Genomic DNA, 921378 nt, shown 5'->3' with positions numbered 1-921378 from the left:
TTTTAATTTTAGATGCTGCTCAGCTGGTTATTTGCTCAGCACCGGGGAAGTGCCAGTCACCCTCCAAGAGCTGGCAGAGCTGCTGCTCACACCTCTGTCCAGACCAGGGCTGTCTCACACCAGTACTTTTTGTACATGCTTCACCTTGTGCTCCTCCAATGCTCACAAGCCTCCCTCTTACTGTACTGTGAGTTTATCCCCTAGCAACAGCCACAGCTCTGGCTTCTCCAGTTCAGTCAATTATTTCTGCGTGCCTGGAATACTTTGAACAAAAGGATGATGTGTCCAGCAGCAAGGCAAAAGTGCCTCAGAGACTCTAACCCCCACCTGACCACTAGGTAGTCAGGTGGCTTTAATTCATGCTGAAGTCCTCTCAGGCATTTTTAATAAACTCCCTAAATGCATCATTTGCTTGTCCCAGGGTGGGTTACAAAGGAGATTACCTCAGGCTCATGCTGTCGCTCCTTAGATGACTTGATCAGCCTTGTCTGTAGAAAAGCCACCTGGATCTGCCATTACCTCTAAGCAGCAGCAGCTGAGTCCTTCACCTCCACCAAGAAACGAACACAACAAACAGCTTCTCACTTTAGGGAGCAATGCTAATCCCCTTCAGTGAACTGCTTTACAGTGTAACTTACATCCTCCTCAGGCAAAATTCAGGGCTTGGTCAAACAGTACACTGTGCTGTGAGGCTGGCGATTGTCCTTCCCACCAGGCCCTCCACCGCCTTCCCTCAGACGGGCACTGCTGCCTTCCCGCCTCTCTCGCCCTACTCACCTCCTCCTCAAGCAGGGAGCCTGGATCGCTGCTTGGAAAGGCTTTGTGTCTCCTCTTTTTACCTCAGAAAAAGGTACTTTAGCAAGTAAAAAATGATACACAGGTAAAATTACTCAAGTGATAGCCACAGTGCTAGTGCCTAAGCTGTTAACCCCTAGCCGAGCCATCAGGCACTGGGCGTTTTGCTGCCCATTGACTTCCACCCGGTTGTCTCTAGCCTTAAACATCTAATACTCAATTTCAGGCCTCTTTGTATTTAATACTCCCTTGTTCTGGAAAAATTCCTAAGAACGTCAAAGGAAACATTCTAGAGAAAGCAATTACAAGCTCTCAAAGATGGTTGACTGTGGCTAGTGGCGGTAGCAGAAGTCTCCAGGGCTGCTGCCAGCCTGCACAGACATGCCCTGCAGCTGTGGCCTTCACGCTGGGATTGTGTTCCCACACAGACTTTCCAAAGCCAAGACGCTGCAGGCAGAGGACAGGAGCAGAGTCCCTTGCGCCACCAAATCCTGCCCACTTCCGCAAATACCCGAAGGCCTTGTGTCCTTGTGGCCAAGAAAGCCAATGGCATCCTGGGATGCATCAAGAAGAGTGTGGCCAGCAAATCAGCAGAGGTTCTCCTCCCCCTGTACTCTGACCTAGTGAGGCCTCATCTGGAGTACTGTGTCCAGTTTCAGGTCCTTCAGTTCAAGAAGACAGGAAACTGTTTGAGAGGGTACAGCAACAGGCTACAAAGGTGATTAGAGGACTAGAATATCTGTCTTGGGAAGAAAGGCTGAAGGACTTGGGGCTTTTTAGCTTGGAGAAAACTGAAGGGGGATCTTATTAGGGCTTATATAAATACTTAAAGGATGGGTGTCAGGAGGATGAGGCCAGTCTTTTTGCAATGGTGTCCAGTGACTGAAGAGGTAATGGGCACAAACTTGAACACAGAAAGTCAGCCCCATCTAAACAAGGGGAGGTGATTGAGCACTAGAACAGGTTGCCCAGAGAAATGGTGGAGTCTCCATCTCTGGAGTCATTCAAAATCCACCTGGATGCCATCCTGTTCAACCTGCTCTAGGTGAACCTGCTTTAGCAGAAGGGTTGGACTAGATGATCTTTAGAGGTCCCTTCCAATCTCTACCATCCTATGATTCACATCCTATGATACTACATATTTCGCAAATTATTATTACACTTGTGTGTATCCTTATCCTCAGCTAAAGTTTATGAATGGGAATCTGAGGCACAGATTAAATACATTTCTGAACATCATGAGAAACATACCCTGAACAGAGAGTGGTGCATGAGTTTCAGGTGTAAAATAGTATTTCTGCTCCTTACACCAGAGATTTCCAACCAGGTGGGCAAACAGTACAGAGTGATGTGAGGCTGGAGGGTAGGAAAGGAGAGGCAGGTGTTGAAAAAGCTGAGAGTCAATTTGTCTGGACCATTCTTTGCTTGATAACCTCAGCTGAATACACAAGATAAATGGTAGATTTGGTAGAATGAATGGTGGAAAACACACTGCAAAGTAAATCCTTCATGAACCCCTCTCCAAGCCTTGTTATTCCCAGAGATCCAATTCAGAGCTGGAAATGTGATTCTTCAAAAGAAAAAATAAATTGTAGTAAGGCAGTAAAATGTCGATAGGGAAATCAAGGAATCAGCAGGTTGTTAATTAGTATGTCTCTGTATCAAAGTTTGCAGCATGTTTAATTGCATTTATATATACATCATGATATAATTGGAGGGGGAGAGGAATGTAGGACAATGGATGTAAGTGTTACGAGCTGTATTAAAGGAAGTTATGAAGAGGAGAGAAGGAAGCTGGCACATCCCAGACAGCACAGGAAGCCTCCCTGGCACTCTAGTTGACACACAGAACGAGATTTCTTCTGGGTTATCTCTTTGCCTCTTGTGGCCCATGCCTTATAGTTTAACCCCAGCGGGCAAGTAAGCCCCACCCAGCCACTTGCTCATTCCCCCTGCAGCAGGATAGAGGAAAGAATTGGAAGAGCAAAACTGAGAAACTCGTGTGTTGAGATAAAGACAGTTTAATAGATAAAACAAAAGTCATGCATGCAAGCAAAGCAAAACAAGGCATTCAATTACCACATCTCACTGGCAGGCAGGTAGTCAGCCGTCTCCAGGAAAGCAAGGCTCCAACATATATAACAGTTATCTGGCAAGACAAACACAACATCTTGCCTCCTTTCGTTGTTCCCCCAGCTTTTATTGCTGACCATAACATCATATGGTATGGATGGGGTGAGAAGCAGGAAAGGCCTTGGCTCTGTGTAAGTGATACTCATCAATAACTGAAACATCCCTGTGTTATCAACATTATTTCCGGCACAAATCCAAATCATAACCCATACTAGATACTATAGAGAAAATTAACTCTACCCCAGCCAAAACCACAGGGGAAAATGGGTCAAAGGGAATACAAAACATCCATTAATAGTGGATCATTTTAACCACAGGGTTGCATGAAACCTGTGGCAGGTTCAGTAGTGTGATGATTTGTAGCTCAGTAAGTTGGAGTTACCCAGGTTTCCAGCAGAAATTTTAGCAACAAAACCACCCTTGAAATGTAGCCTCAAAGACTGACAAGCAAAAAAACCCCACCTTGGGCATAAAGATACTGATCATGAAGGGCCTCAAATTACTCACTGCCATTACCTATGGGAAAGTACAGAGGCAGCTTATTCTGGTTGCAGGCAAATGTAGACAGTCTTCAGTAAATGGCTACAAATGTCTCTGAGAAAGAAAGGTGTTATGTCCCTGTTTGAGCTTTTTTATAGTAGACTCAGAGAATGAGTATAGACAGGTGGTATTTCTGTATATTGCTGTGTATAAAATTTCTCTGTATTACTAGACATCTAAGGATGTCAGTTAAAGGTAGGAAGGCATACAAAATTAAGGTTATTTGAAAGGAAGGTAGGAGAAAGTATTTTTCTCTAAAGATTTTGATATAATAAACTCCAAAACAACACAGAATATGCCCTCTAATTTATTTTATGTTGATTTCCATCATGCCTAATAAAAGACTGCAGTAGTTAAACAGCATTCAGATATGTAACTGCTTCACTTACACCTGTGCTTAGTTTAAGTTTCTGCACTTTACATCTGAGAACACTGTATAACAAGTTAATTGCCATCTCAAAGAGATATAGAAGTGCATTATAGGAAATCATAATTTCCTAATTTGCCATTCAGGAAGTAAAAATATTCTCCAAGTAGCTAGGACTCACATGAGCTAAGTTCAGCCAGGAGTTCAGTCAGTACAGTTTCTACTCTCATCAAAGACAGATAAAACTATTTTCATCAGGAGAAAGTTAAATCCCTTCACTTGAAACCACATAGCCAATGCTCAAGAATAATCTCTAGGATAGGTATGACAAACGGACTGTGAACCTGGATGCCCTGCTTTCTTACAGCCTTCTCCAGCATAAGTGGAATATCCTGATTTTTCTGAGGGTACCTTGGGTTTAGAAAGAGCAATTTCAGAGCTAATTGCTCTCGGGGATATCAGGGTGTAGCATTCATGTTACCCAATACATCCCACACATATGGTCATCATGCTCTGGAAGCCAAAAAGCCAAAGGAGGTGATGGCTGCCAGAGATATACTTCGTTATTTGAGGACTTTGTATTATTTTCTGTAAGTTTCTGCTAAGTGGAGACAGTTGTCAACTGGTTGGGTATTTGATGTGTTCTATTCTTATACCTGGCTGCAGAAAGACTTTTGCACAGAAGGCACAAAGTTCTTGCCCTAAGAAGGATGATCCAAGTAATTCCTTTGCTCTGTGATTTGGAGAAGCATCTCATTGCAGAATTACCTCCTCTCAAACTCCTTTCCAGAATTTTCTCTTCATATGTTTTGGGTGTTTTTTTATATTGGTATGATTCACTGTTTACATTCATCCAGTATGAGAGACTAAGATCTTCCCTCCTGCACTGGAAATTGTTTTCCACCTCTGCATGTTCATCCTGAGCCTGGTAATCCTGAATGTCAGAGATGGAAACTCGGACCATGCCACACATTCCTGCCCAGTGTGTACACACAACTCTCTTTCCCAGAGAACAGAGATGTGGGAACAGATGCTATGCACTTAGTTTCATTCAGACATGGACACATAGAGGTGCTGGGTGTTGTCTTAGGTCCAGAAGTGCTGTCCTAGCCGTACTCTGTAATCTTCATCAACCTCCCAAGAGAACAGCTGTCTCAGGATAGACCATAAATGAAACTTTAATGATCTCTTTGGAAGCTAATCTAGCAAGTACAGGCAATTGTTCCTACTTGCCATGTCCTAGATGATTTCAAATATAGAGGTAATTAACACATCAAGCATCACAGTTTTCTTGGCCCCTAAATAAAACATCGCTTCAAGGAATAGCTTTGAAAATTGACCTGCTTGCAATGAAGAATTAACATCTTGTACACATGAAGCCAGTTTGAGTAGAGCTCTCAGCAAGCCATACACCATGCCATTATTAACTGCAACAATACCACCATTAATACGGAGCTTTTTTCATGTATAGAAATCCATCTACATTGTGCACAAATAATCTGTTTTTCAAACGTGGCAAACTCATGTGCGACCAGATGGCCTCACTTGCTTATGATTTCAGGAGCAAAGCAGCAGCAAATTTAGAATCAACTTCCAGCACTTCAGCAGCAGCATTCCAGTCCCAATACTATCTTCTCCACTGTTTTCTGGCCTTGCTGCTAGGCAGATAATGGCCACACTACATTTTTATTCACTTCGTAATTCCAGTCAGTATCATTAGAGCCTCTGGAAACTCACATGGAGATTTCCTCCCCATTATAGACCTTAGGGTTTTTTATGGCACAGCAGTTATATCTAGACTCAGGCAGCATTCCCCCATGGAGAGGAATGTATATAGATAGTGACACATCAGTATTTCCATATACTGTCCACTCATACTGGATTATCTGTTTATTTAATATCCCATCTGTCAAGCATGACCAATTATTTATTTATACAGAAAGCCAGGGAAAGAAAGGGTGGTTATGAAAAAGCATACACCCTAAACCAGGCCTTTTGAAGTGCAGTAAGAAACTAAGAGAATCAAGGTTTGGGTATGAAGCCTTTTGCCTGAAGCACAGCCATACATATACGTATGCACAGAAATTGAAGTTACAACACTGTGAGGTGTTTTTTTGTGGGTGGTTTTTTTTTGCTGTTGTTGTTGGCTGGTTGGTTTTGGGGTTTTTTGTGGTTGTTTGGTTTGGGGTTTTGTAGTTGTTGTTTGCCTTTTTTTTTTTTTTTTTTTTTACAGTAGCAGCCTGATGCCTTGGACTTGGAAGTGACTTGAAGCAGTTGGTTCATTTCTGCCAGTGGAAAACTACACTGACTCTGGAACTTCATGCAGACAGAGATTTTCCCTACAGAGAAGGCTGAGGCCAATGCCTAGATGCTTCTTTCCCAGCCAAGCACAGTACTTGCCATGCAAGTTTCCCGCAGAGAAATTGGCTGACGTTCGAGCGCTCATGATATTCCAGCAGCATTCCAGCACCTTCTCTTGAGGTAGCTTGTCATTCTTCCTAAAATACACTGGCAATGTAATTTTTCAGACTGGGATGAGACTGAGCACTTTTTCAGACACTTTAAAAGATTTCAATACATGCAAAGGCTAAAGCAGAAGGGTGCTGCACCACATTCCTGAAAATTACACACAGCTTCTGTCAAAAAGCACCCCCCAAAAATAATCTAGCCAAACACTTCACAGGTTCACAGATCCTGGCTATGAGAGCCCAGGAAACACTCTAGTGACATGTCTTACCTTTCATGGTATCTGCCCTTATCACAATTCAGTAGGAGATTAAAAGCAGCAGGAGAAGCAGAGCCATATGCAGGCTCTAAATAAATTTTCCATGGGGAAGTGAATTCTGCTCAGTAGATAGAAACTTTATGGCTGAACTTGAAATGCACACTTGCTGCCATGCTTCCAGCAGTGAGGTGATGTCACTATTTCAATGGGGTCCTGCTTAACTTCCAACTTAGCCCTGGGTTCTCAGGATAGTTGTACTATGGAAAGAGGTTAGACACACTGTCATTCAAACTCAATTACAGATGGCTTTACTGACTGAGATGCTACCCAGCAAATACAAAGCTTCTGTGAGCACAAAAAGCTTATACTGAATGAAGTGAGCATAGACAGCTTGCAAAGCTGGAAGTGGGGAAAGTGTGGTACTGACCTTGCCCTTGCATGCAGGTTAGTGGGAGGTGAAGGCAATTTCCCCAGAAAGACATCCAGAAAATTTGGTCTAGTCCAAAGGAAAGATTTACTTTTCATAAGTGTGTAAGCTTCATGGATATGTTAGCTGGGCAGAGGTGATGATGAGCACCAAAGGAGGACCAAAAAAAATAATATAAAAATTAAACCATGCTTCCCTTCATTTTGGTGGCAATAATTTGTCACAGGGATCTCTGAACCTGTAGGCTGGGGCTGTTTACATTTAATCAATGACTGCTCTTAGACATCCCAACTCCAATGATGCGCAAGGATGCATGCATTCATTTTAACTTATAGTAGTATCAGAGCACACATGAACTTGAGCTGTCTCTGAGTTAAGAAGGAAGAAGGCAATGGCTAATACGTTAGCTGTGCTTCAGTGGCTTGTTAGGACAGGTCAGAACAAAAAAGTGAAATAACGCTGCTGAGAACATCAATTGGAACAGCTATGGCAGTAAAAACACAGCTCCAGAGGCACTATGTCATGGAGTATCCAAAATGAAATTTCCTCAGTGTTTCAATTTCAGGGGAAATCAGAAATATATTTCCTTCACTCACCATTGCTCACCTATTAGGTTTTCACTCAACTTTTAGTTAGTTCACTGATGCATTCATATGTCTGGACCTGGTATACACCTTGACTAGGCAAAGGATTTTCTTTACGTTTCAGTAATTATCTCAGACAAAATTGATCAAAAATATTCTTTTATCTTGTCATGTAATCTATCTCATATCATGTACCAACCTCATACTTATTTTTGGCATTCCAGGAATCAATTTGTCTCAATAAAATAAGGTTTAATGACTTGGCACCTGACAGCATTATGAAAAAATGTCTTTAGCTTGGTGCAAGCATTGTGAAGCCAGACTTCTTTCTCAAGTCAGGAATCTTGTGCTACTTTTTGCATCCTCTTCACTCTTGAGGTGTAGGTGCATTAATTTATGCAGCAGGCACTGAACTCAGAAAGCAGCAAGAGAGATTATATACTTATACATTTTAATGAGCCATAACAACTTGTTCTAGTTCAGAAAAACAAATTCCAAGACTTGCATAAAAAGTCATTCAGGATAGGGAAGCACAAGTCATACTGCCTCCCTCACCTCCTTTTACCTTCACCAATTATTATTTTTTGAGGTACAAGAGGGACTGCAACTTTTAGCAAAGAGTTAAGGCCTTTCCCAGTTAAAGAACAATTAAAATAAATTAATCTCATCTACAATTTTGAAGCTATCGTTCTTCAGTTAAACGCACACAAAACCTTTGTAAAACTAATGTTGTAACTGACCAAAAGACTGAAGCAAGAAAGACTGTTAACTGTGATCCAAACAGAACTGTCACAATTGTTAGGCTTTTGTTGTTTTCTTCTCGGGAGAACATGCCCAGACTATTATGACAATCTTATAATAGTTCCAAGGGGAAAATTTGAAAAGATTTCCTTGAGGTTAAAAAGTTATTTGAACTCTTATGGAAATATTTCATAGATTTGAAAGCTGCAGTGTCTGGTTTTCTGAACAGGATTATACCCTTTGCAGCTACATTTTTGCAGATGTAAGTTTATACACACACCCAAATGTGGCTGTTAACAGCCTTACTCTGATAATGGCTAAATGGTAACTCTATAACAGATGGAAAGCTGTCAATGGCTTTTAAACAGAACTAGCATCTGAAGTAGTATATCATAGCTGCCCTGTGAATAAGAGCCTTGAGGCACTGTTATGATACAGAGCAATACAATTCAATACAGCCTAAAATAACTTGATTATATAGTCTGTGAATTTGTCAACACCTGTAAAAATTGATTTTCCTTTAGATTTCCAAGGCTTCTGAAAGTTCCACTAATAAAAATGATAGCTGTATTATTATCTTGTTTAAAATTAATCAGCAACCCCAACAGAGTAGACATGACATCCTGGAATCAGCAGATTTACCATATGTGTAATCAAACCAAACAGTCTTTAAATTAACCTCAGGTGAAACCTGTTCATTTGTGCAAATCCACAAACCTTTATAAATATTCAGCATTTAGATTAATTCTAAAATAAATATAAATCAATCATTAGTGTAATTACTATCATTCAAATTTGCTTTACCTATGATCCTTTTGAAGTGCACTTCTCAACTACAGTGCTTTAGGAAAATAGATCAGGGGAAGAAGTCCTGGCTCAGCTAACAATGACCAAGTATCTATTGTCTCGAATGAATGTAAGGGTTTGTTCCTGATGCTGAAGCAATAAGAGAAGTAGTCTGCTGGTTTCTAATTACTGCAATTCATTTTTCTGCACAAATGGTGCAAAAGGCTTGGCAGCCTTTGTCCATGAACCCCACAAATAGGTGCCCTTTTCTCCTCTGACTCCAGTGAATAGTAAAGCCTTGTTTAGTTGTAAATTCTTTTGTTTGTTTACTTGCTTGCTTTTGTAATGGTCTTTGATTTTTGTACTCTACTTTTTGAAATTTTATTTTTGAGCCAATATATTCTGATCACTAAATGTCAGAATTCTTTTAATACAGTAAAATGTAAGTGTCAAAACGGATGGTATTTTCTCTAGCTGCCAGATGAAAAGAACTGGTGTAAGGTCTGGCATACTCACCTTCTTGCAGCAAGCTAGTGACAGAACCTATGTCACAGTCCTCTATCTACCAGTTCTAAGCAGCTATTAAGAAAAATAACAATTTGGTTACTAGACAGAGATGACTGTGAACCAGCATCCGTTTCCAAACTGCCCACCAATGTGCTATGCCAGCTGCGTCATGGACTGAGGATAATTCCCCCCTACTTTTCTTTGTACTGCTTTATTCTACATGTGCACTTTCAGGCACTGCAGCACATGTAGGTACTTGGTGAGATTCTGAATGTAGATGGTAACTGTTTACTTCCTTGAGTATCTCCATGATCTTTTAGTTTTCCAGCTATTACAGCTAAAACCCACTCAGAGGAAGGAGTGGGATGCTTATCTAGTTTTCCCTGAGGATGCTCAGCGGCAGTACTCTGAATTGCTAAGCACCATGATCCTTAACAGTACCACTTACGTGGGCTCAAGCTCAAAAACTGCTAGGTGAACTCCTTCCATGAGTAGCTGTTAGCTGCTCTGAAAGTTGATTATGAAATGCTAAACAGGAAAAGCAATGGGTGATACATTTTTGTTTTCATCTTCTTTTTTTTTCCCATTTCTATTTTTAAAATCAATTAAAGCTGTTGAGATTCATCAAAGAGGCAATAAAATGACAGACACTGTAGCAGCAGGAGAAGACTGATAGAATACCTACCTCTCCAGCAGCTGTGCAATCAGCTTGAAGACAGACTAAAAGAAGAGGAGCTAGGGTAGAACTTTACTGATGCTATGTGAAAAGAGCTCTGGAGGTTTTGGGTGCTGTAAAAAGGACAGCCTGAGCAGAGGGAGGTTATTTTTCTCCATTTTTGTTCTAAAATGAACAGGCAAGCCTCAGCAGACCAAGTTCTTCTACTGCCCTCTGACATCCATACCATTCATTATTTTACTATTTTTATGGATTATTAATAAGTTGTTCTCCCATGGTTTTCCTTGTCATTTACAAATCTCCTTTGTGCCTCTTCATGCTTTAAAAGTCTGCTGTGAACATCAGAGGTAAGCACACTGCTGCTTAGCAAAATGATACATTTTCCCAGTTTGGCTATGAATTTTCCAGACAATGAAGAGTGTTTAAGTGTTTTGGGGTTGTTTTTTTTTCAGTTTCTCATGTCTTCTAAAACTGTGTACACATCTAGTCCTTAGCCACTATGACAATGTTGTCATTGCTACAAAATAGTGTGAATGCATTCCCAGACCACCAGAGAGACAAAAATAACTGCAACATGGTTTTGATTACCCAGTGTTCTTACACCTAACAGGATTAAGGGAAGGCTGATGGCTTGTGGAGCTATCAGAGCAATCAAAGAAAAAGCAATAGTGCTTTTAAAAATTCAACACCAATGGGTAATGTTTGTGAATCACTTGGTTTCAAAATTCAAAGCCAAACGAAAAAGGCACACAAAAATCATCGCACCACTCAGAAGATATGCTTTGTTCTTCCTTACAAGACAAACCCATCATCATAACACTTTCATGAGTGACTGTACAATGACATATCAAAAGATTTGCCATGGTCTTGGTAACTCTTAGTATCTAAGCCTGAGGCACTGTACTGTCAGGAAAGCACCTGAACAATGCAATGGGCTTACTGTAAATTATATAGCAACTTCACTCTGATCTGTGTCAAGCTATGTTTTTGTTAAAAGATGTAGGGAATACATTAAAATGTCAATATTTCCACCTCAAATTCCCAAATTAGTTGGGATCGATAGGAATCTGTGGCCATGATCTTCTTATTCAATAGCCAAGCTTTCAGACCAGTTGAGCTAAGTAGGTGGGGTGAAATCTGAGAGCTGCTGCCAAGCATAAAAATATTGAGGAGGACTAAACAGCAAACATACTTAACTGGCAAAGACATCCTTGCAATGACAAAGCAATTAGAACAAAAGCAATTGCTGGAAGATTTCTGACTGCAAGAAGTCTGAGCTTCACTGACAAAATTTGCTCTACATTTACTTCTCTAAAAGCACTTTCCCCTTAGAGAAAGGGGCATTATTGACAACGCAGAAACAGTTTTTAAATAGTTTTCATTAGCTGTATTTAATTTTGATGTTAAATATAATTTTAAACCAGAGAATCTGGTATTTTCATTATAAACTAAACAAGACATTTAGATATTAACTTTTATGTTAGAAATGTTTTCTGAAATGAAATTAATGGCTTTTAAATTGCCCCTAAGGTGTACTTCTAGCAAATAAATGGGCCTTTTAAATTGTCTATTTCCTGGTTAATTTTTATGGAAGAAAACTGTCAGTGAGATTAATATGAGGTTTGACTAACAGTGTCAAACTTGAACTCTTGCCCTGTACTGTTTGACTATCCCCAAACTGATTCTAAAGTACTCTCAGATCAGGCTAGTGACAATGTCACAGTAACAGTAGCTTAAACAGTGCAATGTCAACAATAGTACAAACCCAAGTTTTCTGCATGAACTGGGGACAAAGGACATGGAAAATTGTCACTGATTTTAGAATCTTGCTATTAAGTTTCTCAAACAAGGGAAGGCAAGACTGACTAACCAGTCCCTACAAGGTGGACCCATGGCATCTCTGGGTCTCTGACCCTCTTTTCAAAGTCCTGGCAGAATGTTTGCCAGATCTAGCAGTAAATTAGAAGTTCACACTTGCACACCTGCTATTCTTTCAGTTAGCTTCATTCACATAGCTAACTAGATACTCACCAGGATATTAATTTTCGTATTAAAAGTGGAAGCCTCCAGTTATATTAAGAGATACCAAACTGAATATTGATTTTTAATCAGAAGTTGTAGACTTTTGTAGGCCTTTCAGCATAATGGATCAGAAATACACAGTCACTCAGGTCTGCTAGCTATAGCCTTTACAATTCAGTCACACCACTTGAAGTGCAACACAGTATTTGGTGCCTGATGCTTCACCTGTTTCTAGGAACACATGAGTAGGTGTTGTAGTTTGAGCCTGTGGTGGGGAGGGGGTCTGCCCCAACCCATTACAGTAGGTGTAGTCCCAAGATGCATGCTTGAGCTCTGAAATCTTTGAAAGTTTAACAGCTGAAGACAAAGCATCAGACCTGTGTGGAAAAGAAAATAATAAAATATTAGTCTGGTTTGTATTGCCCCTCTTGATCATATTTGAGAGGTTAGAATACAATTGCTGGCACCCTGCCTGTGGGTCATACCATAGCAATAGCCACTGGGCCACCAGCACTGTGGCACTTAGGCACAGGCATATGGCAGCAGTCCTTCAGCGTCACTTCCTCCTCCTTTGCAGATGTGGTAGCTGGCTGCAGCACAGTTCAGATGCCAGGACATGGCACACGTTGCCCAAGGAACAGAAGGTGAGAATCCTGTGGGGAGACACTATGCTGATTATATCTAGCAAACTAATTGGTTGTTGAGGGAAAAGCTGATGACTCTATAAAAATATCATTCTGAACAGACAAAAGAGATAGGTAAGTATAAAAGCAGAGAAACTCATCCCTGTTTGTGGTCCTGACATATTTCAGAGTAATGCAGCTAGTCATGATACACTGCTTTAATCTGACACATGATATGAAATGACCTCTCTTCCAGAAAGGAATGATTCTAAGCTGGCTTGATACAAGATATGGTACAAATACTTGTAAGATAGGATTATAAGTCTGTTATGTGCTCTTGAAAAACTCCTGAGGTTTTTTTCCATGCTGGATGCTCCCCCTCCTGTAAATTCATAAAGAGGCTCTGTGTGTCTGTGCCTAATCAGCCACTAAGTGCTTTATATACTCTATCCTTTTCTAAGTCTTTCTCGAGAGCAGTTTAAACCCAGACTGTTGTATTCTAATTTGCTTAGATACGTGTTTGTGCAGTGTAAAACATCCTTTGGTTTGCCAATGGCTTTGCAGCTAGCCATGTTCACCAAATAGAGGCAGTCTCCAGCAGCCTGCTGCCAGATATTAGTTTTTATTCAGTAGTTATTTCACCTTTTGCACCAAACCTAGTGTTAAGTACTCTGAAAGTCAGGGAATTAATTTTAATTTCAAAATCAAATAATAATTGTTTGCCAATAGCACTTATGAGCACCATCCCCTATTTTGACAAAGGAAATCCTGGCAGCTCCTTCCTCCCCACATGGTGGGCCAAGAGCTACGACTGATTGCAGCTGCTCTGACTTGCAATTGGAAAACTGGTGAAGTGAGAAAGAGTAAAATTGTTTCCAATGGAAACAAAAAGCAAATTTCCAGTTAGCTTTAAGTGTTTAAGTACTTCACTGCAGCTTTACTACTTCAGTATTACAGTGCAATTACAGCGGCCTAATCTGCCCAAGTTAAAACTTTGTTTCCTAGGGTAACTCTCCTAGCACGGGGAAAGAAATATTTTTACTACTAAGTGCAAGATCATTCCCACTGTCACCATTTCTCCTAAACACAAATGTGACTCTACAAGATAAACTAGTTGTATTCATCACTTTCTAGATGTTTTGTAAAACATGTCTCAGACATCTTCAGAAGGAAAGGTATCTTTCTCCAGGTCCTGATTTACTTAGGTCCTTTCTACTTAGTTACAGTTTTGACATGTTACATGTAGCAGGCACATTGGTTTGTAAAGCCCTTACACACTATCCACCTGGATGAAGCTCGCACACCTCTTTGTGCTTTCATATGGTGATGAAGGACTGCTCAATGAATTCCATTGCTTCTGTCCTCCCCATCAACATCAGATGTTTACATCAAATGGAAAGGTCAGAGAAAGGAAAAAAATTATATACATTGCCAGACAAAACTGCTATGTTTTTAAATTAAAAGAGGGTAGACTTATATTAGATACAAGGAAGAAATTCACCATGAGGGTTGTGAGGCACTAGAACAGCTTGCCCAAAGAGGTGGTTGATGCCCCATCCCTGAACTGCTCAAGGCCAGGAAGGACAGGACTCTGAACAACCACATCTAGAGGAGGGTATCCCTGTCCATGGTAGGGGTGTTGGAATTAGATGATCTTGAGGGTCCCTTCCAACCCAAACCATCCAGTGATTCCAGATATTTTCTACATAAAGATATAACTATCCATCGTGACTGTTTCAAGCTTCAGACTATCACTCACTTTATCAGCTATGCTTATAGGGATTTGTCAAGGCTGTCCAAACTCTGCTAGTTTTGTTGAACCTATGTATGAAGTTCTATCTGTCATTGCTTTCAGAACGTCACACAGAAGACAATCACAAAAGAGTGTAGGGAAAAGAAAACCACTACAAAGGTTTGTTAGTAGTTCTCTAAAGATTTATGAAATGATAATTAGTTCCTTTGTTCTGTTTCCCACTTGGCTCTTAGAGAGGCTCAATCATATGACAGATCTGAGGGGGAGGATGTTTCAGGATGGAAAGTACACTGATTTTCAAGAATCCACTGCTCATTCTGGGAGCACCATGGTATTGTACTCAAAAGCTTTAAGCACCACTAAAGAACTACTATGATAAATCCCAGAGGGTTTGTCTAGAAGGAATTGATCTGCAGGCAAAGGAGCAGTTTTGAAGGGATATGTCATTTCATTGTAAGTGTCACCTTGATCTATATAGTCTCCAAAAAAAGTGAAGTTAAATCTAGCAGTTGTGATAACAGCTGGTCTTTGCATCCTCTGCTGCACACTGCCAAATCCCTCTAAAAATAACAGGTACTGAGGAATTCCCATATCTAGCTCCTATTATCCAATTTCCTAATATTATTCAGTTGGGAAAACACAATTACATTAAAGAAATTAAGACAATAGTAACAATTGTAGTTAGTAGAAAAGGGGGAAACCCAAAGACCCTCTGTTGGGTTTCAGAAGCAAGTGTAAAGGCTATAGGACTAGACACGGCCAGAGCAACTGAAGCCAAAAGATTTTACGCTGGTACCATGTGTCACAACCCAGTGTCCTGAGCCAACCCTGAGCAGCAGGGTGCAGTCTTACTAAGATTGACAAATTCCCTTGAAATGCATTTGTTAAGCCATCTGCTGAGCCAGCATCTCTCCTCCAGAACTATTAAGGCCATCACACTGTTTATTCAAGATCAGGTATGCCAAACTTTGCTTGAGACAACTGAGTCCCTAAGGGCTATCAGCCCTGCCCTGTCACATGCATTGTTTTGAGACAATAGAGGATTGAGCTATCACAGCATGACAGCCCTACAAGTGGGTTCTTCTGACTTTTTGAAAGTTGTATTCATTTCATCAAGATATAGTATGGATGGACAACATGGAAGACCAGACTAGGTTTGCTTTTTTCCCCAGAATGTAGCATTTTGGTTTGAAAAAAAGAACAGCAGATTTTGGAACGTGAAAACCCAAAAGCACTGCAGCAAGATGATAGTATTTATGCTTTTCACGCAATTCTGTTTGCAACTACTGACAGGGTGATTAAAAGCAAGGAAGGTGTCTAGTACTTTGGCTGATACCTGTGGGAAGGAATTACACAGCTCCATATGATGGTGTAGCAGAAACAGCAGGAGTAAGACTCAATGTGGGAAAACACACCTACCTTAGGCAAAGGCACACAACGTGCTTGATGTACTTACAAGTTGGAGTGCAATTTCTGGGAAATTGCATGGGCCCCCCCAAGAGGAAAACACACTGCACGGCATCACTCACCCTCAAGAGAGAAAGAGCAACATCTCAAAGCAAATTGCCAGCTGCAGAGAGCGTGTGGGACAAGCACAGGGACAATATCTGCTTCTGTTAGAGACCTGCAGTGTACAGGGAATTAAACATTCCATAACAGTAAATCACACTGCATCAGGAAACTGGTTCTGCTGCCAACTTCTCTTCCTAACTAGCAGAACTGTTTTCGCTGATAGCTTGGATCAGCCTTGTAACTGGGAGCTGCAGGGAAGCTCCCTCCCTAACTTTGTAGGAATACAAGACTAGCAATAGCTTTCCCAAGTGCCAGATGGATAATTTGTGCTGTAAATAAATGAGGGCCTGACCCCACCACTCAAACAAAACACGCAGTATGATCTGATTTATCTGCTCAAGATTTACCCATTAGTCAGAAATACACAGCTACCGAAGAACCAGTTACCCACAAACACCCCCGAGAGAACACATATTCACATGTGTGGCTGTAAGAGACATCACTGCAGGGCAAGCTGCTTCTTAGATCATAGGACAGTTAGTACCTCTTTAAGCACAGAGCTAATTTATGACTGAAATAAGCAAGCTTTGAGCCACTATCACAATATTGTACATTACTGCCATGAGATCTGTGAGATCTTTAAGAATTTGAAGGGAATTAAGAACAGACGTTGCAGATTTCAAAGAAAATCTCCTCTCATTCTGGACTGCTCAGGATGTTCACCGTCTTCTGTATTAGCAAGACAGCCTCTGAGCTCGTTCAGGAAAAACAACCAATTCATCAACAAACAAGTTCACATAATTTATGTAAGTTCAAACTAATGCTTTAAGCACTGGCAACTAAAGCACCATACCATCACATCTCCCAAGAGAGTTCTGAGGCAGAAATCAGTGGGACTGCATTGAGTCCCACTGAAGAGGTTGGTCTCTTCTCCCAGGCAACCAGCTCCAGGACAAGAGGACACAGTCACAAGCTGCACCAGGGGAAGTTTAGGCTCGAGGTGAGGAGAAAGTTCTTCACAGAGAGAGTTGTTATCCATTGGAATGGGCTGCCCAGGGGTGAAGTCACCATCCCTGGAGGTGTTCGAGAGGGGATTGGACATGGCACTTGGTGCCATGTTTTAGTAGTCATGAGGTCTTGGGTGACAGGTTGGACTTGATGATCTTTGAGGTCTTTTCTTTGATTCTATGATTCTAAGAAAGGATTTAAGTTAATTTAAGTTAAAAATATAAAAATCGTGTCTTTGCAAGATGAGCACTAAGATCTCCTAGTGCCTATTTGAAGCATTTAACCTTATTCTCCAGGCTAAGCTGGGCACCTCACTACTCTTGAGATTCCCTAAAGAGAACGGCACATTTCCAGGGGGCAAATAAATCCAGATACCTTCAGATGACTGCATTTTAGACAGGGATTATTAAATAAAGAAACAAATAGGAAATACCTCTCTCCCCCCATTTGCTAGATGCCACCTTGATGATTAGGACAAGTGAGCTAAAGCCAGTCCATCTTGATTCATTATTGAATAGGATTATTTCAACCTTAATTTACATAGTGGAAACCTTATAGTTTACTATATGTGATGTACACACCCCAGGCCAATATCGCCAAAGCATATTCATGTAAAAGTTTCATTAATGTGTTGTTCAGTGTTTTTCAGCAAGTGCTTACCCTGCACAGATGAACAACACTGCTATTAACAAGCTCTCTTACAACAGAGCAGTCTTCCTTTGGCTGAGCTCTCACTGACTAGAGAAGCAACTGCAGATATTAATTGCCTGTAGTCTATCTTTCTTGACAAGAGGCTGGGCATCAGTCGATTGCTACCATCTCCAGATTCTTAACTCACAGGCTTCTCTCTAAACAGACCATTTGGAAAGATTTCTTCTGAAGATCTCCACCTTTTCCTATTTTCTTTTCTATTTTTTTCCTCCCCCCCCTTCACCATGTCATTCCCTTGGCTTTCCCTTTTCCTTCATAATTCTTTCCTTTTGTGTTTGGAATAGTGCCTTCCTTGAGTACAATACTATTTCTTTTCTCATTTTAGGTGTCTCTCCTTATTTGGAACCTTTCATAATCGCAACAAGAAGAACTGTTTAACAAATGGGTTTTGAATTGTGATCTGAAATGTTCACTCAGTTTCTCTCATCCTACATTTCCTTCTTTACTTAGCAGCCCTGAAATGAGAACATATTACCTGTGACTCAGGTAAGGAGAACCCATATACTGGTGAACGCTGTAATGCTGGCAAGCATTACCACTACACACCCCAAAGTGTTGTGAGTCAGAATTCACAATGTTGAGGACAAAAGAATTTTGTTTACCTTGTTTTAAACATAAAGAATTTAGATTATTAAGGAACAAATGTGTACAAGCTCAGTCCAATACTGAATTAAGTGTTCTCAGTTTTTTCCTATTGATTTTTGGAAGAACAGGAGAAAGTCATACCCTGGCAGTGATTGATTCTGTAATCAGCATTTTCAGGTTCCAAATAACTGAAACTAAGCTGAATATATAGCGATAAGAATTGCTTGGAACAAATAAGCCAGAAATGGCACAAATAGCAGTTGTGATACCCTAAATGTTTAACTTCTACAAGATGGTAATGGTAAAGACAAAGAAAGAATGAATATAATTTGACCGCTTGAATTCCTGTTCAGAGTGAATACTGGCAGCCATTTAATAAAATTCATTACAAGATAAATCATTCCCTGTTATATCTTCCAGCACCAGCACCAAAGCTGTTAATGGAAGAATAGAAGGGCCAAGTAAAATTCTGGATGCAAGTGGTGATATGTAGTTTATTCGTGTCCACTCAAGGGAATTGAGTATTCTAATCCAGGAAAGCTCACTTAAACTTTTAACAGCTTGTTATAATGTAGAGTCTTAAATCTAGGAGTGATACAAAGACAGTCACTTTCGTAAAAACACCCAAAAGACTGCAGTGTATGACTCCAGCCCCTGAGACTGCCAAGCAACTCTGAAGCTTCTACTTCCACTAAACTTTCAAAATAAATTCTTCTCTCTCCTTTCTTGGAAGTGTAGACTACTAATTTTCATTAGCTAAAACATGCCTGCCAAGCCTAGCCTGTTACTGTCTTGCTGGGATTATAATTAGGAGTGAGTTTGACAAGAGAAGGCTCATTACTTCTTACACAAACTCATTTGATTTCAGTATTTCACTTGCAAATTCCCAATGCATTATTTTATCTTAGTGACAACATGCTGTTGTAACAGACGTAGTATCTTACGCCTGAATAATACGTTCACACCACTGTGTGCTTACTCCTATATCAATCACCTAAAATTGGATACAGAAATCTTGAATCTTCTCAGAACCTCTGGCTTTTAAAAGAAGAAAAATTAGAAGCTTCCATGGAAAGCTGATACTTTGACATTGGCTTCTTGAGCCATAAACCTCATTTAGAATAGAATAGAATAGAATTAACCAGGTTGGAAGAGACCTTCGAGATCATCATGTCCAACCTATCATCCAACACTATCCAATCAACTAAACCATACAACCAAGCATCCTGTCAAGCCTCGCCCTGAACACCCCCAGCGACGGCGACCCCACCACCTCCTCAGGCAGCCCATTCCAGTGGGCAATCACTCTCTCTGTGTAAAACTTCCTCCTAACCTCCAGCCTAAACCTCCCCTGACGCAGCCTGAGACTGTGTCCTCTTGTTCTGGTACTGGTTGCCTGGGAGAAGAGACCAACCTCCGCCTCACTACAACCCCCCTTCAGGTAGTTGTAGAGAGCAATAAGGTCACCCCTGAGTCTCCTCTTCTCCAGGCTAAGCAACCCCAGCTCCCTCAATCTCTCCTCATAGGGCTTGTGCTCCAAGCCCCTCACCAACCTTGTTGCCCTTCTCTGGACACGCTCCAGCAAGTCAACATCCTTCCTAAACTGAGGGGCCCAGAACTGGACACAGTACTCAAGGTGCGGCCTAACCAGTGCAGTGTACAGGGGCAGAATGACCTCCCTGCTCCTGCTGGAGCAGCGCCTCCTCCTTCACAGATGCATTTCTACCGGTTTACAGACAGATAGCTGCAGTAATAAATCAGGAACCTAGGCAGCAACATTTCAGTGTTGTTTGAGCTGATTAGTACAGTACATAGTACAACTCCACAGAGATTATTTCCTCTACTGCAGGAAGGCAAATACCTATATAAAGTCAAACCGTGAGGCACTCGGTGTGCTTCCCATCACTTGCACAGGTAACAGACGCTGTAGCTACTTCTACTGTCATAAGACAATCAGTTATCTGGAGGACCAGAATAAGTCAAAAATTAGGGAGGAAGTCATGCAAAGTCACCCCCCTCCACAGCTTTGAATAGCTTCAGATAATACTAATAAGAGCTACCATAACGAATTATGAAAACAGTGAGCAATGACTTAGCATCCTCAGTGTTTAAAGCTTGTGGTGTTTTCAGTTGTTCTAAACACAGAACAAACACTCTCCTGTTCTATACATTAAGCACTTTGTACTTGCGTGTTCAACATGGATCAGACATACTGATACAGATTTTCAGTCTGAAGTACACAAGACCATGATTCAGTGCTACTGTCAAGACTTTAGTCCAGCAAATAGAAGCCAATGTAAAATATCCAAGTACCTTAAGTGTGGGTTCGTGTTCTTTTATTTGAGTTCTTTCAGTTCTCATCTCTACCTCACAGTTCAGACATTGGTGTGGTGTTTGGTTTTTTGGGGTTTGCTTGTTGGTTTTGTCTTTTGACTTACTTCTTGTTTTGGTTTTTTTTGGTGGTTTGTTTGTTTTTGTGTTTTGGGTGTTTTTTTAAGGAAAATCTAAGCACTCTGAACACTAGAGATTTAGAGAAGAAAAAATTATATTGTAAGGTTCATAAAAAAAAAATTATATTGTAAGGTTCATAAAATTGCAAACAACCTTACCATACAGTTTTCACCACTTCAGGATACAAACTGTACACTGGAAGAGTTTAACCATGATGTACAGTGTTAAGAAGGGAGAATGGGAAATAGACTTCCTGGATAGGATTTATGAAAGCTTCCAAGTTCAGAGCACAAATCCTGCTGATTTGCACTTGAAATCACAGTGGGTCCCTTCTACATGCAAAAAATTGAACTCTTGGTACAACATGATCAGCCATAATTCAGGGAACTCAAAAGTTAATTAGTCACAGAATACATCTGCAACAAATACATATTTATACATTAGTGTTCCCAAACAATGAGTAGTAATGAAGTGTTCTGTACATGTCCTTCATGCTGATTATCAGCCAGAGCCACCGAGGCATCACCAAGTCACTTTCAGTGAGGAAACTCCACAGCATCTGGGGAACTGAAGAAACCAGCAGGATCAATTCTGGAAACTCAGTTCTTCCACAATGAGGGCACACTGACAGAATCATTTCACAAATGGCTTATGGGAGGCAAGATATTTGTTTGATTTCTGCTTAATGTCCTTCCCTTACCACCAGATTATCCAGTTTACCGCTATAGTAAGTCTAAAACATTTTTGAAAACCTATAGCAGGCTTGCATGGCAGGTGCTCGGGCTCCCAAAGTTACTATCCTTCTCAGCTAATGGGAGAATTGAGCAGTGATCAACTCCCAGGAGTCTGACTTCCAGTGCAATCCATGGTCTCTTATCAGATCTGTGCACCTCAACTCACTGCTAAAGTTATAACCACCCAGTTCTGTCCAACTTCAGCAATCATAGGGGCTCATAAATATTCAAAAGAGAGCCTCAACTTCTAGGCATCTGTATGAAACCAGTGCCTTCCACCACTGACCTCTTCAGAACAGAATTTCTCACTTCATCTACCCAGCTTTGAAATGTTGGAACCAAATCACTCTCTACACTTTCCATGTAGATCAAGATGTAGATCAAGAATCCCATTTATCTCACAAGAGATATGTTGAGTACATACAGACATTTCATGAGGAAGTCTGATCTCATTTCAAAGTTTGTTTGTTTGGGTTTTTTTTTAATAAAAAGAAAAAAGTGTGGCTTCCACTGGCATGGAAGTAGTGCCCAGAACTCAAATATGCCCTCATCACCTGGGGAATTATATTCCACAGCAGATAGTAACCTAGCTTATTTGGCTATACTTGCAAGGAAACTTAACCTTTACACAGAACAAGTGGATGATGAACAACATTATTATGCTTGTTGCAGAAGTGACCATGTGTTATGCTAACAAGAAAAATGTTCAGCTGCATGAAAATAACCTTCCCCCTGAGATTATCCATTACAGTTTAATGTTTGCTCTATACTTCCCTTTGAATACAGATCATCTGTTCACAACACCACGGTCCCATAGAATCATTTGTTTTTTCCCTTTGATGTCAAGGCCTTGCTAACACTCCACTCCATCCTCATTATCAGACTTAGTGCATTAAACTGCTGTTCATAAGGTTTCAGCAGTGGGAAATCTAATTCAATTTCTTACCATATTCTCCTCTTCAGAATTGTTCTTTTGTGAAGGGTGAAGATAAATTTAGATGAATGATGTGTCACTTGTAGCTCCGTTTAAACACAGCTCATCAGAAGCCACCTACAAGCAGGTTCAAAACACTTCTGAAGTGGGCCTCTCCTACTGCATTCAGACTAACAAAGGCTGCTGGTTCCAAGTCATCTGACCTGACGGTGAATTCATGTCCCTTAAAAGCTAACTCTCATTCACAGATAACAGAGGGTAAAAACAGAACAAGACTTAAATGAGAGAAGAGAATGGCTCTCTCTCAAGCCAAAGACAACCATGGCTGTACAGCTGTGTCTAAATCATCTTTACATTCTCCCACTCTACGTGGTGCTCTCCTTCACACAACTCAAAGCAGCCACACTTACCTGTGCTGTCACAAGAGAGGTGCTGTAGTGACAAATGGATGCACACATGAAAGATACTTACTAAAGAGAAGTAATAGCAAGCTGGCTTTCTGGATAAACATGCATTGGTTGCCACCACAGTGCAAGAAATATCTGGCTTAATAACTAACAACTCTGTACCATAAAATTGTTAAGGTTTCTGCCAAGTGATGACTAATTCTGGAAGACAATTAATGTATTGGGCTAGAACCCAGACTACATAGATTAATGCTGCTGCTGTGTTATGTGCTTTCTGTGTGACCTTGGTGATACTCCATGCCATACAAGTTCTCATGCCATGCTCATTCTCTATCAGCTAAGCACCTTCCAGCCCATCCACACCTGCATATTTGTGTTAGTAAAAGGGAAAAGCTGAAGTAACAGATCTCACAGACACACAGGAAGATGTTGTCTGTGATGACAGTCATTCCTAGAAAATTAAATTGATCTGGAGAAGTTTTCATTCCCTCATTTGTGAGGTATAAATGATCCTCCTTTCTCTTTTGAATTTCCCTAGCCACACATGTGCCAAGGTCTACAAAAGGACAATGCAGTGAGGGTGTAGTTTCACAACACTTTGCAGCAGGCAGCTGTGAGGAATGCAAATTTACAGCATCGCAGCCAGCACAGCTTCTAATAATACTTAAGTACTTCAGAAAGGTGTAACACATCTATAAGCAGACAGAAATAACTAAAGATTTGTTAGTGGGCTTCGTGGATCTTAGGATCCTGAGAAGTTTTTATAACTCCTGAAGTATCTTTCCATAAAATCTCACCCCATCTGGGGCAAAAACTGTACCTTTAGGAAGGAGCTACTACTGTAAGGCCCAAATCTCAGTGAAGCAAAGCAGCACTCTCAGAGATGTTTAAAGTATCATTGTGGTCTATGTGAAAATGGACACTGTTTTCTTTCCTGCCACACTTTAGACATGGGTCCTTTTTACGTGCAGAGCCTGAAGGGGAAAGTAAGTGTAGCAAAAAACATCAGTTATGTAAATACCTCCATTCCCCATGCAAGATACCTATTATCTGAGCTCTGACCAGTAACTTATTCAGCAAATTAACTTTCTCTGCTAAAAGACTCAAAGGATGTAACTTACTGCTTTTCACCAAAACCAAACACACACACCCCAACAAACCAAACCAAAAAACCAACAAAACCCAAAAAATGAAAACAAGCAAACCTTAGAAGTCATTAAATGGCCAAATGGTACACAGTACAACCCTTACTTTCAACAATTTGCTTTGGAAAATGCTGATATGCCTGATTGGGAGAGGAAAGTTGGAATCTTTCTGTCAAAGATCAGTGTTTAGACCTGCTTTAAATTCATGAATAGTTCTGGTATAATAAACACTGGGAAATGGAAACACTGTGGCTCCAGACATGAATATAACTAACTCTGCCTCAGAAACCACTGTGCTTAAGACATGATTTGAATTCTTTCTCAGCCTTACTCACAGTTTTAGCCTGCTTACTATTGCTTCATAAATAAAACCATTTACACCTTAAAACACACAGTAGCCGTGATAAAACTGCTACCTTAGGGTAGAATACAGAATTTACAGCTATTAGCAGCTTCCTTTCCAGAAAAAAATAGCGTGTATTCTCTTATTGCAAGCAACAGTCACCTAAAGCCTGCCTATATATAAAAAACCCAACCAAACAAAGAAATACTCCCCCCCCCCAAAAAAAACAACCCACCCACAAACCAACAAACAAACAAAAAAAACAACCCAACCAACCAAAACAAAACCAACAAACTAAAAACCACCACAAAATTATTTTGTATCTCTTCCAGAAAATGCTGCAGTGAAAGAAATACCTATAATTCTATGATCAACCTTTTCCCCCTTCCCACTTCTTTTTATATACTCCCCACCTGGGACTGGTTCCTAACATTTGAGAAGTCTTGGGTGAATTTTCCTTATTTTCTTCGCCCTTTCAAACTATAAATGCCCAAAGCCACAGGGAAAGTGGATTGTGCCCAGCCTCCACCTCAGTGCTTTTCCTAGCCTGCTTCTCCCAATAGCTTCTTACTGCAATCTTTTACCCTATGAATTTGGCAGAAGAGAACTGCTGGAACTGAAGTGTTTTTAAATTCTGCACTGTATTTTGTTATGAGCAAGGCAAGTATACTCTAGCTGCAGCCAAACTGCCCTCCACCTGCATTTGCATGAGGCCCTCTGTCTCCTGTCAATGACCCATAAGCAAAAAACTCAGACCAACATCTAGCATTTGAAGTGTTTCAGAAGAACTGAAAAAAGAGCACACCCAACTGAGGATCTGAACCCACAATGACTCCAGTCATTTCATCTTTCATACTGCTTATGATTCTGCAGACATTTGCCTCAGCAGTGCTTTCTTTTCCTATCACTACAAGCAGCAACTTTGTACACTCCTGTAATTTTATGTTACCCCTAAGAAGATGGGGTATAAAGGTTCTCACATTTTCTCAGAAAAGAATTTTGTTTGTCATTAAGGCACATTTCCAACAAATTACATTTTTCTGAAACTCACACAGCTTTCTGCTTTGGACATAGCTTTAGAATGGAACACCTTATCCCACAGTAGAGCATATGGGCAGACCAGATCAACCTGTCATGCCCCTTTTTTGCACTAGTCAGAGCCTAGGCCTTGTATAAGGACCACTGAGAATCTTCAGGATGAGTAAATGACTCATGACTCATATGACCCCATAACAGATCTGCCCCTGAGCTTACCACTCAGTTCCACACCTCATAATGCAGTTTCACCTCCTCGTGTGAGCTACTGCTGAGGACTTCTCCCTCAGTAACCCTACTAACACTGAGTGGACAAGGTGTCCTTTTTGCTTTCATCACCTCAAGCACTATCCTCAGCACACATCCACTTTCCCCACCAACACCTTCACATTGCTTCTGACACACATGCCAGCTCTTTCTCATACAAGTTTAAATGATGCTAGCCCCAGCCCTGACATCCAGCCCAGGGTAACAGAGCTTGATTAGCTTCACACTCACAGAAGCAACCCATTGCTTTTATTTGTTTAAAATTAATTTCTGCACTTACGAAGATTATCTCCGTAAATCTCAAGATTTAAGAAACTGAAGCCTGAAGCCATGAATACCCAGAGAGAACTGACTTTTTTTATTGATACATGTTCTGCTGAATAAAAAAATGTGATAACAGCTGCAGTAAGGCAGATGTACTGCCACAGCTCTGAGCAGTGCTGAGCACAAAGCAGAACCCAAGTTCCCACTCTACAAACAGCTCTTCTTGTTCACCTGGCCACCTGCCAACATGTGTAGTCAAAGCATGCTCTGGAACTACCCTGTCCATTAGGTTGTCCACATTATTCAGAAGCAGTCTGCAACTGGCAGCTGTTTATTTGACTGAGCAGCACAAGCACTTAGCTTATCAAGTTGTTTGCATGGGTTATGTGCCAGGGAAGATGTTACTTTAGAAATGGTATCTGATGAAAGGACAAGTAAATTGAAGATTTGTATACAGATCCATTTCCAGGAGCCTTAACACACTAATCTCTTTACAGAACTTCAATAATGATTCTGTCTTGGCTGGATTAAGACAAAAAACGCTTCAATTTACTGATAACCTCTGGAGGGCTGCATTCGTAAGACAGAACACATTAAAGCACAAAGGGAAGTCTGCTGCTGCAGAAGTAGAGAAAGATGAAAAGAGAGTTTCTGTGTATTGCCTAGAATGAGAGAAAATGGCTCCAGATTATACTTACAGGACATTTGTTTGGGCACAGGGGAATAAAGGAGATGTCTCACTAGGCTCCTGAGAAGTTTTAGGAAGGAGGTTAAATTTAATCTTTTCAGTGGAAATATCAGTGACTTGCTGATATCAGTAACTTGCTCCTGACCTATAAACAATCAAACTAGTAGGCAAGAACAAGCCCAGGTAAAGGAGTTCTTGGTTCTACCAGGTCAGAGTAGGTATGTTGATGACACCCAGTCTCACTTTCACCGGTCTTAAGACCAGCAGCAGCAATCACAACAGTATGATAAAAATTCCAAGTTCCTTAGGAAGTTCATCTGTTAATTGAGGGACTAAAAATAAAAATAGATTTGCTGCAGCTGATGTACATAAACTGACATGGACAGGCCTTAATGGAACTGCACACATTCAGGCAGCCTGGATTTACCAGATTGGACACTACATAAGAAATTCAGGAGGACTGGTCTTGCAGATGTTCACAGTAGGCCTGTCTATACCCTACAGAACGGAAGTACAGCCTGCCTTTTTTATGGCCACATCAGCCAGGAAAGTGAAAACTGCTAAGCAGAGTAACTGTTAAAGTTGCAGAGCTGTGACACAGGGGACATGGAATCCCTTCCCCCATCAGGAGTTAATAGCTTATGCTTGACTGGCAGCTATGGTAGCTATACAGTTTCTTAACTGGAGTCACACCACAAGTGTGCAGCTTGTGTGTACCCAGCTGCATAGGTGCATACTTGAACTCTGTCAGCTTTCTCTGCTATTTATACATTTTACACAGCGAGGATCCACATTCATACAACTTCTTACTTACATCTCTTCAAATCTCCAGGAGAACTAGTCCAGCTCCCCAGCTCCATTAAGTCACAGTCAAGCCTGGGAAAAAGAAAGCATTCAGCAGTCCCCTACACACATCAGAACAGCATGAATTCACCCTCCAGAAACTACCAACATCAGCAAGTCATTTATTCTCAAGACAAATCCTAAAGTAGCAGGGCAACCTAAATAAGAGCACTGAGCAAACCACATCTTCAGGTAACTGTAATTAGAGCAGTCATCATCCCCACTTACATACTATAACAAGCCTCTTCCTTGAAAGCAAAGGGTTTACTGGAACAGAAATACTACCTCATCTGAGGAGATGCCTCTCTAACCCACCGAAGTCTTCAGTGACAAACAGCTAATCAGCTTCCTCAGCTGAGCTTAAATAGAGTCCTAGCCCACAGGCAGGGGGTGGTGAGAGCCCCTCACAGGCTTTTAGGGCCTATTATTCTTTCATACTGGCCTACAAGAGAGACTTTTGCTGGCAGAGCAGCTGCTTGCAGTCTCCTGGTACCTGCTTACTACTTCTGTTTCCAGACATGCTTTATCATGAGAAAAATTAATTTGTGAGTGACATAATGGCTTGGAAAATCTATTAGCTTACAAATACTGTTTGAGATCAGCAGAAGATTGCAAACATCTTCTCAAATATGAGGCTTCCCTACCTTCTGTTTAACTTTTGAGCTACACAGTCCAGATGCAATAGCATAGGATGACAACAGGGGACAGGCAAATATATATATGCCATATCCACAAAGAAGGTCCTTGGATGAAGAGCTGATACCACTGAAGGCAAACTAGCTTCTCATGTAGAGAATCACAGCTATTTTGGTTGGAAAAGGCATCAAAGAGCATTGAGTTCAGCCATCAGCCTAACACCAGAATGGCCATTAAATCATAGTGCTGTGTTCACAAGTTTCTTGTACACTTCCAGGAACAGTGAGCCCACTGCATCCTTGGGCAGCCTGTTCCAATTTCTTTCAGGAAATAATTTTTTCCTGACATCTAACCTAAACCTTCCCTGGCAGAATTTCAGGCTGTTTCCTTTCACCCTATCACCTGGTACTAGAGAGAAGGGACTGACCTTCACCTCATTCAAACAATCCCAGTTCCTACAGCCATTCCTCATAAGGCTTGCACTGCAGGCCCTTCACCAGCACCTCAGTGTCCTTCTTGTAGTTAGGCAGCTGAAAACTGAACTCAGTGTTTGAAATGAGACCTCAGAAGTGCCAAGTGCACAATCACTCTGCTACTCCTGCTGGCCACATTGTTCCTGACACAGGCTAGGATGTCTTTGGCCTTTGTGGCCACCTGAGCACACTTCTGGGTCATGTTCAGATGACTGTCAACCAGCACTCCCAGGTCCTTTTCCACCAAGCAACTCTCCAGCCACTCTGCCCCAAGCCTGTAGCATTGATTTGGGCTGTTGCGCAGGACCCAGCACTTGGCATCATTAAACCTCATACAATTGACCTTGGCCTATCAATCCAGCCTGTCCAGATCTTTTTGCAGAGCCTTCCTGCCTTCAAGTATATCAACGCTTCCATCCAATTTAGTGTCATTGACAACTGACCTGAACTTGTGAAAGCCAAACCACATAGGCTGGAAATAACATCTAAATGTGAGACTTCTGTAATCCCCAAACCTTCATCACAACCCACTGCGGTGAGCAGAAGTGCCCAGCAAAGATAGTATATGGACACGAGGAAAGAAACCCATTCACAGAATCTAAGATTAGTTACGAACTGTGCCTTTCTACAGCAAAAAAACTCCATATAAAAGACAAATGAAAACCAGCAGTTCTATTTCTTTGCAGACTTGGGATCATATATCAAGTTCACACAAACATCCAGGAGCTTACTATAGAATCTTCTTTACTGAACCTGAATAACCTAGAAGTGTTATCAGATGAGAAACAAGTGGGAGTTTTATAGAATAGTTAAAAATAGACAATTGTAGGAAAATTTCAACACTTACTCTACTAAGCAGCAGACAGTTCAGCACTTCAGTGTCTGCCTTCAGCTTTCTCTCTGTGTCACAGCCTGTTATTTATAAGACACAATAAAACTACCTAAAATTAATGTCTAAATTCTGTAACATATTAAACTATACAGAGGATAATAGGATAAGAGTCAAATAATAAGAAGCATATAACAGGCTGCTCACCTTTCTCTGGAAAATAGGATATTCATTTTGAGAGTTTGAACACTAAACAAAATGCCTGCCCTGTCAGCCAGAACAAGCATTGCAGCTGAAAGGAACAGCCCAGACTTGCCCACCGACCCAGCACTACAATTTTATTCTTGCCATTCTACATCGCCTACTTTGTGGACGTATAATCCCATGCACAGTCATACAGCAAAGCCACAGCAGGAAAAAGCTACAGTTTGTAACTAACCATTTCATCATTATTTTTGTCAGATTAGCTGGGACAGCCAGACCCCTTATGCTGGCACAAGCAGGAGCACCACAGAGAGCGTAGAAGTTGGGAAAGGACCTTGTCTTGCAGTGGCAGCACCAGTTAATGCTGCCATGAGTTGTGTGACACTCAGCAGTCACAAGACTTCCTTCTGAGGTTTTGAGTTTTACAGCGTGGTAACAAGTGAAGGAAGCCCTAATCACATCCCTGCACTGCTCTGGGCAATGGGCACTCCTGTCCTTGGGGACAGAATATGTTGTATCACTCGCCACAAGCAACAGTGAGATCCTACTTTGACACTGCTTTAATCTACATCTTGGATGAGAGACCTAACTGTTCAGGACTGCCCCAACTAAATAATTACTTTAGATCTGTGCAGATACTCTTTCATAATGAGCCAGAGGATCTAAAAGAATGGTGTCTAGGCCCACTCATAGTACAATACATGTGCAGGTTAAGATACATAGAAAATGCTTATGACAAAAACACCTTACTCAGTATGAGCATACTTTATTCTGAACATAAGGTGTTGCTGAAAATTGGAAAAGCTTGTGGTGATCAAGCATCCATCTCCTTGGAAACTCTGAGACAGATAAATATAAATATTTAAAACAAAACTAACACTAAAATTAAAACTAAACTTGAGACTATGTTGGTTAGCAGCAGCTTCTTTTTTTTTTTTTATCCTAGACATCTGTGCCTCCAGACCGTGCTGGTCTAGATGCATCTAAACTGCTGGTTCAGAAGCCCTCAGGAAATCTGTAGAGGAGGAAATGTTCTGGCATCCATGGGATGGTATCTTCTCTGTCTGCAAGAAAAAAATCTGTGCTGCAAAAATGAGCATGCTGAGCATTTCTTCTGAGTCTAGCTTCTTGCTCTGCCTGCTGGGAACACAGCAGGAATAAAGGAAAGTGCTGACAGCATCACTGGGTTACAAGTGTAACTAAGAAGCTCAAATATAATTATTTTCATCAACATGGTCTCTCTCACAAGTATGTTTTCTGATCTGGCGTGAAATTTACTCTCAACAACAGTCAAGATTTGCAAAAAAAGTTCCTCATGAAGGTGTGAAATGAACATGTGTCAGCGCCTAAGCTGTTGAAACCCTTTTCTTTTTCTCAGCATTGCAAACCCACTAGTGGTCCTCATATGGATCAGTATGATGTTAAAATATTCAGAGAATTAGAAATGTACAAGGATCAAAATCCAGTTCTGAGTTTGTGTGTGGGCAGGCTGCTCTACAACTGCAACATCCACTCCAGATTTGGTCTTTGAATTTAACAGCAATACTTTTCTTCTTTATTGAGTTACCAAGCCTGAGTGAAATGACCAAAACTTGATGTTGCTCAGCAGCAAAGACCTGAGCTGAAGGCATTGTGAATTTTGCCAGTCCTACAGAGTTAGCTTGGTTTAGGTGAAGAAAACAACTGCTTGTCTAAGCAAAAAGAGGTCATTTGCAATCTGAGTGTCAGCCAACAAGCTGTTCATTGGTGTCAGCAGCAAAATGGGCTCAGTTAAAACAATCATCACCTAATGTATCTGTCAGAATAGTTGGATAAAATATTATCATTCAGTCTTCTTTACTGAAATAGAAGATTTGATTATTGCCCTTTTTTATAACTAAATGTACCAAAAAAAAAGGCAAATGGAAAGCCAACCAACAGAACATGAACAGGAATACCTCAATACCTCAGGCTTCAGCACCATCTATGGATAAAGAGATAACAGCTCTCACAAACCCACATTTCCAGTCCTAAAGGTGAACACATCAGCCCAAACTCATAATGGATCACACAAATCTCGTCTTACATTTGCACTTTCAAAGCCAGACTCTCAGCAAGAAAACCACCACAAACCAGGAAAACAAACAAAGCAAACAAAAAATCCCCAACAACAAAATCAGCTATGTCTTGCCTGTATTTTACACAATTGAAGTGAAAGCTTCTCCATCTTGCAGTTTTTACCTTCAAAAGTACTCTTTGTGACAGAGTAATGCAGTAGGTTCCCAGGGCCTGCAGCCAGCCCTGGAGTTGTATGTCCTCAGTCTCAGTGCAGGCCACTGCTCAGTCAGCAGCCTGTTAACAAGCTGTGTGTGACTCGAGATACACTGCATAATTATAGAGCCATACAGTCATTAACAGCTGCTGCTTCAGAGTAAAGAAGTTAAATAGCCTGAAACACACTCCTTCAGCTCTGTATAAGAAGCAGTGCTACCCACTCACAAACATTGACTCGAAGGGCTTTAAAACATCAGCTAGAGAAACCACACACAAACCAATCTGGTAAATCCAGTAGTCGGCAAAACTATCATCCTCTAGGGCACACTTTATCAACACTCCTGAACCCAGCCTTTTTTTCCATCCTTCTGAGTAGCTGCAGAGGTGGATGTTTTTCTTCTGCCTCAAGTCTGATGGCCACTGTTTTGTACCTCCATCTGCACACTGCTGATCATGTCACAGCAGTTCCTGCCCTGTTTCAGCTCTTTAGAAGCAAACGAGGGTATACAGGGTCCAAGACCACAGACAGGAACCATACATAGTTGGTTTCTTCCTTAGACAAAAGATTCCCTTTTGTCCTTTTTGATCCCTTTTCCAGATTTTATCACTTTGTTCACCCCTTTTGACTACAGCACTGATAAAAATAATTTGAGCCTGATACCTGTAGTCTCATAGTCAGACCTCAACAGCAGGCTTTGACTCACCATAACAGTGACATTTAGCTTTGTTTTCAATTTTGTTTTTAAGAAACTCCCAAATATTCAAAGCAATTACCACTGGATGAGGTCTGGCTGTATAGCTGGCAGGTTCCCACAGCCCAGTTCTGCAGTGGTGCAGAGGAGCCAGGAGTGGCAGGGACCAGCTGGAAGCTAGAGCAGACGCTCTGCCAGGGCATGATGGGAGAGGGCCTTAGCGGGAACCAAAGCCCTGCCAAGCTAAGCTCTTGGTGACAGCCCCATGGCAGCAGGCTTGTCTTGAGCTGGTGGGAGGAAACTGCTCTTTCAGAGCACAAATGGGAAGGATCTGAGCAATTACCCACATTAAATGGTATGTTTCTAACTTTTATCATCTTCACCTGAAATAACTTTCATATTCAACTACAACCTCTGTGTGTTTGCTGGTGAATTTCTGTACCTGGAATGAACATCACCAAACTCTTTTCCAGTTATCCTTTTGGCCCACTTAGTCTCCTTCCCACTCACAGCACAGCTGGGATTGTTTGGCAGTTTATGCACAGAGCTGTTGAACTGCACCAAACTCTTAAGTACTGGGCAGAAGAGTTCTTCAACCTGCAACCCCTACTTTTCAAACTTGCAGCTGCTTTTCTTAGCAGAGCTTTCACTGGTGAAGAGAACAATGGATTGCATGGGAACAACTCACACAAAGTCACCAAGTTTGTGTCCTTTTTCCTTCCTTTGTTTCCAACATCTCTTTCTAGAGTAAGGAAAACTTTTTTCAGTCTCTTTCCTCAGTAGGTATCTTGTCTAGAGTCTTCTAGGTGTTCTCTGCATTTGTCTGCAGCATTTTTGGACAGACTAGATACTGTAAGCTACTTATGACCCTAACAAAGTGCAACAAAATATGTTGCTGAAGAACAGTACTCCTGCTAGAATATCTCTAACCACTTATCTGGCTTTTACAGAAGCTTAACAGAGAGCTGATAGTCTCTGTTTTCTGCATAGAGCTCAGCTGCACTCTAGTGGCTGTTTTCTAAGACATCAGGAGTTTTGAAACATCCTATACTCCCTATTTCCACCTACTTAAAGCAACACAAATCACTAGCAATGGAAAATACAATTCAAGTATGGTCATTTGTTTTCTATCCACGAAAATCATTGCTGAGGGTTGAGTTGAGAAATCACTCTTAGGTAAAGAGATGGATTTGAAGCCAGCATCTCAGACATGGGTTTATTCAGATGCAGCTAGGTTGGTTGGCAGCTACCCAGACGGCTGGGCCCATTGAAGCATCACATGTTTAACCCAAGTATCAAACCTGTAGCGTCTGCAGCTCAGTGTCCATCGCTGCTCCAGACAGAAGTCACCGTTTGCTGTCTCTCTCTCACTTGGCCACTAGATGGTGAGGAAGAGTCACAGTTCCCTTCCAAAAGCTTTTTAAAGCTTACAAGGACTCAGGTTTGGTTACCTGCTAATACACAGGCATTGCAAAGTCACAGTTAATGCTTGACTACAAGAAGTCATAGACAAGGACATCTGAGGAGCAGAAAGGTGTAGCTGAGTGATTGTTAAAGACAGAAAGGAATAGATAATGATACTGTGGAGATTTTTAAGGGGTATAAAAATGAAAGCATTTATCCATGTGTTATAGGTAGGTACATAGGTAGAGAGGCAGTAAGGCATGCACTGCTAAAAGAGGAAATACAGGCCAGCAATGGGAAATATTCCTAGGATAAAAGCAAGTAAGTTTCAGAATCTCACAAAACCAAAACTGAGCAGGACAAAGCAAAAACATGAGGTAAAGATCCTATCTACCTGGGACTTACAGGAACACAAAAATTAAATTCTTATACATTTGAACTTTTTTTTTTTTTGCTTGGCTTTAGCAAAACTGACATGTAAACTGAGTTAGTCTAGAAAAAGAAGTTGTTCTGAAAGCTGTTCACAGGGAGTCCTTTTCTTCACCTAAAACAGTGTGCTGCAGGACAGACCACCAGAAAGAGGTGAGAGAAAACAGATGCTCTTTGAAGGAAGCAGCACACAGGCAGTGTGAGTTGCCCTCCTGCACTGCCTAACACAGTTAGACTCCCACATTTTTAAGTATCAGTCACCATCACTACATCTGAAAGAACTGTACCATTGACAGCTGTTACTTGAAGAGTGACATTTTTTTCTGTGAAGATTGTGTCACTGCAGGCTTCAACTATGAAAGACTTCATTTTTCAAAGAGAGGAAAAAAGGTCACATGGAAAAGGTACACACCAGGCAGCAGGTGCAACATCAATGTTTCTCAGCATCTGAAAATCTAAGAGCTCATAATCCATTTTCAGGAAGATGGAAAAACGAAGCATATGATACATTGTATTATGGAACAGAGCTACCTTGTTCTGCCTACTTAGTGTGCCTTCATTTCTTGCAATATTAAGGTTGAACAGCTAAGGTGCAGAGCATGTGATCATTCCCAGCACACAGTTAGGAATATCACCTCTGAAATGTGTTTAGTTATCAACCAATTTTCTGGATGTAGCCTGTCAAACTTTTCATTCTTCCCCAGGAACTCTGTGGCTCTGTCCATTGGCTACAGTTCATTTAACTACTCCAGTGCTATCCCTGCAGTCATTCCATCTTCCTCCAGAAAAATCAGATGTGTTTGCTGCCCAGACATCCCCTTTACACTCCCACCCAACTCTGACTAGTTCTTCTGGTAATGTGGGCTTACAAGAGAGTGGACATTCAACTTTTGTGCTCTAGATTTCATTTCTTGGTGACCATTAGTGTTGAAATTACCTCTGTGAGCCCCTGGAGCCTTTAGAGGCATATAGGAGAAAGTACTAATTCTGGAAGCAACCACAGTGACTCTGAAGAGAATAACAGAAATAATAAATGAGTGCAAAAAAATGGGAAGAGTGTAAAGAAGAACAATTAAGATAATTTCCTTTTGTGGAATGTGGAATTTGTCACATTGCATTTCTGGGCCACAAAGACATTTAAAAGCATCTCTCTGCAAAACACCTCTCTGCAGCCTGGTTGGGATTTGGAGCCATGACTTACTCATGGTTATTTGTAAGCTGAATAATATTTTCTACTGACATGTTCAAATACACACAGAAGTTGGAAATGCAATTTAAAGTTGTTTTGCTAACCTAGAAGTGTATCTGAAAATTCAAATGCAGAAAATACAAAGGGCAAGGAGCAAGCCTCACATGGCCACCACATCCTATCTCACAGCACAAAAGAAACTGTAGACAAAGCCAAAGCTCAAGTAGGAGTAAAGCTGGGGTTTGCAAAATGCCTGAAGAGCATGCACATAGCTGTAATATACTCATGGTGACACAGATGTGATCCAAGTAAATACTAATGATTAGATAAGTGGGTTAGAACTGCTGTATGAGTTGCCTCTAGACTAGGAGGCTGACTTTAAGGGTGACTGCTTTTCTCCTACTTCAGTAGTAGAAGTAACAATGCCACGATTCTTCTATAACACCATCGGAATATATGTTGACCAGTTTTACATTAGTACAAATAAGGAATAACACTATTGAAATTACAGCTGCTGAACTGGATTTGGGATAGAAATTAGATTAGAAGGTAATGAAATACTGTAATAGAATGAATAATTAGATATTGTAGCACAGGCTTCTTCCTGTCTCTGTATGGAAGGAAATCCACTAGAAGACATGGTGTGTGATAGGGTGTCTGATATGTGTGCTGTGTCATCTCCCCTTCACCACTGCTGATAATGCACCATGAAAACAACTTGCCCCTTGGGCATTCTTTGTCCCAAGTTAATTTACTCCTATTTTGAACCTATTTAAAACCAGATTTACGATGACAAGGTGATGACATTTCCATGGTACTCCCAGCACAAGCCTCAGATGATCCATATAGGTTTTTTCTAATATGAACCCATAAAACAGAGGTGCATCACGTATTTGATAAATGCTGCGCTGCTTAGAACAGCTGTAAAAGCAGTTTAGAGTTTTAAACAACCTGCTGCCATCATTTACCAAAATACCTCCAGAAAATGCTCCTTCAAACCAGACTGTGAATTTCAAAATGACAATTCTTATAGGTGGTACTCTAGAGACCTGCAAGTGTAACCTCAAATACATGAATTCATACGCAATGCACTTGCAAATTACAGACTCAAGGTTAGAAGCTCTGCAAAGTCCAGAAATAGTGAGAGTGATGCATTTCAGTAGAAAGAGAAACTTTCCAGTGCTTCAGAACTACGCATCTATTCCTATTAACAGGAAGGTCACAAAATCTCCCCTTTTGTGCAGTCTGCTGGAGACAATGTGACCAGTGAGTCCAAGCACTCATATCAATTCAGCCTGAGGAGAAAGCTCCAGATCAAGGGGGGATGGACATGATGGCCTTTGTTAAAAACAGACACATAGCCTCACCAAAGGGACTTACTGACAAGACAAGTGTCTGAACTGGCTATAGATGGCAGGTGTGGTCAGTCATGTCCCATGTAACATTACAGGTCTATGCACACAGGAGTTCTCATTCTAGGTAACTGAATAAGAGAGCATTGAAACTAGGAAAATGTAATTGTTTCTATCTAAGCATGTCTGCTGCTTACGTCCACTGAGCAATTCCTCATTTGAAGGAATACTGACTGCAATTCCATCCCTCATTCCTGAGTACCTCCCCAGGTACATCTCCACCAATAACCTTTTCTTACTGTACAGATCAAAGAAAGATGATGTCATGCTCCAGATAGTGAGGTAAGTTGAAGTTTCTCTTAACTGACTATTTTTGTTCTTTGGAGGGGGGATTACCTGGGCTCCAGCTACAGATGCAGAAACCAGTGTCTACACAGATAGCACGTCAGCATTTTTATACTGCACATATGTCAATATTTCTGTATGTAATTACAAGCAAATAGGGTCTGCAGGAGCTTACTGATGTGTAGCAGACAGAATATTTTCAACACTTTGCTGTGCTTCCTTGTTTACTTATTTATATTCAGACAAAGGAAGTGGTAAGGCTGAATAGCTGACGACTTTTCTCAGAAGAGACCATTTTGTGTCAGAGGAAGCAGTATCTCTCTTGGAAGCCCTAACAGAGTAGTTCTAAAGTGAAAAAAGCCTCAGGTTCTAAACAGAAGCAGCTGGGTATCAGGCAAGAAATTACTGGACAGACTGGAGGTGGTGACAGGCAGGGAATATATGGCTATTCCACCCATGTGCTGTTGTGGACTTTCTCTAACTGCCTAGAGGAGAAAACTCAATGGATTCGCGAAACCTTCCCTACCGTTCCGATGTGGTTACCTGGAACCCAGAGGACTTGGCAGCGTATTTTAGGACGGTAAGTTTGTGTTTCATCTCGGTATGATGGAAGAACAAACCACTGCAACGCTGCAAAATTTTGTATTTGCATGGGCAAAGCTTGCTGCAAAATTAAAGGCAAAACTGCTGACAGTTAGGAAGCTGATCTAAACTGGTCAGTGAAATCTAGAAGTGAACCTTTCAAGTGTGTTTTTAATTGGGTATAAGAGAAACCATGCACTGTACTACAAGAACTGTTGACATACCACATATTGACAGTAGAAGGCATTAATGTGTGAAGATTATGAGTTTTCTAGGTCTTCTTCAGTGACTCTTAGAAAAGAGTTTGTTGGGTTTTTTTATTTTTGTTTCACATTCTGGTTCACAAATGAGCCTCTGGCTGTCTTTTCTTATCCCACCTATGGAAACTCAGTGAGGACTTCAACAGCTCATGGACACACAGAATTCTACTGTTTTTAAGCTCAGTTAGAAAACCTTTTTGCCTTTTAGTCTGACTTCCCTATTCTAAAACTTCTGGGGCAAAGCTCATGGCCCAGGATTGCCAGCTAACTCTTCCTTCTGTCACTGGTATGTTTTCTGATATCACCTTGTGTGGCTACGTAGGAATTCTGGTTCTTTTGACATCTTTTCATTTGTGAACATCTACAAATCTCATTCTACAATACAGAGGAGTTTCTACACTGAAGAAATATTTTGAAAGACAATACAAGAATTCATTGCCAATCTATATCTCTACACATCAATACTGACACATTTGTAATTGCCCAGGCATGTGTAACTGAGCCAGTTTTACTGAAATTTCATTTCTGTGCCTGTGTGTTCTCTGTAAATTACTCATTTTCCAATCCATATCAGAAATAGTGCTTGCACCATTTCACTTGCAAGTGAATACATTCCTCCTAGAGCCCAGAACTGTCAGACTGAAATTTAACATTCAGATCAATCAAAAGATTTGGGAATCTTTTCAAGTAATGCCGCCACACCTGGTTGATTTTCAAGTGAGCTCTCTGACTAAACTTGTAAAACCTGGGGCTTCATTTTGAAATCATACAAAATTTTGTGTAGCAGTGGCTCCTATAATTCCATGAGCTTTTTCTCTCAGTTCTTTCTGGAGAGTTGAAGCAAGTTTGATACTAGAGTGCAAAACTAGCTAACAAAGACAAGCAGATTGAATGCAAGATCTGTGTCTGCTGTATCTCCAGAGAAGTGAAACTGCCAGCTACTTGCAAACCTCTGATCTTATGGTATTTGGGTTAGTGGCACAGGAAAGAGAAACACAGAATTTGAGATGGCACAGATGAGATCATTATCAGCAGGCAACTTCAGACAAATGTCAAAAACATTACATGGTGCATGGTGGTTTGGATCACCACTGCCAAGAGACTAAGAAGGAAATGCCTTCCTGAAAGTTTTGCTAATGATATTCTTAACAGTGATAAAAGGATTAGCTGTAAATTCTGTCACAATTTTGGAGCACCTCCCCTCTACCAATCCAGATACCCACACACACCTCCAGCACAGAGATAATCTTGACATCCCACTTGTGGGGAGGAGAATCAGGGAAAAAGCTTCTTAAAGAAATATGTGTGAGACAATAATGTCATCATAAGCCAGCCAGCCCTGAGCAGCAGACATAAGTGACTAGACCTTATCCCCATCTAACTCATACAATTTCCCTCATACATATCACTTAAGGGCCAATTGTTTTAGCTTAGGAATTCTTTATTTGCTGCTGGCTAATACATTTTGCCTGCAGCCATATGTTCAAAGTCTAGGATTCAAGTCCAAGAGGGAAAACCAAACTTTTGCCCCTCCTAAACGGAGGTAATTGTGTGATGATTTTCAAAGGAGAATCACATTCAAATCTCTCACCTGAAGTAATTGGCTATTACTGCTCTAATGAAAAATCAAACCAAAGCCTTAAGATACTCACTAAAACATTTCAGAGTCATGTTTTGCTAAAGGTGGCCAGTTGTTTTTCTAAGTCTCCCAAATTACTGTTAAATTTTTGCCTGGAAGGACCAGGAGCTTTCTCTCCTTATGTACATGACCAACCTATAAAATGCCTGTCCTTGTCCTAGATGCTACTGTATTACATAATATTGTGGGAGAGCTTTCCAAATTTTAAAGATAATTTCCAGACATTATTTCCATTCATAAGAGGAAGATTTTTGAACACAACATTGAATTCAGCTGCAGTTTTTGCTCTGCTTCCTGTTTTCCACCTTTTTTTACCGCAGTGAGTACCGCAACTACCCATTTGCCAAATATTTCTTTGGGCCAGACAACCATGAGGTGATTTATAAATGTGAGGAATTACATATTCCTATATGGATGAAAATCCTCAAGTCCATAGAAGACACTTTGTATTAAACCATGTTTACAGAACAAAATGAGCCATGTAGGCAGGCTCCAGCATATAAAAGTTGAAGCATCTACCCCAAGGTACTTGTATATCTAAACGTCTTCATCTATTCTTACAATTCAGGGTGCAAAAATCATCTCCTTTTCATTGACAGCTAAAGTATAAGGACTGTGAGAAAGTCGTGAGGAAGCACAGCATAAATGGACAAAGGTTCTTGGTAAGTAGAGATGTAAAATTCCTTCCTGTAAAATCCCAGTCAAGTGGTTATTTTGACTCCTTCTTGCTTTGCATTGGCAGATGCAAAGCACTTTGCTCACAGGTGGTTACTGAGGTCTGAGAAGTAAAAGCCTTTACTAAAATCAGCCCAACATATTGCTTGAAATATGGAGTGCTGGGAACCCAAGCATATTGTTTGATATCCATGTATTTTAGCATTTTTTAAACTGACAGGGAAGTTTTAAACCACAACTTTGTCTTATATTCATCTCTTCTTTTATAGCAATTGCTTGTTTTCAAATACTAACTGCAGAAAACTCCCACTTACTAATTGTTCTCTCCTACTGAAGAAATCAACTTGATCAGAATGACTGGCCTGCTACAGTAGTCAACTATGTCATACCTATATAGTTAAAATTAGATTTTTTTTCTGCAGTAATAAACAAAATCAGTGAGCTTTATGAGCACCAAAACTAGTAAGCAAAGTCCCAGTGGTTTCTATCAACATGTCTCTAGGCTTTACCAATAGCTTTGGCTTCACTTCAGAAAAGCTGACAACTTCCATCAACATAGCTGCTGTTTTCAGGTCTTAAATACACAACCCAGGAGATGTGTAAGGACTTTTAGTATGACTTCATTTCACTTCTACTTTGTTTCCAAATATGAGCTATTCTGTCTTCCTCCAAAGTCATTTTGATTATTTGCATAATAAGTCATAGTGGGGAAACCTATGCATACCTCTTCTAAATGCTTCTTAATTTTCATTCACTTGTTCTAATATATCAAAATTTTGACATTTCATTGAAATGCAACACAAAAACATTCTAGCACCTTTTGTGCACAGCACCTCCTTCCTCCTGGTTGAAATCACAATTACTCAGGTTGGTGAGAATTTACCCTACTAATCCCTAGAAGAGTATCATTAGCTCAGGAACTAAGGATCTGGAGCTGGAGCAGGAGTTCTTCCTCTGGAACTGTTATGAAATTCTGGAATTTTGTGAGATATAAACAACAAGATCAAGAACTGTGTGATCCCTAAGGATTTTTGTACTTTTCATTATTTCCAGAGTGTTTCCTTAAATACTTCTCTCAGAGTGCAGCATGCCTTCAGAAGCAAACTAGGAGGTTCAATTAGTACTTCCCTATTAAGTAAACAAGCAGCTACTTGGATCTGCTGTGACTTTTCTAAGCTTTTGACCTACTTCTCAACTGTATCATGCACAACAGGTTCAGTTGTTAAACAGAACACCACCTCAGCTCAGGATTAATCTTCAGTCAGAGCCAAAGGTGCTCTTCAGCCCAAGTTTTCCAGCTACATTACCATCAGAATATGTGATTTTACATATAGTGTGATGTTACAAACAAGGTTCCTAGCATGTAACACCAGCAAATAGGCTGTACTTTAAAATTTACAGTTTTACCTTGAAACTTTGCATCCAGACATAATTTTGCCTGAATGCACTACAGAAGCACTATAGCTTCTCAAATCACTTAAATACCAGATTTTTTTTTCAGTTGTACTAAAAAGATGTGAGACAAAGCAGTGTAAAATTAGAATCTATGGTAGAAGTTTTCCATTCTTACCAGGAACATTGCATATTGCCTTAAAACAACAAGTGTTTAAAAAGGCATTTGAAATGTTCCATCTTTTTTTGTTTACTGCAAGAAGCCTAATTCCAAAATTGCCAGGAAGAACACCACTGATGATTTGAAGAGACTGTGTGTGTTTTACCAAGATGTAGCTTTCTGTTTATTTTTTCATACTGTCTACTGAGATGAATTATTGTATCTCCAGACTTCTTTAATAATAAATCCAGACAGAATATGTTTTCCTATATGTGAGGTGATGGCACAGTCAATGAACAGCAATACCCAGAAAACTACAGAAGGAAAAGGTGGGGGGCATGGGGAAGACTTAAAAAATAATCCTGGACATTTTTTTACTGTCAGCTCATCTGCTTTACCTTATGTATGTCTGACAGCCTCTGCGGAGAAAGCTGTTGCAGAAGAGGGTTTTAGTTCCAGCTCTTCTGGGAAGCAGAGCAGGGATGGATTTTAACCTTGCCTGAAAGGCAATGTGACAATGTAACACCAATAAAGAACTGGGTTAAAACCCAAATCAGAAAAGCAAATGACTGTAACTTTGCACAGAATCTCATTAATTGGAAATTAATCCTGGAAAAAGTGGCTCATGTGCTGGTAAACAAATAAATGTACCCAACTCTCACCTGGTGAGAGATGGTTTTACATTGTATTTCTCCTAAAAACCTTTGAACAAGATATCATTAAAACATTCCAGCTACAAAACTGCTCCTCTGTGAAGTTAGATGTGATTATTTTGTTGAATTCAAAAAAGTACACATGATGTTTATTAGCTTCCTAGCTAGTTCAATAGAGCTGGTAGCAATAGAAAGTAAAAACTGACAGGCACTAAAGCAGAAAAAAAATATAGAGAGGATTTTTAATGGAAAAGGGTTCACTTCTCTGATGAGCCTTGGGATGGGCAGGGTGTGATCTTGTATTGCTTTTCTATGCACATTATATTACCACCAGTTGAAACTTCATGCCATGCTCTTAAATGTCAGTCACAGTGTGTTTCATGGACAATTTTGTGATATATGCCATGTGTTTCCTTTTCAGAACATGTCTGAAAATGATATTCAGAAATTTCCCAAACTCAGAGTGCCGTAAGTAAAGTCAAACCAATTTAATGTTAAAAACATTTCAACTGGTCTGCAGAGAAATCTCATAGGAAATATCAGACAGCTGATTTGCAAGTGATTAGTTAGCGACCTGTTTACTGCAGTCTACTGAGAGAAAAAGAAAAATGATCCAAATTCAAAGGTGTGTTGTCATGACTGCTCAAGTACGACAATACAATATAAAAAAATATTCATCTGGGAGATATTCAAGAGAATTGATCCATAAATTCTTTGACTGACAGCATCTACATAAAGGCTAAAGTCTTTTACGCAAGTATTACCTTCCAAGGATGATTTAACTATTCATTGCTTAAGTGTTGACTTCATCTCAGAGGGAAAAAAAAAAAAAATATCTGTCATCTACGTACACAACAGCTGAGGAGTTCAAGCAATTTTCTCACAAGCTTTTACTTTTGGTAGGCATTATAGATCAATCAGTCTGGAACATATGATTCAGTATTAAAGTGCTTTCCCTAGCCCCTGTGGATTAGTCCCTGAAAAAGTTTTAAATTTATCTGAATAACTTTTATAGTTTCATAGAAGTTACTAAATGAAGAGCAATAATCTCGTTAAGTCAATAAAAATCAGAACAAAACCCAACAGGATAAAAGAAGAACCTGTACATTTGTTTTTAACAGCAGTTTTACTACTTCAGAATCTCCACAGTGACAGAAAGCGCTTGCTATTGACTTCTAGTGGGGTACATTCACACCTTACTTTTCTATCATAATGCACCTACTAAGAACAATTTTTCTGCAAGGTGAAAGACACATTAACACATTATAGTTATAGTAGCTGATACTTCCCAAGAGTGCTAAACCCTGAGCATATTCTGTGAAAATACTTAATGTAAATAGCCAGCATCGCACTTACAGCATTGGCCAGTGGATCTAAGAAAAAAGCACTGATACAAGAGATTGTTCTCCAGTAACTTTAGTGGGGTTACACTTATCAGCATCTGCAGTCATACAAGGTTTGCAAACCACAACTTACATACATAGAGACCTCAGGAGATGGGGGTGTGGTTTTACTAAATATATACATTTGCGCAAATCAACTGATCAAGTTTAGAATAGAACTGTGTCGTTACGTAGGCCAACAGTGTGCACTTGCAGCCCAGAAGGCCAGTCACATTCAGAAGTGCAGCCAGCAGATGGAGAGAGGTGGTTCCACTACTTTGCTCTGGTCAGACCTCACTTGTAGTACTGTATCCAGCTCTGGAACTCTCAACAGAGGAAGAAAAATGACCTGATGGATTGGGTCCCAAGGAGGGCCATGAAAATAATCAGGGGACTGGAACATCTCTGCAATGATGACAGGCTGAGGGAGCTGGGGTTGTTCAGCCCAGAGAAGAGTAAGCTCCTGACAGATCTAATAGCAGCCTTCCAGTACCAGAAGGGGGGCTACAAGAAGGCTGCAGAGGGACTGTTTACAAAGGCCTGCAGTGATAGGATGAGGGGCATTGGTCTGATACTAGAAAAGAGTACATTTAGTTTGGATGTTAGGAACAAGTTCTTTCCCATGAGAGTGCTGGAACACTGGAACAGGCTGCCCAGGGAGGTAGTTGAGGTCCCATCCCTGGAGATATTCAAGGTCAGGTTCGACCAGGATCTGAGTTACCCAATCTAGTGGAAGATGTCCCTGCTGACTGCAGGGGAGTTGGACTAGATGACTTTTGGAGGTGGCTTCCAACCCAGACCATTCTATGATTCTACGATTACATGGGGGTGAGTCTGGGGCTTTTACCAAAATCTTCAAGTAGGTAGCAGTTTTCATTACAAAGTGTGATAGGCCATTTTCTGTGATACACATAAAAACATCACAATCTGTTATTAGTTTGAAAGTTAACCTCCACAGGTGCACTGTTTTGAAAATTAAAATGCTTCATAAAATCTTTACAACTACTCTCCATTAAAAGAGAATAACTTTCTCATCCTAGAGAACTTTTCTTTTATCTCTCTCACACATCTGAAGTCCTTTATCCCAACAGTGGTAGAATGAATTGAACACCAACTGCAGTGAAGTGAACAAAATCCTGTTTGCAGTACTTCTTTGGAGGTTGCTTGGGTTGAGTTTTCAACTTCCTGCCAGTTTTAAGCTAAGTGTCTGGTGGAGAAGGTAGAAAGAGAACTCTGAGTAATATTTTCTGCAAGTGTTGTTGCCTTATCCTCTCCTATCACCCACTCCCACAGCTCAGGAAGCAGTGTGGTTTTGGTACTTCCTTCCTCACATGGCTACAGACTCACTGCTCAGCATCGACCTTCTGTCACAAGTTGCTTGCAAATTGTTACCATTCTAAACTACATTTTCTTCTAATAATCTCCCTGAGGCGTTGGTTTGAAGCATTTTAACTAAACTTGAAGTAAAGATCACACACTGGATTTTAAGCAGCAAATTATTAATTTTTTTGGCAGCAAGATAAGGTGAATGTCTTCCTTACAGTTTTTCCTCAAAACCCAGATGGTATAAATTCTCACAGCAGCCAGCCCAGGTTTAGTCCATAAAGCCTCCAAATACTCAGGTCTCATTCATACACATAGGTGTCTGAACTAAAAGAATTATTAACTCTAAAACCAGTGATCTGCATTTTACTTTTTTAGAATAAAGAAAATAAACACAATACTATGAAAGATCATTCCTCTGTCTCTTCTACAATAGAGAATAAGTTTCACACACAAGTTCTATAATCCACTGCTCAACCAAAGCACTGCTTATACAGTGCTCACTGCAGAGTGGTTCCTGATATTTCACATGAAAATTATTCACACAACCACTTCCTTATCATCTACAGCAGAAGGAAGTTACTTTGTAGAAGAGGCACAGGCAAGAAAAGCAAGAGAAGTCCTACGGCTGTAATTTGGCATTGCACTTGCTTTCTATGCTGTGCCTGGGTAACAAGGTCAGAATTAGACAGCTGTGATCCTCCTGAAATTATGAACATTTGTGCATGTGCCTATTTAAAAAGGGGCAAGGATAACAATATTTGCTTCAAATCAGAAAATTGCAAAGTAGTATCTTAATAAAAAGCAAAATATAAAAGAAGTATTCTTCCTATGCCTTTCTGTTTTCATACTTGGATCCTTGAGTGCACGTTCTTGACTTCAAAGTGCCCATCTTCATCCTTTTCTGACAGCACACCCACACTGATCTGAAATTGCTTGTTATCTGATACTTACTGGCAGCCTGATCTAACCCCATAGCACTTGCCATAATCTAACAGAGCAACCCTGTGCCTGGAATTTATCTCTTAATCTGAATTACAGTTAAGGCTAACATTAGGAAAGTAACAAGGGCAAAAGAGGGGATACTGAAAATAAGATAAAGATTTTTAGCGTGGTTCAGGAAGAAAAGTAAATAGCATGGTTCTGTTGGATTTTTTTTTTCTAGGTATGAGATTGCTTGAAAACCTGCTTTCCTCAGGTTCCAGAATAGGGAAGAAAGTAATCACCATTACTTAAAGAAATGTTCTAGTACATGATTACTGCTCCTCCCTGGGAGTGTTAAAAGCCAGGTTGGATGAGGCCTTGGGCAGCCAATCTAGCTGAGAAGCGTCCCTGCCCTGAGGTTGGAGCAGATGATTTCTAAGGTCCCTTCCAATCTAAGCCATTCTATGATTCTATGTCTACCACCTCCAAAGTTTCCAAGGCTTAGTGTTTATTTTTAAATTTGATCCAACAACACAGGATTCTATCTATGTTAAAAAAAAGAAAGAAAAAAAAAAAAGAAAAGAAAGGTTTAGTTTACAGCTATAATGCAGCCTTGCACATGGTAAATACTGATTCTGGATCACCAGCTTTAATTTAGTAAATATTGAGGGAAAGCAACTAAGGAAATAACCAAGAAGTTTTGAGGAGTTTTTTAAAACTTTGTATTTCTTTTAAATAGAATTGTAAGTAAACTATGTCAAGAAATAAACCGAAATGAAGGGAGGCTCTCTTTCTTGCCAAAATGGTAAGTATAGCACTTCAGTTTTCCTTCTCAAAGCATTCAGGTGTGTCTTTTCTAGACGGTTTCCAGATTGATCAATAATACTTGGGTCAGAGGGACAGCCTGGAAATTGTATAATGTCATTCTTTAAGTACAGCAAAGCCTGAGCCCATGAACACCATAGATGCTTCTGCCGTGTCTGAAACCAAGTAATGCAGACATTTCATACCATTTTTTTCACCTGAGTAAATTAATCTTGAGGAACTCTATAAAGCCTAGACACATCTCATTGCATTAATAAGTCATCATTAATGCATTTCACAGACCTATACATCATTACACTTTTCAATACTTCATGACTTATCATTGTATTTAATATTCTTGTTATAGAAAAAGAGAAAAAAATGCAAGAATATTGCATGAGAAAAGAAGAGTTTATATTCATATGCAATGAAAATCCATCTGTGCCACTTAACATGATTTTACATCATCTCATAGCATAATTTTACACCTTTCCATTAGCTAGGATTCAAAACTAGAAGAGAAAACCACAAAAATATTTATCAACCCTACAAATATTTCTGAACATAACTTTCAGCAGCATTAATAGAATTAGTAAAGAAAGTTTCTGTTTTCAGGATTTGGGCCCCTGGTAGATTTATTTCATGAGTCCCTTTGTTTCTAATCACTCAGTCTCACTGTCTGGGATTTTTTTTTCAAGTCAGTTTAGCTTACATTAGGATCCTGTACATGAAATATAAAGAGTGTGGTTTAGGCACTTTGTGCAGTGTTAAACTCTTCTATATATCCTTCATTCTACTGTTAAAGCCAACTATTACCTTTATTTGCAACAGATGTTGTTATTTTTTAAACATTTAAAGATTGCAAATGCAAGAAACTTATTTTATATTTTGGTTTTGTTGTAGGGCCCAAACACAAAAATCTCTTGAAAATCCAGGTAAGTGTGCACTGGCACATAGTCTCTAATCACAAAAGTGTTGTTTAAAAATATTGAAACATTAGGTTAATCTTTGCAGGGCAGAGAAATAGGGGAGTGAGGGGGGTAAACCCAAAAATTAAAAAGGAAAAGACAAGAGCACACAGAAGTTGCAGAAAGAATGAAGAGTAGTTACAGGAGAATAAGTAATCAACTCTAATTTTAAGACAGAATAGCTGGTGAAGAAAGGCAAGAGCAGAGACTTTTACAAGAGCATCCTAAAACTGCCATTCTCTAACCCTTGACATGAGTCTGTGCTTATTCTGAAAACATTTTACTTTATACTTAAAGCTGGAAGTGCAGGACAAGCTTGATGTGACAACACATACTGTCTCACAGAAAGACAGATGGACTCTTTGTTTTGAATCAGAACATTATTTGTAACACCTTTCATGCCTGCCTGCCTTTGACAGGCTTACTTTGTTCCTGTGACACAGTATTGTATTTCAAAACTGATCTGGGATTTGCTGTGTCATTTTTGTCAAGTTATATCTTGCTGGTTTAAAGCTTTACATGCTAAGAGGCCTGTGGTTATGCTTCTTTACACAGGATACAGTCAAGACGATGATGACTGGTCTTCATTTGTGAGTATCAGGATTAACAAAACCTACTGGCTGAGCACATCACCTCTCCTGTAAGGTCCCTTATTTCTACTCTAGGCATCACAGATGAAGTAAGCAGTGACAAGGGGTGTTAGAATGAGGAGAAAGGGGAGCAGGAGTGTGAACAGTTGGAGTAGCAGCACGCAAAAGTCTTCACTGAGAAAAAGGGTCTCCCCCAGTAATGCAAGGCAGAGCTTCAGAATGGCAGCCCTATGACCCTAGCTTAAGTAGATGCTCAAGTAGATGCCTAGGACCAGGTCTCCACAGAACCTATGATGAATTTTATGTATCTGTTTCAAGCACTTGAAAGAGGTGGCTGGTAAAGGGAAGGCTCTTGTGTATTCAATGGTGAAACCATGCCATTTTATCCTCTACAATTGCTCTGTCAAAGAATCTAACTATTTGAAATCAACCGGACTGTAAAAGTTCCTTTTGCCTTTTGGCACAGAAAACACGTTGGTAAACATCATTGGAATAAGCATACACAACTCAGCTAGCTAAAGGAGCAAGCTGACTGATGTACAGTCTGGGTTTATGAAGTTCTCTCACACTGACCAGCGCCAATGGTTTTTGCAAAAAATGGAGAAGGATTTTTACAAATCACTTGTAGCTTAGTTTGCAGGGGATTCCTGGCTATCTTAGGGGAACAAAAAGTGAAAGTAACCACCTACAGAGAACCTGGGCTCTATGGCAGTACAGAGCTAGTCTAGACCTCTCAGTCAAGATCTCAATGACAACTTGAGTGTTCTTTTTCTGGAAAGCCCAGAAGATATGTGCAGTGATAACTGCCATATTTTTATTTCCTCTTACAATGTCTCACAGCTTGCAGGAAGCTGGTTTTGCTCTCATCAGCAGAAGGCACCAAGACACATATCAAATACTTCATTATTTTGGAAACATTTGTAAAAAGTTGAGTTGCAGTGTGTAAAGTACCTGCTAGTGAGTAAGAACAAATACCAGCAAGCATCAACTGCTGCTCCAACGTGTTTCTAGGAAGCACTGAATTGGTTGGTGGTGCCTTTTCTATTACTAAAACAGGACACTCTACAATAAGTTAACACCTTATCTTGACCTTCTACTGCAGTTACTGTTTTAAAATGTTAGTCATTTCCTTTTGTGAGCTGTTGAGTGCTGTATGCATTAATAAAATGCTGCCTTCTTTCCTCATCTTATTTTAACTGAGGTTTTTTTCACTCAATCTAGTTGTAAAAACCTAATATCCTCCGGAGTGGCAAGTACTACAGGGAAAGGCCACAAGAAAATTACATTGAGGTGTTTAGTGTCCTGTGACAGCACCCATATTTTATGTATATTTGTAGGATGAAGATGATGACTATGAAAGCCCTGATGATAGCCAGGAACAGGAAGATGAGGCTGACTATGAATCACCTACAGAAGAACCTGAGGAAGCAGAACATGACAGTGATGGCTATGAGCCACCACCATCCAATAATGATGAAGCACACCACAATGTCATATTTCCCGCTAAGTCTCTTTCAAACAACACAGATTATATAGGTAATTACTGAAAATTAATACTCATTAATAATGTCTTAATTAGATTTTCACACCTTATCAGCCACATTTTAGCTGTATGGTAATGAACTACAGAAGATCTTTCTCCTTGATGTCAACAGTGTAGCTCATGAACAAGATTTAATGACAGAGATTTACAGCTTGCTGGTGGCTTTGTCACTTTTAAAGCTAAATTTTCTGCTTCAGACAAGCTCTGTTGGAGTAAGAATTTTTCATGTGATGTGTGCATTTTTTGGCCTTTGATTTGAATCTGCATGGAGTTAAACATGTGCATACTGTTTTAGCTTGAGTGGCAAAACTGAAACACAGTAGTCACAACAGTAGCAAAATAAAACAAAACAAACCAAACAAAAAACACCCCACAAAACCAAAACCTCTCTCTGCCTGTCACTTTTTGTGTCTGCTTTCTCAGCAGCCTGCAGCTGTGGAGTCAGATACAGGAGTATAATCTTGCTATTTGGACTGGCTGATGTTTCATACAAGCACTGCACTATAGTGTATGAAAATACAAAGTGTGGGCCAGCAGGCTGGCAGGTGGAGGCACCTCACTGCCAAAGAGGAGCCTGCAACTCCCAGTACAACACTGATCATAAAGCAGCTGTCGATTATACTCTCTATATATAAACTTCAGTATGGAGATTATTGTGACAGCTCTTTTTTCATAAGATCTGATGAGAATAACAGAACAGAGCTCCGTGTAGTTGTTTAGTTTGTGATTTTTGTTTTCTTTAGACAGACCTCCAACAACTAGATCATCACATCAGCCTCCAGTACCACCCCAGCGACCTGGCGCATCCCCAGTACCATCCTCATTTGGGGGAAGAGCTGCTTCAGTATGTTTCTTTCTCAATATTTTCACAGAATATATCTTCTTGAAGAGACCTCAAAGATCATCCAGTCCAACCTTCAATATTGCAATGAAGGGTCAACACTAAAACAGGTCCCTAAGCACCTGGTCCATAGGTACCAGGGATGGCGACTCCACCACTGCCCTGGACAGACCATTCCAATATTTGAGATCCCTTTCAGTGAAGAAATATTTCCTAATATCCAGTCTAAACCTCCCCTGTTGCTTGCCATCAAGGAGAAGAGGCTGCCCCCTCCTCACCCCAACCTCCCTTCAGGTAGTTGTAGAGAGCAATAAGGTCTCCCCTCAGCCTCCTCTTCTCCAGACTCAACAACCCCAGCTCCCTCAGATGCTCCCTGTAGGCTGTGTGCTCCAAGCCCTTCACCAGTCTCCTTTCTGGACATGCTGCAGCACCTCAATATCTTTCCTACAGTGAGAGGCCCAGAACTGAACACAATACTCAAGGCGTGGCCTTAACCAGTACTGAGTACAAGGGGATGATCACAGGATGACAGGATTTTTTTAACATGTGTTATAGCCACATTTTCCTGAATGTAGAAGTTGGGTTTATCAATTTCCTTTGCAGCACCTTCTTAGAAGCTCAGGTGTAATGCCATTTTTATTCAGATTATATAAAGGGAGAATTTTAGCCATCAAAATAGATTTGAGCACTGTTGCAGGATGGCCATTTTTTTCCTAGAATACTTAAATTTCACGGGACAAACACATTCAATTATTTCACATTACTTGGTTGTTTCTTCCACTGGAAATCTGCACTCGAACATAAATGCCTCTTCTGTATAAATTATAGATCTGTAGTAGATGTCTCTTTGTTTCTTTAGTGATATTTGCAAAAAGAAGCTAAGACTAAGTCATTCCAAGCTGTACTCTTTCAGTTGTCCAACTGAATTAAGAAAACATCAAAGTTTAAGGGAGTGTAGAACAAGAACCCTGATGACACAGATGCTTTCCCATTTTCTGTACTATGAATACTGTGTCTTGTGCTGTTTACAACTGGCACTATATGTCCAATATATGCCAGAGGAGATCTACCTCTGTATGGAGGAAAGTTAATTTAAAAATGTGATAGAGGGACCTTTAGTCTGTTCCAGTGCTCTAGCTTACATATAAACCACAGAGGATCGTAGATCATGAGCTCTCGAGGCTGCTGTGCTAAATTGTTGCCCTCCTTCCTCCCTTTTTTCCCCCCCTTTTTTTAATAAGCACGAACAGTGGAAGGCATTTGTCTGGAAAAATCTAGGTTTAGACGCAAATATCTTTTGCAGCTGCTCACAACACAATGTTGCCCAATCCCAACTCTCCCAATAACATGGAACTGTCCATTCCCTTCCTGCCTCAGCCAGTAACATGCACTTAATATGTACTTCCCAACTTCAAATTTACTTGCCCTAACATCAACATCACTTGTCAAAACTCACACTTGCTGGTGTTAGGGACAAAGATACATCAGCATTGTTGAAGCTCCTGTTTCTTTCCTTTGATAATACCCTTGCCATCCCCAAAGAGGGCATGCCACCAGAGTATTCATTGTGAACTGAAGTATGTGGAGGCAATTGTGTATCTAACAAAACCCCATGAAGGTTGCTCTTCAGGAGTATTAATGGCTTCTCTCCTTCCTGTGTTGAGCAGAAACCTACTCCTTGTGCTGTACCAGAGACAGAGATTGGCAGATGTGGTATGGCGGAGTTAATATACTAAAATGAAAACATAAAGGTCACTTTAACCACATGTAAAATGTTTGCCTTTTTTTTTTTTTTTTTTTAGCTGCCTACTTTTCCTCCTCCACCAAGCAACAATGATTTAAGTAGAGACAGAAATATCAAGCCCTTCAAACGTAAGTGCAGCTGGATTTCCTTTGTAAAGCTTTCCCACGGGCTATGCAGAGCTTCACTTCTCTCTGCTCTTTACACAGAAGCAACACCCGTTTGTGGCTATGCAAATTAAAGATATATTGATCTGTACCAATAAATTATCTTTCACAACTTTTGTGTTTAGCCCCACCTCCTTCCATAGACAGAAGTACAAAACCCCCACTGGATCGCCCTGCTCCACCTTTTGACAGAGAAAGTCCCATATCAGGTCAGTATTTACATATGCTAATATCAGTGGGGGTGTTAAGTATTAAAAACTATCAGCTTGAACATCACTCATGCAAAAGACCAAAGGTACTGTAATCCAATCACATACAAGATGATCTGTTTATGAACAAATAATGTGAGTACAGTTCTTAAACTATAAGAGACATCACATCTGGAAAGTAGTAGCCCTGTCTCAGGACTAGTTGAACAGGAAGAACTTACGAGATTCCTGTGCCATAAAAGTTTGATGTAATCTTCAGTGAAGGAGCAAGGATATCTGTAGCAGGCTCAAAGAGGAAATAACGTTTGCATACGAAGCTAATGAAACTCTGCATGCACTACTGTGTGTAATGTGACACCCAGACTTGGAAGAACGCTGAGAACTGAAAAGACAAAGAAAAATAAAATACATTTGGGTTAGACTTGAAAGCCATATCTTACAGCAATCTGAAGAGACTATTCTATGATTTTCATTCATTATATAAAGACTTCCCTCTACTGTACAGTGGCAAAAACATATCCAGTAATTCAAAGCTGAACCATAGAAAATATGATTGTAAGACTGACACACTGAAATTGCAGTAAGAGATATTGCAACTCTGACATCTCTTCCAAAGCCAAAATATTTTTCAGGCATATATCTAAGGAGGCTGAGTGCTACAATCTTCAAAAAATGCTATTCAAAACATGTTTGTATCTTATGAAGATTAAATAATAACCTTACCTTTCATTTTGATTAAAAGTGAGCTTTTCCTGCTTTCAGGGCGGAAGCCAAGCCTTCCTGAAAAGGTAAGGTCTCTTTGGTTTGGTGCTTATTTATGTTTTTCACCTGTTTTGATACACTTACACAGTCTTCTGTTGTTTTACAGCCTCTAACTTTGCAGCTAAGGTAAGAATTTTGCCTCTCAGATGAGAGTGTTGATGCCAGTATTGTCTGGTCATTTCTGAGTAAGCAGCTTTTGGCCTTTATTTCATCATCTTGCTCCTGCTTTAGATCCCTGGGGGAGCAACTAGCAATGATGCCAAAGCCTCCTGTCCCAACAAGTGAAAGGTATGAACGAGGCAATCCACCTCCTCTGAGGAAGCCAACACCTGTAAAGTAAGTGTTCAATTAATTGAAATTTAATAAAGCATAAATTAAATATTAAAAAAATACAGAGAAGCCACACAGGATGGTATAACTTATTGCTACTGCATGACAGCAGGGCCTGGGGATATCAAAGTTTTGCTTCACAAATATGCCCGGGGTTATGCTGTAAGGTATGGAGATCTGTGAATGCAGAAAAAGCCTGCCCAGTCATATCTATAACAGCCATTACACTGGGCATCACTCACTTCCAAGGTGCATGCTTTTACCATCAGATCAAGTTTTTGCTCTAGGGAACTTTCTTTAATGAGTTCTAGTGCCTCTTTATTTTTTTTTAGGATGTTAGATGAAAAGAGCTTTACTTTCCTACTGTGGATTTTACCAGCCTGCAGAACTCCTTAATAGCAAACCGCATTGTCTAGCAGAACTGGATCACTATCCAGCATTTTTTAGCTGACTGGTATCTGAGCAGTGTAACTGATCTTAAAACAAACCAAGAAAGTAATCGAGATATCCAGTTTATCCAGGATGATTTATCACAGAAACAACAACTGGGAGGCTTATCATGTGCTCCAGCAAGTTCAAGACTTGAGGCCTAGTGTTCCATCATTGATAAAACTTGTTGTAAGCTTTAATCCTATCATCAACTCATCGTACATTTTCCTTGTTGACAGAATGAAAATAGGCCAAGGACTAGCACAATATCTTAGAGAATGGCTGAAAATTAGAATCTTAGATATTTTTATGACAAAAAGAAAAGAAAAGAAAGGAAAAAAAAAGCCTGCATTCATTGGGTCTGTAAAACCTGCTATAAATTCATGTCTTAGTTGAAAACATGGCCTAATGCCCACAAAGTGACTGAGTAACATTCTACCTATGATTCATGTTTTGTTTCCTCTGTTTCATTACAGACAGGGTTGGCCACCGCACAAAAGAAATGGAGTAAGTATAGTCTTAAAGCAAATATTTAAAGGTATAGGCACTACAGTAAAATGTACGGCCCACATAAACTAATAATTCTGGAAGAGGTGAACTTGTTTCTTTTATCAGTTACAATAGGTACTCATGAATCTTCCATAGCATGTGGTTGCTTTCTAGAGTTCTCTGTCAAGCTCAGTGTATTCTCTGAGTACTTTATCTTACATGACAAAAAGGGTAAGTCCAGAACTTGTTTGTGACATGGAAGAAGTGATTTTGCTTACACTAGGGTTTGGGGTTTTGTGGGCTTTTTCAGCTTCAGCTGATGCAGGGATTTTGCTTTCAGATAACTGTGAGAACTTTACACTTAGTGCTGACTACTTTGGGTCAAGACATACATCTCACAGATTATTTGTAAATAACAACTGCATGTTAGCTCAAGAGCTTTAAAAATTACTTGTTGTTGCACAAAGAGGGAAACCCCAGCATTTTAGATGAAAGAAACAGTATAGATTTTAGTAACTTCCAAGTTACTGTTTTGCAAAATATTCCTAAGAACACTGCAATAATGTGGTGCTAATGTGTGTTTTCTCTTGGCTCCCCAGGAAGAAGATGACAGTAAGTATTTATACAGTGATTTTTAAAACTTCAAAGTCTTTCTCTGTCTTAGTTCTTAAAAGAAAAAAAAAAATCCAAATGATTACAGAGCTGTTTGTCTAGAGCCATTTAATAAAGTCAGATAGTATCTTGACAGGTTGTAGAATGCTTATGAAGTACCTCCTGAAGTTTTATATATTAAACCTCAAAACTCAAGAACACAGGAAATCTATAGGTAGTAGCTTTCCTCAGTCAGCCAGTTACAAGACAGCAGGATTTCTTATTTATAAACACATTCCATTTCAAAGATGTGTGATCTGCACACAGCATCAAACAGCTGGGCATGTAAACCTGGAATTCTCTCCCTTTTTAACGGAAGCCACAGTCAAACCCTGCTGATGTTAGTCCTCAGTGCAATGTTATTTACTCAAAGAAAAGAAGCAGAGATTGTTTCATGAAGTAATAGCATTTATAAATTACTTCAGAGTCTTGGTTCCTAAAATTAAGTTGGTAAAGTGACCCTATAACAGAAGCAGAACATTGGACCAAGCTCTACAAGCTATCATTACCTCCGAGACTCCATAAAGAATATTAATGCCATGCAGAACACAGTTAATCCGTTCCATTCTTACCAGTAGTTGAGGTCTGAGGACACTGCAAAAAAGCAAGTAAATTAGTTTATGTTGTTTATGATGATATGTGAAAAATCTCACAAAGGAGTGAAGTTCAAGAAGGTAACCTCAAATCCATTATTTAGAAGCAATATAGCAGACAACACATGTTTATGTACCACCTTCAGCTCTACTGCTATCAAAGTACCTAAATTGTGGCTTAGCCAAAACAGTAGTTAGAAAATGTAAATGCTGCTAGAGCCTATTCCAGTTTATTTTTCAGTTCTCAGCTAATTATATGAATCTGCAATCTGTAATGAGCATCTCTTCATTCTACCTCATTTAAGAATGTCTCACACAAGTGTTAAATATCCTTCTCTTCCTCTCCACAGCACCCCAAAGACCAGTGCCACAGCTGTCTTTGCCCCCTTACAGCTCCAATACATTCCCATCCAGATCTATCAAGCCTCCACCTAAGCCAGGATCCAACAATTTGGCTGGTGCAGAAAGGTTTGTTTCACCTATTATTGTGGTCAGTCTTGAATCTTAATCTCTCTGAAATTTAGCAAATAATAGTATGTATGTGGATAAAGAGTTCTCAGATGAGCAGTCCATTATTTTTCAGCCTATACCCTTGTTAATCTGTGGCGGCTTTGCCATTAGAGAGAATCCTTCATAGAATTAAAGGATTAACTGAAGCAGAAAGTGTATGCTAGGCAGCCAAAAATAAAATAAAATAAAATTTTAAAAAGCAATAAATCAGCAAATCTCTCTTTTGCATGTCAAGCAAGTATTTCAGGACCTACAAAGTACAATGCTGCCATTCCAGAGGTATTTGTCCCAGGCCTGCAGGATCCATAAGCATGACAAGCCCTTTTGGGGAGGGATCAAATTCTCCTGCAGAACTACACAGGATGCAGGTGTCAAAGAGATTCATCTTTCAAAGCATTCATCACAATCTAAGTGCCTAAGTGCTAGAACTGTGACTATTAATTGCTTAGAAAATAGAAAACTCCACAACCTCATTGTCTGGAATTGAATTTGAAAGAATTTCAGAATCACAGAATCAGCTAGGTTGGAAAAGACCTTTGAGATCATCAGTTCCAATCTATCACCCAATACCATCTAATCAACTAAACGATGGCACTGAGTGCCTCATCCAGTCTTAAACACTTCCAGGGATGGTGACTCCACCACCTCCCCAGGCAGCCCATTCCAGTGACTGAAGAGCCTTTTACTAAACTTTACTGCAATGGTTAATAATTCCTATTTAAAATTCGGACCTTTCCTTCAACTATGATTTTTTCTAACTTCCAAATATTAGGTCATTACATCTTCTTTTACTAGATGGAAGAACCCTTAATTAAATTTTTATTTGTGATGTAGACTTAGCCTTTGATAAGTTAGAGTAGGCTCTTTGAGTCTAAGCCTCAAATGCATTTTCTAATCTCTGTATGTTTTTGATGGCTCTTTGATGAATTCCTCCCATTTACCACTATCCTCTGGAACTGCTGATGCCCCAGTAGAACAAACATTACAGTAGCAATATCAAGGTCATATGCAAATACAAACTATTCCTGTGATATACACTTCTGCTTATATTCAAACAGCACTGCCAAATTTTGCTATACTAGAGGCCTCCATTTGGCTGATTGTCTACCATGAATCACATCACGATGGGGTGTTTTTGCTCTGCAACCATAATTCACATATTCATTCCAGGGCTTTTTGTACAGCTCATTTAAGCAGAAGAGAAATATGAACTGCAAAGGAAAAGCATGCAGGGAGTTTGTTCCCAGCTAGGTGAAGAAATTAAAAAATAACCATATATTTAAAATGAATGATCAGACCTTTCATTTTGAGAAGTTTTGGGTGTAGACTCTGGGATCAGACCATTAAGGGAAAGGGAGGGAAAGGGTAAGCACAGGGAACTGTTACAGTGCTGTATTAGCTCCATGCTACTGCCAGATCATAGCTCACAGAATCACAAAAAGGTTGCACTGGGAAGGGCCCTCTGGACATCATTCAGTCCAACCCCTCCACTAACGCAGAGGCACCTAGATCAGGCAGCCCAGGTCCATCTTCAGACAGCTTTTGAATATCTCCAAGATGGGAGAGTGCACAACCTTTCACAGGAAACTGTGTCTATGCTCAGTTGTCCTCACAGTGAAAAAGTTTCATGGTGTTCAAAGGGAACCTCCTGTGTTCATTTTTCCAGGCAAAATTGTCCCAGCTCCCTCAGCCTTTCCTCATATGTGAGATCCTCCAAACACTTACTATGTTAGCGGCCCTTCACTGGGCTACTTTCGAGTAGCTTCACTTACATAGCTGCAACACTAATGATGAGAAACTGCATTTTCACCATCAGTGTTAAAGAGGCCACGTGAAAAATGACTCTACAAGTAGAACTCCACAGACAGAAACATCTAGCAAGCTGTTGCCTGCTGTAGGGGATTCAAGTAGTCATTCTATATGGAAATAAGCTTTCTGCATTGATCCTGACACAAAAATCTTGGGGGCCCATTCGCAATTATCCCTCTACTTATTGACAGATACTGAGCTTCAACTAACAGTGGGTATACTTACATGAAGAGGAGGAAAGACAGAGTAAAACAAGAAAGAGAAGGCTCTCCTCATCCTTCATGGGTGTTGAGAGGATCTCACATTCTGTAAAACAAGCACAAAATTCCAGATCAGTTCTTCAGAGCACAGCCACGTTCAAGAGCAACTTTGCATTTGTCCTGACTACTTAATCTTTTTTTTATTTATTTTTTTTTTTTTTTTTTACAGTGGTAGAAACCTGTCTTCAAGTGGCTCACTCCCACCACGCTTACATCTAGGTTTGTATCCTGCATTGCTCTAATTTTTGTACAAAATATTTGTACAAGTAGGTTTTTGGTTTTTTGCATATGGGAACAGCTGCTAGTGGCAGTGACACATTTTAGTTTCCACATACTAAGAAAGTGAGGTACACAAAGAGACAAGGCACTTCTAACTGTCTCTATAGAAACTGGAGGTGCCCTCAACTGAGTAATTGTGGTACAGAAACTGAAAAGGTGTAACCTTTAAGTTCATCTGATTGCAAGGAAACCTGAACAACAAGAATTCAGTTAAAGCTTCTGTGCACCAAGGATACATTTGTTTAAAGTGGCTGTTTTTCAAACTAGCCTAAAACTGATTTCAATCCAATTCAGAGTGTCTTGTGAACAGACTGGTATAAATTCTTTATGCCTCACAAAATCAAGACAGCACACCCTGTATGCACTCCACAGGTGAAGTTGTTTTCCTGGGTTTAATTTATTTTTTTTCTACTTTATCTTTGAAGGTAACAGCAGCAGATCACCTTCAAGAGGCACAGCTGACATAAGACCTCTATTGCCAATTCCTAGCAGACAGACTCTTCACCAGTCAAACACAGAGGAAGATGAGGTACAAAGCATTGCAAGTATTAACCATAACTTCTAAACACAGAAAAATTTCCAATTTTGAGAAAGAACATTTCTCAAAGCTGTTTTTCTGGTTTTCAGTCACTGTCAGGACGTTAGTAGGTGCTTTCAGTTTCCTTTTCTGTATCAAACTTTAATGCCTTATTTTGTCTCCACTAAGAAAATCAACATAAGCAAAACTCCAGTAGAACAAAATAATTGTTTACTTTGTTTGCGGAATTGCCTTCCACTAACACCACATTTTCAGTTCTCTTTCTATAAAGCTTTGGTGAGTAAAGAATTAATGCCCTTTAAGTGCAGTTTTGTCTCACATTTCTTTAAAAACAACAAGTTTAGAGCAAACCACTCCCAGTGATAACAATGCTGGGCAACCATACATGGTATGTTCACAGGAAGTCCGCATTATAATCTCAGATGATAGTTTAAGAAGAATAAGCAATACAATTATGGAAAACCCACAGAGAAATGAAAGCAAAGGATGCTAATGTCTGAGGGCAGACAAAAATGGCAGTTAAAATTCATCTTTTACTGGGAATGTTCATGAGTAACTGGTTTCCTACGTTGCCTGCAGACATATTATAACTAGGTCTGTAAGATTTTAAAATCTATCAACGTGACAAATAATTTCAGACTTATTTAGTGTCACCATACAGCAACAGGTACTAGTATGATCCCTGAGAACCTACCTTCAGAGGTTCTGTACATAAACCCAAATATCCCTCACACTCAAATGTCTCTTGACTTCTCTAAATGTTGTTACAATCACAAACTGACTCACTGACAGCTGACTTTCTCTTTCTCCCCTCTCACCAACACACAGGCCTCACTTAGTGATGAATGGTACGTTGCTGACGTTAGCCGGCCAGAAGCAGAAGCGGCTCTTCGAAGAATAAACAAGGTACTCTTTAAATCTTTGGTGATTCTCACCATCTCCTAGCCAGGTGTCCTTGAAGTCACAGGGGAAGTGAGCAGGTACATAATGTGGTAAGATTGTAGCTCCAATATAGATATTTAGAGAAAGGGATTCACCTTGGATATCTTTACTTGCATAAAAGTTACATCTAGTCTAAACCTGCCATGAAGGCTATAGTTTTCCATAGCCCAAGAGGACAAAGCAGTTTCACCTTGCCTCTCCTAGGAGTGACTTTTTTCTGGAAATAGTTCTCTGGCACCACTGAAGAATTTGTTTCAAATTCCAAGTTTTGGATAGCTTGAATTAGAGGAAATGAAAAATACACTTTCCAAGTTGTATGTACCAGCACAATGGATTACAGAATCAAACAGATGAAACCCAGACCTGATTGCACATGTGGAGACAAACCAGACCATACCCCGTCAGTGTGGGGAGTCTGTCTACTCCATGTTGCTTCTGAACACATGCAATTAGATAAAGATGATGTGTACATAGAATCATAGAATTGTTAGGGTTGGAAGGGATCTCAAGGATCATCTAGTTCCAACCTCTCTGCCATGGGCAGGGACACCTCACACTACATCAGGTTGCTCACAGCCACATCCCGCATGGCCTTCAAAACCTCCACAGATGAGGCTTCCACTACCTCCCTTGCCAACCCGTTCCAGTGTCTCACAGAGTCCTAACATCCAATCTGAATCTACACATTCCTATCTTTATTCCATTCCCCCTAGTCCTACCTGACAGCCAAAAAAGCCCCTCACCAGCTTTCTTGTAGGCCCCCTTAAGATACTGGAAGGCCATAATTAGGTCTTCTTGGAGCCTTCTCTTCTCCAGACTGAACAGTCCCAACTCCCTCAGTCTGTCCTCATAGGAGAGGAGCTCCAGCCCTCCAATCATCCTCATGGCCCTCCTCTGGACACATTCCAGCATCTCCAGATCCTTCCAAAACTGGATGCAGTACTCCAGGGTTCTCACCAGAGCAGAGGGGGAGAATTACCTCCCTCAACCTGCTGGCTCTGCTTCTCTTGATGCAGCATTTCTATGCCTTGTACTAAGGTACAGCTTATGAAATCACATTCAATGGCTTTAAGAATGGATGTTTCAAAGGAGGACTTGTTAAAACTGCCTTTACCAAAATTGCAAAGACATTATATCATCATTTTGGGTTTCCTGACAATAGATCTCAAAGAAACCTTGATTGGCGGTTTGGCCACTGGTGTTTTGCTTCCTTCTTTAATGGAGTCTCCTAATTTATCACCTCTCCTACTTTCCCTAAAAATCTGTGTTTGTATCAGACAGGAAAGTTTTAAGTCACAAATTAAAAGATAAAACCTTTGAAAAATGACCTAAACTCTTTATTAGTGCAATTTCTCTCACCAGGTGGAAAAAGATTTCAGAAAGAAAAACAAACACACACACACTCAACACTCCAAGCGCTCCACTTAAGGTTGTTATGCCAACCAAACCCAGAAGTGACCTTTAAGTTGTCATCTTTCATCTCTTCATCTTTCAGGATGGAACATTCTTGGTAAGAGACAGCTCAAGGAAAACAGCTACTCACCCATATGTACTGATGGTGCTATATAGAGATAAAGTGTACAACATCCAGATTCGCTACCAGGAGGAAAATCACATATATTTATTAGGAACTGGCTTAAAAGGAAAAGAGGTACTATGCATTTTCCATATTACTTCCCTTCACATGAAAGTGTCTCCCGTCTCATTCCTCAGCTTCAGGCTACTTAACCTAGCACCTGGTTTGCTCCGGTGGAATTCTGTTTATTGTCTTAGAGTTGTTCCTGATATATTATATTACTGTAGGAAGTAAAATCTCCTGTTTGCCTTAGAATACATCTCTTAGAAATCCATACGCCTGGTTATGGTATGCTTGTTTAGAATTAACATATCTGAAAAACGAAATACACAGCTGAGTGCAAATCTGTATCTGCCAGCTTTACTGCTTTGCACACAGACTGCTGCTCTACTTATGTGCAGTTGGATTTACTGGCACCAGACAGAGCAGTCAGCACACGTACTGCAGTTCTGACTGAGTCAGAACTTACCAGTCAACTCATTGAGGTGGGATCATTGTGTCAAGCAGAATGACAGCAGCACGTATCAAACAGGCCACGACTGCATAAATTAACCGCACTGCAGTTGGTTGTACACATACTAGATTAACAGTTATTGAGCTACAAGATTAGGGCAAGAATGAAAACAGCTGATCTGAGAGCATTTACTGACCTTGACAGATAGCTAAATGTTTAGAGGGTTTGTTTTTTGTGTTGGTTTCTTCTTTTTTTTTTTTTTTAAGGTTAAGTTTGTTTGTTAAAACAGAACAAAACAAAACCTTTTTCCAAGGTTTCTGACATAACCTTATTTTATTTTACATTTCACAGGATTTTTCTTCTGTAGCAGATATGATTGATTACTTCCGAAGAACACCTCTCCTTTTAATTGACGGGAAAGACAGAGGTTCCAGAAACCAGTGTATGTTAAAATATGCTGCAGGACATATTTAATGAGACCTCAATGAAGATACCATATAGAATCAAAGACTACTGAAACTTATAAACTTAAAGATATTTCCATTTTCTGCAAACTAAAATGATTAAGTCAGTACAAAAACTCTTAAGGGGAAAAAAAGAATATGCTTGGGGGGCAGGTGGGGTAGGTATTGTTAAATTATGCCTTAAATGTAATAAAACACCTCTATAAATATGATTGTCCTACATCTGTTTTTTTTCACTGTCCACTAATCATATGGTACATGAGGAATATTTTTTCCAGCATATATTTTCTTGAAATTATTTCCACACTGAATTAGAGGAACCATAAATAAATACTAATAACAGATCAGATCTGAGCTGCAGCAGTACTTATGTTATTTAAAGCAATAGACTCAAACCTTGCCAAAACTGAGGAGTAGGCAAAAGAGAACAAAATCCTGTTTTTTCCCCCCAAAGTCCACTTCCCAATAGATCTAACTACAGTCATCATCTTATCATCATGTGGTTGTTAGTTGGCAGCACACTCTCAAACCTCTTCGAAAGCAAACACGGTCAGGCTGAGCTTTGTTCCTCTTACTCAACTGTTTTCTGGGTTTCTGTATTTTTTTCAAGAGAAAGAGTAGCAGTCGCAATTCTAAAACATAAGCTGAGCTGAGTACCACTGAATACTACTACATCAAGAGTCTTCTCCTCTCCTTTGTGAAGTGGAATATATCCAACTCTGTCTCAGTTTCGTAGTATCCTTGGTTTTCTGGAAAGATCTTGGTTTGATAGCTGCGTAGAAGTATCACTTGGCCATTTGTGTGTTTCAAACGATACACACAAACCAAAACTCAGGGCAGAAAAATATCTTCTGTGTATACCCTGAATAGCTTCTCAGATAAGACAATCAGATTTCATAAAGACTTTAAATATGTTTTTGTAAATGTTATCTTCCTTTCTAATATATTTAGCTATGAGCTGGAATTCAGAATTAACAAATTTTATTTCCATGACTGAAGAAAAAGATGAAAAATCAAACGTTTAAACCTCCTGAGCTGGCAAAACCTGTCATTTACAGTCAATGTTTTTTTAAAACACTTACTAGTAATCTTGGGAGGAGAAAAAAAAATAAAAATCACTTATAATGTATGTTTTCCAAACAATGCTAAAATTAAGGACGTCATCCCCTGTATTGCCTGTGATCTTGTGAGCTGGAGCTTTTAATTCTGTTTCATGGCACCACTTGAAAAGGTTGACCCAGACATACCTACTGTGGAGTTGTGGTTTATTTCTTTGAAATCATTTCACTTGTGAAAGAGGAATAAATGGTAAACTAGGCATAACAAATTATAGCACTGTGGTTTTTTGTTTTGTTTTGTTTTTCAGCAGGGTACATCTGTATTGGATTCTTCAAATAAATGTATTTTGTATATGAATAAAGGCACACACCTCAACATTCAATTATGTCCACAAAGTATGTTTGAATATTAATAGTAATGAACGACATAAAAATACTGACTTACTCAAAGTCTGGACCAAGAAAATTTCATGACAGAGTATTCAGAACATTAACTCTAGAAAGTCACTACAGAAACCAGAATGAAAGTACTTTTGGTTTCCCAGAAGCACTTTGCTCTTTGTCCTCCTTCCTCAATAATACTTTTAGAATGAGGAAGGCAGACCAAATGGCAGGTTGCAGATCCTACTTCACTGTCTGTTTCTTATCCCATCTCCCAGAGCACAGATGAGATGAGGCCAATGACTTGAGCTGAAATTATTTAAAATCTTTTGTTGCTGTTCCATTGTTTTAGTTTAATAGGAGATCTCCACATGGAAAATGTCAGTTTTCTGACCTTTCTCCATTAATGATATCAATCTTTCCAGCCCTAGTGGGCTTAGTTTGGGCCAAAAAAAGCCCTCTCAAAAGCAATAACCTACTTATAGAATTTTCCACTACACATTTTTAGTTTAAAATAGTGTAGCTGCAGGAAGAACTACTATCATTTAGAGTTCAAGCTTAAGTAGTATTAATGGAAAATGATGCATGAAAACAGATGTCATTACTTAATCTGTCAAACTCCAAGATTTTTCTTCAGCTTCTCTTAAATCTTTGGCCTTCACAGGATGGTTGAAGTTCAAAATCAGGTCACAAAGCAGTAGTTGGCTCTCCACTGAAAGACAAAGAGCAGTGTAACATCATGGTATTTATTGACTAGTAGATGTTAATTGAATGGCAACTGATCTACAGCACTTGTTGAAGTGTCCATCTCTGAGCTGTTTAGAAAACGTGAAGAGTTGTCTTGCTTTGTTGACTTCAAGACAACTACAATAAACTTTGGAATCAACATACTGGCAATATTTCTATTAGGAGACAGTATTTCCACAATGCAATGACTTTCACCAGAATTTTACCAGGATCCCCTTTCTGCATTACTACTGTTTCATTAATTTCTCACAACAAAAGCACAACTGTATTGTTTCCTTAGATTAAAACCCAGAAAACCAAGCCATTATCAGCTGCATGCTTTATAAAACAATACCTTAAGCAACATCTTGTTTAGCTGAATGATGAAATCAGAATTACCATTTAGTTTCTTTAGCTCACTGGACATTTTCTCAACATTTTTAATTGCAGCTTCAAGGTTAAACTGCCGATCAGTAGCAGCATTTTTGAACACCTGTATGAAACGGAAAGAAAACATAACTGGCAGTGTACATATGACTCAAACCCAGTGATCCAGCTGGTCGTCATCTTTCTGATTTTTTTTTCTTTGATTTTCTAAAATCATATATTGAATTAAACCTTCCTATGTGCTCACACAAATTGCAGCTACTGAAGGCAACTACCAAACCATCAGACTTTATTTTTGTTTACCTTTTTTTAATAAACAACTACAATGAAGTCAATCATATCTAAAATTTCCTCTCCTCACCAGAATTTTTTTCTTGTTTTTGTTTTCCATCTCACTTTTTCTAGAGAATTGAACAGAAAATTATGCTCAAGTAATATTCAGTCAACCACGAGATGGAGCTGTTGCGACATCAACGCGTAAAACACATCAGCGTCATTAGCACTGTTAACGAATCTAGTAATAATACCCAGCGAAACTTATGTCTGTATAGGTAATTATTTAACAATCTCAGTATTTTTGCTTCTTTTGGTGATTATATTATCTCCATTTAACATTTAATTTTAAACAAACAAACAAAACCACAGAAAAACCCAACCCCAAAGAACAAGAAAAACTGGGAGACAGTTAAAACTAGAAACCATTTGAAATCAAATGTAATTTTAAACTTTCAATTTATACTACCTATTAGGATTTTCTTTCCCTTAGGAAAAATACTAAAGAAAATTTCACAAATTATGTTTTCTGGCCTAATTTTAAGTTCTTTATTTAATAATCACATAGACCTTCGTAAACAATGCTTGCTATTGTAGAACATCTCAGCACACTGAGAAATACAACTGAAAAAAGCCACCCAAAGCCCCCCACAAACAACAAAAAAACCCCCCCACCAAACCACAAAAAAACCCAAATCAACATACATTTAACAAAGATTCTTTGTCCAAGTCTCTCTTCCCTTCAGACAGTGACTTTGCATGAAGCTCATCAGCCAGGGAAAAAGATCCTAAAAGGACAAACCTTAAATGATTATGGCGGTTTTTTATATAGATGTACATGCACATACAAAACACAGATTAATGTTTCATAAATATAATTATATGGCCTTGCTTTCATTGATGGTATTTAAAAGAAGAGTCTAAGGGATCACAGAGTTTCAATTCTCCTCAAGGAAGAATTAAATCTTGCTTTTCACTTATTTTACTTTCTTTTAGAGACAATGTTTCTGAAAATGTTTAGGAGTTAAACAAAGAATTACCACTAGTGAATAAACATATTGGTAACGATGACGAAAAAGTCCTCAACCAAAATTCTATTCTTTGAAATTAAAAATTTTGTACAAGATCAAAAAAGGCACTGCAATTGGTGCCTGTCAATAAACTATGGAGGGAGAATCTAAGGCACAAACACAAAAGATACCAAGTTTTGAACATCTGTCCTTAACAGAGCTGTGATTAAATACCAGAACCCTGGGCTCCTTCTTCCCCCATTCTCTTCTTTCTTTGCACTTCAGTACACCCTCAAGGAAGTCTAAGTGTATGACTGGAAAGCTGTTTCAGCACTAAAAATGGAGAGAAGAAAAAAGAGAGTTGTTGTTTCACCCTGATTGTGTGCGTTCAGAAAGGGTGCAATGAATTTCAAAAGACCCTGCTCTTAGCTAAAAGGGCAGACCCAGAACCAGCCTGCAGTTGGAGCTAAGCCTGCTGTGGGGCTGGTGGTGGGACCAGTGTGCTGTTCAAGGTGAAGCAGCTCCCCAGGAGTGCACCAGCTCTCATAGAATGAGCAATGAGAGGCCCCACAAGGCTTGAGGATCCCCCTGTTACCTGAAGCTCTCCTGAACCAGCCGCAATCAGAAGAGATGCCTCACAGGAAGGCCTACAGACTGTAGTGGGGCAATGGCAGCTAACCCACAGATTCATCAGGCCATGGTGACAGCACACTCCTGTCCTTGGGTGTGCTTCATGGGCAGGTACACTTGCTAACAGTCAGAACCATAGGCACCAGCCTTTTCTTGGTGTTTAGGCATAAAAAGGCTCACATCTCCTCTGGAGCTGGTGCCCAAGACCCTCCTTCCAGGTGTGGCCTGCAGGGATGGCCCATCTGCTCTGGATGGCTTCCTAGGGTGGTAGCACAGCCTGGCCTTCACTCCTGGCTGCCCCATCCCCAGTATGCACAGTGGATACTCACAGCTAAACCTAGGGGCTGACCATGGTACCTCACAGGCACTAGTGGGGGTTTACAGAAGGCAGCAGCACAGCCAGTACCACAGGAGATGAGGAACCTGCCATTACCTCAGCCTGCCTGCACCATGGTTATTCCACAACAGCAGCAGGTCAGTTTCACTCCAGTTCAGCCCTAGAAGGCACTAATCCCGGGACACTTCCACTGAATCCCCCTAGCTGACAGCAGACAGCAGCCCAGGCAGACAGAAAAAAGCACGTGGCCCAGTGCAGGGGATGCCTTGCGCTTCTCTCAGCAAGGAAAGCCCCATGATGTGTCCGTTTTCCTGCACTGGAACGTCAATAGTTTGTGAGTCCTCAAGAAGTTGTGCTTTTAGGAGTGGAAGATAAAAAGTAACCACAAGCATAGTAAGAGCTGAAGAAGAAATTGAAAAGTCTGAGGTGGCAACAGTGGAGTGGTGAATGATGATTTCCTCTCGTCCTTTGAGGCCCTGCCTGTGGAGCCCTTATTGCATGTTGAAGCAACTAATTTATAAGCAGAAAATTCCTTTTTATCATCAATTTAAATTCACATGGAGTAAGACTAATTTCTGACAAGTAAACCTCAAATAATGAGCATAAAATCCTGCAAGACAAGAGAGACATTTTGCTGCATGGATTTATCGACTTAAGCTGCAACCATGAGTGCTGCCCTTAGATGCACATATCTGAGAGGAGTTGAAATCAAGAAAACCTGCTAAGTAATGACCTGGAGCTGGGAACTGTTCATTTCTTTCCCAGTGTGTGTTCTGTAGTACTTAAAGCCAGGGATACCAAGCAAGGGAATGGCTGTCAGCACTTTTATTTAATTTACTGCAACCACTTTTCCTGCTGCTAAGAGTTCATCTGTATTGTGAACCTGCTGCTTGGCACCAGTGAGGAATTCTTTTGAGTGCCTCACAAAGAGTGGAATTACTTGGATGAACAGTGAATAGATGGACAGAGGAGTCAGCTACCATTTATTTACTCCTCTATACTCAAGGCTTTTACAAACCAACTTAAAGAGTTTTGACTGTGTTGCTGTGTGACGGCTTAATTGCAATCCAGAAGAGCATTTTTTGTAAAGGCAGAATTAAATTGTGATTCAAAGAGAAAATGTGATACACTGCATAGATTGTGGGGCTTTTCTCAAGATGAGAAAGGAAACATTTTACATGTGCATTAATTCCTGTACCACAGTCTTTCAGTTTATAAGGTCTTGCAAAGGCCTCAGTGCAAACAAGTTAGCTGTGCCCCTTCTGCACACCTCTAAGCAAAAAGTTCTCTGTGATTTCCGGAGGCTGGTGATTTGCTGGCAGAATACCAGAGCATAGTTGTATGCAAAGAAAATATACAACCAATTGCTTTTATACATCTCCTATACAGAAAAGAACCTGTAAACTCTATATCACATGTATGTACAAAAAAAGTGAAACAGTACCCTAGCAAGTTCCTGAAAACATTTGCGTCAGCAGAAGCAGAAGTTATTTTCTTCAAAAAGCTGTAAAAGAGAATGCTTAAATGTCTGCCAAGAAAGAGTTTAGCAGAGGAAGCTAGAAGAAAATAAGGCACCTGCTTTGCTGCAGAGACTGCTTGGAAAAACAGCTGCAATGTGCTTGTGTGGTTCTAGGCGAGGGGAATGATACAGCTTACCTCAAGAGCAGTAAATTACTGAGTAATGGGGAATTTCTCGAGACATGGGAGGCAGTTCCACATTGACTTCTGTTCAAATATTTTATTTCAGTGTACTTTCTGAATCTGGGGGGGTTTCCATATCCTAAAAAATAATATCTTGCATAGTATTTAAATTCTTCCATGAACCAACTGTAGAGGCAAAACCAGAATATTATAATGACTTGAAAAATGAAATTTGAAATATGTCCAATAAACAGAGTTGCCAAAACTAACAGGAGAAATCAAGCAGGGTGGTTCTTAAAGGGAAGGCCTCTCTAAAAATAAACTTCAATAATTTGAGATATTCACAAGCAAGATGACCAACAGTGTAGGAGCTTGATTGCACAAGGCATTTTCTTCAAGAAGTTAAAAAGAGAGCAAGAGATATTTAATTTCTACAACCACATTTACTTGGAACTGAAATACTTTCTGGATTTCATTATTAGGTAATATTCCAAATTGAAAAACTGAAGATAGTTATTTAAATTATTAAGTTACATCTCTGTCTGAGGGATGTTCTCATAAGCATTGCTAGCAATTTCATATCAGCATGCCAGTTTATGAACTGCAGTTTCATGTTCACGTGAAATAAATCTAGAGGTTTGTGTTCAAAGATCCCACAGTTGGAGCTGATGGCCGCTCTCTTTAATCAGTGACTGCTCTGGCTCTGTGTGCTACTGTGCTACATGAAGCACAGTAGTCTTTCTGAGAACACTTTCAGTTATGGAAGGAGAAGCTGTTCAGCCACCTTTATGAATCTCAGATAAAGACAGAATTACTACCAATGCAGTTCTCTAAGGAGGGTAAAAGACCAAGAGGGCTAAAAATGTATTTTAGGTCATGAATTTAGGATTATAATGTAAATCAGCAAGAACTGCAGGCAACTAAAACTGCACAGATTGCTTTACACAACTGCCATCCTCACCTTTGCAGTAAAATGACTTTGACTATAATTTCAGGCCAACCCAGAACAACTAAATACACAACCACTGAACAAGAGGATTTCAGATTAAAGGCAATTCAAATTTGTTTTCTGGTATAATCAGAGATGAAGTGAAAGAGAAAGACCACAATCTCATCTTGTATCTTACTGATGCAAAAATATTTTAAATTAATTGGTCTAATAGGAAAGAGCAAATAATCTACTCAAAGACAGTATTTTAGTGAGTGAGCTAATAAACATTAAGTTTTGACTTTTAAGGAAATTGTATTTACAAATTGTATTTGCAAAGATGGAAAATGAGATAAGAAGTAAACTTCTCCTGCAAATATAACCATTTGCTGTTATTTTGAAAGCTTTAGCTTCTATAATTTCCAAGTGGATCTAATAGGAGAATTATTAAGCTTGCACATGAAAAGCTCTAGCAATAGAGGAACTGCTTTTTTACCATTGCCTCCCACTTCAGATGATAATTTTCATGTAAGGAGACACTGAACAGCAGCAGACTCTAGAAGGCAATACATGAGGCAGTCTGCCTAAGCAGCTGCTTCAACACTTTCCCTGCAGTAGGCAAAGAGCTAAGAAAACACACAGTGGCCCCTGAGTGGAAGATGGACCTCATTGTACAGAGCCCTATTCCCTTCATGGAACTTTGAGAGATGCACAAATAGTTTTGCTTTCTTTATGGTCTATATACCATGGAAAATTAGAACTACTCCTGAAAGCAGAAATCCTGCTTGCCATGCAGTTAATGTGATTTATAACCACAACTAGTCCTGCAGAGCTTCATAAAATTAAGCTCAGATGTATCCAGGAGCAGAGCAAAATATTTTTAAGAAGTATTAAGGAATTCCTTATGCTTTGTATTAAGGAATTCCTCATGCTTTTTTGGGTTTCACAATAGAAGTGACTTCAGATATTCTCACATAGTTCTCCCATTCATAATAAAACCATTGAAATGACTCAGGAGTTTGATGCGAACCTTTACTCATTAGCACATAGCTAGTTAGAGCTATAAACCTATAGCTACTTCTAGTCCTTGCAGATACTCACTTATACTTCTCTATATCCTTTCACATACCAAATGCTATTCAGTAAGATTTTTCTCATCTGCACTGGAAAAAATAAGTTTATAACACAAGGAACTGTGAAATTGTCTGCAGATCCTACAAAACTAGTGATTGCAGACTGCCTTTTGGAAAATGACTGAAATTACATTGTTTTATAGCTCAGTTTTTATGGATGTCTTAACATACTGCTCTCTTATCTTCCTATATCTCCTTAGCACTAACAGCAGATGGGCTGAAATGCTGCAGACAGAAGTAAGGGAGTATGCCAGTATCAGTTAATCAGGTTTATCATTTGCTACACTGCAGATTATCCCTTCTTCACTTAAGTTAATTTAATGCTACAGACTGTAATGGTTAGAGACACAATGTATGTATTACAACTTCTACTAGCTGTTTCTATTGTAATTATCTACATTACTTTTCATGTGTCAAGTTGAAAATCAAAATAGAAATTAGAGCGGGGAAAAAAGAACAATCTGCTCATGGAAATGCTGTTATCATTTTGAAATTACAGGCTTAATTGCTTTCATTGCTTTATCAGAAGACTTTGTTTGATTAACTCATGAAACAGCCAGCAAGAGTCAAAATGAAAGCTGTCTCAGTTGTTCAGCTGGGGCATTTCCCTGTAACTGAGGCATTTTATAAATTTAGCTGTCGGGAATAAAAAGAAACAATAAAGACTTGACTTTTGCAATGACGTTTGTGCTGTCAAAGTCAACAAATGCCACATAAAGCACTCTCAGTAAGTACTACAATCTCTGGAAAGCAGAATGGTAGAACTCCAGAGCGACACTACAGACCTCCTTCCCAACTTAAAATGCACTAGCTGAGAGCACCAATGTGCTTGGCCAAAAAGGCTGGTTATTTGGGCCAGTGTGAAAATGGCAAGTATGTAGTAGCTGTCAGATAATCGATGCCTTAAGAGCATGTTATGTTAGCTTCCTACTCAGTGATACTGCAGTTCCAGGGGGAAGGACTCTAGCAAGAGGAAGGCTGACAAAAGAGCTTTTCAACTAGGTTCTCTCTCTATGCTGTCAGAGTGATTATCGGTCAGAGTACCATCTATCCGTTGGTGGTAATTCAGGGTGTTCAAATAAGTCAAAAAGAAGCTTTTTCCCTTCTGTTGACTACAGTGACAGTTGAGAGAACTGGACCTCCCCTTAATGAAGTCAGCTTTTGATGAATAAGTAACTCTTTCAGGTCTTATTTCACACGTGAATTTTATCAGAGAATGCATGAAATACGATATTTCAGGTGGAGTTTAACAGCCTTTCAAATATGAGAGAGATTGCTCTGAAATAACTATGACATCAGGTAGCAAGTTACTAGCTGTAATCATTTTGTGGCAGCTATTTAGCATCACAGATGATGACCTCATCATGCATTTGCATGTCCTGGCTCAGATTTCTCACAGCATGACAATAGTGACATTGTGCTCAATGAGTTAGGACAGGCACGAACATTAGCTTGAGCATAAACAGAACAGAGCATAAAAATAAAACTTATCAGAAATAAAAGTCAATATTTATGTTAGAAGTGCTTGCAGTGAAAGAGAGGAAGTGGATACGTGACAATTGAAGAAGGAAGTGTAACACACCTGTACAAAAGCAATGGACACAACTCAGCACTTTTCTGCACCACTGTTCGGGTTTGCAGTTAGGCTAAGTGTTAAGGTTAGAACACTAGGGTTTGGCTTGCAGTTGGAGCTTACAGCTGCTGCAGAAGAAATTTAAACTTCCACCTGCCAATGTACTTCAGCCTAAGTGAAAGATGATTTTAAGAGCCTAAGTCTCTCATGGATTTGCACATCTTTCCACAGAGCTTTCCAGCCTAGCAATGCTGCCACAGAGAGTACAGGATACCGAAGCTGGACGAGGGGTTCTTTATATAAAGCTCTGTACACCAGTCAGATGGAAACCATTCTGGACACTGCAGAACAGTTGATGATGTGAACAGTTACCTGCTTAATATGCCTATCCACAATGCACTGATTGGTTTTCAGAAAGAATCAATCTGAGTTACTGCAGCAGTAGTGGTAACCTGCCAGTAAATGGGATTCTGCCTTTGAGGTCAAAGAAAGGCTGAGCCGCACTAGAAATAACTGAATAGTACAAAGTATCTGAGGAAAAAATGTCCATATTTAACTATGATATGGATATAATATGAACAGCAGAACAAGACAGTTTGAAGACCATATTTCAAATTATCTTGCTGAGCTTTCATTTTGTATGGAAGTATACATAAAATGTGATGCATGTTACTGAGGAATACATGTGTCAGGACACATGATGCTTTAATAATTAGCAATTCCATCGTTCCTCTTAATTTGTGTGACCCTTAATGGTGTGACCAGTAAATGGAAGCACTTTGGACTCAGCTGTTTGTGTCTGGAACTATTCATTATAATACTGTGATGTGCTAGCTTCACAAGCAGTAAGACTTTGGGCTAGAAACAGTGAATATGGTACTCTGCCTCAGTGACTCTCACGCAGGAAGGAAAAGGGGTCTCTTTTTTTGATTTATATTTTTTCAGGGATTTCAGGGGAAATTTTTTTTTTTTCAGGATTATGTTCCTATGCAAGAAAGGCCACCCATTTATTCCAGCAGTCTGCATTCTTCAAAGCATGCTCACAATGATGATTATCAAGAAAGAATGAGAAGCAAGTATCGTCCTTTGCAACAGCTTTAGTTAATTAATGATACTTTATAAACCTCTTTAAAGCAGTGTATCCAAGCTATTTAAACCGAAGTGAAACCTCCTTTAAAGCAAGGGTACCATCTGAAAGGAGCTATATAAAGAGCATACTTCCTCAACCAATAAGTTACTCCTTGTTTAAACATGGAATCACCTCAACTCTTCGCCCACTAGCATAGATTTTTTTTCTATTTTCTGTTCCCTGCAAAACCAGCATGTAAAGGGGATTCTGTATCACCCATACAATAATAACTTCAAGAAAACATTTGTGCTGTAGTGTCGTTATTGTTCGTTATTTGCAAGCTGAGAAGAACTCAATGTAGCTCTTAAATCTCATGTTGGCAGGCATAAAATGGTCTTGTTTGGGTGCTGATGAGACAAGCAGTCTGGATTCCTGTGTCACAGTGTGGGCAGAAGCCTATACTGCCATCTGGGACCCAGTTTTGCAGGTGTATGTTTTGACAGATCTAACATGTGTGCTTGTGTATGGAGAACATCAAAATGTAATTGAAAATACTATTTCCTTCCATTCCCAATCTTCTCTACCTCTTTCTACAGCAGGTAGTAAAACAACCCAGTGACATAAGCAAGGTAGTGCTTACGGTCTGCAACAATCTGCTCATAATGTTCCCTCCACGGATGAAGTCATTACACAAGAAATTGATCTCCGCATGGAGTTTCAAACCCGAGGTAATCAGTGCCATTAAAAAAAGCTCCCAGCAAGGGGCACTCTTTTCCTAAATGTCCCTCAACATCCAATTACCATGGAAAACAGTGTACAACTCATCTATTTCACATGAAATGCAGAACCACACACATCCCACAAAAATGTTGAAACTCTGATCACTTTCAGATGAAGGTAATCACTTCCATTAAAACATTTCAGCTTATTTTACTCCCCAGTCATTACCTTGTCAGGTAGAAGGCTTGCAGTTTGTCTAAACTAAGAGACGCCTTGGAGATGGAGTGTGCTTAATCACAAATGATTGGTTTCTTCACAGAGAGAGATAGAGATTTTTACATAAATTGTGAACTACCAAGAAATTTGTGGAGGACATTGAAAGGCATTTTGAGACAGGATTCCACATAAAGCAATAAATGCAAGGAAGTAACAAACCCTTTCTATATTAAACAATAACAAAATCAGGAAATATTAAGAAAATCCTGCTTTGGAGCATCTGAACCAGTGTGCTATCATGAAAAGAATTCCCTTGGGAATTTTGGTCCTTCCCAAGACTAAGAGTGGGATTAAAAAAACAAAACTTCAGTCATTAAAATGATAGCTTTTTCAGGGAGGCACTTATAAAATGTAAAAGTAAGGCATATTTCATAACAATCCATTTGCAAACAAAATGTCAGTAGTAGATTTGGCATGGTTGTTGTGCCTGACCGCTGAAACCTTGCCAGTATGTACACAGTGTTTCTAAACTAGACCTGGCGCTGCAAGGAGGGCAACGCAATTGAAGTTACAAAGTTTTAGGTACAACAAGGTTGTTAGAGGAGCACACCGTTGCAGTGCAGTGATGTTTCATCTCACATTTTTCTTACCTTGTGTTATCTCTGGCTAGTGCACTCAGGTCTAGCTCACTCTCCTTTAAAGCAGCATTATATTTCCAGATAAATGTCGTCCTGAAAACTTCAGAAGTTTCTGAAAATATGGTTGTCTGATTTTTATGCTACATGTTTTTCCTTTCTTTATGGTGTTTCTTTGCTGGTTTTCATATATTGTTTTGCAAACGTATTTGCAAGAAAACACTAGACAAGGAGTCACCTCTCCTTGTGTCCTATTTAACAAACTTGAAAATGTGAGGGTTACTCTGAAGAACAAATCAGAATATTAAACTAATCAAAGTGCCTCTTTAATAGTTAAACACAAATTTCAGAGGTTCTTGCCCAGACATCAGCTGGGAAATGAATCAGGACCTTATTTCTTCAAGCATTTAAAATATTTTAATCTAAGTGTTTTGCTTTCAAAACAAGGAAGATGCAGTAAATAAAATGACTGCCCTTCTCTACCTCTGTTATTCTGAGCAGCTATCCAGTGGTCTGCACATTATTTTTTCCTGGACAATGAGGGAATTATGCAGTTGTGTCATCCTTTGCAAAGACATAATGCAGAAGAAATGTTAGTCAGTTTCTTTGCCAGCAATTTTCATCTCCTTCATATCTGGCTGTAAGTACCCCCATTCTCTGCTCTGCTTTTCATAGTATCATAGTATCAGTCAGGGTTGGAAGGGACCACAAGGATCATCTAGTTCCAACCCCCCTTTTGCTGTGACATAGGGCTATACTCCAGTAGTTATCCAGCTACCTGTAAGACTTCTTTGCCACCTTCCCTAAACGTCTTCTCACAAGCTTTGACAAGTCAGGTTAAGAAAGGAGAACATGTCTTAGGCAGATATAATTTCTTCTTCAAAGAAGCATTACGATTTATTTACTTCTGTAAAACTGTGGTGTGGCCACAGGTGAAGTGACAGCTAAGCACTCTGAAAGGGCTCCAGAAGAAAGTGGCTTTAAAAACTTCTTAAATGGTCAGAATTTAATCAGGTGTGGGCCTGAAAGGCAGATTGGGTGAGGAAGCAAAAGACTAACTGCTTTATACAAAAGAAAGTTACATTTTTATGAGCTCTTATATTTATTTTTCCTCCCTTTTCTCTCCATTTTTGCATTATGAGATGCTTAGTCTGGATGTTTGACATCTTCACAATTTAGGATGTTTGTCCTTACTCTACAAGAAGCTTCCATACTACATGCAGTCAGGAAGTATCTTCATGACTGCAAGCATTTAGCAACCCTTGCCACTTTCTGAGGTGTGTTCTGATTTTGGGTGTGCTGCAGAGGTACTGCCACAAACCAATGTGAGGGCATGCTGTTAATGTGAATAAAGCACACTAAGCCAGTGACTGTTAGGTTGCTTTTCCTTCAGCTGTTCCTATTTAAAAGAACACACCAAAATGAATGCTATTTTTTTGTTTGTTTGTTTAGTTTTACAGGTCTTTTTACTACATAAATTCAAATAACTGAAACTGTGCTATATACTTTTCTCATAGTCAATTCTAACACTTAAAAGAAGACTACAAAAACTGTGGGAAGAAATCCGTTGTTTCTCAACTACCTCCTCATCCAATATGCTGAGACATAGTATGATGTGAATTTGTGATGCACTACTTCAGCAACTGTTCCTCACCAGGATTTATCATTGTAGCTCACCTTCTGCATGCTTGCACGTACCTCTTCAGCAAGACTGTAATTTGTTTTTTATTGCAAATGGATTGCCTGAAATAAATACATGACTCTTATTTTGTAGGCAGAGAAGGTCAGTAACAGTCTCTGCAGAATCTCTCCATAAATTGTGACAATATATAACAGTTTAACCTCTAGTCTCTATTAACAGACTGCCTTTATTTATTGTTTGACTTGTGTAAAGACAGAGACAGGCAATCCAAAAGAAGCAGCCACAATAGACTCTAATGACCTTCTTTTACAGGAATGTAGATACCCGTGGCAAAAGCCATTCCAGCCTCAGCATCATGCAAAGGGCTATTTTGCAAAGAAACACTGTGTGTTAGTTGTTGAAACTTTTTGGTGCATTCCCCGAAACAAATTGCACTATTCTGAATATTTTTATTTCTGTGCAGTAAATAAAGTCTTTCATGTTGACAATGCTAATATTATATTTTAAAATACATTTGCATTTTTGCCCCCCCTCTTTTTTTTTTGGTCATTTTTTTATTGCATTGTATAAATCCCAGAGCAGAGATCCACTAAGCTCACTTTGAGAAAGACCCGTTTCTTGGGATAGCAGCATGCAGTGACACAGGTGATCAAATGGCATTTCAGTATGGCTTACTGGCTGAATCTATGGGAAAGTAATTTCAACAAGAATTGTGGATGTGAGTTTACAACAATTGTGGATGTGAGTTTACAAGAAGAATTGCGGATGTGAGTTTACGGTACCAGCCAGGAAGGTTATTTTTAAGTGATTTTGGTTGAATTATTTCATAATATTCTGAATGCAAAGTACTCTTGAGGTATTTTAATTTATGCTTTAAATCTACTATATAATCATGGGAAGGATGGGAAGTTGGGGGGGGGAGGCAAGAAAATACTTTCTTACTACTTGCAATCCTGACATATAGCAAAGCCGCTGGGAGGACAGAAATTTCTAGTAAACACTTAATTTTAAGGAAGAGCTATGAACATTTTGTGTCTAGATAATAAATGTTTTCTAATGCATGAAGATGTGTGCGTAATTAAGTTGGTTTTACTTACTTCTACGTCTTAGTGATGCATAAAACAGGTAGCTGAAAATTCTCTTCAATCTTCATGTACCTAGAAATAAGAAGTTGATTTTTGTTTATAGAAATACGGATCCCCATCTGCTGGCTGTTCATTCATTTCATTTTTTAGTCTCATTTTTCACTAAAAGAATGAATCCATTGCTAGATAACTGAAAAATATCTTTTCTTCCTACATATTGAAGCTTATTTTTAACATCAAATGACAAAAATCTCTCTCTGTATTAATCTCTCATTGTATTAATGTGGGAGGCATTCCTGAAGGTATTGAACATACGTTCTAGGACAGTTTGTCTTAGTGTACGAAGTAGGAAAAGAAAGGCACAACCTGAGAATGGAAGATTGTAAGTTTCTTCTCAGTTAGTCAAGGAACTTGATGCTGGTTCTGTAAATGTGCAGAATGTGTTTTTCAGACTTTCTCTGATTAGTAACAAATTATGTCAGATCTTCTCGGCACTGTGGGAAACATCAATAACCCTTTTCAAAAATGAGGCCTTGGAAACATACTGGCCTCCCAAAATGGAGTCACCTAGAAGTGCTAGTCCTTTTATCCTCCACTGTTGGCTTGGCAGTTTAGCTTTCTCTTTCTCTTATTTTCCTTTGGTGCAGTGTATCCATTCTAATAAACCCTATTGCTTGGAACAATAAGTTTGACCATAAGTCAAATCCTGAATTAAATGCATATCTATCAACAGAAGAAATGGATTAAGTAGTATGATAGGATTTCACACATAAATATTGTGTTTTCTGAAACATAAATTTTCTGAACATGAAGTTTAATGAAAGGAAATGAATACTTGTAAGGACTGACAAACCCAAGCTAGGACTTGCACGTGTAAGTAAAAGACTAATAGAAAATTTGCACCATGAGAGCACCATGAGAGCAACATGGAGACTGAACACCGGTGCCTTTGGAAGTAACATACAGCTGCCTTTGTAAACATTTTTCATTCTTTTTTTGAGCAAGTAGTCAACCAGAGGAACCTCAGGAGAAGAAGAATGTCCTCTTTGCAGGGCCAGCAATGCCTTTTTTTCTTTAATATAACAATGCACAAGTATGTGCAGTTGTGACCGAAGTAGTAAAGCCTTTCTAGCCAATGGATTTACTGACCAACTATTGTATTATTTCTGTGTGTTCTGAAACAGAAGAAGAAAATATTTCCAATCATATCAGGAGCCAGATAAGTGCTACTTTAATTGTCACATATGCAGTATCAGTATGTAACAACATTGAAGATTTGTGGCTGTGTAGTCCCTTATGATAACATGTGGCTCAGAGCAATACACAGACAAGTTTGGCTATGAACTCAGGACAAGATGCCTAGATTTCTGCTTAAGAAATATTCTTATTTGCAGGGGGGAAAAAATGGTAAGGTTTCCCCATCTTTCTGTGCAGGAGCAGCTGAGAGAACTGGGGTTGTTCAGCCCAGAGAAAAGGAGTCTGAGGGGAGAGCCCATTGCTCTCTACAACTCTCTGAAAGGAGGTTGGAGTGAGACAGAGGCCAGTATCTTCTCCCAAGGAACAAGCGATAGAACAAGAGGAAATGACCTCAAGTTGTACCAGGGGAGGTTTAGGTTGGATATTAGGAACAATTTTTTTTTTACTGCAAGATTGGTGTTCTCCCTAGCTTTTGGGAACTTCCACAACATGATGTAGTCTCTGAGAAGATAATGAGCAGCAGACAGCAAAACCTGAACAAATTTCTATGTTATTTCAGAGTACTGTCTAGTGTGCTTTAAAAATTCCAAAATCTAAGATACATCCTGTAGCATGATAAAAGAACCTATTTAATAATCAAAAGCCTTTTTTGCTGAATTCAAAAATATAAACATTATGCTGTTTGAAAAGACAGAAAGGTGTAAGTCTTGCACTTCTCCATGTAATAAGATTTCCTTAAAAAACATATTAACTTCAGTTGTCTTTATGATTAGCATACTGGTATTTTCCATTATTTGTATTTTCTAGCAACCATTTTGTCCTTCCAGGAGAAAATGCTTGTGCTTATTTACACAAAATAAAGATGTCTTCACTTTATAAGTTCAATATTTTGGGCAAGTGATAATATACCAGTCTGCTAGCCAGTCTTAGCAGGAAACCATCCTAGTACTGATCACAGGGAGATGACTTGTGGTATCAGCTCATTCTGAGAAGTTTAGCAAACATGTTATCTCTAGCAACAAGTCTGATGTAATGTTTATAAGTTCAACCTGTCCTATTTTGTCATTGTCGGTAATACACTTGTTACCAAAACAACCTAAAAGTCTTTTCTCCATCATGACCTTCAGGAGGGCACGTACAGATGATATCTCCTTATGATCTAATACTGAAAGCATGTTTTCCTGAATTTAAAACATTAAATCTTACTTATAATGAAACTTGAACAGCTTTCTAGTGCAGAAAGATTTTAATGGATGATCTCCTCTTAATTTAAGTGGGTTCCATTTTGTCCACATCCCCAATATGCCAAGTTGTGTGGTGGATTATCTATATGGCTGCAAATGCTTACTTAAAGTTATGGTTAGATTGCCATCTCTATTTGTTTAGTTAAGGACCACTACATGTCCACCAGGAGACTTGAGCCAAGGCTGACTCATAATCACAGAGGGAGAACTGTATGGAGAGTCAAATAGAAGGAAAGATAAAAATATTCAGCATTTCTTTAAGATTCTGAAAAGGCATCAGGTTTGTTAGCACTTAAACCATTAGTGCTTAAACTGTTATGGTCACATCTCAGACTTATTTCCCTTTAATTTCCAGTCTTTTGGTCTGTCTGTTCAAAGGAAATCTTTCTAATCCTCACACTGCCAACACCAGCAGCAATTTGCAGGCTGCAATGATCCCATCACCTCTGTGCTGACAAGGGGGGGGGGGGGGGGGGGGGGGGGGGGGGGGGGGGGGATCTCTTCTTGTGTGTCGCAATCTAGAATCTCAAATTCTGCTGCTGTCATGGAAAATTAATCCAGCTGCCTAATTTTTACCTAAGTTGGACCAGGAGCCCTATTTTTAAAAGCAATATTTCTGTAATCCTTTTTCTTCATCTGAAGTAAGAAGCTGTAAGTGAATATGCACATCATGAAGATATGGTTAATAAGGAAGCAAAATAGATAGTCATTTTCCAAGTAAAGCAGCACTTAAAATGTCTCAGTTTTTATACAGGATATTTACTGTATGGAAACTCACAACTACTCCTCTCATGCCTCAGCGCAGCAGGAATGAATAAAAAGCCAGAGGGCAAATTCTCTATTCAAAATCTCAGTAACTTCTCTCTGACAGAGACCTTTTAGGACTGTGCAATTGTCTTTTGGTTCTTCCTAACTTCTGCATGTGGTCAAGGTACTTCCTTAACTACTTCACTAGGAAGACGATCATAGCAGCTTGAGGGGAACATACAATACTTTCTATTTGCTATGTATATCATTTTTCATAACTATTTTTTTTCAGCTGTCTGAAAAGTGGAGGCTCCAGGTCTACATATAAACCAAGAGAACTTAAATCTGTCTGGAAAGGTTAAAGTTGTGCCACTTCAGAAGCAACGAGTAACAGAAACATCTTGTTACTCCTTAATAATGTAATAACCCTTTACATACCATATTAGAATTTTTTTTTCTAGTTTGGCTATAGAAATGAAAGGCTAGACAGAAAGATCTTATTTATAATGTTGAATAAAAGCGATTATGTAATCACGGGTGTTGATGAAATTGCACTTTGCCCAGCATTGCAAATAACATTTTGCCTCCCACCTTGTTCAGCACCAACTCAGGAAAGAATTGTGTCCTTGCTGAATGGTCACATGTCCTCTCTGAACCAGCTGTAAGCATTGTTACTGAAGGTCGTTTCCTGTTTCTTCCCAGTTAAGTACTGATCCAGACCTACCTTGTTTAGCCTGAAATCAGACAGTGTTGATGTTCAGGGTCATATGGCTTCAGGCAAAATGAACTGGGCCTAGTCATCAAGATGAATGTTACCTATAATGTTACCAGTTTTAAAAGAGTAATACAAAAACCAGAACAGGTTACAGATGCTGAGGTCACAGCTGCTGCTTTTGTTTACTGATGCATATTTCTACTGCATACAAAAACTTGAGCTTTCCTGTCTTAAGGCTATAACACACTAATTCAGGGAAACAAGGTGTGTAGATGGAAGTTAGCAATGAAAAAGTGATGAAAAATTTCTTCCCCAAAAGGGTTGTAAAGCCCTGGAACAGGTTGTCCAGGGAAGCAGTGGGATGCACATCCCTGGTGAGGTTTAAAAGCTATGTGGTGCTGAGGGACATGGTTTAGTGATGACCTGGCAGTACTAGGTCAATGGCTGAACTCAATAATCACAGAATGTTAGGGGTTGGAAAGCACCTTGAAAGATGATCGAGTCCAATCCTCCTGGCAGAGCAGCCTTACCTTTTCCAACCTAATCTTATCTATTAGTCCCCTTTCCAGAAACAGACCTTTAAAAAAAGGTGATACAGGAGAGCAACATCACAAGAGATTTAAGAGGCAGAAGAACATAAATCTTCCCTCAGTCCAATATTTATCCTGATATAACTATGCATCAGTATCCTAGGGCATGAGGACATATGTCAGTATTCTCAGTGTGCAGGGCTCTAGGAAGTTATGAGCAATGCAAGAGAAAAGACATGCTCTGTCAGGCAGGAAAGCTGCTGAAGAGACACACTGCCTTGAGGAACAAGGTGTCCCTATTTTGCATCAGGGAAAGGAAAAACTGTACTTGGTTAAGCTCTCCCCATATAAAAATAAGGTTTGAGAAAAAAACAATAGTGTCAGGAAATAGGATAAATTGTCAAGAAGAAATTGATGTGGTTTGTGTCAGCAGTTCTGCTTTGCAAATTATTCCTAAATACCTTATTCCATATTTAGAATAAAACCCTGTAAAGCTCTCAGGCTCCTCTGGGTAACATTGGTTTGTTGCCTTATTTGCATGGTTGCTGACCTTATCAAGTATATCCTGATCTGAAAATAAGCATTTGATCATTTAAAAGTGAATGTAAATATTTGGCTTTCAACCAGGCAAACTGTGAAAAAGGAAGTTCTTTTTCGTAGTCAGTTATAAACACTGCTAGTTCATTTTAAACTTATTTATTCATTATATGTGCAAATCACTACAAAGACAAGAATAGTTGAAAATATATATGAGGAAGTACAGTACTGAAGGCCTGGGAATTTTGCATACAAAAAGACTTGCTAAGAAGCATTGATGCCTGCTCTTGAAACAATAAACACACAGACCATAGCTTATTTTTCAGGATTTTTAGAATATACCAGAAAAGGGCATTGGTTTTCCTTTTATATGATATTAAGAACACATACTTCTCCTATCTTTAGTAACACTACTCCCTGTAATAGGGATGGTTTTGAGGTTCGCTGGCATTAGTCATTCCATGGATATTTGCTCAGTGAAGAGCAATCACTAGTTCTAGTCAAGACAGGCAGGCTGGGATGCACTACAGGAAGCCACAACCCTTGTTTGAGCAGCTGGAGTGGAAATTTCTAGTGCAAAGGCTAGTGCTCATTTTGACAGTGCTCTTACAACTGCCATTCAGCCTCACCCTCATAGCCCACAAAGTGCTCTCTGCCAAGCATGGAACAACTTCACCAAAAACTGCATTGTCTCCTAGTTCAGCACAGCTGAGCTGTGGAAAGAACCCTTAGGGACTGGCAGCAAATAGTTTACAACTAGATGGACAAATGGAAACCCTTGCCTCTCGCTCAAAGCGGTAGAAGCTCTGTCATGCTTTCTGCCACTAGAAATCACTCTTGGCACATCTCTACTTCATCTTCCCTGGGAATCCCATGAAATGGCACAGGCACTGTGGAGCAGAAGGGGAGAAGACAGATGGCTAAAATGTCTTCTCATATCCTGTCAAATCCAAGCCTTACAGTGGCACAGAAACACATGGGACCTAACCAGCTCTGACCTCCTTTGTTCCAGTCTGTTTGTCTCTGATGAACACACTGTACCATAAACTGATTCCCAGAGTAATGAATAACAACAAAAAAGAGCAATTAGGCAACCTACTTCACCTAACTCTATTCCCACCATTGTCCATCTGGTCTCATGCTAAACAATTCATTTAGGAGAGACTATTACACAGAGTCACTCCAGTAACTTTCCTCTTTTTTTAAGTGTTAAGAATATCCAAACTATGAGAGTCAATTTCTGTCACACGATCGTCCTCCTCTGTGCTTAAACTTTGCATGTGCTTTACAAATGCTTGTTCTAAGCACTTGCATTCCTCATTTTGCCACTATAGACACATTCAGTTCTCCCAAGCGATCATTCCAAAGGAGACACCAGAGCTGGAGGAAACTATCAGACAGGCATATCTCTGCAGCATAAGGTGTATCAGCGACTGTAGTGGGGGGATCAAACTCATGCAAGACAATTGGACAATGCCAGAGTATTAGAATTCCCCCTGTTGCTGCAAATTATCTCGGTGTTCAAATCTAAATAGAATGTTTGCAACCAAGCAATCTTGCCAGGAACTGGCACTTTTGCACATGAGCCTCTAGAACTTTTGAGAAGTTAATGTAGAGAAATTATAACAAAGACATTTTCAATGACTTGCATGCACAGTTCCTTTTATAACATCCAGACCATGGAGATGGCTTTGGAATGCTCATGCCTAATCTGCTTAGTTCCATACAAAAAAAAAAAAGAAAGAGTTTTAACTAAAATATCATTTTCTTTCCAGTGCCTGAAAAAAAAAAAAACACAACCCCAAACCATACATTATGCAAACTCCAGAGGGCAGCATGGTATTTCAAGAATCACTAACAGCAGATTCTAACAGTAGAGAATTAAGGTTGTTGTAAGCAACCAAAAAATAAAAGTCAAGTCCCTGGCAATATCATTAGCTCACCTGGTTTGCTGCTTTCCATGTAGGACCACATGACTTGCAGCAGCAGATGAAAGACTGTAGTTGACAGATACACATGCCTTATGCTGGAGCAGTTACTTCAGCATAGCCCTCTGCACCAGTTCTTGCTTAAACAATACCTCTTATGAGCCACCTCTTCAAAACTGTGACAGCACTGTGTCTAGGGCAAGGAACAGCCTCATTCAGTGAGAACAAAATTCTTTCCTTTGAGCAGTGGTAATTCTGTTCATGGTTTCATACAGTACATAGAAATTTAGGATTCTAAGAACACTTACTGCAAGGTGGTCTCATGAGCAACAGAGTACATTTGCCTTTTATGAAAGGATGGAACAATGGAGTGCCATAAAAGTATCATGCTCCCTGTTAAAAGCAGATTATTTCTCCCTCTCAGTACTTTAGGAAGACCATTTCAGAATTTCTTCTAACTGTTCTTACATAAAAATTCCACTCCAGGTTTATTCTTGGACAAGTGTCTCTTGGTTGTTGTGTCAGCATTATCTGTTAGCCTCTATACTGCCTCTGCTTTGCTTAATTAAACATGTTTCTGTCTTTTATGCTGTGAAACCCCCCCTCCAATTCCTTACTCAATTCAGTAACAATTCTCTCTGCCTGTTCCCACTTTCATCTCCTTCCTTGAATGCAGATGATAGATAATAACTATATTCCAGGTGAATAATCCTCAAGTCACTGGCCTTAATACTTCTCTAAGTCCTTTGGAAATTGATCATGTCTCCACACATGCATCTTATAGCAGTGATGGGTTTGGGATGGCAGCATTAGCATGTGTCTGGGGAACTGGAGGAGGAATAAACTTAAGCATGATCTACAGTAACAACCTCCAACTCTAGCATTTCTGTGCAACAGTTCAAGATAAATAACACCGTGTCTCAGGCTCCTCATTTTAGAATGGGGATAATATCTACCCTGATACTAGATAACTGATACCACAACTACAAGATCATACCGTAATGTAATACTCCTACATCTTAATAGTTTACTTCTCAGCTCGCTGAAGTAGTTTATCTGCAGTAGTTCTCACAGTGATCTGTCCAAGGTCAGCTAAGGGCTTTCACACGGCTACATCACTCATAGTATTCACGGTACTTCACATATGATAATTTCTTTTCTCAGTTGAATTTTCTAAAACAACATCTCTCTCATTCCAAGAGAATGCCCTCTGGAGTTCTTCTTCACATTGGTGCCATTAGTTTCATCATAAAACCTGTGTATTAAGGAGAAAATTTGTAACAGCACTTTTATGACTGCTGCCTCTCAACATCTTTCTCTCTCCCAGTGGTAATACGTTGCAAAATAAAACTTACTTCTTCCTGTTTTCTTTGCAGGTTGTTTGTTTTGGCTTGCCTGTTGTTTTGTTTTGGTTGAGGTTTTTTTTTTGTTTGTTTGTTTCAGTTTTGGGTTTGTTTCTGAGAAAACATTTGACCGGAAGTACAAAGGACTGCTTCTTGTAATGTATGGCCTAAACAAAAGCAACCTACAGCTTCGCTGACATTTAGCTGACTTCTCGCTGAATCCTGATTCAGAGATCTGTTTTTGTGCAGAGAGGGATGAGTACACTCACAACTATGAATTAGTCCTGGCAGCTTTTTTTTCCAGTTGAGAAAGCACAACAGAAAAAGTAACAGACTGTGACTCTTCAGAGTAAATTACTAGCTCACACCTCCAAGGCTGGAACAGCTCTTCTGGTACGGGTCCATGAAGCTGGGGAAACTTCAGCTGTCAAATTTTCTAGTATGTTTTTCTCTAGCTGATCTCTGTATTTTATTGTTCCAGGTACCTCACAATATTCAATTGCACACAGAAAGGAGACACACAGGATGCCATTTGCACACACGCAGTTACACTGGGATGGGATTACCCAGTACTGGGTGACATCACATACCTTGTTGAGAAGTCATCATAGCCTAAGTTTAGGCCTGCACTTCTTTCCCTCCCTGAACTCTTCCTGAACACAAGCATTTTCTGTGGATGATGACAGGCATAGCAATGCTGTTAAGAGGCAAGCTATGGCTCCCTGCATTTCTTCCCCAAGACCCAAACCCAGAGAAGGTCAAAGCAGATGGAAATCTGCTTTCACATTTGCCAGATAGTAAAGTTTAAAATTATATTCTCTGAAAAGATCCAGCAGAAAGACATCTCCAGTCACATTTTTCCCCATCCCAATACACGTTATACTGAAACTAGTGTTTCCTGGAGTCTGAGCACACACATTCAGCTGGAGAACCCCTAGTACTTTCTGGTCAGTATGCACTGTTTTAAACCTGCACTTGAAGCAGAAGGCAGCCAGATCAGCCCTTGTATTCATACCTCATACCAAGTGCCTAGACTACACATTGATCTGTGCTCTACAGTTTCCTCCCCTGAACCCTTTACATAACTCACTTTGCTAGCAGTTAGGAGGTTTTATACTGCATTCTTTATTACACTGAGAAAAAGCAAAGCATTGTCACTGGGTCTGAAATTAACTGAAGATACATTTTGTGAGCCAAACATAAAAGGCTTTTCACACTCAATGCAGATATTCAATGACTTCCTTAATACATACAAAAATGGTTTTGATCTAAGAGTTCAACTAAATCACTTAGTTGTATCTACTGTCTTCTGGGGGCTTCACTTAGTTTTTTGTTGGTTTTTTTGGTGGTTTTTTGTGTGTGGTATTATTAGGTAAAATTAACTCATAAACAGAAGGCTTACATATGATGAACAAGATATTTGTCTGGAAGGTGAAATAAATAGTAAAACCTTTTAGCACCCCATTCTCCAAAGACTAAAAGCAATATATGAGCCCAAAACACCTCAGTTGTGAGAGCACATTGGAAAAGAGATGGAGAAAGGCAGTCTCCACAATAAAGATCATGAAATAATAGAGATTAACAAAAATTCTGTAAGAGTCCTGTTTCTTAACATGTTTTAAGATTTCTATCATTGCTCATGTTAATAATTGACACGAAGTGCAGTGAGAGTTAGATAACAGCAGGAACGTTCAGGCTAGGAACTAATTTCATTACCCAGTGCCCCACACTACTGGAAAACAGGCAAACACATAACCTCATTTCAGAGATGATCTTGCTTCCCTGCATTACATCTTGAGGAATTTTATTCTGTCTAGAAAGAGATTTCTACTTGTGGCATGTAATAGGAGGTGTCCTCCAGAGAGCAAAGAAAGAACAGGATGTGAATTTTGTCTTCTTGAAAGTGAGGAATTAATAGTAAAGCCCTGAGCCAGATACAAGCTGTGTGGGTATTGTGCAAGCCTCATCACACAGCACTGCCATCTCACCTTAATTTATGACCTGGAACACAACAACTTTTACAGCTCTAAGATGGAACTGCAAGTTGCACCAAAGCATACAATGATTTTATAAATACAAGGGAAAGAGGTAAAAGCACCAATTTTCTTTTGCTCTTCAGCCTAGCTCAAGTATAAACTGGACAAATTCTGCTGACTCACTACACCTCCTGAGCCTGCAGATCACATTGCTGGCATTTGAGTTTAGGATTTAAGTATGGTCACTGTATTTCCTGAACTGTGATTGCACATGTGAGCCAAGATCTGTTCACCAGCACAAGCAAGCACAAGTAAATGAGTAGGATCAGCTTCAGCATGGGTATGATCTCATGCTCATGTAGGCAGGCCATACTATAATTTTCACCATTATATCTACTACGGGTAACATTTTTAACGGGCTCAGAATGCTAGAAAATCAGTGGCCTCTGCATACATCTTGACAGCCCATAGAATTCACCAGAGAGGGAATTCAGGCTTTTTCTTCTCTGGGACTGCCAGAGTCCCTGCTCTCTGGTTTATACCACCAAAAGCCAGCTTAAACCAGAGATGAACCTCCTACATGATATAACAAACGGCTATTGCTCTCATTTGTCCTGTATGTTCTTATCTTACAGTTGCAATTAATCACCACCCTGGAAATCAAACACTAAGGTATTTGTACATTCTCTTTGAAAATACATTTCAATTTCCTTTAACTTGAACTGCCCTGTCCTTTGCCACACCTGCTCAATGCATCATTCTGCAGAGCATACACTGTACACACCTGAAGAGTCTGATGACTCATAATAGAGAAGAGCATAATCACCACAGAAAGAATATACGATTGAAAAGTGTGATGCAATTAAATACAGCGAGAAGTCTGCTCATTAGCAAATAATCATGCTTGCATGCTGATAATAGCTACATGACTAAGGACTAGATTTTGTTTTCAGTAACATGAAATTTTCTTCCATGTAGAAGCTACATGAGTATCAAGTTTGGACTAAGCACCGAAGTACAGGAAACCTGTAAATCCAATTCCATCTCTTTGGTGTGTACACATTTTGTGATGCACGTTAGCATAGCTTTTGTGGTTGTTGAAATCTAGCTTATTCTATCTGGAAATATTTTGCTCCTCACAAAGAAGATAATTGGGAGAGGCTGATTTTATGGGAACAGCAGTGCAGATGAATTGATCTCCAGTCTAGCATTTATAGGGAAAAGGTTTCCTTGGTTTCAGCATAGCTCACAGAGGTACAGTTGAAGGTGCAGCTAGTTTCTCTGTACTGCCATTAAACTTAGAGTACTCATCAGGGTTTGGAACAAATACCCTAAGCTGTCCTTGTCCTGCATCAAACTCTGCAGGGATTTCTCCATTATCTCCCTCAGGTCATGATGGATTTGTACCTTTTGGTTTTAGTGATGAAATGGTTTTGCCATTCTGGAATGCATTTCCATTATGAATAAATAATTTCTATTTTACCAATACACACGCAGATGGCTCTGGAAATTGCTAGGCTTCCATGACTCTAAAGGAGAGCCACATTTTTACTGGAAATAGTATCTGCTTATTTGTTTAAAAGAACATTCTTTATATTTAAAAAACAAAAAAATCCTGAAAGATCTGTAAACTGTAAAAACAATAGTCCAGTCAGTACCCATCCTGGGAATGATTCAATTAACTTCTTGTCAAAGTCATGTCCAGTTTGAGAGTTTCACTCTCAAAAATCCAAGAAGGAAATCAGCACTAGCAGTACCAGAGCTGAGAAAGATCAGCTTCCTAAGATTTCGTGGAGTCACTTCTGTGAGGATGGCATACTCACAGGGGTTCTCTGAGGTGTGGATTTTGAGATGTCTATAGATAGGCACTGTGACCTTCTCCTGTGCTGAGACACAGTTGTATGTAAACCCTTCTTCCCCTTATCTCCTGGTCAAAGAGGGTGGAACTGGCCAATATGCTTCAGAAATTACAACAACAAAATGTGTAAGAGGAAGGCATCATGGTCAAATAAACCTTGATTCCACAGAAAATAAGGCCCAAACTAAAGCTATTTATTGGATTTCAGTCTACTTTTTTGAGAGGCAGCTTAAAAAGTAGCTTAAAAAGCACCTATGTATAGTCTTACATTTTTCATGCATTACTCATACTAATGTGGTGTAAAATACCACATCTCCTAAATTGATACAAGGACTGATCTCTGAGTCTGCTGAATTTATATTACGAAAGAAGGAAAATGAACTAACTAAGACTTTATTCAAAGTTTTACTGCCAGCTTGTCTGTTCAGCTGATTTAACTGTTATTTACACTGAAACCAACATGCAAGAAAATTGCAGCCTATGACTCCCAAGGGAGTAGCTATGGAATTTTTGCATTCTGCAGAATGTTATGGGTTGGCAACTGCTCCTGTGTGCTACACAGATCACTTCAATCCCATGTGTTTATCCTATAAACAAGAAAGTGCTCCACACTGTTGTGCTAAAGAAAATAGCTGAAGTCTAAAGCAGCTCAGTCCTGTTTAAGCTGTCCCCAGATACACTGCCTAGCACGAGGGTTTGTTTTTCATTTATTTGTTAATGAAAGCTGGCAGCAGATGCTACACTTTTATTGAGCACATTAATCATTGAAAGAAAACAATATTTCTGCTGCTCTGGCAATTCCTGTGCTACACATAAATAAGGCTTGCTGTGTTCCTGTTAACCCCGTACGTAACGGAGAATCCCCTGAAGCACTGGGTTTCCTTGCAATAGGGTATATTTCTGCTGTAAGACTGGGTGTCTGGTAAGATCTGAAGTCATGCATCTGGCTTCTGATTTAAAATTCTACCTGTGGCAATAAGTATAAGCAATGTATGACAAATGCTTGGGTAAATAAGCACACAGTCTCGATCCTGTTGCTAGCTTTCACAGAATGGCAGTAAGAACAACAGCTCAGCACTGCTGATTCCTGTCCTTCAGAGCTCTGTTATAGCACTCATAACAGAATATGCTCAATGCCTGTAAAGCCTTAGGGAACTCCCTCTGCATGCGCCACATGCTTCCTGAATGCAGAGCCACTAGCACACTGGATCATCTTGCTCTAGGGTAACATGAGGAGCACCAGAGATGTCCTTTAAGCAGGCCTTTTCTTCTCCTAGTTGATCTCCTACTTTATGTTACTAATGGCTATCTTGGGACAACCTCTCTTAGGATCAAGCTGCCCTGCACACACTGGACAGAAACTCTTTACAGCTCAGTACTTTACCTAAGAGCTCCAAGCACGTCTGCTAATATATGTGCCTTGCAGCAGAATCACAGCACACTACCTGTGGGGACCTCTCCAAAAGGTAGAATGGCATTGTTTAGGTGGGATAATGGGTCTTAAATGAATCATGAACAAATATCTTGAACAAAGCTGCACTACTGCAGATGATAATCACAGCCTTTCTGTCCTCAGAGCCCAGCATGTAAAGCTTTGACCATATTTCTGAGAAGGAAGAAGAATTCAGAAGGAAGAGGAATTCATGCAGCTGTGGAAGCAATAATCAAGGACTGGAAGTGCCATCAAGTACAGACTCCTTTAAAAACACTTTACGGATCAAAATAACCCTTTACTCACATACAGTTTCTTTATCTCCTGCAATGGAAGAAATATCTGAGGTCAATATATTAAACTCAATGGGGACGCCATTATAAAAGGAATCCTCCTCGTGTCTCTTATTTTACACTTTAGGCTACACAGGAGGATGTAACCACCTCATGACCAACTCATTTGTGCTTCAGAATTATGAAAAAATATTCTAAGATTTGAGTATAACAAAGATGACAAGCAGCCTGTATGTGCCAGTCTACAAAGTTACCACACAGGTCTCTATACACAGAATACTTTTTCATGCCGACGTAGACATTTATTTTCTACCCTTCTTTATGCCTAGCTTCCAAACTGCTTTATTAAGTCATTCCTAGGAGAAATCATATGAAGGCACCTCATCATTAGTCTGTGTAATGAATTCAGGGCAAATTACAAATATACCAGGTAAATTAGTTTTACTCTGGCTTACTTGGGATCCAGTCTTTTAGCTATACCCCCATTCTATTCACAAGTCTTTCATCTTTGGCCCCATGAGTAGAGCAGCAGAGAATAGTCTGGGCTTTAGAAAAAATGGTGAGATGTCACAGAAAGAGCAGTGTTAGCAGGAACTCTTCAGTTCTCATGACAGAGTAAGCAGAATTTTCAGTTTCTCAGTTTCAACACTTTGGCAATTGATTTCCTGACAGATAGCAAATGCAGGACTTGTTAATTGTGCCTGCTCTGTAATTAAGTTCCTATCTCCAGGAGATACTGTGTTCCCCAGCCTGAAACAGGTATTTTCTGATAAGAACTAGACTAGTCCAGCTTGGTGTTTACATGAATTTGTGTGCAATCTCCAAGTTCGTTATTCTTCAAGTTATCTTTGAGTTTTCTTCTGTCCTGGAGGTTCTCCCTAAAGGTACAAGTTGATTATGAACAGTATTTATCAAATGAAAGATAGGGACAACTGCAGCTCCTAGAATAATAAATAATACTTGATTTTGTTATTTCTTTTTACTTGAATGTTTTAAGGTCTGTATGACTGCACACAAAATATCCCAGATGAATACAAACGCTAGAATACCAGTTAGTTCCCTTTCTCTCCTCTCATTTCTGGAACAGGAGACAGGAGCCACTGGAAAGCTAATTTTAAACTACATTTAAACTATGTTAAACTGATTTTGCCACATTTCCCTCTAAAACCAAACTGTTCCTGGTTTACTGATGTCAGTGCTAAAGAAAATCCTTCATATTTGGTCACAAAAAATTTGTTATTATTTGCCTAAACTGTTACCTCAAAAGCTTAAATGTACTGCTAGAAAAGGGTCAATAAATTAGATTCTAGGCTAACAAAAACATTACAAAGACCTTAACACAATTAAGTCACTGTGCCTGCTGCAGTTTCTCTTTGCTTGTCTAAAGCAGGTACATAATTTTTTGCTGATACCAGCTAATATTGTACCTCAGGTAGTAACACTTTAATAATATGTGATTGTTCTGCATGATTGAGAAGTGGCTGAACAGTTTAACATGTTTTATGGGAGTCTGACCACTGCAAATATCAATCACCATCTAAGTATCTTTTGAATACTAAAAGTGTTTTGCTGCTCCTCACAGTGTTAGCTCTGCTACTGCTCCAGCCTCTTGGGAGATTTGAGGTTTCAATTTTTATTTATGACTTCCAGAGGTCTGCAAAGATTAAGAAATTCAGACTGGAGCTAAAAACTCTGTGATAAATAGGTAAACACTATGTCCAGCTCACCTCCACACACTGTTCCTTTGAATAACACTTTTGAAGTAATAAGTTGTTTTCTCACCTAAATAGATATGAACTGTTGACAGTGAAACAGAAGTATGAAATAAGGAGGTTCTGCTTTACAGAGTTATCTTTTCTAGTGAAACTTCTGCATTAATTTCTGGGGTTACATCTACATTTCTGGGTACATCCCTAACTGGAAAAACACATACTCCTGTACCCATGACTGTAGGTGACATGAGGCTCTTCATAAACTTTCTAATCTACATGAAAGAAAAATACTTATTGTAAAGAGGATGTCATTACTTAATGACACAGAGCACTTTAACACAGTGCCATGTATTTCCAATTCTACTTTTCTGTTTTCAATCACTTTTAATATTAGTATCTGTTTATATGGAAGCAATAGCATAGTAATACTTTGCACTTTAAATGGTCCAGTTCTGATGACTGTGCAAGACATTAAAGATATGGTCTAGCAAGAAATGACAGTAAATTACAGGGAAGGAAGATGGAAAGAAAAAAAACCACAGTAAGATGATCAGTGATATATTTTGCAGTCTACCATGATACATGTTCATCTGCCTGTAAATAGAAAGGATACATTATGCATACAGAGTGCATTTAAGGCCATTCTATACCAATAGAATTTATTCTTGGTATAAGCCAGGGCATGTTTGGGCTAAAAGAAGTGGGGTATCAGTTTCTGTTCATGCTGAACTACAACTGGGAGATCATTCAAGCTTGACTTCTCCATTAAATTCCATGTAACTAGATGTATTTTCTTATAAAACATACTGATAACAAAAATATACTGTTACCCAAATCACAAAATAAAAAGCAAGTCTATTATTTTACAGGTTTGGAGTCCTTGGCTATAATTTCAGTCCTCTAACATGTTTGGGGAAGGGGAAGAATGATGAGAGGTCAGGCAAAAAGAGTGAAATTGGGACATTGACAGTTCTGCCAAACCAGTTTAGAATATTAGCTTTCTCTTCCAGTTAGTAAACCAAAGATATTTTTTTTAATGCTCTTTTGTACTATGTCTTTAAATATTGTTTCTAACTATTGCAGTGAGAACTTAAAAAGTACTTCCTCACCGAATTGCCTGATCTTTATAGGGTAGATCTGTTTAATTACTTCCCACCCCCACCCCCCACTTTCTTATTTAGCATTTGCTTTGATGCAGACAGAAACAGCTGGGAAAATCCACTGTTGGTGGAACTCATTTATAGTCAAAATGAAGGGCTGATGAATCAGTAAATAGGTGAGAATATGATTCTGTGCTTTATAAGTTACAACTGCAGCACTGCTGGGTTATCATGATCTGGAACTACTGAAGACTTTTGAAGGTAAGGTAATCTAGAGAACTTGTACACATTAAAGCAGCAAATCAGCAAACTGATATCAGCAACAAATTAATAAATAAGAGTAAATAAATGGCCAGAACAAAATTTACTGAGCAAGTCATCACAAGCATTTGCTTTTGCAGCAGTCCTTGACAAAAGCTGTCAACACATTGCTCTGCAGCATTTCAACCACACATTCTTCGATGTTGCTTCAGCAGTGATGCTCAACTTCTGAATCACAATTTACAGCAATACTGCCTTGAATCTTTTATACTATAACCTCGAGACAAAGCCTAGAAACACCACTCTATTGGTAAATGTATATATATTTGAATATATATCAGAAAATTTTGTTCTGGGCAGCATGACACTAAAGGCCTGAGTTTGCTGCCATTTACACTCAGAGAAACATGCAGTGCCATTCTTTCTGAACCTTTCCCTAAATAGGGCATGCACATCAGAGGCTGTCTGTGTACACATGGATTCAGAATGAGTCAGCCTCTTAATAAAAAAAAAAAAAAAAAGAAACAAACTTGTAAAAACACTCAAGTGATTTTTAGTAAATCAGACAAGGTTATACAAATAAAACATGATAGCCATGTGATTTCACTGAAGCCTCTTACAGCCAAGTAACTACAATACAGAGGTGTGAACTGTTCTTTGCCAGTTACTCATTAACCAATTTTCATTAATCATAAAAACTGTTATTCATGATTATGGATTCTAGAACTGCAACCTCCCAAGCAGTGCTTTGCTCACATGGCCTTGGTCCAGTTACTAACCCTTCTTACCTTGCTAAGGTATTTTGCAATAGCAACTGATGACTGGAGTTACCAAAAGAGGTTCTAATTTTACACTACAAATGACAACTCTTCATAATTAATCTCAATGTTTCTGGGGTTTTTTAAATCTGAAATTTTACAATAAAGGTTGAGAAAAGTTCTCAATTATGAATGAATAAAGAAATCAAAATATATTTTTTATACTTTTCATCACATTTACAGCAGCTCGTTAGAAGAGGAGGCTTAGGGGACATCCCATTACTCTTTACAACCACCTGAATGGAGCTCAAAGTGAGGAGGGGGCCAGCCTCTTCTCTTTGGTGTCAAGCAACAGAACTAGAGGAAATGGTTGCAAGCTGCACTAAGGGAAGTTTAGGCTGGATATTGGATATAGGAAATACTTATTCACTGAAAGGGTTCTCAAACATTGGAATGGTCTGCCCAGGACAGTCACCATTCCTGGAGGTGTTTAAAGCTGTGTGTGGACCTGATGCTTAGGAACATGATTTAGTGTTGACCCTTCAGTGCTCAGCTGAAGGTTAGACTGGATGATCTTGAAGGTCTCTTCCAACCAGATATATTCTGTGTTTATCTGTGGGAATGTGTTTGATAATACTTCCCATGGTAAGTACAAAATTAAAACAAACGGAAAAGCAATTCAAAATCTTTCATTTGTTGCAAGGACTGGCAAACAAACCCGAGTAAATGAAAAAATTCAAACTCTATATTAAGCTTTTCCCCACTTTTCAGAACTAATTCAGAGTTCTGTACATCATATCCCAGAATAAATGGGGGAAAAAAGTATTAACATTGAAAACGCAGCAATCAAACCCCTCTTAATTCTGTAACTTCAATACCATTGTGTCTATAGCAGATAGATTATAACTGTGTGCTAGGATAGTCTTTTCAGTACCATGATACTGTTCAAACCTCATTATATGCAATGGATCAATACTCCTGAGAAACACACACACACACAAAGTGTACTATTAATCAAAACCATACCAAGAGTAAAGGCTGTGCATGCTAAGTCTGCATGCAAATTACAAATGCATTCAGTGTTCATGGCCCAGATGCCACTTTTACCTTTGGCTACATCCTGCTCCTTGCAACGCTTTTGCAGTTGCATCTATGAAAATAATGGTTAATGACTATGGAAGATAAATCCTAGCAGGTGACATAAATGTCTCTCTTATTTGTGATTCATTCTAGACATAAATGCACTAAATTGAGACAGGTTTAATGCTGCAACCTGGCCAGGTTATAGTTTCTTCATTCTTTCTAGAATGAAAAAATCAAATGGAAAGAATAATTCTGGAGTATGTCAGATATTCCTTCCTTGCCCTCACTCTCCCCTGCTCAGACAACAAAAGAGGCTTCAGCCCCAAGATAACCTAGATCTCAGAGGTATTGAAGACAATCAGCACCAGAAAAGCCACACACTTGAATTAATTTCTTGCAGCTTTTGGAAAAGTCTTTCAAGTGATTAATGCCCTCCCCAAAATGTGGGAAGGTTTAAACTTCACAGAGGGTAAAATTGTCCAACTTTGACAACCATGATGATGAGACAAACTTGGAGCTGGGCTAAGACACTGCACATAAAACACCATAAAGTCAGGCTGGTCAGTGTTCTGCTGCCAGCAGTTATACAAACATGTATGTTGTATCATTCCCACTGATTTTTGCTTGTCCATGGTGTTATACTGTGTAGATGAGTACATAATCTGGTACAGGAAAAGCAGACATTTATTCCAAAAACCCTGCCTTGTTGCTTAGAAAGTCTGTAGATAAAAGATTCAAAATCTAATGAGAAATATTCAGAGTGACAGTGGAAATAGCCCTACAATGTTAGTATTAATGCAGTGGTGAACTGATTAGTGTTTATGTCAGAGTCTGTTCATATCGGAGCTGCATGATCATTTCTGTAATAACTAGAGATCACATAGTGGAGACTTTGGCCTGTTACATAAGTGAAAAGCCAGACTATGTCAATGACATAATTAATTAAGATTACCTACATGGTTCAGAGTAGAACTTGACTCAACCTAATCAACTTGTATCAATCACTAATCACTTTGCACTAACATTTCTAATGAAGTTTGATTCAAGTCACAACTTTCCTTAGAGCTGTTAAGGCAACTATAATAGGCCACCAAAATGTGTTCCTCAAATCCAGCACCTGAAGCTTGAAAAAAATCTAAAGGTGATCTCCCCCGCACAAACATACTCTTCCTTGTCAAAAGCAGGAATGCCAGAAGCTCACCCTCAAAGGTTACTTAAACTATCCTACCCTTCTCCTCTGTATCCACAGCTTTTTGCTTTCTGCTCTTAACCTTGCAGCTAGGCACAGATAATGTGATGCTAATCATACGGGCAGGAGGCTTGGCAATGCACTTTTCAGAGTCCAAAGCAGAGAGTCTTCTGTGGATTGGTCAGCAGGACACTGGAACATAAAACTTGCTTGGTCCCTTCCTGTGTCCCAGTATATCAAGGTTTAAGCCTCTTTGACTCCAGTATAGCAAACTTAAGATGTTTCATGCCTCAGAGAACAGTACAACTGCTAAACTTTCTCTGAGAAGTGTTTCATAGCTGGGGAAGCTCAACAGGAATTAGCTGAAAGAGATGACTTACTTCAGGCCTTATTAAGCAGCAATTTGTTCTAGCTCAAGTTGTAACATTGTTTTGCTCTAACATGAAAGAGGAATGCTGGTTTAAGTGATTTAGCTAAGTCATTGCTTCTGGTCCAGTCATCCCCTGCATTTTTTTCTTGCAGTATGGGTTTCCTTCAAATTCAGGAAGCCAAATGCACTGTGGTATTTCTGAGCACAAAGTCCTACATTTCTAATTTCCCATGAAGTAAAGCAGACACAATCATCTTCCCTTACTAGCAATATGGTGTTTATAAGGGTCACCTTGATCTTTTAGGAGAAAGCATCCCTTGAAATACGCACAGGTGAAATATGCCATGCCAGTCAGAAGAAACTCAACACCAAGGCCTCTATTTCTTTTAGGTGTTATAATTCCTCATGCCAGTCTTCCTACTTAAAGCCTCAAAGTTAAAAATCTTACAAAATCTGTCTATAATGAAAATTTATAATTCTTTCTCTTGCAAACTGCTCATTAAGACTATTTTCACTGTTAGCAGGATCTATTGTTGGTGAATACTAGGTCAAGAAGCTAATTCCTTTACAGTTCTTTTACTGTAATGATTACTAAGAGTCTGCTGGAAATGAGAGCAAAAGAATTTTATTCTTTATTCAACATGACATCACCTTGATTTATATTCCTGGAAAATTAATAAAGTGCCTCTGAGACAGACTATCTCTGCTGCCAGGCTTGCATAATGTATCTGCTTTATCTGCTGACCTGTGCAGAAATGTATCAGAGACTAATATTTCTACTTTCAGTGCTGCATTTACTGTAAATTTGCATTCTTCCAGGAAAATTTTGACAGACATATTTAGCACCTCAGATCTGACTTCAACGGGGACACTTAGCTACTATCTTTATTGAAAACTTAGCAGCTGAATTTGATCCCAGGGCTGAAGACATAGACAGGACTTATGCAAGATGCTGTAAAAGCAGGGGAAAGATTTCCTGCCCCTAAGCTGCAGATCCCTACAAGCCAGACCTGCTTCCAAGTTCATAACAGAGGCAGTGCCTAAGATGCTTCTTCCATCCCAGGGTTCCTCTTTCCATAACTCACAGCACCACCACACACAGGTAGAAGCACTTACTCTCCCGTGCAAAGTTTAACTGGCCATTGTCCGATGGGCAGAACTGCATACAACAAGCAGCATCCTAATTATCCTGCATTTTATTACATGCCAAAAATATGCTGTAAAAGCCAGCCCAATTCTGGGTTACTCTTGGTGATGGCAGAGCCTTCAATTTCAATCACAGATTACATGACATGGTTGATAGGGCCCTTCATGAGGGTGCCAACAAGAGTAAATGTAGACTGTGCTACTTTCAGGCATCAAAACCTTAGGCAGATGTTCTTTTTCATTCATTTATTGCTCTGCTTTGTCATATTTCCTTATGATCCTTCTTATCTCTCCTGTGAAAGCTTATTGTGTCCTACCAAAGAGGAAGCACTGCCAACAACATCTACACGCATACAGTTGAGAAAGGAGGCTTACATCCAAGGTGTCATTAGCACAAATGTGAAAAGTCACCATGTTTCTAAGGTGGAATGGTTGGCAACTTCAAGACATTAGGGATGATCAAATGCAAGCTGTGGGAGACTGGAACTGCTGTTTGAATGGAGAAATTGTCTCCCATCACCATCCTATCCACTCCTATGTTACCGATGACTTTGTTTATACTCAGAGGAAATCTTTGTTTGCAGGCTTTCACATAACCACTGAGTAAGTTAATCAGCAGCCAGTAAGAACATAGAGATTCTAGAATGAGGCACTGACAGTGAGAAAAGAAGTCAAACAATTGCTGCACCATCTCTTGTACCCTTACCTTTATAAAGTCTAAATCCTTAAAGGTGGAAATGTTACTTGCTGCTCTGTCATTTAATAGCTGTATTGGTGAGTCAGAAACAGTTTTGCTAGTATCTCATTCATTTCCATGTACTGAAAGAACAAAACAGAGCCAAAATAAAAGGATGATTGAAAACCAGTTAATGAGAAATAAACTTAACGTACTTTACAACAAAATTCTTGCAAATTGTTCTTTGAGTGTCTCTCAAATCTAGATAAAAATCACAGATCACTTTGGGTTGGAAGGGACCCTCAAAGGTGTCATCAAGGACACCAACTAGATCAGGCTGCCCAGCAACACATCAAGTCTCACCCTGAATGTCTACAGGGAAGGGGCCTCAACCACATCCCTGGGCAGCCTCTTCCAGTATTTCACCATTCTCCTTGTGAAGAACTTTTTCCTCTGTCCAACATAAATGTGCTCTGCTCCAATTTCAAACCATTGCCCCTCATCCTATCACTACAGGCCCTTCAAAACAGTCCCTCTGCAGTCTTCCTGTAGGTCCCCTTCAAATATTGAAATGTAGCTCTATGGTCTCCCCAGATTCTTTTCTTCCCCAGGCTGAACAGCCCTAGTTCATTCAGCCTGTCTTTGTAGGAGAGGTGCTCCAGCCCTCATACTCATGCACAATGACAAACACAAGTTCCATCTGTGTTTGCATGTTTGCAGATCAGTTCAATGCGACCTGATTTTTATCAGTCATATTATGAAATGTCTTTGCAGACTTGCCTGTGACACACTTCAGAGGATGCTGAAATAGGTTTCTGGTTGCCAGAGGATTATCTTTTACCTCTGAATAACAGAGCAGAGAATCTATTATCTGTATTTTTCACAGTTTGATTCTTTTTCTTTAAGTACCATTTTGGATGGCAACGATATAAAGCAAATTCTTCTGTCTTTTTTATTTCTCTAAAATAACTGCACTCTCTCCTTGGAGTTCATCTGAAAACTTGAAATTGAAATAATGCATATCTCAGGGGAAAATACAAACTGAACAATAAAACACATTTTTAAAAAGGGTCTGAGTATCCTCAATGCAATGCACCATTCAAAGAAATGGAAATGGGAATCTTTTTAACTCTTCCTCACCTACCTGCACAAATAAATGTTACACATGCATCAATATCAGCACATCAGGTGCTCTATCAGATGAGTGTTACTCTTCCCAAGTGAACTGATTTCAGAGAAGAAAAGAAATCCAGCTCTTGCCACTTGTAAGCTAGGGGCACAGAAGCAGGGTCTAACAGAGTTCCACACAGGCACAGATTAATAGGAATGAAATAAATTCTAGAGATTTTGTCCTTTAAGTGATAGGTTACCATTTTAGTTTTCTAAGATGCTTCATAGAGAAAGGAAATAAGAGTTGCCAAAGGTTCTTAATTCTGAAATACCCCATAGGGAGGATAAAAACACTACACTTCCAAGATCTTGGCATTTCTTGTCATAACTCCTGTCAAGAAAGGAACAAGCTATTAAGCTGTATTACATAAGTTTCTACTATATAATGCATTAAAAATCAATTTATGGAATAAATCTCTTGTACTTAATTAGAAAGCATTTGCCAACTAATTTCCAGATTGGTGATCTTGTTTTGTAGATAATTACATTCTTAAATTATGCTTTTTCTCAATATTGCTTCTGAATGCCTCTTTTTATAATAAATCAGTACACAAACCAGGCTTCTTAATTGTATTGATAAAAATGTTTATCCTCATTTATTTCAATTTCTCTCAACTACAAGTGACCATATTGTAAAGTTTCATACCAACTTCCATTGTGGCTGTCACTCAGACTACTCTGAGCCTTTTCTTAACATTTACAGCAAATCAGATTATCAGGTTTTTCTTTTAGTCAGGCAGAAAGGCAGGGTACTTTCTTTTCCTTGTTGCCAAAGGCATGCCTAAAAGCTGTGATACTCACTGACTGGGGAGGTTCCGACCTGAAACTCATACAAGACCCTTGTCTATGTTCACACTGCCATCCAAGAAACACCACACAGAGGAATAAAGTTGTGACAGGCCACTGTTGAACACTTCCATGGTTTTTAGAACAGGTAATCTTCCATGTGCTAAACTGCTCATAAAAAATAAGATGCTAAGCATCATCTCCTCATTTGTTGCCAGAAACATCGGACAGAAAATACAAACACACTACTGTATGCAGAAATATCCTGCCAGTGCCTAAGGATAATAAAATACCAGACTTCAGAAGTGTCTGTACAGCCAAACAGCCTTGGCATTCATGTATGACTATGGAGGGGCTCCTGGCCACTCTGGCACTGAGATGACCCCTCTTGTGAATGCTCATCTCCATTGGAGATCACCACTCCTAACCTCTATGTCAAACATTTAAAGAAACAAATAATGGGTTTGTGAACTTTAAAGTTGATTACTGAATAAATATGTAACTAGAGAGAACAGAGGTGGATTTGTCTTATTTGACTAAAAATTCAAACGGCTATCATGACCTCTAATCATGAGTGTAGATAACTGGAATTTCTGGACACATAGTAAAGTATGTAGCATACAAGACGAGACTTGAAATCTTATCTCACTTCCACTGACATGCAGGGATGCCCGCTGGCTTTAACAAGAGTAGGCTAGGCTCCTAAAAGTCTCTCTTTTAAAACATGAATGACTACATGTCACAGGCTGAATACAGCCTCATTACAATACTATTCCAATAGTCTGTGGAGCTTCAGTGACAACACCAGGCAAGAAAGGGAGCACTTACCAAGGAAAAAAACAAAGAAATAATCATGCAGCCCACTCCCTTTAAATTCCAGGTAAGAAAGAAGTGGCCAAATACAGTCGGCATGACATATGCTGATGATGGGTGCCATTTGGGACATGTCAGACCAGCTGATGGTCTGATCAAGCAGTAAGGAGAAGACAAATGTATCTCTTCTCTCCTCTAGCATAAGACGAGTCATCTGTCAAGATGGATAGGAATGGGTAGATTAGTTCAAAACAAGTCAGAGAAATCTAGAAATACTTTATTCCAGCAAAGTCACAAATTATCTTGCCACAATCCCAGCTGTCAGGAAATGTAAACAAAAATGCTACTGAAGGCAGTTTCAGATGGTTTGTTCCTTCCAGAACTCAGTGCAGCCCTACAGAGATAGGAGTCTACCTACAGAATGGATGGATCTTAGCCATAATTAACCTACTGCAGCAAATAAAAAGAAGTTGCCATTTCAAATGTGCTTTTTCATGAAAGATTTGAACATTTCATAGTAGTAAGCATTACAGCAAGATCCAGTTTCCTTTTTTTTTCCAGCTCTCCAGTGCCATATGTGAGTTACATCAACCTCATAATTATCCCTTATTATTTGGTTTTGACCTTTTTCATTATCTCTTCTCTGCCTTTTCAGAAGTTTCATTTTTACATTACTGTTCTCAATGAAAGCCTTAATCTTGCACTGACTTCTCCTACCCAAATCTTCCATTTATTGCACCACCTTTCTTTCTAACGAAGATTTCAATCATGTTACTGTTTGCTTTACTGTCAAACACTTACACTATCTGTAAGCATAATGAATTCTCTGAACCTCAGAGGAAGGAACTGTAAACCTGTCAGGGTTAATGGTCTTACAAGCTGGTGATTTCACTCCATGCTCTCTGAAAGGCATTAGGATAGTCCTGCAGCCTGACCTCCACAGCCAGACTGCCTGCCAGGGAGTGGGAGGGAGGGGAGGCTGAGGGAGCCAGGCACGCTCCTATGTTTTCAGTAAACACTGTCTGGAAAATGGGCCTGCTTTATAGCACAGATTAGAGACTAAGATAGATAGGAGCTGGCTGGGATGGAGTAGCTTTCTGAAGGGAAATGTAGGTTTGCCTGGGAGAAGTGTGCCAGAAAAATCACACAGCACTTGATGCAGAGAGATGTAAAGCAACGTTGGCCCTGACGTGGTAGCTGAAAGGTTGAAGTATGGGTAGAGAACTAAATTAATGACATCCTCTGCTACCATCACAGCTGTGCAGCTACTCAGTTACTTCACAAAGCTTCCTTGCTGCCTTCCTGCAGCAAGCATGCATCTGAGCCCCAGCTGTATTTTAAGCTCCCTCCCTAATAATTATTTATGAGGGCATACATGGATAGCTGGAAAAGTCTGCACAAACTGCAGGACTAAATACCTCCTGTCCCCACTATGAAAACAGCGTGACTCAAATCAAAATCACTGTCCCTAGAGGTGTTGAAAAAACATGGCACTACAGGACATGGTTTAATGGTCATGGTGGTGTTAACTCAACAGTTGGACTTATTTTCTATGTATATAATATTGCACTGCAGACACAATGCACTGTCTTCTTTAAGGTCAGTACCCTCAAACTTCCTACCTCCAGAAATTTTGTTTCTGAAAGAAACAGAATCAGCCTGAGATCAAATTCCTTTAAAGCATGACCCCCAAACATGGCCTGGCTCTCAATATATCTGAGATGAAGGCATTTTAACTTCTTTCGTTTGTTTTTGCCATTCCCATAACAAGAAACTAATTTCATATACAGGGTCAGATACAACACACTAGCCAATCATGACATCCAGAAATGAGCCTTAGATCAGGAATCTCTTAGCTGAGATACAGATAATTAGATTTCACTTTTCAATAGCATACCATTCTTTATAGCCACTGAATTCTGCACCCCTAGGTGCCAAGGCAGTACCTACCTACCGTGATTCTGAGTAATAATACACTAGCAATTTCCAACTTTTAATATGCAGAGTATCTTATGTGAGGGTAATACATGAAAGACAGCTGTTTGCCCAGGTTAAACTTTAAATACACTAAAAAAAAAACAAAACAAACCACCACCAACAACAAAAAAGGCAAACCCAAAAACCACAAACCAACAAACAAAAAGCAACAAGCAAACAAAACCAACACACACATAAACAATCTGTGGGTAATGAATGATGTTTTCTGTGAGTAACAAAAACACAACCACAGTGTGGTTCCACTCTGTGGAACTATTCACTGCATACACAACTGCTTTTTTGGGGGGGACATTATACTTACAGTCCTCTAGGGCATTATTACCTATCCTAGAATCACTGAATCTTTTGGATCAGAAAAGACTTTTAAAAGCATCAAGTCCAACTCTTAACCTAGGACTGCCAAATCCGCCACTAACCATCTCCCTCAGCACCACATCTACATGTCACTCAAGTCATTTATATAACTACAGAATAAATCTGTGTTTTTCACTGAGGGGATAAAGATTTGTGGGTGAAGTATCTGTCAGCTTATATATCACAGACAAATATTCATTATGTCTTGTGGAGGAAACAAACGTGAACATAAAGAGTCTGTTGCTCAGTTTGAGAACAAAGTTTTGGAAAGTATGCAAAGCTAGTTGAGCAAATATCCAAGGAACAGAAAAAACACCACAGTAAGTAGAGTCACACAGGATTATGACTTTTTTTCTTTTTGAATTCATAGAGACTTGACATTTCGCTGCAAAGAATGGTCTGTTCATAGATTGATTTTAAAGGAAATAGCCTTGAGGTTGCCATAATCCTGCCAGGGAAATTCAGTACAATTAAGTATCAAATCCACACCACTTGATAAGATAGCAGCTAAGACAACTGGTTCAGAAAATAGAATCAGTGCAAGATGTGGCCTCCAGTGGACTCATGGGCCAGGTTCTCAGCTACTCTAACTAGAGGGGCTTGAGTGCTTTACCTGCAAATATGATCCTTCTTCCCTTGGTTAAGACCCTGTATGAGAGATGTAGCTGAAAGGGCCCATTTCCCCCAACATTACATTTCTTCATACTATTGTTTTTCCCAGGGACCTTTTTATCATTTCTATATAAAATGTTGGATTGAATCTATATCTCATAGATGGCTTTTTTCTTTAACGCCCATAGCTAACTGAAATAGTAAAGTGCAAGTCCCTTAAAGGCTAAATTAACATAATTACCATAATTAAGACAACTGGGAATTTTTTTCAGTCTGTTATATCTTAGCTTTTCCTGAAGGCAGACTCATTATCTGCAGGCCAGCTTTTATCTATCAGTGAAAGATTTATTGAAATTGCTACCATTAATGTTCACCAAGATATGCACATAATCACTTAATACTACTGATTTCTCTACTGACTGCCTAGTGACCAGATTTGTGGCTCATTAGAAAGAACAAGTATTAATTAAAACAACTTATCTTAAATAGAGGTGAAATAGAAAAGGTTGTGTTGGCAGCATTGAAAGAACATTACAGAAGTCTTTAACATGGATTGAAAATGCCAATGTTCAACACCATAAAATCAAAGCTCAAATCTCACTGTGTTTCCATTTTGAAATTGACTTATTCTACAGAAAAGAGGAACAAAAGAGCAGAAGGAGACATTTTAAAGCTAGCCAAGTAGGATACTATTAAGAGATTTGCAGCACAATTTTCCTCACTGACTGTATTTAAGCCCACCTCAACAACCACCATGGCCTTGCCTTTACAGCAATAGGCGTGGGGATACCTTGACTATGTCTCTTGCTTGGCTGCTGAGAGAAACACAGGTAATTCAAAGCACGAAGTTCTTCTCTAAAGCTGCAGCACAATGCCTCTTCACCCACAGCCACTCCTTCATCTTACTCTCAAGTAATCAGCTACCCGGAATACCCTTGCAGTTAATAGCACACAATCCGACAGCTTTTATCCTTCAGAAGAAATAAAATCCAGTTAAACTCTTCATTTTTGTTGATAACTCGTATCACAGCATGCACTCATAAAAGCAGAGCGATTTCATTTAAATATGATGTCTCAGTTACGGTAGCAGCAGTATAAACTTTACTGAATGTTTTATTGTTACATACCATTCCCTGCAATAAAGGCATTTCAGTCACTCTTTACTCTCCTGCAAAGGACTACTCTCTTGCAAGATCAGTCTGGCAGCAAGCATACCTGAGTATGCCATTTTCCTTAAGATAAGAAAGTCCTTGTTTTATGTTGCACTGCATGTTTTCTTCCTTATAAGAATATTGAGTAACTGTTCAGAGGCCAAGGCAGTGAAAAAAAAAAAGGGGGGGAGTGGGGGTGGGCAAGGAGGGGAGGTAGGGGGGTGAAACAAAGAAAAATAAATAGAATTGATTTATTGCAGGTAGCAAATTATTTTTTCAGGCAAATAAGTACAGTATAGACACCAGCATCTCTCTGCCATCACACCTCAGCTCTCCCTTCCATGAAGCCCATAAGAAAGCCACTAATTTCCTAAGACTCTTCTGCACTTTGTGGTGAGAACAGCAGTACAAAGGAACATAGTAAAGGATTCACTGCATTACCACTGTCCCAATGCACCTCCAAGACTTTAAGGTTTGCTGACCACAAGTGTACACTTCTTGCAAACAACTCATCATGCCTGCAAACCTGTCTCCTGGTCATCAGATACCTAGAGAGGATCAATTCAGATACCAAACCCATATTCCACTCTCACTGGCTGACCACTCTCACGCTGACTGCCCACTGCCTTCTCTGAGAGATCAGAAAAAGTTTTCTTTAACAAAGCTCACTATGCATGCAAAACTGCAGTTATACAGGTTTGTATATATACAGAGTCCTCAAGCAGAAAATTATTTGATCAATCCTTTCTCTTTGTAAGCAACCCAAACACCAGCTCTCATTATTCCACCATTTAGACCAAGAGGGTCTAATTAGCAGCAGCTGTTGAAACATTTGTTAAATCACTTCTCAGCAAATACTGTGGTGCAGTGTGCCTGTTCCTCATTGCACCTTTATAGCAATATTTAACATGCACTAAAACAACACACACCACACACACACATATTCAGAAAAAAATACTTCATCTCAATCAGCAACATCTTGCAAATCTCAGAGACTCCTGGAAACTTCCATTGTTAAGGAGGTGCTAAAAGGCTGTGAAAGGTGAATAGATTCATTCATCCTGAAACCTAAGAATATGCACAGAGAAGTCCAAACAATCTGACTTTACACATCAGTGCCCAAAGGCTTGGCCTGATTCTGTATTTATTAATTGCAACATAACCCTCTATATTCTAAAAATACCAAGGTCCTGTTGTGGTGGACAGATAACAGTGACAAGAATGTCCAGCTCTAACACATTAAAGTGAGAAAACAGAGATATGAAGTTACCTGGTGAAAGAAAATCATCTGTGAAACCAGGGAGAAAAGTCCAAATTTCCTGACTTTTCTGTTAATGTCCAAGCCCCTGGCCCCCTCTGGCTTCCCAGTGTGACCTAATCTCAGAGAATTTCTTGGTACTGCACCCTTGAAGTTTAGACAGGCAAGTTAGAAAATGTCTTAATTATTGATCTCTGAGTAACGAAAACTTTATTTTCATGCACCTCTCCCTTTCCTACAGGAAGCTTAGCAGGAAATTTATCAAACAGGAACAAAGATCATAGTCTTAATTTTCTGCTGCAGCCTATTTCAATGCTCCTGCTCCAAGACCCTAGAACCATACCATTCCATCTGGTATTTGCTAGCCCATTGGGGATTTTTGTTTGTTTGTTTTGGTTGGTTGGTTTTTGGTTTTGGTGAGTTTTTTTTGGCAAAGCCATGTCCAGACTCACTGATAATGAGTAATGCAACCTGCTTCAATTATAAGGAAAAAGTACAGATACCTTCACCTAGCAGCATGGGACTACAGATCCTTACTCAGGACTGTTTTGACTATTCACTTGGTGTCTTTGGAGAGTCTGTCCCCACTGGTTTCCCCTTTTGGAGAATTCTGTTTTCTCTTTATACCCTTACTACCAAATGACAGAACTTCCACAGAATATCCCACTGGAAAACTGGGCCTCACTGGACTGCAAGATTAGCCAGGAATTGCTGACAAAAAATACAGAGAACACTTACTTCAGTTTGAAAGGCTGAACCTTCAACTCTAAGCAGCTTCATCAGGAACCTCTAGGTCTTATGCTACTTTGACACTAGGCAAGCACTCTAAAGTGGCTGGAGGAATACTCTCTTTGGCCAGAATGAAGATTTAGGATTAAGTTTTGACTTACTAAATTTCAGAGAAATTATACATGTTGTATAGTGACTAGTCCTGCAACTAGTGAGGCTCTGTGAAAACCTCTCCAGTGATGCAATTATCAAGCTGTTCAGGTATCAACAGTGTAAAGGGAAAAAATAGAAAAAGAAAAAGAAAAGAAAAAGAAAATCTTCAAGTAGCAGATTGTGTTGAATCCTAACACAGTATTAATGCACCAGTCCAAAAGCAAGAAATTGCATGTGAGAGTGTGCAGTGGCTTAGTCATGATTCTGAATCCCAGTGGAGGAAAAAAAATAATATAAGTGCTGATGGACAATAGTAAATCACAAGTTGTTTCCCCAACATTTAATAGGTCTTTAATCTTGCTGATTGGTAACTCTTTTCTCAGAACCTACAAGAAAGGTAGACAATCAGAAAAGCACCCAGTACAGATGACTCAGGGAAGATGAGGAAGCCTAGAAAAGCAGCCTAGCTGCTATGTAAACTACTTCAGTGTGACTTCCACAGCTTTAAATAGAATCTATAAAGTAGCAAACCCCTTAAAATCCAAAGGAGCTCAAGACTATACATTTTATATCAGGATTTACTTATTGTTTGCTTTCTCTCTGGCTGCTTCACCACACCCATTGTATGTCAAATTGCTGATGTCATGGAATCATGGAGTTTTTTTTCTGTCTTTTCATAAAAAGATGAGCTGAAAATAATCTCTGAGGTTGAATCACACTTAAAAGTAAATGGCAAAAGTGTAAAGGAAAGCACCAACCTTTCTAATCTCTGTGTTATTCTCATAAATATCTACTATGTTTGCAGACATGATGCTGGAAAGTTCTTCAAGGTCCTCACAGGCACTTCCTGAAGAAAAGAAGTTGCAACTTTTCTGCATCTACAACTATATTTCATGAGCCACATGCCACAGGATCTCCTTTCTGGTTTTGTACTTAGTGTCATTGGTTATACCTATCCTCATCTTAGCATTCTGTCCTTGAGCAGAAGAATTCAGCACTTTGTTTAACATTCCCTGGAGAATATTGCTACTGTCTCAACCTGTAAAAAAACATTGGTGCCTTTGTAGAAGTTTTCTGATGGAAATACAGTATCACTGACATGTAGGCTCCTGAAAATAGATCACACAACGAGAATATAGAAGTCCAGAAACCATATAAAAGACACTGCAAATGGGGTTAAGAGTCTTTGAAACACACCAGTTCCCTGAGAGATGGACACAAGCAAGCAAAATTACAGGGTTAATTAGAGACTCTGAGGAAGTAGATCTGCTAAACTGGAGGGAAAGGGGGAAAAGGACATCTTATCAGTGTCTATAAATATCTGACTAGTGGGTTTCAAGATGAAGGTGTCAGTCTCTTTGCAGAGGTGCCCAGTGATAGGACAAGGAACAACAGGTGCAAGCTAGAGCACAGGAGCTTGCACCCCAACAACAGGAGACACTTCTTCACGGTGAGGATGAAGCACTGGAAGAGGCTGCCCAGAGAGGTTGTGGAGTCTCCTTCTCTGGAGACTATCAAAATCTGCCTGGATGTGCTCCTGCGTGGCCTGCCCTAGATGATCCTACTTTGACAGCAAGGTTGGACTTGATTTCTAGAGTTCCCTTCCAACCCCTACCATTCAGTGATTCTGTGATGTTAAAGGTATTCTGTTTTCACCATTTGCTATGGGTTTAAAATGCTTCATACATCTAAAAGCCCAATCTGGCAAATCAGCTCGGAAAATTAAGAAGGCAGCCATAGCACAGGACTGCCTTGATTTAGGCATATAAAAGAGCATTATTTATTTGGCTATAAAGATCAAGGAATAATCTTTTTATTGAAGTAATTTGGTTTGTAGCTGTAGTTACTATTCCCACACAGATGCTAATTAACTCATTGAGTTTTAAGAATTTTGTCATTTCAGTGCTTTTGTAATTGCAAATATTTAAGGAAATAGAGCAGATGAGGTTGGCAGTAGGAGGGCAAATTGCTTATTAGATCTAAATGTGTAGGTAGGGAGACATAAACAAGCCAAACAAGGCTTTGGAGACGTAGTTTCAACTTCTTGCTGTATTTTCCCCTTTTATTTACTTTTTAATTTACTTTTTTTTTGTTCAGGCTGCTTTCCCCAGCACAAATTCACAAGCATTTTTCAAGTATCAAAATTCATTTTAAAATTTTGTTTCCAAGATTGGGCTCTAATATGAACACACCGTGGAGGCTGCCGGTGAAGCTGTTACAGACAGCACTGGAGGGAATGAAAAAAGATTAACTGTATGAAATGGGTAAATTTTAGCATTTACAACATTAGCTCTCTCTGAAATTCACTGTGACTCAATTCTTTCAGACTGGCTTGAAGTTTACCTATTAAAATTTAAAAAAAAAAAAAAGAAAATAAATAAGAGAGAATGGACATGAGCCCTTTTAAGACCACAGTGCCATCTATGACCACTTACAGTTTGTCACAGAGCTATTTATTCAGTTTACAGTGTGTATTTGGAGTGTATACACGGAATAAGAACTAGATCTCATGACTGATATAGCTTTGTTTCTGAGGACTAAGGGAATGTGACACTGGAAGTTTTCTAAGAACTGTTTGAGAAGGTTTTCTGAAGGGATTATGAAATCCTGGGAGGAAAACTGAACAGAGGAATGCGTAAATGCAGTTTGGGTGTCGTCAAAGACCAAGTCTCTACCACCTTTTACACTCCAAGATCTCTATCTATTTACAAATTTATTTCTCAACCTCTAATTTGCATGTCTTTGACAATCTTCATTCAAACCATATGCAAATACTAAATGTGTTACTGTTAGGGGTAACCTGAGATGATTTCTTACTCATTCAATCAGATTCCTCTGTTGATTCCAGAAGAATTAGATTGATATTTGCATTACCAGGAACTGGGAGTCAGCTAAGCATGTAGCTTTTCAGCTTTATTGGGGGCTATTAAAGGGGGTTTGGTATTTTGCATATTGAATGTAGACTCCTTTTTAAAGAGGCTATTGACTTTGTACTCTTGCTTTGGTCACTTATGGCCACTGCTAGAGGCAGAACACTGAATTAGGACTGAGTCAGTATAGGTTATTATCATGTTTACACTCTGTAGTAACAGGTCTTTGCTTCACACCAAATATGTCCCATTCTCCAAAGGAAGGCTGGAGTCATGCAAACATTGTTAAGTAGCTAAGTTACTTGAAAATATGAGGTGAATCACTGTTGTCTCTTCAAGTGCTGCACTTTTAAACTGGCTTAGAAGTATCTTCTACCTATTTGTTTGATAAACTCACAAAAGCATGAAGTAGCCCTAGCCAAGATAATCCTATAAAAATTGCTCTCAGATCAGCTGAGTAGCGTGTACAAGGAGCTGCAGAGTTGTAACACAGCTGAAAGCAATGCTGCACAACCTGAGAAGGTGGGCTGCACCCCTGAATGCGCCACTGCATTTCCATAAACATTCATTGTGTTCTCTCAATTAACAATATATTTTGAAGTTGAAAACCATGAACATGTACTCTTGCAACATTCAATTTGGGAAATTGGGAAAGTGTGTTCATCTCCTATGGCTCTTTTTTCTCTATGTTCTTCTTTAATAAGGCCTCAGTTTCACGGCCACTGAAGAATTCCAAGAATGCCATTAACCAAGATACCACCCTGCTAACTAAAACGTACTTGTTCTGAAAGAATTCCATAGCAAATCTCAAGTCTTACATACAGAAAAGCCTTTTAAAGCCATAACATTAAAGCTTTCTGTTTTTCAGGTGATGCCTTGGCCTGTATTTTGTCTTTGCATAATAATCACTCAGTCATGAGACTGGAGGTTCCTCTATTGTTTATTATTCTAAAATTAATCCCCTAGTTTTCAGGTTTGGTCTCAAGAGTTTGTTCTGTGTGTGCTGGGTTCCTATTAGAGTGTGGTTATACCTGTCTTTATCATGGGAAAGAAGGGAGAAAGGAAGAAATGATTAAAGCATTCAGGGCAACAATTAAGTTGCTAGAACTTACATTCATTTGGGGTAAGGAAAGACATGTTAATGGCTGAAGAAGAGGAAACAAATATCCAGAGTAGAACCAAATGCTTCACCTTCTTAAAATTTACATACTTTCTATAATTTCCTGCTCTTCTGGACAGACAAAAAGTGCAGGTCAGATTTGATTTCTGTGAGCTGTCCTACATAAAGACTGAACCAGAAGGCTGCCTAGCACCCTGGGACTGCCAGAAACCTAAAAAGTCTTTTGGCTACCAAAACATTTATGCATTCACCCTCAGAAATACCATATATGAGTAAATATTTCAGGAATCCTGTCTCTTCACTTCAAAAAATCTGTCAAGCTTCAGCATTAATGTTAGGAGAAAAGAACTTCCTATATGTGCCGTAAAACCCCATTTCTTTGAATATAGAACCACCAAATATCTCAGGTGCCATGCACAGCCTTCTCAGAAGCAGCTTCTTTTCTCAGTCTACTGTCTATTTCATCACAGAGAGATGTAGCCTTAAGCAGCAAAATTTAAGGCAATCCCTCAATACCAATGTCTTGCACTGTTTTGCCATGTACCTCTGTCTCTTTGGATAGCAGTGTCTTGTTATATCCATAATAATTCTTCAAAATGTTATTTAATGACTGTTGCTTTTACACCTAAGAGAAAGGAGCTCACCACCCTGAGCAGCTGTAACTCAGTTTGCAATTGAACAAACCTACTCACAGCAGGTGTGAACAGGCAAAGTCTGCTCTGCCTGTATTCAGCATTATAGCAGCTGCATTACATCCCTCATCTCTGAGCACAGAGGTTGGTGGAAGAGGTAGGTATGGTTTGACATACATAAAGCATTTTCCTGTCACTTGTAATATGCATGCACATTCCACTTTCCCCCATATCCCCACTCAGATTAGATTACATCACTGTTAGAGTTGTTGATCTCTATTTACATAAAACAAATCTATCTTGCAGTACTGTTTTGATACACGTATCACTGCTCTTTTGGCATAATACAAGCATTTTTATGCCTACCTGAATACAAAGGATGACAGTACAGAAAAATAAATTGATAAATAGTCATATTTGAATTCTTCAGTTGTTTGGATTGCCACAAAAGTTCCTGTTCTCAAGATTTCTCCAGGCTTGTTTAGCTTTAAGACTTCAGAGAAGACTTTGTAAGATAACTAAGCCTGGAGCTCAGAAACTTCATCTCATTCCAAAAAAATGTTTAAAATGTTCTCATTTAACAGCTTCTGAAATGAAATATAACAGGCTTCCAGGTCTCCAACTGCTTGTCCTAATTTGCAATGCAAAGTTTTAGAAAAGCTTAATGGAATTTAAGGCTAAAAAAAACCAACAAAAAACAAACCACAACACACCAAAACCAAACAACAAAAACATCCAGAGAATCATCCTTTCAGAGTCTCAGAGCCTGGCCCTGGCAACAAATATAGAGGCTGATGTATTTCATTAACATTAGACACCATATCTCAGGACAATTTAAGATACAGAAGAACACATTGGTACTTGCTGGTCATCATCACAGTAGAAAATGTTTTGCATCACTCTCCTAACAGAGACATTGATGTGATCCTTCCTATACGATAGCTTGCTTTGCACTGTGGAGGCATGGCATTTAGAATAGAATAGAATAGCATAAACCAGGTTGGAAGAGACCTCCAAGATCATCATGTCCAACCTATCATCCAACACCACCTAATCAACTAAACCATGCAACCAAGCATCCTGTCAAGCCTCGCCCTGAACACCCCCAGCTATGGCAACCCCACCACCTCCTCAGGCAGCCCATTCCAATGGGCAATCACTCTCCCTGTGTAAAACTTCCTCCTAACCTCCAGTCTCAACCTCCCCTGGCACAGCCTGAGACTGTGTCCTCTTGTTCTGGTACTGGTTGCCTGGGAGAAGAGACTAACCTCTGCCTGACTACAACCCCCCTTCAGGTAGTTGTAGAGAGCAATAAGGTCACCCCTGAGTCTCCTCCTCTCCAGGCTAAGCAACCCCAGCTCCCTCAGTCTCTCCTCATAGGGCTTGTGCTCCAAGCCCCTCACCAACCTTGTCGCCCTTCTCTGGACACAAATTTCAAATGTGTCACATGGGTTTTTGGCATCAAAATCAAAAATGTCTAGTGTACTGTACTAAATGTTATGCCTTTCTAGCATGTATATTAGCAGCTAATCACATAGCTGAGACAATCTTATTTGCATCCTAGCAATTAATGGTGACAGAAAAGGAAAATAGAGTTTAAGATTCCTTTTCCCATATTGTGAAATATGAGACTAGATCTTACAAACTTACCATTAGCACAGTGCTGCAGGTGACACTGCTGTAATAGCAAATAGAATCCCCCAGTTCCTTGTATTTTTTCATTGTCTTGGGGGTGTTCACACTTATTATTCAGGACAGCATATATTCCTTACTAATATCTACAGTGTTTCAGAGTCCTTGGCTGCAGTCAGATGGCCAACACCGAGTTTTCAAAGTCTGACTTGTGCAAACTGAGCTCATTGAGATTCTTATTCTATTAAGTCTTCAGTTATTTCTGGTTTCTCATTTTGAGAGCTCTCCCTGCAGCCTGTGAAACTGGTTGGTACCACCACAAGATTTTCAATCTAAATTCAAATCAGGAGCTCTGCAAACCAGAGATACATTGTTGCTGCACTATTGTTTAAGAATTTAATGGCAGTAGGTGCACCTGAAAAACACTTCTCAGCTCCACCTAACTCCATTACAGCAAAGCCAAGGTTTTACTCACAACAAAACTGAACAGTGAATAATTCAAATGTTTCATTAATTTTGGAGGAACAATGTAATATTAAAACAGCACAAATTTAAAGCTTAAAGTGCATTGAGATGGGTACAGTGCTTGATGGTCTGGCTGAGGTTGAACTTCACCTTTTGAGAGGGTGGGAGCTTTCAGTCCCAGTGGAGAGGCTTTCTGAAAGGAGAAAGAACAGTGCCTGGAAGAAGTTTCCCCCACCTGTGAGGAAATGACTGCAACAAGGGTGCAGCGGCAGAAGGAAGATGCAGCTTAAGGATACTCAGAACAATTTGCCCAGTGTTGTGTCACTCATCACCCAGCCAGCAGCACAAACATCTTTTTCTTTTCCCCTCTCCAACTTGCTCTTTTTCCCCTCCAGCCAGGAACTGCCACTTTAAATAACCAGGCTATTGTTTGAGGTGTTCTATGCAAAAGGTGCATTCTTGGAAGCAGAAGATTCAGGGCCTCTGTGAGACTCCTGTAAGACCCTGGTGAAAGGCAGGGCCATCTCCATAGGATGAGAGGCAATGGTTTTAAACTAGGGCAGAGTAGGTTTAGATTAGACACTAGGAGAAAGTTCTTCACAAAGTAGTGAAATACAGGAACAGGTTGTCCAGGGATGCGGTTGAAGGCCCATCCCTGGAGACATTCAAGGTCAGACTGGATGGGGCCCTGAGTAATCTGGTCTGGTTGGTGTCCCTGCTGACTGCAGGAGGATTGGACAAAGGTGACCTTTGAGTGTTCCTTCCAACCTGTTGTGTTCTATGATTCTATATGCAGCTAGGGTGGGAGAGGTAGAGCTGGCTTCATTTCTGCTCCAAAACTGGAGCAGCACCTCAGGACTCGCTGACCGCAGCTAGCCCCAGGCAAAGCAGGAAGCAGAAGCACACAAGCTCTTGGCACGAAGGAGAGGGCTGAGGGTGGCCTCAGGCTGGCACAAGCTGGGGGGTGCTGAAGCCAGTGGAAACTCTGAGGGAGGGCACAGCTGGGCACAGCCTGACACTGCTGTGCTGAGGAATTTTCTCCTCAGCAGCCTTATGCCTCCTGTGCTGTACAAGTCACTGGTGCCTGGAATGAGGGGAAGCAGATTCCACCATCAGGGACACCAGAGCACCTCCACAGGCCAGAATAACAGTGTCCATGTCAGCTTTTGGTCTAACTTGTATTTGAAACTACAGTGACATTGACACCAGAACCTTCCTGGAAATTTATCTGAAGGGTTTGCTACTCTTGTGAGTTATATGTATACATATGTATATGAAGAGTGATGCGTCAGGTGAGATCTTACCTTTCTGCCCTCATTGCCATCAGGCCAAGTTTGAAGTCTGCCTTCCATACTACTTGTATAGTCCCCAAAGCCTCATTGCCATCCAGTTATGGGAGAGGTACTGCCCTTCCTGTTACAATGGCACTAGTGCCCTGTCAGGAAGAAGGCAGTTAGACTGGTTTGGCATGCCTTTTTTTCCTGCCAAATTCAGACTAGCTGTAACTTTCACTTCGAAGTTTCTTGGCATTTGAAAAATAGGTACTTGCTAACATGGTTAAAGGTTTTCTCTTGGAATTCAGTTTAGCTGTTTGACTTATGAAAGATTTCGCCTTTCCTTTTCTTTCTTAAAAAGGAAAAACATGTTTTATACATACAAAAATAAATATAAATTTATATTAAAATGTGTGTGTGTGTGTGTGTGTTAAAGCCTTTGCTGTGCTTCAGGAATTTTCTGGCATAACCAGGAAAGAATTGTGTCAAGTTTTATTAAATTAATGATTCATCATAGTACAACCTAAGTTGCTCTTTCTTCAGTTTAGCCAAAGTTTCTCAATAACCAAAGACCAGATCATCAGGCTTTAAACAAGACCACCTCTTCCAAGGAGGCAATTTTATCCTGGGCATGGTGAAAAGTTTCTCACAGGTACAAGCTGTGGTAAACTACAAAGATTCCCACAGACTTCCAGCCTTAATCTTACACTGTCATACTGTCCATTACATAAACAAAATTCCACTAGTTTTGTTACACCAGTGTTCTTTAGCACAACCTCAGCGTTTTGTCTTTTGGCCTTGATTCTAGCTTACAGTTCCTGTTTTGTGGTGCAGAGTTGTCTTCTGGGAATCTGTCTGGGCTCTGTGTGGAAGTGCAGCAATATACTTTTAAATCTTTAGAGTGAAAAGTGGGAAACCTCCTTGGTTCAGGAGACAACCATGTTTTGTTTAAGGACTGATAATATTGGTAGTAGAACTTCAAACACAGAATATAACTATATTTTGAAGGCAGGAGAACGTTAAAACAAAACCAGCAAGACACTTGGGTTTAAAGCATAAACAGTCTGAAGGATCTAGAGGAAGTCCCCAGCTAGTATTTTGTCATGTTATGCCTGATTTGCAGCAGCCTCACCATCTGCTGTTTAGGACTAAACAGTTCAAGGTCAGATTGGTTTTCCTGAAATGCTAATTTATTTATATTTTATATAAAATGTCTTCCCTTAGCATTCCCATACACAGCTCAAACATCTGCAAAGAGACAGACATGTTTCTACCCTACCTAAACTGAATGATCTATTAGGAAAAAGCAACCACACATACAAGTCATTTCTATGTTGCAGTAAAAATCATCTTGACTTTAGCTTTAGGTTTGTCCCTCTATGCCTTGCTATATCTGCTGGTGGAGGAAAAGAAGTTCCAAAGACTGTCTGGGCTAAAATAAAAAATAATGGAATACTTTGGAAACTTGGATGTATAATAGGTCAGTTTTGACCTGCCTTGAAGAAGTCAGTGCTGCAGGTGACAGTAAATCTACTGCAACATCATGCATGCTGAGCAAGAGGCAGAAAAAACAACCCTACAAAAAAACCCACAGTTGGAAAACAAATAAATGACTTGTCAGCACCATAGCACAAAATTAATTCTTAAATGAAAAGACATCATAACCTCATTGTGAGTATATTCATGACTTGTATAGCCACTAAAGTCCTGGTTTGGGGTAAGGGTGTCTTCTGGTACTATTGGTAGGTCAGTCATGCTGCCCTAGCCTAGGAGAAAGCTTGTAGAGCTAATGGTTGTATGTCCTTTATGTTCCTATATGTATGATGTCAACCATAGAAGTTAAAACAAAACAAAATAAACAATGACAACAAAAGAGTGAAACAAAACCCAATAAAACAAAAAAGCCCAACCCCAAATTCAACAACAAAAAAGACCCCAAACTAACAAAAAAACCACAAACCCTTAAGTGTTCCCAAAGAATAAAGTTTCTTGCTTTGTAGCAGAGTAATGCACCTTGTTGCTTGGGCACCACATGTGAGATACATAATGACTTGATTCCTTTTTTTATAGCAGCAAAGACCAGCTCGAGTTGTCTCATGAAGCAAATAATTATTTTGATCAAGGCCTAGATTACCTTGGCCTGTCTGAAAATTTCTACCAAAGAGCTAATTTGCACACACACACAGGGGCTTTTAATCAAATTTTTACATCCCCCACAAAAACTTCTCATAGAAGGTTTACAAGGCTTACAAGGGCTCCTGTGCAGAGGAAGCAAATACACTCTGCAGAAAGGATGCAATTCCATAGCTCTCTATTGTCATCCTGTCCCCTAGTGACAGTCATTCGCTTACAGCAACACCCTCTCAAGTCAAGACATACTTGGTCTGCTGAAAGCCTGTCAGGCTTTCACAAACTGGCTTTCCAGGAATGGTAACATTCATCTGACTCAGTTTCCTCTGTACCAGATGAGCCATAGCAAGAAAATGTGCTTGACTGCCAGTAAATCTTTAATGTAAATTTCATTATCAAGCTTACTAGCTGTGACTGCAGAAGGTAATAGAAAGCATTATCTGTTATGGTTAAAACTGCAGTATGAGGATTCTATGTGCAGTGTAAATTATCTTCCCCATTTTTAATGAACAACCTGAAACAACTTTTCAGAAAAGTATGAGAAGCACAGAACCTTCTATGACCTTCAGCTCTCTGTATCATTTGGGAGATCCCAGAGAGAGTATCTTCTAGGCTAGGGCAGGATGCCTGACCTCTTCTCAGTGCTGGAAAGTGGTACAAAGCAGCCATAGACAGTAGTGAGACCTCGGAGGAATGTGTATGGAGCAGAGGTTGCTCTGCCTTGACATACTCGCAGCAGGCTGCGCAAGCATTGTGCAGCTTGTTAGCCGTTGGAATAGGCTGCCCAGGGAGGTGGTTGAGTAACCGTCCCTGGAGGTGTTCAAGAGGGGATTGGATGTGCACTTGGTGCCATGGTTTAGTAGTCATGAGGTCTTGGATGACAGGCTGGACTTGAGGATCCTTGAGGTCTTTTCCAACTTATTGATTCTATGATTCTCCTGAAGCACAGCTCCCACATAGATCGTTTGGACAAGCTCAGGTTTCTGCTTTACTAGTTCACTTGGCTCGCTCTGTGCCTACTCAACAATCTGCTCATATACCTGAACTCTAGCTTTGACTGGAACTTCACCTTATGTTGCCTCTAGGTGGTTTAGACAAATTAACTTTCTCCTGCACCAGCTGGTTTCTCCAAAGCCCTGCTATCTCACTGGAGCTCTGTGTGCTGTAACACCGCACTGCCCTCAGGCAGGGTTAGGCCATTTGTTTATATGTAAACATGTGGCACACTCCACCCGTACAAGTGTTTGGTTTTGCATAGCTAGCAGATAACAGGGCTGTAAATTTTATTGCTAAATAATATAAACATAGATCTATGATTTTTTTACCCCAAGAATTGTGTTTTGGGCCTGATCTTGCTTTTAGCTGGATACAGCAGGAATCTGTGACTTATGCATGAAATCAGGGTAAAACTCTTCAGTTTCCTTTTCAACAGCACCAAGAACTTCTGGGTCTTGTTTAACATAATGTAAACCATTAACAAAATAATTAGGCTATTTTTCCACAAGATGCAAACATAAATTATTAAAACAAAATACTCATTTCCATAATTTTCTATTCAATGCCTTATTATATATCCACAGTGAATAACAAACTTCACATTTTTCTGACAGGATTATAGGAGTAACTATTTCTGGTTTTCTCTATTCTGTACTTTACTGGGTTGTGTCTTTTCCCTGAAAATGTCTCCAAGTAGCTATTAACACAAATATTTCTCTGCATTGTTTTTTCCTTCTACAAATTCAGAGTACATCACCACAGAGAGCTGGTACTGCTGCATGGATCCTTCTCCATGTTATCTTAAACTGCCCAGGATATTACAGGGTAATTTCAGTGCTGTCACACCACACTTGAAACAATATCTAAAATATATGATTGTGTTTTCTTACTCAAAGCATTAACATTTTGTACCAGTTATACAAGTGCCCATAACATCAAATAAATCCTACACTAGAATCTCATGTTTTGGAAGAGTACTCAAAAGTCGTGGGGGAAAACTTCTAACTACTTATTCATAGGAAAAACATTTCTGTTTTAACAGAATGTTTTTGGCTATAGTTACTCCAAAAATATCTGTGAAAAGTTAAGGTTGAATACCTTTGTGAGCTTCCTACAGGAACATGGGAAAGGAAAGTTTGAGATCTATTTAATTTCAACCCTGAATAGCACAAGATCAGAACTGTTGCTGCACTGTTTTCTTGCTTTCTCTTTTTCCTAGCTAGTTTTCAAATTTTGTTTCCAGTTTTGTAGTTGCATTACTATCAAAGGGCTCCTATCTGTGGACACTAGGAAACACCTTCTCACACATGTTTACTTCTCATGAATAGCACACATGGGATGTACATTTAGCCCTTCCCCTAGTATTATGAGTGAAAAATAAGGAAAGCCTTCTAAAAAAGCATTTCCTTTTCTAGAAGGAAAGCCTTCCACAGAGCCTACAATGAGACCTACTTTAATTGTAATTCAAATACACCTTCTGAAGAATCCATTTGAAGAAAGAAAACAAAAAGTAAAATTGAACACCACAACAAATAAACTTCTTAAGGGTTTTTGGTTGTCCAGTCAATATTAAACTGACAAAACTAATCTAAACAGAGTAAATTACTTCAGCACATAACCCTACAGATTTATATTCTCATCATAAAATTAATGCATCACTAAGGGTGTTGATTTTTACATGCTTCACCATAATTTCCTACATTCTGAGATCATTAATATGCACAATTGTATCTTTCTGTACTGCTTCTGACTGTAGTAGTATAAAAGGTGATTTTGTTTGAATATCAAGTGTCTTCTTAAGTGAGCTTCTATTACAAAAGTGCTACAAAGTGTATGGTAATAGAATTAATGCAGTGACAAACTCACCAGCTCAGCCTGTGGAAAACCTCCATATAAATGCACGTTGTCAACACAGGACAAATCCTTGAGCCAAGCTAAGCTGTTCCTTAGCTCTTCTGCTTTTATCTCACAACTATTATGTGAAACACCTGAAGTTAAGGCCTAACTGTCTTGCATAGTGCACCTGTTACACCACAATGAGTGCAGAGTGCACCTGGGTACCAGCACTAACCAGGAGGGACTGCAGAATGAGCACTGCTGTTTAAATTATAAAATGGCTTTCTAACTAGTGACAATGGAGGCAGCTAAAGAGAAAGCAGCTTCTGCTGAGTGTAAAAATCTGTCTGTTTAAATGGGTATATGTTCTTTGTAATTAAAAGTCTGATGCTGTAGTTCTTTGAAGAGCCACCACAATTCAGTTTAAGCAGCTATGTTCACTGGAAACATGTGTTCGCTGCTTTTGGCAAAAAGGTAAGGAGGGATTATTAGTTCTTTAGGGGCTGCACCAAGGAGATAATTACATACTGTAAGATATCATTACATGGAGAGAATAGGGAGTCTAGGGCAAAGCAGGATGATGATGCTACTCCTAGTACTTTTGAGTGCAGTATAGGGAGCTGCATTGTGTTATAATTCTTACCCATGCCCATAATAACCCAGGTATGCTGTGTCCTTCTTGTCCTCTCTGTGACTGTCAGCTTTCATGGTGACAACACTGCTGTACAAACTAAAGGAGACGGGGTGGCAAAGTCTCTTAAATGGGAAAAATAAAGAAGCAGGCATTGAGGGCTATGTTTGGGGATAACTGGATCCCAGCATCAAAAGTTGGTATGACAATTTTGAAATATCTTCAAATTTTATAGCACAGCCTTGGTAACTGGAAAGTTATTGGGAAATGTTCTTCCTTTTAGATGGTTTGTTTACAAATGCTGAAGTTGAAAGGCTCAAATGAATGACTGAATTCTGAGCTTTCAGAATGATAGCATTGTGTAAGTGAACATATACCCACTATTAAGCAGAATCCACAACATTGATGAATTGTATTATTGACTAAGAAGGTGACTCCAACTAGGTGTCATATTTGCTACAATGGACTCCATCTGGAGACACACCAAAGTGCCATTTGAACTGGAATTCATTATTTTTGCAACAGGAGCACTGAAGTCTAGTATCAAACATCTTTATACATTTTCCAAATACAACCTGCAAATCCAAACTAGTTAGCAGATGAATAGTCTCACTAAATGTATAGTAAAAATGTAGTAATACAGCAGACAGCTTTACTGTTGGATCCCATAAGGAAGAATGATGACATCCCAACCTACCCAAGGAGGCCTAGAAATCAAGCAGAAACCACTGTAACACGAACTTGCACAAATTACAGGAGGTAGCTAATACTTCTACTGTGTCTTAAACAAGAACTTGGAAAACTCTCAAGTTGCAGACCTTTTGTTTGTACAGTGGTGCTCTGAAAACACACTCCAGGGTTCAGGTCAGCCCTTTCTCTGTCATGTCTGTTGTTATTCTCCTTCTAAGTAAGCAATTACTTGGGATAACAGACCACTCCAGCCATTACCTGTCCTACATGGCAACCAAGAAATAACTGCTGCATTAAAGGATTGATCAATCCACCAACGATGGCTTCTGTTTCTCTCATGTTCCAGCATTTTCATGTTTCTATCACTGTATTTCTTTGCTTCTGTTTAAGCAGACCTGACCTGTGCTACCCACAGCCTGCCTGACTGCTTCATTTTCATATTATCAGTTATCATCAACAAGTTTCTCCACAGCTATGACCTTATTTTTCCCCTTCTGTGCAGGGTAAGGAATGTTAAATGTACTTCAATAGAGAGGGGGAAAAAAGTCCTGACTGACAGTAGTCTGATGGTCCCTTTTTAAGGGCTACCTTGCTTACTTGCCAGGGGATAAAAGACCATGCCTCTTTGCATATTTATTTGCATAAACACTAACCTATAAATTTGCACAAACTTACAATATTAGCTCTAAATAACATTCTATATGAAAACAAGAAATAACCTATTACAGGCAAACTTGCAGGAGACATAAAATAAGTCCACCCAATTTAACTCGAAGTAAGATCTGTGATAAGGCCTGTCTGTGAATATTAATTTTAACTCATCCTGTAGAATTTTATAGTTAAAGTATTTTCTATTAAAATTCTGTAATAATAATAATTTTAAAAACCCACAAAACTGTAATAATAATTTTTAAAAAAGCCCTTAAACACCTCACCTTTCTGGAAAAGTTACCTGTTTCCCTGCAGAAGGGAAATAATCATGCAAGTTCAGGGATTAATGAAGTTTGAGCATCCCAGAGATGCTGCCAAGGAACACTTGCTTCCAGTGCCAAAACTAAAGAGCGGATCCAGGAGAATTCCTCAGACCTGAAGTAAATTGGTCTGTTCAGTGTTATGGCGGGTCTAGGGTAGGGAAGAATGTCAGAATACTCTCATTGCAGCTGCAGCCACACTGTCCCCTACAAAGAAGGATACAGGGAGGCTGAATAAATATTAAAACCCTCACCCTTTCTTCTGCTGTGCAAGATCTATGATTCAAGATCCACCCACCTGCAATACAGTTGAGTTAGATGATGGCATTATCAACATTAAATAAACAGATTCCCAGTTGATGAGGCAAAAAAAAAGAGATACCCCTCCACCTTCTCTGAACTTGTTGCATTCTTGGCATTCTTTCCATAAATCACTTAATAGCTGCCCCATTCATAGGAAAATGTGTTGCTGAAGCTAAGTGGTGAGGATTGCTTTCCCTCCACTCTCATTGGAGAGATGCATAATAAATTAAGCCTGATTTGCATGCAAGTTTGCATACACAAAACTCTTGTCATGAACTAGCAAACAATAGTTCATGTCAGAACACATTGTTCAAACCATAGCATAGAATAGGTACTGAGCTGTAAGGCGCACCGGTGCTGCCCTACAGCTCTGTGCCACCAATTATTTGCCCCAACAAATCTTCACTGCTCCAAAGACCACAAAAAGAAATAAATGTAGGAGCTTTTCATTTGTCACTGTGCTGCAGTCCAAACAGCCTCCATTGCTTTGTGTCACAGCCTGACAAGAGGGAAATTTTGTTTGATGGCACAAATGTTACCCCTCTCTTTCAAACTGCTGCCTGGAAGCCCACATCAGCTCTTTACCGGGCAACGTACAATTAGCCACTATTAGTGTAATGTTGCCATGAAGTGTTACAATGTTCAGCAGACTGCTTCTGCAACTGGTGGCTTTGCTGCAGTAAAAAGCATGTTATCGGTCCAGCTCAACATCCTGGTATCACAGGTCACCTAAACTCATTTTCAAACAAAGAGAAAAACTCTCCTGACATGACATAAAGTTACATCAGAGCTTCTGACAGCTCTTCATGGAAAGTACCAGCATGCCAAGGTTTACCTCTGCTTACCTTCTGTAGATCTGCACATGCATAGATCAACACTAACACCTATTTGGTGTCTGCCTACTTTATCTCAGCACTTAAAGGAGGGAATGCTTGAGGTTAGGAGATTTGCTCTTGGTTGATGCTTCACAGATCCTGAGGTGTGGGTACTTAGACAAAAAAACCTACATAGGTCTGGGTCAGCTGATTCCAAGATCCGTTGGATACAGTTGTAAGGATTGCTGTCAAGTGCCATGAACTGGCAGTGTAATGAATTGGCAAACCTACTGGGAAGAAGTTCATTATTCCCCTCACCTGGGAATGTTTTCACATCAAGCAACAAAGACACTATTGACACTACTAAACAGTAAAGAATTTCATAATACATCCCATCAGGAGAGAAAAGCCACTGCATTGTAGTTCACAATGGATCTGGCAAAGTCCCCATTGCTGTTTACTGAAGAAGCAAATACTGGTAGGACTGGAATGGGATTTTCCTTCACAGATACCGGGACCATGCTCCCTAATGTCATCTTTGAACAGGGAGTAGCATTTAAGTCCTCATCAGTTCATCATCTGGAAGGTCAGGCATTCCAGAGTCTTGCAGTTAAATACAAACCTTTAAGCCTCATGGTCTAGCTTTATTATTCTTCTGTTTTGTCTTAGATGTTTGCTTAATAAGAATGGTATGAGTGTAACCCAAGGTATTTGCAAAGCCTTTTAATGGTATTTTGCATGATATTCTGTCATTTATTTTCCCAATATTTTTTAATGCTTGATCAAAGAACTAAGATGGCCATACTGTATGTGGAAAACTAGATAAATAATAATCAGATTTTCATATCATCATTGTTCACTGAGCATTGTAAGAGTGCTGCATGCTGGCTGTCACTTGACACAGATGAATTGGGGAAGGTTCTGTCCTGCAGCCCTGAGTCTGTCACAAAGTATGATGCATCCGCACACTGAAGTGTCTCATCATAATCACTCAAAAACTGATTCAGCACAAATTATTTGGGTTAATGTTAGCTTCATTTAGTAGGATTTTTCTTGATCCTGATTCACTCTGACTGAATCAAAGAAAGAAATTATTACTTCAGCATTTTTCTGGTACAGTTATCAAGACACAAAAGGTGCTAATCACCTGCAGGAGTGGGGAAAGTTCACAGGCGGCAAGAACAGTGAGGCAGCAGTTTCAAAGTGAATATTAAACCTGCATTCATAATCTTGACAAAACCATTGCCATTAATAAAGCAAACACTGGCGTAGAAAAATCTTTGACAATTTTGCCTAATCCAGTAAAAAGCTCTACAAGAAGTTTGGCTCTTAAAATACATAAAAAGCATAGAGTAAATTGCCATGCACATTAATTACATTTCCTGCATCTTGACTGTAAAGATATTTAGCAGATCTTACTACTAACAGCTCTCCGTTGTATCCTCATCATTAGTGCAAATTTTTGTGTACATACATGGATTTCCTTTAATTATTTAGGAGTCAAAACTAGGAGGTCAAGGAAAATACTGAGTCATAAAGGAGTTGCTTTTTGCTTCTTAGTATAATTTGCACCTTGTTTTTCCTCACATTTCTGCTCTGTGAGTCCATACTGGAACATTTTCCATTTCAGCACTAAAGACATCACTTTTCTTTCAGTTTTCTGAACCATATACCCCACAGAAACTATATTCCAGGTAATTTGTTGTATGTCTGCGGAATACAAGACGTAACAGCACTGTCTGAATGTATTCCTCTGTTGCCAACGAGCAAGTCTCACTGTAACAAATGCTCCTAGCTGTTGAGTTGCAGGGCATAATATAGCACAACTACTGAGGGTGGTGACACACTGGAACAAGTTGCCCAGGGTTGTGGCAGAAGCCTCATCCCTAGAGGTTTTTAAGGCCAGGATGGAGGTGGCTCTGAGCAACCTGATCTAGCGTGAGGTGTCCCTGCCCATGGCAGGGGTGTTGGAGCTAGATGATCCTTGAGGTCCCTTCCAACCCTAACAATTCTATGATTCTAAGACATTGGGCTGAGGTTCTTGGAAGGACAGTAAAATTCTGAAGGCAGGAGTTCTAGTTCAGGCTTCAGCATCTGTCTGACAGAAACCAATAGTCATGGCAGAAGGACACCACCAGAAGTTCTTTTTTTTTTTTTTTTCTCTCTTTTTTTTTTTTCTTTTTCCCTTTAGCAACAATGTTGATAATGCAGGTACACAATTTCCAAGGGAGAATTTATCACAGGGGGTACAAAACTATATATGGACACGGCAGCCTCAACAGTGAAATAGCTGAAAGATAAAAATACTACATAATAAATAAGAATGCAGAGCCTGTGAAAATATTGTCTGCTCTCTGAAATTTTATGTGACTGGCTCCAGCAGGGACACTCTAAGGGTGGTTTTTATTTAGTGATAGTATTTTGCATAATAGCACACAATTATATTCCTCAGGCATGCAAATTGTGATTACCTAGACTTACTCTATCTTAGTTTCTGACCTCTTGTGACTATAGCACTGCTCTTTCTTCAGGCAAATTGCTCAAGTCAAACTCCTATTAAGGAGACATCTAAAGACAGAAGTAGTACAGTAAACACACACAGATACACACTCTTCTATACAAATGCTTTATTAAAAATGCTTCTGAGATGGCCCATGACAAAACCATAGTCATGTAGAGTTAGAAAAAACCAACAAACAATCCAGACAAAATGACATCTGTTACAATACATTAATGTGTCTTCTGTCTTTCTTGAAATCTGGTCAGTGCCCAGATGTGAACAGTTAAACTTGCTGCAGCCTATCCAGTTTGGAATGTTACTGTACATAAAAGTGGAACTTGAGTCAAGTCTTGGCTTGAAAAAACTTCATATTTTGAAATGTTATTGCTTCAGTAGATTGTAGGGGAAATAAGCATTGTTTCTAATATGTACACAAAGACAAACAACCAGGTCTTTTTAAAAATGGGGGGGAAAATACAGCACACTGACTATTTATAGTATCTACAATTGGTGCTCTGAAAGATCCAGCCTTTGAATTGAAACTTAGAGGCAGTGAAACTTTCTGCCTTCTCTTTCTTCTTCCTTCTTCCCACCTCTTGAATTCTTTATTCAGTAAAAGTCATTCATGTAGAATGGTAAAGATAGAAAAAAAAGGTTTTTCTTCCCATAAAACACAGGACAGATCCTGTTTTCCCTATGTGAACAGATTTGCATGTAAGAAGCAAAAAAGCTAAATTGACCCTGTAATTAGAATTGAAAACATTAATATCGTACTGCACCAGAAGGAGACAATTCCATTATACCTTGCTAAGCTGCCCTTCAGTTTGAAAGTGACTGTTGTGCCCATGATGATGCCATCTGACTTCACAGCCATATTCCCCTTGGGCTCAAAAGGGGATGAAAATTGAGACAAAGTATGCACTAGTATGAGAGATGCCCAAAGACAGCACTCACCATTCAGGTGTCGGGTGCTACTCACTATGCAGCAGTTTCTGTCATAGATCCTTCAGTGTCTCAGAATAGCTTTGGCCAACTAAGAACTTGCTAAGCATGTCTGGTACTGGCAGCCTCTCTCAGAAAGAGAGGATGTTTGGAGATATAATCACATTTCTGTTAGCACTTTAAATACATAGCAATATTAGTACTGTGCCAGAAAAAGCTTCATGCCTAAGGCAAACAGTGACTTCTCAAGGATGTCTGTAGACGACCATGGTTGGCAGCAATACAAGCACGGTGTCTCAGGAGAACTCTTCACTACTCTTGCTGTTATGATTCCTGATTTTTAATGAGGAGCTGCCAGCTGTGGAGTGTTTGTGATTTCAATAAGTATAATGGGTAGCAAGTTGGTGGCTGTCAGAAGGTAGGATGCAGTGTGGGTCTCAGGGACAACAGGCTAATGTTAATCATCTGCTCACAGAAATTTTTCTCTTACAAACACCTAGACTTTGGTGTCTTTGAGTCCTTCACTTAAACCTCTGTCCCTTCTCTGGAATACAGGGTGTTGTTTGTACTGATACTGCTGTAAAAGTGAGTATTAAACTGGTTGAGCACAGAGTTGCTGTAGCCCAGATGGCTAGAAGGCATAGAATTGGACCACTCTCCCACACCATGATTTGGGATATTAGAGAGTGGAGAGTAGGAATTGAAGCCTACCATGTTCTGTCCCATTTTGTCTATGGGTTCAGAGTTGAGTCCTAAAGGCACTGAACGGCTCCCCGAGTTAGAGCCATTAACGTAGGCAGTCATACTGGAGAGGAAGTTACTGAGGCACGGGCTACTGGAAGAGGGAGGGGGAGATCCTTTCTCGGGTGAATTGTCAGTCCCAGGTGATGAATTTTCCAAGGCATCCTGGTGCTCTACATCTTTGGGGCTGCCAGTGAGGGCACTATCCTCTGATTTCTCAGATACAAGAGTGGCAGCACCAGCCCCAATGTCAGATTTCCTTTTCCTTTTCCTGCGGAAGTTTCCATTGTCAAACATCTTTTCACAGTTTGGGTCCAGAGTCCAGTAATTCCCTTTTCCTGTCAAAGGGGACAGAAGCACATTTTGAGTTTAAAAGTATGCACACAGGCAGCAAAAAGCAGTCATAGGCGGCTTTACAACATGTCTCTCATTTCACAGACCAGTTACATGAACAAAGGGCTTAATTTTTAATCACACAAACGCAGAAGTCTGTGGAATTCAGAAAGAAGTGTAGAATGTTGGGATATGTCCTTTAGTCCTGACCCTTCACACAGGCTAATCTACAAGTGGAGTCACTGGGAGGGCCTCTAGGTTTTGTTTTCTTGGTGAGGGAAGGAGGTGTTCAGCACAGAACTGGTCCTCTGAGTTTACAGCAGGGAGTAATCAAATCCCATATAGAATACATAGAATACACAGAATAAACCAGGTTGGAAGAGACCTTCAAGATCATTGCATCCAACCCGTCAACCAATTCAACCTACCTAAACAACTAATATAGGCCTGCTCTTTCAGATTCACTGGGGCAGGAGAGGTTTCTAACAAGATAGAACCAGGTTTTTTGCCCTCTGGGGCAGCATAATTCAATGGTTTTTAAATGTTCCCAGTGGTTCTTAGCAGCTATTGATAGAAAACAATAAATAAAGGAACAATCTCACAGCACAGCAGCCAAAGGGTTGGAAATAGCAGAGGTGTGATTCCAAGCAGAACACTGTTTGAAACAAACAAAATAAATGCAGCCTGCTTTCCTCTTGAGAATTATCGATGACTCCCTACAACTGGGTTGCTTTCACAAATCTGAATTTGCCTTACCCTTACCATTAATTCCCAGTTAAGGTGTCATAGGTCACATGCATTACACCAAGTCGGTTTTGAATGTGACTGCTTGACTGCTCCCATGCTTGTTGAGCCTCATGCTCAGCACTCTGATCAGCTCTCAAAGACCTAGAGCAGTAAAGAATCCCCTTCCCTGCAGAGATCTAACAGAAACACTGATCCAGACCTGAACTATGCATAGCTGCCTTCTGTGAAAATAGAAGAGCCCTGTATCTAGGCCAGTATGGCTCCTCACAATGTATTAGGCATTTTAAAACTAATCAAGTTTAATTAGAGGAGGGGAAATAGAGGGGAAGAAAGCTATACCTGGATCATCTTCATCTCGGGGCACCTTCTTGAAGCAGTCATTGAGAGACAAGTTGTGCCGTATGGAGTTCTGCCAACCAGCTTTGCTTTTGTTATAAAACGGGAAGTTGTCAGCCACATACTGGTAGATCTGACTGAGAGTCAGCCTCTTTTCAGGTGCTCCATGGATAGCCATGGCAATAAGTGCAGAGTAGGAGTAAGGTGGTCTAACCAACTTCATGAGCTCTTCTTGTGATGGGAGAGGAAGCCAGCCAAGGTCAGATCCTCCCAAGCCATGCATGTTAGGTAAGAGCTGCCTCTGCATCCCATAAGACTGAGGGATGAAGGGACTGGCATTGGATCCTGGGAGATAGGGTGGTTGGGTAATGGAAGGTCCATTTAGCCAGAGGTAAGGATTGGGAGTAGCATTGTAATCCGTCGTCTCAAAAGTGCTTGGTCGCTGTGGACTAGGGATGTTCTGTGGATGGAAAAAGTTCTCATAGTAGATATTCATCTCTGGAGGTTCTTGTCCAATATTTGGAAACTGTGGGCTGCAGCGTGGTGGAGAGTGCACTGGTGGGTCAAAGGAGCTCATGCTCTAACACAGGCAGCTAGTGAGTTGTGACACGCCTGTGCTGGTGCTCCTTTCCCGAGACAGGTGCATCACCTGTGCCCTTCCCTACGTACTTATGCACCTGTAAATGTCTCAGCTTGTGCTGCAGGCTCCACCCCACAGCCCTGAGTGGCTGCAGATGAGAATGATATCCTTTTTGGAATGCTGGCAGTCCCAGCCAGTCATTGATGTCACATCAACCAAACATGAAAGTTACAACTCTTTATCTTCCCAAATGAATGAAGGAATTTTCCACTAAAGTGATGCACATACAGAAAGCCTAAGGTGCCTTGAAGTTAAAACCCCTAATCAGAGATCCTCCTCTTTCTACCTTGCACAATAAAGCTTTAGCATTTGAGGTTATTTCTTTGTTTAAAAAAAAAAAACAAAAAGCCATTTTGTGCTGCTGCTAGTAGCAACTCAGAATGCAAAAGCCACTTCCACTCATCAATTACAGAGCAGGCATATACACATCTACTTAAAAACAAAGAGAGAGAAAAAGAAAGAAAAGAGAAACGGTCAGACCTCCTTTTTCTTTCTGTAGTTTTAATTGCAGAGTTGCTTGTACTTTCCCCTAGGCAATCACAGTACTGGAGGCAGATTCTGTCGCTGGTTACTCACGTGAGTAATCTTACTGATATAAATGGAATTGCTCCCTAGAGTAAGGATTAATCTTGTGAGAGAAAAAAAAAAAAATATGCAAGTTTAATCAACAAACTTTTCTTTAGAGCTTAATTTGGTGAACTGAAATGGGAAATCATTATTTGCTGCTTCCTCTTTGCTGCAGGACTGGTGCAGAGAGCTCATAAAACCCCACAGCAGAATTTCCAAACAGGAAAGAAACAGCTTTGTTCAGCACAGCTCTTTTCAGCTGACTTCCAGTAACTTCTTATATCTATATAGACAGAAAATGGAAAAAACCTCTAGCTCTTCTTACTTTACTTGGAAAAGTATTTACGGTCTTGCATGTCACCCTGCATTTTTGAGGGAGCCAAAAACAGAGCTGCCAGCTCACCAGCACCTGCCGCAGAACAAGGGCAGCCCTAATACCAGTGCCACTGCAGGAAAGCCTGCGCTGTCGTGAAAGCAGAGTTGCACTTCCCTTCAGAAGTGATATTTGCCTTTTTCTTTTTTTTTTATGTTTAAGGCACATACATTCATTTTGAACTTTACTCAGCTGTAATAAGCCACACAATTAAAAAAAAGCCTTGTTATGGCAAGGCCTTTTAAGATGACTCTTAAAACATGAATTTTGACCTCTACATCTGAATTCTGGATGCACTGAAGAGTTTTGCTTTGTCACACATTCATTAACTCAGTCTTTTACACTGCAGCATCACCAAGATTTCTCCCTTTCCTCAGTGTTAGTGATTCACCAATCTCATGTTCATATCTTGATTTCTTTGAAAGGTATGGACAAAAAAAGTCACTGAAGATACAACTGAAATTTTGAATATAGAATGTCAGAGCTTGCCAATTGGCCGGGTCAGAGAGGCGTCTCTGCAGCTGTTAGTTAAAAAAATACATGCTTTCACTGCACATAACAACATTTGTACTATAACTGGAGGCAAGAACATTCCTATTTTAATCTGAATGACAGAGTTCAGAGTTTCTAAATGCTAACTAGCCTGTGCAGAGATAACATGAAACAGAGGAAAGTTAAGTGGAACATACTAGCACTGGCTTATTTTCTAAGCGAAGACTACTGTGCAACAGGTGTCTTGAACTCAGTAATACTGTGAGCATATCCCCCTCATGAAAGCTATCTAAAATACTGATTTACTCTGTAAGAATTTGAATTACAAACATGCAAAAAGTTGTTTGAGCAACACTGCCTATAGCTTGCTAATTAACCTACTAACATATAGAGAGAGGTGCATACACTAATAAAATCTATGTGTAGTCCTGCAAATATTACTGTTAAAAATATTGCTAATAACATCCCCCCCACCCCTCACCATTATTTACAGCAAAAGTAATGGCACATTTAAGAAATGCTCAAATGAGTAAAAAGAGGATCCACTTTCACAATTAAGACCCAGAATAACACAGGCAAGCCTCAACAAATCATGTTTTTGGGGAAAAAAAAATAAAGGCCTGAAAACAAACAAACAAAAAAACCACCTGCAAACGTTTTACTGCTCAGGGTTTGTTTAATCCAAGTGAAAACTGATCAAAATGCATCATGCACTTGGCTGAGAGGTATCTAAATACTTTTTCCCTGAGGTGCTCTGCATGCACAGCTACAGCTAGCATAGACTGAAGTGGGAGTCAAGTGCTTTGAAAATATTCTAGGCTTTATAACAAAAGAAAAAAATATTATTTCTGCAACTGGAGACTGCAGGCTGTAAAACTTCCTCCACAAATTAATCTGTGTGAAGTTTTGGAGCAGTGCATTTTAGTAGTCAAGCCCCAGTTGTGCTCTGCAACAGCCTGAAAACACCTGTTACCACCAGACCTACCTTGACATGACATGTGAGCAAAGTATGACACAGAATTAAGTAAAGCAAGGACTGAGGTGAAGCACACCAAGTACTGCTTTTAGAGCAATGAAGTACAAAGACAACTGTAAGAATCTGCCTGTGGAGCTCTGAGTGAGAGTGCAAAGGTCTGATTCCCTCCCTGGCATTTGTACTGGCACAGGTTCTAGCAGAGACATGGTCTGATCAGCATCATTTTCCTTTCAACTGACTGCCTGATTTGCTCAGATCAGAGTATAAACAATGCCAGCAAAAAATGGTACTTTGTCAGTGCTATGGGCACACCTTGCTGCAGGAGAGCCATTGCAATACATGCTCCTGTATGGAACTTCTGGTGCAGATGCTCACATGCAAGAAAAAGGCATCAAGAAGAAGCTTTGCTAAAGCTGTGGCTGCTGAGTAAGGCTGGTCAGAACTGGAGTTGAGTCTAGCCAGGAATACTACCCTGAGATCCTCAAAAGACTACTGTTCTTGGCAGGGCTGGTACGAGAAGGTAGCAACCCTAGAAGTGGAGAAAGAGGGAAAAATGGTGAGGTTTCCATACAAAAGCAGATGGGGAAAAGCAGTATGCTGACCAAGCTATGCTAAAAGATTATGTTTTGAAACAAAACAGAGGCTGATGCTGGGGTCATAGTCAGTAATCAGTCCTTCCAAATGCTGAACCCAGGAACAGTTCTGTATCCATGGGTAAAACACTTTCACACAGGGACAAATTGCCTATCCTCTTGGCTGTCTAGTAGATTACTTGCAGAAATCTTCATTCCAATAATATTATTCTAATAACCATGTGCCCAGTGTATGCACAAAATAAGCCACACCATCTGCAGAAACAAGGTGTAGCAGGCAAAACAATGTCATCTCAAGGTCATTACAAAAGCATAGGAAATTTAAAAGACAGTATTGCAAAACAAGAGAACTGAGCTTTATTTCTAGAAATGCAGACTGAACATTAAATTAATGGAAAAGGCAATATCATTTGGATCTGTGCATTAAAGGCTGCAATGCTAGAATGCTCTTGTAAGTCTTTCAGAACAAAACCACTGTGGAGTTTCAGAGCAACTTTATAACTGGACATTTTGACGACTGTAAAACCTTTTAAGGGCTAGTAGCTGCTTTCTGACCATGAGAACCATGATAATAAAAGTGGCTGTAACTCCTGCTTCAACAAAGGCCTTCCACCACCTTGCCAACATATAATGTGGTAGAGTGGATTAGCTGTTCCTTGACTTAATGTATAAATCATGAGAGACCTTAGGCAGGCAAGAAATCTATAGCTTCTATTTGGCTGTCTATGGCTCCTGTGGGATCCTCATGGAGGGATACCTGTAATCTAAACCAGACATGGAGATACTCTTCAACAAATTCCTCTCATGTTAGAATCTGAGGCATGTCTCAATTATGGTTAATTAGTACAATGATAGATACTTCAATCACATACTTTGACAACCTCACTGCTGCAACCAGCTCGTGAACAGCTGAAATGCTTGCTTTGATTATCTGCCTGTTCTATTCTGGCCACTAAATGTTTATTTATACCAGTGCTAACATCAAATGAGGTGTTGTATGAACATCAGTTGTGCTTGCCACGGAAAGTAGTCTGGTTACCTTTCCAAAGCCCTTCGAAGTTTAAATTCTGGTGCATTTCAATGGGATGCACAACTGGATATCTACAGAGGAAAAATAATAACATGCTGATGCTTCTGTTTCAGTTAGATTTCAGCATCAAGGAATTCAACCAGCTCCTTCCTACTCCACAATTTAAATGGGGATATTGAAAGGATACTTTAAGGATTTTTCAGAAACTGTAAGTTCCCTTTTAATTTTTTTTTAACATTAAAAAAAAAAAATAAAGGTTTTGTTCAGCCTTCTACTCCCTCTTGTGCTTCCATAACACAAACACTTGGGGAAAATTAATTAGCAGCTCAAACTGATAAGCAAATTGGTATGGATGCAGTGAACTACTCTATGGACACACCCAATACTAGATAAAACTCAGGTTGTTTAAATGTAACCACGGTTTAAATGCAGTAAGCTAAGATCCTCTAATTTGTGAATAGGATGATTTACAGTGTTAATACTGCTTGCACTTCCAGTTGCTCCACTTTGGTTTTCTTGGCATCTGGGCAGACAGGTCAGTAGTTTGAGTTCCACTGCATGGGCAACGCTTTGCAACTGCTTACCTCCCTCTAGTGCCAACATCCGAAAGTGTAACGAATCAGGCCGGATCTGCCCTAGAGGCAACTTCGGTCAGCAACAACATTTTATACTGGCACGATCATTGTCCCCTTAGCAATATTACATACATCTGTATTTGTAGTTCTGGGATCTGTAAAAATAACTAATGGAATTTGTAAACATTTTTAACTTTTTCATATCAGAATCCTCTAGCTGCTTTGAAATTCTGTGCAGAATGTCTGGCCAATTTAGAGACTTTATGTCTACCTCTTAGGTTTGTTTCCTTTACTCTTACATTTTCAAGTACTGATCTCCACAAATGCTGTTGTAAAGAAAGATTCTAAAATTCCAGGCATTGCACGTTAGTGCTACTGAGTGTTTCAAAGCACTATTGAAGCATTGCTGTGCATCTCAAAGCAACTGCAGTCCTGTAGTAAAGACTGCACGTTCCTCAGTATTTGTAGAATCCAGGTATCCAGCCATAACATGCTTTATTGTATGATAAAAAAGCTAAAAGAGCTGCATCTAAAGCAACTCTACCCAGGGCTGTTTTCTCATGAATGACAAAGTACAAGCAAATGTGGAGAGTTTTTGGTTACAACACAATTCCTACTACTACACCCAGATAACTGGGGGGTTTGGATGGTTTTATGTTTATATGTGTGTGGAGGGGGTTTTGTTTGGTTGGTTGGTTTTGGCAGCTGGTCTGACAAATCAGGGCACAGATACTTCAAATTTGGGGGTTTTCTGACCCACATCACCTTTCCTGTGTCTTTTGAATCAACTACCACCTACCACAGGCTGAACTAACTCAAGTCTGTGAAGTGTTAACTGTGAGCAAGAGACTGTTCATGCCTCTCACTTCAACCTGTTAGTAAATGCAGGCTGAACACCCACATGCATAATGGAGCACATGGAGCTTCAGCACACACTAATATTTATGAAAAAGCCATTAACATAGAAAAAAGATTTGCAGCAGCTCAGACACTCACAGTGGCTGTCTAAGCCTAGGGTCAGCCATAAGAAAAAATGACTCATGGCACAGTAGAGCTTTCTGTTATTCTGGAATATATAAAACCAAAACAAAACAAAGGGTTAATTCTATCCAAAACCCAACCAGATCAAAATGTCCTCAGTTCAAAACCATGATTAAATTTATCTAACATTTTAAAGTTTATTAAATCCGTGGCCTACTTGAGGTTTGTTTGCAGAGCAATTATTCCTTTACAGTGTTAATGTTTAGCACATGCTGCAAATGATAGCAAATCAGAACAGAAAATTACAAACTAAGTCAATAAAGATCAACTACTCTCCTCACCTCACAGCAGTAAATATTGCCCATGCTGAAGTCCTTACAACCGAGGGCAGCCCCTGAAACATTGCTCAATGTTCCCTCTCAAAAGGACCTTGAATGCCCAAGAGCAACTAGGAACCCAGTTCTGGGAGTAAAATCTAATACTATAATACTAGTGACTACTCCAAGACATCCAGGATAGGGGATGGCTGCAAGCTTTTTTTCATGAAGGCTTCCATGTTCCTCAGTATAAAAGATGGAAACATTCACCTCCAAAAAATTAATCAGTGAAAGAATACAAAAAAGAATTTTTTTTCTCCCTCTTCAGAATTGTTTGGGTTTTTGGGGGTTTTTGGATTTTTTTAAAGGATGGCACAAAACCCAATGTGGCTTTAAATTGCCTGAATTCTCCTGATTTCTACATAAGAAAGATCCTGCGTTTGACTACTTTATTCCTTTTAGTTTCTTAATTCTGGACAACTGCCCTGTGCTGTTCTTTTAAACAGGATGTCCTAGGTCTAGAGGATTCCCCTTGATGTTGACATACAGAGAATCTGTCTCTGGGATAAATATTTCATCTGCTAAACAGCACTGCACTGAGGCTGGAACTAACAAACCAAAACAAAAATGTAAAAACTTCTTTCCATGATAGTTCAGCTAAAATCATTTAAAACAGAAGAGCAAATTAACATAAAGAATTTTGTGACTAGATGGCGTTAAACAACTCCTGGACCTCAGCTGACTTAAACAGAAATGAAACTTCATAGCAAACAATACCACCTTCTTCTGACCTACCTTGCTGTTTTAAAAACATGTTGAATAGCTTTTCTTATTTAGAAGGGCCTTCAGCCCATAATCAGGGTTGAACAGACATACTTGGGAGTGACATACTTGCTCCTGGTTGGGCTGAAATAAAAGATCTCTTGATAATCAGCCAGGCATGATACAGCAGCTTCAATACTGTGACATTAGTGAACAGCTTTGATTCAGCATCTGTATAGTCATAAGTACCATAAAACACTTCCAAGTTTATCCTAGTCCAAAGCAGAATTTTATGTTCATTAGCACAATCGATCCAAATCTCGTTACAACTCTGAGTATAGATTGCACTATATGATTTACCAGCCATCAGTTGTTGAATTACTAAGAGACTTCATATTCAAAATGATCAAGACAAATCATCTATGTACACTTCACTTCCTCAGCAGTTTCCCATCATCGTGCCAATTTTTTTTCTTACAGGGCTCTTGCTCATACCTTAACTCATTTTGAATGAGAGCCTGCACAGTCACTGCCACCAGCAGTGAAGCAAGCAGCGAAAGAGCCCAACAGCAAAAGCTCGTGAATGTCTAACAGGTTAAAGAGAGCAACTCAGCCTCTGAATTCATTTGTTGTTGAAATTTCAGTAACTTTAGTAATACAACATAAAAGTGGTAATCTATTCTCTGCTTTTCAAAGTGCAGTGAATATCTGCTTGGCATAGATTTATTATTTTTTGCCAGTTCAGTTTAGGAGGTGCTCTTCAGACAGTACCTGCCTCAAATACAGAGGTCTATCACATACTCATTCTCCATTCAAGAACACAAAGTGTTCCTAAGGTCTGTAAAACCTTTAATAAAATTCTCCTTCCTGCTCAGAAATATGATCCTTATTGTCCTATACGCTGAACACTTTCCTTTAGGTCTCTCCAGATAATTTTTACTGACGTTAAAGAACATTAAATTTTCCCCCAAAATAATAAGTATTAATTTCATAATAAGGGCTTGAGCACTATCACTACGTGGCACAAACAAAGGCAGGCCAGATATCCAAGTTAGTTAAAGATTGCTCCAGAATAAATTGATGTAGCAGAACACTAATGTTTTCTGTCTAAGACCAGAGCTTGTGCTGCATTGACAGCAGCTCTTCTGGGGCTAGACCATTTTTACTGACATCATGTTGCAGTCCATGAGAGATACAGCCCTGGTGCCTGTGTCAAAATTCAGACATCTAGCTAACTAACATACATGGCATGCAGCAAAAATGCATTGTACATTGTTGCAGTGTAACAGCTTTCTGCAGGTCAGCAAATAAAGTCTTAGCTGCGTGTTCAGTCTTTCCTGTCCCACAGTAAACGATTTTTTCCAGACTTGCACTGCCCAAACATCTCTAAAATTGCAGTTCTGTGGACATCCTGTTCTTGGTAGTTATTTTTTCTTAATTTTGATTTTCTCCTCTGAGTTGATTTATCTGATTTCAGGCTTGAAGCAGATCCAAAACTAGGCTGTCAAGAAGACGCCAAGCTGTGATGTGGAGCAGCTACTAAGAGTTTTGCTGGTATTTGGTAAATTCAGTGTGAATCTAAATTCTTAATCAAAAACTACACTAAAATCTGAGGAAAACACACGCATGAACCTTGAAACACCAGATAAAGACTCAGCATCAAACTTCTTTTGGACATTGTGCTACTGCTTTCCCAGTATTTGCTTCTGGGCTCTTTCTTCCATTCTGTGTGCTTTTCTATTTTGAATCACAGCACTTGAACTACAGTTTATAATAACAGCTTGAGCTAAACCTTTTCCATTCCATGCTCACATGAAAACACAGCTGCAAGATACAATAAGCAAAGATAACCTTGAACAGGTACCTTTACAAAGAATAAACAGTTGCTAAATCATCCTATTCTTACTTGTTCCCACTAGAACCAAACATTCTCTTTTAAAACACTTTTTCTTTTCTGATATCAATATTTCTTCAATCTATCTTCAAATAATACTGGAGCACAACTCTAGTGCCCTCTTTCTTCCCCCAGGTTAGCAAGATGTTGAACATGCAGCCCTCAGCATTTTACTTTCTCTCACTCACAGACAATTTAATCTATTAAACTGTGGGTTTGGTTTGTGTTGTTTGTTTGTTTGTTTTCTAGAAAAGGCTTGCTCTTCCTCTGTGCTTTAGGTGTGAAGTTGCTGTGAAAAGCAAATGAAACAAAAAGTCTGGCAGTATCCATGCCAACAAACGCTGCAGATAGTGTCAAAACTCGACCCATGTTGTTTCTGTCTATTCTAGTGAGTGTTTCTTGGTGCAGTATTAGTTCCAATGGGAAATATTTCAAACTTCTCACAGAAAACAATCAGTAATTAATTCCAGAGAAAACAGCTTCACATTGACAGCTTGCAAAGAGAGCCTACATTCATTAAATAAATTATTCATGCTGAACAGAACAGTGTTTATAGAAAGAGTTGGGCTTAGAACAAATTGAAGATGTCTTTCTATTGATTGAGCCATTCAGCAAGGAAGAATTTTAACCTCTTATCCTTTCCTGTGTCCACATAAACTTCAGTAAGTCCAGTCTCTCCCATCAACAGCACTATATGCAGTCATATTCTAGGTCGTGGATATAAACTGATGTAGGTGGCTGAAACACAAAGGAAATAAACTATTTGTCTTTTAGAAACCTTTATATTTGTATAGCATACCTGCCTCTAGGAAGAACTGACAGGTTATGACCCACCACAAAGTGCTGACTTGCAGTGCTGTGCCAATTAAGCCATTATCTTCCAGCTCTGCCTCACAGGCGCAGAAAATCAATTTGGAAAGCAGAAGACCTGAACTTGTAGAATTCCATGTGCTGTCAGTAAGAAACTATTACCTTATGCACAATGATACCTAGAGATTTCAGTGAGAAAGGGTCAAGGAAAGAAACTACTTTTTTACCATTTTATTAATGAACAGTAGAAAATGCAGCTGTTGTTTATCCCACCCAGTATAATATCAGTTTGTACATGTGTAAATAAACTTTTGCATGTTTTCAACCTAACAGCCACTCTTCTGAAAAGAAATCAGACAAATGTTCTCACAGGGATGGACACCACCCTGACAAAGACCGAGGACATAGAGCAGTGTGGTGGGAGCAGCAGAGGGATCTGAGGATTGAAAATCCAAATACGACCACAGATTAAATTGTCAGTGGCTATTTTGTGCTGAGCCATCTGTTGCCATGACTACACTGCAGCCAATAGTGTAAAGATAGCTGGAGCATGTCTATACAAGCTGCACAAACCACTAACTTCTGTGCTCTCTGAAAAGAACAGGATCTGACTTATATTACATAGTATGCATTGCAGGTGGCCTCTTCATACAACTTTCTTTCTAGGAATAAGTTTTGTTAACAGGGAACACACAATGTCCTTTGACCTGTACAATCAGAGGCCAAATAAACTTCTGTTCCATACCCTGCTGGGCACATCCTGTAGTATTTTCCTCAAATGCTACTCCTGCATCTATATCACAAGTAACTCATCACAGCCCATGAATACATTGCTAATAGTCTCTATTAGCCATCTGTTATCAGTGCCTTTCTTCAGAGGAGACAGTGGTCTAAAACAGAATAGGTATGTATATATAATTAATCTCGGTTGTGAGGTGGTCTTATCACAGAATGAATTACAGATCTGTAGTTGAAGATTTGAAATGGTGCTCCACAGACTGCCTTCCATCTTCTAGAACCTTGGAAATGCGCTGAAAAAAAGAAAGAAAAGAAAAATAAGAGAGTGCCATATGTTAACCTGAGTGCTGTATTGGATGCAGTTAGAGGCATATTGATTTTACCAGCTTGGAGCCTTAAGCTGTGGCTAGAGAAAAAAAAAAGACATTCACCAAATCCTGGATATTTTGAAATAATTTCTCCACAAACCTGTATTGAAACCTGTCCACATGATTCCAACCATGCTGTGGAAGCATTTATACAAATGGATTTTCAGCTTTATTCAGTCCTTTTTCAGACTTGCAAAACCAGACATTTTATCCTCCTTATTTTATATGCTGTTAAGGTTTAAATGTGAGGGGAGGAGATCACACTGAAAACTTGTTACTGAAAAGAGCATGCGGTAAGTTGAATATAAGTGAATTTGAAAGGATTAATTAATATGATTATGAACAACCCTAAATGCAAATTTTCCTATATGTTGATCTATAGTCCCTGAAGGCATTATATATATTTTTTAAAAGACTGAAGAAACCAATGGATGAAAATGAAACCTATTCATAGGGGGAAAATAAAACCAAATAACCAAACAATAACCCCAAAAATCAACCTTTGCTTTGAAAGCTCAGCAGAGAGGTGACAAGTGAAATATGACAAGCGTCACAGAATGCTTATACAGCTGTACACATCAGTAGCTACCAGCCTCTGCATTAAACATCACCTTCCCACTACCTGAAGGAAGAGGGAAACTTTAAAACTTTTGGATGTTTGTGTCTGCACTGAAGATACCTTTTTTGCTTTCAAACACTACATTAAACTCAATAGTGTTAATGTTGAGAGATTTCCACAGAAGCTGGTGAATGGTTTCCTACCATAAAGGGTGATACCTGTTTGAAGCAATATTATCAACTCCGGTATAAGCTGATTTTACCTTTCAAATAACCATCTCTGATATCAGAAATTGACTCACACTGAGCATGTTTTGCCACAGATGCCTTGCTTACTTTGATGCTAGTACTACCTGCCCAATGTAAGTAATCAAACGAGAAATAATTCTTTCCTCTTTTTCTAATAAATGTTATATAAAGCAAATCAGAGAATCAGTTGGCCAAATGAGACCTCCTGTGGTACAGATGCAGAACTGCACAGCTGAGCCTGCCCGCTCAACAAACATACATCTGGACCCCAGGAAGCGTAGCCAGACACAAATCTTTGCTTCCTCACACAGATTCCTCTCCTCTCTCTGATGAGAGAAGAAAACAGAATTAAAATGTGACTTGTGATTTTATGGCACTTTCCTTGTTTCCTTGTAAGCACACAGAACTTACCATGGTTTTGAATAACTGGTTCACTTTCTTTTTTTTGAAGGGCTTTTTGTCACCATCTGAGGTGGAAGGGAACACTGGCTGACTCAGCCTATGTGACGCAATTGTCTCATCGGGTGCCACAGAGCTGACAGACAGAGTTACTCCTTAGAACAGAAAACATGGTGGTACAAAAAAGGAGAGTCAGTGTGCAAAGTAAAACACAATTCAAAAGAATGAACTACTGACATTATTAGAAAGAATGAAGACATTTAAAATCTAACTATATCTTTACAATATTAACCTAAGTAGAAGTTTCCCCATTCATAAATGGGGACACACCAAACTTCTCTGTATTGACACTGAATGGTGAAAGGAATGAATCAAACTAGTCAAAGAAACAGATATACAGTAAAAATACACAAAAAAGAAGTAGACCATGACAGTGTATTGTATTGTGCTAAGCAGCTGGAAAAACAGGGACAATGAGAGGGATAGTTGAAGTGCAGGGTAAGAAATGGGATGTGCTGTGGAAGAAGTGGAAGGTAGGGAGGACTGACAGAGGCCTAAAAGGAGCTCCACTTTGGGCATTGTGTTCTCCTTCTCTGGCTACAGTGGGTAGTTGTGTTCTCTTGTTTCCCCTTTCTCTTGTTGCAAAGGATGCTTTTGAGAGTCCTTTCTAGCATCAAAAGCAGAAGTGTAAACCATACTATGGGGCAACCTTTGGGGATAATCATCTGCCAAAGCAAAATACAGAGCATTCCTTCCTGTTTCAAACACTGCCCTTAGCTGTGAGGGCAGACTGCAGAAGCCTTTGCTTCTGCAAGTGAGACCCTGCAGAGCAAGGAAGATGACTAAATCTTGCCTCTTTCAAGGCAGGGGGAATGCCCACACTGGGAAGCAGAACTGTGAACTCCAGAAGCAAGACTCTGAGAATTGGCACGCTAGCATTAGGAAGCAGTGTTATCAGGTAGTAGTAGCAGTCCGGTCTCACACTTAAACAGTGATCTCTGTCTCAGAGGCACAGAGCTACCTGCTCCACTGTGAGCAAACCCTTTATTACAGTTTTCTTAACAGAAGCAAAGAACTGCCAATTTACTGTAAGCTGCTTACCTGGGATAGTTGGCATGGAACGACTGACAGAGCTCATCTGCTTGAGGACAGATGTTTTCTGAGGTGCCACTACATGTTCTGAGAGGTTGGTGTCACTCATGAACTCATATTTCCTTGACAGCTGTTTAATGAAAAAACCCCACAATGCCATTGATGAACAGAGATATGAGCAACAAAAACCTAAGCAAAATAATATGTGGTGAAAAGCATTAAAGAAAATAATAAAAAAATATCATCCATATCCCTACTTCTATATGGGATTGTTTGCTGAGCAAACAATAGAAGTAACTAGAAGCAGAAGAATTTGGTCCACATATCATATACACGAGCTAAAAACGTGTAATGATTTTGTAGATGATTTATACTTAAATATTTCTTATTCCACAGAAAAAAAAAATCATTACTTTAAAAAAAACTATTTGGAAGAGCTTCTGCCACTGGAAACTGTGGGATGGTATTTCTATCATATCTTTGGAATAATACCAAAGCTACCTCTGACTATGATCAGCAAAGTCACGGGAAGTTTTGAAAACGTTTGTCCCCGCTGCATTACCATAACCAGCCTGGCTGCTGTGAGGCTTGTCACTACTCTTCTGAAGCAAAACAAAATCCTCTAACTCAGTGTGTAATGAGAGTCCCACAGTTCGGAGCATGCATTCCCTAATTTAATCAGAAGACAAAGGTGTTGCCTGGCTTTGTATATTAATGCTTCTCAGAGCATGACTGTGCTTTATATTTCTCCTTTGTATGAGGACCTGTAGTGTAAGACAATCATAATCCTCCTTCCCAAAAGAATCTTAGCTTTCTACTCTGTGATGATTACTCAAATTTTTTTTGGTCCAATTGCTTATTCTCTCTCCAGTTCCAACAATTTGTTATTGTGTGGCATTTTAATTTAGATTAGGCTTGTGTATCAAGAGGACATCTTCCACCCTTTAAAAATTATTATTATTTCTTTTTATTCTAAAAGAAGAAAAACCTCTTGAGAATTAAACTACAAAGAAAAAAGAAAAAAAGAAGAGGCCATAATGTAAGTTATGTAAGTCATTGTAATGATCTAGCAGTGCAATAAAAGCACTTGGATGATCTGTGGAACAAGAGATGCCAGTACTTCCAAACTACAGCCTGGCACCATTTAAGGAACACTGTTTGCAATCTTGCAATTTCCTAGCAGCTGCATGTTCCATAACAAGGTACAAAACATACAGGGCTCATCACTTCTGAAATAGCCCTGCCTGCAAGGAGTTGCCATGAAATGTCAGCACAGTCAATTGCCTCTCCACAGGAAAGCTAACTTAACCCTCCCAATATAGTACTCCCATTTTAAGCTAACCAAGCTTCAGAAATTGCATCTTCAGGGCTACATTATCTGTCATCATAAGCAAGTAGAGATGTTCTGATGTTTCCACTGAGTTGTTTCCTTCTCAGCATCTTGCAGATTTCTTTCAGGTCAGGGCAGATCATCTCTGCAAAGGAATAATGTCCTCTTTTTAAAGGATTCTAAAATACTATTTGGAATCAGTAACATACACATTTCATATCTGAGATAGAAATATCAGGTGCTGTCTTCTCATCAGCAAACACCACACTGCTTCTTTTTGTTCTTTTTTTGGACCTTCTCATCTTTACTTCAGGGTGCGGATTAATTTGCAGAGTAGTCTCCTCTGGTTCTGCTTTTACTGGCTTCGGTAGCACTACTTCCAGATCAAAGCTGCAGGAGCAAAGAAAAAAGTACAAGTTGCTGAGTGATATTTTAAGAGCCACTGGTATTCTGATGTCATTTCCCCATGAAATATAAATGCAGGTCATCCTTTCCTTGGACTTTCTATGCAGCGTTGCAAAGGGCTGTTGCCCTGTGTTTCAGCTGGCAACTGTAGATAAAATAAGATGCCTTCAGGTGGAATGACGTCATCTTAAAAGATTGCAAAGAATGTAAAATATTAACAAGAGCACAAATCCCTCTTTAAAGATTTGTACATTAGCTTAAGAACTCCTAAACTAAACAGTCAGAGGTTATAGTACAAGTTTATGCAGGAGGATGGTGGTGCCAAAGAAAAAACACATTGTTGCCGGTGCTGAGAACAGCGGAACAGGGTATTAAAATATGTATCGTCCCTCTTTAAAAGCTTCCCTGTATTTCACCATACTGCACAACAAAACACATAACCAGTGATTTTTTCAAAAAGTAAAATGTCCCTCCTCTCTTCCTCTAATTTTTAGAGTTTAAAAATAGGCTATTTTTCATTTAAATATTTTTTTTTAAAGAGATTAAATTGGTGCTGGCTTTATTCCCTGCTCTGCTGACGTAATCAGCCAACTGAACATGGGGTTGAACTTATTTTACAGCATAAAAAGTGATAACTCAGGCTGTATGGTGAATTTGTTGACCTGTGCTTCCTTAAATCAAATTAGCATCATGAGAATTAAAAATAGGTGCATGATTCAGCTGCTTAAGTGTAGTTGTCTGGTTCCCTAGGAGGTGTCCTGCTTTGTTAGAGACATGGGGCTGGCAGGTATGACACAAATGATGTTTGTGTGGTACATCCTTCTTGAGTGGAAACTGAAGGGCAGGAAGAACAGCCCAGGGCATCTCATGATGTTTGGTACTACACATCTTTGTCAGACAACTGAAAAAAAGTTAAACAAGGAACTGGCATTCCACAATAGGCAAGAATAGGGGGGCAGCTTAAGGAGAGACATTTACAAGTTAGGGTCATGAGCCTTTAACATTTTGCTTTTCAAATGTGAACTACTCAAAGAAGGGAGAGCAGATGATTAAAAAAGAAAATAAATCTCAATCAAACACTGCTCAGCAAGATCAATTTTACATGTACCTTGTTTGGGAAGAAGTTCTGCATGCCCAAAGGAAAATTTATAAAGTGATCAAAATGATTTGTTGGAGGAAAAAGCTGATCAATACACCTATAACTGTTCTCCCAAAGTTCAAAATCTTTATGTTTCCCAGGGCTATGGTTACAAAATCACATTAGGTGAAGCATTTTGCTTTACTGCAAGCTTTACTAAAACCTTCTGCCTCCTTCCTTGTGAGTCTGTAAAGGTTGTGCTCTTCCTCTCTAATTTTTACAAGCAAGAAGATTCTAGTGAAGTTAAAAGCTGTATAAAGAGAAACTTTTCCTGAAAATGAAATTTCATTTATTCCAATGAGAGTTGAGTATATTTTATCTCTGAAGGTTAAAATACTCTAGATTTAAGCCTGGAGGAAGTGATTACTGCAGTTAAAACTAACTTTGACATAGTCTGAAGAGACTGCTAGTGATCGTCATCCTTGAATTACTTTATTAATCTTTTAGTTTCATCCCATACAACTGGTTAAAAATAGGAGTGAAGAAAATTAAGTATTGTATTCATAACCAACCTTTCTGAAGCAATTTTATTTGGAGTACTGCAGTCTGAATTCATGGAAGACAGTGAAATAACTGATAACTGACGATAGGATCTCAGCATTGATCTTGGCCGTCCTACTCTCTTGTCATCAAAATCTGGCTGCAGGATGGAAAAGAGAAACATATTCTATAAAACATCTTGGTGTGAACTTCATTTCATCCCTTTTCCCTAGGTCTTGAAGATAATACAGATGTTTTAACATCTGGTATGGAAGAACTTATTTGCTACCATTAATCACTGTGATTCTTTTTGATGTGTGGACACATCCTTACTCTGAAACCTCTCAAGTTCAATGATGCAGTGAATGGACAAATAAACTACACCTGACATAATTCACTGTAAGTCTGAAAAAGAAATGAAGAGAAATGGTGTCTGCTGATCTTATTTTGTACAGACGTGAGGCAAACCAATGAAGTATTTGCCTGAGCAAATTTGCCTTAGTTGTAACTAAATTAGAGACTAATCATGTTCTGTCTTCAATACAACAGGTTCTGCCATCTCTGTGTGTTACCATAGCCTTTTAAAATGATATGTTTGCAAATGATGGACAAAATTAACATGTCCCTAAGGGCCAGACAGGAAGAACGGGAAGATTCTCCAGGTCATCATAAGTCCATAGTGCACAAAGCCATATATGCTGCACCATTTTTCTCTGTAAAAGCTTGGAATTGTTATGTTCTGCAGAAAAAGGAGACTTCACTCCAAATCTTCTTGAAGAAGATTTAGCTATCATAAAGGAAATATTCAGCTTAATGTTGACAGTTATGTAAGCTTTTCAACCTGACACAAAGTCAAATGAAAGGATCTAACTTCTTTCCACATGCTTCCCTGTTACTCTTGATAATAAGGTAGGGACAATGACCAAATTGCTGGGCTAATTCTCTCGTCAGGAGTGACTTCTGGACTTTAAACCAGCCAGAATCTGCTGCCTCACTTTTGTTGTTGTTGTTTACTTTTAATAATAATAAAACTTAGCTCAGGCTAGCCCCAGAGACAGACAGTCCTGGAAAAATGTAGGGCCATGCATAATGTGCATTCTCTGCTCTTGCAGAATTTTAAATGGGTTGCTTTTTTTAAAGTGCTGACCTCTTAGAGTGCTGAAGGGTTCAGGCACTAGGTGAGATTGCTAATTGTGGATTTCACCCTCTTTATTATTGTGTAAGGATGGTGGCATGAGACTGAAACCAAGAAAAAGATACTGAGAAAACCATATAGAATTTTCATCATACAAGTATGTAGCACAGTACAACATCCAAAAATTTAGGCTAGAAATTTGCTGTGTTTTCTCCTGCAACAGAAGAAATAAATCCTCTCATATAAGCATCAATGCTGAAAGCAATGCTATTAAATAATTTCCAAAGCCACTGGTGTTTAATCACCAAAAGCAGCCAGCATTATTCTTGCTAGCCTGCACAAGCTCAGATAGGCCACTTTATTGAAGAATTGTCTGGAGAGTTTTTGCTTAGAAGTTATCCTTCAATTCCCAGATATTTCAGTTTGGTGTCAACCAATATTTATAGTATTATACACATGATAGGTTTTACTTCACAACACAGCTGGAAGCAGCTAGCACAGGGAGACATCAATTGCAGATCAAAGCTCTAAACCACTAAGAAAAATTATGAAGAGGAGAAACATGAGAATTTGCTTTTATTTCTATAATAGAGCAGAAAAGAATTGCAATTTTAATAGATATAATAAAATACTCCAAATCTTCCATAATGAGGAATATTTGATAGGTGAGAGAACTGAATGAACCTTTTTTACTATAAAACTCAGTTCTTACTACCTGCAGATCACAAGAAAACCCACAAGCCATAGAACTTTAGTATGTGGACTTGATGATCCTTGGGGTCTCTTCCAACCTTAGTTACTGTGATACTGTGATACTGTGATACTGTGTTTTTGTTTAAAAGGGCAAGGTGTGTATTAAGTAAAGAGAAAAGGCAGAAGAAGTTTAAAGGAGAGCAATACCAGTTCTCTGGCTCCATACTGTTTTTCCACTTTAACTTTTAAATGCTTGAAACACTCCTCCATGCGGTCATGGAAAGGACGAAGATTATCAGAAACTCTTCTTTCATGTATTTTAATTCCAGCTCCAAGGAAAGGTATCTTGAAGGGGGAAGGGGGGGCGGGGATAAGAAGAAAAGAACATTAGTACTAAACTGGGTGTGCAACCCTTCTAACTGCATTTAAAGTATCTGCTAATGCCAAAATTCTTCCTGTGAATAACAGACAAACTTGTCAGCTGATCTCAGCTTTTAGCAATACATACAAGACGGAAAGCGCTCCTGAAAATGAGATTGCTCAATAACTTCTGAAGAATTTGGGTGCCTCACAGTAACCATTTCCTATCTCCTATGATTTTTAGTGTTATGAGATCAAACACACCATGCTAGAGTTAAAAAAAATAAATCACAGATTACTGGTCCACCCTGTTAAGAAGGTGCTTGCCATAGTTTACAAGAAGGAAGGTAGGGATGAAAAAACATCCAGGTGGATTCCATGCTGGTGATTTCAAACTCTTCTCTTTCAGACAGAGGATTAAGTGACTGCTGGGGCTTAATCATGTGCCCTCTTTGACAATTACTATAGCAACTGTGTATGTGTTTTGTATGCCTGGTTACTGAAGGTGACTTCTTCTTTTCTCCTTGAATTTACTCTGCAGAGTTCCTCTGCACTTACCACATATCAAGAAAAATTCAGTAAGATAATGCTTCAATACAAAAACGAGCAACCCAACAGAGGCAGCTTGCACTAACCAGCCTGACTGCTCCACTGTACCCTTGTTCTCTTTTTCACTGCTCAGCTGATGGGCTGAGGTCATTGACAAGTATCCAGAGGGTTAAGATACCTGATTCTTCCTGCTTGAGTTGACAGGAAGTACATAAAAGTAGACTTGAAAACCTGGGAAAAGGGGAAGATTAGAAACCTACTCCCTTAAAGGCCTGTTAAAAAAGTTAAGGCAAAGGTCTGTCAGTTCATTAAATACCTCCCTTCACCTCTATAAATTATCATTTTTCTTTGTCAGAAGGAACAGCTTGCTTACCAAATAAAAGAAGCACATGGGATACTAATACTATACTTCTAACCCCTTTCCCCACCATGCTTTCCTTTGCTGTTATATTGTTACTATCATCTTTGCTGTTATATTGTTACTATCATCTTTGCTGTTATATTGTTACTATCATCTTTGCTGTTATATTGTTACTATCATCTTTGCTGTTATATTAATTTAATGATACCTAGTTTAAAGAAAACAAAACCCATCTTATCTGCAATGATAATGGACAGCACACTTTGACAAGCTGTTTAACTAAGAACATGTTGTCCACAAAGAAGAACTTTGTAGTGCTTCTCTTTAAAACATAAAGACATCTCATTACTCTTCAGTCTTCAATGATGATGATTTATGAGATCTGTGTGACATGCTTTTAGCTACCCTTCTGCCAGTAACCTTCTCTAAATGTTTTACTATTGACTCTTAGATATTTTGTCTTCATGTTTGGGGATTTTTTTGGTAAAATCCACTTAGATTCCATGCTTCCTTTTTGCTTTCTGACCCTATAAATATTGTTAATATTGTATACATCTGTCCCCTCTTTGACCTGATCATATTTTATGGAAGTTCAATTTCAAAATAATTTTTAAAAACAAGGTATTATAGCCCATCTATTACAGACAGCTCTGTCTATCCTCTTTAGAGGGATTTGCAGGGATAGATATAAATTGCCACTTTACTTCCTAATACCAGATGGTATTACAGTCAGTTTATACCACAACACCCACTGAGTACTTCTGATGGTGAGAAACAAACCATATACAGAGCCTGAGGTGGGCAACAACACAGGAGAAAGCTGTAAAAGTTGGTGACAAACTAATAAGCAAACAGATGAATCAAAATGAAACAAGAAGAAACTTCAAAAACATGAAGAAAATAGTACAAAAAAACCCCATTAAAATTATTTGGAAATTTAATTTCAAGACTGAGAGAAGAATAAATGCTTCATTCTTGCTGGTTTTCATCTAACAGAGAATGAATCATAGAATCATCAAACAGTTTGGGCTGGGAGGAACTTTTAAAGGTCATCTAGTCCAATCCCACCCTGCAGTGAACAGGTTGTTCAGAGTCCTCTCCAATCTGACCTGGAATGCTTCCAGTGATGAGGCCATCTACCATCTCTCTGGGAAGTGTGGTCCAGTGTTTCATCACCCTTAGCATAAAAAATGTCTTCTTTATAGCTAGGCTGAATCTCCCCTTTTATTTTAAAACTATCACCTCCTGTCTTGCTGCAACAGGCCCTGCTAAAAAATGTGTCCTCTGTTCTCACAAGCCCCCATTTAAGTACTGAAAGGCCCAAAGTCACTCCAGAATTCATCACAGAACTAGGCAGAAAGTTTGCAAGAGGGATCATCTCATTCTTCCACCACTCCATGCTTTGGGGAAATATTTAAACATAAACACCAAAAAACCTCTCCATGAAAATGACACAGTCATCCAAAGGTTTCCTCCTGCAAGAAAGGAATGGGAAAAAAGGAATAGCTGATGAAGCCATCAGTAAGAAGTTACCTGCCAAGCAATTAGATCTTTGAGTCTATTCAGCTTTTCCTGATCCTCTGGATGGTCTCTGATATATTCTTCTGTGAAGAAAGCCTTAAGGGGGGGAAAAAAAAAATCAGCCTGCCATTTCAACAGGTAAAGACATCTGTCATCACTCCTTTGACTCCCACTGGTGACCATAATACCTGTCATCAAATAACAGATACATACAAACGCTCCTTACCCAGATCCTGCCAGTGATAGTTCCTTAATACAGTAGTTGAGAACTGAGGAGCTCTCTTTCTTCTTCAAAAATATTCAGTCTTTATCCAACACTTTTGGGTTTGAGACCCATACTGTGAAATCCAATTATCATTTGTTTTATTAAGATGTGCTTATTTGGAGGCAAAATTTGGAGTACCAGGGTTTACACTGAGAAATGATCTCATCATTCAAGTACCCTACTTATTGTCACCAGCCAGTGTTACACAATACAGTCACTGAAGTCATCACACATAAGCAGAGTCAGATAGCACACACATAGACCTGCCTTTTGGTGCCCAAAGATTCTCTCTCTCAGGTACAAAAGAAGAATGCAGTTATCCATCCATAACTGCCAAATATCTAAAAAATTGATACTCTAGGACTACCACAGTATAAAGCATACTGCTCCACAATATGCCCCTCCTATCACATATTTTGTTCATATGTATACATATGTGATGCCTTTTCAGCAGTATCCAAGCCTGTCTTACATTCTGAGCCTACTGAGCATGATGCATGCTTTTCAACATGAACTGGCAGGCCGAAATAAGAGTCCTACAGCTGTGGAGTAACCCCACATGCATTTTCATCCAAAATCTTAATAATCAATAACAGAATTTAGATGAACTTTTAACATTCCTCCCTGCCTTCACAAGATGGTCCTAGGGAAAAAATTTCTGCAGTTCAGTTCCTCAAGACATTTCATTTTCCCTGTATTCCCAGAAGAGTTTTTATTTGTATTCCCATTTTTTAACAACAAAGCCTGATATGCAGAATGCCTGCAGTCACTGAGAAAACCTGATGACAGTTTAATTGATCAGCCACATCTAAATAGTCCAGTCCTCCTGTAGGATAAACTTAATTCATTTACTGCAGACGAAATCTCTTGCTGTGTGAGAGCCTATTTCATTACAAAAGGATTATCTCCTCCCACAAGTATACAAAACCCCTCATAATTGCAATTAATATTGAGCTTCAGTTACCGTAGCTTGCTAGTTTCTGCTTTCAAAGACAGATGTGACCAGGATACGATGATCTCTTAACTGGTGAAGTCACAACTTTCATATTCCCAACCCCACATTCCACTGTCACGTCAGAAGACACAAGATGATCATGAGTATGCACTTTGCATTGACTCGGAAGCTCTTACCGTCTCATATTTGGCAAAGCCACCCATAACAGCTGGATCAACAATTCCATTCAGAAGCATAGAAAGTGGATTAATAGGAAGGTTCTCATCACTCTGGTATTGGTTAATCATCATCAAGATTTTTTCATTCGTTGTGGACATAGTCTCAATAGCATTCTCTAAAGGACTAATTGTAGTCTGTAGGGAAAAAAATAAGACTTCCAAGGTTGATAAAGAGATAAAAAGGTATTTTGAGTTTAATAGAACTTCACATATATGAATAACATTCTTACAGCTCAGCAAAACCAACACAGGTTTGTTCAGTTCTCTTAGCACTTGGTCCTGAAACTATAAATCAGATGCAAGATATATTTATACCGGCACTAGAAAGAAAAAGCATAAGTAATAACAGTTTTGTATCTATAAAAGTAAATAATAGCCTTGTGTCACAAATCTGTATATCATTTTGTACCTGAAGATTCATATAGATACATGTTTTATGGGTTCTTAGCCTGTTAATACACACCTGTGACATGGAGACAACCTCAAACCATCGTAAAATTCCAGGAAGCTTGTATGCTGTTATAAATGATGTCCTCTCAATCCACATAGACTAGTGAAAAAAAAACAGCAGAAAGAAAATGATACTTCAGGATTGAAACCTTGATCTTTTCTCTCTTCTGAAATGTCAGTGTCAGAAGACTGTAAATGGAAAATATATGTATTTTTTTTGCACAAAAGATACGGCAAAATAAACCCAGCACAGCAATTTGCACACATCAGTTTTCTGATTTCAGATTAGGCCATCTTCAGGAACTAAGCCTGCACAAAGCAGAGGAAAAAGAAAATTACCCTTTAATCTTTTAGCATCTATTCCTACTTTTGCCATTACAGATTGAATGACTGTGTCCAGTTCTGGGCCCCTCTGTTCAAAAAGGACCTGAGAGAACTGCTTGAAAGAGTCCAGTGCAAAGCCACAAAGATGATGAAGCCAGTGGAACATCTCCTTTCTGAGGAAAAGCTGAAGGAGCTGGGTCTCTAGCCTGGAGAAGAGGAGACTCAAGGGTGACCTCATTCATGTTTATGAAGATGTGAAGGGCAGTGACAGGAGGACAGAATGAGGCTCTGCTCAGTGATGTCCAATGATTGGACAAGGGGCAAGGGGTACAAGCTGGAGCAGAGGAGGTTCAGCTTGAGCATAAGGAAAAACTTTTTCACTGTTATGGTGCCAGAGCCCTGGAACAGGCTGCCAAGAGAAGTTGTGGAGTCTCCTTCTCTGGAGACACTCAAACCCCATCTGGATGTGTTCCTATGTGACCAGCTGTTGTGATTTTAAAATGCCACTGGTTCATTTACCCTATGCTCCTTATTTTACCACTGTCAGCATCTAAACTGCTAGTACTGAGAAGCATAACAAATGAGTGCAAAGAACAACTACCCCAATTTTTATTTGAAGAATGCACACTATCTCTTGTCAGCAGCAATGAAAATACAGCAACTTAATTTTTGTAAAACCATTTCAAGACATATTCGTAAATGGTTCTGGAACCCTCCAGTCTGCGAAGGAATTCAACATGAATCATGAGTCTTGATAATACAGAGCAAAGCTGGAATGTCAGGGTTGAGTTTACATTCAAAGCTTTTAATGTAACAGCAGACAAGTGCCCTACATGGAACTGTTGGCATTGCTGATCAGCACACACACAACTGAAACTGTACATCTTGGAAATAACAGGCTTTTCCCAGCAGCAGCCCAAGAGCAGAGCTTTAGCCATAAGGGTTGGATGGGGTGGTTTCATGGAAGACTATAAAATACCAGCTCCCACTAAAACTAAAATATAGATATTTAACACATTTTTATGCATGGCTCTGAAAAATAATGTATAGTGTTTCAGATTTCCTACAATATTTGAACAATGAAGACTGTTCTTCAGCACTGCAACATTATGCATGGGAATGAAAATGGCAGAGGAAGTACTTTAGTCTGTCAAGATTTCACACACCTCTCTCTGCCAAGCAGGCAGCTCACCAAACTGTTGTAAACTACAAGAGGCAAACCAGTTGGCATTTATTTACATGACATCTTGTTTCATAATGAAAAACTATACCAGAAAATGTTGCTGTTTAAAACAAATGTGTTGGACATATTTAACTACATAATGTTTGCCTGCAGTTGAAACAGTGATGTATCACTGAGTAAGTACATAGGAGTGGGGCTGAAACAGAAACCTTGTGCTCAGCTTTTTGTTCTGTAATGAGTAATCTGAGATTAAGAAAGGAGCTAGATCAAAAGTCAGTCACATCTACCAGAACTCCATCCATCACCTTGTCTATCATTTACTTACAGCAAATTCATTCTCAGGGTCAACGGAGCCTTTTCTGACTGGTCTTGAATAGTGGAACCGCTGCACATTGTTGGACTTATAAAAACTGCAATGTTAAAAAATTGCAGAATTCAGAAAATTATGGATCTTGTTATCATAGTGGAATATTTCATTTTGAGCCAAGCTGAGATTTAATTAAAAGCAAATTTACTGATCAGGAAAAAAAAAAAAAATCACTTTGCTGAAAACTCAGGAGAGAACTACTTTTCAATAAATGAGGGGCAACATACTTTTACAGGTATTAAACTTTGGCTTGTGACTGAGTGGTATTTCCAGGTATAAAAATTCCAGAATGTTAAAACCTACAGAAGAAAGTCTAGAAAATTTTTTTACAGTGTTGTATTCTTGCTGTGGCATGCACACTGCCTGTGTGCTTTAGAGTGGCATATAAAGGAGCACATTTTGTTAAAAAATAACTGAGCAGAGCAGACACAATCCCCTGGACCTCAATACCTGCATTTTTGAAACCACAGCGTGTGTCAAGTTGGTTTAATCGTGTCCAACAATTCTACTCACAATACTGATCAGCAGTTATGTAATACATTGGAAGCCACTAATCATTATTGTGTGGTAAGAAAATGTATATGAACACTTGTACAGGGGGACACTAAGGTAAAGAAATCCACTGCAAATTCATGTTATGTTCTATTCTGTTTAGCCAGAATCATTCTCCACCCACCTGAGCACAGGTTTCCCCTAAGTTCATAACCCCTCTGCTTTCACCACTGGCTAATTGATAACAACAGGGATTGCATGGTTGCAGCTAATTATTTTGCTATCCACAGGAAAAAAAAGTATCTCTTTTTTGCTTTTAGGTTTTGTTTTCAAGATTAATTATATTTAAAGACATGTTAAGTAAAAGCTAATTTTACAGGGAAAAATAATATCTCAGAAATATAGTCACAAGCCATGTTTTGGTAGACTAGAGAGACAAATGCTGTGATTCCAAACAGCTGAGCTAAGCAAACTCCTGCTGTGTTAATTCATAGGAACCTATAATTTCCAATACAAATTATTAAGATTACCTAGAAAGAAAAGAAAGTGGAAAAGACTGCTACAAGGAGTCATATCACTTTATGCAGGCAAAATCTTGACCATAATACCAATGGAAACAATTTTGCCACCATGTGTTTTGCGCTTGGCAAGATAAGTTATAACAAGATTATGTTGTACAAGAGCCTTAAACTGCACCATTCTTGTACTGCCTGTCACCTGTAAGACCACTATACTCAGCACTTGTTTAAGAAGTTGTGTTGACAATTCAGGAAATTTGGCCCAAAGCATGGATTTCACCTCCCCACCACTTCTGAAGACGTAAATAGGTAGCAGATGCTCTTTCACGACATTCCAGGGAATACCTAAGTTAATGAACTAAGACAACTAAAGCTCTAAGACTCATTGGTAAATGGATGAATTCACAGAATAATGGCTGTCAGTTTAGGAAAGTGGACTGACTTACACTGCATTATCTATTACAGCAATTGACTTACTTGATAATTTGATCAGGTACTGCTTTATTTTTGAATCTTGGTTGCTCCTCCAGGACTGGTTGCACTGTAAAACACTGAATATCTGAAATTGTGCAAGTTAAGGGCACAGTACTAACTATTGGCACAGAATACAGTAGGCTCAGGGTGGAGGGAGAGGGAGAGCAATAAAGCAAATGAAAAGCAAAGCCAACTTACATAAATAATGTCAACAACATCTGATGTTAAGGGTTTCACTCTTCAGCTTTAGGCATGCTGTTTAGCATTTCATCTTTTAAATCTATAACTGGGCAGCCCTTTTTCTATGGAAATGGTACTGAATACTCTCTACTTGTAAGCAAATATATCATGTTCTTATGTATTTCAGTATATTTGAAACTCACACCCACTGGTTAGCTTTTACTTAAGTGCCTAAGTAGTGCATTTCTCATAGTTGCAAACAGACTTGAGCAAATTCGACTTTAAGAAAGTACATGATCTCAAACAAACAAACAAACAAAAAACCCCAACACCACACCCATAGAATTGACAAGGTTGGAAAAGGCTTTCAACAAGGTTTCCTTAACCTGCCTCCATTCTGTAATCTTTCACATATTCAAGGATACATTGACCAGGAGAGTTTTTCACATCCTCCCCAGGTGCTGAGGTGGTGTTCATCTTTTCTGCACTGGGAAACTGACTCATCAGCTGGGCCTGGAAGTCCTCTCTCCTCTCATATTCCTTCCCACGATAGATGAATACTTTGTTCTGCAAGGAATAAACAGCTGATTTTTTGGGCTGTGCAAAACTGAGGCAGAAGTTATAGATGCATGTTTATTAGTACAAAGGCACACTTGAGTCTCCAGATTTTGGAATGAGTGTTATTGCTTTCTAAATATCAATTAATTATAAACCAAGACACCCCTCTGACCAAGTTCTGGATTCTCTAGAGGTGGTGCTTTATGCTATTAGACAGAATGAAGATAAACTGGCATCACAGAATGCCAGCGTGGTGGGGGTCAGAAGGGATCTCTCTGGAGATCATCTGATCCAAACCCTTTGCTAAAGCAGGAGCACCCAGAGCAGGTTGCCCAGGATCATGCCCAGACAGGTTTTGAAAGTCTTCAGAGAAGGAGAACCCACAACCTCTCTGGGCAGCCTCTTCCAGAAACTTGTGCTAAGTAAAGTATGCTCGTATTTTTAGAACCATATAAAAATAGATTTTAAAAGTAATAATTTAAACAGATTTACCCTTAAAAATGGGGGGAATCCTTGGCCATAATACCCAACAGCAAAATAGTCTGGTTTAGGTCTCAGAATCTTCATAATGTTTTCATAAAACTTTGCTTGTTGAATCTGAAAGCAAAACCAACAGCAATCCATTTTGATTTAGGCAGTTTTTTAACCTCTCCTCTACGGTAGTATTACACTACCTACTACAGCTATCAATGGGCATGCAAGATCTATCACTTATCAGTTGGTAAGCTAGAGCAATAATCAGCATGCACCTGACACTCTTGTGGTACATTAAATACCATTCGTATTTCTGGGAAAATAGAATACATAGTTAATTTTGTATGGCTTCAATTAGTTGAACCTCAGAATCAGGCGTACTCCTAGTTTACTAGAGTGAAAAGAAAAAGGTCATAGTTGGCACTTTCAACACTTAATTGATAACATTTCTGAAACAATACATTTGAAAAAACTTCCTGCCTCAAATGTTTCCTGAGGCATGGATCAGCTCCAGCTTTTGCCCTAGCACTACACTAAGGACACGCAACCACATAAAGGGCTTGGAACAATGTCTTCCATAAAACACTAAGAGTCATTTAGGTTTACTGTTTTTTCCTGTGTTGAATTGGCAAAAATACTGTCTTTATCATTTTGTTTATGGTAAGTGCAGAACTGATTGGGAGGAAAAGCAGCTTTAGCTATCCAGCACCATGGTTTGATTCCCATAGTTTCTCATTTTTTGGATCCCCATGTGGGAGATTCAGAAATATCTATTGAATGAGTCCTAAACATTTGTTAAAGATCATACACAAGTGAAATTTTGGCAGCTGGGGGGAAATGAAGTTATATGTGGGAGTGAGTTCTTTTTAGATTAATTCAATTGCAATAAGAACAATTGAATATTTAAACTTCCTTTAATATCCTACTTCTAGCCTTTGGACCTAGTTCTAACTCTTTGTGATGCATTACTTCCCCCATCCCTGATTAGGACAGAATTCTTTAGGCTTGTCAAGATTCAAGTTCCTAAGTTTTAAAGAAAGCAAAAAGAAAAAAAAAAATAGCAAGGGGAAAACATGCATCCAGGTTATTTTTCTACCTTAAAGCAGCACAACAGCCACAAAAATATGTAATATTTCTTTTATATACAGCCTCTCATGTTTATCTCATCCACAGAAGTTTCCAAATAAACAAATGTGCATGCAACATTAACACACAGTTCTGTATGAATTTCTGCTTTACCCCTGGAATGTTACAATACAAAATAGTGACCAATGAATTACAAATCAGTTGTATTGAACAAGCTTATCAGAAGCTCAATCACCTGATAGCTCAGAAGTAGTCATTTCTGTGACTGAAATAATTTGAAGATCTGTATATAATCTTACCAGGTTTTGACTTAGGAGTTCATAGTCAAAAACTTCTTTTTCATATTGCTCTGCAAGCTCTTTGCATAAAGCTATGGCTTCTTCCCACATCTGCAATGCAAGCACATCTTTAAAAAGTAAATCCAGTACCAACAAGTATTTAAGGCATCGCTGTTTAACTACAGCTTTATTGATTATGCTATCTTTAAACTGCACTCATTTATTAACTACACATTTAGAAAGGAAAACTCAAGGCAATCATAAACTGTAGGAAAGCAGATTCATGTGAAAAAATAAAAGTGGTTTATGGTTCATTATAGGAAGGAATATGTAAACTTATTTTATTCTTACAATAAGATAATAAAAAAAAAATCACCTAAGTTTTCAGATACATTAAAATAGAACAGCAAATCCCTAAGGTGCATAGCATCCAGAATGTACTCCATCACAGGAGCAGAGTATAAGGGGACTCACACCTGGCTCTCTAAAACAAACACATTTATTTTTACAAGAAATTCTGAAGCTTGTATAATCCTAGAGATTATACAAGTCCTAGTCAACCTAAAAATTATATTGCTTTGACTTAAATTGCCACTTGCCCAGAGTAGCAGCTTGTTTCAGTCCACACAGTTTGGTAGCTACCACTAAAAATTACCGTGAGGAATTACAGAGCTGCATTGGGAAGACTAGGACAATTTTTCTCATTTGCTCTAGGCATTTAATGTGTTCAGCACAAAACTGGTCTTAAAGCAGGCAGAAATGCCTTTTCATATTCTGCCTGATTTCTTATCTATTCAGAATAAACAGACAAAAGGGGTTATCTGAGCATGAGTCTCTGATGTAAAGACACTGCTGGTCACATGCATTATGGCCACTTTTTACACAGTACTGTGTACTCCTAGGCTAGGTAGTTCTGAACCTGAGAGCTGTATTTAACTGCCTGCAAACCTCCTCTGATACATCTGAGGAGAAGCTGAATGCTAAGGATATCAGAAATCATGAGGATTTGATAATTCTGATACAGTGGGTAGGGGGACTGCTACATTGCAGTTATCGTAGACGCCAACAAAACATCTTGAGAGGTTCCAAATTTGCCTGCGCTGCACTGCATTTGCCTGCACTGCACTGGAGCACCAAAAGCTTTCTCACTTCTGAATTACAAGAAGGACTTCAATGCAGGAGTTAAACCTTTATTTTGCAACAAGCAGTAATGAATTGCCCTCTTGTTTCATACCTTTGGCTATAGCTGGACATGACATAATGACTGAAGGGCCTTATTGTGTCATAAGATCCATTATCTAGCACCGCAGAAGTTTTCCCTACTTTCGAGTTTTTGCTTTATTTCCAAAAATCTCAGCTCAGCTGTCAGTGTATTGTCAGGCAATTTCATTACCAGATATTTTCCTAAAAGCTGAGCTAAACCCAGGCATGGAAGATTATCCTAGTACTTTTTAAGTTTGATGTTAAATTCTCAAGCTTCTGAAGCAAGTATGTCCATTTAGAAAATGGCAACAGTCTGAATTCTTTTCCCAGGAAAGCAAGTACATACAACGTATTTTATTATTTTAATACTGCTTGAGACTCTTGTGACCAGTATAAACATCAACCCTCTTTCTTTGTGAATGTGGTTATTGAAAGATTATCTTCCTATAGAACAGATATACTCTGTGAATAAGCCTTTCAGGACACAATTTTTACTTGACCCACATTTTCAAAGAGGATTCCCTACACAAACCTTTTGCATAAAGAGTATTCATTAAATACCACTATACAAAGTAATGCAGTAAAAAAGATTGGAGAGGAGAACTCTACAAACCTACCTTGCCTTTGTCAAAGTATTCTATGATCTTCTCATACAAATTCTCTTTCAAGTGACGATAGGTCTGTGAACACTGGAACTCTGTTGACATGACTTGGGGTGTACACTGCTCATCTGACCACTGAGAATAAAAACATATTAAAAACCATATGATTCTGGAGTTCAACATTTCATATATCCTTCTCATTCAAGGCCTAGCCCTCCAGGCTCTTCTGAGTTGGATGTTAGGAAAAAGTTCTATACAGAGAGAGTGATTGCCCATTGGAATGGGCTGCCAGGGGAGGTGGTGGAGTCGCCGTCATTGGAGGTTTTCAGGAGGAGACTTGATGGGGTGCTTGGTGCCATGGGTTAGTTGTTTAGGTGGGTTGGATTGGTTGATGGGTTGGACGCGATGATCTTGAAGGTCTCTTCCAACCTGGTTTATTCTATGTATTTTATGTAAGTGGTTTGTGGGGGTAGGAGGCTGGGGTTTTTTTGTTTGTTTGGGTGGGTGGGTTTTTCTGTTGCTTGCTTGTTCCTTCCAACCACCCTCAGTCTTTGTTTCACCCTTCCACAAAGAAACTGGAAAAGGCAGTATTTACTACCTCTTCAAACAAGTGCTGCACTTCATGTGATAACCAGGACTCAGTACAACACTTTAAAATGCTGTGTAACTTCCTGCCCAAAAAATGTGGCTGAAAAGCTATGTGAGAAAACTATTTATTTTTATCTCAGTGAGGTCATCTTGACTGATTTGTGTGATTTTTGCATTAAAATATTTCTTTGTAATATTAGCTTTGTCTGTACCAATCCATACAACATATCTCAAAGCAAAGCAGCATGGCAAAAAAAGAGAATTTAAAAATTACATAGTTCTGCACTAAAACATATTCCATTTAAAAAAATCTTACATTTTTGTTGAGGGACATTTAAATTTTGACTTTCCCCCTGAAATGGAGGTGCGTCTTACTGACTATTTGTATTGATGACATCAGTTACAATGAGAATATTAGTTGCAGCAAAAATTGATCACTAGCTACAAAAGGAAGCAAGCATAATTTATCAGATTGATCCATATGAAGTGAAAAGTCAGATGTGCCTCTGTGACAGTTGGAAAAAAATAGGATTCAATTCATCATTTTTATATTTGGGATAGTAGGAAATTTGCAAAATAAAAACCATACTAAAGTTAAATGGCTTCAGAATTTGCACACAATGTTCTCACTGTAAAGTACTACTATTTTTGCTACAATAATAAGTTTTGCCAAGATGTGGCTTTCAATCACCTATTGAAAATACAATTTCAACAATTAATGTTATTTCTGCACGGCCTACTGCAATGTTTTTAACCAGAAACCTGAATGCCCCCATGGGAAATAATTAATAAACAGTAAATCAGAGATTAAGGAAATCATGTTTAATTTAGGAATTTTTAAAAATGCAGAAGTTTATTTATAGATGGAGTTCAGAAAATCTAACCTTCAAGAGCCATGTGTGGAGCAGGAGGGTATATGCTGCCTCTGTGTAATTCTCACAATCTAAATGAAGATCTCGCAATTTATACAAATACCTGTTAGAGGAGAGATCAAGAATTAGAGTAGATATTGACAGGACTGCAATATTAAGTGACAAAAAAAAGACCTAGTAACACTCTGTAATGGGAACTTCATAGACATCACACAGATACTGCCCAAAGTGTCTTTAAAGACACGCTGAGGGATTAAAGCTCTCTGAAATACTGTGCACAAAAGGAGAAGCAAGAGCTCACCTCCTCCTGTGAACTGCTGTCAGATACACAACTGAGAGGAAGAGGAAGGAGTAGTAGACTCAAGAGCTAAGTCAGACCCTAGAGTCCATTATTTCTGGACTGTTACTAAAGATAGCTGCCTTTCTCTGTAGCACTTTTTGGTTGCATGTAAACACTTTCCATGTAAATGGATGCAAGCACAACAGTGAGGTACAAGTAACATAAGCTTAACACAAACTAAAGGAGAATATGGAAAATACCAGCCCAGAAAGACAAAGGAAGTGACTGTAAACTTGGAAGGTGGTGCAAGCAGAAGTTGTTCTAAGTCATATGTTGCTAGTGCTCTCCTCAATCCCTAGGGCAGCACTCCTGCTACCAGCACAACCACTGCTCATCACATAACTCAACCACATCTGCAGCAGCCAGGAAAAGAACTGCATCCTGTCCTCTTACAGACAATGAAAGTTTGACACAGAAACTCTGATACCTTGCTGTAGCACCTCAACTCACTAGCATTTCCCTTGTCAGCACAGCTGAGAATGTTGTCACTACCCCCCTCCCCAGCAATGCCCACAAATAAAGTTTTGTTTCTCCCTGGCCATTCCAGCTGATAGCTCCATGTTTAGCTCTGAATCACCTTCAGTGCTCATTTCAGCTGAGATTCTGGGCTTTGCACTGCAGTGGCTGAGGTGCAGGTGGTTCTGTAGATTTGGCAGATGAGAGGAGGCAGCAAAGAGTGAGCTTTAGAACAGCAAGATTTGCTGCAGCTCATATGCAAAACTCCTGGAGACAGTAAGAGGCCATATCACATCTGAAAGAATTTGCCAGTACAGCTATAGCTCTTACAGAAAAATGCTTTACTAGTAATTCCACATTGCTTGCAGTGCTGCATATTTAATGAGACTTGGCAGACTGCTCAATTCTACAACACTTGAATGTTGCTTCTGCCATTCTAAATATATGATACACCCTCCACCAAACCTCATTTCCTTTATTTTAAATAATAGTCAAGGAATGTTGAGTGATTGGGTCAACTAAAAGTTGATTCTTAGGGGGGAAAGTGCAGCTGCTGAATCCATATAATAGATTCCAAATGGCTGAAGGCCAAGCAAAGGCTGGAGTAAGAATGTAAATCAGGCAAGGGCTACAGCAGAGTCATTGTGGTAAACTAACAGTAGGTAACAAAAAGCCAAGTACAATGATACAGAGAGAATCCAGAAGGGAACACTACTGCCCTCTCCAAAAGAGATCCAACAGGACTGCCATACCTGATATACATCTCTTCACGGTTAATATCCTTGTAGAAATTCTAGGGACACAAACATATAGAAGTTATCTACCAATGCCTATTATTCAAACACAAAATACAAATACACATGCAGAGGTCTTGCTCTTCCTGCTAGTTGGACAGCATAAGAAATACAGGAGTTACAGACGGTCTGAAGTTCAAGACTGGTGATACAACTTCAATGAATATATTAATCAGTAATTAGTGCATTGCAATTATTATACATATGTATGCATACTTCTAGTTCATTAATGAAATAACTGGTGAAAATTTTTCTGTTGGAGAAGAGAAAAATACAGTTATCCAAATGAATTAGAATAATAAGCCACATGCTCTGCCTATACTTGATGGCCAGAAAAGAAGCTGAGATTTACTGAAGTTGTTATTGAATGCTGTTGATGTTAACACTATTGTGCAGTACCTTTAAAGGGGTTAACTGCATAAATAAAGCCCATTTTTGTCACTGTAACACTTTTGCATGTATAGGAGTTGCTCAGGGTGTGTAGAATGCATGACACAAATTGTCTCCTGGAAGACCTGCAGAAATTGATACCACACTGCGCAGCAACTTCTGAGGAACAAAAATAAGTTAGTGAACTACTTGTGAACCACATTCTCTTTCCAGTCTTTAAAGCTGATGAAGGCTCCTCTTCAATTTAGAGGAATTTTCTGCTGGAGGAACCTCTGTATGAAATATCCTCATTGCTAAACACGAATAGAAGCAAAGACCGGGTGGCACAGAACCAGATCAGAGACTGAAATCTTGGCACCTTATTGCAGTGTATCTTGGAGGCTCCTACTGCAGTTTTTAACACCCATAATTGTTGACTTGCTAGAGCAGCAAGTGGGTTAGTTCCTCATGCAAAACTTGTCTCTGCTAAAACCCACTGTTATGTTAAGCCTGTCAAAAGGTAAAGGTATATGAGCAGCAGACTTCTTTATGTACCCACAGAACTGAAGTGGATAAAACTCACAAGCAAAACCAATGGACCATGTGGGTTCTGCTTTCATGTTTATCCAATATATTCATGCAAACAGATATAAAAATCTCTTGCCTCAGAGTTTAAATAACTCCTGAGCATTGTTGACCTGAGCTTCATCTTTAGTAAATGGATTCTAAATCCCTTCCCTGTTCTCATAAAGCATTACAAGGGAAAACGTACCAGTAAGTTCACGGTGCAGCTCATGCGATTGTCCTTGCTCTCATCATTCATCACAGTTCGGTAATCCAGCAGTTTCTCCAAGAGGCCTTTAACTAGGCTGACAAAACTTTCAACCATGTTAAAAATGCCAGGATATTGACATGCACACTCTGTAAGTCTGCAAACACAAGAACCATTTTTACAATACTGTGACAATCAGCAACCCATCAGCTGAAAAACGGGGCCTGAAGGTAAATACTGAACTAGGGCTAAAGTGACTGCAGAAAACACTAGAAATTTCTTTTGTGTATTGGTGATTCAGATATCCAGAAGAGAGATGGGATATAAATCAAAAGGAGAAAAATTAAATGTTTACTTTTCCTGTCTGAAAATTACTTCAAATTCAAGGGTTTACCCTCAACGTCAGAACAAACCAACCTGCATTCATGATTTAACAAACTCAGGTCTCTGGAATGCCACACTGCAGCAATAAACACTACCCCTTCTTTTTCTCTGCTTGCACACAACATAAAATGCAACAATTATTTCTTTCCCTTTCTACAGTTACATGTGAGTAGAAAACTGAAATGAACATAAACTACAATTTTATGTTAAAAAAAAAGGAAAAAGGACATTCATTAACATGACCTCAGTATATCAATTTGCCCTTGAGGAATAAGCAAAACCAACCAATAAACTTTCTCTAGATCAAAAAAAGCAGTTAGCTGTCCTTTGATAAAAATCTAGCAAAGTGAGTTTTATGCATCATCATCAGATTGCAACTCATATTAAAAAAATACTAGCATGTGCTGCTTCAATAGAGTGCTGAAGTGATTCAGGAGTATATAATTCACATTGCCATCTGAGCTTGTTTTCAAAGCTTAACTGCTTAAACATTACAAAATTATTACCAGCATCTCAGTGAGGATTATTTTCTTTCTTTGCTTAAGAGCTTGTTTGCTCTACTTAGCATCCCATTTTTCCACTGGGATTCTCTCTGACAAACTGCATTTTAGATATAAATATATATCCATAAATTCACATACATATAGAGATGCATGCACTGGATCTAGCTGAGAGGGAGTTAATTTTCCCTGTAGTGCTGTGTGGTAGCTAGAAAGGTGTTAATAACACACCAGTGTTTTGGCTACTGCTGAGCAGTGCTCCACAGCATCAAGGGTGTCTCTTCAACATCATCCTCAAACTCAAGGGCCAGTAGGCCAAGGATGGGCAAGATCTTAGGAGTGGACACAGCCAGGACAGTTTAACTGGCCTCAGGGATATTCCATACTGCAAGACATCTGCTTAGCAACAAAAGGTAAGAGAAAGGACAAGAAGGAGCATTTGTTATTGCAGTGTTGGTTTTCCAGAGCATCCAACACATGTACTAGAGCCCTGCTTCGTGGTAAGTGGCTGGACATCATCTGCTGGGGGGAAGTTTCCTTTTGCTTGTTGTGTGCTTCTATGTGTGGTTTTTGCTTTATTAAACTGCCTTTACCTTGGCCTATGAATCCTTTCCCATCTTGTTTTCTCCCACCACTACAGTCCTCACAAAGAGGGGAGTGATAAGCTAGCTTGGTGGACACCTAGCATCCAGCCAAGGTTGGCCCACCACAAAGACCATGAATTCCATGTATATTTGGCATACTTTATTGACAGCATATTAAAATCAGCATGTATTCTCACAGGGAAATAATCAAAAAACCCTAGCAACTGCAAAATTATCCCTGAAACTGGGCTGTGTGCTTAGGCTGAGCAGTTTCAGTGGCATATTTTTCTTCATTTCTGACCTCTTTTATTAAACTTTCTTCCAAAAGTCCATATTTATATAAAAATATATATGCCTAGCTATTTCAATGGCAAGAAAATCTTGGAATCTTGATCCCAGCAAAGTGCCCAGTCTCAAAGTTTTCACTTGAAACGAGAAGAGCACTTAATGTTCCTTTGATTGCACAGCTCCAGCATAAAGCAATTTTCCTAAGAGTGAGTGTGTACATGTGTGTCTGAAAGAACATCTATCTTGTACGAGGTGTGACAGACAGTGGCAAACAGATGAAACCAGAATGCTTTAATTGCTGTTGCCTGACTAGTCTGAAGAATAAGAACTGAAGTATTTAAATAAATTACTGAAGCATGGCTTCTGACATTAAACATATTGCAGATTGAAAGTTAAATACCAAAGAGCCTGAAGAGTTGGCAGCTGACAGAAAAGGCTGGAGCATATCAAATCATATTTGTGGAAAGGAAGGTAGGGGAAGGAGGGAAGATTTTTAAAAGTTGTCTTGTTCAGATTGATACAATAATCCCACTAATAAGGACCCATACAACTTAAGAAGATTTTTTTTCTTTTGCCCAGGAGGGAGCAAGAAACCTTTGAATTTTTAAACAGAGCTTTTTAAAAATAGAAGTTTTAAAATAATAATTAAAAAAAGATATTTTCAATAAAGCTCAAGAAAATAACATGGGCTGCTGCAATGATGGGGAACTGGAATGCCTCCAAATACTATTTTCTGTTGTGCCTGTATTAGTAAATAAAACATGCCAGAAATTGTTTTCTGAGCCTGAGGACAAGTGGCATAGCACCACTTGTATTCATCCATCCAGTCTCTCCTCCATTTCCCAAAGCAGAGTTGCCTTGTTTATTCTGCCTGCTGAGAACAGCCTCTCCCCTGTTTATTATCCCAGCTCTTCCTTGGTGCTGTCTAGGACCACATTCATTAGCACAGCTCACAACCCTGCCATGGCACATGCTGACATTTAGAACAATGGACAAATGCAAGGCAGTGCTTAAGCTGTGCGGAATCTCTTTAGGTTATTTGGCACGGGCCAGTTTCCAGCTGCCAGCCACTGTGGGTTGCAGAGGTGAGCATCAACACACAAGATCTGCTAAATATCCATCACATAGCAACTAGAACTGTGCAGGAATGAAATGAAAATATGACCAAATGAATGGATCTGGAGCCCATTTTAACTATGTCCCTCTCCAGTTGGAACAGAGAGTTAGAGGCAGAGACTTGAAATCCTTGATTTGAAAGGTGCAGATGTAGAAAACAAACAAACAAAACCAACAAAACAAAAGGACCAAACAAATGAGAGAACACGTCACCAGAGACAGGTGACCAGCCTCTGCATCAACTGCCCCTCTGTAGGCATCACTAAACAACTCCTGAGATGGAACAAAAAAATATTATCTGAAGATAATATGAGATGATCTCTTTAGAAATGTGAAAATTTTGAAGTCTTATAGAACATGGGACAGTATCAAGGGGAAAGAAAGAGACATGCCCAAGGAAGCAGGGTTTGATGAGACTTTTCAACTGCACTACTGAGAAATGGGGTTTAACTGGATAGGTACCAGATCTCTAGAAAAATATTTGAATGCAAGAGTAAACTGCAAACAGGACAAGGAAGTGATGGCACACAGCTCAGAAAAAAAGAGTAAACTCCAAAGAGTCCCACATGATCTGAAGGAAGATTTTCTCTGCATTGATGAAGTCTGGGTTTGAATACTGAGTAATGTAGCATTTCAAAATAGATGTAGACATTATAGGAATGCCCACAAAACATTTAATATGATAAACTGAAATGTTGGGGTTGTTTACCCTACAGAGAGGGCCAAATGAAACTTGACAGTAACTTTCAAATTTGTTAAAAGCTGCTGAGAAGAGAAACAGAAGAAATGATTCTTTATGTCCCCTGTGGGTAAAACAAGAAATAATTGGCTTAAGCTCAGGAAAGGAAGATTTAGTATAGATATTTGGGAAAAAAAGTGACTAGCAGCAAGGAAAGTTTAGCACGGCAATAAATGTCCACTGTGTCAGCTGAATCCCCAGTATTAGAGACGATGAATTGTAGTGACAGTTCAGGCAGGAACCGTGGCAGAGGCTTTGCTGCAGTGTGATTTAGAAAACTGCATTTTTGGGGCTCTGTCGGCCATACCAAGAGCCAGTCTGGACATCTCTGTGTCACTGCTTAGCTAGCCTAAGACTTGAAGACAAGACTTGAAAAAAACAGTTTATTGCTCTCAGTTTGCAGAGTCAGGAAAATAGTTTCAACAAGCAAACATACAATTCAAACCTGGTTTAATGAAACAGTGTGTTTTTTCCAGCACCTGCATTAAAAAAAAACCAAATAATAAAAATGCTAAAGCTCTATTTTTGAAGTGAGGTCACCAACTGGAGAAGTAGGAACAGTAAGGCAAAAACACATCTTGAAGGCATTTATTCTTATGCACTACTCACATGGACTCAAACAACTGCATGTAGTGTTCATCCCCTCGTCCTCCTTCCACCTCATGGTCCAACTTCAAAATGATTTCATTTTCAAACTAATAAAAAGAAACCCAAACACTGAGCAGACATCCAGAGATTAAACACATTTCAGTATGGAATCAAAATAATATCTTTGTATACTCACATCACATATTCCCAAGGGTTAAATGCTTGAATATATCCCAGTTGAATAATGCACATCTGACTATCTCCAGATACCTGTTCCTTAGTACTGATGAAATAACTTGAGGAAACAGCCTTACAGTACTTGTATTACAGGTTTTCATAGAACAGCTCTAATTTGAAATACAGCTTCTCACAGTAAGTAGACTCACTTTCACCCATACAAAATACAAACAATCCCACAGTATGCAACACCTTGTTTAATTCCTATTTGTTATGACTTCCTAGACTCTAAGGAAGAGTGGCAATTATGGTACTGCTTCACTTGGAGCCATCAGCAACCCTATTTCTCTGTTCATAAGGTAAAAATGTACCTTTTCCCCATCTCTGAATTGAAAAAGAATCTGTTCAGTCTGTGTGCATGCGAAGAGAGAAAACCTGTCAATATTTCTAATATTTCTCCACTGTTCTCCTCTTGTGATCACTCTATCTCTCTATCACTAAGCAGATTCTGTGCTTCCTTTTATCCCAAACATAGAGATGCAGTGATTTTCTGTAAGCTATCTGCAGAGTCACCCTTGAAACTTCAACTCAGCTACTAGGGTCTGTCATTCCTGTAACAAATCTCTTGAAGCAGGGTATCTGACAGTGTTACTTACGTTTACCTGCTGTTCCTATTGCATCCTTTGACAATCTCTCACATACACTTCAGGTAGTTTTACATAGTTAAGCTTGTGTGGGAGCTACATCCCCAAAGAAGTTTGTTCTGCATGAACTGTTTCTCTGCTATCACAGAAGTTTGTCTCACATAGATGCTTCTGTGCTCCCCATTCTTTGTATTCAAGCATCTGTGACAGGCTGCTCCTGGAACAGTGTGCTGAAGTTCAGCATTGCTTGGGTGTCTGCACCTCACCTTTCCCAGCTCAGGCCATTGCTTCACAGCTGAGCTTGTGCAAACAAAGGTGAAGCAGCAGTCATCTAGAAGATAAGGGGTGCCTGCTGCTTTGAGACCACCACAGAGCCCTGTGTACCTTCAGCATCACACAAGTGGCCATGATCCAGCCCATTTTGGGAATACCTCTGCCAACCATCCCTGGGTGGGGAATGATGAAGAATTCAGGACTAAAAGGCAGCACGATGCACTGTCAGGGTGAACCACTGCCAAGAGACATAAACCATGTGGGATGTTGCTGGAAGCTGGAGTGGTGATAATGTTCTCCTCTTACCTCTGATTTCATCTTGCTTTTCCCTTCACTCTTCTCTCTCACCCTCTCTCTCTCTGTCTCTGGCACACACTAGGTAATCACCTTGCTTGCCTTAAGAACTACTGCAAGATCTGCACTAACTTGTAATCAATAAATTGCCAATCTTTCAGTCATTTAGGGGTCATTTTGTCTCACTCACTCCTTAGGTATCCCTAAAGAACCTCCTGTGAACCCTTGCTCTGAGGAAGTGACAGTGAGGGAAAAACATCTCACAAGATTCAGAAAAAGAAAAAGCCTATTTTCCAAGTCTGTCACACAGGTAAAGAAAAGGTTATCTGGGATACTAATGCTAACCTGCAAAACTCTTGTTACAAATATGCATGCAAATTGTCAGTGACAGTAGCCTGGCATCTTTAAAGTATAATAAACTCAGGCAACATCTCAGGAGAATTTCTAAGCAATATGCCATAGTAATATACCATTACCTCTTAAAGAAATGGAAGTAGAGGTTGCATTACATTTTAAGGTAACACTTTGTGGAACCATAACTTCATTATGTTACCTTTCCAATGTTACTACATTATTGCAATATAACCATACAATTGTATTTTGTTGTTTCAAAGCCATTGCAATACATTATACACAGAATTTGTAATTACTGTGCAATGCCTTTAACAAGGTATTGTGCTAACTGCCTTCAAGTCAAGGAAATTAAAACCATGGAAACTATAATACGTGCTTACAGTTTCTTTGGGTTCCTCCCAAGCACCTCAAAGAATTATAAACTGCACGTTCAAAATCTGTACTTGAACAGTTTCTATTTGTGTATCATCCTCCTAACAGAAACAAGAAAGATGAGTTTGCTGTTTTGTGGATTTTTTTTTCCTCAATATAAAATGAAAAAATACCAGTGGAAAATTAAAACAAAGCTTCCAGCAACTTAGGTTAGTTGGAAATTTACTGGGAGAAGGTTACAAGGAAAACGTATCTCAATCAATACTGGATGGTGGAGACCCAGGCATTTTGAACCAAATCACTGGGTGTGGTAGCCTGCTGCTGTCCTTCAGACATGATCTGAAATAAAAGTGTTCAAAAAATAAAGTGTTTGAAAATAGCCTGCTAGATGAGCCTTGGGAAACAGAAGATAATGAAACTTACTGTCATATAAAAATATTGATGGCAGAAAGTATTTCATCTTTATAATCTCAGTAAAAATAAATATTAATATTAAAATACTGCAGGTTTTAACATGTTTATTTTCAAAAATATTCACAAGCAGCCAGTCCATTAGCATAACTTTTCCCAAGCTTCAAGCATTATGCTATGAAGAAGCAGGTATGGTTTTACATCTGCAGCACAACCAGCACAAATATAAAGCACAGCAGTAGTGGAAACCCCCTGCAAGGCAGAGTAGCTCTTCTATTAACCAGTCTCCAGCTCTAACTACAATGGGAATACTCTTCATGGGCTGGTTACCTAAGGCTGTTTGACCTTGTTCTGTGCTCAGCCTTTCCTCACTACCTTCTTTGCTTCTAAGCCTCTTGCCTTACAATGTTCTTTGATTCCTCATTCTTTGACATCTCTTTTTGGCTTGTTAGGTGAAACCCCTGGAATTTATAAAAGCATTCCAATATTCTTCAGCTTGATTCATAGTCTTTTAGCACTGCTGAAAGCCTGGGCAAACCCTTGATTTGGGTATGCTCTCTGAAGTTGGCCACACATTGTGCACACACTACAGTGGCACAGACGGGTGACTTCAACAGCTCAGCACCAGGTATAGTGTGTTTTAAGATGACTGAGTAGGAAAGCAATGTTCATTTAAAACTGAAGAGCACTGTTTTGCATGGACATAAACCACTTAAAATATTCTGCTGCCTGGATCGCTGAGAAAATACATTGCTAGATATGATCAGTGAGATGCCTGTGTATAAAAAGTCAGTACTGAATGTGAATCTGCAAGCCCATGTAGTATGCATATAAGAAACATTAGTAGCAGGATAGGATTAACTCCAGCAGAACTGAGCAGCATGTAGTCATATCATATTTCAACAGAAATTGGCAGTAAGTGTTTTATCTCTGTGGTGTACTGACTAGGCTCTCAGTGCTCCTCAAAATGCTTAATGACTACAGATCTCAGAGTCTCTGTTTAAGAACTACTTCCCATAAAGTTCTCAGAGAAACTATAAATTGTTCAGTAGAAAATGTAGTCCCATTTTCTGATTTGAGCAGAGGGAAATGACTATTACATTAATACTACTTCTTTATTATATTTGGGGGGGGGGGGGGGGGGGGGAGGGGAAGGGGGTTGTTTGGTTTTTTCCATAGGGGTGTCAAATAGAGGGAGTCTTCATTTTTCTTTACAGGCCACAAAGAATTTTGGTTTGTAAGGATCCAGAACAATTTTTTTCCTGTTACTTGCAAGTTTTGCTGCTCTAGTATTAGCTCCTTCTTGGTAACTGGAACACAAATTAAAATTTGCCAGCGGAACAGTATATACTCTACCAACAGTTGAGGGAAAAGAGATATCATTGATACACAGAGAAACAGGAAAATAAAACTTATTCTGGTTGGTGCAGAAGTTTAAAGGGTTCCAGATTAATTTATCTGTGTAAGTAGTGTGTGTATTACTGTCTGTATGTGCGTTACTAAGTGGGTAATATAGGTACACAGCAGTTTCAGGACAAGGGCAATGTTAAGCAAAAACATCCAAACCAGTCATTTTCTAGAGTTGATCTGTGGACTTGCTGCAGTAAGACAGAAACCTGTGAATATAGTGCAAATCAAGCACCAGCTAAATTCATCCACCTCCTAAATCCTTCCTAGGACTTATTCAGCAGGTAAAGAATTGATTACTTCTCTAAGAGGTAATAATTTCACAGATACTGAATCTCAACAACAACAAAAATCTTCCTAAGCATATTTCCTTAAACCAAAATAAATAAAAAAGCTGGCAGAAATACAAAATAAAGTTTTAATGTTGTGGAAAGGGTATTTCTCCTCCAACTTAAATATTGTTCCTAATTGTCATCAGCACCAATTTGGCTTTAAAACCTCCTGCCACTCTGTGTAATAGATGCAAGAAACTTCCACATCCCTCAACACAATTCAATACAAAACAACAAAACGTCTCCATTACTTCTATATGGGTGTGCCTGAAGTACCAAGACACACGAACTTGGTTTCTGCTAGTGGGATGATCTCACATCTTTCTGAAATCCTTACACATAATGAAGTTGCAAGAACTGAGTGTAAGATACAAGTGTATTTACAGCAATTCTAAATCCCACCTGCCAGAGGAGCTTGCTGTGCACACCAATGGTTACTCATTTAGTAACCTTCTAAAGCTGTCAGCTCAGGAAGACACAGGACTATTCTAAACATCCATCCTCTATCCCTGCAAATAACCTCAAGAACACACTGTCAATCAGCACTATATTCTGATACAGCCTAACAGCAGACAGGAAGCAAAGCAAATATAGACTTCCGCAGATGGCCCTCAGCAGTTGGCGAAACCACTGAGAGACGCTAAATTGGAAACACCAAACACAAACAGAACGAATTATTTGAACACAACTAAACACAGTTGAATTAATCTTTCCTAAGCCAAGTTAAATCCTTAACATAACTCCAATCCATGTTTATTTCAACGATATTTTCATTTACTCTGCAAAGAGCTAATCTCTGGGGGTTTTAAGTTTGGGTTGTTTCCTGGTGATTTTTTCTTTTCTTTTCAGTAAGCCTTTTCTAGCTTTTGGCCGGAAATTATCAGTCAGAACAAACAGCAATAGGTTGCTTGATGATGTATCTTTCTTGGGAAGTCTTGATGAAATACACAACCTGATTTTTCAAGGAAAAATGTGTGGGAAACATCATGTGTCCAACACACAGGTAACTAGCCTCCTTTCATATCTGAAGCAGAAGGGGATGGGGATAATTTGCAGGACTAATTCCATCCACAGACACTGCATATAAATTGGATAAATTGCCTCTCCAAATTCTTGTCTCTCTGAGCTAATGGCAGACAGAGCCTTCATGTCTAAAATTAGTAGATATTAATGGTCCCCTCCCTGCATCTTCAATTATAGTTAAAATTACAAAGTCATATAACATTCCTTCTGGGTGAACGGGAGTTACATGTGCAAAGTAAAAGGATCTTGAGGAAAACGCCTTACTGTGCTGTACACCTGCATATATACTCCACTCCAGTAAACCAATTCTTGAGATAACTACAGGTGGAATTTTGTTTGTTTCCTCTGGGATTTGTTGATTTCCTAGAAATAGCTAAATAAAATTTCTGCTTGATAAATTAAAATAACTTTAACCCTTACTGCACGTGTATTGTATGTATAAAGCAGGGCAGAGCCTCCTGAGCTAGCAGCAACGTAATATGCATGTCCACAGAGAATGGGCCACTGCAATGCTGATGTCTCAGCACAGTTCCACAGCAAGTTAACGGAATCAGTCTTTTTGGCAAAGTTTATTAAATCATGAGGCAGGTACCAGACATTCTCTAGTTCCAGTGCCGTAACAGACTCAACTAGTAAATATACCTCTGTGCCTCAATTCTCTCTCACATAACATAATTTAGATTATGAATAAATTCTTTATGGTTAAAGCTCAGCAAAACTGGGTATTAACTGAATGCCAGCCTAGGCTCCTGAGTGCCTAAAGCAGTCTTGAAAGAATATGTTGTTATTCACAAGTTTTTTACACTATGGTTCAATAGCAAAAACTAGAGTTTAAATGGTTGTGTATCAAATACTTTTTCATTCATATTAATTCCTTGACCATTTCTAATTAAGATGGTAATGATTTTAAGTAATAAAAATATAAACCAAGCACATTTAGTTTTAAAAACTCACCCTAATTGCCAACCTTACAGATGCATGTTTGAGAAATTTGTCTTAATTATATGATCCACAGGAGAGAAAAAAAAACCCACAATTCTTGGCCAGTAAATAATCTCAATTTCTAAAGCAGAACTTTAGGACTCAAGGAGACTCCGCTGCTCAGTTATGAAACAGCTTTAGTGCCACCTCATAAAAGTTACCTCCTACTTTGAAGGTGCAATAAAACAAATGTTCTTGCTCCTCAGCACCAAAAAAAATATAAACGGAAACTTTTTTATATTAGCATAAGAAGTGATTTAAGGGTCTGGCATCTTCCAGGCTCCTAAGCTGTTGTTTCTGTTAATCGGTCAGTATGACTGATGAGTTTTCAGGATTTTTGGTCGGCACAGATCTGTGCATCTGTCCCAGGAGATGAGGTATAAGCCAAGAAAAGGAAAATATTTTTTAAGAAGGCAAATACAGGACTATTAGGACACAGAGAGAACAGATGCACAGTAGCAAAGTGGGTTTTAATCTTGGCCTTGAACCAAAAGCTTTGCACTGTGGAATACAGACCAAAATGGAAATTCCATCTGCTTGTTTGTTCCACACTTACTTGACACAGAAATGTCCCACATGATTTCATGTACTACACTTAGCTGGGTACACGAGTGAGATACTGATACTGACTTTCCTGTGAAAGCCTAAAGTTCTGACTTTTGTCTTGCCACTTAGCATTATCCAAACTGTTCTGAATTAATTATTTGTGGAACTACAAAGCCCGAATCTCCAATTTAAAATTTCCTATGACAGGCAGCATGAAAACACAGAGTAAGGCCAGTCCCTGTCCAAGGAGCCTGCAGAGAATGGAACAGACAGAAATAGATGCAAACTCACTGCCCAGGTAGACACAACATGCAGTGGCAGGAGATTCAGGTTACATTCCCAGAAGTCCTGTCCCACCATTCCTACTTCTATCCCATCAATCAAAAATATTTAAAACTTCCTTTCCTAGTGAAAATTAGTGTAAAAAACATTTTAGGGAAGTCAATGATTCACTGTGTTTATTTTTGTCACAATAATATTTAGAAAACTTTGCATATCCTGAGAAATCTGATGATACATAATTAACCATTTGCTGCTACTTCTGGCAGACTTTCTATATTTAAAATGGGAATGTTTGGCTTATCAATAATTACTGGCAGGAGGAAGGGGTATCATGAAAAATTTAGACAAGAAAAGGCCCCTAGAGCTCATTCAATTTTGCCAGCTAATTAACTAAGGATTGACTTCTCTATCTTTTTTTTGTTGCTTGGAAACTTTTTCAGTGACATTTTGAAGAATTTTATAAAGATTCTGCAACTTCCCTGAGCCAGTTCCTGATTGCTGTCATTGCAGCTAAAGTTTTATTTGAGTCCAACTAAATGACCCTGGAAAGCCTGCGCTCACTTGCACAAGAGCTCTTCATTTTCTTCTTAGTATTTTGCATTTTACATTCCATGAGCACATAAAAGCCTACACAAAGAGGTAAAGAGGTTTCTCCTCATGTTGAGCTGAAATGATTCTATGATTCTGTGAAATCTTCTGTGTTCCAGCTTGTACCTGTTCCTTGGCTTACTAACTGTGCACCACCCAAAAGAGCTTGGCCTCCTCCACTTACCCACCCCTCAGATAGTTATAATCTAATACTAGTATGTGGCTGAGTTGACCATGCTTCCCACCACAGAGCCTTGATTACAATATGGTAAGAATGAAGAGATACTACATACGCAGGAATTCTTTTTAGCATGTGCTTAAGGGAGGCAGTTCTGCTGGAAGCACTTTGCTGTTTGAAGCCTGGTGTAATAATACCCAAGTCTGTGACAAGACTCTGTTTTGAATCCCTGAAATCCATGCATATTTTAGCCTCATAACAGAGAAGGAAACCTTTTGCATTTGAGAATCTCATAATGCTAACCTCTGCTCCTTCTCTGGGTCAAAATTAGTTAGATAAGCAGGATTGCGGGCAACCAGCACCAGAACAAGAGGACACAGTCTCAAGCTGTGCCAGGGGAAGTTTAGGCTCAAGGTGAGAAGAAAGTTCTTTCCAGAAAGAGTAATTGGCCACTGGGATGTGCTGCCCAGGGAGGTGGTGGAGTCACCATCCCTGAAGGTGTTCAAAAAGACTTGGATGTGGCACTTGGAGCCATGGCTTAGTTAATCATGAGGTGTTGGGTGATAGGTTGAACTTGATGATCTCTGAGGTCTTTTCTAACCTAATCGATTCTCTGATTGTTTTATCAAGCATAATACAATAAATATTCACAAGAAATAAACCGACCACAAGACACCCTAATGAATTTTCACCCAAAGTAGTTTCAATTACCTTTTTGAATTCTCCTGTCCTTTGATATTCACACAGCATCATGTCAAAGAAAATTGGGATTGTGGCTTTCCGTAGTTCAACTTCGGGAATAAGAGTCATTTCCAAGATGGGTCCAACCATGCCCGGAATAAAGCAAATTTTATTCTGGCCTGAAATGAAAATGCAAATTGGCTATTTGAGGGGACAAAAAAATACTTTTTTTTTTTTTTTTGAGGAAAACATTTAAAAATACATTGCCATTTTGAGATAGCGTTTCTTTGCCACAAATATGGTACATCAGGGTGACAGGGATGTGGGCTGGACTGCCTTCTATTTATGAATAAACCAGCAGATTCTATGGAAGAGGAAAGCATACAATGCACTCACTGTCCAGATTAATTCTGTATGTCTGTTTCTGTATGAAATAAACTGTATGGTTATTCCATGCTCAAAGCTGAAGAGCTGTCCTTCAGTGATAACATTGCACAGTCCATTCTAGTATAAATTTCTGAATAACTTTTTACTCTTTACCCTTCTAGGGCCTTCAAAAGACAAAGTATTTTAACAACGTCTTTCTGGAATTTGTGGAAAAGTAACAGAACCCCCACTGGAATTAAAAAAGGAATGTGGATCTCTTCTCCCATGCCTCAGAGAAACTAAGGCTCAAGTTCTTAAAAATCTAAATTTTAATCTAAACAGATTCCCAAGTTGCGCCTAACTAGTTTCTGGAACTGTAAACGCAGACTAGAGCAATAACCTTCTCAGGCAAAATGTATCTGGTTCTCAATTTCAGCAAATAAAGGTTCTGAAAACTTCTGATTTCTGAATTCTCTAAGAAACACAAAATAGGCTGTAATCAAGCATTATCACATGTCAATTCCAAGCCTAACAGAATCACAGAATTGTTAAGGTAGAGAAAGGTCAGCAAGTTCAATTATAAACCAAACATTGCCACGTCCATTAAACCATGTCCTGAAGTGCTACATCCACCTATTTTTTCCATGCCTCCAGGGATGGTCACTCCACCACCCCCTTAGGCAGCCTGTTCCAATGCTTGACCACTCTTTCAGTAGAGAAATGGCTGGCTGCAATGCCCAAAATTGAACCCAGTACTCAAGTTGCAGACTCACCAGTGCTGAGTACAAGGGTAGAATCACTTCCCTAGTCTTGCTGGACACACAGGAGTGAAAACATATTTCAAGCTTAAACAGCAGAAATATTGACAAAAGCACTTCGTGTCAGATGTTTTTTCAATGAAACAAGCAATCCCCTATGGATTCAGTTGCAATTAAGTTCATTTGCGTACTCACCAAGTTTGTACCACATGTCACGGATTGCAAAGCCAATTAATTGTCTCATATCTCCATATCTAGAAAATAAAAAAGGTGATGATTAATGAGAAACATTTTTATCATTATCTTTATCATGATGTCACTACAAAATTGAAGACATAATCCAAAGTATACATTCTTGCTTACTTGCTCTGGATTTTGTTGTATTTTGCATGGGAAAAGTTTTCGAGCTGCAGCGAGTCCTGGGTAATGAAAGCCACAGCCAAATGAAAATAGTTGTTCCACAGCTGTAAATTGAATAGAAGGAAATTACAATAGTTTTGAGAAGAGCAGGAATAATATTAAGCTATGCATAATGCTGAATAATTTATGAAACCAAACAATGCAAGCAATATGAGATTTTGATATTATGCAAAGATGTACATCATTAGTATTATGCAATTAGCAAATGGCAAGAAAGATGAATTTTAATAACCACTAATACACATTTTCTCTTAATAACACAGCAGCTAAATAAATATTGCTAAAAAAAGGATTCAGACGAGATTCATTAGCTAACAACATTAAACCATGAAGCATGGCAGGGCCAGTGAAATACATTCCATGCCAGCAAATCTTAACAACTTGGAGCTAAAGGCAGCCAACATAATTGCACTGCATTTGAGAAATACTTCAAAAGGCAGCCACTGTCTTCTCTTTGGAGTCTAATTCAACAATAATTTGTGTGAAATTCCAGTATATTTTGTTAAGAGATCTGTACATGAAGCGGGGACAGAATGCATCCTTAAATAACTACTAATAGTATTTGAACTAGAAGAAAAACACTTGCATTTCCAGTACAAAACCCTTCATCTCTGAAAGCAAATTACTTGTTCTCCAGACAATCAAAATGAGGCACTTCTCTCACATGGTAGAGGTGGAAAGGGAGAAAGGGAAGTTTCACCAGGCAACACAAATGCAAAGAGGTAAATACTCTTTTCAGAAGCTTCTAAATAGTCAGCAATGGCTTGAGATTCTTATTTAAAAACATAGCTGCATCTAAAAATACATGTGGTAGGTATCAGCAAGACAGCAGAGAGGCAATGGGAAATGTACTCAGTGGTAATTTAAAGGATGCAAATAAAAGAGATATCACTATCAGTGCGCTCTTAATTTCATATAGTGAAATACAACCCCAGACTGAGATTCCACACTAAATGACCTTGAAAAACAGTGTTTCATCAAAATCTTCAGTGACTTCTGCCATTCATAATTTGGAAAATTCTCCTGTGCATAAATACCCAAGAAAAATAGATAGCAACACACAAAAACTCTCACAAAAATACAGACATTTCCTATAATAAATAAGGGTCTCAAACGTCCTCTATAATGTGAAGAAGATCCTGCATTTAATTTATTCCTCCCTTCAAGGCCCAGCTATAAAGCTCTCCTTAGCAGACTTGCTTATTCAAAAGCCCTTAGGAGGGCTCTTTCTGTCTTTGAGTATTTACAGTGCAGAGAGCACAGTTATCCCTGGTGCAGGCGCACAGGCTCAAGCAGCATTTGGCTGGAGACAGTTATTAATCTGCTCCGTATTACACCATTCAAAGTTTCTCTAATTCACCCAAACCAATCACAGCCTTATTAAAAATATTTGAGTATCAGCATTTGTAAGGCAGCAGCTTTTTTCCCCTTAATAGAAACACTTAAATTATGCCCACATCTAATTTTTGGCAGTATACTAATAGTACTCACTAATTCAGAGTCTTTTTCCTCAGGATAGATGTGATTTATAAACTAGAAGTCCTATTTTCCCCACCTTATCAAATATTGTAAAAGATTCATTTGATCAATTTAGAGTTTTCAATCCCTTGAGAAGCTGTATTTATTGATATATAGGGAATACACTTTGTATACGTCAATTAGACCCATAAAATGGAAAATGTCTCAAATCATTCTAGGTTATATGGAGAAAAATGAAGCCTTATTACTACAGTTAATGGTCTATTTATTCACTTAATAGCTCCAAGTTCAGCGCCATCTTTGTCAGACATATCCTAAAGACTGAATATCCTTATTTATAAAATATGCCCTCAGAATACTCTGTGGTGGCTGAAAAAAAAATATCTGATTCTTTGCATTTCAACAGCAAGCTAAAGTTAAGGAGTTGCAAGCTTCTAAGTACTAAAACTGACTGTAAACCCCTGTGAGGCAGGGCAATCTCTCACAAATAAATAATGGCTAAAGTCAATAGAAACAGAATTTCAAATGCAAAAAGATTATATGCTTAAGAGACCTTTTCTCCTAAGCCCACAGTAACATTCCAAGCTCTTTTGCACTTGAACCTAGCATGCTACCGCATGGGCTGAAGTGAAACAATGCAGTGACAGAAGAGCACCAGCTCTCTCGTGCTCTGATCCATGTGCTACTCGTGCTCTGCTGCTTGTTGACAGGAACTCCAGTGCTGAGCTGTCAGCTGGGGACAGAGTTCAAGGAGACAAGGCTGGAGCTGAGAAGCGACCCTTCCATGTCATTAGTCCTCCACTATTCTTTGCACACCCCTGCTGAGTGCAGCCCCTGACAGTAACAGCACAGGCTGCCTTAGCGTGCTGCAACGCTTCCAGCCATGGCAGCTGCATTGGCTAAACACGGTGTTAGCCACACAAGCTGAGAAGGCTGCCGGACTGTCAGAGCCCCTCTAGATAAGGGATAAGGGAACTTCAAAGAAGAGGATCTCTCATTCCATTTGAATTCAGGAAGCACGAGGTGCATTCTCCCTAGAAAATGCATCAGCTGCCAAATGGGAAGATGTGGAAGTGATTTATCATGAATTTTCTAGCCATCTCACAAAGAAGAGGAGATCTGGGTGATTTTACAGCGCAGCTACCAGAAGGAAACACTGCTGCTTTCTCCCTCATGCACACATGGAAAATAAGCATCTTCTTTTAAATCAGACCAATGCTGTAATGGAAAGTGGGCTGCCTCTCACAATAAAATTCTGTGGCAGGAATATGGATGATTAATATGAAATTATAATTGCTATAACAGTACAGATTTAGAAACCTAATCCTTCCTAATGCCTTGTAAAAATACCGCTATGAGAGGGGAAGGGTGGGAAGGAATGGGAATCAATAGTACTGTATTTTCCAAAATAGATACTCTATGATGGCTCTGCCTGACCACAACAAAATGGTTTCTGTTTGCTCACTCTTCCTTGTCCCTAATATGTCAGAAGCTGTCATCTCCAATCAGAAATATAAAAGGAATATTGTATTAAAAAATAATTTCAATGAATTGAGCCATTAAGGGTGGCAATGAATGCTGACTTCATTACTGAGCTGCTTGCTCAGTCCTGAGTGGAAATATTACACAAAGGACTTCCCAAACCAAAGCTGAGGGAGCCAGGAATTGACAGGGACAAGAGAGAGAAAATACTTTGTTATCCTAGACAAAGGTAACAGCTAGCTAATGGCACCAGCTACTAACAGAAAGAGGAAAATGTCATATGAGGTCTAAATAGGTCCTCTAAAGATAACTGTGTACACTGGAAAACTTGACTGCAATTTAGAAGTGAAGCATTAAACATTGTTATATTCATTTCCCTGATAATGGAAGATTGTCATACAGTTCATTCAAACTAAATGAAATTTAGAGGAAAACACCCATGACTTGCAAGTTGAAGAGAAATAAACCCTTCTTTCCTGACTGCATTCATAGAAATATGGAAACTGCTGACAGTTATGCGTCTGCTAAATAGAAATGTCATTTAATTATTGTATTTCTATACAACAATAAAGAAAATGTTAATCCACAGTTGAACTCACTTCTTTATTTCATACCTACATATCTACACCAGTATGGACAGAAAATATTCAGCTTCAAAATTCAACTACTGCCCAGTCAGTATTTGCTTCCTTAAAAATCCGAGAAGGCTCAGGGGAGACCTCATTGCTGTCTACAACTACTTGAAGGGGGATTGTATCCAGGAGGGAGTTGGTCTCTTCTCTCAGGCAACCAGCACTAAAGCAAGACGACACAGTCTCAAGCTGTGCCAGGGGAGGTTTAGGCTGGATGTTAGGAAGAAGTTCTTCACAGAGAGAGTGATTGCCCATTGGAATGTCCTGCCCAGGGACATGGTAGAGTCACCATCCCTGGAGGTGTTCAAGAGGGGACTGGACGTGGCACTTGGTGCCATGGTCTAGTCATGAGGTCTGTGCCAACAGGGTGGACTTGATGATCTTTGAGGTCTCTTCCAACCTTGGTGATACTGTGATACTGTAAATTGCAAATCATCTAACAATGTTCTTTGGTGTAAAGTAGAAACAAGTATACAAAGAACTTTTTCTCTGGGGTAAAGGTTTTTAGACTGCTCATGGAAAGCCACCCTATTCCTGTGATTATTCACCCTCAACAAACACCCTAGGGCTACCCTTGAGGTATGTATACATCATTTTGTCTTGAAACACAGATGTTTTCAGTCAAACAAAATTAGCATTTGTTGACTGAATAAGGTGCTACAATTGCCACAAAAGGTAAGGGAACTGTGCTGAGAAGACCCAGAACTGTCCTCTTTACTACAAATGAAATGCACTTCTCTCAGATTTGCTGAGGAGACCATGAATGCATACATTGCGTAAGTACAAAACTACACCAAGTTTTTTGGTCTAGTCAAGCCCAAGTAAACTGGGTGACTTTCAGGGAACATTTTTCCCAGACTCTATACTACAATTGTTAAGTTTTGCTTGTTTAATAATTTTGTTTGTTTAAGTCTCTTCTGAAGAGCCCATCTCAGTTCACCCATCCTAAATCCAGAATTGACACTGTATTATGGTTCTCTTGCCCTGCAAAAGCCCAGCAGAGCAGCAATCTGGACAGGTTGGTGGACCCCTACAGCTGAACCTGGCAAGTCCTTAAAAACTGATACAAACCAGCAACACTGCAATCTCCTTAAAATCATATGTTGGACACAACTGAAATCTATCCTCTGCTATGAGGATAAGATGAAGGAGCTGGGGTTGTTCAGCCTAAAGACAAGACTCCAGGGGACCTTAGGCATGCCTTACAGACAGGCCTTGAGCAGCTGAGTCTAGCTGAGAGGCATCCCTGCCCATAGCATGGAGGTTGGCATAGATGGTCCCTAAGGTCCCTTCCAAGCTAAGCCATTCCATGTTTCTATGAAATCATCTGCCACAGCTCTACTTTAAAGGCAAAATTGGTTTTGCTGATAGAAGTAAAGGAAACAAGGACACGAGAAAACCAGCCAGTCCTACCCTACAATATCGCACACCAGATACCTACACCACCCACCATGAAAAAACCAAACACCAAAGCCCACCCACAATACAAACTCACAAACAAATAAATAATGTGATCCTGACTAGTGAGCACCAATATATGGCTGCCTGATAGATCAAGGAATCTTTATGAATATTAACAAAAAGAAGTGTAATATTGAGAGGAAACAAAAAATAAGGGCAAAAAATAAAATACAAGCAGTTAACTATCACACAGATTTTTACTGACACAGAATACAACAAAGAGGTCAAAATACTAAACAGTATTAGGACATATTGTCATGGACTTCAGAAGAGTCTAATCTCAGATACACTTTCTTAGATGCTAATTTGTGTTTTTCTTGCATAACATCAATATAAATGCAAAAATACTGCTTTGGACAGGTTTCTGTTGAATCCCTTCCTGAGAATCTTTACCTGAGAAATATTTCCTAGCCTTTCTAGACGATGTTTTAGCAAATAACTGAGTTTTTTCCTAACATAAATACAAGCCAATAACCTATTTCAAATGCAGAGGCAAGAACAGAATACAAACACCTAAATGTTGATGTTTTTTACATATTTCCCTAATTCCTACTGAAACTGCACATTTCTGTGTACTCAATCTTCAAGTTCCAGTTTAGCTTCAGTACCACATAATGCACATTAATGTATTATGCAAGACCCATTCCCTGTTCATACTATATCTATTCATTACCTCAAGATACTGTGAACATGGTGACTCTTTGTTCATTCTTGCTTCCTGGTTTTGGTCAATCACTTAATGAGAATTCACTCCCTTTCACTCACTTTTAATTTTATCTTATTGGCACAATAGTAAATATTCTGTAACAAATGCCTCTCAGCTAGTCTTTTCTTTATTGCTGTAGGCTTTGCTGTATTATGGCACTGCAGAACCCCTGCTGTATGCCATCTCTAATTACAGCTTGTTTTCTGAGGACATCTGACGTACATCTGAATATACCCAGCATGAAAACTCTGCATGCAAAACTCAAAAAACCCCCCCACCAACCCAAAGAGAACCACCCCCTCACCTAGCAGTCATATAATCTCAGGCATCAGCTGACTGTTTTAATACTTTAAGAATAATGATTCTCAACCCAAGCAGTAGTTCTGGCACTTCCCACCTGCCCACTGCATGCAATGACCATCTCTCTGTAAAAGCACTGGAATTTAAAGAGGGGCTCTCTACATAAACAGACTCTGAGCCAAACTCACTACATGCTAAGGCAGGGAATTTGACAGCACTGCTGTGCTGTGCATAGTTTTGGTATTTGTCTCTGAGGTCTATAACAGCTTCATTACTGACTGTATGGCTTTAAGTTTTTGCAGAGTTTTAAACTTAAAAGATTGTAACGACTCTTCATCAGACATACCACATCATTTCACAGGTCCTAAGCAGTACAACTTCTTTCCTTTCTGCCTGAGCCACATAATGAGCAAAAAAAGCGATTTTGCTTCAGAAACAAGGAAAAGGTCAGGAACTTTTTCTTCCTCCATTTAACAATCTTCAACAGAGTAGCAAAAATTTCTTCATTGCTTTTCTCTAGATTTAGAATACTCTCTGTTGCTCAATTACTTCACAGTCTACTTGTTTTGTTTGGTTAGGTTGTCTGCTATATAGTGTCATGTAATCACTCAGCCAAGTGAAAAACCTCAGGTCTACTTCACTGTGCTTTTTTAAATTGAGAATTTTCTCCAACTACTTGTTAATAATCAGATTTGAAAACACCATCCTAGAATCACTAAAAATCATTCACTCAGTTACTTTGTTTTTTCCTGTAGGTTTTCACTGATATGCATCTTTATTTTCTCCTTCCCAAGATATTCTTTTCCTATCATTTAAAGGACTCTTAATAAGGAATATTAATATATTAACATTGCCTTTGGTTTAGGTTCTGGATTCTTGAGACATTGTTCTCACTCCCTCTGCTCAGTAATGATCTGAACTTTACCCATTCATTCTCCTTTGAAATCAGAAATGAACAGTGCATACATCCCTAACAGGTGATGAGATTGCCTGAAGGCTGCTGCATCCTAAATCGCTGACCCTTGAACGAACAGTTCTTGTTGGGGGCGGGTCTTATTTAAATGAAAATCCATTTGTTTCACAGAAACTCTATATACAATATTTTACTGTAGGTTTTAGACCTCTAGTAGTCACTTAAGTAGCACAGGCATGCAGCATCTTTCAAAAGTTAGATTAAATTTAGATACACAACTCCATTACTTATTCATACCAAGAAACAGCTGGACATGATTTGTAAAACACATCAAACAAGTTCACTAAAATCTCTGCCATGTTCAGCAATAGCTGAAGCACATTTCCAGATTGTATTTTTTTCTACAATTTGAAGCAAGAGCCCATTGTAAAGAGCTGAGGTGAAGCTGAACTCTGATGTGATTGCCTTAGTTTTGGTTTTAGGAAGCATTTACTGTAACCAGTATCTGGCCCACTGATTCCAGTGATCAGGAAACATACTGGCGGTACTGGGGTTCTTCCTCCTGCACACTCAGCTCTTCTAGCAGGAGCCTTAGGCACCTGACCAAAATGCACCTGAGGTGAGGAACACAAGCTGCCCTTGTTCCAGAGGACTGACATAGAAGCAAAGAGCCCATGCAGTCATCAGGCTGCATCTCTCTACAAAATTGAATGTTATGTTACTTGCACATGTACTCCCAAATCAGCAGTAAGCAGCTTTTATACAGTATGGTTAGAAGGTTTTCAGAGCTTTTGTTCATGGAATAAAAGTAAGGTATCTCCCTGAGCTGGACTTTTAAGTCTCTTGCAATAACTGCAAGGGCTCTACAATTCTTCAGATGGCATTGCTTATTTATTATAATGTTGTTTAGCTTAGTCCAAGCCTCCAGATATTTGACAACTCATGAATTAAAGAGCAAACATTAATACATTCCCTTGAACTGCAACACTCAGGGATGAACTACAACATCCCTGGTTGTTTGATAACATTCTGGAATGCACAGAATGCCACAGGAAACTTGTCTGAAATTGAAGTCACAGGTTTAGCCTCCTGCTTCATTGTGTGAAAGAAGCATTGCACAGCACCATATAATTTTGACAGATACACCGTCTCAATAGCAGTCTGCATCTTTTTGGTAGCCTACACATACTGATGTTCACCAGACTAGTTTTATTTTCTTTTAGAAATTATTGACACACTGTTCAGTAAAAATGATCAAATGATACAAAACCAAGAGGTTACAAATTGGCCATTAACAAATTGATACACTCTAAGAGAGATTATATCAGAAGTATGTCAAGATTGGAGAGTGCCCAGGAGTGAATTTTAAGTTGTCAGAAGAAACATCTTGCCCTGTGATTCAAAACTCTTGACATTATACGTATACAGATTTGTGGAGTCATGCCTTTTGAAGGTACAAAATTTTTGATGAAACACGAGAGAACAAAAGCCCTACATTTCATCTTTGGAGGCTGTTGTAACTCAATGTAAACTGAATGCTTCTCCTTTCTTTTTATTGTTGTCTTTTAAATTCCTCCTGTGAAACCGCTTACATACAAAAATAAACAGCTCTGTAGCTATTTGTGGCCAAGGTGGTTTATGTTAAGAATGAAGACCAACACCCAAACAGGTTTTAGCATAATAAATATTCACATGCAGTAGAACAGAATCACTTAAAACAGATTACAAATTGCAAGGTTAACCACAAAATAAAAACCTCAATAAATAAAAACTTCACGGTTATGATCCATAAGTTATTATCTAACAAACAGATTAGAGTTTTGTAGTCAGGAACTTGAAACATTCCTTTTTAACCACAGTTCATTTAATGACTGCAATGGAATAACTTTTCATACTATACTTTGAAAGTGCATTTTCTATCTATAGCACACATGATAACCAGGCAGCATCTAGTGACAAATCCTGACTCTAAAACTTTATTTGCATTTTTAATAACAATTTAATGAAGGTGAAAACCACCAATATTTTCACTTCTCTCTGAAGCAAGCCAAGCATACACTAAAATGCATGATCAAATAGTTAGAAAAAAAAGGAAAAGGGACAGCTAAAAAAACCCACCCTAATTTAAAATTATTTCAGAACTACTACTGAAGAAAGGCAAATAAATACACAAAGATAGACAAATCAGGGAAGACCATGAGCTAAAAATAAAAATAAATTCTAAGTGCTAAATACTTCAGGAACCCAAGTTAAGCTCTCACTGCCCTAGATACATAGGAGTGACATGGTAAAGGCTACATGCATTACGTCAAAGATTGCCTTCCTGAATACACTAGGATGGCTAATAAAAAAAAAAAGAGTTTTCTGATTGCCAGTTTTGAGAGAATCACAGTACCAAATACACTGTTAGGATGCCTGGTGATAAATAAAGAAGCATTTTCATGTTATATCAATGATGGCCTAATCCTGCCACACTCCAATCAACAAGCATTTTGATACCTGTATCAGAAGGGTGCCACAAGGGGCTCTGATAGACCAGGGTGATCTGCACATGCTACCTTGACTTGGCTAAAAAGCCTAAATATACTTACTTGAACTTCAAAATTCATATTCTCCAGAAATTTTTGGTTCATTGTCTCTGCAAATTTGTTGATGGCTCTCAGGAAAACCCTAAAATAGAAAAGCAAGGATACAGATAACTGAATGTTACCTCTGGAAATCTCTTCCAACCACATCTAATGTTGATGGAAATGCAGTTAAACACCAAAAGCTCTACAAGAGGCAAAATTCACCCATACATGAGTAGAGTAGATGACATTCTGTGCCATGGCATGTTATTTATAGTCTGTTGTACATAAAAACATTGAACCACAAAATTGTCACAAATTTTTGTGATCTCTGCTCAATAGTTCTAACAATAAAATTCCTTTGCCTCTGCTGCGCACTGTGTTGCATTCTTTCAACCACAATTTTACTTCCTGTGTGACAAAACCAAATCATTTACAAGTGCGACTGCCTCCTCCTCGTGGGTTTGACAGCTGACAGAGTTCCTGTACTTACAGTATTAGTTAGGAGCTGCCACTGCATTTTCCCAATTAAAAGCTATTACGTGCAGCTTCTCAGTTTGCTCACAGCCAGTGAGGGGAGGATGACACCTCTAAGAGGAAGCAGCACCTATTTAGGCTCACTATTAATGCAGCAAGATTAGATCATGTTTCTAAAGCTAAATTCTTTTTCTAACTTTCTAGCACATTACAAAACAAAAGACAATTGTATTTCTAAATATTTATAAAGTTTATTGAAATAATTCAGTTTCATTCAATACACAATTCTAAAAGGGAGTGATCCATTTCCCTCTGCTTCATTGGAAACATTTCACAAAGCTTTCAGCTGAAATATTTCTATGGTAAACACTGGAAGACCAAACCTACTGCAACCTGAAAGAGGTGAACATAAGTAAAAACAAATCCTAGCTCTTCAAATCCAACAAGTGACTATTAACTACTTCTTACCAATCAGGTGGAAGAGCTCAGTGTTACAACAGACAGAACCAAAAAAGCCCCAACAGCTTAGCATTTAGTAGCATCAGAAAAAGCCATAATTCAATAATTGGAATTATTAGCAAAAATTAAAGAGACCACAGGATATCCATCAGTTATTGTCAATGGTATGTTGTATCCTTGTGTTGGATTGTGTGTGATGTTCTGTTCTCCATCTCAAAAGGGTAAATACAAAAAGAAAGAAAAAGACAAGCAAATAAACATGAGAAAGAAATAAGCAAACACATTTAACTGCCTGTGCCTAGGAGCTGGTTTCTTAAATCAGGGGGCACTGCGTGAGAGGAGGAATATGGAAGAACCTATAAAACTGGAAGCACCATTGAGACAGGAGACACTGCTCACTGTTTCTCAGAGAAGCACTAGAAAGCAATGAACAAAATCAGAGTGTGCATTCAAAATCAGCAAAAAGAGGGAGTTTTCATACTAGTCTTGCTCAGCTATGCAACTCATTTCATAGAATCATAGAATCAGTAAGGTTGGAAAAGACCTCAGAGACCATCAAGTCCAACCTGTCGCCCACCACCTCATGACTAACTAAGCCATGGCTTCAAGTGCCACATACAGTCCCCTCTTGAACACCTCCAGGGATGGTGACCCTACCAAGTCCCTGGGCAGGACATTCCAAAGGGCAATCACTCTATCTATGAAGAACTTCTTCCTAACATCCAGCTTAAACCTCCCCTGGCACAGCCTGAGACTGTGTCCTCTTGTTCTGGTGCTGGCTGCCTGGGAGAAGAGACCAACCCCTTCCTGGCTACAACCTCCTTTCAGGTAGTTGTAGAAAGCAATAAGGTCTCCCCTGAGCCTCCTCTTCTCCAGGCTAAACAATCCCAGCTCCCTCAGCCTCTCCTCATAGGGCTTGTGCTCAAGACTTCTCACCAGTCTAGCTGCTCTTCTCTGGACATGTTCAAGCATCTCAATATCCTTCTTAAATTGAGGGGCCCAGAAGTAGACACAGGACTCCAGGTGTGGCCTAACCAGTGCTGAGTACAGGGGCACAATGACTTCCCTGCTCCTGCTGGCCACACTATTCCTGATTTCTACAGAATGCCATGAATGCTGGAATTTTATACTGGCTTAAGAGTGATTAGACACATCAAAGACAAAAATGAAGGAGGACTACTAAACATCATTGGTCACTGGAGGCTGGGAGAACACAGCACGCAGTATTACTTCTTCCCAGCTCTGTTGTTATACTGTTCCCTTGGCAGCCACTTATGAGCCACTACCAGAAACAGAACAGTCAGTGTATTGAATTTTAGTCAGCACCAAAAAAAAAACTAAAAAAAAAAAATTGCAAGAGCTAAATTTAGTTTCTTAATGAGGGAGGAAAAAGCAAAAGCTTTTAGTAGCCTTATGACAAGGAATCCTATTTAACCACTACATGATAGCCCAAAGCAGCACACTGGTTCAATTAGGGCAGCAACTTGGTTGGCTAGACTTAAACCCTTTGTTATGATTACAGTTCCCCAGGAGAAAAAAAATTCCTTGTGAAAACCTCAAGAAGAATATTTTCTTTCCGTCCACCTAACAGTCCTCTGTAAGGCTGACATCATCAAGGCGATGAAGTAATTTATACAGTGTTACATCTTGCAAAGTCCTAATTTTTCAGGACACTACAGTTTTAACTGCTAGGGTAACTGTACTGGTAGAAGGGAAGGGACATGTAAGAGTGCTGTGCTGCTCTACTGCATCATCCCACACTTTCAGATGAGCTTCTTCCCACTGGTCTAGGGCATAGTCTGATCTAATCTTCTAACACCAGCTCAGCTAAGCTTGCTAAGCTAAGCTGATGTAGGGGTCTGATCTGTGAAATGCTGAGCATCATCAAATCATCTCCAGTTCAAGAAACCTGACTTTGCTCAATGTGGTTGTTGCAGGCTATCACCATTCTCCTAGGTAAGCTCTGTGCAATCACAGAAGTGCAGTTTTAGCCTATGTTGGTCTGAGCAGGCTATGGCACTTCCTTTTCAGCCTTTTATGTGACCAAGTCTTACTCTGGAAAACATGATTTTCTCTGCCAGCTGCTTCACACCACCTACTAGAAAATAAACACATTCTTCCTTAATGCTCCACTCATCTGGGTACATTTATTTCTGCAAAACTGGCTGATGCTTGACACAGTTCAAGATTTTGCAAGAAAAGGGGATTCTAAAAAGAATGGTCTGATTTAGCACACAAAAAACTGCACAGCGAGGCAGACACCCCGTGTTACTCTGTCAGTGTCCCCATGACTCTTCTGAGTAGGAGTTCTGGGTCAAGGCCTTTTCAGCCTCATGCCTTTCCTGTAGAACTTTATTGCTCTGTATTCTCCTTTGATTTACAAACTGTATTTCTTGCCAACTCATGTAATCAAGTTCTTCAGCTCCAGCTGCTCAAAGTGGCATTTCCTTTCACCCAGGAAGTCTTTTGCTGTGGTAGGAGGAGGCAGAGGGCAGGTTCCTACATTTCTGAGATATTTTTCTTTTGTCCCTTATTTACAAGCAACCCCAGTACCTATGGTGAAACATGTTACCTAAATATCCTGTTCTAGCAGAATCTGGTTCAGTGATGATAATTTGTCTTGCATTCAAACATCCTATACCTTTAGGAATTTTGTCTTTTAGCAGACAAATATCACGCAAGAAACAGTAGAAATAGTGGTAACGTAGATACATGTGGAATTTATTAGTGCAAATCTATTTCAGAATATGGAACTATTTCTTGTGTGTCATATTTAACCGTGGCTTCACGTTACCCATACATAAAAAGCCTCAAGAAAACCCAAGAAACACCAAGGTATTTACTGACCAGCAAAAATTACTGATAATATAAAAAATATTTACAGGATTCTATACAATACCATTATATGGAAGCTATCTTCTGTGACTGTCCCTTTCATTCTCGAGGATATTTTTATCTGACATACTGGAATGACACATTTGCAGAAACCATGCAAAACTTCCAGGCTGCCAAGTTCCAAATATTTTCATGCATTTATATTTTGCCTAAAGGGTGTATCTATTTCTGTCATTGGAAGTCACTTAGGCAGTGAGTTTGAATTCTATTCCTGGCTCCTGACAATGTGCCTCAGTCTCCCCTTTCACCCAAATGGGGGATTAATTTACCAGCCACAGGTATGAAAATAAACAGAGCTCTTGATGAAAACAAGAGAAAATACAGTTTTAATTACTACTGACAGCATATTCCTAATGAAAGAACTAAACATTGATCCAAGAGGAGAGAGTTAAAGTCAAATGATAGGAGAAGGCATCATTCCTTACATGGTTATTCATACCAAGCTTGTGAAGCCTGGAAGGCAAATGGTATCCTCAGCTGCATCAAGAGGGCTGCATCCTAGGCCCCATCATAAAAAGGACAGAGAGTTGTTGGAATGGATCCAGAGAAGAGCCACAAGATGATCCAAGGGCTGGAACACCTCTGCTATGAGGTTGTTCAGCCTGGAGAAGACTCTGGGGAGATCTTAGACCTGCCTTCCAATATCTGAAGGGATCCTACAGGATGGCTAGAAAAGGACTTTTCATAAGGGTGTCTAGAAACAGGACAAGGTGGGGATTGGTTTTAAACTGTGGGAGAGTAGGTTTGGAAAGAACTGAGAAAGAAGTTTTTCAGTGTAAGGGTGGTGAGACTCTGGAACATGTTGCTCAGGGAGGTTACGTATGTCTTCTACCTGAGGGGTGTTCAGGGTCAGGTTGGGTGAGGCCTTGAGCAAATGAGTCTAGTTGAGAGGCATCCCTGCCCATGGCAGGGAGTTTGGCGGAGATGATCTCTAAGGTCCCTTCCAACCAAAGCCATTTTAGGATTCTCTGACTTGAAACTGACATAATGGAGATGATAAAGCTAGAAAGGAGCTGGTAAAACGTGTGCCCCAGAACAGCTCAGAAAGACACAATAGGCACTGCCTGACTTCAGAAGACATTATTGTGAAAAATTACTGAAAGGGATTATCTTGTCACAATGTAATGTACGTTTGTTGGGAAACATCTGTGCTAGTTCGACCTTGAAGGGCTTTCTGTTGTTTGTGTAGCAATGGGGTAGGAGTTGTGGGTGCTTGGTATGCTGAAGTCAAGCTGCCCCTGAGAAGGAAGGCAAACAAGATAAGGAGTAGCGAAGATCTGGGAAAGAGAGCAATTAAGAAATTCCATAGAGTAGTGAAAACAATGATGTAACCTTTTAGGAAGTAACCAACAGTGTGTGTTAAATTAGAATAGAATTAACTATGTATAAGATAAGGCTATAAATAAGGACGTGTGGAACAATAAAGTTGGATTTTCGTGGATCATATTGATCGTTGTCGACCCCTTCTTGCAACATACGTTAATTTCCTTTGCTTCAGTAACAGATCACTGGAGCTTAACTTTTCTCTGAAGCAGGGATTGCAGCTCAGCTTTATTTTGAACATTTAGGCTGGTTTAGACTGACCAAAGAACAGATCTCGATTTCTCATATAGATAATGTCATTAGATGTTTTTTTCTGTTTAACCTTCTCCTCTTGCCACATTGCCCCTTAATTAAAAAAATTATGCAGGATAACAAATATGGTCTTGAAAGTGTTTAATCATGATAAATTGTCTACAGTTCCTTAATATGGAATTAATTTCTCATCCATTTAAACAATTGAGATCTAAACATGTTGGAATTCTTTTACCCACAATAATTTCCACAATATTTCCTGAGTTTATGGGAATTGATCCTTCTAATTTAGCATTCACACCAGTCTCTTAGGCCTTAAGATTTATGAATGATTCTGAAAAGCCTGACTCTAGGCATAATAAGAGCATGAAAAGGCAAAGTTTTGTCTTAGGACAGCTACAGAATCACCATGGTTCAATTGCTGCTACCTCCTGTAGCTGTCTAAAGCTTGCTGCTTCTGCCAGAGAAAATGCTTTCAAATTTTGGCTTGAAAGAAAGCCCCATGAATAAGTGTACTTAGAATATACATCTACATCTATGAAAACAAATGGGGATAGTGCAGCACTGTAATAACAGATGTAAATAATTTAAGACATAGCTGAAAATGTACAGATCATCCTAAGATTAAAAAAAAAAAAGATAAAAATTGATACATTGATAAAAAATGCTCAAAAAAGCATGAAAGAGAAGGGCTGAGAAGGAGCAAAGAAACAATTTTTTTTCTTTATAAACAACATGGGTTTCAAGGCTATTCCTTACTAGATGATGACTCTAGTTAACAGTAAAATAGGTCTGCACATTGTCCTTGCTTTTGAAGTGCAAATCGGTGATAAAGCTAAAATACAGATCTGAAACTCCAAGTTATTTTTAGCATAAGCCAGAGAGAATTACAGTTAAAAAAAAAAAAAAAAAGAATTAAAAATCGAACACCAAACAAACAAAAACCCCACAACAACATCAAACAAATAGCAAATAAACCCCTTCAATTGTCATGGCCTGCTCTTAGGTGGTTTTCCAAAAGCTGGCTTTTTTCTGCACTTAGTTTCATACATAAAACACTTCAGGGTTTACACAATTATTTCAGGAAAGGTGCCTAAATCAGGCACAGAATTACAAACCTCCCCAAAATCATTAATTAGACTTTCCTCAGACTCTTAAGCATGAATTATTTTAAAGCAGACGTCCAACCACAGTGAGATGCCCTAAAAAGTCTTTGCAAGTTCCCAAGACTATTTGAGGGTTCACAGCATCAATGAGGTGAAGGCTGAGTTAGGTCACTTAGGGATTTATTAGCATTAACTCAAATTCATGTTTGCTATTTTTTCTAAAACTGTGATCACACTGATGTAATGGCAGGTGGAAATAAAAATCAAGGACAAACTTCTACTGGATAAGCAGATAGAAAAACAGATCAAGCTTCACAAGAATATTGTTTCTTGTGTTGTTGTGAAAGCTCTTCCTGAAGAAAACCATTAGAATGCATTTAATGAATTAAAATCATCAAGAAAAAAAAAAAAGGGTCTTTTTTCAATCATATCTGGAAATCAACACACATGGAGAGATTTTAGAACTCAGACCTTCTTCCCCACAAACCCTAAGTGATTTTTCCCTCAGAAGATTTGGTCTACAGATTTGGTCCACAAAAGGAAGTCAGAAGGCGTTACACTAACTTCAGTCTGGCAAGCATTCATTTGTTATCCCCTTGGGTTGATCAATCTTCAGTATAGCCTGTACTTGGGCAGATTAGTGATATGAGGGGAGTTCTTGCAAAGCCTAGGAAATGCATAGACTATTATCTTGAAGATCTTTTCTGAATTCTGATAGACACAGTTTTGCCACTGTGCCAATTACAGCAAAACTGAAGTAGGGAATAGCAGAGGTGAAATAATACTCCCAAATAGTTTGTTGACCATATAGTAGCAACCTGATATAAATACTTCTCAGAGGACACATTGTAGGTATTTAAACATGAAACAAGCACAAAGCAAAAATAGCCAAAGTCAGCTGATTCCCTTGTAGGCTTCTGTCTTCTTTCCTTTTCCTTCTTGTGTGCAAAGCTATAAGACAACATGTTAAATAAGACTAGGAAATTGGTTCAGACCCAGTCCCAAATGTTGATCATTGTCAATGAAACAGTACTCTGCAACTCTAGACTAAATGTGGAAGATGTAAAATACACAAAAGAGAGATCATGCAAGAGATAAGTGTGACAGAAGGAATTAAAAACACACATTTCATTATTTCAGTGACCAAAATGGAGCAGCAAGAGAAAGCCTGAGAAATCAGGTGAAAAGATAACAGAATTCTTTTTGAAGCAACAGCAGAAATTATCCCCTGATAATGTGGCAAGCTATCACTGACTGAGAAATGAAGGGCAATGCAAGATGCAAACACTGTTCAAAAGCCTTGTAGCTATGTGAAAGCTACTTATTGAGAGCACAATAATGGCAACACTTCAGAATTGATCCATTTCCTCTGTAACTGGAAAAATAGGGCCAGTGGTGCAAAGAAAGTGACATGCTTTAATAATACTACTCCCTTGTGTCAACTCAGTATCACTAGAGACTGAAAAATAACTTTTTGTACCATTCACGTTGAATTCTGATAATAAAACAACTATCATTTTCCAAAATTATTCTTCAATGGACAGCCAGAGAATCTATCCAAACAGAATGGTAAGAGAACAACTGCTTAAAAATAACTGTTATCCAGCTTCTCTTGCCTCAATTATGCACTGGTTGTTATCTACCATTCCTTTTGCTTATTATTAACAATGGAAAATTTACCTTGAACAAGTATGCCAAACATACAGAGCAATCATACATGCTGTGAAGTGTCAGAGTTAAATCTGACAGCAGCGCAAAAGCAACAGCTAGAGAGAGCCAAGAAGGAGCAATGACTTTGTGCTATGAAAGGGAAGTTTCTGTTCAAGATCTCCTGATTTTGTCAGGTCTCTTTGTATGTATCTTTTCCTTCAGCACTTAAGCATGTTTCAGGATTGCTCATCTCTGATTTAAGAATAAAAATACATTCTCAAAAATACATATCAGGGACCACATTTATGCCAAACTCTTTTGCAAATATGATGTTTAAGATTCCTAGATTCAAAGAATGGTTTTGGTTCAAGGGACCACGTATTTCCAACGTCTCCATCATGGTCAGGGACAGTGTACTAGACCAGGTCACCCCGAGCCTCATCCAACCTGGCCTTGAACATCTTAGAGGAGGGGGCATGCACAACCTCCCTGGGCAACATGTCCCAGTATCTCAATACACTCACTGTAAAGAATTTCTTCCTAAAATCCAGTCTAAATCTCTCTCAAGCCAGAAGCCATTGCCCCTTGTCCTATCACTACAAGCCCCTGTGAAAAAACAAACCTTCCCAGCTTTCTTGTAGGCCCCCTTCACGTACTGGAAGGCTGCTATAAGCTCTCCCACTTTAAGAAACTTCTCAACTTGAAAACTAAGTGTACAAATGAGCTCTGATATGCATAACTTCACTTTAAAGATATTTTCAGTAATTACTCTTATATTGCATTATCTGTCTTTGATCTACTCACATTTTTTTTTCTTTTTTTTCTCTTTTTATTTTGTGTGCATTCCAGCTAGTTGTTTGCAAAGCAGAAATATTTTGGATTAATAAACAATTTTAAAATGTCATGATGTCTTTCGTGCTAGATGAAGTCTGGGAATCAGATTAAAAGCTGAAACTCAGTTACCCTCCATGAAAGTAATGACTTACTGCAGCTATATCAAGATGCCATACACTAATGAACCCCCTGTGGCCCCCACTTTTGAAGGAAGTCTGAAATGATATTGTGGCATTACTTTCTCTATACTTCCTGTGATTTTTATTTCTCATCTGTTGACATTAGCTTTACTGTAATATTTGTACAGATCACTGAGTCTTTATTTCTATCTACCTAAGAATGGTGCAGAGGTGATACTTTGGTGAACACATTTTCATGCTTTTTCTAGGGCCTATTTCTAGATATATGTTTATTATTTCACGTATCAGAGGATTAAAATTGGAGAAATACATGAAACTAATGGATAACATAGTGGATAATGCTATCTCAGAGGGTTTGTTTGGTTTCTTTTCTAAGTCTCTCTGTATTTTATTAACAATCTCACCATAAAACCTTAAAGACAAATGTATTTTTACTTCTGCTTTACTTTTTCTTTGCATTCATTATAGAGCTTCTCTGGTTTTGAAATCCATTCTCTATACCTGCATTATATTTCAACAGAGAATCACAGAATCCCAGAATGTTAGGGGTTGCAAGGGACCTCCAGAGATTGAGTCCAAACCCCTGACAAAGCAGGATCACATATTGCAGGCCACATAGAAATGCATCCAGGCAGGTTTTGAAAGTCTCCAGAGAAGGAGACTCCATAACCTCTCTGGGCAGCCTGTTCCACTGCTGTGTCACCCTCACTGTAAAGAAATGTCTCCTCGTGTTGAAGGTGGAGTCTAGCTTGTTCTAGCTTATACCTGTTGCTCCTTGTCCTGTCACTGGGTGCCATCAAAGAGACACACCTTCATCTTTACAGCCACTTCTCAGACATTTGCAAACATTCATAAGATACCTTCTCAGCCTTCTCTTCTCAAGACCAAACAGCCCTAGGTCTCTCAGTCTTTCTTTGTAGGAGAGATGTTCAAGACCCACAATCATCCTTGTAGCTCTCCATTGGACTTTTTTGAGTAGATCCCTGTCTCTTTCAAACTGGGGAGCCCAAAACTGGACATAGTATTTCAGGTGTGGTCTCACCATACCATGTAGTTTGGATTTTTTCAGGTATTCTTGTTGAAAATATTTTGCAAGTGAATACCTTTCGCCTAGAATACAGGATTTCTCTACTTTAGGAAAGCTGAGCTTTTTCTGAAGCTAAGAATATGACATGCAATTATAGGTACAGCCAGCTATGCTTCTGCCTCTCATGTAATTGCTGCTGACTTGAGTTTACCACTTCACAGCTCAAACTATCAATACAGAAGAAGTTGCATTGAATCAGCGCATAATGGCTTATTAGAAAGATCGTTATGCAGCAAATGCATAATACTTCTGTAGGGTTGTTTTGTGATGTTGCTCTTTAAAGACACCAAAATAGCTGTTCAAAATAATGTTAAATATATAGATTTCATTTCTTGAAAATCTCTGGAGATATGAAATGCTGGCCAAAGTTACTCATCAGAAAGTGGAATACAGAAAGACACTCAAGAGCAATTATAACACCTGCTGAAAATTGTGAATAGTAAATTTGTATTCTCAGTCTTTTCTGTAGTGACATATTTTGTGTGGGTAGTCTCATTTTTTGGTAAATTACTATTCATTTGTACATATGTTCTATAGTGTAGAAAATACTGCTCATTGTCTTAATTCCCAGATGTTTTTAAATACCTGAAAATATACAAAAACTATTTTGTAACAGGCCACATAGCAAAGACCCTTAGAGATTTCTATATGCAAGTTAAAATTGTAACTAGAAAAATAACAGTTTATCTTAGTGCCTTTTGGAAACCATCATACTAACAATACCTTTTTTTCTGTGTTGAGTTGTTCTCTCCACTGAAGACTTGGGTTTTAGTTCAGGTGACCTTATACTTTAAGAAACAGGAACTTCCTAGCAGTAAATACTAAGAAAGATGAGATACTCTGCAGTAGGAAAGGGATATCTCACCACATGTTATATCTCTGCATTTTAGATAAAAGACCAAATTACAGCATTCAAAACATGAGACATCTATTGTGTACAATGACTGTGATCTGCAATAGCCTCTCTTGCTGAGCAGCTGATCTGCTGCAGTAACCACACAATTTAGTGTTGAGACTCTTGATAAGTAGGTAACTCCGCCACATGGCAAGAGATAGTGCAGGGTAAGCATCTTGTACTATTTGGTGCTAGAAAGATGCAAGTGATTGAGAAGCAAGGTTACATCAGGCACAACCAGTCTCAAACACCTACAGATGAAGAGATGGTCTCTGCCAGGCTTACAACTAACAGCAAAGAATTGAATGACTCAGTTAGACATGACAGCCACAGCTGGAAGTGTGACTCTCCATGGAAGCAAATTTGCAACCCACAGTGAAACAACTGCCTCTTCATCTGCCCTATTCCACATTCCCAGAACTAAGCTTTCGTCATTTTCCATATTACAAGTACTGATTTTTATAGGGACTACAAAAGACAACTAGAAAACAGAGCTCCCTGGATTTCATGTAAAGGACATACAAATCTGAGAATACAGAGACACTGGATGCCAAATATTCCAGAAACAAAACCAACGAATGATAGTTAAAAATATATCCTTTGCCTCTGAAAGGGGTTTTATATTAATAGGGAAACTGCATTTCAGAAAGGACATTCTTAATCTCACAGCAAAATCAAACCATACAAGGACATATCTTGTTATTGCACATGATTGAAGCCATGACTAAACAGTACAAAGTGTCTGAACTTGTTAGAACACTTCATCTACCTTTTTGTGAACATAAAGGAATACTTTTATTAGACGTTTACACTTGCTGCTTAATATACTTTTCATTTACTAAAATGACAAAGTTCTACAATACGCCATAAGCTGATGCATAAATGCATTCTGACCCCCTGAAAATCCAAGCCCCGAGGAAAAACAATTGCATTTCTATCAAGTATGCTTAGGCCAGTCAAAAGCTGCCAGAGGAGAATGAGATCAAAGACAGGAGTTACTTGTATACAACAGATCAGCTTTGTGAATTCTGCCTTATTTGTGAAAAATAAACTGCAACAGTCATCCAACCTTAGTTACATAAATCAATCTTAAATTCCAATACATCTTTTAAAGACAAGAGTAAAACTAAGCTGAGCTGCTTGTGGGTTTTTTTTTTCCCTTGTTAGGAACAAATAAATTAATGTCCCTTTTTATTCTCTGCAAGATAACTAATGAGGCAATGTTTAAAGCAAACTCTTAAAGCATAACTGGGAATCTGAATTTTCTTCTACATTTCCCATGACAGCAGAACCACTTCATAGTACTAATCAAATCATTCAAGATGAGATTTTTTTGTTTTCCTATTTTGATAATTACTGTGGTACTCTTGATTTTAAAATCTCATTGTAATTGCTCTAAACTGAATCCCATCTTGCAGCACCAGCTGGAGTAAACAATAACACACACTTGTATCAAGTGAATGTGTGTACCTTGTGTATAATCAGATCCAGCAGTGCCTGCAGTCACCGTACACACTGACAACAAACACATCGCAGTATCAAATATCCCTAAAGCATGAAAATATTATAATCTTTCATTTCCACCAAGAGAAAGATGGATGGTTGAGAAGCAGCTCTAATGTTTTCATCAATTTGGGGCTTTTCCTCCTTCCACCTTGAGACATTTCGGGTTTCTATGAAATCTAGTGAGTTGGTAGTAGCTATACAATTTGCAGTATCTCCCATAAATTCTTAATCTTCTTGCTTGAAAAAGGCATGTTTCCTTGCTTTCTGCCTCCTGTGTTCAGTCACTCTTTTCTCCCAAACTCTATTATAAATATCATTGTTCGGTAGACTTACATTGTGACTGCCAGCTGTTCAGGTTTTCTCTTCAGAAATATTTAAGAGAAAGCAGTCCAAGAGCCACTGAATTTGTTACATGTGCTTGTTACTTTAAGACTGAGACTACAGCTTGAAAAATGTCATCTTCTCGTAAGGCACACAGCAACATATTTTTGAGCTTTACAGGACAATACTAGAAGCAGCTGTTTCTTCTGAAAAGACTTCTATGGTTCAAAGGTAGAGTTGTTCAGAGACATCCTTATGTATAGCATGGAAAACATGGTTTCCAGAAGCCATGTTTAAGAGAGACACTGACAGATAATCAATGAAAAAACACTCAGGTCTGGAATTCCTAAGTGGCCTTTTCATAACAAGAAACCCCTGCAGTCCCTTGCTAGGTAACTGATAGGAACTCGCTCTGCCTCACTATGCTGCCTGGCCAGGACCTAATGATACCAACAGGATCTATTGTTCCTGGCAGTCTGAAGAATGGTGAGGTCCTTGGGGATGCAGGCAGCACTAATATGAAGCCATAATGAGATTTTATTGAATTAATAATGCAGCTCTAACATGTGAGCTACATGGGAACCACGTCTTCAGGGTGTTACAAAGCAGTTCATCAGCGAATAAGCAGTTATTTTTAGTATCTATAATGAAAGAAAATTGGCAACATTTTCAGCTCTTTTGCCAAATACCTGCAGCACTAAATCTTCCAAGCTAGACTTAAAAAGGGCTGGGGAACACTCAATTCTGACAGATGTCTGAAAACACTCAGATATACAGGTAATGAAAACATATTTTAGAAAAGGCCTAAATACTGGTGTTAGAAAATACCCTGCAGTGCTATCTCTCAGGAGTTATTCAACAATCTGATCTGACCTTGAAATGTACTGGTGAAAACTCATTCCCTTTTGTTTGTAAATACTCAAATACAATGTTAACAAGGTTCAAAATCTCAGATGGACTCCAAAAGAATTAAAGTGATTAATATGCCATTTCAGACTGGACACCAACCAAACCTAATTCTAGGTACTAATTATGATAAGATCAAGTAGTTTCTAACTACTGAAGCAATTACCATTTCAAAGCCCAGAGGAACAGAAGGAAGGATGTGAATGTTTTTCCCTTTAGTTGATAACTCCACCAACCATTTCTTTTATTCAGTGAATCTGACTCCCTGTGCACTTCATGTTGACAGTAAACTATAGGAATTCCCTGGGAGGAATTATATGCCTCTAAATTAAAATTATGAACAGCTGAAAGAGAGCAGAGCAGACTAAATGATACTACCTAAACCAGCAAAGCATTTCCCCACAAATGCCCTGTTCCTAGGAATTACTGCTTTTAATAAGCTAATAGGCAATTATCTAAGTACCAGAAGTGGAATAAAGTGCACATACAAGCAGTAGCAACTGGTAAGAAGTGTGCAGTAAGCAACCTTCATTAGAACAAAAGTTAATTAAGTCTGCCATGGAGGTTCACAAAAATAACTTGGATATTACATCCTCATGACCTCAGTGAGCATTTTACTGTTTCCCAAAGTGTTCTGCCCCACTTGCATGCCACAAAAACATGTTCTTCCCATCTTGCTGGTAATGGAAGAAAGAAAGAAACAAAAGATAGCTGATTCCCCAGTTTGATTCTCAGCAGCTGAGGGAATATTCCCAGTCCAGCAGGACCAGGACACACAAGAGTGCTTCTCCCAAATGAGCTTAGGGAACCAGAACATGTTTTGAAAGCAAACAGCATGTTATTTATAATGGTGTTTTACTTCATTGAGTTAAATCAATCCATCCTGATGAAGACAAAGCTCGACTAAGTATGTTTAGTCAAGTAAGCTTCTACTCCTGTTCTTTCAACTTGCCTAGCACAGTGTCTCTGGGACATGAATGTGTCCATTTTCCCCTCCTTTGGACCTTGCAGGAAGTCATTCACTCATTCTTTTCCTCTCTCTGTGCCAGGCACCTAACATTTAGTAGAAATATCCATGATACCACACATGTACAGTCTCTGTTTATGCATAAGAGTAATTAGTGCTCTGCTCATTGGGTTCACCTTTTACCCACAGACAGGCTCAAGTTTGCAGTACTTGTTATGCTCTTGCCTTTCCTCTGCCTCCAAGTAACTGCACTCTGATTTTACATTTCTGTACTGCAATATAACCTACAGCAAAATTCCTTCAGTGCCCACTTTTCTTGCTAGGAACAAAACACAAGATCATCTGGGGGAGACTGTCAGGTTTTGTGGAATGCCCGTAGGGAAGAAGTGCCAGCTACACTCTGCCACTGGCTGGGTTACACTGCAGACATGCTTTACAGAATGTACTAATATTTTTGTGAATTCAGAAAGAGAAAAGGTAACAAACCTCATTCAGGAGGCATGTAGCCTCCTGCTCAGAACAGGGGAATTAAGATGCAAAACTTCAGCTCCGCTAACACTTTTTGTCGTGTGGTGTTTGGGTTTTTTAATTTACTTTATTCTCTCGCTGTTATTTTAACACATCTTGATCTCTTGTGACTTTTTCTCTGCTACTTCTCTGGTCTAGAGCAAATCATGGTAGCAAAACAAATGGAGAAACCTAAAATAGTCTCCTATTTATTTCACAGAATATCTGCCCCCTCAAAAAAAGAACCAAACAAAAGAAACAAAATTACATTTCCATAAAAAAGGATAACAAAAATCCTGCCCCTCCTCCCCTCCCTGTTGCTGATATAACATAAAATTAATGCATGAAAGCAAGATCAATAACTTGTTTCCTTATGTAATCCTTGGAATAGCAACATAATCAAAGAGAATAAACAGTGTTAAGCCAATTTAGGTAAGCAGTGTGGTTACAGATGCACTGCTAAATAGCTTCTAAACCTCTTCTTTAAATGCTTACCTTTTTCTTTAAATATTTTCAATTGACTTGTTCAGTTCAGGATAAGCAGCAAAGCCTGCCTGGACCAAATTATCCCACCAAGTTCAGAGCCATTAGGAGGTTTTAGCAACAAGCATACTGTACCACAAATGAGGCTATACAGATACTACTAGGTGAAGTCCTGAGCCCCAAAGGCATAGGCTCTGAACAAGGACTGATGCTTCCCCTGCCCTCACAGAACAAAAGAAATTCCTGTATTGGTAAATATTGTGAATACTAAAAGCACCCTCCAGTTAAGTCAAAGTTTTACACGTTAAAGGTTTGATATGCTTACATGTAATAGATGACTGTTAGGTTATTTAAATATTAAGCTGATACTTTTTAAGAGTAAACCCTGCTACACCAAAAATAATTGCAAATTGCAGCAGCAGCATAAAAACCTGCACTGAATTAGATTTTACCTCTATATGCTGGCTCACAAAAACAAATGAGATGCAACTGCCATCAGTTCACAAAATCTTGTCTGGAATGAACATCTCCACCAGCATATGTGTATCTACCCACCTCAGAAGAGAGATTGGTGATCACTCTGATGGAACATTAGTGCACATGAGTGACAGAAAGAAAGGTTTAGGACCCTGTGGCCTCACTGCCATCCCCATTACCCACTAGAAGCTCGCTTTAAATCACAAAATAATGAAAACCTTATCATTAAACATTATTCCATTCAAATCCCAGACAAATACATTTCCAATATCAAAATTTGATATTATAATGACATTAAATTTCTTAGCAAATCTTTTCCTCAGAACCAAACACTTCCAGGACATTAGCAGTTTTGAAGTATCCTCTGTTCTCTCCTCTTCACTATTATAAAACTGGAAGAGTAAAATTATATAACTGTGACATTCCAAACAAACAGCATCTGTTAGGTTAATTCTAGGAATCTGAGCACCTTTGAGATTTACTTCTCAGACTAGTCTCTCTGTGACTTCTTGTAAACTTGATATCACTGCCATTTCTACAAAATGAAAATAGTGATAGTGCAGGTGACCAAAATCCACCTCACCAACAGAAGTCTTGCTCAAAAAAATAAGGCATGCTCACTTCATAAACTGATCCAGTATATAAACTCAAAGTGTTTCCTTGAGAACAAGAAGCAAGAATAAATTCACCCCTGAAGACAACATCCAACTAAAAAAAACTATGTAAATAAAGTGATTTCCCCCCAAATCCAGATGTTTTTCAGTGAGATTTTTAGCCATTACATCCACTAATTATAAAGACAAAATAAGGTATATAAAAAACAAATGAATCCACAAGGTAAGGTGGACACATGGTCATGGTTACTCTTTTGTTCAATTTCTTTTACATTTGCAGATGCTTGTAAAACTTTAACGTGTTCAAATTTTGAGGGAAATCTTCCTCACCTGCATGTTCTACAAATAAAGAAATTGAACCAACCAATTTTGTTTAGCTGAGCCATGTGGTTTAGTTTGTATTCTCAGTCCAACTGTCCCTTGCTTTCCTCTGTTATTGACAAAAAGAACACAGTCAGTTCCTCAGAATGGCTAGGAACAATTATTAGGACATATATCCTCACAAAACCTATCATGCACACTAAATAGTAGCCTTTTCTTGTTGCTAAAAACATTCATTTCTACCTGATACTTACAATAAACCAGAAAACTCACACCTCAAGGTAAGAACAATTCCTTCCTCTTCAAACAAGCATTATTTCAGAGATACTCTAAAGGAATCCCTCTATGATATGTTGGGCCAAGCCAGCTGTCTCAAACCATTATCACTGGTGGAGGTCCACAAAGATCTCATTTCTTTACAGTTCAGTATCACAAGATATGGAAATGATAAATTGAAAAGCGCTCATGTGCCAGTAAAATTTATATGATATGAAATTTCTCTTACACTACTTGCAATCCTAATATCAAGGCAACAGAGGACCTGTCGCTAAACAGAAATCAAGCAATATTCTGTTTATGCCACCATCATTCATGGTGATACCAAACCAGACATTATAGCTGTGGGTAAAGGTGTACAATCTGCACAGTTTATGTCCACAAGATACTTCCTTCAGTCAACTTTATAAGACTTCGAAGACTTATTAACATCAAGCTCTCATAGAGCAAACAATAGGGAGCATGGAAAATTTGATGACACAAATGTTTCCTTAGATGCCATCTTGATCTACAGAGGATGAGTCTGAAGTAATCACTCATGACAAAATCCCAAATTATCTATAGCATAGAAATACATATCTTCAGTGATGTGGGCTGCTGTAAGCACCCTGGATTCAACCTCCTCCTACAAAGGTTTGGTCTTTATCATCAAACCTTTCAGCAACCCCAGCAACCACATTGGTTTGGAAAGAAAACTGTGTTTGACAACTCTGGCATTACAATGACTTGCTGATTTATTAGTGATCTCTTTCTCAGTGGGGGAGGGAAAGCAGAGCCTTTCCTTTCAAACCACCACAACATTCTAACCCTGTGCAGAAATTGTACATTTAAGATTCAAAAGGCCTTTTACAGTTTGGCTTCTGTTGACTATCAACACGGAGACACACTACATACTTCCATTTCACTGTTCAACACATTTTTGTTCCTTTCCATAGTATGTGAACTAAGAACACACAGCTAGCTACTTAATGTACTGTCAGTAAAGTATCTCAGATGATCTTTGGCATTCACCAGATGGCAATTATACAATCATCTTAAATTGCACATACAAACTTTTTGTAGGATATGGAACCAGTTTCTTTTTCATAAGCAAATGGAACATAAGCACTGATGATCCAGCCCCATTTTACCTGTTCTGCACCATGCTCATTGCAATCCAGTCTGAAGGATAAACGTTCTTTCCAATGAGATCTTTGAACATGATGAATGTTTCCATCAAGAAGTCCTAGAAAATCAAAATACAGTGTCTGATTTTGTAACACAAAGTTCCTGCTCTGATTAAAGGACCAAGATGGAGGGCTTCTCTTTCCTTCCAGGGACATCAGTGGAAGAATTCCTGCTCATATCAGTATCAGATGTCCAAGACTGAAAGTAAAGTTCTGTAACACAGCAGTCTCAGATTCCAAATGAAAACTAAAAGAACATAAGCCATAAATTAATAGCAACAAAAACTTATAGTACTTTAGAGTAAAGCTGTTGATTTTTTCATTAATTAGCAAAACAGTCTCATTCTGCACAAAGAATTCCTAGATTTGAAAAACAGAGGGGTTTTTGTTTAGGTCATTTAGTCCATATTTAGTATTCTAAATGACAAACTGAAGGCATGGACAGAAAGCTTTCAAACAAAGCAAGTACTTCTTTTCCTGGAAGTATTTAGAGATCACTGTATAATGAACTTCTCTAAAATGAACATAATCATTTCATGTGTAACATTTGCATGCAATTTTACCCTTGAACTTCTAAGCAAATCACCTTAGAACATAGAATGCTGTCTCATCATCTTAATATGATTTCTAAATCTCCTCCATGGTTCTTCCTGCCTGCTTTCCACACTAACCTCCTAAAATTAAGATTCAGTTCTTCCACAGCTCTGTCTCCAGTACACCCAGCCACAAGCCCAGTCTTTCAAATAACCCCTCCAAAAGTGAGCTTTTAGTGGTTTTGCCATAAGGCATACATTTTCTATCAATTTTCCCCAGTTTCTTGTAACTGTGAGACTAGCAAACTGTCATCATCTATTACTGAGACCTCACAAGGAGCTCTCTGTGAAGGTTGTACTCTTTCTTGCATTATTACTTACAGAGAGCCAAGTAAATGATAGCTCTCAACAGCATTACTTGAAAACCATTTTTTGCCATATTCACTGACATATATTTATGGTATAAAAGAAAAAAAAAATTTAAAAAAAAAGAAAAAAAAAAAAAAAGGAGAAAACAACAGACCAATCCTTTAAAACCAACAAAACCCACTGAATTTATTAATGCCTTTTTTAACGTTTTCCTCAGCAGAACTGCTGAAGTAGTATAAAGATTAATAAAACTTCTAGGACCAAGTACCCAATCTGCTTGAAAGCTGAAATTGTGTTAGGTTTTTCAAGTAAACTGAAACATATGAGGAATTGCAAAAGCTACCCAAGATTTGATCTGTTAGCATTTCAGTAATGGCACCACACTGACTTTAAGAAAGAGTAGGAAAAGGGGTAAATCTTGCTAACTCCATGGACAAACTGTGGATGGTGTAATCAAAACCCTTGCCAATACCCAAATTTATTTCAGAGTTCTGCCAGAAGTGTAGCAGGACAGACATAGGACTGCTTAACCTTCTAGAACAGTGACCAATGGTACAAGCTAGAATATACCCCAAGTATTGTTAAATTATGTCAGAAATAGGTAGTATAAAATAATGTGTTGTAAGAACGTGACATTTACTACATTTAGTGTACATTATCTGAACCAGAAGTAGACTCAATAGCAACAATGAAAAGTGGAAATGGATCACCATGTGGAAAGTAGGGAGGGAGGGTGCAGTTAGTTGAGACTTGATTTTCTTCATGTGTTTTTTTCACCTCAGAGCAGTATAATACAAATATGCCATTGGCCGCCAGGTGAGGAGAGGTGTTTCTGTCCCTTTACTCTGATCTGGTAAGACCTCACCTGGAGTTCTGTGTCCAGCTCTGGAGCCCTCAATGCAGGAAGGACATGGACCTGATGGAGTGGGTCCATAAGAGGGCTATGAATATTATCAGGGGGCTAAGAACACCTCTCCTATAAGGACGGACTAAGAATATTGGAGCTGTTGAGCCTGGAGAAGAGAAGGCTCCAGGGAGCCCTAATAGCTGTCCTCCACCACCTGAAGCGGACCTACGTGAGGGCCAGAGAGGGACTATTTCCAAAGGCCTGGAGTGATAGGACAAGCAGCAATGTTTTGAAGTTAGAGAAAAGAAGATTTAGATTGGATGTCAGGAACAAGTTCTTTATCATGAGAGTGGTGGAACACTGGAACAGGCTGCCCAGGAAAGTAGTTGAGGCCCCATCCCTGGACATATTCAAGGTCAGGCTCAACAAGGCTCTAAGCAATCTGATCTAGTGGAGAATGTCCCTGCTCACTGTGAGGGGGTTGGACTAGATGACCTTTGGAAGGCCCTTCCAACTCAAACCATAGAACCACAGGATTCTATGATTATTGTATTACTGCCTTGGTGCTAGGAACAAGAAGTGACAATGACGGTTTTCCAAATTTTTGACAATACTGTAGTCCAAGATCACTATGAGAAGAGGGAGGCAACACAGGGGCACAGAGGCAGAAAACATACAGAAACAGACTTAGTTCTAGGAAAAATCAGACAAGGTACTTCAAAACAGTACTACTGATTTTCCAGAGGAAATAAAATCCTTCAAATTATCTTTCGTCTCCATGACTATTTTGTACTCACCACTAGTTCTGAACTTGTCTGGAAAGTTTCAATGTAAACTGAATAATGCTGGTTGTTCATCTGGTCTAAGATTGCTGTCATACATGCCACAAAATGACTCTGAAAGAAAACCAGAGAGAAATCAACACATGCAGATTACTTAAGATATTAGATTGCATTCTTTCTGAAGTTGAACTACTCTTAATGCTCAACAAATCCTTTTAGGTATATATAAAAAAATAATATTCAAGCTTTGACAAGATGAAAAAGACACATTAAGGAGTTGAAAATAAATCAAAAGCTACCCTCAACAGGGACAGGCTGTGGTGAGAGCTGCATCATTTATGAAACACCCCATGGAAACACACATTCTGACAAGAAAAGTTTATCTATAAAGTATCAATATCACCTTAAGATTCCTGGAATGCATTAGTCGTTGCCTAGAATCCTTCCATTAGGAATTCACAAGAAGAACATATATTAGCATCAAAAATTTCTGATTATCCAGTAAAAAATGCTATTCCCAGGAAGAAATGTGGCAGGAAAGATTTGTTGTTGTTGTTGTTGTTTGGGGTTGGGTTTTTTTGTTGGTTTGGTTTGGTTTTTTTCATTCTGCAAGTGTTGAAGGAGCTATTACAGAACTGTGCTGTTACTTCCATCTCTCAAAACTTCTTTCGAACTTAAACAAGATATTTTCATTTTCTCAACTCCTAAATTTGAAAACTGCTGAAAGATGTAAACTGATTTAAAATCCTAGGATCTGTAATCCCCTGTAATTTACTGGAAGTCACAAAGACATCTATATCTCCAGCAATAAGAGTGAGCTTAATTATTTGCAGTTTTCCTTTCAGAGAGTGAAGAATCTACCTTATTGATGTCTTTTAATTTGCTGAAGTTGCAATTCTTCTTTTAAAAGTGATGCTGCTGTAAATGCTTTGATTTTATTAAGAGACCATGAAGTAGGTGAGCATGCAGAACAATTTTCAGATTTACTCAGAACTTTTTATCACAGCAGTTTAGAACTGATACAAAAGACCCACCAGCTCCTCTGACCAGAATTTAACTTCCACCTGGTGCTGCTCAGATTACCTGTTTAATTCCGATTCCCTTAATGCTCTTGTCCCATCAGAAAGGCGATAAAGGCACGCATAAAAAGATCAGCTGCAGTGTGCCGTACCCAACCATTTTGTCTAGCACTTAGAAGGAAGCCTTCCTTAAGTTCAGGTGGTGGCCACTAGAGGTCTTTCCCTTTCACATGTTCGCGGCTCTTCAGTTTGTGCTGCCTTATTTATTTATTTATTTATTCCTACGTGAGCAGACTCAGCAGACTTCATGCATACAAATAGTGAAAATTACAACATAAAGGACCTATTACACCTTCTTTTGGAGTAACAATAGTGCTAGTGAGAGGCTTGCCTACTTTTTAAGGCTAAGAAGACACATATTCTGCAGGTAAACCAAAAGCTTTCAGGTAAGGAATCGTGTGTTCTCGGGTACTGATGCTCTTCCGAAAAGCAATGCTGCTTTTCCTGCTGTAGTAGTTCACTTTTACGGTTCTGGATCAAACAAATCCTTTCTGTGATGTTAAATGTGTAGCTTGGAAGTAATAATTAATTCCAAAGGATTCAGTGATGAAACTGGGGGTGTGGGGGTGTTCTGATGTCTTAATTTGGCGTGGGGGGTGGGGGGAGTGGGGGAAGGAAAGAAAGAAAAAGATTACTGACAGAAGTTAGAGAATTGTACCTGCAAACCAGCTTGTATTTTTATTAAAGATTCACCACAGAATGTCTTTACATAGTCGTGTTAAATAATCACTTCTTGAACTAAGCAGCATTTCTTCACGAGCATTGAATAGATGTATTACGTTGTTTAAAGGCATAAAGATTTTAAGAAGCTTATTTCTTTTGTTGAAAGCAACTTCTGAAATGCATCTAGCTCTGTGTGTGATTATGGTACAGCATGAATGCCTATTCTTAGTAACTGTGTATGGGGATTTTAAAATTAACAGATGATATGCCTTGATTACTGAAAAGAGCCATAAGCAGAGATCACATATTGCTGGCCACTATCCCGCACCAAACCTGTCAAATTCACATCAGTGGGACTGAATGAGACATTAAAGAAAAGAGGGGGAAAAAAAGGTGACAATGAAGCTGGCTTGCTGCAAAAACTTCATCATTTCCATGTAACTGTAAAGCGGGAAAATACACTAATATTGTTTGATCTTTAATAATTGTCTTGCCAGTGATCTCAACTATTAGAAATTAATTGGTAGCTTCTTTATAGGTTACAAGCTTGCCCCTCCCTCTCAGTCCCCAAACACAAGCAATAACGATTTGCTTCCCAAATGCAGCCTGGGATCCCCAAAAGTACTCAGGCACACTCCGCAATATCACTCTCTCTGGGGGCACTTAGGAGTAATGTAGGAATGTAAAGAGCTGTGATCACATCTGCAAATATCTCTCTGTGTTCACTGAAGTTCTTCTATGCTGTTTAAGTACTTCTCACTAGAATGTGCAAAGAGCAGGAGCTGCCTGAGCCGACAGTTAAGTTCTGCAGAAGAAGGATCACTTGCACTTCGGAGGCAGACTGCATGCTCACTAGATGGACAGCAGAAACTCAAACACCGCCTACAAACACAGCAGTCTAACACCTGTGCTTCAAGAATTTGATTCATTAATTCAAGCACTGTATGTAGAGACAATAGTATCAAAAAAAAATGTGCAGAGAAGGTGAAGTTCTTCAGGCAAATTCTAACAAGTCATTTCAGCTGTGCCCAGCTCTGTCAGGATTTATCCAGTAAATTGCAGCAGAAAGTGTTGATTAGAACTAGGTCAAATGTATAAAAATAAATATATTAAATACTTGCCTGATAAGATACTAACAGAAAAAAAAAATAGCAGAAATAACTCTGAACACATACCACTATCCAGTAAAATCTATGTTTTCCAGTTTAAAAATATTTGCATTCAAAAGTACGAGAACCCATAATAGAAATAGCCCTGAATTCCATTTTTTAAACTCACAAACTCACTCAGCCATTCAACAAAAACAGGAAAAAATAAATTTATAGTTTGAACATTACACTCTTCTCAGGAGCAAGAACACAAGTAAATAGGCAGTCAAATGAAAATGGCACAGAGAAGAAAACGTCTCAGGAAACATTTAAACTCCCTGTTAACTTAGAGAAAACATAATTAATATCAAATTTAAATGAACTATGATGCTGGCTAGCATTAGTAGTAACACTGCAAAAGAGTGGCTAAAGTAAAAGAAATGCTGTTTTGGTTGGGTATATACAAAGTACATGAAAAGAGATCACAGAGGTATTCTGCAAAACAAATAGGGTTTTATAAGCCTTAATACAAGTCAAGTGAAAGGAATGGGGAACCTTTTGCACTGTTGTCGAAGTGCATATGAGCTATGGATGCAACATGTACAGGGAAAGAAACATCAAAAAACATTAGGGCCATATGAGTAAGATGGCAAACTTCAACACCTAGCAACTAAATCCCAGCATACTTTATAATAGCAGATGGTGACAGGTTGCCGTAGAAACTTCAAATAATAGTAGCACCATAGGAATAAATAAAGCAAATGCACTGGAAAAGCAAATAGTCCTGGTTTGAGACCAGGCAGATCCTCTCTTGCCCTTGAGAGGGGCAAAAGAATGACACTCACACAAATGGATTGCGAAGTGATGGAAAGTTTAAATGGAAAAGCAGCAAGTGTTTTATAGAAGCTACAAGCAGCGACAAAAGAAAACCCAAAGCGTACAGAGTCCCCTACAGCACACCCAAAAGCCTCCCAACACTTCCGTTCTCCCCACCTGAGGGTATACTCAAAACACCCAGGGATCTTTCTTTGCCCTCACCTCTAGGCTAGTCCCAGGCTGGCCAGGTCTGAGACTGCCCTTCCCGCTTCTCCTTCTGGCATTAGGCCTAGACAGGTCTAAGAGGCCTTGAGATACTCCCGCACCATTACCCGATAGGGAGCATCTCCCACAAGAGCAGAGAGGGAAGAAAGAGGAAGTGAATGGCTTCACAGATGGACTTATAGGGCGCAGGATATTGTGCATATGAAATACACTATTTCCTGTGTCCACCTACTGGGCTGGACACTCAGGACACCGGAGGTGTAGCTTGTGTGGCAGGAACAGGAGCCACACAGCCTAAACTGCCACAGCACCACGAGAATAAAGCAAGAAAATGCACTGGAAAAACAGCAATAGAAATAACATAAAATTAAGATGCACCTTGATTCTGATTTAGTGGAAGTATTTAAGTGGCTGTAATCTTCATGCAGGTGTACTTCTGGAAGGACTCAGAAGGATTTTTATTTCGTGTAGGGACTAAAGCAACATTTATCCTCATTATCAGAGCTCTTTACCAACACAGAGTTCAAGTGCAAATATATAACCACAGGTTCATCTTTAAAAAGCAGACAATTAATAAGAATTCTAAGATTTCTGAAGGCCAAATATCTTGTAGTTACTTTATATCCCCCCTTTTGCAGTTATGGGATGTTTAAAGTGTTCATTTTACTTACCCTCACAACTGACGTAAGGTAAGGAGTCTGCTTTACATACTGTCAACCTCACAATCTGTAACTAACAAATAGTTTACATTTGATCAATTTGTAGTTTGTGTTGGGCCAAGAACCTTATCCAGAAGACCCAATATCTTTGCGATGGATGAAGTCATCATACTACATAGACTGGATTTAATGCTGAACTCTCTTTCAAGTTAATTGAGAAGTTTCAAAATTCATCATATGTTAGTGACAATAGTTATACAAATGGTGCACATGAAACGGGTGACAGGCCAAACAGTTCTCTCTTTTTTTTCATCTTGGTTCAGAAACAAGTGCAAAAACCTATCTGGAGGAGAAGTGAATGTAATGAAAGAAAAGCTAACCAATCAACTTTGTCAATCCAATGTTAAAAAAAAAGCATCAATATTTATGCTGTAGTACAAGAACATAATTGAGAAGACCTCTTATATTCTGACTTCACAGAGTTAGGGAGTCATATCACCTATTTAGTGTTGTGAGCTAAGGAGTAACTTAATTACCAGGAAAGTAAAGTATGGAGAAGCTCAACAGTGCTATGAAGTAGCACCGTGGTTTGAAGTCACAGTTCCCCAGAAAGCCACACTAAACCTTGAGGACTGTGGCATACAGAGAAATTAGCACAAAGACCTTTCTCCACATTGTGTAAACACTAAACAATAGCACTCCGAAATAAAAGCAAACAAGCAGAACTGTCAATGTAGTTCTGTTTCTCCTCCAGAAACGGATGTCAGTGCCAATGCATGTGCTGTCCTCGAGTGTGCTTTCTAGATGTAAAAGCTCAACAATGTCAGCATCACGACAGGCTGCTATGCAACAGCCTGGAGTACATCTGAAATGGGAAAGAGCTCCTCATCCACACAGACTTGTTGTAGCGTGCCAATGAGCACACCTTACTAGGATTAATTTACAGTGTCAGATTCATCTACTCTTAGTAGGTCTGAGGTTTTAACTTTCCATGCAGTTCATTGGTTCTGTCTTCTTGTCTATCATAGCTGACTGAACAGCAGCTTGCGCATCCTGTTTCTACATCTTACTGACAGCTTTGAATTTCTGACTGAAAGCATGCTGGCCTGTTGTAGCTTGTTTTCTTTACAGTCATATAGTCTACCCAAAAGGGTATACAACTATAAACTAGCAAACCATCAGATGGAAAAATACAGGACAACTTTGTAACAGAATCACAAAATGACAGGGGTTGGAACCCCTCTGGAAATCATACAGTCCAACCCCCTGCCAGCACAGGTTAATGTACAGCAGACTGCACAGGATGGTATCCAGATAGGTTTTAACACAATGAAATACTAATAGCAACTGCTCTGTAAGATTTAAAGATGTTACAAGTTTGACAATCAAGACAATTTCAAAATTATTTCATTTAAGACTTTTACAGACAGATAAAAGCAGTGAGACAATGCTTCATGACATGACAAAAGTAGCATGAATTTCTAGAACATATTCTTGGGCATCTAATTTTATTTATTTATTTTAAGTTTTGTGTTGATTACCCAGAAATCTTACGAAAAGAAGATTTGCATTGGTTTTGCTGCTGCTGGGTTTTGGTTTGGGCAGGTTTCGTGCCATAAATCACTCTGGAACTCCTACTAGAGTCTCTGCCTAGGCTGAACACTTTACTGCTTAAGTTAGTGATCAAACACTGTTGGATAATTTACTGGTACTCCCAGAACATTAACACTGACTTCATCTTCATGGTGTAGATACAAATAAATTATGGATAACATTATTGAGCATGAAGTGAGAAGGCAATAATTTGTGAAGAGCAACTACTGCTTGAAAACTGAATTCACTTGTCCTGAGCAGTTACCAGAAAAATCAGCTGTTTCACCTCTCACTCAACCACTACTGTCCACACTCCCAGTCTCAGTTCTGCTATATCAGATGAAATCTTCCACCCTTGCCTTCAGGGATCTCTGCAGCCTCATGCTGCATCTTCTCCCTCCTCCTCTGCAATCCCCTAATTGCTGCACCAGTTACTGGAGCTGGTTTCCAGACTGATATCACAGGCCAGAAGATCTTCCTGCCCTAGTACATAAGCTATCCACTGAGAATCCCAAGTATCCCAGTGCCATCAGGCTGCTTATTTTCCTAATTTCTTATTCAAAGTACTACTCCACTTCCCTGTTGCCACTAAACCAGAGGGTCACTAAACCAGTTGGTCCTGCCAAATGTCTCAATGCACTCATTGTCTCATTGAAGATGATGCAGTCAGTACTTCACAGGAACAACAAAAGCACACACAAAACATACAAGCAAAGATTAAGATTAAAAATATTATTCCCAGTTTACTTACTGTAGTAAAGCTCAGCCAGTCCCTTTCATTTGAAAGGACTGGAAACCAAACTGGGTACTTGAAGGAAGTGATACAGTGGTTGGGGTGAGCTAGAGCTAGTACCCTGCCAGGGGTGTAACAGCAAACAGTAGAAGATCTCAAGATGCAATTGTCTGCTCTATAGGACTACAAAGCAAAACACACCTGCTGTAAGGGACATCAACAACTAGGTCAAAGAGAAAAGGGTAGAGCTGATCAATTTCAGTTCATTAAAGTGCAGTAGCAGCTTTTATTTGTAAGCCATATATTTTAAATTTACTGTGAAGATGAATGTCTTGGATGGTGATTCACTTCCTCGTAACTGAACAGAGCCACCTCCTCTATTCCCAGAACTAAGCCAGAATTTAATTGATTTTGTTCTTTTTTAGCTGCACACAATGAAGACAGAAAAATTAAATTCAAGTACATGATCAGAGATTAAACTAATACAATAGATTTGTGAACAGTTAAAACAAAGCCTTATGATAATGTGCAGCCCTCTCTTAGGCTGATCAATAACACTTTGGCTGGGTTGGAGCCCACCCTTTGAGTTCAGCACAGCCAAGAAATCCCTAAGATTCAAATTGCTGAGAAATTAATATTATTTTACTATTTATTTTTGAACAGCTGTAACAACCAGATAAACTTTTATGTGAGCAGCCTGGTACTTTTCCTGATATCTTAAATGTACTAATGCCAAAGTGCTTTCAGTTTGGAACTTCCAATTATCATTTGCCCTCTTCCACATGACAAGCATTGTATCAGTACTTTGGCAATTTGTTTGACTTCAGGAAAAGAACAATAAAAGCAATCTGGGAATGACACGAGTTGATAAGCTTCTGTTGATTTAGTCCTTATTTTAAAGAACTATAATTTCTTTTCACCTCTATATTTTAAAATTGTTGTGACTGCTGTTCTTGTGGGTTGAAAGCTGTCTCTGTTCTGTGGAGTTGGTGAAGGGTAAACAAGAGGCATACTCTACATCTTGCAAATAAACATTGACTAAAGCCAGCAGAACTTTCAACAATTTCTTTTAAAGCAATCACATTCAGTCTTAAAAAGGAAGTTAACTTGTCACTCTGTTTATCAGGAAATCACACAAATGTTTGTAAAGAGTTTTATCCAGGACCTAGATGATGAATATATGAGCAGGCACCAAAAAAATCCCAAAATATCATGAACCTTTCACAGGGATCCTCAGATTCTCCTGACAAAATGAAACAAATGGAGATGTAGAGCCAATTGCCCTGAGGCTGCCCTGTTGTCTCTGGTTTTCCAACACCACCCTGGCAAAGGGACTCTCACTAGAATAATGCTGTGCTCTGCTTTTTCACAACTATACTGGAAAACGGGGGAAACCAGATACACAATTAAGTATGTGTACACATACCTTCTATACTGGAGTATAAACAGAGTTCATACTACATCAACAGACAGTGAAGTCAGATGCATCCAGTCTGCATAAATGGGTGTTTTACATGAAGGAAGGAAGAGGTACTTACACAGGATAAAATACTACACAGCTTTTAAAGCCAGCTAGGCTGTGGGCAGGTATTACATGAACTTCTTCATGATGTTCTATCCAGTTGCTGCTCTCTGACACAGATGAAAGCAGGGACAAAGTGCACAGAAATCATATTTTCATTTCAAAGTAAACCCAAAGGAATAATTAGCAACTGTTGGGCCAGTTTTATTCTGTGGCTGAAATATGAAAAATATTTACATTACATCCAATTGGAGTTTATAGGAGGTTTTTAATTTTGATGCAATAGTGGACTCCATTTTTAAACATTAAAATAATAATCTTGGAGTGTGGTTAACAGAGGAACTGCCTAAAATAAACAAAAGTTCATAGTAAAAAAAATAGATCTTTCTAAGACAAAGAGCTTTTCTTACTGAATTTTGGGTAAGCTGATTAATAAAAAGCATATGAAATACTCAATGGAAGAAGAAAACACCATGGGAACACAGGTATAAAACTGCCCAAAGCACAGAAGGACCTGCTAGTGAGTGCAGGTCACAAACTGCTGACAAATAAGCATCCTTCTTATATGTGCTTCTTTTAAAGGAGTGTCACTTCTAAGTTGCCCCAGTTGATTTAGTTTCAGTTACCACAGAAACAGAATCCTGAAACTGTGACCATATAGAGTGAAATTTGCCAAAATAGCCTTGTCTGCATCAATAATTTGTGCACATGCTAACCTCTTCTTGAAGGGATTGTGCCATACTAACACATTTTAGCTGGACTCTGGCAGAATAGGGAACACTACTTTAATTACTCTTTGCACCTGCCCAATGAGAGCTTAATTTATTATGTACTTATTAGAAAACTAGGATGAAGATAGGAGTAGAAATTTCTTTGAATACTAAATCAGAGAATACTTTAGCTCTTGGGTTTTCTTCAGTTTTTTAAATGAGAAGAGAAACCAGTCAAAAGCACAGAAAAGGCAAGATCATCGGTACAGGAGATGAAAAATCATATAAGTACAGATAAGAATAAAGACATTTCTTTGCATATATATAAAACACTCTTGGAGAAACACAGGAGAGAACATATGCAATATTCACTGGGTTTCACAGCTACAACTTAATTAGGAAAACTGCTGAGAATTGGAACAAGACATCATTTTTCTTAGTAGAGATTCTTAATATCAATGGGTGGAATTTATTTTGAAGTTTATGACTTGTTTTGACTGCAGTGTTTGGGAACTAGCTTCATTTATATGTGCTCTGAACAGTTTTAACACTATCTAGTTGGGAAGCTCCTAAATCTGGCTGCTAAAGCTGCTCTCTGAACCTGGATAAACAACACTATCAATGAAGAGCACACGGAATGTGCTCCATAATCAGTGGACTGTCGCTTCATTGCTTAGTGGCTACACTCTACAAGCTGCTGAATCCTCAAACTATAGACACCTCTTCCTGGCTTTTTGGTTTGGTTTGGTTTGGTTTCTGGTGGGTTTTTTTGGCTTTGTTTTTGGTTGGCTGGTTTAGATTTGGTTTGGATTTTGTTGTTTGGGGGTTTTTTGTAACACACATAAGGATGCTCAAAGGCAACACTTTTGCTACCTTGGCATTAAGTCCTCCTAACAGAAAAATCATAGGATCCTAGAACAATTTGGGTTGGAAGGGCCCTCCAAAGGTCATCAGATTGCTCAGAGCATTGTCGAGCCTCACCTTGGATATCTCCAGGGATGGGCCCTCAACTACCTCCCTGGGCAACCTCTTCCCACCCAAAAGATAGGATCTTTATTGTGAAATTTACTGCACAAAAAAACAACCCCGAGCCTAAATCCTCCTCAGAATAAATGATGAGTAAAGCTATAACATCATTTTGTTACAACAGGTCTTCCCAAACACAAACTGATTTGCAAACTTTGCCCAGCATTTCAGTAAACATATATATCAAAATTCTTTGATATTTTGTCATCAGAGTATGACAACTTTACTCCAAAAAGACACTGCTTTCCTTGTACTGTTTTACTGGCAAAATATTCAGGGCTCCCTGCAGTGATTTAGTTTTCTTAATCACTAAACTGGAATTTCATCTAAATAGAGTGTCTTGCTAACAAAGCAGGGTGCTGACACCTTCTCCTGAACCTAACAAACAGAGAAATAATGAATGTAGATACATGTTAGGGAATTGCATTCCTAGCAGAAAACAAACCAAATCAGAATCACAGTCTTACATAAGCAGACTTGATCAATGAGTTACTGCCAGAGAAATGGTGGCTACAAAAAAGTGTAATTTGTTATGCCTCAGACATTTAGTGTACAGTCTTCTCATGCTTATGAGTAGTCACTGCAATATAGAATTTGTGGGAGCATCAGTACATATCTAATGACACATACAGAAAATGAGAGTATGATCAGAACTACTGCAACCTACACCTTCACTAGTTATATTTCTATATTAATGCTATGAGATTTAATAGCAGTTTCATAACTGTATTACTGAAAATTCATAGAGGCTTATTAGGTCATGGTATGTAGAATCATCCTTCTTATACCACTCCACTGAAATGATACAAAAGGACTCATTTATGAAGCAAATAATTTTTTTGTCATTTAATTTAGTAATGAATACATATACAATCACCTCTGTAGAACTGAAGGGCAGAGCAAGCATTTGGTAGCTGTTACACAATCACACATTCAAAAGAACTCTCAAGATCTTTTAGGAGGCCTAACCTCTAGACAACTTCATTATGGTAAGTTTTATAAACAAATTATTTCTCTTAAATAAATTCAGCATAAAACCCATTGAGCTGAGTCTTATGTGACAGTATCCTAAGCCTGCATCTTGTGATCTATTGTGCAGTTGTTATTCCAAAAAGGCCCTCTCAGAATTATTACAATATTAATAAAAGTTTAAAAAGCTAGAAGTGATTTAACTTCAAAGGGAACTAGAATGAAATTTCCCATTTGGATCATTATCAGTTTTCAAGGCATGTTTTATTAAAAAAAGAAAAAAAAAAGTAACTTGTTCTGCTTCTGCTCAGTTTTTCTTTTAAAGGCTATTGCTAATATTTTATTGCTTAAACTAGAACTTACTGACTGGAGAGCTTACTGCCAGGAAGTCAGTAACATAGAATATTTTTTTGTTTAAAAGAAGGAAGACAGAACAAGATGCTCTACTGCCTTTTCCACAGAGTTTCTTATAAGACATGTTGAAAAAAATCATTTACTCCTGCACCGAGGCCACTGATCTTTTTATATGGTGACTGTACTCAAGTAAGATAAAATGACTTCCCGGATCTCTCCTTGCTTCAATGTCCTGACCTCCAAGATTGCTAAAAACAACATTTGCATGTTTCAATAATTTTAACAACCAGTTAGGAATAATTTATAAAAAGTGAAAGTACAAAAAAAAAAAAGTTTACAACCAAGAGGAGAAAGAATATAATATAAATGTTGATGCCAAATGAAAAGGCAATAGAGAAGGAGCACATTTGAAATACAAGAATACTGGAGCTCCCTTACCCCTTTCAGATCGTCATAAAATCTAAATGACAGTGCTGCAAATAGAGAGTTCCAGGACATTAAGTCAGACTTAGCAGGTTGTACAGCTCAAGTCACAGATGCTCTGGAAGAGCAGAGTAATCAAGCACGAAAACAGGAAACCAATAATATAGCCACCAGGATTTGGAGGAGAGAGAAAAAGAACTTGCACTCTCTTGAATTCTGGAACGTATTATAAGGATTTCACAGCAGCACTGAGTAGGAAAGAAGTTCTTTGGCAGAAAATAAATGTGTTGTATATGGACAGTGGGCTGGCAGAGTAGTTGAAGCTGGCCACTCTTAACAGCTGAAAGAAACCCCCAGACTTAGTCCATGTTCAAACGCTTTTCCCTGTTGCTGGCTCTTCCTTCTTTATCACTGGGGCTTCCTGCTAAGCTGGGGGCACACCAGCATTCCAACAAAATCTAAAAGCAGGCCCTGATGAACAAGCCCATGGAGTATCATGGGGATGTGCAAAGTGTACGAAAATGAAGTCTTCACAGTCTGCTGACAGAAATCTTAATTATTGCACCAGACATCACTATGTGAATCCTATGGTTTTCTGGGAACTATTTGTGAAACTAGTAATAGCAGGACTATAAAACATGTCTATCGACATAGGGAATTTGAAAAGAAAAAAAAGTTATTCCCACTGAACTAGGTCACTCATGTTATACAAAGACATAAATGCCTTTAGGCTGCCAGATAAACAGCCTAATATTCCTGCCTTAATATGGCTTTTTCTGGGCTTGTACTTAGGACAAAAGCCCAGCAGTACTGACAGACTGCACACAGGACCATTTTTGTGCACTGATTTGGTGTGTTACAGTGTTGTGGCTGGTTTGTTGGTTGCTTTGGGAGGTTTCCTCTCTTTCTTAATTTTACAAGACAAAACGCTAAAGAAATTGAAATACATAGTTAATTATTTCTGCTATATCTTATCTTACAATGTAAGATAAGCCAAGCTTCTCTAACAGATTCTAGGTTGCTTGCCTTTCTCAACTTTGCGGCAAAGTAGTCATCTGGGGTTTTGTTCAACTTTATCTGGTACATGTAGGAAAAGGTGCATGCCCAATCATATCTGAAATGAGACAATCCATGTCTACATGCTTTGTGTTTTACCTGTCTTGCATTAGCAGGAAGATATTGAATATGTTTCAAAATGTTCATTGTATCAGACTATTACTTACCCAGGTTAAACCTAGAGTTACTCCCAGAGAGACCTTTTACGATGAAATTACTGTTTAAAATAAAAACCAGTACAATTTTGTGACAATAACCTGACTGCAGAGCCACTAAGGCAACATACTGCGTGCATGGCGTAATGAAGAAAAGAAATAACTTTTGTAAAATTACTGACATCACAATTACAAGCCCCAGGGGAACATCCCAGGAGTCCAGAGAAGAAAGCTTGTCTCTATTATGGAGACAATGAAGCCACGCAAGCCATATTACATGTTATGGAGGCGCTGAAAAACAGAGAATGCTGTTTTCCTCTCCAAATCACTAGAGGTGCTACAGTCATGCAACATACCCAAATAAATGGGCCATTCTGCATTTGTATGTTAGAAGAGCACCAGAAAGCATGGGGTAAGTGAGTTTAAGGCAATATTTGTTTATTTACGTGTTTAACTTACATGATACTTGTTAAGAATTTCACATATTTCACAACATATGAGGAACAGGACATTTTTTAATTTGCAGAGCCTGTTACATGTATGCTACCTTCCCATCTCCTTTGAAGGAGATGATGCCTTCACTGTGGAAAACTAATTTCAGAACACAAGATTTCTTTGTTGATACTTATTGCCATGCAGTTTGAGTTACACTAATTTCAATTCCCATATATAAATACTGGACCTCTTCAAAATGCCAGCCTCAGTAAAGACTGACTAATAAAACACTTAACGCAATGACAACCACATGCCACACAGCTTGGGACAGTACTCATTTTGTACACATGTCTATCAATGATTAACTTCTCTGGCTACCTCATAATAGCTTTGCTAGCTAAAAATAAATTTTGAATGTATACAAGCTATAAAGACAGTTACGAGATATAAGTATTAAGAAATATCTGACATGAGACAAAACCAAGCAAACAGGCTTTTGTTTTCCCCTTGACATCACTGCAGCATTTGCTTATGTTGCCCAAAGACAACATGCTGTTCTAATTTCTTCAGCAAGGTTCAGGGCTCTCGGCATGCTCAGAGATCTTGATCTTTCCACAGAGACCACAGCAGCAGATCATGAAAGGATGGCCTACTGTCCTTTGTGTTCTGTCACTTCAGAAACTCAATGAGGCTAACCATATCACCTTTCCCAAGAGGGCAGGGAATTGCTTATCTACACTTTTGTCATCCTTTTCTTTACCAGATTATTGAAGCTCTGCTTTTTGGAGGCATTCCAAGACAAACTAGGCGCAAGACCCAGTTCATTCTCTGTACCCCTAGTAGAACACCTATCTCTCTCTCTCCCTGATACTTTGGTATGTTTTAAAACCTGTCTCGCTCTCATCTCAAGACATATAAAAGTATCACCTCACAGGTTTTCTGCCATTGTACTGGCTTTCTTTTAAATACTATGTTGCTTTTATTATCTCACTACATGCATTAAAGTCATGTCATGACTTTACTGTATTTTACCCTCCTAACATTACACAACTGTGCAGAATTTGCTTCGTCCTCTGTTATGCAGTGTGCCAAAACACTCAGAGCTACAGAATCTCAGTGCTTTAAGTTTAGAACATTGCAACATCCCAGTAATAACCTTTAACTGCAGAGTCTCATTTTCTTTGTGTAGGTGTTTTATAACTAATACTAAGAGACAGGGGATATTATCAAGACTAGGAGCTGAATACACCGAAGCAATTAGTTCACAAAGTTGCAAGGTTGTTAGAACAACTGTAAATGCATTTGTCTGATTTACTGTGCCATCCTTAGCCATCAATGGCAGCTCACTGTCCAGGCCCTAAACACTTCAGACCTACTTCAGCTTACTACCTTGACAAATAAACAAGTTATGGACATAAAAAGATAAGCATATTTGCTTTCTAAATAGCAAGGGACAAATTTGTTTGGGTTTTGTGGGTCTTTTTTATGGAAAATTCCATATGCCTACAGTCTTCAGAACCTGAAACAATTTTAGATTCTCATAACCTGTACTAAGTCAATAATAATAATAATTATTATAACAAAAAAACCCCACCCCAAAACAAAAACAAATAGCAGTATTTTAATAAAGAGAAAAGCACAAGTCATCCATTTGTTTTAATCTTACCCCAGTGTGACCAGATTTGACTGATTTCTTTTGTTTTGAAGAAAGAAAAATATTTAGGCATAAATATCTTTAACTAATGCTACCCATGGCAATAATGATGTAACTTAGAACTGGTAGCTCTCTCAAAAGACTGAGCTGCAGAGAGGCTTACAGTCACTGCTTGGGATTTCTAACACTGGGAGTGGTGCTTCTGGGTTTCCTTTGTGTTATTTGGTGTAGCTGAAAATACAGAGTCTAGAAAGGAGAAAAGTATCCTTGTAAGAAAACGACTGGGGAAAGCCCCATCCTGAGCAAACAGCAAGGCTTTTGAGAAGCAGCTTCTCTCTACCTTTAGAAATAGTAATCAGGCAATAAAGATGCTACAATTCAATTTTAAAGACATATGCCCTAAGAAATAATCTGTACACCGCACAAGCAACACTGAACCACAAACTATTAAAATAAACAGAATGGAAGTGGTCTACAAAATCACAGAATAAAGTCATGGAGAATTATTAATAATTTGGTTTACCAAACTGAAAACATGACTGAAAAAAAAATTGCCTTCAGAATGGTCATGAAAGAAACTAAAGCTACAGCCTCTCTCATAGATTGAGAGAGAAGTAGTCCACAACAGAGCAGATGCAAGCAAAGCAAAATCGTACTTGTGTTGTCACTTCTCATAATTTACTAGCAAGATCAACCTGTTGAGTTGTTACATAGCTGGTCAGGATGCTAACTGTTCTGTTTCTGACTCATTCTTGTAAGTCTTATAGAATTTTGAATTTCCCTAATGCTTGCACTACATATAAGATGATACAGACCTAAAACTTGCAAATACAAAGCCAAAAGAAGAGAATAAGAACATCCAAAGAGTTTTCTATCACATAATTCTCATGTATTTAATTGCAATCCCCCCAAATACAAGTCATTGAACTCTCCGACATCATCAGGTTGGAGCATTTTCTAAGTAAAATGATTCATAGCAGGAACTTGCAGAATCACAGAATGGTAAGGGTTGGAAGGGACCTCTGGAGGTTGTCTGGTCCAAGACTTCTGTTAAAAGAGGATCACCAAACAGAGGTTTCTCTCTTCCTCTACTGTGGTACAACTGCACTTCTCACAAATCCCTCTCAAGAATGGACAATTCTGGGTCATGGCAGGTTGAGAACAGAATGAAACAGAATTCATGCAAGAATGCAAATGATCAACCTTATTGACAGTTATATCACTAGCTCATTTTGCAAACATTCAAAGGCAAGATGTGCCAATTGACTAGAGTGCCTTGGCACAATACACTGCAGAGTGATAAAACCTGAGAAAAGATTCCTCTGATGTTGAAAAGTAGCCGAGATCACCACTGATACTGCATTTTCTCAGAGGAGTTCCCAGCTCATTATATCTCACCCTACGTTCTTTCTCCACTTGCACTTTCATACCAGAAGTAGGGAGCTTATGGGAAATGTCATTCTCTGCATATATTCTGCCAAAGCCAATAAGCATAATTTCAGTCCCTCCAGTGGTTACTGTCAGCCAGCTTCTTGTAATCTGGTCTCTAAACTGGCACAATTCAATTCCCTCACACTGAAAATATTTTTCAAAACCAGCAGCTGGAAAGAGACCCAGCAAGGTATACTCAGCTAAGCACACAAAATACATCTCATGAGGATTAAATACACTGCCACTTGCATTTCTGATGTCATTCACCAGCCTGAAGGAATGCAGGTAAAATAGCCTCAAGATGCAGATTTAAAATTCCAGCCCTGTTAGGATGATGAGATCTGGCACAATCTTTTCACACAGGTTTCAATATTTCTGTGGGAAACCCAGAAGCTGTGGGAGAATGTACTGCAGCAAGAACCTGGCATGGTTTATTCTCTCACCACCTCCCAATGTTTGTGATATAATGAGAGTAACAGAGACTCCTTACTGTACTTGAATACTCCCAGGTACTGAAGTGGAGGTGGGGAATTTATAGAGATCCTGAAGAACCACAACCAAAACCACAATGCTTACAAAGCATTCCATACACCTGCAGCACAGCAGACTGCTAAATATTTTGGACTCAGATTTTCCTCATCATTTTTCTTACTCTGAAGTGATAAATTAATTGATAAAAACAGAATACAGAAACCAGATGAAAGCAAAGGGACTGCAGTAAGAATACTCAAAAGTTGTTTTCCAAAATGAAATAAATATTGTACTGAGAAAAACAACTCAAGTGTAGAAGTCAGTCTTCAGCAAGTGCTTTATCATTCTTTCAACTCAGAATGCACTGGGCTGGAAGGGACCCCTAAAAGTCATCTAGTCCAACCCCTCCCTGCAGTCAATAGGGTCATCCTCTACTAGAACAGGTTGCTCAGAGACCCATCAAGCCTGACCTTGTATGTCTCCAGGAATGGGGCCTTCACCACTTCCCTGGGCAACCTGTTCTAGTCTAACCCCACCCTCACAGTAAAGAACTTTCTAACATCCAGTCTAAATCTATTCTTCTATCACAGTCTATCCAATCTATCCCAGTTTAAAACCATTGCCCTTTGTCCTCTTGCTACATGCCTTTGTAAACAGCCCCTCCACAGCTTCCTTGTAGGATCCCTTCAGGCACTGGAAAGCTGCTATTATCTGTCCTTGGAGCCTTTTCTTCTCCAGGCTCAAAAACCAAGGCTCTTCAGAAGGTCCTCCTAGGAGAGGTACTCCAGCCCTCTGATCATCTTTGTGGCACTCCTCTGGACTCTCTCCATCAGTTCCATACCCTTCTTGTGTTGAGAAGGTTTCATTCTGGTTTTAAATGGTTTAGGGTAGTAAGTCTTTTTCCTTCCTGGAATTCCAATCCCTTAGATACATCTTACAGATCTCATTCAAAAGGGAAACAGCTCTTGGTGTACAAAAGCAACATTACCCTCAGTCTTGCTTTCATATTCACCCGACAACTCCAATATGAAGAACATATCATGGCCCCTCCAAGTGGACAAAAGAGGAATGAACACTCTCTGAAATACTAAGGCATGCAGAGGAAAAAAGCTAATACAGCTGTAGTTTTAAAAACATCTAATACAGAAACTGCCTTCTTCAGGAACTCAGAACAAACCTGCCCAGAAACTCCAAGTATATAAGCCTATACACAGAAGACACAATACTCTTTCTTGAATAACAATATCCATCTTAGTTACAGTTTGCACATCCATTCTAACTGGGAAGACTAATAGCAGAGTCATGGAACAAAGGCATTTATTTTTCCCCTAATTGTCCATATAGTGCTAATGCTGGGCTCCTCTCTGCCCTGGGCCTTCTCTGCAAACAAGAAGACAAATCACAGTCATTCTTGTCATATCCTCTACAGGTTCATTCAGAGACAATCCTGGCCTATAAATCATACTTTGAGGTCAGCTGGGAGCTTTGCAGGAAGAAATAAAAGTCTATCTCTCAGCCTTAAACTGCACTGTTAATGCAGTGGCCCACACATTTCAAACGGAAACAGTGTCATAGTATTATGACTTTATCTGAGGTTCCTCTGTTCCTACCTGGAGCATACTACTCTACTAAACAGCAAAACTGCCTTCAGTAATAAAGTGATATGTCATAGTGACCGACAATTATTCATAAATACACAATGAAAAATGACACAGTTTTGGGCTGGTGATGTCACATCACTAGGCGCTCCCAACGTATACCACTAAAGACAAAGTTCAAAAGCTACATTTCATGAATATATCTGCAATCAGTGTTATTTGCAGATGACACTAAGTTAGGTGGGAGTGTTGATCTGCTTGACGGTAAGGAGGCTCTACAGAGAGACTTAGACATATTGGATCAATAGGCTGAGGTCAATGGATGTGCTTCAACAAGGCCAAAGGCCGGGTCCTGCACTTGGGCCACAACAACCCCATGAACACTACAGGCTTCAGGAAGTGCAGCTGGAAAGTTGTCTGTCAGAAAGGGACCTGGGGGTTCTAATCAACAAGCAGCTGAAGATGAGCCAGCAGAGTGCCCAGGTGGCAAAGAAAGCCAATGGCATTCCGGCCTGGATCAACAATGGTGTGAGCAGCAGGAGTGAGGGAGTGATCATCCCCCTGTTCATGAGGCCACACCTCAAATGCTGTGTTCAGTTTTGGGCTCTTCAATACATTAAAGACACTGAGGGGCTGCAGAAGGTACAAAGAAGAGTAATTAAGCTGGAGAAGGGCCTAGAGAATGAGTCTGATGAAGAACTGCTGAGGGAACTGAGCCTGTTCAATTTGAGAAAGAGGAGGCTGAGGGGAGACCTTATTGACCTCTACAGCTGCCTGAAAGGACATTATAGAGAGATAGGTGCTGGGGTCTTCTCACAGGTAATTAGAACAAGAGGGAACAGCCTCAAGCTGCACCAGGGTAGGTTTAGGCTAGACATTAGGAAAAAAATTTCACTGAAGGAGTGGTCAAGCATTGGAACAGGGTGTTCAGAGGTGGTGGAATCACCTTCTCTAGAGGTGTTTAAGCGTTTTTCAGATGTAGCACTTAGCAATACGCTTTAGTGGTGAACTTCAACAAGTATGGTTAATGGTTGGACCTGATGATCTCAAAAGTCAATTCAAACCTGAATGATTCTGTGCTGAGGTCTGCAAAGCAGCATGCTCTCTCATACACACAGAGATATGCGTATCTGCCTACATTTAGATATAGATATGCTAATATATAAAGCCTGGATATAAATTTACAGCAGTCTCAGGAGTAACACGTATGCACACTTCTACACGGACTCCCACTACTTCCCAGTAGTTTTTCAAGTACCAAGAAAACAGTACAATAACAAATTTATATGAGAAATAACACTGAAATGTTGTTATGAACCAGGCACTTGGACACTTTCCAGCTTACCAACCTGTCACATTAGATAACTCTCTGTAGGCACTCAAGCATTTCTTCAAGAGGAATTTCTCAGTTTTAAGTACACTTGCCTTTGTAAACTAAGACTGTGGAAAAAAAATATACACAATTCAAATACATGCAACTGAATTTATTCACTTAAGAGGAAAGTATGTGTTGTATCTTATCTCCTGACAGTAAGCCTTGTATTAACAATTTCCAATATGTACACCAGAAGATATCTTGAGGTAGGAATGTTCTCTAATCCATGAAGGCTCTTGTTCTGAAACAGCCAATGGAATGTATCACATCCTCAAAAGAGATGGATGAACTTTTCTTTTTATTAGAGCAGAATAAAGGAATTTCAAATACCATGATTCTGAAAACTATACTCAGCAATAGGATCACCAGTATTTCATCTTTCAGGGCATCTTCAGCCCTTCATGCGGAATAGTACAGCATCATGTCAATCAAAACGCAGCCAAACCACACTCAATTTTTGTTCCTAAAACTTCCTTAACAAAATACATTTTCCTGCTGCAGTGAGTATTGCAGCTTCTTCTCCAACCAGTTTTACTATCTTGAAGTAATTTTCAAATCTTGCTGTAATATTACTCAGAGATTAAGCCTTATCATCTCTTCCATTACTATCATCTCTTTCTAAACTCAGAGGTTCCTACCCTGGGTTAGTTATCTGTGTTAGATCCTCCTCTCCATTTGCTTTGACCCTACCTTGAGGTGGTTCACAAAATCTGCTAGCAGGGTTTGTAAAAACGTTGATGCTTCTTAGCTCCTAATTTTTTAGGTGCTCAAGCAAGGTTCATTCAGCATTAGAAAAGCTTCTGCAGTTAGGAACATTTGAGCACAATAGGAATATACACAGACATGTTCTATGGCAGTGCACACATTTGAAACAGGGTATTCTCTGTACTGGCCAGAGGACATGTAATGAAAGAACACTACAAAAGGCACCAGAGAAAACTCCAGATACCAAACTATGCTACATAAATAATTCCACACATTTACTTTCATAAATAGCTTTTTGCTTTGTTCCGTGGGACCCAAAGCAGTAAGGCTGCTAGTTGTGATCAATGAGTGGATCTTGTACACAAAGGCCATTTAAAAATCTCTCTCAGAAGCTTTATCTTTCCTTTTCTCTGCCAGATTTTTCCTGTGTATCACAATGAGCTGAAATTTGCACTTCTGGAAGACAGTTTTTACTTTGTAGGCTCCACACCTATCATCCATTTTCATCTGAAATATTTCCTTCAGAAGTGTCCTTCAATTCTGTCCATCCATTTCCTTCTGCATGAAACACTGTCTAAAATCTGCTCTCAGAAACTTTAAGACTAGAAGGGAGAAGTTCTAGCTTTTGGGGTTTTGTTTTTTGTTTCCAAAAGAGAAAAACTTTTTGTTTCATTGCCAATGAGATTCTGGAATAAAATGTAGAGAAATCCAAGATGTGCATGTCAAGCCAGTCAGTGCATGACACACCGTCCCTGCTCTATTTTTGGCTAGCAACAAATACCTGTGATCACCATGTGCTGCCTGGGAATGATAGCTTCATGAAAGGAAGAACTTGAGTTTCATTTCTGTCTCTGCCATCCTACAGAGGTTTTGGACACATACAAGTTGAAGAGAAGTCATGATTGGAAGATAATTAGACTGTGGTGTTTCATGTTAACATCGATACATAAAGCTAGTGACTAGCGCTGTTCAGTACATACTGCTTATACTGCATGTACATAAGGGAAGGAAAAAGTGATATAGTTCAGTGTCTAACTAAGCTGCCAGAAATATACTGTATAATTCTTTTGAACATTAAAGCCTTACCATTTCAAAATTCTGCCATTTTGAAATGAAGCCTAAAGCGCTAACTGAATAAAAATATCCACCTTTTTACAGATTAAATTAGTCTTGGCATTGTGAATAAAATCTCTACAGAAACATAAGTCTTCACACTACATTTCAAGAGGGCACATAGAGGAAAATAAAGCTATATTTGGCTGGATTTTGCCATTTCATATTTCCTTTATGGTTTTTAAAAGCTCCAAGAAACTCACCCCGTTTCTGCTTATGTTAGAAAGATACAGTCTGAGAAAATATAAATTTGAATCAGGAGAAATTCGTGGCTGCACCTACAGTGCTTGACTGGACCTTCAGTGATCCAGTGGGAGCTACTCTGTTGCCCAGGGGCTGGACATGAAACCAAGGTATACAAATACAAACAGAGGACTAAAACTGTGCCAACAAGAGGGTCAATAATGTAGAGGGTATTTGGCAGCAAAGATCCAAATAGTGAAAAAAAACAAGTGCAGAGGTAAAACTTACTCAAAAGCATTTTGATATTTTCCTCATGAAACTTGTATTTTTTTCCCCAAGCATTAACCTAGCAGTATGTACTGGTGAGGTTACAAACTGCACTGAAAAAAAAATAATAAAAACCTATCACTGATTAATTCAAGAGTGAAAATTAATAATGTTTCAATACCCCAGACAATTTTAGGATGAGAAACACACAGGAATGCTTTCCTGATGCTAATGTCTAGGAATTGTTCAATGAAGTATCAGTCTAATTTATTCTCTCTTTAAAGCTATTCACATCAAGAGAATGCTACAATTTGCTTATACAATGATAGTCTATTGTTTTACTACCATTCTTCTCCAGCTTCTCAAAAAAACTAAACCAACAACCCAGTAAGCTGATGCTGCTATGGAAGAGTCTGCAATAAACATAAAGGCTGCTTTAAAGTGAAGGTGAAACTAATAAAAACCATTCTGCAGTCCAGCAGATTGTGATGAATTCTTTTGTGGCCTCGATGAATGTAGACGTTTGCAGAAAATAGGACTGCAAACTCCATTGAGGTTTCTTAGGTTATAAGAATGTAAGATATTCATTATAATCCGTCCTGGAATGACTTGCTGTGATTGTTGCATTAGAGGTTTCCTTTGAGAGAATACTGAACACAGAACATGTTGGAAAATAACATTAAGAATTTTGACAGTTAGAGAAGCACTAAATTATTAAATTGCTTTATACTTTTAGATTTTAAAGATTGCTTCCACACTGAATAGAGTTTTTTTCATCCCAGCAGTAAGTTTTTCATCTCAAAAAAAAATAAATATGTAGAATCTGTCTCATCTTGTTTTAAAACCTGTGCTGCACTGAAAAAAAGAACTAAGGCAAAGCATCTAAACATGACTCAGATCTGTGAATGGAAGGAGAACAAAGATAGTCAACTTCAAACTGTGGTTTACAGTTAGGCTTGGGAATAAGCAGAACCAAATGCAGTTCAGCTGAGGATGTATTACTGTACCAAAAGGGCATAAAAAGGGAAAAGTATATAATTTTTAGCATCATCCAATTCCAGTGGTTTTACATCCATCTCTATCTCTTTATATCTGGTGATATCATGAAGATACTACTTCAGTCTGCAGAGATTTCAGAAGCATATTTAAGGTTTTCCTCAACACATCTCATTATTTGAAGGAAAAAAAGCCAGCAAAAGTTTTCTAAAAGTGGTTTCTGTTGTCAAAATTCCCAGCAAAGATAGGAAACAAACACAAAGAAAACTGACATCCAAACCAATGCACTTTAAGCATGAATTCGTAGTTATTAATCCAGAAACTTTCATTTCAGACACTGATTTTTCATTTTGAAAGACCAGAGAGATCATGCATATGGAAAGAGCCCCCTGCAGTGTTAGGTTGTCATCCAGCCATCAACAAGTACAGTTCAGAACAGACACAGCATATGCAGCCTCCTATCCCACCAACAGTTTAGGAAAGGGGAAAGGCCAACAGCATGACAGGAAAGTGACAGTTTCTTAGAAACTTAGCATCATGATTCTTCCACCTAGGAAACAACTTATTATCAAACACAAACCATAATTAAATAGATCATGATGAATCTTTGCAGTAAAAATACCTGTCTAGCTGCATATCATAGAAAATCAATACTATACAGGGGGATACTCAAATCAGACATGACATAAAACTACTCAGTCTGAATATATTATGTTACAGTTACTACAGCTCTGTCAGCTATCATTATGTCTCTGATGCTTGAATTAATCTGCTGTTGAACCTTCGGTATGTAGATCACCTTCAAGTGGCAAAAACTTACACTGAATCCAGAAGTTAAAAATGCTGATGTTCAGAAATACAACAAAGTAAACTACGCTGAACATCTTCCTGTTGAAAGCCTTCAGAAAAGCTGCTAGTCTAGGGACTTTGACTTTTCTTGAAGATGGGCTGTTCAAACTGGGGTTTGAATACTGGCTTTAACATACGCATAAAAGAAAAGCAAAATGCTATACTATGGCTACAAGGAAAACCATTATTTTTCTTGGGCAAAGTAGTAAAGTAAAATTAAGGTGCAGCTCAATGAGTTTGGAAACCCTGTCAAATATTTAATTTTTTCCACAAAATTCAGACAACCCCCAGAACCACCACACTCACACATCTGCACCCTTCCAAAATCCCCACTGCCCTTTGCTTCATGCTTTTTCACTTCATGTAGTTTCCCATAATCTCCACTTATCCTCACCAGCTGCACTCCTCCACCCACAGCTCCACTCAATAAAGTCCAATATGAAAGAGAAAAAAAAAAAATCTGTTTAACTCTCTTCAAGAAATCAGGAAGGCAGAGGCAGGAAAGATGGAAGAATAACTATTTTAAAGAAAAATAACTGGTCTCTTGTGGTCCAATTTCCTTTGGCTGGCTGAGTAGCTATACTTTGTGTGCATTCCTAAGAACCCCAAACCACAATCTTGAGGCTGGAAAACCAGCTCCATTGAGGTGGTATGCTTTGCACCTTAGTCTTTTCCAGCAAAATCAGTTATTACACCCTGGGCTACAATTAAACTGGAGCTAGAATAAATTTACACTGCAGAGTAGGTACCATCGTTAAGAAGTGTGTGCTCAAATTATGTAGGGACTTCAAAAATTGAGATTTGCTTTAACAGTATAAGCCAAGCATTGACCAAAAAAAAGAGAGGGATAGAAAAAGAAAAAGCAAGCAACAATATCTATCTATCCATCACATTCACATACTCAAAACACTGAAAAGAGAAGCATGAAATATGCATAACTTAAAAATAATGTTAACGATCCAGCACCTAATAGCAACTTGCTTTAACAAGCAGTGAATGAAGAGACTGGAACAAATGCACAGTGCTAATGAAGCAAAAGAAGCAGTGCATAAGGAATTTCCTCAGGGCTGAGGAGCAGTTGCCCAGCAAAGAGATGGGGACATAAAGGCTGGATAGCTGGATGCGAGGTCATGGAACCCTGACGGACATTTTATTCCAGTTAATTTCTCCCACCAAAGCTGTTGGTATAATTATAAGATAGACATTTAAAACTGACATATGCTTTTTGCCAGGAGTGACATATTATATTTTAAAACTTGTGCTTTTAGTCATATTAATACATTGAAAGCATTTCCACAAAAAAAAAAGAAAGATCCTTAGAATTTCTTATACTTCAGTCAATGGGAAATAATGAGCAAAACAACAACCTGTAAATGGATGTGCCAGGGAAGATTGAGGAATTGCATCCTGTGCAAGGGAAAATGTTATTTAAACTTAGTAATTGGCAATGTTACACTGAGTCATTAATCTAAATACAAACACCAAAACATCAGTGAAATTCACTGAATTGGGGTTGCAATCCAAAGATTTGAGCATTAATATCTGTAGATTTTTTTATTCATTATGTAATACAAATAATGGCATCAAAACTTTCATTGCAACAATTCGTGTGAATCCCAGACTAGGGGATGCCAAATTAGCTAAAACTCACGCAGAATTAAAACACCAATTTGCAAATAGTGAATGCAAGAATCTGGCTCATAGGCCTCCATAGCCAAAGTAGAAAGCTCTCCTAAATCCCTTAAGGGCTTTTTACTTGTATTTAGAACACAACGGATTAGATTTCTAAAGCTTCTTTCTGAATTTAATTGGGCAAGTATAACTTTTAAAGTAGTCCATCTGCCTGGAGCACAGCAGCTGTGATGGGAAGTGGAGAATGCTACTGCAATATTTGGAGACTTTCTCAAATAAAACTGTAAAAAGCCTCCAGTAATTAGTGGATGATTTGAGATTTCAGAACTTGGCACTGGAACTTTATTTACAGAAACTATTTGACTTGTTTATTGTGTACACTTGTTTCCATTGAATAAGCAGCGCAGTGAGTTAAGTGACTTAATGTTGGCTTATCATGAAAGTGGAACTCAGTATTAATGACTACGTATGTTTCCTCCATATCTTATGCAACATTCTCTCTGCAGTGAAATCATCCAATACTCATTTTCTTTTAAAACTTAATAATAGAATAATATCACATCATTCCTTTGCTTAAATTATATTACATTGCTTAAATGTTACATGAGGCTACATAACAGTTTGCTATATTCTGTAACAAGATCTTTCCCACCGCACTCATCTCATCAGTTCTTGTAAATTAAATATGGGATAGAGTGTGCAATTTTTAAATGAAGGGTACACCAAGATACTGGATGTAGCAAGGCTACTGAGACCACCAGTGAACTACAGGGAACCAGAATAATAGCAAATTAACACTATGCTGGGAATGTAGCCCTAGAATAAAATTTACTGTAACCCTAAAAGCAAACTATGTAGGATTATTAATAATCCCATAGAATATTTCCCATCATTTGAATATATTTCTCCTCTTTAATCTATTCTAGTAACTGGTTTCAGATATAGCATAACTTACTGAAAACACAGGAAGGATGTTTAAAAAAATAAAATACCTGAATTTTGTTTGAACCTCAACTTGCCTTCAAATTAAGATTCGTATTGTTTTGTTGCATTATTATTTTTTTTTTTGGTTGGTTGGTTGATTGGTTTTGTGGGTTTGGGTTTTTTTTGTTGTTGTTGGCTTTGTTTTGTCTTATGATATTTCATCCATAATAAGGTTTAACAGCCATTCCAAAAGTGAAGATTTAAGATATGTATTTGGGACCAGATTCAGGCCTGCATGCAAGTACTAACCACAAAGAGAAAATTACTATGCTGTATATTTTATATCTAAGTTGGGTGTTCTGTCTGGTGTTCTGTGTTTCATATGAATAAAACTTTAAGCACTTCCCCCTCAGTTTAAGAAGGATGTTGACTTGCTGGAGCATGTCCAGAGAAGGGCAACAAAGTTGGTGAGGGGCTTGGAACACAAGCCCTATGAGGACAGACTGAGGGATCTGGGAATGCTTAGCCTGGAGAAGAGGAGACTCAGGGGTGACCTTATTGCTCTCTACAGCTACCTTAAGGGAGGTTGTAGACAGGCAGAGGTTGGTCTCTTCTCACAGGCAAACAGCACCAGAACAAGAGGACACAGTCTCAGGCTGCACCAGGGGAGGTTTAGGCTGGAGGTTAGGAGGAAGTTCTACACAGAGAGAGTGATTGCCCATTGGAATGGGCTGCCTGGGGAGGTGGTGGAGTCACCATCACTGGAAGTGTTCAGGAGACTTGATAGGGTGCTTGGTTGCATGGTTTAGTTGATTAGGTGGTGTTGGATGGTAGGTTGGACACAATGATCTTGAAGGTCTCTTCCAACCTGGTTTGTTCTATTCTAAAATAAAATCTGGTTTTATTTCTATGCAAGTATCTCCCAAAACCATGGGAGATGAAGCGTTGTTAGGAGACAGCAGAGGAAAACTGCAGTGTTTGGTGTTTTGTTCATCTATTGTCTTTTTCCTTTCAGGGAACACTTCCTGCTATTCTGCACTTGCTGGTTGTTTGGTCTGATTCACTCTTCTGATGCCAAAGCATTTAGAGAACTCCCCCAATGCAACACTCTCTTGGATATGACTTGCCTCACATTTTCATGAACTGAAGTAACAACTACACATAACTATCTTCTCTCACTGAAACCCACTGGATGCTCTATTTTTGCCTGCTCAGAAGGGGTTACATTTTACTTAACTGTCTGGGGAGATTAGTTACATTTAATACATTTAAAGATGGCTGAAGAAAAATTCTGTCTAAAGAAAGCAATCCAGTTCGGTATTAAGAGATATATTCCATCAGTAAAACTATGCATCAGAAATGAAAATGCCCCCCAAAGTTATTACACTTGTTTAAACAACATGCAAATAAAACATATGTGACTAGTCTGTCATAAAAAACCTGGATCACTAATGGCAAGCTGACTGTCAAAAAAAAAGAGCCATCAGAAAAGCCATAGACTCAACCTTACCTTTAAATCAGCTAACTGTAAAAGCGTAACAGCCTGTTGCCATTTTCTAATACAAAGGCCATGTCAGGTTCAGAGCACAAGGATTTCTGTTTGCCCCAGCTACAAGAAACCTTTCCTTAAATTCGATAATCTTTCCTTAAATTCCTTATCTTAGTGTTTAGTAATTGGATTTGAAAATGCCTCCCTAAAGAAAGTACGCCCATTCAAAGTATGAATAACAGCAAGAAGAAGGATGAAAATCTTAGCTTCTTCGGGGGCAAGGTATTCATTTGCACCTTAGGAACCACCTTAACATACAGTTCAAATGACCAATGAAATGGGTCGTAAAGAAACGCGCTACTTACATACTGTAAACGGTGATTCAATGGCCCAGCAACATCTGAAAATGCGCCCCGTGCTACTGAAAAGAAACAGTCTGGATTCAGCTGACTTCATGAGACAGCCGCAGCACCGCAGGACCAAATCTCAGCAAGTTCGATTCAAGGATGATGGTGTGAACACAAAGGCAGAACTGGACACTAATCCTGCCCAAGATACAGCGTTCACAACTGGAGCAACAGAAATATTTAGGGATCACGATTTTTTGTTACATCAATCTCCACCCTTTCCAAGGGCTCAGAAGGGGCTTCGGAATATTGCCATACAAACATCTCCTAGCCTCAGGAAACACTTCCCAGTTTTCAAAAAGAAAAAGCTGACACTAAGCAAGTCATTAACAGAAATGCCGACTGAGCCTGCAAATTCTATCCAAGTAAATGGCAATCTTTCGGAGGAAGATATGTCTTCAGATCTCTGCTACTTAAGAATAACTAATCATTTGGAAGATGGACTTAGGAATAGTGAGGTAGATCATCAGTTAAGTCAAACGCCATCAAAAGCACAGAGCAATGGACCTATCCACTCAGATGATTTCTCAGTATCAGAGAAGACAACTGCTTCTACACAGGTGCCTGAATACATACATGTGAGCTTTCCACAAGACAGTAATGTTTCCATGGATGCACCAGATGCAGCCATGAACTTAAGTAATTCACTGCATTTCTCTACTGTCATAAACAGCAATGAAAGCAATGAAACCAGCACACTGTCATCCAGTTCTGAAAGAGCATATCCCTGCCTAAGCAAGTCTAACTGCAGTGAAAGGAATCTTCATTCTGACTCTGCTGAAGCAGATAAAAGTGATTCTGAGTCACTTTTAGCTAGCAAAGATTCAAGCAGTAAGGAAACTACTCCATTATCACCTCCACCAAACCACAGTTCATCTCCTTGTTTCCTCAGAGACTATCAAGAGGCAGGAGAGCACAAAGCAGATTCCTCCTGTGTGACATTAACAAACGATGATCACACAACGATGTCATTGACCAGCATTAATGCATCAAAACCTATTCTGTCATGTAATACCGAAATCAAGAAAACCTGTACCCAGTCAGATGTTTCCCAGTGTAACAGCTGTTTAGAAGGATTTCACATAAAGTCTGATCTGCCAAGGAATGAAATAAAACCACAAACTGACAAAGAGATTAGTGAAATAAATCAAATTCATTTGGCAGATGGCGAACTCTGTGCCCTACAAGGCAGGCTGCAGTCTGTAGAAGAATCCTTGCAGTCAAACCAGGAGAAGATTAAAGTCCTTTTGAATGTAATCCAAGACCTGGAAAAATCCAGAGCCCTCAGTGAAGGGTATGGTGCAATTTAATATTAGTAATTAATCAGAAGTGTAAAGTAGATGTTAGCATTTTTTTAACCTTTGCTACTGGGGAAAAAAAAAGTTAAAAATATGTCTTTCCTGTAATACTGAAAGATGAGTTTGCAAAAATAGCATCTTATACCCTTTCTCTGGTATCAGGGCCTCAACACAGAGGCAAGTCTCTTTACAGTTTGACTTTAGCTGACACTGCCTTGACTAATCCCAGTGTGAGATACAGTTTATTAACTCCCTTGTTAACTCAGGTTTATGGTGTCAGACACAGAACCACTGACACCTGAGAGCTGGCAAGCTCTGTACAGCTAAAATGCAGTATAACAGCAACCTCCAACAGCCTCATGCACTGATGTGGTGTAATAGAAACCTATGGCAAGCTAGCTATCTTATACTGGCAAGGTCAGATCTGCACTTAGTCCTATTGCTGAAACAGTTTATATCAGCAAAACCATGCTTCTGTTTGTGAAATTATTACTGCCTTCATAAGCAAGCAAAAGGATTAGTGACTAAAGCATAGCATCTGCAGACATCTGGGAACCAGACTGCCAGTTATATTTCAGGACACCACAATCAACACTGCTTCTTAAAGGGAATGCCTTAAGAGTAGAAGGCATGATGCCAGGTAAACTTCAAGAGCTTCAATAGGAAGATTTCACAGGAGATGGAGGTAGGTGCTTAAAAGGGATTAAAACTATGAACAGACAGCATGTGAGGACTGTTAGCAAGAACTCAGCTGGGCATGAGGGATTTCAGAATGACTGCTTTCTGCACCACTGTAAGAATGGATGATCTGTAGATATTTTTAGTAGTATCTCATAGTGACGGTTAGCCAAGGCTGCCAGCACTGCGTAATTTCTTTATTCATTCTAGATAATAATACTACCATTAACACAACTAATGTCTAAAGACATTGGGCACCTTTGAAGGACAAGGCTAAAAAAGAATTTTCAATATTTCTGTGCTCAAGACAGGGTTTAGAATAATGCTTTCCAAACATTAAGAGCAGTTCCTGCTTACAGTAAATGCATCTAGGATACATTTTACAGTTCTGTTTTATCATAATGCAGTGTATCCAAAAAAAATAATTTTTGTCTTTGAAAAAAATCCATGAATAAACCTAAATATCATGAGAATAAAGGTTTCCTTCTATTTTACTTTTAAAAGATAAAATAAGATTAAGTCTATGTTATCATAGTCTATACACATTTTCACCTAGCAGAAGTACCTTTGGCACCTCGAATGGTCAGTTATGTGCAACTGCTCTGTGCATAAAACTGCATCCTTAATTTTAGAATCAGTCCATTTGCATCAATCTTACTTACTGACTGCGAACAAGGAATCAATATGATCATCTTCCACACTTCCACAAACTGCAGACATTACAAAAAGAAGGCTGCACTGAGATTTTTGTGTAGGTTTAACTGCACAGAAATAGCACAGAACATGACACTGACATGACCCTGCACCAGATTTTTGTACTTGTTCCCACGTGGAAGCTGCAATTTTACATGTCTCAGTTTTCTTACCTCTGAAGGAAAAAATTAATCTACTTTGAAGAATTACTTGGTTTGCAAAGTATTTTATCTGGGAGTTGAAATTACCTTCTTGTATTTCTGGTGAATGATTCTCCAACTTGCATTCCAAATACAAATTTACACTTGTTAAAAAATTAAACACCAGCCAAGTTACTCTGCAGTTTTACTCTGTGCAGATGACCTTTTTTATCTTTAATCGTTAACAGTAATGTCCATCTGGCCATTAGTTTCCACTGTGCCTGCATAAAGTTTTATTCCATGCAACATTTTTCCATGTAATCCAGCTCCAACTCTCCCCTCTCAGAGGCTTATTCTCAGTCACTTGTCTCTACCCAAAAAGCCCATGTAATTTCTTAGCACTAACTTTGTAATAGTTCAAACACACCAGACAAATTACCCTGAATCCATACTGATAACAAAAGTGCAGACCCATTTATAAAACACCCAAGCACAGAAGTTTGGTTTAGAAGCAAGATCTGAAGTGAGGGGTAAGGAGAAATGTGTGTGTCAAGCTTAAGCAATCCCTTGTCTACAGCATATTGCATACAACTGCCACACAAGTATGGTTCCTTAGGGCATTATGGAAAAAAAAAAACACCCACTTCTCCTCCCTTGCAGATAGGTATGACAGGGGCTAAGTTTCAATTACATTTGCAAATCTTACCATTATAAAAAGTAAACTACTGTGAAGAACAGTCACGTTATTCTGAAATATTTTATAGTCCCTTTATGTACAGTTAACACATGACTAAAAGCAAAAACTGCCCAATATCTGGAAGTTTTACACTGAGATTCAATGACCAGCCTCAATCATCTTGCTAGAATCACCCAGCAGTAAAACCAAACATTCCAAGTACTTGTGGAAGTAACAACAATCCATGTGAAGAACCTTCACTTCAATTCCAAAAGCAATCAGAAAATTATGTTGGTACCAACTGAACTTCCCTAGTTCAGATAACACTCATTAATTATAAGTATTGGTTACCATTCAGACATATGAACCATCAACTTCAAACTGTTTCTAATGCAGATCTCTCTGTGATAAGAATAATTCAGCTCTGATTGGTGTTAAGCATGAAAGTCAGTTTTCTTGTTTTCTCAACACTCCAGATTTGTATTACAGTCAGCAGTAAAAAACTACTTTGTTTATATTTAAGTGAGAAAGCATGAAAAGGGTAAAGAATGGAGAACGTAAGGGTAGGCAGGCATCAGATTAACTAACCTACAGCATGAATATTCAAATACTCTGAAGTGTGTCTATATGAAGCAGTCCCATGTCTGTTTTCATAGCAAGTACTCCTGAAAGTACCAACAATCAGAGTCTTGACAGAACGAGGTGGGAAAGATGCAAGAGAAAAACGTAAACCAAGACCAGGTTTGGGTTTGTTGAAGTAACATTCTATCTTGAATTTGACAGTAGAACTTTTAAGTAAGAATAATAAAAGAAGTGAACAAAATTACTTATGAAAGATTGAGAGATCTGTTAACCTATCTATAAATATATATAACATGACCTACTCTTTGTTGCAGGCGTAACTTCTATCATACTGGTCAAGACATCAACAACTGCAGCACCTGCCAGAACACCGCATGTATCATTTACAGGTACTTAATTTCTTTGTACACCTTTGTCTTGCCTGTATGTTTCTCACAACTGTGCATTACGATGGTTTGCTCTCAGCTATAAAAAGGTCTCAATTACCATTTATCCACTTTTCAACAAATGTGTGAGGTGGTTTGTTTCCCAGATAGAAAGAATTAATGTTGCTGCTATCTGAAAGAGGTACTGTGAAATTTCCCAGCTATATTTCACAGAATTATCATTACTAGCATGCTCTAAAAACCTTTGATCAAATTCTTATCTGTCTTACATTTTCACAGCTAGGATGCCTGTAATTAATTTAGGTCTTGGAACGAATGTCCAAAGATCACAGAGATCAGTCTTCAAAAAGGGCAAGAAGGATGACCTGGGTAATGATAGACCAGTCAGCCCCATCTCCATCCCCAAAAAGGTGATGGACCCACATATCGTGCTGTCTCTAGGTGTAACAAGGATAAGAAGGTCATTATGAGCAGTCAGCATGGTTTTACCAAGGGGAAGTCACATTTAACCAACAGTCAGTCTTTGATGAGTACATAACCAGGTGGATAGATGATGGTAGTGCAGTAAATGTGGCTTTTCTTGATATCATGAAAGCATTTGACACTGTCTCCCACAGCATCCTCGCAGCTAGACTGAGGAAATGTGGTCTGAATGATCAAGTAGTGAGGTGGATATATATCAGTTGAAGGACAGAAGTCAGAGAGTTGTGGTTAATGGGACAGAGTCTAGTTGGAGGCATGTATCAGGTGGGGTCCTTCAGGGATTGGTACTGGGACCAGTACTACTCAATATATTCATCAACAACCTGGATGAGGGGATAGAGAGCACTGTCAGCAAGTTTGCTGATGACACCAAGTTGGGAGGGGTGGCTGACACACCTGAAGGCTGTGCTGCCATTCAGCAAGAGATAGACAGGCTGCAGAGTTGAGCAGGGAGAAATTGAATGAAATAGAAGAACAAGTGTAGAGTACTGCATCTGGGAAAGAACCCCATGGACCAGTACAGGTTGGGGACTGACCTGTTGGAAAGCAGCACAAGGGAAACATCTGGGGGTCCTGGTGGGCAGAAGAATAACCCATGAGCCATCAATGTACCCTTGAGGACAAGAAGGCCAATAGCATCCTGGGGTGTATTAGAAAAGCTGCAGTTAGTAGGTCAAGAGAGGCTCTTCTCCCCTTCCACTCTGCCCTGGTGAGGTCGCATCTGCAATATTGTGTCCAGGTCTGGGCCCCTCAGTTCAAGGTTCTCAGGGAACTGCTTGAAAGAGTCCAGCACAGAGCCTCAAAGAGAACAGAATGGAACATCTTCCTTAAGAGGAAAGGCTGAGGGAGCTGGGTCTCTAGCTTGGAGAAGACTGAGGGATGACCTCATTCATGTTTATAAAGATGTGAAGGGCAGTTTCAGGAGGACAGAGCTCTACTCAGTGATGTCCAATGAGTCCAATGAGAGTAATAAGTGCAAGCTGGAGCTAACCACATTAACATACAGAAAAACTTTTCACTGTGAGGGTGCCAGAGCCCTGGAAGAAATTGTAGAGTCTCCTTGTCTGGACACAATCAAAACCCACCTGGATGAGCTCCTGTGTGACCTACTCTAGGTGATCCTGCTCTGGTAGGGATGCTGGAGTCGATCTTTCAAGGTCCCTTCAAATCCCTGTGATTCTGTGAAAATTCTCCAAATGACAGTTGGCCAGCTACAGTTCATGTTTATGTGCAAAATGAAAACAAAACTCCCACACTGCTCACTGCAGTAAATGTTTATTTGTTATTATTTTGAGAGAATGCAATCTGAGCATGAGTTTTCACTCAATGTTAACTGCAGTTCACATTAAAATCATAGGGCCACAAAACATTTTAGTACTGTGTCCAGAAGCTGTACCTGTTTCAAATGCTGTGTCTACACAAACACAGTGTGAGAGTCTGCACCTTGCCAGCCATTAACCAAAAGCCTACAAGGTACAAAGCCTTGGTTATGCTATACACGTAGCTTGTCCACCGAGCAAGGAATTTTATAGGGCTTCCACCAATTTAACAACATAATATCTAATCTCCATGACCTCAGCTATGAGGCAGTTATTTGATTCCAAAAGATTCATTGGGCTCTTCACAGAACATTAAGTAACATATCACACAAATGCAGCATAATCAGGGCTGGAGCTCACACTTCGCCATTGCAGATCCTTTACAGTACTGCCACAGAGTGCAGATGAGTGCATGGCCAAAATTACATGGGAGATTTTCAACCTCCTTTGGAGAGGTGGTAGAGAAATTGTCATACTGCTGTTTAAATCCTGTCTTTTTGCATTCCATTTTTGTGAAGGACACTTTACTGAACTGATGAGCTAATGACTGAAGTCAGACCCTTGTTTCCCTTGCTACACCTGTACACTTTTCTGATGTGCTGCAGGTTTTATTTTCCAAAAGCTTAGGAGAAAGTGAAATTGCCAGTCATGTGTTATGAATATCAGGTATCTGAGTTAGATGTTATGCTGCAAAATTAAGAAGTTGATTTGAAACATCTCACTAAAATTTTTCATCTCTTCAAAGACCTTCATCTGTATTAGTATTCCAGAGCTTTCAGATATTTAAACAGGTTTAGATTTATAAAACTAAAGAGTAAGGGAATTTCTTTTAGGTTGAAAACTCTTCCTTTATTTGCAAGAATATGGCAGAACATTCTCTTTCCCAGTTTGTAAGCACTAGAACATTAAATTTTTTAGTGATATAAATAGGCCATGGTCACATGGAAGTGTTTTTCACACTGTCAAATTTATTCAAAAGCTTAATAAGCTTGTTCATTAAAGTTAGGTATGGACACAGCACTGGAACCAACTCTTCCGCATATAAATTCAGTCAAATACTCATGCCCTAAACCTCTGCTACTGAAACCTCAAAGTAATTGACATGTCACAAATTGAATACCACAGCTCCTCTGAGACAAAGCTGTTAGTCATCTCCACAGTCCACTGGATACTCCAGGAGTGACATGACTTATCATGACATATTCACATAGACTAAATCTGGATAAAAACAAAGATGTGGGACAAAGCACATTCCCTTGACTTGGTCACTGTCTCTAAACAAACACTCTAGAACTAAAACTCAAACTACAGTTTGTCACAGGATGCTTTCTCTCTTAAGAATAAAATGTGATGCTTAGCCTGTGTTTCTAGTTTACAATATGGGAAAGATGCTGAGGAACAAGCAAAAGTATCTGAAGGAAAGAATGGAGGAAATAACCAAACAGAGATATGCCTTTTATATTTACTAGATAGTTTATAACGGTAATTGTGTCTGGGGGCTTGCAGCACAATGATACGTAGAATACATACAAGAGAATACAGTTCCTCTGAAGAGTTTCTAGTTTTAAGAGACAAAACACAAGACAGCAATGAAATGCAATAGTTTCCACTTTACAGAGACGCTCCTTCCACAAGACAAGGTTATGAAGAAAGCATTATGAGTAACTAATATTTGTAGTTCATAACATATTCATTAGACAACATTCTGAATGAAGAAATTACCAGGTTTTACAACAGACAAATCCAGGCAATTTATGTGTTTTATGTAGACCAAAAGATCTGTGTATTTTATTCACTAATGTAAAATTAATGTTGTCACTAATTACAGAATGAGGAGATTCATCTTGCTCCCTGTTTTACTGCTCTTAAAGAGCCCAACTCACCAGTGATTTAAACACTCTACAAGCAGAATGTTGCGTTACTACCACCGCATCATCCTTATTATGCACACTTTAGGCAGTCCCCAGGTCAAGCAATATACTAATGTCCTATCATTCCAAGCGTGGATTATACTGATTGCTAAAGTAATAAAGAATTTTTCAGTCTAAGAGTGACCAGGTAACTGGCAGTTGTAAGCTTAGCTTTATTAACTGCTAGCAGGGTTAGGCAAGAATACTTTGGACTCGCAGTCTAAATCCTGCAAAACAAATGTTGGTATTATAGTAAATGAAAGCAAGCAGCAACTGAAAACAAGCAGTTATCCGAGCATATAAGGGATAGTGTTAAATGCAGACTGAACTGACCTCTTGCCTCTAGGGATGATCTCTCCAACATTAAATTAGAAACTTCAAAGAAAGGAAGAAAAAAGGAACATGAACAGATGTTATCTTTATGTATGCTATAAACTGAACGTTTCATCCTCCTGTCCTTACAATCTGTGACTACTGGAAAGTATTAAGTTGTAGATTCAGAAATAAGATGATAAAACTTAAAAGACACTGATCAAATTTGTAATTTATAACATTTTCTTCCACTTTCTATGTTTACTATATATTGCCCCATGTCAAGAGAGCTTTCTCCAGTTCTTAGTTAGAATAATGTTGCTTTCTTTTTGCTAGTTGAGTTACTGTATTTCATTACAAAGGAAACAAGCTTCTAGTTAATTTTAATATATTATTTAACAATGCTTATGGATTTCTCTGTGCATACAAGTAGAATTAGTAGTGTTCAAAGATAAGCATACTTACTAATTTTACAAATTTCTTCTACTCAGAACCCAAATCAGGTTCAGGACATTAATGTGACATCCCATCATCCCTCTGATGCTGCCCTTTTCTTCCCAAAGAGTTTGCATTATGGTAAACACAACCAGCTCCTTCCTATTCTTCCCTCTGCCTGCTAAAACCTCCACAGCAGACACACTCTCCTGCCCATGAGACAGTTGAAATAAAGAAAAAGCATACAACAGTGCACCTTTTTCATTTGTTTTCCTATTTACTTGTTTGTTTAACTGTTCTGGTTTGGAACCATAGGATTATTTCTGTGAGTGTACCTGCTCTGATCTAATTAACTTCTTGGCTTTCATTTGACATCGATAATAATTAAGGGTTTCAAATAGAGAAGATGAGCGATATTTTACTTTTCTATTCACTAATACCACTTATCTCAAAGACCTAGCAGGAGACATTCACATTTAACCAAGTTAAGCATACAAGAGCTTTGAATTCATGCCAAACATCTGATTGAGTTAGATTACAGCATCAAAATCCGGATATTGAGCAAAACACATTGAAAGGTTATCCTGGTACCTTTTCAAATCTTCTCCCTTTAATTTTTGTCCTATTGTTTTGAGCACAACTCTGGAGTTCTTAATAAAGAAAAGGTTTTCCTTCCAAAATAAAGAGATGGATTTGCTTTCCAATCAACAACCTGTACACCCCAGGTTTAAGCAGGCCCTAATCCTGAATAGTAGCAAATTATTCCAATGAAGTAAGCTTATTTTCCATGTGGTGGTGTTTTGTTTGGGGTTTTTTTAGGAGGGAATTTCTCACTTACTAGCTTAAATCTCTTAATTTCTCCATAGCGTAGAATATGACTTCAGGCAACAAGAAGGAAGGTTTCATCAGATTCTGAAAATGCTGGATCATGCAGAGCAAAATCCAGCCCCAGCTTCACCTCAGAAGCTACCATCTGATCATCCAGCACCCGAGAAAAAGGAGTTAAGAAGAAAGACAAAAAAGGTGAAAAGAAAATGCTTCTGGTGGATTTGACTTCCTTCTGGATCCTTTTACATGTCAAAAGCCTCTGCAACAGGGAGAGGTTTGAGAGCACACACCTGACAATGTGCTAGTACAAAAATCACAGAGCACAAGAGTGTTCAATGAGTATCAGAAAAATCAGAAGAATTGCATTAACTTAAATCATCCCATTTCCTTTCAAAAGGAAGTTTTCTCCTTTTTTCCAAGGACACTTTCATAAGCTTTGTAAAGACCTTTTTTTCAGCTTTTCAAAAACAATATGGTTTAAATCTCTACTTTAAAAAACAACTGTAGACCAAACTAAGAGTGTCACACGGTCTTCATTTCCTGCTTATAAGCAACATGGATTGCAAGGAAAGAATTTCATTTATCTTTAAATAAACCACATAATTAAGTGAAAATTCAGGGGAATCTGCATTGTTCAAACAAATCTGTCCTCAAAGGAGACAATTACAATTATTTCAAACAATATTTTCACAGAAATATTTTTGCTACCATCAAAACCTGAAAAACTAGTTTCAGCAGAAGTTTTACTCCATCCTTATTGGTTCAATTTCAAAAGCAACCATTTAGAAGTTTCAGCCACTTAATAGACTTCTCACAAGAGAATAATGGAATCATAAACCAAGAAAATATATTGCTATTTTAGTCTTAATTCCCTACTCATGCAAGGTCTGATTCGGTGAACTGAGTTTTGAGTATCCAAAGACAGGAATCCATAACCCCTTGGGGCAAGCTGTTTCAATTTTTTTCCTATCATCTAATCTGAGTTTCCTGTGTTCTAACTTGTGTCCATTACATCTTGCTCTACCCAAACACACTCTCATTAAGAATTACACAATAAGACCTTTCTTCTAAGCCTTCACCTCTTAGAGACTGAAGACAGCCCCCTCTTCACACATGCTGCAGCCCACAGCCATCTTGATGATCTCCCTCCAGTAAGCTGATGTCTTTCATCTACCCGGAAACCTCTAACTGGACACAATGCCTCAGATGTCATCACACAGCTCTGAATTTGGCTGCCATCTTGCGAAACCATTTACCCAATTTGTCCATCTAAGATCTGTATCACTATACCAAAATATCCCAAGATGTGGGGTTTTGGCCTTAAGATACAATATCAATCATTAAAAAAAAAAATTAATTAATATCTGCATTATATTAAAAATTATACGTGCTGAAAGGTTTTCATCAGATGCCAATGCAGCCATTTCTTTCCTTCAAGATTAGTCATGCTAGCACAAGGAATGCCAATGTAACCTAATTTAGGGTTAATGATACTACTATTTTGCTCATGAAAACATGGTCACCTCTCATATGGGGGGGCAGAAGGAAAATGTTTTCCAAAGCAAGTGTAACGGGCATGCTGTAAAGCCCAAATAATGTACTTTATGTTTAGTGGAATGTACTACAGACCTTTCCTTAGAAGTAACTCTGGGTAATTTGTCCAGATGGTGCCAGGGTATTCAATAGGTTAAGCTCTGGATCCTATTTTTCTAAATGATGCTGTATTAATTGTGCAATGTTAGTTAAAAATGTCTGTAGACCTTTTGTACACTTCTGTGTTCCCTGAATTCTTAGGGTTAATTGCACATTTGAAAATACATTAAAACCAATTTTGCACAGAACAATTTTGTCTGAAGAACTAAGTCTTTTTGGTTAAAATAGTCTCTGTTTAGAATAGAGCATGCTATGTAACACAGTTTAATAGATCAAAATTGTGAAGGACTGACAGTTTTAACAAACATTTCCATGTTACATTCAGTCATTATGGAAATGACAGGCACAAAAAAAATCATTATTTTAAAGGCTTTTCAGAAGAACAGCCCTTATAAGGAATTTTTACTGGAAAAAAAAATTATGCCTTCAGTGAAGCAGAAAAGCTCTTCAATATTATTTTGTGGGTATAACAAAAATAAGAATGAAATGATTACATCAGAATATGTAATTCTCTTACACTCGTGTACTGCTTATGCCAGTGTGCCAACAGCATTCCTGTTTTGCATTACTCTCTATAATCAATATAATGAAGGATTTATTAGTGTGTGACTGTTTCTTGTGCGTTAAAGTAACATTTTAAGATTGCTGTACTCTGTGGTGTAATAATGAGCAACACCAGCAGGCAGAACACAAACAAAGCCAAGTTTTTCTGTGGTGAATTGAATTTGTTATTCTCTGAAAGTAAAATTTTTTACTTTCTTTTTCTAAACGAGCACCAAAAAAACCTCATTTAAAAATGTCTGATTTTGATTTTGCATTAATAATTATTGTGATGCTTTCAATATATTTTCCAATGATACAGACTATCCAATTTAAACAAACTAGAGCATTTTGGTTTACCACAGAGCACCAATAAATCCTGGGCCTCAATAAAACTATGCAAAACCAGAAATACTCTGCTTAGTTTAAGAAAGTCCAACCAAAGAACAAAGCTTTAAGTCATTCCTGTGACCCAAACAACCACTGATGCTTCCTAAAATCTGAAATATACTGATTTAAATGATTAGAGGTTTTATATTTTAACATCTGATCTCGATGAATTCAGAACTGTAGACTATTTTTGTTCCTTAATCTACCAGTCAAAATTAGCCTTCGTTTTACATATTCCTCAGTTGTCTTTCAGTTCTCAGACAGTGAAGTATGGATTATCCAAATATGGATATGAAATCCTCTTTTTAACATGGGCACACACAGCAGTAGGTAAACATTCAAGCTAACAAGGCCAGCAGACCCTCAGCTCCCAGTGCTGCTTTGTAAGAACATTCACTTGTCTTTCAGCCTGCCCTCCATTCAGTCTTTCCAAATTCATCCCCTTCAATACATCTGTTTTCCTTGAAAGAAAATATGAATCACAGTGCTGCTAAGGCAATGACCTTCAGAAAAGTTGCTCCTAGGGTTCTCAAATTCACTACTTCAGTATAAAAAGCAGAGTTTTTTGAGTCAGCAGTAGTAGCAACAAACAGCCAACTTCTAAAATAGATATTTAAGATCCAAACAGAAGGCTTAGCTGAAACAGACAGAACTCCCTGTCTTCTTGGAGAGCCTCTAACTACCATGAACAAAAAAAGCATGCAGTAATTTAACAGAAAATAAAGAAAAAGTATGGCAAAAGTAAATTATTCCTACAAAAGAATAAGCATCATAGTTTCACAACAAAACCACTAAATGCAAAATGTTACTGTCCCTGGTCTCCTCCACAGCAGTCACACATAACACTCTTTCTACATAAATCTTTAAAGACAACACTAGAGCAAAAGGCAGTTTGTCACATTAAAAGGTAACAGTGGGAAAGTGACAGTCACGATATGCATGAGCCTCAGCAGGAAGGAAAGGCTGTGAGATGCTGTATGCTTTGTTTATATTTAACATAGAAATCTGTGAGCCAGAAATGTGCCCTTGTGGCCAAGAAGGCTAGCGGTATGCTGGGGTGTATTAGAAGGGCTGTGGTTACTAGGTCAAGACAGGTTCTCCTCCCCCTCTACTCTACCCTTTTGAAGTCTGGTGAGGTCACATCTGGAATACTGTGTCCAGCTCTGAGCCCCTCAGTTTGAGAAGGACCTCAGGGGATTGCTTGAAAGAGTCCAGTGCAGAGCCTCAAAGACGATGAAGGGAGTGGAACATACCCCTTACGAGGAAAGGCTGAGGAAGCCCACCTCTTTAGCCTGGAGAAGCGGGGACAGAGATGTGAAATGGCAAGAGTCAGGAGGGCTGAGCCAGGCTCTTCTCAATGATGTCCAATGATAGGACAAGGGGCAATGGGTGCAATCTGAAGTACAGAAGGTTCCACATGAACATAAGAAAAAACTTTTTCACTGTGACATCTCCTTCCCTGGAGACATTCAAAACCTGCCTGGATGTGCCCCTGTGTGATCTACTCTAGGTGATCCTGCAGGTGGCTTGGACTCTAGCTTTCAAAGTCTCTTCCAACCTCTATCATCTTGTGGTTCTGTGATTCTGTATATTCCAGCAACACAAAATTACCTAAAATATAATAGCTTTGTAAAACATAATTGGAGAATGTAAGCTATGTGAAAATGTGACAAATAAGCACTGCTTTTTGTTTTGTTGTTTAGCATATTTTAAATATTTCAGGAATTATTAATTTATATAGGAAATTTCAAAGTTACCAGATGCACACTATGCAATTTATGACATCAGGACTGGAAAAGGAAGAGCAACAGAAATTGGTAGATTGTTATAAGATAATAGTATTTGCTATAAAGATGTCTCCAATTTAGAAAATTACAGTGTAATGCCTAAAACCATCTCGCAGAGTATGAAATAAAAGTTAGAAATACATACAAGCATGCACTTAAACAAAATTTTTTAAAACCTCATAAAAATCATAAACCAATGACAAGAAGAGAAAAAGAAAATACAAAAACCAATCCAACAAACCCAGACCCACAGCTACTTGACAGCACTCGCATATGAAATATTGTAGGCTTCTTTGAAAGACTTATTTAAATGACAACTACAGTCTACTATTTATAAAGCATTGCGTGGAACATGGCATATTCCAAAATGACTGCATTTGAAATTGCTGTTCTAAAGAATCAGTCTAACTTTCTCTGAAAATTCAAAATATGTGAATAAAATACTGATTCTCTCTCTCGGTTCCTGTAGGGCTTTTTATGGTTTTGTGCGCTGTAGCTATCTCCAAAAAGCCGCAATACTTTGCAATTCCGGTAGCTTAGCCATGAAACACCTTCCTAATGAAATGCATTATTCAATGGATGTTTTGTAAATTTCTAGGTTTTTTTAAATGTGATGCTATCTTTGGCAATAAAATGAGATCTTTTCCTTAGGTTCCAGCAGTCACTTAATAACAAACAGCATTTAGATTACAAAGGAAGTAAACAATTGTTCTTTGGAAAAGGAAAATGAATGGGAAATTAATAAATCGGTCTTTCATGGAATCATTCTGCAGCTTTTCTAGGCAGAGAAAGCATTTCAATTTGCATATTGAATAAAAAAGCTAAATCTTTTAGCTAGATCATGGTTGAATATATCTTATTCTCCAACCACAGCAGCTCTACAAGATGCCTTCTGTGATTATCATTTCCCCAGAGAGTATTGGGTTTTGCTCTAGTATGCTATCTAGAGTAGCTTTGGTTAACAGAGCACACGCCTTTCAAAGTCTGCATCTGTGTATCTTACATAAATATTATCTAAAACTTTTCTGTAGCATTACTATACTCTTTTCATCATACTAAACTGACACTGTGAACAAAATGAAGTTTGGAGCACCAAAGGAAAGTTTTTAAATGTATACAGTAGATTTGTAATATTTACCCAACCAAGCCAATACTGAAAACAAGTATTGCTGTATTCCAAGTGCTTCTATATATGTTATTCTATAATGACTGCAGCAGGAATTCTCTGCATCACAAAGTCCTCTATAAGTCTGTGGTCCATAAACTGTTTAAGGTAAAGCCTGAATGGCCAGTTTCTGACAATAAACAAGTCCTTCGATTACATGTTTAGAAGCACTCCCACAACTACAGAGTCAAGGCTCTTTTTTTTCCTTCTTTTTTTTTTCCCTTTTTTTTAATAGTGAAAACAGCCAAGCAGCTGTTGAAGCCCTCAACTGCCAGAACATCACAATGAAAGCAAGAGTGGCATTTAAGTAAGTCATCTCTGCACTACTTGCAGAGAGCCAAATTACATTTCCATCACTGACACCTTCTCCTGAAGGGATTATGCCCTTCTTAGCCTGACTCTTTCCAGTAATTACAGAAACAAAGCTCACAGCATGCTGTTACCAGCCAAGCACAACCTTTCCTTAGATTCAACTGGCACTGAAGCAAGAGAAGATAAAGGCAACTGCAACACAAAATCCTTTTAACTCCTTCTCTGCCAACAAACTAGAAGATGGTGAAAAGGAGACCAGATTATCCTTGCCAGAACACAAAACCACTCAGGTAAATGAAATCCAATGCTCAGTCAGGTACGAGACATTTAAACTTGCAAGGAGTGACAGGGTTTGTACATTGTGTTTATTGCTTTCATTAGTATAGCATGGCACTAGCATTGGCAGCAAAACCCTTTCACTACTCAGAAACACAGATTTAAGAACATCTAGTAACCTATTCTCCAGGAAGTCAGTAACAGATGTAGTCCAATTTGAAATGTCACTCAAATCCATGTAACATCAGCTATGCAGTTTGACTGCACCTATTCTCTGTGCCCCACCTGTACTCGCAGACATCCTCATACCTCCAGTATCTGTGGCCCATTTTAAGCATTCTGCAGAAGGCTCCATTTGCTGACTGCTTAATTTTTAAAGATGAAGCATTTAGACTTTTAAGCAAGCCTGGCCCTCTCAAGAAGTTTTAAAGTGAACCTGAAAATTAACTGAGAGAACTCAAGGTAGTACAAGGACCGTGCAATGACCTTGATTTGCTAGTTCTTTCAGAATGTAAAATAATTATTTGACCATCATAAAGAATTTCTTCACATCACATGTAAAAGACCAACCTGTTAAGAGATCTAACCTCAGCTCTAGAAAACTAGTTTATTGGAATTCTGCTTTGAAAAAACCTTTTTAATGCTCAATGGCCAGATAAGCAGAGGTGCTTATGCACATCATTAGCATTCAGACAATCACATTTCAAAATTCACACTGAATTTGATCATTTTCAGTAGAAACAGCTGAACAAGTAGATGAGAGGGGGGAAAAAACAACCAAACAACAAAACAAACAGATTTTCCAAGCCATTGAATGTAACGAGCTTGTTTCCTAATGATAAGGATCTTCTTTGCAGGATTACTAGTTTCATTTTGCCGATTCATTTATTGGTTATGTTACTCAGAAATACTCCTTACCACGTCCATCATGCTCATACAATGCTTTCTTTGCAAGTACAGACAATGTTTGCAAAGGCTGCAGAGGACTGAAAAGTTCACTGGGTCCCCATTCCAAAACTCTTGCTGTTCTGACTATGCACACACAGCATAAGGTTACATGCACAATAACAACAGACTGGGGTTCTGGTGAACAGTTAATGCTATGATTTCTGAACCTTGCAGATCTACCACCAGAGAATCTAAAGAATCCACTTGCAAGTATCTCCTCTGAAGACCTCAATCATTAGGAGACTAATCGTTAGGAAACACACATTCCAACTGGCAGTGATCTGAAATTGTTATTTTGGTTTTCCAACAGAAAGGAACAAGGAAGCAAAGTACATTTTAAAAGACACGTAGCGTACCTCTTGGGGCCAAGACAATCAAGTAAATGATGCTCAGGATTTTGCAGAATCTTGTAAATCCCTAAAGACTAACAATTAACATACATCTTATCTTGAGCACAGATTCTGAAGGGCAAGTTCCACAACTCCTACAGAAACAACTGGCTTGCTTTCTCACAAATAGCCTTAATTAAGAGGAAGGTCCTTAAACCTGAATACACTACAGGATCTGTCCTTGAACATAACTCTTCAAACAAGAAATCAACACAAAAATCAGGTGAGTGCTCTATCCCCAGATATTTTCCCTCTGCACATAGGGCACCTCCAGAAACAGAAGCAAGAATGGCAGCTTTTCCACAGCAACTTTAACCCACCAAACATCAAAGCATGGGGGGAAAAAGGGGGAAAGAGTATCCAGCAATTGCTTACATTAGCTTTTTTTTTTTTTTTTACCTTTAAATTTGACACAGACATTTTCACTTCAGACTAGTAGAAACATTATTTTGAATGTGTTAAAGTGTGCCCTTTTTGTGGGTTTGTGAGACATTCTTCATTTAGCAAACAGCAATTAAGTTTAAATTTAGTGTTGCATCTTTTAAAGGATGCACGAATCTCACAGTATTCAACCACACTTCAAAAACATTCCGGCAGTACAGATGAACTCAGGGTGGGGGGAGGGGGGAAAGTAAAGCTGTAGACCTATTACTTCAAATCTAAAACAAGGCCATGAACAAGGACCCCACAAGTACTCTATTTGCATTTTTTGTCAGGATAACTATAAAATTACTTTCAAAGCATTAAAAATACATTAAAATCTTACTCACGATTAAGGCATCATCTCTTCCCATTGTAATAACAGTTCTGTTCACTGTGCGTAGTAACTGCACCATTATCTCTTGAATATGGTGGTAAGTTGATGCCTGTAAACAAACAAAAAACCTCTAACAAATAGTTTTGGTATTAAATCTCTATCTCTCGTAAAAGAAAGAAAAAAACCCAATTATTTCCATTTTGGCAATTCAAGTTGTATAATATAACCCTCCTATTGAAAGAGCAGCACTAATTCTTCCTCACTATCCTCCCTACTTCCAGCAGTTTCAGTGGATTACACATTTCAAGTGGCACCATCCAGCCCTACCAAACAACTGTTTCTTACTTCAATTACTCACTTCACATGCCTCACTCAAGGGACTCATGTTTTCCCAGTAACTAAACAACCTAAAGACTAATAGCAACACCCTCACTAAATTCCTTAGAAATTATCTTGCTGAAGCCTTAAGAGCTGCCATAATTTAGGCAGATGCTTTACAAATTTCTTTACAATTCTAAAATGCTTCCGGACCTGTTTGCTAATACACACAAGAGCTTAAAATGCAGCTGCTGCCAAGTAGGCTTCATGCACAGAACAGGAAGCTTATACACCTCACTTCCACTTGTAGCCTCAACTAAGACTTTATTTCTAAGAGAAAGTTTACCACTATATTTCATTGTGTAAGCACTACAAATAAAAACTTGTTCTGACACAGTAAATATTAGACGACAAAGTATATGTCAGATTGAAGTCAGCTTATGAAGGGCTGTCAGACTGCACACATCAAATCTGTAAAGGGGGAATAGGGAAGTGTTTTTAATTAAAACAGAAACAAAAAGATTTCACCATGACCTTCCTCAATGCCTTACTTGCAGTTCTGAGATATGACAGGTGCTGAAAGCACACAGACTCAAGCTATGAAGCTAATTTTAGACATGATTCAGTCAAAACAGTGTCATCTGTGGTCAAAAAGTTGTTCGCTGTAGAGACAATTTAACATCTCACCCAGATGCCTAACAAAGTCTGTCTATTCATAAAAATGGTAGTCCTTAAAGTCCTTAAGATAAGCCAGTGTTCTTTATGTACTTGCTGCCTGCAGAACCCAGCAGCTAGACAGCAGTTGAAGAGTGTTTGAACACAGGATCTGGTGATTCACATGTTCCCACTCACCAAACAATGTAGAGCAGAGCTTGCAATATTGCAGTACCTTTTTCTTTAACAAACACATTCTTCAAAAATTCTGTAACAACTTCAAAGATCACCTCACAATATAGATTTGGAACATGCAAAACAATGAACAACTACTGCTGGTTTTCTCTGTTCCTTATGTGTATTCTAATTCTGGTGATTTTTGCAGCATAAATCTGATGCAAAAATATCAAAGTTAAGTTCACAAATATTTTTAAACACTAATCCAAACCCAGATTTCTCTATTGAGATGGAAAAACAGAAGAAATATGGACAAGGTACTGGTGCTTTAAAGATGGAATTAAGCTTGCAATTAATATTGAAAGTGAGTCTGCCACTGAAACCTGAATGGTTTTTTTTGTCCTCCAGCAGGTGAATTCATCCGTTTTCTTAGAAAGATGTTGAGATAGAGGAAGTGAATTGTTCAATAGCAAATTACATTAATCATAAGGTTCAAGTGCAACTCCATAAAAAATAAATTGGTTAATTACCAAAACATTTCTATCTGGATAAAGACCAGCAAAACATTATTATGATAGTAGTCTGGCCAGATAGTGAGCCTTTTCTGTTTGCCTCTACAAGCATGGAATGCAATGCATTCCCCACTGCAAGTCAAAATCGTATGTCCTTGAAACAAGACACTTTAGCTGAAAAGTAAACACCCAAGCTGCACTCAAGAGAAATCTGCACTGCCTCTAAAAGACAAACTACTGTCTGATGCTTTAGATAGTGATGTATTGAAGGTGTTTCACTCCTTCAGGTAAGTCTTCTCAAAGGCAGATTGTTAGCTCTAAAGCAGAATCAGTGTTTAGCACAGTTTAAAAAATGAAACCATGACCCACAGATTCTCTGTCAAGAAAAAAAGTACTACCAGCAATAATCACACATTTGTTCCTGCAATTAAAAAAAAATAATCTTATATTTAATTATATGTATCTTAATACATCCTACATTTATCTTAATATATTTTAATATCCATCTTACACCTATCAGCTATTGTCAGAAGGCATGCCAGGGTATGTGTTTTCCTCAACAGAAGCATATAGTTATTTTGTTGATGTTTCAACTGTTCTACAATGTTTCTTATTCCTCCAAAATAGTCACTGCATGCTGACACCGCTACTGGATTTAAACCTTTTCCAAGGGACTTCTCTCCTTATGCTAGAGATTCACCAGTGTCTATTGCAAATACAATCTAGATAACTACTACCCGAGCATCTCACGGAGTGTCTTCAGTTTAGAGGTTATCTTCCTTCAGTGAAGCTACTGATGAAGTGTCACTTGTTTTAAACAAATACAAATGGGTTTGCTTTTCTTTAAATGCATGTGTTCTAAATTCTCAGCAAATTTCTGGACATGACGGCTTACATGATGCCCAAAATGCCATTGTTTGTCATAACACAAAAAGGGTTGCCTGGCTACCTCCTTCAGTGAGAATAAATGCACAGAAAGCTTTACATGCTTTCAAACAACATCCTTCAATAAAATTTACATCATTTTATTTGGATCATTAAAAGATTAAAGTCCAAACCTCTGAAGAGTGCTATCACCCATTAAAACCCTGGTCTCCAGCTGTGTTTAAACATACACATCACATTGACTAGAGGCAAAAAAAAAAAGCCAAGCCAAACAACAACAAAAACAATGACAAAGCACCAACAAACCAGAACAATAAAAAAAGCCCTGTTTTTAAACATATCATTCTCCTCAATGATAAAACACGTTTTAAGTACAGCTAAGCATTTGCCTGCTATCAAGGGAGAACATTTAAATGGGGGGGAGGGAAAAAAGAGCTTTTCAAAAGCTCTCAGCAGCATCACACTAACCAAGTAGTTTTCAACTAAAATGTTCCCAAATGAAATCTAAAGTATTTGATTTTCTTTTCTTAAGTCCTTGAGGCATATGTAAATCAATGCATTCACAGAACGTTCCAAACCCAGCAGTTACAAATCAGTCAAACATGGGATTTATTGAAACAAGCGTTGGCTTTTCTTCAATCATCTTTGCATTTCATGAGCCCTTATTTCTAGAGACATTTCTATAGGAGATGTAGCAGTTCAGATATAGGTCATCATTGATTCCTCAAGTGTTATGGTTATAATAATATTGAGGAATTAAAAATAAATAAATAGACTCTACCTACACATCAATTATTCCCCACCCCCACCCCAAGATGTAAAGCCAAAAGTAATTCCAAAAATGAACAACAGTATTTATTAGCAGGAATTCTACTTAGTCATTTTGCTTCAACAGTTACATTTATAATAGGAATAAGACACAGGTTGAAAGGGGTGCTTTTCTTTAGAAAGAGTAAGAAATAAATAAAATGGGATGCCTTTTCAGAAAAAAAAAAAAAACACACTATTTCCAAATGTTTCTTCTGATTAGTACAGCTCATTGAGTTTCTGCAGCATTGTGAATATATCAGTCCCTGTTCCTGAAAACTGGGCAAGCTGGAATCCACAAGATAGCCTTCAGACTGCATGGGGCTACACATCTGCACACCCAGAAACGAGGATTCAGGTTCTGCATACAGGAATATTCTCACTCATGCAAACATGAGCTACAAACTCATATTTCCAGTGGATGTTAACAAGTGTTGGACATGTCAGCTGCTGTTACTATGTACAGCAACTGCCAAGTTTGAAAATAATTGATGTGGTGCTTGGGCATAAAGTATTAATCCATCTTACTTTATGACTGTGTTTCACATTTTAAGGTATACAGTGAAGAAACTGACTTACTTTACACTACAGCCCTATAAATATAATGTCACTTTTTGCCATCGTCGTTCTCAAAACAATGCATGTGACAGACATATGAGGACTCTAGAGCTGCAGCCAGCACTGCAAGTGAGGTCTTAGCAGAGCAGAGGGACAGAATCCACTCTCTCCACCTGCTGTCCATGTGGCTGGGGATGCAGCTCAGGACATGGTTGGTCTGGGCTGCGAGTGCATGTTGCTGGTGCATGTCCATCTTTTCACCTGCCAGCACCCCGAAGTCCTTCAAGTCCAAAGGGCTGCTCTCCAGTCTTTCATCCACCAGCCTATGTTGATACCAGGGACTGCCCAGACCCAGCACAGGACCTTGTAGTGGCCTTGATGCATGTCATAAGGTTCACACAGGCTCACTTAAGCTCCTCCAGATCCCCCTCTGGCATGTCAACTGCACCACTCAGCTTGGTGTCATAATAATCTAATTTCATTATGTATTCCATTGAACTTCACCAGACAAAATTAAAAGTGCCTAAACCTCTGTCAGGAAAAAATCCACAGTAGCCTCACTGCTTTTAATAATACCATGGTGATTTACTGCAGCTATTTAAAGAATATAAAATGGAGAAATAAAAAAAAGATAGCATAGATTTCAGTATTTTTCCTTTCATACCTCAGCTGCCTTTTAACTTAAGTTTATGAAAAATAGGAGAAAAGTTCAGTTTGGTACTGAATTGTATTAAATATTTATATGAGATTCATCAACATCAATATTTTACTGCCTAATAAGCTCAGGCATACTACAGACTTCAGCCATCTACATAATCATCAGTACTTACAGGGTCTTGACAGCTCAGAACCTCCAGGATGCTATTGAGTAATTCAACACAGTACTTCTTCTCTTGGATCTGGAGCTGCTGATCATCTTTCTGTTCTAGTAATTCCTTCAGCTCCTTTGTTATCACAGGAAGCAGAATGTCCCTGCATTCTGAAACAAAACAAATTATCTTAAGAACAAACATAAATCAAATATTACTTACCAATAAACCCCTTACCAAAGAATAAAACACAATATGCTTTAACAACCTCAGTCCCTTCCAATGTGGAATTGTTCATTTGCCAACAGGCCTCAGGGATGTTCTTAAACCTCTGTCATATTTTCTTAACTTAGCAGTATTTCTCATGCAAAAAAAACACAACTTCCTGATGAAAACTGTTTGCTTCTGTTAAATTCTGAACATTGTTTAGATTTGTCCCAAACACTTACTGACACATTACTCACTCTACATACAAAGCACTTGGAAATAAGCTATGTTTAAGTAGTGACAGGATTTTAATGTAAGAAAAATGCTATGCTTAAATTACTCTTTCTGAAAGTAAAGGCACAAACAGCAACAGAGTTGTCATAAGAACATAATTTTGAAACATACCTTCTATGAGCACAGAAAAGAATGCAGACAAGGAAAAGACTCAACTGAAATGCCTGTTGAGCCTATGAGATCAAGAGCGATGCATACATTCATCCTTCTTTAAACTGAATAGCAAGTTACATTTCAATCCTACACGTACATTGACTTTTTAAGTCAGAGGTGCTTGTAGAAAAAGGCTGAAGGAACAAAATAGAATTTTGAAGTCACTTCAGGGAAGTTGCTATCGAGGAATAAAAAATACAGAAGATTTTTTTCCCCTCATTTAATTGATACAGGCCACTGAGTGACTTAAGTCATAACCTTACAGTGCTATGTAATTGAAGAGGGTACAACACAGCATTGTGAATAATACTGAGCAGATGCTTCAATGATTTGTTATATCTATGAAAATAAACTGGGAAGAATACTCACTGATCACCAAGCACAGAGTGAGATGTGGTGAAACTGTATTAAGTGTGATTTAAAATAAGCCAGGGGCTCAGAACACCTCCAAAATAAGAGTGCTTATACCAGAAGACAGGAGGGTAAGAAAGAAAGAGAGGAAAAAAGTGGGAAATAGATTATAAATTCCTGCATTTTGCATATGAAGCTGCAGAAGCTACCCATGCAGATTAATCTTGTTTCAAGTAGTATCTCCAAGCCATATAAATCTAAAGGGCAACATAATTTCATGCCTCAGAAAGTGCCTCTACTCTTGGTAATAATAAAAATAAATAAAGAAATAGAAATTTAAAAAGCTATTTATCTGATTTGCTATAACTCCTGGTCCAAGCTGCAAGAGAAATTATACTCAATGACTAAATTACAAATTCACTGGTAAAAGAGCAATTGAAGAACACATATTGACACAAGACCTGTTCAAAGAGTGGCATAAAAAGGAATTTCACACAGCTTGCTGTTCATTTTGTGTCCAATTCTGCACACAGACAAGCTTCCTGCACTTAATGCAGACCAGAAACTATCCCTTTCAATCAGAAACCAAATTGCTGCACTTACAAAGCACCCAACCGAGCATAGGCACCCTAACACTCCTGAAGCACTTCAAACGTCAGCAGTCCTGATAGATTCACAGTCACCAGCTGTATTTGTGAAGCATTACAGAGTTTTCTGAAATTGAGGTATAATCTGGTAAGTGGAAAATTCTTTTTTCATTTACTAATAAGTTCTAGTAACTAATTATGCAAACATGATAGCATCTTACAAGCCATTGAAAACTTTTCCTAGTAGAATGCAAAAAGCTCACTGTTGTCTATAACTCATTTAAAAAGCACACACTGTATCTTGGTGCAAGAAATAAGTTTTGACATAATTCTTCTGCACACAGCCATTCCATACTTCTTCAGCACAAGGAAAGCAGGGCTTCCTGCATAAACACAATTTTCCTATTGTATTGAGAGAGCAACTGAGACAGAAATTACAACTGCTTTCCTCCAATTTTAAGAGCTAATTACTCTGCAAGCTTCATTACTCCCAGCTGTACTTTGCATTATAAATTAAAATTGGATCCATATTTGATACATACTGAATCATTAAAAGATCTTAACACAAGCAGCTGATCAATTTTGTGCAGGGCATTTTCAGATGTCAACGATGTTGAAGTGGCAAGATACACAGAAATTCAGAGGTCGTTGAACTAGCCTAAGCTACATTAGCTCCTTTTAAAAACAAAACTCCCAGAAAAAACCAAACCTGCTACTGTCATTAACAGAAACATGGTTCAATATATTTTTACAAGCAAATTGTATACTTTCATGTTAATTATTTTGCTTTAGATTAAGGTTATACACCTGTATTTTTGACTGGCTGCCAGACAAGCTTGGTAGCTAAGGACTTGGGAGTGCTGGGTGACAACCATATGAACAGAAGCCAGGAGTGTGCCCAGGTGCCCAAGGCAGCCAAGAGCATCCTGGCCTGTATCAGCAATAGTGTGGCCAGCAGGGGTCATGCCCCTCTACTGAATACTAGGGTTTGGGCCACTCATTACAAGAAAGACATTGTGGTGCTGGAGCATGTCTAGTGAAAGGCAAAGAAGCTAGCAAAGGATGTAGAGCACAAGTTCTCTTGAAGAGTGGCTGAATGAATTGGAGTTGTTTAGCCTGGATAAAAGGAGGCCCATAGGAGACCTTCTTGCTCTCTGAAGTTCCCTGAAAAGAGGTTGGAGTAAGGTAGAAGTCCTTCTCTTCTCCCAAGTAATAAGAGACAGGACTAGAACAAAGAGCTTTAAGAGCTACCAATTCCTGAAATAGTCTTCCCAAGGGAACTGTGGAGTCACCATTACTGGAGGTGCTTAAAAGAATCAGTTATGTGCCACTTCGGGACAGGTTTTAGTGGTGGACCTGGCAGTGTTAGGTTTGTGGTGGGCTCTTTTCCAACCTAAATGATTCTGTAATTCTATGGTGAAGCAATCCACACACATCTCCCCACCCTGAGAAAGCTCAAGATGCAGAGGGGGGAGTGCAGATGCTTATACAAACACTATCTGCTTTTTTGCTTGATGAATGATATGATAACACTGACAAAGAGAGATACATTCTTTCTTTATGTCCAAACCCATGAAAAACCAATTGTCCTGTTTGGTTTTTTTCCTGGAAGCCAGACAAAAAACCCAAACAAATAAAATATGCGCTGCCCCAACTGTATTTGAACACATAAAACATCAACAGTTTGAGCATCTTGCATTTATTTCTTCAAGGTCTGTTCTAACATATTTATCAATCCCAAATGCCAAAACACTTCTCAGGGAGAAGTTCGCTGCTTACAGATTCCTGAATAAGGACCAGAAGATTCATTCTTGTAAAAGATTAAGGAGTTACATGGTTTTGGTTTGGAGGTTGGATGGGGTTTTTTTAATCCCTCTACTCACCTTATTCATTTTCAAAAGATACCTAATAATTTCTTCTACATCAGGTAAGGAAAAATCAAACTCTAAGTTATTAATGCAATAATGTCATTAAAGAAGACATTTGGGTCTCCTTCAGCAAAAATCACAGACGGGCTTCATTCCTGACTGCCTCATATATGCAGCCAAAATGGTAATAAAGCTTTAACACCACTATTGTCTCCCTTAGGAAACACTACTCTTGATTCCCTAGCATGCCTGTAGTCATATCCATCTGTTAGCATGGCTACATGCCCGCTTAAAAACTGGCATGCCAATTAAATAAGGACATAGGTATCATCTGAATACAGATTTAGAACAAAGCCTTAAAAGTAAAAGCACTGAATAACATTCTTTCAGTGAGGACAGACTTCCAGTGGCAGTTAGTGCTCAATAAAGCACCATGCTCCTTCACACAGGACATCTGCTCACAACTGCAGGCGTCTTTCTATTAAAGTTCTTCCTTCTTCATTATTTGCCATTTAGCTCTTTGTCAGGAGCCTGAAGGTCAGGAATTTTATATTGTATGCATTTTATATTGCTAAACCTAAATTCAAATTTCACAGTTTAGCTAAGAGTCTCAAAAAAGGAAAGGTACAAGAAGTCACCTTCAGATTCTGATAGCACTGTGAGACGCACACACTGTTACTTTCCTGGACTCTAGTAACACAGGAAGGAGAAACACAATGGTTGATCCTGTGAAGCCAGCACACAACGCTGTTGCTGACCGTTCAAAGCAAGTGTCAGCAGATAAGTTTAGAGAGAGAACAGATGCAGCATTAACGGTCACACCACACCACTGCAACCAAGCATTACATTGCAGGATGCATCCACTTCCAAAATTCAAGGAGTATCTAAGTTTCTCCATGCCTCATGGAAGCTGAGTGATGCTATGTATTCAAAGGCAGCCAGGGCAGTATCAACCCCTGTAAAAGCTGTAGCCAAAACATCAATTCAGTGCCTTTTTCAGCTTGCAGTCATTGCAATCTGCCAGCCTGCCACAAATGCTTGTCAGCACATCCTCTCTGGCAGGCTTAATATTTTGCATAGTGTTTCAACAGTGGAATATTGATGAATTCCAACTTGCATGTTTCCACATTTAATTTAAATGGCACAAAATGTTGATTAAATAACACCTTCCTATCAACTCCTGTAACCTCTCTTTGTGCTCTCTTTTCTACTTGAAGTACTTGTAAACAGTAGTGTTCACACATACACCTATTAGTTCATTGTTAAAACCAGTTCACTTCATTTAGATTTTCCTTCACATATCAAGATTTTTTAAAAAATACAACTAAAAACATCTGCCATAATGGGTCAAGTCTGATAAGAATTTACCAGTAGCAGTTTTGAGCATGTCATCTCCATAAAGAGGAGTAATGGCTTTAATCTACACATGATCATCACAAATATATGCAGATCAATACTTAAAATATGGATGTGCCAACCTTATCCATATATCAAAGTACTGAAGGAACAGAACTGGCAAAACATGCATACAGGATTTGAGGTGATGCTTAGAGGTAATGTACTCCTGAAGACACTACTGCATATTACAAAAGGAGGAAGGAAAAAGAACACCCTACTCTTATTGAAAAGATACCATAGTATAACCTATATATAACACACAAAATATTCGCAGCACAGGACCAATCTACTGACAGTTCTCCCCAGCTGCATCTCAAAAATTTAATATACATTTCTTTCTGTAATACTTACTAAGGAATAAATCTCAGATTTGACTTACATCTCTGCCCTTCTACATCACCAATACATGAACTATCAGTACTTTTCAAGCAGTCAAGGGAAGGAATCAGAGTATTTCACAGGTAAAACTGAGCAACATACACATGTGTTTAAGTACCTATCCCAGTTCAACAGCAGTACAACAGAAAGTTCTTCAGTTAGGAAAAAAAAAAATTGCTATAATCTCAGTATTTCTTCCAGCATCTGGCAAATTAACCCCTACTGCTAACATATGTCTCCTGCTGTTGTTCTTCCAAAACCAGTATGTGGTCTGCATATGCTGAACATGCAGTAGCTATGTCTAAAGACACAGTGAGCAGAGGACCTGGATTTCAAGCCAAGATATTGAAACTCTATTCCCACCCCTGCCAGTAGCCATCTGTGTGACCTACTTAGATTTTAGATTCTTTGCAGTAGATCTCACAGTGTTCTGCTATAGTCCAAACTCCTAATCGGATGTGGACTTTTGAGAATACCATGTCAAAAGCAGCAGTGTCAATAGATTTTACTATATGTTCAAGTATTTTACATTCATTCCATGTCAGTAATTAAGAAAACCCAACAAAACACCAAACAAACAAACAATTCTCTCAAACCTAATTGTTTCACAAATTTCAGCATGTCACTAAATACTCCTTGCTCACCCCAGAACAAAAATATAGTTCCAATACTATAAGCTCAGAAACACTCCAATAACAATTGCATGCAATTTGTAAACAACTATGTCTCAATTTGGTGATCTCAAAAATAGAGACATGGTCAAGGAATTTTGGAAATAGGTTTCCTACAAAGCAGCAATGCATCAGAAGTAGTTTTACACAACAATGAAGCAATTCTAAGAAAACTTTTCTTTTATATGTCCAGTAGAGAATTTCACAAGAGAGAGAGCATAATCCATTATATTTCACTGTACAAAGGGAAAGCTATATGACAGGAGACAGTTTCTTACATCTTGAATGAGATCTGAAATCCCATTAGGGGTGCTTATACAGGACAAGATGATTATTTCCCTCTGATATTTTAAAATATTGAGTGATCTTAAAGGCAAGTGTCAAAAATAAAGATTTTTTATCTTCTGAACAAAAGGGACATGCATCATATTGTCTGAAGACGAAACAGGATAAAAGTCTGTGCATGTGCTCATGCATCCTGTTAGAATGTTCCTAAGCTTGATGGTGAAAGTGTGCAGACAGTTGAAAGCCTACAGTCAGTAACCCAAAGACCTGAACCACCATTAACCCCTTTAAGTTGTATTATAGCTAGTGAGTAAGAACAAGTAATTGATGCCGCAACAACAAAATCTATCAATGCACTTTAAAGGCTTGTGAAAGTGCTGCAGCACTGTGGGGCTTCTGAAGATCAATTCCAGCAGCAGACAGTGGGCCTGTGCATCCTGTCTGACAAAAGCACTTTAGTCCCTGACAGTCTACAGTGAAAACTTTGGAATGCCTGGGAATGCATACCAATAAATTCAGCTTAACCTGAAAGTTAACTTTCAGCTTCAGGTTCATGCATAACTTATTTAATAAAAACGAATTTCAATGGATTTCAATGGGAGGAGTTTGGGGTTTTTTGTTTGTTTGTTTTTTAAAATACATTTCCAAGTTTTCACAAATGTCCTTCCTTAGAAAATGCTTTGGACATCAACAGGGATAGGAAAAGAAATGCCAATGTATGAAATCGAATTAAATAATAAAGACAACACCACTGGGAATGGAAGTAAATTAATTGAACTGGAACTGTAATGAACTACATGGAAAGAGACTAAATACTAAAGCCCGAGGGAAAAATGGGTAAACTGAAACACAGACAAATTAATAGCCTTTAGGTTTCATTGTAATTAGCAATGTAGTTAAATACATTCCATATTCGTGGCAGAAAATCCCACTACCTGTTGTAGATAAATGTGAACTTTAAGTAATGATCCTGTTGGCAATCTTACCTTCATTATCACGCTACATCCTTCTTTGTGATACCGTACAGATGCTTGAGTTCTTGTAAATTACCTTCCACCTCATTGCTTGGAGTAATGAATCAGGAATTGTCTACACCCTACATACAGAGTTGGTTCTCCACCCAATTAATTTTAGAATCAATTGTATTTAATGTAGAACAAAAAAGCATTTTGGAATTTGCTATTTTAAACCACAGTAATGAACAAGAAAAAGGACCTGCTTGCTATTTACAGTAGCTCAGTACAGATTTATTTATTTTACTACTACAATATCATTCTTTTCAGGTTCATCATTGTATGCACTTCAATATGTTGTGGACTTTCCTCTGTGGTAATTACAACTTGAAGGTCAAAGCCGAGTAATACAAAAACAAAAAAAATGAAAATAATCTTTAAATATCAGATGGTTATAAAATGCTCTGTGATTATCCCAGGGTTGATTTTCTGCCTTTAGCAGCATAGGGGCAGATTGGGTGAAAGGAAAGTCCTAATATCACCCAAAAGAGAAACTCTGTTAATAAATGCCCTAACAGATACTGGGGTAGCACCACTGAGGCAACAGTAACACTGTCTGTTGGCCATACTTGAAAGAGTCTATTTGAGATTGGCGGGATTTCACTGAGGATGGTTAAAAGGTATGCCTGCTCCCCTCCCTGACCTCTCCAGAGGAATAAAAATAAGGGAAATTGTCAGGTACATGTAAATTTTCCTATCTAGAAAGAAACAGGTTTATTCTGTCACTTCATCAAAACACTGAAGTACAAAATCTTTAAATGAATATTGCCTAGTCAGCAAGAATATTCTCTAGTTAGCAACATCATAAGTTATGATATTGATTAAACAGTATGTAAAATGGGCATGCTTATAATTTTCAAACTATATTGACTTGATTTCTCTATTTTGGACAATTATTAGTTCAGAGGACTGTCTCTTGTTTAAAACTAATTAAGCAAACAAAGAACACCCCCTGCCTGCCAATTTTCCCAACATCAAAAAAGCAACAGCACCTAAGCATTATTATATAATTATATAACAAGTACTGCATTTAAAACTTTCTAAAGCAGACTTTGCATGTGTAATCACAGTATCACAGTATAACTAAGGTTGGAAGAGACCTCGAGGATCATCAAGTCCAACCTGTCACCACAGACCTCATGACTAGACCATGGCAACAAGTGCCACGTCCAGTCTCCTCTTGAACACCTCCCTGGACAGCCCATTCCAATGGCTAACAACTCTCTCCATGAAGAACTTTCTCCTCACCTCAAGCCTAAACTTCCCCCGGAGCAGCTTGAGACTGTGTCCCCTTGTTCTGGTGCTGGTTGCCTGGGAGAAGAGACCAACCCCTTAATGGCTACAACCACCTTTCAGGTAGTTGTAGAGGGCTATGAGGTCACCCCTGAGCCTCCTCTTCTCCAGGCTAAACAATCCCAGCTCCCTCAGCCTCTCCTCATAGGGCTTGTGCTCATCATAAGCATTTACACAAGCTATTTATTTCTACATATTATCAAATGCATACACTTTAACTGTCAATTACTAGGGCAAGTGTGGATCACAATGACCTATTCAGATAAACCATTTGTACTTCATCCTGTATAAGTATTACATGCTTCCTCTCAGCTACTTTGTTTTGCTGTCCTGCGTTTCATGTTAGCACAAAATAGCACAAAGAGTTCTTGGACATAATTTATCTTTTTGATTTAGAAATCTAAGGCTAAATAAATCCACTATCTGCCTGGGAAAAAAATGTAAATGTAGTGATTATCTAGTCACCAGTATACTAAAAAGGCCATTTGTTGTTTTCATAAAATAGCCTCAGTGTTATAAATCCTCTTAGGAATGTTTCTTATTGTCACCTTAAAAATACAGAAATAGGAAACACATACCCTTTTTATAATTCACAACACATTCTGAGGTAGACATTTCCCATGATATACCAGCTATATATTCCAGCACATCAGCTAAGCCACATTTACAAGCAAGAAGCAATCTATTATCATCATTTATCTGCAGGCAGTAAAAGCTTTACAGAGTATTTTGCATTAACAGATCATAGCCAAAGCAAAGGCCTGTTAAACATGTGAAAGAAGCACCACACTAAGCAGACTATAATGGTATCTTCCTTGGAATCTAAAAATCCACCCTTTTTCTCCTCCGGGTCATACATAGATATGGAAGAAATGAGCTGTGGGATGTACACTAAAAGGAGTAAGATGTAAGTCAATAGAACTGTGATGCACAGAGGTTATTTTACTTGTGCTATGTACTTCATGCTCAACTATTTTCCTTCTGGACCTTTATTAGAGCTTTATTCCACATTATACAAGCATGGAATCTGCCGTCTGACAAACACACCTGATACTGACCCAATAACAATCAAGAAAAACTTATCAAGCCATTGTTATTCCACAACCATGCTTGCCCTTATCCTGTCTTCAAGAATTCTGAGACAGAACATTAAAAATTTGAAATTTTCTTCCAGAAAACCAGCATTTGACTGGCAACTAACACACCACATGAAAAGCATAAAAATTAGCAAAGAGCTCATTAAAACAAGTAATATCCTTACTACTATTAGAACGTAGAATGTCCCAGCTACTTTGAGTCTAACTGTTCTTGAAGACAGCAAAGCAGTGGGCTTACCAGAGATGAATCAACAGTTTCATAATAAAGACATTTCAATGCTACTTTGCACTCCTGAGTGGAGAAATACATCAGATTCTGATGAAGGTCAAGGCATGTCACAATTTGTAAAAATGGAGATGCTGCATTACAGCTGAGCTACACTACAGCACAATTGGAACTTTTTGCTTTTGCCCAGGCAAAAGCCTTACGTACTATATGTTGTGTTCACAAGGTAATTTCCCTGTTTCACCACAGAGCTTACAAATGGGTTTAAAGGATATGTATATAGCTCTATCCATCTAACCGTTGTGTTATAGGAAAACTATACAAAACTGTTCCTCTGAGGCCCACCTGTTCTTTGCTCTAGGCTCGCAATCCTACTTAGGAAAATAGCTGTCTTGAAAGAGGACAATCTTCTCCAGAAGTCAGACTTCTGGCATTCACAGTCCCTCCGTATTAGTTTTACTCAATTTCAAAAATGAATTGTACAAAACATAAGTCAGTCAGCATTTTCACACCTATTTATTTTAAGCCTTCAAGGTATTCCATATTTACCTTGCTTTTTAAAGAGGTTGCTGCGTACGATTTCCTTCATGGACTGCACTTTCTGCTTCTGTAGTTTCACTGGTGGAATGCAAGTGTAAAATTCATACAGTAGTTGGCTGCATGTAAGAGAAAATTCTGTACAGATTAATTCATTTTGCATTGAGAAAGAAAGAGCAAAATATCATAAATTTCTAATCATTTAAGACTTTATTTACCATATCACAGAAACTGACAAAAGATCATGAGCAGGTTAGAGAGAAAACTTTCAAGAGAAACAAGATGAGGCCAAGCTAGAATTTGACTATGTTTACAAATCTTTATTGCTTTGCTTTGTTTTCAGTGGAATAAAGATATATTTGTGTGTGGTGGGGGCAATTCATCTTTGTCTGATGAGTGAAGACAGGTACTTATTTCAAACTGCTACAATCAGACGTGGTTTTCTGAAACAGGGCTTGTTCAAGTTGAGGGCGGGGGATGGGGAAGGGGGGTAGAAAAAAAATAAACAGATTGTTCCCTCTGCTCAATTTATTTACCAAGTTACTGCTTAAGTATTCTGTCATTATGCAAGTGGAATGAGAACTCTCTGTTAAAAATGTATGCCCAGAGCTTCACCACTGTCTTCATCAGTACCAACTGGCATAGCTTTGTTGACTTAAATTGATCAAGAAGAAATAACTGTTAATGGCAGTGATACACTATGTGATACAAGCAATAAGTGGTCAAAAGCAGCTCACCTCAGTAACTTGGCATCAAAGACCATTTCAACATCATGAAGAACTGATGGGATGTACTTCAAAGCAGCAACCTGAATGATACATAAACTGCATTACTTTTCTGTGTTTCTCTGCATACACACCACATAAACAATACAGAGCACAACACTGAAACACATGCACACAAAAATAATGTGTGGACATTTCAGACTGAAATTTTAAATCACATTTGCCTACTAATTTCACCACAGAGCACTAATCACAAAAAGGGCTCTTATACTGAGGACATGACAAGGAACTTAAGTACCATAGTACCAAATGCATCGTATTTTCTCTGTAGACCACTGCAAGGGCTGAGATCATGTTTGCAGATCATATTCTCTTTGTAGGCAACTCAGACTGTCATTATGCTAATATGTAAACCAAGCACTGATCAAAGTGGGGGTCTTTGATCACACTTTATGTCAATTCTATTCCAGAATGTGCCATGCAGGTGACTGAAATCAGGACAACAATCATCTGTCTACTCCGAAGCTACGCTTTCTGGAATAGCCTAAATGAAGTGTCTTCTCCCTAATCAACCATTTATAGCTAAGCTATCTGATAGTTTATCTTAACAGATTTCTGAGGTATATTTTGACAGTGTAGTGGAATAAACAACATTTAAAGATGAAAAGGGTACAAAAAAAGGCACATGACTATTGTTTCATGGACAACAAAGGCTCAAAACCATCACTAACTTATGGCTAACATTTTTAAAGGCTTAGGCTTTAGATATTTAAAGCTGCCTACAATGAGTTTTACATTCAAAAAATTACCTGTGACAGCTATAATAAATACCAAGCAAAACCAGACTACATGGTTTTAAAAGTATTTTGGTAAAGTGATGCATAATTCATCAAAAAGGAAAACCTGGCCACAATGATAAAGGTTTGAAACAGAACATCAGTCTTCTCCTTCTCTTCCATCCTCTTATTTCAGTAGGCTGCCTACCCAGTTACTGTGAAAGACATCTGATAAAGGATGGAACCTTCAAGCAGTGCACCACTGACACTTGCTCTGTTGCCCTCTCTGCCTTCCTACATATTCCCCATTCTGCACTTGTATAGGGAGGATAATGGGAAGGCCATAGCTACCATTCCTCTGCAGACCTGTGGTACCAACTGAAGTACAATAACAAGTATCTCCCCTGCATTCTTTTGAACTCACAAGTTTCATTTGCAATTATAGCTACCAATGATGCACAATGGACACAGATGAGCACTGCCCTTAATGAAGTCATAAAAATCTCCTAGTAAGCAGTACATGTGCTGCATTCTTCAGACCTTAGAGAATTTTTTTTAAACAGGATACAGACAAACCCACAGCACTGCAGAAAATTATTTCTTACCTATACAATGTACTGCCAGATTTATTTTAACCTTTACTCTTGACCAAGCTTATTTTCTCGTGGCCCTCTTCTGCAACATTACATTATACATATTCACGGAATTCAGGTACCCATGAGATTTAAAGAACATTCAAAGTAATCATAGGAGCTCTGTTTCTTACTGCAGTTTTATTTGCTGTCAAGGCAACTTTAATACATTACTCTGCAATCCCCTGTTGGACATCATAATCAAAGCATCACTGTCAGGACCTTTCTAGTCTTACATTTTCATAAGTAATCTGCACATATCTGCACAGTTTTACGTTCTTAGAATTTACTGCAACAGCACGGATGGGACACGAATGTGGGAAACAGAGGAGAAAGGCATCATCTTCACATTCCATTACTTCCATACTTTTTAATGACATAGACCATTATTTATCCCTGTTTTCATGACCTTGAGAACATTTCATATAAGGTTTCTGAAAGTATGCATAGCATTATGAGTACTACTTTCTAAAATCAATGCCTAGGAGCAAGCTGGGTATAGCTGACATTTGCAACAGACAAGACCATCTGTAGGTCGAATGTGATGTGTCAGTTGGGGGACAGAACAGATTTTGGAAAAGAAGCTGGGGCTTGATTTGCAATCTAAGGTTGAGAAGACAAGCTGTCAATGAAAGGGCACACTCACAGACTACAAATCAGACATCAACAGTATGACCTTATGAAAACACATCATCTGAAATTCAAAAATAATTCATCAAATTTTATTCCCCAGGAATATAGATTAGATTTACCCAGAGACAAAACACAGCTGCAGAAAATGATGGGTTACTCCTAAGAGCTCAGAGGAAAGAAAGAAGGCACTAACACCTCTCTAACTCCCCCTCATCTCCAGATTCTCCCTTGACCAAACTATTTGCATCTACAATGCCAGATTACAGGAAGTCTATCCTCAGAAATACAAAAGTGTAGGACACACTATCACTAAAAGCAACAAAAAATCACGAACAATGGCTACAGAGAAGCAACTGATAAATGACACAGAACTTGGACATCATCACTAAGAAAATAAATTTTCAAAGATTTAAGTCTAGTATCTAGGAAGACCAGTGCCACCACCAGTACACCAGTATAAATTCTAAATGACTGTTTAAAATAATTGCAAGAAAAATCTGTGAAAGGTGTCTTACAACAAGAAATCCTCACCCTCCACATGCACACTGATATTTCTACTACTAAATTTATACCATTCTCAATCTTCTCTACAAGGAGCAATCTCTTTACAAAGCAATAGATCACTTGCTAGTTCACATGTTTGCCAGTCAGGACACTAAATTATAATCCTCATTGTAGTAACTTGACTTCATGCAATGCTGAAGTTGAGAGGCATTCTGTCTCTATCTTTACACAAAAGAGGCATCTTCATCTTCACTAATAGCATGAGTAAATAAATAAATAAATGGCTAATTTGGATTCACATGTGAATTTCCATTTTACCAACAAGAAATTAACAACTCTGCCTTCATTTATTCAGAACTTATATAAGCTATCGCAAAACAGAAGCCGATATCTACCCTTCCCAAAGCTCAGGCAGTAAAGCCAAAACATCTATCAGCTTCAGCCAGCTTCAGAACAAGAGATTGAAAAGGCAGATATTTAACTTTGTGTAATTTACACAGCATGTAACAGTATTAGGAAGCAAGATATGGCTCAGAAGATAAAGTTAAATTGAAACAAAAAAGTGCTTCTGGCTGTTTCATATGACATGTAATTTTACAAAAAAACCCTTTCCTGGCTGAATTAATATTCAATAGAGGTCTGAGTCTGTTTTTCAGTAAGAATGACTGAGAAATTACTACTGAATAAAACACTGAGCTCTAAGTTTGAAAAAAACAACAAAGCATTAGCAGACATTTTGGGTTTCAAAATAAGTTAAGTTTTCTGGAGATAAACCTCATAAGTATTTGGACAACCAAGACGGAAATGATTTAATAATTCACTTTCCAAGGCTCTGCAAAACCGTTCAGTTTCAGTATCCTGAGAAACCAAATTATTTTAACTTTCTTCAGGGCTCCTAAAACTTTCTTCTCTGATATCTTCAGAGAGTAATCCCCTTGAACTCATTCAACTGATCCTACCAATCTACATTCCATCTCTATTCATATCAATGGTAATTTCAAGTCTTACAGTTGTAAGGCTGTTTTGATATTCTGATTATTTTTCTATTTTTCCAATAGACTGAACTTTCCTGTTTGGGCATGCAAAGTATAACACCTATGGAGTCCTGTGTGTTTGCAATAGCTCCGAATAACCACCTACCTCTTAGCTTGCAAAGTTAACTTTGTACTACTACATCAATCACTGTCATCCCAGATTGTATTTCAAGCTAAAACAGTATAAGCTCTGCTCAGAATTATTCTGAAGAAATGACAGAATTAAAAACTCTCACTGGAGTTTTCACTTCATTAGGTCCCTTGAAAGACTCCAGCATCTGTGTTTTGGTTCTGTCATTCACTATATTCATAAAATGTATCTTCTCCCAAATGTTTCAGCCGAGGCTTCAACCTTGATTAGATAACTTTGGTCTCCCAATAAAGCAGAATTACAAAAGACACAAGAATACACTTGCCAAAAGTGTCTCTTCTTCAATTTAAAAATAAATATTTAATTTTTTTTTAATCACAAACCAAAGCCATATTAAAAACCCAAACAAACAAACAGAAAAAATATCAAACCCAACTTCTTTCCATGCACACACCAACCTGCAGCAAAATGGCAGTTTTATGTTGGCTTTTCATCAGGTTGTTGATGGATTCAAAGAGTCTCCTCATAGATTCTTCAAATTCTGTTTGCTCTTTGCCTTCATATAATCTGTTAACAGATACATTAGGTTATTCTTTCAGGATCACAAAGTTTCATAGTCCTAAAAGATGCATATTTAACACTAATTTAAAGTATATTGTATAAGTTGATCCAATATGTACACAGATATTTGAACAATGGGTTATATTTGCTGTTCACTCCATTGTGTTGAAATTCTTCAGCTTGACCACCACAAAAGCATTTTAACTTTTTTAAAAAAAAGCCTCTAAAGAATACTTCTTCCCAGATTTGAGCTCATTAAAAAGTCATTTCAAAGTGACTTCTTTACACACAAAAATTTGCTTAGTTTTTGTCTTTGCTTTTTGTGGGGTTTGGGTTTTTTTCCTGCTACAACTGACCTACTCTACAATATTTTTCACATATTACTACTGTTTCTGTCTTCTGCTAGTATTGCTGCTTTTTCAAATAGCTTTACTGTCTCCATTAACCACTCTGCTTTTGAAAACAATCTGCACTTAATGCTTAAAAGTTTAAAAGTGCATTTAAATTAGTCTTATGCCATTATTTCTTCATTCCCTGTACTGCAGGTTCACTCTTCCAGATCATCTCTCCTGCATCATTCACACCAGCCATTAAGACTGCTTACATACAGTTAACTGATGCTGGTGACATGTCAAATTAGTTACCTGAAAGAGATGTCAGAAGTTGTGGAGCTTTTTGTTGGTTTGCTTTTTAAAACAAAAACAAACAAAAAAAATGCTAAGAAAAAAAACCAAGGGGACAAGAGAAGCCTAGAACGTGTGTAGTGTTCTGTGAACTAAATGCTGCATCTCCGATGTTCAACCTTCTCTTTCAGAAGAGAAAAATCCCTCTTTTTCAAGTTGTGTATTTTATTGTCATGTGCTTTTCTTGTCAACTTGAAATTTAAGTCCTCATGAGAACTAAGAGCAAATTAAGAACTTCTGTGCACAGCAAGGAAAAATCAAAACTGTTATTTATAAAGTGACAGGCAAGAAGCTTTGAGGACAGGAAAACACCAAGAGGTACACTACTCAGGCCCACGGTCTCTGTGTTTTTTAGGGTCAATGCTTGTCAGAGAGATTTAAGTCAGTTTTTGGAAAGGAACCCCAAGATCCAAAACATTATTTAGAGAAGTAAACATCCATGATGCACATCTCTTGAGGTATGTGTATAAAATGCATACCAGAAAAACTTTTATGTGAAAGGCATCTTGGAATGAGCAGGTTTTGGTATAAGCAGGTTTGGTATAACGAGTCCAGAGAAGAGCAACAAAGTTGGTGAGGGGTTTGGAACGTAAGCCCTACGAGGAGAGGCTGAGGGAGCTGGGGTTGCTTAGCCTGGAGAAGAGGAGACTCAGGGGTGACCTTATTACTCTCTACAACTACCTGAAGGGAGGTTGTAGACAGACAGATGTTGGTCTCTTCTCCCAGGCGGCCAGTACCAGAACAAGAGGACACAGTCTCAGGCTGTGCCAGGGGAGGTTCAGGCTAGATGCTAGGAAAAAGTTCTATACAGAAAGAGTGATTGCACATTGGAATGGGCTGCCTGGGGAGGTGGTGGAGTCGCCATCACTGGAGGTGTCCAGGAGAAGACTTGATGGGGTGCTTGGTGCTGTGGGTTAGTTGTTTGGGTGGTGTTGGATTGGTTGATGGGTTGGACGCAATGATCTTGAAGGTCTCTTCCAACCTGGTTTATTCTATGTATTCTAAGCATACGTAAATAGAAAAGTCATCTTACTTATTATCAGGTGGCATTTTGGAAATTTAGGGGTTGCTTCAGAAAATTTAGGGGTTGCTTCAGTGAGTTACTATCTTAGCATGCTGGAGATTGTGGCATGTAGGGGGTACTTAGGTTGTTTGGGATTTTTCAGGGCTTTTTTCCATGGGAATGAAGTACATGGAAGCCGTAAGCACGCAGTGTCTCAGTCTAAGCGTTTATTACGGTTACTTGGCTAATGCACTGGGGCAGATTTTCCTGATTATACAACATGGCTTCTTCAACTTCTTTTTTTTTTGGTGCAGGTGGAAATTTTAATCTTTCTCCGCTAAACATGGGGCAAGGAGGAAGGCAGAAGCGTCAAACAACATGTATTAAGCATGCTTTTAGAAAATTTACAGCAGGACTAATTTAAGCCAGGTAGAATGATAATTGTTTCCTGATTCATCATTTAGCTTCCATTTAGACAATTTTCTGTGTTAAACTTAAATTAAAAACACTTGTTCCAAGAGCAAATTTTACAAGAGGACTAATTATCTGCTTGGAAACAACTTCATCACACAGTATACAGAAATTTCACCACCAAAAGCAACCTTAGGCTAATGAAAGGAGGAGAGCAAACATATCATGTTTTCAGTCTGAGCTATGTAAACCTTTGGCTAATACATATGACCTTTCTGCAAAACAGTCACTGAACAAACAGCTGCAGGACATAACCTTAGTTCAGCCAACTGGAGTAAAAAACATTTTTGCTTTCATTAAATCTCTGGAGCTTCAGCGGGATTGAATGAACACAAATTAAAGTAGAACTTGGTTATCTTCAATGTATCTGCCTGACAACCAGATAAAAAAAGTCTCCCATTTTATGTCTAATATTAGAAGCCATTATTCATCTCTTTCCTACACAGTTTTCACTTTGTAACGTCTCCTACCTTTCAACAAGGCATCTTAGTTTCTTAAGCAGCCCATCAAATTAACAAGAATGATCTAAAGAGCTGTCTTAGCTCTATTAATTCAAAATATTTGTCTCCAAGAAGGCTAATCTCTACCCTTGAAAGTACTTAAACTGTAAATCCTAGCTTTTCCCATAGGAAGAAAATACATCAATCCACTTTTCCCCCCCATATTTTTCTTTTGTTCATGACCTGTCTGACAACAGGAAATTGACTGCAAAAGTTCAATCACAACAGCTATAGCTGGATATGCCAGTACCAGATCATACTGTCCGTGGGTTGATTATTTTTGCCTAGAGGCTCCCCCATTTGCAAGAGCTATTTATTACTGCCAATTATAATCATGGTCCAGCTGACCTTAGACATTCAGGCCTTCAGTTAATGTATTTATTGGGAAAACTAAATGGAGTGGATATGCAAGGCTAATCACTTGAATATGCAACATATTGCAATAACCTAGTTTATCACAAAGTGTCTGCTCTATACTTTTTGCTGCCAGATAATACTAGGGATTACCCAAAGTTCTCCCTGAAACAAACCTCCACCTTCTGACTTTCATCCATACAAGAAATTTTCACAATCCCCTGCACACTTTCTTCCCTAAAACTCTAAATGTCCCCTTTGGCCATGACACATAAATTTAAAACACAACTTTTGAGCTACTAGCTGTATTCTATTCTCCCGAGCACCATCTCCTTCCTTATACTTCTTTTCACCATGTTTATCTGTTTCCATCTATAAATAGTAAGTTCCTAGAGGAGAATATTTTTGAAGGACTACATCTACCAGGATCAGATAACTTCTGAACTTTGACCAAAATTTCAGAATTCATCAAATATACTTCACTTTGCCCAATTATACACTTACAAGGATTTGTGGGGAGAGAGGTATGGGGTGGGAAAAGGCAGTGGAATAACATTGTATGAGAGATCCCACTGAACAGAAGATAAAACAGAACATCTTTCTGTTCTGTGGACTGCTGACCACAAACATAGCATCCAAACACTCAGTCTAACTATAGCCCCGAGTTTGCCACTACATATCTGCTGCCACCAGATTCCTTCAGCCATGCAGCAGAGTGACAAGAGAACAAGTATCAGGGGGAAAACTACTAAGGCTAGATGGGAAAAGATGAAGCAGAAGAGAGGAAACAGAGGATGTGGAAGGAATCTGTGGGATATGGTGAGAGTCATTAAGGGCTGGGGAGGAATTGGGGAACACAGATACTGTAGTGTAGTCTTTCTCCTTCCAGCTTTTATCTCCATTCTCACCATCTCCTTTTACCCAAAATCTGAATATCACTTGTAAACATTACACCTCATCTGTTTGGCTGAGCTATCTGAATCTAGTCCAACTGAGTCTTCCCTATACATCATTTAACTGGATATCTGAAACTCAAATTCAGTTGGACAATGATGATTGAAAACTATATTCTTCTATGCACAGTGTGATCTGCTGAACACCATGATCTCAAGGACAAATATCCAGCTTCAAGCCATCTGTCACAACGTTTGGCCATCCATTGGTCTTAAGCCAATGCACCTGACACAAAGATTAATCATCCTTTGAAACTGGCTGCCATGACTAAATACATCTCTGGAACTTAACACTCTCCAAAAAAATCTCTTAGCAATGTCTGTATTTTAGGCCAGTTGTCAACTTTTATTCACAAACCCAAAAAATGCAGTTCTGTTCTGGAATTGTGTTTTTCTGTTTCTTGGCACTACTTCTGTTTCTGGTATTGGACTGCTAGATAAATGGCAATAGCCTGGGCACTGTGATAGCCCAATCCTCCATTGCCTCAAAACAATACATGTGGCAGAGCAGGGCTGATAGTGCCTAGTAACTCTATTGTCTCAAACAAGGTGTGACTTACCTGGGCTGAATAGAGAGGGTGACAGCCTTAATAGCTCTGGAGGAGAGCTGCTGCCTTAACACTGATAAAAGATCCTTTCTGTGGATGGTGGAATTCCCTCTTTAATAACACCATGTGTAACAGCGCCATGTGACAGACATTGCACTGCAAGGGCCTGGTGCACACCTCTCCCCCTGCCAAAAGAGTATAAAAGGACCCCAACTTCTGGGGTCCGTGTGTTGCATTTACCACAGAAGACCCTGCTGGGATGTACACCTACGACCAAGAACTTGGGCTATTCCTGTGATATTATCACTGGATCCAAGGAGTGGTGATATCTTCTGTCCCTCACTCTCTTTTCCTCCCCTCTCCTTTTTCTTCTCATTTTCCCTCCATTACAAGAGTTTTCATTGGTTCTAGTAAATCAGATTCCTCAGCTGGTTGGTGTTGAGTCATTTTAATTTACTCAAAGGAAAGTTTTGAATCTCAGCACGACCTCCCCTGCTGCCCAGGGGTGGCTCAGGATACCAGCTCATGATAGGTACTTACTGTGAAAATAATGTCCTTGATCTAACAATGAACTTGAAAACATATTCCAGTGCTTTCAGAGTTCTTAGAATAGGTTCACATTGCTCCCCTCGGCTGGAGGTATCCAAGTAAGTCTTCAGAACAGTCATTAATTTCCTGAAGTTAAAAAAAAAAAAAAACCATTTAAAAATATTTTTAATTAATTTCTTTAACCTCTTTGGCTCCTCTAAATAAATGTTTATGCTTAGTCAAGCACATACAACAAATGTACTGCTTGTACTTTTGCATTTATGCTGCACAAATTCTATCAATATAAATAAATGAGGAACAAATTCTTCTCTGTGAAAGCAGGAAAAGGAATGTGAAATTTCAGACTTCAGCAGCATAACTTCCTGGAAGCACTTTTACAACAGTTTATAATATATATGCACAAGGCAACACAAAATGCTACTTCTGCCTACCTGCATTAATCAGTGATTAAACACCACTACATACCCAAATTAACTGTGTGTAAATAGTGCACTAGCCTGGTACAGAGCAATATCTGCTTCAAGTATGTATTTTGTCTCAACACTTCCTTGCTTTGTAGCCAAACAAAGGTTTTTTTGCTAAACCTACTAGAAAAAACACAGAAGCTTATATTAAAATTTCATAGTAATGGTTTCATTTTAAAAGATTATATTAGTATTAATGATGTAATCTTGATCTTAATGTAGCCATAAGAATTAAAATAAGGATGGTTGGTTGGGATTTTTCCCCTTGAGTCACTAAATATAGAAATCTACTATCTCCTACTCTAAACAAACAAAAGTAACATCCAAATTCTATCCCAAATAACTGCTTGCTAGTGCACAGAACAAGAAAAAATATGTATATATACACACACAAATATATATATACACATATATGCATATATGTATCTCTATGCAACTAACAGCCCTACTGCACCAGCCTAACTCATACTTCAACAATACCCTGCTTTAGGCTTTTCATGCCCATTGAATGTTTCCATTTAATCCCTTGTATGGCTGCTCCGAATTCATGGCTTTCTGCTTGTACCCAAGGGCAGTCCACTCAGGATCCTTCAACTGCCAGTGTTAAGTCCTCTCAGAACTCCATAAGAGCTAGATACAAATGGATGACTAAATAGGAACTGAATAAATATGGTCATAATGTGGTTGTAATATATTTGGGGCACAGTATATCCACCTTTCCTAACTATGAGTCAGGCCATACACAGCTATTTGTTTATTTCATACATGATTCTTGAAACAGAGTTTATCTTCCATCACGTGCACAGAACCAACAATGCCAAGAAAGCTCAAGATTTGGGGAACAGTCATAAACATTTCTTTGCCTCTGCCACTTTGATTATATCATCAGAAACGCCCAAATAAATCAATCTTAGCAATAGTTTAAGCAAATATGGCTGTCCCAAGAGATTCCATACTCAACCTTCTCCTCTTTTACAATATAAAACATTAAATTACTTAAGCTTTTTGTGTATGAAGTGAAGAAGGATTAAAGAAGAGCATATAGCTTGTGCTTGAGCTTTCCAAGACAAATAATACTAACTCTAACTTTGCTACAATGTGAGAAAGGATTTATTGTGTACTACTGCCTTCCAGTTGCAACAGCCTCATTTTCTCATGCATGATCTGCGTGACACTTCCTGTTGAGTTGGAACTGATGCAAATTCAGCACAAGATATTCTCACCCACTCCAAATCTTCAGCTAAGGTCTTCCATCTATTATTTATATTCTAAATTAAAGTTCTGCTTTAATCTGCCACCCCATTAAGCTGCCAGAACTTAGATTTCAGGTAGATAAAAAATAAAATTAAAAAAAAATCTATGCTGTTATAGCACTTCCCCAAGATGTGTATTACCAGAAGAGGTTCTCTTTCTTCATAATTCAAAGGAATTTCATCCTACCATATCTGCAAAATCTTTTTAAAATAAATTAGGAATCCAGTATCTAATTTACTGTAGAACACATCCCCACAGTTTTAGTTCTCTGCTACGAATCCATGTCTTCCCAGCTAACCATTCTTCAGACATGCCAAAAACAAAATTTAAAAATAAAAAAGAAGAAAAAATAAATTAAAAAGAAAAAGAAACACTAGAACTGTCCACTAACATCACCACCTAAGACTTTAGCTCACAGCAGATCATGTATCAAATATCAACATTCCAGTTCACTGCACTGAAACCCTCCTAGTGCAACGTCAGACTGAACTACATATGAAGATTTAACAGGAATGTAGCAGCAGAGGCTTTACAGTAAAGTATCTTTGGACAGATTGGACAGGATACCAATCAAGCGCTCAGACATAGTAAAGCCCAGAAAATTAATCTTTTTTAACCTCAAATTAATTGTCAATTAACTCTACTTATATTATGTGTCTCTCACAGATAGGTTTCTTTGCAGATAAGCAACAGTATCAAGACAGGCATCATGAATTACATCACAAAAGTCACAAGCAGTTTTTATTTTCTTGCATGTTATGGTGGAAGTTCTGAAAGAAAAAGACAGCAAACTTACTTGTATGCCAATGTTGCACTGAAATGCTGTTGGATATACGCTTCCAAAACGGTGTTAAAATGCTGAAACTTACGGTCTGCAATGAGTCCAATGATATAGATCTAAACAGACATGGTCATCATTAGTGGTTTTTTTAATAAAGTTCCATTTTTAATTAAAACATTTGTTTTCTGAAACTTTTTTGATACTTCACTGTTTGAGAGTAAGTAATTTGCATTTCAGTCAAATACTAATATTCCATCTGTTCTGTAGAGATTCCAAGACTAATTCCCTGAAATAAACGACTTGCTAGCTCATTCAAAATTATATGGTTCTTCATGCCGACAAATACAATCCTTTGGTGCTGATTCTTACCAGTGCATCAAAGACAAGGATGTCATATTCATTGCTGTGGGAATGTTCCATCATGATGTTAAACAGGGCATCCAGCGTATCTTGGAGAAACTGCAGAACAACAGGCATTGACAAACTGGCAACCAATTCAACTTGAAAATCTTACCAGTCACTTTTTAAGTGAGTAGATCAGTAGTCAGAATTTTTAAGGCCTTTACTGAGACATAAATTAATTTCTGATTTTGTAGGTTCTCAGCTTTTTACTTTTAAGAATCTACATCCTCAGAAATTACTATCTGTAACTGCACTCATAGTTCCTCAGTGAAATAGATTAATAGATGCTATTCTCATGTATACATGATGACTGAAAAGGCACTTCATATTTCTATGCTCCAGTTCAAAGCCACTTTATGTCATAGCAAAGCAGCTCAGTGACTTGGGATGCAAATATTTTAGTTATAAAAAAATCCACCTTTTTCTCCTTCCCATTCTCTCCAGAGAAGCATTTAATGCTTATGTTTTGAGTAACACATGTGTAACAGTGGCTAACACACCAAAACATTAACAAGTTTTTATTTATGTTATATTCACAAAATTAACAAAGAACTCATTGGGTGCATGACACACAATTATTATTTTTTTCCTCACATCCTCACGTAAATTAAGCACTGTAAAGAAATCAGTAGAAAATGTGATGGTTCAGATGGACAAAAGCAAAAAGTTGGACAGAGGCTGTGAAAGATATTTAACATTACTGCCTTCCTATCAAGTGTTCAAATAAAATTTTCTGTGCACACTCAAAATTAAACTTTACCTGTGACATACATAAGCACATGACCAATAACATTCTTGGTATTCAATTTCCCAGTCATGCACAAAAATTCCAGCAAAATAAAAGAACAGAGAGCAGAAAAACAGCCTGGTAAATTAGTTACCAGTGAAAGTAGGCAGATTTAACTAGTAATCTTGCAAATCTCCACAGCCTAATAGTAGCCAATATGTAACAACAGGTAGAAAAACAATTGCTAATGAGAAGCTTTGCTTGTCTTTACAAATTATCTCTAAGAAAGGCGTTACACTGAATGACACAAAAGAGAGTGTAATGGACAGACCTCTAAGTTCCTATGTTTATCATGCAGGCTTCTTCAAGTTCCTGTGTTTACTGCCCCTTCAGTTTCATTTTCTTTCTGAAACTGTGTAGCATTTTTTGTGTCACAGTATAAAAGGACATGTGAAATAACTGTGTGGGAATAACTTGAGAAGATATACCTTCACAACTTCCTCTCCATCTACAATCTTCAGTTTTTCTAGGTTTTCCTGCAGCAGCTCTGGCTTCATGCGCCACTTCAAGAGCCCCAGTAAGCCCACTAATAGAAAATAAATGGCCAGACATTAAAATTTAAAGTCTAATTTATCTTTTGTGCAAATGTCTTCTTTCTAAAGCTTCTCCTGGTTTAGGAGATACATACCATTCTGAGTTAACTTGGTAGAACAAACAAGGGTTGAAATAAAAAATGCATCTCGTGAGCTTACTGAAAGCCCCCCTACAATGTTTGAATTCCTGAGCAGGGTTGCTGCTTTATTTTCTATGTGCTGACGTGTAGAAGGTAATGTCAAATAAGTACCAACATCCTCCATTTTTTTACTGTCGCCCTGAAAAACAACACACCATTTATTACATGTTTCACATCACTGGATTTATTTTATACTGTCTACAAAATTAAACCAAAAAAAGAGCCACGTTTCTGTGGACCGAAATGTTTGCACTGAAGGATAAAGAATACCCAAGTCCCTGCACAGCCTGTGCAGGTAAGCCAAGTGTCAATATTTTGCAGCAAGAAATTGTTGCAAAGAACACTCAAGGAAAATACAACATGGAAATTATAAACAAACTATGAGACGCAACATCACTGGCAGAGTTTAAAAGCAAGAGCAGATTTCTCATTCAAATGTCATCAGCTATGGAAGACAACAGACTACTGAGCATCACCTTGAAGACTGTAGGCAGGATACAGACAAAACAGTTACATGACATAAGAACACAAAATGAACTGAACAAAGGAAGAGCAGCAGCAATAATTTGGTATGCCCATTATAACTTAATATCTGGACATTTACCATGAAAGATCAAGGCATGGTAAAGATTATATTTTAAACTAGACAATAAGCTGCAGTAACTAAGCGAGACAAATATCATGGAATTTATGCTTTTCAGTAGAACAAACAATACCAAAACAGAGCCAAGAGGGAATTTTTCCCTCCTCTGTAATCAAGCCTCATGTCATAACCTTCACAGGTTTTCTGTGTCTCAGCTTTCAATTCATACCCCAGACAAGAAAGCAATTATTAGAAAAGGAATAAAAATCATACTCCTCACTGTTTAGAAAATATATTTTTTCTTGTACAGAAGTACTCAAGAAAATTTCCTAGTTAAGTTTACAAGTTCTGTCACTTATATCTGCAACACTGTGATAGATCTGACTCAATTGCAGACCCTTAATCTACAACTAGGAATTACTAAAACCATACCTGGAATGATTTTTCTAAAGTTTTGGGGTTGTATCTGATTCAGTGACTGTAAGGGTGCAGTCTCAACTTCTATCAAACAAGAAGTATGGTTAAAAATTTACTATAGACACCTAGACAGATAAAAGGCAGAATCCTTATGTAGCAGAACAGACAGCATTACTAATGTTTATGATTGTACCAAGCTTGCTAAATAATTCTTAGAATTTCTGGAACCAGAGTCTTGAACTTGTGTCAAAAAGAGAAAGTCAAGAGACAATGGAGGAAAGAATCAAAATTTTGATCCACAAGTATATCAACAATATTCAGTGCCTGAAGGCAGTGAAAGTAAAAGCCCACTGATTAAAGTTTTCCCTTTTCAAGTTACTTCTTTTTAGAGGCCAGATGTATACTGTTTAAAACACAGCTTACAATGACTTCTTTTAATACTAGATGAGGCAAACATATGTCAGAGAATCTGTCTATTTCTCACAAACATAAACTAGGTCAAGTCTGTTTAGCATTTCTCATCCATGCTTAAGTTAAAAATACTGTATTGATGCAGGAATGAATTAGATGACATTTCATAATCAACATTAACCACACAGTCACTGTGATCATTATTTTCCTTCTGGTCTAATTTATCAGTATTGTCATCAATGAAGATAAATAGCTATACACTACTGTTAATCTTCATTGGGGTAGCTAAACCCCAATGAGGGGTTTAGAGCACAAGCTCTATGAGGAGAGGCTGAGGGAGCTGGGGTAGCTTAGCCTGGAGAGGAGGAGGCTCAGGGGAGACCTTATTGCTCTCTACAACTACCTGAAGGGAGGGTGTAGCCAGGAAGGGGTTGGTTTCTTCTCCCAGGCAACCAGCACCAGAACAAGAGGACACAGTCTCAAGCTGCACCAGGGGAGGTTTAGACTGGATGTTAGGAAGAAATTTTTCATAGAGAGAGTGATTGCCCATTGGAATGTGCTGCCCAGGGAGGTGGTGGAATCACCGTCACTGGAGGTGTTTTTAGAGGAGACTTGATGGGGTGCTTGGTGCCATGGTTTAGTTGATTAGATCGTGTTGGATGATGGGTTGGATGCAATGATCCTGAAGGTCTCTTCCAACCTGGTTTATTTTATTCTATTCTAAACAATTTGTTTTAGCTGCATTCATCTCACTTGCCATTAATAACAGCAGACTAGTTTACTAAAAAGAGGACTAAGAAATACCTATATCATTGGTATTCTGTATTGGAAGTTATTTTTAGTTCTTAGTTTCTGGTAGACTCTATTCTACAGAAGGGGGTGGGGGGTGGAGGGGGAAATTAGAAACCCAAAAACCTAAACCACCCAAATCTTGCAACATCTCTTTCCTGTTTCAGTTTGAAGTCAAAACCGTGTCAAATCAGGACTAGTTAAAACTCTTCTTCATATCCAAAATCAAATACCCAAAACTTTCACTTTTGTACATGAGTAACTACCCAAAGCAGTGTCAAATCAATTTCTTAAGATTACATTCCCTAATAGTTCCTGTGACCAAGACCCTAAATGAATTACAACAAGCAGTTTTCTCCCACTTCAGCAAGAATAATGGTACCGATACAGGTACTAGGCTTCCTCTGTACTAGAGATCAAAAGCACAGGCATCAGTAAAAACAATAGGAAGAGCAAGTGTTTCATTGTGCTTTGATAACATCTTTAAAATTTAGAGCCATGTTTACTGACCATAGAACATATTACATTGAGGTTTCTTTGTTCAGATGCAAAACATAATATTTATCTTTGGTAGAATAATAAAATTAATCTGTGGATAAGGAAACAAACAATGCAGTCAAAGACAACAGTGTGAAAAAAAGGTGTCTTTTTTTTGGGGGGGAAAGACAGGAAAAAATTGATCCAATACCTTTAGGACTAGCAAATCATGGATGCCATCTTGAAGGGTTGTTCCATCCTCCTTCATTAGTCTTATGTAGGCCATTGCAAAATTCTTTTCTCCCTTATCTTTAGCTGCAAAGCAAAATATTTTCAGCTGACTATCCATCAATGAATTAAAATTCCCTAAAACAAATTTTTTCTACTTACATTCTTGAGATGATCTGTGCCTGAACATGAAGCGCAGATGTATCCTCTGCATGTCTTCAATAGGGACTGCTACCTTTTGTAAAATCAGGAAACAATCAGCCAGGTGGCTAGAAGTTGATTTCACCTGTGATGAGCTCCTATTCTAGAATAAAGAAGTACCACTTCTGCTGGTTCCACAATGCCTTTTCACAGACCATTTCAAACTATTGAGCCTGATCACAGTAGCAGAAGTAGCTGATAATCAATTACCCATTAGCCTTTCCTCAAGCACCATCAAAGAAATGAAGCACTGAACCCAGTTAGTTTCAACACACAGGTGCTTGTGTGATGGAAAATAAATATACTGCAGTCTTACTACTTACCCCATTAACCACACAATTATGCAACACCTCTGAACTATGAAATTTGCGTATTTCATATACAAAAAAATTAAAACTGATTTAATAGGTGAAAAGGATAAAAAAAATTCTAGCGAAATAAATCACTTCTATTTTTGTGATTAAATTCTGTTTCAAAGTCTTGAGTAGAATCCTGGGAACTTGTGACTGCTTTATTCTTAAGGTAGCACACCTATTTATAATAAACATGAACAGGAAAGGCTAACTGCAACAGAAGAAGTGCATTTTTATATATTATCAAGTTTGCAGTTCTAAAACTTGAAAGACTTGTACTCGGTTTGTGTTCCTTCACATCTTACCTCTACAAATCTTACTGCATAACGTGACTTCCCATGAACTACTAAGGATCCTTTTCAAAAGGATCTACTGCTAATGATTCTGTACAAAAGCCTGAATTACAGAATATTTTTAAAAATAAGCTATTATATTAAGCAAAAACCAAAATGGGGCAATATTTTAAAAACAATAACCTTGTTCCAAATCACACTTCCATCCCCTCCTTTTCCTGCCCAGTATCAGCAACATGCCTTGGTCCTACAATTACAGGCTTGTCATACATGGCAATATAACTTTCAATAAAAATCACTCTTGCTAGCAAGCCTGAAATATCCTTTGTAAGAACTACTCCTGGAAGCTTCTGGGCACTTTCCAGTCAAAGGCATAAAAGCTAGATTAGATAATTATTATTGTGTCTCTAAAGCAATATAAGACAGTTTTTCCTCTTTGATAATGATAATATTTGGGGGGTGGTTTTTGTAGATTTTGTTGCTTTGGGTTTTTCTAATCATGCCATTGAAGCTCCTCATCTTCATCATTTCACTGCAAATGAATAAATGCACTAATTCATTTTTGATGAGCCATGTCAGGATATGAAGTTATCTAAGATGACCTCATTTGTTTTGCTAAACAAATTCTTAACATCATTTTCTAGGCCAAATTTTCAGCTTCACTAATCATGTATCTTTAATAACTGATGCATGATTAAGTCTCCAGCCTTCAAGCTGCATTCAGGACCAAGTCATCTTTTAAGAAAAGCTGATGCTGTGCAACTTTTCTGTGTGAGGAGCCACAAAGTGAAAAGAAAAAAGCAAGTGAAAATTATTGACACCATACCTTTAATGTTTCCATCCAACGTGGCTGTTTGACCTGATAGTAAAGAACTGATCTATATTCACTCACAGGTTTGTCCCCTGCTCCCAAGCAAACAGCATTCTTACAAAAAGAAGGGAAGAAACAGTGTTTAGTGGCTCATGTCAGTGATTGTTTTGGACTTGAACAAAACTAACCCAAGCATCAAGGTACCAGAGATTACCCTTCCCCATTGCTCCCAGCACAGGCTGTGGGGGTAGCTTTACCTTAGCACGGGACAGTTACCACTATGGGATGGCACTACCTGAAACACGAAGTCACGGCAGCTGCAGCCCTCTCTGAGGCACAAAGCTGTGACTGCCATGGCCCTCCCACAGGCATGAAGCCATGGCGGCCGCGGCCCTTCCTGAGGCACAAAGCTATGGCGGCTACAACCTTCCCTGAAACATCAAGCCCTGGCAGTTGCATCGCCCCTGGGCTCCACTTCCTGCCTTCAGCTGCATGTTCATGGCACCTCAGACACCTTCACAGCATCCATCAGGAGGAGGACAGTGCCAGTGCACTGAGCTGTGCCTCTGTAGCTTGGTAAACCTGACACAGATATGGCATCATTTAAAACCAAATGATAATGAAAGCACCAACAGAAGAAGCGCTAATATGAAGGCCTCACATTTTTCAAGCCTCTGAACACAGTGAAAAGAAACATTTTCCATAATCATACTGGACCTACCCCATAGATTGCACTTTACAGGGAGTACACAGAGGCTTGGAAGAAGACCTGTGAGATGAACTTTTATAGACTTGATTTCTCAAGCTGACAAATCCAAGGCATTATCTCAGGTGAAACACACAAAGTAAAAATAATCTAGCTTAATTATGCCATTTATTTTTCCATTTACTTTAAAATGCTGCATTCCAGCAGACTCTCCAAAGTGTTTGGCCACCTACCAGAGCTGACTTCCAAACGAAACATGCTGACAGTATGCCTGCCTGCATTTTTTCAGCATTTTGAATTTCCCATTTTCTAACGACTATTAGAACTAATGCAGATTACAAGTTTTGATCAAGTTCAAAATTTATTGTAATCTAGGAACCGAGTTTGGTCAGTGAGTCTTTGAAGAGTCTTAGCCCACATCTGTATTTCCCAGCTGTGACTGTGGTTGAGGATTGTACATGCTGAGTAACTGATAATTGAAAAAGCGAGACTACAGTAACTACTGCAAAGGTGCTGAAAATCCGGGGAATCTTTGAAGTCTGCTTCAAACATCAGAATGCCTTGTGGCAAGAAGGGTGTCATGTTGATACCTGATGATGATTTGTAAGGTCTGGTCAGAGTGATTTAACTGCAGAAAGGTATGTCTCATCTTCCTGAATGGACATTTTTCCAGGTTTAAGCACCAACATTTTTGAATGTAGTCTGCAGCATTCACTTAGAAAAAAAGGGCCTTTTACTTGCAAGAGTAAATCTAGTGACAATTCTTCAACTAGTCTAATATCTACACAGAGACAGCTTACATAGTTAGAAACACTGAAATTAATATAAATTCATGGGTCTGAAAGGTTATTGGTATTCATTTACCTTTTTTTGAAGTTAAAGGGAAAACCTGTCACTTTTGTTATTGCTTGCATTCAAATGCATTTCAAATAACTCCTCAAAATTGTTGCTTAAACATGTCTAAGACATATTACTCACAGAAAGCAAACACAAACTGAACTTATATTTCAGATCATAGGCAAAGTGACAAAGCTTTCTCCTAGTATTTGCATAAAGGGTGCGCCTGCAGGACTGAACATAAATAGCATCGGAATGCAAGATTTAGCGCATTGTCATAGGTTTATTGCTGTAAGAATGCTTTGGTATATGTATTTTAAGCCTATTATTTGGGAATAGAACAGAGGCTGATGAAGTTTATTTCACAGAGTTAACTACATGCAAGTCATGTCATGTATTTTCCTATGTATAGGTAGAGTTTTATAATCAGGGTTACAGGCCCTTGTGTGGACCCTAAGCATTACATGGGTTTAGGATTTTCTTCACTCAAGCTCTGAAGTTAAATTTCAGGTCAAGCATTTAATGGTAGTTCATAAACATACTTCAGCAGAGCATGAGCCACAATGAGTTACTTCATCTTTATTTCATCTTATAACATGTCATTGTGATTTCACCCTCATGATAACAGTGCTGATTTACTGAACAGCTCAGAAAAGGAAAGGCCAAAAATCCCCTTGAATACTTAACTGGTGTTAAAAAGCCTGAAGGAAAAGACAAAAATTACTCAAAACAGAAACAGACAAGCTAAAAGACACTGTAAATATTTATGTGGCATATGCACAATGTCCACACTCCTCTGTTGTCTCTAATTTAGTTATTTGCTGTGTATTTTATTCAAGGGACAATGACACAGTCTTCCCAGCAAATATCAAGGGTTTGTTGTGTACCAGAAATGGTACTTCTGACATTTTAATGCACAAATTACATTCCTCTGGGAATTTCCACAAGAAAGCCCCTAGAATAAGAATGCAGTAATTGTCAGAAACAGTACTTGTGCCTAGCACAGCTAAAAATAGGTCATTCAGCCTTATTTGTCATTACAGCTTTATGCAAGACATTTATAGGATTTCAATAGATATGATAATTCAACCATCATAAAGTATATCAGGCACAAGATTTCACAAGATGGCACAAGTGGGGGAAGTGCAAGTTATTACACAATGGTATTTTATGAAAAATTTTAAGTTAAAGGCTTACTTCTCTAATAAAACCATAATATTAGACATTTTGCTATGTCCACAACATAGGGAAAAAAAGGAAACTTACTGGTATCACTTTTCCTTCTTCATCACAGACACACATTATCACTTCCACATTTCTCTGAGTTGTTTTATTGTATTTATCAAAATCCCCATACAGCAGTGTAATATAAATGTCATTTCTTATATCTCCTGAAACAGAAATTGAAAGGGTGGGGGGACTCAATAAAAGTAGCCGTGAGAGCATAGGGTCAACTGAAATTCACAAGGGAATCTCTTTTGTTTGCAGGGAAACAGATAAAAATGTCTCCTTTTCCATCTGAACTTAAATGCTCTTCCCTGTTATGCTTAGCTAAAAAGATTGTACTATGTGAAACGAACCAATGGGGAGTCCTCGAAGTGACTTGAAGTAATTCTCATCCTGCACTGACATCTGCTGGTGTCAGATGATGCCATTACTGAATTTCCCCCCAAATCCACAGCTCTTTTTCTAGAGGCAGATACATACAATAATTTCTGTTGATTTTTTTTTTTTGAGAGAGTTGTTGTTTGTTTTTAAAAAAGAAACTCTGCTGACTGAGTGATTTTAATTGGAAAATGTCTTACCATAAACTAAGGGGGGGTGGAGGGGTGCAGAATGTAAAATCAAGAGACCGAAAAAACGAATGTCATATGTTTATTGATATTAAATTACCAAAAAGATAAGGCATAATCTACTTAGAAGACAAGAAATCTGTGTCCAAATAGCTAGGATTATCCCTCACTGTCTTGACTTTTTTTTTTTTTTTCTGTTTAAATGCTAGAAAATACTTTCCAAGGATTTCACTGTTTTATATAAGCCTCTAATATTGGAACAAAACTTACCATGAAAAATAAATTCCAGATAGCCTCTGAGTTACCCATTAGTTAGTTGCAGAACTTAATAAATAAGGCAGTAGCTGATGCTCATTAACCTAAGTAAAAGAAAAAGCTATTCCTACCTGGCATGATTATTTCAGGAAATCCCAGCTTTCTAGCAACAACTGTGGTTCTGTCTACAAGATGTGGATAGTCCTTCCTAGTTTGAATCACATCTCCAACAAGCATTTTCACAGTTACCCAGAGACCTGTTAAGATAACAAAAATAAGGGAAAAGGGGAGGAGAGGGGGTAAATCTCTTCAAATGACTTCATCTACCCACCAAAACAGTGATAAGAATTCATTTCCTCCACTCCCTTTAGCTGAAAGCAAAAGTTCTAGAATCCAAAACTTTTAGCTATTTATCTCCAAGGTTTTGCAACAAACTGAAGATTCTTCACTTCCAGCTTCAGAGTTGGCCTACCTCTATGATGTCCTACAGCTCTAACACAAAAGCTTATCTCCAAATTATAAACAACATAAACTGATGTTCCACAAAAAGACCCTGATACTTCATTTAAAAACACAGAAATACATACAAGCTACCTTACCTTGTCCACCACTGTCTCCCTTTGATGCAGTGACTTTGCTCAGGAGACTATGTAAAAAGTCATTCTCTGCTACTACCCTGCAGGAGAAATAACAATGTCTACTACAAATCAAGTGCTAGATGTATCAAACGCTATTGGGATCACAAGTGACAAACAGTCTCAATCCTCTTTGCTGTACTTGACCTTGTTATGAGATGTTCTATAATTTCATTATCTCTCACTACCACTCACATTAAGCTTAAGTGTCCACTGCAGTGAGAAAGATTACACAGACATTTTGTGACAGACTGATAATATGAAAGCTTATCGATTTGTAGCAGTGTACACCATGAATGCATTCCTCACAATGTCAGTGCATTCCACTGTCCCTGAAAAACAGCCTGACAAATGAACTTGTAATTCTTTTCAGCTACTTTTGAAATTAGAAACATTTCTAGAATGTTAGAAGAATTTCTTTCAAAGATAGTTAATGAATGACAATTCAGCTGCTTTTAAGGGAAACCAGATTTTTACTCATTTGTCTCAAATGTAAACCAGAATCAAGCACAAATTATTAGTAATCCATGCTTGTAAAACTTACTGCTGAGTACATATAACTATTTAACTTGGGTTTTGTTGACCAGGACTGGCACCAGCTGTGTGAAGGACTACATTCATAGAAATATAGAATCACAGAATGGCTTAGGTCGGATGGGACCTTAGAGATCATCTGCTCCAACATCCCCACTATGGGCAGGGACACCTCTCGACTAGACACAGCTGCTCACAGCCTCATCCATCCTGGCCTTGAATTACCCCAGGGAGGAGGCATCCACAGCCTCCTCAGGCAGGCTATTCCAGAGCCTCACCACCCTTGTACTGAAGAACAACTTCCTAAAATCTGGTCTAAAACTACTCTCCCTCAGCTTGAAACCACTGCCCCTTGTCTTGTCACTACATAAATGCCTTTCAAAGTGATATTTGAATAATTAACACTGTTATAAAATTATTCCAAGATTTTTTTTCTTGAGATATTTCGCAGGTGGTTACAAAAAAAAAAGAGAGAAATATTTTTGTATGTAGAAAAAAGATATCTAGGATTGCCTTACGGGTGAAAGGGGATGAAATGCTGCTTTTCTTCATCACTTTCAGCTTTTCCTTTTATGATATCTGTAATATCCATAACTAGAAGAGTAAAACAAAAATAAATCATCAAAACATAATAGCACTACAAAATACTTCCTCTTCTCTATGAGTAATGTGCATTAATGTTCTTGTGCCTCAAGGTAAATACAGATTTTTCACTAGCAAGCAGTGTAGCCCAGAAGGGGTAGATTTGTGGAGCAGAACATTTAGTGCAAAGTCAACACTACAAACATGTGAAGAGATAATTACTTCGGATGAGTTTTGGTCTGATCCTGCAAATACAGGTGTGAGAGTGCATTGGTGGTGCTCTGGAGACATAATCATTAGTTCCATGTCATCTGTAAGGAATTCTGTTACCATATTCTGGTACTGTGCTTTGGTTCACACTGCATAGCAGGGTCAATTATTAGGAAATTAAATTCCAAAGCACATTTCTAACCTGAAATAAAATGCTAGTGTAGGTGCAGACTTTAAGATATTAACAACTTAAATATAGAAGATAGGTGATACAACTGTTTTTCCTTCTAACATGTTGTGGTTTGATCCAGGGTTGGCAAGTATCACTGGGATCCTGCTTCAGAAACAGTACAGGAGACATCAGTTACCTGCCACTCCAAAAGGCCTCCTTAGTCCCTGTGTGTATTTCTTTGAGTTACTGTCTTTGAGATCCATCCTTCCAACTCTGACTATTTGGCAAACTAAATAAATTTTGTCTCTGCTAAGGTCTTTATTTCCAAGATCCTAAGATACAAACAAAAAAGAATTGCAATTTTACTTTGGGAAGAACCAAGTTGCAAAACACAAAGAGGACCTCCAATGATTAATTGAGCCTCAGTAATCAACGGCGGGGCGGGGGGGGGAGGAGGGGCAGGATACCAAACAAACCAGAAGCAAACTGAGCCCCCAGAAAAGATGAAACACATGACAGTTTGAAGTTTGGGAAAAAAAAAAAAAAAAAAAAAAAGTAAAATAAATGGAGATGATAGTAGCAATCAAAAGGTACAATAGATCTAAAAATAAACAAATCAAGTCATCAATAAATTTACGAGGCAGCAAATTGATCTGAAATTGATTTGAATTGAAAGAAAGGACAATGAAGCATTGTCTCGGCCCCAAAGCACTTAGTGGTTTGGCATCTTGCTCTGTGTTTAAGATTCCTTCTGCTTCCTTCTTCATCCTGTTCAATCTTCAGAAGTTCTGACAATGACCAGACAGAAAAGGCAATCCAATTTGCAAACACAAAGAAAACTGGAAAACACTTACTGTGAACACTACTTTAAGGTTGTTGAGCATATCAATTTCCTTTGGAAAGCCTCTACTCCCCCATCTCACCAAGTAGTTCTCACTGTTTTGAAGATAAATATCTTATTGTCATGTGATTTAAAAATTCTTCTCTTTCACAGTACATAAAAAACCACAGCACATAAAGGTCACGTCACAGATAATAATCTGGGGTAACTGTTTAAACCTAGTATCAGACTAAAAAGACAAGAAGAATGCTATACAAAATACCATCAGTATCATTTAAAAACTAACTTTAATATGACACAGTCTGGAGGAAACTGTATTTGATGGGAATACTCCACAGAATTTTAATCTGTCTTTGAATTTATGGTTTATCCAGTTTGTCCCCTTCCCATTTACAGCATTTTACTACAGACACTGCAACATTCTCCATCAAGAATAATCTTTTAACCTTGAAGTGGTCTCAGGCTTCTCCAGAATTCTGAAATATTCAGTCTAGGAAATACCTATCTAAATATTTGGGATCCCTTACCCTGAAATTCTACAGTGGTGGCCAGAAACTACCTCTGTCTACACTTCCCTTTTCTTTGTTTTCTTCCTTTCCTATATCTATGTTCTCTACATTACTCACCTGTTAGCAACTATTTTACTTCATAGTATCATAGTATCAGTCATGGTTGGAAGGGACCACAAGGACCATCTAGTTCCAGCCCCGCTGCCATGGGCAGGGACACCTCACACTAGATCAGGCTGGCCAGAGCCTCATCCAGCCTGCTCTTAAACACCTCCAGGGATGGGGCCTCAATCACCTCCCTGGACAACCCATTCCAGGGCTTCACCACTCTCATGGTGAAGAACTTCCTCCTCACATGCAGCCATAATCTCCCCACCTCCAGCTTCATTCCATTCCTCCTAGTCCTATCACTACCTGATATCCTTCCCCAGCCTTCTTGTAGGCCCCCTTCAGATACTTCATTTTGGCTCTATCTTTTTGCTGCTCTTTTCCAACAAAACCAAGCTTACCTTATAATTGTTGATTTCTGTGGATCATACAATGACATAAAGAGCTCTGCATCCTCTCCAATCCGGCAAACAAAATTCCGCACAAAGACATAGAGGCTGTGGGTGGGGGATGAAGACATCCGGGAGTAGGATGCATAATCTGGTTGATCCTTTGACTGCTCAGAAAGAGGAAAATAATTAGCCAGATCCATGAAATAAAATGGGGCAGGGGCAGACACTACAAGCAGTTTAGTGGCACTGATGAGAACTACTCATAAGTTGTTTTGCAGTGATTTGTCATGAGCATTATTGGCATGTCTTGACTGCCTAACATCTCTTTTTGTCAAGTGTCAACTTACTGTTTATTTTCTCATGAATGAATAAAAGAAAAAGTATCTCACAGGTCCCTGAACAGATTTCATATAGGAAAATGTCAAGGAAGTACATCCACCTGCTTTGCATTTTAAAAGATTACATTTGTGCACTCATCAGCTTTGCTTAGGCATGCTAAATTCTGGTGTCCACAGGATTATGCTGAGTTCTCCTCAGTTCCTCTTTAGTGAGCTTAACATCTTCAACTCCATACAACTAACTAGTAGCAACACACAGAGAACAACTAGTGTTGGCACAATGTCTTCTAAATAAGAGCCTTGTTTAGTCATAGTTCACAGCCTGAACTACAAGAAATTATTCACTAGGTAAATCAGCCTGCTGAGTAGCCCACAGATGGAATGAGGAGACATATTTATATCTAGGAAGCCAGGAATGGTTTTTAAACCAGCTGCAGACACAGACTTCCAGGCTAGCCCACAGCCTGGACTCAGCACACAAATGCAACCAAGTCTCTTTGAGACTTAGCAATATTTAAACCACAAAAATGAGAATCTTTTAGTTCAGTAGGAGGTAAAATTTTCCACCAGCTTTTGTCATAGAAAGTTACATCCTCCAATCATTGTATTGCATCTTCATTTTGATTTTAGCAAAGGAAGCGTTATGTTTGGCCAGTCATTCCTACCATCTCTTCCTTAATTCGCTCAGTGATTTTGTTAGTTGCTTCTTCATGTGCATGAAATAGGCTGATGACACTAGTTTTATCTGGATCCAAGATATTTCCATCTTCATCTCTAACTATTAGATCTAGCTCAAGTATCCTGCAAAAATACAAAGAGCATAATGGCAGGGTTATTTCCTTCTATAAAAATAAAGGTGAGAACAGTGAGGCACAAATAGCTCCTTTAAGTTTTAAAGCAATAAAGTTTAAATGCATGCAACAATAGTTGATTGAAGAAAAATAACTAAACTCCATGAGGCTTTTTGTGGTGTTGTGCAGTGTTTAACCATTTTAGGAACTTTCAGTGATGTCACCAAAACTTTTACATGTCTAACACATAAAATAGATTCACCATGTTCAATGACTTTAAGGAGTCTTCCTCATTTTTGCTACTTAATGTATAACTTTTGTAATCAAGATGAATAGGTTTTTCCTGTTACCCTCTGCATTTATTGGTCTCTTACTCTCACAGTCCCAGGACTTAACTGCTGAGCTCTGTTCTCCTTTGCTCTCATACAAATCATTCCTTTTTTCCTTCTGCTCTTTTATTTCCCTTCAACGTTCAAAACTCAAGTCTCACCTGACAGTGACTTGCTATGAGAAACCTCACCCTGGTATCTACTCTTAGCAGAGGAATAACAGGGAGAAGTTTGCAAAGGAAAGTTCAGCATATCTACTCCTCATATTCATGTGTTACAAAACTGCAAACAGGAGAACTTCATTATTATCTTTTCCTACCTGGGTGCTTTAAAATAAATCATGTTTTCCAGCACCAATGCTGACCACTTACTTGTTACCATAGTCAATTTTGGAAGTGACTTTCTGTTTGAGTTCTTTGAGTTCATCTTTTGGCAAAGTCCCGGACAGAAGCTGTGACCGCCACTCCATTAAGTCATACATCATAGACTGCACCTGCTGGAACCGATCTTTCTTATTTGTCTAAGACAGAAAAGAAAATGATAGGTTTTCAAGCTTCAACTTGAAGGGAAAAGTTGGTCTTGGCAGTTAAAGGATGTGTCATATTTAATGCTATATAATTGCAGGAGCAAGAATTAGGCTAAGTACTAAGCTTGGGCTCCTTCCTTCTCTCATCTCATGAGCTGTTAAGGACAGAATCTCCTACACGGTCATAAAGAAATTACATGAAATTTAAGCAGCTTGTACAGGAGCAGGGAATTACTTTTCATTTATTTATTTAATTGTTCTGGTTTAAAAATCATTAGTTCTCATGAAGTGAAAACATTATACTTTGCTTCTGTATGAGATACCTGATAAGAGCTTACTTGAAACAATAATATTTGACTGTGGCATGAATACATTTAAGAGAAAAGTAAGAGAACATATAGAAGACACTAAAGCAGTTCCAGTGTCATTCATTGAAACATGCCAGAGTTTTAAGTGAGATTAACACAGGAGGAAGACTAAGAAGTTACATGTTTAAGAAAATGTGCTAGTGGCAGAAAACTGCACTATATACAAGATTTCTTTGCCCAAACAGAAATAAAACAAACTCCAATGGCTGTGATTCTGGAGCAGTCAGTGCAAGTTATTGAAACAAGTTATCCATTAGAAGGGACTACTGAGGTACTAGAAAATTCACCGTCTATTTAACAGGTCACACAGGGCATGCAGAGGTGTCATACCACATATAGCTGTTTCCAGATGCTTCCCCATTCCCAAAGCGTAGTTGTAACTTCTTGAACTAAAGGAATTTCAGTAGGTAGGATATTTTCTGTGTGTCTGGGAAAGAAGACAATTTAACAAAATGAAAATGAAAGAAAGTACCAGACTTCCATGGTTTCCTTATAGTTACTGTATTTGAGGCACAGAAATGCCTTAAAACTCTTTCTTCAGCAAACAAGGCTCTTAATATAATAAAGCCATTAAATTAAATACCTTTTCTTTTCAACAGTAATGTCCTTAATGTGGATGAAAGATTTAGGAAATATGCCCTGTTGAAGGAGAAAAACAAAACAAACCACTCTTATTCTGCAAGAATAAGTACCAAATGAGAGTCTTGCAAAACCCACTTCTACATTTTCTTCATAAAACCATGACTATGAACAAAAACTGTAATCCCCAGACAAAATGTTGCCTATCTAGTTTTCTGCCCAGCTTAGATGCATGTTTGACAGACAATAAAGATTTGTTGTTTTCTGCAAAAACAGCATGCATAGAATTCTGTTTCTTCATAAGAAACACCATCTTCCACCCCATCCTCCCAGAAAATACTACATACAGTGAAAATTATAGTAAAGGAACATTCTGTCTGTGCATCAGCCCATACATTTCTCAATCTAAGAGAAAAAATGCAGTCCAATTCAGTCTACATTGATAATCAGCTTGATCATCAAACCAAAGGAGCAATGACAATATAGAATCATTGTATGTAATGAAAGAAATATCAATAGGCAGAGAAAAATCACTTTGATTGAAATGGCAACAAAGTTTACTTTGAAGCACAAGAGGCAAGAATACTGTGCCTAAGACTCAGCTTCCTTAAAGAAAAAAGAATCATCTTTCATTTGCAGTGCACATAGGAGGAAGACACTCAGTAAAGTCATGCATTCTTATCCCTCCAAGATATATATAACACAACTGCAGCTGAGATGATCTTTGTACTACCTAGGGCCATGCAGGAAAGTGCTCACCAAGAAGTGGCAAACAAAGCATCAGAATGTATGCCCCAGGGGATTTGTTTATATTGAATGTAACCTAAAGAATACTTAGGAAAAAAAAGTGCAGAAACAAACACATCTGCTTCTCCCAGTCCTTACTTCTAATATTTACCAATATTGTCCAGGACAAATGCTGATCATTGCAATCATTTTCAAAAGGATCAGAATAAGACTATCTGATGAGAGATAGTATAAAAACCCCAAAACACTTCATGAGCTGATTCCTGAAAAACAGTCCCATAGGAATGAACATTGCAATCTTACCTCTGATCCTTTATGTCTTACTAGATAACCCTTGTACCAATCTAAAAGGAAGAAAGAGTACACTTAGTATGACAAAACATGTGCATAAAAAAGCATATAATAATGTCAGGGGTGTTGTTTCATATACAAACTATCTACTATAGCATGTCTGCAAATTAATAGCTACGTCAAAAATATACAGATACAAGTAAAGTGGATATCAGGAATTATATCAGCATGACTTGTACATTAGGCCATGTGGTCTACCTCAAAACTTACAAAACAAGTACAGATAATCTTACACAGAATTTAACAGCTCCACACTCAAAAAACATAACACACATCTCTTCCTAACCAATAGAATTCAGTTAGATTGGAAGGGTATAGATCAAATCAGTATGGAGGAAGACACTATCAATATGGTATCGAAAATGATGCCAGCTTCACCATTGCACAAAGTGTTCTGTTTACCCGTTCTTCTGCTGCTAGTACATGGTTCTTTTCACTTATGCCAGTTGGTCTGGTACCACCACACCTACTACATTATTTTAGATAACTATCTGTGATCCATGACTTGAACTTCTGCTGTTTAGCATGCTCAATAAGTTGGGTGGTTTTCAGAAATGTTTCCATCACTCAAATGACGTTAGCATTGTAGGTTTCTACCTTATGCAATAGAATGACAAGGATATACTCCTTGTCATTACAGTCTGGAATGAACTTTATAAACTCTACATTCACCTTGATGACTTCCTCATTACCAAATGAGGCCTCCCAGAAAAACCATACTGTGTACTGTAACATTTCTGATTTTGGCTCTCCAAGAATGAATAGGTTCTTCGTCAAAATAGAACGTCACCACCAATAAAAATAAGAGTATTAGGCAACCACTTAAGTAACACAGGAAACTACCATGAAGTAAAAGGATACCTGTAGCCTGAAGGGAACTGTCTTACCTTCACAGGACTCCAAGATATGAACCACATCACCAATCTGTAGAGGTATTTGTGGTAGTCCTGTGCCTTTGAAGTTGTATATTGCTGAGAAATTAAAAGACCAAAGATTTGTTTCAATAAACACACATGGATTCTGATACAAGGATAAATACATTCAAATAAACAAAGAAAAACATTTCTATGAAAAACCTCCAGCTGTTGCCATTACATAAACTCCGTTGAAAATGGCCAGTGCTGAAAAAAACTCCCAAACCCCCTAGTATATGCATTGAAACAACATATTCATAGCAATTGGTCTGCACAGGATTTAAGAGCATCTATTTAAATGCAGCTCTTCCATATATAAATGGTCATTGTGCTGTAGAATTGTTAAACTGCTTGTCTAAGAATTTAAATGCCTAGTTTGCAGAAATTTCTCGCAACAGTGGTGAGCGGGGGTGCAGAGATGCATATTAAAACTGGATTTACTGAATCCTTCCCTAGGTTTAGATGCCTCATCTTAACATGAAACTCTGTTTTATATGGGACCAGTAGAAAATGTTGTCACTTTCTGTATTTAACCACTCTGAAAAGAACATAGGAGCAGCAGATTTTAAAAGCATTCTAATCAGAAACTTACCTATATGTGGTTAAGAAACAGCTAAGTTTCAGAGAGAACTCAATAAAATAAGCTTCTTGACTAGTTTTTTGCCTTCAAGGGCTACAGGATGTGGGCTGCCATGGCAAGTACTTATTTCTGTGTATTTTTTTCTTCATGAGCTTAGCTATCCATTTTACAGTAGCATTACAGAGTAGATATGGCTGTTGAAGCTATTATCACACAGGGAAACTGAACGAAATATCTAAGCCTGGAACCACAATTAAACAATACAAGTAGGAACAGCACATGAGTTACTAGCATGACCCCTGCTTGCAGGCAAGATATCAGTCAGCAGGATTTTCTTCCTTTTCTCATGACAGTGTCCCAATCCATCCACATATCCACAGCATCCAAACTCACAGCATTTTTGACTAGGGAAAAAATGATCTAGAAAGGTGAGTCTACCTTCAATATATTCCTGAGTTCCTTTTGCTCTCCCCTTCAGGTTCTAAAGCATGATAGTCATCATTGTTGGGCCAAAAGGTATACTAATGACACATTTTACCTAAACATTTTACTTAAAATTATGTTTAAAGTCTCAAATTAAATTGCTTTTCATGCAAATGCCTGAAGTCAGCATGAAGCTAAATACATTCATCATCTTCATTTTCCAGGAGTTCCATAAAGTTTGTTCGTTTTTTCTTTCATTATAGCTCTAGAACAGAAATTAGAAATCATTTCAGGTTTAATTAAGAGGGTTATTGGACCAAAAATTGGGGGAGGATTGGTTGACATAAAGAGGCTTTCCTGCCAGTTCTTCCCCCTGAGTGGGTAGAGCAGAGCTTGGATCATTAAACATAAGGAGCAGGGGAAAAATGAATTTTTAATAAATAAATAAATAAATAAGACTTCAAAGGGAAGGTCTGCTGTTCAGATCCAGACATCTATTCAAGAGAAACTTGAAGACACTTTGTCACAAAATCAAACGTAAGTAGTAGATGTGTTATATCCTGATTGGCTTCCTTTAATTAGCCTTGACACAGATTTCAAGAAATGGAAGACAGCAAACAACCCTTCTAAGTTACTGTGATGCTTAAAGAGATATTGCCATCAGAGTATTTGGGGGAGAAGGGTGTCTGTGCTCTTACTGTTCACTTAAAATGTCCACACAGATTACAATTGCTGTTGACCAGCATATACTTTGTATTTCAAACTATGAACTGCTCTCCTTACAGTTGTATTTGTCTCAAAATAACAGATGCAAGTTAGCAAGTCATATATTCACAGTGCAGATTGGGTTTGCTCTCTTAAACACTTCATTTAATGGCAATTAATGGACTGATAAGTGCAGTAACAAACTGGCAAAGGAAGTGGCTGTATCAGCTAAGACTTTTCTGAATGACTAAGTGGAAACTTCATGAGAGGTTTTACTACACAACACAACAAGTTGTTTGGTATGTTGTGCTTTCCAAAGCAGAGCAGTGAAAATGTGTAGAGGACATTTCTCTTGCCGTTCCACACACAAGGCAAGTGAAACAGTCACTCTTTGTTCAGCGTAGGATTCCTGTTAAAATTAATTCAAACGGTTGTAAATTGAGACAGAGGCACAATTAACATCTGATGAATTTGTGTCAATTTAAATGACAAGCAGAAAAAAATTCTTTTTAAAAAGTCGTCCTTTGCAGCTCATTTGGGAACGTTCATACACAGAACACTCTAGATCACTCAGAGTAGTCCGGGTAGCAGAATCCCTCCCTCAATACTGGTGTACATTAAAAGCCCTGATTCTTGCTCTTCACGTGATTAGACTGTAAGATAATGCAAGATGGGAGTGGTGAGCAGGAAAACCCCACAGAGCTGCAGCACTAAAACCATTTAACAGCCTCATCCTCCTACCTGTCTTCCCTGTCTGTTTTCTGTCATGTGAAGTCCCTGTCCTGTTCTTTGTAACAAACACAGGCATTATGTGGTTTTGCTTTGAGACTTGCCTTTTCGTAACAAGCGTGCTTCAAGATGGTTTTCTTGGCTATTTTCCATCTTTCCACTTAGAAAGAAATGGATTTCCCACCCCCCGCCAAGCTATAGCTTTGCTGAACCAGCTCTTCATTTCACTTTACCGTAACAGGAAGACTATCTGGAGTGATTTCTACACAGTAACTCATTAAGTGTTTTGCATATTTCTAATGAACAGTCTCAGTTAGAATCCTTTTAATTTTTGGAATATTGCAGCCCTACTTTTATGAGTAGCAGTGTAAAAGTAGCACCTTCTTCCCTTACAGATCACTTCTTTGTGCTCTGCTACCATTTTCTCTTCATGAAAGCAGGGGGGAATTATTCAGCAAAGGATACTGACAAACCTCCTATGAAAATATTGTGCAGTCCCAACAAGAGTTCTTGATTTCTGGGAATAAACCTATAATGTTTGTTTCTCCACTATTGTGAGTTGAGGATCTACCCTTAAATCTCACAGAGCAGGTATGCCTCAATGAACATGACATGGACACAGTTCTCATGAATATTTCACAGGTCAGACATGCACCAAGGCTCAAGGTGGGTTAGAGGCTAATTTTATTTATTGCAAATCATGCTCAGCAAAGCATAACTCTTGAGTTCTCAGATAACAAGCTGCTATCTCAGATACAACTGAAAACAGATTTCTTCACATGCCGGATGGAGGTTTGAGCTGACTTGAGCTATTTGTTTTCCTTCTTAAACACAATAAAGCCAGTATGGATTATTAGAACCAGCAAGTTCTGGCACACCAAACTAGCTGTATGAGGCTACTGTCTTCAACACTTCAGCTTTTCATAGAATAGTAGAGCACGGTTATTTTTCTTAGAAGTGTTTATGAAGAAGACAGTCTTTAACTGTGCTTTTTTTCTCTTCCTGAAAGATCATGGATAAAGAGATTCCTTTCCCAGCTTTGTCTTCCTCTTACCTCATTTTACCTTTTGTGGTCTCCCAAGCAGCTAGGACAGTCTGTTGAGTTCAGGTGTTGCATTTTGTGGAGTAGGCAACCTACCATGTACAAAGCTCTGCCTCCCTTACAGCTCAATTTCTTTAGATTTCACAGAGAGGTAAAATTTTCAGAGGTCTTTAGCAGATGAAATCAGACAAGCCAGTCACAGGCTGAACACAGACTTTTTCACAGTTTCAAATAAGTCAAGCACTCCTCTCCTCCCCCCAGCTTATGCTTCAAATCAACAAATTGCCATTTTCAGACTTAGCAGTACCAGACAGAATCTGATAGTTGAATTTAGCATGTCAACATAGTATTTCACCACCTTGTAAATTTTTCACAAATAAGATCTTTTCTTCAAGGTCCAGGCAGATTTCAAACACTTTTCATCTTTCCCTTTACCAGGAACATTCATCCACACCCACTAGCCCACTATGACTTTGCTGTCTTGTACAGTCCATAAAAGTTGAATACATTTATGCGTGGAATGATTGAAGTCTCAGAACAAGCTTCATGTATCCATCAGGAGTATGCTTTCCAAGTGCAAAGCTGAGTATCAGCTATCTGGAGTATTCTATTTCATTAAGTACAATACAGAAGTGGGCACATAGCCTGAATTTTGCCATAACCAGAGGATTCTGTGGTCTTCCACATGTACTCAGTCTACTACGGCTCATCCAAAATTGGGCCCAACACTCTTAAGCTGAAACTACTCATCAGTGGAAACAAGGCATCAGGCATGCTTCTAAATACAAGACTTTGAATTCAACATGAGAACTTTCATTGGAGACTTGAAAGCAAAGATTTCTGAAAACACAGAAGCCTGAACAGCCTTATACAGTCATTAAGCTTCCAACCTATTACTCCAAAAGTTTGTCAACTTCACATTTGGACTATAGTCATCGAACTCAGTTTGTTCATATGTTTTAAGCCTGCCTTATGTATCTCAGGAAAAGATGACAACAGTCTTATATGGGAGATAGGTGAGAGAAGAAATGTAATTTGTAGCAGACCCTTATTTCAGCAAGCAGTGCCTGTACACAGTAATACAGAATACGATTGCACTGATATCGTCTACAAGCCACACATAGCCCACAGCACTCTAAAATAAGTGTCATAGTTATTCAAGCTGGCAGTATTTGAAGAGGAAGAACACTTGGTCAGCACAGGTCCACTGACATATCAAGCAGACTTTGTTAAAATGTCCTGAATTTCTGTTGTATCTGTGGCAGTTTAAACTTTATCAAAACACTGCCATTAAATATTATTTTCTATTGTTTCATTTAGTGCATTAAAAGCACTCATAATTCAGTTAAAATCTTACTATTTTGAAATAAACATTTTACAAGTAGAAAAGACTAGTGCTGTGCAAATCTGCATGTTCTGAATATGGCACTTTCAATCAAATAGTGCAGTGCCTTGTTCAATCAAAACACATGGTAGAATGCATGAAAACAAACTTCACTGGACTTAGGTTATGAGCTAAGAGGTTTCACAAGACTATTTTTATTAAGTGGGGCTTGCTGCACAATTCAGGTACCACAGCAACTACTCTATCAGGCTTGCTTTTTGCAACCTGGAAGGTCTTATCCACTATAAGGTTACAAAGCAAAATGTCACATCAAGCAAACTGTGGCTGACCAACTGTTGAACAGGTGACAGATCACAACAAGGGGCTGTGGCACATTGAGGGGGACACCACTGATGAAAGTAAGTCCACTGAAAGAGTATGTGGAGGGAAAAATTTCTTTTAAATGTTTAAAACCAGTAGTGTATATAATCATACAATCCTACAATAGTTTGGGTTGGAAAGGATCTCCAAAGGTCATCTAGTCCAACCCCACTGCAGTCAGCAGGGACATCTCCCACTAGATCAGGTTGCCGAGTGCCCTGTTGAGCCTGACCTTGAGTATCTCCAAGGATGGGGCCTCAATTACCTCAACCACTTGTTCTAGTATTCCACTACCCTTGTTCTTAACATCCAGTCTGAATGTCTTCTCATTTCAAACCATGGCCCCTCGTCCTACCACAGCACACTTTTGTAAACAGTCCCTCTCCAGCCCTCTTGTAGGCCCCCTTCAGCTGCCAGAAGACCACTATTAGGTCTCCCCAGTCTTCTCCAGGCTGAATACTACTTAAATTAGGTTATTTGGGCCCTATAATGTTAAACATTATAGCAGATGATGAGCAAGTCTTTTTTATAATTACATGAAACTCACCATGACCCAAAATGCTCCTTTTAAAAAGCTGCTACAAGTGAATCTTGTTTATATTATTCCTATGAGTAACTGATTTGTATCAAATACTTTTATCCACATGAAAGGTAACACTAGGAGAGGGATAGAGACCATATCCAGTATGACTGGATTTACTCTCCCAATTCAACAGCTTTCAGGAAGTCAAGTGCAAAAAGGCAAAATTGAAACAAAATATTTACACCCTTCATTTTGTAATACAAACTGCCACCAGAACAGGCTGCTTCTATTTCACAATTCTTCTACTGCTGCAAATGAAAGTTGAACAGGAAGACATTATTTTTCTCTTATTAATTCCTTGATGATTCATTTTATTTTGTGAAGCTAGCTGGGTGGGGTTTTTGTTTGGAATACATACCACAAAATACTATGAAATACTATGAAATAAAAAATGTCTTTAAAAGAATTTAGGGAGTCCAGATCAATAACTATGCACTAGCAGGTAAAATATAAGCACGAGATTAGCAGCCTTCTGTACTGAGAACCTGCAGTTAACTGCAGCAGGACATTTACTTCAGGTGCTTCAGCTTTGATACCTATTTTTAAGGTCTTTTTTTTTTCTGACAGCAACTTAGTCCCTCCTCATGCATGTTAACCTTGCTCATTTTAAGAAAAAATTATGCTGGAAGATGATCTTCCTTCAAAACAGTTCTACTTACAGGCTCACATACAGGTTTTTCTGTGATACTGTCAAGTCTCTCAGAAGCAACTGTAGGGTTCCTCTTCCCCTCCATTTGTCTCCCCTAACTTCTAGCTGCTACTCATTTTACTACTCATTTTACAACCTCCTACTTATTCTGTCTGTTTCTAAAATACCAAGGTGAAAAAAACCACATTACTGCAAGAGTTCAAGACTTGAGAGAAGTGTGTGTGATGGCATCTCCCAAGCTAATACTTGGGTACTTCTTGTCATTCCGTTTGAAAGATCATGTCAATTAACCCACCATGGTGAAGTGGAGGGTGTTATCACAGCAGAGAAAACACCTACCCACATCCTGTTCAGAAGTTTGAAGACAAAACTCAAATGGCAGTTTACTAAGGTACATACCCACGCCAGTCTTCTCCACCTTCTGCCATCTCGCCATCCTACATGAATCCGTGAGGCTCTGAAGGATGTCCACCAGCAAGGAAACCAAGATTCACAGAACACAGACTTCAAGATGGGTAACAAACAAAGGCACTGGAAGCAAGATCAGCTGCTGTCACCAAGGACTGGCAGGCAGGCTGAAGCAGCTGCAAGGGTTCTGCGAGATTTGCTGCAGTTCTGAACTTCCTTCCTCTTTTCTCAACCCAAGATATTTTACCCCAGTGTCATGGGGGAGGGGAATTTCAAGCTGGGTGTTTCTGCTGCATTATACTGGCTGTAACACATAAGCAGGCAAAAAGGAGTGAATCCACCCCGGTCTTCTCCTGCACCACCCCTAAATTTAAGATTTAAGCTGGAAGGCTACTGTGTGCAAAGCCGAGCCACAATAACAACCTCCAGACATTGGTTAGTTCCATTCTGAAAGGGGCCTCATTTCTTAAATGACACCAAAATCAGATTTTAAACATTTGACACCACATGACACTACATTTTAAAACTTCTTTTATCTAACCTGTCCTGGAATGGGGATTTACTTTCATAAAAAGCTACCCTGGATGTGAGGAGGAAGTTCTTCGTTCTTCACCATGACAGTGATGAAGCCCTGGAATGGGTTGTCCAGGGAGGTGGTTGAGGCCCTGTCCCTGGAGGTGTTTAAGACCAGGCTGGATGAGGCCCTGGCCAGCCTGGTCTAGTGTGGGGTGTCCCTGCCCATGGCAGGAGGGGCTGGAACTGGATGATCCTTGTGGTCCCTTCCAACCCTGACTGATAACTATAATACCCCTCAAAGGACAAGTGAAGGGAAGGTAAACCCACAACAGTTCAAATCATTCCCACTTTCCTCTTATCATTTGACCTTTGGGGGCGGGGGGGGGGGGGGGGGGGGGGGGAAGGAGAAGAATTTCCTTTTAAACAAAGCAGCACTTACCTAAAGACTGATTTCTCAAGACTGAACCTCAAAACCCAGTTTCTTGTGTATTAACATACTTTCACATACGCTCTTGTGTGAGCTAATTTACATAGAAACATTTTGTACGTGCAAGGATCAAGCCAAACTGTTCGTAATTTGAATTAAGGACAAATATCAAGCTGAATACAAGTACAGCACCTTCATTCATGTTCTTTACCTACAGTTTGGAATTTTAAAAAAGGCAACAGAAAATGCTTTAAAAGATTTATCCTTTCTTTATCTCCTGCTTACTACAACAAATTCATACAACAATCCTGTCCTCTGGATATTACGTGGCCACTTGGCAACTACTGTTTACCAAAGCTGTTGAGCAGCACTGTGCTACATCCCTCAGGATATTTTTGATAGCACATGACATGCCAGTTCTTGATTTTAACCAGCAGCCATGAAAGGCAGACTGCCAGTCTGTCTCATGACACAGAGAATTCTGATACCTGTTTCTAAAGGAAAACCACCTTAAACTTTACCACAGATTTGCTGGAGTTGCCCTACTCTCATTTGTGTCTGCCGACGAGCTTAGCAAAAGGTTTTAGCTAGGTTTTTTAGCTATCTTCCCCCCTTAGAGTAACATTGAAATTCACATTGTGTTTATTAAAGTAAGCTAGATTCTGAGCAACTCAGATAAATGCCATCTACAATGTTTCATCTAAATCTTTCTTCTCCAAGGAATAACCACTTTATGGTACCTGTGATGCTGAACTATTTTATCTTTTAGTTCACTATGTATTTTGATTATTAACTTCCTAACTGATAACTATCTCCCTTACTTCTCTGAATCCCTGCTGCAGCAAATCACCTAAAGGTCATGGCTTGCATTTATCATCTTATTGTACACTGGTCTTCATCATTATGTTTCCCTGTAATAAAAAAATGCTAAGGAAAATTGTTCTTTTCTAGGACTTATTTAAAAATATGCTTCATGATGCAGGTCTGAGAACCCTAAGTAATACAATTCTACTGTATCATGAAATTAGTCAGATTACTCTCTCAACTGAGATCCAATTTGCAATGCTTTTCTGATGCTCTGAAATCTCTTCTACCTGAGAGATCTGATTCTGCAGAGTACAAGACAATCTAAATAGTACCACACATTGGACACGCTCTGTCTCAAGACCTCTTCCTTCTAACTATGCCAACTCACCACAAATGCCCTAAGAACACCGGCTTCTGAAGTCATTGTTGCTTCCCACCTGCTGTCCCCCTCCCCCACAGCCAGCTCTCAGCACACATCTGCTGTTGCTTCCTCCTATCAGACTTTCATGATGATGCTTTTGCAACTCATTAGTTACTAGCCCTCACTACAACTTTCCCCTAATTCAGCTAAAACAATCTCCTCATCTGACTGTGTCTGAAAAACTACCAGCTTAAACTTTTAACAAATGGATTGAGCAACAAAAAACTTCCTTCAGCTTTAAGAGGAAAATGCATCCAGAGTAAAGCATGCACAGCAACCCTAAAATCCTTTGTCTTCAGCAGAGGACAGCCACTAACATGTGCCTAGAGAATTAAGGCTGTGTCACGGGTTGGGTTGAACGTGCTGCTGTTATTCAGTACCACACTGCCATCATGCCAGCTTCAAAATGGAAATGCTGACTGGAGCAAAGTATCCTGGGGCTTGCAGTTCAGACCGTACCATGAGAGCCTTCCTGTTCCACTTGCTGCTTCGTTTTCAGGCTGTTGGGCTTTTCCGCTGGGCAGACTGCTGCTTGCTTTGGTGGGGGGGGCATGTACCCATTTTATCACTGCCTATTGCTGCTGCTTCTGCATTTTGCTGCACGTTGTTTGCATCAGGCTAAGGGAATCGTGCATTGGAATATCTCCATTCCAGTAAAACTAAACCCAGAGTTTTGAGAGATTTTGTGTAACTTTTCCTCTCATCTGGGTAGGGAGAAGGGGGCTTGTGAGAGCAGGCTGTGTTAACACAGGACAACATGCCCATAAAAAATTGCTTCATTCAAGACACTATTTGTAAGGTATGTTTGTACATGATCTAGAAGTCTTCTGCTGGAGAGAAAATTAGTCAGCATCACTACTACAGTGCAAGCTACCAAATGAAACCATGATCTGACAAACCCAGTACACAACAAATAAATCCCTACACAGGCTGCTTACTCTTGGTGCCAACTAACAGTATCTGGTATGAGCTTGACATTGCATCTGTTTAACTGGAATGCTAACATGCCTCTGCAAAGTACCAAGCTGCCAAATCTAAAAACCACTGGGTTGCAAGATTCTTCCTCAAGGTATCTTTTTCATAATGGCTTTTAAAGGAGGAATGTTAAAGTGCTTTCAGCTGAACTACCGAGTCTTGTAGTCAGAAAGTGGCAACCCATTCAGTACAGGCAGTTTAACTGTAGTATGAGTCAAATTAAGTCATCTTAGACTTCCATATGAATGCTGAAAACAACAACAAAAATCCATGCAACATGCTTAGGTGTTTTCCTCAGAACTGTGCTGCAGGAAGTGGGATCAGACAGTTGGAGAAAATTAAGATGTCTCCTAACCATACAATAACACACAGCATATGCATTATCACTTCTTAGCTTTTATTGAGTGGAATTTTGTTTTAGCAGAATTTTTCTACACAAAATACTTCACCTCTCAATCAAAAAATGAACAACATTAATAAATGCTTTGCCTGAAATGCAATATAAACTACATTTTAGAAAGGAAGAGAAATAAAAGTTTAATTTCATTGTTAGCACAAGAATTTATAGTTTCAAAAGAATGCTATCCCACAAGATGCATAAAAACGTTCACATGCACCCCTGCAATCAGGTCAGTCTGAATTACACATTAGGAGGAAAAACATTAAGAATCATGAATTCAGGAACTGAAAGGAATTCAGGACTATGACTTAGCCAAGTTCTGCATCTCAACACTGTCTAGTCTGTCCTGCTGAGGGTTGACCCCTGCCCGATCATATAATGAAATTTCTGATCTTTCAGAAGAGCACTGTGCTTCAATTCACACACATGTAGAGACTTCAAATCAAGACTTAAGACAAGGCAACACTTCAGGTCACATCACCAAGGACCTTAACAGGTACCCTCTGGGAAGTTAAGGTACCAGTAGTGCAACTGTCATTCATGTGATCATACTCTTCATAAAACAAGGCAGTTCACTAAATTAGGAACCTGGACATTTCTGTGTGACATAAGTTTACTGAAGCAGGACTCCAAATTGCTCAGGTTCCTCCCAGAAATGTAGTTTTATTGCTGAGCACATTGTGTTTCAGAAGATGGCTTAGAAGATACATACAACGTTGTGTATTTTTTCTTTTGTGTTTTCTTCTCAGTTGTAATTAGATTTTCTTTCTTATCTTCTTCTTCTGTAGTTTCAAATCTGGATTCAGCTGTTAACCTACAGGCAAAGCAACCATTCTAAATACATATTTAGTTAATAAAAAACAAGTCTACAAGAAGAGTTTTAGGCAAAATCAACAAGCTGTGGCATACAAAATAATCCATATGCAAAGACAGAGCAAGCAGTGTTTAAGAATGAGACTAAAATAAATCATTTTCATATCAGCCCTATTCACATTTCATCACTTGAAGTATAGCCTTTCCCTCACCTTGTCACTGAAGCATTTGGCAAAGGTTACTGACTGTATTAACTGTTTGGGATCGGCCTTAAAAACCAACACATTAGTGACTGTGCCATGCACAAGGATCAAGCCCACAAAAGCAAAACTACAAGTGAAAAGACCCAGCAACACTAATACAAACGTGAAGACAAGCACTTTCCTTTCAACCACCAAAACAGGGGGGAAAAAAAAAAAAAAGGACTACACTTAAAGCAATATACTAGGTACCAACCTAGTTCTGCATTACTACTGCCTTTGTGTTCATGCCTGTTTAACTGAAAAGCTCTTGGAAAATTTGCAGGCTCAAAATGACCACCTAACATGGTTTAATTCTGCTGTGAATGGAAATAGGAATAGAACTGCCACACTGCTCTTAAAGAGCTAAGTGAAAACCAATATTTAGACATCTGTGCACAATCAGATGTTTTAAGAGTTGCTTAAACACACAAATGGATCATAAAAACAAGTGGATAGACTGGAATTTGCTCAACCAAACCATCCACAACTATTACACACAATTATTTCCAAAGCAGAACAAGTTATGGAAAATGAAGTTCCGGATTAAACGTCACTTTACATACTAACACAAATCCTATGCTGATTCATCACCACACCTGTTCAAGCAATTCTGTAGTGACCTTGTGGATTTCTGCCAGTCTCAAGAGCCTCTAGTGAGCAGCCCACAACAATCTGCAGCTGCTTTCAGCATCCAAGCCCTTCTTTAGATCAAACAGCAGCAAAAAAACGCAAACCTAAGCGCTAACTATGCTAGGCAGCAAGCCACTGCAGTTTTGGAAGTGAAGAAAAGCATTTCAATACAGAAATGTATCCTTTATTGACCAGCTGGCCAATTACCTGTAACTTTGGCATTGCCTGAATTACAACAGCAATTAATTACCTAGATACTTCAATCTTATCTCAACTATTGTGCTCTTAACACATATCATAGCCTAGTCAGCACCATCATCTAATAAAGGTTTATTTGCTCTAAACTGATACACATTGCAGATGTGTTGTATTAGTGCAAAGTGATCTAGCTTTACCTTACTAAATAGCATCAGCAAGCAAGAGACAAGGAAATATGCCATCCATACAGATGGCTTCTGACCACTTCTTCACTGCCTAAGCTAAGCTGATAAAGCTTTTCAGACACCATTCCCTAGAGAGGACGTCTACAATCCTTTCACAGTTACTATGGGTCTTTTCAATGTCACTTCTCATGAACCCATACTGACAAAGACAGGCATGAAAACTACTCCAGTTACAAAAATAGCCTCCATCTGGAGCCTCACATTTTGCTTAAAGGTGAAACACTGAATTATCCACCATGCACAGGCCAATTATTTTTTTCCTCTTCCACATTCCCACTCAAATTGCTAGTATTTATCATGCCTTTAGCTGTATTCCTACACAGGGTTTGGCCATTTCCATCATAGAACAGACCAGAGCTTCTTTTGTTAGTTAGAAACTCAACCTTTCCAATGTTCATTTTTTTGTGACTCCCTATTTCAAAATAAATCATAACAGAAGAGGGTCAAGTGCACCCTCAATATTATTTTACACATCATTAATTGCAGATTTAGTACGTGTTTCTGATGGTGTTAATGAACAGAACCTTCTGCCTGAATTTGCCTTTTACAGGTTATTATCACCACTGAAAACAAATTTCAAAGTGTACATGGAGTTTTGTGTCACTTTTTTTGTGCTGGAGATTTTTGAAATCTACTAATTTCTGCTTTGGTCCCGATTTGCAGTGGGTGCAAGATTAGAATCTTCCCTCTCAACTATGGCTTCATCTTCCTCTTCTACTTCTTCCACTCACTTCACTTTCAAACATCAGTGCCATAACACAATTTGCTCTCCTCTAGCAGGTTTACCCCTTCAGTTCTCATAGGCTGTTTCCAACACCTTCCTGTCAGCATACACTATCTTCCTTTCTGAAAAGACTGCAATGATACAAACTTTTCACAGCCAGGTTCCATGCTACTTGTTCCCACAGGTGTACATAACACTGTCAAAACATAATACCATCACTAAATTATCCAATCCTTTCTCTCAACTTTCACCACCTATGTTTGACCTCCCTGATCTCTCCTCCTCAGTAATAGCCCCCACATTTTGGCACAGCTGCTTGAACTTGTATGTCTGCTGTATTCTTTCCATACTGTTTCAGAAGGGTGCACTGTTTGGTTACTCTACATCTGTTAACTGCATCCAATGCAACCTTGAATAATTGATCCAAGAGCCAAAATATCAATCTGGTTACTTCTGAATGCCAGTAGTTCTGGATATACTGTACAGATTTTCATGTATTAAGTCTTCCTCCATCTCTGATGCTGCTATCATTCTACATTCAATAAACTGATTTACTAGCAGTTTTAAGCTCAAAATATCTAGATTATCCCAGCTTTTTTCTCCCCTACCCCAAACACTCAAACATGGTTTACAAAGACTCTGGATATGAACAGAATACAAAAGCATTGGCTGGAAAATAAGAGATGAAATCAGCGTTCCTTTTACCAAGATGTTCTAAATTACTGGAGCATCTATAAAAAAAGTAACTGAAATTCTTAACTGAGGTGAAAAAGTAGATCTTAATTTAGCAGTTCTGTTTCTAGTTATCATGTATCCAGGTTATGGCAATCGGTTGTCTGACAACACAAACAGCACAATTGTTTATTATCTCGCACAACGCAGGTTCTGTAAATTCAATTCAGGTTAAGAATTGTGTAATTTCAATAATTTCTAGGCTATTAGCTGAATCTGAAAGTTGATGAAGGCTGAAATTAGGTATGAAGCTGAAGCACAATACCTATTGCCTTTGTTACACTGACATGCAACACCGGTGTATGGCAGCTTTGAAGGCACCAAGAAAAGAGTCCCATTTCTGAAGTTAGAGCAAACAGAGCGAGCTGTTCTGCCAGCTGCACACCTTAAATATCTTCAAGTAATGGGAAAGTTATTTCAAAGATCATTACAGTTTCAAGAGTCTTTTCCATTAGTTATTTTAGTCTTTCTAAAAGGCATTGAGAGGTTCAATGTAGGCAGACGGAGCTGAGGAATTACACTGCATGCAATACTGAGGAAATAGATAAAGAAGTGGATAGCACAGTTCATGCAGCGAAAGAAAAGAGATGCAGGTCTGTGCTGATTGCCTTGACCATAGACAGAAGCTGACACTGACCTGGAGGCAGATGAAGTCAAGGAATTGTTTCCACTTCTGCTATATGAAGTAAAGCCATCATGACTCTCATCTTTAATCTTAACCCTCTTTCTTTCTTTTTCATGTTCAGCTACTTTTTGTGTTGCTTGAGGAGCTATGTTTATTGGTGGTGCTTCAAGAGCATGTTTTTTAGGAGAAGCATCATTCGGCTCCAAGTTCTCGGAAGTCATCTTTGTTTCTTCTTTGCTTGGCAACTGAGTAACAGCAGCTTCTTTTACTGAAGTATTTTTGCTGTCTAAGTATTCACAAGTAACATCCACAGGAATCTTCTCCCTCCTCTTTTTAATTCTAGTGCCTTTAGCTAATTCTAAGAAAAAAAGAATATACAAGTCAAGCTGGAGTTAACTTGTCCACCAATATGTTCATAACAAAACTTAAAATATTTCGCATGACTAAAGACCATGGAATAATTCTTAACAGATGACTTACATTCCTTAAAGTATGTCTCACGCATATAATCTGTTATCAAGTAAAATCCCAATACAAGTTAGCTTGAAAAAAGACTAAAATCTCGCTCCATCCCCATTACCTTTTAACCAAGGCTTTTAACAAGATACCCTGAACTAGATGAATATGTTCCATTATTTTATTTCCATTTTGGAGCCTGCTGAGGTAAACTTCCACAATAAGAATTTAAAGTTCAGTCCTTTGGGCATGGACAAGTTACAAAATTAATTCATCCATCTGGTTCCCCATTCATCTTCCTCCACAAGCTATAACTGCCGTTTATGCACACACCCATGTATCAGCCATTTTTCAGGTGAACCTTTGCTGTAAAAACTTAATTCATATTAACTTGAGCTACTAAACTGGTTTTCCTCTATGTGCTCTGAACAAAACTCTTGTCAGGCAGCTGAATGCAGCAGCCTACATTCAGAAAGTTAATGCTTCTCATAAGAGATGCGGCTACTACTATGAAAAAAACTCCTGCAAAATTGTTCACATCAACTTGACTATGGTTATCCAGCTATGCTCCATAAAGCCTCTGAAGACTGCAATTTGTACTTTTTAGTCTTCTGAAATTAGTGTTAGTCTACATATTGAAGTAAGGTCCTTGAACAAAGTAGGGATTTACTACTTCATGCTCAGAGCACATTGTTATCAAAAAGGCAGCCACTGAAATGCTAGTTTATATCTGGAATTAACTCAATGCCTTCCTGCTTGAAGTGGTTCAAACAGTAGATGTTAGGATCACCAGATGTTTTTTTTCCTCTAATAGAAAAATCAGTATTTACCTTCAGGTTCATATTTCATTTTTAGTTCATCCAGCTTAACTCTCAAGTTCATATTCTCACTCTGACAAGCTTGCAAATGCCTCTCATTTGTGAAGAGTTTCCTTTCAACTTCCAGAACCCTTTGGCTCTCATATAGAGCTTTCATCCTCTGTAAGGATAGTTCGTTTTTCAAGGTTTCAGTTTCCTTGCTGAGATGGGAAAAAAGTGATAGACAGACGTGGTTTATTCTGGGCTTTTGGTTAGGTGTGTTTTATTTTCAGTAAAGCATCAGATACAAAGTCAACTAAGCATTAAGAAACTTCACCTAATATTTGTACTTATACACTATCAGGAAATGAAAGAGACCTTTCCAGTACAATGGAATTTTTCACTTGAACTTTCTGTGCAGCAATGGGTTTAACTTCTGGAGACAGAATGCTTGTTAATAAAAAAGCTGCATGCTGACCAATGCAGACTTGCATATGTAACCACATGGAGCAGCCTTCTCCACCCAAAGTCTCTATTTCACTGGGTTTTTTTTCTCACCTGTAAGTAAATGTAACTACTTCTGTAACTGACAACACATGCTTTACACAACAGTGTTTTTCTAAGCAACCAACACTGAAAGAATATTAATACTAAGTGGAGGTCCTTGCTCTGTTTAAGAGGCCTTTAACTGCCACATCATCAGCACTGAATCACCATTCCTCAGTAATCCTAAGGTACCCTGATCATGCCAGTTTTTCATTATAGCAACTACAGTGAGGTGTAGACTTCTCAGGAATTCCCACAGCACTGCCTCCTGCTGCAAGTGCAATGCTTTCATCTGAGGTCTTCACAACAGCCCCGAGGCCAAACACTGGACTTTCCAAGTAACAGATATGGACGTCAGTAGCCAAGAACATATTTTAACTTAATAGTCCAATAAAATATTTCAAGTGTTTCTGTCCAGCTTTTTTCAGAAGACAAATAAATACGTATGTCCTGTAGACTTTAAGAAGCTTCAGGCATGTCCCTTACAGGTTTCTTTTTAGTTTGTGTTTTGATGGTTTTGTGTTGTTGGGTTTTTTTTTCTGAAGTTCTCAATTATCTTGTATCTAGGAGTATTAACAACATTTCTAAAAGAAAGCAACAATAATATCTGCTGCTATCTTTTGCAAGAGTAAGTAAAAAAATCCAAACTATTCTCAGTTCTATGATAAGATATCCTATATGGGATTAGAAAATAAGACAAGCAGCATAACTGCACGTACAGTCAATGGACTACATACAAATAGTAACAGAAAAAGGGAGAATAAAACCAAGTAGCTAGGAGATAACCAGACTGCAATCAACTTCTAGGCCTCAGATCACAAAGTACTTACTTTGAGTTGTCGAGTTTAATTTGCAGTAAATCTGCGTAGTAATCATCTCCAGACTCTCCTTTTGAGCCACTGCTAACTTTGGATTCTTCCATATTCTCATATAAAGTCTAACAACAAAAGAAGTAAAATGTCAAGATGTCAAATAGTGACCTTTCAGAAGCACATTAGCTTAGTGCTTTGGTGCAATTTTCTGTGCATTTCTATGGAGAAGCCTTATCACAGAGACATTTCAACACACAGAAGAGAGCTCAGCTGTTCCTCATGAGCACTTCCTCATTTGTTACAGATGTCAAATAGCACTAAAACTGAAAATTGTCTCAATCACTGAAAGGAAAAGAAATAAAAAAGCAAAGTTCTCAGCTCCAGATTTTCTAAGAGTACTGCAGACCAGTTATCATCTTTTAACAGGGAATTTTTTCCAGCATATAATTGTACGCTTCAACAGCTAGGCCCCCAAAGAGTATAAATTAAACCAACAGCCAAAATCCCCCAAATCAATTACATCCTTTAGATGAGAAAGGTGGTTCATAGTAAAGGATGGCTTAAATGCAATACACTTCATATAAAATACATCATTAACAGGTGATATTTAGGGGTGGGTTGTTTTGTGATTTTTAATGAACAAGTAGTACTCATGAAATTCTGTGGCACAGATCTCACAGGCTGCTGTCAGTAACTGATGACAGGTACTTCTGACAGCTATTTGAATCTATCATTTAATTTCCTTATTCTTTGTGGCATAGAGAAAAAAAAAAGTACTAATCAAGCTTACACATGACAAGAGTGGCAAAGCAATCAGGCTGTCTCTCTTGATAAAACAGGTTAAGCCTAGATTTATGCCACTTTGGTAACATGCAGAACAGAGGACACTACCATGGAAAGCATAATCCTAATGCATGGGCTAATACATCTGAGTTCATATTCCAGAGCTGTGATAAGACAGGACCAAATGAATCCCTAAGTAAGAAAGGCTACAGTTGTTCACCCTGTATAGTCACAAATGTTGCAGCAGTACATAAAGCTGTACTCATGCATTTCTCACCTTCTAAAATTGGACAAGATGCTGTCAAGTTACGTAACAGAAGAAACTGCTTTACAAGGGTGATTAAGCAAGGAAGTTTTTCTAGAAAAGAGCATGCTTCAACTGGTAAGTTAAAGCATATTAAAGAACTAAATATCTAATAAACCCAATATAACTGACACACTCAAAACAGACAAAGCTTAAGTACAAAAGTAAAAATGTGAAATGATTATGTCTTCCAAAAGAAAAAACAAACAAACAAACAAAACCCCAAATCTATCAGATGGCCTAGCTCAGTGAACTTTAACCAAGTAACTGAATTTAAACACTAAGGGTAACTTTGAAGATACTACACTTGGGAACCCAGGTAGTTTCCCCCAACTGAGGGTCAGATGGTACAGAATTTTCAGCTTCTCTGAACTTCAGAAGTTCTCCAGCTGTAAAACAGAACTTTAGCCAAATAAAGTTGAGAGAGTGATTGCCCATTGGAGTGGGCTGCCCAAGGAGGTGCTGGAATCACCATCACTGGAGGTGTTCAGGAGGAGACTTGATAGGGTGCTAGGTTGCATGGTTTAGTTGGTTGGGTGGTGCTGGATGATAGGTTGGACATGATGATCTTGAAGGTCTCTTCCAACCGGGTTTATTCTATTCTATTCCATTTTCTAAACGTATGAGTAGCCTTTGGATCCCTTTGCAAACCTGAGCATTCAGGTAGGTTTCACAATTCTTATACTCATGTGATAGTTTCCAATTATGACTTATCCACTTGGTGATGGACCACATACCTTAAATTTTTCTAGCTGCCTTACTTTGATAAGAAGATCTTCTACCTCACCATTCTTTTGTTCCAACATTGACTGTAAGCGTTCCAGCTGCTCAAATTCCGCCTGAGAGCCTTTCATCTGTAGCAGTGTAGCCATCTGCAGCTGTAAAAAAAAAAAAAAGGAGAAAAAGTTATTTTTACAACAAAAACTGGGTTAAGTGAATGAAAATGTCAGCCTCTTACCCAGAACAGTTTGGGTATTCAAACTGTAATTTTAATCCTGAATACAGAATCTCCCTGGATGCTTACACTCAGTCTTCACTACAAGTTGACGCTAAAATGCTTTAAGCCAGCTGAAAACTTACTCAACAGAACAGTCCTGAGGTGTCATGTTTCTCTGTATTAAAAAACCTATAAACATACTGTCAAGGACACACAGAGCACTGTTTCACAGTCAAACCATAAACACCAAGTCAACTAGAACCAAACTGCAGTCCAGGCTTGTTTATCAGAGCTATAAACCACAACTATCAAGAACTTCTCAGTTGGGGAAAAAAACAAGACTCTAGTCCATCAAAAAGTTCATTACAGAAAAAAGATCAAATGAAGCAAATCAAGCCACAGATTAAAAGACAAAGCATGAGAAGATCATTTACCCAACTACAACTCCTTGACTACATGTCAAGTAAAAGATATTGATGATCCCATACCCAAACTACACCTAAAAAGGTTAAATCATCTCCTCCTTACAGCTTTTACAAGACATAAGGGAAGCAAAATTTTAACTCCCCACTGGCTGACTAAAACTATCCTTGCATCCCCTAAGCACATAGGCACCTAACCTTCTCCCCTTACACTGAAAACCCTCTTGCTAACTGTCAGAACTGCAAATTGTAGTTGTTCTACACAAAAACAAAGAACAGAAATATTAAGAAATTAGAAGAGACACTGTTGGGGGCTGCAGAAAAATACACCACACATGGTAAAAATTTCACAGGAGCCCTGCTTACATTCTGCTCAGGAATCATCACATAATACCATATCCAGGCATTCTGACAAGTAAAGCTGGAACAAGTTACCTACACTGGGGGAACTGGCAGCTGAATGAAGGCATCACTTGACTACAGACTGAGCTTCAACACACAGCATGACAATGCAACACAGAGCAAAGGGGGTCCTAATGGGGATCTAAGATGGCAGTCAAAGCAAAACAGCAGTCCTAATAAGCTGTCTCCAATATTGATATTTTTGGGACAATGATTACAAATTCCAAAGGAAAATATTAAATAGTAGAACAGGGATACCACTCTGCCTCAGCTCTTGGTGAAAATCTTCACTATTAGGAGGAATGTTTCATATACTATTCAGTGTGACTGACTTATAACCATAGTACAAGGAGAAAACTAGAGAAACCGATCCTATTCCATCATTTTACTTGCTCAAATCTTTAGCTCTCAAGGTCAGACTTCAGTAAAAGAGAACTCATTTGCTTTATCAAGAGTTCTTTTCTTGTCCTTTCAGAAAGTTGTTTCAATTATTTTGAACCTACTTCTCCACCAAAGCTAGGTAACACAAACCTGCATCTTCACTGCTACTCATTATCATCACTCCTGACGTTTAAGCACTATTTTCAATACGTATGACCAAACATGACTGAAATGCAAGGATTCACTTTTGCTGGAAATCAGGAGATCAACATGAAAACAGTTGGTAGTTTTGGGGCACCCTCTTTACATCGTCTTCTAAATGACCTCTGCTAACTAGTTCTCAACAGCATTAATGAACAGGCTCCAATCCTATAGAAGTATAGCCTAAATTAAATAGTTATGATAAAACTTGTTCTTGCACTAAACATAGGGCAACAAAAAAAAATATAGACAAGCGTTAAAAAAAGGCAGAGGAAAAAAACTCCAATATGGTCAGAGGATGAGTACAAGCCTGCCCTTTATATTCATACTTGGCAACCACGCTTGATACAGAGAAAAATTATTCATGGGGTACACGAATTAGGTCAAAAAGAAAAGCAACTGCAAACAAATTCAATGCTAGTTTGACTGACAGGTGTCTTGTTTTACTTTTATCCATTTAACAACTACTGACAAAGGAAGCATAATGCCATCAGTATGAGTTCTAGCAACAGTATGTAAATTCTGATGTTCCATAGAAGTAGCACCTTGACACCTCACTTGTTTTTCTCCCATTTCCCTCCCCCAAGACTACTGTACCATAATTAACGATAACCAAATCCCCTAGCTTGTGTACTTATCAAACCCCACGGAAACCCTGGAGTATTACAGTAACAGTCATACCTTCATTCTTTGCAATTGTTCTCTAGTGAATGCATGCTGTTTTTGTAGGGACTGATATTTTATTTTCACACTGATCAGCTGTCGTTCCATTTCTGCCCTACGGTCCTCCACCTACAGAACATTGTTAACAATTATTACTATGAAAATTACAACACTTGTTGGCACTTGGATAACGAGTTTGACAAAATGTTTCCTAACAAATTGGTGTTGGTTCTGCAAATACTGCTTTTCCACCAACAGTAGTTGAAAACATGCACTATTGTCATTAACTTGAGATAAAAGCGAGAGCAGTGCTGTAGCAGCTGAAGCCCAATCCGTAAAATACAATGAATTTTTCATTGGATATCAAAACAAAGTAACATTTCACATATTCCAGTGCTGCTATGGAATAGTTCTGTCCACTGGCATCAGAACAAATAGCTTACAAATAACTGTACACCATTCAACCCATTCCCTGAGTGTTACCAGAAAACAAAATAACTTCCTATGCGTTTAATAGCCACTGGACTCTTACTCAAAAACTAGTTCAGACACCCTCCCACATCCTGAACTATCTAGCCATTTCTAGCATGTTTTTAAAAGACAGCATTTAGCAGCATCTTCTAGTATTTCACACACTATATTCTGCCTTAAAGGCTGCTCACCAGCTAGCAAATCCACTTAGAGCTATGAACTGCAGACAGATCTTGAACCCTCAGTCCCAGCCAGCTATCAAGATGGAAGATAACTTCAAATGATTCCATTAAGTTTACTAACTCCTCAATTTCAGAGTGTGCACAAAAATTGTTTTCCACAGGTCATTTCCTAGGCAGTTCAACAGTGAAACAGGAGGAATAAAGATTCATGCTGGTCATATCAGGTACAGGCACCCTAATGTTTTCAGTGCAATACAAGTAATAAAACTTATGAAGTACTTCTCTGCTCTTTATATTCTCAGGTATGTGTGGGATAACTGTACCTCAGCAAAAAGAGAATTGCCTCTACTCGTGGGGTCCAAGGACTGCTGCACAGCATGATCCAGCTGAACTTGAAGCTCCTGATTAGCTTCACGTGCTTTCTAGATTAAAGCAAAGAGGATATTAGTCATTTAAGTATCTGATGTGCTGCAAACAAGAATTTAATCAGACAGCTTTACCTCGTTCACTTCCTATGCCTTTAGTACAGATTACATTGCACTGCAGTACTTAACTATGCACAGTGCTGCAGTCAGTAAGAGGCAATCAATTTTGTTTCACTAACAGGCTTAAGATTCCACTTGCTCTTCAGGACAAGAATATACTAAAACTCTAGAGGAAACCTCTGATGTCTATTGCTTGGATTAATGGTACTGAGATTGTTAGCCCTGCTGTGAAATTTAGCCACAAATCACATACAACCCAGTACAAAGTTTTCCAAAGAAGTCAGTAGGAACTTGAAATACAACTGAGGTCTGTAACAGGACAGTCTCATTTGTCACTAATGAGAGGCAGAATACTGAAATGCAAAAGGTCTCCATACACAAACTTCCAAGGAAGAATGCCAATACAGAGAGGCAACAGGTCATACCAAACATGACTAGCTGACACAGGATTTTTTTTAACCTGCCTTCTCTTTCTCCCTCATTCCTCTCACCTCCTTTCCCAGAAGTCCTCTGATGTCACTGAAAAGTGAGCACCACAACTCGTGGAATTCAGGGGTTATCTACCACTGTTGAATAAAATTAAGAGAATACCTCTAACGCGTTACAGTAAGAAACAACTTCTTTCTCCCTCTCTTCTTTTTCTCCCTGTAGGCGCTCCAGCTGATGCCGTAAATTACTGTTCATGAGTTCTAACTGCTCTTTACTGTACTGCAGCTCATTCAGCTTTTCTTCAACATTGGCCTAAACAAAAAAAGAAAATGAAGAACAAAGTAAATTTCCAAAACAATCTAAAGAAAAGTAGGCCAAACAGGTTCACTAGTAACTACTTTTAGTACAAAATATTATCCCAAAGGCTTATTAAAGTCATTGAGGCAATTATTTTTCCTGTGCACATTTTAATAGTAAGCCAAATGCAGCAATAATCACAAAACATTCAAAAAATTCAGCAAGCATAACTGCAGTTTTCTTTCCAACTGCTGTAATTAAGCAGTAGTGACACACCTTCACATTTTCTAGTTCAGTGAGTTCTATCTGAAGATTGAGCATTTCTGAAGACATGGTCTCGTGTACACGTTCAGACATCATATGGAGTTCTTCTGATTTGGCAGCAATTATTTCCTTCTGGTGATCCACTTTGTGTCTCAGCTGTTTCTCAGAGAGTCTCATTTCATCTAATTCTGCTTTCAGGTTCTCCAACTTAAAGACAGTTGATAATAAAATGATACTATTGAGCTGTCAAATCATTGAAAAGCACAATACTTTTGACCCTAATTACAGAAATGTCTTAGAAATACAACTCAGAAGTAAACTTTTAGAAATCTAATGTAATTCACAACATAACTATGCAGATGATTGTTAAACACCAGCCCAACAAACTCCTACACATTGTAACTACTTGTTAGGTTTTTGGTTAAGTGTGCAACAATGAGTGAAATATATATTCCTTAAAATGTTATTAGCAATCTTTTAGCTATTAGTTGTCAAACCTTGTTTTTAAGGTCACTGATTTCTTGTCCATAGACTCTGGCAAGCTGCTCTTTCTGTTTATCCAGTTGCATGGTTTGCTGTTGCTTAAGGGAGTCACATTCAAAACTCAAGCTTTCCAACATTCGATTCTTGAGTTCAATTTCTCTCTGAAGAGAGTATTTTTCTTGTTCAAATTTCTGAAAGAAAAACATATTAATAAATCTAGATGCAATATTGATAAATGATTGCAGAATAGTGTACAGGCTCAGAACCAAGAAACTAAATGCTTAAAACTTGTATCTCATTCAACCTTTTGTTGAAGTCCCAATCAGAGAACTGTCACATCCACGATGCAAAAAGAAAATAGAAAAACAACAATAAATCAAAGTTGGTTGTGTAATATTCTCTTCTTCACAGGAACCTATTTCTTGCACCCAGTATGAAAGGAATGGGAATTTTTTGTGCAAGAGGAACAAAAAAATTTGCTGAGAGCTCACATCTCACCTACCACCACAGAACCTGATGATATTAAAAACTGTTACAGGCCACCAAGTGCTCCCCTACTGCAGTACAGCAGGGTTCTATGCTTGGGAAAGACATCTAAATTGTCTACTGCTCTGTATTAAATGCCATCCACACTTCCATACTGATGAATTACTTTTTCATTAGCTTTCCCCTATGCCTGATTATTTGTTTGCTAATTATAAGGGCAGGTTCATTTTACTCTTCCATTCAGGCAGCGATTAAGGAGAAGCAAAAACCATAAAGGAAGTCTTGAAAGCAGAAAACAAATTCCCAAACCAGATCAAGCTAAATATGCAGGATTTTTTTTTTTTTAAATAAAGTAATTCTTAAAGCACAAAACAGAATTTTAAAAAAGGAATCTAACAGAACTAAAAGCTGTCATATATGAAATTAACTTCTGCAGCCTAGACACCAGCTTATCAAGGACAGATTTGGCTCTCAAATAGGACAAGAGTTTTAACTCCAAGACAAAGGCAGCGCATGGAAAAGGCTTGGGAGAGTACTGGACAGACCCAAGAAAGGCAAAAATGCCTCATGCTATGTCCACACAGACCTATGCAGAAGCATACACAGGCTTTTCTGAAAGACTCGTGCTTGCTGTTAAAAATTACACTCATGTTCATGGTGATTGCTTTGGCTCTCAGATTCCAAAGCTCTAAAGGATCTGTTAGATAACAGTTACCACACAAGATGTTATTCTACTGTATGAAAGCTCACAACTCTTTCCCTCCACCGTTGGCATCTGCCCAGCTACTAATTGAGCTGGTTCACACAAGCTTAGCTCATAACTTTGCTCCAGCCTTGAACACAAGATTACAACCTAGAGGTGCAGCTCCACAACGAAGTAGCTACCATCTCAGCTTTTCTGCAGGGATGGATCATCCTGCCCTGCCTTCCTTACCACTTGTGCTTTCCATAAGCTTAATAATAGCAAGTTGATCAAAGTAAACTAATAGGTTTCATGCAGAATAGCAGAGTGCTACAACTCTCCAGCTGATAAAAACACCCATACTACAACAAAACCCCAAACATTTTAGCTTTATCACGAAAGAAGGGATGGATGCACAGCCAGAAACAGACTTCATGAAGAGAAATGGTCTATCTGAAGCATGGGTTTGCAAAACTCAAGTTAAATTCATAATCCCTTGGTATTTAGAAAATTTGAGAACTTCAGTATAGAGAAAATCAGTATCACAGTCTTGCTGCTAGTGTTCTTTTTGCAGCTTTAATTGATAAAGCCTGCAGGGAGAGCATAACGTAAATGATTGCTAAACATACTCAAAACACATGTTCTAAGAACAAATTTACATTAGCACTTAGTATTAATTTTACATTAAAGGCAATTAATCCTACATGGTACTGAATGCTTGATGCATAATTAGCTAGGAAGCTCTGTCCCAGTTAGATAAAATTATGCTCAATATCTAAAAGCGGAGATAAAAAGCCCCCCCCTCTATAAATACTTAAAACTAAAAAGTTTTACTAAAATTACTCTAGACTCTAAAAAGGAAAGGAAAGACCTCTGACATTCAGAAAACAGTTAAAGTTATCCATTTACATTTTCACAAAGTATAAAACATCACCTCAGTTTTCTCAGTCAATTCACGGCGTATTTGATCCAACTGATTCTGAACTTCAGTTTGGGACTCCAATAAATGCAAGCCATACTGCGCTGCTTTTCTTCGCTCATTCTCTGCTTCCTTGAGTTGCTGTCTAAGACTCAAAATGGTCTCCGTCTCCATTCTTCTTCCTTTGGTTACTTCATCAATGCAAACACAAAATTATTTTAAAAAATGTATTGTAAGTTACAGTTCTTAATCTGAAAGAAGTTATTGGATTTCCTTTCCTAACTGGGATACAAGGATATACTCTTGTTTTAACACAAGACCAAAAAGAAGAGATAGCTGACAAACAAAAACACTCCTGTGTTTACTTCTTATTACTGACTCCGTCTAAAGTACTAGTGTGCAGCAAAACAACTCCTGTGTGCTCAGACCCATTTACTACAGCACTAGAACCAGAGTTACAGTGTATGTAGCTAACTTGCCATATACAAGAGAAAGATGGGAAATAACCTTGAGGCAAATCCTTTCATGCATACAGCTGGCAACATTTTCTGTCCTATTATAAAGTCATATGAAGTACAGTGTTTCTCATGCACATAAGTAACACTCGAGATTCATATAGGCAGCTGTATTAGCAAGACAGTTTATTCCTAATAGCATTATGTGGGATGTAGAAACAGATAAAAAGGGAGTTGAAGGGAAGGGTCAGAAATAGAAACCCTGTTAAAAATATAGGGACTTTTAACACAGGGATTTTTAAGTGCTCAATGGAGTCTTTCACGACTGTTTTCCACGTTAAACTCATGGGGCTCCAAGTAAACTATTTGTTATTAACCATCTCTTTGTCACATTTTGGAAAATTCATCCATCTCTATCTTTGTGTTATAACAGAAGACATAAACAAAAGTCAATTTTGTCAAGCAAGTTAGTCACAGTAAAGCTAAAGTAGTTTAAAAAATAAAATTCAAGTCAAATTAACACCATAAGCTTCTACGACTGCTTGCTCCAAATCTACTAAATCAGCACACAAGGAAAAAAAAAATCCTATTAAGACAGAAAACACTAAGCAACCTGTGCTTGTGAACAGCATAAGCCATAAGTTCTCTCAGCAAGTATGCAGTAGCAATTACATACAAAGAAAAAGCTGCAATTGACTTGAGGTCAATTTTTATCTAATTCCAATATTAAAGCAATCCTTGACTGAATTTCTTGTTCTGTGCTATTTCCTTTCTTATAAGGCACTTAGTTGTGGTCATTTCTTTCTGGCACTTACTATTATCTTAGCAAGACACTGGTCTCAATCAAAAGTCAGTACAGGAGAGTTCATTTTTAAGAGTCACTATTGTAACATACAGGCTTCACTCTTTTTTTGCTGACTTTCATTTAGCATGGGTAACTCCTAGTCCAGTTACTAGCGTCCTCTAAAGGAAAACCAAAACAATTTTAACATGTGAAAGTACATCATGCCAAAACTGTGCTGCCTTTTTTTATTTTTTTCCTCCAGAGGTACAAGATAGAAATTATCAGATTCTGGGTTTTGTATTTCCCATCACTTGCTCTTATTCAAGTTTAACATATACAAAAAGGCTTTGTCCAGCCAGGCTCAAGAACTTCACATTCACATCTAGCCATTGCAATGCTTGGAATACTAGTTTTGCACACTTTAAGCTAAAATAACCCAGTTAAAGGCAGGAATTTCAGATACCTGTATCTAAGAATCAATAATATTATTAATGCATACTGTGTACAATTTAATAATGAGATGGTCAAGAGAAAGATGTAGCAAAACAAGCTCATAGGCAGCCACTCCTGGCATGCATTTGCATGTTAGGTGGATGAATTAATCCTTATTCTCTTTACAGAGTTTTAAAGATAACTTTACTTTCTGATTAAACAGTACAGAGGCAACACAGCAATTTGCTTGCTAAATTAAATTTGAGTAATATTTTTAGCTCACCTTCAGAAGTCCGTTTAAATCTTTCTTAACCTTATTCTTTTACTCCACCTTTGAAAGAAAGAAAAAAAAAAATAACAAGCAAGGAGTTGTCATTAGAGCACTGTCCTTCATAGCAATCCTTTTCTGAAAATGCTTAAGGGCTGTGGCAGTCTCATGAAAATGCAGATCACAAGCTAAAACCCCACAGAAATGCAAATCTTATTGAAATCTCAGCTGAGGCATCTGTCACATAGTTTAGAAACAGCCAGATCACACAATGTTACAGGATAGATGCTCTGCAGTAGCCCTGCGAGGCAAGTAAACAGGCTACACCCAGGGTTACCTTCTAGCATACAGATAATCTTTTAAGGGTTGTCTGGGGACTTTTGTTTTGCTCCCTCCTCCTTCTTCATACTCTTTTATGTGCTCTTTCACTTTTACATACAAGATCTTTGAGGTCTCCATCAACCATTTATTGAATAACATTAAAAAACCCAAAACAACGAAAACCACCAACAACACAACACCAAAACCAACACAGGCTTTTCATCAATTTTACAGCTTTAGTACAGAGAAAAACAGTTTTCCTATTCACACATTTCTTATCATCTCTTTGAGAAACTACCAATTATATTTTCTGCAACACAGACATCTGCATCTTCTCATTGTCAGTTTTGGGCAGGTTAATCAGACAGGGCCAGGTAACATTCGTGATATATCTGTACTGTTATATATGCAAGTGATTGCCGGTAGTATAACATTATACATAAACGATCCTGAAAACAACGTTTTAAGATAAATTAAATGGTAGTTAGGTGAACAGGTCAAAAGGAAAATAATAGAAATGCCTAGATTTATTCTACCAAGTGTTACAAGGCAGTTACTCGCTTTTAGCTAATTACCTTCATCTTACAACACATTCTGTACTGAGGGCTCCAGACTTTGGTTAGTCTTGATTACTCCTTCATAAAAGTAATAGGGTCAAAGAAAAGGCACTCTCCTAGCATGTGAACCTTCTTCTCCCACTCTTTTTACTGTTCTTCCAAAGGTTATATATCATGATCTTTTCAAAAGTACTCACGCAGTTCTGATGGTTAATATAATTCCAAAGACAGCTTCTCAATACCCTTAAACCAGATACTTCATTCAGTCATTTAGATCTTCATTTCTTAACCTTCAACTGCACACTTAGGCTGAAATATTTTCAGGGCTAACCACCTTCCAAAAACCAAATTCTTGGGTGGGTAAGTATCACAGAGAAAGTAAAACCCAACAGACTACAGCCTAATCTCTCAACCCGTTACACAGAAGCAACGACTTGCAGCTGGGTGCCGCATTATAACCTACCGGGGTCAGAGGGCAGAGGCTCCCCCCACTCCCATCCCCATTCACCTGACGCAGCATCTCCAGGAGCCGCAGCAGACCAAAAGGCCTTTTCCACTTGAAGCAACAACAGAAGGCACTGGCAGCGCGGCCCGAGCGAGGGGAAGGGCCTGAAGGCTACAGAACTCCAGGAACGAGAGAAAGGGACAGAAACAGCAGTTCTCCACCCTCTCGAGTCCCTCGACGCCACAGCCCTCGTCCGCGCCACGGACCAGTAAACGGACAGCAGCAACCGCGCGGCAAGGGCAGCCCCACACCGCGCCCACACCCCTGCCCCGGGTCCTTCACCCTGCCGGCTGCCCTGCACTGCCGCCGCTCCCACCGTTCAAACTGCGTACCGCGACAGCGCCGCAAGTCTCGCGAGAGCTACGGCCGACCGCTCCCTTCTGCTCCGCCCCATAGCCGCCGAGCCGCCTGCAGGCGGGGCGCTGTTTTCTGATGGTAGCTGGGCGGTCAGAGCCGTGCTGAAGGAAAGGAGCTCGTATAGGAGCAGTAGGGAGGGGATATGCAGATGATGCCAGCGTGCACAGGTGTTTGCGCAGAAACTACAGGACGCTACCAAAAAATGAAGGGAAGGCAGTGATGTAGCAGCTCAGGTCTAGTTCCCTTGCTGTACCTAGCCAGGGGAGGTGCAGCGACTGTGATTGGCTCCAGAGCCACGGGCAGGGCCTAATTTCTCCAAGAGCGAAGGGAGCGAAGTGGTCAAAGCGTACTGAATGCTCTGTAGAAACCCTGGAAAGTAGAGGGGCAATCGGCTCCTCACAGACAGCATTCTACAGTTTTCATAGGAGAACGCCGAAACTCTGTGGTTTACTCCACTACACGTGCCCTCATCCAGGCAATGCCCTTCTTCAGCAGGGGCTGCTGAGGAAATGTCAGACTCTTAAACTTATCCTTAACAATTCTATGGAACCTGACGTCCAAACTTCCAAGAGCTACAAAGCAAACCAGAGTGCTCATAGTATAGCTGTCAAGCGCCAACTTGTAGCTCCCTGTTTTATTTCTTAGCTTGGTGAAGTTTCCAGTCCTCTTCACTTCCTGAAATAGAGAGGACAGCCAGGGAGGGATTTCATAGTTTTAGACTGTCTAGAATGCACAGATTTCCTAAGACAGAGTAGCTCTGGATAATATCCACAAAGAAGATCAGATTCATCAGCTGGAGCTTTTCACCATGCAGTTCTGGTGGTTATTTGAGAATCCAGGCACAATTGTCTGTGTTCTCGTTTTCTCTGCCCCAAAAGAAAACTTGAATCATTTTTACCAGAACAAATTTTACCAGCAGAACAAATTTTTAATTTAGTTGCATATATTTTTGCACTTTAACCACTTCAGTGAGTATGGAAGGTTTATTTTCATATTTAGGCTGACCCACCTAAGAAAAGCCACTGCATAGAAACATAGAAGAGCAAATTCTGCCTTTAAAGAAACATGCTTCTAGCACCACAAGGTTGAATTCGAGCAACAAGCTCTAAGTAGGTACAAGGATAACAATCCTATTTAGAGCAACCAGGACAGAAATAGATGTCTTAAAAGGGGCTTGGAAAATAAACACATACTATAAAATTCTACAGAAGGTGGCAATAAAACTACTACAAGAACAATACTACTCTTCTGTCAAAATGTAAGTCTAGCTTTTGTCAGTTGAAATGCGATTAAAAATTAAATACAGCGTGGTCTAGACAGCAAGAATGCCAAGTTGATTAAAATAGGGACAGGAAACAAGAGAATCCTGTTCTAATCCTGAGTCCACTGCCTTCAGAGTGCAATTAACCATTCCAAATACCCACAGCTAAACCCCCTTGTTTTAAAACAAGGATAACAGTGACTTAATTAACAAATCCATATAATTCTGACAGTTAATTGAGTACATCTTGGAAAAATATAAAATACATTGTAAATATTAACATGTTACTCCACCAGATCTGTTACCTGCTGTAGCACGTTAAACCATGAAACAGTTAAAATAGCTGCTGCTTTGCCTGTCTTCAGTTCATGTATGCTTGATGCTGATGTATGTTTAAACATGTGATGTTTAATCCATGAAATATGTTAGAAAACTCTGTAATATTTTTCTCAAATTAGAATTTCCATGTATGCCTTTCAGAATTGTTCTTTTCTCCCTACTGAACTTGCACTTACAAGGATTTACAGATGGTTTGCAGAATCACCACAACATCTTGTGAATATAAAGCACAGGCATTACTTGTTAATAGCTTATTAGCAATAGAGATCATTTGGTTACAGTGCTGCAAGATCATTCACTGGTGTTTTATTACCAATAGTTACATAATAGCACTATTTACAGAATTCCTTGAGCTGCACTTAGCTTTGAAGCTAGATTTTACTAGATGCTGTAGAAGAGCAAGGTCATTAAGTCCATTATTTGTAGTAAATTTGATTTTATACAGACAAAAGTTTTGTCCAACTTACCTCGAGAAGACTCTCACTTTTCATGTTTCTTTTCAGCTGAGGTTGTATTTTGTCCCTAGCTTGCTACTGTATTTACTCTTAGAAAATTATGTCCTGCTTATGACCTCAGTAACAGCCATTTTCTTATAGGGACTTGGCAAAGTCAGTAGAGAAGCATAGATGTCTCCTAAATATGTAGTTTGTGTACTTTTGTTTATTGACACTTTAGATAATTAAATGTAATTAAATCTGTGCGCTGGTAACCCTATATAAAATGCAAATGTGTGGTTTGTAAGCTTTATCTGTGCTAGCAGGCAAGAATTCCATGTAAGTAATGGAGTGATTACAGCAAGTAGATATTTGGGTTTGTGTGTGTGTTTTGTTGGCTTTATCTACATAAAAACACATGCCATTTAAAAGCCCTCTTAGTCTTTCCCTGCTAATTGCTCGGTGTAACATATGAGCTGACAAATGTTTTACTAACTGTGCTTAAGATCCCAAGTGCTGTAGAAGCAGGTGAATAATAGCTTCTTGAGGAGCAGCTGATTACCAGCTATGCAAGTAATTTTGGCACAACAGTTCTAATAAGAACTTATTGGAGCGTTAGGGGGGTTTTGTTTGGGTTGGTGGCTTTGCATGTTCTTGCTCTTCATTATTTAAGAACACTAAACTTTACAGGATTTAAAGCCGTATCACTTTATTAGCTAGTGCAATTTCCTTAAAGCTCAAGTCTAACACTTTCACATTCTTCTTCTGTTTTGTTTTTGAGATGAAACACACTTTAAATTAAATAAAATTCACAAGTCTCTGTGTTTTAATTTATCACTGTGAGTTCCAAGAGCAGCAATACTAATACCTTAAGTTCTTTCTGCAGGGAACTCAAGTAGCTCAGTAATTACAGCAACAGATTGGGACTAGCAACCTACTGTTTCTAATCCTACCTAAACTATTAGTGACTGACCTCATCCAAATTACTTCATCTGACTATTTCAGTCATCTTAGCTAAACTAAGATGTGTTTTATGTGTTTTTTTCAGCAACCTAACCTCACCTGCCCTTCTATGGCTTCACATGATTACTTGGCAAAATCTATCAAGTAGGTGCCAGAGCCTCTTTCAAATACGAACTTTCAGATAATCCCTTGTGAAGCCTTTCTGTTACTTTGATTTAGACTTGTTACATCTACTACTTGCTTGAATAGGTTAGGAGCCTCCCAACAAGCTTCCTGCTTTTATGTAATCAAGGGTGTCAGTTACCAAAATAACACTTCTTCAGGTTATAGACAATCTATGCGAGAAATTTACATTATGACTCAACTAGCATCTTGTAGACTACACTTTCCTTTTTCCTGATTTTCATCCTTTTTTTTAAACATCGTGTCAAATCACATGTATTTTTCAAGTTTTCCAAATAAGGTTAAAACCATGACTGCAAGATTTAGCTGAAAACAACGTTAAAGAAATTACGCTAGTTTCATGATAGGAACTTCAGAGGGGTGAGTTTTCTGTTTGTTTATAGCTGGTAGCTCAGGAGATGGGTCAATCTGATAACAGGCTTACAAATCGTCATGCAATACAACCAGGCATCTACTGTAACTCAAAGTAATGTTACCTTTTCCTTCTCTAAGCAGTACCTAGACCAGTCATTTTACCTTCACACCCGGTATAAATTCAGATATCTGCTATTATCAGTCTGTAATTTAATGGTGGCTTAGAGCTCCCACTACTTTTTTCTATGCATTATGACTTTAATTAGTTGACACCAGTTTCTATTCAATCCATGGCACTAATAAATAGTAATAAATGGTATTTTAAATGCTACTCTCCTCTTCTGTAAGAAAACCTTTTGGTAACAGCATTAAATGAGTATTTAAAAGACGCATGTTGTGGTATACAAATATCAGTACAGACATCTTAATTTTCACTTCTAATTGTGCAGTCATTCACTAATCCAAACCGTTCACTAATCCCTGAAATTACTTAACATTTATGGTTTTTTGGATATACTCACTAACAACAGAATATCTCTAACGCAGACACGTCCTTTTGAACAGCCCTGGTCTGCCGGTAGTTAATATATCTACTATTCTCCTGGCCACGAGGTTTTGCAACTCAACTTCTGACTCCGGTATTGAGAAGTGCCGAAACGAAGGAGGGAGTGGGATGCCTCCCGGATGGCTTTCTTGCTGCAGCTAGTGATGCTTCAGCACCACCTTCTGGCCATGTCATCTAACTGCAGTTTCCTTGCGGAGCTTGTACTCTCCGTGCATGAGTGATAGCGCTCCTCCACTGCCCTTAGAGAAGCTCTCTGATACTCAAAGACCAGTGCTGTTAGAAGCAGGTAACAGCCATTAAATATTAATGAGAAAATGTTATTTAATGAAGCAATATAACTTCATTTTGATGAAAGGTTTGTTTCGAATTAATTTATGCCTTCACTTTTTTTTCAGTAAACAGTTGGACAGGGTAATTGTCTTTGATTTTGATTTAATTTTATACAGGCTATATTGTAGGAAATAATTTCAGCACTGTTACTCTGTAGTTCTAATCAAATGGAGTAAAGCGTTTAATGAGTTTTGCAAGATAGAGGTCATTAGCTTTTTCATATTCGAGACCAATTTAGCTTTTACCTGGACCTCATGTCAGGCCTCCTCTAAAAAAAAATCTGCCTTCCCCCATGATTTGGTAGTTTAGGTGTTCTGTGCAAATGCGTATAGAAACCAAAGCAAAGTCTTTTCCTTTGGGTGTTGTTAGTATTTGTGGTGGTGGCAGCAGTGGTGGTTTTTTGTGGTGGTAGTAGTTATCGTTGGTTATTGTGGTGGTGTGGGGGGGTTGTGTCTCATTGCTTTTGTTTGTTTTGATTTGGAGTTTTCATTTGTTTGTTTTTCCCCAATTTTGTACTATTACCAATACCTAGTGCTTATTTGTATGAACATGCTAAGCTGTAGACTTGTTCTTGTTTTAGTTATTCTTAGTGTTTCAAAACTTTGAGTGGTATGATCGTAGTGGATTTCTTGTTAACCTAGATTTCATTCATTCATTAGCTACCAAGTAGTTCTGAAAATGCCAAGTAGAGATTATATAGTTCTGACACTTGTGACAGCAAAGAAGAATAGGAAAAACAACAGCAACAGAGAAATAAGTGTGATAATTTATAAAAGCTACATTTCTGTACAAAAATACATATTGTCTCAAGGAGAGTATTTTAGGTGTAAGTCCTGCTATTATTAAAAGGCAGTGTTGTGAAATGTTCAGGCTAAGATTGTTTCTTAAGAGTCTAAGTTAAGCTATACAATTAATCACATGTTATGCATAAAGCTGGTGTTTTAAAACCGTGTGAGACATGGATGAATGCATGAAACAGTCATGCTTTCATTGACTAAAGTTTATTGCTCTGTAGCCAACTAGGAGTTTCTACTGTAGGAGTCTCAGCTGGGATCAGGACTGTGAAGCATTACTCTGTTCATTTTTTTTTTCTTTAATCTTAGTTGAGTATGTTTATCCTAGGTTGTAATAGGAAAGAGTAATAAATTGAGCTGAAGTTGTTTAGCTTCTGAGTTATAGGGTTTCCATCTTTAAGCCTGCTTTTATCTAGTTTCTTTACTTCCTCAGAGTAAATACCTGTGATCTTGCTTCTGATGCTAATCCCTCTGCCATTCCATCCCTTTAGCTTCTAACCCACAATGCTTCACTTTGCCCTGTTCCAGCTCAGTTAAGATCTTGGCTTCAAAATGTCTAGCTCCACTCCAAGAGGGGAAGTGCTAACACTGCATGCTGTTGTTCATCCTTGAAAACCCTTGGCAACCATTTTGTAGCCCAAAAAAATTTAGCTGTGATTAAGTGGTTGTGCTTTGACTGTAGAGCTGTATAACATAACATGAGAGCTGTATAACATAACATGAGAGCTGTATACCATAACATGAGACTCCGTGAATCAGACAGAAATAGTTTTTTTTCAAAGTTACCATTATGTGATATTTGCTTACTTGTGGAGATTTTGCAGCCTGAAGGTTTGTTGGGTTTGAGGAGTTTCTGGGTACTTTATGCACTGGCTAATTTTATTTTCAGATGCCTGCTTGCCTACCAGTTTGCCAGTATATGATCAACCACAGACTGAGTAACTTCATTCTGGGACTGGCAGGCTGAAAATCCCTTGACAACAAACAAACTCCACCTTTTTGTGTGTTTTTCTTCCCCAACTGTAATTGTTTTCTCTTTATACTGTCTTTTGAAAACAAAATGAGAAAAGCAATGGAGTGAAATGGGATAATTTAGAGAGATGAAACAGAAGGGTCTAATCCCTTGAATATGTTCTTTGTGTATTTGCCTAGCCTGGTAAAATATTCTGATGCTTTTAGTCTCAATTTCATTTGCTACATAACGATACTAATTAACAGCTTTACTGGCAGATCTACAGCTTAGATCCTAGTTTTAATTTTAAAATTCTAAACACAATTGACTATTATTTCATTGTTAAATTTTCATGCTGTATCTCAAAATACAGAACTGCTTAATCTTGTGAATTTAATCTTGAGTATAAGAGCGCACAAAATGCCTTGGTGAAGATGGCTGTAATTGTGTTTGCTGCTTTGTGTTTATGATTGTAGTGTCTTCAGCAATGCAATTAATTTTTCCCACAGAATTTCTCTTACAAGAGAAGACAATAATCAATCAACAAGGATATTTTTACCACAGTCTCACCTTTATAAAAGCTTCTCCTTCCCAAATGTTTCCATAAAGCCTTTTTGAATAAAGACCCTTTTGGGTATTACCAGTTAAATTAATATTTCTCATCACATAAAATGTTCTGTATTTACCTTCAGCATTTTAGCAGCTTCTTCACTCTCAGCAAGAGGTATGTTCCTATGAGAAATGGGATATTTTTAAATCATAATCTACTTTGATAGTTATGAATTAATTCATTCTGCTATGTCTTTACGTGTAATCAATCACAGAATGGTTGGAAGGGACCTCTGGAGATCAGCTAGTCCAACAGTCCTCATCTTCATAGCCCTCTCTTGGACTCTCTGCAGTAGTTCCCTGTTCTTGTTTATCTGCGGAGCCCAGAACTGGACACAATACTCCAGGTGTGGCCTCTCCAAGGCAGAGTAGAGGGGGCAGAGAAACTCCATGGAGGCAACACTCTTCTAAATACATGCCACCAGTATTGAAGGCTATGCTGTGCACCAGCTTTGGAAGCAAACCCAAACTAAAGCCAGATCTAAAAGAAGAATCATGATCAATTGCCAGGTTCAGATGAAGAGATGATTAATTTGCATGCTTGCACTACCTGACCTGGAAGCTGTTCATTGAAAAGCTCCCATAATTTCTGGCAAGGAAAAATGTGTAAGTCAGGTAGTTAATTAGGGCAGAAATCCATTACCTAATGCCTTCTGCTGAGGTTGTTTATTTGCTGCATGTAGATTTTAACGTTACTATTTTAACCTAAATTGTGAGGGGCAGAGAGTCCTCATGGTTGACAACATTCACTTATTTAAGCAATTCACTAGCAAGACACTGTGACCTTCAAGCATGGCAATCTGTTAGCTAGTCAGGCATATGCTCTTCACGAGCTTTCTACCTTTGACTGCAGGATTTTTAAAACACATTTGAGCTCAAGAGGTCATTTGATTAGCTGGACAATTAATGAAAAATACAATAAAGCGTGAACTTAAATTCATTAATTCTCAGCACAGAATGTGAAACTACTAAGAACAGTTCTGAAAATTATCCTCTATATATGACATTTATGAATATTTTTAGCTCAAATCCAGAGTATTACAAACTGAACTAGAACAGTTATAATGCTTGGAGATGACTTAGGGGACACAGTCTCAAGCTGTGCCAGGGGAGGTTTAGACTCAAGGTGAGGAAAAAGTTCTTCACTGAGTGAGTCGTTCGTCATTGGAATGGGCTGCCCAGGGAGGTGGTGGAGTCACCGTCCCTGGAGGTGTTCAAGGGGAGATTGGACATGGCACTTGGTGCCATGGTCTAGTTGTGAGGTCTGTTGGGACAGGTTGGACTTGATGATCCTTGGGGTCTCTTCCAACCTTGGTTATACTGTGATACTGTGACTTGAATTCTGAAAGACTCATGCCTCTGGAAATGCAGTGTATATATTTAAGCTATTACTCTGCTGACCATTGCTGTTTCCTGTAGTGAAGGAATAGGTTGGGTCTATAGAACCATTTACACTTTCACTGTAAAGCTCTCCCAGAGTTGGTTGGCTCTGTTATTCCCATTTGTGTTCTGTCGTATTACACAGCTAGAGTAATATACTTTAACTCTTAAGTAATTATTAGGTCCTACCTTAAATTTAACAGCTTCTCTCATCTTAGATAATTTATGTAAGGTACATTTGAATGTTTTGGGGTTTTTAAATTAATTTCTAGCACAAAGTGTTTTGGCAGCCACTTCCCAGTTAGAGAAAATAAGCCTCAATTAAATCTTTTCCTTAGGCAAACTTTAAATGTGATGGGAGGGGTAGGAAGATTCATCCACTGAGTCAGTTGTTTGCCACAGGTTTGGTTTTATTTGAACCACTTATGCTGACTCTATACACCTTCATAATGAGAGACTTACCTTACTCTTACTTTTCCTTCAGGGAAATAGAATTAAATGTGTTTAATTTTTAGGCAGAAAACTGGCAAAAGTTTATTTAATTAATATTCTTTCCAACAGAATATGAGTTAAAATAAATTTGAGTGCATTTGGTTTAATCTCTTTGGCTGGCATCTTCAAACAAGTGAAGTGTTTGAAGTAGTTACATATTGAGCACCTGTCTCTCCTCAGGAGTCCTGAAGGTCCCAGCCTTTAGTATAATCATTTAGATCCTGGTATATCTTGGCTGCCAGACAATTTGTTGGTTCCTGGGGTTTTTAGCCCATTAACTGCAATTACTTTCCAGCATAGAACTTGCATTGGCTCTCAGAGGTGCTTCCTCAATTGTCTTGCACACAGCCATTTTGCTTCTGGAATTACAGGTGAGTGAAGCAGGTTTTAAAAGTACAATGTGGAATACATTAGTAGCTAATGAACATTAGCTTCATTAGAAATATATTTTTGTGGGGTTTGGGGGGATAGAACTGCTATGGAGAGAGACCTAAAACATACTTACTATGGAGGACTTGTCAGAGAAAGGCATTCAGATTGTTAGTTTATAGCGGAGAATGAGTGAGAGGAGAACTTGTGTGTGAATTACCATTCATCATTTGCTGTGTTGTTTTTTTTCATGTACAGAAACTTCTCTTTAACAAAGGACTTGACAGACAGCTGTTTTTAATAATCCAGATGTACTTTAGTTTGTAGGCATTTGGGTTATGACTTGGAATGACCAGAACACATGTATATGCCTGTATGTCTGGTACAAGTTCAATAGCAAGCTGAGAAATACTGTGCTCACACTGAGTATAAAGCCTGTATTGGCAAACTTACTTCTTATTACTGTTTTTTAATAGCTTGCCATTGTATATTTTTCCCTCAAGTAAAGTTGTGTTTCCAAAAGGTTAATGGAGAGCTACAGTTCCAAAGGGAAGTATAGCTATATATACATGCTAGAGCTGTTTCTTGAAATTTAGCTGAAGTCCTACATGATGTTTGTATTTATACAAGTATCAAAGTTTATACCAACAGCCACGTCCAGTACAGTACAGTCAGTACAAGAGCTGGTTGAATGTAAGCACTAAAGGTGGGCTATTAAACTTCTAAATTTCAATTTCTCTTCTACATGAGGAGAAACTCCTTTACAGTGAGGGTTACAGAGCACTGGAACAGGGTGCCCAGAGAGGTTGTGGAGTCTCCTTCTCTGGACACATTCAAAACCCACGTGGATGCATTCCTGTGCAGACTACCATAGGTGATCCTGCTTTGGCAGTCCCTGGAGGTCCCTTCCAACCTCTAAAATGTACTGTTATACTGTAAAATTGAGGATTCTGAACAAAACCCAGAGTTTGTGTCCTAGTCAAGTTGAAGGGTTCACTTGGTAACAACAATTAATTTTCAGCCAATGACTTTCACAAGGGGAAGGGAAATGCTTGTATTTCCCAGTGAATGTGGGAATAGTTACCAACTGAAGTATCAGCTCACCTCTCTTCTGGAATTGTGGTGTTGCTCTAGTGACTAATGTTAAGCTCCTGGAGCATGTCATCATCTTTTGCTCAAACATTCACAAATAAGTAATTTAAATAACAACTTATTTCTCAATAGTGAATATGCAGACAATGCAGAAGATCCATATTTGATGCAGTGCCTTTCAGCTGCTGGGGTTTGGGGTTGGTTACTGGTTTTGTTGTTGTTATTGTTCACCTCCGGTTGAAATATCTTTGTCAGAAATTTGCATGTCCTGTGCTTTCCTTACTTTTATAACAAGTTTAATTATGAAAAACAGAATTCAATGCTTGAAGTGGATATTAGATCTTCTGTGGTATGTGATAAGGTTTCCTTATCACATGCTATCTAGATTGCTTTAGAATACTGTGTGATGGCACCAGTTCATTTTCTCAGCAAACAACCTGAATAAAACTGAAATTTAACTCCTCAGATATCTTTTCCTTTGAACTACATGCTATAAACAGAAGTGTAATCTTAGTGTCATGTCCTGAAGATATTTCTTGATCTTAAACTTCCTTGTGACCTTGTATCTTAGCAAAGGGTATGCTCAAGTGAGGAGCGGGAGTACTGTTGCCATGAAAAAACAAATTGAATTTGGAGGCAAGCAAGGCAACCCTCATCTGGGCAATACTCTGCCAGGCTTTTTCAAATGCAACAGGTTTCAGAGGGAATAATCTAAGTGGAGTATTAAGGGGGTGCAGAGATAAGTTTTCTATCAGAGAAACTATCCTGTGGTGTCACTCTGTGATGTGCTACAGTAAAGGATCTCTTCTCAGACATTGTTGGTATGCTTTAATGAACGCTTTGAGCTGACAGGAGAGTTCATTTCTGGGCCTGGGCCTTTCAAACCACAAATGTAACACAAATAGATCTCTGTGTTTACTTGATAATGGTAAATGGAGGTTAAACTGCCATTTAACTGCCTTCTCTCCTGGCTGTGTAGCTGCTGAGCCTTCACTCGGTGCCACTCCACAGTGTCACTGGTGGCTGCACTTTATGGGAGCTGTTCATGAGGGGCGAGCTCTGTTCACTGTGCCACAGGAGCCAGGCCGCTGTCATCCCCTAGGGTTGTTGTTACCCCTGTCAGCCCCTGTCATACCCCTGGTGCTGCCTTCCACCACCACCCTGGTTTGCAGATTTGTGTTGTGCTGCTGGTGCTTCCCACCACCCAGACTGAGGCATGTTTGCCAGATAGTTACCAAATCTGTCTGGAATTGCTCCCTTTGCTGCCTTTGTTTCACATTGCATCTGACTAACTTGCAGGTCATGTCCCGCCACACAAGCAGTAAACCCACAGAGCTTCAGGCATTTGAGTTATGAAGAATTGAGGTGAATTAGGGAGCCATCCCATAAAGATGTTGTTTGGTATTTTTTAATTCAGTAATTTTTCAGGAAAAAAAATAGGAATGCAGTGCTTAATAGTGAAACAGTCCAATGTTTCTGCAGCTCAATACTTTTGCCTTTGTGGGGTGTGTACAGTACACAGTTGTTCATTTAACTGGCATTATATAAAAGTGCTGTCTGAGACATGTTTGACCATCAGATATCACAGTGAGAATATGAGAAAAAGTGGTAAGCCATAGATGTGCTCTGTCACAACTGGAAACAAAAATATAACTGAGAAGAGCTCATGTTTTGCATTACTACATGATGTGCCTTTGCCTTGATCCCATGAATTGTTGTAGTTTCCAAGTAGAATGTAATGGGAAAGCATGTGGACCTCCATGTGGTGCAACTGCAAAACATGTTTAGAAAAATAAATCACTAACAGCTAGCTTTTTTAGCTGACGCTTTGAAATTCTCTAATTGAATTATTAGCAGATGGTGCTGTTTCTATTGCCTTGCCTCACAGCAGTCTTTTCTGAAAAAAAGAAGAAAATACTCTTTATGCTTAATTAGGGGACTGTTTCATCTGGAAAATGTTGCTTTTAGTAATCTGCTTTATAGCTATTGTCAAATATTGGTAGATGAGATAATCTTTCTGATTCATGAATCTTTCCTAGAGAACATGGGTTGTAACTTCTTTTCAGTGAAAAGTAAATCTGTTACCTTACTCTATTTTTTCCTCTGGTAAGAAGCACTGTTGCAAAATTGTGCCTCTCCAAGTATGTATTTGTGCTGAAGACCTTTTGACTTAATCCTCCAGAAGGTGAAAAGCAATATTAATTTTCCTGGGGTTTGGTGAAAATGTATTGTCACAACATGGCCTTTGTAACTTAGCTCAAATTTTTGCTTTTCTCTACTTCATTAAAAAGCAAAAGTACTCTTTCATTTGGGAAATAAGCTGTGTGCTGTGTTCACAGTAAATAGCTTCAATAATTTCTGTCATAATTTCTGTGGAGATAAAATTTCTGCTTGTAACTACTTAATTAGTTATCTAATTCATGAATCTTCCTGAATGCTATATAACTAATCATTTATTGTTTGGGTATAAATAATTAATCTTAGCAAGTGGAGTATAACTTTGCAACAACACTTGGGATATAACTTCAGGTGCAGAAGAACTCAAGAGTATGATAGGAGAAAATAAGCTAAATGTTAGTCCTGAAGTAGTTGAAATAACTTTAAAGGATGTGTGAATGTTTAGTGACAAAATTTCCACTTGCTTTGCCCTATAAGGCTTGATTTTACTATATTTTTTATTTTTTTAAACAGGTGTATTAAGTCCATTTTTACTTTAAATGTTGAGACTTTAAGATTCCTATTAGATGAGTTTACCTACCTGTCAAGATAGTGAAGAAAATAGTCCTTTATTCGGACAAACTTGTATTACAGAATGCCGTATTTATGAATGTCCAGTTTTAACTCAGCTGGCAGCTGAGTCCTGGCAGTCCTGTTACAACAGAGAGGTTTTCTTTCCTTCTCTGGGTGGGCAAGGAGGAGAGGAGCTGGGATAGCCAAAAGGTCAGTGTGCACAGAGCAAACAAAACAGCAAAAACCAATGCTGCCATGCACAAAGTGGAACCGGAACAAAAGGGCCAAACCCCAGCCCAGAAACTGGGAAAGAAACACAAAAATCTCTGACCACCAAACATCACAAGCTATAGAATATTTTACCAGTCCCCAAAACCCTGGACAACTCCTTTCCTGTCATGCAGTAAGCATGGTGTAGAATATATGATCCAGCTTGCCCTGTTGCTCTGTGCCACTGTCAGGGGAGAGTAGCCCCATCCCTCATCCTTCCTACTGGGGCCTGTCAGCTTAAATGAATGCAATGAAGAACTTCGTTAGTTTCCTCAGTGAAGCAGGAGACTACTGTAAGATTCACAAGAGAGAGAGGACGTGCAGTTGGTGCTTCAGTGGCACATGAAGGGTAGACTTTGTTTCCCCAAATCTAGAACTGTCAACCTAAATTTTCTAAATGTCAAGGTCTCTAACAATGAAAACTGCTAGCTAAGTGTTTGTAAGTGTACAAGGATGGAACCTTTGCAGTCTTGACAACATTTAGCAATTTACTGTCTGTCTTGTCTAAGCCTTAGGAGGATTTATAGCTTGTTTGCCTCTGCCAGCAGTGATGCACATGCAGTGTGCCATTATAACACCAAGAAGCTTGTGCTAACTCCTCTTGCCAGTTGAAAAACATCTCGGAAAACTCATGCGGCTTTTAGACAGTTCTAATTGTTGCTTACTAATTTGGGGAAAACTTTGACAGTCCTTTGACAGGAATGATTTCACCCCCTCATGTTAAGGATCTGACCTGTTCTGATTACATTTGCTCACCAAGTTGACCACCAAACTCATTAAGACAGTAGATTCCACTGTTTGCTCAAAATTGTGTTTCTCAAATCTAGTCACCTGTACTGATTGCCAAAAGGATGTGGTGTGCACAGTGGGTTACTAACCATTATAAACTTTATAAACTTAAAAGGTGTACACAGAACCTCTTGCAGTATTTAGATTTTCTGTAATGGACAGGAGACAACTATTTCTTATGCTTTACATGGAAGTATTTTACACTGAAAAAGGGAACAATTAAAATTGCAGTTGTTTACTGCTTTATCTGTGATAAAGCTGGAGAGGAAGAGTTGTAGTAAAGTTCACCTTAATAGAAACATGGCAAGTAGCTTGCTTGTGGTATTGACCAATAAATCTCTACAAGTCTTTGTTACAACTTCCTAACCTCTGTGTCTGGATGTAGTTTCCAAAGGAAATGTAATGATTCCTTTTCCTTTAATGGTTCTCCTGTGGACCATGAACTATGGAGTTCTGTGTTGGTGTTTAAATGGTGATCCCTATCTATACACTGTTTTTTACTGTGGAGAGATACTGTTGTCATGTACCTTTTCTATTTTACAGCGAAGGCGTAGTTTCCTGTACTAGAGCAAATGCAGCTAAATTGAAAGGTCATTACCCTGGCTGCTCTAGTACTGCAGCAAAGGGTAGCCAAATAGTGCACAATGGTGCCTTAAGCTATTATTTTTGCGTGACTCTCCTTGGGCAGTGTAGAGGTACCAGTTCACGTGAATATTCATCTAAAATCATTAGACATGTTTTGTAAGGAAACAATTCTGATTTTTACCCAAGAGGACTGCCTGTCCATTCTTCACAGTTCACTGCATTATTTCCAATGTCCTTTGCCAAGTCTGATGCAGATCTAGTATAGATCTTAAAGGGTTGAAGTCTTTTCACCTAGCAGTTTTCAACTATTTGAGTCCTCAGTGGGATGATTTTTTTCCTTCCCCCCAAACTATAAGAGCTGAAACGTGAATCATAGACAAGCTGCAATTTCCAAGACAAATACAAGTAGAGATATGGATACGTGCCTGAATGGAAAATTCTGCCGAAAGCTTATCTTCTGCCTTCTGTGAAACTCTGCCAGTAACTTAAACAGTGGAAGTTTTTCTTCCAGCAGTGAAGTCACACTGGTACCCTCTGGCAAAAAAAATTACCTCTTCCAGGTTCTGAAAGCAATACTCAATAGTATGTGCTAAGTTACTGAAAAGCTGGCACTGCAAATGTAAGGTGTAATAACTGATCCTGAACCAAATAAAAATGTTCATGTCAGCTGTTTCGGTAGCTGTCTCATTTACAACCATGTGTGATCATGTAGAAAGGCTTAGAGTAGAAAAACATGAAGGCAGCATCACTGGCACTGATCTTGCTTATTCTTTTTCATCTGGTATGTTTGTATGGGATGAATAAATAGTTGTATTTTAAAGGAAAGCTTTTCTTGCATTCATACCACTCAAATAACATGTGATGTTACACCAAATATCCCTGTGCTTGCCCTTGCTTTTGTGTTAATTTTCACAACTGGGTCTCTCTTCATTGAAGTGAAATTCAGGAAAAATGGCATAGTAACTAACAACTCCGTTTCATAGATTCATAGAATGGTTTAGGTTGGAAGGTCATCCAGTTCTAACCTCCCCACCATGGGCAGGGACACCTTCCACTAGACCAGGTTGCTCAAGGCCTCATCCAGCCTGGCCTTGAACACTTCCAGGGAGAGGGTATCCACAACCTCTCTGGGCAACCTGTTCCAGTGTCTCACCACCCTCACTGGAAAGAATTTCTTCCTAGTCTCCAGTCTAAATCTCCCCTTCTCAAGCTTCAACCCATTTCCACTCATCCTATCACTCCAAGCCCTTATAAAAAGACCCCTTCAGGTACTTGAAGACAGCTATAAGGTCTCCCTGGAGTCTTCTCCTGTCCAGGCTGAACAGACCCAACTCTCCTGCTGCTGGTATGTTTAACAAGCTTTATTTGCCAGTTCCTCAAATCAAAAAGTTAGAGCACTTGTAAGTGTGGAAAGGAGGTGTTTATAATTTCTACCAAGTTCTGCTTTTATTTTTTTTCAGACCATATTTTTGCTTCCTGGTTGTTTTTTTGGTTTGGTTTGGGGGTTTTGTTTGGGGTTTTTTGTTTGTTTGTTTGTGGGGTTATGGTTTGTTTTTTTTTGGGGGGGTGGGTGTTTGGTGTTTGGGGGAGAGGGGTGTTTTGGGGGGTTTTTTGGTGATCACTCCCATGGGTCTGAAAGAAATCTTGTGTAGTAGGTGAAAGTTAATGGGGAGATAACAGAGTCTCATGTGCACCTGAACTTTTGAGGCAAGGATTGGTAGATAGCAATACATATCTTTTTGAACTTTATCTTGCTTTATCAAAATCTCTTTTGTGATGCCAGAGATGCACTAACTGGCAGATGTCTCTTGATTCTGTAGGAGCCTGGGTGGATTTTTTGTTTGTTTGTTTTCTTTTTTTCCCAGACTCTTTAATCATAGCAAGTGTGACTGAGGTCTCAAACACATACTAAAGAAGTGCCCCAATGCTTATGAATTTTTAAGATCTTATCTGTCTCATGTTTCATCTTATCTGTTTCATGAATTAGGTCTGCCAGCTCTGGAGTTTTCTTTCATTCAAGTGTTCTTTGCTGTTAGTGGGGGGTCTAAAGCCATTTGCCTTTGTGTGTCTGTGGAATGATTATTTTTATCAGTAGATATTAATTGTTTTGTGAGACTGAAGCCTTGACTATGTGCAAAATTAATGCCATACCTATGGGCAGGACAGTGATACAAAGTGGAGATTGTAAGGAGCAGTATAGAGCCTGAAGAGGTAGCCTAGAGATAGGAGAGTGGGGGAAATAAAGAGGATAAAAAAAAGTAAGATCATATTAGTGGTTAACATGATTTGTATTAACATTGTAACTTAATTCTAGAGCTGTACTAGGAATTTGTAATCAGTTCTTCAATTTCTGTTCCAAATTGGACACAGCCAACAACTATCATCAAAACCGCTGCACATACCACAAAGCAATCACATTAAACAACAAATTGGCACCTTCCAATCACATTTGTTCACAGCAAGCACTTTATTTTGTATTCAGTGTTTCAGGAGTGAATTTGTACGTGTCGAAAGTATTTGTACATGTAGAAAGTATTTGCAAATAGGCAAGTGGGTGAGGAGATAATTCTTTGTATTATAGTTGTCTGTAAGTCTGGAAAGTTCTGCTGGTATCCCCAGAACATTACAGATTGTCAGCAGCATTTAAAGAATAACTTAGTCCCTCCAAGATTTCTTTGTTTGTTTGTTTGTTTCTCCATCTCCCATGTTTCAGGCTGTGCAGTAGATAACCTGTGGGTTTTTTGCAAATACTAAACCTCATCAAGGAACTATAACCTCTTTTCATCTGTTCTTTAATATCTGTACAGTAAGTTTCAAATCTCACTGTTATCTAGCCTGCCAAGTTCTAATATAAATGGTAAGTGGGGGAAGCAGAACTCACATCCACCTACAACCATCACCACTAAGTCATCTGTAATTTATAATCCATAAAGGTATCTCTTGCCAGAAAAAGGGAGACAAGCCTTTCAGTTGTTTTTAAGCAGCCTACACATCAGATTGTCATCCCCTTGCTTCCCCTTGCTTCCCTGAGGCCCTTGCTTTCTGTTCCTGTGCCTGGAGAATTTCTCCACATTGTAATGACAGGCATGTATACAACAACTGCTGGTGTACAACTATGAGATGCTAATGATGTGAATGTTGTGCTGTGACTTCTTTTGGATAATATTAGTGAGATAAGGATCAATGATGTAAAAACTGTCAATAACTTACAAGCTATTTGTGCTGCAAGATGAACTTGTCACAAAGTTACTACCTCTCCATAGTTATTTGACCTAAACTGGCTAATAGTTCACAGTGAATGCCTTTGGAATAATAGAATGTGTAGGCCAATACGTTTTGGGGCAGTTCCTACCTGCTTGGATATGTGTTAACCTTGTGTGACAACACTGAGTTTGTGAGCATTGGCTTCTTTGACACTGCTTTACTACTTAAGAAATACATCTGCCAAAATAATCTAGATGAATGTCACCTTTGCTGTGCAGAACTTGTTGACAATGGATAAAAAATTTAAGAGCATGGACTGTCTCAGAGCTGGATCTGCAAGAAAATATTTCTGACAGTTACCTTTTATCAAAGATGTTTTTGCCAAATACCAGTTAAATTGGACAATAGAGACTACTGAAGATACTACGTTAGATCTGTTTGGAATGTGAAGTGTTAAGTTCACTTTGTTGTTTATTCTAGTTAAATCTGCAAATCTGTATCTGGAAAATAGTCATGTTAGTTAATGTACACATTTCACTGGTCTCTGTGGAAGTTTTTGACTTGGATCAATGTTATCTAGTAAAGCAGGTTCACTTAAATTGCTGTATGGTTTATTTCACAGTTCATAGATGAACTTGAGATAGTTAACAGATAATTGCTTTTGTTCTGCTCTTCTACTAAATTTAAACACCACCCCCCCACTGTCTCCATCCTCCATCAATAAGAGAAAGTGGTCTGCTTTAAACTTCTTGTTGATAGTTTCCAGGTGTGGAAGATTGAGCCCAAATTATTTGTAAACATGATTTAAGCAAGGGTTGAACTTGTTTAAGGACAAAATCAAACTTAGGGTGTAGTATTTCAACTGTACTGCTAAGAGGGCTTTAGAATAGAATAGAATAGAATAGAATAGAATAGAATAGACCAGACCGGACCAGGTTGGAAGAGACCTTCAAGATCATCGTGTCCGACCTATCAACCAATCCAACCCACCTAATCAACTAACCCATGGCACCAAGCACCCCATCAAGTCTCCTCCTGAACACCTCCAGTGATGGTGACTCCACCACTTCCTCGGGCAGCCCATTCCAATGGGCAATCACTCCCTCTGAGTAGAACTTCTTCCTAACCTCCAGCCTAAACCTCCCCTGGTGCAGCTTGAGACTCTGTCCTCTTGTTGTGGTGCTAGTTGCCTGGAAGAAGAGACCAATATCTGCCTGTCTACAACCTCCCTTAAGGGAGGTTTAATTCAGAGAAATGTTTTCCTTTCATCTTGCTTGCCTCAATTCATGTCTTGTTCTTTTTCTCATCAGTTTGCTTCTTTTTTTTAATCCTGATATACACTTCCATGCAACATACTAAGTATTAATATGTTGAAGTTCTGATGGAAGGAAATTGTCCATAAAACAATTTTTTTTGGCAAGAGTGTGTGCCAAAAGTAGGCCCTCCCTTGATGTGTCAATGCAGAAATAAACACAGGAGGGAGGAAAAATGCTGGTGAAACAAATACAAATAAAGATTGGACATGTCAACACTCTTAAGTTTACAAATAGTATCTTTTAAGTAAACACTAAGACTGGAAACTTAAACAAATGAAGTTCCTCAGGCACATGAAAGCCTTCACTAGTAAGCCTTAAAATAAAACAGAAGATATGAAACTGGCGTGTTTTCTCTTCCCAATTTTCTTTCCTGAAAGGCTTTAACACACATGAGAATTCTTCATGTTGCAGTGGCAGCTTCAGGCATAAGTTTGCCCATGATTATAATTTTCCTGTCTCAGCCACCCCTGAAGCAGCCTTTTGCTTTGTGGAGTACTTGGAGGACATATGTTTTGGCATGTTACTTCATATCACGTATGTGCTTGCAGATCAAGCCTTGTGGCCTATTATATGCATGGCTTCCTAGGACTGACTTTTATATATGTAATAGGAATGTCTGGTCAAAGAGAAAGAGCTTCTAGAAAAGGTGATGTCCTGGGTCACATCAGGCTTGCTCTCTGTTACCAGAGATATTAAGATGCCTGCAGAAATCTTGGAGTAGGAGGTTGTCACAGAGCTGATCACTTCTTAATTTGCAGTGAGCCAGGCTGAACCACAGTCTGAATGGGCTTGTCTGCTTTATGCTTTACAATTTTCAAGTATATAGAGAATTCTTTTTGGAACTGTGGAGCCTTTTTCTGGCACAGGCTGTGGCAGGAAATAATGCTTATCATCACTCATCTCAGGCTGTAGTGTACTAAGTACAAGGTGTTAGAGCAGCTAACCAGGTGAACTCCTAGTAGAAGTCTGTGCTTTGAATTGTAAATAAATCTAAATACCAATCTAGTCCTTAAAATGCTTTCTAATTCACTATTGTTAATACTGTAAAAACCACAGAAATTACTTCCGATTTAAGCACCACAGATGTATAGGTAATACTGGTAAATCTAAGGCAGTTAGCTTATAGGATTGATGGGTTGATTTCCTTGTTTACTGGATTAACTCTATTGCAAGAACTAGAAAGAACATTCTGCTATTGAACCAATGATGAAATTAAAGCTCCTCTACTGTAGATACAGCCCTTCCATTCTGAGTTCTGTGAGGGTGCTCTCTTGCATAGTGCTAGAAAGTATACATCTTTGCTTTAACTATTGTAACTTGGTCTTTGATAAAGATTATCAAATCTGACTGAAATAAAGGGTCATAATAGGTATGTGATAATATTATGTTAGATTATCGAAATATTCCATTAATTGATTTGTACTGAAGGCTGATGCTGGTTGAATATTCCTTTATCTAATAAATGAAATGTTCATCTTCTTTTAATTAAACCCCTGACTGGAACCACTTGAATTTTGATCTGTGATTTTCCTGGAGCTGCTGTGATTAAGAGACTGAGAATCAGATCTCTTAAGGAAAACTGCTGGCCTTTGTGGTTTGGGTTAAAACTTAAATGTGAAGTTAGTTTACTCTGAAGATATAGAATGAAGGCAAATGAAAAAAAATCAAACTGGTACTCAGTTATGAAACACACAATGTCATATCAGAATCCATTTGTTATTTGATCATTGAAATTATCTTGTACTTCAGTAAGTAGATGAAGGCTGGTGGTGGTTTCCATGGTGTGCTTGTAACGTAATTTGAGGTAACATGGCAACTGCTGGGATTTATCAAGCAGTGTGCTAATTCTTGGCCAGTCCAGGCTATCAGAAGACTTGGTCATGCAGGGGTAACAGTGCTCTCAAATGTTCTCAGCATTTGTAGCCTTTGCTTCTTCCTTTACAGTTTCCCATTCAGTGAGGCACAGAACTCTTACATTCTGTTATTGCCAATGAAAACAATTAAAAGAACATTGCTCAGCAAATCAAAGGAGAGATAAGAAATTTCATCATGATGATCTATTTTCTCTGCAGAAAGGTGAGGTCCTGTCACTCGATGCCAGAGAGATGTAGTAAAGCTAACTTTGCCAAATGAATATCCTGACATTTATTAGATTGTGTCCTACAGAATGTGTATTTCAAATGATGTCAGCTTGCCAATTTTGAACACCACATGATTGTAAAATACTGAATCTTAGCAGAGAAACAGCTAATTGCAAATGTTAAAACCAAAAAATAAATTTTGGCTTCTGTCTGTACTCTGCTTGTGCAATGATAAAGAATCATAGAATGTTTTGGGTTGGAAGGGACCTCCAAAATTCATCTAGTCCAACCCCACTGCAGTCAGCAGGGACATCCTCCACTAGATCAGGTTGCCCAGAAGCCTATTGAGCCTGACCTTGAATATCTCCAAGGATGGGGCCTCAAGTATCACCCTGGGCAACCTGTTCCAGTGTTCCAGCATTCCAGCGTTCCAGCACCCTCATGGTGAAGAACTTCTTCCTAACATCCAATCTAAATCTGCTCTTCTCTAATACAAACTATTGCCCCTCATCCTATCACTCCAGGCCTTTAGAAACAGTCCCTCTGCAGCCTTTTTGTAGGCCCCCTTCAGATACTGGAAGGCCACTATTAGGTCTCCCGTGGGCCTTCCTTTCTCCAGGCTGAACAAGCCCAGTGCCCTTAGCATGTCCTTGTAGCAGAGGTACTCCAGCCTCCTGATCACTATCATGGCCCTTTTCTGGACCTCCTCCATCAGGTCCCATGTCTTTCCTTGTTCAGGGCTCCAGAGCTGGACACAGTACTCCAGGTGAGGTCTCACCAGAGTAAAGCGGCAGAATCACCTCTCAAACTTCTGGCCATACTCCTTTTGAGGCAGCCTGGGATGCCATTGGCTTTCTGGGCTGCAAGTACTCACTGTTGGGTCGTGTCCAGATTCTCAGCCTCTAGAACTCCCAAGTCCTTTTCCACAGGTCTGCTTTCTAGCACCTCATCCCACAGCCTGTATTGAAAATGAGGCTTGTACTGGCCCATGTGCAGGAATCTGCACTTGGTGTTGTTGAACTTCATGAGGTTCACCTGCGCCCACATCTGCAGCTTGTCCAGCTGAATTGCATCGCTGAAGTTAAAGAAAACCCTTATGCAACGAGCTTGTTTAAGTTTCTCAAATGCTCTGAGCAGTTCTTTACCTTGTATTCCAGCAATTGTGGGTGCAGTACCATGGTCTCTTTGGGCAGTCAAGTAGTCATGGTAAGTAGCACAACCGTGGCTCTTCTCTGTTGCAGATAATTTTGCACTAACTGATTATAGATGTCTAGCAGAGGTCGCTTCATCTCAGTGCTTTGGGGAGTTTATAGGACTGAAAATTTCTTCCCTGAGGGCAGCAGTTCGGGGTGAGTAGATAGAGTTTTGCTTCTTGTTCTATATGTCTGTTACTAAGATGGCATTTAAGCTACCACTTTTGTATGTTTTTCAGAGGAATGACTAAGATGTTCTCAGCTGTATTGCTTCTAGGATAACTGCATGTTTATGAAATGAAGCAGGCTGTTGGCCTAACTAATATGCATGGCTTCTGGGGTTATTTATCTTGGAAAGTAATTTCTGGTTTAGGTGCTGTCTCAGCTGAGAAATATTGGTGAAATTCTTGTCCTGCTTTGTCTTGCTTTCCCTAGTGATTCTACAACATGGTAGGAACTGCAACAGGAACTGCATCTATAGAAAAAGTCCTGTGCAATTAGCAAAAAATAAAAATCTTAACTGAGCTGGTTTTCTCCTGTACAAGAGGGAAACTCTGATGCTCCATGGCTTTATGTAAACCAAAAGCTGGTAGTGTCCTTCTTTCCCTGAAGTACACTAAATTAAAATGCTTCGGTTAGGAGATTGTGACTCCAAAAGTGGAGCCCCCAATGAGTCTGAAGGAGGAAGATTTGCTTCTGGGAGGTACTGCATCAACAGGAGAGATGTGAGATCCACAGAAAGAGTTGCTGCAGAAAAGGGCCCAAAGGATGGATCAAGAAACCTCTAAATGTACCTTGAGCAAAGCTTTTCAGTGGGATCTTCCATCCCCACCTTCCCCCTGCTTTTCACTGCCAAAAACAAAAGAGCTTTTTGGTTCAAGGTCTCATAGAAGTGGCTTAGAACTATAAAGAAAGATTGCCCTTTTTTCATTTCTGCTGTGTTGAGGGAAATACAATAGTGTGCTATAATTATGAAGAACAGGATGGCATCAAAGATGCCAGATCCCATTATTTTCCTAGTTGGAACAATATGTAGGCCCCACAGATTTTGGCACAGTGAGTTGAAAGTGAGATGACTCATATAAAATCTTAGCCTTGGGAGCCTTGTTCATTCTGATAGTGGTTGATTTAATTAACTCAAATTGCTGAAAACTCAGGGAAAGCAAACAGAAATGTGTTTGATTTACCACTCTTGTAACTGACTCCGAGTAAGAGCAAGCTTAGTCAGTGCCATTGCAAGACGAAACAAGCTGGCTTGTGCTTTCAGGGAAGGTGGTCATTTACAGTAATGATGAGAACCTATTAGCATGATATCAGTCCAGTGATGATAGTGAGAAGGAGATTGCACCTGTTAAGAGCATCTGCTTGCTTTATTTTTTGTTTATCTCATGGATATAATGGGGGGATTAGAGCAGTTAAAGCAGCTATTGATCTAAAACCTGTCAACAATTGACCAGGCAAATTTAGCAGTTATAGTTGAATGGGTATCCCCATAACTGAAATACTGAGCATGCTGAGTGTTGATTTATTCAGTTCCCAGGGATTTTCAGTTTCTGATGGATCTAGTAGTGGTAGAGGGGGATGTGTGAGATTTAGGATGTGTTTTGAGTTACTGCAGTCACCAAATTGCATTCAAGTTAGACAAAGGTCCTCTTGTTTGTTTTATTTTGAAACTACAGTATTGGAAGTTCTCAGTGCTGCAATATACTTCCATACCTACAGCGGCAGCTTTCAACTGTGGAAAGTAAATGCTATCAGCTTTGTATCTTAGGTTTGATGGATTGATATAAAATACTCAAAGATTCATTGTTTGGAAGACTGAAGTACATGCTTTTGCTGAAGTATTGAGCATAATAAAATCTAGAAAGATAGTACGTGGATAATTGAAATCATCGTACAGGCTCCAGTAGTTGTTTTTCACCTGAGAACTGTCTGTTCACTGATCTTGCTATGAGATTTTTTTTTTTTCTTTAAAAAATCCTCCACACCTTTTTAACATTTAAGTCTATCAAATACACAGCAAGTCTCTGCATATCTCAAGGTGTTAAAATGTACTCTATGTAAAAAAAAACAACCCCAAACAAAGCAAACCCCCAAACCAAACAGAAAAATAAACAAACTAAACCTCCCATGAAACCCAAACAAACAAAAAATACACCCAAAACATAAAGGAATAAAAGAGAAAAAAGAGGGGAAAACCTTTTAGCAGTGGTAAAAGACAGAGGCTGAAACTCACACATATAGGAAAGGACTACTATAAACCATTTATTCTCATTGTAGTAATAAAGTAAACTCTGCTATAATGCTAAGTCTGTCACTTAGTTTTCACCAGTACAAAAATGCAAGACAGACACACTGGGCTTAAAGCATAGAAAGAGTCTTCTGCTCTGCAGTTGAGGGATGTACAAATAACTCTCATTTACTCTTCATAAAGCAGTGCAGAAGGAATGCCTGCCAAGTCTGGGGGACAGTATGCTTCATATCATTGCACTTACTGCAGTTAACTCAGAGAGACAATTGATAAGAATTTAACATTGATAGATTCAGCTGTGAGGCTTTATTCCCAGGAGTCTTAAATTCCTTCAGTGATTCTTGGAATACCCGTGGTGAAATAAATCCATGTTACCTTCAAAAATAGGTATGAGTATCCAACTGGCTATAGTGCTCTTCATGCTGAGCACTTAGTTACCAGTCTTCACTTCTGCTTAGAGTAGCTGAGTATTGGAGTTCATGCGGAGAAACCTGAGCTGACTCATTTGCTCTCAGAAAATCAGAACACTTACATGACTTATTACATGCACTCAACAAGCTCCTAAATGCCTTCCTTATGTCCCAAAACTTACTGCAGTCAGTATCTTGGCATTGCATTGCAAAGATGCATCTTGTTTGTCTGCTTAAAAATCAACTAATGTCCAGAATTAAAATACAGTTAATTTCTGATGTTAAGGCAAATTAAATGGAGCTTTTTTGGCTGCTTTCACTGTGTTCACATAACTGAAACTTTTTTATGGAAGGAGCAGGGAGAGGCAGTTGAACTCTTCCCTAATCTACCTTTTTGTCACGTATGCTGACAGAAGTTCCTTCCCCTTTCTTCCCAGCCTGGGCACTATCCGTACTTTTGGGCTTCCACACAATGTTTAACACTGCAACTTTGTTTAGTTGTTGTAATATATGTCTTCATGTCAAAACCAAATAAATACATTCTATTTCTGTGAAAAATGATGTTGATTCAGAAGCATTTTAGGTTTAGTTGATGTAAACTGAAGCTTTAAAATGTTATCACAGGAAGTTCTTCGTAACTAGCAGTGTGATTTATGAACTGCTAGGCTTAGTATTTTATATTGAAAGGAATGAGAAACTGTAAATCTCAGCAGCTGCTGAGGTCAAGCAATTGGCTAAAATATGAAAGATTGTTTTACTGTATGTTCTGTGGGCAAATTATCCCCATCTATCCCCCAAGTATTTTTTTCTGAAATTGATTTTTCTCTTTCACTGACTGAAACCCGATAGGCACTGATCAATTTTTAAGGAAGTATCTAGGAACTGTCTGCCACATTGCACTGTAATGATGATTACACTGCTGGCAACTCCCAACAGAAGTATCTGATCAAGTGATCCTCCCAAGCAGTCTGCTGATGATGGCTTTGGGCAATATCCTTGCATTTCAGCACTGAGCTTTGGCTGTGCTCCTTTGCAGAAGAGTCATTTACAATCCTCGCTTCCTTCATCACCTTCAACAAACTAGCCAGTGTTCCAGAAGTTTGGCTGTGCTTCATCTTTGTATCTGTTTGCTTCCTTGCAGTCTGCCACTTTAACACATAGCAGTTAATAAAATCACAAAAAATGTCAAAAGGAAAATACTGTCTGAGAGAGGTAGGTAAACTGCTGAGCAAAAGTTGGAAAACTAACTTGAGCAGATCCTAAACCAAACATACATAACTGCCAGCAGTGAATTGAACAAATACCAGGGAACTGGGCTGGGTTTTTGAAAGCTGAACTTTCTCTTTGGTCATTTCTTAGTAAGTGTATTTGAAGCACAGTCATGTTAGATGCAGCTAGTTATGTTCTTTCTCACCTGCCCAGTACACTGGAGAGATGGAGGTGGTGTTAAAACACCAAGGCACTAGAATTTATGGGAATTGGGAGGATCCCAGTTTTCACTGAACTCTGCATAAGTTGTGGTTCCATAGAAGTGATGGAAGAACTCTGTCTTTGCAGATTTTGAGTGCTCTAGAAAGATATTTTAACTTCCTTTACCATTTCTTACCATGATTAAATCAAAGTTTTCTACATATTTGAGCATAAGAATTAATGAAGAAATGTTTTAAGCAATTTAAAACAAGTATATCATAAAAATTCTAGGTAGCTTTTGACCACTGACATTCACAAATTTTGTAGCTCTTTAAGGAAAGATGAAAGACAACAGAGAAATGGCCATCTTAGTTATTTCAGGGTTGTGTAGATTATTCTTACCCTGCCTTGCTTTGCAAGTCCATCAGAAAAGCACAATGAACTGTTTCCTCCTTCTTTGTAGCTTCAAAGATATGATGGGGTTTTTATTCCAGGACGCATATGGTGGGGTTAAACCATTCTGTATAGCATTAAGGCTGCAGAAGAACAATCTTCAGACTATTTGTGTGTGTGTGTTTGTGCAGTTGAAAACATCTGCAAAATATTGCTGCAAGGTAAGCAATGGAAAACTATTTTCTGCAGAGTTATCCTACTTGGGGGGTTTAAATAGCATCCCAACTGTAATTTTACAAGTGTTCTTTGGTTTCTTGTGGGGTTTATTTTGATTTCCACCTGTACAGTGAATGGATTGCTTCTGATGACAGTTCAGCTCAGTTCTCAGGTTTTGTATCTATTTCAAGTGATGTGGCATCAAAACTACTCATCAGTAAATGTACCTTTTTCATCTGATTTTTTCAGCATAGCTTTTTTTTTTAATAGGTGCTTACAATGAAATAATTTGGATTGTTAAAAAAAACCTTCTAATCATAGAATCACTGAATGTTACAGGTTGGAAGGTCCAAACCCCTTGCCAGAGCAGGATCACCTAGAGTAGGTTGCACAGGAACACATCCAGGCAGGTTTTGAATGTCTCCAGAGAATAAGACTCCCAGCAGTCTGAAAGAGGAAGTCCACCATTTTAGAGATGAGCAGAGTAGAGATCAAACTTTTCAGTCATACAGTGTGATTACAATCTACACAAGGCCTTTCCAGCTACTTGTGCTGATGAAAGCAGACATCTGCTTTCACACATGGTGCTGTTGCCACCATGCAGTGCAGCAGTGCCAAGTGATCTTCCTACTGAGGAAAGACTTTTGGGTGATATGTAGGTGCTGTTCGTTGCTTACTACATCTTTGTGAGGAAGGATGCTCAGTTCCTGTTGAAATCGGGCCATCTAGTGGAGAGATCCTAGCAGTGGCCGTGTGTGCTGCAGTTAAAAACCTGGAGAGGTTTGCAAATGTCTGCTTTGCTTTCAGTTAGATTCTAGTTTGCACTAACTTCTGCTCCAAATACTGATTCCGTCACAGTTGTTCACATTCTGTTTTATTCACCATCAAAGTTAGGATGAGGCTAGAAATGGGAGCTATCCCTCAGGACCTAGAGGCAAACAGAATTAAAAACAGACTATGCAGTAGAAGTAAATAACTTCTATAAGTCCTCTGGAACTTTCTCTGTGTATATGCAAATTACATCAATGACAGCTGTTTGTATTATGTGCTGATCTGTTACTCCTGAAACACTTATTTTCTTACTTTCCTCCTCAACTGCCTTACCTGTAGCCATGCATGTGTTGTAGCAATGTGTTCTCTCCCTCCCTTCACAGAATCACAGTATGTTAGGGGTTGGAAAGGATGTCAAAAGATCATCCAGCCCAATGCTCCTGCCAGAGCAGGTCACATGGGAATGCATCCAAATGGGTTTTGAATGTCTCCAGAGAAGGAGACTCCACAACCTATCTGGGCAGCCAGTTCCAGGGCTCTGCCACCCTTGCAGTGAAAAAGTTTTTCCTTTATATTCACGTGCAACCTCCTATGCTTCTGCTTGTACCCATTGCCCCTTGTCCTATCATTGGACATCACTGAGCAGAGCCTGACTCTGTTCTCCCAACACTTGCCCTCCACAAGAATGAGGTCACCACTCAGTCTCCTCCAAGCTAGAGAGACACAGCTCCCTCAGCCTTTCCTCAGAATGGTGATATTCCAATCCTATCATAATCTTTGTGGCTCTGTCCTGGACTCTTTGAAGCAGTTCCCCTGAGGTCCTTCTTGAACTGAGGGATCCAGAACTGGAGACAATATTCCAGATGCATCCTCACCAGGGCAGAAGGGAGAGGAAGAACCTCTCTTGACCAACTAACCACACCCCTGAGACCATTGTCACCAAATCACTTGCCAGAATTTATGTGATTTATTGTTTCCCCTCCAAATGAATGTGGTCTGTGTCCCATGGCTATTTGCTACTGCAGGGTAGAGAATAGAGTGGTCAGGCCCTAAGTCTCACTGTTTAACAGCTGCAGGCAATTCTCTTTGAGCAGAGACTCTGATCCTGTCCCAACAGAAACAATATTCTATTTCCTTATAACAAAGCTACATGTTACCTTTAAGAATCTTTCAGTAATAAATCACAGCAAATGATTATTTTTTTTAGTTATTATTTAGCTGGATTAATAATTGTTGTACTGGTGACAGAAATGGCTTCTGTTATCTTTTAGGTCAGACACAATGAAAGGAACCACCAAACTCACTGCATTTATGATGCCTAGTTACCTCAGTGCCACTGTACTCGCATCCATATTCTTGAAACTGAATACTACAAGGACTGGTGCTTATGTACACGGTTTAATGGTAGTAGTTTAGCAGTAGTGGTGGGGTTGTGAGCTGTACATGAGTAGTTGGACTTGATGATCTCAAAAGTCTCTTCCAACCACAACAGTTCTATGATTCTGTGATCCTAAGAGTGGTACTGCTGGGTGAGCCTGCACTGCTCTACCAGCACAGGTTGTAACTTGACAATTCCAGCTTTATTTATAGGTGTAATCTTCTGCCTGCTGCTCAAAGTTGCTATTGGCTTAAATGGATCTTCTTACACTGGCAAAGGCATCTATGCCTGGCATAAGATAATTGTAGCTACTGAAGGCATGTTTAATAAAATCCATATTATCCATTTAATTAGATTTCTTGAAGATGCTTAATGCTTCTGTTTACATCTTTGCTTAGAGAAAATATGCATTTACAAGAGAGGCATGTAATGCTGGCAGTCACTAGAAGGAAGATGGGGTACTCAGCAGTGTATAGTTTGAAGACTGAAAACACTGTCCTTCTCAGGCCCACTGAAGGGTTTCTTGAAATACTCTGAAGTTTATTATCCAGGACTTTCCAGGCTTGCATGATCACAAAGTTCAGCCAGTGTTTCTTTTGCATGAAATTTAGTAGAAGACTCTACCTTTAAAAATGTATCTAAATCTGAAAAACTCCATAGATAATTGCAGTGGCTTAACAGAAATAGCACCTGGTCTGTCAAAATAAGTTGTTCCTTTAAAACCTAAAATATATGTCTTGGAGGTATCTTTGGCTTCTTAGATTTCTTTAGGAGTAGTAATAAGAAGCAAACTGCATCCCCTGAACCTCTAGTGGTTCTTCTTTTGGCTGTGTTCAGGTTTTGTGGTTTTTTTGTTTTAGTATGGGGGTTTTTGTTGTTGTTTTTTTTTGGTTTTGGTTTGGTTTGGTTTTTTGTGGACTAGCTGCTGTAATTTGAAAGCACAGAAATACGCATTCTGCTGTCATAGAATCTGCTCCTTTCCCACTAAACTGTCCAAAAAAAAATCTCAAATATTTTCCATTCCTTGATTGTGGTGTGGTATGGTCACAGTCAGTACAAATGCTGCTAGACTCTGGGATACTTTATGCTATTTTCAGTGCTAAAAGTCGACCATATACTTATTAGCTTTACTTTGTGACTTTGTAGGATTGCATTTCAATCCCTAGACCAGAGGTTGCTGAACAGATAACAAAATTAAGAGATTCTCCGAGAAATTAAGCAAGGGTTTTGTATGCATTTATAATTCATAGTCTTCAGTTGGCAGAGGCAACTTTATGTTTGATTTTCACAATATCTGTTTTAAGCATGGGTATATAATTCAGATGTGAAGTGTGACTTAGTAAATGGATGGAAGGATTTCAATAATTTGAGCAAGAACACAGAAATTAGTCTGAAAATGGATGTGAATATATCCCCGCAGCTTGCTTTCTGAGCAGCCGCATATAATCTCTGCTGCGCTGAACAGAAGCTATGAAGCTGTGGTTAGCACAGAGCTGAATTCAAATCAATTCTGCTGAGACTTTGGGCATGTTAGCTGGGCTCAGTTATATTAACTGTGGTTACACAGCTTTTGGTTGGATCCAACTGACACTGACATATTTTGCTCCATTGGAACTGAAATCTCTCTATAAACTTGAGGATCTGGGACTAATTAAACAGATTGGCAAAGATGTAAAGGTGTGCAGAGGGAGGTAGGTTTTCAATTAACATTATGAATGTGGGATTTTCTATACAGAAAGCTAAATGTTTAGCAGCTTTGAAGAGAACTGTACAGGCATGGTGACTGACAACTCACCTGAGGCACAGTGTGATTGTCTCGTATGAGAGCTGACATTCTGGCTGTCTAGGAACCAAATGAATTCTAGTACAGTAGCTGTGTATGACAACCTCCAACTTGTTTTTTCTGTGGAACAGAAGACTCAGTGACTTAATAATTGGAGCATCATGGCAAATTGGAAATAGTAAGAACTATGAGCTTTTAAATTTCTTGCAAATATGTGAGCAATACTTTGAACAGTCAGTTGAGTACTGTTGTTTAATGATCTTGATTGGTCTACATTCTGGTTTGAGTGTCATTCATATATATAAATATATATATATATATACACACACTGACTGTATCCCAGCAACATCATAGCTCCTTTGCTGTTTTCTCAGGAGTATTATCTCAGGGTCTGCAATCAAGTCTTGCCCCTAACCATTACTGCCTTACTTAGCCTAGACTCCTGATTAGCAGCCTGCAGGAATCCGGATTCATCATTTCTCAATAGCCATTACATTTTTCCAGACTATCTGATTCATTGTGATTTTAGTCCTATTCTTCACCATTCTTTTACTTAATTGCAAATGTTGCCAGCTGCATTCTTATGAAATGTATTTGGTTACATAATTGATGGAATGAATACAGAAATGATGACTGCATTGAATAATCCTGGAACTATCTGGAGTTCTAAACAATAGAAACAAATAAATTACAAGGTTTATGGAGCAATATGTAGCTAGGGGATTTCTAGGGGCTTAATTGGACAAGGTCAAAATCCTTAAATGAAGGGAAGAATCTATAGGAATTACTGTCCAAGGTAAGTTTCTTCATACCCATTTGTTACTTAAAAATGTTTTCATTTGTCACTTAAAAATGTTTCCCCTAGCAATAAAATAGCATTGCAAGAAAGCTAAATGTCTTTACAGCTTACAGATTTGTATGTTTCTGAAGGTCTGGTCTACACAGTCTTACTAAAGAATGTGGTGTAGATGTTCTCAATAGTCATTTAGTAATGTTATTTAGATTAAACCCATGAAAGTTGAACTGTCACCAGAAAATGGAACAGTGGAAGATCATCTATATGGGTTTAACAGGCCTGGTTTCCTGCAATCTTTTCCCACTGACAGAAACTGTGGAATTCTAGAAAAGCATACATGCTTTCTTTGTTGTGATTTGTACAACTGCTTGTGATGAGGAAAAAGCCTTTTTTTTTTTTTTTTTTTTTTTTTTTTTTTTAGCTTCAGGCTAAGGAGTTCATTAGATTTATAAAAATTTTCAGCCTGGCTTAGTTCATGCCCTAAGGCCACAGGAGGAAGTGGTTAGAAACCAGTGTATTGGTTGCTGATTAAGTCTTCACCCTCAACTGTAACCCAAGTTTACTTATTTAGACCCTTCAATTACTTAACAATTGAATACAAGTTAACTTGCTATTCCTCCAATTCATTTTTGTAACTATTTGTGGATTTAGATGAGTTTTCATGTGTTACATTTCTGATATCTAAGTTATCAGAATGCAATATTATGCTTGTACTTGTGATCCTGTTAAGGTAGCTTTTGAAAGAAGGGTCATTTCCTTATCTCTGTTAGTCAAGATTTGCAGTTTAGAATAATGGATGGTTGGGGGAGTTTATTATTAGATATCTATTTCAGTTTACATTTGAAGTTCTGTCAACTCTCACTGTATATTGGTCACTGGCCCTTAAAACATTTGCTGCCAGCCATGTGTCACTGTTTAGTTTTGGTGGTTAGTGACACAGTTGGTAACCATGTCCACAGTTCTGTGAAGTATCGGACAAAATACCTTTAAAAGAACCCAACTAATTAAATCTATAAACTCTCAATGATTAATTTGTGCTCTAATATTCTAATTATCTAAACTAGTCTGCAAGTGTAAAGATAAACATAATCCTGTCTGGTTTGAGTTCCTGGTATTTTGATAAGCCTGTGTTGAATAGTAGTGAACTGATTACTGGGTCAACCAAAAATTGGATAAGTTAAGATCAACTGAGAGAAAAATTATAATATTGCCCTTACTGTTTAGTAGAGACAGCTCTTTAGGCATACCTTCAACCAGACGAAACCCCCAAATCTGTTCATCCTGGTTTATTTGGTTCTATCAATTGATAGATGTTCTAAATCACAATAGAGTGATAAAGGGGAAGATAATTCCAGTAGGTCTTATTCTGTTTTGATGGAATTGGTTTAGCTACAGTGGCAATATGGTAATACAAAGGAAAGGAATAGACTCTTATTTTCAGATCTCTTCATTTCATTTGTTAGAACATTTCAAAGTGAACTTGTGACTGTAGTATGATATTGCTGCATGCAGTAGGAACACATCTAGTGTTGCCCTGTGTATCAAATCCAAGTAATGTTTCGGGTGAACAAAGGAGGAAGACTCACCTAACAGCTGTGGACATCAAAAGCATGAAAGAACAGAGTTAGATGGGTAACAAGTTTTGCTTTAGAGCAAGAACAGAAGTATATATATATTTATATATAGTGTCTCCATATCCTAAAGCAATCCTTAAACTAACAAGGTAAGGAAGTTAAGAAAAGGGGAGGTGTTAAAAGGACAAGGAAATTGTTGGAGCAAGCTGGCATGTATCAGGGGAAAAGGAAGCAACTGGCAAGGGATCAAAGTTTCTCAGAAACTGTTAGCCTTCAACTGTCAAAAATCCACAGAAGAAATAGTGAGTGCAAATAGTTTCAGAGTTTAACATTTTGGAGTGGTTTTGTCTTTATTGACTTTGTAAATGTATTATCTTGGTGTGTATATATATATATACACACCAAGATAGATAGATAAAACTAGACACCTTTGCAGCTACCTTTGGATGTAGACATACTCTATTTCTGGTACAGGAAACGTCTTTCAGAGCTGGGAAAAGACTGTAGTGTGTGTGTACATCATTTACATTTAAGCCAAGTATACCTTAGCAGAACTCTATTGTTTGTAACGTCTTACGCTAAAAAGCACTTTATCTTTCTCCCCCTTCCCTATTGCTGAGTGAAGTTCTCAGACTCCCAGTAATAGCAAACAATAGAACAATAAACCTTTTTATGTAGGGTGATGATTATTAGTTCATGACTATTAAAAAAACCCAAAGCCTACATCTCTTAAAATGATAAATAAATTGATTGCTCACAACATAATGTTAGGTAAGCAACCCAGGACACTGGCCTTTGAATCAGCACTGAGTATTGTTTAGCTGCAATACAGTCATTAAATTCTGAAGTAGTTAATTAACTGAAACTTCATATTTCTGCTCAGTGAAATCTAGGATGCTACCTAAGAAAAAATAAATCAGAACTAAATTCTAGAGTTTCTTGTTTTAGCTGATAACTTAGTGTCTCCAAATTTGGTCTCAATTGTTTTAATTAAGGTTCCTTTTTTTTTGATTTCCACAGGAAATTGCTTTTGGTCCTGGTATTAAACTGTCACTGATGTACTACTTTAGCACTCCATAAAGGAAGTAAACATTTGTCTTGAAATAACTAGTGAGAGTTTGTGAGTGCCAGCTGGCTTTTCTGGGAGTTCCTCAGAAAGGAAAAGGAGCTAGAATGAAACAAGATGATTTTAAAACTAACTGACTTTTTTTTTTTTAAAACCAAGATGTACTAGTAACATATTCATCAGTGATGAGATAAACACAGTGATCTGAGTCTGAGAACTTCAGTGCTTCCCCTTATCACTGAAGCTGACAAGAATGCTAGGTATCTTAAAGTTATTTCCTGTTTATGGAGCAAAGAGTGTACCAACCAGATATATTTAAACGCAAATGATGAAACAGTTAAAACCCCCAAAACTTAATGCACATTAAATAGGAGCCCAAGAGATGCTCAGCTACTCATGTTTGATTTATTTTGGAGTATTGACTGAAATATGTTACCAAATTAATAATTCCATCAATTAGTGTCAAGTGGATATCAGATGGGTTTGGAGCAGCTACAGATACCTCATGCCATGTAGAGTTCTGTGACCTTTTGTGATCATTTCTGGTGAGCTAAAAGCAATTCATATTTCCCTACCTTCTGTCTTATTGCACAGCAAAAATGAGGGAACTTGTACTCCACCATATACACAATGGAGCTGTTATGTCACAAAAAGCAGATAAGAGCACAAATGCAGTTCATAGCTACATCATGAGTGATGAGCTAAACCCTTCCATTAGCCTAATTTTTAGAGCTTGCTAGGGTCTATGTGTTGTCAAAGGGTCTTAAGGTTTATCCAGTAGAATGTGCATGGATGTGAGACTGACATGCAGCCCCCACCATCCAAACCAGTTATCTCACAAGAGCATTTTGGTCTCTATCATAGCAGGATAAAAAAAAACACCTAACCAAACAAAACAAAACAACCAAAAAACCCCCACCCATGATCATTCCATAGCAGTAGGTCTTGTGATATAGGAACTTCCTTTTGATTCTAATTCTTTTGAAGGAATGCAGATGTACTTATATTTCAACTGGAAGAGAGACAGGGAAGGAGCAGGCAGTGTTTGCTTCTCCTTGTCACTACTAACAGGTGTGAAATGCCAGGCTAAGCACTAAGTGCTTCCATTCACAATACTTATTTTCAGGACCCTACCTAAATCCTGGTGGGGTGAGGATGCTAGATCCCCTTGATTCTGAGGTTTTTGTGGTGACTGTTCCGGTCCCTATTCTTGTCTCAGAGAGGTCACAGTGTGGTTCCACATGTCTACCTCTTTTTCCAACACCGTAACTTCTTTAGCCTATCCTCTTCCTCTGTTAGCTCTACCACCAGACTGAGAAAATAATACAGCTGCTCCTATCTCACACAACCATTGTCCCTAATTCCAGCTGCTTCCAGAGAGAGGCTGTGGCATTCCATCCAGGCAGAGCCCTGGACAGCTGCATATTCTTGGGGAAGATCAGTCTGAACTGTCGCATGCCTTGTAGCAAGTGCAGAGGAGGATGTGTGCTTCGTCAGAGTGGGTACCATGGTTAAGCTTCCTCACTATTGCTGGACTTGCTGGCATCCCTTTGGACTAGGAGAGAGATTTCACCCTGCCTGTGCGAACTGCCCTGCCGCGACCTGTTTGACCACCCCATTCTCGGCACCCCCTGGACCATTTCAATCATCCACACTGGCTGAGGGTAGCGCCCCCTTGGTCTTGCCTCAGCTCTGCCACATGCTTTGCTGATGGCTCCTATCTGTGGTTGCCACTCAAACTCTGCCTGCTCACTGCCAGAAAAGTCTCCTGTTTAGCTCGGTCCAGCTTTGGTCTAGCACTCAGCCCTTAGCGATGTTTGCTTCTGAGATGTCGCCTTGACCACTCCGAATAGGCAGAAGTAAGAGATGTCTGTCCCTTAGGTAGCTGCATAGGCTTAGTCTGAAAACAAAACAGTTTGAGCCAAGTGACAAATGGAGATGTATCTGTGGAAGGATTGTGCCAGTCAACAGTCAACTTTGCATGCAGTAAGTTGCACAGATGTATTTTGTTAGCAGAAAGTATAAATTCTGTTGGATAAGAGTCAATTTTTGTTTCTTACTACAAAATAGACACTGCCAGACAGGCACAAGAGTGGGATTTTATTATGAAGCTGTTTGTCAGACATCTGTATCAGGCACAGACATGCACACAGAATATTCACAGTATGCAGAATCACAGAGTATATCTGGTTGGAAGAGACCTCCAAGATCATGCAGTCCAACCTTCAACCCAGCACTGAAGGGTCTGCACTAAATCATATCCTTAAGCCTCGGTCCACACACCACTTGAAAGCCCCCAGGGATGGTGACTACCATTGCCCTGGTCAGACCATTCCAGTGTTTCATAACCCTTTCAGTGAATAAATACTTCCTAATAGCCAGCCTAAACCTCCCCTGGCACAGCTTGTAACTGTTTACTCTAGCCCTGTTGCTTGTCAGAAGAGAACATATCAATGTCTCTAATTATCATGTTTAGGGCAACTGTCATTACCTGCTGTGTTGCCCCACTGTTCATTCCAGTATCTCTGGTTTCCACCAGAGATTCCAAGGGAATTTTAGGCCCAGCATTTCATTCCTTATATCAGTTAGGGGTACATTATTCAGATGGGATACATACACATGGAAGAGACAGCAATTTATATTACTAGTAGAAGTTGAATGACTGTTCACAAGCTGGAAGCAATAGCTTGTGCTGTTATTTTCATCTACAATCTTCAGGGATAATTTCTTTTACTCAGGCAAGTGTATAAACCTTTCTGGTAGAAACATCCATCACTCATCATTATTTGGCTGTTACCAGACATTTTAGCAAAATAACCAACCAACAAAAAGCCTCAAAACAAGCAAACAAACAAAACCCACCACAAACAAAAAACCAAAAACCTCAAACAAGCTTTACAAGCATTTTCCACCTCCATGCTAATCCAGATGGTTTTAATTTTAGGCTGAAATGTCACCTTTAAATATAATGGACTCCTAAAGATACACTGCAGAATTCATGTACATCTAATTCCATATGCAGACTATCTCCCTCCATAAATGACACCAGTGATCCTGTTAAATATTTATACTGCATAAAATATGTCATAATTTGGCCCTAAATTAGACAAGCACATGGAGTATTTTCAGGGCAGGAAAGAACCACTTAGCACAGTTTCCCCACCTTTTTTTTCAGTAAAATGAAAAATATTATATATTAACAAGAAGAAAATGAGAACAGTGTGGGGCTTCTTTTGCTGTTGTTAGGGGGATTTTGGTTGGTTTGGTTTGGTGTTTTTTTTTCCCCAAATAGCCAACTCTGGATTTCCTGTAAAGTGTATAAAGCTTAACATTTCAGATAGCTTTAAACTACTCCTATACATCACATTAAGTGAAAATAACTAAGACATACACAAGATAAGAAACGTTTCCTATCCTTAGTTCTTTTTAATAACAGAACTGAAGACAATGCAAACATGCTTCCTATTTAAACATGTTCTTGATGATTGGTTTTGAATTAGATGGTTTAGGGGTTGAACTCTGATACCTTAGAGGCTTCAAAAGGAAAGTCAAAATATTCTGACAAGTTTGTCCTCTCTATAGCAAATGTGTGTACCTCATTCATCCTGTTAATGTATATTTTCTGTCTACTTTGTGGGGAAGTTCCTGGATTGTTTCCCAGTTTATTCTTTCTGTGGGCTGTCAGTAACAATTGTTCTAGATTTCATGTGTGTATGTATTTAGGTCTCATCAGAAAAAACAAGTCAGGGGGCTTGGTCTAGATGACCTATGGAGGTCCCTTCCAACCTAAACCATTCTATGATTTTGTGTTTTGACTATGCCAAACATTCATTTGTGGCTACAAAATAATTCACATCTGAAATGGGAGAGAAACATGTCAAGTCAGGGAGGCCATAAATGGAGAATAACAGAACTCAGAAATGGCATCCAGCTGTTGGCCAAATCCTGGAATATACCAGTGAACCCAACATTTTTCTATGTTGAGGTAAAACATGCAACTGGAAAACAGCTTCAGTGTGTGGGACATTTTTCTCTCCTCCCTGTAGTTTACTGAAGGGTGAGCAGATTAATTTCTGGTGTATCTCTTAGTATTGCACTTTAGGATCTGACTCATAAGGATGTTCTTCAAGATCTCCCAGTTCAAATGCATGTCATGTGGCTGCAACTGAAAACAGTGACAGGCAGTGATCTCTTACGATAGGTCAGTAATAAATACCTTATTAAATACAGGTGGGTAGAGATTGAGATAGATACCTCAAGCTTCCCCATGTATTCCTTGGAATTCAACATAAATAATCCTATTGTCTCTATTTTCGGTTAAATTCATGGTGGCAAGGCCAGTTGTAAATGAAGAAGATAAACTTCCATCTTCATGTCTGCAGAGGCTTCATTGTGCATATTCTGAATATCAGAATAACATATTCAAACATGTATTCCAGCAGTTATGTCTTCATTTGACAGGAGCATAAATAGACTAATAATAACCACAAGGAAAAGTGCTTTTGTTACCTTGAAATTTCCAACACCTACTCTGCCAAGTATAATGTCATTAAATGAAGGTCTACTGAATAGCTAGTTTCTTCTCCTGCTGGGTTTTTCTAACAAGTAAATACATCAGAGTCTGGGCTGAAAGATGTGTGTGAGTAATGAACGTGTAGCACGTATCCAAGCTATTTTGAATTGAGTAGTTGGAAAGTAAACACCTTACCAGAACCTTACTCCCCCTACCCCCCCCACACACACCCACCCTGTTACCTCACAGCAATATTTAGCCAGTGAAAATGTTCTCTTTCAGAATATCATTATCATTATTTGGTTTTGGTGGAGTTATTACAGAAGGCATGGCTTCTATTAATATTCAGTTAATTTTATCCTAGACCAGGATTTAGTGCTAAAGCTGAACCTTTTAGTAACTCTTTTCTGTTACTCAGCTGTAAGAACTATGTCACTCTGAAGGTCTCCTTGCATGACAGATTTTTCTTACAATGGTACTAGCCACGAAGAACCAATGTGAAACCCCCTGCTGTGTGCTTCTTGAATTTGTCATTCTGCATGGTATCGTTCTCTTCACTTTGAGGTATCCCTGGCCAAGGGATTGGTGTACTGCCTAGGTAAGAAGTGAAAAGGCAGTTGAATACTGTGCAGCTTTGACCAGGACAGATTATTTTGCTTTACACAGCATTTGCACACTAAAGCAGTTGTTCCCTGAACATGAAATCATGCATGGGTCTGTGTTGCTGTAACATGTGTTGCTCTTCAAGAAGGAGCTGGAATGATGTGAAACAACATCAGTCAAACAGCTTGTGCTCATGGAGCTGTGACATTCTTCTGACTGCAGGCTAAAGCTTTATCGATGGGATGCACACAGTAGCAGAAACCATTATCTTTAGTTATTTTAGGGCGACGGTGAGTCACATCTGGAAAGTACTGTGCCTGCATATTTCAGCATATTGGGCTTTTACAGCTAACTTCAAGAAATTTCCTGTTCCAAAAATGGATTTCTAAAATCTCAATTCATGACACGCAAAGTAAGTGCTTTGGGTCTGAACTGTGTTAGTATCTGTGCAGATGTAGAGGAGCTGCAAAGGCGCAGTGATTCCAAAGCTCTGAGAGACAGATGGGCATGACACTATGAGCAATGGCTGCATAATGTGCCATAATAACTAGAATTTTGTAAGAGCAGCATAGTGGGTGATGACTAACCTTGTAATTTCAAAATTCATAAGGGAGAGTTGTGTATAGTGAACTGAGTCTCGAAAAGGTTTGTGGCAGCAAGACTAAAGCACTAGCAATCGTAGGCAGAGAGAGAAACACACTGTTGGCAGCATATCAAATGCTGTGTTCATTCCTGGGGTTTGTGCTCATCAAAATGCTAAAAAGGGACAAGCTTGAGCTGGGAGGGGCCTCTGTTGTGGTGAGAATAGCTGTGGGTCTCAGGATTTGAAAGGAATGTTGTTGGAATGACTATTTGTTTAAGATTGCCCATTGGAATGGGCTGCCTGGCGAGGTGGTGGAGTCACCATCACTGGAGGTGTTCAGGAGGAGACTTGATGGGGTGCTTGGTGCCATGGTTTAGTTGATTAGGTGGGTTGGATTGGTTGATGGGTTGGACGCGATGATCTTGAAGGTCTCTTCCAACCTGGTTTATTCTATGTATTCTATTGTCAATAACCTGTGAAAAAGGGATGCTCTTTGCTTACTATTATCAGTGTCTTGTTATTCCTTTCCACAAGTCTTCAAAAGTCAGTTATCATGTGCTTTCAGTCTAGGTAGTTTCCTGAATGTTTTGGGTCTTCTAGCATGAAGAAAATTAATCCTAAATTACTTATATTCTATTACTGTGATGGGCACTGACCACAAACAGTCTGTAGTGGGCATAATGAAATAGATCAAATTTATCATTATCAGGGCAGTGAGCACATAAATTCAGAAACAAGTTGATATTTCAGCCTTTTTTTTTTTCCCCTGCTTTTTTTCCCCCCCTCATCATGTCAGTGGAAAGTTTTAAAAATCCTACTAAACTTATGGATTTTTTTTTTCTCACGGGGTTTTTATTGTACAATGGCTTTAAGGGCTTGGGTTTGTACAGTGAATAAATACAATAAAGATTTTAAAGGTAGTTTACCAGGAGGTACTGAAAGGTACATGAGAATTTTTCAGTCTGTGGAGGCTTCCCAAGTTAATTTTGATGGCTGCTTAAATAACCATGCAGACATTTTGCTTGGTGCATTTAATGGGGCGGTAGCTTTCTCTGCAATTCAGTTGACATTATTACTTATGAAGCAATTAATTTAAATGCAATGAATATTTAATACATCATTCAAGGAAGGTACTCATTATCTGGATAAGGAATTTGTAGTAATTAATTTAATGTGACAGATGACCAGTGAACTGGCATCAAAATTATGATCAAGAAACTTTAACAGAGTAAAATATTACTTTGCTAGTTAAGCAAAACAAAAATCTGCCTCCAAAAATATCCATATAAAGCACTGACACCCCCACAACCTTGAAAAATGGAGATTTGGCTTCTTAAAAGTATTGGCATGCTGGATAAAGGCAATCTTGTTCTTTATGTTATATGACTTTAAAAATGTTTAGTGCAAATATGTTTCCAAGAGCTGAAAAAAAAAATAAAAGTCAAGTAGTCAACAATTGCAACAAAATGTTTTCACTAAGCAGATCCAGAACACAGAGATTTTGGCGATAATTCCATAGAATGGGTCAGAAAGCCTACTATAAAACCTATTAGTAGCATATTAATTTGGAGGAGTAATTTCAGAAGTTTATTTTACACACAGTTCTTTCTAGAAAGCTTTTTGATGCTTTCCAGCAGCATAGAATAAAGCACTGAAGTTACCATCAGAGGTGAAAGTTCTAACTGTTAATTGCATTGAATTCAATCTTGCTCCTCTCTTGGAACTTATCAGCACCTTTAGATGGCTGTCATGAAGCTGTTGAAAAATCTGCACAGATTGGTTCAGTGCTGCAACTCTTACTAATGGTGAAAATTCGTTGTGGCCCTTTGTTCTATTGAGAGTCATTATTGTTAGTAACTTCTCTATCTAGATCACTGTTGGCAAAGTGTGACAATGAGCCAGACGTTACCACACCTCAAGCCTGTTCTGGAGAGGGCAAAAAACCAAACAACAACAACAAAACCAACCAACCAACGGTACCCTCCTGAGTAGCTTAGAGGAGGCTTGTTTTCAAATATGAAAAAAAAGACTGTGTCAGCGATGCAGAGTATCTGCATGGCTAGTAGAATGGAAATTTATGAGGAATATTATAGTTCTAGTCCATGTCTGGAGGTTTGAGTGTGCATAAGACGCCCTCTGCTGTGAGGTCTTTTTCTTACTTTTACCTGGCTTTCTGTGTGTTACTTTGGTACAGCGATATTTTTGCTCTAGGAGACTTAATAACTTCTAAGGAAAAGTAGATCAGCGCATTACAGTCACCATGCAACTCTCCAAAATGGTCCTGACAGTATCACAGTATAACTAAGGTTGGAAGAGACCCCAAGGATCATCGAGTCCAACCTGTCTCAGTAGACCTCATGACTAGACCATGGTACCAAGTGCCACATCCAATCTCCTCTTGAACACCTCCAGGGGCGGTGACTCCACCACCTCCCTGGGCAGCACATTCCAAGACAAACGACTCAGTCAGTGAAGAACTTTCTCCTCACTTCGAGTCTAAACCTCCCCTGGCGCAGCTTGAGACTGTGTCCCCTTGTTCTGGCGCTGGTTGCCTGGGAGAAGAGACCAACCCCTTCCTGGCTACAACCACCCTTCAGGTAGTTGTAGAGGGCAATGAGGTCACCCCTGCTCCTTCTCTTCTCCAGGCTAAACAATCCCAGCTCCCTCAGCCTCTCCTCATAGGGCTTGCACTCAAGGCCTCTCACCAGCCTTGTTGCCCTTCTCTGAAAGTATGCCTTTCATCGTAATTTTCAGAAGCATGCCCCACCCTGCTCCAAGGTTTTGTTCAGGTTTTTTTCACATTCTGTTCAGTCTTTAATAACTCTGATTTTATTGGGGGGGGGGGGGAAGGAGGGAGGGAAATAAAATCACAGGCATTATAGGATGAGGCCATGCATTGGCAACAGCCCAGATTTAAAGACCAGCTTGTTTAAGTCAGGCACTAATAAATATCAGCTACAGCAAACTGCCAGTGAAGCCCTGACTACCTGTGTTGAGTCTTTTACTTGGTAATGGCTTTAAATACGCAGCTTAGAAAGTAAGTAACAGTAGTGATAATAGCACTGGTTGACCTGGCTGCAGGAGATAGACTGACCCAGTAATTGGTGACTGAGCATGCAGAGATGTACCAATATTGCTGGGAGTGTTCTAAAATAGCAACACAGCAAGCACCCTTAGAACATCAGCAAGGATAAAGGTGAACACACAGCAACAGCAACCTTGCTGCATAACTCACCCAGGTGCTATTTCAAAATATCCATGCCTACAAAAGGCACATTTCCTGTTGTCTTTATGTGCATGTACTAAATCTGGGACCACCAAAACGTGTATTAAAATGTGATAGTGAGTGCTTGGCTTGGCTTCGTAACATGGGCAGTAATGATTTATGTTCCAGGGAACATAAGGTGTAAATAACCACCAATGTCAATCATAGCTATAGTCAAGATAAATATTTCAGCTGGCTCTGCTGGTTTTGATGAGGAAAAAAAAAATCAGCCTTTTCTGTTCCATGAGTTAGCCTCTTCCCCTGTATGTTTATTCTGCCTAATCACACTGAAAAAAAATAAATTTAAATCCAAAATGCTGGGTCAAAAAAAAATATTTTATGTTTATGTGGAATTGAGAAATGAAGAGTGTAGACATCCAACTGGAACTTAAAAGGCTTTGTCTGGCCATTTGCCAAATCTGTCTTCTGACTATTTTGGCAGCTAAAAATGCTACTTTAATAATTAGCTTGTCAGAAAATTTCACACTAGCCAGATAAAATTGCACTTGATGGCCTGGACTTGAACCCAGTCATGCTTGCATACTTACAGAAGACAAATTCTGTCCTAATTCCTGGAAGCACCTCTTACATTTTGGCACAAGGAGGCAAGTCTATCACAATTAAATTAAATTAACAATTACATCACAATTAAATAAAATCTTAGCCATAAACACAAGTTGATAGAGTGAGAAGGAACCCAAGCATCCTACAGCAACTACCTTCTGCCTTCTTAGTTAATTTTATAACTGAGTGACAGAATAACTGTATTGCTTCCTTCTTGTGATCAAGTATCTTTTATTTTCTACACAGATTAAAAACTAACCAACTTGCTGGTGTTCCCTCAAATCTTCAACTGGTTAATGCTTCTTTAGTCATTTGGTTATATTCTCCTGCTGAATCTGCTGTAGCTAGTACAAATCAAGAAGAAGAGAACCAGCTGGTACTTTATGCTCACCACCTGGTGCAGAATAAAGGGCAAAGCTGTTATGGCACAAACAACCCTAATCGTGGAGCTGTGTAGTTTCCTAGTTTGGCTGTGTATCAGTGATGAGCTGTGTTCCCTAAAATACAACACAGTTGTGGATAATACTATGGAAGACATGTGCAGTGAGTCCTGCAAAAGGTAACCAAAGTTCCCTTTGGCCAAGATAAAATGAGGGAGAAGACTATTTGGAAAACTGACTAAAAATGCAAATGAAAATAATGATTGGTGAAGTTGTGAATATTTATGTTTGACAGTGATTATGGAGGACTAAGGCTACTGCCAGACATTCAGCAGTTATCATGCTGAAACTTAAAATTCAGTGCCTGATTGGCTACTACCAGATGAACAGATAGATGGTTTTCATTTTATTTCTTTTAGGATAAAAATCATTTCATGCTTCAGTGATTCAATAATATCAAAGGTACCCTCAGTCCAGATTTTCTCTCCAATTTTCAGAGTATTAAAGGCTCTTGAACACAGAAAATCACTGGAAAATTATTTGGGTTTAATATAACAAAATCTCAGACCAAACCAAAAAGGTATATGAAGGGTATATGAAATTATATGAAAGGTATATCAAATAATCTGCATAAAGGAAATGAATTAGACTACTGTTATTAAAAATGAGTTTAGCATTTACAGCATAAAAGTAACAGGGAAAAGGTTGCTTTAGAATAAAAGTATGGCTTGACAAAAATTATCTTGATACGTATGCAGTGAGTCTGTACAAAGAGCGTTGTTTTCAATATTACCAGGTTTTGCATGTACATAATTTTTGTTCAAATCATTTAATTAGTGTTATTCTGTTGTGTGTCTGTATATCCCATTTAAAGTAATGAGCAAAGACCAGTTCTAACATACTGGACAGTGTTAAGTAACTTATTTTTATATTTTTCTAGACAAAAATCTCTATTTTTAAACCTACATACACAGAAACTAAAGCATGACCTTTACTAACAATTTTCTGTCATAGCTCTCAATTGTGAGGATGATGTTCTGGCAAAGGATAAAAACATTTTCTGCATAGCATCTTGGAAAAGAATTCCATCTGTGATGTGAATTTTGCTTTTCCTGGTCTTTAAAGGCACATGGTTATATTTGACAGCCAGTAAAGAAGGCACAGGAGCCAGGCATTTTAAAGAAAGGAACAATAAAGGAAATTTATTAGACTATTCCTAGTGAAAGAATAATCTACAATAGCATTGCACTTCTTTTAAATCACAGAACCACAGAATGTTAGGGTTTGGAATAAATGATATATAGTGGTCATTCTCAGGCATGAAACCTCAAGCATAGAAATCATCCTGGACACAAAGCCAGGGTTTAGAGTCACTGTAGGTCAATTGGTATTTTGTGACCTTTTTTGGTAATGACAGTGACAATTTTTTAGTAATAATGTAAAGAATTTGAAGGTTAATTGCTTAAGGCCTTTTTTGGTAATTGGTATTCTGTTTGTGGATTGTTGAAGGTGAATCATAAAATGGTTCACTAAATCTTGAAGGGGAAATGATAGAAAAAGGAATTGGATTATGAAACCCTGAGAGAGTTCCTATATGTAAAGTTATATAATTTTGGGAATTATCTGGTCTTCCTTCCAGTGACAGTGAAAATGAGGTCATAGGTGCATGAATTAAGATGTGTTTGAATTTATATCTACTAGATGTGTGATAACTGCACACTGTCTTGTGAAGTCCACTACAAGGTTTTCCAAGGATAGGATCATGGCAGGATCATTGGAAAGGTGTGGTACCCTCTTGACATATCACATTGCTGTAGGGTTTGGAGATTGAGTGTAATGCTCCTGCATTAGGGGGTTACTTTGACTTGAACTATTGGCTCACGTGGAGAGTGAAACAATGATTACATCATTTCTTGTAGTATCATTCATGTGCTAGGCCTTTGCTGGGATGTGATATTTAGTTTCCTGGCCTTGCTACTCTCTTCTGTTATTTTCCTCACCAATGCCCTGTTTAGTAGTTTTATGCATTCTCCGTTTGTTGGATGTGAGAAAAGCATGGCTTAGTCACCCAGGATTGCTTGTGTGGAACACAACTAGGAGCTTATGGCTGCAAAATGCACCCAGTTTTGATAGTTGTGTGCATGTGTAAGTCTGACGGATTCAGATCTGAGTGTCTGACAGGAGGAGATGTAGTTCTTTTTGTATTTCCCCGGGCCAAGGTGAATTGTAAGGGTTACCATCATGAAGATGATGGTCTAAATTCATGCTTTTGTTTCCATATGTTTGCATGTTGATTAAAGGAAACCTGGCTGTACTTTAAAAAACAATGTTTCTAGACAATTTCAAGTGATTTCTCTTGAGAAAAGACAAGAGGTGAAAGTTCTTCACAGAGAGTCATTCGTCATTGGAATGTGCTGCCCAGGGAGGTGGTGGAGTCACCATCCCTGGAGGTGTTTGAGAGGGGATTGGACGTGGCACTTGGTGCCATGGTCTAGTCATGAGGTCTGTGGTGACAGGTTGGACTTGATGATCTTTGAGGTCTCTTCCAACCTTGGTGATACTGTGATACAATTGTAACCAACAGGAATATTGACAAATAATGTGTCTGGCCTAGACATAACAAGGAATGTTGTTAACATTTAAGGTTTTCATTTCTACTTTTAGAATGTTTTAACTCTCTTAAAATTCTAAAACACTGAGCAGATCATTCTTTGTGTCTGAAAGCACAAGCATCAAAGTGACACTTTTGAGTCTTTTATGGCCATTGGGATTGTTAGATGAGCAGCATTTAGGTTTCCAGTAAGTAACCGTACTGGATAAAGACTGCTTTCATGACAGTGAGTTCAGTCATCTTCTACAGCACATCAGAGTTCAAGCCTTGAAAACATCAATGCAAAGAACCTTGTATTAAGCCATTTTGAAGTTTTGCAGCTTTCTTTCCAAGTGTTGGCTTGAAAGAAACCATGGGACAGCCTCTGCAACCTAGGAAATCAGACAGATTATTTTTTCCTCTCTGTCCAGCTTATTGTCCTGGTGTTTATGGTTTTGTTGTGACATTTCTTGTACTCATTTTGAGGAAACCCAAAAAAAGCAAGTAGCACAAACAATTTATGAACCTAGATATTAGATTTTTCATGTAAAGCTTATACAATATGCAGAGTAGATATTGAAGAGTCCTGTTAAAAATGCTTCTCTAAGCCAACCAGATCAATATACCTGCATATGTAAAAACTTAGAAGATTTGAAGCTCTCTAGTACTTTGCTTTCAATTACCACACCCATTAAAAAAAACCATAAGGTGAAAAAAAAACATTCTAATATCAAAGACCACCACATGTTCATGTTAATAAAACTATTGCATATTTACAAAATACTTCTTGATATTTAATGTAAACTTTAACCTAGTCTTAAAGTAATGCTTGAAACATGCTTTGCAAAGCTCAGACTGCTATATAACCTTGTGTGTACTATAAATCTTCATGAACTAGTAACTGGAGAATGGGAGGCTGACTTGCCAACGTTGTAGCCCATAAGTAACACAGAGACAGAATCGAGGTTTTCTGGTTACTGCTAAGCAGTGGATCTTTCCTTTCTGTACTCAAAAGAATTTTTTAATGTTAGTGTGTTGACATGATGGGGATCTAACTGCCTAAGCGTTATGCTGAATGGATTTTTAAACTTCTGACACATTAGCAAAAACTTCTCAGGGGTGGGGAAGCATTGTATTGTCAATAGATGAAGAGAGGAACTGCAGACACCAGCACAGGCTAAATGATGTTTTACTTCTATTGCTGATACTTGAAGGAAAAATTCTAGGAAGCTACTTATGCTTCAAAACAAGACAGCTCTTTTTTTGACATGCTGAGCATTGTGAGCCATCCACAACTGAGGTAATGAAATATTTCATTTTGTGGCAATGGAATCACTCAAGTGTTGATAACATTCAATAAAAATATCCAAATACAGAAATTATTAATAAAAGCTTTTAATGCTATATTTTATCCAAGGTTGCCAAGGTTTCCAGGTTAGTTTTGTCTTCCAAAGACAGTGTAAAGTATTAATTTTCCATGTAAAAAGGCCTCATGTAGAGAAGTAAGTATGTCTTGCCTTATCCTTCTGATTTGAGTTCCAAACCAAGGAACTGGTCAAATCTAGAAGACATTAAATATTTATTTTAGATTATGAAGATGATAGTCACTCTCTAAAGGATTGCTTTGTCTCAAAGGATGAAGTTGTTCATTCCTGCCCAAGAGAAGTACTAATTTCTGAGCCTACTGCTCTAAAAAATCTTGATAATTAAAAATCCCGGCAACTAATACACTTCAGTGGCTTAGGTAGAAGCCTGCATTTGAATTTGTTTGTCTGGGTACATTTTCTGCTTATTTCACAAATACCTATTTGGGGTGAGAAAATACAGAATCTCTCAAAATTTCTTTCTGTCAAATTCTGGCTGAAACAAACCAGTATAACTTGAAGGAGACACTCTTTCATTGTTTCATACAGCAGCGAAGCTCATAGATTATACATTTGGACTGTCCAATTTCTCTGTACCCATTGCCAAAACTTGCTATGTCTTGTCTCAGAAGTAACACCCTCAAGCCTGAGAGGATGCTGTCCTGGGGCTTCCTTAGCCTTGCATATAATCCACAGATTTAAAAAATTATTTAGATTTTTCAGCCAATTCAGTACTTTCTTACAGAAGCCTATATGCCCTGGAAACACAGTGAACTGTAGTGAACGTTGCCTGCTACATGCAATCCATGTTCATATTGATTACAGACTTTTAAGAACAAAATGTTCAATTATTAGTTAGCTTTTGTACACTAAGAGCACATAATAATAGGCCTTGTTTTGCCCTTCTTTTCCTCCTTTTTCCCTTTCCCCTCTATAGTATTCAGTTAAATGCTGAGGGAGAGGCAGAAAAATCTATAGAAGTTTGGGTGTGGATGTGAACTATGTAAGGGACGGGTAACTCAATAATTAATACCCTGCAGTTGATGGAATAGATGGCACAGTAAGTAGCAGAAATGATACAACATGGTTGTTTCTGGTGTATGATACAAATCTAATATAAAAGAACCTAATTTAATTTACTAAGCTTTTAGTGGAACTGCTTTTTTTGTTTTCTTCATAAGCTACAATTTTAAATTCTTTAACAAGTTTAAAAGGTTTCCAGCAGTGGTGAAGGTGCATGATCTCTTCTCCATAGTAGTCAATTAGCTTTCAGCTGCTTCCAGTTTGACTTTGACTATCTGAGCCACAGCATATTAAGAACTATAATAAGGAGCAGGTAAATTCCATACTGTCCATTATTAGAATTAAACTGACAAAATATATTCCAGATTTCAAGGGCAATTGCAATTCTGTCTCTGAATCTAAGCAAGAGAAAAAAATAGATGGTTTATCAAGTGTCATTCGTGATCTTCTACACAGTTACTATGTATGGGAGCCCCACTCTAAGTGGAAAAAGTCACATTTAAATTCTTTGCTGCTCAAAGTCACGACTTTTCTTAAATGGTGTGTGGTGAGTTGTGCTGTGCCAGGTGACACAGCAGCGTAAGCTGTCTTGCATGGAGTCATCTTCCTTATTACCACATCTCAAAATGGGAAGTGTTTGTGAGTGAATATGAACAGATTGCTAATATTCATGTTGTTCTGTTTGAGGGGAATGTAAGGCTAACTTCTGTTTCTAGACTGTCTAATCCATCTGAGGTTTCACACCAAGCAGTAGCCTTCAGCAGTGTCTCAGTTCTGATGGTTGTTTTCATTTTGTAGTTTTACCATTTTAGAAGCAGCTAATGCTTGTTTCGGTAAGCATAATATTTATAAACACAGGCACAGGTAAAATATTGTTTGCTCAGTCTAACACATTTGTAACAAAGAAAACAAAACATTGTTTTCTTGGTTAACAAAAATAATTAACATGAACATATACTGGGAAAATACAATATTCGGTGTTTAACTGATAGTGAATGTTCCTCTCAAAATAGGAGCAGAAAATACCAGTATCTTTATGACACTCGTGGCATTAAACCTCTGAGGACGCAGATAATTTGAGAGTGAAAAGCACAGTCTGAATCAGCAGCAGTCCAATCTGGTTTTCCTCCCTGTGGTGCTGTCATCTTCCTGTTGTTTATTTTGACCGCAGTTTGGAGGACAACTGCATATGCTTTCTAAAATCCCACAGGTTCGAAGAGTATTAAACCTCCTCAAATGTCCTGTGTGAAATAGATGGGGAACCCTCAGCTGACCTGGGACAGCCTGAACAAGACAGCAGACGGTCGCTGGGGGCCCCGGGGAGCTCACAGCCACACGAGGGCATCGCGACACCGCTTAGGCTCTGCCTGCTGGGGCCGGCAGCGGAGCCCTGCTTCTGCCTGGCAGAGGTGTGATCGTCCTGCAGTTGAACGCAGTGCTTAGATATTCTGTGCTTGGCAATATTGACTAAACCTATTTCCTGTTTCTAGCTTTTAATAAAAATCAATTTCAAATTCTTTAGCAGTGACAGGATTCCCCAGTGAAAGCTTTATGTCCTTTTTAGGTAATGAGCTGAGATATTTCATTTAACTTGGGATATGTCATTGCTTTCCCAACGATTGCATCAGTGACTTGAAAATTAGGCAGACTTAGAGCTTCGCATGTTGAAAATGCACATCAGCTTGATCACGTGACAAAGCGTTAAGTGATGTGGTGGATGTGCTTGAGGGCTTCTCTTAGAGGTGTTCAGGGAGCCTTGTGACTTAAATTACGAGATTCAAGGCTTGGTTCCTTTGAAGCGATCAGAATTACTCATTTCTTCTCCACCCTCCTAGTTACTGGTGATGGTAGAGGATTTGTTCTGCTGAAGCAGGTACTCCTGCAGTACGAGGTTCTGGGATGGTCGTTTGTTTCCTAAACCAGAGCATGACATGTTTGGATTCCTGAAATGAGTTTGTTTTTTGCCCATAAACTTTCAGATTTCAGGACTTTAGTTAGCTTGCCAGGCCCTGTAACAGTTCCCATCAGGCCTTTAGACAACTGACTATTGTGCACACAGAAAGTATGAGCATTTGGGAGCCATCAGCTTGACTGCACATGTGTAGGCCACATGGACAACACAAGTGCAGTGAGTCTGTTTCTCAGACATGTCATTCTTGCTACACAGCATGTGGGCAAGCAGAGCTGCCCAGGAAGTCCCTGACAAGAAATATGATGATGTTCACACACCACACCACATAATGCATGTTGAGATGACCTCTAAACCACTTGGTGGTGCTTGTGTACCTTGTGAAGGTGATGCTGGAAGTTCAAAATTGTCTAAAGAGTGATTTTCTTTCACTTACCTCAGCCCAAGCAACTGCCACGATCTGGTTTTATCCCCCATGACTTTCTGTGGCTCCCAGAACTCAGCTGTCTTCTAGATTAACTGATATCAAAGGTACTGCTGCAAGGTGGAGGCAGTGGTGGGGTTGGTGAGGATATTGATGGTGGGTTCAAGAAAGAAGGCAGCTACAGAACTGCCTAGATGACAGCACTGCTTGAATGTCAATATACCCTTGAAGATCTGTTTAGTGAACATTCTTTCATACCAAGAGAAAAAAAGTGAAACAACCTACTTTTTTTTTTTTTTTACTTGAAAGCAAATAGATAAAAACATGTAGGTATGACAATGTTAGTTTCCAAATTTGATGCCAAGATGTTCTAAACACAGTGAACTTCTAATCGTCAAGGAGAAATGACCATATTATTGTAGAAGCAGCAGGCAAGATTTGAATCCCTGCTGAGCAGGCAGCACACCTTTGATAACAATCTGGTCTGCGAGGAGTTTTACATATATGGAAATGTTGTTAGTTTCTGATACTTCAGGAAATAGCACAGGTAAAAATTGTCCAGCTTTAGCTCGTAACAGTTGACTTGCTTAAATGAGATTATCCCGTAATGCATTGTTTTGTGCTGTTGGATGTGACACCTGCTGTACTGGCCTGTGCCAACTCCACACTAAGAGATGAGCAGTGACTCATTTGCCAGCCTCTAGAAATTGCTAGGAGCCAGAAGCCATAGGAGATGTGTGTAGGAAAAACAGTGGAGTCAACACTTTGCCTCACTGTGGCATGTCTGGATGAATATCTGACTGTCTCTAGAAGGAACTATTTTAACTGACAAGTGGAGTAACATCCTCTTAGTTTTTATAATAACTAAATGTCTTTCAAGGATAGGTTTGACTTTTGTCTTGTCTGTCTTCCTGCCATCTTGTGTGGTTCATGTGTCTTTTTCAGGGAATTCTGTTGTGAGGGATTAGCCATAGAGCATGACTGCCACAGATGACAGCACTGAAGAGGTTTGGGGAGGATTTTTCAGCATTTCTTGGGATGTGAAGTTCATCACAGCTAAACAGTAGTAACATAAATAAAAACATCATCAGGCTATGATGTGTGCATTGCCTCTAGTCATATTTACTTAGTATTAAATAGCTGAGGTGAGGGCATTTGTTCCTCTCCACATGGCCATCAGTGGGGAAGCTGGGAAGATGCTTGCTAGTAAATGAGAACAGGAGAAAAGTCTGGTTTTGGAATGAGGCTGCCTGGATGCCAAGGAAAGATAGATTCCAATAAAAGTATTTTCACTGCCTGAATAAGCCGTGGATGTGTACCTTCAGTCTGTGTGGTGGAGACTTCAGACCTTTCAAAGTACTTTGTCTTCCTAAGCAGTTTAATTTCTGTCTTGTCTGCCCTGAACCAGCTGTTCCTTGTTCAAGAGCTGATCTCTTGTAGATTTACACTGGATTGGGGATGCTTACCTCAGAATAGATATCGATGAGTGGAAGTGACATGCCTGGAGCTGCCTGTGCCATTGCCCCATCAAGAGGGTAAAGGAGAGGGACGTGGCTGAAATCCTACAACTAGGTGGGATCTACCATCTCAAACTATTCGCTTCTGTAGATTTGGAAGAAGTGGGAAAACAGTATTTTCTAATCTTTTTTGAAGCAGCATAAAACAGCCACTTGAAGGGGTGACAGCTGAGTCTCTCTGTGTGTTTTCAAACCTTGTGTCATTTGTCACTGAGCCTTCTCACATGGATACTACTATATAAAAGACCATTCAATGGAGCTTTGACTCCAGTCATGGAAGTGGTTCAATCTTAAGGCTTGATCAAAATGGTTTCTATATAAAAATGAAATTTCTCACCTAAATAATTCACTATAAAATGAGAAACTCGCTGTACTGCTTTTTCAGAGAAAGGCCAGGAGAGGTGAAGGTTAATGTGGTCTTGCATGTGCGCTTTGGCAGACTTTTCTTTGCAGGGAAATGCTCTGGAGTGTCAAGTCTTGGCTTGTGATGCAGAGCGCTAGACAAGCAGCTGCTTAGGCAGCTTAGGCTCTAAAAGAGGATGTTTCACTGGTTAAGGCAAAAGCAGCTATCAAAGTGGGCAAGAGCACTTTGTGTAATTGCAAATGTCAGTGGCCAAAACATGAAGCAAATGTTGCCAGAAATTATTTGAGGTGTCTTCTGCACCCTGGAACTGCATATACATGTGTCATGGTGAACATCTTACACTTCTTCCCCACCTCCCTCCCCACCCCCGCCTCTTACAAACCCTTCACTTAAAATACTCGTCTGTAGGGGGAAAGGGAAAAAAAAAAAAAAAAAAAGAAAAGAAAAAGAGAAAGAAAAAGAGAGAACACTTGTGGAACACAACCTGAGAACCTGAGGAACCTGGAACTCAGTCCTGTCAACAATTTGATAGAGTTGTGAGGGTTTCACGATGATACTGACCATAATCCTGACTGAAGCGGGGAAATGAAAAGACTTCCCTACCTCCAGGAACATAGGCTGACTCCAGTCAGGGACAGCAGTTAGTTTGTGTTGTAGATGAAGAACATTCTAACTGTTCCCGAGTACATTGCGCATAGAAGTGCCTGTTGATATATTTCTAAGTGTGCAAGGCACTTTGAAACAAACAGGTTGTCACAGCTGGAAGCACGGGACAGCACCAATGAGGTGCGGAATTTGGGGTCACCGTCTCGGTGGGGAGCGCTTATGGGACTGGCTGGGGTCTCTGCTGGGGACAGTGAGCAGGGCTGTCCCGCCGCCAGGGGGTACTCGGGGTGTGCGGACGCGGCAGGAGGCGTCGGGACTGCCAGACCGAGGCCGCTCACGCAGCGCCGGCCCGTGGGGTCCGCACAGCCTGCACATTGCCCCCTCCCGAAACCTGAAGCGGAGCCGGGGGGGCTGGCGTACCCCAGCTGTGGGAGCCGCAACTCCCTGCGGCGAGGCCAGTACAACCCCCAAACTTTCGCCCTCCCTCAGCTCCAAAAGTTGGGCAGTTTGGTGACGTCAGGGCGGCCGCAGCCAATGGGGGCGGCAGGAGCTATTTTGGGAGGGGGGAGGGGTCGCACGGCGCGGCGGGCGTTCGCCCCGCTGCCATGCACAGTGCATGGAGAGCGGCCGGCCGGCGGCTAGCACAGCAGCGCCCGGGAGAGCCACCGCTCTGCCCCGCTGCTCGCCTGCCTTCGCCTCCCCTCGCTGCTTCCCGGTCCCGGCTCCGCCGGCCGCTCGCGCGGGGGTGCGGGCTCGCAGCGGCAGTAGCAGCAGCAGCAGCAGCTGAGCGGCGGGAGGCAGCGCCTGAGGAGCCGGCGGCGGGGCGGCTTTGAATCGGCAGGCAGGCACCTCCTGCTGCTCCGCGGTGTGCCCCCCGGCAGTTAGGCACCTCCTTCTTCTCCACCGCGGGGTGCCCACTGGCAGGCACCTCTTGCTGCTCCGCGGGGTGCCTAGCGGCAGGCACCTCCTTCTCCTCTTTCCCTGTGGGGTGCCCGCAGGCAGGCACACACGCAGTCACCTCCTCCGCGGTCACCTGCCCGGCCCAGGTGGGGCGATGCGGAGCGGAGGAGGCTGCTTTGGAGATTGCCGCCGCTTCTGATGGATGTTTTGTGTGTGTTTACCTCCGCTCCCCGTTTTTCTTTCATCTGAGGACGCATCTGGCTGAAGCTCTGTTAAACTCTCTGCCTTCTGGTACCATTCGCAGATAACAGAAACCTGAGCCCAAGAGGCAATTCCCCACCTTCTTCCACCTAACGTAACCTTTGCAGGCGCCTTTGAAGGTTGGCTGGCGCTCCGGCGGTGATGGCAACGGTGGGTTCCCTTGGGCTGTACTAAGAGCCTCTTGTTTTCTTTTCCTTTGCTTCTTAGAGGCATTTCATCTTTAAGGGCCGGCTACTTGCGCACACTTTTATACCCACTGAAGCGATCAAGGAACCATGTTGTCTGGTGGAAGAAGTGCGTCTCTGTGCCTTGGAGTGCTCTTGAGCTTCTGGAGCTCCATGAGTTGGATTCCTGTTGGAGGATGCCCGCATAAATGTACTTGTATTGCTTCCAACGTGGATTGTCATGGACTAGGACTCAAAACTGTACCGAGGGATATTCCCAGGAATGCAGAGAGACTGTAAGTAAAACCCGTTAAGGGTTCCTCACTACTTGTTGGAAGCACTTGGGATGAGTTTCTCAACACCTGCCCGTGGGTGCGGAGTACCCACCACTGGCAGTTTCAGTAATCGTGCAGAGATTTAGGTTTTCAGGAAAGAAAAGGAGGAGCTTTCCCAAAGTTACATCTATCCTGCTGCTGTTCTTGCATTTGTAAAAACTCATCAATTGCAGGGTTTCTTTCAGTTAACGCCTGCTTGGGTTTTGTAGTGAATTGATTGTTACGGAGTTCAGAGCTGTACCTGGGGTGCACCTAGCAGTAATCATCAGTGGGAGAGTTTAATACACAGCTAGAAACCTGGATGTTTTCACCTAGAGCCTGGTAGCAGTTTCTCCTTATTTTCTCAGCTTGGTGACTTCATCACCATGGAAAAATCGACTGCTGCCATAAACTAATTCAAATGGATAAGAATTCACATTAAAGCTGTCTCTAATTTCTGTCTTAAACTGCTGTGGGGCAGCTGGCTATTTAATTTGTAATCTCCTTCAGGGTTTATGACAGTGGTATAATGTTGCGAGGTGCTTCCAGCCTCAGCATGGGAGAATGCAATGAATGTGTTCATAGTAAATCTTCTATGTCGTAAGTTCTCAGGAGTTATTTATTTGATTCTTAACTTGCTTAGTAAGTTTTTAAGGAGGAAGCTTCAGTTCTCTGATTCAGTTCTGGCACTGGTTGGTGCAGAGGGCGGTATCTCTGATGTTAGTTAATGCATAGCATATGGTGCATTTCAGAGAATGCCCAGTGCTAGATATGAAGATGTCCAGAATGGAATGTTAAACAGAGCTGCAGCATGTCTCTGTGCTGTGCTCCATGGGTGATTGCAGGAAAGTGCAGTTAGCTCTGCCGTAGGTGGATTAGCTGATAATTTAAAATGTTTCTGAACTTGTAAGCAAACAATGTAGATTGTATGGCCTGACTTCTATTTTGTTTCCTTCTGGGTCGTGAAGCTGGGAAAACGTCAAACTCTCAGGCAATTTTTCCTCCAAGAAAGCAAGCTAGGTGAAATTACTGAACAAAGTTTATGTGCATTGAGTTCTCTTGAAGACAAAGTTCTGTTCCAGAATGAATTTTTTTAGTATCTTTGACTGTTTCTGAATGTATTTTATAGTGCTGATAGCTCTTAGATGATAGCTGTATGCGTATTTCTTACTATGCTGTTCTACCATTTTTAATGATTTGTGCCCATAGCAGGCTCCCTTTTAGCCCCAGCTCTGTGAACAGTGGCTTTCAGATGTCACTATTGCAGGAACCTTAACTTAAGCACACCGAACTCTGTGCTTTCTAAAATTGATGGGTAGCAATCTGGAAGTTTAGTGGTAAGCCAGTCAGCATGTGTAATAGCACCCATGTTCTGTGTGCTTCACTGGTGAGCTGTGTTTGCATGAGTTTTGGAGGAAAAAGCTAGAACTAAACTTTAAAATTTCAAGTTCAAGTGATTCTAGATGCGAGGTTAGTTAGCCATTTGAGAATTCTAAAATGGTAATTTGGTATTGCCTGAGTTTTAGGGGAAGTGAATTCATTTTGTTGCTGGGTTTCATTGGAGAGAATGTACTTAATAAAGATGTCAAGGTCCCTTGCCTTCTTGAAGAAGCTAATTCAAAAGAGGAAGTTTCTTTTCTTGATATGTTAAACATTAAAAAGAATGCAGGTGTGTAATCACTGTACTCTTAGTCCTGATACTTTTGGTGTTATCTACAGACTAAAATTTTAGATTAATGGCTGCATGAAGAACAGTAGTAGCTGTTTCACAGTATTCAGTGTGAATATTTAAACTCAGAGATACTGCTACATTTCATATTCATATCATATTCAAGAGGAGATTGGACGTGGCACTTGGTGCCATGGTCTAGTCATGAGGTCTGTGGAGACAGGTTGGACTCGATGCTCCTTGGGGTCTCTTCCAACCTTAGTTATACTGTGATACTGTGATATTTATTGGTAGTGTGAGGGATGTTTTGGTTAGTTTTGTGTTGTGGGGTTTGGGGATTTTTATTTTATTTTTTTAAAAATAGTGTTTTGTTGGAGCATTCAGTAGCTGAAACCTTGTGGGAACAACATACAGAGGATCACATAGTAACACATTTTCCCATGTTTTATAATACTGTCTTCATTTTTCATTTTGCTAGTGCATCACGAGCCTTTCACTGTTTTACAGCATTTGCTGTCATCTTCATTACACTGTATTCTAAAGATTCTATCAGTCAAGATTTCTACTAGCTGCACTAACTGGAATTTTTCTGATGTAAGCAGTTGGGAGAAAAAGACTATGTTTCTCAGTCTAGCTTCTGCTCATAGGTGAAACCTAAGTCAGCCACTGGATATATCAGAGGATCTCATTTTTCTCTGCTCCATGGCAACCTGTAACTATTTATGACACAGCACTGGGGTGATGTGTAGCCTTTAACTAGCTTGTTTCACAAGTAAACAAAACATAGAATCATAGCATGGTCTGGGTTGGAAGGGATGTCTGACGGTCATGTAGTCCAACTCCCTCTGCAGTAAGCAAGGGCATCCTCAACTAGAGCAGGCTGCCCAGAATCCTGTTGAGCCTCACTTTGAATATTTCCAGGAATGGGGCCCCAGCCGTCTTCCTCACGTGGTTTTAGCCAAAATGGCAAAGGTACTTGTCATGTCAGAGAAATGTTTATACGTTGGGAAAATAATTGTAACACGTTTCTTGATGGCCACACACTAAGGGACTTTGGAGACTCTTCTACTATGAAAAGGTCTTGACTTCTTTCTGAATTCTCTTGAGCTAATAATTCCACATACCTGTTCAAGTTGGAAATGTTTTGGTTTAATTAAGAAGAGATCTAACGGCACCACTTAAAATATTTTGCTGCTAAGTTTTTGGAGTTATGTTTGTACAAATGTTACAGATTGTTTGGGCTAGTGGAGCCAAGTTAAATATTATTTAAATTTGTGTTAAGGTGAAACCCCAGAAAACTGAAAATACAACATAAAGGGGAAAAATGTAAATGTTTAGGGGGGCAAAAATCTCCTGTTGACAAGTCCTGTTAAATGAACTTGTGATTGTCACCTGATACTGAAGGAAATTGACATCATCAGATGTTAGATGACGGATTCTTCATGAGAAATGTGATATGCTTCCCTTTGCCGCTTCCTCAGAGGGGCATGAAATTAGGTATAAGACTTTTCCCCCAGATTGCAAGATCTGATGCTCCACAGAGGACCTTGTATATGACCAGGGTGATAGCGCTGACCTTGTGGCTTGTCATTAGTCTTTACTGATCCATTCCACATTTGCTAAGTAACTTAACATCCATCCAAGACCAGAAGTTTATAGACCTTTGGTGTAGTGGAATAATTTAATAGTTAACTTTTGAGGGTGGGCACAGTCATTCTTTCATTTAAGCTATGCAACTGATAAGATGTTTTGTGCTAATAAAGGAGGCAGAAGTTAAGGTTTAAGAAATTAAGACTATGTAAGTAGGTCCACAAAAATCTTGTACCTTTCTGAGAAGTTTCTTAGGATTGCCTCATCAAATTCCTCTAAAGGGAGTTTGCATAGCAGCATCTCAGTTCTTTTATGTGATTATTATGTAATTTTCTTCAGTGGAAATGTTTTCTGTGCACATGCAATATTATATGTGTGGCTTTTTATAACACTTAATGATGCCGATAGTCAAGTTTAGTTTGAGATGATGTGCAAATGCAGTGAGCAGATCAAAGCCACCTTCTTGACAGTTGTATTCTTCAGCTCTGAAAGAAAAAAGTGATACGGAGAAACTGCTCAGAAGTCTTCCGGGTCAGTATCTGCTTTCTGTTTGAAAGTGAAGCATGAGCCTTTGTGTTTTTCTTTCCATTTGTGCCTAGTTATCTCCCTGTCTGTTAGCAGCAGTGCATTATATATGTATGGAAGTTTCTTTGGAGAATTTATCCATGTCTGAATTCTTGATAAATTTATACTTGGTGTCTTAGAACCTTGTTTAATTGATAGCTCTCCTGTGTTAATTGTTGTTTTTTCTTTTACTTTGAAGGATTCTTTATTTTGCTAACTGATAAAGCTTGCAAGACTAATCTGTTCTCTGTTTTGTCTGAGTAACTAAATTGAGTATGGCCAATTTAGAAGCTGAATCATCTGCTTATGCTGGAGTTTTCATGTGGTCTGGGGTTTCAGTTATACAAATATATTATTATGGTGTTTTTGGCCTAGGTGGATGTAGCTGCTGAAATTGCAGTGCCTTGTAGTAAGTCTTTAACTTCCTCGATTTTGTCTCCAAATTAAATCTCAGCTTCTGTCTTGAATGCTTCCATATTACTGCAGAACACAACGTTAAACACATGCAAATACAATTATGCTGGCTCTTACACTGACATTCTGTGTGTTGAGTTTTCTTCCCACTAGGGATCACCAGTCATTTGTTTATATAGAAATAGTCTCCAAAATCTTGCACGGAACCTTTTTGTTTGTTTGTTTTTTCCTAGGTCATGTGTCAATACGTAGACCTACATGGCTTTAGCTTCAAAGAGCTTGCTCTCAGAGGTACTGGTCCTGGGAAAACTTGACTGAGTTGCTTGATTTAATCTGGATACTTCCCTTTTACTTGAATACTTGTGCTTGACTGGACTTTGACATGCACTTGGATAGGATCAGAGCCTGGCACTATTAAATTTGTTACCTCATATTGAAGTGATGGAAGCAGGAAGGAGAGCAAAGGTAACCCTTGTAATTTGGTAGCTGCGGAGGTAAATAGTGGCCTTTGTCATGTTGTCTGTGTTTATTTGCACAAATTTGTGCAAATTTCTGAGATCAAAGGGACCAGACTACTTGCTGCAGAATTTTTTAATTAGTTGCTCTGAGACTATTCACTTTTTTCCTGTGGAATTAAGTGAAAGGAAAACTGCCTCTGTAAAGAACAGCTGTTGTCTTTTAGGAAGTCCTCAAATGCAGCTGATGAGTATTAACTTTTTTTCCTCTAGAATTTGTGTGTTTATGAGTTTGGGGAAGTATGTATCAAAGTTGGTACAGCTTACCTGTATTACTGGATTGTATCACTGGAGTAAATCCTAGTAGGCTTTTATTCACACAATCCGTATAAAAATCCTGGCGTTGTCACTTCTGAGTTGAGTGCTATGAAGTCACTTGTTATCAACAGCCTCCAAAACGTGTTGGTTGTTTTTTTTTTTTTAGTTCAAGCATTTGCAGTTATGGTTAAAACAAAAATAATCCATCCTGCATGGACATTAACATCTGATACGATTTGTTGTCTGCATTTCAGTAGTCTTAGATATTCCTCAGCTTCCACAGAGTAGAAGGAGAATGGTTTTCACCCAGATATCTCACAAGATGCTTGGAGAGTTGTAAGAATGGGAAGGGAAAAGTACTTGGCTCTAGTAAGGCTACTCAGTGAGTATGTGTCAGCTGTTGTATGTTAAGAATTGAGCTTGTTTACTGGAGAGACTGTTCAGAAGTCTTAAATCAGAATGTGTTCGCTGTCACGATCTAAAGTGCTCAAATGAATTGAAGCTTAATTTTTCTAAAACTCTCAATGCAGTTCTTGTGGTGCCCACAGTGCTTTATTTCCCATGGCTGTTGTAGCTGGTCTTTTAGAAAAAAAAAAACAGCTTTTTGTCTGGTGATGGTCTAGTGGGATCAATTTTTCCTTGATTAGAAGATTTAATTATTCCTGAACAAAGACTAAGGATAGAAGCCATTGGTCTTGTCACTGCAGTAATGTAACTAGCCCTTTCCAGTTCAGAATGACTGAACTTGCAAGTTGTGGAGCCTCTTTTGTCTTCAGAAGTGCTTCCAGCCTTATGAGGTACTCCACAGTAGCAGACTTGTGATTAAAGGATGATTCTTCCTTTCCAAGGTAATTTGAAAAACTCTAATGCCTTATATGGAGGGCAGGTCTGCTGCTGGACTTCAGTCTTGATGTAAGATTCACTGTGTCTTGTGATACTGCAACTTACGGAATTATCTCGAATGTTTCATTAACCTCAGGAAGACCTCATGGGAAGTTCTTCATAAGTAACGTAGTACCTCTTGGGTCTTTCACGTGTTTGCTTTCTGCAACTACAAATACATACTGGATCAGGTAAAGAATTGCTGTTGCTCAGTCTTGAAACCCTTTACAGCAGTGGCAGATCTTCTGTGAGTGGGGAGAAATTGTGACTGAGCAAGTATGTTTTCCCAGTGTGAGAGCAGGCCATGTATTGGTTTTAAGTTGAGCCTGCTTTCTGTTGGAGGCTTGATTATGGGGGCTGCAGGAATCAACATCTACATCCGATATCTTGCGGTTCCACAGCTCCTAAAATGGCTTCCCTTTTCCTGTTGGCTTATTTTGCACTTCTGCAAGACAAAGTGGGGGTCTTTGTCCTCTTCAAGTTGACACAAAGAAGCTTCTACCTTCAGGTGATGAAGGAAGGAAGGAAGGAGGCAAGATAAGTTTGGGAAGAAAAGCTGAAGAGATCTTCAAATGGAGAAGCTTTTTGAAGGAAAATAACATTGCAGAGTCACAGAGAATGACTAGAAGTAATGTGTGGCATAGATTTCTTCAGGTGACTGTCTGTATACACTTTTTGATTTCTCCAGAGATCTGTAGTGCTATGTCTGTTTTCAAACCTGTTTTCAATGTTGTCCAGTCAGATGTATCATTTAAAATCTTGAAAGGCTCTCATCAGTGGCAAGAACTACTTCTTTCTCATTGAAAAATGACTTTGTAAGCAACTGACGATCTTTTCTAACAGTACTAAATATACAAAAGATCTATCTACCTATTTACATGAGTGGAACAGGAGTTGAGGGCCATCTCTGTAGAAGAGTGTTTAAGCTGATTCTTAGCTCTTTGACAGTTATTTTCAGCTTGCCTTTCCCCCCCCCCCAACTGAATCTGGTCTGTCAGTTGTCTCTGTCAGAATAAATTTGTCACGTATTTTGGTTTTACACCATCTGTTTGGCTGCAATATATGTTTTTAATCCTGTGATTGATAGATTTCTGGAGCTTTTAATTAGATTTTTACCTTTCTATCTGTAAGTTGCTTCTTTTTCTGAGACCTTAATTTAATTTTGTCCCTCAGGTGGAAATCATTTTAACTGATGGCTATAGTCTTTCCCTTTCTGTCACTGGTGAAGGGAGCATTTTCAATGAACGTCAGTTCAGTTTAAATGAGGATGAAAATTCAGTGTTTTAAAGCCGATCTTGTCTTGACCTTTTGCCAAGCAATCTGAAATTCTAAAGGAATTTCAGAGTTTGTGTTGCTCACCAACACACTGCTACCTGTGCTTTCCTGAAAGCTTGCAGTACTGTTGCAGAAACGATTCTTGGATTTTTGAGTCCAAAGGAGCTACTAGGAGAGTCCTCTGTGCTTCCTGCAGAGAGGTCTTGTGACCGTTTGAGGCTGTGCCTTTAAGAGAGAGACAGTGTTGGGAACACTCTGGCTGAATGTTTTTGTATCAAAATGAAAACATGATATTCTAAATGAATTTCATTGGTGGACAGGCAGAATGCAACTTTAAGTTGTAGGGCAGTTGGAATTTTTTCTCAGTTTGGGTTTCAGCCTGTTCTGCCGGGCCAGCCTGATCTGCTTCTCTGCCTGCTTCTCAGCAAACTAAGCAGAGCTGACCTTGAGATAAGCAAACTAATTCCTGCATGTGCTTTTGAAGCCTAATAACATCTCCTTTCCTTACTAACTGCCTTTCTTTCTCTCTCTAACCCCTTTTTGGGGAAAAAAAGGGAGGTAGCGGGGGAGAGAGGGGGTTACAGGGAGGGAAACCCTCCTCCCCGAGGAGGAAATTTTGTTGTGTTATTTTTGTTTGCTGTATATTTCTGTATATATATTGTAAATACCTGTATATATTGTGTTATATATAGTCTGTTTCTCCGACTGAGTTTAGCTGTGGTTCTTTACTCTGTGGGGGAGGGAGAGCTAGGCCCTCTCTCAACCTACCATAGGTCTGTACAGCTGCCTTCCTGCTTCAGTTGTGTGGTGAAGAATCAGCCCTGTGGAAGCAGTATCATGTTGCTAATAAAGACACTCGAACACCTATTATATGTATTTAGAATCCAAGCAGTACTGATGGTTTGGGGAGATAGCATTCTTATTGTGGATACTTCACTGGCCGCCATGTGGACCTGCGATTCCAGTTTGAAGTGCAAGGCTTTTAACAGTGATGTTGTATGTAGGTGTTTAGCTGGGGAGACTTTAACCCTCTTATTTTGTGTGGGGATAGAATAGAATTAACCAGGTTGGAAAAGACCTTCAAGATCATCAAGTCACCCAACACTATCTAATCAACTAAACCTTGGCACCAAGTGCCTCATCCAGTCTCTCCTTAAACACCTCCAGTGATGGTGACTCCACCACCTCTCTGGGCAGCACATTCCAATGGCCAATCAGTTTCTGTGAAGAACTTCTTCCTAACATCCAGCCTAAACCTCCCATGGTGCAGCCTGAGACTGTCGTCTTGTTCTGGTGCTGGATGCCTGGGAGAAGAGACCAACCCCCTCCTGGCTACGACCTTGCTTCAGGTAGTTGTAGAGAGCAATAAGGTCTCTTCTGAGCCTCTTCTTCTCCAGGCTAAGCAACCCCAGTTCCCTCAGCCTCTCCTCACAGGGCTTGTGTTCTAGACTTCTCATCAGCTTTGTTGCCCTTCTCTGAACATGCTCCAGCAAGTCAACATCTTTCCTAAACTGAGGGCCCCAGAACAGGACACAGGACTCAAGGTGTGGCCTAACCAGTGCTGAGTACGGGGGCAGAATGACCTCCCTGCTCCTGCTGGCCACACTGTTCCTGATGCAGGCCAGGATGCTACTGGCCTTCTTGGCTACCTGGGCACACTGCTGTCTCATGTTCAGCTTACCATTGATCAGTACCCCCAGGTCCCTCTCTGCCTGGCTGCTCTCCAGCCACTCTGACCCTAGACTGTAGCACTGCATGGGGTTGTTGTGGCCAATGTATAGAACCCGGCACTTAGGTGTGTTAAATCTCATGCCCTTGGACTCTGCCCATCTGTCCAGCCTGGCAGAGCTCTCCTACCCTCTAACAGATCAACACCTGCCCTGAGCTTGGTGTCATCTGCAAATTTACTGATGATGGACTCAATACCCTCATCTAGATCATCAATAAAGATATTGAACAGGATGGGGCCCAGCACTGATCCCTGGGGGACACCAGTAGTGACTGGCTGCCAGCTGGATGTGGCACTGTTCACCACCACTCTCTGGGCTCGGCCCTCCAGCCAGTTCCTAACCCAGTGCAGAGTGCTCCTGTCCAAGCCATGAGCTGACAGCTTGGCCAGGAGTTTGCTGTGGGGACGGTGTCAAAGGCCTTGCTGAAGTCCAGATAGACTACATTATGCTGTGTCTGCATGTGCAGGCAGTTACTCAAAAGAACAAGACTAATCACTTGCCAGTAATTTTTCAGAATGTTTTCTCTGTCTACCTCCATAGTTACAGCTGTCTACATTAGTGGTTCTATTTCAGCCAGGACTGCATGTAAGTGGAGGGATAAAGTGCTCTGAAGGTTAATGATTTGGAGATCAGTAACCCATTTTAACAGCCTCTGAACATGTCTGTGGAAGGTGAGGGAGGATGGTGATGAACTGCTTTTGTGATAGAATTGGTTTTTTCTTCCATTTTGATGCTCTTGCTTGGGAGGATCTGCCCACATTTTGAAAGAGGAAAGGTGGCTTTGCAAAATTTAAAATTCTCTAGTTTTCATGATATCAGTCATGAACATGTAATGCAAGTTAGGTGCTGAGGACAGCGCTGGCGATACTGATCCTTACTATTTCATCTGCTCGTCTTTATCCTCTTGCTGAAAGCCCTTTGTGACACTTGTACAAAGCTTAACATTAAGAAATGAATCCTAAGAAGTTGTTCCTCAGCATGAGGAACTCTGTGTGACTCTGGAATAGATTGCCCAGGGAGGTTGTGGATGCCTCCTTCATGGGGGGATTCAGGGCCAGGTTGGATGAGGCCTTGTGCAACCAGGTGTAGTTGTGAAGTGGCCCGGCCCATGGTGGGAAGGTTGGAGTAGATGATCTCTGAGCTCCCTTCCATTCTATGAAATCCTGAGTCATCATAGGGGTGCCTCTGGCCTGCTAATGGAAATGGTGACAGATTTCACATTGGTGAAGCTGATGTTCTTACCTTCCAAATTACACCAGTATAAAATAGAGTTTTTAATGTTTGGCTTCAAACTTTTTTTCCAAGCGCTGGATTCTGTCAAGGTTGGCTGCTTGGCTGGGGGAAGGTGTGGAGGGGAAGAGTGTGTAAATGAACATTCTCATGAAATGTTTCCCAAGATAAGCATTTAGCTGTTATGGAAATAACATGCTGAAAGCGGAGGCATAGGTGCATTCCTGTGCATGCTAATAGTTAGAGGACTATTTATTAATCTTTGTTTGTTCAGTTGGCCTTTTTCCTAAGGACTGTTAGCTAACTTGTACCAAATAAATGCATTAGTGGATTGCAAGGTATTACTGGCCTGTGTAGTTAGGGGACCCTAATAAATAACCTTGACAGTTTCAAAAGATACTGACAGTGAGTTGTGAGCCTTACACACTTTCTTAAGTCATAGTAGATGCTATAAGTCAGTTCAGCCAAACTGTCCTCCTCTGTTGTTCTCACTGACATTTTCTCTGTGTGCACTGGTGAATAATGAGCACTTTTGCAGATATTTTAGTAGCTTTTAAAGTTGGAGAAGTACTTTGGGGAAAACTGTTCTTAGCATTATCATGAGATATATTCTAGTATACTATGTAATACTGACCTAATTAAAAAAAATTGCTTTGGAAAAAACTCACCCCAAAGCAGAAAAGATTCAAATTCATAACTTAAGTTTTTCATGGAGAGTCCAGAAAATTCATCCTAAAATGGAAGACATTTGCCTGGTATTTTGTGATCATGTTCCTTGGGACATGCTGTCTTATCAAAGACTGATGACCAAAGAAATTCTCAGTTGCTTCCCAGAGCTCTATGTAAGAATCTAATTTAGCTTGACATTAATAATTTTTGTTCCCTTTACAGTGAGAAAATTGCAAACAGCACAGAATCCTTGTTTGCCAAAGTTTGATTGCCTGTTCTTTCTGGTTTGCAATATAATGTGTAGTATACAAAGCACATAACAAATGTTGTCATATGACATCAAGACCATTAAAATTAATCACTCCGTATATGTGTACTGGTAATCCACAGATACAGAGAAGGATATACAGATATGATACAGAGAGATTTTAATTACAAGAGTTGCATTCTTTAAATAGGACTCTGAAATTTTAGCAATGAGAAGCTGCATCCTGAAAGCAGTTCAAATGCCATTTGCCTTCCTGTTAGTCATAAAGCATGTTTTGTTTAGTTTGGATTTTAGTGGGACCTTAACTTACGCATTTTCCCCAAATCTTTCATCTGTGTGATGGTTTTGTTTAGACTGGGGAGTCATTAAGTCCTTGTTTTGAAATGCTGATTCGGGGAAAAGCCGGATGAAGCATTTTTACTTGGTGAGGGTGGCAGTGGTTACAGAATCACTTAGTGAGGTGCGAATTTCTGGGTCACAAGCTCTTCTGGAATAGATGTAGAGTGATGAGAACAGGCTCGCTGGCTCAGCCCCTGGAAGTGGTAGAGCTGGTTAGAGATGGTGTTGTAAGAATATAGCTGGGGAGCTAAAAAAAGAAGCCATTGTAAGGAAATAGTACAGGGAAGCAATTGTGCATTTCTGAAATGCCTGAATAAGTGCAGTAGGGAGGTAAGCTGGAGACAAGAATGAAGGGCGAAACAAACTACGGAAGTAAAATCTTTGAGCAAAGAAAACTTGTTTTCCAGAAGCGGAAGTAGATACTGAGAAATAAAGCCCTAAGGCAAAGGCTGGCTCTTCAGAGTGAGATGAAAACACACATCTGGATATAAGCTTCTCAGATAAGAATGGGAAAGTATAAGAAACAGCCTGATGATCCTTTGGAGTTGTGAGTTTTAATAGATAACATATGAAAAGACAGCAAATGATAAGGAGCAATCAAAAGGATTTTATGCATTTTTAGCAGGATTCTTTGGCTTGTTTGGTTTCATTTTTTTCTTTTCTTATTGGTCTGGAAAGTTTTGTAGCTAATTGCTTCTGAAGTTTTTTAGAAGTTTAAAATGAATTATTCCTAGCTGATGTTAACTTCATTTTATAGAATAAATATTTTTCCAAGGTTGTTCTTTCATGGTTCTTAAGTATCTAAAAGGCTTAGTGCAAAGTGGTTTTATGAGTAGTTTCAGTAACTTGAAACATCAAATCTGTGTGCCAAGACCTGTTTAGAAAAACTTGAGTTTTGTGTTCATTTAGCAAACATTGTGAAATCAATTCAGCTTCGCTCCAGCAAGTCAACTGTTGAAAACCAAAAGCTGGAGGAGGACAGGGCTGGACAGGAAAGGTGGAAATCTGCTTGAGAACAAAGAAAATTGCTTGTGGTTGTAACAACTGGATGGTAATTTGGTCATGTCAATACACAACTTTCTTCAGAATTTCATTTTTAAAACTGCCTTACTTCTTTTACTGCAGCTTTTTGGCTTAATCTTTTTGTTAGTGGCTACGGTAGATATGAAAACTCAGTATGGTGGTACTTGGTAGGGATAGATTTGGTGAAACTAGGTGCTTGTTAAATTAAAAAAAAAAAAAACCCAACCCTGAACAACAACAACAAAAAAAGATCTCCTGGGAAGACTTTCTAGTCTGTACATGTCTTAAAGTGAGCAAGGAGATGAAATCAAGGCTTGCTTTTTTCCATGTCAGGCATCACTAAAATCATTTGTTTGTGGGTAGAACTTTTCCACGAGTCATCAAGACTTTATAGCAGTCAGGAAGCAGGTGTGAGACATTGCAAGTCCTAAACAACAGGTTTTCTGTATTAGTGAAGATCACCTAATCAGGTTGCAGTCCCTTCAAAGGGTTGTATTCAGTCCTATACCACATGGTTAAGTGAAATACAGCCTTAAATGTAAACATCATATACTGTCTCTGTGGAATGCAGCAGTGTGAATTTTGCTGAAGTTTATGCGCCCTGTGGTTTTTTTTTTTGTGGTGTTTGTTTTTTTGGTGTGTTGGGTTGGGGTTTTTTGTGTGTGTTGTTTTCTTTTCCTCCCAGATGAGCCTGTTGTGGTTCTGTTTGGAACTAAAAAAAAAATCCCAAAACTGACCAAGTACAAGAAGTGTGTAGATATGTCAGGGTGAAAACAAGCTCATGAAAAGTAGTCTTTCTTTTTTTGTCAGTCCTTGATTCTCACTTTATTACATTCTGTTCTCGGAGTCCTTAGCATTAAATCAGCATTTAAACACACCGGAAAAACGAAAATTTGGGGAATACATAAGTGTTTGCCATAAAGTGTAGTAATGATGTTAACTCTGAAGAAGGCTTGTACTTCTCAGAAGTCTTTTCTGATGTTCAGTTGTCAGAGATTACATTTCACATTGATTTTGAAGATAATCCTCTTTGAGACAGTGAATGCAAATTCATGTGTATAACCTTTAAAGTCTAAAAGTGATGAAGGCTGAAGTGCTGGCACGTATCTAATCATACCCTGATTAGATTTTCCAATTGGTTGAGTGAAAATATGATTCAAACGGTATTTGTCCTTATCTCATTCCTACCTCTACATCTGCTCAGTCTTTGTTGGGATAGTGTTGGCCTGAAGTAACCACCTAATGTCTGTACAACCAGCTGGTGCATGTTGGCTAGGAAAGATGGGCTACGGTTACAGGAGTTAAGTTGGAAAGGTTTAATAAAATCAAGAATTATTTAAAAAAAAAAAAAAAGTTTTAGATATGCAGCTGTTAACCCTGGAGTTTTTTGTATGAGTGAAAATAATGCTATTATGATGCAATACTGTACTTCTTTCTTTTAATTATGATCACATCCTGGCTTCTCCATATTAAATCATGTTTCTTTAGCTACTGTAGTTTCTGTAGTTTTCCCTATGCTTCAGATTTCTTCTAATCCTTCAACTCTTCTCCCTAAACTGAAATCCAGCAAACAAATGTTTTGCAGAGAGCATAAAATCATGGAATCTTTAAGGTTGAAAGGGTCTCCAAATCTCCTAGCTTAGACTCTGCTGAAAGCAGGGTCAACATGGAATTCAGACCAAGTTACAGAGGCATTTGTTCAGTTTACTATAGAAAACCACAGCACCTTTATGCAATCTGTTCCACAACTTGACAGTCCTGATCCTTACAAGGTTGATTGTTTCATAAACATCCACATTCTCTCACATTTCAGTTTTGCATTGCATCTCTCATTTGGGCAATGTTTCTCGACTCCTGTGCGCTATACCCTCTTTTCTGCACTGGAGCTCAGCCATGAAATGCCCGTTTAGCCAAGGTGGTATTCTGATACACCTGCTCATGATTTTGTGCTAAGGTTTTTCTAGGCTGCTTTCCACAGGATGTCTCCAATCAATCCTCTGAATTCTAAAGAGTTCCAGAATTCTGCAAAACTGAATTCTGCTCTTCTGAAGTCTTGAGGTCTGTGATACTTACCCACCTCACCTCCCTCAGCATTGAGAATGGCGTTGTTTCAGGATTAGTAAAGCCAAGGGTTCTACTGGAAATCTCACTCCCAACTACTGCATTGTTTGTGAACAGCAGAGGAAACCTTAACCATGGTTGGTCATTTAACATCTATTTTAGGAAGTTGTCTGACTCCTTCTGGAAATCTCCTGACTTGATTGCCTGCCACTGTGCCAACTTTCCCAGCAAGAAAGGGAGTTTCAAGATCCAACCAGGGTCTACGATCTGTGTTTCTTAGAGGAGTGTTATTCCTTTGTTCACCTGGAGCAGCTGATTGGTAACAAACTCCTACACTCTGTCACCTTTACTGACTTCTCTGATCCAGACCTGCATACTCAGTGGGAGTCCCACTTGGTCCATAGAGGAGCTCCATACACTTGAGCTGTTCCTTCACATGAAGGACAGCCTGTCTTTCACCTCTTCCTTGCCTGTCTTTACTGAGAACCCTGTGTTCAACCATCACTGAGCATACCCATGGCTACAAGAGCTATCTCATCCAATGGTGATGTATTTCTGCATCTGTAGGCAAAACATTCACTCTTATAAAGCTTAGGAAACCAGCAGGACTTGTGTACTGGCACATGGGATTGTGCCAGTACAACCTTTTGACCTATTTCCTTCCTGCAGGCTCTGTCTCTCTCAAAATAGCACAGATGACACTACCAAGTGACATCTGGAGTGCATGAAGTGTGAAGTGTAACTACAGAATTTTAGGGACAAAAGTGAAGGGCACATGAGCGCGTAATGTACTGTTATTCTGCCAGCATGACAGTTCCTTTGAACATAATAAAACCTGCAAAGTAGTAACTAGTCAGGAGTTCCTGCAGGCTAGGACAGTTATTTCCTTGGAAGACTCTAAGTTCCTCAGTCCATTTTGCTGCTCAGGTACACCTTTCAACAGCAGTCTGCTCCATGGGCAATTTGGTCACTGCACAAGCTGCAAAAGGTAGGGTTTGTTGGTTGGTTGGTTGGTTGGGGGGTTTTTTGTGGTGTTTGGTTGGTTTTTTTCTTGGTCTTTTTTTAACACCTCTAGTTTTTGCCAGGTAATTTTTCTTAATTGTACAGGAATAAGGACAGAAGCGTGTTGCCTGCAAGCAGTTCCAAATGATTTGGACACTTAATGTGGGTTATTAACTGAGCACTACTGTAATGGGCTTAAGAAGGGAGAGCTTATTCACAAAATTAAGGCACTTAACCTCTAAGATCAGTTTTCTCATTGTTCAGATGGAAGGAAAACAGACTGAGTCATACCTGAAAGCTTTCTGTAATCAGAAAGATCTTTTTTTTCCCCTTTGCTTAAAAGCTGTATGGTGTAGGTGTGTTAGAGAAGTATGACGGGCTGCAGCACCGAATTTATTTGTTCCTGCTACTGGGTGGCTGTTTAATTAGTATTGAAATAATTTTGAAGACTGAAACTATCCAGTGCCATACATGAGATGCTGTCGAACAACAATTGTTAGATGCTGGATTGTAAGTTTGCTGCTATTCTGGTTTAACATGGGTAGGAAGCACTGTGGAAGTTATTGGATCCCAGTATTGCTTGTTCCTAAAGCCATGCAAAAGAGTTCTGACTCCTTTCACAAACTGGTGCCTGTGGCAGGGCTTGTTTTTTCTCAACTCATGTGCTTTCTGCATATGACTTGATCTTACTGCAGATCAGAGGAGGGAGCCTATATTCCCCCACTTGCTAGGTAGTTGTAGACTGCAGTAAGATCGCCCCTTAGCCTTTTATGTAAGTACGTCCTGTGCTACGCTTTCCTGATCACATCCCCTCACTCTCTTCAGTGTATCAGTTGCACTGGAGAGCCTGGAACTCAGTATTGTATTGTAGATAAACTGTCACAAATTCCAAATACAAGAGATTAGTCAGTTCTTTGAAATTCTTAAACCCTTCTGGTTACACTCTTGCTAGTCTGATCAAGGGTAGTCTTCAGGGCAGCTGATGTTTTGTGGCCAAATGGGACTTCAGGATAGTTTTCTGCAAAGCAGCTTCTTGGTGAGGCAGTGCCCTACCTGTAATTGTTGCATGGGCTTATTTTCTCCTAGGTGGAGGGCTTAATAATTTTGTTTGTTTCTGTTGAAGTAGGTAATGCAAAACATTTCAAGTACCAGCCTTACTACAAGTTAGTTAAAAAAAAAACAAACCCCAAAATCCCCCTCATGTTCCTTTACAAAGTCAACTGTTTGTTTTAAGAAGAAATGGTAACTTAAAACAACAACAATAAAAAAAAAACCCAACCCAAACTGATATAGAGGGATGGAATATACCATCTTTGTTTAAGAAATTAAACTGCTTCAGCTGAACATGATTTGTCCTATTCTTTACAAGGGATGTTCATACTTGCCCAAGTGATTTGGTAAGTATGAAAAACACAAATTCCATTAAAATCCAGTCCCAGGACTTTATTTCCTGCATTGCAAAAGTTGAGATGGAAATATATTAAATCTCAAGATATGCAGATTGTGCTGCCAGAGGGCTTCAGGGTAGTGTTATAATTGAGTAGTTTATCATAGTAACTTTGAAGTTCTTGGATTGAAGGCATAAGAGAATTGCCAAGTGCTTTCTATAGGGAATTCTAGTCATTTAAGGTTAAGAGGCTAGTGACAGTCCATACCCATTAAAGACAAATTAAGCCCATTGTAAAAATTGTGGAAAACAGTTAAAATAATAAAGCAGATGATGAATGTGTAAACTACAAAGGCTAGCCAAAAGCTACTCTATGGTTACATTCACACATGGGAGTGGATTTTTCTTTTAATGATTATGGTAGTTACCTTGATCCCAATTAAGAACAAAAGCTCTTGTAAAGAGGAGAGGGCTGTACTGAACAGCCTTTTGCCTCTAACTCTGCAGGTAGCTTTCATAAAACTCAATTGGATATCCCTCATGACTTTAACTTCTGGAGTGCAGTAGGTAGCCAAGTGAATGGTTAACTTACCTGTGAAAATGCCTCTTCCCTTCAGTGTTTGTGCTCATGGTTACCTTTCATGGTGCTTGGGGGCTGTGAAAACAAACTGAACAGGAAAATTTTGAAGGGATGACTCAGCTGTCATCCTAGCAGGTGGTTTGGATTGGCAAAGTCCTTTAGTGGTGTAATGGCAAGACAATGAAAGCCTTGTTTCCCAAGAATGTGTGCTGCTTGAGTTATTTGGAGGAATTGGGCAAACAAAAAATATCAGTAACTTTAGAGTCAGGAATCTGAATTTAGTTGTTATCACTTGAATTTTAGCTCCCACATTTTGAATGCTTCTGCCAAGTTGATTTATCTTTTAAAATAAATGCTTTGGGGGATGTATTATGAATTTATCATAACAGGGAATGTCTACTATATCCTCATAACAGTTGCTCATAAACTTGTGGGGAAATTATTTTTCTTCTATTCTTCATGAACTCTTGGAGGCTGCATGAATTGTGTTCCAGTTGAGTTGTTTGGGTTTTTTTTGGGGTGGTGGGGGTTGTTGTTGTTGTTGATAGGTTGGTTTTTATGGGAGTTCTAGATGGTGTGTTGGTTTCTGACCTGTTTGGGTCTTAGGGGGCTAAGATTTTTTTAATTGCTCAGTGCATTGTTCTGTGTGACAGAACAGTTTTTTATGTCCCTTGTTGGAAAATACAAAAAAATGAGGCAAAGAGAAATGCATCTTCCTGGTTGAACACAGGCCGTTGGCTTAATCAAGATTCATTTTACAGTACTGGGGTTTGTGCTGATTTGTTTGTCCCAAATGTTACACAAATGTGTATAGCTTTGAGCTGGACTGGGTAGCCACATGGAAGAATTAGCAGGAGCAGAAACTAAACTGTTTGAAATTCTATGACTAGAAATGCATACCTTACTTATGAAGCAGTTGGACAAGGAAGGATCCCAGTGCTGTGTAACTTGGGTAAGAGCTGTCTTTTGAAGTGTACGGCAGTTAATTTTTCTTAATGTATGCAGTTTCTCTGCTGCTCTTACTGAATTCTTTGCTCCTTAATGTGAATGAACAAACATCTGAGGATTTGAATGAAGGTGCAACTCCTGCTCTAGTTTCCCTTCTCCTTAGACAGCAGGTTGTACTCGCTTTGTATATCCATTTGTGTAATGACTTCCTAGGTTTTAATCTATGTTACAAATGGATTAATGAAGCAAGGAAATTTCTCAAGTTCAAGTGAAACCTTCTGTGTTCTAGTTAGCGCTCATTGCCCCTTGTCTTATCACTGGGCACCACAGGAAAGAGCCCAACTCCATCCTCATGACCTTTAGATATTTATATGCATCTAGAAGATCCCCTCCCAGTTTTCTCTTTTCCAGGCTAAACAGCCCCAGGTCTCTCAGCCTCTCATTGTCAAGAGAAATGCTCCAGTCCATTCAGTATCTCCACAGCCTCCATTTGATTCTCTGTAGTAGTTCCCTGTCCTTCTAGAATCTGGGAGCCCAGAACTGAACACAATAGTCCAAAGTGCAGCCCTACCAGAGTAGGGGGAGGAGAACTTTCTATGACCTGCTGCTCTTCTTGATGTATTTGCTTTCTTGGCCATGAGGGCACATTGCTGGCCCATGGTGAACTTGTCCACTAGCACTAGCAGGTCCTTCTCTGCAGAACTGCTTTCCAACAGTTCAGCCCCTAACCTGTACTGATGCAGGGAGTTATTTCTCCCCAGGTAGAGGACTCTACACTTGCCCTTGAAATTCATGAGGTTTCACTGAGATGCCACATCAGCTATGGCCATGAAGTTACTGGGTCTCCTCAGAGCCTTCTCTTCTCCAGACTGAATAGCCCCAACTCTGTCTGTCCTCATAGGAGAGGAGCTCCATCCCTCCAATCATTCTCATGGCCCGCCTCTGGACAGACTTCAGCACTTCCAGATCCTTCTTGTGATAGGGGCCCTGGAACCAGATGCAGTACTCCAGGTGGAATCTCAGCAGAGCAGAGTAGAGGGGGAGAATCACCTCCCTCGACCTGCTGGCTATGCTTCTCTTCACACAGCCCAGGATGTGGCTTTCTGGGCTGCAAGTGCACATGGTGGCTCATGTTGAGCTTCTCATCCACCAGCACCCCCAGGTCATTTCGTTAGGGCTGCTCTCAATCCAGTCACTGCCCAGCCTACGTCAGTGCCTGGGATTGCTCCGACCCACATGCAGGACCTTGCACTTGCTCTCATTGAACCTCATGAGGTTGTCATGGGTCCACCTCTCCAGCCTGGCAAGGTCCCTCTGGATGGCCTCCCTTCCCTCCAGCGTGTCTGCTGCACCACACTGCTTGGTGTCGTCAGCAAACTTGCTGAGGGTGCACTTAAAGCCACTGTCCAGGTCACCAACAAAGATGTTAAACAGGACTGGTCCCAGTTCTGACCCTGAGGGACTCTACTTGTCACTGGCCTCCACTTGGACATGGACCCATTGACAACCACCTTTTGGGTGTGACCATCAAGCCAGTTCCACTGAATGGTTCATCCATCAAACCCATCCTGCACCAGCTTGGAGACCAGCATGTGGTGTGGGACAGTGTCAAAGGCTTTGCTCAGGTCCAGGTAAATGACCTCAGTTGCTCGGCCTTCATCTGCTAATGTTGTGACCTTGTCATAGAAGGCCACCAGGTTTGTCAGGCAGGATTTGCCCTTAGTGAAGCCGTGCTGATTTTGCCCAATCACCTCTTTGTTATTCTTCTGCTTCAGGAGCGCCTCCAGGAGGATCTGCTTCATGATCTTACCAGGCACAGAGGTGGGACTGACTGGCATATAGTTCTCTGGGTCATTCCTCTTTCCCTTCTTGAAAATGGGAGTAATGTTTCCCCTTTTCCAGTCAATGGTGACTTCCCCAGACTGCTATGACTTTTGGAATATGATGGAGAGTGGCCTAGCAACCTCATCTGCTATTTTCCTCAGCACCTGTGGTTGTATCCCATTGGGTCCTCTGGACTTGAACACTTTCACATTCTTCAGATGGTCTTGAACCTGATCTTCACTCACAATGGGCAATTCCTTCTTCCAGTCCCTGCTACTATCTTCAGTTATTCTGGGAGTGTGGCTGCAGCCCTTGCCAGTGAAAAGTGAAGTAATGAAGTAATTGAGAACCTCAGCCTTCTCCATGTCACTTGTCACCAGCTCACCTGTTTCCTTTCTGAGGGGACCCACACCTTCCCTAGTCTTCTTTTTACCATTAATATATGTATAGAAAAAATTACTGTTCCCCTTGATTTCCCTGGCTAGATTTAATTCTAACTGAGCTTTAGCTTTTCTAAGCAGGTCTTTTGCTGCTTGGGCAGCTTCCTTATATGCCCCTATTCTAGCTGTCCTTTCTTCCATTCCTTGTACAATTTTTTTTATATGCCAGCGTGTCCAGGAGCTCCTTGCTCATCCAGGCAGGTCTGTTAGCATTCTTTCCTGCTGTTTTCTTACACCACTTGCTGTAAGACCATCAGGCCAAAAGTGTGTATATGCCTGTGAACTTGTCAAATGCCCATGCCTCAGGTTTAGAAAGCAAACTCTCTAGGGAGTTGTGCTGAGAGCTAACAGGGTTTTATGCTTGTGACTGTATGCCTAGAAAAGCAGAAATGGGCACCCAGAGCTAGCTCCAAAAAGGGCAGCTGATTTACCAAAACCTTATAGTTTTGGAAGAGTTGAGGAATTCATTTGAGCGTGTTCAAGACTCACATCTTTGAGGGCCCAAAGTTTGGATTATCTTGGAGACAGTAGTGCATAGGCAGTTGAGCAGGTAATGGCATATGAGTAATAAGAACTTGCTATGATCAAGTGTTGTTTTGAATTTTTGCATCCTTGCATATAAAAGGATTTTTATTTTGTATAAGGGTTTTTATTTATATGTAAGCACTGTATTATTGATTTGAAGATTGTTGCAGGTATTCAGCAGCTGATTGCCTTTGTTACTGGCTCTTTGGTAAGAGTTGTAATGTTTATTGTGTTGGTGATGTGCTGTCGAACTCAATTCTGATCTTGTTTATTAGGGAAGTATAGACTCAGAGCTGTTCAAGATGAGTGTGTGTATTTGCCAAGGTATGTTAGTCTAGCAGTCAGGAGCATGTAGTGCTCAGTACCAAGTGGATTTGCTTCTCAAGTCATAAACTTTACAGTTCAAAGAAGAGGGTGGGGATTGAGAACAGAGTCCGGACGTTTTGGAAGATTTGAGTGGCCAAACGGAATAATTATCAACTGAAATATAAGTCATGTAACAAAGGAAATCTTTGCACTTCTAATGCTGTTTGAAGCTGCATAATGGAATGCTCCAGAGAGCGTTGATGCTTTCAAACATTTAAAAGTCTCTGAAGTTCACTAGATTGTTTTTAGAGAAGAATGAAAGATGAAGCAATTCAGAAGAATTCTTGCTATGAAGCAGGATTTGCTCCAAGCATTGCTGTTTGTAATGTGTGTGTACATTGTGTGACTTAGTCTTCAACGTGTACAAAATATTTATTGAATTAAATTGTTATTAGAACATAGCAGGACATGTTTTTGAGTTAAGGTCTCATTAATAGTTCATCTGAACTCACTTTCACAGTGTCTTGCACCATTATAGTCCAATTCCTGTTTCTGTTCCACTGAAATAATTCCTTCCATGTCTGTTTCCCTAAAGCTGCTGCTATACCTTCATTGTCCTTAACATGCTTTATGCTGAAAAGAGATTGACAAATGTGACCTAATACCCAACACCTTACTGAAGTTGGTATCGGTGAGTTTCAGTTTCTTTTTAAGTGAGCGATACCAACTTTGCTGCTGACATTAGAATTCCTTAATGGGATTTTCTTAGATGATGAGACAATAGCATCTAAACATGAAATTACGAGGAGGAGCTGGGCTTGTGTGTCTGTGGGGTGAGGTAGCTGTGTTGAGTAAGAGCTAAGATCTGCTTGGCCTCACACACTATGCAAAATGCAGGGATTCTGCACACGAAAAGTTGTATTTAGAATGAATTTATCTGCACATATGTGCTTGTTGTAGAGGTAAATTAAATTCCACTTTCCGGTATAATTTTCCCTATATCTCTGATTCAAAAAATTTCTTTTTAAAGCTGTGTTTGTTTCCAGTAGTTCTTAGGAACACTGATGTGCTTGAGAGCCAACCAAGATTAGATGTTTAGGCTTAGCCTTTTGTAGGTGAAACCCTCCACTGAGTCTGTAATCAGCTGCCAAACTTTATAAAGGAAACATAAAATATTATGTTGCCCACAAATACCAGCTGTAAACCACTGATGTCTGCTTTAGTTCAGTAACTTTGCAGTCACAAAGTTTAATTGACTAATGGGGTAACCTGTGGCAGTCTGCTTCTTTGCAGCAGTGTTAGACCTACTGTGAACAGGAGGAGGAAGTGTTACGTGGTAGGTCATCAAGATTTTTGTCCGATTTTCTTCAAACAGCCGATTAGCCTTGAGGGAGAGCATGCTGGGACAGGCAGCTGTTCAAAAGGTGAATACTGCTTTCTAATGCAGAGACAGAGGTAGTAGTTATCAATTAAATCCTAAACGCTTTAAGGAAAGTAAACTTCATGTAGAATAGTTCTCTTAAAGTTAGAATGTTGTCCAAGTAATTTTACTTACAGAAATGTAAACCTTCAACTTGGATGTGAACCTTCAGAAGGGATTAATGGGATTCAGGTTACTTATACAGTATAGGCTGTGCCAATTAGCAAGAGTAGGGGGAAAAGCAGTCTTAAGATGTGTATTGATCAAGAAATATTTAAGTCTTTTTCAGAATAAGGAGCTTCAGGTTTCACCAGGAGATGTTGACTAGCAGGAATGGATGCACACAGCTGATGTGTGGGATTGCTGTCACATACTGGACAAGTAGGGATGGTGTGATGGAGAGGTGGTTACATACATAACACGAGTGCACTTCTGCAGTATACTTGTTCAAGCTTAGTAAAGCTGTGCTAAGAATTGTCTTATCAATATGGACCAAAGGTGGGGCCAATCACAGAATGATAGGGGTTGGAAAGGCCCTGTGGTGATCATCTAGTCCAACATTTCTGCCAGAGCAGGTTCACCTAGAGCAGGCTGCACAGGACAATGTCCAGATAGGCTTTGAGTGACTGCAGCAATGGAGGCTCCGCCAGTCCTCTGAGCAATGACGTGGAGTCGCCCCATATACCCCACCTGACTCTTTTTCTACCTTGGAAAATTCTGATTAGCTTAAGGCTGTGCTTTGCTAGGACTTTTTCTGGGATACAGGCTAAGGAAAACTTCTGAAGGAATGACATGAAAAGCAGATGGGAAACAACATGTAAGTAAAATACGAGCTTATTTATGCGTTGCTTACTCCAGACTTCATTCTTTCCAAAGCTTCTTGCAACTGGGTCACACTGGTGCACCATTGAGTAGTTAATGATGTACCAGGGTGGAATAACTGAGCTGAGAAGAGGAAATTAAACTAGAAATTCTGAAAAATGTAGTCAGTGATTCAAACATATTCTTGGAGAAAAGCATGTTTCAATCTACTAGGTAAAAATAAAAGGGACGACAATGGCTGGTACATGCAGTCAAAATGCCTCATAGTTGTTTTGTTCTTTTTTTTTTCCCTTTTTTTCTTTAATGGATCTTTTAAAATATAATTGACATAAATCAAGCAAGGATATTATCTTTTTTGTTCATATAGCTGAAACATAGGAATTTTGCTCTCCATCTCCTCCTTATCCTTAGCTTCCATCTGTGCTAAAGAAAACAGTTTCCTGATAGAACTATGTGCTACTACTGTAATTTGACTATACCCTGTGCTAAGACTCAAAAACTAATTCTTAAAGGATTATTCTATCAATTTTTAAACCATATTATGACCTAAGAGTTTTATAGTGACCTTTATCAATAGCCACTAGAAATAGATTTGAATATTATGAATCACTTGTTTCCACACTCCTGTATACCTCACTGCTGCTTCAGTCCTGTTATGATTTTGCTTTAAACCTTGGATTCATTATAAGATTGATGCAAATGCTTGAATATACATGCAAAAATTTGTATGGATTTATGCCTATTTTTAATGGCAGAATTCAGTAGAAAATACTTACATTAACAGTGTGTGGAATTATCGGTCAGAATTTTAGGATTTGGATATTTTTAAGTGGTCCTTACTCTGTTGGCTTTTTCCTGTTACCTATGACAAATTAAGTTGCCTTGAAATGGATGGAGATCTTTAACTGTAGCTGGTGTATCCTTAGCACAAATCTTGTAGACAAATATAGGCTGGGCAAGGAGTGGCTTGAGAGTGGTCTCATGGAGAAGGACTTGAGGGTGTCAGCTGATGGAAAAACTCAGCATGAACCACCAATGGTCACCGGCAGCCCAGAAGACAACCATATGCTGGGATGTATCAAAAGCAGGATGAGTGAGGTGATTAAGCTCTTCTATTCTGGGGAGACCCCATCTGAAGCATTGAATCCAGTTCTTGTGTCCCCAACATAAGAGGAACATAGAACTGCTGAAGCAGGTCCAGAGGAGGCCATGAAGATGATGAGAGGGCTGGAGAACCTCTCCTAAAGAGACAAGCGAAGAGATTGTGGTTGTTCAGCCTGCAGAGGAGAAGGCTCTGGGGAGACCTTAGAGCAGCCTTCCAGTACCTGAAGGGGGCTACAAGAAATCCAGGAAGGGACTTTTCACAAGGGCTTGTAGTGATAGGACAAGAGGAAATGGATTGAAGCTTGAGGAGAGCAGATTTAGACTGGAGAGTAGGAAGAAATTGTTCACATGGAGGGTGGTGAGACACTGGAACAGGTTGCCCAGTGTGTTTGTGAATATTCCCTCTCTGCAGGTGTTCAAGGATGAGGCCTTGAGCAACTTGGTCTAGTGGAAGGTGCCCCTGCCCATGGTAGGGATGTTGGAAGGCATCTTTAAGGTCTCTTCTAACTTAAACCATCCTATTAATTGACATAGGGTGGATTTTGGTCAGTCTGACCTGGGAGCCTAATCACAGTCATTGCAGACTTCTAAGTACCAGACTGCCCTCAGTTATGAAGTGGCCCATCCTACGTTGAGTTGAATTCTTTGTGGCAAGTTTAGTTTGGTTGGCTGTTGTTTTGGGGTTGTTTTTTTGTTTGGTTGGGCTTTTTTATTATTTTTTTTTTACATTGTGTGGTGTTGTTTTTCTGTGTGTGGTTTTTCTGTTGGTGGTTGTGGGTTTTGTGGTTGTTTTGTTTGTTTGTTTTGGGGGGTTTTTTTGTTTGCTTTTCAATTCTAGTAAGTGAATGGACCAGCAGACTAAAATGATATTAGAAGGAGATTAATTCTCTATCTATTTGCATCTGAGATTTAGGGCACACATGAGAAAACAATGCATTTGTTTAGGAATACGTAGAATTATTTCCCCAAATGGATGTGTATCGTGCTGTCATCTTGCTTTTTGTATTTTTTTTCTCTGTAATTTTATTGGAAAATATGTATAGCCTAGTGCATGTTATTGCAGGAACCATAGTAAAAATGAATTGCATAGGGAAAGCCTCTGCTTTCTGCTGCAGATTTGTGATCTTACTCTCTTTTGGAAAACAAATGTGCAGTCTCATGGCTCATTTTTCATATTGGATAGTTTTTATTTGATGGCAATAAACAACAACATTTGTCAGAATGTCTTGTTTGCAGTCTCATGGTCTTCAAAGAAATGCTAAATGAAACACATTTGTGGTGACATGATGGATAGTCTATCTGGTTTATTTGTAAATCAGCTGCATATTGCTTATTATGTTAAAATAAACATCACTGAAGACCAGCAATAAAGACTAGTTGTTATGTTCCTGTTGGTTAGCACTAGGGCAGGTAGATCAGTCTGGACAGGGTGGAAAACCAACAAAACAAATGCCAAACAATAGGACATGCTCAGCTGGGAAAACTTGAGGGGGTGCCTGGCAAAGGCAAGTCAAAGAATCATAGAGGTCTTCTCCAGCCAAAATAATTCTGTGATTGAATCCACGTGTCCTGAACACCATTGTGGTCACTAAACCACATTGCCAAGTGCCATATCTATATGTTTCTTGAGCACCTCCGGGGAAAGTGACTCCACCACTCCCTGGGCAGCCTATTCCAATACCTGATCACTTGCAGAAAAGAAATTTTTCATAACATCCAACCTAAACCTCTCCTGGAGCAACTTGATGGGAGTAAACAGCAACACAAGACCAACAGCACAAGGAGGTGTTTGTTGTTCTCTTTTGAAATTAAATGACAGCAAGACATTTTTGGGGGGCAATAAAAGGGGTTACTGTTGGTTTGCTGTGACTCTGAAGACACCAAGGTTAGTGTATTGAGAGCTGTCCTTAAGTGTAACAGCAGTCTTGCATGACCAGAGTAGTTGTTAAATTATTGTAAATTTTGCTCAGTTTTGTTAGGGTTGTTTTGTGGGTGGGTGTTCATTTGGTGGGTGGTGTTTGTTTGGGTGTTGCTTTGTTGGTTTTTCTTGTCTAACCAATTAAGATGCAAGTTTGCACAAAGAAATTCTTCTGTGTTTTTGGTGTGTTCATACCAAAGAAAAGCCACAGGAAAGTGGGCAGCTCAAGGTCTGGTTGTAGTGGGTTTTCCCTGTCATGAAAAAGATGTAAGTTACTTATTCTGAATCTAGAGCATAAATTAACACAGACTTGAAGCTAAATGCAGGAGGTAATGCTTGCTATGTAACCACATGAGGGAAATGTCTTGCAGCATAGCTAAGGTGTTGGGAAATAGAGAGTTTAAAGGCAGATGGTAGGGCTCAGCAAAGGGTGAACACATGTGGGAAACAGGTCAGTGTAATTAACAGCATCTTCTGAAACCCAGCATTTCCAAAAAGCTGGGATCAGGATTTTGCCAGTTAGGATGCTTGAAAATATACCAAAAAGCTCTAAACTATTCCCGGGTAGGACCACACTTAGGAGACACTAAAGTCATTCTCTCTGCAGGCTCAGTGTAGCCTTAGCTTCTGCAGCAGACTTGACTCACTTGGGTTTAGAATAACCCCAGAATTTGATACTTGTTTTGAGGAAAAATACTCTTTCAGCTGTATTATACTAACTGGGTCCTGAATATATTATACTGAGCACCAATACCATAACTACAAATGGAAGAAACCTCTTTTATGAGAGCAATATACTCGGAGGAAGAGGCAAAATGCATCAGGATCGATGACCTGCTTTTTGAGATTTCAGTAGAAACATTGGTTTGTACTATTTTAGTTTCTCCAGTGATGGAGGGAGATACTGTTAGCTAACAGAATTCTGGATGTCATTTACAGTGTCTGAATGCCGTTTTCCTTTTCTTCTGCAGTGATCTAGAGAAAAACAACATCACAAGAATCACAAAGACGGACTTCACAGGACTCAAGAATCTCCGTGTCTTGTGAGTATAGCACAAAACTTGCCTTTCTTTGTAAGACTGTTTTAGGGTGCTAGTACTAAGAATGCCCATAATTCTAGAGATCAACTGTTAGTGATTTCTGCATATCATTCAGTGGTTAGTGTTCTTTTAAACTGTGCAACTGGAATAGTTTGTCATCTCAGACAGTAAATTTTAATTCCATACTGGGATCTGGTCCCAGCACTGACAGAGACAGGTTGGTGTTACTGCTCTGACTGCTTCTGAAACAGACAGCTATCAGAAGATGAGCACACAAGGAATCTCACCAGCACTTCCTGGAAATTTCTTTCTTTAAGTCTTAAATTGTCCTTTGAGAATCTTCTAAGATAAACCCTTAAAACTGCAGCTGTTGAAAGGATGTGTTTATTTAGTATAATTCAATCAAAGAATTAATTGGCTCCTGCCAATGAGAAGGCAAGTCTTTTCTCCTTCTACCTTAACACTTTTGAACAAGTTGTCATGTACTAGGAAAACATTTCAAATCTGTTGGAAGACTTTTTGTTCCTGTGCTGTTTCTCTCATCTCTAGCAGTGGAGTTGTTTAGCTTCCTTGGCTCCCATCCCAACTGTCAATACTGTTTTGGAAGTCTACTAAAATATATGTACTATTCTGTCATTAATGTCAGTATCTGTTTTGCTTTGGTGGTGGTGGTTTTTTTTTTTGTTTGGGTGGGGGGTTTTTTTGTTTGTTTGTTTTGTTATGTTTGGGGTTTTTTTTAGTAGTGTCAGACACTGCCTAATGCCTCTGCAGTCATTTTTCCTGAATGTCCTTAACAGTAAGCCAAACATGCAACTACAGTCTTTGCATGAATTTTTTTGTCCTATGTTCATTACATGTTTATGTAATACTTTTGTTTGGCCTTTGAGCAATGGGGTGTTTGCCACAGAATTAAAGAATAAATACATTTTTAACAGGTGTATTCTCGCTTAATATTGCTTTTGTCATCCAATGTATGGAGACTATTGAAAACCCAAGACATGCTACTGTGCTCTCTGCAAGCATAGCCATTTTTGTTCATGGTTGTGTTCTTTACTCTACATGTTCCTGTTATAGTTGGCACTTGTGGTTTTTCTTATTTTAATCTCTGCTCCTTTTTCCACTTTTGCTCTTTAGAAGGTTGTTCTGCTTTGCTCTCTTTTTGTCTCTTCATAATCCTGGCTATTCTGCACTACTGACATCCTGGGTTTTTTTTCTCCTTTTTGTTCCCTGCCATGTATGTTGGGTGTATCCTGAAAAGCACAGAAGCAAATAGCTTGTTCCAGAGTTCCTAGAAAAGTAGTCCACTCCTGTTTTACAACATGGCATGAGGATGACAAACAAATTATCTAGAAGCTGGTAGAATAGTACAAGAGAAAAAAGCTTCCAGTCTCAAATTGACAGCATACATGCAAAATATTCCTTTTGTGCGCCTTTTGCTTTTATCCCATGTAATTTCATCTCTTCCTTTTTCCTCTCCCTCCTTTTAGGAACATGTCTCTCTGATTCACATTTTGGAGTTTTCGGCTTTATGTTTTGATCTTCATATGTGGTCTTAGTTGTCTCTTGCTTAGCTTACTCTCTTGCTGTCTGTCTTCTCAACTGCTCTCCAGCTGAGGAACTCTGAGCATTCTCACTGAGTGCTGGGGGGTGGGTGTTGAGAACAGACTAGGGTAATGCTTGTATACTATTCTGGCTTGGCTGAGCCCAGAGTTACTACATGTTCTTCAGCTAAAATCATGTAGAGATGAGGTCTGTGTGTCTGAGTGCTCTTGGAAAGTGGGTGTGTGTTGGAAGGAACTGCTGAAAGGAAAAAGGTCAGCTTAAATGGGACTGTTATCTCTGCTCCTTCCTTTCCACTTTATACACAGCAAAAATGCTCTTTGTAAGTATAATGACTCCCTGCACAGTGTAAATCAAAGAAGTCAGTCTCCATTGCTTATAACTTACCCTTGCCTCAGTCTTGGCAAGTGAGAAAAAGCAGGGTCAGGCAGAGTGGAAGCCTGGGCAGTTTCCCTTTTGACTGTGTACCCTGTTGGACAGCAGGGCTGTGCACCATTGTCACATGTAGCTGCCAGTTTCTGGAGGGATAGGACCCCTCTGGGTAACTTACAAATAATTTACGCTGGGGCACGCCTGAAATGTTTGCAGAACAAAAGATGGACAAAACCCCAACATGTTGACATTGAGTGAGTTCCTGCTATGGACTGTAGGAGTCAATCATCTCAATTACATAAAGAGTAGTATACTAGGGATGTAACAATCAGCCTCTACACTAACACCTTTCTGAGCATAATGGTTAGCAAAAATTAGGAACAGAATTCTTTACCAAACCTGGCAGTCAGGAGGCAATTTCTGAATGTTTCCTGTTGGTGACTGGGAGAAGCAGTGCTGTTCTGTCCACGCTGCTTTAAATAATCTCTCGTTACAATTGTTGTTGGTGCCTTGGTGCAAAGCAGTTGTGTAGCAAGTGTGAAGGGAAGTGGGGAAGCTCTTTTCATTTTGTTGTTTTAAAATTAACTGGTATTTCTGGAATTGCAGACACTTGGAAGAAAATCAGATTAGTGTGATAGAACGTGGAGCGTTTCAGGATCTAAAGCAACTCGAACGGCTGTAAGTATCTCTATTGATATACCTGTGGAAAATCTACCATTCTTCTATCTTACTGTTAATGGGCATTCATAATATTTCATTATTATAAAATTAACTTGAAGAGAAACTTGCCTAAATGAAAGTATGCTCTTGAACACAGTTGAATAAACATGTCTATCATATTTTATGTATGCATATGAGTTTTTAAGTATGTGCTAATGCAAATTGCAATTGTCTCCTTTGAGAACCACAGTGTTTCTAAAACTGCATTTAGACTTAATGTTTCTAATTAGCTTCATTTCCTTTAAAGTTGCATAATGCCTGTGATACTGGTGAATTCCAGGGTATCATGCAAGACTTGAGAAAAGACTATAGATTTCCTCTGCTTTTGATAGCAATTACACTTCTTTTTTTAAAAAGGTGAATATAAGAGCTGTCTGCCTCCAGAATCCAATTTATGGGAAACTGCTGGCTCTGCAAGAGTATAAATTTCAATATCAAAAACTACAAAAGTAGTGCTATATCCACTTGCTGCTCTTGGTTGGTGTCCTGCTCAGCATTACCATGTAGCTAGGTTAATTTGTCTGCTGCTAATGGGAGCAGAACAAAACATCTCCAGTATTGAAATACTTCTGGAAATTATTCTTTGTTAGGGATAGGTGATGAGAATATGCTGGTGTGGAATGCCTGTTTGTTATGTGGACAAACAAGGGGGTTTATGCTTGATTGTTAAGTCTTATCTGCAAGGCATTTGTTGTAGGACCCTATTTTCAAATAGCTTTCAAGAGTTAAGTTCCCACTAGCAATTGTTCGAGAGAGGTCTGGAGTACTGAGCACATGTGTCACTAAAACTATTACAGATGATCTTGGGATTAGATTTGCATTTAAGTTTTTTAAATAGTGTGTTGAACTTTTAATTTACTCAGGATATTTGTCTTGGATTACAAAGCTCCATTTATGACAAGAAGGAAGATGAGTTTTAAATTCTGATTATAACCTGTTTTTACCTACAGTGAATAAGACTGCATTTTGGGGATGAGATGCTTGCCTTAACTGATGTTTCACATTTCTTGAGCAGTACAAAATAACTACCTTAATTTTCCTAAATTCTGCAGAGCCAGGCTATGCTTAAAACTGTTCACATTAGTCTTCAAGAGTCAGTATCCGAACTACTAAGTCCTAGTTTTAAACTGATTTGATGTGTGTGTGTGTGTGTGTGTGTGTATATAAATCAATCTTTATTTAGGTAAAGATGGTTTTAGTTAAACTACAAAATGAAAAAAAATCTAGGAGAAGGACTAGCTATTAGTAACCAGAAATGATACTCAAGTGTTGTCCTAGTGTGGTGCGTGCTCTGTTAGCAAATGAAAATATTTAGTGAAAGCAGAAGTTAGGAAATGTGATACTTTTAATAGTGTCTCTTTAAGTATGTGATGTTTGAAAGTCTTAATGGCTGCTTGTTGGTCTTTTGTTTTTTCCTGCATGAACTCTTAACTTGGCCTCTTAAACATAGTGCATCTCTGCTTCTCTTAGGATTGCCTGTCATTAAAATATTTCCTAAATGAATGTAGTATGGAAGGGAGGCCTGGAAACTTGCAACTTTTTGGTATTTTAGCTTAAATCATTTTTAGGACAAAACTATAAATCTGGGTGGTTGTGGGGGTTTGTTTTGGGTTTTTGGTGTTTGGGTTTTTTTTTTACTGTGAGTCAGTAGGCTTTGGAGAATGAACTGTGGAAAGTTTGGCATAACTTGTAAAGGCTAAATTGCAACATTTTAGGTAATATTAAAGCTATTTTATTAAGCATTGTCAAACATTGCAAAATGTTAATGAAGAAAGTATGCTGCTTGAATTTTTTGGAACTGGCTTGTTTCCATTTAATTTCTTTCAAATAACAAATAAAAATTGCTTATATTGCTTGAACTTTAGAATAACATTATTTTTTGATCTCTTGAAGTAGATGCAATGGCAATCATTAACTTTTTAAGTAAAGCAGCTGCATTGGGTCAAACTTTAAAAAATAATGGGAGTAATTTCTATGCCTTGCAAAATGCCATCTGTAAAGGTTGTTCATTCAAGTTACGGTGGAAGTATACTGTTCCACTCCTTGCCACATAGTCATCATCCAAAGGGCATAACTTTAGGTGAATATTATTTTAGCTCAGTGTATTTTCACTTGTCTGATGACTGAGTCAAATCCATCATTATTAACTGAGTAACATAGCAGAATTTTGTTTGAAATGTCCTGCATAGCAGTCTAAGTAAATGTCAAATAAAATACGTGCAGAGGTGTTACTCATTGCTGCCAAAATCACCATGATGATGACTCTCCAGTTATTTAGATTGTACTCAAATGTTTTATTTTTTTTAAATTATTTTTAAATTCTTCTTTTTGTGGGAGAGCATCTAAAGATACAGGACTGGATATTGTCAACGTTGTATATTAGCTTAATAAAGTTTGGCAATGTTATTTCAAGGAAACACAGTGCAAGGTATGTTAAAGTGACAGATTGTATGAAGCTGGGAAATCATGGGGAATCATGGGGAGGGTAGAAGAAAATTCTTTCTTTGGTATATTTCTAGCCAGCTTACCAAACATGCAGGGTTTTTAACCATTGTCTCTCGGCAAAATTCAGTGTGTTTGGTACAAACTATTCTGCTGAGTCTTAAGATGCAAAGCTCTTGAGAATGACCAGTGGCACTTACCATAGTGGAAAGCAAGGAATGGTCCCAGTAATTTTATTTCAATGAGTTTTTGTAGTTTTACTGCAAAACAAAGATTAGTGGTGAGGTAACTGATCATAAATGTCAAGCAGTTAAGAGACAGCATTAACAGATACAATTGGTGCATACAGCTTACTGCCTTCTACTTGTTGCTCTGTTGTGGAGCCACAGCCAAATGAACAGTGGTCCTGTGCCATGTAATACAGTGAAGCTTGTAGGCTCTGTATGTCAGCATGGCTTTTGTGGCTGAGGTGCTTGAACAACCTCAGTATGACTCCTCCAAGACTTGTTAGTTTCTCCCAGGCTTCTCTAGCTATCCAGTTGGCTGCCATCCAGTACCTGAAAGGATCTTATAGGAAGGCTGGAGAAGGACTTTTCATAAGAGTGTCTAGCAATAGGACAAGGGGGAATGGTTTGAAGCTGAGGGAGAGTAGGTTTAGGATCTTAGGAAAAAGTTTTTCAGTACAACGGTGGTGAAACTCTGGAGTAGGTAGCTCAGGGAGGTTGTGGATGGCTCCTCCATGGAGGTGTTGAAGGCCAGATTGGATGAAGCCTTGAGCAGCTGAGTCTAGCTGAGAAGTGTCCTTGCCCTTGACAGGGAGGTTGGAGCTCATCTCTGATGTCCCTTCCAACCTAAGCTGTTCTATGACGTTGAGTGCTAGACTTTGTAGTACAGATATGTGCATCTGTTCAGTGTTTAAGAAGCTATGGGAATGCTCTGCTAAACTTCAAAGTGCCAGTTGTCAGTTGTGGTAGTCTGCCCTGCTTGCCAGTAACAGGGTAACACTTTTAGAACAACACCTGTGCTTGGAAGGTTTCAGACACAGTAGTTTTTTTTCTTTTTTACTAGTTCCTTTCTGCAGGTTTTTTTCCAAGTAGTTAACTCTGATAGGTCTCACTTTGATCCTTTCTCCTCGTTTTCTTTTCTGCACTTTGAAGCAGCGTGCACATATGCCCATATAAACACAGTGCTATACTGGCACAATCTATCATACCCAAATCCACTTTGCATTTCAGCATTTTGGCTGCGTGCTTTGCTGTTAACACAATGTTGATTTTTAATTTTGTTTTTTTAAGAGAAAATTAACATGAATTTCATATGCAAAGAGGTTCAAGAAGAAAGAGGCATCCTGGTGGGTGTAAAAGATGAACTGAAATTTCTTCCTGTGCCAGATGTATGTCACACATTTATGTGAAAAATGAGGAAGGATGCAAGACACCAACTGATCCTGACTTTTCCGTAGCCAGCTGCCAGAAATTGTCACGTAGCTGTATTATCTTCAAAAGACTGGTCTTTGGCTGATGGCTGGTTCTTTCTACTCAAATTAGCGTCTTTAGCAAGCATAAAAGATCTCAACATCTGAAAATACTAAAGATGTGTTTTTGTTGTTTAGAGGAGGGGGGAAAAAATGTATAAGCAAGGCCAAATCAAATCTTTTCGAAGTTGAGGAAAATAATTAGCTTTTTAAAAAAGGGAAAAGAGAGATCTAGATCCCAGGTTTTAACCCTAACACGTGCATGTGTGGTTTTGGTTTTGTGCATGCTGAGACAGAGGTGAAAATGGAAACTCTATATATGTAAATGCTACTGTGTGTTGCGTCTTTGCAAGGAGCTTCCTAAATTCTTGATAAAGTTATTAAAATGTATTCATTTAGTATAGTGTACTGTAAAATTGCTATTAGTGATGCTAAGGAGATGCTAAAGAGAAGAGTAAGTTATGTGATGCTTCACAATCTGGATCTCATAAATTGAGATTGAACAGGCTTTAAATAAATCATGTAATACAGAAAGCATCTTCCATAATTAACATGCTCAGTGGAAAGATTGCTAAGTGTTTCAGAGCAGCAGGCAAAATAGTAAAAGCATTGAACAGTTCTTTGCTGTTGTAAACAAAAGCTTATTGCAGATCTTTGGCAGCATGGACAAATCTATGGTGTTTATACAAGGTTTGCAGTATGGGCGGTTGAGATGATTCTCTGGAACTGTGTATACTACACATTTTTGAAGCCATATGGGAGACAGTTTGAGTGTAACCTTCAGAGAAAAGTTTTATTTCTTGTCTCCGTTTCCCTCTGACATTTTGGATAACATAACTAATTGGAAATCAGTGATCATACAGTGCTTATCTGGAAGTGCTGGAGACTGAAGACACACTATAAAATAGATTTCCAGTGGTCATCTGATACTTAATCAATTTTATAACTTGCATGTGTCCATTTTCCTCCTTAAACTACCACACCTAAGTTGGTATAGGTCTGATTTGGGTAACAAACCCCCAGGAACAAGTGGTGCTTTAAGAGTAAGTTAAACTCTCAGCTTTTGCCTTCATTCTGCTCCCAGGACAGCTCTGTACTTGGCCATTTCCCTCTAAGGAGCATACGGTTTGTAAATTCATAGAATGGCTTAGATTGCAACCCCCCTGCCATGGGCAGGGACACTGTCCACTGGACCAGGGACTGCTAAAGGCACCCTGAACCTCTTGTGCTCTCACATTTGGGAGGGATGAATTTCTTTGTATTCATACCAAAGATGGAGCTGGGTGTTGCATATCTCAAAACATGAGTTAATCTTTTATACTGTAGAGAATTAATGCTTACCACAATGCTAGGGTAAAATGAAGCTGTGCCCTCTAATCCTAGATCCCACCCTGTGTATCTGTGGTGTAGTCTTGTAAATGTGGGAAACCAGTTTTGAACAGGGACTGATTGTAAGCACAACCACTCTGCAGGAGCTGACAAAGAATACAGAAGACTGACATTCAGTTTGTGACACTGGGGTGATGGTGTCCTGATCTGAAGAACAGACTAGGACCTGGTTCTTGTGCTTCCTGCATCTGTGAGCTAGCAACGTGAAGCACCTTGCTGCGTTAGCTGATAGCTAACTACAAGTTCAAGGAATACTTACTGGTGTTGGTTAATATTTAATTGCTGTGGTTAATAATGTTTATCCCATATGTTCTGATAAATTACTCCAGTGTAAAACCAAAAAATAATAAAAGCAATCCTATAACCATCTGAATCATAGAATGGCTTAGGCTGGAGGACACCATAGAGATTATCTACTCTAATGCCCCTGCCAACTAGACTTGGCCAGTCAAGGCTTTGAAAAACAGTCTCTTTTCCCCTGTGTTTTCTGGATGTTGAAACTGATCTAGGGTACTGAGCTAGGTGGACCATAAGTCCACTAGAAGTCATCAGTTGTAGTGCTAGATGTTTTCTGATTTTCATCTGCTACAAGGAACTACAAAATGCTTATCTTTTCTAGATCTTATTTTACTTCTATTGGACTAGCTCCATAAAATGTAGGTATTAGGGATATGCTGGCATTTTCAGGGAGAAGGATGAGACACTTTGGAAAGTTCCACTGCTTTTTCATGTCTGAAGCCTTCCAACTGCCCTTCACCCCACTGCCAAGTCACCAATAAATAATCATTTTCCTATGAGGATAGGCTGAGGGAGCTGGGGTTATTTAGCCTAGAGAAGGCTCCAAGGGGACCTTAGAGATGCCTTCCAATACCCGAAGGCATCCTACAGGAAGGCTGGAGAAAGACTTCATAAAGGTGTCTAGGAATAGGACAAGGGGGAATGATTTGAAGCTGAGGGAGAGTAGGTTACAACTGGATCTTAGGAAGGAGTTCTTCAGTACAAGAGTGATGAGACTCTGGAGTAGGCTGCTGGGGGAGGTTGTGGATGCCCCCTCCTTGGAGGTGTTTGATTCCAGATTGAATGAGGCTTGGAAGCAGCTGAGTCTAGTTGAGAGGCATCCCTGCCTGTGGTGGGGAGGTTGTAGTAGGTGCTCTCTAAGGTGTCTTCCAACCTTACCCATTCTATGAAACCAAGGCAAAATCAGGTGTCTTCCAACCTTACCCATTCTATGAAACCAAGGCAAAATCAGTAGCCTATCTGAGCAATGTGAATGATAATGAGAAGATACAGTATTAGGTACAAATTTTATTCATAAGGTCTGATGGAAACTACTGTATAAAATGAAAATGGTGGATTACTTAGCTCTTTGGTTGGTATAACTCAGTTTATATTTCAAATCACATGGAGCAAAACCAGTAGCAAGAATGTGGTAGTTGGTGTATATATGGTGGGTGTGTCTACAAATAAAAAGTAAAATATATGTTACCATCTTGAGTGTGAATATAGTAAGTCATCAAGGAGGGATGGATATAGTATATCTTCCTGAGTCACATCTTGAGTCAAGCTGACTGCTCACCTTTATTAATTTGTGGAAGGAAAAAAGATGCTCATTAATTTTGCATTGCTTTTGATTTAGCAGATTTCAAAGACATGTATTTTTCATAGTATCACCAAGGTTGGAAGAGACCTCAAGGATCATCAAGTCCAACCTATCACCCAAGACCTCATGACTAGACCATGGCACCGAGTGCCACGTCCAATCCCCTCTTGAACATATGCAGGGATGGTGACCCCACCACCTCCCTGGGTGGCCCATTCCAATGGCGAATGACTCTCTTGGTGAAGAACTTTAATTTCTATAAAGTACATACCAGATATAGTCTGGAAATATTTTATTTTATAAAATTTATTTAAAATAGATCTCTTCCTGCTGTTCCCAAAATTCAAATATACAGTCAATATAAAACTGTTGTTAAGGGAGGAGAATTTGCAACCATTAATTGTTCTTGTACAGGAACGTTGTAGGATTTCCAGTACATCCATTTCTATATAGAGTCAAGCTTCTCACAACAGTTAAGGACTGAATTATGGCCTGTTCCATGCAGGTACCCAGGTCATAGAGTGACTAGTGAGTTCTACTGTTTATATTTAGTTTTGCAGGAAAATGCTGTTTTGTTTACTATAATAGAGTGATTCTGTCCAGTAATGACAAGGAATTTTTTCATGTGGTGTCAGTATTAAATGCATGTACCAAAATGAAACATACTGAAAGCTTCTGAAGTCCAAAATATATGAATTCCCTTTTGCATTTCATTGGGTTTTGCATCTAGTGTAACTTTATGGTTTAGTGTTTCCTTGAGAATCTGTTCTGGTGCAGTACAGTCCAACTGTATGTGATGTTGATTGCTCTTGTTCTGGCCATTTAAACCTTTCTACCGACTAACTTTTGGCCAGTTCAGTTGCCAATGCAGCTTCCTGCACCTCCGGAAAGCTGTCCAGTCCCGAGTGCGAAAACAGACAATGCATGTTCAACAAAACGTATTTGTCTAACAAAAGCTGTAGCCACAAGGTTGTCAGGAATTTGTCATAAGAACTCAGTGATTTTTTTATTTATTTTTTTTCAGAAGATGTACCACAGGGCTGAACTGCAACTTTTAAATTAAAGAATTCATGTTATTTTTCAGACAGGGAAAATAGGCCTTTTTTTGGAACAAGCTACTAAAAACTTAAGAATAGGTATTATAGTCGGGTTAGAACTTGGTATTATGAAATGTAGTTGTACAACATAGCATGCAATAGAATAGAATAAACCAGGTTGGAAGAGACCTTCAAGATCGTGTCCAGCCTGTCATCCAACCCACCTAATCAACTAAAACATGCAACCAAGCACCCTATCAGGTCTTCTCCTGAACACCTCCAATGATGGTGACGCCACCACCTCCCTGAGCAGCCCATTCCAATGGGCAATCACTCTATGTAGAACTTCCTCCAAACCTCCAGCCTAAACCTCCCCTAGTGCAGCTTGAGATTCTGTCCTCTTGTTGTGGTGCTGGTTGCCTGGGAGAAGAGACCAATATCTGCCTGTCTACAACCTCCCTTAAGGTAGTTGTAGACAGCAATAAGGTCACCCCTGAGCCTCTTCTTCTCCAGGCTAAGCAACCCCAGCTCCCTCAGCCTGTCCTCATAGGGCCTGTGTTCGAAACCTCTCCCCAGCTTTGCTGCCCTTCTCTGGACATGTTCCAGCAAGTCAACATCTTTCCTAAACTGAGGGGCCCAGAACTGGACACAGTACTCAAGGTGTGGCCTAACCAGTGCGGTGTACAGGGGCAGAATGATCTCCCTGCTCCTGCTGGCCACACTGTTCTTGATGCAGGCCAGGATTCCATTGGCCCTCTTGGCTGCCTGGGCACACTGCTGTGTCATGTTCAGCCTACCATCGACCAATACCCACAGGTCCTTTCTGCCTGGCCGTTCTCCAGCCACTCTGCCTCCAGCCTGTAGCACTGCATGGGGTTGCTGTGACAATATATAGAGACAGGCTTCTGCAATGTCCATGGCTCAATATCTCCAGATTAATTAGTGTTTATCGTGTCAACAGGGGATTGCAGGTAGAAATTGAGCATTGTTGGAGACGCAGTGGTTTGAGGATAGATCACTACTGTAGTAAGCCTGTGATTGGAAAAAATAATAAGCATGAAACACATTATAGGAGTGAAACCTGGTAATTCTGAGACACCCAGTCTGTGTTTTGCCTGTGTAGAAAGTCAGTCTCCTGTTTAGTGTCTTAATAAACCTGGCTACATTTCTATTTGAAAATCGTAGAAGTCTTTTCAGCCACCTTGTGAAAAGGCCAGAGAAGTTTTGGAAACGTAACTGGATGTGTGACTTGCAGAACAGTTAGGAAAAAAAGCTTTATTGTAAAAAAAAATTTATTTTTTTTTGGAGGCACAGTTTGTCATTCTGTGGTATTGCATACTTGAAAGACAGTACTGCTTAGCTATGTAATGTACTCTAATCATGGTATTACCTCAGATGAGAGGCATCTGCAATTTGGATCTTGGTATTGGCTTTTCCCCTTTGTTTAAAGCCCCTCTATCTAGCTATTATTGAAATTAGTCAAGCATTATTTCAAGCACTGAAATATGTGTCATTGTCTGTGCACACAGATGAGCCATTGTTTGATGCACATACAAGTTTTATGCTTGGAAGTAGCTTTTCTTTTTTCTCAAGTGATCATAGGAAATACAAAAGTTGCCTTGTCCTTTTCTATTACCCCATTAAAAATATGGCAAATTGTCAGTTTGCCACAAAATTCTGTGATTGCTGCATTGGAGTTTCGAGACTGAAAGAGCAGTAGCAGGTTAATTCGGGTAAGAAATCCACAGTCACCTTGACAAAATATCTGTCAGCAGTACGTTTGGTAACATGTGTGTCCTTGCACATCAGAAAGATGCACTTTTTTTGGACATGTAGTTAATGTGAGTGGCAGAAAAACACTTAAACAGTAAAAGTTTCACCTTTTGCTTTCTCCTGTTGATAAATGCCCTCCATGAGCCAGATCTTGTGCATGCAATTTGGAGATCAAGTGAGAAGGAAGGGGAAAATGGAACAAGTGTATGCGTTGCTCAACCCATAGTTTGAGTCTCCTGCACAAACTGCTCTGTTTTTCTACTGGACCCTCTTTAGCAAAAAGTAATTCTTAAGCCTGTAGTAGTGACAAGCTAGTTCAAAGATTAACCTCTCCCACTCTCTCTTGTTTTAAGTGAACAAGAACTGTATTTCTTTGTGTCTATTTTGTGGGACTGTTGTTGGAATAAATTTTTAGATGACTCAGTAGCTGTCAGTTTCCTACCCCTTTGGAACTAGCTAGTGAATGAAGTAGCTATGAGAAAACACTTTCGTTGATGCTTTGAAGACATGTAGATTTGTAGATGTGTAGTGGTTGTATCTTCTTATTGGGTATCCACATTTGGGCAAACGGTCCTTCCCAATGACTATGTTTATGTTCTGCGGACTCCTAGAGGGCACTAATACCCTCCCTTTTCAGAGTATACTGTATTTGTCTGTAGCACAAAATTATAGACTTCTGTGTTACTCGACCATTGCTGGACAGCCAAACTTTGTTACTGCTGATGCAAGAGTGGACCTTCTACTTCTTTTGCAAATGGAAAATAAAAAGGGGGAAAAAAAATCAATAAAATTGGCACCTCTTTTCTGAAGGAAGTCATTAGCAGCTCTGTCAGTTGGTCTGCACAGGAGGAATCCAAACACAGGAAAATTGCAAGAGAGGCAAAGGGCAGCTAGTGAGAAAGCAGGATGCATGCTTCAATGAATGGTTTTGGTTTGCATTAGTACATCTGACTGGGGCTACAAAACAAAGATGTTTATTTTAACAACATGAGAATAATCAAGCTTGATTTAATCAAAAACATTTTCATAGTAGGTCACTGACCCATAAGAACTCATGGAAAAACAAAATTGGGTCTCATTTATGTAGACAAGAGGTTCTGTAACCTCAGCATTCTTAAGCTTCTGAAAGTGATGGTTAGAGAGCAAATGGAATAACACTTCCCCTGCAATGTAACCATAACTCAGCTGGAATAGCTGATCAGCATTGCTCATTGCATCAGAGTTTTTAAACACAGTTCTTTTCTGTGTCCCGTTTGTTTGATTTTTAGCAATTTTTTTTTTATACTTGATGATGATTTATGGGAGTATTTGCTTAAGCAAAACACTTTGGGATTTAGCAATCATTTCTCCAGGATCTGTAGGAAATACTTTAAGGTCTGTGTTACTGTTGGGTAAGATCTGCTGCACCACTGGTCTGTAATAATTTGGATGAACTTTGTTTAGTTTTAATAATTTTATCCAAAGGCTTTTGTTTCTTTGAGCTTCTCATATTGGAAGGCTTATACTGCTGGACATCCTATAAATGCCATAAGTGTTATTGGCTAAATTTCATGTTGTCAAACACAGCAATCTTTAAATAATCCTGTTCCTGAATGGAACAATGATAAATCTTTTCACTCTTGGAGAGCACATAAATATGTAGGTCTTGAAGCTAATAATATTGACATTATTGATGAGACCAGTACAGCTTTGATCTTGCTTTTCCTCTGGACAATTCCATCTTAAATGGGTCCATTAACTGCAGCTCACCTGAGGCTGCAGAGCAAAACAAAACTAATCCATTCTGTGAATGAATGAATTCTGTGTTAGTATTATGTTCTCAGTTGATTGGAGATGATCTCTTCTGTAGATCTCTTTCTTTGTCTCAAGGCATTACAGTATGAGCATCACAAGAAGAAGAGATAAGTCAAGGGTTCATGCAGATGTTATGCATATTCTGTATACATTTTCTTTTTTCTTTGAGTGTGGTGCAATATATTAGGAATACAATAGAGAAATGGGCAGTGCTGGGTACTGAAACACTTTGGTAAAACTGTCCCCCTGCTTTTGATAACTCTGTGAAAGTCACAGTGGGTCAGCAGTAATTATCACAGAAGGGGGATGTGCTCAGTGTTTAGGTGAGAGCTTCTTTAATGAGAATAGATTTTTGTGGCTGGTTGCCCCTTGTGGCATCCTGGTGGGAAGATGTCCTTTGAATGAGTTGTGATATCTAATTCCCACAGGCTTGTGATAAAGCAATCACAAGAGCTACAGTTTTGGTCTCAATGTGAAGTGTATAGTCTTCTCTTTGTTCCACTTAATTATTTCCTTATAGTCATTCTGTTGGCTTTGGAGGATGTGTCCTTTGTTACACATCCAGTCTGATTTCAGGCAAGAGATGATTCTGCTAGTCTTCCTTTTTTAATAGCTCTGCTTGGCATCTAATCCCAGGGAGGAAGGAGTAGCACATTGCCACAGAAGCATTCTTTACTATATATGGAGAGGTGTGGTGAGCTGGACTGGTAGAGCACTGCTTCTATCTGATCTGTTCTATTTTTTCTGGTAAAAATTGCAATAATAGTTCTGCTTGCAACTTTTCTTCTAGTTCCTCACAGCTGTTTGTGACTTCTGGAAATGGTTAGTTTGATTAATACTAATTTTAAGACTTGTTAGCAGTGGTAATGTGGTTTGGAGATGCGCACACTGAAATGTACTCTTTGGTTTCTTTGTGGAGTTTTAGCCCTGACCATGGCTCTTACGCTTTCTGGTGTAAGAAAGTGGTTTAACCATGTTTGGTTTACTGCCTTTAGAAAAATTGATGAAATATTAAAAATTATGGGATACTGTGATAGATTCTTTACGTTCCTTGGATAAAGTCCTGTTGTTTTCACATAGTCTCTGCAGACTGCGTGAGGAAGGAATAAGAAAGTAGGGTTTGTTTTTTTATCCAAAACTCAGTCTGTATTAGGATTGCAAAGACAGAAAAAGGGACTAAATTGCCATGGTGGTTTGAGGTACAGGTACCTTTAAGAAGACCACAAAGACAAAGTCCTCCAAAAAGACAGCATCCTAAGTGAGGGAAATGGCCATCCCAGAATATTGCAATATTGTTATTCTCTTCCGATGTCTGGCATGGCACTACCTGAGGCAGCGCCAAGCTGGTATCGCGCTCTTCTCTCCTCCTGGAAGAGCTCGCCTGCCTCTCTATCTCATGGTTTGTGTGGGGGACAGCTCTGGCAGGCAGGGGGAATTTTGGACTGTGTCCCAAGGCCTTGTAGGTCTGAGAAGGTCAGGGGTGCATTTGTGGCCTACTCTTGGGCATGCTGAAGCTGGTAGGGGTGGAATATTCCAAAAGGCTTAGGCCTGGTAGGCTCAGCCTAATTTGTGAATGCATTCATTCTACCTAAATGCCTTCTGTATGTAGGATTTTGCCTTCTGTATGTAGGATTTCCAATTCAACTGCCAGTCTAGTTGCACAGCCTTTTTGTTTCTACTCCCCTCAAAGGAATAGAATATCTGTCTGCTCATGGCTCTAAACCAGGACATTTGCTACATTTCTTTAGATGTGAAATAAGAGAATTTACTAAAAGCATTGCAGAAACTGAGGAACAGACAGCTTCTGCAGAGAGCACCTCTGTGTTTGAGGGCTTATTGATCAAGCCTTTCTCTTTATTTGAATGTTAGTTAAGAAAAACTGTAAGTTGTTGTATGTTCAAGGCAGATAGAAGATCCTGCAGCAGTGTAACTAGTTGGTCTTAAAAGTACTCTGCTGGGTGAAGAGATGGTACAGGTTCTTTTGCTTGCTACTTCTGGTTTTAGAGGACTTTCTTGCTGTTGCTGTCATTAATAAGTACTCTCTGATATCTGATACTTCAGATTCTCTGTTCTCTCCTTCAGTTAACTTCTGCCCATTTCTATATGATGTATGGTGTGGATCTCAGTCGTTCATGAATATTACTAGACCACTTCTGTTCCTTCATGCTGGTATTGGGGAAATGTTGAGATTTGAACCTGTTCCTTATATATCCTTTGCCTGTGTTGTTTATTCCTAGCCAGAGGACATCTGTGTATGTTTACATACTGGCTCTATCCTCCACCTTAATGTCAGGTTTTGCCATATGAAGAGATCTTAAAAAAAAAAAAATGAAAAAAGGTGGTGGTGGTTGTTGTTTGTATTAGAAGATAGAAAATCTTATAGAGCTACCAGTTTGTATGTGGCTGCTTTGTACAGATAAGTGTAGTCTGCTTGGGATAGAAGGTAGATAGTATTCAGTCTAATAATAAAGGTTATTACTTCTGACAGCTTTGAAAATGTGAAGCAAGACCCCCCAGTCTGTAGTGCTTGTAATAAGGGATCTCAAAGTTCTTACTTGTAAACAGTTTTCCTTCAATAAACAGTCTCTTAGCGACATGCAGTGGTATCTCTCAGCTTTTGGGAAGGCTTCTGTACAAACGTGTCACATAAATAACAAGGTTCGTTTATTCCACACCATAATCTTGTAATATGGTTGTGCTGGGCTTCTTCATAGCAACCTTATTGAAATTCCATTATGTATCATCTGGCTTTATTTCCCTACTGTAGTAACATAAAGAGGTGCTGACAGAAAATAATGGACAGTGTTGGCTCTTTTAATGGGTGCTGTATCTTGCCTATTTTCCCTTCCAAAAAGGAAATCCTACAAACCGAAGGAAGAAGTTACATTAATGACCACAACATATTTCTAATAGGATTTTCTGGTGAAACCATTGAATGAAATTGACTATGCTCCTATTTTACTGCTTCCCAAGTCTGCTGTTTAAAAGAGAAAACTTAGGAACTCCTCAGAGTTCAGCAACCTCTCTCTTTCTGTCTGAGGCTCTTGTTATGCATTAATTCATTTTTATTGCTTCTTGGTTACACCCAAGCTTGTGATGTAACTGCTTCTCCTGTAAAGTAACTCTTAGAAACTACTTCAACTACATCATGCTCCCTGAGGCTGTTCTCCAAGGACAATGCCATAGAGCTCTTAATAACAAAGGAGAAAAAGCTAGCTTGTTTATTGCCAAAAATGAGACCCAGATGTTTTGAGTGTGAAATAAAATAAATGACAGAACTGAGAAGTGAACCCAAAGTTACTTGGACAATTTCTGGATATTAAAGGCTGGAGTACCAGGACAGCTCCCTTAAAGCTACCTCTTTCAAAAATGTGAAAGCATTGTAATTTTGGGTTTCTGCCTGAGAAAAGTTATATCCTAGCTAGCAATCAAACTCGAAAGCTGCTGAACTTGTGTAGAAAGGAAGGGAGTTGTACTTATTTCATGACAAACGTGCAGCACTTTGATTTGGTAGTAAAGCTGTTGATGCTCAGTAGAAAAGCAGACACAGTATTTGAAGGCCACCGGATGTTAAACACATTCTTTGGGCTACAACTAGATAACTGCTATATTCAAAGAGACAAGAATGAAGCTGATAACTTGATACACAGGCTATGATACAAGCTAAATTTCTGAGTGCTCAGTAATATACAAGAACAGTATCAATAGATAAAATATTACAAGAAATTCCATCTGGAAAGCAGTGAGGGTTTGTAGAATAACTTCTTGTGCTGCTTGCATGAAGTGTGGTTTAGTGATAGGGTATTCAGAATTTTCAAACCAGGACACTAGCATAATCAGAAACTAAATTGCCTTAGAAAATGGCATCGTTTCCCAAGTTTGAATAAATAGTACTTGCATCGCCTTCTCGTCGGGCTTTTGTATTGATTGTGTACTCGGTGGGAAGGCGGTGAGTGCCTCAGGAGCTTTGGAGAGAACATTGAAGATATTTATATAGTTAGTGAGCATCCCGTTACTGTAACTTTGCAGTTAAAAGGGGGTTGGGTTTTCCTTGATTTGCTGCTTGCTCAGAGTAAGTGCTCTGCAGTTTCCAGAACAAAGCACAAAACTGAAAGTACTGCCTCTCAAATACTGCTTATGCTTGTATTCGCTGCTATAATCTTTAATGCTGCTGCTCTCGGAACCACAATAAGCATGTATCTGCACACCTGAGGTGTAAATAAATGACAGGTCACTATAAAAATGTCTTCAATCTACCTGTGCTGTATTGCAGCTTATTAAAAAAAAGTTAAATTCCCTCACTAAGCAATACTGATGCAAAAGCTGAAAAAAAGGGAGTTATTCTGAGTCCATTAAACTTTTTCTGAATGTCTGAATTAGTTGTATAAGAAATGCATAACTGTTTTAAATTTAAAGGTTCATTTAGCTGTTTATTTGACTTCTGAACCCTGAAATTCTTTTGAACTTTCTGAATCCTTCTTAAGGTGAAGGCCTCAAGAAGGAAAGGATATTCTCCATCGACGGGGAATCCGTTTAAGAGGATTACATTGCATGATTGGAAATTGCATTCTCCTTCATAATTTGCAGTAGCAAAGAATGTGTTTCAAGTTCTTAAAACAAAATTAATTGGGGGGGGGGGAAGGCTGCAAGCTGAGCACGTTAAAGGCTTTAGTATTTGTGGCTGATGTGGCAAATGAGAAAAATAGTCATTTTACCACAGTGCAAGTGATGTCCTATGCTGGAAAGGGGGAAGACCTGGGAAGTTGCTGACTTCTTGCAATATTATAGTTGCGCTTCCATATGCATATTACTCTTTTCCATCTATACTGATCATGCTGTTGATGTAGATTAGATTTAGCTCCCATTTGCTTTTCTTGTGAGTGGAACTCCATGAGACACCAATACCCAAACTGAATGTGGCCCTTCCAATTCTTTAAACATGAGGGATGCAGCTGAAGTCAGTATCCCAATGTAAGTTTCCCCTCCAGGAAAACATGACCTCTGACTTGAAAACAACTCAATTTTTTTCCTATAAAAGCTGAGGTGTTTTTACTCATCCATAAAATACCCAGAAACCAAGAAAAGCCATAAACCAAAAAAACAAGAAGGTGAAAATAACCTTTATTCTTCAAGTATAGGTCTTTTCCTTTATTAATTTCTTAGAATGGTCCTGATAACCATCATCACTCTCCCTCTAGGCATTGTCTCTTTCCAAGCTCCAGTGTTATTTCTTACTCTGCTTTTTTAATAGCCAAGGGAATCTTAATAGTTAACTTTCTCTCCTATCCCTGCTTCAGACAGAGGAAGAAATATTATTAGCCTGGTTGGAGCCAGGAAGGTAGGAATTTCACAGTTAATAACTTCTCCATTGTTTGTTTAAGGGCCCTTGGTACTTAGTGATTGACATTGAGGTTCTTTCCCTCTTTTGCTTTGCCTTCATGATATAGGAACCCCCAAATGTACAGCAGGCTGGGGGAAGAAGGAGAAAAAACTGGCACTTATTATGTATATGAGTAAAATTTTTTGGGGAGGTGAGAGGGAGCGTTTGTCCTTTGTTGAGACTGTGTATTTGACGCTGTATGTGGTTGCTCTAAATAAAGCAATAAACTGGAGGCTAGTGCTGCATGTATCTTTCTTGTGGCTTTGTAAAGGGCACGAATTCTAGAAATCTACATTTAAGACCATTTGAATCATAAAGCAGGAAAAAGTAGTTTGTAACACAATGAAGCTGTGAGGTACAGGTATTTATGTACATAAGAGAGCAGAAATTAGCATCCACTATAACTAGGAGTAGCAGGAGTTTGCTTGGAGGTATGTGAGGCTGCCAGAGTTGGAGCACAAGGGCTTTAGCTGGAATCATGGAGAGATATACATAAGTATATAGATATGCATACATATGGCGATCTCTTGATTGCCACCATAATTAGCAATCTTTTACTTTCTTGATCTTCAAATATTCTCTTTAAGCCTTACATGGTGAACACTATGTGCAGCAGGTAAATTTCACCATCTAAAGAGGCTTTGCAGGAGTACTTTGTATAGAGGCTTAAAATCTACATTTGTATTGTTTAGTATGACATAAAATTTCTAGTATTGAGGAAAGAGAATATTAAAAGGTACTAAAAGGCAGAAGATAACAGCCATACTAGCTCAGACCTGGAGTAGGAGTAAGGCTGTATCATGTCTCCAGTTGAAACTCTGTAAGGAAGAGCCAATGAAGAAAAAAGAAAAAATATAAATTATATTACAGTATCACAGTATCACTAAGGTTGGAAGAGACCTTGAGGATCATTGAGTCCAACCTGTCTCCACAGACCTCATGACTAGACCATGGCACCAAGTGCCACGTCCAATCCCCTCTCAAACACCTCCAGGGATGGTGACTCCACCACCTCCCTGGGCAGCCCATATTGTTGCAGAGATCCCTCGAATCATTAACTGGGCCTTTGTAATTAATATTATTTAATAATTTTTTCTTAATTGCTTGTCTTAGGTGCCAACAAACTGGCAGCTAATGATGTACAATCAATTGCTACACGATGTAACTGCATCTTGTGTGGGAAGATTAAATCCATTTGTTTTTTGAAGCTACTAACAACAACATTTGATACTGCCAAGTTTGTTTTCTTGTATTATAAAAGATGCAAATGATTGTTTCTTAGCACCTTCCCTTGCTTGATAGCTGTACAGAGCTGTAGTGAGTTCTCCATCATCTGTTTTCGGTGGGGGGAGTCTCTAGCTACTAAGTTGTTATAGTATCGAAGCTGCTCATCCTTGCCATCTTTTTCTGAACTTCATAAGATTCTTGTTGAAGTGGAAATTCCAAAAGTTTTCAGGCTTCGCTGTGTGGATAGACCATGGATTTATACAAAGGAATAATGATATTACTCCCTTAATAATTTGGAACATTTGCTTTGTGCAGAGGAGTGAGTTGGTGTTTTCATGGGACTGCTTCCCGAGACTGCTCTTGTGTTCACGAACTTAAAATCTGTTTCCTTGCATATCTGTTCAATTTTCCCTGCAGTGAGTTATTTATCATTTTAATCATTTTACTGTTTGGGAATTAAATACTGCTTGCTTTTCTTTCTTTTTTTTTTTTTTTTCCTGGAGTTTGTTATCAGCCTTCACTTCATAACACCAACAATTAGTGTCCTCCCCTACACCTCCACATTTTCAGGTCACTCATGAGTATGCTGAACAGTTTGAGCTCTCTTAGATGCCCTTTTTTTGTCTCCAACAGTGACTTTCTTACTCAGTGACATTGTGCTAGTGTGGTGGTCTTTCATGGATGCCTTGGAGATGATGTATGGACTCCTGGATGACCATTTCTCACATTGAGAACTATTGAGTGCAGTTGACTTGGTGGTTGATCAGTTTTTATGGGTCACTTATGAGCACTTGAGAAGCAGACTAACAAAACTGAATGTGTGAAGTTCTATTTCCCATGCATAGTAGTGGTTAAAGTGATCTGGGAGGTGCAGGGAGTTGTGGTGTATGGAAATTGTTGACTGTACAGTCAGCATGTGTCTAATCAGACTTAATAATTTTGACTCAGTGCAGGTTTTTCCAGAGCTGATAGGACTCTTGGAGAGACTCTCTGCACAGTTCTTCAGCTTCCAGGAAGTTTTATTAGTCTGGACTCCATGCTGTGCACATCCAGAGTTTCTCCCTATCCAGCACTGGAGCTCATCTGTTCTGTGGCATTAGATGGTTATGTATCATTCTGCCCAGTGATCCAAATTCCTGGAATACTTTGCAGGTCTTATTAGCTGTAAAACATCTAGTTCAAAATACTTGGGAGACTCAACAGCTGCACTCTCATCTAGCAGTCCCAGGTCAGATAACCTGGACCAGATCTTGTCTGGCTCTACACCCCAGATTCCTTATATGTTCCTCTGGATGTACCTCAGTGTTGATATGGTGGTCATTAATGCTGTGTGTGCACGCGTGCTGATTGCATGGTGGATGTGCTTCTAACATAAGAGGACAGATCAGAGTTTTAAGTTGAAGTGTGCTGAGTCCCACATGGAGTTCCCAGTTTGAAGACTGAAAAGGATTTGGTGTAACAAAATGTCACTGGTTTTTGTAATGTAAATTATGTTTTCTTTTTCTTTAATATAATCTGCAATACTGTTCTGATTTAGAGAACTGACACCATTCCTTTGTGATGTTGCTAGCTGTAGTTGCAAAGATAGCTTGGCTTTTAAATCCAATTTCAGAATATCTATGATTCTGTGGAACCAGGATTGTTCAGTCTGGAGAAGAGGAAGCTGAGAGGAGACTTCACTGGTTTTGCAACTAACCAAAAGGTGGTTTTAGTGAGCTGTGGGTTGGTCTCTTCTCCCTAGTATCAAGTGATGCAACAGGAGGAAATGGCCTCAGGCTGATCTAGGGGAAGTTTAGATTGGATATTAGGGAAAAAAATACCAGCAAGAGTGGTCAAGCATTGGAACAGACTGCCTGGGGAGATGGTGGAGTCACCATCCCTGGAGGTGTTCAAGAAATGTGTGAGCATAGCACTTCAGGACACGGTCTTTTCCAACCAAAATGATTCCATGATTCTATGATCCTATCTTTATCTTGCATCCATTGTAAGTCACCAATTTAAAACCAGGAATATCTGTGTTTGTTAATGCAGTGCAGTCACAAGACCAAAGTCCACAAAAGTATTTTATGAGATTTTGGTTCATTTTGTCTATGAACTTTATGCAGTTGATTTTTGTTTTATTGGAATAGTATGTGGCTGCACCCTTCCCGAGGCATTTGCTATAAAAGCAGAAATCATGGTGTAATTTGAATTAAACACCTGGCAGGATTAAGATTGAGGCAGTAACATCATGGTGAAAGGGTCTCATAGGGAAGAGGCTTAGGCGAGCACAGGGAATTTTTACACTGCTTTTTGGGTCTTCCTGTGTGTAGGTGATGCTGCACAAGGGATACATTAAGGTGTACTCGGCCTGTGCATTGCCATTCCCTGTAGGAATAGTCACAGTAGAGCTTGCCCTGCCCTGTGCTGGCATTTCTAATGTTTGCTTCACCTTGCACTTGAAGTTTCCTTATTTGTCCTAGAGCTTACTGATAGATGAGGATAAAGTGATGTTCCAGTCAAATGGTGCATTAGGATCTATTCCACTACATTTCATCTGTGTTTGGCACTTTTCTGTCAAACTAGAGGAAACAGTGCTTATAAATGACCATTCAGAATGCTTGCTTTTCTCATTAAATATTTTTTTAAACACTTCGATGTCTCTTTTATAGGATTTAAAAACATCCTGCCATGTACTTTGTTACTTCTGGTTTGAGAACGTTCCTAACAGCCTTTCTCCAAAGCCCAGGAAGAGAAATAAGAAGTGTAACTGGGATTTTTTCCTAGGCTATTGATGGTTTTCTGGCACATAATAAATATTAGCATGTTAAATGTATCCTGCATCAACTATGTCTGCATTTATATGAGGTGATCTTGTCTTATATTTAGGTGAGGTTTGCAGTAGGAGTAATTTAAATACTGTAGGTGATGTTCAAGAGAAACAAACCCCTGTTCATTCCTTGACTTCCCCTGAGAATCAAACGATGAATAAAATTACTTTTTGGCAGAAATTCCAACTTGAAGTAAATCTTCTGAAGTGATGGAAGGGGTGTTTGGGGAGTCCTGTAGCTTGAACCAAGACAAGTCGTGGACTCTTCCTATGTTAGTTGTTACCTCAGATTTGCTTAGTTACCAATTACTAAAGTAGCCTTGCCTTCCGAGCTGCAAGCTGTTTGTAACAGAATTACTGTGTGCTTACGAGTGTTTTGAGGACAGCATCACTTGCAATACAGCCTAGGACTGCTAACCTCTGTTGATGGGTTATTTTGAAAGTGAAGCTTACCATGAGTGGAGGCAAAGGAAGAATGCCATTAAGTTATTGATCTTGACAGATGGATTTGTCTTGCTAATGCTGCAGTTTGGAAACACCGACACTCCATTTATAGCAGTACAACATTACAAGTATTAAGTTCAGACCAATATGAAATGTTTAGTGCTAGTGAACAGTATGTCAATATGTTGAGCTTTTCAAAAGCATTCATGTCTGCACTTACTTCATATGATGTTTGAAAGAAAATCAGTACTAAGGTAATGTTGGGATGAAACCTTAGAATGCATTGAACAATTGAAAAGGCCAGCTGAGAATTTGGTCCTTTATCTGTCACTGGTAGGGCACTGTTGGCCAATAATCCAAAATACTTCTGGAAGAATTTGGTAATAGATTAGGGGAAACTATACATTTTAGCTCTTTTTTATTCCTTTTTTCTCTTTCCTCTTCTCCTAAAGTTCTTTGTGTCACTGCAAATTGTAAATGTTCAATTGTCCAGGTTGCAAAGTTCCTAACCTTGAAAACACAATTTTTGATTTTAAAAAAGTGTGTTACAAAAATGTTGCTGCAGAAAATATTCCTTGGATGTTCATTGCTGTGGAACCTCCTCTTCTTCATCTGATTTTTCTTAGTTTCTGTGGCTCAAAGCAATAAGCATAAATGTGGAATTTGTGAATTCTTTGCAAGTAGAGATAAGAATATTCTTTAAATGTATTCATTGGACCTTCCTTTGAGAGAGCTTGTATGACTTTGGATTGACAGTGGATATTTGCATGAATGGCATGAGAGCTAAAAAGTCAATTAGACACAGTAACAAACATTTAGACAGCTTTGTGGTATACATGTGTTACACTGGCAGGGTTTTTCATTCTGATCAGTAAGTTTGATGTGTTTAGTGTTTCCCCAGAACTAGTGGTAGTCTTGATGGATGAGGGTAGAACTGAGGAGTGCTAAGCTCTGTATTATTGTAAGTTGTTTTTTATTTTAATTATTTGTCATCCTGCTAAGTAGAACATTCTTCTAGAATATAAACATGCTTAACTGAAAGCATGGATTTGATGAAGGTTAAGTAGCACATACCTGTCATCCTAAAAAACAAGATTAAGTCTACTCAGGTGTCCAAGTGTGAGATTGATGTGGGCTTAAAATCTTCTGATGTCCTTTCCCAAATGGAGACTAGTGCTTAGTATCTTTAATGTGCTTGATTAATGTTTAATTTACCAGACTGTTCATTTATCTCAGAAATGTCATTTGGGAGCTGGTAAAAATACTGTGACATAACCAATGTTTGTATCTGCTGAAGTTAACACCTGACACAGGTAATGCTTAGGCTCTGTAAGCAAGCTTGCAAAAACAGCCTTTGATCTGTTCTAGGTGTCAGAAAAGGATGTTAATATTCCTCTCTCCTCCCTCCTCCATCACCTCTTTATTCTGCAAGACATGTTCATATGGTATCCATATGAAAATGCCACATCAGTTTGAGCTTTGAGGAAAGCCTTCCAATTCCAAAAAATTTTGGAGTTCTTATGGTGAAATTGCTCAGCATGCAAGAGAACTGGAAACTAGATACTGGGTGTGAGGTGTCAGTAGGTTTCTGGAAGTTCCAACTATCTTCTAAGATCAAAACTTTAACAAAAATAGATGTTATCAATGTTAATGTCTAAGGTAGATTGGGAACAAGGGAGGCATAAATACAGGTTTATATCTGAACTTAAAAGAGAAGTCAGCTTCCTATGTAGAATTGTGGAGCTGGATGTAATCAGTTTAGGTCAGCAACTGATTGCTCTTGTTATCAGTTAGACAACAGAAGGAGGATTGCTTATGAATGGAACTGCTTTTAGGTTTGGCAGGGCTGTCATGAATTTTATGAAGGTGAGGAAGCTTATGCTTTTTATACCTTCTAGGCTGGAGTCACAACACTTGATTTCTTAAATGTCATCTAGAATGTTTTTGGAAGACTATGACTCTTTCAGATTCTATTCAAATCACGATAGAGTTGTCTGGCTACCTGTATGTTCATATGTTCTACAACACTGTTCTTAGTTTCAAAGTGAGCTTTTAAGAAAATTCAGTAAGGAAAAGAAAACCTGTTTTGTGTGTAACCTGTAGAATTAATAGCTGATCTGGAAATAATCTCAGTTGATCAAGTTACTGAATTTACTGCACCTACGTTTTTAGAAGGAAGGGAAAAATCCAGATACCTCCCAGTAAGTATTCCTTAGAGCAGTAAAGCTGACCATGGAGCCATATGATTCACTGTTAGTGGGCATCCAGAGGGAAATTTAAAAAATATATTTGTGTATTTATCCATATTAAAACATTCAAAGTTTCTGGTGGCTGTCACTTGACTCCCTGCCTCAAGGATGTAGGCAGGTGGTCTACAGATGGCATGATCTGTTTTGCTGGTGTACGAATAATGTACAGAATGCATTCTGTGTTCAGCTTATAGCATAAGGTTTAATACAACAGGAATTTCATGTGTTTAAGTATAATAGAATAAGCTTCTTAAACAGGAAATGATTAATTATTTTTCTTCTAATTGTACTGCTTAGGCGTCTGAACAAGAACAAATTGCAAGTTCTCCCAGAGCTGCTTTTTCAGAACACGCAGAAGTTAACTAGATTGTAAGTATGTTCTGATTTATGTTTCTGTTCCACATTCCTTATTATGCAAATTTGCAAGTTTGTGTTTTGACTGTGGTGAGACATTTAATTTTGGTGCTATTAGAACTGCTAGATAGTAAAGGTTCTTAAGATGACGTGTTTGCATGCGCATGGTTGTAATTCTGTGGAGAATAAATACCAGTGGGAAGTGAAACCACAACATTTTTTTTTGTTCCTCATATATTCTGCATGAGGACTTCAAGGTGAATTATTTTCTGTTCTTAATGTTGAATTATGAAAAGCTTGAAAAGAGGCAACTGTACGCATCCAATATAGTCTAGATCCACATGGAGAGACTGTATGCTGTTATGTAGAAATTAGCATGCTGACATAATATTGGTGGTTAGAACTGTTTTATCTTTTTGGTGAAATCAAGGCATTGCCAGGCAGACAAGCAAAGTTATGGCTGCTGCCTTGTCACTCAGGAAGATGGGGAGATATGGATAAATTAAGACTTTTTCACTTCCTTGAAATATAAACCCCGTGTTTGTAAGATGCTTGACCAGTTTGAACAGCAAGAGAAGACTGCTGTTGAGCTTGATGTTATTTTTTGGGGGGAAGGAAGAGGGTGGTGTTAGCACAATGACTGGATGATTTATAAATTGTGTTAAAACCAAAGTCAATGGAAATAAAATGGATGAGCAGGTGCCTGCACAGTTACTATCAAGAAAAGGATCATATGCCTTTTAAAAGTAGTATAAAGCTGTTTGTAACCACTTTCTAGACCCTGTGAAAGTTAAACTCATTATCCAGATTGGGGTGGGGTGGTTTTTTGTTTGTTTGCTTGTTTTTTTAAGATGTATTAAATGGTTAAAGCTGGGGGGATTTATACTTGAGTTTGTTTCTGGAAACTGGATTTGTGAAATTGTAAAGTTACCACAGGATGGCTGTGGCATTGCTGCATAAACCGATGATAACCGATGTTTTAATACATCTATATGCAACCGAACCAACTATTTTGGCAGTGCAGTAAATTTTTTTTTCCTATGGAAGTACAAAACACAGGGTGATGGTGAAGATGGATTTTGGAATCAGGTGGCTATTCTTGTGCAGCAAGTGATGTTGGTACAGTTTTGGAGAATTTGTGTAATGATCCTTGTTGTCCCAACTTGCTAATGAAAAAATGTATAAGAAGGTGAAGGGCATTGTTCTGGAGATTAAAAATATAAATGGAAATAATTACAAGCTGTAGCTATATTTTAATCTTAAAATCTGCTTGAAGAATCTTTGTTGGACTTGTTTTTGAAAATTTTGCTATAGCTTTTGAATGGATTTTCTAGGACTGAGTGAATTAGTTTTATTTCCTAATGTTCTTTGCATTTGTTTTAAATTGTGTACCTTGAAACTCCTCTGGAGTATAGAGTGTGAGCCAGTACTCATTCATAGATCTCCAGTAGATGCCAGTTCTGTGTATTTCACAGAAGAGCTGCTTCATGTAGGTTAGTTGCCTAAGGAAATGGTGATGCTTTCAGTATAAAAAACATTACAGAGCTTACGTGTTTCTGTTAACACAGAATCCAGTTTAACATGTTGAAACTTCCTCTGTCAGTGGTGCATTGTACATGGATATCATTAGGCTGCAAGGAACATTCTGGTAATTATTGGTTTTGAGGGAAAGTTGTGTGTGTTGATAACTTCTGTTCCTGTGTCATCAGGAACCCTGCACAAAGAAACTAAGTGAAGGTAATTGAGGCTTTTCAGTACCGGAGTGTGTATTTTTTAGTAGATTGTGTAATCATGATACATTATAGTCCTTAACAGCAAAGTAATAATTTGGCTTTTAGAATATAAAGACTGTAATAAAATTGCATAGAGGAGAATGATTAATAGAAATGCTGTGTTTTGGAATGTCTCCCAACAGATGCTGGTGAAACACTTATTTTGATTCTCTGACATTCATTCAAAATCTTGCTCACCATTTAATAGTGCTTTAGATTGATCACTTAGCACTCTTAGTAGAAACTTCGTTTTTCTTTTCAAGATAGAGGTGTTATTTAAATACAATGTGTATTTGAAGTAAATAAATCTTAGCTAAGTGAACAGGTTTGGTTCTGAATGGAGCGTGGTTGTAATTTTTTTTTTTCTGGTTTTTGGTGCTTCAAGGAAAGACAAAAGAATCTGTTTAAGACGGTTACTTTCTCTATTTTTGTGTGTTACTGTCTGAGTTCTACTCATAGTAAATTTCAGATTTGTTCCTTCTCACTTCTGTTGTGACTTGTCTTAAATCCGGCAGTGCCAATCTGCTTTGTTCACAGTTGGCTTTCTGGGTAAAACGCTTCAGTGCAGAGGCATGGTGCTTGCATTCCTTTCCTGCAGCTGGTCTGATCCAGCCCTTCAAGAGGAAAGCAGAGCTGAGAAAGTGATGAAAGGGAATAAAAGTAGTAAAGCAAAAATTGCTAAAAGGGACTTGATACATGGGTGATATAGATTCTTAAATTTGTAAGGAGTGAATTAAAACGAACATTAAAAAGTGTAGCTAATGCTCATCTTAATTTGAATTTTCCATAGTATTGATGTGTTATTTCTTCTGCCTTATTTCCCAGCTGTTGATGGTGGGTTACTGGGATATTAGACACTTGATTTTTAGCAATTGAAGCTTACTCCAGCTGAAATCATGACAATATTTAGGAATTAAATATTACTATGCAGTATACCCAAAATGTAAGATGTTGGTTTGGAAGAGCTCACAGACTTGTCCACATAGTCAGTACAGATCAACAGTGACTTAAAGCTGCTCTCTGGCAGGCGGGCAGTGAACTCCAACAGCTTCAACTTTGATAATAAAGATCCAAACTCAACTTTTAAAAAATATGAAAATACGTACAAATGTGGTGGTTTAGGTTTTACAACTTAATAAAAGTGTAAAAATTTGGCACATTTACTAACATTAATTGAGTTTAATTGAGCTAGAGCAACTGACCAGGGAAGACTTGTTTAATGTTTCAGGTACAGTTAAAGGTTGTGAACCAAGCGTGAAGCCTTTTCCCAGTGTTCTGTCAGCTGGGCTGAAATCTGCCTGTGAGCTTACTGGAGGAACAAACTTTTTGGTGTAGTTCAGTATCAAGAGAATCTCTTTGGTCTTGTTAACTGCTGGAAATAAAAAGGTAGAACATGAAGTTTTCCTGTCAATGATGTGCTTGAAAAGATAGAAAGGCAACTTGTTTGGTGATGTTTGGGGATCCTCCTGTTTTATGTTTATGCTGTTTGCATAGTTTGGGACAGCAGCATGGCTGCCCATGATGGTTTCCTTGTTTGTCACTGTGGCATACTTAGGTCAGGACACTGTGCATTTTAACTGAAATGCAGTCTTTCTGATAACTAATTAAATAGAAGCTGGGAAGCATGCTAAATTAAAGCTACTTCCTCAATCAGTCTCTTAAACTCTTGGTACCTTTGCTGGTTTTTCTCCAAACCTCTCCCTAAATGTTCAAGTACAGGATGTCCTTGCACCTTTTACAGTGCTACTTAGGCTTCATTGTCACATCTGGTTGATATTAGAAGCAGGAATATATAGAGAGGGGAATAAATGTTAGGTGGAATGTCAAATGTCCCACAAAATAATTTTTTTTTCTCATAAGGCTTTGAGCCATTTCTTCTAGAAAGAGTGTATTTGAGACTCATGAATTTTGTTTGCTTCAGTTTATCTAAGAGTTTTAAGTTTAAGCTGGATGCTGAGTGAACCCTTCATTGTATTCTGTAGTGGAAATGTTTGCCATTGCTCTGCTGCCCTGATTTTCTAGGCTTTAAAGCTTCTCAAATGTTTTACCTGGGATAAAAAATTAAGTATCTAATAATTCAGTCTGCAAGCACTTTTAATGAGAAAACTGAATCAAGAAAAAGGCACTTTTAATTAACCAAGGAATATATGTTTTAATATTGTTTCAGGTATTTTTGACCACTATCTAGCCGTAGATAAAAAGGTATTTTTAGTACAATTGATGAAATGCACAGAAAATGTATAGAAAACCAAAGCATGGAATTTAACAGCTATAAACCCAGGTTTGGATTCCAAGGTAATTATTGTCTAATGTCCAAAACAACATGTGTAACTTGTCAGCAAACTTTGCAAACACAGCTTTGAGAATGATGAGTTTCCTTTGTGTGCAAAGCTGGTATATAAAAGGATCATAGTGCATTTGCTTTTTACTAAAGGCAAAGTATGCCAGTGGTCCATGAGGTGCTTAGCTTTACAAACAGAACAAGGAGGAAACAACCCCACCCTAATCCAAAGATCCCAACATATAAAAATTACATTTGTTTTGGTGTTGAAACTTCTGTACCTAAAGCTAGGTGCTAAGTAGTCAGTGTAAAGTGGCTTTCCTATGTGTGGATGAAAAAAAGCCCAAAACTCTTAGAAGTGCTTTAAACTCAGATCTTGCAGTGACAATTAATATCTCCAGTGAATTTATAGCCATGAAACATTTGTTTGGTCTATTCGCATTTAATGAACTGTCTTGGTTGTCATTTGACAAAACAAACCAGGCTCTGGAAACTTAAAGATACTGAAATCTGATGCCAAAAGTGTCAGATTAGTGGAAGTATCCATTAGACTCTGAAATTAACTACTTCACTTTTTAGGGTAGTATCAGAAGCTGTTATTCAGATTAAAGCTGAACACTGTAGTGTGAGAGCAGAACCCTGGGCTCCTGAACTCTGAGACAAAACCACTTCATGGCTATGCATAATACTGTTTAAATCTCTATACTTTGTAGTTATTGTATTAATCTAATTATTTCCAAAAGATATTAAAGTAGAAACCTCAATAGAATGGAGAGATCACAGACAATTATTTTGTTCTAATAAAGTGAGGTAGCTTCCGAGTATCAGGACTAGCCATTGCATAACATGTTGTGTGTTTTTAACAGGGTGTAAGTATTTGTAGCAAAGGGAGATTTATCCAGCTTTATTGACTAATGGGGCTGCCTCATTTCTTATTTAGTGGAATATTCTGGAAGCTGATTTTGACAGATGGGTGGTAATGGTGTGTCTTGACAAGGGCTGAAATTCAATTCTGATAGAATAACAAAATGGCTCAGGTTGGAAAGTACCGCTGCAAATCATCTTGTCCAGCTAACTCCTAGAGCAGGCTGGTGCTGATGCCTTTCAAATATCTCCAAGAAGAATGGGTCCACAGCCACCCTGGGCAACTTGTATCAGCAGTCGGTCAACCTCAAGTGAAAAAACATTTCTGTATGTTTAGGCAGAAACAGAAACCTGTTTTGCTGCATGTGTGCAATATGTTGTGTCAAATAACTAATGTGGAGTGAAGCAATTTTTGACCAAGAAAAACATTTTGCAATACATCTATCATGGACAAAGTCTGAATGCTGGTACTTGATTTCGTAGCTTGAGGTCATGCAACTTCAGTCAAGAAAATGTATCATTTTTGTAACAAGTTGTACAGTTTCCTATTAATATATGTATTTCTTATTTGTAAATTAAAGTATTCCAGGTAACATTAGTGACATAGATGAAGGTGATTCTTCTCCTTTACTCTGCTCTTGTGAGATCCCACCTTGAATACTGCTTCCAGTTCTAGTGTCCTCATCATAAGGACAGAGTCCTTGGAGTAAGTCCAGAGGATGGCCACAAAGATGATCCAAAGGCTGGAATACTTCTGCTATGAAGATAGGCTGAGGGAGCCAGGATTGTTCAGCCTAGAGAAGTGAATACTTTGGGGAGACCTTAGAGCTGCCTGCTAATACTTGAAGGGATCCTACAAGAAGGTTGGAGAGAGACTTTCCTTAAGGGTGTCTAGCAATAGGATAAGAGACTCTGGAGTAGGTTGCCCAGGGAGGTTGTGGATCCTTTCTTGGTGGGGGTGTTGAAGGCCAGGTTGTATGAGGCCTTGAGCAGCTGAATCTAGTTGAGAGGTGTCCCTGCCCATGGCAGGGAGATTGGAGTAGATGATCTCTAAGGTTTCTTCCAAACTAAGCTGTTCTGTAATGATAGTGGCTATTGGTAATTGTGTTTCACTCTTTGAAGTTCTACTGTAGACATTAATTGGGTAACAGTTCACTCAAATTGGAAAGGGAAATGTATCACTTCAGTGTTCAAAGATGGAATAGGAAAGAATAGAATCAAATGAAGAAAAGGAGCTAGTTAGCTAAGATGGTGTGGGGAGTCTCATGCTCAACCTGCAACATCATACTGTTCATTTAGGACAATGGTTGTCAGGAATGGTCTGGCGTCTGCCTCCATGTAGAGCTGCAGCTTTGGGAAAGATGAAAGACTATCTGATTATCTATTAATTTAATAGTAAAATGTTTTCTTCCTGAAATAAGAAAAATCTGTACCCCCCCCATTTTTATCTAGAATTTATTTAAAGTGGTGATATGATCCTCATCTGCTTTTTATAACCACAGCTATGCGCTCTATTAAATCATCTAAGTTTTCTAGTTGCGTATGGAATAAATTCACGTTAAGGGCTAGTAAGGTATGTGTATCACTGTAGAAAAGTAAGATGAGGAAATGTAAGTAGGATATTCATAGGAGAACCAGTAAAAATGGAATATTTGAGCCCTGATATGACTAGTTTTTTGAAGGTATATTAGAATTAAAGAAGTGCCTATCTGTAAACACACAGAGAACATACCCACTCATTCTGAAGACTCTTCAGGCTAAATTTTATTGGTTTTTATTGGCTTTAATGGCTTCATTGCTCACTTCCCACCCCACCCCCCCTCCTCGAGCTAGGTGTTAAAGCCACATTGAAACTGCCTAGAAATAATGGTTTATACTGTAATTCATAAACTTTGAAGTTGTCGGTGAGGAATGTGTATTATTATCTACATGTGCATTCTTAAAAGCAATTTTAATGAGAAATTTATTAGACACTGAAAACCTATGTAATCTGTTTAATAGTTTATTGGCTTTTAGTTTTGTTTTTACATGTTACTGTTTGCCATCTCTCTTCTTGATTTGTCCGCTTCCTTAGGATTTTAGTGTTTGTGCAGTGTCTGTTTTTGATTTTGTGTGAGTAGTTTCAGTAGATAATTCCTAGTAGTCGGAGCTATGCAGTTACTCAAGTTAGGTTCTCCTCCCCCTCTATTCTGCCCTAGTGAAACCTCATCTGGAATATTGCATCCAGTTTTGGGCTTCCCAGTTCAAGAGGGACAGGAATCTACTTGAGAGAGTCCAACAGAGGGCTATGAGGATGATTAAGGGACTGGAATACTGCCTTATGAGGAAAGGCTGAGAGACCAGGGCTTTTTAGTCTGGAGAAGAGAAGACTGAGAGGGGATTTAATAAAGGTTTATAAATATCTGAGGGCTGGTTGTCAAGAGGGAGGGGACAGGCTCTGCTCAGTTGTGCCCTGTGATATGGCAAGGGGCAGTGGATAAAAACTACAACATAGGAAGTTCCACCTCAACATGAGGAGGCATTCCTTTACTGTAAGGGTCAGGCTGCACTGGAACAGGCTCCCTAGAGAGGTTGTGGAGTCTCATTATCTGGTGACTTTCAAGACCCGTCTGGATGTATTCCTGTGACCTGCACTAGATTATATGGTTATGTAGTCCTGCCAGGGAAGTTGGACTCAATGATCTCTTTAGGTCCCTTCCAACCCATAACATCCTGTGATCCTGCTTTTCTTATGAAGCTGACATTGTTACACATAATTACAACGGTGTCCTTCCAAACTGAGTGTGCAGTGTTGTGTCATTTTTGGTTTTTTTTGTTGTGTTATTACTGCACATTGTGCTTGCAGTCAGGAGTTGGCCCTGGGAAGTCTGTCTCCTGGTTTGCATTTGACAGGCATAGTGTGTATTGGATTTTACCAATGTCTGCTTTCCTTTGCGTGACTTTACAGCTGAGATGTTTGTTGTAGCTGGGAGGTTGTTTCATGTGTGTATGATTTGCCAAGTATTTGCTGCTGAAAGCCATACTAGAACTATCATTTGTAAACCCTCCTCTCCAGCCTGATTTTAGTGAACCCACGATATCAAATCCTGACTCCTGACCAAATTCAGTCTTTTATCTCATGGATGTCATCAAAAGCTGTGTTTGAAAAGCAAACAGTTCATAAATTTTCTGCGTATCCGATTTATTTTTCTGTTTGCTCTCTTTCTAGAGAGAAAGATCTCACAGATAGCTGACTTGGAGTTCCATTATCATTTCCCATTAAAGCAGGATCCTGACAATTCAGTTGTTTCATGAGTGTGAATTATGGTGTTGCCATGACAAAATGGCATGGGCTCCTAGCAGTGTGTTTTTTGTGGTTTTATCCACATCCAATAATTGTAGTTTTACTGTGTATAGATCACAGCAGGTCTTTTTAGGAGACAGTAAATAATTACAGTAAGTGTTTGCTGGTCTCTAGGGTGCACTGAGAAAGATGTGCATTAGGGCAGAGGCTGGTGCTGCAGATAGCTGGATGACATTTACACCGTTTATCAAGCTGAAGTCATTTTATGTCTTTTCTGTCTCTGACTGTAAATAATATAGATGTAGCTTATTGGGGTTTTAAATACAAATACCCTGCTTTTAGTTGCAGAGTCTAAGGATTTATTGGGTTTTTTCTGTCGAAATTAATGCAGAAGATTGGGGTTTTTTTTAATCTGAATAAAATATTTTATTTTTTTTGTTATCAAGAGAGTAGAAAGCAAATGAAGACTTATCAAAGAGACAGAAGGCTTCCTCCTCAGTGCTACTTTTTCTACTGTGTGAAACTGGTTATTTAAAATTATACTGTGCAGATGTCTGGTTTCCCCTTGCAAGGGAAATAGGCGCAATTAGAGGAGAAAGGGCACTCTTTCCCATAATTACTTCTGAGTTTTAGTGGTGTCTTTCTTTTAAGATGACATCTATTGCCAACTTCTGCGATCAGGTCATCTTATTACTAAGATATTTAGGATAGTTTGTGGCAAAGGATTTTAGATTTCCAGAAGAAATACCGCAGATAAGCAGAAGTCTTCAATGGACAGAAGCTGTTTTGCTCTATGAGCTGGGTAACTGCTGCCTTTCATTTCTGCTCTTTTTTCCTATGCCATTAGAAAGACAGCATGCTCTGTTGGTTGGAATTCAGCTTGAGAAATCAGGAGGCTCACAATTTGTGAGATTAATTTGCACTAAATTGTTTCGTAGCCTTAACATTGTTGCGGAGCGTCAGCTTTCCCAAATGTAGTTCTTTTACAAAAGCCCTTTCAAACATATTCTGGTTTAAAATTGCTTGTCATGGAGATAGGTTAAAAATTATTATACTATTATTGCCTGCTCAAAACAATCTTAAACTGGAAAATGCTTAGTTTATTTTACTCACACCGGTAGTAGACTTGTAAACAGAAGTCTGACTCAGGAATTTACCCCAGCAGGGCTGATGAGAATAGTTTCTGATGTTTCTTAAAATTCTTCTTATTCTTTTTAACAGGCTTTAGCTTTTGTGTTTAGAGTGACAAGTTACATGGGGGGGGAGGGAAATCACAGTGACTCAACTTCTTTTTATGATGGCTTTCACATGACTAAGAGCTATTACAGAGTTCTCAAAATACAGTAATTGTGGGTGGGCATTATTGACTTAGTGTTTTCCTACACTTTTCTTCAGAACTTTGGTCTTTTGCTCCTGTTAGCACCAGTTTCAGTGTTGTAGCTACTCGCAATGTTGTAGTCTGGTTTCTCCAGTTTGATTTGTGGTGATGGCATCGCTGGGGAGGCATTGTGGCTGGTGGCTTCTGCAGAGTGGACATGGCTATGGGAGTCAGGAGCTGCTTGTGTTAAACTCAGCAGAGGATTGGATTGAATAGCTGTTAGAGGATGGTTAGGTTTTATCTACAAGTACTTTAGTACTGTAGGTATTTTGACCTGGTGGTTGATAGGCAGTTTCTTTTCTGGAAATGAAATAACCCCGTTAGTCTGATTGTGCTCTGAGTTGGTCAGTCAGATTTACTGCAACTGCTTTGTTAACATGGCTTTTTGGCCTTGCTGCTACAGCCACTCTGCAGATGTCAGCACTTTGTAGTCTACTTGAACAGAATTTGTTGTTATATGGATATTGCTTTTCTTGTTGAAAACCTTAGTTCTAATTGGTTACTTCATACATGAATATTTTTGGCCCTTTCAACGGTACGTTGAAAGGAGCTGAAAAGTGTTTTGCCAAGTATTTGGTGTAGTACATGGTCCAGAGCTGCTGGAGTCTTGGCCACGGTTTGACTGAGCAGTAGCAAATCCACTTGTAAATTTTCATTACTGCAACCTAGGAGGAAATGCAGAATATACTTCCCCCCCCCCCCCCCCCCCCCCCCCTCCCCCCCAATTTATTGATGTATAGGAGATTAGAATAGGATTGTTTGACATTATTTTCACACTTACAGCCACTTCTTTAGACAAGGTGAATGTAGGAATAGAATGAACTACTGACCTGGGGCACAGACATCTCATCTGTTTAACAGGAAAAATACAATGATGATAATGTAAATATTTCCATTGCTTTCCATAATAGGCTGTTATCCTGAGCTTGAAGATTAGTTTACATTCATTGTAAAAAGCCTTTCAACTACTCTGGAAATACATGGCAAATAATGACAATTTCTTTTGGGGTGTGAGTGGATGGAAGTAGGAGACATGATTATTGTTCTAGAGACACTAATGAGGGTTAAATTGTAGTTGCTGCACATGAAGTCTTACTTTTGATCAGTGACTGCAAAAACAAACAAAAAACCCATTTCCCAGCCTGGGTTTCTGGCATCTAGGTCTGCTGCTTGCTCTGCTGCAGCAGCAGAGCTCACTTTACCTGCGGAGATTTATTGTGTATTTGGAGTGCCCCATAAGTTAAGGTTATTGGGGGTAAAATGAAGCAAGACCAACCCCTTCCCTCTTTTAACCCTCATTTGATTTTCTTCTTGGGGTCTGTAACGTGTACAACTGGAAGCTTAAGTTTGGCTTTCTGGAACTTTTCAATATGTTTCACAGGGGTAATAGGGCATGCCTGTTTAAAGTAGTTGAGACACTTAAAGGTCACCAAAATGAATCCTGCTATTACTTTTAAATGCACAGCATTTGCTTTTGAAATACAGTTGTAAATGATCCAGGATTTCATTATGATTCAAATCTCCTTCAGTTGAGAGAAACCTTGGGATTGTAGCCCGAGGCATATGTATGCCTGTCAAAAGGGTCACCCTGGAACTGAGCCAGGAGGTATTTGATCTAGAGTATGATGCAGTTTCATGTCCCAAGTGCAGTCGACATTGTAAAACTTACAAGAGTAGAAACTATTTATGAAACAAAATTAAAATAATTCATGTAAGTCATTAAATGTTATGCTGCTACAAGAATAGATTGACAAGGGCGGTTTATTATCATCTTACTCTTATGACTAAGACTAAGACAAGGATGTTGTACAAGGTGTGCCTTTGAGCTGCTTTTATTTCGTAAATCAGTGTAACGTACTGAAAACAAAGGCTTAAAGTGCCTTGTATTATTAAAAAGTCCATGAGCTGAGTTTTAGTATGTTTCTCTTACATAATACTTTGAAACTTAGTAAGATTATTCCAATATAGAGCAATTGCTGAATATTGCACTGCTGAAGTTTGGCATTTTCTACAATGAAAATGCAGTTACTACTGAGAAAACTTAACAAAGTGTATTTGAAATCAAGTGCTTGCCTCTTGCTTTGCTCTGTTAAACTCCCCGATGGGCTGTTGCTAGAAACATACCTATGAAAGGTTTTCTTCAGGAAACAGCTGATAGGGATTTACTTCATTCCTACTGATATATGAAGGAATGTCAGGTTTCATGTTTTGAGCAGTTTATGTGCAAGGTACAACGTCAATGCTTAGTGAACTGTGAGTGGAAAAATGTTGAAAACTAAGGCATCCAATATGAAACCAAACGTTGTGTTGATACAGTTATCTTATTTTAAGAGAATAATATTGTATAGTAGCACACCATCATGTGAACAAAAACTGCCTATTGCATTATTTTGATAATCATCCCTGGGTCAATCCTGCCTCCAGGTCTTTTGGGTCCCATTGAAGAAGATTGCCGAATACGCTAGAATGTTACCAGTCTCCGAGCTCTACAGCTCACTAGGTTTTTCTGCCACTAGTGTATGCACACAGTAAATTTGAAAGCATTAGAATGAGATTTTTGCTTTTTCTCTTGAGTCACTTGTATTCATACCATCCTAGTCTACTTTATCCCAATAACTGCTCACATTCCTACTCTTGGGAGCAGAGCTGATGGGATATTGTGCAAAGTTTTATTAGTACGTGAGCTTTTTCTCCATGAGTGGCAGCTGTCCCAGTGTCTGATATTGATGGGTCCTTGTTGGTCAGTCGGAGGTACTTCACTTAAACAACTTCCTTTTCTACTCCATAGGCTTCATATTTTTTCTGCTCTGTTAAGCACCTACAAGTCTGCCAATGGCTGCACTTGAAATACCAGTTCCAGCATTTCTTGCAATAAGATTTGCTGCAATAAAACAAGTATATCTAACACCAATTTACTGGGTTTATTAAGAGTAGCACATCCGCACCTGAGCTAGTGTATTGCCCCAGAAGGCAATGACTCACCTAAAGGAATTATTATCTAGTGAAACTCCATAGTTCTTTCCTGGTGTTAGTTATGTGACTGGGAATTGCACGTGTGTGGTACAGTGTTTCCATTTCTACTAGTCCTTCCCATAATGAGAACAGATTCAGGCTAACATTGCTCAGGTAGGCTGTTTAGTTTTGACTTTCAAGACAAAGTTTGTCAAGTATTTTGATAAAGTGATTTTTATGTGCATCAGTAATTATGGGCTCCCGAGGGACTGTAGCCATAATGTGGGGTTTTTTTTCCTGACACAACAGGAAACAAATTTCCCATAAGCCTGGGGAATGCAGCATGCCACTTGCCCCAGTTGGTGGTGAACTTCAAAGACAAAAAAATGGTTCTTTTTAGTGGCCTCAAAATTTTCACTGTTTTAATCTTTGAAAGTGGTATTTCATTTGCTTGAAGGGGATTATTTTTCTTCACTGCTTGTTACTTTTTCCCAAATGGCATTGCTAGTTTTTTTTAAATGAGGACCACCTCAATCCTACAGCTGCAGCTTATTCCAGCTCTGATTTAATGAGGTAAACCAATTTCATTGTGCTTAAATAAGTGCACAAGCAAGGGACCAATCACGGGATTGTCTGGTTTGTGGATAGCAGAGGCTTACAACAGGCCGTGTATCAGACATCTAGCTTTGCAAAAATATGAGCTAGGTTATTTTAATCTTTGTGCTTGAAGTTCGTAAACTGTGCATGTAAATTTTATAGAAAGTGTATATCATAAACCCTTAAAACTTGAGGATTTGTTACCAGTCTGGTTCTTCGTATCTTAATTCACTTCATAATCCTTCCTTTCAAAGTATTGAAATTGAAAGAGAGAGAGGATTTCTCTCTTCCTGTAAAGCACATTGACTTGAGACTCTAGCATGGCTCTGTAGCCTTTTCTTGTTTAGTTTGAATAGAATAGAATAAACCAGGTTGGAAGAGACCTTCAAGATCATCATGTCCAACCGATCATCCAACACCACCTAACCAACTAAACCATGCAACCAAGCACCCTATCAAGTCTCCTCCTGAACACCTCCAGTGATGGTGACTCCACCACCTCCTCGGGCAGCCTATTCCATTGGGCAATCACTCTCTCTGTGTAAAACTTCCTCCTAACCTTCAGCCTAAACCTCCCCTGGCGCAGCCTGAGACTTTGTCCTCTTGTTCTGGTGCTGTTTGCCTGGGAGAAGAGACCAACCTATGCCTGTCTACAACCCCCCTTCAGGTAGTTGTAGAGAGCAATAAAGTCACCCCTGATTCTCCTCCTCTCCAGGCTAAGCATTCCCAGCTCCCTCAGTCTGTCCTCATAGGGCTTGTGTTCCAAGCCCCTCACCAACTTTGTTGCCCTTCTCTGGACATGCTCCAGCAAGTCAACATCCTTCCTAAACTGAGGAACCCAGAACTGGACACAGTACTCTTGTTTAGTTGAGGATTTCTGTAGCATTTTGATGGTGTGTGTACAGCAGTGTTTGCATGTCACTTTGGAAGGAAGAATACCAAAGTCAGTTGTTCTTTAGGCATTCAGCCTTGCATCTGCCTTAGGTGAGGTGACCTGAGGGGATAACACAGCAAAAATCTGTGGAGAAGCGATTTTTATCTATGGAAATTTCAGTTAGTAATTATGAAACAAGCCTTTTGAGTTTGCAGGGAGTATACAAATAGTGAGGGATGCTAAAGGTACTGGTGACTGCTCTGACAGTTTCTGCTGAGTTTGATAGCCAGTGACAGTATATCTGGATCACTTCAAACTGCCTTTTCTTGAACTATGCAGCACTTGGATATACTTGACTGAATTTCCCCCTCCCCCAGCAAAACTGGCTTCATCTGTACAGGCTGTTGGAATTAGTTGTAGAAACAGAGGTAGTGTCTTGCCTTGAGTCAGCAGGCACTGGGTTGTTTAGGGCTTTTTCCCCCACTAATGTGCTTTATTTTGAAGGATTTAATATGTAGTATTATGCTGGCAAGCTCATTTGTTTCTTTCTCTTGTAGAGAAAGGGATTTTTCTGGTTTTCTTCCTGTCATTTGTGAAAGAATGGTGCATATTAACCTCATTTCACTTTGAAACTGGCTGTGCTTTAACTGGGAAATTGAATCATATGACCTTCAAAGGTCTCAACCTGCAATATTCTGTGGTTAAATACCTTATTTACAGTATTTAGTACTAGGATTTGGAAGCTTTCAGCAGTTCAAGGTTCAATGGTGGGGGGTTTTTGTTGTCCTTTCTCCTCCCTCCCCTCCCCCCCCCATCCCTCCCTTCTATAGTTAATCAAAGATTAAGTGTAGCAGGCAGGCACAGGATCTTCCAGCACCCACAAAAATCCTAAGAGGTGCAAGACTGCACTCATCACCAGAATCTTGCAGGAATGTGACATGAGGGTTCTCAACTACCAGAAAATTTGAAAGCCAACAGCAGCCAGAATTGATAAACTGCTGAAGAAATTAATTTTTAGTTGTCTTTTACCCTAAATTGTGCTGTTCAGATTTGTCTGTAATGTCACCTTTGGTATCCTTTTCAGAGGTATTAGGTGCCTTGGTGTTTTATCTTACAATATCTTACTGTGGGAGGAAGTTATGTGCTATATCCCTTTCCTGAACGTGACCCAGTTCTGCTGTGCTTAAAATCACCTTATAAAAACAGGATGACTTACACAGCAGGCTGTGTTAGGATTCTTTTATAACACAGGCACAGAGGTGCTTCCTAATTTCTCCTTAAAAAAATAAGTAATAATAACAATAAATAAACATTAAAAATGGGACTATAGAATAGGGGACTCATCATGTCCTCAGAGTTTTCCTTCCTGAGAACTTTTTTCAGGAATGAACCTATCATGAAGGGTTGAAGTACTCCTGTGGGGGCAGATAGTTCCAAAGTTTTTCCTGGATTTTTTTTTTCTGCCTTGTACAGCAGGAAGAATCTTGATGTCTCCAGAATGATGTTGTTTGGGATTGGTACTGTTCATACAAATTGTAGCATCTTGTAAGATGGCAGCTGGCTCCCAGCCCATTCCAGTTCCTGGCTGCAATCTGGGTGCTCATGGCTATATCAATAATGTGAGTGTGCAGCTTGTTCCAGAACACACACTATTGCCTTGATTTCCAGGTCTGCTCTGGGGCTTTTTTTTCTGTCTGTATGGAGTGGTCAGATTTGAAAGAAAGGCAAATTGGTCTCAACCTTGCAATGTCTGTGACTATAGCTTTTGAATTTAAATGACATTAACTTAGTTTCAGGTTGCAACTACAGAAAGGGGATTGTTCACTTTCTGATCTTAATCTGATGATCTTGATTTAATTTTCGAATTTATTTCCAAACAGCCTCTAAGGTAATGTTGCTACAATGTCAGCAGTCTATTTCAATTACATAAAAATCCCAACTATTTTAAAAGGATGGTTAAAAAGGAGATATTATCTTAATGTCCACTGGGTTATGCTGAATTTCAGGAAAGTTTTAAGCTGCTGTAGAACTATGCCAGTGTCACAAGTGGAACGGGTAAGTGAAGTGAAAGATGAGCAAATTGAAACAGGCCCAAACAATATATAATATGAGATGAGGAGGTGGTAGAGCTGGGATGATCCTGCAGAGATTAATGACTTTGAGTCAGTAATCTTTGAAGTCATGTGTGCTGATTTTAAAATATAAAGTGTATTCCTTGGTGTTTTGGAGAGAAAGATGTTCTTTCCAGTGTGCATGTTTTGAAACTTGGGGTAAAGCTCCACGTAAGGAAAACAAAATGCTATTTCTTTCATGATTAGCTCTGATCATCTGATACTGAGGGGCATGACTTTTTTAGTAGTGCCTCCAGAAGGCTCGACTTCAGTTAGTGACTCGGCCTAGTTGAGTTACTGAATTATATACTGTTAATTAAATGTGTAAGTCAAATGATTTTCTCTTTTTTTTTCAGCTATTGGTTTTGTGGTTGGTGGATTTTGGTTTTGTTTCTGGTGGGTTGGGTTTTTTGTTTGTGTGTGTAGTGGTGGTGGCTGTTTGGTTGTTTCCCCCCTCCCCCCCCCCAGAAAAAAAGTCTTACAGAGTTTATGTGGGAGCCGTGTGTGTAAAAATTGTCAAAAAATAGTCTTTCATTTGTCATGCAGAATAGTTGGTTTCTAGTTCTCAGCCAAGGAAACGAGTTTTGCTGCTGGGGCTGGTACATCAGCAGCATGTAACATGAAGTAATTAAGTATGTGAATGAAATATGTACATTGGTTTTATGAAGGCTTACATTTAAAAGGGGAAAAAAAAAGTTTTGATCATGTTTTCACACAGCTTGGTGTTCATGTTCTGCATATAACTTCTTGAGGAGAGAGAAGAGCAACAGGGCTTTAGAAGCTCCCATTGTGCAGAGATACATTTGTGTATTTGATGGCACGTCATTGTGCTGCATTTGATTTAGCTGCCTGCACACTCTACCTCCTGTACATCCCCACTTTGTTCTGCTCAGCATTTCTAACTCTATTAGGCCATAGCTTGGGAAAACACCAATTCTGCATGGTAAAACAATTTCTTCAGAAACTACCAGTTGAGTGCTTGGACTGATTTTTTAAAGGCATGTTGTCAAATATTATCAGGTAATATGGCAAAGAATTACCAGGTAAGGGCAAAGAATTTTGGAATGTGGTGTGCAGGACTTGGTGTCCTGTTGGGAATTTTCAGTTGTTGAGGTAAATGTGGCAACTTTGTGCAGATTAGTTTAGTGTTAGCTAGTGCTGGTGTCAAGAGTTGGTAATTTTTTTTAAGTAGCCAAACATCTTTGCATGATGATTTTTTTTTCCCGTCACTGATGCTGCGTGTTGTGCTGATGCTGAATTAGTCTAGAAACCATTTCCAGTATGAACATTGAGACTGTTCTTCACAAAAATGTACTGGTCAATGAAAGCAGTGGGATGCTACATCAATAGCTAACTATTGTGAATTAATTTTAACTATTATATATTCTATATATAATTTATTATTATTAATATGCTCTCAAGAAATGCTGCAGCACCTTCCCTATGATTTTAGACTGGAGATTGGCAAGAAACTATTTACAGTGGGGGGTGGTGAGACACTGGAACAGGTTGCCCAGGGAGGTCATTGATGGCCCCTCCTGGAAGGTGTTCTAGGCCTTGAGCAGCCTGGTCTAGTGGAAGGTGTCCCTGCTCATGACAGGGCAATTGGAACTAGATGAAGGTTCCTTTTGGCCTAAACCATTCTATGATTCAACTTGGGATGTTTTGAATGGAAGCTTTTGTAGGCATAAAATTTGCTGCCTCTGTTTTTTAATGGAAACATTAGAGAAATGAGACACTACCTGGATTGTCTTGAGTTGTTGAAGAACAATTAACTTTAAAAAAAATAAAATTCAGGTAATTCCTGTTCCTGAAGTACTGATGATTTTTTTTTCATCTTTTTACAGTGCTTAAATACTTTTGGTATATAGGCAGGAAGCAGAGTTTTCCATTTCTTGCCTAGAAAAGTAATGGAATTTCTTGGTTAAATACTTTGAAGTTAAAATGGCAAAGCCTGAATGAGTGATCAAAGGAACTTTAATTGTTGTTGTAGTTGCTTTCAAAGCTACTAATACTGCCCACTTTTTATGGCATAATAGAAAGACACGGATGGATCAGAAATTGAATTGTATCTTTCCTGTGATTCCTGATAGTACTTGGAAAAAAAATAAGCAGAATAAATCAGAGCCATTTTTATGGACCACTGAAGAGAATGTATGATAGGTTAGGTGATGGGGTGGCAGCCAAGCTGTTGAATAGAAACAGGTCTTAGTTTTATTAACATGGGGTAGAAATTAAAACATTTCATGTAAGTGTCTGCGCAGAGTATGTTTGTAATATTTAAATTTCAAAATAAAATATTTGGTCTCCTTTTAAAGTGTGTGTCAGATAAGAGCACCTGCTGCTTGAGCTGTGATAGCACAGTTTGAAAGCAGGGCTGCAGAAGAAGGTGCTTCTCCTGATTGAAGGTCAATAGTAAGTGTGGAAGGTTTGCACAGGCTGTGCTGTGTCAACAGAGTGGAGGAGATGGGTGTGGTGACTGACAGCCTAAGGATACAGCAAATAGTTTCAGTATGGCCTGGCTGGTGAAGTTGAGAGAGGGCAAGATTTGGAGAATTTCAGCTATGTCATGGGAAATGGCCACAGCCAGACTTCTGATTAGAAATAGAGTGCAAATCCTCTGGGTCATTGCTAGGGTTCAGGAGGGTAAACCACTGCTGGGCTATCAAATTGTTGCCATATTTTGTTTAAAAGAGAAGGGAGAAGGGGGGTGAAAGGAAGAGGGGGGAAGAAAAGAACCAAAAAGAAAGCAGATCACTTTGTGTGTGTGTGTGTTTGAAGCATGACATCATTTTGACACTGCTGACTTGTACATCGTAAGCAATGCGTGGGGACAAAGGGCCGGACAAGTCTATCTAGATACTGAGGAAATCTGAAAAGTTAATAGCTATTCAGCTACTTTTTTTCTTTCTTTAGATTAAAAGAATTCTCTCAATCAGCACTGATTTTTGTCATGATTTTACCTACAGTAAGGGTAGCTTTTATGTGGTAGTGATCTCAAAATGGTTTTAAACTGGCATTTCTGAATGCTAAATTGAAAGAACTTCTGTGGCATATTTTTACAAATATCAGAAGTGAGTTCTGCAAGGAGACTAATTATGATGAACGGCTAAAAGCAAAGTACAAGACTGTTCTGAATACACTAGAATGCATTGAATTTTTCCTGTGTGAGGCAAGCTGCTGTAAATACCTGCTGTATTGGTCAGACCTGCTGTGAGTGTGATCTTTGAGTGTGATCTGTGAGTGCACTCAAGGAGAAGTTTCCTGATTCTGGGGCTTTGCAGTTTTCCAAGGCAAACCTCTTTATTCATTCAGCTCAGTCAAGTAAACAGGTATATAATTTTGCACATCTGTGGTCAGTTCCCAAACCAGTGTGCCGTAAGTCTTGGGAACAGCTCTTCTGCACTGGTATGAGAAAAGTGAGGTTGTGCCACAGGTCCTGGAGACAGGTGGTGGTTGACCACAGTTTTTGCCACAGTCAAAACCATTCATTTACCACTCAGATTTCTCTAGTATTCCTGAGTTACTCCAGGACCAGGCTGTATCTTGAACTGATTGTGCCAGCTTTTTTTCAACATAGGAACTGCTGATTTAGGGAGTTAGGCAGGCCCTTTCCACTTCCCTGACACACAGTGGAACATGTGGGTGTTTTCTGTTATATATTGCAGAGGGATGCCAGAGCTCTGGACTCACTGGTGTTCTTCCTATCTGAAGGTTTAGTCTGAATGAGTGTGTGTGCTGCCTTGGCTATCAAGCATCCTGGTGTACTGTGTGCTATCTTACTGGGCTTCCTGAGCATCAGGGAACAGATAGCTGATGGTGGAGCTTGCTCCTCTGCATGGGTACCAGGGTGAAGAATTGACTGGGATGGGAGGGAAAGAAAGTCGTTTCACCTGGGTTAAGTCTTAAGTGATCCAGCCTTGTTAGCCTTGTTTCCCCATCACAAGTTGGTACTTCTAGCCTGCCACCTAAGTGAGGGTCTGCTGAAATTTGTGAAGGCTGAGTATGTCAGAAATGCAACTGGAAGAAAAGGTGATCAGACTGTTTCCAAAGAGCCTGTGTGTCAGGCCTTACATAGCTCTGTGATTTATTTTCTTATGACTGCACTTCTTTTATTTACTTCTTGTTCTCTCCTCTCACAATTCTAATGACATTGATCTTTCTGATTTTTCATTTCCTTGTGTGTTTCAACTTTCAGTAAATACAATTCCACATTCTTTACTTATGTGAGAGTTATAGAAAATTTACCCTAAAAGGGGGTCCCTGCAATTTACATGTCAGTAATCATATTCTCTTATATTGATCTGGTTGTTTGAATTAATATCTCCAGTCTGTTTCCTTAGTAATTGCAGAGCACTTACTGGTTAATGTTTTTTTAAAAAAAAAAAAAAGGCATAAGTAAGGAGAGGCCTGCAGACCTCTATGCCAAACACTCTCTAGGTCTTGGAGTCCTTTCCCATGCAGAGCTGTCCATTCCCCCTTCTCTGCACAGAACAATGAGAAACTACAGTGTTGTCTGTGATTCAGGGCACAGCTTAAGAGCTGATGTGGAAGCTCAGAATTTTGCCACAGCTCCAGTTTTAAATGAAGGACTATTTACTGACCAGTTGAGAGTTTGCATGAAGGAGGACGCATTTGTCTGGAGGACACTAAGTCTTAAGTGATAATACTGATGCATTTGCATTACTTAAAAAACCCAAACCTGTGGAAGTGTTCAGTAATATATAAAAATCTTCAGAATGAGTCTGTGTTGGCTTTCATACTGTGTTTTTCAAGGTTAGGTTGAACTGCTCTTAGCAGTCTAGGAGGCTGTTGGTAGTGCATTAGTCATGTGTGGTCTCATGAAAAACATGAGTTTCCCAAGTGAGAATATTTTTTTGCTAACAGCTATCTAAACTATAAGTACAAGTAATAGCCAGGAGCTTCATCAAAATAGTTGCCTACCTGTGCTGACATCTTAGTCTCTGGTTTGGTGAAAGATTCTGGGTTTTGGGTATGTCTCATTCCTAAGGATGAATAGAATTGTGTGCTGGGTTACATCCACCCTGGGTGGGGGAGGGTTGCAAGAGCCCCGCTTCCCCCAAGGGACAAAAGAAACCTGATCCAGGTGGACTTGGCTTCCCCCTCCCAGGAGAAAGGGTCTCCTGGGTCTAAGTTGGTCTGTTCCACTCCCCCTTCCTGTCCAGCAAGACTATAAAGGGGAGGGCGTGGTGGCCATCTTTCTCTTTGCTCCTGCCTTGCCTGTTCAAAAGGACCCACAGCTGCTGCTAGCCTCCTGTTTCTGCCACATGGTTGGACCTGATCTCCCTGCTGCATCCATGCTTCTCTAAAGGACTGAAATCCACATACATCAAAGGAGATACAAGGCTATCCAAATTTGGTTTAGTATATTTTCCTATTCACCCTTATTCCTTACCCTTATAAACCTTCCCTGTTACTACTATATGTATATTTTGTTGTTGTTTAAAAACTTACTTCTACTTCCAAACTGACTCCAGATTATTTTTTGGTAGCTTTACCTCCAGTCTCTTTGCGGGCAGGGGAGGATTTCTTGGTTTCTTGCTACCATCTGAGCTCTTAAACTCCAGCTAAGGCTCAAACCACTACAAATTGCTAAGCATAAAATGCCCATCTGTATTGTGAGCCATATCCTCCATTGAGGACCCCATTTGCATAACATGATATGCAGGATCTGAAAAGTATTTCAGAAGTAATCTTAAAAAAGGGATTAAGAGGTCACCACAAGAACTTGTGGAGTTAGAAGATGAGGCAGCACTGTGCTGAGGTGGTGAATATGTTACAGTATAACTAATGAGTGTTGGGTGAGCATGAGGAAAAAAACTTGAAGGTGAGAGAATTTGTAATTTGCCACTGGACAATGTTCTTAAGTGCTGAGCAAATCAAGTTGTTAGGTGCTATTGATGAATTTTTGGGAGTGAAGGGAAGAAAAAGTGGGAATTTTGGGACAGCCTTCACCTGGTGGAGAAGCAACAGAGCTGCTTGGCATTATATAGCCTCAAGTTTTCTACGTTCTTAAAACAAGATGAAGGTATAAAAATGGACATAAGTCTACAAGAGATTTGTAGTTTTACTGTACGAATACCATAATAATTGACATACACACTGACTTCAAAGTATGTTTTTAATTACATTGTTTTCATATAGTACTGTGTGTGAAATATTTTGATCACACATGGAAAGACGAGTTAGGTCTGTAACAACTGTGTGAAGGGTGTGAGAGAGCTTTTCAGTGTACTTCTGTGCCTGGAGAAACTGGCATGTTGTTCCCTGTCATCAATGCAGATGGAAAGAGGAAATGTACAACTGCTGAAAGTTGTTCAGAGAATATAGTAAGAAATCTTCTGCCTTTGAAGATGGCCATATGTAAAGTACTCACTCTTGCATGTTTTGAAGATGACATGGTTCTTGGGATCCCTGAAGGTATTAAGGAGGAATGAGAGGATGTATGTAGCAAGCTTGTCTTTGGCAACAGTTCAACAGCACAAAACAAACCATGAAGCAAATGCATAAATGTGGTAACTTATTGTCTCTCTCAAAATTGAGCACAGTTACAGAACTCTGTCCAGCTGTGTTTTGTGATCTGTGTGGTCTGTCTTCTGGCAATTAGCATACTGGAAGTGTAGAAGCTGATGTTCCAGAAATTTATCTGTAAAGATCTGTCTCAACTCCTGATGAGCAAGGCTTGTGTTGTCAGAGAGATCTTACTGTTTTAACAGCAGAGCATACGTCTTTGTCCTGTTGGCTCTCTTGTTAAAGTGAGGCTAGATGTCCAGGTTAATGTGTCTTCAAAGTAATGAGATTACTGAACTTCAGTTGCTGGAGAGAGGGGTGTGCTTGAACAACTATTTGATGTGGAAGTACGTAGCTTGAAAGTGGTGAAAAGTTTCAAAAGGGAGAATGGGAAGGAGTGACTGGAGTTCACAGAGAGGCTATAAATTGCACCTTTAATGAAACTCCATACTGAGCTCAGAACTAGACCTATGGAAAACAGATAGTTTGAAGTGGTACACTAAGACAAATCTGCTGCTGTTTAAACACAAAATCTTACTGTCTGACTTCACTATAGCTACCTTGCTTTAATTGTATTTGCACCATGCAATCCCACTCAGTTGAGTTGTCAGTGTCTATCAGACTCCTCATGGAAACTCTGCTGGTTTATGGCATGTTCTTTCCATCACTCACAGTTTCTAATCATTTCTGAGGCATAAGCAGCTGCTTGGCACAGTTCATGACCTAGTTCCTTATCAAAGCTGATACAGATAATTCATTTCCAGTAACAAGTCATGCAAATCATGAGAACTGTTTTACGTTTTGTAGCTTTGAGGAAATACTTTTAAACACAAAGGGAATGTATGATGAAAAGAAAGAGACTCCTTTCCAACCAACACACCAATGCTGAAGATTGAAAAAAAGAACCTTAAAGAGAGAGGACAGAGTCCATTTCCATTTTGAGATTGGTAGAACAGGACTGTTGGGTAAGCATGAAGTAAAAGACTCTGTAAAGGTGAGAGAATTTATGATTTGCCCCTGAACAATGTTCTTAAGTGCTGAGCAGATCAAGTTGTTAGGGAGCTGTGGTTCTGCAACCAGGATCGACTAGACTTGTTTATTTGCTTGTTTTTAATATATATTTACTTGTTTTGGTACTTGTTTTCTAACTTTGTCTTGATTTTTCTGAGAGTGGTTGCTGTGTATTGCTTGGCACCTTACTCTTGAGAACCCAGGTATTTATATTGCTGTGTGGTTTTTCTGTGTCACTACTGAAACGAGGTAGCCAAATCAGAGCTGCTATCCAAGCAAGAGCCAACATAAAGGAGGAGAGACAGTGATAAGAAATAAACTGGCAGGGGGTTTGGTATCTACATACATTTGCCTGCACTTCATGTCATGAGCTGCATGATAGTCGTGTGCCTTTTCAATGGCTTTATTCTAAACCAATGTAAGCTGTTAGACACAAACTAGAACCTATGTGGCACGTTGCTCAAGTGCTGCTGGTGAAGTTGTGCTGTCTTGCCACAAAACAGATGGAGCTTTTGCTAAGGTGTTCATAAAACTTCTGGGATGACGTTGACAGAGAAGATCAAGAGGGAAATTAAGCATTCTGATGGTTCTAAGATGCCCCATGAAATTTTAAGCAGAAATTTATCTTATGATTTAAAAAAAAAATAAACATCCTGATATTGTGGACTGTGGGTGTTGAATTAAGAGAAAAGTCCTGCTCTTTTAGTAACAACATAATCAACCATTGTCTTTAGTTCTCATGAGTGTTTTCTGAATGGTACTTCAGTATAGGAAAAGAAACAGACTGTGCTAATCCAGGTAGAATATTTCTGTGCAGTAACTTTGCATTTTCCTTTGATGTAGGACATAGCCTAGGCATAGTGGTGAAGCATACTCAAGGTTTTAGTCTTCTGTTCAGATAAATAGAAAACCTACTTACTAGACTACACATTTGTAAGTTAAAAGTAGAATAATATTTAATCTTGCTAAGTGATCTTGGGTTTGTATGGAGGGTTTGAAATATATATTTAATCACAGCAATGGTTAAGTTTTTGGAAATAAAGTAGCCTTTCTACATTAACTCCAGGTTTGATTTTTATCTAGCCTACTAATTCTGGTGTTGGTTTGTCTCAACTAGTTTACGCTTTGAACATCTCTTTGCACTAGTGTTTGGGCAGGAGTTCGAAGTTGTGTCTGTATTGTAGTTCTTGTGACAGGAGTGTACCTAACACAAGTATGACAGAACATAGGAAATAGCAACTGAAGATACCCTGCCCAGTGTAAAACCAGAAATTCAGTTTACAGTCCCATTTTCCATGTACTCCTATTACAAGATGGATCTGCACATGCTGGAACATGTCCAGAGAAGGGCCATGAGGATGTTAGAGGGCTGGAGCATCTCTCCTATGGGGACAGACTGAGAGAGTTGGGGTTATTCAGGCTGGGGAAGAGAAGGCTCTGAGGAGACCTTATTGTGGCCTTCCAGTGTCTTAAGGGGGCCTACAAGAAAGCTGGTGAGGGACTTTTTAGGCTGTCAGGTAATGATAGGACTAGGGGGAATGGAACAAAAATAGAAATGGGTAGATTCAGATTGGATGTTACGAAGAAGTTCTTACCCATGAGGATGGTGAGGCTCTGGAACAGGTTGCCCAGGGAGGTGGTGTAAGCCCCATCCCTGGATATTTTTAAGGGCTCTGAGCAACCTGATCCAGTGTGAGGTATTCCTGACCATGGCAGAGGAGTTGGAACGGGCTGATCCTTGAAGTCCCTTCCAACCCTAACAATTGTATGATTCTATAATTCTATATAATATTACAGCTTAAGCTTCCTTTCCAGTTCAACTACAGTATGCTTGCAGCCACACCAGACAGACCAAACTATATTAAACTCATCTGGGTGTTGTACACTGGTCTAGTGCTGACATTTGTCTATGTGGCTAACACACACAGTACCAGCCTCAGCCAGTCTCTGACGTGTCCTTTGACATTTCAAGCTTTGGAAATCTTCTGAGTACCTTTGAATAAAATACATGAATTTGTCAATCCCTTGTCACTTCAGGGTTTTTTGTTTCATTTGTTTGTGTTGTTTTGTTTTGTTTTTCTTCTCAACTGTCTTCCTGATAGCAAATGTAGGCTTGTGAACCAATGTCCTATGTCTTGGTAAATGTTCTGTGAAATTGGAGTTTAGTAAACTCAGTTTTCTTTGTCCATTTTGATGTGTTTGGGTGATGAGAATGAGCCACGTGATGGTATTCATCAGCCTACATAGGGAAAAACCTTGTGAAGCTGAGCTATTGAAGCAGATAAGAAAATACTTGTCAGTTGATGTAGAATTAGGGATCAGCTAACTGTCTGTATTAGTGAAGTGTGGGGAAAATCTTTGGGAATACATCAGGAGTTTGGATGATCAATGATGCTGGGCAAGAGAGATGAACTTTCCTTCCTTGATTTGTAGGGCTGACTGCATGTAGATGATGTGAAGATCCTACAGACAATTTCAATCTTAGTTATGTTTCATGGCAGCAGTTGCAATGTTTAGGGCCAAGATTTTAGTCTTTAGTATGTGGCACTGCTGCAACTTCCACAGCTCAGGTATAAAGTGAAGCACTGACTTACCAGTAGAGACTGGTGGGATGTATCTAAAATGTTTCTGGAGTCCGAAGCCTGATTGTGAAGACAGCTTTAAAGCATTGATCTTTGCAAAATCAAACAGATAGATGTTTAAGCAGGCTGATTAAAACATTAACATCTGTTGCTTTGGAGATTTTAGTGGGTTTTTAAGCTGCAAAACTGAAATACCTATACATGATGTTAAAAGTGTTAGAGTATTGGTTGTGGACAGCTTAGACTGACTAACTAACCTGTTTGTATAAGTATTTCCAAACATAAATTGGAAAATAGGAAAATATTTCTGTAGATGTTAAAAAACCCTGTTGCTTTATCATGGAGCCTGCTTTTGCTGTTAAGGTGTAAGCTCTAAGTCTGTCAGAAGTAAGACATAGGTCTGCTCTTTGATTTGGCTGTGTGTTATTTCTGCCATCTCTCTTGTAAGTGTTGTTGATCCTAACTTTGCTTAATTTTTGTTTGTTTTTTTTTTTTTCCCCCAATGTTTAGTTTGGACTCTGAGGTAAAGCATGCACTGACTGTACCACAGAAATGCTAAGTCAGAGGTATGGTTACTGTAATACCTCATTTCTGGAGCAGGGAGTATGCAGCATTTATTTTGCTTAATCTGAGGCCTGAAGTGTTTGCCAAAGTGTTACTTTGGATAAGGTGGTGTAAAATTGTGGTGGGTTTTTGGGGGTGGGTTGTTTTGTTTGTTTTTTTTTCTATTATATGGATTTTACCAAATAGAACTTTATCAAACAGATTCTATATACACAATGTGTTGCCTCATTATTCTTTCCCCAAATGGAAGAATTCATCATTCATCAACTGCATTTTTAGATACAGACTGTATGATGAAACCCCCTTTTAGCCTGCTGCAAAAGAGATTATGCAGAGAAATAGAGAAGTAAATATAAACTTAAAAAGGAGATGAGATAAATCTCTGATTTAGTCATTTTAGGAGCATGACTGCTCATCAGCTTTACTTCAGGATGGATTTATGCTATTAGTGAAGTTGTGATGCGGAAGGCTTCAGTCAGCCTTTAAATAGAAAAGAGCATACAGCTGTTTGGGGTTTTTCTTATCCTAAAAAGGCAGACAGACTCTAAAGCCTAGTTCTGCAGCTTCTCCCTTGTTTGCAGAATTATCAGAGGGACAGATAAGAACAAATGTTGTCTCTGCCACTTATCAGAGACCCACACTTGTGTGTGCCCCACACTTAGCCTGTGCACCCTTCTGAAATAGCTGACAGATTGTATTTGTGCTGAAGTGGAAGGGGAAGTGTTGGATGGAATGGTACAAGCTCCATACAGTTACAAAATATTTCTGTAGGTGCCTGTAAGCAACCAAAGCTTGCCTCTGCCAGCTAACAACGAGGTTAAATGAGCTTGTCCTACCAAGTACTGAGCAAATGCTTCCAGTTGTGTAGAAAACTGAGTGCTTTTCAAAGCCAGCAAAGAAGTGCAGAGATTGATGTGAAATGGTGGCATCCAGGGGTAGTTGAAGTGGGGAACAGTTAATGGCCATTCCTCAGAGGTGAGTAGGGATGTGGAGCCATGTAATGTAAATATTCTGAATATTTGCTGTTGGAAACCTCTGAATGTTTTTCTTCTGGGCTTTTTGAAATCCAGTTAGCCAAATAACCTAAACAATTTTCTTGTACTTATTTAGGCAGGAATCCAGCTATTAAATTTGTCTGTAGAATTTAGAGGAATAAATATTCTGTGTATTTTTCATTCTGTTGCAGTACAAAGTGTGTTAAAATCTAATTCCCTGTGAGTGTTAAGTTAGCCTTACTTTAGTCTGTAGATCAACAATTTCTAATTGAAAAACTGCTCCATTACAGGACGATTAATTTAGCATCTCAGAGCAAATCAATGATAATTGTAACCTTCGGACAGAAGTGTCTCATTAAATGTAATTATTTTGTGTATGGAGATGCACACACTTTTGCTGATTATGGAGAGCAGGGAAAGAAGGGAGGGGAAAAAAAAAAAAAGAAGAAAACTAAACAAAGAAAAAGTGTGTTTTGCCTAGGCTGTTTTTAAAACCTCTTAATTTGGTGCATCTTCCTTTCCTCTGCAAAAGTTGCTGTTTCTGTTACCTTTTGACGTCATTAAAAAAAAATTCCCAAATAAAGAGAGCAGAGGTATTTATTTGGAAGACAAAAGTGGTGCTCAAGCTGTTTATTTTTTGTGTGCTCCAGAACGTGCCTAAGGGCAGGTTGTGTTTGTGCCTCCTTGTTGTGTCTGGGAGGAGAAGGGGAAAAGAGAAGTCTCAGAGTCTGACTTTGGCATTGAAGAGTTGTCACAATGTGTCAGTCGTAACAGAACTACTTAAAAGGGGCTGGCTGATTTCCTGGTGTGAAACTTGTTACTTTTGGCTGCCTGATCACAAATAGTAACTACAGCTACTTGCTTAATACGGGGCAGCTGTGTAACCTACATGTGAAGTTGTAGTCAGAAATATGCTGTGATTTGTATGCTACAGAATACAAGACATGTCAGAAAGTCTGTTTCAGATGGAAGAAAGAGCAGTGTATAGAAGAGAGAAGCTGCAGATGCAATAGATTCTCAAGAGTCGCTTTCAAAGAAGATTCTCAAAGATTTATTAGTTGAACAAGAGAGTAGTTGAAAGAAGTTTGTAGAACAATGCCCATAAAGCCTAAATATAAGCTTCATGGCTTGGGTATGGGTAATTTCCACCAACAAACAGCTGTTTTGCTGTGGTGGTATTATTGAAATAGTTAAACCTCTTTTAAAAATTTTTTTTTTTGGCTGTGGAAGTTTGCTCCTGCTGCTTGTTTGATGCACCTGCAGGTATATCCAAATCATAAGAAAACTGCCAAGATCTTTATCCATGAGCAAAATTAACATGCTGCCCACCAGCTTGCTGTTGTCAGTTCTCCTCCATATCAGTTGGAAGATTTGCGGGACATGACTCAACAGCATTTAAGGTTTGAGAAGGTTACAGATTTCATAAGAAACAGAATTAATGCATGGAGAGAATGGGGTGGTTTGCACAGGGAGGAACTTGTTAATTTTCTATTAGCAGAGTTACAAGAGTGTGGGGGCATATTTAAGTGTTTTAGTTTTGGGGATTCTTCCGAATCTTCAAAACTGGTGTTAACGTGGACATATGTAGGCAAACACAGCTTTATCCATGGCCTTTTCAGTATAAATAGTATTTAGAAGTTCTCTGCTCATTTTGTAATTTGCTGTAATAAGTAGCTAGTTCCTCTGGGCTGCTTTTATGCTTTGGTTTGTTGTGGGACTTTTGGTGAGAGAAATTCTTGTCTCTGTTTACTGTTGTGGCATCTGCTATACTGAGCTATGCAAACAAGTCCCGTTAAGAAGATTAGGACTTTTCCATATAACTTCAGACAAGCTGAAATGAAAACCAGCCACTTTAGCTGATTGCATTCAATTTACATTGCTTGGTGATGACACCTGAAACACTGATGTGTAAAACTGCCTTGTCCTTGGGTATAGCAATTCATCATGTAACTGCTTTAGCAAAATCTATTTATGATTCTCAGACAATGGGTGTATTTTTTTAGTATTTGTTAAATTTGCATTTTATTACTTTTTGCTTGGTTAGGGTATTATGAATATTCCAAAGCTGTGTCTGTGATATTTAGTGCATCTGAATTTTAAGGTCAAATACGTATTGTGAGTAACACAGAACTAACTTTTGATTTTGAAATATCTATCAATATTTATGAGAAGCTATCTGTCGGTTTTTTCTATAAATACAATTATTCTATAATTCAGTAATAAGATTAGTCCTCAAATAATCCAGAAGATGTTTGGAGTCAGTTCAACCCTAACTAAAAACAATAGTTGTCTTTTTTTCATTATTATATGAGAGTAGTTTGAAGACTGCAGAATGGTTTGAGGCATCTCCAAAAGCATGCAAGAACACCCCAAAAAAACTAGGGCAAGGTAGTTTATCAGTGAGGTCAGGAGAAATTTATCTGTCAAGATTATGATCACATTGGAAAAAGACTCAAGTTAGAAAGAGAGAGGACATCATCATCTGCCATGTAGCTCTCCAGATACACTTCACAGCTTTGCTCTAGCCAGAATATTCAATCTGAAATTTAATATTGCAAAGGAAAGTACAACATAATAACAAAGGTTAAGAGCTTAGTTGTTCTGGTTGGGGTATTAGCCCAGAGATTATCACGGCTTAAAAGTGTATGCATCGTGCAATGGTTTAAATGCTTAAATTTGTCTTCCGCTGATCTGGTTATGTTTCAGCATACTTAAACGCATTCTATATGTCTTAAATTTAGTTGATTATTTCTCCTGTGCTCTGAGACTTTTTCACTTTAAAAATATTTTGAGTCTGTAGCCAAAGGCACTGTGAAACAATTCCACCCACTTCTAGAACTGAATAAAAGTGCCTTTGAGCTGAGCCCCTGCCTGTGTTCTGCTGCAGTCCCAGGTAAACTATGCTCTCTGCGTGGGCAGGAAACCCCACGAGCATGTCATGAACCAGCCACACACACACCTTGAATTGAAAGATGCTTGAAAACAGTAGTTGTCTGGGAAAATGAACAATTTCTCAGTTCTACTTTCTAATTTAGCCTTAAGAAAACTCCATAATCCAACCAGTCCTTTCCTAGCTCACTGTCCCATTCTGGCAGACCAGCCAAGTTTTAGATAAAGATTTCATCTGATCTATTTAGTATTTAATCTAATGCTTCATCCAAATTTTCAAACCTGAAAATACACCTGAGGACACAAAATACAAAAGGTATAATTTGAGGGGGTATCGAGTGTTCATGGGGGATTATTTTTTGTTTAATATCTGCTCATGGATTCAGATACATCCTGATAGCTCCTGGAGAACAGTAGCATTAACAACAGGATGGTTTCCATGGAGAACCAAAAAGGTCAAATCATAATTTATTGAAAGCAATTCAATTCTATCAGTTGAGACTGATAAACACATTCTTAAAAATGATAAAAAAAAAAACCAACCCTGGCATCCATGTCAATTGTTTACATTGCTTATCATCTGCAACTTGAAGGCAACATTTCAGGAAAAAAGCTGTCATGGAAATACATTTTTATTGCAAATGAGAAATTGATTGGAAGATAAAGCAGGGTGAGATACAGCTGAAAGGAAAACAAGCTGCATGTCTTGCACTCCTGGGCTGAGGTGTGCACACAACTTCATTTCTGTAATTAAATGTCAGGTTACAAAAAGCAAGAATATAATTAGTTCAGCATAATTTAGTGCCGTTCAGATGGAACTGAAGCCTTGTGTACTCACCAAACAATTTGTACTAAAATAACACAAGCTGTTCAAACAAATTGACATTTTTAATTTCTGCTTATAGCAGACCTTTACTACCAGTTTCTGGGATAGAATGTTTATTATGAATGCAAAATCTTTCAAAATACGTTGGGAGGGATGAATCTAGAAAATGCCAGAGCCATTTATCACAAAAGAAATCGAGCCAGACTAACACTGCAATAATATGCATCCACTTACTAGGATCAGCTAAGGAGATGTGAAAAAAGGCAATGAAAAACATGCATTTAATGACTTAATAGTTTAATCAGGTTGCTCAAAACCTTCTGCGCTGAAAAGAGTGTTTCTCTATATGGCGGTGGCAGACACGAGGGAGATCTACTGGTCTTGTATTGTTCCAGATACTCCCTTTCTTACATTATTAAAAGATCTTTTTCTTCAAGCCACTCAAAGAATAAACTTTTCTAACATTTAGGCCTAAAGTATTTCCCAATAAGAAATGCTTCGAACAAGCTTTTGTGTGCTCGTAGAAGAGGTACCAATTTTTACCAATTTTATTGAAATTAGTCAATATCTGAAATCCTTACTCAAGGATTAAACCTTGGGGGTCTTCAGGGGATTCAGTCAAGAAAAGTCCCACAAGCCAGACTTCAAAATCCACCCCTACAAAAATGACAACTTTGTTACTTAACCCAAACTGTGATCAAGTTAGCATTTACCTGGTTTCAGCTATACTCAAAGTATTTCTGTACCAGAATATATTCCCAAATTTGCATTGATCCTACTTTAAAAAAAAAAAAAAAAAAGAAAATCTTATTCATGACAAAGGAAGTAATCCTGTATTTTATGCATTTATCACTAATTGTATTTGGAATCCAAATCACGCTCCTACCCCATCTTAATCTCATTTAAGAAAAGATTAACCTTCCTTGACTTCTCACCACAGAATCACCTCGTGAGAATGGACACGGGACACTTATGCATCCTGTGTCATTAAAACACATTTCCAGTTACACTAATATTGTCTGTTCAGACTATATAAACTATTGACAAGGGGAGATGTCTGTATTTCATGAAATTCTAATTAGAAAATACCAAAAGATGTGTCAGAACAGTCAGTGTCTGTATAAGACAGAATGTTTTGATTGCAGAACACAAAGTCATTACTTCAACCCTATAGTAACGGATGATGCATAAACATTTTCCTAGCTTCCTAGTTTCCTAAGGTAAACCCTGGCTACAATATCAAAATAATCTAAAATGCATCTACAGAAAATGAGTAAGGCAAACAGTGAACCTGACTTAACTGTATCAAGAAGAGGTTAGTTCCCATCCTGAATAAGATTCCTAAAGGCATCATTGGGAATTAGGTTTCCTACCTGATCAGTACTTCAGCCCCATATATATTCCTATATTTTGAATAACCCACAAAGGTTCTCAAGCTTCCCACTTCAAGGCTGAGTTTATTTTTAAATATCTACATGGGGGAAGGGTGTGAAGGAATGTTGATAGCTTGAATCTGGTTACACAAGCATATTAATAAAAGGGAAGGGATTCTTCTGGAAAACATTTCACACGCAGATGTTATAGCCTTGAGTTTCATCAAAGAGGAGTGTCACAGAGGGCCATGACTGATCCAAATGTGAAATGGTACACCACCAGTGACAGGGCTTGCTCAGACAATTTTACATGAACAGGAAGGAACTGGTAAACCACGTATGGTTAAATGTGTGAAAGTCTGCTTCCTCCTCACTCACCAGGCTTCACCTACAAACCAATTCCAGCAGCAGAACAAAACTCTACATTCTAAATGGCTATAATGTAGAAACAGTTTTGCAAAAATAATTGTCAAGAAACCTTTCCTTTGGAGCTGCACACAGCACTTTCAGACTGCAGAGATTAAGATACCTCCATATGCTTAAAAGTGGCTTTGTGATGACCAGGGAAAAGCACCTAAACACACACACAGTAATGTAACCAGTTGTGTTTTGGACTCTGTCTCTGCTAAATACTTTCTTAAGCTAATATTGATACTTTAACCACAGCTCAAATTCTCTGACTGAAGTAAATATGCCTTTATAGTGGATTGCTTTTTCTGGACATTTGCCACTGCAGACATTATCCATCGTTAATGACAGAAATGGGACTAGCCCTTGTCAAGGAACTGCTTAAGAACACACATTCTGTTTTTCCTATTTTTGAGCATAGAATATGGAAAACATTAACTTATTGAACTATACACAGCAAATACTACTTTAAAAATTAAACATTTGAACTTTTTCTAGTTCAACTAATTATCATCTCCAGATATTTTTTTTTAAGTATTATTCTTATGCATCCTTGACTTCAGACTGTATTTCTTCTCTGCAGATCTACCAAGAAGCAGGTCTTGTTGGACAGCTATTCATTTTGTCACGCTACACTGAATGAGATGCATTGTACTACTGATTGTACAACCCTGAGTGAAATGGCATTTTTCCTGCACGGTATGAAACTATGTCAATACTGTGTATGGGCTTGATAGTGCCACATACACAGACAGTATCGGGAATTCCTTCAAACCTCTTCTTAACTTGAGCATTTCCCTATTATTATTTTTTTTTTTTTTAATAAATAAAACCTGGCTAGCCTAGGTATAAATATAAGAGCAGTCCAGTTACAACAGAGGGGTTTTCTCCTTCCCCCTTCCTCCCCTCTGGGTAGGCAAGAAGTAAAGGATCCAGGGTAGATGTAGGCATAAATACCAAGCCATACTGAGTGGTGGGTGAGAGCAGGGAAAAGAGGCATAGATTAAAGGCACAAAGCTCTAAATACTGAAGTCTAGAGAGAGAAGTTGGTTAGAAGGGCAGAAAAGATGAAAGATGCTGAGGTAAAAGAAGTGGTGAGAGAAACTGCAGTGTGCAACCACAAAGAAATGAAGTGACAAAAGCCATTCTTCAAGAGGTCTAGGCTAAGTACCTCCTGCCTCTTTGTTTTAATTAGCTAACACGTGCAGAGTAATACATCATTGTTTTATTTTTGTTAGGAAACAATTCTTATGAGCCAAATAAGATTTATTTTGGGTTTTTTTTAGGTTTGTAAATTATGTGAGTGTACCTTAAGTTGGTTCAGAAAACAAATAGACTGCAGGACTCTCTATTGCTTTTCTTGCCACCTCTTCAAAAAGTCTAGGCTTGGGGTGTGTTTCTTTTAGTTTTTGCTTGCTTGCTTTTTTTCCCAATCACTGAGACCCTCAGCTAATTAATTTTGGTATCTTTCAAATAATCAATTCCCAAAGCATTTTTATTAAATTCAACATCTATTTTTCTTTTTCTTATACATTTTTATGGTTCCTTAAGTTTCAGGAATTTCAGAATGCTGCGTTGATTAAGAAACCCAGAGTTTAAATGACATCTGACAACATGTTAGCTCCAAAACCAAACAGGGGTACCTTGTAGTTTTTACTTTAAGGTGATGCTGTTTAAAAGTGTCAAGGTTTTAGCTTTCAAATGTTTGAAGTATTTGGTAAATGAGAGGAGCAATATTACAATATGAAAACAAGATTCAGAGCACATCTTTGTGATGGCAACACATTGTGAAGGAGAGAGTGCATGTTTCAGGCTTACTTTTAAAAGTTCACATGATGTGGGGAGACAAAGTGTAACAATAAATCTAATTTTCTATGAGAACAGTCATCTCTCAAGAGACACTATTCAGTGAATGCTTTGTGATTTTTGTGGTGCCTGAGACTACGTGGTATTATTTAAATTTTTGTATATGCTGTGCTGGTGCAATTCACCTGGATGCCACTTAAACTCTAGGCTCCTGCAGCTAAATGTTTTATTGATCATGAAAAGTTGTACAGCACAGGTGCAGCACTACTTTGTAAGGTCTTCAAGATCTGCACAAGAAGTGCTATAGCATCCTTGACAAGTTATGTCTTCAGTTATAGAAAGAGATGGAATGAAGAATAATCCAATTCTTATTTTGAAAGCAGGAATAATTATTTATAAACAATGCCCACACACTTTATGGGCGTAAGCTTACTGTGATCATTGGGGAAAAAGCATTGCCATGTGTGATCTCAAAGCAGTGATCCTCTGTTTCCGTTAGCCACTTCTCTTCCAGCTGACCAGCTGAAGCCTTAGAGCATGAGATTTGAATGTAGCCATTGTGTGACTGTAGGTGAGCAAGTGTTGACAAGTTGTTGTCATGCTGAACATTTAATGATATCATGCTTCCCTTTAGGGCTTTTACATGTTAAATAATTGTCTCTGGGTGCTGCAGAGTCTCTGGATGCTGTTCCTGTATAAAATTCTGTAGTGTCTTTTAGTATAAAAGAAGATTAGTCATATTTATCTCATTTTAAATGAATGGAAGCATTAGTTGATTTTTCTGGTTGAAGAAAATGATGATACAAAGGAGCCTTCTTTGATGTAATCTGTAATCTTATATGAAGACATCTCAAAATGCCTTCTTTTTTAGTTGGTTGTTGTTGTTGTTTTTTTCTCCCCCACAAAAAAGCAGGTGTTTATATTGAAATAGATATAGATAGCAGCCCCACTGCTAATGTTATGGGAAATCATAGAAAGCAATACCTAGTTTCTGTGTTAAATACTTTCATGCTTTGGAGAGGCTCTTCCTGCTAGACGTACTGGTGCACTGATGTACTTTAAGGAACCCTGGTGTAGGCTTACTTCTTAATGAGGACCATTAAAGTCCATTAGAAAGTGTAAGGCTATGAGGATTTTCTCATGTGGTCTCTCTCTACTCCTCTGAGGCTTTTGAGTATGAAGTGCTGGAAGAAAACACACAAATCCAAATTTCAGGTTGTAGGAGGACAAATAGCATCCTACAGGAAAATTCCTTTGATAAATGTTTTCTGCAATGGATTTATCTGTGACACTTTTGAGGAGGGTTTTGTCCTTTGAAAGTATATGCCTCATTCTTGGTTTAATTTATTAATTTTTTAAAATGTGCTATGTACCAGTCATCAGATTGGATTCTGGATTCTGGGTTTACTTTCATTACACAGCAACATGCTTTCTCCATTTGTCTTGTTAAGCACTGTTCCAGACTTTGAAGAAATGTTGCTCATGCAAAAACTATGCTAAAGTGCAAATCTGGACATACTCAGAAAGCTGCTGGATTCATTTTGCTTATTAAGTTTTTGATTGATTTTAAGGTATGAAAACCTGGGCTTTTAGCCAACTGGCCAAACCTTTTACACCATCTGCTTTTGCAGATATTGCACCTTTCTTTGGATCTGTTAGTGATATATTTAAGGTATTCACAGACACTGTGGTGATAGGCACTGTTTGGGATGTCATCAGTGATGAGGGGGTGGGAAAGCTAACTTAAGTCAAATTTGGTCTGGTGAGGTGAGATGTGGCTGTGACTTTTCATAAAGCAAATCCCCAAAGAAAAGGATGGTTTAGTTTTTGTTTAGGATGAGTGTGTCATTAGCATATAGACCTGAGTAGAAAAAACAGTTTAAATGTTTTTGTTGTGTTGGGTAAATTGGTGCTGGTAGACAGGCAATGTTTACTAATGAGTATGTAAGATTTAATTGTTTGAAAGAGTTAATTTTTTTTAATGAGAAAAGCTACAAAGTTAGCCTCAGATTGATATCCAGTTCTTCCTCTCTTTTTTTTTAAATTCTAGAATACGGATTTTTCAATCAGTTCAATGGTATCAATTCAGGCTGAATCACCCCACAGTTACACTTTCCCACTTACCTGGCTGAGGCAGTGTTTAACTGGTGCATGGGCAGGAATAGGCATGACTGTCTCCTGAGCTGTGGAGTGGTCAAAAGCAAAATTGCTTTTGACCATAGGACCACTACTTGCCTTGTGCCCACGCAGTAATTACAGGAGTATATGATGAATTGCATTGGGAAACTGGCTTCTGTGTTCTCTTAATAAAATAATGACAAAGCCTACCCTTCATCTAGGTTATGGCACAGTTCCACAAATGCCTGTGAAGGTACTATAGCAGGGCACTATACCATGCTGCAAGGGTCATAACCAAGAGTGGCAGCCAGTGGTGACAAAGTGCAGTGGAATTTGCCTTGTGTAATGGTCACAATCTGTCTTGATTTTTATGACCAGAGTGACTTGGTCAGGTGAAGCCCTTCAGTGGTATGAGAAATTTGTCCATCTGTGAGAGCAGCTGAGCACGGTGCAGAGCGACTTAGCTTCCAGGTGTAACAACAAGAGAAGTAAAATTTAACAGTTTTTCAGAATAGCTGTTTGCAGTAATTCTTGCCAGTTTAAATTGTTTAAAAGAATAAAATCACAGAGGACTTCTACAATATGCTTATGAAAAAAATTGATATATTGTTTGTTTGAATTAATTTTTAAGGTTATTCTTTTCTCTTAAATCTTTTTTTTTTAATTGAATGGATCTGGAAATACAGACTTGAAGATGCACGAAGGCAAAAGTGCTGTCAAATAGCCTTCACGGAAGGATCAGTCCTAAGCCAGTGTGAAGCAAGCACTTAATGAACTCTCTGGTTTAAAAGGAGTAATGTGTGGATGATTACGTAGAAACAAATGTGATGTATTGTATTGAACTGGCATATGCCAGTTTAAGAGAGAGGTGCAGGAGGCATACATTTATGAACTGTGGTTTATCTGGAAAATCAAATCTCTCCTTTTCCAACTTCAATTTGTACTACCGAAGTAGGACCCAGACTGATCAGGGAATGCCCAAGGAGGCCAATGCTTTGTTCTTTTACAGAATTAACCCCCAAAGAGTAAATTAGCTGTTTTGAGCATATGCAACACCAGCATAGGTTTCTATACGTATACATTCAAGCACAATTTGCAGTCTTCCTTAGTACACCCAGACGCCTTTGACAAAGGGCTATCAGCATCAGGCCATACACATACACATCTCCATCACTGCCAAATATGATGAGCTGCTTTTGAGTTATTTTCTTTTCATTTGAGAAGAGGGCATTTTATTAAATGCCCAGAACACAACTAGATTTGAAAATGACAGCTGTGGGCAGTAGTTGTGATAGACCACTAATGTGGCAAAATGAAACATTCAATGAAATGGAATTTGTTCCACCAACATTTATTTCCTTTAGAAAAGAACATCGATGGACACCTCAGTATCACCACTTGCCCATATTTTGCCATTCTTACCTGTCTGCTATTGGGAGGCTTGTTTGCTTTCAGGTGGTGTTGCTTTTTGATAGTTTTTTTTTTCATTTGTTCACATGTACTACTGTTTCAAAATTTTGCTTTGCAAGGATTTTGGAGGATCTCAGAATATGTGGGCTTCATTTAAAGAGAAGTTAATTTCCAGGTGAAGTTAATTTCCTTTTCTAGCCAAAATTTCATTGTGCTATGAAATTTTACAGTATATATTCCCTTGTATAGCATGATAAGCCACCATCCTTTTCCTCTGTGACTGGCAATAGTACGCTGCACGTGGGTATGGGTAAAGTTGAATGTTCCAGAATTGACATTCCTATCTTTGAGATTCACTTTATTTGGGCACATTTATTCTTTCCCAGCTAAAGCACTGTGAACCCTTGATCAGTTAATGACTTTGAAAGAGAAGTTCTTTTAGTATTATGCATGTGAAATTATCATATTTTAACATTAACAAAAGCTTAAAAATTACTTTTAAAATAGGAAGATGTTAGAACTTTTTGGGGGAGTGATTGATTAATTAGGAGCATCTATTGTTTTTCACAGGTGCAGATTTCTTTGAATTTCAGTCTGTTCTCTAAAGTTTGGGAAAAACAGGTCTGTTACATGAGTTTCAGAAACTGATTTCAGGCCTGATTCTTCAAGCAAGGGATTGGTATGGGAGGAATGCAGTTGTCCTGCATTCTGAGGCCTAGAATCCTCATGAGGATTATAGTCAGAGGATGCTACTTTATTGATTTAATTATTTCATCTTTGTGGAAATGTTTGTGCAATTCTCACTTGTCTTTATGATTAATATTAGGAAGAAGTGATTAACTTGCAGATAGTAATTTATGCTGCTTTGGCGCAGTGGCAGTTTTAGCTGATTCCTGATGTTTGTGGCTTGCTGTCTAAGTGGCATATTTGTATAAATACAAATAGCCTTCAATTTCTCTGAGAGTTTTTTCATTCAAAGCTGTGATGATGAACAAAATCTTACTCCAACAACTAAAGTCTAAGGAGAATCTCTAGGAAATCCATTGCTAAAAGTCGACAGTAAAACATTACCCGGTTTGTGCTGCTGCATTTTACAAGGGCCACTTATCAAAGAAAAGAGGAAGGGTTTTGTGTATGTGTGAGATTTGAATCTGAAGAAAAGGCCATAAAAATACTACACTGAATGCTAAGCCACTCTTGTTTTAATTTCAGTGGTTGCAATAATAACCATGTACAGAGCATAAAATAGGCTGTCTGCGCTGAGCAGGGAAAATTGTGGGGTAAGACCTCTCTTTCTGTAATCAAAGCATGTAATAGAACTCAATTGTACATGAATTTATACTTATGACAGCCTTCATTTTACTTTCTATTTAAGAGGATCTTTGTATCTGAAAATGACTCACAGGCTAGCCTAAAATAAAACAAACTGTAGATGTGATGCTATTGTATAGTGTATTCCATAACCAGCTTAATCAGAAGCTATAGATCAATAGGAAAACAGGACTTGCCACTAATTAGTTAGTAGAAAGTTCTACCAATTGGGTTTTGGCACAGACCTGTGCCAGAAAATCATCCACTTGTTGAAGGCATCTTTTCAACTTCAACATGTAAAAGGCAGATCTGTTTTTAGGAGGAAAAAATTTGTAAGTGGTACAAAATTTGTTTCTAACTTGAATAAACCAACATATCACTAACTGAAATCAAATGTTTGTAGAAGTGTCTCTGGGATAAATCTAATCAAGTCTGATTTCAATTAACTCATTTGTTTTGCAATTTAATGGCTGTCAAATTTGGCCCTGAACGTCAGAATTGTATTTAGCCAGTGTCATTGCCAAGGCAATCAAACAAGCAGTGTTCTCGGTAAATAAAATTTGGCACAAAGTTCACTAGTGCATGTCATGGCTTAAGCCAGCTCCAATGTGTATATTTCACACATCTGTGTGAGTTCTCAAATGCAAATTACCTTTCATAAAATAGGCATATTTTAGTTCATGATTACCGAGACTTATGAAAGCTGAAATGTCATCTGGAGTTCAGCTTTGAGTCCCAAATACCTGCTCTAGTGTTACGCTTGAAAGCATGTGCAGTCTTTGTAGATGCCAAATATTAAAGAAGCTACAAAGTAAACATTCCTTTTCTTTCACAACTGTTATTTAATTTAAACCTTGGTTTTCTGTGGTATTTTGGTACCTGCGTCCAGCTGTTAATTAGGGCTTTTGCCATGCACTGCTGCAGGGTTGATCCCTGAAGAAAATATTTTTGAAGTCTTTCACTTTCAAAACACAATTAATGCCTTTCCAGTTTAGTGATTTGCATATAAACTGCTATTCTGATGTACATTCTTGTGGACTTGATTCATAAGCCTTTTAGGTTGTTCCACAAAGATTAATATGTGCAATCTACATCAGAAAACTGATGTGCATGATGAAAAAAATCTGTAGAAGGAATGATTTTTTTTCTTTTGAAAGAACAAGCGTAAGGAGAAGTACAAAGTTCTGTGAGATGAAAGTTAGTTTAGATTATAATTCTGCTACCCCACACACCCTTTTTTTTTTCTTTTAAACAAAAAAAAAAAAAAAAAAAAGTGCAGGTCCAGACATCTCAAATATTCCTCTCCTAGCTTTTCACTGGAGCATTTTTGTGTTTGGGAAGCAGACTATACATTATATCCATAGTTAGATAATGTTTTTGTGAGGTGACATCACTGTGCAATATATGAGAGAGCATCTGTGAAACAGATTGATATTTATCTTTATTGATGCTGAACATGCATAGGGCACTCAAGTTCTCCAAGAATTCAGCTGTGTCACAGAAAGGACAATTGTGAAGACTCAGTGGAGCCCGAGACTTGTAAATGAAGTGACATGGTGGTTAGAAATCCAACTTTACAAATATTTGGAATCAGTGCTCAAAATGCTTTGAATCCTCTTAAGCTTGCCATTCAAGCTTTTAAAGGTCATGAAAGCTGTCCCTTGATGTGCTTCAGGACTATGGATTAAAAACAAACAGCACCACCCCTTCTGTCCAAAAACCCCACCCAAACAGCCCTAAAATCAAACCCTTCAAAAAAGCGAAAAAGGAAAAAACAATCCAGGCCTCATGTGTGTGCTGGTGGATTGATTAGTTGTTCACTCTCCAGTGAACACAGATGTCATTCCAAAAAGCAAAGGCAATAGCTTGATTCTTTAAGTAATGTGAATATTGAATTTTATTTGCATAAAATGTTTTTTTTTGCCTGAATCCAAGAAAAGATGTGCAGGTAGATGCATGTGTAGCATTCAGAAAATCTGTGGTGGATTAAAACAATGACTTACAAAAAACAAAACAAAACAAAAAAAAAAGTTGGGGGGTTCTTCAGTTCCAAAAATGAAAGAAACTGGTTCAGCAAAAGCCTCTTGAATTATTTTTCCTGCTTAGCCTATCTCTGCTGCTTTCCCTGACACTAGAAGCTGGAGATAATTTCTCTTCTTGTTACTTAGCTTTATCTCTTGTGGACTAGTTCTGGATTGCTCTTGTTATTTTTAGAAGTTCTGTCTAAAAGGTGTAGAATAGCATAAAGTAGGAATTGACGCAGAAGGTGTCTTGTGTCGGTGTGTTGGTCAGTGTATACTGGTAGGTATGTGAAGTCTGGGGTTCCATCTAAAATTGGCCTCATCCCCATGGATTGCAGCCTCGCTTGCTTGTGCAGAATACTGTTCAGCCCAGTGTCAGCTTCAATAAACAGATTGTAGAGGGTACATAAAAATCTCTGTGCTTTTTTTCCCACATGTAAGGACTCTTTCAGTGTTTCATTCTGCTGTGGATGAAAGGGTTCTTCAGTTTGTGTAATCATTGTGTAAACCAAACTTTAGTAAATAGGTTTTGTTTATTATAATGAAGGATACAGATGTTTCTTGTACGAATTTTTTTCAGTCCTATGTAATAAAAACACAAAGTTTTTTACTTGGTGCTGTAATTCATGAGTAGTCATTCTGTTTATAACTTTGTGCTCTGATTACTTCACCAGTTGCTTGGACTTTTCATTGAGAAAATAAAGAAACAGATACTGTAATTACTCTGAGCAGTGCTCAGGAGATAGCATAGTGCTGCTGTTAGGAACATCTATAGTGAATTCTGAAAACCATCCTGGAGGATTTTGAGCTGCTACCTTAGCTATGCTATGGGTATTAGTTACTTCCTCATGCTTGTTGGCTGTATTATCCTAGAAAATGTAGGAATGGTGCTTGAGTTGCAAAAGTGAAAGATGATAGATTATGCAGCTGGTTTTAGGATTAAAAAAAAATCATCAATGGTCTTGTAGTATTTGACAGTTATCTCTGAGAGCAAGATGAGAGTATTTGCAGTGCACCCCAAAAGTGCTGTTACAGGTCTCCTGTGCTCTGCCCATGGAGCTTGTTCTTCTGTAATCATGCCTGTTACACAAGCAGTGAGTTGAGCTGCTAAATTTGTACTCAGAGCTGTTAAAGCTACTTTAAACAGGAGAAAACCACTTCTAATTTACTGAAATAACCTCTCCATGTACTTTAGCACTGTTATTTTGGGGTGGATGAAGTTCCTCTAACTACTTAATTGGGAGAATTTGTCTGTAAAATTGGCATATAGCCTTTTAAAGAGTGCCAGGAGCAGTGGTTTACAGTGCTCATGTCAGTGGCTCAGTCAGAGCTCTGCATCTCTGCACATCTGGAAGATGTGCATTTGTTTTCAGTCTCCTTCCCAGGTGGTCAGGCGAGGAAGCAAGCTCCCTGTAATCAGAAACCACACAGACAAAAGGGGCTGCGCACATTGGTAGTTTGTAACCTTGCGTGCTCAGTCACCAAGCAGAGGTAGTTAAAGTAAAAAACTATTTCTGGCATAACCAGGGTATAATTTGGAGGAATAAACTTCTGCTGTATGTTCCAGCCATTTTTAAAATGCACTTTTACATTTCCCTTAAACACGACATGAGATCTTAAGCTCTGGCAGAAGATGAATTCTACATTCTTCTAAACAACATCAGATACATATGCATCCCCTGATGCAGTAACACTCAGATTTCCTCTCCAAAATTTCTTCTCAGCAAGTAAATGTACAGAGTAGGAAGTGAAAAATATCTTCAGTGAAAGATTCCTGACATCTTTCTTGCTACTAGTGCAAAAAAAGAATAATCCTCCATCACTGCTTTGCATGCTCATACTGCAGTGAACATTTAGGGCAGTGATGCTTAAGTAACTCCTAAGGGATAAGGAAGAAAAAGATCCCATATGTTGCTGTTTAAAAAACAAATATAAAGTCTGAGGAACATAGTATTGCAAGGATTGGAGAGGTGTATTTGGGCCTCTGTATATAAATATAAAATGTCTAAAGAAATGAAATTAATAGAACTGAAGTGAAAATATGAACAATTGCAGCATTTATCAGTCTTGGGTTTAGATTCTGTAATTGCTCAGAATATGATTAATATATTGAAATTATGTTGCGGATTGGGCAGATCATGTGCTTCATACTGAGAGTTTCTAGTTTCATAATATAGTTTGAAGCAGGTTGCTGTGGCTGTGCATTTTGTTTCCTTTGTGGTTTTTAACACTTTATGTAGTTCTGTGCAGCAGCAAATCCACAAAAGATGGAAAGCAAAGAAAAAATTATCATTCTCTGTAGAACTGTACAAATTGTGATGACATCCCACAAAACTTCAGACATATTCTAGTTGAATTAAGAAGTGTATTTGATACAACTGACAGCTTTGTTCAAAAACTAAAGAAAAATTTATAAAGCAGAGAGAAATGGAATCATAGAATGTGGTTTGGTTTGGAAGGGACCTCCAAAGGTCATCTAGTCCAACCCCCCTGCAGTCAGCAGGTGCGTCCTCCATTAGATCAGGTTGCTCGGACACTTGTTTAGCTTGTCCTTGGATATCTCCAGGGATAGGCATTAACTTTCTTCCTGGGCAACCTGTTGCAGTGTTTTACCATCCTCATGGCAAAGAACTTGTTTCTAACATCCCACTTAAATCTTTTCTTCTTTAATTTCAAATCATTGTCCCTCATCCTATCACTCCAGGCCTTCGTAAAAAGTCCCTCTACAGCCTTCTTGTAGGTAACCTCCAGGTAACTGGAAGGCCACTGTTAGGTCTCTCTCTCCAGAGCCTTCTCTTCTCCAGACTGAACAACCCCATCTCCCTCTGCCTGTCCCCATAGGAAAGGTGTTCCATCCCCCCGATAATTTTCATGGCCCTTCTCTGGACCCACTCCATCAGGTCTGTGTCCTTCCTGTGTTGAGGGAAGTGAGTTTATTGGGGACTATTAGGATGTGAAAGCCTAATACAGCCTAATTCAGGCTTTAAATAGACAATGCAGCAGCAAGGCAGGTATGCTCTGTGTAACACCCCAAAGTGTACAGTCCTATTGTAGTGCTTTTGTGAAATGCACTGGTTTGGAAATGATCTATAAAGGTCATCTAGTTCAAACCCCCTGCAGTAAGCAGGGACATCCCCAACTCTAGATCAAGTTGTGGGATACCTGAAATGGAATACATTCAAATGCATTGCTGCTTATTATTCAGGAGGTGCTGAGACTGGGTTAGAATTCATAGACAGTTATCATGGACAAAAGTTATGCTCATTTTTAAACCTTCCTTCTGGACCACTATTACTGGTGGTATAGAAAAATTAGTGACTCGTCTCTCAGTCTGCTTTATAGAGCGGTCCCTGCAGAGTGTTGGTAGCTGTATGTTGGCTTGTTTGCAGTAATCCAGGAGCTAATATAGAGTCTACATGCTTACCTGCAGCCTCTCTTCAGACCACCTGTGTCAACCTACTCTAAATTCTTCTTGACAGATTGCTAGGATCTGTGTTCATTTTCCATGTGTGCTATTTTGCTTCACTGGACTCTAGAGCCAAAAGTTGTCCAGATAGCTTTCAGCACTCTTTTTGCTTCCTAAAGTATAATAAAAAGGGAATTTGTCATTCAGCTGAGTATTCAGTTTTGGAATTTCTTATGCTCAGTTACTCAATTTTAATAAAATATTTAAGAAATGTTTGAACCTAACTCCTTTTGGAGTGAAGGTACAGTTTCTTGGCACTTGGGTTCTGAAGTCAGGTTGAAAGGCCCAGCTTCTGAAATAAGTTAAATCACTGAATTTCTTTTAATTCATAGACATGCAAAAGCTTTTACTGAAATAAAGGGCAAGTCTGATCTGAAATGACAGTCTTAAAGAACTTTTCCACTGCGTATCTCAGTTGTTGATTTGCCAACATCTGCCTTCAAGCAGTTGAACACAGGTGTCGGTGAGGAATATTTTAAACAACAGTGTTGTGTATGTTACCACTGGAGTGCATTGTATTCAGCAGTGACTGCAGTTCTGAATTCATCCTGTGTGTCATGATCAAGAATCCTGTTGTCCTTCTGAAGGAGTGAGAGAGACATTTCCAGCATCCTGCAGTAGAAAGGCTATTTACTACAGTCTTCACTTTGGATTACATAGGGGCTTTCAAGACATTAGTCTGGAGTTTTTTGAAGGGCACACCAGAATACTGAGCTTCATTCCCATTTCTCTATGGAGTGAAGGGACTATAGGATATTCTAATTTTTTTAAATCCTCTCCCCAACACCTTTTCAAAAACAACCCAGTGGTAGAACCAATGATTATTCAGTATTGCTTTGTTCTAGCCTTGGGTTGCACTTGTTATAGAAGGAGTAAGTGAAGATGACAGATAATTTCTGAAGTGTGCGACTGGAGAGCTTATTGTGTGTGTCTGTGTTTTGTGGTATGGTGCAATACGTTACGTGGACACACACAGCGTGGTTTCACTCGACTAAACAAACATCCTCTGAGGGACATATCAGCCATGGTAGTGCAGAGACCTTTCCCTGAAAGAGCAGGAGAGGGATGACTGAGAGTATGACATCTGAGATACATCAGTTTCTGAGATATGTCCTGTTTCACAGCAGCTGGAGTTGATTTTTTTTTTCCACAGAATATTTGTCTGCTCTTTCCATCTCCCTTCTGCTTTTTCTTAACGTTCTTTTCATTTCCCCTTTGCAGAATGCAAGTTCAGTGACAGTTTGAATTTACTTTTCAGAGCTGCTATATTTGATGTAGTGCAAAATTAAGGACAAGAAATGTGCCAAATAAAAGCAGAGTTGCTTACAGCTTTAAAAAAAAAAGAAGCTAGTTTTAAAAAATTGAGTGTTTGATGAATAAATGGAAATTCTTTTAGCAGTATTTAAGTATTCTTTAAAGTTAATAAACATATTAATATATTGAATTATTTATTTGTTACTTTTTATATGGAAATGAAAATATGAAAATCTCTTCTCTAGTATGTATTTTTCCTCTACAGCGTGTCTAGTGCTACAGGAAAAACTCTTCAGTACAGAAATGTAATTAAACAGCTTGGATGTACAAAGCTGCAGAACAAATAGTGGGAAGTCCAAGCACCGTATTTAATAGCTGAATGAAGCACAATGGAGGGTTATATAGTAAGACTAGTGTTATTTTTGGATGAGGATCTCGGAGAAACAGGATATGTGACAAGTTATGGAAGTCTGTTGTTTCATAATTCAGACTAGACTCCAGAATATCTTAAAAACACTGCAGTGTCAGTTGTATCCTGTCCCAAAGGCTCTAGATAAAAAAATCTGCTTTTCCCCCTCATTTTTCTTTTACTGTTTACACCTGTCAGAACTGAGCGGTGAACAAACAAAAAAAAAAAAAAAAAGGGGGGGTGCGAGGGGGAACGACTCTTTTTCATTGATGTAACTGAGCACTGCCTCTAAAATAAATCCAATGTCTCCTGAAGCAAACGAGGTAATATGTATGATGCTCAGTCCTTGGTTTGCACCTTTGGTTAGAATAGAATAGAATAAACCAGGTTGGAAGAGACCTTCAAGATCTTCGCATCCAACCTATCACCCAACACCACCTAATCAACTAAACCATGCAACCAGGCACCCTATCAAGTCTGCTCCTGAACACCTCCAATGACAGTGACTCCACCACCTCCCCAGGCAGCCCATTCCAATGGGCAATCACTCTCTCTGTGTAGAATTACTTCCTGACAGCCAGCCTAAACCTCCCCTGGCGCAGCCTGAGACTGTGTCCTCTTGTTCTAGGGCTGGTTGCCTGGGAGAAGAGACCAACCTCCACATGTCTACAACCTCCCTTCAGGTAGTTGTAGAGATCAATAAGGTCACCCCGAGTCTCCTCCAGGCTAAGCAAGCCCAGCTCCCTCAGCCTCTCCTCATAGGGCTTGTGTTCCAAACCCCTCGCCAACTTTGTTGCCCTTCTCTGGACACATTCCAGCAAGTCAACATCCTTCCTAAACTGAGGGGCCCAGAACTGGACAAAGCAAAATGCAGCAGCCACTCTACTCTGTCCAAATTGCATCCTAGATTTACAAGGAAATACTCATAGAAGTGTGATAGGTCTGGGTATGGTTAGTCTTCATGGACAAAAATAGACTTAAGTAGGTACCAAGCCATACATTGCAGCAGTCTTCTCTGCTTTTGGTGGGTGGCATAGTAAGAAGAGCAATGCTTCTGGGAATGTCATTCATATTTCAGATGTATTTGTATATTTTTATTTTCCACAGCTGTGGACTCTAGGAAGATTTATTTGCTACAAAATTGGGGTGTAGTACTCTTTTAAAAATTACCAATTTTTTGGCAATATTCTGCCTAGTGATGAACCAGGAACGTATGAGCCTGGGGAACATGCTTGTGGATTTTGCAGCCTTTGGTGTCTGTGGGATTCCTAAAGAAGGATTATGAACTGCCTACTGCCAGAAGCATATAGTTTTATGTTGGAACAAAACAAAGCCCCTCCCCAAATCTACCATTTTTTTTTTAACCAAAATAGCAAGATACTGGTAAGAAGTGTAGTCTAGAGTCTCTTTTAAATCTGGTTCTTTGGAGTGTGTTTGTACTGGCTGGTAGCTGTTTCCATGCATGAGCTTTATACTTCCTCGTCTCTTTACACTTCTAATGTTTTCCTGTGGTATTAATATATTGGTATGTTTATCCAATTGTTAATCAAGATATGGATTGTTATAGGGAAGTTTTGCTGCTCAAATTTGTTCCTTTTTTAAAGAATTGCTCTGTGATGCTGATACTCCTTTTGCCATTTCACAACTTCTTAACCTGATTCAAAGTGCCTCAGAATTATATTCCAGCTTGGCAATATTTAAATGGTAGTACTGCCACAAAGGTTTGAGATAGCTGGGTTGAATAAAGTAGTGCTGTAAAACACCTCTCTCCTTCCAAAACAGCAATGAAAAGTTCACTGTACATCCAGTGCAATTTTTGTGTAAAGCAGTTAATCTTTATAGTATGTTTCTTACAAATATGTAAATGTGCTCAGAAATTGCCAAGTGTAAATTCAGTGGTGATTAAGTGGAGTCATAAACTACACTTTATAATGTTTTTCAGTCTCTTTTTCTGCTTTCCCTGGGCAGTAGCAGAGTTGTTTTTTCCCCCCTAAGTTTAGTTTATAAAGGGGAAATGTGTTAGGGAAGAATGCTATCTGCACTGGCTCGTTCTGGTGTCTGCTCTTTATTCCAGGCTGTATAGAAGACAAAATATGCTATGAATTTAGAAAATCTACAGCCCTGGAGAGGTGACAAATCGCTTTCTGGTTTACCTCCAGTGTTTGTACATGTGTCAAGTTTGTCAAGTTTGCCACTCAACCTCTCCTAAACTGTTTCTCAGCAGGGCAGTGGCACAGGTGTACTCTCTCAGGCAGGAATGCAGCCTTTCTGGGATATCACTAAAACCTTCCTACTTTCCTCTCTTTGCATTCAAAAGCATGAGTTGTCTCTATTTATTTTTTTCTACTAGCCCTGAGAGCTTACATGGTTTAAAATATCATCTACAGACTGGGGGGTGATGGGGGTGGGGAAGTGTGTTTGTGATTTTTATACGTTCTTAACTTAAACTCTGCTGGTTGAAATCCTGTTTGTTACAACATGAATGAACATACAGTAATCTAATTTCAGCTTGTGCACTGTCAGTGCAGCTGAATGGGTAGTAAGGCAGGACTTTAAAGCATGTGAATAAAGGAATAAAAGCAGAGATTTAGATGGCACCTACGTTTTTAAAACTACAATTTTCCTTCCTTTGGTGGTGTTTGGTCTTTGGTAAATGGTTGAGTGAAGCCCTGTTATCCTTGGTACTGGGGTGCAGCTGGGACTGTGTAGAAATTGACTATGCACTGCCATTTGTGTTCTGTTACTGTCTTTCTCTTTATAACTTCATTCAGTGGAAGTCAGTGTTGTTTGAACTTCCAAGTTACTCAGTATCTTTTCTTTCTGTGTTATAGGTACCTCCAACTAATTTGGCTTCACTTGCTTTCTGTGGATTTTTTCCATTAGGTAGCTAATGGACATAATGTTAACTCATAATGTTAACTATGAGGATTCATGTACCTCACGTTGGGTTTCCCCCAAACATATACCAGTTTGTTTGGGGGATCATTTCTGGATCTGTCATTTGATCAATATGCAGACAGTTTAGTAAGAAAGTTTCCTTCCTTAATGTAAAGTTTTCTTTTTCTTCTTTGTGCAAGGAATTGAGTTGGTCAGCTCTCAGCATGACTGACTTGAGTGTTAGATTCCAAGTAGTTCTTCGGAAAAAAACCCGTGGTTTTGTTATGCTCACTGGTGTGCATAAGTATATGGGATTTGTTTGTGCCAGATGGTGTAGCAGTGCCTTTAAGAGCCATGCAAGTAATTAATTTTGTTTCCTTCATATCTTTTGTCTAGGGCAAGTAGACAGCAATCATTTCACTGTCAGGAACTGGGAATCAGTAGTAAATGAAAGTCTGCTATTAAACACCTAGCTCAGCAAACTGTTTCCCCAGTCCTCTCCATAGTGTGTTTTCTTTTCAGAAGCCAGGTAATTAGTGGAGGACAGGAGAACATCTCTGCAGAAAAGCTGATAACAGTCTTGGTTTCCCCTTATGCAGTTTTAGAATCAATAAACTCACAGCAATAATTCTGTCAATATTGACCTGGCCATTTGTTTTTATTGCTATATAAATATGGGCTTGGTTTGGTGGTGTTATCATCTTTGCTCTGGGTAATTGTCTACATATCTATCAAAATCCTAAAAATAGCAGCTGATAAGATATGGGACATGCTCTTCATTTTTTATTTATCTGAGGTGATGCCATCAAACTAGTAATTACTCATCTCTGGGCTACTTCTATGGAACTTGAGTCTGGAGATTGTTTTTCTTCTTTCACCCTCACCATTTGTATACAGGAAACATGTTTTAAAACTTTCACTGAATTGTATACCTTTGCTGCTAATTTTTAGACTAATTTCTAACATTTGAAATCTGAAACCATTTCTCCTCTGTAGCATGCAGTTGTGTTGCATAATTTTCCACAAACTTTGGAGTAACTTTTATGACAGTACTTGGATTTTTTTTTTTCCCCTAAAGGTTTTCTATCATTCTATCCACTAAAATACATTTGTGCTATTGAGGTATTGTTGTCTGACGCAAAAGTAATCTCTACATTTTTTTTGCTAGCCCAATACAGCTGGTTTAAGTTCATAATTTCTCTTGCAGACACCAAATTGTGTTACTTTATGAACTAATTTCTAAACGGAAGATCTTCTCTTGATGCTGAGAAAAGAAGAAACCAGAGTTGCTGCTTTGCAAAATTTTCCAGGGCAAGAGAGACAGAAGTTTAAGTACCTGGCAGTACCTCTTGGTTTAGTCAAACCATGGATACATAAAATGGTCTTTTTCCCTTGGTACTTTTGTTACATAATCAGTTGGGATTCTAATTTTAGTAAACATCTTAGGAATTTAAGATGAGAGTGTGGTGCCTGGGTTGGAGGAGTTCCTAGGTATCCATGGAACAGCTGAGGAATGTGGCCCTGCCCCGTCAGAGGAGAAGGCTCCATCAGACAGACTGTGTTTCCCAGTAGCCTGGGATGTTTCAGTGCAATCTTGACAGCGTTTTGTCTTCTTGCCGTGTGCGGATAGAGTGCGTGTAGATGGGTAATTAAACTTTGAACCAATAAACAGATTTGAGAGGTTGGTGCTTTGAAGACCAAGAGATCACAAGAACAATTTCCTGTTAGTTGCTTTGCTTCAGATACAGCTTGATATGGAGGCTTGATTGTTAGTCTACACTCTGTCTTGGCACCCAGCTTGATCTCTGTGTGATGAGCAAATACAACAAATAAACACAGTTTCATCCTTTTGTAACTAGGGTCAAATTCATTAGGGATTTTTACTAAGTTGAATGAGGTGATTTGTACTACAATGAAAGACTACAAAATATACAATGAAAGGAAGGAGTGATTGCACATTGGAATGGGCTGCCTGGGGAGGTGGTGGAGTCACCATCACTGGAGGTTTTTAGGAGAAGACTTGACAGGGTGCTTGGTGCCGTGGGTTAGTTGCTTGGGCGGTGTTGGATTGGTTGATGGGTTGGACGCGATGATCTTGAAGGTCTCTTCCAACCTGGTTTATTCTATGTATTCTATGTTCCTTTTTCCAATGATTTTGGGGTTTTGTTTTACCGAGTATTAGAAACAGAAATGTATTTATTTTATGTCAATTATGATTAACTCACGTAAATTGGTAGTTAGGAGAACCCAAACCCTTTCACCATTTTATCTCCAGAAAAAATTGGCAGCAAATCAGACTAAAAATATTAGACTGCAGTCTTACTTTTGATACAAATATAACTACTTTTATCATGCAATTTAAGCTTCATATAGGGAAATGTTGCCTGACAGTCACTTAGCAAGTAGCATTATGTAGATGATTTACCATCCAGAACTCATTACCTCTAATATTTCTCTAATGCTGTCATGGTGACAGGGGTGATTCTTTGTATAGATGGCTAAGAACACTTCCAAATATTCATACACATGGTCTGTAGGTTTATATATACATATGTATTTACTATCTATATACATGCACATACACACACACCTTAGAACAACTCTCAACTGGAAATAGCTATACTGAAGGCAAGGCTGCTCAGTGTGAATGAGCTATAAATTGTACTTGGAGCCAGGTGCAGAATTGTTGTTTACTATCATGAGCTTCGAGTCTATAGCAAAGTGTATCAGTCTGTGTCAGGAAGGTCATTCTCCAAAAAATAAATACATCTGTCAGAATTTTTTTTTTAACCTGCCTTAGAAGTATGTGGTAGAAAGAAACATCTTTATGGGTTAACACATGCTCCCTGCTGACTTTGTAAAGGAATTTGAGGATACACAGTAAATTTTTATTAAGAATTTATAGTTTCCTGGCTCACATTTACTGCGTCTAGATAAGAATAATCTCTTTGTTTTACCCCAGCTCTAGTGGCTTGTATTTTTTCCTCTTTTATCTTCCATCGGTAATTTTTTTAAATGAATCAAAACAAAACAATATCCCTGGGGGGAGGGCTCGAAAGCAGGAGGGTAAAGTTCAGAACAAGAAAATTGTTTTCTTGTATGGGACAACACCTGGCTGACCCTCTGTTGTTTGAATGCGGCCTGGAATTCTTTGTGGCTTGGGTGTAAAGCCTGTGCCTGCCGTTGCCCTCTGGCAATTAGCGAGTCATCACGGAGCTTCAGCTTTTTTGTTTCGAAAACTGAGCAAGTGGGTAGTGGTGGCTGCAAATGTCCTCTGAGAAGTAAGAATCAAGTAGGTGAGTGACAACATTAAGAGGCTCAAGGTTGTAGCACATGAAGTGTCTTGTGTTCAGAAAGTGGTTACAGTAGTGCCCATCTGCCATTCTGAGCCTTTGGTATATTTCATTTAAAGGGTTGATTCAGCTGCCAATATCTGTTTTCTTGTTATCTGGTTGAGATAATTGCCTAGTATCTGGGGTGGAATGAGAGAATTTTGTAGCTCAGCTGAGTGTTTTTTTTCATGTTTATTGTTTGTTTGGATTTTTTTTCCATTCTTTTTCTTCTTGCTTTTTAACTTCAAGGCAAGTTGTGACCTCCTAATACCTGAAGACTTTTTAACCTCTGAGCATTTCTCCCAAGCTATTTATAAAATATCAGGTTTGTGCTACGCAGCTGAAGTAATTTACAAAACGTTAAAGCTGTGACTAAAACCGGTCAGTTAAAGTTTTTCCCTTTGGTCCTCAGGAGGAACGGGAGTTGAGGGATTTGACAATCAAACATTGAAAGTTTTCTGCAGGAGTATAGTGAAGAATTTATATTTTGAATGAAGTGGAAGGGAATTAAATCCAAACAGAAGCTACAGTGCCATTACCCAAGTAAAATGCATGGAATGCATTACTTTGGAAGAACTCCTTCCTTCTTGCCTACCACCGCCTTCTTGAGTCCTTCTGCTCTGCAAAGGTGAGCTCAGAAAAGCTGGAAAAGATGGAAGGAAAAAGCCAGAGCTGGAAATTCTGAAGAAAGGCCTTTGAAAGGAGATCATATTAGTTCTCAAGGCCACACAGCATTAGGAATTTCCATAACAGCAAAAGAATTTACAATGTGCAGCCTATACATAACTAACTCTTGCAGCCTGTAAAACTCCGCGTGTTTTTCCAATGGTAAGCCTGGTACATGGTCCTGTGGATATCCCTGATGCCTTTGGACAGTGCCTGGGATGCTGGGATCCTGGCAGTCCAATGCTGTGGAAGATCCAGCAGCGCTGTACCCTGGCTGTTGCTACACCTATTTGACAATTCTCTGCTGTGGGATACAGTAGATTAGCAATGATGGTGTGAAATTCTGCGTGGTCTCTGCATATGCACATGCCATGCTTCGCTGTAATATGAGCCTCCTTCTGAAGTGGAACATTGCACATGCAGAGTCCTTTCTTTTGTTTTAATGTGTGGTTACTTTTTGATAACGGGAGTGTGTGTAGTAGAAGAAAGTAATAACTTCTTTTCTTTTTTAAAATTTTTTTTTAAACTGAGCCATCTAAGTAATAATAGCAGACAGGACAATAAATTATCCTTTACTGCCATGGTGTTTCCAAGAATGAATGAAAACCAGAAAGTATCTCAAGTGAATGAGTGCCTCCCAGTTTGCAGAACTGAAGAAATTACGGTCCTGATTTCAGAGCTACTGTGTACCCCTCTGCTCTTGGTGGTAGTGGTAAAGCCAGCTGCTCAGGTGACATGAATGGCCTGAAACGTAGTAAAAGTCACTCTAAAAGTCACTGACCTAATCAATAACATACCCTGGAATCTTATTTCCAGGGCCCCACTCAATTTCGAGATGAAGACATTTTCTTTCTCTCAGTACTTACCCCTGGCTGAGTGGATCCTCTTCTCTAGTAGTTCCATCAGAGAACTCCTTCCTTTCCACAAGTGTGATGTAACTACTTGCTATCTTTTAGGAAAGTTTGCTCTTCTTAATTAGCTCTAGTAATAGGTCTTCAGTTTACTGTTTGCATTAGACAGGCTGTTAAAAAGGACTTAGATGGTTCTTTCAGGAATCTTCTAATTTGTGCTTGTGCTCCAGATTTGTGCTTCCTTGTTATGCCTGTCTTTGCAAATGGATTGGCGCTTTCCCCAGAAGATACCAGCTGAACCAGAACATGGCAGCTGCAGTAAGATACACAGGAGACTGGGTTTTCTGCTGGCTGTGCCCTATTCTACCCTCTACACTTGAACAAAAGTACCACAAGCGAATAAAAAAAACAAAACTGGCTTCTTGTCATACTTGAGAAGAAAATGATCCTTCATTAGCACATGTTGGAGGTGATAACATACTGCAGAGCTATCCATCCATGGCTTTTGTTTGGTGGAAATAGGAAAGATTAGTCACATATAAATAACTGCTTACTTTTTTATTAAGTAAACCAAAGTACTGTCCTTTTAAACACACTGTGTGACATGGATAGGTCCAAAAGAAAAGCACCAATTATTCAACTCAGAGCATTTTTTGGAGTTTGTACTGTTCAGTTAATTAAATGAGTTGTAGTGAACTGTAACTCAGTGGGTTCACAACAGAGGAGGTATTCACATTTAGTAACATGAAAAGCGTTTTACGAGGTTGAGTGTAAGGAGGTGCTTCCAAATTATGGTAGGAAGGCATATGTAATTACTTTTTGAGACTGGTCTAAAAATGAAATGAATTTGGAATAGATTGATAGACATCACATTTTTTTCTTCTAAATAACACCCTTCTGAAATAAAAGTACAGTCAGTTGCTTTAGTGACTAAATCTCTGAAACTGCTTAAAGGCTCTGGAATGACTTTGTCTTAAGAAAACTAACAGTCAAGCATGGATAAGCTTCTGCCTGTTCACCCAGCTTGTTTTGGATTGCTCACATTGATAGCTTCAGTAGATTTACTGTTGATAGCACTTTGACTACGGCACATGCCAGTCTGAATGATGTTGAAACTCGGGACTGTAGAAGGTAGAGACTGCTGAGAGCACTTAGCCAATTTACAGGATATAGGTGCTGGTTGTTCAGAATGTGAAATACCTCATACAATTTATGACACTAAATTGAGCAAGAGTGTTGAAGAGGATGGGAAGACTCGGCAGAGAGATATGGACAGCTTAAATTAATGGGCTGAGGTCAATGGAATGAAGTTTAACAAGACTGAGGGCTGAGTTCTGTACTTTGGTCACAATGAAAGTGGCTGGAAAGCAGCCTGGTAGAAAAGAATCTGGGGAGTGCTGGTGGATGGCCAGCTGAACATAAGCCATCAGTGTGCCCAGATGGCCAAGAAGGCAAATGGTGTCCTGGCCTGTATCAAAACCAGTGTGTCCAGCGGGAGTAGGGTAGTGATGGTGCCCCTGTACAAGGCTCTGGTGAGGCCACAGCTTGAGTCCTGTGTTCAGTTCTGGCCACCACAGTATAGGAAAGACACTGAGGTGCTGCAGTATGTCCAGAGAAGAGTAACAAGGCTGGTGAGGGGTTTGGAGGATGTCATACAAGGAGTGTCCAAGGGAACTGCGGTTGTTTAGTCTGGAGAACAGAAAGGTAAGGGAAGATCTTACTGCTCTCCCTGGGATGCCCAGGTGGAGTCGCCATCTCTGGAGGTGTTCAAGAAGCTGTTGATCTGGTGATTCAGGATATAGTTTAGTGGTCATGGTAGTTGGGTTATTGTTGGACTCGATCTTAGAGGTCTTTTCCAATCTTAATGATTCTCTGACTCTACGTTTAAGAGCACGTTTCTCAAGCTGGAAGACACTGCCACGATGGCTGTTGTAGGTGACTATATGATCGCATGTGCTTTAATTCAGTGATTACATGAGTGTTTTCAAAATGTAATTTTCAATTATGCAATCTTTGGGGAAGGGTTTTTTAATTTGTAGAAGGAGGTGTTAGAAATGTGTTTCACCCCACTAATTCTGAGGAGAGACTTATTTCCTTGTCACAGGAAACTTACATTCAGATACCTGATTTCTCCTGTAGTAGGATTAATTAAGAACAAAATATTTTCAGTTTTCCCGTCCTCTTAACAGAATTTTCAGTGGAACGAGAAGCTAAAAGTGAGTCATGTCCTATCACATTTCTTTTTTGGTTTACAGGAGTGCTCAGAAATTCTGAGGACATGTAAAAATCATACATATAATTCCATTTTGGCTTTTGGAATTTAATTGAGTCAAATTGAAAACATTGCCCTGGAATTATCAGACTGTCTGATTTGAATCAAAGTAGCCCTGTATGGCATTAAAAGTACGCTGGAAAGAAAAAAGGAGATAAACCTCAGTTAAGGAAAACCTGATACCTGATCCTTCCTTTAAATGTGCATAATGATGTATTCATCTTGAGCATGGTCTTGCTTCTGATAGTTTTTGTCCTGTGGTTTATTTTTCAATCTCTAAAGCTATTCCAGATGCTGAAAGTGTCAAACAGACAAAACAGTGATTCCAATCAACTTGAATTTGGATTATTGATGTAGGGGTCAGTAGCAGCATAAAAATACATTACATATATAATGTGTGAACTGACATATGAAGTCTTTGAGTGGCATTATTTTGGTGATGGGCAAATATTTAGCATGGTTTTAATTAAAAGTCCATCAGTTTTTAAGCTAAGGTAAGAAGTGTTTGTGAACATTAGTTTAAAAAAATAAATCAGAAGGAAAGGATTGTCAGATTTTGTTACGGGGATTTGGACCCTAAGAGCAGAGCCAGTGTGTTCCCCAAAAATGTGTCTTTTCCAAGCAGGTTTTCAAATGTATGTTCAAGAAGTATTAAAACATGTCTTAGAGGATGATTGATAGGACACTACACCATGACTGTAGTCCAAGCATCATCAGTGGCTAAGTCTTTTGTGGAAAGAGTTTTTTCACTGTTGCATGTGTTCTTGCTAGGTAAGTTTAGCCATAGATGATTTTCTTTCACTTGCCTTTGCTCTAGGGTTATTTGCAGTTTGCCTGTTGTCAGATGTGAGGCCATGAACATTGCTACCCCCTGTAACGTTAAGGCCTTTGGGGTACAAAAATAAGTACAAAACTTCTAGATTATCTAAAGAAATTCTCTAATATTGACCATTATTAAGTCCTCAGAATGTATAGGTTATGAATAGATTTTATATGAATGATCTGTGAATTGAAAGCCACTATATACAGGTTGTCTACCTGAGGCTTTATTGATATCGGATGACTTATAAACATGAATTAAATGTACTTGTGTAAGGATTCAGCTATCATGATCATTGCAAAGTACAACTTAGACTGTAATTTTCTCTAGTTGTATGCAAAAGCTTTTAGAAAATCAAACATAAGTGCTGCCAGTATTTTAACATTACCACTCCTGAGAACTTGGTCTTTTGATTGCATCCTCCTCCTCCCTGCCCCCAAAAGCTTCAGTCAGAACAAAACAAATGTCTTTAGCTTTAAAAATATAAACCAATAAAACTGCGAGTAGAATGGTTGAAGACCCTCTCTCCATCTCACACACTTTTAATTAAGTCAGTGTGTTATTTCCAGATGAGAGAGAAGATGACTCATTTGGTGACTTAGAATGCTTCAAAGAGTAAAAACTAAATTCAAAAGCATCACTTAAAGTTGCACATTGACACCTGCATCGTAATTGCATGCATTGTGTCAGTTTGCAAACTAAAATGTTTCCATCTGCCTTTTTTTTTTTTTAATGAAACCTACTTTCTGGAGGCTGAGGCAACCTTTAAGTTTTAATTAAGTGAGCTTTAATGAAGTTTCAAAAAGCAGTGCTTTATCATGCAAGTGCCTGGCTTCCATGAGGAAGGTGTACTTACACCTCCAGTTTCACTAGGTGTTCTATGATTCTGTGAGTCTTAAAAGGCAAAGCAGGAAGTGACTTGAATCAATCTAAGGCACTGTACTGAGACTCAGAAATCTTTTGTTTATAGATTTGCTGGTGGTCACAGGGAAAAATTCATTACTGATGGTATCATTATTTGCTGTTCTTCATCAGACACTTCAGGGTAGAGTATCTCCTTGGCTTACACAGATTTTAGTTGGAACCTCTGAAGCTCAAATCAGTTTTTGCTTTCAATTTGAAGCCTTTAATCTTTGTCTTTAACCCTTGAGGGTGGTTAAACACCTAGGTGTAGTTGATTGGGTTGTCTGACAGTAGCTTATTTGTCAAGTGCAACAGAATGGTAAAACATTTAAAATCCCCATTACATGTGACTTTGACAGATGCAGAAAAATGAATCTGTTAAATTCAGGTCAAAGAAGAAGCATGGAAAATGTTTATTGTGTCCTGAAATTGAATTTTTACATTAGTGATGGTATCCTGAGCTTACTTTTCACGCTGTGACTACAGTTACAATACCAGCTTTAAATAAAACCTTTCACTAAGTATGTGTAGCTCAGTTTTGTTCTGTGACTCCTTGACCACTTGGCAGTCAAGGAGCAGGGGGGGTGCATTTTATAAAATGATGAATATTTCCTGAGTAAAAATGAGATGTTGTTGGAAATGTAGAGAAAGACAGAGTAAATCTCATCTGTTTCCAGCATACTGTCAACTGGACTGAGTAATAAATTCTTCAGTCAACAGTAGTCCTACGAGTGCTGGGAACAGAAATGTTAAAGTCTTACAGAGAGTAAAGAGCTGAGACTTGTACGTGAACTGAAAGGACTACGATCCATTAAAATCTGAGTGAAGGAGAGGGCCACAGGTGAGAACAATATCCTCTTGTCATGTGCTCTTTCAGCACAGCATAGTCATTCATCATTCTGCTCCTTGCTGTAACCAGTGTGCTAGAAGCTGTTTTCCTTCTAGGCATTTCCCCACACCCCCCCCAACCCAAAATAGCAATGAAGTTTTTCTTAGGTATTTGCTTCTACTTTTCTTGCTGAATCCTCCATAAATCTTTATCTGTCAGGTCAATTACAAGTCATTACTAAAATAATTCATTATAAGCTTCAGTAAAGTTAATATTGTGAAATTATGAACAACTGTATGTTGTTTACTTTCTTGAAGTTTTCCTTCTGGCTGGCAAAAGGGTGAGAATGGGCCACTGGGGTAGGAGGAAGAGCAGTGCTGAATTTGGATTGGCCAACTTTTGACTTACCCAGTTGTTGGGAATTTATTTTCATTGCTAGTGCAGCGCAGATGCTCAGAAAATAAACATGAGTGCACTGTGGGTCTTTATATACTCCTAATTACACCTCTTCTATTTTTATTCTATTCACATATGAAATAAACCAAAATCTTTTCCTGTCTCTTGTAGAAGTAGAAGGTTCCCTTAAAGCAGAATTTATTGTGGTTTTACAAGCACAAGAGGAGTGGTGCTTCCTGGCCATGCTGGCAGAAACTTTCCAAGTGCATAGTTCACTGGTTTGTGCAACCTAATAGGTTATAAACCCATGATTCTCCTTAAGAGTGTCTTTTAATTAGCTTTACAATGTATTCCCATTGACTTCCTCTGCATCAGTATTACTCCATTTGCTTGTTAGTATGATTTAAAAGCACATAATTACAGTAGTAGCTAAGAATTGCATTCAGGTATTTCAGCATTTTTTGGTTCTCATAGGAGCAGTTTCCTGACACTGCAACTCACTTGTCTTGTTTACAGCCCTTTTGCAAATGAAGTGATAGTAACTTAGATGTCTTCCTTTCTGTAAAAGCAAAAGTAAAAATCAGAATATAAGTGTACCAGCATTGAAAATGATGGAATCAGAATGAAATTTGTTCTTCCCATTTCTGGATGAGAATATACCACTTTGCTATAGCAGTCAATACCTTCAGATTTACTGAAAGGAACACCAAGAAATCAAAAAACCTGGGACAAATAAATACCAATTTCTCAGCTCCCAAAGTCTGTATTGTACAGAATGGCAAACCAAGGCAGAGATTAAATGGCTCCATTTCCATTTAATGGACCTCAGATAAATTAAAAATATTTCAAAAGTGAAGCTGATAACATTTTTTTTTCTTGGTGTGGTATTTACTAAGAGTTAAATAATAAATTATCATATTTGTAAAAGAAACATGGGAAGTGAGCAAGGACTCTTTTTCTGTCCAATGGAGTAGACAAGTTTGATGGTCCACAGAAAGTTTTTGTTGGTATGAGGAGGAAACTAATGCTTCATAGAGGAGTTGTGAGAGCAGGAAAGAGAGTGTAATCTTAGTCATGGGAGATGTTCCTGAAGCTTCCTCATCTGTCTGTTATTGGTTTTCCTCTATGCGTGCATGTGTGCTGACTTGCCACCTGAGGGTTGAGATTGAGACTCTTAAACTGTGTAGTCTGCAGATTTCCTGAGAATAATTTCCTGAAGAGGTTTTTGTAGTTTCAAGATCCAGTTGGATGGAAATTTGGTGCTGATTACTTCAGGTTAATAAATATCTCTGTGCTCTGGCTTACTCAATGTGCCTAAAGATAGTATTTTTAGGTGGGTATTGAGTGCTGGTATTAACATGTTTTAAGTGTGCAGTTCTTCATTATAATAGTTATGCCACTGATTTAAAATACACTGAAATTTGTTTTATGCTTTCTATAATTTTGCTGTGGGAGGTTTTCCAGCATGGGTATATGATACGGTGAAAACTCAGAAGACTTAACTTGGAAAACCCCAAACTGTTGCAAACTGTGATTTGGCTGAGTTGGTATCAAAACTGTAATATTAAATACACATCTGTAGCACTACTTTTTGTATCAGTCATTTATTTTGAGACTTGGAAAGTCTCAAAGCATTGCAAAGCTTTATACATGCAAATACAACAGTGCCTTGGAGTTGTGTAAGGCAGGTTCATAAATCTAAACCAAACCACTTCTCGGTTGCAAATGTGCCTTCAGATCATTTTCCATTTATGCAGAAATAACAGTTGCTGTAACTTGGATGTTGTGTGTATCCTGACACTTTACTGAAAAATCACTTAGGCTTTAGTACAAATTTTACAGATGACAGAGTGAGAGCAAAGGTTTATAAAGTGACTTGTCTCCTGAGTCGATGGAATTGGACTGCACCTGCAGTGCCTTACCCTTACCATCACCTCAACCTGCCCTGGAATGTTCAGTGCTCTGTCGGGAGTGTTGTGATCTTCACCCCTCTCACCTCAGCTTTCTAAATCATGATTTATGTGATTTGCTCAGTTCATAAGCTCACTAAAACACCGAAAGAACAGGACAGTGTTTTGTGCTTTTTAAGAAGGATGGGGCAAATTCTCCCTTGAGTTCAAATATTTAGTGTCATTTCAGGCAAGGGCTGAGTGGTTTAAATTCCCCAGTTAGTACTCTTTCTAAAATACTTTCAGGAAAGAATGACTGAGGTTCTTTCCCACCAAAATCATGCTCCAACAAAGCTAGGAAATAAGGAAATAAATACTAGAGAGAAGAAGAATTAAATTATTCCAGTGGACAAGCAACAGGGATATAGCTGGTATTAGAACTTGAAATTCCATATTAATTTAAGTAAAGTCTTAATGAGTAGAAGCAGAATGATTTGTGGTGTGTGCGCACATGAGTTTTTGTTATAACAGGGACAGCAAGCGAGTTCCATTGCTGCAGTTCATTTTCGCTGTGGTTTATCCAGGACTGTTTTTCAAAACATTAAATTGTAATGTTACAGAAGAGAGCATGTGTTTTGATATTGCAGTCGTGGTACAAACATGCACAGCTTTCAGTTTTAGTGCATCCATCTTTGTATGGTTGATGTTGCAACATAGAATAGAATAGAATTATAGAATAGAATGAACCAGGTTGGAAGAGACCTTCAAGATCATCGCGTCCAACCCCTCAACCAATCCAACCCACTTAAACAACTAACCCATGGCACCAAGCACCCCATCAAGTCTCTTCCTGAAAACCACCAATGATGGCAACTCCACCACCTCCCCAGGCAGCCCATTCCAATGGGCAATCACTCTCTCTGTATAGAACTTCTTCCTCACATCCAACCTAAACCTTCCCTGGTGCAGCCTGAGACTGTGTCCTCTTGTTCTGGTACTGGCTGCCTGGGAGAAGAGACCATCATCCGTCTGTCTACAACCTCCCTTCAGGTATTTGTAGAGAGTGATAAGTCACCCCTGAGTCTCCTTCTCTCCAGGCTAAGCAAGCTCCCTCAGTCTTTCCTCATGTCTCCATCTGGGGACAAACTCCTTCACCCCTTGCCGTGTGAACGTGCAGTATAATCTCACCTGGAGAACTGTTCAATATTTTTTTTTTAAAAATCAGATAATTTAAGAAACTTGAAGAAATACTGTTTAACTGACTGCATTTTACTAATAAGTACTACTCAATGGTTCATCATAGCTTATTAGAAAACCACGCCAGCTCATTAAAACATTGTATTTTCATGTGTTTCAATCCTTGTGCACCTTCACTGCTTTTACAGAGGTTGTTGAACTTAAACCATGATTTCTTGTTTGTGTACAATAGTGTTTATAGTTCTTTTTTCACACTATAATCCTAGTGGGAACTTTTTTTCTTCATCTTTCAGTGGTGTATGCAGTAGGCACTAAATGAATGAACACACTGCCTTTGGGTGAAAGATAATAATTAAGATGGAACCTCAAATTTCAAGAGACTTTCTTCATGTTAGCAAGCAGTTTGCCATTTTATTGATGAGCTCTACAGCCCTGTTCTTCTTACAACACTTAAAGAATGTGGCTGGCTAAGAACAGATGGTGTCATTTAAGTTTTACACAGATTCTGCTTAAACTTTTAAATGAAGTCCTTATGCTTTTAAATGTTTAGTTAAGACTTACTGATTGTTAGCAAATTGAGAATAGTTGGTCACAACTGATTACCTGTTTAGAGCCTGAAAGAAGTAATTGTCTCAATTTTTAAAACTTTGTAGTCATTAACATCATTAGTGGATTCCTGTCATCTTCCAAAGGAAACAGTGAAGTTGGTTCATAAGCTGGGAATCATAGGTAAGCTTGGGCTTTTCCAAAAGGCAGGAAGTGGTAAAACATGCATGTGGTTTTCTTTAGTTAGGAAATTAACTCTGATTCTCCACCAGTGAAGCTGATACAAATGAGAAATCTCTAATGTATGTGTTCTGCTGTGACGCTGTCAAAACAGATTATTTGAAAGTACCAAAGTGATATGTTTTTGTCAGCTGTTTCACTCCCTTGCTTCAGAAGATGTTGTTTGTATAAACTGCCTTTCACATAATTCCCAGGTTTCAGAGTTACTGAACATTGTTCACTGTTTACGCTCACTATTTGCTCGACAACCGCAATAATTTGGTTAATTTAACTTCCATTTGGATAGCTATGAAAATGATTTCAGAAAAAAAAAACCACTATCAAAACTCACCCCCCAGAAATCTTGACTATAGAATGCCAGGTGAAAAACTGTCTTCAAAAAGATGAATGAATAATCACAGTGGTGATTACCATCTTCCCAACTGTAGTTCCCAGTGTACAGCTGATTGCTTTCTCTGGGAGGGTACTGAGAGCAGCTCTTGTGATGAAAGGAAAGAGAAGGCTGCTCACCAACAGCCTTTTCTGCTCTTCTAAAACAGCATAGCAAGAAAGTTTTGTTGAGCTTTTTTCCCCCCTCAGAATTTAGCCATCATGATGAAGACATTGCAATTCTCTTTTCCATGGCAGGCTTAGCAGAGGCAGGGCTTTATGTGTGTTCCCTGTTGCACTTCAGTCAGCCAATAAGGTGGACTTGACCAAACCCAGTTCTCTGTGCAGTGGAAGGGATTATAGGGTGCTCCCATGATAATTTTTGCTGTCAGGGCTCTAATCTCTGTCAGGGGAAAATGGAAAGTATATCTAATAACTGCATATTATTTCCAAAGGCATCAGGTGCTCAATCCATCCCATCACATGAGTTTGTATTTCAGTTTCTTTCCTAACTCATAGAACTGTAGGTGATGTTGAGTTGCTGGAATGTGTCCAGAGAAGGGCAACAAAGCTGGTGAGGAGTTTGGAGCACGAGCCCTATGAGGAGAGGCTGAGGGAGCTGGGCTTGCTTAGCCTGGAGAAGAGGAGGCTCAGAGGAGACCTTATTGATGTCTGCAACTACCTGAAGGGAGGTTGTAGCCAGGTGGGGGTTGGTCTCTTCTCCCAGGCAACCAGCACCAGAACAAGAGGACACAGTCTCAAGCTGCACCAGGGGAGGTTTAGACTGGATGTTAGGAAGAAGTTCTTCACAGAAGGAGTTATTGGTCATTGGAATGGGCTGCCCAGGGAGGTGGCAGAGTCACTGTCACTGGTGGTGCTTAGGAGCAGACTGGATGAGGCACTTGGTGCCATGGTTTATTTGATTGGATGGTGTTGGGTGATAGGTTGGACTTGATGATCTCGAAGGTCTTTTCCAACCTGGTTAATTCTATTCTATTCTAATTTAATGGTAGCCTAAAATTATCTTGGTCAGTGAAACATATCTGTCAGCACACTTCTCTGTGCCCCTAAGTGTAAAGCTGCTGACTTAAGTCTTTTTGCCTGCAAAATACATCTGTGGGTTTTTTTGACAATACCAGTAGAGCACTGGTAAGGAATGCTGCTGTCAGGGTTTTTCCCCAGTATTTCCAGTGGTTTTGCTAATTTCAGATTTGGATAAAACCCGCCTTAGTGACACTCCTGTGTTTACACTGCATTACAGGATATGAACCTGTGTGTTTTGCTGTGTTACCTGAGAGCCTTGCAAGTTTTTTGTGCTACTCAATCGAAGACTTGATAACTGTGGAGAATTTGCACCTATAGTTATAAATGTAAAGTTTATTTCAGCAAGGTGTAGAAAAAATGATTTTGCATGGCAGACTATGGACTGTTGCATTGCCAGGGGCACTGTGTGGTTTTGCCAATTAAATGGTGTTTGGTTACAGTGCTCTTGAGCAGCCACCAGCATGGTGTGATTACTTGTGGATTAAACTAGGCTGAGCCTCGGAGATGGGAGCTGAAGGCTATGCTGCTAATGAAGCAGTGATTCCACTTAAGGAGATGCAGATGTGCCATGTAGTCTCTGTGAAGCAGCGTGTTCTATGTTGTCTGTTTAAACAGAATATGATCTCCTTTTGAAATAACCGGATCGACGTGATCGGCTTCAGGAAACCAGTGAACTGACAGTAGCAAAAGGGCAGCAATAGTGATTCAATCCCTAATAAGAAAAACTTAATAATGAAATGAAGACTTCTACGAATGTGCAAATTAAAAGCAGATGCTGAAGATGAATGAATGCATGGATTAATATTGTTTTTGTTGTCAGAATTTATGTTGATGGGAAATGGAGGAAATGTACCTTACAGAATTAGTTTGTAGGGGTTGTTAACACCTTATATTCTTTCTAGTGCTCTACTGTTTCATGTACTGTAGTACAAATGTGTAAGCTGTTAACAGCAGGATGAACATTCAGCAAGCTGAACAACCACCTGCTCCCAGAACTGAATCATTATTTAAATTCCCTCTGCATTTTGCAGGTTTAAAGATACTCAGGGATTCAAATTTACAATGCAAGACATGAGACAACTTTCAATGCAGTACTCTCACTAGTTCTTGCATGCCATATGTATTCAGTTTGGCTGAAAGTGTGTTTTACTATAAAACAAGAAGTCCAAGGCAATGTGTAGAGGGGTTGGGCATGAAATGGAGCAGAAAATAACAATTTTCTCAAAGTTATCAATGTTGAAGTACTCAAATAGCATGAGAAATTCCATCTTGCTCCAGTAAAGCATTTGTAGGAGCAAGAAATCTATTTAAATAACTTGTAGTGGCAGCAAAGCTGAGCCCTTCCAACTCTTTTTGTCTGCTTACCTTTGCAGTTCATTTTGGAAGGATCACCAGTATCAAGTGCTTGCTGATTTTAAGCAAATAAATACTGAATATAAGTAGATTTACCTTTAAAGGATAATAATTGTGCTGAGTGAAAATGAATTGCAGGCTGATTGAAAAGCAACAGAAAAGCTCCCACCCCTCTGCCAAAAAACTTCCAGTGCTCAGCTGATTTGAAATAGTTTTAAAAGCATGGCTTTACTAAGGGCAAGTCCTGCCTGAGCAATCCAGTGGCTTTTTATAATGGAGAGACTATATCAATGAATGAGGAAAGGGCAAGGGATGTCATCTGTCTGGACTTCTGCAAGGTCTTTGATATTATTTCACCAATAATATAGACAGCACGATTGAGTGCAGCCTTTGCAAGTTTGCAGATGACACCAAGGTGAGTGGTGTAGTTGATATGCCAGAGGGATGGGATGTCATCCAGAGGGACCTGGAGAAGTGGGTCCAGGTGAACCTCATGAGGTTCAATAAGGCGCAGTACAAGATTCTGTACCTGGGTCAGGACAATCCCCGTTATAGAATCAAAGAATCATAGAGTTGTTTTGGTTGAAAAAGACCTCTAAGACCATCTAGTCCAACCATCAACCTAACACTACCATGGCCATTAAATCATATCCTGAAGTGTCATGCCCACATTGTTCTTGAACACCTCCAGGGATCATAACTCCACCCCCCTGGGCAGCCTGTTCCAATGCCTGACCACTCTTGCAGTATAGAAATTTTTCCTAATATCCAACCTAAACCTCCTGTGGCACAATTTCAGACCCATTTTCTCTTGTTCTATCACTCATCAATACAGGCTGGGGGAGGATGTGATAGAGAATCTCTGCAGGACTTAGGGTTACTGGTGAATGAGAAGCTGGACATGAGCCAACAATGGGTACTTGCAGCCCAGGAGAATCATGGCATCCTGGGCTGCATCAGAAGAAGTGAGGGCAGCAGGTCGAGAGAGATGATTCTGCCACTCTGCTGTGGTGAGACCTCACCTGGAGCAGTGTCCAGCTCTGGGGCCCTCAACACAGGAAACATACATGAGACCTGATGGAGAGGGTCCAGAGGAGGGTCATAAAAATGATCAGCTACTCATTTGAGAAAGGGTACAAGTTCCATAATTTTGAGACAAATTGATGCACTTTAAGAGGCATAATCTGACTCAAAAAAAACTAAAATAGCTTTCTGGGCTGTTTTAGTGATGCCCGTCTTTAGTTTAGACATTTTCCTCTGTTAGGGTTTTAGAGTGTTGGAGGTAGTTGTTTTGTGTCCAGCTCAGCCTTGTGTGTCTTACTTCCTAACTAACTCATTGTTGTCAAATTGGTGGGAGCGGAGTACAAAAATGAAAGCAGGCAGTGAGTGAAAACCAATGTTTAGTTGCACCTTGTCATGAAAAACCAGGTAGAGACATGAAAAGCTGATGTTGTGGTTGAGCCGTAGCTAATAAAATAATGATGTGCGTGCAAGAATTCTGTGACTACTTAAGCCACACTGAAAACCTCTTTGTTTTTTTAACCTTCTTTCAGGCCTTTGCATCTAGGTAAGGAGAACGCATCTGGTTTTGACTGGATGATGAGTGTATCAGTAATCTGATAGCATCATTTTTCTTTTAGTTCCTTTTTTAAGCACAAAGTATAATTATTGTGGGTTTGCCCAAGCAGCGTCTACAAGACATTCATGTCTTGGCTCTGAGGGATCCTAATCCTGGTACTGGAGTTACACTTTTCAGCAGTAGTCCTGGCATGATCTAGGTCAATTTTTGCCATCAATCCATGTTCCACAGAAAAAAAATGTGCGTGTTAAAGGGGACAGAACCCTAATGCATGTTATTTCAGGCTGACTGGCCTTGAAGAATATTTAGAGATAACAAAAATTAGATTTCATTGTCAGGGGGCAAGCATTTGTCTGATTTACTAATCCACAGGAGAGAAAACAGTGTCAAAGCTAGGAGTGGTCAGACCAAAAGCTTGTGGAAACTGAATTTGCCACATGCACATGATTGTATTTTACTTGCCAGTTCTCCAGTCTGCATTTCCAGCAGTTGGCTTTTCTCTCTCATACCAGGTATTGACTAACCCCACAGCCCCACCTCTCCCAGTGACTATGGGAAAGTCTCTGAATTATGTGTGAATTGGCAGCTCCATTCTCTTTGTGTTGCCCCAGCATCCTGGCAGGAGCTGAAGTCTCAGTGTGTGTGCTGAAGCTATCCTGTCTTGCAGACATGAAGAAGCCACCCTGTGAGTTCTTGAGAGTGCAGAACAGTAGTGATCAACTGCTACTATGATGGTATCAGCAAGCATATTTTCTCAGTTCTGCTGTTATTTACTGAGAATTGTTAATTGAGTTTGGGATTGGAATTCTAAATGCTGGTTTCTTGTTTTTGTGGATTAATCTGCTGAACTGCTGTGGTGTGGCTGAGTCTGTTGTATTCTGGACTGCCAGTTAATGTCTCTGTTTATCTTCAGTTAAAGTGTAAGGCAAAAACAATTGAGAGAAATTTTGTAATCCCAAAAGTAAGGATGGGATTTAATGAAAAGACAGCAAACAAGTCCTGAAATCCTGACAATGCTTAGCTGCTGATTGATCTACTTTGTTTCTAAAACACATAGCTGACACATTAATGCTGAGGTAACAAGAACCTTTTAAAAAAGCAATTTAGGGCATGTGATTTCTGTAGTGCTGGTACACTAGTGGTAAGAATGCAGACTGTATATGCTTAAATCCCAGGTAATCCTGCATTTCCCAGCTCTTCATTCTTGAGCTGATTTCTCATATATTTCAGAAATCTAGAAGAGGTTTAGTTGGATTGCTTTTATTAAGATAATATTTAGAAACTTTAATGAAGAATAGATTATCGTGTATATTCAATAAAAATATGGTTTGTATCTCAAGGAAGTAAATGAGAAAAACTCCCTAAAGTTCTTGAGTATTGTCAGCTCTTCCAGTAAGAAGGCTCCTGTTCCTTTCAATCCTATCTTCATCTTCTTGATTAGAAAGGTAACATTCTGATTATTATTTTTTTTAGAGTTGCTCAGTTTGTATTAAATGTAGCTTCTTGTTGCATGGAACCCCTGAAGAAGCACTGCCTGGTTACAGTCATAGCAGCAGCACTTGGTCTAAGTGGTGTTTGGCAGTATGCTTACGCCATGGTAGGGCCAGCCCTCCTAATGCTATTCCAGGAAATCTCCTGTTGTTCTTGCTAGGATACTGCCCTTGTGCAGGTTTATAGCCTTTTGTGTGTGCAATTACTTAGGATAACTTTGCTAACTTATAACTGAATGTTTAAGGTACTTTACATAGCTCATAGCTTGTGGATTCACTCATCTAATCATGTGCTTTTCAAGCATTTGTGGAGTTGTTTTTGAGTGTAGGGATTCTTCAGTTAACTGCTTTTGTGTGATTCCTTATGTCAGTAATGGGTTGGGTTACTCCAGAATAAAACCTCAATGCAATTATAGGCTAGAGGTGTAAATGCCCCTTGCCTTGGGAGAAATGGGCTTCATGCTTCAATTAGAGACATTTAACAGTTCCCAAGGTAATTTAAATGTTTGCAGCCAGTAATGACAGTTAATTCTCACTCTTCCAGCCCCAAGGAGGCATGGTACTGCTTACCCCATAAGTCTCTTCACATCTCTCCAGGTGGTCGAGTCTTTGAATGCTGAGCTAGGCAGTCTCAGTAGTACTAACCCAAGATATACACAGCTAAATTGAACTACTTTGGAGCTGATCTGTATTATTTGTGCATAGAACATTGATACTTGAACCTGCTGTAATAAAAGCTTTGTATTAATCCTTTCCAGTTGGAAACCAGCTATAGAAATACTTCTTAGGTTTAGATATAAAACTGTAGGTATGCTACATCTGACATCAACATGAATATGTTGTCAAAACGTGGCATGCTTGGATTGAAACCATTTGTGATGATAGAGAAAATGGTAAGGAATTTTGTTCCAAATTGACAAATACCCATTAAGATCAAATAGCTCTTCTAGAAATGAATGGGAATAATTGTGTGGGTTTGTTTTGGTTTTATTCTTAAAGTATGAAAATAATACAGAAAAGTATCCTATACTTATGACATACAAACTTTGTTTCTTTCTTGGTTCATTCGTGTACACTATCTATAAAGTATTCCAAGCTGAGGACTAAAATGATGAAACATTCCCTGAATCTTGATTTGTTATAAAAGAGAAGTTCATTGCTTCAGAAGTTAGCTGAAATTCAGATTGTCTCCAGTATGTTATTTCTGAAGCTATGACATTTGGCAATGTATCACATTGAACTCCTATGTACTGCTGTGCTGTGTCAGGCTGCTGCCTTGGTTTCTTTTCTATTTCTAGTTGAACTCATATTGTAGAGAACTATTAATGTAAAACTGTTGATAAAAAGCTCTTTTGTTGTTGTTTTGCTAACTTGATGCTTGAATTGTATCTTAAACTTCACTGGTAATATAATCCTACAGATATTCTCAACTTTCTCAGTTCATATTAAGTTGACTTGACTTGTATTTGCAGTGGCTGCCCTTTGGAAGCAAGCAAGAATCAGTCAGCATGCTAGTATTAATAAGGAAATAACACTGGACAGACAGGAGACCTGTGCTTGAGTACATCAAGATGTAAATGGAAATTCAGTGGGTTCTGCAACTTGAAAATGTGTGGCCACAGGTGAGCGCAGGGGCTGACAGATGTTTTCAAGTGAAGGCATTTGATGCCTTCAGCATAAAGGGTACTCATCCCACATCTGCAGTAAGGATTTCAACATGCTTACATCAGAGCATGCTACTTGAGTTTTTACACTGTGATTGTCATGCCTTGCTTTGCCTGCCCCTGGGATAGCAAAAAGGTATAGGATATAGTGTAATGGTATGCATGTGGTCCTGAGACTTTGTAAGGCAAATACACAACAGCAGTGTTGTTTTCTATAGAAGGAAACGATCATAATTTTGTTGGTTTTCTTTTTACCCCAAGGATTGCTAACACTATCAGCCCAGCTACTTTAACTTACTAGATCACTCCTGTTAGTTGGGTAAAACTGTTGCTAAAGTAAAAGGATGGAATGAGGAGTGTGAATGTCAAGACTTTCTCATATGAAATTTGTCTGAAAGCAGATTATTTGCTGAAGTCAATGCATTTTCATTTATACTTCATTTAACCAGGGAAAAACTCATACCACCTATACCAATATTCAACTTGAGAAGTGTCTAGATATCTGCTTTGTTTGCTTTTAAGTTTAAGACCATAGTGAGGTGATGAAATCCAGTCAGCATTGTTGCATTATACCCTGTGCATTCAGTGCTATTACATAGCCTGTGTAGGCAAGTCTTTTGGTTTGACATCTGAGTATTTCCTTGGCAAGTGATCATTCTGTCTGGAGTTAAGGTGGTTGATGTGGGAATGTGAATAAAATGAAGCTAGATGCCCAGAGAAATGCAGTGCTGTCATGTCTGGTTTGCATTTGGTGGTGGACAGATTTTTTTTGGTAAGATACCTGTTATGTACAACATTTATGTTGAAGATAATAAACTTCAATAGCTGGGTGTGGTGATTTTAGTGTTTTTCTCTACAAAGAAACTGAAAGTCAAGAGAAAGTATAGACTTCTACTAGCTCATGTAGTGGGTTATTCTGCCCAGAGCATTCAGACGCTTAACATCAGGATAGACACAAGATAGCACAGGTCTGTAAACCCTTTTCTGGGGGACAACCCACTCCTCTTGGGTGTTGGGCCAGTGTGGGCTCTGCCCCACTTTGTGTTCACATTCTTAGTGACAATAGAACCATTTTCAGAAAAATACACTGGCATCTCAAATTAAATGAATTGTATGGTACCAAAAAAGCTCATCACCAAATCTACTGCTTTGCATAAAGTGATGAGGGAAGTTTACTTCCTAAGGCAGGCTGTGAGAACCTTGAACAGTCTGATATTTGGATGGAATGTCTTTCACATCCACTGGTTTTGTCTCCTAAGGCCTCTACGCTGGTACAGAACTTGAGAGAAACATTGCTGCATAACGCCAGTAATCTTGGAGTTCTCAAAGTGCAACGACATCAGTAATCTTTCTTTGTAATTAATGTAAAGCAAGGTTTCTTCACAATGTGCACATGGCTTTGAGCCGAGGAGCTTGAAAAAAGCCACTTTCTCTGCATTTGCAAACTGAACGTTTCTCCTTCCCTTGATATCCAAGTTAGCTTTTCCTGGATAGAATGACACTTATTATCTACAACAACAGGGCTGACCTGCTCCATGATGGGTGTCTGTATTTTAGCACTGCCGGACGGCAGAAACTTAGAAGGCAGAGATGTGATTTTGCAGGAGAAATTACTGCTTTTTGCTCAGCTGAGAGCTCTGCAAAAGAGTTTTATTTGCAGAGGAAATGGCCAGCTGATACTGACAGTAAAGAATGCCCTTATTTCCTTTCCTTTTGTTATACTTTCTAATGACCAAGTAGTCTGACAAAAAACCTCCCACCTTGAAATGCTTAACCAGATTTCACAAAGTCTTTGGTAGATCCCAGGAGCAAGAAACCTGTGATTTTAGCCTGAGCATTTAATTGGTTAGGCTAGGTTAAGTTTAATGGGAAGAATGATGGTATGTGGATGGTTACAGATTTTATATGAATCTGTTAAATATGATTCGATGCCTTTGTAATAACAAATAAAGTACCCTTATCCTCCTTGGAGATGTTTGCTGTAGTTCAGAGCATGAAGATGTAGCAATAAAACATCTGGCATTCATTTCCCTCCCTAAAGGAGTAGAGGAAAGATACAAAAGCCTTTAGCCAAAGGTTAATTTGGTAATTTTTGGATTGTTGAAAAGGCTAAGGAAAAATATTCTTGTGAAGTTCTAATTCAGTGGTATTTCATATTCCAGAAGAAATGAAGATACATTTTTCTTTCATGTTCATTCTCTGTCTTACAATTGTATTGAGATGGATTTCTCAATGATATGCAATTCCCATGTGTTAGTACCAGCCCATGTCTTGAGGAAGGGTAACTAATGCTACTATGGGCAGGACTGTAATTTATCCAGAGGAACTTTTGGTGAAATCCATACAAGAGGCTTTTGCATGTGGGGCACAACACTTAGATCTGCCTTGTTCCTACACCCCATGTATCAGACATTGCAGGTCTTGCCCTAGTGGATGAAGGTAGTGTGCTGGGCTGCAGAGTGGGAAGAAGAAAGCATGGTGCTAGACTGTCCATGCAAGAAAGAAAGGCTTAGGATGTGACTATTCTAATGGTGTCCTCAGGGATTTCTCTTCCAAAGAGAAGGAAAAGGAATAGAATCCCAGAGATTTGCATCTTGTGACTTTACCGCTTTTGAAACTGTGCGCTGAATTTCAGTCTTGGGTGTATAATAAAATTGCAGCTAGGCATAATTAAAATTGTCTGTCTCAAGACTTTAAGACCTTAGCTTCTCTTTTTTTTCTGTGTAAAAGTTTGAACAAGGATTTCCTGTAAGCTGTTCTGGGAACCTAATTTCTCATTTTACTACTTTGATCGGTTTAACATCAATTTAATTTGTAATGGCTCTTTTCTTTTTCTAGATTACAAGCTAAGTGTTGCCAAATTACCTTTATTTGTGTGTTAAATTGGAATTTTAGAGATGCTTTGCATTCCTTTGCAGGGAAGGTTTGTCACATGCCACTGTAAGTTGTTAACAGATAGCTTACTTTAAGAACTGATGGGCCTGTTGCTGTGCCCTGACTGATTATCCCTGTGCCACCCCCCCAACCACTGTGTATTGATTCCAATTAATGTGACTGACATCCACCACTGAGGGTGAAGTTAATCAACTAGAGGATCTCCTGTTGTGAATTCATTTCCTCCTTTAAGCTTGTCCTGTTCAGCTGAGCATTTAAAGAGACTAAGGCAGACACCATGCAGGCATGTCCAGTCTGTGCAACAAGGTTAAGCCCTGGAAACTAAAATAGCTTTTTGAAAGCTGCCCTGGCCCAGTAAAGTTGCCACACTTTAAAAGGGCAAATAAACTACTTTTTCCTTCCCCCTTGATTATTGATTGCTGGAAGAGGTCATCAGACTTGTCCACATTTGAGCAAATATGTTTTTCATCTCAATAGTAACTCACATGAAGCAAGGGGAGGGTTTTTTGGTGATGTTGGCATCAATTTTTGTATTTTTGCTTTTGATGTGAGACATGAATGTCTTAGAAAATTCTTTTGGGGGTAGAAGCAACATAAAGGTTACTGAAGGGTCTCCTAAATCATTGGTATGTATAATGAACAACATTAGTAGCGTGAAGTTGGTGACTGTAGTTGAAATGACTGAATATCCTGCTGGGTATGAAATAGTTACACCTGGCAACAGAACATGTTCACCACAGTTTCAGGTTTCTGAAACAGCCATCCCTACTTAGATCACTGAGTCTGGGCCTAGCTTTAGCTATGAAAACTAGCAACCATGGGCTAAAATGTTTGTCTAGGTCAACTTAAATAGTTAAGATAGAAATAGAGAAGGAATGGGAAACTCAGTATAATAATAGTGAATTGATAACTATCTTGATTTCCCATGCCAATTTAGCAATTTGTAGCTGTTAAAATGTGAGCTACCATCTGGCTTCATAGATCTTTATCTCGTACTAAATTACCATGACTGGTTCAGTTCCTTACTGAAAGTTTGTAATTGTGACAAGCAGCAAATAAAGAGCAAACACTGCTGAGTCCACAGATAAGACTGATACTCCCCTCTGGAGGTAAAAAATGCTGGGTTTTAATAATTTCATAGTTAAACACTTAAGAAGCCCAGCTCTTTGTAAAAACTACAGATCTGTGCTCTTTGGTTCTCTAATTGCATAGCTCTAGTGTACCCTTGTAGGGATGATGCTCACTGCTGTAGAACCTTATCTATCAATGAAAATGCTGTTTTCAAGTGTCTTTTGCTTCACCTCTTTTAAGCAGTTTCATAACTCTCGATCCAAATGACAGTATGAAAACAAATCCAGGAGGTACTAACAGTCTATTTACCATTGCTGTGGTCTTATGCAGTTCTTTGTTATTTCTGCTATTTTTTGTTTTCTCATCGCATGATGACATCTGCAGCATCAACAAGCACAGTAATTTTACTCATCTTGATTTTCCTTCTTGACCATCCTTACTATGTACAACAGGTGTAAAATAAAGTATTGTGCAAGTATTATGAGGCCCACATTGCACAAGCCGTCTCCAAACTGAGTAATATTAATGAGTTCCTCTGCTCTGTCTCCCAGTTTCTTACAAAATGATATAAATTACAGAAGATTTATTATCTACAAGCCCACTTGTCTCTAACTTCTATGTGAAAACTCCTGGCTTCAAAAAATAGTCTATAGAATGGCCTCTTGTGTCTCAAGAGCTGGTAAAATTCAAGTGAATTTTTTACTTGGACCAAGTGCAGTCTCGTGTAAATTTTAAGCTTTGTTATTCCCAATTGAAAACTGAAGTTACACTGAACAAAGGCATCATTTATCTTGAAACCAGATTTATGCCTAAACTTGAATGGTTGTCAGAATCCTAAAAACATAGAATCGCTTCATTGGGAAAAGACCTCTAAGATCGTCGAGTCCAGCCATCAACCTAACACCACCATGGCCATTAAACCATGTCCTGAAGTGCCATGTCCAGATAGTTTTTAACATCTCTGGGGATCTGGTGACTCCACTGCTTCCATGGACAGCCTGTTCCATTGCCTGATGCTTTGATGTGAATTAGACACTGTGATGGGAGATAAAAGACTTTAGTCTTCCTGAATGTAAAACTCAATACTTGGGAATTCACAGCCAATCCTGCAGAAAATACCACTGGTACTTTGGCTGCAGTTGTTGCCCTTAGCCACTGAGCAGCAAAGGTGTGAACTTCGGAATGTTTGGGCACTGTTTAACTGGAAACCTTTATAGTCCAGCCATTTATTTTAGCTTCTAGCTTATGCCATGGTATTTCAGGACAGAAGGTATAGCAGTGTGTGTAGTAGCTTACCCAAGCAATGTGTTCCATAGTAGAAAAACTGAGGAGAGGAAGTTAGCCTTTAATTTTTCCATTCCTTGTTATTTTTGGAGCATAACTGCAATTATTATGGCTAGCAAACTTTGATAACAGATGTTAAAATAAAGGCAGCCTTTCTTGGAGCTCTCCAATCCAGAGTACCTACCAGAGAACCAGAAGAAACAGGCTGGTAGTTTTTGGAGAAGGAACTGCTGTTTAGTATGAACTTAGAAGAAAATTTCCTGTTAAATGAGTAAGAAGGATGTAGAGCTGTTGGAGCAAGTCCAGAGGAGGGCCACAAAGATGATCCAGGAACACCCCTGCTATGAGGATAGGCTTAAGGAGCTGGGGTTGTTCAGCCTAGAGAAGAGAATAATCCAAGGAGACCTTAGAGCTGCCTGCCTCTACCTGAAGGTATCCTACAGGAAGGCTGGAGAAGAGCTTTTCATAAGGGTGTCTAGCAATAGGACAAGAGGGGATAGTTTGAAGCTGAGGTACAGTAGGTTTAGACTGGAGTTTAGGAGGAAATTCTTCAGTATGAGGGTGGTGAGACTCCAGAATAGGTTGCCCAGGGAGGCTGTGGATGCCTCCTCAGTGAGGATGTTTGAGGCCAGGTAGGATGAGGCGTCCCTGCCGTTGGTGGGGAAGTTGGAGTAGATGATCCCTAAGGTTCCTTCCGATCTAGGCTGTTCTATGATATTAACACACTTGTCATTTCCAGTTTTATTCCTGCATGGATAATTGATGCATTTTGTTGTTGTTGTTGCAATTAAAGCCATACTGTGCAAAAACTTTACAATCTCCTGTCACTGCATTCCTAGCATTTCACTAGTTATTAGGAAATCGAATCACCAAAGTAAACAGGTTTGTGCATGTATCTCCAAAGCAGTAAGCTTAAATTTATCAAACTGGAGTTGCCATTACGAGTATATATCTGTTCCATTTTAAAATAGATACTGTTGACTGTATTGTATCGGAAATGTCACCTTAATGGTTACTCCCTGTTCAGTTACATTTATAGCAGGACTTGTCACAGCAAACACTTGTTGTTCAGTTGCAGAAATGTCAATGTTCCTGATATAGAAGGAGAAAGAGAGTTGTTTTTAAATGATTATTATTTTGAGCAGCTGATTATTTCTTATGTACTTGATTTTGGCTTGCTATCAGCAGGTATATTAAATGATCTAATGGCATTCTGTTTACTGACTCAGATACTACAAGCACAGTTTCCCTAACCAAAAGGAGTATTTTCTGTGTTTTGATGAATGGGCTCAGATTTCTGTAGGTTTCCCATAGTTACTGGGAAGTGATAGCAGAGTTAATGAAGCAGCAAGAGGGGGTCTTCTGTTATTTATAGCTTCAAAACATCATCATAAAGATTTATATCCGAGTATTTCACAAACAGCAGACTCTCAGAATTACATCTTTTAATCTGAGGCAAATACATGGGGTGGGATGTTAAAGGAGCTGGGCAGACCATTGCTGAGTGCCATAATTGCTGGATGTGCTGTTAACAGAGGAGAAAAAACTAGAGAGACATAAATCATGTTGAGTGACGATTGTTTTCTGAAGTGGAGTCAGAAAACATAGTAGATACTGTAAGGCAGTATGGCCTTACAAAATAAAGTTGCATTTCTTGATCATGTAGATTACATGTAAGGAGAATCCACAGGCCAAATGTCTATGTTATTCTTATTATGGTCTAGTTGAGGCAGGGGGTTGGAGTGTTGTCGTATTTCCTCTATTTCTTCCTCCAGTTACGTGTAATTGTTTGAATTTGACTCTTTGTTTTGTTTAATTTCACCTCTGAACAGCAGAATGTGAGAGGTGAGAGGTGAGGGGGAGAAAGAAGTATGATACTGAGATGCCAAGCTCTTACACCTGAGTTTCTATATTTTTTTGTGAGAAAAAGCAGAGTAATTGGCTTCAACCCTTAATTGTTTTCATTCTTACAGCAGCAGCCTGCAGAACATGTAGCATAGGCTTCCTTCCATTGTTGCTGGTGAAGGGAGAAGTGATTTTTCACTTCTAGACTGACCTTCATGTTTGGTATGAGTCTTCTGCAACTGATCTGAAATGGTTGCAGAGTATATTTGGATTAAAACTGTTGGGAGTATTCTATTTTGTGTGCTTTAGGTTATAGTTTTTGGCATAGAATAGAGGCTGAGTGGAATCTAATGTCTCATATAAAATGTTTAAGGAAATACAAACTTTATTACAGTTAGTTGTTGTTATTATCAGTGCTGCCATTTTCTGTCTTTAGGAGCCTTTGCAGTCATCTTAAATCTATACATAGCCAAAAATAAAACCACAAATACCTAAAATGATTGTAAGCACTGCAGTTCTACCACAGTAGCAGTTTTATCAGATGGGCACTGTGCTTGATAAAGACTCTTTTTAGATCATGTGTCTTTGATAACTTCTAATGCAGGGATAGATTGATCTTTGGGAATAGATTGATCTTTTAAGCAATGATTTTATTAATGTAGCTAAGAACCGTTTTGTTATGTAGAACAGTTCCTCCTAGTCTCAGCTTTGACGATTAAATTCATTTTTCATGAGTTCATAGTGCTTCAGGCTCCTGTGAAACCTTGCTTAGCTTCTGAGGAATTTTTTTTGTATTTTTTTTTTTTTTTAAATGTGTGATGTGAATTGTGTAAAGCCTTTCCATAATCAGAAAGGTAATTTAGGCCTTTTGTGACCCCCTTTTTTTTTTCCTTCCTCTGAAGAAGGAACTTTCAATAGAGCTGGAAATTCTCCAAAGGCTCTTACACAACTGGTACATTCTGCTTTAACATAATGCAATCTTTCCACATTTCTGTTTTTCCTTAATTAACAGGAGGATGGAAGGGGTGTTAGATTCAGTTTCACAGAAGGATTTTATGCAACCACACAAGACAGTGTGAAGAAATGAGAAGAAACTTTGTAGGCAATAGTATTTTTGAAAAGTCATCTGCTTTCCTGCACAGTAGTTTCCTCCTGCTGGGTGTTACACGCTTTTGCTGGAAAGACTTGTGATTTGGTGATCTTGCTGCTGCCTAAACATGAAATTTCCTTGTGCTTTATTAAATAGGGCATTCTCTGCTATGTGGTGCAATTTATACTGCCCCTGTTCCTGCACATAGGTTGGGCTATAGAGTTGCTGGACTACAGCTTTGGATAGGTGCTTGTATAAGGAGAAAAATTTCAGCCTGTCTATTGTACAGCCTTTAGCAGATATCTGCAGAGGTGGAAATATTTTTGCAAGACATCCATGCAGAAACTGATAGCTTAAAAAGTGAAGTCTCCACATGTATAGCAATGTACGGCTGCAGATGTAAGAACAATGTTTGGAGGTTAGAGAGAATAAAAGTTTGTGAAGTTAGTAAGCATCAGTGGTGCTCAATGACAGTACAGGAGGCAAAGGGTATAAACTGAAACTCAAAGAAATTTGTTTGAATATGAAAGAAAAACCTTTTTACCTACAAGGGTTGTAGAACACTGGAACTGCCTGCCCAGTGAGATGATGGAGAGCACCTGGGCAATAATCAAACCTTGACTGTACAGAGTCTGATCAATGTGCTTCAGCTGCTCTCACTTGAGCAGGGTGTTGGACTACATCTGCATGGATCCATTCCAATGTCACCCATTCCATGACTCCATGGAAATTGCAAGGATGGAGCATGTGACAGGCAGGACTGCTCAAAGGAAAGTGTTCAAAGCTGAGAATGTGCAGATGTTTGGAAGATTTTTGAGAAGGGACTTCATTTTTTTTTTTCCTGGACACACAGAGACACTTTGCACTTGGGTACCCTTTGTCCTCAGTGTAGACAGATGTGTAGATGATTGATATCTTGGCTGTGGAATGTGCTACTAGGGCAGCACAGGTTAAAAACCATACAGCTTTTGAAAACTGAAGTTTTAATGTAATTTATAATCCACTGATGTGAGATTGTAAAAGGCTTGTAATTCTGGGAGACAGGATGAGCTATTTTCTGGTTGAGAACTTTAATTTGGATCTGTTTCTCCTACACTTGGAATAAATAGATCCACCCTTCTTTAGTACTCCTTGCTGCCACCCTCTTATAGGCACATGGAGAGTTGAGTGCTACCCATTGTTTGTGATAGTTGTTCTGTTTCTGGTGTGGTAGGGTAAATACTGGCAAAGCTTCCTTGTGCTGTCTTATTGCTGAGCTTTACATGAGGGCATGTCTGTGGTCCTTCTGTTACAGTATTTTAGTGAGAGACAGTAAAAATACAGCTTGTTTTTTTAATTATTGTTATCTTCATCTTTACAGAAACATACTTTGCTCTTTCATAGAGTTCAGAGAATCAGTTCTCTCACCTAGCAAAACATAATGAACAGGTAGAAGCTCAATTCCCTTTGAATGCAATTTGCTGTAAAAGCCAATTCTGAGAGGGGACAGAGCCAAAACACTTTTCACTCTTTATCCCTACATAAGGGATAACATATTGAGATCATAAATTTTGGAGGGTCTTTTGAGATTTTTAATCCAACACCTTTGTGCAAAGCTCTGTGCATCGATTAGAGACTTCTCCCATAGGAAAGAGAGGAGCAGTGAAGATGCTCTACCAGCTGGACTACAGATGAAGAATGCTCTGGGAGCTTAATCACAATCATGCTCCACACTAAGCATTCTTCTAGATCAACATGTGCCAGAAAAGACCGTGTAGAGGAAAAGGAGGTCGTGCATTGAGGGAAAGTGTATACCTACAAAAACACAGCCTGTGGCTACATAAAGAAGATTAAACAGCTCAGTTGCAAAGTTGGGTTTTGTTTTATTTTTTTTTTCACAGCTTAACTTTAAAATATTTGTGTCATTTGTCATCCCTACAGATTCGAAAATTAAGAGTTCCTGAAACTTGAGTGTATTATTTTGAGACAGAAGGCTGATGTTCTTATTTAGATTAACTACTATTTTATTAATCTAATATACAGAGATGGTAGAGGTATACACAAACTAAAAGAAATATTCATTTTGTTGAAGCAAGCTGACAGACCATGATTACAGATCATCTATTTTTGTGTTGCAAACTGGAAATTAATATAAACAGTGTGGACCAAATCGGGCTTATGTTTTGCTTGTTTTTGATAGAAGCTGTGTGGAAGGGATGACTCTGTAAATTAGCTCCAAGATTTATTCAGTGATGTGCTGTGAAAATAGTCCAAGTCAAGTCAATATTCATTTTGGAAAGTGTAACATTTGCTTTCTAGACTTTTAACTTCGAGGAAGGGAATACTATAGCAGCTTGTACTAATTGTTGAATATAATGGAGTGTACACTGTGTATAAAATCCAGTGTTGCCTGGACATCATATCAGATAAAAGATAAAATTCCAAGTATGTAAAGAGTGGGCAAACCTTTCTGACGACAACATGATAAATCCTGTGGTAGTTAGAGCTAAAACAAGCTGCTAATATGCATCTGAGCTCAGGAGATATTAAACTATATATAGATTCTGCTATTGCTAACAGATTGTTGTTGAGATACCTGACACATTTTCTGATGTTACATGCATTCAGAAGAGCTGAGCTTTACATAATTTCTGGTTAGTGTTAGTTTTGTGAAAACATGTTAAAATGAGTGGCCTAGTTTGGAAACTGTCACACAGGCAATGAGGCAGGTTTGAAGATTTCCACCAAAGATGCAAAACTCTCCTGATACATGGTATTCTTTTCTTTGTCTTTATTTTATTTTAGTGTGGGTGCAAACTACAGTGAGAGGTGATCTGTCTTAGCAGCCATCACTGGAACAAGGGCAACACAAGTGTTCCCAGCTGATGCTACCATAGATCTGATGGGCACTGGAGAGAAGAATGACCAGGGTCCTGGTAGCTAGACATTGGTCAAGAGAGAAATAGTGCTCATTTTAGCAGCCTTTGGCTAAAGACTGCCCAGTGCAAACAGCTTTCAGAGCATTCCTCAGGCAAACTCCAAACAGATGTGTGAACACATGTGTTGAGATCTTCTTGAGGCTTAGCTGTTTCTCTTGTTTTCTAAGTTTAAAGACACAGAGAAAGGATGCTTCTGAGGCAGGGATTCTCTCCAATTTTGTGTTCTGGATTCCACTGTCAGGATGAACTTAGATGGAATGAAGGGAATGGGATGTAAATGTGCACTGTCAATATGGCTGATGGAGTATGGGTCTGTTATACTGGAGGTGCACTGATTTTTTTTGGCTGCATGAGTCCAGCTACTTCATGTCCAAAGAACTGGAGAAAATTGTCATACAGGCAAACTGTTTCTCTCTAACAGCCTACTGGGAAATGGCAGAATTGCTTTTGCTGAAGTTCTTTGCTCGTTTTGCAGAAAAGAAACGAAACTGAAAATAGAGTTAGCCGATTCAAAATACTGGGCGTTGTCCCTTAACTGTTTGCTGTCGGCTTTGTCTGTAGTTGCCAGTTTTTCACACACCATGCCTAGTAAAGCTGAAGACTATTTTTAATATCGTCCTTAGAACAGTGTATTAGAACTGCTTACATCCAAAGGATTGCTTTGGATTTTCAATGCCTGAAATGTGTCTAAGTTGACCTTCCTTTTCTTTTTGGATATTTAGTTGCATGCCTGTGATAGTTGATGTAATAGGTCATGTGCTGTTCAACTATTTCTAGGTCTTTTATTGCCTTTCAGATATTAGCTTGGTGATTCTGTTCTCTATGTCAGGGGTTATTAATCACAGCAGTTTAGATCTAACCTTTAGCATACAGACAAGAATGTTCCATATTTTTCTTACTTGCAGGGAAGTATCCAAGGCAAGTGCTCCTGGCCATTAGAGGAGATGTGTTACTAAAGCAGATGGAGCTTTGTTTTCCCTCCTGGCAATCTATGTCTGATAGAAATGCTTTCAGAGCACTACTGCAATCATTGTTTTGTTTGCTTTGTGCACCCATTTACAGTTTTGGGATGTATGGATTTTCCAGTTCCTTACTGAGGCTTTTCTTAGGTTAACTATTCCAGTGTCTTTTTGACATCCCCTATCTTTCACCTTGTAGAGTGAAATAATAAAGTCATTTAACTCTTGAGAACCACCAGCCTTCTGATCTCAAAACTGTGTGTTCATAGCTGTGTAACTGTGGCAGCAATGTGCTATTGAATGTTTTCACTGTTGCTGTTATGGATTCAGCTCCATAGAAAAGCATCTGCAAATAATGCAGTGCAGTTATGAAGCCACCAAGTAGCAGCCTGCCCTGCTAAACGGCTCCAAGAACTGGGATGTTACAGGAAATATGTTCCATTTTGACTGCCACAATAAGTGGAATACCAGAAAATGTTAGTCACAGAAGGTTTTTTTTGCCAGAGAATGCTTTTGATTTGCTATCAGAGTTTTTAAGCCCAAAGGCTGAGCCTTGACTTTGTAAACCATGTAATTCAGAAGTTGTTCATACATTTATCAGGTTTGGGAGCCGATCACACTGCGGTTGGGACATCGCAACTTTTTATCCAAGTTGAACATAACTGCTCAAGTAAGCCAATGATAAGAAAGTCTGTAGCAGTGACTGTTAGAGCTCCTAGAAAGCTGCTACATCTAGGGGCAGGCAGCTGTGGTGGAAAGCATGGAGCTGGGACTCCATGCTGGTTCTTGGTATAGGCCTATTCCTCTTGGATGCAGCAGGTCTGCCGTGTGGCATGGGCTCAGCAAAGAAGGCCTTAAAATTTTCTCAGAGAACCTCTGCTCGTCCCCATGTAGATGCAGTTGCACCCAGGTCGGCAATATTCTGTTCTGTATTTCCTTGAAGATGGCATGTGGATATGGGAGGCTGCCAAGTGCTGTGTGAGGTATTGAGTTCTGCCTTCAGCGGTCAGTGTGACAGGTGCTGTGTGTCACTTCACCCACCTAATAAATAAACCTCTCTGAAGAAACACCTCATGGTGCTTCTAAGACTCTCTTTTCAAAGGAAAAGGTACTGACATTTGTTTCATGGATAACATTAAAGATCCCAGACCTCTTGTTTACCAGACTGATGGTGTTTTTTGTGAAGAACTTGAAGTGTGTCCTCTCAGTGAACAGGTGGATGTTTGTCTGAGGCAACAATAATTTGCTTTGTGTTCTTTTACTCTGGATTGCCATCTTTAATCTAAAGCCTTTCTCTACGTTTCCTGTTGAAACAAGGTAGGGGTGTGAGCTGTCGTTCCATTCTCAGAACTGGGCAATTCCCTGATGGGAGGAGTTGTTCTCTTGGGTTCTTGAGGAGGCTGTAGAATAAAAATATACCTACCCAGACACATGTACACATGCATTTATTCACTCCTGTATCATTCTGTGACAGAGGCCTGGTGGGAGCCAGCGTTGAATCTTGGGTTGTCTCCAGGCATTATGCTGGGCTATGTGTGTAGCCAGTCTGTGTCCAAGGGGGATGAGTGGTGCATGGGAACACCTCCATCCACTGGAGTGGAGTCTGGATGAAATTGCTTGTCAATCTGCAGTGTCTATGCATATCTATCCCAGCCAAAGAAAAACCAAAAACCTTTTGAAAAATGGAACTTAAGTGCAGTCCCCAGTGCTGTGCTAGCATGTTGAGTCACCGTGTTGGGAGCCTCAGACACATTCTACCCACTGTGTGTCGGAACAGCCCTTTTGCTCTTACTGTGACAAGTTAATTAAAGTGCCCTGCTTAAAGTCCGGCTCCCGTCTTTTGTTAGACCTGAATGTGCTCATGAAATATTGCTAAGTGTGTTTTGCATGACCATTTTAACAGTAAAAAACCCTGTTGCTTTGACAGCTTGATGTTTGCAGTTAGCAGGAGGTTTGTTTGATGTTCTGTGGTAACAGCAAACTCACTGAAACTATTTTCCACTCAGTTTCTTGATGAGTTTACTTGGGTTGAAGGTGCACAAATGGTTTGCAGTGTTATTTGTGGGGATCTGCAAGAAGAGCAATACATGCTCATGCAAACATTAAATTCTGCTTGGATGCGGCTCGGTACGGAAAAAGGTTCACATTATATTTGGTGTTGCATAGAGTATAACTTTGCTTTTAAGAGTATTTCTCAGCGAAAGGAAAGTATGCTCTGTGAAGTCTCCTGTGACTCCGATGCCTATCTTAATATTGGGACTTTGTGTGGCCTCTGGCACCCTTGGTTCTTTTGTGATTTCATGTCATTTAGCAATTCAGAGCTGCGATTCTTGCTGTTTCTGAACATTGTTCAACTGTACTCCAAGTAGCATTAAAAAGACAGTAATAAACTGGATTTACTTTGAATGACAAAAACCCAATGCATAATTAAAGGAACCTGATTTTGAGGAGGTAACCAAGAAAAAAACCCACTCATGCCAAAAATATCCCATGATTCCTCAAGAAAACCAAACATAACTAAGGATAGAGTTATAACCTATTGTATCTTTAATCCCTGCTTAACATTTCAATAAGAAGAAGATTTCTCTATTGAGAAATTAAATGCTCTATATTTACATTTTCTTTATGAAATGAGAAGGAATGAAGTCATTCTACTACATTCTCTTTTGCTTGACTGACATTTGATTTCACACTCTTTAGTCAACTCTTGAGTTGTATTTTCCATAATAAAAAGAGATTTGTTTTCCCTTGCATGTTTAAAATCCATTGCTTCCCTTGGATCCTCAGCCAAGGGTTTTTGGTTTGGTTTTTTTGATTGGTTTGTTCTCTTTCTTTTTTTTTTTCCCCTTGTAATTTCTGGTTTCATTGTTTTTGTTTGGTTTTGGGGGGGTTTCTGACTGTTGCAGACTTCTCAGCCATGATTTTTTATTTTTGATAGGATTTTCCTTACATAAAGTGGTATCAAACTGTACACTAAGTGGATTTTTTGACAGCAATTGAGACTGCCGTCTTTAAATTACCCGAGCAGAAAGAGCATAGGCAGACTTCAGTCTCAGTTATGCTAAGAAACGTGGCAGTGGTGATCTAGGCAGGGTCTGTGAGAGCCTGAGATGCATAGTATTGAAATAATTTCGAGTTCAGACTGGCACTTAGAACATCACAATCTGGGAGGCAACTGCATTTTAGTATGAGAAACCCCACCTGATGAACTTCTAGCCTTTTATTTTTTTAAATCTCCCACCAAGGACCTGTTAAGTGGTTTTGTTTTGCCCCTTACATGGTGGAGGTTTTTCACCTACCGTTTTAGATCAGAGCTGGGACTGGCACAATGGTGCACAGCCCAACATTTCTACATCAGAGGCTTCTGTTTTTTGGGGTTTTTTTGTCTTTATTAAGACCCATGTACTACAGCAATGAATATCAGAGCTGTCCTGCATCTTCACACAGAAGGACGTTATTTATTAAGGTGCACCAGACATACAATCTTTGATACCCTACAGTCAATGTTTGAGAGGTAAAGAGGCCAGAAGTGAAAGTGCTTAATCCTGCTGTGAGAGCTATTAATGCCTGTTGACATAAACGCGTATTGAGGGTTCTCGGCAGTGCTGAGATGGCAGCACCACAGCCAGAGGCCAACTTTAAATAACTTAATTCTAGTCTTACTTATATCCCAAGCCTGGAATTTGGATAGAAGCTGTTGTTGTTTCATAAACTATATTTTCAAAGGAGGCTTCCTTGCTTCTGATTCGTTTAATCTTCATGTCTATCTTCACTGGAGCTTCAGCAAACCCTTCTCATAACTGGTTTCAGATGGTTTGGGAATATTTTTTTGGTCATTTTTTCTGGTAAACCAGGAACACAATATTCATAAACTCTTTGGAGAAACTTTATGCAGGGTAAGTGATTAATCTCTCTGTAGAATCATTTTTTTTTTTATTGTTTCTCTTGCTCTTTTTTTAGAAATTACATAAACTAAACCCAAAGAGGTTTTCATAGAAGCATAAAAATCCCAAAGAATAGATCTGAAACCCAATATTCACTCACTAGGAGAAGGGTGTTATCTTCTTTCTTTCATAAAATTAAATGCTGCAAAATATTTTGAAAATTGAGTACAAAATCTCTTCTGCTGTCTTCACCTGGTTTGTAATAATCTGTTCCTTTGTTCATATGTTTGGAGAAAGCTAAAATATATTAGAATGAAATTAATTTATTTCCTTCAGTGACAGAAGCAGACAGTAGAAGGGATTCTGTGACAAGGGTCCTGTTTTCATGGAGAAGGTTCGTGTGGTCATGCAAAGAGCTGACAAGCAGAGATACAAGAGCAGAAAAGACAAAATATTGCTGCTAGTTTTTGGAGCAAATCCTCAGTGCAACGGTGGCAAAAGTGTGATGTAACAGGAGTGTGTGAGGGAGGTGAAGTGTTTTTCAGAGGTTTTTGGAGAATATGTGAGTGTTGGAAGAGATGCCCAAAGTACAACCAACATGAAAACAGCTCTAAGCTGCTTGTGTTTACAGCAGAGAAACAGCAGCTGAAAAATACACCTGGATGTTGGGTTTGGGCCTTTCTGCTTATTTTAGTAGCATTTGGCCCTATGAGAGACTTTTTGCATGGCACATAAGCACTCTTGTTGGAAATGCTGACAAAAGTCTATGTTATTTCTCTTCTGACCCCTTCTTGGTATTGTGCACAGAATGAGTAGGAAATACGTATGAAGGAAGTCTTACTGGGAAATTGTTTTTCTGCTGAAGTAGTGTGGACTACTATCTTGGACTGCTTATTTCCTGGAGTAGTTGAGGAAATTTCCGTGCTCATTGGGATTTTAGATATTGAGATTTCCATAAGATGCTTGTACTTCTTACCTATTCACCAGAGCCATAAGCCAGCAAGATACAGGTTAGCCTTTCCTTTCCCCTAGACCTATTATAACAGTATAAGAATATGTCTCCAGTTCTGGTATCCCCATCATAAGAAGGGCACAGAGCTGTTGGATCCACAGGAGGGCACAAAGATGATCCAGAAACACCTCAGTTATGAAGACAGGCTGAGGGAGCTGGGGTTGTTCAGCCTAGAGAAGATTCCAGGAGGACCTTAAAGCTGCCTTCCAGTACCTGAAGAGATCCTACAGGAAGGCTGGAGAGGGACTTTTCATAAGGTGTCTAGGAATAGGACAAGGGGGAATGATTTGAAGCTGAGGGAGAGTAGGTTTAGACTGGATCTTAGGAAGAAGTTCTTCAGTACAAGGTTGGTGGGACTCTGAAATAGGTTTCTCAGGGAGGTTGTGGATGACTCTTTGGTGGGGGTGTTGAAGGTCAGGTTGGATGAGGCCTTGAGCAGCCAAATCTAGTTGAGAGACACCACTGCCCAGGGCAGGGAGGTTAGAATAGATGATCTCTGAGGTCCCTTCCCAGCTAAGCCATTCTGTGATACTATCTATAATATCTATGACTATCTTCATTGCATATATATATATGTATATATAAAAAAGTGTGTGTGGGGGGGTGTATTTGTATAAGAACTGGTGTTGGAACATATCTTAGAATGGAAAGCACAACTTTATTTGATCAATAAGGTTGAAAAAATAGTTGTTGTTCTTCATCAGGCTGCACATTGCTTCTTCAGCTGTCTCTGGCATTACTGCAAAAGCTGTCTTTGGGCTGCTTTGCTGTTTTAGCCAAATGGTGTAAAGAGCTCCTTGTCCCAGAAAGCAATTCCCTGCTTCTCCTTCCTCCAAATATCACTTGTGAATGGTGCATTCCAATATGTTATTTTATATGCTTTTGACTGAAAGACACAAGAAATGTTGAATCTGAGCTAGGAGATGTAAATGAGAGGAAGATGCTTAGAGTTTCTGATTTGGTTGCCTGGAAGCGCAACGGGGTAAAAAGATCTAGTTTTCTGTGAGAATTTCTCTCATCATTCAGGTAATGCTGTGGATTATTTCATCTCTGTAAATCCATGGCAGAAGATAAGAAATATGAGTGTTCAGAGCAAGGTAGAACTGCAAGCACCATGAGATGGTACAGAAGGAGTGTTTGGCAGAAGTTGTGCAGCTGCAGTTTGCAAAGCAGTAGCATTAGGGAGTGCTCACTGCTTCAGCAGGCTTTGAAATTCATCTTGCCTTTTCTTCCTCCTTGCTGTTTTCCTTTGATCATTTCACAGAATTTAGGATATGTGTTCTGATCTCTTAACACAAACCCTCTGCTCTCCTGGCATGGTGTGAAATGGCTGCTTACCCGTGTTACTCAGCCAAGCCATCATCATGTAGGTTTTATTTTTTCTTTTGCAATAACCTGTGACCCAGCTTTCTCTGGTGGACCTGCTCTACTTTTCTGAGCAGTGTGGTGAAGAGAACTGAAAGCGGTGGCTTGCAGGAAATCTCATCAGTGTCTTACAGCAGCATTCTTGCTCTTGTGCCCACCTTGCTCTAGAGAACTGGATGAGTTCATCTTGTTTCTATGGTAGAATACAGACATACCAACAACCACATTTTGAAACCTCTGTTTCAAATAAGTGTTGAAACAAACTTAAATTTAAATTATACAGCTGATTAGTGAGCCTAAACAGCAGTTTCTTTCCTGAAGCACTCTGTCATTGTAGCTGCCAGCTGTAGCCTAGTACACTATCATATCACTTATGATTAATAGATGTTGCATGAATTTTATCTCTTAGAAAACAAGAAAATAAAAAAGAAAAAGAAAGGTAGTCCAGTAGCATCTAATATCCATTTATCTCAGAGGAAAAAGCAGATTTCTGAATCTGAGCACCTCCATGTTCAGCAACCCAGCCCTGCTTTAAACCACCAGCGAGAGCCCTGGTAATGAAACGAAGACACAGGCTTCATTTGGAGCCCTTGTTTGAGGGAAATGTGGCAGTTGCACACATTCAGAATGAGATATGTTGGAAGTGTTTGACTATGTCAGCATCCAGGAGGCAGACAGAGTGGTGGAGAAAGGCAGGGAAGCAGGCAAAACAGCGTGATTTGTTGGGGTCTGCTGAGGGCGAAGGTTTTCTGTGCCCATCAGTGCCATGTTGTACCCATGTTGTGTGGAGAGCAGCTGATGGACCTTGCAGCACCTCCATGGGTGCTCTGTACGGCCAGGCAATCTCCAGGGAAAACAAAGTGACCTGGCAGTATCCCAGTGCAGGGTCTCTCCTAGGGTGAGACAACTGAGCCAGGATTCCACCATGCAACAGTCTGTGATATGAACCACAGCTGGATTTTTCTTTAAAGCATTATATATTCTCTTTACAGTCAAAAATACTATCCAGAGCTCAGCATTCACTCAGCTTTATGTAGCTTGGGAAAGACATTTCATTTCTGAGCTACTCAGCAGGATGAGTGGGGGTTTGCAGACACAAGAGATGAGAGGGCTTTTTTGGGAGGGGCTTTTTAATGTTTCTAGCTTTGGGCTATGAAGTGCTGGAAGTGGTACAGAATTCTTTCATTTTCTTATTTTTATTTTTATCTGTGCACCAGGCAGTCGTCCATGCTCTCTGCCCTGCCAAAAAGACTTCAGCATTAATGTGACAGACCACCCTGCCCGTGGGTGAGGTGTGTAATTCTTTCTCAGAGCAGAGATCTTGAGCAGAGGCTGCTTATTATGCCGAAGTGCATGTGGTTTTCTGACAGGAGTTACTTGGCAGTCCAGATAAAATATTAAACTCCACTCAACTTGGAAAAAACAGGATGACTTAAATGCATGCTAAAAAATGTTTGTGTTCCATTTCTTCCCTGTCTCATGTTGGAAAGTTGGTGGTGGTGAGAGAGATCTTCCCTTGCTCTGGAGTATGTTCTCTTGTCTGAGTGTGCTAACCTGTCTGTGTCAGGAACAGCTGCTGGCGCTTGGGCAACAATATACTTTTTGTCCATGGTTTCCTGTTGAATTTAGAAGAGGGAATTAAAGTGCCTGCTATTAAAATGGAAGTAAAGCCCCAAACCCAACCATTTGGAGTGGGGAATTTTTGCAGTCTGTTCTCCATGGTTTGTGCACACAACTTCTCAAAACCTCTTTCTAAATTTTAGAAGGATGGCTTTTTTCCAGTATCAGGATTAGTATTTGTTATTGTCAGAGGGTTATTTTTTTCACATATTAACTTTAAATAAAAGTAATAAATTAGAGTTTTAAAAGTCTGACTCCCATAAAAGCAAACAAACAACTTTTGGACTTTTAAAAGACATTTCTAATTATTGTAAATCATTAGAAATGGTCTCTTCTAAGGATTTGATTCCTTTAATCAGGTTTGCTGCTGACAATAATGGAAAATTTTCTTCTTTTGTGGATCGTTGTTTAATGTTAAACAACCACCGAATATTTACTTTTGAACTTTTTCTTTCTGTAATAATATTGATATTAGAACCTAGTTGGGAATAGTGCTCCGTTTAGCAGGGTTTTTTTAGACAGAATTCTGCCATTGTTCTCTGCATACTTGTGAGAAAGCAACCCCTGTTTGCAGTCCCATTGCTGCCCATCACCCTGCCATGACCTGATGGGACAGGAGTGGAGGTTTTGCAGCAGTGCACACCCAGCACAGCACTGGGAGGTGCTGGTTGCACCCAGTGGGATGACTGGAATGTTTGTGTGATGGCTATGGGGCAGCCTGGAGCTGAGAGGAATTCCCTTCATGTAGGTGTAAGCAAACATGAAAGCAAAGGAAGGTCCAGGGGAGGGCTCAGGGAGGTTTTCTAAGTCCTCAATACCCCAGCAGCTTCCAAGGAGTTCACAACTACTGGCTTAAACACAAAGTAATTACAGGAGCACTTCCAACACATTCTTGCTAGTGGTGCATTGGTAGCCTGTCAGCAGCTGCTTTCAGTGTTACCTTTCCCCATGAGTGCCTGGAAAGCCATCTTAACATGTATCTCCAAATATTTAGGACAAAATTGCTATTTGGTGTATGTGCAAAACAAAAAAGCAAAGCCCTCTTTGAATTACTGACTGTCAGTAAAATTTGTCAGTATCCCGGCTGCCACTGGGTTTCTCTTGGTATTAAACACTTCATGCCTCAATTAGTTTTGTGTACGTTACATTTGTTTAGTGGATTCTCCTCCTGCCAGCCCATGTTGCAATATTTTTCTCTCTCAGACCAATAGCAGCCACAGATGGACTCTCTGAAACTGGCTCCTGGGGTTCCTGGTGACAGGTCACTGCCAAGCAGCAGAGTAGCACCTTTGTGACACCCGTGGCTACAAAACATGGAAGGATTGCAATCTGTTGGATTGCGGAGCTCTTTAGAAGCAAACTTAGCGGGGACTGAATCCTGAATCTCAAGGAAGAATGATAGGGAAAACAGCTGCAGAATTTCCTAGCACTTTGTGCATGAGCACTCTTTTCTTTTTTCTTTTTTTCTTTAATGAATAATTGCCATTTCATTGAGCTGACATAAAATTGGCATGTCAAGCACTGAAAATAAAATGTGTTTTTCTTTTATTTCACATTCCTTTTTTTTTTCATGATATAGTTCCGTTTTCAGATTTTCTATGTTAAAAAAAAAACAACACAACAAACCCAACCACTCCTAGAATCTTCCTTAAAACAAAAGCCAAAAATTTCATGTGAATTCCTGCCACTGAAACCTGAAGTTTTAAGCCATCACATGTGGTGCGACTTGCTGTAGAGCTGCTGGATGTAACCAGCAGATCTCGGTGCATGCAGCCTAGCTGTGGGCTCTTCCTGCTCTTGATGAGTCAGTCCTAATTCATTCGAACTTTTAAAAAGCAAACAGCTTCCAGATGCATTCTGAAGCCGATGCTTCATAGCAGGGGAATTGAAATGAGTAAACAGCAAGCAGTTCAGCTTTGATGTACCTAGATATGCCTCTAGGAATCTGCTACTGCCTCTGGATTCAGGGTTTCATCTACTGTCTGTTTGAACTTAGCAGCAGCCTAAATATTTGAGTGTTGCGTTTTAACCATCCTGTTTTCACTGGCTTTTGGAATATATGTTTTCCTACAGAGTATTTAGGCATAAAGTGCAGTTGTGTCCTTGCCATGTTGATTGGAAAATGAATTTACAGCCTGATATAGGAATAACGATGTGTCCAGATGTGGATATTGAATACCATTGAACTCCTGCTGCCTTGTACAAGCTCAAAACTCCAGCAGTGCCATAGAAATTAAAAGCATCATGTTTGCGAACAAGTTCTTCCTCCCCTTTTGCCCCCTACCCCACTGCATGATCAGCACATGCATTCTGCCACATCCTCATCTCTTGTCTTCACAATATGCTGAGGCCACAGCAGCTGCCCAGTGCATGCTGGAGGGGCTACCAGCACAGTCACCAGGATGCTGGCAGATGTAGGTGTGCAGGACAGGAGGCTGGACTGGAGCATGTTGGAGACTGTGATCTGTTACCTGTGCACCTGAATTTGTGTCTTGAATCAGCACTTAATTTCTGATCTCCTCCTCCAAGCAAACTAAACCTTGTGTTTGTTTTTGGAGTGGAGACATATGGAAAAATCCTTAATAAAATACATCCTTTTAGAGGGAGCTGTAGTAGATCCTTTTTCAGAGTGGCTCTATGTTTTTTAGGGAGGAGCCAGGATATTCTGAGGTTGTTGAAGGTTTCTTGAGCAAATTGATAAGCTTGTGAAGAAGCACAGGTGGACCCCCCCATGGCCCTCACCAGCCATGGGCTACTACTGTCCTCACCTTGATGCTAACCTGTAATAATCAGTCCTGATTTGTTGCCATCAAAAGGAATTCATAAGAAATTGCTTTCCACTGCCTTCATAGTAGTATTGATAGGATTTTTTACAAGTGTTTCCCAAAAATAGCGTGGTGTTTAACACTGGGTGGTCTAATACCAAGGCATAGGATTTGTAAATCTTGCTGGGTTTACTGAAGTTGCAAATGGTGCTATTTGCTCTAAAGTAATTTTGCTTAGGTTTGGCGAAGGAGTTGGGTTTGTTATGATTATACTGCTAAGCAGCGTTAAAGAATTCCAGCCAACTGCTGTGTTTGCAGAGGTGGGTTTTTAGTTGGAGTGGAATGTTATTAAATTTACAGAATAAGTTTAATTAAAACCCAGTAATTTCTAATATCTTATTTACAGTGAGTGTTGTACAGATTTCATGTGTTGATAGCTTTGCATATTTACTTGGCAATTTGTTACAGTAATATACTTTGTAATTATTTCATGATTACTAACGCTTTGGTGCCATGCCACTTTCTGTTGAGTTAACATTTTGTGTTGGTTTTGTGACTCTCTGATCTTTGCAGTCTTTGTACTACTTTGTATGTAATAGTTCTTCATACCAGTCCTCTAATCTTCAACTTTGTTCTAACTTCCTTTGCTCTGCTTTTGTCTCTTCCTGATCCCTCTGCCTGTGGCCAGAAAAGATGCTTGTTATAATGTCTTTTTGGTCCCCAAGACAGACCAGTATATGGTGGTTTAGACCAGCGTATGGTCTTTTTAGGTGAACAGTAAGTGTTTTTTACCAGAAAGTGTGTTTCCTAGGTACTGTCCAACCATATCTAGAGAACAAGCTGTTGTCCCCAGAGTGTTCCTAGTTTATAGGATTAACAGAAGTAGAAATCATGTCCACGTAGTAAGTGGTTTGAGTGATTCAAGGTATGTGTGACATCTGTGTATGTCACCTTTTCCTCAGGACAAACACTGTTCTTCAGCCTTTAACAATTGATGCTCCTCATCTTAATTCCATTCAGACTTTTAGCTTCAGTTCTGGACCTCTTTATATAGCAGCAGCTTCTGACTTAAACCACAGTCAATACTGAATCAGCCTTGTGTGTGTGTGTGAGAACAGAGAGAAGTGGTGGAGAAGCTTACATGTGTGCTCGGAAAGTGAACTGAAGCCGAAATCAAAAGTGAAGGAGGGCCAGATGGAAGCACTGTGAGATATCCCTAGTAGCCCAAGTCTTAAAAACTGTTTTCTTTGTAAAGCTTTTCTGCTACTCTTTCAGCCTGGGGAGTGTACCCCATGGTGTTAGCTAGTGCAGCCACGAGTAACAGATGATGTGTTTGCAGCCAGAGTCTGGTGTGGCCGTGGGGTTGTGTTCTGTGGGTTCTGGGCAGTGAAATGTTTGTACACATGTGTGATGAAGACAGATCTTCCTGTGTTAGACAAATGAAGAATGTCATTTGGGCAGTCCTGGGACTTTGCAGTGCTTCTTACCTCAGATGGTATTTGTGCTCCAAACATGAGCTGGATTATGTTTATCTGTTGGCTTGCAGGGTGCGTTTTACTACTGTGCCTGCTGCTTGTCTTGAAAAGAAAACTTGAAGTGGTGTTACTTGGCTTTCCTTTGATTCCCACTTCATTCTTCACCTTGTTATTTTTAAACATACCTCAGAAAAGCTGCTAGAAGATTTCTACAAATCTGAAATGGTTTGTGGGATTATCTGGGATGTATACTTCAGTTAAACATGTGAGGTTTTTTGCCCGTTCTCCACTAGATTTAAAAGTTATAGCTTGAAAAACGACTGGTGGTAATGGCAATGTCTAACACCCGGTGTCCTGGAGCGTAAATTATGATGAAAAAAGCAGAGGATTTAGCAAGTCTAAAGCCTCCCTCTCTATTGCTCTGTTTTAAGCATTGTGGGATAATCTAGCATATGCTTAGTTAGTCACTGCTTCAAATGCAGAAGTATTTTAACTTCAATACCTAATGTCTTTTGCAGACACCTTAGATAATGTTGCTCTGTGAGAGGTGTGCTGTGTTTGCCAGGGCTGCAGAAGATGAGACAGGTACCTAATGATAGTTGTCTTTTTCTTGCTGTGGAATGTAGGTTATGGTTTGGTTGGTTTTGTTTAGGAACATGGATGGGAATTGGATTAAGTGATGTCTCCTGTCCAGCTTTTTGGTCACTGTAGGGTGATAGGGTGACATCTTGCCACTCCACTGGTCACACCACAGTGAGCCTCACTGTGTTATGCTCTGGTAAAACAATGTCTGGGATAAATCCAATGCACAGCCCGCATCCCACCTGGCTGCCTTGGGGACCTGGCTTCTTGCTGTCCTGATGAATTTTGTCCCTGTGCTGGGAGGAGCCTACAGCTAAAGGTCAGGTACTGGCATTGTCATGTGTGACTGCAGCTTTGTCTGCTGCCTTGTGTATATCCTCGATTTCTTGTCTGTCCCTAGGTGTGTTCCCTGTCCCTCCCCAGTAACACTGGGTTTTGCTTTGTCAGCATCTTGCAGAGGTTGGTGAGGTCAGTCTCTCATGGTGTTACTGATTGTGGACAGGGAACTGGTTTTGCAGAAGTCATTCCTTTGATAGAATCTGAGAGGAAGGCAAATTTGTTTGCATCTCTTTAGCAATTGCTGCCACTGAGAACTGTTGACCTCTGCATTAGCCTGGTGTGCAATATTGAAATCTCATTCCATGGGTTATTGCTTTCCTTTAAATATCATTATAATATATTAAACACAGAGTTGCTGTTGTGGTGATTTATGCAAAGATAAATTGGCAGTATGGTACAGAGGGATTTAGTCTCCCAGGTTCTGAATCTGCTTATTCCCTGTGCATTAAATTACAGCTTCCTCTGAATGGAAGCATCTGAAATTCAGTGTGTTTTGTTATTTCTTGCACCATTTTGACAGACTTATCAATGTAGTTCAAAGAGCAAAGTTTTTATTTAAATAACACAGACGTGTTTGTTCAACTTGAGATTTAATAGTCCTGGTATCCTTCAAGTTCATGACCAGCTTTGCCTCAGATTTACATGTTTTGTTTTCCAGACACAGAGAGAGTGAGGGAGAGGAGAATGGTTCCTGTACTTAAGAGGTCAGAGGACAGAGTGAGCTGGCAGGAACAGAAGCTTTGCTAGGTTTTGTAGAGCAGCAGCTCAAACCAGACTCTCCCCATGGCTTAAGGAATTCTGGAAGGCAGTTGGATTTTTCTCAAGGCCTGTACTTTCTCCTCCACTCCACAACCTGAGAGTGAGACAATAGTATAGCTAGAAAAATGGAAGATAAATGCTTCTTCCTCCTCCACTATTTTGAGATGGATACTTTTTATTCAGTTTAAATAATTTTGGTGACAGGGCTAGAACTGAGCTGAGGTCTGGATTTTAAATGTGCTCTGACATAACGAATGCTTCCTAATGGCCCTTACTTCTGTGAGTTAAGTCTATTTTATTTATTAAAATTGCATATGTCTTTAATTGTTACTCTTGTAGTATAAGCTGTTCAGCATCTGCATTTTTCTATAATAACTCCAAGACTTTTATTGCTGTCCACATCTTACTGAACCCCTTGTTAAATTGATTTCTTGTATTTTTGATCTTATTTCTGAGTTCATGTGCCACATGTGAGCGCTTTGGAAAGTTAAATGTTGGGTAAATGGCATTGCTTTGTTATTTTGAATATGATCGGTAGCAAATGTGTTGCAGTAGGAATATAGAATTGCTCAGATGACTGTGAATTCTCCTACAGCAATTTTGGGTCACTTGTGTACCAAATAGATGCTTAATATTTGCTTGGGATGTGCTGTCATAACAGTTCTCTGAAGTTGGTGATCCATGTTGAGTTAACTTACTTAGTTTGCATGTTCTTGTAGTATTTTCTGTTCTGTGTGCTTGCCAGGACTTACACGTCAGTGTTATAGATAAAGCTACTGAGAAGTGTGAGCAAGCCTGTGCTTTGATTTGGAGAATGGACCTAAGCACTTTAAGATGGCTAACAACTGCATCATGGCTTTCATACTCATGAGTATGAAATGCTCATAAATCAAAGGACAAAATAGTTACTTTGTTTGATTTGAGGGTATAAAATTGGGTAGTACTTTGGCTTGTATGTGAAGATAGCCATCGGCCTCTACAGAGAACGAAACACCTAATAAATGGCAGCATGGAGCTTATTGTTAGCTGCCAAAGTGCACGTGGGATTTTGGTTTGCTTCTGTAATCTCAGATGGGTGAAGGGCTGGAACACCTCTGCTATGAGGAAAGGCTGAGGGAGCTGGGGTTGTTCAGCCTAGAGAAGAGAAGATTCTAGGAGGACCTTAGAGCTGCCTTCCAGTACCTGAAGAAATCATACAGGAAGGCTGGAGATGGACTTTTCATAAGGGGTCTAGGAATAGGACAAGGGGGAATGATTTGAAGCTGAGGGAGCGTCGGTTTAGACTGGATCTTAGGAAGAAGTTCTTCAGTAAAAGGTTGGTGGGACTTGAAATAGGTTTCTCAGGGAGGCTGTGGATGCCTCCTTGGTGGGGGTGTTGAAGGTCAGGTTGGATGAGGCCTTGAGCAACCTGGTCTAGTTGTGAGGTGTCCCTGCCCATGGCAGCAAGGTTGGATTTGATGATTTCTAAGGCCACTCCCAACCTGGGTTATTTTATCATTAGTTTTTGCCTCTTTTTGATGTAGCTGCTAGTTCCTTTTCAGTTGCAGCTGAGGAATGGATGAGAGTAGTAGTAGACTTACTTGCACTTAAGACAAGTACCAGTCTGGGGGAAAAAATTGAATGCAGTAACATATTTGGACTGATAACATAAAGAAATGAAAAATGTAGATAAAATAATGCAGGAAGAATGCAAAAAAAAAAATAATCCTAGTACTGCTTTAGAGGTCTGGTATTAGTGGGCCTGGGTAAAACACTGACTGACCTCAGGCAGTAAGGTTTGCCAGAAGCACATAGCTATGTGAGAGACTTCATGTTCCCTGACATGTACTGGGCAGCAGTGAGGGACAGCTGAAGGTATGGCCCAGCCATTCCTCAGTGCAGCAACTTGCAGGTGATCTTACAAAAAGCAAAAGAAATCAAAGCAAAAGCAAGCTCTCCCAATTTGAGTTTTGCAATGTAATGGACATGTCATAGGAACACTGTCAGTGGAAAAAGTTCTTTGGGTTACTTTCATCTCCATGAGTTGATTCAGGGTGTGGGAAGGAAATATGGCTGAGATCAGATTTGAAGTTTTCTATTTAAAGGTGTAGATTTAGATGAAATGAAGCAAGTTGGCTGGTGAACTCAATAATCACAAGCTCAAACAGCTGCTATTTCTTCATTTTAAAGGTTAAAAGAAAAGCAGAAAAGCTGTAGCAGATGTCGTAAGACTTAATTGGATGAGTAACTAAAAGGCTTGGACCTGGACAGAGCCAATTGAATAGGAGCAGGCTAGGGAAAGATGTTGATACATTCTGGGAAGTTTGATATGGAAGTTGGAGGTATTTCTGTACTGAGGAGTGCTAATATAAAGTGAAAATAAAGTGTAAAAAAAGGTGGTAGTTAAACACAGTCTAGGAGAATCTGTTAAGATTCAGATGTATTTTTTCTTCTGCTTGTTCTGCCATGAATTTGGCACAGTTTTATGTTTCGTACAACAAAACTGTTGGTGTAAAGAAAACCAAATTCCTTATTTACTGGTCATCAACAGCATCCCTCATAGCACAAGGCTCAGAACTGGCATAGATTTCCACCCTGAGGCATGTATTTAGTAAACATTTAATTCAATTTGGGTATTCACCTAGGGAGGAGATTAAATGAGAGAGGTCAAGCAGCTGCTGAGTGTTGAGTAATTCAATACTTTGGACATGTTGAGATTTTAATAACATCAAGGTAAATGGTTTGAAATTGGAGATGGGAGTTGAGACTCCAAAAAGAAAGGGTTTGTCTTTCAGTTTTAATTATGAAACCAGAGACACCTCTATCTTCGAGTTTTGCAAGCTGCAGGAAGGTATAATGAGCTGTGTTCAGCTGTGATTCTGTATGTGAGAGTAACCTTCAGGTACAGAATGAAAGGCAAGTATCTAAAACTATTTTTAAAAATTGTTGTTTTGGAGGCTACTGACCTATTTCTTTTAGGGAGCCTGTACATGTTCAGGGTTTATAGACTGTGTTACCAAGTCCGAAAAAAACAAAAAGAGAGAGCAAAGACATGAGCGCTGTGCCTGTGATAGTCTTAAGCCCGACTGTGCGTCTGTATTATTTCTAACTTAAGCCTTTTATTGAGGTTGACATTCATAAGTACTGCTCTGGACTGAGATTTCCATGTTTATTGTTGCATCATTCATTTTTCTGGGGTGAAAAATACAGTTTTGCTTTCTGGCGTCAATCCAGGATGCTGCTGCAGGGGTCACTTTCAAAATCCCTTGCTTCACAAGTGACAATTTCTTTGCTGTGACAGGGAGATGGAATCCCTGGCTACGTGTGATACAGAAGCTGTTTGTCTTCAGTTGCAGAACTCATCCTCGAAACTGAGGGTGTGATCCATCATCCACTCAGTTTGTGATGTAAGACTGTCTGCTTCAGTTTTGAGGATTCTAAACAAGTTGGGTTTTACCCCCGTGCTGCCTTTCTACTGGGACGGAATTGAATTCCTGTAAACACCTACTGAGCCCTCCTCCACATCTGCCCTTGAAATTCTTCTTTGTGTTTCCTGGTGAAAATATGTCTGCAACCATCTGCTAATATGCTAAAAACTCTTCCTGTCGCACTGACCTGTGTGTCTGTTGTTTCCCTAGAAGTCCCTCAACTGCCTTCCTTGTATGCATTAGATCTCCCTTCTTTCACTTGTGGTATGATGAGTCTTTTGCCATCTGAGTACCATCTTTGTTTCTCCTTTTATCTTTAGCTGCTTGGAGTCTTGGTGTATAATTCACAGTTTTTAAGCTACAGCGATGATGGATAGCTTTGCACCTCAGATCCAAGAGATCAGAATGGTGCTGTAATAAAAACTGATGGGAAAATCATTTATTCTCTTTTCCCCCCACTTCATGAGATTTATGTGCACTTCTGAGGTGTAGCAACATCTGCCCCATGTGACCTTCAACTGGAAAGTCTTTCTCCGTTGGTTCACAGTTAAACCTTGAATTTGTTTTATTCAGTTCTAGAATATTTAGGATCACTCATCCCATCATGGAAAAAAAAAAGGGGGGTTGAATGTGACGTCCCCTCTGCTGTGCATGTCTTCTGCTTGTAAATCCACAGTGTAGGTGATTTGCAAGTGAGAAAAACCTTAAGAGATCTGTCCTTGCTTTGTGTTACATGCAAAATACAAGCAGCCTGGTTAAATCTTTGTGGATTTTGGTTTGTTAGTCAAACTATTATGGGATATCAGGAATAGCTGTTTCAAAGAATAAAGCATTCCAAACACACTTGCCTAAACTTACAAAATCCCCTTCAAGTGCTGACTTTGAAGTATTAACCTTAATTATATTTCAAAGCATGGAGTAATCAGCAAGTGATTTGAACTTTATTTTGCTTTGCTGAATTGATCCTGTTAAAATATTGCTATCCGGGATGATTTGTGAGGCTAAAGCTTTGTTGAGCAAACAAAACTGTAAGCATTGTCAGACCAGAGATCGTTCTGGTCCAGCAAACTAAGTGTTCTGTGTTTAGTGTGTCAGAACAGGGCACGTGAATGCTGTGTTTACCTGGCTGGCAGCTTTCCTGACATCCACAAGCATGATACTGAAGATATTCCAGACTCGCAGTGGTGCCCTCAAGTTTTGTTGGTTTGGGATTTTTTTATTTCCATTGGTACACATTTTTCCCCACAAATGTTTGTTTCTGGTTTTGAGAACAACTGATTTTTATTTTTTTTTTATTTTCATCTTCACAAAATCCTTCCAGCAAGAAGCTCCACACTGATGTTATCGCCAGGGCTCGGTATCAGGGCCACCCTTGTTTAATACCTTTATCAATGATCTGAGTTAGAGGACTGAGCACTCCCTTAGTAAGTTTGCAGATGACACCAAACTGGATGTGAACGTTGATCTGCTGTTGGATAAGAAGGTTTACAGAGGGATCTGGACAGGATGGATTGATGGGCTGAGGTCACTTGTATGAGGATTAACAAAGCTAAGCACCTGGTCCTGCTCTTGAGTCACACCCACCCCGTGAGTGCTCCAGGCTTGGGACAGAGTGGCTGGAAAGTTGTCTGACAGAAAAGAATGTGGAGGTGCTGGTTGGCAGCCAGCTGAACATGAGCCAGCAGTGTGCTCAGGTGGCCAAGGAGGCCAGTATCATCCTGTTTTCTAGCAGGAACAGTGTGGCCAGCAGGAGTGGGGAAATGATCATGTGCCCTGTACTGGGCAAGGGTGAAGCCACCCCTCAAATACTGGCTTCAGATTTGGGCCCCTCACAACAAGAAGAACAATTCAGTGCTGGAGCATGTCCAGAGAAGGGCAACAAAGCTGGTGAAGGGTCAGAACAGGTCTGGTGAGGAGAGGCTTTGGCTACTCAGGTTGTTTAGTCTGGAGAAGAGGAGACTGAGGGGAGACCTTATTGCTTTTTTACAACTACCTGGAAGGAGGTTGGCGTGAGGTGGAGATTGGTCTCTTCTCCCTAGTATCAAGTGATAGAATGAGAAGAAATGGCCTGAAATTGTGCCAGGGGAAGTTTAGTCTGGAAAAAGTGGTCGGGCATTGGAATAGGCTGCCCAGGGAGCGGAGTCATCATCCATGGAGGTGTTCAAAAAACGTGTAGACATGACACATGAGGACATGGTTTAATGGCTGTGGTGGTGGTAGGTACAGGTCTGGACTCAGTCATCTTAGAGGTCCTTTCCAATCAAAACAGTTCTATGATTCTATGTATCAACAAGTACAGCTTTTCAGTTCCAGATACATTTCTTGGTAATTTTGGCATACTGTAATTCTCCATGAGTTTGAAAAGAGGTAAAAGTAGTTGTTGTTTACTTTGTTAATATTTTGTATCATTTCAGTATATCCACTCTTAAACTGCTTTCCAAGCTGGAAGTGCACAACTTTCTCTGTTCAGAGAGTATTCCATATTTCTGAGTTTTCTGGTCATTATCTTGATTAAGGATGTGTGTTACATCACACTCCCAACTTTGATAAACACATCTTCCACACTGTGCATGCTCAACTTTGCTATTAACCTGAAAAAAAAACCCTGAAAAATAATTAAAAATTACTCTGAATTACCTGCAAATTTTGTTGATCCCTCATACTGTCTTCCTATCATGAACCCATTGATCAGCATGAGTGTCTCTGGAACCATCCTGCAAATTCCCAGTCATTGTGGAAACTGCCCATTTATTCTCATCCACCGTGCCTTGCTTTTTTTAATGTTATGAATGCATACAGGGAGCCTTTCCTTTTATCCTGTGACTGCTTAGTCTTTGTAAGTGTCTTTGAAGGACCTTGAAAAAAGCTTTTAAGAAATTAAAATAGGCTGTAACAACAAAGTCACTCTGAATAATATGCTTGTTGGCTACTTCAAATATTTATTTGCTGTTTTTAGTTTAAGGTAAGACTGAACTCGATAGAAGCTGTGCTAGCAGGTCTGCACTGTATTAGATTAATATATGTCTATTAATACTGTTTCATATTAATCCAACTCTGAATAATATGCTTGTTGGCTACTTCAAATATTTATTTGCTGTTTTTAGTTTAAGGTAAGACTGAACTCGATAGAAGCTGTGCTAGCAGGTCTGCACTGTATTAGATTAATATATGTCTATTAATACTGTTTCATATTAATCCAAATTAAATACTCAGATTTCAGAGGCCTGTCTTCTTTCCTCTTCTAAACTGCTGTTTGTCGTCTTCTCTTTGTTTCCTGATGAGGTCTTATAGATGTTAATGGAGAAATTTTGTGCTAGTTATAAAGAACTGAAGGCAGCTGGGTAGAGTAACATGTGAGGCTTGTCCTGAAGTGACACACAAAAGAGCTATTTATCTTTGAATGACACCTATTCCAAGAGATTTTTCTGGAATTCATCATTTGTTGTTGAAATCTCTCCCCCTGCCTCTTTCATTCCAGACATCGATTCCTGGCTCCTCAAGGAAAGCTCCAGAGTGGGAACTTACCAAACTCTGGTGTTTACTTAATATTTCTGCTGTTGCCTTAAGTCTCAGGGGCATATCTATTGCATCTTTATCATATTTTTGCCCCCAATTCTCTGTGGCAGTTTTCTTGCTTTTGAAAGCTACGAAAATAAATATAATTGTACTTTTCATACCTTTAGCAAGTTGTTGCTCAAAATCTATTGTGGCTTATCTTGTTATTTTTTATATATTATTGGAAAAATCGTATTTCTCTTTTCTGAGATCCTAATATATCTGTAATCAATCCTTATGCTACTTGAAAAAAAAAACAAAATGGGTATCTAAAAATGTATTGTGGCTAAAAATTAGTTCTCATTACAAAATGTAGCTGATCTACATTAGGATAATTTCCACGATAAGTATGCATCTGAACATGCTTTTGATTTTGGTCTGTTTGTGGTAATTTTGTTCTTAACCGAGCGATTAACCGGTGCTTGCCTTCAGTGTCTCATCACTTGTTCGTTTTGGCTGTGCATTAACAGAATCACAGAATTGCCAGGGTTGGAACGGACCCCAAGGATTATCTAGTTCCAACCCCACTGCCAGGGGCAGGGACACCCTCCACTAGATCAGGTTGCCCAGAGCTACATCCAGCCTGGCCTTAAAAACATCCAGGGATGGGGCTTCCACCACCTCCCTGGGCAACATGTTCTAGAGTCTCACCGCCCTTATGATGAAGAACTTCTTCCATTAAGTTGCTGTGCTCCAGAATTCCTAGCTGAAATGTCCATTGGTCAAAGAAATTGTTTCAGTGGTTGGAAATTCCAGAACCTATTAATTGAGGATGATTAATGTTTAGAATCAATTCCAGAGTGTATAATTATCTATGTAGATAATTTAATGATCATATATTTGTTATTTCATTAAACAGAATTGTCTTTAAAAATATCTCTGCAATCTAGCAGTGTATATAAAATAATACTTGGATGGGCTCTGTCAACATAGCACATGAATGTTTGAGGTTCTTATGGACAGAAGTGACTAGACCATGCTACCTGTGACTTGCAAAGCTTCTGGAAAATAGGTCTGTAAGGATCAGCTTTGCACTGTTCTTCTGCTCACCTAGAGTGCCAAGAGAAAATACAAAGCAAGTTTGAATCAAACTCCACTGCTTGGTTCAGTGCATCCTGTAGATACTTTTAATTTAAAAATAAACTGGAGAAAAGGATTTTCAACTGCTTTTACCTTTCTCATGATGTAGCTGATAGCAATTTTCACTCTTCACAAAGCCTGAGTATTCTCTTGGTAATGGCTCTTCATGTAGAGGTTACCTGTTGCTGCCTTGGCTTCTAGCTACAGCTCTTCTCATTCTAGTGCTACAGTACTACCTGTTGACCTTTGCTAAGGTCAGATTAGTTTTATCTTTACATCTCCTGTGCTGGAGGTTATGTTTGTGCAATACATGGGTAAAACTTCATTGCTGTGTCAACATTGATTTTCAGCTGTGCAAGAATAGTTGTTTGCCTATCAAATCAATAAGGTCAGCTGAGTTTCATAAGCAGTTTAGTTATAATTCTCCTTTTTACTTTCTGAGCTCAGTGGATTCTTCCATCTGATATTTAAAACAGCTCCAAGCAACATTTAAAAATAGAAGGTTGTGCCTTCCTGTATTTTCATGTTTGTTTTGACCACTAACTGAAGTACCCCAAACTGGGCATGTATAAGAGCAGTAGCTGTTTCCCTTTAGTCTCAGGTGGGTGACTGGTCGTAATGAGACATGAAGCTGTTGTGTTGGTTTTACAACAGCCATCTCCTGCACAGACCACATGAAATGGCCTTTACACAGATTTTTATATTTTCATTGTAGAGGGGAAGGGTGTTTTCAGCTTCTTACAGCATTATAAATTTCTCTGTGTGATCCCCTGGTGTGCATATGGCAAATATCTGCCATGATTACTAAAACAGTTCTATCAAGATTATTAATTGCATAATTAGAATGTATAAATACAGCTTGTCACATGACTGGGATTCTCTTGATGAAATGTTAACATATGATGATATGCTATAGTAGCATGCCATAGTAAAAGCAATAATTGAACCATCAGACCACAGTTTCCTACTAACAAATATTCCTTATGATTATATTTTTCCATGGCTTAAGAGAAAATTCCCAAAGGGACAGTCTCTTTACATGGCTTGCTGCTTCATAAATCACTGTCAGTGTTAGAACCTGGGGGCTCATCAACCGAGTGAGCTTACTGTCTCCCAGTGGGTGTCCATGCTACAGAAAAAGATGATGAACCAAAGAAGTGGTCCAACAAGTTATGCCTTTTCCAGAAACGAGTGAAGATACTCTAGGGATCTTAAGGCTTTGAGGTGTTCACTCACCAAACTTGCACAGTAGAACACTAGTAAAACACTAAGCTTGTGTAGCATCCCCAGACCTCACGTTTTCTAAATGTACTGATTCTGAGCTTTTATGTGTAGCCGTGTTAGCAAGAAGGCAGGAACTGAAATGGAAGTATAGGATTGGTATGGCTTTCTTTTTCAAAATGAAGTCTTGTTAGTGGATGCAGAACATTGGAACAAAGCTCATGTGTATGGCGGGGAGGAGGGATGGAGGGTTTTCAATAAAGACAGACAGGGAAGAGGAGAATTTACCTTTCACATGAAGGAAAGGTGCCCATGTCTGGAGCTCCTCTGTGGACTGGACAAGATGGTCATTGAGAGAGTGCACAGGCCTGGCTCAGGAGAGGAGCATTTCTAGGCATGTGAAAGAGGAAAAGGTGATTTGGAGTAGTCCCACAGATTCCTTAGGAGTAGATCACACCTAACTTGCTGACATTACTGAATCTGTGGCTGAGTGTTGGGCAGTAGGAACTGTCCACCTCAATTTTAGGAAGTTCTGCACTTGTGATGACATAATAACCTGCACAGGCTCAGGACTGACTACCTGGGAAGCAGTTCTGCTGAAGGACTGCTGAAGAATCTGAGGGCCCTGTTGGACACAAGGCTGGATGTGAGTTGGTTTTGCTCTGCAAGTGCTGGAGATTAACATAATCAGTAAGTTCAGGTGATTCTTGCCCTGTATTTGGTATTTGTTAAACCAAGAATAATACTGGGTCAGATTTTGTCCTCCTAGTACATGAAAAATGTTTCTAAATTAGAGAGGCCAGTGGAGGTCCCTAGGATCATAGAACCATAGAACTATTTTGATTGCAGAAGACCTCTAAGGTCATGGACTCCAAGTGTTGACATATATGCCACCATGGCCATTTAACCATGTCCCGGAGTGCCACGTCTACACCTTTCTTGAACACCTCTGGGGATGGTGACTCCACTAGCTCCCTGGGCAGCCTGTTGCAATGCCTGGACTGGATGTCTGAGGCTGGAGCACTAGCCCTGGGAAGAGAGGCTGAAGGAGCAGCGCTTACCTAGCCTGAAGAAGAGATGGCTTCAGAGGGTAAGTGACAACCTGCCAGTTCCCAAAGGGCAAGAGCCCAGGGCTTTGTCAGGGGATGCAGGAGGACGATTGGGCTGCAACAGTCATAAATTGAAATGGGGTAAGATTAGAACTATGTGTAGGGACAGAAAATGGCACTGTGGGGGTAATTAAACTGGATCAACCTGTGCAGAGAGGCAGGAGAATCCCTCAGGTTGGGATGGCAACCAGACTGGACTTTGGAGCTGACCCTGCTCTGAGCATGAGCTTGCACTAGAGACCTTCTGAGCTTCTGCATAGAACCGCAGTGAAGCTCTGATATACCATCATATCCTCCTGACACTGCCCGAGATTGAAGTCATAGTGCTGGTAAAGCATTCAGTACTCATCCCAAGGTCAGTATAAATGAGGAGACAAGGGACACCAAACACTAAAATCCAAAACAAAGCAGAAACTGCAAAACAAATAAATGGAAAATAATGAGGGGAAGGTGGGGGTGAGGGTATGTGTCAAAATAAAATATTAATACTAAAAAATCCCTTATCAGCAAAAAATACATAGCTTGTAAAAACAAAACAACAGTGGAGAGCATTTTTAATTATTTAATATTTATGGCAACCCAAATATCTAAGGGCAAGTATTGGATCTGTCAATGAAAATATTTCATTGTCTAGTCAGTAATAAATACCTTCCCCTGCAGTTCAGTGAGTGAGCCTCTTAGAAGACCAGTAGTAAATATTTAATCGTAAAGGAGCATTATTTCTCTAAGTGGCAAACATTTGTTTGCCCCTTATTCCACTTACGGGAGTAGGTGAGCTATATTGGTCTCACACCAGCTTTAAAGATGAGCACTCTTCTGGATTCAAAACCAGTTTAGAATTGTTCGGTATCTAAAAGTACATTGTGGCTGACTGGGAGAAGGAAATGTTGAGCGGAGATGGAAATAAAGAGAAATCCATTTACATTATTACCTACACCTTACTTTATTTGATGGAGAGTCATTGTTATATCTGTGATTTCAGTTAAACATTTTTGCTGTAAATTGCCCTCCGTGTTTTGGATGATTCAGCATTTGGTACTTAAATCTGCAAAGACGTGTTTGTTTATTTATTCCCCTTTGTCAAATCAACAGGGGGAAAAAAACCACCAAACCCAACCAAAAAACCTGTGGTGGAAGAAGTCTTGTTTTTTGTGGCTTTGCCTTTATGAAATAGTTAGTCTGGAGCCCTTTGTTTTGGCCATTTGCACCTGCGCCTTCAGGGAAATATTTTTCAAACTATCCGCTTTGGCTCTGTTGCCACAGCCAGATGAATCAGGGTGCTTTAATGGATACATGTACAGAACAAATAGAGGGGATGCTAACTACTTAGTGAGCAATGCATTTTTTTTTACTGATAATGATTTTTCAAGTGATCTCAAAGCATTTCTGCTGAGGGGGAAAAAAAAATCAATTTTAGAATTTTTACAATGAAGTTCTGGCAAATATATGAACCTTTCAGATTTAAATGAGGATGTGCACTGTCAAGTATCTAGAAGCAAGTCTCTATATTGCCTTAGTGAATTCTGAGTAGGATGTCTGCAATGGCATCTCTGCTTTTATATCATTAAAACATTGAAATGCTGGAATATTCCCTCGGAGTTAATGGACAGGTTGGGATTTATGGAACTGCTTTTGTGCCCAGTAGCTTACAAGCAGTAGAGCCCACAAGGGTCCAGCAGTGTGTTTTGGCTTTCCAGTCCCAGCCTGAGGATCTGCCTGAGCAAAGGCAGTATCTAAATTACTGCTGGGCTGGGAGACTGCCTGCCATCCCAGTGCCAGCTTCCACACCCCGTTTAAGGCAGCTGGGTTCTCTCTAGCAGTGCCTCAAGCAGATTGCATCAGCTGGTTTGCTCTCCTTTTTAATTTTTTAAGCATCTAAATATCATTCCGTGTATCATGCCTTTTAAATTTTCTGAATAATTGTTTTCTACCTCCTTTGACCTTTTGCAATGCATCTTCTCCAGCCAGGCTGCAATGGCTGCACTTTCAGCAGCGTTTGTGAGTGTTCAGTGTGATGCCACTGCAGTACCCCAGGGTCAAATACCTGCCTAGAAAGTAGGGTGGGATTTGCAAAATTCTGGTAGCCTCTTCATACACTTCTAGAGAAGGCAGATTTATAGACTTTTTTTACTTTATATGAGGCTTACAGAGTGAAAGTTTATAAATGATGGTAGGTTAGTTTTGGAGCATGCTATAAATACTGTGTAGTGGCCTCTGAATCTCATTTGTCTAGTGTAATCCTTTTTTCAGTAATCAGATGCAAACACATTTAGGTGAAGAAATTTGTTTGTGCATCATTTGGTAATGTCATTGGCAATAGGGTTACAATGATGAAACATGACTTCAGTTTATTGTCCTGGCAAAAGATGGATATTGTGAATCTGAAATTGCTATTTTGTGAACAAAAAGAAAAGGTTTGAATAGAAGTGAAGCGAGAAATTATTTACATTTCCTCTTCCCTTCCTCTCCTGCTTCCACTGGATCCTTTGCCTTACTACAGAGAGCAGTGATTCACTGAGCACATGGCAGTTAATCTGTTGTTTGGTAATCTGTGTTAAAGTCATGGCAATTTCCAAAAGCTAGGTTCAGTCATTTATGAGGAGAAAAGTGTTGCTTTCTCCCTTTCTCTAGATACTTACATCAAACTGTATCTGTATAAGAACGCTTCAGTTCATCTTGAACACCTGAAGCCTGCCTCCTTGCAGTGCTGGAGCAGTACACTGAAGAATCATCATCTCTGGCAGCACATGCTTTGCTTGGAGCAGAGTGATGTGCTCATGGCTTGGAGCTGTTGCAGTGAAAAATGTGTTATCGCTCAATCCCAGCAAAGGTCAGGAATTGGCTGGAGCCATTCTTGCACCTGTTTCCCCATCTGTCCTGGGCTCTTTCCTTTCCCATTTTTGAACAGGTTGCTCAGTTTGGTGGTGAGAAAGGTGATCAGCCTTTTCAGATAAAAGAGAAATGAGAATCTGTTTATGATTTCCTTCTGAAGTCAGCCCACCCAAATTGTCTAGTGACTTGGACTGTAGCATAGCTGAGCATTGACTGTGATACAGACACAAAATGATCCCATTCTGTGATTTTTCAGAGGAACGAGTACACACTGCTCCATAGCTTCAGCATACTGTCACAGCTGAAGCAGAGGTGTCTTCCAGCTGCCGAGTCACTACATTCATTGGTTTTCCCTAAGAGTGCATCAGTCTCAACATCCCCTGTGCAGCCTGCTTTTGAGGGCTTCAGCTGGCAAATCCTATTTATATGAAATGCAGTTTAGGATTATTTCAGGAGCATGGGCTTTATAATAGTAATAGAAAAACATTGCATGAAGTATTTGAATGTAAATAATTTTATCAAGATGTGGTCCCTCAGACCTGATGTGCTCTCAGGTAGGTGTTGGCTTTTTTCTTCCTTTATAAATACTTATTGCAGTCTCTTTATGGTAAGCCATCAATGCTACCCTGCAAGACATGGCTTGCACTCTGATAATCACATTAATGAGCCTTCACAGTTGCAGAGTCCTCTGTAAACATCATAAGTTTGTGTGGGGGTGAAATAATCTTAGAGTTATAAAGTTGTAATTATTTCCAAGTAAAAGCAGAGAAAAACATCTGCATACCAAAGACAGAGTGAAATTCCTGACGTGATGACTCCCATCACACAGGCAGACGTGACCGTGTTATCACAGTCCCGTACACTTGATTTCAGAAATAATCCCCGCTATCTTGTCAGGAATGCAGCCAGAAGAGGGGATTTTCCATTCGTGGCCACAAAAGGAAGAAAAACTGAGCAGCCAGGTGCTCACAAGTGTTGGGGGCAGTATCTCCTGTGGTCCAAAGTCCATCCTGCTGCTGATGCTGGCTGCGGGACATGGATTTAGACACAGCTCCCTCTGAGTTAGAGTAGAAAAGGATAGTTCTTGCCCAGAACTATTTGGTGATGTCAATTATAATCTCACAGAAGTAGCTTTCATAAAATTCTTGTTACTAGAATCAAATCATTGCTTGTGACTAAAGCTTTCATTTGGAAAGAAACAAACAAACCAAAAAAAGGCCCTATAAAGCTCTAATGGTTGCAAACCTGAATGCTTACACATGCTGAGGTTGAAAAATAATGTAGTTAATAATGTGATATAAAATCAGTAATAAGACTTTTTCTGAGTGGTCTAGTGAATAGTTTTCACTCTGGGGTTTGATAATGTTGAACTGTTAGGTGACTATTATTATCATTGATGAACAGAACACAAAACCAAGTCCCCATTTGTGGGACTTTGGAGATCCCGAGACCGGGGAGAGCATCTGGGAGAAATTTTGGTAAATATGAATGTGCAATTCCCAGGATTTTCTAGTATAGTTTTAATGGATTATTGGAATTTATTTTGCACTTAATTTCTTCTCTGCATCATTCACAAAGCTTTATCTGAAATATTGATTGCTTGGCTCTTGGTTTTATTTTTCCTGTGTGGGATAAAGAGTAAAAGTGACTTAATCCTCAAAGGCTGCAAGGAATGTTGGATCTGGCACCGAGAAAGAAAATAGTTGGTTTGCAGTGGGAATGGTATGGAAACCAAATACTTCTAATACTTCCTAAAGGAAGAAAAATGAGCAGCTGATGACTTGCAACTTTCAAACTTTTATCACGAATTACTTAATAAAAGTGCTTATGGATTTTGTCAGCCATTTTTGGAAGAGTTTTGCATTGTTAATGGAATAACATGTTCACTTTTGCACAGAGAAAACCCAATTTGGCTGCTTGTAAAGGCAATATGTGGCTTTACAGTCATGAATGTCTAAGTGGTTTTAATGACAATGATGTGTCTGTACATAAACCCATGATACTGCTTTATGTTCTGGATTGAATTAGAATTAACCAGGTTGGAAGAAACCTTTGAGATCATAGAGTCCAACCTATCATCCAACACTATCTAATCAACTAAACCATGGCACCAAGCACCCCGTCTTGTTTCTTCCTAAACATCTCCAGTGATGGTGACTCCACCACCTCCCTGGGCAGCCCATTCCAGTGGCCAATCACTCTTTCTATGAAGAACTTCTTCCTAAGATCTAGCCTAAACCTCCCCTGGTGCAGCTTGAGACTGTGTCAGCTGCTGCTCTTGGTATGTGGTAGCACCTCACTCTAAAACACACATACACTCATCAGTGCAAAACCCTACAAACAGCAGTGCACCAGAACACTCAGGTTCTGTCTGAAGTAACATGTGGGCTTCTAAAGTCCCTCTGTGGAGACAGACATAAAGGTGGGATTGGAGAAATATGCTGTAGACATTGCTGTACATAGCTCCTACAGACAACATCACAAGTCATGTGAGTTAGGGTTTGTATAAAACTGGACTGGTTTGCTCCCAATTTTTTATACAGTTATGACAAGATTTGGTTTGGCTTAAACATATGTTTGACATTTGTGGTAAATCTTAATTGCTGGTTACTGCTTTTATGGTAGATATCCCAGCATATTTTAGAGAAAAAATAATGCTAGTCTCTATACATCCTTTCTACTCTCTTGTTCTCCTTCAGTGTTACATGGATTATGATTTGCGTGCTTCCTGAAACTGGAAAACTTAAAGGCTGTATGAGCTGAGATCAGTCTCTGCTGTTCTTACATTATTATGTCAGTCCCTGCACCACTGACTGCATAATGCATTAAATCTTTTTTTCTCCACAGATGTCCATGATGTTTGTACTCCTACTAGGAAAGTAGTATGTTAAAGTGAGGGTCAGCCCAGATTCTGAAGAACAGTTGAAACATAATTTGTTAACTGGAATAAAATCACAAAATGTAGATTCTGCTACCAAAAACACAGCGATCACAGAATTCCTCAGGTTGGCAGGGACTGTGGGGATGTCTTCAGGTCCAACTCCATTTCTCCTTTCTGCATCATATTGGTGAGAGTTTCAGTACCAAGATTATGCTCTAACTCACATGGTAGCTACAGCATGAATGAAAGAAATAAACAGAATTTGGCAGTGCAGAAAGGAGCCAGTCCTTAATGTGTTTCTAATCTAACAGTTTTTTTAAAGCAAGGAGTGGTTACAGGCTGCTAAAGCCTTTTGACTGAGACAGCTCTCCTAGAGAGCCAGATGAGATAGCTCCAATAGAAGCTGGATAGCTTCCAGGGAGAGGGCACGCTCCTTGGTCTACACAATATGTCAGAGGCTGGCAAGGTATTAAGTATGTAGTGGTTGCAAAATTGACACTAGTTTATTCCTGGAATATTAAACTTTTCATGTTCATTTCTGTTATATCTGGCAAGAGGCCTCTTCAGTGCTGCTCAACTCTGGTATCTTTATAGTTCCTTCAATTGATTCAACAGAACATTCACAGGTCTAAAGCCAAAGTGAGCTGTTTTCTCATCAGCAAAACAGCAAAACATGAGATTAGGAAACAAGATACAGTTAAGTTTTCTTTTTCGTGTGTGTGTTTTGTTTTTTCCCTAGTCACTCTATGTTAATGTGCAAATAAGTGTGTGCTGTATGCACAGTGGTATGGGAAGTCCCCACTGAATGTAAATCAAACAAGTGTTCTTTCTCAGAATTTCCTTAATCCTTGTAAGTGGAACAAAAATTACACCTTTACTTTGGAATGGTGAAATAGTTTCAAGATGATCTGTAGGAAAGATGTGTTTATGGTTTGGATATTTAATATTTTATGTAGAACATTTATGTTATCATTATTTTTCCAGCTCCCTTGCCTGAAAATTTGACGGGTAAGGTTTCTGGCACTTCCTTTCATGCATCTCATACAATTTACAAAATGAAATTGCAAAAGAAAGGAGGAATGAAAACTAAATGGCACACTTGGTTCACATGTACCTCATGGCCCCATTCATTTGGCAGTTCTGCATTTTCCTGTGTGCCTCAGTGCTTAGCTTTTTGGAAATAAAAATTTTAAGGTGAGTTTGCAGTTGATTTGTACCTGAATCACTGGCTGCAAGGATGGTGACAAAGCAGTGGTGTCACCTCCATGGTTTGTATGGGTTAAGAGGGAACTAATTGCAGGGAGGAGAGAACACATTGGGTTGGTTTCTATAGAAGAAATGCTTCCAAATCTCACAATACTCGTTGATAGAATCACGGAATATCTGTAGCTGGAAGACACCACCAAGATCATCCAGCCCAGCCTTCTACCCAGCACTGAAGGGTCAACACTGAACCATGTCTCTAAATGCCACACTGCTTAAATGCCCCCAGGGATGGTGACTCCACCACTGCCCTGATCAGACCACTCCAATGATCAATAACCCTTTCAGTGAAGAGTATTTCTTAATATCCATCCTAAATTCCCCTAGTGCAGTTTGTAACCATTTTCTCTAGTCTTCTTGCTTGACACCAGGGACAAGAGATCAGCTGCTTCTTCACTTCCAACCTCTGTTCAGGTAGTTGTACAAAGTGGTGAGGTCTCCCCTCAGCCTCCTCTTCACTAGACTGAAGAAACTCAGCTCCCTCAGACACATTCATGGTAGGCAACTATTTCTGTTGTCATTTTAGTTTTTGATTGATTTGGGGCAGTGAAACTCAAGTATTAGTAGTGTTGATTTGGAAGTAAGGACAGTTTAGCAATCCTGGATTACAAAACCTGCAGGAAGATGCCATTCAAAACATGCTATCAGTCAAAATCCAGCCAGCTGGATTGAGTAAAGTGAGCTCTGTGTAAAAAGGAAGTGCTTTTTAAATATTCTTTCTTTTTTCCTTTTTTTAAAGTATGGTGAAATATCTGAGGAGTGAGCTTTTAGCTCAATTTTTTCAGTTTTTGAGCACTTTTTTTCATTCTGAAGTCAAATGTGAAATTCAACAAATACTTTTCAGTTAATTATTTGATGTGCCAGTTGTTCTAAGTATCTCAAATGTAGTCAGGCTGAGCTTCTTCACATGCACTTAAAATTTGTTTTACTTGGCTGAACCTGTTGCCACCACAATTTTTAGTTTCTTCTTTCCAGATTCTTCCAACTTTATCCTTGTTCTTGTGTTTTCAAATAGGATAGGATTTACAGATGCAACTGAAAACCACAGATAAAAATAATGGATCTTGGCTATCAAATTATGTAAGGTTCTTTGCCAGTGCTATCATCTTCTGTTCACTGCATTTGTTGTATTCTTCTTTATGAAACAGTGCCTTTCTCTCTGATGGTGAATCTGTCTTCCTTTACCATCAATTTCAGTTGACCCCTCCACTCACCATTAAATGTGGTGTGAAGACACTACTGATAGCATCAGAGGGATCGCAAACACAGGCCCATTTTGTACTTGAAGATCTTAGCTGTCCCCAGGTTTTCTTCTAGTTAATACCATTTGTATGGACATGTACCACAGTGTCTAAGCCTGTAGTCATATTGTGAAGACAGTGTGCCAACACGTAGAATCTTGAGCAAGCGACAACTGGGTTTTGGGTCATATTTTATCGGAATCTCCTCTCAGTATTTGGTTAGCTCTGTTTGGGGTTATTTTAAGAACTAAGGAGGCAAAGTGCGTGGTGGATCTGTAACTATAGATTTCAAGCTTGTCCTAAATTAGCTGGCTTGGGATGAAGATGATACGGTTTTGACTGTTACTTCATTGTAATGAAACAAGATCAGAGGAACATTGAAGTGATACTTCTGTCTGGCTTTGATGGAGTAGTTAATGTAGGACAGTCTTTGTTAATACTGCTTTGCTAACAAAGCTGTCAGTGTGGAACATATTTCAGAGATGATAAAACACCTGAGTCCTTGTTTAAGATTTATTTATTTTTTAATACTTTTCAGTGGTTTCCCAGTAAAGTATATAAAGCAGCAGCCACTCCACTCTAATTTAATGACTCTTATGTGAAATTAGATCTGACAAGAGCAGCGGTTTGTCAGGCTCATCCTCATGTTTCTGCCTGTGGTCATGGTAGGTGCCTGGAGATGCAACCTGAAATACTGCGTCCAGTGTTGAGCTCCCCAGTTCAACAGGGACAGGGATCTGCTGGAGCGAGTCCAATGGAGGGCTATGAGGATGACTGAAGGGCTCGAACATCTCTCCTATGGAGACTGAAAGACCTAGGGCTGTTTAGTCTTGAGAAGAGGAGGCTGAGAGGGGATCTTATCAACATCTGTAAATATCTGAGGGGTGGGTGTGAAGATGAAGGTGCTGGTCTCTTCTCTGTGGTACCCAGTGATAGGACAAGGAACAACAGGTACAAGCTAGAATACAGGACAATCCACCTTAACATGAGGAGGCACTTCATTATGGTGAGGGTGACATGAAATGCTATTGAGTTGATGTTTCCATGACTTTGGCTATTTAGTGTTAGAAATCCTTTAGAATTTTAGGGAGATAACCTGTCATCCTGGCAATATCTTGCTTCTGAGACATTCCCCAAACAGAGGTGTCCTGCAACAAGAGCTTCTTTCAGCAGGAGCATGGGTTCCAAGAAAGTTTTTTCTGGTTTTGTTCTTGCATTATCACTGAATGTCACTTGTATGCTTTGATCATCCAGGATCCTTTAGGCTTTCTGGCAGGGTTCTCACTTTTGATAAGTAAGTAAATTACTGATTTTGAGACCTTCTCTGGGTTCTTTAGCAATTGTTGGTTTTGTGGGGTTTGCCTTTTTTTTTTTAACTCTACCTAATTTTATTTTTGCACTTAGACTTTTGTAGTTCATGATCCATCTTGTGTCACTTGGACCTTTTGATGATTTGGGATTTTTGTGTGTGTGTGTGATGTCCTTTGCTGTATTTTCCAGCTGCGATGGCTTTCTCGTGGACCTTCTAAAGTTCTTTTTGATAAGTGAGATGTTCTCTGAATCTTCAGTGTGTGGTATCTTTAAATAGTTTCTGTGCTGCCCACCACAGGCATAGAGTGTCGACTGTCTCTTTTAACTCCTTTTTCAGAATTTAAGAAACTCCTTTGCTTACTTTCCTGCAATTTCTGCTTTTGAATTTTAAGAAAAACCCCTAAGCAACATTCTTGCTGTTCCTGCCTGGGTGTTGCATCAGAGCACACTGTGGTCAGGATTGCAGTGCAGCTTCTTGGTGCTGACATTTACCCAGGTACACACACCGCTCAGGGTTAAGAGAAATGTTGCTTTTCTGTTTGTGGGTTTCTTGCCTAGCTGCTCAGTGGAGCTGCTGCTAATCATATCCTTGGATGTAGGCTTTGCAGTGCCTCCTGATGTGACGTTATCTAGTTTCCATGGAGGTAATGGAAGGCTCCCATTACTGTTGCGTTTTCATCCTTTGCAACATTTCTGCTTTCTTCCTGTATCTACTTATGTGCTTCTATTTCTGTGCCTGCCATTGCTACCACTGGCACAGCAAAGTCAGATGTTCCTCAAAAACATTCAGAAAAAGCCATATATGACTTGAACCTCTGGTGCAACTGCTGGTTGCATTTAAAGGAGCTTTCCAAACATTGTAATTTAAATTAGAGATGGTGCATATTAAGATAAAGCTAAGTTGAAGGACATATTTCATAGATTCTCCCTAACATATAGCAGAATTATCTGATCTAAATAGTGATTGCTGCTGTGCTTCCCCAATCTCATTCTGCTTCTGTTGCACATCCACATATGCCAAACTTTGAGAAATGCTGTCATTGCTTACCCATCAGCATTATCCAACACTGCAACTGCTGGGCAGTGTTTCCTGTAATAGTACTCAACAGTACTAGGTTGGGGGAGTTTGGCTGCCTTCCTTGTTGGTTTTATACTGGGAGCTGTGGGGGATGTGATGGCAGGCTGGATATGAGCCACTAAGTAAGACACATTAGAAATTTTTAAAGCAATTAATGAAAGTGCCATGCAGAAAAAAGTGAGGTTTAGGAGGGAGATGAATAGAGGAGGAGAGTTCCTCCAAATGTTAGGGATTGCAAAGCACTGGGCAGTCTGTGTTGGACAGAGAAGTTTGTACTGCACAGGGTGTTTAATAGGGACGTTATTTAGTAAGTTCATGTTTCCCCTACCACATGCTCCACATGCGTTTTTGCCTATGGTAAGATTACTCTCTGTGGAAGCCAAGTTTACACTGCCATATCCTCACTCAGGTGGGAAGACAGTGGTTGATTCTGATTATCTCCTAGAGACACCTGGAACAGAAAATAGTCTGAGAATATGGAGAACCAGAAAACTGGTTTTGTAACTGACCAGGATAAGGACAGGGCTGTATCCATAGGCCTGGTCTTCTTAAGTGGCAGAGGATCTGCTTTTCAAATGCTACAACTGATGAAAACAGTTTATTTGAGTCTGGCTTGCTAGCACAGCAAAAAAACAGTCAGTCAGGAGGGACGCAGGATGCCAAGGGAGGAGGTGTTTTTACTTCTGTTACTCACAGAAACACGCTGCCTTCGCTTCTGCTGTGCCTCCTATTCCTGCATAGAAGATAGGAGTGGTAATTTACTTGGCTTATTTTTCTCTGCTGTTTTCAACACTTCTTGAAGCTGGACAAACTTCAAGTGGGACAGGCCAGGAAACACAGAGTGTGAACACAGGTATTCCTCCATGGACAGATAAAGGAACTGACGAATGCAATTTGTAACCAAAACTAGAACAAATTTACACTTTCAGTTCCTGATGAGCACAGCTTTGTGTTAAATTTTGAAATTTTTCCTTAAAGATTAGACGAAATCTAAAATGATTACATTCCACAGGAAAATATCACTTTTAGCTGATGTAACAGAAGCAGAAGCCTCACCCCTATGGTGTAGCCTGGAAAGCATTTACTGGTGCTGCCACTACACTTTTGTTCCCTGTCAGTATGAATGGGAGGGAGCACCAGTCACAGATTGCTTTGCTGATTAATAAAATCTGCATCAAGAATCTCAATACAAAGTCAAAGTTTTCTGAGGGAAAAAAAAAAAAAAAAGAATAAACAAGCAAGAAAATAGATGGAGAGATGAGTCATGCTGAAGATGTCTGTACAGCTCAGTAATTTTTATAATGTGGAACTTTGGTTTAAATTTGTGAATTTTGTTGGCTTCAAATGTGGTGCACAAATAATTTTCCTTGATGTCACTAATATGGTAAAGTGTCTCTAAAGATAAAATATATTTCTTTGTAACTTGTTCTTTCATGGTTTTTTTTCTTTGTTTGCTGGGTAAATTCATAATGCCATGAATGTGTGTTTGATCTCTTGAGGTAAAAGCAAGATGGAAAAATGCAAAAGAAGGGATGGTATTTTAATCTTCTTTGCTGCTGAATGTAATTTGCCCTTACTGTGCTTTTATTAAGAAAAGCTATGCTTGAAAAATTTACTAGAAACAGGTTTCCTGGAAGGTCCTCTACATCTGTTAGCTTCTTTATTCTTACTACTTTGGTGGGGGGGAGAGGGGGAAATTAATATATGAATTATGTATAAACATCAGCAGCCATCTAGAGCTTTGGGTTTATAATTTTTTTCAGATAGATCTGTACCAGCCCTTTTTTCTTTTTCAGTCTAAGACCTTTTCCTGAGAGTATATTAGTAAATTTGGAGAGAAGAGCTATTTCTAAAGTAGCCAATATCTTCATGGTTTATTTTAATGTCTTCTGGCAATGAGAGTGAATTGTTCACCAGGGCACTCAGGAGCAGTTGCCTGGAAGGAAAGGTATTAAAGCGGGGCGGGGAAAGCAGAAGTAGAACTGAACACATTTTTTCTCTTGAGCTGCATGTAACATTTTCTTGGGAATTACTTGTGTTTTCATCTTTTCTTATTTGGTTGAAGTGTAGAGAAGTATTTAGTTAGAGGTTAATGAAAAAAACCATTATAAATTAATGTGCCTTCAAGGTAATTTCTGTTAAGATCCCATATTGCTGGACTTGAAAGTTTGAAATAAGTAAATTAAATTTATTTCTTTATGGGGGAAACAAAAAAAAGCTATAGATAACTCTGCATCCTTACCCCATCCCATTGTAGAAGAGGTCACACAGTTGTTCTTCAGTGAATTTGTTCTGTATCTAGATTTTATTTCAAATCCCTGGAGTCAAAATAAAGGACCTTTTGCTGCTGAAGTGATTTTCTTGTTTTGTAAAGATAGTTCCATAAATCCAGTTCCCAGTGTAGAAGTCAAACTGTACTTTTGCTCTATTACATCCTAATCAGCCCCTCTTATCTCAAATGGCCATTTTGGGGGACTCTCCCACAACCCTTAGCCCTCCCTGAACCAAGAAAAAGCAACACAGGAATCAAAGCAACACCAGTGAGTAGCCATGCAATGATTTCCATTTTGCCAACCCCCATTGGACATGATAAAAGCAATTGGCAAGGGCCATGTTATGTATGCTGCAGGAGGCCAGCTGAAAGTCAGATTTGCTGTGGCACAAACCTTTTTTGTTTTCTCCCACGTATCTTTCTCTTTATTTGACATTGAACAGCAATGGGAATTCAAGTTCCAATGAATCCTGTATCACTGAGAAGGAATTTCAAAAGAATTTTTTTATAGTCGAAAGAGCATTCCACAGCATGTGAGCTGTGATTGTAAGTATGCGCGAGCACCGTTCACAGCCTTGCTCTTCATAGGCCTCTGGAGGAATATAAGTAAGCCTCAGCAAGCTCATTAGTTAATTCTCTCCATACAAGCATTTATTTTCCCTGCCCCCTTTTCTCTTTCTTTTTGGTTGGTAGGGAAACCCTAGGATCTGACAGTGAACTTTTGGTCTCAATAAAGCAGTTATACAGGGGTTGGGTGGAATTTCACTGAACTTCACTAAGAGGGAGAAAATGTGGAAAATGCTTCCTCCAAGCAAAATATGAACAAAATGTTGTGATTCATTAAGCTCCATCCTATTTGCCTGCAAGTGAGAACCTTACAGTTATTCAGCCGAATAGTGCGTGGCCCTAAGGGGGCAGAGCCAACAGAAAAAGAGATGGCATTAGTCCAAAGAGCAAAATGCATGTTTTCAGGAAAATTAGGAAATTTTGCTCCAGGCACATCCCTACTTGCACAGTGAGTTTGTTATATTGAGATCTTATATTGCTGTTTACTTTGGTTTTAAATAAGAAACGAAAGCTACTTTTTAATGTCACATGATATCTGGAGGGTGCTCCACAGAGCAGACCATCTGCTGTAATGGTTGCACATGCATTTAACTTTCCTAGCTGAAGTGTTTTAAGTTACACTCCAAGGGCCTATTACTTTGTCTGATTTTGGAGAAAGTTTGCCTCAACATCCCAGTATGGAATCTTTGCTTCTGAAATACAAAATGCTGATTACAATAGCCAATAAATAAGTGCATTGTTATCGCATTGTTACTGCTATATCTCATTTGTGTAGAGTTGCTTGGAAAATTCAAATCTTTAACCATTTGAGAAGCTAAAAAATGTTGAATACTGAGCATAGAATTCTAAGGACATGCAGTTGAGTTGCTTCCAGGAGAGGGCAGTAGTGTCATGCATAGCATGGATGGTGGCCTTCAAGCGCCAGCTGCTGGGTGAGACATCATTTCTGATGTCTGTGTTGTCCTTGGTGTACAGAAGAGAAGATATGTTTTGCCCCTTTGTCTGTACACTCCTCTTCATGATATGCCTGTGAAAAAAGAAGCCCAGAAGTTCCTGTCATCCAACACAACTCAAACCCTTTCAAGGGCAAGATCTGCCCAAGTACTGTGTAGTTGCACAGAAGGCAGTGCCTTTTGCCTGCACTACACTGTTAATCCTGTTTAACGCACTGGAGCTGTGTTTGCATGCCTAGCTTTGTAACTCATGTCAAAGTCCTCACCAGCAGAATGTAGTACTTGAGGCGTTAGGTGGGTAGCAGGGAGCCTAGAGCTGGGAGTACTTGACCTGGACACATGCCCATTCGATGACCTGGAATAATTCCTAGAGTCCCTGTGTATTTTTTGTCTGTACATTAGTATCCAGAGTGTGTTGTTTGCAGTGTATTTTTGACAGCATTCACTTTTGGAGTTGCTGGTTTGTATTTAAAAATGCAATCCTATTTAGCAAGTGACTTACTTTCAGTTTTGGTATGTTATGCTCAGGTGTCCATGTAGGTCCTGTTATATCCCACAGAAGTCTCTGAGGAGAAGGCTGCAGGAGTGTCTGCCCTCTCCCAGCAAACAGGAAAGCTCATGTTGTCATGTCCTTGCCAACTTAAACACCCTGCAAACTGCTCCTGTTCACTGCCTCACTTTATCTGTCCAGATGGCAAATACTGCTGAGTAGTGGCTAGTTCTCAAACCACACTGGGTTGGACTGCTTGTGCTCAGTGCCATTTGGAGGATTTAAGAGCTGAATATATGGATACTTTACAAGACTCACATCTTACTACCTCATTGTGTATACTGCCAGTGTTATCTGTTAGACAAATAGTGATGACAGAATAGTTCCTTTTCCTTTACTATCATTCAGTTGTGGTTACAACTGCCTGAATGCAACTGCAGACTAGACTGTAGTGGTAAGAGGAAATCTGGGGAATGTGGCATGAGGGAGACATAAGTGGTTAAAAAGATGAACTGTGAGCTTAATACCTCTAAGTAGCCAACAAGAACAGTACTATAATAACCCTTTATGTTCTCAGCTTATCCTGGTGTGGGGTCTTGGCACAGTAGTCAAGGAGCCTGCCAGAGTACCTATTGAAGAGGCAGTCCAAATGAATCACAGTCTCTGAAGTGGGACACTTGATACCATGACACTCATTAATTTCTTGTTCACTTACCCTTCATGCCACTGCACTTGCAAGTGAGGTGTCTTAGAGCTAAGCTATGACACCTTTATCTCCAGAGCCGCAGGAGATCCCTCCTCCTGGAACACCCACCAAAAGACGTTCTCTGTCTGTTAAGAGACACAGAAATGTGTTGGAGTAAAGAAAAAAAAAACCCAAAACAAAAATCTGAAACCCATGCCCCCAGTAACCAAGACTGACATTATGCTTTTCTGAGAACAAGCTGGTTTTTGCAACTGCTCTGTATTTGTTTTATATAAAGTTCTCAGCTGGTTAAAAAATGAAGTTGAGTGCCTACAGATGAACGTGGTTCCAATAGACATGCAGAGAAAAACTCCTGCAGATAGCACCACATAGAGATTTAACATAAATAGTTAGCAACCCCATGTTACTTGTTGCTGAGAACAAATGGAAAAAGAAATACTGATGCCACATGGATCAACTCTGCATTGTGGGAAAAATGTTGACTTACCCCCAAATGATGATGAGGAGAAACCAGGAGTGCTCCAGGAGCTGCAATGCTGAAGGAAGAGGCTGACAACAACCCCTGGGGAGGGAGGCAAGAGAAATCTTGAGCAGCACCCAACCCAGGAAAAGCTGATCTGCTGTAGTGGGGCTTGTGGCTGCTAGGTGCATGCAGCAGTTTAAGCCCCTGTGAGTCTGCTAGTGTCATGAAGTTAAAACTTGGCCAATCTGTAGCTGCACACAGTGAGTAGTGGCATTTGTGTTGTCTCTTCACTGGGGAACAAGATAGATGATGTTTGCCTTATACAGGTTTAATAGGAAGCAACAGAAAAAAATCATCCTTGTTTTTCATCACTTCTGTGTCCACAGATACTATCAATGAGAGCATCTTTGAGGAGCATCCATTGTCAGGTCAACAGATCACTCAGTCCCAGGCACATGAGAGCTCTTAATTTATTGTAAGCTTTTGTTTTGCTAGACAAAAATAATTGTTGAGCTTGGAGTTTTAGAATGTCTTGAGTACATTACAGCACCCACATCCTACTGAATCACACTGTGTGTAGGCTCTTGGCAGGAGTGACTTCACATCTGGTTTAAAATTTTTGAATCTCTCTTAATATAATAAAGATAATGTTTATGAGCCTTTAAAACTGTGGTGTGGGAAAGGGTCGGCTGACTGCTGAAAAGCTGGTGTGATGGTGAAAACGAAATAACAAGAATAGACATGGTCTGTATTATAAAAACATGTCTGACATGAAAACAATGGCAGCTTGTAATCCTTTAAGGCTGTGACTAGGGTTTGTCCTGTAGATGCTGCCTTCAACTTCATTTAACTTTGGCTTAGAAAGGGAAAGACTATATAAATAGAATAAGTTGCTCTTTGGTGGGATAACTTGTGGTGCCATGTTACTATCAAAGGGAGCAAGCAACTGAGAGCATAGCTGTAGGGCATCTTCTCAGCACAGCAGCTGCTGTGAGCTTGAGTGTAGACTTTGCTGATTTAGCTGTTAATCAGCAAGAGGAGATGAAGGCACTAACCTAGACATTCAGTGAGGAGCAAAAGGATAATTGCTGAATACATTCAATATGGGGATTTGAATGCAATCGCTAATAGTTGTGGATGAAGAATTATGAATTCTGTATAGCCTGCTGTGCCGATGCACATGAAGAAAATGTTAACTGGGTGATGCAATCCAGACCAGGATAATTAGCATGCAACTAGACTTTGTTAAAACACACGTGGAGTCATGATTTAGTTTAGTAAATGAAAGCAGTTTTTGGATTCACCATTCAGCAATCCTTCTTCTCCTTAACAACAAAGTATCTTTCCCTCCCGTGTTACACTTTCAAGAAAACAGTGGGAAAACTGAATTTATGCTGTTTGTCCTCTACTGATTCGCCTGTTTGCTGTAACCCACTCATCAAGCTCTGCAAGGTGTCAGCAACACTTCCTTTTTAGTCAGCTAATTAAACAGCAAAGTTAGTTACACCTACACAAAAGGGAAGACATTTGTATAAAGTCTGTATTTGGCAAAACAAATGTTCTATGTTGATGAGCCATCTTTTCTAAAAAGAGGCCAATTGTATGTTTTTATTGGGGAAAAAAACATGCGGTGAAATCGTTTTAACATCCTAATACTTCATTCCAGAATCCATGTCATTTTCCCAAGGATTTTTCAATAACAACTAAAGTGAGTACTGGCTGTTGCACGGTTGGCTATTGAAAATCACTGCCAGACCTTGTTTTGAAGTTTAGAATTTCCAGTCTCAGTCACTATCGGTTACCAGGCTGCTGAAGCAACTAGAAGCTGGATCCCAGAGTGGGTTCAGGGACAGTTCTTTACCTTCCTGCATTACAGAATCTCTAGAACACCCTAAAATATGCAGTATAATCTAATGGTTTTCTCTGCACCTGCTGGAGATTTCCATCTCCTTCTTGTGTAAGCAGATTGGAAGGGTTTTCCCTAGGAGAAGTAGAGCTGTTTTCACAAATGAGTTTTTCTTCTTTTCTTGTATTTGTATGTGTCTCGCTGTCTGAAAAAAGGTGTAACAGTGATGCTTTGGTTTTAATACTGAGTCAGGAAAGCTGTGGTTTGCCAAAATGGTTTCTTTCAAGATTGTATTTTAAATTGCATGCTTGTTTTTAATAAAGGAAAATTTTAAAATGATTGTGTGAAGTACAAAAGCCATTTTGACACTGTGATTTCACTCTCTGTGGTGTTGCTGACTGTGAAGCATTTTGCTCAGTGTTGCTCTGGCTTGGCTCTTGGCACAACCATATGTGAGTGTGTATCAAGGAATGGATCTGGCAGACAAAAACCAAAGGGGTTTTTTCCCTCTTACAAGAACCTGTGGAACCAGAGCCGATCACGTGCTTTCCACAAATGTGCTCTGCACTTGGATAGGACTTTCTTAGCCCTTCGAGAAGGTGAGATGGAGTACTGTAATTATTGTAGCTCTGTAATGATTACAGAGCACTGTAATTATTACAGGCTATAAGGGGTCAAGATGTTGTTATAAACATAATGGAATTGGAAAACTTATTTGTTTATAGCAAAGCATCACAAGAAGGATCTTAGATGTGTTTAAGGTAAACAAACAGAAATGGATGTCTGAGCTTAACCTATGCCTCAGAGCCATCATTTTCCTTGGGATTGCCCCAGTTGTTTGGTAAATTTAATCTTCTTTCATGTTATTGGTTAAATTAAAAAATTGAGAAATGTGAAACTAGAAATGTTGGTGTTCTAGACATAATAAATGACATAACTCAAAACCCAAGCCAAGCTTAGATAGCAAGTCTGCTCATGTAATGACCAACAGTTTTCTGTAGGACTTGCAAGCAGTTCCATGGTTGTTTTACAGGTTAATGTCAACTGCCATGTTCTGTGGCATAGCTTCCTACTTGTATATGAGCATAAATTCCTTGCTGCTACTATTTACAGAATTATTTGATCAAAATTATCTATTTAAATCATTCTTTTGAATTTATACACTTCATGCAGCCACAGCGTCAGTACCTTCATTAGATACCTTCAGGTCCTAGCAGTGAGTTAGCAAGCCCAGCGCTTGAAATGCAGAATAAGCAGAACTAAATAATCGCTTCTGATTCTGACAGAAAAGATACCATCTGTGTTTCCAAGCCAAACATTACATTTTACAGGAGCAAGCTCGCTCCATCCAGAGGGGATCCATAGCTGTCAAGTGATGAATGTTACTCATTAACAGGTGGCCTTCCACATTTGTAGTTGTTGCTGATCAGATGGTATATTGCCCACGTTGTGTCATGGCCCACCGTGTGCTAGAACAAGGAGGTAAAACCAACAGAAATGTATCATTATTTTTTTTTTCTTTCAGTGATGGCAATAGCCTCACTAAATAAATATTGAAAGAACCCAGACAGCAATACTTGCCTGCTTGGAGACCAAAACCTAACGTTTTGTTGGTTCAATTCAGTTAATAAATAGTTGTTGGTCAGATAGAAAAGATAATTCCTTCAGTGGTTGTGATAGAAATGTTTCTGAAGATCTGTATTCCAGGCACTGACCAGAAATTTCCATCCTTCCTGAATGTTACTCATTCTTCGGCTCATGACATGAAATAGCGCGTCAGAAGATGACAGATGGTGGTGGTGAGGGGGACTGAGTGTTACCCTCAAGAGAGCAGGGCTCTAGAAGAGCAGGGCAGGACTGTGGAGCAGGGCAGCACAGCTGGCAGATGGATGGGTGGATGGTGCTGGCTTGAAAGGACTGAGCGCAGGAACTGGCTGCTTCAGTGTTTTATTAACTTATGGATACTTAGTCTCCTACAGAGCTGGGATAAGATGAAGCTATCCCAGCTTCTCTTGCAAAAACCTCAGTAGGAAATGAAGAATGGGACAATCAGTTGGCTGTTCTTGGCAAAGCAATAAAATGGATGGAGGATCATATTGCAAGTGCCTGAATTATCAAGGAAAATCATCTCTTGAAACCCAAAATAAAGCACAGAACCTGAAAGTGTGCTGTACCTGGATGCTGCTTGCTTTGTGCTGCCTGCTGATGCCCTGCTAAACATTAGGGAGGCAAGAATGACATATAAACTTAAAACAGATACTTTGGCACTATTTTCCTACTACATTATTATTAGTGCATTTCAGTGTTTCCATTTTAAGAGGTCTTTCATTTATAGAATGAATTGTCAAGCTTTAAATAATTTCCCTGTGGTAAAAATGTGACATAATTAATATCACTACAGGAGCATTTGTGTGATATTTCAGTTAAAGCATACAATTACTATAGGACTATTTGTAAATTGTAGTAGCAGCAGAAAAATCAATTAGTTACTTGTTGCAAAAAAAAAGGTTACCTCAACTGATTATGTTTTTCTCTTTGTTTGCTTTATGCAGAACAAGGATGACAAGAAAATTAAGTTACCACTCCAGTACTTGTTTCTAGGACGAACAATTGTATTTGTTACCAAATTCATGACAATATTCACAATTTCATTATTTTACAATGCAATGCATGAGGCCAAATGCTACAGCTAGAAAGACTGGGAGTTTATGGTCATGCCTCTCAAGCCTCTTGCCATATTTTAATTATTTATTCATTCTACAATGGTGAATATATCCAGGGTTTTGGTGGCTTTTTTTTTTTTTTTTTGCTGTTGTTTGTTTTTTGGATTTTTTGTTTGTTTGGGTGTGTTTGTGTGGGGTTTTTTTAGGGGGGGTTGTTTGTTTGTTTGTTGTTTGTTTGTTGAGGTTTTTTTGGTAGGTAGTGGGGAAAGGAGCCAGTTCATAGTTCAATTGGCTATCAGATATCGGAACATTTCAATAGAGTTTGAAAGGAGACTGGAATGCTGTTGAATCACTTATTACATATACAACTCTGTTTTACATATATGAAATAAAATTTTAAACACAGAAAATTATAGAATGCTTAGGTTGGAAGGGACCTTAGAGATCCTCTACTCCAACCTCCCTGCCATGGGCAGGGACACCTCTCAACTAGATTCGGCTGCTCAACTGGAACACCCCCAAAAGGAGGCATTCACAACCTATCTGGGCAGCCTGTTCCGGAGTCTTGCCACCCTCATACTGAAGAACTTCTTTCTAAGATCCAGTCTAAACCTACTCTCCCTCAGCTCAAAACCATTCCCCCTTGTCCGGTTGCTAGACAGCCTTAAGAAAAGTCCCTCTCCAGCCTTCCTGTTGGATCCCTTTAGGTGTTGGAAGGCAGCTCTAAGGTCCCCCCAGAATCTTCTTCTTTCAGGGCTAAACAACCTGATCTAAGGAGGAACTTGTTTTCAATGAAGACAGTTGTGCAGTGGACCCCAGGCTGCCCAGACAGATTATGAAGTCTCTGTCCTTGAAGGTTTTTAAGACCAGACAGGATAATGCTGTGAGTAATCATGTCTTACCTCAAAGCTGGCCCAGCTTTAGACTAGGGGCAATCCAGGCTTCCCTTCCAACCTGAGTTAGCCAGTGTCTCTTGGGTCTTGTGTGGAGAGTGGGAGGAGATGAAGAGCCTATTTCTATTGTTGCTTGCTGTAGTACACACAAGAAGATAGTGCCCTAAAGACCCAGACATTTGTTCTGGCATAACTTTTTTTACTGGTCCAAAATAGTTTTCCCATACATTCCTTATGATTTAATGTTATTTCTGTCCCTGTAAATACTCTTAGTAGAAAGTCATGCAATTAACTGAGTCATCCACATTAGTCACTCCATTTTTATTGTATGAAGAGATTTCCTTACATTTCACTTTGCTTATTTTGTTGTGACCCTTCTGAAATGACACATTTTCATTCTGAGAGAAACAGAGAAATGGCCAGTGAGTTTGGGTTTATAATGCACTGGGGTTTAAATTACTTTCTCAGCTAATTAGTTTCTGAGCTCACAAACTGATGTCTAAAGCAGTCCTGCTCAGTAAGAATTTGTCCTGCCTTCTCAGTATGCTTGGCTTTCATTATGAAACTAGAACTCTGACTTCCTAATGCAAACCTAGCAGCATGATAACTTTTTTTTTGGTGGTGGTTTTGGGTTTTGTGTTTTGGTGGGGGGTTTTTTAGTTTGGTTTGTTGTGGGGGGTTTTTTGTTTGTTTTTTTTGGCTCCTTTTTTTTGGTGATGGTTTTTGCTTGTCTGTTTTGGTTGGTTTGGTTTGGGGGTTTTTTGAGTATACTTCCTCCCCCCCCAAAAAAAATTTCTTTCAAGTGTCTTAATCTGTTTTGAGAAATTTAAAGAATTGCTTTAACCTGGGATGGTTATCTGTTGTGACTGAGTGGGTCATTCTATCAGCTACACAGCCACACAATTATAGAAGGAATGCTTGTGGTGGAGGTGACAGCATTAGTATGGGATGCTTGAACCCTCACACATGGCACCAAAGTGTTGGACTTTATACACTGATCACTCTGTCAGGGAAGGGCAATATGCATCATTGAGAATTCAGATGAGTTTCTAGTTCAGTGATTGATTGTGATTAAGAGTAGGGAGAAAATAAGTGAGTCCAGGCATTGCAATTCTGATTAAGTGATTTGATTGTACACTGGTAATTCCCAGTGGGTTAAAATGGAGACACTCTTCCTCTCTACAGCTACCTGAAAGGAGCTGGCCTAGTATCAAGCAGTAGAACAAGAGGAAATGGCCTCAAGCTGTGCCAGGGAAGGTTTAGATTGGTTATTAGGAACAATTTATTTACTGAAAGAGGGGTCAGGCATTGGAACAGGCTGCCCAGGGAGGTGGTGGAGTCACCATCCCTGCAATCATAGAATCAATAATGTTGGAAAAGACCTCAGAGATCATCTAGTCCAACCTGTCACCCAAGACCTCATGCTACTAAACCATGGCACCAAGGTGTTCAAAAAATGTGTAGACATGGCATGTTGGGATGTGGTTTAGTGGCCATGGTGGTGCTAGGTAGACAGTTGGGCTCAGTGGTCTTAGAGGTCTTTTCCAACCAAATCAATTCCATGTTTCTGTGTGTGAATTGACTGTATTTGGGACACATTCCTGTGTGTTAATGAGTCACCTTAAATACTTTTACTGTAATTGCAGTATTTTAAAATATTGTTTCTATTTGGTGAGCAGTAAAATCAAGCTTTTCCTAATTACAAGGGTAGAAAGTGATTTTAAAAGGAGGTTCCATTGGAGTGGCAGTTTGTTTTGGTTGTGGTGGGGAGGTTATTGTTGTTTCTTTTTGTTTGGAGTGATGGGGGGGGGTTCCACAGCAAATCTCATCTCAGCTTTGGTAATGTTCATGTGGCATCAAGACCTTGGCTTTGATTCAAGCAGCTAGGTTGAATGATAGTGTAATAGTGCTGATACCAGTATTGCCTTTGAAAACATCTGGTCCCATGAGCAAGACCTCTCCAAGCTGGTTAGACTAAAGCTTTCCATACTTTAGATGTCAGTATTTTTTGCCACCTCTGAGCCATAGTGCAATGCTTATTTGAAGGGACAGTTTAATATAGTATAAAAAAGATTGGCAATCATGCACTGTTTATCCTGCATGTGTGAGTGATGGTTCAGTGCTTAATATAGAACGTATATCCTTTTTAAAGGCTCAGAAGAGGTACACTGTGGTATTAATAGCTCATATAAATTAGTACTAGATAAGTCTAGTCTATGTTATCCAAGAGATCAGACTTCACAAACACAGCAGTCCATTCTGCTCTAAAATCTATGGATTTCTCATTTGAATTCTGGGGGGTTTGGGTTGTGCCATTCATCTGAATTTTGACTTGAGTAGTGGTCTCCTTTCTGTTGGCCTTGTAATCTGAGAATTCTTGCATTCAATTACCAATTTAGCCAAATACTTGTAATACAAAGGGGAAAAAAAAACACAAACTAGTTTCATTTGCTCGTGTTTAATGGAAAAGTTTCCTTCATTTCACACATTCTGCCACGAAATAGGACTGGGAGACTTGGTTCTGGGAGATGCGGAGGATGTCAGGCAGGCACTGGAACCACTGTCTTCAGTGCAGATGATCCTTAGTAGTCTTCTTTGAAATGACAAAATTTAGTATTTTAGCCTTTTTCCATTTCAGTTAGAACTGTGTGTTGCTGCTGGATATGTATGGATAGGGAGAAAACCTGTCCTTTGTATGCTTCCCCCCAAAGTCCCAGTTGAGTAGCTTGCTTTAGATTTTTATTAATGTTATTTACATTAACAGTTGATATGTTCAATTCTTCCAGTGCTCTCAATACCCATGAATTTCTTTGGACAGAACCTATGTGGCTTGTTCCACTGAGTATAAAGAAGGCTTATCAGAGGAAATTAGAAATGTGCTAAGAGGATCTTGATGAAGTTGCTCAGCTGCTCACCCCAGCAGCAGTGGAGCTTGCTCAAGGCATATGTGTGCCTTTTTTTGTATGTCCCCATAAATATTTCTCTGCAGATGTAAGCGTCTCCTGGATATTGCATTGGGAGTAATTTACAGATGTCTGGTAGATCAGTTTACTTTGTAGCCTCATATACTCTTTCACCAGATGACTTGAATCCTGTTTTCAAAGCAATGCTTGAGTACACAAAACAGAGGGAAGCCACTTGCTCAGTGGCTTTTATCAGCAGAAAGAAGCAAATGAATTTTGGGTTACTTAAAAATGAAAAACTGTTTGAAGACTGAATTTCCAAGGAAAGGGAAGTTGCATATCTGTATAATGAGTTATGCAAGCTTCTGGCTGGAGACTTGTAGGCTTTACTGTATGTATACTTTCTAAATTTCATTCAGGTGCAATGAGAATACAGAGCTTTCTGTATTAGAGCTCACTGAAAATTAATCTGTGAATAACACTTTTTCTGTCTGCTATTAAGATATCATTAATTCTATTAAAGAGCAATAGAAACTTCTAAAAATCCAAACAAAAACTTACAGATTAAACCAAGCCCAAAGCTATGCAGTAATTAGATCAGGAATCTTTCCTTGAGTAATTCCTTTTCTTCCTTCCTGAATTCCTTCCTTCCTTCTTGAATTCCTTCCTTCCTCAATTCCTTCCTTCCTTCTTGAATTCCTTCCTTCCTCAATTCCTTCCTAAGTTCTGTCCTACCTGAATTCCTTCTGCACTTGTTCCATAATGGTTGTTTTAGAAATAATAGTCAGTAATAACAATTAGTATGTTGAACACTGAAAATACAGTGAACTGAAATTCTAGGGTGCAAGTGAAGGAGTAACCAACTTAGAATTACTCAGTTTAAAGGAAAAAATAGTAAACCTAGGCTACTTTTATGGCTGGAAATGGTAATCTTAAGCATTGGCAGTGGGAAGACTTGCCCGATGTGTTTGTGATTCCCATGCCTTCTCCACCCAGAGTCTAGGGAGAAGCAGGCAAAAAACAAAAGAAAAAAACCCCAAAACTATAACAACAAAGTAAGTAAGCATAGGTTTACAAAGCAACAGTTGTGTAGCTCAGAACTGTCCATCATCAGTGGTACAAGATGTAGCCAAGAATAAGATTTTGTAGCAGATGCTGTGAAAATCAACTGTTTTAAGCAGAGATAGCTATTTAAACATCTTACTACAGAACTGAGTATTTGTAGTAAATCTTCAGATACCACAATAAAAAAAAAGTCCTGATGGTGTTGCCTGCACTGTAATGGCAAACTGACAGCCTACTTTGTTGGTGACACCAAGCTCTTTGCCATTTTTTCTACATGCAAAGATGGTTCATCACTGCTCTTCTACGTGAACACATGCGGAGGGCTGAGGTTAAGTATCTGACAGGAGTGCATTTAAAGCTTGCTTTTGAAGGAAGAAAATGCAAGCACTCTCACAAATTGAATCAATCCATGGTTCTAGGGCTACTGCATGTTGTGCTTGTCATCTTTGTGAAATATTTGTCCTCCTTGGTGACAGAGCTGCCTTAGAGCCCACACAGAAATATTTCTAGCTGCACCACTTGGAAAGTGCACTCTCTTCTCGTTATTTCGGTTCTGTCATAGTTCTGTCTCTTTTATACAATTAAATCATACAATTAAATTTCATGCAGTTAAAGGGAGAGGAAAGGAGGATGAGGGCAAGAATGCCTTTTTCTACTGGATTTTTTTTTGGGAATCCCTGTCTTTGCAAATAATTTCATGGAGTCTAAAGTTAGACTAAACAGTGTATTAGAAATGTATCATTGTATGGAAGATTGCTTCTGCCTTAGTAAACAAAGAGGGGATAGAGTTGCTCTTTGTTTGATGTGCCTTATAGCTTCACATAGTACATTTAATTCTTCCCAGAACATACTCTCATACTAATACAGCTCTTTTGAAGGTTTTCTTCAATGCCTGTGTCCAAATTACAAAGTGGTTACTAGGCACACACACACAAACACACATAAAGAGCTCACCACCAGGCTTTCTGCTGTTGTTTAAAGCAAGCAAAACATTTATCCTGCTTTTCTTTTCTCCCTCACAATTCAGAGCACAGCATGGTTTTATTAGTTGGTTGATTGCAGTTTTAAGTCCTTTCCCTTCTACTCCATCACTTCTTGTTTTTCTATGAGGTTCATGCACCATCGAAATCCTAGTGGGAATGAGACCAGAGGGCAATGTTGCTGGAGAGCTTTGGGGGTAGAGCTGTAGAGAGAAGGGAAGGGGCTTTAATACTGACAGGGAAGAGAATCTTGGACAGCAGTTTTGGGGGAGAGTTAAAAGATTATTAAAAGACAATAAATTTACTTAACAGAGACTAATCTACTGGGACTGAACTTCATATCCTGTTTTGGGATAATATATTTCCTTCTGTGCTCTGGAATGAATCTGTCATCTCAAGTCTAATAATGAGAGGCAGAGGATTTTTAATCTCTGACCCCCCTTCTATATAATCTAATAAAGGCTGGTTTCTTTATTTTATTTGGAGGCTAGCTCATTAAACTTGTTCTTACTTCACTTCTGAAAAACACAGTTCAGGATTTTGCATTTTCAAGTCTTTAAAAATGGAATTGGGTTTTTATCTAATTTGGGACACTAATGTACTTGCAAAGTCTTTGTTACAGTCCTCCATTCAGAGCAGAGTTGTTTATCTCTGAGCATCTCTGTTGAAATGCAGAGATGAGAAGCAGAGGCAGGCAATGTTGTTTGCACATTCTTGGCTCCACATTGTCACTGGATTCCTTCTGACTGGGGTAGACAGAGGCGGGAGACCTAAAGCTGGCGTGTGACTTTCTGTAGCAGGGAATGATTGTTATGTGGGAAGCTGAGTGGGCTCTCAAATGTGGTAACCACATGCATAATTAGCTATAAAATCACAAAAGTTGTCCTTCTCCTTCCAAGCGGCTGCTTCTCGTGTGGCAGTGATTACAGCTGCCATGGAAATGCCACACCACTGACCTGACACATTGACTTTGCCAAGCCACTTGGTCCTCTGCAATTTGTTGAAAAAAAGCTCTCCTCAACTCTTGGGAAGCCCCAAAACATGCTTTGAGTATAAATCACTCTGCAGGCCTGCGGGAGTTGTTTGTTCCCAAGGAACACAGTGGAAGGTCACACTGAGATCACTCGCTTCTTGATATACTGGATTAAGGCGGAGTCAGTAAAATACAGCAAAGTACAAGGTTGGCTTTCTGACTGCAAATGTAGAAAGAAAATACAGCAGGAAGAAAACCAAGCTCTTTCCTTAAAGTTCTGTGTGAAATTTAGGTCTGTGTTAGGGCCGCATTAATTGGCATCTCCTAAGGACTCCTGTCCAAAGGATGTCGACAGCAAGCAGTGCAAACCAGCCGGTCTCTGCTCATCACAGACATGTATCTCTGATATTCAAAGCACTTCTGAGATTCTGCCTCCTACATGAGCATGGTAAACAGGCTCTTTCTATAAAAAGTCTTTTTATGTAACTTATTTTTAGCTTCAGAGATTTTTTTTAACTTTTTTATTACTAAAGGACCAAACACGTCAGGGGATGAATTTCAGATTTGTCACTGTGAATTTTAGAGACTGAATTAGAATAGTGCAGGCCTTGCAACTAGCCATGCGATCAAATTCTGTCAAAAATAAGAGTATTTTCTTGACAGTAATTAAGAACTTACTTTCACACCTTCCAGGAGCTCAAATCTAAGCTGACTTCTCTTGAAACTATGAAGTATGGAAGTGGTTACTTTCTATTTCATCTTCCAGGTTGCTGTATCGTATGTTCAGTTTATGTTCTGGACATTTAGGTTTGCTCTGTAGACAATGTAGAGGTGTGGAAGCTTCAAGTCCCTTGCAGTATGATTGCACAGTTTATGTACTATGTCATTTAGTCCTTCCAAAAAGGTGCTTTAGAAAACTTGGGCATAGCTAATACAGCACATTTATTCTGAGAGTTTAAATTACTGGTATTAACAGAAAGGACAGGAGAAAAATGATGCTCAAAATTTACCACACTTATGTGCTAGAGTCCAGATGCTCAGGAAAGGTGGCGATGGCTTTGCAATAAGTGAAGTGGAACTATGCTACTTGAAACTGGCCTTTCAGTCTGAGCCCTGTATATTGGACATGCATGAACAAGTGCGGCTCTTCTGTGACTTTCTAGGTGACTTTTTTGTGGTTAGTATTGGATTAGTGAATTAACAAAATCTTGGATTTAAAAATAGAATTAATTTAGAGATGCCAGTCCTCTAGGGAACACGATTAAGATGTGAATATTTTGTTATAATCACTGATTTCCATAGTAACAGCAAGTCATACTCATCAGATTCCCCAGTCTCTTTTCTATCCTACTGTTACCTTGTTGTTGAACAGCTTTCCTCTTCAGAGCAAAACCAAATAACTCTTCTTTTCCATTAGCTCTAACAGGTCCAGTAATTAGAACAGTAAATTTTGTCTAGTAAATAGAGCATGTACTTAGCTGTGGTACTGCTGGTTTTACAGCAGAAGAAAAATGGTGACAATGGGAGTTGTAGAAGTGATAGCAGGGGTTTTGTCTAATTTAAACAGCAATTATGAAAAAAAATATTGTTTTGCTTCATCTTGATAAATGGCATATTATGTATGCCTCTACTATATAGAATTTTGTCTTGAGAGAGGCTTTTATGAAAACATTTTACGTTTGCTCCTTCATTTTGATTGTGGAAGTGGAAGAAAAAGCAGATAGATGAAAATTGACTATTTATGCGTAGTAATGAGCAAAAGTGCAGGTTGGAAGAGAGACAGTGATTCTTCATTGGGAAAGGTGATTTTCCGTAGCATAGAGACATGAACACTGGATTAGAACATCTGGAATGTTTGTCTTATCCCCATTAATCTTGAAAGTCAATCTTCTGACTTCTGTGGATTTATTTTTCCCCCTTTTTTAGCACTCTGAGTCACTAGATCGTCTGCTTCATTATACACATTAGTACATCACACTCCATAAATCCAAATCCTAATTGCTATTCTCATGAATGTAGCTATTATTTCTGGGCTTTCTGCCTGTCTCAATTCATATTTTACCTTTTCTCCCCCCATTTATTTTAGGGGTTCCAAAGTTATCTGTTTGCTTAGTAACAAAGACCTAAAGCCATATCAGTGACCTCTAGGAGGTTGGAAGCTTTGTTCAAATTAGACAGACTTTCAAATTGCATCTCTGAAGAGTTCTTTGAACTGTTGCTAGACAGTAAAATTGCTTTTCACACCCTCTCTCTTTCTTTAAAAAAATAAAAGGAAGGAAAAAGGGAAACCAAGTCACAGGTAAGAAGCATGCCACCCTGTGTCACCTCTGTGAGTTGCCTCTCTGGGCCGCAGGGCTTTTAACTGGGCTCTTGGGGTAGGTGCTTGTATAGTTTGTGCTTGTTCTATGAGTAAATAAATTACTTCAGTCTCCAGGGCCTTTCAACAGCACTATAAATTCTTACTATCCAGACAAAACCAAAGCCTATTTCACATCAGATCTTTTGGGTTTTTTATGTTTGGTTGTTTGGTTTTGTTTGTGGGTTTGTGGGGTTTTTTGGGGTTGGTTTTGGTTTGGGCTTTTGTGGGGTTTTTGGGGGGGGGGGTTGTTTGTTTGTTTGTTTGTGGGGTTTTTGGTTGGTGTTGGTTTTTTTTCCTTTAAATTCTTTTAAGGCCAAATAGAATTGCCTGAAATATGAAAACATTCAAGTGGATTTTGTTCTGCCTCCCTGCTTGGTCTTCTGTAGTTAATTGGGTAACACTCTGAAGCACACAGGGTTTTTAAAGAAGGAAAGAAATGAGTGTGACTCAGCATTCCTCATGTACACCACAAATACTATGAAGGGCTTAAAAATGCAGTTTGAAGTGCATTTTCATAAGCTAAGATCTCATTTTGCTGTTAAGAATGTTTGTTTGACTAACTTCACAGTAGGAGAGAAGAGAAAAGTGGTTTATGCTTTATGGTTTTCCCCTTAATAGGTAGTAGAAGAAGCAGGTGTCTTCCTCATGCTGGATGTCACTTTGCAAAGAATTTCTCTTTAAGACACAGGCTTGCACTACTCAGTTCTGAACTTTTATATGGTGTAACTGTTTAAGTGTTCTGGAAAAGAGGAGGCTGAGGGGCGACCTTACTGCTCTCTACAGCTATCTGACAGGAGGTTGGAGTGAGGCTTGGTGTTGGTCTCTTTTGGTTTCTTCTCCCAAGTAACTAGTGATAGGAAGAGAGGAAATGGGTTTAAGTTATGTCAAGGGAGGTTTGTGTTGAATATTAGGAAAAATTTCTTTACTGAAAGAGTAGTCAGACCCTGGAACAGGCTGCCCGGGGAGGTGGTGGTGGTGGTGGAATCATCGTAACTGGAGATGTTCAAGAAACATGTATACCTGGCACTTCAGGACATGGTTTCATGGGCATGGTGGTGTTCAGTTGAAGGTTGGACTTGAAGATCTTAACAGTTCTTTTCTAACCTTAATAATTATATGAAATATGAATAAATAATTAATCAGAATGTCCAGAATTGAAAGAGGTCATGGGCTAAGCTGCAAGGATTGGAATGGTAAACTGTTTTGAATATCTTTACAAACATTTCCTTCCAAAGTTTATATTTGTTGTATTCTGGGTGTTTTACAACTGAAGAGGTTTTAACATTTTGATCTCTAACTCTAGAGCTTTAAATAAATCTAAAAGTCTGAGAAAGATAGTTACTGTTTTCATGAGTGCTGTTTGGAAAGCATTTTTCTAGCAGTAGTTACAATCCAGCCACTGTAAAATAACTCCTGCAGATCAGATGACCTGAGTGAGTCTCATTACTTTTCTCTTTTGCCCTACTTTGCCCCTGACAAAGTTACCTATGAGGAGGAGTTTTCTCACCAAGCTCCTTTCATAATTCTCTGGCAATGTGGATGGAACCTAGTGTAAATCAACAAAGCATTTTTCTATGCCACATGAAATTACCACATTTAAACAGATGGTCGCTGAGTATTCACTTTCTAGGAATAAAAGTCTTTCTTAAATTATAGTCTTTTGTACAGAAATTCCTTTCTTCAGCAAGGTTTTAAATGCAAGGGTAATGATCAGCTTTTACAGAGAAGTTGATCTTCTTTAGAGAATCTTTCGGCTTTACCAGGGTGATGTATGAAGCATGATCTGAAACTATATTAGATGCATGGATGATTAGCTTTGTGTGAGTTCCTTTGTGTTTGTGGCAGTATTTAACAGTGCCCATCATGTCTTGAGCCTTATAACCATGATTGAAATGAAAGCATGATATTCAGAGTGTGATTTCTTAGTTAAATTATAGAATACATCTTTTGTGGCTTTGTTCAATATATAAACAGGGACTGTTCACTTTGTAGCAGTAACTGCTGTGTGCAACAGGCTCTTTAACCTTTGTGTTACCTTTCTTCAATGTCTCATCACAAGCAGAAGAGCTCTTTTGGGAGCTGGGATGGAAGAAGGTGACTGCAAGATTTGAAAGTATAGAGAGACTGACCTCATTTTTGCTAATATTTTAGCCATAAAGTCAGTCTTAGCTTTCTTCATGGAATTTTTCTTTCAGATCTATGGGAACTCTGCATGGACTTGATTTAAATTATTTTTCTTAGAACAATATTCTATGTTTATAGTATTAATGGGAAACATAGTGCAGAGTGTAAATAATTACTTGGGGAAGGAAAAAAACCCAAGCTATGGCAAACAGTGCAAGACAGTCAGAGAATAAACATTTTGCTTGGTGTAAAAACAAAATTTGACTCAGGAAAAAAAATAGGAAAAAAATAGAAGCATACACAAAGAGTGTGTAACTTAATGTAGTCACAGTTATAGGCAGATTCTTTCAGCAGTTAGATTATGTCTGCAGTGATTATACAGCGAGCAACAAATCTATGCTCTCTGTGAGAACTGCCTGAAAAATATTTCCATTTTAACTATTTCAGCCACTAGTATGAAAAAGATGGGTTTTGTTGCTTTAAAATGGGGAAAATACGGGGTTTTTTTATGCTTTCACTACTACAGGAGTCAACAAATTTCCCTGAAATAACACAGCTGAAAAACTTGCTGTAACCCATTGTAATTCACCTTCAAGTATAAAAAGTATCAATTATAACCCAAGTAGTACTTTTCCGCAAGTTTGGAGGAAGAGATATTTGTGCCTTATAGGAACAGTTGCAATATGTCAATCTCTGTCACTCAGGCTTCTCCATGTAGCTTTGCATAATGACAGTTGATCTATTAGAAACTATAGTGGCTGGAAAAGTTATGAAAACATTGGCTAATATTTTACAGACTTGAGTTTATTTTTCCAAGAATTTTTACCTTTCATTTATCCCAGAGCCTTTCTTTAACAAACCGGGTGGTGAAAATATCATGTTACATTTGAATGATGGTACATTGGACCCAGCTTTCTCCGAGCTGTGTGATGTACAAAATGGAAACGTGCAGGTACTAGCTCGTAAAGTCAGAAGAGAAGCGTCCATCATGGCCTGAGCTTCATTTCTTCTCAGTGTGCTGATATCCCAATAGGAGTACTCAGGCTCGGCTTCTAGCAGTGCTGGAGACAAAGGCTGGCATTCTGCTTGTAAACCCCAAATGAACCAGTGATGTAAATTGTATTCCAGTGGTCTGATAAAGTGGTTTCTGTGGCTTGAAACAAACATTACCAATGAGCTTTGCTTGGTGGGATCATAGAATTATAGAATGGCTTAGGTTGGAAGGGACCTTAGAGATCATCTAGTCCAAACTCTCTGCCATGGGCAGGGACAGCTTTCAACTAGACTCGGCCACCTAAGGCTTCATTCAACTTGGCCTTCAATGGCCCCAGGGAGGAGGCATTCACAACCTCCCTGGGCAGCCTATTCCAAAGTCCCACCACTCTTGTACTGAAAAACTTCACCCTAAGATCCAGTCCAAACCTCCTCTCTCTCAGCTTGAAACCATTCCCCTTCGTCCTGTTGCTAGACACCCTTATGAAAAGTCCCTCTCCAGCCTTCCTGTAGGATCCCTTCAGGTATTGGAAGGCAGCTCTAAGGTCACCCGAGAGTCTTCTCTTCTCTGGGCTGAACAACCTCAGCTTCCTCAGCCTATCCTTATAGCAGAGGTGTTCCAGACCTTGGGTCATCTTTGTGGCACTCCTGTGGACTCGCTTCAACAATTCTGTTGATGAATAAACAGCATCTCATGGTTGGGGGCTGGAAAAGGCCAGGTGGGGACAGCAAGGCTGCTTCCTTCACTGACAGGACCTAAAATAATTGAAGATGAATCTAAGAACTCTTTAGCCACATAGTTTAAATGAATCCCATATACTTCTTTGCAGGACTTTTGTTTTTCATCTTGGCGCTGCAAGCGAAATCATTACCTGTGAAATTCCACATACTGTCAATTTCTCCAGGCAGTATTAGTGAGATTTCTAATAGCAAAATTGTGTATTTATTATGGTACCACAAACAGTTACACAAATAATCTTGCATATTTAAGTGTTCCAGTCACAGAATGAAATTGAAAATATATTAGAATTCTATTTTAACGCTACCAATGGCAAAGATAATATATGACAGTCTTATTTTAAAGACTATGGCAGAGTACACATATGGAATACCTTCCTTATCTGCAACCAAGATGATACAGAGCCTTCATTTGAGAGTTAGGAAAAGAAGTGTTCGCTTTACACAAGGATTCATAGCCATAGTAAATATTTGTGTGAAGAACAGATGTTAATCCAAATTGGAAAATGACTAAAGACAAATACTAAAGACTTTATAAAAGTGATTAATAGTTCTAAGAACCTGATGTTAAAGGAGATGGTCCAGTTTTTGCCCAAGGAGCCATTACAGGCTCCAGCCAGAATAATGTGTTTATGAAACTTCTAATATTTGAAGCACTTGATGAAATGCTTTCAAAATTTAACAATGCCATAATCTAAACTCCTATTCATGGAATGTAGTTGGCAGGGGGTTTTAGTCTGATAATCTGGCCATATAGAAATGAAATATATGTGAATATTTATAGGAATCTGTATAACTGACTGCAATGGGTCTGTTTGTTCTTGAGAATGACTGAGTCCAGTCACTGTTGATCCTGAGGGATGAAGGATTTGCTGTTTGAAGACTGAATATGGTGGTTTGCATTTTGGTTGTTTAGCCCTAGGAAGCGGAATTATGTATAGAGTAAGGGCTTAAAAATATGTTGGTTTATGGCTTTTGGATTTTGTTACCTTTAATTCTCACCCTGTGTGCCAGTAGTGGCTGTGAGTAATCAGTCTGGCCAGGTTTCAGTAGTGGATGAAAACTGTGAGCCCTGCATTTGAACAGTTGTCCTCAGCAGACTACAGTGCTGAGCTTTAATGAGACTTCTTCAGAGTTCATTACCAGGGAAGGAGTCCCAGCATTTGCTGGCAGAGAAGTGGCAATACAACCAAGAGTTAGGGTCCTTCTTTTTCTAAGTAGCTGCAGGAGGCCAGCCATGCTGCGTTCCAGTAGTAGAAACTGGGCTGTTCTAATCTGCGTTTGCTCAGCAGCACCTGGAAGTGAGGAGGACTGGAGGCTTGGTGGCTGCTGGCTCTGACTTTCTTACTTTCTCTCCGTGCCAGCAGCAAGGTGCACAAGGCTCCACTGCAGCCAAGTGACACGGGGACATGCATATGGACCGTTGAAACTTGTTTTAAAAGGACACTAATTCATGTCCCAGAGGCTTGAAGCAACTAGAAACGAGTTTCTGGTGTGGCCACAGGATGGTTACTGTTTGGCTGAGATAGTGGGTGGTCAGCAGAGGGCACCACATCCCACCAACACAGCTCCTACCAAGATGAAAGAGATTGCCGGGTTTGCCTTATTATTTTTCCCCAGTTGTATTATGACTGTGATCTTCAGTAGTCATTGAAGTTCAATGATCTTAATGCCTTTTACATGTTTTCCCTTAAGGCTTTTGGACCGTAGACATTTATTTCAATCTTGTTGAAAAGAACATTTCAGGTGAGTAACCTGCTCCAATGTCTCCTTTTCAAAGGCTGTGGGACTCCTCACCATGTACTCATAGTATTTGGAAGCTCAGCTCATCTGCTTTCAGAGGGAATAAGATGATTCAGTTGTGATTTAAAATTCTAAAACCAAGGGGGAAAACACTTTTTTGGGGGGTGGTTGTTTTTTGGGTTTTGGTTGGTTTTTTTGCTGGTGTCTTTTTTGGGGTTGTGTTTTTTTGTAATGAAGAAAGGTCAAAACAGACCAACAGGAGATGATTGTTTGGAGAGTGAGGATAATGTCAGTTTCATAATGCCAGAGTTGCTGCATGAGTAGAGGTATCAGAGAATTAATAAAAAAGGTTTTTCTCTTGTCACACTAGCTTCTGGTTTGCTTTTCCATAATACTTGCAAAGAGATTTAAGTTTATTGACATTGATTCCTGAAAGAGCATACAAAAATATTGATGAAAACAAATGGCTTACTTAAGAAAGCAAGCATTTAATTGGTGAAACACTCCCAGGTTTTATTGGAAGATGCTGGCCCTGCACTAGCATAATCCTTCCTTCCCTCTCACAGTATGGCAGGATGTCCTTCACCTCCTTCTTACTGTTCCTAAAGGTCTTGATAGCTTTTAACTGACATAAATCACTGCTTTGGTGGAACAAAATGTTGAAGCTTTTCTAAGACAAGAAAGAAAAGGAAAGGTAAGCAGTTTTTCAAAGCATGCAAGTTACCTTCAGTGTTTTTAGTAGAGTGCACCACCTCACATAATTTCTCAAGCTTTTTATAGCTTTACTAATGATGTTCTCATTTCTTCTATAATGTGTTGCAGTCCCACACATTACAGTCAGTGATGACTTTGCAGAAAGCACAGAATATGGTGTTGGCTGGGATTCCCTTCCCTGGAGGTACAAGACAGTTGAGTTAGGTGAAAGAGGGCAAAGAGTTTGCAGTTTTTCCTGGCAGTGGTTCAGTGCATTTCTGTATTTGTTGTGACTCTGAAAAAGCCTTTTATTTAGTCTTTGCATGAAATGCTTCTTGCTTTTCTTCTGGGAACTGGTTAAAGTTGAGAGCATTTCATATCCTCGGAGATTTTACATTTTTCACTAGCGTATGTCAATGTGGCAGAAAACTTTGATTAATAATACCAATAGCAGGGTCTGAGAGATTTGCAGTCTGTTCAGGAAGAGCAGGATCAGGATATCAGTTGCTGATCTGACTACTGCCAAAGAAATAGAGCAATCTATGTTTAATTTACTTTTTCTGTGGATGATATGAAAAGGAAGAAATCATTTTACATGCCAGACAAATCTAAGTATGTTATTTTGATACATTGTCATAGCAATGTTTTAAGAGACCAAACTTAGTTAATAATACATAATGTTGTAGATAATGCATTAGTTAAATCAATGAGTTATACAGGTCAATGAACTGAAACTGGTGTTAGAAGGAACTGAACAGAAAATTAATAATTGACGCCGCAGTGTATGTATTTTCTAAAGCTGAAGATAGGTAGAAGAAGAGATGGATGAATACAATGTGATGGATAGAAGGAAATGGAGAGGGACAGATGATTTGTGTAACTCATCCAGCTGTCACTTATAGTAAATATGAAAATCTGTTCTCTGTCCTAAATCAGCCTTCTTTGCTTGTAGATTAGCTTCAGCTCTGCCTTTTGTTTTTCTCAAATGGTTTTTTCAGTAGGCTAAAGCCTCAGGAGTTTAAAGATTGTGGTGTAAACTAGTTGTTTTCAGATGACTTGTGTTCAGTTTTAGGAAGTATACATTGTCAACTTGCCTTCCTGCACTGCTGTCACTTAAGGAAATCTTTGTCAGCAGAGTTGAATGGATTAGGACAGGATTTGTTGAGCATTCTGTTTTGCAATATGGAAGAGCAGGCTGAGTCCTGGCACAGGAAGGCATTCTTTGTGTGTGTGACATTGGCACTGAAGATTTATGGCAAGTTGAAGACTACAAAATCTCAGCCTGTGCAACGCTGACCATTAAGCAATTAAGTATGGTTTATCTGTACTGCTTCTGGATTTTTCCTGAAACAATTATATTTGTTCTTCCCTGACTGCTTTGAATAGGAACAAGTCAGTGAGTGAAATACATAAACTGCTTAAGACACCAGTCCTTGTCCCACTCTACTTACAGAAATAATGCTTACAGATTAATATATGTCTACTACACTCAGGCCATAGAGGTATTGCCCAATGAAATTAAATAACTACTGAAGTAACTAGGGGACCACAGCACATTTCAGGGTTTCTCATGGAACATCAGTAGAGCCACATGGAGTAGGTCAGGTGCTAAATATTACTCATCAAAAGGGTTCTGTGTAGCAGCTGTAGAGTGTTAAGTCTTGCAGATCCTTTTGGTTTATGAACAACGTGTTTAGGTAAGCACTGAGATCTTTCTGCTGTAGTCTGCACACCAACTCTCAATACCAGAGATCAAATTAAAAACCATTTCCTGCATTCCCAAAGGAACCATGTTTCCTATAAACTTTCTTTACCTTTGGGCCATGATTAACATTTCCCCAGAAGAAAGAATTTGGGATAGCCTGAAAAGAAAATGCAGCACGGTGAAGCATGTGCTTACAGTATCAATATGAGAAGAGAGAAACAGGGAACAAAATATTTTTAATTCTGTGATTTTTTTGCACTTTTTTTGGTATTGCTTCTGGTTTGTTTGCCACTTACCTTCGTGATGGATGGGGTGAGAAATATTTATGCTGTGGCTTTCCTTGGAGAATAACAATCTCAGCCAGGTTTGTACATTGTTCCAGTGTGTTTTTACTTTCTGTTAATTTGTGTGCCAGCAGAGAACATCTGTATAAAAGTCAGATATCTTTTGCATATCAGAGCATCCATATTGTACGTTTCCTACTTCCTGTCCAGCATACAATTGCCTTCCCTGGACTGTGAGTTCCATGTATAGTACTGCTGATGGTGGTGTTGTGGCAGGAAAAATCAGGCTGGTGAGTGAGGTGGAGAAAAAGATCTGTTTGTTCAAAGAAAGTTATCATGTAGTGTAAATGTGGAGAAGGCAACTAAACTTCAAACTTGCTCTATCCTGTGCCCCAGTAATTCACACCACTGCTGCCTCTGTGGAGAGGTTTTAATAAAGATCATCTTTTCCACATGTTCAGCTGCTGAGCATTCTCTCAGTAATGTGCTGCATTAGCTGCATTAAGGGCAGAGCCTCCCCATGTAATTTCAGCTTCGCTGGACATCTGAAGTTTGGTATAGTGAGCCTGGCATCATATTTTTATCTGTTAAAATATTAAGACCTTTATAGATCTAGAGTCTCAAAACCATCAAATGCCTCAAAATTGAGGGATTTTTAGATTGTTTAGGATCCTAAAAAAAAGGTATTATTTAGTAAGTGCCCACTATTTAGGCAGCTGAGATGAGATTAATCCCATATATCTCTACTGAATTCCAGTGACTTAGTAAGAAAATACATCAACAGCTCATGAGCTTGGGATCTGTCCTTGCTTATGGCTTCCCAATAAATAATGAAAATATACCAGCATCCCAGTTCAAAAGGTAAAGCATGTAAGCAGTGAAAAAATCCTTGTTAAAGGCAAGCATTTCAGATTTTACCAACTAGCTTGTGTAAATGACATTAATTATTAAGAGCATGACTTCTGTGTAATGTGGCATTTATGAAGTTGAAAGCTAGAAGACAAGGTGCTTAATTTTGTAAGAAGTCAACAGGTGGTTTAAACCTATTGGTAAGGTCAGGTGTTCTTCTACAGGAGCCTTTCTACCCTTCATTCTAATATGGCTAGCTCATTTAAAATGATAGAAATATGACCAAGATACAGATCAGCACAGAATGACAAATGGGATAGTGTGTGCTTTCTCATAACCAGGTGCCAGCAAAAGACAGAGACTTCATCATTTGATAATTTAACACAGCACTCCTATTTTACATTTAGATTCTAGAAACTTCCTACAGGTGTCATGTTGAAGTAGTGTTTTCTGTGAGGAGAGATACAAGGAGCTCTGCTGAATGTTTATTCTGTCACTTGTGGTTTGTGTGCATTTAAATAATGCAAGAATAACCCATGTAAAGTGATCGGCCCATGGTATCAGAACATCACTGCTTGGAATCAAACATTGACAGGCAAGCAGATCAGTTTCTGCATGTGTTTTGAGGAAAGGTTTAAGGAATTTGAAAGTTGGTGGAAACAGCATCTGTCAGCTTTTATTGTAGTGCTGCTCTTCCTGGTTGAGCAAGCTGTCAACCAGTAAATCAGCAGAAAATCAGGCAAATGGTTTTTTGTGTACAGACCTTGTCAAGTGTTGGAGGCCCATTTTGCATCTTTTCTTGTCAATGACATTGCAGGTTCATGTAAAAAAATCTAAGCAACTTATTTCACTGAAAGTCATCAAGTTAGGACAAGAGAAAATACTGGCTTTCTGCTGTAATAAATATTTAATAACTCTACTGTAAATAAGATCCAGTTGGAAAACAGAATTTAGTAGCAGGATCCTTCAGATTTCTCTGAAGCGAGCTAAATGCTCTGTTTAGCAGTTAAGGCTTTACTGATGTCAGCTGAGAGCAAACATCTTCATAATTTATTTATCATAAGTCAAAGCTGATGTGCTACTTGTTCATGTATCTGTTACTTTCATTCAACTGTCTCCATCACATCCACTTCAGAGAAAATAATAAGCTGAGACTCTAAACTAACCTTTTTTTATACGGATGCTTTTCTTCCCTCAAGGTATACATGCAAAAGAATCTGAAAAAGGAAGGGTACTGCCCATCTGAAAAAGTTTTCCAGGAAATGCTCTCTTTTCATGAATTCACATATTTTGTTTATGTTAAAGTCACTATAAATGCAGTAGGAAGTTATTTTTGCACGTCTGTCTCCTTCAGAGATTTCAAACCTCCAATTCTAGAATGAAGTGCTTGCAAGAAATGTGTTCAGACCTGTTCAGCAAGAGAAGCTTGGCCAGTCTTTTGGACTGACCATTATTAGACTATGTCTTTAAAAGCCTTTTTCAACCCTATATGACCAAAAGGTATTTGGGACTCCTAAGATTCTGAGCTGATACTGCAATGAAACTTTTCTTATGAGTGTAATGTTTACTTGTGGAAATGATGTTAAAGAAAAAAATCTGCCCACCCCCCCCCCCTTAATTTTAGCTTTAACATTCTTAGGATCACTCTCAGCTGCTACATTGTGCTGTGCACTGTTTGAAAAGATGCAGAAATGGCAAGATAAGATCAACTGCTCACCTGGGGAGACTTACAAACGTTTCATATTTGAAGCACATGTTCCAAATGCTAGTCAGGGATGGATAGCATTAAATTCTTACATCTGGTGCAGAACTGCTCGCTTTTATGTTGGTTTCTTTTCTTGTTTTATTGTTTAAAAGGATAATAAAACCTCACAATAATATCTCATAATCAGTATAGCATATCTCCAGGCACCTTTTGCATGTTGCATTTGCCAAGAACATACATCGTAGTTTATTTTGCCTACAGAAATGTTGAAGGTTTGCGTCTGGATCCCTTTGGAAAGAAATTTATGATTTGTACCAGTGCAAAGAAAGGAAGAGGAAAATGTTCCACATTTGGTGAATATATGGGAATTCATTTTGGCTGGGTGCTAAACAGAATTAATTATTCAAGCAAAAGGTACACCTTTTGGCATAGCTTCAGCTGCTGCATATTGCCATAAATGTTTCAAAGCTAGTGTTCCAGCCATTTTCATTAGGCATTGGCATTATTTCACTGACATAAGTTAGTTCTGAATAAACTGGAGATGATATAGAGAATAAACTCAAAATCTACCTTAAAATGAACAGTAATTCCAGCTCTTAGTTTTTCAGTGTGAATTTTAGCTGTGCTTCTTACATACAGATTTTTGCTGGTGGTTTTTAGGATTGTAGAGAACACCCTAAGAGTAAAGAATAAATGATCAGGTGTCTTCGTGAGAGCTTTCTCTTTAGAGTTCTCTTTAGAGTTCTTTCCAATCTACTATGTTTCTGCTATTTTGTTTGTTTCTTGCTGGGGAATGCATGTTTGCTAGATAAGGATGGCTGCATGTGTGCTCTCTCCAGATGTTTCTCTAGATATCTGCTGCACACCACTGTAAGGGGCAGGTGTTTCAGCTCACTAAAGCTTTTTCTGACTGTATACATCCTAGACTGTTCTTACATTTCTGCCACTGTGTTTTCTGCTCTAGATTTTTGTAACCTGTTCAAATTCCTTTATAATTTTTGAAAGCAACTATTTCCTCGTGAATCTGAAGAAATCAATATCCATCCACCTCTGCAAAATCCAAGTCAAAATGCTTCCAACTGCTTATCCCAGGGTCATTTCTTCTCTCCAGTTATGTTAGTATGGCTGAGGTTAGTTTTTCCTACAGATACTCGTTAATCCTACTCTTGGTTGGATGAGGCTACTTTTAGCTCTCTTCAAGAAAACAGTTCTTCTGAAAGCATCAGTTAGAACATTATCTCATGAATGTCTGGGTGGTGTTCCCAGTAGGAAGAAATCCATGGTATGTCTTGTGCTATTTGGTGATGTGGCCATGTTCTGACATCCTTCTTAACTGGAGCCAGGAACTGGACAATGATCACATGGCCTTCTGCATTCCCATTTTCCTGCATCTGTTTAGACCTGTTCAGTATGTGGCTAAAGCAAGTGATTTTATGTGATTTGTTTTATCCAGACTTACAGCTCCATCATCTTGACTTCATCTTAGACGTTCTGGTTCAACCACCCAAAATAGCTATGCAGTTTTATTTTTTATTAATGCATTGTAAACTTGCCCATATTACTAAGGCTCTTTTTTGTCTTTCCTTATAGATGAACTATCTGAAAACATTCCATAAATATGCTGCTTTTTATCACAAAGTTCTGATTACTAAGCAGTGTGGTTTTTTTACCACCAGCAAATGATCATTCACTTACTAATATAATGAACCATTTTAAGAGTTTGTCTTTTTTGTCTTCTGTTAGTGTTGGTTATAATCAGATGTCTGAGTCAGTCTCATAAACTCCATGCAAATTATTCCCCATCAAATTATGTTTTTTTGACTCTGACAATGCTAAATCCAGTTAATTGTTTCCAGAATGCTGTACAGCATGGTTATCGAGAGAACTTTGATAAATCAGGTAGCTGTGACTGAAGCATACAGATATATTAGTGCCTCATGATATTTCAAAAATCATTAGTGTTACTTTGAAAAGTGCCAGTCTGTTAGATGTCATCAAATAGAAAGGCGGAAAACAGGGGAAAATGTAATTTTAAATCTTGGTTTAATTGAAAAGTTAAATCTGAAACGTGTACAATTAAAATCCTATTTTCCTTATATTACCCCAGCTGATGACTGTCATGAGAGCAATAGACAAGACATGGGATTAAAATTGTGTTAGTTAAGTAATTTACCAACTAATATACTGCATTTAGAATCAGAGAATCATAGAATGGTTTGGGTTGGAAGAGACCTCCAAAGGTTATCTAATCCAACCCCCTGCAGTCAGCAGGGACATCCTCCACTAGATCAGGTTGCTTAGAGCCTTGTCAAGCCTGACCTTGAATATGTCCAGGGATGGGGCCTCAGCTACTTCCCTGGGCAACCAGCTCAAGAGTTCCACCACCCTTATGGTAAACACTGAGTCTGTTTGCAGTGAAATCAATTTATTTTTCTTCCAGCAAGATCCTGTGATGGATGCTTGCATATCAACCAGTCCTTTCCTTTGCTGATCTTGAGTGTTGCCTTTGTCATGGATTGAGCTGAACCTGCTGCTGATACTCAATACCACACTGCTGTCATACCGGCTTCAAAATGAAAGTGCTGGCTGGGCAAGGTATCCTGGGACTTGCAGTTCAGATTGTGACATGAGAGGCTTTCTGTTCTGGTGGTTGCTTCTGGTTTCTGGGTTTGGGCTGTTGGTCTTTTATTGATTGGGGGGGAGGGGGGCGGGCAGGCTGCAGGTGTGGGGGCAGGTTGCTGGCTTCTGCTGCTGCTTTCCATTTTGCTGCATGTTCTGTAAACATCAACCCAGGACACTCTGGTATTGCTTCACGATTAGGAAGCCTTGTCTTAATCCAAATTGTTTTTAAACAGGACAATATATGTTGCTCTTTCTATGGTGTGATCCCCTCAAGATCCCTCAAGAGAGGGTCTTTGATATAGAACTCTCCTAGTGCTTGAAGTATATGTTTTGTGAGGAGTAGGTCACACTTCAGAGGGACTAATCTCAGCCATCTTATTCTTGTACACTCATTTGGTGTGAACTTCCATAAGGTTTCCTTCAACATAGAGGTGTGTGATGAATTTCTTCTTAGCTTTGATTGTATTCCCTTATTTGAGATGTGACTTCCTCACCTAAATTTTGATAGTACTGGATCAAACAAATGTGATTATTTTTAACACTTAAGGTGTTAAAACAATGGGAAGAGAACAACTCAAAGATATTATTTCTTTTTAAATACTGTGGTGTCTAGTGTATCGTTTATTTTCCTGAAACTTTGAGATTTGTTATTAGTGACTATGAGAAGAATTTTCAAAGAAGTAGATGCCTCTTTTTCATTCCACAATACACATTTGTCTTCTCAATGTGTTGGAGGAGAGCAAACTGCTCTCTTGCTACCAGAGAGGTTTGGAAGATACTTGGGAGTTTAAATCCTGGCCTATGCATCTCTGACTTATGAACCATCTATGGCAAAGGGAAAAGAATTCATTCCTGATAAGTCACTTTTGTTTAAAATGTATTTCAGGTAGGATTTGTTTTGGTTATTCACCAGAAATGATTAATAAAGTCAGGAAAATGGGATTCCTGAGGTCTCTAACCAGAGAGGAAACACTCATGCCAGAGAGAACTGAGTGTCCTAGAATACTTCCACACTATTGGTAATACATTGAAATGACTTGACATTTTTGATAAATAGTCATTATATGAAAATAAGTTCCAAATCCTTTATTGATCAATGGTTAACCAGGGCTATGCTATCTGTCATAAAGTTTTAAAGAGAAATCAAGCAGATCTTCTGCTTCCATCCATTAGGAACCAGTATCAGGTGGTTCAGGAAAGTATCCAGGGTCATTAGTTGCTATTACGGCTGGAGCACTAATGTGTGCTTCATGCCTCAGAGTTAATGATGCCTACAGTTTTGTGTTTGCATCCAAAGTGTCTTTGAAAGTTGAACTTCCCTTTTTCTTATGTGAAACTGTCTGTTAAAAGGAGAAATTTTATGTGGACTATTTATCTTTCTTATTATTTAGGGAGTAAAGAATGGTCTTGCTATTTCTCATTTAAAAAAAAAAAAAGAAAGAAAGAAAGAAAAGAAACTCAAAACCACCTCATCTTATGAAGCTCAGCTGAAGAACAGGAAATTTCCCCAAGCTACTATTTTTATTTTGCTGTTAGAGTTTGTCTTTTTTATGACTGGAGTACATTTCAGACAATTTTCTGTGACTACTCAAAGTAGAAAGCCCTAAGGTATGTTTCGTTTGTCAGACACAATCAACCCAAGTAAGGGTTAAACAGAGACTTTGAAAAATGTCAAGTTAGGTAAAAACACATGCCAAGTGTTTCTGAAGTGAAAGGCATGTGAGAAAACAGGTCATAAATCACTATGTCTCCAGAAGGTGAAGTCTCCAGTATTTATTATTTACACACCATTTTGGTTTGGCAGTAAGGAAGCTCCTTGTTGAGATAAATACAGTGTTACCATACTTGGAACTGCAGCATCCACTAGTGGGGCAGAGCAAAGAGAACAAGCATCACAGAATGTTAGGGGCTGGAAAGGACCTTGAAAGATCATTGAGTCCAACCCCTCTGCCAAAGCAAGGTCACCTAGGGCAGGTCGCACAGGAACACATCCAGGTGGGTTTTCAATGTCTCCAGAGAAGGAGATGCCACAACCTCTCTGAGCAGCCTCTTCCAAGGCTCTGTCACCCTCACAGTGAAAAAGTTTTTCCTTCTGTTCATGTGGAACCTTCTGTGCTCCAGCTTGCACCCATTGCCCTTTGTCCTATCATTGGATATCACTGAGCAGAGCCTGGCTCCATCCTCCTGACACCATTCATATCTTTATAAACATGAATGAGGTCACCTCTCAGTTTCCTCTTCAAGTTGCTGGGGTTTTTTTGCTTCATTAAAGAAAGGCTTGACATATCAGTGTAGAAAGTTCAGGCTTTTTTCAGTGGTGTTTGTTCCTTTCTTCTAATCTGTAAGATGTTGATATGTTCCCAGGGGACAGCACACTGAATCAACACCCTGACATCTTGGGGTTTATTGCTCACCTATTCTTTTCTGGGTTTCTGTTGAATAAGAATTTTTATCTGTGTTTCTGTTCACCTCGTGCATAAAGTGGGAATATAAGACTGTGACTTTCATTGAAATAAAGTAGAAATTTTGTTCCTGAAAAAAACATAAGCAGAATCTATGCAATAGGGAACTGAAGTGCATTCTCAGTTTTCTTTCTCTAAATAAGTTGTCTTGAGAATTTTCTGCCCAGTTTGGCTATGATGCCTGTGGAAGTATGAAGTATTTTCTCGTCAAAGTAGTCAAAAATGCTGTCTGAACCCAAGGTATTTTGTAAATTTCAGGCACCAAAAATGGTCTTAAAAATTTTATGAGAGCTGTGATTTCTCACAGCAGGGAGAGAGGAGAGATCTTTATTCTACACTATATTCATGGAAGCTGTTTTTCATACATAACTTTTGCCAGTAAACACTTGCCCCATATTCCCGAATTCTACTTCTCATACACATGGATGGCTTTCTTTAAATAAGCTTTTCCAAAACATGCTTTAGCAAACACTTGATACATAAAGTTTGGTGTCAGGGATTCATTCTCTGCCTTTTCAGATATGTCTCCATCGTCATCTAGTATGGCTCCCTACTGACAGCACAATTCCCCTCAACTCTGTCAAAGATGAATGTGAAAGCATACGGACCGCAGCATGTATGAGTAGCGGAAGACAGGATGAATAGCTCCTGAGGGTGTACAACACACAGGAAGACAAAGGAGATAGCACTTCAGCTCACAGGGAAGAGGCATCATTTCTCAGCATGATTAAGTGCTTCTATAGAGCTGTAGCAGCTACAATAGTACTTACATCTGGTAACTTAGCTTTTATAGCATTCTTTTGCCAGATTTCCCAGTATTTCAATGAATGCATGTATGTTTATATTGGAGAAAGAAGTTTGCTTTAATGTCATCCCTTCTGAGACACACTTGGTAATAAACAACTCCAGATCACACTGTGCATTTTTGTATCAGGAGTGAACTCAAAATGTTAAGGTGAATTTCAGCCTGACACTGTTCATCAGTTGATAATTCACCTGGGTTTTTGAAGAAATAGGTATCCTAATACAGGGCTAGCGAGTGAAAATCAAGTGCCCCATGTTTGTTATCATCTTAATTTTAGGTCCTGATGTCCTTTGATTGTTGTCACTAAATGATCAGAGTTGAATGAATCTTCATGTATATAGGTTAGGGAATGTGATTGGTGCCATGTGTTTCCCATTGTGGGAACCTTTATGATATCATCGTCAGAGAACACGCTCAATATGCCTTCCAGACTTGGCATGCTCTTTAGATTGCATGATTGGTTAGGACTATGTCAGTACAATATTCATATTCCCCTGAGTGCACAAATATTAAGATATTTAATACATTTAATCTCTAAGAGGAAAGATTCCCTCCCTCTAAAAAAAACCACACCTTTATATATTGCTGATGAAAATGTATACAGTATCTCATGTAACATCTTGGCTTCATTTTTCTGTGGGGACTGTAAGAAACTTCCCATTCAGTGGACCACTAATTCTTACTTATCCATCCTTAGGTACTCACAGAAAAACATATTTTTGATCCCAATTGCTATAAACAAAGTCCTCCTTCTGTCAGCATATGGATAGCAGCTGTCATTAATACTAGCCAGTTGTATTGACTGCTGTCCCAGTCCTTTATCTGTCCAACTCCAGACACTAATTCAGAAAATAAGAATAAATAATCAAGGCATGTGGAACTGAGGCCAAGCTTTTTCTATTTACAACACCTGTTGCCTTTTACAGGGTTGGCATAGTTACTCTAAGCCACAATGGCTTTCTAGATTTCATGATAACTGGACTTTCTGAAGAGTGTCTAGTGTCTTTGCAGCATTGGGAAACTCTTCATTTTTTTCATCACAAGGTAAAAGGTAAACCAAAAAAAGTCACTGCAAATCTGCAAGGCAACAAGGAAAAGAAGTTGAAGGCATCAGAACCATGCACATTGTCACATTGCTAGTTGAATGATTGTGTTCAGCTGTAGTTCCTCCATCTCTGTTGATGCCTCTGTCTTGGCAGGGGACATTAAGCGTCTCATAGAAAAAAATGTCCTAACTCTCCTCCTCATTATTCTTTTTCCTCTCTTACTGATGTCCACACTCACTGCAATTTTCTTTCAATACTCCTGGGTATTTTTTTTTGTTCTACATTTTCTGAATGCATTGTGTTCCGTGGAGCTAAAAAAAAATAACACGAGAAATAAAGGAAGGATCACTTCCCATATTTCTGAATTCCTGCATTATGAAACCATATCAGTTTAAGATGAAATTTTTTGATGTTTCAAATTAAGCAGCACTTGCACATTCAATATTTGAATGCAAGGTCAGGCAAGTCTGGGCAGACGCCCGGTCTTTAGAGGCGTCCGGTCTGTTGTGTTTTGAGATTGTACTGACCCCAGCCATGTACAGCTGTGCTTCTTTAGGTATGATCTTGGAAACAAACCCCTTACATGAGTTTTTGAAGGCACACCTTAGTTCATTATTTACAGAGTAACTGATGGAGCTGGAAGAAGTAGATAGTCCAATGCCTCTCTAAAGCACAGTCAGTTAAAACAATTCAAAAAATTCAATACTATCTCCCTTCTGCTGTGGGACAGCCATAAACCTGAACCCTAAAAAATGGAACATATTTCATGCAAATGTAGGTATCTTGGCCTTAACATCCAGTTCCACTCTCTAGACTGCTCTTTAGAAGGGCTTGTAGTGATAGGATGAGGGGCAATGGTTTTAAACTGAAGCAGGGTAGATTTAGGTTAGACATAAGAAAGATGTTCTTGGCAGTGAGAGTGGTAAAATACTGGAACAGATTGCCAAGGATGTGGCAGACATTAGAGTCTGTGGGCAGCCTGATCTAGTTGGGGGTGTCCCTGCTGACTTCAGGGGATTTGGACAAGATGACCTTTGAGGGCCCCTTCTAACCCAATGCAATCTGTGAACCTGTTGACTACAGAGTGTACAATGTGACTGGCTTTGCAACCTCTATCAACAGAGGGGGAAAATGATGCACTTGAGTTCCCAGTATTGGTGATTTTATGTGCTATTTAAAGCATAAATAATTACATTATTGAGAGTTAATTGGTTTCTAGGTTGACAGGTGTGTAAGTATAGGATAGAAAGAAGAAATGGAAATACAGCCTCTTGATCACCTATTTGCATATTTTTATGTTAATGTGAAATGACTTGTTGCCAATCATTTCACATTTCTGGGTGTAACTAAATCTTCTTATAGACAACACAAAACACATTTTGGATTAAAAGGCAGTTATCAAAAATCTTAATAAAAATAAATTACAATTATTAGTTCTACAGAGGACACATTTTCTGCCCTTAAAATTTTTCAGCCTATATGGAATAGCTAATCACTCAGGGCTTCTGCTTGCCTGGGATCTTTCTTAATCACTTTAGTATGGGCACTATACAGCATGTGTTCTAGATAACATGTATATGATACTTTGTCTATAAATGTAAATGTTGTACTGAAAACCAAAGTTCATACAGCAAACCTTTAAATGTTTAATTTCCTGGTGAAACACATCAGTTGAAAATGAACACTGCCATAATTAAAGTGACTTCAGTGCAGTGCAAGACTGGTAGCCTGAGCTTAGACCTATTTCAGTGCTGCTATGGTGGAAGGTACGAGCTGAAGATGATGTAGGGTTCTACAAACATTTGCTGATCCATAAGAAAAAGCCCCAAGGTTTGTTTTCAGTGCATAACTTTTTCACAGGAGCACAGTTGTCATTTTCACAATGCATACTTTTATTCAAACCTTGCTGCTGGACAGTGAAGTGACCACTGTGCTTTGTACACCTCCTTTTTCAATATATTGTGCCAAAAATAATGTTTCTTCATAGATATCAAAGCGCCATAATAGTTTGTGGAGAATAGTCATAGTCATGTTGTATGTAGAGGAGAAGAAAAAGAAAAAAAGCATTATTCTTTGAAATCTGTGATGTTTTGGCAGCATGTCTTACTTTAGAAACCATGCATGCCACCAGAGACAATACTATTCTCATAATTTTCTTAACAACTTGCACGTCAAGATGAAAGCACAACCTGCCTGTTCTGACATGTCTTTTCAAAGACCATGAGTGCCTCTATGTGGCAGGAGTAAATAGAGTGTCAGAGTTAAAACTTTATGTAGTGCACTTCAAATGGGATTAAATGTCAACAAATCGGTGCTGAAAAGATCTCTCCATTTGTAATTTCCTGCCTTGGAATTACCACAGTTTGGAATTAAAAACCCTAAATGCAGGCATTGACTGTCATGTGAACGCAAGGAGATTCTGTGGCTTTCTCAGGTGGAGTTGTTTTTTCTCCACCTTTCAGGACCTCCTTAGACATACCCATTTTTCACCTGTGTTTCAATGTGCCCCTAGACATAGTTATATTATTCGACCTTTAAACACTGTGATAGACTAGAGCAAAATGTATTAACAAAACTATTAACTTTTCTGGTGTTAAAAAGTTTTTCTTCATTTATGGCCCTACTCTCAATAAATTTTCTGTAATGGGCAGCTCATGGAGGAGGTTGGCATTGAAGTCAAGTCTTTGAAAAACTGTGGGGTCAGTAACAGTTACCTTGATAGATCACATCTTTATGTGAGAATGCCTTTGGAACTAGGTCCTTCTGCTTGGCACTTAAGGCACGCTGGAGTCCTTCCCCTTTAATGTGGCTCCAAACCTCCACTGTGATATAATTACTTAGTTTTGTGATACGATTACTGATTTTTCTTGTACTGATCCTATGATTTCATCCACTAGCCAGTAAATCCAGCCTTCTCCAACGGTTACAAGTCCACTCAAAGTTCTCTTTAGACAGTGCCACAACCATCCCAGAAAAAAATGCTAGAGAGCATTAGAGTGTGTTTTTTACCTGCACAGTGGCTTTAACTGGATACTTTTTCCTTCACAGAATAAATATCTATTAGATGTCTACAAGGACAATAGAGGAACAAAATATTCCAAATTTAGCTATGTTACCCCTTTGATGGGAACATCCCCCTTGCTCTGTCCCTGACAATTCCTTTGGCAGTTACAAAACTGTCATTTTGCTCTGTAAGATTTCATTTCATTTTCCTGTGTAAGTGCTATTGTGAAGCAAGTATTTTCCTGATTGGCTAAGACATTTTAAACCTTTTCATTATTTTCATTATTTTTTTTTAAGCCTGTAAGTAAATTATATTACACTGACAAATTTGATTCCTCCATTCCTAAAAAAAAAATCCAGTACTTTTGTTTTTCATTAATAGCAGGAATGGAAGGTTCCCTCAGGTTTGAAAACTGTGCCTAAGATACGAATTTATTTTGTAAGTTCTGAATTAGTGTGAAAATGTGCAAAGGTCTCATATTGTTAATTGCTTGAAAATAGGAACATGTAAGAAGGAAAGGAGACTCTCTAGATTCTTTGACATGGACCTGCTTCAGAGAATGACAGCTTCCCCTTAACTCAGTGCTGAATGAATGAGAGGGGGGTTTTCTCAGGTGATAAATTTGTACTCTGTAGCCTGAAGTTTATTTTAAGCTGTAGAAGCTGAGATGTTGGCTGTAGGGTCAGTTTAGGAAAATGCTGCCAGGAAAACAGTTTTCTGGGCCTGGTACTACCAGCATGATATAATTAAATATGTTGTTTGGCCAGCAGATCAGAGTGGGAGTTTGAATTAGGGTTATGAGATTGGAGCTAGCACAGGCAAACAGTGAGGCTGTCAAATCAGCCCTTCTATTTGCATTCTTCTGTATTTAAAAAAAAAAAGAGAGAAAAAAAAAAGTGAAAAAGATTTGTTCATGTTGTCATTACCTCTTGAAAGAAGGTCTTAGAAAGTATGACACTTGGAGGAGAAGGTAGGAGGGCAAGACAGGGTGGAATGGCAAGGCAAGATTGATCCTTGAGAGGCTCAGGGAGTGGGGGAAACACGTTACAAATGGTAATAAGGCAAGTTAAGAAAAATGATACCAGATGTGGCTGTAATGCCAACAATCAGCAAAAAATGTAAACATATATAGAGCTGTAGTAATAAAGCTGTTACAGCTGTAATGTTCAGGATGGAGAGAAAAATGAGGTCTCTCTTTTTATCTTCAGCTATATCAGACTCTGGCCTCTACTTACATTTATTTTTTCCTGTGTCCATTTCATTCTTTTAGAATAGTGATCCATCTTCACTAAAGTTGTTAGAGACCATTTCCAGTGTTTTGTGTAACAATAAAATACAGTACTGCAGCATCTTTCACAGTAAATGGTTTCACTTATATCAAAGAACTCTTCAGCATATTTCACAACCAATTAAATTTTTAAGTACATGGAAGCATTTGTAAATTCACCCCATTCAGTTAAAGCAAATGTAAGAATAAGACTAGGCGTGTGCAGCCCTGCTAACACATGTGCATGTGTGTGTTGCTTCTCCTTCTCTACCCTGTAACAGTTTTTGGATCTGTAGTGTCCACTAATGGTAGTAAAGTAGAAGGAGGCCACCCAGGAAGCCACAAGTCTGCCAATGAACCTTATTCCAGTAGATTTGTGGCTCCCATGGTCTATCTGGCTACTGGATGGCCACTGGTCACAGTTCTTTTGATGCAGCCTGGAATGTGGTGTCCTTCTGAGCTGCAAGTACCCATAGCTAGCTCATGTTGGGTTTTTTATCAGTTGACACTGTCAGCTGTTATTGTCAGTACTTACTAATTTAGTGATTGAGTTTTTGATAATTAGGGTTTGCTTTCTATCAATCCCATGGCTCTTCTTAGCTTTAATAATGCAATAGTATTTGGATCATTTGTTATTACTGAGGAAAATTTTCAGGACTTTCAGTTGTTTCTTCACCAAGAGCTTTCTGGGGCTCCTTACTAATTACAACACATCAGCCTAGTGAGTTAGTGTGGTCCTAATGCATTCTGAGTGTGAATGACTAAAAAGTCATCTGGCTGTTGTAAGAGCTGTAAATTTTCCATGTAGCTGTGCAGACAAAGTACACCTTTTTATGGTTTGTGAGGGGTTCACTAAGTTTGCACCACACTTATCTCACTTTATGGGCTCTTGTATGCATGATGAAAGGGAATTATTTTTCAATAAGCCATTTTGTGAAACTATACTCTGAACTTACAAGGAGTGAACACACTGATTATTATGCAGCCTTTTCAGTGCTTTCCTTATTTAGTAGGGAAGCTTGTAAGATTGTTTTTCTGACAGATGTTGTTCCACTCAGCTTCAGCATTTTATTCATGTATCCTTTCAGTTCTTACCACGGTATAAACCCTTCCTGTCTTCTTTTGTTCTGATTTGTTGACTCTATCCTTTATTTGGCATTCAAGTGGGAAATATCCTAATGTATAGGCAAAATATTATGATTGTTTCCATCAGGGAGGAGTCAGCTTTGGTTTTGACTCTATTAGCTGAGACGACTGCGTACCATTAGCATAACTGCAGCAGGATTTCATTCTTGCAGTACATGAGAAGTGTTGCTGTCAAGAAGAGATGCAGCAAGCAGAGTGTCTGCTTGCTCGTCTGTGTCTTTAAGTGCTGGTTTTGTCTGTGACAGTTTGATTTGCTGCTATGAGTAACCATGTGGTCATTGTTTCCGAGATGCACTCTGCTAAGATAAAATCAGATCTGAAATTTGTGACTTCTACAGGTATATAATACATTACTTAATTTCCTTATTCTGTATCCTCTACACTGATTACATGAAACATGTGCAGTAATTGAAATTCTTGAGCCATTCTTCAGAAACAGTCCATTTTATTAGTAGTGAATTGAGATTCCTTGCTATTACTGCTTGATGCAAAATCAAATCAGTGATACTGTCTGGGAAACTTTTCAACTATCTGCATTGTTTTCTGCTTTCTAACCTTAAGAATAAAGAGGCAGCCTTAAAAGGGGAAAGTAATCTTCAGGAGGAGCGAAGGCTTTTGTGCGTTGGGGCTACAGCAGTAAGAAGCACAAAGTATCAGGTACTTCTTAGTATATGTAAGCATTGGTCTTTCAGTAGCTTCCTCCTCACACTTCTCTTGCTCATGCTGGATCCAGTGCCATGGCCTATCCTCTCCCCAAGCCCTGTGTGCCATAAACAGCTGTGGTTAGGCCCACATTCCCTTTATGTCCGTCTCGCATAGTTGTGAAGAAGAGCTGCAGCAAGGGATACTCTGCTCAAATCCCTTCTGTTGTCATGTAAAGCAACTTCAGCAGGACCACAAACCTGCCCTGAAGTGTTGATCTTTCTAGGAAGAGTCTGTGGTCTGCAGTTGCAAAACAGTGTACTTCTGTAGAAAAAAAGAGAACCTCCACTTAAAGGAGAGGAAATAGGTGTAGGGGGAGAAATGGGTTACAGAATTGTAATGAGCCACTTCTCTCAAAAACATTCTCCAGAAGAGTTTGACTTGAAGAAAGTAATAGCTTCTGAGAGCCATTTGCTATTCACTTGAAAACAGAAAAAAAATAAATAAATTACATTCCTCATGCAGAACCCCTGAAATAATATAGCTTTCAGCTATGGGCAGCAAATTAAGTCAGAGAGAAGCAATTCACTATGATCTGCATTAATCAGATTTGTAGTAACACTAGATAAACATTTGAGATGACAATATGTTATCACAGATATCTGTAATTCACTGGAATGTTGAAAGAGTGGGTCAAGATCTACAGTTTATTTTCAGAGAATTAGAACTTATCATTAGGGCCTCCCACAGAGCAAAGCAACCCCAGTGACTAACTGGAACTCTCATTCACTCTTCCTTCTAATGTGTGAGAGGCCACAGAAGCTGTCATGTTCCCACCAAGGTGCCCAGCCTGCACCAACCACAAAAGCACTGTGGAGAAAGTATGCTGCCAAGATTACCATCGCCAAGACTGTTGGAGGTGCTTTGCTTTCTCCGTCACAGCAGAGGAAAGTCGGGGAGTGGGGAGGGGGGATAATTCAGTGCAGGCAGGAACTCTCTCCAGCCCTTTGCCCTAAAGATTAGAATGAATAAATAAATAGTGACACTGGTCAGGGAGGCAGGTTGTTCAGAAGGGAGGCCAGAAGTCAAGTGTAGGAGTTGAGAAGCTGGTGCAGAATGGGAGGAGTGAAGAGGGAAGTGTGGGAGGTCATTTATTCTTTTGTTGAATACACTATTAACTCTGCATTTTCACTCTGTAGTTAACAAAGTTTTTCATGCGGAGTTGTAAATCACCCCCAAAATAAACTTCTAAAAAATAGTTGTTTGTAAAATCTCGCTACTTTAGCCCCAAATGATACTATAATTCCTTTTGTGGCTCCTTATTTCCTTTTAAGGAAATTTAAATGTTTTAGTGAAAATAGTAAGCAAAGTTTAAAATGTGCATTACTGTGCATACTGATCATGAGTGTGGAACAGGGGACCTCACCATCTCCTTACACTATTTGGTGTTTGCACACAAAATGCTCAGATCCACTGGCAAGGAATGGATAGTCAAAGCTTAAAATGTAAGAAGTTAGTAAACTTTCTCTCAAAAGTGAGTTCAAATTCATAAAGGGGTGAGAGCCCTGGTGTGTAGGCTGGGTGGTGGTTACAGAAAGTCTGCTCAGCTGCTCTGGATAACTGGGAAGGGGAGTGGGCCCTGCTCATCCTGCCTCTCTCTCCCCCAGGTGTCACTGTTGGTCCACACCAGTGAGGACCATCATCTAGCTTTACCACCTCTGGTGTACCTGTGCATAGAGGCAGGTGTTGGTGGAGATCTGAGACAGGTCATTTTGTCTGTTAACATTTTGGTTAGAATTATGTGATACCCAGATTAGGTGCAAGGTATTTCATTATCCATTTGAAACAATACTCTTTCACTCAACAGAAGTGATATTTTCCAATGTGTCAATCTGCTCCAGAACTGAACTTTTGACAAAACTGGTAGGAAGATCAAAGAGCTGTGGAAAGACATTTGAGTCTGAGGTTGGACGTTTTTACTTTCCATGTAGCAGTACCATGCAGGGCAGTGTGCTTCTCTTCTTCAACAGAGATGGTGATGCGCAGCAGAACCCCAGGATTTTGCCACCACTGTCATGGTTGCTGCATCTGTGCAGGCACAGCTAGATCCCCATTCAGAGCTTCTCCTCCCTTGGTCCCCACACAAGAGGTGACACAGCAGAGAGCAAAGGGACAAAAGGGGCTGTTGAGGAATCAGAACTGGAGGAGATTGTAAAAAACAAGGGAAAGACAGATCCTTTAGGATATTTTGTGGAATCCCAAAGCTGTTAAGGTAAGCTACTTGGCTTGTAGTTCAGAAAAGCATAATGCAAATTAAATTTGTCCTAAATATGGTTTTAATTTCTGTGAGATCACTGATGTCATTTTGCCAGTCACCCTCAGGAGCATGGGCAGGGGAAGGCCGAGGGCTGCCGTGGCCCAGCAGTGCTGGTGGGCGTCCCCCACTTTCAACAGTGTCTGCTGCCATAATGAAATAATTACAGAATCTCAGGCTGTTATCCAATTACTCTGACATTTCACCATTCTCTGCCGTTAACTGGATTAAGCTCATTGTAAAAAGATTAGTTGTGGAATAGAGCTGAGCGTAACAGAGCGAGGCGCCTGGGCCTGGCATGGGGAGGCAGGGCCCCCACGGGACTGGGCACTGGGGACAGGAGGGCTGCCTGGGACACCCTGCCGTGGCTGGGTGCTGAAGTAACTCATTACACGGAGTTACACACAGTATTTAACATCTGGGACAGCATGGTGGAAATCTTGTGCATCCTTCAGGTGGATTTTTCTGATCAATTATTCAGGGTGGTTGAGGGAAAAGTTTCTTTGACCATTTTCTCTTTATAATTGCTGCCTATTACCACTGCAGTTAATGTCCATTTTCTAGAGTAGTGAAGCATCCTTAATCTTTATGTATTTGAAGTGTTGGAATTCCTTTTGCATGCAGTAGATAGTGCAATGATGTGCCTTCTCTCTGAAACATCCAATTTTAAAAATACTAGACTGATTAGTAATCATTTCAGTTACTTCACAACAGGTTTGATACTTCCATAACACAGTTTTTTCAGTTGCCCTGGGTTTTTTTTCCTTTGTTTCTGTCTTTCTTTCCAATTGGTGTCAGAGTAAACATAATGAGTTAAGGTTGTTGTTAACCAGTCAGACTATGTAGATTTCCAGTCTTATACTTCATTCACATCAACCACACCGTCACTAAACAAATTTTTACCTAGATTGTGATAGTCATCCATGCACGATGGGCCTTGGTGTGTGTTGTCCACACAAAGCTCAGCATTTCAGCAGTTGATGAAGAACTTCTTTCTCTGTTCAAGTGAAAAAGGAAATGGGCTTGTCAGGGTTTAGAAAGGCAAACAGTGTATTAAAACTGTTTTGAAACTGTTTAATTCTGCTTGTCTCTTTCCTGCCAAATTGTGCTCTCATTGAAGTTCATGGGATCTTTGCCACAGAAATAAGTAAGGACATAATGGAACATTGCTAACGTCACCGCCCTGCCTTTTCCTCTCCCCTTCCTAAAATGGTTTTCTTCCGTTCTGTCATTTTTCTTTTTCTCTTTCAGTGAAAAGGAGCATAATAATTATCTGTAGTCATATTTAGTGAGTGTAATTATAGTATCTTTTTCCATATATACATACAGATAGATATAGTTACTCTAAAACATTAAATCTGATATATTTTAGTTCTGGGCAGGCTATACTAGATGATTTTTAAATTACATTAATTGTTTTAGCATCTTATAGAGTAAGTATTATACTTTGTACTAATGGTTAATAGCTGCACATAAGATTTTTGTACATGTACCAGAGCCAGGTTTGCTGGCCCACAACCTTCCTTCCCAGAAGGGAAGTAACTGGCTTTATTTCAAAACGATGTTGCTTGAATGAAAAGTCTGTCTAGGGAAAAAATGTAATTGTTTTAGAGATTTCCTGGGTGGTAGTGTTTGGATTTGATTCACCAGTAAAAATATCTTGTAAGCTTTCTTTTCTAGGAAATTTAGACATTTCTCAGTCTTTCATTCCATATATTCTTTTTGATAAAGTTCTAAGTTATTTTATTGGTTAATTTTTAGTTGTTTATTTTCCAAAATGAAGCCATTCCTGTTGTACCTGGATTTTTTGTTATTTTTTTTAATGAGAAGCTTATCCTATTAGGAAGATCTGAGGTCTGTTACATTTTTGAGTTTCTGCTATAGGGATAGTTTTCAAGCTTAAGTGAGCATAACCTTTTAGTGTTTCTAAATGGGGCTATGGTTCAGTAGTTCAAATTTTGGATTTTATAAAATCTCCTGTGTAAACTGCGGTTCTTATGCTTTAGTGAGGAAAGTTTGTTTCCTGATCAAGGCAAATCAGCACTGAATTTATACATATTTCTTCTTTTTACTAAGAGAATTGCTCAAGGACTGGAACTGTGCTTTCTTTTAACTGCTGTAATAGAATAAGCATAGGAATTAAGATGTGCAAAAAGCTTTCTGTTGACGTTTTGCCAGGTTCAGTGGCTAATTTTCCTTTAAAATATATGGCTTAAGCTGCTCCATTTTTCCACTTCATGCAAAGTAAGCCCAAAGTAAAGTAGATTTTGACAAATGCTTCCTGGTAGTGCCAGCCAATGGCCAATAACTGGCCTTTCCAAGGAGGTTACACTTGATCCTTGTGGAACTTTTTTCCTACCTTTCTCCCTACCTTTCCTCTGCCATCATCTCATGAATTTACAGGTCCTGTCTTCCTCATTTCCTAATTATGTCCATGGAACTTGATCATTATATGAGTAATTTGAGTTCTGATACAGGCTTACAGCTTGCATTACAATGTAATATGAAATGTAGACACTTCTTCTCTAAGTAGAAGTGACAGATCAGAGCTTACAAATTGCATTCACTCACTTAAGAACCGCCTGGGACCTCTAAATTGATCACATGTGTTGTATGGATTATGTAATATTAATTAGGGTGGTATCCAATAGTGCAGCTGTGGTCCTTTGATGGTTCTATTAAATCTCTGTTTGAAGGGGGTTGTAAGTTAGTTCGGCAAGTCTTTCATTTCAAGGAAAACTTGAAATGTAATTCTTCATTGCAACTGAGAGGGGTTAGCATAGGTGTATGTAAATTTAAGAATGAGTCAAATTAAAACAGTGTTTGGGAGGTCTCAGAATTCCAGGTACCTTTGCACCTATCCTCAACTTTTATATCTTTTCAGTGAACACTTTTTGTCTCAAAACTGAGTACTTTCTGCTTTAATTAATAATAATATACTTTGCTACTGTAGCACTAATTTTTTACATAAGATCATGATCCTTTTGTGTCTCTTCAAGTATATTGATAATTTTTGCTCTGTATTTGTTGTGATTGAGAATGTGCTCATTATTAGAGAAGGAATAAACAAAGGAATATGTGGTACATTTTTTTCCCAAGACATCATTAAGAAAAATTAAAAATTGAGTCTATGAGAGTAAGGTCATATCTTTCAGCTTCCTGTGTTCAGTTGTCTTCAGATTTTTAGCAATATTGACTCCATATTAAAACACTTCTATGAAGCTATGAGACTGTAGCTGTGTAGGCTAATGAGCTGGATTTGGTGTTGGTGATTTCATCTGTAGTGGGACTGATACTATTAAATTCATCTATATGACCTTTTCCCCTTCAAGTGTGACTTCGGGTTGAGAAGAACAAGGCAGTGCACTAAGCAGGCTGCTCATGCAACTTCCCAGGCTATTGGAAAAGAGACTTAAACAGCACAATTTTAAAACATGATTGATTTGTGCTGTTTTCCCCAGACACTGTGTGCAAACTTGATTATTTAAGACCTGTATAAATGCTTCTTACATAGTGAAAAGTTAACTATTTTAGTACACAGTGGGGAGAAAAAAGTCATTATGGAGCTACTTGGGCTTCATGTATTAGTATTCATGTTGTAATTATAAGCGACAAGTAGCATGTTTTCCTTTGTATCCTGTTTTAAAGGAATAGTGACCCATTTACAGCAAGTCTTCGTAAAAAAGTTCTTTTATTTTAAATTCCTTTTGGTGTCTTTCTAACCCAAAGAGCTGCCCTGCAAGTTTAAGCCCATGTGCACATTGCACTTCTCCCATGTGCTGTACTCATTATTTCCTCAAAGCAGTGATGTTTGTGAAAGCATTGTAAATCTAAGTTCAAAACTATCCATATCAGCCTTACTCTAGTGACATGAAAAGAATATTTCCCCACCACCACCCCTTTTTTTTTTCCTCTTGTTTGTATCACACTTTAATTTTCAATTTATGAACAACAGTTGCACTATGTGCAATGTCACTGTACACACGTTCTTTTCTTTTTAAAAATACACAAGAGAACTTTGGAATGATCCATTAGAGTGGGGGACTGGGATCTCAAGTTTCTTCATGTTCAGATATATTTGGTCACAGGATATCAGAGATGTTACATAAAGTTGTAGGTGGTTAACAATCAGATTTCTTGTTAGCTGCAAAATAAAAAATGCACATGAACACATACACTTTTTTATAGGGGATAATTGTTGTGAGAACTGGATTTATCTGTTGATGCACACATTTGTATTGTCAACCTTGGTAGCTAATACAGAAAACTCATTTTCTTTATGTCTTTTACTGAATGCAAAAGCTTATCCTTGTGTTAAAAGGAGCTCCTCGAGTCTGAAGTGCAAATCGTATCACCTGCTGAATTCATTTTGGCTGTATCACAAAAAGTAATTGGAGGTAGAAGGAGTTCTTACTATCCTTTAGTTTTCTTCTTCTTTTTTTCCCCCCATTTATTTGGGCTTAATTATAATTTTATTGTGAACAGATACCACACTGGATTTCAGAAAACAACTTCTAAAAAACTTCAAACTGCTTTGAAAATGCTTTTTTTAAAAACACCCTCATTAAAAATTCTGCAGTAATACTGTTGCCAATAGGAAAAAGATCACTTCAGCATGCAAACACAAAGTATTGCCTTATGCTTATTCAAGAGGGTAGTGTTTCCAGGAGTGTTTTGTTTGAGGATATATTTAATGGAGCCACTACAGCTCGCTGCTGATCCTGTCAGCTAAAAGTCTGAATTTATTTGTTAAGTCCTGAATATAGAATGTGATTTTTAATATATATTTGGTCATAATCCTCTCTTCCGCCAAACAGATAGTAGATCTTATTGTTTGTGAAGTAAACGATAAAATGCTGTCTTGTAAAACAGTACTTGGGTGTCCTGAGACGGGATTACAAAGCATTCCAGCAGAGTCTCTTCACCTTCATAGTAGCTCATGGTTTTGTCCTTGTGCAAGAAACAAGCTGTTGCCAGGAGTCAGCTACAGGGCTCTCACTCCAGCTCCTGGGCCAGGCCTCCTCCATCCCTATACCAAGTCATGCAATTTTCTGGCTGGTCCGCGCGTGTAATCTTATTATCTTACTGCCGTTGCCTTATGGCTGTGTTATAGTACAGCCAAGGGGAATGTAGCAGCCCTGCTTCATGAGAAGGAGTAGCTAGGTAAAGATTTCAGCTGGGAGGGAAACTTGCTTTGCTTCTCACTGGCTCTTCTCAGGCCAGCAGGACTCTACAAGGAAGAGGTGCTCATCATTAGTAGAGACTGGTACAGAATTTCAGCTCTTATGTATCAGTTGATTTCCTCTTTACTGTCAAATGAATTTTCTATATCCACTAGGAATATTCATTTCTATGAGAAACCAGCACTCTTTTTAAATTAATGTAAAGCTATTAGACAGACAAGCTGGATGACACCATTTTGCAGCTATTGGTATGCTGTATGGTCTATAAATGTGTGGAGAAGACTTTTTCCATAGGTGAAGGCAGGCTTTATTGAGCAGGTGGTACTTGACCTCACATGTCACCAGCATAGCATTACTACAGTATTTTGCATTATAGTATCATATGCTCTTTTTCTGTAACTTTCCCCTCAACTTATGTGGGCCTAAACCAGTTATAACTAAGTGCATTTGAAATCCTTCTTTCGCTTTTTAAAATTCTTTTTTCTTCTTTTCATTAATAATGAAGTAGTTCCATATTCTTCTCTTCCCTGAATTTCAAGGTAATGAATGAGCAGGGAATACACCTGTCTCCAGAACCAGCCATGTCTGTGTCTCTCTAGTTTCAGTGTTGCTCTGCAGATATCCTCTCAGCCCACCCAGCCTCAGCGCGTTCTGTGGAGAAGGTTAATTTCTGGGGTGTCATTAAAGCATGTTCTAAAACTGTTCTGTCTCACTCCATTGCTGGTTTTGCTGCAGGTCTTCAAGCGTCTTTGCTGTAAAATACAGTGCATGCATACATGTTTTAATCATCTGGCTTAACTGGGTGACTCTTGTATTAAGTGCACTGCATGGCTGAATGTTTGAACCACATTGTACTGCTGGAAAATTCATTTCTAATGAAATTTTACCAGAAGTTAACAGAGCGATATAAAGATATTGAATTAAAAGGTAATTTATCAATCTGCTGTTTATGAAATCAAAACTTTTTGGAAGAGTAAAGACTTCTAACTTGAAATGCTGGAATCCAAGAAATTGATCAAGTAACATCATTACTAAGAATTTTACTTAATCCTTTCTGGTATCTCAGCAGCTTCATTTTAACAAATTTGCTTTATTAGCTAAGTACTGAATTAAGGCATTCCATGATTTTTCTATATGAGAGACTTTTGAGGTATTTTCTGAAAAGTGTGCTGGTTGTGAAGATGTCACTGCGATTTGCAGTTCATTCACCAGGTTTGTAGTGGTTTCCCATCAAATTCACATATCTTGAAGGATTCTAGAAGCATACTTTAGAGGCTAATCTTTATTTTTACCTAAAATAACAAAGAAAACTTGATAGATGTGGTCAAGACACTGTTTGTATTTTTTACACCACCAGTTTTCATTCAATATAGTTTTAAACTCTCTGTATATTTAGAATTGTGTGTCCCTTCCTAGTAGTTGTAAAGAGGAAATTAAATAGGACAAATTAAATAGGAGAATTGCTGTTATGCATGACAAACAGGCAAGGCAACACTATTAAATAACTAGACCACTGGTTGTTAATGAGCAAGCTGCAGTGGAGTTTAATATGATAAAGCAAACTGTTTGATGGATATTTATTTGGTTTTCTCGCTGTAACACTTTGTGGTTTTAATCCAGGATCCTCGTAGGCTGCATCGTGCTTTACTATGTGTAGTAATACCATTTGTTTTGCTGTCTCTTGTTCAGAGTCAGTTCAAATGTTTGCAAGTTTACCAACTAATTCCTGCACCTCCAGTGAAATGTCTGACACTGTCGTTATTCATTTCTGTTCTCTTGTTAAGTATGCTGGAACTGCACAGGTGATTCAGTGGTCTAGTCCCTGATGAGTATCAAGTTAGTTCTGTTACTGTAATAAAACGGTTTTTGTGATATTTTTGTAGGGCAGTTGTGTTGATATGCTGAAAGCCTCATATCTTCAGCCTTTTCCTGTAACATCGCTTGATTCTGTAGCTCCTGCACAGTGTTTGTGTTAGGTAGCTAGGTCTGTCAGTGCTGTATTGACAGCTTTCTTTTGATGCTCTGTCTAAACTCCCTGCTCATACTGATGAATACTGAAAAAAAGGGACCAACAGTGATGATTTCCCATGTTGTTATATGGTTCCCTGATAGAATATACAGTTTTCTTTGCCATGCTCCTCCTGGCACTCAGTATTGTACTCTTGTCTTTTCAGTTCCCTGAAATGAGAGTACCTAAGCCCAGCATTGCTTCAAACAGAGACAAATTCTACACTTTCCAAACAGCACTGAGTAGTATTTACCTGATGGCAGATAGTAATGAATGTAATTTAACTGAAAGAATTGATATTGCAAACTGATTGCTTTGCACAACAGTTTTTCAGTCTTTAAAATTAGACCTTTCTCTCTCAAGCAAACTACTACCTGCTCATCTTAAGAGGCCTTTGATAATGTTAAGAAGAAATTTGGGCTGATGGAAGTTGCTCGTTAGATAAAATACAGTCCTTGCCATGCATGGAAAAGTGCAGGTTTTGACAAATTAAATGTCTAGAAAATGTCCCAAGTGGAGGGAAGACAGAAAAGTGTGGTGGCATTAAAGAAAAGTTTTAGTTAATAAATGAGGAGTTATTGATAAAATGTTATTTTTGAAACACTGTTGTGTGTCAATGGTACTGTGTACCCTGCAGTCATCAGGGACACCTCCAACTAGATCAGACTGCCCAGGGCCACATCAAGTCTGTTCTGGAATGTGTGTATAGACAGGGTCTCAACCACATCCCTGGGCAACTTGATCTGGTATTTTGCCAATCTCACTGTAAAGAACTTCTTCCTCATGTCCAACCTTAAATCTACCCTGCTCCAGTTTCAAACCATTGCCCCTCATCTTATCACTATAAGACTTTCCAAACAGTCCTTCCTCAGCCTTCCTGTGGGTTCCCTTCAGATATTGAAATGTAGCTATAAGGTCTCCCAGGAGCCTTCTCCAGGCTGAACACCCCCAATTCCTTCAGCCTGTTTTCATAGAAGTGTTTCAGCCCTCTGATCATCTTGGTGGCCCTCCTCTGTAGCCACTCCATCAGGTCCATGTCTCTTGTGTTGGGGGCCCCAGAAATGAACACAGTACTCTAGGTGAGGTCTCACCAGAGCAGAACAGAGTGGCAGAATCGCCTCTCTCGACCTGCTGGCCACATTTCTTTTGATGCAGCCCAGAAGTCCATGGGCCTTATGGGTTGCAAATGTCCATTGTGGGCTTGTGCCCAGCTTCTCATCCACCAGCACCCCCAAATCCTTTATTGCAGGGCTGATCTCAATTCAGTCATCCGCCAGCCTGTATTGATACCAAGGATTGCCCTGACCTGGGTTAAAATTACTGTAGTGTGATTCTAACTGATCATTTGATGCTGCTCGTGGGAAGTGACTTGTGTGCATGGCACGTCATAGCATATATGTGATGTTATGAGTCCCAGGGTCTCATGTGGGTGAAAATAGTATCTAGCACATCTCCCAGCTCCTGTATGATTAAAAAATCCATTGTGTTGGTTTTGGATTTTTAATATAGCTCCTTTCAAGTGGGAAAATAAGAAGATAACAAAAAGTGCGGTCCCTTTTTGCTGGGGAGCACACAGAGCAATTTTTGTGTTTCCAACAGAGACAGATTAAGATTCTCATTGAAGAGTTTGGGAGTTTTTTAACAGATATATTATGGAAAACATGTTTTGCCCTGTAAGATTTATAATAACCATGTAAGTGTTCTGTGTGATTGGGGCCTGCTGGATTTCAACAGCAAATGCCAGCTATAGTAGTGACAGGCAGAGTGCTTCTCTGCTCTGTTGGTTACATTATCGTATCCAGAAGGCAGGAGGTGATGGTCAGTGTGTAGAACTGGTCAAAGAACTCTTGGGATCAGAACATCTACAAAATGCATATATTTACCATGCTCATTATACCTCCCAGGCAAGCCCCACATGAGCAGTCCTGCCTGCCATGTGTTTCAGAGAGCCCCCAGGGAGCTGCTTGTCATCTTTCAGAGTGAGCGTGGATATGGAATGCCTCCTATTTCCCCTTCTTCAACAAGCTCACAAAACAGGGCCCCTCTTCTGTTCTAACTAAGCATTCGTGTTCTTTTGAACTCTGGAAAAACAGCTTTGGCTCCTGAGTGTAGCTGCAGTTTTTGCAAAGTCTCCTCCATTACATGAGGTACTGAAGGAGAAAGAAATTAAAAGAAGTAGTTAACTGACGATGACTGAACAAATTGTTGGGCTTTGTACTTGCTTTCCTCTCATCTTTAGGCTATCACAAAGTCAATTTAAATGGAAAAGTAAGCACATTGCCAACTGTTATGTATATCGAGAGAAAATTGTGCATGTAATACAGAGCACTGGAACAGTGATTTCCAGTTCATGGTGCTCTCAGGAATGGGGTGAATCTGTGTCTGTGTTTCCAGTGAGTCCTGCAGAAGTGCACATCCTTGGTTAAAGAACAACCCTGTGACTGTACTTCTGTGTGTTGGTGTTGCCGGCACACTGTTTTCACTCACTCCTTTGCCATAGTACAGTGGTATTGTACAGAGAAGGGTTCTTTCTAGGCTCTGGTGGGGGTTGAAATGAACTAATTTTTCAGTATTCAGCTTGCTCCTTCAATGACATGTTATTTCTGTCTTGTGTGACCAGGTCACAGCAAAATCTATTCTTGGCATCTCAGAAAATTAAGCTATGTTAGTAGCTATATGTACTTATTTGGTCTCCTGAACTGCAGTCTTTCAATGTACACAATATTTGATATTTTTTTTTAATTAACACAAGAGCTTGAGAACGTTTTAAAAAGTCAGTGTTGGATCCTTGGGAGCCAAGATTCCAATGCACTTTTCTGACCTCTGCCAGTGGTTTGGTGTGTTCTCACTGAGAATTCAACATCTGTACCCATGATATGTGAGGAACAATTCCCATGGATGTAATGTTTATTTTAATACTATTACAATATTTGACTGCCTTAAATTAGTTGCCTAGAAGGCAAGGTATTATAATCATGATATTCTGATTCTTGCAGGTCCGTACACTGGAGAAATCCCCATTAGCAAGTGCAGTCTTGTAGTAAATAGCACTGGAGAATTACAGAGAAAATAAATGTGCAATAGCAGGAGTGCCAATGTAATTATATTTTCTTCTTCTGTTCAGTTCCTCCTAGGGGAGAAGGAAATTGGTAATTGAAATGATTAGCTACCAGTAGTACTGTGGTATTAGCTGGCACATAGGCAGTGCTTGACGCTTTGTCACTTCATAGTGGAGCTTTCTATATGATTCACTCAAGGTAGAAGTATTCAGAGTAATTAAGGGAAATAAGAGCTTAGCTGTTTAGGGGTAGTAATAACTATAGAAGATGTAGAAATTGTAATGATAATTTGAGACACTTGGTGATGATCTGGCTGTCTTTTTATTTCTGCAAGGGTATAGGTAGAGCCCTTGGTAGTTCTGAAAGCAACCGTCTTATTTTTCTAACCGACAGATTTTATGCAACCATGCACCTTATGCTTAACCTCTGATTGTATTTGCCCTTATTTTTTCCTGACCTTGAGGAAATGATTGTCATTTTATGTTCTAGCCGATGTCCTTGAAATGTTCCTCTCCAGAAAAGGACTCAATATCACTGTTCTGTTCCCAGAAGATTGCTGGGTACTGTGAGGGTGGAAACCATTTGCTATTACTTAATGAAAAAATGTCCTCCATAAATCACTTCTTCAAGTGAAGCCCACAGTGAAACAGCATGAGTCTTTAGCACTGCCAGCACTCTAATAGACTTATATATCCTGGGTACTCATTATTTGTTGGTTGTTAATTATAGAGTGTGTTTAAGACAGGAAATCTGGTGTGCTTCTTAAGGAAAAAGCAACATGCCCTATTGTGTTCTTTAAAGGGAGAGGGAACAGGCAAAGGAGAGGAAGGAAATGTGTTTTATCTTAATTGAAAGGAATGGGCTATGTATGTCACCTACCATGAAACATGTCTGCTGTTTTAATGCATTTAACTGGATGGGGTTTTTTACATTTTGATGCTGAATATTGATGCTAAAGGATTTTAAAACCTCTAGAGAGTTTATTGCTGAGGTGATTTGAGTGCATCTTTGGGAGAATTTGTTTGTCATTACAGTAAAAGGTCCCTTTGGGTACATGTGTGAAGGATGTCCCAGGGGAGGAAAACTGGAGCTTTAAGATCTTTGTGCAGCTCTCTGCTTATTAGATCAGTTAATCTAATTAAGTGGTTTACTCTGACTTCGTGCAGGCATGAATTAGAAGCCATTCATCTTGAAAGTCAGTTGTATGAAATCATTATATGGGTAGTGAGGAGGTGAGGGCTAAATCCAGTGCTTGTCAAACCACCAGCTTCTACCCTCTGCTCCAAGAGATCAACAGCATTTTACTTTTGGACATATGTCACTGGATAAAATACAGAAATAGCTTTACAGCAAGGACTGACAGCCCAGGTTTTCCTTCCTCCAGGCAACTCTCTTAGCTGCTGCTCTCTAGTCCTGCTTCTTTCTGATTCTGTCATTCTGGAAAGTTTATTTTTCTTTGTCAATGGCACAAATTCAAGAGGCAGGCAAGAAAAGACTGCCCTCCCTGCCATAGCCACTAGTTTGATATTAATGACTCCCTCTTCTGATGAGGAAAGGCAGGCTTTGAACCCACTCAAACAGGAGAGGTCTGATGATAGTCACCTGCTTTCCAAGCTGTCTTACAAAAAGAAAGAGTGGAAACCTTCATTTTCCTTCTCGTCTGGCTGAAATAATATTTCCTTCTGTTTGAAAGGGAAGAGGTAAAAGGAAGATCCAGGAAAGGCTGTGGGCAACTGGAATTTGTAACCAAGCTTTGCTGTTCACCACTTTTTATTCAAATATTATCAGTAACAATAAACCCCACAGGTTAGAAGTAAGTTCTCAGGCAATCTTTGAAATAGTATTTCATTTCGATATTGGAGAATGGAAAACTGACTGCTGTATTTGAGATGTGCTGTGTAAAGCTGTCATACCAATGGGAGCAGAGAAAATAATTGTAACAACAGAGGTTTCTCCTGATTTCTTGCTAGCTGATGATCCTCATTTGTCAAAACTTGGGAGGGACAGGCAGCATTCCTTTCCCTGCGAAAAGTCTTTCTGTATCTGAGTTTCTAATGATGTTTACACACATTGTGCATTAACTCTCAAAATTTTATGCTATATATTGTTGGCTCTTCTCAGGTAACATTTTCCATGGAAAGTGCCTAAAAACCAACTTTCAGGGGAATAGTGACAAGGGAGCCAGCTCTTCTCAGTGGTGCACATGGGCACAAATTGACATACAGAAAATTTAGCAATTTGGAAATTAAGCAAGCTGTTCTAGTTGCCCCTACTTTGAGAAGGAATTTTGAACTAGATGATCTCCAGAGGTTCCTTCCAAACTCACTGGTGGCTAAGATGGTTCTCTGTTCTGTGCTTGTGTATCCAGCTCATTATAAGGAATGTGAGCATACATGGTAATATTTTCATGTTCCTACCACCCTGTCTGGCTTTTTACCTTTCAGTGCTATTTTTAGATGAAAAAAAAAAAAGTGTTAAGGTCACGTTCTGGCCTAAGATTGCAGTAACATGCTGCTAATCAGACTTCATCCATATCTCCTGCCCCAAAGTTTGGTTTTCCTAAGGAGTTCTCCTCTAAATGTTTTTATGGCTTTGTGGCATTGACAAAGAGTGGGAAGCTTGGCCTGACAGTTCAAGAATGGTCCTTCTGTGTTCAGACAGTCACCAGCTGTATAACTACTGCTGATTGCCTAAGATTTATGTAAAAGAATTAAATCCTAATTTAGTTGCAATTTTATGACCCTTGCTTACTCTTCACCGCAAAGTCTGTTTCCAGATGTCCTTTAGCATGTATTCAGGTCCACTGGTTCAGTTGTTCATGGAATTCGTGCCTGATTCAGCACCATTAGCTTAACCTGTGCAAGTAGTAGCTGTGCTAACTTGGTTCATTTCATTTGGCATTGGTCAGAGAGAGCTCACTTGAATCACCCTGGTGGCATTCCAGTAGGAGCTGGAACTCTGCTGGGACAGCAGTGGTGAGCACTGCTGTTACTGTTGAAAAACTAGAACCTCAGCCTGTGTCCATCTTCACAACAGTAATTACTACAGAAAAACATCTGCTTACCTGTTCCTTAACTGGGTGCTGTGGTCATGGCAAATTTATGGAGGTTAGCATTGTCAGAGGGCAAGTTGGAAATTTTGTCAAACCACAAAGGCAAGATTCTTAAGGCTTGAGGCAGTGGACTGTGCTGTGTATGTTATTAATTAGAACCACTGCCCTTGTTAAGTTTCAGCAGGGCCTTTGCCATAGTCTTTCACAGTATTAAAAGGCACTGCTCTGAAAAATCCATTGCTACAGCTACTGTGGGACATCCCTATGTTGTGCAAAAGAGGCTGCTTAAACCTGTGAACTCCAGCTGTGACTTCAGCACATTAGTTACTGCCAGGAGGTGGTGACAGCTCTGCAAGGTTGTTGCATGGCCAGAGCTGTGAAGGTCAGGGGCCACCCCTGTTTGGAAAGCTACATCTAATGGTTGGCAATCTGTAATACTCTCATAATGCAATCCTTCTTGCAGTGTTTGTGAAGGGGCTGTTATTTGCAGTCTGATTTCCTGAAAGCTTTCTGAAGATAAGGAGGTTGAATAATCAGAGGGCATAGGGTGCAGCAAAGAGTAAACTCACATCTCTAGTGAATGCAAAATATGGAAAGGATACACCAAGTCAGGAGCTGAAAATACCCTGCAGGGCAAGAAGATGGAGATGAGCCCATGGCCTGCAAACTCTGCTGGAAGAAAATCTGCTGATTTATATTGTCTGTGCCTCTGCTCCTTTTCTATTCTACCAACCCAGGAGGAGCTTGCTTACCACCCCAAAGCAGTATGTTACCAAGTTGAATGGTTTAGATGAAAATTACTTGTTTTTTAACTGATTTTCTGTCTGGAAAAATAGCATCTATGTAAGGATTTACATTAGATAATATTATCTGTCTTTTTCTATTTTCCCTGCAATAAAGAAATTAAAGAAAGGTGTCTTGAAATGTTGAGGATGCAGGCAGTGAAGTACTTTGTGGTCACCACAAGGAGGCTGAGGGTCCTTCCATTTTCCCAGCCTTTGGACAAGGAGCAGATACTGGTATGTCTAGTGTGGCATATACTAGCCCTCTGCAAACTCCTTAGAAAATAAATAGTTTGTCTTTGTCAGGCCTGTCTTGGCAAACTCACAAGAAACAAATTTTTAAATGTGCATTTTCTAACTGAAACCATACTGGACATCATCTAAAATCCAGCAGACTCGTGTGCTGACTCTCCTTTTCCAGTTTTCCTCAGAACAAAAAGATACCATGAATAATACCTTTTACTGTCTCCCATTGATGAAGAGATTGCTGGGGGGGAAGCAAAAAACACCTGTCTGTCTTTTTCCATAAACTCTCCCGAAAGATGCTGGAAGCACTGGAAAATTAGTAGGCATATGATGAATTGACCATAAGCTTCAGATGCAGTAATCTGTGTGCCTCTCTAAAATAACTGTCTTAAGGGGAGCTTTTATGTCGTTAGTTGCTCTGGTTATCAGAATAGATTTGCACAGTGGCATATATCATGCTTTTATTTTTAATTAAACATATCCTGAAGAAGAGCTTGTAAAAATGTAGCTAGAGGTATTTTATAGGATTTGAACTTGAGGTCGTTTTGTTCTATCCATCTCATTTGCATTCAGGAGCTTCTTCACATTCTCTGTGAGCAAAAGGTGCTAGGGCAAGGGATGTCAGCATGGGTAAAGATCATGGGTCTTTCAACGTACCAGCTTCTGTTTCAGTAGACTTCTTTGTAATGTGGCCTTGATGTAATAGTTTCATAGTGGTTTACAGAGAAGTGACCATTTATTTTAGGAATTTTACCTTTCATTTTCCCAAACAGGTTAATGTTTCCTAATGAGGAAAGGCTGTGGGAGCTGGGTCTCATTAGCTTGGAGAAAGGGAGACTGAGGGGCTCATGTTTACAAAGATGTGAAGGGTGAGTGTCAGAAGCATGGAGACAGGCTCTGCTCAGTGATGTCCAATGATAGGATAAGGGGCAATGGGTGCAAGCTGGAGCATAGGAGGCTCCACATGAGCATAAAGAAAAACTTTTTCACTGTGAGGGTGACAGAGCCCTGGAACAGGCTGCCCAGAGGGGTTGTGGAGTCTCTTCTAGTGACATTCAAAACCCACCTGGATGCATTTCTGTGTGACCTACTCAAGGTGGTCCTGCTTTGACAGGGGGGTTGGAATTGATGATCTTTCAAAGACACTTCCAACCCCTAACATTCTGTGATTCTGTGTTTTCTCACATATCTTTGGTCTACAAGGTGTGTCTATATCCTCAGGCAGCCTTCTCAGACTCTAAAGGGTACTGTTTTCATTGTGTTTAAAGCTTTTTATTTCTAGAATCACCTTTAAAACATGGTTTCTGTTTTAAAAATATTGTCTGTTTTATTCTTTAGAGGCAAAGAAACAAATAAGCAAAGTGCCCAGTTCCTATGACTTATCTGGAAGGCAGAGCTGAGGGCAGTAGTTGCAGTAGAAAGTTAATGTTATGGCAGATCAGCACAGTGGAAAGAGCATGTATAAAGAGATATGTGAGAGAGTATATTAAATGGACTCATGTCAGGATTCATTTGTTATATTTACTAGGGATTTGCCTGCTTGCTACACAAGTATTCTTTATTGATGTATTGAATTGAAACATCATCTACTCCTTGGAAAGATTTTTTTTTTCCCTTTTCTGTGCTGCAATTTGCTTTCCAATATCTTCCCTCTAATACCAGACCCACAAATTATATAATTCCTTATCGGAGTTGTGGTACTGCAGATTAAGAAGGTATTGCAGTGCAGTGACTTCTGCATGCTGTACTATTAATTTGGCTGTGTCCCTTGGAGAAAACCACATAACATATTTCAGTAGGACTGTTGGCTGATATTTGTGGTATGGATTTACTAGGATGGAAAAGAGAGATTCCATTGGAGTTTTCAAATTAGTCTTCCAAACCATTTATACCGCGCTGTTAAGTAGGGCAAGCCATTTCTGTTGCTAAGTTATATAATCTTTGACAGAGGAACTTCTTACACTTCCAGTTTCCCCATCATAAGAAGGACACATTGCTGTTGGAGGGCCACAAAGATGATCCAAGGGCTTGAACACTTCTGTGAGGATAGGCTGAGGGAGCTGGGGTTGTTCAGCCTAGAGAGGAGAACACTTCAGGGAGACCTCAGAGTTGCCTCCCAATACCTGAAGGGATCCTACAGAAAGGCTGGGGGACTTTTCATAAGGGTGTCTAGCAACAGGAAAGGGAAAATGGTTTTACGCTGAGGGAGAGCAGGTTTAGACTGGATCTTTGGAAGAAGTTCTTTAGTCCAAGGGTGGTGAGACTCCGGAATAGGTTGCCCAGGGAGGTTGTGGATGTCTCCTTGCTGGGAGTATTGAAGGCCAGGTTGGATGAGGCCTTGAGCAGCTGAGTCTAGTTGACAGGTGTCCCTGCCCATGATGGGGAGGTTGGAGTCGATGATCTCTGAGGTCCCTTCCAACATAAGCCTTTATTCTCCAATGACAGTAATAATTTGAACTTTCATAGCATCCTTAGGCTTAGACCTGCAAAACTGTTAATGGACTGTTAGTTTTTCTATGTACATGTTGTTCCTTGATGAAATTTAGCTGTTCCATGTTTATTTGGAATATGGTTTTAGTATATTTTATAGCTTCTAAACCAAATTAATCAAATGTCTGTGTTTGAGTTGCAGTGTATGCAATATATATACTTTATATATGCAATCTGGTAGGTAATACTATGTGTCTATATGTTCATACATGCACACAGGGAGCTAGTGTAACTGGGCTGATCTAATCCTGCCCTGAATTTTAATCATATTGCCACCATCTCACAGTGTAGGGCTCATATTACGAGTTTTTGTGATTTGGGGAGAGCTTAAATTCTGCTTGCATCTTGTAAAGCAGGAGGAGATTCTGTGTCAATGATACCATTCTTTCTGCCGCTGAGCGTTCCATTCTGAGCAGAGGTTACTGTGGTACTAAGGATGGTCGCTTTAAGTTTTGCTACTCTAGCAGTGGGGCTGTTGATTCAAGAAAGCCCATGCTGGATCAACCCAAACTAGCAGAATACATCAATGTGACATGCAGCCGGGCCACCTCTCTTCACAGAAGAGAAGAATCAGGGGTGACCTCATTGCCCTCTACAACTACCTGAAAGGTGGTTGTAGACAGGAAGGGGTTGGTCTCTTCTCCCATGCAACCAGCACCAGAACAAGGGGACACAGTCTCAAGCTGTGCCAGGGGAGGTTTAGACTCGAAGTGAGGAAAAGGTTCTTCACTGAGCAAGTCATTCGTCATTGGAATGGGCTGCCCAGGGAGGTGGTGGAGTCGCCGTCCCTGGAGGTGTTCAAGGGGAGATTGGACGTGGCGCTTGGTGCCATGGTCTAGTCGTGAGGTCTGTTGGGACAGGTTGGACTTGATGATCCTTGGGGTCTCTTCCAACCTTAGTTATACTGTGATACTGTGATAAAGAGAAAGCACAGCTGTGCAGTCAGAACATGAAAAAAATTATATTGTCCCTTGGAACATGTACAGTGTGTATTGTTTCATTGGTTATTTTCTTACAGGTGCTTTCCCACTTCTAACTGATCTGTAAGGGAAGAGATTGAAAGTGCAAATAATTTCAGATAGCTCAAGCTGAAAGAGTAGTGAGTTTTTCTGAACCATTAACACATTTCTTGATAGAGGCTTATCTTGCATGGGGTTAATAACGCACATTGCAACACTTCTATCATTTTATGCTTCATTTAGCTCCTGTTAGCCACACGGTGGGACTCCATCACTTTTACCTTGTTTAAAAAATAAATAAATAGATAGGTCATTAGACTCCATTAGCATCTGTAATAAGCCCAGGCATTGCTTTTCTGCTTTTCTTGGTGTATTCAAGAAGCCTCTGTAGGCCTGTTTGATGTGAGCATTAACCACACAGCAATGTAGTTAAATGCAAAATTTTGTTCTAAGAAACACTATGATAAAACTTTAACTAATCATGTCATTTATTCTGATCTCTTAACCAGAAGTGAACCCTTTGTCTAGAATATTTACTGGTGTGTAGAAAGTCTCAGTGCTTCCATGTTAAAATAAGTAATTTGTTACTTACTAAAGCAAAATGCAGAGGTGTGACAAAGTCAGCAATATTATCAGTCCTCATGTTTGGAATCTCTCCACAACTTGAATGTTGGACTTCTAAAACTTATTTTAATATATCTTAGATTTTCTTCCTGTCACTACCTGAATTCATGTGAAAATTTTTCTGTGTGGTTTTCTTGTTTTTGATTCTTTAGATTTGGCATGGCTGTTTATTATATTGGCTTGGCATCTGGCTAATATAACTCATTTAGACAAACAATATGCTTGAACAAACCCCTACAAAATTAACCCTTGTGGTCTAAACAGACTAGTCCATATACAGCATGACTCCACTTCTTGTTCTGTAAAAATAACTTAGCCAAATGGAAACATTTCTGTGTTCTCCTGCTAACATGTATGAAATATTTAACATTTTCAAAACATTTCTAAATTCAGTATTTTTACATCTTTCTGTACATTCTGCTGTCAGAATTTTTTCTCTTACACTGAAGGGGGAAAAAAAGCAAGAACTTTGCAGATGTGCAATATAAAAAAAGCAGTTTCAGTCTTGTTTGGAGAAGTCGTAAATCCCTGTGCTGTAAGTTATGTCCTAGGAGAAGTTCTAAATCTTTATGCAGTTGCTGGGGTTCTAAATTTTGCTCAAGCTAGTTAGACTTCTGGATGTAATACAGAGGTATATATTCTGTTCATGCAGAAGCAACTAGTATCATGCAAAGTGAAGTATTTATGCCTATGATCTAAAGCCAAATATCACAAATGTGCTATGGACTCTTAATTTCCAATTGCTGTGGGTTGTAGAACTGGACTTTCATTATTCCCTCTGAAGTAACTGAAATTGAGGTAAATAAGTGTAAGTACTGAAGGTAATGACTAGAAAAAGTTATCTTGTTTGGCTAAATCTTCTTTCAAAAGGTCTAAAATCTGACAGATGAGTGTTCAGGAACAGTATTATATTTAATTTGGTGACTATTTAAAGCTTTCTTCTACTGTATTGTCAGCCAGTATCACTGTTTCCAGGCATTCATAGATTGGCTTAGGTTGGATGAGACCCTGAAGATCTAGTTGCAAAGCCCCTGCCATGTGCAGGGGCACCTTTCACTAGACCAGGTTGTGTGAGGCCTCATCCATCCTGACCTTGAACACCTCCAGGGAGGGGACATCCATGACCTCAGTGGGCAACCTGTTTCAGTGTCTCATCACCCTCACTGTCAAGAACTTCTTCTTAATATCCAGTCTAAATCTGCCATCCTTAAGCTTCAATCCTGTGTTGTGACCTCTGTTAGCAGATTGGTATTTAGCCTTCAAATGGGAAAAAGAACTACACCAGACTATCTTCAGCCTATAGTCAGTTCATTTTGAATGTCATTGACATCAGTGCTTGCTAGGACCTTGGGTTGAGTTTCCATGCTGCTTAGCACAGCAGCTTTGCCATTGCTGATGCTCCAAGTCTATCCAGTGTGGCAGATTTCTGAGCAGAAGAGTTGGAAGGGGTGAGGGAAATCTTTTTGTTTGTGTGTGGGTTTTATTGTTGGTTAGATCTGGTTAGATCTCTGTCAGATCATCATCTTTCTTTACCTATGAATTCAAACATGTTATTCATCCTGGTCAATGGGAGTTTTGGGGTTATTCTTAATGTTTTACAGCTGTTCTGTGTGAGAAGGAGAGACATGCAAGCTAAACATCCAAAAGGTGTGGGGTTTTTAATAACAAAATGAAGAAGAGTGTTACAGCACCACTCCAATACCAGTACCCTCACCAGAGGCCTCATACATATACATGCTAGCAGACCACCACATGAGCATGGGGGAGAGAAAATGAATATTGATAAAACTTGTCACAAACTGTGAATAGCTCACAGGAAATACATAATCTCAGTGATACACTTAATTGAAACAGATTAAAATCTAAATCCATAAAGCTGATAATGTTTTGTATCATGAAAGGTCAACTGGGTTTTTGACACTCCTGGTCTCACCAGAAACCTGTGTAAAAGGCATTGGGCAGGGTGTCTTCAATACATTTTATTTAGACTGGACATTTATGACTGGTCGTTGACCTTGAGATTCCATTAACAGTAATGAAGGGCAGTCAGTAATGCTTTGTGCAGAGTACAGTAAATGATGCATATACACAGATGAGAACATGTCCCCTGCTCTGTTGGGATATACCGTTGCCGTGGCACTGCTTTGGAAGTTCCAGTAAATTACTGGTAACGGCAAGGCTGCTTTTACAGTGTATTGGAGTTCCACTTTGTCTGTTTACCTTCTTCCCTCCTCTCCCTTCTCTCCCTCTTCCTATTGTTGAAACATAAGCCAAAACGTCTAGTTCTCTACAGAAAAGGTTTGCCTCATCACATAAAGAGTTTAGTTGATGGCTGTCACAAAGAGATCTTACCAAGAAACAAAATACAATAAAATGTTTCTAGAGCGCCCTAATGTGAAAATGTTTTGAGCTCCAATTAATGAAAAAGTTTTGGACTGCCTCTGGGTGACATTATTATACCCGGAGCAGAATATGTTTGTTGCAGGATCATCTTCTCCAAGAAAACTGAGCCCATCCCAATGAACAGAAACTGAAGAAAAGGTGGCAAGGAGGAACAAGGAGTTCCTGGCAAAACTTAAATAGAAAAAAATAATAATAATAACGTAATCTGCTTTTAATTTTGGAGACCAAATGAAGTTATAAGCATCATATTTGAGTGATTTTTATTCATTGTTTGTCTCTTCTGCTTGTATTTGGACTAAAGCTGCCTAAAGACAATACCTTTGGCGAGACTTTGTTTAGCCTAAAACACATAAATCCCTACAAATTCAGCTAAAACTATTGATTATTCTTGCCCTGCTTTCTGTCCTTGTTGTGCAGTTCAGAATGAAATAACATTTTTCTGATAGATCAGTAGAAGACCCAAACAATCATCACTGTCAGCAAATTAAAACCATAAAGAGAGTAGACGTTAGAAAGTAGATTGTTTTCTTAATATAACAAGTTGCAAGTAAAAACAATAAAAGCTGACCACTGAGATTTCATTGACCTGTGGCGGTGCAGGCAAAGAGTGGAGGTTTTAAAGATCACTTTGGATAAGTTTATTCTCAAAGTCACCTGAAAATCGTCCATTTCCTTGAGAAAAGAGTTTGCTTTTGGAAATGGGGCTTGCCAGCCTTTGTCATTACAACAAGCTAAAAAAGCAATTGTGAACCCTCTACAGACTCATATTTTTCAAACAAAATGGAGAGAGAAAAGCTGCTACCACCCAAGCAGCAAAATTCACACGTCCTGTGTTCTCCAGTAACTACCACCAAAACGATCCTTTCCTGAGACACGGGGATCATTTCCTCTTTCATTTGGAGGCTTTGTAGCATTCCTTATGTGATGTACTTCTGTTTAATGCAGGCTGTTGGTGTGCAGTGGAGCTGGATGAAGCTGCCTCAGCTTGAGCTGTCTATAAGAGAACAAAGCTTGGTACCATCTTTAAGGCAGGCCTGCAGTATATGGAGGTTTCTAATGTTATGGCTGCAGGGTGAGAGACAGCCTTGCCCTTAGAAAATGTTCAGCCTGCTCTAACGTTGGTTGATTTATGAGCACTGTGAAAGGGTGAGGAGACAGAAAGAAGTGCAAATGTTGACCTCTTCTTCCCCACTAAGTAGAACATGGCAGGTCAACCTGCCATAACAACCTTTTTTTATTAATTATGTGCACTTTTTTATGCCTTCTCTTATGGAAGGAGCTGAACCTTTTTTAATTCAGGTATCTAAGTAAAGTATTTCTGCTTATGAAATAAAGGACTCTGGTAACCACCAGATGTATGCGTCTAGTATTTTGTAACATCTTGATTGCATGCTGGAAAAATGACATGTTGAATTTCAAGGTAGCTGATATCTACTGCTCTAATGCCATCTGAGTAGTACTGAGATTGCAATTCAGGCCTGTTTAAATGCTAAAAGTTCTGTTTGAAGTGGAAAATAAGAAATGCTATCCAAGTTTTAAATGTGGTCTGCTACTGTTACAACAGTAGAACAGAATGGACTTCACTTTGGTGCGGGTAGGCGAGAGTTATACCCATATTATACATGGAGACACTCTTTGATGTATACTAATTGTGACCAGACCCACCAGAACACTGGAGCATACTGGATATTCTTCCTTTTTTATATTAAAAAGGATTAAGTCCAAAAGATACTGACTGTATCCTTGGCTCATTTAATCTTACATGATTTGGTTAAAAATAAAACATCAGTATCACTGTTATATATAAGAAAAAGGAAAGAATTAACAGAGAATTATACACCAACAACCTGTATATTGATGTGACTTTCTTTTCTGTACACCAGCACACTTAGATTTGAAGAAACACCTTTATTATTTCAAATATATTCACAAGATACACATTGTCTAATTATTCTCCCGTGGCAAGTATGTTTTTAATACTTATTTGGCATTTAAGTAAAATCTATCACTGTATCTTGTAAAACTTGGAGTAATAACTAATTAAGGCAGTAGTTCTGTTTTATTTGAAGAACAATTACTTCTTTTGGAACATGTTAAAAGCTTAGTTTTACAGTAAATTAACTGTGTTCTGTGTTTGCAAAATTCCATTCTGAGGTTTTCAAGTTTACTGCAGCAAAGTTGTTGAGTGTTACGAGCAGTGGTATGCTGGGAGCCAGGGAGGCCACTGAATCCAGGGGAGGCAGCTTGAGGAGTAGCATTTTCTTTTTGAAGATGTGTTTTTGTAGAGATTAATTAGTGTTTTTTAAATATGTTGCTGATTCTTGCAATTGCAAGTTAGAGTACTGTGAGGCATCAAAGGACTGGAGGAGTCTCTCCAGAAAATACTTTCTGACACTATTGCACCCAGGACAGCGTCGCCTGGTTTTACGCAAAAACAGGTTCCCTGCATTTGCTCATTCGCCTTTGAGTTACTGGAATAAAATACTGTACTCATGGCTGCTATTTGAATTGTCAAAAAAACCCCTGTAATCCATAACAACTTCTTCAGTAATGAGAAAATCTGCTCATTAGGGCATTCCAGCTTTGATTCTGTAGCTTCTGTGCTTTGGAGTCAGCTACCCAAATCTTCATTCTCATTAGCACTGAGGAAAAAACAATCTTTCTCTCAAATGATTAGGTATAATCAGTCAAACATTTAAATACTTTAATGTGACTTTCCTGTTAAGGATGACTGATGGTTTCATTCTCCATAAGTTCTTTTGACTCAACATTTTTCTTCTCATTAAATTGACGTAGCTCTCTGTGCATCCTTTTCCAAGAAGAACACAGCCTATTTTCTAACAAACTTGTATAACTGGCTTAGAGCAAATACCATGAAGAAGAATTAAATTTACTCCCTCATAACCAATTAAATCCCCCCATTATTCATAAATGTGGAACACTCCAGTAATTATCAGGGGGGGTTCAGGTTCGCTTCATATTGCTTAAGCTGAAACTGCTTTTCAGTGTTAGTGGATGAAGAACTTGGGAAGTAAATGTTTGTTGCTGCTATTGACATGTCTCATGGCACTTTGCTCATCTGACAAATTTTGCATTTAAGTCAACAAGTAGAAATCATCATAAAGCTGCTTTTCATTTTCAGAGAAAGCAGATTCACACTGAAAGGAAGCAACAGTGTAAGACACAGCTTCCAACACACATCTCTGATTTCTGGTTCTATCTGTAGCAAAGAACTTGCAAGCATCATTTTGGTTTTGGAGATGTGTTTTAGTAGTTACTGGGTATTTCTAGGGTTTGCTTTGGTTTGCTTTTAATTTGTTGTATCGTTGCTTGCAATATCAAGTTAGAACACTGAGAAACATAAAGAGACTGGACGAGCAGCTTCACTGAAATGTATTCTGACAATTCTGAATAAATTCTTCAGGTGTGGTCTAGATTTTGGAAAGTTATATTTGGCCAGAGATGGTGGATCTGAAATTGAGACAAGTGCAGGATGGGAGCAGAATTCCCTATTGCTGGTGGGGTAAGATCCATGCACTTCAAGGTGTTATGCTACCATAGTCTGAGACAGAAGTCTTTATGGCAACTGCATGTCTGGATAGAAAAGTTTTGCTTCCTTTTTACTTGGAGAAAAGGCATAATAATGAGTCTCAAAGGAGAAAAAGGCCTATTATCATTTAGGTTGAAGTGCTTCTTAATTCAAATGGTGTGCTATTTAGACAGGGAATTTGATAAGAAGGATTAGAACTGGAAAAGAAAGACATTTTTAAAAGCAAAGCTATTACAGGGTTCATTACTTTATTTATATGTTCTCCAAAATCACATGAATGAAGGAAAAAAATGAGAGGAAAAAATACTGGCTTCAGTTCAGAATGTCAATTACTACTTTTTTAATCCTCTTTTCACAATTTATTTGACATCTTGAACAGTAGCCAAAAAAGCTATTATAACTATAAAACATATTCATTGGTATAAATCTCATTAAGTTGAGCAATTTAATTAAGGTATTGACATGCTTAATTGATACGTGCAAGGAGAGGCCATTTTCATATCTAATTTCCATACGCTTTCCGCTTTAAAAAAAACTTGCTCCGTAAAAATGTTATAGATTCAGCTAAGCCCTGTCATCCCAAAGGAGCACTTGCTACCATTTACCTTGATTTAGAGCCAACTACTCTTCTAAGTGGAGCTCCATTAAATGGATCTGATGTATGCCTGACTCAAACATGCGTCAGCTTCTCTTATGATCAATAGTGGAATATTTATATTAATAAAGCACCAAGTTAATTAAATAAAATAGTCTTCTGGGTAAACTTAAGATACTAGGGGATGGGCAGAGAATCAATATATTCTGCCATTTGAACATTAACTATGTGCTCTGAAATTTTATGTTACCTTAGCAAAGATGCTTGCAGTGGGGAAGTGTCAGATGCACAGAAACTCCCAATGCAGAAAGCTCCCCGGTATCCTGTGCAGGATTTTCTTATTGAGTTAGACCAAAGCAAACAAAACCTTGGATCTCTTTAGTTTCTGTTCCTTCCTTTCTTCTGTTCCTTTCTTTTGGATTGGGACTGGGTACAGTCAAGTAGGTAGTTTCCCAGTTGCCTGAAGTGTTTATTCCTACCTTGCCAGAGAAGGGCCATGCTTTAGAAACTTGCCAAGTTAAGGGGTTTATCAGTAATAGTGAAGAGTCATAGGTCACCTGTTTCTTTTTGAGGAAAATACTCAGGAGTATTTCTAGTTCCAGTGTATTGTATGTTTCAGCCAAAAGGACAACTTCAGTCTTTTCCGTCAGCATGACCTTCATCTGCACCCACAGGCACAGGGGCAAGTGGTGGAGCACTCAGGGGCCAGACTGAGAGGCCTGACAGACAGAGCTTGGAAGGAGATTTTTACATGAGTAGGTGACTTCCTAGCACTGCGGAAACCGACTCCTGTTATCGAAATAATTGTTAAGTGCCAGTCACAGATTCACATCATTAGCAAACTGCTGTCCTTGTAGCATTAATGTTATTTCTGTAACATGCAGATGGCCTTTGAAGGAAGCAAGTTCCTTCAGGTGCCATTGCAAAGCACTGGTACTACTTCATCCTATTTTTTAACCCTCATTTTAAGGCTTCAGTACAATAAAGTAAAAACAGTTTCTATAATAGAATAGCTAGCTTTGACAGCCAAAGGAGATGTGTTCAAGGTAAAGAAAATATTAATAGGTCATTCAGTTGGCTTTGAACTTGTTATATGTAAGCATGCTACTATCTATTTAGTCAGGGGCACCATAGCATTGCTAAAAAGAGTGACGACTCTGGTCCAGAGACCAGCAGTTGTGTGTTGAAGCCCTCACTGAAGATGGAGAGTGAAACACTCCTGCTAGTGGGCTTCACTGGCTGGCACGGGGCTCCTTCCTGGGATTGTTTAAAGGAGGTGAGTTAAAACTGACAAACTAGAGTATGTTCCTTTGGGCCTTATCATTTTTAAAACTTAAATGTGCTGGGCTGAAGAGCAGTGACTGCTGAGCATGCCCATGCCGTGGTTACTGAACGTCTCCTGACAAAACCCATGACCAGTGGCTGAATGGAAGATTTCAATAAGACCTTTCTTTCCTGACTTCTCTGTGAGAGATACAGCATCTGCTATATGATGTAAACAAAACTAAGATGTAAATCCACAGGGATGTAGCATATGGACTAAATGTGTAGAACTTATTAAAATAATCAGTAGTAGTACGCTGGGCTATTGCAGGAAAATTGGTCTGATATTTTCCTGTAATGTGTGATTTTGACTTGGTTAAAATCTTTCTAGTTACCAGCCACAGTGGGAGAGTGGAAGGAATAGTCTCTTTTGTCTAGTAGTGAATGATGTCTTCCAGTAGCTAACTTCAGCATTGACTGAAAATACTTGGGTTTGTTTCTTTTTTTTTTTTTTTTTCTCTTTTTTAAAAAATTAATATAGAACCTTCTGAGGAAGACATATATGTTGGGCGTGTTTATTACTTCCAAATATACTTCATATATGGAGGAATATGCTTTGGGTCTTGTGTAGCATATATGTTACATGTGAAAATTAAAAATACTCAATGGATGCAAAACTTCTTGCTGTGTTAACGTCTTTGGTAAAGTGTTGGTAATGAATCCCAACCTTACCATTCAGGATTTGTTTTGCCTTTCTTCTTTTGTATCATTCTTGTGTTCTATGATTTAGAAAGACCGAACAAAGAGTGCGGGCTTGAATCAACATTGGAACCATATGTGTTATAGTTGTATATAATCTGTGTCATAATTGTGTAAATGTCACAGAGTGGCATAGGTTTAGTTAGAAACCCAGTTTCTGGGTTAGACTGAGTTCCCCAGCACTTAGAGTTGTCTTTCCAGAAATTAACTGTTCAAAGAAAGGGAGAGTGATTACATCTGAGTTGAGATAAAAGTAGATTCCACCATGAATTACTTTCTGGAACCCAACAAAAACCTTTCTGTATGGAATTGCGATGCAGAAATTGTATATTTTATATATTTATCTTTTTTATTTCTGTTTTTTTAACCGACTCTTAGTTTCTGCCTTTTGATTGTTGGTTTTCTGTGTGTACATCTGGAAGTAATGATGTGAATAAATAATATCAGAAATATAAGCTTTCCAAATTTTATAATGACGTTAAATTTGAGGATTTGATAAGAGAACTATTTGTGTCATATGACACCCATTAGCTATTTGTTTTTCCAAAAGCTTGTGCAAGTAGTTGAACCAGAGGTGTCATAAACTGAAAAATCTTTTGGGATAACTGAAAGTCACGTGTTGTTGTTAGGCATAGTTTCTCCTGGAGGCTGGCCTAGCTTTAATGGAGTTTAGAGAAAGTCATCATCATTCCCAGCAGTGATGAAATCAAGTCACTCTGGAATTTTCTATTCTTTGATTTGAGAGTGCTTCAGCAATGCAACAGCAATGTGTAGACTTCCCATTGCTTCCTTTTGGAATCTGTCGGGCAGGAAGCTCTCCTCTCTCTCCCCCTGGTCAGCTTTTTTACATTTAATTTAATTTTCTGAGCTGACATTGTCAATCTGAAATTCAGCAACATGCTTGACAGTAAGTCAGAGGAAAGCCGAGTTCATTTTTGGAAGTGGCTTTATGCAAATCAAGTCTCTTGCAGATTGCTGAAGCAAGGCATTTGCTGATGAATCAGAGTGGTGCCCTTGTTTCCTTGTTGTCTGAAGGAATAAAACTCCAAATGTGCCACAAGAATCTTTGAGAGTTACTGTAAACCATTCACACATGCTCACATCTCTGAATGAGTATTTTGGGTGTTTGGGCGTAAAAAAGTATTTATTTTTTTTTTAAGTACAATCTGGAGGTTTTTTGTAATGCAGTATTTAGTTGGCTTCAGGGAACTTCATTCAGCTTGTAACTTAGGCCAGAATTGTTTGTAAAAGGCAATGAAATTCTAGGGCGAGTGTCAGTTCATGTGAATTGTCTTGATTTTAGCTTAGTCTTCAATTAAGTTTTAACTCCTTGGTATGTGATTCGTGAAAGTATTTGTCGCAATCCAACCACAAAGGAAGGGTTCACCGAAGGTTCTTGAGGGATGCCTAAGGAGTGAGTGAAGCAAACTGACACAGAAATGGCTGAATGATTGGCAACTTATTGATGACAGGTTAATGCAGAGCGGAAGAAGGTGCTTAACTACCCAGATGATCGTTTAAAAACACAAAGTACTTTATTATGTTTCAGTGAGTCTTTTCTTCTGTGTGTGGATATGGTGTCAGAATGAGGTTTGTAGGTTTCAGCTGTAATGGTCAGGTTGGACCTGATGTGAACTAATTGAGTAGCTTGTGGGTTTGTGGAGCCTACTGTAAAAATGAGAAGCTAATATTACTTAAACAGTTGCATCTTGCATGAATATCCCCAATAGAGTTAACCACTTTGTGGTATTACATCTTGGTCTAATAAATCTGGATGTCATATCCCCATAGAAAAATGAATTAAGGCTACAAAGCAGTCTGAAGTGTATCTTCTTACATCTGCAGTGTTTCACAGGGACTTTCAGGGACTAACCAATTCATAGCAGGAAATATATATAAGAGTGAAATTGTGGGAGAAAAACAGAAGCTAAAATGTTATGAAAGAATAAGGGACAAGACACATAAAACTCTTTTGTCTAGGCACTACAGACTGCTGGATATCACTGCAATGGGTATTAGCGGTGAAATATTATAATTTAGTTTCAAAAGTTTTATTCCAGCTAAAGCAGTAGTGTGCCCCTCTTTCTACCACAGAATAATAGCCTCTTAATAAACAGGGCTTAGCTATAAACAGAATGTTGGGGGTTTTGCTGCAGTGCATTCAAATAATTTGCAATTTGTTTCTACCTCACTAGAATAAATGGAATGTCACTGTAGTTGTTTTTACTATCCATGGATTCTGTATAATTTTTATTACTTTTATATAGCCACAGAAATGCCTACAGTGATCATACAAACAAATTCCATAATTGGCCTCGTTAAAGAGAACTTCATAAAAAAATAAAAGCTAGATCTTTACACATGGAATTGCTGCTTACACCTATGACAATAGTCTATTTTCATTGCCAAAGTGTAGGATTACAGCCTAAATTAAATAAATACTATTATGATCATTGGTTTCATGCTACTAGGTGATGGTTTGGTAAACCAGAATGTAACTGGTTGGGGAGATACTTTTCCCAATATATCAGTAAAGTGCAAAAAATTCTTTGCTACGAAAATACTTCTTATTAACGAAGGCAGTACTAGGTCAAGCAATGTTCATAGGTTCATGGAATGATTTGGGTTGGAAGTGACCTCAAAAATCATCTAGTTCTAACTCTACTGCTATGGGCTGGGACACCTTCCACTAAACCAGTTGTTCAAGGCCTCATCCAACTTGGTCTTGAGCATCTCCAGGGAAGGGGACATCCACAGTCTCCCTGGGCAACATATTCCAGCTATCACCATTCTCAATGTAAATAATTTCTGCCCAATCTCCAGTCTAAATCTCCCCTTCTCAAGCTTCAATCTATTCCCTCTTGTACTATCACTACAGGCCATTGTAAAAAGTCCCTTCCTGGCTTTCTTGTAGGCTCCCTTCAGGTACTGGAAGGTCACTACAAGGTCTCCCTGGAGCCTTCTTTTCTCCAGGCTGAGCAAACCCTTCCCCCATAGCAGATGTTCTCCAGCCTTCTGGTCATCTTCATGGCCCTCCTCTGGATCCATTCCAGCAGTTTCATGTCCTTCTTGTGCTGGGGACACCAGAACTGGATGCAGTACTCCAGGCGGGGTCTCTCAAGATCATTAAAGAGCAAGTCTTCCTCCAGATGTTGATTGGTTATCCAGTGACAGTCCAGATTATTAGCTCATGTTTCATGCTTTATGATTTCACATTTTTTCTCCCATAACCAAAACTCACCCTTTTCCTAAAAGATAGAGCCACTGAACTGCAAGTACCTTTTGGGGACAGGCTTAAACAGGGGATCATTTTTGGTCTGTGGGGATCAAAGGAGGGTGAAATTGCCTAGTGATTTTTAGAATGTGCAAGTTCGTAGGATTTCTTTCCAATACAGACAAAAGTATAATGAAAAGAAAATGTCAACAATATAAACCTTGGATTATTCTAAAGGAGTTTAAAATAAAGGAGCCTCCGCATAGCTGAATTTCCACTTTAGGAAGTGTTAACATCAATAAGCTGCAAGAGAGTTTCTTGAATTCACATTGGTTTAGCAGCAAGCAAATATTTATAGAAAAGGAAAATCACAAAGAGAATTCTTTCTTTCCACTGATATCAGTGCTTCACTCCTACCTCTTTCAGCAGTTTTTGCTGCTAAATCACTTTAGTGCCTCTGTTTTGGAATCTCACTTGACTGGAGAACAGTGTAATAGAAACACGCTGGTAGAATTCAGTATTAGGTAGGATTAACACCACATCGGGATCGCTTTTTGTCACTGCTCCTGTTGCAGATGTAGAGTAGTGCAGGATAATTCCATAGTAAAAGATCTTTCTGTCAAGATGAATATCACCTAAATACCCTGGCAGAATGGTACATGCTGTCTCTCTGCTGGCAGGCAGAACTCACTACATGTGGTAAGACTTAGTGGAATTTGCATAAAGTGGAATATCTTATGTGTATGACTTTCAAGTTGGTGGCGGTGGTTCAATCTCTTCCCCTACCCTGCTAGAGTACTTGCTCTAGTCACACACTCCCTCTCATTTTTGCCTTATTGTCCCCTTGATGAAAAGGATTAATTATATTGCTACCAGTTTGTAAAGCATTAAACCCCTACATTAAATGCTGCTAATGAAGAAGAGTTATTGTTATGTATTAGTCAGAAGCTTCACTTATTTCTAGAGAGGTGCTTCTCTGGAAGCATTTCCTCTGAGGCCACTGTCAGTTATTTCATAGTTCCTGCTCCTGGACATACCCAAAGTTGAGTATGGAGACGTTGAGGTAGAGTTTGATTTTTGCACGTTATGTTCCAAAAGACAAAACAGATGCTGCATTCTAAAATGAAAGCTCCTATCTGCCTTAAGATGGGTGGCTTTAAAATAAGAGTCTCCTGAACACTGCCTGATCACTGTTTGATTGGCATTCTGGAAATGGCAAGAGGAGGGATGAAGAACTGTAAAAGTCATGAAGACAAATGTTGCCTTTAATTGGGCATTGACTCAGATTAGTTTTACAGTTCATTTTAAACGATATGAAAATATTTACTGATTTTGCAAGAGATATTCTGGTAGATATAATTTTTTTAATGGTTTTTTTATTGAGTGTGTTGACAGCCAAATGTTGTAGCACTGTGTCTAATTTAGTGCAACAAAGTGGGACTTTTATTGTTGTTTGACATGATTAAGAAATTTCTTCAAGCCTCATATGAAATGTGCACAGACATGTATCCTATGTTCCTTAAAACACGCAGAAAGATTTCAGCATCTACAGAGTGATCCCTGTGGCTGTGTCAAGACAGAAATCATAAATATGTAAAAGACCATTCAGGTTTGATCATTTGAAGAGTTTTTCTTAACAGATGGTTTCTAATTTGGCCTTGGAGAAGGTGGAAGATGGTGCCAAACTAATGATCTATTGCTGAGATGGTTTTCCTCCTTGATTGCTTAGTGAACACCCTTCCCCAGTCTTTAAGCTCAGCCTCTGTGAGGTATGCCATTTTCACAACAAAGATAGGTGTATGTAACTTGGGTTAATTAGACTACGTGAAGCTTTGTGTGAATGTTCACGGCAAGATGTGTAGAGTTAGTGGCTATCACCTCACAGTAAAAGCAGATCAACAAAGAATTTGTGGTGTTTATCTTCTGGAAGCTTAGCAGGGGTGCTTGTGCAGTAGTGCAGTACTTGTGCACTGTGTGAAAGCAGTGAGGACTGGCTTAATTGGAATTTTTGAGCCAGATTCCTTCCCTTAACACAAACAAAACTAGAGAGAATTTCTCATCGGCTTCCCAGAGCATGAATTGATAGCCAGCTGTACTATATTTAGCAAAAACACAATCACCTTGCATTGTTCAGGGTCCAAAACATCTGTAGGACCTGCTCGTGTTGCAGAACTCAGCTGCTGTCAACATCTAGACTTTTATTGCAGTGGTAGCAGGAAGAAATTATTTTCCTTTTAGAAAACCGGCGGTGATGCCAAGTTTCCACAGAGTAACGCTATTCAATGCTATTGTTCTTAAGCTCTTGCCTTGTAGCCCATCGGCAACAAGACTTACCCATTTTTCCTGCTAGACAGAGAGCTCTAACTGCTACTTTCTGGTAAACACAGTTTTTTACACTGAACACGCAGAACAGGAGAAGCTGTTACTTCACTGAGTATGTAAGGCTCCTCCTGACTATAGAGGCATTGGTGTTTCAGACTTGCCACAGCTTTTCCCACCTGGAAAATGATAAATATCCTGAATTTATCTTGCATATTTACAAGGCTCAAAGTTACTGAATTGTCCTCAACAGTGAACTCAGTTATTTATCTGTAGAATATAAACAACTCAAATACTGATCAATTTTGGAAACTCTAGGATTCCTAGACAGGAATAGTATGTAGCTGTTGAAAATGTTAAATATTAATTTTAACCATTAAAAAACTGCCCCAAATTTTGGCAAAGCAGGAAAAAATCTTCTTCTGTCTTCACTGTAAGTAAAATGCTTGATTAATTTGATACAAAGACCTTCTAAAAATGTGGTTGAATATATTTGCAGACTCTGTTTTGATCCAAATTCAACATCTGCATCCTTCAGCAGTGTGCTGGCACTTATCCCTTCAGATACATTCACCACCGAAGCAATTCAGATCCCTTTCTTGCATACCTCAAGCATGGTATTGCTCTCCTGGCTCAGTCCTAACACACTTTTAAGGAACAGCAGCATTTGGTAGTACACATTTATTGCAAAAGAGACAGAGCTGCATCCTTCTGCATGGTTTCCCAAGATTTAAGTGGCTGGAGCTGCAGAGGAGAATGTGACCAGATTAATTGTAACACTGTTCACATCTTTGAAGGGCCATTGTATTGATGGGGAAGAAGAAATTCTAGCAATTGGAACAAAATCTGTGCTGCAGCTATTCTGCTGCTGCTTTTATCATCCCAGTTGTGCCACACATGAGGTTGGGCAGGGTTTGTGGTATTGTTGTGGACTGCAATTGAAACTCTGGGAGACAACAAAGCTTCTTTGGGAATGTCAAGCCTCTAGTTAAAAGATAAAGTAACAGTGAATATTAATACCCCGTGCTGGAATTGTTATAAATGTAATTAAGTTAACTTTTTCTCTTCTATGAATTTCTTTGGTCTTTCTCCTCTTTGCACATTTCTCCAGTCTTACAGATTCTTCCCTTAGGGAGAATTGGTCCCTTTGCCCACTCTCCTCACTGGATGTAGAAGTTACCTTCCCTCCAGCTCTTGCTTTGTGAGAAAGCTGGCTGGTGTCATTCCTCACTTCACTGATTTGCTTGTCTTTTACTGTGTGTTACTTAGAGATTCCTATTCTCTTTGGATTATGCTCACTAATTTTCCCCATCTGTTACTCTTTAACTCATTAATTGTGTTATTTAATTCAGTCAAACATTGTAGGATAGAGTTTATATGTAACGTGCTGTACAAATTGATACTAATTCCAATGAGACAAATTGCACTGACCAGATGGTGTTAAGTATGTGACCTTTTGCAGAGCAGTTCAGTCTGGTTTTAGGCCAGTTGATGTCGGGCTGAAGGTTAGCCACTAAATTTTAGTACTGCACAAAACCTTAAGGACTTTTTATTTTCTTGTATTTTGCTAAATACATTAAGACTAAAATGTGTTTAACCCAGAAATCCTATTTGGTGAAATCCCACATGGATTAACTAATTCTCACTAAGTCTCTCAGCTGCACCATTCTGTAGCTGGAATGAACCTAGCATGCAAAATACTTTCTCAGCATTGGTGGCAGCTCGCTCTTACAATCATCATCCATACCTTTCCATTAGTTTTGTTTTGCAAAGCAAGCAAACAACATAGCTTTCCAGTATTACTGTGCCAGGAAGAGATGATGGGAAACGATTGCACTCCCAAGCCCTACACGCAGTTGAATCAACCAGTGTTTGTCTTACGGTTTTGTATTAGCTGTTACAGAAAGAGTTGTGTGTGAGCTCTCCTTTCTTATTCCTAGAAGTAATTGAGTTGTGGATAAGCTGGAAGGCACTTGAAAGAATCAAGTTAGTTATTCTGGGCTTTTTGTTCACTTTAGCTGAACATTGGTTCCATGTGTTAATGGTTGACTCTGAATTTGCAGTTTTATTATGGGATCATCACACAGTAACATAGTGGGAAAAGAGACATGTTTGGCTGTGAAGCATTAGCTCCTGATGACTACTTCTTGTATTTGCATTAAACTTCTTTGACATTAAAGACAAGTCTGGTTCTTTACTGGTTAACACTGAACATTAATCTCTCTTTCAGCCCATTTGAGCAGGAAAACTAATAAAAGAGTAGCGTTCAACCCCATGAAACACTTCCCAATCAAGATACTTTTCAGGCAGTTCCTTGTTTAAAAAAAATAAAATATTTAAGAGTCTCGTCTTTAAAACTTTAAAAGACTTCTAAAAGTCTGTTTAAATTTTAGAATCTGTATGCCAAAAAGAGATCTGGAAAAGAACTGGTAAATGCTCAAACATTGTGGGGTTTTTTGGTTTTGTAAAGGGGGACAGCCTAAGAATAATGCTGCTCATTATTTGGTTTTCATATAATCCATCTGATTTTCAGTACCACTGTAACTTTGCAAGCTGTATTAAAGTCGCTGTTTTAATGTTTTAGATTTGCCGTTCAAATGAAGACTTTTTATTTCATGAGTGTTCATAGGGTCTGTGTTCCCATTAACTGATTTATATTCTGTCACTGGCAGAATAAAATTAAAAATAAAAAAAAAGTCCTACTGTATTTTATTGCTCTGCTAGTTGAAATTTCACTTAGGATGCAATAACCAGCCTCAAAGCAGGCAGCTAAACCCAGCATTATAGTGAAGACTGCAGAGACACTTAAGAAATGTCAGCAGTTTTGGGGCGGTATTTTTTCCCTTTCCAATCATTTTATCAGTAAGGCTCTTGAAATTCACATATAAAGATCAGGAAAACAATATTAGACTTGCAGATCGGTGTCCAAAGTGTTTTAGTTAAAATAAAATAAAAACTTTTTTAAATCCACTGATTTATGGGTTAGACTAACGTGCTCTGCTCTGCTGTGAGGGCATGTGAGCCACAGCTGCTGGATTTTGTTAGTGCCTGCATCTCTGATGCAAACGTGAAGTCAGTTCTTTACTATCTCCATAGCTCTGTTTCCCATGTCTGAACTGAGAGTGCTGTTTCCTAAGGGGGGGGTTCACCACAGGCTGTTGGCTGTGGAAGCTGTTGCTGGAAAAGTATCCAGTATCGTTGCCTGCTGTGCTTTTCACCTAGTCAGTTCCTCTGTAGTCTGCGGCTGAGGCCTTTTCAAGTGGGTTTCCATCCTCATCCTGTATGAAAAAGGTGTCAGGACACATTCAAAAAAGAGCCTGCATTTTACTGAGGCTCTATCCAGTTGCAGTCTCTGTGCCATTTGCACTGCTTGAAAGCTGTGTGGCAGGTTGAACTGGGTGAAACTTGCCTGTATTTATCAAAATAACAGGAAGAATAATCTAATCTACCAGCATTTGTTTAGCTCAACATGCCTGTTTTACAAGGGTGCAAATATGTTTCTGTTGTTGGACTTGCTGCTTTCTGTACAGAGGAGATCTGGTGAAGGAGGGTTCTGCTGACATGATAGCATGTTTTAGTTCATCCTTAGGTCAAGTTGTTTATATCAGGTCTCTAACACTGTCTATCAGGGTGTAGATTTTTTCAAGTGCATGTTTCTTTTAATACCAGAATGTTCCAGATATCCTTCTTAGGATTTATCATACACCCAAGCACTGGGCTCATTTCGCAGTACAGAAATAGGGGGCTTGAAACCTCTAAGAAATAGGAAATGTATTAATAATTATTTATTTTTCTTCAGATTTATGGCTTATTTTTACTTGAATACCACAGTCCTTTTTTTCTGTCCAATTTTTTTTTTGTTTGGTTTGTTTTAGTTTGGCCTCACATTAGTTTGTCTGGTTTTCTGCAGTTACTATTAATAACTAAGATTTATTTTACATGCTGTCAGTGAGAACTTCCAATTATGTCTATTACGAGAAGCAGAGAATGGAAAGCTGAAACTTAAACTACATAGACAGGTTGCTTGATGCAGCCTTCTGCACTCTCAGAGGAAATTTTGTGAAGTGCACAGGCTGAGCTTGGTTGGTGTTTGCTTGCTTAACACAAGTTTGGCACATTGTGAGGACAAGGAGGTGAATGGTATTCCTAATCATCTCCAGAAGGGATGATTATGATTGTGAGAAGGCAGTTGCGGGAAATGAAGTATGTACTGGTGCATTTCCTTCCATGCTGCGTCGCTAATGCTGTGCAGGCTGTCAGTCCTTCATATTCATGAAATCAGTCCGTGATCCTGAAGATTTAGAGAGGCAGTTTTGTTATCTGGAGGGGGGTGCCTAAATGGAAAATAAAATTAATACAATTTACAAGAAGATTTTTGTAGAAAATGGTTGAATTTCCTACAATCCCCTGTGTTTTGCCTGGCTGCAAGTGAGAGCTGAGCATAAAGACAAAGCAGAAATGAAATACATACATTAGCCCTTTTAGGCCACGATAATATCACAAGACAATATTTGAACACCTGATTTATTTTTTAAATGTGATTTGAAATACTGCACAATAACATGCCAGAAAAATGCAGCTTGGGGTGTTGCTGGATTTAGTGTGCTTTTATCTGATCACACAATTCTGCTTTTTCAAGCCCTTTTTGTTCTGCTTTGCGTGTCTCTCTCTTTCAGATCTTACTAATTTTTGCCATCCTAAGCCATTTTGTCATGATTTTACCATTCACTGCAGCTCTGCTGTGCCTCACTGTCACACGACAGTGAATCCCTGTCATGAAATCGGTCTTCAGCCTAAAACTTCCTTATGCATCTGAAATACACTTTACTTTCAACTCTTTTCTGTCCAGGTTGCCTGCTCATTTGTCTGGGTTGAAGGTCTGTCTTTAAAGAACTAATATTTTGTTGCTGGCAAAAGAAAGGGGAGGTGAAAGAAGGGTCAGGGTGTGGATCAGTGTTAAACAAATTGTGAAGGTCACAAAGAATTTTAATCTGGCTTGAAAAAGAGACTTGTATTCAGCAGCACATTTTTGTTTGTGATGGTCTGAATGGACAATTGTGGCTACTTTGAGAATTTGGTGTAGACTGCATGACTGGTATAAATTGGATTAGTCTCATGACAAGGACATTGCCCCTTTTTTTTTCCTATCTGCCTGATGGAAAGCAGAAGAAAGCCCTGCGTGACACGTCTTGACCTGCAATGTCAATGTGGGCTTTTGTGACAGGCTCTGATTTCTGGCCTCTCATTTGATAAAGCCAGTTTGGTGGAGACTAGAAAGGAGGCTTGCTGCAACACAAAATGTACTTACAGAAAAGAGTATCTGGTGGTGAGTACAGATGACTGCCATTCCATCTTAATAGTCATTAGAAAGCCGGAATTTCTCTCTGAAAATGGGGCAAAGTCTCGGGCTTGTTTAACAGAGGGACACAGTCACACCAAGAGACGCACTGTGTAATGTCCTGTGCTGTGGTGTCACTTTTCCTCATGCTTTTTTCCATCTGTCCCTGTGTCTTCCATTTCCTTCACTTGCTTACATCTGACATATTTCTTTCCCACTCTTCTACCTTCCTTTCATTTTCTTACACTTCTCTCTTCCCCTCTTTTCTATACTCTAAAAGGGAGTGAAATCACCCCCTCTTTTCCATGCTGACAGAACACCAGTAAAGAAGTCACTCCGAGTGCTGTTTTTCCTTAGTCTGAAGACATCCTGACATTCTGAGCTTCTGTCTATTCCCCTTTCATTCCCAATGAAGCCCTTCCTGCCTCCATTTGCACTGGTAGAGTGTTGAGAACTTGGAGAATTCCAGTGGAAATATTCATAGTGCATCAAGGGAAAAGGAAGTGCGTGCAGGCTGTATAACAGAAAACTGATGTGCAGTACTCATTACTCTACCTGCACTCACAATGCAGATGTAATTATTTCAATTAAAACACTTTGTAATGTTTTTAGTACTGGAAAGGGAGTATGAATTGTTGTGTTTGGGGTTTTTTTAAGCAAGATTAAATTTCTATCATTCCCATTGATGGACAATGCAGTGGGTTTTCCTAGTTAAGTGGATCAAGCTCTTTTCACTTTCAGTTTACAGGACTCGCAAGAGAATGATTGTCATGTTTTTCCTGAGTATTAATTGCAAGTAAGGGTCTGTAATCTGAGCAGGAGTAGCCAAGTATTTCCACAGTCAGTAAACAAACAGGAGCATGGTGAGAAAATTACATCTACGCTACAGGGATGCGATTTCAAGGCATCAGACTTGGTTGCAAGTACTCTGACAGCGAATCATGGCGTTGTGCCAGATGTCTCCTGGAAGCTCTGTCATTTGTATCATGAATTCTGGTGGGTTTTGTTGGAGAGTCATTTCAGCTTATGCCACAGACCTTTAGAGGAGATAAAGAAAATTGAAAACATCATGTGGTGTAACAAATACAGAAGCATCTACTTTCCCAAGCATGTAGACATTCCATTATCTCATGCAGATTTGAGAAATGTGTTCTCTTTGTTAAAAAGTATTTTTTCTTTTCCTTTTTTCAGAGACCTGAGTGAAAACCAGATAAAAGGAATCCCTAGAAAGGCCTTTCGAGGAATCATTGATGTGAAGAACTTGTAAGTCACAATTTCGTTAATATTTGTGGTGAAAAACATTCTCCCTAGGTTCCATCTGGCTGTTACTATTTGTTTGAGGGCTGCATGGTTAGCTCTGTGCAACACAGAAGGGAGCTGTGGACCCTGCTGTCTGCAGGGTATTGTCAAGGTCCTCACGTGCTGCTTTGATCCCCATGTACACTGTGCAACACACGTGGGAAAGCTCTGAGCAAAGACAGAAAGTATACCTAAAGGCTTTGCCCCGCTCTGCAGTACTGTCCTGCAAAATCCAGTAAAATCACAGTCTGAGGCTTTGAAGCAAGATATGCATAGGAAAAGAACTGGTAGAGTTTGGGGGTGAAACAGAAATATTTCTGTTAGATTAATTTTCTGTCTCACTGCTTGGGTGGGAAGTAAATATGGCAAAACATGGCACACAGGCACAGTACTTGAGTACAAATATCAGCAAGTGAAAAGATAATGTGGGAAATTAACTGTGTGTGCTTTGACAGTTTGTATTGAAAATTACAATGATTTCTTAAAGCCATTAAAAGAGAAAAGTAGGTTTTGCTGTTTGTGCAATGAAGCTTGTCTGTCCTAGCCATTTTCTATAATGTGCAGTCTGAAGTATCTGTACACAGGTTTTCAGCTCTGTGTTTCTGGAGCTGCTGGAGGCTCTTACCTGTTACACACCAGAAATGCATTTTTGGGTGCCCCCACACACTGACGTACCATTGGCATTAGTGCACGAGCACGAGGTGAATTGGAAAAGGAGGTAACAGCCAGCAAGCTGGCAGTCAGGATTTTCTGACAAAACTTGCCGCCTCTCTCACAGCCACTTCAGAGCCATTAGTATTTCCACACCAGTAGTGGAAATCTGTTAGCCCACCATGTTAAATACTGGAATCCTAGCATAAATAGTGTGGAATTTGTTTGTTTGTTTAGTAGTTAGTTTAGTTAGTCAGCTAAAGGAGATCTAAAAAGAAGCACTTTTCTACAATCAGTCATGCAACATATCTGTTCTCTGTTTTCATTTCTTGCCCTAATGAGCAACCTCTTTAGTGTCCAGACTAATTTTTTTTTTCTATAGGCAGCATGGAAACTGTTAAGAGCAGTCACTGTGAGTCAGAGAATGACATCTGCATCCAAGGGCAAAGTATACTTGGACATATACTATAGTACTTGGACTTTCTCTGCATATCACATCCCTGCTGTGTGTCAGGGAGTATCATATCACTGGGGTTTTTGCAAGAGAGATAGTACTGAAAAAGACCTAAGCAGGATTACTCCCAACTGGGAACCAGGCACAGGAGCAACCCTCTGCAATGTCCCTGCTCTCTCTGATCACTGTGCAGATAACTTTGGGTTAGACAGAATGGGGGGACAGACTTTCACACATCATATGTGGTGCATAGAAACTAACACCATACAATATTTACAGCTGCTTCTGCAGTCATTCAGCATACTAAGCTTGTGTTTCTTCAATTATTTGTGGTTTATTCTGTGCATATTCAACAGCAACTGAAGCTTTTCAGGTATGAAGGCTTTTTCTACCTGAATGTCAGCCTCAGAAAGCACATCTTGAAGAGCCAGCTAAAGCCATCTAGTCCTGTACTGAAATGTGGAGGAGCATCAGAGGACCTGTGTGAAGGTCTAGTTTTTAAGACACAGGAAGACACTGGAGAATATAGTTTATAGTGGAAATAAGTTTGTGCATTTTAGGTGGAAGTGTGTTTTTTTCCATACAGAAAGCATGGACTTTCTGTAATGTAGAGGAACAGTAGATGGTGTTTTGTTTCAGAAAATCTAACTTTCCCAGCTATAATTCACTGTTAGTTGCCTAACTTAATTTAAAACAGTGAAGTTTGCATTCAGAGTTGATTCCACCTCTGGTAAGCTGTCAGAAAAATCAGTGGTGGTCTTTGATTTATGCACCCAGCCTCAGTGAGGAAGGAACCAGGGTCTCACCTTTACATGAGCCAAAATGAAGCGACAGATGGCTGGAGTGCTTACAGGAACTCCATAAATGTTGAAATCTACAGCTTTAACAAGAAATTGTGACTGTCAAGTTACTCAGCATCTACTATTGTGCTGTAAAAGACACACTGTCAGGAGTACTTCCCTGTAGCCATAGTTTCTTGTCTTTTAGGAATACTGAAAGTTATCACAGCATCCTGGGTGAAAGATCATCTAGTCCAACAGAACTCAGCTCCTCAGCAGGAGTGCAAAGCTTGGTAGTTTAAGTAATAGATTTACTGATGTGAGCCACGAGTACTGATTCTTCAGATAAGTATCAGGAGAAGCAGACTTTTCACTCAGACCTGTAGTAATTTTTTCTTGATAAGGAATGCATGAATTGTGTACCCAGGGTTATGCATTAGATCAGATGACTTGCTTCCAGATGCAGACTAGTGGCCTATGAGCAACAGAGAAAGATGTGACAAATTCTTGAGCCAACTTGCAGCTGGAAACACATTAACATTTCTGCAGCAATGACTATAAGGGTGTGATGCAAACTGAACCAAGTTAATATTTAAAGCTCTTAAAGCTTTAAGCAGTAAGCTTAAACATGCCAATTCCCATTCTCAGTCTGTATTTGGCAGCCACATCACTCCCTTCTGAGTCCCAGAAATGACTGTACCAATGAGCATGAGTGTTCAAGCACCTAGAGGAAGAGAATGAGTCTTTGCCTCTTGGTGTCCTTCAGCTGTTCCAGCACCTGCCCTGCCTAGTGCCTGGTGGCACACATGCACTAACGGGCTAGCAGCAGGGTTGGCCATTTCTATGGTTATCCTTTTATTGTCCTATCTCAGAGTTCTTCCACCTCATAAAACATGGGTTTGAGGGATCTTGGAGACACTTAAACATAAGAAATAAAATTACATATTCTCCCACACTCTCCAAGTCCTTCCAATTTATCTTTAAAATTCATGCAGGGAAAGGCTACCATGGAATTATCTCTATTTTCATGGCTTGACATTTAACATGGCCTTAAATTCTTCCAGTTTCTACATAAAGTGCCCAAATGTCATGGCAAAAATAATAACTCCATAGGTACCATAATGGGGACACAGCAAGGGCTAGACCGTGTGAAAGTCTCCAGATTAATGCTGGTTTTAACAGCAGTTTGGAAAGCTTCCCTCAGGAAAAAATGCAGAGAAGTTGATGCAATAGTCTAAGCCAGAGCATGAATTCCTTACAGACACAAGCTCGGAAATACACAGCCTAAGGGCTTCATATACATTACAGTGGGTGCCATTTGGAAACCCTGTGAGAGCTGCTCTGTCTCAGTGTGGCCATAGCAGTAAGCAACACAAAGTGGAAGGCTGTGTCCAGTTAGAGCATACTGGTATAAAAAAAAAACACAAAAAAGAGGATTTCCTGAACTTAAGAGAAGAAGTGCTGCGGCATGTGCTAAGCAGTCAGAGTCTGGTGATGGCCCTCAGGCACCAGGACTGGAGAACTTCATAGTGATGAGATTTCAGTAATTAAAAAAAAATTAAATAAAAATCAAAGAGATGAAAGAAGAAATAAAAGTCTTACAGAAATAGCAGCATTTCAGGGTATTTTTCACCATGCCCTTCTTTTTCAATGCTGAAAGCTTTCTCTCTTTTGTCATTCTCTCAGCAGAGCAATGAGCCCAGGAAAAAATGAGCTCGCATAAGGGCTGTGCTAAAGAAGATCTTTTCAATGTTGGGGGCATGGCGGAAATGTTTTTGCATGAGACAAAGCCAAAGCAGAGGCTGGCAAGATGAGGCTTTAAAACTCCCAAGTGGGGGAAATTTTGTTTTATGAAATTATTTCCACGGGAAGTGTTTTCTGCTATTTTATTGCAAAATTAAAGGAAGGATCTACACACAAAGTTAGTAAGTCAATTTGCAATGAAAATACTGAAATCTAGCTTTCAGAGAGCTTCAGGAATTCATCATGTCAATTAGCAAGAGTGAACTGACATGGGAATTTGGCGTAAGCTGACACTTTGAACATGTTGTAGAATAGATGCATAAATGCTACTCAGTGGTCCTAAAAGAGTTGAACAAGAAAGGGCAAGAGAGGGCCAGCTTGCGGTGTGCACCTGTATTCAATTTCTGTTACTTATTACTGAGTGAACAGGAAATGTTTCTTGCAGGAATCTAGCCTCAAGTAAGCACATTTATTTCAAGAATTAAAGTGTATGGATTTGGGTCTTGTTGAGCTTTGGACTAGCTCAGCACTGTCAGCCTTGGCCTTCCACCATGAAAATATAGAGAGAAGCTTCTTGGATTTCTGCACGTTTTCCCTGCTCGTATCACATCTTGGCATCCAGATGAGTGTTTCTCTGGTGAGGCATTCCTCCAGTTTCTGATGAATGGGCCTGCCCAGCCCACCTTACTGAGGGCAGCCAGATTCCCAGAAGAGGAATATGTAAAGGTTAACTCAAAGAAAGATCCTTTAAGAGCAGCCACCCTTCTTTCAGGGTGTTGCTTGTGGTTCTTTGCAGTATGCTCCTAGCTCTTCTTCTCACTGTATTCTTCAGGAGTGTGAAGCTGACCATAACCAGTAGAGCTGCCTGGAGATCGCAAAGCATTGTAGCAATGTGATTCTAGGGAGACATGATGGTATTTGGACTTGTGTTGCAGGCATTGTTCCCCTGTAAGAAATGCCCAGGACAGTTGTCAAAGACCTACTCTTCATGTCAAGCTGCTGCCCTGTATCTTTTTACCATTTCTTGACAACATCTCCCAAACAAGGAAACAAAATGATTCACTTAAAGAAAAACATGAATACATATGCAGTGTAGATGTGTGGGGGAATGCCAGAGCAGCAGAGCAGAGGGGGAGCCAACCTGACAATGTAGACACACCATTTGAACACCACACAGAGCTAGAGCCACGTGAAATTACGTAGTTAACTGCTGCTTCTGTGAGGAGTTGCTGCCATTTCTTGTCTTTTGATTCCCTGGAACTCAGTTCTGTGCACATTAAGCTTCTGTCTTTTTCCTTTTGTTGGCTTTGATTGTAAGATAGAATTTTGTAGCATTGGGATTCAGAAAAACACAAGCTAACAGGTTCATCTGTCATGATAATAGAGGCTCATTGCATTTCTGTCTAAATATTTCTCAACCTCACTGTAAGATAATAGCTCACACTACCAGACCTGCAAGCTACTTGTCTTGCATCCCAGGGCCACATAGGAAACTGTGGGTAATATCCTTCTTTATAGCCTTAAAGGTTCCTTTGGAAGAAGAAATTAAGCATTTAGATTTTTTTTGAAATGCAGAAATACATCAGCACATGAGTAACATTTAGCACTTCTGTAAGGCAATACACATTTATTTTCCTAATGCTTACATTACCTATGCAATGTGAAAAATCAGAGCTGTGCCAGCACTGTAAAATATGTTTTCTGACTATTAGTTTCAGTTTCTTATTTGTTAAATGGCTTTTCCTGGAAGATACCCTTACATTTTCTACATCTACCTACTATTAGCATCGATCCTTGTGACTTTTACAAAGATTAAACATCTAGATTGAACATTCAGGTTCTAGAAAAAGCTGAACTTGCTTTTTAGGTTGAGAGGTATTTCACATTCACCTACACAAAATACAAAAACATGCCTGTTTCCTTTTTTTATCCATCACGACCACCACTGCAGAGCATATTTGTAATTTTTACCATTCACCGTAGAATAGAAATAATTAAACATACCTGTCAAGGTAAAATATTGAACAAACCCAAGGAAATAATGATTGATTTGTGCATAGCTGTTTCACTAGCAGTAAGAAAGCAAGTGATTGTGAATTATTTGCAGTACATAAATATGCAGTATATCCTAATGAAATGTTAGAGTCTAAAAGCTAACTCCTGTAGTCTGGGAAGCTGTTATCTGGAGGCCTCTGAAATTCCTGGCCTTAAAGTCTTGACATTTGTGTACAGTAGTCAGTGGTGCTAGTGCAGTTTGCAGTAAAATAAAACAAATTAAGATAAACAGTTGGCCAGATTTTCCACTCACTTGGTGTAAAATCTGGACTAGGTCTACTGAAGTCAGTGGTTGGCCTCAAATAAAAGCAACAAGATGGCTGGAGGAGAATAGTTTATCACATGTTAGTTTGTGTATTTGCTTATGTGTCTTTCAATAGGCTGGATAATGTGTGTCTGTGTTTGATGATGTGCATGAAAGGCACAGTATATGTTAAATATGAATAGAGGAGAATTTAAAGAAATTATAACTTTCTATTATGGAACAGATTTCAGATTGCTTTGATTTCAGCTGGTAATTTGGAGTGGTTTCAGAGCTGGCAAAACAGGTCAGAGGTGTTGAAAGAGTCAGCTATTGAAAAGCACTCGTTAGGGACAAGACTTTTGCACTCTTTGGTCGAGGGTGGGGGGAAGACCACATTACTACAACCTTCAAAATCTGTAAATAATTTTATTCCTCTTTATCCATGAATTCACATTGCACTCAGCAATTCCAGCAGTGTATTCCTTTCTCTCTCCTGTAATTGGTATTCATTGTGATAGTGACCGTAATGAATTCAAGAGGGATCACCATGACCATCGCATTTGCTTTCCTAGAAGTTCCATTGTAATGCAGAATTATTATGACATTAAAATAACATGTTACCATTTTAGCACCTTCTATGGAGAAACATCACCTGCAGTGTAGATTAATTTTATGAATATATTAGTTTGAGCTTTTGCCATCTGTTCTACCCCTTGCCATAAATGCAAAAGGCATATATTTCACAATTCACTCATTAAATATATATGATTGATTGAAATGCACATGCATGTTCCCTTTACAATGCCAAATGCATTTAAGGTGATATAGAAAACTAACCAAGCAGAGAGTCTGAGTGAACATTTGTGATACAGTAATGTTTATTTCTATACATCTTCTACTGGTCAGCATGCCAAGTGACACAAAAGTTGCTTGCTTCATTTGCCTCTTGAAAGTCATGGCACACCATTGCAGAGACTAACTGCCTGTGCATCATAGTTTGGCTGGGGGAACTGCTGGTGGCTTTACAGCCTGAGGACACTTTGTCATATATTACACCTTTGCTTTTCTGGCTTCTAGTTTATTTGGTTCTCTACCGCTAACCTTTAATATCTATCTGCCCTGAGCTTTTTAAATAGCTTTTCTTTTCTATCTTACAGTAATAATTAGAGAAAAAGGCAAGAAAGCTGAAATGCTGTACAGCCTGACTTCTGGCAAGTGGGAAGGTGTGGGGAGGAACAGCATTTTTGTTAGCCCCCAGCTGAAGATGCCTTACTGTTTCCATCAGGAACATTTTAGCTGCTGCAGCCATAGTCAAGAGTAAACCTGGTAGAAACTTAAAGATCAAAACTTTTAAGTTCTATGCAGAAACTGCTTCCTTCTTCTCTGCCTATGGGAACAGGCGTAGTCAGTTTGGGGTTTATTTTTGCTGCAGTGGGAAGGGTTAGCAACACATGGACACATCATCTATACCTCCTGATGGTCCATAAAAGCACAGCGCCTTGGGCACAAGGGTGCATGCCCTGTCTGTAGGCAAGGCTGCCCTTAGTATCCCTTCCCTTGCATAATAGCCTTCTACAGGGTAGCAGAGGGTGAGCAGAGTGTCTTGGATGAGGAGCTAATTCTGCATTCCTCTAGAATATGCTACACACATGGCTGTGCCTCTCCACCAGTTTATTGTGATTGTCAAGAAATGTTGTGGGTTTTCCAAGTGTCTTTATAATCTTGAAATTTGTGCATGTTTCTTTTAACATCATGAGGAGTAGTCATCATTCAAAATTACCTTCTTGGGGAGAGACTTGTAGGCCCTTTGCATTGTGCACTTATGCTAAACGATGCCAGGTCAGCAGTAACCTTACTGTTTAGGGGGCTCATTTCAATCTCGATGGCTCAGTTTTGCAGATGCTTGACAGCAGTGTTATGTCAACTCCTCACATGGTGAGCTGCAGGGTTTGGTCTCAACCTGCAGGATATTCCTGTGTTTTATAAGATATGCTGAAGGGAATGCTGCTTCCTTGTGTTATCCCCGAACAACCTGGGGTGGCCCCAAATACATCAGGGAGCAATGGCAGAAACATGTGCAGACTAATAGCCTGCAAATTCTGCAACACACATGATAAATACTGGAAAACTCCAGAACCATTTCATGAACTATTTAAATGTATGTCAGATTTGGTAGTGTGAATAGACTACACTTGCATTTTTAAAACACATTTTGGTTTATGTAATCCCCTTTCCCGTGTCCCTTGCTAATAAATAAAACACCAGGTGGACTAACCAGCACAGAATGATCTTAAATCTGTTGAATGTGCTAAACTACCACTTGCACTTCACATGAGATTGATTTCACAGACTGAAAATGCACCTCTGATTTCTGTATTATTATTTTTTTAAACGAAAACATCTGCATTAAGTAGAGTGGATGTCTGCTCTGTTCTTCTGTCCAGTTGCATTTCAAGAAGTATTTGTTTCATGGATGCCCACAGTTGTGGGCTCCACTGGCCACAAGGGATCTGTCAATGACAACTCATTAAAAGCCAAACCATCACTCCTGAGAAACAGATTTCCTCCCTGTAAAGTTTGCTTTCCCCTGAGTAAAACGCTGGATGAATAAAAGCTGAAATCTCTCTTAAGTGTGCTCTACCTATGAAGCAGAAGTACATAAGGCAGCAGTATTTAGTAGAGGAGGATGTATGGTTGGTAGCATTTCTTATTTTAGGATTTCCATTTTTCCAATGTGAATAAGAGCTGACTACCTCCATAATAAGGTTGTAGATAATATCCATTACCCAATTTCTGTATTCAGTATATCCACTGCGATACAGATAGTTTTCAATATCAATTTTTGGGCAAACCATAGATTTTTTTAATATTGTACCTCTATGGCAAGCATAAATGCCAATTGTTTTTTCCTTTTCTGGAAATGTATTTCAAGCATCATTTAAAGACTGCAACTTCCTTGTTCATATGGTAAAATCCTAATGCTGGTGACAAGAAAGATGAAGTGTACCACACAGACCTGAGTTGTCATTTCCATTTACTTAAAATTCTGTTCTGATCTGTCCTGTGTTTTGTATTTTGCATAATTTATTGTCTTCTCCTGCCTAAGAGGGCTTCTTCTATAGCCATTAGTAATGCATCTCTCTAAGCTGGTCATCAGTGAGGATTTTGAAGACTGACATGGATGTGCTGTGTCACGTCAGGAAAATAGCACATCTGACATGGCAATGTGAACTGATTGCACAGGAGACTGAACAAATGCAACATTTGGGTGTGAGAACCCAAAGGTTAAAAGCCACTTTTAACATTTGTAGTGGTTTTTTTTCTGTTTGATTAGGTAAAAAACAGTTCTAAAAAAACCAGAGTTTGGAATCTAGAGATTGAAGTTGTGTATAATTCACTTGGCTAAATGTGGCATTGGCATGAATCTGGAAATGAGGCCACAAGCTGTTATGTCCCCTAGAGCCTCACAAAGTAAAACCTCACCCCTAAGTTTGAATGGGATCTGTTACAGGGGGTTTGAAATCTGCTACAAAAAGACAGGGGGACTGTTAATATTTCCAGAAATTACTTACCTGTTTACCTCTTTCACTGAGATCTGCTTGGTGCTCTTCTGGGCTCATTCCTTTATCCTAATAAAATATAGATACATTTTGATACAGCACCCATACTGCAGCACTGCTTTTGTATGGAGAGTAACAAAGAGCAGATTTGGCCTTTCTCTGCTTTAATAGTCTTATAAAAGTCTCTTTGACAGAAACAAACTCCAGAAAATACCATAATTTAAAAACAGGCTATGTGGTATGCTTACTGTCCTTTTGATATGAAACTTGATTACAATAGAATGTGACATAAGTTGAGAAAGTATGGAAATCAAATTTTCTTTATTTTATACTTTTTTAGGCTAACCTATGCCTACAGTTTCTCTTTGTATAATTTATGTTGTCTTTGTGCCATACCTTAATTTCGAATACATTAGTTGAAAGTGTCCCTGTAGCATTCTTCTGATTGTCAAAAGCAGCTTTTATTCTGGGGAAGGAGAACACGAAAAAAAAAGAGAGAGAGAGACAGTACTGGTTTTAATTATCATTCTAAATAGCTTCACAACCACTCTGAACTCTGAATTTACATCATTTTTATGATAGCCACACCACTCCAGGTTTATTGATTTTGTCATTTGCTTCATTATATTTAATGCAAACCTTTTGTATGGAATTATTCCGGTGCTGTGCTAGGCACAGAGGGGTCAGCATATGCAGTCTCTAGCCAAAACAGCACAGCAGTATCATTTTAGTGCAGACTCCATGAGTAAGTGGGGGCTGTAAATACTGTCCACCAACAGAACAAAGTTTGCCTTCTCCTCCTGACCTTTCCAGCTGGACAAAGTTAAAACCATAGCATGAGATAGCTTTTGTTTTTTCTCTCTCCCTGTGTGTTTCAGCTCCTCAGTCCATGCCACACATGTCTTGTAGCTAGAGAGAGCAAGGGTCTTTTGGCACAAGAGCAGGACTCAGGCAGTACTCTTTGCTGCGAGACTTACCTGGCAGGACCAGTTCAGTGCAACATGGAGATGTTGCCTACAGTGAAGGAATCTGCAGGGAGGGCTAACCTGCTGCTCAGAACCAGTTTTGAAGAGCCAGTGAGCTTTTTCAGCTTTCAAGACAGAGGTACTGTGGGTCTCTGGAGTCTTCAGTTGTTTTACCATTTCACTGAGACCAAGTTTTGAGATTTCATTTTGTGAATACACAACAGTGTTCCCAGACTTGTACTTTTTAAGGTGAAAGAAACTTTCTCAGTTCATAATCAATACTGCATCACTTTTTCAGGATAGCACAATAATTATTTTTAATCTAACTATTAAAAGTGATGAAAACACTGGGGAGAAAACAGGTGAGTAAATGGATTCTTGTTTTCTCCAGGAGGAATGACTTAGGCTCAAAAAAATAATTTCAGTAATTGACTGGGGAACTAGATTTTCTGCACTGCTCTTCCTTGACCACAAAATAAGATGGATGTCCCCATTTCTTGACCCCACCTCAGCAAGGCTGCCGCTTAGCTATTAGTCCTCAACTCAGCTGCAGCTTTCTGTACTAGAGCAGAACTGGGCATTTAAAACATGGATGACAATGACAAAGCCTGTATAGCTTCCTGCTACATGCAGAGCACAGAAGGGGATGATTATGTTCCCCATTCAATGATTCACTCTGTTATATGGCTCCACGATCTTGCAGTTGCGTGGCTCCATGACATAAAGTGGCTGTAGGAAAACAAAGCCACCTGCAATTGTGCTCAATCCAAACTTGTCATGCCGTGATAGGGAAACATTTTTGGAGGGAAAAAAAGAATTAAACTGTAATGATACAGTTGTATTTTACAGTCTTGTCATCATAAACTCATTTTATATAAACATGTTCGCTGTGTTTTTACAAGGAATGTTACACAGTCCTTTTAAACAGCTAAATTGCTGCATCATTTGAAAATTTCCTCAAAAGAAGTTCAGATCAGGTAAATCCTACATGGTTATTAAGAAGATGCTCTGGAGGATCTTTATTTGATTTCAAAAAATCATGTTTGTGCTTGGATCTGCAGTCTTTTCTTCCAGCATAAAATAAGGACCTAAGTCTTAAGTGAAGCACAGAGGGAATCCTCAGGCACTCAAATATCTTTTAGGAGATTAATAAAGTTGATTATGTAGGTGCAAGTCTCAGGATGGCTTTAGTAAATAGCTAAGAGGTAGGCACGAATCAATCCTTTTTGTTTAAGACCAGATGACATAGGCAGAATGTGAGATAGCAGCACTGAAAAGGGCTGTTAGATGATGGTCTCATTTGTACAACTGATTTCTGCTACCAAATATCATTTTCCTCCACTTTTTTTTTTCCCCCCTTACTAAAAGCCCATGGGATCTAATTTTGCATTTGTTTACCCTTTGGAAGTCCCATAAATGTCAAAGAAACAAATGGGAGAATTCTATCTTCATGTGGAAGTAACCTCTGCTCCAGTCTTTTGTGGGATTTTTAAAGCTCTTTTTGGAGTTATTTTTCCAAGTCATTGGGCAGCACCAGAGTAAGGCTTTGATAATATGTATCCACAGATTGTGCAAGGTGATATTGTCACACTTTGAATTATTCTGCCTTTCTTTCCTTTTACTAGGGAAAGGATTTCTTAATTGTCCTTTTGAAGGAAAATGAGATATTCAAGAACGATCAATTATGTCCCTATATATTTCTGCCTCAATGTTCTGTCAATCAGAAATTGCTTATAAGGCAGCCACAATATGTTGATACCGGAATAGATATATTTCCCTTAACAAAACTACCCTACCACTCACTTATACAAAATGATGGGCTATAGAAAACTGTGGTGTGGTGCACAAGAATTCTGAATGCAAATGGTTTCCATTAAGATTCCCTATAAGCAGTTCTTGCTGCATTTGCAGGTGCACACACAACCTATGAGTCAACACATCCAGTCTACGTGCTGCAGCAAAACCTTTTTCATACATGTTAAAAACTACTTCTTGTGACCTGTGCTGGGAAATTGATCTTTCTGGTGCAAAATTAACTTTAGAAATTAGACAGATTCCACCACCACCCCCTCACCTCTTTCTTCTGCTTCCTTTTGTGACCCCTCGGTAGCCCTGTACATGAGTTGCACCCATGGCCATGCTTTATTTTGTACAGAATTTATATGCTTAAACTCAGGTCATACATAGCACTGGCTATTGATTGGGTCCTGCTTTTAATACCAGTCTTATAAGGAAGATGTCTGTAAGGAGGTCAAGTGGTTTGCTGGGGATGATTCACTGAATAAAGGGCCTCACCATTTCGTGAACCGTTCTGGAGGGGGTGTTGTTGAGATTTGGTTTGGTTTTACCTCTCTGCCTTGAGCTCATGCTACTTTTCAAAGGTGTGGCTTTCCCTTCCTGTGTGCAGCTGGAGAGCATAATTAAGGGTTAAGGGAGGGGGATAAGCAGCAGGCCCTTGCTAATAGCAAGTTAGGCAAGCAGCAGCCTCAAGAGGATCCCTGAGAAGGATGGGAGAAATATGAAGGTAATGGTGCAGGTATCCTCTTTACCTACTTACAAAAGATGTGTTGCTTTGATTGCAAGAAAGAGAACTTTGGGGCAGGGCTTTTGTCTGGCCATTTTATTTAAGTGCTGTCACATTGCAGTATAAATTAGATGTTTGAGCTTTTGTGTAAAGGGTCGGGTAAGGTAACTGGCATGCTCTTCTGATCCATACTTGCAGCCTAATCCTACTAGGGAGTAAAAGTTTTCTTGCGCATGTCTACCCTTTTGTTATGACAGTCCTGACAGGGGAAGCAGCTGTCTCTGCTACGAATGTATTTATGGAGTAGTGTCAGAAAAAAAAAGTAATAAAGAAATACCACCAAGCAAGAAAATGTTGAAGTCATATGGATTTAATTAATGTTTAAGATTCTTTGTCAATGAATTCGATTTTGTAAGACTTGTAGAGTCATTATTCAGTGACCAGTAAATAAATGTGAAGGAACACTTGAAACATGTGAACATTTCTATTTAAGAAATCACAACGTCTAAGCTGACCTGAAGGTTAATGTCATTAATTTCAAAAGGAAATGTTTTTCTTATAAAATATAAAAATGTTGCAGTTTGCCAGGGGAAAAAAAGAAAGAAAAAAAAAAAACAACAACCAAGTTTCTGACTTCTAGGAGATTCCATATATAAACCTGCTTCTGCAGTATTTCCCACTGATGGTAGGTGTTAAGATGTAAAAATTAGTAATAGTATTTCTAGTAATAAGCCATCTTCTATAGCTTTTTTTTTTCTTTTTAAATTAGAGATGCTGTTATTTCATGATGCATGAGATGGTTTTACCAGTTTTTAATTGAATAACTCTTACACATTTCTGTTCATTAGAAGTCCAACATTTATAGATAAATACAGACTCTTAATTTACTTTACTCAGTGCTCCTGGAGGACGGAATAAAACCCTTTGAAGGTGACATATCATCCTAATTTTGCAATACATGCTATCTTGAAGATTGTGATTATCCCTTGGTCCTCAGATTTCTGAACTGTGATGTTTCATATCCAGGGTCAAGTTACTCCTTGTCTAGCAATTAAGCTCTCCAAGCAATTAGGGATCCAGAAAGAAGGATGAAAGAAAGACTTTAGCACCTCTTAGCCTGCTTTTAAAACCTGCCCAAGAACTAAACTGATCTGAGACTATCAGGTACCAATAGGGGTTTCAATGATAATTTTACCTTCAAGCACTGCAATTCAGCAAAATGTTAGCGCTGTTAGCCATGTTTTACCAATCTCTTTGTAAATGCACTTTGTAACAGTAGTCACGTTATCAATAACTATCTATTGCAGTGAGTGGTGTTCAGCACTTTTGATATAAACTCTCCCTGTTGTATGCTTTAGGTTTGTATTTTACATCTCCTGAGGCCAGGGACACATATTTGAATTTACAAATGATGTAGGATAGTGGAACTGGAAATGTTGTGTGGTGTGCCTGAAATTTGGTAAAACCTCATTATGCTGCTGACAGCTGCACTTCTGCAGGGCAGTGAATAAATACATGAAAGGGTGAGGGACTCCAATGCTGCAGCAGTCACATAAATGCCAAAAATAGATGGATGCCACTTGCTTTTATGAATTAGAAGAAATAGACCTGTGGTTTCATGTAGGTGGAAAAAAACACTCCCTGGTGAATATGCGGATGAGTTGTCCCATATGCTCTGTGCCCTGTTCCTGCAGGATTTGCAGGAGTGCCACAGTGATTTGGTAAAACACTGTTCAGAAAGTTAAAGATCTGCTAACAAAAACTGAATGTAGCGATCCAAACATATTGGATGCTTATGGTTCATATGGGTGTTCAAAACAGGCACATTTGTTCCAAAATGCTTGCAAACATAAATCTGCAGGATGGCTTGCTGTCCTTACCCTGGGTGATAAACATTTCATAGATGACATGAATTTGGCTGGCTTGAAAACAATAAAACAAAATGGCTATGGCTTTTTTTTTGTCAACTGTGATGAGGTTTGCTGTGTATTTCCATAGCACTTTTCAAAGTCTCAAGATAACCAAGAGCAACATAATTTTGGTCACTTATTTGTTTTCTTTCCTGCACTCAGTTCTGGTTTTTCTTCTGATTTACTTTTCTTTAAAGTTCTTTTTTTTTTCTGTCTAGAAACTAGTTATTCTTTCTTAGCCCTTCTTGTTTTGTAGATACCAGGTTGAGCCTTTGGGGCTTTCATCTGTTACGCACAGATGTTTCTCTGAGAGCACAAGTGAAGTTTGTTAAGAGTACCATACCAACTCATTTGAACTCACCTGCATGCTTATCTAGTATTGATTATAAGTCTACAACATGTCTGGCTTACAAAATAAGATGTGATGCTAAGAAACAACAACAAATATAATGACTCTTAAAAACAGAGCATCAGGACTTCACATGGGCATTGCAGTGATGACTGGAAAACAAATCTTGAATGTGTTTATAGTGTCCACTGCTGGCCTTACTGTATATTAGTAAGAGAGCAGCAGCCTAAAACCACCACACTTAGTATAGTTGTATGATGTACTTGGGTCTGCTGCACTTTTTCAGTAGACCTGAAAAGTCACATATCTGATAAGCAAAGAAACATGTAATCAGAGTGAGGAGAAAGAATTTGGAGCTGTGTGTGGCCTTCAGTGATTTGGGAAGATTAGTGTGTTAAAATCTCTGACAATGCCCAGACAGGTACGTAGGGAAGGAGATAAAGCTGTAGCTAAGTTAAATGTCTCTGTCTTAAAATAATTGAAAACACTTCATTTTTCCTTGGTTACTTTTCAGTGCTCAGATATACAGTGGAAAGTGTTAGAAATTCAAAGGTGAGTTGCAGCCTGGTCAGTATAAAAGAGGTAAAACCAAACAAAAATCCTGGAAGCAGCTCCATTTACTAATCCTAAAATTGGAGCCCATAGCTGTATTGAGATGAACTGGCCTGCACTTTGGAGCTTTGTAGAAAAGCATCAGAGTCTGCAAGGCAGGATCAGTACTGGAGACCTATGCCAGACTGACTTAAAACTGATGCAGTATTTTGAAACAGGTAATGTTCACTAACCTCCAGTGATTGTGGGGTTTAGTTATTTTAGTGTTCCTTGGATGTTGAGGAACTAAAGAACACTATGTTATTTAAAAAAAAAAAAAATAAATAAATCCCCAAAGCAAAATGGAGCACTGGGATATTCAAAACTCTTCTTTCCTCTCCAGCTTTAACTGGCCATTGTGTTTTGGTTTGGGTTTGGGGGTTTTGTTGGTTTTTTAAGTGTGATAAACCAGGATCTGATTTTTAAAAAAGTAAAATTATTGATGTGTTATACTAAGATACTACAATTCACAAGTTCAGGATCAACTTGTTTGGGTATTCAGAGAATCACAGAATGGTTGTTGGTTGGGAGGGACCTTAAACATCATCTAGTTTCAACTCCCCTGCCATGGGCAGGGACATCGCCTAGATTGCCCCATTCAACCTGTCTTTGGACACTTCCAGGTTTGGAACCTCCACAGGTTCTCTGGGCAGCCTATTTCAGTGTCTGACCAGCCTCAAGGGGAAGAAGTTCTTCCTAATTTCTAATCTAAATCTATGTTCTTCTGTTTTTAAGCCATTTGTCCACTAGTTACGCATCCACAAGGTATTATTACTGATTTCTCTAATTTTAAAAATGTCACTGAGCCACAAGACTCTCTAGTGGATTGCCCAAATTTACCAGCTGGGTAACAACACACTGCTGTGACTTTTCTGACAACATTTACCGGTTTGGGATTATTTCCTCCCAAGTTCTTGTATTAAGAGCTAGAAACAGATCTCAAAACATTGTATGACTGTGGGTGATAGAATTAATCTAATGTAATATGAGATTTCAAAGGGGACAGATGTCTGGAGATCAAATGTCAAGATTCCTTTTTGCTCTGTCATCTTCCTAACTGTATAAAAGAGGTGCTTCTGCTGTGTGGCCCTTGGGCACATTTACCTTCGCTTAATTGCCAAGCTCTATTGCATTTCCCTCTGCCACAGCTTCTATCTCATCATGTCATTTTCATGTTTGCTGAAAAAGTCCAAGCCACTTAAAGGCATTGAGAGCCCTAGTTTTCCTCCCAACACTGGATTTAGTAAATTATTAATAATAACAATATGTAAACAATGAAAGATCAGAATTATTACCATTTTTGTTAAGCAGCCCTGTTAAATTGCCTTGCCACGTCTGCCCTTTCTCCTGTCAGGACATGTGGGCACCTCAAGCCCCTCCTCCTGATGAGCCTTGCAGAACCCTGTTCTCCCTGAGTTTCCACTGGCAGCCCCAGGGCAGTAGTAATGTAATCTGTGTCCAGAACACCTCCTGTACTGTGCTGTGGATAAGAACCAACAGAGCAATAACCATGTCTTGTCACATCACTCTAGGTTCTTGCCCTCCTCTGGCCTACTGAAGTCACGTTTCAGAAATACTGGTAGCCCCAACAAAGCTTGTCTGTCTTTGACAACTGACAGCTGATAGACATTTCCATATTAAGGGAGGAAGCATTCTGTGTCTTTCTTTAAGTTTTGCCTCTATCATGAATTTCTTACTACGTGGAACATACACATGGGAAAAATCCCAGAGCCCAGTTGCATACTGTGTATTGCTCTGCTCTAACAGCTGGCTTGGTGGCTTGGTTGTTTTTTCTTCAAAATGAGTGTGACTTACGTGCGGCTAATTCCATGTAAATGATACCACGATGGTACATGAGACTATGTAGTAGGCATCTTGATGTGCAGCAAGGCCATCACAGAATGATAGGGCTTGGAAGGGACCTCTGGAGATCATCTTGTGCACATCACTGGCTGCCTGTAGTGCAGGCTCAACCATTCTGCTGGCCTTGAGGAGGGATGCAGGCATGGGTACCCTGAGCCCTGCAGAGCCACTGTACCTATGTGTCTCTTAGAGTACCACATGGGCAGAATGTAGGGAGGAAGGACTCAAGGTTTGATGAAAGTGGCGGCCACAAGCTTGTCAACAGAGGTAACTTCCAACCATTATGGTGGGTCAGAGGTAGACAGTACCAGTTACCTAATAATCCTGTTCTATCTGCAGCAGCTTATGGATGCTAACCTTCCTCATCTCCTCTACCCCGTGCTCTGTATACATTCCACATTCCTACTAATTATGTAGATTGGATATCTTCTTACTTTTTTATTATTATTATTATTGAAGAGCCTTAGTTTCAGTTTTTCTGCAGTTTTATACTAACACCCCTAATGATAGGATTTCCTCCTGGTATTCCCTAGTGTGATTTCCTATTAACAAGGTGAATGATTAGTAGCATTTTGAAATTAGAACTTTTCTTTATGTGTGGTATTTGATACTTGTCAACTGAAAATAACAATAAATACAACCGAGATTTAAGTAAGTGCAAACCTTCTGAAAATGTAAAAACCACTATCACAAATAAGTTTCATGTTCACTAACACCCATTTTATCTTTCTCATTTCTTCCCCTTTTCCCCTTTGGGGCTATGGCAGAGGAGAACAACAGATGGTTATCAGTCAAGAGTAACTAGGGAAACCGCAAAACCTGCCCCAATTGCTATGGAGACAGCCATTTCTGTGCTTGGTATGCACTATTTGTTACATCAGCAACCAGAGAGAGTTAAAAAAAAAAAAAAAGAAAAAAAAAATGTTCTAAGTCTCCTGCTATTGAAAGGAAATCTTGGGTTTGTGTATTTACCCTTGTGGGAAGAGGCAGGAGTAGTCTACGTGTTCGTTTGCCACTTAAGTTTTGCATTAAGCTGATGTGATGCCTGGGTATTGAAAGCAACATTTTGATTTTTGAGTTAATATAATAATAAAAAAATCAAATTGAGTAAATACTTAATGCTTTTGAATAGTCTGCAGAGTAATTATTTACAAGCAACTCTTCCCCTCCAAATCAGATATCTCTCCGTGCTTCTGTTACAATCTGGCAACATAGGTCAGGTATGAAGGCTGAAGACAGAGAATATGACTGTGCCCAATTATTGCATGCAGATGAGATGTTTCTGCACAATGCCTCAAATGTAGCTTTTGGCAAAACACCATCTTCAGAAAACAAAAAGCAATTTTGGAACATTTGTAAAAATCCCAGAGGGAGATTTTGGCTTGATCACAGTGGCTCTGTCATTTTTGTTTTGCACCGCTGATTTAATCCAACTGCAAATTGTTTCAATGTTGAATTTATTGTATTAATTCTTCTTCTAACACAAGTAAGCTCTTAAAGAATAATTTTAGTAAAGCAGTAGTGAAGAGTAAAAAGTGAAAAGTGCGTTAGAAGATGCTTTGAAAAAGACTTTATTTCAATGTAATAAAATGTAGTATTACTTGAAAGGACCATCTATTACCATTTATGGTGCTTCCTTGCCAATTTAATTTAAGGACTTTAGTTTGGTGCGTAAGAAATTTTACACAGATGTGTTGATGTCGCTTTCCTTTGAAATTTTAACATTCTCAAAGTTATCTGAGGACTGGTTTGGAGGATGAACAATAAATGTTACAGAGTGTCTAATTCCTACGGGTTGTTGAAGAGTTTCAATCCTAGGGCATAAACTTTACAGGAAAGCGTCAGCAGTTTGTATTAGGAAAAAAAAAAAAAATAGAAAAGGGTTGGGGAAAATGTTGTCCAAACTGAGGTTCTTTTGGAGACATAATTAACAAAATTAGTGTTTCTCTAACAACAATTCTATAAGAAGCTACAGTGAGTTTACCTTCCTGTGAAGTGACTACTGAAAATTCCTTTAAATACTTCAGAAACACAGTACCTTTAGTTTGGATATTTCTGTTAAATAGGCAAGTCATATTGTTGAGGAAATGGCTTTTGATTTATCTCATTGATTTATCTCATTATTATGTATTTATCCATAACAGTAGATAACTGTTACAGTAATAAATTCGTATCTGTAACAGTAGAACTTTCTTAATTCCACAACTATTCTAACACTTCCTTTTATGCTGAACATGTGAAATATGAGTAACATAGAAATCTGTAAGGTATTTATTACAGTACTTTTTCATACAGGCTTTTATTTAAACAGTTAACTAGATTTGAGGCAAAATATCTGAAGAGGTTACAGTAATTAAACTACTGTCACAGTATAATTAAAAAACAGATTAACATTTGAGCCTCTGCAGTGGCCTCGGCAGTGTTTGTAAATGGCACAACAGAAAAAAAGCCCTCACTGAAACAAGTAAGTACAAACCATTGTGTAGTGTGTTTAAACTTGAAGGTGCTCCTCTTCATGAGTGTGAGGGTGGCTTATTGCAGGAAAAGTATTGAAAGCTCTTATACATAGCATCAGGTTAGTTGGTGTATTGTGAGAAAACATTTTTTTTGTAGTGGAAATGCAGGGCTTTAACCCTTAACTAACTGTTAATGTTAGCAAAAGATTAGATTATTTCAGTGTTGGAAAAACTAACCCTGAATTTAATTCACCCTGGGTAAATTAAATTCAGTACTTCTTAACAGTTTTGGGTTTATTTTTTAAAAAATATCTTAGGTGTTAAAAATTTTATCAGCTCTGTTGCTAGGGATTTTTATGTCTCGAATGCATTTGAAAACTAAATAGTCCTTATTGTTACGAGCAAAACCTCAAAGCCTTGGTATTTGGAGGATTATTTCAAATGGTGAAAGAATATCAACATTGAAAAATCCTTTTCCTTACAAATGCTATATGAAAATGCTCATGGATGATAATGGTCAAATCAAAATGAAAAAGCCCAAGCTATATGCTGTTAGGGGAATTGTGTTTTAAATAAAGTGGTGTGTTGACCAAACCCCAGACTGTCCAGTGGTATAAGTCTATTAGGATTCAGCATTCTTTCTCGTTTTATAGAAAGGTGTTTTGTGTGTTTTTTCATTAAAATATCAATTTTAAAGATAGACAATGATCAATCAGTTACATATCATTTAGTCCCATAATTTTCCTGCCTTTTAATACAAACTGAGACTAGCTATTGAATCCTGCCTAGAGTCACACAATGCCATATGTATTATTATAAAGTATTATAACTCTCCCATATGAAAGATGCCTTTTTCACCTTATAGTGGTACAAATTCTCACACAGTTTCTGAGCATTTGTCTCTGTCACTATTCACCTCATTCCCATATACCCATTCAATATTTTCCTTTCTCCATTCTCTGACATCTTCTGGTATTTCTCTTTGTATCTGTTCGTATTGTCTGGTTGCTAATTGCCTGTCATGGAGCTCTTGGATCCCTGGAGCCTCTTGGGTGAGGTCAGAGTAGGTAATTCAATCACACACAAGCTGCTGGGTTTCCCAGGCTGGGATCTTAGCTCACTGATGCTGGAGAAGGAAGCCTTCTGACAGCATCACCAAGATGAAGTTCAGTGCTTTGTGTCTGTTTAGGAGAGATTCTGCATGCAACCCAAACATTTTCACCCAAGTAAAAGTTAGGTATCTACCAAACTTAACAAAATGTTGACAATTCAAAGTTTTACAATTGGTATTTGTTTCTGCAATGGCTTCTAGCTCTTAGCATGTGCCATACATATTGTGTGGCTATTTTACAGCTAGGTGGCTGTTATTTCATTCATCCTTAGCTTCTCATAAATATAGAGGTGTACATTTTCTGTGTGAGAATCCCTCTTGTCTTCAGAGGCAGTTGAATCACTTGATAATTTGAGAGAAAGTCTGGACGTAGTGCTGTCTTCCTTCAAAAGGCAGGAGTAAACAGGTTTTTTAAAAACCTATGAAAAGTGACTTTGTCCACTTTAAAATTGTGTCTTAAATCTGAGTTTGTGTTGTCTGACCTTTTTTCACCATGGCATTACACCATTACATGCACAACATCCCATTTCTAATATGGAAGAGAAAAAGGTCTTCTAGAAAGGGTATGAACTCTGACAAATAGAGATGGCATTTCAATCTGAATAAATGTTTTTGCTGGTTGAGAGTATTTTTTAAGTTCACCTGTAAGGCTGGAGCAGTTGATGTGTGTCTCAGGTTGTAGTGCTCCACAGGAGTGCTCTATGCAAGCAGAAGGGAACAATGCAGAAGAGCAGTGTTGTGTGATCCTCAAGGAAATGTATGTCATCTCTTCTGAAACAGTCTTGTTTGCTTGTTTGTTTCCCCCTTCCCCCCTCTTTTTTTTTTTTTAATGGTTGAATTCTCCTTTTCTCTACATATGATTAGTTTTGTTTAGGTAAGATGTTCTTCTTAACAAATGCTAGGTGTGTCTATTCTGTGCATTGAAGAGCTGCGTGCACAATGTACTCACTCTGAATATGTGATCTGGCTGCAAGCCCACATCACAGGATTTTTGTTTTGTCTTCAGAGGTATAAAAGTATGTGTTATACACCTGGCTTTGCCTTTCTCTAAGGCTTTACCTGACATTTTCTCAAAACTTAACATACTGTCTTGGAATGAAGACTTTGTTTAGACTTTAAACTCTCCAATGTCTAGTCCCTGCTTAACCACTCACCAGGGTGCTGTACAGATGCAGAGAGAGATAAATGGGAAGGTGAAGGGTCTTAAAAACTGTCATGCCTAATTTTAAGACAACTGTTAGTTCTGTTCCTTTTGAGAAGAAATCCTCATGCTTAAACACAGATGTGAATGTTTAGGGGAAATAGATTTTGGGAGATGGGAGCTCTGTTACAAAGAAGCATTAAACACAGGTATGCCTCCCAGAGACTCTGCAGGCTTCCTTTATGGAGAACACAGAATCAGGTTGTCTCTCTAATGAGCGTTTTCCCTATGTATCAATGATCCTAATAAGTGGGCATCTTCTGGACATCCAGGAATTTCTCTTGTTGTGGTCCTGAGGATTAATCATACAGACTAAACTTGTTTGTTAGCACTGGCATGACTGGACCTATAGAGATATGATTAAGATTGTTGTTATGCTTTCTTAACAAAAATCATCTATGAAAGTAGAGTTTTTTTAGAAAAAAACAATACACTACATATGAAGCCTTTAATCAGAAGGTTTTCTGAGTAGGACACTGGGTTTGTTTGTTTTAGCGTATTTGGCAGAAAAATCAATATCATAATAGAAGTGAAATAGAAAAAGGCAGTATATAGGACTTCCTATGGAATAAAAGAGAGAGGTGGTTCTCACACTGTGCCTGCTTTCTCCTCGTCATGATAGTGTGTGCCAACTTTTTATGCTTAATAAAGCCAACTGATGTGTAAAGTACTTAGTCATGCAGCCAGCCTTCTATTTAACTCATCACAAGTTTAATCCTCCTGAAATGTTCCATCCTTTCTGTTTATGCAACAAATTTTTTAACAACCCACACAATTAAACAGGGTGCTTAGAAAAAGCCACTCAGCAGCCACTGGTCCTCACAGAAGCTAAAAATATCGGGTTTAGCATCTTTGCTAGATGATGGGAGAGAGAGAGTCCATAAATAAATATGTATGTATATGCTTATGTACATATGCTATGCATGAACTGTTATGCTACAGAAAAAAAAAATAAGAAAACAAAACAAACCACTTTGCATGCTAATACATCCCAATATCTGTCATTATTAAGAGACATCACTGATGTGCTGCAAAATTCAGTGAGTTCTCCAAAGTTGGGAGAGCTGTGAGAAACCTTAGCAGGGCTTATTCTTGCTAAGTTTATAGTAGACTTTATATTATGTAAGGTTTTAAATGCACTTTAAATCACAAAAAAACACATTCATTGAGACCAAGCTATATGATAAAGGATGTTTCTCTTAGTCATCAAATATTTACATGTTCAAGATGCTCAATGTTAATAGATCAAACTCAGTTTCTAAAGAGGTACATAAAGACTATATTTGCTCTGTTTCTGCTTTATTGATGTATAATAAGAAAGCTGTGACAAATGCTTATTTAGGGGGGAAAAAAAGTAGGTCTAGAAAATAATTGGCAAGAACTTGGTAAAACTGTACAAAAATACTGCACACAAGTGTAATATTTTTGCTATCTCTGCCTATATATTTATTATTATTAATAGCAAGCAGAAATTGCAATGCAATCTTGGCATCTTTGTTCATGCTGCTTTATGCACACCAGAAAAATGGTCCTTACCTCACCAAATCTAAAGTTTTAGGTCATGGAAAGAGCAGCATAACACAGAGTCAGGAGCCTGCACCTGTTTGGGTTTGCTTTTGGTTTGGGTTTTGGTTTATTTTATGAAATGCAGATATTTTACTTGCACAGGGGGAGATAGGTAATTTTATTTCACTCAGTGTAAAATTTAAGGGATCGGATGTCAGAAAATGTAATAACAATTTTGAATGACAACTTTTAACTTTAGAAAAGGCAGATGTAGCTGTACTGCTTTATCCACATCTATTGTAAAATATATTTAAATCATGTGTATGCAGGGAGACAAATGAGAGAACTCCACCATCCTAATATTAAATTACACAATTTAAAGCAAAATAGTGTTTTAAGTGTACATGTGTATAATGCTTTCTGTCACTGCTCTCCCTGATGCAGTTAGACAGAATCTGTATTTAGTCAGAGATCTTTCAATAGAACGGGCTACCAGATGGGACCAGTAACAATGCAGAGAGGCATCGAACCACCACAGACATTTGGTGCTTAGAATAATAAAAAGACTATAAAATTAGATTAGTTGAGTCTAATTTGGAATTGGTGTATTCCCCATGCACTCTCACAGCTCTTGGGTAGATAAAGCCTGGAGATTTAGTACTGTCAGGACAGAGGACTCCAACTTCCAGTAAAAGAAAAAAAGGCATTCTGGGAGGTCATGGAGGGCAGCACAGTGACCTCCAATGATTTACAGGCCTTTAGCTTAATGAAATTGTTTCAGTGACATGACGGTAAAAGCTCATAATGGATTGGATGCCCTAATGTAATGAAATTACTCCCTTCTGCCTTTAAAAAAAAAAAAAAAAGAAAGAAAGAAAGAAAAAAAAAGAAAAAAGAAAAAAAAAAGAGAGAGAGAAAAGGGGAAGAGGGGAAAAAAAAAAAAAAAAAAGGCACAATTAATATTTACTGAGACCTGCCAGGCTTCAGTGTGCGGGAGCGTGCTGCGCTGTCAGCCAGCAGCGCAGAGCCAGAGCATCGTGGCAGCCGAGCAGCCCTGCGCCGGGTGGCGAGATGCGCTGTGAGGGGGTGGAGGGACACCTCGGGGACGGGAAGCCCCCAGCCTGGCGCTCCGAGGCAGCTCTGCCCGTACCGGCCAGCCTTCATCCTCTCCCTTCCTTTCTGCAGGCAGCTGGACAACAACCAGATCAGCTGCATCGAAGATGGAGCCTTCCGAGCCCTGCGCGACCTGGAGATCCTGTGAGTTGACTTGGTGCTGTGCTGGGGTGCCGGGCCGGGTGGGTGGGTGGGAGTATGTGCTTCTCCCTGTGCTGCAGTGCTGAGTGAATGTGGGGGCTTGATGTCCTTCCTTCCCACCAGAGTGCAGAGGCTTAGGTGGAAAGTGAAATCTCCCACTTCCCCCAGGCTGGGGTTATTGCTAATTAAACCACAATAGACGACTTCTCTGCTGCCGCTCCAGAGGAGCAGAGATATCGCTGTGCTCGCTGCTGCGTGGAGCAGATGGGGTTCAGCAGTATTCAAAGTGCGTCCGATGTGCGCTCTGCAGCCAGGAACCTGGCCAGGTCTGCGTGATGTCGAGTAGTGGACGGGTAACAGGCTCATGGGGAACAATATTATGAGAGATCTGACAATTGCCTTAGACAGAAAGCTGTGTAAAAGGTCTTTGATATGTAGGAGGGAGGAGAGACGGGCGTTTGGCAGGCTTGTTCAGTGCAGTCATTGGCTTTTGGGGAGGATCCTGCTCTGAGGACTGAAATAACACCACGTTGTGCTCTTTCATGTACCAAAAACTTTACACATCAGCTGTTAAAGCTGCAGCACAGACAAAAAAAAAAATGACAGGGAAGCTGACCCTAGTAGAGAAAAATCATGTTAGATGTAGAGCACTTTCACTGTAGTGTAAAATCCAGTGTTACCCAGAACTCTGTATCTGAGCAGATAATTCACTTAGAGACCTTTACTGGAATTGGTTTGGAGTATATGAACTGATACAAAGCTTTCCCTGTGAATACTGCAAAGTCGAGTGTTAAACACACAGTCCTAAGCCTGAATGGAGATGGACAACATGACCCCTCCAAAAGTCAAGCCTTTAGCATCTGAACTGGAGTTAAACACTGAAACAGTGCACACTTAAATACAGCTGCTGAAAAGCTTGCCATTAAATTACATGGTGCAAACCAGCAAATGGTAGATGGTAAAGTAAGCCTCACACAGTCCTGACACCTGAAGACTCGAGATACTGCCCTTGGCTTCTTAGAACGAGCAAAACAAGGGGCTTTATAGACAGTGCTGTGCCACTCACCACAGTGGGGTTGAGTGTGCATGGAATAACAGAGAGAATTCTTCCCAAGGGCTCTACTCACACAGTACTGGTGCTCAAAGAGGATCTGCAGAAACACATTTATCTTCCTGGGAGACCTGGGAGTGGTTTGCCTGTCACAGTCAGCTGGAGTACCTTTGGCCCCTCTCTTTCCCAGGGTTGTGATATTGATACTGATCAGATTGTCTGTGTTGCTCATACTGAGCTAACAGTAGATATCTGCAGAGTTTCTTACGTGGGTATTGTTTGAATGCTATATTAATAGCACTTTTCAGGAAAAGTAACATGTTATCACTATAAAGTTTCACTTTTCTGGTGGATTGAAAAGTCTAATCGGGGGTGAAAGAAAGGGGGAAAAGGGGGGGAATCACTAAACTCTACAAAATTGACTTCTTTTATTTGTTTTTGATGGACTGATTTTCCGTATCTACAGAGAGTGAATCAGTCCTCCAGTGACAGCAGATTGTGCTGTGACTGTCACTGAAAAAGGCTGGACAATTAATGGAGCTTTTTTTTTTTCCCCTTTCTTTCTTCTTTTTTTTTTTTTCTGCTCATAAACTGAGTTCTTCAGGCTCTGGAAAAGTTGTTGGGAATGCATTCCTTCTCCCCAGAATGCAGTAAATGTTAAATTAGTTTATTTACCACTCTGCTTTTAATTGGTTAATTCTATACCAGTTACTTGCAGGTGGGAGAAGAGGAGAATATATAAAATACATCATAATCAGTTCTTTAATGCATTTTTAATTTTCAGCGCAGACTGCTACAGGAAAAATCAATCTTGATGCTAAAAGATGAGAAAATAGATTGATAGTACCTATTTCTAATGCTATTTTTCTTGCAGCCACAAAATGTGAGTTTTATACACCCAGCCTAATCTGAAAATTTTCCCAAGTTTTTCTTTAAAGAAAGTTCAAATATTTAATCTCTTTATGAAAATAAAATTGCTTAATGCCCCAGAGAATAGACTGTCTTCAGTTGTAGAACAATCATAAATGTTACAAATTAAAGCCATTTGAAGCATCAAAGATCATTTACAAGTGAAACCAAATTTCACCATTTCAGACCCACTATGTAATTTGCACAGATATATTTTAACCTGCAATGCGCTATATGGAAAATAAGTAACGAGTCTGGCAGAAATGAATCATAATTAGCTGTTTACAAGGGTATCAAATAATACACTTCTCTATCATACTAAAATCATGTGAACTTTCTGATATCAAGCATTTTCATTTCTGCACACCCACCTGTCTACAGAATCCTAAAGACAAAATTGCTCAAAAAAAAAGAAAAAGGGGGAAAAACAAGGACAAAACACTTTGTTTTCTGGGCTACACTTTTCATCTTGAATTTCTCAAAAGAACCATGAGTGCAAAGAGCTTGGTGATTTGGTAGATGTGGGAACAGAGGGAAGTTGTGCAGTTATCCTTCAAAGTGAAGAGCACTCTGTGATTCATTTTACTTACTTGTGCTTATCAACAAATTGGTTTTATTTATTACTTTCGTTTTCTTTTTCCATGTTGTACATTCCTTCACCAACAAGTAACACAGAGGCAGAGATGAAAACAAAACTGAAGTTTCTGCCTTGTTTCAGCATTTGGCGGTACAATAAGCTGCTCCCTTTGCCCAGGAAAGTGGTAAAGTCACCTGGATGTGTTAAACAAAAAATAAAATACATAGATGTGGCACTCTGAGATGGTTTAATGGCCATAGTGGTGTTGGGTTGACAGCTGAACTTGCAGAGGTCTTTTCTAAGCCAAATAATTCTATGATTCTATGCTAGCAGCTGAAGATTGGACCAGAACATGGCACTGACCGCATCTCTCAGTACGAACACAGTTCTTTGATCATTTCTTTGTTTATGAACTTCCGTGCTTCAAATGCCACAAAAAAGTGTCCCTGATCCTATGATATGACCTGTGCAGACCATAATGCAGGTGCCAAGAACTACTTAGGACTCTGAGTTCTGGGTTAAAAAGCAGCAGAACTGTTGAGTACAAAGGGGTTTGGTGCCTTCTGCTGATTGTCTTTGCTCCTACAGCAAGGTGAAAATAATGTCTGAGAAATTACATGCAGAACTGGCATTCATACTTAAACACCTTTCTTTAGTTTTGCATTGGGGCTGCTTTTGTTCATTTTTTTTGCCTTTTTTTAAATTCATTTTGGGTTTAATCTGTTGATGAAATGGGGATTTTTTTTCTTGCTGACGTACTTCCTTTCCCCCATCTTGTAAGACAATGCAGTATATTTCAGTGGATTTGTTCTTACGTTGCAAGACCAGATGGGGATGTGCAATACCTGAAACAGCAATAAGAGGGAAAAGAGGGGCGTATTTTTAAATGGGTGGCAAAAGCTTTTAACCTGTTAGGATAGAAATGTGCAGAAAGGTTGGAGAAAATTGGTGTGAAACTTGCATTAATTAAAGCGCCATTTTTGGTAGAAGAGGTTTTCTGTTCAGCTTAATCTTTAGTTATGTCCTGTGGCAGTATCTGGCAATAACAGTTTTATTAAGAAATTGGTATTACTGTAGCTGTAAGCACTGTAAAGATTATTATAAAACCCTCACAAAACAAAACCAAACACCTGGAAGAATTCTTCAGAATAATTGTCCAGTATTCCTTATGGTGTGTGGTAATATGATGTTCATCTCCTTTGTAGATTAGAAAGTAGTCCATAGGTTCATTTCCAAATGTTCAAAATTATGAAACATAGGAGACAGAAGTCTTTCAGAGCTCAGAATTTCACCTTCAGTCTCTTAGGGTGCATGAATAAAAATAAATACTTTCAAGGTGGTTCGGCAAGCTTGCTCCAACTGGATAAACTAGTAACACTGTGTGAATGAACACGCTATTGTCATTACACTGGGAGCGCTGAACAATACTTCTTGGTTTAGAATCCATTGCTCAGTAAGGTACAGAGTTCAGTTTAGCCAAAACCGCTTTTAATTTATTTTTTATTGTTTAGCCTCACTGGGGTGGCTTGAAAACTGTGGTGACATGGCATTTGTGCCATGTGCATAGAACAAAAAGAATTATGAGTCACTGTTGGCAACTTAGGTGAAGCGTTTCCTTATTTTATATCGTAAAAGCTGGTTTTCCCTCTGTTTTGTAATGATAGTCAGAGGGAATGGAGCTTGAACACAGTTTATTCATTGCAGATTTTCTGTAAAAGAACTTCCTGAATCCTAAAGATTTTATCATACCAAGAGCTAATCCTAGGGGGTCTGTGGATAACATTCTATTAAAGAGAGCAAATGAATTCTTGCTGTACAGAGCTAGTATGGAGTGATTTTGGATTTTTGTCATTGTTGTTAGGCATGTTGTTTGTTGTAGATCTTTCATATAATATCTCTAAGCCTCAAAGTCCTTTCTCCTGTTTTTTGAAACGAGCGCTTGCTCCTTGAGTCATTGACTCTGTAGTAGCCAAATACACTCTCAGCAATCTGCCATTCTGGGCTCTTCAGTGTGAAACATCATAGTAATTCACTCACAAGAAATAACAAAGAAGTGCAAATACAGTCACATGAGTATTCACAGCAGCCAGAAGTTGTAAGTCAAATAAGCTCTACACATTTGATCTTTAAAAAATTTTAAAATACTTTAAAAATAAAAAGTAGGGTTTGGGATTGAAAAATGAAAGCACACCAACCTTCCAACCCCGAAAATAAGAGTCCTGGAAATAAAATTGTTTCATCGGTGTTTGTATCTAAGCCTTTTTTCTCCAACCATTTGTTCCTGACTGTTGCATGCCCAGACAAGCACCCAGCTACAAGTGCCACGCGCTGGTTCTTCTGATTTCATTTCAGCAGCGAGTGGTGTTCAGCGGGACTCAGTGCAATCTGTCAGACTAGTTGTGGTCAGCATCCCCTGGTTGTGCTGTGTGTTGTCTGACATCTCCAGTCATTGCAAGCATTTTACAAGTGGAATAGGGTTGTTCATGCTTTCATTTTTTGAATCCAGTCAGTTCCTGTTAGAAAGGATTCTTTCTTGTAAAAAGTTGAGTAATCCATGCAATTTCCGATGGAGATGTCACAGAGTGCTGATAATGCGCACTGCCCTTTGTCTCAGCAAACTTTTGAAGCCTTTGCTGAACATGGGTGATTGTTTTGTGCTATAGTCAGGATTTAATTGTTGCTAGGGTTGTCTTCAGTGTGCTTGAACACTCAGAGGTATAGTCAGTTTTAGTTATTTGCAAAATGCAATTCTGGGCATATCTTAACTAGATAGAAGATTTTTATTTGCTTTCCCAACCTGAAGAGTCAGGGAGAGAAAGGCATGACATAATTCTAAATATATGAGATGTCATTGCTTAATGAATGCTTGAAAATGTCACACAAATGTGATTTCCTTTTCTGTTTTGCTGGAAATTGTGGTCGGTCGAGGCAATCAGGATCAAATTTGAACTCTCTAAATTGTGTTCCTATAACTGATACCAAAATATCTAAACACAAAAATACAAATGGTGGAATGGAACGGAATAGAATAGAATAGAATAGAATGGAATAGACCAGGTTGGAAGAGACCTTCAAGATCATCGCGTCCAACCTATCAACCAATCCAACCCACCTAAACAACTAAACCATGGCACCAAGCACCCGATATTTCTGTTGAAAATGGTGGGCATAGCTGGTTTACTCTCTCATACAGTAAAATTAAAATTATTTGGGGGGTTTTGTATTTTGGTTTGGTTTGGTGTTTTTTTACTCAAGGATGTATGTTAGCTGAAATGTGTGTAAATAAATAAGATTAATTTAGAATCTTAAGGTATTCCATTAGTCAGCAGATACATAATACTTGTTCTAGAAACAAAACTGAAGGGAGTAACCACTGGCAGTATATGAGTAATTGAAGTATCTACCAATAAGGTCGAATTAGGTGCAAAACAAGGAGTTTGGTTTTGCTAAGAGTGTCCTCTGTTTTCTGTGTTGTGCCAGAAGAAGAACAAAAGAAAGTCAGTTTGGCAATTGACAGATGTTCCACTGACAAGTTCTTATTTCCATCTTTCTTTACTCCATTACCGATCAGAGTGCCCTGTAGTTTATACCATTCCCATTCCTCCTACCTCCTGTATCTCTGTAGGTCTTTATGGGAAGAAGTGCTCCTGAAGAACCTGGCTGCTGTTTCTTATATAAATCAGCTAGAGATAAGATTAATTACAGAAATGCCTTTTCTGAAGAACTTTTAGAAAGGTGCTGCAGCCCCAGTGGACCCTAGTGAAATGAGATGTATAATTAAAGAATTGATGGAGGAAAGATGGGATGCTTACATGGTTGCTTGATAAGGAATGTTTTTATTCGCTGACACATGTCAGTGGGGGATCTGGTATCATTGCTCACGATATGGAAATGAAATCTGAGATAACCTCTGTTCTGTAACGTATTCCAAACTGTGAGGTTGGAGGTACAGCATAGTGAAAGGAACACTATCCAGATGGCACCGTGGTGACAGGCTTTATATCAAAAACCAGCTGAGATAAAATAAGAGTGGGCAAGGGAGAGCTGCTGAAAATCACTGGTGCCTGTTACAGATGTAATGTAACTCTCTCTTTATGGGGAGAATATATTTGCATAAATTTATTGATCAATGATTTTGCTAATCCTGCAGTATTCCAGGCATGTCCCAGCAAATTGATGAACATTTCTATCAATCCTCAGTGCAGATGCCTAATTATATTACATATTTAGAAAAGATGGATTTTCCCCCTCCTGGAGCATATGTAGTAGTTGAATGCTGTGCTCATTCTCTTTTCCTGCTTCCATTAGGATGGGGCGGTTTTTTCTCTTTAAGAATAGCCTGGAGCCATGCAGGCTGCAGAACTTATCAAGATGAGCAGTCCCAGGTTAGAATTATTGGTTTCTTGAGTCACTGACCAGTATGCTTTGTGAGGAAGCCTGGTTTTATGGCTTCTGTAACGTCAGCTCTTTATTGGCGCTGCAGTCACTGCTGAGAGACTCCAAAGTCAAAATTCCAGGAGAGACAAAGATTTCTGGTAAACCTTCTCTCCCATAGTATGAATTGTTTGATTTGCATGCTTTGCTCATCTTGTGACCTGCCCTCCCTCCCCTTTGACTAATATAGTTTCTTCATCAGTAATATAAAAGATGTAGACCAAGCATTTTGACTGTTGAAAGTCAAATCAATGTGAACAACTTAATCCAGAGGACGCTCAACTGTTTATTTAGTGCAGACATGTGGCTCAACACCTTAACCAAAAGCTGAGCTGAAGAGTATGTTGGGAATAAAACTCCTTGCAGATGAAGTTAAGGTGATGACAGAGTTCTGAGGGAAAGTAACAAGTCCAGGGTAGATGAGTAGTCACACTATGCCATAAATTGCAATTCATTGTTTATATTGCTCCCCAAAGCAGCTGGAGATGATACTACAGTAGCTGGATGTAATTCTGTCAGCATTAATTTGCCCTCATTGGCTAAGGAAGGAGGTAACATGCCTGCGTAGCACAATTTTCTCTGCTACCAATGTCAAACATACCAGGACATCTTCAGTCCTTCTGTGACACTGTTTGAGGTCCAGCACTGGTGGTGAATGCAGAAACTCCTGCACTCCCTCTGGAGTCAGTCACCACAACAGCAAAAATAAAAAGATTATTAAAAAAACACTTCAGAAGGCAGAATGGTTACCTTCTGTGTGTGTGTGTGTGTGCAATTGAAATGTTTCATTTGTGATCTATAGGGGTATGAATGTTTTGTCTTTTTCAGAGGTTGCTTTTGTCCTGCTCAGCTCATAGAACAGCAGAGACAAAGGCTCTATGCTGTAGGCAGACTTTATACAGGAGGGAACTCAAAAGCCTGATTTGCCTAGAAAAAAGGAATAAAATTATGACAGGATCCAGTATTTTTAGCTGGGACAACAAAGTTATCTATGGCAAATTAGAAATCAAAACAGTAATATGCAGATAGTTAGCTTGCAGGTGAAGTGCTAGATAATTATCTCTGCACCTGGAAAAAAAAAAAAGGCATAAGTAGAAGCGTCTGATCTGAAAAACAAGTAATGTCTATTTCCCCATTTTTCACAAGGTTATACACATAAGTATATATGTGTGTAAGTATATATGATGAGAAGGTTAAATTGGGAAAAATACTCAAACTTTAAAAAGAAAGGCATATGATTAGTACAAATTAGACTTTCTTTACATAGCATATCCAAGTCTGTGTTTAAGAAAAAAAAAAGAAATAAGAGCTACATTAAGGATGGAAGTACCAATTTTTCAAGTAATTTAAAGCCAAATAATCACAATTTCTATGTTAATTTTGCTATTGTGAATGAAGCAATTTCATGTTAACTGGTTCAATACTTTTGAAGCAGAATGACATTTCTTACATTTCTCTTTGGGGGTGAACGGTCCGACTGTATTGGTTTAGCATGTACAAGTGATGGATGGCCACACTTAGGACATCTGCAGATCCTTAGAAATAAATTTTAAAAGGCTTAAAACATCTATACTATTACAGTAACGTCGTGCAGAAACCCTTGTGATACACTATGCTGATCTTGAGTATTTTAGAGATACCTCCAAAAACAGCACAGTCAGTTGAAAGTGCATCAAGGGAGATGGCTACATAAAGCCACTGAGGGAAACAATGGACAGTAGTGCCATTTATTTATAAAACTTGTGGGCATCCCTTTTGTCTTCATGGTGCTAGGTGGTGTGAGGTATCTGTAGTTTGCAAGTACCAGACTATTGCTGAGACTGGGATTTATCTGAGGGTTGAAACAGAGAGCACTGTGGAAGATACGTTGATGGTTATGATGAAGGGATGTATGAGTGTATACTGAACTAGGTCTTTGTTCAGCGGATTGGTAATTTGGATTTGCTTTTGCGTCTTTTGTCACTAGAATCTTAGACAGTCTGTCACCAAAAGCACTTTGTTGGGAGAAAGGAGGATAGGAAAGCAAGTCTTGTTCATGGCGTTCAGCTTTGGACTTGGTTACTGCGGTCGATAAATTGCCGCAATGCAGCATCTCTGCGACGACGCTTGAAGGCCGCCGAGAAGCCCCCGCTGGTGCAACAGGAGGTTATGGGCTGGGCGGGCTCTGCGGAGGGGGATAGTCCACTCCGCGAGCACCCAAGCTTCTTACTGGCTCCTTGGGCAATTTCAGTGATGTCTTAAAAGGGTTGGGTCCATTTTATCTGCGAGACATCCTGTCTTTCCCTCCACGGCTAGGGTGTTAGTAATCAGGTGAGGCATTTCAGCTGATACTTGGGCTGAAGCATTAGGACAGACCATCTACGATGGCAGCTACATTTCATTTTGTATGCATGCAGATGTTGCAGAGAAACAGCCATGTATGGAGAACAGCTCACTCCGTTTCTTTAGCTACTTCTTGCGCTTATATGATATTCCTGAACAGACCATGAGTGCTTCAAATTTTTTTCTATGTATATTTTATTTTGCGCCTTTTCACTCTGTGGACTGAAGGCAAATGAAACGCTGTGAGTATTTGCTATTCAAATTGTGATTTCTTAGCTGTGTTGCATAGGGATGCATGAATATAAGCAGGTATTGCTGCTTCTCATGGACAGGAGGTATTTGGGAGAGATTTAAGAACTGGAAAGGTAGGTGGGTTTAAGCATACTTTGTGATGCACAGCAGTGCTGTCTAATATATTATTGGAAGAAAATCCTGATGGAAAGCAGATTCCTTTCCAGCTTCACCAAGAAACATGTAATTGCCCATGTCTAAGAGCTATGTGTTGTCTTTGTTCTTTCAGAACATTCATTTGCTCTATAAATGTAACTTTTCTTTTAGAACTCTTCATACATTCAGGTCTAAATTCACAGAACGTGTATCTCAAACATTCCCTACTTTGTTCATGTGGATTTATATTATCCTATCTATTAACCTTAATTTCCAGTGTGGATGAATTGCAGATAGGGCCATCATGTACCGTTAGAATATAAAACTTCTTTCACAAATACGGTCTGCAGCTCTTGCATTTTGGGGAGACGCTTTTGGCAGTAACAGTGAAGGTCTTTCATTAAAAGATTTGCTTCTTTTCCTTCCTCTACTGTCAAAAGTTGGGACTTGTCTTTGCAGTTCTGTGCAATGTCATGTTGCCAGAGCTACGAAAGATCTCTTCCTGCTGCCCTCTCCCAGTGGAAATGCCAGTGGTCTTGGGAGCTGAGGGGCAGCTGAGGCACTGGGCTCCTAGAAGACTGCTCTGGCAAGGGAAACAAGGTTTATTATTTTGCCTTTAGGACTTGCAGGTCTGTCGTGGGAGGAAAATGGAAACCAGGGGTTCTGGCAACCTACTATTCATGGACACCAGTTGCCAGCCTCTTAAAAGGCTTTTGTAAAAACCTTTTGCACAGACACCCAGAAGCTCAGGCTAAACTGCCACCAGTGCCATTTCTCTTCATTGTTGTATTTCTGCTTCTTGAAGTGCTGTCTGCTGCATACATAGGGTGTGCCAGCTCACTCCTCCTTTGGTCCCAGTGGTCAGCGTGGGACTTGCAGGGATCTGCAGTTCCATAGGCAGTGCCGCATTGCGGCACTTGAGGTAGCAACAGGATGGAACCATGACCCTCCCAAAGAGGTTGATTATAGTCACATGGGCCCTCACAATGGAGGCAGAAGTCCTTTTTTTGTCACTTTTTCTAGCTCTGAAAAGACACCTAATTTCTGTCTGCCACTTGGAATGACTTTTGTGTTCCTGGATGTGCTACAACAACAACTATGAAAGGGATGAGTTCATTATGGTAGGGAAATCTATCAAGATAGAGGCTTTTTCTCTAAGGTTATAGCACTAAGGTTGCAGTGTGCTCAGAATGGGACAAATTAAAACACTACTGTCCCTTTCTGATCCGAAGTTAATCACTTCCTTTAGAATTTCTCTTGGTAGTGTCCTGTAAGAAAACTACAGCACTCAGCTAGCAGAAGTCTGAAAGCTTTTAACTTGAAAATCTCCATCATTAAATGCTTTCATCCTGATCAAAAGACACGTGACAGAGCCAAATCATGTATATAAGACTGCTTTAGCTTCAGAAAGGATGAAACAGAAACAACTGTTCTGGCAGGAACCTGAGAAACTTTTGTTTTGTTGAAGTACTGATGCATCAGGCTTAAGGTTTGTATGATCTAATCCTGTCTTGTTGATACTTTTTCATCCTTTCCATAAATACACTCTAGCAGGCTTTCAGACCTTTGTATGCATCAAAAACTCAATCCAGTTTCCATTGATTGCAGTAGGAGTAGCACAGAATCCATAAACTACAGTACCTGACATGCATGCAGTTGTTGGGAAATGCCAACTTTAGTAAGAGACATCTCTGTATGACCTAAAACAAATACATATTTGGTTCTAAGAAAGCAAGTATCTATTTAACAATTAATTTATAAACAAGTAATATAATTCTATTATTAATTCTATTAAATCATTGCACACAATGCTTTCAAATGAGTCTACAAAACAAAATATAGGTGAGTTGAAATTAAATACAATTTTATTTTTGATTGTTGTAGCTCCTGTGGAAATCTGCACCTAAATAAATAGATTGCAGGGACTTGATTTGCTCTTTGCTGAAATTAGTGACAGGTTTTGCACTGACTTAGTTGACATTGGTCTGGGTGTTATGATAACTGGGCTTTTTCCCAGTGGTTATAGGCAATAATACCAGCCCTGGAAACTGGGTGCCTTAGAGAAACATCAAAACCACACTGGTGATGTAAAACATTCATTGTTTGCACAAATACTTGCCTTTCTTCAAGTCCAAATGCTTAAAGAAAATTATGGATGTCATTGGGAGTTAGAGCCACAGCAGTCATTCCCAATACAGTGTACTGAAAAATGTGTAGCCTTTGGGCAAAGACTTGAAAGAATGTCTTGATTTGAAAAACCCAAACAAACAACAAAACAAAACCAAAACCAAGTTAAGGGAGTGTTTGTTGTGCCATTTTTGAGTTCAGAAAACTAACTCATTGGAGAAGCTATAATTTACAAATAAAGGTGGAACAATTTAAGGTTGCATTACTTTGTCTTTGCACCAATGCTTTTGTAGCTAAAATTTTCATTCAGGCTGGATTGAATTTGTTTTTTCTGCCTAGAATTAGAATGTCATGTAAAAGATTGAAAAGCTGATTGAAATTTCTCTGCAAAGCTTTTTCAACTTTCACTGGACACAGAATCTCCCAAGAATTGGGAGATGCAGCTGATACCTGTATTTTGTGAAGCTGATAGAGGCTGAACAAACTGCATACCCTTCTCTATATAACCTTTGAACCTTTGTTATATTTTATTTTACCTCATCCTGGCTTAGCTCATCTTACTTTATGTTATCCTGTTATTCTGTTTTCTGCTTTATCTTGTTTTAATATATTTTCTTTATTTGTATGTCAGTGTAAGTGAGCAAATTCAGGCACACTGATCTGCATGTAAGACATCAATGCAGGTCTAAAGATGGCACTAGAAAGATTTCAGTATCAGTCCTCAGACATAGCTCACCAGAATCCTTCATTGTGCTCCTGCTTGTATACATATGATTATATAGTCTTTGACTGCACAAGACTGTAGGAGGTTTTTTCTGCCCTTTTTAACCCATTTGCACTGATTCCTGTTCCAGATCTCTTCATCCAGATAGCTTGCCCACCCATTTTCTTAGCTGGGGGTCCTGCCTTTCCCTCTCCTCTGCTGTTAGTCTCGTCTCCTGACCTCCCCAGTCCCACAGACTCCAGCCAAAGCACAGCCAGCCTCTAGGGACAGTTAATGCAGCAATTACAGGACTTAAGTCAATGCACCCTGAAGTTATAGCTGCAGGCAAATGCGATCACCCTGGTTCTTGCTGAGTGATACAAGAGGCATTTAAAAGGGGATGTGGGGGAGCAAGGGAGAAGAAAAAAAAAAATTATTATTCCAATAACCCAGTTTCTGCAAAGCCTTATACTTTTCAAAGTAATCTCACTTCTTCAAGAGGAGGAAAAAAGATCAGCTATAAACATCTGGCCTTTATAATAAGCTTAAATAGTTAAAATCTGATAGTTATATGCAAATTAAAATCAGCGACAGAATGGGAAGAATCAGGCAATTGTAGCAGTAAACATTGCTGGCAGTTGTGTGCATAATTCCATGCTAACCTTAATTATTTTTTCATACATTTTCCAAAAGAACATTTTCTTTCCTCTGTATCCTTGAGACTAGTCATATTTCTGGTGGGTGTCAGCTTCCGAAGTTAACAATGCTAGAGCCTTTCCTGTTGCTGTGATGAGAACATTTGTGAATATATCAGTGAAAGACCAATACTAGAACAGAAACCACAAATTGGCAACTAGTTCTTTTTATTTATTTGAGTGGATTTTGTGTGTCACCTGGAGACTATTTAGAAGATTATTTTCCTGGGCTAACATTGTGTTTAAAAATAACACTTGTATGGTGCCAACTCATTTTAGAATTGGGTACAAATATTGAGACAAAAACCCAGCTGTTATTGCTTTTGCTGCTCATTTGAGGTGTCAGATCAGAACTCTACTGCTATATGTCAGTGAATGAGGCCCCTTGTGAGATCATTATGTTTTCTAACAGTTGAGAGTAATGGATTAATCAGTGCAGCATCAGTTGCTTTCATTATATGCCCAAACGATAGTTGTGAGCTTTAACTTAAACAGTCTGTGGGGAGATGAAAGGATTGAGTTCAAGAGGCAATCAGGACTCACCAAAATTCTGAAGAGAGCCAGTTGAGTTTTGGACCTTGCTTAAGGAGACTGCCTTGAAAGGCAAAGATGAGGACTGTGCTTAGTGCTGAGGGATCTAGTGCCAAAGCCATTTTGCTTTTTCACCAGAGGCCATGAGAAGCAGTAGATATTTAATTTAATTCAAATTTCTCTGACCTGTGTGAAAAATAGCTCTTTACAGCTATTGAAAATATAACTCCTTTTACCCTGCAATTGCAAAGTTAATTACAGGCATTAATTATGGTAGGGTATAAAATTCAAGTCTTGGTTTTATTACTGAAAATATATTTAGATTCAGTTTTTGGAATTGGTGAAATACCCCTGCTGTTGGTTATATTAGCTGGGTACATAAGGGATGAAAGGGGTGTGAAGTTGTCATGTGTTGTCCCACCAAGGGACAGGACCATGGAGTCCCATGCCACTTCTGACAGGGATCCTTTTAGTCCTTTATTACAGGCTTCCACTGCTGATGGCTACACACTCTAGCACCTCTTTACTGTATTTTTGGTGTTTTGTAGGAAAAATTTTCCCTATATCTAATTAAAACTCCCTCTTCTGAAATTTAAACTTGTTCCTTCTTTAATTAACCCTTGTTGAATACAGGAAACAGAATTTCTTTTCCCTTTGCAATGGCTTTTTATGTTGTTGGAGAAGGGTTTAAGTGACATAAGTCTGCTAATGTAGATGTCTAAGCTTCTGTCACTGTTAGTATTAAATTTTTCTGCTAATGCAGTCACCCAAATACATTTTTCATCTCTAGTATTTCAGACAGACCCCCAAGATCCTCCCCTTTATGTGCATAAATACTGATGGAGCTGTTTAATCTTGCATGGATTCAGCAGTGTCAGGCCATACGTACAATGCACGTTTTTATTTACCAATACATGGAGAGTTGTTTACCAATAACTTGGAGAAGTAGCCTTTCTGTCACTGCCAGGCCTGGACTGCTGTGTTCCCATATGAGCTCCACTGTCAACTTTGGTTGAGCTGCAAAATCTGGTTTTGCACCATCTCGCTTCTGAACAGAAATAACATAATCAAGAGAACTATTTACATGAAAGGCATAACTGTGCTTGGAGATGCCTGGGTTAAGTCTTAATAAATTTCCTGGTCTCATTTACTGGATGTATAGTTGCACTGGGGATAGGAAGCCTGGAAAGCATGGCAGTTGTGGGAGAAGCAATAATCAGGGAGTATGACGGTAATTCACTCGGGAACGTTACAAGCCTGCAGATGCACCATTTGTAGCTATCCGTTGCATGCACATAGATAATAATCTTGCATTAGGCCCAATTACATGGTGTTATGGACACACAACACACGGATTACATACACAGCCAATGAGCATGCTGTGATAAAGCCCTGGTGTAATTGGAGGAGACAGAAGGAAATGTTCGACTTATTTGTGCTACCAGTGCTGCAGTGCCTGACACGGCTCTTCCCCACCAGGCTGCTCCCCGCCAGCCTTACTCATTTGCTTTTCTGCTCGGTTTTGAAGTCTCACTTTCAAAACAGAGGTTTGTCACAGGGCACACTAACAGCACCGTGCTCTTTCCACAGTGTGTTGAGAGAGTTTGAGTGGGAAAAGAAAAAGAACATCACCGTTTAAGTTTGAGTCGAGCCCAGAAACACACAGAAACATGTGCTGCCAAATGAGGACAGTTGTTTGCAGGGTTCTTGCTGCCAGACCGTGTATGTTAGAAGCCTGTAAAGAATCATTAGTGCCCAAATGTAAAAGTCATTCAAATCCAGAAATACAATAAATCAACTGGTGCCTTTTCTGAGATCTCTTTCTCTATTTACCTATTTAGAGGTCTACATATTTTTTTCCGAGAGCTGTGCAAATGCTGCAGTGTTCTGTGATCAACCAAATGTGACACAAAAGCAGCCTGGCATGTATCAAAAACCTGAATGGCCAGCACAAGTAGACCTTCTAATAACTATGGTAGATGCTTATCAATGCTTGGGGAAAAGTGTTAATCAAAAATTTAAACTATCAATGCTTAGAGTTCCTGAGTTTATAAAATAAAATATTTGTCTTATTAGTAGGGTTCAGAATTCAATTTTTTTTTTCTTTTCTTTCCCTGAAGTATCTTGCATAAAAGTTGTATGATTTCTTCTAGCATTAGGAGTGACTGACTCTTATCTAGTCCTGTACACCAGCATTCTTATTCAAGAGAGTGGACAAAGGAGTACAGAATAATGCATAAATATTATTTTAAAACTACAAACATGCCAATCATTTCTACAGATTAATGATTTTTATGTAATTACATTGAGTCTGGAATTAACAACTCCTTGTCAGGGAACTGCAGCAGCATACATGAATTTGGATCAAGGCAAAAGAGAAGAGAAATGAACTATATGCACTTAAATTTGCACAGAAAGTTTGAGGAAGGAGATAGGTAATTGTTTTAAAGTCGTGACAGGATTGCAGAGTGAGCATTCTTCCCTTTAAAAACATTCTGATAAGTGGGGACTATAAATCAATTTTATTCTTCAGAAGAAGAAAGCAGCTCCATGCGTGCCTCTAACCAGTTTGGGCAAGTGGCAGAGCAGTGGTATAGTAGAGAAGTTCCTCTGGGGTTGTAAATTGAAGTCAATGGGACTATGACAGTTCATACTGGTGGAGGATGTACCACTTTGAAGACTGCTGATCCCATGTCATGCGTCTTCCAAGTAGTCCTTGGAGGACCCTGAGGGCTGCTGCTGTCTGCTTCTGCTTAGCTTGCAAGATCTGACAAGGATCACAGCCCAAGGTGGGAAGTTTGCTGGCATAGATAATATTGTCTGTAACCTCCATTTCCTGATTCAGCATTTTGGTTGTGAATAGTTTACAGGGAGAGGACTTCTAAATTAGAGGACAGTGCTTTCTTAAGGGCCAAGTGTATACTGGGTTCTGTAAGTGGTGGGGAGAACCCAGCAGAATACAAGTTTCCCCATATGATGTGGGAGGAGTCAGAAGATTCTGGATGTTTTCTATTTCTCACAGCTTCCTGTTCTTTCCACATCTGTTTCTATGGGTTTGAATCTTACTTCGATCAAAATGAGGCTGTGGCCTTGAAACAGCTAGCAGATGACTGGAGCAGAATTTGGTTTTTTCTCTTAATGTGTTAAAAATGCCACTGTATTGTGTTATTACCCCTGTCAGAACACATGCTCTTAAAAATCATTGCTGGGAAGGACACCTCTACCTGAAAACATCCCCATTCACAAGCCAAAGAGTTCCTGCTGCAGGGGAGCTGTGTGCTTTGCACAACCAGAGCAGCAGGATTAAATTCTTGCAGCTCCAACTGGGCTGTAATGCAGACAGTTCATTGTCAATTAGTGCCCTTTGCAGTGTTTGGCCGCCTTTGTTCTGAAATAATTGCTGTTATCATAGATGTTTTATTGCCTTCATTACAGTTAACATTTAAATATCGGTGAAATTGTATGCTACTAAGTCATCTGCACAATAGCTATCTGCTCATGTTATCCCTGAAATTTGTGGTCAAGGAGTATATTAATTCAGCACTGATTTAGGATTCATAGAAGGAGGGTTAGGTATTTGTTGAGAAACCTTTGCTTATTAGGGGCAAAACCTGAGCCACTCTCATCTGCTATTTCATGAGCAGAAATACTGTGTGACTGGAATAATGCTTTGTCTGTTAGACAGAAATATTTTAGGAGTTTAAGAAATATTTTTGAATCATCACATCCGACAGTAAAGACTGACCTTTCCACATCCAGATGAAGAGCTGCACTTGGAGATGGGGTTGTGTTCTTTACCTCAGCTAGCACAGAAGGAAGCTTGCTGTCACATCCTGTTCTGCTTGAATCCAATCCACTTCGTTTTGACATCAATAGAAATTCTCCCTTGAATTTCTGTGGCTTCCATTGACCCCTGCAGTGCCATGTGTGACCTATTCAGACATCAGTTATGTATGAGATTTAATTTTTGTGAGCTGACATTACATGTGGCTTTTATATATCAGTGTACACTTAAAATCTTCCACCCAAGTGCATTGCTCATTTTTATGTAACAGGCAACTGGGGCAGAGCATGAACTCTACTTTTATGTTTACAGAAAAAAAATAGTGGTACAATTAGAAATTCTATTTGTGGGCCCCCATTGAACTTCTCAACATCCATGTGTAGATGCAAATAGCAGATAAATACAGGTATTGAGAGTAGGTTATTTTGATCTATATACATAGGCACCTTTGTAAGAAATTTTCTGAAGTTGTTGTACATGCTTGTTTAGGCTCACTGTCCACAAAGAACTTTGGGTGGTATCACTGGCTGCATAATTTCATCAGGCAGTAGCAATTGTATGACAGAGCTTCATTTTGCACTGTTTAAACTGTCACCGTGGGACATTTATGTTGTCCTCATGATGTCAGGAGAAATTCAAAGGTAGAACTTTTCAGCCCTGTAAATATACAATGATGCTCACTGTGTTCACTTCCAGTACTGAAGCCAGAGCAAAGCGGTGGCATGTGCAGATGGTGATGTACAGCTGCCAAAATGGCATAGCTGCTAACTGTAAGGGCTTACTTGCAGGGTTACTTCTGAAGTTGACATTATTTTCCTCTTCATGTTATCCAATTTAATTACAATACACTGTTTTTTGAGTTTTTATTTATTGAGAAATTGAATATGCAAACCTGTAATTACCTATACCCATTGATCCCAATATTTAGCTATTTGTTTCTTGTCCAGTTTTTGGCCACATCAGCAGATCTGGAATGAATCCTATATATAATACTATAAGCCGTGATGAACTAAGGCCTACAGCTCTTGCCAGTTCACACCTGGTGTGCAAACATGTGACTTCACTGCCACAGGTCTCTGGCAACAGACCTCACATGCAGATTCCAGATTTCCCAAATGTTGCTTGTACTGACAGATCTGACTCTGCTCACAGGGTTGGTAAGGAAGGATGATTTTGCTCTGTTGGTGCAGTTTGCTGTCAGGGGTATGTCAGCCCCCAAAATTGCTCCACACCCATAGCGTATCCATCTGGCACAGCACTCTGCTGAACTATGGGCTACAGTCCCACCGACTAAGTGGTTGTGTTCCATCCGGCTGGGATGCAGTGCAGGAGCAACATCAGAACCTACTCACACACCTCTCCTAAGTGTGTCTGTGTGTAATGTGTTACCTTGCACCCTCCTGGCTTTGTGCACATGTCTTCCTGTGCACTGGAAAACGTCTTAATAGAGTTGTGGTGGGTTCAGCCATAGTGTCCCAGCATTGTCCCTTTCTTAAAGGCACAGCCTCAAACGGTCACAAGAGTATAATCTAATTTAACTTCAACCTGCTGATGTTGTAGATGATGGTTTTGCCAAGGGATTTCTAAGCAGAATTGTAAAATTGTTCTTGAATTGGGAGATGACCAAGAGGACCAATTAATTTCTGTAAAATTCTTGTAATGTCCTGTGTAAAAACATAACACTGAAAGAATTAAATAGTTCAGGGAAGGGTAATGTGTCTTATGTCGCTTTGGTGGGTTTCTTCTCCAACATATCCCCAAATGCACAAAAGCACTGTCCTCTCCCAAAGAGGTCCTGTGGAGGGCTGTACCCACCACACGAAGCAAAAGTTGCTTCATGCTCTGCTGCCGTGGACAGCACACATTTCAAATGGGCAGCAGCAGCCAGCACCAGGACCAGCCATACAGGGGCTCGGAGTTAACATGGGTCCCATCAATTCTCATTCAAGCTGGGTTACTGCACTTGCAGATTTTGTGCACTTGGAATATGGCAATTACGTCCTTTTGGAGTGCTTTCCATTTCCTGTGCCATCTTGATAAACTTTATAGCTTCTAATTTGCTGGAGAGTCATTGATATAATTAGGAGCTGCATAAATGGGAGCAGCACACTCAGCTGATGGCAATCAAGTCAGTTCATTTTTCATAAGAAGCGCAAAGGGGGTCCCTGCCAGCAGCTGAGATAATTTTCTCTTTAAGTTCTGCTTTGAAATTCTTACATGCCTGGGTCATGGCATGTTTTATTATGGTCCATCCCACTACCCATATATTTTTCTTAAGAGACCAAAGAAAGGATACTCATCCATCCATGTGTTTTCCAAAGGGCCATTGGAGCTGTCTGTCCATCTAAACTTGCTGTGTTAAGAAGCTTGTGAGAGTTAACAACTCTCTTGTTGTGTGGAGCAGGTGCTTTAAATATATAGCTTTCATGTTTTGGTGTGCCAGTTTGATATTCCTCCACTCAGGTTGCACCAGGTTTTCAAACAAAGTGACTGCTTAACCAAAACTTCTGGCCCTGTTCCAGTAGTTGATGAAAATTCATTTGCTGTCCTTTTTGGTACTCAGATACAGTAAATAGTAACCTCCATCCATTTAACTGTTGGTTGCCTGGCCTGAATGATGTCTTTCATGATATGTCACAAGTTGTCTGCGTGTCTTACTGCTCACAGCCTGGCAGATGTATTACCAAGAGTTTTAGCAGCTTGTTTCTGTAAATAGTGTATTGGGGAAGCAATGTAAATAATTGATCAATCTACTATTCTCTTATCTCTTTTTTTTCTCTCTCCTAACAGTACTCTCAATAATAACAACATCACCCGCATTCCTGTTACGAGTTTCAATCACATGCCAAAGATCAGGACTCTGTGAGTAATGTCTTTGAATATTACAGTATTAACGATGATTTAAGTTTACTCTTTGGGTGTTTGTCATCTTATTTCAGCCTCTTCCCAATGGAAACAATTCTCCCTGCTCTCTTGAAGAATATGGTTAGTGAAGTAGCCTGAACCTGTGAGGGCCATGGCCTGACCCCAGGGACCCCCAGCAGAAGGGGTAGCTCAGGCCTCTTTGTGGGGATGGGGACAGCTGGGGCTAGACTGGCACAGCAACCTGTTGGTGTGGACCAGCTCAACAGGGACCCATGGCCAAGCAGGGCTGGAAATGTGTACTACTATGGTGTCACTGGGCCTGGGACTGAGAGCTCCAAGCTCCGCCATTTTGGGGTTGTGGATCAGGGCAGGGCTGAGGGAGCTCTACGAGCTCCTGGTGAGGCTACACAGGGTTTGGGATGTGCCTGGTGCCCTCAAGGCCCTGATGAAGAGTTCTCCGGGTTTACCTATGGTTAAGTAAGATTCAGTTTTATCAAGAGTTTGAATTTGCCTGGAAATGAAACTGATACTTTTTTCCCATGGGAAAATCTATAATGTGAAATGTGTTCCAAGCTGGAACATCATCAAAATTGTGAAGACCACTCAGAAAGATCAAGATATTTAATTTTGTTTAGGTGGGCACTGTGTGAGTGGGAAAACCCTGATTGGGACTGGTAGATCAAATACAAAGGTTGTGAAGTTAGACTGTGCATTTTTATAATTTAGCCATAGCCTACCAAAACCCTTCTTTAACTACATTAAATTATCCCTTTAAATTCCTTTAAGAAATACACAACTTCAGAAGGAAGTTTTTCCTCCAAAATATCAATTTGTATTTAATTGTAAAAGCAAAGAAAGGGTAACAGAAGCTAGCCTGAGAAGTTACTGTGACATTGAAAAGATAAAATGCTTTAATGATGCTCTGGGTGCATGTGTAAAATCATATCAAATAAGTTAACATAACTGAAGAAAAATGGTTCTCCTTCATGTCCATCTATGTAAGATAGCTTCTGATTTAAATTTACATTCTTCATTAAACAGTGACATTTATGGATCTTAACATAAGTAATTAAATGGAAATTAGATGTTTGTCTTATAGAAGAAAAGGGATGAAAAGATAATGGTATAGGGTTCAGGTTCCTGGAGTTTTGCCTTTTCTCTTTCATTCACAGGAGTCTAGAAAATTTGCCTGACTTCTTCAGATTAGTCAGTATTGTCTGTTACCAGAGCTCAATGTCTTCTGTCATTTTCCTTTTAGTTTAATTTCGGAGATGGCTTTGTATATAGCTCCCTGGAGACTTACACTGACTAATCCCCCTCTGCCGTAATTAAGGAGAAAAAGAAAAAGAAGGGAAAGGAAAAAAAAAAAAGGAAAGGAAAAAATAAAAATAAGGAAGTCATAAATAGGATTTATAAAGGGAAGCTTTTATATTGAATTCTGAGAGCCACATTTTATAGAACAGGAATGCTGACCCACTCTAAAAGGATTTGCTGGAAATTTAATTTAGGGGCTATGGCTAAAGGGCACCTTTGCAAACTTGCATTTGTATTAATTCACTTCATGTTCTGGAAAGGTAGTTTCATCAATATCAAGTGGCATCTTTCAGTCTCCAAAGAGTTCTCCAAGCAGTTCAATATAGGAACTAAATATCCTACATAGACAGGTGGAAATACTGTAAAATGGTTTATTGTCTTATATTTCCTTCCATCTGTTTCAACAGAGGCAGAAAAGTCATCAAATAGCAATTAATGTAAGGCAAATACAGGAATCAAATAGCATTTCAGAATTTCTTTTGCTGCTCCCTCACAATAAAAATGCTTGTATCTCCAAGTCATCTTAGCATAGCTACATATTAGTCAATATTTTCTTAATATCTTCAGAAATTAGCCTAATACTGTTTTGATTTCAGCAAATGGTATGTAAATGCATAGTAATAACCTAGCAACTAACAGATAAAACTGATCTGGTTTTGTTCTCCTATTTTAAATATTTATATAAATATATTATTTGGAGAAAAATGATAATATTCTCTATAGTTTCCTTTATCTCACTTGATAACCTGTTTGTCCTGCCTTAATATACAACCTCAAGGAACAGCTTGCATGAAAGGAAGAAGCTGTCTCAGGCATAACAGCTGCATAAGACCTTTATTTAATCTATTATTGTGTCTTATTATTAATCTAATATTTAATCTCTTGGGTGTTAATGAAAATTAAGTCCAAACAGATCATGAATGGCGGTGTGGTGATTCTACTGTTTCCTAAAAAATTGTCCTGTTTGTATGCCTGCTCAAATAGCATCACATTTTCAGATGCTCTTGCAGGGAATCCTCAGTCTGGGTGTTTCTGGGGTAAGGACAAGCCCTGTTTCCCATCCAACGGAGGCCCAGTGCACTGTGGAAAGTTTTCCTTCTGTGCCTCTCTTAAACAGCAGTGAGATCTATTAGCAGGGCATTGGGGGCTGCTTGTGCCTCAGCATCTGCTGTGACAGTTCTGGGGATAAATAGCTTTTCTTCATGGCTTTCAAAACAATCTTCTCATTTAAGAACAGAGAAGGTAAAATAATGAGCATGTTCAACTTGGAGCTGACCTCTCAGGGCAGATTTTTTAAAAAATATATTTAAAAAAAAAAAAAGAGAGAGAAAAGCTACAGTAAGATATGATGCATTTGAAGAATTCTTTAAAAACTCAGCTCTCCTGTGCTGATCTTTTTTATCTAACTGTCTTTGCTGTTGCTAAGTTTCATTGATCTTTTAGCCTTGATTGGAAGTGACAGGAATTAGTTTTTATTGATCTGCTTTCCTTTGCTTGAAACAGCTTTATTTATGTTAAAGCATGTCCCTTATAGCTATTTGCTTAATGATAAGTGTCCTGTTGTCTCTGGGTGTGAGGGACTGCTGAGACAGGTAATTGCATAATTTATTTTAATTTTTTTTATTTAAGGGTAAACTGAAAATGTACCAAATCAATTCAGTGTTTTTTTGTGTTCCCAGGCAATTGGCGTATTATGCTTTTGAAGTACTATGAAAAGTCTTTTTTTATGGCTGTATTCATTAATATAATTATCAAAAATATATTCTAATAGGCTGCTTTGTTAAGCTTGATAGACTGTCTAAATGTCTTCTCAAAAGCATAATGTAGAATAGCCTCCCAAAAAGACTTGAACAAATGACAAACCTGCTGAGGCAGGTGAGCTGGCAAAGAGGTGACAATTTGCTCTACTAAAAGGAGAAAACCCAAGAACTGGCTATAAGAGTTTAGTGAGGAAAAGAAAACAATGCACAGAAGTAGAAAACAGCCTCTTCTGTGGGATCGTGGTTTCATCACTCCTGCCACCGTTCTGGGATGCAGGGAATGGCATGGGATGAGCTTTGTTTCAGTTCCTGAAGGAAGATGATTCTGAGACTTGCTGATTGCTCTTGTAGGAAGGGACAGTTCTTAGAGGATTTAAACTAAATGCTTACTCTGTAAGTTGGAAAAAGTCTTACTTAGGATGATTTCAGACTAGATAATACTTGTTCTCCATGTAGATATTTTTATTTATTCTTTCAGTTAACAAAAAGTATTCCAGGAAGATTAATGGTTCATAATAACACAAAATCTTACTAGAAATCTGCCTTAACTGAGCTGTCAATTAAATAACTTCATTATCCCAAAACACAAGGTCTTCTAGGCATGCCTCTGTAACTATTATATTTCACAGTGCATTTTCCATCTCTACAGGATAAGCTCTCAGCTCCAGATTTGTAGTCTTTTACTATGACTGCCCACCCCAGACATACAAATCTGGGGATTGTCATCTTGGACATCACTACTGAGCAGTGCTGCTACTGTGCAATATGAAGATCTCACAGATAGGCAGTTGATTTTTTGGTGGATGGACAAGGCTAAAGCCTGTGCACACCAATTGTGTGGGGTTCTTTAAACATAATGTCTCCAGTATTAGTGAATAATGCTTTGTCTAACCATTTCTGACAAGTTTTTTTCAATCTATTTTATCATTTCAGTTTTGATATAACACTTCAAATGTATGACTCATTACAAGGAGTGAAATAATTAATGTCCTGTGCTTTTGTATTGACCTAAAGTTTGGTAGGTATTAAAAGGACCAGATTTCACTTCCTGAGTACATCATTGTTTTGCAGACCTCCCCCCACAATGTGATAATATTTCTGGAAGTCTTTAATGCCAGGCATGAAGCAGGCTGGGAAGGGAGCTATTTGGCTAGATCTTCTATCACAAAGAACAGCCTCAGCATTGCTATGTGGCACAACCCTGTCATGGTCCCCTTCTTTGTCGTGAGTTGAAAATTCCTGTCTAGGACCTACATACTTGTGTTAAATTGCCACAGAAGAGCATGGATGCAGGCAGCACAGGAACACAGAAGGTAGCAATTGCCTCCCATGTTTAGGGTTTCTCTCTCTCCAAAGGAGGGAACCATCACTTGTCATCCCATGTCTCACCCTGGTCCTCGTGTTTATACAATCTGTCCTTTGGATTCATTCAAAGAGGTCATATCCATGTAATTATTTCTGAAGTGTAATCACAGGCAAAACAATTGCTTGCAGGAATCTTAGATTCTGCATATTCTTTTCTCTAGAACAGCCAGCTCATGATTATCTGTAGAGGGGCAGTAATTTACCTTAACTCTCCCAAGACATTATAAATAACAGCAGTGGCTTACATGTGGCCATTTGTATATTATGTGGCAGTGCAGTCAAGAGCTGACTCAGCTGTAACAAATAGCCTGCAATGATCCTGTGAACTGTAGTGGAGAGGCAGATTAGACGTGTACTCAGCTGCTCTGGTTTGTGTCTTCTGCCGCTAATAACTTGGGGATTGTTCTGTCTTTTGTAGGCGACTCCACTCCAACGTCCTGCACTGCGACTGCCACCTGGCCTGGCTCTCTGACTGGCTGCGGCAGAGGCGCACGATCGGACAGTTCACCTTCTGCCTGGCGCCTGTCAACCTGCGAGGCTTTCTGGTGGCCGAGGTTCAGAAGAAGGACTTTGTCTGCTCTGGTATTGATGCCAATTATTCATTTATCTATCAGCTGATGGGTTTAGAATGACATTCAAAAGATGCTCTGAGGACTGGAACACTTAGGCTGAGGGAGCTGGGGTTGTTGAGCCTAAAGAGAAAACTCCAGGGGGACCTTAGAGCTGCCTTCCAGTACCTGACAGGATCCTCTATGAAGGCCCAGGAAGGACTTTTCATAAAGGTGTCTAGCAGCAGGGCAAGGGGAATGGTTTGAAGCTGAGGGAGGGTAGTTTTAGACTGGATCTTAGGAAAGAGTTCTTCAGTACAGGGGTGGTAAGACTCTGGAACAGGTTGCCCAGGGAGGCTGTGGATGCCTCCTTCCTGGTGGTGTTCAAGGCCCGGCTGGCTGAGGCCTTGGGATGAGGCCTCGAGCAGCCGAGTCTAGTTGAGAGGTGTCCCTGCCCATGGCAAGGGGTTTCAAGCAGGTGATCTCCAAGGTCCTTTCCAACCTAAGCCATTCTGTGATTCACAGAAAAACAGAAGTGTAGAATTCCTGTGTTGTGTTTGAATGCCATTTGGGAGCAGTGCTGTTTGTTTTCATCCTTGCTAAACTGTGTAAGAGTAGATCAAATTGTTAATTTTTCTAACTTTATAAAAATTGCTGGATTCCAGTTAACATTTCAGTTAACATTTCAGTTCTCAAATTATTTTTCATACTATAGCACTGCCAATGATACCAACATAAGAAATCAATTAAGTGTGGATAATTCGGTGTTTCTCAAGGGAAGAGCTCTACAGCTGACTGGAATACAAAAGAAAGGAAACAAAATGCTAATCTAAGTCTGTTGATAAATGGTTGGTCTATAGAACATGAGGAGCAGATTTTATCCCAGGGACTGAAACATGATTCTTAGGGAGCCAATGCTCATCACTGTTCCACAAGTTTCCACACTGATGAATGAGGCCGATGATACACGACCAACTCACAAACCATGTGTCTATATATTTGGCCTATTCATCAAGTCTCTGGAACTGCACTTGGCTCTTCTGTGATAGAAATACATTTTCTTTAGAAGGGAAAGGATAGCAGGGGAAAAATAGGGGGGAAAAAAATGGAAATTTCTGAATTTGGCTGAAAGGAAGAGATCTGGCAGAGGAGAGGCAGGGCACTGTGTGTGCTGTGGAGAAAAACAAATAAGATACCAGACACAAGTTTGGAGATAGATTTGCAGGCCAAATGGTAAATGACACAGGGAGCTTGTTATGAAGCCAATGTGAGTCCTAACCTTGACAGACTGTGAGTCTTGAAGTATTGCGTTTTTTCTCTCTCATGGCCTGTGAGTGCTGCAGTCTTATCCTCTTGCTACATGGGCTGACTGATGGAATACAGTACGAGTGCTAGTACTAGAAATGTTTTTAGGAACAGCTTGTTTCTATAGTTCCTTTTATATGTGACAAAGAATGAAAGAAACTATTGTACTTAGAGAAGAGGACCTTGATCCCCTTAACTGTATCATGGATGAATGAATTAATACCCAGCCCTGGAGGTATGCAGGAAGTGTTCTGGGCTCATGGAAGATGAAGTTGAGCATCAGTGATCTTTGTGATATGATTTACAAGAGTACTGTGCAGCTTCTGTGAAGTCGTGGAGATGTGATGAAGCCCAGAATGTCTGATAAATTACATCAGAAGTTTAACAAAGAGAAAAATTGAAAAATCTAACAGGCTGCAGAGAGGAAGGATAAAAGAAATGAGTAAATGAATTAAGCTATTAGCAGAATCTAATTTTAACAAAGAGGTAATCAGTGCATTTTTTAATTATGAAATGAAGTTTCAGATGGGGCATGAGTTCAGCCATTTGAATTTATGAGACAGTGCAGTGGAGGGAGAGGAGTTGTTTAAATCAGAAGAGAGAATAATGGCTGCAGAACTCTTCTAAATGCAGTTTTCCGTGCAAAGTATGACTTCCAAAAGAGAAGTTTTTAGCAGGTGTATGTCAGACCGACAACCTATGAGAGAACTCTCAATACAGACCTGCCTTTTTTAAAAATGCATAAATTAATGAAAATTAAAGAAAAGAAGCTTCCAGTGAGACAGCCCATCAACTGTATCCCTTTACCCTCATTTGGGAAATGAAATATACTGAAAAAAAATGCATTGGAAGAGCTCATTTTAGTAGAGGATTTAGCAGAGAGTTCAGCTTAGCATGTGCTAGTTTGACAAAAACCTACATGGACAGCTAGTTTAAAGAGGATATAAATCTTCACTATTCCTTATTACAGTTCTTATTCCTGGTTTTACTGCATAATTTGATTGTGTTTGACTACGAAGTCAAACTAGGACAGGAGGTGAGTAGCGAACTGAACTTGTCCCTCTGCAAAGGAATTTTACACAATTTAAGCTTAAATGAATCGCTGTAACTAGCCTCAAGCTGGCAGTGAAAACTGCCTTTGCATCATAGTTATGAAGAGGTGAAATACAATGTAGTGAACTACTCTAAGTACAGGCTCAGCATTTCAAACACTTGTGTTTTTATATCAGTGGGAATATCACCACAGCAAAAGAACACTCAGCCTTTCCTCCGCTGTAAAATGGGCTTCATCAGAGCATTCCAGTTCAGAACTAGTTCTGTTGCATTCTTCAAAGCAGAACAAGTAAAATCAAATAATTTGGGGAAGGAAGAAAAGCATCCTTGAAAAAAATTACTTTTGGTTATTTGTTGAACTTATGCAAAAATAGAAGAGGTTTATATTTTTATGACAAGTGCTCTTTTGGAAAAAAATTTGGAATGACATGTGAAGGAATGATCAAAGGGCTGGAGAACCTCCCCTGTGGGGACAGGTTTGCAAGAGTTGGGGCTGTTCAGCCTGGAGGAAAGAAGGCTCCAGGGAGACCTTAGAGCAGCCTTCTAGTACCCAAAGGGAGCCTACAAGAAAGCCAGGAAGGGACTGTTTACAAGGGCTTGTAGTGATAGGACAAGAGGGAATGCCTTTAAGCTTGAGGAAGTGAGATTTAGATTGGAGATTAGGCAGAAATTCTTGACAGTGAGGGTGGTGAGGCACTGGAACAGGTTAGCCAGGGATGAGCCCTCCCTGGAGAGGTGGTCAAGGTCAGGTTGGATGAGGCCTTGAGCAACCTGGTCTAATGGAAGGTGTCCCTGTCCATGGCAGGACGGCTGGAACTAGAAGATCTTCAAGGTCCATTCCACCTAAACAAGTCTATGATTAGTGTAAGTTGGAAAAGAAGACTTGAAATGCTGATAGAGCAGTGCCATAACTGGAACCCAAGTTATGTCATTGCTTCTGGATGCTGTGCTACCAGTCCTGCACAGAGATGTTTATAAGCATTAATCCCAGAATGTTAATCATAGAATGTTAGGGGGAGGAAGGGACCTCAAAGATGCAAAGTCTCTCAAGACAATGTTGCTGAAATCAGAGTAATGTGCAGATAGACCTGTGTAAACTGCATCATACCTGTGTAAACTGGGAGGCTTTCAACAATGTTGTTCAGCTTGTGCCCATCAGTTATAGAAGGGATAATTCAAATGATGCTTGCAGGCAAATTGTGAGCAGTGGAAAAGCTGGTCCAGGTTTCACTTATTCATTTCCCTGAGCATTTGGCTCAGTACTGTAGGTAAATGTGTAGGATTAAATAGCATGCAGTTGCCTGGAGATAGGTTTGCAATTACATGTAATTGGGTTTGCATTGCTGAAGATGTGGGGAAAAGGTCATTAAGAGAACTGAGCAGGGCTGGGACTAGATGGCCTGTCGCCATCAGGGAAGAGTACCGAGTACTACAGGAGGTCCTGTCACCCACCAGAGGCTTCTACAGCAAGCTGTCCCCTCCTGGTTAGAGAGTCTGTCCTCCAGAGCCATCCCTGACAGAGTAGCCTTTGCTTTAAATCCATCTGTTTCCCAAAACATCTCCAAAGAGACAACTCCTTTTGCACAGCTGCTTATTGAGCTCTGGGATGTGAGATAATCTCTTACAAGACAGTATGTTGTAGAAGGGGAAATTGTGTGGCACCAAAGAATGAGTGCCCCTATTCATGTGCTGCACATAGATAGCACAGAGTATTTCTCCTTTCTGTCTGCCCTAATCATGCAATTCACTGCCACATTGCCATGACAAGAGAAAACAGACTTAATGTTTGTTGAAATACTCTCTGCACTCCCATCCTTGGGCATGTTTTATTTTTACATTCCCTTAGCTGGTAGAGAAGCATCTGGGAGTGCTGGCTTATGCTTGGTACCTCTTAGAGCCTTCCAGTCTTTGCTTGGATCAAACCCAACTTCCTTCCCATGTTCAGATGTTTCACTGCTGAACTGACTTCTCTTTTCCTAACTCTGTCTCTCTCAAATCCACAAACTCTCTCTCTGCCTATTCGTCTGTCTCTCATCCTCCTCTGACCTTCTTAGGATAGTAATTTTATTTCATTTTCCTCTTATGCAAGTTTTATTATGGCTCTTTGATTTTTCCTCTATCTGCTTCTATCTATCTACTTATGGAAGTTGAAATTAATCTGCATACCGATCCATCATGTCAAGTCATATTGTGCGTTCTCACCTCTGTTAGTGGGGCTGTAAAGCTTTGCAAGCTAAAGCAGTAGGTTCATGAAGTTGCACCATCAGCAGCACCTTGGTCTTTTCAGTGCTCTCTGCAGGACCTACTGAGAGACCCCATTTGGATTTTTTTTACAATGATGAATAATTCTCATTTTCCTAAGTATACATGCGAGAAAATCAATATACATCTGAATATACATCTAAGAATAAAGCGTTTAGGAGCATTGTGTCTCATACCTTCATGTGTAGCATACTTCAGCCACTGTTGCCCTCAGCTATCTGCTGTCAGTATAGCTCAGATGTCGTCAGTTCTCAACGGATTGCTTGCAGAGGAGACTGTCTGGAAGATATGCAGGCAGAGGCTGCATGGATTTCAGTGAGTGGTGAGAGGAGGCTGACTTCTGTGCAGTTGCTGCCGATTCTGAGGCAGTGTCAGTGCTTGGTATTGACTCTGAAGGTGCAGGCTGATACAGATTTGTTATAGTTTTTGTAAGTATATTGAGGTATTTTACAGTGGGCAGGGCTTATGATGGAGTCTGAAGATTGGATGAGATTTCTTAGACTAGACCAGAGGTAAGGAATTCATGTTTTTCTCATGTATGAAATGCCCAATTCTAAAATACTGACATAAAGAGAATCAGAATGCATAATTTGGATCAAATAAGTCAAAATTCCATCTGAAATTGGTGCAAGAGAGAAGTCATTACCAGAACCAAATGTCTAGTGACTGCTAGCTAAATAAACTGATACTGATTTTTAGAAAATAGTGGACTGATCCAAATCTCAGTTGAAGATCTAGAGTTTCTAATTCATACAGTGAGACTGCAGCTGAGGTATAAAGAGGGAAATATGTTAACTTCCTGCTGCTTAATGCAGTCTGGAAGCCCTAATGAGGAAGCAGATTTATTTGTTTAGGAAAGGTCAAACATTCTTAAAACATAGCTGTTACTCTCTGGCCCAGAACACAAAGCTCAGTAGATTGTCTTGCTCCATTTTTCTCCTAATAACTTTACACCATATTGTTGAGGACACAACCAGCAATGAATAACTAATAAAGTAGCACTCCTCAAGCTTGGTATCATAATGAGAACATTCAGAAGGTGCCAAAGGAAAAGTGTGTGGGGAGAGGAACTCCCCTCCATCTGCTCCTATTTACAAGACTCTGTGCAATAGTCTATCTGAATAACTATCAGCAGGTCTGCTGCTTTTAACATGGGGCATGGAGGTACTGTCAGCATGGAAGATTGGTGCTCCCTGGAAACTGAAGAGGAGGGAGGGCTCTTTGCTAGTGATGCAGATTAAGGTAGTGCTGGGCAGTAGCAGTTGCTTCTGAGGGAGCAGAGTGATTTCTTGCCATTCAGTCCATTCCAGTTCATGCTGCAAGGGGCTGCTAATGGCTCTTGGTTCTGATGGTCACAGGAAGCTGGATAAACAAAGTGAGAGAAGGAGGGTTTTTGTGTGTGTGCATGTGAGTGGTCACTTTCTGCTGGGGTGACATCCACATTGTACAGCTGTTTTACTGCTTTTAGAAGTGAGCTTAAGCTTTTCATCTAACTTTGATACTACTTTGAAGACCATAGCTGAAAATTGGCTTTAAATTATGTTAAACTTAGGGTTTTGTCCTAAAATGATGTCTTACCTTTTTGATATAATTACCTGGGTTTTTTTCTGGAATTCTCTTTTCCCCAAAGCAGTATGTGTAGCTATTTAATGCTTATTTAATGCTTATTTAATGATGGCAGGTTGGGGTATAATTATTCAGCCATTGAGCTTTTGAACTGTTGCTGTAAGAATAATAACATGATTAGTTTTTATTTTAATGTCCAAACTCAGTGGTTTGTTCTGTTGCTAGTAAGTTGGTATTACTTTGGTATACAAAAGAAATGTGTCATAGTGGTATTAAACAGGAAGGAACAGAGTTGACTGTAAGTGTGCAGCCAAGACTTTTTCTGTTCAATATATGTTTGTGACTGGCAGCACATTTATGGATATTCAGTTAATAAGAATAAGCACAGAGCTGCTTATAAAACAACTGGAGAACTCCATAAATGAATAGGTGGCAAATGCAAAGTTGCATACAGTCATGAAACACACAGAGTACATTTTTGTAGAACGAAGTAGGTTTCATTCATTACTCCAAACCTTCCTTTCACTGCAGTTGCATATTTCCTTTTTATTCCTCAGTATTTGTTTGTAAACCAATTGGTGTTGACTTTGCCTACAGAATAGCTGTGCTCCTGTGCTGTGACTTTTTAGCAGATAAATTTACTGTTTGGAAATGTTGAGAAAAATAGTGAACTTGAATCAAATAATGAATATTCATTCCTAGCAAATTTTTGTATACCATGAACTTGATGGTATTAATCTCATCAATCAGGGACTCAAGTCACTAGTCATAAATACTTAATGCTGTGCTCAGCAAAAAGCTGTGGAACAACCATAGATGGAAACATTTGCATAAACCCATTTGCTGCACATTCCTGCAGAATAAACCCATTTGTACAATATTTTCCCCATTAATGGAATATTTATTGTTTGTATGGAATGTTAACTTTGCAGAGTCAGTTGTGATTGACTTGCCCAGAACTCGGTGCACACTCAAGTGTATTATAATACTGGGATGCAAACACCAATCAGGAGCGATATATCTGTGTTAGGTATCTTTGTGAGATTGTATTACCACCAGGAATCTAGTCAAAACTGTAGCTCATGTCGTAGTAATTGATTTCAGATGTCCCAGCATTATAAGAAGTTCCAATGGGTTATTTAATTAAACCACAAATGGTCACAGTATATCCACAGATCTGCTCTACTTGTAGTATTGTTTGTTGATCAATAATTTCATGCCTGGTATACAAATGATTTAAAGTCACTACAGGTTTTTAACTAGTTAACCCTGTCAGATTTATCTTAAAATCCATTCATATTTTTTACAAATAACTAACATTTTGGTGGTGGAAAAGAAACACTGTAAAGACAGTTGGAGAGGTGAGGAGGTAATAAAGCACACTACTTAGTGTGCCATAATTGGATGTCAGTGCAAATGAGATTATTTAGGTTAGTCATTGCAAAATTTATTTTAAATGCCTGTGACATTCAAACTGTACACCATAACTATTCCAGTCTAATTGTAATATTGGTCTATATGCTGCTCGTAAAAGGCTAGAGGCCAATGAGATGCTTATTTGGAAAAGCACTTAATTTCACTTGAAACTGATGGGTCCTAAGTCTCCTCCTTATCTTGTCTCTCCCCCTGACCCTCAGTCTTAGACTGAATAAAGTGGTGCAGGCTAATGGCATGGCAGATATTAACCACCATAATCATTGAGATTGGCATTCCATTACATCAGTCACAAAAAGCATAGTAATTTTTGTTAATCATGTTCCTACCCTTCCACATTTTGTTAGTGTTGGTTTTCTAATAGCAAAATGTATAATTGAGTTGATGATTTTTGTCTCTTAAAGAAAAATACAATTAACTTGGTGAACTAGTGCTGCTGTGTAACAGAGAAAATCTGAACTGACAGACAGTAAGAACTAAAGAAGGGAAATAACATAAATGCAGCTGGCTTGTCTATGGCTATTTCTTTCTGTTGCACCCACTTGTGCAGGACACAAACAGCAATCTTGCAATATTTTTACTTTTCCTGTGTCTTTTCTTGTGTAGAAATATTGGCACCAAAAGGGAAGATTAATTTTTGAGATTTCAAATATCCTTTCTTTGGAGGCTGTATTGCCTTGGGGCACTTGATCTATCTGTATGTTTATACTCTGCATACCTATGAAAGTCATACCCAAATTTTAAGAACTTTAAATTCCACAGACTACTTAGACTTGTTTTCTTGGCCAATCCTTTCTTTACCAGCTCTTCACAACTATACAAACATTAGACCCCTGGATTTTTTGTGCTTCAATTCTATAGATCTGCTACAGTGCTCACAACAGATCCTCACTTAATTGAGGCAGCTAATCCAAATCAGATTTGAAGTTCTGCTTATATCATTATTCAAGGAAACTTTAACAGATGACTGTTTCTGTAAGAACTGATGGAGTATGTGCTAGATGCCAGATGAGTGTTCATGTGTAATACAGTGTTTTGTTCTTTGTAATGGAGAAATATAAACAAAAACATTTGTTAATAGTGATATTAATTTAGACACAAAGCCTCAGAAATCTACAATCTAGATAAACTTTTGCTCATGAAGAAGAAAAATGCAGCAAATATGAAGGGCACTTGGAGCATTAAAACTTGTAATGAACATTAAGTTCATAAAAATACTTCTTTTTCCATCTTAAGTGAAATAAGAAAACTGATCGCTCATTATATGTGGATAATAAAGACTCCACACTAAAACAGCCTCTTCCTTTACTTTTCACTTCTTTCAGCATGAGCTGTCATTTTTTCATCCCATTTACTCTACACTTAAGAGTGAAGATATTCTACTGCTTGTTTTATTTTGACATCAGGTATCTCCATAATTAATTAATTGGTTATTTTTTATACTCACTGGCCATAATCTTCACATAAACATTCCTCTTACATAGTAGAACATCACAGGTAATGTTTTTTGGTCCAAATTTGGGGGAAAATAAAAAAGAGAATCTGAAAGGCTTAGTGGGCAGCACAAATAATGATGTGATTAATCTCTAGGCCTTTCTATTTAAAGAAAAAATTGCTGGAAATTTCCATTATACTTAAATGTAAAATGATATTTTCACCTTGTTACTCTTGCTCCTTGCTTTTTGTGCAAGGAAGACTGGTGTCTCTGTCTTTTCTCTTTCTTCTCAGAGCACTTTATGTAATAACCTCCTTTCAAACCAATCCTTTAGTGTAGAGCCCTCTGCAATACTGCCTCATACAAAATGTGGAGCTGACAAGCTGAGTTCCACTGCATCTTGTACGGTTGATTTAGATGTTGGGAACAGACTCTTAAAATTCCAGCTGGCAATGTGTCAGGTGTTTTGATGTTGTGCCCTAATGAAAAGGGAGTGTATTACTGCTTCTCTAACCCACAGTGATAAGTTGAGGTGTTATAACTGTTCAAAATTCATTTTCCTCTCTCTAGAAAGCGTTTTCAGAAAGCTCATCAGATGCGTGAGAGTAAAGGTTGTATGGAAGATTTGACCTTGCTGTCAACTTTCTTTTTTCTTCCTAGAGAGCAAGGATCCCTCTGTAGTGTTTCTTCCCAGTTAAATAGTTTCTCCCTATCCCTAAAAGCTTGCAATAGCTTGTTTGCACTTCCCTCATTCTTCATTTTGTTTTGCATTGCACCACAATGTAGGCAGACAAAACCTGGATGATCAAGTTGTAAGAAGAAACCTCTTGTTCTCATGCAAATGTAACAGAGGCCTGTGTGCATTTTGAGACTGTATAAACAACTTTTGGAAGTAGTCACATTTAAAATCTTACAGAAACCTTAGATTTCATGAACAGCAGATCTGGCAGTGTTCTTGATGGTGGTGATACTTAAAGGTGCCACTGAATGCCTTTCTGATGTCGGCTTTACATTGCTGTGTACAAACAGTAACATCTGTAGGCTTGCTGTAGGAGCTGACATTGTTGTGCATAGTTAAGGGCCAAACCAGAGGGTATGAAGGCACAAACCAGAACAATTCTGGCCTGTATTAGGAATAGCGTGGCCAGCAGGAGCAGGGAGGTCATTGTGCCCCTGTACTCTGCATTGGTTAGGCCACACCTTGAGTACTGTGTCCAGTTCTGGGCCCCTCAGTTTAGGAAGGACATCGAGACACTTGAACGTGTCCAGAGAAGGGCAACAAGGCTGGTGAGAGGCCTTGAGCACAAGCCCTATGAGGAGAGGCTGAGGGAGCTGGGATTGTTTAGCCTGGAGAAGAGAAGGATCAGAGGTGACCTCATTGCCCTCTACAACTACCTGAAAGGTGGTTGTAGACAGGAGGGGGTTGGTCTCTTCTCCCAGGCAACCAGCACCAGAACAAGGGGACACAGTCTCAAGTTGTGCCAGGGGAGGTTTAGACTCGAGGTGAGGAAAAAGTTCTTCACTGAGCGAGTCATTCATCATTGGAATGGGCTGCCCAGGGAGGTGGTGGAGTCGCCGTCCCTGGAGGTGTTCAAGGGGAGATTGGACGTGGCACTTGGTGCCATGGTCTAGTTGTGAGGTCTGTTGGGACAGGTTGGACTTGATGATCCTTGGGGTCTCTTCCAACCTTAGTTACTGTGATACTGTGATACTGTAATTGTAAGAATGGCTGCATTGTTATAAAATTTTAATTGGCATAGTGTTATTGGCTTGAAAATTGATGCAAAGAAATGGTTTTGGACTTTCTGTCACCTGCAGTTAGAATTTATCAAAATATCCATCATGAGTTTTTCCCAAGGCAAACCCCAGGCATGTACACCTTTGGGTACAGTTTTCCAGATTTTCACAGTATTTGTGATTTGACAGTTAGGATATTTCCACTTTTAAAAAAAAAAATAAATTTTTTTTGGTAATTGTAATCCATTGTAATTCTATTATGATTTTGTTACTTCTTACCAACACATTCTCACCTTCACATCCAGACTTCTCTGTCTGATCAAAAAAATTCTTTAGGTTTAGCTCACCATAAATAAGTCTAGTAACTGCTACATATTGATAACTTCAATTAGTGTAGTAAAAGTATTTTTTGGATGTGTAACTCTGTGTGAGAGAGAACTGTTAAGAATCATAACCATTTGAGTAAAATTGACATAAATGACAGTGAAAACTGAATCTAATTATTTGACTGGAATGTATGTAGAGCAGCGTCCTCATGCTGAACCTTTGCTCTAGAGGTCGCTTCTTGTCTTTCAGTGGAATTGTTAGAGTATGCAAGGATTTGAAGGTTTGAACTCACATTTTTAAAAATTCTTTTTGTGTTTCCATTAACTGCATTGTCTAATCTTGAAAAAACTAGCTTTCTATTTCCAGTCTCTATGCCATAACAGCTTACCTCATTTGACAAGACAAGTCATCGTTGCTGACAGTCTTCTCTCAGTATGTAGAAATAGTCAAGGAGTGTTTGTGTAATGGAAACTTCTAGGCAAAGATAACTTTTGGAAATATTATTTGATCTTAATGCTTATTTTTTAAATCTTTGAATAAATTGATATGGCTTTGAATAAATTGATCATGGAGGTGACTAAAGAAGTCTTTCTGAGGGAAAGAGATTGATAGAGTGGAGACTGAGGAAGAATAAAAACACCATGATCTGTTACACGTTTCAACTGCAGTTGATTTTGGAGCACATTATATTCACTGAATCCAAATAAACTATTACTTAATATAGTAAAAGAATTTGGAAGACTCAGGCTGATGTATTTTGTTGTTAAAATCTCAGGCAATCATTTTCCAAAACTAACATGTAATGTTTTCATTGTCTCAGGTCCCCAGTCTGAACCTCCGTCATGCAGCGCCAGTTCGATCACTTGCCCTTCTGCCTGCACCTGCAGCAACAATGTAGTGGATTGTCGAGGAAGGGGCTTAACAGAAATCCCAGCTAACCTACCAGAGGACATTTGGGAAATGTAAGTGACATGTAATACACCATTCTTTTCCATGGCTCTCCAGTTTTGGTCCATGTCATAGCCTTCGATGTGGAAGAAAGGCATGTTTTGAAAACTGTTGTGAGAAGTTACCAGGAGTATTGCAGTTGGCCTCTTTGCTTTTGCTATTTTGATGTAAGGGCTCAAAATATTCTTTAATCTGAATTGAGATACTGTTTGAAGTTTTCCTACCCCAAGCAAGATTAAGTTCTTGACATATTACGTTCAGATTTTGTCTACATCTCACAAATATGGGATTACAGTTCTGTAGTCAGGTGAAGGCAATACACAGACTTTTTTTGTAATTTGTTTCAGTGTTAGTTGGTGACTTCCCTAAGGGACAGAGGGGTTCTTGTTAGCATGACGAGATCTATTATTCCCAGCTCTTTTTGTGACATTTCGTGTTGTGAAATTGGATGCTGGTTTTACAGACCCTTTTGTCTTTCCTACCTTTAGGAACTGTAATGATCCATTTTTGTGTCCATGACTTCATACTGCTGTGGTCCTGAAATACTGTTACATTAAACCAAGTTGCTTTTGATTAGTCCATAAGGAATGTAGATCAGTTCCTTTCCTGTTTAGGTGCTTGTCATACAGGGATTCTTGACATCAAGCCAGCTTTTGCAGTCTGCATAGTATGGATTCAAATATTTGTGTAGTCACTGGACTCGTTCAGCTTCTTGTTGCTGTAGCAACATTTGCTACATAGCAAAATTCATTAGGATAAAGCACAAGTTGACTTGCTCATACGTAGCCTGGCCCATTGTGATATGCCAGGAATGTGACAGTTATAGCCAGTGAAGGTGATGTGCTCTGTTGTTTGCTGGTGATCTTCCGTACACCACCACTCCTGTAAGTCACTTTATCAGTTGCTTTTCTAATTTAAATTCACCTCACCTTTGTCTGGATTGCTATCTCAGAACAACAGATTAGAGGGAGCTTATGCTTGATTGTGCATCACTACAAAAAAAAATATTAAAAATGAAAAAAAAAAAAAAAGAAAAGCTCAGTGGATGCAAAGAACAAGCAACATCTTAAAATTAACATTATTGCAAATGCATCTAGAGCATGTAAAAGTGTTTGCACAAATATAAACCCTCATGTGAGCTGTTCTGAATGCCCACTACCTGCTTGCTTATCTCCTGAGAAAGTTCAGAAGGTGTTGGTTGTGTTCATTTGCAGTGTATTGTGGCACACAGAATATGCATGTCAGACTTGATTTTTCTGTGCATGAGAGTCAGTTAAAATTATCCTGAAAATATAAATTGTATTTGGCTAAGAATATTCAATGTTTAGTCCTGGTTTCGGTTCTGTCAGTTGGAGTACAAACTTTCAGGAGTGGTTGGAATGGTTCAGCAATACATAGAGGATAAAATTGGTCCAGACATGCTCAGAAATTCGGGTTGGCCTAGGAGAATTTCAAGTTTTATTTTGTAGTGTTGAAAACACAAGCAGAAATCAGATGACTTTGTGGCTTCATGCCAGAGTTATAGGGAGAGCAGGATCTGCTAGAAGAATGTGCTCCAGCACTCTCCTGACAGCAGTGCACCTCAGTGTGAGAAAGCAAGCGCAAATGTTCACCTTTGGAGTGATTAAAATGGCATGGAGTATCCAGGTTCCAAGCCATCTCTGGTTTGGTTGCTCCAACCCAAACCTAGCCCTGTAATTTGTAGTAAAAGCAACTCAGAAGATCCACTTAGGAGAGCAGCAAGGGGGGGAAGGCTTCGAGAGCCTTTATTTAGATAATGATGTAGTGAGTCAAGATGCGCATAACTTTTTAAGAAACTTTCATAATCTGGAGGTTATAAACCTTGTAGATTCATAATACTCTACATAAAGCTCTTGGCACGCCATTTAATGGTTTAGATTAGTTGGACTTCTTGCATTTTAGGCAGTGCTTGAGTCTTTGTCTGCAGCTAAACCTCTTTTATTGCTCTAATCCTGCTTATATCCTTTGCAATTCATGGACACTTCGGGTGGGAGTAGTTCTGCAGAGTGTAACTCTCATGGAAATATTTATTTCTCACTTTCTGTGGGTATCAGGCCTGTGGAGATTCCATTTGCCTGAAATATATATATTAAGAAATTTCAGTAGTTCAGTCTTTTTATAGTGAGGAGGGTGGTGAAACACTGGAGCAAGATGCCCAGACAAGTTGTGATGCCCCATCCCAGGAAACACTCAAAATCAGGCTGGATGGGGCTCCAAGCAACCTAATCTCATTAAAGATGTCCCTGCTCACTGCAGTGGGGATAGACTAGGTGACATCTGAAGGCCCTTTCCAACTCAAACTGTGTGATGATTTCAACTGACTTTATGTATGTTTTTTCCTGCCCCTGCACAGAATGGCGAACCTTATATCCAAGGGCAAAGTATTGCATATTCTCACGCAGATTAAAGGATATATTCACATCTTTCTGGAAAGGTGGAAGAAACTGCTACAGCGTTTTCCTGGAAAAATCCTGACACAAATTCTTTAGACCACGATAGCCATCCTGGTTTATGATGAAGTCTGTCCTATTGCACAGAAATTCAGTTTGTTTGAGGCTGCTCTGGGCTTATTCAATATAAAATCCATCCAGAGGTCTGGTTCCAGCTACACATGGTATAATGATTGTCTTTTGATTTGATATGATAGGCAGAATAATACTTTTTTGCTGTAATGTTATAGCAGTGGGCCAAGTAAATTCTCTCTACGTGCCGCAACCCACATCTCTTGCTCTCACTGTTGTTTTTTTCTCTGGGGATCATGGTTAGCATTCAGTCCAACTCATTGTATAAAAGGTGCTGCTGCCTGAAGACTTCTTTCTGGATTCTCTAATCCTATGATCTGTTTCTCATCATCTTTGAAAGACATAACTCTTAGTAGAGATGAGATTCCTCCAATGGAATATGGGGTACTGGCAAACCCCATGGCTGGGCTGCTGTTATGTGGGATCCTAAGGAGTGTTACTTGAGTTGATGTATTTTTTTGTTCAGCCATTCCTGCCTAGCATCGTAAATACTTCTTGCACTAAAATACATTTCCCCCTATAGACTGTACTCCATTCATAATATTTATGTGATAGTATTAAAATGCTCTGCCTTCCTCTGTTCCACTTGGGGCATTTCCAAGTTCCTTTGCTTGGTTATTAGTTGCATTCAGTTCCAGCTTTATTGTATTTCCCCATAACTCAGTATTTCTTTGTAAGCCAACATGTATCTGCTAAGAAGCCTTGACTGAGGACTGTTACACACTCAGGTGCTACACTGACATGCTTATTAGAAGTGACCTACATTTCACTCTGTCTTTTGGTATTAATTGGAGATCTTTTACTCAGCCTTTCTGCCTTTCTTCATTAACATGGGTAGGCAGAACCTTCTCTAACAAAGCTGCCAGCAAGTCCTAGATTTGGGGTTGTTGATAAAAATCTATCACAGAACAGGTGACTTGCTTGTGACTGAACATAAAACACATCATATGACACTAATTTTCCCTTACTGCTCACCTCTGCCATATGTGACATGGAAGTCTGTCATGTTAGTCTATTATGCCTCTCCTCCAAGGTGATTACTCTGAAGGCCCTCATTACAAGAATGTTTCTTATTAAGTACCGGAATTTAGGAAAGCCAGAAATCTGTATCTCAAAGTTGCTTTTCAATAATTTTATAAAACAGGTAGCTAGGATGTACAGAATGCAATTCATTTTTTTTATAAAGCTTCTTGTTCAGTGGAGAGCTGACATCAGCAGCCAAATTGACTGAGGAAAAATGAGTTACAAGAAATTGAAGCTGCAGAATACAGACCGTGTGTTGAATGTTATAAAAGATTTTCTGCCTACAGAGTGGTTCTCTTGTGTTTTTCAGAGGAGAAATGAATAGTGTTTGTTATAGAGGAACACTTGAGAGTAAACATAGAAAAGTTTTGCATGAATACTTGGATCAAAACAAAAGTCATTAAGCACCTGGAGGCATTTACTGAAAAAGAGATACCAAAACAAATATGGCTTGGTGGTTTGCTGGTAAATTAACAATATAGTCATTGCACTACACTGAACAGCATCTGCAATAAAAGAAGTTTGCATTTATTTAGAAAGGCTGAGAGAAAATGAATGCAACATAAAGAGGGAACACAGTATGAATGCAGAATGGACCTGACCTTGGAGGGGTAGAAGGAGGGAGGCATGACCTACAAACTAGTATGAGACAAAATCTCCGGAGAATCTGTTTTTCAGATTAGACTTAATCGCAACCTCACAACCAGTGCCTGTCAGATTGAATGACAGCTCAGCCCAAAAAGACAGCATTGCCAGGATGTAGCAGAGACCTGCTAAATTCAAAGCTACCGGCTGTGGCTGCAAGTCACTCCCCTGCAGCTTGGAAGGGTGTTGTGAGAAACACTCTTTGCCACAACAGTGGATTTCACTCGGCGTGTGGTTTGGGCTGTTGTTGGCTCAGAACCCTGAGCTGGATGGATTTGAGATCTGGTGCTGTCTGCCTGTTTTCAATCATTAGTGTTTGACTGGTTTTATGCCAGGAAAAGAACAGCTTTTCTCCATTTGCAGATGGGGGGCACTGAGATTAATGACATTGCTAGCCATGTCTGTAGTGCTTCAAACACTATTTGCTTCAATGTGTGCCTCCCAGGTTTGTTTGATGCTTTCCAGTACTGGACACTAAGTGAATCAGTAGCTTCCTGTTAACCTTTTCCCCATCTCACTCCACTTTTCCTCTGTCCCTTCTTTGGAGTGGAGTTTTTATGTTGTTTGTCTGTCTCAGACTGATATATCAGTGCAAACAAGGCTGAATTTTAGGATATTAATTCTGGACAGCTTTTGTCTGAAAATTTTGTACATCTTAGTAGTGCAAGGGATGTTTACTTCTCCCTTTGTGTTTTGTAACCTTTGAGAGTCCTTTCTGACTGGCCTCCAAAAGCTGGTCCTCCTGCTGCTGTCTGGCCCTGGAGTGCAAGGTGGAGGGGCCTCACACTGTGGTGCCCAGAGGCAGACAGCTTCCTGGGCTGCTAGAAGCAGTGACCACTGGCATCACCTCTGGCACTGGGCACTGCAGCTCTAAAGGATCTTCAGATTGTGTAAAAGAAGATTTTGAGTAATTGCTAGTGCTAAGGGTTGGATTTTGGGTTGGGACAGACACTTGAAATAATAAAGGCTAACTGTGCCCAGTGCAGAAACTTTTGGCAAAAAGAAGGCTGGACTCAAATGAGGAAACAAGAGAACATGTGATGAGGAAGATGGGAAACAAAGGAAATCAAGACAGATTGATAAAATGAGTCTGAGAAAGTGATGAGTATTTGTTAATAAGCCCTGAGATTGCTGGCAGAGAGCCTGGGACACAAACTCTGCAGGTGGGCTTTGGGGATGTGGCAAGAAGGCCGGGGCACTGGGTGGCCTGTATGGAGGCTGAGGAGGCTGAGAAGGCTGAGGGGCCTTGACAGGGTGGCACAGGTGAAGATGGATCTGAAGAGTCTGTTCCTATCAGAATACATAGGCATCCTCTAAGACCTTCCTGCCCTCTCACCATGTACTTGAGAAACCAAACAACAATTTGCATCTTTGTCCCCATGCACTAGTGATTGCATAGGGATTTACTGCTTTAGCTGTTGCTGTTCCAGTTAGACATCAATGTAGAGGTTTCCTTGTGATGAAATTAGCTATTTCAGTTTTTGGTTTTGAATTCTTTAAATTAACTGTATTGGGGGGGGGAGGAGGAAGAGAAAAAAACAAACAAACAAACAAAGTTAATGTTTGTGGGAGCAGTGTTTATTCAGTGCTTATGTATGTATGTAGTATGCACTTTAATTACAGCATGTTGATTAGTTTTTTGTTGTCTAGGGATGCACTAGGGTTGTATAGTGAAAGAACCTGTGTATGTAGGATCTATTTATTTGTTATAGAAACAGGAAAACTCTGAAATGGGGACTGTGGGCAAGATAATCTCATGAATGCTGTTCAGAGACTTGGCTTCTATCTCTTCTTGCCAGTGGTTTTATTAATTGATTCTGGGCAATTGAGTTGCACAGACTTTTCATGGGTGGACACTGGTGATGTGATCCTTGGTTTCTGGCTGACTCGAGATACTCAGAAGTGCTGAGGACTCAGTGCTGCAGCAGAACTCAATAGGAGCTGTGCTTTGCACACATTGTGCTGTGCAGTACTAATTACTTTGCAGATTATTGGGACTTGGCTTTTCAGACTTAAAATCAAACTCCAGAATCTGAAGTATATCCTTAGTACTTGAAACTGATATTAGACTCAGTCCTATGATTTTTCATATAAAGATTGCTTTGGCACTGTTACTTAACCTTTACAATACTCTGTCTGCTGAGATTAAGGGAAATACAATTGTACACACTAAGAATAATACTGGATAGGATGTATCCAAATCAGTAATGAGGAACTTTTGTTTAAATGCAATTGCCCCAGACAGAGTAAAGAGGTTGACAGTCCTTCAAGGAATAGTGCTGCTGAGGCATCTGTAGCTGGTGAGATAACTACCACAGCTACCGGGATGGCGGCCCTTGTACCAGTATCCAGGTTTGGCAAAGATCAGTTTTGAATCACTTTTTCTGTGTTGGCTTAGTTTATCATTCTCCCTGTGGATAGCTGAATTGATCACTGCTACCTTTGTAGGTATGTGTAGTGCCTGATTTTGGTGTGTGATTTCTACTCCTAGGAAAAATGCTGAACTAGTAAGGAAAACCCCATGGCACTTAACTGGTGGTTTTCTTATCGTTCTGCCAAATTGAAAATAAACCTACTTTTCTGCAAGAGAATCACTTTGAAATGCAATGTTCTACTTGTTCCACCTTTCATTAATGCTTTTCTGACACGTCTGATATTTTGAAAATTGCTGTCATGAAGGGTACCCCTGTGGTGGGCAGTCTTACAGACAGATGGGTTTTTTGCTGTTGTTACTTCAGTGTTGTTCTTCTTGGGAAGAAATGGCATTATTTGCTCTTCAGTACCTGTAGGAATGTGTATGCAAGGGAGCTGGGACTTCAGTTATGAATCTTGATGAAGTTTTGTGATATGAAGAACGTGGTGAACAAATCTTTTGTATGTAAATTACCGGTATATTCAAACTCAGTTTTCCACCAATTAAAATTAAGTGAGAAAAGCTATTATAAAAAAGATTTGGCACTGGTAACTCCATTTATTGTAATAAAATTAATTATTTCTTATATTGATTATAAATTAACTGCACCGTAACAATTTCATGTATGTTAACATTTGACTTTGAAGTGCTCAGCTTTTTAAAGGCAAGAGTGTTTTCTTCTCTCAAGAATGTAAGTGTGTAGAAGCTATACATATTGTGGATAGAGGAATGACAGTCCTGCATTTCACACTGGTTTGCCTCCTAAAACAATCATAATTTTCCCAGGCTTCCCACATTGAATACCGCATCCAGTTCCTATTGCTAGACACACTTATGAAAAGTCCCTGTCCAGCCTTCCTGGAGGATCCCTTCAGATATTGGAAGGCAGCTAAGATCTCCCCCAGAGTCTTCGCTAAGCTGAACATCCCCAGCTTCCTCAGCCTATCCTCACAGCAGAGGTGTTCCAGCCCTTGGATCATCTTTGTGGCCCTCCTCTGGACTTGCTCCATTAGCTCTGTGTCCTTCTTATGCTGTGGACACCCAAACTGGAGGCAGTATTCACGGTGGAGTCTCACAAGAGCAGAGTAAAGGGACAGAATCACCTCTCTTGACCTTCTGCCCTCTTGATGCAGCCTAAGATACAGTTTGCCTTCTAGACAGCATGGTGGGGAGGTTGGAGCAGATGATCTCTAAGGCCCCTACTTGTGATTCCTACTTGTTTACATGCATGAAATGTAACCATAGGCCAACAATTGCTTGCCAGTAGTCAGTGCAGAAATATCTATTGCTTTCCAGTAATCACTGTAGAAACCATGTGTTTCCCAAGAATAGTCACTAAGCTTCAGATTAAATTAAAAAACAAGAGAGAGGACAAAAAAGCCAAAGAATCCTCTAAAAACCCATTTAAAAAAACTAATAAGTGTGCTCAGCAGAAGTCTAAAGTTGAGTAAGTATCAAAGCAGATGCTGTGGTGAATGCAGATGAAGTGAATGCAAGAACCTCATCTTCTATGGAGCACCCTGTGGGCTTGTCTCCTTGGAGCCTTCTGAACTGGAATCCATGGGTCTGAACAAATCACTGCATGTCACAAAAATCCAGAACTGGAATCCATGTTTCTGCTGTGTTTGCTATACCCCAACAACTTGCAAACAAACACACATGAACACAGGCACTCTGCTTGAATGAAATTAGGCTGTAGCAGGGACTTGGAAACTGCCAAATCACTCCAACCTAATGACTCTCTGTCCTGGATTTGTGTTCACAGTCACATGCCTGTATGCAGGTAAAATTCATCTGCAAGCTCTTATTCCAAGTCCATGTGACCCAAGAAAACCTGCTGAGATGAGAAGTTCTCTCTCTTCAGTCCAGAATAAGAGCAGAAAGACATTATTTTGGGTTCTACCCCAAACCAGATTCTGTTTAACCTTTGACATCCTCACTGATTGTACCCGTTGATTGTGGCTACAGGAGAGCTCACCTGGAGTCCCTCCTATTATGTCTGGACACAACCCACCAATAGTTCAGGCTGTGGTGGTGGTGCAGTGAGAGGGAGCTCAGGCACCGTCAGCCTGCTTGCTGGATGCCTGAACCCTCAACTCCAAGGATGAAGCAAGAAAAATAAATTAATTAGGCTGGCAGGAGATATAACAATGAAGGGTGATGAGAAGAGCTAAAAAATTCTGCCTGGGAATATCACAGCAGTAGATGAAGAAACCTTGAGGTTTGACAGTATATTATTGCGTTCTGGTTGTTTGTGTTGCCAGAGACTTGGGTGTTATGTCAAAAATTGTTTTGCAAAGTACTAGTCTAAGATTTCTCTGGTGCCCTCCCATTTTACCACACTTATTGCAAAATTAACATACTTCAAGCTGCCATTGCAAATTAAGCATTTAGCAGCAGATAGCTGACCAACAACTCAACTACAGAGCTGTGTCAGCTTAAACTAAATTCACTGTAGTATGTCAGGAGAGCCAGTATCACTAGCACTACTTTTAGATGAACACCATGGTATCAGGGAACGTATCAAACCATCTGGTTCCATTCTGCAAGATGTCTTTTGGTGAGCATAATTGTCTGTGTTGCTTCCTAGGTAGATTTATGTTGAAAAGTCACCTTGTTGTTGATAGGATTTTGTCTCTTGAAGATATTGCCTTAGGTGAATAGTTAAGGAGCAGTTGTTTTAAAAACTATAGCAGGAGCTCAACAGCCAGACCCTGAAAATCAACAGCAAACATCAGAATATGAAAGGAAACTCTAGTTGCCACCTTGTGTTCATACAGGAGGACTGTTCACTGGCTCTCAGTTCTGCAGTTCTGAAAGCAGACTCAGTGAGAGGGATTTATAATACATACTAGTGATTTTCTTTGGAAATCTTTCAGGTTCTGTGATCAAAGGCAGCAGTGTAAAAGTCTTGGAGAACTATATGCATTTAGGAGTTTTATAGTGGTGCGGGAGTCTTTGGTTGAGGTAGAGACTGAAGTTCTGTTAAAGCAGTAAGCACAGATATTTGAAATGCTGCATGTCCTGCCATCAGAAGCACTTTGTTTTCTGCCTGTCAGAGAACTGAGAGGTATGAGACGATAATGTAGGCTGTTCATTGATAATGTAGGTGAAAACACACTTCCTGAAGCAACAGGACTGCAGGGATTTTCCCTTGCACTTTGCAAGGTAATGCCCTGCACAGTGCAGGAGTGCTGTGGTATGCAGTTTCTTTGTTATTCCCTGTAGAATAAGCTACAAGTAACTGCAGGGCTGGATTCCTTCCCTTGTAATAAGGGTGCCTCCTGTCCAGGGATGTCTTTGAGTAAATATTTTAGTGCAGCTACCTGAACATTTTGTGCATAGTAGGAATAGAGCTTATATTTCACATGAGGAGGCAAGAAAGAGGTCAGGTCAGGGATCAGATCTAGCCCATATTTGTAGTAAGAAGACCTGATTTTGAGTATGATTTATTCCTTGTAAATACTTGAAATATATCCATGGCCTTTTCTTCATCAGAGTCCAAAACATGTAATAAGATATGTAAGTTCAAAATATGAGATAATGGTCCAAGTAGCTCATATAATCCAGTTGTTCTCACTCCCTGGCAGGGAAGAACAGTCTCAGTCATGGTTGTTATGTGCTCTAGAAGTTTCCTTCTTCCTAACATAAATGGTTCTTCCCAGCTCTGGGCCTTGTCAGCGTTGGGGATACATAAGCTGCTTATTTCCCCCAAACAGAACTTAACCAGCTCCCTGCAAATCTCTGCTTATAGGGCAGAGAAAAGTGAGGGGTTTGCCCTTCCAGTCGACCTTCACAGAGATTGTGTGCATCCTGCCAGATGCAAGTGTGCTACAGGTTACTGCTGCATGCTGATCTGATGTTTTCTCTATCTCCAAGATTGCTTTTGATCATTGGCTGCCCAAGAGGTGAAAGTCCAAAAAAAGCCCCAGCACTAGGAGTGAAGCAATGCAATCCAGGGAGCAGTCTGCTCATCCACACGCATCCTCTCTCTCCCAGCAGGGAAGTTCATGACTGCCCAGTGCAGAGGGACATTTCTGACACATCTGAGGCAGGAGCTCAGTGACACCGTTAACAGAGCATGGCTGGCTCATTTATAGGCTCTATTCATCTGACAGCTAAGAATTATCAGTACTGATGCTTCACTCCCTCTCTCTTTTTCTCCAAGCTAGTGATTTGTCTATGTTATGGTTAGGTAAGCTTGACAAAACATTACACATTAGCAGCTGAGACAGTGTTTGAAATGGGAAAATTGCTAGCAAACTGCTCCATTAGAGACCCAAATAACAAATTAATTTTACCCCTCAATAAAGGAGAGATAGTTAAAGCCCAAATTAATACGTCTGTCTCACCCGTTCTGCAGGGGGAATCACTCTTCAAGACAAATTACTTTCTCACTCCGAAGAGTGTGAGCTGGTTCTATGAAGGCTGCAGTAGGCATTTTTTTTATCCTTTGTGTTTTGCCATCCTGGGTCTGAGCAGTACAGGTGCCTCATGAGGTTATTAAAAGATTTGCACCTCAGTGAACTTTGAGATGGATTAGCATGGGAATTTAATTGCTTATTCTTTAATCTGGGGTAGTTTTTCCTGTGTAACTGCATAATTTCCCCTGTTATTTTATTTTCTTTCTCCAGTATGTGTACTTTTTTTGCTCCCATTGGTACAAACTCATTTAAAGAGAATGCGAAGAAGGAGGACTTTATCCTGTCTAACATCGTATAAAAAAAAATGTACCTGAATCCATTGGGCCCTTCATATTTTCCAGTCTCTGATAATATACTAGAGAAGGGAAATTGTGCTTGTCCTTTGATGTTGTTGTCAAAGACTCTAAAATAAAGCTTTGAGAGGCAGACAGTGCATTGCTGTATGTCACAGGGTGAGTGATACGCTTCAATTCATCTAAGCGATACATCTGGCAGCAAGCGACATGGCTCAGGGAAACGGGTAACTGAAAGGAGGAACAAAAGCCCCTGAGAGGTTTGAACATGGCCAATTTAATTTATCAGTTTTTTGACTTCAACTTGTTGAGTCTTTTAAATAGATCTTGTTATGAAATACTAGAGGAAAATCAAGGAAAATTTTATTGGGTTGTGTGAAATCTTAAATGTGGAGGATAGTAGTTCAAATGATCGGAATTTAGCCTTTCAGGACCATGTCTCTTGTACAGAGTTCTCAAATGTGTCATAAAATTATTTTATAGTGTATTCTGGTGATCCACCCCAAAATAGGAAGATTAACTCACTGATGTTGCTTTGCACTAGCATAGGTGGTTTATAATGTATGACAGCTCAGAGTGTGCAGGGAGAGATGGAGAGATGCTGAAAAATACAGTTTTCCAGAGGTCATGTTCTAGGTAAACTAGGTAATTTTCCCTGAAACTAGATGTGGCTGTGAAATTTAGATTAGGTTTTCACTTTTTTTGGAGGAAAAAAATTGCAACATTAGGTAAGAACTTTGGTTTTCACTTCAGCTGAAAGATGACACTTCTATCAGCAGTTTCCCATTATATTGTGAATAGCAGTGGTCTATAATTAAGCCTTCAGCACCTTGAAATTACCGACACCCTTGGTGTTTCCTTAAGGTTATTTGAGTCTGGAGTCTTCTTCACTTGTCATTTATGAGCTCAGATGAGGTGAAAGCACAAAGTATTAATACAAAAAAAATAATTATTTTGTTTTCTACTATTTTTGTTTGTGTGACCACCTTGTGTTTTTCAGCCTATACCTGCTAATCTATGCATTTGTGAAAAAATAGCCAAATGTATGAAATCTGTGCTTTTAAAATACCTGTTCTTTAAGGCTGCACCATATTGAATGCTCCAAGATCAGCTATAGTTTGTATCTAAGGTGGAATCCACCTGCAAACACCCTGATGTGAGCACACGCTTGTGGTTTCTTTGGTAGCATCTGCACAATGTAGTGCACTAAACATGATGTATTTTTATATGTGGAATTTAGTTCTTCATTTACAAGGTGGCTTGTAGAACAAAAATCTAAGGTGCTAAGGTGAAAATGTAGCAGCAGATGACAACAGCATTGACCGTTTCTGCAGAGGCCATCTACTGCAATTTTATAGGAAGGGGTGAAGAACTCAGTAGTATTTCAGAAGGTTGTTGTGGATGAACTCTGTGTCTCTAGAAAAGTTCAGGGTTTTTCTTATTACTCAGGATCTGTGGATATTCCAAGTTTGCCCTTTTTTGCCCTTTGAGGGGCAAAATTTCTGTGTATATTTCCGCCCACCCTAGAATCACTAAGATTTCCTTGGCATTTTAAGTGATTTTAAAGGGGGCTGTGTTTTCCCCCGTCCCTCTATTTGAGTTTCCCTGTAAGGACTACTGTGATGCTGTGTGTGCAGCCTGTGTGAACCACCAATTTCTATCTATAAGACAAGGAAATTGGACAGGCATGGCCCTCTTTTGTTCCTGGAAGTGTTTGCATGGAAGTACTTGGGAGGAATTAAACACCAAACTGGCAAGCTGACAAAAAGCCTTTATGGGAAGAGTATGTGTACTGCTAATTCTTGTGACAAACACCCAACAATAGTAGTGTGCTGAAGCTTACAGCAATTAGCATTTCACTGTGGACTTGCCAGAAATGAAGCATGTTATATTTAGACCAACTGGAAGGGAAATCTCAGCCACTAATGCAACTCACAAAACAAGGGATAGAATTAACTCTGATCACAACCTTTAAAATAGGCTGCTGCAGAAATAAGAGTGCACATTAACTGCACAATTTAGCCATGCAAGTATCACAGTACTCCCGACTTAAATAGCCTCTTAGAGTATAAGTGAGCTGGTAAAATGTCTTCTTTTCAAGGGGATTTTTCTTTTGTCTGTCACCAGAAGGATAGCCTGTGCACTAGTGGGCTGATGGGCCTTACACAGTTTCTCTGTATTATTCCCGAGTCCTTTAAAAACCATTATTTTCTTCTCTGTATTTCATTTTATCTCCATTCTGTTTGGTTCCCCCCCCCCCCCCCACCTTTCTGCATTGCTGCAGCAACTCTAAATGACCAGAGTGATTCATTCCATCATTCCAGTATGTTTTTGTATTTCAGTTCTAAACCACTTCCAACCACAGATTTTTGCTATTGAAACCATTTCTTTTTATGACGTTTTTGGAAGATACACAACGTTTGAATAATAAGTAGGAGCTGGGTAAAATCAAATTTTGCTTTCACTTCCAGCTCTGACTCTTTTAGCTGCTGTGGTCATGTGAATTTCTGGTACGGGGATCTACTTTTACATCTCTTAATTGAGATGAGCATTTAGGGTTCATCTGAGGAGAAGACAGTCCTTTTAGCAGGAATTTAGGGAACTTAAAAATACCTCTTGGAAGGAACAGAAATTAATCTTACTGGTTACTGTATGTGGTATCTTAAAGCTGTGTACATTTTATGTTAGTGATACTTGCACTTACACCTCATACAGAATGCTTCTTTCAAACCACATCTTGGAAGCAAAAACAACAGCATTTTCATGTAGTCTGGGCCATATTTTAGAACACCTTCAGTATCTGGTAGTTAAAATAGGGAGATATAGTTGAGGTTTGTTCTGCTTTAATAGAGACTCTTCCTCCCCCTCTCCTGAAAATCTGGATTCACATTGCAGTGAATTCCACTTTGTTTTTCAGCATGTTCCTGAGTAACTCTGATAGTGTTATTAATCTGTTTATTAAGCTGTCACAACATAGCATGGTTTTTAGTTTAGATAGCTATGTTCCATTTACACCAGCTAGTCAAAAACTTCTGTATTTTCTACCCTAACTTTGATTAAGTACTAAAAAAAATGCTATTTTTTGGTTTATTCCAGGTGCAATTTCTATAGCCTGTGACATTTTTTTCTAAGCAGATTTAGTATAACCAATGAGGTTATTTTCTCACTATTTTCTCCAGTTAGTGGCTTTCAAAAGTAAAATCTGTTTCTCATAAAAATTCTATAAAGTTGGTTTATATTTATATAAAAAAATGCTGTTATGTTCAATGTTATTTCTGTCCTATAATTGTGTAATTAACATGTATATTACTTTGTTTGTTTTCAGACGTTTGGAACAAAATCTCATCAAAATCATTCCCCCTGGAGCTTTTACCCAGTACAAGAAGCTTAAGAGAATGTAAGTTTTAATAAGACCAACATGCAAGAGTGATCATGAATCTTCTAGCTTCAAGTTCAGTAACTTTATTTTAGAAACGTATTGGGAATTTCTATATTGAAATCACTGGGGATTGCACAAATAATCTCTTCAAAGCATAAGCAACAATGGAATTTGGTTCAGGATATCTAATAGTGCATGAAAGCCGTAGTAATGCTTAATTTCACTTCCTATTATAAATTATCTTAGCTAATTAGTTGTTTGTCTGCTCAAACTTGAAATCTTTCCCTCAGAAAAGTTTTTAAGTTTGGGTGGTGTTTTTTCTTACTCATTTTGGTAGCTGTTTGCACCACTTCACTTTATTTGATCCCAGTTGCAGCGGGAGTGCATGTTCTTGCACAGTAGTTTGAAGTGTCTTGTGCATTTAATGTCCTGATGTTGAAATGGTTTGATTGTTTACAAGAAACCTTCTGGAACTTGTTTTCTCTGCCTTGTAGATACCCAGAAAAATCTTTACTCGTAGCTCTTGTGTTTCCTTTCTGGATTAAAAAAAAAACAAACCAACAAACAATCACAATTTGTGGCAGCACTGTCAGGCAGATAACCTGGGCTTTCCCTGATCAGCTTTGCTTTTAATTTTGAAGTGGTATATGAGAGCTGCTGTGACAGTAGTACAGTGATACAGACAAGGGTAAAACAAGTTGTCCTGCTTTACTGTAGCATCAAGAATTGATGGGTACCACTGGACCAGTAACTTCCACAAATCGTTCAGGCTTTGTGGCTCTGTGCTAAGACTGCTAAAAAGGTGCCTTTACAGTTCTTGTTTTCTGAGGTGGACAATGCTTACTGGAATTAAGAAATTGTCAGCTCATTTTGTAGAAGACACTGGATTATCAGATAGCTAATTATTTTGGAAACTGAAGTGAGTTTGTGCTGTACCTTTGCATAGAAGGTAAAATTACTGTGTTTGCCAGTCCAATCTTAGTGAGTTTCTAGTCAAAGAGATGTAAATATGGATCTTAATATTTAACAGGTCAAATCATCTGTCTTATGGAGTCCTGTTCCTCTGTCTCACTTTCAATATAGCTGTATGTATTTTTAAAGAAGTACTGTATTAGATAACAGGACGGTAATTTCAGTGAAAAATGATGGATCCCTTTTCAGTGACCTAACTTGTAACTTTTTCATTATTAAATTCACTACATGGTTCTTTCTGAGCTATGACTAATTTTAGATTTTGGTAATGTTTTACAGTCCTTTCATTTTTCATGATTGGTGAACTCTAGTTTTAAGGGTGTTGACCAAAAAAATGCTCCCTAACTTGACTAACTGCTGAACCTGATGTGGCACTTTCTAAGTGAAATGATTAATGTTCAAATTTCACAGCAGAGTTCCATTAGGAAATTGTGTTCGCAGCTTTCTGGAGTATAATTGGCATACTCATTGGGATCTGAATTCCTAGTTAAATAATAAGTTATTGTGCCAGATGATCTGTATCAAAGCTTGGTTAACATGCCAGCATTTTTCAGAAGAACTTGAGATAGTTTGCAGAATGTCCCATAACAAACAGGATGTTTTGCCACTTGGTTATTGATCTGTCGCCTTGTTAAAGTTTTATTCCTTCTGGACAGTGAGGCTGTAAATTGGGAATCGCTGTTCTTGCACGAAGTTTGAGGACACTTGTCCCACTATTTGAAGAGACTATTGACAACATCTTTTCATTCTGCAGGGTTCACAGTACTGCTAACACAAAGATGTGCTTCAGTCAAAATCCTATCTTTTAAAACAAAAGAATTATCCATCCTTTTCGTTATGGAGGAAGGACGTGTTCAGTATCACTGAACTCATCAGCCTTCTTTAATTTCTGTCACTTTTATTTCAATGAGCAGTGCAATAACATGAAGATTATTGATTTAATTAATTTATGCCTTACCTGGGGTACAAATGAAGAATCTAAATGAAGAATTATTATTATTATTATTATTAATAATATATTATTCAGAGGATGTTATTAGCATAACACTGTGAATTGTATTCTGTTTTTCTCCTGATTAATAAATACACACAAATGTTAGGAATAATAAACAAGTCACTTGCAGCACTCTTAGTATTTTGATTGTTTACTAAGTATTTCCTACAAGATTATTCAATTTACTTTTCTTAAATAATTGGATCACTGAGATTACTTTTTAGGTAAAAGCCAGTTGTCCAAAATAGTCTTTATATGACTTTATATTAAGAAGTAGAGATGATAGCAGAAGATCTGTGTGTATTAATTCCAGTGTTAAACTTGCGTCTAGCTGAAATTTGCTCTTTAGAATGTTTCTTCAAGACACTCCAGGATAGGAGAGTTATTTTGGTGATCAGGTTTTAGCAAAAGAGCTAAAATCTTTTTTGTCCTGGACTTCATCATGATTAGCAAAAGGTTCTCACATAATTAATGACATGAAGATGAAGATTTAGTGCCTGTAGGATTCAAATACACAGTTGAATTTATGTAATCTAGGATCATGGTTCCCCAGATTTGGGGGTGAATTTAACAGATCTTAGCCTTGTGCTCAGTTGTTCAAGGGCTCTAGAACAGTTTTGAGGGGACTGAGGGAGATACATTCCATCTTCAGACATAGAAGTTGTTGTTATTGCATGAAGTATCCAAGTCCAGACATGCCATTTTGAATCAGTTTATGTAGCAGCTGTGCTTGTACCATAGGTCTGTAACTTTTAGCCTGTGAATTCCAGAGTTTATTGTATTACTTCCCATCTTGTCTTTGCCTTTGTGAGGCTTTTAACAAGTTTGTAGCACGAGACTAAGAGCCAAGTACACAGATCCACTCTGAAAGATGGGCTTGCACTTCTGTGGCTCTGATGCTCGTAGTGGCATTTCATGTTGTCAAATTAATTTTACCATATATTAGCAGAAAACACATTGAGGTTTCACAGTAGCTCTGTGTCATTGCTGAGTTTGTTAAGCAGCTTCTAAAAACTAAACCATATATGATAGGGATTTTGGTCAGTACTCTTGTCAAATGAGACAAATGGGCCAATTTACATGTTAGATCTCATCAGTAATCTGGTTATAATAATGTTAGACAACAAAGAAACTACTCATCCAATGCTATTAATAATTTCATATTTGACTGCATCCAAAAATAAATCTAAAACCTTTTACAGTAAAGACATTTAAGCCATACAGCCCTATGTTATACAGAGACTTACAGAGTATCCTTGCTCCCCTGGTGCAAAGTTAAAACCAATTTCAGAAACCAACTGGTAACTGAGCACACCCTCCAAGGTGTGTTCAGCAAGTTTTTCAAAGAAGATCTCTACCATGCTGTCAGAGTTGTAGGGAGAGTAGTTTGAGGGGTCTGATGCATACCTTGCCTGGGTGGAATCCTGATAGGTTATTGCATTTACGGCTAAAGAGCCACATTTCCACTGAGTGGTTCAGAGAATCATAGAATCATCATAGAATGGCTTAGGTTGGAAGGGACCTTAAAGATCATCTGCTCCAACCTACTTGCCTCTCAACTAGATTCAGCTGCTCAAACCTGCACAGAGAGACCCTAAACTATGAAAATGAGCCTTGTGGTCTAAATTGACTTAGTTGTACATCTTAGAAAAACCCAGATCTCTTTGTCTTGATGCAAGTCAAGCACAGAATAGGATGATCTTACAAAAGGGAGAGAGCAAAAGTAGAGGAGATGATGATCAGGAGTAGTCAGCGTGGATTTACCGAGTGGAAATCATGCTTGACTAATCTGATAGCATTCTGTGATGTCATAACTGAATGGGTAGATGCAGGGAGACCAGTAGATGTAGTCTACCTTGACCTTGGCAAGGCTTTTGACACTGTCTCCTATAATATCCTTGTGAGTAGTCTCAGAAAGTGATGGATAGAAGAACAGACAGTGAGATGGATTAGGAACTGGTTACAGAATAGAGTCCAAAGAATGGTGGTCAATGGTGTCAAGTCCAGCTGGAGAGCTGTAACTAGTGGAGTCCCTCAGGGATCAGTGCTGGGTCTGGCCCTGTTCAACGTCTTCATCAATGACATTGATGAGGGGACAGAGTGTCTGCTCAGCAAGTTTGCTGAAAATACCAAGCTGGGAGGCTTGGCTGATACACCTGAAAGCTGTGCGGTGGTTCAGCAAGACTTGGACAGACTGAGAGCTGGGCAAAGAGGAACCTAATGAGGTTCAACAAGGATAAGTGCAGAGTCCTGCATCTGGGAAGGCATCTACTTGAAAGAGTCCAGTGGAGGGCTATGAGGATGATTAAGGGACTGGAGCACTGCCTTATGAGGAAAGGCTGAGAGATCTGGGGCTTTTTTAGTCTGGAGGAGAGAAGACTGAGAGGGCATTTCATAAATATCTGAGGGCTGAGTGTCAAGAGGGACGGGACAGGCTCTTCTCAGTGGCCAGTGGCAGAGTGTGATAGGACAAGGGATAATGGATATAATACAGCACAGGAGGTTCCACCTCAGCATGAAGAGGAACTTCTTCACTGTGAGGGTCATGGAGTGCTGGAATAGGCTCCCCAGAGAGGCTGTGGAGTCTCCTTCTCTGGAGACTTTCAACACCTGTCTGGATGCATTTGTGTGTGACCTGTGCTGGATTCTATGGTCCTTCTCTGGCAGAGGGGCTGGACTAGATAATCTCCAGAGGTCCTTTCCAACCCCTGACATCTTCTGATCCTGTGATAATTGAATTCTTCTGCCTCAGTCAAATCAGAAGGAATTGGAGCCGCCCTATCCAACAGCAATGGAGTTTGGGATCTAATGGAAAGGAAATAATGTGCCTAATTATCTTCTAATGCTGATTGTAATGCATCTGCATGAAGTGGGTGAGTGCTATCACCCAGCATGGCATTTACGCACGTTCAGGCACCGTTAGTTGTACACTCATCATGTCCAGACATAGAGAGAAAGGATGGAAATGCTGAAACATAGCAAATCAATAAAATAGTGCTGAAATGCTTGCTTTTCAGATGCTTGTCATTGCTCAACAAACTTGTAATTTCATGTCATTGTAAAAAACTTTAATATACTTTTCACTAAACAGCACGGATTCACATCAGACTTCTGCTTGCCCATTGGAATGGGCTGCCTGGGGAGGTGGTGGAGCTGCCATCACTGGAGGTGTTTAGAAAGAGACTTGATGGGGTGCTTGGTGCCATGGTTTAGTTGATTAGATAGTGTTGGATGATGGGTTGGACGCAAAGATCTTGAAGGTCTCTTCCAACCTGGTCTAGTCCTGTCCTGTCCTGTCCTGTCCTGTCCTGTCCTGTCCTGTCCTATCCTGTCCTATCCTGTCCTATCCTATCCTATCCTATCCTATCCTATCCTATCCTATCCTATCCTATCCTATCCTATCCTATCCTATCCTATCCTATCCTATCCTATCCTATCCTATCCTACTCTGCTTGCATAAGAATTACTAGATAAAAAACAGGAAATGCAACCAGACAGTCTAAACTTGTTTCACAAAAACTTGTATAACAACAAATCTTACTACTTCACCGTCACAAATTTGGCTTCTGTGAGGTGAAGAAGTGGAAACCTTCACTGAATGTTGCCGTTGTAGGCACAATGTTGTAATAGAAAACATCAGCAGATTGCAGAGCAGTTCATGAGCCTTATTAAACAAACTAACAAAATGAAAAAAAATGCCACTTTATGTGACTAGATTTGAAAACAATTAGAGTACTTCATTAAAATTTAAACCAACAGAGTTTGCAGCTCAAAATTATGTATAACAAGGAAAACCTCCTTACTTTCTGATTCCCAAGTTCTTGTTCAAGTGAGGTTTATTTAGATTCTGACTGGGATCCTTAGGATGTGCCCCAGTGGAAATAACAGTGAAGATGTACGTGAAACAGTGCATTACACCAGCTTCAGCTATCACTTAAAAGATTTGATACTGCTGACACAAACTGATACCAAATGTCAGTGAATGCAATAAGGTGGCTGAAAGTTATTCCTGTAGCTAAGCACCTGGTTGAATTGATTGACAGAAAGATTGGATTGCAGTGACAGTCATGACAAGGTGCCCAGTTTTGAGCATCCGGGTCCCAAGTGTGGTAAATTTGGGTTAATGTATAAAGAAGTTGTGGCACAATTGCTATCTTTGTGTGCTTGGTTGCTTTCCAAACCAGGAACACTTTTTCCCTTGGAAATGACAGCAGGCTTTAACTGAATCCCACGCACATCATAGCTGAAAGGGTGGATTCTCACTGGGGCTCCCTGACACAGGGTCTGCAACACCCACTGGGTGTTCCCCACAGTGTTAAAGCTTCAGAGGTCCACAATTGCCAGTCAGATGCAAGGAGATTTTCCCCAGTATCTGAAAACACTAGACAGACCTACCAGTGCTGTGTCAACTTCCCACCTGCCTCCCCAGATCAAGGCCATGGTAGGATTTTGCACTGCTTGTTCTCTCTGGGCCATTAAAATCCAAATGTCATCAGCACTGGTATAGTGCTGAGCTGGTCAGTGGCAGTGGTCCCTGCTTTGGAATCCAAGGCTGAGTAGTCTTTTTCCTTTCCCACTGATACTAGACAGAGATGTTTAAATCCCCTCAGTAGAATTTTGTCATCCTAACAATTATTTATATTGTGTCATGCAAATTGAGACCAATCCTTAGTGGAACTTCCTAGGGGTTTGATGGGGACTTTGTGTAACTATACTGCATGTTTCTGGTAATTATGGATATGTTTGTCTTTACATCTCATTTATCACAGGATTCTCTTCAGGCAGACACAATCTTGCTGCCTCAGAAGCCATTCCTCTGGTGCCTACCCATGCTGACACCCACCATCTTCCTTAATGCATGTCCTGCCAGCACTTTCCAGCTACCTTAGAACCTCTTGTCACCATATCTATCATTTTACTTATAATCACAATATGTTTTTCTGTACTGATGTCAGTTAGCCTTCCATGCCAGCACTTAAACATTCAGACAACCTTTATGTTTTGTCATAGGCTGCTACAGATTCTTGTGGACCACCCCACTCACAAAATGATCTCCATTATTAGCAGTTCTTACAATGCTTTTGTCAACTATTTTTATTTAATGGACTACCTCACCGTTGTTCTTCAAAGCTCTTTCTAAACTCTTTGTCCATAAAATTAAAGACCTCATTAGCAGAATGCCACAACCCTGAGCCAAACCTGGGCAGTGGCAGAGGTTGTGTCAAGATTGAAAAAATTCCCTTGGAGTAAATGAAAGTGAACCAACACCAAAGAGCTGAGGAGTTGGGTTTGTTAGAGCCAATGGAAACTCTTGGTAATGGACCAGAACAAAAGGAAATGGGAAGAAAAAGGAGAGGGAAAATTTGAGAGCTAAGAAGTAAGAGAAAAAAAAATAATCACCACTGCGTGGATCTAGTGCACAGAAACAGTCCAGGTTCTTGGTGGTGAGTGTACATCCCAGCAGGGTCTTCTGTGGTAAACGCAGCACTTGGACCCTTCTGGCAGGGTGTGGAGGTGCAGTCTCTCCAAATCCCAAAGAGAGGTGTGCGCCAGGCCCCTTCAGTGCAATGTCTGGCACATAGTTTTAAAGAGGCAATTCCCCAGAAATTCTCTCTTTTCATTGTTAAGGTATCAGCTCTCCTTCAGAGCTATTATGGCCATCATTCTGTCTATTCAAGACCAAGTATCATCACACCTTGTTTGAGACAATAGACTCATTAAAGCTTATCAGCCCTGTCTCTGGCACACACATTGTTTTGAGACAATAGAGGATTGGCCTGTCACAGGGGAGCTAACAATTCATAGAAGGTATGGCTTGTCATACCTACTGGTATCTTCTAATCATCTCTTTGTGTCCTTACACAGTTCATCATTTCTCTGGTGCAGCATTATCTTTTAGTTCTTTGGGGGTTTTTTTGCATCAAGTATATTCTCCCAGTAAACTACATCAAAAATATTTTCCTGTTTACTTTTTTTTTTTTAACTCTCTTTTCTTTTTACAGAGACATCAGCAAGAATCAAATATCTGACATTGCACCTGATGCATTTAAAGGCTTGAAGTCTCTCATTTCATTGTAAGTAGAAAGTAGAGCTGAATGAGCATTTGGGGAGAGCTTGAATGTAAGAGAAATAAAAATGATAATGTGCTGTCTGGGAGAACTTATGCTTCCATGTGCAGTTGCTGGTTTGTGTGAAGCATCTGATCTTTTATAAGTGAAAAATTGGTCTTGAGGGTTAGAATGAAGAACCATTTACATTCTCTAGTAATTCTTTTATAGATTAATTCCCCCAAGGTTACTGACATGGTCATTTCTTCAGATCTGTGTATTTGCACCAGCGGCTTAATCCATACCCCTTAACTTACCATAGCACAGAAAGCCTTATCATAGCTCAGACACTGTTTGGTGGTGTAAATCAGGGAGCAGTTTTAGGGGAAATACTGCTGAGCTTTTTTCTTCTATATTGAAGAGCTGACATTGAATTATCTTGTGAGTTTTTTGTTTCATTTGTTTATTGTTTTTTTTTCAAACTGGTTACAGAAGAACTTAAGCTCTTAAGAAAATGTTTATATTTCTTAGCTGTAACTACTACTTTATTAACCTAGAACAGGACTAAGATATGACTTCATACAGAAGATAAAATGAAGGTAGGATCTCTTGACACCCATTCATTTCTCCTTGTAGAGCACAGAAACTGTTTTAGCACCAAGCTGAATTTAAATGCTGCTATATTTCAACCTAGATACTCTCAGCACTATTAAAACAGTAGAGTCTTTAATGGGTAGAAGGAGCAATACAAGGTCAGAAGCTGCATATGGAGAATGAACTAGAAGAGAGTGTTGTAAAGAGCCTTAGGTTGAGAGAAGAGGGTAAACTCAACTGGAATGATTATCTGTGTTAGTTTCAAAGACAGTTCTAAAATCTTTGGCTCATCAATATTCATATAACACAGTTTGATTTTTAAGAGTGCAGTTTAGTTCTAAATGCTGCCATAGTTTTAATCTCTGAATGCCGTATAATTCTAACAACCGTTATAAGCTTGTTGACTAATGCTAATATTAGAAAGTTACTCAGTGCTAAACTTACATGTTGCAGTAAACTGAGCTGGAATGCAGAAGGATGAGCCTTTTTTATGCCCTGAATCCAGCTGGGAGAATGCCAGAAATGGGTGTTAAGTGTTGCTAGCATTTGTTGGAGAGTTGGGGCAGTGTTATCCAACATGCTGTGGAAATGGTCAGATCCCCTTCAGTGCTCTCTGGAAATGATTTGTAAGAGAATGGCATTTATTGAACACTGCTGATGCTGCAATGCTACAGGTTTCCAGTCTAGGAGCAAGCTGGATAGGCAAGACATTTCTACTGGGGTTGACTTCCCATCTGAGAAGTTATTCAGCTTTAGCTGTATCCAATTCAGATACCCCCAGGTGGCCTCAGGAGTGAGACAGAACACATCAGAGAGGAGAGACTATAAGCTGGGCAGGAATTTATGTTTTGACTTGCACACAGAAGCAAGTGAAATGACTGTATGTCCTCTGCCCAGTCATCCAAAACTACATTTTAAGTAAATGATGTTTAAATATGTTTATATCCAAGTGGGTAAAGTAGTGTTTAAGTTAATACTAGGAGGTTACAAGGGGAAAGTGAGAGGGCAGAGAGATGAGATGCACCACAGAAAGCTTTATAATAAGGGAACTGTCTCCGAGCAGTCTTTCTTTCTTCAGTCTTTGTGTCTGCCTCAGTTGCCTTTTACTGCAGCCACACAAAGCTGTTGTAACACGCAGTCTGTTTCTCCCCTCTTTGGCAGACTGATTTCTACAATGGTATTAACTCCAGCCTTGAAATTGTCAGCCTCCTTCTCTAGGTTCAGTTGTCCATTGTGCTTGCCATTGGCTTTTACTTTCTTTTGAAAAGTTTAGCTGTTAATTTCAGGTAGGTTTTGCAAATGTTTTCCCTGTCGCTGATGGATAAGAGTTGATTTTCCATGGTCGGTCACTGTGCTGGTCTCTTCTGTAGTTGTCTGAATTTCTGAGCTTCATTGAACTTTCATGGAACAAGATTATCTGCTGTTCTGCAGAATCTGGGTTTCTCTGAAGAAACCTCCCCCAGGTTTCTACTTCTGAGAAGCAGAGGATCTTCTTTCATCCAATCTCTGCCATAGTCACCAGTCCAGTTACAAGTGTAAGAGAGGATGGCTCCATTGAAGTGCCAGTCCTACCAATGAAGCTGCCAAAGGAAAAGGAACAAGGGGGTAGAAATGAAGCAAGGCAGTTTGCTTTGTAGTGCTTTGTCTTTTAAGTGGCACAGTTTTTTGGTGCCTGAGGCCCCCATAACTGTAGTCTGAGAGTAACTTATTTTTCATAGACGTAAATCGAATGTGATTGGTGGCTAACATATTAATGAGAGAGTGTTGAGGTTTAGTCTGTGCACCAAGCAGCTGGACTTTTCCGCCAGCTGAGTTAAAACAGGAATAAAGGAAGGGAAAATATTAATGCTCAAATGAAAGTAAGCGACTTTGCTCCCATTAAAAATGGAGTACTGCTGTAGTGCCTAAAATTCTTGCATTATTCCCACTTTCTGCTCCTCCCTTAACTTGCATGCAATCGCAGTGCTCCCTATGGGTCCAAGAGGGTGAAAGTGCTTATCTGGAAGACAGCCAATAGCCTGGCTGGCTAATGGAGGCCTATATATAGAGAGTTGCTACCTACTTTCTTCTGAAGCTTACTTAGGTTAGTGTTTCGAGGCAGAACTGTTTCTCAGAGTACTCAGACGATGGTACCTATGGAGAGATGGAAGAAAAAACATTGTATTACCATTTCAAAACACAGGAATGTTTATTACAGAAGCACTTTTCCCTAAAAGTATAAGATTTCGATCTTTTAAAAGTGCTAAGTGAGACATACGCTAGCAGGTCATAGTTCTTATCTTAAATATGTAGATTCTCTATAACAAGAAAGTCACCTGTGGGAGTCAAACAGGTCACAAAATCTTAATACTTTTAGCTAATCCATTTCTACCTTAGGTTTTTCTCTGTATTTAACAAAAGAAAGGCAAGCTTGTTCTTGTGAGGACTCAAGGCTTCTCATTCCCCAGGAAAAAAAAAAAAAAGTAGCTGTTTTCTTCATACCTTTTTTTTTCAGTGGGATTGTGTTCCCTGTTTTATAATAATTGTGTGGAACAAGGAATTTCTACTCCATTTTTCATAGAAATAATTTCAGCATGCCCGTAACCTTTTTTTCTCTTGGCTGTGGCAACAATAAAGGAACCAGAATCATTCTTCATGAAGAATGTTTTTTGATTATTCTCAGTGTCTTCTGGCTTTTCTTTTTCACCTTGTGTTACATGCAGGTGGCACTGGGGAAGCATTCAGTCAGCTCTGGGGCTGTGAGTTTAATTGTTAGCAGAATGTGAAGTTCCCTTTCAGTACTTAGACACTAGGGTTTAAACCCTTAGCATATGTTTGGTATGAACCAAACTGTAAACCTGTTTATAGACAAAACAGAAGATAAAGTAAGATCCAGCCTCTGCTTTTGAGAGAACAGTTGTGGAGAGCTCAGAGGGTGCTGTGAGCCAAGGACTGAGAAAAAGAGTCTTTAGTTTTAAAGATGCTACTGTGGGATTCGGGAGGAAGAAGTATTTCTCTGTCTCAGAGGTGACACAAGAGTGTATACTTCGAAGATCATGAGATGTAGTGATACTGCAGTACTTGGGACCATCTAAAATATCCAAAATAAAACCCAAATAATTAAAATTATTCAAATCTGAAAAAAACAGCAAGCAGCACAAATGTAAGTGAGCCATGGTGATATAGCCATGGCTTTTGTGTTGGAGGGATTTGTCTTGCCATCCAATACTTCTTTCCATATAAACAGGAGAGCAAAAAGCACCCTTGCAGTGAAAAGGGTGGCAAAATTGGTTGATTGTGGACTAATGTGTTAGCTTCATTTTAAGCAGTTTGATAAATGCTCTATTTGTAGCACACAGAGTTCGTGTTACATGGTTAGAGTTGGACTTTGCTGGAGTTGGAGCAGTTAATAGCTCAGCACGGAACATGGGGACTAAGTTATGAATAGTTTCATGTTTCAAGATTGCTACACGCACTTTCTGAACTAAATTAATTTTTCATTTAATCAACTCAAAATCTGTCTAATATCAGTGAGAGGATTGTGTCAGCATTGGGTTGTTGTTAATAGTATCAAAATGTTATTCTTGGGGTTAGTAAACTTCCCACAAATGTAGGTTTGGAAGGCTATGTCCAGACTGTCTGGGGACATTTTATGAGATATGACAAAACAGTCTAAGCCTTCAGTGTGTTAAACTGAATGAATAAATTTTAGACCACTGCAGAGGGAGAATTCCTTTGCTTTTGTTCATATACTGAATTAAGCTAGTGAACAATTTAAAAGCTTAGCTCAGCCTGGGCACAAAGACAAGAGACAGCTTAGATTTTGACATAGGAGTCCCATTTAGACCATCATCTCCTGGGTGATGATGTATGTGATGTCATTCATGGTGATTTGAAATCTGCAATAAAACACTGTCTATTGTAATAACTGCCAAACTTATTTTAAGGTAACAAATTGCTTTGGATAGTTTTACTGTGATTTATTGAGACTGACTTGTTCTGAAGAAATATGAAATAGTGCAGGGGGAAAAAAAAATTACATGTCTAAATTTCTTTCAGATATTAGAAATTTATTGCTGTTTTTACCCCTATCAATCCCTCCCCTTTTGAAAACTTGGATTCTTACTGAGCCTGTGCCATTGTTTGTAGCTTGGGAAATGTAATTTTTCCTAGCAAGAATTGTTTTTACAGTCTGAAGGAAAGTTAAAAGCATTCTGAGGACTGAAAAAGACATTGCAGACAGTCAAAATTTGACACTTCAGTAGGAATGTTTCAGTCAAGCCAAAATAAAGGAACACTTAGCTGGAAACCATATGGTCTAGAATAAGGGATTCTGTGCTAAGATTTCATACCTCCAAAAGAGTTCTTTGTCACCTTCCAGGAAAAAAAATCTCTATATTCTGAGATGTAACTATTCAAAGCAGCTGAATTGCAACTACATTTGCAAGTAAGGTAGGTCAACGAACTGTAAAATAAAGACAGCACAGCAATTATTGTTTCATGCCCTTAGAAGATGACATGCTACATTTTGGTGCATATGAACGGCCCTGTGTTGGTAAAGTCTTTTCAAATTCCTTAATTCGGAAGTTGTTGAAGGGGTCAGAGTGCGTCTGGAGACAGCAAAGAATCAATGAGACACTTCCATGTTGAGTCCATGCTGAACAAACCTTATGTGCTTAATTACATTCTCACCCAAGGTAACACACTTGTTACGTATGTCCCCAGTGCTTCTTTGTCTGGTATCACAGACTGTTAGGTGTTAGAAGGGACCTCCAGAGATCATCAAGTCCAGCACCCCTGCCAAAGCAGAATCACCCTAGGGCATGCCATACAGGAGCACATTCAGGCAGGTTTTGAAAGTCTCCAGCTTTTAGATAAATCTGTGTCCCACACTTTTAGGTGAGTCTACACAGTTACTATTTTCACTGTGTAATCTTTAACTACTTATGAGTTGGATTAATCTGCAAAACTTGAAGTTTAGTAGTAACAATTAACTAACTGTAAATTTAATACTGAATTGTGTCTTGGAATAGATACATTTGAGGAACAGTATTAAAATAGCACACCAGAATCAGGTGGAAGACCTGATTGTGACTTCCATATATTTATATAATTTCTTGTTGGAGATCCATAATAACTCTTCAGCTGAACAGGATGCCTTTTCCAGGGATCTCCAATGCTTGTGGTGCAGACAGAGATCTCTGTTTTGTGTGTGTTGTCCTTCCCATTGCTTGGAAAGTTGATCACAGCCTGAAAACTGCTGCAAGTTGTGAACCAGTCTGCCAGGTACTTTTGAAGAACTGCAGCTTGTGGCTTGTGGCCATGCTGAAAGCATTTAGCTGTGAAATGGCAAACTGATGGCTCTACGTGCCATGTAAGAATATAGCCCTCAGATGGCTCAGCTGCACCTGTGCCATAACAAGAGGCTAATGTTAAAAAGCACCTGCAAAAAATTTGAGAAAAGCTTGCTTGAGTTAAAAATACAGTGACTGATTCTTCACACTGGTCATTCTGGTAGTGCATGTACCTATCTTCTGGAAAAGACTAGTATAAAAATCATACCCTGGCCAGTCTGATGTCTTTGCACATTGTGGTAGTTTTGGCTATGCCTTTAAATTTTTTTTCACAGATCTTGAACAGAAAGTAGTAGATTGTAAATAAATCACTATTGGGTGTGAAAAGAAAAATAATGGGGGGGGATTTTCACCCAACACACACATCTTGCTGACTGTTTTCTCCACTGGTCTCTGTCTTTGCAAAAGAGACTCCCATGTGTGGTGAGAAAAGAAAGATAGGAAAAATTGAAAAAAGGATACTGTTGCTGCCTCACTTAGTTTTGGCTTAATCTTGAGTTCCTACTTTTAAAATTAGCATTGTGAATGTAGAATTCTCTGTCTTATAAAATGTCCACCATGTTTAGGGTAATAATTTCTCTACCTGTCAGTGATTTTGTCAGACCTGTGGGTGACTTGGTCTCCCAGCAAGAACGAGAAGTGAATGAATAACCAGGAGTACATAATAAAATTATTAATATTTTTTTGTGTTCTAATGAATTCCATTCTGATTCACAGATTTACTGTCTATAGGTGCAGTTACTGAGCTGATTTATTTAAACTTACATGCTAACTTTTCTCTGGTGTATTTTTGGTTTGTTTCTTTTTAATATTTTGGGTCTGAAATTGCATGTGCTACGGGACAGATAGATAGGGACTTGTATTCCTGTGCCAGGCTTGCTCAGTCGGCAGCACACCTGCATGTTCTGCAGCATATGTGAGGGATACAACTGAACATACAGCCTTAGACAAATCTAAAATTCATCTTTCTTGGTAAAAGCATTGGAGATTGAAATGAAGTTCTTAAACTAACTTGTCTGAGTTTCTTGTTAAATGGCTTTTTGGAGGTAGTTTTCTTGGTTGGAGTTTTTGTTTGGTTTCTTTTCTCCCCCAAATTGCTATTCTGGAAACATTGTGTTGCATGCTACTGAGATGGGCAGAATTAAAGGAGGCAGAGGAAAGCAGCTGCAGTAATGGCACGTCCATAACCTAGCCGGACTTCTCTGTAGGCTGACTCATTGATAGTACTATTAGAAGTGCAGCAGTTGGTATCTTCAGAGCAAAGGTCTTGGATCAAGAAACTGCCCATTAATCTGTTTGTTGGTATGAGTATGCCTTCCTGTCATAAACAGAAAAAAAAAAATAAGGGAACTCTGAGGAAAGCAAAAGTTTCTGTACTTTTTATTAGAGTAAATAGAAATTGGGAACCCAAGAAATGAGAGGTATTGCATTATATATCTCCCCTCCTTTTTGCTTCTTCCTGTAGGACCCTTTGACTTCAGCTCTGGTATGGCAGGCAGTTAGCTAATTTGGCTCTGCGTAGTGCTGAGCATGAATATGAATTAGGGACAAGTGCCTGAGCTCTCATACTGACTTTTGTTTAGCTGTTAATTTGTTTGAATGTTAATGTGCCACATGCACATAAGCTCAATTAGGTTTGAAAAATGCTTGTTGTCTTTTCATGGCTTCTAAAAATCTAAGCTTTGTTTTATTTCAATCAGATTTATTTTTCTCAAAATAATAATGAAGAGTATGTATAAACACATCCAAGGTTTAAAATTCAGTGGAACATTACACAATGATCTTCCGACTCCTAAATTAGAAGTGAAAAAGTCATAGAATCATAGAATGGCTGAGGTTGGAAGGGACATCAGAGACCATCTGTTCCTGCCTCCCTGCCATGGGCAGGGACACCTCACAACTAGACTTGGCCTTATCCAACCTGGTCTTGAGCAACCCCAGGAAGGAGGCACCCACAAGGCATCCACAATCCCCCTGGGCAACCTATTCCAGAGTCACACCACCTTCATACTGATGAACTTCTTCTAAGATCCAGTCTAAACCTACTCTCCCTCAGCTTAAAACCATTCCTCCTTGTCCTGTTGCTTGACACACTTATGAAGAGTACTTCTCCAGCCTTCCTGTAGGATCTCTTCAGGTATTGGAAGGCAGCTCTAAGGTCACCCCAGAGTGTTCTCTTCTCAACGCTGAAGAGCACCAGCTCCCTCACCCTATGCAGAGGTGTTCCAGCCCTTGGATCATCTTTGTGTCCCTTCTCTGGACCCACTCCAACAGCTTTGTGTTCTTATACTGTGGACACCAGAACTGGAGGCAGTATTCAAAGTGGAGGGAGTCACAAGAGCAGAGTAAAATGCTCTAATGAGAGTCTTATTTTGATATGTGCATTTAGTAGTACTGTAACCAACAACTGCCCTAGGTGTGAGCATTGGGATTGCTTTAAGGTTGCACTTTACAAAGTGGGTTTACTTCTACAGCCAAAATAACCCTTAGTCCGGAGTGAGGATTTCTTTTGGTTTTTTGCTTCTTTCTTTGCATATTGTGAAGCTTAGCTTCTGAACTCCATCTTCCATGCTTCATTATTATACATTATTGATCAGCATGCATGGTCCTGCTGCTTCACAAATCTAAGAAAGATGTTCATCTAACGTGACAGAGCTTATGCTCTAAACTTTGTATGGAGATGGTGCATTTGCTAAAGAATTGTTCAGAAAGTGTGGAGGCTGAAATGGAAGTGTACTGGATTCTGTGTGCCATATCTTAATATTTTAACCTTTAATAAATATTTTATTTGCAGAGGTTTTGCTTTTGCTTCCTGATACAGGTGCTCACATCAGTTACTTTGTTCAGAAACAAGTCTGTGATCAGCCATTTGGATGTTGTTTTAAAGCCCAGTGAAATTCAGTGACTTGATTATCTCATATTTTGAAACTGCTGTCTAAATGGACCTTTCAAAGTTCAGACAAAATTTCTGTCTACTTTTGGGTAGACTATAATAATATAGGTACAGTGCATGAAATTTTGCAGAAGTAGGACATTGTGTGGTCTTATTTTATTTAGATTCATTTTATTTAGACTCAGAAATGAGCTGGTCTGGGAACTCTCCCACAGAGGTGATATACTTCCACTGACTGATGAAGGATAAACTGAAGTGGTGATACTATAGGAAGGCCAGAGGGTGTTGTAAATGGCCCGTCATGCTAAGTGCTTGTTTTTCACTATGTTAACTCACCCTAATATTTTATATGTTGAAAGACAGGATAAGCCAAAACTTCAGCCAGCATCCAGGCCTCACGTGGCTATTTGATTAATTGCTAGCATATTATTTCACATTAAAAGTTCAGGAATTAACTAGTTCAGTGACAGCCAACAAAGTTTTGTCATGAGATGGTTTACAACCATTTACTATGTCCTATATAGAGCACAGAAATTAAATAAATGCTGGTTTTCCCAATTTGATGTATATTAAAATATTTAGGTAAGGCATACAATTTTCAGAGGGAGCCTAATCTATTTCTCTTTTACCAGAGCCCACATAAGCCCCTAACTCTCTTTGGTTTGACAAATTTTATCAACTTGCAGAAATGACATGAGTAAATACTTTAGCCATGATTGAAATTCAGGTGTTCCTTTCATACATGATCTTGCTCTGATCCCTAGGTAATATATCTTAGCATAATGATGGTTTTGTCTGGTTTTTCCTTTAGTTCAATTTCTGAGAATACTGTATATGCATTTGTCCATTAAAAAAAAAAGAAAAAGAAGTTTTAATAGTAAACCTGAATCATGGGTATCAGGTCATAGATATATTTATGGTTGAATAAATATATACAGAGACTCTCATTTGCATTATTAAATCTTTACTGATTTTTGTAACTAACCTATACCTAAATTAGTTTTGAGTTTCTGAAGTATATGTCTGTTCCCAGTTCAGGCTAAATTTCTTTATATTAGCTAGCAGCTGGTGAAGCCATAATATTTTACCCAGTGATTCCTGTGTCACATTTCATGCCAATTATTATATCTGAAGCAATTCAGTTATGTGAAATTTTATCTACAACCAGCTTGTGCTCCTTGCTTTTAAATTCAGTATCACTGAGCAGAATTCTAGGTTTTTGCATCAGACAATGTACCTTTCAGTGGTTAAAATAATTCTTAAAAGGGTGGGGGAAAAAAATCCTTCAACAGAATGAAAAATACTTCAGATACCGTTTTTGGATCATGTCCAATGTCTACATTAAAAATGCTTTCCAACACCAGACGAAGCCGGAATCATAACAACTCATTTAATACCACATGCTCTCTGAAAAAGAAAATGAGATCAGTAGTTAAATGAAATGCCCACAGACCCTGGGCATGGTGCACAAGATCAATAAGGATGATAATGTAGAGATGTGGGAGGACACTAAACTGGTGTGTTACTCAAGATTTATTTTGTCTTCCTGAATCTTTCAGAGTGCTCTATGGAAACAAGATCACAGAGATTCCCCAGGGCCTTTTTGATGATCTTGTGTCTCTGCAGCTGCTGTGAGTATGATCCCTTCCTCTTCTCTATTCTACAGGCAAGCTAGATTTACTGTTTTTTTAGCTTCTGACATTAATAAAATCACCTTTTCCACTGAAAACTCACTGGGATGTGCTAGTCCATTGTCTCTGTGTCAGACAAGAGAGAGGCAAAGGCTGAGGGAAAAAAAGAAGGTGCCAACAGTTTTATTGCACAGTGTGTGTAACGGGTAATAGACGTGGAGGATTTATGTGTGGGGAGGAAATGAGAGACGTGCTGAAGTTCAGGAAAGGAAATCTGGCCGCTGGTTGATGTGCGGGTGGGGATGCCATCTGACTGGTTTTACACATCTAGCATTTGTGGTTAAATATCTAGATCCTTGAGGGCTACTGTGTTGCAAGTGCCTGCTCTTGAAAGCAAAATGGCAATATGAAAGATCTCATTCTCACCAGCTATGCTCAGTTCCATATTGTTATTATGCTGAATGTGGCTTAGTTGCAAGAGATATTATTTCAGAATGCAGTGTATATTTGAGTATTTTATGCCATTTGGGATTAAACACACATCTGTAATCAGGGCTAAGATGGATATCATACAGTCCTCAGTATTTATTAATGTAGCATACAAAATTTCCTAAGCCAAATGTGAAATTGCAAATTTCACTCTTGTCTCCATAATCACATTGGGAACCAGTAACTCCTTCAAAGAGAAGGAAATCAGCTGCTCTTTCAGCCAGTCAGTAGAAGGAGCAAAAGTAAAATGAGTTTATTATGGATTCCTCATATTCTGCATCATGGATGATGCATTCTGAAAGCAAAGGTGACATGTGATCAGTTAATAATTCTGGTTTATATAACATAACCCTCCACTTCCAAACAGTAAATTCTGTTACATATAAAATAAAAAGTAGCTTCTGGACATGTTATTTTAAGCATTCCTGTTTTGGCATAACCAGAAATGAGTATCTAAAAGTTCACGATTGCCATTCAATCCATCACTCCATGATTGCTCTCTTTGCTGCATTTATGTATTACATAAAAGTAAACATAGCTTTAGATTAGAAATACATGAGCAAAGCCCAAGACCTAAAATGTGATATCACAGAGATAGCTCTATATGTTAAGTGAATGACTACTCAGAAGTTTAGTTTATTCCTAAGATCTTAGTTGCAAACCCAGACCACTTTATTCTTGAGAAGGACAAGAAGGATCTTGGTTTGTTTATGACAGTCCTTGACCTGTGATGGTGGGGAGCTGTTCATCACCTCCTACATGCAGCCAATTGTTTTGTCTTCACCTTTTGCACATCCTTTTCTGGCATCTCCTTTCCTCTGTCTTGTCCCATACCTCACATGTTTGTTAGTGCTTCAGTGTCTTTATGGCCAGCCTGTGTATTTAGCAGGGGAGGCATTTTTCCCCGTGTGAGAACAAGAAGTATAAAAGTGTTTGGATGCTGGGACTCAGCACGTGCTTATGTAACTGGCCTGTTAGTCATTGTCAGGCTCAGGTTGCCTTCAGTGCAGTGAAGATGCTGCCAGTGAAAGGAGAGATAAAACTTAACTTGTCACTTTGACCTCTGAGAAAGAAACTATATTGTATAAATCTGAGCTTTATCATAGTCCTCTTCCTCAAATATTACGGTTGCAAGTTCAAAGTGATACACAGTTGCTGTATCTAACACAGAACATTTTACAGGTAGGATCTTTTCCAGTAGAAAATAAAAAGAATAATAATCACTCAAGACATGGCTCACAGTGTCCTATAAAAAAGTGGGTCCAAAAGTTTTGCATAAAGCATTAGGCGGATCACAGTGCCTTTATATTATAATCCTTGTATACTGTGGGCTTTCAACCAATTACACATTTAAGTCTGAATCATCTCAACTGGTGCCTTTTTGTTAAGGGGGCAAAATCTGTATGCCATAGAACCATTAAAAGCTGAAAAGATGTAAGTGGGTTGCCCCATTATGGGATTTCCAGATTATTGTGGCTCTGGAGCCTTTCAGGGTCTTCTTGAAAGTGTTTGACTGTAAAGTAGCTTTTGGCAAGGAGAACACTGAATGGTCATGCTTTAACTGCAAACAAATGTTTGCAGGCTTTTCTGGTCATGGCTTTGAAGCAGCTATTATGGGTTTGCTTGTACTATTTTAATGGATACTGAAAAAAGAAGTGGCATTTGTTGGTTTTAGACCTGCTGTTGAACAGTTGGAAGAGTGCCCTGTGATTTGATCTAATTTAGTGTTCAGTGGGCTCTAGATTGGATTTCTTCTTATTAGTCTGGAGACACACTGATAAGAATGCTCTGATTAAGGTATCCTGGTAGCTGCTGTAATTTGCTAAGCTTGTGCTGGAGCATTTTTGAAAATATGCTGGTGTATGGTGAAGCAGGAGACAAACAGAAACAGGGAGTCATTGTGGGGCCTGTATAAAATCATTGAAATTGCATTTAGAAGGAAAAATAATTACTGTGAAATTGCTAATATTGTTATTTACTGGTTTGGATAAGACTCATCAGAGTCAGAAATGTTATTATCCTTCTCTTTCAATATACTGTCACAATATAGGACCAGACTATTACACTTTTCTTCTGGTACAGTTGTTTCATTTAAGTGCTTTACATCTGCAGACAGTACCACTGGTGTCAGATACAGTATCCTCAACTGTCCCATTGGGCTCTGGTGTATGGGAAATAAAGAATTCTAAACAAGTTTTAAACTGCCTGCCTAGCATTAGAATTCTGTATTTCAGTCATATAAGACTGAGGTGAGTAAGCCAATATTATGTTATATTTGGCAAGAAAATAACCAGGCATGGGTAGGTAATGAGGTTTTTCTGTTGGGGTATGATGTTGGCTTTGTGTGGGTTTGTTGGGGTTTTTTGAAACCTTACTGATTTAATGTAAAATATTGTTTCTGAAGCCATCATTATAATTAGCTATCTTAAGTAGTTAACGCTCCCCACATAAATAATCACAGTTGAATTTCTGTTAAATTGCTGATTTCACAAATTGTTTGTCTTCCTGAAGACACCATTGTAACCAATACAGCAGCAAACATTATTACAGAAGTCCAACGACCCATCTGTTCTGTGCAACAGAAGCTTTTCTTGGACCATGTTATTTTCTGTATCCTATTCAGAGTTGCCAGGAGAGGGGAAGCTAGAAAGCTACTGTAGCTACTGTACCCTATCCTTAATCCAGCAGGCTGGACTGAGTGTCTTCTGAGAATTCTAGGTCTGCTTGGATTATAGAGAGCCAAACTCTTTTCCAAAAATTAATAACTGGAGTGGTTTGGGTGGTTTTTTGTTTGTTTGTTTGTTTGTTTTGGGTTTGGTTTTTATTTTAACAGCAAACTGAACCTTTCATTGCACTGGGGTAATAAACCCAGTGTTTGATTAATGACAGTTGCTTGTGTAACCTGCATTTGCGTATCAAAAGAATGGAAAGGGTTTCAGTGTAAGGTGGAAGCTTTCAAGTGACCATTAGCTGTGGTCACTTTGAACTCCTGTCCAGGAGGCTTTTGGTTAACCTTCATCTGTCTATAAACTGGAATACATTTAAATGTCCTTCTCACCTGTCTTTCAGTTTTCCTGGAACATGGACAGGCTCTTCCAGGAGCCCTTGAGTTTGCCAAACTGTCTGCCAATCACTGCACAGGGGGCACAATGTAACACTGTGCAGCTTGCTCTTTCAGCAGCCTTGTGACAGATAAGGCTGACGGTTTCTCTGCTTGCTCCCAAATGAGCAGAGCCAGACTGCAGTGAAACAGTGAATCATGTGGCTCAGGACAGTGAGCTGTGGATAATGGGCACCAAGTTTGTTAACCAGCGTTTTTCATATCTACTTCCTTCTCTGAAACCATATTAAGACAAACATTCTGGCAGCCTTTTTATTACCGCCATACACTGTGTGCTTCACAGTGCTCTTATTTCTTGGAACCTGAAGGTATCATCAAGTCTCTAATGTTTAAAGAGGCTGTCTAGCAAAATAATACAAGGGGATAAAATCTCATTTTTCAGATGTTTGGCAAGTATCACTTTTCAATAAACCCTTTTCCTGGAGGCCATTTACTTTGCATAGTTGCTAATCATACAAAGGCTCCGGCATGTTGATCCCAGATCTTATGATTGTGATCCTCATGGCTTGCAGGTCAGGAAAGAATCCCTACAGTGGACTCTGTTTTGATGTTGCCGGAAGTACAGGTACTCCTGGGGTGCATATATATTGAAACCATAAAATAAAGCCAAAAGCTTACAGCCCTCTCCTACTACCTGATCATTAGGGAAAACTCAGCACTGTAGTTGGAAGTTAGACATAACTGGAGTTAGACATACTGAACAGATAAAGTAACTTCAAAAGTGGTGAAAAATTAGACTTCTGGATCAAATCATCTCACCTGGATAAAAATCAAAACTAGAAATTATATTTACAACTGCAACTTGGTTTTATTTAAAATAGACTTATGTGAAGTGACAAGTTGTCTGTGTCCTTTCAGAAACTCCTGTTATCAGTCTGCCCGAAAATTCAGCATTGAGTGATCTCCTTTTTAGCCTGTTTTTGTGCTGTTTCTTCTTGGATGAATATTTGAAATACTTGGAAGTCCCATAGCTCTTCTGGTGAGGTTGCTTGGAAAATATGTCCATGGCAAATTTGCCAAGTTTGAAGTGCTTGCGTTGATTTGTAATTGTAAATTTAATCCCAGTACTTAAGAGCTTAAACCAGGATCTACCAGTTATTTATTGTGTAATTTCAGAGCTTGTTAGAAGCTCAAAGAAAATCCAGTGAAGCACAAACCAATGCAAAGTATTTTTAAAACAAGAAATACAAAATTGCACTAAGAATCTACATCAATCCCAATATTTTGTATTGTATACATTACACCCTTGTATACTTGGGTATCATTAAACAGTGATGCAAACAGTATATAAGTGCCAGAAGCAAGAAATGTCAGTTTTCCATCTCCCAGTATGTCTGGGAAAGACTGGCACAGTAGTCTCTCCTCCTCCCATAGCAATCTTTCTGAGGTTTGAGTGGTGGATCAAATATTATTCCATGGAGTTCCTCATTTTTCCAGTGGAGAATTGACAAGAGATATTAAAAAAAAGATACCTTCTGACTAGATGTGAGAGGAAACATTTTCACAACTACAAGCCCTACCATGGAGCAGGCTGCCCAGAAAGTTCTGCATTCTCTGTCCTTGAAGATTTTAAAGACCATATTGAATAAAACTCTAAGTAACCTAGTCTGGCCCTAGAGCTCTCTTGGTTTGGGGAATCTAATAGAATAAACCTCTCAAGCTTCCTGCCATTCTGAATTACCCTGTGATCTGATGAAATAATTATCTGCATTCAATATCTATAATATGGTCATGATTCAGACCAGATAACCTCTGGAGGTCCTCTGTAACCTAGGTAATTTCTGGGTTCTGTAATTTTAAATTCTTAGCAAAATGGCATATGAATGTTCCCTTGATTGCTCAGAATATTTCTGACTACAGCTGAGATGCTGTGCAACCTTTGTCCTTCTTGTCTAGGGCAGAATATTCTCCACACAGACCCATTTAATAGCTTTAGAATTGTTTTCAAGCCGCTTGCCTTAAGCTTTTTTCCTTCCGATTTCTGCATTTGAGCTGCTATTGTGATAACATTACTAAGCTCAATAACTGCTGTTAAAGTGAGGGAGAAGCATCTGCCAGACACAGAAATACAATTACAGTCAAGCACTAATGAAAGACCGTAACAGCATCTGCCTTTTCTGTGTCACTTCTGTAGCCTGTCTGCGTACAGTTTCCCAAAACAACTGCTAGTTCATACGTCAGTGTGTAATTCGTTAGCTCTTCTGACGCCAGTGCTGCATGCACCTGACAGAAACTCTCTGAGTTATTATTGCACAAGAAACTAACTTCCTGATAGTGCAGGAAGGTGAGAAAATATGTTCATTCTGTTGAGCATCTGAATTACTGTTTGGTTATCTGAAGTCAGCTGCCACATTACCTGCATGCATAAGTTAGACAATATTGAAGTTGAATAGCAGAAGCCAGGTGCTGTAACAGCACTCACTTATAATTCTCCAGGTAGTAACACGGGATTTTGTGGATGATTTTCCAACTGGTGTTGCAGTCTTTTCTATTGAAAATGAAAGGAGACCTTTAAAATCTCCCTAAACAGGACTGTCTCACTAAACCAGGACTATGTTCTATGCTTCCTTCTTCTTGCCTCATTATCAGCTTGTGATTTTTCCATTTTAATGTTTGTTGAATAAATTTTTCATCGTCATCCCCACCACCCAGTTTCTTGCACATGGAGAAACACTTGAAGCTGGTTCAAGCAAGTATAATGATGATTTCACACTGAGTATTATCAGTTGAAGCACTGATGGACATTGGTCAGTCATTACATTAGAAAATAAAATTCTAGTAGATGTCTAAATATCTTGACACAGTGAGAGGCAATCAGATTACTCCCCTACACTCCAGGCCATTAAAACCCCATTCCTGGAACCTCATATAATTATTTTTCCCATAAGTAAGCAAGGACACACAGTTCTGTTGTTAGACATGGCTTGTCATTGCTAGGATGACGGAGCACTTGACTAGGTACTTCCATATTGGCACATCAGCTGTTGTCTGTGATGAGTTGTGTTAAAGATAATTCTTGACTCACTTGGCTATTGATATTCTATAAAAGTCATGTATATTTGATTTGTATTCTGCTGTAACCCATGCAAAACTATTACCCAGTTCTCTCCTTCCATACAAGTCTCCTATGCATTTTACACCTGCCTTTTTCTGGTGAGTTCTCATTTTCCCCCAGTGGAGTCTGGCATGTGGGATGTGCCAGACAGTTCTTGAGATGCATTTTCATTCTCATCATGTTGTCATTACTGTCAAAACACAAAGCTAGTGAAAAAGAGAAGTTTTCTAGTGGCTCCCTGACAATTTCCTTTTGTTTCACTAATGTACCTAGAATGATTTCTGGTCCATCCTGTAGCAACAGAAATCAACCTGCTGTCTCTAGAATGTTTAAAGGTTGATAAGCTGCGCTTTAATTCTCCAAATTATGTACTTATTTGCCTATAGTTTGATTACTTGACTTCACTGAGCTGAAAATACGAACATTGAGAAGAGTAAAAGCCATATAAACATCCGTATTTGCTCTTAAAAAAAACAATTTTTCAATCATTTTGGGTTTATAGTTCAAAATGTTATTTAAATGTTAATCACTTGAAACTGTGCTTGGGCATATAATTCAATTATGGACCATCTTAATTATGCAGATGGTGCTTGTGAGCATCTGATACAATTACAGTGCCAATTCAGTGCACATTCATTCAAAGAGCTTAGCTGAAACATTATTACTTCAATGTGTGTGGACAAACTCACTTTTTCAGGAAATGGGTTCATGGAATTGTAATACTGCTCTGCTCATTGCTTTCAGTGATGTGTAAACCACAAGGTCTTTAACCATTCTCCTATATTCTATGGTGGTCCTAGGCTTGCAAGAGATTTCTTCATTTTTTTAACATATCCAGAGGGATGAAAATGGAGACTTGAGTTAATAATCCATCATCCCTCTATGTAGCAGGCAGTTTTATTTCTACTTGAATTTTTAACCTCTATCTGAATTCTGCACCACATCTGGAGGCTGTGTGTAAATCTCATCCAATTAAGCCAATAACAAAATAGGAAAATCAGTGGAATTTACTTTCACCATAAATTGGTGCAAAATAAATACCATGTAGTTCTTGCTAAATAAGACTCAATATTTAATATTGTCCCTTCTTTTGGTGGCAGTCCAATATAAAGGACCTTTACCATGTTTTCCAGCACGGTTCTGTATTTAAGAAAGATCAGTGTTTCTACCTCCCTAGAGTATGTTTTTCTCATTGCCTTGGTGTTAGTTAAAAAAAAAAAAAAAAAAGAAATCTTAGAACCACTTTTAACTCCATGCAAGGCCAGCTTTGTACAGCTAATTAATAGTGTCATGAGGGAGGTTGTGATAGTGAAGAAAGATTAAGCAAAGAAATGGAATTTATAAAGGGGAATATCCATAGAGGGGCTATTTTAAAAGAACAGAGTTTTCAAAGGAATAGAAACCTTAATGCTTCTGGCCAAGGATCATATCCTAACTCACAGTAAGTGGGAGGAAAAAAAATTAGGGGTGATTTATTCTGCTTTCTCATGGTGTTTCATTTCTTCCCTCCCCTTTCTCACTGATTCCAATCAGAAATAAGCCATTAATCTATTTCATGATTCACCAACTGTGACCACATCTGTGTTACTGTTGTGCATGCTATCTTCGCTCTTTAGATTTAGGTACTGAACGTATATAGCATAGATATTATACTCACCTGTCACCTCAGGAAAGCTGTGTAGGACCTGAATTCCTGTTTCTAAACAGTCTGCAGGAGCACTTTCCTGTTCCAAATTGCTATCTCTGATGCTTGAAGAAGAGAGTGTGCTTCTGTATTTGTGGTTGTGTGCAGGATCAGTTTCTCTCATTTTGGGTCTTACAGAAATGTCAGAGATTGTATCACTATGAATCTAGTCATTGAAAATCCATACCAGCAAAACTTGTCACATTGTAAATTCAGATTTCCAGCATTGAGTTTATTCATATTTTGTTGAAACTAATCAGAAAATTAATTTAAATCCTGTGCATTCACTGCAGTTCTAGGTCAACTTTTGCTCTGAGGATTTATTAAGTGGGATCAATGATGGTTAGACTTCAAGTTCACTCTTTGCACAGGAGCAAATGGCATCTGCACAGCACACCGCTCTGGTATGTGCACTTCTTAAGCATCACAAGAAGACACACTATCCACATATACAAGTACAGCTGTAGTTCAGTTGTATATTCTCATATTAATGAGATTATTTTTGAAATTAAAGAAAGATTTTGTTATTTGCTCTTTATGCTTTTCTACAAATACTGCTTGTAACAGAAAATATTACTGTAATATTAGGGGAGAAAAAAGCACCTGGCAAAATAAATTGAAGTTTCATGCTGTATAACTTACATCCCAAGCCTCTGTCATGGAATGATCTGTTGAAGCCCCTCACCACAAGAAGGACATTGAGTTGCTGGAGCAGGTCCAGAGAAGGGCAGCAAAGCTGGTGAAGGGTCTGAAGAACAGGTCTGGTGAGCAGAGGCAGAGGGAGCTGGGGTTGTTTAGTCTGGAGAAGAGAAGGCTGAGAGAAAACTTCATTGCTCTCTACAGCTCCCTGAAAGGAGTCCCTTCTCCCTAGTATGAGGTGATAGGATGAGAGGAAATGGCCTCAAGTTGCTCCAGGGAAAGTTTAGGTTGGATATTAGGAAAAATTCCTTTTCTGAGAGACTGGTCAGCCCCTGGAACAGGCTGCCCAGGGAGGTGGTGGAGTCACCATCCCTAGAGGTGTAGACGTAGCACATGGGGACATGGTTTAATGGCCATGGTCCTGCTACATCAATGGTTGGATTCAATGATCTTAGACAACTTTCCAGCCTAAATGATTCTGTGATTCTAATGTGCATTACTTAAACCCATTATGGGAGCAGTGCACAAGGACAAGGGTTAGAAACCAAAAGACTTGCAATGCGTAAGTGCATGTCTAGGGTTATTGTTCAAAACTCAGCAGCTAATTCTGCTCTCTAATAGCTCCTTAACTGTTCTTTATGGAAAAGTTAATGTGCAAACTTGAAAGAGAAATGCATAATGCACAAGAACCAATGGGGAATAAACTGCTTTGGCTAGGACACACAAATGTCTTGTAAGCAGTGACATTGATGTTTGCTGTTGGAGGAAAATCTTAGAAGTCAGATGCGTGGTAGAAACTGTTCTTGCAGCCTAATATGAAAATTGTGCTGTTACTGCTGGTGGAGTCAACCAGAAGTAACACACACCAGGAGTGTGGATGAGGTGTCACATAATTATCAGTCACAATAATACAGATTCTAGAGAGGTCATACCAGTCTAGCTTATGCTTTCATAAATTTTTTTTTTGGTTAGTAGTTCATGCAAAAATGTAACCTCCTTTATTCATCGTTGCCTTCTATGGGACTTTCTGTCCTTTGACACCAAACTGTTTCTCACAAAAGAAGAAACTTCTGGTAAATTGATATTGACTGTTCTGTAGGCTGGGAAAGGTGAGTTCTGTTCTGACTCCCTCTCATTCCAAAGCACTGTGTTCCTGTTCTCCTTGAGAAAAGGGCTTTGGTCAAGTATGCTTCTGTCTTGTCTTTTATGTTTCACAATTACTGTAGCCATTCACTGTAGTAATGAGGTGCTGCCAAAAGGACAGTAGGATCAGAGAGCTGTACTGACTGCACAGTGTTCCAAAGGTTTCAGCAATGCAAATCCAGCTTGCTATGCAGAGGAAGAAGCTTCTGAGGTTATTTTGTGGGGCTGCATCATGTGCAGCTAACATGTATGCAATTTTTCATTGACAGGTTGCCCTGTTGTATGTAGCAGTGTACATGCAGTGCTGCTAGAGCTGTGGTTAAGAGGCATTGTTTGCTTGCTGAGGAATGGAAGATGACTTTTCATTTTTATTTATAAACACATTTTCTTCTGATTTAGTATTAGTGTGCTGCCCCATAGAGGGCCACAGTGCTGCAATATTAAGCCCTTCAAAGTTATTGGCAAAGTAGCAAGAATTTAATGACCAAGAGAACTGAATTAATAGCATCAATTGTTTGCAATGTAGCATTTTTCTCAGTAAAAAAAAGATGGGGATTCTGGCTTTTGTAAGAACAGGTCATTTCTTGCCTATTTTCCTTCTGCACCTAAAATACTACATATGCAGATGACTGGGACAATTTAAATGTTCTTGTGTTGGAGCGTCTCAGAGGGAGATCTAGCTTCTTGTTGGGATTGTATATACTTGTATACATGACAGAAAAATGTTTTGGTGACAGAACTCTGGCTGGATAATCTTAAGAGAGCTTGCACAAGTACTGGCTGAACTCATTAGTTCTTCCAACCAGCTGCTCTGTAGATGTGGAAAATACATTTTTTAAAAGGATGTAAATTGCCTTTGTGCTGCTTTTCCATGACTGCAGAGGACTGTGGTGTAACTGTGACAGGTTGCTCATGGCTTTATTCAGTATCGTCTTGAAAACCTCCAATGATGGGAGACTGCTCAACTCATCTGAGCAGCCTGGTCCAGTGCTTGACTCTTCTTAGGTATGAAGTGAGACTGCTTTTCAGCAAATTTTAGTCCAGACCCTACACTTCTCTCTTCTTGTCTCTGAGGAGAATCATGTTTTCTTTTCTTCCATGATCAAATTAACCCTGCACTGCTTATCAAAAGAAGTCAGGCTTCTGGAATTTCAGTTAGATTTAAGACGGCTGCTGATAAAGAAAACTGGAAAAAAAGTTTCTTCTGCCTGTGGACTTTGTGTATGAGTGTGTGCATGGAATAATAAAGTGGGGAGCATTTGCCATTTTTGCATATATTAAGCTGAAGACTTCTTTAAGTGTTTGTGGAGAATTTTGAACAAATTGGATGGTGGGTGAAAAAAGCCCACAAGATCTTGTCAGTGTTTTAAGATTGGTAGCAGTTATATGTCTATATATTCTCCTGCTATTGGAGTTCTAGTGCAGACTGTGATTTTTCACCTTTTTAATGGCAAATGAAGACCTTTTTATGTGGATTGGCTTTGGTGACTGGGTTAATTTTTTTTTAGATTTAGCCCTGAAGTTCAGTCTATCTATATTTGATTACTACCAGATTAATGAATGATAAACCTTTCCTCTGTTTTCAGGCTCCTCAATGCCAATAAGATCAACTGCCTGAGGGTAAACACGTTCCAAGGTCTGCATAATCTCAAACTGCTATCTCTTTATGACAACAAACTGCAGACCATCAGCAAGGGGCTCTTCGCACCTCTCCGATCGATCCAGACTCTGTGAGTATGCAGGAATATCATAAATGACAGCTCTCTCCTTTTCCCATAAAGATGTTGCCTGTTTTTGCAAAGGCTTTGCATCCGAGATTAAAACAATTTGGAATAGACCCTAGGGTAGTAGCCCTTCCTTTTCTGACAGAAATAAAAGCAGCAAGAAAAAGAAGTATTGCTTAAATTCAGCACAGCCAGCTATCAATAAAACCTGCCCATAGCAACATAAATGTCATAAGTGTGTTAAGCCCTCAGAGTAATTCATTCATACTGTTTGTTGGGAAGATAATAGGGAAATTTGACTCTGTGCAATATGGGAACAGCAAAATCTATCAAAGATATCACCTAACACTTTCTAGTGTTGTTGGCATCTCTCCTTGCTGGGTCTGAGTCCTGCTGTACAGTTTGTGACTTTGGAAACCACATTTCAGCTGGTGTTCTGCTTAGGGGAAATGGTACATTGTATTATTTGACCCATTAAGACAACCCACTAAACATTTTCTGAGGGTCTATGAATTGGAAGCATTAGGAGAAGAGGGATCGGAAGCAAAATTGGAAGCAAAAGAGCAGAAATTACAAAAGATGGTTTCATCTTAAAACTGTAAGTAGTAGGATAGTAAGGTAAACAGTACTATTCCCTCAGAGCTGGAGTTGGCAGCCTGATAGAAATTAAAAACTAGGAGGAACTCCCTTACCCAACTGCACATATGTGAGTTTATGTATATATTTGTGTGTGCATATGTAGAGAAGAAGTTCTGTGTGTTTACACAGTGTGCAAGCACAGGCATTTTTAGTGTTAAAATATGTATGTGTGTATAAATACAATGCTATTTTACTGCTAATGTATTTTAATACTGGAAATGCATTGGCCAAGTTAGTTATATAAATGTTTAAATTCATATTAAAAAAAAATATTTCTAGCAGCAGGGTATCTGCTACCTCCTCAGCCACAAGTACAACCTTAATTTCCCAGAAACATGGCCAGTATGTATTGCTGCAAACCAGTAAGGCATTAGAAAATCAACCCACCCCCAAACCCAGTCCTCAAACCCTCCCTTCTTCACTGTGTTTTTTCTGCTGCAACATGCAGTATATGTACATAGATACACATGAAAACAAGAGTAATAGAGAAGGTTTGTTTATAGAGGTATGTAAGAATCGTCCAGCTGAACAACAGGCAGCACCCTTAGGGTATAAAAATGGCTCCCTGGTTTCCACTGGGGTTTTATCACCAGTCCTGGTGGCCGCTACCTGGAATAGACTTGTTGCTTCACACCAAGACACTTTTTCATTAAATGTTTTGATTCATTCCCCCATTCTTAGAGCTCTAAGTGATTGCCATTTTCTGCCTTTTTTTTTTTTTTTTTTTTCCTAGAGCTATAAAACTAGTCCCATATTCTGCCTCTGTATCCTTGTTTGTTCTTTGGACCTTGCACACCAGGAATGACTCCACTACAACAGTAATCTTTAGTTTCTCCAGGAGCTTTCTGCTGTGTATGCTTTCATTTCCCACTCCCTGACAGCCCTTGCCCTCCTGTATTTCATACTTACTCTGTTAAGTGACAGTTCATAAATATAACTGCAAACAGAAAAGAAAAGAAGTTTTTCTAAGTGGAAAAAACACACTAACAGCAGAATTCTTGTGAGGCACTAACTTTACACCTCTGTCCAAACCAAATTTGAACATCTGTCATTTCATAAACTCTCCTTGCAGTTATCAGAAAGCCATGTCCTGCTCTCTTTAAGTTAGAGGGATTGGTGCAAGTTAACTGAGATCAGAATCCGGCTCTGAGGTAGACCTAACAAACTCTCCTAATACAGTGCTCAACTTTGTCAGGCAGAATAAATCATGCTAGCAGTGGAGAAATACTGTTTCTCTCTGAGATACTCTAGCAGATTTGTATTAACAAAGTCAAAATACCCAGTTGAAGTCAGTGCTATAATATCTATTTCCAGATGTGTGGGAAATGTGTTGTTTATAATTTGGTGAAGGATAGACTAAAGTTCTACCCTGCAACAACAGTTCAGTCTCAAAAGTAAAAATTTTTGCTCCAGGAAAAACTGCTCAGAAAGGGAACACTGTTACACAGGATGGCTGTATGCAAATGCCAGTTTAACTCTTGAGAAGAGACCTCTGGATCACTTCTAGCTTTGCCCACAGATCCAAAGCTTTTTACTAATTCAGATTTTGATCCCCAGGAAACTGAGCATGCCAATAATATTTCTTTTCAACCAGGATACAAGATGATCTTCAGGTCAGGTACATCTAAAAAGGTGCATTTCTCTCTAAAGGCAGCATGTCAGGCTCTCAGGAGGAAGCACTGGACTTTGTAGACAGGAGGTCTGTGTGCATAAAGCAGACTTTGCTATCTTAATTTTTGTTTCCTCTATGAAAGGACTTGCAGCAGGCTTAATGAGCTACGAAATGTGATAGCTCACAGAATTCTCCCATTCATGTGCAGCTCTGTGTGGTTTCCGCCAGGCCTGGGTTTTTGGAAGCTTATTCAATTACTCTACTCTTCAGGTTTGCGTTTGTGAAAAACAGTGATGGAGTACAGTGTCACAGGTCACTTCTGATTAAACATCCCATCCTTCTTGCAGACATTTAGCTCAGAATCCATTTGTGTGCGACTGCCATTTGAAGTGGCTGGCTGATTACCTGCAGGATAATCCGATAGAAACCAGCGGTGCTCGATGCAGCAATCCGCGTCGCCTTGCCAACAAACGAATCAGCCAGATCAAGAGCAAGAAGTTCCGCTGCTCAGGTAATTCATTTATCCAGGCTGTACTGCACTTTCAATTCAGAAATAAGCAGGTCCAGAGAGCCTGCTAATTGAATCTGCAGGACAGTGTTTGCTATAATGGATATTATGGAGCATCTTTTAAAATTAAATTTGGGAAATTCAGTTAGTTCTCCAGAAAGCCAATTACCTTATGGATGAGGAAAAAATAAAATAAAAATAAAAAAAAAAGGGGGGGGCAGTCTGGAGCTGTCTTCTCTTAAAAACAAGGAAAAGGAGAAAGAGAAAAGCTTGTAGCATTGAATTTAAAAAAACCCGTCTGTTACAAAATGTCTAGAGAAAACAATTAAGATATCTATGAATCCATGTGGCAAATGTCATCTTTTGAAGGAGTGGAAGGTGAAGGGAGCATCATTTGTATTCAGGCAGAACTCTTACTGACCTTAATAAGCGCTGAGCTCAAGTAAGTTCTCAGACCTAAAAGGCTAAGTAAGTAATGTGAGATTTTCATACAACTGTCAATGAGCATTTCTGACCCAGAATGTGAGTAAAGCGGGGGGGGTGGGAAGATGGCATTAATTGACATACTTTCAAAGATTTTTTTGTATGTCCACAAGTAACATGCACTAATTCAAGTAAAACTCCCACTGAAGTTGGTGAGATTTTTTTTTGTTTGGCTTACTCATTGGTGAACCAAAACTTGCATCACACTTTAGGGAAAGATTTTGTGCTATGAGCTAGATTGAAAAATACTTCCACCTAATAATAACCTCTGAAGTAACGTAAACACCATTTTTTCAAACCTATCTGTTCTTTATTTATGGTCCAGCTATCAGTAAAAGGACATTTATTTCCCTATACAGCACAACTAAGCAGACTGCTCCTTCATGTGTTTTTGCTATTGGTTATTTGTATTTTCAATTACTGCATTTTTGTGTACTGTAAAGACAAGCAGGTTTCAGTGAGCAAATCTATTAGTGTGTACTAAGAAGAAAAATAGAAAATGACTGTTATTGATGAGTACCTTGCACTGTTTTCTATAAAAATCACTATGATGTTTGTCTTTTTCCTCTAGAAGAAAAAAACAAAAAACAAAAAACCAACCACCAGAAAATCAACCAAAAAACCCAAAACAAACAACTATGATTAATTGTGTTCCTGTTGGTAAAAGATTAATGACTGTAGATGGAGATGCAGCATGAAACTGAATGGCAGCAGCCCAAAACAAGCCATTGTGCTTTGTGTATCTCTGCGAGCAATATGCTGAGCTAAACCTTCTCTTTATGGGGAAAATAAAATAAAGACAACTTCATTTGCAGTCAGGTTTCCTAGGGCATGCTTGTTAAAGTCTTCAATCACTTGCAACTCAAGCAACAAAATTTATAACCAGAACTGAAATGATGACATACTTTTATCTAGGTTTTTGGATTGTGGCCATCATAGTAACAAGGTAATTAGTCAGTCATATTCATGTTTAAACTGGAAATGAAAATGCATAAATATAATTTAGAAAGGAAAGTAGCCACAGAAATAGATTGGTATAAATCTGTACTCAGTTTGCCATTGCTATTGTCTTCTGCTTTTATTAATAGGCTAGAGAAATTAATGTTATGTATGTGCATGCATGCCTGGAACAATGGCCCAAGCTATTGGATAAGGCAAACACCATCTGATATCATTTATGAAAGATTATAGCTAAGAAGAGCAACAATACAGAACACAGTACCTGGTGAGGTTGAGAATAATATTTTGTGTGAGTTCTTATCTTGGGGGTCCTTTCTTTGAGGCATTAGGCTCTTTTTCCCTTGGTCTCCAGTTCTACAAGTATATCAAAACCACATGGAAAAGGCATAAACCTGACTTATGAAGGAGCAGAGCAGGGATTGTACAGCTTCAGAACAAAGATTTCAGCTGGATGAAAGCTAATTCTATTCAAAAGCTCAATGGAGAAGATATCCTTGCCTGTAGAGTTTCCAGATGGCGATGAGATACACTGAACTCGACTGACTGTCTGCTCACATGAGACAGGGGGAATGTCTAATGATTTAGAAGAATCTTAGTTTGTAAATCAATCCAGAGAACAGACACCCTTGGTACCTGTTCTGCTCAAGTTGTCCCTCTGAATCATGGCTGCTTCAGACTTGGCATTTGGCAGGAATTTTCCATGTTTGCATTTTGAGGAGTATATTTCATCCCGGGTTTTAACACAGCATGTCTCTGTGCAGAAAAGTCCATGAGGTATGAATCTTCATCATTCAAAGTCAGAATACTGAGCAGTGCTTTGTGTTATCCAGGGATGAACCTGCACAATCCCACTGGGTTGGCAGTGCTTTGTAACTTGTCAGTGTCCTGGCTGGCTGTGGGATTCTTACTGTGTAGTTTTTACATGTAGATTTTACATCTTGTGCTCAGTGTGTGAGAAAGGAATTTTAATTTTTAATCTTTTTGTGAATCTCTTTTCCCAAAGGGTTCTTGTTTTGGGATCCTGATATTTTAATATGTTTGGGGTTTTTTTTATACAAGTCCATAGTCAGTAATATGGTTTTGTTGGGGGAAAGTGCAGCGGATATGAAGGGTTGGTTAAAGAAGTAATATGAGGTATTTTATCCTGACCTGCTCTTTGAAAAGTGATGAGGATGCACAGAATGTTTGAGTTCTGTGGGAGAAGAGTTACTCAGCCAGTGTCAGGATTACACTTATGAGCAGTTAAATTTAGGTGAGCTTCATACTTGGACATCTGGGAAATGTCTGGTTCTTGAGTCACAAAACTCTGATGTCCTGAATAATCTGCGGGTTGTCCACCTTACTTTGAACTTGACAAAATATTGTAAAGAGGACTGTCAGTAAGGACTTGGCGTGAGAAACAAATGTGAGTGTTCAGTAAATTAAGAAAAAACCAGGATGTGTATATTATACAAGGATAGGAGAGAGGAGTGCTTAGCAGGAAGGGGGAAGAAAAGCTGAGGCGCTCCAAGTTTCATCAGTCTGAAGTGGTAGAGGAACACCAAGAAGGTCACATTTGAAAATTCAAACCGGCTAAATAGAACTTTATTGATTAATTAAATGAAACCATGAAGACAAAACTATGCAGCATAGGGAAAAATAAAAATCAAAAAATCAAGTCTAGAAAAACTTCATTCTGCGTATTGTTACATTCAGTTTTTATTGGAGCTCCCCACTCTCCTTTTAGACAGCATTTAGCAAGAGGAACATGCCGTCTTTTTGTAATTAATCATCAAGGCACTTTTCCCAGATGCTATTTCCTCCCCAAACCAAATGACTCAAGCTTTTACTGATAGTGATGGAGCAACATCTGCAAAGGTTATGATGGCCATAGGAAGGAGATTGTGTGCAACAGGTAGATAATGTGCATAATTCTTTTGAAAAGGAGAATTGGAAGCATTATAGCATGAAATGAAGGAACAGCAGGGAGAGGGGCATGTTTTTGCCTGGGGCTTTGAGACAGGCAAAGCTGTTGCATATACTACCAAGTACATTTAGGCATCAGATTGCAATAGATACTATTGCCTGTGTTTTTCTGCCTTCCGTTTAATGCGATGCACCAAAATAATAAACCGCCCCCTTGCTCAGCTTTCTCCCCACAGCTATAGAATCTGAGACTAAAAGAGGTTTTTCTTGAAAGAGAAATTGGAGGAATGGGCTGTGACTAATTCTTTCCTTCTTCTGTTTAGAAAAGGGAAATGCTGTCATTTTCAGTGGCAACAGTAAAATTGTAATGATTGTTTTCTTTTAAGCTGCATCTGCCCACTATGACCACCTAAGGATCCAATGATTCTTTCCAGCCTTAGGTCACAGGAGGCTCCCATTCTTAGTAGAAAAAGGAAGAAAAAATAACAACAAAAATCTTCTGCCCACTAGCATTGGATTAAGTTCACAACACAGCATTTCTGTTTTCCAAAGCAGCACTGAGCTTTAGGAGGAAGGGAAATGAATCTATGAGCAGATTGTGTTGTCTCTGTGGTAGCTTATTGTCACTTCAAGAATTGGCAGGATCCTTGATTGCTGTGTGACACTGGGTATGAAATAGCTTTTGCAGAGAGCTGCCCTTGTATTCAGCTGTAGAGCTTTCTTCCCCCCAACATGTTTGCATTTTTCAGTATATTGTGTATTTTAAAAGCAGTGGAGGTTCCACCTGCTGTACCTACATGTTTCTGATAATGATCAAAGCCTGTGTGTGTCTAGAAGCATCACATCATGAAAGCTTTTTTACCTTTTAATTCTGAGAAATAAGAACCTTAGAAATAAGATTACTAGCTGAAATACTGTGAAGTGAACCTGTCTTCCTGCCTCCTCTGGTGTTGGGACATACATTGTATCTAACAGACTTTAATTAGTTACTTCAGTTCCAGATAATGCTGTACAAGTCAGAAGCGTGGGGAGGAGGACAATGAGCCATCTGCCAGCACAATTCACTCGTTTTTGAGCACTGCTTCTTGTTAACCCAACATAAATCAAAGTCAGCCTCTGTTGTACATATGGATCCAGAGCTTATATATGTAGCACTGGTGTCACATCTCTTGTGTTATCCCTTCTTACTAGAAAGTAACTTAGTTACTGTTAGTCCCCTCAGAATTTTTGAAGGAATTTCATACAACCTCTTAAAAAATAAGTTTTCCTTCTAATTCCTTGTGTCTTGTTTTTTTTTTTTTCCCCAGCCTCTGTTTTCATACATATTAATCTTTCATGGATTACCTGCCTCTTTCAGAACATAGGTCCTATGATTTGTGATTAGCTGAAATTTCCTTCTCTCTTTTCTGCATTGTTTCAACTTAAACACCTAGAACTGCACAGGATGGAGCATTCCCAGTCAGGAGAACACAGGCTGCACAAACAGGCCTTTTATGCCCAGTCCCTAAGGCAGTTGGCATGTTTCTTGTCCCATCACAGAATTACAGAATGATACAGGTTGGAAAGGACCTCTGGAGATCATGTAGTCTAATCCTCTTGCTGGAGCAGGTTCACCTAGAGCAGGTTGAATAGGACAGTATCCAGGTGGGTTTTGAATGACTCCAGGGCGGTGACTCTACCATCAAAGGAGAGGGTGAGGAGAACCTCCCTCAACCTGTTTGCCACACTATTCTTGATGCATCTTGGGATGCCACTGGCCTTCTTGACCACGAGGGCACATTGCTGGCTTATAGTCATCCAGCTGTTCACCAGGACAGCCTTCAACCTGTACTGATACATGGGTTATTCCTCCCTAGGTGCAGTCCCTTTGTTGAACTTCATGAGATTAATCTGTCCTGCTCTCCTTGGTCTCCCTAGGTTATCTCCTTCTCTGCTTCTAGTGACATACAAATGCTATTTAAGCTCTTTGAGCTCTGAAAATGAAAGGTGCAATATCTTGTTACACCTCAACCAGTGTGTGAAAGGCAAGTGAATTCCATCCAGGTCTTCCATAATTTGGCAGACTGAAACACCTTCCTGTCGATTCTGTAATTTGCCACTCTGATGACAGCTTTGCAGATTTCATCCATTTTGAGGAACAAATAGTCACTTGCAGGCTACCCTTCATATTCCTGCACTTCGTATTTTCTGTTTGATCAAAAGCCCTGGAACCCTCTGCTCTTGTCAGCCTTGTAACAGTGCTGCATTGTCATGTGCTTGGGGACAGGTGATAGTGCCTGACCTGAATGTGCTGTTCTCCAGCAGCTCTTGACTGAGCAGGCATCAAGCTCTGACAGTTTGTAGGTTTGTCAATGCTGCAGGTGAGAGTGGTGGAGATCAGCAGTCCTGCACTGGGTGCTCTAGGCTCAATCACATGTGCAGGAAATCTTGTCTGAGGCCAAGCTCCAACACTTTTCTCTCAATAGGGCTTTTGCTCAAGTGGATCAAAAGGAATATGAATGATACAGACAACTGAAAAATACACTTCACTCAGATTTCTTTCTGTGGGATGTTTGGTGTATGCTTTGGTTTTATTCAGTTAAACACTATGTGTTGTACTTTTTTTTCTTCCCTGAAAGACACACAGAACCAGTGAAAGTACCTTCAGAAACTCTGCATATAGCTAAACTCAGGGCATGCATTTGAGCATAAGAATATTTCTATCTAAATGGAAGGTTGTTTGACAGCAACAAATCATCTGCAGATTAAACCCTAGACCTAATTCATCCTTGTGAATGTGAAACATTCACTCTACACTGTGTCTGAGTATATTTGAGCTTTGGTTTGCATGACATTCTTCTGAAGTTGAAGTCATTGGAGAACACAACACAAACTGCTATGAGCTAATTCCAATGGAGATAAATTCCCTTGTACAAGTGTAAACTAGTTATAGCCCTCCTTTCTCTGTAAATCTTTGATAGCAATTCAGATATTTTTGCTAATATTTGTGTCAGTTACTCTAATTCCTCACTAGCTCGTGATAAACACCATGGGGACATTTTCCTGCACTGCAGTAGGGGGGAAATAGGCAGAATGGAAACTATTTTGCTCAAGGAAGCATAAGCCTAACAGAGAGCAGGTGGGTCTGTTTGGCAGAGAGTGTGGTTCTTAATAAGAAAGTAAATCAATGTGTCCCAGTTAAAAAGTTTATTTTAAGGCTGTGCTTTATTTTATTTTTAAGATGAAGTAGTCTTCACAAAACCTAAACATCTGAACTGTGTTGTTACCAGCCAACATCCTTATCTGCAATTATAGATGAGAGGCAAGGAAAAGAGGGAGAATGAATGTTGAGTCACAGATGCATCCACATCACTTAGGCATCCAAATAACATAGTTGTCCTAAATTCCCCTTATAGGCAGAGTACAGAGCTATACAGATTTCTCACTTGAGATCTGAGTTCTTCTCTGCAGGTGTCTGCATTAACTATGGTGGAAAGCTGAGTGATTACTCAGTACCTCAAAAACTAACATGGGACAAAGTTTGTCTCTTCTCTCACATTGCCATAGCCTGTGTTGACATTAAGCTGAGCAACACCAGAGGTGCAAAGTTAGCACTGTATTGTGTGTATAGTGGTCACTTGAATAAGATAAAGAAAGTGATTGGAGAGGCATTGGCATGAAGAGAGCTCATCAGCTAAAAACAGTGCAGGAATGTTTGAGCCTGCAACTGGACAATAAATTTTCATCTCATGATTGCCACAGTCTCCTGAGGTGTTACAGCTTGATGGGACAGTTAAAAATAGGGTCCTATCTTCAAATTCATTGCCACCTATGGATTCAGTGACCGATGAACAAACAGATCTTGGGTAAAGAGGTGAATTAACACTAAGAGCAAACCATACAATGCCATTTGAATGTAGAGTATATCCAATGGAGGGGCTTGGGGAAAACTGGCCAATATCTGGAGATAAGATCATTCCTTGTCAACTCATGCTTTTTTTGCCAACATTTATGCACAATGATTGTGGGTACAACCTGGGGCTTGTGGAAATTATTTAATTTATTTTTTTAAATGGAATTTATAAAGTAGTGTGCTGCTCTCTGTAAAAAAACAAACAAAACCCACAAAACCACAACAACAACAAGGAGCCCCAAACAAACAAAAAAACAACCGAACAATAACAACAAACCACAAGAGGAGGAGGCTCTCTTCTTGCACATTTTTTTGCAGTAGTCTGCAACATGCATAAAGACCAGAATGTGCCTGTGGAGTATTTTGCCTCTTATGTATTCTGAGGACATAAATTAGGGTTTTGGCAGAGTTTTCTTTGTGTGCTGGTACCTCTTGTTCATTGTAGTTGATGATTAGCTTAGGCAGTTATTGTAAGCAGTGTTTAATTAGTGCGGCAGAGGAATAGAGATTTGTTCAAAATATTCTGCAGGGGTTTCTCAGGAAGACATTTGCAGGGCTCTGACTGCATTTGTTTCCAATAGGACTGAAAGAGTTCATTGACACTGAAACTACTGAGTTTATTATGGATATTCCACTTAATACTGAAAATCAGTATGAAATATAAAATCAACCATTCCGTCTCATTGCTTAACAGAGTACTGTAGATCAATTTAGTGGAAGACCCAGAACTGCTTCATTATTAAGCCAGTGCAGGAATAAGGGTATGGAACTCTGCATCCTTCTTTGTTAGAGCCATACAAAATGACTGGCAGGAATGCTAGTTATAGGTTTAATTTCTAAATAAATGAGATGTGGATTCCAGGGTCATGCATACTTTGAGTGAATCATGGAAGCGAATTAATGCCTCTTTGTGCTATGTTGCATGAGTCACAAAAGAAAATTAATAATCTAATTGTTGTATCAGTTAGGACTCTGGCTAGCTTGGCAGCTTGTGGAGATTGAAGGTTTATTGTGTTAAATTCCCCTAAAAGGCCACTTTACCTTTTTACTTAGATTGTAAAGATAGAGAGTAAATCAAATTGTGTACTTGCTGTACACAACCCCACAGTTGGAGGTGATTAACTTAACACTGTACGTATTTTCTGGAGTTTCTGGGCATTAATGTTGGTTCCCAGCAAAATGGTGAAGCAGAACCCTGTGCTGTATTTGCCATTTCTGCTTGGGTACTTGTGTTGTTGTCCATATAGGCAATGAATAATCTGCTTGGTCCTGACTTTGTTCTTTGGGCAATGCAAACACCTTACTAAGAAAAGTGTTCTGTGGTGTTTTTTTTAAAGCACAAGTATTGACCTTCACTGAAGTCCAGCAAAATGTTCTGAGCAGTTCCAAAGGGCAGACACTTCCCCTCTCACTTCTGAAGCCTGCAAGAACATGTGCGATATGACTTTCAAAAGCACTTTCCACTGGCATAGCTCTGCAGATAGCAAAGTCAGTGATAGTTTTATTTCAGTGGGAACCATCAAGCCAAAACTGAGTGTCCTACTTTAATATGCCATAGTTGCAGGAATGAGTTGCAAGAACTAAACTTGTTCAAAATAATCTGGTATGTTGGGAAGAGAGAATGGTTCCATCAGCAAATGATATACGAAAACCAAAAAACACTCTATCAAGAAGCAGAATAGAATAGAATAGAATAGAATAGACCAGACCAGGTTGGAAGAGACCTTCAAGATCATCGCGCCCAACCTATCAACCAATCCAACCCTCCTAAACAACTAACCCATGGCACCAAGCACCCCATCAAGTCTCTTCCTGAACACCTCCAATGATGGTGACTCCACCACCTCCCCGGGCAGCCCATTCCAATGGGCAATCACTCTGTCTGTATAGAACTTCTTCCTAACATCCAGCCTAAAGCTCCCCTGACACAGCCTGAGACTGTGTCCTCTTGTTCTGGTACTGGCTGCCTGGGGAGAAGAGACCAACAGAATAACAAAATACTCCTGTTTACCTTAATATATCTGTTGTAGCATGTCTGCTACCTTGCTGTGAAGTGCAGCTGAAATAAAAAATAAAAGCAAAAAGCAAAGCAGTGGTAATTACAGGTTTTCAGTGTAAGTGCCACCAGCATGAAAGATTGCTGGGAGCTGAAATTGGGCTCAAAGGGAGCTTGGGGAGCACTTGATACCCAAGCTTGGCCACCACCTCAGAATCTGCTATTATTAATGTGAGCTGCAGTATTTCTAAGATTGCATTTTAAAATGGTATTTATGCTGAAATGAGACACCAGGAGAAAGTAATTAGCTAACAAAGAGCAGCATAGATTGCGCATTCCATACATGGTGGAAGTTGCACATCCTTCCTGGAAGGAGCTGTTTGCAGTCCTTTGGTAGTATTTTCTGTGGTATCAGTCCTGTCTCTGAATTTACCAGGGCTCTGTTCATGTACACTAACCCAAATTGTGCTCCAGGGCGTTCCTGCAGTTGTAGCCTAAAGGATGACCTCTTGTATCCAGCACCTTTTTGCATGGGTGGAGTGGAGAGCAGCTCTCCGTGAACCTTCAGCTTGTGCTTCTCCATGCTGCTTCCTCTCAACGCTCTTCTCTCTTTGGCGCTGCCTAACTCTGACTCTGGCTGTCCATGGGGTTTTCCTTTGTGCTTGATCTAACCATGTGGTAGAACAATACAAATTGAACATGGTTCTGTCAAGCACCATGGAAGGCTGCATACTCCCTGCCGCATGGCATGCTGGGATACTTCTGCTGTTTTCAGAAGCATCAAAAGGTGAGAGATTCCCCTTTTCTCGCAGGAAAAATGAAAAGGTGAAGTGTTGCTTACACCAGACTCCTGGGCACTGCAGGGGGGAGCCCTAGTGATGTTTGTGACAGACTTTCCAGAGGGCTTGCATGCAGAATAAACCATTTCTAAGTAATTAATCTGTTTAATTGCTCCTATAATGAAAAGGTTAGGCATCCTGTTCATTAATTTGATTCAAGGGTGATTCCAGCCATACCTGCAGAGATGAAAAATCATTGTTGTCCTCTTTATAAATAATGAAAGCTGCATCTCTCTAGTTGAGGTATCCAATGAGCCCTTCTACTTGAGGTATGCTTTGGATGCCATTTCTCTAACAAGATGTCTGCTGCTTAGCATAACTTTGGACCTGATCTGATGAGCAATTTTATTGTGCTGGTGTTCCATGGTGGAGTGTACTGCAAAAGAACTTCAGAAGTGTCTGCAAAGCATTGTCTTTTGCCTCTTGAAATTACTTGGGTGACATGGCCTATATGGAAGCAGTATTATCCAGTAGTTACCTGGCGACAGAGCTGAGTCAGCATGCCCAAGTGGGCCATTTTAGCTTTGACAGCTTAGATGAGATCTTTAACTGACTTCTGCCTAACTTCCCCCCAGCATAAAGTAGAGATAATTACACCTATTCATAAAGGACTTGGAGAGCCTCATAGAGAAGGTTCTTATATAGAAATAGTGCCTCATTTTGCAAATTTATTGCTTATCTGCTTTGGAGCCATCAAAAGAATAATGTCTGAGATTCTTAGGTTTTGCTTATAATTACTGATATGAATTAATACCAGTGATGTAAAATTATTTCAAACAATGTACTTCATATTTTTTTCCAGAAAACCTAAGAGAACTGTGATCTAGTGGTTACAGGAAGAAGGGAGGGTCAGGATTCTTGGCATTTTGTTCAATATTTAGGCCAACTGATGTCTGTGATCATGTTTTTGGTGCCAAGTTTGAGGTAGCTGGATCCATCTTTTCTAGAATAAATATATCAGATTATTGAGACAGCTTGATTTTTTTTCTGGAACAGATCATCCAGGACTCCTTTAAGTCCTTTAGTCAAAGCTGAGTTTTAAAAGCTGAAATCAGGTTATCAAGCAATGCTTAAAAACAACCGGATGAGCAGTTATTTGTCTGTGTTGCTTAATTTCTTCATGTAGGTATTAGAAAAGCACCTAAAATTTTTGAGTGCTTGGAAATGGGATGTTTCTTCATCTCAGCGCTGTTTTCTAAGAAGGCATGTGTGTTTGTTTTATGAGACTGATGAGTTGCAATAGTCTGATAGTGGTGTCACCTAGGTTGTCAAATAAAAAAGTTACCAGAATAAGTAGCAATTCAAATCAACACAGCTGCTCTCAGTTAAAACACAGGCCTGCTGTTACCTCAGCTACTTGCTTCAGAGCAAACTTAATTCCTTTCAATTTTAGAAATTACTAGAAACTCCCAGGTCATGTTTTACATTCTGCCAAGCTTCACAGAGTTCTCAGCTACAATACACATGGGCTTTTGGATATAGTAAAATGACCAAATGGCTGATCTGGAAGAGTGAAATGAAGTCACAAGTGTTTCTTCTGTGCCTCACCTGCATCACTTTTCCATGGCTTTCCACAGGTGATTTTACAGTGTGGAAGAAGTGCTACCTGTGTGTGATGGTTAATTGTACTTCCTGAATCCTGTCATGTTCATTCTAAGCCCTGCAGTAGCACACTAATAGAGCCCTGTGTGTAGGATTGGATATATGCACTTAAAGAGTCCTGAAGCAGATGGCTGAATTTCACATTAGTCCCCCAGATGGGAATATCTTAATAGAGGAGCCACCTGTCCAAGTGATCTCAAGGCTCAGGTCAAACAGTACATTTTATCTAGTCTTTGACAAGTGATTCCTGCTGTCTCACAGTCTAACAGATGACTGCTTGGTGAGCATCTACATGCTCTTGATTAGTTTTGACTCCATGCTTACCTCAGTAACTCTTATTTAAACTTATTTAGAAGAAAAGAAGAAGACAGGCAAAAGGGAAAAAAAGAAGAGGAAGAAAGGAAACGTTATATATACCTTTTTTTCCTTCAGCATGCATTCCCCTTACTTTCCCATCCTTCAAGATCAATCTTGTATCCATCAGTAGACTAAAAATTATACTTAATAAATTTTCACCCTGTATAACTTTGTGTCATTTGTGATTATTCTTTCTAAGCAAGCTTCTACAAGGAAAATTAGAAGTGCTTTTCAAAAGGTTAATTTGTCTTTAAAAAAGGCACTCTCTGGGTGGTGGTTTCAAGGTGTGCTGTAATTGTAGAAGTTTTAATAAATTCTGGTCCCAATAACTATTAATCTTTGGCTTTATTTCCAAGGAATCATAAACAACCAAATCTGCTGCTTCACAGATCTTAGAAAGAATATCTCCGTGTTCTTCTAATCAAGCCATAATATGCTCATCACTTCATGTTTCGGCTTGACTGCCAAGCCTGGAATTTTTAGGACTGAAAATTGAAGGTTGTTTTTTTTAATGATAAGAGTTTAAATGATGATGGTGCAGGGAAAGCCATAGACTGTATTTTTATAACACTTTAAAATGCCCAGCGGTCCTCATATTTTCAGTGCAGTGCTGCCAAGCTAAAAAACAGTAGCAAAGTCTCACTTTAGATGTACAATTTGCAATAGGCGGGATAACCTGTAAAGTATTTGGCCCCACGCAAGTGTAATGTACAAAGCTATATGTGATGTTTCTCATAACTGTTTGGAATTACAAAACTAAACTGAAGTGTTCCTGTGGAATCAAAATGCCAGATTGCCTGCAGAATTACTTGCTTTCACTGCATCACCCTGTGGAGTAATGTGTAACATAAATTACAATAATAGTGGATTTACATGTCTTCTTTTTTCCTATACAAATGGTATGAGGTCATAACATGAGCAGTGGGATATTTATCAGTCTGGGAAGGGGAAGCAAGTGATGAATGTCATCAAGTGTCTAGAAACAAATTTCAGTGTAGGTTAAAGTTTTTATTGATGTTTTCAGGTTCTTGAAAACTGAACTTGCTCAGCTCCTTCCTGAGAAAGCCTTGCAATTGACTCTCAAAACTCTGAAAGAGTAAAAAGTACTTTGTGATAGTTACAATCACTGGGCATTACACAAAGTTCCTGGGACAAATCTGGTGCTTCCATTATGAAATACGAAGTGAGTGGGCAGGTACTGCATGGTGGGGTCTTGGCAACACTTTCCTAACGTTCACATTTAATAATACCTCTGGTTCCTTGAAGCGCAGAGATCAAGTTTCCAACCTATTGTTACTAAAAGAGGAAAACCAAACTTGCAAAAGAGTGATTAGTTCACTGAGCCTAATTGGAAAGGCATTTCATTAGAATGAGTCTAAAACCTAGTCAGAGAGGTGTGTCAGTCATAGTGTAATGGTACATGAGGGAGTGCTTCTCACTAAGTATGGTCTACTCATTCCTTAATTAAAATGAAAATTACTTAAACTGCTATTACTTTTCTTTGCTGTTTGTTTAACATAGTTAATAAAGGTATCTAATTGCTGAAAAATTGGCAAGGTTCTCTTTTAAAAGATTGCCCTTAAAAGTAAATGTCATAAATGAGGTCTGAAAATTTGGGGCTTTTTAATGATGTCTTTAGAAATCTTCTGTCATTTGAATGTACCAAGATAACTCCTGCTTTCATGAGATCTCTTTTCCTTGTTACTGGACTAAGCCCCAAATAGGAAAATGTGAATTTGCTGGAGCTCTTTTGAAGCAGTCTCCAAGTGCTAATTATATGTACTTCAAAAAATATCTTACCAGGTATGCTTGTTAGACAAGTAATTAATATATCAAGGGAAGAGTATAAAAACAGAGACTAGTCTTGGGAGTAACTTGAAAAATTGCTGAACTAAAGTCTTTGGCAAGTATTAAAATTGTGTGCAGGATCTGCGAGCTGACAAGAGGCTGTGTTGAGAATATATTCCAAAAAATCTCTGATTGCTGCAGCTATCAGGAACTGTTTGCTGAAATCTATTTTCCTTTCATTGCAGGGTCAGAGGATTACAGAAGCAAATTCACTGGGAAGTGTTTCATGGACCTGGTCTGTCCCGAGAAGTGTCGCTGCGAAGGAACAATTGTAGACTGCTCTAACCAAAAACTCACCCGATTACCCAGTCACCTTCCTGAATATACTACTGATCTGTAAGTGCTGGCTCCCCAGCATGTGCTCGGCAGGGAATGTTGGTTTTCCTAGGTTTTAAAGGCTGTAAAAGGGACTCAGACTAATTGAAGGCACCTTCTGCTTTAATCCCTGTGTGAAAAAGGGGAAGTTGATTTGATTTCAAAGGAGCACCACAACTCTTTTATTTCCTTAGCATTCATGCCAGCTGTGGGGATAAGAAAGGAGCCATGGTGCTATGCATCAGCTGCCTGCCTGGGCCTTCTTGATGTGCTGACTTGTTATGTGGCCCAAGCTATATGGTTCCTTCCCATTCTACCTTTGAGTCTTTTGTCTTTGCATCTGGTCTTTCTTATTCAAGAAATGGACTGACCCTTTTGAGTTAAATCTGTGATCTGGAGCTTTTTCTGTCTCAGCAGTAGCTGCTACTTGGGTGAAATGGCTTTCACTAAAACTAATGTATTGTTAAGCTATAAGTGATTTTATGAACTTTATTTGCTGTCAGAGAGTCGTCAGTTACAAACATAGATAGTGCTAAAGAGTATGATGAGAAAAAATATTTATTATTTAGTAGCTGAAGAGTCTGGTTGTTTTATTATTAATCCCTTCAAGCAAAGTTCTCTTCTTGTGTTAGTATTCTATTTATTATACTTAAAGTATTACATTTAATCCCCCCCAAAAAACCTGTTCATCAGAAGTTGAGACAGTAAAACATGAGAGACATCCAGAAACAGCAATGAAGCTACATAGGAAAATTGAGCTGTACGTAATCAGAGAAAGAATTTTGTGTTGCAAGCCTGCCAAGACAGAGATCTTTGCATTAGTCTTGAAGACCAGTAGACTTTGATGGGAAGGGACCTCATATCAGACCCCTTCACAGCTCCAATTGTATGTCTTCTGCAGCAGAATACTTGAGGGAGGTTTAGTCATGCAAACAAGGCTGTGTAATGGTTAAGGTTAATAATCCCTTATCCTGTGCTTTGTCAGAAGGCGTCATTCTGACGCTGTCCTTTGCCATCACACTCTTAGTGGTATCCTCAACCTTTACAATCTTCTGTGTTCCCTTCCCTTCAAAGCCAAATGCTTTTCTAGGAGTCTGAGATGGCAGATAGTGTCTTGCTTAACAAAGGTCATACTTCTCTGTGTGGCAGCCCTGTATGTCACAGAGATATATCTATAGATATCTGTGAAGTACTAAATGTCTCTTTGTTTCTTCCTATCAGGCGTCTGAATGACAATGAAATTTCTGTGTTGGAAGCTATTGGACTCTTCAAGAAATTGCCCAACCTCAGAAAAATGTAAGTTTGAGTCACTTGTTTGTTAGAGTACATGCTGCCTTGGATCATAAGGAAAGAGGAGGGGATGATATTTTCATGATTTAATACTGCAGGACCAGCAATCACTTCTTCAATAGGAATTTAAGAACACTGAATGAGTTGCTTGTTAGATGGACAGGCCAGTTAAATCACACTGACAGATGAAGATACCTGGACTGACATTTCAGTATACTTTAGGCTCTTTGTATTAAAGTCTTTGACTCATGGAGACTGAAGGAAATTCTGTCCCAGAATTTATTGAGATACATGCTTGTTGTTAGAGGTGCTACAAAGTTTAGTGCTTTGGTTTTGTATTTTGAATGTATTTTGTCACTCCCAACTACTGTGATGATTTCAAATACACATATGGAAAAACATAGGACAAGGTATAGATGAAGGTAACTTCTTTCAGTCATTGATTCTTCTATCTGAAACAATAATTAGCTACTTTAGAGATCAGTCATTCCAATATATCTGTATAATTCTGTTTAACAGAATTGTGCCTGAGTCCTGGCACAGTCCAATGTATATATTTAACACAAACTGTGTTTTGGGAAGATGAGAATATGTTAGATACCTCGTGATAGTCTTCTAAATGGATCTTTCTGAAGTTATTTAAAGTTTTAACCCTATGACCTAATGCCTTATCTAACTGTTTAATTTTAGTAAGATGTCATTGCTAGTGCCAAGGTAATTCAGGGAAACCAGCCAGCCAACCAAGCTGGCTTTTTGTTCTGCATTCCTTTCACATAATTTCTGCCATCTGTGGCTTCCTAGCCATTTAAATCCATGAAGGATCTCAGGGCCTTTGGAGAAAACTGTAGTGGGAATCTTACATCAGTTTTATTTCTGCAAGTGTTTCAGGTGTGTGGTGGATTGAGAGAAGGCCTAGCTCTCCCTCCCCCACAGAGAAAGAAACCACAGCTAACTCAGTCGGAGAAGCAAAGCTATATTTACAAGCATATATGGAATGCAGGTTATATATAACACAATATATACAGTATTTACAATATATATAGAAATATACAGCAAAGGAAAATAACACAACATAATTCCCTCCTCTGGACAGAGATGGGTTCCCCACCCCCATATCTCCTCCTCTCTCCCCCTACCTCCCTTTTTTCCCAAAAAGGGGTTAGAGAGAGAAAGAAAGGCAGTTATTAAGGAAGAGAGTTCTTATTAGGCTTCAAAGCACATGCAGGGATTAGTTTTGCTTATCTCACGGTCATTCTGGATAGTTTGCTCAGAAGCAGACAGGCTGGAAAGGCAGAACAGGCTGGAACTGAGAAAAATTCCAACTGCACTAAAACTTAAAGTTGCATTCTACCAATCTACCAATGAAATTCATTTAGAATATCATGTTTTCATTTTGATACCAAAACATTCAGCCAGAGTGTTCCAACACTATCCCTTTCTTAAAGGCACAGCCTCAAACGGTCACAAGGTACAGCATGGAAGGTTTGGGAGTGGGGACTGTTTGTGCAAGTACAGACCACCAGACTTGGGGAATTAATCACATACGTTAGCCTTGTATTTTATGGATGATCCGTAAGTTGTAGCTGCAACATACTTAGAAGTTGTTGACAGTGTTAAAGTGGTCTGTTGTCTGTAAGTAGATAGTTAACTGGAATGAAAAATGCAGGGTATATAAATGTACACACAGATTGGAAAGCATCTGTCCTTGTCAAACTTTCAGGATTTATGGGTTGAAAATTGGAGAGGTGTGATAGCTGGAATAATTTCTTTCTTTTTGTGTAAAACTTACCATAGACAAGTTGTGGTGCTGTCCTTCTTGTTCCCATCAGCCACTTCAGGTGGGAGAGATGCCTCTGCAGGGCTGTATTGTTATGCCTAAATGCAGCATAAAGCAGCTTTGTGGGAGATTTTGTAAGACTTTCTGCTCCGTTCTTGGTAGGCAATGAGAACCAAGATGTACAGGTGCAGTTCAAATGGATGGGGAAAAAAAGTTGTGCCCTACATCTCATAGAAAGTACCTTGAATATGGATTTTTAGTGTCAGCCTCTGAGCAGAGACTCTTTAGGTAGTCTTTGTAGTTGAGCTGATTTCTTCTATCTGATGTTTCAAAGAAGTATCTCAATTTGAATAAAGGGATTTTGTGAAAATGATGGGCTTGCCTATGTGGAGTGCAACATTTCACCTGTAACCTTACTCAGTGGCTTGATCTGTGCAGAGCCAAACTCGACTTCGTTTTTTCATAGAATGGCTTAAGTTGGAAGAGACCTTAAAGATTATCCAGTTCCAATTCCCATGCCACGGCAGGGACACCTTCCACTAGACCAGGTTGCTCAAGGCCTCATCCAGGTTGGCCTTGAACATCTCCAAGGAGGGTGCATCCACAACCTCCCTGGGCAACCTGTTCCAGTGTCTCACCACCCCCACTGGAAGGAATCTTCCCTATTTCTAGTCTAAATCTGCCCTCCTCAAACTTCATCCTCTCATCCTATTACTACAAGCCCCTGTAAAAAGTTCTTTCTCAGCTTTCTTGTAGGCCCCTTCAGGTACTAGAAAGCTGCTATAAGGTCTCCCCAGAGCCTTCTTTTCTCCAGGCTGAACATCCGCAATTCTCTCAGCCTGTCCCCAGAGCAGAGCTTATCCAGCCCTCTGATCATCTTTGCAGCCCTCCTCTGGACTCACTCCAGCAGTTCTTCTATGTCTGTCTTATACTGGGAGCACCAGAACTGGATGCAATACTCCAGGTGGGATCTGCTGAGAGCAGAGTAGAGAGGCAGAATCACCTCCCTATTCCTAGTGCTCACACTGCTTTTGATGCAGCCCAGGACATGGTTGGCATTCTGTGCTGCCATTGACCACTGCTGGCTCATGTGGAGTTTTCCATCACCTGATGCCCCCAAGTCCTTCTCCTCCAGACCACTCTTGAGCTGCTCCTCACCCAGCCTATATTTGGTTGTGGGATTGCCCCAACCCAAGGACCTTGCATTTGGCCATGTTGAACTTCACAAAGTTGCCTTGGGCCCATCTCTCCAGCCTGTCCAATTCCCTGTGGGTGGATCCCTTCCCTCCAGTGTGTCAGCCAGACCACACAGCTTGGTGTCATCTGCAGACATGCTGAGGGCGCCTCAGTGCCACTGTGCATGTCACCAACAAAGATGTTAAACAGCAGCAGTCTCCCAGTAATGACCGCTGAGCCATTGACCACAATTCTCTGAGTGTGGCCATTTAGCCAATTCCTTATCTACCCAGTGGCCCACCCCTCAAATCCATACTTCTTCTGATTTGGTGACCAGGATGTCATGCAGGACAGTATCAAATGCTTTACAAAAGTCCAGGCAGATGACATGAGTTGCTCTTGCCTTATCTATTGATGCTGTAGCTGTGTGTGTGTGTGGCAGGAATGTGATGCGTGTGCTCTTCATTAAGTCTTCCTGCTAACTGCTGTTATTAAATTAAGGAGGAAAAGTATCGATCAAACTTCCATTTTTTAGTGTGTGCAGGGGACAAGGAATTTTACTGTTATTTGATTGGCAATATTTACTCTGTCTCATATTCCATGTCTGTTCAAGTGTTAAAGGAAAACAGCAGGCAGAGGAATCTGTCTGGAATTTGCATTGCTTCCTAGGCTTAAGAAAACGGCTCAGAGCTTTGCAGTGCTAGACCATTATAGAATCATAGAATGCTTTGGACTTGAAGGGACCTTTAAAGTTCATCTAGTCCGCCCCCTGCAGTGAGCAAGGACATCTTCAACTAGATCAGGTTGCTCAGAGTGCCATCTCATCACTAATGTAATTAGCCTAAATTACTTTATTTCTTTTTTCTTCATTTAATCTCACTTTCTTCTAAAATGAATCTGAATATCTGGAATCTGGATATCTGAGTGGTATCTGAATGATTGCCTTCTGATTATCCTTCAGTTTAAGCCTAGTGACAGATCTACATCAAGGAAATTCGCAGAGAAACTACTTCAAGAGTACTGGGATTCCACTGGGGCTCGTCAAGTTCCAGCATCATTCCAGAGAGGAATTAGCTCTTCCTTCCTCTTGATGGTGTTTCATCTTGGTGCCTCCTCATCTTACATTATGCTTAAGTATAGTTGTGGTTTACTCTCTGAGGTGGTCCGTAAATTAGACCTTAAGGAGGATTCAGATTTTACTTGCATCCTAGGCATATCCTCACATTTGTTCTTTCATTATTCAGAAATGAACTTTATTGTCTGAAACTGGTAGAGTATGTTGTGGTGCATGGCATCATGTGCCTCCCTTTTTATTCAGGGAGGCATCAACCTGCTCTGCTAAATGAACGTAGGAGTGTCACTGGGTGTGCTGCACTATCTGTAGTATTTATGTCTTCCAGTGCCATCGTGCTTCTAAGAAAAGTCACTCTGTAAAAGCCAGCCAGACTGTGGTAAAAGCTGTAAAACTTTCTCAGCATCCTCCAGGAGAATGCAGCAGCATCAGGGTTTTTCTCCTAACAAATATATTAAGAATTCCAAGCATCTCACCAATAGACAGAAATATTCTAGGGAAATCCCCACTTGGACCAGGCTGTTTGTATGCTAAAACTACAAGGTTCAAGGTGAGACTAAGCAGAGCCCTTGCAGTTGGACTGCACTCAGGTGGTTGTCCTGTTGGGAAAGGTGTTGGTAAGGCATATCAATGAATAGCATGCTGGCATGTTAAAACTGCTCCAGCAGGATGAATGGTTCTGTTAAGTCTGAACAGAATGCAGCTTGTTCTGTGTTGAAATTACAAGATCAACAGAAATAATATTATTATAAACTTTAGCCATAAAGTAAGTAAAATTTGACTGAAAAGTGAGCTGTGTGAACAATGTCACCTTGATAGCTTCTCAGATCTCTTCATTTCCTCTTCACAGTCCCACATGAAGTAGACCCAGGCCTTCTGAAAATGTTTTTTGACCTCTTGCCCAAAATAAAAGTCTGGAAATAGGATTAAATGTTATCACCAGGGTAGATTAGGGTGTCCTTACGGAAGCAATAGCCTTTCTTGAACAACCAGATGGACTATAGGTACCCATTTGGGTCTTGCCAAAGGGCATAGGTATCTTGGGAAATACTCAAGACTAGTTTTCTTTTCCACTGTCTTCCAGTATTTCAAGAATTCCTTATAGAAGCTTAGTGTAGCAAGAGGATGGAGCTTTTCCAGAATGGGAGTTTGCTGTAAAGTACCTTGGAAAGTTTGTTTTCCTGATAAAGAAATTCCTTTTCAAGTGCTATGATCACATATAAAAGATTTTTTTAGTGCTGGGAAGGGTAGAATTCTCTGAGTTGCAAAGCAGGTAAAAGTTTCACTGCTTTCATTTTTCAAAGTTTATATCAGCTGATTATTTTTGCTGGCAATTCTGGACTGAAAAGTATGTAATTTCTCATGTTTATTATTCTAGTAGGTCAGGCTTTAAGGAGGTTACATTTATTTTTTTAAGTTAATGAGTGCTGTCACATACTTTTTTTATTTCTGTCTGACATGGGAAGCTTTAATTCAGGAAGACAAATAACAAAATCCAGGTTGGCAGAACATCTGCTTTGATAATACTCCACACAGGATTGCAGGGCGGTGTCGTCTTTACCTTTAGTAGTATTGTAAAACCTGACTTTTCTCTGCCTTGCAACTTTGAGTTGACCACAGCATATAATCTTGGATTTTCAAAATTTGTTTTGCATGTGAAAGGCATATGTAATTGGCTGCTTCTAAACTGCTGGCATATTTGGGTGGTTACCTATCTGCAGAAATTCTTTGACAGCAATTAAAATTCAGATGATTTGGATTGTACAAAGGTGCTGATTCCCTGGTAAATTATGCCCAGTCTTTTTCTCCAGTGTTAGCTCTCATTTCCCTTAGGTATCTAATCATCTGTTAAAATTGCATCTGTGTTTTAGAATATATTTGACTACGTACCTTCAAGATGGTAGAAGCTAAGTAATAAAACTTTGTAACTACAGTTACAGGTCAGTTTGTAGTCTGTGAACTGAAACTCAAAGTCTTCATGTATTGTTGTAACTCATCCTCCCTTCCCACCGCAAACATTTACACATTTACTCTTTTATTTCTGTGCAAATATGTGTCGTGGCATGATCTTTCCCAGGAAAGGGATCATTTGGAGCATTTGTTTGTGCCAGCATTCAAAAGAGATGCTGAGCTATAAACATTTCCACTAGAGAAATAGCTGAGCCCCAAAATTAAATACATATGTCAGAATATCCTTCCTTGACTTGCTTTGACACTGAACATAAACTCTTCATGTGAGCCTTAGCACAAAGTACTAAACTTTTGGAAAGCAAAATCTGCATGTAAGTATTTCTATATGTTTTAGTGTTATTTTTGGCTGAATGCTGGCATACTCCTATTCTTTCTGATCACAGAATGCACAAGAGGTGATGGGCCACATGCTATAGGGCCCACTATCTGACAGTTGTTCAGCAGACATAAGCCAGTGCACTCAAGTTTCCCACATGAAACGTATCTCCAAGGCTCAACTTTTTTCTTATTTTATTAAGTGATGACTTCTGCAAAGAGCAAGACCAACATTATTTTTATCTGAGGCCAAGCTGCCTTGTTGCCATGTCTTCTGTCAACTTTTCTCCCAACAAGATTTCCCATTCTTCTGAGCAGAGTAGTGCAGGTGTTAATCTGATACCTTGTCATGTGGTTAGAATCACCTGGAATTGTATTTGGGAACAATTGCTCGTGGTGCATGTGTACTGGGGTCACTGTTGGAATAGTCTGCTATTCAGTATGAGTAACAGTGCTGGAATTTGTGAGACTGCATCTCAAATACTACATCCATCAGTTCTGGTGTCCCTGTCATAAGAAGGACATGGAGCTGGTCCAGAAAAGGGCCACAAAGATGATCCAAGGGCTGGAAACCTCTGCTATGAGCATATGCTGAGGGAGCTGGGGTTGTTCAGCCTAGAGAAGAGACCACTCTTGGGGGACCTTAGAGCTGCCTTCCGATACCTGAAGGAATCCTACAGGAAAGCTGGAGAGGGACTTTTCACAAGGGTGTCTAGAGACAGGACAAGAGGAAAGGGTTTTAAGCTGAGGGAGAGTAGGTTTAGACTGGATCTTAGGAAGAAGTTCTTCAGTACAAGGGTGGTGAGGTTGCCCAGGGAGGGTGTGGATGTCCCCTTCCTGGAGGTGTTTAAAGCTAGGCTGGATGATGCCTTGAGCAGCTGAGTCTATTTGAGAGGTGTCCCTGCCCATGGCAGAGAGGTTGGAGTAGATGATCTCTGATGTCCCTTCCAACCTAAGATATTCTAGGATTTCATGATTCTATGAATTTGGCATCTTTATAGGAGCAAGAGTATCTCTTTTACTCTCCCTACTTTGTTGTAGGCAGTAACACAAAGGGTAATGTTTCCTGTCATGGAGATAAAAAAGTAGGATTATTCAACATAATTGTTAGAGGGTGTCATTGGAGATGCCTGAAGGACTGAGATCCAAGGTTTTACTGTGCTTTTGTAAAAATGTGTTAAATAATTAAATGCCATTTATTTTTATGCATCTCTAATGTTATTTTATTGTTTAGAAGTTTTCTGTTCAGTGGGTTTTCCACAAATATGAAATATTCAGAAGATCAATTTTGTATTTCACCAGAACTTCATTTGACTTTTTAGATTGAAGTTTTCTGATGTTGATCTATAAGCAAACATCTCGAGACTGTATAGGCAGAGTAAATATTTAGAAAATTATGCTGTATATTGCAGGAGCAATTGAGAATTAAGTGAGCCTCATTTCATTTTGAGCAGCAGTGTTAAATTCAGGTGCCTGGGAGTTCACGAGTATGTATTCTAGAATTTGAATCAGCTGCATGCAGTTGCACATTTTTATGTGATGTGCTGAGTTTGTGAACAGTAAAGGTCCGGGTGTAGTAGATAATAGTGGTCCATGTTTCAATCTCTGCTACCTATTTCAATGGTAGAAACATTAGCTGCTTCTAAGCAGATGAGCACCCAGTCCCATGCATGGTCCACAACTTCAGGGACATGAATCAGATGTTAGAAACTCTCGCTTACTCTATCCCTGATAACCCTTATAAGCGAGAGTGACGTCAGGTATAACATCTGGTAATTCCATAAATTTAAATGACCTTAATATATCTGATAGAATTCTAGTTTTGTTCAGTGAATCACAGAATGTTAGGGGTTGGAAAGGACCTCCAGAGACTGTCAAGTCCAACCACCCTGTCAGAGCAGGGTCACCTAGGCCAGATCACACAGGAATGCATCCAGGCAGGTTTTGAAAGTTTCCAGTGAAGGAGACTCCACAACCTCTCTGGGCAGCCTGTTCCAGGTGCTCTGTCACTCTCACCATAAAGAAGTGTCTCCTTGTATTGAGGTGGAACCTCCTGTGCTCTAGCTTGTACCCATTGTTCCTTGTCCCATCACTGAGCTCTGCCAAAAAGAGCCTGGCACCTTCATCTTGACACCCACCCCTCAGGTATTTATAGACATTTATTAAATCCCCTCTCAGTCTTCTCTGCTCCAGACTAAACATCTCCATGCCTCTCAGTCTTTCTTCGTAGGAGAGATGTTCAAGTCCCACAATCATCCTCAAAGCAGGACTCTCTCCAGCAGATCTCTGTTTCTCTTAAATTGAAAAACCCAAAACTGCAATGAAGGGAAGCTATTTTTAAGTACAGTAGATCTACTTTTTAACTTCTATATGCTCTTGTTGAATGAATGTCTCTTTAGATAAGAATAAAAGGCACATGTTCTTTCAATCTTCCTCCTTCTAGTGTGATGACCTATGTTTGGAATAAAACATTATAATAATTTTTTTTTGCTTTGACTGATTGTATCCTTCCAGAAATCTTAGCAATAATAAGATCAAGGAGATCCGAGAAGGCACATTTGATGGAGCTTCAGGAGTGCAGGAACTGATTCTGACAGAGAATCAACTGGAATCAGTGCATGGACGAATGTTTAGAGGCCTCACAGGGCTGAAGACACTGTAAGTACTAAGACCTGTCTTTGTCTGTTGCTCTGTAAGTTGAGTGGGAGTGCTCAAGTTCAGCAATGCCTGCTAAAATATCTGCTACTAGACAACAAGCTCTATGGCAGGGTCGTCTTGTCACTGTTGGGAAGTCTTCAATATACGTTTCTTATCCTGGATAGGTTTGAGATTTAGCTGCTGTTTCTGTGAGAATAGATTTTCAAGAATTTCAGAAATACCATGATGGTGAACCCCTCATAGGTCAAATTTTGGGACCTTTCAGTCATTTAATATTTTTTATTAGTTTCTTATTTCCTATGGAAACAAGGCATGTAGGAACATGTTTACTATCTATTAGTCCATCCTCCCATTCCACCTCCAACCAAGCTGGAATTGTTAGTCTTTTTAAACCAAGCCTCTGAGTTGGCTAGAAACCTAAAATTAATATCCTACAAATTACATGACCTGAGTAGATAGGGAGAAACAAAAAGTTACAGCTGACACCAAAACAGGTATACCTAAGCAACTTTAAGGCAGGCATAACCAAACTGTTACAGGTCCTGCTGACAGAGGTAGTTGGCCACTCCCTTTGCACTAGATGTAGCAGCCCACAGGCATGGGTTTGGACTAGCCACAGCATGCTTTTTCTTCCCCATACCAAAACCATGAAAATTACGTATGGGTATACTATTAATGTGGTTGTGACTGGGGAGAGTGTGAAGGAGATGCAGAGCCCAAATGCTTCAGAAATCAGTTTGGTATTACTTGTGTGCTTAGGCAACCTTTGTAATTTATTTCTGAGAACTAGCACTTAGACATAAACTCATAGTACCTCACATTCATTTATTTTCACATTAAAAGTTATATTGAAAGAAGGATCACAGACAAGATTTCAAAGTGGTGTCTAATCCACCCCATCCACCACCCTGAGAAACAGGCAGGGACTAGGCTTCTGGTGACAGCAAAGACTCAGGGCAGATGATCTGTGTGATCTGTATGTGAAAAAGACCTCTCCTGTAGTCTTTCAGCTGTAGAAAACAAGCACTTGACAAACTGGATGCTATCACTAAACAGACTTGAAATCAAAATGCAATTTAAAATCTGCAATGTAGTCATTAACAGCAAATAATTCTTATGTTGCAAACTATCATTGAACAATTCCTTTAAGTCCTTACTCATGTGTACAAAGAAATCAAAGTTTCACTTCAAGGATTTTGGCCCATAATGATGAACAGAGAACTTTTCTTTTGCTGTTCCTTTAATATTTTTTCCTATGCTCTCAGCCATCTGTTCTTTGATTTAATTTACGCACTTTAGTGAAGGATTTGAAAATACCGGCCATAGATAGTAAATTAATTTTTATACAGTAAAGCAGCCTGTGGCAGTGCTCCTTAAGAAAATTCAGCATTTTTTAATAAAAAGATGCTTAACATTCAAGCCATCCTGCTGACCTGACCTACATTTCCCCTTAGCTGATAAAGCAGTCTAAATATACACAGCATGATATGAGGATCTCCAAGTATAAGTTTTCCTTCAGGAAGGGCATACAGTGCATGGTGAACCATGATATGAAACCAAAGGATTTAGCTTGAGGGACTTTTATTTCTATCCATTAATTGACTTTCTTTGAGCATTAAAATTGTGGTCTTTTGCAAAGAGGCCACATTGGACAGAGTCATGGTCCACTTTTTAAAAGGCTGTGCATTCCCTGAAATGTGGTAAGTCACTGTGCAAGATACCTTGGCATCCAAATTGGATCATCCCATCTTGCAGTACTACTTGCCTGATACTTTACAGGCAGGACAGAAAAAAAACATTTCCTGCTGCTACTAAACCACTGTGGGTCTTTATTTACTACCCTGTTAATTTTAGAGCTTGTGGTCTTGACCTGGTTTTCAGGCAGCCTAGTACACCATATGTATGGTGTGTGTCTCTGTGCCCTGTGACCCATTTCTGATAGTTTCATCCCTGTTGCAATACCACAAGTATTGAGAAGACAGTGTTTGTGATGGCAACTGTACATACAAAACAGTAATACAAAAGCAATGTCATGTTCAGTTCTTGAACACTGAGTGTTTGTGATCACACTGTGAATTTCCTCCCAGCCATACCTAATCTTTCTGGTGTTTTCCAAGTATCTATTGATGTAGCTTCTAAACACCCAACTGGCAGATGCCTTCTGAGATTTAAATTCAGACTTCTAAGGGACACTGAATTTTCATTGTTCACTGCATGAATCTGATGCCAAGAATTAATCCTCCTCAATTTGGAGGATCAATTCACTGAAATAGCAACAAGAACTGAATATATTTTGGTGATTTTTGTTGGTATGCTTTAATTAGTGAATAATTTTTCACCTAAGTAGGAATATCATAACTGTGTAGTGATGTTTACAGACCCAGATGTTGATTGGCATGCAGTGTAATAAACACACATAAGGCTCTTTTTCTGTGGAGTGAAAGAAGCTCCTACAATCTTTCAGATTAATTAGACTTTATCGTCGAGTTCATTGTTTCCATAACAACTCAGAGAGATGCATCTTCCAGAACATAGCACTGATTCATCGGGTACAGGCACTGAGCAAAGACCATTTGTAGGATGGTTACTACTTTCTGTCATGTCAATTAATGGTTATAATGACATTTCAGAGCTTGTGTTAGGTCTGGAAATCTTTCCTAAGCTATTCCTTGATTTCTGCTGAGGATACTGTTTCCTTCCATACTTTTGCAGTATGGATTACAAAAGTCATCCATGATAGAAGTAATGCAGCTAATATTGCTATTTTCATATAATTCTGGCAGTCTTTCTCAACTGATCTCTGAAATACATCTATACTTACTGTCAGATATTTGCTAAATTAAGACTTCAGGTTTTATTTCAAGTTTGCCACCTAGCACAGTTTTTAGTTGCATACTTCTTTCAGATGCAGAGCTCCCAATGGGCTCTGATGTTGTGTGGAAGAAATGCATTTTAAATTCACGAGACAATGTTTACATTGCATCCAGCCCTCCCATATCTGTGTTGTACTTCAGCAATCAATAGAGTATAGTGCGTGCCAAAGTATCTGTTGATGCACTAAGATGCTTATTTCTTGAAATTATACCCCCTCCCAGTAATTCCTAATGCCCTCTTTTAATCCTTGCAGGATGCTGAGGAGCAACTCTATCAGCTGTATAAACAATGACACCTTTGCTGGACTGAGCTCCGTGAGGCTTCTTTCTCTGTATGACAATCACATCAGCACTATCACCCCTGGAGCCTTCAGCACATTAGTCTCTTTGTCTACAATGTAAGTTATCTTTTTTTGGTACAAACATGTCACACTGCTGTTGCTCCTTGCTCTCCATTTAAGACAACATTTGAGTTTCAAAATCAAAATACTTATGGTTTAAATATGGAAAAGCTCGTTTAGAGCCCATCCTACTGAAATCACAGGGGTGGAGGTCTCAAGGTGTGATTTAGAAAAACATCTGAATTGCTTCATCTGGAGTGGCTGACGAAACTTTGAGGTTGCCAGCCTCGGGCAGGATGACTGCATGTTATACCAGCGCAAAGCACAGCAGAAGGTCCTGTAAAACAGCCACTGCAGATTCCGAACTGCATAGCTAATGCCCTGAAGCTACTTCAGTTTCAGTAGAGTATAATTTGGTAAGAACATCTTTCTTGGATTTCAGTTAAATTAGATAACTGTCAGGAGAAATCTGCTAGTTATTGCTTAGATTTTCAGAAGAGCCTAAGCAGACAAAATCCTCATGTCCTACTGAACATTAATTCAAAAATCCCAACCTAAGCTTTTCTGACAATTCTCTTATATTTCTCAACCCTTCTTTGAAGTATTTCCCTTGCTACTTAAAAATGTTTACATGCTTTTTGTAGTGTGTCCATTTTAATAATGTGCAGACTGATGAATATGGAAAGACAGTCTGCTCTTTGTTTCCAGCTGTGATGGGGACCCTGATGTTGCTGTTAATGGAAGTTTTCTGCTTAATTCTCTTCACACCACCCTGAAAATACATCCTTATTGTCCAGACAAAATAAACTATTGGTGCTATTGCATTCCAGGTTTTGAAAGTATTCTTCATCATGTTTGGGAAAAGAAAGGAGTGTTCAATCTCAGCTGTTTTGTTGCTCACACTTTAATTTTCTTGTTACAACCTTTCACCAGTTATCATTTTGGCATTAGCTCCGTGCAGCATAAAGAACACAGACTTTTCTTCCATTTACTTTCTGTAGTCCCAAAAGCCTCCTTGAAACTGATGGACAGAGAGAGAAACACACAACCAGATTATTTTTACTGACTGTTTTCAAGACACTGGTCAGAGCAAGTGGTACTTGTTGAAAGCTCATTCTCCCTCTGCTGCAAGCAGTGTCTGCCTGCTTCTCCTGCAATTGTCTCTATCCTTCTTCTGTGGATCCCTTAGGAGTGTGACTGAATCAGTACATAAAGTCCCTACCATGTTTGCATTGAAGTGTCTGTCATGTTCTGTTAGAAGACAGCCCTTTTTCTTCTTCTATTTTTTCTAATCTAGGCATAGAGATGATTACAGTTTCTAGTAATGGCAATTAAAACTACTGGTAATTAGAATGCATTGCTTTGGCACTCGCTCACAATCATGCTGGTCAAGGCAGGTTCCTAGCTGTGTCTTGAAAAAGTTTCTTCCTGGACACATTTTCACTCTTATCTACAGACAAGAGAAAGGTGTGCTTTGACTTTTTCAGACATTGATTTAATGCCATGGTGATATTTCACATATAAATGCAAAATTCAGATGTGTTCATTTCCTAGCAGTATTTCATTGTAGGTGGATATATTAGATGACAACACTACTGAAGATAGATAGTATGACTGCTTTTCCTGTTCAGCCCACATGTTGGGAGTTAATCGGGTATTGTAATGACATATTTTTGCATCTATTAATATGAGCCAGGAATTCATACAAAGACTAACAGTTCCATTTTTACCTTGGCATATTTACAGCACTAGAAAAGTATTTCTCTTCTTATTCCTTTTTGTGAGTCAGCCTCATTGGTATTATCAAAACATGGACAGCTCAGAAAGTAACATCCTGGCTTACAGTTTTCAAGAGGGGAAGCCCCCACCTAGAATACTGTGTCCAGTTCTGGTGTACCCATCGTAAGAAGGACACAGAGCTGTTGGAGTGAGTCCAGAGGAGGGCCACAACAATGATCCAAGGATGATCCAACACCTCTGCTACAAGCATAGGCTGAGGGAGCTGGGGTTGTTCAGCCTGGAGAGTAGTTCACTCTGGGGGAACCTTAGAACTGCCTTCCAATACCTGAAGGAATCCTAAAGGAAGGCTGGAGAGGAACTCTTCATAAGGGTGTCTAGCAATGGGACAAGGGGGAATGGTTTTAAGCTGAAGGAGAGTAAGTTTAAACTGGATCTTAGGAAATTCTTCAGGATGAGGGTGGTGAGACTTTGGAACAGGCTGCCCAGGAAGGTTGTGGATGCTCTTTCCCCAGAGGTATTAAAGGCCAGGCTGGATGAGGCGTTGAGCAGCTGAGTCTAGTTGTGAGGCACTCATGCCTATGGCAGAGAGTTTGAAGTAGATGATCTCTGAGGTCTCTTCCAACCTAAGCCATTCTATTAATATCTATTTTGTAAGTTGCTAGTGGGGGGGGGGGAAACAAAAGAAGGAAAAAAGAGGCAGTTTTTCATTAATTCCTAGTCAAACTAGGTATTGTAGCATCTTAATTTGGAGCTTGTTCTTACTTCTGCATAGAGAGTTCAGTCATGGCTTTCAGTCTTTCTGCAGTCAGTGAATACAGTTGTAAGCAGAGCTGGGTTTTCATGAATGATGACAGTTGCATAGAGTTAATGCCAGAATGCTAACTGGTTCATCAAAATGACACAAAACTAGAATATCATAACTCGAATGCCAGGATATGTTTTCAACAGAATTTCAACAATATCCAGATGTGTTTCAGCATGTTTTTTCTGTCAGGCCACTAGAATCTATTTAAATAGTTAATATTCTATGTGTTCTTCACAATTTTTAAGAGACGCTTGTAGTAAGATGTGTATTTTATTCCTCAAGACTTCTGTTCCCACTTGATTTTAAAAACATGTGAGTGTCCTTGAGTAAACACTTCTGAATTTACTGTTAGTATGACATTTTTGCTAAAAGCTTGATTGTTTTGTTTCTGTTTATAGCGGCTAAATCACTACCTTACGTGTAGGAACTCTGATTACTAATTAGGAGTTTTTTATAACAATTGTCTGTGTAACATTGCTGGTTTTGATTTGAGAACTCTACTTGAATAGCCAGATTCCAGAATACAACTTCTGCAAATAATTGGCCTTACTAGACTTTCAATGGCATTTCAAGTGAAGCAGAGAATCTCTTGTCCCATTTGATACATTTGAGAGAGGCCTGAGCTTACATTTTTTACAAAAGTTGCCTCTCAGTCCTGCCAAGGAAGAACCATGTGTGTAGAGACATGGATGAACTCAACGATGCTACATGGAGGCAAAAATTAAATGCTCTGCAGTTGGACAAAATTTAGGTGCTGCCAAAGTGGCAGGAGGATCTGTCTAATATTGAGCAAGATAGATTTGTCCATTTTTACCAAGAATTATTTAAATTTCAGAAGAGTATATTTTTTTGTCTATTAATTTTATCTGTAACAATTTATTTCTTCTTACTTCATTTAAAAAAAAAATAAAAAAATCATCTCAATCCAAGGATTTAATCAGTTTTGGGCTACGTGTTAACCTGTGTTTGCGAAGAAGGTAGTTACTGCTACTCAGCTAGTGAGCAGCAACACTTTAAGTCAAAGCAACCTCTCTTCTGTAGAAAGGGATAATTACTGTTTGGATGGAAGTAGGTAGAAAGTTTGAGTGTTTCTGAAAGTTTGGGATATGTCCCAGCAAGATGCTCTCTGCTTGTGCAAAGCTGCTGCTTTTCCAGAAAGCTGATTGTACACATCTCCTCTTTGTTTCCAGTTGTGGATTATTTTGTTGTAAGGATTTGTGTCTATGAAGCTGTTCTATGAATATGATCTCACTGCCTTCCCTAGTGGAACAAATGGCCTTTGAAGAGTTGGTTGACTTAGCATTGGAGGTTTAAACATTTGGTTTAAACACTCTGTTAATGCCAAAGTATGTGAGTATGGAAAATATAGAGGAATCCTGCATGTGGTCCCATTGCAGATTAAAGAAAATGGAAAACAGATCAGAAGGAAACTAGACTTAGAGTAATACTTTTCTGCACATGCTATCTGAAAGCTCTTATCTAACCTGTTCATTTTCTCACCTTTATACAGCAAGTTAGCCTGGCCTTTGAATCCTACTCAGCATGAAATAGGTGGAGTATTTTTCTTACAGAGCATAGTGCAAAGTTTTCTTCTCCCCACAGTTCTCCTTCTACGACCACATGCAATAGTCTGTGCTAGATCCATGTGTAATTGCACCCCCAGAGCTCCAGGATAGCTCAGTAACTGAAGCATGCTTTTTTACCAAGCAGAGAGCAGCTGTAAATCATATTGTGGGCATGTGATGTTGCCCTAGAACATACATAATTTAGGAATTGATTTGGGTTTGTGTTCTTGCTGCCACACCTCAACTGTGCCGTGGTTTTTTCTCCAACACTATATTGTTTTGTGAAGGAATTGCTTAGCTGAAAACCTGATCTGATTATGACTACATGCTTAGGTTTCTAAAAGTATGTCACAAGTGAAGATTTAAAAGGGCTTCAGCTACTACACCTGCATTTGAAGTTCTGTTAAAGGCCTTAAAATTTTCTTTCCTAGAGATATGTTATGCTTTAGAGAAATTTCACTATCATCTTTTTGTCTATATTATCAAAATAATAACTCTCAAATTTATTTACATAAGATGTGAGAATTCCATCTGTGTTAGTTTAGATACTTCATTTGCCATACATGGGGCTCTGAGAGCTCATTTTTCTTCAGTGAGACAGCCCCAGACTGAGGCTGTGGATTCTCCCTGTCTTTGTACATGAGATAATTAACCATCCTTTTTTACCAGGGTTATCAGCCTTTTTCCTTTATCTGAAATTTAGTCATAAAAAATTGTGCACACAAATTAGGGATAGGCATATCAGTACAGGACTCCAGTAAAAAAACTTTTTCCCAAGATTCTCAGGGCTACTTCTAGTTCCTTCAGAAAGGTGTTTGCTTAAAATAACTGCTGTCTTCCACTCCTTGCATTCAAAGGATCACAAGCTATTACAGAATAGAAATTAATAATATCTTTTCTATACTATGTTACAAATTGCTATATGTCTGTGATTGCATGGTTTCATAACAGGATAAATGGGACTTCTTTTAAGCTCTGCTAACCCAAGCTACATTAAGAATCTATCCCTCTCATGGAGGCTGTCAAATTATTGTTTTGAGTACTGCAAACCATAGTATTTGAAAGATATTTCAGGAGCTGCTGCAACATTTTGTGCAGACCTTGAAGTTCACAAGGCAGTATCACAGTATATCAGAGGTTGGAAGGGACCTCAAGAGATCATCAGGTCCAGCCCCCCTGCTAAAGCAGGATCACTTAGGGTAGTCCACACAAGAATGCATCCAGGTGGGTTTTGAAAGTCTCCAGAGAAGGGGACTCCACAGCCTTCCTGGGCAGCCTGTTCCAGTGCTCCATTACCCTCACTGTAAAGAAGCAGAGCAGGTACTTTCCACTGCAAATATAAACAAACCTTAGACATCTTCATAAGAAGTGGCTCAAGCTGACAGTGCTAAGTTATATACATATCTATGTACATACAGAGTGCAAATCTTACTGTTTCAGTTGGAAACCCAAAGTTAGGTTGCCAGTGGCACCCACCTGGCCCTGGTTTGTATGGGCTGTAAGACAGGCAAGTGGAAAGCAGGTTTATAGTGGGCCAAGGGAGCAATGTGGTAAGCCAGCTTGGCTGTACACATAGGGAGCAATACCTGTGCTAAGGAAACTTTTCCATGGCTTTACTGGAGTAATGACATTGAAGATCATGCACACAAGGGTGTAGTGTGTGAGGTGAATTTAAGCTTGCGCATGAGCTGTACCTTGGATTGAAATCCACTATAGATATGGTCCTAGTAATGATGTAAATACACCTAAACAGTAGTTGTACTATTAAGTACTTTGGCTTATAAACATAGATATATATGCATAACTATATTTTTATTAAAAACCTAGTCCTACTGTAAAACCTGCTTAGAACTTCCCCTGTCTGTAGAATAGAGAAAGGTATCAGAGCAGCTGATGGTAGGAAAGAGCTTGGAGTTGGAATCAGTCGTCTTTCTGCATCTATTTCAGTATTTCCGTATGTTGATGTTTGATGCAGTTGTGTTTTGTTCCATTTCAGTAATTTGTTGGCTAACTCATTTAATTGTAACTGCCATTTGGCCTGGCTGGGAAAATGGTTGAGGAAGAAGAGAATTGTCAGTGGAAATCCACGCTGCTTGAGACCCTTTTTCTTAAAGGACATTCCAATCCAAGATGTAGATATCCAGGACTTCACCTGCGATGGTAAGAAAATCCAACTCATTCTGGCTTTTCTGATAATGTTGGCACCTCTGTGTGGTCCTGTTCCTATCAAGTAACATTTCATGGTAAACTTTTCGGTTTAGTGATGAGGAAGACAGAGCTGAAGATCATTGTTCCCTATGAGGAGTCTTATTTTTCATTCTTTATTTACAGTTTCTGAATTTCCGCTATCTGCACATAAATAGAAGAATGAATTTAGTCAAGAAAATTGCTCTGTTTTTTGTAATCTTAGTATAACCCTGGCACTTCCTTCTAATTCCTTATTCATACACTTAGTTAACATCCTGAAGCCAGTGGGAATGTTGCTTGCTTGGAAAGTCTTTTAGATTTGGATACTGTTCAGTTTCACCACCAGGGAAATAAAAAAACGCAGATATTATTTGAAATGACTCAGTGATGCTTTGCTGGGTCCATATAGGGTTTTTTAAAAATATCCTGACATTTATTTCATTCTCTAGGTAGTTCTTTGTCTTCTGATCAAGCAGATTTTAGGGGAAATAGCAAGGAAAAAACTTGACTGATGAATGCACTGCTAACTTGACTTGTAGGCTGCAGTTGCCTATTAAGAGCTGATACACTGGAGCTGCAGTTAGTCATACCCCTAAAGAGACCAGAGGAGTGATAGGAGTTTCCTACTTAGAGTGGAAGTTAATTCCTATTCTGGTCAAGCAATCTGGCAACAGGCCCAGGTGCATGGGCTCAGAGCTCAAGGGACTCATGTTCAGTCATTAAAGAATAATTTGCTTTTAGTCTGGGAGGGAAAAAAGAAAGTCCTGGTCCACCAAATGCCACTCCACGTTTGGGAGCTTTCTGTGTCATACTGTCACACAGACTGCTTTGGTGAATGGAAGGTAGATGGTGGCAGGGTGTTAAACACAGAACATAGTGGGAAACAGAATATGTGCAGGTTTGTGAAAACCTTGGAGTCTTGTTTCCAGTCATTAAGCTTATTAAGCTCAGCTGGGGAGAAAGAAAAAAAATCTTCTCTGTTCTTCCGCAGGCTGGTCCTGCTTTTCCAGCCTTCTGAATAAAAATGACTCCCTCCCTGCCCATACATTTATGGGTAATTCCGTTATCTTGTATCAGGACTTCCAGTCTTGTTCTTTAATCTCAAAACTCATGGGTACACCCAGCAGAGAGAAGACAGAAACAGATCTGTCTCAATTAGTCCTTGCATCAGTTTAAAAGGGGAAAAACAAGGCAGCAGTTAATGACAGCTGGTTGTGTGCTCAGGGAGGGCAGCACTGTGTCTCCATGCTGGTCAGCTGAGACTGCCTATACTCACAAACAGTTGTGTGGTTCCTCTCACGGCCATTTAGAGAATGTGCCACTAAGTGTTTTCTTTCATATACATGGGATGCTGTAGTATGCCTTCGCCTTATGTTTTGCAAAGCCTGTTGCTTTTGGGGAAAATCCATGCTTTAATGCTCTTAACTTCAAAGAGTTGGTTTCTTCTGAAAAAAACCCCTATTGTTCTTCAATTACAAGATGTAATCTGCTGTTTATGAACCTTTGAAACCATTTTTTGGAGAAAGTAGATGTTTTTATGTGTGCACAGATGGATCACCAGCAGTTGGAAGTATGCTGCTCACTTTGTTGTTTGCCTGGTTATCCTTGTCAAAAAACAATGAGGTTTTGCAATTCAGATAATAAATGAAGTGCAAGGATGACGTTTAAAAGGAAAAAATTAACTTCTAAAAGCTGAATTAAAAAAAAAAAAAAAGTCATCTGAAAGCAGAGTAGATATCAAAAATCAGGTCTAGATGAATTTAAGGGCAATGTTCCGGTCAAGTTCTCCCTTTCAGACAGTACATTGGGGGTGGGGACAGGATCTGGGATTCACATAACTGATTTTAGTATAATTCACAAAATTACAGACAAGCAGATACTCCTTTAAAAAAATATATATTTATTTTGAAATGCTGCTGTTCAATTTTTGAACTCTTCATGTTGCTTAAAGAGCCTGTATGAAGCTATGTGGATCCTAAGCACTGGATCTATTTTAATATTGTGATGGCTACCATGGATTCAGGGTTAGCCTTCTTTGGTCCTTGTAAGCAGTCATCCTCGGAGTGCATGACTTTGGGCAGTAAAACTGACTTGCTACTACTCCATTTCTCTCCTTCTGCAGGTAATGATGAAAGCAGCTGCTTGCTGTCACCTCCTTGTCCTTCCCAGTGTACCTGTGTGGACTCAGTGGTACGTTGCAGCAACAAAGGGCTGCGGATATTGCCCAAAGGAATTCCCAAAGATGTGACTGAGCTGTAAGTTACCTTTTACACAGCTCCTTTCATGAAAAGTTCATGAAATTACATCATAGGGAGGCTTTGTAGGTCTTTGGGGAGGTTGCCTTTAGTGACTCATGTTTTGTGCTGCGGTGCTTTCCATATGTTTGACTGTTATCTTTATACATATTTGTCCCTTGACTGAATGCATTGCTCTGTAATAGGAAGAGAGCTTATCTATCCTTATACCCATTAATTCTGCATGTAAGGAACAAATGTGTTAGTATCAAATAATTCTGCAGTGCTTCTGAAAAGCCTGAGCTTACAACAGACAGTTTGAAAGGATGATGAAAATACGTTCCTGACTTACACAGCTGTGAGCTAATTATCCTCTGAGGAGATGAGATGAAAAAAAAAAATGAAAAAGAAAAGGAAAAAGAAAGGCAGTGGTGAAACAAACAATGAGTTCTTTTCTCCAAACCCCACAAAATGGCTAAAACAACAGATAATTAGATTAAATTGTAAAGTAAATTCTTCCTAGTTGAAAACCCATCTTCTTGGCTGTCATTTCATCTTCTCCCTCACTATGGCTTTATACTGGATTTTGGTTCTTCCCATGGAAAGAAAATGCACTGATGGAACTGCCTGGCTTAAGCAGCTGGTAACAGGAAAAATTGAGCTTTTCCCCTTTAGGTCCTTATTCAAATGTATCCCAGGTGAGTCATTACTGAAACCTGTTACTAGTGCATCAACATTTCTATGCGACAGTAATTGGTTGAGTTTGTTGGTATGTTCAGTGAATTTTGTAATGAATTAAAATCTGATTCTGTTCTTTTTGAGTACCTAGTAGAATTTTTACCATTTGGGAACAAGTCAGCTGATGAATTAGATATAAGGCTTCTTATGCACTTTACAGCAGGAGAATGGAGTTTGCACTGTTTTCACCAGGGCTGTAGCCAAATACAAGACTTTGTTGCTGAATGGGGAGTGTACTGAAAGTATATAGCATCAGGGAATGACACCTTAGAGATCATCTACTCCAGCCTCTCCCACCACAGGCAGGAAAGCTTCTCAAGTAGACTCGGCTGCTCAAGGCCTCATCCAACCTAGCTTTGAACAGCCCCAGGGAGGATGCATCCACAACCTCCCTGGACAACCTATTCCAGAGTCTCAACACCCTTGTACTGAGGAGCACAGTGAAAACTTCTGCTCTGTTCTTGTTCAGGTTTCACTGCATTCAAATATGAGTTGCCAACAGTAAGGTCTCACAGATGTTACTTTGATTTCCACTGCCACACTGAGGAATTTTTACGTTTAAATTCTGCATATTGAGCTTTACTGATACTATCTGATACGCTGATGACATAACGTTCACAGAAAGAGATAAATTAATCTCACGTTCTTGAAAAGTGCTACATTTTCTTAAGCTGTTCCTTGGCAAATGAGACAGTAGCCTGGAACTGAACAGTTTGAGTTCATAGGAGTTTTACGTGACTGTCTTCTTCAGTAGGAGCCTCTTGGCTGTGCAAGCCTCTACTTTGGCTTTCTGCTTTGAATCCAGAAATGTGTCAGCAGAACGTAGTCAGCCATGGACTGACTCTGAATATTTCATATACTGCAAATATAACCTTGAATCTGTCCCAGCTGTCTCAAAATTCAATACTAATCTCACTCTCCTCTCAGGCAACATCAGCTGAGCTCCTTATTTGTATCTGTTCCAAGGGATGAGCTGCAGGTACTGAAGCTAAAAATGTCGTGTGTTTGTGGAAACTGTGACAAGAATGAAATTAAAAAATTAATCAATCTCATTTGTCTTCCTTTGGAATTCAGATTGAGATAAAGATGTTGCTCATAATCTAGAAAGGACTGTATCATCTAAGCCCCAAATTGCTAGTGTGAATTTAAGTGTTTTTATTGTTTTGTGTTTGTGATTACTGCTGTGGTAAACAGCACCTCCTGTAGAACCCAGCTTCTTGCCTCATTCTGAGAACAGCTGAAACCTAGCAGAGAGCTCAGTAACTTTCTGGGCACAGGGTGAAAGAGATCTATCTTCAATTTGTTTACACTCCTCACACCAAAATACCCTCATTTCCCTAGGACAGTTCCCTTGAACTGTGTCCCAAGGCAGGCATATCTTCTAAAAGCTATTTTCTTTCTGTGGTAGTAGTGGATATCTGTTTAACACTTGAAACAAGGAAGCACAAAAGTTACCTGCTGCAGAAGGTATCAGCACTGGGGCTAGTGAGAGCCACAGCTTCAGGGAAGTGATGCATTTGCCTTTCTCACTGGTACAGTGGTCACAGGTGCTCAGAGAGATTACAAACCCTTTCCTTGTGTCACCACAACCCACACTGTCTTTTGGCCCTTCCACACTCTCACGTCAATGACTTCTGGGTAGTGTCTCCACTCTCCTGCGGGCACTCGCACAAACCCACAGTCACTATGCACAGAAATCATGCCAAGGAGCAAAGAAAGGTGTAAAAAGCCTCTTGTCCTGGTAGCCCATAGCTCACTGAGGAAGGCCTGAATGGTGATATGGTGCAGGGGAGCATTTTAGTGGGATTTTTATGAGTGCACCATTTATACACTTCCATTTATAAACTCCCACTCCTGACGGATTCATTTGCAGGGCATGTTAGCTGCAGTGCTTTTTATTAACTGCAGTGTGGCTTTATACAACATGGTTTAAGAAGAAGAACTGCCATGTATCTAGCTAAACCAGTCTGTAATGGCTGGATATAGTCTTCTCAGAAGTACTTTTAAATTCTTTTAGAGGACTTCAAATAGTCTTAAATCAGGGATTCTTTTATTGTAACAGATATTAAACAGAAATGTGCAAAAATGAATATAGGTCTTGCACATGTACATAGGGAAAATGTTAACCTTTTCCTCGGCCACATTTCACTGTACCTAAGATCAGCAAAAAAGATCACCAACAGTGTTTTGTTTCATGGTGGACTGGAGACATAGGCTCTCTCCTTCCAACTTTCTCCTGGGGTTTCTTTTTTGGATGTGTATATAGACAAAGTGTGTGAAAACCATTTTCTCCTTCATATATAGAGACAGGAGACATCTCTGTATTTGGTTTGTACCACCCTTGGGAGGAGAAATTATCTTGGCAGGGAAGGCTTCCATCTAGAACAGAGTTGAAAATATCACTGAGTCTCATGGCATTTTAGAGGGATGATGCAAGAAACTTATTTCCCAGCTATTCTTTCAGAAAACCTCGTCATCACAGGCAAGCCTTCTTTCAGCTTCTTGGGAATAGGGATATATTATGTTGTTTCTTTCAAATTCCTCTGCTGTATATTTACATACTGCCTACATTTTTTCCCACTATTTGCTTAGTCTGAAGAGAAGCTTTGGTTTTTTTGAACATACCCAATTTCCGAGTCCAGATGTTCAGAAGTAAAATGTTCATGCAATGAGCTAGTTTGGAACTTAGCCTCACTGCTGCTTAGTGTTTTAGGCTTTCTTTATTTTATTTTTTTTCTCCTTCCCAAATCTGTTTGAATTAAGTTTCCCATGCTCTTTTTGCTTTTACATATTACCTCAGTATGTGAACACTATTTTTGTCATCTGTATTTTTTTTTCTTTCACAAAGTATAGTCTATTTCTAATAAAGTCTTATCTGACAGCATCCAGCTGCTTTTATGGACCTACAGCAAATAATATTTTGCACTGGGGAAAAGCATTGGCAGCAGTTGTGTGGATGGCGTGTGCATAAGCTATAACATAACGAGCACGGTGTGTTTTGGAATAAACGTGAAATAATCGTGTCATCTCTAGACTCCAAACATTGTCATGACACAGCTATATCATTATAGAATCACAGAATGGCTTATGTGGGAAGGGCTATCAGAGATCATCTAATCCAACCTCCCTGCCAGGGGCAGGGATGCCTCTCAACTAGACTCAGCTGCTCAAGGCCTCATCCAACCTGCCTCCCCAGGGAGGAGGCAGTCACAACCTTCCCAGGGAGCCTGTTCCAGAGTCTCACTACCCTTGTACTGAAGAACTTCTTCCTAAGATCCAATCTAAACCTACTCTCCCTCAGCTTAAAACCATTCTACCTTGTGCTGTCACTAGACACCCTTATGAAAAGTCCCTCTCTGTCCTTTCTATAGGTTCCCTTCAGGTATCAAAGGCACCTCTAAGGTCCCCTGAGAGTGATCTCTTCTCTAGGCTGAACAACCCCAGCTCCTTCAGCCTATGCTCATAGCGGAGGTGTTCAGGCTCTTGGATCATCTTTGTGGCCCTCCTCTGGACTCACTCCAACAGCTCTGTGTCCTTCTTACAGCAGTGTGGTGGTGAGAGAAGGGTCAGTTCTCCCTCCCCCACAAAGAAAGAAACCACGGCTAACTCAGTCAGAGAAGCAAGATGAATTGAAGGTATATTTACAAGCAGGATGAAATGCAGTGAATATGTACACAATATACAATATTTACAATATGTACAGAAATACACAGCAAAGAAAATAATACAGAACAAAACTCCCTCCTCCTGGCTGGAGGAGGGTTCCCCTCCCTGTACCCCCTCTCTCCCTCCCCCCTACCTCCCTTTTTTCCCAAAAAGGGTTAGAGAGAGAAAAAAGGGTAATTATTAAGGAATAAATTCTGTTAGGCTCAAAGCGCATGCAAGGATTAGTTCTTATCTGTTATTCAAGGTCAGCTCCGGCTAGTTGCTCAGAGAGAGACGGAAGCAGACAGGCCGAATAGAACAGAACAGGCTGGAACTGAGAAAGATTCCAACTGAACTAAAACTTAAAGTTGCATTCTACCAATCTGCCAATGAAATTCGTTTAGACTTTATCTTTGTTTTCATTACATTCAGCCAGAGTGTTCCAGCAGCTGTCTCTTTCTTAAAGGCACAGCCTAAAACGGTCACAAGCAGGTACACCAGAACTGGACTGGTGTTTATATATGATAGCACTAATGGGATTGTTAGGAAAACCTGCATCTGTACATTGTTGTTAGTGGTTATTTTTCATTTCAGTTATATTAATACATATTAGTATTACTTTTGCCATTTCTCTTTTGTCCTCACAAACATTCTTTCCTTGGTCAGCGATTTTGTTCTTCATGTTAGGTTCGTTAGACTGCAAGCTCATTCAGAACTTGGCACAAGTTTTCAGAATTGGCTGACCTGTTTCCTAGTAGAGGAATCCCACTGAACTGTATTTTAGGTCTTTATTCCCCACCACTAGTTTTCTTCCTGTTGCTGCCTCAGCCTTAGCCTGGCATCTTTATTCCACTGAATCTCCAGTTACTGTGTTGGTTTTGACAATTGCTTCACATACATCTGTTCCCTCATCTGCTTGGAGGTGTTTATCACCAATCTAAACATTCCTTACATTGTCCCAAGGCACTTGTGATTTCTCTTGACTTGTGGCTAAGAAACAGTGGCTTGTACCTAGGCCATGTGAATTGTTGCAATAAATAGACTCTAAGCAGTTGGTTATGATACATGTAGAATATTGTAACAGTTTTGTGCCATTTTTCAGTATGTCTGTATTGTTGTTGGATCAAAGGGGGTAACTCTGAAGTGAGGTATCTGATGAAAATCATCTGCTCAAAAATGCAAATGCTTTTGCTTGTCAGGCAATCTGTACTGTTTTATACACTGACCCTTAACACAGACTTCAGTGAATTTGCCTTTGATAATAAAGGAGAGAAACCAATTTAGATCAAAGCTTAGGCTTACATGATCCTGTGTCATAAAAGTTTTTACAGGCTGTTTAATTCACTACAGAGGAAAATTCTCCCATTGAGAGAATGGATAGTTTTGTAGAGGGATATTGTAGTTCCAGCTGAAATAGAGGGCTTGAGTCTGCATTTCACATCAGAGAGTTTAGGAAATGTAGTCTCAATACTGTCAGATAATGTGTTCAGTGACTCATGAAGTTTGAGTACATATCAGAAAGATTACTTTAGCAATGATAGAAACTAAAGGCAAGTTTAGCTTTGGGGCCTTCCCTTTTCTCTCAAACACAGCTATGTTTCTATGTGTCAGACCTGTAGGCTGCAGTCTGGTGTACAAATGCAGCAACATTCAGAGTCCAAATCTGCCAAAACTTGGAAAGGTTCAAGGTCCAGATTTGTACCTCTATGCACACTTGAATTTTGTATCTTCTCAAGAAACTGTAATTTGCTCTCTTAAATTCATGCCTTGCAGCAGTTTCATCTTTCACAGTCCAGTTCTATTCTAGACCACCATCTTTAGGAAACTAAACTTGCCTCAGCTTTTTAGGGTATTGGGTATCTGCATTAAAAGGTTCAGACCAAATTTTAGAGCTACATACAATTGTTTAGCATTGTCCTTTTTTGTAATGTAACATTCTATATGAAATATTGAAGGAAATTAAACAAAAGACTGTGTCTTTTCACTTACTGCCTGAGAACTGATTTCTTTCTTCAGTTTCTTCTGAGCACAGATTGCTGCTGCAAGCTTGACTTTATGGCTGAATAGACATTTCAGTACAAAAAAAGGTTCCAAGTGATTCAAATCGTTACATGATGCTTTGGCACCTTGTGCTGGTTATATCACCTCCAATCCAAGTGGTTTCAGTATAAAAATAGACAAGTTGGAAAAAGAACAGCTGTCATCTTTTATGCATAGCTTTAAATTTTTTATGTGTGATGTTAGCGTGTGTGGAAGGTGCTGGATGAGCCCCAGGGCTGCTGCAGGCACTGGGGTCTGGGAGCCAGTGAGGTGGGTGCAGGCATGGAGCAAGGCACTGTCAGCAGCACTTGGTCATGGTTTAGAAGAAGCCTTTCCTGGGAGGCAGATTTTATTATTTTCTTTTTCAGTTTTGGCTCTGGTAGCTGCTTGTTGGTTACAGGTCATTACTAAGACTTCAGCATTCCCAGCAGCAGCATTTGTGGGGTAAGAACAATTTTCAGTCTGATATTTAAACTGCAGAATTAGGAAGCAAAGTTTCTGGATTCTAGTCTGTGTGTCTGTGTTAAGGCAGCTAACACACTCTTGACTCTGTGTGATAATGGCTTTACTCTGAGCATTGAAGTTAGACATACATTTTTTTCATTCATGCCAGAATCTATTTGCATACCAGATGCCATGTACATCCTTTGGCTAAAGGAAAATAATTCAAATTACAATCTTCCTTGCATGTTGTTCAATTATGGCTTGTTTTGTTTTGCTTGGGCAGGCCATCTACAGCTTCATCCACTCTTTGTTTTTTTTTTCCCCATTTGTATTTCTTTATGTAGAAATACACAGAGTTTTGTAACTGGACTTTGTCCTTTCACCCTCAGGAATAATTCTTACTCACTATGTTCAGCTTCCAGCCCTCCTGCAGCCCCCATGCATCATCTTCAGCACAGCAAGGTGCAGAGCTGCTGTCCCTGCATCCTCTCCCTGCTCTGACAGAGGCCTGGCCCTTGGTGAGCAGCAGCTCATCTTCAGCAGTTGGTTTCTTCAAACATTGCATCTCAGATGCTCCTGATGCTTGGCATGCTCTGGATATTTCAAATTCGTTGCACTTAAGTATGCATTCAAAATGAATGCTTTTTGCTTAGAAAACACTGCTGTTCTTTGTATATTGTGGTGAAAGGTTGAACAGTGGGGAACTGTTCTTATGCATACATGAAAGATATATTAGCACTAATTTTCCAGTGTAAAATTGTGTTCAGAAATCATACCACTGGTACATGTATTGCAGATTTCTGCTAGCACGTTCCTATAACCATCAAATTGCTTGCCATACCAATCCAAAACTACTCAAAGCTGATCTTCTGTAGGAGTTTGACTCCAGAGCTCTGCATGTCTGTGTTAGTCTGAATAACGAAGCGCTGGATTTAAATGTGCACTGTGTCTCCTTTCCTGAAGAAAAATCATATGGCTTCCAAACACATAATACATGACTTGCTTTCCATTTCTTTTGGAATTCCTTTGGATTTTATGTTTGGAATAAAGACTGGAACTCAACCTACCCTCATGCATGGGTTCAAGATTTGCATCTTTATGGGATGAAAGAAAGGGTGCAGACTCCCAGTGTCTTGCTGTGTTCCCCCATGACTGGGAAAATGAGACATGATTTGCCCTGTTTAAGCAGTCACATATGTGGTTGGATTCTGAGGGTCATTTATGTAACAATTTATGGTGTGAATTCACCAAGGAACTCCGTTTTCAAAATTATTTACAACAAATCTAGTCAATGTGAACCAAGTGACTTTCCACTTGCTGAATATGAAAATCCATGGGAGGTGTTAATGTGGCATAACTAACCCATAGTCTCATTTGTGATACCTGCATCAGCAGACCAGCTGGCACTTCTTTGCCAGGGTTGTTGACTGTGCAACACTCTTGCTTGTGACCTTTGTGAATGGAGAGATTAATTTCTTCAACTGTTTGTTTGTTTTTTTCATTAACACAGGATTTTGGTTTTGATTAAAAAAATCAAAAGCCTGTAGTCCAGCATGTCTAGCCTGTGGGAGTTAGGTCAGCTCCACTGCATGCTCCAAACTTTGCCTTGATGAGATCCTGTGAGCAGGCGGAATTGATAACTATCAGGCTGCGGTAGTTAGTTGGAGCAGTTCGGTTGAAAAGAGGACTGAAGCAGCAGAAAATAGTGGGAGGGCATTATTATCATAGAATCACAGAATGGCTTAGGTTGGAAGAGACCTTAGAGATCATCTACTCCAACCATGGGCACGGGTGCCTCTCCACTAGACTCGGCTGCTTAAGGTGTCATCCACCCTGAGCTTGAACACCCCGAGGGAGGAGGCATCCACAACTTCCCTGGGCAACCTATTTCAGAGTCTCCCCACCCTTGTACTGAAGAACTTCTTCACAAGATCCAGTCTAAACCTGCTTTCCCTCAGTTTAAAACCATTCCCCTTTGTTATATGCTGAGATACAAGGGGAAATAAAAATATAACAGCTATAAAATGTATTATATAAGAAATTCTGATAGTGTTTATAGATTTTACTTTTCAATTCTATAAAAATAAAGTTTGGGAGATTTTCTGTTATTTCTGTCTTCTTATATTTATTGTAGAGAGGGAACATAGAATACACTAATAATCCATTATTATTGTGGTTTGCTATAATAAATGCAAAAATGAGGTCTGTTGCCAAAGAAAAGGAAATAGTATGTGTGGGATAGAAATTCTTGACATGATTATCAGATATTATCAGCAGCAAAGGAAGCACACGAAGTGTTCTGGTGTCTGTGGGCTGCATTTCCTGGCTACACTTGATTATCTTTCAGAACTTTTGGAAAGTGTTGTATTTGTTCAGAGGTTTTTGTTTGATTATGTAATATTCACATTTCTTCTGTACAGAAAGACTGAAAACATGGAAACTGCACACCTGTATGAAGATTTGGGATTAGCCCAAAAGGCCCTACTGTGCATGTGTCTGTATAGAGACATTCACTAGTGTCCCACGTAGCTTCCACCCTGCTGTAGAAAGAGCTTTGATGTGCAAAACAAAACTTTCGTAATAGGGTCAGGCACCTCTCAGTGTTCTCGCAGAAACTTGGCAAAGGTAGCTTTCAGTTCAGAGTACAAGCCATACCGTTTTTATCCCCTGCTATCAGAAAAGAACCACATGGTCAATTCTGTTTGCTGTAGGCCAAAGATCTTTTATTCCCTTCCAAGCCTTAAAAAAAATAGTAGGTCAATGAGCTGTGTCATGCTTTGCATGCAGGTTAATTCACTCATAAAGGAGAAACTATTACAGTTTCAAAGCAATAAATCAAATATAATTTTCTTACTGACTGACTGTATTTTCCTCATTCATAGTGCAGATTGAGTGACAGGTGTTCTTGTTAACATGTTTGTCTAATTGTCAAAACTGACTTTTTTTTCAGATACCTGGAAGGAAACAATCTGATTGCTGTGCCAAAGGGGCTCTCCACCTTCAGACACCTGACGCTGATGTAAGAAACACATGGTTTCAATGTCACAAAAATCACGTGACACTTTCTGCACTATGTTGTAGGTGGAACATAAGTAATTAGCATTTGGGGGGGAACCCACAAACCCCAGAAACCTTCTGTAATTTGGGTTTAGAAACAATTTCACAGTGCTCACTGTTGCCAGTAAGCATTCATAAAAAGTGGAGAAGGAGTGAGGTGACTGAGAGTGTCAGAGAGACTCTTTCTCTGAGGAGCTTCCAGCCTCTATGAGAAAACTAAATTCTCAGGCAGGCTGCTACAGTTTCATTTGACAGGTTTATCTGTGCAAAGCTGTAAAGGTCATTAGCGGAAGAGACAGCATTAATTTGTTTTAGATGAGGCAGTATTTATAATGCTAAGGCAATGAAAATTTGCATAGCTGTTTCTTCTGTGAACAGTTGTACAGACAGACACACAGATAAACTTTGTTTAGTAAATTGCTCCCTGAAACACATAGGAATGAAGTTTATTTGCTTTAAATTTGTTTATTACAAGTTTTACATGCTATTTGAATTAGCTGTGTTAGATACTCAAGTCAAATGAACAAAGCAGCCTCAGACAAAAACAAAACTTTGGGAAAACTGAAATCCTCTGTTTTAAAAGAGTTTTTTATTTGGAAACATCCCTAATTTTGGTTTTCACGGGAGAGGTACAACAAAACAAAATGTTCTTTTTGAGCCTGAAAGACTTTTTTTGAATGAAATAATAAATTTTGTATTGGTAGCTGTCAATGAGAAGAGCATGTGGAAGTGACATGGCTTTAACACATGTTAAAGCAAGTCAATATAGTGAATACCCACTTGTGCTGTTATCATTTAGTAATTTTTCCATCTTCCAATATTTTCCTTGTATCCAGTGTTTTTTGGGGGTTTTCTATGCTATATTCTTGAAATATGCCTTAATATTTCTGAATCTAAGGCTTTTTTGAGGGAGTCTAATGCACTTTGGTTTTAGAGCTTATTCAAAGTTAGTTAGAAAATACGTAAATTCATAAATTGTGACTTTTCAATTGCTTCAAGCATTTTGCTGTGCAGATATTATGCAATCTTTTAAAAAGACTTATTTCTCAATTCATAAACATAAATTGTATTTTCTCTGTGTGTTTCTTCAGTGATTTGAGCAACAACAGCATTAGTGTGTTGGCCAATTACACCTTCAGCAACATGACTCAGTTATCAACACTGTAAGTAGACTAAAGTTTTGATAACAGTTTTAATTGCTTTAGAGACACCATCCCAGGTGTTGAGTAGTGTGTACCTTGTTTATTAAGTGTCTGGCTTTCCATGCTTCTTTGTGATTGAATTAGTAGTGGAATAACCAATGAAAATGCAATGTTTTAACTCTGTTCTCTCATTCTCCCAGCATTTTGAGTTACAACAGGCTTCGGTGCATCCCAGTCCATGCATTCAATGGGCTCAGGTCTCTTCGAGTGCTGTAAGTACCACTTCTTTGATGCAGCTGAGTTGTAGCTTATTAGAATGCTGTAGATGGCAGGGAGTTTTTAATGAGCAGATGGCTTTCACTTGATCCAGTAGTCATAAATATTTTCACATAATTAGCTTCAATGTACTTATACTTAGATGCAATATGTCCGGTAATGACTAGAGCAGGTGAGTGCTAAACTTTGAAAAGAAGCAATTACACATTTGCAGGATGAATGAATTTTCTATGATAGTTCAGAGACAAGAACTAGCCTGAAAACAGGCCTCCAAGAGACTGCATAGAGTCTATTTACCCTTCTAGTTGAACAACGTTTTGCTGCCCCACAGGAAAGGACTTTTTCCTCTTTGCAAAATTTTGATCTTATTTTAGAGTTTAAGCTTCCACTAGATGTTTCAGCAAGAGTGTCTTTGCTGAAAACCTGTGCATTTTTTAGAAGAGTTTATATGAATTTAGGTTTCTAAAGGCAAGTTTTTACTTATAGAATGTAATCTGAATAGAAGCTGGAAGTCTCCACTCTAAAACAATGAGTAAGTCAAGCCACTGGCTGGGTGCCAGTAATGCTGAGATGCCTGTCTTGAATCTCTTAAGTTATTAGTGAAATTTCACTTCATATTGAATGATGGCACACTCAAGAGACGTCTATCTGTGGTTTCTTTCTTTGGAGATCCTTTTCTGCACCTTCTCTTTCCAGTGTATCTGTTTTCAGCAGCTTTCTGGATTGAAAAATTTGCTTACAATCTCTTCAGAAAGTTGTCATGCTTATTATATTTTGGAGTGTGGGCTGTGAACTGCTCCTTGCAGCAGGAGCAGTTCTAAACTGCCTTCTAGACTGACTTCTGCTTCAGTCTCATATTACTGTCTCTTACTCCCCGCCTGCCCCATCAGAAACAAACCCTGAGATGAGTTTGCCCAGTTGTTTGTGTGGACACATGTCAGACCAGGGTGGGGAACCCACCTTTCTCCCCATGGCCCAGCTATATAAGTGGGTCATCATTACTTGCACAGTGGACTGAAAGCAGACAAATTAAGTAGTTGAGATGATTCAGTGTGCTGAAAGAGCTTTGAACACTAAGAGGTCAGGACAGAGGAGCTGAACAATATGTCTGAGTCCTTTGAAACTTCACATGAATATTTTTTACTTTTAAAAAAGTGTTAGCTGTCATTCACGTGCAGAAGTTCCTATGAATGTACAGGGCAGTGGCTTCTGTGCACAGACCCCCTAAGCAAGGAATTAAAGTGTCAGCATTGGTAGTGTTGCAACTGTGGAAGCAATAAGGCACTGCTCTTTGGCTGAGCTCTTTCACTGTGGTTTGAGTGGTAAAATAGATATCTAGATTTCAACCTCCTAACATACAAGACAGCTTTAGTTTCCCAGTTTCCATTAGTAAAAACAAGAAAGATACGTGATTTGGATGTGTTCTTTTAAGTTTGGCTTGGGACTCTTGATTTTTAGCACAGTAGGATGGTCACATTCATGCTGCTACATGAGTCCTGAAATTCAGCCACAGATTAATATATTCTGTTTTGTGGCTGAATAAATTATTCCATGTGAAGCTGTCTTCGGGCTTGCTTCTGCTACCCAAGCTAGCTTGATTAAAGCTAATTTGTTACTCCCTACCCTGAACTACAGTGTAGCTATACTATGCCTCATTCTTTCCAACAGCTACAATTTGTCTCTTCACTTGTGTTCTTGCAGGCCATGTATGAACAGAAACGAAGGGCAACACTTTAATAACAGCTATTATCTTCTGCCTTTTAAAAATTATCTGTTAATCAAACTGAAAAACATATCTTCCTTCTTCAAAGAGGAGTGAAATGAAGCCTAAATGGGAATGTCTGTCCCTGCATCACGCATTGGGAAGCCTCCAGATTGAATTGATTTATTATGGCCCACAAAACTCTAGTATCAGCTACAACTTTTGCCACATGTCTTCTGTGTTGTTATTAAAAATCAATTTCTCCAGAGAGAAAATGGCTTCCGAGTGACAGTGTGCAATCCGTTATTGTCAGCTATTTATTATCCATTCCTCAAAGGAATTTAAAAGAAAAAAACAACAGCAAAAGAAAAAAAAAATTCCACATTTCACAGAATCACAGAATGTCAGGGGCTGGAAGGGACCATTTGGTTGGTTGTTTTGGGGTTTTTTATAAAAGGAATATAGAGATCTCAGTACCTTCAGCTGTGTGTGCCTTTAAAAGTATTAGACCCTTCTCATACAGGCTTCTCTACCATCCAAATTCCTTGTTGTCTTTTTGCCTCTCTCTAGTAAATAAGCTAAATATGTATGTGACATTCAGAATAATCACAGATGTATGATGAAGTTGATCTTTGACAGATATCTTACACTTTTCAGCACAAACCCAACAGAGAAAACTGTAGACTCAGCATGCTTCTTTTAAAGCCTGAATATGTATCAGTGTTTACAATCAGGTCTTTAATCCTCAGTCTTCACCTGGTTTATCCATCATGGCAACCAAAGTGTGCTGGGGAGCAATTTCAGCAGAGAGCCTTGAAAATGTTTTTCAAAAAGCAAAAGCTAGTATAAGTAGATTTTTGCACCAAAGCTACTGCAGTGAATTGTTGTGGGTTTGTGGTTTATTTTGTTGTTTCTTTTTTTGCTAAAACTAGTCTCTGTAGAAGCTAAATGTAAACAGATTTCAAAACCCAAGATTGAGACAAAGTAATTATGAATATTCAAACTCTCCTTTACATTTTATATTTTTGATGGGTTCACCTTCTTAACATACAGCTGGATTTGTTATTCTTCAGCTTCTCTTGGAAGAAGTTTCCAAAACATCAAGGATGGGAAAATGTGCCCCTTCACAGAATAAATACTGCTGATGTGATGAGAAGATAAATAGAAGTTCTGCTGCCTGTTCAGAGAGATTCCCCTCGCACCTCATTAAGCAGTTTTAAAGAGCAGAATATAATCTCATTATGAGTGGCTGCTTATTTAAATATGTTTGTTTCATTGAAAGAGGGAACATTTAGATGACAAGATGTTGACCAGGCTTGATCTTGCTTCCTCATACCAACAGAAATACTCCTTATTTAATAGCTGTGGGGTATGTCTCAGCCAGTTGGTCATTCTGTATAGAATTAGTGAAGGTGTTTTATCTGGAGGTACTGTGTAGGAGTTCATATCTTTCCTGTTCAGATTAATTGCTTGGAGATCCATCCTTACATATGCCAGCTATTATTATTAATAGCCAAAACCTAGGTATGCTTGCAAGAGGAGGAAGTTTTGTATATACAGCCATCAAGAACTGGAGAGAGATGCCAGCAGGGTAACTCTGGTATAGTTTTTGTGGTTTCAAGGTCTGTAGAAAAACTTTGCAGTGCATTAAGATAGAAACTGCAGCTGCGGTGAGGTAACATTGCGTGTACAGACGTTGTTCACAGTCCATATCAGGGCCCAGCCTCATAGGAGACAAACAGTGTGTATCTTCCCCTGGCAAGTCTGGCTTTCTTTGCTGTATCTATGCTGGTGTAAAGCAGTGTGTAAGGTAGAATTCATGAGAATTATAAGGCATTGTGTTGATCTTGGAGAAGTTTATAGGTGTTAGGGAAGAAAGGATGCTAAAAGAGTTGCTTTCATTTCCATCTGGGCCTATTGTGTATTTCCATGGGCCCAGGTATTTGGTTCATTTTAAATAAACTCCATGTGCACCATTTCAAGAGTCTATACAGTCACAGAAATAAAAAATAAGATGTGATTTCTGCTTCCACAGATCACCAGGTAAATTAGAAAATGAATGGCTGGAGGGAAAGAGCTGCAACAAAACTGACACACAGCAGGTTTATTTTTTCCACCCTTCTCTGCCATCTCTGGAGCACTGACAGTAATTTCTGGATCTGGGAAAGGGGACATAAAAAATATGGCAGTTTGCTATGACTGAACCAGCTCAGGGGAGAAGTGCAAAAGAAAATATAATTCTAAAATATCGATGTCCTTTGCCTTTGCAAGTTTTCCACTAACTTTTGTTAAGGAAAGAGTCAGTGAGATCCTCCCGGCACCTTACAAATTCTTTCTGTTACTAGGAAACTAGTATTCAATAACATGCAACCTAGAAAAGTTAGAATAAACTATAAATATTTTTCTTTATGCTGGGTGTTTTTTTTTGTTTGCTTGCTTGTTTTTTGTCAGATAATTATCTAGAGAGGCAGAGCATGGAGCAGCTGAAGAGCTGACTTTATTTATAAAATAAATGATTGTGTGCCTTCTCTTGTGCATTTTTTGGATAGTTTAAATGCAGTTGTCACCTCCAGGATCCTGTGCCCTCCCACACACTCATTTGTTGCTGGCTGTTTTCCTGTCAGATGGGAGCATTGGTGCTGCAAGAAGTGCTCTTCCCTCTATTTGTCTGTCCCAACCTCTAGTGATGGTGCCCTACTCTGTCACAGAGTCTTCAGGTGCAAATGAAAACGACAATTAATCACAAATACTGATTTTAGCTCTCAAAGTGTCTGCCACATTGAATGCAAGCGTTGTGCTCTACAAGCTGCAAGAAAAAACTTCCCATTTATGCTTGTCCATGTAGCACACATAAATGTATTTCTTAGGGAAGAGATAAAGTGGCTGTTTAAAAATGTCCTGGGAGCAGTGGAGAGCTTTTTTGCAAGTATCCTGAAAATCCTGCTAGAAAAATGTTTGTTGCTTTGTGCAGCATTGAATAATATCCTAAAACAATTAATTTCTAGTCTTTTCCCTGGTAGCATAAGTGCATTTGTCAAATAGATTTTAAGAATACCATACAAAGAGATATTTCTTACTGTAAGAATGGAAAACTAGACCATGAAAGCACAGCTATATTTGCCCTCATGGGCCCTTGTTCTCTCCTAGGATCTCTCTGAAGTCAATATTTAATTTAACTTCCACAGTCCCTATTTGCCCTGTCCTGTTTTTTTTCTGTGTTTCTGGCTAATGGGATTCTATAAAAGAATACAGGTCTGTATGTGAGGGTCTGCTTGTCATCAATACACTTTTAATAGCATAAACAGTATGTCACCCTTTTAATTTAAAACATTAGTCACCAACAATTCCAATTGTATCTTTAAATACCAGCATCTAGAAGCAGAAGTAATAAAGCATGGAAGCTCATGAGTTGTGAAGCTTGTAGAAACTGCTTCTCAAACACCAATTCCTCACCTGTGGGAAGCAAATAAAATATTGTGGTTTGATACCTTCCCACTTCTCCTTTCTTGTAGGACACTCCATGGAAACGACATTTCCAGTGTTCCTGAAGGTTCTTTCAATGACCTGGTATCCCTGTCCCATCTGTAAGTACTTCTGTTGGGGTTCTTCTATTTCATTGGGAGTTTCAGGTTTATAAAACAGTACCTGTTAATACAAATTTAAATTGTATAATTTTCTGGTTTTCCTGCTCACTTTCATATTCTGCTCTGGATATTCCTAGTACATCTGTTCAAAGGAAATAAAAACCTACTAGAACTTCTTATTAGTTAGCAAAATATTTTCTTAAGGAAAACTAAATGAGCTAATGTGACAGTTTCCTCTTCTGTGGGCTTTGTGTTTAAGGGTTTCTTTCAGCATTGTCTGTGTGAAATGCAGAGTGTGTTATGGTCTGAGAGTGAGACAGGAAACCTCCCACAAAGAGCAAATATTAAGCAAATGTGAATTCTTTGCTTAATAAATGTCATATGTTTTGCATACTGAAATGTTGTCAGTATGGACTTGTTGCCGAATTACTGCTTCAGACATATTATTTGATCATATGGAAATTGGTCATTTCACAGCATTAGTACTTCATCCCATAATTTTCAGAAGTTATTAGACATTGCAGATATTTCAGGAAATCACTGTTGTATTGGTGGAAGTCCAGGATATTTTTAAATGCAGTTCGGTTGATGAAAAAAGTGTAAAGACAACTAGCTGCAATCGTTACAAAATATAACTGAAGTGTATTGGTTAGTGCCAAGACAGCAAACAGAGATGTTTTTTTCACTGAGATAATGTTAGACAATATATGTAAAGGAAAGGGAATTTTGTGTAGTATGTTTTTTGATTGCTGTCCTCACTCAGAGAGTGGGGTATGACTTGGCTGTTTTGGGAGGTGCCGGGTTTCATAAGCCCATATGGGTATTTGCTGCTCTGATGCTGCCCTCTGGCACTTGAGTTGCTGTTGATGTACACACATACGGAGACATATAAACAAATGGGCGTGCCTTGCACAGAATCATAGAGTTATTCAGGATGGTAAAGACCTTTGAGATTATCAGGTCCAGCCATTAACCTTACTCTACCAAGTTCACCACTCAACCATATAGCTAAGCACCACATCTAAACAAGCCTTAAACACCTCCACCTCCACCACTTCTCTGGTCAGCCTGTTCCAATGCTTGAACACTCTTTCAGTGAAATTTTTTTTCCTAATGTCTAGCCTAAACCTATCCTAATGCAGCTTGAGGCTGTTCCCTCTTGTTCTATCACTAATTACCTGTGAGAAGACCCCAGCACCTACCTCTCTATATTGTCCTTTCAGGCAGCTGTAGAGGGCAATAAGGTCTCCCCTCAGCCTCCTCTTCCTCAAACTAAACAGGCCCAGTTCCCTCAGTCACTCTTCATTAGACTCATTCTCTAGGCCCTTCTCCAGCTTAATTGCTCTTCTTTGCACCCTCTACAGCCCTTCAGTGTCTTTGATGTATTGAAGTGCCCAAAACTGAACACAGCATTCGAGGTGTGGCCTCACCAAAGCTGGCACAGGGGGATGATCACTCCCCCACTCCTGCTGCTCACACCATTGTTGATCCAGGCCGGAATGCCATTGGCTTTCTTTGCCACCTGGGCACACTGCTGGCTCATTTTCAGCTGCTTGTTGATTAGAACCCCAAGGTCCCCTTCTGCTGGACAAATTTTCCTCCACACTTCCCTAAGCCTGTGGCGTTCATGGGGTTGTTGTGGCCCAAGTGCAGGACCCAGCACATGGCCTTGTTGAAGCACATCCATTGACCTCGGCCCATTGATCCAATCTAAGTCTCTCTGTAGAGCCTCCCTACCGTCAAGCAGATCAACACTCCCACCTAACTTAGTGTCATCTGCAAATTTATAAATGGTGCACTCCAACTCCTCATCAAGATCACTCACAAAGATGTTAAACAGAAGTGGTCCTAATACTGAGCCCTGAAGAGTACCACTTGTGACCAGCCACCAGCTGGATCTAACTTGATTTGACATAGGTTTTCTACCTCCATTTCTGTCTTTGCAACCTCAAACATACTCTCCAGGACACTTACCTGAACCCAAGGTTCAGTTTATATTTGCATATTTTCTGCATGGCAAATATGTGCTTGGACTGTTTATTTCTGTGTATCAACTTTCTGGCTCAGTTTCTCTCTGGGCAATAACAATTAAAGATATCTCAGATTCGCAGGGACAGAAATCATGTGAGTAGCTGTCCTGAACTGAGCCTACCCAGCTCAGGACAGAACGCAGAATTTACCCCAAAGGAATAAATAAAAACACTCACATGGAACTGGAAGTTAAATAGAAATAATATTTACAAAGTAAATGAAGTACAAAAGGGTATTAAGGGAAAAGGATATATACAGTCCGAATCGGCAATGGCCTACCCCCCCAGACCAGGCCTAAGGTAGGCCCTGTTACGCAGCAGAAATAGATTCCTGCCAGCCAGGCCTCCCTCCCACGCAGCCGAAAGCAAAAGCACCAGCCAAGAGCCAAAATGCCCACAGCTAAGAGAGAGCTGACTCGAAGGTCTGCTCATCATATAGGGATAATACAGGAAAGGGCATGGAATAACATATTAAAATATCCAATGCCTCCCCCTGGGGGCTTTCCATACCCTTGGGATTTCTGCTTGGTTCAAGAGTTAGTCCTTAACCTACAATAGCAGCTCAATTTCAACTTCAGCTGAGAAATAACCTTCTCTGTTTCAAGCTTACACCTTGTCAGAGAAAATACTCTTTTTGCACAAAATGTACTTCTTCGTGTTCCCAGCATAGTCAAATCATTTTGTATGTTGTTTTGAAATGAAAGGCTGACTGACTGAGCTGAAGCCCTGTACCTCCTTTTGGAAGCACAGTGACACCTTCCATACTGGGAATTTGGCTTCTGAGGGTATTTTTAGAACTCGGAAGATAAACATATCATGCCCCATTTGTTTGGATTTTCCTCAGGGTTTACTTTAAATGAAGTGCAGATACAATTTTCCTGGGTAAGCCACACACCTTAGGGAGTGATAAAAACCCCTTTGGCCCAATACAATCACTGCAGTCTATCTGTTTAGATATATGTGCTGCCAGAAATGTAAAATACACAAAGCTCAAATGAGCAGTAATAAATAGGATCCATAAAATAAATAAGACCTGTCTAGGGTGTAATTTGCACAGTTGAACAATTGAATTTTACAGTGCAGTTGTGCTCTCCAATTTCTTAAAGAGGATCTGAAACTTCTAGCAACCACAATGATTTTGCTCTTTGTGTGCCAGGAAAAGCTGTGCTTATCCAAATGAAGTCATACATAATTGAAAATAAATTCATTTTGAGCTCTTCATGATATATAGATCTTCAAGGAGCAAGCATGCACTGGAATAATTTTGAAACTGATGCAACGGGTTGCTACTCATAAAGCTCATAATGCATGGGAGAACAAAATTGTATGCTGCATTTACCAACTGTGTGGCTAATAGTAGGATAGATATTATGGCTGGAGAAAGCTGACTGCCAAGGCGTTGAGCCTGGGCCTTCTGGATCATTACAGGTTGTCAGCGGGAAGAAGGAGGGTATCAAATTAACCTTGAGATCTGCAAGGAAATATTTGTGTAGCGTAGACAAAACTATTGATTTTAGTCAGTTGTTCGTAATAGCTTTAAATTAGAGTGTAATTGGAAAACCAAAATTGAGATCTAGGCACTTCCATCACTTTTTCCATAGCTATTTAAAGCCTATGAGAAGATAGTCACCAAAACATGATTTTAAACATCATATCATTGTAATGTAACTGTTATAACAAACTATGCAGAGGAAAGTTTGTATGTGGTACACACATAATGTTTCTCTTTACTATTTATTACTTTATTCACTTGAATCATCTATGTAAGCCCTGATGCTACTAATTTGTTTAGGGCAGGGTAATGACAAGTATGTTACAGCACTACTGTACTATTACTTAAAAAGAGCCCAAAATCTGTTGGGATAGAGCTGAGACCTTCTTAGTTTAGGTCCTTCTTAGTTTGCTGTCCTCACCAATGGCTAATACAGAGAATGCTGTAGCTGACTCAGTTTCTCAAACACTGCCACACATCAACTGAACCCTCAGCTCCATGAGGACACTACAAAGAGGCCCTTGGTAATGGATGCTATGTATGGTAGGTATTGCCATCAGATGTGTTGGTAACTCAGATTCCCAATCCTGTTGAACAGTCTCATCTTTACTTAAATGTACGATAGTAACCTATAAAAATTAGACATCTCCTCCTCTCTTTCTCTGCATCATGGTTACAGTTATTTTAATTGACTTTATTCTAAGCTGCCTTATAACCAAAAAAAAAAGAAGTGTCTGAACATAAACATCTGCACATTATTTTGAAAATGCTAGGGATGATATTTTGTTATTTAACAAGATGTGTTTACCTTGTGGAAATATTTTGCTATAATGTGCAAAGAAATAGAGTATGCTAGAACTCATCAGTAAAAGTGCAGAGATTCACTGTAGTTCCTAAAAGTAAGTAAAAGAACAAACAGCAATACTGCAAACAGAAGAATATAATTTCTGTAGTTGTACATTGTTATTGTCTAGTGTCTACAGAGCAGCTTTATTTCCAGTGTAGTTTATAAAGATTAATTAACAGGGTATCTGGCTTTCCATTTTGCTCCTATTCCCATTTTTTATATGGCAGTTGTTCAACACTAAAGTTAATTTTTCAGTCCAGCTTTCACTGGTGCATTTTGCTTGACCTTGAACAAGTGAGCCAGTTGATCACAGTTACAGGGTTAAAAAGTCAACCCAGTAGTTTTTTTTCCATTGTAAGCAATGGATTTAGAGAAGGAATGGATGGATATTTTTTAATACTGTGCTGCAGTACACGTTTAATTTTGATGAATGAGCCCTAGACAGGGTTTGAACCTATGAACTCTCATTATGAATCTGTCTAGGGCACACTGGGTTCATTAGTCACTCCAGTAGCAAAAGTATCAACAAATTTACTGAGGTTTCTATCTTAATATCCTGATATGTTCTTATTTAAAAGAAGCTTGAGTTTAAAATACCAGCTTAAAAATATTTGATAACATATACGGTAATAGTCAAGTCTAAAAGCCCAATTCAAATTACTGGTTTCTTCAGTTTTGAAAGCCAGAATCCTCTGTATTATAGGTTTCATCTAGTGGGGAGACATTGACATGATTTGTCAGATCCAAACTGAATTACACAATTCACCATTACAATATGCTCACAAAGGCGAAAGGCTTAAATAAAATAAACCAGTGTTATAAATCTGATCAAAGCAATGTGTCTGGTGGCATTGTTCAAGCACAACTGTTTGATTTATTGTTTGAAAAAGGGACTGGTTGTTAGGTATTTATACAACCACCCTAACTAATGGTGGGAAGAAAGAACAAGGGTGGAAATACTGGAAGAGATAAAGGTAAAAGACATTCTGAATGAATCATGGAATAGAATGCTCAGAAGATCTTTCCCACATTTTAAAGTAAAGCGTTCCTGTAAATGTACAGAATAAATTGTGCCTTCAACAAGATCAGAGGTGTTATCTTTGCTTGCAAGCTGAAATAACTGTTGTCAACTGTTCACACCACCAGGGCTCTTGGCACCAACCCTTTGTACTGTGACTGTCACCTCCGCTGGCTCTCCGAGTGGGTGAAGGCAGGGTACAAGGAGCCGGGGATAGCCCGCTGCAGTGGGCCTGATGCCATGGTGGACAGGCTGCTGCTCACAACACCCACTCATCACTTCCAGTGCAAAGGTAGGAGCAAGCTGGTGGGCTCTCTGTTCTCTCCTGCTGCTTTCCCTCATGTTCAGAACTTTATTGTTATACACTTGCAATCTATTTGGTTTCAAAGTGAGTTTGGAGGAGAGTTGGGGTTTTTTTCTGTGCCATCACTTTACATTCAAGTTGCCTTTTCTAGTGCAGTTAATTGTACGACCGGAAAGAAAACCAGCAAACCTCGGAAGTGTTAGTATTCCTATTGCTCACACCAGATTATATAATGGCAAATTAGCAGGTAGGATGTTAGAACGTGCTTGAGCAAAAAAATTAGGGTTTGCCTTCTACTTACCCCAGAAAACTTGGCTAAAATAAGGGCTATTTTAAAAATATAGAGCACTCTAGTTATTATGTAATTTACTTGAAAACTGAGAAGCAGAATTCTTCTGAAAAGTGAGTAGTTACCAAAAGTACATTTTCACTTGAAGATCTACAAAGGTCCTGATCAGCTCTGTATCAGGAACGGTAGATTATGGAAAATGCTTTTATCATAATTCAGTGTACTCTCATTCTGGAGTGTACACTGTAGCAGCTAGTAATGGTTAGAGGGAGGTCAGTGACAGGAGTATGCTTTATTAGAAAGGGGTTAGACAAATTGTAAGGAGCACACTTTTGTGGATAAAATATCTTATTAGTGAATGCAGATTAGGATATACCTGTATGTTCTTACTGTAAAAAATGTTTGGGAGGTTCACTTAGGTTACCAACAAGTACATGAAGATGGAGTTGTATTTATAGTGGAAAAGATGGGTCAGTAGCCTCTCCTGGAGATGGAAATGAGGACATAAAGCCTGTTTTTATGTCTCTCAGAGTGCCATGCACATTTACAGTACTGCTTGGCAGCATGATTTTATAGAGGCTGGGATTAAACTGCTGAACAAAGAAATGGTGGTGTTGAGGTGGGTTTACGACACAGGTTCCCAAGCCTGAGCTGAATTTTATGTCTTTTCAAATATGTTTTTCACAATTTTAACTGTGTAACTTAATTACTTAGAGATGTCAGTCTCAAAACTATCAGAACTCTGACTATAAATACCAGAGCTACCGCCTTTCTAATAGTCTATCAAGTGTGAAATACAAATATAACCTAAATGCTAACTACATTTAAGACTCACACTATTCTTTGTGGTCATTGGTGATGCTCTTCAGTGGTAAAGCAACAGGATGTATATTACATGTCAAGTGCGGCTTTACCCTCGGTCTGGGGCCCTGCATGTTGCCTTCCTCAAGGTTCATTGTGGTCTCAGTTTGTGCTGCAGCTGCATCGCCCTCTCATTGCGAGCTGTAGCTGTGACGTGTGCCTGTCAGCAGCAGTGACACAGAGCATCTATACTTCTGCCTGTGTAGATTCAGTCCTAGCTCAAGTTCTGCAAGCACAGAGCTCAGGGTACTCTGAACGGCCCTGTTCCCCAAGAAGTCAGCTCATGCTGAGCTTCGTACCTTGAAGTGCTTTTATAAAGGTAGTGCAGAGATGTCCTCTGTGACCTCCAGTAATTTTGCAGTAAAGATTAACTTATTCCTGTTAAAATTATGTTTTTAGCCTGTGACTGAGCAGAAGGTTATGGCTCAGCAGAGCCAAGAGAGTATAAGTATGTAATGCGCAAGTCATGCAAACTCAGCTCTGCTTTTTATTAAATTGGTCTCCTAGTTATGCAGTAGAAGAAAGGAATGTGCTGGGCTGAGGGCATTTGGCTATATGGATTTATAAATCACATCCACAAGGGCAAACTAACAAACTTCTTAACTGCGAGGAACTAACCCTGTTCTTATTAGCTCCTGCATTGATTAGCTTTGATCTATGCCACAGAAATAAATGGAAAGTATATGCAAGTGTATTATGAAACAAATAAATACTAGAATGAATTGTGGCTTAGTGACCTCCAAATCTACAGGAGCAGCACTGCTGCCTGTCTCATGAGCTACCTTCAGAGCTATCCAGAGCTACCTTCATATATTCTTTATATAGTCTATCTTCAATACAAAAAGTATCTCAGGTATTGCACATTCATTGCCAGAAATTCAGATGCTACTTCCTCTTCTGTCTAACTCCAAGTTAAAAGCATATATGTCATTTATTTAGACCCAAACACAGACACAGAGGAAGACAACAACACTCTTTTATGTAATTTTTTTAGATTTGTTACTTCTTGTGTATTTTTTACCTCATCATTGCATGTTGCATTCTAATCAGTGGTCCTGATAACACCAGCGTTGGTACAGGATTAGGATATAGCCTTTACACTGCAGGTACTTTTCATTTGAGACTTCCTGGTACCCATTTCTGTCATGTCCTTACCCACTGTTGGTGCTGTGCCATGTTCAAAGCTAATAGGGAAGTTTGTCTCCTACAGGATGGTCCAGAGCAAATCCTTGATTGGAGTTTGTTTTTTTATCCCAAGTTTTGTTTGTGTTCTAGAGCTCCACTTTGTCTCTAGCATCAAGTATAAGATACTTTTCTTCACTTTCAAGATGTCTCACAATTTACCTTTTCTTATACTTTGTCATGCAAAAACTCTGTATGCACTTCTGATTAGCACAGTACCAATTTTAAGTTATTTTAGAATGTATTTTCTTTAAACTTAAATAATATTATTATAGGTCTTTACTGCCTGATATCATTTAAGCCTTTGTAAAGTTTAAGGTTGGGTTTTTATCATGTGTGTAAAAGCCATTAACTCATTAATATTTGAAATATGGCATTTCAAAATCACCATTCCTTTAACTGAGAATATAACTGTCTAAATTAGCTGTCTGTAAAACTTCAGCAATAAAATATTGACTGACTTGGTACCCTAAATGTACTTAGTATTGTTTTGGTCTCTGTTCTTTTTCCTGTTCACCCACAAAAATCACCACTCTTCTGGAAGAGTTCTGTTGAGAATGATTCTTCTGGGCAGAACAGGAAGAAAATAAGTTTTAAACTCTCTTTAAAATTAAGGATGGTAGAACACTTTGCACCTAAATATTCCCCTAAGCCCCATACTAAATCTTTTTTGTGCATGTTTTTTATTTCTGTTGTTGCATCTGCACTTTCATTCTTGTTACCAGCTATAGAAATGTCATGTTATAGTTCCCTGGGGGTTGCTATTGCAGAATATCCAGCCCTGAGCGAAGGAAAAATTGCTGAAAGCCACATATATATAAGGCTACTCTCTGGAGAATCCCAGCATGTTTTTTCAGAGCTCATGCTTGCATATCCAGGAGAATATAAGCATCACTGACATTTGCCTGGCACTTGATTTAAGTATTAAAAACCTCTCTGATCCCTGGGAATCCCATGCTGCCATGTGAAGTTGCACCTGCAGCATGTGTGTTTGTGCCAGCACAGGGTGAATACTGCAGTAGGAAGAAATGTCTTGTGTGAGTATGGGAAGTATGAATTTTGTCATCCATTGCTCTCTTAATCTGCTGTGTTTTGCCTTTCCAGATCCAGTAGATATCAGTGTGGTGTCCAAGTGTAACCCGTGCCTTTCCAACCCATGTAAGAACAATGGGACATGCAACAACGATCCAGTGGAGTTTTACCAATGCACTTGCCCTTTTGGCTTCAAGGTATGAATACAAATTAACTACATGAGAAGAATACAGTGTTCTTCATTGCTTCTGATTTCTTAAGTGCTATACCGTGAGGACTCAATTTTACAGGCAACTGAGCTCAGGATCAAAAGATCCCTTACTCAATCAGATTGTATATGACCTTTCAACTGCATCCCACTACAAATTTTATCCCAAACAATCAGAAAGACTTTTTTCTCTCTGTACTCTGACTATACATATTATCCTGAGAAAGTTGTTCTATCTGTCTCTGCTTCAAGCTGGGTTGTTGGACCAGGCAATCTCTAGAGGTTGCTTCCAACCTTGGGCATTCTCTAATTCTGTGACATAGATATCCATATAAAATGGCAGGTTGATTTTATCTTCTTTTTAATTTCTTTTTTTTTGCCACCAACAAGATAACCATTTCATAGGCTGTCAGGACAATGAGGAGGCAGTTCAGTTTAGAATTAAGGGTCAACTAAGTCCTCAATAACAGAACGTTGATACCTGCTGGTTTACATCCATCTGACACAGACTGATAAAAAGGTGGTAACTGGTTAGAAGGAACAACCACTAGCTCAGTTGTCTCTGATGTGTGATCACTAATGTCCATAGGGTGAGGTGCAAATGTGAAACCCTGGTAATGCCAAGCACTGTGAGCATGTGAAAAATCATGCTACCAAGTAATTTCTTTGGTAGTAATGGGCAACCCCCCATTGTTAACACTGCATCAGGAGAGCTTGAGGCTATCAAGACTTTGTTTCAGAGTTGCTATAACTGCAAACCTAGCTCAGTAGCCAGTAGCTACGGGATTAAGTATAAGTATTAAATGAGGCATATGATCTGTTCTCAGCCTGGGGGAGATCAGATGTTATGGCCAAAGAAGTAGGCTGCATCCTGTAGGCTTTGATTTTATTTGCCTCATTGGGTATTTCTTACAGAGTCTTGGTCACTTGAAGCAGATGCTCATAAAACACAGAGTAATAAGAAATATAGGGGAAAAACAGGACGGCAAAACCAGACATGTGGGAAGTAAACATGAGTATCCAAGTCTTACATTTCAGGTAGGATTTAGGAATTGGTTTTGATGACATAGCCATTTCCCTTCCCTGTTTCCTTAGTATACATCCCAGCTGGTAGCAGAGTAATTGTGGTAGGTCCGTGAAACAGTGGAAAAGGGAAGCTGTAAAAGCTTATTTCTTGTACTTCAGCCCAGTGCCCCCGTGCCTAGTACTTCAGAATAACAACAATTCTCTTAAGTAATTGAAAATCCTTCTACGCATGAGCATGTTAACCAGCAACTTTACTAAGATCTCGAAAGACCACAGTCAAAATCTCATAGAACTGAAACTAACTACTTGGTAATAATTGATTTGTCTTTGCAGTGAGGGAACCTGTGGCTGTTTATCTCCTCAGGTTAATAGAATAATGGCCATTTTAATTTGATGTTGAATTCTTCAGAAGAGAATAGTTGAGTGTTAGGATAACATGAAAAGGAAACGCTTTGAAAACTAGCAGGAAAATACATAAATATTTTTGTATGTCTTACTCTGTAAGGCACATATCCAGGTTATTTGAAGTAGAAATATTGTTGGTTATGAGCATATCTCCTTTTTATTCCCTTAAGCTTTTTGGTTTGGGTCTTTTTTTTTTTAACTGTTTTTGTACTAGTAAATGCACTAGTACAGATATATTTTTACTGCTATAAGACATATTTAAACAGGGGTAATTTATTAAAAAGAATACTCAAAAATATCCTCCAGTTATACCAACACTTTATAGTGTGCATTAGACCTCAGTATGCATCATTTTACTTAGGTTTTGATAAACCCTTGAAGTGACTCAGTTTAAACATCTCAGAGCATCCAGCTTTCCTTCTCCCTCTCACACTTTCTCAGGTAACATTCAGTGCATGAATGCAAAATCTAAATCCACTTGTGAGCTTGTAAGCACCAAGCTGTCATCCAAGCATGGCAAAGAGCAAACAGATCCAGGCATGGCACTTAGAGCAGAGTTTAAAAATACTGACTGGATAACAGTACAAGGAGAATTGGTGGAAATTTAATAAGCAAAAAAGAACTGTGTGTCTTTACCACAGGTTTTTGAATAAAAATGAAATATGACAGGTCCAAATGCAAACCATATGAAAGGAGCACTCTATCTACCACGCTGTTCTCCACCAGAGATTCATGCTAATTCAATAACAATACCTTGCTTCCTTCTCACCAGCCAGCACCAAACAGCTCTATCCATCTGGAAGCTATTTCCCAGACCTTGATAAATTGCCCTAAATCTGCCCTCTCAGCATTTGTTTTTCCTTGTTTGATGTAGATTTTGAAAAAAATCCTGTGTGGAAGAGTGAATCAATAAAGTGAAAACCCACCCTGTTTTCAAATGTAAGCTCATTCAAATGAGCTGACAGCTTTATACTGCTCCCTGGAAAGGGACTGATGGCTACAGACTGCTTTCTGGGGTTCCTGTGCTCATGCTAGCCTTCAGAAAATAAACAGTAGGCCAGATAGCAGAAAGCCACCTAAATTGCCAGTTGCCAAACTGGTGCCTGATGGAATCAGGCACTTCTAGCAGTTAAATGTAGTCACAAAAGGCTACGGTCTATTTTTCAATATCACACTGATGATCACTCAGTCTCTTAGTTTTCATCATCACATGACTGTTTTCATTATGGAATCTATACCTTATGGGGATTTCAGCAATGTGTAATGCTGCCCATGATGGGTCTGGGTAAACTTTAAAGTGAGATAACTCATGGACCATATGAGATGAGAGGCCAGCAGGCTGAGCAGTTGTGTTTGATGAGGACAGAAGTACAGATTGCTCGCTGAGGGCCAGGAAAGAATGTGTGCTGATAGCTGACTTTGCTGCTGCTCTTCCCTTAAAATGGGGGATGAGTGCATTTGCTATAGAAAAGTCGTGGCTGAAACAGTACTTTTGTGGTTTTCCTTGGGGACAAAGCTCCAAAGGCAGTGGGAGATGGTGTGAGGGTGCCATCTCTGGTGGCTGGTAGGCTGGACCAGCTGAGCTCCAGGGTGCCACCAATGCTGGCAGGAAATGTTTCTTCATGCTATGCAGCTTGTGTTTTCTTATTAAACACAGGCATAGGTGTAATTATCCAGCAGAGTTTTCTTTACCTTCTCCATAGCATTCTTTGAAAGATTATTTCAATAATATGTGTGACTTAAGATTGTTAAATATGATTGCAAGCAGAGAAATGAAGCTTTCTTCTGCTTTAAATTCTGCTGGCCACCTGCAGTGCAAGTATGTGCAAGTGCAGCTGGTGGCTGGTAAACAGATAACGGTACCATACTAATTCATTTGTCCTGCAGAGTGTTTGGCTTTGATGTGTTCCCATTGATACTGTAAAATCAAGTCTATGGGTGTTAGAATTCAAGAAAATAATCAAACTTGCAATCAGTAAGCCATTGAGAAAGGACTTACTTGAATAGCTGTAGTAAAAACTAAGGTAAGTGAAACCAGCACAGTGTATTTTGCCATTTCTGTATCCAGAAAATGCCCTCTTGGATTTTCTGCCTGATTTTTGTCTCTTTCATACTGCTTTTTCTTAAACCTGAGGTAACAACAAATGAAGGGGATTTATTTATTTATCTATTTATTCATTTATTTCAAGTAGAGCTATTTGAGAACAGGGGAAAGAGAGTTTAAAATACATCTGTGTTTTATCTGAAATGAAAGAACATTTCCAACCCAGAATATTAAATGCAGTACCTGCCTAGGCATCACCATACGCTCTTGGATTGTCAGATAAATGGGAGCCTGAGCCTTTGGGAGGTAGAATGTTTGTCATCTCTGGGTTCTGCTGTTACTGAAAGCTGTCTGAAATGGAAAGTGCAGACAGGTAAAATTAATAAAGCACATATCCCACCTTTAAGGCAACAGATCCTGATGCATGTCTGTGGTAGAGTTGCTGTGTAAATTTTATCCAACTGTTCACCTTTCTGTTGAGTTCAGCCAGTGTCCTGACTTTCCTAGCAGCACTGCAGTATCTTGAGGGTTCAAGCAATTTCACCAGTCATCCAGAATGACAGATGCAATTGGAAAAATCCTGGGTAAAGCTCTTGAGCTTTGGAAAGGCAGCATTCTTTGCAGCCAGACTCTTGTGGTGGGAGACATTCTAGTGAAGCCAGAAAGATATTTAGTAAGGAAGCTGGCTCCAAAGTTTTACTAGGAAATTGGCTCTCCCTCCTCCCTGCCCCCTGTGCCAGGTTTTCGTCCCTGGAAAGAGGGTTAGAAATTGAGAATCTCATAGCAGTGTCTCTGGAATATGCAGGATTTGTCTATCACATGTTGTAAACAGATATAAGTGATGTGCTAGCACTTGAGCAGGTAGATGTAGCTAAGCAGAAGCTGTGACTGCTCAGCACAGGGCTAAAAGCAGATTATATCCTTACAGACCCCATTCCATTATCATGGACTCAGTGCTTCACTGACTGCATCCTTCACTGATGGGGGTGCACATGGCCTTGAGTTTTCTTGGAGCACAAGCAAAAGAAGTTTGCTGTATTTGTACTTTGCTGTCCAGATGCACTTTTGCAGCATTGCATGAATGATCTGTCCGAGTCCTGGAACAGCACAGAACTGATCTTAAAATGTAGACATGGTGGTGTTTGCTCCTAGACTGATATTCTGGCTGGCTCCTGCAGGCTGAAATAGTACAAATTCATTCTAAAGGGCCAGTTTCTCAGTTATGCTGGTTTGGGTGGGGTTATATGAATGTCACCAAGTGCAGGGTTTGGCTGCTGATGCATGCCAGCTGTACAAGAGTCCCTGCCTAGTTTGTCAGGCTAATACTCTTTGGAAATGTAGCTCTGTGCTTTCGTTCCATTGGATCTGTTAACGTATACATAGAAGTCCCTATATACATCATTCAGTGCACAACTAAATCCCCAAGTTGGAATTGCAAAAGGAGGAGGAATTGGAAGGAACTCTAAAACCAGCCTGCCCTCATCCACGTGAGTCAGGAGAGCAAATGCCTCTACCTCCACGTGTTACTTTGTCTTGGCCTCTTTCCTCTCCCAGTGTCAGGGTTGGTGGGACAGGCAGCGGAATGTAAGCTCAGAGCCAAGTTTTCATATGCAGCAAAATACTGTTTGTGTGAGGTGATTCTGCCTTCAACTTTCATTCTAATAAATTCTCCTGGAGCATGTGTTTATGGCATCTGGGGTGTTTTATTTTGTATTTGTTTGTTTTAACCATACTTAAAATGCTTATTAATGAATGTTGAGGCATCATTTTCCACTCTCAGTAGGAGGAGGAGAAAGCCTTTGGGGATGAGAGGTAATGGGTGGCTGTGTAAAATGAGTAGACCTATATTTATGGTTGGATTTTTAGGGCAAACACCAGTGTTAGCAGTAGGTTGTTTTAATTTCATATAATGCTCCTAGGCCAGGAAAAAACACTGCCGAAATCACATTATTTTCCTGTGTATGCTTATTGTCCTAGACTTAACCATGCGTCACTCAGACTTGTGTTTCTTTCTTTTTGCCCTTTACATTGTAGGAGGACTAAAGAAAATGGAGATTTACATCCAGAAAAGCATAAAAATGAACAGCTTAAGGCAGGATTAGCAGCACAGTTACTGGCTAAAGGTGGTGAGGCATGCATACACCCAGTGCAAGCCCCGTAAAAAGCATAGTAATGCATTGTGACATGCCCTAATGAGGGCTCTGAACAGTAAAGCCAGCTCTGAAGAATTATTTCCATTTTTGTTAGGCCAACAAGGCAGCAGATGTTAAGCAGCTTCAGGCATTTGCTCTGTGTGTGTGTGTGTGTGTGTGTGTACGCTCAGTGCTGCATCAGGAGAAGTTGTTGGGCAGTTCAAGTAGATAGTAAACCATACCACAGCTGGGCACTGTTGTATTCATTCTTTTGACAATGTGGATTATTCCCTCTCCACTTTGTTTCTACTCTTGTTTTTCTGGTCTAGTTCTAAATGCCTTAAGAGACCAGAATTCTTTCTTTTCTCAGGGTAAGGAACAAGTCTTTATTGGCATTTATCCTGCATTTCAGGCTCTTGTTCTTGTGTTTGCCTGGCCCTAATTCACTAGATAATTTTTCTTCCTCTGTGGTTTGTCTGTGTTTCAGGTGATTGCTAGTTGCTATAACTCTGCTTAGTCAAGTTGTGTTTAACCAGCTCTTAATTTTCTGCATCCCACCATTTCCACACAATTGAATCAAAGTGGTTGGCCACAGCTGAAAATCCTTATTGATAGATTTTTTTTCTTCTGATTGTCCTCTGTTATCCTTGAGGCTTTCTTGGCATTGACTGTACTTGACAATAAGGCTTTGGGGTTTCTTTTGTTGTCCAAAAACATGATCACAGCTTGTCCTAGGAGGTTAATTGCCTTATTTTCCTCTTTCCTTTGGGGATGGTGGAATTGATGAAGTTGCTGTAAGCAGGCTCAGCTGAAAATAAAACGTTCTTTGTTGTGAGAGAGTAAACTCAGTGATGTTAATAGAAATTATATAATGCCAGATTAGCTTGAGAAGTAGCAGATTACTGAGTAAGGTATGTGCACACACTGCAGGTGAAGTTGTACTGCTGTTGACAGTGCAGGTTCCAGTGCTGAGCTGCTGCCGCCATAGCCCTGGAGTTCCCCTCCTTGTGCTTCTGAGCACCTCTGAAAGAAACAGTGTGCTCTTGCTCATTGTCATAGTGGGCATGTTCACTTTCTGAATATTTCATTTGCATGGTTGATTCTGAAAACATTACTGCCTTCCTGGGGTACCTGTCACAGTTCAATCCACTATCACATTACAGCCTTGATTTATGCCAGAAAAGCTTACTGGTATCTCTAACCTGGCAAGCCTGGTAGGTAAAGTTTTGCAGAGCTTCCAAAAGCGAAACAGATTATACTGGTATTTTAGCTAATATAAGATGTATTTTCATGTGAGATATTTTATCAGTACATAGTTGTTCCAAACCAAAAGCCTGCACCCTTAACAGACAGGGACACACCAGCAAAAGTTTCTTCAAATGGTCTGTGACTCTTTCCAGTACCTTTGACTGTATTTATTTCAGAAATACAGTGAGTTCTGTGGAGAGATTTTTAATCACATGAGCCCTGCCTCGTGTTGGGTTTCACTGGATTCCTGGATGAGATGTCTCTGCTCTCTCATGCAGGCTGTGTTCAGTAGCTTATGTGTCACAGTATCACATTGCCATGAGCAATAAAACACAATAATTAAATATGCAAATGTCCAGTCCTTATAACCCTCTCTACAGTGTTCATGTTAAAGAAGAGGCACTGACTTTTGATAGCCTAAGGGGAAAGCTTTGTTGTCACTGCAATGTGTATTTTTAAATAAAGAGGCACTGATGTGTCTTGAAGGTACTGAAAATATTGTTCTCATTCATGAGTACTGCTTGAATGAGACACTACATATAAAATATTCTATGTATGTTTTACATCAAATATTTTGGTTCAGATTTGATGTATAAAGGCAACCCTGGGCAAAATTAACTATTTGCCATGTCCTTAATTTTCTCCTGCATCTCCCAAAACATTGACACAGTGATCTGCATCCACCAGTTGATCAAGTAACCTAGGAAGCTTTAGGGCACCTGTCCCATCCAGTTTGGCACCGCTGGACGCAGTGCAGATATGTGCTAGTTGAATTGACTCTGTGATAGATTAATTACACATCTTCTGTCATTGATTGAAAGCCCAAAAGACCACTGAAAGCCAAGGTACTTATGCAAGGAGAGGTTTAGAAGGACAATTAGGATTTACGTAGTAAGGAATATAATTGCAAAATAAACCTCAGATGTCCACTGAGGATTAAATTTCATACTCACAGGAGAAGAACTAGAATTTTGGAAAATAATATGATGAATCCATGCACTTTGACTTTGACAGGCATATTCTTGATTACTAGCTACAGAGGTAATAGAAGGTGTATTATACCCTGGAGGATCATAAATCTTTCTGATTTAAATAAAATGAGGCTTAAGAGAGCAGAGTTCGCCTAATTTGCTATGAATTGACAATTGTGATTTATTAACAAGGACAAGAAAGTCACTAAGAAGTGCTGCTGCCATGTCCAATTATTGTTTAATCAAGTGCCAGATGAAGCTAGACTGGCACAGAAGATAACTATACAGTGCTGAAGATGGTGGGGTATCAGTGGCTGTTATCTGTGGTTTTACTTCAGACATACTGAAAGTTTTCAGAGGGAGGTAAATCAGCCAAATTGAGGGGGCAGCAACACACCCAATATCCATGGTTTTGTTCTTTTCATAATCTAGCTTCTGTGCCATTTAGCAAACATTTCTCATGACGCTTGTGAGCATCTTTCTTATTGTATGGTGTCAGTGTAAGTACAGCTGTCTAAACCAGAATACTCAACACTAAAAAATATATATCAGAATTGTCTGGGTAAATTCATATTAATTTTAAACATTTTTACACAACTAAGAATTGATAAAATTAATTACTTTTTCACATTAAATTAATTGGTGTGTCAACAGCAATCTTCTGTAGGCACATTTATTACCCCATTGGGACAGATGACTAAAGAGAAAGAGTTAATTCATCAACACAGTGAGTACTCTAACCTAGAGGCATCAAAGGCGTGTAGCAAGGTCTGTGTTCAGCAGGAAGAGTCACAGCTTTTTCGTGAACAACAGATGATCCAAATCTTCCAACTTCCACCTGGCAATCTAAAAGCAATCTGATCCAAAATTGCTGTGATATTATCTCTGCCTTGCCAAATAATTTGTATATGTGCCTAAGCAGATGGATCTAACTTACACCCTGCCAGCTCTTGTAGTTGTCTGACCTTGCCAGTGAGTGTCATCTATATCTTGTCCAGATTGAGGCTTAGCCATTATGTCCATGGCCAGAAAGAGCATAAACAAGGAAACAGTATCACCTGGACCTACTGGAGAGTTTCAGACTACTGTGTAGAGATGTTGCAGAATCCTAGAATGGCTTAGTTTGGAAGGCACCTTAGAGATCATCTACTCCAACCTCCCTGCCATGGACAGAGATGCCTCTTAACTAGACTTGGCTGCTCAAGACCTCATCCAGCCTGGCCTTGAACACCCCCAGAGAGGGGCCATCCACAACCTCCCAGGGCAATCTATTCCAAAGTCTGACCACCCTCGTACTGAAGAACTTCCTAAAATCCAGTCCAAACCTACTCTCCCTCAGCTTAAAACCATTCCCCCTTTTCCTCTGTCTCTAGACACCCTTATGAAAAGTCCCTCTCCAGCCTTCCTGTCAGATCCCTTCAGGCATTGGAAGGCAGCTCTAAGGTCACCACAGAGTCTTCTGTTCTCTAGGTTGAACAATTGCAGTTCCCTCAGCCTATCCTCATGCTAGAGGTGTTCCAGCACTTGGATCATCTTTGTGATCCTCCTCTGGACTCACTCCAGCAGCTCTGTGTCCTTATGATAGGTACATCAGAAGTGGACACAGTATTCAAGGTGGGGTCTCAGAAGTGCAGAGTACAGGGGAAGAATCAACTCACAAAGTGAACTTCTCAATTTGTCTTTCTGTGACTTTTCCTTCAAGCCTGAGACCTGGATGTGGTTGTGTTACTTCCCCTACTAGGAATGTGAAGGACTAGGTTTGCACACAGTATCTTTGTAGCTGGTAATTTTGTCTGATTTTTCTAAAAGCTTTAGCTGTGCTTAGAGCTTGATAATTAAGTTGTTTATGAAAATTTCCTAGTTCTTAATTTAAAGTCTCTATCAACTCTATTTGTCTTTGTCTAGTATTTTTAGTAAACACATGAACGCTGCCATCTGTTCCCTACATCTACCATCTAAATACAGTTTATTATGAACACATTGTAGATTGCTAACAACTTGAATAAACTTTGGTATTTCTTTTGTATAGCTCATTTTTCCAACATGCTTTAAACCCCTGTAGTCATTGAATAAGGCTTTGATTAGCTGGAAAGAGGTCTTCCTACTCACTTCTCCTTCTCTGTAGGTGTCTCTGTCACTGACTGGATCATGTTTCTACTGCACCTAGCAGTGACAGTTTCATACACCAGGAGGTTTCTACTTTGTGCATGTGGCAAGCTCCCTGCTGCCACCTCTTATCTGCTGTTAGAAACAGGTGAAGGATCATATTAAAATGGACAGAGGTCAGATCTCTGCCATGAGACCTTGAGTGAAGCTTCCAGCCTCCATAGACAATGCTAATCTGTGAAACTTCATTTTCAAAGCAAAACAAACAAAAAAAACCCCAAACCTTGCAGTGGTTGAAACACTTTCAGATCAAATGAGCACTTTTTCATTGTATTATCCTGTGTTCTTCTTGCTGACGTCCTAATGAGGTTTTGCTACTTGTTCTTGATTGTTTTACTAATGATGATGTAGTGTCTTCCAGTACTGTATACTTGTAAAGGCTAAAATTTGGCACAGCAGGACTGAGGAACAGCTTGTATGTACACTAATGCCCAAGATGGTTAATTACTGTTGAGTATGAAATGAAGAACTGACACTTTCTAAGTGTGGTGGATAGATTCTGTTCTCATTCACTGAAATTTGGAGGTGGAGCAGCCTGGATAAATTCTTGACCTTCTGAGGTACTTCAGATTTAACATGTATCTTGAACATGTATGTCTTCTGATTAGTTCGCAGAAATGTTATGTTTCAGAGCCTAATCCTTTCCTCTCTATGGAAAATGAATTAAATTATATAAAACTGTTTGGGAACTGATGCTTTCCTATCAGAACAGAGAAAAATTTCTTGGAGCCTGAAAAAAAAAGCTCTAGAGATAAAATATTGCACACAGAGGGACCTTCATTCTCTTTCTGTGAATTGCTGAGACAGTCATATATTCTTGCCTGTCCTTGAAACAAAGTCTGCACCTCTTTTTCTGATTCCGATGCTATTAAAAGGCTCTTTAGTCTTGAAGCAAATATACAATATTCTCCTTTGTAACAATAGTTATTTCCAGGGAATGCAATTCAAGGAGTTTTTCCCAGCTCACAAATAAATTAATTTTAGTGGTGCTTGACAGCAATTCCATTTTTCAGTAAGAACAGCCTTACTGTAAATTGAGACTAGAGAATTGTATTATTCATTTGAAAGATGTTTCTAGAATGTCTTTCAGCTCTTCTGGGTAGGGACAATCTGATATAGAAATAAAATAGCCTTGCTTTGCTGTAGATTTATTAGTACCAATATTATCTGCAGCCTCTCTCCTTCAGAATTCTTTGGGTCTCATAGTCTTCTGTGTTAGAGAAATTGTACTTGTTTTGTGGGCTCTTGTGCTAGTGATAAAGTCAACTCAGAGAAGATAATCCTCAGAGAAGGATTAAGTGCTGTTTGCCCATTTAGTACAATGAGTAAACTGAGTCAGACAGACTCTCATTTTCCTAAAGCCAAATAGTAACTTAGTGCTGTAATTAAGTCTGATTCAGCAGCACATACTAATCAGTTTCTATGGTGCTCTAGGCCCCAAGAAGCCAATACTTCAGCCACCTTCAGTACAGAAATGAGTCTCAGTCATGAGAAATTTCATTTGCCAATGAGAGACTGGAAATGCCTTCCTCTCATTTTAACATTTGTCTTCATTAAATTTTTACAAGAACTTTCAAAATAATCTGAGTAATTACAGTGGAAGCCATGGGACCATTTTGCGCAATGTTCAGCTGTGACACGAACCTTATGAAAAACAGGTTTCTACTTCTTGCTATGCTTAGCTGCAAAGGGTTTGATATTTTAATGATACAGGGATGAAGACTTCATATGAAACAATTAACTGGTGTTAGTGAAGTGTCTATAAAACTGTCCATTCTTCAGAGATGTGGGAAGAGCATTTGTGGTCTTAAAAATATTAAAAATGGCATCTTCCAGCTTCCCTAGATGACCTGGTAAGCACACGGGATTCAGGACACAGATGGGCAGTGCATGGGCAATGCTGCTGAAGGGTGGCAGCAGATTAGTGTTGATACTGCATGGCTCATGTCCGTGAAGTGCTGTGGACCACATGGTGCCAAAATAAAACCTGCATGAGCTTCCCTCAGTGCTTTCCCAATTCTTCCCTGAGACAGAGGGCTTGGGATTTCAAATGGAGAAGAACAGGCTGTTTGGCAAAGGTAGCAGAGATGAAGCAGAAACCCTCTCTGCCAGGTCTTCGGTGAGGTCTTCTCATGCTGCCTGCACTGCTGTGTTGGGGGAGTGAACTCACGGAGAGGCATCAGGTTGGACAGTACTTGCTGTCGTTCCTTTGAAATGTTTCTCTTCTGATTTGACCAAGGAAAAGCATGTCACTGTTTCCTTCTATTTGCACAAATGCTGTATTCATTCTGAGGCAAGCAAGTCACTGTCAGGTATCTGCTAAGTACAGCACTAGGCTTCTTAATTCTACCGCAGTAGTGTATCTTGAGAGAACCATAGTCTCAAAGCTAGGTGGAAAACACCTAACAGTTGATGCTCTCATGCGCAGTATATGGCTGCAGCAACACGGTGCTTCATTTTGACAATATGGCCATCATCATAAAAAAGTGAAATTAGACTACAGAACTTATTAGAGCATCTCCTGCTCCAGTGCATCCCAACATGTATGTAAGGTCTGAAAAGGGTTGGAAGCTGTTGCAAATTCATCGGAGAAAGGAACGACTGTTTAGCCTAGAAAAGAGTAGGCTCAGGGGAGACCTTCTTGCTGTCTACAACTACCTGAAGGGTAGTTGGTCTCTTCTCTGAAGCAACCAACACCAGAACAAGAGGACACAGTCTCAAGCTGTGCCAGGGCAAGTTTAGGCTCGAGGTGAGGAGAAAGTTTTTCACTGAGAGAGTCATTCATCATTGGAATGTGCTGCCCAGGGAGGTGGTGGAGTCACCATCCCTGGAGGTGTTCAAGAAGGGACTGGACGTGGCACTTGGTGCCATGGTTTAGTCTTGGGATCTGTGGTGACAGGTTGGACTTGATGATCTTTGAGGTCTCCTCCAACCTTGTTGATTCCGTGGTTCTGTGACTTCTGATGAGTGTTGTCAGCAAGGAAAAGTTGGCAGTGGCAGGGTGGTGTTCAGTGCTAATGCATGGAAATTAGAGCTGTTACAAACCACTGTCACAAGCTGGCACCTGCCCTCTTTGTTTAGAAACTCACAATTGCCATTGTTATTCCTCTGAAGTACAATGTAAATAATGAGTTTTAAACCAAGGCAAAAAAAAGTCAAACAGCAGTCTTGACTGAATTAATGTATCTCCTGACATATTTTTCTCATCTTGATTGCAGTCATGTATCAGCTTTCCAGTAGATGAGCTGGCAGAGGGCCACTGCTAATAGGATCTTTGGTGGGAAGAATAGAGTGATCTCCTTCTTATGATTGCACAGATCCCCTGAGTACTGACGCTTTAAGGTGTCTTTATTCCACCCTACTGTGTGCATAACTGAAAAGCAAGACCAAACTTTTTGATGTGTTTGCCAGATTTACAAATACCTTGTTCTAATCAGCAGACTGTAGTGATCAGAGAAATATGTCTGTGTCTTGAAGAGCAAATAAAAAGTCAGTTGGTAGCAGCTCAGGTTGTTCAAGCTAGTGAAATTCAGTTGGAACCAATGTATATTTTAGGGCAGTCTTGAAAGGGAACTGATGCAAAGATGCTATCTCAAACAGGATTCAGTGTGTTCTGCACAGGAATTCAAACTCAACTCCCAGGATAAAAATGATTTTTCCCTTTTAAGTTTGGCTAACAGACAGTAATGAGCATGGTTTGGTGTTGTGGTGTATAACTGTATGCTTGGTGACTGTGGGTCTTGCGCTGACTGTGCATGGCCTTCAGCTTACCTATGGCCATGAGTAATTCTTTTCTTCATAAACTAATCTTAGATATTTAAGTGTTTAGAGTAATGATGAAACTAGTTGTTTCATTTAATCAAATGAAACAGCTAACTAACGTCTTGAAACTGAAATGACACCAAGATACCCACCAGTGCCATTGGTCAGAGCAGTTGCCCTGCTCAGACTCTCACATAAGTGAGGAATATCTGACTTTTGCATCATAAAATGGCTTAAGTTGGAAGGACACCAGAGATGATCTACTCCAACCTCCCCACCATGGACAGGGACACCTCTCAAGTAGACTCAGCTGCTCAAGGTCTCATCTAACCCGGCCTTGAACACCCCTAGGGAGGAGGCATCCAGTTTCCTTGGGCAACCTATTCCAGAGTCCCACCACCCTTGTACTGAAGAACTTCATTCTAAGATCCAGTCTAAACCTCTCTCCCTCAGCTTAAAACCATTCACCCTTGTCCTCTGTCTCTAGATACCCTTATGAATAGTCCCTCTTCAGCCTTCCTGTAGGATCCCTTCAGGTACTGGAAGGCAACTTTAAGGTCCCCCTGGAGTTTTCTCTTCTTTAGGCTGCAGAACCCCAGCTCCCACAGCCTATCCTTACAGCAGAGGTGTTCCAGCCCTTGGTTCATCTTTGTGGTCCTCCTCTGAACTCCAACAGCTCTGTGTCCTTATGATGAGGACACCAGAAGTGGACACAGTTTAGGCAAAGTGATGAGTCTGACAACCTCAGACTTCCTGTAAATGATGCCACACACATGGTGAGGGTGCAGGAGACATTGATGCAGATGATCTGAGTCTTACTAACCTTGTTTCTTTTGAATTTTCCCAAATAGGGTCGAGACTGCAGTGTGCCCATTAATTCTTGCATTCAAAATCCATGTCAGAATGGAGGGACCTGCCACCTCACCGAGGCAAATAAAGATGGATTCAGGTAGTAACACAAAGTTCATTTAAAATGAGATGATAAAATTAAATATCTTTCTGCTTTTCATTAATGAGCTAGAACAGCTACTTTATAAATGCTGTTGCATGTGACACTTTGATTTGCCATAAAAAAGAATTACTCTGGTTTCACTGCTGAAACATTGTTTCCTCTCAAATAGGCCTTCTTATTTCTCATAATGAAATATACTCATAAGAGCTATTTTGAGCAATCTCCCTGATCTGCGTTGTTATCTGTATGCTAATTTGCCTTGAGGCATTTCAAACTCACATATACCCCCTGTTCTGTATCTGTAAAGTAAGCATGTGTTGCAAAATATTTTCATGCTGAAGAATTTTGTAGACAAACAGACTTTAAAGAAACACTTCAAAAACAGAGAGAGATTATCATATCTTGAGCATTGTGTCTGCAAGAGGGTAGCCCTTGCACCTGGACATTACAGGTTTTCATTTCCCCATATAAGAAAGACGTAGCATAGGTGGGGATGCTCCAGGATAAGTCCAGATATTTTCCTGACATAACTGGGAAATTTGTGCTGCTACAGGTACTGCTTTACAGCTAAGAAACTACACATTCAAGGCTTTGGCCACTAGTTGTCATTAATGCTATTAGAAAATGGTACTAAACTGCACCAGGGAAGGTTTAGGTTGGACATTAAGAAAAAAATCTACACCCAAAAAGGTTATCAAAGACTGGAACAGGCTGCCCAGGGAAGTGTTTGAATGGCCATCTCTGGATGTATTTAAAACATCTGGTGCTCAAGAGTATGGTGTAGTAGTGTTCCTGGTAGAGTTAGGTAATGGTTGGATTTGATGATTTTAAAGGTTTTATCCACCGTAGTGATTCTGTGATTCCTTTTTAGAAAGAAGTTGCTGCTGTGTTCATAGATTTGCTCTTCAGCATTTAGTCTATTTCTTGCACAAAATATGTCCAAAAGTACCCCATGCTGTTGTTTGAATTGCATGTATGAAAGTCTCACTCCTAAAAGCTTTTTATACATTACCAAGACTGCTGCTTTGTCTTCTCCTATATATAGCTTCCTACCAGTAACAGCTGGAGGGAGACACAGCATTACAAGGTTTATAAATGATATAAGCAGGGAGTCAAACCAGTACATTTCTTCAGTGTGATTCCAGTTTGGTTTCAGCTGTGATTACGACTGTGCCAACTGAGGTTAACTGTTTGTTAACCAAGTCAGCAAACCCACATTATCTTATGTCAGAAAATAGGAATTTACTTTTTTTCAAACTAGAAGGGGCCAGGTGAAAGTTTTGGTGATTGGCTGGACTTTAGGTGCAGTGAGGGGTCAGCACCCCCACTTCCTATTTCCTCCCCAATGGTAGCATGCCTTTCACATTTCCATAAAAGCATTGTGGCTTCTTTTTGACTTCACAAATCCCTCAAATGGGAATCAGACACAGAAGAGCTTCTATTTTGCCCTGGGAGTGGGATGAATGGGGAAGCAGAAAATGGGAGACATCCCCCAAAGCTTCCCCCTGTGTCTGTGCATGGCCGTGTCTCCATGAAGAGCAGTTCAGAGCTCATCTTGAGTACCTGTGGGAGTGCTCTGAGCAGAGCAGAAGAGTGCATCTCCTGGGTGGAGATGCATCTGTAGGTTCATACTGGTGCTTGGTGACAGGAGACAATGATGAGGCTCTGCACATCATAGCACATGCAGGTCATGCTGCTTGACAGACCCCCACCCAGGTGTTAGTGCAACCACTACTCTGATATGACATATCTCATCCTGATTCAGATTTTAGCACGCCCAGCAATTTTTAGAGTTAAAGTTCAGTTTCTGCTCGGGAGAAATAAAGGTCTGGGTGTCTTCGGTTGAGGTTCCCTTCTGGTCACCCTCATGTTTAGGCAGCTTTTTCTAGCCTGTACTAAAGCAGAATTGTACCATATTAGAATATCTATTTTCTGTCACTCAGAGCTCGTTTTTCAAAAATCTAGCTGCTACTAAAAATGTGCCAGTAAAACATTTTATAATACCCATTACACTGGAATAGAAGGCTTCAGCTTGTATTTTCAATCAGCTCACTCTTTAGCATTTTTGTTTTGTACTCTGGTAGAAAGTAAAAAGCTTTGAATGGTCTGAAATGAAAGCTACTTCTGATTTTTTCTTGTGAAGAATTTTACAATTTTAGAGGCTTTGCTTCAGTTCCAAATGAGTGTCATTTCTGAGATCCATTATAAAACTGCAGGGGTGGTTTTGTTGCTTAACAACATTTGAGAGTTTTTAAGGGTGGTTTCTGGTTTTATAGTTATTTATATAGTTTCAGTTGGTCTAATAAAAGACATATAAAGCCATATCTCATCAAAATCTTGCTTCATAAAATTGAATGTTCAGCTTATACATTGGTCTGTTTTCTCTCCATATATTTAATTCAGTCAGTCCGTAGCCCCAGCTGCCCTGGAGGAGAGGAGAGTGGAGCTTCAGCATGTCATAGAGAAATGTGGTGTGGGGATAGAACAGGCAGTGGCAGGGAAGATAAAGAAGCATTTTGAGATTGAATTTGGTTGGTTGAATCGAGATTTTTGGTGGGAAATCTCTCCAGTGGATGGCAGCAGTCAGAGTTATGTGCATATGAATTGTGTTCATCAGGATGGGAAAACATTGCCTTAGATTATATGCTGTGAGGAAGCGGATGTCAAAAACATTTTCATGAGAGGCCTCCTTGGATTTTTCTGTTGTGTGGCCTGTAAAAGAAATTATATCTTCTGTATATTCTCTTCCCCGGGGAAATACATTCATACACAAGCTCTGCTGCCAAACTTGTCAAATCTTTACTCTTATAAAAAGGAAACTTAAGCCAAAGCTCTTTCCCTATGAAATGCCAAGCAGTTTAACTCTCAAGTTTCTGTAGCCTTAGACAAGAAAATTACCTTTTAAATAATGCTAAGGTGGTGATGTTCCCCAGGCAAAGACAGGAAATTCATAGTTATGACTGAGATTCCAGCCTGACTCACCCGCTGTGCCTGGTACCCACAAGGGCCCATGGCAGCAGGGGATTGAGATACTCAGATTTGTTGTGATAGCAGGCCCTGGTGGGCAGCTGAAGGGCAAAGGTTCAGCTGAAGTTCTTCAGTCCTTCTTGGCATCTTTTATTCTTGCACTTTTTCAATTCTGAGTAATTTTCACTTTTTTTATTTTTTTCAGGTAGGGACAACTTCTGTGTTAAAGAGTAGTTCAGGGGCACTGTGTTGCTCAGGGGATTAGAAGCTTGAAGCTCTCCCTCCCTTTGAATCTCATCCAATCTAATCCATGTCTTCTTTCACAAAAAGTTGCCAAAAAAGCTGCTTATTTAGACTGGAAAAAAGAAAAAAAAGATGACCAATCAGACATGTGACTTGTCCTGGTCATTTAGCATGCCTGCAAGTGAGACTTTGACAAAGGAGGCAGAGCTGTCATCTCTGCTTCAGCTAGCTGCAGGCAAGCAGCTGATCTTCGATAACCTAGGGTGCTGGGAAACAAAGTCTCTGGATTATTTTAACTTTCCTCCACATAACCCCCCCTCCATTTTCCAGAGGGTTTTCTTTAGCATTTCCAAAAACCTTAAGTTCCCTCATAAATGTGCAATTCTGCAACTGATTAACTCCCTAGCGTTAATACTGCCTAGCTGAAGGAAAAACATTGCACTTCCAGATTTACAGGCTACTCCATTGGGATGTAGATGTAAAAAGCTCCTTTACCAAGAAACTATAATATTCTTGCAAGAGTTTACTATCTCTCTTTAAAATTTGGGGGTTTTGAAACGTGATACGTTGTATGTATGGCTGTTTTAATAAACCAATGCTAAACTTCCCTGGTGAAGCTGCATCTGGAATGTTGTGTCCAGTTCTGGGCCCCTCAGTTCAAGAAGGACCTCAGGGAACTGCTTCAAAGAGTCCAGTGCAGAGCCACAGAGATGATGAAGGCAGTGGAACATCTGCCTTATGAGGAAAGGCTTAGGGACCTGGGTCTCTCTAACTTGGAGAAGAGGACACTGAGTGGTGGCCTCATTCATGTTTATAAAGATGTGAAAGGTGAGTGTGGGGAGAATGGAGCCAGACTCTTCTCAGTGATGTCCAGTGATAGGACAAGGGGCAATGAGTGCAAGCTGAAGCACAGGAGGTTCCACAGGAACATAAGGAAAAACCTTTTCACTGTGAGAGTGCCAGAGCCCTGGAGCAGGCTGCCCAGAGAGGCTGTGGAGTCTTGTTCTCTAGAGACATTCAAAACCCACCTGGATGCATTCCTGTGTAACCTACTTTAGGTGATCCTGCTCTGGCAGAGAGGTTGAACTAGATGATCTTTTGAGGTCACTTCCAACCCCTAAAATTCTGTGATTCTATAAACCATTCATCAGAGTTTGGGGGGGGGCTGGAAATCTGCATATAGTAAATTCACAAAATTGTCAGTATACTTCAGTTCCTGAAGTTTACCCAAAAATACAGTCATTAAGTTCTGGGTTTGGGAGATGATTAAGTTCTTGATTTTTAGGGAAACACAATGCTAACAGAAAATCCCTAAGCTGGAGGAATAAGGAATTTGGACCTTTGTATGATCACAGTGTCTTAGAAAATGGTTCTTTCCTGCATGTCTCTATTGTTTGTGAGGTCCAGATGAAATGCTGTCTCACACCACTTCACTGTTTAGTCAGTACAAAGTTTTCAGCATTGTCTCTGGAATTAATTTTCTCTCTCGGTCAGCTGGAACCCAAGTTTGATGACCTTCCAGTCACTTTGCAAACTTCATTTTTCTTCTAAGCTTTTTTTTTCCCTGGGAAAATACATACAAACAGTCCCAAACTACAACTCTTTCAACATACGGTTCAGTCCAGGTCCCAAACTGCATGTTTTATCTTTTAATTTCAGTCTTCATATTTGGCACATGTGCATGCAAATCAAAATAACAAATCCTACGTAAGCAATAATGTAAAGACTCCTTATAATACTCGGGGACTAGTAGCCAAATGTCATCAATTATGCTGACATTTCCTTCAGCGTGGAATGTGCCCTAATACTGAGCAATTGTATGTTAACAATCCCATATGTATTGTTACTAATGGTAACTCTTCTGAGTTGAGCCATTGCTGTGATAGTATTTAATAATGTCAGTTTTAATTGCACACATCCAAGCTGTCCCAATCCTTTTGTGGAAGGAAAATGGTGTTATATTCACATAAAAATAGCCATCACAAAGCCACTCTTGTTGCATTTCTTTAAATGGAGAGAAAAAGTTGTGCACTCAAACTGAGACCTTGGGTGCCAAGTTGCAGCCTAGAGCATACTTTTGTGGCAGATTTATAAACCTCTGAAAATGGGGTTTTGTAATCGAAAAGAAAGACATGATGAATGTATCACTGTGTTTAATTAGATGTCTTTAACCCCCTCCCTGACACTCACACTGCCACAAAAGATGGTGTGCCAGCTCTTCTCTCTTATCTGCCTCCTTTGATCCTCTGGATCATTGCAGGGTCAGAAAGAGGACGTATTTTATTGGCAATAATGAGCTTGAGACAAGAAAAGAAAATATTTCTTATTGATTTATTATGCCAAAATTGGATTTATTTGAGCAATTTGGTTTTGGTTATTCATGGTGAAGGTTTTCTAACTCCCATGACCTGGGAATGGTTCCTGCAGAACTCCGTGAAGATGACTGATAGCATGTGACCTATATGGCTGCTCTGTACCCATCTAGAAGATCTTACTGTTGTGGTGGCACAAGACCCATTCCCTACTCTTTTTTTCTTCCTCTTTGCTATTCCCTTAGTTTCTGAGGTTGCACATGGGATGAAGAATCTAACCTTATCCTCAGGGTCCAACTTAGGACCTAGTGAAGGTGCATGGAGAGCTCTGTGCCATCCCTCCCTTTGGGGGCCCCCACTCTGATCATCCTGTGACATGCAGAAGGAAGAGAAGCAAATGTTGTGCAGAGAGTAACCACCCCCCAAGTGCTGCAGTTTCCTTCACAGCTTTTGAAGACCTCCTACTTCTACAGGATATTCCCCACCTCAACCCCATGACATCTACATAAAGCAGGATAACACCACCACCCCCCAAATCCATTTTGCCCGTCTGTGCCAAAACTAAGTACCCTGAAGCTACCACTGCACTGAAAATTCTGTTGTTTTCAGAAAGCAGTGAATGGCAATTAGTGTGATGGCTCTGGAGCTTTCTGGTTTTCATCCTCATCAATCATTAGTGCTTTACATTGGTTCAGTTCCTTTTCTGACACCAGAACTTCGATGGGAAAGGAAATGAACAGCTGAGTGAATGTGTAGTTTGGACCAAGGCTCAAAACAGCCCTTCCACACACACTCTGTGACTAGTGAACAGCAGTACTGGCACTACAAATATCTCTTCTGGCTTCTTAGAAGCTGCTAAAATGACTGGAGCACTTAGCGCATGTTTTTGGACTGTTTCAGGAAACTGGCCTGCACCTCTTCATCACTTGTAACTGCTTTAAAATATAAAGGTTCTCTTAGCAACCATAACATTAGAGCTAGAGAGGAAATGGAGATTGAAAAAAAATTAAAGTAATTCTTCCAGCACTTAATTTCTTACCCTCCTTTCTTGGGACCAGGCATCACAGTCATGTGAGATAAAATACTTTGTGCAGTTATTCTTCAGTAGTGTCCACAACCTGACAGAACCATTCCTGGCTCTGCAATTACATGTTTGTGTTTTAGTTGAATTATCTAGGCATCATCAGCTCTTCTACAAAGAGATGTCAGAGAAGCTGCAGAAGTGCTGAAACCTTACTGCACTTGTAAAACTAATCATTCCCAAACATTTCTTCTTTGGACAAGTGATGAAGTGGTAATGAGAAGAAAATCTTCATGTCTGTAAAGTCAGTTCAAGCTGTTGTTCTTTAAAGAGACTGAGGTCTCTAAAAGGTGCCAAGTTGCCCTATGATTGTGCAGACCTCAGTAGGCAAGTACCCATGTTCTCAAAAGTCACTGACAAACAAGCCAAGGATTTGAATATTGTGAGGAGTACATACCCTCCTGCCCTGGAGCTGCTTCCTTCAGTTCAGCCTAGGGTTATCAACAAAGCAAGCAAAGGGAAGTATGACAGAGGCTGTCTCCTGATGATGCTTTTATGTCTCATGTAAATAATTACATGACCTCATGAACCATCAGACTGCATCCTTCACCAAGCACATAGGGTTAAAGTGCTCCATGCTTCACAGTATAGTGAATTTGGTTCCAGCAACTCACTTTTATATGTTTTAATTTCAGTTTTATACCCAAACCTCCTGCCTCTTCAGATCTATGCTAACTTTATGAATTCTCCTCTTTCTCCAAAGCTGTTCTTGTCTCCTTGGGTATGAGGGGGAGAGGTGTGAAATAAATGCAGACGACTGTGAAGATAATGACTGCGAGAATAACTCTACATGTGTGGATGGGATCAACAACTACGTCTGTCTCTGCCCTCCTAACTACACAGGTAAGAAAGGGTCACAACCAAATAAAATGAGGGATCTATGAAGACTCCCTTCAGTGCTTGAAGGGAAGAGTCCAAATTCATGTTTACTTTGTCTATGAGCATATAATTAACCAAGAATCTAGTTCCATTTCAAAGCAGCCTGGATGTCTTACTGGAAAGATGTTAGTTCTGTCAATACTGCAGTACACCTGCTCACAGGCATGGCCACTTTTCTGAGTCAAAATGCTGATGCCTCATTCTAAAATGCATTAAAATACAGTGAAGTCTAAGGTGACAGAGAAATCTGTCTGTACATCTGCACACACATTTTATAAATGTATTTCAGAAATATTCCCAGTACTAAGCTGAGTCTGACATACATCTGTTCTGAATCTTGGAAAATAAAAATAGTATGAAAACAGCTTTTGGGGCATAGCTTTCACCTGAGATCTCAGAGGTTTGCATTTATTAAATAAAATGAGCCTGACAGTGTGTGCTTTAAATTCATTATCTCCATTTCACAAGTGGAGAAACAAAGGCTGTGTAAGAAACTGTAGGCTCAGTTGTAGCCTCCAGTGTGCACCCATGGCAGTTAGCCCAGCTCAGCAGATGTGCAGTCACCTGCTAAGTCCATGGTGACAGAAGTTAGTAACTGAGTTACAAATGGAATTAGTATCTCCAGCACCCATCCTGCATTTCAGATAAATTCCTTCTGCAAGAGCAGAAACCCTCTTAACTGGAAGCTAAAAATGCTGTCTCTCAAATCGTTACTGGAACATACCATTGACTCATTCAAGCTGTGTTAGCATAGCCTTCCTGGCTCAGCATGGAGTGGTAAGGAAACACCTGCAATAGTTCCTACTTCTATCCTTTGAAATGGGTTTATTACCTTCTAGGCATGGGGAAGTAATGAAGGGCTTCTTGTACACTGGAATATATTACATGTCAGGGGATTTAATGAGGATCAAGCTTGAGTGGCTGAGTAAGGCAGGAGGAAAGCTTTCTAGAATTTCCAAACTCTTAAAATACTTCTGTGGCTGATACAAAGGAGGCCCATGTAAATCTTTAGCTCAGAAAAAAAGCCCTATGACTTTAATGTACATTTATTGCAGTTCTAAAATGATCTTTCTGCCAAACACAGAAAAACTTCAGCTTAGCAGAGTAAAGAGTTTATGCTTAGAGGATGTTGAGCCCATTGTGCTTACTTGTGCACTATTTATGGGAGCTGTTCTTGGGTGGTTTCAAACACTACTCCGTATAGAGAGGCAGAGTCTTTACATTTACAAGAGGAAACATATTTGCCCAGCCAAGAAAGCAAACATATCTAGTAAGGAGCTGAACTCAGAATATATGCAAATGTCTGTTCCTTTCCACAGGCATATTGCAGACTATTTTGGGTTTTTTTCACATACACAAAAGAAGGAAAGAACTAGATTGGGATTTCTTCTCAAATGGCAGTCTGGTTAGGGGCCAGAGAATTCATATGATACTTCAGAATCAGTTTTGAAGTATTTTAAATCAACTTCCAGCTGTTTGCCCTTTTATTTTATTTTTTAACCCTGACCGTTGTCTGTGTTGTACTCTTGCTTATGAGCAGGACTTTGTCAAACACTAGACCCCAGTCTTGCAGTGTGGGTACACACAATTGTATATAGCACTCAGTGAGCACTTGCTATCACTGCGCAGGCAATAGCTGTACCTACGGTTGCAACAAACTGAATTTTTGAAGAAGAGCAGGAAGTACTTCTGGAAAATATAATATGAATCATGAGTGAAAAGGACTGCAAAACTAGACGTGCTGCTTAAAATAGAATCACAGAATGTTAGGGGTTGAAAAGGACCTTGAAGGATCATTGAGTCCAACCCCCTGCAAGAGCAGGATTGTGTAGAGTAGGTTACATAGGAATGCATCCAAGTGGGTTTTGAATGTCTCCAGAGGACACTCCACAGCCTCTCTGGGCAGCCTGTTCCAGGGCTCTGGCATCCTCACAGTGAAAAAGTTACTCCTTCTTTTCATATGGAACCTCCTGTGCTCCATCTTGCACCCACTGCCCCTCGTTCTGTCGTTGGACATCACTGAGGTCTTGGCTCCATCCTTCCCACACTCACCTTTTACATCTTTATAAACATGAATGAGGTCACCCCTCAGTGTCCTCTTCTCCAAGTTAGAGAGACATAGGTCCCTAAGCCTTTCCTCATAAGGGAGATGTTCCACTGCCTTCATCATCTTTGTGGCTCTGCACTGGACTCTTTGAAGCAGTTCCCTGAGGTCCTTCTTGAACTGAGGGGCCCAGAACTAGACACAATATTCCAGATGTGGCCTCATCAGGGCAGAGTAGAAGGGGAGAAGAACTTCTCTCGACCTACTCACTGCACACTTTCTAATACCTCCCAGGATGCCATTGGCCTTCTTGGTCACAAGGGCACATTGCTGCCTCATGAAGTCTGAAGGGTTACAATAGTTCATGTTGCTTAAAAAAAAGGAAGCAGTTAGTGAGCTGTGGTGAACAAAGTGCTTTAACCTGCTTTTTACCTCCATTTTGGAGTGGGATCATTCCTCAAACCTGATCAGTCACCTGGAAGAACTCACTGTAGTGCAGCTGCCTGGACTGAAATATCCCTCAGAGGTACACCCAGCTCTCAGCAGAAAAATAGGGAACAACATAAAATGGCTGGAAGAATTAGAGTCATCAGCCAAACAAAAGTTGCAGACAAGCCAAGCAAATCTAAGCCATGGTTTTGAGGGTCCTCTAAGAACTGAATTGAAACACAAGGAACTGGACATCATCTGAAACTGATTCATTGAAAGAATAGCAAAGGAAATGCCATGGAAGCCCATAGGCAAGTCATGAAGAAGCAGGCAGAGTAAGCATTTTTTGATTGTTTTTTGTTTGTTTGTTTGTGGGATTGTGTTGGGAGCTTTTTGTTGTTAATTGCATTTTCACAAACACTTTTTATGGAGAATAGAAATTTATTCGTAAGGTTCATTGGCTGGGCTTTGTGGCTGAAGAAATCCAGACTATGTATTTTTATCAGTGTAAGTATCCAAGAGTTGTTGGTTCCAAATACAAACTGGACTTCTCAGCAGATGCTGCAGTTGAAGCACAAGTTAATTCAAGAGTAATCTACGTTACAATGGAGATGAGACTAGATAATATGTGATAATCTGTGAGGTTCTGAATACCATGCAGGCTGTTGGATGTAGATGCCCATCTCAGCTACTGCAGATTCCTTCTTTTTTCAACTCTAGAGGCAGCCAGGCTCTGGTGTACTACGAAGTAGGTAGTCTGAATTCCTCATCACTCTTGTGGTCTTGGATGCCATAATACTGGTAAGACTGCAGTGGTATTCCAGGAAACACTGAACATCTGAAATAAATGTGTGTTATAAAATAAAGAATTGTCTGAATATAGGGTGGAAGCAGATCTAATAGCATGTACATGTGTTGTTCTGTAAGAAATATTTAGGATTTCCCCTTGGTTCAGTTGACTAACAGTTAAATCGTGGTAGTAAATCTTGTGTTCCAAAATGAAATGCAAATTAAAAGTGCATGTGTTGGAAATGTTGACTATTGAGAGAGTTGCAGTATCCAGGGTTTGGGTTTCTTCCATACCTTAGTCTTTGCCTGCTTTATCTTCTGTCTGTCTAGTTTTACATGTTGTAGCCTTTTTAGGAAACAATATCCAAAATAATGCATAAATTTTGGATTCATTGGTTGGAATAATGGAGGCCAAAGATCTTTCTCCAATTAGTAACTTTTTGCAGTGTTTTCCTTTAAAATTCTTTGACAGTCTTTTCTCTCACTCAAAGTAGATGAGAAATGGCCAGTTAAAGTGACTGCTGTCCCACACTCCAGTCCCATTGCACTTGCATTAAAAAAAACAAAACCAAACAAAACAAAAAAAAAAAACCCAAACAAAACCAAAAACACCGCACCAAAACAACAAAAAACCACCAAAAAGCAACCCACACTCACACAATAACCTCCTTTCTCATTCTTTTCCATCTAATAACTTTAAAACCCTCATCCCTGGAGGTGTTCAAGGCCTTGAGCAACCTGGTGTAGTGTAAGGTGTCCCTGCCAATGCTAAAGGGATTTGAAGTAGATGATCTTTAAGGTCCTTTGCAACCCAAAGCATTCTATGAATCTAATATATGAAAACAACGTGCAAATACAAGTGGATTCTATGAAACAGGTAAACAAATTGAAGAAGACAAAACTTCATAGTACCCTTGTCTGCACTACTAGGTTTCCTCACCCTTCTTGAAGTCACAGAATCACAGAATCAATATGTTTGGAAAAGTCAGTATTTTCATAGTTTATTGCCTGTGTTTACATAACCAAACTAATACCTATGCTGTGTAGCACAGTCCTGATTGTCAATTGATGTCTTGACTCTCCCAAGTTGGTTATTTTAATCCTGAAGCTAAATTATAAGCATGTACTTCTCCAGGATAGTCATGTATCAAAGTCCAGCAAGCTCTAAAGCCTGAGCAGTCTGTGGACTGCTTTACAACCTGGTTGGATTACAGAACCTCACAGTTCTGTAGACTTTCCAACTTGTTGAAAAGAAACATATAGGAACATTGAAAGAGGATGGTATGAATTAGATCAGTCACCCTGGTTCTTTTCCTTTTTTGTATTTTCCTGATTTTTATCTTCAACGTGATCTGTTTCCAGCTATCTCTCTAGCTTTATGGTTTAGAAATGTAGAACAAAATACATACAATTTTCCCCTTCCATTCCTTTTTTCATTCACTACTGTCATACACCTTGGGATTCATCACTGGTTTACTTACAGTTCTAGATTCAAATACAGAATTTCATACTTCCAAAAGAGATCTTCTCCACAGTCTCACTATCCTCTGCACTTTCACTTGAAGGCATGTCCCAATGTACCAAAAGGACCCAAGGGGTGATGGGTACAAGTTAATCCTGGGGAGATTCCAATTGGACTCCAGAAGAAAATGTTTCCCCATGAGAGCAGCTAGAGATTGGAATTATCTCCCAAAGGAAGCAGTGGATTGCCCTCCACTGGACAGTTTTAAGACTCAGTTTGACAGGGTGCTGGGCCAGCTCATTTCTCTAGGTAACTGGACTGTTACCTAGAGAACTTGGACCAGATGATCCTTGGGGTCCCTTCCAACCTGGCATTCTGTAAGTCTAACCAAATGGGCTGTACTAAACATGTGCTATGTACTTTAGGTGTGCTATGTACTAGCTTTATGTGCTAGTTAATTGTTTTGTTTTGTTTGCTGTGACTTTTCCTTCCTTCTGCCTGTTTGATTTTAGCCAACAAGCAGGAATATGTAGTGCTTACACACAAGAAAATAAACCAGGAAATATTTCAGCTTTTGCTAAGGATCCTAAAAAGCCTCAGCAAATAAGATACATCTTGTTGTTCTGAAACCTAAAAAAAAAAATATGTAATTAGTGGGTTCTACTACTGAAAATAGGTCTTTTCTAAAATACATGGCATCCCATGGTGGGGAGAGTGGGGAACAAGTGTTTTAAAATAGTTTGTTACCCTGGGAAAAAGCTGGAAGCAGTTTGTACCACAGGAAAAAAAAAAAAAAACTCTTAAAAAAATGCCTAGAAACTATTTCTGGGTTTATGTGTTTGGAAGAGAAGGCTAAGATCTATTTTACCTTAGGGGACCTTGTGGTCTTCTGTGGTAGATGGTATCTGAGATTTTTGCAGTTGTGCTACTTTTAGACAGAACACTATTCACTGCTAGTGATTATGGTCCCTCTTTCTGGCATATCTGATCGTGGTAATGTTGCATGGCTAAAGCTGAGCACTTAGTCAAGCCAAACAACTCTGGAAGAAAGAAGTTGTGTGGTGACTTGTGGCTGACACTCTTTGCTGGAGTTCTTCAGCCCATTTCCTATCGCTAACCATTGTGGGGCTGAATTGCAGCAATCCCTGAGACAGGCACCAGTGACAGCTGAATGAAGCTGAAGTGGCTCACTGCATTACAGGGCTTTTTTCTGACCACTTTATTCCCCACATATTTTCAACTATGTGTTTGATATAGGAAGTTTTTAGGTAATGCAGTTCAGCCTTGTGGTTCCACAAAGATCTGGCCTGCCTCATAAACCCTGAAGGCTTAAGCAAGTACTCTACTATCAGCCTTTTTTAAAACTTTGGAACTCTAGCCATAATTTCTTTGAGACAAACAGAAAATTGTGGTCAAAATTTGATGTAGCTTCTTCCTTTTATTTGAAGGAGTTCTGCCTTACATGGAAGGTTCACTGGTCTAGTTGCTTGGCAGATGTGAAGTATATTTGCTTTCTGTGCAAAACATAAAAAGCCCACATTTCCCTCTTGTATAACTATGAATGAGAAGTTCTGGAAGAACTGGAAGTTTGTATCTTTGCTGAAGAGTTTAAGCCCACCAGTCCTGTTTTATTAAGAGAACCACATGTCATTGCTTTCAGATTGGATTCTTTTAACTCATTGTACTGGGACTGAAGAAGGAAACAGGACTGTAACTGGCAGCTCTGCAGCCTGTCTTTAGTCTCAGTATGGGTGTTCTGTTATGGCGGAGCTCTCAGCTCCAGAACTCCTTCCCATCTGTAAATGTGGTGTCTCATGTTTAAGGAATCAGGTATTCTAGAGAATTTCTCTTTGTTCATCGGGAGCATAGTGTATATCTCTAAGAAAATGTAATCTCAGCTACTACTGCCTTCAACAGTGGGTGAAGTGAGTATCATCCTCAAATATGATTCATTAAATCCAGTCTGCACATCAGAAGATTAGAAACCAACCACAAGCCAAATACTTACCTCCTTACTGGCAGGTAGTGCATACTGCACAGTTAATAAAGCTGGGAGGAGCAGATGCCACCTATGGACAGTGTATTCAGCACTCCAACATCTCAAGGATGGCCATGTTAGATCTGCCAGTAGGAAATAAGGAAATCATATCAATCATATCAACATATCAAATGTTCTTCAGAGACCTCTGTTGGTTCAAAGACTGTAGTGGGACCCACACTGGAGCCATTCTTGAAGAACTGTAGCCTGTGGGAAAGACCAACAATGAAGAAGTTCATGAAGGACTGTATCTCATGGGAAGGACCCCACACTGGAGCAGAGGATTAGCATGAAGAGAAAGGAATGGCAGAATGTTATGAACAAACCACAACCCCCATTCCTCATCCTCCCATTCAGACCAGCATTAGTCTGCAGCGTGACCTATCTGCCAGCCCTGAAAGGACGTCTCAGGAAATGTATGGCATCTCGGATGTGACTGGACACACTGGTTTGTGTGGACAGCTGAACTGGTCCCTAATAGGTTCCAGACAAATCACATAGTTGGACAACATCCATATGAAGTAATACAGCTCAAAAGTGTAGGAGGTCTGGCAAAACTGGGATCCATTCCAGACGCAGTGGTTCTTATGGATAATGCTATATGCAAATCACCACCTTGTAAGAGCCCTGGAAATTGTCCGCTTTAGTTAATGTTTTACATACTGCGTTCTTGTGGCATTTGTGATGTTGAGTGTGATTGGTTTTTTTCCATGCTTTGGCAGCATGTAGAACTGGAACATACTCCTTCAAGGATCAGAAGCAGTCAAAGGATCATCACTTCTCTTCTCCAGATTTTGTTGTTTAGTACATTCCCCCTTTGCTTGACATCTTTAATTCAGAAAAAACAATCCACTTTGGGAGTCTCAGTGTGGAGTCTAACTTCCGGTTCCCGTTTAATATGAGGCCAAAATATGAGACATGAAAACTCAGATAAGAGTTTTTAAAGCATTAACACAGAATAAAAAGCATAAAGTGACTTTTAGTTATTTGCTTACTGTAGGCAGTGTTCATCAAGCAAGAGCAAACTTCATTAATAAGGCAGGAAGAGCATTCTGCTACAGTAATTTCTTTTATGGTTTGGTATCTAATATGGCAGTAGAGTGCATTTGCTGCTGATGGAGTTCCAGAGTTTCTCCTTTATTCATTGCAAGTTGAAACAGTTTGGAAGTAAAAAAAAAAAAGCATATTTTTTTTTTATTTTCCAAGATAAGCCTCAGATCTTTTTAATCAAACATCAACAACATTCCTAACTGAATTATTATCTTGGAGGAACATCCTATGTCTGTTCCACCCAACTGTTTTTAGGTTCTGTTTTCTGAAATTTCCAATTGGCAGTGACTTCTTTTTAATAACTGAAAGGAGAGATGGGAAAAACAAAATACAAGCCCCATTTCTTCCGATACAAGTTATTAGATGCAAAATGAGTAATCTCTTATGAGAAAAACAGTGCAGTATTTTTTTTTTAGCAGTCGAGAAGAATTCCATTCTGACTTACCTGGCAGAGTTCAGAAAATTGCAACATACTATTTAACCACACAAATATACCCTTCTCCCTGTGCAGCCTGTAAAAATTTGCTCTGTGGATAAAGGCCAGGCTTCCTTCATCCTTTCTTCACTGTAAGCACTTTCCTTTTCTCAAGTAGTATTGTGAAATTCTTGACAGCTTTTTTGCTTTTAGTTTTCCAGGCTCTACAAAAGCTGCAGGCCTGTAGTGATAGGTTGAGGGGCAGTGGGTTTAGATTAGAGAAGAGTAGATTTAGGTTGGATGCTAGGAACAAGTTCTTTCGCATGAGAGTAATACAACGCTGGAACAAGTCACCCAGAGAGATAGTTGAGGCCACATCCTTGGAGATATTCAAGGTCAGGCTCAACAGGGCTCTGGGCAATCTGATCTAGTGGAGGATGTCCCTGCTCACTGCAGGGGGATTGAACCACGTGACCTTTGGAGGTCCTTTCCAACCCAAACCATTCCATGATTCTGTCCCATTAAGGATGAGCATATTTTCTGCCCCTGTACACAGCGCTGGTTAGGCCACACCTTGAGTACTGTGTCCAGTTCTGGGCCCCTCCGTTTATGAAGGATTTTGACTTGCTGGAACATGTCCAGAGAAGGGCAACAAAGCTGGTGAGGGGTTTGGAACACAAGCCCTATGAGGAGAGACTGAGGGAGCTGGGGTTGCTTAGCCTGGAGAAGAAGAGGCTCAGGGGAGACCTTATTGCTCTCTACAACTACCTAAAGGGAGGTTGTGGACAGGCAGAGGTTGGTCTCTTCTCCCAGGCAACCGGCACCAGAACAAGAGGACACAGTCTCAAGCTGCACCAGGGGAGGTTTAGGGTGGAAGTTAGGAAGAAATTCTACACAGAGAGCGTGATTGCCCATTGGAATGGGCTGCCCAAGGAGGTGGTGGAGTCACCATCATTGGAGGTGTTTAGGAGGAGGCTTGATAGGGTGCTTGGTTGCATGGTTTAGTTGGTTAGGTGGGTTGGATAATAGGTTGGATGCAATGATCTTGAAGGTCTCTTCCAACGTGGTCTATTGTATTCTATTCTATGTTGGTTTATCAATTATTCAACAAATACTCTGAATGAGAGCACAAAGTTGTCCCCTAATTGATGTATCAAACAAAAGGAAAATCATCAAACTCATAGGCTGCAAATTGGTGGTCTAGATTGCTTTTTTCAGAACTTCAGTTTTACTTACAGATGAATAAGTAAAATACTATTACTGCATCTAATCTATCTTTTACTGATTAAGGAGAAATAATGTAACTTGGATCTGGGTTTTAAAAGTCTAATGTGACATGAAATAAATAGCTCTCATGATAGTACAGAAGGGAAAAGAGAAGAATGATTATTAAACTGTGTAAAAGTCATCTTTACTGCTCTGTTGTTTTGGCTTCGTTCTGAGACCTGTGAAGGCTACAGAAAAGCCTTAGCATGTTTCTTGGCAGCTCTTCATAAGCAGTGAGCCCTGTGAAAAGTGAATGTGGAAAGCCCCATGAAATTCATGATTTTGCTGAAAAAATACGACCAGGAAAATGTTGCCCAAAGCAAAAAAAAAAAAGTTTGCTGTGTTGGGTTTTTGGGGTTTTTTTCATTTGTTTGTTTATTTGTTTTGTGTGGGTTTTGTTGTTTTGTTTTGGTTGGTTGATTTGTTTTTAAGCAATAAGCAGTGCTGGTGAAGGTTTGGGCACTTTTTTTTTGCACTTTTTTTTTTGTTGTTAAGGGTGAGCCAGAGTGTTTGTTTTGGAGGGTTTTTTAATGAATGAGACAGAACAGCAACGGGGCATCCACCTGTTGGTATTCCACCTGTCAGTAGAACTTGGGTTTGATCTGGAAGTTGGATTTTTTTGTGGCAGATCAGATTGCTTCCTTCATCTGTCTTAAGAAGTTTGAAATGCAGTGCCCAGGTAGCTGAGGATGTGCCTGCCTTTATAATGAAGGTACCATCTTCATGTCCTTCAGACCACAGAACATCACTGGCTCAATACCTCCAGCTGCTATGAAACGTGAAGTCTGTTGGCATAAGTATTTTTCCTCTTGTGAATCTGACATAATCTTAACCCGTTCTTTGTTGGGGTGCATTGCATGTTGATTTATTTGTTTGGCTGTGGTTAAAGGTTAAAAAAAATTAACTGATTAGAAATTTTGTTGTCATCCTGTCTTTTATATAAGCACTTCAAGAACCTCTGTGCACCCAATTAGAGTTCTAATTTGAGAATACATAGGAGACCGGAAAATGTGGAGGTTGGATTGTTTTCTGCAACTGGGTCAGCATTACTCTGAAGGCTTCTGTTGTTTTAGCATGATCAAATATCTTCCACAAAGACAATCAGTGCTGCTGAAGTTGGGCTAAGATTAATGTCCAGGGTTTTTTTAGGTTCACATAGCTATCCAGTGAGGAATTTGGACTAGACCTTTAATTGCTGCACAGAGAAGCAGCCCTGTGTCACTCCCAAAAAAAAAAATAAAAAGGATCAGATTTTTCCTCTGATACTGACATTAAAGCAGCCAATGAGTATTGCACTCTCAGGTCTGAGGGCAAATTCTTTGGCCCAGATATTGTCTGAGTGAATAAAATACGAGAAAGGCTTTGTGTAGCTGGTGCCTTGGGTTCTGCTTCTCAGAAAGTGTTTTATTTCCCTGGCATACCCTCTGCAACATCTACTGAATATGGGTGGAGCCTGAAATAATGCATCAAGAAGAATTGTCTTCCTGAGATGAGGCTGCTCTGGTTGCAAGGCATTCCCAAGCGAGCTTCCTAATGAGTGATAGATGGGAAAAACAACAGGAAGGATCTTTAAATGTTCCAAGTTTTGCATGAAAAATGGTACTTTTTTTTGGATGCTATGTTTGGTACCTAGCCTAGAATTCTCCTACATTTTGATAGTGGTGCCTTCAGAATGACAGAGTGAGTCATAATATTTGACATTTGGGGAGATTTTTACTGGATCTCTAAGCACTTGTCAAGACTGTTGAGAAGAATACTTTAAAAAGAATCATGATTTCCTTTGAGAGTTTATGAAACTGTTATTTTTTTTTTTAAAAGGCTGTTTCCTTTTCTTCAAAATAACAACCAAAAAAATAAATACTGAAACTTCAAAAGTATGTATTGACCATTTAAGTGAAAGGATAATTGAAGGCATCTATCCACACTGCATTCACTTATTAAATAGGCTTCCCAAATCATTTCCAGCTTTAGATCACTGAGGTTTTTTTCATATTTATTTTCACGTGAGATTCACAGCATGTAAAGAGAATGACAAACTAGCAGTTGTCCAGGTGTCCTAGCAAGTTCTGACCTGCTCACGTTCATGTCTGCCCAAAGGCTGAGGGAGTCACTTTGCTTGTTGATATTTGGGAGGCTTGGTGGGCTGTGGGCTTGGGGATTGCTTAGCAAGCAGACCTGTCTCAAATTCTGCCACCTCAAAAATGTGATAATAGCTGTCTCCAGTGACAGCTGTGTTCGTATTTATAAGATTTGAATGTCTCTAGTTGCTTTTGAGAAGTAACAAAATAAAAGGGGCAAACCTCAAGTCCAGGCAATTATCTCTTTTCCTGGTTCCCATGACTTTCCAGCATTTGGCATGTGTCACTTCCAGGGCTGGATACATTCATTTGCCCAAGATTTGCCCAGGGCTGCAGAAAAGGCTTGTTAAGTGTTTAATAGTGGTGGCTTCCTGAATTCCTTGGCTCCAGATGGAATTTGTTGTCTTATAACTGATCCTATAAACTGTCCACTGCAGATCGCCATGCCAGGCTTCTCCAATACTGTCAAACACAGCCCACTAAAAGCCATGAGGGTATGTATGGCACATGAGTACAGGGTTTCTGTGGTACTACCTTCTCTCATGCCTACAGGGCTTTTGTATTCTTGCTCCACTTTCTCACTGGTGTTTGACATCTGTCAAAAGCAGCCACATTAGATGTTTCATGTCTGAAACAAACAAAACACTATGTATCATATTCCATTGTAATATGAAGCGTCAAATAATGAGCTATGTAGCTTCTACTGTAGGGAGGCTGGAGATATGGGAAAAATAACCTTGAAGGAGTGACCTGGGGGTGTTCACAACTTAAAATCATTCCTGTCATCACCAGAGTCATCCTCCCAATTGTGCTCGCAGTCATCCCTGCCAGATCACAAGCCTGATAGAAGACAGTTCTGATTTGCGGTTTCCATCTGAACTTTGCTCTTTGTGGTTTGCTTGGCTTGTGTATTCAAGCGTTTTTCTGTAGCCACAGGAGTTAGAAATGTAAGGATTTTGCAGATGTTTTCTCCCAAGATGCAGGTAGAACTGCAGCTTCATGAAAGTATTGCTAAAACATTGCCAGCCCACCAGGGCCTCCCACTTCAGCCTTTCTCCCACACCATCCACATGGCTTGTGGCTCATGTGATGGTGTGTATCATGTATAGGCACAAAAAATGTGCATAACCTTGAAACCCTGCAGATGTGGTCTTCTGATATAGCTGCACAGGGGACTTTGAGGCTGTAGCTTTTGGGGGTCTCCATCCTGAGAGTAACTGACCTTTGCTTTTCCCACATGGCTTTGGGAGGTGTGGGGTAGGTTTCTATTGGTTTCTTGGGAAGGCAAAGATTTCTGTGGTCTTTGGCTGGATCTCAAATCCTGGGGTACTGAAGTGTGACCTAATAATTTAGGACTCAGAGAAGGGTAATATTTAAATAAACTATCTGTGTTTGAACATTCTGGAACTATTAATTATTACAATTTATACAAATCCAGGGAGGTGCATGCTATGCAACACACCATACGTAGAAACAGCTGAGCTGAGCTTGCACATGCTGGATTTTTTTCTGCAAAGACATCATCTCCTATGAGCACAATAGAGCACTTTTCTTGTAAATAGTGAATGTTTTATAATTGCATGCAGTCCTAAGGCTGGTTCCTATTATTGAAGAGTCATAGAGGTTTTGGGAAGGAGGGTTTGTGGTTGTTGTTCTTTTCCAGAATGATGTCCAATCAGCTTCTTTGACAGAGTATTAACTGGACTAAAATATGATTCAGTGTGAAAACGTTACAGTTCAATGAGCAGCTTTGCTTTTGTGTCACTTTCTTGCTTTGATATAAGAGGTTCTGGGTCAGGAAGTGCCCATTTGATCCTTACTCTGTCTCCAAGTTCAGTGTATATGTCAGTGCATTTTATGCCAGCCTTTCAAATTCATGTGATAGAAACAATACAGTCACTACAGGTCAAGGGAGCCCAATTTAATGAAGTCTCATGGAGCCCTCACAAGAAACATTGTTGCTTCCTGCTGAGTTACTGAGCTGCCTCCATCTAGAGAGTCATGCCATCCCTGAACATGATTGGAGCTACTTCAGGATTGTCTAAGTTACATTACAGCTTTATTGCTTTTCTTTTTCTCAGGTGAACTGTGTGACGAGGTGATTAACCACTGTGTTCCTGATCTAAATCCATGTCAACATGAGTCCAAATGTCTTCCCCTTGACAAAGGAACCAGGTAAGCGTGTGCATGTTGGTCCCTATACACTGGGGTGATTCATCCATCTGTTTGAGTAGGGTTGAACTAGCAATGAGTTCAGGGTAAAAATCATCATCATTAATGCAAATAGTACAAAGTTTATACATACCTCAGACGACGTTACCTTTTAACAGAACCATACATACTATTGAAGCTTTCTGTGGTTTACTTGAAAATCATGGGTGTATTTCCAGAGCAGAGGAATTATGCTGGAATAGAGCATGGCAAAAGGAGTGCTTCTGGAACAGTTACTGCAAAATACCATATCCTTCTTCAGAAACGAAGGACAATTTCCTTACATGTTCCTCAGGACATCCATCATTTCAAGCAGCATAACAGGAGCCTATAACTCACCTCTCCTCAGCTCATGCTGGCTCCTTGTTTAAAATCCACTGTTCATTCCAACTACTAAGAAGGGAAAGATAAACTTGTGTCCAAAGCTGCAGGTCAGGAGTTTTCTCTTGTACCCCCACTTCAGCTATTGTGTTCCAGGGTGGTTGGTGGCCTCAGGGTGCAATGGCACAGGCCAGCCTTGACCACAGTGGGGCTTCTATCCCCACACTTCATTACCTAGGCAGCAGCAGGCAGCTGACCTGGATGGCTCTCACTCAGGAGCTGCTGCATTCCCTTGGTGAGGCTCACCTGAAATTTTGTGAAGTCTGTGTTTGCATTTGCATCTTAGGAATGACACTGACTGTTTCACAGGGCAAAATAAAGCCTCATGTTTTAAATGGCAGTTAAACATCTGGAGATTTGGGGGCTAGGGTGCTTTGAGAGGTGCACTATTGCAGTGTTCACCACTTGTCTGAGGAGGGCATTTCAGAGGAATTTAGCAAACGGCAACAGTCAGTTGGAAAGCCAAGCTCTGTGCAAGCTTGAATCAAAGAAGTAGCAAAGGAAGACAAATTCAAGAGGATTCATGTTCTGTGCTTTCCCCTAAGGCTGTTGCCACAGCCACCATGCAGTCCTGAGTGCTCACTAGTTCCCTCCTGGGAGGAAGGGCCAGTGTTTTGACAAGGGACACCCTCACCCAGCACACCCAGCATGTCAGAGGGGACAGTAGTGCTCTTTGGTCATCCTAGTAACTTACAATTGGGGTCAGATTGTGTCCCCTGTGAAGCAACCAGCGTGTCAGAATAGTGTGAATTGGTAGACAGGATTGTTAAAAGGTAGTGAACGAGTTTCAGGGATGCTGGTTATCTGGAGGGCAGCTGAAGCTGAGCTAGGCTGTTGGTCTGTACAGTCCAAGCCTTTCTTTTGGGGTGAAAAACCTCTGGACAGAAATATTTCCAACTCTTGAGGAAGATGAAACTATTACATGATTAAATTCCTGAAATGATGCACAGGGACTGGCTAAGGAGGTGTGTAATGGTACATAAATGGTCCCTGATGCTCCTTCCAGTTCTCATTCCTAGTTAATTCATCATTCAACTAATCCAGTAGCTCGTCATATTATGAGGCAAGGGCTTGCAACTCAAATTACCTTACGCTGCTAGACGCATGCAGGGATGGAGACAGCTGTGGTCCTGAATGGTTTTACACTTGCTGGAAGCATTTCCTTACCTGCCACCCAAATAATTTGAGTAAATAAGACACTTTTTCTTGCTTGCTTGCTAGAAGTGTTCTTTAGAGTGGGGCTATAAACCCTTGAGGGGAGCCTTAGTAACTGCTTTCAAGTATTTTCTCCTAGTGCTTGTTGCATTATTCTTCCCATTATTCATAGAATGCTACACAAAAATCCACAATTTCTTTACTACTTCTGTCCCAATTTGCTTTCTAGCAGGCCAGACGAGAGCTGATGGAGCCTGCCAATGTTTGAATATAGATTTGTCCAAGTATTACTTTTTCTTTAACTCATTAGTTGCACCAAACCATTCAGAAATGGGCTGAGAGCCCTCAGTACCTTTTGCAGTGATGTGCAACTGGGACTCACTGAAAACAGCAACCTGTTGATCTCCTGGCCTGGCGTGTACCATATATTTAGCACGTAATGGTGCAGCATAGTGCCCCATGAAGCGTGAGCAGTGCCCCATGCAGCATGAGTCAGCTTTGTGCACCAGTCCTCAGCTCTGCTTACAGAGGCAGGGAATATTAATGGCAGGATTCAGACTTGTTCCTGAGGTGACCATCCACTTGTCAGCTTTGTGCCCTGGGTGTGTAAGTAGAACATAACCAGTGAAGAATATCACAGCATCGAGGGCACCAGTCTGTCTGTCTGTCCTGCCTTCAGCTCTCTTTGGTCTGCAATACTGAAGAGGGAGGAAAAGATGATAAAGACAGGGTGAAAAATAGGAAGCCAAGCTAGTTATTGATATGGAGAGGGAAAATCTCTTTTGGCCCTGCAATAGAAGCCATGATTAATGGCTGTAATTACAATAGACATTGCATGGAGATGCAAATCCCCTTGCATAAACCAATGTTTTACATACCACTCGACATGGTTTTAGGCTCTCTCTGATATGGGAATGTTGCCATCACTATGAGGCTGTAGCAAAAACAATTTCAACTGCACTGGTTTCAGGTGGTCACAGGCAAATAACATAACTCATCTTATGGTGTAAATAACTCTCTTAGCAGGATTTTAATATAAAAGTTTCTTTGCTTCCTCCTTTACTGCAGTGAAGGTTTACTGATCCTCTGTCACTTGCTGGCAGGATGTGGGATTGGGATGGAGCTAACATGCCATCATACATTGGTAGGGGAGATTCTTGAGTTTCTAGGAGGCACTCATCTGGCTGTTTCTCACCTGCTATACTCCACACATGCATTTTTTTGGTAGCTCCAGCCACACTAACTGCTCAGAGATGGCTGATCCAAAAAGGAATTCCACATTCCTAAAGGGAAAGCCAAGCTTGGACTGTTGCAGTGTGTGTTTGGCTGCACAGAGCTATTTGCTTTTTAAGCTGAAATTGCAGGTGGTTTTCCTCACTTCCAACCTCCCCATATTTATTGTGCTGTTACTATAGAAGAAGAGTAGCTTTCTGTAAGCCAGAAAACAAAACAAAAGTCAACCAAAAAAAGCAAAAACCCACCACACTTAATACAATGAAATGACTTCTAAAAAACTGTAAGTCCAGGAAAGGAGCACGGTTTTCCATTCACTGTATTGATGTTGGAGTATGATATAAATATACTTTATTATTCTAGAACTTGGAATTATTACCTGACAGCTTAAAATGCTGATTTAATGCAGCCCTGCAGAGAAAAGTGGTGGTTCTGTCATTACTGAGATAGCCAATACACATCATAAAATTGATGCATGGCAGCCCTGAATAAGGAACTGTACATCGTTCATTATTACATCACTTTATATTAGGACTGCAGGGATCACTAAAAAGCAACAGGATTAAATGCTGCCAATTTCCCCTACAAAGGCTTTTGATTGACATGATTTTCTTGCAGGTGTGACTAAAATGTTGCCAAAAAATGCTGCCCGCTTCTTATGGTTTGGGGAAGAGACACTGATTTTTACTCTGTTTTGTCATCTGCACTATGTTAATCACAGTATTTCCTGAACCACCAAGGTGCAAAAAGGCAATTTAGGCATGCAGAGCTGGAACATCAACCATCCTGTGGCTGTGGAGGGTCATGATGGGGGCCTCTCCTGTAGGGAATATGGAGAGAGAAAGTGCATGCATCTACATGACGTTATCCATCCTACAGCCCACAGGTTAACAGGCTTTGCCTTATTTCCTCCTTTTTTCAGTCAGTCACAAGCCATGTTTTGAAATGGAGTCAAGGTCACATTCTTCTCGGTGCTTGAGCTAGGTGGTTGCTGAAGCCCTGATGCTGTGGCAGCCATTCACTGGTCATTAGCACACGCAGGACCTGCTGTTGCATTTTGGCAAGCTTCACCCAGCTCTCTGCCTTGCCATGATGAGCTGGGGAGCAACCAGGAGCCAGAAGACACCGGTGCTCAGAATCAAATTCAGCGCAGTGACTGCTGCCTGGAAAGTGGAAATAGCTTTTCTCATCAGCTCCCATGCATCTAGTTCCTCTGAAGCTATTTTTCTTGAGAAAACCAGCAGAGTAGATTGATGGAGCAGTATCTTCTCTCCTGATGCCACCTCCCTCAACTTTGTAACATCTCTCCTCTTCCAGCTCTTGGTGGCAAGCACACTGGGTCCAAACAAGGGGTTCTAGCAAGAGCACAGACCTCTTTTATTGCTGAAGTTAACTAGCTCTTCCCTTGTTTTGGTTGAAATGATACGCCTTTTGTTTTCCAGATGTGCAGTAACATCCCTCTGGGAGGAGTAAAACATGTTTTATGGACTAAAGCATGTTCATGACTAAACACTGCACAGTCAAAAAGAGTCTGTTCAGAAATCCCCAAAGATCTGTTCCAAATCAGAGACTTGGGGATGTGTTTTGTATTGTCAGGTTAAAACCTTCAGCAAAGCTTATAGTAGAAATGCTGATGCAGCCTTTGCACAACAAACTTGAGATCTGTCTAAAGTAAAATAAAGTCAAAAGCCAGACTCTAGGTTTGGGTGCATCCCATTGTGTTACTCCTGCGAATGGTGTCACCCCATAGCAACAGATACATGCTTTATCTGAGTGTCACCATGAGAAAGGACAGGCTTCAAAGGCAACTTTCCATAGTTGCAACAACATTTGCTGTGCCTTGCAAATGAATGGCAAGCAGGTGGTGGTCTCAAAACTGATGGTCTTTTTGTTTGAATTTGATGAGTTTTATGGCTTGCTTGCAGATCACTTCCATTTGGAAGGTGGAACTTTACTGTGCTCCATGCCAACCTCAGACACTCAGCAATGTGCAAACATTGGCAAAATCCTAGTCTGAGACATCAGAGCAACTGCCCTTGTAGAAGGTTGTTCTCTGTAAGGTTAGGGAAGATGTGTCATCTTCAGCATAATTGAGAGACTACTGTATGATCACTGTTCTCCACAGACCTGCCTGAAGAAAAGCAGTAGTATGATACTGCTTGGCTTGGCTTGAATTTAAACAGGTTGCAGAACCTGAACTGATGACATGAGGCACTTGAGCATTTCTAATGGCAGGGAAATGCTTGTTGTTTCCAGGAATATTTGCTAACACCTTTCCATCTGAAATCAGATTGGTGCTAGGCTGCCTGTGTGTGCTATTGCAATTGAGTGATCTTCTATTTCAGATGTGAGTGCTTGCCCGGTTACAGTGGCAAACACTGTGAAACAGATGATGACGACTGCGTGGGCCATAAGTGTCGCCATGGAGCAGCCTGCGTAGATGCAGTCAATGGCTACACCTGCGTCTGTCCTCAGGGCTTCAGGTAGGTGAGAGCCAGCTCCCCCACACTATCTTCTGAACAGTGTTGGGGCATTTCCTTTAATTGCTTTCATCCTTAGATCTAATCAGCCTCTACATAAGGTATTGATCCATCAGTCCTACCTGAATGGATGTCTCAGTGCTTCAAAGCTTGTAGCTGAAGTAGATCTTAATGACTTAACTGAATACAGGGGGTTGATCATTCTTGCTTTGGAAAGAGCAATTTAACTTTAGTGCAGGGCTTGGATAAAGGCCTGCAAAGGATAATAAAATTGCATATACAGACCCTCAAACCTGGCTGCAAGAATACACAAGTCTGAGGATTTTGTGCCAGTGTCTCTGTGCCTGTTGGTGACAGCTGCCAATATATCTGACCCCTGGAAATCTCTCTGTCTGTCAAAGATAAGTGTACTGCTCCAAATGGATTCACTAATCATTGCCTGAGGCTGCATACTGGCTTCCTTCCAGCTAAACCTCTTCTGTGTTTGAAATACACACAGGAGACAAAGAAGGAGTACCTGAAAAGATCAGTCCTGACAAAGCAGAAATTGCATGAACACTTATAAATCATTTTCTCTGCTTTGTATCTGCAACTGTTTTCATTCTTCTTGCTTTCATCCGTGCTGGTTTGGGGTTTTCTTCCCTCTCAACACACATTTTTATTGCAAAGCAGACAGCCTTCCCTGAATAGGCATTGATATATAACATAATGTCAGCCTGTGGTTTCACAGAATCAGAGTTATTTACAGGACACCAGATATCCTCTAAATTTCACATTCGCACCCTTCTCTCCATGCTTCATTCCCTGCTTCAGTCCTTTTGATGGCCTTTGGGATCTTGTGAACTGGTGACTGGTAAGGATAACAAGTGGCTGTCCCACAGTGGAATTGTAAATGTTCAGTCTTACCTAATTGTTAGAGTTGAGAAGTAGGATTGCAAATACCTGGAGTCAAGGGTAACTGGAGCCTGTCATCAGGTGGTAGCAACTAGGAGACTTCTGCTTCAAGTCCCCAGACTTTTAAGGCATCTCAGAACTAGGCAGTGATGAATGTGAGGGCTCTTTGAAGGGAGGCAGGGTCACAGTATTTGGCCGAGATGTTTTGAGTTGTGACACAGTTAGGCAGAGCAGTAGGAATAGGTGGAAGACTGCTCTGGGTCCCTTCCTGTGTACAAGCAGCAGCTCTACTGGCAATTTAGGCCATGCCCCAGGTTGGTAGATCTCACACCAGGGACTTCAGGAGAAGAACCTGGAACAGCCCAGACTGCTCCTTTGCTCAAATGAGGCATTTTCATTCCACTAGAAGTCCTCCAAGAAGAGGAAACATCTTTACACACAAAGCTCCAAACCTCAGCAACTAACTTAGCACTTCTTAGCCCAAGTTAGGCTTGGGCATGTAAAGTGATCCCATTGCCTGTCAACAGCAGAGCCAGGTTTAACTCAAAGTATCCTGTTTGCTTTATTTTTTTCACACTAGTCTATGCCACCTTCCTAAATCTACTGTGCAACATAGAAGGGAGCAAGGGTCTTTTAGAAGAACATCACAATGGACACTAACAGGCTCGCTCTGCCAGGACAGAGCACCAGCTGAAGCCTCACATATTCTCCATGCAAAATAGTCCCTGATCTTGTTTGATTTCAGGATTAAAATTCTGCTAACAAAATATGATCTGCTCATTATTCTTTCCACGACTGCAGCCTTTTGTAGTTTAAAGGCATGCTGCTCTGAAGGGGGTTCTGATTATTTTTTTTCCCCTTCAAGACTGCAATTGCAAAGATGGTGATTGACAGAGTTCAGCCTTCTGATGTTCAGGGTTGTAGACCCAACTCTTCACCAAGCGTGCCTCAGGTGCTGGGCTGTGCAGTAAGGAGATAACTTTGCAACTATTTGAAGGCTTCAAGTGTTGATGAAAAGGAGAGAACACAAGGGGTGGTCTGACAAAGGTAACTAAGAGACCTAAGATGATGATTAATAAAGTTTTTGGCTAAGTATCAGGAATAATTTCCCAGCAGTGAGTTTGCAGGGTGACCTCCCAGTTTTCTGGAGCTTACACTGTTGTAATGAAAACATGAACCTATCACACTTTTATGGTTGTCACTATGCTGTATGTCAAAGCCACTTTCAGTCACACATTAATAAGGATGTTTAAGCTCACATCCTCGCATGGTTGAACAAATACACTCCAGTCATTCTGAACAATGTAAGGCATTGTAAGCACAAAGACACACCTCTGGTGAAGTCCCCAAAAGCAGTAGTACCAACAAGCACACACCTGATTTCCCCTCTTAACATTCCCTGTTAACTATTCATGTGGAGATTTGCGCCACACAGCACCTTCCCTTATCACTCAGCAACCTTTTGCATTTACATAATACACTTTCTTCCTGAAAAGTTGTCAGTGCTTTTTTCCCAAAATAGCATTCATTTACCCCCTGCAGATGGAAACATTTTTGAGGCTTTGAGAGCCCCATTGGATAAAATCTAACTTATCAAACCTTCCCTCTAGCAATCAGCCTCACAGTGGTGGTGTCCTGATAAATGCTGCTCTAGTGGGGAAGCACACATTAATGCTGCTGAGCTTGATAGAAAGAACTGTTCCTCCATGGTGGAGATGGTTCCAAGTCCCCCACTGGGATAGTTTGCTGCAAGAAACTCAGCAGTGATTATTTAAATAAATGAGATTCTACCAGGCAGAATGGACTTGGCCAAGCCACTCAAATCAGGCTGTGCTCCACATTCCTCTGCCAGGGATATAAATAGTATCAGTTATTTCTAAAAATATATTCTTTAAAATATAGTAAAATAAAGGAAAGGCCTTGACAGACACTGTTGCTAATGTAACCTCTAGATGGCCGCGGCAGGACAGCTGCACTTGTGAAGCCACCCACTGAAGGAGTTTCAGAAGGAAGAGTTGTGCATGAACCATACTGGGAGCTCAGGAAATCTTTCAGAGCAGCATCAAGCACAGACACACTGGCTTCTTGCAACATTTGCTTTCTGTTAGTGGAGGCTGATGTGGGTCGCATGGGGGCTTTCATTATTATTATTTTTAACTTCCATGAAATCACAATTATATGCACTGACTTGCTTTCTGCTTTCTACTTGTTGCTCACAGACAATACAAAATGATTGGCAGAACAAAGCTAATGGGCTGGGTTAGAAGTGCTCCTTTCTGCCAGTCACCTTTAGAAAACAATTACACCTGACCTCAGGCCAGGGGTGACAGCCATCTGTGGGGCCAGCTCTAGTTTGATCCCCTTGCTGGCTCTCCTGACACATTTGCCATCCCACCACAAAGCCCTGCACTGGAGAGCGAGATCACACACTTAAGAAACCAGGCTTTGCACAGGAAAGTGCTTCAGTGACACAGTCCACTTCAGTCCCTGGCTAGCAGTGGCAATGTGGCCCTAACGTGTCCTCAGTTCATCAGCTCTGGCTAGATCTGCATATTTTGCTGATAGGCAGCTAACTACCTTAAACTGGCAAGAATTCTTTCTGTGTATCTGTCTTCCCATGAGGTTGTTGCTTTTGTTTTTCATATTCCCTTCCTTTCTTGGAAAGAGGACTCCAAATCATCTCTTTCCTGCTATGCCCACTCAGGTGCTGTGTTCACCCTCCAGGAATGGGGTAGCCTGTGTGGGTTTGCTACGAAGCTGCAGTCTTGCAGTCCATAACTAATTCATAGTTTAGGTGCACTCACAAAGAAATGTTCCCAGAACAAATTTACTTTGAGAAATACATCAGGCTGGGTAAAGACAGCCCTTTCCTGTTGTGGTGGGTTGACCCTGGCTGGATGCCAGGTGCCCACCAAAGCTGCTTTATCACTCCCCCTCCTCAGCTGGACAGAGGAGAGAAAATACGATGAAAGGCTTGTGGGTCAAGATAAGGGCAGGGAGACATCACTCAGCAATTACCATCATGGACAAAACAGACTCGACTTGGGGAAATGAATTTATTGCTGATCAGGTCAGAGGAGGGCGTGGAGAAATGAAAACTAAACTAAGGCTGCTGCAAAGCATCACTCTGGCTTTGTGGTGTACAAAGGAAGTTTGCTGAAATGAATTTATCCTGAAAAGTACCAAGAGGTGGTTCTGGCTGAGAAGGAGACATCTGTGACCACAAGCACAGTCAATGCCCGGTGACACCAAGGCTGAAGCAGAATGGTCCCTGCAGGGCATGTGTGCAGGGCATTGGCTAGAGGCCAGCTTGGAAATCCCCAGCTCTTCACCCTCCTCCTGCTTATTCCTGTGGGACAGACTTCTGTGTGCCATACCCTCATCAATGTCCACAAGATATATATTTGGGCAAAGTTAGGAAGCTGCTGAGGGTATTCCATGCTGTCTGTAGGGAAAGAAGAGCTTTTCTGGCCTTCCCCCTGGTGCAAATCCCAAATGTTTGCATCTTTCAAGGCATTCTTCAAGTCTGTAAAATTAGTTCTGGAAAACCCTGTGTCCCTAGACTTGATAGGAAAGCAGAGAAATTCCATTGCTTTGGATGCAGATCGGGATTGAGCCCATTCATATGTTGTGTATTTGCCTCTCTTTTGTGCTTCCCAGAGGCAGAGCAGAGAGTGGTGTGTGTGAGGAGAACAGGGACAGGGAAACATTTGGGCTCTCTTTCCACACAGAACTAAAGACAGAGCTGTGGTAGTCTGTGAAACATTCCGCATGAGAACACATAAAACGCAATGCAGTATCTCCATTTCCCTCTGTTACAGAGGCAGCAGGTTCTGGTCTTTGTGGCTAAGCAAGACTGCTCTGAGTACATTGTGGCTGGTTTATTTGCTGTTCTTGTACTATTTATTGTAAGGTAATGGTTTGGATATCTGTTCTCATTGTAACTAGGAAAGTTACCTAGAAATTCACTGAGCTTCCAAGTCTCACCTGAAAAGGCATGAGGTTTGGGGCACTTTTTTGCTTTGCTTTTATAAGAATACTATTATTCCACAAAGTGCTCCCTGAATAGCAGGAAATTCCTAGTGGGACAAATGGGATTTCACTGTTCCAGAACTGGGCTGATGGATTATTCACTGCATGACTGTGTCTGCCACAATCCTCTCCTGGAAAGCCCTCTGCCCCCATGCCAAGAACACTGTGTAACACTGAGCAATGGTGCAGGACCCTGAGCCCCCAGCCCTGGCCACAGTGTTCCCTGTGACATTCCCTGATGCTGTAGGACCCTGAGCCCACAGCCCTGGCCATAGCGTTCCCCACAGCACAGCCTGATGCACACTCCCTCCTCATCAGCTACCGATTAATTCTTAATCATTTTACTGTCTATACACTTTCAAGCAGCCACAGAACTTGCTGAGGTTTATTTATGTTCTCTCACCAGTACAAAGAGAGTGCACTGGGTTTGGACAATGGTTGTAATGAGAAATTTGGGCTGTAGGTGCAGGGGCATACCACATGCAGCCAGCTGGAGCACCTGGCCTGGCCCCTCTGATCGCAGAGGCTCAGTGGGCACACTGGGCAGAGATTTTTCATTTACTTTCTGCAGTGTAGTCTGACACATGGTGTCACTGTGAAAGATGACTGCAGCTTTTTTTGCACATTCTCCCTTTTCCCTGATCCTTCTGTGCTGATGTCAATGTGTTGGTGCAGCTGAGTCATTCCAGCAAATGACCTGAGCGGGGTGCAGCCATGTCAAGTCCAAGAAGGCAGCCTGGGGACTGAGCTATCACTGCTCCTGGGCCATGGTGGCCCAAGTCTCAGAGGTTCCACACAGAATCATAAAATCATAGAATGACAGAGGTTAGAAGGGACCTCTGGAGATCATCTACTCCAACACTCCTGCTAATGCAGGTTTGCCTACAGCAGGTTACACAGGAACATGTCCAGGCAGGTTTTGAAAGTCTCCAGAGAAGGAGACTCCACAGCCTTTCTGGGCAGACCATTCCAGTTCTTCATCACCATCAAGGTAAAGAAGTTTATCCTTCTCCTATCACTGGCCACCACCAAGATGTGCCCAGTCCCATCCTCATGACCTCCACCCTTTGGAATTTTATAAGCATTGAGAAGGTCCCCTCTCAGTCTTCTCTTTCCCAGGCTAAAGAGCTCCATGTCTCTCAGCCTCTCCTTCTAAGAGAGATGTTCTGGTCCCCTAATCATCATCATAGCCCTCCACTGGACTCTGCAGTAGTTCCCTGGATTTTGCTGAGCCTGTCATACTGTTAGGACTGAGCCACAGCCCTTTTCTCCAGATCTGAGTATGACTCAAGTTCACAAATACTCAGATCTTGGAACTTGTTTTTCAGCTACTTCTGGTCCTGGAGATCTTACTTTCCTTTGTGTTTTTCTGGTGGATGTTGCTACCCACAGTTCAACTAAAGTAATGTTAATTATCCTGATGCTGTTAGAAACAACCAATTCAGAGAAGCTGCCCAGCAAATAGTGTGGTGCAAGTGCATTACTTCTGAGACTTCTTAGTAGTTGCCCATCTGTTGATGATACACTCTGATATGCAGTAAACCAAATCAGGAGGATGTAAAACCCACTAAAAAGAGAGGATTTTCCCCTTGCTTGCTACTTATAATAGCAGAGGCAGTCTGAAGTCATAGCCTAGAATGGAGAAAGCTTGGGTTTGGGTTTACATAGCTCCCAGTTTTTGCTGAGAACCCCTCTATGGCTTAGTGTGGGATGGGAGCTACTTTGCTGCACCTTTAGAGCTAAGGAAGCAGTGCAAAGTGAAGTCCAAATTGCTGTCAGTATCAGAACTGTCTGGTTCAGACCCAGCCTGGGGATTTCTACACAGCACTATGCTGTGTAGCTTCCACACATAAAGTAGGCATGTGCTAGCTAATCTGCATTGCTCTACCACAGTAGTGGTACATTGTCAACACCTGGAAATGTTTCCTTCCTTCAAAACACGGTGATAATTGAGGCTCCTTTGTGTTTCCTTTACCTTCTGCAGTGGACTTTTCTGTGAAACTCCTCCACCAATGGTTCTTCTCCAGACAAGCCCATGTGATAACTACGAGTGCCAGAATGGGGCCCAGTGCATCGTCGTACACCATGAGCCTGTCTGCCGCTGCCTCGCAGGCTTTGCTGGGCAGAAGTGTGAGAAGCTCATCACAGTCAACTTTGTTGGGAAGGATTCCTATGTGGAGCTGCCTTCAGCCAAAATTCGCCCTCAGGCAAACATCTCCCTCCAGGTATGCCATGCAGAACATCAGTTTCCAGCCCAGTGCTCTTTAAGCAATACTACAGATACACACATATGCATTTTCACCCTGAAGGAACAAAGTCTATTGACCAAACTACTGACAAGATCAACCTGCAAGCCAGTTTGCCTGCTCTGGAATAACTGAAATATTCAGGAGCAACTAAATGCCACTGTCCTTTGTGGACATGTGCCTCCAGAATCTCAGCAGTCTCTTATTCCCAGACTGGCAATGTACCTAGAGATGATTCAGGAAACTTTCCTGTGTTCTTGCTGATTTAGAGCATTGTGTTTCATCCTGTAGAAATCAGTGCTTAATATTAGGACACATTAAAAGCTGCTGCTGTAAATGGCCTTTCTCAACAATATTTGGCTTATTCTTTTACTGTACACATTCAGTAGATAAAAGTCCTGTAGTTACACCTAAATTTCATTTGAGGTCTGAGTTTCAGAAGGCAATGGAAAATAGGTATCAAAGTTGCCACACCACTACTGTCGTCTTTGTGGTTATGGGTCAAAGGTACTTTGGATACTCCGTTCAATATGAAATTAAGTGGTTTGGTGTTTATATGCATTCACAGTCTAGTAAGCATTAAACTGATTATAAGGTTGGGGTATATTTCTTTCCCCTAATATCCCCAAGTAAATGAGAGAATTTCTAGCTTTATATGTTTTCTAAGACAGAGATGTGTGGAGCATGTATAGGACATGCTACCTCTCTTTCTTAAGCCACTGATTGTTAGTCTGGACTATTTCTGTGCTAGATTCATAGCATAGCAATGCCAGGAGTGTAACATTTCAAAACATGTAAGAAAAATCATCCCTGTTTGTTTATTTTATTGCATTTATCACAGTATCATAGTATCAGTGAGGGTTGGAAGGGACCACAAGGATTATCTAGTTCCAACCCCCCTGCCATGGGCAGGGACACCCCACACTAGATCAGGCTGGCCAGAGCCTCATCCAGCCTGGTCTTAAATACCTCCAGGGACAGGGCCTCAACCACCTCCCTGGACAACCCATTCCAGGGCTTCACCACCCTCATGGTGAAGAACTTCCTCCTCATCTCCAGCCTGAATCTCCCCACCTCCAGCTTCATTCCATTCCCCCTAGTCCTATCACTACCTGATATCCTCAGAAGTCCCTCCCCAGTCTTCTTGTAGGCCCCCTTCAGATACTGGAACGCCACAATTAGGTCACCTCGGAGCCTTCTCTTCTCCAGACTGAACAGCCCCAACTCTTTCAGTCTGTCCTCATAGGAGAGGTGCTCCAGCCCTCTGATCATCCTCCTGGCCCTTCTCTGGACACGTTCCAGCACGTTCATATCCCTCTTATAATAGGGGCTCCAGAACTTGATGCAGTACTCCAGGTGGGGTCTCACCAGAGCTCAGTTTGAAAAGATTGTATTCCACAGTTGGAAATCATATTCTAGACTTACTTGATGGAGTTTGGTTGTAATTAAAATTCCCAAGACATGGGCAAGAGGACTGGATTTCCACATTAGGAATAGATTTTTAAAGGGTGGTTCCTGCAAAGTTTATTCTAATGAAAATAGGTCATACTTTAGCTTTTCTTTAATAGCTTGAGTATAGAGTTCATATGAAAATGAAGCTGATACGTGTATATTTGAAATGTCACTTTTGCTTCAAAATCTCCTTTAATACCACCAAAAAAAAAAAAAAAAGGGTTCTAAAGTGTGGGTCAACTTTGAAGGTGAAAATCTGGACATCTGACCACTTAAGTTTACAAAGAAGTTACCATGACTTGAAGAATAAAACTCATTCTTACAAAAAAGTACATGCCCATGATGCTCTCACTTCTGGTTTCCCAGGCTGAATATTGTTCTTGCATGCAGTAATTAATCACTACTGAATTAAAATTAGAATACAACATTGATTATTAAGACCAGGTAGAAGAAGACCACTTATTAAAAAAGTGTTCCAAAAATCCCAACAACAACAAAAAAACCCAAACCAACTTCTAAGGGCAAAAGGATAGCATTTTAAATATATATATATATATAAAGACAAACAGATTTTTAAATTTCCTGTCTAGTTTGGCAGCCATTATTCAAAACAAAAAAAAAGAGGCAAGAAATCTCAGGAAACATGCTGTGAAAATAACTGGCAGGTTGCATCCAACAACCTCTTCTTGTCTCTTCCCCTTTTTTTTTTTCCCCCCATACTAAAGGGGTATCTGAGAGATGGAGACTGGGAAATCAAAGTCCTTCTTTTTGTTTCAGTGTTCAGGGTGGATTGTGTTTTGGTTTTTTTTTCTTGAGGTACATCCAAGCCGGAGGGATGAGAGCTACTATGTTCTCTAAGTGTCCCATTTGAAATCAGTATGACTCACTGATGACTTGGATTGGGGGAATAACTCATGCTTATGCCAGATGTAAGGACAAGTTCTTCTTTCCTCCTTTGTGTTCACAGAAGTATGTGAGCAGATCAGCACCTGCTGAAATTTGTTTGCTTGTAATTGGGACACACTCACACAGTATCACAGTATCACCAAGGTTGGAAGAGACCTCAAAGATCATCGAGTCCAACCTGTCACCACAGACCTCACGACTAGACCATGGCACCAAGTGCCACGTCCAATCCCCTCTCGAACACCTCCAGGGATGGTGACTCCACCACCTCCCTGGGCAGCACATTCCAATGACAAACGACTCTCTCCGTGAAGAACTTTCTCCACTCCTACTGCCAGAGCTGATTTTCTGAACTTCCACTTCAGGCTGGGGTAGTAGGTGAAAGATAAATTCATGCATCACCAAAAATACAACAACAGACTGTTGACAGGGCAAAAAAATTGCAGCTTTCACATCCTGAAAACTAGAAACTAGTTCTCATTTGAAACAAGGGAGACATCCCTTAGTGAGAGACCAACCTCCTTGTACATGAGCCCACTCAATGCCAAAAAGACCTTGATTGTGACTCATTGCTCCTGCTCTTGTGGTTGTCCACATACATGATTTATTCATCAAAGAATCATGGAAAGGAACCTTAAAAATCATCTATTTCCAACCCCCATGCCATGGACACAGATACCTCCCACTAAACCAGGTTGTTCAAGGCCCCACCCCACCTGGCTCTGAGCGTTTCTAGGGCTGGAGCCTCCACAGCTTCTCTGGGCAACTTGTATATATGATTTTGATTTTATGTTTATGTAGATTTGTTTTTTAATCATTATCAAGCAACCTTACCTGGTTATTAACATTTCACAGGTAGCAACAGACAAGGACAACGGCATCTTGTTATATAAAGGAGACAATGATCCTTTGGCTCTGGAGTTGTACCAAGGGCATGTGAGGCTCATCTATGACACACTGAATTCTCCACCTACCACAGTCTACAGGTAAATAGCTGAGCTTTACCAAGAGAGTTGATTTCCAAAAAAAAAGATGGAGAGGTAGGAATTTTTCTAAGAAATGTGCATGGGAGAAGAACCTTTTAGTATACTTCAAGGTATCTCTTTTATATATGCAATTAGATAAGAAAATTACAAAAAAGGCTTATCTTGGCATTTATTGGCAGTACCAGTGACACCCTATCCAACCATGACTGCAGAAAAACGTTGTTTCTTATCCACACTAAAGATTCAGTGCCAAATAATCAGTTTCTTTGATGTTGATATTTAGCATCAATTTACTGTACTAAAACAGAGCAGTGACTGTGCAACTTCAGAATGAGACTGTGTCAAATAGGAGGAGAAGGGATGAATTCCTCTAGAGGGTGAATAATTCTGGAAGAACTCAGTATCTCTATCCGTAGTAACTACACAAACCAAAGGTAAGTTGCAGGGCAATTTGACCTTCAGGCACTTGACTTTTGGGATCCCAAACCCACGGTTTTTATTTGTTAGTCACAAGAAAGAAAAGCAGGTGTAAAAGTGAAACCCATGCACAAAGGTGTTTTCCTAGGAAAGAGACATGTGCTGCTCCTGTCACCCACTGCTCCTTTAGCAGCCCTACCCCTGGATTAACTGCCTTCTCATTATTCTTAAGCCCTGTTGCTCCAGTTTGTTCTGTGTAAACATGCAGTTGTCATCATTTGGAGCACATTCATGTTCAGTGCAATTTCATGGCATTGTGTGTGCAGGAGAGCTGGGTTTCATAGAATGGTAGAATTGTTTCAGTTGGAAAAGATCTCTAAGATTCTTGAGTCCAACTGTCAACCTAATGCCACCATGGCCATTAAACCATGTCCCAAAGTGCCATGTCTACATTTCCCAGGGTGTTACCAATGATCACTAGCCAGGATCTGCCTCATGCTTTATCTGGAAAGTTTTCTCAGCACTTGGTAAAACTTCCATCTTCCAGGGAGTTTTCTTTAAGGGTAACAGAGACTTGTGTGAGAAAATAAGAAAATTATTTCTGTACAGAAGCAAATTGGAAAATACCAATGCAGGCATGTCACCAGGAAGAGTGATGGCTTGTCCACTGTAGGAATGAAGAAAGTAGTTTGTGATTTTCACCAGCTGGCTAGTTGTGAAAAATGTCACTGTGTGTGGCTGCTAATCCTAATTGATTTCATGTTAGAGCAAAGCTGAAGTTGTTAAACAGTTTTATGGCACTAATTAGAACATAGGGAAAAGCTCATTATGTGTGGGCAGCACAGGGGGTGACAGATCCATGTGGATGCTTGTTCTCTGTTGTCAAGGGCAGAGTGGTGTGGTGATGAGTTGTTGCCACCATCACAACACTTCATGGATCTGCTGCCTTCTGGCAAATTTGCCAGAGATGGCAGGCAACAGTGTCCTCATTATTCCTGCGTCCTTCATATGGATCAAGGAGGAGGCCTCCATTCAGACTGACACCTCATTACCATAAGATTAATGGCCTGTTCACCACATTTTGTACTGTGTGATCTGTTGAGATGGGAAAGAAGCTGCTTAATACGATGCCCTTTCTGAAATGTCACTCTAATCTTTTATTAGTTTAAGGAGTGGAGCAAAATAGGATTAGCATGGAGCTTGATGGGAAAGGATTAGGTTGATTGAGAAAAACTGCAGCTAAAGAACGTCAAAATGGGCCTCTAAATAGATTAAAAGACTTGTTTTCCTTAAGGGCTGAGGAAGGGAGAGGAAACCTGCTTCTTTCCTTACAATCATAGGATTTAAGGGTAGAAGGCGTGAGTGGATCTGGTTCGACCTCGCTGTATATCCTGTTTGACTTTGAGCTAAGGCATAAGCTCTGTTTGGCTAAGACATGACTTCCAGCTTGGCACTGAGTTTTGACAGGAAACCACCAAATAATGGAAAATCCCCAATTTCCCTTAGCAGCCTGGACATTGCCATTATTCAGCCATTGGCTATAATTTCTAAGTTGTGTCACTAATGCCTCCTAGATATTTAAGAGGCTTCCTCCAGAAACATGAAAGTTCTTTTATGCCTTGTAGTGGCTTCATGAGTTTATCTGCATTTCTAATTGCATTGTCTCCCAACTTGCATTTTGATGATATGAACAGCTGATTCAGCCTGCTGCATTTTACCTTAAGAATTGAAGGGACTCTTTTCTGCAACTTCTACCATTGCTAATTTTCCATGGAAAATAAGATTAGTAGAAAAATCTGCAATGTTCAAATCATAGTCCCAGCATTGATAAAACAATTTGTGTTTTCTACTGCCTACTCCCTGCTGTCCTGTTTAGATGCCTCTCTTAAATCTCAGTCTCAGCAAAAGTGGACTGATTGCCTCTAAGAAGCTCTGTTTAAAGACTATTAGGTTTATCTTCATGGGCAATATCAGGTGCTATCCTCCAAAGGGGTCCACTTCTTAGAAGAGATGAGCAGTGCTTTGGCTCTTCTTTTTCCTCAGAAGAGTCTGCCAAAAGAGGAGGAGACCTTAAAATACTGTCTGGTGGGAACTGTGCCAGCTACAGCTGCAGGAAATCTACAACTGACCTAGTCCTGTGTTGTAACTGTAATTCTTGAGTGCTGTATGCAGTTCTGGGCCCCTCAATTTAAGGACATTGAGATTCTTGAACATGTCCAGAGAAGGGCAATGAGGCTGGTGAGAGTCCTTGAGCAAGCCCTGTGAGGGAGCTGGGATTGTTAAGCCTGGGGAAGAGGAGGCTCAGGGGAGACCTTATTACTGTCTACAACTGCCTGAAGGGTGGTTTTAGCCAGAAGGGGGTTGGTCTCTTCTCCCAGGTAACAAGCACCAGAACAAGAGGACACAGTCTCAAGCTGCACCAGGGGAGGTTTAGGCTTGAGGTGAAGAGAAAGTTCTTCACAGAGAGAGTTGTTAGCCATTGGAATGTGCTGCCCAGGGAGGTGGTGGAGTCCCCATCCCTGGAGGTGTTCAAAAGGGGAATGGACATGGCACTCAGTGCCATGGTTTAATAGTCATGAGGTATTGGGTCACAGGTTGGACTTGATGATCTTCGAGTTCTCTTCCAACCTCATTGATTCTATGATTCTTCTGGCAACTTCAGGTACTCCCATGATGGAATGTGGGAGGTCATGGGCAAGCCAGATTATCTGTAATTCTCCATCAGAGTGTCCATGATAAGATTTGTTAATAGTACTGAAGAACAGTAAAATTAGCAAAGTAATGTACTTTGGGGGTGAAATAAAACCTGTTGTCAGACAGGCTGGGAAGCCAGCAGCAAGTGAGGCATACTTGGTGGTAGTTTTCAGTAGTATTCAGCAGAAGGGTGCTGGAAGGATGAAGTACCCCGTGTCTTACATTGCAAAACTCTCCCCCAGACCTTAACATAGAGCTAAGCACAAAGTTTGTACCAGACACATGGGGTGTGTGCTCTGAACTTACTGTTGTGGTGTGATCTGACGGTGGCCCAAGCTTGTAACACTCTTCTAAGAAACTGGGAGCATGGATGTGGTATAACAGGAGATTGCAGGCATGCCAGCAAAGAACCACTCATTTTATCTGCTCTCTGAAGGCTTATCTCTCTCTGGCTTTTGGCTTGGACCTGTTCCTGTGTCTGAGGTGCTCCTTTGAGGAAGCAGAACTGCAGTCTAAAGTTAGTCTGGAAAAGCCCAAGATTAACTTGCTGTACATTCAGATTTGCTTCACATGTATTCATTCCTATGGTGTGTTTGAACAGAAAGGTTAAAGTTGACAGTGGACTTTTCTTTCATTCTAGTCAGATAAAGGTCAGCAAATATCCAATGGAAAAGACTATCTAAAATACATTGTCATTTAACATCAAGTTAGAAAGCGATACAAGTTCATGCATGAATATGCAATGATTGAACTCATCCTTTTAAAAGAAAAGCTGACTGGTCTGCTGCTGGAGCTCCTCACTTGTGAGCTGCAGAATAACTGTTTCCTGGGCATCACAGGTAACGTCTTACAGAAGATCCATTTCTGAAGCAGGATTCCTATTTGTTCTTTCTTTTATTCTATTTAGTTATTCTATAGATGCTGAAGCCTGTTTCCAAGTGCTTTATTGACCTGCTGGTTTCTGCACTGGTGAGAGTTACTCTCCATGCCATGACAATACTGAGCCAGCAGTGAGTTCTTCACATAAAGCACATTTTTTACATAGATACTCTACCTTAATTTAAAGAGACCAACTCTATGTGTTACTTTTATTTACCACCATGCTCCACTTGTTAAAAGCTTAAATTAACAAAGAGTGTGTAAAGCTGAGGTGCCAGCAGTCAGCCATGGATACCGCTATCTGTTTAACTGTGTTCTATAAGGAGAGCTTCCTATTTCCAATCTTTTTTCCTCTATCTGTTTTGTGAACCTAAGATAAAAACTTATTTGTCCTTTTTTTTTTTCCCCTGATAGATTTTATGCTATTAGACAGTCATATTGATTTGGATCTTCTATTAATCTTTCCTAATAGAAATGGAAAATAGAAATTTGACACAAACTACTGATGTAATTCCCTGCAGAGTTCCCAGATTGCCATGTTGCATACAGACTGTCATATCTGGTACAGAGCAAGATGCAGATGTCACAGGCATAAAATCCTATGCTTGCATCCAGGCTTCCTGACCGCAGTGAAAAGGAAGGCAGCTAGGAAAACATAAGAATTAATTGTATTTGTCTTTCTGCAGAGCTTACACCCAAATTACATTATAATCCCTTTTACAAGTATCTTTGCATAATCTCTTTTCAAAAATTGTACATCATTAAAATTATGTCTTATAGATTATATAATTCACTTCTCATGGTCTGGTTGATTCTTACGTGGCATAGATGGATGTTCTTGTGGTTAAAGCTAAAGGCCCAAAATAAGGGAGCTTAAATTCTTGCTGTATCTGCCTCATATGCGGTGACTGTGAGATGACAAATTACATCTGGTTCTTTGTGCACAAAAAGTACAGACATGCACAAACCCCAGAGTTTCCAAAGGATGAGGTTCCTTCTCCCTCCAGGCTGTGGATCAGCACAAGACTTACTTTGTCAGCATCTGTAAACTTCCCATGCTGTTCCACAGAACTCAGGCTCTGCCCATGGTGGCTGGAGCCCAGGCAGCAGCCCACATGGCCACTGGCACTTCTTGTCCAACAACAGGCCCCTGGCCATGCCACTCCTGAGCTGAACTTTGTAGTACTCGAGGACTTTGCTCCTCTGCTTAGATTTCATAGCCTCCTCCTCTGCTCTTCTGGTGCTGAAGCTGAACAGTTGCTTTGGCAATAGGACTTCCACATCTTCCAGAGTTACAGGAGATGGGATTTTGTGTAATCATCTCTTTAGCTACAGCTGCTTATCAACAGAAAAGCCTGGGAGGCTTCACTATTAATTCACTGCCTTCCAGGCAAGAATGTGTTGTTGGAGTGAGAGCATTAATTATTCTTAGGATCATTATTAGAGCTTGTCAAACTCAGTTTTTACTAAGAGTGTCTTTGCAGAGCTCACTGCATGACTGGCCCTTTTCTTCTTAATACCTTCATAGTCTGCAGCTTGTGCTGTGCCTGTCCCTGGTGGGATTCCTGTTTGATACTTCTGGATGGTCTCTAAATAGACTGTTTTTCAGAGACTTCTATGAGACATCACTGAGCTCTTAACAATTCTGCACATATTTGCAATTCATTTTATTCTCTGTATCACACACTTATGTTTCCCAGGTACTCCTAAGGGATTTTGCATCAAATGTAATGGAAGAAGCCAGTATTAATCCCTGACCTGCACAGTGAAAGTTGTAAAATTTGAATGTACTTATACATCTTGCATGAGCCAAGGCAAAGGACAGATGAATTATTTTTTGCCTTTATAAAGGACTCTGGTGTATTTAAATGGGACAAAAAAGACAAGTGTGTGAATTCTTGTCAGACTACAAACATTGCATTTCTCTAGTTTTTCATGGATTTGTGTGTAGTAGGATGGTGAAAATATAAGGCCAAGACCTTAAAATATCATCTAACTTTTATCATTAGGTTCAGAATCAAATATTTGCTTTCATGAAATTCAGAAACTTTCTTCTGCTGAGATGAAGCTTTAGAAGGGTAAAGTTTTGTCCTTCAGGCTGCCTGAGGACAAAATCTTTGTAAGCTGAATTAATTTTTCCTTTGTAAATCTCTTCAGTATCCCTTGCAAGAATGACAGTTTTCAATCTCTCATCTCTCTCCTTGCCTCTGCCCAGCTCATTTTCTTCGGTGTAATATCTGGGTACCCAGAAATACTGTGCTGCAGACCCATAGCTTTCACAAAGCAAGCTCTGTGTGCTAGGTATGGGAAGTTTGGAATAGGTCATCTAATGCCATTTGCCCTGTGGTGGTGACAGAAATAGAAGCTGCATTTTCTAAGTCCCAGGTCACCTTCTTCAGCACTCAAACACTGGGTCTATAGGTCTCAGTTGCTCTCAGATGTCCCCTGTCAACAGAGGTTGGGCTGTTGCAGTCTAGACAGGTTCTGCCAGCATCCAAGGGCTGCTGATTTGCCCAAAGACCTATGACCTGCACAGGCACATACTTGGCTTTGTCTTGCACTCAGCACTGAACTTTGGAGAACTTATGGCACAGTCTGTGAAAGCAGAGCTCAGTAGCTGCTCCTCTGCCACAAAAGGTTTCATGCCATTTCCACTCATTATTTGAATTATGACTTGAAGACAAAGCAGAGATGTTATGTGTATCCTTTTGATCAGGATTGTGGCCATCCACACCATCGCTCTCACCTTTATTGATATGTAAGAAAATCAGAGTACTGCTTCAGACCCAAATCAACTTCAAGCAGGTGGCAGAAGACAAGAGTTCCTTCTCCCAAATCACCTTTGAAGCAGACTGCTGGCTTTAATGCACAGATAACATAATGGTCAGCAGTCTGTGTATTTTGTTAAGCAAATGGATTGGATGTTCTCTAAAACAAACACCTATAAGCTGGTCTGTACCCTGTTACTTCAGCTACTGCATACCTGTCCTCTGCATGGTCCAACTTGTCTCTCCCAGCAACAGCCCTCCAGATGAAGGGGACAGCAGGGAAGCCAGAGCAGATGTGCTGTGTCCATCCCCACTGGTTGCTGCATTGGTCAGCAGCCCCATAGGAAGGGTTATGCAAAACAGACGAGTGCAGTACACACAGGAATTTAACCTCAGTACAACAGCATTATAATGCTGATTTCTTTCAGCACAGAATAATAATAAAAATGTAATGGAGTCAGCAAGATGTCAATATTAATCCCAAGAAGAAATGAGAGTCATAACTAAACAAACTAAACAAAAGCCATTGGGGGACAGCCAAAATGAATCAATATGTTCAAACACTCTGAGTTCAGCCTCTGTGTCAGAGTCTAACTTCACATCAGATTGACACCATGCAGCTCCTCCCTCTCCTGACTTTACTGGGCCCTTTACAGGATTACACCTAAAGGTGGAAAGCAAATTCTTCCCAATTACGATGTTTTACTTTGCAGTGGAGAGTGTTAGCCATTCAGTTAATAACTTTTCAAGAGCATCAGAAAGGAACATTTTTTGCTCCTGGAAGCCTACTGGACTCTAGAATTAACTCAGCACCTTGCAGGTCCTGGCTGGTTTTTATGTTCAGGGTAGTCTTAGGTTTATGTAAAAATAGACAGTAAGGCAAAAAGTTGTTCTCTACAGTGATCTGACTGTGACTAAAAATAATGTAACTCTATCATCAAAAGAAAATTGCTGCTGAAAATGCAGAAGCTCACAATAGAAATCAAGGATTTCCCGTTTGTTAAAGTTAATTGTGTTGAGTTTTAGCCAGTTCAATTCAAACCTTAAAAGTGCCCAGCCAGACCAAAAGTCACTGTGACACAAGAACTATTTTTCCACCCCAGCAGATAACCCAATGTAGTCATTAGTCTGTACCATGGCCTTACTGTTTCTTCTAGTGAGAGCATCAGCAAAGCCATGAGACTGGTCCTGGCAGCTCCTGAGCTCTCATGAGTTACTGCTGATGTTAGTCCACCTTCAACAGTCAGTTTGGTTTCTGTGTGCTGGAAACAGGCTTTTGTGCTGACCCTTGTTTCCAGTGAATAACTAGGAGACAGGTATGCAAATGTATTTCAGAAGGTATTTGCTTGTTGTCCTACAGGTTGTCAGTCCAGTTAAGTATTGCCAGAGTTGGTTAATGCTGTCATCAGTACTCATTTCAAGTATGTTCAGAATAGACAATAAGCCTAATCACAGCCAAAATTACTTTATAGACTTCCTGTGCACGAATGACTGGCTCGTGGCTTGGGCTGTGAGGTTTTTTGCCTGACTACATGTAGCCAGCTAAGACAATGTGTTTATTTTTTTCTGTCTGTAAATTTCTTGTAAACATGAGGACTAACACAAAGTTTAGATGTGTATCGTGTGATAGATTTGCATCCTGTTTATCCCAAGTTCTGCATTGAGTAGATACAGTCCATTAGCTGTGCAGACAGACCTGGCACTGGGGTGATCACAGAGCTGCAGCATGTATTTCAGTGCTTCTTCCCAGTATGGAAATATGACCCACAGCTCTGCATTTGTCAGAATGCCCCAGCTCTGCTGGAAAAGGTGGCTATGGTAGCTGCCTGGTCTGGCTACTGAATAGCAATGGATTTTGTAGGAGGAAAGGCATACAACTGTAGGTATGTTGCCACAGATATTGTGGCAGTTGCGAAAACAATTTCATTTCCTGACCATGCATCAGGTTTCTAAAGACATGGGTTTTTTTCCTCAGCTTCCAATTTCAGATCAAACCCTTCATTCTCTGTCAATCTAATTGGAAGCCCTTTTAATTGTGGTTTGTAGTGGCCCTGCTCCCTGCTGCTAAATGGCAGACACCTTAATGTTTTCCAGAGATGAAAAGGGCATAGATGGTGTAAAGTATTCCCCCTGATGAAATGACTCTGAAGTCATTTGATGGATTTCCTCATCAGAACCTGAGATTTGCTATCCAGTTTAATGGCAGGGCTGTTATGAGTAGTGTTTGACTGGTGCTAGAATGTAAACCCAAGCACCCTGTTCTGTTTGGAGTCCTGGTGGAGCAGGGAGCTGCGTCCTGGTGTGTGCCGCACCACTGTACACATACAGCGTGGCCTTTTTGCTGGGGAGGATGTGGCAGTTGCTGCTGTTGCTGGCCCTGCTGTTCTGCCAGGGCCTGCCTTCCTCTGTGCTGCTTGCAGTGTCATTTTTCTTAAGGATAACTGGTTTAACGAGTCCCAGTAGCACTGCAGAATCTCTGTGTGGTTTTACACTCCGTGTTTACTGGATTTGTTACTTTATATGATGCATGTTACAGTAAAGACATGGGCTGCACGTGTGCTGTGTTGTGCCAACCTGTGCTGCTGGAGTCAGAAGGGAAGTCACAAACACTGTGACCGGTCATTCAGGAGAGGCCTTGGTCCTGAAGGCCTCATTCAAGCTATTTTTAACAACGTCTTGGTCAGCAGAGTGAAGCATTCAGCTCTGCAGAGACATGGTGCTACTTCAGGAGACCAGCACGGCTTCGGGTCCCCAGCAGTGGGTTTGGAGGGAGGTGTCAGACCTCTTGCCCATGTTAGGGACACGGAGAATTCACTGCAAACAAGGAGTGTTTGCCCTGGCCGTGAATCTAGGGAAAGGGGTCAGGATTGTGTTAATTGCATGTTGCAGGGGTATAAAAAAGGTCCTTGCTTCTCCCTCAGAAGGTCTGTAATACAATAACTTTCACTGTTGGCAGGGGTGCTGCAAGAATTGAATTATGGCTGGAAATTAGATATGCATAGCCTGGCCAAACGATCATTAAGGGAGATACAGTAATCAGCTGCCAGTGTTTAAGGGCTGTAAACACCAAGAAGAGAAAGATGGCTTATTTGGGTGGTCTACAGAGTTGTGAGTAAGGTAAAAGTATAAAACCAAGCAAATTAAAATGGAGATATCAAGGAAAAAAATCTTAATGTTGAGCCTAGGAGACCTAACACTCAAGCCACATAAAACAGGACTGAACACGACAAAAGAGTGTATTTTAAGCTGAAAGTGAATTCAACTGCTTTAATATATCTCTTTCACCTTATTTCCCCACTCTTGTGTTTCACTAGCAGTTTTCACACTTTTTTTCTCAACATGTGATTTTTATTTAGCTTCTGAAGATATTGATGTGTTATTGTAGAGGTAGCACAAGCACTATTCCAGTTTCGATTTTGCCTTTGTTGCCATGGAGAAGTTTAAATCTATTTTAGACCAAGGACAGGAGGTAAACTGTAGCTTGGAAAGGTGACAAACCATCACCACTGGCACCTGAAGTCAGCCTGCCACAGTGTGAGTTTCACATCTCCCAAACCACTAACATTTCAATGTGGCTGCCTGCAGCTCTCACCTTGGGTCTCTCAATTTTGGTACCTCTCCTCTGGTGCCTGTTCTTCCCACATGTTGTAAGCTCCCTAAAGCTCTTTTGGACATGTATTTCTGCATATTCCTTCAAACTCTGAATGTTTTCAAGGATTATCTAAGTTCAGTGTTCCCCATGGCCTTCACTCCCCAGTCACTTACCATTCCTGTGTTTGCATTGTTCTGTGCTTCAAATGAGGCGTGTCTCCATTAAGACAGAGGTCAGGGAAATCTGGAGACTGTAGCTAATGAATTTATGTCCTCATCTGCATAATTGATGGTTATACATTTCCTCAGTGACACAGTTTGCTGTGATACTTGAAGCTGGTCTTGGTTTTGACTCCTCTGCCCTGCTGTTCTCTTCTGTCTACACTAAAGGTATATTGCACATAGGTGAAAAAAAAATAACAATAACCCAGAGCCCAAATTTTACAAGTTCAAATTGAATGCTTTAATCCTTTAATGCATTTCTGTTCACTAGCATATTTATAGTGGCTCAGCTCTAAATCCCTCATGGCTGTTAGAGCAAGGGGAGGCAGTGTTTAGAATATCTGTGTGTGCTTGGGGCTGGATTAAAGGGGAAAGAAAAAATAGGGGCAAGAAGAGAAATGGATCAAAAATGAGAGTAGAAATAAGTTTGCTCATATACTCTTTGTGGTTTTATGTTTAATACACATCCCTTTCCTTTCATTCCTGGAGTCTAAGCCCCCAGCAGAGGCTGTGTGCAGTGCCATGTGCAGTGGGTCCACCAGTTCATCTTGCTGGAATTGCTCTGAGATGAGGCTGGAACCCTCTTTTGTGGCCTCCCCTCTCTGTAAGGGCAGCTCTGAGATTCCCACCTGGGCACAGGGTGAACACAAGGTGCTGGGCCCAAGGCCTTCTGGTGAGTTTTGGAAGCTGGGCTCTCCTCACGTGCCTGGTATGTCCCTCTTTTTTGGATAAATCTGATCAGGTGCCATGGCCAGCTCTCACTGAGGGTAACCTTGATGCAAGCAAGGTAATGGATTGTCCAAGACATGTCATCTGGGCTATGAAAAGACAAGTATAATGGAGAGGAGAAAGGTGAGGAATGCTGTGGGTTGGGGAATTGCATGTGTGTCCCCTTTGCTGGGGAGGCAGGGCACTGTAGGATGGTAGCTCACCAGGCACTCCTGGAACAGCCAGCTCTGACTGGGATCTCTCCCAGCACTACTGATCCAGAGAGATCATCCTGCCAGTCCTCAGCCTTTGGCTGTGCATTGAAGGCCTAGAAGTGATGACAGTTGGCAAGGAACCAAAATGGTTTCTCAGCATCAAGTTAGTTGACAAGCCTCAAGTGAAGGTCCTGCAAAGACCACGAATAGCCTTGTGCAATGGCTCCTGGGATGGGCTTGGCATAGCAGGAGAAGCAGGTCATGGAGAATATTTGTGTTACACAAAATGGATCTTTTGATTCCTTTTACTGCTTACTTTTAGCAAGCTTTAGTTATTCAATTCCTGAAAATCCTTGCTTACACTTAAAGTGTTTACTCTTCAAACCCAAGTCCTCCCTTTTTCAACAAGAATCTCTTGAGCGCCGTGTAACTGCCAGAGGTGGTGGCGCCAAGCACTGCAGCTGGGAGCCGGCTGATGATCCATGGCTGCCTGTGCCCTCCCCAGCGCTTGGGCAGATCTGAAGCCGGGACCCGGTCTGGGTGCCGCCAGGAAAGGTAGTTGGCTTAGCTTGATTCCGCCAGTCGCTGTCCCCTCGCCCGCGCTTTGCTTACACACACCGCTGCCGTTTAACCGTAAAGCACGAAACCCTTCGCCACAGGCCCGGGGAATATCACCTCAGCTGTCCAGGGCCTGACGGGGGAAATGCCGAGCAGGGAGCCACACAAACTGCACTTGCGGCCGTTCCCCTCCCTGGGGTGCGCAGAGGCCGGCTGCCGGCTGGAGCTCCGGGAACCCCGGGGGCGGAGGCAGAGGCGAAGCCTGACCTGCCGCGCCGGCACCGACAACCCGACCCCGTCCGCGGTGCTGCAGCGCCCCCTGCTGGTCACCGCCGCGCCCTCCGCCCGAGGTGTCACCCGCAGCCGCCCGGCGCTCGCCCTGCAGCTCTCGGTGTCTCCCCGCACCGGCCCTGTCCGCAGCTCGCCCTCGCCACGTCCTGCTGGTCTCAGCCCCGCAAGTTAACGCCGGCAGCCCTGTACCCGGAGCGCCGGTGAGACACAATAAGCCCTGACTCGGAGGCAGGTGTTCGCACGCTGCAGCAGGAGGAGCTCTGCTGCAGGAGGAAGAGCTCTGCAAAGTTACCTGATGCACAATAAGACTTCAATTAAGATTTTAATAAACCCTCGAAGGGAGCTGGGTCAAGAAGGGGCCCCTCTAAAAAAAGCCAAGCACAGCAAGTTTGTGCTGCACTGTGATGCACTGTTCAGCGTCTGTGGCTTTCTTCCCTTCATCTCCAGCCAAGCCACTGTCTCCAACTGTCTCAGATGATTGTGGAGTCTCCTAAAGGCCCCACTACATAAGCACTGAGGAGAGTTCATGCAGCATTTCTCTCACCACTGGTTTCGCCCCCAATGTTGTTTCCATCTCTCTTTCAAAATCCAAAGGCATCTGAATGTCTGTCAGCAACAGCAGTTAAGTGTGCTTTAACACAAGCATCTCCTGGCTGGGGACTTCTGCAATCCTGGCTGTCCACATTCATCCTTTCTATCACATGTTTGCATCTTCTCAAAAGGCACATAAGCACTTTGCCTGTTTTGACTTTATCTGCTGTGCAAAACTTTGCTGCTGGGTGATGGCACTGAATTACTTTGTCACAAAGAGTTACTTTGTCAAAGTCCAGGCACAGATTATTTTCATCCGGAGTTAAAAAGTGAGAGAGTCAGGACTGAGTAATGCTCATCCAATGTACCTACAGACAGGGACCACTCCTGCAGTGGGGGGACCTCTGTGTGCTGCAAGGTGTGAACACCATGTGGGGTTGCTTCCATTGCCAGGACATGCAGACTTGTGTTTGCCTGTTAGCCAAGGCATAATCTGAAAAAGTACACACTGTGGAGGAGTAGGTGATTGATGCCTCTGAAATCCTGGCCTGGGGAAGAACCAGCCCTGCCAGATGCGATAACGGTGTCCTCTGACAAATGGTCGTAGCTTGGCCTTCTGATAATTATGCAGCTTTGTGCCATAGCTTCAAATATTGATCCCGCCAGGGAAGAGTTCCCTGTCATACAGCCATCCATCTATCCCACCTCCTCCTCATTCAGCTCTCAGAGCCGAGGGGGGTTGGCTGAGCTTCTTCCTTATGTTGGCACTTTTCATAGGCTAACAATGACAAACACACATCTGCATTTATCTTGCACCTTTCAGCTGGGAGCCTGAGTGCCGTGCCCCTATGGATTGAGCATTGCGACACAACAGTTGGACGTGCCGGGAACATACAGGGATCACCCGGTCGGTGCATTCCTGTAACACAGCTGTTTCTTGTACTGTGGCAGATACTTAGCAGAATGCAGGAATATCTAAACAGAAAGTTTGGGCCAGTTGTTCTCAAACTTCTTGGAGTTCCCAATGCATGAAGTAGTTTGCTCTCTGTGCGGGCCCCAGTACAGTAGACAGGGGTACAGTGACAACAGGCTTGCTTTCCCAAGGTGCAGGCACTACATCACATTGGGTAATGAGCCTAGCGTAAGTCCTCAGCCTCTCATCCTGACCCACACAACTCACTGCACTTGCATTGGCCCTGATACAACTGTAGTTTGAGCCAGACTGTCTGCTTGATGAGATGGATCTGGATTTTTATGCAATATCAAGCCTTAACTATTTTACTTAAAAACACTTCAGACAGTACTGTCAGCTCCAGGTTCCTGTGACTTGGCTCCCTGGAGCTCCCTCATCATGCAGAGCATGGACAGCAACCACAGCCCAGCTGCTTTTCCCCCAAAGTTCAGCCAGCAGAGCTTTCCTGGGAGCTGTTCTGCAGCAAAAACTCCCCCACCACCACCACCATGGTGCATACCTCAGGCACTAAAACTAAAACTGCTTATATACTGCTGTCATCTTATAACTCTCTAATCTTATGTAAACTTTTAAAGACAACTGTGTTCCTGATTCATCCCAAAAACCTGTGGAGTACTGTAGTACAGCAGTACTACAGCAGTACTGTAGAGGCACAATAGCTGCACTCTCAAACAGTGGTGCACACTTCAACAATCACATCCTCAGAAACACCTGCAGTGCTAACTTTGCTAACTTTCTGCCTAACATTGTGTAATGGGTTGGGGCAGACCCCCTCCCCACCACGCGCAGAAATAACGACTCAGAGAAACTGATTGCAAAAGTAGTGGAGAGTTTAAATAGAGAACAGCGAGTGTGCACAAAAGAAAACATAGTGACAAGAAAGAAACCAAAGTAAACCCAGAAAAGACCCCAAACCCCACCTGAGGGTGCACCCAAAACCCCCAGGGCTCCTCTTTCCCCCCCTGCTACTATTAGGCTGGTCTCAGCTGGCCAGATCTGAGACTGCCCATCCCCCAGTGGCCTTGGGCCCAATCAGGCCCATGGCCGGGAGATCTCTCCCCCAGTTACCAAGTCTCGGAGAGGGAAGGAAAGAGGAAGTGCCAGACCCCACTGCAAATTTTATAGTGGCGCAAGGGATTATGGTAGAAATACCTAATTTCCTGCATCCATCCACTGGGATGGACTTCTGGACACAAGAAACACCCCTGTAGCAGAGGGCACCCAGCCCAAACTACGACACATTGCTTATGTGTAATTGTTGTGTCAGGTTGTTTCCAAAAACAACTGAATTCTGGTCATTTCCAAGTCATGTAATTTGTTTCTGAAGTTGAGGTGCCATTTCCTTACACATCAGTTATGCAGGAGTGGGCCTAAAAATGGGCAGTGTGTCTTCTACATTGGGAGGTGGACACATCTAAAATGTGATTCATCCTTAGAGATGAGTCACTCCTGAAGTGTGCCTGCTCTTCTCCACTGATAGTGAAGAAAACCGGAGTCAATAGAACAGAGAGATCTACACTGCAGCTTTACAAAACACCTGACCCGTGACTTGGTAACTTGCTGAGAGAGGATGCTGAGCTGATGGGCCATCTGAATGAGCAGAAACTCATTCTTACAACTAAGCTTTTACATTTTAATGTGGCATTTACCACTTGTGCAGCAATCCCAAATCCAGGTTCTTGGCTAAGCAGTATCTCAGCATGCCTACGGCCCACAGTTGGTGTTTTCTGTCTTTATCCATGTGCAACAGAATCACCACTCAGCTAATGAGCCTGCTGGCAGGAATTTGAAGAGGGTGCTTGGAGGCCAAGCTTGAGAGGTGCTGGCAATACTCCGCACGTGGGCAGTTTACATAGCCCACAGTCTAATTTTGGCTGTAACCGCTACTGCTATTAGACCCTCATTATACTCTGGTGTTTGCATGCATATGGAGCAGAGGCTGCACCATTTATTTATATCTACAGCACTGCAAAAGTACCATCATGTCTATAACTACCAGCCTAATCTGAAACTCTCTTTGCTCAACATCTGCTTTGAGAAGTGAAGTTACCAGGTTGTTTTAGAGAATTTCAACATGCAGCAGAAAGGCTTTAGAGCTGAAACTGCCCTGAAAATAAAAAAGTGGTAGCGTGAGGCAAGTTGAATTGTGTCACTGCACCTTGTCATTTCTGGGACACTGAAGTGAAGGTGAAGATTGTATGTGGAGCAGGCCAGCAAAGAGCTGTTGTTATCTCACTGGAGGCTTCAGGCATTTGAAAAATCAGTGTTAAAAAAAAACTGAGCAATAAAATTATCTTGTCCCCCACCCCACAATTCCTGTTGTCTTATTCTCAAGCCTCAGTTTGCACCTAAATGTTTCTCCAAGAGGAATGGCAATTTGTTTGTTTTCGGGCAGGACTGTATGTACTGAGCAAAGTACTCTGGTCAAATACAAGCCACAAGCTCTTGAATTCCTTCTCTGGCTTTAAGAAACAGCCTGTCCATGGGCAGTATCTTGTAGTTATAAGATACTTCTGCTGTGAAGAAATGCTGATTTCAGAAGGCCCCGCTACCTCTTGCCCAAGCTTGCAACAAGGTGTCAAGCAGTGTGCCAGAGGGGCAGTAGGCTGTGGCTGACAGCACAGAATAGGCGAGCTTCAGTCCTTTTCTCACAAAACCTGAGATACTACATAGCTATACCCCTGCTTTTCTGCCCTGGGAAACACACCTACAGGATCTACTGTCCTGATTAGCTGTCTTCTCCAGAGTTATGTATGTGTGGGTACTGCCAGCACAGGCATCAGCAGGGTTTATATTTGTACCTCGGAGGCTGATGCTAAGGAAATGTTGAGAACATGGTGACCGTAAAGAGCACGGAGTGGGAGCTGTGCCTTGTAAAGTGTTAGCAGGACACGGTGTCACAGGAGCAGAGGCTGTTCATTGTTAATGTAATTTTCTAATGCTCTCTTTTTCTTTTACTTGCAGTGTGGAAACAGTAAATGATGGGCAGTTCCATAGTGTGGAACTGGTGATGCTGAATCAAACTCTAAACCTGGTAGTGGACAAGGGGACTCCCAAGAGTCTAGGGAAACTCCAGAAACAGTCTTCTGCCAACCTCAACACACCCCTCTACATTGGAGGTAAAGTGACTTGCTCTGGACTTGGAAATTTTACTATGTCTTCTCAGAAGAAAATCAGCTCCATCCTACGGAGAGGACTGTCAGGGGTGGGTGACACAGGGGACTAGCAGTTTGCTGTTCCCCTCTGCCAGTGGTTGCTTCCCCAAACAGCCTGGAAGCCACACATCTGCTGTTCTGCTTCATTGCCCACTAGCATCCTACCACACAACCAGCACAAGATCACACACCAGACCAGGGAAGTTAACCCCTGCACAGCACAGGCATTTTCTGTTAGCTACAGCAGGAACAATCATTTTGTCATTTCTGAAGTGTTGGGAACTGGCTGGCCCCAAGATGTTGTGGTTGAAGAATAATGAGTATCTCACCGATTCGGTGTCTGGATGCAAGAGACAGAATCAAGACTGTGCACTGCCCAGTTGATTTGTTTTCACCAGAAGCACCCCCAGCAATATTCAGGACTGGATGTTGAATCTCTCCCTTCTGGTAACATAGAGTTCTTGAATTTTTAGCCAGCCTGTTTTAAATACAAAAGTCAGCAGAACAATAATAGACTCAGAAAGTCTTCTGGCTTTTTTCTAATAGGATCATTGAAGCCAATAGTACAAACACTTACCAATTTCCCTTAGTGCTGGTCAAGCATTTTGTAAATAATTCCCTTTAATAGCACTTTTGTAAAGGAGCCCTGAATATTGCCCTTGTAAATCAGAAAAGTGGCTAATCTTGCTTTGTGCAGAGCTGAACTTTTGTAATTGGCTCCTATTAAGAATGTCACAGGCTATTAAAGAGCATTATGCATCAAAGAGAATCTGCTGGTGAGGCCATCACAATTTCTCCCTCTAGCACAACATAAAAGATACCAACCCTACAGCAATTTATACTCAGGGAACTCAGGAAGCAGTCACATGGAAAAGTTTTGTTAATGGGTGAGTGTTGTGGATCAATGCTAATTCTCAAAAGGTAAAAAAAAAAATGCATTCACAGGACAAATCTGAGACCCTAAATGGAGGATGATTTGATAGCAGAAGCCAGTGGGCTCAGTGGAGACTTTTTTATTACCCATTAAAAGTAATCTTGCATCTTTCTAAACCCTCACTGTTCTGCATGTGTTACCTCTCTCTGTGTAGCATTCCCATGGATACCAGCTGCCCTTCCTCTGCAGACTGGTCAGTTAAAGGGATTGGTTACATTACCTAGAGCAACTGTACCTGACCTGCACCAAGCTTCAAGACAGACCCCAGCCTCCACATGCCCACAGTTTTGTCCATCCCTCCAACCACATCACCTGGTCTAGCAACTTTCCTCCTAACACACAGAGAACGATGCTGGATTTGTTTTAAGGCCATCTGTAGCAACAGAGTTACTTATGGACAGCAAATTCTGAGGCCCTACACAGTTGAAGACAAAAGCACTTGCCTATGCTAATGCAGCTCTATGGCCCAAGTGGGTGATAGTGGGGATGGAATAACATCCAAAAGAATCTGCTGGCCATCTGAGTGAGCTTCTCTAAGCACTTGGAAAAGATGGAGGTTATTCACCACAAAGACTGGCTTCCTAAAGTGCTTTCACCTGTACCTAGAGTTGGGGGGCACTCGTACTGCTCCCTGCCTTAATACTGTGGTCTGGTCATGCATGACTATTTTGCTGTATCCCAGGGGTGGTAGCTACCTGCTGGCAAATAAAGATACTCTTAAACCTTCCAGAAGGATAATTGCTATTAACCTAGAGACAGAAGGAGCATTAGCTAAGGGCAAGAACATATGGCCACTGACCAAAAAAAATGGGTGGGTTATTTTTCTTTCTTTTAGTCCTATACTTCTTACATAAGCTTGGGCGAGTGAGTTCATTTTTGTTTCGTTCCACTTCGAGAAAGAGGGCAATGAGCCTGTGCTACCTTACAGAGGTCCTATGCAAACTGATTCTTTAAAGGGCCTGTGACAAAAGAAATGTTAGCAACTATAATTTATTTGCTGTCTTTGTACCTATGAGTAACCCTCCCTTTTCATTCATATCTGAAGGGATCCCGACCTCTACTGGGTTATCTTCACTGCGCCAGGGTGCAGATAAGACACCAAATGGTTTTCATGGATGTATTCATGATGTCCGCATCAATAATGAGCTGCAGGATTTCAAGGATTTACCACAGCAGTCAATAGGAGTCCTTCCTGGCTGCAAGTCCTGTAACATCTGCAAGCATGGTATCTGCCGGTCCCTCGAGAAAACAAGTGTGGTTTGTGAATGTCACCCAGGTTGGACAGGCCCCCTGTGTGACCAGGAAGCTGGAGACCCGTGTCTTAACCACAAGTAAGCTCAAACAAATGCTTATGGGAGGGCAGAAGCTTTATGGCTAATGTATATTTCACGTTTCTTCTTGTAAAACCACATCTGACTATTTTTGGAGGTGCTGGGTTCCCACAAAAGTTACTGACAGTTGTGAATCAGTATCCATGGCAGCTCTCAGTTTCCACTTCTTGTTCTGATGTTGCTCACTCTCAAGAGGGCTTTTTGTCCTGGAGGAGCTAAGGTTTAATGCTGCAGGTCATACCTTTGACTGGAACTGCACATTACAATCAGAACGCTCCTGCTGACAGGGATGGCTTACCTCTGAAGAGGTGAGCACTTACCCAGAGGAGAGCTACCTGTGAGCAGGAAGTACACAATTGAGAGATACATTCACAGCAGCATTGGACCCAGTATTCAGAGTAAACCCGTGAAGAGCATTACACCCTCCAGCGTGAAGAGTTTCAGATTTCCCAAACAGCTGACGTACACACTATGCTCTGAAACACCCCTTTCAAAGGACAATTGTAAAGGCTAGGACACAGTTGCATGCAAAGGGAGCACAGTTCAAAGCCTCAATAACCACATCTCCATCAGGGGCACTGGATGAATAACTTGCTTACAGCAAGTGCTCAAGGGAAGAGGCCAGGCAGATCAGCGGTCTGCATAGTTCAGTGGGCTTTCATAAGCAGATGGAAGTACTTTGATAGTTAGAAGCTGCTTTGGTTGCACAGTCTGTGGAAGGCACTTTCCACAAGCACGTCCTTTTGACAAGTAAATTGACATGAAGGATAATCGCTTTCTTAAGGGCAGAAATTTAACTGGCACGCTTGCTTCTGGGTCTAATTCTGGAAAGTGCTGAACCCTGGAAGGTGTCGAGAAGCAACTAACGGTTTACAGACCAAAGGCATGAAGACCCAAGTGAAGAAACATTTGGAGACCCAAATGTTTCATTGAATTTCCAACATCAGCGTGAAGCTGTCATGGTTGTACAGAGATAAATAGGAGAGTTCTAGATGTTTCCATGCCCAGCGATTGTTTCTGTCATAATCCAAGAAGGGTGATGCAGTCTGTCACACAACCCCCTTGCTAAGGAAAGTAAGCTGTATTTTACTGCTTGCATACTCCTCCACCTTTCACTAAATCACATCAGCCTTTTGGAGTTGTCTCTTCAAAGCCAAGTCCTTTGTGGCCAGGGGAGTTTGGTGCCCTGCTGGCAGGTATCTGCTCCAGCAGTCACAGATTCATATCTGTGAGGAAATGCAAGTGTAAAAATCAGGCAGTTGATGGTAACAAAAGTTGCTATCCAAGCATATCCTGGGTTAGTAGGGCAGAACATAACTGCTTTTGTGTAGATTCTGACTCCCTTTATTACAGCATTTTGCATGTTTTTGGCCTGGCTCAAACTGCTTTTATTATTTGCACTTTTTAGTCCAAAGCTTATAAGTGAAATGCACAAGGACTCAAGCAGAGAACAATTTTGAGGTATCAGAAACAAAATAAATAAGATAAAGACATGGGGTAATGTTAAGTAGGACCAGGACCTGATATTGCAAAGGCTTACAAGCCCTGAGTAGTTTGTCCTTGGCTTTCTCCTCTGTCCTCAGTCCACTAAGTCTGTCCCTGTCCCAACACTGGGGATGGTGTCAGATAAAAAGTTAAGGATCAACACCCCTCCCTGTGCTATTCCTCAAGAAATACCAAAGCTCACTGCAAACCACATGAGTCACGGAGCCCTTTGACTACAACTGCCTGTCAGTACATCTGTGCATAGCTTCTCCTTAATCACCTCCACGTATCACATTGGTTTTCATCACCTGGTATTATTTGTAGAGTAATGCTGCTAAGGAAGCCTGGCCATGCAGCTTGATCGTTGGCACTTAGTCCCACGTGCTGCTGCTGTAAATGGGAGCTGTCTTGTATGGATGCCAAGCATTGGTCCTTTCTCTCAGAGGAGCCTGATGTTTTTCAAAGCAATCAGTTAGGATCACAAATTCTAAATATATTTTCTGAACACTGTCCAGTATTCACTGAAAATTCACAGTTTCTGCAGAGTGTTTGACAGAGAACTGCTGGTTTTGGATTAGTATCCTGGAATTAAGTGGGCAAAAATGCCAAAACCAAATGTCCCTGGGAAAAGGAACTTTCATATCTTACACAGGGCAGCTCTAAACGCTTCTCTTTCTCCAGGTGTCTGCATGGCAAGTGTGTGGCAGCCAATGTTGCTTACACCTGTAAGTGCATGGAGGGCTACACAGGCATATACTGTGACAAGAAGAACAACTCCTCAAATCTCTGCAGGATTCTGAAGTGCAACCATGGGCAGTGCAAGATTTCTGAGCACGGGGAACCCTACTGTGAGTGCGACCCCAGCTATGGTGGAGAACACTGTGACAGAGGTATGCTTTGGCACCAGGCTGCTGCAGCTCTGCTGTGCACCTTTCTTGTTCTCTCGCCTACATTTGGGGGTAAATGGCAAAGAGGAGAAGATAAGGCTGAGTCAGGCTCTGCAGGGCAATACAGGGAGAAAGGAACCACATAACAGCTATCTAGCTGCTATCCAACAAACAGAAAGGGGGACATCTGTAGCAATGAGCTTTATTCTCAGTCTCCTGAATCCTCAAGTTTTGCTGCTCTCAGGATTCAGATGGGATGTTTAAATGAAAGGTGGTTGTGAGGCTTACCCTCAGTAAGCAGTGATCAGTTAATGGCAGTGCTGGGAAAGGAGGTCTTATTCCACATACCATGGGCTTCTGCAGATGACATGAGCAGGAACTGGAAGGCAGGAGGTACTGATCATCTGAAGTGGCAGTGAATATCCTCAGCTTGTTCCCTCTGATGCAGCTAAGTTTCCTGGGGAATCCCAAAAATCATGCTAGGGTGTCCTGATAGGGAGGAGGCCCAATTTTTCTGCCCTGACCTGAAAAGACTCACTAGAAACTCAGTGAGTTGTAACTTTATCCTTTCTGCCTAGTTATGTTCCTGTACATAAGGAAAGACATGGCCTGTTTTAGTTTCATTTAGGTTGTGCCTTTCCTGTGAATGAACCACAGACTTTCCAACCTCTACACAGCCTCATCAAAACTATCTGGCTGCTGTAAAGTGACTTCAGAACACCACAGACCTTTTCAGGTATCCCATCTTGCTAATGTCATGCAGAGCAGGCTGACCTTTGATCCTGAGAAGCAGGCATAGTAAAACTAATTCCTATTTTGCAGGAGTGTTGCAGGATTCAACACTCAGTATCCATTCAGAGTACATTCAGAACTGCTGATCAAAGCCAGCAGGCCTGCCTAGCCCCTGCCTTGTGCTGCAGATTACACATTTGTGTAACATGAGCTCTGTTTTGATGGCAGGTACAAAGCAGTAAAAGATTACAGTTCTTCTCATACCATCTGCTTGCCTTCAGTGTCAATACAAGTGCAGGGCAGCTTGCTGGTCTTTGGGGCATATCTGGCAAAAAAAGTGACCCGCTTTTTTGTTTTGTTTCCTTCTCGTCTCCATTGTCGTACCAGAGAATCTCTGCCAAGGAGAGATAATCCGAGAAGTAGTCCGTAAGCAGCAGGGCTACACCTCATGTGCCACTGCCTCCAAAGTGCCCCGCCTGGAATGCCGCGGCAGCTGCAGCAATGGGCAGTGCTGCGTCCCTCTGCGGAGCAAGAGGCGGAAATACTTCTTCCAGTGTGTGGATGGCTCCACCTTCACGGAGGAACTGGAGAGACATGTGGAATGTGGCTGCTCAAAATGCTTATAAGCCATCCCCCAGTCTCTTGCCACTTTAATCAACTCAGAAGCGCTATCAAAATGGGACCTATTTACTTTCAGAGTGAAGAAGAAGAAAAGAATTATTAAGTATATTGTAAAATAAACAAAAAATAGAACTTATTTTTATTATGGAAAGTGACTATTTTCATCTTTTATTATATAAAGTATCGCACCACTTTGGGTATATGTATCATATAGTGAGTTATTTTTACCATGAAACTTTTTTAACAGTTGTAAGAAAAAAAAATCAAAAATTAAAAGTTAAAAAAAAAATATATATGTAAAGAAAACATAGCCTAACAGAGCAATGTGAGGGTGACTTTACATGTGTGCACAAAGAACAAACATAAAGCTGTTCCAAGGACATGCTGCAGAACTGAGACGGGCTGAAGAGCTCTCCGAGGCTGTGGGTGGGCCTCCCAGAAGAGCAGATCCCCGTGACCGACACCATCTTGCCCGCTCGGACACCTGAGAAGGCCTCCCCTCGGTCCCTCACCCTGCCTGACGCTGCCACCACAGGTTTGCTCCTGCTCTGGAACTGGTTCCCTGCAGCACGCTGGCACTGCTGCAGCTGGAGGCTGACTACGCTCTTTGACTCTTGTAATACTAGAATGCATCTTTTGCCATGCACGTTGTGTTTATCCGTGTTCACATTGTATTCTTCAGCAACTGTATCTATAGAGCACAGGCAGCTTTATCCAAAAGGCAACAAAGGGAAAGGAAGTAGGGAAACGTATGTTGCTTCGGGAAATTTGGTGGCAAAATGTGAAACAAGTGCTAAGTAATGCCTAATAAATGACATAGTACTTTTGTGTAAACTACTCAGCTATGTTATTTCCCAAGTTTGTGCCTTCTTGCCCCCAGCCTCGAGCCCTTTTTTGTATACAAAGTCTAAGGAATGCACTGCTACATAGTTTGTCACGCCTTGACACTTTAACTTGCAAAGGTTGTAAAGAGAATAAAAATACTGCAGATGCCAGAACACTCCTGCAACAGTCTGGCTTTTACTCTCACTGTCATGAGCCATGGGTGTAAGGTGGGCTGCAGCTGCCTCTTAGTCCATGCTCTGGTACTGAGCAGCTGGCCACTTTTCTACAGCTTTTTTAATGAGCAGAAGTTGCACTATGTCCATGTGAAGGTATTCAGCCAACACTTGTCCACCTTAGCAGCACTCTCTTCTCTGCACAAGGAGGGACATCACAGCACTGTCCTATCCTGCATTTGGTGCAGCCCAACCAACACAGCCAAAGCTTTTCCTTCTGCACTGCTTGTTGTCCTGCACTTGCATCTCCCAAAGGACTCCTATTAACTTTAGCTGTGTTCAGAGCAAATGCTGAATAGGAAATGGAAATCAATGCAGGGATAAGTTCTCACTGTGAATGTGAGACAACAGTGAGTTTGAATTTTGGAGGGCTTTTGGCAGGGATACCTTTCAGGGTCAGCAAGTATGTGGGTACCTTGAAGTTTCTCTTACTGTAAGCTTCCAACATCCCCATCAACAACTGTTCAATTATTAGTATAATTTCTTTCTTTCTGTAATAATATAGCAAGTATTACCATCCTTTCTTCTCCTTCTCTAGGAGAGGCAAAGTCAGAAATGATTCCTAACAGCCGCAGGTCCCTTATGGGAATGCTCACTGGTCTCACCAGAAAGATTTCAGATCAGGGGCTTCAGCAAAGGATGGGTAGCAAAGGTGAATCAAAAAACCAAGGCTTTTGTTTGACTGGGGCTTTGGGAAGAATGCGGCCCTGCCATGACAAGTACCAATGTTTATTTCCATTGAAGTGACCATTAGCTATCGTGAAACCAGGAGGCTCTGACCTGTGTAGCATTCTGCCCCATCGCTCTCCCCTGAACAGCAGCAGTTTGTGTATATTTCTTTGTTATTACCAGAGCACCTTGAACAGAAAGGACATAACCTATGTAACAGCAGTCTCACAAAGTGTCACTCTGTGGAGCCTGCAGTCAGTAGAACATAAACCAATCACGAGTTAATGTGCCAAACTCTGACTGAAACAGGGCAGCTCAAGAGCCAAGGGAAAACTAGCCCTGGCTGCAAGTACTATGGGCTGTTATTTTAAATATACCATCAGAAGCTCACAGCAGCTGGAGTTTGTGGTATACAACAAAAAACAGCCAAACCCACACCTACAGGTTTTGAAGATCCATGTAAATGCAGCCCCTTGTGCAAATATGTGCCTGGCACACCACTACCATTAATGTTTCATGCCCACTTCAAACACCTTAGTTTGCTGAAGAAGCATCTGCTGTGATGCAAGGCAGAAGAAATACAGGCTGAGAAGTGGCTTACAAGCCTTCCCTGTGTTCTACTGCATGATTTGTAGCCACTGCACTGCCAAGGCCCCCTCCTGAACGCTACCCAGAATTGTGTTCACTGCATCCCTTGAGCAGCAGGGCAGATACTGACATTTACTCATGGCTTTGCACCTGTGGGAGGGTGCTTTAAAAGGAATGACCTTGACTGGCAAGGCAAAAGCCATCAACCTCTTGTTACCACATCACTCTGGGATTTACTGAAGCTAAGCCTTTCAGCAAAGTGACCAGCAACAACCCAGCAAAGCTGGTCCTGTTCCTGGCCCCTTTTGGTCACAGCACTTCAACATTAAATGCTGAGATAAAGAACTAAGAGTGTCTATTTTGTAACCAAATTATGCCATATTTGTATGCTTTTAGGCAGCACTTGCCATTGGATAGTGATGCTTTGTGTCAATGAGTCTCTGACTTGCTATAGAAGTATTTTATGTTAAGAAGAAAATGAAAAGCATTCAGATGTGCCAAAAATGTGAGGTTTACTGAAGCGTAATTAGCTCCCAAAGTTCCTCTGTAACCTGCCCAGTGTTACACTAGATTTGGAGAACTGTGGGTACAATGCAGTAGTTTTTACCTCTATAAAGTTTTAATATAAAGTGAAGAAAGCTGTGTATCCCTAAGAAATGGCAATGCAGACTGGTGTGAACTGATGTATTTTATTAATAGATTCTCATTGTGATGTAAGTTTAAATAAATTGTTGGGTTCTGGAAGACTGTAACATGCCTTGTGGTGAGATTATTTCTCTGTGTGTTTGAGGTGTTGTGTCTGGCCTTTTGGAGCACATGGGGTAGCCTACAGAAAATGATGGGGAAACTGCACATGTTCCTCTTGGACAAACCTAGTCAGAAAGTGACGGTAGGTAAATGTTTATGTTATGGCATCACAGCTTCATCTCTTAGGTGGCTTACACACAGAGATGAATTAAGCCAGACAGGTTTTGAGCCTGGACATATTCTTCAATAAAATTCATTTAAATTCTTTATTTGCTGCTTGTTTTCCTTTTTTTTTTTTTTTCCCTTCCTTTTTTTTTTCTCCTAAGTCTTTGAGAAAGGTCTGCAGCAAAAATGTACTCCTGAGCTAATAACAGAATAAATGAAGAAATACTGGGATTGGGGTCAGAGGAGAGCTGCCTGAGGAAATGGAAGCCACACAGCCAAGAGTGGATGACAGGGATCTTGTGATGTCCTGACACACATACACACGTGTATTCCAGATTTACCAGCACACCTCTGCAGCTGATTACTATTAGTGATCCAGATATAACAGATTTCTTCTGCTCACTGCATTCCAGCCTCAGCACAGAGTAAAACCAAGCTCCCACCCAGTCCTCAGCCTCCCCTCACCCCTGTCCCTGTGTAACACTCTTATATTGCTAATCATGCTTCAAACTATGGCCCGCAGAGTTGCCTTTTCCATGCCGTGCAAAACTAGCCACAGCACTCAGCCAGCAAAAACACTCAACCCTAATGAGCATCATTAAGCCTGAACTACGAAGGTTAATTATGTAATTGTAGCAGATGGGAGCTTTTCACCTAAAGCAAACGCAGCTGAGACCACTATTAAAGCTAGCAGGAACTCTTCAAAAATTTCTAGGTTCTGGATGAAGTAATTGGTTTGTGCAACAGTTATTTGTATTGCTCTCGGCTCTGCAGCGCACAGGTTCCTCGGTGAGCACTAGAGCAGCTGCACCCAGAAGTAAAATGCTCTAGGTTACTTCTGTTTGCAGCGCTCTAGGTATTGCTTTGCAGCCATTGGTCTGAGGCAAGCAGTGCCGAGGCACTCTCACACGTCCTTTTAGCTTTCTTGGATAATGGATCGATGGTGCTGCTGCGTTCAAGGTGTTTGGCTGCGGGTTTTGTGGTGTTCTTTGCGGGGCTTGACACTTCTGGTCTCTGTGACCTCTTCTATGAATCGCCTTCCAATGATACCTCTCCACCCCCACAGCCAAATCCACCCGCACAACTCCAGACCCGCCCCAGCCAGGATGCCGCGCTGCGCGGGATCCGCCAGCAGGTGGCACCGCAGGGCCCGGCCCAACCAGCTCAGCTCAACGGCTGAGCTGGGCCGATGGAGGATTTCAGTTGGAGAGGTCCTAGAGTCACCATCTAGTCCAACCGCTGAGCAATCCAGACTGACCGAGCTCAAGCAGCATGTTGTTAAGGGCCTTATCCAACTTCCTATTCCACACTGACAGTCACCTCTCCAGGAAGCCTGGTCTCACCACCCTCTGGATAAGGAAATGCTTCACAAAGTCCAGCACAGCTCTCAACCATTCCCACACATCTGTCACCGAATCCCACCGAGAAGAGTTCAGCACCTCCCTCTCCACATCCCTTCATCAGGATGAGGAGTGGTGAAACACTGGAACAGGTTGCCCAGGGAGGTTGTGGATGTCTCCTCCCTGGAGGTGTTCAAGACCAGGTTGGATGAGGCCTTGAGCAACCTGGGGTGGTGGGAGGTGTCCCTGCCCATGGAAGGGGGTTGGAACTAGATGATTCTTAAAGGTTTTAAGATCTATAAGATGATCTTCCAGCCCAAACCATTCTATGAATTTATGAATCTATGAAGCTATAGAGAGCAAAGAGGTCTACCTTTAGCCTCTTTCTCTCCAAACTAGACAAGCCAATCCTCATAGCAGCATATGTGACATAGATGTGACACAGATGTGACACACAGATTTTTCTGGGGAGTTGTAAAAAGTAATTTATCTTTTTTTTTTTTTCCCTATAACATGAACTTCCTAGTTCCTAGGAAAGGAGCCTCTGGTGTCCCCACAAGGTGCAACTTGGCATGGGGTCACTGTGGTTAGGACCTCGCAGTTACCTCAGGGGTCTTCAGGGACCAAACACAGGAGGATAGAATAGAATACATAAAATAAACCAGGTTGGAAGAGACCCTCAAGATCATCGCATCCAACCCATCAACCAATCCAACACCGCCCAAACAACTAACCCATGGCACCAAGCACCCCGTCAAGTCTTCTCCTGGAAACCTCCAATGACGGCGACTCCACCACCTCCCCAGGCAGCCCATTCCAATGGGCAATCACTCTTTCTGTATAGAACTTTTTCCTAACATCTAGCCTGAACCTCCCCTGGCGCAGCCTGAGACTGTGTCCTCTTGTCCTGGTACTGGCCGCCTGGGAGAAGAGACCAACATCCGTCTGTCTACAACCTCCCTTCAGGTAGTTGTAGAGAGTAATAAGGTCACCCCTGAGTCTCCTCTTCTCCAGGCTAAGCAACCCCAGCTCCCTCAGCCTCTCCTCGTAGGGCTTGTGTTCCAAACCCCTCACCAACTTTGTTGCTCTTCTCTGGACTCGTTCCAGCAAGTCAAGGATGACCCCACTAAGCCCCGGGATGGCACGTGTGAGACCTGAGAGTGTCCAACAACCCTCCACAGCAGGACAGAGGCAACTGGTACCTGTGTGTGTAGCGGCCTCAGGAAAGCGTAATGACAGCAGTGCCAGGAGGCTGCTGTAGATGATACTGCTGCTACTTTGGAGCGAGCACCTCATGGAATAACTGATTGTGCTGTTTCTCTGCTCACACTCACTGAGGTGCAAGCCCTGCAGGCCTGTACAGTTTATTACCCATCAGGGCTCTATGCACAGGCTCCCTGCAGCCTGTGACACCTCCTGTCTACACAGGAAAGCACAGCTGTTCCTCCAAGCACCTCAGAACCCTACAGGCAGCAAGGACCTCCTCAGGCACATAACGGAGCACATGCTATGAACACTGTTTATTAGGATGAGGAAGCATAAACTTATTCCATGATGCACAGGGGCATCTTGTAGTCGCACAAGCAGAGGTTGCTGAGACTTGCATAGCTCTGATTCTTGTTCTTACATAATCTCTTGACCTTCTCCTTTCCCAGGGCCTCTGTGCTTTCAAAGTAAAGTAGTCTGGGGAAGGCACTGCCTTCTCCTACTGTCTATGGTTCTTGTCCCTGTGGCACAAGGGTCATTTCTTTTGTGTAAAAACAATTTTACAACTGTTGTGTCTCACCTGAGGAGGAAGAGTTCACATCCTACCTCAGTGGAAGGGAGGTTAAACAAGCCCCACACAATCAATGGCTTTTGTACTCAGGGGACAGCTCAAAGCTCACAGGAAATCAGATCACTACATTCCCAGTGGGCCATTTTTCCAGCAAGCTTTCCACCAGCAGCACTTAATGAGACAGCTCTTCTGCTGTGCCTCACCTGCAGAGGACAGTGAACCTGGACCTCGCACCACTCCAGGCTGCTAGCCATACGCTGCTCTTGTGCTGGCACCTTTATCCTGCCACACCACCTTGTCTCTGGTGCTGAGACCAGATGCTGTGCTACAGCATGTGAAGAATTCCTGCAAAGAGACAATGCCAGAACTTAGGTACAGATTTCACTTCCATGGCAAAATGGCAAGAGGCTTTGGCCAAGAACATGGCTAGTCATCCCTAGCCTCACCCTTGGAAGATGTTTCATTTGAAACTTAAAAATATGGCAGATGAAATAGCACAAGGCAGACAGTAAACATGAGACTTTCACTTGAGGAGACTGAAATTTTGTAAAGAAGTGACAAGCAACTGAAGCCAGGGTGTTCCACTGAGGAGGGTTGTTAATGACAGGCAGATGAGTCAGCCCTGCCACAGACACTTTGCATGCAGAGCAAGGTTACAGGAGTACAGCACCACAACGTAATTTACTTTTGGACTTTGCAACATAACAGATGTTATCGTGCTTTCACCTAGCATGTGATAAGAGCATGCACAGCAGGCAGTAACTACAGAGAAGCTTTCGCTTCCTTAATTACACACCAGTATATTTTTCATCTCTTAAACTGCCCTGGTTCCTTTTTAGGTAAAGCACTCACTGAATTGTTGGGGTAGTGGTGGTGGGTTTATTTCTTCTTTTTACTGTGTAGAGTGCTTTAAGGCACTAAGATCCAGACAGATCAAGTTGCTTATACCAAAAAATAAATGAGATTCTAATATAACAATGAAACATTGTTTAGCTCACCCCAAAACATCCTGAGTCATACTGGTTTAAAAACAAAAATCCTTGCTGTCTGGTGTATCATTCCCAAAGAACCCTCTTCTGGTTCCATCGCACTTAGACACTGTACAGTACCTTGTTAACAACTATCAGGTGGAGTTGGTTACATAAACATATATGCATTTATAGAGCAAATCAGGCATTCACCTTCAAATTTATTTCTGATTTTCAAAGCAGCGTGCTTGCTGAAGTACAAGTAACTCCAAGCTACCAGTGCTTGTAATCTGTGAATCAACTTGATCCATAAATTAAGGAGGGCTCTGAGCTTCTCACAGGCCCAGGTTAAACTCAGTTTGAGCTAAACCTCTGCTTTGAGATGGATTCCAGATTCCTAGGAGTTGAGTTTGGCTTGGTTGTTGCGCTTTTTTCTTTTCAGATATTCTGTCTTCGCCAAAATATTCTCAGCATTTCACCTTCTTGTGAAGCAGTGCTTGAACTGAACTTTCAGATTTGCTGATACTGTTTTCAACTGAACAGCACTCAGACCATGAATTACCACAGAGCCCTATATTTATCCCCATTTTTTACACAAGAAAATGAATTAAGAAGGTTTGCTAGCTTAAAGTAGGCACCCAGTGTACTCAGATTCAGCATTTGCTCCTAAGAGGCCCATGCACATGGTTTTATCCCTGACCAAAGTCAGAGGCTTGGAAAGCAATCACCAAATCTGCATGGCTGGGAAAGAAGAGTTTTAATTTCCTTAGTGAAAGGCTGGCTCAGGAAGTTTTCCGCCTGTTCCAAGACAGCAGGAATTGGACAGCTGTCAGGCTATAGACTAGGGGGTTTTGTTTTCTGGGTTTCATGTATATGTTTATTACTGGCACTTCACAGGGATGGTATTTCATAGCCTCTAGAGTTAGAAAGTGTGTAGGATACGTAGTCAGAGTGCAGGCACTGAAAAACCTCAGCGCAGATCTGTTTTCCCCAGCCCCACCAGAGACGTCTGTGTGACACCAGATAGCTCATTTTACACAAAACATTCCACACCACATAGTCCAGTGACAGGCAGGAAATTAAAAGACTCTACCTTACAATCACAGCGTAGATTTATGAACAGGCACAAGTTAACTTTCAGGTAGCAGCTAAATTCTTGTATTCCCCATATGTATGTAAATACTTGTGTTTAAAATTTCAGTAGTAAACTACATTGGAGTGAAAAACCCCAAAGCCACACCAAAATTTCCCCTCTTTAACACATGGGTATTTCCACATTTACATGCAGCTTACAGGAAGACAGAAGTTCTGCACTCTTAACTTCCTATAAAATGTGAAAAAGACTTCAGAGTAAGTTTTCCACCTACAGACACTTCAGAAATGAAACGTGGTAAATGAGACATGGCATCCACCTAGGAATTACAGCTTTTAAAATGTAAGATGCTGAATAAAAATCTTAAAATCACACTCAACAAAATGGCAATCCTCAAAGCAGATGCAGAACCACAAAATGAGGCATCTGGGCTCCCTTATCATGCACAAAAGTGCTGAGTGTGGACAGCAAAGCTTTGAGGCAGCAGAGGCGCTCTGGAGGTGGCTGTCCAAGGGCATCTCCGGGCTGCCAGGCTTGGGTTCAGTTCTTACTTCTGGCAGAGGTAAGAAGGAGGTTTGGGAGATGAATGACTTCAAAAGCTGGCTCATCGGAGGGTCCCATGGGCCAGAGGATGGATTCACCACAGTCATAGCTGGTAGTGCCATTATCAGTGGTGTTGAGTGACCACACGCCACTACCTCTGTTTGAGTGTCTCCCAGATGGAATGCAGGGGGCTCCCATTTTTCTCTCATACACCCGACAGCTTAGCAAGCTCTTTATGGGGGGGAGACTGGGTGAAGAAAAGAGCTAAAAGAAGTGTTGGAGTCAATGAGTTCCAGCTCAATGCCGAAGTGGAAACCAGTTAGGAGTGCTCTCCCTCAAGGGTTCCTACCAGGACCAATATTAATATCTTCCCCAGTGACACCCACAGCAAGCTTGTAGAGGGCACCAAGCTGAGTGTCCTGGAGGGACAGGATCCATCCACAGGGATGGAAATTCCACACAGAGGAAATGCTCTGAAATTGTGCCAGGGGAGGTTTAGGCTGGAGATCAGGAAAAATTTTCTTCCTGAAAAAGCAGTCATTGGGAACAGGCTGCCCAGGGAAGTGGTGGAGTCACTGTCCCTGGAGCTGTTCCAAGAAATGTGTGGACACGGCACTCCCAGACGTAGTTTAATGGCTATGATCTTACGTTGAAGGTTGCACTTGAAGATCTTGGAGGTCTCTTGCAATCCAAACAATTCTATACCAAGACGAGCGGGCCGGCCGCGCTGACACAGAGCTCTCTCCGAGTCCCCTCGGCGCCCCCTCGCAGCTCACAGGCAGCGCGAACCACCCCGGTCCCGCCCGCCCGCGCCAGACGGTGGCGCCTCCCGATTGGCGGCGGGGCCGTGGGGTGAGCCGCGCGAGGCCGCCGGGAGCTGTAGGCAGAGTGCGGCGGTGCGCGCCCGGCCGGACTGCTGCTCCCGGCGCGCCTCGCGCCGCCCTGTGACAGGGCGGGGGGCAGCGCTGCGGCAGCGGCGCAGCGGGCGCGCAAGAGTCGCTTCGCTGCCTCGGCCCCATTGTGTGGCGCGGCCGCGGCACCCCGGTGCCGCCCGCCATCTTGTGTCGGAGCGTGGGGGTGCTCCGCGCCGGGCCGCCGCGTTCGTCTCGGCCGGAGCCTTCGCGGAAGGAGAGGCCGAGGCTGCGGCCGCCGCCGCCCTCCTGCCAAGAGGGACAGCGGCGGCGGCGGGCAGACTGCACATCGGCCGCGCCCGACCGAGGCCTATCCTGCGTCTCCGCCTCTGCGGGCGGACCCGGGCCTTTCTCCCCGGCCGCTGCTGTTCCCCGAGGAGACAAGAAAGACCCCGGGGCAGATGCTCGGCTCCTTGGAGCCGGACACAGCCACCGCGCCCAGCCGGGGTTGAGGACCACTCTGCGCCGACACCCTCCCCCATCTCCCCGCTCCAGCCCTAAAGCCGATGCCGCCGCTGGACAAACAGCTGCCCGGGCCGGGGGCGTAGCGGTGGGCGCTGCCAGCACCGCTTCCGAGGAGGCGGGCGCCCGCCGCCCACCGGCCGCGGATCAGGAGACCCGAGGGCCAGCCCAGCAGAGCTGCCGCTGCTTCCCGCCCCATCAGGCGAGGGGCAGGAGACCCACCCCGACTGCCGAGCCGCGCCCCGCCCGCCCCAGCCGGCAGGCGAACCGGGCCGCCGCCGCGCACCATGAAGATCAAGGATGCCAAGAAGCCGTGTAAGGCCGCGGGCTGCTGCCGCCGCGCGTTCCGCCACCCAGGCCGAGCCGGGGCAGGCGGCATGGGGACGTGGGGGCTGGTGCGGCGGGAGGTTCTGGTCCGTGAATCCGGGAGCTGCCTGCCGAGACTCCTCTCGCTCCTGTGCGTCCCTTTTCAGTGAGGTTTCAGGGTTCAGGTGATAGTTCAAACTCGTGTTTGCTTTGGAAGGGCTACTCTTTGAAGAGGAAGTAATCAGCTAGGGGAGGGATGGGTGCTGATTTTAGGGAAGGTGGCACTTAGTGTACCAAACACCACCTTAGGCGGCTGCATTTGCTATTTTAAGAGCTAATCAGGCTTTTATTTATTTTTTTAAGGGATAATATTTGCAAATATTTGGATACAAATCTTCCATGGAAGATGAATGCTTCCTTTCAGTAAGCGCAGCTGCAGTAATAACTTCTGTTATTTTGGAGTATCATATTTGGGAGGGCACAGGCATGGTTCAGACTCGGGTAGATGCAAACAAACTGTCTAAGACTACTACTACTAAGGTACTTTTTTGTGGGAAGAGAGAATTGGTTTGAGTAAGTTAGCGTACCTATAAGTGGTGTTTTTCCAGTGTAATATACCCAGCTGTGCAACTCAGCCGGCCTGTCAGACTTAGTCGGGTGTATCTATAGTGAAAGGAATGCAGGTATTACTCAGTGAGGCAGGGTTTTATTTTGTCACCGTACTCAAAAGACTTATATCCAGTGTGAGTTAGTGTGGAAAAGATAGCCAGTTCTAAAGAGCTGGGACTGCTGCTGTTCTCAGTAATATGATGTGTCTGAAGAGCATGGAGCTTATGTATATTGAAAGTGTGTGTATTAAATATATTGTTTGAGCAGTCCAACAAAAAGGAAATCACCAAACGTGTATTAACACAGGAAGTATTGGTGTTCTTTTCCCTGGTGTAATACTTAAAGAATGATACCAAGACCCTGAAGCAGTAATTGGCTCTAAGAGGTTGTAGTGGATTGGCAATTTAAAATGGTGACAGTGTGGCTGCTTCTCGTGCAGCAATGGGATAATGTCAGGAGTGTCTCAGCTGGGCCTCCAACACTTGTTTTCTGTAGTGGAGTTTTAAATAACAATGACAAATACTATAAAAAATTTTAACTGCTTAAATATGCTAAACTTGTAGTTGCACTCTTCCAGTTCATGAACCTGAGCTTGGAGGTTGGTTTTATGATGGGATCCAGAAACAATTTTAACTGCATAAGCAATGGAGGAAAAGAATACAGTGTAAAACTACGTTGTTATTTCATCTTGACTCTTCAATATACTTTGAAGCTGGTGGCTGTTTTAAAGACAGTACCGCTTAGTTTCATAGGCAGTGAACCTCAGATGCATTCTATGGATCTCTGTTCTTGATTAGTCACACTGACTGAATTGGGAGAGCAGCTGTGTGTTTGAAGAGGAGCAGATCCACAAAAGCACTGAAGATGGAGAAGTCCACTGATGTTCAGAGGCTTTAATGCCCAAGTGCTGCTGTCAGTTTGGCCTATATGCTCAAATTGACCTTAAAGCTGAGTTAGGTTCACAATACCACTTGTAGACTGTCTAGTTACAAATTATTTGATGTAGACAGTTGTAGGCTATTGTGAACACTGGCAAAGTGGAATTGCCATCATGAGAGAAAGAACAATTGCACAGAGTGCCATGCCTGTCATAAGAGAGCTGACATGGGAACACCTAGCAAGTTCAGGATTTCTGATGAGGTATGTTGTTCAGACGTGCTGCTTTCAGTCCTCCCTTTCAAATTTTCACCTGGTTAGTGATTTTGCTACTTTGGTGGTGTAAAAACTGTGGGAAATGGGGCTGAACTGGTGGAACATGACTCCTGCGATTGGCTGTCCTGAATGAAAAGGGGCTAGCAAGGCGCCATTTAAATGTCTTTTGCAGCTGCTGGGAGCATTAGAAAGCACAGCAGAAATTCAAATTAGGAAAACCTTGTACTTAGTAGTGTAGGAGTGAAAGCTGGAGGGTTTGTGGAATCTTCCTGTATGGAGGATTCTTAAAAAACGTCAGAGGTCTGCAGTTCATGGCTGGACAGCACTGTAGGTGACCTCATCTGGTGTTGGCAGTTTTCCTGGTAGTGTGAAAGAGAGGCTGGACTAGATGACTTCCAGAGAACCCTTCCAACCAGTTGCATGATAACTCTTCCGAGGAAATGCCGATGGGAAAGAATGGCTGGCTCTTGTAAGAGAAGTTTCCAAAGGTTATTTAGGGGTGGGATGATAAATGGGAGAACAGACTGACTTGCAGGACCTGTGCTATGTAGTATCTATCTAAGGGGAAGAGACAAGTTGCTCCTTTACAGAGAGCTCTTCAGTCTGGAAGGGGTGGGCATGGCAGCCTAGAGGAGGAAAGTGCCACAACATGCTGTGCTCTTCAGAGGAGATGGGGTTCTTCATCTTGTCTCTGGAGTGTAATGAACCACTGAAGGGAAGGCAAAGACTTCTAGTATTTACTGCACAGTGCATGTTACTTTTTAATTGTTTCTTTAAAATAGTTTGAGGAAAATGCCTGTTTCCCTTGAGGTGTATTGAGACATAATAGTGTGTGAAAGTGCATAGTGGAAATTTGCAGAATGCGGAATCAATATAAAGAAAATACTGACTATGGACACGTAGTTGCGGACACAGTGATCCCATGCAGGTTTTGTGTAGTAAAATTCATTAAAAATTCATTTAGGTTGGTGGAGAATCTCTTAAATTGATTATTCTGTTTGTAGAATTTGTTGCCTAGTTTTGTGGTATCCAAGCATTTTGTTACTAGCATTTGAAAGCTGGTAATTACCCCACAGCAGATGTTACAGGCTTTTACTTCACTGCAGTTGAAATATGTGTTTCTTAAAATGGGTTAACACTTGCCAGGCATAGTTCATACTGTGTTTACATCAGAAGGTATTAGGTTAAGCCTCTGCCTGCTGTATCTCACTATAATAAAAACACCAATCCCCAAAGAGATTGCTGCTGGAATGTCAGCAAAAATGAATAGAATGAGCAAGATGGGAGAAGATGAAAGCAGATATATTTTGTATCAGCTTTATGTAGTATACACTTGGATGTGCTAAGTCTAATGAAGAGCAGTTGCAGTAATTGCCCACTGCTAAACGTGGCCTTTCTGTAGTGTGCCAAGAGGTGGCTGAGTGGAATAGTGTGGTGAATACAGTTTGTTGGAGAAGTTCCCATCAGAGGTACGGTGGGATGTGACAGTGCATGTCAGAGTCATTGAATGCAGGATTTGATTCTGTCCAGCCCAAATCTATTTTGAGCTGTCCTTGGGATACTTGAACCAAAAAACTGTTAGAAAACTAGTTAGGCAGATAAACTCTCCTGTGTCTCAAGGGCTAAGGACACTTGATGTGCAGTTTTGCTCTGTAGAGGCTCATAGGGACACATCTGTGTAATATGCACAGCAAAGGCACTTTGCTGCCTAGCCAGCAGGTTAATTCCACTTGATTTAGCAGTTAAACAGCCTTTGACGTGTTTTTTCTTAACTTGTCCCATTGTATGTTATCTGCCTTACACTACAAGCTGGTACAGGGATTAGAGTTCATTTTTAGTCTCCTGTATGCATATGTTTTGGGGAAATACTGAAAGTATACAAATGCCTATGTGTACATAGGGAAAAATGCATTTGGAGAGACTTCAAGATAAGTTTAGTTTGTTTCTGTGTTTATAAACACAAACTGTGTAATAGTTCAGTGTAACCTCTGTAAACTTAACTTGTTTGTTTTGACATTAATTAGATAAGAATTGGGATCAAGGTTAGCTTTGTTAGCTAAGGCTACATACTGAGCTGAATTAAAAGGTAAACTTTGTGCATCAAAACTGATAGCACCGCATACGTTCATATGCTACGGTGGCAGAAGTATATGTAAGCTTTCATGAGATTTCACAATATTTTTTCTTTATTGTATTTGAATCCATTGTAGAATCATGAACTAGAGCATGCTTTGGCAGTTCTTCTCCAAGATGCGTTTATACTTGAAGTGCAAGTCTGATGTCTTAATATATAGGCTTTTTTACAAAGATGACACAAAATCTGGTAGCCTTTTCTCTGTTGTCACTGATGTTGAATTTTTTTTTTTAATTTTATTTTAATTTTGGGGTTTTTTTAGTGCAGAGCTCCCTACTTGAAGTGGGGGTTAGCTACTCTTATTTGAATGTTAGTCCTTGTTAATTTAGTGTAGGCTTAAACCAGGCTCATTTTATTTTCCAGTGGGAAGTATTTTAAAGGTGCTTGTGTTTCAAATGCCATTGCATTCATAGGAATGAGTTTAACAGTAACCTGTTTCTCAGTCTTTAGAAGCTAAGTACAAATAGAGAGTTAAACTGAAGAATCTTATATTTGACTGAATAAAGGGGAAATAATTAAGCCTCTCGAGTATGTATTTCTGCAGCTTTGGTTTCAAAATGTGTGTAAAGTTAAAGTAGTAGTATGAGGTCTGGGTGGAGAACTTTGGATGTCCTCTGCTGTGCTAAAGCAGGATTCACAGGAAAGGAAAACACTTCAACCTTTGTGCTGTATTGGCATGAGGAAGAATTTTTATTGTAATTATTATCCTTTAGCATATAAAGACCTTACATGATAAGATATAAGTAACCTGAAGATTGTTGCCAAGAACTATGCATGCGAAGAGCTTGAGAAATGCAAACACAGGAGAATGAGGCCTCCCTCTGTAGTTCTCAAGGACAATTTCAAAAAACAGCTATCAGCATGAGTTTTCTTACTAGGCAGAATTGGTTCATCAGTACTTGACCACAGCATGTGCCAGCGCTTTTCCCATGTGGGAAGTGCTTTTCTACATTGCACGAAGCAGTTCTAGAGAATCCTCTTAAATGACGTTATTTTTTAACTGAGCAGTTTGTCTTTCAAAGTTAGCATCACAGCAGGTACAGAACAATCCATTGCTTTATGATGGCAAAGTTTCCTGTTTGCACTGTCGATGCAGGGACCACAATAGCTCCTGGCAGAGCTGGGAGTGAAAGAAAGTCTGGATTTGGTATTAAGGAGGTTGGATATTGTTCTACTCCTCTTGCTGTCCTATCCAGACAGTTCAGTTTAGCGTGAAGTATCATGTTAAACCACCAGAGTTTTGATTTCCCAGTTCGTGTTCTACTTCGCATATTTAATTCTTCTCATATAATAAAAATCTATATTATATGTATTCTTAAATAGAGCCTAGCTTGACTTCCTAAAAGCAGCATTCAAGTTTGTGAAGTATTTTTATAGTCTATCCAAGGCAATTGGGCTTGTTCAGTAAAAAGCTTGATTCCTGCTTTTCTTTTTTCAAATTGCAGCTGACCTTTGCAGAGGGGAGCCGAACTGGGGAAAAACAGGGTGCTGATTTGTTTTGTGAAGAGCAGTTAAATTCTTGGCAAGGAATACTTCTGAGCTGTGTATCACTTTTTGTAGAGTGTACTTTGCAATAAGAACAGTTGTATTGAGGAAGAGCTGAGAAAAATCTTTTAATTACTAAATCCACATAAACTGCATAAAGGGAAAAAAAAATTAACACATTGAAGCTGCAAAATGATGGTTACAGCTGTGCAAGTCCTCAAGCCTCCTATCTTCAGAGCTATAAGCTTGGAACAGAGGTGCAGTTGGTACTGGTCTCATCCAGGCAAGTTTCTTTAACTATGCCTGCTGTGAGGATCAAGATGATGGCTGGGGATACTTTTGATTTTTGAAAAATCAAAAGATTATGCTGCTGTCATTCTGCTCCTAAGTACATCAGTCAAAGATCCTTGACCCTCAGATAAAAGTATAAATCCACTTTTTATAGAATATTTATGTATTCTCAGCCCAAAGTACCTGACATGCTATTTTCCAGTTGTTACAAGACAACTTTCAAATAGAAAATTACTCTTTTTTTTTTTTTCTTTTTTCATGGATTTGAAAGACTACCAGCTATGAATGTTGGTATATATGCTGCAAATACCATATGTAAGATTGAAAGCTCTCATGCCTCAAACATGCCTCAAAGAGTAGCAACATCACCTTAAGCAGGGCACTTACGAATATGTAAAGTAATGCACATATTCCTTGTACACATGGCATGACTTAAAGTAGAGGTGTCATCTTCAGACATTACCACGATTAGCCTAGCTGCTTTTCTGGAGGGGAAGCCTTGTGGGAGACTCGAGTGTGCTCTCCATAGTATGTTTTCTGAGTAGTTGTCCTGCATCTCCCTGTGACCTTATCACTCTTTCAGTAAATGTAAGAGGAACTGGTGTTTTCACATGAGTTCCCATTTCCTCCATTCCCCCTGCATCCAGAGAGGATGGATCCTGAGTCAAGATCTGCCCAAAGCAATCTGGTTTGAAGGCTGCTTTCAATAAGAAGGAAGAAGGAAGTTCTTCACCATGAGAGTGGTGAAGCCCTGGAATGGGTTGTCCAGGGAGGTGGTTGGGGCGCCATCCCTGGAGGTGTTTAAGCCCAGGCTGGACAAGCCTCTGGCCAGCCTGATCTAGTGGGGGGTGTCCCTGCCCATGGCAGGGGCGTTGGAACTAGATGATCCTTGTGGTCCCTTCCAACCCTCACTGATACTATGATACTAAGTGGAAGTCACTGTGCTAAACTGTTATTTTAGGAGTGAAGGTTATTTTAATCCTTAGTTCTAAAAAAAAAAAAAAAAAAGGGGGGGGAGAAAAAGGAAAAAAAAAGTGATGAATTTTGTATGAGTTGGTGTGAAAGATGTTATGGTTTGGAGCATTCTTAGTTGGGCTTTCTGAGCACATGTGACAGCATTTAAATGTGAACAGATTGGCTCATTTTTACATTCCTGCCTGTGGCCAGCAGGATTTTCTGTTGTTCCTGTGAGGACTTCTTTGATGTTTGTTTCCTTGTTGAAAAGTAAAGTGTTGCTTTTGTATTAAGTTACATGTAATCAATCGATTCTTGTATCTTTACAGCTTTTCCGTGGTTTGGCATGGACATTGGGGGAACTTTGGTGAAACTTGCCTATTTTGAACCTATTGATATCACTGCAGAGGAAGAGCAGGAGGAAGTTGAAAGCTTGAAGAGCATTCGCAAATACCTGACTTCCAATGTAGCCTATGGATCCACTGGCATTCGAGATGTCCACCTTGAGCTGAAAGACTTAACAATTTTTGCTCGAAGAGGAAACCTGCACTTTATTCGATTCCCAACTTATGATTTGCCTACTTTTATCCAAATGGGAAGAAATAAAAACTTTTCAACACTGCATACGGTGCTCTGTGCCACTGGTGGTGGTGCTTACAAGTTTGAAGAAGACTTTCGCACAGTAGGTAGCCTATCTTTCCTCCTGCTGAGCCTGATGCTGAAAGCATTGCTTGAGCAGTGCTTCGAAAAACTATGTAATGCTCCCAAAATATTAGTAATTTTTTTTTTCCAATCTTAAGTAAGGTAATCTAGGAATGTGCTTTCTAATATCATAATAAACATTAATATCTAATGCTAACAGCTAATTAGAAACTTACATTAATACAGTGAAATGCAGGACACGTTTGTGGAAGTTAAGTGTTTCCTAATCTCTTCTATGTGATGAGAAATGTGCTTTAGCTGCTGAGGTGCTTGAGTCACTTTGGATTTTCTTTCCTGAGCAGTCTTTGATAGCTTTTCAGTTTTTGTGGATGGAGTTATTAATTGTGTGACATCACATGTATCTCAAAGATTCTTTCAACTGCAGAGTGGTTTGGAATTTTACTGAGGGATTTTGACTCTTCCACTGATGATCAAAATTAATCATTTGTTTAGATGTAATTGCTACCTGAAGGTAGTTGGTACTGAGAATCTTACCACAATATCCACTGTGCACGTCCTACCTATTTTTAAAGTGGCTGCAGACAGCTTGCACTTCTGGAGACAAGATGACTTTCAAAAGGTCTCTTCCAACCTCTGCACTTCTGCGATTCTATGTTTGGTTTCAAAAATATGTTTGTATTTTCATTCTGGTGCCACTCTTGTGTTGAGCTGGTACATACGTTTGTGGGGGAGAGTCACCATTTGTGCAGTAGAACTAATTCATTATTTAAAGCCCCATAGGTCTAGTTAATGTTGAAACAGTTCCCTGATCTGCAGTTCCCTGGAGCTTCACAATTGTGCCATGGCAAAAAAAGCTGAGGGGACCTCAGGGAAGGACTGGCAGTACTGTCACTGGGCACTGTTGTCAATCTAGATCTGATTGTATGACTTCATATTCTGATGCAGGCTGCTTTCTAAATGTGAGCTCACCTGATTCAGAGAAAGACTTTATGGGTGTGTTCTTTCTTGGATTACCTGCCCCACTGGGCACTCCTAACTGTTGGAACTCCCTGCTGCACTAAGGGAGAGAGCCCAGCGGATTAAGTGGATTAAGTATGGCGTGAAATTACAGCCTTCCTGGAAGTCACAGCACCTGTTAAATTGTCTCTGCTTTATAAGAACAGCAACTTAAATGTCACATGCAAAACTGTGGAAGAACTGTAATGAGGGTTTAGTCCAGTCAAATTTCTGATCTATGGTTTCCTTGTGGTCCTTGCAGTGTTAGTATAGTTGCAGGGATAGTTAATTGAATGCTATTGAAGTTTTTATTTGCATCTTAAAAATGACAGTTTGACTTCTAAGATGGGGAGGAAACCCACAAAACTTGAAAAGATGTGCAGATGTGTGAGCTTTGCTAAGATTACCCTCAATGGGGCCTCAGGGTATTTGGTGATGTTTTCCTGATTTAGATTGATGAAAAATGTTGCTATTTTTTCAGTGGATTAATCTCCAAAGATATCCTGGTGCTTACCAAAGCAGATGCTCATACTGCCTGTGTGTTCTTGATTCAAGTCTGAGATCTAGTTTTATAGTCAGAATAATTTGCTAGGTGATGCATTCAGAATTTACTTCTGAACTCTTTGACTTTATAATGGGATGGAAGTCCCTCAATTAGTACCTGAGATAGCTTCTTAAAGTTACACAGTACAAATATACTTACAAATTTGTAGCACATTTAAGCAATGCTAGAACATGGTGACACTTTTTTCTTTTTTAACACAGATTGGAAACCTCCAGCTGCACAAACTGGATGAGCTTGACTGCCTTGTCAAAGGCTTACTGTACATAGACTCTGTCAGTTTCAATGGCCAGGCAGAGTGCTATTATTTTGAAAATGCCTCAGATCCTGAGAGATGCCAAAAGATGCCTTTTAACCTGGATGATCCGTACCCATTGCTGGTTGTTAACATTGGTTCAGGAGTCAGCATTTTATCAGTCCATTCCAAAGACAACTATAAAAGAGTAACTGGAACAAGGTAACTTAAAAACTTAAGTTAATGTTGTTACTTTACAGAACAATGAGCCTTCTGTTTTCAAAGTGCTTCCTTTCCCTGACTCCTCCTGCTTAGCCCTTCTCTCACTCTCTTGTATAGAAAAGTACTTTGTCTTTAATTTACAGCTGCATTCATTGAAGCCATAGATCTGTTGAGATGTAATTAGCATCTTACCTATCAACTTATAAGTGCTAGAAGTGCTCCACAGTGAGAGTTTTGTAGGTTTTTGTCTTCAAGTTTTGACAATGTTCCATGAGCCTGTGTTTCTCTTGCTCCTTAATAATAAATCTGTCCACTCATGATGTCCAGTAAATGATCAGTGACATGGTGTGGATACTTAGGGAGTTTGCCTGTGATTAAAACTTGCTTAGATTTTGAGAGTTTTTATCTACTAGCTCTTACTGTAGGGTCAGCTTCTTGTAGTGAACCTGGAACATACAAGCAAACAGCTTGGTAACTAAGTCAGAGGGCTTTATTTGTTTATTTTGTTAGACATAAGAATCTTTGTGAGGAAATACTATTTAAAAGCAATTAGTCATCTTTCTTCTTAGTCTAGGTGGAGGGACCTTTCTTGGTCTATGCAGTTTGTTGACAGGCTGTGAAAGTTTTGAGGAAGCTCTGGAAATGGCATCTAAAGGAGACAGCACACATGCTGACAAGCTGGTTCGAGACATTTATGGAGGAGACTATGAAAGATTTGGCTTGCCAGGATGGGCTGTAGCATCAAGGTAAGAAAGATCTTTGTTGGCTCTTTTGCTGGTTTAGGGGCCTTCAAAAGCAAGATTTAGAGCTATTAAAACAGAAAACAGATATTTGCAAATGTTTATTGTAGTAGTTACATTTTTGTACTAAAAGGACATCCCAGATTTCCTGAAGATTTCAAGCCACATCCAACTGTGTGTGTCATACAGAGCTTTACATGAGTCAGAGAATGCAAGGTAATCACAGGAGTGAAGAGAACAAAGTGCAGAGAGGAAACAAAGCTAGTTACTTTTTAGCTTAAAATCTTTTAGCAGGCTGGTTGTCCAGGGGAAAGGTGAATGGAAGGTGGCGTTTGTGTTGCTCTTACAGTGACATCTCTTAATTTATTTCTTTGAAGACTGCTTTTTTGATAAGTGATTGTCAGTACATGCACCTGACACAATGCTTTAACTGCTTTTCTCACAAAGGATGCTGAACAGTTTGTAGCATGAGAATGGATTCTTTTACTGCCAATGACAGGATTTTTGTCATAGCTGCAAGTTTTATTTCCATCGGGGAAGATTACTGGTGATAAGTGTGAGAAGAATAAACTTCAGGAGTGAAACTAATATGTGCATAAGAGAGTTCATTAAATTTTTGCCCTTATTTGGTAGTAAAAGATCTTATTTCACAGTAACTTAATTCTTCACCTGCTCCAGCCAGCTGAGTCCACGTCTCTTGCAAGAGCATATACAGAGAGGTTTTAATATGAGCAAAATTTACCCTTTTAGTCAATCCATCTTAACTCACTGTGTAGGTACTTTTTGTTCTCTTTCACTTTTTAAGACCCTTAGGATCTTTAATGGGTGTTCGAGTTTTAGAGTATCAGGATTCTAGCTCTTTGAGCTGACTTAGATACGGCACAAAGTCCGTACTGGTAAAATGTGTAAGTTATGGATTCTTGTCTTGTTTTATTTATAATTCATTAAGGCGTTACCTACTGCACATTGTAATTGAAATGCCCTTCTAATCTAGAACTGTTCAGTTATACAATCTAAATTTCAGTCAGTCAGCTGTTTATTTTCATTTTTTGAGGATTGCATTACATCATAAAACCATTCAGCTCATTTCTGGTTTACTTCTGCTTTGAGAACAGAAGATTGGACAGATACTGTGAGTGAGGAAGAAAGCATGGAGCTGGAGGATTCACCAGTCAGACTTAGCTGTTCACTTAACTTAACAGTAACTAGGTATGCAGAGTAGTCTTGCCTGAGAATTAAGACTACTTTTTGCTGTAGATGCTTCTTCATGGAAGTCAAACAAAAATACTTCATTGGGGGCCATGATTGTTACAAGACTGTTTCCTGTGAAGTAATAAATACACACATTGTAGTTTCAGTTGTCAAATTACTGCATTTAATGTAGACTTAAAAAGGGAGTTAAGAACCAGTATGGGGCTTAAGTTCTGTTACAGCATAAAAAATAAATTCTGAAATTACTTCAAATACTTTTGAATCACTTTGTACTTAACATATTTTCCTATTCTAGTTTTGGGAATATGATCTACAAAGAGAAGAGAGAGTCTGTTAGTAAAGAAGATCTTGCAAGAGCCATATTGGTCACCATCACCAATAACATTGGGTCTATTGCCCGGATGTGTGCAGTAAATGAGGTAAAAAAGCTTCTGACAAGGAAGTTATCAATCTATAGTCATGAGACTTCACTCTTTTTTTGACACCTGTTGAATTACTGGTGGATATAGAGACGCTTCTCTGCCATCTTGTGTTTCTCAAATCTCCACTAAACAGAACCAGTATGCATTCAGTTTCAATAAGATTAGCATGGACAGCCAGGAATACTGAATTTAGGCTTGGAAGATAAAAATGTCTGGGCACCAGAGATTCCCTCATTAATTATGAAAAAATCTTTGAAGAAAATGAGGTTTAATAATAGCTTTCTGTAAGAAGACTGGGGGTAACTGTTATGTAGAGCTCTGCTTAAAATCCCCTGAGGTGAAATATCAATGACCATGTTAGTTGCAGCAACTCTCCTTTTGCTTAAGAGCCAGACTAAACATAATTTTCTGGTTTTAATGCTACAAGTTCTCCCTCAGTTCCCTTCTTATATGTGTCTTGAAGAAGAAAGTTAGTTTTATGGGTATTAAATTTATTTTGGCTTTTTGCTTTGCTACCAAGCTTGGTAACAAAACAGGCAAAATGCAGGTGAAGTAGAAAGTACATGCTAGTTGTCTGAGGCAAATGTATGCAGTTTATATTTAAGGTAAATGAGTACAATTCAGAACTTGGAATAAAGCTGATTTGTGCAGTTTACAAGTTCTTTTGGTCTAATTCCAACTGTGTCATAGAACTACAAATCGCAAGAAATAGTCACTAGTGATGTGCAAACATAGTATCTTGAACTGATGTATAAAGATAAAATGAATTTAATTATTTTAGCTTTCGGCTATAAAGCTGAATTGTGTTTGAGTGCCTTAACAGTCTACTTGCTGTATCTTCACTGTGAACTATTCAAGATGGTGAAGAGAGTTGTACATTGGTCATTTGACTACAGCTTGAATTGTAAAATTAGTGTTTGTAACAACTTGGATAGGAGTGTCAATCTAACATAATAAAGCCCTAAAGCATTATATTAAGCACTAACACAATTTTTCTTTGTTTCTTGCTGTCATACTATTAACCCAATGTTTCAGGTTATTTTCACCTTGTGTTGGATTTATTTCAGTGAATGGGGAAAACTTAATGAATTTAACTTTTTTATATTTCACTTGATTAAAATTTACAGCTCACTTATAGTATTTAAGTCTTAGTCTAATGTTATGCTGATGTGTGTCAGGGTCTGAAGATGAAAGGAACTTGTTATGTCTTACTGTCTTCGGCTTCTTTACAGTGCTGCCTTGTTGCATATGGATCAAGCAGCATTGTACAGGGCTATGAAGGCATTGAGTCTTCTCCACCAAACAGAAGTATTTTTATTTAATTTCACTTTTAGCTGGGCTGTTTCTGTGGCTTAATTACTGAAAAGGCTCACTTTATTTCTCTGTAAATCAAGTCCTTTAATTCTTGAGGGTTGCGTGGGAGTTTTTTGTTTTGTTTTCTCCAAATATGCTGTGTTTTTAAATTTTGGATCCATGTTTCAACTGGAAGTTGTTTTGGGGAGTTTTTTCCTTGCTCTGGACATTGAGTTCTTTGTTAGCTGAAATTTTCAAAGCTTTGTTAAACAGCAAAAAGACGTAATCCTTTGCTGGTTTTCTCTCTTCTTTTCAGAAAATAAACAGAGTTGTGTTTGTTGGCAATTTTTTACGTGTGAATACTTTGTCAATGAAGCTTCTTGCGTATGCACTGGATTACTGGTCAAAAGGCCAGCTGAAGGCCTTGTTCCTAGAACATGAGGTACGTTATGGCTCACTTCTCTGTATGCACAGTTGTACCATCAATCAAACTTGCATTTATTGAGTAGCTCTCCTAAGTGTGGTATCATGAGATGCCAAGAACTCAGTAAACATTGAAAAGGAGGCTTCTCTTACTGTATTGGTACTCTGGGCACAGCTTTCTCTGTTAGGGAAGTACTTCAGTCACTTTGGGCTATCTTGGTTCACACTATAGATCTTTGGAAAGGGACAAGAAAATGTTAAGCTCTGTATGAAAGTTTAACAGTCTTTCCTGGGGTTTGGGTGAAAACAATAGTAGGTATTGTATTTCAGAGGATTATAGAGATCTGAAGCACAGGCCTTTGAAATACTTACATTGTTCTTAACTGAGCTTGAGCAATATCCTGAAAGTCAAGACTGCTACTTGAACCTGAAATATTTTTTTGTTTCTTTTGAACAGGGATACTTTGGAGCTGTTGGTGCTCTTCTTGGGCTGCCAAATTTCAGTTGAGATACCAGATGTCACTACACTGAACTATTTTCTGCCTGAATGACACTTGTTTATGGCTGTGGGAACTAAATCTGGGGAGGGAGAAGAAAATAGCAGATTTTCTGTAACCATTCTCAAAGTGATTAGCTACTGAACATTGCCATTATAAGGAAGAGGGTTTCAAGTCTGTTGGGCATTGAAAAATGAACTGTTCAGGGATATCGTTTATGTTGTGTGGCACATGTAGCCAATATTAAACTTTTTGATATGCAGTACATCCTCTGAAACAAGCTTCCAAAAGAAGGAATGGCCAGACCTTTAAGTGTTCAATGTGGAAAGACTGCAATTTTACACCTGAGGCTCAAGGCCCATCAGATTGGTAGAATGAAAAATTATTTGCATTAGTCATACTGTATTATGAGCACAATTTCTTGTGTGTGCTTACAGAAAACAACTTGAAAATCAGTAAGGTACTGTCTGCAAGATGAGGAAAATGTAGACAATTGCTTCCCACAGTGAGAATAGTCATTATTTTATGTGGGAAGAATAGAAACACAAAAAATCGGCCAAAGTAGCAGATTAAGCAGTGAAGATGTTCACTTGCCCTTTTTATTTATTTTACAATGCTGCAGATACTTTGGAAGGTTCCTCTGTCTTTGGGTAAATTGGGAAACTATTGTCATGATTAATGAAGGCATATTTCAGGGTTGGGGTTTATTTAGATTTTGGGTTCATTTGTTGGGTTGGGTTTTTTTGAGGACATGACTACCAAAATGCCTCCTGGTTGTCTTTTAGTGTCTCTCTTACAAATTCTGATATTGTTTGTACAAGTGGCACAAAGCCCTAGGGAAATGAAGAAATCCTTCTAGAATAGACTAAATACAATTCCAATGCTTTGGCTCATTTCTGTGAAGATTTGGAAAAATTTTTGCCCCGTCCTACTAATTTGATTCCTCCTTAATTTTACGAGTTGATCAGAATCTAATTAGATGTTGAAAATGAAAGGTCGTTAGCTTGCTTTTGGTTTGGAAGCTTGTTTTTGAAAGTTGAGGACAGCATCAGAGTTTGTATTGCAACACCCAGTGGACCAATAGTTCATGTACTTGCAATATGAAACCACTCATCAAATTGTGGCCTTGGGATAAAATCCATGCTCTGGAACTGGTCTTTGGGGGTTTCTCTACACTTTAAAGTTGTGATTATTGTAATAAGTTCAGTTCTACAACCAGGGCACGAGTTCTTAAACTTGTAAGACACAGTCATTAGCTATATGACTATGGACTATAAATTACTACCTAATTTCTGATACAGTTTTAAAGGCAAATATTTCGTATAATTGCATGAGGACAACCAGACTAGAACACATTCATATCCTGGGTTTTGGGGTATTTTTGAAACTACTCACTTGAGTATACCACAGCATGGCTGTGTGCCATCAGCAGATACATCCACCTAGTGTGTTAGAAACCTCTGTGTGCTATTTTCAGTCTTCTTTCTTTTCTTAACATTAAAAGCCCCATAGTAACATCATGGGGTTTAAAAAAAAAAAACACCAAAATTAAAACAAATTGTGCTCCTTTAAAAGGGATTTCACTTAGAGTAGCCAGTTCATTAAGCCTGATGCCAATCACAAATGCAGTTCCATTGATTGTTGCTTTGCCTGGTACTCGTATTACGTTTTCATTGTACTTTCTTTGTTTCATTTAAGATCCTAAAAAAACCAATCAAACAAAATAAAAACCCCAACTACCAAACCAAAAAAAAAAAAAAAAAGGCAAATTTCACTCAAAGTTTAACTGATGTAATGCTAAATCAGAGCAGGGGGGTTATAGAATGTCTTTATAAATGCTGTATACTGTTCCTTTGAAATTACAATCAACCATAGAAAGTAACGTATATTTGGTTATAAAACTTCAGAAATACTTCATTTTCTGAAGGTTCTGACATTCCCTTGAAATTCTTGCAAAACCAACGGTGTG

The 921378-nt window shown here is 39.6% G+C and overlaps 7 protein-coding genes across 10 annotated transcripts; 4 read left to right on the top strand and 3 right to left on the bottom strand.

Moving 5' to 3' along the window:
• Positions 1-37716: 37716 nt before the first annotated feature.
• LCP2 (lymphocyte cytosolic protein 2) lies at positions 37717-63460 on the top strand. The gene is made up of 21 exons (XM_054168350.1): positions 37717-37992; positions 40493-40555; positions 43195-43241; positions 47142-47207; positions 48110-48141; positions 48730-48764; positions 50102-50300; positions 51051-51151; positions 52951-53020; positions 53182-53265; positions 54028-54053; positions 54134-54153; positions 54259-54363; positions 55263-55293; positions 55875-55887; positions 56870-56987; positions 59268-59317; positions 59803-59906; positions 60744-60821; positions 62353-62508; positions 63239-63460. The coding sequence occupies exons 1-21, from the start codon at positions 37915-37917 to the stop codon at positions 63359-63361; spliced, it is 1599 nt and encodes a 532-aa protein (XP_054024325.1). The 5' UTR covers positions 37717-37914; the 3' UTR covers positions 63362-63460.
• A 66786-nt stretch (positions 63461-130246) lies between these two features.
• FOXI1 (forkhead box I1) lies at positions 130247-132455 on the bottom strand. Its single transcript, XM_009899181.2, has 2 exons — positions 131882-132455; positions 130247-130800 (listed from the first exon to the last, which is right to left on the bottom strand). Exons 1-2 carry the CDS (start codon positions 132453-132455, stop codon positions 130247-130249), a joined length of 1128 nt encoding a protein of 375 aa, XP_009897483.2.
• Positions 132456-142120: 9665 nt separating this feature from the next.
• Positions 142121-312195, bottom strand: DOCK2 (dedicator of cytokinesis 2). The gene is made up of 52 exons (XM_009899183.2): positions 312010-312195; positions 305168-305251; positions 304233-304273; positions 303187-303242; positions 302934-303030; positions 302081-302229; positions 301255-301390; positions 300261-300415; positions 299256-299337; positions 298598-298733; positions 297956-298031; positions 296868-296944; positions 296400-296525; positions 295487-295611; positions 292693-292791; positions 291182-291254; positions 291003-291106; positions 288070-288253; positions 287870-287967; positions 286622-286711; positions 286268-286368; positions 283745-283879; positions 278590-278698; positions 274474-274544; positions 273749-273855; positions 263400-263548; positions 258672-258767; positions 212117-212215; positions 209535-209629; positions 190933-191011; positions 181312-181412; positions 181144-181202; positions 179855-180003; positions 171303-171388; positions 167083-167239; positions 165900-165940; positions 164364-164454; positions 162907-163026; positions 161108-161197; positions 159741-159845; positions 159116-159257; positions 158514-158595; positions 156985-157069; positions 155166-155252; positions 154661-154837; positions 153277-153360; positions 150681-150818; positions 148678-148805; positions 146832-147012; positions 145302-145422; positions 144213-144355; positions 142121-142919 (listed from the first exon to the last, which is right to left on the bottom strand). The coding sequence occupies exons 1-52, from the start codon at positions 312044-312046 to the stop codon at positions 142845-142847; spliced, it is 5508 nt and encodes a 1835-aa protein (XP_009897485.2). The 5' UTR covers positions 312047-312195; the 3' UTR covers positions 142121-142844.
• Positions 240505-250758, top strand: INSYN2B (inhibitory synaptic factor family member 2B). Its single transcript, XM_054168255.1, has 3 exons — positions 240505-241995; positions 245083-245157; positions 250480-250758. The coding sequence occupies exons 1-3, from the start codon at positions 240620-240622 to the stop codon at positions 250664-250666; spliced, it is 1638 nt and encodes a 545-aa protein (XP_054024230.1). The 5' UTR covers positions 240505-240619; the 3' UTR covers positions 250667-250758.
• Positions 312196-315616: 3421 nt separating the features above from the next.
• Positions 315617-334706, bottom strand: SPDL1 (spindle apparatus coiled-coil protein 1). Of its 4 annotated transcripts, XM_054168363.1 has the most exons (13): positions 334501-334701; positions 333130-333177; positions 331191-331366; positions 329103-329279; positions 328618-328812; positions 328207-328356; positions 327454-327552; positions 326496-326606; positions 324209-324349; positions 322403-322509; positions 321060-321247; positions 319786-320131; positions 315617-316378 (listed from the first exon to the last, which is right to left on the bottom strand). In XM_054168363.1, the coding sequence occupies exons 3-13, from the start codon at positions 331347-331349 to the stop codon at positions 316228-316230; spliced, it is 1824 nt and encodes a 607-aa protein (XP_054024338.1). In that variant the 5' UTR covers positions 331350-331366; positions 333130-333177; positions 334501-334701; the 3' UTR covers positions 315617-316227. The 4 variants fall into 4 exon arrangements, with proteins under 4 accessions (XP_054024338.1, XP_054024337.1, XP_054024336.1 ...); XM_054168362.1 differs by lacking the exon at positions 315617-316378 and having other exon boundaries at positions 319357-320131; positions 334456-334703; XM_054168361.1 differs by lacking the exon at positions 315617-316378 and having other exon boundaries at positions 319357-320131; positions 334501-334703.
• A 55204-nt stretch (positions 334707-389910) lies between these two features.
• On the top strand, positions 389911-898162 carry SLIT3 (slit guidance ligand 3). Its single transcript, XM_054168241.1, has 36 exons — positions 389911-390513; positions 418266-418337; positions 420873-420944; positions 444902-444973; positions 647513-647584; positions 672768-672839; positions 693147-693218; positions 698079-698242; positions 710148-710289; positions 724942-725013; positions 732964-733035; positions 743388-743459; positions 755177-755320; positions 757913-758076; positions 772141-772291; positions 773492-773566; positions 782386-782529; positions 785657-785800; positions 791850-792013; positions 794163-794295; positions 804092-804160; positions 805290-805361; positions 805541-805612; positions 810831-810902; positions 816418-816581; positions 820030-820154; positions 834771-834868; positions 842178-842317; positions 856006-856099; positions 861250-861387; positions 868295-868535; positions 871770-871900; positions 888712-888866; positions 890882-891167; positions 893334-893542; positions 894659-898162. The coding sequence occupies exons 1-36, from the start codon at positions 390329-390331 to the stop codon at positions 894895-894897; spliced, it is 4563 nt and encodes a 1520-aa protein (XP_054024216.1). The 5' UTR covers positions 389911-390328; the 3' UTR covers positions 894898-898162.
• Positions 898163-905233: 7071 nt separating this feature from the next.
• Positions 905234-920343, top strand: PANK3 (pantothenate kinase 3). The gene is made up of 7 exons (XM_009899186.2): positions 905234-905528; positions 912474-912826; positions 914569-914822; positions 915392-915568; positions 917070-917193; positions 918806-918931; positions 919370-920343. The coding sequence occupies exons 1-7, from the start codon at positions 905501-905503 to the stop codon at positions 919418-919420; spliced, it is 1113 nt and encodes a 370-aa protein (XP_009897488.2). The 5' UTR covers positions 905234-905500; the 3' UTR covers positions 919421-920343.
• The last annotated feature ends 1035 nt before the right edge of the window (positions 920344-921378 follow it).

This window comes from Dryobates pubescens, chromosome 16 (genome assembly GCF_014839835.1).
Source record: "Dryobates pubescens isolate bDryPub1 chromosome 16, bDryPub1.pri, whole genome shotgun sequence".
NCBI lineage: Eukaryota > Metazoa > Chordata > Aves > Piciformes > Picidae > Dryobates > Dryobates pubescens.
This window is presented reverse-complemented; position numbering and strand designations above follow the sequence as displayed.

What these genes read in the sequence shown, in the direction of transcription:
- INSYN2B (XM_054168255.1), top strand. Translation starts at nt 240,620, where the DNA reads ATGACCAATGAAATGGGTCGTAAAGAAACGCGCTACTTACATACTGTA. An exon ending in TCCAGAGCCCTCAGTGAAGG is followed by an intron (nt 241,996 to 245,082) that starts GTATGGTGCAAT and finishes TCTTTGTTGCAG; the next exon opens with GCGTAACTTCTATCATACTG. An exon ending in ACCGCATGTATCATTTACAG is followed by an intron (nt 245,158 to 250,479) that starts GTACTTAATTTC and finishes ATTTCTCCATAG; the next exon opens with CGTAGAATATGACTTCAGGC.
- SLIT3 (XM_054168241.1), top strand. Translation starts at nt 390,329, where the DNA reads ATGTTGTCTGGTGGAAGAAGTGCGTCTCTGTGCCTTGGAGTGCTCTTG. An exon ending in CTCCGATCGATCCAGACTCT is followed by an intron (nt 755,321 to 757,912) that starts GTGAGTATGCAG and finishes TCCTTCTTGCAG; the next exon opens with ACATTTAGCTCAGAATCCAT. An exon ending in CCCCTTGACAAAGGAACCAG is followed by an intron (nt 856,100 to 861,249) that starts GTAAGCGTGTGC and finishes CTTCTATTTCAG; the next exon opens with ATGTGAGTGCTTGCCCGGTT.
- PANK3 (XM_009899186.2), top strand. Translation starts at nt 905,501, where the DNA reads ATGAAGATCAAGGATGCCAAGAAGCCGT. An exon ending in GGATGTGTGCAGTAAATGAG is followed by an intron (nt 917,194 to 918,805) that starts GTAAAAAAGCTT and finishes TCTTCTTTTCAG; the next exon opens with AAAATAAACAGAGTTGTGTT. An exon ending in CCTTGTTCCTAGAACATGAG is followed by an intron (nt 918,932 to 919,369) that starts GTACGTTATGGC and finishes TCTTTTGAACAG; the next exon opens with GGATACTTTGGAGCTGTTGG.
- DOCK2 (XM_009899183.2), bottom strand. Translation starts at nt 312,046, where the DNA reads ATGGCGAGATGGCAGAAGGTGGAGAAGACTGGCGTGG. An exon ending in TATCTTGGAGTCCTGTGAAG is followed by an intron (nt 304,274 to 305,167) that starts GTAAGACAGTTC and finishes TCTTCCTTTTAG; the next exon opens with ATTGGTACAAGGGTTATCTA. An exon ending in GCTTTGCCAAATATGAGACG is followed by an intron (nt 153,361 to 154,660) that starts GTAAGAGCTTCC and finishes CCCCCCCTTAAG; the next exon opens with GCTTTCTTCACAGAAGAATA.
- LCP2 (XM_054168350.1), top strand. Translation starts at nt 37,915, where the DNA reads ATGGATTCGCGAAACCTTCCCTACCGTTCCGATGTGGTTACCTGGAAC. An exon ending in AAAATCTCTTGAAAATCCAG is followed by an intron (nt 48,142 to 48,729) that starts GTAAGTGTGCAC and finishes TTCTTTACACAG; the next exon opens with GATACAGTCAAGACGATGAT. An exon ending in AAACAACACAGATTATATAG is followed by an intron (nt 50,301 to 51,050) that starts GTAATTACTGAA and finishes TGTTTTCTTTAG; the next exon opens with ACAGACCTCCAACAACTAGA.
- FOXI1 (XM_009899181.2), bottom strand. Translation starts at nt 132,455, where the DNA reads ATGAGCTCCTTTGACCCACCAGTGCACTCTCCACCACGCTGCAGCCCA. An exon ending in CCGAGATGAAGATGATCCAG is followed by an intron (nt 130,801 to 131,881) that starts GTATAGCTTTCT and finishes CCCCTTTGACAG; the next exon opens with GAAAAGGGAATTACTGGACT.
- SPDL1 (XM_054168362.1), bottom strand. Translation starts at nt 331,349, where the DNA reads ATGGAGACGGAGACCATTTTGAGTCTTAGACAGCAACTCAAGGAAGCA. An exon ending in AATTGACTGAGAAAACTGAG is followed by an intron (nt 329,280 to 331,190) that starts GTGATGTTTTAT and finishes TTTTTCTTTCAG; the next exon opens with AAATTTGAACAAGAAAAATA. An exon ending in TCAGTGACCTTAAAAACAAG is followed by an intron (nt 328,813 to 329,102) that starts GTTTGACAACTA and finishes ACTGTCTTTAAG; the next exon opens with TTGGAGAACCTGAAAGCAGA.